The sequence below is a fragment of the Styela clava genome, chromosome 6, assembly GCF_964204865.1.
Source record: "Styela clava chromosome 6, kaStyClav1.hap1.2, whole genome shotgun sequence".
Lineage (NCBI taxonomy): Eukaryota > Metazoa > Chordata > Ascidiacea > Stolidobranchia > Styelidae > Styela > Styela clava.
Window position 1 is genome coordinate 16,408,300 of NC_135255.1, and position 991,157 is coordinate 17,399,456.

General features: G+C 35.6%; 25 protein-coding genes, 5 long non-coding RNA genes and 1 pseudogene across 57 annotated transcripts; 16 read left to right on the forward strand and 15 right to left on the reverse strand.

Annotated features, from left to right (window-relative positions):
* Positions 1-6,170: 6,170 nt before the first annotated feature.
* Positions 6,171-33,653, forward strand: LOC120336375 (uncharacterized). The gene is made up of 7 exons (XM_078113361.1): positions 6,171-6,208; positions 7,079-7,221; positions 26,239-26,274; positions 26,553-26,717; positions 27,521-27,611; positions 28,006-28,058; positions 33,586-33,653. The coding sequence occupies exons 1-7, from the start codon at positions 6,171-6,173 to the stop codon at positions 33,651-33,653; spliced, it is 594 nt and encodes a 197-aa protein (XP_077969487.1).
* An 827-nt stretch (positions 33,654-34,480) lies between these two features.
* On the reverse strand, positions 34,481-36,651 carry LOC144424583 (uncharacterized; annotated as a pseudogene).
* Positions 36,652-48,154: 11,503 nt separating this feature from the next.
* LOC120332028 (G-protein coupled receptor GRL101-like) lies at positions 48,155-57,480 on the forward strand. Its single transcript, XM_078113362.1, has 11 exons — positions 48,155-48,165; positions 53,393-53,456; positions 53,923-54,018; positions 54,309-54,438; positions 54,930-55,072; positions 55,360-55,541; positions 55,701-55,829; positions 56,131-56,238; positions 56,512-56,733; positions 57,128-57,273; positions 57,377-57,480. The coding sequence occupies exons 1-11, from the start codon at positions 48,155-48,157 to the stop codon at positions 57,478-57,480; spliced, it is 1,335 nt and encodes a 444-aa protein (XP_077969488.1).
* An 18-nt stretch (positions 57,481-57,498) lies between these two features.
* Positions 57,499-59,378, forward strand: LOC144424275 (uncharacterized). Its single transcript, XR_013476595.1, has 3 exons — positions 57,499-57,612; positions 58,269-58,361; positions 58,559-59,378. It is a non-coding gene; the product is annotated as an uncharacterized LOC144424275 (long non-coding RNA).
* Positions 59,379-74,076: 14,698 nt separating this feature from the next.
* LOC144424399 (uncharacterized) lies at positions 74,077-76,495 on the forward strand. The gene is made up of 3 exons (XR_013476697.1): positions 74,077-74,597; positions 75,132-75,218; positions 75,980-76,495. It is a non-coding gene; the product is annotated as an uncharacterized LOC144424399 (long non-coding RNA).
* Positions 76,496-77,413: 918 nt separating this feature from the next.
* LOC120333357 (deoxyribose-phosphate aldolase-like) lies at positions 77,414-205,524 on the reverse strand. 2 transcript variants are annotated; one of them, XM_078113719.1, is made up of 4 exons: positions 205,340-205,524; positions 204,977-205,124; positions 78,884-79,018; positions 77,414-78,391 (listed from the first exon to the last, which is right to left on the reverse strand). In XM_078113719.1, the coding sequence occupies exons 2-4, from the start codon at positions 204,987-204,989 to the stop codon at positions 78,327-78,329; spliced, it is 213 nt and encodes a 70-aa protein (XP_077969845.1). In that variant the 5' UTR covers positions 204,990-205,124; positions 205,340-205,524; the 3' UTR covers positions 77,414-78,326. The 2 variants fall into 2 exon arrangements, with proteins under 2 accessions (XP_077969845.1, XP_077969844.1); XM_078113718.1 differs by lacking the exon at positions 77,414-78,391 and having other exon boundaries at positions 78,511-79,018; positions 204,977-205,054; positions 205,085-205,124.
* Positions 86,812-98,499, reverse strand: LOC144424593 (uncharacterized). The gene is made up of 7 exons (XM_078114026.1): positions 98,228-98,499; positions 96,970-97,109; positions 96,184-96,314; positions 95,488-95,604; positions 94,941-95,093; positions 91,873-91,993; positions 86,812-90,296 (listed from the first exon to the last, which is right to left on the reverse strand). Exons 3-7 carry the CDS (start codon positions 96,280-96,282, stop codon positions 89,977-89,979), a joined length of 810 nt encoding a protein of 269 aa, XP_077970152.1. The 5' UTR covers positions 96,283-96,314; positions 96,970-97,109; positions 98,228-98,499; the 3' UTR covers positions 86,812-89,976.
* LOC120331153 (uncharacterized) lies at positions 114,272-122,808 on the reverse strand. Of its 6 annotated transcripts, XR_013476820.1 has the most exons (7): positions 122,585-122,808; positions 121,254-121,393; positions 120,476-120,606; positions 119,780-119,896; positions 119,265-119,419; positions 118,414-118,510; positions 117,139-117,261 (listed from the first exon to the last, which is right to left on the reverse strand). XR_013476820.1 is itself a non-coding variant. In XM_078114027.1 (5 exons), the coding sequence occupies exons 1-5, from the start codon at positions 122,764-122,766 to the stop codon at positions 119,375-119,377; spliced, it is 615 nt and encodes a 204-aa protein (XP_077970153.1). In that variant the 5' UTR covers positions 122,767-122,808; the 3' UTR covers positions 119,259-119,374. The 6 variants fall into 6 exon arrangements, 2 of the variants coding, with proteins under 2 accessions (XP_077970154.1, XP_077970153.1); XR_013476819.1 differs by lacking the exon at positions 118,414-118,510 and having other exon boundaries at positions 117,141-117,261; XR_013476822.1 differs by lacking the exons at positions 118,414-118,510; positions 122,585-122,808 and adding an exon at positions 121,773-122,258 and having other exon boundaries at positions 117,141-117,261.
* Positions 146,663-154,210, reverse strand: LOC120331843 (uncharacterized). 2 transcript variants are annotated; one of them, XM_078113702.1, is made up of 7 exons: positions 153,921-154,202; positions 152,665-152,804; positions 151,886-152,016; positions 151,189-151,305; positions 150,641-150,793; positions 148,894-149,014; positions 146,663-147,175 (listed from the first exon to the last, which is right to left on the reverse strand). In XM_078113702.1, exons 1-7 carry the CDS (start codon positions 154,100-154,102, stop codon positions 146,856-146,858), a joined length of 1,164 nt encoding a protein of 387 aa, XP_077969828.1. In that variant the 5' UTR covers positions 154,103-154,202; the 3' UTR covers positions 146,663-146,855. The 2 variants fall into 2 exon arrangements, with proteins under 2 accessions (XP_077969828.1, XP_077969829.1); XM_078113703.1 differs by lacking the exon at positions 146,663-147,175 and adding an exon at positions 150,167-150,263 and having other exon boundaries at positions 153,921-154,210.
* LOC120330887 (uncharacterized) lies at positions 157,292-552,058 on the forward strand. Of its 3 annotated transcripts, none has more exons than XM_078113701.1 (5): positions 157,292-157,941; positions 158,023-158,511; positions 550,872-551,093; positions 551,173-551,352; positions 551,449-552,058. In XM_078113701.1, exons 1-5 carry the CDS (start codon positions 157,604-157,606, stop codon positions 551,663-551,665), a joined length of 1,446 nt encoding a protein of 481 aa, XP_077969827.1. In that variant the 5' UTR covers positions 157,292-157,603; the 3' UTR covers positions 551,666-552,058. The 3 variants fall into 3 exon arrangements, with proteins under 3 accessions (XP_077969827.1, XP_077969826.1, XP_077969825.1); XM_078113700.1 differs by having other exon boundaries at positions 158,023-158,202; positions 158,299-158,511; positions 551,173-552,058; XM_078113699.1 differs by having other exon boundaries at positions 551,173-552,058.
* On the reverse strand, positions 197,315-489,716 carry LOC120330257 (uncharacterized). 4 transcript variants are annotated; one of them, XM_078113708.1, is made up of 10 exons: positions 489,402-489,703; positions 488,083-488,222; positions 487,286-487,416; positions 486,594-486,710; positions 486,046-486,198; positions 482,326-482,446; positions 476,724-480,749; positions 201,394-201,528; positions 200,688-200,811; positions 197,315-198,024 (listed from the first exon to the last, which is right to left on the reverse strand). In XM_078113708.1, exons 1-7 carry the CDS (start codon positions 489,581-489,583, stop codon positions 480,430-480,432), a joined length of 1,164 nt encoding a protein of 387 aa, XP_077969834.1. In that variant the 5' UTR covers positions 489,584-489,703; the 3' UTR covers positions 197,315-198,024; positions 200,688-200,811; positions 201,394-201,528; positions 476,724-480,429. The 4 variants fall into 4 exon arrangements, with proteins under 4 accessions (XP_077969834.1, XP_077969836.1, XP_077969835.1 ...); XM_078113710.1 differs by lacking the exon at positions 489,402-489,703 and adding an exon at positions 488,895-489,083; XM_078113709.1 differs by lacking the exon at positions 200,688-200,811.
* Positions 413,972-415,503, reverse strand: LOC120344113 (uncharacterized). The gene is made up of 5 exons (XM_039413204.2): positions 415,345-415,503; positions 414,974-415,214; positions 414,816-414,890; positions 414,673-414,732; positions 413,972-414,575 (listed from the first exon to the last, which is right to left on the reverse strand). The coding sequence occupies exons 1-5, from the start codon at positions 415,501-415,503 to the stop codon at positions 414,331-414,333; spliced, it is 780 nt and encodes a 259-aa protein (XP_039269138.2). The 3' UTR covers positions 413,972-414,330.
* On the forward strand, positions 432,822-463,686 carry LOC120332025 (uncharacterized). The gene is made up of 18 exons (XM_078113740.1): positions 432,822-432,935; positions 437,271-437,376; positions 437,642-437,806; positions 438,608-438,698; positions 439,093-439,145; positions 444,837-444,899; positions 452,059-452,170; positions 458,680-458,743; positions 459,210-459,305; positions 459,596-459,725; positions 460,217-460,359; positions 460,646-460,827; positions 460,987-461,115; positions 461,417-461,524; positions 462,236-462,457; positions 462,869-463,014; positions 463,187-463,354; positions 463,586-463,686. The coding sequence occupies exons 1-18, from the start codon at positions 432,822-432,824 to the stop codon at positions 463,684-463,686; spliced, it is 2,193 nt and encodes a 730-aa protein (XP_077969866.1).
* LOC120332007 (deoxyribose-phosphate aldolase-like) lies at positions 475,306-553,136 on the reverse strand. 7 transcript variants are annotated; one of them, XR_013476693.1, is made up of 7 exons: positions 552,930-553,058; positions 548,727-548,834; positions 548,492-548,531; positions 548,384-548,461; positions 546,060-546,194; positions 545,363-545,512; positions 544,810-545,222 (listed from the first exon to the last, which is right to left on the reverse strand). XR_013476693.1 is itself a non-coding variant. In XM_078113717.1 (5 exons), the coding sequence occupies exons 3-5, from the start codon at positions 548,394-548,396 to the stop codon at positions 475,477-475,479; spliced, it is 213 nt and encodes a 70-aa protein (XP_077969843.1). In that variant the 5' UTR covers positions 548,397-548,531; positions 548,727-548,834; positions 552,930-553,084; the 3' UTR covers positions 475,306-475,476. The 7 variants fall into 7 exon arrangements, 3 of the variants coding, with proteins under 3 accessions (XP_077969843.1, XP_077969842.1, XP_077969841.1); XR_013476692.1 differs by having other exon boundaries at positions 548,384-548,531; positions 552,930-553,051; XM_078113717.1 differs by lacking the exons at positions 544,810-545,222; positions 545,363-545,512; positions 546,060-546,194 and adding exons at positions 475,306-475,541; positions 476,034-476,168 and having other exon boundaries at positions 548,384-548,531; positions 552,930-553,084.
* On the reverse strand, positions 505,425-515,791 carry LOC120334595 (uncharacterized). Of its 3 annotated transcripts, none has more exons than XM_078113712.1 (7): positions 515,477-515,784; positions 514,163-514,302; positions 513,366-513,496; positions 512,674-512,790; positions 512,126-512,278; positions 508,172-508,292; positions 505,425-506,591 (listed from the first exon to the last, which is right to left on the reverse strand). In XM_078113712.1, the coding sequence occupies exons 1-7, from the start codon at positions 515,656-515,658 to the stop codon at positions 506,272-506,274; spliced, it is 1,164 nt and encodes a 387-aa protein (XP_077969838.1). In that variant the 5' UTR covers positions 515,659-515,784; the 3' UTR covers positions 505,425-506,271. The 3 variants fall into 3 exon arrangements, with proteins under 3 accessions (XP_077969838.1, XP_077969839.1, XP_077969840.1); XM_078113713.1 differs by lacking the exon at positions 505,425-506,591 and adding an exon at positions 506,980-507,155 and having other exon boundaries at positions 515,477-515,786; XM_078113714.1 differs by lacking the exons at positions 505,425-506,591; positions 508,172-508,292 and adding an exon at positions 509,383-511,372 and having other exon boundaries at positions 515,477-515,791.
* Positions 553,137-553,689: 553 nt separating the features above from the next.
* Positions 553,690-556,000, forward strand: LOC144424505 (E3 SUMO-protein ligase ZBED1-like). Its single transcript, XM_078113874.1, has 2 exons — positions 553,690-555,112; positions 555,560-556,000. Exons 1-2 carry the CDS (start codon positions 553,751-553,753, stop codon positions 555,980-555,982), a joined length of 1,785 nt encoding a protein of 594 aa, XP_077970000.1. The 5' UTR covers positions 553,690-553,750; the 3' UTR covers positions 555,983-556,000.
* A 4,798-nt stretch (positions 556,001-560,798) lies between these two features.
* LOC144424616 (uncharacterized) lies at positions 560,799-562,996 on the reverse strand. The gene is made up of 2 exons (XR_013476838.1): positions 562,445-562,996; positions 560,799-561,205 (listed from the first exon to the last, which is right to left on the reverse strand). It is a non-coding gene; the product is annotated as an uncharacterized LOC144424616 (long non-coding RNA).
* Positions 562,997-564,038: 1,042 nt separating this feature from the next.
* LOC120334566 (zinc finger BED domain-containing protein 5-like) lies at positions 564,039-565,827 on the reverse strand. The gene has a single exon (XM_039402074.2). It carries the CDS (start codon positions 565,716-565,718, stop codon positions 564,039-564,041), a length of 1,680 nt encoding a protein of 559 aa, XP_039258008.2. The 5' UTR covers positions 565,719-565,827.
* Positions 565,828-581,954: 16,127 nt separating this feature from the next.
* LOC120336463 (uncharacterized) lies at positions 581,955-583,774 on the forward strand. The gene is made up of 2 exons (XR_013476855.1): positions 581,955-582,250; positions 582,515-583,774. It is a non-coding gene; the product is annotated as an uncharacterized LOC120336463 (long non-coding RNA).
* A 121,836-nt stretch (positions 583,775-705,610) lies between these two features.
* LOC144424244 (uncharacterized) lies at positions 705,611-707,332 on the forward strand. Its single transcript, XM_078113363.1, has one exon. It carries the CDS (start codon positions 705,611-705,613, stop codon positions 707,330-707,332), a length of 1,722 nt encoding a protein of 573 aa, XP_077969489.1.
* A 24,149-nt stretch (positions 707,333-731,481) lies between these two features.
* LOC144424245 (relaxin receptor 1-like) lies at positions 731,482-734,384 on the forward strand. Its single transcript, XM_078113364.1, has 5 exons — positions 731,482-731,753; positions 732,150-732,295; positions 732,468-732,635; positions 733,292-733,384; positions 733,582-734,384. The coding sequence occupies exons 1-5, from the start codon at positions 731,482-731,484 to the stop codon at positions 733,617-733,619; spliced, it is 717 nt and encodes a 238-aa protein (XP_077969490.1). The 3' UTR covers positions 733,620-734,384.
* A 16,290-nt stretch (positions 734,385-750,674) lies between these two features.
* On the reverse strand, positions 750,675-760,847 carry LOC120330240 (uncharacterized). Of its 4 annotated transcripts, none has more exons than XM_078113704.1 (7): positions 760,570-760,845; positions 757,360-757,499; positions 756,608-756,738; positions 755,925-756,041; positions 755,377-755,529; positions 753,341-753,461; positions 750,675-751,456 (listed from the first exon to the last, which is right to left on the reverse strand). In XM_078113704.1, exons 1-7 carry the CDS (start codon positions 760,749-760,751, stop codon positions 751,137-751,139), a joined length of 1,164 nt encoding a protein of 387 aa, XP_077969830.1. In that variant the 5' UTR covers positions 760,752-760,845; the 3' UTR covers positions 750,675-751,136. The 4 variants fall into 4 exon arrangements, with proteins under 4 accessions (XP_077969830.1, XP_077969831.1, XP_077969833.1 ...); XM_078113705.1 differs by lacking the exon at positions 760,570-760,845 and adding an exon at positions 760,008-760,054; XM_078113706.1 differs by lacking the exon at positions 750,675-751,456 and adding an exon at positions 754,903-754,999 and having other exon boundaries at positions 760,570-760,847.
* Positions 760,848-785,848: 25,001 nt separating this feature from the next.
* LOC120331839 (uncharacterized) lies at positions 785,849-794,954 on the forward strand. The gene is made up of 4 exons (XM_039399004.2): positions 785,849-786,121; positions 787,346-787,933; positions 792,070-792,235; positions 793,229-794,954. Exons 1-4 carry the CDS (start codon positions 785,936-785,938, stop codon positions 793,339-793,341), a joined length of 1,053 nt encoding a protein of 350 aa, XP_039254938.2. The 5' UTR covers positions 785,849-785,935; the 3' UTR covers positions 793,342-794,954.
* A 29,693-nt stretch (positions 794,955-824,647) lies between these two features.
* On the forward strand, positions 824,648-842,231 carry LOC120331848 (sodium- and chloride-dependent GABA transporter 2-like). Its single transcript, XM_078113464.1, has 14 exons — positions 824,648-824,791; positions 825,577-825,683; positions 826,936-827,066; positions 828,327-828,453; positions 832,395-832,554; positions 833,050-833,185; positions 835,112-835,246; positions 835,975-836,078; positions 836,630-836,754; positions 837,176-837,288; positions 837,867-838,004; positions 838,598-838,801; positions 839,640-839,810; positions 840,695-842,231. The coding sequence occupies exons 1-14, from the start codon at positions 824,778-824,780 to the stop codon at positions 840,941-840,943; spliced, it is 1,914 nt and encodes a 637-aa protein (XP_077969590.1). The 5' UTR covers positions 824,648-824,777; the 3' UTR covers positions 840,944-842,231.
* Positions 842,232-845,169: 2,938 nt separating this feature from the next.
* Positions 845,170-849,367, forward strand: LOC144424500 (sodium- and chloride-dependent GABA transporter 3-like). Its single transcript, XM_078113867.1, has 4 exons — positions 845,170-845,328; positions 845,932-846,135; positions 846,726-846,896; positions 847,806-849,367. Exons 1-4 carry the CDS (start codon positions 845,200-845,202, stop codon positions 848,052-848,054), a joined length of 753 nt encoding a protein of 250 aa, XP_077969993.1. The 5' UTR covers positions 845,170-845,199; the 3' UTR covers positions 848,055-849,367.
* A 6,516-nt stretch (positions 849,368-855,883) lies between these two features.
* Positions 855,884-857,053, forward strand: LOC144424354 (uncharacterized). The gene is made up of 2 exons (XR_013476644.1): positions 855,884-856,012; positions 856,628-857,053. It is a non-coding gene; the product is annotated as an uncharacterized LOC144424354 (long non-coding RNA).
* Positions 857,054-862,672: 5,619 nt separating this feature from the next.
* Positions 862,673-868,807, reverse strand: LOC144424574 (uncharacterized). The gene is made up of 4 exons (XM_078113999.1): positions 868,697-868,807; positions 867,364-867,492; positions 866,534-866,754; positions 862,673-865,504 (listed from the first exon to the last, which is right to left on the reverse strand). Exons 1-4 carry the CDS (start codon positions 868,776-868,778, stop codon positions 865,310-865,312), a joined length of 627 nt encoding a protein of 208 aa, XP_077970125.1. The 5' UTR covers positions 868,779-868,807; the 3' UTR covers positions 862,673-865,309.
* Positions 868,808-874,622: 5,815 nt separating this feature from the next.
* Positions 874,623-893,820, reverse strand: LOC120331837 (sodium- and chloride-dependent GABA transporter 2-like). Of its 2 annotated transcripts, XM_078113931.1 has the most exons (15): positions 893,646-893,820; positions 891,967-892,073; positions 890,855-890,985; positions 888,539-888,665; positions 887,001-887,184; positions 886,100-886,235; positions 885,293-885,427; positions 885,096-885,199; positions 883,966-884,090; positions 883,185-883,297; positions 882,676-882,813; positions 880,271-880,474; positions 879,064-879,231; positions 877,101-877,214; positions 874,623-876,973 (listed from the first exon to the last, which is right to left on the reverse strand). In XM_078113931.1, the coding sequence occupies exons 1-14, from the start codon at positions 893,768-893,770 to the stop codon at positions 877,119-877,121; spliced, it is 1,893 nt and encodes a 630-aa protein (XP_077970057.1). In that variant the 5' UTR covers positions 893,771-893,820; the 3' UTR covers positions 874,623-876,973; positions 877,101-877,118. The 2 variants fall into 2 exon arrangements, with proteins under 2 accessions (XP_077970057.1, XP_039254935.2); XM_039399001.2 differs by having other exon boundaries at positions 874,623-877,214.
* Positions 893,821-897,115: 3,295 nt separating this feature from the next.
* Positions 897,116-901,473, reverse strand: LOC120331846 (uncharacterized). The gene is made up of 5 exons (XM_078114089.1): positions 901,326-901,473; positions 899,735-899,885; positions 898,591-898,648; positions 898,004-898,121; positions 897,116-897,314 (listed from the first exon to the last, which is right to left on the reverse strand). Exons 2-5 carry the CDS (start codon positions 899,872-899,874, stop codon positions 897,241-897,243), a joined length of 390 nt encoding a protein of 129 aa, XP_077970215.1. The 5' UTR covers positions 899,875-899,885; positions 901,326-901,473; the 3' UTR covers positions 897,116-897,240.
* Positions 901,474-911,741: 10,268 nt separating this feature from the next.
* Positions 911,742-957,010, forward strand: LOC120331830 (proteasome activator complex subunit 4-like). 3 transcript variants are annotated; one of them, XM_039398989.2, is made up of 40 exons: positions 911,742-912,037; positions 912,847-912,987; positions 913,355-913,516; positions 916,944-917,160; positions 918,010-918,084; positions 918,949-919,065; positions 920,388-920,483; positions 921,146-921,238; positions 921,759-921,931; positions 922,532-922,718; positions 924,134-924,288; positions 924,804-924,969; positions 925,283-925,451; positions 925,907-926,009; positions 926,080-926,260; positions 926,697-926,843; positions 927,370-927,476; positions 927,975-928,155; positions 929,503-929,622; positions 930,156-930,314; positions 931,149-931,305; positions 933,522-933,605; positions 934,062-934,237; positions 934,639-934,817; positions 939,823-940,034; positions 941,075-941,304; positions 942,144-942,269; positions 942,765-942,917; positions 944,133-944,237; positions 944,755-944,865; positions 945,325-945,437; positions 946,267-946,445; positions 946,745-946,918; positions 948,187-948,312; positions 948,650-948,843; positions 949,821-949,949; positions 950,593-950,748; positions 952,986-953,151; positions 954,699-954,832; positions 955,236-957,010. In XM_039398989.2, exons 1-40 carry the CDS (start codon positions 911,799-911,801, stop codon positions 955,368-955,370), a joined length of 6,027 nt encoding a protein of 2,008 aa, XP_039254923.2. In that variant the 5' UTR covers positions 911,742-911,798; the 3' UTR covers positions 955,371-957,010. The 3 variants fall into 3 exon arrangements, with proteins under 3 accessions (XP_039254923.2, XP_039254924.2, XP_039254925.2); XM_039398990.2 differs by having other exon boundaries at positions 933,522-933,590; positions 955,236-957,009; XM_039398991.2 differs by lacking the exon at positions 933,522-933,605 and having other exon boundaries at positions 955,236-957,009.
* Positions 957,011-970,896: 13,886 nt separating this feature from the next.
* Positions 970,897-977,904, forward strand: LOC120331842 (stabilin-2-like). 2 transcript variants are annotated; one of them, XM_039399009.2, is made up of 6 exons: positions 970,897-971,061; positions 971,505-971,596; positions 972,830-973,004; positions 973,610-973,768; positions 975,080-975,175; positions 976,101-977,904. In XM_039399009.2, the coding sequence occupies exons 1-6, from the start codon at positions 970,959-970,961 to the stop codon at positions 976,145-976,147; spliced, it is 672 nt and encodes a 223-aa protein (XP_039254943.1). In that variant the 5' UTR covers positions 970,897-970,958; the 3' UTR covers positions 976,148-977,904. The 2 variants fall into 2 exon arrangements, with proteins under 2 accessions (XP_039254943.1, XP_039254944.1); XM_039399010.2 differs by lacking the exon at positions 975,080-975,175.
* The last annotated feature ends 13,253 nt before the right edge of the window (positions 977,905-991,157 follow it).

Genomic DNA, 991,157 nt, shown 5'->3' on the forward strand with positions numbered 1-991,157 from the left:
AAGGCCCCTTATCTGCCGGACTATTTTGATGTCTGTCGTGTTTCACAAGCTGCTGATGCATCAATTTTCAAATTATATTCATTGGTGACTCCCGGAATGATTTAGTTTAACTCTAGGTTGGCAACCTTAATGTGAGTCGATAATGAAATATGCAAAAATGGTTAGGCCATGACCAAATAAAGTACTTGTGCTATGATATCCATATCCCTATCCATCCATCCATGTATACCGTTACTGTGTCTCTATATTCAAATCAGTTATATTGCACGATTATGACGTTACAGTGTCGTAATTTTTGAATGAAGTAGTTACATGAGTGTCGATAATAAAATATGCAAAAATAGTTAGGATGTCATCACAAAAGTGCTTGTGGTAGTATACTATACCAATTGCTAGACGTGTCTGGTCTTCACATATGAGTCAACAATTTAAACTATTGGTTTCTGCAGCCCTATCCTTTGGTCTGGTAGGCTTGAAAAATGACATAAAGAAAATGCTGTACCACACTGCTTGTAGTACCATTCATTTGAATTAATAACTCGGTTTGTTTTTGTCCAGACTTTGGTCTGGGCGGAAAAGCATAACATTTTATGATAAATGTGGGGTACTACGCTACAACTATTACAATGTTGGTAGGAAACGCGCTTTTCCCGCAGTTCATGCTTTTACGTGTCGTGGTATGTAACTAATAGTTATCTTTTATAATGGCTTGTTGATTCGCTATTAACATATTCCATATTCCATTTTTTTCGAGCCAATGTATCAAAATATGATTTTGCTTCTGAAACGGAATGTGACGAAAGGGTTTATTTTACCTGTGGCGGAAGAAAACCATGTCGGTGCTATTCTCTCAATGTTTTTTTTATTTTTCCAAGTTACTTATGTGGTCATTCGCTATCACTATCATCAATATTCATTAATGTCGAATGTCGGAAAAATATGAAATATCAAAAAGCAACAGCACATCTTACTTAAGTGGTCATGAGCTATTCTTATAATCACTAGTCAATAATACATTAAATGACATTTGTCATTGTTGAATGTGAAAAATATCCTGTGTTTGACTTGAAGAGGAAAAATGCTCTCTCATTTAAAAACCGAATAATTTAGGTGTCCGGTATAGTATAGCACCGCAAGTACTTTCTCATTGACGTGACTCAACAATTTTTTAATAGTTCATTCCTTACCCCAATTTCATTCCTTCCTTACCTACGTCATTTTTCTATTATTAGCCTCACTACGACGTCACATTGACATATTTGAGCTCGCCAAAACATACGGACCTTCATCGAGGACGCGCAGACGATTGTCTAAAATTCAACTAGCTACGCCATATATTGAGATAAAGTTTCAAATTTTCTCTTTAATGTAGCGGAGGGTGATATTAAATTATTACACATGGCGTTATACGTTATTGGTCAGGCCGACGTCGGGCAAGTATAAACGAGATTGGAAGTGCGTTTCTTACTAACTCAGTGAACGACAAAGTATAGCACCAGATACATTTTTCATAGAACCTCAATGGTTCTTTCTCAAATTGAGGTCTGGGAAAGATATAAACAGCGGAGAAAGTGTCATTCCTACCAACATAGTCAAGGGTTGATGTACACTGTATATTGTATTTATGACATTTGAAGTTCTTTTTCTGCGTACCTGTAAGTGAATCAGCTTTATTTTGTGTTTGTAACTTTTAGGTGGCGTAATTTTTGAACGATGTAGTCAAATGGAAATCAAGAAAAAAATATGCAAAAGTTGTTTAGCCACGACAACTGGGACAACCACTAGTACACAACGTTTGTTTTCAAAAAATTAGGTGACTCTGTCATAGTGGTTATACAGATACTCTGTATGTGGTGCGAACATGGGCCATGGATACACTGCTGCCAAAGATTTAGCTCGAAATTTTTTTACAGTGATAGGAGTGTTTGTGCCACTATACTATACCCATTGCTATAACCATAGACACTTTTCATCGATTAAATATTTTTAATAAACTAAATACCGTTTCTGATGGTTTGATGTTTAAGGAGTTCACCAACTTAGAGGTTGCCCCTTTTCATCAATATATTAAAACTCGAACTTGAAAATTTGTGGCACAGTCTCAAGTGGCGAAAGTCAGATTTACCCAGCTCACTTAGAATTTGAATAGTTTTACCAACCACTTTCTTGTGTTTCGGAAGTTAAAACAGCTCTATAAGATGATATTGACGTTGCAGTTCCCTATTTTTTTTGATGAAATAGTCGCACGTGGGTTAATATAAAAAAAGGTGGAATGGTTAAGATATCACTCCAAAAGTACTAAAAGTACCTGTGTTACTATACTATACCCATCGCTAGACGTGTCTGATCGCCACATATGAGTTAACAATTTAACAAATTCGGTTCTGCGACCCCATACTCTGATTAGATGGGATTGACTAATGACATAATCAAAATGCTGTACGACGCTCACTAGAACTGCTTGTAATACCATACATTTGAACAATTAGGCCCGTTTGTGCTTGGGCCTTGGTCTGGGCGGACTTTTCATGAGAAAAGTGTGGTGTTATGCCCCACCCATTACCATGTTGGCAGGAAACGCGATTTATTCCGCAGTTCACGTTTTTCCGTGTCGTGGTACATGGCTTTAATAGAAATGTGTTGTGTCATATTGTAACCCACAGCTATGTTAAAAGGGAAACTCGGTCTCCCAGTCGTGGTGTATTCATTTTCAACTATTGCCGTTACGTCATGTTCAGTTTGAGCTCAAGGAAATAATCCAACAACAAGGAAACAAGAGAACATAATTTTGTATCGAGAGACATATCTCGCTTCATTTCGTTCGATTGTCTGCACGATTAAGTTACTCTTTAGCAGTATTCCCTTTAAGAAAGTTGGACACCGAGCAAATGTTTGTTTTTGTGAGCACGAACATTTTAAGGCTGAGCAGAGTCCTGAATGATTTACAAACTTCGTGAAATAGTATCAGAACAAAATACACATAACTCAAATGGCAAACTTGTTTCGTGCTTTTTCAACGTTTATGCGTTTTGTACATGTTTATTGCGGAATATTGATATGGCTGATTCGTTGACTCATCATATGTTCCTGATGTTGTAGTTTGGACAGAATTGTAAATCATGAGCTGGTCCAGATGATACGACTACAGTCTAGACCTGTTATTAGTTTTGATTCTGTTCATGACGCCAAACCCTTGTTCGCAGTCGGCCCTCCTCCAAATATCAACAAGTCCGGCCTACCCATACGCCAACGGGCAACAAAGAAAATCATGGGTATTTTGTACAAAGCTTCCGCCACTAATGCAAAAATGTGACAATTGAGAAGAGCACCCTTGCCACGTTAAAAAAAATAGTAGCCTGATTGTCCTGTTAGGGTTAGGAATGATTTCAAATTTCAATTCCCAACCCTAACGGAATAATCACTAATTTTTGAAGGGACAATGTTTTTTGACGGAGGCTCTGTACAAAAGATCCCAAATTTCATGTAAGAAACGGTGGACACCAGCTTTGCAACCCCATTACATTTGTGTTGACCACGCTACGGACAACAAACAAATTTTGCCGAAACGACAACACTATATCCAGAGCGTGTAATAGGAATTTAGAAATGCGACACCGGCCCTGGCTGGCTTAAAATAGCTTGTTCCAGATGATTTCTGATTTGATTTAGAGAAATCAAGGTACTAAACTAGAACGTAACAAACCTGTGTGCGACATGACAATGAACAGTGGCAACCAAAATACTGTACACGTGAAGCATGGAAAGCGTTAGAAAATACGGCTAGCCACGCTCTGAAAACGTAATGTTGTAATGCACGAGAATGATATTTTACCTCCAAAAGGTCTGGTGGTAATGCGCAATGGCGAAATTGCGCATCTTCGAGGGAACCTCGCTCTTTAGTGCTTATAATATTTTGTTCATTCGTTACAGAGATCGAGTGTTCCGAAAATGAATTCAGTTGTCTAGATAAATCAAGGTGTATTCCAGCGTTTTTGTTTTGCGACGAATCCAAACATTGCAGGTAAGAATTTATATATGAAATATGCAGATTTCTCAGTGATTTATTCATGACAATAATGATGTAGAAAACTTGGTATACTGAGGTCTATTACAACTGGGAAAAATACTAAAAAAATATCTAGCATACAAGAAGAGGGTTCGCAAAATATGATATATTTTTTCGAAATATTAATATTTATGTTGGTGAGGGTTGTGACATATAACCGTTCTCCTCGCATAATATTTATTCAACATTAAGTTCATTTTTTCAACAGCCTAGACATTCAATATTAACTCAGTTTTTTATAAAGTGTTTTGAACATTTCTATAAATCGTCGTTGATAAAAGAATGGCCAAAACGTGAGAAATTATAGAAGCGACAGAGCGATGGTCCATTGGCTACATCAATAGACATACCTGTCTCGGTATCGCAGATTACATATTGAGTTCACATTCTATGCTCTAACTTCACTCAGGGTGTAATAAATTAAATAAAAAAATATTCCGGTTCTAGATTCCACCTATTAAACCCTATTTACCCGGATGTTTTTTACAAGATACTGTGGATGATGCAAAGACTCATCTTTGACCATTTTAAAATGATACAACAATTATAATTTAATTGGTCATATGAACTATGTAATCTTCGATTGTTACTATTTTTCATAGGTAAACAAAATGAGCGCAGTGTTTTATTCCAGATTTCCTTGAAATCCCACAATTGGTCATATGCAATAAATTATTCTGTGTTTGCTTGTGATGGATGGAGCATTGGTTTAAATCGAACATATTTTAAACATATCACTGTGAGAGATAAACCAGACAACTTATTGACAAACTCGTTTTACCGGTGAATAGTATATTCGTTTCACATAGATGAATAACACGACAATTGTGGAATCAAAGAAGAGTAAGATTCCGTTCAGATACATTTATTAGGTTCAGGCGAAATAAATTAAATCACATTTTGTTCTCACATACCTGTGTCCTTCTAGAGAGTAATGGGTAAGAGTAATAAGTAAACTATACTGCATTTTAGTCTAGAAATATCGATTTGAAATATTTATTCAGGGACTTGGAAGTATCCGAAGTTATTTGATGTTGCAAAAATGAGAGACATATTTGTGTCTCTCAATCAGCATTTTAATGTATTGAATGTAATCAGCAATATTTCACCTATATAAACCCAATATTAAGTTGAAAAAATCAAATATTCTTATGGCGATTTTTGTTTACATTATCAAATGTTGAAAATATGAAATTTTTAGTTAGGTCCATTAGTTGCGGAGATGGACGATTTTGAAGAATAGAAATAATTTGAAAATTTGAAGGTTCTAGATTTTAATTTTGAGATTTTTTCCAATTTTCTGAAACTCACTCGTCACTGCTGGGAAGTATAATTATTAAAGTAAATCAAGGGTGGCCAACCTACTTCCACCCGCGATTGACTAAAATCGTCAAAATAGATCGAGTTCGACTGATCGGTATAAAGTCATACACAAAAACATATGAGTTAGAATATGCAGATAACTTCACGCGCATAAAAGAAATTCCGTCGATACCAATAAACTTGGTTCTTTGTGCGTATTCTTTATGAAATCTCCATAAAATTTCGTATTTTTTTACTTCCCAGTTAGTTTGTTAAGTTGATTTTGTAATTGTATGCGGAGTGAGTGCTTAATCATTTATTTAACATTTATTCAGTTCATACAAGTCAGAATTCAGACTTGCCTAATTTGTAGTCGTAAGTGTTGAAAATTCCTCAAAAAATCTTGCCAAGTATCCACGTATTATCTAGAAAGCAAAAAAATATTTCTAAACCATAAATGTTACATTTCTGTCTAAACTTCCTAATTTACAATTTCCTCCAAGTCCCTTTCTCTGCTTGTTTAAAATTTGAAAGAATTAGGGATTCTGATGCCACTGCGATTGAGACAAATACTTTAGCAGAATACTTACTGCAAAGTTATTTTACGATCGTTTTTCATTCAAGGCACACGATATTCGATACGTTCATTTCTTAAAATTGGCAGCGGCGAAACTTGCCTTTGTTACGGAATAATATGTTCTATCAGCCTTGCCCATGGATAAATACTACATGTGTATACTGTATCCAGTGTATCGTATTTTGCACGTACAGAGTACGGTATTATTCCTGGAAAGCACACAACATGTGCTGCATGAAACTTGTTCAAGGCATTATTTTGAGGTATGTCTACGAATTCTCAGTAGTGGCGACGCGATTAATTAATTAAGACTACTTAAGACATGGCGATCGACCGGTTACCTATACCAGAAATACCAGGTAGATCCAAAAATAATATTTTTATTGCACATTTCATGGCCATGTCCTAATTTTTTATAAGAATTTTCGTTTACTGAGGAAATGTAGATAAAAGGCATGGATTCAAACGTTTCTAAATCATAGCATGTATATAATTATGCGAGACAGTGAAACAAAGAGACTGCGCCTGAATTTTTTTTTTTTTTTCAAATAGATCTTGTAGAATTTGGAACATTCTGGAAAAGTAATTATGCACAATACCAAAAAAACATTTTGTCCATCTTCCTCGTTAATTAATGACAATGGTAATGTAAGGTGGTTGGTATGTTCAAGTCTATGACAAATCAAAGAAGACTCAAATGTCTTGAGCACATGTTTCTTTTTGTCGAATAATTACTTGTTTTTGTTGGTGCATCTTGTGATTTAATTGGTTGTTCTCCCCCCTATCAGTGTGGCAAAATTGAAAAGTATATTATTTTTTATGTGCGTGTAATCCAAGCATGTTGGCAAGACTTTTGTCAAGGGACAAACCGTTATGAAATCCATTTTTAAAATATGCTTAAAATGTTTTTCCTTCCATAAACAAGGGGTAGAGGAAGAAATGATTGGAAAATGAAAACTATATTAAGGCTGAAATTTTACTTTGTTTTGGAGTGGTGCTGTAGCGATTGGGTTCACTCGACATTTCTGAACATTGATAAATAGCCAGACATGGCGCCATAAAATAACTCTATCTATAATGTTTCAATCAAAATTCTTATCATTTGAATATACCTTTTATTTTTTTTATCACAGAGATGGCAGTGATGAATTTGTTTACAAAGATCAAAACGAAAACGGAGGCATCGAATGTGACTCGAATGATATTTATGGTTCTAATAAGAAGTGTTTACTGCCATCTAAATATATTTGTGACGGAAGATCTCATTGTATTGATGGTATGTATTTTTATACGCGTTGATTATATATTGGCATGAAATTATTTCGAACCTTTCCATATTGTATTACTCAACCACTCCTCACAGCTTGCGCGCCAATGTTGCAAACTTCGTTCTCGAGAGCCTTCCCGTGGCGGAATCGACGCGCGATCTTTGATTGCCTATATTTGAGCATTGCTCTCTTGTTCCATTCAAAAATGATATTAACCTTCGGACAGCTCAAATCCCTGACCATTTTAGGGGTCTTTTTAAACCTATTTTTTTTGTCAACCATTAAGCCCTAAATCTTAACTCATGGCTTTTTGAAAGCGTCTGCTAGAGTTCTATTCAGCAATATATCTTTAAAACACACTCATCGAAAAAAAATTTTTGCAAAAAAATTTCAAAAATTTTAAAAAAAAAATTGAACTTTGAAATATTTTGTGTACAGTAGAGGGTTAATAATTAATTCCTAATTAATTAATTTTTTCTTCAACGTTTTCGTCAAGTTTTTCCTAACATAACAATACCAAAACGACTATTATAGCATAAATGGTTATTACTCTGAAATTCACAATTGTATTTACAGTATTGTCAAGTTCAAGGTCAAATTACCGATATTGATGACGTCACAGCTCTTATTATTACTGCACAGACCACCCCCAATGCAAAAAAATTAAATTTTTTCGACGGAAATGCGCGTAGAACGACGTAAACAATCCCATACGCACATTTACGCGGTAAAATTACCATTAATTTTACGTTTTTTTTACATACAAAAAATCTCCATACCTCTGCCAACTAAGGAGCAGTCGAAATCATATTTATCAAAACAACACAGCGCCAGGGATGGTCAGGGATGGTTAGTATGACTGAAAATACATGCTAAAACAATAATAAGTCGTTATAAAGGAGTATTTCCTGTCTGAGCTGAGTCGACATTTTCAGACGTCTGACAGGCAATTTTGAAATCCACGCTATATATACGATTCGCACTTTGCGTCACGGCTGGAAGGTTTTATCGCTTCTCTCATACCAGGGCATTACGTCAATAAACAGCTAAGAGCGATAGTAACAGTAGGTTACCATGAGCTAGCCTTAATAGCGCTGAAAAGCCCATATGGGCTTACCGGCTGTGGGAGGGTTAAAGGTGACTGATTTGGTAATAAACAACGCTAAAGTGGTTTTATTCATTTTGACTTTCACTTCATGACATAACAGCATTTTTTTGCAAACTCTTTGCATTCGCCGTTCCCAGACGACTCTACTCACTCACCATCAACTCCCACGGTGTCGCATCGATTCGGCGCATTGAAAAGTCGTAATATTTGTTATTTCGAATCCTTGTAACTTCTGAACCATTATTTATCAGGTGGTCGGTAATGTCTCGCGTTATTTTGTATAAAAAATTTCAAAGAGATGTGTGAATTTATTTTTAGTCCCGTCTACTATTTTTTATTCGATTCAGGTTATGCAGCTTCATTTGTTATATTTGGTATAATTTGGAAAATTATACAGAATATCTTTCGGGGTATAGGCGTATGTGTTTCTAACTTTGGTATAACTTCTTTATTGCAAAATATATGTTTTCAATTACAACGGTTTGTGGACAAAGGGATGAACGTATATTTATGTCATTTGTCGTGCATTTATTTTTATTTGTTCAGAAAGGAAAATAAGTATATACACAAAAAACGATTAAGAGTGGAAATCATTAAATATCATCTACTCTACAGTAGAGTGGGGATTCATACATAATAATAATATATAGGAATGTTGCCGGTTTGCGTAGGCCAGGGGTAGAACTCGCGTTAACCGTTTCGGAAATGCCCTCGTGCTTATATGCTGGCTGTAAGTATTTCAGACGAAATTGAGCCAGGATGCAAGTCTTTTAACAATATTATACGAGTGTGAGAGAGAGACGTTTTTTTGGTAATGAGTTTTTCAATCCAGGTTTAGTACTTGCAATTAGCGTTTCAGTGGTGTATATTTGGGTTTATAGCAGATGAGGCTAGACCTACGTCTCTTGTACCGAGTCAGGGTAATTACTTGCGGTTAGTGTATATTTGCGTTTAGATTGGATAAGACTAGATGTACGTGTTCTGTACCGAGTTAATAAGTTCACATGCAGGTGGTTTTGGCAGAATTCAATTTAGATGCAGCTTTGTGTTTTTTAGTTCAGTTTTTTTTTTAGCTAAGGGTTAGAGCAGGGGTCGGCAACCTACGGCCTGCGTCACTGAATTATAGTAACAAAACAGCTCTTTTGGCAACTATATTCTTTACGTAACAGAATTTATTGTTAGACACGTGTAGACTAAATTAAATTAAAACCTAATAAGTATATAATTCACATTTATTCTTTTAATGAGCCTATAAATTATTTATAATTAGACAAATGGCAACAAAACGCAGAAAAGTTGATGCCATATGGCGCCGAAAATATTCAAAATGGAATTTTTTGAGATGCAGTGCAATGAGGAAATAAATATATATTCTATTCGAGAAATGTATCACTGCTTGATTTGTACTATAAAAAGTGTCATCCGTTCGGTTTTAAACTTTCTAAAAATATGTGCAACCCGCCAATGGCTTGCAACCATTAAATTTTGGCCCGCGAGCGACAACAGGTTGCCAACCCCTGGGTTAGAGTGAGGTTGTTGGACAGGTTTAATTTTTAGCACCCAAGTGGCGTTATTTATACTTACAGTCTGTGGGTAATGAAAAGGAAGGCTGCACGTCCCTTTAGCAGGGGTTAATCCGGATGGAGGCCTTTTAGGCGTAGTTGACTTATATACAAATTCTTACAATGGGCTTTTAGAATTAAAGCAAGTTATTCAAGTGACAGTCCTCTGGGCATTGCCAAGTTCACTATGATTCTCGTACTGGGAAAATAATACCTGATGCATGTGATTTGTTAATTGGGAAGGTACTAGCTGAGGGGCTTACATGAGATTATCTATTAATTTTTCATGACACTTCAGCATACTTCCGATTAATCCGGGAGTGACATGTGACATATTGGGTTATATACTATCGGAATGATTCTATTCTACTATTTGTGGTGACTTTCAAAAATAAGTGTAATTTTGTTCGTCAGGTTTTCAATAGATGGGGGCTGTATATGGGTTACTTAGCTTTATTGGGAATTCTAATTGTTTTTGTATTTTCAGCTCTTCCTAAGTTGCAGTGCTAAGTATATGAGCTGAGGACTAGGTCAATCAAGGTTGTCATACATATGTATGTATGGCATAAATAAATATAGATGTAAGCAGGAACACATAAATATTAAAGGTAAACAAAATTATGATTGCAGTTGATAAATCAGTCCAAATTCAATTATGAAAGTTACCCAGATCACCTGGCTCAACATAAATGGATTTTTAGCTCTAAGGTTAAGTTTTTAAAGAACACGATAAATTTGAAGAACGATAACACTGGGTATGGTTTTAATATTTGATAGCGTTGTTCAGTTCGATCTAGTAATATTGCGTTTACAAATGTACTACTGAAAGGATAAGATAGAACGTTCCGCTGTTTTTTGGTAAGATTCAATCCGACGGATATACTAATAAAGGATTACTACAAAATTAGACTAATCGAAAATAGTTTACTATATTAACAAGTTCAGTGAATTTTAACTCGAATTATCGGGTATTATTAGATCGGCATTCCAGATTTATCGTAAGAGAGTTATCGGAGATACCATATCTATTCTATATCGATTGTCTGTTATATTTCTTTATGAACGTTCAGCTTCAATTGGGGTTTGGGTCATAACGGATTACCGCTTGAAAAATCGTGTTGTTTGTTCTTCTTTGTTTAAGTAATGCCGACACCTCTCAACATTCTATCATCCATCTGTTCGATTGTTTTTATTTCCTTTTGTACGTTGATGTCCGGATCCGGATTGTCGAATGCCGCCCGATTTCTTTAATTTCAAATACATTGCTTCATTTTCGACAAATGGAGAATTATGATAATTTTCAAATTTGTACTCGATTATTATTTCAGTTGTACCTGGAGGTGTAGATACCTTGTTTGATTGGGCCCAAATCAAATTTGCGATTTCTATTTATTTTGCACCTGCTGAATAAATGTACTTCAGTTTCCGTCCGGATGTCACACCACGGGCATAGATTTGTCCTGGACATATACCTTATTCGGTACTTGGATCGAGTAGGAAGAATATTGTGGGCGCATTTCCGATTGAGGAACTTCTCTTGTTGGCTTGATATGTCAGCTGTCAAGTGCTCCCTTACAGCCGTTTCTAATATTCCAGCGTATTTGGACTTATTATCTTTGATAATACTGTCGTAGATTGTTCGTAGTGGCGTTGTCCGAATTTCATCTATGTCGATTTTATGCTTCTTAATATGTCTAGGGTTTTCTTCTAGTGTAGTAGCGGAGTTATGATGTGTGGTTTTGCGTTGTTGAAATTCTCTCCGATGTAGTCTTTCATTAATATGCCGAGTTGCTTGTCAATTATTGAGAAGATAGTGTTGTTTTGGTCGATTACGCCGTAGATTGATTGTAAATACTGTAAAATAATTTTTCCAAGTTGATATTTTTAAAATTACTGGTATGTTTGGTGAGTCGATACCTCCTTCTTTGATGGGCAGGGTTAAGATAGTTAAATTTTTTTAGTCATTTGTCGAATTTGATTCTTATGCTTTGATTCGAGTGGCGTGGTTTGAGCTAGGTATAGCATTTTGGGTAATATAGTTGTTTTTTTAGTTATTTTTCGTTCTTCAAATGTATACGGTCTGTGCCCAATGTTATGTAGAATGGTTTGGCACTTATTGATTTTGTTGTGCCATACTGTGCCTCTTGATGTGTTTATATACTTGATTCCCACTAGTTTACCCAGTTTATCTGGAGGTTGTACTGGTCAGTCGCAAAACATAGACCTTTAGTTTTAGATGAGTTTAATGGATACTCCTGGAGTATGCGCACCTCGCATAACTTGATCCCTGACCTGGTACACAACCTGAGTTCAGGTTGTGCGCCATCTTGGTGCGCATACTTCAGGAGGTCCGTTTAATGACATACCGGAAGCTTTGCCATGGAGTGTTACCATTACAAATGCGCGTTTTGCGGACAGCTCGTCTGTGGTGGTAATGGCTGTGTCGTCGCGAATGCTGGGGTTCTTGATCACTTCTTTGATTAATTGGAGTGTGATACCTGGAATGTTTTGATTCTTGACGATAGCCTGCAATAACGAATCTGTAGTTAATATGAAAAGAATACTCGTTAATGGGTCTCTCTGTCTCCTCTTAAAAGCGTCATAGTTTTGGAGAGATGTCCATTTACCAATATTTTTAGTGTTATTTAGTAGTGTTATGGGCCTGTATTTAATATGTCAGTATTGTCTACTTTTTTATAATTCAAATGAATAATTCCGTTAGTAATTTCAGTTTCTTTGGGCTCTGCATACATTTCGGTAATGATGTTTACTAATTGTTTTGGATAATATGGCAACAAGTTTTATAAAATTTGATACTTAGTCGGTCGGGTCTTGGGGATTTGTTAGATTTTATTTCTTATATCACTCTTTCATTTCTGTTGCGGCGTTCTCTTCCATCAATTGTTCTTTTGCTGTTCTTTCAGTACTTTTTGGATGTGTGAGATGAAGTACTTTTTTGTGTTGGGCATGTGTTCCTGCTTTTGTATAGGGAAGAGTAAAAACTTTCAGTTATATCCGATTTTTGTCTAATATTTGTTTGTACGGTGCATTTATTGTCTTTTAAAGAATGGATTTTAGAGAGTTTGGGTCTATTTTTGATTTTGAGAAAAATAGTTGCAAATTTTTAGTGGAGGGTGTCAAATTGTCTATTTTGGACTTTATCTTGAGTTTGTCCTTTATACTAACTTTATCAAATAATCAAATCGGATGCCTCTTGTGCAAAAGGGTGTGCTGCTGGGATTTGAAATTTGGCTCAATCAGCTTTTTTTCGGTGTACGTAATTTTTCCGAATAAGGCCTTTTTTTGCTACTAGAATACCATAGATTCTAAAATAAAATAAAAGCTCGAGTTCTATTTGTGTGAAAAACTTCAGGTAAACCTCTACAGGGGCGGCCAACCTTTCACATACCATGCGCCACGTTTAAAACATAATGTTTCAGATGCGCCGTAAATCTCTTGTATTCCCACGCCTAATGTCCGCTCCTTGTTGAAATTATATAAATCTATGATACACACACATATATACACACGTATATGTAGTTTTTACAATTTACAACTTCACATGAATAGAAATTAAGCAAGGAAGTATAATGAATAAAACTGATCAATTTTAAGTACCGCCTTTATGAGACTTTTGCTGCTGTTTTACTTTCGCCAGTTTTTTTATTCTTGGAGTTAAGTTTGTTACTGAGAGGAGCAGTGCATTCTTCAAATTTAAGTCTGTAAGTCTTGACCTCGCTTTGCTTTTAATTAGTTTCATGGCAGAAAATGTTTGTTCACATCTATATGTCATTCCGAAACGACATATAAAACCCTGAACAAATTTTCTCAGTTCTGGAAAATTTTCACGGGGTAACGATTGCCAGAACTTGATCATGTCAGATGCACTTGGGACTGAAGAAAGCTCATCAAATTGAATTTTCAATGATGGATGAGTTTTCAAGTCAATTAGTTCCAATTGTATATTGCTTGGCATCTTCATTATGGTTAGTTCACTAAGTGAAAATGGGTTTATCAAAGCAAGTATAGAGTCTTCTTCTTTTGAAATATCATGAAAACGACTTTCAAATAACTCTTGCAATAACTTGATTTTTTCTGTGTATATTGCCAAATTGCCATTACCAGCAGCACATTCACGGTGTTCTTTTATGTGAGGTACGATTAAGAAGTTAGGCGTAATATTGTGACAACAGGCCCTTAGTATCAATCTCTACTCCACTCTACCCTCGATTCTAATTGGCCTTTGCTAATCAGCTGTTTGGCCTAGCGTCGCGTGATTTTACTCCAGGGGCTTCTTCGAGATTAGTGCTTGCGTCACAGCAAGCGATTTTACGCTTCGCTTTTGTTGACAACGGTCATTTGAAATTTGGATGGAAAAAGTGGTATTTAGGGGTCATTTTCAGCATGTTGTGGGTTGATTTATAAGAAATTTGTTGGTTGGTTGAATAAAGGTTGTTCAATGGTTATTGGGAGATATTTGGGAAGTCTGGGCAATGGAAAATCCATGTTTCAAGCTGATAAATGACGATTTTCTATTTTTTCAGAAGTTCTGAACTTTTTACTTCAGTAGGGAAAAAATAGTAAATTTTACTAATTTTTGCTAAAAGTCTAGAATGAATGTCATAAAGTCCATCCAGAAGCTAACGTCGATAATCGCCTGTTGTTTCTAATTCTAACAAGCCGTAAGTGGGCGACGTGGAGTAAGAAGAATAGGTTTTAGGTACAATCAAAAGTCACCATGTAAATCGCAAAAAAACGGCTTGGCGTGGAGAAGCCAAGTGCAATTAACAATTTTGGCATGAAAAGGGTTAAAGATGCAATGCTCCACCTCTAATCATGCAATGCGCCACGTTTGGCGCATGAGCCATAGGTTGGCCACCCCTGCTCTATTATATTAAATAATCAAATCATATGCTTTTTGTTCGGTAAGATGTGCTGCTGGGATTTGAAAATTGGCTGAATTAGATTTTTTTCGCTCTACGTAATTTTTCCAAATAGGGCCATTTTTGCTATGAGTATACCTTATTAGATCATAAAATTAAAAAGGCTTAGGTTTTATTTGTGTAAAAAACTCCAGGTGAAGCTATTCAATATTAAATAATCAAATAGGATGTCTCTTGAGCGGAGGGAGTGCTGCTGGGATTTGAAAATTGACTAAATTAGCCTCCTTCACTATGCGTAAGTTTTCCGAATAAGGCCCTTTTTTTGCTACGAGAATACCCTGAATTCTAAAATAAGAAAAGCTTAGCTTCTAGTCGTGTGAGAAACTTCACGTAAACCTATTTTATAATAAATAATCAAATCGGATGCCTGTTGTGCAGTAGGGTGTGCTGCTGGGCATTGAAATTAGGCTAAATTAGCTTTTTTCGTTTTACGTTAATTTTCCAAATAGGGCCATTTTTGCTATGAGAATAGCCTAGGCCCTAGATTCTAAAATAAAAAAGACTTAGGTTCTAGTTGTGTGACAAACTCCAGTTAACCATCTTTAGTATTAAATAATCAAATCGGGTGCGTCTTGTGCGGAAGGGAGTGCAGCTATGCTTTGCAAATTGACCAAATCAGCCTTTTTCGCAATACGTAATATTTCTAAATAAGGCTCCTTTTTAGCTACGAGAATACCGCAGATTCTAAAATAAAAAAGGCTTAGTTTCCAGTTGTGTGAAAAACTCCAGGTAACACTCTTTAATATTGAATAAACAAATCGGGTGCGTCATGTGCGGAAGGGAGTGGTGCTGGGCTTTGCAATTTGACTAAATTAGCTTTTTTCGCTTACGTAATTTTTCCAAATAAGGTCATTTTCGCTATGAGAATGCCCTAGATTCTAAAATAAAGAAAGGTTAGGTTCTAATTGTGTGAAGAACTCCAAGTAAACCTCTTTATTATTAAATAACCAAATCGGATGCCTCTTGTGCTGAAGGGAGGGATTTGAACGTTGCCTAAATTAGCATTTTTGACCTTTGTAAATTGCATAATTTTGTTGGTACCATTTTTATAATATTAGCGTGTATTAATGACACGATTGCACATAATTCTGGGAATTTGTCATATCTTAACTAAAAAACTAATATTTCGCTCTACTAAAATAGCACAGACGTTATGTTGATCTTTAACATATCCTAATTACTATATTACGATAGTGTTCGACATATAATAAACTGACTTCTGAATTCAACGCCAGCTGAATATTGAAACAAAACAATTTTTTACGATTCGATTGCTGCATGTATTAAAGAATTTGCGATATACTACAAAATGCATATGAAACTTCCTAAATTAACAAGATATATTATCATGAAGATCAGCGTTTGTTACGTAATACAATACACAATTTGAAACGAAGTAAAACAATTATACGGTTACGAAATGCTTTAATAAATAGCCTGTCTTCGAAATATTTTCAAAGTCAAACAACAATGCATGGGGCCCATAGTCGGATTAACAGTTTAGCAAAATAAGCACGCGCATAAAGATTCACGAGTAGGGACCAACGAAATTTTCATCGGTGATAGTGTGACAAATGAAACTTCAGTCAATCAAACCGCCGGGATGCTCTCCACTCAGGGTCCGAGAAAGCCGTATCACAGGTTGATGACATTTGTTGTCACAAGTTGACATTTGAATTTACTGCTTATCGTGAATGTGATGTATTTTTCCGTAGCCTATCTATAAACTTGGTTAATGTGCCTTGTATGAAATTTAAGACTCGCCCATGTTTGACACCACCACCCTTCAATGGACCTTTCCCCGAGCATCGACTTCCTTGTTTAATTCGTGACATTGGCCAATCAGCAAGATGCAAAAAGTGACGTAGTTTCGCATCCGCTCAGACATATTTTCAGGCAGGGTCGTGAACATTACCTCGTTTTGGCGTTTTTGAATTCTATTCGTTAGTTTTCAGTTGTGTTTCGGATATTCAAATATATATCAAATAATTCAATGATCACTTTGTTTTCTTAGGAGTGTCGGTTTAATCTCAGTATTCAAAAACTAGTGTAGAAATAGCTGTGATAGACCAGGGGTCCGCAAATACTTTTCAGCGCGACCCAAATTTTTTTTTTTTTAATTCTTCTTTTGCAACTGAAATCCAAAATTCAGTCAAACTTCTTTTGCCTTCAAATGCGATCTTCAACCCGCGATCACTTGACAAGTTATCCTATGCTTCAATCAAATCTGATGATAGATGTTGTATATCTGATACTGTGAAACATGAAATTATCCAGTGTTGTGGCGTTGGGTTGTTTTTTCGGGAAAATATTTATTAACCACTGCGAAAGATGTTGCGAACACAATTGTCTACGTCTACACAATGCAAACAACTACTCAATAAATTTTTCCCCGACTTTCGATCCCAGCAAAACTTTTCCGCTTTATACTCTACCATTGCAAAATTATCGATACTCATTTCAAAAATGGTTTTGCAAGTTGGCGCCTATAAAACGGTTTATATGTTTCAAACTATCATTTTAATTCAATACATTCAACAACCTTTCATTTAAATGCGCCGTAGATAAGTTTGGCTTAGTCTATCACACCTATTTCTAGATTAATTTTCGATTACTGCATTTAAAAACAATTCCGACAAACCAAAATGAATGTTGAGTTATTTGATTAGGACCTATATTTACCAAAACACCACTAAAAACTGACAAATAGTCCGCGAAAACCGTCATATCGAGGTAATATTCACAACCACGAAAGACTGTCTGAATGGCAAAAGTATCTGAGCGCTCCTGAAAAGTTTATAGTTACGTCAAATTTTGCACTTATGCTGATTGGCCAATGTTACGGCAGTAAATAAAGAAGTGTATACTCGGATAAACATCCATAATTATAATCAGAGATTTATAAAGTTGTTATATATAAATACGCTACACTGACGCGATTATCATATTTATGGCACATATAAATTTTTTGCGACCCAGAGCGGAGAGCTTCGCGAACTAAATTTGGGTCGCGACCCCGTAGTTGCGGACCCCTGTGATAGACCAGGCTAAAATTCCTTACCGGTACTTTTGAAAATAGATTGCTGAATGCTAGGAATCAGTATGATGGTTTGAAAGAAGTACTCAATTTTACAGGCGCCAACTCGCGAAACCACTCCTAAAATAAGCACCGAAAATTTTGCAATGGTAAAGTATAGGATTTTGCGAGTGTCAAAGGTCGGGGAAAGGTCCATATGTACAAAGCTGTAATATCACTCCTCAATAAGCACAAAACCGAGATTTAACGCACCCTCCGCAGAATTAGAAGAAGGTTTGCTACTAGCTTCACAGCAGAGATGAGCGGAGCCGAATTTTTTAGACTACGAATCCGTCCTAATCCAAAATTGAAATTTGAATTCGGAGTCCGACTCCGACCAAGGAAAACCACGACTCCTGATTATCAAATCAAATTTTGACATATTTTAGTGTTCACTACAGCAGCAACATCAAAAACGTGCTGCGCTGATGTATTTTATGTTCATTACACACACACACACCTGAACTGAACCCTTGAAAATATTCATTATTATGTTTCCCAAACTCGCTATATGCTAAAACAATTTTTACAGGAGCTTGGGAATAATAATTTGCTTGAGGCTTGGTCACCCCAGATTATTCCCTATTTGATTAAGGCAATCCTTCACTGGGTTAGGCCTTCGATAGCGAAGAAGAAACGAAGACAAAAAAAAGATGAATTACGCAGCCGCTGCATCGTCGACTCCTGCCACGGAAGAAGTTCCCGCTGCAACATCTGCCTCCACATCAACGCCTCAACAAGAAAGTTCTGCGATCAGATCAAAGGGCTGTTTGATGGTCGCAGAGGGACCTGGATCCTTACCTTTGCCGCAACTGACAGCACAAATTCCAGTTGCAGAGAGAGTTTTTTTTCTTCCACAGGTGGGCAAATAAAAACGGCTAAGAGCACTATTGACGTATCACTACCAAGCGAATCTCCTATCCGGATCCCCATACGGGGAATCCCGGAAGAAACATGGTAAAACCGGGCGGTCTCAAAGATCAACCAGCCAGGATGTGGAACGGTCTAAAAAGCTGTGAAAGATTGGTGTCGAGGGACCCATGTTTACACGTCACACGTCATTGCTAATAGACCGACCGAAAAAGATCGTCTGCCAGATTACGTGGTAGTGAATGGCGTCAGCTGTAAAACTTTTCTGCCACTAAAGTTATACATCCCAACATGTTGGAAGAGCCTATCACCGGCCATGTATACAGCGAATGCCAGACAGACACCGTTTGTAAGTATTGCAAAGCACCGGGCCACATGCTAAAATAACGGCAAAAACAAAAGCGTGACTATCCAGTGCTTACCAATCTTGTAACCGGACGGAATATGCCTCCACAGAGAAGAAAAACCCTGCAAAAAGATTCGCAACAACAGAGCCATAATGACGTACAACCTGTTAAAAAACAACAGAGTAGAGCCAGAATGACGTGCAACCTGCTAAAACAACAAAGCAGAGATAGAATGATGCACAATCTGCTGAAGCAATTGACGAGGTACGTGAATTTTCTTCTTCCGACTCCGAATTAAATTTCCTAAAAGAGATAAACGACTGGTTGGAATGTAAAGATGTCGACAACGTCGTAAGTACGCTCAAAACACCATCTCCACAACTGCTATCAGGACCATCAAGGCAAATCTACAGATTGAAGGAGTTATCGGACTATTAGCAACACGCCATTCTATCCCCTTGCAAATGGCAATTCTTACAAAGTATGTATTATTCAAAGATCAAAGTAAGAATTATCAACTTTGAGTCCTGCGACACCACGTCTTTGTCGGCCTTTGAAACAACACCGGAAGCTACAAATCAGCGCCAGCAAACCTGGAGTCAAACAACCCGCCAATCGTGGACCTGGCAGAGGACTGCAACAAAAGAAGCAGAGACAAACAAAATTAACAGATTCCTCGACATCTCAGACAATCACCAAAAGAACACACGGTAAAAAGAAAAATTAACTACCAAGTTTTGGCCTCATCCAACCAAAATTCTGCTCATATCTCATTTCGATCCTTTGGACAATTTATATCACAATTCGGCTTGTAATATTCCTCCTGTATAACGCCTAATTGACGGCGTAAAACTCCAAAAAATCAGAAAATACCACCCCACATACAGCGATACTGAAGTTTGAGTAGTCATGTAACATTCATGATTTGAGAATATTTCTCTTTCGCTGTTTGGATATTACATGAAAGGTTTCTTGAAATATTTTCAACACTGACGACTAAAAATTAGGCACGTTTTTCATCTGAATTATATGATTTAAATAAATCTTAAATAAATAATTAAACATTTACTCCGTTACAATTAAATAATCAAATCAACAACTTTAATAGAACATATAAGAAATACAAATTTTGTGTCTATTTTACTATTGATGTGCCCACAAAACCTTCTTATTGACAGCGGTGGAATTTTTGTAAGCGTGTGTGCAGTTATCTGCACATTCAGTGCCCATTCGTTTTTGTGTAGGATCTTGTTATCGATCAGTCAGTCTATCGTGATATATTTTGAAGATTTTAGTCGATCGCGGTCGAAATCAGGTTGGCCACCCCTGGTATACACAATGCTGATCTCTATGGACCTTTCCCCGAGCATCGATTTCCTTGTTTACTTCGTGACATTGGCCAATCAGCAAGATGCAAAAAGTGACGTAACAATGCCTCCTTTTTGCATCCGCTCAGACACTTTTCTCACTCAGACAGATTTTCAAGCGTGATTGTAAACATTACCTCGTTTTCGCATTTTTGAACTCTATTTGTTAGTTTTTAGTTGTGTTTTGGGAACTTGAATAAAAATCAGATAATTCAATGATCACTCTGTCTTTCTAGGAGTTTTAATTTAATTGCAGTAATAAAAGTTAGTGTAGAAATAGCTGTGATAGACTAGCCTGAAATTCTTTACCGGTACTTTTAAAAAACAGATTGTTGTATGCGATGAATCATAATGATGGTTTGAAACACATACCCCATTTTACAGGCGCCAACTCACAAAAGCACTCCTAAAATAGCCCTGACAATTTTGCAGTGGTAAAGTATAGGGAGAATTTTCCGAGGGTCAACAAAGGTCGGGGAAAGGTCCATTGAAGAGCAAATGATCCATGAAACTTTCGTCGGCATAGTCTAGGTATGAAAGCATTAGGGCTGGATTCTAGACTAGTCGTCTTGATCCATAAAAAAAAAACTTGGTCACCCCATGACTTCGGTGTTCACAACAATCACATTTAAACATTGCAAGGTCTGCATAGAACAAATTCTTTGTAGCCACAATTATATTTCAAGTATTTAACAATATTTTTCGCCAAAAGCATGTTCCATCTGTTCATTAAACAGTTATAGTGTTCATCATAACAGTGAACTGGTGAACAGTGTACCGTGCATTTCTTTGGTAATGCACAACAAATTCATGGCACATGCGGGCATGTGAGTTATTCGCTGCAACTCGACAACCGCATCCAAACACCCCGTTCAGACTTGTACATCAGTGGTCAACATGGATTTATCAATGGTCTCATCCTGACAATGAACGATTACCGTATGTTTCAAAAATCATGTACAGATAATTTAAGTCCGTTTGAGTTGAGCCTGTACGTACGGTGCATCTATCGGTTACCGTATATTATAGATTTAGTTGGGACTATTGAGAATTTAGAAGCCAATCGTTATATTTTGAATATATATATATATATATATATATATATATATTTGCCAAGTCCAATATCCCAGGGTCAATATGGAAAATAGTAATTTGATATTTTTTTGTCCATATATAAGTGTATTAGATAGTTTTGGATGACAATTTCAATTTAGGTTAAAATGTCTGAGTTCGAAATACAATTGCTTTATTTGAATTCCGTTTGGTTGGGACTCTTGATTGACTCCGGTTAAGCGAGAATATTCCCACCCCTGATCCGATCCTGTTTGTTGAAAACCATGCCGGAGTCCTGTTTTTCGGACTCCTAAATCCTGTTTGTGCTCAACACTACTTCACAGTGGTCAATATGTCCCACGTCTCCTATTGTGCGTCCGTCACCATCAATATTTTGACTGTCACGGATGGGCGCGCTCCGAGTCCCCCCAACCGGTGTTTCTTGTGCCCTTATTTGGTCAGGTTCAGATTGGTCTTATTTCGGTCCATTTATTTTCTTTGGCGTCGCCCGTTCTAGTTGAGATGTTTTAGTATGAATATTTCACCCTTCTTGGTCTTTATTTTTATCAGTTTTGCCAACTTTTTTGTTATGATTATTTTACTCTATATTTCTTCCTGTTCCAAGCTTTGTGTTCCGATTACATTTATACTACCCCTGTGCCAATTGTTGCTTCTCAACTGCTTTCCTCTTTTCCATCATTTCGGCCAGCTGGTCTTTTCAGTATTTTCTCTTTTTCCATCAAGGATGTGTGAAACCTTTGATTGACTCCCATATGTGTTTTGTCTTCAGTCTGAATTGTTTTATCTACATCCTTTAATATTTTTTTGTTGAATCTATCCAGTTGGCTGGACATTGGAAGCGCATGTGCCCAGCTTCGTTACAATAGCTACAGCTCTCTATCTACCCGGGATATTTAACGAAAAGCTTACAGCCCCGAAGAAAAATATAGCTCTTGATAGGGTTATTTACAACGTATTCTCTATTTGTTACAATTCTTCTTTTGCCGTTTCTGATCCCTTTTTTTGTCATTTAGAATTTAGATGTAGTATTAAGTCCGGTTTTCCGTGGTCATACCATATGTAATCCAAAATAGCGTTGTCAATCATTCGAATCGGTATCCAATTAATATATATGGGGATTTTATTTGGAATTAGGAGTCTGTGGGCGGAGAGATGCTTCCCTTCCTGTTTCATTTGTCAAATTTTTCTATCCATCTGCAATGCTTTTTATCTACTTACGAAGCTAATTTCGAGGGCCTCATTGGGATATTGGACCACACCTTCTATATCATCGATCTTAACGTCGATTTCGTCTAAGAATTTTTATAACTCCTCTCTCTCTTTACCTGTTTTTGAAATTTAAATCTGATGTCGCAAGATCTATCAACCCAGAGTGCTTTGTTGGGTACGTTTTGTGGCATAACTGCGTGTTTCAGACATGTCGCGCGAAAATAAAGCTTAATCAAGACGCAAACTTTGCCTCCTTTACCACGTCCTGAAATGTTTGTACTTTTCGAAAATGATAAAATGATATATTTACGTCATTTGTCGCTTACCAGTGCATGCCACAGGCGTAACATCTTTAAATAATATGAAAAGTGGATCGATGGGAGAGTTGTTTGATGAGTTTGATGAGAGTTGAGAGATGTTTTTTTCTCTTTTCTCTCTCTTGTTACGGAGGTAGGGGAAAGCATGACGTAGTCAATGAACCACCGTATTCCACTGCATTAAAATTAGCTTCTTTCACTTACTAAACCATTGCGGTAACTCATCTCATGATCAGCGTATATATTACCGTAAATAATCAGGAAAATGTGTTGATAACGATTGGCGCAATCACACCTGATTCCAACTTTTACTGATCAAATGACTAAAAAGTATGAGAGATAAACATATCAAACATGGCCAACTTGGAAATGCATCGAAAATCGTGAATAATTTGTACCTACGAATGCTATTTGCTGTGTCAAGCTCGGTTTCAACATAGGCTAATTTTTTTTTCAGCTCTGATAAAAAAGATAATTTAGATAAATAATTTGCATATTGGCGGCATATTGTAGATATCGCATTAGCCGATGAATCAAACAAGCGAAAAACATCTGTAGTTGGCGAGATGGAGACGCAAAATAACACTCCCGAAATAATATTTTACATGAGCAATTCATGAAAATTTTATCTTAAACTTAAGTACTACTGTGTATAGCAGAAGGTTAAGTGCTAATTTTAACTATTTAACTTGACGATTTTTTGCGTTATGTTTCACAAAACAAATCTACAATGATCATGATAGTTGTAGTACTCAAGTGAAATTCACAATTGTTTTTACGGAATTTGCAAATTCAATACTTCAGATGACGATTTTGAATACTTCAGTCACGCTTTCGAATACTTCAGTCACGCTATAATTATTCATTGCTCCACAAAAACTTCAAAATGCAAACGAAATTGATTTCGTTAATAATAGGCTTTTTAACACCTTCGATATCGGGATTCCACAGCTGAGGATAAAAACGCCCATATGAGCGCACTGTCTGGAAATTGGTAACGGTTTTCTCTTTTTTTGTAATATATATTTGTTGCAAGTGGCAATAATTGACCGTTCGCTATTGCGTTGTAATTGGGTTGTTTTCCTTACTACTGTATTATTGCAAGGAAGGAAATTTATGTATGGTAAATTGATTGTAGTTGTTTGCCCGGATTTGAAATCATCTAATATGTATCAGAATGGCATATAAAGTCGGGTTAAAATAAAATTTTGTCATACCTCTCACTAGAAGGTCGCGATCTACCAAGCGGTATCGCAACAAATAGGTGCTACTTTTGTCTGTTAGGCAGTTATATTTAACTTCGAGTTGGTTTGTATTGAATGAATCACCTACGCTTGATGTGTCCAAGTGACCGAAAACTGACGACATTACGAGGTTTGCCCCTTCTAACATCAATAAGAAAAATGGAATGAGAGAGAGAACAAATATGAGAGAAACTCTATGGTTTTCACTGTGACATCCAATGAAAAACAAAGAAACTGACTGTGGCACGAAAAGTGGTTTAATACGCAATTGAACATTTTGTCGTTCATTGCTTGAGCTCCGACTGTACCATCGGTGCATTAGTATCATGGCGTCGGTCGCGGATAAAAGTTAAGTATTCGAACGAATCTTGATTGAATTTTGGCAAAAATGTATGCTTTGATATATCACCTGCTAAATGATTCACATTTTTGACGCAGAAGACTCAAAGTAAACTTGCGAGAGGTTGTAAAAGGCTATAACATCTTTATGGGGAGACAATGCCAAAAACTACCAAATGACGCAATTTCAAAAATGCTTACATAGAGTTATGAAGTCAAAATACACTTATTATTATCACAAGTGACCGCGATGACTTTATATCGTCAAAGTGCGAATTACAACCCTTTCAAGAATTTTATAAAGTCGCAAAATGTGCAAAAATAGACCATTTACATTCCAGAACTTTGGGAGCAAATATTGGAGCAAACAAATCTTTTTCTAGAAAATCGAGTATATCACCAGCTTTACAAATAAACAATGAAAACGAATTGATTTAAACGTTCGGCATGGTGTGTACGCGCATCAAAACGCCAGTACAGTAGAAGTTGTTTTATTTGTCGGAAGCTGCATATAATGACAAATTAAGGCTAAATGTAATGCGTATTTACGCTTGTATATTACTTGCAAGTCGTTGACCGCTTCAAGATTACTTGGATTAATAGCTTCTCAATACTTGAAGACTTTGATTTTGCATGGTCGGATCTTCTTCTTAAAACACTTGAACACATAATCATCGGCAGCATGCAACAAGCATTTACTCAAGCCTTATCAGATAGCGAAGTGACTAGCTTGTATACCTATATTATAAAGTGATGTTTCACCTGAAACTGAAGTTTTCATTTGCCTTCAGAGTACGTCAAACGCTTGCGAGCGAAAGCGATGTTTTTTTTTCGTAAGAAATATAAATCTACGTGACGACGTTAGTAACGTGCATAATGTGCGTAAAGTCACTGCGCAACAACGTAATTTCATTATGTGGTTGTTTACATCAAGTTGACGCATCGAAAATATGACGACAAAGAAAATGTTGAATAGGATTGCTTATGAAAATTGACTCCAATCTAATAGTACCATTGAAAAACTATTGCTAAACCATCCAAATGCTGTGAATAATGTACTAGGTTCAGTCGAGAACAAATAGAAGTTCCACGATTTTATTTATGAGCTTTGCCAAAATTTTCCATAATTTTCGATTTTGCCTGTTTCCGTAAGACAGTGGCAACAATTCTCTTTTTTTAATTTCATTTAGTCATAGAGATAATCCTTGTCACGATGAAAAAGTTGTCGAAATATCAAATTACGTTGACAAGATAAATTTTAAAGATGCATACGTCATGGGGAATGCGGAAATCCAGTAACCTTATTTCAAAATCGATAGACGTTCGTGTCTTTTAGAGACGCGAGTATTGTGATCAATTGTGATTTGCAATAAGGCATACTCTCATTATTTAACTTAGTGTTTACAGCTAAAAGTATAATATTAACAAAAATTTACAATTTTGTGACTAACAAACTGTTTCATCAAATTTAAAATAGCTGAAAGTTTTCTTGGCAATATAATGAGATTCCACTACAAAAATTATCTTCCAATACATTCATCACTGTTAAAATTTACATTTTTTATGCAGGGCGTGACGAGTGCTTGTGCAATAGTAACGAAGAAAGTAAGTGAATTGTTATAAATAAGATGGTTAAATTATCTTATCGAACGAGGATTCTGGCTAACGAGTGACTACAACAACTTGAATGTATAAAAATATGTACAAATTTTTCTTTTAATCTGAGTCAATTTTTAGCTTGGACGACACAACACACTGGTTTAGCGAAATATATATACAAACAAGTATTTTATTAAATTTGCATCATTTAAAAAATAATTTTATAAAAATTGCTACAGATATAATACTTTATTTGGATTTATATGTATAATGCTTGCTTCCAGGAAAAGAACTGTTGAATGAAAAATGTTTTCATTGTCTCAATCATCCGACCATCATAAAGTTTGGTAACCTGTGCGATGGCATTTTTCATTGTCCCGATTTATCTGATGAATGCATATGTAGAAAACGAGGCCCCCCACCTGAAATATGCAATCACGTAGACAGGGGTAAGTAAGACTTTCCTTCGTGATAAAAGGTTTTTTTCCACAGGATTTTGCATGAAGACATCAACGTAATATGTATTACATCAGAGTCAATGGCAATTTAACTTTGTTAGAGAATATATGAAAAGCATATGTTACATAATTAGTCCCTGTTATGTGGTTTGATAGAAAAAACCACCGGTCTGCAATAAAGTCTTGCAGAATGCCATCGTCGCATAAGTTGTAAAGATGTAGAATTTTTAAATTTTGCAAAATCACAAATAGGAATTTAGTCTTTCTCACGTATTTATTAATTTTCCGTATTAGACGCAGTGCAGTCAATGCTAAAAATCTCTGCATGTTACGCAAATACAAAAAAATTATTTTGTTCCATTTATTCTAATATTTTGCTGCCGGTCTGCTAATATTAGTATATATGATGAATAATTTGGTAACGTTCAAACGGAATATACATGTTGAAAACCACTTCGTTAAAGGGTGCCGTTGAATAGTCGTTTGTTTTGTTATCCGGAACAAACAATTCAGCGGCTCCACCAGTTGTAAGCACATAAGCCGTTTGATTTATTTTATGTTAAATACTTTCTGTCATATCCTATCAAATGCTGTTGACATATTCAAGGTAATTAACATGTTCTTTCTTTCTCGATATTGTTTACGTTATCACGGTCAACATATCAGCGACTCGAAATTAAGACAACAAGCATATTGTTTGTCGGTTCATATAGATTTTTGAGTCAAGTTCTGATATTCCGGGAAGCTCGCTCTTACAAAATTTTTATACCCGATAATCAGATATTTCTATTCAGATAAAAATCAACCTCTATCGCCGCAATGGAAATGCAGCACAGGCAACAATTCGCATAAATACATCACAACATCACAGATTTGCGATGAGAGGTAATAATTACTGATTGCAATAATTCAGACAATTTTAGCCGCCAAATTACAGATATTTCTGCATTCTGGACTTCCACTGAAATAACTTTAAATATTTTCACAGTGCATCTCACTAACGTTACTTTACACACTATACCAAAGTCAATTTCACTATAACAAGCGTATCAAAATTGAAAATTTCGGATTAAGACCCATGGCCCGCTTGAAGAATAGACGGTCTATTATTTCGAAGATAATTTGGTTACTCTAAACATAGTTTCCCTAATATGATGTGAAAATTAATAACTTTTGTGTCGATTCGACTTTTTGTATTTGATTTGCGTAGAAGGCGAAGATGTGAATGCAATAAATAAAATAAATACCCAACCATATTTTTTATTCAAATACTTTTTAGAGTCGATTGCGAGGATGCGTCAGATGAAACAAATTGTGAAAACAATTGTGCAGGTAAAACATAATTCAAAAATTTGTCAAAAGGGATTGCATGACCAGAAAATACTATGCTGATTTATCGCAGTTAATACAAATAATTTGACATCATTCCACGTCCAGTTTTTGGTAGATATATTTTTTCAGGTGAACTGGTATACCACTAAAAATCATTTGCTGATGACACCAATAATTATCATTATATTTATTAAATAGTAAAGCTGAAAAACTTTAAAATGCTACAATAATAACGAGTCTTTGCATCAGGTATAATAACGCTTTGTTCTTTTAAAAATACCGGCCGAGACCGTGCACCGAGATTACATTTTGTGATGTCTACCGTACCGTGTGTACTCAATGGACGCAAGCAAAACCAAAGCAATGTCATCGTGAAAAACAAATGATCGTTTCTGATCAATAAATTAGGTATACGAAATACAAAAATTGCCGAATGGTGCCGAATAGTTTGAACAAATCTTTTTATCGGATCACCCTGATTTCGAATAATTTGGGAATCGAATCCTTTGGATTCAGTGTTCTGATACCCATTTATTCTTCACACAAAACAAAATGTTCTTTCGTGCTTTTTTGCAATTGCTGTCAATTCACCTCTTCAAGAAATATTTGACTTTTTCCGTATACAATTTCGGGTGATCCACAGAAACCATACTCTCACAAATGCAAGCATTTTTATTTTCGTCATTTATATTGGTCTATCTATGTCTATCTCATTGGGAGTTGAGTTTTATCTGTTCTCAAATAAATTCTCAATAAATGAACATTTGTGAGGCGAAAGAAGTCATAAGATATATTGATATAAGTGAATCTTTGTATTTAATATATTAAGACAAATTTACCGTTAATAGTGAAACAAGGAAACGCTGAATTCTCTTGTTCTGATTGCAAACACACCCCTTTAAAGTTGAAAACGAAATCAGTTATGACCGATAAGAACAAACCATACAAATTGCCCCCTCCTCCCACAAAAAAAAAGGTTTTAGAAATCTGGGAAGTTTTGCGTAAACATTTTATTCTCTTTAGAATATGTTCTAAATCTAGATGACTTTCCCGGCGACCAAGAATTCCAGTCTTTAATTTGTCAGTTGTTTGGGAGTGTTTTTATACACAGCTCGAGTATGATTTGGTGACAAACATCATTGCTTTCACTATATTGCAGGGGTGGCCAACTTGCTTTCGGCCGCAATCGACTAAAGTTTTCAAATTAGATAGCGATCGACTGGTATGTAATATAAGGCCATTCACAAAAACGAACAAATATGCAAACAACTGTACACACATATTCACCGCTGCCAACAAGCTCGACTCTGTGGGCGCACTTTTATTCTATTTAATTTGATTATGTAATTGTACCCGAAGTAAATTTTCATCATTTATTTGAGATTTATTCGAATCATACAATTCATATCTACATCCTGCCCCATTTTTGTAGTCGAGTGTTGAAAGTTCTTCAAAAAATCTGGCCAAATATCCATATTATCTGAAAAGCCAAAAATAACTATTCTCAAACTATAAATGTTTCATGACTACTTGCACTTGAGTATCTAATTTACAATTTCCTCCAAGTTCGATTGCTTACAATCGAAAAAATATTGGGCGTTCCGATCCCACTGTTACAGTTACGAATACAGTTTATCACACTTACTCTCGGTGTGAGACAACAACATTCGCATACTGAAGAAGCTATTGTAGGATCGTTTCTCAGTCAAGATTTACTATATTCGGCAAGTTTATTATTCATAAACCATAACAGCGGCGAAAGTTTTATTTGTTAGGTGATAATGTGCTCTAACGGGTTTCTGCAGACTCAAATACTGCGCAGGATGTATATATAGTATTTTACCCATGTACAGTACTGTATTCGTCCTATTTTAAAGCACAACACGCGCTTCATGAAACTGGTTCAATGCCAAATTTTGGGGTATGTTATTGAATTCACTCAATATCAGACGCGATCGACAACTCGAGACGTGGCAGTCGACCGCTCGATCGCGACCGACGTGTTGGACACCCCTGCTTTATTGCACAGTCGTTTTTAAAGACTGAAGTTGACATATAAGATTTTCATCCCTCAAAAACGACCTAAAATATGACCGTAGTCGGTGCTTGAGATGTGAAATAATCGCCCCACTCCACCGCACTTTTTATGGAGAGCAATTCACTAAATTAAATAAAGTTTTTATTAAGTTACATTGCAGTGGCTTTACGGCGACATTAAATTACAAAACCCTAGGGGTTGGCAAATAAAATATTTTTTATCAAATATCGAATATTTTTAATATCTAACAGGAGTCCAGAACGCTAGCCATCCTAATGTTTGTAATTTACATTTCCGCCCATATATTTCTTTACAATTATCAATTCTCACACAACGGCAGATATCGAAGTTTGGTTTTTATATACCTGGCAGAACTAAGCGTTCGCATCGGAGACGTATGTTCGTATATTAACGACAACTATTAAGGAGTGAATTAAGGACTAAAGTTATTTTATTCTGATTTTTATCTTTTACATCGTCATTGCATTCATCACCACCGTTTGTGAATTAACCCTCCCAATTTCAAACGAACAATATTATCTTGACTTACACCGGTATGTGGATATTTATAAAGACAATAGTTGTCTAACGCATTGGTTCCCAAACTGTTGGTCGCGACCCCGGACGGGGTCGCGTGAAGATTTTCCGGGGTCGCCTAATTTCTGTCAAACATGCGCATACAAGTGACTAGGATTTGAAAGTTGGAAAGTGAAATTCGTTTTAGTCGGCAGGTTCGGTAAAAGTGCATAACTTTCGTATTTTTCAGAAATAACTCGACCATTTATTGTCGAAAGAGCGCTAAAATTACTGGGTAAAGCTGGTCGGCAGGTACTGGTATTAGTAAATGTAATTGAGTGACAAGGTTGCGATCGCCAATAATGTATTTTTCCTTTCATAGTTTTTTTGATCATGTTACATCCGAATGAGTAGTTGACCCGCTTTTACCCAAAACAGATTTTCCAGGCTGCGAGAAATTATGTTGGTTTGTTCATTTGTGCTAGTGTTGTCGCTTGGTTAACAAATATACAAAGCAAAGTTGCTTTATTTGACGGTTGGACCTTTACTAGGTGTTCGTTCGACAAGTATGGTTTTAATTGCCAGGCGGTTCCTGGGCCGGGTAATTACACTTTAGGTTTCGATCAGTTGCGGAAGCGCTTTTTTAATTCGCGCACGTGTCTAAATTCTACAGTAGGCTAGGTCTTTTGTCAACATCGCCTCCACATAGAAGCGAACATCTTCGTATTGCAATATTTGTAGTTAGAAGTCTTATACATAATTTGAAAGCGCTTCGAGCAGTCATACACGAAACCACAACACGTTTAAGCACAATAAAAGGCCCTTAGAAGCTGTGATTTCGTACATGTTTTTCCTTTTTTACGTTCATGCTCTGTTTCACTTTCGAAGTAATAATGGAGCAATCTGTAATATGTTAACATTGAACTAAAAATAATAAAGACACGGTACTAAATAAGATTTCAAATTTATGTATATTCAGAAGCAATCTTACTATTTCCAAAGTATCGTACGCATGCTCACAATCTACCACATTTTATCAAGTTCGTCTATGTCTCGCCAAAAAACTCTTATAATTCTGATCTAAGAAACTTTTACACCGTGGTTTACATACGATGTGTCTTGACCATGTGTCTACAAATCTTCCGAGTTTTCCCAGTTTTTCAGCAATGCGCCGGACTTGTTCGTATTTATTTTTGGGCCAATGTTCACCGTCAACGTCTACTTGTAGTCGATATACAGGTACAATTGTTCCCATTGAGGCAATTGAAACTGATATACTGATTTTTCGCGAGTATCTGTAGGCTTTGATTTAATGAAAATCGGGGTCGCGAAAAAAAAAGTTTGGGGACCATCTAGCTCGTGCAAAGCGAACAACGCATGTCATAAGATAAATAACCGAATTTTTGTGCCTGCAACTACTAGAAAGCCTAAGTTGAAAAAAGATGCGGCCCGCGGTTCACCTAATTATTTGTATTTGGCCCGCCTATATTAAACGTTGCACACACCTATTTTGAGGAAAGCCCAGAACTTCCCCAGTGCCACCACGAAACATTCCTGATTCACCGATTGAGCTAATTTATCTTCTTTTTCAACCCAACATGGACCGATGGACCGCATGTTTGGAAATGGCTACTCATGCCGTGAGTGATACTGTGCACTTCAGCATAAAATCAAGTGAGGGCTTGACAATTTCAGCAACGGATGCTAGAATGTCTCTTATACGTTTTCACTCAAAGCAAGGCTTGAATATGCCACATTTGACTCCAATGGTAAACGTACATTTGAACCCACGTACATTTGAACCCATGCGTATATCCGCGGGTTCAATCTATATGCGGGTGCTAGAACCCATGGGTTAGGGTGAGTATGAGTTCAAATATCCGTAAAACAAAAACAATTCCATAGGTGCAATTGTCATGGATTCAAATGTACATGAGTTCAAATGTAATGGAACCGATTCCCATATTTAATGTTAGATCGACGGTACAATATTTTCACAAGGGAGGGCGCTAGCGTTGGTGAGTTTGCTATCATTGGCGCATGAGCCATTACGAGTGATCGGCGCTATACTCCGGCAAGATCTCCTAATATCTGAAGTCAGGTGACCAGAAATGACATATGCAAATATTGTTACGCGAAGCTCACTAAAGTGCTCGTGGTACTAAAATATATCAGCATCAGACTGGTCATCATGGCTTGTTGGTATTCAACAAACGTCAAGACACTGTACGTATGACATAAACATAAGAATGGTATCGGTATGTAATAAGAAATGACGGAAACACAATGTTTTATTGCACGAAAAGCAACGCCCGAAACATATCTTTGAATTCTTATGTTTGTTGTTTTTGTCGTCGTTTTAGCTTTGATTTATTTGCGAAGTAAAACATCAGTCCACCACTTTGCCTTTATTGTTGTTATTCGCATTTTGGCGCAGGCATTGTCATATAAATCACATGCAACCTATTTTCGAATGCTAGGCTAAAATTAGCTGCCAGTACTTTAACTGACATCTGCTAATAGAGCAAAATGGCGATTTTGAAATAGAAAGACGCAAGGTATTGATGATCGTCTACCTTCCATGTATCTTTCCGAATCGGAAATCTCATATATAAGGGCTTTTGAGAATTAAAATATTTCATTGTTAATCTTGTGCTAATGACATTAACTATATGTTGATGTTTGGTTACGATCAATTTTAAAATAAATGTTAATTTGGACTTAGTCAGTCGATAATAAGCAATTAAATCTAATTGTTGTTGTTCTTTTATGAGTCGGGATGTTATTCAATCTATGTCGATGATGCTTTTCTATTTACCATTGCTATAACTATAGTTCTTTCTCTAACAACGAATAATCGTAAAACTCATTTTTATGAACAGTACCTATATTATAATTGTTTAGTCTTCAAAAGGTATTTTAGTGACCTTAAGTATGGGGTTTCTCTTTAATTATACCATCTTCTATTTTTAGGTTCAATATTGGCTGATGGGGAAGTAAAGACATGCAAGAAGGATTATCCGTGTCCGCATTCAGGTTGATATATTTTATTGATTTAAATTAGCGCAAAATGGGAACGACTAAGTTTAAATTATTATTTACAACTCGGGCTGGGCATTTTCGAAACACTGGCGTTTCGAAATCAAAACGAAATTTTGGCTTCGAAACGAAACACACGTTTGACACAAACAGTATAACATGGCACCACCGTAACCCATTAAATTTAATGTAAAACAACACATATTTTCCAGGATTAGGCAAGGTAGGCAAAAGCCTTAAGACCTCAACATCAACTTTTAAAATATTAGTCATTTTTGGTTGTTTTCAGACTTTAAATGCTTGTTTCAAAAATTTCGAGTTGCTTAAAATAGTGCTTCTAAGGTAAATTTACTCTCAGATCCACCTAGATAATTGGAGTTCTATGCTATAGTATTTTACGCATTCATTCGAAAAAATATATGATTGTACAGCGTAATATGGTACCATAATTTGTAGTATATTCTGCATATTCATTTACTTTTCCAAAATCCAGGAACATAGGAATTCGCCTTCAATAATATTATTAAACATTACACTTACAGTATTCTTGAGTTGTGGTACATTTTGGCAAGCTCGGAAAAAAAACAACTAGGCACCCAGTGAACTGTTTCAAATTCTACACTAAAATCAAAGTCCCCATTAAAGACATACGCACTTTTCAACACAGCTAATTTTTGCTAACAATTTTGGCTGTTTATCGTCAACGTGACTGAATTCCGCGACAATTACCTTTATACACAGATATTGGCTGTTGTGCTACTACTACTGTGGGCAATAATTTTTATTTTGCTTACGGATCTATACTATACGTCAGTTCAGAAAACGCAATTGGTATAACTCGATCATCGTCATAATCAAATGAGTGGACCCGATTCACACATTTCCATCCGCTAATGACGGAGATTCAAGCGGTATAATGTTCAAGCCTAGGGTTACCATATTCGAAAGCGAATTTTTAGCTTTTATGGCGTCATAACCGCATATTTGACCCATGCGAGGTGCAGTCTGCCGAATTATAAAGTATGTAGGACTACTTGGAAATATAAAATTCGCATTTTAAACGGATTTTCTTTTCGGTGGACCTATTCTTGAGCAGATATATTGCAGCAAGTTGCATAATGGTTGCACAATTTAAAAAAAAATTGAAAGTCGGGAAGGGGGAGCAGGTTGTGCACTGTTGCCCTAAATATAGCTACGGACCGTCATTGAAAAAAATCTCAACTTTATTCTCGAATAATAATGACGATTAGGTTGTGCCGAACAGGGAAAACGAAAATTACATGCTTAGACAAAATTGAAGACACGATTGTAAGTCAAGTTACTACAAATTTACTCTTCTGACCATGCATATTTTTCTAAAGAACTAATTCTCCTCAATAGGGCCTTGTCTGATTTTAAAAATGAAAAAAATTCACTACAGCGCATATTTTTGAAATTATATTGAACAGTCAATATGCCTTTCATGGTTGCAACGCTCAGCTTGTTTCTCTATTTAGTCCACTGACTTTGCATCAGGGAAAAGACTCTCTACATTGGCATTGTGGCATGTAACAGCAAAGAAAAACTGTACAATTCTTAAAATTTCTGAGTGGCATGTGATGTTCGTAGACTGATCGAAATATTTGCACCTTCTTATGCGTTGGCAGTTTAATAAATTCTTTTTCCTGTACGTAACTTTACACAAACTGCCTCAAGTTACAGATTTGGTCAAAGCACTTTGCATCGTCCACATCAACCCCTTTGCCAATCAGATATTCCAGGCAAGGCTCTACATCCTTCCAACTTGGTATCTCGTTCAAGGTCATCCATTTGAAACAAGTAAACTCTTCCATTGGTTTCATCCATTTACACAGGTACCCGAGGCATCTCTCATAGAGGTTTGCAAGTTCGGAAAAAAAATTATTACATTCATCTTCATATCCCTCTTCTCTTTTTTTATTTAAAAGCCTTTTAACCGTCAAGGACATAAAGCTTTCATTCTTCCTTTCCACAAGCACCTTATGAACCAGCTCCAAATTTTCTAGCACTTCTGCGACGGAATTGTTTTCTCTCTCAACCACTTGAATACGTCCATGAAACACGGACATCAGTGAGTGCATATGCCAAAGGTATAACTCGCTTATTTCATTCTCAAAGAACCGTTTAATAATTATTGGTGGATGTTCTTGTGACAAAAAGTAGGACTTCAGGGGTGAAAACATTTCTAACAATTTTGAAATTCCAAGAAACAAGGAGAGCCAGCGATGAGAGAGAAGTCTCTTGTATTCACAATTTGCAAATTCACAGTATTCTTTCAGTTGTTCAGTTTTAACTGTGTAAATAGAAAAATATTGATATATCTTATTGATATTATTTTCAAAATCGATGTTCATTTTTTCAGCCCCATGATAAATACAATTAATCAAAACGTGTTCTAGGCAGCCAACCCCAATCAATGACGGGTTTAACATTTTCTTTAACTTTGCAAACACATTGTTTCCTTGGTCATTACGCCAAAGTCCTCCAAACATAGTAGTGCAGTTGTCTCCTGTAAATGACACACATTTTTTCAAACGCATAATTTTTTCTAATGTGTCTTTTATATAAGTGGCGATTGTGTCGGCAGTCTCGTTTGCCTTGTTTGTAAACTCAATCAATTTTGATTGCAAACCACCATTCCTCCAGTCAAAATATTGAATGATTGTAGGAAATAATTTCAGTTCATTGTGATTGCTGCCATCTGTTGCAACGCCAAATTACGCGATATCGTTTTCTTCAAAACTTTTCAGAACATCATCAATAAAATATTGCGCAAGAACGCTAGTAACAACTTTTGATGTCTTTGTGCGGCCGCTAATGAACTTCTTCGCTACATTAGAATCAGGGAAAATCTTTTTAAATAAAGCAGATGTACAGTCCATGGACAAAAACTGCCTCATAATCATTCCTGCCTTTTCTAAAACATGGATGTTTTTCTTGCATCTCGTTAGTTAATGGGCACTTTCTTTTAAAATTAGCCATTTGAAATAATATCTTCTTACAATAAATACAACCCAACTAAAAATACATAATCTAAAAAAAAAAGTAATTTACCATCAGACTAACTGAACCAAAAGGCTATAGGGACTATCACTTTCGATCCCGAATTCCACAAGTAAAGCTTTGTGGTATAAAACTTTTGTATTCAGCTAACTTAATAAGGGACTAGCACTAGTTGCTATCAAATACACTTGCAGCTGCTCAACGAAACGGCTAAAAAGTCAGATAATAATAATCAGAAATAAACGATAGATAACTGTGTCAAGTAACGACCAAATAAGATATCAGTCCGTCAATCCAGGCTAAGCCAATCAATCAACAATACTTAGCAAAGCTACTCAGTATAATCCAGGCAATAAACGCAGCCAGTCAGCAGTAAAAATTCAGTATCAAAAATTTACTAGGCTTCCTCCTCTATGGCATTTTACGTTAATTTCTGAATATATGTGCGAAATCGCCTGCTTTTATAGATGGAATGTTCTAGTAACTTTCGCAGCATGTGATCTATATCTAACCAATTCATATTCAGCACAACGGTCAATAGGTTCAAGAAAGTTCCAAGTCAGGGGTTCTCAACCTTTTTCCTGTCAAGTTTTTTCTGTCAACGCGAACCCCCGGTAATCAGACACCGAACAAAGTTATGATATATTGACTAACAATTTGTTGCAACAACAATTCATTGACCTTATGTAACTAAATTAAATCTTTGTGTTGATATTATTGCCCTTGTCGCCTGCCAATCTAATGAATTCTTAAAAACTCCCCCTAGTTCCAATAACCATAATCACTTTCTCCAATGCTCGCAGTACGCTGTCTTTAGAGATTGCACAGTTTGCCTACAAAGCCGTGAATTTCACATTGTTGCGTCACAATCAAAACAACGCAAGATCAGAAAAAATAAACGTTTCAATTGGCATCTATTTTCAATGGGCACGCATTTTCCTCTTGTAGTAATGAAGGATATTAATAAACAATGTTCTGCATTAGCAGTGTTCACAGTACGATTGCAGATGCAGTAAAATTACGGACATTTGAGCATTTTAAAATTTAACCCTAAATTCCGGACATGTCCGGAATTTTCCGGATAGTATGGCAACCCTATTCATGCCAGCTCTGCTTGAAATATTTCATGTCGACTGTTTTGATTTTATTTTCTTTATAAATTAATACCACCAATTTGAACGGAACAATAATATAATCAATGACGCCTGTCAAACAATAAAATCCGCGATAGATCTAAAAAAATAATTAAGAGCTATTTCATACGCTGTAAATTGCAAGAAAGGCAAAAAATTTCGTTATGCTTGGTCACTATCGAAAATAAGGATGAAAACGAATAATTACGACACAATTTGATTTTAGATTTATTGCCCCGGTAACCCAGACTAATTCTTGACTATGTTGAAATATGCGATAATAATTGTAAAGAATTTTCAATCAAAAACATCCTTGACGTGTTATAAGTACTTCAAGTCGGCGCTGACCTAAATCCTTTCGGGGTCGTCAGTTATTTATTGCAGCGTCGCTAAGAGCGTCTTCGTTACGATAAAACATAAAATGAAATATTTGAAAAATGTTTTCAATCGAAACGCGAACGGCGGCGCTAGGGCGTATCCACGAAGTTCAATATTCTTATAAACATTAAAAACGATGTTCGAAGCTCGCAATATTTGAAAAAATTCGGATATTAAATTCGAATTGGACTTCCCTGAATGATACCTTGACTAATTTCATATTGATTTTGTTATGACGTCATAATGACCGTTTCGAAAGTCGAAACACCGGCGTTTCGACATATCAGTGTCTCGAAACAGTGTTTCGCCCAGCCCTATTTACAACATATTGATAATCGCGATTCAAATTAAATCCTAGCTCTGCAGATAGGTTACATTACCAAGTATTTCATTGAAAACTATTTTATATATTAAAAGTATTTCGGTTGAATAAATTATCGAAATACTTTTATTGTTTGCTGAACCTAATCATTCATTGTGAAAATAGGATGATCAATTTCATCCCTGTCATGATAATTGTGGATATAATGAAGTCAAAATAAAACATTCTTAGTCTGTTGATCATAAATCATAATTTTTTTAATTCCGCTATAATTTTGAAATATAGTTTTATTATTGTTTCCCCAAATAATTATTCGAGTTTAATCAAATCTTTCTGTTAAAACTATTAAATACTGGTCCTACTTGGCTGCAAGTTCAAAAAAATAAATATAATTTAAACCTCACAGATTAATCACTTCATGAACTGTTATTTATGCACCTAGGAACACGAGGAGTAAAGTGTGATGGAGTCATTGATTGCAAATACGACGCAAATGAAGAAGAATGCGGGGATTGTGCAAACAAACCAGCATTCTGCTCTCGACTCACATGGTAAGTGAAGTTCAATATTCTAGAATTTCTAGATCCACCAACTATGTAGTGTAAAATTACAAAATCTTCAATGCTCCTAAAGAAGGGCTGAAATCTGGCCAAAATAGATTCAGATATAGTGATAGACTATGCCTATAGTGAAGCAGTGACGCAATTTAGATAGTGATCATATGCACTTGAACAAGAAGTTTTAAATTGATATTACGTGCGTCCGCCGAGTATTGTTTCGATTTCATTTGTTATATTTTCGAGTTTATTCATCAGCCATTATATAGTATACTAGCTTCACAGTGAGTGTGGCCTAACGCCTAATTGCAAACTTGATTCATTAATTTATGAAACAGTTTGTTATCTGCATCACAAAAAAGGGAATATTTGGTGTAAACCAGGGGTCGGCAACTTACGACTCGCAGGCGAGTTCCGGCCCGCAGAGTAACATTATCCCGCCTGCAACGCTCTACTGAATTGAAGCGACAAAACGGCGGTTTTGGCGATGAATAAATTATATAACTTGCGCTCAAGGTGTAGATTTCATTCTTTACGTAACAGGATTTATTGTGGATCTCGTGTAGACTAATATATATTATAATCTAACAATTAAATGAACAACTACTCGTTTAACAATTTAATTATGATTCGACAAATCGCAACACGCAAAAAAGTTGATGCTGAAAGCAGGAGTTTAATGGCGTAGAAAATATTCAAATCGAGCTTTTTGAGATGCAATGCAGTGAGAAAATAAAATTCATATTTTATTTGAGAGTTGTTTCACTGCTTGATATTTATAAAAAGTATCTTCTTGAAGAAAATAGCTATCCGAATTTGACAAACAATGCAAAAAAAATCACATCGATGTTTGGAAGTGCATACGCGTGCCAGCAATTATTTTCGAAAATGAATATTACAAAGAACAAGCTGAGAACTCGGATTTTTGATGCCCATTTAGAAAATTTCTAGTCTTGGTTTCATCCAGTGCGCCACCTGATGTAGAAAAGCTATCAAGCATAATGCAACAACACGTGTCACATTAAATGTCATCTGTAATTTTTTTTTAATTTGACCGAGTTGAGTTAACGAATTGTCACAGACTTCGCAGACATAAATTAGTGATAAACTGCCCCGGTTTGATTCGTAATTTTACGGTCTTGCGAATTTGTCAAATTAGAGCTGATCTTGAAACACTGACTCCAATTCAGCACAGTGCAGCAATAAATCACAGGGTATACCATTCATTATTGTATGCTGTAGTACAATAAATTCTTGATCTTTTACATCATTAAAATCCGGGAATAGTCGAGTGACGGTAATTTAAGAATGTTTAAGAAGATACATAGCGCTCTGAATTAACTGTGTTCCAACTGCAGGGATTTGTGTATAGTTCCCAGTGGAAATCCAATACTGTGTCCTGTAGGCACGCGAACTTTTGGGTATTTCCACAGTCTAAAATAGCGTTTTAGTCGCGGTTCCCAGAATAAAATGTAAGGTGTTCTTTGTTGTGAATTGACTCCTTTTATTATCTTTTGCGTTTTGTGGCCAACGATCGCATATTAAATCGTTTTTCATACTGGACGCACTATTTCGAGCGTTAAATAAAGACTGGTCGTTTGCGTCGTCGAGGCACATGGCGTACAGGTGCAATGGAATACTTGTCATAAAAGAAGAACTTGCAAAATCCTATTTTAAGGACGTCATATATAAAAAAAATAAGCTCATTACACTCATTAATACAAGCGGCTGTTTTAGCAAAAAAATCATCCGTCTTCCAAAAAATGAAATCGAAAATCACCCTGGCTTCGCCGCTTATTTGAGGTGGATAATCCTCATTTGATTGGCTGCGTTTGCCAACAAGTTTTCTTTATTATTGTATGTAAATAATGGCAACTTTTATTAGATTCTATTAATTTAAATGATTTTAATCAATTAATTTCCAACGAGGTCTTGTGGGTCTCTCGGCATCTAGCTTAGAGTCATCTATATCAATTCAATGCGTATTTCGTCACGGCGACTCATATTTGTAAATGACGCGATGTTATAACCAGCGATATATACATTATCTATAATAACAGCATGTCGATTTAAGACAAACGATAAATAACGATGTTGTTTTATGATACCTTACAAAATTTGAATTATCGCCGCGGCAGTTGATGATAGGAGAGCTATTTACCAGGCTTGTCCATGAGAATGGGATTCCCATGGGAAACGTCCCATGGGATGGGATGGGATGGGACAACACAAATTTGTAATTTCCATGGGACACGTGGGAAATTTTTAAGTCACCCATTTCTACATAAGATTACGTTTTGTGCACGTATAAAATTATCATTAGGTCTTATTGTCTTCAACGGTGCAGTTTAACTTTTAACATGGTAGTGAAGTAACGTGGGATCACGACAGTACGCTTGATTGGGCTGGGATATAAAAGCCAAACTTACGCGGGAACCATTGTTACGTCATAGTTTCGCTTCTAGCATTTAAACAAGGAAGACGAATTATAGTCTACCGGTACGGAGGAGAGTTAAATCTGAATTGTTGAGCTGGGTTTGATAAAAAGTGCTGTGGAGCAGTTATAGCCAACACCCTAAAATGAGCAATCAAAAATATGAGTTTCAAAATCTATCTAATAGTGTGGTTTCCAAGATGTTAAGTGATAAAAAATGCCACTTGATTGATGTTCCAAAAGAACATGTAACGTCTTCAACTGTCAATGTTAAAGCGGTGGAAATATCTGATGGTATTTTGGCACCATTTCTTTGCTGCGCAAAGTGCAAAACTCTATACAGTTGGTATAAGTTGATCAATGGAAAATGGGTTAATCAAAGTGGTTACGGAGTTGCAATAGAGCATAGCATAAAATGTGGTTCTTCTGGCGCGTCTAAGGATATCAAAAGATATTTTGATGCCAAGCAGCAGGAAGTACAATAACCACCAGCAGCAATGGCGAATACGTGGCAAAAAACAGTTGTTGAACTACTTACATCACATTCAACAGTATCTATTTCGGCTGGGTGTGACATTCTATGTGATGCTGCTAGCTTTATCGCAAGATCTACTCATGCTGCAAACAAGGTATATAATTACACAATATCACGACAAACAGTGTCTCGTTCTATTCTGAAACAAAGAAAATTAGCAAATCTCAATTTCAGAAATTGTTTCAAAATATGGCACAAGATCCAGAGTGTGCAATTTCAGGAATAGTTGATTTTTGGTCTGCTAGAAAACATATCTGTTGCCATGCGGTGGAATTATTGCCTGTGGACTAGATCAGAATTGGAAATGGTTTACTTTTCCTCTAACTAATATTAATATTGATAATAGTGAATCTCATACTGCGAAATTTACACACAGCTTTTTTTTACGTGAATTTCTTGCGGAATCTACCACTTTCTCCAGTCCATTATTTGTGTGTACGGATAATGCAGCAACCATGAAGGCCGCGTTTGATGGACGGTTTGATACCGATATATAAATTCATCGATCTGGTTGTACTGAGCACAGGTTATCAACATGCGTTACCGATAGCTTCAGAGTGGGCGTGATTTTTGAACTGGACCAATTCATGTGCCAACTTTCATATATCGAAACATATTACAGTACACGTCAGTCAAAGGCATCACATCTCCCGTTTTCTATCCCCCCAAAATCTGCAACAAGGGAATGGCGATAATATTACCGACGTTTCAATGCCCATTTGAAAAATTACTCACATTACTGTAATGAAGATGATGAGGAATTTCTGAATCACATTCCGAGTTTTGCTCAGATTAAAGGAATGCTTTTTATACATGAGAAATTTAAAACCTTTTTTGACAAATTAGAAATTGATGGTGCTACATCTCATTTAATTTTGCTGTTATACTTCATCCTAGACTATCAGTTGTACAAAGTTATTGTTGATATTGACAAAGAAACTTCCAGCAACATGGTAACGAAATATTGTGAGAACTTTCACAGTATTATTGGGGAGAAACTTTGGCCAAATTGCGGCAGTTCTCTGGCAGTTACTGCTGCATTCCTCACTGGAGTTGATATTTCAGCAAGAATAGAAGACATGGTCAAGTCAGTTACTCAGAAGAAAAGTGATGTAAACATCTCTAAATGGGCCAATGGCTGGGTTGCTTTTTCTAAGTCTCTTATTCCAACTGTTATTTCATTCCTGAGTGATTTGAATCTTTCTTCTGGATCGTCTGGTGAATGTGACGTAGCAGGAATTGTGGAACAAAAACCAAAAAGTGATTTCGACTTAATTTTTGACCCTGTACCTAAGAAAGCACTTAAATATGATGGCCCGATAAATAACAATAATCTTGAGATTGAAGTCAACCTGTTTCAAAAATTACGGCAACCAAATTCCCACCCTATGGATTACTGGAAAAACGAACACAAATTCTCATTATTGAAAACTGGAGCAAAAATTGTTTTGGCCGTACCGGTATCATCTGCTTCTGTAGAGCGTTTGTTCAGTGCGGCCGGGCTGTTTCTGACTAAACTTCGACAACGAATGTTACCTTCTTGGGTTATCAACTCCGTCTGCATCAAAAATGAAAATAAACGAAAAAGTTCAGGTCTCCAAATTAGCAGAATTGTTAGTCGATGAACAGGAAATTAATGATTTGTTGAATGATGAGGAAAGTGACTTAGAAATAGCATAAAAGTGCCATTGTGGGACACGTAGTGGACCTATGGATCGTTTTATTATGTAGTTGCTTTCTTTTTGTTGCTTTAGTTCTCATCGTTGTAATTTTCCTGCCTATCGTTATGAACAAAAAAACGTTTATATTTTTAATTAATTACTGGACCAATTTCGAAATTTTCAATCTTTGATTGCATTTTTGCGACAAGGCTTGTAGCTTTCGTTTGTTTGTCTTAAATTTTCACTGAATCCTATAAGACCTGATATTTCATTCAAAATTTCAATTTTTCTTCAGAAAACCGTATGATTTTCTTGGAACTGATGGTAAAACATTTGGTTATGTACTTCGTGTCCATATATATGAGCATAGCTCTCTTGTTGGTTATATAAAAGTTGTGAATGTTTCAAGTTGAAAAAGGCAACAATCTTTGTCGTTTTGCATGTTTCTTTGTACATGCGGCCCTATTTCGTGGACGTTTTATTGATCGTTTTATTATGTTGTTGTTGTTTTTACTGTTGATATAGTTCTCATTGTTAGAATTTTTCTGTCTATAGTTACAAACGTTTATTTTTTCAATTAATTACGGGTAAATTTCGAAATTTTCAATAATAAATTTTGCCGTTTAATATGTCTCTTTGTACATGTATCCCTATATTTAGTACACGTTGAGCCTAAATTTAACGATTTTCTTTGAATTGTATTTTCAATGGGAATCGCATGGGATGGGATGGGACAAGCCTAAATTGCTGTGGAATGGGATGGGACAGAAAAATGTGTACCATGGACAAGCCTGCTATTTACCGTTCAAGACGCATATCAGGATAATGTCAAACCTACTTTTTTATAAAAAAATTTAAAACAAGAAATCACTTCACAAAGACTTCAAATATACATATATTTTCATTTATAAAGCTTGCCACTCACTGAGCGCGCTAGTGCAATGTATTCGTCACTCTTAATCTTTATTTTCACCCCTGCTCTTGTACTATGATCATAATAATAAAGTAACAGTGGAAACAAAACTGTTGAAGATCTCTTTCTACAAGTTCGTGAGTGCCTTCTGGCTTAAAAATGTCTCAGCAAAGATATTTAGACTCACGCAATTCTGTTCAGAATAAACAAAAGAAATTCCTATTTACATTGTCTTTTGGAAGTGTCCCGAAGTATTGGTCACAATCTGAACAACCCTAACGTGGTACACATACTATGTTCAAGTTGTGCGCCATATTGGTACGAATACTTCGGGAGCACCCTTAAGATGCACCCAGGAAACATCTCACATAAAAAAAAAACGTGTTCTTGCTAAAAAGGTTCAAACTAAAGTAACTCTTGTGAGAAATTGCTGCTAATTCGTTTCCAGTACAGGATTGCAAATAAGGCATCAAAATAAGATTTTGCAACACTTAGCTCTGCAGTCAATTTCTTTGCTTCGTTTCAATTAAAGCTAGTGCTTAAAAAGTTTTTTTGTACAAGTAACTGTTTTAATATTCGGACAACAGTTTGATTGCTCGATTACTTAGTGATGGGTATTCGTTATCAAGAAAGCTCAATAATTGTGACAGTGATTCTTTCATAAAAATCTGGACTGCAGACTAGATCAGGTTCATCATATTTTGTTGCGCGTCCCGTGACCACCTGCAGACTCCCAAAAAGTTTATATCTTGCTGAATGCCAAGGCAAAGCTGTGGAATATTTGACTGTTTTCTGGAATAAACACAGAAATATTCAAAACCTTTATTTGGGTGATAATATTAATGACAAAAAGCATACAAAACGGAAAAAGCACGCACGCTGTATTTCTTGTTTCGGAATCTTGGAAAATTTGACGAATCGTTTTCGCGAAGAATCGGAACCGAAAAATGTGCCTACTCGGCGCTATGACGTCGCCGGCCGATCACCGCACTTATCAAACAGTAATATGACGGCGGAACAAAAATTGCGTTTCAATCAGACGTAACTTCGACTTTTTGGCTTTGATAAAGCGATTGAGACTTCAAAAAATCAACACCACTCGCGGACTGGCGGTTGAGAACCACTGTGTTGAACAAATGCAACGCAGCTTATCGATGTTCTCAAGCACGAGATGCTATTATATATTATTTTTCTACATCGCAGTGCAATATGTTCAGAATAGTTTTTGAGCAGCTTAATTAGCTTATTTGGTAACCTATAGAATGTACGGCCTATATGACGTATAAATTATTGGAACTGACATATGCGATGTACGTTTAGTTGAACTCTTTCTCTGTAGGTTATTTTTCTTGATGTTGTACAATTTCGGATTCACTTTTTTCAGCGAAATGCTCTAATAAATATTCTAGGAAATTACGAAATGTAAATAATCTTTCTTCTTACAATTTCAAGTTATTATTCATAACAGTAGCGTAGCGATCATCAGAATTATTGATATTTGACGATAAGGATGACGATCGCTTGAAATGTTTGAGATCGCATTTAAAGGGATACACAATTTTCTCGATTATTCGAGACCGTTCTTACACTGATTATTCATGTAAAACACGGTCATTCAACATATCACATGGGAAATTATTCGCTATTTTGCACGTTATGTTGAAATATCATATTTAGAATGTTCTTGAATATTCTCCAATATTTATGACTTAGGAATTATTTTTAGTCTTGATGTCATTATTTCCAAAATTATTGGGTAATTTGTTACACATTCCGGAGACCACATGCGAAATATTTAAACAAGACATACTAAAAATAACCGATAATTGTATAAGTCTCAAAATCCCTTGAAATATAATGATGAATTCGAAATTATTATGAAATTAATGCTCAAATGTCCAAATTTAACCTCTCAAAATAACATTGTAATTTGTTTGAAAACTATCGGATGTAAACAACAAGTTAAAAACTGTTTGATGTAAATAAGACTCAAAAGTGGCAAGATAACGGGCACAATTTCTTTAACTTATGTCACTTAAACCGCAATTGAAAGAATTATATACAATTAAAAAGACAACAAAACTTGATTGTCATTTTAAATAGCAATTGATAGGTTTATATACAAGAAATAAAACCATAAACGTTACTTGCGGCTGATTGTAATAACTTGAATACAAAATCAAGATGGGGGTTGAAAATTGATAAAGACACGACGAGGGGTAGCAATTTAGCTACATATAGTGTTGTATTTGTTTTTGGAGTGTAAAAATGTGTGGAACAAGTGAGAGTAATGTATTACGTATTACCTTCCTCTCACTCACACGACTTTAAATTTGTTTGTGAATTTTAAGATTATATTCATTTAGGCATTACCGAAATTTATAAAAAATTAATTAACAATCTTCAATCTTAATTTTTTTTTTGTGATAGCAATTAGAGGGATTGTGAGAAAAATTTGTTTATACTAACCGGACTGTATTTTGAACAACAAATAGGCAAAAAATGGAGAAATTACGGTGGCGGGGAAGTGGGCACTGCAATAAAATGGGCAAGAATGAAACATTAAAAATTAGGCGAATATATATATAAGACACTGAAAATTACGAGAAAACTACGGCAAAAGTATATAAGACACTGAAAGTCGGTCGAACAAAAAAGGCGAGAATGAGACATAAAAATGGTGGGAAATTAGTACTGCAATATTTTCTTGATTACGTATGACACAGTAAACCAACGAAAAAATAAATCGAAAAACTGGCGAAAAATAGACGTTGAATTGACGAAAAATTGCCACTCCATTTGGTGGAAATTGGGCACTTCAATATTTTCTTGGTGTTTAGATCAAATCATAAGCCTAGTTGGCTGCTCGACTGAGCTTCTTTCTCTGTTACGTGTCAATGTTTGCGCGTTACCAGCTTGACTTTTTCATCTGAAAAACATCCTTTAGACCCCATTTGGTCATCCTCATGGGTGCCTCTGGGCGCATTGTTACAATTTTTGACCTAGTTGGTCTGTATTTACCCATGTCGGGTTGAAATAGCGCATTGTTGCAATTTTGCGACCTAGTTGGTCTATATTTGCCCCATGTCGAGCTGAAATAGCGCATTGATGCAATTTTGCAACCTAGTTGGTCTATATTTGCCCGATGTCGGGTTGAGGTAGCGCATTTTTTTTTGTTTTGTTATGCCAGCTTCGGGCTTTTTCGGAGAATATAACGTTTTTCGTCTAATTTTTGTTAAGTCGAGCGTGGAGCTCATTCAATCACTGAATTTACTTTCAAGGGCATTTTAGTAATAACGAAATCTATCCAATCAAAAAGGGGTTTTTAATTCCCGCCAAGCTTTCAGTTATTATAAATCTCTCGAAAGTCATTTAAAGTTTAAACATTCAAATTCTTCTACCATTAATTCATCAAAATTGAAAGCCAAATTGTAACATCATATATATACAAATGGAAAAATACTATATCTTAGAAATAGAGTGAATATGAAAAAGAGTGAATATAAAAAAACTTAAAATTAAACAACATGATGAAGTACGTTTCTAAACATGTCTATTAGGTAGGGATTCGCACTGGTATCCTTATTACTCGGAATAGAGCTGGTTTTATTTCTATTGGAGAAAAACTTTGCCAATGCACTTTATTAATTATTTCGTATTTAACTGAATTAGATTCAGAAATATCCAAATCTTGAAGTCCGAATTGTGGGTCGTTTTCGTCAACAAATCGACCTTTTGACATTTCTGGGGTAATACGTGGTAATATATAATGATTCACCCCTAATTTAAATTACGTAATATCTATCCAATATAGCCCAAACCCCACTAAGCAATACCAGTTACAAAATTACCATAACAAAATTAAACCACCAAAACAATAACAGGTACATAATTAAAATAAGTATGACAGTAAGACAAAATTAAAAAAACGTACCACCAAACAATACTAAGTAACAGTGGCGGCGCGTCAATAGGGCCAACCGGGCCAATGCCCCCGTTGTTTTTTCGGTATAATAGAAAAAATATACGAAAAATACCTCAATATCGGTTGCACAGACTGTCTACATTAGTAATATTCTCCCGACATGGTTCATTTTTCGCTCGCAAAGCCTTCGCCGAACGTCGACTGGGCGACGCCGATTTTGCCCCGGTTGCTCATTGTATATCGTATTCTCTCTTTTATCTTCCACTCGCTGCGTTTGTCTCGTTTGTTTTCTGTTTCTTTTACTAAATCATCGGGGCCCGATCGGGACTAGCCCCGAAATTATGACGACACAATGCCGACGTTTCTTACAACAACGTGTTGACATATTCACGCATTCCTTCTCGTTCGTTGGTTGCTTGAAGAGTTGATAGTTTCCTCGCCTTCGTTTTTGTCGCTTGTTTCGCTATTTGAATCAGTTAGAGACCTTTAGTCCATTTGCTTTCGATTTTCCACATTCCTTTTGAGCTCCTCACTTCTTTCCGGCTTCGCATTTCTTAGCCTTAGACCTCATAATGAATAAGGTCGATGCACTACTCCGCACTCCGTTTTCGCAGCTGCCGCTGGAAAAAAAATTAGAGGTACAACGTCTTGGGCCTTATCAACCAAAAAATTGTTCACTGGAACAATCCCATGACGAAGGAAAACGTCGGCGTACATTCTGCGCAGAAACTTGGTATAAAAAACACGAATGGTTGAGTTACAGCGAGGACAAAAATGCACTTTTTTGTTTTTATTGCCTACTTTTTGCTACCGCCCGTGACTCACGTTGGTGTAAATTTGGTTTTAGAGATCTTAAACATCTTTCCGAGTGTGTCGGGGATCATCAATCTTCTATGGAGCATCTGGACAATGCAGTAAAATACCGAACATTCGGAAATGTTAATATTGCAGCACAGTTGGATGAAGGACGCGCGGTTTCTATTCGTCGCCACAACCAAAACGTCGAGAAAAACCGCCATGTTCTCGGTCGATTGATAGATGTTTTGAAGTTCATTGGTTGTCACGAGCTGTCCCTCCGTGGGCACGATGAACGGGCTGGCTCTTCTAATAGAGGGGTATTTTTGGATATGGTGGAATACACCGCATCCCTAGATACAGTATTGAGAGATCATCTTGATGCCGCAACTGTTTCGAAAGGGACATCTAAGGATATCCAAAATGATTTGCTCGACTCAATGTATAAAATTTATTTACAACATTTGGCTCTGGAAATTGAGAATTGCCAGTTCCTTTCGATTCAGTCTGACGAGACAACTGACATCACGTGCGTTTCCCAACTGGCTGTGATTTTTCGGTTTGTGAAAGATGGTAAACCTACCGAGAGATTTCACAACTCTGTACCAATCGTTGATCGCACGGCTTGCGGGATATCGGCTGTACTGAAAGAAGTGTTACAGCCTTACAACGCGAAGTCAAAACTGATAGCTCAAACTTATGACGGCGCGGCAGTCATGAGTGGGTCGAAACATGGTGTTCAAGTTTATATAAAAGAAGATTTTTCTCATGCGCATTTTTTACATTGTTATGCACACCAATTTAACCTCGTTATTAAAAATATGTGTCTTGATACCCCTCTCGTCCGTATATTTTTTGCAAATGTTTCGGGGTTTTCTTCATTTTTTTCCGTTTCGCCGAAGCGCTCTGACTTCCTTCGCCAGATATGTAGCCGCCGTCTCCCAGCGTGTGCACCAACACGTTGGAACTTCCAATCACGCGTGGTGCAGGGCGTGTCCGAAATTTGGTCTGAGCTCATTGAGTGTTTCAATGGCATTCAGAGCTCTCCCGTTTGGGACGAACGCTCTTTGAGGGAGGCGGCAGGTCTAAAGCGTCTGCAAGAAGATGGTGAGTTTTCATTTTTTCTCGCTTTTTTCTCCACAATATTCTATCACGTGGATGTATTATACGGCGCATTGCAGTCAAGGCTAATGGATGGAGCGTCTGTGCAGTCGTGTATTTCAGACTTCTGCGATGCTGTGTCTCGTATCCGGGAAACAATAAAATACGACGACACATGGAGTGCTTCTTTACGCCGCGGGCAAACAACGCAGCGTTTGATTTTGTCTGCAAAGGAATGATGTGACATTCTGGTGAATCAAATAGGCGATCGTCTGCGCACTGAACACCTTGCCGCGTTCTCTTTGATGAACCCCAAAAAATTTTCAAAATTTGCACGTCAATTTCCCATCCATTTGTTGGCTACTGTCTCCAAATTTTACCCCATGATAAACGTGGGTAAAGTGGAAAATGAATTGCGATGTATATACACCAATCAAACTTTTTTGAACATCACATCAACTTGCGCGCTCTATGAGTTCCTCATAGATAACACTCTAGTAACTACCTTTGCGGCGTCTGCAAAATTTCTGGACATCATTTTGACGACGCCTATTTCTTCCGCCGACGCAGAGCGAACATTCAGCACGCTGAAGCGTATTAAAACGTATCTCAGAAACACAATGATGAAAGATAGATTAAATTCCTTGGCTGTTTTATCCATTCACAGAGACGTTATTTCTGGGATGCATGCGGCGTGTTGCATATATGTTCAAGCAGTAGAAGTCTAGCAGCATATATATCTATGAGTGAGCGACGCATGTCCTTATCTTGGCATTAACTTTCCTTTCTTCATAGTAACGTTTTAAACCTTATTTTAGGTTTTGTCTGCTTTCCCGAAGTTTCTGTTAATATGTCATTGTATTTATCTGGGTAAATATTGCCTTTCCTTTTGAAAGAGGTTTCAAAATAAACTATGTCTATACTTATTAATCCCTTGACTTGGACCTGTTTTAAAGACACTTTCTTATCGTTAAAAATTGTCGCTTTTGCCGATTGGTTGATACCGATGGAATGGTTTTTATACTCATAAAAGGATGGGAGAACTTACAGCGCTCATCTCTTCCCCGTAGATGGGGGTGACTTTTCCCGCCGTAGCTTGCACCGGTTGTCAAAATGACCACGCGCCGCCACTGCTAAGTAATAAGATATAAAGACTTACTTACGGTTGTTATAATAATCTCGATATTCGGCGTAATCAGTGAGACGACTTATGGTGATGAATCTGACTCCAAACAGAATATAATCGGTTGTTACTGGTTAAGTCGAGACGTCTGTTAATTTGATATAACAGCAAGGATCTAGACAATTGCCTGTATAGATTTTATTTCTTTAGATAAATATATTACAATAAATTAAATCAAATGAACCAACTTACAATTTTAAGTTATTATTCATAACAGTAGCGTAGCGATCATCAGAATTATTGATATTTGACGATAAGGATGACGATTGCTTGAAAAGTTTGAGATCGCATTTGAAGGGATACACAATTTTCTCGATTATTCGAGACCGTTCTTACACTGATTATTCATGTAAAACACGGTCATTTAACATATCACATGGGAAATTATTCGCTATTCTGCACGTTATGTTGAGTATCATATTTAGAATGTTCTCCAATATTTATGACTTAGGAATTATTTTTAGTCTTGATGTCATTATTTCCAAAATTATTGGTTAATTTGTTACAAATCATTGCCTCTCTGGAAGAAATCGAATGTTTTTGCAGCTGCTGTACATGTAATTTCAATTCTCCTGCGTTGATAATTGAAAGAGACTGAAACACGTGGAACACATGCCATATATTTTTATGGTGCCAGTTTTCAAGTATTCGTCACCTTGATTCGTTTGATTTCGGAAGTGAATGTTGAAGTTCAAGAACTTTGGTTGTTCTGGCCAACATTTCATACCATCTGACTATTTGACGTGTAGAGCAAGCTATCATGGATTTCTTGCTGATATTCAAACAACTATTAACAAGCAACAAAACAAGCCAAAATGAATTGCGGCCGAAAAACTCAAAAAAAAATGATTATATTCGGATTTGTTCATTAGGCATATATATAAAAGCATCATTTATTGCATAAATCTGCGACTTTTTTCGAGCAGTTTATCGAAAAAAGACGCAGATGAGGCTTTACAATGTTAGTTATTCCTTTCTATGAAGACGGGCGATAAATTCAATTTACTTTATGTTCTCTTCACTTACAGAATTTAATTCTCTCGTATTTGTATTTCCAATTCATGTCTCAAGATAACGTCCAAATTTTTTTATTAATATATTCTAAATCTAAAAGGTTATTTTATCAGGTTTGAATGCGTATTGCTTGTAGAATCTATTGTGTTAGTGATTGTAATGTGAATATGAAAATAATCGGGCTTAGGGCTGGGATATGACCTTGAGTTAAATAGTTTTTCACTTTCTTGATTAAAGCACTTAATGAGCTCAAAAATATATTCATTTAGCAGATATGTTTATTTCCACAATACTACATAGCTAGACAAACCATATGATCATTGTAAATGTAAACCGTAAATGCCTTGACATCGAGTACAAATTATTGTAGAATTTTTGTTGGCAGGTTTCATCATCATTATAGGTGTGATGACGGACAAAGGATCCTTTCATTTCAAATTTGCAATGGAATAGAAAATTGCGTTGGTGGAGAAGACGAAAAAAGTTGTCCAAATAGGTATTTTTCTGGTTATGTTGTGTTTTCAGTCAGAAGAAATATTTTAGTAATGAGAGTTCGAACATTTTACAATCAGCCATATTTGTATTTCTTTGTTAGTGCCAATTAAATACTCAAAACAAACTGCTCAAATACAACAGCTTAAAGAAATACTGAACTTTACTACAAGTTGAGTCACCAATGAGTTTGATATCGTGAACCCAGATATTAAACAGATTTTTTGTATTCATATTTTTAATTGCATATATTATTTAATATTAATTTTATTTGCAGGTTTTATTGCAATTCAGGATCTACATTGCATGTATTAAATAGGAGGGTGTGCAACAATCAAAAGGTAAAAATTTATTCAGAATTAAAATATTCGAATATCACAGAAAATTCAATAGCCAATATGATTAATTTAAACCCCAGAATATTTTTGCTTAGAACTATGCGTTGCAAAGATTTGATCTATGTGAAATATAAATATGTTATATACTCATGGCGAATAGTATCTTATTGATCCCTGAATATTACAACGTTTATATATCTATGTTTGTGATTTTCTAGTTCATTGAAAATGAAATTTCTGTGTGGGGTGTTTTGCATATTTTGGTCTACAGAATCCTTCACGACTAGAAATAAAACAGAGATTGTGTACTTTGATAATGAAGTTATCTAAACGAATTTAGACCAATTTCTTGATCATTTGGTGAATTGATAGGCCATGAGCTTGCCCCCAAATCACATTACTTTATTGAATAAGCTGAGATACTAAAAATGAATAGCTAATGATAACAATTCTCCATACATAATAACAGGATTGCGAAGATTCAAGCGATGAAATGGATTGTAGTAATAAAACCCATTTCTACTGCAATGATACAGGAGAACCAAAATTCATAGCAAAAAAACAGGTTCGTCATATAATCCGAGTTTATAAGTAGTTTACTGAAAGCTCTATCTATGACATTTGACGCTATAAACGCTATTCTTGTTAATGCAAGTCACTATCGCTTATATTAATAACAGTTTTGTTATTTGTTTATTTCTGCAAGGTGACACCTTCAAAATTAAGATTCTAATTAAATTATTTCTTAAATTTACAAACCATTTGTTCAATATCTACGCTGATGTGTCCTGTATGTCTAGATTTAACGGTTGGATTTTATGTAAATAAATCCAAATTTCTTGTTTGACTGAGTAGATTTGCGATGGAAGCGAAGACTGCAAAAGCGGTGTTGATGAATGTCTTGACAGATGTATTTCTAGTGCTTTCTCCAATATTGATTTAATGATAAGCAACGAATACTTTGTTGCATTTATATGGATTATCAGTGAGTTATCTATATTTTAAAGTTCGTCCTTTAAAAGTAATTTTTTAGGTTTTCATGATATTTGAATATTGTGATTTTGATTTCCTGAATTTCTCATGGGAAATTTTAATTTGGATTTTTTGGTCATTGGTCTCATCATGCAGTGAGCTAACTGATTTAATCCTATACATTATGAAATAAAATAAACATACGTAGCTTCGATTATCTCTGATCGTATTGACTATGAATGATGATGAATACTATTTCCGAATTTCAACTCAGCATCTCATACTATTATTGTTACTTTGAAAACAATTATTTCAATTTCTAGAGAATAAAAAATATATTATACTATTTTATTTTATTAATTTTATTTTTTGTGTCTATAATCATTTCTTTTCCAAAATTATTAAACTTTAGCTTTAATGTTTGTGCAAAGCTCTATTCTTGACAGATTGTCTTGTATTGCTTGGTTCTTGGCTATATCTCATGTATGTTAACTTTTCATGAAGGTTTGCTTGCTGTTATTGGAAATTTATTCGTGGCCAGCAGATCAATTCGAAACATCTTCTTTCCTAAACAACAACTTTCAAAGATTGAATTAATCAACAAATCTTTGATATTTAACTTATCACTCTCGGACTTACTTGTAGGGGTAAGTGAACAATATTTAGTATAATTATCCCTGTACTCTTATTTATTCGAACTTTGCTGATTTAAAACTATATATAAATGTATTCAATTTTTCTGCTAAATATGACTATAGCATTTTTTTGTTAATTTCAACAACTTAGCATTTCGTTATTTTTATGAAATCTTAGCGAACTGATTTATCATGATGTACTCATCTAATATTGTTCAAAGAATACATCGAGATTTCTTGTAAATACGTGATCTGAATTTGAGTTCATAACAAATAATAAATGTCATACTATTTTACAGATATATACATTGGCCATTTGCATCAAGAATGCAACAATAACAAAGGATTATTGTAAAACGGACAGACAATGGCGAAGTGGTTCCACGTGTTCTGCTCTTGGAACTCTGCTTTTGATTGGATCAGAAAATTCTGTATTTACTCTAACCATTATTACAGGATTTCGAATGAAAACTGTACTGAGGTAAATTTGTTTATATGCTTTTACACAAGCCATGCTATTTTTGAAACATTTTCATCCTCGATTGTCTACAATATACAGTAAATAAATACAAAACAAACATAAAATAAAGTGAATTTTATTTAGTTGAGCAATAAAAATTCTTGAGTTTTGTTTTGGCAGGCCTTTTGCAAAAGAAACATCAATGAAGATGATCGCATGTTTGATGGCACTTTCATGGGTAATTTGCATCTTGTTGGGATTGATTCCGGTCTTCAATTTTACTCAGGACTTTTTTATCGACAGCATTTGGTGAGAAAGTAGAATTTGTTGCTTTTTAGACACAAACGTTTGCTTGGTAGTGAAAAACAACACTTGTATAAGTAAGAAGATCCGATCTTTTATTCGTAATAGAAATAGTAGTCTTTATTGTTAATAGCGACATTCTTGATCAGAACTAGTAAAGTGGCATATACCATAAAACTTATCATAACCTATTGAGAACTGACTTGATATTTTAAGTCAACTCTTAATCTTTTTGAACAAACATTCCATATTTAGAATAAGCTTTCATAGTGCAAACCAGACATGTTGACTGGTTGAAATATTTTAGGTACGACAGACATCCTTTGTATTCAACTATAAATAAAAACGATGTTGAAAATTTGTCTCGTGCACTTCTAACAAAACAGAGATTTGAAGATGATCCAGCTATAGAAAAGTGAGTACGAACTGCTAATCTATATTATTTTTCAGAAAAAAATGATTTTCAATTTAATGTTTATTATGATCAGGTTTCTTAAGCACTTTTTCTCTTTTAACGAAACTTTCTCTAAAGACCCATATAAAAATCAGGAGATTCGATTCAAAAAAACGAACGTTCAAGCTGCCCAATTTCTCACTCGATAAAGTGATGGGTTTATACCAGGCACCAGCGGTTGAACATGTGTTGTAACAATATCGTTTGTATAACAAATCCTTTTTATTTACTTAGAAAACTTGGAACATGGTCGTTGCTAGAATCTCTAATCAGCGATTTAAATTCGACATACAAGGTTGAACGTAGGTTTGGATATTACTCCACTCACGGGGTTTGCCTTCCCACTTTGTTCCCAAACCCTGATACTGACACTGCTTGGTTGTATTCACTGTTCATCCTGATCGTGAACTTTTTGGCATTCTTCGTCATCTTTATCGGATACGTCAAAATATACAGGTGTGTTGTTTGTAATATTTATCGATTGGAAAATATATCAGAGATAAAAGAAGCTGATCTTTTTGAGATATGGCTAATGCAGGATAAAATATATATTTTACAAATAAATTCATCATTAGGATAAAAAATTTAGGAGGGAAGGAGGGAAGGAGAAGACAGACATCATTGTCACATTTATTAGTAACACTACCATAAACTTAGTGTACGTTTGCAGGTGCTTTTTCCATACTCCAGGCAATCACTTTTTGTCTGTTGGTAATACTTCTCGTTTCTGGCATGAAAAACCTTACCCGCAGTTTTTTTGCTGTTATATTAAATAGCAGTAAACATGTTAACAGGGACAGTCCGAGAGATAAATGGATTGACTTGGTTTATTGATTTTTAAATGTTTCAGGAAAACACAGGAAAAGAATGCTGCCGTCAGCGACAAGTTGAAGGCAGAAAGAGCAATAAAAATGCAACAAAAAATTAGTCGGATTATTCTCACTGATTTTCTCTGCTGGATGCCTGTCTGCATAATGGGCTTTTTACAAGTTTCTGGTGAGACGACTTTATGTAAAATCACCGTCTTCAAGAATTTTATTTTAAATCAATTTTTGAATGAATTTAAATTTTTTAATGCGTGATTAATCTGTTACACTAGAATATCTTTTTTTTTATAAAAGCATCAAAATATCATATTATGCATACGTTATCTTTCTCTCTATCCAGGCATCAACATACCATATGATGCATACGTTCCTGTAGGTTTGGTTATTATTCCGATCAACAGCGGTCTCAATCCTTTCCTATATTCGGATGGCCCTGATTACGTGTGGGAGAAACTAAGACCCGTCAGATCTTGGATTTACGAAAATACCATGGGACGATGTGTTCGTGGTGAGTTTCGTAACCTCAATTCAATGATTTGGTTGATGTATGTGACTGTACTGATATACTTATTACATGACTAATGTGGGTGATAAATAAGGATAAATAGGATTTTGTCATTAGATAGATACAGGCGGTGTGGCGCATCGTTCTGGACGGCAGGAATACCTTTGCTTCAGCACCTCTGTTTACCGTTTGCGCGTTCAAATCAGTTGGAAGATAATAATGTGGAGAAGAATGCTGACATATTCGCGACCGTAGGGTGGTTTACGTATTGCTGTTCAGTTTCGTATTTTTCCACCATCAAGTTCATGCGCCTGGAAATAAATAACTGGCTAAATAATTCTATTTCCGATACGGACTGGTAACCGAACGAGATTATGATTAAGCCATTTTATCGGTCTTTTTTTACATAGGGATAAAAAAATCATTTCCATTCAAGAGGTGAACATGCATGTAATCTATCTTTAGTTCACGAATCCTGCTAACATTGTTGCGGCTTTCAGTGCTAAAGATTTCATTGCCATTTTTGTATTTTTTATTATCTTGTACAGTAATATTGCTGAATGAAGTGCGATAGATATGTTATCTTTACTGTTGCTTCAAAGTGTCAAATGAACGAATATGAAGGAACTCGGAAAATGACTAAATTTTTCATTTTAAAGATGCGAAGAAACCAAGTACGAATAGAAGAGATGTTCAGAGTGGTTCACGACAACAGGTGGAAAATTTAACAACGCCATTACAAAGAGTCGTAGGTACCTAACCGCATATTCATCTTTTTCTATTACCTTTTAAAAGATTTCAACACGTTTTTCTGATTCACGATCCGATGATTGGATTAGGTCCGCTCGAAAATCTGATTTATAGCTTTACGCTCATTGTTCTCAACATGTTGCCCATCGCTTATCCACACCGAAGCCACGCAATGAATTAATTTATTTTTTATTTTCAGAAATTCAAACCCCAATTCAATGCGAAACCAGTGTTTAAAAGGAACGGCAACAAAATTTATGTTCTTTCCGTCAGATTACGAAAACATAGAAACTCACTAAAACGTTTAAACATTTTTTGATGAACATCTATATTTCATGTCACAGATTATCGATTTTAATGTTTTCTGGCAGCAATTGTTCTGTTATTGAATAGTGCATTTTACATCCCCCAAACTTTTTCCCTGATTCTAACTTCAAATTAGAGCATATATGCAAAATTATAAAGTTTTATGAATTGAATCAAATGTAATAGATAGATAGATAGATAGAATTGAAAGATTTTGTCTTCGGATCACTGCTCGTTGCTTGAAAAATGAATTGATGATTTTGACAGGTTAATTGAAATAACATATGAAAATTGCTGAATGTTGTTGTGCAAATCATAGTAATATCACTGTATAAACATGACTCTGTGAAACCTCTTTGCTATGTTCACATTGTAGTTGACTGGTTCACTTCACTTAGCTTATCGTATCATCATTATAACAGAATTAGGGGAAAAGTTTTTGTAGATGTGTGTAAACTTATGTGTCATTATAAAAATAATAAAAACCAATAAAAATTTTGTAGATGTGTGTATCTGTAACCTATGTGTCATTATAACAAAAAAATAAAAAAAAATAAAAATTTTGTAGATATGTGTATCTGTAGACCTACCTATGTGTCATTATAACAAAAAAATAAAACCAATAAAAATTCTGTAGATGTGTTATGTATCTATATTTGCGTATCGCTTTTATTGTTTATTGTTATTACTACTTAAATTTAACACATTTGAAAGGCAACAAAATAACTGAACTTTTTTTTCTGTTTTATGAATTTTATTTCAGATTGATGAGTTTGCCACATAAATTTTACAGTCATAATATAAATTCTTTAACTATATATTTTCGACTTGTATAATTCTATATTTGAAAATGCAATTTTTGATTACAAAAGAACTTGGATGTACAAATACTCTCCTTCAACAAACGCTGCATTCTCTGTCAAAATTTTAAGATCGTAAATTGTCCATGTGACGGAACTCTGAAAGCACATTTTTGACAATTCTACTAATTTACGACTTAGATAATATTAATGTTAATAAGTTCGAACGACACCAGTAGTATGTACAACCATATTGAAATAGGTAAAACTACTCCCCAAGTCACCCAAAATGAGAAATAAGTCAGAATGTGCTATAGTCTGATAGAATTTGAAGAAAAAACATTTCCATATACAGCGGTTTTGAATGCTAGATTCTTTTATTAAGAAATCATACTTACGATTTTGGCACATCATGCCATCAAAATAGATTCTTCCAAGCTAAGTCAACTGCATTTCGATTAAACAATCACATCATTTCCACACGCCTTACCTGTTAGTTTATTGCCGATATTTTGTGTGCAAGAAATAAGAAGATTATTTTGTTTGAATTTAATTGTTTATTCATCACTTATTGGTTTTACTCTCAAGTTATAAATTTGTATTTTGAAAAATTTATAAAAGCTAAAAAGTACAAAAATAATTTTTTCGATGTATACATTATTATTCAATGTTAGTATTTCAAGCAGTTCTCTTTGTGATTCATACATCCCCCAATCTGACTTTTAAAATTTTGCGTTATAGATAATTTGGTATATACTTAAAAAACAATTATAAACAATAATATAAAAAACAATAATATTTGATGTAATTTTAATTCTCTATGGATCCTGATATATTTTACTTCGACATTTATTGTGTAATTTATCACTAATGTGTATATTTTTTGTGTTCGTAAGAATTTTTTGATTTTGCTTCCATCTCGAACTGACGCAGCCCAAAAGAAATTTGTACGAAGTTGGTGTAGCAAAGAATAGTAGGTCCATCCCAAATCGTTATAGGGTGACAGCGATTCATTTTCAATAATTGGTGTATTTTTTTTTTCGCGAAAAAAAATTGATAATATTTTTGTTTGTGAATGTCATAATTTGAAACATTTATCGACGACATAACTTGAGATTCTCATTTGACTCTTTGCCTTTGGAAATTTTAATAAACAGAACCAAAGACAAAACCAAGTATATTTACAACCTGTTCACAATTTATATTTTCAATATAAATTATAATTATATCATTACATGTTATCAATTATAGTATATAATTTCAAATAGTGATATCTATACTTTTTCTTTATTTTTCATAACTCCTTAAGGTTAAAATGCATACGGGATATTTTTAACCAAAATAACTCTAAAAATTAAAGTTTTTGACTTCAATCTTCAGAGATTGGATTTATTTTTTTCTCTAGAGCAATTATGTTTTATCACATTGGGACCAATTTGTTGGTTTTTGAGTCTTCTTAAAAGTTGTTTGAATTCCAAGCATGTACAGAATTAGTACTTTTATTCAACACTCTAACTTATGTTGGTGTATGATTGCACCCACTGGGTCATTCACTATAATTTTTGAACCCATTTGCCGTGCCGATGAGTTGATATTAGATGTTGGCCTTTACACTAAAAGTACAGAGATATTCATAAAAATCGGACATTTTATCATAAATTATCAAATGTGTTTTGGATGTATCATCAATAGAGCTGTAGCCATACTCGAAAAGGAAATTCACACACATTGCTACTTAGAAACCTATTTCTCCCATTTTCAACAATCAAAATTCGGAAATTCTCATCAGAGTTTCAAAAATTATAAATACCGATGTTGCAATTTTTTATGAATCTTGGCGTACTGAGAACAATTTATTTATATTTTGTCAAGTTGACCGTTTCGGTTACGACTTCTAAACTTAGATTTGTAAATCAGAGTAGAAATCATACTGTACCAATGCTGGCATGGATTCCAAATTGACAAAAAACTATGTGACTCGGATATCTGAAATTGATATACAATACCAAATTTATTAAAATCAGTATTAATTCTCCATTTATCAAAAAAAAAACGAATTAAATGAGTGATTAGTATAAATACTCCGTAAACTTTGTCTGTACGCTGAAAAATCCCATTTTATATATCCGCTCATTATCTATAAGTTGGTGAGAAACTATCAAAGCTTGCTTACTTTTATTAACCAAACATAACTGCAATTGTGGCAGATTTTGTTTTAGAATTAATCCATAGATCAAAAGTTATTGTGATGCATTGAATTGCCTTTACACAAGAAAATCACACAATTTCATTGGGGCCTGTAGGCTGACATTTTCGTTTGTTTATTGTCAATATTTTATGTGCATGTAGAGAATATTTTGTTTGGATTGCCATTTAGCTGTTTAATTATTACTCATTGTTATAATTGTCTTATTATAAAATCGCAAATATTCTTATTTTGTGTGTATATTATCATCATTATTAATTAATGTTAATGTTTTAAGAAATTTCCGATGTGATTCATGGATCTCAGATTTTGGTTATTTACGACATTTTAGCTCATTCTAATATTCTACAAAAGATTTATTTGCTATAAATTTGTGCTTTTTTTTTTGAAACACTACTTTATCTCATGACATGGTCGCAATATATAATATTGTGTTGGTCGATAATATTGGATGTAAATTTAACCCCGTACAGATTTTATCTTGACTTATCATCTTTTGACTCATTTTTCGCGTATTTTCCCACTGATGTGTATATTGTTCTTTATTCTCGATTTTGGTTGAATCTTCTGGCCGTCACAATCTAAAAAAAAAATTTGTAGAAGTTGACGTTGCAAAGAATTGGTTCAAATTACACTCATAGAAAATTGTTATTGTATGTTACAATACTGTCATTCATTGGGTGAAAGATCACATTTTCCAGAAATTGATATTCTTTCAAAACAATTTTTTTTTGCGAGAGAAATCTCGATATTTTGCTTGTAACTTCTGTAAACTGTATAAGTTTGATTAGTAAATTTGATAATACACATGCATATCAACCACGTATTTGGGGATTCTTATGAAACTGCCCGCGCGGACAAGCCGTAATATTGAACCAAATTTGTCTGGAGAAACTTGTAGTATTTTCACAACCTGTTCACAATTTATACTTATAAGAAATCATTTCGAACAATAATTGGTACATTTAAAAGAAACTTTCCTGTCTCATGCCTACTCCAACTCTAAAAGGAATTATTGGTCTTTTACAATTAATGTTCTATAGTAGAGTCATATATTTCACGAAAAGGGGACTCCAGCTTTGTTGAAAATGCCAGTTCTATAAATAGCATCGATTTTAAAATCGCCAGTCAGACATGTGACTCAGACGGGAAATGAACTACAATAAACCCCCTTATAATGACTTAGTATTGGTTTATCATGTCCTTCAGTCAAACATTCCATCCCTGGCCCTGTGATGTTTTGAAAAATACGATTTCGATTGCACCATACTTGGTGTAGGTACAGAAAATTTTTAAACTTGAAAAAAACGTAAAATCAATGGTCATTTTAACCCGAAACGGCGCGCATTAGAATGTTTACGTCGGAACAGGGTAACATTTTTTGCATCGAGGGGGGCCTGTGCAGTAATAATTGGAGGTGTGACGTAAATACAATCGTGAATTTTAGAGTAACCGTTCATGCTATAATAGTGGTTTTGGTATTGTTCTGTTGGAAAATAACACAAGAAAACGTTGAAATAATTAATTAGGAATAATTATTAACCTTCTACTAGACACAAAATCTTGCAAGTTCGAGGTTGTTCAAAAGTAATTTTGAAAATTTTGTCGTATAAAAAAATATTATTAGAGGAGTGTGTTCTAAACATATATTGCTGAATAGAACTCTAGCACACGCTATCTAAAGCCATGAGTAAAGCTTTAGGGATTAATAGTTGAGAAAAAAATATTTTAAGAATAACCAATGTAAAATGGCCCCAGAGCGACCGGTGGAGTAGGGTTTTAAAGCCGTACAGATCTTATCTTTGTTGATAATTCTTTGATGTTTTACTTTGTCATTTTTGTGTATTTTCTTATCAATGTGTATATTTTTTGTTTTCATAAGAAGTTCTTAACTTTGTTTGAATCTCCAGGCTCACAAACCCCAAAAGTAATTTGCAAGAATTTAATGTAGCAAAGAATGGTTTCAACGTAGGCACCAAATTTTTACTGTGCATTACAATACTCCATCATTCAGTGAGATTTATTTTGCGATAAAAAATTCAATTTTTTGACTCTGATTCCTGGCGACTGTTTTTGTTAGTTCAACTTTTAGATTAGCTTAACGCGCTTTTATCTCCTTAGTGGAAGCTGATTTAGGAGTTCCACTTCTTTTTACATGTAATTGCTGTTTGTAAACAACATTACAAAGCCCACTTTGCTCTATGCCGAGCTTCATAGACCAGATTACATTTTTTCTCCAAAATTTTTACAATTTAATAGCTGGAGAACATTTTAAAGTTTGGTACCGACTTCAGTCAAACTGAGATATAATGTAGATTTTCCAACTACAATTTTCTAGTTATATATGTATATTATGATATGCTAACCGTCAATATTGTAGTGTAAACTGATATTTGAAACAGAAAGCCTGAAGCTTGTTATGTGTGAGATTGCAATAAAAATGTAAATATACCCAATGCAAAGATCACAATATGTACTATTGTTTGTTTTTTTCGAATATTACAGACGTAATGTTTAGCTGTTGATAAATATGGGTTTTTACTGCATATGTAAGAATCCCGCTTTCCAAGAACTACGGAGCAGAAGTTTTATTAAATTCCATGTCGATAAAAGGAGGAATGAGAAGCAGATTTCGCAAGGATCAGAATTTGTACAAAGCTTTAGACACTATAAAACAAGTCACACAGGACCCGGCTGAGTATTTATTCGCGACGAATGCTTCAGCTCCTGTCGATAGTTGATTTTCATATGAGCCGCGATATATTGAATTCCCAACATACGCGTTGCGGTATTCAATGCCCTGTCGAATCCATCCTGGTTGAAAACTATATTTGAACAAAGACGTGAACGTCAAACGAAAGATAATCTTGAGGTCCACAACTATAGTATACATCATTCTCATTTCACATCATTCTCAAGTCATGTACCAGATTTTAGTTTATCATGAGGAATTAATTCTACTTTAACCTGAAATCTAGTCCAAAATCCATTAAAACTGTTTCCATAAGAAGAATGTTTCAACTTACCCATACTGCATGTTATGCTTGGCGCATCGAAAGTTATATATTTGATTCATGTAAAGCGTGTCAGGTTAATGTGATTTATATAGCGACTTGCAGCCATTTTTTGAAATGAGTAAGCCTGTTGTTAGTGAGTTCGATACAAGAGAAAATCTATTCTTTACATTTTTGGTTCCATCACTATAGCAGTGTGTCATGTTTTGTCGAATTTTGGGCGTTAGGTATCAAGTGAAACACGCATCTCCAGAAAAACTATTCTTGAAACCATGTACTGGCATGATACTTTGATCGTTTGGTGTAAACTTTTGATATTTTGTTTAGATTTTTTAGTCATTTTGTGTATTTTCATTGAATCTGATGTTATAAGTTTTGAATATTCCCATGGACCGATTGAAATATTAGACAAGTCAATCCGGCGAACTAATATGAAACTCAGACATGATTGGAGCAATTACCTACTCATTGATATATTAGAGAAAACAAAGCCAGGAAATATTCAAAACGATTATGGCAACACATGTCTAATAAATCATCTAACGCAGTGGTTCTCAATTTTTTTAATATGGTTACTTCTAAATCAAATCACCAAACGCTCAATTTCCAAAATATATGGCAATAATACTAACACCTATTACATCTTCCGATCCAACTTCAAGGTGATATAGCTCGGCATTTTAGACTACAATCTATACGCCAAAGTATTGTTATTATATCCCTACAACCGTGTGACTATAACTAGGCTCATTCACTAGATGCAAGCTTTGAGTGTCTAGCTTTTCCGATGGCCAAGGTACGGGGATTACAAAGAAAAGTTTTCCCAGTTTGGGAAGCACTCATCTAATGTTTTATGTGTCAGATAATCAGAATACACAAACAGAAAATACAGAATATATCTGACTTACTTTTTATCTATTCCAAATGTCGGTATACTAGCATAAAAGGAAACAGAAAAATTGTTTAAATGAAACCAGTTGACTTGCGAACACGACGACGGTATGATTGTTTGTAGCCATTGCAAATTGAACGGTCGTTGGTCATTTTTATTCAGACATACAACGCTTTCGCTGCCACGGGCCACTATAGTGGCCCAAGCAGCTGACTCCCTTTCTTGCACAATATCTCGACTTGTGAAAATGAGCAAAATAGACCGAGTTTTTCAAAAAACTCGATATTGGCTATGCTTGGTTCATACGCAATTGCATCCTAATGTATGCAAGATGGAGCAAAGTAATCGCTAGACAAAATTGTGCACTGTTTAAATATCTTTCTACCGATTCTAAAATAAATATTACATCTTTATTTGTCGCTGAGTTATAGCCAATTAAGTTTGCCATTTTTGGATGTCATTGGTATCTTTATGGTTCCACCAATGACATTAAACAACATGATGCGCAACTCCGGCATTTTTGTCCGAAGATCGTATTCGATAGCACGCTCCAATGCACATACTTGACGAGACGAAAACGAGCGGATGTGTGCTGCTTTCAAGGCGTAGCACGAATGGTGTTCGTGCCTGCTTTGACAGTTGTTGTCGATTTCAATGATATTTTGGAAAGTTAAGGTAAAAAGAAATCGGAAAAAGGTAAGGTAATCACTATTGTTGTATATCACGCCCGGGCATCGCACTGTTAAGTATATGTGGGAAAGCCAGCCTTTGTCAAATACTACGAGGTTATTAATTCAGTACGGTACGTAGTTGCCCATTTGCCGAAATTACATATTTACTTACCCCTTATGGTTTCAAATAGTTTATGCACCTCCAGTTCGATTTTTTTAATCAGTGAGGATATATACTCATTGTTGATTGCTGCTCATTGTAACATACTATTGCGCATTCACTTTTATTTCCGTATTGAATCAAAGTGTTAACAAGTTCACCGAACATTTCACTCATACCGGTCTATATTGTATAGTCTGATCTCTCAAGTATTTGGAGCCACGAATGCTTGTAATTTTCTGACTAAACCCTTTTATTAGTTGGTTTATATACCAAATTCAGTAAAATATTTTTTACATAAAACATGAGATATTGGATTTATTAGCTTTTCCAATCTAAATCAAATAGACTGCTTTATTTATTCTTACGAAAATTAATAAATCTCCTCTCTTTCTTCAGATGTGAAGGTTGTGGACAAACCTGTCTAAGCATTGTGATACTCTTGCAGCACAAGAGGCAATAGCAGAAATAGTAAGTATATCAATCAAGAAATTAAGCCGACATAAAGCAAAACTTTCAACTATTCGTCTAATCTCAATTTCCTATTATTTATTCACAGGACAACTATAGCAGAGGGTGAGATATCAGAAGTCTGGCGACATATCAGTGACAGTGTGATTCCAAGAAATATAATTAGAGTACTCCATAAATGTTTGCAATAGAAAAACAACCTATGGAGGCATGCAAAGACATTTGACCCTCCGGTAGAGTTGTGTATGGCCCCCACATCCTGCAGGGCTAGAGGAAAATAACTAAAAATTCCAAAGCGTAAGATTGCATAAGCGGTCTTATTTGTAAAAAGGCACAAAACACGCCAGACAAACTTAAAACAGCTTTGGAAAATGAGGATTACGGGTAACTCACTGCACCTGTGTTATATTTGGTTCATCAACTTTTGGTAGTATTATAGAAGAAATTCCGGAAGGGGTATAATCATCATTCATGATAAAATACTATCATATATTTTTGGACAACTTCAATCTAGACCAGGGATCTCAAACTCGCGGCCCCAGAGAACTTCCAGTGCGGCCCTCGAACGCTTAACAATAATTGTAATAGTATTTTGGAAGTTTTTTTTTATCTAAATGTAATAGATTTTTCAAATCTTTTAAAGTGAAATTGATTATTCACACAGAAAACAATTTACTGAAAGTAGTTTTGGAATATTAATTTTTTTTGTTCACATTTTGACCCAATTAAGAAACACATCAAGCTAGCAAAAGAATACTTGAATAAAACACTTGAGTGATTAGATTAAACGCAAATTACATGAAGAATGTGGCATTTTCGAAGAAAATGAGAGTTGCAGCATTTCTGCTTTTTACAAAATTCTGAAGCACATTGTTTAATTTGTCATATTTCCATCAATACAATAAAAAAACACAATAAGCTCAGCAGTCAATATGACAAATTCGAAGACCAACTTCGAACAGAAAATTTCCATGTGTTTGTATATTAATATAATTATACAACGACTTAGTAACTGAAAATCAGTATCAATAATAATTCAAGCAATCCTATGCCACGCAATGTGGTGCAAAATGTCTTGTCGAAAAAATCTGTCATTTGTTGTTTTACTGATTTTTACATTAAATTATAAAAGTAACTTTTTTGCATTAATGGAATTAATTAAACATTCGCAAAGATCCAGATTAACCCATGATCATGCGGCCTCATTAGTTAGAGTTGGTACTATAAAATCATTTCAGCCTGGCCTTAGTATGCTGGTGACACAAAAAAGATGCCAAACGTCAGGACAAATAGAATTATTAAAAAATTTAGTTTATACTGTAGTATTTTTGTTAATTTTAGGTTCATATATTTACAATAAGTTATTTTTAGTGTATGTATTATTCTTTCCTTATTCAAAGCTTGTTCAAAAATGATTTTGACGGTTGTACATAGAATTTTATGATTTTTTATAATAAAATTATTTTTATAAATAAATTTTTTATAATAAAAATACAGTAACTTGCAAATGTTGCAATAATAGTGGAATGCAAGTATTAATATGTAATTGCATTTGAAATTGAAGAAAATAATAAAACTTAATCCAACTGTTTAGTTGCATCACAGTATATGTCACAAGCTAAAACTATCTTAAAAATATCTTCTAAGTATACATTATCAAAAACTGTTTGCGGCTCTTTTTACAATTTCCAAAATGCAATGCCGCTCTCGAAAACCCATGAGTTTGACACCACTGATTTATTCTAGACGATTCCAGCATTGCTTTGGGAAATAATATCACTTCAATTAAATTAAATAATCTCGCTATATTAAATACAAAATCGTTGCTATCATAAAGGTAAACCAATTCAGCCACTCGAAATATATTGGCCTTCACAAAGCAATGGAGGCAAAATTGAGAGTTCATGAGCTATGAACATTTGTTCTTTTCTTTGTCTATGTGATGGCCATACATAACTTTAACTTGTATTTTCTGTCATGATGTATTATCTCAATGTGCCAAACTATTAATTAGTGTGCATATTTTGCTTCCAGATGACATAAATGTATTGTCTTGTTTATTACCTCAGTAATAAGTAGTATTGACAAGAAAAAGGTGCCAGTAAATTAGGTAAAAAAAAATTTTCTCTTTGTTAGTTAACTCTTTGTTATAATCAAAATTCACAATCAATAGGAATTATAAACATCCAACAATCAATGAGAATTATATGCGAAATCCCTCAGAATAAATTTGTCTAAAATCGGAGGAAGGCAAAAAATATAGGTAGTTTCCATCCACACAAGCATTTCAAGAAGACTTGCTCGAGCCAAACTAAATGAGCATCGTCAGGTGATCGGTAAGGCTGCAAGTTGAAATCAGCCCTGCAACCTCCTGCATAAAAGATAATAATAATTGGTGGGCTATGAGCTAAATTTAAACAAACCTATCTACGATGCATTATGTACCAGCAATGTTACCTACGATTAACTGAATATGTAATATGTCTAATAAATTCACCTGCAAAAGCAAGTTCGATAGGTGCAAACTTTGTGTTATGGAATTGTATCACAGCACAGTTTTGTATGACACCCTCTTTAAATGAAATTTCAATGATTAAGCGCAAACATTAAAATTACTAACTTTGAACTATGTCATTATCTGCAAAATGTTCCATATAAATCTTTCCGCTATCGCGTTTGTAATCTTCTCTGATAAAAAAACGTCTATGATGTCCAGAATTGCTCTTTACAGCTTGCCTGCCATTCCAACTTTCCAAGTGAGCAAAACTTCTTAGATATAGAGATTATTTTGTTTCGTTACAGGCGCAAAAAGGCAGGTACTACACGTAAAAAAGACGCCGAGTAGCAAAAGCGAGCGGAAAACGGACGCGAAAGGCGGCGAGAAATATGTGCATTGGAGCGTATCAGGAAATACAATCTTTTGGCTGTAGTCTTATGGAGTGACGTCAGAGTTGCCTATCATGTTGTTTCATGTCATTGGGTTCCACACGATTAACTCTTTGAACTCTGAATTCCCAGAACGACGCTACTCTCTCACCCTGACCTCCCACGCCGTCGCATCGATTTGACGCGTTAAAAAATTGTAATATCTCCAATTTTGGATCAACATAACTTCTAAACCATTAGATATCAGATGGTCTGTAATATGTCATATAAAAGCTTGTCTAGTCTTTTATTTTTAACTGGCAATATTTTTACGAGATGTTTTGATGAGATGTGTAAGTCTATTTTTAGTCCCATCTACTAATTTTTTGTATTTTGGTGAGATTTAATACCTTTTTTTTAGAAATGTATCATCAATATAAGTTAAATTTTGAAAAGTATACAAAATTGCCTTTCCGGGAATATACGGATGACTTTCTTGACATACGCATAACTCATTTTATTGCAGAATTTGTACTATCGATTACAATGGTTTGCGAACAAAATTGATCAACTATTTTGACGCCAAGTTTGCGTAACGACGCAAAGGGCGACGACGACATTGTCGTGAAAACGTTTATGCGACGTTTCGTGCGTAACGATTTGCGTGAGGTAGATTGCGCAACTGCACATCTGGTCGTTAACAGCTTTAGTTCAGATTGTGTCATAATTGCATCAGTATCATATCCTCGGCCGCAGATAAAACCCTTATATTCAGACGAATCTTGATCGAACATAGTAAAATTGCTGGAATATAAAAGCCATTTTATATACGTTTATTATTTGAATAGGGGACGAAAATGAATGGCCAAAGTGAAATATTTGATCCTCATGCATTTATGAGGTTCCACTGGAAACATCAAGGCTAATTATTCACCGTTGGATATCATGGAAATTGAATAAAAAAAAACTGATAACGGGTACACGGAAGACATGGTGGCACCAGTAGCTCACCGGGTCAGTGTTTTACATTTTGCGGCCTCATTAGATTTTCGAAATTACTGCATATACGCTACATTCCTGATATCGCTATATTTACAATGGATTTTAAACGAAAGCTTTGTCCAGATGAAATATTGGATAGTATTCATCTATCGGAAGAAAAAAATATGGCACAATAAAATTCAGCAATGGCGCTAAGCAATGCATCCATCGATATGTTCCATCATTCCGTTTTTAGAAATCCTTATTTTTGCTATTCGTATTTTTCATATCTTTATGCAATTGAAACGGCAATAACACTGCATATTGTGTGTTTTAGTCGAAGAGATTTTGAGGCTGGATGTAATGCGTAAATTTCCCCGTGTATCGTTTACATGTCGTTAGTCGCTTCACGAATACGAACTTAAGTAAATGACATTACGAGCATGCGAGGAAAAGTGTTTTTCGTATGGAACGTAAACATGCTACGTGCCAACGTAATTGCTTAACGTCGCTGCGTAACGGCGTAAATGTGTTAGGTCGTTATTTACGTCACCTTGACATCGCCTCAATCTTGCCACAAACAAAATCACGAATAAAACTGCTTCTAAAATTTGAATGGTGCAACATGATTTCAATCTGATGGTATCGCTGGAAAGCTATCTTCAAATTCTACAAATGTTGTCGATAATGTACTAGGTTTAATCGAAAACAAATTGAAGTTTTGTCAATTAGATTTGAGCAATTTTCAAAAGTTTTTAATGCTTTTTAATTTTGCCAATTTTCATAAGATGATCACAATATTTTATCTCAATTTTAAAATTATACTTAGTCCTGTAGATTATCTTTCACACGATGTAAAACTTATCTAAATATAATATATGGTTCGCGAGATATGAGGTTTCAAAGTTGCATACCTCTTACGGGATGCAAAAGCCGCTAAAGCGGCTTTCAGCGTCAGAAGACTTTCTCGGGAAAGCCGCTATAGCGGCTTTCGGGGTTCAAAGAGTTAAATTGTGTAACCTACGTACTTGTCAAGGTCACGGGTTGCGTCGACGCACGACCTACGATTACGATGACGTCGTTGACGACGTAACTGACGTTATTACGCAGCGTGCGATTATGGCGACAGCAGAGAGAACAAAGCGATGGTCAAAAAGTTGAGACACCCAAATAATAATGTTAAGCGGCAAATGGCGATTATTTTTTGGTATTGATGCGGTGATCAATTGTATATTGCACAAACACTAGAAAATATAAAAAGTACAAATATAAAAGAAACTTGGGTGAATGAAAATAAACAGAAAATTGAGGGGAAGGAACAGTAGACAACGTTAAGGGACCATTAACAATTGTGTATTTTCATGTGATACAACTCTGCACATAGTGCGGGGCAAAGAGCAATACCACAACCCCTGCAAAAATATTTGGTAATTGTTCGAGATTCTAGATCCGAACATTGCACGCAATCATGATATTTTTTTCGTAGAGTTGGCCTTTAGTGCATTTACTGACGGTTGGCATGGGCTTGGTAAACTTATTTCAGAGCGAGGTTTCAACAAGTCAAGGCAAATGTACATATTCTGTAGTGTGGGGTCCTGAAAGATGGAAAACTATTTTCCATCTTTTCGGACTCCACTCTACAGAATATGTGCATTTACCATGTAAGTAAAGGCTTATCAAGGCATCGAAGATGCGGAAATACCACTCTGGTCCTTTGTGAGGGAAAAAATTAGTTTTCATTCCATGTGATCGACTCCACCCATGTACCGTGTGTAATTTTCAATACACAAGGGCTTTTTCACGCTTCTAGTACCGTTTCGTGTATTCTGTGAACGAACTTCTGTTATAACGTGGGAGTTGGTGTGAATTGTCGATAACCACTCTCTACGTATCATGCCAGGTACAGGATAAAATTTTGTTCGATCGCAGGAAGACGGCATCATCGCTCTTTGTAAGTTGGCCTTTTGTCATGTTTATGAACGAATCGGGCATACCCTTTCTATGATAAGTACTGGCGTCACATCACAATGTTGACCGCGACGCACAGCTGGAGGCCGCGATATCGACAACACGAACGACGACACGTTGTAGTTACGCAACAACGTACGATCATCATGACGTAATATAGGTGCGTCGTTCGGCGGCAACACAGGCAAAAAAGTAAACAAATTTGCCTTCTTTACCGCTTTGTTGCTCGAAAAAATCAAATGCAAACAACATGCGATTTTTTGTGCATGAAAAGATAAATATCTTGGTTACCCAATTGTCATAACTAGTTTAATGTTTTTTGTTTCGGAAAACGGCACTATTCATCGCTTTATTTTTTGTGAAAACTTTTAATTTTATGTTTTCATTTATTTTATTAATCAAGCTTCATAAAAAAAATAATCAGATCATTAGATAGCCCTGAAAAAACTAAACAACTTTCATATTTTTTTTTTATGTGGGATACCAGATTCAATTTATACTGTCTGCAACCCGTTTATAATGTCTGCAACGTATACTGTCTACGCGAGCGAGACGAGATCATCCCACTTCAGAATATACCGAATATACAAGACTGAAATATTTGATGTAGCCTAATTGAGAAAGAAATAAAGCTTCATGCATTCTGTTTCGAAGCAATTGTTTGAAAACAATATTCGTTAAAAGGCACTCGATGATAACTTCAAAGTGTTTATGATAACATAAACAATAAAACCGACAAGCAAAAAAGAGAAATCCACAGTAATAAATTGGCAAGCAAATTAGCAATTTGTAAGTTGATTGTGCAAATACTTTATGAGACCTTTTCCTAATGGCTCCATCCGTGTATGAGCTTAGTTTGCGCAGATAAATTTGAATTGTGCAAAACCACGTTTCCGCAAAATAACACTACCTCAGTACCTATACTCCCAAAATTACTGTATATCCTCACTAAAGACTGTTGCTGTGAAATTTCGTGAGTTCTTAAATATTCAATATCTTACCCATCCAAATATAAAAGGCTTCAACAAAATCTGAAGTTACTCAAAGCCTTGAGATTGAACTATATAGGAAAAACTTTTTCCTTCATCCATTTACATTGATTTTTGCACGTTGTTTCAAATTTTTGCAATTTTCCCTACGTGGTGGGAATCAAAATTAAAAAAGAAAACAGGTTATCTATTGTTCGGAACCCGTTAGTCACATTTTACATAAATCTGATATATACCTTTTGAAAGTAATCAGTAATCAGTAATTTATTTCTTCACCAAGCTGAAAGTACGAATTTTACATACACAAATAAAGAAAATATAAAAGACCGCATTCCAGGGTGAAAGGAGACGCCGAAAACCAATTCTGGTTATCGAGCGGCGGCACCCACGGGGAAGTCTAACAAAAACGTGATAAATATAATTAAATCGAACAAAATATATTACTTAATAAATAAATAAAGAAACGCAATCGATGCGTCAAGGCGACCCGGTAAAAACCAAGCAATCGCCGTTTAAAAATAAGAAAATCGACTCCATGCACCACAGTCTAGGTAACCATGGAAATTATTAAGTGAACCAAACAGACTTGCAGTGTGGTCATGGCAGGTAAATAGTTCGGCTACGGTAAAGTGCAACACAAGTCGATTATGTGCATATAAGTGTCCAGATTGAAATAAAACTGGATGTTAAGAGTACACAAATTGTAAAAGTATAGAATACCGTACCAATCAAGTATGCAAATAACAAAATATTGACACTTTGAGGCAGAAACAAGCTTTTAGTGTGAAAGCTAAAATGTTGACCTGGACTAACAAGTGTTTTGATGCTGGAGTCAAAGATTCACATACGGGAATTGTATAGACATGAGGAAAATATACATCGAAATATTCAGCAGTATTAATACAACACAATGAAGTGAGTATCATACCATAGAAGTAGACTAGGAAAATTTAAAAAAAAAAATTAAGTTAATCAAAAGGATAAAAACAATTGACCTGGATCACTGTTACCGAGGCATTATAAATAGTAAAAACAAATACAACATTAGGCTTGACTGCCCATAATGAAAGTAATCAGAAGGATGCCAATTAAGTTTGGATCCCAGTTGAGGCATGTAAAATGGCATGGTAACAATAAGTGTATTTATGGGCATTGGACTGTAGGCATGAATTTGTCATTGGCAGTTAACAGAATAGATATCAAGAAATTACACACTAAATAGGAGACCAAGATCATTGAGGAGCGGGCTCAATAGTAGGGCAAAAAGCCTGCAATATTTTTTTGTTATATAATTTTAGTAATATAATTTTTGGCTTTACCTCAACCCACAATGTGTTGGTGACAGAAACACTTGTCAAGTGGCTTGTGCCCATCAGTATGGAATACACAATTAAAATTATAAGCTAAAATACAATACGAATATTTACACGAGACATTGTTTTGTTACAGGTGATTTGGATCGAGACAAAAGATGAGCTGGCAATGACGAAAAGATTTGCTGGGACCACATCAACTGGATGTAGAGGCAGTGGAAAGGTAAAGGGAGCGCATGAATTTTTTGTATTTGAATTTGAAAGTGTCATAACTACAGTTACGTAAGTTTAAGGGAATATTATTCCAAGTTACCACACCTGTATATTTCAAGGAGTTTTGGGATTTGCTTAGAGAAAATCTGGGTACAAATAAATTAGACCTTGTCGAAGAGCGTGTGTTATGATCATGCACTTTACTGAGCGAAACAAAATAATCGTCGAAAGCAGCGGGCAAATGGTTGCTATGAAACTGATGCATGACCTTGGAAATCTCTAGTTGATAGATATCGGCTAATTTTAACACCCTGGTCTTATAGTATAGGGTGTTTAAGTTAGATCGAATGGGTGCTCTAGAGAGAATTCTAACTGCTCTATTTTGTAAAACTTCCAAACTGTGCAACGCTGATTGGGTGGCGGAGCCCCATGCAGTTATAGCATACTGTATATGAGACTGGAAAAGTGCGAAGTATATGGTTCGGAGAGTTGAGTCCTGGACGTAATGTCTGAGCTTACCCAGGATTCCAACTGCTCTTGACAGTCTCTTATGCAGTTCAGTAGTATGAGTGTTCCAATTTAGTTTGTCGTCGATAAGAAGCCCAAGATATTTGAAAGAGTGGACAATTTCGAGTGTGACACCCCTGATTTTAATTGAAAAGTTTTCATATCTGGTTCGAGTTTTAGGACCAAACAACATAACTTTAGATTTTTTAACATTCACAGTAAGTTTATTGCATACCATCCAATTATACACTTTGTTAATTTCAGTGTTCACCTCGGCTTGCAGTGAGGTTAGATTCTTTGCACTGTCGAGCAGACAGGCATCATCGGCGAAGAGTTTGCTCAAGAAATTTGAACAATTTGAAAGATCGTTTATGAAGATTAAAAAATTCAAAGGTCCTAATACGCTACCTTGTGGAATTCCGTAATGGATGGGTAATAACGAAGACCTGTGAGAATCTAACTCCACATATTGATAACGTCCGGACAGGTAATCATTTAATAACTTGCCTGCGACACCTCGAAAGCCAAAATATCTAAGTTTTTGAGAGAGAATAGCATGGTCGACAGTATCAAAAGCTTTTTTCAGATCTAAGAAAGTACAACAGACGATTTCCCCTTTGTCAAGTTTATCATAAATAAATGAAGTTAAGTCCAAGATAGCGTGGCTGGTCGAGTGATTGCTTTGGAATCCAAATTGACATTTATTGATCAAGTTAAATTTTTTACAAAAATTCAGCATTCGACTATGAACTAATTTTTCTAGAATGATGCCTAGGGAGGGTAAAATGGAAATTGGTCGGTAATTTGACGGGTCATTTCTTTTGTCATTTTTAAATATTGGTTTCACTCTGGCAATCTTTAACGATGAAGGAAAAATACCTAATTTAAAAGATGAGTTGAAAAAATGACACAGAGTTGGCGATATGATATCAGCGACTTGTTTTAGAAAGTAAGTTGGAATACCATCTGGGCCAACTGCTTTTCCATTTTTCAGGTTCAATATGGTTTGAAGGATCTCTGTATGTGTCGTTGGCTCCAGGAAAAAGGTGTTTTGCAGCGGAACACCCAAAAAATCGGTAGAAGGGTTAGAGCTACCAGGGATGTTATTCGCAAGTTTCTTTCCTACCGTTGAGAAGAATTCATTAAATTCACTGGCCATCATGATGGGGTCTGTCACTGTGGTACCATTTTCGAGTTTCAATTCTGAGATGGATGTATCATCTCTGGACTTAGTCTTAATGATCTCGTTAATAGTTTTCCAAGTTTGTTTGATATCTCCCCGGTTATTCTCGAGGGCATAGCGATAATGCAGTTGTTTCGATTTTCTCTGCAAGTGCATTAAGATATTTTTATATTTTTTGAAGTGGAGACGCTGAAGTGTATTACCTTTCAAAAAATTTTTTTTGAACATATTATTTTTGTGAATGATGGAATTGCGAATTCCCTTAGTGATCCACGGTTTGGAGTATAATTTATTTTCTCTTCGTGATAGGGGTCTTAATGGAGCGTGTTTGTTTATTAACCATTTCATTTGACCCAGGAAATCATCAAAAGAGCTATTGAAATTTTCTCTAGTAAGAGTAACACTCATGTAATTATTACACATTAATTCAATTTCAGATCTAAAAGAGTCGAAAGGCCAAATATGACGCTATACCCGTGAGCTGTGGTGTATTTTAGCCATTTGCTGCGACTGTTTGTAGATATTTAAAGCTCAATGAATTGAATGTATCTTGGAAAAGCACAACCCTTTGCTTAGTTGTTAAATTGAAATAATACGAGACCTGAATATAACATTTTAAACGTCAAAAAAGCGGGTTCGCTGATACCTCGATATTTCAAGTACACGTATATTTATTTTTAATTTATATTCTCTCTCCGATGGAATCCGATGAAAAAACTCGATTTATTTACATTATGTTGGGAAATTACTCAACTTCTTGATACGTAACTACGACTTTCAATAACTTCCTTCAAATAATATGTTGGGCGAGGTAGACCGTACCTCACCAGAAACAATAAAATCAACATTTTAAGTTGGGCTTGTACTTTCTGGACAAACTTCGATGAATTACTTTGAAGCCAGGTACAATTGTTTCTCGGGACACGATTTAAAATTCAGTCTAGTTGCCCAATGCCCAATATTGTTGAATTTAGTCAAATCAATCGAGGTTTGAGAATGAAGCAGGAAATACAGGAGTGTAGTTTTCTGTATTCGTTGACACTTATTGAGTAGCTGAATATTTGACTATATTTTTATTTGCTTCGCAATTGAATTTGAAACATCGTGCTTGGCGGTAAACAATGTTGTATTCAGTCTGGTCATTCGGGGTGGTGGCATCCATAAGAAAAGAATTGTTCCTCGAATCCAAGTTATTTTACTGCAAAATATGCTGAGAGTTAGAGACACACTTGTCATTGCACCTTGCCTAGCCATCGCCGTGCTGTCACTCGCGAAATGTGGAGCAAACCTTTACTTCGGGTCCGGTAAGCAGCCATTCCGCGAAGCGGCGCAAGCAGCGCAGTCGAACATTGATTTTATTGAATTATTTGTTTGTTGTTTACTTGAAAGCATTGTTGCTGATATATATTCCACGAAACAAACCAAAAATTACTTAAATATAAATGAGTAGAAGATAAGCACGTTGGCGTACCACCCTCGCTTGCTCAGTAGTCCTATAAATGCAAGAAAAATGATGATAATATAAAAGTAAATGAATGTTCTGCAACCCTTGTTCCCAGAAACTTTTTCGTATATATAGTAAAATACGATAAATGAGGAAACCAATAAAAATCATGTGGCAGACCACAGACTGATGAAGTGATGTTACTTAGCAAAGTAACATTCCCATTGTTTCAAATGGATGGACATAAAAAGACTAGCAAATAGATCAAAATAACAAAAAAGATAAACTATACACATGACGAGAGTGTGATTGAGTTTTGAACAAAAACAAACTATGAGTTATCAAAAATAATTCACTTAAATAAATTTTTAAATAGGATGCTATTCGGTAACGCCATCCTCAAGATGTCCTGCGCATCATTAACACCTTCACAAGCTGCAACTTATAGGTAAAGATCGAATAGACTGCTAATCCCATACAAAGCGACACAGGTATACCATTAATTCATTGCAAATAAATTTGACATAGATTTTCATCCAACCTTTCCAATCTCCATGTAAAGCTTTGGTTCTGTAAATCACAATATCAATTTCAGAAGCTCCTGACTCAACTGCCCTTTGAATTTCAATCAAATTTGTTTCTAAAGGAGTCTGTCCTGCAGGAAAGCCAGTTGCAACTAGAAAATAACAAAATAACATTTATTTCGGTAATAATCATTATGTACAGACTGTATACCAAAAGTTATCCAAAGGTAATTCAGGCTGGCTATTCAGTGAAATAAAAGCAAGCATTTGTAATGACTATAGCAATATTCCTACTATAGAGCATGATTGATTTACTTTCCATGTTTGCATATCAAAAGGGTATCCAGGGAAAAAAGACAAATGTTGCAATCTGAAATCCCAATTTTATTGCAATATTATTTTAAATTTTATTTAATAAGAAGTTAGCAAAAATAGCTGCTTTTCTAATTAGAGTTTGAAGCCATATTCACCAAATTCATAGATTGTTAAAATTCATATGATTTTCTCATCTGGACCCAGGTATGGAATTTATAGCGCAATGGGATTAGAGTTCTCTATACATTGAAAAAAAAATGGTTTCGCAATCTGCACATCATTCAAAATTTGCACTTCTCCTCGGGCTGCAAAATTTTTTCTTGAGGGCCGCAGGTTGAACACCCCTGTTTGCGTAAATAATAGTAATAGGTCGAACTAAACCGTGATCCAACCTGATGCAACAGGTATATTATTAATTCCAGTCGCTTTCAAACATTGAACTGCTTCTTGCACTCTGGTTGGGTAGACACACACAGCTCCTACTGCTATACCTGCAGATTGCAATTCATTACATTACTAAACAAAATAAATAGTAGGAATGATAAGAACTATGAAATAATTTGGATTTAGTCATCCCAAGAAATATAGGTACTCCCGTAGTATGTGTACCAGGTTAGGGTTAGGCAACTTGATGTAAAGTAGGCGAACAAAATTAGTTACCTCCATATTGGTACACCCACTTCAACAGCGCCCAAAAAACAACGGTGTACGAGGGTTTAGAGTAGAAACCATACCACGCGAAGAAATAATTAGTAGCGGAGAGATATACAGAAAATGCTTAGGCAAAGTTATTCGCAAAATTCTGGACACAAGCTATAGTCAAAAATCAACGTGAATTTTACGTTTTTTGTCAATACCGCACGCATAGTATTTTTTGACAAAAGTAAGACTTCTGTAACGACTTCATCAAGACTTGTGGATGTCTTTTTATGCATGCCGTGTATCGGGGAAATAAACGCGTTGAAAATCATTTATGTAGCGAGTGTTCGGAAGTCTTCTTAACTAGGCCTAAAGCGACTAACAAAGGTAGAGTAGTGGTATTTTCGTTAACCGTCGGCCTAGCTTTTTGACTGTTAAGTCTTAGCCCGATCATTAAAAAACTCACACATACGTTTTTCTCTTATGATTTTTATTCAACCAACCATTTTCTTTGCGTAAAAAGACGTTACGCTTTGTCGTCCGTCCCTCGAATTGGGGTTTGACCACAAAGTTGATTTTCCGATGGGGTTTCGACTTTGGACCGACGTGTTGTCACACGCTTTAGCAACGCTTTTAATTTCTCCCAATTGTTTGAATTCGACAAATACGTATTTGTACAAAAAATGTTGTCTAAACAAGTTCGATCGCTCGATCCCGGTGCACGTTTGGCAGCTAAAGTCGAATTATGATTTAAATGCAATCCAACACTCACAGTAGCTTTAAAACTGCGAATCTTTTATCAGTATGTTATCGCTTGATTACGAGCCAGCTAAATCAAAGTTCTGGTTGAATGTTTTGCAGTTCGTGGGTAGTTGAATATAAAATGTTGAGATGCACTGTTATGTTGATAACAAATAACACAAAAATGCTACATGAAATGTATTGCTTTTGACATATATAGAAATAAGAATAAGTTATATGTTTATTAAACTAGCGGACAAATACTGAAAGATGCCTAGCTAATCAGGGAAACGCAGAGATATTCGTCAAAGCTGATGATCCTGGGGTGACTTCGTATGCTTCGGTAAAGCGGTCCTTTGTACTAAGCCTCAGAGACACGTTCGTCATCGCACTTTGCTTCTGCTCTCACCGAAGAACTGTGGAGTAAACCCTGTGGGGCGTTTTAGACTTCTTTCCAACACCTGGTTCGCGTTTTCAATCAACGATCACCAACACGTAACTTGAAGATGACTTCGCCATTAAATTTAATCTTCAGTTGAAATTTATATTGTTGATATATTTTTCCACCGAAACAAACAAGAGAAGTCTTATGTTTAATTTAAAGGAAATGAGTTCTCAGGTATTTACATCCGACTTTGCTAGCTTTGTAATTCGTTGGCACATTTTCATATAACATCGGTACAGTTCTCTGACATTTGACTTTAATTTATATAAAAAGCGCCAAGTCGTGTATAAATTACCTCCATTTTGCCAAAAAAATATTCCCATCAAAGAAAATAACTAAAGCCAATAATATAACGATTCGGGATTCTATTGGAAACATATTAACACCATTACCACCTCTTTTGCTGCATTCCTTCTTTTGCCTATTTCGAACTTTTCATTACCCATCGGTAGTATAAAATTGTTGATTATTGTTCGTCTTCAATGGATCATTAATTAGTTAGTTTCACAGTCATCTTGCACTCTGACTTTTGCAAATTTGAACAGTTTAAAGTGTGCTTAAATGTGTATTTTAATAATACTGAATAAGTAAACAATATTAGCAACACTTTATGAGAGTACCTCAAAAATAAATAAATTCATTCCTGAAAGGAATTCAACTCATTAGAAATTCCAGCTTCGATCGTTAGCCAGACACAATTGACTCTGACTTCTATGGACTTTTTATTGTGCGCTTAAATGTGTATTATGATAATAGTAGACAATCTTCGGAGTGAGCGTGAAGCTAATTAAAAATAAAAGCCGTTGTTAGATTTGTCCTTGCCCGCCTTATTTTGGATATTTACATTTCGTTATTGTTTAGAGATCGCGATTCCATCCACGTATTTTCAACGTGTTTTTGAATAAAACATGCTTTCTCCTTACTACCTGTTATTTGAAGCTTATAATTAGCTAGTTATTTTTGTGGCGAGACGCGAGACAAATTCTAAAAGGAGGCGAGTATGGTGGCCCATCGTTGTCACGTGTAAAATTTAAAAAAAAAATGAAAAAATAAAATGAAAAAGCGAAAATAAAAAAATAGTTGTGAAAAAACATGAAAATAATTGAAAAAAATAAAATAAAAAAAAATTTAAATTAAAAAAAAAAATTGAAAAATAAAACAAACAAAAAAATTTAAAAAAAAATTAAAATTAAAAAAAAAAAATTAAAAAAAAAAAAAAAATTTGAAAAAAAAATTGGATAAAAAGAAAATAAAAAGGTTGACAACGATGGTCCGCCTCGTGGCCCATCGTTGTCACGCGTTTTTATTTTTAGAAAATTTGATGCTGCTTGGTACCAACGTTGTCAGACTTAATCCTACACGCACAAATGTGTTTCCTGGGTTTCTAACTCACTACTGATTTTCATGACCAATATCCAATAAATTCAACATGAAAATGTTCTACAAATTCTCCATGCTACAAGTTCAACCACAAGCAATATATTTATAATAAGGATAAGAGAATATAGAATTGGATACGAAAATTTGTTTTTACGTGTAGAAGGTAATTTAATTGGAAAATGCTGCTTAACTGCTCAGACACTCGTGCGATGCCGGTACGGTATCGTCTGACCGTACCGGTACCCATGCAATCACTCGTGAAAGAATGGGAGATGATGAGTGATTGTATGTCTACCGGTACGGTCAGACGCAAAGCGACTATAACCGACTACCGGTATTTGGTAAGACGGTACGGTACCGGCATCGCGAGTGTCCAGACAACTGAGTAGTTAAGCAGCATTATCCAATTAAATTACCTTATACACGTAAAAACCAATTTTACGAATTTTCGTATTCAATTCTATATTCTCTCATCATTATTATAAATATATTACTTCTTGTTGAACTTGTAGCATGGAGAATTTATAGAACATTTTCATATTGAATATTGCTCAAGAAAATCAGTAGTGAGTTTGAAACCCAGGGAACACATTTGTGCGCGTAGGATTATGCCTGACAACGTTGGTCCCAAGCAGAAGCAAATTTTCTAAAAATAAAGACGCGTGACAACGATGGGCCACGAGGCGGACCATCGTTGTCAACCTTTTTATTTTCTTTTTATTCAATTTTTTTTTTTTAATTTTTTTTTTTTTTTATTTTTTTTTATTTTTTTTTTTTTTCGTTTTTATTTATTTATTTTTTTTTTAATTTTAATTTTTTTTTTTCATTTTTTTTTTAATTATTTTTATGTTTTTTTACAAAAAAATTTTTATTATGGGTTTTTTATTTTATTTTTTATTTTTATTTTCAATTTTACGCGTGACATTGATGGGCCACCATAGGCGAGGCTTAAAGTTTGAGAACCATTGCTTAGCCAGATTGTCTAGTTAACTGCTATTGATGTCAATTGTCAATGCAGGATAGTATCGGTACGGCACATGAACCCTGTCATAACATCAATTGTCCGGTTCTTCTGCTCTTAATTCATCTTATAGCAGGAGTCTCAAACTCGCGGCCTGGGGGCCATTTGCGCACCGCGGGACGATAGTTTGTGGCCCCCGCCTCAGTATGAAAGTTTAATGTTAGTGTGTCACTTAGCTCAGTTCGCATGATTGGGGATGAATACATTTGAAATAAGTTCATTTACGTCACAATCACTAATTACAGTATTATTATTTTCAGTTATTTTTCAATTTAGTCTCTCTCGTCTCAATTTGGTCATTTATGTTTTCAACTTGTTTTGTGTTAAAAGAAATTTGAAAAGATTTAAATTTTTTTTAAACTACGATAAGCTTTCATTGTGGAAAACCTGATGCGGCCCGGATCCACCCAGACTCTGCCTCCAGTGGCCCCGGGTAAATTTATTTTGAGAGCCCCGTCTTATAGATATAACATCAGATTCAAAATGATTTTGCCTAAAATAAATTCGTCTTAGATTCTCCATCTTCAATATCAAAGGGTTTTCTTTCGAAAATTGCAGCCAGGCTTTTGAAATATAGATAATTTACTGATATAGAAGAGAGTATGTATCGGATGCTGCTGATACCTTGAAATAGACCAGAGGTTGGTAAGGTATTTGAACCACAGCCAAAAATTTTGCCCACCCAGACTGGCGGCCATGCAAGTGTGACGTAAAAAGTTACATTTTATAAATAATATTTACAGTGTTATAGAAGGAAAAGTCGAAAACAATAAGTCACTTGTTAAAACTAAATTTAATCGCAATCTCAACCAATTCCTTGATCAATTTTTTAGCTGAAACATCCAAATCCGGTTTTACCTTTGTTGTGGTAGCATCGGGCGGGCCAGATTTAAGTACACAACGTGCCGGTTTTGGCCCGTGGGCCGTAGTTTGCCCATGCCAGATTTTAGACTCTACAAGACAACTTATACAAATCCCGTGAATTCCAAACATGAGCCACAAGTTATATTTGAATATCCAAATCATCCAAATCTTGTGACTAAAGTAAGACATCGATAATTAGGCTTATTTCATGGATTGGCTGTGCTGTGGGAACGCGTTATTACTGCTATCATGGGTGGAAAATACTTAAAGGATAAACCCGCAAACGAAAATTCCAACTGCCAATGGTTAAGTTCGTCAATTTAACCCTTTCTCGTGTATTATGCCGACTTATCTCTGCTCGTAAATCAACCTTCCTAACGCAAAGTGAAAAATCATGTTTTTAACGACACGGGATTTGGATTTTCTTGATGGCTACAGAACAAATATTGAAACTCGCGCTGCGCATTACGTTCATTTAGAACGATATAACGAACACTAAACATATGCAATAACAACATCATAAACTTAGTTAAGTATTCCCGCGGCAGAAAAAAATGCGATATAAACGCTATTTTAGATACCGTAAATCGCGATCATTTCGATTTTCGTTTGCACAGCTCACATTATGCTCAGTTACCGACGAAAACAATACCGTACGCACTGAAGATGAAAAATACTGTTGATTTCGCGCTTATACGAGACATGTTAAAATTACGGGCAGGATTTTATTACGCATCATGATCCAACTATTCTAATATAACTTCACATATACCTAAATAAAGTTGTATTTCTTCGGATTGTTGGGGTAAAAGCGGTATGAAATTAAAGTATAGTCGCGTGCTTACAATTCTGATGACATACCATTTTATTACCGGTCGTGGATTGTAAATTTTCCGCCACAGAAAAATCAATATCAGCTGGAAGCCAGCTCTTTTATTAACAAGTGTTGTGATTCTGGTGTCGGTTTTAGAGTCCAAAGCAAAAAATTTTTAGAGCCATGGTATGGGGATTTCGACGAAATATGGAAGAAACTACGACAGATTACTCACTAATGAAGTGTTATTCACCCGGGTACACAAAATACGAATGATATACGAGGGTTTACAGCTATAGTCTGTGTTGAATATACAAACTCTACACCAGTGGTTCCCAAACTTTTTTCTTAGCGTCCCCAATTTTAATAAAATAAAAGACTACCGATACTCGCGACCCCAAAACCAGAAATGTTCAGCCACTTCAAAAATCAGTATATTCAATCTAATTATTTCAATGGGAACAATGTGCCTGTATATCGGCTTCAAATGGACGTGGGCGGTGAACATTAGCCCAAAAATATATGAGCGAGTCCGGCAATGCGCGGGAAAAACGTGGAATCCTCAGAAGATTTGATAATACACCAAAACGCACAAAATCCACGCTGTTGAAATCTCTGAGATTAGAATTACGAAGATTCTTTGGTGAAACATAGACAAACTTGATGAAACGTGGAAGATTGTATGGAAGCGTGCGATACTTCGGAAATAGTAAGATTGCTTCTAAATATATATAAGTTTAAAATCTTATTTGTTATATTCCAACAGTGTCTTTTTTTATTTTCACATGTTACAGATTGCTCCATTAATAATTCAGAAGTAAAACAGAGCATGCAGGTAAAATAGCAAAAACCGAGTGCGAGCCACATCTTATTAGGTGCCTTTTATTATGCTAGAATTTATTGTTGTTTGCGTTTGACTGTTTGGAAGGCTTCGGAATGTATGAAACGTCCAAATACGATAATATTGCAAAAGAAAATGCGGAGGCGATGTGGACAAAAAACACGTAACCCACTCGTAGATTTTAGACATGTGTGCGAATTAACAGAGCGCTTTCGCAACTAATCGAAACCCAAAGTGATTGATTACTCGGCCAAGACATCACCTGGCAAACTATACCATACTTGTCGAACACCCAAGTAAGTGCCAATTCCCAAATAAAGCAACTTTGCTTAGTATAACCAAGCGCCTACACTGGTACAAAATAACAAACCGACATGATTTCTCGACGCTTGAAAAAAGCTGTTTCTCGGACCCGCGTGTGGGACCTCTGGTTACTCATGAATTAAAAGATAGAACTAAGGTCAACTACTCATTCGGATGTAAAATGATCAAAAAAGCTTTAAAATGAAAAAAAACTAATGACGAACACGCGAAAAAATAATAAGTAGCGGAGACATATACCGAAAATTCTATGGCAAAGTTATTCGCAAATTTCTGAACACAACTATAGACATAGAATCAACGGGAATTTATTAATTCATTGATTGGCTGTATTGTGAGAACGCGTTATTACGGCTATCGCGGGTGGACAAGACATCGAATACAATTAAAGAATAAATCCGCAAACCTAAATTCCGACTGCCAATGGTTAAGTTCGTCAATTTGACCCTTTCTCGTGTATTATGCCGACTTATCTTCGCTCTTAAATCAACCTTCCTAACATGTTTTTAACGACTTCCGATGTTGGGATTTCGATGTTGCTACAAAATAAATATTGAAACTCGCGCTGTGCATTACGTTTATTCAGGTTTCGGAACGATATAATGAACACTAAACATAATAAATAATAACATCATAAATTTAGTTTTAGTATTCTCACGGCAGATAAAAATGAAATTTAAAAGCTATTTCAGATACGGTAAATCGCAAACATTTCGCATGTCCACAGCCCGCTTCATGCTCAGTTACCGACGAAAACGGTACGCACGCACTGGAGATGAAAAATACTGTTGATTTCACGCTTATACGAGCGCTGTTAAAATGAATTTAATAGGCATCATGATGAAATAAAATCCAACCATCCTAATATAACTTCAATTCTACCTGAATAAAATTGTATTCTTTGGGGTTGTTGGGGTAAAAGCGGTATAAATTGAAGTATAGTCGAGTGCTTACAATACTGATGAAATGACATTTTATTACCGGTCGTAGATTGTAAATTTTTTTTAACAAGTGCTATGATTGTGGTATCGGTTTTAGAGTCCAATGTAAACGAATTTCAGAGCTGTGGTATGTGAATTTCGACAAGGAATTGAAAGAAACTAGAACAGATTGCTCACTAATGTAGTGTTATTCACCTTAGTACACAGAAAACGATTGGTATACGAAGGTTTACAGCTATGGTATGGGTCGAATATACTCTACACCAGATCTATTTAAGTATTTTCGCCAAAGGTGAAAATTATCGGAGTCCGGTCATTTAAAAAAATATATTTCAACTATGTAAACAAAATTTCAAATGCATCGTTTGATTTCGAAAATATAACTAAAAACTGACAAATATCATGCAAAGCGTGAAGAATTTATTTTCAAAAATATTCATAACGAATAAATTTATCCTTTAAACATAAAAACGCCTAGAAATAGCTGTCGCTCAAACACGCGAATATAACCGTAGCCTACAATTTCAAGAAATAAATGTTTGCCACTGAAAACTAAATCTAAAACAAAAATCTAAAAGTTTTGAAGCTTGCCTTCTTGGGGTCAGTGCAAGTCTTTTAATGCAACTTGGCGATCACAGAATAATAATTTTTACGTATTAAACGTTGTACATTCGTGTTTTTAGTTTTTTGCGTCGCTGGAAAATTCGCCGTAGGAAATCTCGCCACATGAAATTTCGATGCAAAAACAAGTATTTGAGTAGACCAGTATTTGTGATAAAAAAAAAGTTAGATTTATAGGGTTAGGGCGATTTTCCGAATGCGGCGAATTTTCCCAAACCCGTTTTTTGTGTAATATGGGTAAACTGGCACATGTATTTCCACGTTTCTTAAATCTTTTTAGAAGTTTTGCGGTTTTTCCAATCGTTTTCATTGTTTTGTGGATGTTGTGTATCGGATAATCAAAATAAACCTAAACCTTATAAACGTGTTTACAATCCTTTATATGATGGGGCTTCGGAAGACTTCAGAACTGAGCATATATACCGTCAAGTTGGTCGTACAACAGACGGACAGACAATGTGCTCTGGTTATGGATACTAGGCAATCGCTATTGATAAATACTGACGTGGTGCGTAAAATTGCTCGACCGACATTTCTTTATGAAGCCAAACAAAGTGAATGTTATCCATTTCTGTGAAATCGGCGTACCATTTTCGATTTTACGAATTGACCATCATTTAAATTTCTTGGTCTAACCAAATAAGATACTTTGAATGATTTTCCGTGCAGAATTAATAAAAAAATCAGATTGCCGAAAAAGCCGCCCAAAAAGTTTAAAGTCAAATGCGATCTGAAGGAACATTAAATTCGACACTTTGTTGTCATTGCGCCATCCACTTCTAGGTTTCAAAACCGAGGATTATCTGTCAAAGAATGAAACTCACAGCGTGATCAGTTTACATTACAACTACCGGTAGATTCATATGCATGTAATGACGAACTTGGGAATTATTTCGAGAATTATTGTTTCAAGTACACGCTCCAACAATGTATGACTAAACTAGATTTAACGCACATCTCAATGCAGGATAGTATCGGTACGGCACATGAACCCTGTTATAACATTTATTGTCCGGTTCTTCTGCTCTTAATTCATCTTATAGCAGGAGTCTCAAACTCGCGGCCTGGGGGCCATTTGCGCACCGCGGGACGATAGATTGTGGTCCCCGCCTCAGTATGAAAGTTAAATGTTAGTGCGTCACTTAGCTCAGTTCGCATGATTGGCGATGAATACATTTGAAATAAGTTCATTTACGTCACAATCACTAATTACAGTATTATTATCTTTTCAATTTAGTCTATTATAGTATTGTTATGTTCAGTTATTTTTCAATTTAGTCTCTCTCGTCTCAATTTGGCCATTTATGTTTTCAACTTGTTTTGTGTTTGTAGAAATTTGAAAAGATTTGAATTTTTTTAAACTACGGTAAGCTTTCATTGTGGAAAACCTGATGCGGCCCGGATCCACCCAGACTCTGCCTGCAGTGGCCCTGGGTAAATTTGATTTTGAGAGTCCTGTCTTATCGATATAACATCAGATTCAAAATGATTTTGCCTAAAATAAATCCGTCTTAGATTCTCCATCTTCAATATCAAAGGGTTTTCTTTCGGAAATTGCAGCCGGGCTTTTGAAATATAGATAATTCACTGATATAGAAGAGAGTATGTATCGGATGCTGCTGATACCTTGATTTAGACCAGAGGTTGGAAAGGTATTTGAACCACAGCCAAAAATTTTGCCCATCCAGACTGGCGGCCATGCAAGTGTGACGTAAAAAGTTACATTTTATAAACAATATTTGCAGTGCTATAGAAGGAAAAGTCGAAAACAAGAAGCCACTTGCTGAAACTAAATTTAATCGCAATATCAATCGATTCCTTGGTCAATTTTTTAGCTGAAACATCCAAATTCGGTTTTACCTTGGTTGTGGCAGCATCGGGCGGGCCAGATTCAAGTAGACAACGGGCTGGTTTTGGCCTGTGGGTCGTAGTTCGCCCATGCCAGATTTTAGACTACAAGACAACCTATACAAATCCTGTGAATTCCAAACATGAGCCACAAGTTATATATGAATTTCCAAATCACGTTTGCCTCTTAATATAACAGCAAACATCGGCCTCAGCGCTGCTATGTCGATCACTTTGGTTTAAATTACATTCTACAAGTCTATAAATTATTATTTCATCATAAAATATCAACTAATCTCACACACTAAGAATCGAGATGTTACGATCTTCCCCTAAAACTGCCTCTCTTAGGTTCAGTCACAAAGTTTTGGGGGTTCCTAATTGGCACGTTATAAAACAAGGGTGCTGCAGTAGCAGGTCTACAAATCAACACTCCTTTGCCCTTTTCTGGGCCAGTTTTTACGAGCCCTTTTCTTTTTTGGTTCGCAGTTTTTGGTCTTTGTCGAATTGTTGCATGTTTTTCTGCTATCATCATTTTGTGCTGGCGACGTACTGATTCCTTGGTGTCTTTGTCTGCTAGTGGGCCAATCCACGGTGCTGGATTACGATAAGAAGGTGTGGGATACTCACTCACTGTACCTGTAATAAATATACATATATTTACGAGGTTGTGTTCTCTACTAATATTATTAGAGGAGAGCCATGGGCCATAACATAGATTTTTCAATCTTTTTGGTGTAGCAGAATACCAGAGGCTTAGGAACCCTATGAAATTGATTACAGCTCAGGTAAAGCCTTTGCAACGCAAAGAATTAAAATTACTTGCATGTACCAGATTTTAAACTAAATTAAAAATCCGTTTCGAGAGCCTCACACCATGAAAGACCAGCCGCGGGCCACAAGATTTTTCCTTTCAGGTCACATTTGGCCCGCATGTTGCACACCCCTGATGTAAAATATGTCAATCTAAAAAATGTGAAATGGCAATCTCACACCTGTAGGTCTTTAATGGAACACAAGCAAAACACAAATTTTATATGGATATATTGTACCAGCGTATGTGTTCATATTTAAATAACATATGACTCTCAAACAAGACGGTAGGATTGTCGAACTAATACAGACTATCGAATTGGAATGGAAACTTGTGGAACCCATCGTCTGTACTGGTAAAATCCCAGCATATCCGTGGAAATCGCTGACCTAAACGGTTAAAAAATAGGTTGAACATACATTCAGTTCGGTTTTGCATCACATCCCAATGTGCTTCTAATTCAATCTGCCGTTATCAGGGGTGTAGCTTAGAGGGAATGTTTCGAGGGTCAGATCCCCCTCCCTTTTTTTGAAATGTAAAAAAAAGAAACATTTTTCTGTATCACACAGCATTGTTTCAGAGCTTGAAACACTTTTTAGATCCTCAACACACTTAAAAAACCACAATTTCCTGCCTCTGTTCGCACCCGCTAGCTTTTATGGTCCAACTTGGCAAATTCCAGAAACCCTTTTTGAAATTTCCTGGCTTCGATTTTGACTCAGAAAGTTGGAAATAACGAAATACAAACAGCCCAGTACTGGAGTGTACTGCTACTATTTTACTTGCAAATCCCAGAATCAGTGGGACACTACCCGAATCATACTCTCAAATTATTAGATAACTGACTTCACAACAAATGTATCCCCATACTACAGAGTAAAATATTTTGTCAATTAGAGAAATATTCTTTCGACTTTGTGAGCCTGTTACTGACTTTTCCATTTTGAAAATTCCCGTCTACGTCCCTGGTTGTTATCATATTACCCCAGCATGTCACGACTGGTCGAAGTTTTATAAAAAAGCACTGCTATAAAGTGACTTGAACCTTTGATTCTGACTCGGAAAAGTTTGAAATAAGAAATACAACGAGCTAACTTCACAGACCTTGCAGCCTTGACTGCAGAATTGAAATTTACTGCTAAAAGTCAGACTTTCAAATCCACAGAATCAGTCGGACTTTTCCAGAGTCTTAGCTAAAAATTTGTTGGTTTGTTAGGTCAAAGTTTTCACTTTGAAGTAATGGAACGATACATTTGTCGTGGAGTCATTTTTCAAATAAATTGGGAGCATGAGAAATATTCTGTGGACTTTGTTAGTCTGTTACGACTTTTTCATTTCAAGCAATCTTACTACCAACCACCATCAATAATCAAAGTAAAAAAAAGTTCAAACATTTAAAACCTTGTCTTGGAGAAGCACATTGTTTTTCATTGACTTTTTTCAGCCATTTCTGAAAGCATTCTTCATTTTTCCTTCTTCTTTCATCCTCTTTCTGTTTCCTTTCAAGTTTTTTTCTCCTTTCCTTTAAAATAAATAACATCCACAAATCCTGTTACCCGCAAAGCAAAGAGGTTGATTTTCAAAGAAAAAGCAAGTTGGTCACATTATTATTTCTTTGTAACAAATTTTAATAAACATTTTTGAAATTTTAACACTTGCTTTTTTATCTTAAAAATCTGAAAAAACATTGATTACAAGTTTAAGTAATGGCAAATCATTTTTGCAGTATATGGGACAGTAAAACAATATTATTGATGATTTTTTAAGAAGCACCTGGAGTCAGGATATATATTGTCAAACTTCAGTATCTCCTCGAAAGCCATCCTGAAATCATTTTTTTAAAATCCATTTATTCATACGTCTTGGCAGATTGCAATTTTAAGACAGGAGCAGGCTATAAGCTACCACAGTTAAAACCAAAGTAGCAATGTCACATTTTTCAGAAATGAATTGTTTTTGATATTGTGTCATTCTGGACCAGGGAGCATTATTTGATCTTGGTTTCAAAGCTTAATCAGTTTTAGTTTTGATTCTAGGTAGAGCCTAATGTCCATTTTTGGCTGTACAGATACCAATACACAAAAATTTGATTTTAAGAGCAGGTTCTATTTTGTATTGAACTCGCTACTATGATTTCCCCCATTTCACAAAGTGTATATATAGGGTGTCCATAAAGTCTTAAAAAATTTTGAAAATTGCCAAGGAAATTTATCGATATCATATATTGTTTTGGCCCTCACAGATGCATTAAATGAAGTAAAAAAACTTGAACAATTACTGATTGAAAAACAACAAACCTGGTTAAGAATTAAGATATATTGAGAACTGACCATAACAAAATTGAAATTGTAAAGGAACTTTATCGTATGTCAATGTGTAAGCTGCATGGCATATGGCACACATAAATCTAATACATAACATTTGAAACACCAAATATGCGGTGACGCACATAACCCAATTGCTGTGGTCGTGAGAACAGGTCTGTTTTATGGGGCAACAGAATAAAAAATTCAAAATAACAGGGAACCAAGGTCATCAGAAAAATATTGCTACCATTGTATATGTGAAGTCGACAGTTTAACCTGTTTCAGACGCCCAATCGAGCCCAATTTTGAATACATTTTTATTAATGTCATACGACCCCCAAAATTTACCCAATATACAATAATTATATACCATTGGAAAGGTATTTTAGAGTACTATACGCTAGATGTCACTGGAGGACCGTAAACTAAAACACCTCTTTCAAGAGGTCTCTCGTAACGTCAAAAAATAACAAAAATATTTACACTCTCTCATTCTATCAGCTGTTGGACGTCTACAGCTATTGTAAAGCTGAAATGTGACTATACAGTTGACTGCACATTGGTTTTCTCTTTCATATGGTACTAATCGCTTTTTCATAGCGCGCGTTGTTTAAGCGTTTTGGAAATTTTCCGTTTGAGAAGTCACCACATCGAATCAGGCCAGGCTAAGCTTGATAGATCGATCGGTTGTTTGTTTGTGCTTTATCGCGTTGAAAGCTTTTGTGAGTCATAATAAAACATTTATTATGAATCATAAAAGCTTATAATCGTCAGACAAGGAGAATTTGCGAGATAAAACGCCTAACTTTTTTTCGGTGAGGCAGCTGCGATCAAACGACTCGATATTTTTATAACTTCCTGACGTTGTGAGATGTCCACTCTCCTATGTTATGTAGCATATAAAATGACCTTCAAAATAAGACCTTATCATACTAGCTTTTGTTATTGGTTAGCGCGCAACGCCAAGGTTTATGGAATCATTTTCTTGTTGTGCGACGTTTTTATATCGCAGCGGGAAGTACACGCGTGATATGTAAGCGAAATTTTATCACTTCTAAATGTCATATAAGGTTCATTCTCATATCGTTGTGTGGGGAATAAGATTTCCTTTCAAGCAAGACCATAACAAACATTCCAGACCTCATGGTATACACACAGCATTGCAAAACGTCTGAAATTTCGCGCATGCGTCAAACCGGGAGGATTAGGTTAAGTTGAAATTCGAATATAATCCGCAATGCGCTGAAAACTTATAACAACCATTTTTAATATTATATGTAGCAATAGTTATCATATTAAATTGTCTTGGGGAAACATACCGAGACTTTATGAATTGAGAGGCTTCAAATATCGATCAAAAACAGGTTTTCTGATTATCATGATATTCCAAGAACAGCTTCGGTTTGAATCCAACCACTATGTAAGAGTAATTAAAATACTTAAGTTGAAGACAGCATTGTGTACACCAGAGATCTGGCCCACTCGTGCCAGTAGAAATTATGAATATAGTTTTTATTGATATAAATTTGCGTTGAAATTTTGATAAAAATAACGAATCATTGGCTAAAATTAAACCATAATTGCCAATGTATTATCTGCGTCTAAAGCTAATGTGCTATTGTTGTGCATTAGTTGTTATGCTAGGTATTTGTAAATAAACTTGTTTTTTATTCATATTGAGATTCGCGTTTATTATGTGTAACTGGCCCACTCAGGAAAGTGTAGACCAGGGGCGAGCAAGGTTTTTGGACTAAAGTTTTCCCATCTAGACTGGCAAGCCATGTAAATGTGACATAAGAGTTACAATTCATGTATTTGTACATAAGCAAAAATGGAAACCGATAAGCCTTGTGCCAAAACTGAATTTAATCGCAATTTCAACGAATTCCTCGAGCTATTTTTTCAGCTTGAACATCAAACTTTGGTGTTTAGTTTGGCTAAGACAAGTTTATTTTTTCCAACCAGTAAAAAACATTCATAAATATAAAGAAAAATGATATTTACATTACTGGGAAGGGAAGGCGCAGGGAACCAATACCGGTTATCGAGCTGCGACACCCGTATGGCAGCATCAGGTGGGTCAGACTGAATTACCATACCGGCCAGACGTGGCCTGTGGGCCGTAGTTTGCGCAGCTGTCGACACTGTTAGTCTAAGACTTACCTTCCCTTTTTGCTCTTTTTCAATTTCATTTCTCTTTTCCACCCATCTCTCGTACGCTTGTTTCGATTTTCTCTCAATTTCTCGTTTTTCTTGAACTTTCATTTCTTCCTTCAACATTTGTTCACGCTTGTCAATTTTCGTCTGTAACTTCATCTGAAAATAGTTAAGTTTGTTTCTTAAATATTTCTTCGTTTAATTTACTTTCTTTACTACATAGGTGAAAAAAGGGCGCTCTAGAAGTGTATGTACCGATATGAAGGTAACTAATTTTGTTCGATTACTTTATATCAAGTTGTGTAAAGGGACTGAAACCTATGGTCAGGAGGTATATTCACTTGGCTAACACAGACAGTCGTAATAGAACTAAAATAAGGAAAATCGGAATAAAACTATGACCGAACCCTAATCTGGTACACACACTACGGAGGTACTCTCATTTTTAGCGTCCAATGCATAAAACAGCATATTTGCAGAATTCAGAAAAACATAGCATGTTTGAATCCAACACTAAGTCACTAACTCCGAAGTTTCAACGTTTATAATTCACCTTCAATAACTTTTCTTCACACCACTGCTGATGTTTTAATTCAGCTCTTTTCTTTAAATCTTCCTTTTCCATTCTATTTCTTTCCTCTCTTTCTTTTTCTTCTTTTTCAACTTGTCTCTATAAACACAAATAACTGCATCGTTAAAGCCAAACCAGCGTTGGATACAAGGATCTACACCTTAAATTATATGTCAAGTCGGTCCAAGCACTCAAGTTATTCTTGGATGCTGCGATTGCTTAGTGCAGTGTTTCCCAACCTTTTAAAGTGCTCCTGGCCCTCTTCCGAAGGCCACCCACAACAATTTATCGTACTTTCAATAAGTAACAGTATTTTGGATTCTAGGTGGACACAAGATTTACACTGGTATCGACGTGGCCTATTTCAGTTGAATTGTTATGTAAATTAGTGGATGATCAGTTTTGTGGAAACAATATGTAGCGTCGCAAAAAACTAAATCATATTTCACCAGCAAATTTTGAAATGAGATATTTATCCAGACTCAAAATAAGTCTATCAGTAGGTGTTCTAGATCATTTTGTCAAAACAACGAACTTTCGTAGTTTTACAAAGATGACTGACGTCTGGTCAATTACACTGTCACAACAAGCATTCATTTGAATATCAAAAGTATAACAAACTCCCTCAAACAAGAAACAACGTTAACTGAAAAACCATGGCTTGAATTGCATACATACCTGTATTTTTATGTCTTCTCTCTCCTGTTGTAACTTTTTGATCAACCAATCTTCCCAAACACTCAAATCTTTTTTGTCACCATCTTGTGGCATTTTCATTAATTCAATAGTGTTGTCATGAGAATTACGATCTAAATGATAATCAATTGAGAAATTGAATAGTATGAAATGGATTTCTATATTAGCCTGTGGCATGAAAAAGAAGTGCATTAGCAAACAAGGACCCAATTTTCATAACTCCCAGCCTGTGGTACGATAGAGCTTTTCATGTGGTACGCAAGCGACTTTGATTTATTGAAACAATTAAGATTTGAGTTGGCTAACGCTTCATACTGTATGTATTCCCTTAGCAACGCCCATAGTGCTACTGCTACCAATCCTTATCTTTGGAGATCGCCCATGTCCACTACTGCCAACTTAATACAAAACGAGACGGGTATATTTACCCGTTTATACTCCCATAGCGCATTAATTGTGCCATTGTTCTCTGCCATTTGTGGCAATTTATGGAATATTCGAATTAATTTTTTATATGATTGAATGGCAAATCCCAATTTAGACCATGGAACAGGTCATCAATTAGAAATAAGAATAAAGAAATTCAATGTAACCGTATATTATAAGTAATAACTAATAAGCATGCTTTAACAAACCCTTAATATCAATTAGTTAGCTGAGCAATAACAAATGATAACTAAATTATAGTATTAGTATGTGGAATTGTATAAATAGCAGAACGCATATATCGTTGGCAAGTTTCTCAGGCAAATAACAAAACCATCCTACCCTTCAATGGCGAAGTTCGTCGAATTCTTCGTTCCCTTTTCAGTGGAGAAGATGAGGGACCTGGCGCTGACGTCGGGACAAGATTTTTGGGTTTGTATGGTTGATATCTCGTAGTTGATGCATACTTAGGTGGTGGAATCCTACAGAACAAAGTTGTTGTCATAAGAAACAAATTAAATATAATAACCGTAATACTGGCGCACCATGCATAAAGGTATAAGTTTCAGAATTCCATTTGAAGTAAATTTGATAATGAGCAATGAGGTAAAATGCATGTCATGTCCAACAGTAAGGCAAGAATATCCTGTCATTTGGTTCAATAAAACCAACACTCCATGTGTCTCACAAACAGAGGGTATATGCCACGACGGCAAAGACGACGTTTTTAGATTGCGCTTCTTTGTAGTTTTTTGCCCAACCTCATTTTACTGTAATTTTACCGATATTGAGGGACATCTATGTCCAGATGTCCCCGAAAGGAGAGGTGTTTGTTTGTTCATTGACAAAATAGGATTCTCTGAAACGAGACAATGTCTCTTGATCTGTGAAGTGTGCCGTACTGTCCTAAGACTGTAAGAGATAACCGCAAATATCTTTTACATCATCTCTAGATATCTCATGGTAATGTGTTTTGAGTAGCAAGTGACTATCACTACAGCACTATATATAAATATAGTCACACCCCTTTTTTAGGAAATCTATAGTAAGATGCATTATCCATGACATTACAGCATTACGCATTAGGTTGACAGACATTGCAGCATTGGATTGAATTGTAAAGATGTTACTAAACATCACTGCAGCACTGGCAGACTGAATACCTAGCTGGTTCAATGTGTATTAAATAACTGTGTACCGGTAACACAACTTGAATTAAATCATGACAATAAAGAGGTAAAGTGATTGCTGACAATTGAAATCCAACTCATACCTGCATACGGTACCGGTACCAGACCCGTAACGCCAGAAGACCAAAAATTCTGTAAACTGGCTTATTTTATACAATTCAACAATTTATAAAATACCGGTACTGCTACCATAAATGGAAAAACATACAGCAATGATACCGTATACTACCGTATTTGCCTGCTATAATTGAATCATTCTAATAACAGGAATATGGTACGGTACTGGTATGGCAGTATGGGTGAATACCGGTACCGGTATGGATGGGGATTTGCAGATTTGTCGGTATGTACCCATTACTGCATTATAAAAAATGGGAATCTACAGAACAGAATCGAGAAATATAACTCACTTCGAAGATGCTGTGAATGATGATGACTTGAATGAGTTGGAAGGTGATTTAAAACTTACTGACGATCGAAATTGTGGACTAGATTCGTTGTCAGAACTTTCAAATGAGTCGGAGTACGCACCTTCTCCCCTACGTAGCCTACTGGAGACAGAAGATCATATGTATCATCTAAATCCTCACGATTCATACTTCAACTAAAAATTCCAACTTTTCAGCCGTAGACTGCATTCAAAAAATATTCTGAAGCCGCGACCAGGAAGCGAATCGATTCTTTAAAACGAAAAGTAAATATTATGATGCGCTTCATGAATTGGCTGTAGCGACAATAAATTTCCATGGCGGTTGTTCGACTCGGGAAGATAAACTCGGTGGTCGCCACGGAAAAATCATAAATCATAGAAAAATCAACTGAAAAATTTATAGCAACTAAAAATGGTGAAATGGACTTATCCAGCCAATAGGGCCGGGTGGTTTTTTAAACCTACCAGAACCATTATATTGAGCTTATCGGGTTTCCTCTCCCCCGAGATAAATATGAAAATTACATATACGGGGTGAATACGGAAATTCTCCTCGTCATACAGCCACATCAACTGATATTGTTTTAACAACACTTGTGAATTGTTGACCAATTTATTCAAATTACGTCGCAGTATAGTACACTAGACATTTAACATTTTACACTCCCAGCGTCCTAATGTCATTGGTGCGTCAAAATCGGATGCGATTACCGAAGCCACTTTGGAAGGGGCATTGTGATTGTAGTGGTAGAGTTTTTAAATTAAAGGCAATTCAGTCTGATTTCAGTTCAGTTATTTTTGTGCAACATTCAACTAGCTCACTGCCGGGCAATGAACAATTGTCAAACACCCAATTTAACGACGAATGAGAATCGTTTAATGAATATACGCAAGCACTGTCGCAGGTAAAAGATATCGGGTCTGAAAACCTCATGCTCGCCACACACGTAGAATGAAAATTTGATTGGTAAAATGGAAAGATTTCGTCTTTTCACAAATAACTAACGAACATAAATATTGAATTTTTTTCCTATTTTCACGTGTTTTGTTTATGTACGTATAGTAAGTACTTCGTATAAATAAACTATGGTTATCTCGACTGACTATACTTTTTTGTTTCGTGACAATGGACTCGGCCTTTGAAACTTTATTCAGCCGACGATATAGCCTACATAGTAGGCCCACATACATTTTCGCCATAGAGGTGTTCCAAAATCGATATTATTAATTTATGAAAATGCTCGGATTATCATGGAATCTCTTTTGAGGAGCGTTCAATTGTATCTCAAACAGATCAATATAGATAGCGAATATTGATCAAATTAGGGATTCTTTATAGATTTGATTTTTACATTAAGCCAATTCCATTATAGATGGCTGTCGTACTGATTTCACGTTATTTTTGTGATAGAAGTCGCGAGTAGCTCTGAGATGTCTTTAAGCAGAGACACCTACAATGCTGGTACGGTGTAAAGCAGGATTGGGCAAGGTTTATGAATCGGGAGCCAAAAGTTTTGCTCACCTAGACTGGCGGGCCATGTAAGTGTGACGTAAAAGTTACAATTTATGAACAATATTCACAGTTCTATTTAATGCAAGAGTCTTGCTGCACACTTACAGAAATATATTTCTTCAACGTTTCGACGACTAACGTCTGACCAAGGTCAGACTTCCTCAGACAAGCATAGTTGTAAAATGATTGCCTGATGAAGTCTGACTTTGGTGATTGTTTGGTTATTGACTTTGTGAATAAAACGGTTATGTTTAAAGGCTTATGGTATGCTTTTAAATAACGAATCTTTTTTAAATAAGACGATTTTTCATACATTTCCATTTTTTTCCATGCGCGAAATTTCCTAGAACCGGAATTTACTAATTTATTTGCGATATCCGAGACATAAAAATTCTTCATGGTCATCCTGGCAAGATGGTATCAAACTGTCGAAACAGATTCAAAATTCGGCTAGTCCCGAAGTATGTGAACCAAGATGGCAGACACCGGAACATAGTATGTGTACCAATTTAGGGTTATGCCATAATTTTAGATACAAATACTACGAAAGTCACTTGTCTAGTCCCCGAACTCGTAATAGAACTAAAATAGGGAAAATTGGAATAAAATTATGGCCTGACCCCAATCTGGTACACATACTGCGTTCCGGTGTCCTTCATCTTGGTTCACATACATCGGGAGTACCAAAATTGGATATTGATAAAACATAACGATCGACCAGCCAACAGTTCTGTAGAATCTCATCCGATTTGTTGAAGGTTTTTACACCCCTTGAAACACCACTTGAACGTGAGAACTTACGTTCGAGAGAACATGGGTAGAATTCTTGTGTGGATTATCGGGAAAATTATGAAGCCCGCACTTCACCAATTTCTGAGAGGGATATAAATTCAGTGATTCTGTCAGTAATGTTTAATTTAAAGTATAGTCCATTTAAACGGGCGTCGTTGAAATCACGAGTGAGATATATATTGTAAGTACAGTAAGTGTAGCTGTTTTCTAGTATTAATACATTGTCGGGACGACCACAGTGGTCATACATGCATATATATATATAGCTTACGTAGAAAGTCCCCGCCACGAAATTAATAATTATCCCCTTTAGAGTAATGAATGCAGATTGCGCTTAGAGTTCTAATTTTCAAATCATATCTAACCCTAACTAGACAATAACTTTTTTTAAAACGTGGAGGGTTTTTTTTTTTCAAATATCACATTTTTGCATCAGTGGCGAGGGCATTGTACAAAAGATCCCTTGTTTTTCAATTCAATTTTTCAGAGATTAAAAATATATGAATTGAATGATATTACGTTAATTTTTGCCAGTAATGTTTGAAGTGTAGTTCATGTCAACGGGTGTCGTGGTAATAACGAGTTAGATATATATTATTAGTACAGCGAAAATAGGGTAACTTTGTTTTCTAGCACTGATACATTTTCGGAAGACCGCAGTGGTCATATTTTGGAGATTTTGTAGAAATATCCCGCTAAAACACACACCCCCGCCAGAGCTCGGACTAAAAAATAGTAATCATTCAGATATAGTTAGGAATACTGATCGCGCATGAAGTTCTAATTTTTGAATCTTTTCTAACACTAACAAGACAATTACAAATTTTTTATTTCAAAATATCGCGGTGTTTTTCGCAAATCTCTCATATATGCTGTAGTAGCGGGGCCTTCTACAAAACATCCCATATTTTTTCAATTCAATTATCAGTGATTAAAAAAGATATAAATTGAGTGATATTATTTGAAGTTCCTTAAGTAATGTTCGAAGTACAGTTTGAGTCAAAAGCCTTCGTGGAAATAACAAGTTAAATATTATTAGCATAGCGTAAATAAGATACATTTGTATTTAAACACTGCTTTACTTCAGTCACACTGATGAGTGCGATTTGGTATTTTATTGTATTTGTATGTCAAGTCTTCATTTCACTTTTAATACGATTGTGTGGTCCACACCAGACTGGAAAATATTTCTTGAATTTATGTAATATGTGTTACCAAGCTACATTTTATGGTAAACATTCGTATTTATGTATTACGCTGGGAATGCCTTTGCCTCTAGGTGTTATATTATATATACAGTGTATACATAAAAGTAACATATCCAAATTCTGCACACACTGAAGTCTAAACTGCAACTAAAAAATATTAGCACGCCTTTAAGTGATGGAATTCTATTTTGAATGCTACTCAGTTTTTCTATTTTCCATCTTATCGTTTGCCCATTGATAATAATGCCGTGATCGAGAATAAATTCAGCGCAACCGGTGTTAGCAAAACGTAATTTGCCAACGTTTCAAATTTCTCCACAGAAAAAACTTCATCACGTTATGATATAGACATGACACTCGCATATATCCATTTTATATAAAAGGCAGAGAAAAGAAAATAATAACCAAGGCGTAAAATCGAATCCAAAAACATGATACCATATCTCAGTAAATATCAAAGTTCAAACAAACATAAGGACCTAAGTGATTCAAGAGTCTTGCTGCACACTTACACAAATATATTTTTGTAACTTTGGAACTATGTATGTCTGAAGAAGTCTGACCTTGGTCACACGAAACGTTACAGAAATACATTTGTGTTAGTGTGCAGCAAGACTCTTGAATCGCTTAGGATAGTTATCTTTACTCTTGCTACAGCATCCTTGCAATATATGCATACGGATCCGCCGGCACAAAAGCATAGAAGAAGGATAAGAAGTTAGTCTCGCATAAACCAAACCATTAGCGCAAGGAAACATAAGGACTATCTAAAATTCTAAACACTCATGCGGGAACAGAGTCGTTTCTTTATCATTCATCGAACTCTTCTTCTCTTTGTTTATGTGTTTATTTGCCCGCCGTGATTTTCATCTCGTTCCACCTTGCGTAATTAGTACAAGAACATGGTTTTGCCGTGTGGAAAATTAATGAAAAATTAAAATTAGACGAAATCATAATTTCTAGGCCGCGAAAACGTTTATTGTCTCCTGAAAGTAAAATGATTGAAAAGTAAATATGTATCTATTTCGCTTTTTAATATTTGCGTTCACGAAATCCTGTGATCGATCATGAAGGTTCTGCTCATGTTTAGTATACCAGCATAAGTAAAATTTGTTCAACCCCAATGGCACGTACGGCGTTTCACAAAAGTAATGAATAAATGCCGATTAAAATTCATAGGAACACACACGGATCTTTAACTATACTTGTAAATTGTAAAGAAATTAGTATAGTAGTCGGTGTGAAAAGTGATTTTTATTTCAAAATGAGCAACTGCAAAGCAACTAAGCGATAACGACAATGCACTAAAACTATCCAAATGTATACTCGGTCTACAATAACTTGATTTTAGTGTTAATTCATTTTTTGGGGAGGGAATTTTCTCGCGAGCAAGCCAGCGCACTCGCTCAGAAATAAATATGTGATCTTTGTGTAACGTTACGGGCGACTAAGGTACCATGACCTACATGAACTCTAAATAATTAAAGTGTAGGATTGCGAGTTGGTTATTACAGAATTCAAATATTCAGACTTCATTTCTAGAAAATACCTCCACGGCATTCAACCAAAAAAATAAAAATGGCTGCCTGGTTCTTACCATTGTAATTTTTTTACAAAACATCAACACGTCGCTCAAGAGGGATTTAAAGTAATCCAATTTTATCTCAGTAGCTAGTGACTTGTTTACCATACCAAGCAATTTATTGTCAGAAACCAACCAATTGTAGATTGTCATGCTGTGTGACATAAAGGTATCCCAAAATATATTAAACGTTTGGCGTCTGAAATTCGCTTTTCCGTGGACTGAAGCGAATTATGTTTTAATGACACTTTGTTGCTTTGAGCCTTTCAAAAATGCATGTTTCACTATATTTTATCGGCTATCGGTTATTTCATTTAAAATGTACTCCTATAGTGTGTGTACCAGGTTAGGGTTAGGCCATAATTTTATTCCGATTTTTCCCATTTTAGGTATATTACTAGTTTGGGGACTGTCTGTGTTAAGCAAGTGAATGTAGCCCCTTTCCATAGACTTCAATTTCTTTCAATACACAATTTGATGTAAAATGGATACATATCATATATGATACTCATTAGTAATATTTTAACCGTAAAGAAAAGATTAAAAACGGTAAACGAGTAGATTTTTTAATGCGTGATAAGGGCGCAAGATTAAAAAAGTGATATATAATATATATGCAAAACATTATTTAGTAGACTACCGCTACTTGTATGGTTTTGTTAGATGATTAGGTCTTTTCTTCGGCGAACCTTACTCTGGACAAGCACAACTGTTATTTATAAGCGATGTCGCTGTTGTGCCATCTAATACGCCATAGTCATTGTGGCATCTCGGCATTTATGTTGTTCTTACTTTGTATGATTGTCTCAAGTACACGTTTTAATACTCAATATTTATTATCGCATCCCGTAGTTTATTTTTAAACTTTTTTTTTGTATGATCGAGTCTAATCAAGCTAAGGTATTATTCCATGTTCATTGTGGCATACGTAGTTTATTTCGTATTCTTTTTGTTATTCTTGTTTTTAATGATTGTGTTTAAATGAGTGAATGTTTTAATATTGTGTTATTCCTTTGCTATATTTGCTGCTCCAATTCAGCTGCAAGGTACCGTGACTATATGACTCTTTTAGTATTTCGCAACCTCGTCAACTGCAAAAAGCCGATATTTGTTTTTGTAATTTGTTACATGCCTTTTATTTATTACATATCGTGTATTGGTTTTGCACGACGAAATATCTGAATCTATTCAAGACAAATTTATCACCACGACAACAGCCTAAAGCCACCAAACAACGCGTTCTTAAGTATGAATACTCTTAATGTAAACTCACTTCGACACCTGATTTATGGCGAGAATTATTTGTATCGATGACCCTGTTGACTTGGAGTATCCATCGATGTTGTTTCAGTTTGTTATTTTTATGAGAACTACTTCCCTTTATGTGGTCAATGCAAAGATAGTCAACTCTTATTGAGAGTACTCTTGACGCGATATGTTATTTTGAGAGTGTCGGTAAGGTATATGCACGGTGCTGCACCTCTTGTATTTCCTATTAATCTATTACTAAATATGCATATAGATTTCGTCAAGTTTCAGACGGTCTTTGTTACTGAAATGAAACTTTTAAAATCGCCTATGTTCCGAAATACTGATTGGCAAGGCAGAATAGCTATTGAGTTTGACATGCTCACTCCTAGCAGGACTAGATTAGCCCGTCAAATTAGCTCGTGTTCAGAGCAACAATGAAAAGGGGATAGCGCAGAAATTTTTCTGGTTGGTGTTGGTCAGACATCGGCCCGGTTAAAATGAAGTCTTCATGCCGACGGATAATATATTTTGTAGTTCATCGTTTTCTATATTTTAAATGACACGTATACGGCACCAAAGCTTGTGCTTAGAGTGCTTACAGCCTTTGAATGACAGGATCCGGTAGCGTGTATGACCCAATATCTAAACGACCATTCATTGAATCACGGTGCACTTATACATTGGCCTAAGCAGAATAAAGCGTGTCTTTTGTCTCTGTAAAGCGCAATGTTGAGTAGTGTTATAAGTGTATATATCTCTGCTAGTAGCTATAGGAAACATGTATTTTATCAACTCATCTGCGGAATATTTTTGACGTTTTGTACCGGGTAATCATTGTGGATTACGTTGAGGCTTTAGGTTTGCTGAAGAGTTCAGAAACAAGATGGATTTGATTTTGAGTTTGGTCAAAAGATACCAGTGTTCAATGGATTGCATTATATTCCGATAAACGTACTACTTTGCAATGTTGCTAATCTATGAAAATTCAGTTGCAAAAACCTCTTAGTTTTTGCTATATAAACAATCGAAATAAAAGGAAAGGGTGAATTTTTATGCAGATAATCAGTTTGGCGCTAAATCATTGTAAACAAAAAGCCCTGGAATAAACGAATATTCACATCATACAGAGTCCGATAAAGTTACTACTTTGCAAAAGCTCAATTCTATGTAAACTCAGTTGTAAAGTATCATAAATGTACAATACCTGCAGAATTAAAAGTCGAGTTGAGCCTGGGCACGCTCGTTGCTTTGAATGAGACCAAAGCTAGTATCAGTTTTTATTTGTTAAATGAACTCTACCATGCACTATGTAGTCAACATGCAGGATTATTAGTAAATTGCTACCAAAATAAGAACGACTGAAAAATGGGTTGCTCAACAAACCTATAATTATCATTACCAAAGATTTATTGAAGTGTACTAGGGCAGGGCTACTCAACTATTTTCACCAAAGGTCCGTTTAAAAAACTTCAAAATTACTGGGGTCCGGACATTACACAGAAAATTTATTTCCTTGAATAGACGAAACTTCGAATGCAATATTAAATTAAATACAAGAGCAATGAATGGCTCACAAATATGAACACAAATGTTGCATATCGGTAGCTGTGTATTTAAATCGTATCAAAGTCATCTAAAACTTTAAAACGATGCTTATATTGCAAAAATATACAAGCAGACGCGGTCCAAATTGAATGGTCGAAAGGTCCGGATTCGGACCGCGGTCCGCCAGTTGAGTAGCCCTGTACTAGGGTATTGTGTACTGAACTGCGCATCTTTTCTCCTTGTTTATTTTCTACTTATCCAAGTTTGTAAGTTACCTTTAAGCGTAATTAGGACAATTTTGGCTAAATAAATATATGGCTATAAAAGGAAAAGTTGCTCTTCTTAGATAATCAGGCTGGCGCTAAATCACAATAAACGAAAAGCCCAGAAATGAACGAATGTTCACAACACACAAAGTTGGAATGTCCAGTAATATATCCCTATCTAATTCAAGTTCTGTGATACGCGCTCTTATTTTTTTCTTGAATTTGAATTTGTGTTTTACAGAATGAGCCCCAAATAACAGAACCTATTAATTCCTTATTTACTTCTACCACCAAAATGCAAAAAATAATTTTGGTTTCGCTTGAACTTCTTTCTGTATGTGTATGGGTATACCCATAAGTTTCAGTAATCTTAGACGCCTCAGTAATCTATGTATTCTATTAGGAACGAATAAGAAATTTGTGGGTTGCATTTATGGGGAGCCCGCTGTATTTTATCGTTTTGACGAAAAGGATATTGCCTCCAGTATGATATTTTAGAATTGATGTTTCCCACAAGTTCTGGTAAGTATACTTACCAGATAAATATAAAATAAAAGTACTTTGTTGGCACTACCGAATTATGTGTACGTGGTTAGGGTTCGGCCATAATTTTATTCCGACTTTCCTTATTTTAGTTCTATTACGAGTTCGGAGATTGTTTGTGTTAGCCAAGTGAATATACCCCCTGTCCATAGACTGCCCATTAGGTTACCTCCATATTGTTCACATACTTCTGGAGCGCCCTTTTGTTTATTTATCTCGGTATTTCGGCTCCCCATAGTACATGTAATATGTTATCGTTTTATTTGTGCGATGAAAGTTGTAAGAATAAGCCCAAATCGTAAAATCAAGGACGGAAGCATGTTAGTGGAATAACACAAAAAGAGATTTTCACAGACAATGAACATTTCCTATGTACGAGTCGTTACTAAAGACTCCAGCATAGACGGAATACCGCGTAAAATCATTTTCATTGTTTGTGCGTAGACTAATTATTCGTTGACAATTTGAATTCATTTAGGTTAAATGAGGCGCGGATGTAAACAGTGAAAAGCGAGATACAATTTCCTTGTTTGAAACTAATTAAATCTTAAGACATACTATTGAAAATTCTGTTGTGAATCAATGGAATTTTAACATCATTGATATAGTATAATTTCAAGGCTCTTCCTAAACACAATCGCGTTATAACGATGTTTAGCTTATTGAGCCAGGAATATGTACATATAAATATACACAGATACAGACAGGGATACAGGATGCTTAAATGAGAGTTAGCGTAACTGATATTCATTTATAATGTTGAAAAATACATCAGAACTAAATTGACTAATTTGCCATCAATATGCATTATCGCATATAATATGTATTATCTTGGTGTGGGGGGCAAACTCGTGCTAAATAACATTCTGTGTGCGATAATAAACTGTTCCAATTTTGGATTCGTACCGATGGAGGTCGAAAGTATAAATAACACAAAATTACGATATACGAGTAAACGATCGCCACACACCAATTGTTATTTTCAAGCCAATGATCAAACAGTCGAACACCGATTTTGATTAAAGAAGTGAAATATATATTTATGACGTTTTTTAATAAACGTTCCCATATCGTTCTGAAAAACTTTTATTCATATCCATAAATTTTGAAGCAACGGAGTCGAAACTGTTGTCAATTTTTGTTCATTTGATAAAAAATTTCATTTGTCGGAGTTGAGAGTTTAATTTTCTCAATGAATGGATCTTTGTTATTATAATCGAGAGTATGGGATTAGAAAAAACATTCCCTAAATTTATTAATAAGAATGAATTTTTTGAAAAGAGTAATATTGCGATAGCGCTGCTGGTTAGATGAGTCGGCGACAGATTTTAAAATGTGAAAATAACAAACAGAATTCCGATTTTTTATTTTTAATTCCCAAAACTGATGCAGTTCAATGCAAATTCAACGCTCCAAAATCGCAGTTGTAATGATCGCCAAGGAAGCCATATTAAGGTAATTTCGTCAATAACAACATTTATTAGGATTGAAGTTAGCGAGCATTTTTTTTCAAGGACAACGGTTACTACTTAACGACTCGGAATTTTTATTTTCTTGACGGCTACGAAACAAATATTGAAACTCGCGCTGCGCATTATGTTCATTCAGATTTTAGAATAAATAAAGGCATCATAAATTAGCTTTAGTAGCCCCGCGACAGGTGAAATAACGTCATCTAAACGCTTTTTCAGATGCCGTAAATCGCAAACATTTCGCATGTCCATAGCTCACATTATGCACAGTTACCGACGTAAACGATCCGGTACGCACTGAAGATGAAAATTACTGTTGATTTTGCGATTACACGAGTCCTTTTAAAATTACCGGCAGGATTTTATTACGCATCAAGATGAAATAAAATCCAACTATTCTAATAAAACTTCAATTCTACCTGAATAAAGTTGTATTTCTTGGGATTGTTGGGGTAAAAGTGGTATGAATTAAAGTATAGTCGCGTGCTCTTAATTCTAATGGCATGGCATTTTATTACCGGCCGTGGATACGAATTTTTCCCCCACAGAATATTAATGTCAGTTGGAAGCCAGCTCTTTTTAACAAGTGTTGTGATTGTGGTGTCGGTTCTAGAGTCCGATGCGAAAGAATTTCAAAGCTGTGGTGTGGGAATTTCGACGAAAAATTTGAAGAAACTAGCACAGCATGCTCACTAATGCAGTGGTATTCAACACGGTACACAGAAAACAAATGATATACAAGGGTTTACGAGCTATGGTCTGGATCGAATATACTCTACACTACAGTCAGTTTTGTGTTTTGAAACAGATGCAGTTCACGTTCGACATTGGAATCCATAAGTACAGTGTTTGTTTTTTCAAGAATTATGCGAGTTAAATAATATGGGCGAGTAGAAACCCATACCACGCGAAAAAATAATTAGTAGCGGAGAGATATACAGGAAAAGCTAAGGCAAAGTTATTAGCAAATTTCTGAACTCAAGCTATTGTTAAAAATCAACGTGAATTTTACGTTTTATGTTAATTCCGTACGCATAATATCTTGTGACTAAAGTAAGACATCGATTTATTTCATGGATTGGCTGTGCTGTGGGAACGCGTTATTACTGCTATCCTGGGTGGAAATACTTAAAGGATAAACCCGCAAACCAAAATTCCAACTGCCAATGGTTAAGTTCGTCAATTTAACCCTTTCTCGTGTATTATGCCGACTTATCTCTGCTCGTAAATCAACCTTCCTAACGCAAAGTGAAAAATCATGTTTTTAACGACACGGGATTTGGATTTTCTTGATGGCTACAGATTACAGAACAAATATTGAAACTCGCGCTGCGCAATACGTTCATTTAGAACGATATAATGAACACTAAACATATGCAATAACAACATCATGAACTTAGTTAAGTATTCCCGCGGCAGCAAAAAATGCGATATAAACGCCATTTTAGAAACCGTAAATCGCGAACATTTCGATTGCCCACAGCTCACATTATGCTCAATTACCGACGAAAACGATACCGTACGCACTGAAGATGAAAAATACTGTTGATTTCGCGCTTATACGAGACCTGTTAAAATTACCGGCAGGATTTTATTACGCATCATGATCCAACTATTCTATATATAACTTCCCATATACCTAACTAAAGTTGTATTTCTTCGGATTGTTGGGGTAAAAGCGGTATGAAATTAAAGTATAGTCGCGTGCTTACAATTCTGATGACATTGCATTTTATTACTGGTCGTGGATTGTAAATTTTCAGCCACAGAAAAATCAATATCAGCTGGAAGCCAGCTCTTTCATTAACAAGCGTTGTGATTCTGGTGTCGGTTTTAGAGTCCAAAGCAAAAATTTTTTAGAGCTACGGTATTTCGACGAAACATTGGAAGAAACTAGCACAGCTTGCTCACTAATGAAGTGTTATTCACCCGGGTACACAAAATACGAATGATATACGAGGGTTTACAGCTATAGTCTGTGTCGAATATGCAAACTCTACACCAGTGGTTCCCAAACTTTTTTCTTAGCGTCCCCAATTTTAATAAAATAAAAGACTACCGATACTCGCGACCCCAAAACCAGAAATGTTCAGCAACTTCAAAAATCAGTATATTCAATGGGAACAATGTGCCTGTATATCGGCTTCATATGGACGTGGGCGGTGAACATTAGCCCAAAAATATATGAGCGAGTCCGGCAATGCTTGGGAAAAACGTGGAATCCTCAGAAGATTTGATAATACACCAAAACGCACAAAATCCACGCTGTTGAAATCTCTGAGATTAGAATTACGAAGATTCTTTGGTGAAACATAGACAAACTTGATGAAACGTGGAAGATTGTATGGAAGCGTGCGATACTTCGGAAATAGTAAGATTGCTTCTAAATATATATAAGTTTAAAATCTTATTTGTTATATTCCAACAGTGTCTTTTTTTATTTTCACATGTTACAGATTGCTCCATTAATAATTCAGAAGTAAAACAGAGCATGCAGGTAAAATAGCAAAAACCGAGTGCGAGCCACATCTTATTAGGGCCTTTTATTATGCTAGAATTTATTGTTGTTTGCGTTTGACTGTTTGGAAGGCTTCGGAATGTATGAAACGTCCAAATACGATAATATTGCAAAAGAAAATGCGGAGGCGATGTGGACAAAAAACACGTAACCCACTCGTAGATTTTAGACACGTGTGCGAATTAACAGAGCGCTTTCGCAACTAATCGAAACCCAAAGTGATTGATTACTCGGCCAAGACATCACCTGGCAAACTATACCATACTTGTCGAACACCCAAGTAAGTGCCAATTCCCAAATAAAGCAACTTTGCTTAGTATAACCAAGCGCCTACACTGGTACAAAATAACAAACCGACATGATTTCTCGACGCTTGAAAAAAACTGTTTTTCGGACCCGCGTGCGGGACCTCTGGTTACTCATGAATTGAAAGATAGAACTAAGGTCAACTACTCATTCGGATGTAAAATGATCAAAAAAGCTTTAAAATGAAAAAAAAAAACTAATGACGAACACGCGAAAAAATAATAAGTAGCGGAGACATATACAGAAAATCTATGGCAACGAATACAATTACAGACATCGAATACAATTAAAGAATAAATCCGCAAACCAAAATTCCGACTGCCAATGGTTAAGTTCGTCAATTTGACCCTTTCTCGTGTATTATGCCGACTTATCTCCGCTCTTAAATCAACCTTCCTAACATGTTTTTAACGACACGGGATTTCGATGTTGCTACGAAATAAATATTGAAACTCGTGCTGTGCATTACGTTTATTTAGGATTCGGAACGATATAATGAACACCAAACATAATGAATAATAACATCATAAATTTAGTTTTAGTAGTCTCACGGCAGATAAAAATGCAATCTAAAAGCTATTTCAGATACGGTAAATCGCAAACATTTCGCATGTCCACAGCCCGCTTCATGCTCAGTTACCGACGAAAACGGTACGCACTCACTGGAGATAAAAAATACTGTTGATTTTGCGCCTATACGAGCGCTGTTAAAATGAATTTAATAGGCATTATGATGAAATAAAATCCAACCATCCTAATATAACTTCAATTATACCTGAATAAAATTGTATTCTTTGGGGTTGTTGGGGTAAAAGCGGTATAAATTGAAGTATAGTCGAGTGCTTACAATTCTGATGGCATGACATTTTATTACCGGTCGTAGATTGTAAATTTTCCGCAACAGAAAAATCAATGTCAGATGAAAGCCACCTCTTCAATTAACAAGTTTTATGGTGTCGGTTTTGGAGTCCAATGCAAAAGAATTTCAGAGCTGTTGTATGTGAATTTCGACAAAGAATTGAAAGAAACTAGAACAGATTGCTCACTAATGTAGTGTTATTCACCTTGGTACACAGAAAACGATTGGTATACAAAGGTTTACAGCTATGGTATGGGTCGAATATACTCTACACCAGATCTATTTAAGTATTTTCGCCAAAGGTCAAAATTATCGGAGTCCGGTCATTTAAAAAATAAATTTCAACTATATATGTAAACAAAATTTCAAATGCATCGTTTGATTTCGAAAATATAACTAAAAACTGACAAATATCATGCAAAGCGTGAGGAATTTCTTTTTAAAAATATTCATAACGAATAAATTCATCCTTTGACTTATTTTTATACGTAAGTGCACTGTAGCGGTACCAAACAAAAAAAACGCCTAGATCTAGCTGTCGCTCAAACACGCGAATATAACCGTAGCCTACAATTTCAAGAAATAAATGTTTTCCACTGAAAACTAAATCTAAAACAAAGATCTAGAAGTTTTGAAGCTTGCCTTTTTGGGGTCAGTACAAGTCTTTTAATGCAACTTAGCGATCACAGAATAATAATTTTCACGTATTAAACGTTGTCCATTGTGTTTTTAGTTTTTTTGCGTCTCTGGAAAATTCGCCGTAGGAAATCTCGCCACATGAAATTTCGATGAAATTTCGATGGAGTAGACCAGTATTTGTGATAAAAAAAGTTAGATTTATAGGGTTAGGGCGATTTTCCAAATGCGGCGAATTTTCCCAAACCCGTTCTTTGTTTAATATGGGTAAACTGGCACATGTATTTCCACGTTTCTTAAATCTTTTTAGAAGTTTTGCGGTTTTTCCAATCGTTTTCATTGTTTTGTGGATGTTGTGTATCGGATAATCAAAATAAACCTAAACCTTATAAACGTGTTTACAATCCTTTATATGATGGGGGTTCGGAAGACTTCAGAACTGAGCATATATTGTAGCGAATGTGCATTGTGTAACTATGACAATCAACATCGTGTGCTTATTATCATCTGAGGGAATCCAGATTGGAGTCACATGCCATAACACGTGAAATTAATAACGTGGGAATCGAACTTTGAATATTAGGGTGAACAGTCTTTATCCCTAAGACCGCATCTTGTCTCCCTATAATATACCGTCAAGTTGGTCGTACAACAGACAATCTGCTCTGGTTATGGATACTAGGCAATCGCTATTGATAAATACTGACGTGGTGCGAATTTGCTCGACCGACATTTCTTTATGAAGCCAAACAAAGCTGTTACATACCATTAAATGATTTCTATCCATTTCTGTGAAATCGGCGAACCATTTTCGGTTTTACGAATTGACAATCATTTAAATTTCTTGGTCTAACCAAATAAGATACTTTGAATGATTTTCCGTGCAGAAATGAAGGAACATTAAATTCGACACTTTGTTGTCATTGCGCCATCCACTTCTAGGTTTCAAAACCGAGGATTATCTGTCAAAGAATGAAACTCACAGCGTGATCAATTTACATTAAAACTACCGGTAGATTCAATTAATTCGTTCAACATACTTGTTCGTGTGTATGGAATAACCATCTTACAACAGTACCAGATTCGTCATATCAAACCTGAAGTTCTTCATCTTTCGGTCAGTCAAAACAGGTTTTATTTGGTAACTAAAAAAGGCCGCCTGGATTTTAAAATATAAATTCGTTCAAAGTTGCAGAGATATTTGCATGTAATGACGAACTTCGGAATTATTTCGAGAATTATTGTTTCAAGTACACGCTCCAACAATGTATGACTAAACTAAACTAGATTTAACGCACATCTCAATGCAGGATAGTATCGGTACGGCACATGAACCCTGTTATAACATTTATTGTCCGGTTCTTCTGCTCTTAATTCATCTTATAGCAGGAGTCTCAAACTCGCGGCCTGGGGGCCATTTGCGTCCCGCGGGACGATAGTTTGTGGCCCCCGCCTCAGTATGAAAGCTTAATGTTAGTGTGTCACTTAGCTCAGTTCGCATGATTGGCGATGAATACATTTGAAATAAGTTCATTTACGTCACAATCACTAATTACAGTATTATTATCTTTTCAATTTAGTCTATTATAGTATTGTTATCTTCAGTTATTTTTCAATTTAGTCTCTCTCGTCTCAATTTGGTCATTTATGTTTTCAACTTGTTTTGTGTTTGTAGAAATTTGAAAAGATTTGAATTTTTTTAAACTACGGTAAGCTTTCATTGTGGAAAACCTGATGCGGCCCGGATCCACCCAGACTCCAGTGGCCCTGGGTAAATTTGATTTTGAGAGTCCTGTCTTATCGATATAACATCAGATTCAAAATGATTTTGCCTAAAATAAATTCGTCTTAGATTCTCCATCTTCAATATCAAAGGGTTTTCTTTCGGAAATTGCAGCCGGGCTTTTGAAATATAGATAATTCACTGATATAGAAGAGAGTATGTATCGGATGCTGCTGATACCTTGATTTAGACCAGAGGTTGGAAAGGTATTTGAACCACAGCCAAAAATTTTGCCCATCCAGACTGGCGGCCATGCAAGTGTGATGTAAAAAGTTACATTTCATAAACAAATATACAGTGCTATAGAAGGAAAAGTCGAAAACAAAAAGCCACTTGCTGAAACTAAATTCAATCGCAATATCAACCGATTCCTTGATCAATTTTTTAGCTGAAACATCCAAATCCGGTTTTACCTTGGTTGTGGCAGCATCGGGCGGGCCAGATTCAAGTAGACAACGGGCTGGTTTTGGCCTGTGGGTCGTAGTTCGCCCATGCCAGATTTTAGACTACAAGACAACTTATATAAATCCTGTGAATTCCAAACATGAGCCACAAGTTATATTTGAATTTCCAAATCACATTTGCCTCTTAATATAACAGCAAACATCGGCCTCAGCGCTGCTATGTCGATCACTTTGGTTTAAATTACATTCTACAAGTCTATAAATTATTATTTCATCATAAAATATCAACTAATCTCACACACTAAGAATCGAGATGTTACGATCTTCCCCTAAAACTGCCTCTCTTAGGTTCAGGCACAAAGTTTTGGGTGTTCCTAATTGGCACGTTATAAAACAAGGGTGCTGCAGTAGCAGGTCTACAAATCAACACTCCTTTGCCCTTTTCTGGGCCAGTTTTTACGAGCCCTTTTCTTTTTTGGTTCGCAGTTTTTGGTCTTTGTCGAATTGTTGCATGTTTTTCTGCTATCATCATTTTGTGCTGGCGACGTACTGATTCCTTGGTGTCTTTGTCTGCTAGTGGGCCAATCCACGGTGCTGGATTATGATAAGAAGGTGCGGGATACTCACTCACTGTACCTGTAATAAATATATTTCGGACTTCAGGTTGTGTTCATTACTAATATTAGCGGCTTAAAGCCATAACCCATAACATAGATTTTCAAACCTTTTTGGTGTAGCAGAATACCAGAGGCTTAGGAACCCTATGAAATTGATTACAGCTCAGGTAAAGCCTTTGAAACGCAAAGAATTGGAATTACTCGCATGTACCAGCTTTTAAACTAAATTAAAAATCTGTTCCGAGAGCCTCACACCATGAAAGACCAGCCCGGGCCACAAAATTTTTCCTTGCAGGTCACATTTGGCCCGCATGTTGCACACCTCTGATGTCAAATATGTCAATCTAAAAAATGTGAAATGGCAATCTCACACCTGTAGGTCTTTAATGGAACACAAGCAAAACACAAATTTTATATGGATATATTGTACCAGCGTATGCGTTCATATTTAAATAACATATGACTCTCAAACAAGACGGTAGGATTGTCGAACTAATACAGACTATCGAATTGGAATGGAAACTTGTGGAACACATCGTCTGTACTGGTAAAATCCTAGCATATCCGTGGAAATCGCTGACCTTAATAGTTAATACGTTGAACATACTTTCAGTTCGGTTTTGCATCACATCCCAATGTGCTTCTAATTCAATCTGCCGTTATCAGGGGTGTAGCTTAGAGGGAATGTTTCGAGGGTCAGATCCCCCTCCCCTTTTTTGAAATGTAAAAAAAGAAACATTTTTCTGTATCACACAGCATTGTTTCAGAGCTTGAAACACCTCAATATCCTTAAAAAAACCACAATTTCCTGCCTCTGTTCGCACCCGCTAGCTCTTATGGTCCAACTTGCCAAATTCCAGAAACCCTTTTTGAAATTTCCTGGCCTCGATTTTGACTCAAAAAGTTTGAAATAACGAAATACAAACAGGCCAGTACTGGAGTGTACTGCTACTAATTTATTTGCAAATCCCAGAATCAGTTGGACACTACCCGAATCATACTCTCAAATAATAAGATAACTGACTTCACAACAAATGTATCGGTCCATACTACAGAGTGAAATTTTTTGTCAATTAGAGAAATATTCTTTCGATTTTGTGAGCCTGTTACGAACTTTTTCATTTCAAGCGATCTTACTATCAATCTCCATTGCCACCAATAATCAAGTTCAAAATCTCAGATGTCACAACTGGTCAAAGATTTATAAAAAAAGCACTGCTATAAAGAGACTTGAACCTTTGATTCTGACTCGGAAAAGTTTGAAATAAAGAAATACAACGAGCTAACTTCACAGACCTTGCAGCCATGACTGCAGAATTGAAATTTACTGCTAAAAGTCAGACTTTCAAATCCACAGAATCAGTCAGACTTTTCCAGAGTCTTAGCTAAAAATTTGTTGGTTTGTTAGGTCAAAGTTTTCACTTTGAAGTAATGGACCGATACATTTGTCGTGTAGTCATTTTTCAAATAAATTGGGAGCATGAGAAATATTCTGTGGACTTTGTTAGTCTGTTATGACTTTTTCATTTCAATCAAGCAATCTTACTACCAACCACCATCAAAAATTGAAGTAAAAAAAAAGTTCAAACATTTAAAACCTTGTCTTGGAGAAGCACATTGTTTTTCATTGACTTTTTTCAGCCATTTCTGAAAGCATTCTTCATTTTTCCTTCTTCTTTCATCCTCTTTCTGTTTCTCTTCGAGTTTTTTTCTCCATTCCTTTAAAATAAATAACATCTACAAATCCTTTCAATGTTACCCGCAAAGCAAAGAGGTTGATTTTCAAAGAAAAAGCAAGTTGGTCACATTATTATTTCTTTGTAACAAATTTTAATAAACATTTTTGAAATTTTAACACTTGCTTTTTTATCTTAAAAATCTGAAAAAACATTGATTACAAGTTTAAGTAATTGCAAATCATTTTTGCAGTATATGGGACAGTAAAACAATATGATTGATGATTTTTTAAGAAACACCTGGAGTCAGAATATATATTGTCAAACTTCAGTATCTCCTCGAAAGCCATCCTGAAATCATTTTTTTAAAATCCATTTATTCATACGTCTTGGCAGATTGCAATTTTAAGACAGGAGCAGGCTATAAGCTACCACAGTTAAAACCAAAGTAGCAATGTCACATTTTTCAGAAATGGACTGTTTTTGATATTGTGTCATTATGGATCAGGGAGCATTATTTGATCTTGGTTTCAAAGCTTAATCAGTTTTAGTTTTGATTCTAGGTAGAGCCTAATGTCCATTTTTGGCTGTACAGATACAAATACACAAAAATTTGATTTTAAGAGCAGGTTCTATTTTGTATTGAACTCGCTACTATAATTTCCCCCATTTCACAAAGTGTATATATAGGGTGTCCATGAAGTCTTAAAAAAATTTAAAATTACCAAGGAAATTTATCGATACCATATATTGTTTTAGCCCTCACAAATGCATTAAATGAGGTAAAAATACTTGAACAATTACTGATTGAAAAACAACAAACCTGGTTAAGATATATTGAGAACTGACTATAACAAAATTGAAATTGTAAAGGAACTTTATGGTATGTCAATGTGTAAGCTGCATGGCATATGGCACACATAAATCTAATACATAACACTCGAAACACCAAATATGCTGCGGCGCACATAACCCATTTGCTGTGGTCGTGAGAACAGGTCTGTTTTATGGGGCAACAGCATGAAAAATTCAAAATAACAGGGAACCAAGGTCATCAGAAAAATATTGCTACCATTGTATATGTGAAGTCGACATAATCGAATATAATCCGCAATGCGTTGAAAACTTATAACAACCATTTTTAATATTATATGTAGCAATAGTTATCATATTGAATTGTCTTGGGGAAACATACCGAGACTTTATGAATTGAGAGGCTTCAAATATCGATCAAAAACAGGTTTTCTGATTATCATGATATTCCAAGAACAGCTTCGGTTTGAATCCAACCACTATGTAAGAGTAATTAAAATACTTAAGTTGAAGACAGCATTGTGTACACCAGAGATCTGGCCCACTCGTGCCAGTAGAAATTATGAATATAGTTTTTATTGATATAAATTTGCGTTGAAATTTTGATAAAAATAACGAATCATTGGCTAAAATTAAACCATAATTGCCAATGTATTATCTGCGCCTAAAGCTAATGTGCTATTGTTGTGCATTAGTTGTTATGCTAGGTATTTGTAAATAAACTTGTTTTTTATTCATATTGAGATTCGTGTTTATTATGTGTAACTGGCCCACTCAGGAAAGTGTAGACCAGGGGCGAGCAAGGTTTTTGGACTAAAGTTTTCCCATCTAGACTGGCAAGCCATGTAAATGTGACATAAGAGTTACAATTCATGTATTTGTACATAAGCAAAAATGGAAAACGATAAGCCTTGTGCCAAAACTGAATTTAATCGCAATTTCAACAAATTCCTCGCGCTATTTTTTCAGCTTAAACATCAAACTTTGGTGTTTAGTTTGGCTAAGACAAGTTTATTTTTTCCAACCAGTAAAAAACAAAAAATATTCATAAATATAAAGAAAAATGATATTTACATTACTGGGAAGGGGGGGCGCAGGGAACCAATACCGGTTATCGAGCTGCAACACCCGTATGGCAGCATCAGGTGGGTCAGACTGAATTACCATACCAGCCAGACGAGGCCTGTGGGCCGTAGTTTGCGCAGCTGTAGACACTGTTAGTCGAAGACTTACCTTCTCTTTTTGCTCTTTTTCAATTTCATTTCTCTTTTCCACCCATCTCTCGTACGCTTGTTTCGATTTTTTCTCAATTTCTCGTTTTTCTTGAACTTTCATTTCTTCCTTCAACATTTGTTCACGCTCTTGTCAATTTTCGTCTGTAACTTCATCTGAAAATAGTTAAGTTTGTTACTTAAATATTTCTTCGTTTAATTTACTTCCTTACTACATAGGTGAAAAAAGGGCGCTCTAGAAGTGTATGTACCGATATGGAGGTAACTAATTTTGTTCGATTACTTTATATCAAGGTATATTCACTTGGCTAACACAGACAGTCGTAATAGAACTAAAATAAGGAAAATCGGAATAAAATTATGGCCGAACCCTAATCTGGTACACACACTACAGAGGTACTCTCATTTTTAACGTCCAATGCATAAAACAGCATATTTGCAGAATTCAGAAAAACATAGCATGTTTGAATCCAACACTAAGTCACTAACTCCGAAGTTTCAACGTTTATAATTCACCTTCAATAACTTTTCTTCACACCACTGCTGATGTTTTAATTCAGCTCTTTTCTTTAAATCTTCCTTTTCCATTCCTTTTCTTTCCTCTCTTTCTTTTTCTTCTTTTTCAACTTGTCTCTATAAACACAAATAACTGCATCGTTAAAGCCAAACCAGCGTTGGATACAAGGATCTACACCTTAAATTATATGTCAAGCCGGTCCAAGCTCTCAAGTTATTCTTGGATGCTGCGATTGCTTAGTGCAGTGTTTTCCAACCTTTTAAAGTGCTCCTGGCCCTCTTCCGAAGGCCACCTACAACAATTTATCGTACTTTCAATAAGTAACAGTATTTTGGATTCTAGGTGGACACAAGATTTACACTGGTATCGACGTGGCCTATTTCAGTTGAATTGTTATGCAAATTAGTGCATGATCAGTTTTGTGGAAACAATATGTAGCGTCGCAAAAAACTAAATCATATTTCACCAGAAAATTTTGAAATGAGATATTTATCCAGACTCAAAATAAGTCTATCAGTAGGTGTTCTAGATCATTTTGTCAAAACAACAAACTTTCGTAGTTTTACAAAGGTGACTAACGTCTGGTCAATTACACTGTCACAACCAGCATTCATTTGAATATCAAAAGTATAACAAACTCCCTCAAACAAGAAACAACGTTAACTGAAAAACCATGGCTTGAATTGCATACATACCTGTATTTTTATGTCTTCTCTCTCCTGTTGTAACTTTTTGATCAACCAATCTTCCCAAACACTCAAATCTTTTTTGTCACCATCTTGTGGCATTTTCATTAATTCAATAGTGTTGTCATGAGAATTACGATCTAAATGATAATCAATTGAGAAATTGAATAGTATGAAATGGATTTCTATATTAGCCTGTGGCATGAAAAAGAAGTGCATTAGCAAACAAGGACCCAATTTTCATAACTCCCAGCCTGTGGTACGATAGAGCTTTTCATGTGGTACGCAAGCGACTTTGATTTATTGAAACAATTAAGATTTGAGTTGGCTAACGCTTCATACTGTATGTATTCCCTTAGCAACGCCCATAGTGCTACTGCTACCAATCCTTATCTTTGGAGATCGCCCATGTCCACTACTGCCAACGTAATACAAAACGAGACGGGTATATTTACCCGTTTATACTCCCATAGCGCATTAATTGTGCCATTGTTCTCTGCCATTTGTGGCAATTTATGGAATATTCGAATTAATTTTTTATATGATTGAATGGCAAATCCCAATTTTGACCAAGGACCAGGTCATCAATTAGAAATAAGAATAAAGAAATTCAATGTAACCGTATATTATAAGTAATAAGCATGCTTTAACAAACCCTTATTATCAATTAGTTAGCTGAGCAATAACAAATGATAACTAAATTATAGTATTAGTATGTGGAATTGTATAAATAGAGAACGCATATATCGTTGGCAAGTTTCTCAGGCAAATAACAAAACCATCCTACCCTTCAATGGCGAAGTTCGTCGAATTATTCGTTCCCTTTTCGGTGGAGAAGATGAGGGGCCTGGCGCTGATAACGGGTTAAGATTTTTGGGTTTGTCTTGTTGATATCTCGTAGTTGATGCATACTTAGGTGGTGGGATCCTACAGAACAAAGTTGTTGTCATAAGAAACAAATTAAATATAATACCCGTAATACTGGTGCACCATGCATAAAGGTAGAGGTTTCAGAATTCCATTTGAAGTAAATTTGATACTGAGCAATGAGGTAAAATGCATTTCATGTCCAACAGTAAGGCACACTTTTCAATTTCCAAAAATGTCCTGTCATTTGGTTCAATAAAACCAACACTCCATGTGTCTCACAAACAGGGGGTATATGGCACGACGACACGCGCCAAGCTTGTCTTGATAATAATCTAAATTAATCGTGACCGTCGTGTGAGGAGGAATTCAATGATGACGTTTTTAGATTGCACTTCTTTGTAGTTTTTTGCCCAACCTCATTTTACTGTAATTTTACCGATATTGAGGGACAACTAGTCTATGTCCAGATGTCCCCGAAAGGAGAGGTGTTTGTTTGTTCATTGACAATTAGGATTCTCTGAAACGAGACAATGTCTCTTGATCTGTAAAGTGTGCCGTACTGTCCTAAGAGATAACCGCAAATATCTTTTACATCATCTCTAGATATCTCATGGTAATGTGTTTTGAGTAGCAAGTGACTATTACTACAGCACTATATATATAGATATAGTCACACAATTTTTAGGAAATCTATAGTAAGATGCATTATCCATGACATTACAGCATTAAGTTGACAGACATTGCAGCATTCGGTTGAATTGTAAAGATGTTACTAAACATCACTGGCAGACTGAATACCTAGCTGGTTCAATGTGTATTAAATAACTGTGTACCGGTAACACAACTTGAATTAAATCATGACAGTAAAGACGTAAAGTGATTGCTGACAATTGAAATACAAATCATACCTACCGGTACCTGCATACCGGTACGGTACCGGTACCGTACCATACCGGTAACGCCAGAAGACCAAAAATTCTGTAAACTGGCTTATTTCAATATTTTATACAATTCAACAATTTATAAAATACTGGTACCATAAATGGAAAAACATACAGCAATGATATACTACGGTACGGTACTACCGTATTTGCCTGCTAGAATTGAATCATTCTAATACAGTAATAACAGGAATATGGTACCGGAATACCGGTACAGGAATATGGGATTTGCAGATTTGTCGGTACCGGTATGTACCCATTATAAAAAATGTGAATCTACAGAACAGAATCGAGAAATATAACTCACTTCGAAGATGCTGTGAATGATGATGACTTGAATGAGTTGGAAGGTGATTTAAAACTTACTGACGATCGAAATTGTGGACTAGATTCGTTGTCAGAACTTTCAAATGAGTCGGAGTACGCACCTTCTCCCCTACGTACTGGAGACAGAAGATCATATGTATCATCTAAATCCTCACGATTCATACTTCAACTATAAATTCTAACTTTTCTTTTTTTTTTTTTTTTTTTTTTTATGTTTCCACAATGTGGTTTATGCAATATATAAAAATCATAAAATAATATATGAACAACAATAACCAAGTATACAAAAATAACGAAGCATTTCATTACAGTCCATTGATTGTATTGTCCATAGTATCCCATTGCCATTGATATGTCCATCGTGTAATTTCCATAATCCATAATGTTTGATCATTATTTATATTTTTTAGTATTAATTATTAAAAAAAAAATTTTAATATCTATTAGTTTTGATACTATATATCACATCGTTAAAAATTCACAAGTTATTATAAATGATATCTAGTTCTCTTGTAAAATTAGGATATTGTCTCAACTTTTCTATATTTCTTCTTGCTATAAGTGACTTCTTAATTTTCATGATTACATTGCTAACATTTGGATTAACTTTTTGAAAAATTACTGTATTCCTTTCAAGCCAAATTTTGTGTCTGGCAGTGCAAAATAATAATATTATAGCATTCCGTTCTATTTTGGACAAATGTGAATAACATAGGTGAGTTAAATCTAGTAAAATACAAGTCTTGTAATTATTATTCAGTACACAATGATTGATTTTTAATGCAACAGAAAAAATATAATCAAAAACATTTTGCGTAAAAGGACATTTCCAAAATAAATGAGAAACAAACTCAGGTTCTTGTGTGCAAAACACACATAAATCATTCCCAGAAATATGTTTAATTCTGGGCTTTACTTTAACAGAAAGAATATCCCACATTAATTTAAAATTGAAAGTTTTTATGTTATTGGACAATATCTTACAATGTATTTCAGAGCAGGCTCCTTCAATTGTACCATTACGAAGAAATACAATTCTGTTTCCTAAACCTAATAACTATAAATTCTAACTTTTCAGCCGTAGACTGCATTTAAAAAATATTCTGAAGCCGCGACCAGGAAGCGAATCGATTCTTTAAAACGAAAAGTAAATATTATGATGCGCTTCATGAATTGGCTGTAGCGACAAAAAATTTCCATGGCGGTTGGTCGACTCGGGAAGATAAACTCGGTGGTCGCCACGGAAAAATCATAAATCATAGAAAAATCAACTGAAAAATTTATAGCAACTAATAAAGGTGAAATGGACTTATCCAGCCAATGATGTATCACTTGATACTCGTACCGGTAATTGTTTATTTTAGGGCCGGGTGGTTTTTTGAACCTACCAGAACCATTATATTGAGCTTATCGGGTTTCCTCTCCCCGAGATAAATATGAAAATTACATATACGGGGTGAATACGGAAATTCTCCTCGTCATACAGCCACATCAACTGATATTGTTTTAACAACACTTGTGAATTGTTGACCAATTTATTCAAATTACGTCGCAGTATAGTACACTGACATTTAACATTTTACACTCCCAGCGTCCTGATGTCATTGGTGCGTCAAAATCGGATGCGATTACCGAAGCCAGTTTGGAAGGGGCATTGTGATTGTAGCGGTAGAGAAATGTTTGTCGTGACACATCAATTCTCTGATTTGCCGCAGAAGTTTTTTAATTAAAGGCAATTCAGTCTGATTTCAGTCCAGTTATTTTTGTGCAACATTCAACTAGCTCACTGCCGGGCAATGAACAATTGTCAAACACCCAATTTAACGACGAATGAGAATCGCTTAATGAATATACGTAAGCACTGTCGCAGGTAAAAGATATCGGGTCTGAAAAACCTCATGCTCGCCACACACGTAGAATGAAAAATTGATTGGTAAAATGGAAAGATATCGTCTTTTCACAAGTAACTAACGAACATAAATATTGAATTTTTTTCCTATTTTCACGTGTTTTGTTTATGTACGTATAGCAAGTACTTCGTATAAATAAACTATGGTTATCTCGACTGACTATACTTTTTTGTTTCGTGACAATGGACTCGGCCTTTGAAACTTTATTCAGTCGACGATATAGCCTACATAGTAGGCCCACATACATTTTCGCCATAGAGGTGTTCCAAAATCGATATTATTAATTTATGAAAATGCTCGGATTATCATGGAATCTCTTTTGAGGAGCGTCCAATTGTATCTCAAACAGATCAATATAGATAGCGAATATTGATCAAATTAGGGATTCTTTATAGATTTGATTTTTACATTAAGCCAATTCCATTATAGATGGCTGTCGTACTGCTTTAACGTTATTTTTGTGATAGAAGTCGCGAGTAGCTCTGAGATGTCTTTAAGCAGAGACACCTACAATGCTGGTACAGTGTAAAGCAGGATTGGGCAAGGTTTATGTATCAGGAGCCATAAATTTTGCTCACCTAGACTGGCGGGCCATGTAAGTGTGACGTAAAAGTTACATTTTATGAACAATATTCACAGTTCTATTTAATGCAAGAGTCTTGCTGCACACTTACAGAAATATATTTCTTCAACGTTTCGTCTGACCAACGACTAACGTCTGACTAAGGTCAGACTTCCTCAGACAAGCATAGTTGTAAAATGATTGCCTGATGAAGTCTGACTTTGGTCAGACGAAACGATACAGAAATATATTTGTGTAAGTGTGCAGCAAGACTTTTGATTTAAATGGAATAGTCATTTTCACTCTTGCTATAGCATTCTTAGTAGTTAGTTTCACCCCAGTTTTGATTGTTGCTTAAACGTTAGACGGCCACAGCAAATGACACAGTAGCTGTTGATTAGCGTTATATTTGGCGTTGCAAAAGTTATGTGTTATATTTATGTAAAGAGCATCATGTTTATGTAGCTTACGTAGTGACATACATATGCATGTTTTGGAATACGGGAACTTATTGTTAGTGAGTTGGATACAAAAAAAACTTCAACCACTGTATATAGCAGGGGTGGCCAACCTTTCACATACCATGCGCCACGTTTTAAACATAATGTTTCAGATGCGCCGTAAATCTCTTGTATTCCCACGCCTAATGTCCGCTTCTTGTTGAAATTATATAAATTTATAATACACACACATATATACACACATATTTTACGCTTCGCTTTTGTTGACAACGGTCATTTGAAGTTTGGATGAAAAAGGTGGTATTTAGGGGTCATTTTCAGCATGTTGTGGGTTGATTTATAATAAATTTTTAGGCTTGGGCAATTCAACTGGTTGTTCAATGGTTATTGGGAGATATTTGGGAAGTCTGGGCAATGGAAAATCCATGTTTCAAGCTGATAAATGACGATTTTCTATTTTTCCAGAAGTTCTGAACTTTTTACTTCAGTAGGGAAAAATAGTAAATTTTACTAATTTTTGCTAAAAGTCTAGAATGAATGTCATAAAGTTCGTCCAAAAGCTAACGTCCACGGGCGGGCGACGTGGAGTAAGAAGAATAGATTTTAGGTACAATCAAAAGTCACCATGTAAATCGCAAAAAAACGGCTTGGCGTTGAGAAGCCAAGTACAATTAACAATTTTAGCATGAAAAGGGTTAAAGATGCAATGCGCCACTTCTAATCATGCAATGCGCCACGTTTGGCGCATGCGCCATAGGTTGGCCACCCCTGGTATATAGAGAAACGTAGCACATAAAGTAATCTAAGCTGAGTGACTCCATTATGTCTGAAGAAAACCAGAAGCAGCATATTTGGCGATGCGAAAGTTATATATTACGTTTATGTAAAGCGTATAATGTTAATATCATTTACGTTGTACCATACTTATATTTTGAATGAGGAAACTTCTTGTTCGATACAAATAAAACATATTTTTAAAGTTTTCAATTCGGTCACTGGTTACAACTATTGACTATAAGTACGTATTACTTGTTTATATTTAATCGAACTAGTAATCATATTCAGCAAGAACATAATTATAAATCTGTTTTGTGTTTGAACTGGTTCATGGGCTTTGTTGATTGCAGTATTGGTTCTGCTTAGTTACTGAAAAGTTTACTCCAGTTGAAACGCGCTGAACATAAATAAGGTGGATTTAATTTCAGAGGAAGTAAATTTGACGCAACTGCTTAGAGTAATGGCTGTGTGGGAATTCAAATTTAGCCAGTTTATATATATATATTCCCCGTTTAAATAATAACAAGGCGAGGTTACTGAGAGGATATCGCGCCAGTTTAAGCGTGTGATATCGAATACATGTTTTCAAAGTTTTGCCGTATGTGCAGTATTTACCGTCTGGAAATAAGGTGCCTTAATTAGGTATCGTATGTACACTATACGCATATAGAGCAGTTTTCAAGGCAACCTTGGTGACCGTAGTTTCTTGACTTTGTGACTTTGATGACTTTGTGTAGTTCAGAATCATAGTTCCGCGTATAATGGGGATTTTCCGTGTATGAGAAATTCGCCGTAGGAGATCTCATCGCGGAAAATATCGCCGCATAGGAAATATTGCAAGAGCATTTTGCTGTAAAACAAGTACTTGTGAATAAAACGGTTATGTTTAAAGGCTTATGGTATGCTTTTAAATAACGAATCTTTTTTAAATAAGACGATTTTTCATACATTTTCATTTTTTTCCATGCGCGAAATTTCCTAGAACCGGAATTTACTAATTTATTTGCGATATCCGAGACATAAAAATTCTTCATGGTCATCCTGGCAAGATGGTATCAAACTGTCGAAACAGATTCAAAATTCGGCTAGTCCCGAAGTATTTGAACCAAGATGGCAGACACCGGAACATAGTATGTGTACCAATTTAGGGTTATGCCATAATTTTAGATACAAATACTACGAAAGTCACTTGTCTAGTCTCCGAACTCGTAATAGAACTAAAATAAGGAAAATTGGAATAAAATTATGGCCTGACCCCAATCTGGTACACATACTGCGTTCCGGTGTCCTTCATCTTGGTTCACATACATCGGGAGTACCAAAATTGGATATTGATAAAACATAACGATCGACCAGCCAACAGTTCTGTAGAATCTCATCCGATTTGTTGAGGGTTTTTACACCCCTTGAAACACCACTTGAACGTGAGAACTTACGTTCGAGAGAACATGGGTAGAATTCTTGTGTGGATTATCGGGAAAATTATGAAGCCCGCACTTCAGCAATTTCTGAGAGGGATATAAATTCAGTGATCCTGTCAGTAATGTTTAATTTAAAGTATAGTCCATTTAAACGGGCGTCGTTGAAATCACGAGTGAGATATATATTGTAAGTACAGTAAGTGTAGCTGTTTTCCAGCATTAATACATTGTCGGGACGACCACAGTGGTCATACATGCATATATATATATATATATATAGCTTACGTAGAAAGTCCCCGCTACGAAATTAATAATTATCCCCTTTAGAGTTATGAATGCAGATTGCGCTTAGACTTCTAATTGTCAAATCATATCTAACCCTAGCTAGACAATAACTATTTTAAAACGTGGAGGTTTTTTTTTTTTTCAAATATCACATTTTTGCATCAGTGGCGGGGGCATTGTACAAAAGATCCTTTGTTTTTCAATTCAGTTTTTCAGTGATTGAAATATATATAAATTGAATGATATTACGTTAATTTTTGCCAGTAATGTTTGAAGTGTAGTTCATGTCAACGGGTCTTACGGGTGTCGTGGTAATAACGAGTTAGATATATATTATTAGTACAGCTAAAATAGGGTAACTTTGTTTTCTATCACTGATACATTTTCGGAAGACCACAGTGGTCATATGTTGGAGATTTTGTAGAAATATCCCGCTGAAAACTCACCCCCGCCAGAGCTCAAACTAAAAAATAGTAATCATTCAGTTATAGATAGGTTTACTGATCGCGCATGAAGTTCTAATTTTCAAATCTTTTCTAACACTAACAAGACAATTACAAATTTTTTATTTCAAAATGTGGCGGTGTTTTTCGCAAATCTCTCATATATGCTGTAGTAGCGGGGCCTTCTACAAAACATCCCATATTTTTTCAATTCAATTATCAGTGATTAAAAAAGATATAAATTGAGTGATATTATTTGAAGTTCCTTAAGTAATGTTCGAAGTATAGTTGGAGTCAAAAGCCTTCGTGGAAATAACAAGTTAAATATTATTAGCACAGCGTAAATAAGATACATTTGTATTTAAACACTGCTACACTTTAGTCACACTGATGAGTGCGATTTGGTATTTTATTGTATTTGTATGTCAAGTCTTCATTTCACTTTTAATACGATTGTGAGGTCTACACCAGACTGGAAAATATTTCTTGAATCTATGTAATATGTGTTACCAAGCTACATTTTATGGTAAACATTCGTATTTATGTATTACGCTGGGAATGCCTTTGCCTCTAGGTGTTATATTATATATACAGTGTATACATAAAAGTAACATATCCAAATTCTGCACATACTGAAGTCTAAACTGCAACTGAAAAATATTAGCACGCCATTAAGTGTGGAATTCTATTTTGAATGCTACTCAGGTTTTCTATTGTCCATCTTATCGTTTGCCCATTGATAATAATGCCGTGATCGAGAATAAATTCAGCGCAACCGGTGTTAGCAAAACGTAATTTGCCAACGTTTCAAATTTCTCCACAGAAAAAACTTCATCACGTTATGATATAGAAATGACACTCGCATATATCCATTTTTTATAGGTAAAGTTAAATTTTTCTGGCCCACACTATATAAAAGGCAGAGAAAAGAAAATAATCACCAAGCCGTAAAATCGAATCCAAAAACATGATACCATATCTCAGTAAATATCAAAGTTCAAACAAACATAAGGACCTAAGTGATTCAAGAGTCTTGCTGCACACTTACACAAATATATTTTTGTAACTTTGGAACTATGTATGTCTGAAGAAGTCTGACCTTGGTCACACGAAACGTTACAGAAATACATTTGTGTTAGTGTGCAGCAAGACTCTTGAATCGCTTAGGATAGTTATCTTTACTCTTGGTACAGCATCCTTGCAATATATGCATACGGATCCGCCGGCACAAAAGCATAGAAGAAGGATAAGAAGTTAGTCTCGCATAAACCAAACCATTAGCGCAAGGAAACATAAGGACTATCTAAAATTCTAAACACTCATGCGGGAACAGAGTCGTTTCTTTATCATTCATCGAACTCTTCTTCTCTTTGTTTATGTGTTTATTTGCCCGCCGTGATTTTCATCTCGTTTCACCTTGCGTAATTAGTACAAGAACATGGTTTTGCCGTGTGGGAAATTAATGAAAAATTAAAATTAGACGAAATCATAATTTCTAGGCCGCGAAAACGTTTATTGTCTCCTGAAAGTAAAATGATTGAAAAGTAAATATGTATCTATTTCGCTTTTTAATATTTGCGTTCACGAAATCCTGTGATCGATCATGAAGGTTCTGCTCATGTTTAGTATACCAGCATAAGTAAAATTTGTTCAACCCCAATGGCACGTACGGCGTTTCACAAAAGTAATGAATAAATGCCGATTAAAATTCATAGAAACACACACGGATCTTTAACTATACTTGTAAATTGTAAAGAAATTAGTATAGTAGTCGGTGTGTAAAGTGATTTTTATTTCAAAATGAGCAACTGCCAAGCAACTAAGCGATAACGACAATGCACTAAAACTATCCAAATGTATACTCGGTATCCAATAACTTGATTTTAGTGTTAATTCATTTTTTGGGGAGGGAATTTTCTCGCAAGCAAGCAAGCGCACTCGCTCAGAAATAAATATGTGATCTTTGTGTAACGTTACGGGCGACTAAGGTACCATGACCTACATGAACTCTAAATAATTAAAGTGTAGGATTGCGAGTTGGTTATTACAGAATTCAAATATTCAGACTTCATTTCTAGAAAATACCTCCACGGCATTCAACCAAATAAATAAAAATGGCTGCCTGGTTCTTACCATTGTAATTTTTTTACAAAACATCAACACGTCGCTCAAGAGGGATTTAAAGTAATCCAATTTTATCTCAGTAGCTAGTGACTTGTTTACCATACCAAGCAATTTATTGTCCGAAACCAACCAATTGTAGATTGTCATGCTGTGTGACACAAAGGTATTCCAAAATATATTAAACGTTTGGCGTCTGAAATTCGCTTTTCCGTGGACTGAAGCGAATTATGTTTTAATGACACTTTGTTGCTTTGAGCCTTTCAAAATAGCATGTTTCACTATATTTTATCGGCTATCGGTTATTTCATTTAAAATGTACTCCTATAGTGTGTGTACCAGGTTAGGGTTAGGCCATAATTTTATTCCGATTTTTCCCATTTTAGTTCTATTACTAGTTTGGAGACTGTCTGTGTTAAGCAAGTGAATATAGCCCCTTCCCATAGACTTCAATTTCTTTCAATACACCATTTGATGTAAAATGGATACATATCATATATGATACTCATTAGTAATATTCTAACCGTAAAGAAAAGATTAAAAACGGTAAACGAGTAGATTTTTTAATGCGTGATAAGGGCGCAAGATTAAAAAAGTGATATATAATATATATGTAAAACATTATTTAGTAGACTACCGCTACTTGTATGGTTTTGTTAGATGATTAGGTCTTTTCGGCGAACCTTACTCTGGACAAGCACAACTGTTATTTATTAGCGATGTCGTTCTGTTGTGCCATCTAATACGCCATAGTCATTGTGGCATCTCGTCATTTATGTTGTTCTTACTTTGTATGATTGTCTCAAGTACACGTTTTATTACTCAAAATTTATTATCGCATCTCGTTGTTTATTTTTAAACTTTTTTTTTGTATGATTGAGTCTAATTAAGCTACGGTAATATTCCATGTTCATTGTGGCATACGTAGTTTATTTCGTATTCTTTTTGTTATTCTTGTTTTTAATGATTGTGTTTAAATGAGTGAATGTTTTAATATTGTGTTATTCCTTTGCTATATTTGCTGCTCCAATTCAGCTGCAAGGTACCGTGACTAAATGACTCTTTTAGTATTTCGCAACCTCGTCAACTGCAAAAAGCCGATATTTATTTTTGTAAGTTGTTACATGCCTTTTATTTATTACATATCGTGTATTGGTTTTGCACGACAAAATATCTGAATCTATTCAAGACAAATTTATCACCACGGCAACAGCCTAAAGCCACCAAACAACGCGTTCTTAAGTATGAATACTCTTAATGTAAACTCACTTCGACACCTGATTTATGGCGAGAATTATTTGTATCGATGACCCTGTTGACTTGGAGTATCCATCGATGTTGTTTCAGTTTGTTATTTTTATGAGAACTACTTCCCTTTATGTGGTCAATGCAAAGATAGTCAACTCTTATTCAGAGTACTCTTGACGCGATATGTTATTTTGAGAGTGTCGGTAAGGTATATGCACGGTGCTGCACCTCTTGTATTTCCTATTAATCTATTACTAAATATGCATATAGATTTCGTCAAGTTTCAGACGGTCTTTGTTACTGAAATGAAACGTTTAAAATCGCCTATGTTACGAAATACTGATTGGCAAGGCAGAATAGCTATTGAGTTTGACATGCTCACTCCTAGCAGGACTAGATTAGCCCGTCAAATTAGCTCGTGTTCAGAGCAACAATGAAAAGGGGATAGCGCAGAAATTTTTCTGGTTGGTGTTGGTCAGACATCGGCCCGGTTAAAATGAAGTCTTCATGCCGACGGATAATATATTTTGTAGTTCATCGTTTTCTATATTTTAAATGACACATATACGGCACCAAAGCTTGTGCTTAGAGTGCTTACAGCCTTTGAATGACAGGATCCGGTAGCGTGTATGACCCAATATCTAAACGACCATTCATTGAATCACGGTGCACTTATACATTGGCCTAAGCAGAATAAAGCGTGTCTTTTGTCTCTGTAAAGCGCAATGTTGAGTAGGGTTATAAGTGTATATATCTCTGCTAGTAGCTATAGGAAACATGCAATTTATCAATTCATCTGCGGAATATTTTTGACGTTTTGTACCGGGTAAACATTGTGAATTACCTTGAGGCTTTAGGTTTGCTGAAGAGTTCAGAAACAAGATGGATTTGATTGGTCAAATGGAGTTTGGTCAAAAGATACCAGTGTTCAATGGATTGCATTATATTCCGATAAACGTACTACTTTGCAAAAGCTCAATTCTATGTAAACTCAGTTGTAAAGTATCATAAATGTACAATACCTGCAGAATTAAAAGTCGAGTTGAGCCTGGGCACGCTCGTTGCTTTGAATGAGACCAAAGCTAGTATCAGTTTTTATTTGTTAAATGAACTCTACCATGCACTATGTAGTCAACATGCAGGATTATTAGTAAATTGCTACCAAAATAAGAACGACTGAAAAATGGGTTGCTCAACAAACCTATAATTATCATTACCAAAGATTTATTGAAGTGTACTAGGGCAGGGCTACTCAACTATTTTCACCAAAGGTCCGTTTAAAAACCTTCAAAATTACTGGGGTCCGGACATTACACAGAAAATTTATTTCATTGAATAGACGAAACTTCGAATGCAATATTAAATTAAATACAAGAGCAATGAATGGCTCACAAATATGAACACAAAATGTTGCATATCGGTAGCTGTGTATTTAAATCGTATCAAAGTCATCTAAAACTTTAAAACGATGCTTATATTGCAAAAATATACAAGCAGACGCGGTCCAAATTGAATGGTCGAAAGGTCCGGATTCGGACCGCGGTCCGCCAGTTGAGTAGCCCTGTACTAGGGTATTGTGTACTGAACTGCGCATCTTTTCTCCTTGTTTATTTTCTACTTATCCAAGTTTGTAAGTTACCTTTAAGCGTAATTAGGACAATTTTGGCTAAATAAATATATGGCTATAAAAGGAAAAGTTGCTCTTCTGAGATAATCAGGCTGGCGCTAAATCGCAATAAACGAAAAGCCCAGAAATGAACGAATGTTCACAACACACAAAGTTGGAATGTCCAGTAATATATCCCTATCTAATTCAAGTTCTGTGATACGCGCTCTTATTTTTTTCTTGAATTTGAATTTGTGTTTTACAGAATGAACCCCAAATAACAGAACCTATTAATTCCTTATTTACTTCTACCACCAAAATGCAAAAAATAATTTTGTTTTCGCTCGAACTTCTTTCTGTATGTGTATGGGTATACCCATAAGTTTCAGTAATCTGAGACGCCTCAGTAATCTATGTATTCTATTAGGAACGAATAAGAAATTTGTGGGTTGCATTTATGGGGAGCCCGCTGTATTTTATCGTTTTGAAATCATAATCATTCCTCCAGCATAATATCTTAGAATTGATGTTGTCCCACAAGTGCTGGTAAGCATTCTTTGGCGCAACGATAAATATAAAATAAAAGTACTTTTTTGGCACTACCGAATTATGTGTACGTGGTTAGGGTTGGGCCATAATTTTATTCCGACTTTCCTTTCGGGGATTGTTTGTGTTAGCCAAGTGAATATACCCCCTGTCCATAGACTGCCCATTAGTTACCACCCCCTGTCCATAGACTGCCCATTAGTTACCTCCATATTGTTCACATACTTCTGGAGCGCCCTTTTTGTTTATTTATCTCGGTATTTCGGCTCCCCGTAGTACATGTAATATGTTATCGTTTTATTTGTGCGATGAAAGTTGTAAGAATAAGCCCAAATCGTAAAATCAAGGACGGAAGCATGTTAGTGGAATAACACAAAAAGAGATTTTCACAGACAATGAACATTTCCTATGTACGAGTCGTTACTAAAGACTCCAGCATAGACGGAATACCGCGTAAAATCATTTTCATTGTTTGTGCGTAGACTAATTATTCGTTGACAATTTGAATTCATTTAGGTTAAATGAGGCGCGGATGTAAACAGTGAAGGGCGAGATACAATTTCCTTGTATGAAACTAATTAAATCTTAAGACATACTATTGAAAATTCTGTTGTGAATCAATGGAATTTTAACATCATTGATATAGTATAATTTCAAGGTACTTTTCCTGAACACAATCGCGTTATAACGATGTTTAGCTTATTGAACCAGGAATATGTACATATAAATATACACAGATACAGACAGGGATACAGGATGCTTAAATGAGAGTTAGCGTAAGTGATATTCATTTATAATGTTGAAAAATACATCAGAACTAAATTAACTAATTTGCCATCAATATGCATTATCGCATATAATATGTATTATCTTGGTGTGGGGAGCAAACCCGTGCTAAATAACATTCTGTGTGCGATAATAAACTGTTCTAATTTTGGATTCGTACCGATGGAAGTCGAGAGTATATATAACACAAAATTACGATATACGAGTAAACGATCGCCACACACCAATTGTTATTTTCAAGCCAATGATCAAACGGCCAAACACCGATTTTGATTAAAGAAGTGAAATATATATTTATGACGTTTTTTAATAAACGTTCCCATATCGTTCTGAAAAACGATTATTCATATCCATAAATTTTGAAGCAACGGAGTCGAAACTGTTGTCAATTTTTGTTCATTTGATAAAAAATTTCATTTGTCGGAGTTGAGAGTTTAATTTTCTCAATGAATGGATCTTTGTTATTATAATCGAGAGTATGGGATTAGAAAAAACATTCCCTAAATTTATTAATAAGAATGAATTTTTTGGAAAGAGTAATATTGCGATAGCGCTGCTGGTTAGATGAGTCGGCGACAGATTTTAAAATGTGAAAATAACAAACAGAATTCCGATTTTTTATTTTTAATTCCCAAAACTGATGCAGTTCAATGCAAATTCAACGCTCCAAAATCGCAGTTGTAATGATCGCCAAGGAAGCCATATTAAGGTAATTTCGTCAATAACAACATTTATTAGGATTGAAGTTAGCGAGCATTTTTTTTCAAGGACAACGGTTACTACTTAACGACTCGGAATTTTGATTTTCTTGACGGCTACGAAACAAATATTGAAACTCGCGCTGCGCATTATGTTCATTCAGATTTTAGAATAAATAAAGGCATCATAAATTAGCTTTAGTAGCCCCGCGACAGGTGAAATAACGTCATCTAAACGCTTTTTCAGATGCCGTAAATCGCAAACATTTCGCATGTCCATAGCTAACATTATGCACAGTTACCGACGTAAACGATCCGGTACGCACTGAAGATGAAAATTACTGTTGATTTTGCGATTACACGAGTCCTTTTAAAATTACCGGCAGGATTTTATTACGCATCAAGATGAAATAAAATCCAACTATTCTAATAAAACTCCAATTCTACCTGAATAAAGTTGTATTTCTTGGGATTGTTGGGGTAAAAGTGGTATGAATTAAAGTATAGTCGCGTGCTCTTAATTCTAATGGCATGGCATTTTATTACCGGCCGTGGATACGAATTTTTCCCCCACAGAATATTAATGTCAGTTGGAAGCCAGCTCTTTTTAACAAGTGTTGTGATTGTGGTGTCGGTTCTAGAGTCCGATGCGAAAGAATTTCAAAGCTGTGGTGTGGGAATTTCGACGAAAAATTTGAAGAAACTAGCACAGCATGCTCACTAATGCAGTGGTATTCAACACGGTACACAGAAAACAAATGATATACAAGGGTTTACGAGCTATGGTCTGGGTCCAATATACTACAGAGTCTACGCTACAGTCAGTTTTGTGTTTTGAAACAGATGCAGTTCACGTTCGACATTGGAATTCATAAGTACAGTGTTTGTTTTTTCAAGAATTATGCGAGTTAAATAATATGGGCGAGTAGAAACCCATACCACGCGAAAAAATAATTAGTAGCGGAGAGATAAACAGAAAATGCCAAGGCAAAGTTGTTAGCAAATTTCTGAACTCAAGCTATTGTTAAAAATCAACGTGAATTTTACGTTTTATGTTAATTCAGCGCGCATAATATCTTGTGACTAAAGTAAGACATCGATAATTAGGCTTATTTCATGGATTGGCTGTGCTGTGGGAACGCGTTATTACTGCTATCATGGGTGGAAAATACTTAAAGGATAAACCCGCAAACGAAAATTCCAACTGCCAATGGTTAAGTTCGTCAATTTAACCCTTTCTCGTGTATTATGCCGACTTATCTCTGCTCGTAAATCAACCTTCCTAACGCAAAGTGAAAAATCATGTTTTTAACGACACGGGATTTGGATTTTCTTGATGGCTACAGAACAAATATTGAAACTCGCGCTGCGCATTACGTTCATTTAGAACGATATAACGAACACTAAACATATGCAATAACAACATCATAAACTTAGTTAAGTATTCCCGCGGCAGAAAAAAATGCGATATAAACGCTATTTTAGATACCGTAAATCGCGATCATTTCGATTTTCGTTTGCACAGCTCACATTATGCTCAGTTACCGACGAAAACAATACCGCACGCACTGAAGATGAAAAATACTGTTGATTTCGCGCTTATACGAGACATGTTAAAATTACGGGCAGGATTTTATTACGCATCATGATTCAACTATTCTAATATAACTTCACATATACCTAAATAAAGTTGTATTTCTTCGGATTGTTGGGGTAAAAGCGGTATGAAATTAAAGTATAGTCGCGTGCTTACAATTCTGATGACATACCATTTTATTACCGGTCGTGGATTGTAAATTTTCCGCCACAGAAAAATCAATATCAGCTGGAAGCCAGCTCTTTTATTAACAAGTGTTGTGATTCTGGTGTCGGTTTTAGAGTCCAAAGCAAAAAATTTTTAGAGCCATGGTATGGGGATTTCGACGAAATATGGAAGAAACTACGACAGATTGCTCACTAATGAAGTGTTATTCACCCGGGTACACAAAATACGAATGATATACGAGGGTTTACAGCTATAGTCTGTGTCGAATATGCAAACTCTACACCAGTGGTTCCCAAACTTTTTTCCTAGCGTCCCCAATTTTAATAAAAGACTACCGATACTCGCGACCCCAAAACCAGAGATGTTCAGCAACTTCAAAAATCAGTATATTCAATTTATTTATTTCAATGGGAACAATGTGCCTGTATATCGGCTTCAAATGGACGTGGGCGGTGAACATTAGCCCAAAAATATATGAGCGAGTCCGGCAATGCGCAGGAATAACGTGGAATCCTCAGAAGATTTGATAATACATGAAATCGCACAAAAACCACGCTGTTGAAATCTCTGAGATTAGAATTACGACGATTCTTTGGCGAAACATAGACGTACTTGATAAAACGTGGAAGATTGTATGGAAGCGCGCGATACTTCGAAAATAGTAAGATTGCTTCTGAATATACATAAGTTTAAAATCGTATTTGTTATATTCCAACAGTGTCTTTTTTATTTTCAGGTCAATGTTAACATGTGACAGATTGTTCCATAAATAATTCGAAAGTAAAACAGAGCATGCAGGTAAAATAGGAAAAACCGAGTGCGAGCCACATCTTATTTAGGTGCCTTTTATTATGCTAGAATTTATTGTTGTTCGCGTTTGACTGTTTGGAAGGCTTCGGAATGTATGAAACGTCCAAATACGATAATATTGCAAAAGAAAATGTTCACTTTTATGCGGAGGCGATGTGGACAAAAACACGTAGCCACTCGTAGATTTTAGACACGTGTGCGAATGAACAGAGCGCTTTCGCAACTAATCAAAACACAAAGTGATTGATTACTCGGCCAAGACATCACCTGGCAAACTATACCATACTTGTCGAACACCCAAGTAAGTCCAATTCCCAAATAAAGCAACCTAGCTTAGTATAACCAAGCGCCTACACTGGTACGAAATAACAAACCGACATAATTTCCCGACGCCTGAAAAAAACTGTTTCTCGGACCCGCGCAACCTCTGGTTACTCATGAATTAAAAGATAGAACTAAGGTCAACTACTCATTCGGATGTAAAATGATCAAAAAAGCTTTAAAATGGAAAAAAACTAATGACGAACACGCGAAAAATAATAAGTAGCGGAGAGATATACAGAAAATTCGATTGCAAAGTTATTCGCAAATTTCTGAACACAACTATAGACATAGAATCAACGGAAATTTATTAATTAAGCCTATTTCATTGATTGGCTGTATTGTGAGAACGCGTTATTACGGCTATCGCGGGTGGACAAGACATCGAATACAATTAAAGAATAAATCCGCAAACCTAAATTCCGACTGCCAATGGTTAAGTTCGTCAATTTGACTCTTTCTCGTGTATTATGCCGACTTATCTTCGCTCTTAAATCAACCTTCCTAACGTGTTTTTAACGACACGGGATTTCGATGTTGCTACAAAATAAATATTGAAACTCGCGCTGTGCATTACGTTTATTTAGGTTTCGGAACGATATAATGAACACTAAACATAATAAATAATAACATCATAAATTTAGTTTTAGTATTCTCACGGCAGATAAAAATGAAATTTAAAAACTATTTCAGATACGGTAAATCGCAAACATTTCGCATGTCCACAGCCCGCTTCATGCTCAGTTACCGACGAAAACGGTACGCACGCACTGGAGATGAAAAATACTGTTGATTCACGCTTATACGAGCGCTGTTAAAATGAATTTAATCGGCATCATGATGAAATAAAATCCAACCATCCTAATATAGCTTCAATTCTACCTGAATAAAATTGTATTCTTTGGGGTTGTTGGGGTAAAAGCGGTATAAATTGAAGTATAGTCGAGTGCTTACAATACTGATGAAATGACATTTTATTACCGGTCGTAGATTGTAAATTTTTTTTAACAAGTACTATGATTGTTTTGTCGGTTTTAGAGTCCAATGCAAAAGAATTTCAGAGCTGTGGTATGTGAATTTCGACGAAGAATTGAAAGAAACTAGAACTGATTGCTCACTAATGTAGTGTCACCTTGGTACACAGAAAACGATTGGTATACGAAAGTTTACAGCTATGGTATGGGTCGAATATACTCTACACCAGATCTATTTAAGTATTTTCGCCAAAGGTGAAAATTATCGGAGTCCGGTCATTCCAAAAAATATATTTCAACTATGTAAACAAAATTTCAAATGCATCGTTTGATTTCGAAAATATAACTAAAAACTGACAGATATCATGCAAAGCGTGAAGAATTTATTTTTAAAAATATTCATAACGAATAAATTCATCCTTTGACTTATTATTTTTATACGTAAGTGCACTCAATGACATTAAACAACATGATAGGCAACTCTGACGTCACTCCATAAGACTACAGGCAAAACATTGTATTTCATGATACGCTCCAATGCACATATTTCTCGTCGCCTTTCGCGTCCGTTTTCCGCTCGCTTTTGCTACTCGGCGTCTTTTTTACGTGTAGTACCTGCCTTTTTGCGCCTGTAACGAAACAAAATAATCTCTATATCTAAGAAGTTTTGCTTACTTGGAAAGCTGGAATAACAGGCAAGCTGTAAAGAGCAATTCTGGACATCATAGACGTTTTTTTTTTATCAGAGAAGATTACAAACGCGATAGCGGAAAGATTTGTGTGGAACATTTTGCAGATAATGACAAAGTTCAAAGTTAGTAATTTTAATGTTTGCGCTTAATCATTGAAATTTCATTTAAAGAGGGTGTCATACAAAACTGTGCTGCGATACAATTCCATAACACAAAGTTTGCACCTATCGAACTTGCTTTTGTAGGTGAATTTATTAGACATATTACATATTCAGTTAATCGTAGGTAACATTGCTGGTACATAATGCATCGTAGATAGGTTTGTTTAAATTTAGGAATTTAGCTCATAGCCCACTAATTAATATTATCTTCTATGCAGGAGGTTGCAGGGCTGAATTCAACTTGCAGCCTTACCGATCACCTGACGATGCTCATTTAGTTTGGCTCGAGCAAGTCTTCTTGAAATGCTTGTGTGAATGGAAACTACCTATATTTTTTGCCTTCCTCCGATTTTAGACAAATTTATTCTGAGGGATTTCGCATATAATTCTCACTGATTGTTGGCTGTTTATAATTCCTATTGATTGTGAATTCTGATTATAACAATGAGTTGAAAATTTTTTTACCTAATTTACTGGCACCTTTTTCTTGTCAATACTCCAAGCTGAGGTAATAAACATGACAATACATTTATGTCATCTGGAAGCAAAATATGCACACAAATTAATAGTTTGGCACATTGAGATAATACATCATGACAGAAAATACAAGTTAAAGATATGTATGACCATCACATGGTAATTAAAATTAAAAAAAATTAATAGGGGCTGTGGAGTATGGAAAGTTCAAGACAAAGAAAAGAACAAATGTTCATAGAACATAGCTCATATATTGTGATGCAACTAAACAGTTGGATTAAGTTTTATTATTTTCTTCAATTTCAAATGCAATTACATATTAATATTTGCATTCCACTATTATTGCAACATTTGCAAGTTACAGTATTTATTATAAAAAATCGTAAAATTCTATGTACAACCATCAAAATCATTTTTGAACAAGCTTTGAATAAGGAAAGAATAATACATACACTAAAAATAACTTAATCTAAATATATGAACCTAAAATTAACAAAAATACTACAGTATAAACTCAATGTTTTAATAATTACATTCGTCCTGGCGTTTGGCATCTTTTTTGTGTCACCAGCATACTAAGGCCAGTCTGAAATGATTTTATAGTACCAACTCTAACTAACGAGGCCACATGATCATGGGTTTATCTGGATCTTTACGAATGTTTAATTAATTCCAGTAATGCAAAAAAGTTACTTTTATCATTTCATGTATAGATCAGTAAAAAAACAAATGACAGATTTTTTCGACAAGACATTTCGCACTACCTTGCGTGGCATAGGATTGCTTGAATTATTATTGATATTGATTTTTAGTAACCAAGTCGTTGTATAATTATATTAATATACAAACACATGGAAATTTTCTGTTCGAAGTTGGTCTTCGAATTTGTCATATTGACTGCTGAGCTTATTGTGTTTTTTGATTGTATTGATGGAAATATGACAAATTAAACAATGTGCTTCAGAATTTTGTGAAGAGCAGAAATGTTACAACTCCCATTTTCTTCGAAAATGCCACCTTCTTCGTGTACTTTGCGTTTAATTTAATTACTCAAGTGTTTTATTCAAGTATTCTTTTGCTAGCTTGATGTGTATTCTTAATTGGGTCAAAATGTGGACAAAAAAAATTAATATTCCAAAACTACTTTCAGTAAATTGTTTTCTGTGTGAATAATCAATTTCACTTTAGAAGGTTTGAAAAATCTATTACATTTAGATAAAAAAAAAACTTCCAAAATACTATTACAATTATTGTTAAGCGTTCGAGGGCCGCACTGGAAGTTCTCTGGGGCCGCGAGTTTGAGATCAATGGTCTAGATTGAAGTTGTTCAAAAAATATATGATAGTATTTTATCATGAATGATGATTATACCCCTTCCGGAATTTCTTCTATAGTACTACCAAAAGTTGATGAACCAAATATAACACAGGTGCAGTGAGGTACCCGTAAACCTCATTTCCAAAGCTGTTTTAAGTATGTCTGGCGTGTTTTGTGCCTTTTTATAAATAAGACCGCTTATGCAATCTTACGCTTTGGAATTTTTAGTTATTTTCCTCAAGCCCTGCAGGATGTGGGGGCCATACACAACTCTACCGGAGGGTCAAATGTCTTTGCATGCCTCCATAGGTTGTTTTTCTATTGCAATTTTCTATTTTCAATTGCATTATATTTCTTGGAATCACACTGTCACTGATATGTCGCCAGACCCCTGATATCTCCCCGTCTGCTATAGTTGTCCTGTGAATAAATAATAGGAAATTGAGATTAGACGAATAGTTGAAAGTTTTGCTTTATGTCGGCTTAATTTCTTGATTGATATACTTACTATTTCTGCTAATGCCTCTTGTGCTGCAAGAGTCTCACAATGCTTAGACAGGTTTGTCCACAACTTTCACATCTGAAGAAAGAGAGGAGATTTATTAATTTTCGTTAAGAATAAATAAAGCAGTCTATATGATTCAGAATGGAAAAGCTAATAAATCCAATATCTCATGTTTTATTTAAAAAATATTTTACTGAATTTTGGAAAATAAACCAACTAATAAAAGGGTTTAGTCAGAAAATTACAAGCCTTCGTGGCTCCAAATACTTGAGAAATCAGACTATACAATATAGACCGGTATGAGTGAAATGTTAGGTGAACTTGTTAACACTTTGATTCAATACGCAAATAAAAGTGAATGCGTAATAGTATGTTACAATGAGCAGCAATCAACAATGAGTATATATCCTCACTGATTAAAAAAATCTAACTGGAGGTGCATGAACTATTTGAAACCATAAGGAGTAAGTAAATATGTAATTTCGGCAAATGGGCAACTACGTACCGTACTGAATTAATAACTTCGTAGTATTTGACAAAGGCTGGCTTTCCCACATGTACTTAACAGTGCGATGCCCGGGTGTGATATACAACAATAGTATTCACCTTACCTTTTACCGATTTCTTTTTACCCCAACTTTCAAAAATATCATTAAAATCGACAACAACTGTCAAAGCAGGCACGAACACCATTCGTGCTACGCCTTGAAAGCAGCACACATCCGCTCGTTTTCGTCTCGTCAAGTATGTGCATTGGAGCGTGCTATCGAATACGATCTTCGGACAAAAATGCCGGAGTTGCCTATCATGTTGTTTAATGTCATTGGTGCACTGTAGCGGTACCACACAAAAAAACGCCTAGATCTAGCTGTCGCTCAAACACGCGAATATAACCGTAGCCTACAATTTCGAGAAATAAATGTTTGCCACTGAAAACTTCACACCGACTTTTTGCGGTAAGTTTGCGCCAAAAATCTGAAAGTTTTGAAGCTCGACTTCTTAGGGTCAGCACAAGTTTTTTAATGCAACTTGGCGACCACAGAATAATAATTTTTACGTATTAAACGTTGTACATTCGTGTTTTTAGTTTTTTTGCGTCTCTGGGAAATTCGCCGTAGGAAATCTCGCCACATGTAATTTCGATGCAAAAACAAGTATTTGAGTAGACCAGTATTTGTGATAAAAAAAAGTTAGATTTATAGGGTTAGGGCGATTTTCCAAATGCGGCAAATTTTCTCAAACCCGTTTTTTGTGTAATACGGGTAAACTGGCACATGTATTTCCACGTTTCTTAAATCACTACCAGTAATTAGGTATAAGTAGAGTCTGACACTCTATTAGGCACAAAGGCCTAGAAATGCCTTTATTGACAATTTATTTAATCGCTATTTTAAATCAACTTTCAGGATTCACGCATTCGTAAATTTGCTAGGTTCATCTATCTAATACTAAAATAACACGAACACCATAGAAAAGCATGAGAAACTCAATTATCATTATAATAAATATCTGCATCTCGGTTACCGTTCACTTTAAACAGACACTGTTAATTTACAAGCGGTGATAAGGAAGATCGAATCCAAGGCAGAGGATAAAACTCAGAATAGAATTAATTTTGTTTTGAAATCATTCCTTAAATGTATTCAACAGCTGTCGCTGATGAGAACGCAAGGGTATACTAGAAATATGGAATTTCGATATTTGGCGACCGCTTATTTTTGCAAAAACGAGAAAGGTCGGAAATATAGAATACCAACTTTAGGATATCGCCGCCAAAACGATTGCGGTGACAATGACAATCAGCCATTATGATAAAATTAATCATTGAAAAACGCTTTATTGCCGACTTTTCAATGTTTCTATTAATTTCCAAATGGACTATCGGCCTCCGACGTTCTGGATCCCTGTTATGTATAAAAAAAATATTCAAATTATTCAATTCGAAAAAAATTTCGATTTTTTGATTTGATTTAATTGGGCTTCAATTTCTAATAAGTTTGTCAAAACGGGTCGTAATCGTGGAGGATGCAAGGTGCAGTAGCTGCTTGAGATGATCGCCAGATTTTTCGGGACTATTTTCGATTGCTGGAACAAAATTACAATGCATACAAATTACTAGAAATTAAAATAATCATTGAGTTATTTGATTTATACATGAGATCTGGAAATGCGACACAAACTGAAAATCCACAAAAGCAAGCCAATGATTACAGCCATGTCTGAAATCTTTCCAGTGAAAAGTGTCCGCGAAAACGCTCACTGTTGCGTCACTATTGTATCTTGTAGGTTAGTCAACGCTACGCAAATAAACACGGGGGAATCCATTCGACTAACTAATAGACTTCAGTATTTTAATTTCGAGTCAAGGATTAGTTTTCAATGAAAAATTTTCTTTGAAAATATTTAATTTTTAAAACATTAACGGGAGCCGCAGGGAAGGTTGTTGAGAGCCGCATGCGGCTTTTAAACCCTAGTTTGAGAATCACTGATATAGACTGTAAAATTGGTCGTACAACAGACGGACAGACAATCTGCTATGGTAATGGATACTAGGCAATCGCTATTGATAAATACTGACGTGGTGCCTAAATTTGCTCGACCAACATTTCTTTATGAAGCCAAACAAAGCGAATGTTATCCATTTCTGTGAAATCGGCGTACCATTTTCGGTGTTACGAATTGACCATCATTTAAATTTCTTGGTCTAACCAAATAAGATACTTTGAATGATTTTCCGTGCAGGATTAATAAAAAAATCAGATTGCCGAAAAAGCCGCCCAAAAAGTGTAATGTCAAATACGATCTGAAGTAACATTAAATTCGACACTTTGTTGTCATTGCGCCATCCACTTCTAGGCTTCAAAACCGAGGATTATCTGTCAAAGAATAAAACTCACAGCGTGATCAGTTTACATTACAACTACCGGTTGATTCAATTAATTCGTTCAACATACTTGTTCGTGTGTTTGGAATAACCATCTTACAACAGTACCAGATTCGTCATATCAAACCTGAAGTTCTTCATCTTTCGGTCAGTCAAAACAGGTTTTATTTGGTAACTAAAAAAGGCCGCCTGGATTTTAAAATATAAATTTGTTTAAAGTTGCAGAGATATTTGCATGTAATGACGAACTTTGGAACTATTTCGACAATTATTGTTTCAAGTACCACTCCAACAATGTATGACTAAACTAGATTTAACGCACATCTCAATGCAGGATAGTATCGGCACGGCACATAACATTTATTGTCCGGTTCTTCTGCTCTTAATTCATCTTATAGCAGGGGTCTCAAACTCGCGGCCCGGGGCCATCTGCGCCCCGCGGGACGATAGTTTGTGGCCCCCGCCTTAGTATGAAAGCTTAATGTTAGTGCGTCACTTAGCTCATTTCGCATGATTGGCGATGAATATATTTAATATAAGTTTTGTTAACGTTACAATCACTAATAACAGTATTATTATCATCGGTTATTTTTCAATTTAGTCTCTCTCGTCTCAATTTGGTCATTTATGTTTTCAACTTGTTTTGTGTTTCCTTAACTACGGTAAGCTTCCATTGTGGACAACCTGATGCGGCCCGGATCCACCCAGACTCTGCCTCCAGTGACCTGGGTAAATTTATTTTGAGAGCCCGGTCTTATAGATATAACATCAGATTCAAAATGATTTTGCCTAAAATAAATTCGTCTTAGATTCTCCATCTTCAATATCAAAGGGTTTTCTTTCGAAAATTGCAGCCGGGCTTTTGAAATATAGATAATTCACTGATATAGAAGAGAGTATGTATCGGATGCTGCTGATACCTTGATTTAGACCAGAGGTTGGAAAGGTATTTGTGAACCACAGCCAAAAATTTTGCCCATCCAGACTGGTGGCCATGCAAGTGTGACGTAAAAAGTTACATTTTATAAATAATATTTACAGTGTTATAAAAGTCGAAATCAGTAGGTCTCTTGTTGAAAACAAGAAGCCACGTGCTAAAACTAAATTTCAATCGCAATCTCGACCAATTCCTTAATCAATTTTTCAGCTGAAACATCCAAATCCGGTTTTACCTTGGTTGTGACAGCATCGGGCGGGCCAGATTTAAGTATCCAACGTGCCGGTTTTGGCCCGTGGGCCGTAGTTCGCCCATGCCAGATTTTAGACTCTACAAGACAACCTATACAAATCCCGTGAATTCCAAACATGAGCCACAGGTTATATTTGAATATCCAAATCACGTTTGCCTCTTAATATAACAGCAAACATCGGCCTAAGCGCTGCTATGTCGATCACTTTGGTTTAAATTACATTCTACAAGTCTATAAATTATTATTTCATCATAATATATCAACTAATCTCACACACTAAGAATCGAGATGTTACGATCTTCCCCTAAAACTGCCTCTCTTAGGTTCAGGCACAAAGTTTTGGGGGTTCCTAATTGGCACGTTATAAAACAAGGGTGCTGCAGTAGCAGGTTTACAAATCAACACTCCTTTGCCCTTTTCTGGGCCAGTTTTTACGAGCCCTTTTCTTTTTTGGTTCGCAGTTTTTGGTCTTTGTCGAATTGTTGCATGTTTTTCTGCTATCATCATTTTGTGCTGGCGACGTACTGATTCCTTGGTGTCTTTGTCTGCTAGTGGGCCAATCCACGGTGCTGGATTACGATAAGAAGGTGTGGGATACTCACTCACTGTACCTGTAATAAATATATTTCGAACTTCAGGTTGTGTTTCTTACTAATATTAGCGGCTTAAAGCCATAACCCATAACATAGATTTTCAAACCTTTTTGGTGTAGCGAAATACCAGAGGCTTAGGAACCCTATGAAATTGATTACAATAATTATGTGAAAACAGGGTTGACAACCTTTAATACAGACTGACCAGATACAAATAGCTGGGTGTAAACGCGGGCCGCACCTTTATTCGACCTAAGCTTTCTGGTAGTTGCAGGAACAAAAAAGCATAGATAATAAATTGGGCTCAGGTATAGGCTTTGCAACGCAAAGGATTGGAATTACTCGCATGTACCAGATTTTAAACTAAATTAAAAATCTGTTTCGAGAGCCTCACACCATGAAAGACCAGCCCGGGCCACAAAAATTTTTATTGCAGGTCACATTTGGCCCGCATGTTGCACACCCCTGATGTCAAATATGTCAATCTAAAAAATGTGAAATGGCAATCTCACACCTGTAGGTCTTTAATACAACACAAGCGAAACAGAAACTTATATGCATAAATTGTACCAGCGTATGTGTTCATATTTGAATAACATATGACTCTCAAACAAGACGGTAGGATTGTCGAACTAATACAGACTATCGAATTGGAATGGAAACTTGTGGAACACATCGTCTGTACTGGTAAAATCCTAGCATATCCGTGAAAATCGCTGACCTTAATAGTTAATACGTTGAAATACTTTCAGTTCGGTTTTGCATCACATCCCAATGCGCTTCATATTTAATCTACTGTTATCAGGGGTGTAGCTTAGAGGGAATGTTTCGAGGGTAAGATCCCCCTCCCCTTTTTTGAAATGTAAAAAAAGAAACATTTTTCTGTATCACACAGCATTGTTTCAGAGCTTGAAACACTTTTTAGATCCTCAACACACTTAAAAAACCACAATTTCCTGCCTCTGTTCGCACCCGCTAGCTTTTATGGTCCAACTTGGCAAATTCCGGAAACCTTGAAATTTCCTGGCTTCGATTTTGACTCAGAAAGTTTGAAATAACGAAATACAAACAGGCCAGTACTGGAGTGTACTGCTACTATTTTATTTGCAAATCCCAGAATCAGTTAGACACTACCCGAATCATACTCTCAAATTATAAGATAACTGACTTCACAACAAATGTATCGGTCCATACTACAAATTTTTTGTCAATTAGAGAAATATTACTTCGACTTTGTGAGCCTGTTATTGTTACTGACTTTTTCATTTCAAGCGATCTTACTATCAATCTCCATCGCCACCAATAATCAAGTTCAAAATCTCAGATGTCACAACTGGTCAAAGTTTTATAAAAAAAGCACTGCTATAAAGAGACTTGAACCTTTAATTCTGACTCGGAAAAGTTTGAAATAAGAAATACAACGAGCTAACTTCACAGACCTTGCAGCCATGACTGCAGAATTGAAATTTACTGCTAAAAGTCAGACTTTCAAATCCACAGAATCAGTCGGACTTTTCCAGAGTCTTAGCTAAAAATTTGTTGGTTTGTTAGGTCAAAGTTTTCACTTTGAAGTAATGGACCGATGCATTTGTCGTGTAGTCATTTTTCAAATAAATTGGGAGCATGAGAAATATTCTGTGGACTTTGTTAGTCTGTTACGACTTTTTCATTTCAAGCAATCTTACTACCAACCACCATCAATAATCAAAGTAAAAAAAAGTTCAAACATTTAAAACCTTGTCTTGGAGAAGCACATTGTTTTTCATTGACTTTTTTCAGCCATTTCTGAAAGCATTCTTCATTTTTCCTTCTTCTTTCATCCTCTTTCTGTTTCTCTTCAAGTTTTTTTCTCCTTTCCTTTAAAATAAATAACATCTACAAATCCTTTCAATGTTACCCGCAAAGCAAAGAGGTTGATTTTCAAAGAAAAAGCAAGTTGGTCACATTATTATTTCTTTGTAACAAATTTTAATAAACATTTTTGAAATTTTAACACTTGCTTTTTTATCTTAAAAATCTGAAAAAACATTGATTACAAGTTTAAGTAATTGCAAATCATTTTTGCAGTATATGGGACAGTAAAACAATATGATTGATGATTTTTTAAGAAACACCTGGAGTCAGAATATATATTGTCAAACTTCAGTATCTCCTCGAAAGCCATCCTGAAATCATTTTTTTAAAATCCATTTATTCATACGTCTTGGCAGATTGCAATTTTAAGACAGGAGCAGGCTATAAGCTACCACAGTTAAAACCAAAGTAGCAATGTCACATTTTTCAGAAATGGACTGTTTTTGATATTGTGTCATTATGGACCAGGGAGCATTTTTTGATCTTGGTTTCAAAGCTTAATCAGTTTTAGTTTTGATTCTAGGTAGAGCCTAATGTCCATTTTTGGCTGTACAGATACAAATACACAAAAATTTGATTTTAAGAGCAGGTTCTATTTTGTATTGAACTCGCTACTATAATTTCCCCCATTTCACAAAGTGTATATATAGGGTGTCCATGAAGTCTTAAAAAAATTCAAAATTACCAAGGAAATTTATCGATACCATATATTGTTTTAGCCCTCACAAATGCATTAAATGAGGTAAAAATACTTGAACAATTACTGATTGAAAAACAACAAATCTGGTTAATATATATTGAGAACTGACTATAACAAAATTGAAATTGTAAAGGAACTTTATGGTATGTCAATGTGTAAGCTGCATGGCATATGGCACACATAAATCTAATACATAACACTCGAAACACCAAATATGCTGCGGCGCACATAACCCATTTGCTGTGGTCGTGAGAACAGGTCTGTTTTATGGGGCAACAGCATGAAAAATTCAAAATAACAGGGAACCAAGGTCATCAGAAAAATATTGCTACCATTGTATATGTGAAGTCGACATAATCGAATATAATCCGCAATGCGTTGAAAACTTATAACAACCATTTTTAATATTATATGTAGCAATAGTTATCATATTGAATTGTCTTGGGGAAACATACCGAGACTTTATGAATTGAGAGCCTTCAAATATCGATCAAAAACAGGTTTTCTGATTATCATGATATTCCAAGAACAGCTTCGGTTTGAATCCAACCACTATGTAAGAGTAATTAAAATACTTAAGTTGAAGACAGCATTGTGTACACCAGAGATCTGGCCCACTCATGCCAGTAGAAATTATGAATATAGTTTTTATTGATATAAATTTGCGTTGAAATTTTGATAAAAATAACGAATCATTGGCTAAAATTAAACCATAATTTCCCATGTATTATCTGTGCCTAAAGCTAATGTGCTATTGTTGTGCATTAGTTGTTATGCTAGGTATTTGTAAATAAACTTGTTTTTTATTCATATTGAGATTCGTGTTTATTATGTGTAACTGGGATCAGGTGGGTCAGACTGAATTACCATACCGGCCAGACGTGGCCTGTAGTTTGCGCAGTTGTAGACACTGTTAGTCGAAGACTTACCTTCCCTTTTTGCTCTTTTTCAATTTCATTTCTCTTTTCCACCCATCTCTCGTACGCTTGTTTCGATTTTCTCTCAATTTCTCGTTTTTCTTGAACTTTCATTTCTTCCTTCAACATTTGTTCACGCTTGTCAATTTTCGTCTGTAACTTCATCTGAAAATAGTTAAGTTTGTTACTTAAATATTTCTTCGTTTAATTTACTTTCTTTACTACATAGGTGAAAAAAGGGCGCTCTAGAAGTGTATGTACCGATATGGACGTAACTAATTTTGTTCGATTACTTAATATCAAGTTGTGTAAAGGGATTGAAACCTATGGGCAGGAGGTATATTCACTTGGCTAACACAGACAGTCGTAATAGAACTAAAATAAGGAAAATCGGAATAAAATTATGGCCGAACCCTAATCTGGTACACACACTACGGAGGTACTCTCATTTTTAGAGTCCAATGCATAAAACAGCATATTTGCAGAATTCAGAAAACACATAGCATGTTTGAATCCAACACTAAGTCACACACACACAAGTTTTAACGTTTATAATTCACCTTCAATAACTTTTCTTCACACCACTGCTGATGTTTTAATTCAGCTCTTTTCTTCAAATCTTCCTTTTCCATTCTTTTTCTTTCCTCTCTTTCTTTTTCTTCTTTTTCAACTTGTCTCTATAAACACAAATAACTGCATCGTTAAAGCCAAACCAGCGTTGGATACAAGGATCTACACCTTAAATTATATGTCAAGCCGGTCCAAGCTCTCAAGTTATTCTTGGATGCTGCGATTGCTTAGTGCAGTGTTTCCCAACCTTTTTAAAGTGCTCCTGGCCCTCTTCCGAAGGCCACCTACAACAATTTATCGTACTTTCAATAAGTAACAGTATTTTGGATTCTAGGTGGACACAGGATTTACACTGGTATCGACGTGGCCTATTTCAGTTGAATTGTTATGTAAATTAGTGGATGATCAGTTTTGTGGAAACAATATGTAGCGTCGCAAAAAACTAAATCATATTTCACCAGAAAATTTTGAAATGAGATATTTATCCAGACTCAAAATAAGTCTATCAGTAGGTGTTCTAGATCATTTTGTCAAAACAACAAACTTTCCTAGTTTTACAAAGGTGACTAACGTCTGGTCAATTACACTGTCACAACCAGCATTCATTTGAATATCAAAAGTATAACAAACTCCCTCAAACAAGAAACAACGTTAACTGAAAAACCATGGCTTGAATTGCATACATACCTGTATTTTTATGTCTTCTCTCTCCTGTTGTAACTTTTTGATCAACCAATCTTCCCAAACACTCAAATCTTTTTTGTCACCATCTTGTGGCATTTTCATTAATTCAATAGTGTTGTCATGAGAATTACGATCTAAATGATAATCAATTGAGAAATTGAATAGTATGAAATGGATTTCTATATTATCCTGTGGCATGAAAAAGAAGTGCATTAGCAAACAAGGACCCAATTTTCATAACTCCCAGCCTGTGGTACGATAGAGCTTTTCATGTGGTACGCAAGCGACTTTGATTTATTGAAACAATTAAGATTTGAGTTGGCTAACGCTTCATACTGTATGTATTCCCTTAGCAACGCCCATAGTGCTACTGCTACCAATCCTTATCTTTGGAGATCGCCCATGTCCACTACTGCCAACGTAATACAAAACGAGACGGGTATATTTACCCGTTTATACTCCCATAGCGCATTAATTGTGCCATTGTTCTCTGCCATTTGTGGCAATTTATGGAATATTTGAATTAATTTTTTATATGATTGAATGGCAAATCCCAATTTAGACCAAGGAACAGGTCATCAATTAGAAATAAGAATAAAGAAATTCAATGTAACCGTATATTATAAGTAATAAGCATGCTTTAACAAACCCTTATTATCAATTAGTTAGCTGAGCAATAACAAATGATAACTAAATTATAGTATTAGTATGTGGAATTGTATAAATAGCAGAACGCAAATATCGTTGGCAAGTTTCTCAGGCAAATAACAAAACCATCCTACCCTTCAATGGCGAAGTTCGTCGAATTATTCGTTCCCTTTTCGATGGAGAAGATGAGGGGCCTGGCGCTGACGACGGGACAAGATTTTTGGGTTTGTCTTGTTGATATCTCGTAGTTGATGCATACTTAGGTGGTGGAATCCTACAGAACAAAGTTGTTGTCATAAGAAACAAATTAAATATAATAACCGTAATACTGGCGCACCATGCATAAAGGTAGAAGTTTCAGAATTCCATGTGAAGTAAATTTGATAATGAGCAATGAGGTAAAATGCATTTCATGTCCAACAGTAAGGCACACTTTTCAATTTCCAAGAATGTCCTGTCATTCGGTTCAATAAAACCAACACTCCATGTGTCTCACAAACAGAGGGTATATGCCACGACGGCAAAGATGACGTTTTTAGATTGCGCTTCTTTGTAGTTTTTTGCCCAACCTCATTTTACTGTAATTTTACCGATATTGAGGGACATCTATGTCCAGATGTCCCCGAAAGGAGAGGTGTTTGTTTGTTCATTGACAAAATAGGATTCTCTGAAACGAGACAATGTCTCTTGATCTGTGAAGTGTGCCGTACTGTCCTAAGAGATAACCGCAAATATCTTTTACATCATCTCTAGATATCTCATGGTAATGTGTTTTGAGTAGCAAGTGACTATCACTACAGCACTATATATAAATATAGTCACACCCCTTTTTTAGGAAATCTATAGTAAGATGCATTATCCATGACATTACAGCATTACGCATTAGGTTGACAGACATTGCAGCATTGGGTTGAATTGTAAAGATGTTACTAAACATCACTGGCAGACTGAATACCTAGCTGGTTCAATGTGTATTAAATAACTGTGTACCGGTAACACAACTTGAATTAAATCATGACAATAAAGAGGTAAAGTGATTGCTGACAATTGAAATCCAACTCATACCTGCATACCGTACGGTACCGGTACCAGTACCGTAACGCCAGAAGACCAAAAATTCTGTAAACTGGCTTATTTTATACAATTCAACAATTTATAAAATACCGGTACTGCTACCATAAATGGAAAAACATACAGCAATGATATACTATCGTATTTGCCTGCTAGAATTGAATCATTCTAATAACAGGAATATGGTACGGTACCGGTACTGGTACGGGTGAATACCGGTACCGGTATGGATGGGGATTTGCAGATTTGTCGGTATGTACTCATTACTGCATTATAAAAAATGGGAATCTACAGAACAGAATCGAGAAATATAACTCACTTCGAAGATGCTGTGAATGATGATGACTTGAATGAGTTGGAAGGTGATTTAAAACTTACTGACGATCGAAATTGTGGACTAGATTCGTTATCAGAACTTTCAAATGAGTCGGAGTACGCACCTTCTCCCCTACGTACTGGAGACAGAAGATCATATGTATCATCTAAATCCTCACGATTCATACTTCAACTACAAATTCCAACTTTTCAGCCGTAGACTGCATTCAAAAAATATTCTGAAGCCGCGACCAGGAAGCGAATCGATTCTTTAAAACGAAAAGTAAATATTATGATGCGCTTCATGAATTGGCTGTAGCGACAATAAATTTCCATGGCGGTTGGTCGACTCGGGAAGATAAACTCGGTGGTCGCCACGGAAAAATCATAAATCATAGAAAAATCAACTGAAAAATTTATAGCAACTAATAATGGTGAAATGGACTTATCCAGCCAATAGGGCCGGGTGGTTTTTTGAACCTACCAGAACCATTATATTGAGCTTATCGGGTTTCCTCTCCCCCGAGATAAATATGAAAATTACATATACGGGGTGAATACGGAAATTCTCCTCGTCATACAGCCACATCAACTGATATTGTTTTAACAACACTTGTGAATTGTTGACCAATTTATTCAAATTACGTCGCAGTATAGTACACTGACATTTAACATTTTACACTCCCAGCGTCCTAATGTCATTGGTGCGTCAAAATCGGATGCGATTACCGAAGCCAGTTTGGAAGGGGCATTGTGATTGTAGTGGTAGAGTTTTTAAATTAAAGGCAATTCAGTCTGATTTCAGTTCAGTTATTTTTGTGCAACATTCAACTAGCTCACTGCCGGGCAATGAACAATTGTCAAACACCCAATTTAACGACGAATGAGAATCGCTTAATGAATATACTCCCGAATATTTCTATGTAAATGACATAACTTGTTGTTCCTCCTTCTTTACCAAATTGTTTGCTGATGATACCAATCTTCTCGACAGCGACAAATCTTGTGCAGTTCTTCAGTTGAGAGTAAATTCTGAAATTGCGAAAGTATCAAATTGGATGCGGTCTAATAAACTAACACTGAACATTGGCAAATCAAAAACTATGTTAATATCTCCACACCAGTGCAAATCTAAAAATGAAACAGTAATACAAATTGATGACAAAGAACTTGAAAATGTCCATTCTTATAAATATCTTGGCATATATTTAGATAGTAAAATGAATTGGGATGTTCACTTATCCAAATTATCCGTTAAATTATCTAAATCGGTTGGAATACTTTACAAGCTTAGACGATTTACATCACCAACAACACTAAGGATGGTGTACTACTCCTTATTCCAGAGCCATATCCAATACGGCATAATTGCTTGGGGTTCAGCTGTTAAAACATTATTACATCGCATTGAAATTATGCAGAACCGAGCAATCCGTGCAATATCTGCCGCTAGTTATTTTTCACGACTCAGTCCTATTTATTATAACCTTCAAATTATTAAATTGGCAGACATTTACAAAATAGAAGTTTTGAAATTGATGCACCAACACCACTGCAAAAAACTCCCTCCTGCGTTCACAAACTATTTTTCAAAACAAATCAATGTTCACTCATATGGAACACGGACCTCTATTAGCAGTTCTTATTATGTAAATCGTTTTAGCACCAAACTCACCCAAAACTCAATCAAGTTTGTTGGTGTTAAATTGTGGAATAATCTCCCCAATAGCATTAGGACCAGTACCTATAACTTGTATAAACATGCACTGAAGAGCCTATACCTAGATGCTTATAAGCCCAGTTGCAATTAGTCTAGAAATATTATATTTGTATACCGGTATGTACCGTACCGTACCTATCCCGGGAGGCGGACAACTCGACTACACGGACAACTCACCAGAGACAACTCGACTACCTGGAGACCTGGTGAGTTGTCCGTCTTTTCGCATTTTCTACGATGGTGTTTTAGGTCTTTAGAAATGCGTTTTTGATATTTTTAGTGCTCAAATGTCGAGAAAAATACAAAAATATTCTCTAGAAAGCATTTTTATTTGTATAAGTGGCTTATTTTAATCATGTTGTATGAATACAAATACAGTCTACAGTCGAAATTGGAGTAACGTTAGCGAAGTTAGACTGTTGACTTATAGGACTGTGTTCGTTTAATTTTATGAGCTTTATTGGTATTAAATGTTTTGAATGAGCACATTTGAATATATTAAAACCTTTATACTTCACAGTAACACTTAAATATTTATGAATGTGAGCTTAGTAGTCTGTGGTTGCAGTAGTCTAAACTCGCCTACGGCAGTCGCCCGTCAACTCACCAGTCGAGCAAACGCTCTGCGACGTGACGTCATCGATGCTCGAGGTAAAGACAACTCGACTACCGAGCAACGAGAGGCAGACAACTCACTACTCACTAGTCGAGCAATCGCTCTGCGATATAGATGCTCGAGGTAAAGACAACTCGACTACCGAGCAACCTCACTAGTCGAGCAATCGCTCTGCGATATCGATGCTCGAGGTGAAGACATTGCTTTGCAAAACGCAGACTCAATAGTTGCATAGCATTCACTTAGTGCCGACTGATATTAGTTGTAAGCCAACTCACCACAGCAAGGTTTCAGTCATAGAGTTGGAATTTCTTTTTGCAGAAGAAAACCAGGAACAGATAGGCACTGTCGCTGCGCCTGGCAAAGAAACTGGGCCGAAGAATGGATAAAAGATGTTTAAAATATGATATTTGAATACTAAACGTTATGGGGAAATTTAATGGATGGAAGGTTTTTATTTTAGTCAGGCGCGGCGGTGTGGCTCAACGGGCTAAGCGTTAGGAATACGCTCGCCACCGCACCTCTAATTACTCTGCGTGGGTTCGCAGGTTCGAATCCCATGTAGGGATGGTTATGTGCGAGAGGATTGCTGGACTCCTCGCCGTCGTTGGGTGGTTCACGTAACCGCTGGTCGGTTACGGCTTCCTCCACCACCAAGTCCATGCTTCCGAAAACAAACAATACAGTAAAAACTAATCCCATACCCGACTTGGAATGGTAACCGGACGAGAGGCCGTGGTTCGCCATATGGATAAGCCGTCTTATCGGCTTTCCTCTCCCCCGGGATAAATATGTGAATCCTATCCTAAGGTTTTGTTTTCTTTTTCGTTACGAATATTGAATTTTATTTGAATACTAAACGTTATGGGAAATTTGCTGCTTTACATACTTACTCTTTGCAATACTGCGGCCCGTAGATCCTTGAACACCTCCGAAGAAGAGAGTCCACAGATAACTCTCCTTCCTTAAACTGTTCCCAAACATGTTGCACCCTCTCGTTGGCTTCCGCATACCTGCCGTTGACACGCCCCACAAAAAGGCACTAAAAAATCCTTTGGTATGTGTTGTTGATAATGAGGCTGTAAACTCGGCGATAACCGAGCAGTAATCTCGGCGTGCGGCATCATTATCACCGATCTTGCACCTTATCTAATCTCATATCACCAATCTGGCACTGATATCCATGCACGGAGACCGTCAGACCCAGATACAATCGAGGAGCCACTGAAACAACAACACATACCAAAGGATTTTTTAGTTGACGACGCTATAGTAAACGGTGCACGTCACATAATCTTCTCAACAAGAAAACAACTTTCACTCCTGTCGAAGTCAAAAAGCTGGTATATGGATGGGACGTTCGACGTGGTTAAAGACCCATTTTATCAACTTTTTTCTATCCATGCGTTCATCAGGAGCGGCGAGTGCTCGAATTCCGTTGGTTTTTGTCCTTATGTCCCGGCGCAGGAAAATTGACTACGTCCACATCTTCAATGTAATTAACAACCTACTCACCCTTTCGTTTTCCGGTGCACGTGTGAAGAGATTCGTACTGGACTTCGAAGCCGCAACGTGGCAAGCACTTTCTTCAGTATGGCTGGACGTCGAAAAGCAGGGATGCTCTTTTCACTTCACTCATGCCATCATGAAGAATGTGCGCCACAATAATTTGGCTCGCCTATACAACAAGTGAGTGGTTAACCATATTTATATATATGTCTTTGTACTTCTTCCACTTCTTTTGTTTTAACATGTTTTATTTTGTTTTAGGGACGCTGGGACAAGAGACCTGATAAAGCATGTCATGGCGCTGTGCTATATAGCTGCTATGTTTATCACGTCCAGGTTCAAATCACTCAAAGAAAAGATGCATACTCAAGATCTCAAGAACTTCGCCGAATATTTTCAAAACACATGGTTATACAACAGTGTCTGGACTCCCAAGGATTGGTCAGTATTCGACGTAGGAATAAGAACCAACAATCATCTGGAAGGTTGGCACCGCCATTTCAACAGTATAACTCGGAAAAATATGCCTTTTTACAGTTTAATCTCAACAATGTACGAGGTAAGTATAGGGATAGAGGCGGACGTTGTGGATATTTTGGAAGAGAATGTTGTGGGGCGTGTCAACGGCAGGTATGCGGAAGCCAACGAGAGGGTGCAACATGTTTGGGAACAGTTTAAGGAAGGAGAGTTATCTGTGGACTCTCTTTTTCGGAGGTGTTCAAGGATCTACGGGCCGCAGTATTGCAAAGAGTAAGTATGTAAAGCAGCAAATTTCCCATAACGTTTAGTATTCAAATAAAATTCAATATTCGTAACGAAAAAGAAAACAAAACCTTCCATCCATTAAATTTCCCCATAACGTTTAGTATTCAAATATCATATTTTAAACATCTTTTATCCATTCTTCGGCCCAGTTTCTTTGCCAAGCGCAGCGACAGTGCCTATCTGTTCCTGGTTTTCTTCTGCAAAAAGAAATTCTAACTCTATGACTGAAACCTTGCTGTGGTGAGTTGGCTTACAACTAATATCAGTCGGCACTAAGTAAATGCTATGCAACTATTGAGTCTGCGTTTTGCAAAGCAATGTCTTCACCTCGAGCATCGATATCGCAGAGCGATTGCTCGACTAGTGAGGTTGCTCGGTAGTCGAGTTGTCTTTACCTCGAGCATCTATATCGCAGAGCGATTGCTCGACTAGTGAGTTGTCTGCCTCTCGTTGCTCGGTAGTCGAGTTGTCTTTACCTCGAGCATCGATGACGTCACGTCGCAGAGCGTTTGCTCGACTGGTGAGTTGACGGGCGACTGCCGTAGGCGAGTTTAGACTACTGCAACCACAGACTACTAAGCTCACATTCATAAATATTTAAGTGTTACTGTGAAGTATAAAGGTTTTAATATATTCAAATGTGCTCATTCAAAACATTTAATACCAATAAAGTTCATAAAATTAAACGAACACAGTCCTATAAGTCAACAGTCTAACTTCGCTAACGTTACTCCAATTTCGTCTGTAGACTGTATTTGTATTCATACAACATGATTAAAATAAGCCACTTATACAAATAAAAATGCTTTCTAGAGAATATTTTTGTATTTTTCTCGACATTTGAGCACTAAAAATATCAAAAACGCATTTCTATAGACCTAAAACACCATCGTAGAAAATGCGAAAAGACGGACAACTCACCAGGTCTCCAGGTAGTCGAGTTGTCTCTGGTGAGTTGTCCGTGTAGTCGAGTTGTCCGTCAGCCCCTATCCCTGTGGTGCTGCTTTTCCCATCCATGTTCGTCAAGTTGTGTGCTCGCTGTGTACTGTTCTTGTTTTAATATATTCCGCCCAACCTATATGCCACGAATACTGCAGAACCCATAATTATTCTGCACTACTCTAATAGCCACTAACAATCGCTTTCAACATAAAAATCCGTTAAATACGGTATTGATTCTCGCAGCCAGAAGCCCGTTGCTGGGCACGCCATATTGGTTTACTGTGTATGCTTAGTCAGCATTATTTCGCAATTCTTTGTTGTCATTGAGGCATATCCTTCTTACAGATGTCGCTGTTAAGTCATATAATACGATGTGATCATTGTAGTATCTCGGTGTTTATTTCGATTTTATTTTGTTTTTACTCTGTATGATCGAGTTTAATTAGGTACATATCTAATACTCCATAGTTATTATGACATCCTGTATTTTATTTTTCACACTTTGTTGTTCCTTTTTGTGATTGAGGCTAATTAAGTGAATGTTTAGGTAACTTTTCGTGGTCATTGTGGCATTCTTTTTGTTGTCCCTTTTATATATATGATTGTGTCGAATTTAGTGACTATTTGATATTGAGTTGTTCGGTTGCTATATTTGCTGCTTCAATGCAGCTACAAGGTGTCGCTGACTGGATGACTCTTTGAGTCTTTCGCGATCCCTCGTCTATTGCAACAAGCCGATATCTGTCTTCGTAATTTGTTATATGTCTTTTTTTATTTTTTCATATCGTATATTGGTTTTGCATGACGAAAATAAAATCTGAATCTGAATCTATACGCAAGCACTGTCGCAGGTAAAAGATATCGGGTCTGAAAACCTCATGCTCGCCACACACGTAGAATGAAAAATTGATTGGTAAAATGGAAAGATTTCGTCTTTTCACAAATAACTAACGAACATAAATATTGAATTTTTTTCCTATTTTCACGTGTTTTGTTTATGTACGTATAGCAAGTACTTCGTATAAATAAACTATGGTTATCTCGACTGACTATACTTTTTTGTTTCGTGACAATGGACTCGGCCTTTGAAACTTTATTCATCCGACGATATAGCCTACATAGTAGGCCCACATACATTTTCGCCATAGAGGTGTTCCAAAATCGATGTTATTAATTTATGAAAATGCTCGGATTATCATGGAATCTCTTTTGAGGAGCGTTCAATTGTATCTCAAACAGATCAATATAGATATGGATATAGATATAGATGGCTGTCGTACTGCTTTAACGTTATTTGTGTGATAGAAGTCGCGAGTAGCTCTGAGATGTCTTTGAGCAGAGACACCTACAATGCTGGTACAGTGTAAAGCAGGATTGGGCAAGGTTTATGAATCGGGAGCCAAAAGTTTTGCTCACCTAGACTGGCGGGCCATGTAAGTGTGACGTAAAAGTTACATTTTATGAACAATATCTATTTAATGCAAGAGTCTTGCTGCACACTTACAGAAATATATTTCTTCAACGTTTCGTCTGACCAACGACTAACGTCTGACCAAGGTCAGACTTCCTCAGACAAGCATAGTTGTAAAATGATTGCCTGATGAAGTCTGACTTTGGTCAGACGAAACGATACAGAAATATCTTTGTGTAAGTGTGCAGCAAGACTTTTGATTTAAATGGAATAGTCATTTTCACTCTTGCTATAGCATTCTTAGTAGTTAGTTTCACGTAACCCCAGTTTTGATTGTTGCTTAAACGTTAGACGGCCACAGCAAATGACACAGTAGCTGTTGATTAGCGTTATATTTGGCGTTGCAAAAGTTATGTGTTATATTTATGTAAAGAGCATCATGTTTATGTAGCTTACGTAGTGACATACATATGCATGTTTTGGAATACGGGAACTTATTGTTAGTGAGTTGGATACAAAAAAAAACTTTAACCACTGTATATAGAGAAACGTAGCACATAAAGTAATCTAAGCTGAGTGACTCCATTATGTCTGAAGAAAACCAGAAGCAGCATATTTGGCGATTCGAAAGTTATATATTACGTTTATGTAAAGCGTATAATGTTAATATTATTTACGTTGTAACATACGTATATTTTGAATGAGGAAACTTCTTGTTCGATACAAATAAAATATATTTTTAAAGTTTTCAATTCGGTCACTGGTTACAAATATTGACTATAAGTACGTAGTAATTGTTTATATTTAATCGAACTAGTAATCATATCCAGCAAGAACATAATTATAAATCTGTTTTGTGTTTGAACTGGTTCATGGGCTTTGTTGATTGCAGTATCGGTTCTGCTTAGTTACTGAAAAGTTTACTCCAGTTGAAACGCGCTGAACATAAATAAGGTGGATTTTATTTCAGAGGAAGTAAATTTGACGCAACTGCTTAGAGTAATGGCTGTGTAGGAATTCAAATTTAGCCAGTTTATATATATATATTCCCCGTTTAAATAATAACAAGGCGAGGTTACTGAGAGGATATCGCGCCAGTTTAAGCGTGTGATATCGAATACATGTTTTCAAAGTTTTGCCGTATGTGCAGTATTTACCGTCTGGAAATAAGGTGCCTTAATTAGGTATCGTATGTACACTATACGCATATAGAGCAGTTTTCAAGGCAACCTTGGTGACCGTAGTTTCTTGACTTTGATGACTTTGTGTAGTTCAGAATCATAGTTCCGCTTATAATGGGGATTTTCCGTGTATGAAAAATTCGCCGTAGGAGATCTCATCGCGGAAAATATCGCCGCATAGGAAATATTGCAAGAGCATTTTGCTGTAAAACAAGTACTTGTGAATAAAACGGTTATGTTTAAAGGCTTATGGTATGCTTTTGAATAACGAATCTTTTTTAAATAAGACGATTTTTCATACATTTTCATTTTTTTCCATGCGCGAAATTTCCTAGAACCGGAATTTACTAATTTATTTGCGATATCCGAGACATAAAAATTCTTCATGGTCATCCTGGCAAGATGGTATCAAACTGTCGAAACAGATTCAAAATTAGGCTAGTCCCGAAGTATGTGAACCAAGATGGCAGACACCGGAACATAGTATGTGTACCAATTTAGGGTTATGCCATAATTTTAGATACAAATACTACGAAAGTCACTTGTCTAGTCTCCGAACTCGTAATAGAACTAAAATAAGGAAAATTGGAATAAAATTATGGCCTGACCCCAATCTGGTACACATACTGCGTTCCGGTGTCCTTCATCTTGGTTCACATACATCGGGAGTACCAAAATTGGATATTGATAAAACATAACGATCGACCAGCCAACAGTTCTGTAGAATCTCATCCGATTTGTTGAGGGTTTTTACACCCCTTGAAACACCACTTGAACGTGAGAACTTACGTTCGAGAGAACATGGGTAGAATTCTTGTGTGGATTATCGGGAAAATTATGAAGCCCGCACTTCAGCAATTTCTGAGAGGGATATAAATTCAGTGATCCTGTCAGTAATGTTTAATTTAAAGTCCATTTAAACGGGCGTCGTTGAAATCACGAGTGAGATATATATTGTAAGTACAGTAAGTGTAGCTGTTTTCCAGCATTAATACATTGTCGGGACGACCACAGTGGTCATACATGCATATATATATATATAGCTTACGTAGAAAGTCCCCGCTACGAAATTAATAATTATCCCCTTTAGAGTTATGAATGCAGATTGTGCTTAGAGTTCTAATTTTCAAATCATATCTAACCCTAACTAGACAATAACTTTTTTAAAACGTGGAGGTTTTTTTTTTCTTTCAAATATCACATTTTTGCATCAGTGGCGGGGGCATTGTACAAAAGATCCCTTGTTTTTCAATTCAATTTTTCAGAGATTAAAAATATATGAATTGAATGATATTACGTTAATTTTTGCCAGTAATGTTCTAGTATAGTTCATGTCAACGGGTGTCGTGGTAATAACGAGTTAGATATATATTATTAGTACAGCGAAAATAGGGTAACTTTGTTTTCTAGCACTGATACATTTTCGGAAGACCGCAGTGGTCATATTTTGGAGATTTTGTAGAAATATCCCGCTAAAACACACATCCCCGCCAGAGCTCGGACTAAAAAATAGTAATCATTCAGATATAGTTAGGAATACTGATCGCGCATGAAGTTCTAATTTTTGAATCTTTTCTAACACTAACAAGACAATTACAAATTTTTTATTACAAAATATGGCGGTGTTTTTCGCAAATCTCTCATATATGCTGTAGTAGCGGGGCCTTCTACAAAACATCCCATATTTTTTCAATTCAATTATCAGTGATTAAAAAAGATATAAATTGAGTGATATTATTTGAAGTTCCTTAAGTAATGTTCGAAGTACAGTTTGAGTCAAAAGCCTTCGTGGAAATAACAAGTAAAATATTATTAGCACAGCGTAAATAAGATACATTTGTATTTAAACACTGCTACACTTTAGTCACACTGATGAGTGCGATTTGGTATTTTATTGTATTTGTATGTCAAGTCTTCATTTCACTTTTAATACGATTGTGAGGTCCACACCAGACTGGAAAATATTTCCGAATCTATGTAATATGTGTTACCAAGCTACATTTTATGGTAAACATTCGTATTTATGTATTACGCTGGGAATGCCTTTGCCTCTAGGTGTTATATTATATATACAGTGTATACATAAAAGTAACATATCCAAATTCTGCACACACTGAAGTCTAAACTGCAACTGAAAAATATTAGCACGCCTTTAAGTGATGGAATTCTATTTTGAATGCTACTCAGTTTTTCTATTTTCCATCTTATCGTTTGCCCATTGATTATAATGCCGTGATCGAGAATAAATTCAGCGCAACCGGTGTTAGCAAAACGTAATTTGCCAACGTTTCAAATATAGAAATGACACTCGCATATATCCATTTTATATAAAAGGCAGAGAAAACAAAATAATAACCAAGGCGTAAAATCGAATCCAAAAACATGATACCATATCTCAGTAAATATCAAAGTTCAAACAAACATAAGGACCTAAGTGATTCAAGAGTCTTGCTGCACACTTACACAAATATATTTCTGTAACGTTGGAACTATGTATGTCTGAAGAAGTCTGACCTTGGTCACACGAAACGTTACAGAAATACATTTGTGTTAGTGTGCAGCAAGACTCTTGAATCGCTTAGGATAGTCATCTTTACTCTTGCTACAGCATCCTTGCAATATATGCATACGGATCCGCCGGCACAAAAGCAAAGAAGAAGGATAAGAAGTTAGTCTCGCATAAACCAAACCATTAGCGCAAGAAAACATAAGCACTATCTAAAATTCTAAACACTCATGCGGGAACAGAGTCGTTTCTTTATCATTCATCGAACTCTTCTTCTCTTTGTTTATGTGTTTATTTGCCCGCCGTGATTTTCATCTCGTTTCACCTTGCGTAATTAGTACAAGAACTTGGTTTTGCCGTGTGGGAAATTAATGAAAAATTAAAATTAGACGAAATCATAATTTCTAGGCCGCAAAAACGTTTATTGTCTCCTGAAAGTAAAATGATTGAAAAGTAAATATGTATCTATTTCGCTTTTTAATATTTGCGTTAACGAAATCCTGTGATCGATCATGAAGGTTCTGCTCATGTTTAGAATACCAGCATAAGTAAAATTTGTTCAACCCCAATGGCACGTAGGGCGTTTCACAAAAGTAATGAATAAATGCCGATTAAAATTCATAGGAACACACACGGATCTTTAACTATACTTGTAAATTGTAAAGAAATTAGTATAGTAGTCGATGTGAAAAGTGATTTTTATTTCAAAATGAGCAACTGCAAAGCAACTAAGCGATAACGACAATGCACTAAAACTATCCAAATGTATACTCGGTCTCCAATAACTTGATTTTAGTGTTAATTCATTTTTTGGGGCGGGAATTTTCTCGCAAGCAAGCAAGCGCACTCGCTCAGAAATAAATATGTGATCTTTGTGTAACGTTACGGGCGACTAAGGTACCATGACCTACATGAACTCTAAATAAAAAAAGTGTAGGATTGCGAGTTGGTTATTACAGAATTCAAATATTCAGACTTCATTTCTAGAAAATACCTCCACGGCATTCAACCAAAAAAATAAAAATGGCTGCCTGGTTCTTACCATTGTAATTTTTTTACAAAACATCAACACGTCGCTCAAGAGGGATTTAAAGTAATCCAATTTTATCTCAGTAGCTAGTGACTTGTTTACCATACCAAGCAATTTATTGTCAGAAACCAACCAATTGTAGATTGTCATGCTGTGTGACACAAAGGTATTCCAAAATATATTAAACGTTTGGCGTCTGAAATTCGCTTTTCCGTGGACTGAAGCGAATTATGTTTTAATGACACTTTGTTGCTTTGAGCCTTTCAAAATAGCATGTTTCAATATATTTTATCGGCTATCGGTTATTTCATTTAAAATGTACTCCTATAGTGTGTGTACCAGGTTAGGATTAGGCCATAATTTTATTCCGATTTTTCCCATTTTAGTTATATTACTAGTTTGGAGACTGTCTGTGTTAAGCAAGTGAATATAGCCCCTTTCCATAGACTTCAATTTCTTTCAATGCACCATTTGATGTAAAATGGATACATATCATATATGATACTCATTAGTAATATTCTAACCGTAAAGAAAAGATTAAAAACGGTAAACGAGTAGATTTTTTAATGCGTGATAAGGGCGCAAGATTAAAAAAGTGATATATAATATATATGTAAAACATTATTTAGTAGACTACCGCTACTTGTATGGTTTTGTTAGATTAGGTCTTTTCGGCGAACTTTACTCTGAACAAGCACAACTGTTATTTATGAGCGATGTCGCTGTTGTGCCATCTAATACGCCATAGTCATTGTGGCATCTCGTCATTTATGTTGTTCTTACTTTGTATGATTGTCTCAAGTACACGTTTTAATACTCAATATTTATTATCGCATCCCGTAGTTTATTTTTAAACTTTTTTTTTTGTATGATTGAGTCTAATTAATCTAAGGTATTATTCCATGTTCATTATGGCATACGTAGTTTTTTTCGTATTCTTATTTTTCTTCCTTTTTTGTATAATCTAGTCTAATTAGGTGAATATTTAATATATAGTTGTTCCGTTGCTGTGTTTGCCGCTTCAATTCAGCTACGAGGTATGTCGTTGACTCTTTGAGTCTTTCGCAACCTCGTCAACTGCAACAAGCCGATATCTATTTTTGTATTTTGTTACATGCCTTTTATTTATTACATATCGTGTATTGGTTTTGCACGACGAAATATCTGAATCTATTCAAGACAAATTTATCACCACGACAACAGCCTAAAGCCACCAAACAACGCGTTCTTAAGTATGAATACTCTTAAACTCAAGCCACTCTATAAACTCACTTCGACACCTGATTTATGGCGAGAATTATTTGTATCGATGACCCTGTTGACTTGGAGTATCCATGGATGTTGTTTCAGTTTGTTAGTTTTATGAGAACTACTTCCCTTTATGTCAGTGGTTCTTAAACTTTTTCGAGCGCGACCCAAATCTGAGTTTTATGAATACTCGCGACCCAATCCTAAATAACGCAAACTGTGTTTTTAATGTTAGTACAGTTTGACTCAGATACAGACAACTATTTATTAGAAACAGTCCATTGACTCAGTGAGATTGATGGAACTGAAATTTCCTTTTCATTATATCTTCAATACACAGCTCTATTTTACTTAACGCAATACGCAAGTTGTCACGGGTATCGAGGCGATTGCGAGCTTAGTTTTGATAACCGTCAGTGCCAAATATCCTCGCTCGCACAAGTGCCTTGTCGCGAATTGTAGCAGGAAAGGCGTCCGCTGTCCGTCGCAAACACGACATCCTGGCTGGCCTTCGGTATCTCTCGTAATATACAACTTTTTACTCATCAAATGTGCACACACTGCTTCGTTCGCGGTAAATGGTGCCTCGAGATGAAGTCACATTTTCTCTAGATATTGAATAATCTAATGTCGAGAAGCGAGCTTTTGCATTGCGTCGTCTATTACAATTTACATTACCAAAAAGACACCCATTTATGGTTATTTTAATCCACTAAGACGACATTCCACGCGGTCAACACAACGACAAGCGACGTGCATGGTTATTGGTTACCGATACCATAAAAATAATACAAGTGACTGGCATATAAGAATTGTGATGTAACATTGAGCTCAAGACAGTTCTTTCCGTGAATGAAATTTTATATTTCATTATTTGTAAATACCATAGTTTAGAAGCTAAATTGAAACATTGGGAAAGCTGAAAATTCTTCCTTCTCCTCTTAGATTGCCTTTGCATTGACGACCTTGTCGCGACCCATTTTTAAACCTTCCGCGACCCATGTTTGGGTCGCGACCCATACTTTAAGAACCACTGCTTTATGTGGTCAATGCAAAGATAGTCAACTCTTATTCAGAGTACTCTTGACGTGTTATGTTATTATGAGAGTGTTGGTGAGGTATACGCACGTTGTTGTAAATCTAACTCTATCAATTTATTGCTCCATATTCATATATATAGATTTAGTCAAGTTTCAGAAGGTCTTTGTTACTGAAATAAAACGTTTAAAATCGAGTATCATTCAGTTATACAAATTAAAGTAGAACTTAGCGTTGAAGTTATCTAACTCTTGTACCATGTAAAAGGTATTTTCTCGGAAACAAGGGGTCGTGAGTATATTTAATATGAATCTTTGTTTGCCCAATTCGAATTACAGTTCGGGCTATTACTGGAGTAGAGTGGAGTACAAGTCAAGTTATTACTAGATAGATAAACCTGTACTTAACAACATCCTGCCCTTTTACTGCCAGGCCTGGGAATTTTCGAATACATGATGATTTCAGAATTAAATCGAATATTTTTTTCGAATCAAATATCGAATACTTGGAGGATAATGAAATTTTAAGTAATGAGCTCTTCAGATACACGAATTACTTGGGAACATAGAATCCATTACTCAGTCAATTGGTTGATTTTTCCCACACACTAAGAAACGTGTTTCATCAGTAACTCACTACGAAAAAAAGAGTCATATGTCAGAATTGCATTGGAAAAATATAGCTGCAATAAGAAAAATTGAGGTATTCACCTAGAGTAGACCGTTGGCAGATAAAAAAAAAAAATATGGCGGTGATCCGAAATTTTCATCTGAAACGTTTCGTATAATTTACACTATTCGATTCGAAATGCCCAGCCATACGCTCTACTCATTTGTCAAATTAAAATAAACATATGTTTGATATCTCATGTACCGCAATAACATTTGTATTGGCAATTCTATTGTCCTAAGTACCAATAAAAGGTGTCAATTTAGTAATTTGTCGGTCAGAAATGTTAAGTGTTTGCCTGAGGGTGAAAGCATAGACTTGACTGTGTTCTGTGTTCGATATGTTCTCAGCATAGGTTCCGGATTTATTGAATTGAGATGGCGTTTGAACAAATGGAAAGATTTCGTATTACTCCCGTAGTGTTTGTACCAGGTTAGGCCAAAATTTTATTCCGATTTTCCTTATTTTGGTTCTCTTACGAATTCGGGAACTGTCTATGTTAGCCAAGTGAATATAGTCCCTGCTTATATATATCAGTTCCTTTACACAACTTGGTGTCAAGTAGGCAAATAAAATTAGTTACCTCCGTAACCTCCATATTGGTACACACACTTCTAAAGCGCCGATTTCGTTTTTTTCCAAAAATATAGTAGGTGCTCGTGTATATAGCAGGCTGCTAGCACGGCGTCTTGGTAGAGGCGTATAAAACGTTCAAAATAAAAATTATTGCGTAATTCAGTCGCCACCTAGTACCGGACTTTATAGGGTTTTGTTTTTTATCAATTTAAAAAAAACAGCATGTTTTAAAACAAAGGCTTTTTCTCTGTATTTTTTATCGAAATACCCCTTGCATCGCCACGAAACTACGCCAAAACGTTTCATTCTGGCAGCTGCACATGCAGCCGGAATTATAATTTCGAAAATGTAAGTAAAAATTCCTATTTTGACTTTTACTCCTATTGCGTACATTTATCGCCACGTTTGTATCTCCACAAAGGCATACGATTTCAACCGGAATGTTTATCCGAGATATCAGAGAAACGTTTTGAGTAAGAAAAATCATGAAACTTTGCCCACGAGCCTATTACAAAAGCAATCAGATCAAGGGCAGCCTGTGGCAAAACGAATGGGTTGCGATAATGAAGAATATGCTTACATCGGCGGTGATCTACTGATATAAACGATGAGACACCTTAGCCTAGACTATGCTAATTGTAAGATGCCTCTGGTGCAAAGACGCCACAACTAATCTGTTATGACGCTATAATTTGGATTTCGAGTGCATGTATTGACATTTTTCTCATAAAATGAAGGCATTATCACGGTTAATACTGTCCGGTTAATTCTATTTTCGCTGTACTAATAATATATATCTAACTCGTTATTACCACAACACACGTTGACATGAACTATACTCCAAACATTACTGGCAAAAATCAACGTAATATTAATCAATTCACTGAAAAATTGAATTGAAAAACAAGGGATCTTTTTTACAATGCCCCCGCCACTGACGTAAAAATGTGATATTTGAAAAAAACAACCCGCTCCACGTTTTAAAATAGTAATTGTCTAGTTAGGGTTAGAAATGATTTGAAAATTAGAACTCTGAGCGCAATCTGCATTCCTAACTCTAAAGGGGATAATTATTAATTTCGTAGCGGGGATTTTCTACGAAAGCTATATATATATATATATATATATATATGGTATATGCCCACTGTGGTCGTCCCGACAATGTATTAATGCTGGAAAACAGCTACACTTACTGTACTTACAATATATATCTCACTCGTGATTTCAACGACGCCCGTTTAAATGGACTATACTTTAAATTAAACATTACTGACAGGATCACTGAATTAATATCCCTCTCAGTCACTGAAAATTGCTGAAGTGCGGGCTTCATAATTTTCCCGATAATCCACACAAGAATTCTACTCATGTTCTCTCGAACGTACGTTCTCACGTTCAAGTGGTGTTTCAAGTGGTGTAAAAACCCTCAACAGATAGTTTCTGAAATAAATGAATCGAATGAGACTCTACAGAACTGTTGGCTGGTCGATCGTTATGTTTTATCAATTTCCAATTTTGGTACTCCCGATGTATGTGAACCAAGATGGAGGACACCGGAACGCAGTATGTGTACCAGATTGGGGTTAGGCCATAATTTTATTCCAATTTTCCTTATTTTAGTTCTATTACGAGTTCGGGGACTAGCCAAGTGACTTTCGTATTATTTGTATCTAAAATTATGGCATAACCCTAAATTGGTACAAAAACTATGTTCCGGTGTCTGCCATCTTGGTTCACATACTTCGGGACTAGCCTAATTTTGGATCTGTTTCGATAGTTTGATATAGGCCGCGAGCCGAGGCCATTTATCTTTCAGTTTCGTAGCGCACATAAGGTAACTACCTGAAAATGATTTTAAAATGTTCCTTAGAAATTTAGTAACAAATATTGCCTTGTTCCCACGTACAAAAGTTGCACGTTTTACGAAAAAGACGCTTTTACTACAATAAATATGTGTTACCATCTGTCCTATTTTCTCTGCTTTTCCGGTATCATGGGCCAATGAACGCAGACTTCTGCATGATGTGACAATCAAATAAGTCAGCTGTAGGTGAATCCCCAGTGGTCGGATGAATATCAGGTGTACTACGACTGCTCGCTTTTGCGTTGAATAGCCTTTCCATAGTTTTTTTTTCAGTTATTATTAGTTCAGTTATTCTAAGGAGGTATTGAAAAGTATAAGTAAGATATTAAACACTTGTATATCCTTACCATAAATAGCAATTTTAGTTGAGCACTTGCTCATAAGACTTTGTTAAATAGGTACGGTGCGGTAACTCCAAGAAAGGCTAGACCTAGAATAATATGTCACAAACAACGATATTTTCTGGCTCGCATGAAATGTTTATGATTAATTTAATGACTCTTCTTGACTATTCAGCAGACTTATACTACTATATAGGCCACAGCATATTTGGAAATAGAAATTAATGGCTGTTTCTGTAACAGTGTAATGCACGGTTGTGTGAAAGAGGAGAAAATAATCAATTTTACTACAGTACTAATGTCGGTTGGTCTAAATCTAAATTCATAGAGTCGACAAGAACCTGGGAAGCAATGATACGGTAAGTTATGCCGGAGTGGAAAGAAAGTAGCATTGGAAACGATTGAGAGGTGAGAAATCAAGTTGTAGACAGACAGTTGATGTTTTAAAATATAGTCTAGGCCTATAGTCCATACTCATACTGTCATAGGGCACTTCAGACTGTGATATATCAAAATTTAGTGTAGATATAGGCTAGTCTATACTGGTATGCAAACACTGCTGGACTGTAGTACATGCAATGAGCATATATACGCTCATTGAGTACATCAGATAAAATGCATTATGTATTCAAGGTATTAGTTAGTATTTAGTGGTATTTTTACACTCATGCTGTTCCAAATATGATTTTCTTCTTCATTTTAGATGCTGTACTACAAAAGGAGACGGCAATGTTCCACCAATCCGACCTAACGCAGGCTCTAATCCCTGCTGCTATCAGTGCTATAAAATGGATTAAATAAGAAGTCTTGAAGCGTAAAGGTATATGAGAATCATAATAGTTGCAAACAGCTTAGATGGGCTATTCATATAGAAATACTTTAGCACTTTTCTGCAATTGGAACTGCCCATCAAACTCATGTTGGAGACTTCATTGAGGTTTTCAATTATTTTTTCTCAACTATGAAGATCTTTTGAGGTTAACGAGGCATTAATAAATAAAGCTGTGGAATTTGTTTGTTCACTATATGAAGAGGATATGAAGAATGTAAAAGATATCAGGGCACGTCTATTTAAAACTGGCAAACATAAGGATTATACTCTCCACCCAACAATGATTCACTGAAGAAGCACGTGGCCCTCAAATCAGTTCTTGAGTTGGCAAACTGCAAGTGTAAGAAAAATAGTCAAAATAATTTATGCAAGTGGGCCAAAATCAACTTAAATTGCACAGATTTTTGTTTTTGTATTGACTGCAAAATCACAGTACACTTATAGAGGAAAAGTCGATTTTCGAGATAGTGGATTTCGAAAACAATTGGGAAGAAAGTGAATTAGATATTGCAGTTGATTTAATAAGTATCATTTATTTTAATTTTTTTTCGAACATTTGTTAGTGTCGTAGTCCTGTTTCTAGAAATAATATTGCCTTTGTTCAAATACATAACCACACAAACTAAAAAAAGACTAATTGTAATATTTCTGTTCACTATGTTATGTACATATTGTTCATTCATTTAATTTTCTTGACCTTTCCGGTAAATTTCTAGGTGAGAAATAACTGATTTATTTGTGTTTTCGTGCTCACGATGTTAATTTGTGACTTCATTTCTTAAAAATAAATACGTTTGATAGCTTCTATAAAATGGATATAGCTTTTTATGCTGTTCTTGTTGTAAATTGCTTGTAGTTATTACATAAAATTTATTCGCTAATGTGAATCAGCGTTGTTGGTGTCGCTGCTTTCGAGGTCACTCGCCACTCCTGCCACACAATTAAAATATTTTTTGTTGTTGGTTACATGTATGCCATATTTTTCGTAATCTACCTAATAAATTATGATTGACTGAGGAAGTCCGATTTTGGTCAGGCAGAACATTACAGGAATACTTTTGTGTTAGTGTGCTGTAGGGCTCTCGAATTGCATAGTTCTTATGTATGTGTTGTGAACTTATGGTTATTGAATTTCCGGGAACCTCTTATATTCAATTTCGCATCGGGATTGTGGAACAAGCTGTAATGCGTTCAGTATGTTCATTTTCACACAAAACTGAAGAATTTATTTAGTTATCAGATGTGCGCTACGAAACTCATTTTCTGGGCGTTTTCAAGGCTTCGTCTCACGGCCCATATCCGTGGTAAGGATCTACAAGTGTTTAATAACTTACTTAATACATTTTTCAACAACGTCTTAGCATAACTTAACTAATAATAACTAAACAGGGCTATGGAAAGGCTGCCCAACTCAACGCAAGGTCGAGCAGTAATGAATAATATTCATCCGCTCGCTAACAGCTGATTCGATTCAATTGTTACGTCATGCAGAAGTCATTGTTCATTGCCGAAAATGTAGAGAATATAGGACAGGTCGTAGCACATATTTCTTGTAGTAAAAGCGTCTTTTCCGTAAAACGTGCAACTTTTGGAAGTGGGAACAAGGCAATATTTGTTACTGAATTTTTAAGGAACATTTTAAAATCATTTTCAGGTAGTTACCTGATGTGCGCTACGAAACTCACTTTCTAGGCGTTTTTCAGGGCATCGGCTCGCGGCCTAATACCATCTTGCCAGGATGACCATGAAGAATTTTTATGTCTCGGATATCGCAAATAAATTAGTAAATTCCGGTTCTAGGGAATTTCGCGCATGGAAAAAAATGAAAATGTATGAAAAATCGTCTTATTTAAAAAAGATTCGTTATTTAAGAGCATACCATAACCCTTTAAACATAACCGTTTCATTCACAAGTACTTGTTTTACAGCAAAATGCTCTTGCAATATTTCCTATGCGGCGATATTTTCCGCGATGAGATCTCCTACAGCGAATATTTCATACACGGAAAATCCCCATTATACGCGGAACTATGATTCTGAACTACACAAAGTCATCAAAGTCACAAAGTCAAGAAACTACGGTCACCAAGGTTGCCTTGAAAACTGCTCTATATGCGTATAGTGTACATACGATACCTAATTAAGGCACCTTATTTCCAGACGGTAAATACTGCACTGCACATACGGCAAAACTTTGAAAACATGTATTCGATATCACACGCTTATAGGCTTGCACGTAATTGACAAAAATCAATTCCGTAATTACGGCAATATCAATTACGTAATGACCCCGTAATTGCGATATTTTTCCACGCATTTAAACCTACCATAACAACCAATTGAATCCACTTCTTTTCCGAATGGGACATTGAAGTTGGGTTTTCATATTCTTGGCAGTACTACACGCCGTCGGCAGATGTTAAAGACAAATATCAAGGAGTGAATTCAAATTAATTTTATTCTGTTTTTATCTTTTGTGTTAGCTTTGGTTTTCCTTTATCACCTTCGCAAATTAACCGTCCCATTTTTATGCGATCAATTTTATTTTATCATTACCGACACTGGTATACGGATATTTATGGAAACGATAGTTTTTTAAAATCACCTTAGTACTGAATAAAAATTACGGGTTTCTAATTTATTAACCAACGACGAGCGTATTCTCTCGTTTGATTATACTTGCGATTTCCTCGCGACGAAGACTTGTTTATGCATCGTCTCCGACATTACTGCCTTGTTAGCATTTTATAATAATAATTATTGATGTCGACTTATTGACGATATTCCGATTACCATGCTTCATTTTACATTTAATCATTTCGCGGACTGAATGCTTATAACATTATTTGCGATAAATTTAGATCAAATATTATTCATTTGCGTATAATTTAAATATCGAACTTATATGATATGCCTTCTCCGAAAATACAAAGTTATATCGCAAAACAATGCATTTTGTGACATTTATTTTACACTCACGACATTTATTTGCTAACTCAAGTCGGCGATCCTATCGGCCAAGATTGACACAAGTTTGGTCGAGTGCCGGTGGTATTCAAGTCGACGATAAATCAAAATAAGTTACTGCATTTGGTAAGACAGTTAATCATATATGGCCAAAATATTGAGAGGAATTGTGAAAAACATTATGAGCAAGGCCAAGTCTGGACTGATATATAACGATAAAACCGTAAACAGAACATCAAGATTTTGTAATAGAAAATGGATCTCGCACAGAATAAACACACTGGCTCATATTTGATTATATATGATAGCAGTTAAATTTTTAGCGGTCCGCGAGGAATCCGTCGTTTTGCTGTTTCTCTTTCGTCTCAATCGCTTTACCGATGCCGAGAAGACGAAGTTGCTTTGGTTCATTACGCAATCTCTCTTTTTTCGCCATATTGCTATTTGATAAGCGCGACATTAATTATCACGGCGAGGTATTGGCGCGAGTGATCAATCGCTCTTTTCGCTTATTTGGTTCCAATTCGTCGCGAAAGCTCTTCGTTAAATTTCACAAGATCGTCGTGTAGAAAGGTTATGGATATTTTCCTGTTTATACCCCAAGTCTGAAATAAAACAGCCAAAAACAGTATGATATTCCATGTTCATATATCAAGTGTTGATATTAACAATAAAGAATGGTTAAGCATTGCTAATCCACACTTGGTGGGGGATTCCCACTATTTAAACGCGTGACTATAAAATAGAATAAAATAGAAACGGAACATATATACCATAAGTAACGGAAAACTGGAACAAGTAAATAATAAATAGAAGTAAAATGGATACAAATGTTTGATAGTCCGTGTTTGATAGATTGATCTCCTGCGTTCATTAGTCATTTCACCCGAAGAAGTTGAAACCGGGCGTGTTAGCGTCCATCGGTCTTAACACAATTCTTCCCCCTATCTACGGTTATTATGTACATTGGCCATGGCCATGCTAGATAAGATGCGAGAGAAGTTGAAACCAGGTGTGTTGGCGTCAACCGGTCTCAACGCAATTCTATCCCTCATCTACGGTTAAGTTGCGGGAGAAGTTAAAACCAGGTGTGTTGGCGTCAAACGGCCCTACTCAGTTCTTCCCCCTTAACTGATAATAGATAATAGGATAATTGATAATAGGTTACTAAATGGCAACGCGTCATGCCTTCCTTCACCTACGTAACAAGAGAGAGAAAAACGGCTGCGAATACCGGAACTCTAACTTCTTCTACTTGTTGAGCTTTCATTTTTCGCAATAGACGAAATTGACTGCTTTGAAGAAAGCTCGTTTCAATGCAATAATTACGACTTTACGTAATTCGTAACTTCCCTTCCGTAACTCCAAATAATTACGTAATTCCGTAAATCCGTAAATTACGTGCAAGCCTACCGGCTTAAACTGGCGCGATATCCTCTCAGTAACCTCGCCTTGTTATTATTTAAACGGGGAATATATATATAAAAACTGGCCAAATTTGAATTCCTACACAGCCATTACTCTAAGAAGTTGCGTCAAATTTACTTCCTCTGAAATTGAATCCACCTCATTTATGTTCAGCGCTGGAGCTGAAGTAAAACTTTTCAGTAACTAAGCAGAACCGATACTGCAATCAACAAAGCCCATGAACCAGTTCAAACACAAAACAGATTTATAATTATGTTCTTGCTGGATATGATTACTAGTTCGATTAAATATAAACAAGTAATACGTACTTATAGTCAATAGTTGTAACCAGTTAGACTTGCTTATGGGTGCCGCTGCTCGATAACCAAATTTGGTTTCTCGCGGCTCCCCTCACCCTGAAATGCCTTTTATTTATTTATTGCAATTTGTATATCAAGTGTGCATTTAGTATGGTGAGAAAATAAACTACTGATTACTGATTACAGTGACGGAATTGAAAACTTTAAAAATATATTTTCTTTGTATCGAACAAGAAGTTTCCTCATTCAAAATATACGTATGTTACAACGTAAATAATATTAATATTTTACGCTTTACATAAACGTAATATATAACTTTCGCATCGCCAAATATGCTGCTTCTGGTTTTCTTCAGACATAATGGAGTCACTCATCTTAGATTACTTTATGTGCTACGTTTCTCTATATACAGTGGTTGAAGTTTTTTTGTATCCAACTCACTAAAAATAAGTTCCCTTATTCCAAAGCTAAAATGCTTCAGAATCGTAACGTAACAAGTCGTACTTTCACAATTTGCTACTTTACTCTCATCGATGTTATTTCATGCAGCGACTTTGACATCAATATCAGTTAACTAGAAAATCTGGCTAAGCAGTGGTTCTCAAACTTTAAGCCTCGCCTCCTTTTAGAATTTGTCTCGCATCTCGCCACAAAAATAATTAGCTAATTATAAGCTACAAATTACAGGTAGTAAGGAGAAAGCATATTTTATTCAAAAACACGTTGAAAATAAGTGGATGGCATCGCAATCTCTAAACAATAACGAAATGTAAATATTCAAAATAAGGACAAATCTAACAACTATTTTTATTTTTAATTAGCTTCACGCTCCCTCCAAAGATTGTCTACTATTATCATAATCCACATTTAAGCGCACAATAAAAGTCAATAGAAGTCAGAGTTAATTGTGTCTGGCTAACGATCAAAGCTGGAATTTCTAATGAGTTGAATTCCTTTCAGGAATGAATTTATTTTTGAGGTATTATCATAAAGTGTTGCTAATATTGTTTACTTATTCAGTATTATTAAAATACACATTCAAGCACACTTTAAACTGTTCAAATTTGCAAAAGTCAGAGTGCAAGTTGACCGTAAAACTAACTAATTAATGATCCATTAGAGATTGAACAATAATTGGAGTTTTTATACTACCGATGGGTGATGAAAAGTTCGAAATAGGTAAAAGAAGGAATGCAGCAAAATAGGGGATAATGGTGTTGATATGTTTCCACTAGAATCCCGCGTCGTTATATTATTGGCTTTAGTTATTTTCTTTGATGGGAATATTTTTTGTGCAAAATGGAGGTAATTTATACACGACTTGGCGCTTTTTATGTAAATTAAAGTCAAATGTCAGAGAACTGTAACGATGTTATATGAAAATGTGCCAACGAATTACAAAGCTAGCAAAGTCAGATGTAAATACCTAAGAACTCATTTCCTTTAAATTAAACATAAGACCTCTCTTGTTTGTTTCGGTGGAAAAATATATCAACGATATAAATTTCAACTAAAGATTAAATTTAATGGCGAAGTCATCTTCAAGTTACGTGTTGGTGATCGTTGATTGAAAACGCGAACCAGGTGTTGGAAAGAAGTCTAAAACGACCCACAGGGTTTACTCCACAGTTCTTCGGTGAGAGCACAAGCAAAGTGCGATGACGAACGTATCTCTGAGGCTTAGTACAAAGGACCGCCCACCAAACAAATAAAATTATAATTCGACTCTAGCTTCCCAACGCAAATCTGGATTGGGCTCTCAAACTTATATATATTATGACAACATTTTCTCGAATATGACACGAATATGTATGTTGGCCAGTTTATTGGCGAGTGTACCAATTTAAAATAAAAGTAACAATTCCGCAGCGCGTGTTCTACTTGACTTGTAGTTCGACAACATGGCCTGAAATGCCGAAAGATTTTGAGGGAGTGAGAGTAGTGTAAAATAGAGTACAAATTCCTCTGTGGGCCGTTGATCCACAATTACAAGTATAAGTAAGGCATCGATAAAATCGGCCAAGTAAATTGCTAAGTGTTTAAAATCGACTATCATTCTACTATGCCTGATTTAAAGTAGTTTCAAACCGCGTACATAATAATAAGCCCGCGTGATGAATGCGCCGTAATTATCTGAATAGGAGTTTGTGTGTGTGTCGTATATGATCAACTAAGTGGCCCCTAAGCTTTCTACACCTGTGAAGCCGGCAACAAAATATTGAATTAGAATGAAACAAAAAGTAAGAATTTGTATTTTTGCCTAATAAAATAGTGATTACGAGCCGGCTCAGCGTCTAATCCAAAACTTACAAAAAAAACGCAAAAAAGTCAGGCAAGAATGACTTTATACAAAAGTGTTTATACTTGGTTTCGGGTCATATGATTTTATTAGCGCGTCGTAACTTCAGGGACAAAAATTAGTTTGCGATGCAGAAATCAACAATAATGATCAATGAGTGTGCATGATAGAAATATGCGGCAGGGCTGCCAAAACTTTAGAAGTTTCGATAAAGCATTGGACCGGGTGCATAACATTATTCTCTGAGATCCAGAAAAACAGCGCAGCGTTTTGTCGACAGATTGTGAAGATTGTGAATTTTGAGGAATTGGGAGGACGCTTGGGAAATTATTAGAATTATTTTGCATATCAAAAAATTCAAATAACATCGAATATCATTAAGTTTATCACAGCAGTGAGTTATTCAATTTCAGTAGGATGCTATATATACCACAGGTTTCTTTACAATATCTGGGTAAGCTCATTGAATGGCAATGTAATACCAAACCAAGAAATAATTGTCATTATGGGGGTAGAACGCGGATATTGTATTGCTTTGAGTAAAAATCTTAAAAATTGCGCACCTACACCTGCCTAATTTCTGCGCTTCATTGAAGCATACGAAGTCACCCCAGGATCATCAGCTTTGACGAATATCTCGGCGTTTCCTTGATTAGCTAGGCATCTTTCAGTATTTGTCCGCTAGTTTAATAAACATTTAACTTATTCCTGTTTCTATATATGTCAAAAGCAATACACTTCATGTAGCAATTTTGTGTTATTTCTTTTCAACATAACAGTGCCTCTCAACATTTTATATTTAACTACCCACGAACTGCAAAACATTCAACCAGAACTTCGATTTAGCTGGCTCGTAATCAAGCGATAACATACTGATAAAAGATTGGCAGTTTTAAAGCTACTGTGAGTGTTGGATTGCATTTAAATCATAATTCGACTTTAGCTGCCAAACGTGCACCGGGATCGAGCGATCGAACTTGTTAAGACAACATTTTGTCGAATTCAAACAATTGAAAGAAATTAAAAACGTTGCTAAAGCGTGTGACAACACGTCGGTGCAAAGTCGAATATCAACTTTGTGGTCAAACCCCAATTTGAGGGACGGACGACAAAACGTAACGACTTTTTACGCAAAGAAAATGGTTGGTTGAATAAAAATCATAAGAGAAAAACGTATGCGTGAGTTTTTTAATTAACGGGTTAAGACTTAAGAGTACACAAAAAAGTGATTGAGGTATTTCCCATATTCATTACCCATATATGATTACTACCCGCGATGACTGTTAACAATCAAAATTCATTCAAACAGTTAATTTCAAATGGTGTACCGTTTAACTTAGTGGTCTCAACAATATTTTAACATAGATTTTATTTTCAAAAACGAATTTTTCTCGTAGTAAAAAGTTCTAAGCCCTTCGTTCACAAAGTATTTCCCATATTTATTCCTTACGCTTTCAAACCAAATCAGTTATTTCTCGACAAAAATCAGCATAAATTTTTATGAAATTTGAAAATTTATTTTTGAAGACAAATCCAGGAAAATGCTACGCATAAAATAGCAACCCTGTTTGCAATAAAACTTGGAATTGATTTTGCGTTCTAAGCACAGACCAGTAAATCCAAAGGTATAATTTAATTTTGAATGTCCGGTTTCATGGTGTCATTATTTCGCTAGTGTTGTACCTTGTCAGCCCGACAGCCAAACCTACCTTCGCACGATAAAAGAGAAAGGGCAAGGCAATTAGTGATGTTCATATGTTTAAGATCTGAAAATCAATCACAACAACCAGTTTTACCCGTTATTTCACCTTTGGCCAGATGTGCGGGCAAGATTTGTCCTGCACACCAGGCAGTAGATTATTTTGTTTTTTCAACTAAACCGGAAATTTTGGATTTTGCAGGCCCTAGAGTTTAATTTGCTTGATTTAAAATAATTTGAACACTTCACGCTCGCTAACAAATTCTACTGTTGTGTCATATAGGTCTACAAACTTTTCCAGCAGTAACTTTTGTATAATCGACTTACGCAAGTGTATTCATGTGGCATTTATTTATTTTTGCACACTATATGAACAATCTCACATTTCAAAGTCGTGATTCAGCTGGCAACACTAGTAAATTTATCAACAATATTTTCAGTTAACAAATGATTTCCACAGCTGCTAAATTCTTTATATGAATAATGAACTGTGTGGCCATGATGCTCGATAGCGCTCTCCCTACCTCTGTTAGCTGATGAACACACATAATATTAATTTTTCTTAATTATTTCAGAATAATTGCCTAATCCGCTAGTTAAGTCTAGTGGAGTCCGTGAAGTGGTTGATTATTATTTACGGAGCCCCACAATAAATATATCAAAATTACATGTTGGTAATTGGATAATGTCATATTCAATAAATTACTGCCTTGTTGTCACATTTTACCGCTACGGTTGTCAAATTTTATTGATGACTCAATTACTTATCGATCTCGATTGGTAAGTATGTAGATAGGTATTTGTCTGTTTGACGCATTCATCATATCTTGGACCAGAAGCCTATTGATTTTGGATGAATTATAAATGGGGTTCCCATGGGAAACGTCCCAGACAACAGACATTTGTATTTCACGTGGGACACGAAAACCGTATGATTTTTAAGAAAATTATGGTAAAACAATTTGTTATGGACATCGTGGGTATATATTATCGGCAATTTTTTAAATGACAAGTCTTGGATCCTTCGACCTAAATACTAAAATCTCCCATACTACGAATATTTCAAACTATAGAAGAAGCAATGATGAGATTTAGGAAGCAATGATGCCTGAAAAAGATTATTTTTTGAAATTATGTTCAATGAAACCATGGTTAAGTATAGTTTGGGGTTTCTCACAATCTGCAAAAACGACATATTATGTCCACGTTGTTATTGCACCGACTATTTCGCGTCACATTCATCTCGAATGCTTGTATATGTATAAGTTTCTTGAGTCGTGAAATAGTCCTGATAAAATAAGTTCTTTGTTTATTTCTAAATATATTTTGGTCAGAATCATATATTGTGTGTTTGTACGTTGACATATAATCAGTAAATGCAAGGTAGCTAGCAATGAGGAGATAGACTTTGCATTTGACCCAGGGTTATTTTGATAATCTCGGTCGGACAACGGAAAAGTACTCTCGTTAATTGGGCAATTTCATCATATCTCATCGTTAACAGGATTATACATGGCGGCGTAAACAAAATCTTGTCGCCCAATAAGTTCATACGCTTATACGTACAAGTTAAAAATGAAGTTGATGTATATTCTCAATACGCAATGTTCGACATCCATGATTATCATAAAAAATACATCGTATTCAGATTTCAGAACCGGAGAACATGCATGAGTAGTCCCAAAATGCGTTTAATCCGGAGGGTGAACCGAAACCCGGGGAGCAAAAAACGAAAAAGATGTTGACTAAAAATTGTCCTAGCATTGCATTATTGGGCGATATCATAAATCGAAACCTAAAAATAATTGATTCCGTACCGAAATACCAGACTAGACGAAATTCTTCTGAGAGGCGAAACGGTTTTTCGTGAATGATGAATAATGAGCTTGTTCCGCCATTAAACTCCTTGAATCTTGAAGGTAGAAATGGATATTGTTGAGATAAAAACAAATTTAAATACGGAGCCGAAAGTCAGTCCAGAACAAAACAAAGTCAAACAAATATGATGGCTTACATAACCTCGCACAAATGAAGGCCGGAGAATTATTTTTTAAATGCTATAAATAAGAAAATATAAAAAATATATATTGATAGTCATACAAACATGCACTATTCCCTAAAACTTCTACTATTCTGATTCTAAATTTCTTGAAATTAGATTTATGCCAACTATATCGTAATTTAATACTTGAACTAGAATTTGTCAATTTGCAGTTTTATTTTTTAGAAAGGTCGTGAGGGTTAATAAACCTCCACGTCGAATTAAAATAATGTGCAGCAAGTCCTGAAACGGTATCCTCGTATCTATCCGTATACCGAGATAAGCCGGCATAATAGACGAGAAAGGGTCAAATTGACGAACTTAACCATCGGCAGTTGGAATTTTGGTTTGCGGATTTATCCTTTAATTATATCCGATGTTCTGTCCGATTGATAGCCGTATTAACGCGTTTTTCACTCAGTACAACCAATTCGACGCACTATATGGTCATAGTGTGATGTTCGCAGCTAGATTTTTGTCCTCTAGCACTCCCGCTATCTGCAATGCAAGCTTCCATTTTCGCTTCTTTAAAAAAATTGTCACTTTGTAGAGAAAAAAAAAGGAAAAGAGTTCGGAAAGTAAAAAAGGTGTCACAACTAGACTAGAGAACATGGTTTCTCAGATAGGCTTCATACCAAAGTGACTTTGCTTCACATGAAGCCCCGGGCTCCGTGAGAGAAACCTATCGGGTGAGCGAGTTACCCGTTTACTTGTTCACCGACTTGCTAATTTGTAACTGTCCAAAGAATTAATTAAGAAATCAATAAAATTTGACAACCGTAGCGTTGAAATGTGGCAACAAGGCGGTAATTTAGATATGACCTTGTCCGACTTCCAACATGTAATTTTTATATATTTATTGAGGGGCTCCGTACATAATAGTCAACCTATGCACGGGCTCCATAACACCAAGAGTATCAGACTAAACTAGAATTGGACCCCTTTGCTGCTGTTATCAATAGATTACAATTATTTCAAAATATTCAAGAAAAATTAATATAATATGCGTTCATCAACTAACAGAAGTCGGAAGAGCGCTATCGAGCACCATGGTCATACACTGCATTGTTCATATAAAGAATTTAGCATCTGCGGAAATCGTTTGTTAACTGCAAATATTGTTAATAAATGTATCAGCGTTGCCAACTGAATCCCGACTTTGAAATCGGAGATTGTTCATATAGTGTGCAGAAATAGATTAATGCCGCATGAAGATACTTTCACATACTTTCGCACGGTGGTTATACAAAAGTTACTGATGGAAAAGGTTTGTAGACCTATATGACACAATAGTGGAATTTGTTAGCGAGCGTGAAGTGTTCAATTTTTTCAAATCAAGAAAATTAAAATATATGGCCTGCAAAAGAAACATTTTCGATTTTGTTGAAAAACTAAAATAATTTACTGCCTGATGTACAAGACGAATCCGTCTGGTCCCGCGCATATCCGCAAAAGCAAACTAACGGGTAATAACTATATTCTAGATCTAGATCTAGGTATTTCAGATCCTAAACTTATGAAATCCTTCCATCGTGGTTTGGCGATCGGGCAGGCAGAAAAGGTACAACACTAGGAAAATGATGATACCGCTGAAGAATTATACCTTTGGAACTGCAGGTCTGGGCCTAGAACGCAAAATCAATTCCAAGTTTTATTGCAAACAGGTCTGTCATGTTATGTGTCGTAACTGTCGTTTTGCTTTGTCTTCCAAAAGAAATCTTCAAATTCTAGTAGTGTAGAAATTTAGGCTGATTTTTGTCGAGAATAAAATCGCGATTGTTTTTGTCAGCGTGGCGTGTTAGACTGTAAACACTTTTAAGTAGTGTTTATTCTCCCTGATTCAAAAAAGTTATTTAAAGACAACGATAATAATTACTTTCTTTTCCTACTCGTCCAGAACGGCGGCGAGTTACTTAGTCAAATAAAGGAGTGAAACGGCGACGCAAATTTTTTCATCGAACAGCGGCAATATAAAATATCAAAAATGAAAACCTTAACAGTTTGTTGTAGTTGGCCCGCGACAGATCAAAAACGCTTCTTTAGCCTTTGTAAATTGCAAAATTTCTTATGCCTATGGCACACATACAGTAAGTTTGAGCGGCGTTGAGAATCATAACGTCACTAGAATCGAAACGCAGTTAATTAATTGTGCGCGGATTTTGCTATTTTACTTGCCGTGGGAAATTTTCGTGTTAATATCATACGATTCATATTATAAGGTTAGAAACGCTACTTTTATATTATAAGGTTAGAAACGCTACTTTTATATTATAAGGTTAGAAACGCTATTTTTACTTACTAAAATAAATTTTATTTTATTGCAGACTTAGAAAGTTTTCTAACGGTTTCATCTTAAAAATAATCTTAGTGGCAGCATTGCGATAGAGCGGAGTCATCATTGTTGTAAGTACATCTCAGATTTGTCGAATTCGCAAAAAGGCAAAAATACGGATCTATATTGTCGACGCAAACGCGGGTTAAATTGAAGACAATTAAATTATAATAATGCAAGACATTTCAAATATGGCCGTATCCGGTCATGGATTGATTACTTCGCACAACAAAAAAATACTTATTATCCGTCGAAAAAGTCGTTCCGCGGGGATTTCGAGGCGATAAATATGTATTTTTGATGTATTTAATTGTACGAGATTTTTCTAACGGCGATAACGAACTCGTAAGATCACATAAAAGTATCCACGCTAAATACAATCACGCATGTCTGTCTATCTCATATTTTTTTACGCCAACAGATTGAGCGGTATTTTAGACAAGTGATGTTTATATTTTGATACAAGAAGACGGAACCGCGATTTACGTTGGACACAATTATATCAATATAGAAGAAAATTTTATAGATTCTCGTAGCTGTCATGAATTGAATATTTTACGGTATACCCTGAGAAAGTCGGCTCTTTTTATGAGCGCGTAATCGCGGCGACTGTTTCAGAATGAAATGAAAATTTCCGATTTTGAACCCCCCTTTTGAAAATCCTGGCTGCGCGCTTGGCTGGATGGGTACCACACGGAAGCCAAAATCATTTCAGCGTGAGCTACATATAGCCCTAACAAAGATGATGGAATAAATTTAATCTTATTTAGTATTGTCGCATTCACATTGTTTCTGGCTACAAAACTAATCGTGAGTGACCTTCATACCTATGTCTTTGTTTTTCATCCGTTTACTATTCAAATCAGGTAGTTGACTATGCAAACCAAAACATAAAAATGTTTGGCACGTGAAGGTGCTCATTATTCATAAAGTGGCACGCTGGGTTCAAAAGGTTGCCGACCCCTGGTTTAGAGTTTAGAATGAGAATAGTTAATCGGTAAAGCATTTTGAAGTTAACTGTTTGAATGAATTTTGATCGTTAACAGTCATCGCGGGTATAGTCCTCACTTTTTCGTGTATCCTTAACCCGATAATTAAAAAACTCACGCATACGGTTTTCACTTGTGATTTTTATTTCGTAATATATATCACGAATTGACTTACACGACAAAACAAATATCAAAATGAATGCTAGTAATAGAAAAGTGCAAACAATATTCGAATTCAGTTAGCGATCAGAATACAGGGCCTGTGATACAGTCGAAGTGTACGAAAGTCATTTCAAGAACGGCTATTGAATGTTATAAAACAAAAACGAAATTCTTCCGAATGTATATTTCGCGCCCATCCATATCTTTGAAAATTGGTGCAACCCTTTCGGCTTTATAATGTTGCATTGAATACAAATTAATAGGTTGTCGCAACACTGACATTTAATGTTGCAATCGGTTGAATATCTCGAGTACTAAAATATTTTCTTTATGAAAACAAGGTCTGTGACATCACAGACGATTTCTATTTTGTTGTTATGTCCGTGCTTCCGAAAACAAATAACTGGCTAACTATTCCCACACTCAACTTGGACTAGTAACCGGGCGAGAAGCCGTGGTTCGCCATATGATTGAGCAGTATAGAGTAGTATAAAGAGGCTTTCCTCTCCGCAAAGATGAATATGTAAATCCTATCTTATCCTAAATTCCGATGGGAACGATACCAAAATTAGTCGAAGTTTTGAAACACGGACGGACTTATCGATGAAAACACAATTATTGCACCAAGATCCACCACGTTTGTCTGGATTTCGTCTCAAGGAACAATCTCCGACAATCATTATCAGTATAGGAATTCAAAATTTTAGAAACAGGTTCTTTTTGTATCGAACACATTAATAACGTGTTCGATTATTTTGGAAAATGTCTGTATGTCACTACGTAAGCTACATTAATATGGCATGCTAAAACATAAATCTGATACATATTCTTTAAAATAGACCACTCAATGTCAGCTGTAGTGCTTCTTACCCGTTTGCCGCGGTCTTCAAACGTTCAAAACAAAAGTCAAGATGTCACATTCGTCAATTATGAGAACGAGTTCAACGCAACTTTATCGAATCCTTTCACTGCTATTCGCATATAAAGTGTTGAAAAGAGAAACGCTAAAATATGTTACCAATCAGCATTATGAATGAGTCACAGAAACGGACGGACGCTCGTCTGAAGACAAAATTATTTGGAATGACACTTTATTTGGAGCTCGCTGTATTGTTCAGGAACATTTTGCTTGTCGCAATAGCCTCAATTGCTTCTGAATAGCTACCAATAGATCGGTAATCGAAAAAAAAAACACCGTTCGTTTGGTTAAAACGGGTTGGGTTAGAACCAAATTGCGCAACCGAACAGCATTACGTATGGCTTCAACCGTAACACATTGTTCGCCATACGTCATTCAGTCGAGAGATAAAGGTTGGGTGGGAGCCACTTAGTTGATCATACGCCACACAAACAAAACATGCACACCAATGAATACGGCGTATTGACCACGCGGGTTTATTATTTTGTTGGGTTTGAAGCAACTTAACATATATATTGAGATGCAAGTCCAACTAGACATATTTTACCGGATCACGAGGAGTAAGACTCTTGTGAAACTCGATTTTAGACACTAAACCAATATAGTTTTGCTGACGTTCTGAATCTATCGTATAACTAAATATTTGATTAGTTCTATATATAATTGTTATTTTATTTACTTGGCTGATTTTATCGGTTTCTTATCAACATTTGTAATTGTGGATGAACGACCCACAGAAGAATTTGTACTCTCTTTTGCATTACTTCCATTCCCCCAAAATGTTTTGTCATTTTCAGGTGATGTCGACAAACTTGAAGTAAAATAAATTTTTCAAATTATTGACTTAAATTGTAAATACGACCAGTAAGTCGGTTGTGACAGATATAAAACGCACTACGGAATTGTGACTTTATGCATTTTTTCAAATGTGGCACACAATCATATTCGTATCGCGAAAATGTAGTCATAAATATATATATAAATTTGAGCGCCCTATCCAGAGGAGCATTTCATGGATAAAGTCGAATTATAATTTTATTCGTTTGGTGGATGGTATATTTAATAAAAGCCTCGAGACACGTTTTCCATCGCACCTTGCCTAACGTGTCCTCTCACTGAAGAAATATGGAGTAAACCCTGTAGGTCTTGTTAGATTTCTTTCCAACACCTAGTTCGCGTTTTCAATCAACGATCACCAACGCGTAACTTAAAGATGACTCTGCTATTAAATTTAATAGTTTCGTTGTTCAATCGAAACTTTTATTGTTGATATATTTTTCCACCGAAACAAACAAGAGAGGTCTTATGTGTTTAATTTAAAGGAAATGAGTTTTCGGGTATTTACATTTGACTTTGCTAGCTTTTGTAATTCGTGGGCACATTTTCATATAACAGCGGTACAGTTTTTTAACATTTGACTTTAATTTAAGTAAAGGCGCTCCAACAATGTGTGTACCAATATGGAGGTAACTAATTTTGTGCGCATACTGGAAACCCAGCTATCTCCTTTAGCAGAGTGGTTCTCAAACGGTGAGGCGCGCCCCACAACTTCGTAGACGATTTTTGAGGAGGCGTGAAGCTAATTAAAAATGAAAATATTTGTTAGATTTGTCCTTGCCCGCCTTATTTTGGATATTTACATTTCTTTATTGTTTAAAGATTGCGATTACATCCACGTATCTTCAACGTATTTTTGAATAAAACATACATTCGCCTTACTATCTCTTATTTGTATCTTATAGTTAGCTAGTTAGCTATTTTTGAGGTGAGGCGCGAGAGTTGATAAATTCTGAAAGGGGGCGCGGCTCAAAACCTTTGAGAAATACTGCTTCAGCAAGGCAAAATTGTTTAGTTAACTGCTATTGGTGTTTTTAAGGCGCAACATGAAACAACATTACCACGAACAACGTAGCAAATCAGGGAAATACGACTTGTTACGATTCTGAAGCATTTTAGCATACACTCGCTCTGACATGCGAGAAATTGTCCTCGCAATCTCAGCGCCATAAACCTATTTTGTACGTGACGTGATGTCGTGAGCTCAACGTGCTTAATGTGAGCTCAATTACCGAAGTGGCATCTGGAAGTCGCTTCCTAGCCCCGTTGTCTTTGGATTAGGTTAATACTGAAATCACTGAGATCAGATACCGAAGTGGCACCAAATAACTTGTCGATTTGCCAGTTTATTTTTCCACAAAAGGGACGCAAACTTCTTTGGAAACCCATGCATATGAAAACGAATAACTGGCTAACTAATCCCATGCCCGGCATGAACTGGTAACCGGACGAAAGGCCGTGGTATGCCATTTTCTCTGCGCCGCGATGAATATTAACATACGCAACAACTGGCGCTCAATACCAAGAACGCGCTGAAATAAAGCGCTTAAATACCGAAGCGGAAATGAGGACTATACGCATGGCTGATTACCAAATAGTCCACGCCACGCCTAAAAAAGATCGGCGCTCCAGAAGTTTGTGTACCAATATGAGATGACTAATTTTGTTTCCCTATTTTACATCAAGTTGTGTCAAGGGACTGAAACCTATGGGCAGAGGGTAAATCCACTTGGATAACACAGACAGTCCGAACTCGTAATAGAGCAAAAATAAGAAAAATCTGAATAAAATTATGGCCTAACCCTAAACTAGTACACATACTACGGGAGTACCAAAAGTTCAAACAATAAGCTGTCGATACTTTTGATATACTTTTACATTCGAATGAGTGCGGTGAATTTCCCTCAAATAACTTGGTAATATTTAAACTCGCACGATAACAATGCCTTACGAGAATGTTCAAATAAAAGAAAATTATACTTTGTTTGCTTGTTTTACATCTCCGTCAGAAACTGGTAAGAGACACAGAACTCAAAGCTAATGTTCAATAACCGAGTATGATACACACGCATCAAGGCTCCCAATCAGAAAGTCCGACAATTCGAGGTGTCGCGCAACAATTTTTCGCTCGCTTGGTAAGGTCTAAGTTATAAAACAACAAAACAACGAAATATCTCGCGGACCGGCAAAAAAGCTGATTTAGAATATAATTAAGTAAATTTTGGTCTAATTTTTAAATAGTACAAGTTGTAAACGAAAAAAGGCATGTACGTAAAATCCTACGCCTATTTAATACTAATGCAATGACAAACATAAAATGGCAATTGGAGATAACTTAGGCCAGTGGTTCTTAATCTTTGTGAGCCTGCCGAACCCCTGCGCTATTCTGCAAGCTCCCGCCGAACCCCATTGTACTGAACGGTTGAAATTAGAAGCCAAACCGTAACGTCATAAAGCGGAAGCTAATTCTTGCAAGGTTATAGAATATGAACATTGTGATGAAACCTTAGATATCAATAACCATGTGGGAATAACCATTGTTTTGTCACAATGACGTTGGCGGCAGAATGAGCAGATGGTTTTTGTTGTATAAGTTATGCGGGTGAACAGGCGAAAACTGATAAAAAATAACTTTGAAAATCCAAAAGATGATAATATACCCCATAAACGTTGGTAGTTCAAGCAATTTGTTTTCAAACTTTAAACTGCGCTGAAATGCGAATAAAATCGTTTGCCAATTGTTTTATTTTACAGAAATAGAGATAGGATTAATTCGGCGCCATATCGAGGTTGTCCTGAATGGATCATAATAATTTCGGGTAAAGCTCTGCGATAAACTATTCCTTGTCGCAAATTTATCACCTAGTGAAATTCAAACACGCTATGATTTTGCATTCATTCATGTACAATTACTGCCTATCTTCGATTTATCCGTAAAATTGAGTTAAGTTTCATTAGTACGGGAGAATATGAATAAGGGTAACACCAATTAATTGTTCCATTCAATTGTTCAAGTCATTAGTAATTAGTCATCATGAACTATAGTTATTTTTGCATAATTAGTATGCAGGGTGATAAAAAAGTCTCATAATATGCAACTGTTTCAGAGCACCTTCGTCGAACCCCTTGAACAGCTCCACCGAACCCCAGGGGTTCGATCGAACCCAGTTTAAGAACCACTGACTTAGGCTATATTGATTTTTCTAAAGTTAAAATACCAAAGCTTGCAGATTGCAACATCTGCCCAATTTTGCGCTTCATATAAGTTTGTGATCCCACCTCTATCCTATTAGTAAGCTTTGACAAAGTTTTTGGCTTATACTCGAATATTTGGTTATAACCCCGTTGTACTATTCGTTATACTAGGTGACTCAACGTTCTGACTTTTGAAAATAACTCTTTCATCCTGCGCAAGGATGACACGCAAAATCGTGAAGCGTCCCTCTTTTTTAAAAGAAATCCTAGTTGCATGTCAGAATAAATACGTATTATGTATGCAAATGCAATTCTCTATTATTGGTTGGTAATGAGAAATAGCATTGCCTGTTAGTATTTGAATAAAAATTCGACTTTACTCGCCACCGTCGGGTGGTTAATTAAACTTATCCACGTGATATGCAACGATATATTTTTATGCAACGAAATATTGTCTTTATTGTAAAGAAAAACTATGTTACTGGTATAAAGGTTTGAAGGGTAAGCTGATTTAGGTGGTATAAACCAGCATGAACATACTGTTACAAAACCGATCTCACGTCTGGTATTCCGTGTATAAATTTCACACACTAATATATTTGATTTTCGCATTCATCCAAATATAGCTAAGACGAATATTCTGACCTGAAAAGAACAAAAATTGGCAAAATTGTTCTCGGTTTGGCAAAAATGTTTGGGTTGCGAATCACTGCTTTATACCATCCTTATGTCCCAAGCCATAAATTGCGACGGTTTCCGTAGGCCACTATTTTTTGTGCCCTACAAATGCACTTTTCTGTACTGTGAAGGGAGAGCTCATCGATGCTCATCAATTTTAGATACCAATGACCATACAGACCTCTTATTCAAATAATCACAGCGCCCCGGTTGCGTAGACTTTTTGTGTTCGGCTCGAAGTAACTAATCACGGGCATATTAAAATACTGGCCTCTAAGGACCCTTTGATTGAAAATTATCTAAAGAGTCAAATTCCCATAAACCCTCGTGTGCACTTAAACTTAAAACAGTCCTGCACGCATTCTCTTCGTGTCCTGGATTTTATGGTATACGAGTTCGCAAACCTGTGTCTCTTAATTTACGTTCATAAAATATAAAATCAGGGGCAAACATAAGTTCTCGTAAATAAGCTTTCGTTCATAATGAAATGAAAAGTAGTAATTATCTGGTTTGGGCTAAGAATGCAGATTGTACTGGATATTCAGATTTTCTATTCATTCTTTACCCGAACTGGATCATTTCTAATTTTTTTTATTTCAAAAAGTGGCGGGTGTTTTTTCTCCAATCTCACATTTTAGCATTAGTGGCGGGGGCTTAGCACGAAAGGTTCAATAAGTGTCGCGAAAGTATTTATTCGATAAGCTACATTTTTACCACAGTACGTTTTTGGAAAAGTCACATCATATGATTTAACAGAAGAACAGTGCTTTAACAGAAACTTACAATGAAACCGACATTTTCTGTTGGACTTGTACCTGCTGGACAAACTTTGATGAATGGCTTCGAACTTTGGTGCAATTGTTACTCGGGAAACGATTTAAAATGTAGCGTTGTTGTCCTATATTACTGAGTTTATTCAAATCCATCGAGGTTTAGGAATAAACAAAAAAGAATGGCTCAGAAGTTTCTATGTTTTTATTCCAACTAATACAGAAGTATTGGTTATACTTATGCCGGGGTTGACAAAGTGTGCTGGGGGTTAGATAAACGCTTGTCATCGCATCTTCTCTAGACATCGCGGTGCTGTCACACGAGAAATGAGAAGCAAACCTTCACTTCAGGTCGGATAAGCAGCCATTACGCGAAGCTACGCAAGCAGCGAAGTTGAACAATGTTTTTTTCAATAACTTGCTGATATATATTCCACGAAACAAACAAGAAATTACTTAAATATGAATGAGAAGAAAATAAGCACGTTGACATATATCGTCGGTTTGCTTGTCAAGTATGTCTACAAATGAATAAAAAATTGCAGGCTTTGTCGGGAAATTTCAGTTTTAAACTCTCTTCTGATAGATTCAGATTTTTTTATTTTCGCCGTGCATTAAATATTGTACAAACAAAATTGATCAAAATAGATGACAAAACATCAATTAAAATATACTGGAATACAATATTTACGCAATTGACGAGGGACCGCGAGAGACTACTAAAGTCATCGTGTCAGCGACACAGTGATAATATAGAAGTAGATGTACGTTCCCCAACCCTTGATCACAGACAATGCCTTGTACACTTTAGGTATTTCCCGCTTAAAACTGGCTTTTAAACCACCCGCCGTTAAAATTTGACGCTAGCTATTAACTACAGAATTTTTTTTTTGAGTCAATTTATCATGACTACTGCGACAATTGGAGTGAAACTTGAAGAAAACAATTTTAATGACTATTCAGTTATTCAAATTTAGTGACAACAACCATACCGGTATAATAAACGAATTGGAAATTGAATTGAAAAAACACTGACAGTTGGCACTCGAAATCACAGTATGAGCGAATTTTTAGAATCAGACATGGAGTTTTGTCTGAGTGAATAGAGAGAGCCGTGACTCTCAAACATTTACGGCAATGGATAAAATTTTTGTACACTTATGATAAGACAGAGTTTTTGAAATATTTATTTGGGAAACTTCAGTGCGATGTGTGTGCCTGTTTTAAAATGAGGTTCCGCTGTTGCTGAACACACGAACGTGGTTGTTTCTACGAGCATCGTCTTTCTTGTTTATTTACGTAACAAAGACCATTAAGCAATAAGGTAATGGTGATGTAACAATTGATTGCGTGAGTTTGTGAAGTTTTTTGCTGTGTTACCAAATTTATAAATCAAAGGATTCTTAGTAGAAAGCCCCCGCCAAAAACATCCCCGTCGCCGCTCAAAATAAAAAGAGTAATTATCCAGTTAGGGTTCTGAATGCGCTGAAATCCCAAATTTGAAATTATTCTAAACCCGAACTGGACAATTACTAATTTTAATACGTGGCAGGGTGGCAAGATTCAAATCGAATTATTTAACAATATTTGTGACTCCCGAGGTGTTTCAGTTCAACTGTAGCAATTAAGATTTAGTCCAGAAAAACCTGTGATAGACTAGGTTAAAAGTTGCTTCCATTGCTTTCAAACTACACATAGTTGAATGTTTTGAATCGAAATATTGTTTTTAAACTTGTAAACCAGTTTGTAAGCGCAAACTTGCAAAGGAACTCTGAAAATAAGCATGAAAATTTATTATGGTAAAGTATATGGCGCCGGGAAAATTAATTCTTAGTTTTTAATAATTTCTGTCAAACCACGATACAAATGACAATTTTATGTTGATTCCATAATATTTTGTAAGCCAAGGCAAGGCTGCTTTGAAAATACAAGAAAACATTCCTGTGTGCATAAACTAGCATTTTCCTAATGCTTTTCAGAATTATCTGACATAGTCTTGAATAAAATAAGGGTTTATTGTACTTTTAGATGAAACTGAGTATCAAGTAGAGTTTGTCGATAGTTAAATATTCAGAAATGAAAAAATAAATGTCCAAGCTTTATGAATAATCGTTGTTACATTAGGTCGGACTAAACAGAATTGCTTTACTGTCAATAATAAAATCTCATCGGTCCACCGCAAGTATCTCGCAGCACTTATTATAGGGTGACCCGAAAAACGGAACCCAGTAGTTTTGGAACATATTGTATGGGTTCTGCTCAATAACCTTTCGAACGGATGTTTGCCAACCCCTATTTTTTCCTATACTTTACCATTGCAAAGTTTTTGATGCTCATTTTGAGATTAATTTTCCGAGTTAGTGGATATAAAAGGGTTTACTTGTTTCGTAACCATCATTTTTCTTCTAAATGTTCAATGAATGCTATTTAAATGTGCGGATATCCTACTTTAATTTAGTCTATCGGCTTTTTGGTAGTGATTTACAATAAACTAAAACTTTAAACTGATATATTTAGGTAGAAAAACACGGAAACTAGGTAATATAACAACCGTGTATGAAATATGTCTGAGAGAGAGAGAGATTTTATTATTTCGTCAACCAAAAAACGTAAAAAATAGTCATCAGTAAAATAGCAGAACTAGCAAAAAAAAATTTTTTTTTGGTATGGACAGGAGGAAGCGATACGACCATACGGTCATAGAAGTCAGCTCCCACCATATATATATATATGAAAATTGTTTGATCGTTTACTACAATTTTGATGGATACGGTACTTTTGACATATTGATGATTACCCTTCAAGGATATCTAGAGAAGTGTTTCACAACCTTTTTTGTTTGCGGACCTCCTTAGTTCGCCAATGTAGTCACGGACCTCTACATCAAAGCGCAGGGCTTTACTAGCGTTTTTTCTATATCATGCGCAATTTTTTTTTTGGCGATTTGTGACGTCACTTCGTAGAAAGCTTGTGTTTCAATGTGGAGAATATCCAATTGCCTTCCATCTTTTCGTTTCAGAGATAGTTCTCGTATTTTGAAGAAATATATGTAGGTCATTTTTCTCATGTTGTGAATGTTTCTGCTACAAGTGGCGTTTAAGCTTTGATGGCTTCATTACTTCGTTGCGATAAGTAGCCAGGTAAATAAGCCTTTTGAGAGATCGATGTCTGTCCACATGGGTTTGTTACTTTAGGAATTGGTATGTCACAATAACACATTTAAAAGTATGAATATTTTATTTATACCATGTTTACCGCCGAAGTATCGGCAACCGCATCGCATGAGCTTGCAATGTAACCTTCAAATAACAAAAAATTATAATTTCCTCGGACCCTTGAAATTGCCTTGTGGGCTCCTTGGGGAACCCCGTTGAGAAACACTGATCTAGACTCTAGAGCTGACATGGGCAAACTACGGCCCGCGGGCCGAATCCGACCCGTTGGGTAGGTTAATCTGGCCCGCCTCAAGATGCCACAACCCCACTGAACCAAATTTTAATGTTTTAGCTGAAAAATTGCTCAAGGAATGTGTCGAGATTGGCATTAAATTTAGTTTTGGCACGGGGCTTACTGTTTTCCGTATTTGCATATCTAGGACTGTAAATATTGCTCATGAAATGTAATTTTCTACGTCACACTCACATGGCCCGCAAGTCTAGGTGTGCAAAAATTTTGGCCTTTTGTTCATAAACCTTGCCCACCCCTGCACTAGTCTGTCTGTGAAGTTGTGTATATTATCATTGTTACGTTAAGGTTGCACTGTTGCTGTTAAGCTTGAACTTGATTGGTCAAGTAACCCCACATATATTGTTTCAACTTCCGCGCTATTGCCTGATTTGAGTCACTCATCATTTATAGCTTGAACTTGAGGCAATTTATATTTCTCAGTCACACAAACTTTGACCAAGCTTCCTGAATTTGAATAAATGCATCTCGATTCTCGAATCGTATAAAGCTGGCTGCAATTCATACATTCCCGGAGAAGAAACAAAAAGGTACTCCATCCTCAAAATGTTGGTTATTGGATAATGAACTGTCGCCATTTCACGTCGGATTATTCCGGCCTGGGTTGCAGATTTGAATTACATGGGGTATAATTATTTGTGAGAGTATTGTAGCAAGGTGATTCACATAACCACTGGTCGGTTACGGCTTCATCCACAAGCAAGGCCATGCATCCGAAACAAACAACTGGCTAACTAATTCCATACCCGACATGGACTGGTAACGGGACCAGACGCGGTGGTACGGCTTATCCAATAAAAATAATATCTCATCCTAATAAATCCAGCGTGGGGTGCGAATAATTTGAAGAGAATTGGATTGAATGCCAATGGTACCACTGTTGGACTAAGCCCTCTCCGCTACTCATGCTCGTATGTCTGCAATTGGTCATCTATATCCGTGCAAAGTAACGAGACAAAAGGCTGTGGTCCATTGTATGATTAGGACATTCTACCAACATACTCATACTTTCTACTAATGTTTGAAAAAAATCCCCAACAAAACAGGACTATGAGTAACAAAGAAAATGATAAAGTGTGTATATTATTTATTGCATCTTTAAAATCTATATTGAGTAAAATTTGCACGCAATCGAAGATCCCCCAATAAAACACATGATTAAATTGAAATTTCTCCAACAGTCAATTTCAGGTACAAATATTACGGGAGTCACTTGGCTAGTCCCTGAACTCGGAATATAACTAAAATAAGGAAAATTGGAAAGATATTATGACCTAACCATAACCTGGTACACATACTATGTTCCGGTGTCCACCATCTTGGTTCACATACTACGGGAGCGCCCTTACTTAATGCTCAAAACCAAAGTACTTCCTAAAATAGTCCGTACATTGGAAATTTTTTGGAAGTGATTATACCTTGACATTCGGAACTCATGCTATTGGTAGCCAATGAGCAGATGCATATCTCCCGGTGATATAGTGATATATCTGAAATAAGAATATGTGGCCTAGTATAAAACAAGGTCTGTTATGTGGTAATCATAGAATCATATAGATTAGGGTTTCCCAAACTTTCCATTATGCCATTATGCTGAACCACCTGGCAACATTTCCTCAATTTGTTTTACCTGTCTTTCAATATCAGTGAGCAAGGAGGAAGCTCCAATCCGAAACAAGTCATTTCTCATCCATTCATCACCCAACTCTTCTTTCATCAAGGCAAGCCAAGTACGAGCGTCCTTCGCACTACGGATTCCTCTTGCTGGTTTGAATCCAACCTGAGAAAACAATGTCAACACGAATAAACACTATAAATCAGTGGTTCTCAAACGGTAGGGCGCACCCCAGAAGGGGTCGTAGACAATTTGATCAATTTGTTTTACTTTTCCAGTCAAAAGCAACTGTACTAATAAAATTAATAAAAAATTTTGCTTGTTTTTGAAACTTCGTTTCCTCATTTCATTATTTACGTTCCATCCGCATATTTTCAACATGTGATTTAAAAAACATACTTCCACCTTACTATATGCTATTTGTAGCTTATTTATAGCTAGTTATTTTTGAGGTGTGGCCCAAGACTTGACAAATTCTAAAAATGAGATGATGCGTGGCCCAAAAAGTTTGAGAACCACTGCTATAGACATTTCACCGTGGTTTTGAAATAAAAGAAAATGAAAATTTTTTTTTAAATTATGAGAGTTGAATATAACACATGACAAAAGTTGACTCTTCAATTTTCCAAACATACCTTATAACCTGTTTTCTGATAATACTCTCTGATAGCTCTAACCATCACTAATCCAACAGGTACGAAATAGCACTTTTTTCCGATTTTAAAAGCAAAAATTCCAAGTTGACAATTATTTTTGTGCCAGTATGAAGTTGACAAATAAGTTGCCTACTAGTACTTTTGTAACCCAATTTTGCATTACATAAGATATTTGCTGGAATTCTAACCTATGTGGTGCATACATTTGAGATAAAGCTTTCGCATTAAACGGCAAAATTCTTGTTTATAATATGATTATTATACAAGCACACCGATTCCGCTTCTCCCGTAAAAACAGTTGGCGGCGTCTTTGAAACCAGATGTCCTAATACAAAGCAGTGCGTTCCTTCAAACGAGAGTGGTCATGTGACTGTCAATGACATCGATGAATTGTGAGCCAAATTACACGATTTTCTAGTGCAAGTTTAACGAGATTTGTTCCTTAGTGAATTTATTGGAGTCATTCAGAAAGTTGATTAATTGAATACAGGGGAAGCATTTATTTATCATCTCACTGGCCAACATCTGGCAGAATTGTACGATCATGTTGTCTTCCTTAAATAATAACTTTATTAATGAATGTTTATATTTTACATCTGAGTATTAATTATGATATGTTCGTTGGGTTTTCATTTATTTCAAATTAGAAATTGTCCGGGATGCCCAAATAGGTGTATAATAATAATATTATAGTGTAATCGAGTAACCAACATACCAAAGAAAAGTCTAAGGAACTTGAAGCGCTCAGCCAGGATTAGGGTAGAGTTAAATACCGGTAAGTGCTTTAATCGTACAATTTACAACTCCGTAAGACGTCTGTTAAAAACATTCCAGAGTTTCGTGTAGCTCGCCTCCCTCTGTAGTCGTTTGGTTAATATTAGGTATGCCTATTTCAAGAATATACTTGCTAATCTTCGACCATTATTTAATTCGCAATCAGTTGTAACCACGTAGCATTTTTTTTTCTTCTAAAATGAGGTATTTCCGGAGAGAAACAAATGTTAGAAATGGAACGATAAAAATAGTGAAAATCAATTTCAAGAGAAAAGTAAAACTCGCGAGTATCAATGGTTTTACAATCGTTTATATGCGCAAAAACATTGATTAAATGTGCATGAAATGTGTGAAACTATTACTCATGGTAATTTAATGTTAATCTTTTTATTGCCATTCTATGAGTATTTACCTACACGTGATTAGAGACTGGCAAAATCAGATTTTTTCTAATAGAATAATTTGAATATTTATTTAAGTTAATAGACACTTACTAAACTCGGTAACAAGGCCGAGTGTTTACTTCCTAATTTTGTCACAATCGCGGATTATTTTTTGTCACTGTGACCGTTTCAGAGGCCAACATCCTAATTATTGTTGCACTATTTTTTAAATTTATAACAAAAATTAAAATAACTAACAGATAGGTTACAATTACATCAGACCTTTTCGTGCCGTTTTGCACGAGTGAATTCATATGCGTAACCCATCTGACAGTTATTTTAATTTTTGTTGTATATTGTGACTCTACTAAGTTTTATCAGGGGATACGTGAGCCCAACTAATTTACCTTGCTCGGCGCTCTTGAAGTATGTATACCAATTTGGAGATAACTAATTTTGTTCACTTATTTTACATCAATTTGTGTAACGGGACTGAAACCTATGGACGGGGTATATTCACTTGGCTAACACTCACAGTCCCCGAGCTCGTAATGGAATTGATTAAAAAGGAAAATCAGGATAAAAGTATGGCCTAACCCTAACTTGGTACACATACTTCGGGAGTACTCCTTGCTCTATGCTATTGCAGCAGTGGAACCGTAAGTGTATATATAATGCAAAGATGCTATAGCAAGAATAAAGGTAACTATTCATATTTGATTCAAAAGTTTTGCTGCATACTAACACAAATGTATTTCTGCAACGTTGACGGGGATCAGACTTTTCCAGACCAACAACTATGACTAGAAAAAGTATGCAACAAGACTCTTGACTGGAATCAAAAAAAAATTTAAAAGCTCACAAAATTATGGGTTAATTTATTTGGAAGTTGGAATTTAGGTGCGGCGGTGTGGCTCATATACTAAGCGCCAGGAATATGCCATATGGTTAAGCCATCTTATCGTCAATTCTATCCCCCGGGATAAATATGTAAACCCTATCCTACAATACTTACCAGCCATCATTGCTACCAGACTTGATTTATAAACATTTGTCATAGTTCCTAAATCTCCTGTTTCGAGTATTGTTTTCATATGAATACATTCACCACATGCTTTCTTACATGCCTTCGAAAATGCCTTGAAAAATATTCAGAATCGTAAACAAGTCGTAATTTATATTTACACTTTGAAACTTAGTTTTTAGGGATACTGTTTTTATAGACAAACCAGAATTCAGACAATGAGTGGGTACAAGTTCCGTTTCGAATATAAAAAGGAATTTGCTGATGTCAAACAAAGTCGAAGGGTAAGAGCCATATTATGCTCACTGCTGCTATTGTGACAGCGATATCAACCCAGAGGCCATGGGAAAAACAGCAATTAGCAATATTAGCGATAAAGTGCGCTTAAATCAGTTGCACGTTTGTTTGAAAGCAGTACTGTTTTTCACGGACCATTTGGCGCTCTACATATTTTTCCTCTCTCAAAAATTATTCGTGCCTTATAAGTATAGTATGGTGCGCCTAATATATAGATCAGGTAGTGCTTTATGTTTATTCCCCACATCCATCCTCAGGATGTCTTGCGTATTAACATCCTTACAAGCCGCCACTTTTATGTAAAGAACGACTGGAGTACGAATCCCACACAAAGGGACTGCGAAGCCCAAAACAAATTCGAAACTAAACAAATTTGAAAAAATAATTTCATCTTTCTAACCTTTCCAATCTCCATGTAAAGCTTCGGTCCTCGAAATCACAATATCAATTTCAGAAGCTCCCGACTCGACTGCCCTTTGAATTTCGATCAATTTGATTTCCAAAGGAGTCTGTCCTGCAGAAAAGCCAGTTGCAACTAGAAAATAACAAAATAACATTTAATTCGGTCATAATCATTTCATACAGACTGTAAAAAAAGTAATGCAAATCCAGGCTGGGTATTCAGTAAACTGAAAGCACGCATTAGTAATGACTATAGCGATATGCCAACTAAATATTAAATAACATGTTGTGTGTTAGCATATGGAAAGGGTATTAATGAAATAGCAAATATTAAAATTTGGATGACAGTTTTAATGGTAAATTACAAAGAAAAAGCTGCTTTTTGAACTGTTTTTTTAATCAGAGTTTGAAGCCATATTCACCAAATAGATAAAATTAAAAAATATATCTGTTTTTCTTTCTTTTTTTTAAAACAGTTTTTTTCTTCAAATTTCACCTTCCCTGCATAATAAAGCTTGGGGAGATGTATAAGTATAAAACTATTAACAGCTTGAAAAGATTGAATAAAGCACAATAAGAATTCTCATGATAACCCCGAAGAAAACTGATAAAATAGATTCCAACTTCGAACCATATTTCCTGAAATAACCAGAAATCCTCTTGATTATAATTTCCCACCAACTGCAAACCCAGGCTGGGTAATCAATTATTCAAGGGCAAGCAATTTCAAATGGCTAGAACAGTGGTTCCCAAACTTTTTCAAAAAAATTGTCTGACGGACCCCTTGCAATTTTGTTTTTGTTTCGCGGCCCTGTGCACTAATTGACTAAAATAGAACATTATCAAAGAAAGACAGAAAGATATCACATAAAACAAGATCACAACAAAAATAAATGCTTCACACGGTGTAGTGCAAAACATATCTTCACCTGCGTTTATCACGATAAAATGACATACGATTATCTCAATTTTAATTTTAGAAGACATTTTGAAATTGATAATACAGAGTTGAAAACGTAAAAATATATGCCTACCGTTACCTTGTGTCATTGACACCTAAAAACTAAAACGTAGTGCCTTTCTGACTGCGCTATATTTAACGCTATCCACCTTTCAAAACAAAAGCGTAAATCAGCATTTAGAAACGGAGTGGCATACTTTATCAACTACCTACTGTAATTCTCTCCTATAACAACAAGCATGCAAAAAGGCAGCGCCATCTACACCTCCAAGTGCAGTTTTAGGTATTTAGCGGGATTTCCAAACAATGGCCGCTATGGCTAAACGGCGCTCCAGAAGCATATGTACCAAGATGTCGCACGACCTGAACCCTAACCGGTACACAATACCATGTTCAGGTTGTGCGCCATCCTGGTGCACATAGATTACTTCTGGAGCTCCGGTTAAACCACGGCGACTGACTTTTTAGATGCCCCAAACCGGTACCACGGCAGCAAATTAAAAAATCATGTCGGGTAAAATTTTGATGCCGTAACCAAGGCATGTCGGATGTATTGGCAGGGCTGCCCCTGTTGGTGACAAACAATGAGTAGGTTGGTACTTTTTTTGGTATATTAAACAAAAGTACGGCGCATGACTTTGTTGCCGATAATACTGATTACTAAATTATAGCGCCATTAAACCATGGCATGAGACGCCGCGGTTTGTTCGTGGCAGGAGCTGTCATAGCTTTGTGACGTCACAATTGGGAAAGCCTAATCGAAACAAAAAGTGAAGAATCAGTGTCCTCAGCAGAGATTGTAAAGCATCATAAAGCGATAAATGTGTCTTTCCAAATTTAAGCAGTTTATTTTTGCATTATCAAACTGTGAGCCATCCAACAGATTTCTTTCGCGGACCCTCGGAAAGTACTTCACGGACCCCAAAAGGTCCGCGGACCCTAGTTTGGGAACCACTGGGCTAGAACAATATGCCAACTATAGAGATTGATTAATTCATGATGTATGAGAGCATATCGTTTAAGTCAGGGGTGTGCAACCTTTAATACAGAAGGGCCAGATAGAAATAACTGGTTGAAACCACGGGCCGCACCTTAACATGCGCTATCTAGTAGTAGGAACGAAAATTTTGGTTATTGATTTTGTGACATGCGTTGTTTGCACAAACTAGATGTTAATAAGACATTTTGAAGTCATAGGCATGGATAATAAATTGGACCCATGTATGGACACAACGTAATGGGATTAGAGTTCTCCATACAAAAAATAAACTTGTTTTGCAATCTGCACATCATTCAAAATTTGCACTTCCCACTCGTGCTGCAAAATTTTTTCTTGAGAGCTGCAGGTTGAACAGCCCTGTTTGCGTAAATAATAGTAATAGGTCGAACTAAAACGCGATCCAGCCTGATGCAACAGGAGTATTATTGATTCCAGCAGCTTTGAAACATTGAACTGCTTCTTGCACTCTGGCTGGGTAGACACACACAGCTCCTACTGCTATACCTACAGATTGCAATTCACTGCATTACTGAACAAAATAAATGGGAGGAATGATGAGATTCATGAGAACTATGAAATAATTTGTATTAATTCATCCCAAGAAATATAGGTACTGCCGTAGTATATGTACCAAGTTAGGATTAGGCCATAATTTCATTCCAATTTTCTTTTTTTAGTTCTATTACGAGTTAGGGGACCGTCTGTGTTAGCCAAGTGAATACACCGTCTGCCCATCGGCTTCTGTCCCTTTACACAACTTGATGTAAAGTAGGCGAACAAAATTAGTTACCTCCATAGTGGTACACATACTTCTGGAGCGCCAAAATATAATATTTAAATACATTTGAAAATAAACAACAAAACTTGCAGCGCAATAAATTTGATATTTTTTACAATACGAGTTTTCATGAAAAATGCTTCACATTGAAGTTATTTTTCAGTAAATTTATAGCCTACTCCTTAACAGCAAATTGAAATTGTACCGATTGTTCTACACCAGGGGTGGGCAACTTCTCTAGTCGGCGGGCCAGATGTGGGAAAATGAAGTTCTCGGCGGGCCGAATAATAACATGAATAGTATTCAATATCTTAATCACATATTTATTCGCTAATGCAAGAAAGAAAATTATAAATCCAGTTCAAAGTAAAGTTTAAACTACAAAAAATAGGGACCAAAAAACCCATAATGAATTTATCATATTGTACTAAAAGTGTAATAATGTAATATCATATTGTACTGATGTACAGTCAGCGGGCCGGTCAAAATCTCGCCGTATGTTGCCCACCCCTGTTCTATACCAATTGTTATGAAACGATGGGGGATGCTCTACAAGGGGGAGAGGTAGACAATTTTTAAGGGGGTGTGAAGCTGAATAAACGAAAAAATATTGAATATTGACATTTCAAATATTATGTACACATATTTTCAACAAGTTTTTTGAAAAAAAATTATACCTCAGCCATGCTGTCATTTGTAGCCTATTGTTAGCTATTTTTTGGAGATGGGCGAGGGACTTGACAAATTCTAAAGAGGGGGCGGGGCGTTCCATGAAAAGTTTGAGAATCACTGTTTTAGATTAAATATTTAGAAACAGAAACAATTGCAAAGCAATATCTCACCAGCATCCTTCATGTCGAAAGCTTCAATTAAATCATCTCTGATTGGATGTTGAGCTTTATAGCAAAGTCTTTGTTCGTTTGAAAAAGTGTCATCTCATGATAAAGGCATTGAATCAATACATGTTGTTGCTCTCAATAACCAAGCCGCCTGTTAGAAAATAATATTTTGTGACTGATAGGCCTATATGATTGTGTTTGAACAAATGTCCAAACTCTTAGACTTTGTTTCGTGAGATCGTTATTGTAAAATATCAAATTTTGTAAACGCTACCGCCTACCGGTATTGATTTTAAAAGTTAATTACCGGTACCGGCTGACCGGTACCGGTATGGCTTGAAAAGTTCAAATTACAATTAAACCCACCTGCCATGCTTTTTTCAGTTCTTTTCTTTAGCACAAAGTTTCTGCTCTTCTATTTACAGCGGGAAGATTTACTAGGCTATAGTATAATTCGTTGAACCCAATCTGAATCTGTAATAAGACAAAGTCACAACGATTTGCCACATACCGTAATACTGCAATATCATAAGAAGAGCACAATATTTGCATGAATACCGGCAATGGTAGAGTGATTGCAGCATTATTTAATTTACGGTACCGGTACCGGTACTTAGTAAACTCAGGTAGTATACTGGGGTCTCATGTAGTTTCTTACCTAACATACTTCTAGTGGGCGTAACATGACAATTTTTTTACATATCAATCCTAACCCCCACCTGACCACACCATCCAAAAATTACGTCACTACGACGTCACAGTGACGTAATAGAGCCCTTCAAACTATGCGAACTGTCATCCAAGACGCGCAGACGAGAACCCGAAATCGAACAGCCATTTCTCTCGTTTTCTCGTCGCAACGATCCCGATAGGAGAGAGGTCGCTGACGTCAGTCAGTTCTTTATCATCGGCGCCGATGCTATTTCGGGCGATCGTACGAGTATTTGACAAGCTCTATGACGTGATTGTGACGTCGTAGTGACGTAATTTTTGGATGGCGTAGTCAGGTGAGGGTTAGAATTGGCATGTCAAAAAATTGTTATGCTACGCCTACTAGAAATACGTTAGGTACGAAACTACACGAGACCCGTCTACTGTATCTTATTGGTATCTAGTCGACAGGTAGAGCTGTAGGCCAGACCAAAGCGTATATATAATAGAGATGTACCGATACCACTTTTTTCGCCGATACCGATACCGATCCGATACCAACTAAAAACGCCGATACCGATACGCCGATACTACAAAAAGGCCGATACTACCGATATTCCGATACCGATACTATGTAATTATTACTTAATTAGGTGTGCTGTGTAGGGCAGACGGGTTAAAACAATGGTCTTTGAGCGTTGTTCATAGCACACATTATTTCAGATCGAAAAAGAGATATATCACATAATATGAAGTTGATGTTTGGCATCCAGATGCTTTAACTGATTAAGATACACGCTAGTAATCTCGGTGTTCAATTAGAAAAATCCTGATCCGGGATGTCCAATTCAGATTTATTGTTAATATCGCGACCTTCGAATATCGTTATTCATGTTTAAAAGAATATCGCCCACACATTCTAGCGCCGCCGTCCTACGTTCAAATTAAAAGCATTTTACAAATATTTTATTTTGTGGCTAATCGTAATCGTCGCCGCAATAAAACAAAGCCAACATGAAAGAATATCAATCAGCACCGACAAGAAGAAGGCCTACCTATAACCGTCGAGGAGGTTTTTTCACTTTACTATTTTATATTATTTTACAATTGCTATCATATATTTTGAGACAATCTAGTCTAACTCTAGGCGGTCATGTCAAAATATCTATAAAGAAATTGTGTAGTTAAACAAAATTAAAATTAATACCTGCGTAGACTGATAATTGTGTCGGAATTTAGTTTATCGATGTTGACGGACTAAATGACAGTCGTTCTTGACGACAAACAGTCAGAATTTATACCCGTGCTAAAAGTCCATGTGACGTTAATAAGGACCCCAATTCTACTGTATGATTTAAAACTGGGCGCCTACTTGCTTTTTGTTATGTGTAACGTAATACGTATGTCTTACGTTGGTTACTAATGCGTATACATTAGTTCTCTCGTTCTGTTGTATGACGCTCTGACGTTGTGCGTTTGTACAGTATCGTCTCGTATTTTCATTTCGTTACTTTATTCAGTATATTCATTCCGTATATATTGCTTCACTTGCACTGCACATGTATCTTATCTTACATTCTTATGAACACTTGTAATACACTAGTGCACCGTTGTAGCGGTGTTGATATTTCTGACTGATTTATATGTATATTGGGACAACAGAATAGCCGAGTATTTCGCCTGTATTCCAAAGACAGTTCAATAGTCGTTAGCGAGGAAGACGGTCTTTTTCTACACTGTCAATCGCCGTCGCCTTTAACCCTCGCTACGTTACAAATTGGTGGCAGCTGTTAAAGTACGTGGATGACGACAATTGAAGAATATTTTGGAGTCTGCATATTACATGACGGCAAGTGTTTTGTAGAAATTTTGAACGATTCTACTCAACCCTCCATTCTACTGACAAAATATCAGAAGATTCTTGTCAACTCAACTTTGACAAAGAATTCCGATTGCAATCAAGATATGTTTTTTTCGATGCCTTCTTGGGTTCTCGGACTTGGCGGAACAATTGTTTTCTTGGTTGTTACTTTCGTTATTTTCCTGATCATTCGTGCTATTCTTCGAAGAGACTAGCTTGATGGAAGAAGAGAAGTGTACTATTTTGGTTGATACACTGATTATCCTTGCTGCGGTGAACATTTTGGTGACTATTCTTGCAATTTCAGTGTGGATCGTCGGACTGCTAACTTTGTGTAAGTGTTGCTCTCAACCTAGCAATACTGACAAAACAACAAAGCGAACCGATCAAACGATTCGCCCGCAATTGATATCACCACCACATCGACCTGTGCCAGAATTTCCGGATTGCAACCGTTCAAGACGCCCTTATCCAGGATACGATCGAACCTTACCAAGGAGAGGAAGAAGTCAAATCGCATCTCCTGCATTAGACGCGACATCTTCAGAAGAGTTGGACAGCTCGCTTTATCAAATCCCGTTGCAGAACATTAGTCCTATTAGTTTAGGCGAATTGGGATTGAGAATCGACGAACTGGACAGTGAAAGAACAATACATTTGTAAAATTTGTTGTGGTGTATGGAATTACGCAACAGAAAACTTAAGAACGTTTTTGAAACAAGTACAAGTACCTATATTTCGAGTACTTCAATAACTGTTACTCCGCAACGACATAGTTCAAAAACTCCGCGAAAAATCATGAGTCGATCGAAAGACTTTCAATCAACTTCTGGCTCGACTTCAGAGGATGAAACCATTGTATCAAGTATGTCTACTACTTTTGTTACTGCTTCTGTTTTTTCTACTAGTGTAACTTCACCAAGTGATATGGGTAACGATACCACACTCGTTACTACCTTTTCTAGACCCTTTATTACAAGCTCTATACCTGGTGTTGCTTATCCTAGTAGTCAATATGCAAATATGTATGGAAATATTCCGTATCAAATGTATGGTCATTATGATCCTTTTTCTCATAATAACCCTCATATGGTAGCTCCGCAAAATCCAATTGCCCAGGGGTCCCATCAGCCCGCCCCCCAACAACAACCTTATGTACAAATTGTACCGGGGGCCGAGGGACGCCGTCCTGATGTTACACGGGAAGATTATCAAATTGCTCATGCGGCAACAAAAACCCTTAACCGTAGTATCAAAGCTTTTCGTGATGGGGATGACCCAAATAAATTTGCTATTTGGTTTAATGCTAGTTTATACCATACCGAAGCTAGGGATGACCCTGCAAAAGCAATTTGCTTGTATGGTTTCATTGATGCAGATGTTCTTGCCCGCTTGAGAACTGTTATTCCTGCCCAAGACAGTTTTAATTCTGATGCTATTTTACAATATTTGGTAAAGTTTTCTGGTTCAGCTGGTGAAACTAGCCCCCACCAGAAATTTAGAGATCGCATACAGCAGGTAGGCGAAAGCTACACCGCGTATGCACAGGATCTCGAACATTTGGGTTATTTGGCATTTGGAAAAACACCGACTACAGAAAAAATACTGTGTCAACAATTTAAGCATGGCATTAGAAATAAAAGAGCTAAAGAGTTTTTAGATATGGTTGGACCTATGAATACATCTTTTCGTATTTTTGCTAAATGTTTAATGGAGAGAGCAGCAAACTCGAGACAATTTGCATATGATTATGTGGATCCAAATGATTCACAGCATTCGCAGGTCAATGCGATGAGCTCAAAGCCAAGATATGACGGTAGTCGAAATGGCGATTCCAGACGCCAAAACTATCGTGGGAAACAAAATGGCCGCCGAGGCCGTGGATCACGTAACAGAGGTCGGGGTGGCCGTGGAGGTTTCTCCGGCACACAAGAACCTCGAAATCCCGATGGTTGTACTTACTGTAGAAAGACCAATCATACAGAGGAGAATTGTTTTGCTCTACAGAAAGTTTTACGTAGATACCAGAATATAAAGATTAAGGATGATAAACAGTCCAAACCCGATGTTAACACAGTGTTAAACACGGAAGGGTTGGGGAACGAGGCCAGTCACCAACCCGAGAAATAGATTCCAATATAGATCCCGAATCAAATGAACGGCCTGTAAATGAAACTGAAAAACCCTTGACAACTAAAGCATATGAAGAATATGCTAAGAAAGTCTCGAACACCCTTTCCAATGTTACTAACCAGCACAGGGAACTGTGTACTCCCGCTTATACCGACATTTTGATCGGAGATAATTTGCATGCAAATACTATCATAGATAGTGGTGCTGGTGCCTCTTTCATTTCATCTTCTCTGTGGAAAAAAGCTAGCAAAAGTCAGGACATAGAATCCGTCACACAGAGATTTGAATGTTATAGGGGAGAACCTATTAATATTAAAGGTAGAACTAAAATACGTATTCGTATTGGAAGTATAGACGACTATCACATGTTTTTTGTAGCAGAAGACATTAGGGGTAATGTCGATAAAATATTGTTAGGAAACGATTTCCTTAATAAATATTCCTGCATTATTGATTACAATGACTGTAGTCTTAAGATTGGGCAAAGCTGCATTTATTTTACATGTGAACCAACCCCATATCCAAGACGCACTTACAAAGTGTCGTCAATAGATGAAGTCGTAATCCGACCATCTGAAACTGTCGTCCTAATGGGAAGTCTGATGGGTGATAATAATGACACAGACATTAACACTAATAATATTACCGAGACTGATTTTCAACCTATTTTTCCCGATAAGTCAAGTGGAATAGAACCGACCCGTACTTTTGGTTATTTTGAATATAGACTTCCTTTGCAGCAAAAGGAGTCGGCTCTTGTATCTAACTTTGTTTCATATTCTGTTGATGCCCAAATACCGGTTCGTATCACGAACCCAGGACCGTTTTCATTGAAAGTTAATAGAAATCAACTGCTTGGTGAGTTCACTCCTATAGCAGGTTCAGGTGAGGTTTTCAATGCTTCACCCAATGACTGGATTCTTGTTGATAACACGTCAGATCACTCTTGTTGTAATATTAACGTGACCGAAAACACGAAAAAGAATCCACCTAAGATTAATTTGAAAGAGAAATTTGCAGATTTTCGTTCGAAAGTATCTTTTGATGATGTGAAATTAACTCCTTCAGAGAAGGAAGAATGGTATACTTTTCTTGAACAGAATTTCGATATTATGTCTTCTAGCCCATGGGATCTGGGTAGAACAAATTTATGTGAACATGAAATTCCAACGGTCGGGGGACCGATTCGTTTACGTCCAAGGCGTGAACCACATGCTTTTAGAGGTGAAATTAAAAGACAAATACAAGAATTGCTAGATAATGGTATAATTCAAGAGTGTGAAAGTCCATTTTCTTGTCCTATTGTACCCGTAAGAAAGAAAAATGGTTCTCTTAGAATTTGTTGTGATTATAGATTTTTGAATGACATTACAGTAAAACAGAATACACCCTTACCTAGAATTGATGATGTTTTAGATGCCCTAGGTGGTGCTAAGTATTTTTGTTGTCTAGATTTTACTTCTGGTTATTACCAAATTCCTATTGCAGAGAAGGACAAATATAAAACAAGTTTTGTTACATCTACTTCACAGTACCTATTTAATGTACTTCCATTTGGTTTAACTTCTGCCCCTGCTGTTTTTGTTAAGCTAATGAGACGTATGTTGAAAGGATTAGAGTATCAAATTTGTGTGTGCTACTTAGATGACCTTGTTGTTTATGCTTCAAATTTAACCGAATTGAAGTCCAGAATTTGCCGTGTTTTTGAGCGGATTCGTTCCGCGAAATTGAAACTCAATGTCGGCAAATCGAAATTTTTGTGTAGTAAGGTGAAATTTCTTGGTCATGTTGTAAGTAGTGAAGGTGTTTCTTCAGACCCTGAGAAAGTTAGTGCTGTAAAGAATTGGCCTGTACCAAAGACTGTTACAGAGCTAAAATCATTTTTAGGATTTTTGACGTACTATAAACGTTTTGTAAAATCATTTTCACACATTGCTGATGTATTGTATAAACTAACTTCCAAGAACTTACAGACTTTTGTATGGTCTTCAGAAGCTGATGAAGCATTTTGTTTGTTAAAAGAGAAATTTACTTCTTTACCTATTTTAGCTTTTCCTTCACACAAAATGGAGGACACATATGTTTTAGATTGTGATGCTTCGATTATAGCTATTGGATCTGTTTTGAGTCAAAAACAAAATGGCGACTTACGCATTATCGCGTATGGTAGTCTGGCTCTTAACAAAGCCCAGAGAAATTATTCCACAACCAAGCAAGAACTGTATGCTATTGTGTACTTTGTCCAACATTTTCGAACTTACTTGCTTGGAAAGAAATTTACTATACGTACAGATCATGCCTCATTACAATGGTTAAAATCTTTTAAAGGTTCCTGTAGATTGTTTTGTAGGTGGCGAGATATTCTTGCCGAATATAACTTTGATGTAATTGTTAGACCTGGTAGATTGCATGGCAATGCTGATGCCTTGTCTAGAATTCCCCAAACTGAAATTCATGAAGTTTCAGTTGCAGATAATTGTGTTCTTGATAATCATTATTTAATGAGACACCAACAGGCAGATCCAGACATTTCTGTTGTATTATGTTGGATGGAGAATAAATTAAGACCTGAAATTGATGAGATTGAGAAATTTTCCCCAGAATTGAAAACCTTATGGTCAAAATTTGATGATTTGAAAATCATTGATGACGTATTATATAGACGTTTTGGAGATTCAGCCCTTGGAAAAGATTCTTATAGAATCGTGGTTCCCAAAGTTTTGATACCCTTAGTACTTCATCATGTTCATGACAAAAGTACTTCAGGACATTTTGGTATGAGAAAGACTCGTTTACGAGCAATGCAATTTCATTATTGGCATTCGTTGTATGAAGACGTAAATGATTTCGTTAAGTCTTGTTTGAACTGTCAGTCTAGAAAAAATCCAGTTCCTGCTCGTAAAGCACATCTGGTTCCCACAGTTTTGAGTGACATTAACGAAAGAGTTAGTTGTGATATTCTCACGATTTCAAAGTCAAATACCGGTAATAAATACATTTTTTCCATGATTGACAACTTTAGTAAATATTTACGTTGTATAGCAATTCCTGATCAAAAAGCTATTACAATAACACCTATCTTTGTTTCTGAGTGGATTTGTAATCATACCCCACCGAAGTCTTTGCATTCCGACTTAGGTTCGAATTTTGAAAGTTTTATTTTTAAAGATATGTGTAAAGAATATGGTATTAAGAAAACCCAAACGACTTCTTTTCATCCGATGGGTAATGGATGTACAGAAAGATGTCAAAGGACTTTGTTACAAATTTTATCCCATTTAACTGTTTCTAAAAAATTATCCTGGGATCTTGTTTTACCATTGGCGTGTTATGCTTATAATACTGCCATACATGATTCGACCGATATTCCACCTATCACATTGGCTTATGGAATTGTACCAAATGATACTCCCTTTGACTTGAGAAATTCAACAAAAACGATAAGCGACATTTCCCACGGAAGTAATTCTCGTGAAATTGATAACACATTAGATGTTATGTCTAGGAAAGATTCCGTTGCTTTATTGGCGCGAAAGCGTCTTGAGAAATCTCGTAAATTAATGGAAAAACAGTATAATAAGACTGCTATTTCTAATACTTTTCAAGTTAATGATTTAGTAATGCTTTATACACCTTCTGTACCTATTGGTGAAACTACTAAAATTGCTTATTTATGGAATGGTCCTTACAAAATTATTACAGTTTTGGAAAATCAGAATTTTCTGATTGAACCAGTTGATGAAAACATTAGGAAATCCCATCCTAGTATACGAGTCCATTTCAATAGACTCAAACCCTTTATTACAAGACGTGAATCCTTGGTTTGTCGTGGTGCTCCCGATATCCCTACTTCACCATTAAAACATTCAAAACCCCTTGTTTCGAAAACTCGTGTTTCGAAATTACCTACTCATTTTGATGATTTTGAATTGTATTGATTTTGTTTTATTATTAATTCAGTATTTTCATATTATTGTGTGTGAATTTAATTTTAATTGTATTCTCATGCTTTAAAATTTCATTATTGCAGTGCTTATTATATATTTCAATGTAATTATTTTTAGTGTGTGATATTTCCTATTATCGCATTATATTGCTTAATTGTATTTCAATATTTTTAATTATTGCATTTTCCCAAGCCTAAGTAAAACGCCTTCATCCTGATCAGATGATGAATATTTTTTTTTCGTATTTTTTCATTGAAATTACTTGTATCCATATTTGGTGTGAAAGAAATTCCCTACGTAAATTTCTTTCTTCATAAAGAAGGGAGGTGTAACGTAATACGTATGTCTTACGTTGGTTACTAATGCGTATACATTAGTTCTCTCGTTCTGTTGTATGACGCTCTGACGTTGTGCGTTTGTACAGTATCGTCTCGTATTTTCATTTCGTTACTTTATTCATTATATTCATTCCGTATATATTGCTTCACTTGCACTGCACATGTATCTTATCTTACATTCTTATGAACACTTGTAATACACTAGTGCACCGTTGTAGCGGTGTTGATATTTCTGACTGATTTATATGTATATTGGGACAACAGAATAGCCGAGTATTTCGCCTGTATTCCAAAGACAGTTCAATAGTCGTTAGCGAGGAAGACGGTCTTTTTCTACACTGTCAATCGCCGTCGCCTTTAACCCTCGCTACGTTACATATGTGCTATGTTGACATATTTCTTCATAATTACTATATAATATTAAAAATGGTAATATAAAAATTTGACAGCGAAAATAGCCAAATTAGTTGAGCTAGTTTGGCTGATAAATAGCTGAAAACATGTGAATCCTATTCTCTCGCGAGGGTGGGGACATGTATGGCTCATAGCTCACGATCTCTACAGACAAAAAATAAATTGAAAGTAGTATTCCAACTTATCTTTTAAAACATTCTGGACCAAATCAAAAAGGTAAATATATCGGAAATATCGGCCTTAATCTAACCGATACCAATACATGGCCGATACCGAAAAAATGACCGATATTGCCGATACCGATACCCGATACATCGGTACATCTCTAATATATAATATAAGCGAGGCAACACTCGGACAATTGACGCCATCTTGTGCCTATTGTTCTCGGCAATTTAACACGGCGCCTTACTAAAAGTTCCAACACAATTATTGGAACATACCTATTATTTTCACTAATATTTTAGATTTATAGTACATTAAATTGTCTTTAAAGACAAGTATACCGGTTCCGAGTTGCTTCCGAAGTAAACTGGTCATTCTAATCGTCATAATTAACCATTTGACAATGGCGTTCCTTATGACGTCACAGATGAAAAGTTGTATTTATTCTTCGAAATTACCGGCCGACCCAACTTTGCTTCAATAGCCGTTTCTATTTTCTGGTTAACATTTTTCGTCTGCCAAGCTCCATAATGCTCTACTGCTCAGCTTCAAGCTGCTCTAGAAGAACAAATGACATTGTAGGATTGTTGCGGAGACATTTTACAGCCTCAAATTGGCGTATCACTATAAAATCTCTATAAAATCAAAATTAGCGAAAAACTTTAGAAATAATGTTTGGGGGTCAAACGTCCATTTTTGCTAGGATTCAACGCATTTTTTATTCAATACCGGTAATTTTACATGGATGCATTGAGAGGTATCTAATGTCGAAGTCAGTTGCACGCGGGCGCAGTTGTTTTGCACGCCGTGAGCTATATTTCAGTAATTGGACGCCAGGAATTCTTATTTGCACGCGAGAATTTCTGATTGCACGCCCGATTTCTCGTTCAAAAAGGTCATGAAATCCAGACTGGACTGTAGCAGTACCGGTAACTGGTTGTTTGGTTGGAATAACCAGTTATCTGCACATACAGACATACCGGTACCAACCATACATTAAGAAGGCTTCAATTTTGAAATTGATGGGAGCGCATAGTTTTGCAATTACGAATTAACATTGGTACCGGTACCAATCTGCCAATGTCAGAACGCTGGAATGCACAAACGATCTGAACGATAGGAAAACTTCACATTCTGAAATTTATCTAAAATTTTCCGAGTTCAATTCCTGGATTTCGTGATGACATTATGTTCTCCGTTCAGCAGCTACCGGACTTAACACAACTAAATAAACATGTTATTACGGTGAGAACACGCACTGTCAGACTGTACAGCCGACGTTACAACAGCACATTTGGCAAAACAAAAATGCATGAACCTTTCCCCGATCTTTGACCTTTATTGTTTTGATTTTGGTCGCTCAGACAATCATTGCAAATATTCAGACTTGTGTAGGGCGATAGACTGGTACCGTACGTTGCTCGTTTTAAAGGCCTTCGAATGGCATTTCACTGGCGATGGCGGTATTTTCGTGCTTCTAAAGTTATATCATATTGTCAAGTGATCTATTATCAACGTTATTCCGCCTTCACATTGCCGTTACCGCACCTAACTTAGTTTGAAAAGCTTATTTAACAGACAAAAATGGAATCACTCAGAGATGCTTTTTCTATGACTTGGTTCTCCAAGAACTTTTCTTTCCACCAGTTGTAGAAGAATGAATAACTTTTCATATATATGGTTGAAAATGTCAGAGGTTTGGGAGACCTGCGTGACTACCGGTACCGTATCCCATGGTTCATAGACTAATAGATAGCGACCAAGTTAGGACTGAATTGGTGGGTTCAGTATAGAAACAAATGGAATGCAGGGGCAGTTTAAAAAGTCTTTTGAATACATTCTTGGAAACATTGCACAAACTACAGCAATCTGTAATTATGAACAGATGAAAATTTTTTTCAGATACATTCATGATGGTTCAGTCGTCAATCTTGGTTCAACGCTAGATTTCAAAGCCAAGTGCTATAGATAAGTTCAGGAATCTCTGCCACCACATCATCTTCAAATAGTGGTGTCGCTGGAAAGTCACCAAGTCTCTGATGCAATTTGTACATGCTAGGCACGGTGGGGACACTTAAGTTTATGTTGTGTCATAGAAACACAGATTTATTAGCTGAGTAAGATGGGTGCAATTGTGCAAATATACTATTGAAAGATTAGATTCAACAGGTTTATTGAGGTATTATGATCGATTACATACCACATAAAATTACAAGACCAATGATGTTATAGTGATAAACATGGTTTAAAAATTGTTACATATTCATCAGAACTACTGGTGCTTGTTTCCATATCGTTGGACTAACCAAAACTATCCAACATTGAGGGGAATAAAAGATTTTCCGCTGAGCCAAGCATGTACAAGCCTTCCCCAGCATTGGTAACAAGTTATATGGAGGGAAGAAAATAGATCCAACAGTTTTGTCGTCTGTAGATGGTGCTAAGCCCACAAAGTTAGATCGAGCCAGAGTTCTAATCATACCGGTTCAACCGAGAACAGTTGGGTATCTAATAGGTTTTACAATATAGTTTATTGATTCAGTGTAGAAATAGAATATAACAGATTATAAAAAATATATGATGTAGGAACAAGCAAGTAAATCCAAGAAAATTACTACAAATTATACAGTTTTCCAGATATTGTGTTGTATAGCAGTGCTCCGCAACCTTTTTTTTTTAACTTGCGGCACACTTATAAAACTTGCCAAATTTGACGGCACACCCAACGACTAACATACCGGGCATACCACAACAAACGAAAATTACACGGTGTAACTTTGTTTTATGTTCATATAACAATGAGAGATTTGTGGTTGTTTCAATGAGCACAATCGCTCTATATTAAGATCATTGCGGTGACGCGCAATCAATTTTGCAACACGATAACTAGTTTCTAATGCTTTTTCGGAGACTGTAAAAGACGACTTCACAGAGCACTCTTGCTTCTTATTTTGACATAACAACCGCTAGAAATAATTTATATTCTCGCGTGCATGAACGGCATGTTTCATATTTAAGTGGCGCATAAGTTTACTCGGATACATTGCTTCATTTGAAAGTTGCTCCCCCCAAAGAACCTAGACTGGTTTTGAAGCATCTCCATTACCACAGCAAGAAAATCCATATTTGACTTAATCTTTCCTGTATTTCCTTTTGACAATTTTTTTTTTCAACGTTGCTTGTGCTAGGTACAATATGTTGCTCAGTATCAGCTGTTCTTTTTAAAAATTTATCCATTTTGCTAAACTTTTTAATTAAAGACCACTGGGCACTGATTCTGCAAACTCACATTTTATTTATATTCGATTACTACACGTGCTATGTTTTAGCCTCGACAATAGGCTTTACAATATACATGCTTGCCATATAGGCCTACTCCTTGTTACGTCACAAATGCACAGGGGGGTGTCAGGAATTTGAATTGGTGTCGCTCAAGCTAACGTAAAAGCAGGTTAACTTTATGTTAGTAGAGTAGAGTGGTAGACTAACGCAAAATTAACAAAAGATAAAAAAATAATTTGTAAAAAGAAGAGAAAAGTTGCAATTCCTGTGCGGCACACCTGGCATCGTCTCGCGGCACACCGGTTGCGGAGCACTGTTGTATAGGATAAAAATACACACCAGATATATGCTTTTAGGCACAACAAACAAGAACCATGAAAGCAATGAAACGTCGAAATAATAGAATATTCATTCATTTCATAATTCCATTCACAGACATAATGTATCACAATGATTTTACTGCTGAGTTATTTTATTGGGGCTGGTTTGACCTCCTGATAATATGGAAGAATTGCGCTAACTGAGCACTACCTCATTGTTATATAGTCAGATGGGCAAATTATGAACAAGTTGTAATTTATATGACAGTGATAAATGCAAAACAAACTAACAATTTAAGGATATTTATCACACACCACAGTTACTACCAAGTGCAGGGCCAACTTCTGGTATTGGTTGTTGGTGTGACTTTGCAGTCCGCACAAAAAATGATATTGCAATCGTCAGGGTCACACCGGACATGGCATGCATGCGAAGCATCCTCCATAAAGTAACATCATTTTATCACCAATGGATTGTAAAATATTCTGCATGAAGTCCCAAGTCATCAATATTAATTTTCCTTCTTTATTCATCATTTTTACAGTTAGCAACTATGACACCAATGCTGGAAGAAGTATGTGTTTTCTCAATTTGAATTACGTAAAAAGTGTTGCCCGATTCTAAATCTTGTTAATTTTCTCGTGCCCTTCTATTATTAATATTTCTTTTTCTAGTAGGTAGCCGCGTACTTTTTGAAATCTATTTTTAGTTATGCTCGACTTCCAGTTTTCTCTGCATTTTGTTTGTATGTTGACTTTTTGTGTTGTTTTATGCCAGAGAACCATAATAAAATGATGATAATGCTTGCTTACATTTTTCTGCTGTCTGACAAAGCGCTGTCATTTTCATCAGAAGCACTTGAGGTAGTTTCAACTAAAGAGTCTAGGGGCAGATCTGGTTGGATCCCTGATAATCCTTTCTCACTTCGCATGTCTCTGTATCAAATGAAGTATCTGGTGACAGATCCTGTTAAATTAGGATTCAAAGTTAAATTATGGCATAAGTAATCCTTACCACACAATTTGATGGTGCTTTTTTGTTGGGCGACAAGAATGTGATATAGAGTCAGGATATTCATCAGCATCGCCTTCATGAAAATGCATGATGGAACGCATTGCTTGTATGAGAATTTATTTAATATGAGAATTAACAAAATGAATATATCGTAGGTATCGAAAACAATATTTATGTTGGCCTGCCTCGGTACACACATAGGTATTTCCGGTCATTTTTCCTAGATTGAATTGACTGTGAGGCCTGTTGCATTCCTTTATCCACCTTATTGCTTTTTGGCGGTCAATATGTGGCTTCGGAAAAGTCACAAATCCTACTCCATTTAAACGGTTGGGGTACCGTACAGGTTGTCAGACCGGCAAATACCATACCGGTAGGCGGTATGCGCAGCGTTTACACATATTTAGTCTACCAAAAAGATACCGGTACCCTTGATTGCATCAGCATGTCTACTATTTTTGGTTCGGAATAGCAGTTGGTTGGCGCGGCGGTGTGGCTGAACGGGCTAAGCGTTAGGAATACGCTCGCCACCGCACCTCTAATTACTCTGCGTGGGTTCGAATCCCATGCAGGAATGGTTATGTGCGAGAGGATTGCTAGACTCCTCGCCGTCGTTGGGTGGTTCGCGTAACCGCTGGTCGGTTACGGCTTCCTCTCCCACGAAGTCCATGCTTCCGAAAACACACAATATAACTAATCTAGGGTTGCCATACCGTCTGGAAAATTCCGGACATGTCCGGAATTTAGGGTTAAATTTTGCGTCCGGGAGGAATTTTAAAAAATGCTCAAATGTCCGGAATTTTACTGCATCTGCAATCGTAATGTGCACACTGCTAATACAGAACATTTCGTATTATTTCGTACCGTGCGCATATTTTTACTACGAGGTTGTATGAAATTGTAATATAACAGAGCGTTTTTCTTATCAATGGTGCTAAAGTTGCAAACTTTGCAAATGCTTTTAGTACTTGTGCAAATGGATGGAACCAATGGAAGAGTTTACTCATTTCAAATGGATAACCTTGAACGAGATACCAAGTTGGAAGGATGTAAAGCAGGGGTTGGCAACCTACGGCCCGCAGGCCGGATCCGGTCCGCGGAGCAATATTATCCGGCCCGCGACGCTTCACTGGATTATAGTAACAAAACAGCTGTTTTAACGATTATATTCTTTACGTAAAAGAATTAATTTTGCGACACGCGTAGGCTAAATTATGTTATGACCTAACAAGTATATAATTCACAATTGCGCGTTTAATGACCCTATAATTCAATTATAATTACACAAATGGCAACAAAACGCAGAAAAGTTGATGCTTAGCGCAAATGGTTTAATGGTGCAGAAAATATTCAAATGGTCAGTCTTCGTGCACTGCTCTAAATTTAACTTCTAATCTGTGTGAAAAAGTGTGATTCATCGGCTATCCGTTCGGTTTTCAACATTCTAAAAATATGAGGCCCGCCAATGACTTGCAACCTTTGGTTTTGGCCCGCGAGCGACAAAAGGTTGCCGACCCCTGATGTAAAGCCTTGCCTGGAAAATCTGATTAGTAAACGGGTTGATGTGGACGATGATAAATGATTTGACCAATTCTGTAACTTGAAGCAGTTTGTGGAAAGTTACCTACAAGACGAAGAATTTATTAAACTGCCAACGCATAAGAAATGGTGCAAATATTTCGATCAGTCTACGAACATCACATGCCACTCCGAAATTTTAAGGATTGAACAGTTTTTCTTTGCTATTACATCCTACAATGCCAATATTGTAGAGAGAGTCTTTTCACTGATGCAAAGTCAGTGGACTAAAGAGAGAAACAATTTGCGACTATAAAAGGCATGTTGACTCTCCAATATAATTTCAAAGATATGCACTGTAGTGAATTGTTTTCATTTTTGAAATCAGACAAGGAGAGAATGAGGTCTTCAGAAAAATATGCATGATCAGAAGAGTAAATTTGTAGTGATTGTCTTTAATTCGTTTTAAGCATGTAATTGCTGTTCTTCCGTTTTGGCACAATCTAATTCTCATTCTTATTTTTCACTCTGAAGTTGAGATTTTTCCAGTCGACGGCCCGTAGCTATATTTAGAGTGTGCTTACCTGCCTGGTGTGAGATTCTGCTTGTAACTGAAGACAATACTTTTCATTTCGGTAGCTGGCGCTTTAGCATGAGTATCGTACAACGTTAGCATGAGTATCGTACGGCCTTAGCATTTCGGTAGCGCATATATATGGTCTCATGAAAATAGGGACCTCCTGAAAGAAGTATGTGCACCAAGATGGCGCACAACCTGAACATAGTTTTTGTGTACCGGTTAGGACTAAGGTTGTGCGACATAGTCATGCACTGTCCGGAATTTTGCTTTTTCAAATATGGTAACCCTAAACTAATCCCATACCCGACTTGGAATGGTAACCGGACAAGAGGCCGTGATTCGCCATATGATAAGCCGTCTTATCGACTTTCCTCTCCCCCGGGATAAATATGTAAATTCTATCCTAAATCCTACCTGTACAGTACCTGTAAGGTGCCTGCAACGGGTACAGCCTTTTAGTATAGATATATAGATTTCGTGAACGTGATTTACAACAAGTAACATACAGTATAACAGCTTTCTAATTCTCGCAGCCCTGTGAAGAAAACAAAAAGCGAAAAAAGGGGACAAAGATCTGCCTAAAACGCCAGCAACCTGTGCGGAACGCGTCTAAAGTTGTCTGAGCGACTTTTCAGCGAAGAATGTTTGTTTACATCTGCTGCAACGTGCACAATGTTCATCATTTTTACATCCGTCAGTGGGCGCAAGATATTGAGGATATGCATTCATGCGTAACAAATCAAAACACATCCGCTAATTGGCGCAACATGGAAATTCGTTACCTGGCAACCGAGAAGAGCGCATTGGATTATAGGTAGGGCTGAGCATTTTCGAATACCTGATGATTTCAGAATCGAATGGAATATTTTTTTCGAATCGAATCTCGAGTACTTGGGAGATATATATTTGTATGTAACTTTCTTATTGTATTGGGTTCCCCAGACACATAAATTACTGGAAACGTATAATACATCACTCAGAAAGATTGCTGAGCATTCACACACGATAAAAAGCACGTTTTCATCAATATCTCACTACGGAAAAGAGTCATATGTCAGAATTTTGTTGAAAAAAAATACCTCGACCATTGGCAGAAAAGAAAAAACAAGATGGCGGCGATTCAAAATTTCGCTCTGAACCGATTCGAATAATATACTATTCGATTCAAATATTCGATTCGAAATGCCCATCCCTAATTGTAGGTGTTAGCAGGCAGTAGGAGTCCACAACAACTTGCTGCTTTTGAGCAGGAACAGTTTGCTAGCAAGCGATGCGCGTGGACCAATATTTTTACCACTAATCCGACTATCAAAGACCATTATGGTTAGGCTTGGCATACGTCCCGCTTTAAAAGGGACAGTCCCGCTTTTCAACGTCTTGTCCCGGCGGGAAAAGTCAGCCAACAGTACCGCTTTTGCGTTCGGCCAGCGTAATACACGAACATTACCAATGAGCATGTTCTCTTCAATGTCTCGTTTTCGTATTTTTAAATTCTATTCGTTAGATTTCAGTTGTGTTTTAGACATTTAAATATAAATCAAGTAATTCACAGATCACTCTGTCTTCCTAGAAGTTTCAGTTTAATTGCAGTAATCATAAATTAGGGTAGAAATAGCTGTGATAGACTAGGCTAAAACTCTACCTGTACTTTTAAAAAATAGATTGTTGTATGCAATGAATCAGAATGATGGTTTGAAACAAATGCCCCATTTTACAGGCGCCAAATTGCAAAACTCTTCTTAAAGTAAGCATTGAAAATTTTACAATGGTCAAGCATAGGAAAAATTTCTTGGGGGTCAAAGGTCGGGAAGAGGGCCATACTTTTCCCCCTACAAAATTTTCGGGGTTTATTTTAAGAGTGGTTTTGCGAGTTGGCGCCTGAAAAATGGGATATGTGTTTCAAACCATCATTATGATTCATTGCATACACCAATCTATTTTTCAAAAGTACCGGTAAAGAATTTTAGCCCAGTCTATCACAGCTATTTCTACACTAATTTTTTATTACTGCAATTAAATTAATACTCCTAAGAAGACAGATTGATCATTGCTTTATCTGATTCATATTTAAATTTCCGAAACACAACTGAAAACTAACGAATATAGTTCAAAAAAGGGAAAACGTGTTTTTTTATATTGTTAACGTCAATTTCTTTCCATTTATCGAGTTGAAACGGATCTTTAGACAGAAAATATCCACATGAACTCTCGAAAAAAAAGGTCAATGAAGACAGTCAGGATTGCTTCAAATGTGGGCCTATGTAGTAAAATCGAGAAACGTAAGGTGAACAAATCTCAGCTAAGGGTTCCTGGTCTTTTGGGGCGTCGCGCTTTGAAGTCGAAAAAATATGTAAATTGTAAGAGCCGCATGCATTTCTATTTTATCATTTCATTGATCTCTCCACATCGATCATTTGTCTTGATTACGACCATGGTAGAAAAACTACATACATGCTTCACATAAATACGAATTCGCTGTTGGCTGTAATAAAATTTTCCAATGTTTCAAAAATATCAATTCCCCGAAATGCCAATTCAATTCACTTTAGGGTTGCTAACTTCTTAATGTCTAGAATTTAAAAATTGACGCAAAAGCTTGTGAAATACGAAAGACATCGAAAGCAACAGTGAGCGCTACGCGTCGAAGAGTGATGATCGCGTAGCGTTATTTTCTCAAATTTAAGCCTCTTAATAATTTCAACATAATCAAAAAAACTTGTAAAATGTTGAATCTTTGAGCCATAAATACAAACTAATCCAGCGGTTCGTAAACTTTTTAAGCCGCGCCCCGTTCTAGAATTTATCAGGTATCGCTCCCACCTAAACAATAGCTAGCTAACAATAAGCTACAATTAACAGATAGTTAAGCGAAGGGTAATTTCATTAAAAAAAACACGTTGAAAATTCGCAGAAGGAACCTAAATAGTTGTTTTTGACTGACAAAATAAGAAATGTAAATATCTAAAATGAGGCGGGCAAGATCAAATCTGACGAATATTTTTATTTTTGATGAGCTTCACGTCCCTGCTGCTGTATATAATGTTGTCATCCATTTTGCAATTGTTTCAACTTATTTTAATTGTTATGTCAACAGGAATTCACGGCTGGCGAAACATGTCTTATCCACAAGTTTCAACTCACTTCTATTTGAATGACCCATACAGATATTCGCGTGAATTACATCCGTTTCCAGTTTTAACGAAGCAAGCACGCTTACATGGCCTTCTATATTAGAACGCTGTGGTTGTCAGTAAAATCCGGGACAACAGTAACCCAGCCCGGGACACGGGACGCCAGACGTCAATTTCGGGACTGTCCCGGCCATTCCGGAACGGTCGGTAGCCCTAATTGACTTGCAAAACAGCAGCTCTTTTCATCAAAGTTGGCAAAAAAATATATATCATATCAAATGGTCATCACGGCTGCCATCAGTAACTTCGTCTAGTTGTTGCCCAAATTCCTTGCCTTGGAGTTGCCCGGTTAATTAATCACGTATATCGTCTGTTATGTCACCAATTCGTCGAAATATGGTTATTAAAAGTCGCTGTTATGTATCAAGACGTGTGGAAATTGCCCAACGAAATATTCAATCCCGAGGCTTTGAGGAAGTTTAGATTTTGTTTCTGCCTCTTTTATTTGAATCGGTAAGATATTAAACATTTAAGAACCCAAGAGATTTTACGGCAACGGTGTTCTGTGATGATATAGTTTTGGAGTATAGGTACTGAGGGACTGTTATTTAGCGAGAACGTAATTTTACACAATTCCAATTCACCTGCGCAATCTAAGCTCAGACACTGAGCCATTAGCAAAGGTCTCATAAAGTATTTGCTTAATGTCGTCTGTCCCGGTTTTTGATATTATATAAACTTGAAATTAAGAGCCAGATTGACGACCTAGTATAACATAAAATCAAGAGTGGGATGAAAATAAGTACATTAGCCCAAATAGAGTTTTATAGGAATTTGACTCTATTGGATAATTTTCAATCAAAAGGTCCTAAGAACAGTATATTAATATGTTTGTGATTAGTTCCTTCAAACCAAACACTCAAAGCCTACGCGATCAGGGCGCTGTGATAATTTGAATAAGAGGTCTGTATGGTCTTCCGTATCTGAAAGGCCTCAATGATTTCTTCCTTCGCCGTACTAAAACCGCATTTGTAGGACTAATATGGAAAACGGACGAAAGATCGTTTTTGTAACGTTATAGTCTACTGCTGTTAATATAAATTATGCTAGCCTACCTGAATCAGCTTACCATTAAAGCCTTTTATCAGTTACGTTAATACATGGTTATACTTCCTTTTTAATATGAAGGCATTAAGACATTATTTGTTGCATGATAAGCCTTCTCTCACCCACCGTGAAATTGGGGTTTTGACAAGTATATATGTAGTCTCTGAGCGTTTTTGGCCAACGAGCGATTAGATTTTATAGTTCAATTCATCGCCACGGCATTTTCTCAACTTTCGTAAGCGGCCAATATTTATTTACACATTTGTGTTTCAGTCCTTCCCAAAGACGCGCATAGGTGAAATTAATAACGATATACACTTTGGTAATACTGTACTGTAGCCATAGAATTAACTATCTATAAAACGAACTTGCACTTCTGATTCGGTTACTGCGGCACTAACTACTTATCCTTGAGTAACTCACACAGTTTGACACTAATTGTAAAAATATGCATTCAACTGTTTTTAGTGTCTGAGAAAGTCTGACCGTGGTCAAACGAAATGTTACAGAAATACATTTGTCAGTGTGCAGCAAAAATAATTTGATTCAAAACGTTTAATTGTGTATCGTTAAGCAATGGTAGCAAACTGTAACCTAGTCTATTGCAGGTTTTTTAGGATAAATTCTTTATTATTACAACTGAACTAAAACACCTCTGAAGTCACAAATATTTTTAACTTATTCGATTTGAATCTTGCCAACCCTGCCAAGTTTTAAAATTAGTAATTGTCCAGTTAGGGTTCAAAATGATTTGAACTTCCAGCGCAATCAACTTTTCGAACTTAACTGGATAATTAATATTTGTTCATGTTGAGCGGTGACGGGGGCTTTTTACGAAAAATCCTTTGATTTATATATACATAACTTTTGGTAACTCAACAAAAAACTCCACAAACCTCACGCAACCAATTGTTACGGTTCCATTACATTTGAACCCACGTACATTTGAACCCATGACAATTGCACCTGTATGCTATTGCACTTATGGTATTTTTTTTGTTTCACGGATAGTTAAACCCATACTAACCCTAACCCATGGGTTTTAGCACCCGCATATAGATTGAACCCGTGGATATACGCATGGGTTCAAATGTACGGTCACCAATTGTTACATCACCATTCAATTATTGCTGAATGGTCTTTGTTACGAAAATAAACAAGAAAGACGATGCGAGATACAACCACGTTTGTGTGTTTAGCAACAGCAGAACCTCATTTCAAAACGGACACACGTCGCACCGAAGTTTGCCAAATAACTATTTCAAATAACCACGTTTGTGTGTTTAGCAACAACAGAACCTCATTTCAAAACAGGCACACATCGCACCGAAGTTTGCCAAATAACTATTCCAAATACTGTCTTATCATAAGTGTTCGAAAATTTTATCAATTGCCGAAAATGAGCCTGAGAGTCACGGTTCTATTCATTCAGACAAATCTCCATGCCTGATTCTAAACATTCGCTCATTCTGTGATTTCAAGTAAAAACTGTCAGTTTTTATTCAATTCAATTTGCAATTCGTTTATTATACCGCTCTGGTTGTTTTCACAAAAGTTAAATAACTGAATAGTCAGTAACATTGTTTCTTCAAGTTTCAGTTTAATTATCGCAGTAGGCATAACTTGACTCGGAAAAAAACTGCTATAGACCAGGCTAAAGTTAGCCGTCATCAATTTTAAATGGCGGGTGGTTTAAAATTCAAGTTTTGATCGGGAAATCGCTTTCTGTTATTTTGCGAGAACGTGTTTTTGCCCAATTCCAATTCATCTGCGCAAACTAAGCTCATACACGGAGGAGCCATTAGCAAAGGTTCATAAAGTATTTGCACAATCAACTTACAAGTCTTTTGCCCCGGTTTTTAATATTATATAAACAGGGCCCACAGCGCAAAGGGGCCCAAGCGGTTAGAATTTAGAAATTTAAGCCGCAAAACCAAAAGCTGCATTGCAAAACCAATAATGCACATCTTAATACGTTGATGTTAGTTCTGCTCAAATCGTTGATGTTAGTTCTGCTCAAATCGTTTTGTTACGTAACAATGCCAGGTTAGTCGTCGATTTTCGGCGTCTTGTGGTTTGATCCAAAGCGCAGTGGCGGCGCGTGGTCATTTTGACAACCGGGGCAAGCTACTGCGGGACCAAATCACCCCCATCTACGGGGACAGGATGAGCGCTGTAAGTTCTCCCATCATTTTATGAGTATAAAAACCAGTCCATCGGTAACAACCAATCGGCAAAAGCAACAATTTTTAACGATAAGAAAGTGTCTTCAAAACCGGTCCAAGTCAAGGGATTAATAAATATAGACATAGTTTATTTTGAAACCTCTTTCAAAAGGAAAGGCAATATTTTCCCAGATAAATACAATGACATATTAACAGAAACTTCGGGAAAGCAGACAAAACCTAAAATAAGGTTTAAAACGTTACTATGAAGAAAGGAAAGTTAATGCAAAGATAAGGACATGCGTCGCTCACTCATAGATATATATGCTGCTAGACTTCTACTGCTTGAACATATATGCAACACGCCGCGGTTTCTTGGAATCAAAATGCTCAATAACGCGCTGATTAAAGTCATGCATCCCAGAAATAACGTCTCTGTGAATGGATAAAACAGCCAAGGAATTCAATCTATCTTGCTTCATTGTGTTTCTGAGATACGTTTTAATACGCTTCAGCGTGCTGAATGTTCGCTCTGCGTCGACGGAAGAAATAGGCGTCGTCAAAATGATGTCCAGAAATTTTGCAGACGCCGCGAAGGTAGTTACTAGAGTGTTATCTATGAGGAACCCATAGAGCGCGCAAGTTGAAGTGATGTTCAAAAAAGTTTGATTGGTGTATATGGTGACCGTACATTTGAACCCATGCGTATATCCACGGGTTCAATCTATATGCGGGTGCTAAAACCCATGGGTTAGGGTTAGTATGAGTTTAACTATCCGTGAAACAAAAAAATTCCATAGGTGCAATAGCATACAGGTGCAATTGTCATGGGTTCAAATGTACGTGGGTTCAAATGTAATGGAACCGGTGTATATACATCGCATTTCATTTTCCAGTTTACCCACGTTTATCATGGGGTAAAATTTGGAGACAGTAGCCAACAAATGGATGGGAAATTGACGTGCAAATTTTGAAAAATTTTTGGGGTTCATCAAAGAGAACGCGGCAAGGTGTTCAGTGCGCAGACGATCGCCTATTTGATTCACCAGAATGTCACAGCATTCCTTTGCAGACAAAATCAAACGCTGCGTTGTTTGCCCGCGGCGTAAAGAAGCACTCCATGTGTCGTCGTATTTTATTGTTTCCCGGATACGAGATACAGCATCGCAGAAGTCTGAAATACACGACTGCGCAGACGCTCCATCCATTAGCCTTGACTGCAATGCGCCGTATAATACATCCACGTGATAGAATATTGTGGAGAAAAAAGCGAGAAAAAATGAAAACTCACCATCTTCTAGCAGACGCTTTAGACCTGCCGCCTCCCTCACAGAGCGTTCGTCCCAAACCGGAGAGCTCTGAATGCCATTGAAACACTCAATGAGCTCAGACCTAATTTCGGACACGCCCTGCACCACGCGTGATTGGAAGTTCCAACGTGTTGGTGCACAAGCTGGGAGACGGCGGCTACATATCTGGCGAAGGAGGTCAGAGCGCTTCGGCGAAACGGAAAAAAAATGAAGAAAACCCCGAAACATTTGCAAAAAATATACGGACGAGAGGGGTATCAAGAAACATATTTTTAATAACGAGGTTAAATTGGTGTGCATAACAATGTAAAAAATGCGCATGAGGAAAATCTTCTTTTATATAAACTTGAACACCATGTTTCGTCCCACTCATGACTGCCGCGCCGTCATAAGTTTGAGCTATCAATTTTGACTTCGCGTTGTAAGGCTGTAACACTTCTTTCAGTACAGCCGATATCCCGCAAGCCGTGCGATCAACGATTGGTACAAAGCTGTGAAATCTCTCGGTAGGTTTACCATCTTTCACAAACCGAAAAATCACAGCCAGTTGGGAAACGCACGTGATGTCAGTTGTCTCGTCAGACTGAATCGAAAGGAACTGGCAATTCTCAATTTCCAGAGCCAAATGTTGTAAATAAATTTTATACATTGAGTCGAGCAAATCATTTTGGATATCCTTAGATGTCCCTTTCGAAACAGTTGCGGCATCAAGATGGTCTCTCAATACTGTATCTAGGGATGCGGTGTATTCCACCATATCCAAAAATACCCCTCTATTAGAAGAGCCAGCCCGTTCATCGTGCCCACGGAGGGACAGCTCGTGACAACCAATGAACTTCAAAACATCTATCAATCGACCGAGAACATGGCGGTTTTTCTCGACGTTTTGGTTGTGCCGACGAATAGAAACCGCGCGTCCTTCATCCAACTGTGCTGCAATATTAACATTTCCGAATGTTCGGTATTTTACTGCATTGTCCAGATGCTCCATAGAAGATTGATGATCCCTGGCACGCTCGGAAAGATGTTTAAGATCTCTAAAACCAAATTTACTAACAACGTGAGTCACGGGCGGAAGCAAAAAGTAGACAATAAAAACAAAGAAGTGCATTTTTGTCCTCGCTGTAACACAACCATTCGTGTTTTTTATACCAAGTTTCTGCGCAGAATGTACGCCGACGCTTTCCTCCGTCATGGGATTGTTCCAGTGAACAATTTTTTGGTTGATAAGGCCCAAGACGTTGTACCTCTAATTTTTGTTCCAGCGGCAGCTGCGAAAACGGAGTGCGAAGTAGTGCATCAACCTTATTCATTATGAGGTCTAAGGCTAAGAAATGCGAAGCCGGAAAGAAGTGAGGTGCTCAAAAGGAATGTGGAAAATCGAAAGCAAATGGACTAAAGGTCTCTAACTGATTCAAATAGCGAAACAAGCGACAAAAACGAAGGCGAGGAAACTATCAACTCTTCAAGCAACCAACGAACGAGAAGGAATGCGTGAATATGTCAACACGTTGTTGTAAGAAACGTCGGCATTGTGTCGTCATAATTTCGGGGCTAGCCCCGATCGGCCCCGATGATTTAGTAAAAGAAACAGAAAACAAACGAGACAAACGCGGCGAGTGGAAGATAAAAGAGAGAATACGATATACAATGAGCAACCGGGGCAAAATCGGCGTCGCCCCGTCGACGTTCGACGAAGGCTTTGCGAGCGAAAAATGAACCATTTTGGGAGAATATGGCTAGTGTAGACAGTCTGTGCAACCGATATTGAGGTATTTTTCGAATATTTTTTATTATACCGAAAAAACAACCGGGGCATTGCCCCGGTTGGCCCTATTGACGCGCCGCCACTGCCAAAGCGTATATGTTTGATCGCACCGGCAAAATTACGAAGGCTGTCAGAATGATGTCAAAAGCAAAACCTCTCAGTGGCGCACAGAAACGCAGAAAAATGGCAGAAGAGGAAGCACGTATGAAAAAAATTAGAGTAACCAAGATAAACGGCAAATTTTAGGTTACCATTGCCTTTTGATAGCGACATGTTATGCTTTTTGACGAAAAAAAAAGAAGTTTTTATTTAGGCTCATTTCCACGAAATATTTTTGCAGGGGGGCCCACGAGAGTCTTGCTACGCCACTGGGACTAATAATGGACTTTATACAGAAATCGTCGACAGCTATGGCTTGGGACATGAGTGTGGTATAAGCAGGGGCGGATTATGCCCCTTTGGTGCCCTAAGCACTGAGAACTTTAGTGCCCCCTTATGTGTAATTAATATTATAAAACAATAAACCACATAAGTGTATTATACATTAAAAATAATTTTTACCGGTACCTAGTAGTCTACCTCAGGGTGGTTCAAGGTTGCTAGGTTGAAGGACCGCAAAAACGTTTGAGGAGGTCTCGCGGGCCGCAAGTCGGAGAAAACCTAAAAGTGATCAGTTATTTCAAAGTTAATTCCCGAGAAGTACCGTTGCATTTTCCGCATCTCGCGTTTAATGTCATTTCAAATTATATTCTTTCGTGACAGATATTATTTGAAAGCAAACCAGACACTGTGTGGTGGGCAAGGAAATACGTTTCTGCCCAGTGTCTCCAAAATGTCGAGTCCTACTTGATAAGTGGGACACGACATTTTGGAGACACGTGTTCCGGAGAAGTGGGACACGTGGTACAAGAGTGCTAAAAAAATACTGGACTGCGCGGCGTTAAGTCGGCTCTGCGTTTCGTCACTACTGTACCATGGCCCAAGCTTGAAAACAGAGAAGTGTTTTTAGTAAAATAAAGGTACAGAACCTTAGAAAAAAATGGGTTTAAATCTCGGGATCCCAACCCCAGTTGGAATAGCTAAAAAATTCAAAAACGTTCTGCTATCAGATACAAATATACACTAAAATTGTTCTGTGGGCCGCATGGTATGTATCAGCATGACGGCGTTGGATCATCCTTCTCCACCTTATCAAAAAACTACCGACTTCGCTGACCACTAAATCGTTGAAATGCGTCCGCGGAACCGCCACATAGTGCAAATAGTTCATTGGTCCAATTATTGAAAAGAAAAGAAATTTTATGTAAAACAAAAATGCAAGGAGATTACTAGGAAGAAAATACAACAACAATTTAGGAAATCGACTCATAGGTCCATTTCGTGTCCAATAAATAAGTTTCAGTGTTTATTTTCAATAAAGAAGGTTAATATTAGACTTGAAGACGAAAAAAATCGAACATTTCGAACTTTGAGTCGACTCGTGAACTCGTAATATTTTAATAAACACCGATAAACTATATAAAATTTCTGTGGTGCCCCTCTTTGCTTGGTGCCCTAAGCACGTGCTTATATTGTTTAATGGTTAATCCAGCGCTGGGTATAAGCATAATAAGACTTCTCCCATCCACCGCGAAATTTGGTTTTTAGCAAGTGTATATTTATAGTTACGTCGCGTTTCTTGACCAACTAGCGGACAATCAAACTTTATAGTTTAATTCATCGCCACGGAGTTTTCTTAATACTTCGAAGTATCGAATATTCAAACATATGTTTTGCAGTCCGTCCCAATGATGATGCGCAGAGGTGAAATTAATAACGATACTTGAGTAACATTGTACTAAGACCACAAAATTTATAACAAAAAATCGAAAGGATGCACGGTACATTCAGGTATTATATATATTTAAAAAGTATATATTTTAATTATTTTGTTATGTATATATATATATAATTATCACTGCATATACTGATTGATATCGGCATCTGAATTTATATTGATAATGCTATTTCTTAATAATTCCAAATCATGGAGAAATGCTACACAATACGCATTGCTTCTGATCTACAACGATCAAAGGTTTTTCTTAAAAGTCAGAATGTCGATTTCGGTAGTGTTGAAATAACGAAATACGTCGAAAACGCCAAGAACTTTGGCAAATCTTGGAAAAGAATGGAAATGACGCAAATTCCTGTGAAGCGCAAAAATTGGGCAAGTGTCGCAATGTGCAAGTTTTAGATTCTTTCCTTCAGAAAAGCAACATAGCCTTCGTTATCTTCCATAGCAAAACTATTTATTTTTGTTTGTCATTGCAATAGTATTAAATGAGCGTATGATTTTACGTCCATGCTTTTTCAGGTGTTGCAATGTTGAAGTTTTAGAATGTTTACTTCAGAAAAGGCAATATAGCCTAAGCAGGTTTGGTAGACCTGCTGCGTGTGTACCATATTCGGTTATTGAACTTTAGCTTGGAGTTCTGTATCCCTTACCAATTTCTGGCGAAGATGTTACAGCAAGCCAACAATAATACGATTTGCTTTATATTTACTGTTCTCGTAAAGCGTTATCATCGTGCGCGTTCAAATATTATCAGTTGTTTCAGGGAAATCTACCAAACACGTTTGAATGTGAAAAATAGCAAGTCTAATTGACAGCTTATTGTTTGAAATTTTCATTTATTTTTTGTTCCAGACACGTGATCAGTGCAAAAACATTGCTCTATGTTAAGAAAACAGTATTTTGTTTTATCCGATTAAATATTTTATCGCCGGTCCGAGGCCCTTTATACCTAACTTCGAAAATAATTCCGGGCATAAACAAATGATAGATTTTGTTATACAAGAATGAATAAATTGAAGGTCAAGTAGCCTGAGATGAAATGTTTGTATTAATATTATTATTAAAATCTTCGAACTAAGCAACAAACTCACATGTATATACTGTAATCGAATTGATTTCTCTGCAACGCGCTTCCCAGAGCGGCAGCCCCAATATGCCCCGCACTCGGATACAACCTGTATAGTATCGAAAATAAAATGACATGTGATCCTCGGTAATGATTTTATGAGTTTATAATCCAGTAATGTTTTTTACAGGATTATTCTTATGTAAACATATGAGTTTGAAGAAATGCTCCGAACTAGTAGTTTCTGTGACTCCAAAATTATATGAATTAAGTTTGTTTCGAACTGATAGTGCTGTTATTCCGCTTAAGGGAGGGCTTTAACTTTCATAAATAAAATTTTAATTATATTTAGCAACAGGTTGCGATACAAATCATCCGCTAATCGGCGTGGAATAATTCTTCCGCGGCGTACTTGATCTCACAAATGGTTCTACCAGAACATTCTACAAGATGTTCCAGTCTCAGTTTAATTATTGTGTTCTTTTGGCTGATGTCAGATGACCGAAATAAATTTCCTAATGGGTGATTGACATGCAGCTGTAATGAACAACTGATTTATTACTCCCGTACTCGACCCAGTTATCAAAAAGTAGTTTTTCATGTCGCCAACCGGTGTTAGTAACCAGACCGCCCGTCCTAGTAAGAATACAGTAGTTTCGTCAACCCGCCTTATCAACTTTCTTTTCATCTGAGATGAAAGTGTTGAATTTATGAGATCTATATATATGAATGTGTAGACGCCTAAGCTCTAAAATTTTGGACTCCGATTAGCGTGCGATCGAAAAAAAAATATGCAAACTAGCGGAAGACGTAAGTGAATGTTTACTGGTAAACCGTCTGAATTAAAATGACGGCATTTTTGAATTTTACTTTTTGGTATTTGTTCATAAAAATACAGTTTGTGATTTAGCGCGAAAACTTTTATATTGTGTATGGAAGTTCTAAATTTGGGACTTTGTACCACAATGTACACAAAGAAAAATTGCAGCACAGAAATTTGTTGGCGTAGGGGGATTTACTGGTATGAGGTTGGGATCAACTGCTGCGAGTTCTGTGCGCCTCTGATGTATCAAAGCAGAGCCAGATACAAATACTGGGTGGAACCGCGGCCGCACCTTTATTTAACATTGGCTTTTTCGTAGTTGCAGGCACAAATTTGATCATTGATCCTATGACATGCGTTATTTGCTTCGCACAAGCTCGCAGGTATGTTTGCAATTTTAGGTGATTGCAATTACTCGCACTTACTAGATTAAACTGAATCAAAAAATTGTTTCGCGGCTGAACACCATTAAAATTGGCACTTCTCCGCGGGTCGCACAATTTTCCACATTGGCCCGCGGGCCTTAGGTTGCAGACCCTTGTATTAAAGCGTGGCCTATTTGGTAATCACCCATGCGTGTAGTAGTCATTGCCGTTGTGGTATTCAAGCGCTGTATCCGCGTGTGCTTGGTATTCAATTCTCCGTTCTCAGTGGTTATTTAGTGCCACTTTGGTATGTGATTTCAGTATTAATCCTGACCCTAATTCAAAGATGACAGGGTTAGGTCTAAATTATATTGAGTTGAGATCACGTGAAGAAAGTATGATCACGTACCAATGTAGTTTCATGACGCTGAGATCGCGTGGACAATTTCAACGTCAGATCAATTGTACGCTGAAATGCTTCAGAATCGTGACGAAACAAATCGACTGTCATAATATGCTACGCTATTGGTATGATGTTGTTTCATGTTGCGACTTCAACACCAATTTTGTCTGGCTAAAGCAGTGGTTCTCAAACTTGTTAAGCCTCGCCCCCTTTTTAGAATTTGTCAAGTTTCGCGCCCCACTTCAAAAATAGATAACTCGGAACTCATTAAAATTAACATAAGACCTCTCTTGTTTGTTTCGGTGTTCGGATATATCAACGAAATAAATTTTAACTGAACAAAACAAATTAAATTTAATAGCAAAGTCATCGCCAAGTCACGTGTTGGTGATCGTTGACCAATAGGGTTTACGTCACAGTTCTTGAGTGAGAAGACACGTTAGGCAAGGTGCGATGGAAAACGTGTCTCCGAGGCTTTTAATAAAAGTACCATCCAACAAACGAATAAAATCCTAAATCGGCTGCGCATCTGGATCGGGCGCTTAAACTCGAGAGCCGTGGGTATGGGCAAGTCGCACTCTGACTTTTGTACAGTTTGAATCAGAGGTAAGCAATTCGAATAATCTACTTGACTATATGTTAGTCCACATGACCTGGAAATGACGAAAGATATGGGGAAATGAGAGTAGTGCGAAAAAGAGGGTACAAATTCCCCCCTGTGGGTCATTCATCCACAATTACAAATGTGGGTAAGAAACTGATAAAATCGGCCAAGTAAATAAAATACCAAAGTAAAACTAATAAATTATTTATAAATATCAGAACGTCAGCTAAATTGTACTGCATTTGAATACGAGTTCTGTATGTGTAGTGTTGTAACAACCTCGAGAACCGGCAACGAAACATTGGAATTAATAAAACAAAAATAATAACCTGTATTCGCCTAATAAAAACAGTGTTTTCGTACCGGCTTTGTGTCCAACACAACAATCACAAAATAGCAAAGCAAAAACATTCAAACAACGAAATACTCAATTAATTATTTATACTAAAGCAGCGCGATATTTAATTTTAGCAGAATGCTGTATTATTAACAATTCTAAAGGAAAACAAAACATAAAGAGAGATCATGGGCCAATTAAATAACACAATTTAAAAACAAATAATAAAAAATTGGCGTATCTTAGACGAACGCGGATATTGTATTGATTTTTCAGAGCTGACCCCCCAAATTTGTGCATTGTATTACGCAAATATATGTTATTCTTTTCTGTTCCGGTCATTTCAATTTTTTGCCGGTCCGCGAGTAAATTTAATTTGATTTTACCGGTCCGCGAGGATAGAAAGGTTGGGAACCGCTGGTCTATATGGTGCTTAGTCAGGTGCTAATTTAGGTGAATAGTTTTGTTTATAAAATAATTTGGGTCTTCAACACTGGTGCATACTATTAGAACCAGGAATGATTCCCGCAATTAATTTTAATCCTTTTACGATCTTGTTAAAGCATTAATCCTCGGGAGTAATTTCTGCATTCATTTATATCCAGACTTGGTTTATGTTATGTTTATCACAACCATAACTAACCAGTTTTGCTGTCGAAATCAGAAAAGCGTTCATATCGTTCCAATCTCCAATCTTCCATGCTATGGCCTTTCGTCCTGATGTACATCAACAAATATGCATTAAAATACTGTTTCGTCGTACTTTGTTACCTAGCCGCAAGTACAGTGAGCGTAAAATTTGTTTTAAGTCAGGCGGCATGACCAAGTAAAGTATGAATTTCTAGAAAAAAACACAGATTGAGGTGCCATTTCCGACGACATTAATCTACCAAGTTCTACTAATCTATTTCTCATTTTTCAACTTTTTTACCTTCCAAATGGGGTGGAGAATGATTTACAAAAAATGTAGATATCTGGAAACGAAAATTAAATTTTAGCAAGTCATCTATCTAAATGCCCGGGGATATATATGTTCTGGTAAGGCATGATTCGCGGTTTCTGTTGTCCTTGTTGGCTCCTTGCTAAGTATCAAATTTAATTTTTTTGACGAATAGACTACAATGAAATTGGCTGGCATATATTTTTTCAGAACATTTTTTATACTTTGCATATTCAAATAGTGTAGCCGTGCACATAATTTATTTTAGCTTTACCTAGGTTTTCAAATTGCCGTAACGTTGTAGTTTGCTATCTAGAATGCTTTGCTTTAAGCAGATGCTGAATCCACTTTTAAGATTTCGAAGTCTGGTCGCTCTAGCGACAATTTTAGGAACATGGAAAATATAATGTAAATAACCAGCGCTAGAAATTTACAAGTTCAATGCTGACCTATGTACGGAGCAATAAATATCACTTTAAAACCAGTCGGTATAATATAAATAGTGGTAATCCCATACTAATAAGTTAAATTGCAGCATATCGTAATACTGCACTTCATTGTTTCCTGCTAAAACGTATAGAGAAGAATGCAAACAATACAGCGGATGTTTTTTATTCAATCGCTTGCAATAATATGACGTTATTTAATTTATAATAATATATGCAAGTCATCATGGCTTGCGGGCTCAATTTAGTGCCATGATATAATTTACATTTTACTTTATTATAGCTTCAAGTTTGGGCCGCTGATAAAGATCAATTTCACGATGAGTTCATGAACGCTGACAGGTTTGACAAAACTTTGGATTATGAAAATAATCGATGTAAATGAGTTTAATTTTAAATAACGATGAAGCGTGCACTTATAACTATGGTTCATTGAACCCTTCCGGCTTACAATTAAAATTTTCTTTCTTATCGTTAATAGTAATTAATTCCAAGTTGTTTTTCATTTTTATAGTGGACATAAAATAATCAAAATTCGAGTATCATTAAACAATATATTCGATAACTATATATATTTGAATTTACAGACAAAACTTACAAAGTTACAACACAAGGTTTCTTCTGCGTTGCTTGTGGCCCAGTAAGTTTGTGGCCCAGCTGAAAATATTTCCAATATGGTCAGTGCCTGGCATTTAGCACTTCATGAAAATTACGAGATTATCGTGTTGTGACTACACGTTGTAAATTTTATCTTTACCAAACAAAATAGCACAGACGAACATTTATCCTGATACTTTATCTTGTGTTATCGTATTACGTCCATAATTTTCATGAGTGGAGATAGAAAACGTATACATTTTTTTAACAAAGCATTGTTGTCATCGTTGTTTTGGTGTTGCTAATTGTTGTTAGAGCTTGAAAAAAGAGTGCACCTCAAGTATGTGCACCAAGATAATGCACACCCTGGACAAAGTTTGTGTATCACGTTAGTTCAGGTTGTTCGCCATCTTGATGCACATATTTCGGTAGCTCAAAAAAAAAAAAATTTCCAATACGAAAAATGTACACATTAGTACAAATTGTCTCCAAGTCTCATGGGGCAACAATTTGCTGCTATATTCGATCAAATATATGAGAACAAATTCATACGGCGTATAGAAGCACTTTTATATGGCATATGGGAGCACTTTCTGCGGTTTCACTTGGGAATCACTATCTTGTTTTATTTGTATTCTTAACAAAATCTAGGACAGTCAGTTGTTATATTCACTTGAGGTATCATTAATGCAATTTTTTGATAAGTGAGGCTATATAAAAGTTCTGTTTGCTTTATCCATCCAGTCATCAACAGCTCGTAATAATTTTAATTAATATTTCATAAAAATTCAAATAAATAATCCTTCCGTAACAGTAACATCACGAAAATAAACAATTGAACAGCAAAACATATTTAAGATCCAAAATTAAAAAATCGATTATAAGAAACTTGTATCAGGTAAATAACCAGAGTATTTGCGTAAAATACGAGGCATTTTTTCATAGGTACGATGACTTGCATATTTCATAGTCCAAGGCTGTAACGAGTCTTAAACTGAAAGATCGCAAATTTACCGTATTAAAATATTCAAGAACGCACATGACGTTTAAGTACAACACATGCGTTTTATAATAAGTACTACTAATTGTTAGTCACGCTTATTACCACGATATCACCTCCTGCTATCTCCCATGTTGCGTATTCTTGTGGGGATTATTTGCTGCTTTTACTGGACACATAGTGGACCTATGGATAGTTTTTTTTATGCTGCTGTTGTTTTGTTGTTAGAATTTTTCTGTCTTACCCTTTTAAAAAAAATCGCCTTCCTTTTTAATTGCTGCACCAATTGCTCTGAAATGTTCAGTGGTTAAAGATTGTATTTTCCTCTAGAAGACTTTTATTTATTTTAAAATTTTCTGTGGCTCCGAGAGATTCGTTTCTGTCATTACAGTAAGGAATAGCGCTACTTGTGGCGAATCCGCGTTTGCGTGTGCGATCTTGTGGTCCAGCGAAGTCGTGAACTTTGCGGGTACCGGTATGATAGACAGACTACTCCGTGCCCATATATTTGAGCATCGCCCTCTTATTTTGCAAATACGTTGGCATCTTCAATGATAATTATACCCCAAATTAACCCGGTAAAAATCACGTGCTTTATCTCTCAAAATATCTACCTGTTACAGACACCTAACGACAAATTTTTTTTTTATTTTATAGCTCATATTTGAATATTTTTGACTTCGGATTTTAAGAAACCCATTTTTTGCGACGAATGCTTTTTGTTGAGCTCTGATTAGGGGATTGCTACAACCGGTCAAAAAAGTTATAATATTTTATTATTGATCCTAGAATACCTGTTTTTTTTTAAATAATCAAATAATTAGAATGTGAATGGAGTTATATTAAATAACTATCTAATACACTGCCGAGGGAATACACTGCCAATTATAATTTAACGCAAAGCGTCGGCTCATGTTTCAATCATTCCGCTTTAACTTCTGAGTAGCTGTTGCTATTTGATTAATTCGTAACTGCTGATATTCCGAAAGAAAGATATGAATAAAAAAATCGTTTGTTTCAACAGAAAAACTGCCTATCAGAAGAATTAATTGTACTTTATTAGGAATTAAATTACAAATTAAAGTATTTTCCTTCTATCATTACATCCAATGTCTTAAAATAATCAACATTATCTTCATCAGGACAATATATTTCACCTAACCCAAGCATTCAGATCCAATTGTCCAGGCTGATGCAACATCTTGCAGCATCTGATTTATGTAAATTTCTAATTTGATATGTTAAAGAATTTGATATTGTTAAAGAATGCAACCTCCTGGGATGATTTGTATATTTTGACGAATCACTCCCCTGTCCTCCTCTTTCTCTCTTCATCTCAGTTCTGTCACAAATACGTTTTACTGTTAAACTTACGTTAGTTCATTAGATTGGTTGTCGTTGATATGTTGTTTAGTCCTCACTTGTCTTTCTACTCCCTACGACATGTAGGAAAGCTTGACATTTTGAATATTGTTTCAAGCTTGGATATCATATGTTGATGGAACATGTTTACTTTTTCTTAGAGATCAAAACTTTGCAACAAAAATTATTTTCCCAAGAGTTACAACCTCATTTGAAAGGCATGATTTTGGCGGAATAATACAAGCGGCGACCTGATGTGGCTGCCCAATATGGGAAAAACACCTTCACCTAATACTGGTCCAGGTTGGGCGATTGATGGACGTAAGTTGAAAGGAAACTATTTCAAACTTATAGGAGTTAAAATCTTGTTTGTTATAATTATTTATTATCAAAATCTTATCTCAGAACATCCGATTCGAATTATATTTCGTTTCCTCGTTTTCTCCGTGAAAGTGCTGCTTTTTTGAGTTGCTCTTATCTCTCCTAACATATATGGTATCTAACATAGTTTTAATTAAATTAACGGTGTCGTAAATTTACCTAAGTTTGGCATCCAAGTTATCCTATAAACTCAGCTTATTTTTATATCGTTAACAAAAGATTACCTCTACATGGAAGGGAGCAAACCAGCAAAGACATAAAGCGATTAGGAGAGCCCAAAGGCTTGCGTGGTTCCTTTTATATTCATTTCGCTTGTCACACGATGGTCAATACAAAAACAACCATTGCGCTGCTTGTAAACGAGGAAACTGTAAATTCCAACGAATTTTCTGTAAATTCCAACGACTTTTCTCCTAAGGAATGGCAGGAAAGGATTGAAACGGTAGGCATGCCAGGGAAATCTATGGGAAGGGCTGTATCTGGACATATATTCCTAAAATACACATTTTTTGAAAACTATTGGAAGCCGGAACTGAATGATATTGTGTTGATTACAAATAAAACTAGAAGAGTGTTTATAAATTAATATATTGATCCCAATCCCAATTTTATCTGTTGAATATCAACAATTTCAGATTGAAATCGTTGCAACAGAGGGAACAACATTTCGAGGGCATGAAATCAGAGCAACACCCGAAATGTGAATTGAGGATAAGTAAAGACAACACTTACTTACATTGAATCAACAATGTACGTCGTTTAATCTGTGATCACGCCACCTGTTTATATATTTTACGAACCATAATCCGACACAACTATGTTACGTAACGCAGTTCCTAGTTTTTCAACTATATTCTGTTTGATATCGGCAATAATTTAAACAAATCTTGGATGCTTTGACCTAAATACTAAAATCTTCCATACTACGAATATTTCAAACTATATCTAATTTAATTCTTCATTTGCATGAACTTAGGCGTTAGAATGCAAACTTGTTTTCATTTGAGCGCTGAGTTCATATTAGATTTAGGAAGCAATGATGAGATTTAGGAAGCAATGATGCCTGAAAAAGATTATTTTTTTGGTATTTATGTTCAATGAAACCATGGTTAAGTATAGTTTTGGGTTTTTCACAATCTGCAAAAACGACATATTATGTCCACGTTGTTATTGCACCGACTATTTCGCGTCACATTTATCTCGAATGCTTGTGTATGTATAAGTTTCTTGAGTCGTGAAATAGTCCTGATAAAATAAGTTCTTTGTTTATTTCTAAATACATTTTGGTCAAAATCATAGATTGTGTGTTTGTACGTTACCATATGGTCAGTGAATGCAAGATAGCTAGCAATGAGGAGATAGACTTTGCATTTGACCCAGGTTTATTTTGACGATCTCTGTCGGACAATGTAAAACCACTCTCGTTAATTGGGAAATTTCATCATCTCTTCGTTGACAGGAATATACATAACGGCGTAAACAAAATCTATTATCAGTTTTGTGTTTTTTCTCATCCTTGTTTGTTTATTATTTCGTGCCATTACCAGTCGGCTGATTAAAATTTATTTTGATTTAAGTGTTTCTCGTTTTACCAGTGTTAACTTAATTAGATAGAAACCAATAGCGGATAAAATGGCATGTAGCGTACGAAATGAGTGTCGTTTCTGTTGGTAAATGAGCTTAAAGCGAAATTTTTGCATTCACATTATCCAAATCATTTTTTTATTTTTCGCAGTGCTCTCAGAACAAAATAATAGTGCCTTTTTCATTCGTATTCAGTGTACATAATGTCATTTCATTTTGTAAATGAGAACATTGTGTAGAGAGAATTTCAACATATCTTTCGTCGTCGCCAGGAAAATCCAAAACCCCGCAGTCGTTCGTTTGTTCACTTTGCATTAGAAGCGTAGATTTATGAGCTGAGATGAGTCGGTCAGTCGGCACCAGAGATTAGAAGGGATCAAACTGATGAATTTCAAACTTCGTTTTTCAATGTCATTGTTCCTCAATTGGTATTCGTTTAATCTTCAACGTCACACCGCCGGACGACCAATTCCGCAAGAAAGAAAAATAATTATTGATGTCTTCGTAGCACAGATCCGAGTAAGTGGACAGGTGCTTCAGAACTAGCAGAACCAATATAAAAGAGTTCGAAGTCCAATTAAATACCTGCCATCCTGACAAAACCAATCGGCGACTATAACAAAACTAGCTCCAAGAAAACAAGGCATTTTTTAAGTATTTTGAAACACCAACTGGCTGCGTGACTGATCTAGCTCACAGTCCTAAATCCTAGTCTTGTCGGCCCCATCAAAACGGTAACATTAACATACTTCTTGATATCCAAAGCATGCTAATTTTTTTGTAGAAGTGTAAACAAGCAGAGAGCAATGTTGACTCGTGGTGCACTAATATAACAACAACGGTTCACCGGTGAATTTCATCTGGTTAACTATGGATTAAAAAATACTTTTCAAAATTGTTAGGCGGACATCTAAATCAAAGTACCAAAAGCTCAATTGCATCTTTCATAAAAATTCCAGCGAGTAATTTATCAAATTTATTAGCGACAATAACTTAAAAATCCAAAACCATAATGATCATCATCCTAATTCTATCTAAGTAGAAAAGTGGCGGGCACCCTTTCTGCGATATCGAGCAATCAAACCTAGGCAAAGTGGACGAAGGAAAGCGTCGTCTATAATCACAAGCTTGTTTTGATATTTTATTTTACCACTTCACAGTAATTAGTTGAATGCATTAAATCAAAAATGATAATGCCATTTTGAAAAGGATGGGATAATCATGTTGGAGACCGATATATATTTGTCTTTGAAAAGTCGTTTTATAAAATTAAACTGAAAAATTTCTTTTTCCCAGTCATATCATTATCTTTTTTATATCAAAATGCCGATTTTACTAACATCTATTCTATCTTCCGATCCAACTTTAGAATACTAAACTTGCGCTTTCTCAGCATTTTAGCTTATAATATGTACATCAAAGTACTGTTATTATGTACCTACTAAACTCGCAACTAAATGACTCGTTGACTAGATGCAAACATTGTAAGACCATCTCTTCCGCAGACAAGTGAAAAAAAACGGAGATTACAAAAGAAATTGTTGAATCAGTGATTGTCTGAATTTGCCCCAAAATTACACCTTTTTGGGTAATTACCCCCAGTTTGGGAATCACTGGATTAGAGTGGTGTTGGCAAATTTTCCAGCAGTTTTTAAGACTGATATTGATGTTATATAGCAGGGATGGTGGGTAACCTTTTTCAATGAATGGGTCGAAAATTATACTTTTATCGCGAAACAGAAGAAAGTGGGTCACAGATACTTAATCCATGTTTGTATCTATAAGAAACCTGCTGCTGCATCTTATCTTGCAAACTCTTTAAGCTTCAGTTGATGTTGTGTAGTTTTGGGCTTTATTTGTGAAGCACTTCTAGCAAGGACTGCTAGACCCATTATGGCACTCGATTTTATGGAATTCGTGCACAAGTACACGTATATGAATCACCCAAAACGTTATGATGATTCAGCAAATTGTTTTACGCCGACAAAAGGTTTGGAGGGAATTCCACTCTTATAGAGTTATATTTTTCAACCACATTAAGGCACTTTTACCCTGCCCCATTGTTATTTCAGATATCTAGATTTTCATTTTAAATCTAAAAGATTTTGTTTTCTCAAGGCATTGTAGGCGAGAAACTAATATCATGCAAAGTAATGCATCTAGTTCTCGTATACCCCCCACCCCCTCCAAAAAGAAATAAACGAATAAAAACAGTCTGCAGTGTCTTTTGGTTCATGCAGTGTATAAAGACGTCAGGAGAAATGAACAGATCAATATATTACTATGTCATAAACGATATCACGGCAATAGGTGCATAACGGTATACTGGGGTGAACACGTGCATCCAAGATTGACAGTTACCACACCGAACCAGAAATTGAAAATTTGAATTTGAGCGTTTGCAGCCCTGACAGTACATTATAATAGTTTAGTTATTGTTAAATTTAATTAGAGCCAATTTTATAAATATTAATCACTTATATGTTAGTAAGTTTTTATTTAATTCGCGCCTTGGCGGTTCACCGAAAAAGCGAGGTGGGTCACTTTGTGACCAGCGGGTCAGTGGTTCGCCATCCCTGTTATATAGTAATCTAAAAATAACTACAAATTTCTACAAAAACAAAATTGTAAAATTGTATACAGATTGGCCACTAGATGTCGTCCAATAAGTTCCTTCCCCCAATAGGTACAATTTAGAAATGAAGTCGATGTATATTCTCAATACGCAATGTTCGACTTCGATGATTAGCATGAAAAATGCATTGTATTCAGAACATGAAAACATGCATAATTAGTCCTGAAATGAGTTTAATCTCTGATAGTGACCGAAACCTGGAAAACAGTAGTGATTCAGTACCAACATAACAGACTAGACGAAATTCTTTTAGATGGAGAAAAGGATTTTAGAGAATGTTGAATAATGAGCTTGTTTCGCCAACAAACCCCTTGAATCTTGAAGGTGAAAATTGATAATGGATGTCGTTGAGGTAAGAACAAAATTAAATAGGATACGGAGCCGGAAGTCAGTCCAGAACAAGACAAAGCCAACAAATATGAGGGCTTAAATAAACCTCGCCCTAAGGAAAGCCGAGAAAGCATTTTTAAATGCTATAAATAGGAAAATATTGAAAAATATATATTGATGATCACACGAACGTTAATTACAAACTTGCACTATCCTTCGAAACTTACACTGTTCTGATTCAAAATTTCACGGAATTAAATCTACGCCAACTAGATCGTCATTTGATATAGAAAATTATTATTGCTTAGCGTTTAAGACTGGTGGCGCGTGAGAAATATGAGAAATCACTCTTCAGCTAACACTGTCACTGATACGAATTAGGCATTTGATGGACGTTAGTTAAAAGCGAATGCTTTATACACAGCCATATTGAAAAAGGATTTATGATTTTTATTCATCACAATGAATGAACCCGAATGTAATATGATTCTATTTATATTCGTTTTGAATATAAATTTTATTGAACATCCGTTGTTCTGCATTCCAAAAAATTTTCACGAAGGGTACTATTGAAATTGTTTTAAATTGTAGACACGCCAGGGCAACATGGACGCATATTCACTATATATCTTATAAATAATATGAGCGATAACAGAAGAAATGGTGTGTTGATTACAATCGGATATTTAAGAGAAATTTTATGGTATGACAAAACCAACAATTCCAATCTAATACTCGCAATAATTTCATTGTGAAATCTTTACAGTGAAAACGTTCCTGAAAAAGCAACTGATGACATTAGTGAAACGCCAAGAATGTATACCGAGCTCATGTACACTCATATCGCTGAATCACTCCTGTTCAATGCGTTCGATCCTGTTCTCAAGCCATGATTACTGCTCATGATCGACTCAAACCCCATACTGTCCGCTCCATGTCACATAAAAGAAACTCTTGTTACGATACTAAATCTTGTATACTGTATCGCATTGATAGTTAAAATTGTAGTATTTTAAAAAGTCAAGTTTTGGAAAAAGTCAACCGTCTAGGTTGCGGTTCATTACCCCTCCCATCACTTTCCCCCTCAAATTCACGCTCGGCATGAAACATCATAGATGACATATTTATATCAACTTAATACCGTTCGCCTTATACATTATCCATTGCAGTTATTTCATCACTTTCACAGGGATTATTAGCTTGATTAGTTTTTTTGGCAATCTAAATTATTAACAAAATTATTCACTATTTCACTCAGGGTCGATATAAAAGACAATTTGTAAACAAATTCAGTGTTTTCCGTCTTATTTTGAACCCAACTGCGTAGACCAGCCTTTCGCGACAATTTCTTTGAATTTATTTTTTTTAGCAAGTTGAAGCATTTTAATAACACAGAGAAAATCTCTATTTAAAGAAACAATTGGTGAAATATTAACAGCACAACATCGACTTGCATGGATATTATTTGAGTGGAATTGCTCCATCAATTTAACATTGTATCACGTCAATTTATTTCTGCAAATACTTTGCAAAACAATTAGTCAATTGGTATTTTGGCACTTCTGCGTTTAAATCATCGCCTAGCATCTGTGGAATCAGCTCATATTTGAAAAGATGATACTATATTCGACCACACTAAACGTGCTCAAACTCAATGAAATTAGGTAAATCCAGTCAATCTGAAAACATAATTTATCAGTTGATTTTTCAGATTTTGCCGCTTCCGTGTTGTCTCAGCGCCTGTCTTTAGTGCTGTCAGCTTATTTTTGAATAGGTAATAATATACGTGTCCAGATCGAAATATTTAAATAGACCCAATTTCAAATATGTTTTGAAAAGTCGATAAATTTATTTTGTGAGCAGCTCCTAAACTTATATATAGTAACGACCTTGGAAGAAACCTGCACGTTATCCAATCTCAAGTGAAAATACTTTATTTCAGAGGAACAGGAATCTGACAGTATATAATCCGATGTATAATTGGATTCTGAAAAGTGAAACAGTTGCGATATGACTAATGATATATGTATGTTATGATATATGTATTACAATAGACTGCATTTCAACCAACCAGGAATATATCGGAACTGATTACACATAATGGATGGTTTTTCTAGTTATTCTTAATTGTGCATAAGCCCTCCAAACATATTCCAGGTTTTAGCTTTCAAATACTAACCGCATGCTTATTTAGACGAAGTTTATTCGGAGATAAATTTAACGCCTCGAAATTGTAGATTAAATCCTGATGCAAATTTTGAAAAATGCATTGATTGGTAAATGGGGAAAATTATATTCATCTAATGTTGCAATTGCTTATAAAATAAAATTCATTATGATCCTGTTCGAAACATTAGTGAAATTGAGGTGGATTATTACTTGGATGTGCAATGGCTCAGCTCGGATTACGACTTGAACTTTGTGCTACCAGGATGGTCCGTTCGTGGTCTTGATTCTATTATCTCTGCGTCTACCTATATTAAATCCGTATAAGTTCACTCGTGAAGTGAACTCATGATATTTCAACTTATGTATTTTTTCATCTCTTCATTTATTCATGATTGGCCTAGAGTTAGTTTTGGACCACAGTGATTGTTTACACCGATTTGTGAAGTAAACAAGGCTGTGGATTGGCCGTCACTTAGTGGCAAATGATACTAAAGACACATTTAATTCAGACTTATTCAAGAATCACATTGCCTCAAAAGATATGTGATTCGAAACATCAGCGAATTGGGATGCAACGAGGGTTATATTTGTCTGATACGATGAATTTTAAGTCGAAACTACCGTTTTCAAAACAAGTTTTATTGGGTGGGTGGTTGCTGCATTTATCTTCGGTTAGGGCGATTTTATAGATGTAAGATGATATGGTTTTAATATTCTGAGTAGAGTGATGCTGATTTAAGTAGGTTAAAATCATTCAATTAGGAAAATCTAAAAAAAAAAAAAATTTAAATTCAATTTGAAACTGAACGTTGTATTAGAATACTTTGTTATAACAGGAATCATCGCTCACAAAATTTAAATAATTTACTTTCTATTGAATTCAGCGTTACACCGAATTTATAAACCAATGATATAATCAACCATATTGTGAATCCATGTATAATCGGAATATTTGATTGAAACAGTAATCACCAGTCACAGAATTCTGTGGAAGCAATACACTAAATAATATTATTGTCTGTGGCTTTGCGGTTTTGAGAGAATTTGAATATATAATTTTCTATTGAATCCAGGGGCACGTACGTATAACTAAAATAGTGAATGCGGTTCGCGGTATTAGATTCGCGCATCTATGTAGTGTCATGTAACTACTAGCGGGTTGTTAGTCCATACCTCGAAAAGTATACGGTACAGGTTTCATTACCAGATTGGCAGTGTTTGCGTAAATACAACATTGAATTATGAATTAATAAAATTCATAGTAGTTTACTTGTTACAGTATAGTTAATGATAACAGCAGTGAATTTTTTCTAATAATATACTCTAACACATAATTTTTACTAAATATATTTTTGTACTGCGCTTTACAGGCGTACATAGCAAAAACGTCAATTAGTAAAAATTAAATCCGAGGCGTATAAAAGAAACGTCCTTTCCGGAACCGAAGCCAAACAAACATGGACCGATCTGGATGGCATGGCAGATACTCGGGAGCGCAAAGACTCGATTTACGGCCAGAAATTAAAAATCAACTTGGACTTGACCTGACTCGAGACGAGGTAACTCGTGATTCAGCTGAATTCGCGACTCAGATATTCAGGTCTTGTTCCTAGCTAACGCTCTTATAAATTTTCCCATGTTATAAACATGAGCGTAAGATTAAATATTAACACGATCCAATAATTCTAGAAAAGTGTGAAAATTCGTCAGGGTTTTGCTATATTAGTGTAAAGTTGAATTTAATGTAAAATTTCTTTTCTTCGTTTTAATGTTTCCAGTCCTGTAACAGACAAAAAGCAAGCAAGCATTCGTGTGGTATAAAATTAGTAGTATACGGTTAAGCAAGCACTTGTTTAACCAATCACTGACGTCCGGCTTTGTTTTCAAATATTAAACTCAGTAGATTGATATCTTAGAATATGTAAAATTTAAATTACTCTAGTGCTATTTATTGCCTATTTATTAACTGTCCAACGTGTTTATTGCGGGTGCTGATTTGAAGGTTTGGATGGCGTTTCTGGCGTGTGTGTACCGATAAAGAGGTAATTCATTTTGTTCGCATATTATCCATTAAGTTGTGCAAAGAAACCCATAGACATGGGTATATTTGATCAAATACAGACAGGTGCAGAACTGGTAAAAATGTTAAGTAAGGAAAATCAAAATAAAAGTAAGGCCTCGCCCTAACCTGGTACACATACTGCGGTAGTACTGTTTGAATTTTGTGCATTTCTCACTGTGTATAATTAACTGAATGTAGTGTTTTTTTTATTTCAATACGGCATTTCCGATCAAAGTATCGAACATTTAAATAGTTTGTAGCAGTCTGATCCCACTAGATTACCTGTAATTTCCATATTTATACCAATTTCATTTAATATAAATAAGATACACAGACTGTTAGCGTAATGCGGAAAGTAATTCAAGTTGAATTATCGTGCAGTTCGTGTATTAAATAATAAACGCTTTCAAAAAACATTTATGGGATGTAAGTTGGTATTAAATTTTTACATTATACGTTGAATGGTATATTTCAAGTCTGATTTTACTGTTTCTTATATCGTTTCAGACAAACAGTAAAAGTTATTGGCGTGGTTGAATCTTTCAAATTTAAATACTTTGCCGCCGAGCACTTTTATACTTATTAGAAGTGTAGAAAGGGATTTGTGAATAACGCAAACCACACGTTTATATAATTGTTTTTTTGTGGTTTTATTGCAAAAATACACATTCTAGCAAAACTGAATTTGACTCTTTTTCAATCAAGTCAAGCAACGTGAACCCTGAAATTCTCAAATTCAAAACTACTTTATATATGTCTTTGAAAAATATACATTTGCATTCTCTCTTTTTGCATTACAGATTTGTATTTATAACTAGAATCGAAAAGTTATAATTTCTTTATGCATACAAATAGATATCAACTACAAAGCATAAATACTGACATTATCTTGGGGTACAAAACGGACATAAATTAATTACAAGAACTTTTATTCATGGAGAGAGGCCTTCTTTCTGTGCTGGTCGTCTGTGTTTTGCTTGCAGCCAAAATAGGAGAAGGTAATGGAATTTGCATATAATAATTGTATAACCTTGGACCTAGGTGAATGAAATAGATATTGTATACAAAATATTGTATCGATGTTAGCATAATGGTACGCTGAGTTAATGGAATCTACGTGAAAAATTTGGGCTGTTCCGTGACTTTACATAAGTCTCTAAAATATTTTCACAATTTAACTGATTTCTTTTAATTTGATACAAAGGGTTTCACGTTTTAGTGGTACCTGTCAGGAATAGTGGTAAGAATAAATAATAGAATAATTCGACATTCAAGAACAAAATGGGTTACAAAGAGAATAATATAATATGTCAAAATAAAGTAGTAATTGCCATCAGAATCTCTTTCATGGCCTTTAACTTTTGAAATGTCTCTTTTAATATAAAAACTTACCGGTTTAATACAATATATTATATTGAATTCGTATAGATAACCCTCACTAATGATTCATTTGTAAGAAGAGGTGTAGCAGTGTAAATTTATTTGCAAATTACAAACTAGAGTTGAATAACTTACTGACTAATTGTAATTTTAACAACAACAAAAAATTGAAAGCAAAAGATTGAAAATTATAGTGAATAATGCAAATTTGAAAAATGATTTTTGCGATTACTAATAGTTAGATATACCCAAATATTGTACAAACTTGTATGGAATTATGCGCAATGAAAGAACCATACTATTCGTTTTCCCCATTGACGTAAACCGATTAATTTCACCTAAACGTTTTCCAGCAGTGTTTCAAAGTATATTCCCCGTTTACACCTATCCATGTATGGTCATACATGTACAGGTGCGTAGAAGCCAATGATAAATACAAGATAAATCACAAAAATCTGTTTAAGTTAACATTTCACCAACACATAAAATAATTATCATCATCATCATCCTTTTTGTTCAATAAAATATATATTTTTTTAATTCGACTAATTACCGTTGTTGATAGAACTGATTACACTCGCCAATAAATTTTTTGGTGCCTTGGTGGTTAAAGTAGTAGTATTTTAAACGTAGGACGTTTGAGCTCAAACTCGAAAACCTTTTATACTATAATATGCAATGCTAGACTCTGATTAATCTCAACATTGGTTGTATATTCGCATTAAACCCTCCGACCTATAACTTATTCGGTCCGTTTGCTTGCTTGTACTCGTTTGGATGTGGACGTGGAGAAGTTTTACCTGCATGGTGTAGGCGTAGGGTGTGGCGAAGCTGCATTTCATGAGTCTCCGAGTGGTCCTTGGCTGGATCATCTCCTAATTTCCGACACCGCTTTATTTGTAGTTTGCAAATTTGCTTCCACTCGCCTAGTGTGTATGTGGGCTAGTTCCTGGATTTTATAAGTACCATAGTCGTAGTAAGCCCTTTGCTCACATGATCCAAAAATAATTTGGTTGCGTTTCATTTTCACCTTCCATCACTTGCCTTTTCAAATTCACGCTCGGCAATAGTCATGAACAATCCTAGATGACATATTTATACTAACTTAATACAGTTCGCTTTGAATCTTGAAGGTGAAAATTGATAATGGATGTCGTTGAGGTAAGAACAAAATTAAATGGGATACGGAGCCGGAAGTCAGTCCAGAACAAGACAAAGCCAACAAATATGAGGACCTAAATAAACCTCGCCCTAAGGAAAGCCTAGAAAGTATTTTTAAATGCTATAAATGAGAAAATATTGAAAAATTTATATTGATGATCACACGAACGTTAATTACAAACATGCACTATTCTTCGAAACTTACACTGTTCTGATTCTAAATTTCACGGAATTATATATACGCCAACTAGATCGTAGGAAATAGAATACAAAATACATATTTGCAAACTAAATAGTATTTTTCCGGGTTCCCCTAGCTCATTTGATATAGAAAATTATTATTGCTTAGCGTTTAAGACTGGTGGCGCGTGAGAAATATGAGAAATCACTCTTCAGCTAACACTGTCACTGATCCGAATTAGGCATTTGATGGACGTTAGTTAAAAACGAATGCTTTATACACAGCCATATTGAAAAAGGATTTATGATTTTTATTCATCACAATGAATGAACCCGAATCTAATATGGTTCCATTTATATTCGTTTTGAATATAAATGTTATTGAACATCCGTTGTTCTGCATTCCAAAAAATTTTTACAAAGGGTACGATTGGAATTGTTTTAAATTGAAGACACGCCATGGCAACATGGATGCAAATTCACTATATATCTTATAAATAATATGAGCAATAACAGAAGAAATGGTGTGTTGATTACAATCGAATATTTAAGAGAAATTTTATGGTATGACAAAACCAACAATTCCAATCTAATACTTACAATAATTTCATTGTGAAATCTTTACAGTGAAAACGTTCCTGAAAAAGCAACTGATGACATTAGTGAAACGCCAAGAATGTATATCGAGCTCATGTACACTCATATCGCTGAATCACTCCTGTTCAATGCGTTCGATCCTGTTCTCAAGCCATGATTACTGCTCATGATCGACTCAAACCCCATACTGTCCGCTCCATGTCACATAAAAGAAACTCTTGTTACGATACTAAATCTTGTATACTGTATCGCATTGATAGTTAAAATTGTAGTATTTTAAAAAGTCAAGTTTTGGAAAAAGTCAACCGTCTAGGTTGCGGTTCATTACCCCTCCCATCACTTTCCCCCTCAAATTCACGCTCGGCATGAAACATCATAGATGACATATTTATATCAACTTAATACCGTTCGCCTTATACATTATCCATTGCAGTTATTTCATCACTTTCACAGGGATTATTAGCTTGATTAGTTTTTTTCGCAATCTAAATTATTAACAAAATTATTCACTATTTCACTCAGGGTCGATATAAAAGACAATTGGTAATCAAATTCAGTGTTTTCCGTCTTATTTTGAACCCAACTGCGTAGACCAGCCTTTCGCGACAATTTCTTTGAATTTATTTTTTTTAGCAAGTTGAAGCATTTTAATAACACAGAGAAAATCTCTATTTAAAGAAACAATTGGTGAAATATTAACAGCACAACATCGACTTGCATGGATATTATTTGAGTGGAATTGCTCCATCAATTTAACATTGTATCACGTCAATTTATTTCTGCAAATACTTTGCAAAACAATTAGTCAATTGGTATTTTGGCACTTCTGCGTTTAAATCCTCGCCTAGCATCTGTGGAATCAGCTCATATTTGAAAAGATGATACTATATTCGACCACACTAAACGTGCTCAAACTCAATGAAATTAGGTAAATCCAGTCAATCTGAAAACATAATTTATCAGTTGATTTTTCAGATTTTGCCGCTTCCGTGTTGTCTCAGCGCCTGTCTTTAGTGCTGTCAGCTTATTTTTGAATAGGTAATAATATACGTGTCCAGATCGAAATATTTAAATAGACCCAATTTCAAATATGTTTTGAAAAGTCGATAAATTTATTTTGTGAGCAGCTCCTAAACTTATATATAGTAACGACCTTGGAAGCAACCTGCACGTTATCCAACCTCAAGTGAAAATACGTTATTTCAGAGGAACAGGAATCTGACAGTATATAATCCGATGTATAATTGGATTCTGAAAAGTGAAACAGTTGCGATATGACTAATGATATATGATATGTTATGATATATGTATTACAATAGACTGCATTTCAACCAACCAGGAATATATCGGAACTGATTACACATAATGGATGGTTTTTCTAGTTATTCTTAATTGTGCATAAGCCCTCCAAACATATTCCAGGTTTTAGCTTTCAAATACTAACCGTATGCTTATTTAGACGAAGTTTATTCGGAGATAAATTTAACGCCTCGAAATTGTAGATTAAACCCTGATGCAAATTTTGAAAAATGCATTGATTGGTAAATGGGGAAAATTATATTCATCTAATGTTGCAATTGTTTATAAAATAAAATTCATTATGATCCTGTTCGAAACATTAGTGAAATTGAGGTGGATTATTACTTGGATGTGCAATGGCTCAGCTCGGATTACGACTTGAACTTTGTGCTACCAGAATGGTCCGTTCGTGGTCTTGATTCTATTATCTCTGCGTCTACCTATATTAAATCCGTATAAGTTCACTCGTGAAGTGAACTCATGATATTTCAACTTATGTATTTTTTCATCTCTTCATTTATTCATGATTGGCCTAGAGTTAGTTTTGGACCACAGTGATTGTTTACACCGATTTGTGAAGTAAACAAGGCTGTGGATTGGCCGTCACTTAGTGGCAAATGATACTAAAGACACATTTAATTCAGACTTATTCAAGAATCACATTGCCTCAAAAGATATGTGATTCGAAACATCAGCGAATTGGGATGCAACGAGGGTTATATTTGTCTGATACGATGAATTTTAAGTCGAAACTACCGTTTTCAAAACAAGTTTTATTGGGTGGGTGGTTGCTGCATTTATCTTCGGTTAGGGCGATTTTATAGATGTAAGATGATATGGTATCAATATTCTGAGTAGAGTGATGCTGATTTAAGTAGGTTAAAATCATTCAATTAGGAAAATCTGAAAAAAAAAAAATTCAAATTCAATTTGAAACTGAACGTTGTATTAGAATACTTTGTTATAACAGGAATCATCGCTCACAAAATTTAAATAATTTACTTTCTATTGAATTCAGCGTTACACCGAATTTATAAACCAATGATATAATCAACCATATTGTGAATCCATGTATAATCGGAATATTTGATTGAAACAGTAATCACCAGTCACAGAATTCTGTGGAAGCAATACACTAAATAATATTATTGTCTGTGGCTTTGCGGTTTTGAGAGAATTTGAATATATATTTTTCTATTGAATCCAGGGGCACGTACGTATAACAAAAATAGTGAATGCGGTTCGCGGTATTAGATTCGCGCATCTATGTAGTGTCATGTAACTACTAGCGGGTTGTTAGTCCATACCTCGAAAAGTATACGGTACAGGTTTCATTACCAGATTGGCAGTAATTGCGTAAATACAACATTGAATTATAAATTAATGAAATTCATAGTAGCTTACTTGTTACAGTAGTTAATGATAACAGCAGTGAATTTTTTCTAATAATATACTCTAACACATAATTTTTACCAAATATATTTTTGTACTGCGCTTTACAGGCGTACATAGCAAAAACGTCGATTAGTAAAAATTAAATCCGAGGCGTATAAAAGAAACGTCCTTTCCCGAACCGAAGCCAAACAAACATGGACCGATCTGGATGGCATGGCAGATACTCGGGAGCGCAAAGACTCGATTTACGGCCAGAAATTAAAAATCAACTTGGACTTGACCCGACTCGAGACGAGGTAACTCGTGAATCAGCTGAATTCGCGACTCAGATATTCAGGTCTTGTTCCTAGCTAACGCTCTTATAAATTGTCCCATGTTATAAACATGAGCGTAAGATTAAATATTAACACGATCCAATAATTCTAGAAAAGTGTGAAAATTCGTCAGGGTTTTGCTATATTTGTGTAAAGTTGAAATTATTGTAAAATTTCTTTTCTTCGTTTTAATGTTTCCAGTCCTGTAACAGACAAAAAGCAAGCAAGCATTCGTGCGGAATAAAATTAGTAGTATACGGTTAAGCAAGCACTTGTTTAACCAATCACTGAAGTCCGGCTTTGTTTTCAAATATTAAACTCCGTAGATTGATATCTTAGAATATGTAAAATTTAAATTACTCTAGTGCTATTTATTGCCTATTTATTACCTGTTGCTTTCCAACGTGTTTATTGCGGGTGCTGATTTGAAGGTTTGGATAGCGCTTCTGGAGTGTGTGTACCGATAAAGAGGTAATTCATTTTGTTCGCATATTATCCATCAAGTTGTGCAAAGAAACTCATAGACATGGGGTATATTTGATTAAATACAGACAGCTGCAGAACTGGTAAAAATGTTAAATAAGGAAAATCAGAATAAAAGTAAGGCCTCGCCCTAACCTGGTACACATACTGCGGTAGTACTGTTTGAATTTTGTGCATTTCTCACTGTGTATGATTAACTGAATGTAGTGTTTTTTTTATTTCAATACGTCATTTCCGATCAAAGTATCGAACATTTAAATAGTTTGTAGCAGTCTGATCCCACTAGATTACCTGTAATTTCCATATTTATACCAATTTCATTTAATATAAATAAGATACACAGACTGTTAGCGTAATGCGGAAAGTACCTCAAGTTGAATTATCGTGCAGTTCGTGTATTAAATAGTAAACGCTTTCAAAAAACATTTATGGAATGTAAGTTGGTATTAAATTTTTACATTGTACGTTGAATGGTATATTTCAAGTCTGATTTTACTGTTTCTTATATCGTTTCAGACAAACAGTAAAAGTTATTGGCGTGGTTGAATCTTTCAAATTTAAATACTTTGCCACCGAGCACTCTTATACTTATTAGAAGTGTAGAAAGGAATTTGTGAATAACGCAAACCACACGTTTATATAATTGTTGTTTTGTGGTTTTATTGCAAAAATACACATTCTGGCAAAACTGAATTTGACTCTTTTTCAATCAAGTCAAGCAACGTGAACCCTGAAATTCTCAAATTCAAAACTACTTTATATATGTCTTTGAAAAATATACATTTGCATTTTCTCTTTTTGCATTACTGATTTGTATTTATAACTAGAATCGAAAAGTTATAATTTCTTTATGCATACATAGATATCAACTACAAAGCATAAATACTGACATTATCTTGGGGTACAAAACGGACATAAATTAATTACAAGAACTTTTATTCATGGAGAGAGGCCTTGTTTCTGTGCTGGTCGTCTGCGTTTTGCTTGCAGCCAAAAAAGGAGAAGGTAATGGAATTTGCATATAATAATTGTATAACCTAGGACCTAGGTAAATGAAATAGATATTGTATACAAAATATTGTATCGATGTTAGCATAATGGTACGCTGAGTTAATGGAATCTACGTGAAAAATTTGGGCTGTTCCGTGACTTTACATTAGTTTCTAAAATATTTTCACAATTTAACTGATTTCTTTAAATTTGATACAAAGGGTTTCACGTTTTAGTGGTACCTGTCAGGAATAGTGGTAAGAATAAATAATAGAATAATTCGACATTCAAGAACAAAATGGGTTACAAAGAGAATAATATAATATGTCAAAATGAAGTAGTAATCGCCATCAGAATCTCTTTCATGGCCTTTAACTTTTGAAATGTCTCTTTTAATATAAAAACTTACCGGTTTAATACAATATAATATATTGAATTCGTATAGATAACCCTCACTAATGATTCATTTGGAAGAAGAGGTGTAGCAGTGTAAATTTATTTGCAAATTACAAACTAGAGTTGAATAACTTACTGACTAATTGTAATTTTGACAACAACAAAAAATCGAAAGCAAAAGATTGAAAAGTATAGTGAATAATGCAAATTTGAAAAATGATTTTTGCGATTACTATTAGTTAGATATACCCAAGTATTGTACAAACTTGTATAGAATTATGCGCAATGAAAGAACCATACATACCGCTTTATTTGTAGTTTTCAAATTTGCTTCCATTCTCCTAGTGTGTATGTGAACTAGTTCGTGGATTTTATAAGTACCATAGTCGTAGTAAGCCCTTTGCTCACATGATCTGAATATAGTTTGGTTGCGTTTCATTTTCACCTTCCATCACTTGCCTTTTCAAAGGCAAGTGATGGAATAACTGTAATATATAATGTATAAAGCGAACTGTATTAAAAAAACTAATCAAGCTAATAATCTCTGTGAAAGAGATGGAATAACTGTAATAGATAATGTATAAAGCGAACTGTATTAAGTTAATATCTACAAGATGCAACAGTAAGCGTTTTCGCGGCCACTCGGACACTTTTTTCACTTGGAAAGATTTTAGACATGGCTGTAATCATTGGCATGCTTTAGTGGAATTTCAGTTTTTGTCGCATTTCCGGGTATTATGTATAAATCAAAGAACTCAATAATTATTTTAATTTCTAGAGCATTTTAATTTTGTTTCAGTAATCGAAAATAGGCCCGAAATACCTGGCGATCATCTCAAGCAGCTACTGCACCTTGCATCCTCCACGATTGCGACCCGCGGTGACAAACGTATTAGAAATCAAAAGCCAAATTAAATGGCTGTTAGTCTAGGGTGGGCAAAAAAATCGAATCTTTTTTCGAATCGAATATTTTTTCTATACATCACAGTGATCCAGTACGTCGGAGGTCGATACTTTATTTGGAAATTGGTAGAAACATTGAAAAGTCGGCTATAAAGCGTTTTTTTACTGGTTAACTTTATCATAATCGCTGATTGTCTTTGTCACCGCGATCGTTCTGGCGGCAATATCCTAAAGTTGGTATTCTATATTCCCGCCCTTTCTCGTTTTTGCAAGAATAAGCGGTCGCCGAATATCGAAGTTTCATATTTCTAGTATACCCTTGCGTTCACATAAGCGACAGCTGTTGAATAGATTAAGGGCTGATTTAAAATCCAAATTAATTTTATTCTGATTTTCATCTTCTGCCTTGGATTTGATCCTCCTTATCACCGCTTATAAATTAACCGTGCATGTTTAAAGTGAACGGTAACCGAGATGCAGATATTTATTAAGATGATAATTGAGTTCCTCATGTTTTTCGATGGTGTTCGTGTTATTTTAGTATTAGATAGATAAACCTAGCAAACTTACGATTGCGGGAATCATGAATGTTGATTTAAGATAGCGAATAAATAAATTGGCAATAAAGGCATTTCTACCTAATTCCTTCAAGTTTTATCTTTTTTTTTTCAACAAAACAACACCCCGATGGGTATTATGGCTAAAATACTTACTGAGCAGTGTTCCCTCTAAGAAAATTTCACACTGCGCAAATATTGTTTTTACTGAGCAAGACTATTTTAAGGCTGAGCAAAATCCTAAATTATTTGCAAACTTTGTGAAATGTAGTAATAGTAGCTTATTATGTATTGTCGGAATGCGAACAAAGCACACTTTAACTCAAATAGCTTCTTTTTGTTTCGTGCCTTTCCAAGGTTTATACATTTTGTCCATGTTTGTTGTGTTTATTGCTGAATCAAGCGACAATCATCCAAAGTACAATACTTGATGTACAATCTCGACATTTTTGTTGTTGAAACATCATTGCTTTCATCAAAATCAGAGTATGAAATTTTGCTTGTCTTATGCTTCGCATGATTTCTTCCCTGGCGACGAAGTCTATGCTTATCAAAAATTCGAAGCCGTAATTTTTGCTTCACCATGAATGTGGCAATTTAGTTTATGTTGACATGCGACTATTTATTAATTTGCGGGACAACAGCTTAACACGTGGTGGAACACTACATGTGTGAGGCTTCATTTCACTTGACGGGGTTTTCAAAACTTCACTTTCTTCAGCGGTCGGTACTGCGGTGAAAAAGTTCGAACAACCTCTTATTGCTTCCACGTTTCACTTCTGAGTTAATGCATCTAGTGCGTCAATGTGTTTTTATGATTTAAATGGCGTTTCAAATAGTCAACTTCTTAGTCCCTCCGAGGATTTCCCTTTTCCAAATCACTATAAGGTGCCATTTCCCGCCAATTTTGTGGATTATCACATTCCTTGACGTGGAAAAGCAATAAATTTTGCAAAGTTTAGCAGTTGTTTTAGCTTATGCATACCGGTATCAAGATTGCAAATTAGTGTCGAACACTTCACTGTTGTATTTAGCCATTCCACTTTAAAATTAATTTTCTTATTTTTAACTTTACTTCCTTGAATAGACATTTCACTCACACGTCAGATAAAGAAAACTAGTATATTATTGGTTTTGGTTAATATGCTGAATATGGAAACGCTTAAAACTTTTTTTTTATTAATTTCTGGTGAATCATGCTTACAACATCGCTATATAACATGGGTATCATTCAGTTTAAGCTCATGGCCACGTGTGTACCAATCTAGAGATTTAAGAGCCGACAGTGCTAGCACTCGCTTAAACTCAGCCTTTCTTCAAATTCCAACTAGTTTAGCTTAACCATACGGCTACGAGCAACCAACAAATTTCCTGTAACAAACAATAGGCACCAGTTTTGCAACATTTCATACCTATTCAAATTCTAAACCATCCCATATCTTCATCTGTTTGTTTACACTACGGACAATGACAAGATTTTGCCGGGTCGACAACACGAAGTTCAGAGCGCGCGATGAAAATTTTGAAAACCGACCAACGCTGGCATACAGATATCAAGGTATTCGTGACAGACACGTGTGTGACATCACAATGACTAGTTTTAACCAGAATACGCGTGAAACATAAAACGAGCATTCTAGTTGAGCGTTGATATAAATGACATATGAAATATGAGCCACGATTTAAAAACGAAATGTTGCTGCGTGAGCATGAGATTTTACTGCGCAAATGTTCTGGTGGTACTGCGCAATTGCGCTGTTGCGCAGCTTAGAGGGAACCTTGTTACTGAGTAATGTCCAATTTTCTTTATGGAATTTGCAAATTCAGCACTTCACTTAAATAATCCCTTTTTTCACAATGAAACGCTGGAAAGTCATTTTAACATTTAATTTTAATCAACTATATGTCGGTAATGCAAGAAATTGGCTAATGGCATGTCACCAATTTATTATTCGAATATTTTGCCCAACCCTAGTTGTTACGTGTGTTGTTGTTACGATGACTTGGTATTTTAAATACGCGCTTAAGGGTTGTTGCTATTTTACCTTGCGTTGTTTGTGTGCGGCTCTTCATAACTTTGATGTTTGAATTGGGGCTCTGATGCTAAAAAAGTTTGAGAACCAGTGGTTCGTAGACTATCTTTTCGCGACAATTTATTTTGAATTTATTTTTTAGCAAGTTCAAGCATTTAAATAACACAAAGAAAATCTCTATTTAAAGAAAAATAGTTACAATCAAGTATTCGTAGTTACTTCACATTTAAAAGCACAACATTGACATGCATGAATAGTATTCGAGTGGAATTGCTCCATCAATTTAACATTGTATTACGTCAACTTATTTCTGCAAATATTTTGCAAAACAATTAGTTATTTGGTATTTTGGCACTTCCGCGTTTAAATCATCGCCTAGCATCTGTGGAATCAGCTCATATTTGAAAAGATGATACTATATTCGACCACACTAAACGTGCTCAAACTCAATGAATTTAGGTAAATCCAGTCAATCTGAAAACATAATTTATCAGTTGATTTTTCAGATTTTGCCGCTTCCGTGTTGTCTCAGCGCCTGTCTTTAGTGCAGTCAGCTTATTTTTGAATAGGTAATAATATACGTGTCCAGATCGAAATATTTAAATAGACCCAATTTCAAATATGTTTTGAAAAGTCGATAAATTTATTTTGTGAGCGGCTCCTAAACTTATATATAGCAACGACCTTGGAAGCAACCTGCACGTTATCCAACCTCAAGTGAAAATACTTTATTTCAGAGAAACAGGAATCTGACAGTATATAATCCGATGTATAATTGGATTCTGAAAAGTGAAACAGTTGCGATATGACTAATGATATATGATATGTTATGATATATGTATTACAATAGACTGCATTTCAACCAACCAGGAATATATCGGAACTAATTACACATAATGGATGGTTTTTCTAGTTATTCTTAATCGTGCATAAGCCCTCCAAACATATTCCAGGTTTTAGCTTTCAAATACTAACCGCATGCTTATTTAGCCGAAGTTTATTCGGAGATAAATTTAACGCCTCGAAATTGTAGATTAAATCCTGATGCAAATTTTAAAAAATGCATTGATTGGTAAATGGGAAAAATTATATTCATCTAATGTTGCAATTGCTTATAAAATAAAATTCATTATGATCCTGTTCGAAACATTAGTGAAATTGAGGTGGATTATTACTTGGATGTGCAATGGCTCAGCTCGGATTACGACTTGAACTTTGTGCTACCAGGATGGTCCGTTCGTGGTCTTGATTCTATTATCTCTGCGTCTACCTATATTAAATCCGTATAAGTTCATTCGTGAAGTGAACTCATGATATTTCAACTTGTTTATTTTTTCATCTCTCCATTTATTAATGATTGGCCTAGAGTTAGTTTTGGACCACAGTGATTGTTTACACCGATTTGTGAAGTAAACAAGGCTGTGGATTGGCCGTCACTTAGTGGCAAATGATACTAAAGACACATTTAATTCAGTCTTATTCAAGAATCACATTGCCTCAAAAGATATGTGATTCGAAACATCAGCGAATTGGGATGCAACGAGGGTTATATTTGTCTGATACGATGAATTTTAAGTCGAAACTACCGTTTCCAAAACAAGTTTTATTGGGTGGGTGGTTGCTGCATTTATCTTCGGTTAGGGCGATTTTATAGATGTAAGATGATATGGTATTAATATTCTGAGTAGAGTGATGCTGATTTAAGTAGGTTAAAATCATTCAATTGGGAAAATCTAAAAAAAAAAAATTCAAATTCAATTTGAAATTGAACGTTGTATTAGAATACTTTGTTATAACAGGAATCATTGTTAACAAAATTTAATTAATTTACTTTCTATTGAATTCAGCGTTACACCGACTTTATAAACCAATGAGATAATAAACCATATTGTGAATCCATGTATAATCGGAATATTTGATTGAAACAGTAATCACCAGTCGCAGAATTCTGTGGAAGCAATACACTAAATAATATTATTGTCTGTGGCTTTGCGGTTTTGAGAGTGGTCTTGTTCCAGGTCTTGTTCCTAGCTAACGCTCTTATAAATTGTCCCATGTTATAAACATGAGCGTAAGATTAAATATTAACACGATCCAATAATTCTAGAAAAGTGTGAAAATTCGTCAGGGTTTTGCTATATTCGTCTAAAGTTGAATTTAATGTAAAATTTCTTTTCTTCGTTTTAATGTTTCCAGTCCTGTAACAGACAAAAAGCAAGCAAGCATTCGTGTGGTATAAATTAGTAGTATACGGTTAAGCAAGCACTTGTTTAACCAATCTCTGAAGTCCGGCTTTGTTTTCAAATAATAAACTCATTAGATTGATATCTTAGAATATGTAAAATTTAAATTACTCTAGTGCTATTTATTGCCTATTTATTAACTGTTGCTTTCCAACGTGTTTATTGCGGGTGCTGATTTGAAGGTTTGGATGGCGTTTCTGGAGTGTGTGTACCGATAAAGAGGTAATTCATTTTGTTCGCATATTATCCATAAAGTTGTGCAAAGAAACCCATAGACATGGGGTATATTTGATTAAATACAGACAGCTGCAGAACTGGTAAAAATGTTAAATAAGGAAAATCAGAATAAAAGTAAGGCCTCGCCCTAACCTGGTACACATACTGCGGTAGTACTGTTTGAATTTTGTGCATTTCTCACTGTGTATAATTAACTGAATGTAGTGTTTTTTTTTTATTTCAATACGGCATTTCCGATCAAAGTATCGAACATTTAAATAGTTTGTAGCAGTCTGAGCCCACTAGATTACCTGTAATTTCTATATTTATACCAATTTCATTTAATATAAATAAGATAGACAGACTGTTAGCGTAATGCGGAAAGTACCTCAAGTTGAATTATCGTGCAGTTCGTGTATTAAATAATAAACGCTTTCAAAAAACCTTTATGGGATGTAAGTTGGTATTAAATTTTTACATTATACGTTGAATGGTATATTTCAAGTCTGATTTTACTGTTTCTTATATCGTTTCAGACAAACAGTAAAAGTTATTGGCGTGCTTGAATCTTTCAAATTTAAATACTTTTCCACCGAGCACTTTTATACTTATTAGAAGTGTAGAAAGGGATTTGTGAATAACGCAAACCACACGTTTATATTATTGTATTTTTGTGGTTTCATTGCAAAAATACACATTCTGGCAAAACTGAATTTGACTCTTTTTCGATCAAGTCAAGCAACGTGAACCCTGAAATTCTCAAATTCAAAACTACTTTATATATGTCTTTGAAAAATATACATTTGCATTTTCTCTTTTTGCATTACAGATTTGTATTTATAACTAGAATCGAAAAGTTATAATTTCTTTATGCATACAAATAGATATCAACTACAAAGCATAAGTACTGACATTATCTTGGGGTACAAAACGGACATAAATTAATTACAAGAACTTTTATTCATGGAGGGAGGCCTTGTTTCTGTGCTGGTCGTCTGCGTTTTGCTTGCAGCCAAAATAGAAGAAGGTAATGGAATTTGCATATAATAATTGTATAACCTAGGACCTAGGTGAATGAAATAGATATTGTATACAAAATATTATATCGATGTTAGCATAATGGTACGCTGAGTTAATGGAATCTACGTGAAAAAATTGGGCGGTTCCGTGACTTTACATAAGTTTCTAAAATATTTTCACAATTTAACTGATTTCTTTTAATTTGATACAAAGGGTTTCACGTTTTAGTGGTACCTGTCAGGAATAGTGGTAAGAATAAATAATAGAATAATTCGACATTCAAGAACAAAATGGGTTACAAAGAGAATAATATAATATGTCAAAATGAAGTAGTAATCGCCATCAGAATCTCTTTCATGGCCTTTAACTTTTGAAATGTCTCTTTTGATATAAAAACTTACCGGTTTAATACAATATATTATATTGAATTCGTATAGATAACCCTCACTAATGATTCATTTGTAAGAAGAGGTGTAGCAGTGTAAATTTATTTGCAAATTACAAACTAGAGTTGAATAACTTACTGACTAATTGTAATTTTGACAACAACAAAAAATCGAAAGCAAAAGATTGAAAAGTATAGTGAATAATGCAAATTTGAAAAATGATTTTTGCGATTACTATTAGTTAGATATACCCAAGTATTGTACAAACTTGTATAGAATTATGCGCAATGAAAGAACCATACATACCGCTTTATTTGTAGTTTTCAAATTTGCTTCCATTCTCCTAGTGTGTATGTGAACTAGTTCGTGGATTTTATAAGTACCATAGTCGTAGTAAGCCCTTTGCTCACATGATCTGAATATAGTTTGGTTGCGTTTCATTTTCACCTTCCATCACTTGCCTTTTCAAAGGCAAGTGATGGAATAACTGTAATAGATAATGTATAAAGCGAACTGTATTAAAAAAACTAATCAAGCTAATAATCTCTGTGAAAGAGATGGAATAACTGTAATAGATAATGTATAAAGCGAACTGTATTAAGTTAATATCTACAAGATGCAACAGTAAGCGTTTTCGCGGCCACTCGGACACTTTTTTCACTTGGAAAGATTTTAGACATGGCTGTAATCATTGGCATGCTTTAGTGGAATTTCAGTTTTTGTCGCATTTCCGGGTATTATGTATAAATCAAAGAACTCAATAATTATTTTAATTTCTAGAGCATTTTAATTTTGTTTCAGTAATCGAAAATAGGCCCGAAATACCTGGCGATCATCTCAAGCAGCTACTGCACCTTGCATCCTCCACGATTGCGACCCGCGGTGACAAACGTATTAGAAATCAAAAGCCAAATTAAATGGCTGTTAGTCTAGGGTGGGCAAAAAAATCGAATCTTTTTTCGAATCGAATATTTTTTCTATACATAACAGTGATCCAGAACGTCGGAGGTCGATACTTTATTTGGAAATTGGTAGAAACATTGAAAAGTCGGCTATAAAGCGTTTTTTTACTGGTTAATTTTATCATAATCGCTGATTGTCTTTGTCACCGCGATCGTTCTGGCGGCAATATCCTAAAGTTGGTATTCTATATTCCCGCCCTTTCTCGTTTTTGCAAGAATAAGCGGTCGCCGAATATCGAAGTTTCATATTTCTAGTATACCCTTGCGTTCACATAAGCGACAGCTGTTGAATAGATTAAGGGCTGATTTAAAATCCAAATTAATTTTATTCTGATTTTCATCTTCTGCCTTGGATTTGATCCTTCTTATCACCGCTTATAAATTAACCGTGCATGTTTAAAGTGAACGGTAACCGAGATGCAGATATTTATTAAGATGATAATTGAGTTCCTCATGTTTTTCGATGGTGTTCGTGTTATTTTAGTATTAGATAGATAAACCTAGCAAACTTACGATTGCGGGAATCATGAATGTTGATTTAAGATAGCGAATAAATAAATTGGCAATAAAGGCATTTCTACCTAATTCCTTCAAGTTTTATCTTTTTTTTTTCAACAAAACAACACCCCGATGGGTATTATGGCTAAAATACTTACTGAGCAGTGTTCCCTCTAAGAAAATTTCACACTGCGCAAATATTGTTTTTACTGAGCAAGACTATTTTAAGGCTGAGCAAAATCCTAAATTATTTGCAAACTTTGTGAAATGTTGTAATAGTAGCTTATTATGTATTGTCGGAATGCGAACAAAGCACACGTTTAACTCAAATAGCTTCTTTTTGTTTCGTGCCTTTCCAAGGTTTATACATTTTGTCCATGTTTGTTGTGTTTATTGCTGAATCAAGCGACAATCATCCAAAGTACAATACTTGATGTACAATCTCGACATTTTTGTTGTTGAAACATCATTGCTTTCATCAAAATCAGAGTATGAAATTTTGTTTGTCTTATGCTCCGCATGATTTCTTCCCTGGCGACGAAGTCTATGCTTATCAAAAATTCGATGCCGTAATTTTTGCTTCACCATGAATGTGGTAATTTAGTGTATGTTGACATGCGACTATTTATTAATTTGCGGGACAACAGCTTAACACGTGGTGGAACACTATCTGTGTGAGGCTTCATTTCACTTGACGGGGTTTTCAAAACTTCACTTTCTTCAGCGGTCGGTATTGCGGTGAAAAAGTTCGAACAACCTCTTATTGCTTCCACGTTTCACTTCTGAGTTAATGCATCTAGTGCGTCAATGTGTTTTTTATGATTTAAATGGCGTTTTAAAAAGTCAACTTCTTAGTCCCCCCCAGGATTTCCCTTTTCCAAATCACTATCAGGTGCCACTTCCCGACAAACTTTGTGGATTATCACATTCCTTGACGTGGAAAAGCAATAAATTTTGCAAAGTTTAGCAGTTGTTTTAGCTTATGCATACCGGTATCAAGATTGCAAATTAGTGTCGAACACTTCACTGTTGTATTTAGCCATTCCACTTTAAAATTAATTTTCTTATTTTTAACTTTACTTCCTTGAATAGACTTTTCACTCACACGTCAGATAAAGAAAACTAGTATATTATTGGTTTTGGTTAATATGCTGAATATGGAAACGCTTAAAACTTTTTTTTTATTAATTTCTGGTGAATCATGCTTACAACATCGCTATATAACATGGGTATCATTCAGTTTAAGCTCATGGCCACGTGTGTACCAATCTAGAGATTTAAGAGCCGACAGTGCTAGCACTCGCTTAAACTCAGCCTTTCTTCAAATTCCAACTAGTTTAGCTTAACCATACGGCTACGAGCAACCAACAAATTTCCTGTAACAAACAATAGGCACCAGTTTTGCAACATTTCATACCTATTCAAATTCTAAACCATCCCATATCTTCATCTGTTTGATTACACTACGGACAATGACAAGATTTTGCCGGGTCGACAACACGAAGTTCAGAGCGCGCGATGAAAATTTTGAAAACCGACCAACGCTGGCATACAGATATCAAGGTATTCGTGGCAGACACGTGTGTGACATCACAATGACTAGTTTTAACCAGAATACGCGTGAAACATAAAACGAGCATTCTAGTTGAGCGTTAATATAAATGACATATGAAATATGAGCCACGATTTAAAAACGAAATGTTGCTGCGTGAGCATGAGATTTTACTGCGCAAATGTTCTGGTGGTACTGCGCAATTGCGCGGTTGCGCAGCTTAGAGGGAACCTTGTTACTGAGTAATGTCCAATTTTCTTTATGGAATTTGCAAATTCAGCACTTCACTTAAATAATCCCTTTTTTCACAATGAAACGCTGGAAAGTCATTTTAACATTTAATTCTAATCAACTATATGTCGGTAATGCAAGAAATTGGTTAATGGCATGTCACCAATTTATTATTCGAATATTTTGCCCAACCCTAGTTGTTACGTGTGTTGTTGTTACGATGACTTGGTATTTTAAATACGCGCTTAAGGGTTGTTGCTATTTTACCTTGCGTTGTTTGTGTGCGGCTCTTCATAACTTTGATGTTTGAATTGGGGCTCTGAGGCTAAAAAAGTTTGAGAACCAGTGGTTCGTAGACTATCTTTTCGCGACAATTTATTTTTTAGCAAGTTCAAGCATTTAAATAACACAAAGAAAATCTCTATTTAAAGTGAATATAGTTGCAATCAAGTATTCGTAGTTACTTCACATTTAAAAGCACAACATTGACATGCATGGATAGTATTCGAGTGGAATTGCTCCATCAATTTAACATTGTATTACGTCAACTTATTTCTGCAAATATTTTGCAAAACAATTAGTTAATTGGTATTTTGGCACTTCCGCGTTTCGATCATCGCCTAGCATCTGTGGAATCTGCTCATATTTGAATGGATGATACTATATTCGACCAGACTAAACGTGCTCAAACTCAATGGAATTAGGTAAATCCAGTCAATCTGAAAACATAATTTATTAGTCAACATTTTTCAGATTTTGTCGCTTCCGTGTTGTTTCAGCGCCTTTCTTTAGTGCAGTCAGCTCATTTTTGAATAGTTTATAACATATCGTGTACAGATTGAAATATTTGAATGGACCCAATCCCAAATATTTTTTGAAAAGTCGATAACTTTATTTTGTGAGCGGCTCCTAAACTTATATATAATGATGATCTTAAAAGCAACCTGTACGTTATCCAACCTCATAGGGATGCTTCTTGCGCAACTAAATTTCATTACATTTATTAGATTTCAAATTAGAGTAAAATTTTCGTTTAGTTTTATTTTGAATGCATCTGAAAATTTAAAAATGTTGCGTAGCAATTCTAAATTTGAGAAAGTTGACTGAAAGAAAAGTTATATAATTTAGAATGGTACCTTTGTTCAGTGCGGTATTTTAAAATGATATCTATGTTGGCCAGTTCTAAAAGGTTTTCTCCTATGTGATAACGGAGGACGATTTGGTTGAGAACTTGAAGTCTCGATGGTTACGACTTTTTACCGTCAACTGACATCTCCAGTACAAAACACCTGTTTATTGTACAAACTCTTTAGTTCATCGCCAATTTGTCTCCCGAGACGTTCAGTTAAAAATATAACCAACTGTATTGGTAAGCACACTACAAATGTAAAAAATATTTGACAATAATTAGTTCAGAATTGGTTTCTGGTCAGAATATATTGTTCACGATTTTATTGCAAGAGCGTTTATTCATTGTCATTCACTAAGTGCACAATATAGTCACAGGGATATAATATATTAGCATATCTACAATTTTTAGGAAGTAGGGGCGAACACTTTAAATTGATAATATTTCCGGCCGCGTTATTAAATACACTCTCTGGTGGTATTACACTCGGTACCGTGTTGATTGAGCTAGTATCAGCTCATCGCAGTTGATGCTGTTTTCCTTTATGGTATCTAAGAGTGGAAGTTACACATCGAACAATGGAATTTTTGTCACATAAATGACATTAAATAACGGAATCGGGTTTTACTGAAATACTTCATATGTCGGAAGTACGCTTCATATCTCTTGCAGTAGAGCGACCATGAAACTATTTCGATTTGTGAATCATTTTCAACAACACCTGGGAAAGATCACACGAAATAGCTTTAAACTATAGTGACGTAACAATTTGACAATATAATGTACGTATAACACCATGCTGCGGTTATCATGTAGACCAGTCAAAGCGTTATATTCGCTCATCTTATTCCCCTGAAATTGATTCAATGAGCACTTACAGAGCGCTAATATCCCAAGTGAAAATACCTTATTTCAGAGGAACAGGAATCTGAGAGTATATAATCCGATGAATAATTCTTGTGACAATAGCGCTTTAGGTATAGAAACAGTTGCGATATGGCCATGTGTAATAGCTCACATTTTGTGGACAGTGATTAAATTAAAATTTTAAAAATTAGCATTGTGAAGCCAACAGATTTTGATAGATAATTTATGAATTGAAAACCCGTTTTCTTTAAACTGCTATTTTATTCGTGTATATGTATAAAGAAACTGCAAAAAATTATGTATTTTTTGGAAACAGAACAATTTTAAATTCCAGGTCGCATAAATGAGATGTGGCTTTTCAACCGGTACATGAATACATGGTACATTAAGTCATTATTATTAAGTATATTCTACCCGACGCAGGCTATTTTTATTTTATTGCAAATTTTAAACTTTTCTGTTCCATCGAGCTACCATTAACGTGGCCAAATTTCATTATTCGGAGATAGATTTTAATTTGCAGATGACTAGGCTTTATTATGTTCCTATTTGTTTAATTGAGCCAGAGCAAATAAAACAACCGTAGTTCAGTCCTCGTAAATTGTTTGCGTACTCTCCTACAAGTTTGATATTTCTGGTTATAGGAAGCATTAGAGTGTTGTATTACAATAGACCTCATTTCCACTCTTCGGGATTATATTGAAACTAATTTCACACAATGAATGGATATATATAAGTTATTCTTAGTTGTGCATAAGCCCTACATACATAGTCCAGGTTTTAACTTACAAATAGTAACTCCATGCTTTCTAGTCGAAGTTTATTCCCAGGTAAATTTATTGCCCTGAAATCGTCGATTAAAACCTGATGCGAATTTTAAAATATCATTGATTGGCAAGTGGGAAAACTCTGAATCATATTCATCTAATGTTGCAATTGTTTATAAAACATAGTATGACTCTGTTTGAGACATTGGTGAATTGAGGTGGATTGTGACTTGGCAGTGCAATGGCTCAGATCGCTTATGACCTGAACTTGATTTCTTTATCTCTACGTCTACGTATTTTAAATCCGTATAAGTTTACTCGTAAACTAAACTCAAGATATATCAACTTGCGTACTTTTTCATTCTCGAACATTCGTATCCATACGCATGCACCCGTTGATTTTGAACACACATACTAAATGTTACACTCATGAACATCAACCATGGTTACATTTATATCCGCAAATATTTGCGCCATGAATATATGTGTTTTAGACAAAGTTTCGTCTCTTTATTCATTCATGAATAACCTTGGGTAAGTTTTGGAATACTGTGATTGTTGGCACTGGTTTGTAAAGTAAATAGTATTAAAAGGTCATGTAATTGAGACTTATTCAAGATCCACAGTGCCGCAAAACAAAACCAACAGGTGTACCATATTTAAGAAATTGAAACAAAATGTTGTGAGAAACAGGTTAAATCATAAGTAAACGTACATAAGTGTACGTAGATACGAATGTTCTGTCTACAAATCTACGTAGATGCAAATTGTACGTTGGGACGAATGGAATATGTACACCGGTACAATATGTTTAATGGCGCAAATGTAAATGGGTGAGGGTAAAAATTTCGTGACTGCAAATGAACGTAGGTGCAAATGTCCATGGTTGCCAATGAACGTAGGGGCAGTTGTAATTGAGTACAAATATTGGTGGGTGAACTAATTTGGGTTCAAGTCTATTTGAGTGCAAATAGTGAAAGGTACAATTTATATGCGAGTGCAAAAATTTGAGCAAATGCCAATGCTCGGAGCACATTTCCGCGGATGCGAAAGTATGCCAGTGGAATTGTGCTGAATGCAATATACATATTTGCGTGTACGTGTATATGGGTGCAAATGTGCCTTTGACTTTTTTGTCCAATTTCCTTATCATACAATTAGCCAAATTTTGTTATTCGAAGATATATTTCAATGTACAAATCATTAAGTTTTACTAAGCTTTCATATATGATAGTGTAACATAAAAATGAGCTGAATGAAAACAGACTTTGTATACCCTCAGTGCTACGTTTGCATACACTTCTATAGGTTTGAAATTACTTGTTGAATTAAGCAAAAGAGTGCTTCATTACGGTACACTGCAAAATTTACCAGTATTAAATAGAAACTAATTTATTATATACTGACTGGTTATATTTAGATTGATGCCTAATATTCGTAAGCACTTTATACACAGCCCAGCATTCGGGTTACATATATTAACATAGTGAAATAGTTCCATCTATACGCTTTATTAAAACTTGGACAATAAATAAACAAGCCTGTAGGCGCCCAGAATCTTCGTTGATAGTTGAGGCACGCACTCAAGCAACCGGTCACCAACGTCAGCGTTATTAAGTGAGCGGGTTACCGAAACTGTCAGTTCATTTTTTTCGCTGCTGCCATGAAACGAAATACCATTTCGGATTTTAGGTGAAACGCACATTACTAGGGGGGCAGCATAACTCACGTAAAAAGTTCAATCAATTTGGCCTAGCCGTTTAGACGTTACAGTTAAGCGGGACCGCAACAGTTACACAGACAGACACACCGACTGAGAATAAGGGTCTCTCAAAGCTGAGATTCAATAAAGTCGTTTTTACCCAGAACAGGGTCGTGTCATTAGAGTTTTTAATAAAACGTAGAGATACAATCTTCATAGCCGTTTGTTCACTGCAATATCTTAGGGATTTAAAAATAAGGTCGCATTTTAAACTAAGGCAATTATTCCCTTTTTAGATTTTAGGTAGTAAAGTAGAAAGTTTTTAAAGAAATTTTATATTGAACCTCTCCAGAAATTTCGGATATATTTACTTCAATCGTGTTTTTCTATTTTAACGCCTTTGACTTTGGGTTGATATGTGATTCGAAACATCAGCGTATTGGGATGCAACGATTCCGATATTTGTTGAATACGATAAATCTTAAGTTGAAACTATCGTGTCCAAAACAAGTTTTACGGGGTGAATGATTGTTTTATTTACTCCGGTTAAGTCGATTTTATAGATGTAGGATGATATGTTACAATTCTGAGTAGATTGATGCTGACTTAAGTATGGTTCATTTAAAATCATTCAATCAGGGAAAGAAAACGTTCTTAATTTCGATTTGAAACTGAACGTTGAATTAAAATACTCTGTTATAACAAGACTCATCGCTCACAAAATTTGAATATGTTTTTTCTATTGAATTCAGCGGTACACGGAATTTAAAAACCAATGATATGATAAACCATATTGTGAATCCATGTATAATCGGAATATTTTATTGAAATAGTAATCACCAGTCACTAAATTCTGTGGACTATGAATTAATGAAATTTATAGTAGCTTACTTATTACAGTAGTTAATGATAACAGCAGTGAATTTTTTCTAATAATATACTCTAACACAGAGCTTCCCAAACTTTTGAGCTCGCGGCCCCTTTTAATATATTAAAATTTTTCGCGGCCATTGTCCACGTTAAATAATGCAAAACTGTTCGAATTATGCATTTTTGATGTTTTATTGGTACAGCTAATTCTCAACTTTAACATGTCTACTCAATAACAAAAACAAGCACATATTTATTCAGATTAACGTTTCTCAAATATTCAGTGTAATGGGTACGAATGCTTTTTTTCTGCATAGCAAGGCTCAATGTATGTTTATACAGGCCTAAATGATGAAGTACGATGTCTGGCTACCGACGGCATGGTCCTAATCTCGAATTGTTCACTCTTATTTATCAAACTTAGCATAAGGCAGCATTTTGTGCGACGCCAAATTATCAGGGAAAAAACTCATGGCGCACCTACACAAAAAATATACTGCCTTGAAACAAAACACAATTTTGTCATCGTTAATATGTACTAAATGTCCTTTGAGGTTTTTAATCATGTAGGCCCGAGGAATAAAGGCGAAAAGTTAACGTTTCTTCTTTTTTTTTATCGCTGTCTGGTTTTTCTTTAAAATGCTAAAGAAATCACTCAACTTTGATGAACTCGGTTCAGCAAATGAATAAATTGCAGCCTATACGAAATTGCAGCATGTAGAGTTTATCACTTATATTACGTAACAATAGACCCTACGTACAGAAAGTAAACACATAGAACGGCAAAATGACTTCGATTCATAAACACGTCATTTGAAACAATTAAACATTTAGAATAAATCTGATATGTAATATGTTTCGAGGCGCGCTCAGCAAATCGTCTTCAGAAACCGCTAGCTTAACGATTAAAGCCGTCATTGTTATGTAAGCACCCGAAAATCGGGTTTCACGATCAGAATATGCATTGTTATGCAAGCGCCATCATTCTACCGTGTTTCCCCGAAGATAAGACCAAGCCTGAATTTTAAACAGGATTTCAATATAAGCGCTCGCTTTTAAAAAAGACTTAGTCGATAGCCCACCTTTTTTGACGCAATCTCGTGGAAGTTTGCTAGGACGTCGCAAAATTTCGTGATTCGTGAACCTTTCGAACAACCCATATCTTCTACTTTCACTGGAAAAAAAGGAAGATTAAATCGATCTTACCTGTGATGTTGCTATAATAGGAAAGTTTAATTCTGGAAATTCGGTTTTCTGTAAATAAAGATTATTTGTCCTTGGTTCAAAAAGGGGGTTCCGCACTCCCATCTTCTCTGCGATTTCTTATTTATATAAAGCAGGCTTTTCTACCAAGGCTCATTATTGCGATTTCACTGACTGTCGTGAAGTTTTGTTGTTCGTTTATATGAAACTCATTACCAAAAAGATCTTTTATTAAAAGATACCAATACGTATTTTCACGGGTCGCAACTTGAGCATATTTTTGAAGGGCGTCACTATACAATGAAGTTCGAGAACCACTGCGTCCCAGTGGATAGCAAGAAATATTTTCTACCTTTTTAAATGGTTAATAGTCTATATGTAGCAGTTATTTTAAATAAAAACGTGCTATTTATAAGTAAACGGAAATCGCTATTCATATTTTGTATAATAAAAAATCTCATTATTCTTTATCCCAAAAATAAGCTCTAGTGTTATTTTCGAAAGAAAATTGAAGACAGTGTTTTATTTTCGGAAAAACACAGTATTATGATGATGTATTCACTCGGAATCGTGAAATCTTTGTTTTACACTATTTGTATAATAATTGTATTTTGAATCAAGAGTCTGAAAAAAGTACAATATATATGGTACTCTGTGTGAAATTGGTGTTCTCCTTGCGGCCCCTAAAATGCGTTTCGCGGACCCTAGTTTTGGAAGCCCTGCTCTAACACATAATTTTTACCAAATATATTTTTGTACTGCGCTTCACAGGCGTACATAGCAAAAACGTCGAGTAGTAAAAATAATATTGAATGACGACACGGTTAGGTTACATAAAATTAATACTAAATCCGAGTCGTATAAAAGAGTTCTTCCTATCCGGAACCGAAGCCAAACAAACATGGACCGATCTGGATGGCATGGCAGATACTCGGGAGCGCAAAGACTCGATTAACGGTCAGAAATTAAAAATCAACTTGGACTTGACCTGACTCGAGACGATGTAACCCGTGATACAGCTGAATTCGCGACTCAGATATTCCGGTCTTGTTCCAGCTAACGCTCTTATAAATTGTCCCATGTTATAAACATGAACGTAAGATTAAATATCAACTCGATCCAATAATTCTAGAAAAGTGTGAAAATCCGTCAGGGTTTTGCTATATTAGTGTAAATTTGAATTTAATGTAAAATTTCTTTTCTTCGTTTTAATGTTTCCAGTCCTGTAACAGACAAAAAGCAAGCATTGGTGTGGTATAAAATTAGTAGTATACGGTTAAGCAAGCACTTGTTCAACCAATCACTGAAGTCCGGCTTTGTAGTTTGTAGCAGTCTGATCCCACTAGATTACCTGTAATTTCCATATTTATACCAATTTCATTTAATATAAATAAGATACACAGACTGTTAGCGTAAAGCGGAAAGTACCTTAAGTTGAATTATCGTGCAGTTCGTGTATTAAATAATAAACGCTTTCAAAAAACATTTATGGGATGTAAGTTGGTATTAAATTTTTACATTATACGTTGAATGGTATATTTCAAGTCTGATTTTACTGTTTCTTATATCGTTTCAGACAAACAGTAAAAGTTATTGGCGTGGTTGAATCTTTCAAATTTAAATACTTTGCCGCCGAGCACTCTTATACTTATTAGAAGTGTAGAAAGGGATTTGTGAATAACGCAAACCACACGTTTATATAATTGTTTTTTTGTGGTTTTATTGCACAAATACACATTCTGGCAAAACTGAATTTGACTCTTTTTCAATCAAGTCAAGCAACGTGAACCCTAAAATTCTCAAATTCAAAACTACTTTATATATGTCTTGGAAAAATATACATTTGCATTTTCTCTTTTTGCATTACAGATTTGTATTTATAACTAGAATCGAAAAGTTATAATTTCTTTATGCATACAAATAGATATCAACTACAAAGCATAAATACTGACATTATCTTGGGGTACAAAACGTACATAAATTAATTACAAGAACTTTTATTCATGGAGAGAGGCCTTGTTTTTGTGCTGGTCGTCTGCGTTTTGCTTGCAGCCAAAATAGGAGAAGGTAATGGAATTTGCATATAATAATTGTATAACCTAGGACCTAGGTGAATGAAATAGATATTGTATACAAAATATTGTATCGATGTTAGCATAATGGTGCTCTGAGTTAATGGAATCTACGTGAAAAATTTGGGCTGTTCTTTGACTTTACATAAGTTTCTAAAATATTTTCACAATTAAATTGATTTCTTTTAATTTGATTCAAAGGGTTTCACGTTTCAGTGGTATCTGTCAGGAATAGTGGTAGGAATAAATAATAGAATAATTGGTTACAAAGAGAATACTATAAGATGTCAAAATGAAGTAGTAATCGCCTTCACAATCTCTTTCATGGCCTTTAACTTTTGAAATGTCTCTTTTAATATAAAAACTTACCGGTTTAATACAATATATTATATTGAATTCGTATAGATAACCCTCACTAATGATTCATTTGTAAGAAGAGGTGTAGCAGTGTAAATTTATTTGCAAATTACAAACTAGAGTTGAATAACTTACTGACTAATTGTAATTTTGACAACAACAAAAAATCGAAAGCAAAAGATTGAAAAGTATAGTGAATAATGCAAATTTGAAAAATGATTTTTGCGATTACTATTAGTTAGATATACCCAAGTATTGTACAAACTTGTATAGAATTATGCGCAATGAAAGAACCATACTATTCGTTTTCCCCATTGACGTAAACCGATTAATTTCACCTAAACGTTTTCCAACAGTGTTTCAAAGTATATTCCCCGTTTACACCTATCCATGTATGGTCATACATGTACAGGTGCGTAGAAGCCAATGATAAATACAAGATAAATCACAAAAATGTGTTTAAGTTAACATTTCACCAACACATAAAATAATTATCATCATCATCCTTTTTGCTCAATAAAATATATATTTTTTGAATTCGACTAGAAACCGTTGTTGATAGAACTGATTACTCTCGCCAATAAATTTTTTGGTGCCTTGGTGGTTAAAATAGTAGTATTTTAAACGTAGGACGTTTGAGCTCAAACTCGAAAACCTTTTATACTATAATATGCAATGTTAGACTCTGATTAATCTCAACATTGGTTGTATATTCGCATTAAACCCTCCGACCTATAACTTATTAGGTCCGTTTGCTTGCTTGTACTCGTTTGGATGTGGACGTGGAGAAGTTTTACCTGCATGGTGTAGGCGTAGGGTGTGGCGAAGCTGCATTTCATGAGTCTCCGAGTGGTCCTTGGCTGGGTCATCTCCTAATTTCCGACACCGCTTCATTTGTAGTTTTCAAATTTGCTTCCACTCTCCTAGTGTGTATGTGAGCTAGTTCGTGAATTTTATAAGTACCATAGTCGTAGTAAGCCCTTTGCTTACATGATCTGAATATAGTTTGGTTGCGTTTCATTTTCACCTTCCATCACTTGCCTTTTCAAATTCACGCTCGGCAATAGTCATAAACAATCCTAGATGACATATTTATATTAACTTAATACAGTTCGCTTTATACATTATCTATTACGGGTATTTCATTCCTTTCAAAGAGATTATAAGCTTGATTAGTTTCTTTCTCAATCTTAATTATTAACAAAATTTCATTTTTCAGTTTTTCAGAATTTCACCCAAGGTCGATATTAAAGGCCATTGGTAATCAAATTCAGTTTTTTTTTTCTTTTCATTTTGAACCCAACTGCGTAGACAAGTGATTCTCAAACTAGGGTCGCATGCGGCTCTCAACAACCTTTCCTGCGGCTCTCGTTAATGCTTAAAAAAATTGATTATTTTCAAAAAAAAATTTTTTGATTGAAAACCAATCATTGACTCGAAATTAAAATGCTGAAGTCTATTAGTTAGTCGAATGGATTCCCCGTGTTTATTTGCGTAGCGTTGACTAACCTACAAGATGCAACAGTAAGCATTTTCGAGGCCACTCGGACACTTTTCACTTTTTTAACTTGGGAAGATTTTAGACATGGCTGTAATCATTGGCATGCTTTAGTGGAATTTCAGTTTTTGTCGCATTTCCGGGTATTATGTATAAATCAAATAACTCAATGATTATTTTAATTCCTAGAGCATTTTAATTTTGTTTCAGTAATCGAAAATAGACCCGAAATACCTGGCGATCATCTCAAGCAGCTACTGCACCTTGCATCCTCCACGATTGCGACCCGCGTTGACAAACGTATCAGAAATCAAAGCCAAATTAAATGGCTTTTAGTCTAGAGTGGGCAAAATCGAATCTTTTTTCGAATTGAATAATTTGAATATTTTTTCTATACATAACAGGGATCCAGAACGTCGGAGGTCGACACTTTATTTGGAAATTCGTAGAAACATTGAAAAGTCGGCAATAAAGCGTTTTTTTACTGGTTAATTTTATCATAATCGCTGATTGTCTTTGTCACCGCGATCGTTCTGGCCGCAATATTCTAAAGTTGGTATTCTATATTCCCGCCCTCTCTCGTTTTTGCAAGAATAAGCGGTCGCCGAATATCGAAGTTTCATATTTCTAGTATACCCTTGCGTTCACATAAGCGACAGCTGTTGAATAGATTAAGGGCTGATTTCGAATCCAAATTAATATTATTCTGAGTTTTATCCTCTGCCTTGGATTTGATCCTCCTTATCACCGCTTATAAATTAACCGTGCATGTTTAAAGTGAACGGTAACCGAGATGCAGATATTTATTAAGATGATAATTGAGTTCCTCATGCTTTTCGATGGTGTTCGTGTTATTTTAGTATTAGATAGATAAACCTAGAAAACTTACGATTGCGTGAATTCTGAATGTTGATTTAAAATAGCGAATAAATAAATTGGCTATAAAGGCATTTCTACCTAATTCCTTCAAGTTTTATCGTTTTTTTTTTTCAACAAAACAACACCCCGATGGTTATTATGGCTAAAATACTTACTGAGCAGTGTTCCCTCTAAGAAAATTTCACACTGCGCAAATATTGTTTTTACTGAGCAAGACTATTTTAAGAATGAGCAAAATCCTAAATTATTTGCAAACTTTGTGAAATGTAGTAATAGTAGCTTATTATGTATTGTCGGAATGCGAACAAAGCACACGTTTAACTCAAATAGCTTCTCTTTGTTTCGTGCTTTTCCAAGGTTTATACATTTTGTCCATGTTTGTTGTGTTTATTGCTGAGTCAAGCGACAATCATCCAAAATACAATACTTGATGTACAATCTCGACATTTTTGTTGTTGAAACATCATTGCTTTCATCAAAATCAGAGTATGAAATTTTGCTTGTCTTATGCTCCGCATGATTTCTTCCCTGGCGACGAAGTCTATGCTTATCAAGAATTCGAAGCCGTAATTTTTGCTTCACCATGAATGTGGCAATTTAGTGTATGTTAACATGCGACTGTTTATTAATTTGCGGGACAACAGCTTAACACGTGGTGGAACACTATCTGTGTGAGGCTTCATTTCACTTGACGGGATTTTCAAAACTTCACTTTCTTCAGCGGTCGGTATTGCGGTGAAAAAGTTCGAACAACCTCTTATTGCTTCCACGTTTCACTTCTGAGTTAATGCATCTAGTGCGTCAATATGTTTTTTATGATTTAAATGGCGTTTCAAATAGTCAACTTCTTAGTCCCTCCCAGGATTTCCCTTTTCCAAATCACTATCAGGTGCCACTTCCCGACAAACTTTGTGGATTATCACATTCCTTGACGTGGAAAAGCAATAAATTTTGCAAAGTTTAGCAGTTGTTTTAGCTTATGCATACCGGTATCAAGATTGCAGATTAGTGTCGAACACTTCACTGTTGTATTTAGCCATTCCTCTTTAAAATTAATTTTCTTATTTTTAGCTTTACTTCCTTGTATAGACATTTCACTCACACGTCAGATAAAGAAAACTAGTATATTATTGGTTTTGGTTAATATGCTGAATATGAAAACGCCCAAAACTTTTTTTTTATTAATTTCTGGTGAAACATGCTTACAACATCGCTATATAACATGGGTATCATTCAGTTTAAGCTCATGGCCACGTGTGTACCAATCTAGAGATTTAAGAGCCGACAGTGCTAGCACTCGCTTAAACTCAGCCCTTCTTCAAATTCCAACTAGTTTAGCTTAACCATACGGCCACGAGCAACCAACAAATTTCCTGTAACAAACAATAGGCACCAGCTTTGCAACATTTCATACCTATTCAAATTCTAAACCATCCCATATCTTCATCTGTTTGTTTACACTACGGACAATGACAAGATTTTGCCGGGTCGACAACACGAAGTTCAGAGCGCGCGATGAAAATTTTGAAAACCGACCAACGCTGGCTTACAGATATCAAGGTATTCGTGACAGACACGTGTGTGACATCACAATGACTAGTGTTAACCAGAATACGCGTGAAACATAAAACGAGCATTCTAGTTGAGCGTTAATATAAATGACATATAAAATATGAGCCACGATTTAAAAACGAAATGTTGCTGCGCGAGCATGAGATTTTACTGCGCAAATGTTCTGGTGGTTTGCGCAATTGCGCGGTTGCGCAGCTTAGAGGGAACCTTGTTACTGAGTAATGCCCAATTTCCTTTATGGAATTTGCAAATTCAGCACTTCACTTAAATAATCCCTTTTTTCACAATGAAACGCTGGAAAGTCATTTTAACATTTAATTTTAATCAACTCTATGTCGGTAATGCAAGAAATTGGCTAATGGCATGACACCAATTTATTATTCGAATATTTTGCCCAACCCTAGTTGTTACGTGTGTTGTTGTTACGATGACTTGGTATTTTAAATACGCGCTTAAGGATTGTTGCTATTTTACCTTGCGTTGTTTGTGTGCGGCTCTTCATAGTATGATGTTTGAAATGCGGCTCTGAGGCTAGAAAAGTTTGAGAACGAGTGGTTCGTAGACTATCTTTTCGCGACAATTTATTTTTTAGCAAGTTCAAGCATTTAAATAACACAAAGAAAATCTCTATTTAAAGAAAAAATAGTTGCAATCAAGTATTCGTAGTTACTTCACATTTAAAAGCACAACATTGACATGCATGGATAGTATTCGAGTGGAATTGCTCCATCAATTTAACATTGTATTACGTCAACTTATTTCTGCAAATATTTTGCAAAACAATTAATTAATTGGTATTTTGGCACTTCCGCGTTTCGATCATCGCCTAGCATCTGTGGAATCAGCTCATATTTGAATGGATGATACTATATTCGACCAGACTAATCGTGCTCAAACTCAATGGAATTAGGTAAATCCAGTCAATCTGAAAACATAATTTATTAGTCAACATTTTTCAGATTTTGTCGCTTCCGTGTTGTTTCAGCGCCTGTCTTTAGTGCAGTCAGCTCATTTTTGAATAGTTTATAATATATCGTGTCCAGATTGAAATATTTGAATGGACCCAATCCCAAATATTTTTTGAAAAGTCGATAACTTTATTTTGTGAGCGGCTTCTAAACTTATATATAGTGATGATCTTAAAAGCAACCTGTACGTTATCCAACCTCATAGGGATGCTTCTTGCGCAACTAAATTTCATTAAATTTATTAGATTTCAAATTAGAGTAAAATTTTGTGTAAAATTTTTGTTTAGTTTAATTTTGAATGCAGCTGAAAATTTAAAATTGTTGCGTAGCAAGTCTAAATTTAAGAAAGTTGACTGAAAGAAAAGTTATATAATTTAGAATGGTATCTTTGTTCAGTGCAGTATTTTAAAATGATATCTATTTTGGCCAGTTCAAAAAGATTTCCTCCTATTTGATAACGGAGGACGATTTGGTTGAGAACTTGAAGTCTCGATGGTTAACGGTTACGATTTTTCACCGTCAACTGACATCTCCAGTACAAAACACCTGTTTATTGTACAAACTCTTTAGTTCATCGCCAATTTGTCTCCCGAGACGTTCAATTGAAAATATAACCAACTGTATTGGTAAGCACACTACAAATGTAAAAAATAGTTGACAATAATTAGTTCAGAATTGGTTTCTGGTCAGAATATATTGTTCACGATTTTATTGCAAGAGCGTTTATTCATTGTCATTCACTAAGTGCGCATATAGTCACAGGGATATAATATATTAGCATATCTACAATTTTTAGGAAGTAGGGACGAACACTTTAAATTGATAATATTTCCGGCCGCGTTATTAAATACAGTCTCTGGTGGTATTACACTCGGTACCGTGTTGATTGAGCTAGTATCAGCTCATCGCAGTTGATGCTGTTTTTCATTTATGGTATCTAAGAGTGGAAGTTACACATCGAACAATGGAATTTTTTTCACATAAATGACATTAAATAACGGAATCGGGTTTTACTGAAATACTTCCATATGTCGGAAGTACGCTTCATATCTCTTGCAGTAGAGCGACCATGAAACTATTTCGATTTGTGAATCATTTTCAACAACACCAGGGAAAGATCACGCGAAATAGCTTTAAACTATAGTCGCGTAACAATTTGACAATATAATGTACGTATAACACCATGCTGCGGTTGTCATGTAGACCAGTCAAAGCGTTATATTCGCTCATCTTATTCCCCTGAAATTGATTCAATGAGCACTTACAGAGCGCTAATATCCCAAGTGAAAATACCTTATTTCAGAGGAACAGGAATCTGAGAGTATATAATCCGATGAATAATTCTTGTGACAATAGCGCTTTAGGTATAGAAACAGTTGCGATATGGCCATGTGTAATAGCTCACATTTTGTGGACAGTGATTAAATTAAAATTTTAAAAATTAGCATTGTGAAGCCAACAGATTTTGATAGATGATTTTATGAATTGAAAACCCGTTTTCTTTAAACTGCTATTTTATTCGTGTATATGTATAAAGAAACTGCAAAAAATTATGTATTTTTTGGAAACAGAACAATTTTAAATTCCAGGTCGCATAAATGAGATGTGGCTTTTCAACCGGTACATGAATACATGGTACATTAAGTCATTATTATTAAGTATATTCTACCCGACGCAGGCTATTTTTATTTTATTGCAAATTTTAAACTTTTCTGTTCCATCGAGCTACCATTAACGTGGCCAAATTTCATTATTCGGAGATAGATTTTAATTTGCAGATTACTAGGCTTTATTATGTTCCTATTTGTTTTATTGAGCCAAAGCAAATGAAACAACCGTAGTTTAGTCCTCGTAAATTGTTTGCATACTCTCCTACAAGTTTGATATTTCTGGTTATAGGAAGCATTAGAGTGTTATATTACAATAGACCTCATTTCCACTCTCCGGGATTATATAGAAACTAATTTCACACAATGAATGGTTATATTTGAGTTATTCTTAGTTGTGCATAAGCCCTACATACATAGTCCAGGTTTTAACTTACAAGTAGTAACTCCATGCTTTCTAGCCGAAGTTTATTCCCAGGTAAATTTATTGCCTTGAAATCGTCGATTAAAACCTGATGCGAATTTTAAAATATCATTGATTGGCAAGTGGGAAAACTCTGAATCATATTTATCTAATATTGCAATTGTTTATAAAACATAGTATGACTCTGTTTGAGACATTGGTGAATTGAGGTGGATTGTGACTTGGAAGTGCAATGGCTCAGATCGCTTATGACCTGAACTTGATTTCTTTATCTCTACGTCTACGTATTATCCGTATAAGTTTACTCGTAAACTAAACTCAAGATTATCAACTTGCGTACTTTTTCATTCTCGAACATTCGTATCCATACGCATGCACCCGTTGATTTTGAACACACATACTAAATGTTACACTCATGAACATCAACCATGGTTACATTTATATCCGCAAATATTTGTGCCATGAATATATGTGTTTTAGACAAAGTTCCGTCTCCTTATTTATTCATGAATAACTTTGGGTAAGTTTTGGAATACTGTGATTGTTGGTACTGGTTTGTAAAGTAAATAGTATTAAAGGATCATGTAATTAAGACTTATTCACGATCCACAGTGCCACAAAACAAAACCAACAGGTGAACCATATTTAAAAAAATTGAAACAAAATGTTGTGAGAAACAGGTAAAATCATAAGTAAAATATGACTGGATGAAAATATCCGATAATGCAAATGCACATGGGTGCAAAGTACATGGGTGCAGATGCGCGTTGGTGCAAATTGACATGGATGTAAATATCCGTGGGTACAGGTGTACGTAGATACGAATGTTCTGTCTACAAATCTACCTAGATGCAAATTGTACGTTGGGACAAATGGAAGGGGGTGCAATATGTACACCGGTACAATATGTTTAATGGCGCAAATGTAAATGGGTGAAAGTAAAAATTTCGTGACTGCAAATGAACGTAGGTGCAAATGTCCATGGTTGCCAATGAACGTAGGGGCAGTTGTAATTGAGTACAAATATTGGTGGGTGAACTAATTTGGGTTCAAGTCTATTTGAGTGCAAATATTGGAAGGTGCAATTTATATGCGAGTGCAAAAATTTGAGCAAATGCCAATGCTCGGAGCACATTTCCGCGGATGCGAAAGTATGCCAGTGGAATTGTGCTGAATGCAATATACATATTTGCGTGTTCGTGTATATGGGTGCAAATGTGCCTTTGACTTTTTTGTCCAATTTCCTTATCATACAATTAGCCAAATTTTGTTATTCGAAGATATATTTCAATGTACAAATCATTAAGTTTTACTACGCTTTCATATATGATATTGTAACATAAAAAATGAGCTGAATGAAAACAGACTTTGTATACCCTCAGCGCTACGTTTGCATACACTTCTATAGGTTTGAAATTACTTGTTGAATTAAGCAAAAGAGTGCTCCATTAAGGTACACTGCAAAATTTACCAGTATTAAATAGAAACTAATTTATTATATACTGACTGGTTATATTTAGAGTGATGCCTAATATTCGTAAGCACTTCATACACAGACCAGCATGGGGGTTACATATAGTAACATAGTGAAATAGTTCCATCTATACGGTTTATTAAAACTTGGACAATAAATAAACAAGCCTGTAGGCGCCCAGAATCTTCGTTGATAGTTGAGGCACGCACTCAAGCAACCGGTCACCAACGTCAGCGTTATTAAGTGAGCGGGTTACCGAAACTGTCAGTTCATTTCATTTCGTTGCTGCCATGAAACGAAATACCATTTCGAATTTTAGGTGAAACGCACATTACCAGGGGGACAGCATAACCCACGTAAAAAGTTCAATCAATTTGGCCCAGCCGTATAGACGTTACAGTTAAGCGGGACCGCAACAGATACACAGAAAGACACACCGACTGAGAATAAGGTTCTCCCAAAGCTGAGATTCAATAAAGTCGTTTTTACCCAGAACAGGGTCGTTTTTAATAAAACGTAGAGATACAATCTTCTTAGCCGTTTGTTCACTGCAATATCTTAGAGATTTTAAAAAATAAGTCGCATTTTAAACTAAGGCAATTATTCTCTCTTCAGATTTTAGGTAGTAAAGTAGAAAGTTTTTAAAGAAATTTTATATTGAACCTCTCCAGAAATTTCGGATATATTTACTTCAATCGTATTTTTCTATTTTAACGCCTTTGACTTTGTCTTGATATGTGATTCGAAACATCAGCGTATTGGGATGCAACGATTCCGATATTTGTTGAATACGATAAATCTTAAGTTGAAACTATCGTGTCCAAAACAAGTTTTACGGGGTGAATGATTGTTTTATTTACTCCGGTTAAGTCGATTTTATAGATGTAGGATGATATGTTACAATTCTGAGTAGATTGATGCTGACTTAAGTATGGTTTATTTAAAATCATTCAATCAGGGAAAGAAAACGTTCTTAATTTCGATTTGAAACTGAACGTTGAATTAAAATACTCTGTTATAACAAGACTCATCGCTCACAAAATTTGAATATGTTTTTTCTATTGAATTCAGCGGTACACGGAATTTAAAAACCAATGATATGATAAACCATATTGTGAATCCATGTATAATCGGAATATTTGATTGAAATAGTAATCACCAGTCACTAAATTCTGTGGACTATGAATTAATGAAATTTATAGTAGCTTACTTATTACAGTAGTTAATGATAACAGAAGTGAAATAATATTTAATGACGACACGGTTAAGTTACATAAGATTGATACTTAATCCGAGTCGTATAAAAGAGTTCGTCCTTTCCGGAACCGAAGCCTCGATTTACGGCCAGAAATTAAAAATTAACTTGGACTTGACCTGACTCGAGACGAGGTAACCCGTGAAACAGCTGAATTCGCGACTCAGATATTCAGGTCGTATTTCTAGCTAACGCTCTTATAAGTTGTCCCATGTTACAAACATGAACGTAAGATTGAATATCAACACGATCCAATAATACTAGAAAAGTGTGAAAATTCGCCATGGTTTCGCTATATCAGTGTAAAGTTGAATTTAATGTAAAATTTCTTTTCTTCGTTTTAATGTTTCCAGTCCTGTATCAGACAAAAAAGCAAGCAAGCATTGGTGTGGATAAAATTAGTAGTATACGGTTAAGCAAGCACTTGTTTAACCAATCACTGTATTCCGGCTTTGTTTTCAAATATTAAATTCAGTAGATTGATATCTTAGAATATGAAAAAGTTAAATTACTCTAGTGCTATTTATTGCCTAGTGCTATTTTTTGCCTATATATATTAAAATTTTTCGCGGCCAATGTCCACGTTAAATAATGCAAAACTGTTCGAATTATGCATTTTTGAAAACAAGCACATATTTATTCAGATTAACGTTTCTCAAATATTCAGTGTGATGGGTACGAATGCTTTTTTTCTGCATAGCAAGGCTCAATGTATGTTTATACAGGCCTAAATGATGAAGTACGATGTCTGGCTACCGACGGCTGGGTCCTAATCTCGAATTGTTCACTCTTATTTATCAAACTTAGCATAAGGCAGCATTTTGTGCGACGCCAAATTATCAGGGAAAAAACTCATGGCGCACCTACACGAAAAATATGGTGCCTTGAAACAAAACACAATTTTTTCATCGTTAATGTGTACTAAATGTCCTTTGAGGTTTTTAATCATGTAGGCCCGAGGAATAAAGGCGAAAAGTTAACGTTTCTTTTTTTTTTATCTCTGCCTGGTTTTTCTTTAAAATGCTAAAGAAATCACTCAAGTTTGATGAACTCGGTTCAGCAAATGAATAAATTGCAGCCTATACGAAATTGCAGCATGTAGAGTTTATCACTTATATTACGTAACAATAGACCCTACGTACAGAAAGTAAACACATAGAACGGCAAAATGACTTCGATTCATAAACACGTCATTTGAAACAATTAAACATTTAGAATAAATATGATATGTAATAATATTACAGTAATATGTTTCGAGGCGCGCTCAGCAAATAGTCTTCAGAAACCGCTAGCTTAACGATTAAAGCCGTCATTGTTATGTAAGCACCCGAAAATCGGGTTTCACGATCAGAATATGCATTGTTATGCAAGCGCCATCATTCTACCGTGTTTCCCCGAAGATAAGACCAAGCCTGAATTTTAAACAGGATTTCAATATAAGCGCTCGCTTTTAAAAAAGACTTAGTCGATAGCCCACCTTTTTTTGACGCAATCTCGTGGAAGTTTGCTAGGACGTCGCAAAATTTCGTGATTCGTGAACCTTTCGAACAACCCATATCTTCTACTTTCACTGGAAAAAAATGAAGATTAAATCGATCTTACCTGTGATGTTGCTATAATAGGAAAGTTTAATTCTGGAAATTCGGTTTTCTGTAAATAAAGATTATTTGTCCTTGGTTCAAAAAGGGGGTTCCGCACTCCCATCTTCTTTGCGATTTCGTATTTATATAAAGCAGGCTTTTCTACCAAGGCTCATTATTGTGATTTCACTGACTGTCGTTAAGTTTTGTTGTTCGTTTATATGAAACTCATTGCCAAAAAGATCTTTTATTAAAATACACCAATACGTATTTTCACGGGTCGCAACTTGAGCATATTTTTGAAGGGCGTCACTATACAATGAAGTTTGAGAACCACTGCGTCCCAGTGGATAGCAAGAAATATTTTCTACCTTTTTAAATGGTTAATAGTCTATATGTAGCAGTTATTTTAAATAAAAACGTGCTATTTATAGGTAAACGGAAATCGGTATTCATATTTTGTATAATAAAAAATCTCATTATTCTCTATCCCAAAAAAGAGCTCTAGTGTTATTTTCGAAAGAAAATTGAAGACAGTGTCTTATTTTCGGAAAAACACGGTATTATGATGATGTATTCACTCGGAATCGTGAAATCTTTGTTTTACACTATTTGTATAATATTTGTATTTTGAATCAAGAGTCTGAAAAAAGTACATTATATATGGTACTTTGTGTGAAATTGGTGTTCTCCTTGCGGCCCCTAAAATGCGTTTCGCGGCCTCTTCCAGGGCCGCGGCCCTTAGTTTGGGAAGCCCTGCTCTAACACATAATTTTTACCAAATATATTTTTGTACTGCGCTTCACAGGCGTACATAGCAAAAACGTCAAGTAGTAAAAATAATATTGAATGACGTCACGGTTAGGTTACATAAAATTAATACTAAATCCGAGTCGTATAAAAGAGTTCTTCCTATCCGGAACCGAAGCCAAACAAACATGGACCGATCTGGATGGCATGGCAGATACTCGGGAGCGCAAAGACTCGATTAACGGTCAGAAATTAAAAATCAACTTGGACTTGACCTGACTCGAGACGAGGTAACCCGTGATACAGCTGAATTCGCGACTCAGATATTCAGCTAACGCTCTTATAAATTGTCCCATGTTATAAACATGAACGTAAGATTAAATATCAACTCGATCCAATAATACTAGAAAAGTGTGAAAATTCGTCATGGTTTCGCTATATCAGTGTAAAGTTGAATTTAATGTAAAATTTCTTTTCTTCGTTTTAATGTTTCCAGTCTTGTATCAGACAAAAAGCAAGCAAGCATTGGTGTGGTATAAAATTAGTAGTATACGGTTAAGCAAGCACTTGTTCAACCAATCACTGAAGTCCGGCTTTGTTTTCAAATATTAAATTCCGTAGATTGATATCTTAGAATATGAAAAAATTAAATTACTCTAGTGCTATTTATTGCCTATTTATTACCTGTTGCTTTCCAACGTGTTTTTAATGCGGGTGCTGATTTGAAGTTTTGGATGGAGCTTCTGGAGTGTGTGTACCGATAAAGAGGTAATTCATTTTGTTCGCATATTATCCATCAAGTTGTGCAAAGAAACACATAGACATGGGGTATATTTGATTGAACACAGACAGTTGCAGAACTGGTAAAAATCTTAAATAAGGAAAACCAGAATAAAAGTAAGGTATCGCCATAACCTGGTACACATACTGCGGTAGTACTGTTTAGATTTTGTGCATTTCTCACTGTGTATAATTAACTGAATGTAGTGTTTTTTTTTTTATTTCAATACGGCATTCCCGATCAAAGTATCGAACATTTAAATAGTTTGTAGCAGTCTGATCCCACTAGATTACCTGTGATTTCCATATTTATACCAATTTCATTTAATATAAATTAGGTACACAAACTGTTAGCGTAATGCGGAAAGTACCTCGAGTTGAATTATCGTGCAGTTCGTGTATTAAACAATAAACGCTATTAAAAACATTAATGGGATGTAAGTTGGTATTAACTTTTTAAATTATACGTTGAATGATATATTTCAAGTCTGATTTTACTGTTTCTTATACCGTTTCAGACAAACAGTAAAAGTTATTGGCGTGGTTGAATCTTTCAAATTTAAATACTTTGCCGCCGAGCACTCTTATACTTATTGGAAGTGTAGAAAGGACTTTGTGAATAACGCAAACCACACGTTTATATAATTGTTTTTTTTGTGGTTTCATTGCAAAAATACACATTTTGGCAAAACTGAGTTTGACTCTTTTTCAATCAAGTCAAGCAACGTGAACCCTGAAATTCTCAAATTCAAAACTACTTTATATATGTCTTTGAAAAATATACATTTGCATTTTCTCTTTTTACATTACAGATTTATATTTATAACTAGAATCAAAAAGTTATAACTTTTTTATGCATACAAATATATATCAACTACAAAGCATAAATACTGACATTATCTTGGGGTACAAAACGGACATAAATTAATTACAAGAACTTTCATTCATGGAGAGAGGGCTTATTTCTGTGCTGGTCGTCTGCGTTTTGCTTGCAGCCAGAATAGGAGAAGGTAATGGAATTTGCATATAATAATTGTATAACCTAGGTCAGGGGTGGGCAACCCCTGGCACGCGAGCCCATTTATTCGGCACGCACGCGAGGCCTCGAAAACGAGATCATTCTCCTTCAGATAAAAGGTTTCAAGACTCTGAACTATCTGATGAAACTCGGTGTTCGTTTATTCATTATCGTTTAACAACCCGTTATTTATTTAAACTCTAATTGTCCTTTCATGACATATGGCATATGACATATTACATTATGACGTAACAAATGAGTAAGCTCTCAAGAAGAGCGCAGCATTCATTTGGCTACATTCATACATAGGCTAATATAGTTCGTCTGTGTCACCCTTTTTTCTTCATTTTTGCTTGATTTATAAAGTTGCGAAGCTAATGTTGGTTAAAGTTACTCTCTAACTTACAGTTATAAATTGGTTTCAAAAGAAATATAAGCGATAGGGAAGGAAATACAAGAGAGAAGTGCAGAAAACGAAATATTGCATGATTGGGATGCCATTCCCGATAATTTTACATCTCTTAAAAACTTCGCAACTGCATTACTCTCCATGTTTACATCTACATAAACTTGTGAATCTCTGTTCTCAGTTATGAACGTTATGAAGTCTCGTAATAGGAATAGCCTGAAAGTTACCAAATATACACCCAATGTAAAATCTCTATCAGCGGTAATGCAGCAGCAAAAGTCTCACTGATATAGAATAAGTAATCAAATCGGATTGTCGGACTGATATTTTCCGACTAGTGAATCTGTCTGCACCTATTCAAAGGATTTATTATTGTGTATCTTTGCTCTGAAAGTGGCAAAAAATGTTTTTAATTTTGGTCGGAACGCGGAAGAATTTTGTCGATAAATTTAGCCGATTTTGGCACGCGAGCCGAAAAAGGTAGCTAGGTGAATGAAATAGATATTGTATACAAAATATTGTATCGATGTTAGCATATTGGTACGCTGAGCTGTTGGAATCTACGTGAAAATTTTGGGCTGTTTCGTGACTTTACATAAGTTTCTAAAATATTTTCACAATTTAATTGATTTCTTTTAATTTGATTCAAAGGGTTTCACGTTGGTATCTGTCAGGAATAGTGATAAGAATAAATAATAGAATAATTCGACATTCAAGAACAAAATGGGATAAAGAGAATACTATAGGATGTCAAAATGAAGTAGTAATCGCCATCAGAATCTCTTTCATGGCCTTTAACTTTTGAAGCCTTTTTTTTAATATAAAAACTTACCGGTTTAATACAATATATTATATTGAATTCGTATAGATAACCCTCACTAATGATTCATTTGTAAGAAGAGGTGTAGCAGTGTAAATTTATTTGCAAATTACAAACTTACTGGTAACTTACTGACTAATTGTAATTTTGACAACAACAAAAAATCGAAAGCAAAAGATTGAAAAGTATAGTGAATAATGCAAATTTGAAAAATGATTTTGGCGATTACTATTAGTTAGATATACCAAAATATTGTACAAACTTGTATAGAATTATGCGCAATGAAAGAACCATACTTTTTCGTTTTCCCCATTGACGTAAACCGATTAATTTCACCTACACGTTTTCCAACAGTGTTTCAAAGTATATTCCCCGTTTACACCTATCCATGTATGGTCGTACATGTACAGGTGCGTAGAAGTCAATGATAAATACAAGATAAATCACAAAAATGTGTTTAAGTTAACATTTCACCAACACATAAAATAATTATCATCATCATCCTTTTTGCTCAATAAAATATATATTTTTTGAATTCGACTAATTACCGTTGTTGATAGAACTGATTACTCTCGCCAATAAATTTTTTTGTGCCTTGGTGGTTAAAATAGTAGTATTTTAAACGTAGGACGTTTGAGCTCAAACTCGAAAAATTTTATACTATAATATGCAATGCTAGACTCTGATTAATCTCAACATCACAATTGGTTGTATATTCGCATTAAACCCTCCGACCTATAACTTATTAGGTCCGTTTGCTTGCTTGTACTCGTTTGGATGTGGACGTGGAGAAGTTTTACCTGCATGGTGTAGGCGTAGGGTGTGGCGAAGCTGCATTCCATGAGTCTCCGAGTGGTCCTTGGCTGGGTCATCTCCTAATTTCCGACACCGCTTTATTTGTAGTTTTTAAATTTGCTTCCACTCTCCTAGTGTGTATGTGAGCTAGTTCGTGGATTTTATAAGTACCATAGTCGTAGTAAGCCCTTTGCTCACATGATCTGAATATAGTTTGGTTGCGTTTCATTTTCACCTTCCATCACTTGCCTTTTCAAATTCACGCTCGGCAATAGTCATGAACAATCCTAGATGACATATTTATATTAACTTAATACAGTTCGCTTTATACATTATCTATTACAGTTATTCCATCCCTTTCACAGAGATTATTAGCTTGATTAGTTTTTTTCTCAATCTTAATTATTAACAAAATTTCATTTTTCAGTTTTTCAGAATTTCACCAAGGGTCGATATAAATGACCATTGGTAATCAAATTCAGTTTTTCTTTTTCTTTTTAACCCAACTGCGTAGACCATCTTTCGCGACAATTTATTTTGAATTTATTTTTTAGCAAGTTTAAGCATTTAGATAACACAAGGAAAATCTCTATTTAAAGAAAAATAGTTGCAATCAAGTATTCGTAGTTACTTCACATTTAAAAACACAACATTGATATGCATGGATAGTATTCGAGGGGAATTGCTCCATCAATTTAACATTGTATTACGTCAACTTATTTCTGCAAATATTTTGCAAAACAATTAGTCGATTGGTATTTTGGCACTTCCGCGTTTCAATTATCGCCTAGCATCTGTGGAATCAGCTCATATTTGAATGGATGATACTATATTCGACCAGACTAAACGTGCTCAAACTCATTGAAATTAGGTAAATCCAGTCAATCTGAAAACATAATTTATCAGTTGCAATTTTTCAGATTTTGCCGCTCCCGTGTTGGGTGAGCGCCTGTCTTTAGTGCAGTCAGCTTATTTTTGAAAAGGTAATAATATACGTGTCCAGATCGGAATATTTGAATGGACCCAATCCCAAATATATTTCAAAATTCAATAAATTTATTTTGTGAGCGGTTTCTAAACTTATATATAGTGATAAACTTGGAAACAACATGCACGTTATCCAATCCCATGCTGGATGCTTCTTGCGCAACAAAATTTCATTAAATTTACTTAGGTTTCAGACTGGAGTAAAATTTGGTGTGAAACATTAGTTTAGTTTTGAATGCAACTGAAAATGTGAAAACATTGCGAAGTAAGTCTTAATTTGAGGAAGGCGACTGCAATGAAAGTTACAAGATTTAGAATGGTATTTTTGTGCGGAACGGTATCTCATAATGATATATATGTTAGCCAGTTCTTTGAGGTGACTGATGTGACGGGGGTTGAGATCTTGGGGCTAGGATTGGTTTTATCGGTTAGCCGAGTTTTGATGAGTATGGGTTACAATTTTTTTACCATTAACTGACATCTCCTGTAAAAATCACCTCTAGTGTACAATTTTTTTCAAATGATTAGTTCATCGCAAATTTGTCTCCCGAGGCGTTTAATTAAAAAAATATCACCAAATGTATTGGTAAGCACACTACAAATTTCAAAAATAATTGAAAATAATATATTCAGAATCGGTTTCTGGTCACAATATATTGTTCACGATTTTATTGCAGGAACGTATATTCATTGTCATCCAACAAGTGCGCATTTTGAACAGGAATATATTAGCATATCGACTATATTCGGGAAGTAGGGACAAACACTTTAAATTGATAATATTTCCGGCCGCTTTGAATACAGTCTCTGGTGGTATTACACTCGGTACGGTGCTGATCGACCTAGTATCAGCTGATCGCAGTTGATGCTGTTTTCCTTTATGGTATCTAAGAGTGGAAATTACACATCGAACAATAGAATTTTTGTCACATAAATTGCATTAAATAACGGAATCGGGTTTTACTGAAATACTTCCATATGTCGGAAGTACGCTTTATATCTCTTGCAATAGATAGACCATGAAACCATCTGGATTTGAGAATAATTCCAAACTACGCCAGGGTAAGATCACGCGAAACTATTTGAAATTATAATTTACGTCAAACGCCATGGTGCGGTCATCGTGTAGCCCAGTTGAAGTGTTGTATTCGCTCATCTTAGTCACCTAAAATGGATTCAATGAGCTAGCTCTTCCAGTGCCATATCTCAAGTGAAAATACCTTATTTCAGAGAAACAGGAATCCGGCAGAATATATTGCAAATAATTCTTGCGACGATAGCACTTCAGGTATAGTTAGGTCGAATTCTGGATTAGGAAACAGTGGCGAAATGACCTTAAGTAATAGATCAAATTTTGTGGACGGTGATTGAAGTAAAGTTTAAAAATTAGCATTAGCATTTCCAAAAAAATGCCCAAAATGATGTATTTTTTTGAAACAGAAAAACATCAAATTACGGTTCGCATAAATGAGATTTGGCATAAACCGGTACATGACTACATGGTATCTCAAGTTAATATTATTAAGTATATTCTACACGCAGGTTATTTTTATTTTATAGGTATATATTTTAAAACTTTTCTGGTCCATCGAGCAACCATAAACGTGTTGTATTACAACAGACTGAATTTCCACTAACCGAGAATATATCGGACCTAATTACACATAATGACTGGTTGTATTTAAGTCATTATTGGTTGTGCCTAAGCCCTCCAAACATAGTCCAGGTTTTAACTTACAAATATTACCTCCATGTTTTCTAGTCGAAGTTTACTCAGAGATAAACTTATTGCCTTGAAATCCTCCATAAAAACCTAATGCTAATTTTAGAATGGACATGATTGGTAAGTGGAAAAATACTGAATCCTATTCATCTAATGTTACACTTGTTTATAAAATTTATTATGACTCTGTTCGAAACATCAATCGGGGTGGATTTTGACTAGAAATGCAATGGCTCAACTCGGCTTATGACTTGAACTTTTAACCTTTGTGTTACTAGAATGGCCCGTTGTCTGTTTTGATTCTATTATCACTGCGTCTACTATACTAAATCCGTATTAGTTCACTCGTACTTTTTCATCTTCGGACATTCGCATCCACAAATTGATATTGAACCCACATACCAGTTGCAAAAACGGACAGATATTAGCACTCATGAACATCATTCATGGTTACATTTACATCAAAAAGAACTTGCGCATTCATTCATTTGTGCCATGAATATATGTGTTTCAGACAAAGTTTTGTCTCTTTATTTATTCATGGTTTGCATAGAGTTAGTTTTGGACAACTGTGATTGTTTGCACCGGTTTGTAAAGTGGACAAAGCTATGGCTTGGCCGTCGCTCGATGGCGAATGATAATGAAGCCTCATTTAATTCAGACTTATTCAAGAACACATTGCCCCAAAACAAAACCAGGGGAAACGTATTTAAAAAAAAAATGAAACAAAATTTTGTGAAAAACACATAAAATTATGAGTAAAAATTGACTAGGATAGAATGAGCGTTGGTGCAAATTTGAACAAATGTAAATATCCGTGGGCGCAGGTGTACGTACGTAGATACAAATGTCCTGTCTACAAATCTACCTAGATGCAAATTGTACATTGGGACGAATGAAAGGGGGTGCAATATGTACACTGGTACAATATGTTTAATGGCGTGAATGTAAATGAGTGAGGGTTACAAATTTCGTGACTGCAAATGAACGTGGGTGTAAATGTCCAAACAAACGTAAGTGAATTTGATATTGGTGGATGAACAAATTCAGGTTCAAGTGCAAAAATTTGCGCAAATGCTTTGAATCACATTTCCGTGGATGCGAAAGTATGCAGGTGCAATTGTTCTGGGTGCAATTTACAGGTACATATTTGCATGTATATGGGCAAATATGCTTTCGAACTTTTCTGTCCAATTTTCTTATCATAAAATTAACCAAATTTCGTTATTTGAAAATAGATTACAGATCATTAAGTTTTGCTCCGATTTCATATATTCCAAAGATCGAGAAGTTCAGTATTGTCGAAAGTGTAGCTTTTCTACTGTATAGAAAATTAATTGACTAATATATTTAGGGATAGATAAATATTTGGGATTATATTAGAAAGCTATCAGACCACAAAATTGTTTGGGTATTCCCCACTTCAACTTCATTGCTTGAAATAATAGTTTGGGGAAGTTTTGATGGTGACATAGGTTGTTAAGTTTAGCCACATGATTGTAATGGTGGAGCGTTGGACATTAAGAATTAATGGAATACAGAATAAAGAACATCAGGTACAATAAATCAATGAGAATTAACGCACGTAAGGTTTATAATAATGAATAGTGATATTTGATCACTGTATATATGGTATAGGTACGGTAATAATATGCTGTACCTGACACGTATGTCGTATGGTACCGTACACTGTGCTGATAAAGATAGGATAGGATAAACATATATACCCGGTTACCAATAAGGTAGATTGCAAACCAACATACCAATATTAAATCGAAACTATTTTTATATACCGACTGGTTATAGTTATATTGATGCCTAATATTCGTAAGCACCTCATACACGGCCTAACATTGAGGTTACACATATTAAAAATTTCACACTGTGGAATAGTGGTATATATGAACTGTTTAATTAAACTTGGACATTGAATACACAAGCCGGTAGGCGCCTAGGATCTTCTTTGATAGTTGAGTCCCGCTTTCAGGCGGTTACCATCCACAGACACCTGCGGATCTATAACGGCAGCGTTATTTAAGTGAGCGTGTTGCCGAAACTGTCGGTTAAATTTTAAAATTACGCGTTTCTTTTTTTCTGCTGCCATGGAAACAAAATATCATTTGGGATTTTAGGTGAAACGCACATTACTAGGTTGACAGCATAACCCACGTAAAAAATTTCAATCCATTTGGCCCAGCCGTTTAGACTCTACAGCTAAACGGATAGACAGACAGACCCAACGACTGAGAATAAGGGCCTCCTAGAGCGGAAATTCAATAAAGTCGTTTTTACCCGAAACGGTGTCGTGTCATCAGCGTTTGCAAATACAACGTTGAGGTACTATCTTCATTGCCGTTTGTCCACTGCAATATCTTGGGTTATTTAAGTACTGAGTCGCATTTTAAACTAACGCAACTATTCCCATTTTCAAATTCAGGTAAAGTAGAGTGTTTTTAAAGGAATTGTATTTCGAACCTTTTCAGAAAATTCGGATATAATTAATTCAACCATATTTTCTTTTTTAAACCGTTAACTTCGTCATGATATGTGATTCGAAACAATAGCTAATTGGGATCCAACGAGTCCGATATTTGTCGGATACGATTAATCGTATAAGTGAAAACTACCGTTCCTAAAATGAGTTTTATTCGTGAATGGTTGTTATATTTATTCAGGTTAGGTTGATTTTATAGATGAAAGATCAAATTTTATGACGCCGAGTAGAGTGATGTTGACTTAGGTATGGTTCATTTAAAATCATTCAATTAGGAAAATGAAGCGATTTCAATTTTGATATGAAACTGAACGTGGAACTAAAATACTTTGTTATAACAGGAATCATCGCTCACTAAATTTGAGTAATTTTTTTTCTATTAAATTCAGCGGTACATGGAATTTAAAAACCAATGTTAAGAAAAATCATATTGTGAATCCATGTATAATCGGAATATATGATTAAATAACCAGTCACGAAATTCTGTGGAAGCATTACACTAAATACTGTTGTCTGCGGTTTGCGGGAATTTGCATATATAATTTTCTATTGAATCCAGGGGTACGTACGTATAACAAAAATAGTGAATGCTGTTCGTGGTATCAGATTTGCGCATCTATGTAGTGTCATGCAGCTACTAGCGAGTTGATAGTTAATACGTCGAAAAGTATGCGTAAAGGTTTTATTACCACATTGGCAGAGTTTGCCTAAACGCAACAAACAGTGAATGTATTTTAATAAGATACTGTAACACATACTTTTTACCAAATATATTTTTGTTTTTCGCTTTACAGGCGCACATAGCAAAAACGTCCATTAGTAAAAATAACATTGAATAAAGACTCGCCGAGTCCTATAAATAATTGCATCCGGTCCGAGTCCATACCAAACAAATATGGGCCAATCTGCATGGCATAGCAAATACTTGGCAGCGCTAAGACTCGACTCACAATTCGGATATTCGAGTCTTGTACCTAGCTAACGCTATTATAAATTTTCCCCTGTTATAAACATGAACGTAAGATCAATTTTTAAGACGATCCAATGATGCTTAACGAGTTAGTTCCGAGCTTTTTACGCCGTGCAATCGTCGTTTTGTACCACATAATATATTCGTCACGGTTTCGCTACATTAATGTAAAGTTGAGTTTGATGTAAAGTTTCTTTTCTTTATTTTAGTGTTTTCAGTCCTGTATCAGATAAAAAGCAAGAATTCATTAGTGTGGTCCAAAATTAGTAGTATACGGCTATGCAAGTACTTGTTTTACCAATCTCTGAAGTCCGGCTTTGTTTTCGAACAGTAGTTTCCGTAAATTGAAAGTTTCGATTATGCAAAACTTAAAACTCTCTAGTGCTATTTATTGCCTATTACATGTTGCCTTCCAACGTGTTTATTGCTGGTGCTGATTTAAAGATCGAAAAAAGAGTTTGGATTGCGCTCCAGAAGTATGTGTACCAATATGAAGTAATTAAAGTAATTAATTTTGTTCGCCTATTTTACATCAAGATGTGTAAAGGAACTGAAATCTATAGGTAGGGGGTATATTCACTTGGCTAACACAGACAGTCCGCGAACTCGTAATAGAACCAAAATAAGAAAAATCGGAATCAAATTATGCCCTAACCCTTACCTGGTACACATACTACGGAAGTACCGTTTGGATTCTGTGCATTTTTCACTATGTATGGTTAATTGAATGTTTGGAGTAGTATGATCCCACTAGATTACCTACCTATAAATAAAAAACGCTATCAAAAAACATAAATGATATGTAATTTGTTATTGAAGTTTTTAGATACGTTGCATGATATATTTCAAGTCATAATTATACTATTACCTGACGAAGAGTAAAATTATATTGGCGTGGTTAAATGTTTCAAATTTAAATAATTTTCCACCGAGCACTCATACACTTATTAGAAGTGTAGGAAGGGATTGGTTAATGATACAAACCACACGTTTATATTATTGGTCTTTTATTGTTTTATTGCAAAAATACACAATTTGGCAAAATTGAATTTGATTCTCTTTCAATCAAGTCAAGCAACGTGGACCCTGAAATTCTCAAATTCAAAACTATTTTATTTACGTTTCTAAAAGCAATAATTGCATTTTCTCTTTTTGCAATACTGATTTATATTTATAACTAGAATAAAAAATTATAGTTTGTCTACGTATATAAATATACATCAACTACAAAGATAAAATACTGTCATTATATTGGAGTACGAAACGGACAGAAGTTAATTACAAGAACATTTAGTCATGGAGAGTGGCTTTGTTTATGTGTTGCTTGTCTGCGTTTTGCTTGCTGCCAAAATAGAAAAAGGTAATGAAATTTACATATATTAATTATATAATAATGGTCAATGAAATCGATATTGTACACAAAATATTGTAGCGATGTTAGCATGATGATACTCAGAGTAATTGGAACCTACGAAACAATTTGGGCTGTTCTGTGACTTTACATATGTTTCTAAAGAATTATAATAATTCAACTCATTTCTTAAAGATAAGAAAAACATTTGACATTTAAAAACAAAATTAAAAATTATTGAGCATGCCCCACAGTTTGACGAATTTAGTATCTTGATGTTGTAAAATGATGGTTACAGAATGAATACCTTTTTCAATATCATGAACTTTTCAAATCTCTTTATTTATATGGACGTTGACCGGTTTAACTTCGAATCAACATAATATCTTAAATTCTTAAATATATATATATTCTTATAGAATGTATGTCATCGATATTACATGAATAAAAGCATAGTAGTTGGAACCTACAAACTTTGGTTTCTATAATATTTAAAAAGTAAATATGATTTGTTTAAAGCAGAGCAGACTATAATTTGTGATTTTGGTGTAGAATGATTCGGATAAAACAAACACTAAAAAAAATTTATGACAATATAGTTAACTTCATTTCATGTTCATAAGTTAAAAATGAATCGAGCCCAGATATGTTTGCTCAATAATTAGCTAATTCACATGCTATGACTGAATAAACACAAGCTGCAATGTATTTTTTAATTGGATTTACACTCACGCACAAACCAACAAACAATTTTAATTGGGCACCTGATAAACAAAAAAGTAAATTTCATTACTTCTAAATATAAGATAACGAAACTATGAGATACTTACTGTTAGTTAGAATTACACATCATGCATCAGAGGATTAGAGTACACATCTAACAAAATTAGGCATCTATACATCTAATAAAATTAAGCAACACCTGGAAACAGTATGAATGTTTTTTATTGCACTCACCGTTGCATTCTTTATATTCAGGTTTTGCTGGCGGAGTAGACATTTACCACACTAAATTTTAGATAACTAGTAGAAAATGAAAAGCATTTGTAAACAAATATATGAAATTACGTGCTGCTGGGCTTTTATCAATGACAATCTATGCGAAGTTTCAATGAATTTTCAATAAATTTAATTTTCCAATTTCTTTTGGTTTGAGTTGGGGTGCGCAGCGCAAGCTTCCATTATTTGCAAAAAGTAGAGGAATTCAATCTTTTATTATATGTACACAAAGGCAATATCCAAAATTTAATATTCTAGTAAGCTTAAGGTTTGAGTTGTAAAATAAAATATTTATAGTTATGTTGTCATTACTAATAGCAAAACATGAATTCTTGCGCCTTTCGTGCAAAATCGCATAATGTTGAGGTTTGAAAATTTGTTCAATTTCTTGTTTTTTATTCATTGGAAATTTTCGGAAAGATGGAGATTTAATGTAATATATTTAGATATCCTGAATTTTATAAGAAAAGAGATTTATATTTATATATTAACAAAAAATAAATTGAGCCAAACATATATTTCTTATTATTTCATTATTTAACACACCTTGAGCATCTATCACCTGCTGCAATGTATTTTTTAATTTGATTTAAACGTCTAACCCAGGGGTCGGCAACCTTTTGTCGCTCTCGGGCAAAAATTAAGGTTGCAAGTCATTGACGGGCCGCACATATTTTTAGAAAGTTGAAAAACCGAACGGATGATACTTTTTATAAGAAACAAATTAAGCAGTGATACATCTCTCGAACATAATATTGATTTATTTTCTCTTTGCATCTCATAAAATTCCATTAGAATATTTTCAGCGCCATTGAACCCTTTGCACTTAGCATCAACTTTTCGGCGTTTTGTTGCCATTTGCTTAATTATAATTAAATTATATGCTCATTAAACGAGTAATTGTGAATTATATAATTGTTAGGTTATAATATAATTTAGTCTAAAGAATATATTCGTCAAAACGGATGTTTTGTTACTATAATTTAGTGAAGCGTCGCGGGCCGGATTAAAGTGCTCCGCGGGCCTGATCCGGCACGCGGGCCGTAGGTTGCCGACGCCTGGTCTAACCCGTTTTCGTACTACCCAGCTGTATATATCAAAATGGAAATGAAAAAAATAATGATTACTGGTGTTATCCTGCTGACTTCTCCAGTAGACCCATTTTCCACTGATTCATTTATATCTGTGCAGTTACAACTTTCAACCAAAAAATAAACATTTTCAAAAACAAAAATATTCATGATATCATTTTTTCGTACAGGATATGGCTGTTCCAAAGATGAGTACTCTTGCTTGGACCGAACGCAATGCATTCCATGGTTTCTGTTTTGCGACGGAAATCGTAATTGCAGGTAAGAATAGAATTAGAACAATAAAGGAATGCTCAAATAAATGGTTACAATGGTTATTTCAAAAACGGACCTTTCGATAACATCTACCCCATTTTGACGTTGTTTTCTGTAACAGACTCGTTTTAATGGTGGATAGTATATTTGTTCCATATAGTTAAATATAGAAACAATTACAGTGAGGCGTTACTTAGTACTCACCATTTTGTGCATGCTAAACAACTGCAATCGGCAAAATATATTTTACTGCATTTTAGTCAAGAATATCGATTTGAAATATTCATTCGAGGCTTGGAAGTATCCGAAGTTATTTGACGCTAGACAATAAGAGGCGGGATAAGAGCGACCACCGACTTTTTTTTTTGTATACAGTTGTGTTTCGCAATATGCTTTGTTATGAATTGTATATAATCAGTTTTTTTCAGTATATTAAGAAGTTGAAAAAAGCAATATTCTTCTGGCGATATTTTCCACCTTCATGTACTGAAAATTTGATGTTGTTTGGTCCATAAATTGTCAAAATTTGCAAATTTTATCAAACAACAAGGCAAACAATGTAAACAACAACGAAATACAAAAATGATAAAGAAGTGCACTTGTTTCTTGAATCTTGGCTTGAAAACATTACACAAAAAAATTAGTTCAAATGACGTATTTGATTGCAAAAATCCAAAGAGTGTTTTCTTGACCATTATTGTTGGCTGAACTTTTTGCTTTATGCGTAATTCGTTGTGAATTACATTTCCCTCATTTGTCTGTTCTGAGACATTTGTGAATACTTCATTGTGACAATGATAAGAGAATAAATATTTCTTTAGTATATACTATTAGTAGACCAATCTGCTTCCACCTAATGTATGTCAAAGTGTATACGGGATGATATATAGTGTTTTATAAGTGCGTCCATCATATTATGTCGATCTAATTTTTATCAAAAATCTACCCATGTTAGCATGATATTCGAGAAGATTTTGTTTAAAATGATAGGAGAAAAAAATATTCATCCTTATTGATAACATATATTCATAATTGTCGGTATTCAGATGAAAATTTGGAAGCAATGACAGAATTATATTTATTTGAAGGTTTCAGAATTTTTTATTTTTGAGATTTCATCCAATTTTCTAAAACTCACTTTTCCCACATTTAAATTTACTCTTGCTACAGCATCCTTGCATTATATGCATACGGATACAGATGGAAATTTGGAAGCAATAACTGAATTATATTTAATTGTAGGATTCAGAATTTTTTATTTTTGAGATTTCATCCAATTTTCTAAAACTCACTTTTCACACATTTATCTTTACTCTTGCTACAGCATCTTTGCATTATATGCATACGGATCCACCGGATAAAAAGCATAGAAAAAGGATAATTAGTTAGTCTCGCAGAAACCAAATCATTAGCGCGATTCACTATTCACATTTGGGGAATATAGTGATTGAAATATATAAAATAAACAGACGTCTTTTGTTATTTACTAATGATAAATATCTTTGTATAATAATTTAATGATAAAACATCACTTACCTCTACCGCATACACTCAGTTCAAAAATGATATTTACATTAAACGATTGAGATTTCGTGAGGTAGCTATTACTTTTCCGTTTTTTATGAAATTTTACTTTCCTCACAAAATTAGGGATTGCTGAATCATAGCATGGAGAGAATTAAGTCAGACAATCTAAACAAGATACCACTGCGCCTACATCATTTTCTTTCTTTTAATTTATATCTCGTAGAATTTAAATAACTGCAGAAATTATACATAATATATAAAACATCAAACAAACTGTTTCATTACAGAGATGGAAGCGATGAATTTGCCCCGAATACAACTTTAAACGGGAGGGCTTGTCGAAGAAATATTTACATCTGTGATCTCCCTCGTCATGAAAAAATTAATGAAGTAACTATCTGCAAAAAAGGTGAAAACATTTAATACCAACACCTTGAAAATATAAATGAAATTACCATATATATCTGTCAATATTAATCTGTATATGAAAATATGTTAGGCATCGGAACTATTCGCAAAACAATGAAAAATTTGTGATTCAAAATGTGACGGACATCCAACAGGTTAAGTAAACATTTGAATTTATTCAGGATCACTTTAAAAAAAATTAAATTTGAGACCTATATAAAACAGTCAGGTCAAATTAACTGAAAATATTGAGACACATTTTTATCACGTCTATTCCGCCGTCAATGTAAAAGAGACATTTCTTTTCATTGTTTTCGTTTTGAGCAATAAAAATTTTATCTATTGACCGTCATGAAGTATTTATCTGCCTGTCGAATATTAAACGTAATAATAAACAACGCCAAGCTCTTTAATACCAAGTACCGGTTGTGGCATAACCTGATGCAATCAACGGTTTAAATATACTCAATCTCATTCTGTGCCACAATGTAAAAGCGAGAATTACTTCATTGTTTTCGTTTGGATTAAAAAAAAATCTATTGACCGTTATCAAGTATTTAACTGCCTGTTGATTATTAATTGTAATAATGAACAATGAATGCCTAGCTCCTTTTTAATACAAAGTACCGTTTGTGGCATAACCTGATGCGAACAACGGTTTGAAAATATTCAACATTTTGCTTTACGTTTGATAATGATGAATATACAACATCGTAACCGAATGCTAATTACAATAAGTATTCTTACAAAACTTCTCAGTTGACTTGTATATGGAAATGAGACTATGTTATCGAGTTGCAAATTACGTCATTGGTTAATTTCCTATAAATTCTAGTAATAATTATATAATCTTATTTCCGACGCAAAACTAAAGTACGATGGAAAGTTGAAAACGAAAATCATCGATTTATATTTTGTTAAAAACACTTTATCAGAGAGAAAAATCCAAGTTATCCAAGAAAAAATTTATCATTAAAATATATATGGATAAATAAAACTAAAAATTAAGAAATTTTAAAAAACAAAAATTACATCTTCCTGATTAGGAATAACTGAATCTTAATATTTGACGTTAAATTTACTAATTACGACAAAAAATACAAGATTTTGTAAGTAGTAAAGGTCAAGTAATCAACAGGACTTTTTTTGAAAAGAAGGGACAAAGTTATATTTTTCATTCAAGACATATTATCTCTTAATATATAAACCGTCATGAATGAATTGAAACAAAACAATAGTTTAAATTGCATTTCAACCCTGAATAGGGGCAGCCGAATGAAAATTAGTATACTCGAAAATATAAAATTTGCAATTTTGGAAATATTCCACCTTTTCTTTTGTTGCAGGTACTTTATATTATTATTATAACTTGTGGCCCATGCCTAATTTTGTAAATTATTTTAAATGATTAGGATCTGGAGACACAAATGTCTTACTGCCAGTGGTATTTTTATATATTGTAATTTGTACTAACTTTGTTATAATCCATCACTCGCTTCACAATAAAATCCATTTTAAGTTGATATATACATGGGTAAGTTGACGCTGAATTGTATTTATAAAGTCGAACAAAAAGGCAAACAAAATATTGTTCATATTAATCAAGCATTGTTAGTTTGCCACCCTGCTGTCTTACCTCCACTTATATATAAAGTTCTCAAAATAATAAATTCGTTGCGTTTGAAAAGGCGAAAACCGAACTCTTTTATCACTCTCTTCTGAATTTAACTAGTTTGGGATTTGAACCGTATTGCCTTTTTTACTTAATCACAGTAATATATGACAAAAAAATTTTCCACTGCTTTCGAGAAAGTAATGCTGTGACCATAAAATGACTTGTCGTAGATATAATTTATAATAAAGCAAATTGAAGTGTTACCAGCCAAGTAAATTAGCGCTGGCATGCCCGTATCCGCTTTAACGCCACGTAATGAGATTTCTTGTGGTTGAGAATAAGCTGGTTAAAACAAATTCTTATTTTTAAAATTTTGAAAAGTACCACAATTTTGTATAAATTGTGAAATAACGACCTAACGACTGTGGTAAATTACAATTACTGCTCAGGTTTGATACCAAAGGTCGCGTAGTATAAAACTTTACATTATTTATTATAATAGTATAATGATTGGTTTATTTTACTTGTGACTGTGGTGAACCATGTCGGTGCGATTCTCTCAATATTTTATTTATTCCCGGAGATACTTAAGTGGTAATGCAATCACTATCCATTAATATATTGGAAGGCATCTTTTATTGTTAAAGTAACAAATATCTCCTTTTTGCTCTGAGGAAAAAATGTTGATCAATTAAAAAATAGGGCAATTTAGGAGTCTGGTATAATTTAGCACCACAAGTACTTCTCATGAGCATAGCTCAACTATAATTTTTAGGTAGGTAATTCCGTATCCCAATCTGACTACGTCTTTCTTTTTATTTCCGTCACTACGACGTCACATTGAAATAACTAGGCTCGCCAAGATACACGGACCGTCGTTCAATTCGAGCAGATGAGCGCCTAAAATCCGACAAACTACGCCATATATTAAGTCACACGTTTTCAACAATATAGAGAAGGGACATCGTAAATATCATATAAAGCGTATGCGTAAAATGTTAACCGTATCCGCTTAGGGCCTAGGCCAGGGTTGGGCAACCCCTAGCACGCGAGTCCATTTATTCAAGCCTCGGAAACGAGATTATTCTACTTCAGATGAAAAGTTTCAAGACTGACTTATCTGATGAAACTCGGTGTCCGTTTATTCATTATTGTTTGCTAACAACACGTTATATATTAAAACTCTTTTTGTCCTTTCATGACATATGACTACAAAACAGTATATTATGAAGTAACAAATGAGTTAGCTCTCGAGAAGAGCGCAGCATTCATTTGGCTCTAATATTACATAATATAGTTAGTCTGTATTACATAATATAGCCACCCTTCTTTTATATTTCTGCTGATATTGAACAAGAGAGCTATGCTCAAATATATGGACACGTTTGAAGTAAATGAAAGTAATAGCCGTCTAAAAAAATGTTATCTTTAAGCACTAAAAATTTCAGAACAATTGGTCCAGTAATAAAAGAGAAAAGCGACTTTTTAGGTTTAAGTAGAAAGTGTGCGTGGCTTTCCACACGTTTTCTCACCTCTCTGGGCGGAGACACTGCCCCTACGCTAATCGATGGCTTGATTGACAGGTAGGTAGCCTATTCCGGACCACTAAAAGGCTGTTTTGGCCCACATCCCTTTGTCCAATCGTTAAGAAATTTTTTCCGTGTCAGTTTGGTAACACTTCCACGGTTCACACCAAATTTCGTCCGGATCGACCCGCCATTTCTATGGGAGGTGGTCAATGCCTTACCACTCAGCCAGTACCTGTTGCCGTAGGTCTGTTATTCGATCGTGTAACGGTTCTTTTCTGACATATAAAAACTCAATTCAATTTGCTCTTATCAAAATTAACAAATACGGTAGGCTAGATTTGTTATAAAACCTACATTATGCAATAATAATATCTCGTAAGGAATAAGTCAATTTCACTGAGGTACGGTCACTTAGCAGCACCGAACCCGCAGGCTTGACCACGCAATCGCTTGGAATAAGTTTTAAAACAGTGTTCCCATGAGTAAATTTTAGAACAGCGAAATTTTGAATGAAATATCAGATCTCATAGAATTCATAGAAAATTTAAGAATAAATAAAAATGCCTTCTGAAGCGAAAATCAAACTTTAACCACTGAAAATTTCAAAGCAATTGGTCCAGTATTCGAAGAGTAAAGCGATTTTATAATGATAATGACGAAGAAGAATAACAATAAGAAGAGTGACAGCATAAAATGCAAAACGATCGTTATGTCCACTACGTGTCCAATAAGAAAAGTAATCAAATCTATTTGTAGGACTGATATTTTCTCGAATAGTGAATCTGCCTGTACATGTTCAAAAGGTTTATTATTGTGTATCTTTGCTTTGAAAGTAGCAATGCACTGTTTGTTATTTTGGTTGGCACGCAGAAGAATTTTGTCGTTAAATTTAGCCGTTTTTGGCACGCGAGCCGTAAAAGGTTGCCCACCACTGGCCTAGGCCAACGTCGGGAAAGCATAAGTGGCGTCGGGAGTGAGTTTCCTGCCAATTCAGTCAGTGATGTCCAGTACCGCAGACATTTTTTATAAAACCTTATTTGTTCTTACCAAATCGGGGTCTGGGCGAGACAAAAACAGCGGAGTAAGTGCATTTCCTACCAGCATTTTCAGGGGTGATGTATAGTATACACATCACCGCACGTGTCTGATCGGAACATATGACCTAATGAGTAACGTTTCTGCACCTATATTTGAATCAAATCTATTTCGTGTTTTTACGCTCCGTCATAGATAAATCAGCATTATAGCATGATTGTTGTAGTGAGCTGTAGTTTATTTATCTGTTCAACCGAGTTTAGTGAAAATGAGAGTTTTTTTTAGCATTTCAAAACAATCAGGCAGAGATAAAAAGGAAGATTTGACCTTTTGCTCTTATTCCTTAGGCCTATAGGTTTACAAACAAAGGGAAAAAGTACACATTAACGATCACAAAATTGAGTTTCATTCAAAAGCAGCATTTTTTCTCGTGTAAGTGCGCGGTGATTTGTTTCCCTGATAATTTGGCGTCGCACGAACAAAAAATTTGGGGACCGATGCCGTAATTCATCACGCATTATTCGCATCTGAATATAATGAGCAAACGAACCTATATATATATCTCAAAATTAACCATCTGAAGTACGAAGATTAACAAAATAAAAACAGATCTCTGACGTATGCAAACTTACGAACGTTATGAAAAAATTAGCACAAGCAGCTTCTGGCCTGATTTAAATAAGCTATTGGATGCGTTCAGTAGGCTACATCAGTCATTAAATATTGTGCCACTTGGTACACTAGCTCAGGACTACTCAACTATTTTTGCTAAAGGTCCGTATACAAAACTTGAAAATTCCTGGGGTCCGATCTCTGCCCTAACTATATTTTAGTGACTCAATCTTTTCAGTTTAAAAGTTGAGAAAATTGTGGAAAACTACATTCTTTTACCTATCCAAAGTTAAATAGAGACAATCCTCAAAAAAAAAAATCACACGCGGTCCGAATCGAATACTTCAAAGGTCCGGATTCGGACCGCGGTCCGCCAGTGGAGTAGCCCTGCACTAGTAGTTTGTTGTACATTAACTGTTACGCTGATTTTTTGTGAATAAACTGCTTTTATTCGTAGTTATATATTGAACCTCCGGCCCAGTAAGCAAGTGTATTGTCTCAAACTGGCCCACTCAGAAAAGTAATTGCCCACCCCTAATATAGGAAAAACATTCTGGTAGCAAGTGAAATTGTGTCTCGAATATACATACGCTGATATTTCGAAAATCAATACACAAAAATACAAGATTTTGTAAATATATAAGGTCGACAGAGCGTTTTATGACATGTGGGCGAATATACATTTTTAATTAAAGACATATTAGCTCTGAATATTTAAACCGTAATGAATGAATGAAAACGAAAGAATAGAATTTATATTATCAGCCCTGAATAGGGCGGGGCAAAATTTAATATCTTCGAAAATATAAATTTTGCAATTTTTGAATAGCACACATGTCCTTTTGTTGCACGTAGCATGGAATTATTATTATATTTTATGGCTCATAACTAATGTCTTGAAGCTAACAGTATACTTTATATGATGAAATTTGTATTGACTTTGATATAATATATCATTCACTTCACTAATAATAAACGTGTCGGCAATGTCACTATGCAACTAATTTCAATTTGTAATTTGGGTAAGTTGTCGATAAATTTTATTTATGAAGTCGTTAGGCAAACAAAATATTGTATATATTCATTTATCTGTGTTAAAACAGTTCTTCAACTTCTTGCCTAACCTACACTTGTATATAAAATTCTCGACATAGTAAATTTGTTGCCGTTTGAAAAGACAAAAACCGAAACCTTTTATCAGTCTCTTCTAAATGAATCTCAGTGTCTTTTAAATAGTTTGGGATTTGGACGTTGTTTTTTTGTTTGTCGTAGTTATAATTTAGAATAAATCAAACTGAGGTGTTACGAGCCAAGTAAATCAGCGCTGGTTGCATACCTGTATTCTTTTTAACCCAACGTAATGAAAATTCTGGTGCTTGAGAACAAGCTGATTAAAATAAATTTTTTTTTTTTAATTGTAAAAATTAAAACATTCTTGTTTATTTGACGAAATTGAAGAATAACAACATAATCAATAGGAAATTACATTTAATGCTCAGGTTCAATACCGAAGGTCGAGAAGTATGGAACTTTACATTGTTCAGTATAATAGTATGTTGTTGTTATATATGTTTTATGGCGCTTATAACTTCAGTGGTCTTTTGTGCGTCTGATCATTTTGAATTTAAAAATCCTATACTAACATATAATACAATATTTACGAATTTATATTTATACAATTGAATCAATTACACTAAGTAATTATTTCTAAATATTTCTGCCTGTAGACAAAACAAATTCGCTAACAGTTTCAATAATGTCCATGTTACTAAGCACTTCTTTCAAAGTCATTTCCAATTTGAGTTTTGTGGCTTTGCTAATGACTGGGCGTCTTTGATGATTATAGCGTTGACAATGCAATAGGTTAGAGCTACTCAACTATTTTTATCGAAGGTCCGCAAACAAAACTTCAAAATTATTTGGGTCCGGTCTTTTCAGAAATGATATTTCGGCATCCTTAAACGAGCATTTCCTCGACCGACTAATGATTAGTAGCAAATTAAAATTGTTTCTTATGGTGTTATAGTTCTTTTCGTATATATTCAAAACTATGAAAGTCATTTTATAATAGGAAATTCAAAAAGTGGGGCTAATGATCCAAAATAAATAATTAGGTGCGGTCCAAATCCAATACTCGAAAGGTCCGGATTCGAACCGCGGTCCGCCAGTTGAGTAGCCCTGCAATAGGTAGTGTGTCACGGTCTCGGGTACGAAAAACTGTTCGCAAAATCCGTCAGAATGACAGCCAATTTTATGTAAATGTGCATTCAGAGCGCAATGATCAGTTTGCAGACGAAATAAAATAACTTGATATTTACGTGATAAAGTTTCGTTTTATAGTCGTGACATCATGCTAGCATGAAATCTTTATAACGGCTTGTTGATTCGCTATTAACATATTCCATATTTCTCGAGCCACTTTTAAATGCTACTTCATTTAAAAACCGAATAATTTAGGTGTCCGGTATAGTATAGCACCACAAGTACTTCTCATGGACGTGACTCAACAATTTTTTAATAGTTCATTCCTTACCCCAATTTAACTACGTCATGTTTCTATTATTAGACTCACTATGAAGTCACATTGACATATTTGAGCTCGCCAAAACAAACGGACCTTTATCGAGGACGCGCAGACGATTGCCCAAAATTTAACTAGCTATACGCCATATATTGAAATTAAATTTCAAATTTTCTCTTTAATGTAGCGGAGGGTGATATTTTATTATTACACAAGGCGTTATACGTCTTTGGCCAGGCCAACGTCGGGCAAGTATATACGAGATTAGAAGTGCGTTTCTTACTAACTCAGTGAACCGCGAAGTATAGTACCAGAGACATTTTTCATAGAACCCCAATGGTTCTTTCTCAAATTGATAATGATACTTAAGTAAACATGGGCATTTCTTCAGGACTGCATTTAAAAAACTCAAGTTTGGGACCGATATAAAACAGTCAGGTCAAATTAAATTAAAATATTGAGATATATTTTTATCACGTCTATGGTCACCGTCGATTTCGAAATTTGTTCTCATTCTGAGCCACAATGTGAAAGAGAGAATTACTTTCGTGTTGAGCAAAATATAATATCAATTGACCGTAACAAAGTATTTAACTGCCTATTGATTATTAATCGCAATGATGAATAATGCCAAATTCTTTTTTAATACGAAATACCATTCTGGCATAACCTGATGCGAACAACGGTTTAGAAATATTCAACATTTTGCTTTATGTTTGATAATGCTGAATATACAATCTATAACCGAATGCTAATTAAAATAAGTATTTTTACAAAACATCTCAGTGGACTTGTATCTGAATATGAGTCAAAGTTTTCAAATTGCAAATTATTCTAAATTTTAATGGCGTAATGGGTTTATTTCTTAATCCTGGGGTTCCCAAAGTTAATTGGCCGCGGGGAAAAATTCGAAGCAGAAGGATATTCGTGGGCCAAATTAGGGAGGGAAAAAAAGAAGACGAAGGCACGGCGGAGAAAATTTTGAAAATTAATCAGCAAGTTGGATTTTAGATACACCTAGCATCGCGGTTTTTTAGGTGATAGAATTAATAATTACAATAGTGGGGCGATATAAAACCCGAGGAATAACAAGCACGACATTTACCAAAAAATTTGCAACTGATAGTGACTAATGTAAATACTTTATTTGCTCATCTGACATACAGCCTTCTATAAATGGCTACTTATGGCTTGTTTTGTTACACAAAAAACATCCCATTGTGTTCAAATATGAAAAAATACGAAATGCCAATATAATTTAGTTGTGCATTTTTGTACATAGGTGTAATTAGGGTTGGCTCAAAATCAGATGTTCAAAACGTGGCTCTAAATCGGTACATTGTATTCGCAATAACGCATTCAAGTGATTATCTGTCTCTTTGGACCGAAGTTTTGATTTGTAAATAATTAAGGGACATAATTGTGTTGTCAGAAAGACCGATGCTGGAAAATTTACTTTTTATATCAGGAGAAATGGCTTCCAAAACTTGCAGCATACATTCGAGAGAAAATTCCACTTTCATTTGACATGTTTTGAACATGTTTGTTGAACTTTTGTATGAATTTAGCAATGAATGAAATTTTGAAATACTCGCGTGTCAACTGATCATATTTTGAAGTATCCTTCGTCTCATAATGGCGCCTAAAGTTGTATTACTTCAGAACGGAAATATTTTGTTAGTAAAGAAGATAAATCCCAGAAGTTTGATTCTTTTCAATAATAAAATAAGAACGCAGCCATTTCTCTAAGAAACGTCTGTTTTCATTGTCACAAAAATGTAATACATAAAAAGGTAATTAAACGTATTAGTATTTATTTACAGTTAAAGTTAAACTCTTTCACTTAAGTTCCGCGGGCTATTTTAAATCATCATGCGGGCCGTAATTGGCCCGTGGGCCGCGGTTTGGAAATCCCGTCCTAAATCCTATTATTATTTATATAATGATATTTCGTCGACGGGAAGTTCAAAAACGAAAAACACTGATGGATATTTAATTAAAACACTTCAACAGAGAGAAAAATCCTATCCAAGACATCTTTACGATTTGACTGTTCCTTAATTATAATATGAAAAAAATGTCATACAAAAAATATATGGTCAAAAAAAAACCAAAAATTTGAAATAATAAAAATCAACATCACATCTTTTCGATCAGAAATGACCGAATCTCATTATTCCACGTTAAATTTAATAATTACGTGATTTAAATAAAGAATAAAAAATATCTTTGGAACCAGATGAAATCATGTTTTGAATATACGCTAATTTTTCTAAAATCAATACACAAAATATACAAGTCGGTCGCTTGAGAAGAAAAAAAAACTTTTTGGTAATATGATTATGTATTCCATTTTGAGTTGATATTTGGGTAAGTTGGCGCTGAATTGTACTATAAAGTAAATAGGCAAACGAAATATTGTTTATATTGATTAAGCATTGTTACTTCGTCAACCTGTTGTCTCACTTCCACTTGTATATAAAATTCTCGAAATAAGATATTTGTTGTTGTTTTCGAGTTTGTCGTAGTCATAATTCATAATAAATCAAACTGAGGTGTTACCAGCCAAGTAATTAGCGCTGCCATGCCTGTATCCGCTTTGACGCCATGAAATGAGATTTTTTGTGGTTGAGAATAAGCTGGTTAAACAAATTCTTATTTTTAAAATTTTAAAAAGTACCACAATTTTGTTTATTGGGCATAAAATTGTAAAATAACGATTTAACGATTGTGGGATATTATATTCAATGCTCAGGTTAGTTACAGAAGGTCGCGTAGTATTAAACTTTACATTATTCATTATAATAGTATAATAATTAGTTTATTTTACTTGTGACTGTAGGAAACCATGTCGGTGCGATTCTCTCAATATTTTATTTATTCCCGGAGATACTTAAGTGTTAATGCAATCACTATTCATTAATATATTGAAAGGAATCTTTTATTGTTAAAGTGAAAAATATCTTCTTTTTGCTCTACGAAAAAAATGTTGATCAATTAAAAAACAGGGCAATTTAGGAGTTCGGTATAATATAGCACCACAAGTACTTCTCATGAGCATAGCTCAACAATAATTTTTAGGTAGGTAATTCCGTTTTTTTTCTTTTTATTTCCGTCACTACGACGGCACATTGAAATAACTAGGCTCGCCAAGATACACGGACTTAACGTTTCTCAATTCGAGCAGATGAGCGGCTAAAATCCGACAAACTACGCCATATATTAAGTCACACGTTTTCAACAATATAGAGAAGGGACATCGTAAATATCATATAAAGCGTATGCGTAAAACGTTAAACGTGTTTTCTATTTTAACGCCTTTGACTTTGGGTTGATATGTGATTCGAAACATCAGCGTATTGGGATGCAACGATTCCGATATTTGTTGAATACGATAAATCTTAAGTAGAAACTATCGTGTCCAAAACAAGTTTTACGGGGTGAATGATTGTTTTATTTACTCCGGTTAAGTCGATTTTATAGATGTAGGATGATATGTTACAATTCTGAGTAGATTGATGCTGACTTAAGTATGGTTTATTTAAAATCATTCAATCAGGGAAAGAAAACGTTCTTAATTTCGATTTGAAACTGAACGTTGAATTAAAATACTCTGTTATAACAAGACTCATCGCTCAGAAAATTTGAATATGTTTTTTCTATTGAATTCAGCGGTACACGGAATTTAAACCAATGATATGATCAACTATATTGTGAATCCATGTATAATCGGAATATTTGATTGCAATAGTAATCACCAGTCACTAAATTCTGTGGAACATGAATTAATGAAATTTATAGCAGCTTACTTATTACAGTAGTTAATGATAACAGAAGTGAAATAATATTTAATGACGACACGGTTAAGTTACATAAGATTGATACTAAATCTGAGTCGTATAAAAGAGTTCGACCTTTCCGGAACCGAAGCCTCGATTTACGGCCAGAAATTAAAAATTGACTTGGACTTGACCTGACTCGAGACGAGATAACCCGTGAAACAGCTGAATTCGCGACTCAGATATTCAGGTCGTATTTCTAGCTAACGCTCTTATAAGTTGTCCCATGTTACAAACATGAACGTAAGATTGAATATCAACACGATCCAATAATACTAGAAAAGTGTGAAAATTCGCCATGGTTTCGCTATATTAGTCTAAAGTGGAATTTAATGTGAAATTTTTTTCTTCGTTTTAATGTTTCCAGTCCTGTAATTCATAGTAGCTTACTTATTACAGTAGTTAATGATAACAGCAGTGAATTTTTTCTAATAATATACTCTAACACAGGGCTTCCCAAACTTTTGAGCTCGCGACCCATTTTAATATATTAAAATTTTTCGCGGCCATTGTCCACGTTAAATAATGCAAAACTGTTCGAATTATGCATTTTTGATGTTTTATTGGCACAGCTAATTCTCAACTTCAACATGTTTACTCAATAACAAAAACAAGCACATATTTATTCAGATTAACGTTTCTCAAATATTCAGTGTAATGGGTACGAATGCTTTTTTTTGCATAGCAAGGCTCAATGTATGTTTATACAGGCCTAAATGATGAAGTACGATGTCTGGCTACCGACGACATGGTCCTAATCTCGAATTGTTCACTCTAATTTATCAAACTTAGCATAAGGCAGCATTTTGTGCGACGCCAAATTATCAGGGAAAAAACTCATGGCGCACCTACACGAAAAATATACTGCCTTGAAACAAAACACAATTTTGTCATCGTTAATATGTACTAAATGTCCTTTGAGGTTTTTAATCATGTAGGCCCGAGGAATAAAGGCGAAAAGTTAACGTTTCTTCTTTTTTTTTTATCTCTGCCTGGTTTTTCTTTAAAATGCTAAAGAAATCACTCAAGTTTGATGAACTCGGTTCAGCAAATGAAAAATTGCAGCCTATACGAAATTGCAGCATGTAGAGTTTATCACTTATATTACGTAACAATAGACCCTACGTACAGAAAGTAAACACATAGAACGGCAAAATGACTTTGATTCATAAACACGTCATTTGAAACAATTAAACATTTAGAATAAATATGATATGTAATAATATTACAGAAATATGTTTCGAGGCGCGCTCAGCAAATCGTCTTCAGAAACCGCTAGCTTAACGATTAAAGCCGTCATTGTTATGTAAGCACCCGAAAATCGGGTTTCACGATCAGAATATGCATTGTTATGCAAGCGCCATCATTCTACCGTGTTTCCCCGAAGATAAGACCAAGCCTGAATTTTAAACAGGATTTCAATATAAGCGCTCGCTTTTAAAAAAGACTTAGTCGATAGCCCACCTTTTTTTGACGCAATCTCGTGGAAGTTTGCTAGGACTTCGCAAAATTTCGTGATTCGTGAACTTTTCGAACAACCCATATCTTCTACTTTCACTGGAAAAAAGGAAGATTAAATCGATCTTACCTGTGATGTTGCTATAATAGGAAAGTTTAATTCTGGAAATTCGGTTTTCTGTAAATAAAGATTATTTGTCCTTGGTTCAAAAAGGGGGTTCCGCACCGTACGAATAATTGGAATGGTCTTTAATGCCCATGGTGCCGTTGGTGGGTTAAGCCCCCTCCACTATTCAAGTTCAAATGCCTAAAATTATTCATCTATCTATTCAGTGGATTCCAAACTTTTTCTTCGCGCCCCACTTTCCATAAAATCAGAGACTACAGATACTCACGACCCCACAATCAGAAACGTTCAGCAACTTCAAATATCAGTATATTCAATCTAATGTTTTCAATGGGAACAATGTGGGTTAAGATCGACTGCATGTGGACGTGGACGGTGATTGGTACAAAATATATGAGCGAGTCCGGTAAAGGGGAATCATGCGTAGGCATCGTATAAAAACGACGGTGTGAAAATATCTGAGATTATATTTATTATAACTGTTCTTTGGTGAAACATAGACGGACTTGATAGAACGGAGTAGGTTGTAAGGAAGCGTACGATACTTCGGAAATAGTAAGATTGAAATACATAAATTTAAGATCTCAATTGGTATATTCCATCAACGTCTTTTTTTTATTCTTAGTTCAATGTTAACATAATACAGATTGTTCCATTATTAATTCGAAAGTAAAACAGAGCATGAAAGTAAAATAGGAAATACGTGTTGAGATCACATCTTATTAGGTGCTTTTTATTATGCTAGAATTTGTTGTGGTTTTGTATTTGACACCTTAGAGGGAACACTGCCGCACTACCATCTTCTTTGCGATTTCGCATTTAAATAAAGCAGGCTTTTCTACCAAGGCTCATTATTGCGATTTCACTGACTGTCGTTAAGTTTTGTTGTTCGTTTATATGAAACTCATTGCCAAAAAGATCTTTTATTAAAAGATACCAATACGTATTTTCACGGGTCGCAACTTGAGCCTATCTTTGAAGGGCGTCACTATACAATGAAGTTCGAGAACCACTGCGTCCCAGTGGATAGCAAGAAATATTTTCTACCTTTTTAAATGGTTAATAGTATATATGTAGCAGTTATTTTAAATATATTCATATTTTGTATAATGAAAAATCTCATTATTCTCTATCCCAAAAATAAGCTCTAGTGTTATTTTCGAAAGAAAATTGAAGACAGTGTCTTATTTTCGGAAAAACACGGTATTATGATGATGTATTCACTCGGAAACGTGAAATCTTTGTTTTACACTATTTGTATAATAATTGTATTTTGAATCAAGAGTCTGAAAAAAGTACAATATATATGGTACTTTGTGTGAAATTGGTGTTCTCCTTGCGGCCTATAAAATGCGTTTCGCGGCCCCTTCCAGGGCCGCGGCCCCTAGTTTGGGAAGCCCTGCTCTAACACATAATTTTTACCAAATATATTTTTGTACTGCGCTTCACAGGCGTACATAGCAAAAACGTCAAGTAGTAAAAATAATATTGAATGACGACACGGTTAGGTTACATAAAATTAATACTAAATCCGAGTCGTATAAAAGAGTTCTTCTTATCCGGAACCGAAGCCAAACAAACATGAACCGATCTGGATGGCATGGCAGATACTCGGGAGCGCAAAGACTCGATTAACGGTCAGAAATTAAAAATCAACTTGGACTTGACCTGACTCGAGACGAGGTAACCCGTGATACAGCTGAATTCGCGACTCAGATATTCAGGTCTTGTTCCAGCTAACGCTCTTATAAATTGTCCCATGTTATAAACATGAACGTAAGATTAAATATTAACACGATCCAATAATACTAGAAAAGTGTGAAAATTTGTCAGGGTTTTGCTATATTAGTGTAAAGTTGAATTTAATGTAAACTTTCTTTTCTTCGTTTTAATGTTTCCAGTCCTGTAACAGACAAAAGGCAAGCAAGCATTCGTGTGGTATAAAATTAGAAGTATACGGTTAAGCAAGCACTTGTTTAACCAATCACTGAAGTCCGGCTTTGTTTTCAAATATTAAACTCAGTAGATTGATATCTTAGAATATGTAAAATTTAAATTACTCTAGTGCTATTTATTGCCTATTTATTACCTGTTGCTTTCCAACGTGTTTATTGCGGGTGCTGATTTGAAGGTTTGGATGGCGCTTCTGGAGTGTGTGTACCGATAAAGAGGTAATTCATTTTGTTCGCATATTATCCATCAAGTTGTGCAAAGAAACCCATAGACATGGGGTATATTTGATTGAACACAGACAGCTGCAGAACTGGTAAAAATGTTAAATAAGGAAAATCAGAATAAAAGTAAGACCTCGCCCTAACCTGGTAAACATACTGCGGTAGTACTGTTTGAATTTTGTGCATTTCTCACTGTGTATAATTAACTGAATGTAGTTTTTTATTTTATATTTCAATACGGCATTCCCGATCAAAGTATCGAACATTTAAATAGTTTGTAGCAGTCTGATCCCACTAGATTACCTGTAATTTCCATATTTATACCAATTTTATTTAATATAAATGAGATACACAGACACAGAGCGCAGCATTCATTTGGCTACATTCATACATAGGCTAATATAGTTCGTCTATGCCACCCTTTTTACTTCATTTTTGCTTGATTTATAAAGTTGCGAAGCTCATGTTGGTTAAAGTTACTCTCTAACTTACTGTTATAAATTGGTTTCAAAAGAAAAATAAGCGATAGGGAAGGAAATACAAGAGAGAAGTGCAGAAAACGAAATAGTGCATGATTGGGATGCCATTCCCGATAATTTTCCATCTCTTAAAAACTTCGCAACTGCATTACTCTCCATGTTTACATCTACATAAACTTGTGAATCTCTGTTCTCAGTTATGAACGTTATGAAGTCTCGTAATAGGAATAGCCTGAAAGTTACAAAATATACACCCAATGTAAAATCTCTATCAGCGGTAATGCAGCAGCAAAAGTCTCACTGATATAGAATAAGTAATCAAATCGGATTGTCGGACTGATATTTCCCCGATTAGTGAATCTGTCTGCACCTATTCAAAGGGTTTATTATTGTGTATCTTTGGTTTGAAAGTGGCAAAAAATGTTTTTAATTTTGGTCGGAACGCGGAAGAATTTTGTCGATAAATTTAGCCGATTTTGGCACGCGAGTCGAAAAAGGTTGCTAGGTGAATGAAATAGATATTGTATACAAAATATAGTATCGATGTTAGCATAATGGTGTGCTGAGTTGTTGGAATCTACGTGAAAAATGGGGCTGTTCCGTGACTTTACATAAGTTTCTAAAATATTTTCACAATTTAATTGATTTCTTTTAATTTGATTCAAAGGGTTTCACGTTTCAGTGGTATCTGTCAGGAATAGTGATAAGAATAAATATTAGAATAATTCGACATTCAACAACAAAATGGGTTACAAAGAGAATACTATAAGATGTCAAAATGAAGTAGTAATCGCCATCAGAATCTCTTTTATGGCCTTTAACTTTTGAAATCTCTCTTTTAATATAAAAACTTACCGGTTTAATACAATATATTATATTGAATTCGTATAGATAACCCTCACTAATGATTCATTTGTAAGAAGAGGTGTAGCAGTGTAAATTTATTTGCAAATTACAAACTAGAGTTGAATAACTTACTGACTAATTGTAATTTTGACAACAACAAAAAATCGAAAGCAAAAGATTGAAAAGTATAGTGAATAATGCAAATTTGAAAAATAATTTTCGCGATTACTATTAGTTAGATATACCCAAATATTGTACAAACTTGTATAGAATTATGCGCAATGAAAGAACCATACTATTCGTTTTCCCCATTGACGTAAACCGATTAATTTCACCTAAACGTTTTCCAACAGTGTTTCAAAGTATATTCCCCGTTTACACCTATCCATGTATGGTCATACATGTACAGGTGCGTAGAAGCCAATGATAAATACAAGATAAATCACAAAAATGTGTTTAAGTTAACATTTCACCAACACATAAAATAATTATCATCATCATCCTTTTTGCTCAATAAAATATATATTTTTTGAATTCGACTAATTACCGTTGTTGATAGAACTGATTACTCTCACCAATAAATTTTTTGGTGCCTTGGTGGTTAATAGTAGTATTTTAAACGTAGGACGTTTGAGCTCAAACTCGAAAACCTTTTATACTATAATATGCAATGCTAGACTCTGATTAATCTCAATATCACAATTGGTTGTATATTCGCATTAAACCCTCCGACCTATAACTTATTAGGTCCGTTTGCTTGCTTGTACTCGTTTGGATGTGGACGTGGAGAAGTTTTACCTGCATGGTGTAGGCGTAGGGTGTGGCGCAGCTGCATTTCATGAGTCTCCGAGTGGTCCTTGGCTGGATCATCTCCTAATTTCCGACACCGCTTTATTTGTAGTTTGCAAATTTGCTTCCACTCTCCTAGTGTGTATGTGGGCTAGTTCGTGGATTTTATAAGTACCATAGTCGTAGTAAGCCCTTTGCTCACATGATCTAAATATAGTTTGGTTGCGTTTCATTTTCACCTTCCATCACTTGCCTTTTCAAATTCACGCTCGGCAATAGTCATGAACAATCCTAGATGACATATTAATATTAACTTAATACAGTTCACTTTATACATTATCTATTACAGTTATTCCATCCCTTTTACAGGTATTATTAGCTTGATTAGTTTTTTTCTCAATCTTAATTTTTGACAAAATTTCATTTATCAGTTTTTCAGAATTTCACCAAGAGTCGATATAAATGGCCATTGGTAATCAAATTCAGTTTTTTCTTTCTTTTCATTTTGAACCCAACTGCGTAGACAAGTGATTCTCAAACTACGGTTTGAGAGCCGCATACGGCTCTCAACAACCTTTCCTGCGGCTCTCGTTAATGCTTTGAAAATAAATTATTTTCAAAAAAAAATTTTGGATTGAAAACTAATCATTGACTCGAAATTAAAATGCTGAAGTCTATTAGTTAGTCGAATGGATTCCTTGTGTTTATTTGCGTAGCGTTGACTAACCTACAAGATGCAACAGTAAGCGTTTTCGCGGCCACTCGGACACTTTTTTCACTTGGGAAGATTTTAGACATGGCTGTAATCATTGGCATGCTTTAGTGGAATTTCAGTTTTTGTCGCATTTCCGGGTATTATGTATAAATCAAAGAACTCAATGATTATTTTAATTTCCAGAGCATTTCAATTTCTAGAGCATTTTAATTTTGTTTCAGTAATCGAAAATAGGCCCGAAATATCTGGCGATCATCTCAAGCAGCTACTGCACCTTGCATCCTCCACGATTGCGACCCGCGTTGACAAACGTATTAGAAATCAAAGCCAAATTAAATGGCTGTTAGTCTAGGGTGGGCAAAATCGAATCTTTTTTCGAATCGAATATTTTTTCTATACATAACAGTGATCCAGAACGTCGGCGATCACCGCGATCGTTCTGGCGGCAATATCCTAAAGTTGGTATTCTATATTCCCGTCCTTTCTCGTTTTTGCAAGAATAAGCGGTCGCCGAATATCGAAGTTTCATATTTCTAGTATACCCTTGCGTTCACATAAGCGACAGCTGTTGAATAGATTAAGGGCTGATTTCAAATCCAAATTAATTTTATTCTGAATTTCATCTTCTGCGTTGGATTTGATCCTCCTTATCACCGCTTATAAATTAACCGTGCATGTTTAAAGTGAACGGTAACCGAGATGCAGATATTTATTAAGATGATAATTGAGTTCCTCATGCTTTCCTATGGTGTTCGTGTTATTTTAGTATTAGATAGATAAACCTAGCAAACTTACGATTGCGGGAATCCTGAATGTTGATTTAAAATAGCGAATAAATAAATTGGCAATAGAGGTATTTCTACCTAATTCCTTCAAGTTTTATCTTTTTTTTTCAACAAAACAACACCCCGATGGTTATTACGGCTAAAATACTTACTGAGCAGTGTTCCCTCTAAGAAAATTTCACACTGCGCAAATATTGTTTTTACTGAGCAAGACTATTTTAAGGCTGAGCAAAATCCTAAATTATTTGCAAACTTTGTGAAATGTAGTAATAGTAGCTTATTATGTATTGTCGGAATGCGAACAAAGCACACTTTAACTCAATAGCTTCTTTCTGTTTCGTGCCTTTCCAGGGTTTATACATTTTGTCCATGTTTGTTGTGTTTATTGCTGAATCAAGCGACAATCATCCAAAGTACAATACTTGATGTACAATCTCGACATTTTTGTTGTTGAAACATCATTGCTTTCATCAAAATCAGAGTATGAAATTTTGCTTGTCTTATGCTCCGCATGATTTCTTCCCTGGCGACGAAGTCTATGCTTATCAAAAATTCGAAGCCGTAATTTTTGCTTCACTATGAATGTGGCAATTTAGTGTATGTTGACATGCGACTATTTATTAATTTGCGGGACAACAGCTTAACACGTGGTGGAACACTATCTGTGTGAGGCTTCATTTCACTTGACGGGGTTTTCAAAACTTCACTTTCTTCAGCGGTCGGTATTGCGGTGAAAAAGTGCGAACAACCTCTTATTGCTTCCACGTTTCACTTCTGAGTTAATGCATCTAGTGCGTCAATGTGTTTTTTATGATTTAAATGGCGTTTTAAAAAGTCAACTTCTTAGTCCCTCCCAGGATTTCCCTTTTCCAAATCACTATCAGGTGCCACTTCCCGACAAACTATGTGGATTATCACATTCCTTGACGTGGAAAAGCAATAAATTTTGCAAAGTTTAGCAGTTGTTTTAGCTTATGCATACCGGTATCAAGATTGCAGATTAGTGTCGAACACTTCACTGTTGTATTTAGCCATTCCCCTTTAAAATTAATTTTCCTATTTTTAGCTTTACTTCCTTGAATAGACATTTCTCTCACACGTCAGATAAAGAAAACTAGTATATTATTGGTTTTGGTTAATATGCTGAATATGAAAACGCTTAAAACTTTTTTTTAATAATTTCTGGTGAATCATGCTTACAACATCGCCATATAACATGGGTATCATTCAGTTTGAGCTCATGGCCACGTGTGTACCAATCTAGAGATTTAAGAGCCGACAGTGCTAGCACTCGCTTAAACTCAGCCCTTCTTCAAATTCCAACTAGTTTAGCTTAACCATACGGCTACGAGCAACCAAGAAATTTCCTGTAACAAACAATAGGCACCAGCTTTGCAACATTTCATACCTATTCAATTTCTAAACCATCCCATATCTTCATCTGTTTGATTACACTACGGACAATGACAAGATTTTGCCGGGTCGACAACACGAAGTTCAGAGCGCGCGATGAAAATTTTGAAAACCGACCAACGCTGGCATACAGATATCAAGGTATTCGTGACAGACACGTGTGTGACATCACAATGACTAGTGTTAACCACAATACGCGCGAAACATAAAACGAGCATTCTAGTTGAGCGTTAATATAAATGACATATGAATTATGAGCCACGATTTAAAAACGAAATGTTGCTGCGCGAGCATGAGATTTTACTGCACAAATGTTCTGGTGGTACTGCGCAATTGCGCGGTTGCGCAGCTTAGAGGGAATCTTGTTACTGAGTAATGCCCAATTTTCTTTATGGAATTCGCAAATTCAGCACTTCACTTGAATAATCCCTTTTTTCACAATGAAAAGCTGGAAAGTCATTTTAACATTTATTTTAATCAACTCTATGTCGGTAATGCAAGAAATTGGCTAATGGCATGTCACCAATTTATTATTCGAATATTTTGCCCAACCCTAGTTGTTACGTGTGTTGTTGTTACGATGACTTGGTATTTTAAATACGCGCTTAAGGTTTATGGTATTTTACCTTGCGTTGTTTGTGTGCGGCTCTTCATAATATGATGTTTGAAATGCGGCTCTGAGGCTAAAAAAGTTTGAGAACCAGTGGTTCGTAGACTATCTTTTCGCGACAATTTATTTTTTAGCAAGTTCAAGCATTTAAATAACACAAAGAAAATCTCTATTTAAAGTGAATATAGTTGCAATCAAGTATTCGTAGTTACTTCACATTTAAAAGCACAACATTGACATGCATGGATAGTATTCGAGTGGAATTGCTCCATCAATTTAACATTGTATTACGTCAACTTATTTCTGCAAATATTTTGCAAAACAATTAGTTAATTGGTATTTTGGCACTTCCGCGTTTCGATCATCGCCTAGCATCTGTGGAATCTGCTCATATTTGAATGGATGATACTATATTCGACCAGACTAAACGTGCTCAAACTCAATGGAATTAGGTAAATCCAGTCAATCTGAAAACATAATTTATTAGTCAACATTTTTCAGATTTTGTCGCTTCCGTGTTGTTTCAGCGCCTTTCTTTAGTGCAGTCAGCTCATTTTTGAATAGTTTATAACATATCGTGTCCAGATTGAAATATTTGAATGGACCCAATACCAAATATTTTTTGAAAAGTCGATAACTTTATTTTGTGAGCGGCTCCTAAACTTATATATAATGATGATCTTAAAAGCAACCTGTACGTTATGCAACCTCATAGGGATGCTTCTTGCGCAACTAAATTTCATTACATTTATTAGATTTCAAATTAGAGTAAAATTTTCGTTTAGTTTTATTTTGAATGCATCTGAAAATTTAAAAATGTTGCGTAGCAATTCTAAATTTGAGAAAGTTGACTGAAAGAAAAGTTATATAATTTAGAATGGTACCTTTGTTCAGTGCGGTATTTTAAAATGATATCTATGTTGGCCAGTTCTAAAAGGTTTTCTCCTATGTGATAACGGAGGACGATTTGGTTGAGAATTTGAAGTCTCGATGGTTACGATTTTTTACCGTCAACTGACATCTCCAGTACAAAACACCTGTTTATTGTACAAACTCTTTAGTTCATCGCCAATTTGTCTCCCGAGACGTTCAGTTAAAAATATAACCAACTGTATTGGTAAGCACACTACAAATGTAAAAAATATTTGACAATAATTAGTTCAGAATTGGTTTCTGGTCAGAATATATTGTTCACAATTTTATTGCAAGAGCGTTTATTCATTGTCATTCACTAAGTGCACAATATAGTCACAGGGATATAATATATTAGCATATCTACAATTTTTAGGAAGTAGGGACGAACACTTTAAATTGAGAATATTTCCGGCCACGTTATTAAATACAGTCTCTGGTGGTTTTACACTCCGTACCGTGTTGATTGAGCTAGTATCAGCTCATCGCAGTTGATGCTGTTTTTCATTTATGGTTTCTAAGAGTGGAAGTTACACATCGAACAATGGAAGTTTTGTCACATAAATGACATTAAATAACGGAATCGGGTTTTACTGAAATACTTCATATGTCGGAAGTACGCTTCATATCTCTTGCAGTAGAGCGACCATGAAACTATTTCGATTTGTGAATCATTTTCAACAACACCTGGGAAAGATCACGCGAAATAGCTTTAAACTATAGTGACGTAACAATTTGACAATATAATGTACGTGTAACACCATGCTGCGGTTATCATGTAGACCAGTCAAAGCGTTATATTCGCTCATCTTATTCCCCTGAAATTGATTCAATGAGCACTTACAGAGCGCTAATATCCCAAGTGAAAATACCTTATTTCAGAGAAACAGGAATCTGAGAGTATATAATCCGATGAATAATTCTTGTGACAATAGCGCTTTAGGTATAGAAACAGTTGCGATATGGCCATGTGTAATAGCTCACATTTTGTGGACAGTGATTAAATTAAAATTTTAAAAATTAGCATTGTGAAGCCAACAGATTTTGATAGATGATTTTATGAATTGAAAACCCGTTTTCTTTAAACTGCTATTTTATTCGTGTATATGTATAAAGAAACTGCAAAAAATTATGTATTTTTTGGAAACAGAACAATTTTAAATTCCAGGTCGCATAAATGAGATGTGGCTTTTCAACCGGTACATGAATACATGGTACATTAAGTCATTATTATTAAGTATATTCTACCCGACGCAGGCTATTTTTATTTTATTGCAAATTTTAAACTTTTCTGTTCCATCGAGCTACCATTAACGTGGCCAAATTTCATTATTCGGAGATAGAATTTAATTTGCAGATGACTAGGCTTTATTATGTTCCTATTTGTTTTATTGAGCCAAAGCAAATGAAACAACCGTAGTTTAGTCCTCGTAAATTGTTTGCATACTCTCCTACAAGTTTGATATTTCTGGTTATAGGAAGCATTAGTGTGTTGTATCACAATAGACTTCAGTTCCAATCTCCGGGATTATATAGAAACTAATTTCACACAATGAATGGTTATATTTAAGTTATTCTTAGTTGCTCTACATACATAGTCCAGGTTTTAACTTACAAATAGTAACTCCATGCTTTCTAGCCGAAGTTTATTCCCAGGTAAATTTATTGCCTTGAAATCGTCGATTAAAACCTGATGCGAATTTTAAAATATCATTGATTGGCAAGTGAGAAAACTCTGTATCATATTTATCTAATATTGCAATTGTTTATAAAACATAGTATGACTCTGTTTCAGACATTGGTGAATTGAGGTGGATTGTGACTTGGAAGGGCAATGGCTCAGATCGCTTATGACCTGAACTTGATTCCTTTATCTATACGTCTACGTATTATCCGTATAAGTTTACTCGTAAACTAAACTCAAGATATATCAACTTCCGTACTTTTTCATTCTCGAACATTCGTATCCATACGCATGCACCCGTTGATTTTGAACACACATACTAAATGTTACACTCATGAACATCAACCATGGTTACATTTATATCCGCAAATATTTGTGCCATGAATATATGTGTTTTAGACAAAGTTTCGTCTCTTTATTTATTCATGAATAACCCTGGGTAAGTTTTGGAATACTGTGATTGTTGGCACTGGCTTGTAAAGTAAATAGCATTAAAGGATCATGTAATTGAGACTTATTCAAGATCCACAGTGCCGCAAAACAAAACCAACAGGTGGACCATATTTAAGAAATTGAAACAAAATGTTGTGAGAAACAGGTAAAATCATAAGTAAAAAATGACTGGATGGAAATGCCCATGGGTGAAAATATCCGATAATGCAAATGCACATGGGTGCAAAGTACATGGGTGCAGATGCGCGTTGGTGCAAATTTACATGGATGTAAATATCCGTGAGTACAGGTGTACGTAGATACGAATGTTCTGTCTACAAATCTCCGTAGATGCAAATTGTACGTTGGGACGAATGTAATATGTACACCGGTACAATATGTTTAATGGCGCAAATGTAAATGGGTGAGGGTGAAAATTTCGTGACTGCAAATGAACGTAGGTGCAAATGTCCATGGTTGCAAATGAACGTAGGGGCAGTTGTAATTGAGTACAAATATTGGTGGGTGAACTAATTTGCGGATGCGAAAGTATGCCAGTGGAATTGTGCTGGATGCAATATACATATTTGCGTGTACGTGTATATGGGTGCAAATGTGCCTTTGACTTTTTTGTCCAATTTCCTTATCATACAATTAGCCAAACTTTGTTATTCGAAGATATATTTCAATGTACAAATCATTAAGTTTTACTAAGCTTTCATTTATGATATTGTAACATAAAAAATGAGCTGAATGAAAACAGACTTTGTATACCCTCAGCGCTGCGTTTGCATACACTTCTATAGGTTTGAAATTACTTGTTGAATTAAGCAAAAGAGTGCTCCATCACGGTACACTGCAAAATTTACCAGCATTAAATAGAAACTAATTTATTATATACTGACTGGTTATATTTAGAGTGATGCCTAATATTCGTAAGCACTTCATACACAGCCCAGCATGGGGGTTACATATATTAACATAGTGAAATAGTTCCATCTATACGGTTTATTAAAACTTGGACAATAAATAAACAAGCCTGTAGGCGCCCAGAATCTTCGTTGATAGTTGAGGCACGCACTCAAGCAACCGGTCACCAACGTCAGCGTTATTAAGTGAGCGGGTTACCGAAACTGTCAGTTCATTTTTTTCGCTGCTGCCATGAAACGAAATACCATTTCGGATTTTAGGTGAAACGCACATTACTAGGGGGGCAGCATAACTCACGTAAAAAGTTCAATCAATTTGGCCTAGCCGTTTAGACGTTACAGTTAAGCGGGACCGCAACAGTTACACAGACAGACACACCGACTGAGAATAAGAGTCTCTCAAAGCTGAGATTCAATAAAGTCGTTTTTACCCAGAACAGGGTCGTGTCATTAGAGTTTTTAATAAAACGTAGAGATACCATCTTCATAGCCGTTTGTTCACTGCAATATCTTAGGGATTAAAAAAAAAAATCGCATTTTAAACTAAGGCAATTATTCCCTTTTTAGATTTTAGGTAGTAAAGTAGAAAGTTTTTAAAGAAATTTTATATTGAACCTCTCCAGAAATTTCGGATATATTTACTTCAATCGTGTTTTTCTATTTTAACGCCTTTGACTTTGGGTTGATATGTGATTCGAAACATCAGCGTATTGGGATGCAACGATTCCGATATTTGTTGAATACGATAAATCTTAAGTTGAAACTATCGTGTCCAAAACAAGTTTTACGGGGTGAATGATTGTTTTATTTACTCCGGTTAAGTCGATTTTATAGATGTAGGATGATATGTTACAATTCTGAGTAGATTGATGCTGACTTAAGTATGGTTTATTTAAAATCATTCAATCAGGGAAAGAAAACGTTCTTAATTTCGATTTGAAACTGAACGTTGAAATAAAATACTCTGTTATAACAAGACTCATCGCTCACAAAATTTGAATATGTTTTTTCTGTTGAATTCAGCGGTACACGGAATTTAAAAACCAATGATATGATAAACCATATTGTGAATCCATGTATAATCGGAATATTTTATTGAAATAGTAATCACCAGTCACTAAATTCTGTGGACTATGAATTAATGAAATTTATAGTAGCTTACTTATTACAGTAGTTAATGATAACAGCAGTGAATTTTTTCTAATAATATACTCTAACACAGAGCTTCTCAAACTTTTGAGCTCGCGGCCCCTTTTAATATATTAAAATTTTTCGCGGCCATTGTCCACGTTAAATAATGCAAAACTGTTCGAATTATGCATTTTTGATGTTTTTTTGGCACAGCTAATTCTCAACTTTAACATGTCTACTCAATAACAAAAACAAGCACATATTTATTCAGATTACCGTTTCTCAAATATTCAGTGTAATGGGTACGAATGCTTTTTTTCTGCATAGCAAGGCTCAATGTATGTTTATACAGGCCTAAATGATGAAGTACAATGTCTGGCTACCGACGGCATGGTCCTAATCTCGAATTGTTCACTCTTATTTATCAAACTTAGCATAAGGCAGCATTTTGTGCGACGCCAAATTATCAGGGAAAAAACTCATGACGCACCTACACGAAAAATATACTGCCTTGAAACAAAACACAATTTTGTCATCGTTAATATGTACTAAATGTCCTTTGAGGTTTTTAATCATGTAGGCCCGAGGAATAAAGGCGAAAAGTTAACGTTTCTTTTTCTTTTATCTCTGCCTTGTTTTTCTTTAAAATGCTAAAGAAATCACTCAAGTTTGATGAACTCGGTTCAGCAAATGAATAAATTGCAGCCTATACGAAATTGCAGCATGTAGAGTTTATCACTTATATTACGTAACAATGGACCCTACGTACAGAAAGTAAACACATAGAACGGCAAAATGACTTCGATTCATAAACACGTCATTTGAAACAATTAAACATTTAGAATAAATATGATATGTAATATGTTTCGAGGCGCGCTCAGCAAATAGTCTTCAGAAACCGCTAGCTTAACGATTAAAGCCGTCATTGTTATGTAAGCACCCGAAAATCGGGTTTCACGATCAGAATATGCATTGTTATGCAAGCGCCATCATTCTACCGTGTTTCCCCGAAGATAAGACCAAGCCTGAATTTTAAACAGGATTTCAATATAAGCGCTCGCTTTTAAAAAAGACTTAGTCGATAGCCCACCTTTTTTTGACGCAATCTCGTGGAGGTTTGCTAGGACGTCGCAAAATTTCGTGATTCGTGAACCTTTCGAACAACCCATATCTTCTACTTTCACTGGAAAAAAATGAAGATTAAATCGATCTTACCTGTGATGTTGCTATAATAGGAAAGTTTAATTCTGGAAATTCGGTTTTCTGTAAATAAAAATTATTTGTCCTTGGTTCAAAAAGGGGGTTCCGCACTCCCATCTTCTCTGCGATTTCTTATTTATATAAAGCAGGCTTTTCTACCAAGGCTCATTATTGCGATTTCACTGACTGTCGTGAAGTTTTGTTGTTCGTTTATATGAAACTCATTACCAAAAAGATCTTTTATTAAAAGATACCAATACGTATTTTCAACTTGAGCATATTTTTGAAGGGATTCACTATACAATGAAGTTCGAGAACCACTGCGTGGATAGCAAGAAATATTTTCTACCTTTTTAAATGGTTAATAGTCTATATGTAGCAGTTATTTTAAATAAAAACGTGCTATTTATAAGTAAACGGAAATCGGTATTCATATTTTGTATAATAAAAAATCTCATTATTCTCTATCCCAAAAATAAGCTCTAGTGTTATTTTCGAAAGAAAATTGAAGACAGTGTTTTATTTTCGGAAAAACACGGTATTATGATTATGTATTCACTCGGAATCGTGAAATCTTTGTTTTACACTATTTGTATAATAATTGTATTTTGAATCAAGAGTCTGAAAAAAGTACAATATATATGGTACTTTGTGTGAAATTGTTCTGAAAAAGGTGTGAAAAAGGTGTTCTCCTTGCGGCCCCTAAAATGCGTTTCGCGGCCCCTAGTTTGGGAAGCCCTGCTCTAACACATAATTTTTACCAAATTTATTTTTGTACTGCGCTTCACAGGCGTACATAGCAAAAACGTCAAGTAGTAAAAATAATATTGAATGACGACACGGTTAGGTTACATAAAATTAATACTAAATCCGAGTCGTATAAAAGAGTTCTTCCTATCCGGAACCGAAGCCAATCAAACATGGACCAATCTGGATGGCATGGCAGATACTCGGGAGCGCAAAGACTCGATTAACGGTCGGAAATTAAAAATCAACTTGGACTTGACCTGACTCGAGACGAGGTAACCCGTGATACTGCTGAATTCGCGACTCAGATATTCAAGTCTTGTTCCAGCTAACGCTCTTATAAATTGTCCCGTGTTATAAACATGAACGTAAGATTAAATATCAACTCGATCCAATAATTCTAGAAAAGTGTGAAAATTCGTCAGGGTTTTGCTATATTAGTGTAAAGTTGAATTTAATGTAAAATTTCTTTTCTTCGTTTTAATGTTTCCAGTCCTGTAACAGACAAAAAGCAAGCAAGCATTGGTGTGGTATAAAATTAGTAGTATACGGTTAAGCAAGCACTTGTTTAACCAATCACTGAAGTCCGGCTTTGTAGTTTGTAGCAGTCTGATCCCACTAGATTACCTGTAATTTCCATATTTATACCAATTTCATTTAATATAAATAAGATACACAGACTGTTAGCGTAATGCGGAAAGTACCTCAAGTTGAATTATCGTGCAGTTCGTGTATTAAATAATAAACGCTTTCAAAAAACATTTATGGGATGTAAGTTGGTATTAAATATTTACATTATACGTTGAATGGTATATTTCAAGTCTGATTTTACTGTTTCTTATATCGTTTCAGACAAACAGTAAAAGTTATTGGCGTGGTTGAATTTTTCAAATTTAAATACTTTGCCGCCGAGCACTCTTATACTTATTAGAAGTGTAGAAAGGGATTTGTGAATAACGCGAACCACACGTTTATATAATTTTTTTTTGTGGTTTTATTGCAAAAATACACATTCTGGCAAAACTGAATTTGACTCTTTTTCAATCAAGTCAAGCAACGTGAACCCTGAAATTCTCAAATTCAAAAAGTCTTTGAAAAATATACATTTGCATTTTCTCTTTTTGCATTACAGATTTGTATTTATAACTAGAATCGAAAAGTTATAATTTCTTTATGCATACAAATAGATATCAACTACAAAGCATAAATACTGACATTATCTTGGGGTACAAAACGGACATAAATTAATTACAAGAACTTTTATTCATGGAGGGAGGCCTTGTTTCTGTGCTGGTCGTCTGCGTTTTGCTTGCAGCCAAAATAGAAGAAGGTAATGGAATTTGCATATAATAATTGTATAACCTAGGACCTAGGTGAATGAAATAGATATTGTATACAAAATATTGTATCGATGTTAGCATAATGGTACGCTGAGTTAATGGAATCTACGTGAAAAAATTGGGCTGTTCCGTGACTTTACGTAAGTTTCTAAAATATTTTCACAAGTCAACTGATTTCTTTTAATTTGATACAAAGGGTTTCACGTTTTAGTGGTACCTGTCAGGAATAGTGGTAAGAATAAATAATAGAATAATTCGACATTCAAGAACAAAATGGGTTACAAAGAGAATAATATAATATGTCAAAATGAAGTAGTAATCGCCATCAGAATCTCTTTCATGGCCTTTAACTTTTGAAATGTCTCTTTTGATATAAAAACTTACCGGTTTAATACAATATATTATATTGAATTCGTATAGATAACCCTCACTAATGATTCATTTGTAAGAAGAGGTGTAGCAGTGTAAATTTATTTGCAAATTACAAACTAGAGTTGAATAACTTACTGACTAATTGTAATTTTGACAACAACAAAAAATCGAAAGCAAAAGATTGAAAAGTATAGTGAATAATGCAAATTTGAAAAATGATTTTTGCGATTACTATTAGTTAGATATACCCAAGTATTGTACAAACTTGTATAGAATTATGCGCAATGAAAGAACCATACATACCGCTTTATTTGTAGTTTTCAAATTTGCTTCCATTCTCCTAGTGTGTATGTGAACTAGTTCGTGGATTTTATAAGTACCATAGTCGTAGTAAGCCCTTTGCTCACATGATCTGAATATAGTTTGGTTGCGTTTCATTTTCACCTTCCATCACTTGCCTTTTCAAAGGCAAGTGATGGAATAACTGTAATAGATAATGTATAAAGCGAACTGTATTAAAAAAACTAATCAAGCTAATAATCTCTGTGAAAGGGATGGAATAACTGTAATAGATAATGTATAAAGCGAACTGTATTAAGTTAATATCTACAAGATGCAACAGTAAGCGTTTTCGCGGCCACTCGGACACTTTTTTCACTTGGAAAGATTTTAGACATGGCTGTAAAGATTGGAATGCTTTAGTGGAATTTCAGTTTTTGTCGCATTTCCGGGTTTTATGTATAAATCAAAGAACTCAATGATTATTTTAATTTCTAGAGCATTTTAATTTTGTTTCAGTAATCGAAAATAGGCCCGAAATACCTGGCGATCATCTCAAGCAGCTACTGCACCTTGCATCCTCCACGATTGCGACCCGCGGTGACAAACGTATTAGAAATCAAAAGCCAAATTAAATGGCTGTTAGTCTAGGGTGGGCAAAATCGAATCTTTTTTCGAATCGAATATTTTTTCTATACATAACAGTGATCCAGAACGTCGGAGGTCGACACTTTATTTGGAAATTGGTAGAAACATTGAAAAGTCGGCTATAAAGCGTTTTTTTACTGGTTAATTTTATCATAATCGCTGATTGTCTTTGTCACCGCGATCGTTCTGGCGGCAATATCCTAAAGTTGGTATTCTATATTCCCGCCCTTTCTCGTTTTTGCAAGAATAAGCGGTCGCCGAATATCGAAGTTTCATATTTCTAGTATACCGTTCACATAAGCGACAGCTGTTGAATAGATTAAGGGCTGATTTCAAATCCAAATTAATTTTATTCTGATTTTCATCTTCTGCCTTGGATTTGATCCTCCTTATCACCGCTTATAAATTAACCGTGCATGTTTAAAGTGAACGGTAACCGAGATGCAGATATTTATTAGGATGATGATTGAGTTCCTCATGCTTTTCGATGGTGTTCGTGTTATTTTAGTATTAGATAGATAAACCTAGCAAACTTACGATTGCGGGAATCCTGAATGTTGATTTAAAATAGCGAATAAATAAATTGGCAATAAAGGCATTTCTACCTAATTCCTTCAAGTTTTATCTTTTTTTTCAACAAAACAACACCCCGATGGTTATTATGGCTAAAATACTTACTGAGCAGTGTTCCCTCTAAGAAAATTTCACACTGCGCAAATATTGTTTTTACTGAGCAAGACTATTTTAAGGCTGAGCAAAATCATAAATTATTTGCAAACTTTGTGAAATGTTGTAATAGTAGCTTATTATGTATTGTCGGAATGCGAACAAAGCACACGTTTAACTCAAATAGCCTCTTTTTGTTTCGTGCCTTTCCAAGGTTTATACATTTTGTCCATGTTTGTTGTGTTTATTGCTGAATCAAGCGACAATCATCCAAAGTACAATACTCGATGTACAATCTCGACATTTTTGTTGTTGAAACATCATTGCTTTCATCAAAATCAGAGTATGAAATTTTGCTTGTCTTATGCTTCGGATGATTTCTTCCCTGGCGACGAAGTCTATGCTTATCAAAAATTCGAAGCCGTAATTTTTGCTTCACCATGAATGTGGCAATTTAGTGTATGTTGACATGCGACTATTTATTAATTTGCGGGACAACAGCTTAACACGTGGTGGAACACTATCTGTGTGAGGCTTCATTTCACTTGACGGGGTTTTCAAAACTTCACTTTCTTCAGCGGTCGGTATTGCGGTGAAAAAGTTCGAACATCTTATTGCTTCCACGTTTCACTTCTGTGTTAATGCATCTAGTGCGTCATTAGGCTTGCACGTAATTTACGGATTTACGGAATTACGGAATTATTTCGAGTTACGGAAGCGAAGTTACGAATTACGTAAAGTCGTAATTATTGGTCGAGCGCTTTCGCGATTGAAACGAGCTTACTTCACAGCAGTCAATTCCGTCGATTGTAAAAAATTAAAAGTCTAAGTAGAAGAAGTTAGAGTTCCGGTATTCGCAGCCGTTTTTCTCTCTCTTTTTACGCAGATTGGGAAGGCATAACGCGTCATTTACTAACCTATTATCAACTTATCTAGCATGGCCAATGTACATATTAACCGTAGATAAGGGATAGAATTGTGTTGAGACCGATGGACGCCAACACACCTGGTTTCAACTTCTTCGGGTGAAATGACTAAAGAATGTAAGAGATCAACTTATAAAACATGGTCTATTTGTAAATGCCGTGATAATTAATGTCGCGCTTATCAAACATCAATGTAAAGACGGAAGAGAAATTGCGTATTGATCCAACGCAACTTAGTCTTTTCGGCATCGGTAAAGCGATTGAGACGGCAGAGAAACAACAATACGACGCGATTTCCCGTGTTTATTCTGCGCCAGATCCATTTTCTATTACAAAATCTTGATGTTCTGTTACCGATTTCATCGTTATATATCTGTCCGGACTTGGCATTGCTCAATATGTTTTTCACAATGCCTCGCAATATGTCGGCCAAATATGATTACCTGTCTTTACCAAATGCGGCAACTTATTTTGATTTATCGTCGACTCGAATACCACCGGCACTCGACCAAACTTGTGTCAATCTTGGCAAATAGGCTTGTCGACTTGAGTTAGAAAAATAAATTAATATTTTCATGAGTGCAAAATAAATGTCACAAAATGCATTGTTTTGCTATACACTTTGTATTTTCGGAGAAGGCATGTCATATAAGTACGGTATTTTAAATTAGGCGCAAATAATTAATATTTGATCTAAATTTATCGCAAATAATGTTATAACATTTAGGCCGCGAAATGATTTATTGCAAAATGAAGCATGGAAATCGGAATATCGTCAATAAGTCGGCATCAATAATTATTATAAAATGCTAACTACGTAGTAAAGTCGGATATTGTAAAAACGGTGAAATAACAAGTCTTCGTCGCGAGGCAAGCGAAAGTATAATCAAACGAGAGAATACGCTTGTAGTTGATTAATAAATTAGCAACCCGGAATTTTTATTTAATACGAAAGTCGTATTAATACGTTTATACGATTTAAAAAAAGTCAACTATCGTTTCATAAATATATTACCAGTGTTGGTAATGATAAAATTGATCGCATAAAATTTGGTGATAAAGTTGATAAAAGAAAATCAAAGCTAATATAAAAGATAAAAATCAGAATAAAATTATTTTGAATTCACTCCTTGATATTTGTCTTTAACAGCTGTCGCCGGCGTGTAGTACTGCCGGGAATATGGAAACCAAACTTCGATGTCCCATTCGGAATAGAAGTGGATTAAATTGGTTGTTATGATAGGTTTGAATGTGTGGAAAAAATATCGAAATTACGGGGTCATTACGTAATCGATTTACGTAAGGATTTCCCTTTTACAAATCACTATCAGGTGCCACTTCCCGACAAACTTTGTGGATTATCACATTCCTTGACGTGGAAAAGCAATAAATTTTGCAAAGTTTAGCAGTTGTTTTAGCTTATGCATACCGGTATCAAGATTGCAGATTAGTGTCGAACACTTCACTGTTGTATTTAGCCATTCCCCTTTAAAATTAATTTTCTTATTTTTAACTTTACTTCCTTGAATAGACTTTTCACTCACACGTCAGATAAAGAAAACTAGTATATTATTGGTTTTGGTTAATATGCTGAATATGAAAACGCTTGAAACTTTTTTTTTATTAATTTCTGGTGAATCATGCTTACAACATCGATCGCTATATAACATGGGTATCATTCAGTTTAAGCCCATGGCCACGTGTGTACCAATCTAGAGATTTAAGAGCCGACAGTGCTTGCACTCGCTTAAACTCAGCCCTTCTTCAAATTCCAACTAGTTTAGCTCAACCATACGGCTACGAGCAACCAAGAAATTTCCTGTAACAAACAATAGGCACCAGCTTTGCATCATTTCATACCTATTCAAATTCTAAACCTTCCCATATCTTCATCTGTTTGATTACACTACGGACAATGACAAGATTTTGCCGGGTCGACAACACGAAGTTCAGAGCGCGCGATGAAAATTTTGAAAACCGACCAACGCTGGCATACAGATATCAAGGTATTCGTGACAGACACGTGTGTGACTTCACAATGACTAGGGTTAACCAGAATACGCGTGAAACATAAAACGAGCATTCTAGTTGAGCGTTAATATAAATGACATATGAAATATGAGCCACGATTTAAAAACGAAACGTTGCTGCGCGAGCATGAGATTTTACTGCGCAAATGTTCTGGTGGTACTGCGCAATTGCGCGGTTGCGCAGCTTAGAGGGAATCTTGTTACTGAGTAATGCCCAATTTTCTTTATGGAATTTGCAAATTCAGCACTTCACTTAAATAATCCCCTTTTTCACAATGAAAAGCTGGAAAGTCATTTTAACATTTATTTTAATCAACTCTATGTCGGTAATGCAAGAAATTGGCTAATGGCATGTCACCAATTTATTATTCGAATATTTTGCCCAACCCTAGTTGTTACGTGTGTTGTTGTTACGATGACTTGGTATTGTAAATACGCGCTTAAGGTTTGTTGCTATTTTACCTTGCGTTGTTTGTGTGCGGCTCTTCATAACTTTGATGTTTGAAATGCGGCTCTGAGGCTAAAAAAGTTTAAGAACCAGTGGTTCGTAGACTATCTTTTCGCGACAATTTATTTTTTAGCAAGTTCAAGCATTTAAATAACACAAAGAAAATCTCTATTTAAAGAAAAAATAGTTGCAATCAAGTATTCGTAGTTACTTCACATTTAAAAGCACAACATTGACATGCCTGGATAGTATTCGAGTGGAATGGCTCCATCAATTTAACATTGTATTACGTCAACTTATTTCTGCAAATATTTTGCAAAACAATTAGTTAATTGGTATTTTGGCACTTCCGCGTTTCGATCATCGCCTAGCATCTGTGGAATCAGCTCATATTTGAATGGATGATACTATATTCGACCAGACTAATCGTGCTCAAACTCAATGGAATTAGGTAAATCCAGTCAATCTGAAAACATAATTTATTAGTCAACATTTCAGATTTTGACGCTTCCGTGTTGTTTCAGCGCCTGTCTTGAGTGCAGTCAGCTCATTTTTGAATAGTTTATAATATATCGTATCCAGATTGAAATATTTGAATGGACCCAATCCCAAATATTTTTTGAAAAGTCGATAACTTTATTTTGTGAGCGGCTTCTAAACTTATATATAGTGATGATCTTAAAAGCAACCTGTACGTTATCCAACCTCGTAGGGATGCTTCTTGCGCAACTAAATTTCATTAAATTTATTAGATTTCAAATTAGAGTAAAATTTTGTGTAAAATTTTTGTTTAGTTTAATTTTGAATGCAGCTGAAAATTTAAAAATGTTGCGTAGCAAGTCTAAATTTAAGAAAGTTGACTGAAGTTATGTAAAAGTTATATAATTTAGAATGGTATCTTTGTTCAGTGCGGTATTTTAAAATGATATCTATTTTGGCCATTTCAAAAAGGTTTACCCCTATTTGATAACGAAGGACGATTTGGTTGAGAACTTGAAGTCTCGATGGTTAACGGTTACGATTTTTCACCGTCAACTGACATCTCCAGTACAAACACCTGTTTATTGTACAAACTCTTTAGTTCATCGCCAATTTGTCTCCCGAGACGTTCAATTAAAAATATAACCAACTGTATTGGTAAGCACACTACAAATGTAAAAAATAATTGACAATAATTAGTTCAGAATTGGTTTCTGGTCAGAATATATTGTTCACGATTTTATTGCAAGAGTGTTTATTCATTGTCATTCACTAAGTGCACATATAGTCACAGGGATATAATATATTAGCATATCTACAACTTTTGGGAAGTAGGGACGAACACTTTAAATTGATAATATATCCGGCCGCGTTATTAAATACAGTCTCGCTTCATATCTCTTGATATCGCAGTAGAGCGACCCTGAAACTATTTCGATTTGTGAATCATTTTCAACAACACCAGGGGAAGATCACGCGAAATAGCTTTAAACTATAGTGACGTAACAATTTGACAATATAATGTACGTATAACAACATGCTGCGGTTATCATGTAGACCAGTCAAAGCATTATATTCGCTCATCCTATTCCCCTGAAATTGATTCAATGAGCTCTTACAGAGCGCTAATATCCCAAGTGAAAGTACCTTATTTCAGAGAAACAGGAATCTGACAGTATATAATCCGATGAATAATTCTTGTGACAATAGCGCTTTAGGTATAGAAACAGTTGCGATATGGCCATGTGTAATAGCTCACATTTTGTGGACAGTGATTGAATTAAAATTTTAAAAATTAGCATTGTGAAGCCAACAGATTGTGATAGATGATTTTATGAATTGAGAACACGTTTTCCTAAAACTGCTATTTTTATTCATGTATATGTATAAAGAAACTGCGAAAAAATGACCAAAATTATGTATTTTTTGGAAACAGAACAATTTTAAATTCCAGGTCGCATAAATGAGATGTGGCTTTCAAACCGGAACATGAATATATGGTACATTAAGTCATTATTATTAAGTATATTCTACCCGACGCAGGCTATTTTTATTTTATTGCAAATTTTAAACTTTTCTGTTCCATCGAGCTACCATTAACGTGGCCAAATTTCATTATTCGGAGATAGATTTTAATTTGCAGATGACTAGGCTTTATTATGTTCCTATTTGTTTTATTGAGCCAAAGCAAATGAAACAACCGTAGTTTAGTCCTCGTAAATGGTTTGCATACTCTCCTACAAGTTTGATATTTCTGGTTATAGGAAGCATTAGAGTGTTGTATTACAATAGACTTCAGTTCCAATCTCCGGGATTATATAGAAACTGTTTATTGTACAAACTCTTTAGTTCATCGCCAATTTGTCTCCTGAGACGTTCAATTAAAAATATAACCAACTGTATTGGTAAGCACACTACAAATGCAAAAAATAATTGACAATAATTAGTTCAGAATTGGTTTCTGGTCAGAATATATTGTTCACGATTTGATTGCAAGAGCGTTTATTCATTGTCATTCACTAAGTGCACATATAGTCACAGGGATATAATATATTAGCATATCTACAATTTTTAGGAAGTAGGGACGAACACTTTAAAATGATAATATTTCCGGCCGCGTTATTAAATACAGTCTCTGGTGGTATTACACTCGGTACCGTGTTGATTGAGCTAGTATCAGCTCATCGTAGTTGATGCTGTTTTTCCTTTATGGTTTCTAAGAGTGGAAGTTACACATCGAACAATGGAATTTTTGTCACATAAATGACATTAAATAACGGAATCGGGTTTTACTGAAATACTTCATATGTCGGAAGTACGCTTCATATCTCTTGCAGTAGAGCGACCATGAAACTATTTCGATTTGTGAATCATTTTCAACAACACCTGGGAAAGATCACGCGAAATAGCTTTAAACTATAGTGACGTAACAATTTGACAATATAATGTACGTATAACACCATGCTGCGGTTATCACGTAGACCAGTCAAAGCGTTATATTCGCTCATATTATTCCCCTGAAATTGATTCAATGAGCTCTTACAGAGCGCTAATATCCCCAGTGAAAATACCTTATTTCAGAGAAACAGGAATCTGACAGTATATAATGCGATGAATAATTCTTGTGACAATAGCGCTTTAGGTATAGAAACAGTTGCGATATGGCCATGTGTAATAGCTCACATTTTGTGGACAGTGATTGAATTAACATTTTAAAAATTAGCATTGTGAAGCCAACAGATTGTGATAGATGATTTTATGAATTGAGAACACGTTTTCCTAAAACTGCTATTTTTATTCATGTATATGTATAAAGAAACTGCGAAAAAATGACCAAAATTATGTATTTTTTGGAAACAGAACAATTTTAAATTCCAGGTCGCATAAATGAGATGTGGCTTTCAAACCGGAACATGAATATATGGTACATTAAGTCATTATTATTAAGTATATTCTACCCGACGCAGGCTATTTTTATTTTATTGCAAATTTTAAACTTTTCTGTTCCATCGAGCTACCATTAACGTGGCCAAATTTCATTATTCGGAGATAGATTTTAATTTGCAGATGACTAGGCTTTATTATGTTCCTATTTGTTTTATTGAGCCAAAGCAAATGAAACAACCGTAGTTTAGTCCTCGTAAATGGTTTGCATACTCTCCTACAAGTTTGATATTTCTGGTTATAGGAAGCATTAGAGTGTTGTATTACAATAGACTTCAGTTCCAATCTCCGGGATTATATAGAAACTGTTTATTGTACAAACTCTTTAGTTCATCGCCAATTTGTCTCCTGAGACGTTCAATTAAAAATATAACCAACTGTATTGGTAAGCACACTACAAATGCAAAAAATAATTGACAATAATTAGTTCAGAATTGGTTTCTGGTCAGAATATATTGTTCACGATTTGATTGCAAGAGCGTTTATTCATTGTCATTCACTAAGTGCACATATAGTCACAGGGATATAATATATTAGCATATCTACAATTTTTAGGAAGTAGGGACGAACACTTTAAAATGATAATATTTCCGGCCGCGTTATTAAATACAGTCTCTGGTGGTATTACACTCGGTACCGTGTTGATTGAGCTAGTATCAGCTCATCGTAGTTGATGCTGTTTTTCCTTTATGGTTTCTAAGAGTGGAAGTTACACATCGAACAATGGAATTTTTGTCACATAAATGACATTAAATAACGGAATCGGGTTTTACTGAAATACTTCATATGTCGGAAGTACGCTTCATATCTCTTGCAGTAGAGCGACCATGAAACTATTTCGATTTGTGAATCATTTTCAACAACACCTGGGAAAGATCACGCGAAATAGCTTTAAACTATAGTGACGTAACAATTTGACAATATAATGTACGTATAACACCATGCTGCGGTTATCACGTAGACCAGTCAAAGCGTTATATTCGCTCATATTATTCCCCTGAAATTGATTCAATGAGCTCTTACAGAGCGCTAATATCCCCAGTGAAAATACCTTATTTCAGAGAAACAGGAATCTGACAGTATATAATGCGATGAATAATTCTTGTGACAATAGCGCTTTAGGTATAGAAACAGTTGCGATATGGCCATGTGTAATAGCTCACATTTTGTGGACAGTGATTGAATTAACATTTTAAAAATTAGCATTGTGAAGCCAACAGATTTTGATAGATAATTTTATGAATTGAGAACCCGTTTTCTTAAAACTGCTATTTTATTCGTGTATATGTATAAAGAAACTGCAAAAAAATGACCAAAATTATGTATTTTTTGGAAACAGAACAATCTTAAATTCCAGGTCGCATAAATGAGATGTGGCTTTTCAACCGGAACATGAATATATGGTACATTAAGTCATTATTATTAAGTATATTCTACCCGACGCAGGCTATTTTTATTTTATTGCAAATTTTAAACTTTTCTGTTCCATCGAGCTACCATTAACGTGGCCAAATTTCATTATTCGGAGATAGATTTTAATTTGCAGATGACTAGGCTTTATTATGTTCCTATTTGTTTTATTGAGCCAAAGCAAATGAAACAACCGTAGTTTAGTCCTCGTAAATTGTTTGCATACTCTCCTACAAGTTTGATATTTCTGGTTATAGGAAGCATTAGAGTGTTGTATTACAATAGACTTCATTTCCAATCTCCGGGATTATATAGAAACTAATTTCACACAATGAATGGTTATATTTAAGTTATCCTTAGTTGCTCTACATACATAGTCCAGGTTTTAACTTACAAATAGTAACTCCATGCTTTCTAGCCGAAGTTTATTCCCAGGTAAATTTATTACCTTGAAATCGTCGATTAAAACCTGATGCGAATTTTAAAATATCATTGATTGGCAAGTGGGAAAACTCTGTATCATATTCATCTAATATTGCAATTGTTTATAAAACATAGTATGACTCTGTTTGAGACATTGGTGAATTGAGGTGGATTGTGACTTGGAAGTGCAATGGCTCAGATCGCTTATGACCTGAACTTGATTCCTTTATCTCTACGTCTACGTATTATCCGTATAAGTTTACTCGTAAACTAAACTCAAGATATATCAACTTCCGTACTTTTTCATTCTCGAACATTCGTATCCATACGCATGCACCCGTTGATTTTGAACACACATATTAAATGTTACACTCATGAACATCAACCATGGTTACATTTATATCCGCAAATATTTGCGCACTCATTCATTTGTGCCATGAATATATGTGTTTTAGACAAAGTTTGGTCCCTTTATTTATTCATGAATAACCTTGGGTAAGTTTTGGAATACTGTGATTGTTGGCACTGGTTTGTAAAGTAAATAGTATTGAAGGATCATGTAATTGAGACTTATTCACGAACCACAGTGCCGCAAAACAAAACCAACAGGTGAACCATATTTAAAAAAATTGAAACAAAATGTTGTGAGAAACAGGTAAAATCATAAGTAAAAAATGACTGGATGAAAATGCCCATGGGTGAAAATATCCGATAATGCAAATGCACATGGGTGCAAAGTACATGGGTGCAGATGCGCGTTGGTGCAAATTGACATGGATGTAAATATCCGTGGGTACAGGTGTACGTAGATACGAATGTTCTGTCTATAAATCTACGTAGATGCAAACTGTACGTTGGGACGAATGGAAGGGGATGCAATATGTACACCGGTACAATATGTTTAATGGCGCAAATGTAAATGGGTGAAAGTAAAAATTTCGTGACTGCAAATGAACGTAGGTGCAAATGTCCATGGTTGCCAATGAACGTAGGGGCAGTTGTAATTGAGTACAAATATTGGTGGGTGAACTAATTTGGGTTCAAGTCTATTTGAGTGCAAATATTGGAAGGTGCAATTTATATGCGAGTGCAAAAATTTGAGCAAATGCCAATGCTCGGAGCCCATTTCCGCGGATGCGAAAGTATGCCAGTGGAATTGTGCTTGATGCAATATACATATTTGCGTGTACGTGTATATGGGTGCAAATGTGCCTTTGACTTTTTTGTCCAATTTTCTTATCATACAATTAGCCAAATTTTGTTATTCGAAGATATATTTCAATGTACAAATCATTAAGTTTTACTACGCTTTCATATATGATATTGTAACATAAAAAATGAGCTGAATGAAAACAGACTTTGTATACCCTCAGCGCTATGTTTGCATACATTTCTATAGGTTTGAAATTACTTGTTGAATTAAGCAAAAGAGTGCTCCATTACGGTACACTGCAAAATTTACCAGTATTAAATAGAAACTAATTTATTATATACTGACTGGTTATATTTAGAGTGATGCCTAATATTCGTAAGCACTTCATACACAGCCCAGCATGGGGGTTACATATATTAACATAGTGAAATAGTTCCATCTATACGGTTTATTAAAACTTGGACAATAAATAAACAAGCCTGTAGGCGCCCAGAATCTTCGTTGATAGTTGAGGCACGCACTCAAGCAACCGGTCACCAACGTCAGCGTTATTAAGTGAGCGGGTTACCGAAACTGTTAGTTCATTTTTTTTTCGCTGCTGCCATGAAACGAAAAACCATTTCGGATTTTAGGTGAAACGCACATTACTAGGGGGACAGCATAACCCACGTAAAAAGTTCAATCAATTTGGCCCAGCCGTTTAGACGTTACAGTTAAGCGGGACCGCAACAGATAAACAGACAGACACACCGACTGAGAATAAGGTTCTTCCCAAGCTGAGATTCAATAAAGTCGTTTTTACCCAGAACAGGGTCGTGTCATTAGAGTTTTTAATACAACGTAGAGATACAATCCTCATAGCCGTTTGTTCACTGCAATATCTTAGGGATTTTAAAAAATAAGTCGCATTTTAAACTAAGGCAATTATTCCCTTTTTAGATTTTAGGTAGTAAAGTAGAAAGTTTTTAAAGAAATTTTATATTGAACCTCTCCAGAAATTTCGGATATATTTACTTCAGTCGTATTTCCCTATTTTAACGCCTTTGACTTTGGGTTGATATGTGATTCGAAACATCAGCGTATTGGGATGCAACGATTCACATAATTTTTACCAAATATATTTTTGTACTGCGCTTTACAGGCGTACATAGCAAAAACGTCAATTAGTAAAAATAATATTGAATGACGACACGGTTAGGTTACATAAGATTGATACTAAATCCGAGTCGTATAAAAGAGTTCGTCCTATCCGGAACCGAAGCCAAACAAACATGGATCGATCTGAATGGCATGGCAGATACTCGGGAGCGCAAAGACTCGATTTACGGCCAGAAATTAAAAATCAACTTGGAATTGACCTGACTCGAGACGAGGTAACCCGTGATACAGCTGAATTCGCGACTCAGATATTCAGGTCTTGTTCCAGCTAACGCTCTTATAAATTGTCCCATGTTATAAACATGAACGTAGGAATAAATATCAACACGATCCAATAATACTAGAAAAGTGGGAAAATGCGTCATGGTTTCACTATATTAGTGTAAAGTTGAATTTAATGCAAAATTTCTTTTCTTCGTTTTAATCTTTCCAGTTTTGTATCAGACAAAAAGCAAGCAAGCATTCGTGTGGTATAAAATTAGTAGTATACGGTTAAGCAAGCACTTGTTTAACCAATCACTGAAGTCCGGCTTTGTTTTCAAATATTAAATTCAGTAGATTGATATCTTAAAATTTGTAAAAATTTAATTACTCTAGTGCTATTTATTGCCTAATTATTACCTGTTGCTTTCCAAAGTGTTTATTGCGGGTGCTGATTTGAAGTTTTGGATGGAGCTTCAGGAGTGTGTGTACCGATAAAGAGGTAATTCATTTTGTTTGCATATTATCCATCAAGTGTGCAAAGAAACACATAGACATGGGGTATATATGACTGAACACAGACAGTTGCAGAACTGATGAAAATCTGAAATATGGAAAATCAGAATAAAAGTAAGGCCTCGCCATAACCTGGTACACATACTGCGGTAGTACTGTTTGGATTTTGTGCATTTCTCACTTTGTATAATTAACTGAATAAAGTATTTTTTTTTTTATTTCAATACGGCATTCCCGATCAAAGTATTGAACATTTAAATAGTTTGTAGCAGTCTGATCCCACTAGATTACCTGTGATTTCCATATTTATACCAATTTCATTTAATATAAATTAGATACACAAACTGTTAGCGTAATGCGGAAAGTACCTCGAGTGAATTATCGTGCAGTTCGTGTATTAAATAATGAACGCTATCAAAAAACATTAATGGGATGTAAGTTGGTATTAAATTTTTAGATTATACGTTGAATGGTATATTTCAAGTCTGATTTTACTGTTTCTTATATCGTTTCAGACGAACAGTAAAAGTTATTGGCGAGGTTGAATCTTTCAAATTTGAATACTTTGACGCCGAGCACTCTTATACTTATTAGAAGTGTAGAAAGGGATTTGTGAATAACGCAAACCACACGTTTATATAATTGTCTTTTTGTGGTTTCATTGCAAAAATACACATTTTGGCAATACTGAATTTGACTCTTTTTCAATCAAGTCAAGCAACGTGAACCCTGAAATTCTCAAATTCAAAACTACTTTATATATGTCTTTAAAAAATATACATTTGCATTTTCTCTTTTTGCATTACAGATTTGTATTTATAACTAGAATCAAAAAGGTATAATTTCTTTATGCATACAAAAGATATCAATTACAAAGCATAAATACTGACATTATCTTGGGGTACAAAACGGACATAAATTAACTACAAGAACTTTTATTCATGGAGAGAGGCCTTATTTCTGTGCTGGTCGTCTGCGTTTTGCTTGCAGCCAAAATAGGAGAAGGTAATGGAATTTGCATATAATAATTGTATAACCTAGGTCAGGGGTCGGCGTCTGTGTCACCCTTTTTTCTTCATTTTTGCTTGATTTATAAAGTTGCGAAGCTCATGTTGGTTAAAGTTACTCTCTAACATACTGTTATAAATTGCTTTTAAACGAAATATAAGCGATAGGGAAGGAAATACAAGAGAGAAGTGCAGAAAACGAAAAATTGCATGATTGGGATGCCATTCCCGATAATTTTCCATCTATTAAAAACTTCGCAACTACATTACTCTTCATGTTTACATCTACATAAACTTGTGAATCTCTGTTCTCAGTTATGAACGTTATGGAGTCTCGTAATAGGAATAGCCTGAAAGTTACCAAATATACACCCAATGTAAAATCTCTATCAGCGGTAATGCAGCAGCAAAAGTCTCACTGATATAGAACAAGTAATCAAATCGGATTGTCGGACTGATATTTTCCCGACTAGTGAATCTGTCTGCACCTATTCAAAGGATTTATTATTGTGTATCTTTGCTCTGAAAGTGGCAAAAAATGTTTTTAATTTTGGTCGGAACGCGGAAGAATTTTGTCGCTAAATTTAGCCGATTTTGGCACGCGAGCCGAAAAAGGTTGCTAGGTGAATGAAATAGATATTGTATACAAAATATTGTATCCATGTTAGCATAATGGTACGCTGAGTTGTTGGAATCTACGTGAAAAATAGGGCTGTTCCGTGACTTTACATAAGTTTCCAAAATATTTTCACAATTTAATTGATTTCTTTTAATTTGATTCAAAGGGTTTCACGTTTCAGTGGTATCTGTCAGGAATAGTGGTAAGAATAAATAATAGAATAATTCGACATTCAAGAACAAAATGGGTTACAAAGAGAATACTATAAGATGTCAAAATGAAGTAGTAATCGCCATCAGAATCTCTTTTATGGCCTTTAACTTTTGAAATCTCTCTTTTAATATAAAACCTTACCGGTTTAATACAATATATTATATTGAATTCGTATAGATAACCCTCACTAATGATTCATTTGTAAGAAGAGGTGTAGCAGTGTAAATTTATTTGTAAATTACAAACTAGAGTTGAATAACTTACTGACTAATTGTAATTTTGACAACAACAAAAAATCGAAAGCAAAAGATTGAAAAGTATAGTGAATAATGCAAATTTGAAAAATAATTTTCGCGATTACTATTAGTTAGATATACCCAAATATTGTACAAACTTGTATAGAATTATGCGTAATGAAAGAACCATACTATTCGTTTTCGCCATTGACGTGGACCGATTAATTTCACCTAAACGTTTTCCAACAGTGTTTCAAAGTATATTCCCCGTTTACACCTATCCATGTATGGTCATATATGTACAGGTGCGTAGAAGCCAATGATAAATACAAGATAAATCACAAAAATGTGTTTACGTTAACATTTCACAAACACATAAAATAATTATCATCATCATCCTTTTTGCTCAATAAAATATATATTTTTTGAATTCGACTAATTACCGTTGTTGATAGAACTGATTACACTCGCCAATAAATTTTTTGGTGCCTTGGTGGTTAAAATAGTAGTATTTTAAACGTAGGACGTTTGAGCTCAAACTCGAAAACCTTTTATACTATACTATGCAATGTTATACTCTGATTAATCTCAATATCACAATTGGTTGTATATTCGCATTAAACCCTGTAGTAATGTAGTAATAGTAGCTTATTATGTTTTGTCGGAATGCGAACAAAGCACACGTTTAACTCAAATAGTTTCTCTTTGTTTCGTGCCTTTCCAAGGTTTATACATTTTGTCCATGTTTGTTGTGTTTATTGCTGAGTCAAGCGACAATCATCCAAAGTACAATACTTGATGTACAATCTCGACATTTTTGTTGTCGAAACATCATTGCTTTCATCAAAATCAGAGTATGAAATTTTGCTTGTCTTATGCTCCGCATGATTTCTTTCCTGGCGACGAAGTCTATGCTTATCAAAAATTCGAAGCCGTAATTTTTGCTTCACCATGAATGTGGCAATTTAGTGTATGTTGACATGCGACTGTTTATTAATTTGCGGGACAACAGCTTAACACGTGGTGGAACACTATCTGTGTGAGGCTTCATTTCACTTGACGGGGTTTTCAAAACTTCACTTTCTTCAGCGGTCGGTATTGCGATGAAAAAGTTCGAACAACCTCTTATTGCTTCCACGTTTCACTTCTGAGTTAATGCATCTAGTGCGTCAATATGTTTTTTATGATTTAAATGGCGTTTTAAAAAGTCAACTTCTTAGTCCCTCCCAGGATTTCCCTTTTCCAAATCACTATCAGGTGCCACTTCCCGACAAACTTTGTGGATTATCACATTCCTTGACGTGGAAAAGCAATAAACTTTGCAAAGTTTAGCAGTTGTTTTAGCTTATGCATACCGGTATCAAGATTGCAGATTAGTGTCGAACACTTCACTGTTGTATTTAGCCATTCCCCTTTAAAATTAATTTTCCTTATTTTTTTTCTTAAAACTTTTTTTTTATTAATTTCTGGTGAATCATGCTTACAACATCGCCATATAACATGGGTATCATTCAGTTTGAGCTCATGGCCACGTGTGTACCAATCGAGAGATTTAAGAGCCGACAGTGCTAGCACTCGCTTAAACTCAGCCCTTCTTCAAATTCCAACTAGTTTAGCTTAACCATACGGCTACGAGCAACCAAGAAATTTCCTGTAACAAACAATAGGCACCAGCTTTGCAACATTTCATACCTATTCAAATTCTAAACCATCCCATATCTTCATCTGTTTGATTACACTACGGACAATGACAAGATTTTGCCGGGTCGACAACACGAAGTTCAGAGCGCGCGATGAAAATTTTGAAAACCGACCAACGCTGGCATACAGATATCAAGGTATTCGTGACAGACACGTGTGTGACATCACAATGACTAGTGTTAACCACAATACGCGCGAAACATAAAACGAGCATTCTAGTTGAGCGTTAATATAAATGACATATGAATTATGAGCCACGATTTAAAAACGAAATGTTGCTGCGCGAGCATGAGATTTTACTGCACAAATGTTCTGGTGGTACTGCGCAATTGCGCGGTTGCGCAGCTTAGAGGGAATCTTGTTACTGAGTAATGCCCAATTTTCTTTATGGAATTTGCAAATTCAGCACTTCACTTAAATAATCCCTTTTTTCACAATGAAACGCTGGAAATTCATTTTAACATTTAATTTTAATCAACTCTATGTCGGTAATGCAAGAAATTGGCTAATGGCATGTCACCAATTTATTATTCGAATATTTTGCCCAACCCTAGTTGTTACGTGTGTTGTTGTTACGATGACTTGGTATTTTAAATACGCGCTTAAGGTTTATGGTATTTTACCTTGCGTTGTTTGTGTGCGGCTCTTCATAATATGATGTTTGAAATGCGGCTCTGAGGCTAAAAAAGTTTGAGAACCAGTGGTTCGTAGACTATCTTTTCGCGACAATTTATTTTTTAGCAAGTTCAAGCATTTAAATAACACAAAGAAAATCTCTATTTAAAGTGAATATAGTTGCAATCAAGTATTCGTAGTTACTTCACATTTAAAAGCACAACATTGACATGCATGGATAGTATTCGAGTGGAATTGCTCCATCAATTTAACATTGTATTACGTCAACTTATTTCTGCAAATATTTTGCAAAACAATTAGTTAATTGGTATTTTGGCACTTCCGCGTTTCGATCATCGCCTAGCATCTGTGGAATCTGCTCATATTTGAATGGATGATACTATATTCGACCAGACTAAACGTGCTCAAACTCAATGGAATTAGGTAAATCCAGTCAATCTGAAAACATAATTTATTAGTCAACATTTTTCAGATTTTGTCGCTTCCGTGTTGTTTCAGCGCCTTTCTTTAGTGCAGTCAGCTCATTTTTGAATAGTTCATAACATATCGTGTCCAGATTGAAATATTTGAATGGACCCAATCCCAAATATTTTTTGAAAAGTCGATAACTTTATTTTGTGAGCGGCTCCTAAACTCATATATAATGATGATCTTAAAAGCAACCTGTACGTTATCCAACCTCATAGGGATGCTTCTTGCGCAACTAAATTTCATTACATTTATTAGATTTCAAATTAGAGTAAAATTTTCGTTTAGTTTTATTTTGAATGCATCTGAAAATTTAAAAATGTTGCGTAGCAATTCTAAATTTGAGAAACTTGACTGAAAGAAAAGTTATATAATTTAGAATGGTACCTTTGTTCAGTGCGGTATTTTAAAATGATATCTATGTTGGCCAGTTCTAAAAGGTTTTCTCCTATGTGATAACGGAGGACGATTTGGTTGAGAATTTGAAGTCTCGATGGTTACGATTTTTTACCGTCAACTGACATCTCCAGTACAAAACACCTGTTTATTGTACAAACTCTTTAGTTCATCGCCAATTTGTCTCCCGAGACGTTCAGTTAAAAATATAACCAACTGTATTGGTAAGCACACTACAAATGTAAAAAATATTTGACAATAATTAGTTCGGAATTGGTTTCTGGTCAGAATATATTGTTCACGATTTTATTGCAAGAGCGTTTATTCATTGTCATTCACTAAGTGCACAATATAGTCACAGGGATATAATATATTAGCATATCTACAATTTTTAGGAAGTAGGGACGAACACTTTAAATTGAGAATATTTCCGGCCACGTTATTAAATACAGTCTCTGGTGGTATTACACTCCGTACCGTGTTGATTGAGCTAGTATCAGCTCATCGTAGTTGATGCTGTTTTTCCTTTATGGTTTCTAAGAGTGGAAGTTACACATCGAACAATGGAATTTTTGTCACATAAATGACATTAAATAACGGAATCGGGTTTTACTGAAATACTTCATATGTCGGAAGTACGCTTCATATCTCTTGCAGTAGAGCGACCATGAAACTATTTCGATTTGTGAATCATTTTCAACAACACCTGGGAAAGATCACGCGAAATAGCTTTAAACTATAGTGACGTAACAATTTGACAATATAATGTACGTATAACACCATGCTGCGGTTATCATGTAGACCAGTCAAAGCGTTATATTCGCTCATCTTATTCCGCTGAAATTGATTCAATGAGCACTTACAGAGCGCTAATATCCCAAGTGAAAATACCTTATTTCAGAGGAACAGGAATCTGAGAGTATATAATCCGATGAATAATTCTTGTGACAATAGCGCTTTAGGTATAGAAACAGTTGCGATATGGCCATGTGTAATAGCTCACATTTTGTGGACAGTGATTAAATTAAAATTTTAAAAATTAGCATTGTGAAGCCAACAGATTTTGATAGATGATTTTATGAATTGAAAACCCGTTTTCTTTAAACTGCTATTTTATTCGTGTATATGTATAAAGAAACTGCAAAAAATTATGTATTTTTTGGAAACAGAACAATTTTAAATTCCAGGTCGCATAAATGAGATGTGGCTTTTCAACCGGTACATGAATACATCGTACATTAAGTCATTATTATTAAGTATATTCTACCCGACGCAGGCTATTTTTATTTTATTGCACATTTTAAACTTTTCTGTTCCATCGAGCTACCATCAACGTGGACAAATTTCATTATTCGGAGATAGAATTTAATTTGCAGATGACTAGGCTTTATTATGTTCCTATTTGTTTAATTAAGCCAAAGCAAATAAAACAACCGTAGTTCAGTCCTCGTAAATTGTTTGCGTACTCTCCTACAAGTTTGATATTTCTGGTTATAGGAAGCATTAGAGTGTTGTATTACAATAAACCTCATTTCCACTCTTCGGGATTATATTGAAACTAATTTCACACAATGAATGGATATATATAAGTTATTCTTAGTTGTGCATAAGCCCTACATACATAGTCCAGGTTTTAACTTACAAATAGTAACTCCATGCTTTCTAGCCGAAGTTTATTCCCAGGTAAATTTATTGCCCTGAAATCGTCGATTAAAACCTGATGCGAATTTTAAAATATCATTGATTGGCAAGTGGGAAAACTCTGAATCATATTCATCTAATGTTGCAATTGTTTATAAAACATAGTATGACTCTGTTTGAGACATTGGTGAATTGAGGTGGATTGTGACTTGGCAGTGCAATGGCTCAGATCGATTTAAATCCGTATAAGTTTACTCGTAAACTAAACTCAAGATATATCAACTTGCGTACTTTTTCATTCTCGAACATTCGTATCCATACGCATGCACCCGTTGATTTTGAACACACATACTAAATGTTACACTCATGAACATCAACCATGGTTACATTTATATCCGCAAATATTTGCGCCATGAATATATGTGTTTTAGACAAAGTTTCGTCTCTTTATTCATTCATGAATAACCTTGGGTAAGTTTTGGAATACTGTGATTGTTGGCACTGGTTTGTAAAGTAAATAGTATTAAAAGGTCATGTAATTGAGACTTATTCAAGATCCACAGTGCCGCAAAACAAAACCAACAGGTGTACCATATTTAAGAAATTGAAACAAAATGTTGTGAGAAACAGGTTAAATCATAAGTAAACGTACATAAGTGTACGTAGATACGAATGTTCTGTCCACAAATCTACGTAGATGCAAATTGTACGTTGGGACGAATGGAATATGTACACCGGTACAATATGTTTAATGGCGCAAATGTAAATGGGTGAGGGTAAAAATTTCGTGACTGCAAATGAACGTAGGTGCACATTTCCATGGTTGCCAATGAACGTAGGGGCAGTTGTAATTGAGTACAAATATTGGTGGGTGAACTAATTTGGGTTCAAGTCTATTTGAGTGCAAATAGTGAAAGGTACAATCTATATGCGAGTGCAAAAATTTGAGCAAATGCCAATGCTCGGAGCACATTTCCGCGGATGCGAAAGTATGCCAGTGGAATTGTGCTGAATGCAATATACATATTTGCGTGTACGTGTATATGGGTGCAAATGTGCCTTTGACTTTTTTGTCCAATTTCCTTATCATACAATTAGCCAATTTTTGTTATTCGAAGATATATTTCAATGTACAAATCATTAAGTTTTACTAAGCTTTCATATATGATAGTGTAACATAAAAATGAGCTGAATGAAAACAGACTTTGTATACCCTCAGTGCTACGTTTGCATACACTTCTATAGGTTTGAAATTACTTGTTGAATTAAGCAAAAGAGTGCTTCATTACGGTACACTGCAAAATTTACCAGTATTAAATAGAAACTAATTTATTATATACTGACTGGTTATATTTAGATTGATGCCTAATATTCGTAAGCACTTTATACACAGCCCAGCATTGGGGTTACATATATTAACATATTGAAATAGTTCCATCTATACGCTTTATTAAAACTTGGACAATAAATAAACAAGCCTGTAGGCGCCCAGAATCTTCGTTGATAGTTGAGGCACGCACTCAAGCAACCGGTCACCAACGTCAGCGTTATTAAGTGAGCGGGTTACCGAAATTGTCAGTTCATTTTTTTCGCTGCTGCCATGAAACGAAATACCATTTCGGATTTTAGGTGAAACGCACATTACTAGGGGGGCAGCATAACCCACGTAAAAAGTTCAATCAATTTGGCCCAGCCGTTTAGACGTTACAGTTAAGCGGGACCGCAACAGTTACACAGACAGACACACCGACTGAGAATAAGGGTCTCTCAAAGCTGAGATTCAATAAAGTCGTTTTTACCCAGAACAGGGTCGTGTCATTAGAGTTTTTAATAAAACGTAGAGATACCATCTTCATAGCCGTTTGTTCACTGCAATATCTTAGGGATTTTGAAAAACAAGTCGCATTTTAAACTAAGGCAATTATTCCCTTTTTAGATTTTAGGTAGTAAAGTAGAAAGTTTTTAAAGAAATATTATATTGAACCTCTCCAGAAATTTCGGATATATTTACTTTAATCGTGTTTTTCTATTTTAACGCCTTTGACTTTGGGTTGATATGTGATTCGAAACATCAGCGTATTGGGATGCAACGATTCCGATATTTGTTGAATACGATAAATCTTAAGTTGAAACTATCGTGTCCAAAACAAGTTTTACGGGGTGAATGATTGTTTTATTTACTCCGGTTAAGTCGATTTTATAGATGTAGGATGATATGTTACAATTCTGAGTAGATTGATGCTGACTTAAGTATGGTTTATTTAAAATCATTCAATCAGGGAAAGAAAACGTTCTTAATCTCGATTTGAAACTGAACGTTGAAATAAAATACTCTGTTATAACAAGACTCATCGCTCACAAAATTTGAATATGTTTTTTCTATTGAATTCAGCGGTACACGGAATTTAAAAACCAATGATATGATAAACCATATTGTGAATCCATGTATAATCGGAATATTTTATTGAAATAGTAATCACCAGTCACTAAATTCTGTGGACTATGAATTAATGAAATTTATAGTAGCTTACTTATTACAGTAGTTAATGATAACAGCAGTGAATTTTTTCTAATAATATACTCTAACACAGAGCTTCTCAAACTTTTGAGCTCGCGGCCCCTTTTAATATTTTAAAATTTTTCGCGGCCATTGTCCACGTTAAATAATGCAAAACTGTTCGAATTATGCATTTTTGATGTTTTATTGGCACAGCTAATTCTCAACTTTAACATGTCTACTCAATAACAAAAACAAGCACATATTTATTCAGATTAACGTTTCTCAAATATTCAGTGTGATGGGTACGAATGCTTTTTTTCTGCATAGCAAGGCTCAATGTATGTTTATACAGGCCTAAATGATAAAGTACAATGTCTGGCTACCGACGGCATGGTCCTAATCTCGAATTGTTCACTCTTATTTATCAAACTTAGCATAAGGCAGCATTTTGTGCGACGCCAAATTATCAGGGAAAAAACTCATGGCGCATCTACACGAAAAATATACTGCCTTGAAACAAAACACAATTTTGTCATCGTTAATATGTACTAAATGTCCTTTGAGGTTTTTAATCATGTAGGCCCGAGGAATAAAGGCGAAAAGTTAACGTTTCTTTTTTTTTTTTTATCTCTGCCTTGTTTTTCTTTAAAATGCTAAAGAAATCACTCAAGTTTGATGAACTCGGTTCAGCAAATGAATAAATTGCAGCCTATACGAAATTGCAGCATGTAGAGTTTATCACTTATATTACGTAACAATAGACCCTACGTACAGAAAGTAAACACATAGAACGGCAAAATGACTTCGATTCATAAACACGTCATTTGAAACAATTAAACATTTAGAATAAATATGATATGTAATATGTTTCGAGGCGCGCTCAGCAAATCGTCTTCAGAAACCGCTAGCTTAACGATTAAAGCCGTCATTGTTATGTAAGCACCCGAAAATCGGGTTTCACGATCAGAATATGCATTGTTATGCAAGCGCCATCATTCTACCGTGTTTCCCCGAAGATAAGACCAAGCCTGAATTTTAAACAGGATTTCAATATAAGCGCTCGCTTTTAAAAAAGACTTAGTCGATAGCCCACCTTTTTTTGACGCAATCTCGTGGAAGTTTGCTAGGACGTGGCAAAATTTCGTGATTCGTGAACCTTTCGAACAACCCATATCTTCTACTTTCACTGGAAAAAAATGAAGATTAAATCGATCTTACCTGTGATGTTGCTATAATAGGAAAGTTTAATTCTGGAAATTCGGCTTTCTGTAAATAAAGATTATTTGTCCTTGGTTCAAAAAGGGGGTTCCGCACTCCCATCTTCTTTGCGATTTCGTATTTATATAAAGCAGGCTTTTCTACCAAGGCTCATTATTGCGATTTCACTGACTGTCGTTAAGTTTTGTTGTTCGTTTATATGAAACTCATTGCCAAAAAGATCTTTTATTAAAATATACCAATATGTATTTTCACGGGTCGCAACTTGAGCATATCTTTGAAGGGCGTCACTATACAATGAAGTTTGAGAACCACTGCGTCCCAGTGGATAGCAAGAAATATTTTCTACCTTTTTAAATGGTTAATAGTCTATATGTAGCAGTTATTTTAAATAAAAACGTGCTATTTATAAGTAAACGGAAATCGGTATTCATATTTTGTATAATAAAAAATCTCATTATTCTCTATCCCAAAAATAAGCTCTAGTGTTATTTTCGAAAGAAAATTGAAGACAGTGTCTTATTTTCGGAAAAACACGGTATTATGATGATGTATTCACTCGGAATCGTGAAATCTTTGTTTTACACTATTTGTATAATAATTGTATTTTGAATCAAGAGTCTGAAAAAAGTACAATATATATGGTACTTTGTGTGAAATTGGTGTTCTCCTTGCGGCCCCTAAAATGCGTTTCGCGGCCTCTTCCAGGGCCGCGGCCCTTAGTTTGGGAAGCCCTGCTCTAACACATAATTTTTACCAAATATATTTTTGTACTGCGCTTCACAGGCGTACATAGCAAAAACGTCAAGTAGTAAAAATAATATTGAATGACGACACGGTTAGGTTACATAAAATTAATACTAAATCCGAGTCGTATAATAGAGTTCGTCCTATCCGGAACCGAAGCCAAACAAACATGGACCGATCTGAATGGCATGGCAGATACTCGGGAGCGCAAAGACTCGATTAACGGTCAGAAATTAAAAATCAACTTGGACTTGACCTGACTCTCGAGACGAGGTAACCCGTGATACAGCTGAATTCGCGACTCAGATATTCAGCTAACGCTCTCATAAATTGTCCCATGTTATAAACATGAACGTAAGATTAAATATCAACTCGATCCAATAATACTAGAAGAGTGTGAAAATTCGTCATGGTTTCGCTATATCAGTGTAAAGTTGAATTGAATGTGAAATTTCTTTTCTTCGTTTTAATGTTTCCAGTCTTGTATCAGACAAAAAGCAAGCAAGCATTGGTGTGGTATAAAATTAGTAGTATACGGTTAAGCAAGCACTTGTTCAACCAATCACTGAAGTCCGGCTTTGTTTTCAAATATTAAATTCAGTAGATTGATATCTTAGAATATGAAAAAATTAAATTACTCTAGTGCTATTTATTGCCTATTTATTACCTGTTGCTTTCCAACGTGTTTTTAATGCGGGTGCTGATTTGAAGTTTTGGATGGAGCTTCTGGAGTGTGTGTACCGATAAAGAGGTAATTCATTTTGTTCGCATATTATCCATCAAGTTGTGCAAAGAAACACATAGACATGGGGTATATTTGATTGAACACAGACAGTTGCAGAACTGGTAAAAATCTGAAATAAGGAAAACCAGAATAAAAGTAAGGTATCGCCATAACCTGGTACACATACTGCGGTAGTACTGTTTAGATTTTGTGCATTTCTCACTGTGTATAATTAACTGAATGTAGTGTTTTTTTTTTATTTCAATACGGCATTCCCGATCAAAGTATCGAACATTTAAATAGTTTGTAGCAGTCTGATCCCACTAGATTCCTGTGATTTCCATATTTATACCAATTTCATTTAATATAAATTAGGTACACAAACTGTTAGCGTAATGCGGAAAGTACCTCGAGTTGAATTATCGTGCAGTTCGTGTATTAAACAATAAACGCTATTAAAAACATTAATGGGATGTAAGTTGGTATCAACTTTTTAGATTATACGTTGAATGATATATTTCAAGTCTGATTTTACTGTTTCTTATACCGTTTCAGACAAACAGTAAAAGTTATTGGCGTGGTTGAATCTTTCAAATTTAAATACTTTGCCGCCGAGCACTCTTATGCTTATCGGAAGTGTAGAAAGGAATTTGTGAATAACGCAAACCACACGTTTTTATAATTGTTTTTTTTGTGGTTTCATTGCAAAAATACACATTTTGGCAAAACTGAGTTTGACTCTTTTTCAATCAAGTCAAGCAACGTGAACCCTGAAATTCTCAAATTCAAAACTACTTTATATATGTCTTTGAAAAATATACATTTGCATTTTCTCTTTTTGCATTACAGATTTGTATTTATAACTAGAATCAAAAAGTTATAACTCTTTTATGCATACAAATATATATCAACTACAAAGCATAAATACTGACATTATCTTGGGGTACAAAACGGACATAAATTAATTACAAGAACTTTCATTCATGGAGAGAGGGCTTATTTCTGTGCTGGTCGTCTGCGTTTTGCTTGCAGCCAAAATAGGAGAAGGTAATGGAATTTGCATATAATAATTGTATAACCTAGGTCAGGGGTGGGCAACCCCTGGCACGCGAGCCCATTTATTCGGCACGCACGCGAGGCCTCGAAAACGAGATCATTCTCCTTCAGATAAAAGGTTTCAAGACTCTGAACTATCTGATGAAACTCGGTGTTCGTTTATTCATTATCGTTTAACAACCCGTTATTTATTTAAACTCTAATTGTCCTTTCATGACATATGGCATATGACATATTACATTATGACGTAACAAATGAGTAAGCTCTCAAGAAGAGCGCAGCATTCATTTGGCTACATTCATACATAGGCTAATATAGTTCGTCTGTGTCACCCTTTTTTCTTCATTTTTGCTTGATTTATAAAGTTGCGAAGCTAATGTTGGTTAAAGTTACTCTCTAACTTACAGTTATAAATTGGTTTCAAAAGAAATATAAGCGATAGGGAAGGAAATACAAGAGAGAAGTGCAGAAAACGAAATATTGCATGATTGGGATGCCATTCCCGATAATTTTCCATCTCTTAAAAACTTCGCAACTTCATTACTCTCCATGTTTACATCTACATAAACTTGTGAATCTCTGTTCTCAGTTATGAACGTTATGAAGTCTCGTAATAGGAATAGCCTGAAAGTTACCAAATATACACCCAATGTGAAATCTCTATCAGCGGTAATGCAGCAGCAAAAGTCTCACTGATATAGAATAAGTAATCAAATCGGATTGTCGGACTGATATTTTCCGACTAGTGAATCTGTCTGCACCTATTCAAAGGATTTATTATTGTGTATCTTTGCTCTGAAAGTGGCAAAAAATGTTTTTAATTTTGGTCGGAACGCGGAAGAATTTTGTCGATAAATTTAGCCGATTTTGGCACGCGAGACGAAAAAGGTAGCTAGGTGAATGAAATAGATATTGTATACAAAATATTGTATCGATGTTAGCATATTGGTACGCTGAGTTGTTGGAATCTACGTGAAAATTTTGGGCTGTTCCGTGACTTTACATAAGTTTCTAAAATATTTTCACAATTTAATTGATTTCTTTTAATTTGATTCAAAGGGTTTCACGTTTCAGTGGTATCTGTCAGGAATAGTGGTAAGAATAAATAATAGAATAATTCGACATTCAAGAACAAAATGGGTTACAAAGAGAATAATATAATATGTCAAAATGAAGTAGTAATCGCCATCAGAATCTCTTTTATGGCCTTTAACTTTTGAATCTCTCTTTTAATATAAAAACTTACCGGTTTAATACAATATATTATATTGAATTCGTATAGATAACCCTCACTAATGATTCATTTGTAAGAAGAGGTGTAGCAGTGTAAATTTATTTGCAAATTACAAACTGGAGTTGAATAACTTACTGACTAATTGTAATTTTGACAACAACAAAAAATCGAAAGCAAAAAATTGAAAAGTATAGTGAATAATGCAAATTTGAAAAATGATTTTTGCGATTACTGTTAATTAGATATACCCAAATATTGTACAAACTTGTATAGAATTATGCGCAATGAAAGAACCATACTTTCTCGTTTTCCCCATTGACGTAAACCGATTAATTTCACCTAAACGTTTTCCAACAGTGTTTCAAAGTATATTTCCCGTTTACACCTATCCATGTATGGTCATACATGTACAGGTGCGTAGAAGCCAATGATAAATACAAGATAAATCACAAAAATGTGTTTAAGTTAACATTTCACCAACACATAAAATAATTATCATCATCATCCTTTTTGTTCAATAAAATATATATTTTTCGAATTCGACCAATAACCGTTGTTGATAGAACTGATTACTCTCGCCAATAAATTTTTTGGTGCCTTGGTGGTTAAAATAGTAGTATTTTAAACGTAGGACGTTTGAGCTCAAACTCGAAAACCTTTTATACTATAATATGCAATGCTAGACTCTGATTAATCTCAACATCACAATCGGTTGTATATTCGCATTAAACCCTCCGACCTATAACTTATTAGGTCCGTTTGCTTGCTTGTACTCGTTTGGATGTGGACGTGGAGAAGTTTTACCTGCATGGTGTAGGCGTAGGGTGTGGCGAAGCTGCATTTCATGAGTCTCCGAGTGGTCCTTGGCTGGGTCATCTCCTAATTTCCGACACCGCTTTATTTGTAGTTTTTAAATTTGCTTCCACTCTCCTAGTGTGTATGTGAGCTAGTTCGTGGATTTTATAAGTAACATAGTCGTAGTAAGCCCTTTGCTCACATGATCTGAATATAGTTTGATTGCGTTTCATTTTCACCTTCCACACTTGCCTTTTCAAATTCACGCTCGGCAATAGTCATGAACAATCCTAGATGACATATTTATATTAACTTGATACAGTTCGCGTTATACATTATCTATTACAGTTATTCCATCCCTTTCACAGAGATTATTAGCTTGATTAGTTTTTTTCTCAATCTTAATTATTAACAAAATTTCATTTTTCAGTTTTTCAGAATTTCACCAAGGGTCAATATAAATGGCCATTGGTAATCAAATTCAGTTTTTCTTTTTCTTTTTAACCCAACTGCGTAGACCATCTTTCGCGACAATTTATTTTTTAGCAAGTTCAAGCATTTAGATAACACAAGGAAAATCTCTACTTAAAGAAAAATAGTTGCAATCAAGTATTCGTAGTTACTTCACATTTAAAAACACAACATTGATATGCATGGATAGTATTCGAGTGGAATTGCTCCATCAATTTAACATTGTATTACGTCAACTTATTTCTGCAAATATTTTGCAAAACAATTAGTCGATTGGTATTTTGGCACTTCCGCGTTTCAATTATCGCCTAGCATCTGTGGAATCAGCTCATATTTGAATGGATGATACTATATTCGACCAGACTAAACGTGCTCAAACTCATTGAAATTAGGTAAATCCAGTCAATCTGAAAACATAATTTATCAGTTGCAATTTTTCAGATTTTGCCGCTTCCGTGTTGGGTCAGCGCCTGTCTTTAGTGCAGTCAGCTTATTTTTGAATAGGTAATATTTTCGAAATATTTGAATGGACCCAATCCCAAATATATTTCAAAATTCAATAAATTTATTTTGTGAGCGATTTCTAAACTTATATATAGTGATAATCTTGGAAACAACATGCACGTTATCCAATCCCATGCTGGATGCTTCTTGCGCAACAAAATTTCATTAAATTTACTTAGGTTTCAGACTGGAGTAAAATTTGGTGTGAAACTTTAGTTTAGTTTTGAATGCAACTGAAAATGTGAAAACATTGCGAAGTAAGTCTTAATTTGAGGAAGGCGAATGCAATGAAAGTTACAAGATTTAGAATGGTATTTTGGTGCAGAACGGTATCTCATATTGATATATATGTTAGCCAGTTCTTTGAGGTGACTGATGTGACGGGGGGTTGAGATCTTAGGGCTAGGATTGGTTTTATCGGTTAGCCGAGTTTTGGTGAGTATGGGTTACAATGTTTTTACCATTAACTGACATCTCCTGTACAAATCACCTCTAGTGTACAATTTTTTTCAAATGATTAGGTCATCGCAAACTTGTCTCCCGAGGCGTTTAATTAAAAAAATATCACCCAATGTATTGGTAAGCACACTACAAATTTCAAAAATAATTGAAAATAATATATTCAGAATCGGTTTCTGGTCACAATACATTGTTCACGATTTTATTGCAGGAACGTATATTCATTGTCATCCAACAAGTGCGCATTTTGAACAGGAATATATTAGCATATCGACTATATTCGGGAAGTAGGGACGAACACTTTAAATTGATAATATTTCCGGCCGCTTTGAATACAGTCTCTGGTGGTATTACACTCGGTACTGTGCTGATCGAGCTAGTATCAGCTGATCGCAGTTGATGCTGTTTTCCTTTATGGTATCTAAGAGTGGAAATTACACATCGAACAATGGAATTTTTGTCACATAAATGACATTAAATAACGGAATCGGGTTTTACTGAAATACTTCCATATGTCGGAAGTACGCTTTATATCTCTTGCAATAGATCGACCATGAAACCATCTCGATTTGAGAATAATTTCAAACTACGCCAGGGTAAGATCACGCGAAACTATTTGAAATTATAATTCACGTCAAACGCCATGGTGCGGTCATTGTGTAGCCCAGTTAAAGTGTTGTATTCGCTCATCTTAGTCACCTAAAATGGATTCAATGAGCTAGCTCTTTCAGTGCCATATCCAAAGTGAAAATACCTCAGTTCAGAGAAACAGGAATCCGGCAGAATATATTGCAAATAATTCTTGCGACGATAGCACTTCAGGTATAGTTAGATCGAATTCTGGATTAGGAAACAGTGGCGAAATGACCTTGAGTAATAGATCAAATTTTGTGGACGGTGATTGAAGTAAAGTTTAAAAATTAGCATTGTGAAGCAAACAGATTCGGATAAATGATTTTATTAATTGAGTCCCGTTATCTTTCCGCTATTTTCATTCATTTCCAAAAAAATGCCCAAAATGATGTATTTTTTTGAAACAGAAAAACATCAAATTACGGTTCGCATAAATGAGATTTGGCATAAACCGGTACATGACTACATGGTATCTCAAGTTATTATTATTAAGTATATTCTACACGCAGGTTATTTTTATTTTATAGGTATATATTTTAAAACTTTTCTGGACCATCAAGCAACCATAAACGTGTTGTATTACAACAGACTGAATTTCCACTTACCGAGAATATATCGGACCTAATTACACATAATGACTGGTTGTATTTGAGTCATTCTTGGTTGTGCCTAAGCCCTCCAAACATAGTCCAGGTTTTAACTTACAAATATTACCTCCATGCTTTCTAGTCGAAGTTTACTCAGAGATAAACTTATTGCCTTGAAATCTTCCATAAAAACCTAATGCTAATTGGACACGTAGTGGACATAACGATCGTTTCAATATTATGTTGTTGTTGTTCTTGTTCTTGTTCTTGTTCTTGTTCTTGTTGTTCTTTGACACGTTTTTAAAAAGTCGCTTTTCTCTTCGAATACTGGACCAATTGCTTTGAAATTTTTAGTGGTTAAAGATAAAAATTTTCTCCAGAAGGCTATTACTTTTTTTTTCGCTATGACGTCATCAAAATTATGTGACTCTACGTGTCCATATATTTGAGCATAGCTCTCTTGTTTTAGAATGGCATTGATTGGTAAGTGGAAAAATACTGAATCCTATTCATCTAATGTTACAATTGTTTACAAAATTTATTATGACTCTGTTCGAAACATCAATCGGGGTGGATTTTGACTAGAAATGCAATGGCTCAACTAGGCTTATGACTTGAACTTTTAACCTTTGTGTTACTAGAATGGCCCGTTGTCTGTCTTGATTCTATTATCACTGCGTCTACTATGTTAAATCCGTATTAGTTCACTCGTACTTTTTCATCTTCTGACATTCGCATCCACATATTGATATTGAACCCACATACCAGTTGCAAAAACGGACAGATATTAGCACTCATGAACATCATTCATGGTTACATTTACATCAAAAAAAATTTGCGCATTCATTCATTTGTGCCATGAATATATGTGTTTCAGACAAAGTTTTGTCTCTTTATTTATTCATGATTTACATAGAGTTAGTTTTGGACAACTGTGATTGTTTGCACCGGTTTGTAAAGTGGACAAAGCTATGGCTTGGCCGTCGCTCGATGGCGAATGATAATGAAGCCTCATTTAATTCAGACTTATTCAAGAACACATTGCACCAAAACAAACCAGGGGAAACTTATTTAAAAAAAAAAGTGATACAAAATGTTGTGAGAAACACGTAAAATCACGAGTAAAAATTGACTGTGGATAGAATGAGCGTTGGTGCAAATTTGAATAAATGTAAATATCCGTGGGCGCAGTTCTACGTACGTAGATACAAATGTCGTGTCTACAAATCTACCTAGATGCAAATTGTACATTGGGACGAATGGAAGGGGGTGCAATATGTACACTGGTACAATATGTTTGATGGCGTAAATGTAAATGAGTGAGGGTACAAATTCCGTGACTGCAAATGAACGTGGGTGCAAATGTCCATGAGTGCAAACAAACGTAAGTGAATTGGATATTGGTGGATGAACAAATTCGGGTTCAAGTTCAACACTCTAATGTGCATTTTATATGCAAGTGCAAAAATTCGCGCAAATGCTCGGGATCACATTTCCGTGGATGCGAAAGTATGCAGGTGCAATTGTTCTGGGTGCAATTTACAGGTACATATTTGCATGTATATGGGCAAATATGCTTTCGAACTTTTCTGTTCAAATTTCTTATCATAAAATTAACCAAATTTCGTTATTTGAAGATAGATTACAGATCATTAAGTTTTGCTCCGATTTCATATATTCCAAAGATCGAGAAGTTCAGTATTGTCGAAAGTGTAGCTTTTCTACTGTATAGAAAATTAATTGACTAATATATTTAGGGATAGATAAATATTTGGGATTATATTAGAAAGCTATCAGACCACAAAATTGTTTGGGTATTCCCCACTTCAACTTCATTGATTGAAATAATAGTTTGGGGAAGTTTTGATGGTGACATGGGTTGTTAGGTTTAGCCACATGATTGCAATGGTGGAGCGTTGGACATTAAGAAATAATGGAATACAGAATAAAGAACATCAGATACAATAAATCAATGAGAATTAACACACATAAGGTTTATAATAATGAATAGTGATATTTGATCACTGTATATACGGTATAGGTACGGTAATGATATGCCGTACCTGACACGTATGTCGTATGGTAGCCTACCGTACCCTGGGATGATAAAGATAGAATAGGATACCCGGTTACCAATACGGCAGATTGCAAACCAACATACCAATATTAAATTGAAACTATTTCTATATACCGACTGATTATATAGTTATATTGATGCCTAATATTCGTAAGCACTTCATACACAGCCTATCACTGAGGTTACACATATTAAAAATTTCACACTGTGGAATAGTGGTATATATAAACTGTTTTATAAAACTTGGACATTGAATACACAAGCCGGTAGGCGCCTGGGATCTTCTTTGATAGTTGAGTCCCGCTTTCAGGCGGTTACCATCCACAGACACCTGCGGGTCTATAACGGCAGCGTTATTTAAGTGAGCGTGTTACCGAAACTGTCAGTTCAATTTGAAAATTCAGGTTCTTTTTTCGCTGCTGCCATGGGAAGAAAATATCATTTGGGATATTTGGTGAAACGCACATTACTAGGTTGACAGCATAATAACCCACGTAAAAAATTTCAATCCATTTGGCCCAGCCGTTTAGACTCTACAGCTAAAGAGTCTATATTTATTCAGGTTAGGTTGATTTTATAGATGAAGGATCAAATTTTGTGACGCTGAGTGAAGTGATGCTGACGTAGGTTTGATTCATTTAAAATCATTCAATCAGGAAAATGAAGCGATTTCAATTTTGATATGAAACTGAACGTGGAACTAGAATACTTTGTTATAACAGGGATCATCGCTCACAAAATTTGAGTAATTTTTTTTCTATTGAATTCAGCGGTACACGGAATTTAAAAACCAATGTTATGATAAATCATATTGTGAATCCATGTAAAATCGGAATATTTGATAAAATAACCAGTCACAAAATTCTGTGGAAGCATTACACTAAATATTGTTGTTTGCGGTTTTGCGGGAATTTGCATATATAATTTTCTATTGAATCCAGGGGCACGTATGTATAACAAAAATAGTGAATGCGGCACGCGGTATCAGATTTGCGCATCTATGTAGTGTCATGCGGCTACTAGCGAGTTGTTAGTTAATACGTCAAAAAGCATACGGTACAGGTTTCATTACCACATTGGCAGAGTTTAACTAAACGCAACATTGAATTAACGAAATCTAGTAGCTTACTTATGACGATCGTGAACGGAAGAAGCAGTGAATTTTTTTAATAAGATACTGTAACACATAATTTTTACCAAATATATTTTTGTTCTGCGCTTCACAGGCGTACATAGCAAAAACGTCCATTAGTAAAAATAACATTGAATGAAGACTCGCCGAGTCCTATAAATAATTGCGTCCTGTCCGAATCCATACCAAACAAATACTGACCGATCTGGATGGCATAGCAAATACTTGGCAGCGCTAACATTCGACTCACGATTCGGATACCAAGCTAACGCTTGTACCTAGCTAACGCTTGTACCTAGCTAACGCTATTATAAATTTTCCCCTGTTATAAACATGGACGTAAGACCAATTTTTAAGACGATCCAATAATGCTTGACGAGTTAGTTCCGAGCTTTTTACGCCGTGCAATCGTCGTTTTGTACCACAGAATATATTCGTCACGGTTTTGCTACATTAATGTAAAGTTTAGTTCAATGTAAATTTTCTTTTCTTTATTTTAGTGTTTCCAGTCCTGTATAAGACAAAAAGCAAGAATTCATTAGTGTGGTCCAAAATTAGTAGTATACGGCTATGCAAGTACTTGTTTTACCAATCTCTGAAGTTTGGCTTTGTTTTCGAACAGTAGTTTCCGTAGATTGAAAAATTCGATTATGCAAAACTTAAAACTCTCTAGTGCTATTTATTGCCTATTACATGTTGCCTTCCAACGTGTTTATTGCTGGTGCTGATTTGAAGATCGCAAAAAGAGTTTGGATTGCACTCCAGAAGTATGTGTACCAATATGAAGTAATTAATGTAATTAATTTTGTTCGCCTATTTTACATCAAGTTGTGTAAAGGAACTGAAATCTATAGGTAGGGGGTATATTCACTTGGCTAACACAGACAGTCCGCGAACTCGTAATAGAACTAAAATAAGAAAAATCGAAATAAAATTATGCCCTAACTCTTACCTGGTACACATACTACGGAAGTACCGTTTGGATTCTGTGCATTTTTCACTGTGTATGGGTAATTGAATGTTTGTAGTAGTATTATCCCACTAGATGACCTACCTATGAATAATAAACGCTATCAAAAAACATAAATAAGATCTAATTTGTTATTGAAGTTTTAAGATACGTTGCATGATATATTTCAAGTCATAATTATACTATTACCTGACGAAGAGTAGAATTATATTGGCGTGGTTAAATGTTTCAAATTTAAATACTTTACCACCGAGCACTCATACGCTTATTAGAAGTGTAGGAAGGGATTTGTGAATGATACAAATCACACGTTTATATTATTGGTCTTTTATTGTTTTATTGCAAAAATACACAATTTGGCAAAATTGAATTTGATTCTCTTTCAATCAAGTCAAGCAGCGTGAACCCTGAAATTCTCAAATTCACTTTATTTACTTTCTTTGAAACTACTTTATTACGTTTCTAAAAGCATTAATTGCATTTTCTCTTTTTGCAATACTGAATTATATTTATAACTAGAATAAAAAATTATAATTTGTCTACGTATATAAATATATATCAACTACAAAGAATAAATACTGTCATTATCTTGGAGTACAAAACGGACAGAAATTAATTACAAGAACATTTAGTCATGGAGAGTGGCTTTGTTTATGTGTTGCTTGTCTGCGTTTTGCTTGCTGCCAAAATAGAAAAAGGTAATGAATTTTACATATATCAATTGTATAACCATGGTCAATGAAATAGATTTTGTACACAAAATATTGTAGCGATGTTAGCATGATAATACTCAGAGTAATTGGAACCTACGAAACAATTTGGGCTGTTCTGTGGCTTTACATATGTTTCTAAAGAATTATAATAATTCAACTGATTTCTTAAAGATAAGAAAAACATTTGACAGTTAAAAACAAAATTAAAAATTATTGAGCATGCCCCACAGTTTGAAGAATTTAGTATCTTGATTTAAAATGATTTATATTGACATTGACCGGTTTAACTTCGAATCAACATAATATCTTAAGTTCTAAATATATTCCTATAGAATGTATGTCATCGATATTACCTGAATAAAAGCAGAGTAGTTGGAGTATTCAAACTTTAGTTTCTAAAATATTTTACAAATAAATCTGATTTTTTCAAAGTAGACTATAAGTTGTTATATTGGTTTGGTAGAATGATTCGGATAAAACAAGCAATGAAAACAATTTAATGACAATGTGGTTAATTAACTTTATGTTGATAAGTTATTAAAAAATAAATAGAGCCCAGAAATATTTTCTCAATAATTACCTAATTCACATGCTCTGAACGAATAAACACAAGCTGCAATGTATTTTTTAATTGGATTCACACTCACGCACACACCAACAAACAATTCTAATTAAGCTCCTGATAGACAGAAAAAGTAAGTTTCATTACTTCTAAAATTAAGCCACGAAACAATTCAATTGTCTACGTAATGGGATAATAACAATAACAATGCGAAAAACTGCATAACAAATGTTTTCCCGACTTTCGATACCGGCAAATTTCTTTTTTTTTTACACTCTACCATTGCAAATATATTGGTAGGCCTACCTAGTTTATTTTAGGAATGGTTTTGCGAGTTGGCGCCTATAACCGGTTTTTATGTTTCAAACCATCATTTTGAATTCAATACATCCAACAATCCTTTGTTTAATGCGCCGGTAGAGAAGTTTGGCCTGGTTTACCTCATTACTACATTTAAAATGAAACTCCGACAGAGCGAAATGGGTATTGAGTTAATTGATTGGGACTTATATTTACCAAAACACATTTAAAAACTAACAAATAACAAGCGAACACCTTAAAAACGAGGTAATATTAACAACCATGGAAATCTGTCTGAATAATCAAAGTATCTGAGCGCTTCCAAAACGTTAATTGTTACGTCAAATTTTGCACTTATGCTGATTGAGCAATGTTACGGTAGTAAATGAGGAAGTCTATACTTGGGGAAATATCCATAATTATAATGGGAAGTTCATAAAGTTGTTATATATATCTAAATGCGGTACACAGACGCGATGCTTATATTTATGGTAAATTCAAATTGTTTTTCGACCCAGACTGAAGAGCTTCGCGACCCCAAACTGAGTCGCGACCCCGTATTTGCAGACCCTGCCCTCAACAACATTAAGCAACATCTGGCATCAGTTGGAATTTTCTATTTTTTGCAATGAATCTTCTCTGTTAGACTCTTTCTATTTAAGTTTTGCTGACATAGTAGACAGAGTACCCCATTAAATTTTAGACAACCGGGCAAAAATGAAAGCCTTCTTAAACAAACATAACTGATGAAACCTAATAATTTCGTAGTAAAAACAGTTTAAAATCTTCGTAGTGCTTTGAATGAAGATAGAACTATACCCTATCATGTGGCACCATATGCTGCTGAGTTTTAGAAATGACAATCTATGCGACGTTTCAATGAATTTTCAATAAATTTAAATTTCCAATTTCTTTAGGTTGAGCTCCTACGATTTCCAAAAAATAGATGGATTTGATCGTTTTCTATATGTACACAAGGGCAATATCCTAAATTTAATATTTTATTAAGCTTTACGAGGTGTAAAAAACTAATATTATTATGGTCTTTTTAATAGCAATACATGAATTTCTGCGCCTTTCGTGCAAAATCGCATAATGTTGAAGTTTGAAAATTTGTTCAATTTCTCGTTTTTCAATTTTTGGAGGTTTTCGGAAAGATGTAGATTTATTGTAAAAAAAATTCTGAAATCAAGTCCACTTCAGTAAACACTTTATTCAAACGCATCGTTTATTGCTGCAAAATTACGAATTTTCCATTATTTCACATTTTCTTGAGTATGTGCAATGGAATCGAAGATTGATTAAGTCATATTATTATGAAATTTAGATATCTTAATGTTTTATATATTGAAGAAAAAAAAAGTGGCCCAAAATATTTTGCTCATTACAGTATTATTTTACACTCCTACACAATGTATGTTTGATTGAATTTAATGGTTTGCCCACTGCCTCAGCAATATTGAACGAAATCACAAATAACCTGTTAATTGCTATTATACTGCACTAATTTATTTATATCTGCGCAATTCTGACATTCACCAAAAAAAAAGATATCTTAATTAGCATCTTAAAAGAGTTTTTAATTGTTTTTTATATTAAAATCACCGCAGATATATTAATGAAACAGAAGAATGTTTTGTGCAAATTAGAAATTTATTCATGATATAATTTTCCTATACAGGAGTTGGCTGTTCCGAATATGAGTACTCTTGCCTAGATGGAAGTAGATGCATTGATTCGTCATGGTTCTGCGACGGAATATTTGATTGCAGGTAAGAATACAAATAGAACAAAAGAGGAACTATCAAATATGTAGATACGAAATACAAATGGCTACTTCGGGAAGCGTAATTTTCGGTTGACATTCACCTAATTTCAACTTTGTCCTCTTTAACAAACTCATTTTATTGGTTAATAGTATATTTGTTTCACATAGCTAAATATTGTGACAATCTTGAAATTATATAGGAGTAAGATTCTGCACGGAAACATTTATCTGGTACGGGCGGCAAATATTAAATCAATTTTGTACACACATTTTTGTAATTGCAAGAGAATTACAATAAGTAAAATATACAGTGCTGAATTTTAGTAAAGAAATATCGATTTGAAATATTCATTCGAGACTTGGAAGTATCCGAAGTTATTTGATGCTGCGACAATAAGAGACATATTTGTGTTTCTCAAAAAGCATTTTGATGTATTGGATATAATCAGCATTATTTTAGCTTATATAAACCTAATCATAAGTTGAAAAACTCAATATATTTCCGGTTTATGATTACATTATCAAATGCTAAAAATACAAAATTTCTTAGTCCATTAGTTGCAAGATAGACAAGTTTTTCCTACAACAAAACCAAACAATACAAACAACAACAAAATAGCAGGGAAAAATTACATCAAATGACGTGTTTGCTGGCAAAAGTGTCTTCTTGACTTTTATTATCAGACTATTTGATTTATACCTAATGCGTTGTGAATTTTACTTTTTGTCATTCGTCCATTTCAAAACATTGGTAAATGTTTTTTTGGCAAAGGTATTTGAATGACAATTTTGAGCAATAACAATATGAAATATAAATATTTGAAGGTTTCAGATTTTAATTTTGAGATTTTTTTTTACTTTCTAAATAATACTCACCAGTCACTATTGGGGGTACAAATATTTCACTATATTTAATAGACAGGCAAAATGTTTGCTAATAATAAACATTTTTTTTTTATATTTCAATGTGTAAAATAAGGTTTTATATTGCGCGTGAGAGATGCAAGCTTACGCGAGCGCAATTTGTTACGTAGCCATTTCTTTTTTACCAAATTTCACTACGCTATGGAAATTTAAATAATTTCTGAATCATAGCATGGAATGAGCGGCGAGATGCTAATCGGAGTCACTGCGCACACATCATTTTCCTAGCTCCCAGATGTCGCAGAATTTAAATAATGTTAGAAATTATACATGATATAGAAAACAGCAAAAAATTATTTTATTACAGAGATGGAAGCGATGAATTTGCCCTGAATACAACTGTTGATGGGGTGGCTTGTCGAAGAGACGAATATATCTGCAAACTTCCTTATCATGAACTACGTAAGAACGAAACTCTCTGCAAAAAAGGTGAAAACATTTAATAACAACATCTTGAAAATATATATAAAGCTTCCATATATATCTGTCCATATTAATATGTACATAAAAATTTGTTAGGAATCGAAACAATTTACAAAACGTTGACAAGTTTGTGATTTTAAATGTGATGAACTTCCAACAGATTAAATAAACAGAGCCATTTCTTTAGGACCGCAATTGAAAAGCTCAAATTTGTGACCGATATAAAACAGTCAGGTCAAATTAACTGAAATGTTGACACATATTTTTTTCTCGTCTATGGCCACCGTCGATTCCTAAATTTGTTCTCATTCTGAGCCACAATGTGAAAAATAAGAATTTTTTCGTTGTTTTCGTTTTGAGCAATAAACGAAATTATCTTTTTACCGTAACCAAGTATTTAACTGCCTATTGATTATTGATTATGAAGTACCAAATGAGTTAGCTCTCGAGAAGTGCGCAGCATTCATTTGGCTCCATTATTACATAATATAGTTCGTCTGTGCCACCCTTCTTTTATATTTCTGCTGATATTGAACAAGAGAGCTATGCTCAAATATATGGACACGTTTGAAGTAAATGAAAGTAATAGCCGTCTAAAAAAATGTTATCTTTAAGCACCAAAAATTCCAGAGCAATTGGTCCAGTAATAAAAGAGAAAAGCGACTTTTTAGGTTTAGGTAGAAAGTGTGCGTGGCTTTCCACACGTTTTCTAATCCGGGCCACCAAAAGGCTGTTTTGGCCCACATCCCTTTGCCCAATCGTTAAGAACTTTTTTCCGTGTCAGTTTGGTAACACTTCCACGGTTCACACCAAATTTCGTCCGGATCGACCCGTCATTTCTATGGGAGGTGGTCAAAGCCTTACCAGTCAGCCAGTACCTGTTGCCGTAGGTCTGTTATTCGATCGTGTAACGGTTCTTTTCTGACATATAAAAACTCAATTCAATTTGCTCTTATCAAAATTAACAAATACGGTAGGCTAGATTTGTTATAAAATTTACATTATGCAATAGTAAGATCTCGTAAGGAATAAGTCAATTTCACTGTGGTACGGTCACTTAGCAGCACCGAACCCGCAGGCTTGACCACGCAATCGCTTGGAATAAGTTTTAAAACAGTGTTCCCATGAGTAAATTTTAGAACAGCGAAATTTTGAATGAAATATCAGATCCCATAGAATTCATAGAAAATTTAGGAATAAATAAAAATGCCTTCTGAAGCGAAAATCAAACTTTAACCACTGAAAATTTCAAAGCAATTGGTCCAGTATTCGAAGAGTAAAGCGATTTTATAATGATAATGACGAAGAAGAATAACAATAAGAAGAGTGACAGCATAAAATGCAAAACGATCGTTATGTCCACTACGTGTCCAATAAGAAAAGTAATCAAATCTATTTGTAGGACTGATATTTTCTCGAATAGTGAATCTGCCTGTACATGTTCAAAAGGTTTATTATTGTGTATCTTTGCTTTGAAAGTAGCAATGCACTGTTTGTTATTTTGGTTGGCACGCAGAAGAATTTTGTCGTTAAATTTAGCCGTTTTTGGCACGCGAGCCGTAAAAGGTTGCCCACCACTGGCCTAGGCCAACGTCGGGAAAGCATAAGTGGCGTCGGGAGTGAGTTTCCTGCCAATTCAGTCAGTGATGTCCAGTACCGCAGACATTTTTTCTAAAACCTTATTTGTTCTTACCAAATCGGGGTCTGGGCGAGACAAAAACAGCGGAGTAAGTGCATTTCCTACCAGCATTTTCAAGAGTGATGTATACATCACCGCACGTGTATGATCGGCACATATGACCTAATGAGTAACGTTTCTGCAACTATATTTGAATCAAATCTATTTCGTGTTTTTACGCTCCGTCATAGATAAATCAGCATTATAGCATGATTGTTGTAGTGAGCTGTAGTTTATTTATCTGTTCAACCGAGTTTAGTGGAAATGAGAGATTTTTTTAGCATTTCAAAACGATCAGGCAGAGATGAAAAGGAAGATTTGACCTTTTGCTCTTATTCCTTAGGCCTATAGGTTTACAAACAAAGGGAAAAAGTACACATTAACGATCACACAATTGAGTTTCATTCAAAAGCAGCATTTTTTCTCGTGTAAGTGCGCGGTGATTTCTTTCCCTGATAATTTGGCGTCGCACGAACAAAAAATTTGGTGACCGATGCCGTAATTCATCACGCATTATTCGCATCTGAATATAATGAGCAAACGAACCTATATATACGAGGTGTGGCTAAAAAGAAACGGGACTGACGTCACAGATTGCGCAACACGATTAACCATCGGTTATCAACACCTTTGCAGTGTGGCGTAATATGTGTTCTTTGTTTAACAGCTGTTTTGACACAATATCGCAAGTATTTTTGCTTTTCAGGATCCATAAGTGGATGTGATAAATTTCTTGTTGAAAAAAAATGCTGTGCGAGGTCTGATTGAGTTATTTGGCGATAGGGGGTTCAATTAAAGAATGACGATTGAGCAAAGAATTAACATTAAATTGTATGTCAAACTTGGAAAAATGCATGTCAACTCGGCATGCATTCAATCGTTGAGCTTTCTGCTCCTCAGTCAACTCAAGAGCCTTTGGCATCATTCTGGCACACACCTTTCGCATTCCCAAAGTGTCAACCAAAATGGTGCGGACCGTTTCTTTGTCCATCCCAATTTCGTTGGCAATGACGCGAATTGTTAAGCGACGGTCACTGCGAACTAACTGCTAAACCTTTTCGATGTTGGTATCAGTAGTGGAAGTGCAAGGCCTCCCTGACCTCGGATCATCCTCCACATCCTCCCTGCCTTCCACAAATCGCTTGTGCCATTCAAAAACTCTTGTTCTGGACATGGAAGAATCTCCATAAACATCACGCAACATCTGCAAAGTCTCAGTCGCCGTTTTTCCAAGTTTGACACAAAATTTAATGTTAATTCTTTGCTCAGTCGTCATTCTTTAATTAAACCCCCTATCGCCAAAAAACTCCATCAGACCTCGCACAGCATTTTTTTTCAACGAGAAATTTATCACATTCACTTATGGATCCTGAAAAGCAAAAATAATTGCGATATTGTGTCAAAACAGCTGTTAAACAAAGAACACATATTACGCCACACTGCAAAAGTGTTGATTACCGATGGTTAATCGTGTTGCGCAATCTGTGACATCAGTCCCGTTTCTTTTTAGCCTTACCTCGTATACCTCAAAATTAACCATCTGAAGTACGAAGATTAACAAAATAAAAACAGATCTCTGACGTATGCAAACTTACAAACGTTATGAAAAAATTAGCACAAGCAGCTTCTGGCCTGATTTAAATAAGCTATTGGGTGCGTTCAGTAGGCTACATCAGTCATTAAATATTGTGCCACTTGGTACACTAGCTCAGGACTACTCAACTATTTTTGCTAAAGGTCCGTATACAAAACTTGAAAATTCCTGGGGTCCGATCTCTGCCCTAACTATATTTTAGTGACTCAATCTTTTCAGTTTAAAAGTTGAGAAAATTGTGGAAAACTGAGTAACCGCAAATTATTCCACATTCTTTTACCTATTCAAGGTTAAATGGAGACATTCCTCAAAAAAAAAATAAATCACACGCGGTCCGAATCGAATACTTGAAAGGTCCGGATTCGGACCGCGGTCCGCCAGTTGAGTAGCCCTGCACTAGCAGTTTGTTGTACATTAACTGTTACACAGATTTTTGTGAATAAACTGTTTTTATTCGTAGTTTCATATTGAGCCTCCGGCCCAGTAAGCAAGTGTATTGTCTCAAACTGGCCCAGTCAGAAAAGTAATTGCCCAACCCTGGGTTAGTATGAGTTCAGCTATCCGTAAAACAAAAAAATCCGTACGTGCTATAGCATGCAGGTGCAATTGTCATGGGTTCAAATGTACGTGGGTTCAAATGTAATGGGACCGAAAGTAAACGACGTTACAGAAATACTTTTGTGTTAATGTGCAGCAAGACCCTGTAATTCAGTGGTTCCCAACCTTTCTATCTTAACTTCCCACTTCCAATTTGGGCTGAGTTCTCATTCCCCACAACATATCGACTCCTTATTAAGAATAATGTTCCTGTCAGTAATATTTGATAACACTTTCTTTAATAAAGGCTTGCAATTGATGAAGAAGTTGAAACCCCGCGGGAACATTCATTTTGCCCTTCAGCATCCCAACATAGTGACAATCCGTATACAGTAAATCAATGTTATTCATCGACTATAACGCTTCGACTATTAGTCAACGCTTAAGAACAAGAACTCATCAGAGTTTACATTACATCGTCAATATCAATTTACTGTTGCTTTTTTGATATGGTAGACCAGATATCGGGATATATTTTTGCAAATGCGCATCATTATTATAGGACAAGGAGGCTATGAGCAATGCAACTGAAAAAGATGCTATTTCTTTTAAACTTATCTGGAATTGTCCCATGCTGTCGAATCTCCTGTTTTTCACATGATTTGCTTTCATTTCGAAGAAGCTGTGATTTCGTTAGCAAACTGAAAATGAATCTTAGAAATATGTTGCTTGAGTTGATGGGGTTTCGTTGTATCATTGGAGAGGGTCTTAAGGCAAACAACGCATTGCGGCAGTTGCTCAGTATTTTTATTTACAAACGTGAAACTGTAGCGGAGATAACTATGACCCTACTTTCTTTTTACATTAGCAATTAGCTTCTATTAACAGTATAACAGAATGACGACACGGGTCAGGTATTTGTTCATCAGAGCGTATGCCAATCCCATATCTCGGGACATCAGAAAATAGACTATCGCCCTTTGCGACTCTGCAACGAAACACTTTTTGCTTTTAGAGCCATGATACTCGATGGAGACATGTTTGTGAAGTCATTATCGGGTTCAAAACAAAGATCAAAATGCATTACATGAGCAAAACGCGATCAAAATACCATGGTCTACGTGCTATTTACCGAAAGTCGATAGGCTCAATGGGAATCTTTTTCCGCATCATGACATATATTGTGATTTCCATTGTGTAATATTATTCAATTCGGTTATTAAATGTGCGCACATTTTTAGAGGAGTTATCTTTACGATCTGAATGTTTGGTAAATATAATTTGAAAAACATATCATTCCAAAAGTCGATGGTCAAATAAAACCCATCATTTTGAAATATGATAATTCAAAAGCACATCTTTTCAATTGGGGATGTCCGAATTCAATTATTCCACGTTTAATGCAATAATTGCGTGATTTAAATACAATATAAGAAAAAAAATTGGAAGCAAGTGAAATTGTGTCTCGAACATACATACGCTGATATTTAGAAAATCAATACACAAAAATACAAGGTTATGTAAATATAAAGGTTCAAACGGGCTTTTTATGACAAGGAAGACAAATTTATATTTTTGATTAAAGAAATATTAGCCGTAATGAATGTATGAAAACGAAACGATAAAATTCACCGTATCTACCCTGAATAGGGAAGGGAAAATTTCATATCTTCAAAAATATAAATTTTACAATTTTTAAATAGCACGCATTTCTTTTTGTCGCAGGTAGCATGCTTTATTATAATATCTTATGGCCCATAGCTAATTTTGCAACTCCTTACCATGATTTAAGTCTAGATATAAATTATGAAATGTCTTACAGCCAACAGTATACTTTATATGATGAAATTTGTATTACATTTTTGATATAATATATCACTCACTTCACAAATACGAAACGTGTCAGCAAAGTCAATATGCAACTCATTTTAAGTTGTAATTTGAATTCGGGTAATAATTTGTAAGTTGCCGCGGAATTTTATTTATGAAGTCGTTAGGCAAAATTGTTTATATTGATTTATCTGTGTTAAAACATTTCGTCAACTTGTTGTCTCACCTACACTTATATATGAAATTTTTAAAAATAGAAAATTTGTTGCCGTTTGAAAAGACGAAAACCGAAACCTTTCATGAGTCTTTTCTAAATAAATATCAGTCTCTTTTAAATAGTTTGAGATTTGATCCGTATTGCCTTTAAGTATACGATGTCATGGATGTCAACGATTTTTCCACTGCTTCCGAGAAAGTAAAGTTGTGACCATAAAACTGGAACTGCTTGTAATATCATATATTTGAATTAATAGTCGTGTTTGTACTTGGACCTTGGTCTGGGCGGAAATGCTTAACTTTTAATGAGATATGTTTAGAACTATGCTACACCCATCACCATGTTGGTAGGAAACGCGATTTTTCGACAGTTCGTGGTATAAGCTAAGACATATAAGATAAGACTAATTATAATTATGAGATGGAGATAAAATGTTGCGATTATCATATAAAAATCTGCAAAATTGAAAATAGTGGAATTTTTTTGAAAAAGCTTTTGAATTAAATAACAAAAACTTCGATTGGTTCTTGTTTTAACCTAATATGACATCGACTCATTTGCAGAGGTTAAAGATAGCATGCAACTCAAGAATCCTGCTGCACACTAACACAAATATATTTCTGTAACGTTTCGTCTGACCAAAATCAGACTTCCTCAGTAAAGCAGATTCCAACAATGACAAGAAAAGAGCAATCATGCAGTTTAAATATGGCGATAAATAAATTTGTTTAAAATTAATTGTGAGCAAACAATGAAAAAAACAATTATTGATATTCAGAAACAGATTGCGAAATAAAAAAATGCAATCGGTTCTCAGCATGGAATATTTGTTCCGCGGCGTGCTTGATTTCACAATAAGTTTCACTATAACATTTATCAATGTGTTCTAGGCTCAGATCTTGATAGCCAGGGTCATTATAATGTGATTCTTTTAAAGACGTTGAATTCTTTTTAGTATTGCTTCTAAATTCTTTTCTTGTGGTAGTTGTCGAGTCCGGAGTTTGGCAGGATCAATTCGGATACAGAAGTCACGCGAAAACTTTTTCATTGTTTGCTCACAATTAATTTCAAACAAATTTATTTATCGCCATATTTAAACTGCATGATTGCTCTTTTCTTGTCATTGTTGGAAACTGCTTGTCTGAGGAAGTCTGATTTTGGTCAGACGAAACGTTACAGAAATATATTTGTGTTAGTGTGCAGCAGGACTCTTGAATTGCATATTATGGTATTTTATTCCTGCTATAGCATCCTTGCATTACATGCATACGGATCCACTAGCGCAAAGGCATAGAGAAAGGATTGGGAGTTAGTCTCGCGCAACCTCTACTGATCGTTAAAGATAGCTTTCAACATTAGATAGAATTTATCGTGCACCAGTAAAATTGTATAAGCTATTTCATTCAATGTTCTCCAATTCTTGACATGTCCACTGCGCAAACTTGAGTAAAACAACAACGTTACCTAATTACTTCGTTACGCCATTACGTCGCAACGTAGCAAAGTTCTGTATGAAAAAAACATATCGCTTACCTTCACAAGAGTAAAACGTCATTAACCTAATGCATACGTTTAAATCAGGTACTATTTGAACTGGTATTATGATATGCCGAAAGTTTAAAGCCTGCGTTTTACATTGATCATTTCAGAAGCTGATGAAATGATTTTTCTCGGAAAAATGTTTCTTAATTTAACGAGCTGTTGCAACAGTTGCTCCAAAAATTATAGAATGTAAACGATCTCATGGCTAGCACATTGTGTGGCCCAATGAATTTCATCGAAGCATGTACATTATAAGGTACAAAATTTAAAAACAAGCCGCCGCGACTGGTGTTGCATCCCTTATCAACTTATTATTGGCAGGATATTTCGATTCTTTTGCGTCGAAAAATGTAAAATATTTACTAGGTGATCTAGCGACGCCATCATGTCTTCTACGTTCTCGTTGATAAAACTTAATTGTAATTTTATCGATATCCAACAGTGAAAAATTAGCCTTGATGTTTTCGGGGGAACCCTATAAGGACACGGGGTTTAAATTGTTTGTTTGTTTCTATGAAAAGTGTCAATCCCGATGAATGCCCACAATCGTTACTAACTCTTTTCAGATCTTACACACCTGATAAATATTTGAAAATTGAAAGTTTTACCCAATATTTATGCCACCCATTCAAAAAAGCAATCGTATTTTAGCGCGAAGTATAAACTATATTTCGCGCAAATATTAATTCCTTTCTTAATATATGTTCGCCTGTTACTCTTCTGACAGATAAAGTTGCTTGAAAATTAATTTCCCATCGTGGCCACAATATCGCTTTTAAAATTTTGAAACGTTTTCTCAATTTAAGGTTAAATATTCACGCAAAAAAGGAGACAAATAAAATTATTGAAAACGGTATGCTAGTAGACCTGCGGCAAGAGCTCAAGTCAAATAGATAATATATTATTTTATACACTCCAGATTATTATATGTTTTTGTAAACTTGATATACACCATTATCCTTCATTACATGCATGTAGTATATTTTTTGGATATATTTTGGCAATGTAAACCTTGTTGAAAATTTGCGATACGCATATTTTAATATCATGACATGTACCGCAAAAATAGTGCAAGTTTCTGTAGTATAAGTTGTATTGTAGTTCTGTCAGTTTGTTAAAATAGGTTCTGTGCAAGTAGCGATAATTACACCAGGAATTTTATAATAATTTAATAATAAAATGTGTATCTTTTTGTTACATATTTTGGTCTTATCGGGTTGTTGATTTATCGAGTGAAGTTGGATGACTTTAACCTAACTTCGTATATGCTGACCATACCGCCGAGCCGAATTATCTTAGAAACATCTGCGGATAATTAAATTTTCAGAAGAATGTTCATTCGTTTTGCCGCTGTGAAAGTTTGGTCCGAATTATTGAGCATCGTTTTTTTTTAATCAGCTGTTTAACGATCGCAGGTTTAAATCACTTAGTTAGGATCATACAGCGATAGAACCTGGACACAAAATGGCTGGTGTGACGTCACACGAGCGCTTATAACGTTACCAATGGTTGTCCGCACTTGGGTTTATAGCCACTTTGTTATGGGCATAGGCAATAATTGCCAACACACTGTAATCAGGCCTGGTCAACACACAGAAAAAATGCTCAATAATCCGCTGAATCGAAATTTTGTAAAGCCGACGGCTTGGGGCTGCTTTGACACCTAAAGGATATGAAATTAACAATTTAGAACAGTGGTTCTCAAACTTTTTTAGTCCCAGAGCCGCATTTCAAATCTCAAAGGTATGAAGAGCCGCACTCAAACAACGCAAGGTAAAATAGCAACAAACCTTAAGCGCGTAATTAAAATACTAAGTCATCGTAACAACAACACACGTAACAACTAGGGCTGGGCAAAATTTTCCAATAATAAAATATTCGAATGACATTTTACGATTCGAATATCCGGTACCACGTGACCTGCGCCGCTCTGCTTGGACATCGAACTCGAGCGTCTCCAACTCAATCGTGAATTGTGCGAGATTTCCCAACGGCGCTCGCTATCAGAAAAAAAAGGAAAATTTGAAAAGTCGTCTTTGCGTTAGGGTGTTATATGCTCATTTTTGCACTTAACGTATCCTTTCAATTCCTCATTTTGCAAAAAAAAGCGTACCGACCGTTTCGTAAATTTAGAAACGTCAAACCAGATTAGGTATTTAAAATAAATTTCCCAGCCATTTCTTGCATTACCGAACATAAAGTTGCTTAAAATTAAATGTTAAAATGACTTTTCGGCGTTTCATTGTGAAAAAATCGATTTTAGGTCGTTAAAACACTCTAGTTATGTAAATAGCATGGATTTAAAAATGGCCAAAAGTTTTTCCAAAAGCTGGTATGAGTTACTTGTATGGAAAACACTCATTAAGTTGTAACCAGTTAAGAAATGTCATGTCCTACTCCCTCTAAAACACTTTGTATTAGCTCTTTAGTGATCCCTTCCATCCTTTGCCAAGTAATGTTTCGAATATGTAAACATTTTACTCGACCCTGCATGGCCGTTGAGCCAAGAGTAGAACGTAAAATCAATCGTGAATTTCGTTGTAACAATGCACACTGACTCGTTCACGAATTGTTGCCTCTATTATCATCGAAAATGATTACAATTGTTAAATTTTGAAGCATTTGGGCAGTTAATTAAGCCTCAAGGCATGACATAATCAAAATCATTAAGTGAAGTGCTGAATTTGCAAATTCCGTAAAGAAAATTGAGCATTACTCAGTACGTATCAGTACACCCATCGGTGTGATGTTTTGTTGAAAAAAAAAAAACGGTAAAACTTGAAGGAATTAGGTATAATTAGAGTCTGACCCTCTATTAGGCACAAAGGCCTAGAAATGCCTTTATTGCCAATTTATTTAATCGCATTTTAAATCAACATTCAAGATTCACGCAATCGTAAATTTGCTAGGTTTATCTATCTAATACTAAAATAACACGGACACCATAGAAAAGCATGAGAAACTTAAATATCATTATAATAAATATCTGCATCTCGGTTACCGTTCACTTTAAACATGCACGGTTCATTTACAAGCGGTAATACGGAAGATCGAATCCAAGGCAGAGGATAACCTTAGAATAGAATTAATTTGGTTTTGAAATCAGTCCTTAAATGTATTCAACAGCTGTCGCTGATGTGAACGCAAGGGTATACTAGAAATATGAAATTTCGATATTCGGCGACCGCTTATTCTTGCAAAAACGAGAAAGGGCGGAAATATAGAATACCAACTTTAGGATATCGCCGCCAAAACGATCGCGGTGACAAAGACAATCAGAAATTATGATAAAATTAACCATTAAAAAACACTTTATTGCCGACTTTTTAATGTTTCTATTAATTTCCAAATGGAGTATCGACCTCCGACGTTCTGGATCCCTGTTATGTATAAAAAAACATTCAAATTATCCGATTCGAAAAAAGATTCAATTTTGCCCACCCTACCCAAACAGCTTTTTAATTAGGCTTTGATTTCTAACAAATTTGTCAAAGCGGGTCGTAATCGTTGAGGATGCAAGCTGCAGTAGCTGCTTGAGATGATCGCCAGATTTTTCGGGACTATTTTCGATTACTGGAACAAAATTAAAATGCTATAGAAATTAAAATAATCATCGAGTTATTTTATTTATGCATAAGATCTGGAAATGCGACAAAAACTGAAAATCCACGAAAGCAAGCCAATGATTACAGCCATGTCTGAAATCTTTCCAAGTGAAAAGTGTCCGATTGGCCGCGAAAACGCTCACTGTCGCGTCACTATTGCATCTAATAGGTTAGTCAACGCTACGCAAATAAACACGGGGGAATCCATTCGACTAACTAATGGCATTTTAATTTCGAGTCAATGATTAGTTTTCAATGAAAAAATTTGCATGCGGCTCTCAAACCCTAGTTTGAGAATCACTGATTTAGAAGCATGCAATTAGCACTTTAGGATCCGTTATGACTATGGGGTAAGGGGGGTCCGCTATATTCCACCTTTAGGAGGGGAAAATGTGACGTACACATAAAAACTGCAAACCGATTAACCATTCCTAATACACTTATATTTTGCGTTTTTTTCAAGCACTCCACCATAATCGTAATCTATGCATTCTGACATTCTGTTATAAAAAGTCAGTAAAAACCTTGTTGAATGCAATTTAACAGTTATTATATTTCCAAATACTGTTATAAAAATTCAATAGTTAACTGTTTGAATGTCAGTTGACCGTTATTGTATTTTGTAAATACTGTTAAAAAGTGGCAGTAAGTTGACACAAGCATTTACCCGTAATTGTATTTTGTAAATACGTTTAAAAGGGTCAGCAAGGTAACACAAGCATTTACCCGATATTATATTTTGTATATACTGTTAAAAAGGGTAGGTAAGTTGACACAAGCATTTATTTACCCGTTGGTACCAAGATACGCTCTACATTGAAATAATTTTAAAACGCTAATTTAAACGCAGGTTGACAGCTGCGGGAACGTTAAGGCTTCCTCTACCATCAAGTCCATGAATCTGAAACAAATAACTGGCTACCGTACAGGTAACCAACCCACTTATCTGACATGGACCCATATGCCTACCGGTGACGTGGTACGCTATACGATTAGACAGTGTTACTGCCTTTCCTACCCCGCAAGATAAATATATTAAATTGTTCTTTGGTTCGTTAATCTAACGCTTGAAACAAAGGTGCAATGCTCAAATACATGGACGCACCATTTTTTAATTTTAAACCCATGCGGGGTTAATTATATGTAAGAGGATTGCTGGGCTCCTCGCCGTAAGTTGGTTCATCTCCCCTGGGTAAATATCTAAATCCTATTCTAACAACAATAGTCATCAACCATTGAAAATTACAACTGGTTGCAATTGATCCAGTAGTATTTTTTTTTTCACAGCGACAGAAGGAAAAGAAAAACATCTGAACCCCACCACGATCCCACTCTCTCTTTACAACTACTTTTAAATTAAACTTAACAAAAAATAAACCATTAAAATATAAGGTTTTCATTTGATCAAAAGGATTTACAGTAATTCTGTGATTTCGTATAAAAACAGTGAATATATTAGTGCATGAAGTAAAAATATAGACCTAAAATAATAAACGAAATAACGAAAAATAAATCAATTTTTTACCAATACAAGAGAGAAATTCTTAAGTATATGTACAAAAACTATATAAAAACTAAATTCTATATTAAAAATTAGTTATTAATATTTGTTAAGTTGGCACTGAATTGTATTCCCACGTTTTCAACAATAAAGAAGCGTGATAGTAGAATACCATATAAATGTATGCGTAAAATGTTGTCCGTATTCGCTTAGGGCTTGGGCCAACGTGAGACAAGAATGAACGACGTCGGAAGTGCGTTTCCTACCAACTCAGTAAGTGATGTATAGTACTGTAGACATTTTTTATAAAACCTTGTTTGTTTTTACCAAATCGGGGTCTGGGCGAGACAAAAACAGCGGAGCAAGTGCATTTCCTACCAGCATTTTCAAGGGTGATGTTCAGATACACATCACCGCACGTGTCTGATCGGCACATATGACCTAATGAGTAACGTTTCTGCACCTATATTTGAATCAGCTCTATTTCGTGTTTTTACGCTCCGTTATAGATAAATCAGCATTATAGCATGATCGTTACGTAACAGTGTCGAATTTTTTGGATGGAATAGTCGCATGTGGGTTTAGGGCTACTAACCGTCCCGGAATGACCGAGATAGTCTTGGAATTGACATCTGGCGTCCCGTGTCCCGGGATGGGTTACGGTTCTAAAATAGAAAGTGATGTAAGCGTGTCGGCTTTGTTCAAAACTGGAAACGGATGTCTGGATATGATTTCATAATTTACGCGAATATATTTCTTTCAAATAAAACGATTACATCTGTATTGTTTTAATATTTTAATGGTGCTTATAACTGGCTTAGTTTTGTGCACCAGGACTACGATATTACGCGTTGGGTGTTCAAATACTTCGACCCGTTATGAGGACGTATTCTAAAACAAAAGATAGAATTCTGGGATTTGTTAGTAAATTATTAAGATTTACGGGGCATATATTCAATTCTTTTCAATGATTAATTAAAAATGATCTTGGGAAGTCATAGCAGGAACAATGTAATATTAAATATTCGACGGTTTCGTTTTCCAAGCAAGTGTCACGAAGTCCATTGTCGTGGAGACCGGTTTCATGAAAATGATATTTCAAACGACAGTGGCTTGTCTGTAGTCTAAACAAGAATATTTTATATCTTCTAGGTAATCTGCAGAAAATATGATATTTAACTGATGGGAAGAATAAATTGAAGTGTAGAGATTTCCTTAGTGTAGTATAATAATTGTTCCAATCCATGTCGCACTTTGCATTAATAATGACTTCGTTTTTCGAGAGTTTTATGATTAATTTTGAGCTATTTTCTTGCATTGTTGCTTATTTTGCTAGTTTATCTGCCTTTTCGTTGCCAGCAATTCCAACATGTCCTGGGATTCACGCAAAATCTACAAAAATATTTTGCCTCCTGAGAGAAGATAGAATAGTTTTAATTTTAAAAAACAACATATGATTTACAGAGTAAATTTTACTTAATTCTTGTAAAAGGCCCAGACAATCGGGTAAAATCAGAACAAGTGTAAAAGTTTTGGAAACGTCATACTTTAAAATACAATATGAAGAGCCACATCCCGTATCCGCCTTTGATCCATCCGTATAAATCAATAAGTACTGACCGTAATTCTCGGAAATATATTCATCACATGCTTGTTTAATGATAGATAAGGGATCTGTTTATGAGATCATATTAGCAAGCGACACATCAATATTTGGAAGGCGGTGACTGCAGATCTGGTAAACAATTAACCGAAATTTGGTTGAAAACATCCGATGTGGTTAGCATATTGAATGTTTGAAACAAGGGTGACTTTGAGTAAAGCTCGTGCCATGTTTGTTCTATTATGTTGGTATTCGGATATTGCGTAATCGATAAAATTTTGCACTCATATCTCATACAAGCCTGTCGGTAACGATATTTAAGTGGAATCTCTCTACAGGAAACATTTTGACAGCAGATCGGTGTGCTGGGCAAAGCACCGCAGCAAATACGAAGAGATTTGATTTGTATCAGCGATATTTTCTAATTACATACTTTGGTGCAAACTAATAAGCATCTATTCCGTATTCAATTATTTAACGCATTAGGACCCTGTATAATTTAAGCAAAGTTTCTTTGGAAGCACCCATGTTGTGCCTGTCAAAAGTCTCAACAGATTTAATCTTTTATCACATTTATGTGTTACATGTTCCACATGAGCTTTGTACGTGAACTTGTTGTCGAATATAACGCAAAGGTATTTATGCTCCGATTCAACCGGCAACTCCTGTCGTAATCTTGAAAATAATACAGCACACGATTTGTCATTGTGATGTTAAATCCCCACGCTTGACACCACGAACTGATTTGATTTAATGTCATTTGCATATCCGATATAAGTTCGTTGATTTTTAAACCAATCTCCCACATGGCGCAATCATCAGCAAATGTTCTGGATGTCGAGAAAACGTTGTTTGGAAGATCATTTATCATGATTGTAAAAAGCAATGGACTTATCACACTACCTTGAACAATCCCCTTTTTCTATTTAAAACTATTAGAATAAGTAGATCCGACCCGTACTTGAAAAGATCGGTTTGAAAAAAATGACTTTATCAACGATAAGATTCGTCCCTTTATACCAGGGGTCACCAAACTTTTTTGACCGCGGGCCGGGTATGACTCAAACTGTGTTGAAACGGGCCGGACATATATTTTTGTCCATGCAATACAATGAATTCACAAAAATTGGGAAATTTTTTCAACAATATATATTCTACATTTCTGAAGACTTGAATATTAAATTCTATATATATCGCAGGATACAGATCGAGAACATCCTAGGAAAACAAATATACAAGATTTCTATATATAGACGACAATCCTGAGTTTAGCTGTTATCAAAACGTTGCAGTCGTGAATTAGGAATGTTACAAAATCCGCTTTTTCGCGCCAAAAAATGTACGCATCACGTCTGCTGAGTACCGTTGCGCCGTGTCGGAATACGGCTTATGCTAACGACTACTGACTGCCTACTGTAGCATGGAATTCAATGAAATTTTGGCATAATTGAGATAAAATAAACAACTATTATCTGGTATTTGATTTTTATTCATTAGCGCATAAATTTCCCAACATTCGGAGCTTTTAAAATTATCCCCCAAATTATACGTGGTGCAAATTAATGATATGGTCTATGGACACCAATAAAATTTATGTAGACGGGTGTATTTCTTTCCTAACTCGATACTTACCAATTTTTATGAAGTTTGTACTATCAGAACATCGTTAAACCCCCAATGAACCACTGTTAAACTAACATGCACAGCAGCGTTTATTTGCGACGATCTTTCGGCGGTGTCAAGACCGTTGACGGCCAGAATAAAATCCTGGAATAGTCTCAATATTCCATAGATGAGACGCAGATCGAAAGATTAGTGATTGATATGTGTTTTTTTTTCTCATATTTATTACAGTTTTTTTCAAAAAAGTTATACAATCCTTATGGAAAAAATTGGCCTGTCGGGCGGTACTAAAATTCCGATATCTCCGTTATTTCTTGACCGTTTTTTATAAACTGGGTATTGTTTTCCTATTTTCACTCAGATCTATCCACTGGCGCAGTTTTATTCAAATCGAATAAACTTAAATTTTTTTGTAACTCACCTATATGAATATCCGCATTTAAGCAGTACAAAAATTAGTGTGACTTCGGAGCAGTACGCGAGGGATTACAGTACTGTTAGCGCAGAATTCACATTCGACGTTCATTTCAGCACAAAGACGTAAACAGTTTTATCGAATGAACGCGCCACGAGTGCATCTTTCGCAGAAAACGTTGCCTCCCGGTAGAGAACTTTAGCCTATTTTGTCACAGCTATTTCTAGACTAATTTTTCATTACTACTAATAAAACTACAACTCCTAAAGAGCCAAATGATGATTGACTTATTTGATTCATACTCAAATTTCCCAAACACAACCAGAAACTAACGAATAGCATTCAAAATCGCAAAAACGAAGTACAGGGAGTCCTCGGGTTACGACGGTCGCGACTTACGCTGTTTCGAGGTTACGAACGCGCACTCCATAACGCTGTTTCGACGTTACGAACGCACTCCATAAAGAATATAAAAGATAATACTGTACTGTACAGTATTTGCTTTTATTGATGTGATATGGAATTGTTTTCTGATTTTTTAATAAAGTACTTTTTTGCATTATTTGTACATTTCATTACAGTACCATACTTTACAATACAGTACGGTATGTATAGAGTAATTTATGCACTGCACAGTATATTGTTCCGACTCACACTGAAATTCGGGTTACACCGCGTCTCGAGAACGGAACAACGTCGTAAGTCGAGGACTCCCTGTATTGTTTACAACCACGACTGAAAATCTGTCAGGGTGACGGAAGTGTCTGAGCGGATGCGAAAAGGCCCATTATTACGTCACTTTTTTGCATCTTGCTGACTGGCCAATGTTACGAAATAAACAAGGAAGACGATGCTCGAGAAAATTTTCTATTTGGCCATTTTTGCGTCTTGCTGCGGGCCGGATAAAATAACGACGCGGGCCGTAGTTTGGTGACCCCTGCTTTATACCAATGTTATGAAGTTTATAAATTAGTCTTTAACGCCAAACCATATGGTAAGCTTTTTCAATATTAATATATACTGCAATAACGCGTCGCTTGCTTGAAAGAGCCTTGTATATATATATATCATCGTGCAGACTGATAATATTGTTCAATGTTGATCTATTAGACCTGAAACCAGATTGTGTTCGTGAATAATATTAAACCCGTCAAGAAATCTTTTCAATCTGTTGGCCACCATTCGTTCCATGACAGTACAAAGATTACTTGTAGGAGATATCGGGCGATAAGATGACGGCGAGTTGTCCTTCTTCTCTGTTTGCCACGCTTTCGGCACGCGACATTCGACCCACGATCGGTTAAAAAGCTGTAGCAAGGTGGAAAGTATTTCTTGTGGTAAATTATTTATCATAGGTTAACCTATTTGATCCTGGCCAGGCGCTGTACTTTTACGCGAATGAAGCACATTTTTTAATTCGTACATAGTAAACGGAACATTCAGCGAGATCTTATAGTCAAGGTTTAAATTTATTACTGGATATATACCTATCTCAAAGTTTCGTTTTCTATCCAAAAACTGATTAATATAATTTCCAGCACTGCTTATTGTTTGAAATGTGAACCCCTCTAGATTTGCCTAATCATAATCACTTGTGACACAAGCACTATTTTGACCCGTAAGCGTAGGAATCTTATAATTTCTTATGGAACCTGTAAATGCGTGTACCATTTTTCAAACTCTCGAAAACTGGGTTGGCGAGGTAATCGAGTCGCAGAATTCTTGCCAACAACCTCGTTTTGCTGCTAGTGTTATTTCCCGAGCACTAGATCTCATCTGTTTGAAGTAGATAATATCTATTTCGTGAAATGTCTTCTTCATTTTCATATACGATAGTAAGATCCGATTAACTGACAGTATTGAAAAATGCTTTCATCGCGTATGAACACCGTCGATTATGAAACTGTTGTTATTCTTTGCCATAATGTGAAAGAGAGAGATTCTTCCATTATTTTCTTGTTGAGCGATAAAAACAATATCTATTGACCGTCACCAATCATTTAACTGCATATTGAATATCAATCGCAATAATGAACAATGCCAAGCTTTTTTATTACAAAGTACAGATATAACCTAATGTGGACAACGGTTCAAAAATATTCATCATTTTGCTTTACGTTTTATAATGATGAATAAAGATGTTCATGGTGACCGTACATTTGAACCTACTTACATTTGAACCCATGTGTATATCCGCGGGTTCAATCTATATGCGGGTGCTAAAACCCATGGGTTAGGGTTAGTACAAGGGTGGGCAAGTTACCGAAGTGTTTCATCCGGCTCACTTGTGCTTGCTCAAATTACGACAATAGGTTTTATATATACATATAAATTTATGTTGAAAATATCAATTAAAATAAGGGATCGTCGACTGAAATAAATACTGTAATTCAGCGGTTCCCAAAGGGTGTGCCGCGAAATAGAAGAAAGATGCTTAGTGCCGAGAAAATTAACAGAATTGTGTTAAATGTAACTAAAATCTGATTGAATATTTTACATATTGTATTTATTGATATAACAGTTTTATAGTTTCCCATTTTAAATGCTCTGTAGATGAATCGATAAATTCATTTTACCTTTCTATGCCGTTTACTTTATGTTATGTAGTGTCCGACTCTATTGTTACGTAACAATAAATATAGACACCTCTTGCTGCAATCGCCAATAAATCTGAAATTTTGTGAGCTGTAGTTTATTTATCTGTTCAACCGAGTTTAGTGAAAATGAGAGATTTTTTTTAGCATTTCAAAACGATCAGGCAGAGATGAAAGAAAGATTTGACCTTTTGCTCTTATTCCTTAGGCCTATAGGTTTACAAACAAAGGGAAAAAGTACACATTAACGATCACAAAATTGAGTTTCATTCAAAAGCAGCATTTTTTCTTGTGTAAGTGCGCGGTGATTTGTTTCCCTGATAATTTGGCGTCGCACGAACAAAAAAATTGGGGACCGTCGCCGTAATTCATCACGCATTATTCGCACCTGAATATAATGAGCAAACGAACCTATATATATACCTCAAATTCAACCATCTGAAGAACGAAGATTAACAAAACAAAAACAGATCTCTGACGTATGCAAACCTACGAACGGTCTAAAAAGTCAGTGCGAGCAGCTTCTGGCCTGATTTAAATAAGCTATTGGATGCGTTCAGTAGGCTACATCAGTCATTAAATATTGTGCCACTTGGTACACTAGCTCAGGACTACTATTTTTGCTAAAGATCCGTATACAAAACTTGAAAATTCCTGGGGTCCGATCTCTGTCTTAACTATATTTTAGTGACTCAATCTTTCCAGTTTAAAAGTTGAGAAAATTGTGGAAAACTGAGTAACCGCAAAATATTCCACATTCTTTTACCTATCCAAAGTTAAATGGAGACAATCCTCAAAAAAATAAATCACACGCGGTCCGAATCGAACACTTGAAAGGTCCGGATTCGGACCGCGTTCCGCCAGTTGAGTAGCCCTGCACTAGCTGCTTGTTGTACATTAACTGTTACGCAGATTTTTTGTGAATAAACTGTTTTTATTCGTAGTTTCATATTGAGTCTCCGGCCCAGTAAGCAAGTGTATTGTCTCAAACTGGCCCAGTCAGAAAAGTAATTGCCCAACCCTGGGTTAGTATGAGTTCAGCTATCCGTAAAACAAAAAAAATCCGTACGTGCAATAGCATGCAGGTGCAATTGTCATGGGTTCAAATGTACGTGGGTTCAAATGTAATGGGACCGAAAGTAAACGACGTTACAGAAATACTTTTGTGTTAATGTGCAGCAAGACCCTGTAATTCAGTGGTTCCCAACCTTTCTATCTTAATTTCCCACTTCCGATTTGGGCTGAGTTCTCATTCCCCACAACATATCGACTCCTTATTAAGAATAATGTTCCTGTCAGTGATATTTGATAACACTTTCTTTAATAAAGGCTTGCAATTGATGAAGAAGTTGAAACCCCGCGAGAACATTCATTTTGCCCTTCAGCATCCCAACATAGTGACAATCCGTATACAGTAAATCAATGTTATTCATCGACTATAACGCTTCGACTATAAGTCAACGCTTAAGAACAAGAACTCATCAGAGTTTACATTACATCGTCAATATCAATTTTACTGTTGTTTTTTTGATATGATAGACCAGATATCGGGATATGTTTTTAAAAATGCGCATCATTATTATAGGACAAGGAGGCTATGAGCAATGCAACTGCAAACGATGCTATTTTTTTAAACTTATCTGGAATTGTCCCATGCTTTCGAATATCCTGTTTTTTACATGATTTGCTTTCATTTCGAAGAAGCTGTGATTTCGTTAGCAAACTGGAAATGGATCTTAGAAAAATGTTGCTTGAGTTGATGGGGCTTCGTTGAATCATTGGAGAGGGTCTTAAGGCAAACAACGCATTGCGGCAGTTGCTCAGTATTTTTATTTACAAACGTGAAACTGTAGCGGAGATAACTATGACCCTACTTTCTTTTTACATTAGCAAGTAGCTTCTTTTAACAGTATAACAGAATGACGACACGGGTTAGGTATTTGTTCATCAGAGCGTATGCCAATCCCATATCTCGGGACATCAGAAAATAGACTATCGCCCTTTGCGACTCTGCAACGAAACACTTTTTGCTTTTAGAGCCATGATACTCGATGGAGACATGTTTGTGAAGTCATTATCGGGTTCAAAACAAAGATCAAAATGCATTACATGAGCAAAACGCGATCAAAATACCATGGTCTACGTGATATTTACCAAAAGTCGATAGGCTCAATGGGAATCTTTTTCCGCATCATGACATATATTGTGATTTCCATTGTGTAATATTATTCAATTCGGTTATTAAATGTGCGCACATTTTCAGAGGAGTTATCTTTACGATCTGAATGTTTCGTAAATATAATTTGAAAAACATATCATTCCAAAAGTCGATGGTCAAATAAAACCCATCATTTTGAAATATGATAATTCAAAAGCACATCTTTTCAATTGGGGATGTCCGAATTCAATTATTCCACGTTTAATGCAATAATTGCGTGATTTAAATACAATATAAGAAAAAAAATTGGAAGCAAGTGAAATTGTGTCTCGAACATACATACGCTGATATTTAGAAAATCAATACACAAAAATACAAGGTTATGTAAATATAAAGGTTCAAACGGGCTTTTTATGACAAGGAAGGCAAATTTATATTTTTGATTAAAGAAATATTAGCCGTAATGAATGTATGAAAACGAAACGATAAAATTCACCGTATCTACCCTGAATAGGGAAGGGAAAATTTCATATCTTCAAAAATATAAATTTTACAATTTTTAAATAGCACGCATTTCTTTTTGTCGCCGGTAGCATGCTTTATTATAATATCTTATGGCCCATAGCTAATTTTGCAACTCCTTACCATGATTTAAGTCTAGATATAAATTATGAAATGTCTTACAGCCAACAGTATACTTTATATGATGAAATTTGTATTACATTTTTGATATAATATATCACTCACTTCACAAATACGAAACGTGTCAGCAAAGTCAATAAGCAACTCATTTTAAGTTGTAATTTGAATTCGGGTAATAATTTGTAAGTTGCCGCGGAATTTTATTTATGAAGTCGTTAGGCAAAATTGTTTATATTGATTTATCTGTGTTAAAACATTTCGTCAACTTGTTGTCTCACCTACACTTATATATGAAATTTTTAAAAATAGAAAATTTGTTGCCGTTTGAAAAGACGAAAACCGAAACCTTTTATGAGTCTTTTCTAAATAAATATCAGTCTCTTTTAAATAGTTTGAGATTTGATCCGTATTGCCTTTAAGTATACGATGTCATGGATGTCAACGATTTTTCCACTGCTTCCGAGAAAGTAAAGTTGTGACCATAAAACTGGAACTGCTTGTAATATCATATATTTGAATTAATAATCGTGTTTGTACTTGGACCTTGGTCTGGGCGGAAATGCTTAACTTTTAATGAGATATGTTTAGAACTATGCTACACCCATCACCATGTTGGTAGGAAACGCGATTTTTCGACAGTTCGTGGTATAAGCTAAGACTTATAAGATAAGACTAATTATAATTATGAGATGGAGATAAAATGTTGCGATTATCATATAAAAATCTGCAAAATTGAAAATCGTGGAATTTTTTTGAAAAAGCTTTTGAATTAAATAACAAAAACTTCGATTGGTTCTTGTTTTAACCTAATATGACATCGACTCATTTGCAGAGGTTGAAGATAGCATGAAATTCAAGAATCCTGCTGCACACTAACACAAATATATTTCTGTAACGTTTCGTCTGACCAAAATCAGACTTCCTCAGTAAAGCAGTTCCCAACAATGACAAGAAAAGAGCAATAATGCAGTTTAAATATGGCGATAAATAAATTTGTTTGAAATTAATTGTGAGCAAACAATGAAAAAAACAATTATTGATATTCAGAAACAGATTGCGAAATAAAAAAATGCAATCGGTTCTCAGCATGGAATATTTGTTCCGCGGCGTGCTTGATTTCACAATAAGTTTCACTAGAACATTTATCAATGTGTTCTAGGCTCAGATCTTGATTGCCAGGGTCCTTATAATGTGATTCTTTTAAAGGCGTTGAATTCTTTTTAGTATTGCTTCTAAATTCTTTTCTTGTGGTAGTTGTCGAGTCCGGAGTTTGGCAGGATCCATTCGGATACAGAAGTCACGCGAAAACTTTTTCATTGTTTGCTCACAATTAATTTCAAACAAATTTATTTATCGCCATATTTAAACTGCATGATTGCTCTTTTCTTGTCATTGTTGGAAACTGCTTGTCTGAGGAAGTCTGATTTTGGTCAGACGAAACGTTACAGAAATATATTTGTGTTAGTGTGCAGCAGGACTCTTGAATTGCATATTATGGTATTTTATTCCTGCTACAGCATCCTTGCATTACATGCATACGGATCCACTAGCGCAAAGGCATAGAGAAAGGATTGGGAGTTAGTCTCGCGCAACCTCTACTGATCGTTAAAGATAGCTTTCGACATTAGATAGAATTTATCGTGCACCAGTAAAATTGTATAAGCTATTTCATTCAATGTTCTCCAATTCTTGACATGTCCACTGCGCAAACTTGAGTAAAACAACATCGTTACCTAATTACTTCGTTACGCCATTACGTCGCAACGTAGCAAAGTTCTGTATGAAAAAAACATATCGCTTACCTTCACAAGTGTAAAACGTCATTAACCTAATGCATACGTTTAAATCAGGTACTATTTGAACTGGTATTAGGATACCTGTTCGCACCATGCCGAAAGTTTAAAGCCTGCGTTTTACATTAATCATTTCAGAAGCTGATGAAATGATTTTTCTCGGAAAAATGTTTCTTAATTTAACGAGCTGTTGCAACAGTTGCTCCAAAAATTATAGAATGTAAACGATCTCATGGCTAGCACATTGTGTGGCCCAATGAATTTCATCGAAGCATGTACATTATAAGGTACAAAATTTAAAAACAAGCCGCCGCGACTGGTGTTGCATCCCTTATCAACTTATTATTGGCAGGATATTTCGATTCTTTTGCGTCGAAAAATGTAAAATATTTATTAGGTGATCTAGCGACGCCATCATGTCTTCTACGTTCCCGTTGATAAAACTTAATTGTAATTTTATCGATATCCAACAGTGAAAAATTAGCCTTGATGTTTTCGGGGGAACCCTATAAGGACACGGGGTTTAAATTGTTTGTTTGTTTCTATGAAAAGTGTCAATCCCGATGAATGCCCACAATCGTTACTAACTCTTTTCAGGTCTTACACACCTGATAAATATTTGAAAATTGAAAGTTTTACCCAATATTTATGCCACCCATTCAAAAAAGCAATCGTATTTTTGCGCGAAGTATAAACTATATTTCGCGCAAATATTAATTCCTTTCTTAATATATGTTCGCCTGTTACTCTTCTGACAGATAAAATTGCTTGAAAATTAATTTCCCATCGTGGCCACAATATCGCTTTTAAAATTTTGAAACGTTTTCTCAATATAAGGTTAAATATTCACGCAAAAAAGGAGACAAATAAAATTATTGAAAACGGTATGCTAGTAGACCTGCGGCAAGAGCTCAAGTCAAATAGATAATATATTATTTTATACACTCCAGATTATTATATGTTCTTGTAAACTTGATATACACCATTATCCTTCATTACATGCATGTAGTATATTTTTTGGATATATTTTGGCAATGTAAACCTTGTTGAAAATTTGCGATACGCATATTTTAATATCATGACATGTACCGCAAAAATAGTGCAAATTTCTGTAGTATAAGTTGTATTGTAGTTCTGTCAGTTTGTTAAAATAGGTTCTGTGCAAGTAGCGATAATTACACCAGGAATTTTATAATAATTTAATAATAAAATGTGTATCTTTTTGTTACATATTTTGGTCTTATCGGGTTGTTGATTTATCGAGTGAAGTTGGATGACTTTAACCTAACTTCGTATATGCTGACCATACCGCCGAGCCGAATTATCTTAGAAACATCTGCGGATAATTAAATTTTCAGAAGAATGTTCATTCGTTTTGCCGCTGTGAAAGTTTGGTCCGAATTATTGAGCATCGTTTTTTTTTAATCAGCTGTTTAACGATCGCAGGTTTAAATCACTTAGTTAGGAACATACAGCGATAGAACCTGGACACAAAATGGCTGGTGTGACGTCACACGAGCGCTTATAACGTTACCAATGGTTGTCCGCACTTGGGTTTATAGCCACTTTGTTATGGGCATAGGCAATAATTGCCAACACACTGTAATCAGGCCTGGTCAACACACAGAAAAAATGCTCAATAATCCGCTGAATCGAAATTTTGTAAAGCCGACGGCTTGGGGCTGCTTTGACACCTAAAGGATATGAAATTAACAATTTAGAACAGTGGTTCTCAAACTTTTTTAGTCCCAGAGCCGCATTTCAAATCTCAAAGGTATGAAGAGCCGCACTCAAACAACGCAAGGTAAAATAGCAACAAACCTTAAGCGCGTAATTAAAATACTAAGTCATCGTAACAACAACACACGTAACAACTAGGGCTGGGCAAAATTTTCCAATAATAAAATATTCGAATGACATTTTACGATTCGAATATCCGGTACCACGTGACCTGCGCCGCTCTGCTTGGACATCGAACTCGAGCGTCTCCAACTCAATCGTGAATTGTGCGAGATTTCCCAACGGCGCTCGCTATCAGAAAAAAAGGAAAATTTGAAAAGTCGTCTTTGCGTTAGGGTGTTATATGCTCATTTTTGCACTTAACGTATCCTTTCAATTCCTCATTTTGCAAAAAAAAGCGTACCGACCGTTTCGTAAATTTAGAAACGTCAAACCAGATTAGGTATTTAAAATAAATTTCCCAGCCATTTCTTGCATTACCGAACATAAAGTTGCTTAAAATTAAATGTTAAAATGACTTTTCGGCGTTTCATTGTGAAAAAGGCGATAGCATGGTAAATAGCATGGATTCAAAAATGGCCAAAAGTTTTTCCAAAAGCTGGTATGAGTTACTTGTATGGAAAACACTCATTAAGTTGTAACCAGTTAAGAAATGTCATGTCCTACTCCCTCTAAAACACTTTGTATTAGCTCTTTAGTGATCCCTTCCATCCTTTGCCAAGTAATGTTTCGAATATGTAAACATTTTACTCGACCCTGAATGGCCGTTGAGCCAAGAGTAGAACGTAAAATCAATCGTGAATTTCGTTGTAACAATGCACACTGACTCGTTCACGAATTGTTGCCTCTATTATCATCGAAAATGATTACAATTGTTAAATTTTGAAGCATTTGGGCAGTTAATTAAGCCTCAAGGCATGACATAATCAAAATCATTAAGTGAAGTGCTGAATTTGCAAATTCCGTAAAGAAAATTGAGCATTACTCAGTACGTATCAGTACACCCATCGGTGTGATGTTTTGATGAAAAAAAAACGTTAAAACTTGAAGGAATTAGGTATAATTAGAGTCTGACCCTCTATTAGGCACAAAGGCCTAGAAATGCCTTTATTGCCAATTTATTTAATCGCATTTTAAATCAACATTCAGGATTCACGCAATCGTAAATTTGCTAGGTTTATCTATCTAATACTAAAATAACACGGACACCATAGAAAAGCATGAGAAACTTAAATATCATTATAATAAATATCTGCATCTCGGTTACCGTTCACTTTAAACATGTACGGTTCATTTACAAGCGGTGATACGGAAGATCGAATCCAAGGCAGAGGATAACCTTAGAATAGAATTAATTTGGTTTTGAAATCAGTCCTTAAATGTATTCAACAGCTGTCGCTGATCTGAACGCAAGGGTATACTAGAAATATGAAATTTCGATATTCGGCGACCGCTTATTCTTGCAAAAACGAGAAAGGGCGGAAATATAGAATACCAACTTTAGGATATCGCCGCCAAAACGATCGCGGTGACAAAGACAATCAGAAATTATGATAAAATTAACCATTAAAAAACACTTTATTGCCGACTTTTTAATGTTTCTATTAATTTCCAAATGGAGTATCGACCTCCGACGTTCTGGATCCCTGTTATGTATAAAAAAAACATTCAAATTATCCGATTCGAAAAAAGATTCAATTTTGCCCACCCTACCCTAACAGCTTTTTAATTAGGCTTTGATTTCTAACAAGTTTGTCAAAGCGGGTCGTAATCGTTGAGGATGCAAGCTGCAGTAGCTGCTTGAGATGATCGCCAGATTTTTCGGGACTATTTTCGATTACTGGAACAAAATTAAAATGCTATAGAAATTAAAATAATCATCGAGTTATTTGATTTATACATAAGATCTGGAAATGCGACAAAAACTGAAAATCCACGAAAGCAAGCCAATGATTACAGCCATGTCTGAAATCTTTCCAAGTGAAAAGTGTCCGATTGGCCGCGAAAACGCTCACTGTCGCGTCACTATTGCATCTAATAGGTTAGTCAACGCTACGCAAATAAACACGGGGGAATCCATTCGACTAACTAATAGCATTTTAATTTCGAGTCAATGATTAGTTTTCAATAAAAAAATTTCTTTGAAAATAATTAATTTTTAAAACATTAACGGGAGCCGCAGGAAAGGTTGTTGAGAGCCGCATGCGGCTCTCAAACCCTAGTTTGAGAATCACTGATTTAGAAGCATGCAATTAGCACTTTAGGATCCGTTATGACTATGGGGTAAGGGGGGTCCGCTATATTCCACCTTTAGGAGGGGAAAATGTGACGTACACATAACAACTGCAAACCGATTAACCATTCCTAATACACTTATGTTTTGCGTTTTTTTTCAAGCACTCCACCATAATCGTAATCTGTGCATTCTGTTATAAAAAGTCAGTAAAAACCTTGTTGAATGCAATTTAACAGTTATTATATTTCCAAATACTGTTATAAAAATTCAATAGTTAACTGTTTGAATGTCAGTTGACCGTTATTGTATTTTGTAAATACTGTTAAAAACTGGCAGTAAGTTGACACAAGCATTTACCCGTAATTGTATTTTGTAAATACGTTTAAAAGGGTCAGCAAGGTAACACAAGCATTTACCCGATATTATATTTTGTATATACTGTTAAAAAGGGTAGGTAAGTTGACACAAGCATTTATTTACCCGTTGGTACCAAGATACGCTCTACATTGAAATAATTTTAAAACGCTAATTTAAACGCAGGTTGACAGCTGCGGGAACGTTAAGGCTTCCTCCACCATCAAGTCCATGAATCTGAAACAAATAACTGGCTACCGTACAGGTAACCAACCCACTTGTCCGACATGGACCCATATGCCTACCGGTGACGTGGTACGCTATACGATTAGACAGTGTTACTGCCTTTCCTACCCCGCAAGATAAATATATTAAATTGTTCTTTGGTTCGTTCATCTAACGCTTGAAACAAAGGTGCAATGCTCAAATACATGGACGCAAAGGCCAAAACAAAGTTGTCAAATCTTCCACAGTACAGGATCACGGAATGGGGGCATGGTGCGCAATTTTTAATTTTAAACCCATTGGGGGTTAATTATATGTGAGAGGATTGCTGGGCTCCTTGCCGTAAGTTGGTCCATCTCCCCTGGGTAAATATCTAAATCCTATTCTAAAACAATATTCATCAACCATTGAAAATTACAACTGGTTGCAATTGATCCAGTAGTATTTTTTTTTTCACAGCGACAGAAGGAAAAGAAAAAAAAACTGAACCCCACCACAATCCCACTCTCTCTTTACAACTACTTTTAAATTAAACTTAACAAAAAATAAACCATTAAAATATAAGGTTTTCATTTGATCAAAAGGATTTATAGTAATTCTGTGATTTCGGATAAAAACAGTGAATATATTAGTGCATGAAGTAAAAATATAGGCCTAAAATAATAAACGAAATAACGAAAAATAAATCAATTTTTACCAATACAAGAGAGAAATTCTTAAGTATATGGACACAAACTATATAAAAACTAAATTCTATATTAAAAATTAGTTATTATTATTTGTTAAGTTGGCACTGAATTGTATTCCCACGTTTTCAACAATAAAGAAGCGTGATAGTAGAATACCATATAAATGTATGCGTAAAATGTTAACCGTATTCGCTTAGGGCTTGGGCCAACGTGAGACAAGAATGAACGACGTGCGTTTCCTACCAACTCAGTAAGTGATGTATAGTACTGTAGACATTTTTTATAAAACCGTAGTCGTTCTTGCTCAAACGAGGTCTGGGCGAGACAAAAACAGCGGAGTAAGTGCATTTCCTACCAGCCTTTCAAGGGTGATGTACAACATACACATCACCGCACGTGTCTAATCGGCACATATGACCTAATGAGTAACGTTTCTGCACCTATATTTGAATCAGCTCAATTTTGTGTTTTCACGCTCCGTTATAGGTAAATCAGCTTTATAGCATGATTGTTACGTTACAGTGTCGTCTTTTTTGAATGAAATAGTCACATGTGGGTTAGGGCTACAAACCGTCCCGGAATGACCGGGATAGTCTTGGAATTGACATCTGGCGTCCCGTATCCCGGGATGGGTTACGGTTCTAAAATAGAAAGTCATATAAGCGTGTCGGCTTTGTTCAAAACTGGAAACGGATGTCTGGATATGATTTCATAACTTATGCGAATATTTTTTCAAATAAAACGATTACATTTTTTTTTTTATTATTTTAATGGTGCTTATGTTATAACTGGCTTGGTTTTGTGCACCAGGACTACGATATTACGCGTCGGGTGTTCAAATACTTCGACCCATTATGAGGACGTATTCTAAAACAAAAGATGGAATTCTGGGATTTGTTTGTAAATTAATAAGATTAACGGGGCATACAGTCAGTTCTTTGCAATGATTAATTGAAAATGACCTTGGGAATTCACAGCTGGGACAATGTAATATTAAATGTTCGACGGTTTCGTTTTCCAAGCAAGTGTCACAAAGTCCATTGTCGTGGAGTCCGGTTTTATGAAGATGATAGTTCAAACGACAGTGGCCTGTTTGTAGTCTAAACAAGATTATTTCATATCTTCTAGATAATTTGCAGGAAATATGATCTTTAACAGATGGAAAGAATAATTTGAAGTCTAGAGCTTTCCCTAGTGTAACATAATAATTGTTCCAATCCATGTCGCACTTTGAATTAATAATTGACTTAGCTTCGTTTTTCGAGAGTATTATTATTACTGTTGCAATATTTTCTTGCATTGTTGCTTATTTTGCTAGTTTATCTGCCTTTTCGTTGCCAGCAATTCCAACATGTCCTGGGATCCACGCGAAATCTACAAAAAATATTTTGCCTCTTGAGAGAAGATAGAACAGTTTTAATTTTAAAAAACAACATATGATTTACAGAGTAAATTTTACCCAATTCCCGTTAAATGCCCAGACAATCGGTAAACAAGTGTGACAGTTTTGGAAACGTCATACTTTAAAATACAATATGAAGAGCCACATCCCGTATCCGCCTTTGATCCATCCGTATAAATCAATAAGTACTGACCGTAATTCTCGGAAATATATTCATCACATGCTTGTTTAATTTTAGATAATAAATATGTTTTTGAGATAATATTAGCAAGCAACAAATCAATATTTGAAAGGCGGTGACTGTAGATCTGGTATACAAATAACCGAAATTTGCTTGAAAACATCCGTAGCGGTTAGCATATTGAAGGTTTGAAACAAGGGTAAAGCTCGTGCCATGTGTGTTCCATTATGTTGGTATTCGAAAATTGCGTAATCGATAAAATTTTGCACTCATATATCATGCAAGCCTGTCGGTAACGATATTTAAGTGGAATCTCTCTACAGGAAACATTTAGACAGCAGATCGGTGTGCTGGGAAAAGCGCCGCAGCAAATACGAAGAGATTGATTTGTATCAGCGATAATTTTTGAATTACATACTTTGGTGCAAACTAATAAGCTTCTATTCCGTATTCAATTATTGAACGTATTAGAACCTTGTATAATTTAAGCAAAGTTTGTTTGGAAGCACCCATGTTATGCCTGTTAAAAGTCTCAACAGATTTTATCTTTTATCACATTTGTGTGTTACATGTTCCACATGAGCTTTGTACGTCAACTTGTTGTCGAATATAACGCTAAGGTATTTATGCTCCGATTTAACCGACAACTCCTCTCCGTCAATGTAGAGATGTAGTGGTGAAAGTTTACGTGAACTTGAAACTAGTACGCTTGACACCACGAACTGATTTGATTTAATGTCATTTGCATATCCGATATAAGTTCGTTGATCTCCCACGTGGCGCAATCATCAGCAAATGTTCTGGATGTCAAATAAATGTTGTTTGGAAGATCATTTATTATGATTTTAAAAAGCAATGGTGAAAATGACTCTATTCATGATAAGATTCGCTCCTTTATATACCAATGTTATGAAGTTTATAAATTAGTCCCTCACGCCAAACCATATCGTAAGCTTTTTCAATATCAATAAATACTGAAATCTGTCATGTCAAATCATGATAAGATCCGTTCCTTTATATACCAATGTTATGAAGTTTATAAATTAGTCCCTCACGACAAACCATATCGTAAGCTTTTTCAATATCAATAAATACTGCAATGACGTGTCGCTTGCTTGGAAGATCCTTGTATAATATCATCGTGCAGACTGATAATGTTGTTCAATGTTGATCTATTCGACCTGAAACCAGATTGTGTTTCGTGAATAATATTAAACCTGTCAAGAAACCATTTCAATATGTTGGCCACCATTTGTTCCATGACTTTACAAAGATTACTTGTAAGAGATATAGGGCGATAAGATGACGGCGAGTTGTCCTTCTTTCCTGTTTTTAGTATAGGTACCACAATCGAGTGCTGCCACGCTTTCGGTACGCGCCCTTCGACCCACGATCGGTTGAAAAGCTGTAGCAAGGTGGAAATTATTTCTTGTGGTTAATTTTTTATCATAAGATAAACTATTTGATCATAGCCAGGCTCTGTATTTTTACGCGAATGGAGCACATTTTTTAATTCGTGCATAGTAAACGGAACATTCAGCGAGTTCTTATAGTCGAGGTTCAAATTTATTACTGGATATATACCAATCTCAAAGTTTCTTTTTCTATCCAAAAAATGATTATTATAATTTCCAGCACTGCTTACTTTTTAAAATGCAATGAAAGAGAAGGAATGACGACCCCAGTAGATTTGCCTTATCATAATCACTTGTGACAGAAGCATCATTTTGACCCGTAAGCCGTATAATATCTTGGAGAATTTGTAATGCGTGTGCCTTTTTCCAAACTCTCGAAAACTGGGTTGGCGAGTTAATCGAGGCGCAGAATTCTTGCCAACAACCTCGTTTTGCTGCTAGTATTATTTCCCGAGCACTATCTCTCATCTTTTTGAAGTAGATAATATCTATTTCGTAAAATGTCTTCTTCATTTACATATACGTTACTTTTCGGAGTCGAATGGCCCTTGCGCAGTCGTTTGTCCACCATGGTACTGACCTTTTTCATAATTCCAACTTTAGATTTAAGAATTGATTTGTTAGCCGCGTGAATGAGTTCAGTTGTAAAACTATTGTTGAAGCTATCGATGTCTAGTGTATTGATGATACGAGGCAACAGTGACATAAATTGTTCTGCTTTAATATTTCTTACGTTCACCGATGTTGTAACAATACAATGATCGCTTCCCAGAAAAAAATTTGTTACATTTGTATGACATTGTGGTGCGATGTCTGAAGAAGCCACAGATAGATCTAGTAATGGCCATCGATGATTTGGATGCTGTATTGAGTCGTGTGGGATGCTGTGTGTTGAGTATCACAAGATCATGTCTATCTATTATATTTGCAAGGTGGTTACCTCGGGTATTGTTAATTCTACTTCCCCATTAATGATGGTGGCTATTCAAATTTGCTAAAATTTAAGTTTTGTGTTTTGGAGAAAGGGATGGCGCGCGCCATTTCAGATTCCTATATGACTTTGCTCGGTGTATTATATTTATTAACTATGTTATATCCATAAACATCAATGCATTGCATTTCAATCGCTAATGGATTTAATTGCTTTTCCGCGTATGGAAGGTTGTTGCCTCCGACATATAAATATCGGTCTTTCCTTGTCAAATTGTATCCATTTATCCGAGGGGAATATTTCGCAATTAGATGCGTCTCCTGGAGCAAAATTAAATCGGGTATTTGTTTCATGGACGTAATATATTGCAAAAAATCCACCCAGCCCAAAAATCCTCCATCACAAACAGACAGATTTCAGATATCCATAGAAATGTGGAAAGCCTAATTTGATATTACAGAAAAAATCAAACTCCAACATATATTCTAACAGTAGATCAACAGAAAGCATTCGACTCGGTCAATCATAGTTTTATACATAAGTTGCTAGAAAATATCGGGTTCGGAACAAGAATAAGTAATCTAATAAAAGCCTTCTACTCGGACATCAGAAGTACTATAGAAATAAATGGAGCCTTTACACCTGAAGTCTACATTGTAAGAGGAATTCGACAGGGCTGCCCGCTAAGTATGTTACTTTACGCACTGAATGTCAATCGCCAAGGGCGGTAACGAAAAATAATCACATCAAGGGCATCAAACTTGGAAAATATGAAGAAAAAATAGAACAATTTGCCGATGACACTAACCTGATAGCAACTACGCCCTACTCTTTGGCCCTTGTCTTCAAAGAGTTAAGTTTCTTCCAGCAAGCTACCAGTCAAGCTCTAAACATGGAAAAATCCCGAATTCTATGTATAAACGAAGAGGCGAAACGGCGTTCAGAGGGCACTTGGTTAGAGATATATCAGCGAGACACCGTTAAAATCTTGGGGGTACACTACGGGGCAGAGGTTAAATATAAAGTCCAAGATGAAAAGGCTCGCAAAATCACACAAGTCCTAAACAACACCAACTCACGCCACGTTACATGGCATGGCAAAATAACTTTAATTCAGTCTCTCGCCACACCCCCAATACACCCGGAAGCGAGAACTCGGGCAACATCAGCATACCATCTGAACAAATTACAATCCATTTTATTTAAATATCTGTGGCACCCAGAGTACATTGAGCCATTACACCGCAAAACAATACTCCTATCAATAAGGAAGGGCGGAATCGGCATGATAGACGTAAAATTGAAATCACACGCATATCTATTCCAAAAACTTTTAACGATCTACGACATAGAAGAGCCAAGCCAATTCTGGCACCTCGAAGGCCTCTACACCCTAGGTCCGAGGTTGAAAACGATGAAAGAATCCCTTTATAGCAATTCGTTTCCCCATGCGGTGCAAATTGACGCTCACTTGCGGCATATTTTAAATATCAGCCAGATATTGGAATTGAACCCAAATGAATGGGGGGATGCGAATGTAAAATTCATTCACCGGAGGTTGCAAGACAAATTTTACGGGTACAGCCAAATAAAAACCACGGATTGGTCTGAAATCAATCTTCTAAGCCCATACTTGAGCACTCATTTCACAAACAATGAGCGAGAAATATCGTATGATAAAAAGAGATGCGTATCTATTCGGACACAGGAATTGGAGATATGGCCTGCTACCAAACGTTGGACACTTTCAACCCCAAGCACCAGGCTGTCAATTTTGTAAAAGACCCACTGATACAACGCCACACATATTTCTTACCTGTTCAACATACGTTAAAATTCATAACTCAATCGTCCAAAGTACGCAAATCATAACCGGAAAAACCCTGAGTATAGGTCGTCAAGCTATCTTCGATAATACGTATGAGGGACAAAATAAGGTGGTGGTGCTAAAGATATTCGCAATATTAAAACTTGAAATAATAAACATGAAAATTCGATTCGAAAGGAACAATGGGTATTTTATTACAAGTGACATACACGAGATTCAACATAAGTTTATTAGTAAATTTATCAACCACATGGACCAAATCGAGATCAACCACGGGACCAACGAAGCATACGAACTTCCAAGAAACTGGAGAAATGCCATAAAATCACATCAAACGTGTTAAATGCCATATGTAAGTCGGACACATCCCTCTTTACACACCTTCCATAAGCGGGAGCATAATCCTAGCAATACAATCTAATCCCTCGGACGGAAATGATGAACCAAAGCTTCAAAACGGAAGTAAATGTTACGTTATACGTAGCATATACGGAAGTCCAGGGTGAAAGTTGTGTTATGTATAGGCATGGCGTATGCGGAAGCCAGGGTGGAAGTTGTGCTTCGCCATGGGTAACATACACGGAAGCCCTGGGTGGATGTAATGTGGTGTCTCGCGTCTCATATACGAAAGCCCTATATTTATGAATGTCTACCCAGAAACATGTTTAAGGAGCTTAGTATCGATACGACTCGGATATAACGTGCTAATGTAGCATTGATCCGAGACAGATCGTACTCTGATTCTTCAAAAAAAATATATATATATATATTGCTTTAGTTCGTTTATTTTGCAATAAATACCTTGACAGTTCCACTGCATGATAAACAACTTCCTAATATTATACATTTGATTCATGGAATACTAAATCCTTTAGGTTTTTTATTTTGATTGGAAATTTCAATTTATGTTCTGCAGACAATGATATTATCTGAAAAATATCTGCTTGCTCTCCCTTGGTTTGAGCGGCAATAGTATTAAAGCCATAAAGAGCATAGGTTCAAAATTGATTTGTGAGTTCCTTTGTTGCAGTTCTATAGGCATCGATTTATATGCTGTATGGGAACTACATGCATCATACATGCATCAAGGCTGCCGACGAGGAATTGACTTGTTTACATTATTTTTCGCAAGATTAGAACTCGGTAATTTTGATTTAGCATTGTTAGAATGACTGTTTCTATTTTGCCATGGCAATGTTGGAAATTCTTCTGAACTAATGGCTGGTGGTGATGTAACAATATTCCTTGCTTCGGAATATCTAATTTTTGTTGTGCCAAAATCGACTGAATTTTCGTTTCCATTTTATATTTAGCGCACCCCCCATACCCGGCATTGTGACTTCCGTTGCAATTCGGGCATTTTATGCTACTGTTGCATGCTTCATATTTATGATGTCCTCCACATCGTGCACAGCGCAGGGCACTTCTGCTGAAATTCTGCTGAAAGCGAGTTGGTGGAGGATTATAAATTCTTGTTCGAAAGTTTAGTTATCTTAATTTACCTGATGAAGGCAAAATGTGGGTATCAAACTGCAAAAGTACGGATCTACTTTTGGGCAGTTTATTAATTGTTCTCATCTGTAAGCGCTTGGCATAAACAACGTGTTGTCCAGACGTTGATTCAAGAATTTCTTGATCACTCAAATCATCACAGACCTCACTTATTACCCCACAAACAAGGTTGTTTTTCTGAAATAGCTTTGTTTTGATGGAATTTTTGTTTTGTTGTCTCCTAAGTCTTCACATTCTTAAAGAATTTTCACATGTTTTTCATTTGCGCATTCAATTTTTAGATTTCCGGTATGCAATACTTTAATTTCTACAAAGGAACTGATTTTTCCTAATATATTCCTATGAATTACATTTGGATTGAAGGAACGAAGAGGTTTTTCAATATCTTTTAGCAGCACGAATTTATTGAATTCAACGGAGGCTTTTCCTGATGTCGTGTCATTTAGCTTTTTACATGGATTCTCAGAGTAAATCGAGTCTTTCGCCTTTTTCTTTAAAGAAATGTCAATCTCTTGCATTGCTTCCGAGCTATTGGCTCCGCCCGCCGCAATCAATGTTAGGCGGCTGAGATAATGGCATTTTATGTCCATTAGCAATAACGATTTACCTTGATTCTTCAAGTAAACTTTGAGTCCTGTTCAAATACATCCGAAAAAAAAATATAAAGGAAACACTTGCTTGCTGTACGTCCCAACCCGAATAAATCCCACTCGAATAAGCACACCCGCACGCCACGTTGTCTCGAGAGAACTGATTTCATCTGTCTGGTTCATTCAAATGGAAGTGACAAGACATGTTTTGTCAACCATGACCTCCTGATGACATAACAATCCTTCAACATTTTACAAATTTCTTTAACTATGATAAAATTATTTATAGTCTTGAAGTCTGTGAAAATAACACTGCACTATCATCACTCTTTAACGCGCAGCGCGCACTGTTGCTTTTAGTCCGGCAAAATCGGGCTTTAATTAACATTGTTTTGGGACATAAAGTTTTTTTTTATTGTTTAGATATTATGTCGATGACATAAATAATGATAACCAGGGGCCCCATTCACAAAGCTTCGTTACCGTCTAACGTGTTAGTTAAGCGCCGACTCTCTCGTAAAAAGCAAAAATGGTATTCACAGAGCTTCGTAAATATTCGAGAGAAGTTATTCGAGAGAATTTTTTTGGCGCCAAATGAGACGTCTCGTAAAGTGCCTTCTTCTCTCATTTTACCGAGAAATGGTATTCAGCAAACTTCTTTAACGCGCTGAAGAGCTCGCTAGCAAACGAGAACAATCTTCGCCTCGTTAACAGTTCGTATTGCTCTCGGCAGTGATTCAAGTTAAAATAGTGTCGTTTAGACGTTAGCATACTTTGTAAAAATTGGCATAGTATCAAAAGGCCTTACTCGGGTAAGCGTGTATGTAGTCTAGTGTCGGTAACTTAGCTGTGGGATATCTGCCGCATTTACAGAGTAAACTAGGGTTGAGATTCAGAGATTGTTAAGTTCATTTTTTTTTGTTTTTGTTTATTCTAGCGTTATTATAAACAAAGATTCAAAAATGGCTGCTTATATTGAAGCTTGCAGAAGAAAAGCCCCAACAATCTCTCCATATCGTATAAGAAAGAAAAATCCGCTAGATGCAAGTGAAAGGACCTTAATAGAGGACTATAGACTCAATAAAAAATTAATAACAGAGTTGTGCCAACTATTACATCCGAAACTGGCACCCTTTACGAGGCGTTCACGTGCACTGTCGGTGGAGGAGCAGGTCCTAATAAGCCTGAAGTTACTAGGCTCCGGAAGCTTCCAGTCTAGTGCAAAGGATATTATTAACGTCTCCCAGCCAACTGCTAGTAGAGTTTTTTCTAGATTTCTTAATGCCCTAGGTGAGCTTGCAAATGATTTTATACATATGCCAGAGGATCCATTTGAAACCAAAATGAACTTCTATAATATAAGCAAGTTTCCAAATGTTATTGGTGCTATCGACGGGACCCATGTGCCCATTATTGCTCCTGCTGCCAACGAACATCTTTACATTTGTCGAAAGAATTTTCATTCCTTGAATGTACAGGTGAGCATGCTTATATTTCAATAATGTTTCATTGTTTTCTGTGGGCGAGATCTTTAGAATCACTAATGTTATTCAACTCTTCCTTTATAAAACTGCTTTTACATTTTATTTATTTCATCTTGTCTCAATTGCAGGCAATCTGCGATGAAAATATGATCTTCACAGACATTGTGGTCAAATGGCCTGGCTCGAGTCATGATTCGTTCATATTACAACAATCCAACATATATGACAAATTCGAAAGTGGCCAATTTGGTAACAGCTTGCTGCTTGGGGACAGTGGATACCCATTAAAAAAATGGTTGATGACACCAATATCAAATCCCAATGGGACAGCCGCTGAAAGATATAATATTGCACACAAAAAGACAAGAGTGATTATCGAAAAGTAAGTTTATTCATAAATTAATATTATGCCTTTTATAGCAGATAGCAAATAAACAAATCTTAATGACCATACTTACTCCCAAGTATTTCCAACCAAACAGCTAGACAGAAAATTTACACAATGTACACAATAAAATATTATGTTGCATTTCAAAATTGTATGTTAAATGCCGCATCAGAGATAAATAACTGCATTTTGTTTCAGAGCATTTGGAGTGTTGAAGCAAAGGTGGCGTATTCTTGATCATACCGGGGGCAAATTGTGCTATACACCATTGAAAGTTGCGAAAATTATAGTATGCTGTGTTATTCTACACAATATGTGCAGGAGAAATAATGTTCCTCTGCCTTCCAATGGGAGAATTTACCCTGTACCAGACACAGATGACACTGCAGCACAAGATGATTTCGAACCCACTGCAGAGTCCGTGCGTTCGGCCATAGTTTCAAGTTTTAGTTAGTGTATCGTCAAAATTTTTGTGTGCTTGCAGTAAGGGTGTTGTCAAAAACTTAATACACATGAAATTGGTGACAAGCGTGACGTCACCACAGATTACCTCATACCCTTGCGACAAGTCTATCAAACATTTCATTCGCCAATTTCCAGGTTGTATCAAGTTTTTGACAACTCCCTGGCAGCGAGTCATAATCCCCCTATACATGTTGAAAAAGTAACGTGAAATTAAGTCTTCAAATTTCTTTAAGAAAATAAATGAGTCTCAATTTTGCGTTCCTTTTTCAATTTTTAAGTACCGGTATTAAATTTTGCGTTGGAGAGTATACAAAATATGAAAACTCAAAATCGTTTACTTATAAATAACACACTTTAATTTTAAAAGCTGCTGAACATAAATTTTTTAAAAAGTAACACTTGGGCTTGACCATGTCATTCATCATCTTCCGGAATTTCTTGCAAGTCACTAGATTCAGATATTTCAATGGAGTTTTTTATTCAACTTAATTTTTACACCCACAGTTTGATGTTGAGAAATAAAGATCTTTGGCCTGTCCTGTTTCATGGGAAGGGCTCATTTTAAAATTCCGGCTAGGTCTTATTTTTGGGAAAACACATAAATAAGAAACCCAAAAATAAGACCTAGCCGGAATTTTAAAATAAGCCCTTCCCATGAAACAGGACAGGCCAAAGATCTTTATTTCTCAACATCAAACTGTGGGTGTAAAAATTAAGTTGAATAAAAAACTCCATTGAAATATCTGAATCTAGTGACTTGCAAGAAATTCCGGAAGATGATGACATGGTCAAGCCCTAGTGTTACTTTTTGAAAAATTTATGTTCCGCAGCTGTGTCAAAATTAATTATGTCAACATCTACGCCAGAGCTGTATTTTATCATTTTGTTGCTATGTTTTATTGCAATAAAGAAACCACTTTGAATAATAGTCTAGTCTCACATATCTCGAAAGTGATACTGTCAGTTTCGTATTGCTTGCTATAGGAGGGTCTCTCCCACTGTTGTGCTCCATCAAAATATTCGAATGCGATTTAATGTTTGGCAGACTGACTGATGCACGATTATGGTAGGAGCAATAAGCCAGCACATTTCTTATCGCCTACTCATTTCGTGGGAATTTCCAATTAACAATATGTATTTAATTCAACAGAGAGAACCAAATGTAGTTTGACAGTATTAATCAAGTTTTTTGGCAGCCTGCCCACTTATGGATCACCCCATATACAAGGTACAGGTACTACAATTTTGAGTCACTATATTTTTGAGTCACAATATTTTTCAGCAATTTTTGCCAGACTTTTTTCCATTTTCTTGTGAGAGTCTACCAAACTATGCAGTAGTTCTTTTATTTCTCTTTGGATTGTGACAATGTCACTCGCCTCGTCATCGCAGCGTCTTCTTTTTCTTTTGCTTCTTTTGCTGCTGACTGTAGACGATGCAGAATGGTCATAACAGGAAGTTTCACTTTCAATATATGAAGTGTATGGAAGCGCACCCCCTAGGAACAAATATTGGTTTTTTGCTATTATCAGAGAAAAAAAAAGGCAGGTTAAATTTCATTGTGTAATTAGGGCACAATATAAAATTATACATACCAGTGCCTTGGTCTTCATGTTCTGCAAACGCAAATGGTTGCGAAGATGCAATTATTGGACCTGTAAAATCAAAATAGGTATTGATAAGGGTTATATGTCGTTAGCAGCAATAGTGATTAACTGATTAAAGGTACATGACTTACTTGATGATCCTTCGTACGTGTCACCTGAATTGACTTGAGAAATTTGCATCGAAAGTGAGGATGTTTCAGCATGACCTAAGAAAATAAATCATATGCTCAATAATCATTGATATGCTACAATATTTTTTGTATAACGTATTTTTGAAATTTCAACATACAAAGCCAGTTTTCGATTGCTGCAGCACCTGGTATGCCCTCAACTGACTCATTTCCCATAAGGGCTATTATCCTGTAGTCCATCTCTGTAGGTGGTTTTGCAGTAATTGTACCTCCTCCAGTTTTTTTTAAATCTTTCCTGTACAAAGAGACCCTCTTTTTGGCATTCGACTTCATGTCGTACCACTTGTGTTCTATCTGGCTATCGGTTCTAATACTCCCTGTAATATTGACTGAATTCACCTATGAAGAAAATAGTAAATATATGATAAATGATAATAAATTTGATTAAAAGCTCTGCTATCCTGCAATTGCACTTTCAACGTATCAATAACTGTGATCTACATTAGCAACTTTTGGCATTTGTACACACCTTGTTCGAAATATCTCTCCATGCTGCTCTTTTGGTTTGTGTAGTAACACTCTGAGAGTAAGCCCAAAAAACTTGTTCACGGTGTTGTGAAACCCCAGAAACTAGTGCCTCAATCTCATCAGGTGAAAAGCACTTTGCCCTTTTCGTTTTCACTGACATAGTAATTACGGTATGGTACCTTATATACTAGTTACACTCGATAATCTGCAAGATGAAAATAACATTAAAGTTGAAGCGACCGCTCTTACTGCAATATATACCTACTCTGATGGAATCATATACTGTTTCACTGCAATACTTGAATACAGCTACACGGACTAACTCAAAGCTGCAATTAGGTATGGTACGGTACTAACATCAAAACGGTACTTTGGAAACTCACTCATTTGATTGTATTCATTCCATGTGTCCGTCAGTCTAGATTACGGCGCTGCTATATGAACAAAACGCAGGCTGCAAAAAAGAAAGTAGCGATACACGCTCGACCCGATGGCGGCGATAACTGATACGGCTGAGTGAGCAGTCAGTGAATTTTGTTCAACTGCGAACGAGCGTAAGATTTCGAGAGAATACATTAACCGTGCGTCAAGTGCTAACGAGGTCTTTGGTGAATCGCATTTAACGAGATTTCGCTATCACGATTCTGAGAGACACAGTTACGAGATCGTAAACCCGACTTTTTACGAAGTTTAGTGAATGGCGCCCCAGGTGGGTGTGGAGTATATAATGTTGAGCAATTTTTTTTTAAAAGGATTCCAAGTATTCGTACCAAGATGACGCCCAACCTGAATCCTGACCTGGTACACATGCAATGTTCAGGTTGTGCGCCATCTTGGTACGAATACTTCAGAAGCACGATTTCGTTAAACACAATTGTTTCATAACTACATGGGTTAGTTTGAATACATAGTAACATTGCATCTCCTTACAATGTCAGAAATTCTATTTTAGTAGAATAAATGGTAGTTTATTTCACTGATATAAGCCAAGATCCATCGACAGCATCTAGCCATTTTCTTTTGCGCTCGTCAAACTACATTTGTGTTGCTACGGGCATTTCGTTTTTCTGCTTATAGCTTAGGGACTTCGGAAATGTTTTATTAGTTGAAATGGATTGGAATATTCGACCTCGTCTCTCACTCCGAACAAGGCCATATAAAACCATCCACTGGTATCTAACGATGCGTAACGTGTTTTCTTTTGGAAGAACGGGAACCTTTCAGGTGGAGCATTGACTTTGGCCAAATTATTATATCCTTGTGGAGATAGAAGGTGTGCGTATGCAAAACCAATATGTGCGCCTGTTATGCCAACATAGTTGGATCAAACATTTTGATCACTAGTACATCACACACATTTTCCTGCGTGCTTTGGTTGTACGTAGTAACGCGCACATTTTTGCGAACAATTTGTATGCTGTTTTAAAGAATACTAGTTTCAGCTTTCTTATTCATTCAAACCGCGTGTTGGAAGTAAGTTGGTGTTGGTTTTCAAATGGTTCAATTATATCCATCACTTGACATCCTTAAATCGGTGATGCCAGTGAATCTTTAATACAAAAAAATCAGTAGCATCTGCAATAAAAACAGCAGTACCTACTCAAATGACAGCTGGGGGATGGATACTCATATTATCTGCTCCACCGCGTGTCTCTTACCAGTTTACATGAGTGCCAATTGGTATCTAAGCACAAGCATAGACAAAAAGTTTCGGACTGCGGTTGGCGTGAGGAAATGTTTTTAAATATATATTCCACAATAAGATTATTTGATGCATATTACTGAAAGTTACGCCTTATATGTCTTCTCCCATTGCACTATTCCTTTACTGATATTCAATAATTCTGACATAGTTTTTCAAGTGTGTAGATAGGTATAATCTTTTTCACGCTGTTCAGATGGGAATGCGCGAAATATCTGAGAATCGCTAATATTGGTTTGCAATGCGATGAAATCCCATCTTGGCATTTCTGCCTCCCGCAATTGCTGCGTATATTTATCGGAGAAGTTCTGTGGCGTGGTTATCAAATGAAGAACACATGGGAGTATTTTTTCCACTTCTCTACTACTCTCAAACCTTGACATTTGTCAAACCTTTTTTCCATTCAACCTTTTTTTTGAAACATCCCCAACAACCACAAATAATTCTGTCATTAAACTTCCGAAACAAACAGATAAAATCATTAACAGATGCATCTGTTGGTGCTTCCGTAGTTTGTGCACCAAGATGGCGCACAACCTGAACATAATATTGTAACAGATTAGGTTTCAGGTTGTGCGCCATTATGGTGCCAGATTTGATGAAAAACACTAATACAAATATCAAGCCGTAAAAAAAATTGCTCAAGGCTGCAAACTCCACACCCATGTAGAAATGATGGGCAATAACCCCAAGATGAATAATCACAAATAAAAAAAACTTTATGTATGAAAACAAGGTTGGGCCCAAAAAGGCCCCTTATCTGCCGGACTATTTTGATGTCTGTCGTGTTTCACAAGCTGCTGATGCATCAATTTTCAAATTATATTCATTGATGACTTCCGGAATGATTTAGTTTAACTCTAGGTTGGCAACCTTAATGTGAGTCGATAATGAAATATGCAAAAATGGTTAGGCCATGACCAAATAAAATACTTGTGCTATGATATCCATATCCCTATCCATCGCCGAACAATGTATACCGTTACTGTGTCTCTATATTCAAATCAGTTGTATTGCACGATTATGACGTTACAGTGTCGTAATTTTTGAATGAAGTAGTTACATGAGTGTCGATAATAAAATATGCAAAAATAGTTAGGATGTCATCACAAAAGTGCTTGTGGTAGTATACTATACCAATCGCTAGACGTGTCTGGTCGTCACATATGAGTCAACAATTTAAACTATTGGTTTCTGCAGCCCTATCCTTTGGTCTGGTAGGCTTGAGAAATGACATAAAGAAAATGCTGTATCACACTGCTTGTAGTACCATTCATTTGAATTATTAACTCGGTTTGTTTTTGTCCAGACCTTGGTCTGGGCGGAAAAGCATAACTTTTTATGATAAATGTGGGGTACTACTACTAGGCTACAACTATTACAATGTTGGTAGGAAACGCGCTTTTCCCGCAGTTCATGCTTTTCCGTGTCGTGGTATGTAACTAATAATTATCTTTTATAATAGCTTGTTGATTCGCTATTAACATAATCCATATTCCATTTTTTTCGAGCCAATGTATCAAAATATGATTTTGCTTCTGAAACGGAATGTGACGAAAGGGTTTATTTTACCTGTGGCGGTAGAAAACCATGTCGGTGCTATTCTCTCAATGTTTTTTTTATTTTTCCAAGTTACTTATCTGGTAATTCGCTATCACTATCATCAAATATTCATTAATGTCGAATGTCGAAAAAATATGAAATATCAAAAAGCAACAGCACATCTTACTTAAGTGGTCATGAGCTATTCTTATAATCAATAATACATTAAATGACATTTGTCATTGTTGAATGTGAAAAATATCCTGTGTTTGACTTGAAAAGGAAAAATGCTATCCGGTATAGTATAGCACCGCAAGTACTTCTCATTGACGTGACTCAACAATGTTTTAATAGTTCATTCCTTACCCCAATTTCATTCCTTCCTTACCTACGTCATTTTTTATTATTAGCCTCACTACGACGTCACATTGACATATTTGAGCTCGCCAAAACATACGGACCTTCATCGAGGACGCGCAAACGATTGTCCAAAATTCAACTAGCTACGCCATATATTGAGATAAAGTTTCAAATTTTCTCTTTAATGTAGCGGAGGGTGATATTAAATTATTACACATGGCGTTATACGTTATTGGCCAGGCCGACGTCGGGCAAGTATAAACGAGATTGGAAGTGCGTTTCTTACTAACTCAGTGAACGACGAAGTATAGCACCAGATACATTTTTCATAGAACCTCAATGGTTCTTTCTCAAATTGAGGTCTGGGAAAGATATAAACAGCGGAGAAGTGTCATTCCTACCAACATAGTCAAGGGTTGATGTACACTGTATATTGTATTTATGACATTTGAAGTTCTTTTTCTGCGTACCTGTAAGTGAATCAGCTTTATTTTGTGTTTGTAACTTTTAGGTGGCGTAATTTTTGAACGATGTAGTCAAATGGAAATCAAGAATAAAATATGCAAAAGTTGTTTAGCCACGACAACTGGGACAACCACTAGTACACAACGTTTGTTTTCAAAAAAAATTTTATAGTGGTTATGCAGATACCCTGTATGTGGTGCGAACATGGGCCATGAATACACTGTTGCCAAAGATTTAGCTCGAAATTTTTTTACAGTGATAGGAGTGTTTGTGCCACTATACTATACCCATTGCTATAACCATAGACACTTTTCATCGATTAAATATTTTTAATAAACTAAATACCGTTTTTGATGGTTTGGTGTTTAAGGAGTTCACCAACTTAGAGGTTGCCCCTTTTCATCAATATATTAAAACTCGAACTTGAAAATTTGTGGCACAGTCTCAAGTGGCGAAAGTCAGATTTACCCAGCTCACTTAGAATTTGAATAGTTTTACCCACCACTTTCGTGTGTTTCGGAAGTTAAAACAGCTCTATAAGATGATATTGACGTTGCAGTTCCTTATTTTTTTCGATGAAATAGTCGCACGTGGGTTAATAATAAAAAAGGTGGAATGGTTAAGATATCACTCCAAAAGTACTAAAAGTCTTTGTGTTACTATACTATACCCATCGCTAGACGTGTCTGATCGCCACATATGAGTTAACAATTTAACAAATTCGGTTCTGCGACCCCATACTCTGATCAGATGGGCTTGACTAATGACATAATAAAAATGCTGTACGACGCTCACTAGAACTGCTTGTAATACCATACATTTGAACTATTAGGCCCGTTTGTGCTTGGGCCTTGGTCTGGGCGGACTTTGCATGAGAAAAATGTGGTGTTATGCCCCACCCATTACCATGTTGGCAGGAAACGCGATTTATTCCGCAGTTCATGTTTTTCCGTGTCGTGGTATATGGCTTTAATAGAAATGTGTTGTGTCATATTCTAACCCACAGCTATGTTGATGGGAAACTCGGTCGCCCAGTCGTGGTATATTCATTTTCAACTATTGCCGTTACGTCATGTTCAGTCTGAGCTCAAGGAAATAATCCAACAACAAGGAAACAAGAGAACATAATTTTGTATGAACAGACATATCTCGCTTCATTTTGTTCGATTGTCTGCACGATTAAGTTACTCTTTAGCAGTATTCCCTTTAAGAAAATTGGACACCGAGCAAATGTTCGTTTTTGTGAGCACGAACATTTTAAGGCTGAGCAGAGTCCTGAATGATTTACGACTTCGTGAAATATTATCAGAACAAAATACACATAACTCAAATGGCAAACTTGTTTCGTGCTTTTCCAACGTTTATACGTTTTGTACATGTTTATTGCGGAATATTGATATGGCTGATTCGTTGACTCACCATATGTTCCTGATGTTGTAGTTTGGACAGATTTGTAAATCATGAGCTGGTCCAGATGATACGACTACAGCCTAGACCTGTTATTAGTTTTGATTCTGTTCATGACGCCAAACCCTTGTTCGCAGTCGGCCCTCCTTCAAATATCAACAAGTCCGGCCTACCCATACGCCAACGGGCAACAAAGAAAATCCTGGGTATTTTGTACAAAGATTCCGCCACTAATGCAAAAATGTGACAATTGAGAAGAGCATCCTTGTCACGTTGAAAAAAATAGTAGTCTGATTGTCCTGTTAGGGTTAGGAATGATTTCAAATTTTAATTCCCAACCCTAACGGAATAATTACTAATTTTCGAAGGGACGATGTTTTTTGACAGAGGCTCTGTACAAAAGATCCCAAATTTCATGTAAGAAACGGTGGACGCCAGCTTGGCAACCACATAATTACATTTGTGTTGACCACGCTACGGACAACAAACAAATTTTGCCGAAACGACAACACTATATCCAGAGCGTGTAATAAGAATTTAGAAATGCGACACCGGCCCTGGCTGGTTTAAAATAGCTTGTTCCAGATGATTTCTGATTTGATTTAGAGAAATCAAGATACTAAACTAGAACGTAACAAACATGTGTGCGACATGACAATGAACAGTGGCAACCAAAATACTGTACACGTGAAGCATGGAAAGCGTTAGAAAATACGGCTAGCCACGCTCTGAAAACGTAATGTTGTAATGCGCGAGTATGATATTTTACCTCCAAATGGTCTGGTGGTAATGCGCAATGGCGCATTTGCGCATTTTCGAGAGAACCTCGCTCTCTAGTGCTTATAATATTTTGTTCATTCGTTACAGAGATCGAGTGTTCCGAAAATGAATTCGATTGCTTAGATAAATCAGCTTGTTTTCCAGCGTCATTGTTTTGCGACGGATATGAAGATTGCAGGTAAGAATTTATATATGAAATATGCAGATTTCTCAGTGATTTATTCATGACAATAATGATGTAGAAAACTTGGTATACTGAGGTCTATTACGACTGGAAAAAATACTAAAAAAATATCTAGCATACAAGAAGAGGGTTCGCAAAATATGATATATTTTCTCGAAATATTATTATTTATGTTGCTGAGTCTTGTGACATATAATCGTTTTCCTCGCATAATATTTATTTCAACATTAAGTTCATTTTTTCAACACCCTAGACCTTCAACATTAACAAGTGTTTTGAACATTTCTATAAATCGTCGTTGATAAAAGAATGGCCAAAACGTGAGAAATTATAGAAGCGACAGAGCGATGGTCCATTGGCTACATCAATAGACATACCTGTCTCGGTATCGCAGATTACATATTGAGTTCACATTCTATGCTCTAACTTCACTCAGGGTGTAATAAATTAAATGAAAAAATATTCCGGTTCTAGATTCCACCTATTAAACCCTATTTACCCGGATGTTTTTTACAAGATACTGTGGATGATGCAAAGACTCATCTTTGACCATTTTAAAATGATACAACAATTATAATTTAATTGGTCATATGAACTATGTAATCTTCGATTGTTACTATTTTTCATAGGTAAACAAAATGAGCGCAGTGTTTTATTCCAGATTTCCTTGAAATCCCACAATTGGTCATATGCAATAAATTATTCTGTGTTTGCTTGTGATGGATGGAGCATTGGTTTAAATCGAACATATTTTAAACATATCACTGTGAGAGATAAACCAGACAACTTATTGACAAACTCGTTTTACCGGTGAATAGTATATTCGTTTCACATAGATGAATAACACGACAATTGTGGAATCAAAGAAGAGTAAGATTCCGTTCAGATACATTTATTAGGTTCAGGCGAAATAAATTAAATCACATTTTGTTCTCACATACCTGTGTCCTTCTAGAGAGTAATGGGTAAGAGTAATAAGTAAACTATACTGCATTTTAGTCTAGAAATATCGATTTGAAATATTTATTCAGGGACTTGGAAGTATCCGAAGTTTTTTGATGTTGCAAAAATGAGAGACATATTTGTGTCTCTCAATCAGCATTTTAATGTATTGAATGTAATCAGCATTATTTCACCTATATAAACCCAATATTAAGTTGAAAAAATCAAATATTCTTATGGCGATTTTCGTTTACATTATCAAATGTTGAAAATATGAAATTTTTAGTTAGGTCCATTAGTTGCGCAGATGGACGATTTTGAAGAATAGAAATAATTTGAAAATTTGAAGGTTCTAGATTTTAATTTTGAGATTTTTTCCAATTTTCTGAAACTCACTCGTCACTGCTGGGAAGTATAATTATTAAAGTAAATCAAGGGTGGCCAACCTACTTCCACCCGCGATTGACTAAAATCGTCAAAATAGATCGAGTTCGACTGATCGGTATAAAGTCATACACAAAAACATATGAGTTAGAATATGCAGATAACTTCACGCGCATAAAAGAAATTCCGTCGATACCAATAAACTTGGTTCTTTGTGCGTATTCTTTATGAAAGCTCCATAAAATTTCGTATTTTTTTACTTCCCAGTTAGTTTGTTAAGTTGATTTTGTAATTGTATGCGGAGTGAGTGCTTAATCATTTATTTAACATTTATTCAATTCATACAAGTCAGAATTCAGACTTGCCTAATTTGTAGTCGTAAGTGTTGAAAATTCCTCAAAAAATCTTGCCAAGGATCCACGTATTATCTAAAAAGCAAAAAAATATTTCTAAACCATAAATGTTACATTTCTGTCCAAACTTCCTAATTTACAATTTCCTCCAAGTCCCTTTCTCTGCTTGTTTAAAATTTGAAAGAATTAGGGATTCTGATGCCACTGCGATTGATACAAATACTTTAGCAGAATACTTACTGCAAAGTTATTTTACGATCGTTTTTCATTCAAGGCACACGATATTGTATACGTTCATTTCTTAAAATTGGCTGCGGCGAAACTTGCCTTTGTTACGGAATAATATGTTCTATCAGCCTTGCCCATGGATAAATACTATATGTGTATACTGTATCCAGTGTATCGTATTTTGCACGTACAGAGTACGGTATTATTTCTGGAAAGCACACAACATGTGCTGCATGAAACTTGTTCAAGGCATTATTTTGAGGTATGTCTCCGAATTCTCAGTAGTGGCGACGCGATTAATTAATTAAGACCACTTAAGACGTGGCGATCGACCGGTTACCTATACCAGAAATACTAGGTAGATCCAAAAATAATATTTTAATTGCACATGTCATGGCCATGTCCTAATTTTTTATAAGAATTTTTGTTTACTGAGGAAATGTAGATAAAAAGCATGGATTCAACTTTACGTTTCTAAATCATAGCATGTATATAACTATGCGAGACAGTGAAACAAAGAGACTGCGCCTGAATTTTTTTTTTTCAAATAGATCTTGTAGAATTTGAAACATTCTGGAAAAGTAATTATGCACAATACCAAAAAAACATTTTGTCCATCTTCCTCGTTAATTAATGACAATGGTAATGTATCGTGGTTGGTATGTTCAAGTCTATGACAAATCAAAGAAGACTCAAATGTCTTGAGCACATGTTTCTTTTTGTCGAATAATTACTTGTTTTTGTTTTTGTTGGTGCATCTTGTGATTTAATTGGTTGTTCTCCCCCTATCAGTGTGGCAATATTGAAAAGTATGTGCGTGTAATCCAAGCATGTTGGCAAGACTTTTGTCAAGGGACAAACCGTTATGAAATCCATTTTTATAATATGCTTAAAATATTTTTCCTTCCATAAACAAGGGATAGAGGAAGAAATGATTGGAAAATGAAAACTATATTAAGGCTGAAATTTTACTTTGTGTTGGAGTGGTGCTGTAGCGATTGGGTTCACTCGACATTTCTGAACATTGATAAATAGCCAGACATGGCGCCATAAAATAACTCTATCTATAATGTTTCAATCAAAATTCTTATCATTTGAATATACCTTTTATTTTTTTTTATCACAGAGATGGCAGTGATGAATTTGTTTACAAAGATCAAAACGAAAACGGAGGCATCGAATGTGACGCGATTGATCAAGTAAATACTAATAAAAAATGTTTACTGCCATCTAAATATATTTGTGACGGAAGATCTCATTGTATTGATGGTATGTATTTTTATATACGTCGATTATATATTTGCATGAAATTATTTCGAACCTTTTCATATTGTATTACTCAACCACTCCTCACAGCATGCGCGCCAATGTTGCAAACTTCGTTCTCGAGAGCCTTCCCGTGGCGGAATCGACGATTGCCTATATTTGAGCATTGCTTTCTTGTTCCATTCAAAAATGATATTAAAGGTGACTAATTTGGGAATAAACAACACTAACGTGAATTTATTTATTTTGACTTTCACTTCATGACATAACAGCATTTTTTTGCTAACTCTTTGCATTCGCCGTTCCCAGACGACGCTACTCGCTCTCCATCAACTCCCACGGTGTCGCATCGATTCGGCGTGTTGAAAAGTCGTAATATTTGTTATTTCGAATCCTTGTAACTTCTGAACCATTATTCATCAGGTGGTCGGTAATGTCTCGCGTTATTTTGTATAAAAAATTTCAAAGAGATGTGTGAATTTATTTTTAGTCTCGTCTACTATTTTTTATTCGATTCAGGTTATGCAGCTTCATTTGTTATATTTGGTATAATTTGGAAAATTATACAGAATCATCTTTTGGGGTATAGGCGTATGTGTTTCTAACTTTGGTATAACTTCTTTATTGCGAAATATATGTTTTCAATTACAACGGTTTATGGACAAAAGGGATGAACGTATATTTATGTCATTTGTCGTGCATTTATTTTTATTTGTTCAGAAAGGAAAATAAGTATATACACAAAAAATGATGAAGAGTGGAAATCATTAAATATCATCTACTCTACAGTAGAGTGGTGATTCATAAATAATAATAATAATAATAATAATATATAGGAATGTTGCCGGTTTGCGTAGGCCAGGGGTAGAACTCGCGTTAACCGTTTCGAAAATGCCCTCGTGCTTATATGCTGGCTGTAAGTATTTCAGACGAAATTGAGCCAAGATGCAAGTCTTTTAACAATATTATACGAGTGTGAGAGAGAGACGGTTTTTTGGTAAGAAGTTTTCCAATCCAGGTTTAGTACTTGCAATTAGCGTTTCAGTGGTGTATATTTGGGTTTATAGCAGATGAGGCTAGACCTACGTCTCTTGTACCGAGTCAGGGTTATTACTTGCGGATAGTGTATATTTGCGTTTAGATTGGATAAGACTAGATGTACGTGTTCTGTACCGAGTTAATAAGTTCACATGCAGGTGGTTTTGGCAGAATTCTATTTAGATGCAGCTTTGTGTTTTTTAGTTCAGTTTTTTTATTTTTTAGCTGAGGGTTAGAGCAGGGGTCGGCAACCTACGGCCTGCGTCACTGAATTATAGTAACAAAACAGCTCTTTTGGCAACTATATTCTTTACGTAACAGAATTTATTGTTAGACACGTGTAGACTAAAATAAATTAAAACCTAATAATTATATAATTCACATTTATTCTTTTAATGAGCCTATAAATTATTTATAATTAGACAAATGGCAACAAAACGCAGAAAAGTTGATGCCATATGGCGCCGAAAATATTCAAAATGGAATTTTTTGAGATGCAGTGCAATGAGGAAATAAATATATATTCTATTCGAGAAATGTATCACTGCTTGTTTGGTACTATGAAAAGTGTCATCCGTTCGGTTTTAAACTTTCTAAAAATATGTGCAACCCGCCAATGGCTTGCAACCATTAAATTTTGGCCCGCGAGCGACAAAAGGTTGCCAACCCCTGGGTTAGAGTGAGGTTCTTGGACAGGTTTAATTTTTAGCACCCAAGTGGCGTAATTTATACTTACAGTCTGTGGGTAATGAAAGGAACGCTGCACGTCCCTTTAGCAGGGGTTAATCCGGATGGAGGCCTTTAAGGCGTAGTTGACTTATATACAAATCCTTACAATGGACTTTTAGAATTAAAGCAAATTATTCAAGTGACAGTTCTCTGGGCATTGCCAAGTTCACTATGATTCTCGTACTGGGAAAATAATACCCGATGCATGTGATTTGTTAATTGGGAAAGTACTAGCTGATTTCATGACACTTCAGCATACTTCCGATTAATCTGGCAGTGACGTGTGACATATTGGGTTATATACTATCGGAATGATTCTATTCTACTATTTGTGGTGACTTTCAAAAATAAATGTAATTTTGTTCGTCAGGTTTTCAATAGATGGGGGCTGTATATGGGTTACTTAGCTTTATTGGGAATTCTAATTGTTTTTGTAACTTCAGCTCTTCCTAAGTTGTGGTGCTAAGTATATGAGCTGGGGACTAGGTCAATCAAGGTTGTCATACATATGTATGTATGGCATAAATAAATATAGATGTAAGCAGGAACACATAAGTATTAAAGGTAAACAAAATTATGATTGCAGTTGATAAATCAGTTCAAATTCAATTATGAAAGTTATCCAGATCACCTGGCTCAACATAAATGGATTTTTAGCTCTAAGGTTAAGTTTGTAAAGAACACGATAAATTTGAAGGACGATAACACTGGGTAGGGTTTTAATATTTGATATAGCGTTGTTCAGTTCGATCTAGTAATATTGCGTTTACAAATGTACTACGGAAAGGATAAGATAGAAACGTTCCGCTGTTTTTTGGTAAGATTCAATCCGACGGTTATACTAATAAAGGATTACTACAAAATTAGACTAGTCGAAAATAGTTTACTATATTAACAAGTTCAGTGAATTTTAACTCGAATTATCGGGTATTATTAGATCAGCATTTCAGATTTATCGTAAGAGAGTTATCGGAGATACCATATCTATTCGATGTGGATTGTCTGTAATATTTCTTTATGAACGTTCAGCTTCAATTGGGGTTTGGGTCATAACGGATTCTTGGTTGAAAAATCGTGTTGTTTGTTCTTCTTTGTTTAAGTAATGCCGACACCTCTCAACATTCTATCATCCATCTGTTCGATGGTTTTTATTTCCTTTTGTACGTTGATGTCCGGACCATTCTTTTTAGATTTTTCTTATCTGTTGCGCCATATTATTTCTTTTTTGAACGTGTTGAAAACCCTTCTTGCATTCGGCGTAGTTTTGTCGAATGCCGCCCGATTTCTTTAATTCCAAATACATTGCTTCATTTTCGACAAATGGAGTTTTATGACAATTTTCAAATTTGTACTCGATTATTATTTCAGTTGTAGCTGGAGGTGTAGATACCTTGTTTGATTGGGCCCAAATCAAATTTGCGATTTCTATTAATTTTGCACCTGCTGAATAAATGTACTTCAGTTTCCGCCCGGATGTCACACCACGGGCATAGATTTGTCCTGGACATATACCTTATTCGTTACTTGGATCGAGTAGGAAGAATATTGTGGGCGCATTTTCAATTGCAGAACTTCTCTTGTTGGCTTGATATGTCAGCTGTCAAGTGCTCCCTTACAGTCGTTTCTAATATTCCAGCGTATTTGGACTTATTATCTTTGATAATACTGTCGTAGATTGTTCGTAGTGGCGTTGTCCGAATTTCATCTATGTCGATTTTATGCTTCTTTAATATGTCTAGGGTTTTCTTCCAGTGTAGTAGCGGAGTTATGATGTGTGGTTTTGCGTTGTTGAAATTCTCTCCGATGTAGTCTTTCCTTAATAGGTCGAGTTGTTGGTCAGTTCTTGAGAAGATAGTGTTGTTTTGGTCGATTTCGCCGTAGATTTATTGTAAATACTGTGAAATAATTTTTCCATTCTGATATTTTTAAAATTACTGGTAGGTTTGGTAAGTCGATACCTCCTTCTTTTATTGGCAGGGTTAAGATAGTTAATTTTTTTTAGTCATTTGTCGAATTTGATTCTTATGCTTTGATTCGAGTGGCGTGGTTTGAGCTAGGTAAAGCATTTTGGGTAATATAGTTGTTTTTTTAATTATTTTTCGTTCTCCAAATGTATACGGTCTGTGCCCAATGTTATGTAGAATGGTTTGGCACTTATTGATTTTGTTGTGCCATACTGTGCCTCTTGATGTGTTTATATACTTGATTCCCACTAGTTTACCCAGTTTATCTGGAGGTTGTACTGGTCAGTCGCAAAACATAGACCTTTAGTTTTAGATGAGTTTAATGGATACTCCTGAAGTATGCGCACCAAGATGTCGCATGACCTGAACCCTGACCTGGTACACAACCTGGGTTCAGGTTGTGCGCCATCTCGGTGCGCATACTTCAAGAGGTCCGTTTAATGACATACCGGAAGCTCCTCTGTCTCCTCTTAGAAGCGTCATAGTTTTGGAGAAATGTCCATTTACCAATATTTTTGATTTTTATTCCTTCCCAATAGATAGTTTGAATATAAGAGATGATCTTGCTTGGCATGCCGTATTTTTGTAGGGTAAAAAACCTAAAATCATGATCAATAGAGTCAAAAGCTTTTCGAAAGTCTAAGGAGATTATTGATCCTTTTCTTTGGTGTTTGGCTCTTGCAACACTTTCTCTCAAAATAAGATTTAGGTCGGTGATATTGTTTGGTGGTCTCGCGAATTGGTGATGAAGTGTAATTTCTGGTAGAATGGATTTTGTCCTGTTAGATACAATTTTGTTAAGAATCTTCAAACTTAAATCATAATTAAGTAGTGTTATGAGCCTGTATTTACTATGTCAGTATTGTCTACTTTTTTATAATTCAAATGAAAAATTCCGTTAGTAATTTCAGTTCCTTTGGGCTCTGCATACATTTCGGTAATGATGTTTACTAATTGTTTTTGGATAATAGGGCAACAAGTTTTATAAAATTCAATACTTACTCCTGGGGATTTGTTAGATTTTATTTCTTATATCACTCTTTTATTTCTGTTGCGTAGATCGCTTCCACCAATTGTTCTTTTTGCTGTTCTTTCAGTACTTTTTGGATGTATGAGATGAAGTACTTTTTTGTGTTGGGCATGTGTTCCTGCTTTTGTATAGGGAAGAGTAAAAACTTTCAATTATATCCAATTTTTGTCTAATATTTGTTTTTACGGTGCATTTATCGTCTTTGAATTTAGAGAGTTTGGGTCTATTTTTGATTTTGGAGAAAAATAGTTGCAAATTTTTAATGGAGGGTGTCAAATTGTCTATTTTGGACTTTATCTTGACTTTGTCCTTTATAATGACTTTATCAAATAATCAAATCGGATTCCTCTCGTGCAAAAGGGTGTGCTGCTGGGATTTGAAATTTGGCTCAATCAGCTTTTTTTCGGTGTACGTAACTTTTCCGAATAAGGCCTTTTTTGCTACTAGAATACCATAGATTCTAAAATAATAAAAAGCTTGAGTTCTATTTGTGTGAAAAACTTCAGGTAAACCTCTTTAATATTAAATAATCAAATCATATGCCTTTTGTTCGGAAAGATGTGCTGCTGGGATTTGAAAATTGGCTGAATTAGACTTTTTCGCTTTACGTAATGTTTCCAAATAAGGCCATTTTTGCTATGAGTATACCTTATTAGATCATAAAATTAAAAAGGCTTAGGTTTTATTTGTGTGAAAAACTTCAGGTAAAGTTCTTCAATATTAAATATTCAAATAGGACGTCTCTTGAGCAAAGGGAGTTCTGCTGGGATTTGAAAATTGACTAAATTAGCCTTCTTCGCTATACGTAATTTTTCCGAATAAGACTCTTTTTTGCTACGAGAATACCCTAAATTCTAAAATAAAAAAAAACTTAGCTTCTAGTCATGTGAGAAACTTCACGTAAACCTATTTTATAATAAATAATCAAATCGGATGCCTCTTGTGCTGAAGGGAGGGATTCGAACGTTGCCTAAATTAACATTTTTGACCTTTGTAAATTGCATAATTTTGTTGGTACCATTTTCATAATATTAGCGTGTATTAATGACACGATTGCACATAATTCTGGGAATTTGTCATATCTTAACTAAAAGACTAATATTACGCTCTATTAATATAGCACAGACTTTATGTTGATCTTTAACATATCCAAATTACTATATTACGATAGTGTTCGACATATAATAAACTGACTTCTGAATTCAACGCCAGCGAGACATATTGAGACAAAACAATTTTTTACGATTTGATTGCTACATGTATTAAAGAATTTGCCATATACTACAAAATGCATGTAAAACTTCCTAAATTAACAAGATATAATATCATGAAGTTCAGCGTTTGTTACGTAATACAATACACATTTTGAAACGAAGTAAAACACTTATACGGCTACGAATTGCTTTAATAACTAGACTGGTTAATGTGCCTTGTGTGAAATTTAAGACTCGCCCATGTTTTACAGTTTACACCACCACTCTTCAATGGACCTTTCCCCGAGCATCGACTTCCTTGTTTACTTGGTGACATTGGCCAATCAGCAAGATGCAAAAAGTGATGTAGTTTCGCATCCGCTAAGACAGATTTTCAGGCAGGGTCGTAAACATTACCTCGTTTTGGCGTTTTTGAATTCTATTCGTTAGTTTTCAGTTGTGTTTCGGATATTCAAATATATATCAAATAATTCAATGATCACTTTGTTTTTTTATGAGTGTCGGTTTAATCGCAGTATTCAAAAATTAGTGTAGAAATAGCTGTGATAGACTAGGCTAAAATTCTTTACCGGTAATTTTGAAAAACAAATTGCTGAATGCTATGAATCATTCAGCTGGTTTGAAACAAGTACTCAATTTTACAGGCGCCAACTCGCAAAACCCCTCCTAAAATAAGCATCGAAAATTTTGCAATGGTAAAGTATAAGAAGGATTTTGCGAGTGTCAAAGGTCGGGGAAAGGTCCATAAGTACAAAGCTGTAATACCACCCCTCAATGAGCACTAAACCAAGATTTAACGCACCCTACGCAAAATTAGAAGAAGGTTTGCTACTAACTTAACAGCAGAGATGAGCGGAGTCGGGTTTCAGACTACGAATCCGTCCTAATCCAAAATTAAAATTTGAATTCGGAGTCCGACTCCGAACAAGGAAAACTATGACTCCTGATTAGCAAATCAAATTTTGACATATTTTAGTGTTCACTACAGCAGCAACATCAAAAACGTGCTGCGCTGATGTATTTTATGTTCATTACACACACATCTGAACCCTTGAAAATATTCATTATTATGTTTCCCAAACTCACCATATGCTAAAACAATTTTTACAGAAGTTTGGGAATATTAGTTTGCTTGAAGCTTGGTTACCCCAGATTATTCCCTATTTGATTAAAGCAACCCTTGACTGGGTTAGGCCTTCGATAGCGAAAAGGAAACTAAGTTTAAAAAAAAGATGAACTACACCGCCGCATCGTCGAATCCTGCCACAGAAGAAGTTTCCGCTGCAACATCTCGACCTCGGACGCTCTTTCTAAAGACCGACGAAGAAATTAGGATTTCCTTACGATGAGGGCCGTTCTCCAAAACAACGCGTCAACAAGAGAGTTCTGCTATCAGATCAAAGGGCTGTTTGGAGGTCGCAGAGGGACCTGGATTCTCACTTTTGCGGCAACTGACAGCCCAAATTCCAGTTGCAGAGAAAGTTATCTTTCTTCTACAAGTGGGCAGATACAAACGGCTAGAGCACTATTGACGTATAACTGGTCTTGAAGATCAGCCAGCTAGGATGTGGAACGGTCAGAAATGCTGTGAAGAATTGGTATCGATGGACCCATGTTTACAACGGGCACATGTCATTCCTAATAGACGGTTCCAAAAAAGATCGTCTGCCAGAATACGTGGTAGTGAATGGCGTCATCTGTATATGTTCTCTGCCACGAGAATTATACATCCCAACATGTGGGAAGAGTCTAACCACCGGCCATGTATACAGCAAATGCCAGACAGAGGCCGTTTGTAAGTATTACAAAGCACCGGGCCACATGCTAAAATAATGTCAAAAACAAAAGCGTGACTATCCAGTGCTTACCAATCTTGTAACCGGACGGAACATGCCTCCACAGAGAAGAAAAACCCTGCAAAAAGATTCGCAACAACAGAGCCATAATGACGTACAACCTGCTGAAACAACAGAGCAGAGACAGAATGATGCACAACCTGCTGAGGCAATTAATATTAATGTGCCCACAAAGCCTTCTTATTCACAGCGGTGAAATTTTTGTAAGCGTGTGTGCAGTTATCTGCACATTCAGTGTCCATTCGTTTTTATGTAGGACTTTGTTATCGATCAGTTATCGATCGTGATCTATTTTGAAGATTTTAGTCGATCGCGGTCGAAAGCAGGTTGGCCACCCCTGGTATACACAATGGAGATCTCTATTGAAGAGCAAATGATCCATGAAACTTCCGTCGGCATAGTCTAGGTATGAAGGCATTAGGGCTGGATTCCAGACTTTGTCGTCCTGATCCATGACTTGGTCACCCCATGACTTCGGTGTTCACAACATTCACATTTAAACATTGCAAAGTCTGCATGGAACTAATTCTTTGTAGCCACAATTACATTCAAGTATTTAACAATATTTTTCGCCAAAAGCATGTTCCATCTGTTCATTGAACAGTTATAGTGTTCATCATAACAGTGAACAGGTGTACAGTGTACGGTGCATTTCTTTGGTAATACACAACAAATTCATGGCACATAAAGGCATATGAGTTATTCGCTGCAACCCGACAACCGCATCCAAACACCGGTTCAGGCTTGTACATCGGTGGTAAACATGGATTCATTAATGGTCTCATCCTGACAATGCACGATTACCGTATGTTTTAATAATTATGTACAGACAAATTAAGTCCGTTTGAGTTAAGCCTGTACGTACGGTGCATCTATCGGCTACTGTATATTATAGATTTAGTTGGGGCCCGGGATTATTGAGAATTTATAAGCCAGTCGTTATATTTTGAATATATATATATATATATTTGCCAAGTCGAATATCCCAGGGCCAATATGGAATATAGTAATTTGATATTTTTTTGTCCATATATAAGTGTATTAGATAGTTTTGGATGAAAATTTCAATTTAGGTTAAAATGTCTGAGTTCGAAATACAATTGCTTTATTTGAATTCCGTTTGGTTGGGACTCTTGATTGACTCCGGTTAAGCGAGAATATTCCCACCCCTGATCCGATCCTGTTTGTTGAAAACCATGCCGGAGTCCTGTTTTTCGGACTCCTAAATCCTGTTTTTGCTCAACACTACTTCACAGTGGTCAATATGTCCCACGTCTCCTATTGTGCGTCCGTCACCATCATTGTTTTGACTGTCACAAATGGGCGCGCTCCGATTCCCCCCCCCCCCTCCAACTCCCGGTGTTTCTTGTGCCCTTATTTGGTCAGGTTCAGTTTGGTCTTATTTCGGTCCATTTATTTTCTTTGGCGTAGCCCGTTCTAGTTGAGATGTTTAAGTATGAATATTTTACCCTTCTTGGTCATTATTTTTATCAGTTTTGCCAACTTTTTTGTTATGATTATTTTACTCTATTTTTCTTCCTGTTCCAAGCTTTGTGTTCCGATTACATTTATACTATCCCTGTCCCAATTGTTGCTTCTCAACTGCTTTCCTCTTTTCCCATCATTTCGGCCAGCTGGTCTTTTCAGTATTTTCTCTTTTTCCATCAAGGATGTGTGAAACCTTCGATTGACTCCCCTATGTGTTTTGTCTTCAGTCTGAATTGTTTTATCTACATCCTTTAATATTCTTTTGTTGAATCTACCCAGTTTGCTGGACATTGGAGGCGCATGTGCCCAGCTTCGTTACAATAGCTACAGCTCTCTATCTACCCGGGATACTTAACGAAAAGCTTACAGCCCCGAAGAAAAATATAGCTCTTAATAGGGTTATTTACAACGTATTCTCTATTTGTTACAATTCTTCTTTTGCTGTTTCTGATCCCTTTTTTTGTCATTTAGAATTTAGATGTGATATTAAGTCCGGTTTTCCGTGGTCATACCATATGTAATTCAAAATAGCGTTGTCAATCATTCGAGTCGGTATCCAATTAATATATATGGGGATTTTATTTGGAATTAGGAGTCTGTGGGCGGAGAGATGCTTCCCTTCCTGTTTCATTTGTCAAATTTTTCTATCCATCTGCAATGCTTTTTATCTACTTACGAAGCTAATTTCGAGGGCCCCATTGGGATATTGGACCACACCTTCTATTTCATCGATCTCAACGTCGATTTCGTCCAAGAATTTTTATAACTCCTCTCTCTCTTTACCTGTTTTTGAAATTTAAATCTGATGTCGCAAGATCTATCAACCCAGAGTGCTTTGTTGGGTACGTTTTGTGGCATAACTGCGTGTTTCAGACATGTCGCGCGAAAACAAAGCTTAATCAAGACGCAAACTTTGCCTCCTTTACCACGTCCTGAAATGTTTGTACTTTTCGAAAATGATAAAATGATATATTTACGTCATTTGTCGCTTACCAGTGCATGCCACAGGCGTAACATCTTTAAATAATATGAAAAGTGGATCGATGGGAGAGTTGTTTGATGAGAGTTGAGAGATGTTTTTTTCTCTTTTCTCTCTCTTGTTACGAAGGTAGGGGAAAGCATGACGTAGTCAATGAACCACCGTATTCCACTGCAATGAAATTAGCTTCTTTCACTTACCAAACCATTGCGGTAACTCATCTCATGATCAGCGTATATATTACCGTAAATAATCAGGAAAATGTGTTGATAACGATTGGCGCAATCACACCTGATTCCAACTTTTACTGATCAAATGACTAAAAAGTATGAGAGATAAACATATCAAACATGGCCAACTTGGAAATGCATCGTAAATCGTGAATAATTTGTACCTACGAATGCTATGTGCTGTGTCAAGCTCGGTTTCAACATAGGCTAATTTTTTTTTCAGCTCTGATAAAAAAGATAATTTAGATAAATAATTTGCATATTGGCGGCATATTGTAGATATCGCATTAGCCGATGAATCAAACAAGCGAAAAACATCTGTAGTTGGCGAGATGGAGACGCAAAATAGCACTCCCGAAATAATATTTTACATGAGCAATTCTTGAAAATTTTATCTTAAACTTAAGTACTACTGTGTATAGCAGAAGGTTAAGTGCTAATTTTAACTATTTAACTTGACGTTTTTTTGCGTTATGTTTCACAAAACAAATCTACAATGATCATGATAGTTGTAGTACTCAAGTGAAATTCACAATTGTTTTTACGGAATTTGCAAATTCAATACTTCAGATGACGATTTTGAATACTTCAGTCACGCTTTCGAATACTTCAGTCACGCTATATTCATTGCTCCACAAAAACTTCAAAATGCAAACGAAATTAATTTCGTTAATAATAGGCTTTTTAACACCTTCGATATCGGGATTCCACAGCTGAGGATAAAAACGCCCATATGAGCGCACTGTCAGGAAATTGGTAACAGTTTTCTCTTTTTTAGTAATATATATTTGTTGCAAGTGGCAATAATTGACCGTTCGCTATTGCGTTGTAATTGGGTTGCTTTCCTTACTACTGTATTATTGCAAGGAAGGAAATTTATGTATGGTAAATTGATTGTAGTTGTTTGCCCGGATTTGAAATCATCTAATATGTATCAGAATGGCATATCAAGTCGGGTTAAAATAAAATTTTGTCATACCTCTCACTAGAAGGTCGCGATCTACCAAGCGGTATTGCAACAAATAGGTGCTACTTTTGTCTGTTAGGCAGTTATATTTAACTTCGAGTTGGTTTGTATTGAATGAATCACCTACGCTTGATGTGTCCAAGTGACCGAAAACTGACGACATTACGAGGTTTGCCCCTTCTAACATCAATAAGAAAAATGGAATGAGAGAGAGAACAAATATGAGAGAAACTCTATGGTTTTCACTGTGACATCCAATGAAAAACTAAAAAACTGACTGTGGCACGAAAAGTGGTTTAATACGCAATTGAACATTTTGTCGTTCATTGCTTGAGTTCCGATGGTACCATCGGTGCATTAGTATCATGGCGTCGGTCGCGGATAAAAGTTAAGTATTCGAACGAATCTTGATTGAATTTTGGCAAAAATGTATGCTTCGATATATCACCTGCTAAATGATTCACATTTTTGACGCAGAAGACTCAAAGTATCCTTGCTAGAGGTTGTAAAAGGAGATAATCCTTGTCACAATGAAAAATTTGTCGAAATATCAAACTACGTTGACAAGATAAATTTTAAAGATGCATACGTCGTGGGGAATGCGGAAACCCGGCAACCGTATTTCAAAATCGATAGACATTCGTGTCTTTTAGAGGCGCGAGTATCGTGATCACTTGTGATTTGTAATAAGGCAATATACTCTCATTATTTAACTTAGTGTTTGCAACTGAAAATATAATATTACCAAAAATTTACAATTTCCTTACTAACAAACTGTTTCATCAAATTTAAAATAGCTGAAAGTTTTTTTGGTAATAGAATGAGATCTCAATAGCAAAATTATCTTCCAATACATTCATCACTGTTAAATTTTACATTTTTTATGCAGGGCGTGACGAGTGCTGGTGCAATAGTAACGAAGAAAGTAAGTTAATTGTTATAAATAAGATGCTTTAATTATCTTATCGAACGAGGATTCTGGCTATCGAGTGACTACAACAACTTGAATGTATAAAAATATGTACAAATTTTTCTTTTAATCTGAGCCAATTTTTAGCTTCGACGACACAACACACTGGTTTAGCGAAATATATATACAAACAAAGTATTTCATTAAATTTGCATCATTTAAAAAATTGCTACAGATTTAATACTTTATTTGGATTTATATGTATATTGCTTGCTTCCAGGAAAAGAACTGTTGAATGAAAAATGTTTTCACTGTCTGAATGATCCGACCATCATAAAGTTTGGTAACCTGTGCGATGGTATTTTTCATTGTCCCGATTTATCTGACGAATGCATATGTAGAAAACGAGGCCCCCCACCTGAAATATGCAATCACGTAGACAGGGGTAAGTAAGACTTTGCTTCGTGATATAAGTTTTTTTCACAAGATTTTGCATGAAGACATAAACGTAATATGTAATACATCAGAGTCAATAGCAATTTAACATTGTTAGAGAATATATGAAAAGCATATGTTACATAATTAGTCCCTGTTATGTGGTTTGATAGAAAAAACCACCGGTCTGCAATAAAGTCTTGCAGAATGCCATCGTCGCATAGGTTGTAAAGATGTAAAATTTTTAAATTTTGCAAAATCACAAATAGGAATTTAGTCTTTCTCACGTATTTATTAATTTTCCGTATTAGACGCAGGGCAGTCAATGCTAAAAATCTCTGCATGTTACGCAAATACAAAAAATTTATTTTGTTCCATTCATTCTAATATTTTGCTGCCGGTTTGCTAATATTAGTATATATGATGAATAAATTGGTAACGTTCAAACGGAATATACATGTTGAGAACCACTTCGTTAAAGTGTGCCGTTGAATAGTCGTTTGTTTTGTAATCCGGAACAAACAATTCAGCGGCTCCACCAGTTGTAAGCACATAAGCCGTTCAATTTATTTTATGTTAAATACTTTCTGTCATATCCTATCAAATGCTGTTGACATATTCAAGGTATTTTACATGTTCTTTCTTTTTCGATATTGTTTACGTTATCACGGTCAACATATCAGCGACTCGAAATTAAGACAACAAGCATATTGTTTGTCGGTTCATATAGATTTTTGAGTCGAGTTCTGATATTCCGGGAAGCTCGCTCTTACAAAATTTTTATACCCGATAATCAGATATTTCTATTCAGATAAAAATCAACCTCTATCGCCGCAATGGAAATGTAGCACAGGCAACAATTCGCATAAATACATCACAACATCACAGATTTGCGATGAGAGGTAATAATTACTGATTGCAATAATTCAGACAATTTTAGCCGCCAAATTACAGATATTTCTGCATTCTGGACTTCCACTGAAATAACTTTAAATATTTTCACAGTGCATCTCACTAACGTTACTTTACACACTATACCAAAGTCAATTTCACTATAACAAGCGTATCAAAATTGAAAATTTCGGATTAAGACCCATGACCCGCTTGAAGAATAGACGGTCTATTATTTCGAAGATAATTTGGTTACTCTAAACATAGTTTCCCTAATATGATGTGAAAATTAATAACTTTTGTGTCGATTCGACTTTTTGTATTTGATTCGCGTAGAAGGCGAAGATGTGAATGCAATAAATAAAATAAATTACCAACCATAATTTTTATTCAAATACTTTTTAGAGTCGAGTGCGAGGATGCGTCGGATGAAACAAATTGTGAAAACAATTGTGCAGGTAAAACATAATTCAAAAATTTGTCAAAAGGGCTTGCATGACCAGAAAATACTATGCTGATTTATCGCAGTTTGTACAAATAATTTGACATCATTCCACGTCCAGTTTTTGGTAGATATATTTTTTCAGGTGAACTGGTATACCACTAAAAATCATTTGCTGATGACACCAATAATTATCATTATATTTATTAAATAGTAAAGCTGAAAAACTTTAAAATGGTACAATAATAACGAGTCTTTGCATCAGGTATAATAACGCTTTGTTCTTTTAAAAATACCGGCCGAGACCGTGTACTGAGATTACATTTTGTGATGTCTACCGTACCGTGTGTACTCAATGGACGCAAGCAAAACCAAAGCAATGTCATCGTGAAAAACAAATGAGCGTTTCTGATCAATAAATTAGGTATACGAAATACAAAAATTGCCGAATGGTGCCAAATAGTTGGAACAAATCCTTTTATCGGATCACCCTGATTTCGAATAATTTGGGAATCGAATCCTTTGGATTCAGTGTTCTGATACCCATTTATTCTTCACACAAAACAAAATGTTCGTTCGTGCTTTTTTGCAATTGCTGTCAATTCACCTCTTCAAGAAATATTTGACTTTTTCCGTATACAATTTCGGGTGATCTACAGAAACCATACCCTCACAAATACAAGCATTTTTATTTTTGTCATTTATATTGGTCTATCTATGTCTATCATATTGGGAGTTGAGTTTTATCTGTTCTCAAATAAATTCTCAATAAATGAACATTTGTGCGACGAAAGAAGTCATAAGATATATTGATATAAGTGAATCATTGTATTTAATATATTAAGACAAATTTACCGTTAATAGTGAAACAAGGAAACGCTGAATTCTCTTGTTCTGATTGTAAACACACCCCTTTAAAGTTGAAAACGAAATCAGTTATGACCGATAAGAACAAACCATACAAATTGCGCCATCCTCCCACAAAAAAAAAAGGTTTTAGAAATCTGGGACGTTTTGCGTAAACATTTTATTCTCTTTAGAATATGTTCTAAATCTAGATGACCTTCCCGGCGACCAAGAATTCCAATCTTTAATTTGTCAGTTGTTTGGGAGTGTTTTTATACACATTTTATACACACACCCGGGGTGCGAGGGATGGGACGCCTTCCCTCAATATTTTTTTCTGAACCTGAACACATCTAGTGTTTCACCTACAAAATTATCATTGTGTTTTCAAGGAGCGATAGTCGCAACTCGCAGCGAGAACAAACGATTGTTATAGGTTTCTCTGTGATAACTATTTTCTTACAATAATGTACTCGTGGACGTCTGATGCATCCTCGCAGTCGACCCTAAAAAGTATTTGAATACTCAATTTTTGCCGCTTGGCCTATCTTTTTACGTTACGAATTTCATGGACAGCTCGAGTATGATTTGGTGACAAACATCATTGCTTTTACTATATTGCAGGGGTGGCCAACTTGCTTTCGGCCGCAATCGACTAAAGTTTTCAAATTAGATAGCGATCGACTGGTATGTAATATAAGGCCATTCACAAAAACGAACGAATATGCAAACAACTGTACACACATATTCACCGCTGCCAATAAGCTCGACTCTGTGGGCGCACTTTTGTTCTATTTAATTTGATTATGTAATTGTACACGAAGTAAATTTTCATCATTTATTTGAGATTTATTCGAATCATACAATTCAGATCTACATCCTGCCCCATTTTTGTAGTCGAGTGTTGAAAGTTCTTCAAAAAATCTGGCCAAATATCCATATTATCTGAAAAGCAAAAAATAACTATTCTCAAACTATAAATGTTTCATGACTACTTGCACTTGAGTATCTAATTTACAATTTCCTCCAAGTTCGATTGCTTAGAATCGGAAAAATATTAGGCGTTCCGATCCCACTGTTACAATTTACGAATACAGTTTATCACACTTACTCTCGGTGTGAGACAACAACATTCGCATACTGAAGAAGCTATTGTAGAATCGTTTCTCAGTCAAGATTTACTATATTCGGCAAGTTTATTATTCATAAACCATAACAGCGGCGAAAGTTTTATTTGTTAGGTGAAAATGTGCTCTAACGGGTTTCTGCAGACTCAAATACTGCGCAGGATGTATATATAGTATTTTACCCATGTACAGTACTGTATTCGTCCTGTTTTACAGCACAACAGGCGCTTCATGAAACTGGTTCAATGCCAAATTTTGGGGTATGTTATTGAATTCACTCAATATCAGACGCGATCGACTACTCGAGACGGGGCAGTCGACCGGTAGATCGCGACCGACGTGTTGAACATCGCTGCTTTATTGCAACGTCGTTTTTAAACACTGAAATTGACATATAAGATTTTCATGCCTCAAAAACGACCTAAAATATGACCGTATTCAGTGCTTGAGATGTGAAATAATCGCCCCACTCCACCGCACTTTTTATGGAGAGCAATTCACTAAATTAAATGAAGTTTTTATTAAGTTACATTGCAGTGGCTTTACGGCGACATTAAATTACAAAACGCTAGGTGTTGGCAAAGAAAATATTTTTATTAAATATCGAATATTTTTAATATCTAACAGGAGTCCAGAACGCTAGCCATCCTAATGTTTGTAATTTACATTTTCGCCCATATATTCCTTTACAATTATCAATTCTCACACAACGGCAGATATCGAAATTTGGTTTTTATATACCTGGCAGAACTAAGCGTTCGCATCGAAGACGTATGTTCGTATGTTAACGACAACTATTAAGGAGTAAATTCAGGACAAACTTATTTTATTCTGATTTTTATCTTTTACATCGTCATTGCATTCATCATCACCGTTTGTGAATTAACCCTCCCAATTTCAAACGAACAATATTATCTTGACTTACACCGGTATGTGGATATTTATAAAGACAATAGTTGTCTAACGCATTGGTTCCCAAACTGTTGGTCGCGAACCCGGACGGGGTCACGTGAAGATTTTCCGGGGTCGCCTAATTTCTGTTAAACATGCGCATACAAGTGACTAGGATTTGAAAGTTGGAAAGTGAAATTTGTTTCAGTCGGCAGGTTTGGTACAAGTGCATAACTTCGTATTTTTCAGAAATAACTCGACCATTTATTGTCGAAACGGCGCTAAAATTACTGGGTAAAGATGGTCGGCAGGTACCGGTATCAGTAAATGTAATTGAGTGACAAGGTTGCGATCTTCAATAATGTATTTTTCCTTTCATAGTTTTTTTGATCATGTTACATCCGAATGAGTAGTTGACCCGCTTTTACGCAAAACAGATTTTTCCAGGCTGCGAGAAATTATGTTGGTTTGTTCATTTGTACTAGTGTTGCCGCTTGGTTAACAAATATACAAAGCAAAGTTGCTTTATTTGACGGTTGGCCCTTAACTAGGTGTTCGTTCGACAAGTATGGTATTAATTGCCAGGCGGTTCCTGGGCCGGGTAATTACACTTTAGGTTTCGATCAGTTGCGAAAGCCCTTTTTTAATTCGCGCACGTGTCTAAATTCTACAGTAGACTAGGTCTTTTGTCAACATCGCCTCCACATAGAAGCAAACATCTTCGTATTGCAATATTTGTAGTTAGACGTCTTATACATAATTTGAAAGCGCTTCGAGCAGTCATACACGAAACCACAACAAGTTTAAGCACAATAAAAGGTACTTAGAAGCTGTGATTCCGTACATGTTTTTCCTGTTTTACGTTCATGCTCTGTTTCACTTTCGAATTAATAATGGAGCAATCTGTAATATGTTAACATTGACCTGAAAATAATAAAGACACGGTACTAAATAAGATTTCAAATTTTACTATTTCCAAAGTATCGTACGCATGCTCACAATCTACCACATTTTATCAAGTCCGTCTATGTCTCGCCAAAAAACTCTTATAATTATGATCTAAGAGATTTTTACGCCGTGGTTTACATACGATGTGTCTTGTCCATGTGTCTACAAATCTTCCGAGTTTTCCTAGTTTTTCCGGCGCATTGCCGGACTTGTTCGTATATATTTTTGGGCCAATGTTCACCGTCAACGTCTACTTGTAGTCGATATACAGGTACAATTGTTCCCATTGAGGCAATTGAAACTGACATACTGATTTTTCGCGAGTATCTGTAGGCTTTGATTTAATGAAAATTTGGGTCGCGATTTTCGCGGGGGCCGGGTTCACCTAATTATTTGTATTTGGCCCGCCTATATTAAACGTTGCACACACCTATTTTGAGGAAAGCCCAGAACTTCCCCAGTGCCACCACGAAACATTCCTTATTCACCGATTGAGCTAATTTATCTTCTTTTTCAACCCAACATGGACCGATTACGGCATGTTTGGAAATGGCTACTCATGCCGTGAGTGATACTGTGCACTTCAGCATAAAATCAATGAGGGCTTGACAATTTCAGCAACGGATGCTAGAATGTCTCTTATACGTTTTCACTCAAAGCAATGCTTGAATATGCCACATTTGACTCCAATGGTAAACGTACATTTGAACCCACGTACATTTGAACCCATGCGTATATCCGCGGGTTCAATCTATATGCGGGTGCTAGAACCCATGGGTTAGGGTGAGTATGAGTTCAAATATCCGTAAAACAAAAACAATTCCATAGGTGCAATTGTCATGGATTCAAATGTACGTGGGTTCAAATGTAATGGAACCGATTCCCATATTTAATGTTAGTTTGACGGTACGATAATTTCACAAGGGAGGGCGCTAGCGTTGGTGAGTTTGCTATCGTTGGCGCATGAGCCATTACGAGTGATCGGCGCTTTACTTCGGCAAGATCTCCTAATATCTGAAGTCAGGTGACCAGAAATGACATATGCAAATATTGTTACGCGAAGCTCACTAAAGTGCTCGTGGTACTAAAATATATCAGCATCAGACTGGTCATCATGGCTTGTTGGTATTCAACAAACGTCAAGACACTGTACGTATGACATAAACATAAGAATGGTATCGGTATGCAATAAGAAATGACGGAAACACAATGTTTTATTGCACGAAAAGCAACGCCCGAAACATATCTTTGAATTCTTATGTTTGTTGTTTTTGTCGTCGTTTTAGCTTTGATTTATTTGCGAAGTAAAACATTAGTCAACCACTTTGCCTTTATTGTTGTTATTCGCATTTTGGCGCAGGCATTGTCATATGAATCACATGCAACCTATTTTTGAATGCTAGGCTAAAATTAGCTGCCAGTACTTTAACTGACATCTGCTAATAGAGCAAAATGGCGATTTTGAAATAGAAAGACGCAAGGTATTGATGATCGTCTACCTTCCATGTATCTTTCCGAATCATAAATCTCATATATAAGGGCTTTTCAGAATTGAAAGATTTTATTGTTAATCTTGTGCTGCTGACATTAACTATATGTTGATGTTTGGTTGCGATCAATTTTAAAATAAATGTTAATTTGGACTTAGTCAGTCGATAATAAGCAATTAATCTAATTGTTGTTGTTCTTTTATGTGTCGGGATGTTATTCAATCTATGTCGATGATGCTTTTCTATTTACCATTGCTATAACTATAGTTCTTTTTCTAACAACGAATAATCGTAAAACTCATTTTTATGAACAATACCTATATTATAATTGTTTAGTCTTCAAAAGGTATTTTAGTGACCTTAAGTATGGGGTTTCTCTTTAATTATACCATCTTCTATTTTTAGGTTCAATATTGGCTGATGGGGAAGTAAAGACATGCAAGAAGGATTATCGGTGTCCGCTTTCAGGTTGATATATTTTATTGATTTAAATTAGCGCAAAATGGGAACGACTAAGTTCAAATTATTATTTACAACTTGGGCTGGACATTTTCGAAACACTGGCGTTTCGAAATCAAAACGAAATTTTGGCTTCGAAACGAAACACACGTTTGACACAAACAGTATAACATGGCACCACTGTAACCCATTAAATTTAATGTAAAACAACACATATTTTCCAGGATTAGGCAAGGTAGGCAAAAGCCTAAAGACCTCAACATCAACTTTTAAAATATTAGTCATTTTTGGTTGTTTTCAGACTTTAAATGCTTGTTCCGAAAATTTTGAGTTGCTTAATATAGTGCTGCTAAGGTAAACCTACTCTCCGATCCACCTGGATAATTGGAGTTCTATGCTATAGTATTTTACGCATTCATTCGGAAAAATGTATGATTGTACATCGTAATATGGTACCATAATTTTTACTATATTCTGCATATTTTATTTACTTTTCTAAAATCCAGGAACATAGGAATTCGTCTTCAATAATGTTATTAAACATTGCAGTTACAGTATTCTTGAGTTGTGGTACATTTTGGCAAGTTCGGAAAGAGAGCAACTAGGCACCCACACTCTAAATGAAAAAAGTGGTAATTCCAACCGAAATATTTGGTTCACAAGGTTTTCTACTTCTTCCTCCCTTTGGATAGGTGTTTGAAATTTCCACCCTAACAACCCCACCCAAATCGATAGGAAGATCAACCTTTTTGCAAGGCTGGAAACGTACTATACCACACAAAGGAAGCATGAAACCACGACAGGTTTTTAGGATTTAAACAATTTATTAAAACAGTAAATATTCGGCGAAATTGACTACTAAAGGTCGCAAATAAATACAGTCGTAATGAGAAAGTCAAGTTACGCCTTTTTTGTTTTTTGAATGGGAATTCTTCATTTGGCAGGAGCAGTAGGCATGCTACCTGATGAATGTCAAGCTTTTCTGCTACCTAATGGTATTTGTAGATTGAAAATCCTGTAACAAAGAATCCATCACTGCCATTGCTTTTGTGTAATTAAAGCTTCCATTCGAACTGTGATCTAGTGATGATCCAGAGTTCATCATTGGAATGGACTTACAATCTACAAATACAAAAAAAGAGATTAGATGAATATGTCTTTTGCAGTAGAAAAACGGTCGCATGTTAACTTCGAACATATTCAATAAAAATGTTTCCAACTGAATTGGAGTCCTTGTACTGGACAAGTAATTTATGATAGTAATTTATAAAAGTGCTGAACAACACAGACTAGCTATTTTTTCAGTTTGTCTTCTTACCAAGGTCATATTGAAATAGACGAATTTTACTAAACTAAGTTATATCCCAATCCACTAGGTCTAGACATAAGTAATACGTATTGATTCTAACTCTTCATGATTTTAAAGCATAGAGTGATATTATCATACATCTACATATAGGCTATATAGAGTCAAAAATTTCAACAATATGTTTGTAATGGTGACATTATTTCATTCAATCTCAACACTGTATTTTACACCCAAATACAACGCACTAGATTTAAAAACATGTACCATTATTAGACTTGCATATCACCGGATGAGAACACAAGGGGCCTAAGTCACATTTTTGGAAAATTCATCTTTTTTCAATATTTTGGGGTTTTGAGCCATGCTCTACAAGGTGGATGGTCTTGAAATCCTGAATTTCTGAATAATAAAAATTTCAGCTGGACCTAGGACTATAATATTTTGTAGAAGTTAAGAACAGAATGGGCCTAAGTCCAGCTTAAATTTTTATTATTGAGAAATTCTGGATTTCAAGACCACCACCTTGTAGAATGTAGAGCATGGCTCAAAACCCCAATGTTCAGAACCCCAAAATATTGAAAAAAAAGAGTCCTAAGTTCCAGTATGATGAGCATGAACATCAGAAATGAAATGTCCGAAACTTACATCCCTAAAAAATTATTCAGTGCAACTTAGGCCTAAGTCACCTTGTTTTACTTTGCATCCCATACAAAAAATTCAGAAGTTGTTGAGAACAGAATGGGCCAAAATCCTTCATGGGGGTAAAAAAGCTGGAAGGAATTGAAGCTGAAGTGCCAAAAAATATCGATTACAAAGATATTCTCATCCACACTAAAATAACCAGAGCTCAGGTATTCACTAAGTGTGAATATTTAGGAATTCGAAAATAAAAAAATTACAAATTGTTTTTTTGCATTTTTCTCAAAACTCGAAATTGTGACTTAGGCCTGTTCTGTTCTCATCCGGCGATATATTTATTGCATAAAATAACAAGACTCACCTATAAGTTGTTCACTGCAGCACTGCTCATCTGCTATATTTCTATTATTTAGTTCCTCTGCTATTATCTACTTGTAAGTCCCAATACTGTGATCATCTTCATTTTCAAGAAAATCAACATCCTGAATAGAAAGTTATGTGCTCAGTAGGCTACTGACAAAATGTATGATAGCTGTTAAAATTGTGTAATTTCAAGTTAAGCACAAAAGAAAAATAAGTTGTTCCCGCTCGACTCACCAAACATGTTATAAACAGATAAATAAGCCCAATACAGAAATAGCCTGTATAGAATCCTTTTGGCAAGTTTGGCAAATCAAAATTAGTTGAGATAGCTCCCGTTACTGGTACGAAGTTCAGAAGTTAGACTCGCAATATAAGTTACTGATAACGTTATATTTCTGTATTTATATAGTCTTATCGGGTCTGCTGAAGTATGCGCTGCAAGTAGTTCTAGTTGGCCTGGCTCAACAATATTTACATATGTAATTTCTAACCCCCACATGCAGACATGACTACGTCATCCAAAAGTTACAACACTGCGAAGTCGCAATGACGTAATACGGCCTTCAAAAGTATACGGATGGTTGCACAGACAGTTTTAAAATTCTGTATTTACCGTTATAGGCTATAGCAGGGATGGCGAACCACTGACCCGCGGGTCACAAAGTGACCCACCGCGTTTTATTTGTGACCCGCCAAGCGAAGGCACGAATAAAATAAAATGCTAATATATCAGTGATAAAGATTGATAAAACCGGCCTTAAATTAATTTAACAATAACTAAACTATTATAATGTACCGTCAATTGGACAGTCAGGGAGGGCTGCGATCGCTCATATTCAAAATGTTGATTTCGGGCCGGTACGGTAATTTTTAAAACCCCTAATCTTGTACGCATGTATGCACCGCTGTGTACCGTTATTCAGCTATTGGGCCTGACATCGTTTATGACATAACAATGCAATTGATCTGTTTATTTCTCGCAACGCCTGTCTTTTTTGAAAGTGCATCTGCAGACTGTTTTAGGGGTTATACGAGAACTAGGTGCTACTTTGCATTTTATTAGCTTCTCGCCTACAATGCCGTTGTGAAAACAAAATCTTTCAGACTTGAAAGGAAAATCTAGAAATATGAAATTACAATGGGGCAGTGTGAAAGTGGCTTAATGTGGTTGGGAGCTGATCGAAAATTATAACACCATCAAAGCGGAATTACCTCCCGACACTAGAACTGTAAAATAATTTAACGCATCATCCTAAACGTTTTTGGTAATTCATATGCGTTTTTTTCGTACTCTAATATCACAAAACCGAGTGCCATAAAAAGTCCCTGATAGAAGTGCTGCATAAGTAAAGCCCAAAACTACACCAACACCAGCTTATACAGTTATAAGATTTGTTTCAGAAGTTTCTTATAGATACAAACGTGAATTGAATATCTGTGACCCACTCCAGCACTCTCTTTTGTTCCGCGATAAAATTATAATTTTTGACCCATTCATTGAAAAAGGTTCGCCATCCCTGGGCTATAGCCTAGTCTTACCTAGTACCGGTACTGGTCACTTGACATTAGCAAACAAAGCTTTGGTTTGCTCAGTATGTTCCCCAGCTTTTCATTTTAGGGGGGGTGTTTCGAAATTCAGGGGGTGGTAAATAATTTGCTATTAGCGATAAAACTATTTGTATTCTTAAAAAATTGGTATGTATTTAAGAAATGATGTACACGAGGGGTCCCCCAAGTTGATTGACGGCGAGCCAAAACACACAACATAATAAAATTGTAGGGCCAGAAAAAGGGAGCGATGAAAAGTGCGCGACGACACGGCTGGGGTTCAGGGCGCGCTGCAAGCGCCCTGTGAAAATTTTGAGAAATGGGCACCAAAATAGGCTCTAAGCTTGATTTTAGATACACCTAGCATGGCAGTTTGTTATGTGATGAAAATAATAATTATAATATTTAGCTGATAGAATTCTCGAGAAATAAATAACAAGCACGGCTTTCAGCAAGTAATTAGCAATTGATAGTGACTAATGAAGTTACTTGCTCATCTAGCATAATGACTACTTATGGCTTGTTTTGTTACACATTCCACATTATTTTGAACATGTTTGTTTGACTTTTGTATGAATTAAATTTTGAAATACGCGCGTCAACTGATCATAATGGCGCATAATGTTGTATTCCTTCAAAACTGAAATATTGGCATGGAAGACAAATTGCTGAAGTTTGATTCTTTCAATAAAGAAATAAAAAAGCTGCCATTCATATAAAAAACGTCTGTTTTCAGTGCCTAGTTTTCGTTCTGTGACATCTTTAAGCTTTCTTAATATACGGCTGATATCTAAAATACTGCAGTGTGTGATCCTAAAACAAATACGTATACATAAGATACCGGTATAATTCAATTGTTACGAAATAAACGTGCTCAAACTGTGATAATGATGTAACGATAGACGGTATCTAAAACTGAAAAGGTACCACATGAAGTGTTAAACTATTTTGGCGGGCCATTTTAAGTCGTTACGCGGGCCGTAAGTGGCCCGCAGACTGCGGTTTGGAACCCCTCACCTACACTGATAAATATGCCATAGTCGTTATATTTGAATACAATTATACTAGAGTTAGGAATTACAGTGTGGAATCGCACCTCAAAATTAGGGGGGGTGTTTGAAATTTTAGGGAGGGTGTTCACCCCCTATAGGGGGGGTGTGGGGAAATCACTGGGTTTGCTTGACTGGCAACGTTAGCTGAACGCAATCTGAATCCACATGAACACTGTAGGCTAATAGTAGTAGTGGATTGACTGATCGATTGTTTAATTATGGCTAGATAAAGGTACCAGTACCGTACCGGTACTATAATTTCGCGTTTGTTTATCAGCAACTTAATAATTCGAAATCTTACCTGTACCAGCAAGCTTAAACCTCCAGACCTCTCAACACAATGTAAGTTTTCCACATATTGTAGCTTGAGACAAGTTCAACACAAACTGTGCCCTCCCACTTATTCTATCTATTGAAAATTGGAGTTGTTTACCGCAGACAGTCTGTTATGCACAGAGTTTCATCGAAGCCACGGCAGAGTGATAAGTCAAGTCACCGCGCATAAAAATATTCGAAACGATTTCAGCCAATAGCGTTCAGCCTTCTCACATCGTCACAGTCACCTCGATATCACGTGACATGACGCGTTCATGCATTTCCACCAAGTTTAGTGGAGAAAATGTTTGGTAACACACCCTGTGAATGCATTAGCACGGTGTATATAAAATTATGCAACGAAATAAGGCGGAAAATTTATCAGTACACCCCAATGGAGAGGGTGGAAATGGCAAATATCCTCTTTTTCTGTTAAGAGTGCAGTGAACTGTTTCAAATTCTACACTAAAATCAAAGTCCCCATTAAAGACATACGCACTTTCAACACAGCTAAATTTTGCTAACAATTTTGGCTGTTTATCGTCAACGTGAATGAATTCCGCGACAATTACCTTCACACTCAGATACTGGCTGTTGTGCTACGACTACTGTGGGCAATAATTTTTATTTTGCTTACGGATCTATACTATACGTCAGTTCAGAAAACGCAAATGTTATAACTCGATCATCGTCATAATCAAATGGGTGGACCCGATTCACACATTTCCATTCGCCAATGACGGAGATTCGAGTGTTATAATGTTCAAGCCAGCTTTGCTTGAAATATTCCATTTCGACTGTTTTGATTTTATTTTCTTTATAAGTTAATACCACCAACTTGAACGGAACAACATTATAATCAATGACGCCAGTCAAACAATAAAATTCGCGATAGATCTTAAAAAATAGTTAAGAGCTATTTCATACGCTGTAAATTGCGAGAAAGGCAAAAAATTTCGTTATGCTTGGTCACTATCGAAAATAAGGATGAAAACGAATAATTACGACACAATTTGATTTTAGATTTATTGCCGCGGTAACCCAGACTAATTCTTGGCTATGTTGAAATATGCGATAATAATTGTAAAGAATTTTCAATCAAAAACATCCTTGACGTGTTATAAGTACTTCAAGTCGGCGCTGACTTAAATCCTTTCGGGGTCGTCAGTTATTTATTGCAGCGTCGCTAAGAGCGTCTTCGTTACGATAAAACATAAAATGAAATATTTGAAAAATGTTTTCAATCAAAACGCGAACGGCGGCGCTAGGGCGTATCCACGAAGTTCAATATTCTTATAAACATTAAAAACGATGTTCGAAGCTCGCAATATTCGAAAAAATTCGGATAATAAATTCGAATTGGACTTCCCTGAAAGATACCTTGACTAATTTCATATTGATTTTGTTATGACGTCATAATGACCGTTTCGAAAGTCGAAACACCGGCGTTTCGACATATCAGTGTCTCGAAACAGTGTTTCGCCCAGCCCTATTTACAACATATTGATAATCGCGATTCAAATTAAATCCTAGCTCTGCAGATAGGTTACATTACCAAGTATTTCATTGAAAACTATTTTATATATTAAAAGTATTTCGGTTGAATAAATTATCAAAATACTTTTATTGTTTGCTGAACCTAATCATTCATTGTGAAAATAGGATGATCAATTTCATCCCCGTCATGATAATTGTGGATATAATGAAGTCAAAATAAAACATTCTTAGTCTGTTGATCATAAATCATAATTTTTTTAATTCCGCTATAATTTTGAAATATAGTTTTATTATTGTTTCCCCAAATAATTATTCGAGTTTAATCAAATCTTTCTGTTAAAACTATTAAATACTGGTCCTACTTGGCTGCAAGTTCAAAAAAATGAATATAATTTAAACCTCACAGATTAATCACTTCATTAACTGTTATTTATGCACCTAGGAGGAACACTAGGAGTAAAGTGTGATGGAGTCATTGATTGTGCGTACCCAAAGAAAGAAGAATGCAGTGATTGTGCAAACAAACCAGCATTCTGCTCTCGACTTTCAGGCAATGGGTAGGTGAAGTTCAATATTCTAGAATTTCTAGATCAACCAACTGTGTAGTGTAAAATTACAAAATCTTCAATGCTCCTAAAGAAGGACTGAAATCTGGCCAAAATAAATTCATATATAGTTATAGACTATGTCTATAGTAAAGCAGTGACGCAATTTAGATAGTAATCATATTAACTTGAACAAGAAGTTTTAAATTGATATTACGTGTGTCCGCCGAGTATTGTTTCGATTTCATTTGTTATATTTTCGAGTTTATTCATCAGCCATTATATAGTATACTATCTTCACAGTGAGTGTGGCCTAACGCCTAATTGCAAACTTGATTCATTAATTTATGCATCACAAAAAAGGGAATATTTAGTGTGAACCAGGGGTCGGCAACTTACGACTCGCAGGCCAGTTCCGGCCCGCAGAGTAACATTATCCCGCCCGCAACGCTCTAATGAATTGAAGCGACAAAACGGCGGTTTCGGCGATGAATAAATTATATAATCTGCGCTCAAGGAGTAGATTTCATTCTTTACGTAACAGAATTTATTGTGGAACTCGTGTAGACTAATATATATTATAATCTAACAATTAAATGAACAGCTACTCGTTTAACAATTTAATTATGATTCGACAAATCGCAACACGCAAAAAAGTTGATGCTGAAAGCAGGGGCTTAATGGCGTAGAAAATATTCAAATCGAGCTTTTTGAGATGCAATGCAATGAGAAAATAAAATTCATATTTTATTTGAGAGTTGTTTCACTGCTTGATATTTATAAAAAGTATCTTCTTGAAGAAAATAGCTATCCGAATTTGACAAACAATGCAAAAAAATTCACATCGATATTTGGAAGTACATACGCGTGCCAGCAATTATTTTCGAAAATGAATATTACAAAGAACAAGCTGAGAACTCGGATTTTTGATGCCCATTTAGAAAATTTCTAATCTTGGTTTCATCCAGTGCGCCACCTGATGTAGAAAAGCTATCAAGCATAATGCAACAACACGTGTCACATTAAATGTCATCTGTAATTTTTTTTTTAATTTGACCGAGTTGAGTTAACGAATTGTCACAGACTTCGCGCGCTGATTGTTGGTTTTTAACTTTTAAAAAATTTGTGCCCCCCACCAAGACTTGCAACCTTCAATTTTGGCCTGCGAGCGACGAAGGGTTGCCGACCCCTGGTGTAAACGAAATGCCCGGCCGTGAATAAACTATTTAATAGAAACATTTGGCGTAGAATATTATTCGTCTCGTTTCATTTTCGCTCTGGCCTTAACGAGTGTCGCTGGTAAAATGGACTATTGGATGCAGGTGCGCCAGGACTTTCAAAAGGAAACGTGGGGGTTCGAAAATTAAATTGTCGTTTAAATTCCACACAGATGCTCATATAAAACTATTCGCGATTACCCACTCGTTAAAATAGTTCATTTTCTTAGTGGATTATGATTTTTTGTTGCGAAACTATTCAATTCAAGATCGTGACGGACATTTAAAATTTATTACCATATTAATTTAAATATGGTAAAAGTAACTAGCACTTGCGTCGACCTTCAACATAATCAAAGCATTACTACTCCAAAATAAACGGCAATTATCAAACATAAATTAGTGATAAACTGCCCCGGTTTGGATTCGTAATTTTACGGTCTTGCAAATTTGTCAAATTTCAGCTAATCTTGAAATACTGACTCCAATTCAGCACAGTGCAGCAATAAATCCCAGAGTATAGCCATTATTGTATGCTGTAGTACAATAAATTCTTGATCTTTTACATCAGTAGAATCCGGGAAAAGTCGATTGACGGTAATTTAAGAATGTTTAGGAAGATACATAGCGCTCTGAATTAACTGTGTTCCAACTTCAGGGATTTGTGTATAGTTCCCAGTGGAAATCCAATACTGTGTCCTGTAGGTACGCGAACTTTAAGCTATTTCCAGATTTTAAAATACCGTTTTTGTCGCGGTTCCCAGAACAAAATGTAAGGTGTTCGTTGTTGTGGATTGACTCCTTTTATTATCTTTTGCGTTTCGTGGCAGATGATCGCATAATAACGCGTTTTTCATACTGGACGCACTATTTCAAACGTTAAATAAAGACTGGTCGTTTGAGACTTTGAGGCACATGGCGTACAGGTGCAATGGAATACTTGGCATACAGGAAGAACTTGCAAAATCCTATTTTAATGACGCCATATATAACAAATAAGCTCATTACACTCATTATTACAAGCGGCTGTTTTAGCAAAAAAATCATCCGTCTTCCAAAAAGTGAAATCGAAAATCACCCTGGCTTGGCCGCTTATTTGAGGTGGATAATCCTCATTTGATTGGCTGCGTTCGCCAACGAGTTTTCTTTATTATTGGATGTAAATTATGGCAATTTTTATTAGTTTCAATTCATTAAAATGATTTTAATCCATAATATCAATTTCCAACGAGTTCTTGTAGGTCTCTTGGCATCTAGCCTAGAGACATCTATATCAATTCAATGCATATTTTGTCACGGCGACTGATATTTGTAAATGACCCGATATTATCATCAGCGATATATACATTAGCTATAAAATCAGCATGCCGATGATAAATAACGATGTTGTTGTATGATACCTTACAAAATTTGATTTGTCGCCGCGGCAGTTGATGATACGAGAGCTATCTACCGTTCAAGACGCATATCAGGATGATGTCAAACCTACTTTGTTTATATAACTTTTTTAAACAAGAAATCACTTCACAAAGACTTCAAATATACATATATTTTTATTTAGAAAGCTTGCCTCTCACTGAGCGCGCTAGTGCAATGTATTCGTCGCTCACAATCTTTATTTTCACCTCTTCTCTTGTACTATGATCATAATAATAAATTAACAGTGGAAACAAAATTGTTGAAGATCTCTTTATACAAGTTCGTGAGTGCCTTCTAGCTTAAAAATGTCCCATCAAAGATCTTTAGACTCACGCAATTTTGTTCAGAATAAACAACAGAAATTCCTATTTGCATTTTTTATCTGATTGAAAACGTATAGCCGGTTTTCCGTTATGCCCGAAAATGTCCTCTGACTCTTCACAACTGTTTTCGGCTTGCGACTTTCGTCAAATGCAACCAACTTTATTTTCCTATATTTCAATAAATAAATGAATGGGGACAAGTATTCATTGTCAAATATTTTCGTTTCATTATAAAAAAAAAACAATGTGCAATAGACAATATCTTTGGAGATCTTGAATATTTGCCTCGTGACATAGTCACAAATATTTCATGTCACACTAATCAAGTTGTAAACGCGAATGTGTTTAAGTCTTGACTGGGTCTTTATGTCGAAGTATTACTAAAAACCCGGTAAATTGCCTTGTCACACATGACTTCACGTGTGTTAAACCAGTGGTTCCCAACCTTTCTACCCTGACGGAAAGGTAAAATTGAATAAAATGTACTCGAGGACCGGCAAAAATTCTAATGAATAGAACGGAAAATAATAACATATATTTGCGTAGATATAGTTCAATATCGGGCACTTTCTATGTTTCTAGAAAACAAAAAATGGCCATTTAAAATTATTTCACATGAAGAAAAACTATCAAATAATGGAATAATCACTATCATAATAATGTAACGTAAAATAATATCGAAAATAAAATAATAGTGCTGGGCACCCATTATGCGTGTAAAAAGGGGCGCTCCGGAAGTATTGGTCACAATCTGAACAACCGTGGTAAAGTGGTACACATACTATGTTCAAGCTGTGCGCCATATTGGTACGAATACTTCGGGAGCACCTAAAGAGGCACCCAGGAAACATCTCACATAAAAAACGTGTACATGCTAAATAGGTTCAAACTAAAGTAACTCTTGTGAGAATTTGCTGTTAATTCGTTTCCAGTACTGGATTGCAAACTAGGCATCAAAGAAAGATTTTGCAACACTTAGCTCTGCAGCGACTCGCAGTCAATTTCTTTGCTTCGTTTTAATTAATGCTAGTGATTAAAAAGTTTTTTCGTACAAGTAACTGTTTTAATATTCGGACAACAGTTTGATTGCTCGATAACTTAGCGATGGGTATTCGTTATCAATAAAGCGCAAGAATTGTGATAGTGATTCTTTCATGAAAATCTGGACTTCAGATTAGAGGTTTATTGGTTCATCATATTTTGTTGCGCGTCCCGTGACCACCTGCAGGGTCACAAAAAGTTTATATCTTGCTGAATGCCAAGGCAAAGCCGTGGAATATTTGACTGTTGTCAGGAATAAACAAAATAATATTCAAAACCTTTCATTTGGATGATAATATTAATGACGAAAAGCATGCAAAACGGAAAAAGCACGCACGCTGATTTTCTGGTTCCTGAATCTTGGAAAATTTGACGAATCGCTTTCGCGAAGAATCGGAACCGAAAAAGCGAAAAATGTGACTACTCGGCGCTAAAGACGTCGCCGACCGATCACCGCACTTATCAAACAGTAATATGACGGCGGAACAAAAATTGCGTAATAAACAGACGTAACTTCGTCTTTTCGGCTTCGATAAAGCGATTGGGACTTCAAAAAATCAACACCACTCGCGGACCGGCACTAAACCTCAGCGGACCTGCACCGGTTCGCGGACTGGCGGTTGAGAACCACTGTGTTAAACAAATGCAACGCAGCTTACCGGTATTCTCAAGCACGAGATTCTATTATAGAAAAACTCTATGTTCAGCATTCTAAGTCCGCACTCGCGGAAACTCAAATTTACATCTAGAACCTACGCGTCAGATTGTTATTTTATCCAGTTAAAAATGGAACAATAAAGAACAGGAAACAATATTAGCAAAGATTTTACATCCAGTAGATTGGTCACAATCACAGTACCTATCTTTCAACATCGCAGTACGATATGTTCAGGCTAGTTTTTGAGCAGCTCAATTAGCTTATTTGGTAACCTATATAATGTACGGCATATATGACGTATCACTTATTAGAACTGACATATGCGATGTACGTTTAGTTGAACTCTTTCTCTGTCGGTTATTTTTCTTGATGTTGTTCAATTTCGGATGCACTTTTTCCAGAGAAATGCTCTAATAAATATTATAGAAAATTACGAAATGTAAATAATTTCTCTTCTCAATAATGAACATAGGAGTTGTAGGCCGTCAAATAAATCCATAGCCCCCAAAGCCCCCCTCGGTGTAACATAATCTGCATTTCTGCAGGTGGTCCCTTTAATCATTGCCTCTCTGAAAGGAATCGAATGCTTTTGCAGCTGCTGTACATGTAATTTCAATTCTCCTGCGTTAATAATTGAATGAGACTTAAATACGCGGAACACATGCCATATATCTTTATGGTACCAGTATTCAAGTATTCGTCACTTCGATCCGTTTGATTCCGGAAGTGAAAGATAAAGTTCAAGAACTTTGGTTGTTCTGGCTAAAATTTCATACCATCTGACTATTTGACGTGTAGAGGGAGCTATCATTGATTTCTTGCTGATATTCAAACAACTATTAACAAGCAACAAAACAAGCCAAAATGAATTGCGGCCGGAAAACTCAAAAAAATGGATTCAATTTAGATTTGTTCATTAAGGCAAATATACAAGCATTATGCATACAATATATTGCATAAATCTGCGACTTTTTTCGAGCAGTTTATCAAAAAAAAGACGCAGATGAGGCTTTACAATGTTAGTTACTCCTTCCCATGAAGACGGGCGATCAATTCGATTTACTTTATGTTCTCTTCACTTACAGAATTTATTTCTCTCGTATTTATATTTCCAATTCATGTCTCAAGATAACGTCCATGTTATTTTATTAATATATTCTAAATCTCGAAGGTTATTTTATCAGGCTTGTATAATCTATTGTGTTAGTGATTGTAATGTGAATATGAAAATAATCGGGCTTAGGGTTGGGATATGACCTTGAGTTAAATAGTTATTTATCTTCTTGATCAAAGCACTTTATGAGCTCAAAAATGTATTCATTCAGCAGATATTTCTATTCCTACAAAACTACATAGCTGGACAAACCATATGATTAATATAAATGTAAACCGCAAATGCGCGATCATGAAAAATGATTCTACCTCGTTGAGATTCTGCTTCCCCCTTGACATCGAGTACAAATTATTGTAGAATTTTTGTTGGCAGGTTGTACTATGTGTGTGATAACAAAGAATGGATCTTTTCCTCTCGAATTTGCAATGGAATAAAAGATTGCGTTGGTGGAGAAGATGAAAAAAATTGCTCAAATAGGTATTTTCTGGTTATGTTGTGTTTTCAGTCAGAAGAAATATTTTAGTAATGAGAGTTCGAACATTTTACAATCAGCCATATTTGTATTTCTTTGTTAGTGCCAATTAAATACTCAAAACGAACTGCTCAAATACAACAGCTTAAAGAAATACTGAACTTTACTACAAGTTGAGTCACCAATGAGTTTGATATCGTGAACCCAGAAATTAAACAGATTTTTTGTATTTATATTTTTAATTGCATATATTATTTAATAGTAATTTTATTTGCAGGTTTTATTGCAATTCAGGATCTACATTGCATGTATTAAATAGAAGGGTGTGCAACAATCAAAAGGTAAAAATTTATTCAGAATTAAAATATTCGAATATCACACAAAATTCAATAGCCAATATGATTAATTTAAACCCCAGAATATCTTTGCTTAGAACTATGGGTTGCAAAGATTTGATCTATGTGAAATATAAATATGTTATATACTCATGGCGAATAGTATCTTATTGATCCCTGAATATTACAACGTTTATAAATCTATGTTTGTGATTTTCTAGTTCATTGAAAATGAAATTTCTGTGTGGGGTGTTTTGCATATTTTGGTCTACAGAATCCTTCACGACTAGAAATAAAACAGAGATTGTGTACTTTGATAATGAAGTTATCTAAACGAATTCAGACCAATTTCTTGATCATTTGGTGAATTGATAGGCCATGAGCTTGCCCCCAAACCACATTACTTTATTGAATAAGCTGAGATACTAAAAATGAAATGCTAATGATAACAATTCTCCATACATAATAACAGGATTGCGAAGATTTAAGCGATGAAATGGATTGTAGTAATAAAACCCATTTCTACTGCAATGATACAGGAGAACCAAAATTCATAGCAAAAAAAAAGGTTCGTCATATAATCCGAGTTTATAAGTAGTTTACTGAAAGCTCTATCTATGACATTTGACGCTATAAACGCTATTCTTGTTAATGCAAGTTACTATCGCTTATATTAATAACAGTTTTGTTATTTGTTTATTTCTGCAAGGTGACACCTTCAAAATTAAGATTCTAATTAAATTATTTCTTGAATTTACAAACCATTTGTTCAATATCTACGCTGATGTGTCCTGTATGTCTAGATTTAACGGTTGGATTTTATGTAAATAAATCCAAATTTCTTGTTTGACTGAGTAGATTTGCGATGGAAGCGAAGACTGCAAAAGCGGTGTTGATGAATGTCTTGACAGATGTATTTCTAGTGCTTTCTCCAATATTGATTTAATGATAAGCAACGAATACTTTGTTGCATTTATATGGATTATCAGTGAGTTATCTATATTTTAAAGTTCGTCCTTTGAAAGTAATTTCTTAGGTTTTCATGATATTTGAATATTGTGATTTTGATTTCCTGAATTTCTCATGGGAAATTTTAATTTGGATTTTTTGGTCATTGGTCTCATCATGCAGTGAGCTAACTGATTTAATCCTATACATTATGAAATAGAATAAACATACGTAGCTTCGAATATCTCTGATCGTATTGACTATGAATGATGATGAATACTATTTCCGAATTTCAACTCAGCATCTCATACTATTATTGTTACTTTGAAAACAATTATTTCAATTTCTAGAGAATAAAAAATATATTATACTATTTTATTTTATTAATTTTATTTTTTGTGTCTATAATCATTTCTTTTCCAAAATTATTAAACTTTAGCTTTAATGTTTGTGCAAAGCTCTATTCTTGACAGATTGTCTTGTATTGCTTGGTTCTTGGCTATATCTCATGTATGTTAACTTTTCATGAAGGTTTGCTTGCTGTTATTGGAAATTTATTCGTGGCCAGCAGATCAATTCGAAACATCTTCTTTCCTAAACAACAACTTTCAAAGATTGAATTAATCAACAAATCTTTGATATTTAACTTATCACTCTCGGACTTACTTGTAGGGGTAAGTGAACAATATTTAGTATAATTATCCATGAACTCTATTTATTCGAACTTTGCTGATTTAAAACTATATATAAATGTATTCAATTTTTCTGCTAAATATGACTATAGCATTTTTTTGTTAATTTCAACAACTTAGCATTTCGTTATTTTTAAGAAATCTTAGCGAACTGATTTATCATGATGTACTCATCTAATATTGTTCCAAGAATACATTGAGATTTCTTGTAAATACTTGATCTGAATTAAAGTTCATAACAAATAATAAATGTCATACTATTTTACAGATATATACATTGGCCATTTGCATCAAGAATGCAACAATAACAAAGGATTATTGTAAAACGGACAGACAATGGCGAAGTGGTTCCACGTGTTCTGCTCTTGGAACTCTGCTTTTGATTGGATCAGAAAACTCTGTATTTACTCTAACCATTATTACAGGATTTCGAATGAAAACTGTACTGAGGTAAATTTGTTTATATGCTTTTACACAAGCCATGCTATTTTTGAAACATTTTCATCCTCGATTGTCTACAATATACAGTAAATAAATAAAAAACAAACATAAAATAAAGTGAATTTTATTTAGTTGAGCAATAAAAATTCTTGAGTTTTGTTTTGGCAGGCCTTTTGCAAAAGAAACATCAATGAAGATGATCGCATGTTTGATGGCACTTTCATGGGTAATTTGCATCTTGTTGGGATTGATTCCGGTCTTCAATTTTACTCAGGACTTTTTTATCGACAGCATTTGGTGAGAAAGTAGAATTTGTTGCTTTTTAGACACAAACGTTTGCTTGGTAGTTAAAAACAACACTTGTATAAGTAAGAAGATCTGATCTTTTATTCGTAATAGAAATAGTAGTCTTTATTGTTAATAGCGACATTCTTGATCAGAACTAGTAAAGTGGCATATACCATAAAACTTATCATAACCTATTGAGAACTGACTTGATATTTTAAGTCAACTCTTAATCTTTTTGAACAAACATTCCATATTTAGAATAAGCTTTCATAGTGCAAATCAGACATGTTGACTGGTTGAAATATTTTAGGTACGACAGACATCCTTTGTATTCAACTATAAATAAAAACGATGTTGAAAATTTGTCTCGTGCACTTCTAACAAAACAGAGATTTGAAGATGATCCAGCTATAGAAAAGTGAGTACGAACTGCTAATCTATATTATTTTTCAGAAAAAAATGATTTTCAATTTAATGTTTAATATGATCAGGTTTCTTAAGCACTTTTTCTCTTTTAACGAAACTTTCTCTAATGACCCATATAAAAATCAGGAGATTCGATTCAAAAAAACGAACGTGTACAAATTAGTCCCCAGCCTTTATGAACCATGCATCAGCACAGTGCCGATACCGTCCAACTCAGCTTGCAATATGGTGCTCCAGTCACTTAGACGTTACCGTATTTGTGCCGTAGTTGTCATGGTTATCTGCCAGTCGGCGTTCGGAGTCGTTTGCTTAGTGAGTCCGGAAATATCCGGTCTTTTTAAACATATTTCTGCCAATGTTAGTATTTTGGCGTCCGACTCCTCACTTTAGTACTGTATTTAGTTCGATTTTTGTTCTTGAATAACCCAATGTTAGACTATTCATAGGTGTCGTTGCTCGATAACCAATGCTGGTTTATCGCGTCCCCTTTCACCCTGAAATGCATTATTTTCCTCTCTTTTCTTATCTCGTTCTGTATGTACAGTGTGTATTTCTTGGGGATAAAATAAATTACTGATTACTGATTACGTTCAAGCTGCCCAATTTCTCACTCGATAAAGTGATGGGTTTATTCCAGCCACCAGCGGTTGAACATGTGTTGTAACAATATCGTTTGTATAACAAATCCTTTTTATTTATTTAGAAAACTTGGAACATGGTCGTTGCTAGAATCTCTAATCAGCGATTTAAATTCGACATACAAGGTTGAACGTAGGTTTGGATATTACTCCACTCACGGAGTTTGCCTTCCCACTTTGTTCCCAAACCCTGATACTGACACTGCTTGGTTGTATTCACTGTTCATCCTGATCGTGAACTTTTTGGCATTTTTCGTCATCTTTATCGGATACGTCAAAATATACAGGTGTGTTTGTAATATTTATCGATTAGAAAATATATCAAAGATAAAAGAATCTGATCTTTTTTGAGATATGGCTAATGCAAGATAAAATATGTATTTTACAAATAAATTCATCATTAGGATAAAAAAATTTGAGTTAATGTTTTACTCTCGACACCTCAGGGGGAAGGAGAAGACAGACATCATTGTCACATTTATTAGTAACACTAACATGAACTTAGTGTACGTTTGCAGGTGCTTTTTCCATACTCCAGGCAATCACTTTTTGTCTGTTGGTAATACTTCTCGTTTCTGGCATGAAAAACCTTACCCGCAGTTTTTTTGCTGTTATATTAAATAGCAGTAAACATGTTAACAGGGACAGTCCGAGAGATAAATGGATTGACTTGGTTTATTGATTTTTAAATGTTTCAGGAAAACACAGGAAAAGAATGCTGCCGTCAGCGACAAATTAAAGGCAGAAAGAGCAATAAAAATGCAACAAAAAATTAGTCGGATTATTCTTACTGATTTTCTCTGCTGGATGCCTGTCTGCATAATGGGCTTCTTACAAGTTTCTGGTGAGAAGACTTTATGTGGAATCACCGTCTTCAAGAATTTTATTTTAAATCAATTTTTGAATGAATTTAAATTTTTTTAATGCGTGATTAATCTGTTATACTAGAATATCCTTTTTTTTATAAAAGCATCAAAATATCATATTATGCATACGTTATCTTTCTCTCTATCCAGGCATCAACATACCATATGATGCATACGTTCCTGTAGGTTTGATTATTATTCCGATCAACAGCGGCCTCAATCCTTTCCTATATTCTGATGGCCCTGATTACGTGTGGGAGAAACTAAGCCCCGTCAGATCTTGGATTTACGAAAATATCATGGGACGATGTGTTCGTGGTGAGTTTCGTAACCTTAATTCAATGATTTGGTTGATGAATGTGACTGTACTGATATATTTATTACATGACTAATGTGGGTGATAAATAAGGATAAATAGGATTTTGTCATCAGATACAGGCGGTGTAATCCTATACGGTAATATTGTTGAATAAATTGTGATAAACTCTCTGTTGCTTTAAAGTGTCAAATGAATAAATTTGGAAAATGACTCAATTTTTTATTAAACAGATGAGAAGAAACCAACTGGTAATAAAAGAGATTTTCAGAGGAGTACACGTCAACAGATGGATAATTTAACAACGCCATCACAAAGAGTCCTGGGTACTTAACCGCATATTCATCTTTTTCTATTCACCCCAAAAAAAATTTCAAAAAATTTCTCTGATTCGCGATCCAATGATTGGATTAGGCCACATCGACATGGAATCAAAACCACTTGGAAAGCTGATTTTTAGTTTTACGCTCATTGTTTGCAACATGTTGCCCCATCGTTTATCCACACCGAAGCCACGCAATGAATTAATTTATTTTTTATTTTCAGAAATTCAAACCCCAATTCAATGCGAAACCAGTGTTTAAAAGGAACGGCAACAAAATTTATGTTCTTCTCGTCAGATTACGAAAACATAGAAACTCACTAAAACGTTTAAACATTTTTTGATGAACATTTTTATTTCATGTCACAGATTATCGATTTTGATGTTTTCTGGCAGAAATTGTTGTGTTATTGAATAGAGCATTTTACATCCCTCAAACTTTTCCCCTGATTCTAACTTCAAATTAGAGCATATATGCAAAATTATAAAGTTTTATGGATTGAATCAAATGTAATAGATAGATAAATTGGAAGATGTTGTCCTCGGATCACTGCTCGTTGCTTGAAAAAAGAATTGATGATTTTGTCAGGTTAATTGAAATAACATATGAAAATTGTTGGATGTTGTTGTGCAAATCATGAAGATATCACTGTATAAACATGACTTTGTGAAACCTACTTGCTATGTTCACATTATAGTTGACTGGTTCACTTCACTTAGCTTATCGTATCATCATTATAACAGAATTAGGGAAAAAGTTTTTGTAGATGTGTGTATCTGTATCACTATGTTTCATTATAACAAAAAATAGAAAGCAATAAAATTTTTGTAGATGTGTGTAAACCTATGTGTCATTATAACAAAAATAAATGAAAACCAATAAAAATTTTGTAGATGTGTGTATCTGTATCCCTATGTGTCATTATAACAAAAAATAAAAAATAATAAAAATTTTGTAGATGTGTGTATCTGTATCCATATGTGTAATTATAACAAAAAATAAAAACCAATAAAAATTTCGTAGATGTGTGTATCTGTATCCGTATGTGTCATTATAACAAAAAAATAAAAAAAAAATAAAAATTTTGTAGATGTGTGTATCTGTAATCATATGTGTCATTATAACAAAAAAATAAAAATCAATAAAATTTTTGTAGATGTGTGTAAACCTATGTGTCATTATAACAAAAAATAAAAACCAATAAAAATTTCGTAGATGTGTGTATCTGTATCCGTATGTGTCATTATAACAAAAAAATAAAAACCACTAAAAATTTTGTAGATGTGGGTATCTGTATTCCTATGTGTCATTATAACGAAAAAATAAAAACCAATAAAAATTTTGTAGATGTCTTATGTATCTATATTTGCTTTTATTATTTATTGTTATTACTACCTAAATTTAACACATTTGAGAGGCAACAAAATAACTGAACTTTTCTATTTCTGTTTTATGAATTTTATTTCAAGTTGATGTGTTTGCCACATAAATTTTACAGTCATAATATAAACTCTTTAACTATATATTTTCGACTTGTATAATTCCATATTTGAAAATGCAACTTTTGATTGAAAAGAACTTGAATGTACAAATACTCTTCTTCAACAGACGCTGCATTCTCTGTCAAAATTTAAAGGTCCTAAATTGTCCATGTGTCTGAACTCTGAAAGCACATTTTTGACAATTCTACTAATTTACGACTTAGATAATATATATTCATGTTATAAATTACGAACGACACCAGTAGTATGGACTACCATATGGAAATAGGTAAAACTACTCCCCAAGTCACCCAAAATGAGAAATAAGTCAGAATGTGGTATAGTCTGTTAGAATTAAAAATAAAAAAATTCCATATACAGCGGTTTTGAATGCTAGATTCTTTTATTAATAAATCATACTTACGATTTTGGCACATCATGCCATCAAAATAGATTCTTCCAAGCTAATTCAACTGCATTTTGACTACACCATCACATGATTTCCACACGCCTTACCTGTTAGTTTATTGCCGATATTTTGTGTGCAAGAAATAAGAAGATTGTTTTGTTTGAATTCCCATTTAATTGTTTATTCATCACTTATTGGTATTACTCTCAAGTTATAAACTTGTATTTTGAAAAGTTTATGAAAGCTGAAAAGTACAAAAATAATTTTTTCGATGTATACATTATTATTCAATGTTAGTAATTCAAGAAGTTCCTTTTGTGATTCATACATCCCCCAATCTGATTTTTAAAATATTGCGTATAGATAATTTGGTATATACTTAAAAAAAACAATAATAAACAATAATATAAAAAACAATAATATTTGATGTAATCTTAATTCTCTATGGATCCTGATATTTTTTACTTCAACATTTATTGTGTAATTTTTCACTAATGTGTATATTTTTTTGTGTTCGTAAGAATTTTTTGATTTTCCTTCCATCTCGAACTGACGCAGCCCAAAAGAAATTTGTACGAAGTTGGTATAGCAAAGAATAGTTTCAAAGTAGGTCCATACCAAAATACCAAGTTTCGGGCATTCACTATAATTTTTGTGCACATTTGCCGTGCCGATGAGTTGATATTAGATGTTGGCCTTTACACTAACTAAAAGTACAGAGATATTGATAAAAATCGGATATTTTATCATAAATTATCGAATGTGTTTTGGATGTACCATCAATAGAGCTGTAACCATACTCGAAAAGGAAATTCACACACATTGCTATATAGAAACCCATTTCTCCCATTTTCAACAATCAAAATTCGGAAATTCTCATCAGAGTTTCAAAAATCATAATACCGATGTTGCAATTTTTTATGAATCTTGGCGTACTGAGAACAATTTATTTATATTTTGTCAAGTTGAACGTTTCGGTTACGACTTCTAAACTTAGATTTGTAAATCAGAGTGGAAATCATCCTGTACCAATGCTGGCATGGATTCCAAATTGACAAAAAACTATGTGACTCGGATATCTAAAATTAATATACAATACGAAATTTATTAAAATCAGTATTAATTCTCCATTTACCAAAAAAACGAATTAAATGAGTGATTAGTATAAATACTCCATAAACTTGGTCTGTACGCTGAAAAATCCCATTTTATATATCCGCTCATAATGTATAAGTTAGTGAGAAACTATCAAAACTTGCTTACTTTTATCAACCAAACTAAACTGCGATTGTGGCAGATTTTGCTTTAGAATTAATCCATAGATCCAAGATTATTGTGGTGCATTGAATTGCCTTTACACAAGGAAATCACACAATTTCATTGGGGCCTGTAGGCTGACATTTTCGTTAGTTTATTGTCAATACTTTATGTGCATGTAGAGAATATTTTGTTTGGATTGCCATTTATTTGTTTAATTATTACTCATTGTTATAATTGTCTTATTATAAAATTGCAAATATTTCATTTTGTGTGTATATTATCATCATTATTAATTAATGTTAATGTTTTAAGAAATTTCCGATGTGATTCATGGATCTCAGATTTTGGTTATTTACGACATTTTAGCTCATTCTAATATTCTACAAAAGATTTATTTGCTATAAATTTGTGCTTTTTTCTTTTGAAACACTACTTTATCTCATGACATGGTCGCAATATATCATATTGTGTTGGTCGATAATATTGGATGTAAATTTAACCCCGTACAGATTTTATCTTGACTTGTCATTCTTTTGACTCATTTTTCGCGTATTTTCCCACTGATGTGTATATTGTTCTTTATTCTCGATTTTGGTTGAATCTTCTGGCCGTCACAATCTAAAAAAAAATTTGTAGAAGTTGACGTTGCAAAGAATTGGTTCAAATTTCACTCATAGAAAATTGTTATTGTATGTTACAATACTGTCATTCATTGGGTGAAAGATCACATTTTCCAGAAATTGATATTCTTTCAAAACAATTTTTTTTGCGAGAGAAATCTCGATATTTTGCTTGTAACTTCTGTAAACTGTATTAGTTAGTGAATTTGACAATACACATACATATTAACCACGTATTTTGGGATTCTTATGAAACTGCACGCGCGGACAAGCCGTAATATTGAACCAAATTTGTCTGGAGAGACTTGTAGTATCTTCACAACCTATTCACAATTTATACTTATAAGAAATCATCTCGAACAATAATTGGTACATTTAAAAAAAAATATTCCATAGTTTAAAGGAGGTATGAAGAATTTCGGTTCATTTTTATAAAATTCGATGTATATACCCTACTATGCCGGATGACATATATCGTACCAGTCGTACCACTTATGTCTCATGCCTAGTCCAACTCTAAAAGGTATTATTGGTCTTTTACAATTAATGTTTTATAGTGGAGTCCTATATTTTACGAAATAGGGACTCCAGCTTTGTTGAAAATGCCAGTTCTATAAATAGCATCGATTTTAAAATCGCCAGTCAGACATGTGACTCAGACGGGGAATGAACTACAATAAACTCCCTTATAATGGCTTAGTATTGGTTTATCATGTACCTTCAGTCATACATTCCATCTCTGGCTCTGTGATGTTTTGAAAAATATGATTTCGACTGCACCATACTTGGTGTAGGTACAGAAAATTTTTAAACTTGAAAAAAACGTAAAATCAATGGTCATTTTAACCCGAAACGGCGCGCATTAGAATGTTTACGTCGGAACAGGGTAACATTTTTTGCATCGAGGGGGGCCTGTGCAGTAATAATTGGAGGTGTGACGTAAATACAATCGTGAATTTTAGAGTAACCGTTCATGCTATAATAGTGGTTTTGGTATTGTTCTGTTGGAAAATAACACAAGAAAACGTTGAAATAATTAATTAGGAATAATTATTAACCCTCTACTAGGCACAAAATCTTGCAAGTTCGAGGTTGTTCAAAAGTAATTTTGAAAATTTTGTCGTATAAAAAAATATTATTAGAGGAGTGTGTTCTAAACATATATTGCTGAATAGAACTCTAGCACACGCTATCTAAAGCCATGAGTAAAGCTTTAGGGATTAATAGTTGAGAAAAAAATATTTTAAGAATAACCAATGTAAAATGGCCCCAGAGCGACCGGTGGAGTAGGGTTTTAAAGCCGTACAGATCTTATCTTTGTTGATAATTCTTTGATGTTTTACTTTGTCATTTTTGTGTATTTTTTTATCAATGTGTATATTTTTTGTTTTCAAAAGAAGTTCTTAACTTTGTTTGAATCTCCAGGCTCACAAACCCCAAAAGTAATTTGCAAGAATTTAATGTAGCAAAGAATGGTTTCAACGTAGGCACCAAATTTTTACTGTGCATTACAATACTCCATCATTCAGTGAGATTTATTTTGCGATAAAAAATTCAATTTTTTGACTCTGATTCCTGGCGACTGTTTTTGTTAGTTCAACTTTTAGATTAGCTTAACGCGCTTTTATCTCCTTAGTGGAAGCTGATTTAGGAGTTCCACTTCTTTTTACATGTAATTGCTGTTTGTAAACAACATTACAAAGCCCACTTTCCTCTATGCCGAGCTTCATAGACCAGATTACATTTTTTCTCCAAAATTTTTACAATTTAATAGCTGGAGAACATTTTAAAGTTTGGTACCGACTTCAGTCAAACTTAGATATAATGTAGATTTTCCAATTACAATTTTCTAGTTATATATGTATATTATGATATGCTAACCGTCAATATTGTAGTGTAAACTGATATTTGAAACAGAAAGCCTGAAGCTTGTTATGTGTGAGATTGCAATAAAAATGTAAATATACCCAATGCAAAGATCACAATATGTACTATTGTTTGTTTTTTTCGAATATTACAGACCTAATGTTTAGCTGTTGATAAATATGATGTGTTAAATTGGATGGGTTTTTACTGCATATGTAAGAATCCCGCTTTCCAAGAACTACGGAGCAGACGTTTTATTAAATTCCATGTCGATAAAAGGAGGTATGAGAAGCAGATTTCGCAAGGATCAGAATTTGTACAAAGCTTTAGACACTATAAAACAAGTCACACAGGACCCGGCTGAGTATTTATTCGCGACGAATGCTTCAGCTCCTGTCGATAGTTGATTTTCATATGAGCCGCGATATATTGAATTCCCAACATACGCGTTGCGGTATTCAATGCTCTGTCGAATTCATCCTGGTTGAAAACGATATTTGAACAAAGACGTGAACGTCAAACGAAAGATAATCTTGAGGTCCACAACTATAGTATACATCATTCTCATTTCACATCATTCTCAAGTCATGTACCAGATTTTAGTTTATCATGAGGAATTAATTCTACTTTAACCTGAAATCTAGTCCAAAATCCATTAAAACTGTTTCCATAAGAAGAATGTTTCAACTTACCCATACTGCATGTTATGCTTGGCGCATCGAAAGTTATATATTTGATTCATGTAAAGCGTGTCATGTTAATGTGATTTATATAGCGACTTGCAGCCATTTTTTGAAATGAGTAAGCCTGTTGTTAGTGAGTTCGATACAAGAGAAAATCTATTCTTTACATTTTTGGTTCCATCACTATAGCAGTGTGTCATGTTTTGTCGAATTTTGGGCGTTAGGTATCAAGTGAAACACGCATTTCCAGAAAAACTATTCTTGAAACCATGTACTGGCATGATACTTTGATCGTTTGGTGTAAACTTTTGATATTTTGTTTAGATTTTTTAGTCATTTTGTGTATTTTCATTGAATCTGATGTTATAAGTTTTGAATATTCCCATGGACCGATTGAAATATTAGACAAGTCAATCCGGCGAACTAATATGAAACTCAGACATGATTGGAGCAATTACCTACTCATTGATATATTAGAGAAAACAAAGCCAGGAAATATTCAAAACGATTATGGCAACACATGTCTAATAAATCATCTAACGCAGTGGTTCTCAATTTTTTTAATATGGTTACTTCTAAATCAAATCACCAAACGCTCAATTTCCAAAATATATGGCAATAATACTAACACCTATTACATCTTCCGATCCAACTTCAAGGTTATATAGCTCGGCATTTTAGACTACAATCTATACGCCAAAGTATTGTTATTATATCCCTACAACCGTGTGACTATAACTAGGCTCATTCACTAGATGCAAGCTTTGAGTGTCTAGCTTTTCCGATGGCCAAGGTACGGGGATTACAAAGAAAAGTTTTCCCAGTTTGGGAACCACTCATCTAATGTTTTATGTGTCAGATAATCAGAATACACAAACAGAAAATACAGAATATATCTGACTTACTTTTTATCTATTCCAAATGTCGGTATACTAGCATAAAAGGAAACAGAAAAATTGTTTAAATGAAACCAGTTGACTTGCGAACACGACGACGGTATGATTGTTTGTAGCCATTGCAAATTGAACGGTCGTTGTTCATTTTTATTCAGTCATACAACGCTTTCGCTGCCACAGGCCACTATAGTGGCCCAAGCAGCTGACTCCCTTTCTTGCACAATATCTCGACTTCGGATGGATCAATTTTAACAATACTCACATCGACAGAAACTGCAATCAATTGCCTTGCTAACTGAGTAACTGGCAAATAAAAATACATAATTGCTATTTGAAAATTTTGTGAAAATGAGCAAAATAGACCGAGTTTTTCAAAAAACTCGATATTGGCTATGCTTGGTTCATACGCAATTGCATCCTAATGTATGCAAGATGGAGCAAAGTACTCGCTAGACAAAATTGTGCACTGTTTAAATATCTTTCTATCGATTCTAAAATAAATATTACATCTTTATTTGTCGCTGAGTTATAGCCAATTAGGTTTGCCATTTTTGGATGTCATTGGTATCTTTATGGTTTCACACGATTAAATTGTGTAACCTACGTACTTGTCAAGGTCACGGGTTGCGTCGACGCACGATCTACGATTACGATGACGTCGTTGACGACGTAACTGACGTTATTACGCAGCGTGCGATTATGGCGACAGCAGAAAGAACAAAGCGATGGTCAAAAAGTTGAGACACCCAAATAATAATGTTAAGCGGCAAATAGCGATTATTTTTTGGTATTGATGCGGTGATCAATTGTATATTGCACAAACACTAGAAAATATAAAAAGTACAAATATAAAAGAAACTTGGGTGAATGAAAATAAACAGAAAATTGAGGGGAAGGAACAGTAGACAACGTTAAGGGACCATTAACAATTGTGTATTTTCATGTGATACAACTCTGCACATAGTGCGGGGCAAAGAGCAATACCACAACCCCTGCAAAAATATTTGGTAATTGTTCGTCGAGATTCTAGATCCGAACATTGCACGCAATCATGATATTTTTTTCGTAGAGTTGGCCTTTAGTGCATTTACTGACAGTTGGCATGGGCTTGGTAAACTTATTTCAGAGCGAGGTTTCAACAAGTCAAGGCAAATGTACATATCGTCACGCTAATAACCGAATTGCGTATGTCATTTTTGGCGATTTTGAGTTTTTAATAAAATAGATATTTATGTAATGCTGCGCACCTGTCTGTTAAATCAGATTTTATTTTAGGAATTCCGAAACCCATAAAAATGGAGATTTAGTATGACATGCACATTTGTGCAATTGTTTCGTCATAATGAATTATCCTTGTTGCCGCAGTACCATTGTGACGTCACAAAGGCAAAATAACCTCGGCGAAGTATTTTCGAGTTTTTGCATCTCGGATTCTAGCTTAGCGCGTATTAATTTGAATTTTTACTACAGTATAGGAAGACGTGCACTTGTGATATTCACTGTCCGAGTCCAATTTACCTTGGTTGGCTTTTATATTGGGTGCATTGCTGTTTTATTCTTCATATTTAATCTTAGTCCAATTCTGGTGGGTGTGCAGAACGTGCTATATTGATGAAATATATATTTTTAAACATAAAAAATGATGTAATTGAGACTGATTAGCTATTTTGGAGATTAGACATTGTAGATACTGAGAATTACATTCGTTTTTGGAGTGTTTAGTTTTCAGGACTGGTGCATATAGTGAAGTTACAAAATTGCGTATGTCACCAAGTCATAGACACATTTCTGCCTAAGTCACAGTGCGCCATTATGACGTCACTTAACTGCGTCATACAAATTAACTTAAATCCGGCTACGATCAAAAAATTGAACCATGGCAAATTATTGACTCTCAATTGCATAACAAAATCATTAGGAAGTTTTTTAGGTTTTTCTCAAAACTGCTAAAAATGACTTACGCAATTCGGTTATTAGCGTGACGATATTCTGTAGTGTGGGGTCCTGAAAGATGGAAAACTATTTTCCATCTTTTCGGACTCCACTCTACAGAATATGTGCATTTACCATGTAAGTAAAGGCTTATCAAGGCATCGAAGATGCGGAAATACCACTCTGGTCCTTTGTGAGGGAAAAAATTAGTTTTCATTCCATGTGATCGACTCCACCCATGTACCGTGTGTAATTTTCAATACACAAGGGCTTTTGCACGCTTCTAGTACCGTTTCGTGTATTCTGTGAACGAACTTCTGTTATAACGTGGGAGTTGGTGTGAATTGTCGATAACCACTACTCTCTACGTATCATGCCAGGTACAGGATAAAATTTTGTTCGATCGCAGGAAGACGGCATCATCGCTCTTTGTAAGTTGGCCTTTTGTCATGTTTATGAACGAATCGGGCATACCCTTTCTATGATAAGTACTGGCGTCACATCACAATGTTGACCGCGACGCACAGCTGGAGGCCGCGATATCGACAACACGAACGACGACACGTTGTAGTTACGCAACAACGTACGATCATCATGACGTAATATAGGTGCGTCGTTCGGCGGCAACACAGGCAAAAAAGTAAAAAAAATTGCCTTCTTTACCGCTTTGTTGCTCGAAAAAATCAAATGCAAACAACATGCGATTTTTTGTGCATGAAAAGATAAATATCTTGGTTACCCAATTGTCATAACTAGTTTAATGTTTTTTGTTTCGGAAAACGGCACTATTCATCGCTTTATTTTTTGTGAAAACTTTTAATTTTATGTTTTCATTTATTTTATTAATCAAGCTTCATAAAAAAAATAATCAGATCATTAGATAGCCCTGAAAAAACTAAACAACTTTCATATTTTTTTTTTTATGTGGGATACCAGATTCAATTTATACTGTCTGCAACCCGTTTATAATGTCTGCAACGTATACTGTCTACGCGAGCGAGACGAGATCATCCCACTTCAGAATATACCAAATATACAAGACTGAAATATTTGATGTAGCCTAATTGAGTAAGAAATAAAGCTTCATGCATTCTGTTTCGAAGCAATTGTCTGAGAACAATATTCGTTAAAAGGCACTCGATGATAACTTCAAAGTGTTTATGATAACATAAACAATAAAACCGACAAGCAAAAAAGAGAAATCCACAGTAATAAATTGGCAAGCAAATTAACAATTTGTAAGTTGATTGTGCAAATACTTTATGAGACCTTTTCCTAATGGCTCCATCCGTGTATGAGCTTAGTTTGCGCAGATAAATTTGAATTGTGCAAAACCACGTTTCCGCAAAATAACACTACCTCAGTACCTATACTCCCAAAATTACTGTATATCCTCACTAAAGACTGTTGCTGTGAAATTTCGTGAGTTCTTAAATATTCAATATCTTACCCATCCAAATATAAAAGGCTTCAACAAAATCTGAAGTTACTCAAAGCCTTGAGATTGAACTATATAGGAAAAACTTTTTCCTTCATCCATTTACATTGATTTTTGCACGTTGTTTCAAATTTTTGCAATTTTCCCTACGTGGTGGGAATCAAAATTAAAAAAGAAAACAGGTTATCTATTGTTCGGAACCCGTTAGTCACATTTTACATAAATCTGATATATACCTTTTGAAAGGCCAAATATGACGCTATACCCGTGAGCTGTAGTGTATTTTAGCCATTTGCTGCGACTGTTTGTAGATATTTAAAGCTCAATGAATTGAATGTATCTTGGAAAAGCACAACCCTTTGCTTAGTTGTTAAATTGAAATAATACGAGACCTGAATATAACATTTTAAACGTCAAAAAAGCGGGTTCGCTGATACCTCGATATTTCAAGTACACGTATATTTATTTTTAATTTATATTCTCTCTCCGATGGAATCCGATGAAAAAACTCGATTTATTTACATTATGTTGGGAAATTACTCAACTTCTTGATACGTAACTACGACTTTCAATAACTTCCTTCAAAAAATATGTTGGGCGAGGTAGACCGTACCTCACCAGAAACAATAAAATCAACATTTTAAGTTGGGCTTGTACTTTCTGGACAAACTTCGATGAATTATTTTGAACCCAGGTACAATTGTTTCTCGGGACACGATTTAAAATTCAGTCTAGTTGCCCAATGCCCAATATTGTTGAATTTAGTCAAATCAATCGAGGTTTGAGAATGAAGCAGGAAATACAGGAGTGTAGTTTTCTGTATTCGTTGACACTTATTGAGTAGCTGAATATTTGACTATATTTTTATTTGCTTCGCAATTGAATTTGAAACATCGTGCTTGGCGGTAAACAATGTTGTATTCAGTCTGGTCATTCGGGGTGGTGGCATTCATAAGAAAAGAATTGTTCCTCGAATCCAAGTTATTTTACTGCAAAATATGCTGAGAGTTAGGGACACACTTGTCATTGCACCTTGCCTAGCCATCGCCGTGCTGTCACTCGCGAAATGTGCAAACCTTTACTTCGGGTCCGGTAAGCAGCCATTCCGCGAAGCGGCGCAAGCAGCGCAGTCGAACATTGATTTTATTGAATTATTTGTTTGTTGTTTACTTGAAAGCATTGTTGCTGATATATATTCCACGAAACAAACCAAAAATTACTTAAATATAAATGAGTAGAAGATAAGCACGTTGGCGTACCACCCTCGCTTGCTCAGTAGTCCTATAAATGCAAGAAAAATGATGATAATATAAAAGTAAATGAATGTTCTGCAACCCTTGTTCCCAGAAACTTTTTCGTATATATAGTAAAATACGATAAATGAGGAAGCCAATAAAAATCATGTGGCAGACCACAGACTGATGAAGTGATGTTACTTAGCAAAGTAACATTCCCATTGTTTCAAATGGATGGACATAAAAAGACTAGCAAATAGATCAAAATAACAAAAAAGATAAACTATACACATGACGAGAGTGTGATTGAGTTTTGAACAAAAACAAACTATGAGTTATCAAAAATAATTCACTTAAATAAATTTTTAAATAGGATGCTATTCGGTAACGCCATCCTCAAGATGTCCTGCGCATCATTAACACCTTCACAAGCTGCAACTTATAGGTAAAGATCGAATAGACTGCTAATCCCATACAAAGCGACACAGGTATACCATTAATTCATTGCAAATAAATTTGACATAGATTTTCATCCAACCTTTCCAATCTCCATGTAAAGCTTTGGTTCTGTAAATCACAATATCAATTTCAGAAGCTCCTGACTCAACTGCCCTTTGAATTTCAATCAAATTTGTTTCTAAAGGAGTCTGTCCTGCAGGAAAGCCAGTTGCAACTAGAAAATAACAAAATAACATTTATTTCGGTAATAATCATTATGTACAGACTGTATACCAAAAGTTATCCAAAGGTAATTCAGGCTGGCTATTCAGTGAAATAAAAGCAAGCATTTGTAATGACTATAGCAATATTCCTACTATAGAGCATGATTGATTTACTTTCCATGTTAGCATATCAAAAGGGTATCCAGGGAAAAAAGACAAATGTTGCAATCTGAAATCCCAATTTTATTGCAATATTATTTTAAATTTTATTTAATAAGAAGTTAGCAAAAATAGCTGCTTTTCTAATTAGAGTTTGAAGCCATATTCACCAAATTCATAGATTGTTAAAATTCATATGATTTTCTCATCTGGACCCAGGTATGGAATTTATAGCGCAATGGGATTAGAGTTCTCTATACATTGAAAAAAAAATGGTTTCGCAATCTGCACATCATTCAAAATTTGCACTTCTCCTCGGGCTGCAAAATTTTTCCTTGAGGGCCGCAGGTTGAACACCCCTGTTTGCGTAAATAATAGTAATAGGTCGAACTAAACCGTGATCCAACCTGATGCAACAGGTATATTATTAATTCCAGTCGCTTTCAAACATTGAACTGCTTCTTGCACTCTGGTTGGGTAGACACACACAGCTCCTACTGCTATACCTGCAGATTGCAATTCATTACATTACTAAACAAAATAAATAGTAGGAATGATAAGAACTATGAAATAATTTGGATTTAGTCATCCCAAGAAATATAGGTACTCCCGTAGTATGTGTACCAGGTTAGGGTTAGGCAACTTGATGTAAAGTAGGCGAACAAAATTAGTTACCTCCATATTGGTACACCCACTTCTCCAGCGCCCAAAAAACAACGGTGTACGAGGGTTTAGAGTAGAAACCATACCACGCGAAGAAATAATTAGTAGCGGAGAGATATACAGAAAATGCTTAGGCAAAGTTATTCGCAAAATTCTGGACACAAGCTATAGTCAAAAATCAACGTGAATTTTACGTTTTTTGTCAATACAGCACGCATAGTATCTTTTGACAAAAGTAAGACTTCTGTAACGACTTCATCAAGACTTGTGGATGTCTTTTTATGCATGCCGTGTATCGGGGAAATAAACGCGTTGAAAATCATTTATGTAGCGAGTGTTCGGAAGTCTTCTTAACTAGGCCTAAAGCGACTAACAAAAGTAGAGTATTGGTATTTTCGTTAACCGTCGGCCTAGCTTTTTGACTGTTAAGTCTTAGCCCGATCATTAAAAAACTCACACATACGTTTTTCTCTTGTGATTTTTATTCAACCAACCATTTTCTTTGCGTAAAAACACGTTACGTTTTGTCGTCCGTCCCTCGAATTGGGGTTTGACCACAAAGTTGATTTTCCGATGGGGTTTCGACTTTGGACCGACGTGTTGTCACACGCTTTAGCAACGCTTTTAATTTCTCCCAATTGTTTGAATTCGACAAATACGTATTTGTACAAAAAATGTTGTCTAAACAAGTTCGATCGCTCGATCCCGGTGCACGTTTGGCAGCTAAAGTCGAATTATGATTTAAATGCAATCCAACACTCACAGTAGCTTTAAAACTGCGAATCTTTTATCAGTATGTTATCGCTTGATTACGAGCCAGCTAAATCAAAGTTCTGGTTGAATGTTTTGCAGTTCGTTGGTAGTTGAATATAAAATGTTGAGATGCACTGTTATGTTGATAACAAATAACACAAAAATGCTACATGAAATGTATTGCTTTTGACATATATAGAAATAAGAATAAGTTAAATGTTTATTAAACTAGCGGACAAATACTGAAAGATGCCTAGCTAATCAGGGAAACGCCCAGATATTCGTCAAAGCTGATGATACTGGGGTGACTTCGTATGCTTCGGTAAAGCGGTCCTTTGTACTAAGCCTCAGAGACACGTTCGTCATCGCACTTTGCTTCAGCTCTCACCGAAGAACTGTGGAGTAAACCCTGTGGGGCGTTTTAGACTTCTTTCCAACACCTGGTTCGCGTTTTCAATCAACGATCACCACCACGTAACTTGAAGATGACTTCGCCATTAAATTTAATCTTTAGTTGAAATTCATATCGTTGATATATTTTTCCACCGAAACAAACAAGAGAGGTCTTATGTTTAATTTAAAGGAAATGAGTTCTCAGGTATTTACATCTGACTTTGCTAGCTTTGTAATTCGTTGGCACATTTTCATATAACATCGGTACAGTTCTCTGACATTCGACTTTAATTTATATAAAAAGCGCCAAGTCGTGTATAAATTACCTCCATTTTGCCAAAAAAATATTCCCATCAAAGAAAATAACTAAAGCCAATAATATAACGATTCGGGATTCTATTGGAAACATATTAACACCATTACCACCTCTTTTGCTGCATTCCTTCTTTTGCCTATTTCGAACTTTTCATTACCCATCGGTAGTATAAAAACTCCGATTATTGTTCGTCTTCAATGGATCATTATATGGTTAGTTTCACGGTCAACTTGCACTCTGACTTTTGCAAATTTGAACAGTTTAAAGTGTGCTTAAATGTGTATTTTAATAATACTGAATAAGTAAACAATATTAGCAACACTTTATGAGAGTACCTCAAAAATAAATAAATTCATTCCTGAAAGGAATTCAACTCATTAGAAATTCCAGCTTTGATCGTTAGCCAGACACAATTGACTCTGACTTCTATGGACTTTTTATTGTGCGCTTAAATGTGTATTATGATAATAGTAGACAATCTTTGGAGGGAGCGTGAAGCTAATTAAAAATAAAAGCCGTTGTTAGATTTGTCCTTGCCCGCCTTATTTTGGATATTTACATTTCGTTATTGTTTAGAGATTGCGATTCCATCCACGTATTTTCAACGTGTTTTTGAATAAAACATGCTTTCTCCTTACTACCTGTTATTTGTAGCTTATAATTAGCTAGTTATTTTTGTGGCGAGACGCGAGACAAATTCTAAAGGGAGGCGAGGCTTAAAGTTTGAGAACCATTGCTTAGCCAGATTGTCTAGTTAACTGCTATTGATGTCAATTGTCAATGCAGGATAGTATCGGTACGGCACATGAACCCTGTCATAACATCAATTGTCCGGTTCTTCTGCTCTTAATTCATCTTATAGCAGGAGTCTCAAACTCGCGGCCTGGGGGCCATTTGCGCACCGCGGGACGATAGTTTGTGGCCCCCGCCTCAGTATGAAAGTTTAATGTTAGTGTGTCACTTAGCTCAGTTCGCATGATTGGCGATGAATACATTTGAAATAAGTTCATTTACGTCACAATCACTAATTACAGTATTATTATCTTTTCAATTTAGTCTATTATAGTATTGTTATCTTCAGTTATTTTTCAATTTAGTCTCTCTCGTCTCAATTTGGTCATTTATGTTTTCAACTTGTTTTGTGTTTGTAGAAATTTGAAAAGATTTGAATTTTTTTAAACTACGGTAAGCTTTCATTGTGGAAAACCTGATGCGGCCCGGATCCACCCAGACTCTGCCTCCAGTGGCCCTGGGTAAATTTGATTTTGAGAGTCCTGTCCTGTCGATATAACATTAGATTCAAAATGATTTTGCCTAAAATAAATCCGTCTTAGATTCTCCATCTTCAATATCAAAGGGTTTTCTTTCGGAAATTGCAGCCGGGCTTTTGAAATATAGATAATTCACTGATATAGAAGAGAGTATGTATCGGATGCTGCTGATACCTTGATTTAGACCAGAGGTTGGAAAGGTATTTGAACCACAGCCAAAAATTTTGCCCATCCAGACTGGCGGCCATGCAAGTGTGACGTAAAAAGTTACATTTTATAAACAATATTTACAGTGCTATAGAAGGAAAAGTCGAAAACAAGAAGCCACTTGCTGAAACTAAATTTAATCGCAATATCAACCGATTCCTTGATCAATTTTTTAGCTGAAACATCCAAATTCGGTTTTACCTTGGTTGTGGCAGCATCGGGCGGGCCAGATTCAAGTAGACAACGGGCTGGTTTTGGCCTGTGGGTCGTAGTTCGCCCATGCCAGATTTTAGACTCTACAAGACAACTTATACAAATCCTGTGAATTGCAAACATGAGCCACAAGTTATAATTGAATTTCCAAATCACATTTGCCTCTTAATATAACAGCAAACATCGGCCTAAGCGCTGCTATGTCGATCACTTTGGTTTAAATTACATTCTAAAAGTCTATAAATTATTATTTCATCATAAAATATCAACTAATCTCACACACTAAGAATCGAGATGTTACGATCTTCCCCTAAAACTGCCTCTCTTAGGTTCAGGCACAAAGTTTTGGGGGTTCATAATTGGCACGTTATAAAACAAGGGTGCTGCAGTAGCAGGTCTACAAATCAACACTCCTTTGCCCTTTTCTGGGCCAGTTTTTACGAGCCCTTTTCTTTTTTGGTTCGCAGTTTTTGGTCTTTGTCGAATTGTTGCATGTTTTTCTGCTATCATCATTTTGTGCTGGCGACGTACTGATTCCTTGGTGTCTTTGTCTGCTAGTGGGCCAATCCACGGTGCTGGATTACGATAAGATGGTGCGGGATACTCACTCACTGTACCTGTAATAAATATACATATATTTACGAGGTTGTGTTCTCTACTAATATTATTAGAGGAGAGCCATGGGCCATAACATAGATTTTCCAATCTTTTTGGTGTAGCAGAATACCAGAGGCTTAGGAACCCCATGAAATTGATTACAGCTCAGGTAAAGCCTTTGCAACGCAAAGAATTAAAATTACTTGCATGCACCAGATTTTAAACTAAATTAAAAATCTGTTTCGAGAGCCTCACACCATGAAAGACCAGCCGCGGGCCACAAGATTTTTCCTTTCAGGTCACATTTGGCCCGCATGTTGCACACCCCTGATGTAAAATATGTCAATCTAAAAAATGTGAAATGGCAATCTCACACCTGTAGGTCTTTAATGGAACACAAGCAAAACACAAATTTTATATGGATATATTGTACCAGCGTATGTGTTCATATTTAAATAACATATGACTCTCAAACAAGACGGTAGGATTGTCGAACTAATACAGACTATCGAATTGGAATGGAAACTTGTGGAACCCATCGTCTGTACTGGTAAAATCCCAGCATATCCGTGGAAATCGCTGACCTAAACGGTTAAAAAATAGGTTGAACATACATTCAGTTCGGTTTTGCATCACATCCCAATGTGCTTCTAATTCAATCTGCCGTTATCAGGGGTGTAGCTTAGAGGGAATGTTTCGAGGGTCAGATCCCCCTCCCTTTTTTTGAAATGTAAAAAAAGAAACATTTTTCTGTATCACACAGCATTGTTTCAGAGCTTGAAACACTTTTTAGATCCTCAACACACTTAAAAAACCACAATTTCCTGCCTCTGTTCGCACCCGCTAGCTTTTATGGTCCAACTTGGCAAATTCCAGAAACCCTTTTTGAAATTTCCTGGCTTCGATTTTGACTCAGAAAGTTGGAAATAACGAAATACAAACAGCCCAGTACTGGAGTGTACTGCTACTATTTTACTTGCAAATCCCAGAATCAGTGGGACACTACCCGAATCATACTCTCAAATTATTAGATAACTGACTTCACAACAGATGTATCCCCATACTACAGAGTAAAATATTTTGTCAATTAGAGAAATATTCTTTCGACTTTGTGAGCCTGTTACTGACTTTTCCATTTTGAAAATTCCCGTCTACGTCCCTGGTTGTTATCATATTACCCCAGCATGTCACGACTGGTCAAAGGTTTTATAAAAAAGCACTGCTATAAAGTGACTTGAACCTTTGATTCTGACTCGGAAAAGTTTGAAATAAGAAATACAACGAGCTAACTTCACAGACCTTGCAGCCATGACTGCAGAATTGAAATTTACTGCTAAAAGTCAGACTTTCAAATCCACAGAATCAGTCGGACTTTTCCAGAGTCTTAGCTAAAAATTTGTTGGTTTGTTAGGTCAAAGTTTTCACTTTGAAGTAATGGAACGATACATTTGTCGTGGAGTCATTTTTCAAATAAATTGGGAGCATGAGAAATATTCTGTGGACTTTGTTAGTCTGTTACGACTTTTTCATTTCAAGCAATCTTACTACCAACCACCATCAATAATCAAAGTAAAAAAAAGTTCAAACATTTAAAACCTTGTCTTGGAGAAGCACGTTGTTTTTCATTGACTTTTTTCAGCCATTTCTGAAAGCATTCTTCATTTTTCCTTCTTCTTTCATCCTCTTTCTGTTTCTCTTCAAGTTTTTTTCTCCTTTCCTTTAAAAAAAATAACATCTACAAATCCTTTCAATGTTACCCGCAAAGCAAAGAGGTTGATTTTCAAAGAAAAAGCAAGTTGGTCACATTATTATTTCTTTGTAACAAATTTTAATAAACATTTTTGAAATTTTAACACTTGCTTTTTTATCTTAAAAATCTGAAAAAACATTGATTACAAGTTTAAGTAATTGCAAATCATTTTTGCAGTATATGGGACAGTAAAACAATATGATTGATGATTTTTTAAGAAACACCTGGAGTCAGAATATATATTGTCAAACTTCAGTATCTCCTCGAAAGCCATCCTGAAATCATTTTTTTAAAATCCATTTATTCATACGTCTTGGCAGATTGCAATTTTAAGACAGGAGCAGGCTATAAGCTACCACAGTTAAAACCAAAGTAGCAATGTCACATTTTTCAGAAATGGACTGTTTTTGATATCGTGTCATTATGGACCAGGGAGCATTATTTGATCTTGGTTTCAAAGCTTAATCAGTTTTAGTTTTGATTCTAGGTAGAGCCTAATGTCCATTTTTGGCTGTACAGATACCAATACACAAAAATTTGATTTTAAGAGCAGGTTCTATTTTGTATTGAACTCGCTACTATAATTTCCCCCATTTCACAAAGTGTATATATAGGGTGTCCATAAAGTCTTAAAAAAATTTAAAATTACCAAGGAAATTTATCGATACCATATATTGTTTTAGCCCTCACAAATGCATTAAATGAGGTAAAAATACTTGAACAATTACTGATTGAAAAACAACAAACCTGGTTAAGATATATTGAGAACTGACTATAACAAAATTGAAATTGTAAAGAAACTTGATGGTATGTCAATGTGTAAGCTGCATGGCATATGGCACACATAAATCTAATACATAACACTCGAAACACCAAATATGCTGCGGCGCACATAACCCATTTGCTGTGGTCGTGAGAACAGGTCTGTTTTATGGGGCAACAGCATGAAAAATTCAAAATAACAGGGAACCAAGGTCATCAGAAAAATATTGCTACCATTGTATATGTGAAGTCGACATAATCGAATATAATCCGCAATGCGTTGAAAACTTATAACAACCATTTTTAATATTATATGTAGCAATAGTTATCATATTGAATTGTCTTGGGGAAACATAGCGAGACTTTATGAATTGAGAGGCTTCAAGTATCGATCAAAAACAGGTTTTCTGATTATCATGATATTCCAAGAACAGCTTCGGTTTGAATCCAACCACTATGTAAGAGTAATTAAAATACTTAAGTTGAAGACAGCATTGTGTACACCAGAGATCTGGCCCACTCATGCCAGTAGAAATTATGAATATAGTTTTTATTGATATAAATTTGCGTTGAACATTTGATAAAAATAACGAATCATTGGCTAAAATTAAACCATAATTGCCCATGTATTATCTGCGCCTAAAGCTAATGTGCTATTGTTGTGCATTAGTTGTTATGCTAGGTATTTGTAAATAAACTTGTTTTTTATTCATATTGAGATTCGTGTTTATTATGTGTAACTGGCCCACTCAAGAAAGGGTAGACCAGGGGGGGGGGCAAGGTTTTTGGACTAAAGTTTTCCCATCTAGGCCAACCGATATATCGGGCCGATATTGCGTGTTTACCGATATATCATATCGGCCCAACCGGCCGATATATCTGGCCGATATATATCAGCGTTAGTCGCTTTTCCACGTTCTAAAAAATGAGTCTTTTTCCCCGGGAAATATCTGCGGCCGAGCGTTTTCTTTTTTTCGCTTCTCTCATTTTGCCTCTCAATGAACAGAGAGTTCTCTTCTATATTTCTCTCTTTTATCTCTTCGTGCGGCGCAAAATCCTCGCCTTCGAATATCTTGCGTCCCCACTAGACTTGCACGTAATCGACAAGGATCAATTTTGTAATTACGGCAAAATCGATTACGTAATGACCCCGTAATTGCGATATTTTTTCACGCATTTAAACCTATCATAAAAACCATTTGAAACCACTTCTTTTCCGAATGGGACATCGAAGTTTGGTTTAATATCCCGACAGTACTACACGCCGGCGACAGATGTTAAAGACAAATACCAAGGAGTGAATTCAAATTGTATTTATTCTGATTTTTATCTTTTGTGTTGATTTGATTTTCCTTTATCACCTTCGGAAATTAACCGTCCCAATTTTATGCGATCAATTTTATCATTACCAACACTGGTATACGGATATTTATGAAACAATAGTTGCCTTTTTTTTAAATCGACTTTCGTATTGAATAAAAATGTCGGGTTTCCAAGTTATTAATCAACGACGAGCGTATTCTTTCGTTTGATTTTACCTGCGCTTGCCTCGCGACGAAGACTTGTTATTGCTCTGTTTTTTACATTATCCGACTTTGCTACCTAGTTAGCATTTTGCAATAATTATTGATGCTGAATTATTGACGATATTCCGATTACCAAGCTTCGTTTTATATCAAATCATTTCGCGGCCTAAATGTTATAACATTATTTGCGATAAATTTAGATCACATATTAATTATTTAGCCGGCGGTAAATTCTTACCCGTAACTCGTTGTAAATTAATGCTAATAAATTCTATTTTGTTTTTTAATGTGCTGTAATTTGTATTAATAAAAGTGTTTGAGTCGGGAAAATAAAGTAGCCTTCTCTCCCTTTGCTCCATAGCGGCGGTAAAATTCGTTTCATGTCTGTTTCACGGAGAGAAAGAAAAATACGCCTTCCGGAATTACAATCAACTATCACACATTCTTATTTATCGTTATCAGCGCCGAATAAAAAAGATACCGAATCGTGAAGACAAAAAAGTCTGTCGGTGTTAATTGCGTTACGGTGATAACGCTCATAATAATATCATTTTGATCGTGAAACCAAACGCTCAAACGGGATGGCGACTTTACGTAATTTGTAACTTCCTTTCCGTAACTCGAAATAATTACGTAATTCCTTAAATTACGTGCAAGCCTAGTCCCCACCTACTACTGTATGGATCAAAGTGGACTTCTATAAGCTTTTTACTGATTGCCCTTTTTCTTTCGTGCTTGGTTTTTTCAAACTTTGCCTTCAGTTTTGTGCATTAATGTGTGTTCTTATTAATTGCTGTGAAACTTTTATCAATGATGCAAGCACTGTGTAGGACTGCTTTATTTTTCAACATAAACTTTTGATTGACTGAAACTGAATTTTTCTTTCTGTTTGTATTTATCGCGGGTTCAGGTTGTAGATATCGGTATGTCGATATCGGTTATCGGTCACTAGTTGGCCGATATATCGTTATCGGTATCGGTGCCAAAAAGTGATATCGGTCGAGCTCTAGCTTAAACATCAAACTTTGGTGTTTAGTTTGGCTAAGACAAGTTTATTTTTTCCAACCAGTAAAAAACAAAAAACATTCATAAATATAAAGAAAAATGATATTTACATTACTGGGAAGGGAAGGCGCAGGGAACCAATACCAGTTATCGAGCTGCGACACCCGTATGGCAGCATCAGGTGGGTCAGACTGAATTACATACCGGCCAGACGTGGCCTGTGGGCCGTAGTTTGCGCATGTCAGTTGTAGACACTGTTAGTCGAAGACTTACCTTCTCTTTTTGCTCTTTTTCAATTTCATTTCTCTTTTCCACCCATCTCTCGTACGCTTGTTTCGATTTTCTCTCAATTTCTCGTTTTTCTTGTATTTTCATTTCTTCCTTCAACATTTGTTCACGCTTCTCAATTTTCGTCTGCAACTTCATCTGAAAATAGTTAAGTTTGTTAATTTAAATATTTCTTCGTTTAATTTAGTTGCTTTACTACATAGGTGAAAAAAGGGTGCTCTAGAAGTGTATGTACCGATATGGAGGTAACTAATTTTGTTCGATTACTTTATATCAAGTTGTGTAAAGGGACTGAAACCTATGGGCAGGAGGTATATTTACTTGGCTAACACAGACAGTCGTAATAGAACTAAAATAAGGAAAATCGGAATAAAATTATGGCCGAACCCTTATCTGGTACACACACTACGGAAGTACTCTCATTTTTAGAGTCCAATGCATAAAACAGCATATTTGCAGAATTCAGAAAAACATAGCATGTTTGAATCCAACACTAAGTCACTAACTCCGAAGTTTCAACGTTTATAATTCACCTTCAATAACTTTTCTTCACACCACTGCTGATGTTTTAATTCAGCTCTTTTCTTTAAATCTTCCTTTTCCATTCTTTTTCTTTCCTCTCTTTCTTTTTCTTCTTTTTCAACTTGTCTCTATAAACACAAATAATTGCATCGTTAAAGCGAAACCAGCGTTGGATACAAGGATCTACACCTTAAATTATATGTCAAGCCGGTCCAAGCACTCAAGTTATTCTTGGATGCTGCGATTGCCTAGTGCAGTGTTTCCCAACCTTTTAAAGTGCTCCTGGCCCTCTTCCGAAGGCCACCTACGACAATTTATCGTACTTTCTTGCAATAAAGTAACAGTATTTTGGATTCTAGGTGGACACAAGATTTACACTGGTATCGACATGGCCTATTTCAGTTGAATTGTTATGCAAATTAGTGCATGATCAGTTTTGTGGAAACAATACGTAGTGTCGCAAAAAACTAAATCATATTTCACCAGAAAATTTTGAAATGAGATATTTATCCAGACTCAAAATAAGTCTATCAGTAGGTGTTCTAGATCATTTTGTCAAAACAACAAACTTTCCTAGTTTTACAAAGATGACTGACGTCTGGTCAATTACACTGTCACAACCAGCATTCATTTGAATATAACAAACTCCCTCAAACAAGAAACAACGTTAACTGAAAAACCATGGCTTGAATTGCATACATACCTGTATTTTTATGTCTTCTCTCTCCTGTTGTAACTTTTTGATCAACCAATCTTCCCAAACACTCAAATCTTTTTTGTCACCATCTTGTGGCATTTTCATTAATTCAATAGTGTTGTCATGAGAATTACAATCTAAATGATAATCAATTGAGAAATTGAATAGTATGAAATGGATTTCTATATTATATTAGCCTGTGGCATGAAAAAGAAGTGCATTAGCAAACAAGGACCCAATTTTCATGACTCTACTGCAGTAGTTCCCAGCCTGTGGTACGCTGGAGCTTTTCATGTGGTACGCAAGCGACTTTGATTTATTGAAACAATTAAGATTTGAGTTGGCTAACGCTTCATACTGTATGTATTCCCTTAGCAACGCCCATAGTGCTACTGCTACCAATCCTTATCTTTGGAGATCGCCCATGTCCACTACTGCCAACGTAATACAAAACGAGACGGGTATATTTACCCGTTTATACTCCCATAGCGCATTAATTGTGCCATTGTTCTCTGCCATTTGTGGCAATTTATGGAATATTCGAATTAATTTTTTATATGATTGAATGGCAAATCCCAATTTTGACCAAGGAACAGGTCATCAATTAGAAATAAGAATAAAGAAATTCAATGTAACCGTATATTATAAGTAATAAGCATGCTTTAACAAACCCTTATTATCAAATAGTTAGCTGAGCAATAACAAATGATAACTAAATTATAGTATTAGTATGTGGAATTGTATAAATAGAGAACGCATATATCGTTGGCAAGTTTCTCAGGCAAATAACAAAACCATCCTACCCTTCAATGGCGAAGTTCGTCGAATTATTCGTTCCCTTTTCGGTGGAGAAGATGAGGGGCCTGGCGCTGACGACGGGACAAGATTTTTAGGTTTGTCTTGTTGATATCTCGTAGTTGATGCATACTTAGGTGGTGGGATCCTACAGAACAAAGTTGTTGTCATAAGAAACAAATTAAATATAATAACCGTAATACTGGCGCACCATGCATAAAGGTAGAAGTTTCAGAATTCCATTTGAAGTAAATTTGATAATGAGCAATGAGGTAAAATGCATTTCATGTCCAACAGTAAGGCACACTTTTCAATTTCCAAGAATGTCCTGTCATTTGGTTCAATAAAACCAACACTCCATGTGTCTCACAAACTGGGGGTATATGGCACGATGACACGCGCCAAGCTTGTCTTGATAATAATCTAAATTAATCGTGACCGTCGTGTGAGGAGGAATTCAATGATGACGTTTTTAGATTGCACTTCTTTGTAGTTTTTTGCCCAACCTCATTTTACTGTAATTTTACCGATATTGAGGGACAACTAGTCTATGTCCAGATGTCCCCGAAAGGAGAGGTGTTTGTTTGTTCATTGACAATTAGGATTCTCTGAAACGAGACAATGTCTCTTGATCTGTAAAGTGTGCCGTACTGTCCTAAGAGATAACCGCAAATATCTTTTACATCATCTCTAGATATCTCATGGTAATGTGTTTTGAGTAGCAAGTGACTATTACTACAGCACTATATATATAGATATAGTCACACAATTTTTAGGAAATCTATAGTAAGATGCATTATCCAGTTATCCATGACATTACAGCATTAGGTTGACAGACATTGCAGCATTCGGTTGAATTGTAAAGATGTTACTAAACATCACTGGCAGACTGAATACCTAGCTGGTTCAATGTGTATTAAATAACTGTGTAACACAACTTGAATTAAATCATGACAGTAAAGACGTAAAGTGATTGCTGACAATTGAAATCCAAATCATACCGGTACCTGCATACCGGTACGGTACGCCGGGTACGGTACCGGTACCGTACCATACCGGTACCGGTAACGCCAGAAGACCAAAAATTCTGTAAACTGGCTCATTTTATACAATTCAACAATTTATAAAATACTGGTACCATAAATGGAAAAACATACAGCAATGATATACTACTGTACTACCGTACGGTATTTGCCTGCTAGAATTGAATCATTCTAATAACAGGAATATGGTATCGGAATATGGGATTTGCAGATTTGTCGGTACCGGTATGTACCCATTATAAAAAATGTGAATCTACAGAACAGAATCGAGAAATATAACTCACTTCGAAGATGCTGTGAATGATGATGACTTGAATGAGTTGGAAGGTGATTTAAAACTTACTGACGATCGAAATTGTGGACTAGATTCGTTGTCAGAACTTTCAAATGAGTCGGAGTACGCACCTTCTCCCCTACGTACTGGAGACAGAAGATCATATGTATCATCTAAATCCTCACGATTCATACTTCAACTATAAATTCCAACTTTTCAGCCGTAGACTGCATTAAAAAAATATTCTGAAGCCGCGACCAGGAAGCGAATCGATTCTTTAAAACGAAAAGTAAATATTATGATGCGCTTCATGAATTGGCTGTAGCGACAATAAATATCCATGGCGGTTGGTCGACTCGGGAAGATAAACTCGGTGGTCGCCACGGAAAAATCATAAATCATAGAAAAATCAACTGAAAAATTTATAGCAACTAATAATGGTGAAATGGACTTATCCAGCCAATGATGTAACTTGATACTCGTACCGGTAATTGTTTATTTTAGGGCCGGGTGGTTTTTTGAACCTACCAGAACCATTTTATTGAGCTTATCGGGTTTCCTCTCCCCCGAGATAAATATGAAAATTACATATACGGGGTGAATACGGAAATTCTCCTCGTCATACAGCCACATCAACTGATATTGTTTTAACAACACTTGTGAATTGTTGACCAATTTATTCAAATTACGTCGCAGTATAGTACACTGACATTTAACATTTTACACTCCCAGCGTCCTAATGTCATTGGTGCGTCAAAATCGGATGCGATTACCGAAGCCAGTTTGGAAGGGGCATTGTGATTGTAGTGGTAGAGAAATGTTTGTCGTGACACATCAATTCTCTGATTTGCGGCAGAAGTTTTTAAATTAAAGGCAATTCAGTCTGATTTCAGTTCAGTTATTTTTGTGCAACATTCAACTAGCTCACTGCCGGGCAATGAACAATTGTCAAACACCCAATTTAACGACGAATGAGAATCGCTTAATGAATATACGTAAACACTGTCGCAGGTAAAAGATATCGGGTCTGAAAAACCTCATGCTCGCCACACACGTAGAATGAAAAATTGATTGGTAAAATGGAAAGACTTCGTCTTTTCACAAATAACTAACGAACATAAATATTGAATTTTTTTCCTATTTTCACGTGTTTTGTTTATGTACGTATAGCAAGTACTTCGTATAAATAAACTATGGTTATCTCGACTGACTATACCTTTTGTTTCGTGACAATGGACTCGGCCTTTGAAACTTTATTCAGCCGACGATATAGCCTACATAGTAGGCCCACAAACATTTTCGCCATAGAGGTGTTCCAAAATCGATATTATTAATTTATGAAAATGCTCGGATTATCATGGAATCTCTTTTGAGGAGCGTTCAATTGTATCTCAAACAGATCAATATAGATAGCGAATATTGATCAAATTAGGCATTCTTTATAGATTTGATTTTTACATTAAGCCAATTCCATTATAGATGGCTGTCGTACTGCTTTAACGTTATTTTTGTGATAGAAGTCGCGAGTAGCTCTGAGATGTCTTTAAGCAGAGACACCTACAATGCTGGTACAGTGTAAAGCAGGATTGGGCAAGGTTTATGAATCGGGAGCCAAAAGTTTTGCTCACCTAGACTGGCGGGCCATGTAAGTGTGACGTAAAAGTTACATTTTATGAACAATATTCACAGTTCTATTTAATGCAAGAGTCTTGCTGCACACTTACAGAAATATATTTCTTCAACGTTTCGTCTGACCAACGACTAACGTCTGACTAAGGTCAGACTTCCTCAGACAAGCATAGTTGTAAAATGATTGCCTGATGAAGTCTGACTTTGGTCAGACGAAACGATACAGAAATATATTTGTGTAAGTGTGCAGCAAGACTTTTGATTTAAATGGAATAGTCATTTTCACTCTTGCTATAGCATTCTTAGTAGTTAGTTTCACCCCAGTTTTGATTGTTGCTTAAACGTTAGACGGCCACAGCAAATGACACAGTAGCTGTTGATTAGCGTTATATTTGGCGTTGCAAAAGTTATGTGTTATATTTATGTAAAGAGCATCATGTTTATGTAGCTTACGTAGTGACATACATATGCATGTTTTGGAATACGGGAACTTATTGTTAGTGAGTTGGATACAAAAAAAACTTCAACCACTGTATATAGAGAAACGTAGCACATAAAGTAATCTAAGCTGAGTGACTCCATTATGTCTGAAGAAAACCAGAAGCAGCATATTTGGCGATGCGAAAGTTATATATTACGTTTATGTAAAGCGTATAATGTTAATATTATTTACGTTGTAACATACGTATATTTTGAATGAGGAAACTTCTTGTTCGATACAAATAAAACATATTTTTAAAGTTTTCAATTCGGTCACTGGTTACAACTATTGACTATAAGTATATACGTATTACTTGTTTATATTTAATCGAACTAGTAATCATATCCAGCAAGAACATAATTATAAATCTGTTTTGTGTTTGAACTGGTTCATGGGCTTTGTTGATTGCAGTATTGGTTCTGCTTAGTTACTGAAAAGTTTACTCCAGTTGAAACGCGCTGAACATAAATAAGGTGGATTTAATTTCAGAGGAAGTAAATTTGACGCAACTGCTTAGAGTAATGGCTGTGTAGGAATTCAAATTTAGCCAGTTTTTATATATATATTCCCCGTTTAAATAATAACAAGGCGAGGTTACTGAGAGGATATCGAGCCAGTTTAAGCGTGTGATATCGAATACATGTTTTCAAAGTTTTGCCGTATGTGCAGTATTTACCGTCTGGAAATAAGGTGCCTTAATTAGGTATCGTATGTACACTATACGCATATAGAGCAGTTTTCAAGGCAACCTTGGTGACCGTAGTTTCTTGACTTTGTGACTTTGATGACTTTGTGTAGTTCAGAATCATAGTTCCGCGTATAATGGGGATTTTCCGTGTATGAGAAATTCGCCGTAGGAGATCTCATCGCGGAAAATATCGCCGCATAGGAAATATTGCAAGAGCATTTTGCTGTAAAACAAGTACTTGTGAATAAAACGGTTATGTTTAAAGGCTTATGGTATGCTTTTAAATAACGAATCTTTTTTAAATAAGACGATTTTTCATACATTTTCATTTTTTTCCATGCGCGAAATTTCCTAGAACCGGAATTTACTAATTTATTTGCGATATCCGAGACATAAAAATTCTTCATGGTCATCCTGGCAAGATGGTATCAAACTGTCGAAACAGATTCAAAATTCGGCTAGTCCCGAAGTATTTGAACCAAGATGGCAGACACCGGAACATAGTATGTGTACCAATTTAGGGTTATGCCATAATTTTAGATACAAATACTACGAAAGTCACTTGGCTGGTCCCCGAACTCGTAATAGAACTGAAATAAGGAAAATTGGAATAAAATTATGGCCTGACCCCAATCTGGTACACATACTGCGTTCCGGTGTCCTTCATCTTGGTTCACATACATCGGGAGTACCAAAATTGGATATTGATAAAACATAACGATCGACCAGCCAACAGTTCTGTAGAATCTCATCCGATTTGTTGAGGGTTTTTACACCCCTTGAAACACCACTTGAACGTGAGAACTTACGTTCGAGAGAACATGGGTAGAATTCTTGTGTGGATTATCGGGAAAATTATGAAGCCCGCACTTCAGCAATTTCTGAGAGGGATATAAATTCAGTGATCCTGTCAGTAATGTTTAATTTAAAGTATAGTCCATTTAAACGGGCGTCGTTGAAATCACGAGTGAGATATATATTGTAAGTACAGTAAGTGTAGCTGTTTTCCAGCATTAATACATTGTCGGGACGACCACAGTGGTCATACATGCATATATATATATAGCTTACGTAGAAAGTCCCCGCTACGAAATTAATAATTATCCCCTTTAGAGTTATGAATGCAGATTGCGCTTAGAGTTCTAATTTTCAAATCATATCTAACCCTAACTAGACAATAACTTTTTTAAAACGTGGAGGGTTTTTTTTTTTCAAATGTCACATTTTTGCATCAGTGGCGGGGGCATTGTACAAAAGATTCCTTGTTTCTCAATTCAATTTTTCAGAGATTAAAAATATATGAATTGAATGATATTACGTTAATTTTTGCCAGTAATGTTTGAAGTGTAGTTCATGTCAACGGGTGTCGTGGTAATAACGAGTTAGATATATATTATTAGTACAGCGAAAATAGGGTAACTTTGTTTTCTAGCACTGATACATTTTCGGAAGACCGCAGTGGTCATATTTTGGAGATTTTGTAGAAATATCCCGCTAAAACACACACCCCCGCCAGAGCTCGGACTAAAAAATAGTAATCATTCAGATATAGTTAGGAATACTGATCGCGCATGAAGTTCTAATTTTTGAATCTTTTCTAACACTAACAAGACAATTACAAATTTTTTATTTCAAAATGTGGCGGTGTTTTTCGCAAATCTCTCATATATGCTGTAGTAGCGGGGCCTTCTACAAAACATCCCATATTTTTTCAATTCAATTATCAGTGATTAAAAAAGATATAAATTGAGTGATATTATTTGAAGTTCCTTAAATAATGTTCGAAGTACAGTTTGAGTCAAAAGCCTTCGTGGAAATAACAAGTTAAATATTATTAGCACAGCGTAAATAAGATACATTTGTATTTAAACACTGCTACACTTTAGTCACACTGATGAGTGCGATTTGGTATTTTATTGTATTTGTATGTCAAGTCTTCATTTCACTTTTAATACGATTGTGAGGTCCACACCAGCCTGGAAAATATTTCTTGAATCTATGTAATATGTGTTACCAAGCTACATTTTATGGTAAACATTCGTATTTATGTATTACGCTGGGAATGCCTTTGCCTCTAGGTGTTATATTATATATACAGTGTATACATAAAAGTAACATATCCAAATTCTGCACACACTGAAGTCTAAACTGCAACTGAAAAATATTAGCACGCCTTTAAGTGATGGAATTCTATTTTGAATGCTACTCAGTTTTTCTATTTTCCATCTTATCGTTTGCCCATTGATAATAATGCCGTGATCGAGAATAAATTCAGCGCAACCGGTGTTAGCAAAACGTAATTTGCCAACGTTTCAAATTTCTCCACAGAAAAAAATTTATCACGTTATGATATAGAAATGACACTCGCATATATCCATTTTATATAAAAGGCAGCGAAAAGAAAACAATAACCAAGGCGTAAAATCGAATCCAAAAACATGATACCATATCTCAGTAAATTTCAAAGTTCAAACAAACATAAGGACCTAAGTGATTCAAGAGTCTTGCTGCAAACTAACACAAATGTATTTCTGAAACGTTGGAACTATGTATGTCTGAAGAAGTCTGACCTTGGTCAGACGAAACGTTACAGAAATATATTTGTGTCAGTGTGCAGCAAGACTCTTGAATCGCTTAGGATTGTTATCTCTACTCTTGCTACAGCATCCTTGCAATATATGCATACGGGTCCGCCGGCACAAAAGCATAGAAGAAGGATAAGTAGTTAGTCTCGCAGAAACCAAATCATTAGCGCAAGGAATCATAAGGACTATCTAAAATTCTCATGCGGGAACAGAGTCGTTTCTTTATCATACATCGAACTCTTCTTTCCTTTGTTTATGTGTTTATTTGCCCGCCGTGGTTTTTATCTCGTTTTACCTTGCATATATAATTAGTGCAAGATCTTAGTTTTGCCGTGTGGGGAATTAATGAAAAATTAAAATTAGACGAAATAATAATTTCTAGGTCGCGGAAATATTTATTGTCTCCTGAAAGTAAAAAGATTGAAAAGTAAATATGTATCTATTTCGCTTTTTAATATTTGCGTTCACGAAATCCTGTGCTCGATCATGAAGGTTCTGTTCATGTTTAGTATACCAGCATAAGTAAAATTTGTTCAACCCCAATGGCACGTAGGGCGTTTCACAAAAGTAATGAATAAATGCCGATTAAAATTCATAGGAACACACACGGATCTTTACCTATACTTGTAAATTGTAAAGAAATTAGTATAGTAGTCGGTGTGAAAAGTGATTTTTATTTCAAAATGAGCAACTGCAAAGCAACTAAGCGATAACGACAATGCACTAAAACTATCCAAATGTATACTCGGTCTCCAATAACTTGATTTTAGTGTCAATTCATTTTTCAGGGGGGAAATGTTCTTGCAAGCAAGCACGCGCACTCGCTCAGAAATGAATATGGATGATCTTTGTGTTACGTTACGGGCGAGCACTAAAGTACCAATTATAGTGTAGGATTGCGAGTTGGTTATTACAGAATTCAAATATTCAGACTTCATTTCTAGAAAATACCTGCACGGCATTCAACCAAAAAAATAAAAATGGCTGCCTGGTTCTTACCATTGTAATTTTTTTACAAAACATCAACACGTCGCTCAAGAGGGATTTAAAGTAATCCAATTTTATATCAGTAGCTAGTGACTTGTTTACCATACCAAGCAATTTATTGTCAGAAACCAACCAATTGTAGATTGTCATGCTGTGTGACACAAAGGTATTCCAAAATATATTAAACGTTTGGCGTCTGAAATTCGCTTTTCCGTGGACTGAAGCGAATTATGTTTTAATGACACTTTGTTGCTTTGAGCCTTTCAAAAATGCATGTTTCACTATATTTTATCGGCTATCGGTTATTTCATTTAAAATGTACTCCTATAGTGTGTGTACCAGGTTAGGGTTAGGCCATAATTTTATTCCGATTTTTCCTATTTTAGTTATATTACTAGTTTGGGGACTGTCTGTGTTAATAAGCAAGTGAATATAGCCCCTTCCCATAGACTTCAATTTCTTTCAATACACCATTTGATGTAAAATGGATACATATCATATATGATACTCATTAGTAACATTCTAACCGTAAAGAAAAGATTAAAAACGGTAAACGAGTAGATTTTTTAATGCGTGATAAGGGCGCAAGATTAAAAAAGTGATATATAATATATATGTAAAACATTATTTAGTAGACTACCGCTACTTGTATGGTTTTGTTAGATGATTAGGTCTTTTCGGCGAACCTTACTCTGGACAAGCACAACTGTTATTTATAAGCGATGTCGCTGTTGTGCCATCTAATACGCCATAGTCATTGTGGCATCTCGTCATTTATGTTGTTCTTACTTTGTATGATTGTCTCAAGTACACGTTTTAATACTCAATATTTATTACCGCATCTCGTTGTTTATTTTTAAACTTTTTTTTTGTATGATCGAGTCTAATTAAGCTACGGTAATATTCCATGTTCATTGTGGCATACGTAGTTTATTTCGTATTCTTTTTGTTAGTCTTGTTTTTAATGATTGTGTTTAAATGAGTGAATGTTTTAATATTGTGTTATTCCTTTGCTATATTTGCTGCTCCAATTCAGCTGCAAGGTACCGTGACTATATGACTCTTTTAGTATTTCGCAACCTCGTCAACTGCAAAAAGCCGATATTTGTTTTTGTAATTTGTTACATGCCTTTTATTTATTACATATCGTGTATTGGTTTTGCACGACGAAATATCTGAATCTATTCAAGACAAATTTATCACCACGACAACAGCCTAAAGCCACCGAACAACGCGTTCTTAAGTATGAATACTCTTAATGTAAACTCACTTCGACACCTGATTTATGGCGAGAATTATTTGTATCGATGACCCTGTTGACTTGGAGTATCCATCGATGTTGTTTCAGTTTGTTATTTTTATGAGAACTACTTCCCTTTATGTGGTCAATGCAAAGATAGTCAACTCTTATTCAGAGTACTCTTGACGCGATATGTTATTTTGAGAGTGTCGGTAAGGTATATGCACGGTGCTGCACCTCTTGTATTTCCTATTAATCTATTACTAAATATGCATATAGATTTCGTCAAGTTTCAGACGGTCTTTGTTACTGAAATGAAACGTTTAAAATCGCCTATGTTACGAAATACTGATTGGCAAGGCAGAATAGCTATTGAGTTTGACATGCTCACTCCTAGCAGGACTAGATTAGCCCGTCAAATTAGCTCGTGTTCAGAGCAACAATGAAAAGGCGATAGCGCAGAAATTTTTCTGGTTGGTGTTGGTCAGACATCGGCCCGGTTAAAATGAAGTCTTCATGCCGACGGATAATATATTTTGTAGTTCATCGTTTTCTATATTTTAAATGACACGTATACGGCACCAAAGCTTGTGCTTAGAGTGCTTACAGCCTTTGAATGACAGGATCCGGTAGCGTGTATGACCCAATATCTAAACGACCATTCATTGAATCACGGTGCACTTATACATTGGCCTAAGCAGAATAAAGCGTGCCTTTTGTCTCTGTAAAGCGCAATGTTGAGTAGTGTTATAAGTGTATATATCTCTGTAAGTAGCTATAGGAAACATGTATTTTATCAACTCATCTGCGGAATATTTTTGACGTTTTGTACCGGGTAATCATTGTGGATTACGTTGAGGCTTTAGGTTTGCTGAAGAGTTCAGAAACAAGATGGATTTGATTTTGAGTTTGGTCAAAAGATACCAGTGTTCAATGGATTGCATTATATTCCGATAAACGTACTACTTTGCAATGTGGCTAATCTATGAAAATCCAGCTGCAAAAACCTCTTAGTTTTTGCTATATAAACAATCGAAATAAAAGGAAAGGGTGAATTTTTATGCAGATAATCAGTTTGGCGCTGAATCATTGTAAACAAAAAGCCCAGGAATAAACGAATATTCACATCATACAGAGTCCAATAAAGTTACTACTTTGCAATAGCGCAATTCTATGTAAACTCAGTTGTAAAGTATCATAAATGTACAATAAGTGCAGAATTAAAAGTCGAGTTGAGCCTGGGCACGCTCGTTGCATTGAATGAGACCAAAGCTAGTATCAGTTTTTATTTGTTAAATGAACTCTACCATGCACTATGTAGCCAACATGCAGGATTATTAGTAAATTGCTACCAAAATAAGAACGACTGAAAAATGGGTTGCTCAACAAACCTATATTTATCATTACCAAAGATTTATTGAAGTGTACTAGGGCAGGGCTACTCAACTATTTTCACCAAAGGTCCGTTTAAAAAACTTCAAAATTACTGGGGTCCGGACATTACACAGAAAATTTATTTCATTGAATAGACGAAACTTCGAATGCAATATTAAATTAAATACAAGAGCAATGAATGGCTCACAAATATGAACACAAATCGGCATATCGGTAGCTGTGTATTTAAATCGTATCAAAGTCATCTAAAACTTTGAAACGATGCTTATATTGCAAAATTATACAAGCAGACGCGGTCCAAATTGAATGATCGAAAGGTCCGGATTCGGACCGCGGTCCGCCAGTTGAGTAGCCCTGTACTAGGGTATTGTGTACTGAACTGCGCATCTTTTCTCCTTGTTTATTTTCTACTTATCCAAGTTTGTAAGTTACCTTTAAGCGTAATTAGGACAATTTTGGCTAAATAAATATATGGCTATAAAAGGAAAAGTTGCTCTTCTGAGATAATCAGTTTGGCGCTAAATCACAATAAACGAAAAGCCCAGAAATGAACGAATGTTCACAACACACAAAGTTGGAATGTCCAGTAATATATCCCTATCTAATTCAAGTTCTGTGATACGCGCTCTTATTTTTTTCTTGAATTTGAATTTGTGTTTTACAGAATGAGCCCCAAATAACAGAACCTATTAATTCCTTATTTACTTCTACCACCAAAATGCAAAAAATAATTTTGTTTCCGCTCGAACTTCTTTCTGTATGTGTATGGGTATACCCATAAGTTTCAGTAATCTATGTATTCTATTAGGAACGAATAAGAAATTTGTGGGTTGCATTTATGGGGAGCCCGCTGTATTTTATCGTTTCGACAAAAAGGATATTGCCTCCAGTATGATATTTTAGAATTGATCTTTCCCACAAGTGCTGGTAAGCATACTTTGGCGCAACGATAAATATAAAATAAAAGTACTTTTTTGGCACTACCGAATTATGTGTACGTGGTTAGGGTTCGGCCATAATTTTATTCCGACTTTCCTTATTTTAGTTCTATTACGAGTTCGGGGATTGTTTGTGTTAGCCAAGTGAATATACCCCCTGTCCATAGACTGCCCATTAGTTACCTCCATATTGTTCACATACTTCTGGAGCGCCCTTTTTGTTTATTTATCTCGGTATTTCGGCTCCCCATAGTACATGTAATATGTTATCGTTTTATTTGTGCGATGAAAGTTGTAAGAATAAGCCCAAATCGTAAAAGTAAGGACGGAAGCATGTTAGTGGAATAACACAAAAAGAGATTTTCACAGACAATGAACATTTCCTATGTACGAGTCGTTACTAAAGACTCCAGCATAGACGGAATACCGCGTAAAATCATTTTCATTGTTTGTGCGTAGACTAATTATTCGTTGACAATTTGAATTCATTTAGGTTAAATGAGGCGCGGATGTAAACAGTGAAAGGCGAGATACAATTTCCTTGTTTGAAACTAATTAAATCTTAAGACATACTATTGAAAATTCTGTTGTGAATCAATGGAATTTTAATAATTTCAAGGTACTTTTCCTGAACACAATCGCGTTATAACGATGTTTAGCTTATTGAACCAGGAATATGTACATATAAATATACACAGATACAGACAGGGATACAGGATGCTTAAATGAGAGTTAGCGTAAGTGATATTCATTTATAATGTTGAAAAATACATCAGAACTAAATTAACTAATTTGCCATCAATATGCATTATCGCATATAATATGTATTATCTTGGTGTGGGGAGCAAACCCGTGCTAAATAACATTCTGTGTGCGATAATAAACTATTCCAATTTTGAATTCGTACCGATGGAGGTCGAAAGTGTAAATAACACAAAATTACGATATACGAGTAAACGATCGCCACACACCAATTGTTATTTTCAAGCCAATGATCAAACGGCCAAACACCGATTTTGATTAAAGAAGTGAAATATATATTTATGACGTTTTTTAATAAACGTTCCCATATCGTTCTGAAAAACGATTATTCATATCCATAAATTTTGAAGCAACGGAGTCGAAACTGTTGTCAATTTTTGTTCATTTGATAAAAAATTTCATATGTCGGAGTTGAGAGTTTAATTTTTTCAATGAATGGATCTTTGTTATTATAATCGAGAGTATGGGATTAGAAAAAACATTCCCTAAATTTATTAATAAGAATGATTTTTTGAAAAGAGTAATATTACGATAGCGCTGCTGGTTAGATGAGTCGGCGACAGATTTTAAAATGTGAAAATAACAAACAGAATTCCGATTTTTTATTTTTAATTCCCAAAACTGATGCAGTTCAATGCAAATTCAACGCTCCAAAATCGCAGTTGTAATGATCGCCAAGGAAGCCATATTAAGGTAATTTCGTCAATAACAACATTTATTAGGATTGAAGTTAGCGAGCATTTTTTTTCAAGGACAACGGTTACTACTTAACGACTCGGAATTTTGATTTTCTTGACGGCTACGAAACAAATATTGAAACTCGCGCTGCGCATTATGTTCATTCAGATTTTAGAATAAATAAAGGCATCATAAATTAGCTTTAGTAGCCCCGCGACAGGTGAAATAACGTCATCTAAACGCTTTTTCAGATGCCGTAAATCGCAAACATTTCGCATGTCCATAGCTCACATTATGCACAGTTACCGACGTAAACGATCCGGTACGCACTGAAGATGAAAATTACTGTTGATTTTGCGATTACACGAGTCCTTTTAAAATTACCGGCAGGATTTTATTACGCATCAAGATGAAATAAAATCCAACTATTCTAATAAAACTCCAATTCTACCTGAATAAAGTTGTATTTCTTGGGATTGTTGGGGTAAAAGCGGTATGAATTAAAGTATAGTCGCGTGCTCTTAATTCTAATGGCATGGCATTTTATTACCGGCCGTGGATACGAATTTTTCCCCCACAGAATATTAATGTCAGTTGGAAGCCAGCTCTTTTTAACAAGTGTTGTGATTGTGGTGTCGGTTCTAGAGTCCGATGCGAAAGAATTTCAAAGCTGTGGTGTGGGAATTTCGACGAAAAATTTGAAGAAACTAGCACAGCATGCTCACTAATGCAGTGTTATTCAACACGGTACACAGAAAACAAATGATATACAAGGGTTTACGAGCTATGGTCTGGGTCTAATATACTCTACACTACAGTCAGTTTTGTGTTTTGAAACAGATGCAGTTCACGTTCGACATTGGAATTCCTAAGTACAGTGTTTGTTTTTTCAAGAATTATGCGAGTTAAATAATATGGGCGAGTAGAAACCCATACCACGCGAAAAAATAATTAGTAGCGGAGAGATATACAGGAAAAGCTAAGGCAAAGTTATTAGCAAATTTCTGAACTCAAGCTATTGTTAAAAATCAACGTGAATTTTACGATTTATGTTAATTCATCACGCATAATATCTTGTGACTAAAGTAAAACATCGATAATTAGGCTTATTTCATGGATTGGCTGTGCTGTGGGAACGCGTTATTACTGCTATCCTGGGTGGAAAATACTTAAAGGATAAATCCGTAAACCAAAATTCCAACTGCCAATGGTTACGTTCGTCAATTTAACCCTTTCTCGTGTATTATGCCGACTTATCTCTGCTCGTAAATCAACCTTCCTAACGCAAAGTGAAAAATCATGTTTTTAACGACACGGGATTTGGATTTTCTTGATGGCTACAGATTACAGAACAAATATTGAAACTCGCGCTGCGCATTACGTTCATTTAGAACGATATAATGAACACTAAACATATGCAATAACAACATCATAAACTTAGTTAGGTATTCCCGCGGCAGCAAAAAATGCGATATAAACGCTATTTTAGATACAGTAAATCGCGAACATTTCGATTGCCCACAGCTCACATTATGCTCAGTTACCGACGAAAACGATACCGTACGCACTGAAGATGAAAAATACTGTTGATTTCGCGCTTATACGAGACCTGTTAAAATTACGGGCAGGATTTTATTACGCATCATGATTCAACTATTCTAATATAACTTCACATCTACCTGAATAAAGTTGTATTTCTTCGGATTGTTGGGGTAAAAGCGGTATGAAACTAAAGTATAGTCGCGTGATTACAATTCTGATGACATAGCATTTTATTACTGGTCGTGGATTGTAAATTTTCCGCCACAGAAAAATCAATATCAGCTGGAAGCCAGCTCTTTTATTAACAAGTGTTGTGATTCTGGTGTCGGTTTTAGAGTCCAAAGCAAATAATTTTTAGAGCTATGGTATGGGGATTTCGACGAAATATGGAAGAAACTACGACAGATTGCTCACTAATGAAGTGTTATTCACCCGGGTACACAAAATACGAATGATATACGAGGGTTTACACCTATAGTCTGTGTTGAATATACATACTCTACACCAGTGGTTCCCAAACTTTTTTCCTAGCGTCCCCAATTTTAATAAAAGACTACCGATACTCGCGACCCCGAAACCAGAAATGTTCAGCAACTTCAAAAATCAGTATATTCAATCTAATTATTTCAATGGGAACAATGTGCCTGTATATCGGCTTCAAATGGACGTGGGCGGTGAACATTAGCCCAAAAATATATGAGCGAGTCCGGCAATGCGCAGGAATAACGTGGAATCCTCAGAAGATTTGATAATACACGAAATCGCACAAAATCCACGCTGTTGAAATCTCTGAGATTAGAATTACGAAGATTCTTTGGCGAAACATAGACAAACTTGATGAAACGTGGAAGATTGTATGGAAGCGTGCGATACTTCGGAAATAGTAAGATTGCTTCTAAATATATATAAGTTTAAAATCTTATTTGTTATATTCCAACAGTGTCTTTTTTATTTTCAGTTCAATGTTAACATGTGACAGATTGCTCCATTAATAATTCAGAAGTAAAACAGAGCATGCAGGTAAAATAAGAAAAACCGAGTGCGAGCCACATCTTATTAGGTGCCTTTTATTATGCTAGAATTATTGTTGTTTGCGTTTGACTGTTTGGAAGGCTTCGGAATGTATAAAACGTCCAAATACGATAATATTGCAAAAAAAATGTTCACTTTTATGCGAGGCGATGTGGACAAAAACACGTAGCCCACTCGTAGATTTTAGACACGTGTGCAAATTAACAGAGCGCTTTTGCAACTGATCGAAACCCAAAGTGATTTGTTACTCGGCCAAGACACCACCTGGCAAACTATACCATACTTGTCAAACACCCAAGTGAGTGCCAATTCCCATGTAAAGCAACTTTTCTTAGTATAACCAAGCGCCTACACTGGTACAAAATAACAAACCGACATTATTTCTCGACGCCTGGAAAAAACTGTTTCTCGGACCCGCGCGCGGGATCTCTGGTTACTCATGAATTAAAAGATAGAACTAAGGTCAACTACTCATTCGGATGTAAAATGATCAAAAAAGCTTTAAAATGAAAAAAAAACTAATGACGAACACGCGAAAAAATAATAAGTAGCGGAGACATATACAGGAAATCTATGGCAACGAATACAATTAAAGACATCGAATACAATTAAAGAATAAATTCGCAAACCAAAATTCCGACTGCCAATGGTTAAGTTCGTCAATTTGACCCTTTCTCGTATATTATGCCGACTTATCTCCGCTCTTAAATCAACCTTCTTAACATGTTTTTAACGACACGGGATTTCGATGTTACTACGAAATAAATATTGAAACTCGCGCTGTGCATTACGTTTATTTAGGTTTCGGAACGATATAATGAACACTAAACATAATAAATAATAACATCATCAATTTAGTTTTAGTAGTCTCACGGCAGATAAAGATGAGATCTAAAAGCTATTTCAGATATGGTAAATCGCAAACATTTCGCATGTCCACAGCCCGCTTCATGCTCAGTCACCGACGAAAACGGTACGCACGCACTATAGATGAGAAATACTGTTGATTTCGCGCTTATACGAGCGCTGTTGAAATGAATTTAATAGGCATCATGATGAAATAAAATCCAACCATCCTAATATAACTTCGATTCTACCTGAATAAAATTGTATTCTTTGGGATTGTTGGGGTATAAGCGGTATAAATTGAAGTATAGTCGAGTGCTTACAATTCTGATGAAATGGCATTTTATTACCGGTCGTAGATTGTAAATTTTTTTTAACAAGTGCTATGATTGTGGTGTCGGTTTTAGAGTCCAATGCAAAAGAATTTCAGAGCTGTGGCATGTGAATTTCGACGAAAAATTGAAAGAAACTAGAACAGATTGCTCACTAATGTAGTGTTATTCACCTTGGTACACAGAAAACGATTGGTATACGAAAGTTTACAGCTATGGTATGGGTCGAATATACTCTTCACCAGATCTATTTAAAGTATTCAAAACCGAGGATTATCTGTCAAAGAATGAAACTCACAGCGTGATCAGTTTACATTACAACTACCGGTTGATTCACTTAATTCGTTCAACATACTTGTTCGTGTGTTTGGAATAACCATCTTACAACAGTACCAGACTCGTCATATTATACCTGAAATTCTTCATCTTTCGGTCAGTCAAAACAGGTTTCATTTGGTAACTAAAAAAGGCCGCCTGGATTTTAAAATATAAATTTGTTCAAAGTTGCAGAGATATTTGCATGTAATGACGAACTTTGGAACTATTTCGAGAATTATTGTTTCAAGTACCACTCCAACAATGTATGACTAAACGAGATTTAACGCACGTCTCAATGCAGGATAGTATCGGTACGGCACATAACATTTATTGTCCGGTTCTTCTGCTCTTAATTCATCTTATAGCAGGGGTCTCAAACTCGCGGCCTGGGGGCCATCTGCGCCCCGCGGGACGATAGTTTGTGGCCCCCGCCTTAGTATGAAAGCTTAATGTTAGTGCGTTACTTAGCTCATTTCGCATGATTGGCGATGAATATATTTAATATAAGTTTTGTTAACGTTACAATCACTAATAACAGTATTATTATCATCGGTTATTTTTCAATTTAGTCTCTCTCGTCTCAATTTGGTCGTTTATGTTTTCAACTTGTTTTGTGTTTCCTTAAACTACGGTAAGCTTCCATTGTGGACAACCTGATGCGGCCCGGATCCACCCAGACTCTGCCTCCAGTGGCCCTGGGTAAATTTATTTTGAGAGCCATGTCTTATAAATATAACATCAGATTCAAAATGATTTTGCCTAAAATAAATTCGTCTTAGATTCTCCATCTTCAATATCAAAGGGTTTTCTTTCGAAAATTGCAGCCGGGCTTTTGAAATATAGATAATTAACTGATATAGAAGAGAGTATGTATCGGATGCTGCTGATACCTTGATTTAGACCAGAGGTTGGAAAGGTATTTGAACCACAGCCAAAAATTTTGCCCATCCAGACTGGTGGCCATGCAAGTGTGACGTAAAAAGTTACATTTTATAAATAATATTTACAGTGTTATAGAAGGAAAAGTCGAAAACAATAAGTCACGTGTTAAAACTAAATTTAATCTCAATCAATTCCTTGATCAATTTTTTAGCTGAAACATCCAAATCCGGTTTTACCTTGGTTGTGGTAGCATCGGGCGGGCCAGATTTAAGTACACAACGTGCCGGTTTTGGCCCGTGGGCCGTAGTTTGCCCATGCCAGATTTTAGACTCTACAAGACAACTTATACAAATCCCGTGAATTCCAAACATGAGCCACAAGTTATATTTGAATATCCAAATCACATTTGCCTCTTAATATAACAGCAAACATCGGCCTCAGCGCTGCTATGTCGATCACTTTGGTTTAAATTGCATTCTAAAAGTCTATAAATTATTATTTCATCATAAAATATCAACTAATCTCACACACTAAGAATCGAGATGTTACGATCTTCCCCTAAAACTGCCTCTCTTAGGTTCAGGCACAAAGTTTTTGGGGTTCCTAATTGGCACGTTATAAAACAAGGGTGCTGCTGTAGCAGGTCTACAAATCAACACTCCTTTGCCCTTTTCTGGGCCAGTTTTTACGAGCCCTTTTCTTTTTTGGTCTGCAGTTTTTGGTCTTTGTCGAATTGTTGCATGTTTTTCTGCTATCATCATTTTGTGCTGGCGACGTACTGATTCTTTGGTGTCTTTGTCTGCTAGTGGGCCAATCCACGGAGCTGGATTACGATAAGAAGGTGTGGGATACTCACTCACTGTACCTGTAATAAATATACATATATTTACGAGGTTGTGTTCTCTACTAATATTATTAGAGGAGAGCCATGGGCCATAACATAGATTTTTCAATCTTTTTGGTGTAGCAGAATACCAGAGGCTTAGGAACCCCATGAAATTGATTACAGCTCAGGTAAAGCCTTTGCAACGCAAAGAATTAAAATTACTTGCATGTACCAGATTTTAAACTAAATTAAAAATCTGTTTCGAGAGCCTCACACCATGAAAGACCAGCCGCGGGCCACAAGATTTTTCCTTTCAGGTCACATTTGGCCCGCATGTTGCACACTCCGGATGTAAAATATGTCAATCTAAAAAATGTGAAATGGCAATCTCACACCTGTAGGTCTTTAATGGAACACAAGCAAAACACAAATTTTATATGGATATATTGTACCAGCGTATGTGTTCATATTTAAATAACATATGACTCTCAAACAAGACGGTAGGATTGTCGAACTAATACAGACTATCGAATTGGAATGGAAACTTGTGGAACCCATCGTCTGTACTGGTAAAATCCCAGCATATCCGTGGAAATCGCTGACCTAAACGGTTAAAAAATAGGTTGAACATACATTCAGTTCGGTTTTGCATCACATCCCAATGTGCTTCTAATTCAATCTGCCGTTATCAGGGGTGTAGCTTAGAGGGAATGTTTCGAGGGTCAGATCCCCCTCCCTTTTTTTGAAATGTTAAAAAAAGAAACATTTTTCTGTATCACACAGCATTGTTTCAGAGCTTGAAACACTTTTTAGATCCTCAACACACTTAAAAAAACACAATTTCCTGCCTCTGTTCGCACCCGCTAGCTTTTATGGTCCAACTTGGCAAATTCCAGAAACCCTTTTTGAAATTTCCTGGGTTCGATTTTGACTCAGAAAGTTGGAAATAACGAAATACAAACAGCCCAGTACTGGAGTGTACTGCTACTATTTTACTTGCAAATCCCAGAATCAGTGGGACACACCCGAATCATACTCTCAAATTATTAGATAACTGACTTCACAACAAATGTATCCCCATACTACAGAGTAAAATATTTTGTCAATTAGAGAAATATTCTTTCGACTTTGTGAGCCTGTTACTGACTTTTCCATTTTGAAAATTCCCGTCTACGTCCCTGGTTGTTATCATATTACCCCAGCATGTCACGACTGGTCAAAGGTTTTATAAAAAAGCACTGCTATAAAGTGACTTGAACCTTTGATTCTGACTCGGAAAAGTTTGAAATAAGAAATACAACGAGCTAACTTCACAGACCTTGCAGCCATGACTGCAGAATTGAAATTTACTGCTAAAAGTCAGACTTTCAAATCCACATAATCAGTCGGACTTTTCCAGAGTCTTAGCTAAAAATTTGTTGGTTTGTTAGGTCAAAGTTTTCACTTTGAAGTAATGGAAAGATACATTTGCCGTGGAGTCATTTTTCAAATAAATTGGGAGCATGAGAAATATTCTGTGGACTTTGTTAGTCTGTTACGACTTTTTCATTTCAATCAAGCAATCTTACTACCAACCACCATCAATAATTGAAGTAAAAAAAAGTTCAAACATTTAAAACCTTGTCTTGGAGAAGCACATTGTTTTTCATTGACTTTTTTCAGCCATTTCTGAAAGCATTCTTCATTTTTCCTTCTTCTTTCATCCTCTTTCTGTTTCTCTTCAAGTTTTTTTCTCCTTTCCTTTAAAACAAATAACATCTACAAATTCTTTCAATGTTACCCGCAAAGCAAAGAGGTTGATTTTCAAAGAAAAAGCAAGTTGGTCACATTTAGAGCTCGACCGATATATCGGCCAACCGATATATCGGGCCGATATTGCGTGTTTGCCGATATATCATATCGGCCCAACCGGCCGATATATATCAGCGTTAGTCGCTTTTCCACGTTCTAAAAAATGAGTATTTTTCCCCGGAAAATATCTGCGGCCGAGCGTTTTCCTTTTTTACGCTTCTCTCATTTTGCCTTTCAATGAACAGAGAGTTCTCTTCTATATTTCTCCCTTCGTGCGGCGCAAAATCCTCGCCTTCGAATATCTTGCGTCCCCACTAGGCTTGCACGTAATCGACAAAAATCAATTCCGTAATAACGGAAAAATTGATTACGTAATGACCCCGTAATTGCGATATTTTTTCACACGTTTAAACCTATCATAAAAATCATTCGAATCCACTTCTTTTCCGAATGGGACATCGAAGTTTGGTTTTCATATTACCGACAGTACTACACGCCGGCGACAGATGTTAAAGACAAATACCAAGGAGTGAATTCAAATTAAATTTATTCTGATTTTTATCTTGTTTAATTGTGTTTGCTTTGATTTTCCACTATCACGTTCGCAAATGAACCGTCCCAATTTTATGCGATCAATTTTATCATTACCGATAATGGTATACGGATATTTATGAAACGATAGTTGCCTTTTTTAAAACCGACTTTCGTATTGAATAAAAATTTCGGGTTTCTAAGTTATTAATCAACGACAAGCGTATTTTCTCATTTGATTATACCTGCGCTTGCCTCGCGACGAAGACTTGTTATTGCTCCGTTTTTTTACATTATCCGACTTTGCTACCTAGTTAGCATTTTATAATAATTATTGATGCTGAATTATTGACGATATTCCGATTACCAAGCTCCATTTTATATCAAATCATTTCGCGGCCTAAATGTTATAACATTATTTGCGATAAATTTAAATCAAATAATAATTATTTAGCCAGCGATAAATTCGTACCCGTAACTTGTTGTAAATTAATGATAATAAATTCTATTTTGTTTTTTAATGCGCTGTGATTTGTATTAATAAAAGTGATTGAGTCGGGAAAAGAAAGTAGCCTAGCCTCCTCTCCTTTTGAGCGCTTATAGCGGCGGTAAAATTCGTTTCATGTCTGTTTCACGGAGAGAAAGAAAAATACGCCTTCCGGAATTACAATCAACTATCACACATCTTATTTATCATTATCAGCGCCGAAGAAAAAAGATACCAAATCGTGAAGACAAAAAAGTCTGTCGGTGATAACGCTTATAATAATATCGTTTTGACCGTGAAACCAAATGCTCAAACGGGGTGGCAACGCGTCATGCCGGCTCAAAACGGCTGCGAATGCCGGAACTCTAACTTCTTCTACTTGTTCAACTTAGATTTTTTACAATCGACGGAATTGACTGCTCGGAAGGAGCACGTTTCAAACGCGAAAGCGCTCGACCAATAATTACGACTTTACGTAATTTGTAACTTCCCTTCCGTAACTCCAAACAATTCCGTAAATCCGTAAATTACGTGCAAGCCTACTCCCACCGACTACTGTATGGATCAAAATGGACTTCTATAAGCTTTATGTATGTTCTTATTATTTGCTGCGAAACTTTTATTAATGATGCAAGCACTGTGTAGGACTGCTTTATTTTTCAACATAAACTTTTGATTGACTGAAACTGAATGTTTCTTTCTATTTGTATTTACTGCGGGTTCGAGTTGTAGATATCGGTATGTCAATATCGGTTATCGGTCACTAGTTGGCCGATATATCGTTATCGGTATCGGTGCCAAAAAGTGATATCGGTCGAGCTCTAGTTCACATTATTATTTCTTTGTAACAAATTTTAATAAACATTTTTGAAATTTTAACACTTGCTTTTTTATCTTAAAAATCTGAAAAAACATTGATTACAAGTTTAAGTAATTGCAAATCATTTTTGCAGTATATGGGACAGTAAAACAATATGATTGATGATTTTTTAAGAAACACCTGGAGTCAGAATATATATTGTCAAACTTCAGTATCTCCTCGAAAGCCATCCTGAAATCATTTTTTTAAAATCCATTTATTCATACGTCTTGGCAGATTGCAATTTTAAGACAGGAGCAGGCTATAAGCTACCACAGTTAAAACCAAAGTAGCAATGTCACATTTTTCAGAAATGGACTGTTTTTGATATTGTGTCATTATGGACCAGGGAGCATTATTTGATCTTGGTTTCAAAGCTTAATCAGTTTTAGTTTTGATTCTAGGTAGAGCCTAATGTCCATTTTTTGGCTGTACAGATACAAATACACAAAAATTTGATTTTAAGAGCAGGTTCTATTTTGTATTGAACTCGCTACTATAATTTCCCACATTTCACAAAGTGTATATATAGGGTGTCCATAAAGTCTTAAAAAATTTTAAAATTACCAAGGAAATTTATCGATATCATATATTGTTTTGGCCCTCACAGATGCATTAAATGAAGTAAAAAAACTTGAACAATTACTGATTGAAAAACAACAAACCTGGTTAAGAATTAAGATATATTGAGAACTGACTATAACAAAATTGAAATTGTAAAGGAACTTTATCGTATGTCAATGTGTAAGCTGCATGACATATGGCACACATAAATCTAATACATAACATTTGAAACACCAAATATGCTGCGACGCACATAACCCATTTGCTGTGGTCGTGAGAACAGGTCTGTTTTATGGGGCAACAGAATAAAAAATTCAAAATAACAGGGAACCAAGGTCATCAGAAAAATATTGCTACCATTGTATATGTGAAGTCGACAGTTTAAGTTGAAATTCGAATATAATCCGCAATGCGCTGAAAACTTATAACAACAATTTTTAATATTATATGTAGCAATAGTTATCATATTAAATTGTCTTGGGGAAACATAGCGAGACTTTATGAATTGAGAGGCTTCAAATATCGATCAAAAACAGGTTTTCTGATTATCATGATATTCCAAGAACAGCTTCGGTTTGAATCCAACCACTATGTAAGAGTAATTAAAATACTTAAGTTGAAGACAGCATTGTGTACACCAGAGATCTGGCCCACTCCTGCCAGTAGAAATTATGAATATAGTTTTTATTGATATAAATTTGCGTTGAAATTTTGATAAAAATAACGAATCATTGGCTAAAATTAAACCATAATTGCCAATGTATTATCTGCGCCTAAAGCTAATGTGCTATTGTTGTGCATTAGTTGTTATGCTAGGTATTTGTAAATAAACTTGTTTTTTATTCATATTGAGATTCGTGTTTATTATGTGTAACTGGCCCACTCAGGAAAGTGTAGACCAGGGGCGAGCAAGGTTTTTGGACTAAAGTTTTCCCATCTAGACTGGCAAGCCATGTAAATGTGACATAAGAGTTACAATTCATGTATTTGTACATAAGCAAAAATGGAAAACGATAAGCCTTGTGCCAAAACTGAATTTAATCGCAATTTCAACGAATTCCTCGAGCTATTTTTTCAGCTTAAACATCAAACTTTGGTGTTTAGTTTGGCTAAGACAAGTTTATTTTTTCCAACCAGTAAAAAACAAAAAACATTCAAAAATATAAAGAAAAATGATATTTACATTACTGGGAAGGGAAGGCGTAGGGAACCAATACCGGTTATCGAGCTGCGACACCCGTATGGCAGCATCAGGTGGGTCAGACTGAATTACATACCGGCCAGACGTGGCCTGTGGGCCGTAGTTTGCGCAGCTGTAGACACTGTTAGTCGAAGACTTACCTTCTCTTTTTGCTCTTTTTCAATTTCATTTCTCTTTTCCACCCATCTCTCGTACGCTTGTTTCGATTTTCTCTCAATTTCTCGTTTTTCTTGTATTTTCATTTCTTCCTTCAACATTTGTTCACGCTTCTCAATTTTCGTCTGCAACTTCATCTGAAAATAGTTAAGTTTGTTAATTTAAATATTTCTTCGTTTAATTTAGTTGCTTTACTACATAGGTGAAAAAAGGGTGCTCTAGAAGTGTATGTACCGATATGGAGGTAACTAATTTTGTTCGATTACTTTATATCAAGTTGTGTAAAGGGACTGAAACCTATGGGCAGGAGGTATATTTACTTGGCTAACACAGACAGTCGTAATAGAACTAAAATAAGGAAAATCGGAATAAAATTATGGCCGAACCCTTATCTGGTACACACACTACGGAAGTACTCTCATTTTTAGAGTCCAATGCATAAAACAGCATATTTGCAGAATTCAGAAAAACATAGCATGTTTGAATCCAACACTAAGTCACTAACTCCGAAGTTTCAACGTTTATAATTCACCTTCAATAACTTTTCTTCACACCACTGCTGATGTTTTAATTCAGCTCTTTTCTTTAAATCTTCCTTTTCCATTCTTTTTCTTTCCTCTCTTTCTTTTTCTTCTTTTTCAACTTGTCTCTATAAACACAAATAATTGCATCGTTAAAGCGAAACCAGCGTTGGATACAAGGATCTACACCTTAAATTATATGTCAAGCCGGTCCAAGCACTCAAGTTATTCTTGGATGCTGCGATTGCCTAGTGCAGTGTTTCCCAACCTTTTAAAGTGCTCCTGGCCCTCTTCCGAAGGCCACCTACGACAATTTATCGTACTTTCTTGCAATAAAGTAACAGTATTTTGGATTCTAGGTGGACACAAGATTTACACTGGTATCGACATGGCCTATTTCAGTTGAATTGTTATGCAAATTAGTGCATGATCAGTTTTGTGGAAACAATACGTAGTGTCGCAAAAAACTAAATCATATTTCACCAGAAAATTTTGAAATGAGATATTTATCCAGACTCAAAATAAGTCTATCAGTAGGTGTTCTAGATCATTTTGTCAAAACAACAAACTTTCCTAGTTTTACAAAGATGACTGACGTCTGGTCAATTACACTGTCACAACCAGCATTCATTTGAATATAACAAACTCCCTCAAACAAGAAACAACGTTAACTGAAAAACCATGGCTTGAATTGCATACATACCTGTATTTTTATGTCTTCTCTCTCCTGTTGTAACTTTTTGATCAACCAATCTTCCCAAACACTCAAATCTTTTTTGTCACCATCTTGTGGCATTTTCATTAATTCAATAGTGTTGTCATGAGAATTACAATCTAAATGATAATCAATTGAGAAATTGAATAGTATGAAATGGATTTCTATATTATATTAGCCTGTGGCATGAAAAAGAAGTGCATTAGCAAACAAGGACCCAATTTTCATGACTCTACTGCAGTAGTTCCCAGCCTGTGGTACGCTGGAGCTTTTCATGTGGTACGCAAGCGACTTTGATTTATTGAAACAATTAAGATTTGAGTTGGCTAACGCTTCATACTGTATGTATTCCCTTAGCAACGCCCATAGTGCTACTGCTACCAATCCTTATCTTTGGAGATCGCCCATGTCCACTACTGCCAACGTAATACAAAACGAGACGGGTATATTTACCCGTTTATACTCCCATAGCGCATTAATTGTGCCATTGTTCTCTGCCATTTGTGGCAATTTATGGAATATTCGAATTAATTTTTTATATGATTGAATGGCAAATCCCAATTTTGACCAAGGAACAGGTCATCAATTAGAAATAAGAATAAAGAAATTCAATGTAACCGTATATTATAAGTAATAAGCATGCTTTAACAAACCCTTATTATCAAATAGTTAGCTGAGCAATAACAAATGATAACTAAATTATAGTATTAGTATGTGGAATTGTATAAATAGAGAACGCATATATCGTTGGCAAGTTTCTCAGGCAAATAACAAAACCATCCTACCCTTCAATGGCGAAGTTCGTCGAATTATTCGTTCCCTTTTCGGTGGAGAAGATGAGGGGCCTGGCGCTGACGACGGGACAAGATTTTTAGGTTTGTCTTGTTGATATCTCGTAGTTGATGCATACTTAGGTGGTGGGATCCTACAGAACAAAGTTGTTGTCATAAGAAACAAATTAAATATAATAACCGTAATACTGGCGCACCATGCATAAAGGTAGAAGTTTCAGAATTCCATTTGAAGTAAATTTGATAATGAGCAATGAGGTAAAATGCATTTCATGTCCAACAGTAAGGCACACTTTTCAATTTCCAAGAATGTCCTGTCATTTGGTTCAATAAAACCAACACTCCATGTGTCTCACAAACTGGGGGTATATGGCACGATGACACGCGCCAAGCTTGTCTTGATAATAATCTAAATTAATCGTGACCGTCGTGTGAGGAGGAATTCAATGATGACGTTTTTAGATTGCACTTCTTTGTAGTTTTTTGCCCAACCTCATTTTACTGTAATTTTACCGATATTGAGGGACAACTAGTCTATGTCCAGATGTCCCCGAAAGGAGAGGTGTTTGTTTGTTCATTGACAATTAGGATTCTCTGAAACGAGACAATGTCTCTTGATCTGTAAAGTGTGCCGTACTGTCCTAAGAGATAACCGCAAATATCTTTTACATCATCTCTAGATATCTCATGGTAATGTGTTTTGAGTAGCAAGTGACTATTACTACAGCACTATATATATAGATATAGTCACACAATTTTTAGGAAATCTATAGTAAGATGCATTATCCAGTTATCCATGACATTACAGCATTAGGTTGACAGACATTGCAGCATTCGGTTGAATTGTAAAGATGTTACTAAACATCACTGGCAGACTGAATACCTAGCTGGTTCAATGTGTATTAAATAACTGTGTAACACAACTTGAATTAAATCATGACAGTAAAGACGTAAAGTGATTGCTGACAATTGAAATCCAAATCATACCGGTACCTGCATACCGGTACGGTACGCCGGGTACGGTACCGGTACCGTACCATACCGGTACCGGTAACGCCAGAAGACCAAAAATTCTGTAAACTGGCTCATTTTATACAATTCAACAATTTATAAAATACTGGTACCATAAATGGAAAAACATACAGCAATGATATACTACTGTACTACCGTATTTGCCTGCTAGAATTGAATCATTCTAATAACAGGAATATGGTATCGGAATATGGGATTTGCAGATTTGTCGGTACCGGTATGTACCCATTATAAAAAATGTGAATCTACAGAACAGAATCGAGAAATATAACTCACTTCGAAGATGCTGTGAATGATGATGACTTGAATGAGTTGGAAGGTGATTTAAAACTTACTGACGATCGAAATTGTGGACTAGATTCGTTGTCAGAACTTTCAAATGAGTCGGAGTACGCACCTTCTCCCCTACGTACTGGAGACAGAAGATCATATGTATCATCTAAATCCTCACGATTCATACTTCAACTATAAATTCCAACTTTTCAGCCGTAGACTGCATTAAAAAAATATTCTGAAGCCGCGACCAGGAAGCGAATCGATTCTTTAAAACGAAAAGTAAATATTATGATGCGCTTCATGAATTGGCTGTAGCGACAATAAATATCCATGGCGGTTGGTCGACTCGGGAAGATAAACTCGGTGGTCGCCACGGAAAAATCATAAATCATAGAAAAATCAACTGAAAAATTTATAGCAACTAATAATGGTGAAATGGACTTATCCAGCCAATGATGTAACTTGATACTCGTACCGGTAATTGTTTATTTTAGGGCTGGGTGGTTTTTTGAACCTACCAGAACCATTTTATTGAGCTTATCGGGTTTCCTCTCCCCCGAGATAAATATGAAAATTACATATACGGGGTGAATACGGAAATTCTCCTCGTCATACAGCCACATCAACTGATATTGTTTTAACAACACTTGTGAATTGTTGACCAATTTATTCAAATTACGTCGCAGTATAGTACACTGACATTTAACATTTTACACTCCCAGCGTCCTAATGTCATTGGTGCGTCAAAATCGGATGCGATTACCGAAGCCAGTTTGGAAGGGGCATTGTGATTGTAGTGGTAGAGAAATGTTTGTCGTGACACATCAATTCTCTGATTTGCGGCAGAAGTTTTTAAATTAAAGGCAATTCAGTCTGATTTCAGTTCAGTTATTTTTGTGCAACATTCAACTAGCTCACTGCCGGGCAATGAACAATTGTCAAACACCCAATTTAACGACGAATGAGAATCGCTTAATGAATATACGTAAACACTGTCGCAGGTAAAAGATATCGGGTCTGAAAAACCTCATGCTCGCCACACACGTAGAATGAAAAATTGATTGGTAAAATGGAAAGACTTCGTCTTTTCACAAATAACTAACGAACATAAATATTGAATTTTTTTCCTATTTTCACGTGTTTTGTTTATGTACGTATAGCAAGTACTTCGTATAAATAAACTATGGTTATCTCGACTGACTATACCTTTTGTTTCGTGACAATGGACTCGGCCTTTGAAACTTTATTCAGCCGACGATATAGCCTACATAGTAGGCCCACAAACATTTTCGCCATAGAGGTGTTCCAAAATCGATATTATTAATTTATGAAAATGCTCGGATTATCATGGAATCTCTTTTGAGGAGCGTTCAATTGTATCTCAAACAGATCAATATAGATAGCGAATATTGATCAAATTAGGGATTCTTTATAGATTTGATTTTTACATTAAGCCAATTCCATTATAGATGGCTGTCGTACTGCTTTAACGTTATTTTTGTGATAGAAGTCGCGAGTAGCTCTGAGATGTCTTTAAGCAGAGACACCTACAATGCTGGTACAGTGTAAAGCAGGATTGGGCAAGGTTTATGAATCGGGAGCCAAAAGTTTTGCTCACCTAGACTGGCGGGCCATGTAAGTGTGACGTAAAAGTTACATTTTATGAACAATATTCACAGTTCTATTTAATGCAAGAGTCTTGCTGCACACTTACAGAAATATATTTCTTCAACGTTTCGTCTGACCAACGACTAACGTCTGACTAAGGTCAGACTTCCTCAGACAAGCATAGTTGTAAAATGATTGCCTGATGAAGTCTGACTTTGGTCAGACGAAACGATACAGAAATATATTTGTGTAAGTGTGCAGCAAGACTTTTGATTTAAATGGAATAGTCATTTTCACTCTTGCTATAGCATTCTTAGTAGTTAGTTTCACCCCAGTTTTGATTGTTGCTTAAACGTTAGACGGCCACAGCAAATGACACAGTAGCTGTTGATTAGCGTTATATTTGGCGTTGCAAAAGTTATGTGTTATATTTATGTAAAGAGCATCATGTTTATGTAGCTTACGTAGTGACATACATATGCATGTTTTGGAATACGGGAACTTATTGTTAGTGAGTTGGATACAAAAAAAACTTCAACCACTGTATATAGAGAAACGTAGCACATAAAGTAATCTAAGCTGAGTGACTCCATTATGTCTGAAGAAAACCAGAAGCAGCATATTTGGCGATGCGAAAGTTATATATTACGTTTATGTAAAGCGTATAATGTTAATATTATTTGCGTTGTAACATACGTATATTTTGAATGAGGAAACTTCTTGTTCGATACAAATAAAACATATTTTTAAAGTTTTCAATTCGGTCACTGGTTACAACTATTGACTATAAGTATATACGTATTACTTGTTTATATTTAATCGAACTAGTAATCATATCCAGCAAGAACATAATTATAAATCTGTTTTGTGTTTGAACTGGTTCATGGGCTTTGTTGATTGCAGTATTGGTTCTGCTTAGTTACTGAAAAGTTTACTCCAGTTGAAACGCGCTGAACATAAATAAGGTGGATTTAATTTCAGAGGAAGTAAATTTGACGCAACTGCTTAGAGTAATGGCTGTGTAGGAATTCAAATTTAGCCAGTTTTTATATATATATTCCCCGTTTAAATAATAACAAGGCGAGGTTACTGAGAGGATATCGAGCCAGTTTAAGCGTGTGATATCGAATACATGTTTTCAAAGTTTTGCCGTATGTGCAGTATTTACCGTCTGGAAATAAGGTGCCTTAATTAGGTATCGTATGTACACTATACGCATATAGAGCAGTTTTCAAGGCAACCTTGGTGACCGTAGTTTCTTGACTTTGTGACTTTGATGACTTTGTGTAGTTCAGAATCATAGTTCCGCGTATAATGGGGATTTTCCGTGTATGAGAAATTCGCCGTAGGAGATCTCATCGCGGAAAATATCGCCGCATAGGAAATATTGCAAGAGCATTTTGCTGTAAAACAAGTACTTGTGAATAAAACGGTTATGTTTAAAGGCTTATGGTATGCTTTTAAATAACGAATCTTTTTTAAATAAGACGATTTTTCATACATTTTCATTTTTTTCCATGCGCGAAATTTCCTAGAACCGGAATTTACTAATTTATTTGCGATATCCGAGACATAAAAATTCTTCATGGTCATCCTGGCAAGATGGTATCAAACTGTCGAAACAGATTCAAAATTCGGCTAGTCCCGAAGTATTTGAACCAAGATGGCAGACACCGGAACATAGTATGTGTACCAATTTAGGGTTATGCCATAATTTTAGATACAAATACTACGAAAGTCACTTGGCTGGTCCCCGAACTCGTAATAGAACTGAAATAAGGAAAATTGGAATAAAATTATGGCCTGACCCCAATCTGGTACACATACTGCGTTCCGGTGTCCTTCATCTTGGTTCACATACATCGGGAGTACCAAAATTGGATATTGATAAAACATAACGATCGACCAGCCAACAGTTCTGTAGAATCTCATCCGATTTGTTGAGGGTTTTTACACCCCTTGAAACACCACTTGAACGTGAGAACTTACGTTCGAGAGAACATGGGTAGAATTCTTGTGTGGATTATCGGGAAAATTATGAAGCCCGCACTTCAGCAATTTCTGAGAGGGATATAAATTCAGTGATCCTGTCAGTAATGTTTAATTTAAAGTATAGTCCATTTAAACGGGCGTCGTTGAAATCACGAGTGAGATATATATTGTAAGTACAGTAAGTGTAGCTGTTTTCCAGCATTAATACATTGTCGGGACGACCACAGTGGTCATACATGCATATATATATATAGCTTACGTAGAAAGTCCCCGCTACGAAATTAATAATTATCCCCTTTAGAGTTATGAATGCAGATTGCGCTTAGAGTTCTAATTTTCAAATCATATCTAACCCTAACTAGACAATAACTTTTTTAAAACGTGGAGGGTTTTTTTTTTTCAAATATCACATTTTTGCATCAGTGGCGGGGGCATTGTACAAAAGATTCCTTGTTTCTCAATTCAATTTTTCAGAGATTAAAAATATATGAATTGAATGATATTACGTTAATTTTTGCCAGTAATGTTTGAAGTGTAGTTCATGTCAACGGGTGTCGTGGTAATAACGAGTTAGATATATATTATTAGTACAGCGAAAATAGGGTAACTTTGTTTTCTAGCACTGATACATTTTCGGAAGACCGCAGTGGTCATATTTTGGAGATTTTGTAGAAATATCCCGCTAAAACACACACCCCCGCCAGAGCTCGGACTAAAAAATAGTAATCATTCAGATATAGTTAGGAATACTGATCGCGCATGAAGTTCTAATTTTTGAATCTTTTCTAACACTAACAAGACAATTACAAATTTTTTATTTCAAAATGTGGCGGTGTTTTTCGCAAATCTCTCATATATGCTGTAGTAGCGGGGCCTTCTACAAAACATCCCATATTTTTTCAATTCAATTATCAGTGATTAAAAAAGATATAAATTGAGTGATATTATTTGAAGTTCCTTAAATAATGTTCGAAGTACAGTTTGAGTCAAAAGCCTTCGTGGAAATAACAAGTTAAATATTATTAGCACAGCGTAAATAAGATACATTTGTATTTAAACACTGCTACACTTTAGTCACACTGATGAGTGCGATTTGGTATTTTATTGTATTTGTATGTCAAGTCTTCATTTCACTTTTAATACGATTGTGAGGTCCACACCAGCCTGGAAAATATTTCTTGAATCTATGTAATATGTGTTACCAAGCTACATTTTATGGTAAACATTCGTATTTATGTATTACGCTGGGAATGCCTTTGCCTCTAGGTGTTATATTATATATACAGTGTATACATAAAAGTAACATATCCAAATTCTGCACACACTGAAGTCTAAACTGCAACTGAAAAATATTAGCACGCCTTTAAGTGATGGAATTCTATTTTGAATGCTACTCAGTTTTTCTATTTTCCATCTTATCGTTTGCCCATTGATAATAATGCCGTGATCGAGAATAAATTCAGCGCAACCGGTGTTAGCAAAACGTAATTTGCCAACGTTTCAAATTTCTCCACAGAAAAAAATTTATCACGTTATGATATAGAAATGACACTCGCATATATCCATTTTATATAAAAGGCAGAGAAAAGAAAATAATAACCAAGGCGTAAAATCGAATCAAAAAACATGATACCATATCTCAGTAAATATCAAAGTTCAAACAAACATAAGGACCTAAGTGATTCAAGAGTCTTGCTGCAAACTAACACAAATATATTTCTGTAACGTTGGAACTATGTATGTCTGAAGAAGTCTGACCTTGGTCAGACGAAACGTTACAGAAATATATTTGTGTTAGTGTGCAGCAAGACTCTTGAATCACTTAAGATAGTTATCTTTACTCTTGCTACAGCATCCTTGCAATATATGCATACGGGTCCGCCGGCACAAAAGCATAGAAGAAGGATAAGTAGTTAGTCTCGCAGAAACCAAATCATTAGCGCAAGGAAACATAAGGACTATCTAAAATTCTCATGCGGGAACAGAGTCGTTTCTTTATCATTCATCGAACTCTTTTTTTCCTTGTTTATGTGTTTATTTGCCCGCCGTGGTTTTTATCTCGTTTTACCTTGCATAATTAGTGCAAGAGCTTGGTTTTGCCGTGTGGGGAATTAATGAAATATTAAAATTAGACGAAATAATAATTTCTCGGTCGCGGAAATATTTATTGTCTCCTGGAAGTAAAAAGATTGAAAAGTAAATATGTATCTATTTCGCTTTTTAATATTTGCGTTCACGAAATCCTGTGCTCGTTCATGAAGGTTCTGTTCATGTTTAGTATACCAGCATAAGTAAAAATTGTTCAACCCCAATGGCACGTGGGGCGTTTCATAAAAGTAATGAATAAATACCGATTAAAATTCATAGGAACACACACGGATCTTTACCTATACTTGTAAATTGTAAAGAAATTAGTATAGTAGTCGATGTAAAAAGTGATTTTTATTTAAAAATGAGCAACTGCAAAGCAACTAAGCGATAACGACAATGCCCTAAAACGATCCAACTGTACTCGGTCTCCAATAACTTGATTTTAGTGTCAATTCATTTTTCAGGGGGGGAAATTTTCTTGCAAGCAAGCGCACTCGCTCAGAAATGAATATGGTTGATCTTTGTGTAACGTTACGGGCGAGCACTAAAGTACTAAATATAGTGTAGGATTGCGAGTTGGTTATTACAGAATTCAAATATTCAGACTTCATTTCTAGAAAATACCTCCACGGCATTCGACCAAAAAAATAAAAATGGCTGCCTGGTTGTTACCATTGTAATTTTCTCAAAACATCAACACGTCGCTCAAGAGAGATTTAAAGTAATCCAATTTTATCTCAGTAGCTAGTGACTTGTGTACAATACCAAACAATTTATTGTCAGAAACCAACCAATTGTAGATTGTCATGCTGTGTGACACAAAGGTATTCCAAAATATATTAAACGTTTGGCGTCTGAAATTCGCTTTTCCGTGGACTGGAGTGAATACTGTTTTAATGAAACTTTGTTGCTTTGAGCCTTTCAAAAATACATGTTTCACTATAGTTTGTAACTAAATGAAAATACTTCGAAGATCGCTATTTTTTCATTCAATGATCGCGGCTCGAAGAAGTACGAGTTATCGGTTATTTCATTCAAAATGTACTCCTATAGTGTGTGTACCAGGTTAAGGTTAGGCTATAATTTTATTCCGATTTTTCTTATTTTAGTTCTATTACAAGTTTGGTGAATATAACCCCTTTCCATAGACTTCAATTCCTTTCCATACACTTTTTGATGTGAAATAGACTATCATAAATATATGATACTCATTAGTAGTATTCTCATCGTGAAGGAAAGATTCAAATCGGCAAACGAGTAGATTTTTTAATGCGTGATAAGGGCGCAAGATTAAAAAAGTGATATATAATATATATGTAAAACATTATTTAGTAGACTACCGCTCCTTGTATGGTTTTGTTAGATGATTAGGTCATTTCGGCGAACTTTACTCTGAACAAGCACAACTGTTAATCAATCAATCAATCAATCATTTATTCGTCGTCACAAAAACATCAAATGCACAAAAAATTGGTACAATAAATAAATATAATAATAATGATATTTGTGCGACAGGAGTCGCGATGGACCATTTTAGGTCTTCAAGCAGCGACACCTAAAGCGATGTTACTGGTTCAGTGTAAAAAAATAACTACATTTGCTACAAACATTGACTATGCAATAGTCGTTATGATGAACATATTTTGAATCATTGAAAAAATTCGCAGCAAACGCAACTTTACCAAAATCATATAATAGAGAAAAAAAAAGAAAAACAACTCAACTATAAATTTATAAAAAAGGCATATTTGAATAAATGTATATAAGTTACATAAAAGACAAACGACAAGCGAGGGGAAAATGGTTAGACCAAAGACAAAATTGTAAGTGATTAATTGAATAGAAATTGGTAAGCTCTAATAAATCATAAAACGTATATATATACAATAGACGTTATTTATGAGCGATGTCGCTGTTGTGCCATCTAATACGCCATAGTCATTGTGGCATCTCGTCATTTATGTTGTTCTTACATTGTGTGATTGTCTCAAGTATACGTTTTAATACTCAATATTTAATATCGCATCCCGTAGTTTATTTTTAAACTTTTTTTGTTGTATGATTTAGTCTAATTAATCTAAGGTATTATTCCATGTTCATTGTGGCATACGTAGTTTTTTTCGTATTCTTATTGTTCTTCCTTTTTTGTATGATCTAGTCTAATTAGGTAAATATTTAATATATAGTTGTTCCGTTGCTATATTTGCCGCTTCAATTCAGCTACAAGGTATGTCGTTGACTCTTTGAGTCTTTCGCAACCTCGTCAACTGCAACAAGCCGATATCTATTTTTGTAATTTGTTACATGCCTTTTATTTATTACATATCGTGTATTGGTTTTGCACGACGAAATATCTGAATCTATTCAAGACAAATTTATCACCACGACAACAGCCTAAAGCCACCAAACAACGCGTTCTTAAGTATGAATACTCTTAAACTCAAGCCACTCTATAAACTCACTTCGACACCTGATTTATGGCGAGAATTATTTGTATCGATGACCCTGTTGACATGGAGTATCCATCGATGTTGTTTCAGTTTGTTATTTTTATGAGAACTACTTCCCTTTATGTGGCCAATGCAAAGATAGTCAACTCTTTTTCAGAGTACTCTTGACGTGTTATGTTATTATGAGAGTGTTGGTGAGGTATACGCACGTTGTTGTAAATCTAACTTTATCAATTTATTGCTCCATATTCATATATATAGATTTAGTCAAGTTTCAGAAGGTCAGTGTTACTGAAATAAAACGTTTAAAATCGAGTATCATTCAGTTATTCAAATTAAAGTAGAACTTAGCGGTGAAGTTATCTAAATCTTGTACCATGTAAAAGGTATTTTCTAGGGAACAAGGGGTCGTGAGTATATTTAATATGAATCTTTGTTTGCTTAATTCGAATTACAGTTCGGGTTATTACTGGAGTAGAGTGGAGTACAAGTCAAGTTATTACTAGATAGATAAACCTGTACTTAACAACATCCTGCCCTTTTACTGCCAGGCCCGGGAATTTTCGAATACATGATGATTTCAGAATTAAATCGAATATTTTTTTTTTGAATCAATGTACCGATGTACCCATGTACCGCGATAACATTTGTATTGGCAATTCTATTGTCCTAAGTACCAATAAAAGGTGTCAATTTAGTAATTTGTCGGTCAGAAATGTTAAGTGTTTGCCTGAGGGTGGAAGCATAGACTTGACTGTGTTCTGTGTTCGATATGTTCTCAGCATAGGTTTCGGATTTATTGAATTGAGATGGCGTTTGAACAAATGGAAAGATTTCGTATTACTCCCGTAGTGTTTGTACCAGGTTAGGCCAAAATTTCATTCCGATTTTCCTTATTTTGGTTCTCTTACGAATTCGGGAACTGTCTATGTTAGCCAAGTGAATATAGTCCCTGCCCATATATTTCAGTTCCTTTACACAACTTGGTGTCAAGTAGGCAAATAAAATTAGTTACCTCCGTAACCTCCATATTGGTACACACACTTCTAAAGCGCCGATTTCGTTTTTTTTTTCAAAAATATAGTAGGTACTTGTGTATATAGCAGGCTGCTAGCACGGCGTCTTGGTAGAGGCGTAGAAAACGTTTAAAATAGAAATTGTTGCGTAATTCAGTCGCCACCTAGTACCGGACTTTATAGGGTATTGTTTTTTATCAATTTAAAAAAAAAACAGCATGTTTTAAAACAAAGGCTTTTTCTCTGTATTTTTTATCGAAATACCCCTTGCATCGCCACGAAACTTCGCCAAAACGTTTCATTCTGGCAGCTGCACATGCAGCCGGAATTATAATTTCGAAAATGTAAGTAAAAATTCCTATTTTGACTTTTACTCCTATTGCGTACATTTATCGCCACGTTTGTATCTCCACAAAGGCATACGATTTCAACCGGAATGTTTATCCGAGATATCAGAGAAACGTTTTGAGTAAGAAAAATCATGAAACTTTGCCCACGAGCCTATTACAAAAGCAATTAGATCAAGGGCAGCCTGCGGCAAAACGAATGGGTTGCGATAATGAAGAATATGCTTACATCGGCGGTGATCTACTGCAGGGGTTCTCAAACTTTTTGTGTTGCGGAGCCCTTGAAAAAGTTGACTACTATTCACGGAGCCCCAAAATATATGTTAAAATTGTTACTTTCCGAATAATATTCCTGAGTAAGTTAAAAGTACTTTACTTAATTTAAATGCTAAACCTCTTTTAATAGGTTTAATACAAGTCATAAATAAATCTAAATGTAAAAGATAAATTGTATATACTAAAGCTGTAAATTTGACACTTGACAAACATATTAGTAAATTAGGGGTCGAATCTTTTTTCTTTAGATATTTTTGAAAGACTTGAACGGCCGCTAATAACGTACGCGATTGCATTTCGTTACAATCGCCGATTGTTTTCGTCAGCATGGCGGCGTTTATTCTCCCTTAATCAAAAATTTCCTTCGGCATAATTATACATGTATTGTTCCACAGTATTGCTTTTTTGTTCTCGTGGGGAATTATGAGTTCAATGTGAAAAACATGCTACCATATTATAGTCATCGGAGATGAAATGCTAAAAATAATAAATAATAAAGAGATAAATCCGCAACTCAAATTTCTTGATTAAAGAAGCGGCATTCTAAAATATTAAAACTAAAACTTAAAATGAAAGATAACACTTTAAGTTTTGTTTCAGCAGACTCACGTAAAATTAAAAAAGCTTTAATAGACACTGTAAATCACAAAATTTTGTGTTATGTTAGGTTTTCTTTGGTTTTTCATCGTAGTAACTGCAAAACCGAAACACAGTCGATTGTGCGCGCGATGTACCTTTTTTTTCATTTTGAAACTACCGACTGAGCATGATGAAATAAAAATAAATTTCAATCTTTCGTATTTTGCCCAGACCTCATAATTTTTTGAACGACAATATCTTGTTCTCGAGTGCGAAAGAACAAAATCAAGCTTGACAAATCCCAAGATCGCAAGAATACGACTACATTTTATTTATAGTTGGAAGTTTATCGCGCATTTTATGTTATTTTAGAATAGTATTCTTTCATTTTAGTAATCCTAATCGTAATCTCGAATCAAACGTGAGTAACGATGAGCACAATTAAATCATTACGACAAGACACTTCAAATGCTCGCATCGATCATGGATTGAATATTTCACGCAACAGAAATCTCGTTTTCTGTTTTTTTTAATCGCGAATATTGTTGCGTAGAATTTCCGATTCCAATTCTGAACCCCCTCTGTCTTAAGAATCCTGGCTACGCTCCTGCTTATAAATAATGCCATTTTTTAATTCCGTCTCTTTGCCATATTTCGAGGCTATTTCAAAATTTATCAAAGCTGTTACTTCTTCTTTTAACAGTTACAAAATTAACCAACTCAGTATTTTGAAAAGTAATTGAATAGCTCGCGGAGCCCCTGGGTTTCTCTCACGGAGCCCTGGGGCTCCGTACGGAGCACTTTGAGAACCTATGATCTACTGATATAAACGATGAGACACCCTAGCCTAGACTATGCTAATTGTAAGATGCCTCTGGTGCAAAGACGCCACAACTAATCTGTTATGACGCCATAATTTGGATTTCGAGTTCATGTATTGACATTTTTCTCATAAAATGAAGGCATTATCACGGTTAATACTGTCCGGTTAATTCTATTTTCGCTGTACTAATAATATATATCTAACTCGTTATTACCACAACACACGTTGACATGAACTATACTCCAAACATTACTGGCAAAAATCAACGTAATATTATTCAATTCACTGAAAAATTGAATTGAAAAACAAGGGATCTTTTTTACAATGCCCCCGCCACTGACGTAAAAATGTGATATTTGAAAAAAACAACCCGCTCCACGTTTTAAAATAGTAATTGTCTAGTTAGGGTTAGAAATGATTTGAAAATTAGAACTCTGAGCGCAATCTGCATTCCTAACTCTAAAGGGGATAATTTTTAATTTCGTAGCGGGGATTTTCTACGAAAGCTATATATATGGTATATGCCCACTGTGGTCGTCCCGACAATGTATTAATGCTGGAAAACAGCTACACTTACTGTACTTACAATATATATATATCTCACTCGTGATTTCAACGACGCCCGTTTAAATGGACTATACTTCAAATTAAACATTACTGACAGGATCACTGAATGTATATCCCTCTCAGTCACTGAAAATTGCTGAAGTGCGGGCTTCATAATTTTCCCGATAATCCACACAAGAATTCTACCCATGTTCTCTCGAACGTACGTTCTCACGTTCAAGTGGTGTTTCAAGTGGTGTAAAAACCCTCAACAGATAGTTTCTGAAATAAATGAATCGAATGAGACTCTACAGAACTGTTGGCTGGTCGATCGTTATGTTTTATCAATATCCAATTTTGGTACTCCCGATGTATGTGAACCAAGATGGAGGACACCGGAACGCAGTATGTGTACCAGATTGGGGTTAGGCCATAATTTTATTCCAATTTTCCTTATTTTAGTTCTATTACGAGTTCTGGGACTAGCCAAGTGACTTTCGTAGTATTTGTATCTAAAATTATGGCATAACCCCAAATTGGTACACAAACTATGTTCCGGTGTCTGTCATCTTGGTTCACATACTTCGGGACTAGCGAATTTTTCATACACGGAAAATCCCCATTATACGCGGAACTATGATTCTGAACTACGCAAAGTCATCAAAGTCACAAAGTCAAGAAACTATGGTCACCAAGGTTGCCTTGAAAACTGCTCTATATGCGTATAGTGTACATACGATACCTAATTAAGGCACCTTATTTCCAGACGGTAAATACTGCACTGCACATACGGCAAAACTTTGAAAACATGTATTCGATATCACACGCTTAAACTGGCGCGATATCCTCTCAGTAACCTCGCCTTGTTATTATTTAAACGGGGAATATATATATAAAAACTGGCCAAATTTGAATTCCTACACAGCCATTACTCTAAGAAGTTGCGTCAAATTTACTTCCTCTGAAATTGAATCCACCTTATTTATGTTCAGCGTTGGAGCTGAAGTAAAACTTTTCAGTAACTAAGCAGAACCGATACTGCAATCAACAAAGCTCATGAACCAGTTCAAACACAAAACAGATTTATAATTATGTTCTTGCTGGATGTAAGGAGAAAGCATGTTTTATTCAAAAACACGTTGAAAATAAGTGGATGGAATCGCAATCTCTAAACAATAACGAAATGTAAATATTCAAAATAAGGCGGGCAAGGACAAATCTAACAAGTATTTTTATTTTTAATTAGCTTCACGCTCCCTCCAAAGATTGTCTACTATTATCATAATCCACATTTAAGCGCACAATAAAAGTCAATAGAAGTCAGAGTTAATTGTGTCTGGCTAACGATCAAAGCTGGAATTTCTAATGAGTTGAATTACTTTCAGGAATGAATTTATTTATTTTTGAGGTATTATCATAAAGTGTTGCTAATATTGTTTATTTATTCAGTATTATTAAAATACACATTCAAGCACACCCTAAACTGTTCAAATTTGCAAAAGTCAGAGTGCAAGTTGACCGTAAAACTAACTAATTAATGATTCATTAGAGATTGAACAATAATTGGAGTTTTTATACTACCGATGGGTGATGAAAAGTTCGAAATAGGCAAAAGAAGGAATGCAGCAAAATAGGGGATAATGGTGTTGATATGTTTCCACTAGAATCCCGAGTCGTTATACTATTGGCTTTAGTAATTTTCTTTGATGGGAATATTTTTTGTGCAAAATGGAGATAATTTATACACGACTTGGCGCTTTTTATGTAAATTAAAGTCAAATGTCAGAGAACTGTACCGATGTTATATGAAAATGTGCCAACGAATTACAAAACTAGCAAAGTCAGATGTACATGAACTCATTTCCTTTGAATTAAACATAAGACCTCTCTTGTTTGTTTCGGTGGAAAATATATATCAACGATATAAATTTCAACTAAAGATTAAATTTAATGGCGAAGTCATCTTCAAGTTACGTGTTGGTGATCGTTGATTGAAAACTCGAACCAGGTGTTGGAAAGAAGTCTAAAACGACCCACAGTTTACTCCACAGTTCTTCGGTGAGAGCACAAGCAAAGTGCGATGACGAACGTATCTCTGAGGCTTAGTACAAAGGACCGCCCACCAAACAAATAAAATTATAATTCGACTCTAGCTTCCCAACGCAAATCTGGATTGGGCTCTCAAACTTATATATATTATGACAACATTTTCTCGAATATGACACGAATATGTATGTTGGCCAGTTTATTGGCGAGTGTACCAATTTAAAATAAAAGTCACAATTCCGCAGCGCGTGTTCTACTTGACTTGTAGTTCGACAACATGACCTGAAATGCCGAAAGATATTGAGGGAGTGAGAGTAGTGTAAATTAGAGTACAAATTCCTCTGTGGGCCGTTGATCCACAATTACAAGTATAAGTAAGGCATCGATAAAATAGGCCAAGTAAATTGCTTAAGTGTTTAAAATCGACTATCATTCTACTATGCCTGATTTAAAGTTGTTTCAAACCGCGTACATAATAATAAGCCCGCGTGGTGAATGCGCCGTAATTATCTGAATAAGAGTTTGTGTGTGTGTCGTATGTTCAACTAAGTGGCCCATAAGCTTTCTACACCTGTGAAGCCGGCAACAAAATATTAAATTAGAATGGAACAAAAAGTAAGAATTTGTATTTTTGCCTAATAAAATAGTGATTACGAGCCGGCTCAGCTTCCAATCCAAAACTTACAAAAAAAAACGCAAAAAAGTCAGGCAAGAATGACTTTATACAAAAGTGTTTATACTTGGTTTCGGGTCATATGATTTTATTAGCGCGTCGTAACTTCAGGGACAAAAGTTAGTTTGCGATGCAGAAATCAACAATAATGATCAATGAGTGTGCATGATAGAAATATGCGGCAGGGCTGCCAAAACTTTAGAAGTTTCGATAAAGCATTTGACCGGGTGCATAACATTATTCTCTGAGATCCAGAAAAACAGCGCAGCGTTTTGTCGACAGATTGTGAAGATTGTGAATTTTGAGGAATTGGGAGGACGCTTGGGAAATTATTAGAATTATTTTGCATATCAAAAAATTCAAATAACATCGAATATCATTAAGTTTATCACAGCAGTGAGTTATTCAGTTTCAGTAGAATGCTATATATACCACAGGTTTCTTTAACATATCTGGGTAAGCTCATTGAATGGCAATGTAATACCAAACCAAGAAATATTTGTCGTTATGGGGGTAGAACGCGGATATTGTATTGCTTTGAGTAAAAATCTTAAAAATTGCGCACCTACACCTGCCTAATTTCTGCGCTTTATTGAAGTATACGAAGTCACCCCAGGATCATCAGCTTTGACGAATATCTCGGCGTTTCCTTGATTAGCTAGGCATCTTTCAGTATTTGTCCGCTAGTTTAATAAAATTTAACTTATTCCTGTTTCTATATATGTCAAAAGCAATACACTTCATGTAGCAATTTTGTGTTATTTCTTTTCAACATAACAGTGCCTCTCAACATTTTATATTTAACTACCCACGAACTGCAAAACATTCAACCAGAACTTCGATTTAGCTGGCTCGTAATCAAGCGATAACATATTGATAAAAGATTGGCTGTTTTAAAGCTACTGTGAGTGTTGGATTGCATTTAAATCATAATTCGACTTTAGCTGCCAAACACCGGGATCGAGCGATCGAACTTGTTAAGACAACATTTTGTCGAATTCAAACAATTGAAAGAAATTAAAAACGTTGCTAAAGCGTGTGACAACACGTCGGTGCAAAGTCGAAAATCAACTTTGTGGTCAAACCCCAATTTGAGGGACGGACGACAAAACGTAACGACTTTTTACGCAAAGAAAATGGTTGGTTGAATAAATATCATAAGAGAAAAACGTATGCGTGAGTTTTTTAGAGACTTAAGAGTACACAAAAAAGTGATTGAGGTATTTCCCATATTCATTCCTTACGCTTTCAAACCAAATCAGTTATTTCTCGACAAAAATCAGCATAAATCTTTATGGAATTTGAAAATTTATTTTTGAAGACAAACCCAGAAAAATGCTACGCATAAAATAGCAGACCTGTTTGCAATAAAACTTGGAATTGATTTTGCGTTCTAAGCACAGACCAGTAAATCCAAAGGTATAATTTGATTTTGAATGTCCGGTTTCGTGGTGTCATTATCTCGCTAGTGTTGTACCTTGTCAGCCCGACAGCCAAACCTACCTTCGCACGATAAAAGAGAAAGGGCAAGGCAATTAGTGATGTTCATAAGTTTAAGATCTGAAAATCAATCACAACAACCAGTTTTACCCGTTATTTCACCTTTGGCCAGATGTGCGGGCAAGATTTGTCCTGCACACCAGGCAGTAGATTATATTAATTTTTCAACTAAACCGGAAATTTTGGATTTTGCAGGCTTTAGATTTTATTTTGCTTGATTTAAAAAAATTGAACACTTCACGCTCGCTAACAAATTCCGCTATTGTGTCATATAGGTCTACAAACCTTTTCCAACAGTAACTTTTGTATAATCGACGTACGCAAGTGTGTGGAAGTATATTTATGTGGCATTTATTTATTTATGCACACTATGTGAACAATCTCACATTTCAAAGTCGGGATTCAGTTGGCAACACTAGTAATTTATCAACCAGAATATTTCCAGTTAACAAATGATTTCCACAGCTGCTAAATTCTTTATATGAATAATGAACTGTGTTCAGAATAATTGCCTAATCCGCTAGCTAAGTCTAGTGGAGTCCGTGGAGAGATTGACTATTATTTACGGAGCCCCACAATAAATATATTAAAATTACATGTTGGTAATTGGATAATGTCATATTCAATAAATTACCGCCTTGTTGTCACATTTTAACGCTACGGTTGTCAAATTTTATAGATGACTCAATTACTTATCGATCTCGATTGGTAAGTATGTAGATAGATATTTGTCTGTTTGTTTGTCTGTTAGACACTTTCGTATGTTACGCAATATCTCACGAAAGAAAGGTTGAATCTGCTCCAAATTTTGCATGTGCATTCATCATATCTTGGACCAGAAGCCTATTGAATGGACCGTTCCCCGACCTTTGACCCCGGAAAATTTTTCCTATACTTTACCATTTAAAAATGTTCGGTGCGTATTTTAAGAGTGGTTTTGCGAGTTGTTGCCTGTAAAACGGGGTATTTGTTTCATACTATCATTCTAATTCATACCATTCAACAATCTGTTTTTTAAAAGATATTTCGACACCAAATTTTTGCCTACTGTAAATGAATTGAAACTTCTGGGGAGACAAAGTGATCATTGACTTGTTTTATTTATATTTCCGAAAAACAACTGAAAACTAACGAATATAATTCAAAAACGCCAAAATGAGGTTAATTTGTACGACCAAGCCTGAAAATCTGTCTGAGTGAGAAATGTGTCTGAGCGGATGCAAAAGGGGGCATTGTTACGTCTATTTTTGCAACTTGCTGAATGGCCAATGTCACGAAGTAAACAAGGAATCCTATGCCCGGGAAAACATCCAAACGGCGGTTTTGGCGATGAATTAATTTTATTTACAATCTACGCTCGAGGAGTAAATTACATTTTCTTATGTAACAGAATTTATCGTGAGGCACGTTCAGACAAAATTTTATTATATTCTTAAAATTATATGAAACAGCTTCTCGTTTAACGAGCCTACAATTCAATTATAATTAGACAAAAAGAAACACGCAGAAAAGTTGATGCTGAGTGCAAGGGTTCAATAGCGCAGTAAATATTAGAATTAATTGCAATGCAATAAGGAAATAAAATTCATATTCTATTCGAAGGATCATCACTACTTAATTTTTGTAAGAGTGTATCTTCTTATTAAAGAATATCTTCATCGAAATTTGACAAACCATGCGATAACATCATTTCGATGTTTGGAAGTATATATGTGTGCGAACAATTATTTTCGAAAATGAACATTACAAAGAACAAGCTAGAACTAGGATTAATGATGCCCATTTAGAAAATCTTCCAATCTTGGCGTCGTAATCGTCGCTATCAAGCGTGATGCAGCAACAAGACAGTGTCACATCAAATGTCATTGTAATGATTTTTTATTAAGACGCCTGAGTTCAGTTGCTGTTCCGTTTTAACTTTCAAAAATATAGGCGACCCGCAAAAGATTAGCAACCCTAAATGTAAAATGGGGTGAATTGAGGAAGTTAAATGCTATAAGGCAACAGTACACGGCGGTTTTTGAGGAGGTATAATCCTAGATTCTTTCATTTCAGACCGCTAATATGATGAGGGGTTTTCAGCTGTGCTACTATTGCTATCAAAACAACGAAATCGCCTTTCCATCAGTAAATCAGGGTAATTTTAGATATTATAAAAAACTCGATGAGGAACACCAAGCTTATCCATCTCATTAAAAAATACTATACCTATGATTTGTCTCGTTATTCGGTCTGTAATATATTCGTTTCAGACTTTACATTATTTTCGCAGTGCCGGGGGGCGATCAACTTGTTTATAAACTACTGTAAGGGGGCGATGGTACAAAAAGTTTGGGAACCACTGGTTTCGAGCAGGGGTCGGCAACCCCTGGCACGCGTGCCAATTGTGGCACGCGAGAGGATTTCTCGTGGCACGCTAAGTGATTTGAGGCAGATTCAGATATTTATTTTAGTAGTTCGATAAACATTCTACATTTGAACAAAAATTACCAATTCGACAAATTCATTGAAAACATGCAATATTTAACTGCAATCGACGAGAGGCCGAAATATGTACGGAAAACCAGAGTAATTAAGTATGTGCGGTGCAATGTTGCCACATTTCGCTTCTTTCGGAAAAACTATGGATCAGAGGTCGAAATCTGTACGGGAAATCAGTATAGTTAAGCATGTGCGGTGCAGCGGTGCCAGATTTGAAACTATTCGTTTAACGACTTGCAACTTATCATACTACTGTTGAGTTACTTTTTGTCCTTTAAAAATCGTGAAATATTGAATATTATTTTATTAATTCATACTTTTGGGTAACTTTTCTTACAGCTTTTTGCTAAAATCACGATTGTTTTTGTCAGCGTGGCGTGTTAGACTGTAAACACTTTTAAGTTGGTGTTTATTCTCCCTGATTCAAAAAAGTTATTTAACGACAACGATAATAATTACTTTCTTTTCCTACTCGACCAGAATTGTGAATTCACTGAGAGTTATTAAACACTAAACGGCGGCGAGTTGCTTAAGTCAATTAAAGGAGTGAAACGGCGACGCAAATTTTTTCATCGAACAGGGGCAATATAAAATATCAAAAATGAAAACCTAAACAATTTGTTGTAGTTGGCCCGCAACAGATCAAAAACGCTTCTTTAGGCATTGTAAATTGCAGAATTTCGTATGTCCATGGCACACATACAGTAAGTTTGAGCGGCGTTAAAAATCATAACGTCACTAGAATCGAAACGCAGTTAATTAATTGTGCGCGGATTTTGCTATTTTACTTGCCGTCGGAAATTTTCGTGTTAATATCATACGATTCATATTATAAGGTTAGAAACGCTATTTTTACTTACTAAAATAAATTTTATTTTATTGCAGACTTAGAAAGTTTTCTAACGGTTTCATCTTAAAAATAATGTGACAGCATTGCGATAGAGCGGAGTCATCATTGTTGTAAGTACATCTCAGATTTGTCGAATTCGCAAAAAGGGAAAAATACGGATCTATATTGTCGACGCAAACGCGGGTTAAATTGAAGACAATTAAATTATAATAAAGCAAGACATTTCAAATATGGCCGTATCCGGTCATAGCTTGATTACTTCGCACAACAAAAAAATACTTATTATCCGTCGAAAAAGTCGTTCCACGGGGATTTCGAGGCGATAAATATGTATTTTTGATGTATTTAATTGTACTCTACGAGATTTTTATTACAGATCTTGAGATTTTTATAAAGGCGATAACGAACTCGTAAGATCACAAAAAAGTATCCACTCTAAATACAATCCCGCATGTCTGTCTATCTCATATTTTTATACGCCAACAGATTGAGCGGTATTTCAGACAAGTGATGTTTATATTTTGATACAAGAAGACAAAACCGCGATTTACGTTGGACACAATTATATCAATATAGAAGAAAATTTTATAGATTCTCGTGGCTGTCATGAATTAAATATTTTACGGTATACCCTGAGAAAGTCGTCTCTTTTTATGAGCGCGTTATCGCGGCGACTGTTTCAGAATGAAATGAAAATTTCCGATTTTGAACCCCCTTTTGAAAATCCTGGCTGCGTGCTTGGCTGGCTGGGTACCTCACGGAAGCCAAAATTTTCATCATTTCAGCGTGAGCTACATATAGCCCTAACAAAGATGATGGAATAAATTTTATCTTATTTAGTATTGTCGCATTCACATTGTTTCTGGCTACAAAACTAATCGTGAGTGACCTTCATACCTATGTCTTAAGTCGTGCAAAGACAGGTTGAAGGTAACGTCTAACGTCCAAAACAAAAATCAAGATGGGATTTGTCAATTATGAGAACGAGTTCAACGCAACTTTATCGAATGCTTTCACTGCTATTCGCATATAAAGTGTTAAAAAAAGAAACGCTAAAATACGTTACCAATCAGCATTATGAATGAGTCACAGAAACAGACAGACGCTCGTCTGAAGACAACATTATTTGGAATGACACTTTATTTGGAGCATCGCTGTATTGTTCAAGAACATTTTGCTTGTCGCAATAGCCTCAATTACTTCTGAATAGCTACCAATGGATCGGTAATCGAAAAAAAACGTTCGTTGGGTTAAAACGGGTTGGGTTAGAACCAAATTGCGCAAGCGAACAGCATTTTGTATGTTACCAATCAGCATTATGAATGAGTCACAGAAACAGACAGACGCTCGTCTGAAGACAACATTATTTGGAATGACACTTTATTTGGAGCATCGCTGTATTGTTCAAGAACATTTTGCTTGTCGCAATAGCCTCAATTACTTCTGAATAGCTACCAATGGATCGGTAATCGAAAAAAAACGTTCGTTGGGTTAAAACGGGTTGGGTTAGAACCAAATTGCGCAAGCGAACAGCATTTTGTATGGCTTCAACCGTAACACATTGTTCGCCATACGTCATTCAGTCGAGAGGTAAAGGTTGGGTGGGAGCCACTTAGTTGATCATACACCACACAAACAAAACATGCACACCAATGAATACGGCGTATTGACCACGCGTGCTTATTATTTTGTTCACCGAAGTGGCATCTGGAAGTCGCTTCCTAGCCCCGTTGTCTTTGGATTAGGATTAGGTTAATACTAAAATCACTGAGATCAGATACCGAAGTGGCATTAAATAACTTGTCGATTTGCCAGTTTCCTTTTCCACAAAAGAGACGCAAACTCCTTTGGAAACCCATGCATATGAAAACGAATAACTGGCTAACTAATCCCATACCCGGCATGAACTGGTAACCGGACGAAAGGCCGTGATATGCCATTTTCTCTCCGCTGCGATGAATATTAACATACGCAACAACCGGCGCTCAATACCAAGAACGCGCTGAAATAAAGCGCTTAAATACCGAAGCGGAAATGAGGACTATACGCATGGCTGATTACCAAATAGTCCGCATATTCATGATTTTAAATTCGAAATGCCGCGAATTCCCGACGGTTTACCAGTAACATTCACTTCTGTCTTACGCTGCTACTTTGCATAATTTTTCTATCGCATGCTCTCTGAGTTCAAAATTTTAGATCGTCTTTGTTTATATAGAATACATGAATATATATAGATTTTATAAATTCGACAATTTAATCTCAGATGAAAATAAATCTGTTAAGACGGTTTGGAGAAATGACAAACTACTGTCTATTTTCTAGCACTACTACGCCATTCTGTTTGGTCACTGGGTCGGGTACGGCAGTAATAAATTAGTTGTCCATTACAGCTGCATGTCAGTCAACAACCATTTTATTTCAGTTATCCGACATCAATCAAAACAACACAAAAAGTAAACACATAAATACGCAGAATACGCACTAGAGTCTAGTCTAGACATAAAAATGACAATGAATTATAAAAATAAAATCACATTTCAGAGTGAAGAGAGACGCGGAAAACCAATTTAAAATCTCTATATTAATTCAAGTCAACCCAATGATTTCTACGAGTAAAACTAGAGAATAAGCCTGTATAAACATGACTAGTTTATAAACGCATCATCAAGGACCAAGTGCCCATTCTATTCTTGACACTTTCTACCGTCGGTTCCCAACCTTTCTCCACCGACGTGATGGAAAGATCCAATAAAATATCTTTGCGGACTGGCGTTAAAATATTTAATTGAATAAAACAAAATAATATTAACTGTATTTGCTTAACATAGAGCAATGATTTTGCTCCGATCACGTGGCTGGCATACAATAAACTATAAAAAAGATCGGCGCTCCAGAGGTTTGTGTACCAATATGAGATGACTAATTTTGTTTCCCTATTTTACATCAAGTTGTGTCAGGGGACTGAAACCTATGGGCAGAGGGTATATTCACTTGGATAACACAGACAGTCCGAACTCGTAATAGAGCAAAAATAGGGAAAATCTGAATAAAATTATGGCCTGACCCTAAACTGGCACACATACTACGGGAGTACCAAAAGTTCAAACAATAAGCTGTCGATACTTTTGATATACTTTTACATTCGAATGAGTGCGGTGAATTTCCCTCAAATAACTTGGTAATATTTAAACTCGCACGATAACAATGCCTTACGAGAATGTTCAAATAAAAGAAAATTATACTTTGTTTGCTTGCTTTACATCTCCGTCAGAAACTGGTAAGAGACACAGAACTCAAAGCTAATGTTCAATAACCGAGTATGATACACACGCATCAGGGCTCCCAATCAGAAAGTCCGACAATTCGAGGTGTCGCGCAACAATTTTTCGCTCGCTTGGTAAGGTCTAAGTTATAAAACAACAAAACAACGAAATATCTCGTGGACCGGCAAAAAAGCTTGCGGTTGGGAATCACTGATATAGAATATAATTAAGTAAATTTTGGTCTAACTTTAAAATAGTACAAGTTGTAAACGAAATAAGGCATGTACGTAAAATCCTACGCCTATTTAATACTAATGCAATGACAAACATAAAATGGCAATTGGAGATAACTTAGGCCAGTGGTTCTTAATCTTTGTGAGCCTGCCGAACCCCTGCGCTATTCTGCAAGCTCCCGCCGAACCCCATTGTACTGAACGGTTGAAATTAGAAGCCAAACCGTAACGTCATAAAGCGGAAGCTAATTCTTGCAAGGTTATAGAATATGAACATTGTGATGAAACCTTAGATATCAATAACCATGTGGGAATAACCATTGTTTTGTCACAATGACGTTGGCGGCAGAATGAGCAGATGGTTTTTGTTGTATAAGTTATGCGGGTGAACAGGCGAAAACTGATAAAAAATAACTTTGAAAATCCAAAAGATGATAATATACCCCATAAACGTTGGTAGTTCAAGCAATTTGTTCTCAAACTTTAAACTGTGCTGAAATGCGAATAAAATCGTTTGCCAATTGTTTTATTTTACAGAAATAGAGATAGGATTAATTCGGCGCCATATCGAGGTTGTCCTGAATGGATCATAATAATTTCGGGTAAAGCTCTGCGATAAACTATTCCTTGTCGCAAATTTATCACCTAGTGAAATTCAAACACGCTATGATTTTGCATTCATTCATGTACAATTACTGCCTATCTTCGATTTATCCGTAAAATTGAGTTAAATTTCATTAGTACGGGAGAATATGAATAAGGGTAACACCAATTAATTGTTCCATTCAATTGTTCAAGTCATTAGTAATTAGTCATCATGAACTATAGTTATTTTTGCATAATTAGTATGCAGGGTGATAAAAAAGTCTCATAATATGCAACTGTTTCAGAGCACCTTCGTCGAACCCCTTGAACAGCTCCACCGAACCCCAGGGGTTCGATCGAACCCAGTTTAAGAACCACTGACTTAGGCTATATTGATTTTTCTAAAGTTAAAATACCAAAGCTTGCAGATTGCAACATCTGCCCAATTTTGCGCTTCATATAAGTTTGTGATCCCACCTCTATCCTATTAGTAAGATTTGACAAAGTTTTTGGCTTATACTCGAATATTTGGTTATAACCCCGTTGTACTATTCGTTATACTAGGTGACCCAACGTTCTGACTTTTGAAAATAACTCTTTCATCCTGCGCAAGGATGACACGCAAAATCGTGAAGCGTCCCTCTTTTTTAAAAGAAATCCTAGTTGCATGTCAGAATAAATACGTATTATGTATGCAAATGCAATTCTCTATTATTGGTTGGTAATGAGAAATAGCATTGCCTGTTAGTATTTGAATAAAAATTCGACTTTACTCGCCACCGTCGGGTGGTTAATTAAACTTATCCACGTGATATGCAACGATATATTTTTATGCAACGAAATATTGTCTTTATTGTAAAGAAAAACTATGTTACTGGTATAAAGGTTTGAAGGGTAAGCTGATTTAGGTGGTATAAACCAGCATGAACATACTGTTACAAAACCGATCTCACGTCTGGTATTCCGTGTATAAATTTCACACACTAATATATTTGATTTTCGCATTCATCCAAATATAGCTAAGACGAATATTCTGACCTGAAAAGAACAAAAATTGGCAAAATTGTTCTCGGTTTGGCAAAAATGTTTGGGTTGCGAATCACTGCTTTATACCATCCTTATGTCCCAAGCCATAACTTGCGACGGTTTCCGTAGGCCACTATTTTTTGTGCCCTACAAATGCACTTTTCTGTACTGTGAAGGGAGAGCTCATCGATGCTCATCAATTTTAGATACCAATGACCATACAGACCTCTTATTCAAATGATCACAGCGCCCCGGTTGCGTAGACTTTTTGTGTTCGGCTCGAAGTAACTAATCACGGGCATATTAAAATACTGGCCTCTAAGGACCCTTTGATTGAAAATTATCTAAAGAGTCAAATTTCCATAAACCCTCGTGTGCACTTAAACTTAAAACAGTCCTGCACGCATTCTCTTCGTGTCCTGGATTTTATGGTATACGAGTTCGCAAACCTGTGTCTCTTAATTTACGTTCATAAAATATAAAATCAGGGGCAAACATAAGTTCTCGTAAATAAGCTTTCGTTCATAATGAAATGAAAAGTAGTAATTATCTGGTTTGGGCTAAGAATGCAGATTGTACTGGATATTCAGATTTTCTATTCATTCTTTACCCGAACTGGATCATTTCTAATTTTTTTTATTCCAAAAAGTGGCGGGTGTTTTTTCTCCAATCTCACATTTTAGCATTAGTGGCGGGGGCTTTGCACGAAAGGTTCAATAAGTGTCGCGAAAGTATTTATTCGATAAGCTACATTTTTACCACAGTACGTTTTTGGAAAAGTCACATCATATGATTTAACAGAAGTACAGTGCTTTAACAGAAACTTACAATGAAACCGACATTTTCTGTTGGACTTGTACCTGCTGGACAAACTTTGATGAATGGCTTCGAACTTTGGTGCAATTGTTACTCGGGAAACGATTTAAAATGTAGCGTTGTTGTCCTATATTACTGAGTTTATTCAAATCCATCGAGGTTTAGGAATAAACAAAAAAGAATGGCTCAGAAGTTTCTATGTTTTTATTCCAACTAATACAGAAGTATTGGTTATACTTATGCCGGGGTTGACAAAGTGTGCTGGGGGTTAGATAAACGCTTGTCATTGCATCTTCTTTAGACATCGCGGTGCTGTCACACGAGAAATGAGAAGCAAACCTTCACTTCAGGTCGGGTAAGCAGCCATTACGCGAAGCTACGCAAGCAGCGAAGTTGAACAATGTTTTTTTCAATAACTTGCTGATATATATTCCACGAAACAAACAAGAAATTACTTAAATATGAATGAGAAGAAAATAAGCACGTTGACATATATCGTCGGTTTGCTTGTCAAGTATGTCTACAAATGAATAAAAAATTGCAGGCTTTGTCGGGAAATTTCAGTTTTAAACTCTCTTCTGATAGATTCAGATTTTTTTATTTTCGTCGTGCATAAAATATTGTACAAACAAAATTGATCAAAATAGATGACAAAACATCAATTAAAATATACTGGAATACAATATTTACGCAATTGACGAGGGACCGCGAGAGACTACTAAAGTCATCGTGTCAGCGACACAGTGATAATATAGAAGTAGATGTACGTTCCCCAACCCTTGATCACAGACAATGCCTTGTACACTTTAGGTATTTCCCGCTTAAAACTGGCTTTTAAACCACCCGCCGTTAAAATTTGACGCTAGCTATTAACTACAGAATTTTTTTTTTGAGTCAAGTTATCATGACTACTGCGACAATTGGAGTGAAACTTGAAGAAAACAATTTTAATGACTATTCAGTTATTCAAATTTAGTGACAACAACCATACCGGTATAATAAACGAATTGGAAATTGAATTGAAAAAACACTGACAGTTGGCACTCGAAATCACAGTATGAGCGAATTTTTAGAATCAGACATGGAGTTTTGTCTGAGTGAATAGAGAGAGCCGTGACTCTCAAACATTTACGGCAATGGATAAAATTTTTGTACACTTATGATAAGACAGAGTTTTTGAAATATTTATTTGGGAAACTTTAGTGCGATGTGTGTGCCTGTTTTAAAATGAGGTTCCGCTGTTGCTGAACACACGAACGTGGTTGTTTCTACGAGCATCGTCTTTCTTGTTTATTTACGTAACAACGACCATTAAGCAATAAGGTAATGGTGATGTAACAATTGATTGCGTGAGTTTGTGAAGTTTTTTGCTGTGTTACCAAATTTATAAATCAAAGGATTCTTAGTAGAAAGCCCCCGCCAAAAACATCCCCGTCGCCGCTCAAAATAAAAATAGTAATTATCCAGTTAGGGTTCTGAATGCGCTGAAATCCCAAATTTGAAATTATTCTAAACCCGAACTGGACAATTACTAATTTTAATACGTGGCAGGGTGGCAAGATTCAAATCGAATTATTTAACAATATTTGTGACTCCCGAGGTGTTTCAGTTCAACTGTAGCAATTAAGATTTAGTCCAGAAAAACCTGTGATAGACTAGGTTAAAAGTTGCTTCCATTGCTTTCAATAATCGTTGTTACATTAGGTCGGACTAAACAGAATTGCTTTACTGTCAATAATAAAATCTCATCGGTCCACCGCAAGTATCTCGCAGCACTTATTATAGGGTGACCCGAATAACGGAACCCAGTAGTTTTGGAACATATTGTATGGGTTCTGTTGGGGCGCCCAGTAGCTCAATAACCTTTCGAACGGATGTTTGCCAACCCCTATTTTTTCCTATACTTTACCATTGCAAAGTTTTTGATGCTTATTTTGAGATTAATTTTCCGAGTTAGTGGATATAAAAGGGTTTACTTGTTTCGTAACCATCATTTTTTTTCTAAATGTTCAATGAATGCCATTTAAATGTGCGGATATCCTACTTTAATTTAGTCTATCGGCTTTTTGGTAGTGATTTACTGATTTATAATAAACTAAAACTTTAAACTGATATATTTAGGTAGAAAAACACGGAAACTAGGTAATATAACAACCGTGTATGAAATATGTCTGAGAGAGAGAGAGAGAGATTTTATTATTTCGTCAACCAAAAAACGTAAAAAATAGTCATCAGTAAAATAGCAGCACTAGCAAAAAAAAATTTTTTTTTGGTATGGACAGGAGGAAGCGATACGACCATACGGTCATAGAAGTCAGCTCCCACCATATATATATATATGAAAATTGTTTGATCGTTTACTACAATTTTGATGGATACGGTACTTTTGACATATTGATGATTACCCTTCAAGGATATCTAGAGAAGTGTTTCACAACCTTTTTTGTTTGCGGACCTCCTTAGTTCGCCAATGTAGTCACGGACCTCTACATCAAAGCGCAGGGCTTTACTAGCGTTTTTTCTATATCATGCGCAGTTTTTTTTTTGGCGATTTGTGACGTCACTTCGTAGAAAGCTTGTGTTTCAATGTGGAGAATATCCAATTGCCTTCCATCTTTTCGTTTCAGAGACAGTTCTCGTATTTTGAAGAAATATATGTAGGTCATTTTTCTCATGTTGTGAATGTTTCTGCTACAAGCAGCGTTTAAGCTTTGATGGCTTCATTACTTCGTTGCGATAAGTAGCCAGGTAAATAAGCCTTTTGAGAGATCGATGTCTGTCCACATGGGTTTGTTACTTTAGGAATTGGTATGTCACAATAACAGTATGAATATTGTATTTATACCATGTTTACCACCGAAGTATCGGCAACCGCATCGTATGAGCTTGCAATGTAACCTTCAAATAACAAAAATTTATAATTTCCTCGGACCCTTGAAATTGCTTTGTGGGCTCCTTGTAGAACCCCGTTGAGAAACACTGATCTAGACTCTAGAGCTGACATGGGCAAACTACGGCCCGCGGGCCAAATCCGAGCCGTTGGGTCGTTATATCTGGCCCCATGATGCCACAACCCCACTGAACCAAATTTTAATGTTTTAGCTGAAAAATTGCTCAAGGTATGTGTCGAGATTGGGATTAAATTTAGTTTTGGCACGGGGCTTATTGGTTTCCGTATTTGCATATCTAGGACTGTAAATATTGCTCATGAAATGTAATTTTCTACGTCACACTCACATGGCCCGCCAGTCTAGGTGTGCAAAAATTTTGGCCTTTTGTTCATAAACCTTGCCCACCCCTGCACTAGTCTGTCTGTGAAGTTGTGTATATTATCATTGTTACGTTAAGGTTGCACTGTTGCTGTTAAGCTTGAACTTGATTGGTCAAGTAACCCCACATATATTGTTTCAACTTCCGCGCTATTGCCTGATTTGAGTCACTCATCATTTATAGCTTGAACTTGAGGCAATTTATATTTCTCAGTCACACAAACTTTGACCAAGCTTCCTGAATTTGAATAAATGCATCTCGATTCTCGAATTGTATAAATCTGGCTGCAATTCATACATTCCCGGAGTAGAAACAAAAAGATAACTCCATCCTCAAAATGTTGGTTATTGGATAATAAACTGTCGCCATTTCACGTCGGATTATTCTGCCTGGGTTGCAGATTTGAATCACATGGGGTATAATTATTTGTGAGAGTATTGTAGCGTGGTGATTCACATAACCACTGGTCGGTTACGGCTTCATCCACAAGCAAGGCCATGCATCCGAAACAAACAACTGGCTAACTAATTCCATACCCGACATGGACTGGTAACGGGACCAGAGGCGGTGGTACGGCTTATCCAATAAGAATAATATCTCATCCTAATAAATCCAGCGTGGGTTGCGAATAATTTGAAGAGAATTGGATTGAATGCCAATGGTACCACTGTTGGACTAAGCCCTCTCCGCTACTCATGCTCATATGTCTGCAATTGGTCATCTATATCCATGCAAAGTAACGAGACAAAAGGCTGTGGTCCATTGTATGATTAGGACATTCTACCAACATACTCATACTTTCTACTAATGTTTGAAAAAAAATCCAACAAAACAAGACTATGAGTAACAAAGAAAATGATAAAGTGTGTATATTATTTATTGCATCTTTAAACTCTGTATTGAGTAAAATTTGCACGCAATCGAAGATCCCCCAATAAAACACATGATTAAATTGAAATTTCTCCAACAGTCAATTTCAGGTACAAATATTACGGGGGTCACTTGGCTAGTCCCTGAACTCGGAATATAACTAAAATGAGGAAAATTGGAAAGAAATTATGACCTAACCATAACCTGGTACACATACTATGTTCCGGTGTCCACCATCTTGGTTCACATACTACGGGAGCGCCCTTACTTAATGCTCAAAAACCAAAGTACTTCCTAAAATAGTCCGTACATTGGAAATTTTTTGGAAGTGATTATAACTTGACATTCAGAACTCATGCTATTGGTAGCCAATGAGCAGATGCATATCTCCCGGTGATATATCTGAAATAAGAATATGTGGCCAAGTATAAAACAAGGTCTGTTATGTGGTAATCATAGAATCATATAGATTAGGGTTTCCCAAACTTTCCATTATGCCATTATGCTGAACCACCTGGCAACATTTCCTCAATTTGTTTTACCTGTCTTTCAATATCAGTGAGCAAGGAGGAAGCTCCAATCCGAAACAAGTCATTTCTCATCCATTCATCACCCAACTCTTCTTTCATCAAGGCAAGCCAAGTACGAGCGTCCTTCGCACTACGGATTCCTCTTGCTGGTTTGAATCCAACCTGAGAAAACAATGTCAACACGAATAAACACTAACTATAAATCAGTGCAACAGTTCTCAAACGGTAGGGCGCACACCCCAGAAGGGGTCGTAGACAATTTGATCTCGTCCGCTTTATTTTGGATACTTGCATTTTTTACTTTTCCAGTCAAAAGCAACTGCACTAATAAAATTAACAAAAAATTTTGCTTGTTTTTGAATCTTCATTTCCTCATTTCATTATTTACGTTCCATCCACATGTTTTCAACATGTATTTAAAAAAACATACTGTTTTTCACCGACCATTTGGCGCTCTACATATTTTTCCTCTCTCAAAAATTATTCGTGCCTTATAAGTATAGTATGGTGCGCCTAATGTATAGATCAGGTAGTGGTTTATGTTTATTCCCCACATCCATCCTCAGGATGTCTTGCGTATTAACATCCTTACAAGCCGCCACTTATATGTAAAGAACGACTAGAGTACAAATCCCACACAAAGGGACTGCGAAGCCCAAAACAAATTCGAAACTAAACAAATTTGAAAAAATATCTTCATCTTTCTAACCTTTCCAATCTCCATGTAAAGCTTCGGTTCTCGAAATCACAATATCAATTTCAGAAGCTCCCGACTCGACTGCCCTTTGAATTTCGATCAATTTGATTTCCAAAGGAGTCTGTCCTGCAGAAAAGCCAGTTGCAACTAGAAAATAACAAAATAACATTTAATTCGGTCGTAATCATTTCATACAGACTGTAAAAAAAGTAATGCAAATCCAGGCTGGGTATTCAGTAAACTGAAAGCACGCATTAGTAATGACTATAGCGATATGCCAACTAAATAACATGTTGTGTGTTAGCATATGGAAAGGGTATTAACGAAATAGCAAATATTAAAATTTGGATGACAGTTTTAATGGTAAATTACAGAGGGGAAAAGCTGCTTTTTGAACTGTTTTTTTAATCAGAGTTTGAAGCCATATTCACCAGATAGTTGAAATTAGAAAATATATCTGTTAAAATATATATCTGTATAAAACTATTAACAGCTTGAAAAGATTGAATAAAGCACAATAAGAATTCTCATGATAACCCCGAAGAAAACTGATAAAATAGATTCCAACTTCGAACCATATTTCCTGAAATAACTAGGAATCCCCTTTATTATAATTTCCCACCAACTGCAAACCCAGGCTGGGTAATCAATTATTCAAGGGCAAGCAATTTCAAATGGCTAGAACAATATGCCAACTATAGAGATTGATTAATTCATGATGTATGAGAGCATATCGTTTAAGTCAGGGGTGTGCAACCTTTAATACAGGAGGGCCAGATAGAAATAACTGGGTGAAACCATGGGCCGCACCTTAACATAGGCTATCTAGTAGTAGGTATAAAATTTTGGGGATTGATTTTGTGACATGCGTTGTTTGCACAAACTAGATGTTAATAAGACATTTTAAAGTCATGGGCATGGATAATAAATTGGACCCATGTATGGACACAACGTAATGGGATTAGAGTTCTCCATACAAAAAAAACTTGTTTTGCAATCTGCACATCATTCAAAATTTGCACTTCCCACTCGTGCTGCAAAATTATTCCTTGAGAGCTGCAGGTTGAACAGCCCTGTTTGCGTAAATAATAGTAATAGGTCGAACTAAAACGCGATCCAGCCTGATGCAACAGGAATATTATTGATTCCAGCAGCTTTGAAACATTGAACTGCTTCTTGCACTCTGGCTGGGTAGACACACACAGCTCCTACTGCTATACCTACAGATTGCAATTCACTGCATTACTGAACAAAATAAATGGGAGGAATGATGAGATTCATGAGAACTATGAAATAATTTGTATTAATTCATCCCAAGAAATATAGGTACTGCCGTAGTATATGTACCAAGTTAGGATTAGGCCATAATTTCATTCCAATTTTCTTTTTTTAGTTCTATTACGAGTTCGGGGACCGTCTGTTTTAGCCAAGTGAATACACCGTCTGCCCATCGGCTTCTGTCCCTTTACACAACTTGATGTAAAGTAGGCGAACAAAATTAGTTACCTCCATAGTGGTACACATACTTCTGGAGCGCCAAAATATAATATTTAAATACATTTGAAAATAAACAACAAAACTTGCAGCGCAATAAATTTGATATTTTTTACAATACGAGTTTTCATGAAAAATGCTTCACATTGAAGTTATTTTTCAGTAAATTTATAGCCTACTCCTTAACAGCAAATTGAAATTGTACCGATTGTTCTACACCAGGGGTGGGCAACTTCTCTAGTCGGCGGGCCAGATGTGGGAAAATGAAGTTCTCGGCGGGCCGAATAATAACATGAATAGTATTCAATATCTTAATCACATATTTATTCGCTAATGCAAGAAAGAAAATTATAAATCCAGTTCAAAGTAAAGTTTAAACTACAAAAAATAGGGACCAAAAAACCCATAATGAATTTATCATATTGTACTAAAAGTGTAATAATGTAATATCATATTGTACTGATGTACAGTCAGCGGGCCGGTCAAAATCTCGCCGTATGTTGCCCACCCCTGTTCTATACCAATTGTTATGAAACGATGGGGGATGCTCTACAAGGGGGAGAGGTAGACAATTTTTAAGGGGGTGTGAAGCTGAATAAACGAAAAAATATTGAATATTGACATTTTAAATATTATGTACACATATTTTCAACAAGTTTTTTGAAAAAAAATTATACCTCAGCCATGCTGTCATTTGTAGCCTATTGTTAGCTATTTTTTGGAGATGGGCGAGGGACTTGACAAATTCTAAAGAGGGGGCGGGGCGTTCCATGAAAAGCTTGAGAATCACTGTTTTAGATTAAATATTTAGAAACAGAAACAATTGCAAAGCAATATCTCACCAGCATCCTTCATGTCGAAAGCTTCAATTAAATCATCTCTGATTGGATGTTGAGCTTTATAGCAAAGTCTTTGTTCGTTTGAAAAAGTGTCATCTCATGATAAAGGCGTTGAATCAATACATGTTGTTGCTCTCAATAACCAAGCCGCCTGTTAGAAAATAATATTTTGTGATTGATATATGATTGTGTTTGAACAAATGTCCAAACTCTTAGACTTTGTTTCGTGAGATCGTTATTGTAAAATATCAAATTTTGTAAACGCTACCGCCTACCGGTATTGATTTTAAAAGTTAATTACCAGTACCGGCATGGCTTGAAAAGTTCAAATTACAATTAAACCCACCTGCCATGCTTTTTTCAGTTCTTTTCTTTAGCACAAAGTTTCTGCTCTTCTATTTACAGCGGGAAGATTTACTAGGCTATAGTATAATTCGTTGAACCCAATCTGAATCTGTAATAAGACAAAGTTAGAACGATTTGCCACATACCATAATACTGCAATATCATAAGAAGAGCACAATATTTGCATGCATACCGGCAATGGTAGAGTGATTGCAGCACTATTTAATTTACGGTACTGATTTAGTAAACTCAGGGGCTGACGGACAACTCGACTACACGGAAAACTCACCAGAGACAACTCGACTACCTGGAGACCTGGTGAGTTGTCCGTCTTTTCGCATTTTCTACGGTGGTGTTTTAGGTCTATAGAAATGCGTTTTTGATATTTTTAGTGCTCAAATGTTGAGAAAAATACATTAATATTCTCTAGAAAGCATTTTTATTTGTATAAGTGGCTTATTTTAATCATGTTGTATGAATACAAATACAGTCTACAGACGAAATTGGAGTAACGTTAGCGAAGTTAGACTGTTGACTTATAGGACTGTGTTCGTTTAATTTTATGAACTTTATTGGTATTAAATGTTTTGAATGAGCACATTTGAATATATTAACACCTTTATACTTCACAGTAACACTTAAATATTTATGAATGTGAGCTCAGTAGTCTGTGGTTGCAGTAGTCTAAACTCGCCTACGGCAGTCGCCCGTCAACTCACCAGTCGAGCAAACGCTCTGCGACGTGACGTCATCGATGCTCGAGGTAAAGACAACTCGACTACCGAGCAACGAGAGTCAGACAACTCACTAGTCGAGCAATCGCTCTGCGATATAGATGCTCGAGGTAAAGACAACTCGACTACCGAGCAACCTCACTAGTCGAGCAATCGCTCTGCGATATCGATGCTCGAGGAGAAGACATTGCTTTGCAAAACGCAGACTCAATAGTTGCATAGCATTTACTTAGTGCCGACTGATATTAGTTGTAAGCCAACTTACCACGGCAAGGTTTCAGTCATAGAGTTGGAAATTCTTTTTGCAGAAGAAAACCAGGAACAGATAGGCACTGTCGCTGCGCCTGGCAAAGAAACTGGACCGAAGAATGGATAAAAGATGTTTACTTTTTGTTACGATTAATGAATTTATTATGATATTTAAATACTAAACGTTATGGGGAAATTTAATGGATGGAAGGTTTTGTTTTCTTTTTCGTTACGAATATTGAATTTTATTTGAATACTGAACGTTATGGGAAATTTGCTGCGTTACATACTTACTCTTTGCAATACTGCGGCCCGTAGATCCTTAAACACCTCCGAAGAAGAGAGTCCACAGATAACTCTCCTTCCTTAAACTGTTCCCAAACATGTTGCACCCTCTCGTTGGCTTCCGCATGCCTGCCGTTGACACGCCCCACAACATTCTCTTCTAAAATATCCACAACGTCCGCCTCTATCCCTATACTTACCTCGTACATTGTTGAGATTAAACTGTAAAATGGCATATTTTTCCGAGTTATACTGTTAAAATGGCGGTGCCAACCTTCCAGATGATTGTTGGTTCTTATTTCTACGTCGAATACTGACCAATCCTTGGGAGTCCAGACACTGTTGTATCTTACCTCGTACATTGTTGAGATTAAACTGTAAAATGGCATATTTTTCCGAGTTATACTGTTAAAATGGCGGTGCCAACCTTCCAGATGATTGTTGGTTCTTATTTCTACGTCGAATACTGACCAATCCTTGGGAGTCCAGACACTGTTGTATAACCATGTGTTTTGAAAATATTCGGCGAAGTTCTTGAGATCTTGAGTATGCATCTTTTTTTTCAGTGATTTGAACCTGGGCGTGATAAACATAGTAGGTATATAGCACAGCGCCATGACATGCTTTATCAGGTCTCTTGTTCCAGCGTCCCTAAAACAAAATAAAACATGTTGAAACAAAAAAAAAACTGTGATGGAAACGACCTCGGCTAATGAGTATTTACGTTTGTAAGGTGTCAGGCCGGCGATAATGAGGCTGTAAACTCGGCGATAACCGAGCAGTAATCTCGGCGCGCGGCATCATCATCACCGATCTGGCACCTTATCTAATCTCATATCACCATTCTGGCACTGATATCCATGCACATTCCGGCGCAGGAAAATTGACTACGTCCACATCTTCAATGTAATTAACAACCTACTCACCCTTTCGTTTTCCGGTGCACGTGCGAAGAGATTCGTACTGGACTTCGAAGCCGCAACATGGCAAGCACTTTCTTCAGTATGGCCGGACGTCGAAAAGCAGGGATGCTCTTTCCACTTCACTCAGGCCATCATGAAGAATGTGCGCCACAATAATTTGGCTCGCCAATACAACAAGTGAGTGGTTAACCATATTTATATATGTCTTTGTACTTCTTACACTTCTTTTGTTTTAACATGTTTTATTTTGTTTTAGGGACGCTGGAACAAGAGACCTGATAAAGCATGTCATGGCGCTGTGCTATATACCTACTATGTTTATCACGCCCAGGTTCAAATCACTGAAAGAAAAGATGCATACTCAAGATCTCAAGAACTTCGCCGAATATTTTCAAAACACATGGTTATACAACAGTGTCTGGACTCCCAAGGATTGGTCAGTATTCGACGTAGAAATAAGAACCAACAATCATCTGGAAGGTTGGCACCGCCATTTTAACAGTATAACTCGGAAAAATATGCCATTTTACAGTTTAATCTCAACAATGTACGAGGTAAGTATAGGGATAGAGGCGGACGTTGTGGATATTTTGGAAGAGAATGTTGTGGGGCGTGTCAACGGCAGGCATGTGGAAGCCAACGAGAGGGTGCAACATGTTTGGGAACAGTTTAAGGAAGGAGAGTTATCTGTGGACTCTCTTCTTCGGAGGTGTTCAAGGATCTACGGGCCGCAGTATTGCAAAGAGTAAGTATGTAACGCAGCAAATTTCCCATAACGTTCAGTATTCAAATAAAATTCAATATTCGTAACGAAAAAGAAAACAAAACCTTCCATCCATTAAATTTCCCCATAACGTTTAGTATTTAAATATCATAATAAATTCATTAATTGTAACAAAAAGTAAACATCTTTTATCCATTCTTCGGCCCAGTTTCTTTGCCAGGCGCAACGACAGTGCCTATCTGTTCCTGGTTTTCTTCTGCAAAAAGAATTTCCAACTCTATGACTGAAACCTTGCCGTGGTAAGTTGGCTTACAACTAATATCAGTCGGCACTAAGTAAATGCTATGCAACTATTGAGTCTGCGTTTTGCAAAGCAATGTCTTCTCCTCGAGCATCGATATCGCAGAGCGATTGCTCGACTAGTGAGGTTGCTCGGTAGTCGAGTTGTCTTTACCTCGAGCATCTATATCGCAGAGCGATTGCTCGACTAGTGAGTTGTCTGACTCTCGTTGCTCGGTAGTCGAGTTGTCTTTACCTCGAGCATCGATGACGTCACGTCGCAGAGCGTTTGCTCGACTGGTGAGTTGACGGGCGACTGCCGTAGGCGAGTTTAGACTACTGCAACCACAGACTACTGAGCTCACATTCATAAATATTTAAGTGTTACTGTGAAGTATAAAGGTGTTAATATATTCAAATGTGCTCATTCAAAACATTTAATACCAATAAAGTTCATAAAATTAAACGAACACAGTCCTATAAGTCAACAGTCTAACTTCGCTAACGTTACTTCAATTTCGTCTGTAGACTGTATTTGTATTCATACAACATGATTAAAATAAGCCACTTATACAAATAAAAATGCTTTCTAGAGAATATTTATGTATTTTTCTCAACATTTGAGCACTAAAAATATCAAAAACGCATTTCTATAGACCTAAAACACCACCGTAGAAAATGCGAAAAGACGACAACTCACCAGGTCTCCAGGTAGTCGAGTTGTCTCTGGTGAGTTGTCCGCCTCCCGTACGGGCTGAATATTTGTATTCATACAACATGATTAAAATAAGCCACTTATACAAATAAAAATGCTTTCTAGAGAATATTTATGTATTTTTCTCAACATTTGAGCACTAAAAATATCAAAAACGCATTTCTATAGACCTAAAACACCACCGTAGAAAATGCGAAAAGACGGACAACTCTCCAGGTAGTCGAGTTGTCTCTGGTGAGTTGTCCGTGTAGTCGAGTTGTCCGCCTCCCAACTCAGGTAGTCTACTGTATCTTACCGGTATCTAGTCGACAGGTAGGGCTGTAGGCCAGACCAAAGCGTATATATAATATAAGCGAGGCAACACTCGGACAATTGACGCCATCTTGTGCCTATTGTTCTCGGCAATTTAACACGGCGCCTTAGTAAAAGTTCCAACACAATTATTGGAACATACCTATTATTTTCACTGATATTTTAGATTTATAGTACATTAAATTGTCTTTGAAGACGAGTATACCGGTTCCGAGTTAGGGCTGGGCATTTCGAATCGAATATTCGAATCGAATCGAATAGTAAATTATTCGAATCGGTTCAGACGGGAATTTCGAATCGCCGCCATCTTGTTTTTTTTCCTGTCCACCAATGGTCGAGGCGATTTAACGATTTTTTTTTTGTGGAGCCATCTCTCGGCGGGACATTTCGATCGCTGTTTTTTTTTATTTTATTTCTCTCACATCTGTATTCTGTAGGCGGCGTTTGAACATGTCCAGACTTGCACCTCTCCAAAGCCCCCTCTCTGCTCTCAGCTGTGAGCAGGACAAACGGCCGAGCTTCTCTCTCATATTATCTCTCGCACGTGCTACGCCGGCGTGATTTTGTCACGCACGCTTTTATGGCGCGTAATTTGTTCAGAATGCGGGAAGATCGGTTGCGCCGTCAGTTAGGATAGGCAGTTGTAGGACAGGCAGTTTTACACTTGGGTATGTTTTTGTGATTGCCGACATTGCAAGTGAGAAGGTATAGAAGACTAATTTGCGTGCTTTTTTTGCAGAATTATTGTGTATTTTTAAAGGGGTTTCTAGAATATTGTATACCGGTACTCGGCAACAGTACGGTATGATGAATAGGAAATCTCCCGTTTGGCGCCACTTTACTCCCCCAGCCAAAGACGATGACGAACGCCAGTACGTCGTGTGCAAGAGATGCGGAGACAAACTTAGTTACCATGCTACCACTAGTAATCTATTAGCCCATATTAAAAGAAGGCATGTAACTATTTGTTTGAACCCTGATAATCGAAGTGATTTGGACGAGTCCTCCAGTAAACAGTCCAAATTGGAACTTATTCGTCCCATCCTCCCTGCTCAGCAAGAAAAGATTACTTCTCTAGTTGTGGATTTTATTGTAAAGGATATGCGCCCGCTCAGCACAATAGAAGGAACACATTTCAAGCGCTTAATGGGACATGTTGCACCAAATTATTCACTGCCATCCAGGAGGACCATAACACGACGTGTAGAGGAAGAATATTGTGAAAAAAAGATGGAGCTTAAGAGACTTCTTGAAAACATTAAGCATATGAGCTTGACTTTCGATGCTTGGACTAGTGTGAAAATGGAAGCATATTTGGGCATTACAGCCCATTATGTTGATGCCAAATTTAATCTGTGTTCATGTGTGTTAAGTGTGAAACCTTTGGATGATAGACATACTGCAAAAAATATTTGTGAGTGGGTAGAAGAAGTTCTCAATGACTTTGGTGTTAGTCCCCACGCTGTCTGTGCAGCAGTAAGCGATAATGGATCTAATATGAAGGCAGCCAAAGATATTTTTCATGAAAAATTTGGTTGGGCTAGTGTTGCTTGTGCAGCGCACACTCTCCAACTTTGTTTAAACAAAGGATTGGGAATAAACGGCATAGAAAAACCTCTTGCAGCAGCTCGACGACTAGTGCAACATTTTAAGAGAAGTGAATTGGCGACCAGTGCACTGGGGAAAAAGTGTGAGGAAATGAAGCTTACCTCCAAAAGACTCATAATGGATGTATCCACAAGGTGGAACAGTACTTACAACATGCTTGTAAGGTTGCAGGAATTGCAATGGCCAATTTTGGCTATACTTGGAAATAAAAATATCACAAATGCCACCAAAGCCTCCGCTCTTACAATCAAGCCTGGGGACTGGGAGATTTTCAAGCAGTTGATTCCAGTACTTGAACCTTTTGCAGAGGCTACTGATCTTTTAGGAGGCGAAAAATATGTCTCGATATCGATAAAGAATCCATACATCAAGGGATTGAAAAAACATCTGTCACGCGAGAAAGATGATGAACTTTTGGTAATCCGGCAGTTCAGACAAAAAGTAAAAGGCGAAATGGAGGAGCGATTTCCTATTGATCTTAATGATATCAGCTCGAAGGCAATGGCTCTGGATCCCAGATATAAACTGCGGGGACTTCGTACTGTGGAGTCACTTCAGGTAACTTGTTATTTCTTCCTGAATAAGATTTTTATCTTGCCAACAAAATTGCCCTACATGACAAACAACATAGCATGTTATTTTGGTTGGAATGAGGTCAAATTGAATTTTCGTGTATCTTCATGTTTCAAATGCATTGACAGAATTAGATAAAATTCATGACATATCTGCATCGACCATATCTAAAGATATAGAGTTGACTTTTTCCCCACTGCATAATAAACATTAGTGAACAATGACTTGTTTGATGTCAATTGTGGTTCCTAAATCGCAGATTTCCATAAGAAAACTAATCTAAAATATTCCTGTATTCAAAACTTGTCATTTATTGAATGCATAAAATTTCAAATTTATCCAAATGTTGCTTGTTTTGGCCATACTTAATAAGGATTCCTAGTTGATCTGGCTAAAGTTTGTTTTCTTTTTTGACATGCTTATTTTTTCCAGCTCAAAAGTGCAATCGAATTGGAACTCACAGTCTTATTTGAACAAACAGTTGTTGAAAAAGCTGAACCTTCATCTTCTTCAGTTCAGCAATCGACATCCATCATAAGCCTTGCCTTCGAATCATCAGAGTCCGATGACAGTGCAGATACTGAGGTCCCAGTGGTTGCCAATGAAGTGAACAAATTTTTTAGTTCCAAAGTACTTTCTGAATGTTCAAACCCCCTCACTTGGTGGAAAGAGCAAAACGCTAATTATCCAAACTTGAGCAAGCTTGTTGGCAAATATATGTGTGTAACAGCAACATCAACCCCAAGTGAGCGATTATTTTCTGCAGCTGGAAACACTGCCACTGAGCTCAGATCAAGCCTCACCGGATCACATGTGGAAGCTCTTGTATTTTTAAAATGCAATTCTGACATATGACTTTTTCCTTCCCATTGACTTATTGATCATATGTGACAACTTAGCAAATGACTGAGTGATAGATTTTGTGTTTTTGGGATTTCATGTATCTGAAGGACCCATTGCAATAAAAAAAAGTCACATGTAATTTTGTAGTTGCTAATTTGGTAAAATTTTTATAAGTATTCGAGATTCGATTCGATTCGAAAAAAATATTCGATTCGATTCTGAAATCATCAGGTATTCGAAAATGCCCAGCCCTATTCCGAGTTGCTTCCGAAGTAAATTGGTCATTCTAATCGTCATAATTAACCATTTGACAATGGCGTTCCTTATGACGTCACAGATGAAAAGTTGTATTTATTCTTCGAAATTACCGGCCGACCCAACTTTGCTTCAATAGCCGTTTCTATTTTCTGGTTAACATTTTTCGTCTGCCAAGCTCCATAATGCTCTACTGCTCAGCTTCAAGCTGCTCTAGAAGAACAAATGACATTGTAGGATTATTGCGGAGACATTTTACAGCCTCAAATTGGCGTATCACTATAAAATCTTTAAAAAAATGACCGAAAATGGTTATACGCTGTGTTTGTGGTCAAATTTAACGCTTTAGATAGTTTTTTATTCCTAATTGCGTTATATATTTAGATAGCATATATCTTAAAGTTCAAAATCCACCCTTCGGTTTCATTCTAGCCCTTATAACAGCGGACTTATTCGATTCGGTACAACAACACGACGAAAATTTTCCATAAGACTCCATTGTTTTGCGTTTCCCAAATATGGCACAAGATGGCGTCCATGGCAGGTGCACGCCTGAGGGCGCTAGCGCTCCGCAGAAATGCACGCGAACGAATTCAATTTTACACGCCCAAAATTTGCAATTGCTCACCAATGTAAATCGGTTTAAATGATTTTTGAATCAATAATCCAGTAATATAAAGATGACAAAAAATTGTCGCAACTCCACAATTGTCGACTAATACTAGCTTGCAAGATTTGGCTTGATCGAAAAATGTGAAGCAAAAAAGACCATATCGTCTTTATTGATAGGAATCCCGTGAGAATAGTTATGGGCGAAAAGATCGCCCCCTCACCGACGCTGCCCAGTTACGGCTCTGATTCAGCATATTTTTTATACAATAATTTTACACGGATGTACTGAACAGTACCGGTATCTGAAGTCGCAAAAAACACTCAAAATTAGTGACAAAGTATAAAAATAATGTTTTGGGTAAAAGATCAAACATTCATTTTTGCCCTGATTTGACGTATTTTTTATTCATCAATTCTACGTAAGAACACTCCCAAAAGTATGACAAAGTATGTCCATTTTGCTCTGATTCAACATATATTTTATCCAATAATTTACGCGGATGTACTGAACAGTGCCAGTATCCAAATTCGCACAAACACTCTCAAAATTAGCGAAAAACTTTAGAAATAATGTTGGGGGTCAAACGTCCATTTTTGCTAGGATTCAACGCATTTTTTATTCAATACCGGTAATTTTACACGGATGCATTGAGAGGTATCTAATGTCGAAGTCAGTTGCACGCGGGCGCTGTTGTTTTGCACGCCGTGAGCTATATTTCAGTAATTGCACGCCAGGAATTCTTATTTGCACGCGAGAATTTCTGATTGCACGCCCGATTTCTTGTTCAAAAAGGTCATGAAATCCAGACTGGACTGTAGCAGTACCGGTAACTGGTTGTTTGATTGGAATAACCAGTTATCTGCACATACAGACATACCGGTACCGGTACCAACCATACATTAAGAAGGCTTCAATTTTGAAATTGATGGGAGCGCATAGTTTTGCAATTACGAATTAACATTGGTACCAATCTGCCAATGTCAGAACGCTGGAATGCACAAACGATCTGAACGATAGGAAAACTTCACATTCTGAAATTTATCTAAAATTTTACCGAGTTCTATTCCTGGATTTCGTGATGACATTATGTTCTCCGTTCAGCAGCTACCGGACTTAACACAACTAAATAAACATGTTATTACGGTGAGAACATGCACTGTCAGACTGTACAGCCGACGTTACAACAGCACATTTGGCAAAACAAAAATGCATGAACCTTTCCCCAATCTTTGACCTTTATTGTTTTGATTTGGGTCGCTCAGACAATCATTGCAAATATTCAAACTTGTGTAGGGCGATAGACTGGTACCATACGTTGCTCGTTTTAAAGGCCTTCGAATGGCATTTCACTGGCGATGGCGGTATTTTCGTGCTTCTAAAGTTATACCATATTGTCAAGTGATCTATTATTAACGTTATTCCGCCTTCACATTGCCGTTACCGTACCTAACTTAGTTTGAAAAGCTTATTTAACAGACAAAAATGGAATCACTCAGAGATGCTTTTTCTATGACTTGGTTCTCCAAGAACTTTTCTTTCCACCAGCTGTAGAAGGATGAATAACTTTTCATATATATGGTTGAAAAATGTCAGAGGACTGGGAGACCTGCGTGACTACCGGTACCGTATCCCATGGTTCATAGACTAATAGATAGCGACCAAGTTAGGACTGAATTGGTGGGTTCAGTATAGAAACAAATGGAATGCAGGGGCAGTTTAAAAAGTCTTTTGAATATTGCACAAACTACAGCAATCTGTAATTATGAACAGATGAATATTTTTTTCAGATACATTCATGATGGTTCAGTCGTCAGTCTTGGTTCAACGCTAGATTTCAAAGCCAAGTGCTATAGATAAGTTCAGGAATCTCTGCCACCACATCATCTTCAAATAGTGGTGTCGCTGGATAGTCACCAAGTCTCTGATGCAATTTGTACATGCTAGGCACGGTGAGGACACTTAAGTTTATGTTGTGTCATAGAAACACAGATTTATTAGCTGAGTAAGATGGGTGCAAATATACTATTGAAAGATTAGATTCAACAGGTTTATTGAGGTATTATGATCGATTACATACCACATGAAATTACAAGACCAATGATGTTATAGTGATAAACATGGTTTAAAAATTGTTACATATTCATCAGAACTACTGGTGCTTGTTTCCATATCGTTGGACTAACCAAAACTATCCAACATTGAGGGGAATAAAAGATTTTCCGCTGAGCCAAGCATGTACAAGCCTTCCCCAGCATTGGTAACAAGTTATATGGAGGGAAGAAAATAGATCCAACAGTTTTGTCGTCTGTAGATGGTGCTAAGCCCACAAAGTTAGATCGAGCCAGAGTTCTAATCATACCGGTTCAACCAAAAACAGTCGGGTATCTAATAGGTTTTACAATATAGTTTATTGATTCAGTGTAGAAATAGAATATAACAGATTATAAAAAATATATGATGTAGGAACAAGCAAGTAAATCCGAGAAAATTACTACAAATTATACAGTTTTCCAGATATTGTGTTGTATAGCAGTGCTCCGCAATCTTTTTTTTAACTTGCGGCACACTTATAAAACTTGCCAAATTTGACGGCACACCCAACGACTAACATACCGGGCATACCACAACAAACGAAAAATACACGGTGTAACTTTGTTTTATGTTCATATAACAATAAGAGATTTGTGGTTGTTTCAATGAGCACAATCGCTCTATATTAGGATCGTTGCGGTGACGCGCAATCAGTTTTGCAACACAATAACTAGTTTCTAATGCTTTTTCGGAGACTGTAAAAGACGACTTCACAGAGCACTCTTGCTTCTTACTTTGACTTAACAACCGCTAGAAATAATTTATATTCTCGCGTGCATGAACGGCATGTTTCATATTTAAGTGGCGCATAAGTTTACTCGGAAACATTGCTTCATTTGAAAGTTGCTCCCCCCAAAGAACCTAGACTGGTTTTGGAGCAAATCCATTACCATAGCAAGAAAATCCATATTTGACTTAATTTTTCCTGTATTTCCTTTTGACAATTTTTTTTTTCAACGTTGCTTGTGCTAGGTACAATATGTTGCTCAGTATCAGCTGTTCTTTTTAAAATTTTATCCATTTTGCTAAACGTTTTATTTAAAGCCCACTGGGCACTGATTCTGCAAACTCACATTTTATTTATATTCGATTACTACACGTGCTATGTTTTAGCCTCGACAATAGGCTTTACAATATACATGCTTGCCATATAGGCCTACTCCTTGTTACGTCACAAATGCACAGGGGGGTGTCAGGAATTTGAATTGGTGTCGCTCAAGCTAACGTAAAAGCAGGTTAACTTTATGTTAGTAGAGTAGAGTGGTAGACTAACGCAAAATTACCAAAAGATAAAAAAATAATTTGTAAAAAGAAGAGAAAAGTTGCAATTCCTGTGCGGCACACCTGGCATCGTCTCGCGGCACACCGGTTGCGGAGCACTGTTGTATAGGATAAAAATACACACCATATATATGCTTTTAGGCACAACAAACAAGAACCATGAAAGCAATGAAACGTCGAAATAATAGAATTAAATTCATTTCACAATTCCATTCACAGACATAATGTATCACAATGATTTTACTGCTGAGTTATTTTATTGGGGCTGGTTTGATCTCCTGATAATATGGAAGAATTGCGCTAACTGAGCACTACCTCATTGTTATATAGTCAGATGGGCAAATTATGAACAAGTTGTAATTTATATGACAGTGATAAATGCAAAACAAACTAACAAAATAAGGATATTTATCACACACCACAGTTACTACCAAGTGCAGGGCCAACTTCTGGTATCGGTTGTTTGGTAAGTAACATCATTTTATCACCAATGGATTGTAAAATATTCTGCATGAAGTCCCAAGTCATCAATATTAATTTTCCTTCTTTATTCATCATTTTTACAGTCAGCAACTATGACACCAATGCTGGAAGAAGTATGTGTTTTCTCAATTTGAATTACCGGTACGTAAAAAGTGTTGCCCGATTCTAAATCTTGTTAATTTTCTCGTGCCCTTTTATTATTAATATTTCTTTTTCTAGTAGGTAGCCGCGTACTTTTTGAAATCTATTTTTAGTTATGCTCGACTTCCAGTTTTCTCTGCATTTTGTTTGTATGTTGACTTTTTGTGTTGTTTTATGCCAGAGAACCATAATAAAATGATGATAATGCTTGCTTACATTTTTCTGCTGTCTGACAAAGCGCTGTCATTTTCATCAGAAGCACTTGAGGTAGTTTCAACTAAAGAGTCTAGGAGCAGATCTGGTTGGATCCCTGATAATCCTTTTCTCACTTCGCATGTCTCTGTATCAAATGAAGTATCTGGTGACAGATCCTGTTAAATTAAGATTCAAAGTTAAATTATGGCATAAGTAATCCTTACCACACAGTTTGATGGTGCTTTTTTGTTGGGCGACAAGAATGTGATATAGGGTCAGGGTATTAATCAGCATCGCCTTCATGAAAATGCATGATGGAACGCATTGCTTGTATGAAAATTTATTTAATATGAGAATTAACAAAATGAATATATCGTAGGTATCGAAAACAATATTTATGTTGGCCTGCCTCGGTACACACATAAGTATTTCTGGTGATTTTTCCTAGATTGAGTTGACTGTGAGGCCTGTTGCATTCCTTTATCCACCTTATTGCTTTTTGGCGGTCAATATGTGGCTTCGGAAAAGTCACAAATCCTACTTCATTTAAACGGTTGGGGTACCGTACAGGTTGTCAGACCGGCAAATACCATACCGGTAGGCGGTATCCGCAGCGTTTACACATATTTAGTCTACCAAAAAGATACCGGTACCCTTGATTGCATCAGCATGTCTACTATTTTTGGTTCGGAATAGCAGTTGGTTGGCGCGGCGGTGTGGCTGAACGGGCTAAGCGTTAGGAATACGCTCGCCACCGCACCTCTAATTACTCTGCGTGGGTTCGAATCCTATGCAGAAATGGTTATGTGCGAGAGGATTGCTAGACTCCTCGCCGTCGTTGGGTGGTTCGCGTAACCGCCGTTGTAGTGATTGTCTTTAATTCGTTTTAAGCATGTAATTGCTGTTCTTCCGTTTTGGCACAATCTAATTCTCATTCTTATTTTCCACTCTGAAATTGAGATTTTTTCAGTCGACGGCCCGTAGCTATATTTAGAGTGTGCCTACCTGCCTGGTGTGAGATTCTGCTTGTAACTGAAGACAATACTTTTCATTTCGGTAGCTGGCGCTTTAGCATGAGTATCGTACAACGTTAGCATGAGTATCGTACGGCCTTAGCATTTCGGTAGCGCATATATATGGCCTCATGAAAATAGGGACCTCCTGAAAGAAGTATGTGCACCAAGATGGCGCACAACCTGAACATAGTTTTTGTGTACCGGTTAGGACTAAGGTTGTGCGACATAGTCATGCACTGTCCGGAATTTTGCTTTTTCAAATATGGTAACCCTAAACTAATCCCATACCCGACTTGGAATGGTAACCGGACAAGAGGCCGTGGTTCGCCATATGATAAGCCGTCTTATCGACTTTCCTCTCCCCCGGGATAAATATGTAAATCCTATCCTAAATCCTACCTGTACAGTACCTGTAAGGTGCCTGCAACGGGTACAGCCTTTTAGTATAGATATATAGATTTCGTGAACGTGATTTACAACAAGTAACATACAGTATAACAGCTTTCTAATTCTCGCAGCCCTGTGAAGAAAACAAAAAGCGAAAAAAGGGGACAAAGATCTGCCTAAAACGCCAGCAACCTGTGCGGAACGCGTCTAAAGTTGTCTGAGCGACTTTTCAGCGAAGAATGTTTGTTTACATCTGCTCGCTTGTGATTGGTTGAGAATACGGATGTTTTGATGTCAGGGAAAGGTCCATTCTGCTGCAACGTGCACAATGTTCATCATTTTTACATCCGTCAGTGGGCGCAAGATATTGAGGATATGCATTCATGCGTAACAAATCAAAACACATCCGCTAATTGGCGCAACATGGAAATTCGTTACCTGGCAACCGAGAAGAGCGCATTGGATTATAGGTAGGGCTGAGCATTTTCGAATACCTGATGATTTCAGAATCGAATGGAATATTTTTTTCGAATCGAATCTCGAGTACTTGGGAGATATATATTTGTATGTAACTTTCTTATTGTATTGGTTTCCCCAGACACATAAATTACTGGAAACGTATAATACATCACTCAGAAAGATTGCTGAGCATTCACACACGATAAAAAGCACGTTTTCATCAATATCTCACTACGGAAAAGAGTCATATGTCAGAATTTTGTTGAAAAAAAAATACCTCGACCATTGGCAGAAAAGAAAAAACAAGATGGCGGCGATTCAAAATTTCGCTCTGAACCGATTCGAATAATATACTATTCGATTCAAATATTCGATTCGAAATGCCCATCCCTAATTGTAGGTGTTAGCAGGCAGTAGGAGTCCACAACAAATTGCTGCTTTTGAGCAGGAACAGTTTGCTAGCAAGCGATGCGCGTGGACCAATATTTTTACCACTAATCCGACTATCATAGACCATTATGGTTAGGCTTGGCATACGTCCCGCTTTAAGAGGGACAGTTCCGCTTTTCAACGTCTTGTCCCGGCGGGACAAGTCATCCAACAGTACCGCTTTTGCGTTCGGCCAGCGTAATACACGAACATTACCAATGAGCATGTTCTCTTCTCTGTTGTTGCTATGTATGGCACACTAAAGACTGACGGTGTATGCGTGATTTTGTGGGTTTCGTTGTTGTTAGTGGATAATGGACCTTTCCCCGAACTTTGACCCCCGAAAAATTCTTCCTATGGATGCTTCCCCCAAGCATCGACTTCCTTGTTTACTTCGTGACATTGGCCAATCAGCAAGATGCAAAAAGTGACGGTACAACGCATCCGCTCAGACACTTTTCTCACTCAGACAGATTTTCAAGTCTGGTCGTAAACAATGTCTCGTTTTCGTATTTTTAAATTCTATTCGTTAGATTTCAGTTGTGTTTTAGACATTTAAATATAAATCAAGTAATTCACAGATCACTCTGTCTTCCTAGAACAGTGGTTCTTAAACTTTTTGAGCCGCGCCCCCCTTTGAAAAATCGTACAGATTTCGCGCCCCCCCCCCCCTCCCCCCTAAATTGAGGCACAAACATGCATTCAACGAAACAAGATTTTATTCACAAATAACGTCAATGAGAGGGGTGAATCTGTTTTTGCGAAACAAGTAATTAATTCGAGGAACTGTAGCAGATAACGCACATCTCATATCTGATTCACATTGAAGTTTATTCCGTTGTTTTGTCTTTATATTCACCAGAGTAGAAAACCCGCTTTCACAAAGGTAGGTAGATGAAAACGGAAGCAGAGTGCGTATTGCTACGCTACCTACTCTCTTATATATGCGTACATATTTTGCCCAGAAGTCGGTTAGCGGCATGGCTTCAAAGTCGTCTTTTGCAGATGAATCAAATTTCATATCCAAAAATTCTTCTTGCAAGTTGCTTGGAAGAATGTCTTCATCGACACGAAATGGATCTCTTGTGAGTTTCCATTCTGGAAGTTCTGTGTCATTCAAATCTGGAAAATAGCGTTCAAATTCTTCTTTTAAAAGACGTAGGTGGGACACAATATCGCTCTTGAAATCACCATCAAGCTTGATTTGTTTTTCGTCAAGAGCAGTATCGAGATTGGGGAATGAGGCCGCGTTTCCTTGTTGAGCTCGGCGATACCATAATTCAAGCTTCGCTATGTAAGCACGAATGAAACCGTAGTCAGTTATTCGATTAGTTTCTCTGCCTTGTAATAGTAGATTTAATTTATTCAGAGATTCAAAAATGTCCACAAGGTAGGCCATGACCAGCACAAATTCATCTGATTTGAAATAAAGGAGAAGATCGTATTTTTCCTGAGCTTCCAGAAATAGCGTAAGCTCATTCCTCATCTCATACACACGTGCTAACATGTTTCCTTTCGATAGCCACCGAACATTTGTATGGAAAAGCAGATTCTCGTAATTACAATCCATATCTTTACAGAATTTGGCAAACATTCGTGTATTGACGGCACTAGTTTTAATGTAGTTGACGGTTCGTATTATTATCGCAAGCTTATCTTTCATCGAAGTAGAGAGAGTCTTAGAAGCCAAAGCCTCTCGATGGATGACACAGTGCGATCCAATAACGTCGGAATTTTTTTGTTTTATTCTGGCAATAAATCCACTACGAGATCCTATCATAGCCGGCGCACCGTCAGTGCAGACCCCTACAAGTTTATCCCATTTCAATTCATTATTTTCAAAAAATTCAGCAACAAGTTTGAATACATCTTCAGCTTTAGAGGTCGTCTCGAGAGGTTTGCAAAGGAGCATGTCTTCTTCAATTGAACTTGATCCTACAAAACGGACATATACCAACAACTGACACAAGTTGGCAACATCAGTAGTTTCGTCACATTGTATGGCGAAAAATGGCGACAGCTTTATTTTTTCGATAACCTGAAGTTCAATGTCGTGTGCAATCTCATCAATTCTTGTTTTAATTGTAGAATCCGAAAGAGAAATCTTTGCAAGTTTCTTACTGCTCGCCTCTCCCAAAACAAGACTAGCAGCTTTTAAAATACTCGGTTTTATCAATGTCTCCCCTATACTGTGCGGTTTTTTCTGCTTCGCAATCATATGAGCAATTTCAAAAGAAGCTTCTACTACATCTGCAGAAGGCGACTGACAAAATGAATTTATGCTACAAGTCCTCATTTTTTTGAATGAATCCTTTTTGCTTTGAAAAAAAGCTAAAGGTTTTTCCTGATGTGCAGGGTGCTTTGTTTTAAGATGTCGCTGTAAGCGAGTTGGCCTCATAGCGTCATTGCTGAGATTTTCAAAGCACAAAATGCATTGCGGTACAACCTCGCCCTTCACTGTGGTATATATGAAGCCATACCTAAGATAATCTTCATCATACTTTCTCTTTTTCCCGCTCATTTTGCAATACAACTAAATTTCAACTAAATCTAAACCAAAAGCAATAAATGATTACGTAAAAACTCACTCAATTGTTAAACTACTTCATAACATCACTACTGAGCTATATTCAAAAGTCAATCTACTGTTTCTGACAATACACAACGATTGCAGACTTCATGGCTTGCTCAACTTCTCAAATATTCAAAGCCAATCTACCTGATGAGATTACAAACAATACAGTTTACAAAATGGAAAAGTGCAATTAAATATATGTACGTTTTCCGCCCAAAGAAAAGATATACATCAAATGGTCAAAACTGTCAATTTTATCCAAAACTAAATACCGTGTGCCGCTTACAGATACTTATGGCATAAGTTAGGTCATCACAGAGTTTGCGGTATCAAGTTTTATTACTTATTGCAACTAATCTACAGCTCATCGAAAAATATGATGAAAATTAAGGTATTCGATATACAGCTATTTTTGGAGGCACAACTGAAAGCTGTCAAATAGGCTAATACACAAAACCACGAAAACGACAAAACGTTAACAGCCATGCTCGAACATCTGTCTGACCGACTTCTATTGTACCGTCATTGTTGACTTAATGCTGATTGGTCATTGTTACGACACTAAGCAAGGAAATCAATGCTCGCAGAACCGTTAACACAGTAATCAATTTCAACGCATATTCACGCATGCTTATCCTATTTTGCCACGCGTAGTCTGGTAGTGAGTAGTGAAAGAAAAGGGTCATTTTGCATCATTTTACGACACAAAATTATAAAGCAACAAGACGACGAGTTAAATGAAATTTCAAAATATTAAATTGGCTAAGCAAAATAAAGTCTCAAGTGTGGTTTCTTGAAATCTTTCGCGCCCCCCCTAAAATCTTCTCGCGCCCCCCTAGGGGGGCGCGCCCCCCAGTTTAAGAACCACTGTCCTAGAAGTTTCAGTTTAATTGCAGTAATCATAAATTAGGGTAGAAATAGCTGTGATAGACTAGGCTAAAACTCTACCTGTACTTTTAAAAAATAGATTGTTGTATGCAATGAATCAGAATGATGGTTTGAAACAAATGCCCCATTTTACAGGCGCCAAATTGCAAAACTCTTCTTAAAGTAAGCATCGAAAATTTTACAATGGTCAAGCATAGGAAGAATTTCTTGGGGGTCAAAGGTCGGGAAGAGGGCCATACTTTTCCCCCTACAAAATTTTCGGGGTTTATTTTAAGAGTGGTTTTGCGAGTTGGCGCCTGAAAAATGGGATATGTGTTTCAAACCATCATTATGATTCATTGCATACACCAATCTATTTTTCAAAAGTACCGGTAAAGAATTTTAGCCCAGTCTATCACAGCTATTTCTACACTAATTTTTTATTACTGCAATTAAATTAATACTCCTAAGAAGACAGATTGATCATTGCTTTATCTGATTCATATTTAAATTTCCGAAACACAACTGAAAACTAACGAATATAGTTCAAAAAAGGGAAAACGTGTTTTTTTATATTGTTAACGTCAATTTCTTTCCATTTATCGAGCTGAAACGGATCTTTAGACAGAAAATATCCACATGAACTCTCGAAAAAAAAGGTCAATGAAGACAGGATTGCTTCAAATGTGGGCCTATGTAGTAAAATCGAGAAACGTAAGGTGAACAAATCTCAGCTAAGGGTTCCTGGTCTTTTGGGGCGTCGCGCTTTGAAGTCGAAAAAACATGTAAATTGTAAGAGCCGCATGCATTTCTATTTTATCATTTCATTGATCTCTCCACATCGATCATTTGTCTTGATTACGACCATGGTAGAAAAACTACATACATGCTTCACATAAATACGAATTCGCTGTTGGCTGTAATTAAATTTTCCAATGTTTCAAAAATATCAATTCCCCGAAATGCCAATTCAATTCACTTTAGGGTTGCTAACTTCTTAATGTCTAGAATTTAAAAATTGACGCAAAAGCTTGTGAAATACGAAAGACATCGAAAGCAACAGTGAGCGCTACGCGTCGAAGAGTGATGATCGCGTAGCGTTATTTTCTCAAATTTAAGCCTCTTAATAATTTCAACATAATCAAAAAAACTTGTAAAATGTTGAATCTTTGAGCCATAAATACAAACTAATCCAGCGGTTCGTAAACTTTTTAAGCCGCGCCCCATTCTAGAATTTATCAGGTATCGCTCCCACCTAAACAATAGCTAGCTAACAATAAGCTACAATTAACAGATAGTTAAGCGAAGGGTAATTTCATTAAAAAAAACACGTTGAAAATTCGCAGAAGGAACCTAAATAGTTGTTTTTGACTGACAAAATAAGAAATGTAAATATCTAAAATGAGGCGGGCAAGATCAAATCTAACGAATATTTTTATTTTTGATGAGCTTCACGTCCCTGCTGCTGTATATAATGTTGTCATCCATTTTGCAATTGTTTCAACTTATTTTAATTGTTATGTCAACAGGAATTCACGGCTGGCGAAACATGTCTTATCCACAAGTTTCAACTCACTTCTATTTGAATGACCCATACAGATATTCGCGTGAATTACATCCGTTTCCAGTTTTAACGAAGCAAGCACGCTTACATGGCCTTCTATATTAGAACGCTGTGGTTGTCAGTAAAATCCGGGACAACAGTAACCCAGCCCGGGACACGGGATGCCAGACGTCAATTTCGGGACTGTCCCGGCCATTCCGGAACGGTTGGTAGCCCTAATTGACTTGCAAAACACCAGCTCTTTTCATCAAAGTTGGCAAAAAATATATATCATATCAAATGGTCATCACGGCTGCCATCAGTAACTTCGTCTAGTTGTTGCCCAAATTACTTGCCTTGGAGTTGCCCGGTTAATTAATCACGTATATCGTCTGTTATGTCACCAATTCGTCGAAATATGGTTATTAAAAGTCGCTGTTATGTATCAAGACGTGTGGAAATTGCCCAACGAAATATTCAGGCCGAGGCTTTGAGGAAGTTTAGATTTTGTTTCTGCCTCTTTTATTTGAATCGGTAAGATATTAAACATTTAAGAACCCAAGAGATTTTACGGCAACGGTGTTCTGTGATGATATAGTTTTGGAGTATAGGTACTGAGGGACTGTTGTTTAGCGAGAACGTAATTTTACACAATTCCAATTCACCTGCGCAATCTAAGCTCAGAGACTGAGCCATTAGCAAAGGTCTCATAAAGTATTTGCTTAATGTCGTCTGTCCCGGTTTTTGATATTATATAAACTTGAAATTAAGAGCCAGATTGACGACCTAGTATAACATAAAATCAAGAGTGGGATGAAAATAAGTACATTAGCCCAAATAGAGTTTTATAGGAATTTGACTCTATTGGATAATTTTCAATCAAAAGGTCCTAAGAACAGTATATTAATATGCTTGTGATTAGTTCCTTCAAACCAAACACTCAAAGCCTACGCGATCAGGGCGCTGTGATAATTTGAATAAGAGGTCTGTATGGTCTTCCGTATCTGAAAGGCCTCAAGGATTTCTTCCTTCGCCGTACTAAAACCGCATTTGTAGGACTAATATGGAAAACGGACGAAAGATCGTTTTTGTAACGTTATAGTCTACTGCTGTTAATATAAATTACGCTAGCCTACCTGAATCAGCTTACCATTAAAGCCTTTTATCAGTTACGTTAATACATGGTTATACTTCCTTTTTAATATGAAGACATTAAGACAATATTTGTTGCATGATAAGCCTTCTCTCACCCACCGTGAAATTGGGGTTTTGACAAGTATATATGTAGTCTTTGAGCGTTTTTGGCCAACGAGCGATTAGATTTTATAGTTCAATTCATCGCCACGGCATTTTCTCAACTTTCGTAAGCGGCCAATATTTATTTACACATTTGTGTTTCAGTCCTTCCCAAAGACGCGCATAGGTGAAATTAATACAATATACACTTTGGTAATACTGTACTGTAGCCATAGAATTAACTATCTATAAAACGAACTTGCACTTCTGATTCGGTTACTGCGGCACTAACTACTTATCCTTGAGTAACTCACACAGTTTGACACTAATTGTAAAAATATGCATTCAACTGTTTTTAGTGTCTGAGAAAGTCTGACCGTGGTCAAACGAAATGTTACAGAAATACATTTGTCAGTGTGCAGCAAAAATAATTTGATTCAAAACGTTTAATTGTGTATCGTTAAGCAATGGTAGCAAACTGTAACCTAGTCTATTGCAGGTTTTTAAGGATAAACTCTTTATTATTACAACTGAACTAAAACACCTCTAAAGTCACAAATATTTTTAACTTATTCGATTTGAATCTTGCCAACCCTGCCAAGTTTTAAAATTAGTAATTGTCCAGTTAGGGTTCAAAATGATTTGAACTTCCAGCGCAATCAACTTTCCGAACTTAACTGGATAATTAATATTTGATCATGTTGAGCGGTGACGGGGCTTTTTACGAAAAATCCTTTGATTTATATATATATACATAACTTTTGGTAACTCAACAAAAAACTTCACAAACCTCACGCAACCAATTGTTACATCACCATTCAATTATTGCTGAATGGTCATTGTTACGAAAATAAACAAGAAAGACGATGCGAGAAACAACCACGTTTGTGTGTTTAGCAACAGCAGAACCCCATTTCAAAACAGGCACACATCGCACCGGAGTTTGCCAAAGACCTATTTCAAATAACCACGTTTGTGTGTTTAGCAACAGCAGAACCTCATTTCAAAACAGGCACACATCGCACCGAAGTTTGCCAAATAACTATTTCAAATACTCTGTCTTATCATAAGTGTTCGAAAATTTTATCAATTGCCGAAAAAGAGCCTCGGTTCTATTCATTCAGAGTCACGGTTCTATTCATTCAGACAAATCTCCATGCCTGATTCTAAACATTCGCTCATTCTGTGATTTCAAGTAAAAACTGTCAGTTTTTATTCAATTCAATTTGCAATCCGTTTATTATACCGTTCTGGTTGTTTTCACAAAAGTTAAATAACTGAATAGTCAGTAACATTGTTTCTTCAAGTTTCAGTTAATTAACGCAGTAGGCATAACTTGACTCGGAAAAAACTGCTATAGACCAGGCTAAAGTTAACCGGCATCAATTTTAAATGGCGGGTGGTTTAAAATTCAAGTTTTAATCGGGAAATCGCTTTCTGTTATTTTGCGAGAACGTGTTTTTGCACAATTCCAATTCATCTGCGCAAACTAAGCTCATACACGGGCGGAGCCATTGGCAAAGGTCTCATAAAGTATTTGCACAATCAACTTACAAGTCTTTTGCCCCGGTTTTTGATATTATATAAACATGAATTAAGAGCCAGGCTGGCGACTTCGTATAACATAAAATAGAGAGTGGGATGAAAATAAGTACATCAGCTCAAATAGAGTTTTATAGAAATCCGACTCTATTGGATACTTTTCAATCAAAAGGTTTGAAGGCCTTTTTAATATGCCCGTGATTAGTTTCTTCGAACCAAACACTCAAGGCCCACGCGATCAGGGCGCTGTGATAAGAGGTCTGTCTGAAAAGTCATCGGTATCTAGAAGGCCTCAATGACTTCTTCCGTACTAAAACGCTTTTGTAGGACTAATAATGGACTTTATACATAAATCGTCGACAGCTATGACTTGGGACATGAGTGTGGTATAAGCAGGGGCGGATTATGCCCCTTTGGTGCCCTAAGCACTGAAGACTTTAGTGCCCCCTTATGTGTAATTAATATTATAAAACAATAAACCACATAAGTGTATTATCCATTAAAAATAATTTTTACCGGTACCTAGTAGTCTACCTCAGGATGGTTCAAGGTTGCTAGGTTGAAGGACCGCAAAAACGTTTGAGGAGGTCTCGCGGGCCGCAAGTCGGAGAAAACCTAAAAGTGATCGAAATATCACGAGATTACATACTTTAAATTTCATAAACAACGACAGTTTCTTTGGCGTTCTTTTGAAGAAAATATATAAAGCCTTCAGTTATTTCAAAGTTAATTCCCGAGAAGTACCGTTGTATTTTCCGCATCTCGCGTTTAATGTCGCTTCAAATTATATTCTTTCGTGACAGATATTACTTGAAAGCAAACCAGACACTGTGTGGTGGGCAAGGAAATACGTTTATGCCCAGTGTCTCCAAAATGTCGAGTCCTACTTGATAAGTGGGACACGACATTTTGGAGACACGTGTTCCGGAGAAGTGGGACACGTGGTACAAGAGGGCTAAAAAAATACTGGATTGCGCGGCGGTAAATCGGCTCTGCGTTTCGTCCTACTGTCACATGGCCCAAGCTTGAAAACAGAGGAGTGTTTTTACTAAAATTAAGGCACAGAACCTCAGAAAAAAAGGGTTTAAATCTCGGGATTCCAACCCCAGTTGGAATAGCTAAAAAATTCAAAAACGTTCTGCTATCAGATACAAATAAACACTAAAATTGTTCTGTGGGCCGCACGGAATGTATCAGCATGGCGGCGTTGGATCATCCTGGTCCACCTTATCAAAAAACTACCGACTTCGCTGACCACTAAATCGTTGAAATGCGATCGCGGAACCGCCACATAGTGCAAATAGTTCATTGGTCCAATTATTGAAGAGAAAAGAAAGTTTATGTAAAACAAAAATGCAAGGAGGATACTAGGAAGAAAAAGAACAACAATTTAGGAAATCGACTCATAGGCCCATTTCGTGTCCAATAAATAAGTTTCAGTATTTATTTTCAATAAAGAAGGTTAATATTAGACTTGAAGACGAAAACAATCGAACATTTCGAACTTTGAGTCGTCTCGTGAACTCGTAATATTTTAATAAACACCGATAAACTATATAAAATTTATGTGGTGCCCCTCTTTGCTTGGTGCCCTAAGCACGTGCTTATATTGTTTAATGGTTAACCCAGCGCTGGGTATAAGCATAATAAGACTTCTCTCATACACCGTAAAATTTGGTTTTAAGCAAGTATATATTTATAAGTACATAGCGTTTCTTGATCGACGAGCGGGCAATCAGACTTTATAGTTCAATTCATCGCCACGGAGTTTTGTTAATTCTTCGAAGTATCGAATATTCAAACATATGTGTTGCAGTCTGTCCCAATGGTGGTGCGCAGAGGTGAAATTGATATCGATACTTGAGTAACATTGTACTAAGACCACAAAATTTATAACAAAAAATCGAAAGGAAGCACGGTACATTCAGGTATTATATATATTTAAAAAATTTATATTTTAATTATATTATTATATATATAATTATCACTGCATACTGATTGATATCGGTATCTGAATTTATATTCATAATGCTATTTCTTAATAATACCAAATCATGGAGAAATGCTACACAATACGCATTGCTTCTGATGTACAACGATCAAGAGTTTTTCTTAAAAGTCAGAATGTTGATTCCGGTAGTGTTGAAATAACGAAATACGTCGAAAACGCCAAGAACTTTGGCAAATCTTGGAAAAGAATGGAAATGACGCAAATTCCTGTGAAGCGCAAAAATTGGGCAAGTGTCGCAATGTGCAAGTTTTAGATTCTTTCCTTCAGAAAAGCAACATAGCCTTCGTTATCTTCCATAGCAAAACTATTTATTTTTGTTTGTCACTGCAATATTATTAAATGGGCGTATGATTTTACGTCCATGCTTTTTCAGGTGTCGCAATGTTGAAGTTTTAGAATGTTTACTTCAGAAAAGGCAATATAGCCTAAGCAGGTTTGGAAGACCTGCTGCGTGTGTACCATATTCGGTTATTGAACTTTAGCTTGTTCTGTATCCCTTACCAATTTCTGGCGAAGATGTTACAGTAAGCCAACAAAAATACGATTTGCTTTATATTTACCGTTCTCGTAAAGCGTTATTATCGTGCGCGTTCAAATATTTTCAGTTATTTCAGGGAAATCTACCAAACACGTTTGAATGTGAAAATATAGCAAGTCTAATTGACAGCTTATTGTTTGAACCTTTCATTAATTTTTTGTTCCAGACACGTGATTAGTGCAAAAACATTGCTCTATGTTAAGAAAACAGTATTTTGTTTTATCCGATTAAATATTTTGTCGCCGGTCCGAGGCTCTTTATACCTAACTTCGAAAAAAATTCCGGCCATAAACAAATGATAGATTTTGTTACACAAGAATGAATAAATTGAAGGTCAAGTAGACTGAGAGTGAAATGTTTGTAATATTATTATTAATAAAATCATCGAACTAAGCAACAAACTCACATGTATATACTGTATATATGTATAGTCTGCAACGCGCTTCCCAGAGCGGCAGCCCCAATATGCCCCGCACTCGGAGACAACCGGTATAGTATCGAAAATAAAATGACATGTGATCTTCGGTAATGCTTTTATGAGTTTACAATCCAGTAATGTTTTTTACAGGATTATTCTTATGTAAACATATGTGTTTGAAGAAATGCTCCGAACTAGTAGTTTCTGTGACTCCAAAATTATATGAATTAAGTTTGTTTCGAACTGATAGTGCTGCTATTCCGCTTAAACTTTCATTAACAAAATTTTAATTATATTTAGCAACAGATTGCGATGTATAAATCATCCGCTAATCGAAATGGAATAATTCTTCCGCGGCGTACTTGATCTCACAAATGGTTATACCAGAACATTCTACAAGATGTTCCAGTCTCAGTTTACTTTTTGTGTTGTTTTGATTGATGTCAGATGACCGAAATAAATTGCCTAATGGGTGTTTGACTTGCAGTTGTAATGAACAACTGATTTATTACTCCCGTACTCGACCAAGTTATCAAAAAGTAGTTTGTCATGTCGCCAACCGGTGTTAGTAACCAGACCGCCCGTCCTAGTAAAATGACAGTAGTTTCGTCAACCCGCCTTATCAATTTTCTTTTCATCTGAGATGAAAGTGTTGAATTTATGAGATCTATATATATGAATGTGTAGACGCCTAAGCTCTAAAATTCAGGACTCAGATTAGCGTGCGATCGGAAAAAAATATGCAAACTAGCGGAAGACGTAAGTGAATGTTTACTGGTAAACCGTCTGAATTGAAATGACGGCATTTTTGAATTTTACTTTTTTGGTTGTGATTTAGCGCAAAAACTTTTATATTGTGTATGGAAATTCTATTTTTGGGACTTCACATTGCAGCACAGAAATTTGTTGGCGTAGGGGGATTTACTGGTATGAGGTTGGGATCAACTGCTGCGAGTTCTGTGCGCCTCTGATGTATCAAAGCAGGGGTGTGTAATCTTTATTACAGGAGAGCCAGATACAAATAACTGGGTGGAACCGCGGGCCGCACCTTTATTAAAAATTGGCTTTTTCGTAGTTGCAGGCACAAATTTGATCATTGATCCTATGACATGCGTTATTTGCTTCGCACAAGCTCAGGTATGTTTGCAATTTTAAGTGATTGCAATTACTCGCACTTACTAGATTAAACTGAATCAAAAAATTGTTTCGCGGCTGAACACCATTAAAATTGGCACTTTTCCGTGGGTCGCACAATTTTCCACATTGGCCCGCGGGCCGTAGGTTGCAGACCCTTGTATTAAAGCGTGGCCTATTTGGTAATCACCCATGCGTGTAGTAGTCATTTCCGTTGTGGTATTCAAGCGATGTATCCGCGTGTGCTTGGTATTCAATTCTCCGTTCTCAGTGGTTATTTAGTGCCACTTTGGTATGTGATTTCAGTATTAATCCTGACCCTAATTCAAAGATGACAGGGTTAGGTCTGAATTATATTGAGTTGAGATCAAGTGAAGAAAGTATGATCACGTACCAATGTAGTTTTATGACGCTGAGATTGCGTGGACAATTTCAACGTCAGATCAATTGTATGCTGAAATGCTTCAGAATCGTGACGTAACAAATCGTCTGTCATAATATGCTACGCTATTGGTATGATGTTGTTTCATGTTGCGACTTCAACACCAATTTTGTCTGGCTAAAGCAGTGGTTCTCAAACTTTTTAAGTCTCGCCCCCTTTTAGAATTTGTCAAGTTTCGCGCCCCACTTCAAAAATAGATAACCTGGAACTCATTAAAATTAACATAAGACCTCTCTTGTTTGTTTCGGTTAAAAAATATATCAACGAAATAAATTTTAACTGAACAACAAATTAAATTTAATCGCCAAGTCACGTGTTGGTGATCGTTGACCAATAGGGTTTACCTCACAGTTCTTGAGTGAGAAGACACGTTAGGCAAGGTGCGATGGAAAACGTGTCTCCGAGGCTTTTAATAAATGTACCATCCAACAAACGAATAAAATCCTAAATCGGCAGCGCATCTGGATCGGGCGCTCAAACTCGAGAGCCGTGGGTATAGGCAAGTCGCACTCTGACTTTTGTACAGTTTGAATCAGAGGTAAGCAACATTTTTTGTCGGTGGGTCATGTCTATTATGATAACATTTTTTGATACGTCTATGTTGTTCAGTTTATTGGCGAGTGTACCAAAATTTCAAATAAAAGTGCATAAAGTCACAATTCCCTATCGCGTTTAATATCTGTCACAACCTACTCACTGGTCGTATTTACCATTTAAGTCAATAATTCGAATAATCTACTTGACTATATGTTAGTCCTCATGACCTGGAAATGACGAAAGATATGGGGGAATGAGGGTAGTGCGAAAAAGATGGTACAAATTCTTCTGTGGGTCAATCATCCACAATTACAAATGTGGGTTAGAAACTGATAAAATCGGCCAAGTAAATAAAATACCAAAGTAAAACTAATAAATTATTTATAAATATCAGAACGTCAGCTAAATTGTACTGCATTTGAATACGAGTTCTGTATGTGTAGTGTTGTAACAACCTCGAGGACCGGCAACAAAACATTGGAATTAATAAAATAAAAATATTAACCTGTATTCGCCTAATGAAAACAGTGTTTTCTTACCGGCTTTGTGTCCAACACAACAATCACAAAATAGCAAAGCAAAAACATTCAAACAACGAAATTCTCAATTAATTATTTATATTAAAGCAGCGTGATATTTAATTTTAGCAGAATGCTGTATTATTAACAATTCTAAAAGAAAACAAAACACAAAGAGAGATCATTGGCCAATTAAATAACACAATTTAATAACAAATAATGAAAAATTGGCGTATCTTAGACGAACGCGGATATTGTATTGATTTTTCAGAGCTAACCCCCCAAATTTGTGCACATCGACCCCCCACCAGTTCACACTTTACCGAAGCTTATGAAGTGACCTCATCATTCCGTCCTTAAGCTTTGTCGAATATCTCGGCGCTTTCTTGATTACCTCCACGTCTCGTGTTATTTCTCCGCTGATTTAATTGAACAATCTCCTTTCTCAAATTCAATTTTTACTCATATGTCAAAACAATACACTTGATGTAGCATTTTTATGTCATTTGTCACCATTATAACCTTATACCATTTTTGCTACAAATATGTCGATTTTAAACACTAGCAAAAATTTGAAACGTTGCTGAAACGTGTGACAGCTTGTCGGCCTAAATCCTACCGGGAAATCAACATAGGTGTCCAACACCCAATTACGACAAAACACTGTCAATCAACCGCAGGGGGATTAATATGATGAACCCGATAAAAACGAGAATAGCTTGATTAAAATTGTGATTCTACTTTATAGTCCACATTTGAAAAAGTATCACTGTCGCAATTTTGGATATCTTTTGATAACGAATACCCATCGCTAAGTAATCGAGCAATTAAACTGTTGTCCGTATTTTCAACTAGTTACTGCGTTATGCAAAAACATTTTTCTCACTAGCCTTAATCAAAACGAAGCAAAGAAATCGGTGGACGCCGCTGCAGAGCTCCGGGTTGCAGAAACTTCTTTGAGGCCTCGTCTGCAATCCGATATTGGAAACGAAACAGCAGCGAAATCCTTACTAGAGTTAATTGCGTTTGTACTAATTTGGCATGTACATGTTTTTTATGTGAGATGTTTTGTGCGTGCCTTTCTTACGCATAATGGGTGCCCAGCACTGCATTTCATTACGTAAAGATATGGTAATATTTCATTTCAATTTTTGGCCGGCACATTATTATATTGTTTTTCTTCTTGTGAAATGTTTTTAATTGTGCCTTTTTATCTAGAAGCATATCGAGTGCCCGACATTGCATTGTATTACGCAAATATATGTTATTCTTTTCTGTTCCGGTCATTTCAATTTTTGCCGGTCCGCGAGTAAATTTAACTTGATTTTACCGGTCCGCTACGCAAATATATGTTATTCTTTTCTGTTCCGGTCATTTCAATTTTTTGCCGGTCCGCGAGTAAATTTAATTTGATTTTACCGGTCCGCGAGGATAGAAAGGTTGGGAACCGCTGGTCTATATGGTGATTAGTCAGGTGCTAATTTAGGTGACTAGTTTTGTTTATAAAACAATTTGGGTCTTCAACACTGGTGCATACTATTAGAACCAGGAATGATTCCCGCAATTAATTTTAATTCTTTTACGCTCTTGTTAAAGCATTAATCCTCGGGAATAATTTCTGCATTCATTTATATCCAGACTTGGTTTATGTTATGTTTATCACAACCATAACTAACCAGTTTTGCTGTCGAAATCAGAAAAGCGTTCCTATCGTTCCAATCTCCAATCTTCCATGCTATGGCCTTTCGTCCTGATGTACATCAACAAATATGCATTAAAATACTGTTTCGTCGTACTTTGTTACCTAGCCGCAAGTACAGTGACAGTAAAATTTGTTTTAAGTCAGGCGGCATGACCAAGTAAAGTATGAATTTCTAAAAAAAATGAATTGCAAATTGAAGTTTCATGTGTGTGTGTTTGATATAACGTTGACTTTGCTTACAATTTAAAAGTACATAACAAACAATAGCTACTCCTCTAAAATATCCAACACACAGATTAAAGTGCCATTTCCGACGACATTAATCTACCAAATTCTACTAATCTATTTCTCATTTTTCAACTTTTTTACCTTCCAAATGGGGTGGAGAATGATTTACAAAATATGTAGATATCTGGAAACGAAAATTAAATTTTAGCAACTCATCTATCTAAATGCCCGGGAATATATATGTTCTGGTAAGGCATGATTCGCGGTTTCTGTTGTCCTTGTTGGCTCCTTGCTAAGTATCAAATTTAATTTTTTTGACGAATAGACTACAATGAAATTGGCTGGCATATATTTTTTCAGAACATTTTTTATACTTTGCATATTCAAATAGTGTAGCCGTGCACATAAATTATTTTAGCTTTACCTAGGTTTTCAAATTGCCGTAACGTTGTAGTTTGCTATCTAGAATGCTTTGCTTTAAGCAGATGCTGAATCCACTTTTAAGATTTCGAAGTCTGGTCGCTCTAGCGACAATTTTAAGAACATGGAAAATATGATGTAAATAACCAGCGCTAGAAATTTATAGTTCAATGCTGACCTATGTATGGAGCAATAAATATCACTTTAAAACCAGTCGGTATAATATAAATAGTGGTAATTCCATACTAATAAGTTAAATTGCAGCATATCGTAATACTGCACTTCATTGTTTCCTGCTAAAACGTATAGAGAAGAATGCAAACAATACAGCGGATGTTTTTCATTCAATCACTTTCAATAATATGACGTTAATTAATTTATAATAATATATGCAAGTCATCATGGCTTGCGAGCTTAATTTATTGCCATGATGTAAATTTACATTTTACTTTATTATAACTCCAAGTTTGGGCCGCTGATAAAGTTTGACAAAACTTTGGATTATGAAAATAATCGATGTAAATGAGTTTAATTTTAAACAACGATGAAGAGTGCACTTATAACTATGGTTCAATGAACCCTTTCGGCTTACAATTAAAATATTCTTTCTTATCGTTAATAGTAATTTATTCCAAGTTGTTTTTCATCTTTATAGAAGACATAAAATAATCAAATTTCGAGTATCATTAAACAACATATTCGATAACTATATATATTTGAATTTACAGACAAAACTTACAAAGTTACAACACAAGGTTTCTTCTGCGTTGCTTGTGGCCCAGCTGAAAATATTTCCAATATGGCCAGTGCCTGGCATCTAGCACTTCATGAAAATTACGAGGTTATCGTGTTGTGACTACACGTTGAAAATTTTATCTTTACCAAACAAAATAGCACAGACGAACATTTATCATGGTACTTTATCTTGTGTTATCGTATTACGTCATTTTGCATTGTTGTCATCGTTGTGTTGGTGTTGCTAATTGTTGTTAGAGCTTGAAAAAAGAGTGCTCCCCAAGTATGTGCACCAAAATAACGCACACCCTGGACAAAGTTTGTGTATCACGTTAGTTCAGGTTGTGCGCCATCTTGATGCACATATTTCGGGAGCTCAAAAAAAAAAAATATTTCAATACGAAAAATGTACACATTAGTACAAATTGTCTCCAAGTCTCATGGGACAACAATTTGCTGCTATATTCGATCAAATATATGAGAACAATTTCATACGGCGTATAGAAGCACTTTTATATGGCATATGGGAGCACTTTCTGCGGTTTCACTTGGGAATCACTATCTTGTTTTATTTGTATTCTTAACAAAATCTAGGACAGTCAGTTGTTATATTCACTTGAGGTATCATTAATGCAATTTTTTGACAAGTGAGGCTATATAAAAGTTTTGTTTGCTTTATCCATCCAGTAATCAACAGCTCGTAATAATTTTAATTAATATTTCATAAAAGTTCAAATAAATAATCCTTCCGTAACAGTAACAGGAACATCACGAAAATAAACAATTGAACAGCAAAACATATTTAAGATCCAAAATTAAAAAATCGATTATAAGAAACTTGTATCAGGTAAATAACCAGAGTATTTGCGTAAAATACGAGGCATTTTTTCATAGGTACGGTGACTTGCATATTTCATAGTCCAAGGCTGTAACGAGTCTTAAACTGAAAGATCGCAAATTTACCGTATTAAAATATTCAAGAACGCACATGACGTTTAAGTACAACACATGCGTTTTATAATAAGTACTACTAATTGTTAGTCACGCTTATTACCACGATATCACCTCCTGCTATCTCCCATGTTGCGTATTCTTGTAGGGATTATTTGCTGCTTTTACTGGACACATAGTGGACCTATGGATAGTTTTTTTTATGCTGCTGTTGTTCTTGTTGTTAGAATTTTTCTGTCTTACCCTTTTAAAAAAAATCGCCTTCCTTTTTAATTGCTGCACCAATTGCTCTGAAATGTTCAGTGGTTAAAGATTGTATTTTCCTCTTTATTTATTTTAAACTTTTATTTATTTTAAAATTTTCTGTGGGTCCGAGAGATTCGTTTCTGTCATTACAGTTAAGAATAGCGCTACTTGTGGCAAATCCGCGTTTGCGTGTGCGATCTTGTGGTCCAGCGAAGTCGTGAACTTTGCGGGTACCGGTATGATAGACAGACTACTCCGTGCCCATATATTTGAGCATCGCCCTCTTATTTTGCAAATACGTTGGCATCTTCAATGATAATTATACCCCAAATTAACCCGGTAAAAATCACGTGCGTTATCTCTCAAAATATCCACCTGTTACACACATCTAACGACAAAGTTTTTTATTTTAAAGCTCATGTTTGAATATTTTTGACTTCGGATTTTAAGAAATCCATTTTTTTGCAACGAATGCTTTTTGTTGAGCTCTGATTAGGGGATTGCTAAAACCGGCCAAAAAAGTTCTCATGTTTCAGTCATTCCGCATTAACCTATGAGTAGCTGTTACTATTCGATTAATTCGTAACTGCTGATATTCCGAAAAAAAGATATGAATAAAAAAAATCGTTTGATTCAACAGAAAAATTACCTATCAGAAGAATTAATTGTACTTTATTAGAAATTAAATTACAAATTAAAGTATTTTCCTTCTATCTGTACATCCAATGTCTCAAAATAATCAACATTATCTTCATCAGAACAATATATTTCACCTAACCCAAGCATTCAGATCCAATTATCCAGGCTGATGCAACATCTTGTAGCATCTGATTTATGTAAATTTCCGATTTGATATTATTGTTAAAGAATGCAGCCGCCTGTGATGATTTTTAAATTTTGACGAACCACTCCCCTGCCCTCCTCTTTCTCTCTTCATCTCAGTTCTGTCACAAATTCGTTTAACCGTTCAACTTTCGTTAGTTCATTAGATGTCGTTAATATGTTGTTTAAACCTCACTTGTCTTTCAACTCCCTACGACATGTAGGAAAGCTTGACATTTTGAATATTGTTTCAAGCTAGGATATCATATGTTAATGGAACCTGTTTACTTTTTTTCAGAGATCAAAACTTTGCGACAATAATTATTTTTCCAAGAGTCACGACCTCATTTGAAAGGCATGATTTTGGTTATTGGCGGAATAATACAAGCGGCGACCTGATGTGGCTGCCCAATATGGAAAAAACAGCTTCACCTAATACTGGTCCAGGTTGGGCGCTTGATGGACGTAAGTTAAAAGGAAAGTATTTCAAACTTATAGGAGTTAAAATCTTGTTTGTTATAATTATTTATTATCAAAATCATATCTCAGAACATCCGATTCAAATTATATTTCGTTTTCTCCGTGAAAGTGCTGCTCTTCTGAGTTGCTCTTATCTCTCCCAATATATTAGGCATCTAACATAGTTATAAATTCACGGTGTCGTAAATTTACCTAAATTTGGCATCCAAGTTATCCTATAAACTCAACTTATTTTTATATCGTTAACAGAAGATTACCTCTGTATGGAAGGGAGCAGACCAGCAAAGACATAAAGCAATTCTGAGAGGGCCCAAATGCTTGCGTGGATGCTTTTGTATTCGTTTCGTTTGCCACATGATGGTCGATCCAAAAACAACCATTGGTCTTGCGAACGGTGAAACTGTGAATTTCAACGGATTTCTCATATGGGATGGCAGAAAATGATTGAAACGGTGGATATGCCAAGAGAATCTATGTTAAGGGCTGTATTTAGACATATATTCCTAAAATACTCCTTTTTTAAAAACTATTGTAAGCCGGAACTGTATAATATTGTGTTGATTACAAATAAAACTAGAAGAGTGTTATAAACCAATATTAATGATCCAAATACCAATTTTACCTGTTGAATATCAACAATTTCAGATTGAAATTGTTGCAACAGAGGGAACAACATTTCGAGGGCATAAAATCAGAGCAACACCCGGAATGTGAATTGAGGATATGTAAAGACAACACTTACTAACATTGAATCTACGTCGTTTAATTTGTGATCAAGCCACGCCACATGTTAATAAATTTTACGAACCATGAACCGACACAACTATGTTACGTAATGCAGTTACCAGTGTTTCAACTATATTTTATTTGATATCAGCAATATTTTAAATGACAAGTTCTGGATGCTTTGACCTAAATACTAGAATCTTCAATAATATGAGTATTTCAAACTATATCTAATTTGATTCTTCATTTGCATGAACTTAGACGTTAGAATGCAAACTTGTCTTCATTTGAGCGCTGAATCCATATTAGATTTAGGAAGCAATCATGAGATTTAGGAAGCAATGATGCCTGAAAAAGATTATTTTTTGAATTTAATTACAATGAAACCATGGTTAAGTATAGTTTTGGGTTTCTGACAATCTGCAAAAACGACATATTATGTCCACGTTGTTATTACACCGACTATTTGGCGTCACATTTACCTCGAATGCTTGTGTATGTATAAGTTTCTTAAGTCGTGAAATAGTCCTGATAAAATAAGTTCTTTGTTTATTTCTAAATATATTTTGGACAGAATCATAGATTGTGTGTTTGTACGTTACCATATCGTCAGTGAATGCAAGATAGCTAGCAATGGGGAGATAGACTTTGTAATTGACCCAGGTTTATTTTGACGATCTCGGTCGGACAATGTAAAACTACTCTCGTTAATTGGAAAATTTCATCATTTCTTCGTTGACAGGAATATACATAACGGCGTAAACAAAATCTTTTATCAGTTTTGTGTTTTTTTCTCATTCTTGTTTGTTTATTATTTCGTGCCATTACAAGTCGGCTGATTAAAATTTATTTTGATTCAAGTGTTTCTCGTTTTACCAGTGTTAACTTAATTAGATAGACACCAATAGCGGATAAAATGGCATGTAGCGTACGAAATGAGTGTCGTTTCTGTTGGTAAATGAGCTTAAAGCGAAATTTTTGCAATTCACATTATCCAAATCATCATTAAGATAACATTTTTTATCTTTTGCAGTGCTCTCAGAACAATATAATGGTGCCTTTTTCTTTCGTATTCAGTGTACATAATGTCATTTCATTTTGTAAATGAGAACATTGTGTAGAGAGAATTTCAACATATCTTTCGTCGTCGTCAGGAAAATCCAAAACCCCGCAGTCGCTCGTTTGTTCACTTTGCATTAGAAGCGTAGATTTATGAGTCGGTCAGTCGGCACCAGAGATTAGAAGGGATCAAACTGATGAATTTTAAACTTCGTTTTTCAATGTCATTGTTCCTCAATTGGTATTCGTTTAATCTTCAACGTCACGCCGCCGGACGACCAATTCCGCAAGAAAGAAAAATAATTATTGATGTCCTCGTAGCACGGATCCGAGTAAGTGGACAGGTGCTTCAGAACTAGCAGAATCAATATAAATAAGTTCGAAGTCTAATTGAATACCTGCCACCATGACAAAACCAATCAACGACTATAACAAAACTAGCTCCAAGAAAACAAGGCATTTTTTAAATATTTTGAAACACCAACTGGCTGCGTGACTGATCTAGCTCACAGTCCTAAATCCTAGTCTTGTCGGCCCCATCAAAACGATAACATTAACATACTTCTTGATATCCAAAGCATGCTAATTTTTTTGTAGGAGTGTGAACAAGCAGAGAGCAATGTTGACGCGTGGTGCACTGATATAACAACAACGGTTCACCGGTGAATTTCATCTGGTTAACGATTAATTAAAGAAAACTTTTCAAAATTGTTAGGCGGACATCTAAATCAAAGTACCAAAAACTCAATTACATCTTTCATAAAAATTCCAGCGAGTAATTTATCAAATTTATTAGCAACAATAACATAAAAATTTAAAACCATAAGGATCATTATCCTAATTCTATCTAAGTAGAAAAGTGGCGGGCACCCTTTCTGCGATATCGAGCAATCAAACCTAGGCAAAGTGGACGAACGACAGCGTCGTCTATAATCACAAGCTTGTTTTGATATTTTATTTTACTACTTCGCAGTAATTAGTTGAATGCATTAAATCAAAAATGATAATGTCATTTTGAAAAGAATTGGATAATCGTGTTGGAGACCGATATATATTTGTCTTTGAAAAGTCGATTTATAGAATTAAACTGAAAAAATTCTTTTTCCCAGTCATATCGTTATCTTTTTTATATCAAAATGCCGATATTACTAGCATCTATTGTATCTTCCGATCCAACTTTGGAATACTAATCTTGCGCTTTCTCATCATTTTAGCTTATAATAATTACATCAAAGTACTGTTATTATGTACCTACTAAACTCGCAACTAAATAATTCGTTGACTAGATGCGAACATTGTACGACCATCTCTTCCGCAGACTAGTGAAATAAACAACGGAGATTACAAAAGAAATTGTTGAATCAGTGAAATTAATTATAAATTAAATGATTGGCATAAAAAATACATTGTATTCAGAACATGAAAACATGCATGATTAGTCCTTAAATGAGTTTAATCCTTGAGGGTGACCGAAACCTGGAAAACCGGGAAGTTGCCGACTCAAAATTGTCTTAACAAATTAACTGGACAATATCATAAATCGGAACCCAAAAATAATTGAGTCAGTACCAACATAACAGACTAGACGAAATTCTTTTAGGTGGCGAAAGGGATTTTAGAAAATGGTGAATAATGAGCTTGTTTCGCAAACAAACCCCTTGAAACTTGAAGGTGAAAATTGATAATGGATGTCGTTGAGGTAAGAACAAAATTAAATAGCATACGGAGCCGGAAGTCAGTCCAGAACAAGACAAAGCTAACAAATATGAGAGCTTAAATAAACCTCGCCCTAAGTAAAGCCGAGAAAGTATTTTTAAATGCTATAAATAAGAAAATATTGAAAAATATATATTGATGATCACACGAACGTTAATTACAAACGTGCACTTTTCTTCGAAACTTACACTGTTCTGATTCAAAATTTCACGGAATTAAATCTACGCCAACTAGATTGTAGGAAATAGAATACAGAATACATATTTGCAAACTAAATAGTATTTTTCCGGGTTCCACTAGCTCATTTGATATAGAAAATTATTATTGCTTAGCGTTTAAGACTGGTGGCGCGTGAGAAATATGAGAAATCACTCTTCAGCTAACACTGTCCCTGATCCGAATTAGGCATTTGATGGACGATAGGTAAAAGCGAATGCTTTATACACAGCCATATTGAAAAAGGATTTATGATTTTCATTCATCACAATGAATGAACCCGAATCTAATATGGTTCTATTTATATTCGTTTTGAATATAAAAGTTATTGAACATCCGTTGTTCTGCATTCCAAAAAATTTTCATGAACGGTACGATTGAAATTGTTTTAAATTGTAGACACGCCAGGGCAACATGGACGCATATTCACTATATATCTTATAAATAATATGAGCGATAACAGAAGAAATGGTGTGTTGATTACAATCGGATATTTAAGAGAAATTTTATGGTATGACAAAACCAACAATTCCAATCTAATACTTACAATAATTTCATTCTGAAATCTTTACAGTGAAAACGTTCCTGAAAAAGCACCTGATGACATTAGTGAAACGCCGAGAATGTATATCGAGCTCATGTACACTCATATCGCTGAATCACTCCTGTTCAATGCGTTCGATCCTGTTCTCAAGCCATGATTACTGGTCATGATCGACTCAAACCCCATACTGTCCGTTCCATGTCACATGTCACAACTCTTGTTGCGATACTAAATCTTGTATACTGTATTCGCATTGGTAGTTAAAATTGTAGTATTTTAAAAAGTCAAGTTTTGGACGTCTAGGTTGCGGTTCATTAACCCTCCCATCACTTTCCCCCTCAAATTCACGCTGGCGATAGGCATGAGCCATCATAGATGACATATTTATATTAACTTAATACCGTTCGCCTTATACATTATCCATTGCAGTTATTTCATCACTTTCACAGGGATTATTAGCTTGATTAGTTTTTTTCGCAATATAACTTTTTAACAAAATTATTCACTATTTCACTCAGGGTCGATATAAAAGACAATTGGTAATCGAATTCAGTGTTTTCCCGTCTTATTTTGAATCCAACTGCGTAGACCAGCCTTTCGCGATAATTTTTTTGAATTTTTTTTTTTTTAGCAAGTTTAAGCATTTTAATAACACAAAGAAAATCTCTATTTAAAGAAAAAATTGGTTGAAATATTAACAGCACAACTTCGACATGCATGGATATTATTCGAGTGGAATTGCTCCATCATTTTAACATTGTATTACGTCAATTTATTTCTACAAATACTTTGCAAAACAATTAGTCGATTGGTATTTTGGCACTTACGCGTTTAAATCATCGCCTAGCATCTGTGGAATCAGCTCACATTTGAATGGATGCTACTATATCGTCACGCTAATATTCGAATTGCGTAAGTCATTTTTGGAGGGTTTTGAGTTTTTTTATAAAATAGGTATTTATGATTTGGTATGACATGCACACTTGTGCAATTGTTTCGTCATAATGAATTATCGTTGTTACCGCAGGACTAATGTGACGTCACAAAGGCAAAATAACCTCGCCGAAAGATTTTCTAGTTTTTGCATCTCAAATTCTAGCTCAGCACTTATAAATTTGAAATCATTCTATAGTATAAGGAGGTATGCACTTGTGATATTCACTGTCCGAGTCCAATTCACCTTGGTTGGCTTTTATATTGGATGCGTTGCTGTTTTATTCTTTATTTTTAATCTAAGTCAAATTTCGGTGGGTTTGCAGAGCGTGTTATATTGATGAAATATATATTTTTAAACATAAAAAATGGACCTGAATCAGATTAGCAATTTTGGGGATTAGACATCTTAGATACTGGGAATTACAATCGTTTTTGGATTGTTTGGTTTTCAGGACTGGTGCAAAATTGCGTATGTCCCCAAGCCATACCCACATTTCTGCCTAAGTCACAGTGCGCCATTATGACGTCACATAACGGCGTCATACAAATTAAATTAAATCCGGCTACCATCAAAAAATTGAACCATGGCAAATTATTGACTCTCAATGGTACAACAATATTATTAGGAAGTTTTTTACGTTTTTCTCAAAACTGCTAAAAATGACTAACGCAATTCGGTTATTAGCGTGACGATATTGGACCACACTAAACGTGCTCAAACTCAATGAAATTAGGTAAATCCAGTCAATCTGAAAACATAATTTATCAGTTGATTTTTCAGATTTTGCCGCTTCCGTGTTGTCTCAGCGCCCGTCCTTAATGCAGTCAGCTTATTTTTGAATAGTTAATAATATACGTGTTCAGATCGAAATATTTAAATAGACCCAATTTCAAACATCTTTTGAAAAGTCGATAAATTTATTTTGTGAGCGGCTCCTAAACTTATATATAGTAACGACCTCGGAAGCAACCTGCACGTTATCCAACCTCAAGTGAAAATACTTTATTTCAGAGAAGCAGGAATCTGACAGTATATAATCCGATGTATAATTGGATTCTGAAAAGTGGAACAGTTGCGATATGACTAATGATATATGTATGTTATGATATATGTATTACAATAGACTGCATTTCAACTAACCAGGAATATAACGGAACTAATTACACATAATGGATTGTTTTTTCTAGTTATTCTTAATTGTGCATACACCATAAGCCCTCCAAAAATATTCCAGGTTTTAGCTTTCGAATACTAACCGCATGCTTATTTAGCCGAAGTTTATTCGGAAATAAATTTAACGCCTCGAAATTGTAGATTAAATCCTGATGCAAATTTTAAAATAGCATTGATTGGTAAATGGGGAAAATTATATGCATCTAATGTTGCAATTGCTTATAAAATAAAATTCACTACGATCCTGTTCGAAACATTAGTGAAATTGAGGTGGATTAATACTTGGATGTGCAATGGCTCGGCCCGGATTACGACTTGAACTTTGTGCTACCAGGATGGTCCGTTCGTGGTCTTGATTCCATTATCTCTGCGTCTATCTATATTAAATCCGTATAAGTTCACTCGTGAAGTGAACTCATGATATTTCAACTTATGTATTTTTTCATCTCTCCATTTATTCATGATTGGCCTAGAGTTAGTTTTGGACCACAGTGATTGTTTACACTGATTTGTGAAGTAAACAAGGCTGTGGATTGGCCGTCACTTAGTGGCAAATGATACTAAAGACACATTTAATTCAGAATTATTCAAGAATCACATTGCCTCAAAAGATATGTGATTCGAAACATCAGCGAATTGGGATGCAACGAGGGTTATATTTGTCTGATACGATGAATTTTAAGTCGAAACTACCGTTTTCAAAACAAGTTTTATTGGGTGGGTGGTTGCTGCATTTATCTTCGGTTAGGGCGATTTTATAGATGTAAGATGATATGGTATTAATATTCTGAGTAGAGTGATGCTGATTTAAGTAGGTTAAAATTATTCAATTAGGAAAATCAAAAAAAAAAAAAAAATTCAAATTCAATTTGAAACTGAACGTTGTATTAGAATACTTTGTTATAACAGGAATCATCGCTCACAAAATTTAAATAATTTACTTTCTATTGAATTCAGCGTTACACCGAATTTATAAACCAATGATATAATAAACCATATTGTGAATCCATGTATAATCGGAATATTTGATTGAAACAGTAATCACCAGCCACAGAATTCTGTGCAAGCAATACACTAAATAATATCATTGTCTGTGGCTTTGCGGTTTTGAGAGAATTTGCATATATAATTTTCTATTGAATCCAGGGGCACGTACGTATAACAAAAATAGTGAATGCGGTTCGCGGTATTAGATTCGCGCATCTATGTAGTGTCATGTAACTACTAGCGGGTTGTTAGTCCATACCTCGAAAAGTATACGGTACAGGTTTCATTACCAGATTGGCAGTGTTTGCGTAAATACAACATTGAATTATGAATTAATGAAATTCATAGTAGTTTACTTGTTACAGTAGTTAATGATAACAGCAGTGAATTTTTTCTAATAATATACTCTAACACATAATTTTTACTAAATATATTTTTGTACTGCGCTTTACAGGCGTACATAGCAAAAACGTCAATTAGTAAAAATTAAATCCGAGGCGTATAAAAGAAACGTCCTTTCTGGAACCGAAGCCAAACAAACATGAACCGATCTGGATGGCATGGCAGATACTCGGGAGCGCAAAGACTCGATTTACGGCCAGAAATTAAAAATCAACTTGGACTTGACCTGACTCGAGACGAGGTAACTCGTGATTCAGCTGAATTCGCGACTCAGATATTCAGGTCTTGTTTCTAGCTAACGCTCTTATAAATTTTCCCATGTTATAAACATGAGCGTAAGATTAAATATTAACACGATCCAATAATTCTAGAAAAGTGTGAAAATTCGTCAGGGTTTTGCTATATTAGTGTAAATTTGAATTTAATGTAAAATTTCTTTTCTTCGTTTTAATGTTTCCAGTCCTGTAACAGACAAAAAGCAAGCAAGCATTCGTGTGGTATCAAATAATTAGTATACGGTTAAGCAAGCACTTGTTTAACCAATCACTGAAGTCCGGCTTTGTTTTCAAATATTAAACTCAGTAGATTGATATCTTAGAATATGTAAAATTTAAATTACTCTAGTGCTATTTATTGCCTATTTATTAACTGTTGCTTTCCAACGTGTTTATTGCGGGTGCTGATTTGAAGGTTTGGATGGCGTTTCTGGAGTGTGTGTACCGATAAAGAGGTAATTCGCATATTATCCATCAAGTTGTGCAAAGAAACCCATAGACATGGGTATATTTGATTAAATACAGACAGCTGCAGAACTGGTAAAAATGTTAAATAAGGAAAATCAAAATAAAAGTAAGGCCTCGCCCTAACCTGGTACACATACTGCGGTAGTACTGTTTGAATTTTGTGCATTTCTCACTGTGTATATTTAACTGAGTGTAGTGTTTTTTTTTATTTCAATACGGCATTTCCGATCAAAGTATCGAACATTTAAATAGTTTGTAGCAGTCTGATCCGACTAGATTACCTGTAATTTCCATATTTATACCAATTTCATTTAATATAAATAAGATACACAGACTGTTAGCGTAATGCGGAAAGTACCTCAAGTTGAATTATCGTGCAGTTCGTGTATTAAATAATAAACGCTTTCAAAAAACATTTATGGGATGTAAGTTGGTATTAAATTTTACATTATACGTTGAATGGTATATTTCAAGTCTGATTTTACTGTTTCTTATATCGTTTCAGACAAACAGTAAAAGTTATTGGCGTGGTTGAATCTTTCAAATTTAAATACTTTGCCGCCGAGCACTTTTATACTTATTAGAAGTGTAGAAAGGGATTTGTGAATAACGCAAACCACACGTTTATATAATTGTTTTTTTGTGGTTTTATTGCAAAAATACACATTCTGGCAAAACTGAATTTGACTCTTTTTCAATCAAGTCAAGCAACGTGAATCCTGAAATTCTCAAATTCAAAACTACTTTATATATGTCTTTGAAAAATATACATTTGCATTTTCTCTTTTTGCATTACAGATTTGTATTTATAACTAGAATAGAAAAGTTATAATTTCTTTATGCATACAAATAGATATCAACTACAAAGCATAAATACTGACATTATCTTGGGGTACAAAACGGACATAAATTAATTACAAGAACTTTTATTCATGGAGAGAGGCCTTGTTTCTGTGCTGGTCGTCTGTGTTTTGCTTGCAGCCAAAATAGGAGAAGGTAATGGAATTTGCATATAATAATTGTATAACCTAGGACCTAGGTGAATGAAATGGATATTGTATACAAACTATTGTATCGATGTTAGCATAATGGTACGCTGAGTTAATGGAATCTACGTGAAAAATTTGGGCTGTTCCGTGACTTTACATAAGTTTCTAAAATATTTTCACAATTTAACTGATTTCTTTTAATTTGATACAAAGGGTTTCACGTTTTAGTGGTACCTGTCAGGAATAGTGATAAGAATAAATAATAGAATAATTCGACATTCAAGAACAAAATGGGTTACAAAGAGAATAATATAATATGTCAAAATGAAGTAGTAATCGCCATCAGAATCTCTTTCATGGCCTTTAACTTTTGAAATGTCTCTTTTAATATAAAAACTTACCGGTTTAATACAATATATTATATTGAATTCGTATAGATAACCCTCACTAATGATTCATTTGTAAGAAGAGGTGTAGCAGTGTAAATTTATTTTCAAATTACAAACTAGAGTTGAATAACTTACTGACTAATTGTAATTTTGACAACAACAAAAAATCGAAAGCAAAAGATTGAAAAGTATAGTGAATAATGCAAATTTGAAAAATGATTTTTGCGATTACTATTAGTTAGATATCCCAAATATTGTACAAACTTGTATAGAATTATGCGCAATGAAAGAACCATACTATTCGTTTTCCCCATTGACGTAAACCGATTAATTTCACCTAAACGTTTTCCAACAGTGTTTCATAGCATATTCCCCGTTTACACCTATCCATGTATGGTCATACATGTACAGGCGCGTAGAAGCCAATGATGAATACAAGATAAATCACAAAAATGTGTTTAAGTTAACATTTCACCATTACATAAAATAATTATCATCATCATCATCATCCTTTTTGTTCAATAAAATATATATTTTTTGAATTCGACTAATCACCGTTGTTGATAGAACTGATTACTCTCGCCAATAAATTTTTTGGTGCCTTGGTGGTTAAAGTAGTAGTATTTTAAACGTAGGACGTTTGAGCTCAAACTCGAAAACCTTTTATACTATAATATGCAATGCTAGACTCTGATTAATCTCAACATTGGTTGTATATTCGCATTAAACCCTCCGACCTATAACTTATTAGGTCCGTTTGCTTGCTTGTACTCGTTTGGATGTGGACGTGGAGAAGTTTTACCTGCATGGTGTAGGCGTAGGGTGTGGCGAAGCTGCATTTCATGAGTCTCCGAGTGGTCCTTGGCTGGATCATCTCCTGATTTCCGACACCGCTTTATTTGTAGTTTGCAAATTTGCTTCCACTCTCCTAGTGTGTATGTGAGCTAGTTCCTGGATTTTATAAGTACCATAGTCGTAGTAAGCCCTTTACTCACATGATCCAAAAATAATTTGGTTGCGTTTCATTTTCACCTTCCATCACTTGCCTTTTCAAATTCACGCTCGGCAATAGTCATGAACAATCCTAGATGACATATTTATACTAACTTAATACAGTTCGCTTTGAATCTTGAAGGTGAAAATTGATAATGGATGTCGTTGAGGTAAGAACAAAATTAAATGGGATACGGAGCCGGAAGTCAGTCTAGAACAAGACAAAGCCAACAAATATGAGGACTTAAATAAGTCTCGCCCTAAGGAAAGCCTAGAAAGTATTTTTAAATGCTATAAATGAGAAAATATTGAAAAATATATATTGATGATCACACGAACGTTAATTACAAACATGCACTATTCTTCGAAACTTACACTGTTCTGATTTTAAATTTCACGGAATTATATATACGCCAACTAGATCGTAGGAAATAGAATACTGAATACATATTTGCAAACTAAATAGTATTTTTCCGGGTTTCCCTAGCTCATTTGATATAGAAAATTATTATTGCTTAGCGTTTAAGACTGGTGGCGCGTGAGAAATATGAGAAATCACTCTTCAGCTAACACTGTCACTGATCCGAATTAGGCATTTGATGGACGTTAGTTAAAAGCGAATACTTTATACACAGCCATATTGAAAAAGGATTTATGATTTTTATTCATCACAATGAATGAACCCGAATCTAATATGGTGCCATTTATATTCGTTTTGAATATAAATTTTATTGAACATCCGTTGTTCTGCATTCCAAAAAATTTTCATGAAGGGTACGATTGGAATTGTTTTAAATTGTAGACACGGCAGGGCAACATGGATGCAAATTCACTATATATCTTATAAATAATATGAGCAATAACAGAAGAAATGGTGTGTTGATTACAATCGAATATTTAAGAGAAATTTCATGGTATGACAAAACCAACAATTCCAATCTAATACTTACAATAATTTCATTGTGAAATCTTTACAGTGAAAACGTTCCTGAAAAAGCAACTGATGACATTAGTGAAACGCCAAGAATGTATATCGAGCTCATGTACACTCATATCGCTGAATCACTCCTGTTCAATGCGTTCGATCCTGTTCTCAAGCCATGATTACTGCTCATGATCGACTCAAACCCCATACTGTCCGCTCCATGTCACATAAAAGAAACTCTTGTTACGATACTAAATCTTGTATACTGTATCGCATTGATAGTTAAAATTGTAGTATTTTAAAAAGTCAAGTTTTGGAAAAAGTCAACCGTCTAGGTTGCGGTTCATTACCCCTCCCATCACTTTCCCCCTCAAATTCACGCTCGGCGATAGGCATGAAACATCATAGATGACATATTTATATCAACTTAATACCGTTCGCCTTATACATTATCCATTGCAGGTATTTCATCACTTTCACAGGGATTATTAGCTTGATTAGTTTTTTTCGCAATCTAAATTATTAACAAAATTATTCACTATTTCACTCAGGGTCGATATAAAAGACAATTGGTAATCGAATTCAGTGTTTTCCCGTCTTATTTTGAACCCAACTGCGTTGACCAGCCTTTCGCGATAATTTTTTTGAATTTATTTTTTTTTAGCAAGTTTAAGCATTTTAATAACACAAAGAAAATCTCTATTTAAAGAAAAAATTGGTTGAAATATTAACAGCACAACTTCGACATGCATGGATATTATTCGAGTGGAATTGTCCATCATTTTAACATTGTATTACGTCAATTTATTTCTACAAATACTTTGCAAAACAATTAGTCGATTGGTATTTTGGCACTTACGCGTTTAAATCATCGCCTAGCATCTGTGGAATCAGCTCACATTTGAATAGATGCTACTATATGGTCACGCTAATAACCGAATTGCGTAAGTCATTTTTGGAGGGTTTTGAGTTTTTTTTAAAATAGGTATTTATGTAATGCTGCGGCGCACCTGTCTGTTAACTCAGATTTTATTCTAGGATTTCCGAAACTCATAAAAATGGAGATTTGGTATGACATGCACACTTGTGCAATTGTTCGTCATAATGAATTATAGTTGTTACCACAGGACTACTGTGACGTCACAAAGGCAAAATAACCTCGCCGAAAGATTTTCTAGTTTTTGCATCTCAGATTCTAGCTCAGCGCTTATAAATTCGAATTCATTCTATAGTATAAGGAGGTATGCACTTGTGATATTCACTGTCCGAGTCCAATTCACCTTGGTTGGCTTTTATATTGGATGCGTTGCTGTTTTATTCTTTATTTTTAATCTAAGTCAAATTTCGGTGGGTTTGCAGAGCGTGTTATATTGATGAAATATATATTTTTAAACATAAAATATGGACCTGAAACAGATTAGCAATTTTGGGGATTAGACATCTTAGATACTGGGAATTACAATCGTTTTTGGATTGTTTGGTTTTCAGGACTGGTGCAAAATTGCGTATGTCCCCAAGCCATACCCACATTTCTGCCTAAATCACAGTGCGCCATTATGACGTCACATAACGGCGTCATACAAATTAAATTAAATCCGGCTACCATCAAAAAATTGAACCATGGCAAATTATTGACTCTCAATGGTACAACAATATTATTAGGAAGTTTTTTACGTTTTTCTCAAAACTGCTAAAAATGACTAACGCAATTCGGTTATTAGCGTGACGATATTGGACCACACTAAACGTGCTCAAACTCAATGAAATTAGGTAAATCCAGTCAATCTGAAACATAATTTTTCAGTTGATTTTTCAGATTTTGCCGCTTCTGTGTTATCTCAGCGCCTGTCCTTAATGCAGTCAGCTTATTTTTGAATAGTTAATAATATACGTGTTCAGATCGAAATATTTAAATAGACCCAATTTCAATCATCTTTTGAAAAGTCGATAAATTTATTTTGAGAGCGGCCCCTAAACTTATATATAGTAACGACCTTGGAAGCAACCTGCACGTTATCCAACCTCAAGTGAAAATACTTTATTTCAGAGAAACAGGAATCTGACAGTATATAATCCGATGTATAATTGGATTCTGAAAAGTGAAACAGTTGCGATATGACTAATGATATATGCATGTTATGATATATGTATTACAATAGACTGCATTTCAACTAACCAGGAATATATCGGAACTAATTACACATAATGGATGGTTTTTCTAGTTATTCTTAATTGTGCATAAGCCCTCCAAACATATTCCAGGTTTTAGCTTTCAAATACTAACCGCATGCTTATTTAGCCGAAGTTTATTCGGAGATAAATTTAACGCCTCGAAATTGTAGATTAAATCCTGATGCAAATTTTAAAATAGCATTGATTGGTAAATGGGAAAAATTATATTCATCTAATGTTGCAATTGCTTATAAAATAAAATTCATTACGATCCTGTTCGAAACATTAGTGAAATTGAGGTGGATTAATACTTGGATGTGCAATGGCTCAGCTCGGATTACGACTTGAATTTTGTGCTACCAGGATGGTCCGTTCGTGGTCTTGATTCTATTATCTCTGCGTCTACCTATATTAAATCCGTATAAGTTCACTCGTGAAGTGAACTCATGATATTTCAACTTATGTATTTTTTCATCTCTCCATTTATTCATGATTGGCCTAGAGTTAGTTTTGGACCACAGTGATTGTTCACACCGATTTGTGAAGTAAACAAGGCTGTGGATTGGCCGTCACTTAGTGGCAAATGATACTAAAGACACATTTAATTCAGACTTATTCAAGAATCACATTGCCTCAAAAGATATGTGATTCGAAACATCAGCGAATTGGGATGCAACGAAGGTTATATTTGTCTGATACGATGAATTTTAAGTCGAAACTACCGTTTTCAAAACAAGTTTTATTGGGTGGGTGGTTGCTGCATTTATCTTCGGTTAGGGCGATTTTATAGATGTAAGATGATATGGTATTAATATTCTGAGTAGAGTGATGCTGATTAAAGTAGGTTAAAATCATTCAATTAGGAAAATCTAAAAAAAAAAAAATTCAAATTCAATTTGAAACTGAACGTTGTATTAGAATACTTTGTTATAACAGGAATCATCGCTCACAAAATTTAAATAATTTACTTTCTATTGAATTCAGCGTTACACCGAATTTATAAACCAATGATATAATCAACCATATTGTGAATCCATGTATAATCGGAATATTTGATTGAAACAGTAATCACCAGTCACAGAATTCTGTGGAAGCAATACACTAAATAATATTATTGTCTGTGGCTTTGCGGTTTTGAGAGAATTTGCATATATAATTTTCTATTGAATCCAGGGGCACGTACGTATAACAAAAATAGTGAATGCGGTTCGCGGTATTAGATTCGCGCATCTATGTAGTGTCATGTAACTACTAGCGGGTTGTTAGTCCATACCTCGAAAAGTATACGGTACAGGTTTCATTACCAGATTGGCAGTGTTTGCGTAAATACAACATTGAATTATGAATTAATGAAATTCATAGTAGTTTACTTGTTACAGTAGTTAATGATAACAGCAGTGAATTTTTTCTAATAATATACTCTAACACATAATTTTTACTAAATATATTTTTGTACTGCGCTTTACAGGCGTACATAGCAAAAACGTCAATTAGTAAAAATTAAATCCGAGGCGTATAAAAGAAACGTCCTTTCCGGAACCGAAGCCAAACAAACATGGACCGATCTGGATGTCATGGCAGATACTCGGGAGCGCAAAGACTCGATTTACGGCCAGAAATTAAAAATCAACTTGGACTTGACCTGACTCGAGACGAGGTAACACGTGATTCAGCTGAATTCGCGACTCAGATATTCAGGTCTTGTTTCTAGCTAACGCTCTTATAAATTTTCCCATGTTATAAACATGAGCGTAAGATTAAATATTAACACGATCCAATAATTCTAGAAAAGTGTGAAAATTCGTCAGGGTTTTGCTATATTAGTGTAAAGTTGAATTTAATGTAAAATTTTTTTTCTTCGTTTTAATGTTTCCAGTCCTGTAACAGACAAAAAGCAAGCAAGCATTCGTGTGGTATAAAATTAGTAGTATACGGTTAAGCAAGCACTTGTTTAACCAATCACTGAAGTCCGGCTTTGTTTTCAAATATTAAACTCAGTAGATTGTTATCTTAGAATATGTAAAATTTAAATTACTCTAGCGCTATTTATTGCCTATTTATTAACTGTTGCTTTCCAACGTGTTTATTGCGGGTGCTGATTTGAAGGTTTGGATGGCGTTTCTGGAGTGTGTGTACCGATAAAGAAGTAATTCGCATATTATCCATCAAGTTGTGCAAAGAAACCCATAGACATGGGTATATTTGATTAAATACAGACAGCTGCAGAACTGGTAAAAATGTTAAATAAGGAAAATCAAAATAAAAGTAAGGCCTCGCCCTAACCTGGTACACATACTGCGGTAGTACTGTTTGAATTTTGTGCATTTCTCACTGTGTATAATTAACTGAATGTAGTGTTTTTTTTTATTTCAATACGGCATTTCCGATCAAAGTATCGAACATTTAAATAGTTTGTAGCAGTCTGATCCGACTAGATTACCTGTAATTTCCATATTTATACCAATTTCATTTAATATAAATAAGATACACAGACTGTTAGCGTAATGCGGAAAGTACCTCAAGTTGAATTATCGTGCAGTTCGTGTATTAAATAATAAACGCTTTCAAAAAACATTTATGGGATGTAAGTTGGTATTAAATTTTACATTATACGTTGAATGGTATATTCAAAGTCTGATTTTACTGTTTCTTATATCGTTTCAGACAAACAGTAAAAGTTATTGGCGTGGTTGAATCTTTCAAATTTAAATACTTTGCCGCCGAGCACTTTTATACTTATTAGAAGTGTAGAAAGGGATTTGTGAATAACGCAAACCACACGTTTATATAATTGTTTTTTTGTGGTTTTATTGCAAAAATACACATTCTGGCAAAACTGAATTTGACTCTTTTTCAATCAAGTCAAGCAACGTGAATCCTGAAATTCTCAAATTCAAAACTACTTTATATATGTCTTTGAAAAATATACATTTGCATTTTCTCTTTTTGCATTACAGATTTGTATTTATAACTAGAATAGAAAAGTTATAATTTCTTTATGCATACAAATAGATATCAACTACAAAGCATAAATACTGACATTATCTTGGGGTACAAAACGGACATAAATTAATTACAAGAACTTTTATTCATGGAGAGAGGCCTTGTTTCTGTGCTGGTCGTCTGTGTTTTGCTTGCAGCCAAAATAGGAGAAGGTAATGGAATTTGCATATAATAATTGTATAACCTAGGACCTAGGTGAATGAAATGGATATTGTATACAAACTATTGTATCGATGTTAGCATAATGGTACGCTGAGTTAATGGAATCTACGTGAAAAATTTGGGCTGTTCCGTGACTTTACATAAGTTTCTAAAATATTTTCACAATTTAACTGATTTCTTTTAATTTGATACAAAGGGTTTCACGTTTTAGTGGTACCTGTCAGGAATAGTGATAAGAATAAATAATAGAATAATTCGACATTCAAGAACAAAATGGGTTACAAAGAGAATAATATAATATGTCAAAATGAAGTAGTAATCGCCATCAGAATCTCTTTCATGGCCTTTAACTTTTGAAATGTCTCTTTTAATATAAAAACTTACCGGTTTAATACAATATATTATATTGAATTCGTATAGATAACCCTCACTAATGATTCATTTGTAAGAAGAGGTGTAGCAGTGTAAATTTATTTTCAAATTACAAACTAGAGTTGAATAACTTACTGACTAATTGTAATTTTGACAACAACAAAAAATCGAAAGCAAAAGATTGAAAAGTATAGTGAATAATGCAAATTTGAAAAATGATTTTTGCGATTACTATTAGTTAGATATCCCAAATATTGTACAAACTTGTATAGAATTATGCGCAATGAAAGAACCATACTATTCGTTTTCCCCATTGACGTAAACCGATTAATTTCACCTAAACGTTTTCCAACAGTGTTTCATAGTATATTCCCCGTTTACACCTATCCATGTATGGTCATACATGTACAAGCGCGTAGAAGCCAATGATGAATACAAGATAAATCACAAAAATGTGTTTAAGTTAACATTTCACCATTACATAAAATAATTATCATCATCATCATCCTTTTTGTTCAATAAAATATATATTTTTTGAATTCGACTAATCACCGTTGTTGATAGAACTGATTACTCTCGCCAATAAATTTTTTGGTGCCTTGGTGGTTAAAGTAGTAGTATTTTAAACGTAGGACGTTTGAGCTCAAACTCGAAAACCTTTTATACTATAATATGCAATGCTAGACTCTGATTAATCTCAACATTGGTTGTATATTCGCATTAAACCCTCCGACCTATAACTTATTAGGTCCGTTTGCTTGCTTGTACTCGTTTGGATGTGGACGTGGAGAAGTTTTACCTGCATGGTGTAGGCGTAGGGTGTGGCGAAGCTGCATTTCATGAGTCTCCGAGTGGTCCTTGGCTGGATCATCTCCTAATTTCCGACATCGCTTTATTTGTAGTTTGCAAATTTGCTTCCACTCTCCTAGTGTGTATGTGAGCTAGTTCCTGGATTTTATAAGTACCATAGTCGTAGTAAGCCCTTTGCTCACATGATCTAAAAATAATTTGGTTGCGTTTCATTTTCACCTTCCATCACTTGCCTTTTCAAATTCACGCTCGGCAATAGTCATGAACAATCCTAGATGACATATTTATACTAACTTAATACAGTTCGCTTTGAATCTTGAAGGTGAAAATTGATTCTGGATGTCGTTGAGGTAAGAACAAAATTAAATGGGATACGGAGCCGGAAGTCAGTCCAGAACAAGACAAAGCCAACAAATATGAGGACTTAAATAAGTCTCGCCCTAAGGAAAGCCTAGAAAGTATTTTTAAATGCTATAAATGAGAAAATATTGAAAAATATATATTGATGATCACACGAACGTTAATTACAAACGTGCACTATTCTTCGAAACTTACACTGTTCTGATCCTAAATTTCACGGAATTATATATACGCCAACTAGATCGTAGGAAATAGAATACAGAATACATATTTGCAAACTAAATAGTATTTTTCCGGGTTCCCCTAGCTCATTTGATATAGAAAATTATTATTGCTTAGCGTTTAAGACTGGTGGCGCGTGAGAAATATGAGAAATCACTCTTCAGCTAACACTGTCACTGATCCGAATTAGGCATTTGATGGACGTTAGTCAAAAACGAATGCTTTATACACAGCCATATTGAAAAAGGATTTATGATTTTTATTCATCCCAATGAATGAACCCGAATCTAATATGGTTCCATTTATATTCGTTTTGAATATAAATGTTATTGAACATCCGTTGTTCTGCATTCCAAAAAATTTTCACAAAGGGTACGATTGGAATTGTTTTAAATTGAAGACACGCCATGGCAACATGGATGCAAATTCACTATATATCTTATAAATAATATGAGCAATAACAGAAGAAATGGTGTGTTGATTACAATCGAATATTTAAGAGAAATTTTATGGTATGACAAAACCAACAATTCCAATCTAATACTTACAATAATTTCATTGTGAAATCTTTACAGTGAAAACGTTCCTGAAAAAGCAACTGATGACATTAGTGAAACGCCAAGAATGTATATCGAGCTCATGTACACTCATATCGCTGAATCACTCCTGTTCAATGCGTTCGATCCTGTTCTCAAGCCATGATTACTGCTAATGATCGACTCAAACCCCATACTGTCCGCTCCATGTCACATAAAAGAAACTCTTGTTACGATACTAAATCTTGTATATTGTATCGCATTGATAGTTAAAATTGTAGTATCTTAAAAAGTCAAGTTTTGGAAAAAGTCAACCGTCTAGGTTGCGGTTCATTACCCCTCCCATCACTTTCCCCCTCAAATTCACGCTCGGCGATAGGAATGAAACATCATAGATGACATATTTATATCAACTTAATACCGTTCGCCTTATACATTATCCATTGCAGGTATTTCATCACTTTCACAGGGATTATTAGCTTGATTAGTTTTTTTCGCAATCAAAATTATTAACAAAATTATTCACTATTTCACTCAGGGTCGATATAGAAGACAATTGGTAATCAAATTCAGTGTTTTCCGTCTTATTTTGAACCCAACTGCGTAGACCAGCCTTTCGCGACAATTTCTTTGAATTTATTTTTTTTAGCAAGTTGAAGCATTTTAATAACACAAAGAAAATCTCTATTTAAAGAAAAATTGGTGAAATATTACCAGCACAACATCGACATGCATGGATATTATTTGAGTGGAATTGCTCTATCAATTTAACATTGTATCACGTCAATTTATTTCTGCAAATACTTTGCAAAACAATTAGTCCATTGGTATTTTGGCACTTCCGCGTTTAAATCATCGCCTAGCATCTGTGGAATCAGCTCATATTTGAAAAGATGATACTATATTCGACCACACTAAACGTGCTCAAACTCAATGAAATTAGATAAATCCAGTCAATCTGAAAACATAATTTATCAGTTGATTTTTTACAGATTTTGCCGCTTCCGTGTTCTCTCAGCGCCTGTCTTTAGTGCAGTCAGCTTATTTTTGAATAGGTAATAATATACGTGTCCAGATCGAAATATTTAAATAAACCCAATTTCAAATATGTTTTGAAAAGTCGATAAATTTATTTTGTGAGCGGCTCCTAAACTTATATATAGTAACGACCTTGGAAGCAACCGCACGTTATCCAACCTCAAGTGAAAATACTTTATTTCAGAGAAACAGGAATGTGACAGCATATAATCCGATGTATAATTGGATTCTGAAAAGTGAAACAGTTGCGATATGACTAATGATATATGATATGTTATGATATATGTATTACAATAGACTGCATTTCAACCAACCAGGAATATATCGGAACTAATTACACATAATGAATGGTTTTTCTAGTTATTCTTAATTGTGCATAAGCCCTCCAAACATATTCCAGGTTTTAGCTTTCAAATACTAACCGCATGCTTATTTAGCCGAAGTTTATTCGGAGATAAATTTAACGCCTCGAAATTGTAGATTAAATCCTGATGCAAATTTTAAAAAATGCATTGATTGGTAAATGGGAAAAATTATATTCATCTAATGTTGCAATTGCTTATAAAATAAAATTCATTATGATCCTGTTCGAAACATTAGTGAAATTGAGGTGGATTATTACTTGGATGTGCAATGGCTCAGCTCGGATTACGACTTGAACTTTGTGCTACCAGGATGGTCCGTTCGTGGTCTTGATTCTATTATCTCTGCGTCTACCTATATTAAATCCGTATAAGTTCACTCGTGAAGTGAACTCATGATATTTCAACTTATGTATTTTTTCATCTCTCCATTTATTCATGATTGGCCTAGAGTTAGTTTTGGACCACAGTGATTGTTTACACCGATTTGTGAAGTAAACAAGGCTGTGGATTGGCCGTCACTTAGTGGCAAATGATACTAAAGACACATTTAATTCAGACTTATTCAAGAATCAAATTGCCTCAAAAGATATGTGATTCGAAACATCAGCGAATTGGGATGCAACGAGGGTTATATTTGTCTGATACGATGAATTTTAAGTCGAAACTACCGTTTTCAAAACAAGTTTTACTGGGTGGGTGGTTGCTGCATTTATCTTCGGTTAGGGCGATTTTATAGATGTAAGATGATATGGTATTAATATTCTGAGTAGAGTGATGCTGATTTAAGTAGGTTAAAATCATTCAATTAGGAAAATCTAAAAAAAAAAAAAATTCAAATTCAATTTGAAACTGAACGTTGTATTAGAATACTTTGTTATAACAGGAATCATTTTTCACAAAATTTAATTAATTTACTTTCTATTGAATTCAGCGTTACACCGACTTTATAAACCAATGAGATAATAAACCATATTGTGAATCCATGTATAATCGGAATATTTGATTGAAACAGTAATCACCAGTCACAGAATTCTGTGGAAGCAATACACTAAATAATATTATTGTCTGTGGCTTTGCGGTTTTGAGAGTGGTCTTGTTCCAGGTCTTGTTCCTAGCTAACGCTCTTATAAATTGTCCCATGTTATAAACATGAGCGTAAGATTAAATATTAACACGATCCAATAATTCTAGAAAAGTGTGAAAATTCGTCAGGGTTTTGCTATATTAGTCTAAAGTTGAATTTAATGTAAAATTTCTTTTCTTCGTTTTAATGTTTCCAGTCCTGTAACAGACAAAAAGCAAGCAAGCATTCGTGTGGTATAAATTAGTAGTATACGGTTAAGCAAGCACTTGTTTAACCAATCACTGAAGTCCGGCTTTGTTTTCAAATAATAAACTCATTAGATTGATATCTTAGAATATGTAAAATTTAAATTACTCTAGTGCTATTTATTGCCTATTTATTAACTGTTGCTTTCCAACGTGTTTATTGCGGGTGCTGATTTGAAGGTTTGGATGGCGTTTCTGGAGTGTGTGTACCGATAAAGAGGTAATTCATTTTGTTCGCATATTATCCATCAAGTTGTGCAAAGAAACCCATAGACATGGGGTATATTTGATTAAATACAGACAGCTGCAGAACTGGTAAAAATGTTAAATAAGGAAAATCAGAATAAAAGTAAGGCCTCGCCCTAACCTGGTACACATACTGCGGTAGTACTGTTTGAATTTTGTGCATTCTCACTGTGTATAATTAACTGAATGTAGTGTTTTTTTTTTTATTTCAATACGGCATTTCCGATCAAAGTATCGAACATTTAAATAGTTTGTAGCAGTCTGATCCCACTATATTACCTGTAATTTCTATATTTATACCAATTTCATTTAATATAAATAAGATAGACAGACTGTTAGCGTAATGCGGAAAGTACCTCAAGTTGAATTATCGTGCAGTTCGTCTATTAAATAATAAACGCTTTCAAAAAACCTTTATGGGATGTAAGTTGGTATTAAATTTTTACATTATACGTTGAATGGTATATTTAAAGTCTGATTTTACTGTTTCTTATATCGTTTCAGACAAACAGTAAAAGTTATTGGCGTGCTTGAATCTTTCAAATTTAAATACTTTTCCACCGAGCACTTTTATACTTATTAGAAGTGTAGAAAGGGATTTGTGAATAACGCAAACCACACGTTTATATAATTGTCTTTTTGTGGTTTCATTGCAAAAATACACATTCTGGCAAAACTGAATTTGACTCTTTTTCGATCAAGTCAAGCAACGTGAACCCTGAAATTCTCAAATTCAAAACTACTTTATATATGTCTTTGAAAAATATACATTTGCATTTTCTCTTTTTGCATTACAGATTTGTGTTTATAACTAGAATCGAAAAGTTATAATTTCTTTATGCATACAAATAGATATCAACTACAAAGCATAAATACTGACATTATCTTGGGGTACAAAACGGACATAAATTAATTACAAGAACTTTTATTCATGGAGGGAGGCCTTGTTTCGGTGCTGGTCGTCTGCGTTTTGCTTGCAGCCAAAATAGAAGAAGGTAATGGAATTTGCATATAATAATTGTATAACTTAGGACCTAGGTGAATGAAATAGATATTGTATACAAAATATTGTATCGATGTTAGCATAATGGTACGCTGAGTTATTGGAATCTACGTGAAAAATTTGGGCTGTTCCGTGACTTTACATAAGTTTCTAAAATATTTTCACAAGTTAACTGATTTCTTTCAATTTGATACAAAGGGTTTCACGTTTTAGTGGTACCTGTCAGGAATAGTGGTAAGAATAAATAATAGAATTATTCGACATTCAAGAACAAAATGGGTTACAAAGAGAATAATATAATATGTCAAAATGAAGTAGTAATCGCCATCAGAATCTCTTTCATGGCCTTTAACTTTTGAAATGTCTCTTTTAATATAAAAACTTACCGGTTTAATACAATATATTATATTGAATTCGTATAGATAACCCGCACTAATAATTCATTTGTAAGAAGAGGTGTAGCAGTGTAAATTTATTTTCAAATTACAAACTAGAGTTGAATAACTTACTGACTAATTGTAATTTTGACAACAACAAAAAATCGAAAGCAAAAGATTGAAAAGTATAGTGAATAATGCAAATTTGAAAAATGATTTTCGCGATTACTATTAGTTAGATATACCCAAGTATTGTACAAACTTGTATAGAATTATGCGCAATGAAAGAACCATACATACCGCTTTATTTGTAGTTTTCAAATTTACTTCCATTCTCCTAGTGTGTATGTGAACTAGTTCGTGGATTTTATAAGTACCATAGTCGTAGTAAGCCCTTTGCTCACATGATCTGAATATAGTTTGGTTGCGTTTCATTTTCACCTTCCATCACTTGCCTTTTCAAAGGAAAGTGATGGAATAACTGTAATAGATAATGTATAAAGCGAACTGTATTAAAAAAACTAATCAAGCTAATAATCTCTGTGAAAGGGATGGAATAACTGTAATAGATAATGTATAAAGCGAACTGTATTAAGTTAATATCTACAAGATGCAACAATAAGCGTTTTCGCGGCCACTCGGACACTTTTTTCACTTGGAAAGATTTTAGACATGGCTGTAATCATGGGAATGCTTTAGTGGAATTTCAGTTTTTGTCGCATTTCCGGGTATTATGTATAAATCAAAGAACTCAATAATTATTTTAATTTCTAGAGCATTTTAATTTTGTTTCAGTAATCGAAAATAGGCCCGAAATACCTGGCGATCATCTCAAGCAGCTACTGCACCTTGCATCCTCCACGATTGCGACCCGCGGTGACAAACGTATTAGAAATCAAAAGCCAAATTAAATGGCTGTTAGTCTAGGGTGGGCAAAAAAATCGAATCTTTTTTCGAATCGAATATTTTTTCTATACATAACAGTGATCCAGAACGTCGGAGGTCGATACTTTATTTGGAAATTGGTAGAAACATTGAAAAGTTGGCTATAAAGCGTTTTTTTACTGGTTAATTTTATCATAATCGCTGATTGTCTTTGTCACCGCGATCGTTCTGGCGGCAATATCCTAAAGTTGGTATTCTATATTCCCGCCCTTTCTCGTTTTTGCAAGAATAAGCGGTCGCCGAATATCGAAGTTTCATATTTCTAGTATACCCTTGCGTTCACATAAGCGACAGCTGTTGAATAGATTAAGGGCTGATTTACAATCCAAATTAATTTTATTCTGATTTTCATCTTCTGCCTTGGATTTGATCCCCCTTATCACCGCTTATAAATTAACCGTGCATGTTTAAAGTGAACGGTAACCGAGATGCAGATATTTATTAAGATGATAATTGAGTTCCTCATGCTTTTCTATGGTGTTCGTGTTATTTTAGTATTAGATAGATAAACCTAGCAAACTTACGATTGCGGGAATCCTGAATGTTGATTTAAGATAGCGAATAAATAAATTGGCAATAAAGGCATTTCTACCTAATTCCTTCAAGTTTTATCTTTTTTTTTTCAACAAAACAACACCCCGATGGTTATTATGGCTAAAATACTTACTGAGCAGTGTTCCCTCTAAGTAAATTTCACACTGCGCAAATATTGTTTTTACTGAGCAAGACTATTTTAAGGCTGAGCAAAATTCTAAATTATTTGCAAACTTTGTGAAATGTTGTAATAGTAGCTTATTATGTATTGTCGGAATGCGAACAAAGCACACGTTTAACTAAAATAGCTTCTTTTTGTTTCGTGCCTTTCCAAGGTTCATACATTTTGTCCATGTTTGTTGTGTTTATTGCTGAATCAAGCGACAATCATCCAAAGTACAATACTTGATGTACAATCTCGACATTTTTGTTGTTGAAACATCATTGCTTTCATCAAAATCAGAGTATGAAATTTTGCTTGTCTTATGCTCCGCACGATTTCTTCCCTGGCGACGAAGTCTATGCTTATCAAAAATTCGATGCCGTAATTTTTGCTTCACCATGAATGTGGTAATTTAGTGTATGTTGACATGCGACTATTTATTAATTTGCGGGACAACAGCTTAACACGTGGTGGAACACTATCTGTGTGAGGCTTCATTTCACTTGACGGGGTTTTCAAAACTTCACTTTCTTCAGCGGTCGGTATTGCGGTGAAAAAGTTCGAACAACCTCTTATTGCTTCCACGTTTCACTTCTGAGTTAATGCATCTAGTGCGTCAATGTGTTTTTTATGATTTAAATGGCGTTTCAAATAGTCAACTTCTTAGTCACTCCCAGGATTTCCCTTTTCCAAATCACAATCAGGTGCCACTTCCCGACAAACTTTGTGGATTATCACATTCCTTGACGTGGAAAAGCAATAAATTTTGCAAAGTTTAGCAGTTGTTTTAGCTTATGCATACCGGTATCAAGATTGCAAATTAGTGTCGAACACTCCACTGTTGTATTTAGCCATTCCACTTTAAAATTAATTTTCTTATTTTTAACTTTACTTCCTTGAATAGACATTTCACTCACACGTCAGATAAAGAAAACTAGTATATTATTGGTTTTGGTTAATATGCTGAATATGGAAACGCTTAAAACTTTTTTTTTATTAATTTCTGGTGAATTATGCTTACAACATCGCTATATAACATGGGTATCATTCAGTTTAAGCTCATGGCCACGTGTGTACCAATCTAGAGATTTAAGAGCCGACAGTGCTAGCACTCGCTTAAACTCAGCCTTTCTTCAAATTCCAACTAGTTTAGCTTAACCATACGGCTACGAGCAACCAACAAATTTCCTGTAACAAACAATAGGCACCAGTTTTGCAACATTTCATACCTATTCAAATTCTAAACCATCCCATATCTTCATCTGTTTGATTACACTACGAACAATGACAAGATTTTGCCGGGTCGACAACACGAAGTTCAGAGCGCGCGATGAAAATTTTGAAAACCGACCAACGCTGGCATACAGATATCAAGGTATTCGTGACAGACACGTGTGTGACATCACAATGACTAGTTTTAACCAGAATACGCGTGAAACATAAAACGAGCATTCTAGTTGAGCGTTAATATAAATGACATATGAAATATGAGCCACGATTTAAAAACGAAATGTTGCTGCGTGAGCATGAGATTTTACTGCGCAAATGTTCTGGTGGTACTGCGCAATTGCGCTGTTGCGCAGCTTAGAGGGAACCTTGTTACTGAGTAATGCCCAATTTTCTTTATGGAATTTGCAAATTCAGCACTTCACTTAAATAATCCCTTTTTTCACAATGAAACGCTGGAAAGTCATTTTAACATTTATTTTAATCAACTCTATGATGGTAATGCAAGAAATTGGCTAATGGCATGTCACCAATTTATTATTCGAATATTTTGCCCAACCCTAGTTGTTACGTGTGTTGTTGTTACGATGACTTGATATTTTAAATACGCGCTTAAGGGTTGTTGCTATTTTACCTTGCGTTGTTTGTGTGCGGCTCTTCATAACTTGTTGATGTTTGAAATGCGGCTCTGAGGCTAAAAAAGTTTGAGAACCAGTGGTTCGTAGACTATCTTTTCGCGACAATTTATTTTTTAGCACGTTCAGGCATTTAAATAACACAAAGTAAATCTCTATTTAAAGTGAATATAGTTACAATCAAGTATTCGTAGTTACTTCACATTTAAAAGCACAACATTGACATGCATGGATAGTATTCGAGTGGAATTGCTCCATCAATTTAACATTGTATTACGTCAACTTATTTCTGCAAATATTTTGCAAAACAATTAGTTAATTGGTATTTTGGCACTTCCGCGTTTTGATCATCGCCTAGCATCTGTGGAATCAGCTCATATTTGAATGGATGATACTATATTCGACCAGACTAAACGTGCTCAAACTCAATGGAATTAGGTAAATCCAGTCAATCTGAAAACATAATTTATCAGTTGCAATTTTTCAGATTTTGCCGCTTCCGTGTTGGGTCAGCGCCTGTCTTTAGTGCAGTCAGCTTATTTTTGAATAGGTAATATTTTCGAAATATTTGAATGGACCCAATCCCAAATATATTTCAAAATTCAATAAATTTATTTTGTGAGCGATTTCTAAACTCATATATAGTGATGACCTTGGAAACAACATGCACGTAATCCAATCCCATGCTGGATGCTTCTTGCGCAACAAAATTTCATTAAATTTTCTTAGGTTTCAGACTGGAGTAAAATTTGGTGTGAAACTTTAGTTTAGTTTTGAATGCAACTGAAAATGTGAAAACATTGCGAAGTAAGTCTTAATTTGAGGAAGGCGACTGCAATGAAAGTTACAAGATTTAGAATGGTATTTTTGTACGGAACGGTATCTCATATTGATATATATGTTAGCCAGTTCTTTGAGGTGACTGATGTGACGGGGGGTTGAGATCTTAGGGCTAGGATTGGTTCTATCGGTTAGCCGAGTTTTGATGAGTATGGGTTACAATTTTTTTACCATTAACTGACATCTCCTGTAAAAATCACCTCTAGTGTACAATTTTTTTCAAATGATTAGTTCATCGCAAATTTGTCTCCCGAGGCGTTTAATTAAAAAAATATCACCAAATGTATTGGTAAGCACACTACAAATTTCAAAAATAATTGAAAATAATATATTCAGAATCGGTTTCTGGTCACAATATATTGTTCACGATTTTATTGCAGGAACGTATATTCATTGTCATCCAACAAGTGCGCATTTTGAACAGGAATATATTAGCATATCGACTATATTCGGGAAGTAGGGACGATCACTTCAAATTGATAATATTTCCGGCCGCTTTGAATACAGTCTCTGGTGGTATTACACTCGGTACGGTGCTGATCGAGCTAGTATCAGCTGATCGCAGTTGATGCTGTTTTCTTTTATGGTATCTAAGAGTGGAAGTTACACATCGAACAATGGAATTTTAGTCACATAAATGACATTAAATAACGGAATCGGGTTTTACTGAAATACTTCCATATGTCGGAAGTACGCTTCATATCTCTTGCAATAGATCGACCATGAAACCATCTTGATCCGAGAATAATAAACTACGCCAGGGTAAGATCACGCGAAACTATCTGAAATTATAATTTACGTCAAACGCCATGGTGCGGTCATCGTGCAGCCCAGTTAAAGTGTTGTATTCGCTCATCTTAGTCACCTAAAATGGATTCAATGAGCTAGCTCTTCCAGTGCCATATCCCAATTGAAAATACCTTATTTCAGAGAAACAGGAATCCGGCAGAATATATTGCAAATAATTCTTGCGACGATAGCACTTCAGATATAGTTAGGTCGAATTCTGGATTAGGAAACAGTGGCGAATTTTAGATCAAATTTTGTGGACGGTGATTGAAGTAAAGTTTAAAAATTAGCATTGTGAAGCAAACAGATTCGGATAAATGATTTTATTAATTGAGACCCGTTATCTTTCCGCTATTTTTATTCATTTCCAAAAAAATGCTCAAAATGATGTATTTTTTTGAAACAGAAAAACATCAAATTACGGTTCGCATAAATGAGATTTGGCATAAACCGGTACATGACTACATGGTACCTCAAGTTATTATTATTAAGTATATTCTACACGCAGGTTATTTTTATTTTATAGGTATATATTTTAAAACTTTTCTGGTCCATCGAGCAACCATAAACGTGTTGTATTACAACAGACTGAATTTCCACTAACCGAGAATATATCGAACCTAATTACACATAATGACTGGTTGTATTTAAGTCATTCTTGGTTGTGCCTAAGCCCTCCAAACATAGTCCAGGTTTTAACTTACAAATATTACCTCCATGTTTTCTAGTCGAAGTTTACTCAGAGATAAACTTATTGCCTTGAAATCCTCCATAAAAACCTAATGCTAATTTTAGAATGGCATTGATTGGTAAGTGGAAAAATACTGAATCCTATTCATCTAATGTTACACTTGTTTATAAAATTTATTATGACTCTGTTCGAAAACATCAATCGGGGTGGATTTTGACTAGAAATGCAATGGCTCAACTCGGCTTATGACTTGAACTTTTAAGTAGAATGGCCCGTTGTCTGTCTTGATTGTATTATCACTGCGTCTAGTATACTAAATCCGTATTAGTTCACTCGTACTTTTTCATCTTCGGACATTCGCATCCACATATTGATATTGAACCCACATACCAGTTGCAAAAACGGACAGATATTAGCACTCATGAACATCATTCATGGTTACATTTACATCAAAAAAAATTTGCGCATTCATTCATTTGTGCCATGAATATATGTGTTTCAGACAAAGTTTTGTCTCTTTATTTATTCATGATTTACATAGAGTTAGTTTTGGACAACTGTGATTGTTTGCACCGGTTTGTTAAGGGGACAAAGCTATGGCTTGGCCGTCGCTCGATAACAAATGATAATGAAGCCTCATTTAATTCAGACTTATTCAAGAACACATTGCCCCAAAACAAACCAGGGGAAACTTATTTAAAAAAAAAGTGATACAAAATGTTGTGAGAAACACGTAAAATCATGAGTAAAAGATGACTGTGGATAGAATGAGCGTTGGTGCAAATTTGAATAAATGTAAATATTCGTGGGCGCAGGTGTACGTACGTACATAGATACAAATGTCGTGTCTACAAATCTACCTAGATGCAAATTGTACATTGGGACGAATGGAAGGGGGTGCAATATGTACACGGGTACAATATGTTTGATGGCGTAAATGTAAATGAGTGAGGGTACAAATTTCGTGACTGCAAATGAACATGGGTGCAAATGTCCATGAGTGCAAACAAACGTAAGTGAATTGGATATTGGTGGATGAACAAATTCGGGTTCAAGTTCAATACTCTAAGGTGCCTTTTATACGCAAGTGCAAAAATTTGCGCAAATGCTTGGGATCACATTTTCGTGGATGCGAAAGTATGCAGGTGCAATTGTTCTGGGTGCAATTTACAGGTACATATTTGCATGTATATGGGCAAATATGCTTTTGAACTTTTCTGTCAGATTTTCTTATCATAAAATTGACCAAATTTCGTTATTTGAAGATAGATTACAGATCATTAAGTTTTGCTCCGATTTCATATATTTCAATGATCGAGAAGTTCAGTATTGTCGAAAGTGTAGCTTTTCTACTGTATAGAAAATTAATTGACTAATATATTTAGGGATAGATAAATATTTGGGATTATATTAGAAAGCTATCAGACCACAAAATTGTTTGGGTATTCCCCACTTCAACTTCATTGCTTGAAATAATAGTTTGGGGAAGTTTTGATGGTGACATGGGTTGTTAGGTTTACCCACATGATTGTAATGGTGGAGCGTTGGACATTAAGAATTAATGGAATACAGAATAAAGAACATCAGATACAATAAATCAATGAGAATTAACGCACGTAAGGTTTATAATAATGAATAGTGCTATTTGATCACTGTATATACGATATAGGTACGGTAATAATATGCCGTACCTGACACGTATGTCGTATGGTACCGTACCCTGTGCTGATAAAGATAGGATAGAATACCCGGTTACCAATACGGTAGATTGCAAACCAACATACCAATATTAAATTGAAACTATTTCTATATACCGACTGATTATATAGTTATATTGATGCCTAATATTCGTAAGCACTTCATACACAACCTATCATTGAGGTTACACATATTAAAAATTTCACACTGTGGAATAGTGGTATATATAAACTGTTTAATAAAACTTGGACATTGAATACACAAGCCGGTAGGCGCCTAGGATCTTCTTTGATAGTTGAGTCCCGCTTTCAGGCGGTTACCATCCACAGACACCTGCGGGTCTATAACGGCAGCGTTATTTAAGTGAGCGTGTTACCGAAACTGTCAGTTCAATTTGAAAATTCAGGTTCTTTTTTCGCTGCTGCCATGGGAACAAAATATCATTTGGGATTTTAGGTGAAACGCACATTACTAGGTTGACAGCATAATAACCCACGTAAAAAATTTTAATCCATTTGGTCCAGCCGTTTAGACTCCACAGCTAAAGAGTATATTTATTCAGGTTAGGTTGATTTTATAGATGAAGGATCACATTTTGTGACGCTGAGTAAAGTGATGCTGACGTAGGTATGTTTCATTTAAAATCATTCAATCAGGAAAATGAAGCGATTTCAATTTTGATATGAAACTGCTGGTGGAACTTGAATACTTTGTTATAACAGGAATCATCGCTCACAAAATTTGAGTGATTTTTTTTCTATTAATTTCAGCGCTACATGGAATTTAAAAACCACTGGATTGATAAATCATATTGTGAATCCATGTATAATCGGAATATATGATTAAATAACCAGTCACAAAATTCTGTGGAAGCATTACACTAAATATTGTTGTCTGCGGTTTTGCGGGAATCTGCATATATAATTTTCTATTGAATCCAGGGGCACGTACGTATAACAAAAATAGTGAATGCGGCACGCGGTATCAGATTTGCGCATCTATGTAGTGTCATGCAGCTACTAGCGAGTTGTTAGTTAATACGTCAAAAAGCATACGGTACAGGTTTCATTACCACATTGGCAGAGTTTAACTAAACGCAACATTGAATTAACGAAATCAAGTAGCTTACTTATGACGATCGTGAACGAAAAAAGCAGTGAATTTTTTTAATAAGATACTGTAACACATAATTTTTACCAAATATATTTTTGTTCTGCGCTTTACAGGCGTACGTAGCAAAAACGTCTATTAGTAAAAATAACATTGAATGAAGACTCGCCGAGTCCTATAAATAATTGCGTCCGGTCCGAGTCCATACCAAACAAATACTGATCGATCTGGATGGCATAGCAAATACTTGGCAGCGCTAACATTCGACTCACGATTCGGATATTCAAGTCTTGTACCTAGCTAACGCTATTATAAATTTTCCCCTGTTATAAACATGGACGTAAGACCAATTTTTAACTCTTTTAAAGCTCCAAGCCCTGCCCATTTTATGGGTATTTTCAAACTTATTTTTTTATGTCAACCATTAAACCCTAAAGCTTTACTCATGGCTTTTTAAAAGCGTCTGCTAGAGTTCTATTCAGCAATATATCTTTAAAACACACTCCTCGAAAAAAATTTTTGCAAAAAAATTTCAAAAATTTCTAAAAAAAAAATTGGACTTTGAGATATTCTGTGTACAGTAGAGGGTTAATAATTAATTCCTAATTAATTAATTTTTTCTTCAACGTTTTCGTCAAGTTTTTCCTAACATAACAATACCAAAACGACTATTATAGCATAAATGGTTATTACTCTGAAATTCACAATTGTATTTACAGTATTGTCAAGTTCAAGGTCAAATTACCGATATTGATGACGTCACAGCTCTTATTATTACTGCACAGACCACCCCCAATGCTAAAAAATTAAATTTTTTCGACGGAAATGCGCGTAGAACGGCGTAAACAATCCCATACGCGCATTTAGGCGTTAAAATTACCATTAATTTTACGTTTTTTTTTACATACAAAAAATCTTCATACCTCTGCCAACTATGGAGGAGTCGAAATCATATTTATCAAAACAACACAGCGCCAGGGATGGTCAGGGATAGTTAGTATGACTGAAAATACATGCTAAAACAATAATAAGTGGTTATAAAGGAGTATTTCCTGTCTGAGCTGAGTCGACATTTTCAGACGTCTGACAGGTGATTTTGAAATCCAGGTTATTTATACGATTCGCACTTTGCGTCACGGCTGGAAGGTTTTATCGCTTCTCTCATATCAGGTCATTACGTCGGTAAACAGCTAAGAGCGATATTGACCCTATAAGTACCGAAATTCGAAAACTATAGTAAAGTAAACCCATATGGGCGTTCCGGCTGTAGAAGAATTTTAAGACGATCCAATAATGCTTGACGAGTTAGTTCCGAGCTTTTTACGCCGTGCAATCGTCGTTTTGTACCACAGAATATATTCGTCACGGTTTTGCTACATTAAGGTAAAGTTGAGTTTAATGTAAAGTTTCTTTTCTTTATTTTAGTGTTTCCAGTCCTGTATCAGATAAAAAGCAAGAATTCATTAGTATGGTCCAAAATTAGTAGTATACGGCTAAGCAAGCACTTGTTTAACCAATCACTGAAGTCCGCCTTTGTTTTCGAACAGTAGTTTCCATAGATTGAAAGCTTCCAATATGCAAAACTTCAATCTCTCTAGTGTAATTTATTGCCTATTATTACATGTTGCCTTCCAACGTGTTTATTGCTGGTGCTGATTTGAAGGTCGAAAAAGAAGTTTGGATGGCGCTCCAGAAGTATGTGTATTAATATGGAAGTAATTAATTTTGTTCGTCTATTTTACATCAAGTTGTGTAAAGGAACTGAAACCTATAGGTAGGGAGTATATTTACTTGGCTAACACAGACAGTCCACGAACTCGTAATAGAACTAAATTAAGGAAAATCGGAAAAAAATTATGCCCTAACCCTTACCTGGTACACATACTACAGAAGTACCGTTTGAATTTTGTGCATTTTTCACTGTGTATTTCTCTTTTAATCAAGTCAAGCAACGTGGACCCTGAAATTTTCGAATTCAAAACTACTTTATTTAGGTTTCTAAAAGCAATATTTGCATTTTCTCTTTTTGTAATACTGATTTATATTTATAACTAGAATAAAAAATTATAATTTGTCTTCGTATGTAAATATATATGAACTACAAAAAATAAATACTGTCATTATCTTGGAGTACAAAACGGACAGAAATTAATTACAAGAACATTTAGTCATGGAGAGTGGCTTTGTTTATGTGTTGCTTGTCTGCGTTTTGCTTGCTGCCAAAATAGAAAAAGGTAATGAATTTTACATATATTAATTATATATTAATGGTCAATGAAATAGATATTGTACATAAAATATTGTAGCAATGTTAGCATGATGATACTCAGAGTAATTGGAATCAACGAAACAATTTGGGCTGTTCTGTGACTTTACATATGTTTCTAAAGAATTTTAATAATTCAACTGATTTCTTAAAGGTAAGAAAAACATTTGACAGTTAAAAACAAAATTAAAAATTATTGAGCATGCCCCACAGTTTGACGAATTTAGTATCTTGATTTAAAATGATGGTTACAGAGTGAATACATTCTTTTTCAATACCATGAACTTTTCAAATCTCTTTATTTATATTGACATTGACCGGTTTAACTTCGAATCAACATAATATCTTAAGTTCTTCAATATATATATATTTTTATAGAATGTATGTCATCGATATTACATGAATAAAAGCACAGTAGTTGGAACCTACAAACTTTGGTTTCTAAATATTTATAAAGTAAATCTGATTTGTTTAAAGCATACTATAATTTGTGATTTTGGTGTAGAATGATTCGAATGAAAGAAACACTGAAAAAAATTTATGACAATATAGTTAACTTCATGTTTATAACTTAAAAATGAATCGAGCCCAGAATTGTTTGCTCAATAATTAGCTAATTCACATGCTATGACTGAATAAACACAAGCTGCAATGTATTTTTTAATTGGATTTACACTCACGCACACACAAACACTCAATTTTAATTGGGCACCTGATAAACAAAAAAGTAAATTTCTGTACTTCTAAATATAAGATAACGAAACTATGAGATACTTACTATTAGTTAGAATTACACATCATGCATCAGAGGATCAGAGTACACATCTAACAAAATTAGGCATCTATATATCTAATAAAATTAAGCAACACCTGGAAACAGTATGAATGTTTTTTATTGCATTCACCGTTGCATTCTTTCTATTCAGGTTTTGCTGGCGGAGTAGACATTTACCACACTAAATTTTAGACAACTAGGAGAAAATGAAAAGCATTTGTAAACAAATATATGAAATTACGTGCTGCTGGGCTCTTATCAATGACAATCTATACGAATTTTCAATGAATTTTCAATAAATTTAATTTTCCAATTTCTTTTGGTTTGAGTTGGGGTGCGCAGCGCAAGCTTCCATTATTTGCAAAAAGTAGAGGAATTCGATCTTTTATTATATGTACACAAAGGCAATATTCAAAATTCAATATTCTAGTAAGCTTAAGGTTTGAGTTGTAAAATAAAATAATTATAATTATGTTGTCATTACTAATAGCAATATATGAATTCTTGCGCCTTTCGTGCAAAATCGCATAAGGTTGAGGTTTGAAAATTTGTTCAATTTCTTGTTTTTTATTCATTGGAAATTTTCGGAAAGATGGAGATTTAATGTAATATATTTAGATATCCTGAATTTTATAAGAAAAGAGATTTATATTTATATATTAACAAAAAATAAATTGAGCCAAACATATATTTCCTATTATTTCATTATTTACCACACCTTGAGCATCTATCACCTGCTGCAATGTATTTTTTAATTTGATTTAAACGTCTAACCCAGGGGTCGGCAACCTTTTGTCGCTCTCGGGCAAAAATTAAGGTTGCAAGTCATTGACGGGCCGCGCATATTTTTAGAAAGTTGAAAAACCAAACGGATGATACTTTTTATAAAAAAAAAAATTAAGCAGTGATACATCTCTCGAACATAATATTGATTTATTTTCTCATTGCATCTCATAAAATTCCATTAGAATATTTTCAGCGCCATTGAACCCTTTGCACTTAGCATCAACTTTTCTGCGTTTTGTTGCCATTGGCTTAATTATAATTGAATTATATGCTCATTAAACGAGTAATAGTGAATTATATAATTGTTAGGTTATAATATAATTTAGTCCAAAGAATATATTCGTCAAAACGGATGTTTTGTTACTATAATTTAGTGAAGCGTCGCGGGCCGGATTAAAGTGCTCCGCGGGCCTGATCCGGCACGCGGGCCGTAGGTTGCCGACGCCTGGTCTAACCCGTTTTCGTACTACCCAGCTGTATATATCAAAATTGAAATGAAAAAAATAATGATTACCGGTGTTATCCTGCTGACTTCTCCAGTAGACCCATTCTCCATTCATTTATATCTGTGCAGTTACAACTTTCAACCCAAAAAATAAACATTTTCAAAAACAAAATTATTCATGATATCATTTTTTCGTACAGGATCTGGCTGTTCCAAAGATGAGTACTCTTGCTTGGACCGAACGCAATGCATTCCATTGTATAGGTTTTGCGATGGAAATCGTAATTGCAGGTATGAATAGAATTGGAACAATGTAGGAATGCTCAAATAAATGGATACAATGGTTATTTCAAAAACGGACCTTCCGATAACATCTACCCCATTTTGACATTGTTTTCTGTAACAGACGCGTTTTAATCGTAGATAGTATATTTGTTCCATATATTTAAATATAGAAACAATTACAGTGAGACGTATTTGGTACTCACCATTTTGTACATGCTAAACAACTGCAATCGGCAAAATAGATTTTAATGCATTTTAGTCAAGAACATCGATTTGAAATATTCATTCGAGGCTTGGAAGTTATTTGACGCTCGACAATAAGAAGCGAGATAAGAGCGACCACTGTTTTTTTGTAAACAGTTGTGTTTCTCAATATGCATTGTGATGCATAGGTTATAATCATTTTTTTTTTTCAGTATATATTAACTTAATAAGAAGTTGAAAAAAGCAATATCCTTCTGGCGATATTTTCCACCTTCATGTACTGAAAATTTGATGTTGTTTGGTCCATAAATTGGCAAAAAAATATATAGTGTTTTAAAAGTGCGTCTATTATATTATGTCGATCTAATTTTCATCAAAAATCTACCCACTTTAGCATGATATTCGAGAAGGTTTTGTTTAAAATGATAGGAGAAAAAAATATTCATCCTTATTGATAACATATATTCATAATTGTCGGTATTCAGATGAAAATTTGGAAGCAATGACAGAATTTTATTTATTTGAAGGTTTCAGAATTTTTTATTTTTGAGATTTCATCCAGTTTTCTAAAACTCACTTTTCCCACATTCAAATTTACTCTTGCTACAGCATCCTTGCATTATATGCATACGGATACAGATGAAAATTTGGAAGCAATAACTGAATTATATTTAATTGTAGGTTTCAGAATTTTTTATTTTTGAGATTTCATTCAATTTTCTAAAATTCACTTTTCACACATTTATCTTTACTCTTGCTACAGCATCCTTGCATTATATGCATACGGATCCACCGGATAAAAAGCATAGAAAAATGATAATTAGTTAGTCTCCTAGAAACCAAATCATTAGCGCGATTCACTATTCACTTTTGGGGAATATAGTGATTGAAATATATAAAATAAACAGACAACGTCTTTTGTTATTTCCTAATGATAAATATCTTTGTATAATAATTTAATGATAAAACATCAGTTACCTATACCGCATACACTCAGTTCAAAAATGATATTTACATTAAACGATTGAGATTCTGTGAGGTAGCTATTACTTTTTCGTTTTTTATGAAATTTTACTTTCCTCACAAAATTAGGGATTACTGAATCATAGCATGGAGAGAATTAAGTCAGACAATCTAAACAAGATACCACTGCGCCTGCATCATTTTCTTACTTTTAATTTATATTTTGTAGAATTTAAATAACTGTAGAAATTACACATAATATATAAAACATCAAACAAACTGTTTCATTACAGAGATGGAAGCGATGAATTTGCCCCGAATACAACTTTAAACGGGATGGCTTGTCGAAGATATTTTGACATATGTGATCTTCCTCGTCATGAAAATTTTAAGAACGAAACACTCTGCAAAAAAGGTGAAAACATTTAATACCAACACCTTGAAAATATAAATGAAATTTCCATATAAATCTGTCAATATTAATCTGTATATGAAAATATGTCAAGAATCGAAACTATTCACAAAACAATGAAAAATTTGTGATTCAAAATGTGACGGACATCCAACAGGTCAAGTAAACATTAGAATTTATTCAGGATCACATTTGAAAAACTTAAATTTGAGACCTATATAAAACAGTCAGGTCAAATTAACTGAAAATATTGAGACATATTTTTATCACGTCTATTCCGCCGTCAATGTAAGAGAGACATTGAGCTATAAAAACATTATCTATTGACCGTCATGAGGTATTTATCTGCCTGTCGATTATTAACCGTGATAATAAACAACGCCAAGCTTTTTAATACCAAGTACCGGTTGTGGCATAACCTGATGCAATCAACGGTTTAAAAATATACTCATTCTCTTTCTGTGCCACAATGTAAAAGCGAGAATTCCTTCATTGTTTTTGTTTGGAGTTTAAATTGCATTTCCACCCTGAATAGGGGCAGCCGAATGAAAATTAGTATACTCGAAAATATAAAATTTACAATTTTCGAAATATTCCACCTTTTCTTTTTTTGCAGGTACTTTATATTATTATTATAACTTGTGGTCCATGCCTAATTTTGTAAATTATTTTAAATAATTAGGATCTGGAGTCTCAAATGTCTTACTGACAGTGGTATTTTTATATAATGTAATTTGTATTAACTTTGTTATAATCCATCACTCGCTTCACAATAAAATCCATTTTAAGTTGATATATATATGGGTAAGTCGACGCTGAATTGTATTTATAAAGTCGAACGAAAAGGCAAACAAAATATTGTTCATATTAATCAAGCATTGTTAGTTTGCCAACCTGCTGTCTTACCTCCACTTATATATAAAGTTCTCAAAATAATAAATTCGTTGCGTTTGAAAAGGCGAAAACCGAACTCTTTTATCAGTCTCTTCTGAATTTAAATAGTTTGGGATTTGAACCGTATTGCCTTTTGCTGCTGCTGCTGATATTGAACAAGAGAGCTATGCTCAAATATATGGACACGTTTGAAGTAAATGAAAGTAATAGCCGTCTAAAAAAATGTTATCTTTAAGCACTAAAAATTTCAGAGCAATTGATCCAGTAATGAAAAAGAAAAGCGACTTTTTAGGTTTAGGTAGAAAGTGGACGTGGCTTTCCACACGTTTCTTACTTCTCTGGGCGGAGACACTGCCCCCACGCCAATGCCATTTAAAAAATTCCCAATACTCGGGCAAACGCTTTCCCGCGCCGAGAGGGAATTTAACGGCTTCTAAACGCCAAAATCACTGTAGCGTGACTTGATCGATGGCTTGATTGACAGGTAGGTAGCCTATTCCGGACCACTAAAAGGCTGTTTTGGCCCAAATCCCTTTGCCAGATCGTTATGAAATTTTTTCCGTGTCAGTTTGGTAACACTTCCACGGTTCACACCAAATTTCGTCCGGATCGACCCGTCATTTTCACGAGAGGTGGTCAAAGTCTTAACAGTCAGCCAGTACCTGTTGCCGTAGGCCTGTTATTCGATCGTGGAACGGTTCTTTTCTGACATATAAAAACTCAATTCAATTTGCTCTTATCAAACTTAACAAATGCGGTAGGCTAGATTTGCTATAAAACCTACATTATGCACTAGTAAGATCGCGTAAGGATGAAGTCAATTTCACTGTGGTACGGTCACTTAGCAGCACCGAACCCGCAGGCTTGACCACGCAACCGCTTGAAATAAGTTTCAAAACAGTGTTCTCATGAGTAAATTTTAGAACAGCGAAATTTTGAATGAAATATCAGATCTCAAAGAACTCATAGAAAATTAAGAAATAAATAAAAGTAATAGCCTTCTGAAACAAAAATCAAATTTTAACCACTGAAAATTTCAAAGCAATTGGTCCAGTATTCGAAGAGAAAAGCGATTTTATAATGATAACGACGAAGAAGAATAACAATAAGAAGAGTGTCAGCATAAAATGCAAAACGATCGTTATGTCCACTAAAAGTATTCAAATCTATTTGTAGGACTGATATTTTCCCGAATATTGAATCTGCCTGTACATGTTCAAAAGGTTTATTATTGTGTATCTTTGCTTTGAAAGTAGCAATGCATTGTTTGTTATTTTGGTTGGCACGCAAAATAATTTTGTCGTTAAATTTAGCCGTTTTTGGCACGCGAGCCGTAAAAGGTTGCCAACCACTGGCCTAGGCCAACGTCGGGAAAGCATAAGTGGCGTCGGGAGTGCGTTTCCTGCCAATTCAGTTAGTGATGTCCAGTACCGCAGACATTTTTTATAAAACCTTATTTGTTCTTACCAAATCGGGGTCTGGGCGAGACAAAAACAGCGAAGTAAGTGCATTTGCTACCAGCATTTTCAAGGGTGATGTTCAGATACACATCACCGCACGTGTCTGATCGGCACATATGACCTAATGAGTAACGTTTCTGCACCTATATTTGAATCAGCTCTATTTTGTGTTTTTACGCTCCGTTATAGATAAATCAGTTTTATAGCATGATTGTTACGTTATAGTGTCAAATTTTTTGAATGGAATAGTCGCATGTGGGTTAGGGCTACCAACCGTTTCGGAATGACTGGGATAGTCTTGGAATTGACATATGGCGTCCCGTATCCCGGGATGGGTTACGGTTCTAAAATAGAAAGTGATGTAAGCGTGTCGGCTTTGTTCAAAACTGGAAACAGATGTCTGGATATGATTTCATAACTTACGCGAATATATTTCTGAATAAAACGATTACATCTGTATTGTTTTATTATTTTAATGGTGCTTATAACTGGCTTAGTTTTGTGCACCAGGACTACGATATTACGCGTTGGGTGTTCAAATACTTCGACCCATTATGAGGACGTATTCTATAACAAAAGATAGAATTCTGGGATTTGTTAGTAAATTAATAAAATTTACGTGTCATATATTCAGTTCTTTTCAATGAAAAATCAAAAATGATCTTGGGAAGTCACAGCGGGGACAATGTAATATTCAATGTTTGACGGTTTCGTTTTCCAAGCAAGTGTCACAAAGTCCATTGTCGTGGAGTCCGGTTTTATGAAGATGATAGTTCAAACGACAGTGGCCTGTTTGTAGTCTAAACAAGATTATTTCATATCTTCTAGAAAATTTGCAGAAAATATGATCTTTAACAGATGGGAAGAATATTTTGAAGTGTAGAGCTTTCCCTAGTGTAACATAATAATTGTTCCAATCCATGTCGCACTTTGCAATGATAATTGACTTTGCTCCGTTTTCGAGAGTATAATGATTAATGTTGAACTATTTCCTTGCATTGTTGCTTCTTTTGCTAGTTTATCTGCCTTTTCGTTGCCAGCAATTCCAACATGTCCTGGGATCCACGCAAAATCTACGAAAATGTTTTGCCTCCTGAGAGAGGATAGAATAGTTTTAATTTTAAAAAACAACATATGATTTACAGAGTAAATTTTACTTAACCCCTTCCCAGACAATCGGTTAAAATCAAAACAAGTGTAAAAGTTTTGGAAACGTCATACTTCTAAAATACAATATGGAGAGCCACATCCCGTATTCGCCTTCGATCCATCCGTATAAATCAATAAATACTGACCGTAATTCTCGGAAATATATTCATCACATGCTTGTTCAATTATAGATAAGGGATCTGTTTTTGAGATAATATTAGCAAGCAACACATCAATATTTGGAAGGCGGTGACTGCAGATCTGGTATACAATTAACCGAAATTTGCTTGAAAACATCCGATGTGGTTAGCATATTGAAGGTTTTAAACAAGGGTGACTTTGAGTAAAGCTCGTGCCATGTTTGTTCTAATATGTTGGTATTCAGATATTGCGTAATGGATAAAATGTTGCACTTATATCTCATACAAGCCTGTCGGTAACGATATTAAAGTGAAATCTCTCTACAGGAAACATTTGGGCAGCAGATCGGACTCTGTATAATTTAAGCAAATTTTCTTTGGAAGCACCCATGTTGTGCCTGTCAAAAGTCAAAACAGATTTAATCTTTTATCACATTTGTGTGTTACATGTTCCACAAGAGCCTTTGTACGTCAACTTGTTGTCGAATATAATGCTAAGGTATTTACACTCCGATTAAACCGGCAACTCCTGTACGTAAATGTAGAGATCTAATGGTGGAGGTTTACGTAATCTTGAAAACAATACAGCACACGATTTTGTCATTGAGATGATAAATCCCCACGCTTAACATCACGAACTGATTTTATTTAATGTCATTTGCATATCCGATATAAGTTCGTTGATTTTTAAACCAATCTCCCACGTGGCGCAATCATCAGCAAATGTTCTGGATGTCGAGGAAATGTTGTTTGGAAGATCATTTATCATGATTGTAAAAAGTAAAAACTTATCACACTAACTTGAACAATCCCATTTTTCGATTTAAAACTATTAGAATAAGTGGATCCAACCCGTACTTGGAAAGATCGGTTTGATAAATATTACTTTATCCACGATAAGAATCGTCCCTTTATACCAATGTTATGAAGTTTATAAATTAGTGCCCTACGCCCAACCATATCGTAAGCTTTTTCAATATCAATAAATACTGCAATAACGTGTGGCTTGCTTGAAAGAATATCATCGTGCAGACTGATAATGTTGTCCATCATTTCAATCTGTTGGCCATAATTCGTTCCATGACTTTACTCGCAAAGATTACTCGTAAGAGATATCGGGCGATAAGATGACGGCGAGTTGTCCTTCTTCTCTGTTTTTAGTATAGGTACCACAATCGAGTGCTGCCAAGCTTTCGGCACGCGCCCTTCGACCCACGATCGGTTAAAAAGCTGTAGCAAGGTGGAAAGTATTTCTTGTGGTGAATTATTTATCATAGGATAACCTATTTGATCCTGGCCAGGCGCTGTACTTTTACGCGAATGAAAAACATTTTTTAATTCGTACATAGTAAACGGAACATACAATAGGTTCTTATAGTGGAGATTCAAATTTATTACTGGATATATACCAATCTCAAAGTTTCGTTTTCTACCCAAAAAATGATTATTATAATTTCCAGCACTGCTTACTGTTCAAAATGTAGATCCCAGTAGATTTGCCTTTTCATAATCACTTGTGACAGAAGCACAATTTTGACCCGTAAGCGTAGAAATATTATAATTTATTGGAGAATTTGTAAATGCGTGTACCATTTTCCAAACCCTCGAAAACTGGGTTGGCGAGTTAATCGAGTAGCAGAATTCTTGCCAACAACCTCGTTTTGCTGCTAGTAATATTTTTCGAGAACTAGGTCTCATCTTTTTGAAGTAGATAATATCTATTTCGTGAAATGTCATTTTTATATACGATAGTCAGATCCGATTAACTGAAAGTATTGAAACATGCATTCTTCGCGTATGGACACGTCGATTATGAAACTGTTGTTATTCTTTGCCATAATGTAAGAGAGAAAGATGCTTCCATGATTTTCTTATCAAGCGATGAAAACAATATCAAGTGATCATCACCAATCATTTAACTGCATATTGAATATTAATCGCAATTATCAACAATGCCAAGCTTTTTTTATTACATAGTACTGACATAACTTGATGCGGACAATGGTTCAAAAATATTCAACATTTTGCCTGACGTTTTATAATGATGAATAAAGAATTTCATGGTGACCGTACATTTGAACTCACGTACATTTGAACCCATGTGTATATCCGCGGGTTCAATCTATATGCGGGTGCTAAAACCCATGGGTTAGGGTTAGTACAGGGACGGGCAAATTACGGCCCGCGGGCCGGATTACCGAAGTGTTTCATCCGACCCACTTGTGCGTGCTCAAATTACTACAATAGTTTTTATACATATATATTTATGTTGAACATATCAATCAAAATAAGGAATCGTCGACTAAAATAAATACTGTAATTCAGCGGTTCCCAAATGGTGTGCCGCGAAATAGAAGAAAGATGCTTAGTGCCGAGAAAATTAATAGAATTGTGTTAAATGTAACTAAAATCTGATTGAATAATTTACATATTGTATTTATCATTATAACAGTTTTATTGTTTCCTATTTTAAATGCTCTGTAGATGAATCGATAAATTCATTTTACCTTTCTATATCGTTTACTTTATGTTATGTTGCGTCAGCTTCTATTGTTACGTAACAATAAATATAGACACCTCTTGCTGCAATCGTCAATGAATCTGAAATTTCGTGAGCGGTAGTTTATTTATATGTTCAACCGAGTTTAGTGAACATGAGTGATTTTTTTAGCATTTCAAAACGATCAAGCAGAGATGAAAAGGAAGATTTGACCTTTTGCTCTTATTCCTCAGGGCCTACATGTTTACAAACAAAGGCAAAAAGTACACATTAACGATCACAAAATTGAGTTTCATTCAAAAGCAGCATTTTTTCTCGTGTAAATGCGCGGTGATTTGTTCCCCTGATAATTTGGCGACGCACGAACAAAAAATTTGGGGACCGCTGCCGTAATTCATCACGCATTATTCGCACCTGAATATAATGAGCAAACGAACCTATATATATACCTCAAAATCAACCATCTGAAGTACGAAGATTATTAAAATAAAACAGATCTCTGACGTATGCAAACCTACGAACGGTCTAAAAAATCAGTGCGAGCAGCTTCTGGCCTGATTTAAATAAGCTATTGGATGCGTTGAGTAGGCTACATCAGTCCCAATAAATATTGTGCCATTTGGTACAATAGCTCAGGGCTACTCAACTATTTTGCCTAAAGGTCCGTATACAAAATTTGAAAATTCCTGGGGTAGAATCTGGCAAGAAAATGTATTTCATACTGCCCTGACTATATTTTAGTGACTCAATCTTTCCAGTTTAAAAGTTGAGAAAATTGTGGAAAACTGAGTAACCGTAAAATATCCTACATTCTTTCACCTATCCAAAGTTAAATGGAGACAATCCTAAAAAACAAAGCATACTTGAAAGGTCCGGATTTGGACCGCGGTCCGCCAGTTGAGTAGCCCTGCACTAGCTGCTTGTTGTACATTAACTGTCAGCTGATTTTTTGTGAATAAACTGCTTTTATTCGTAGTTTCATATTGAACCTCCGGCCCAGTAAGCAAGTGTATTGTCTGAAACTGGCCCACTCAGAAAAGTAATTGCCCACCCCTAATATAGGAAAACATTCTGGTAGCAAGTGAAATTGTGTCTCGAATATACATACGCTGATATTTCGAAAATCAATACACAAAAATACAAGATTTTGTAAATATATAAGGTCGACAAGGCGTTTTATGACATGTGGGCGAATATACATTTTTTAATTTAAAACATATTAGCTCTAAATATTTAAACCGTAATGAATGAATGAAAACGAAAGAATAGAATCTATATTATCAGCCCTGAATAGGGCGGGGCAAAATTTAATATCTTCAAAAATATAAATTTTGCAATTTTTGAATAGCACACATGTCCTTTTGTTGCACGTAGCATGGAATTATTATTATATCTTATGGCTCATACCTAATGTCTTACAGCCAACAGTATACTTTATATGATGAAATTTGTATTGACTTTGATATAATATATAACTCACAATAATAAACGTGTCGGCAATGTCACTATGCAACTCATTTCAATTTGTAATTTGGGTAAGTTGTCGATAAATTTTGGTGTTATAGTTCTTTTCGTATATATTCAAAACTATGAAAGTCAAAAAGTGGGGCTAATGATCCAAAATAAATAATTAGGTGCGGTCCAAATCCAATACTCGAAAGGTCCGGATTCGAACCGCGGTCCGCCAGTTGAGTAGCCCTGCAATAGGTATTGTGTTACGGTCTCGGGTACGTAACACTGTTCGCAAACTTCGTCAGAATGACAGCCAATTTTATGTAAATGTGCATTCAGAGCGCAATGATCAGTTTGCAGACGGAATAGAATAACTTGATATTTACGTGATAAAGTTTCGTTTTATAGTCGTGACATCATGCTAGCATGAAATCTTTTATAACGGCTTGTTGATTCGCTATTAACATATTCCATATTTCTCGAGCCACTTTTAAATGCTACTTCATTTAAAAACCGAATAATTTAGGTGTCCGGTATAGTATAGCACCACAAGTACTTCTCATGGACGTGACTCAACAATTTTTTAATAGTTCATTCCTTACCCCAATTTAACTAGGTCATGTTTCTATCATTAGCCTCACTACGACGTCACATTGACATATTTGAGCTCGCCAAAACAAACGGACCTTTATCGAGGACGCGCAGACGATTGCCCAAAATTTAACTAGCTATACGCCATATATTGAAATTAAATTTCAAATTTTCTCTTTAATGTAGCGGAGGGTGATATTTTATTATTACACAAGGCGTTATACGTCTTTGGCCAGGCCAACGTCGGGCAAGTATATACGAGATTAGAAGTGCGTTTATTACTAACTCAGTGTACCGCGAAGTATAGTACCAGAGACATTTTTCATAGAACCTCAATGGTTCTTTCTCCAATTGATAATGATACTTAAGTAAACATGGGCATTTCTTCAGGACTGCATTTAAAAAACTCAAGTTTGGGACCGATATAAAACAGTCAGGTCAAATTAAATGAAAATATTGAGATATATTTTTATGACGTCTATGGTCACCGTCGATTTCGAAATTTGTTCTCATTCTGAGCCACAATGTGAAAGAGAGAATTACTTTCGTTTTGAGCAAAATATAATATCCATTGACCGTAACAAGGTATTTAACTGCCTATTGATTATTAATCGCAATGATGAATAATGCCAAATTCTTCTTTAATACGAAATACCATTCTGGCATAACCTGATGAGAACAACGGTTTAGAAATATTCAACATTTTGCTTTATGTTTGATAATGATGAATATACAATCTATAACCGAATGCTAATTAAAATAAGTATTTTTACAAAACATCTCAGTGGACTTGTATCTGAATATGAGTCAAAGTTTTCAAATTGCAAATTAATCTAAATTTTAATAGCGTAATGGGTTTATTTCTTAAATCTGGGGTTCCCAAAGTTAATTGGCCGCGGGGAAAAATTCGAAGCAGAAGGATATTCGCGGGCCAGAATAGGGAGGAACAAAAAGAAGACGAAGGCACGGCGGAGAAAATTTAGAAAATTAATCTGCAAGTTGGATTTTAGATACACCTAGCATCGCGGTTTTTTAGGTGATAGAATTAATAATTATAATAGTGGGGCGATATAAAACCCGAAGATAACAAGCACGACATTTACCAAAAAATTTGCAACTGATAGTGACTAATGTAAAGACTTTATTTGCTCATCTGACATACAGCCTTCTATAAATGGCTACTTATGGCTTGTTTTGTTACAAACAAAACATCCCATTGTGTTAAAATATAAAAAAACGAAATGCCAATATAATTTAGTTGTGCATTTTTGTACATACGTGTAATTAGGGTTGGCTCAAAATCAGAAGTTCAAAACGTGGCTCTAAATCGGTACATTGTATTCGCAATAACGCATTCAAGTGATTATTCGTCACTTTGGATCGAAGTTTTGATTTGTTAAGGGACATAATTGTGTTGTCAGAAAGACCGATGCTGGAAAATTTACTTTTTATATCAGGAGAAATGGCTTCCAAAACTTGCAGCATACATTCGAGGGAAAATTCTACTTTCATTTGACATGTTTTGAACTTGTTTGTTTGACTTTTGTATGAATTTAGCAAGGAATGAAGTTTTGAAATACTCGCGTAACAACTGATCATATTTTGAAGTATCCTTCGTCTCATAATGGCGCCTAATGTTGTATTACTTCAGAACGGAAATATTTTGTTAGTGAAGAAGATAAATCACAGAAGTTTGATTCTTTTCAATAATAAAATAAGAACGCAGCCATTTCTCTACGAAACGTCTGTTTTCATTGTCACAAAAATGTAATACATAAAAAGGTAATTAAACGTATTAGTATTTATTTACAGTTAAAGTTAAACTCTTTCACTTAAGTTCGGCGGGCTATTTTAAATCATCATGCGGGCCGCAATTGGCTCGCGGGCCGCGGTTTGGAAATCCTGTCTTAAATCCTATTATTATTTATATAATGATATTTCGTCGACGGGAAGTTCAAAAACGAAAAACACTGATGAATATTTAATGAAAACACTTTAACAGAGAGAAAAATCTTATCCAAGACATCTTTACGATTTGACTGTTCCTTAATTAATTATAATATGAAAAAAATGTCATACAAAAAATATATGGTCAAAGAAAACCCAAAAATTTGAAATAATAAAAATCAACATCACATCTTTTCGATCAGAAATGACCGAATCTCATTATTCCACGTTAAATTTAATGATTACGTGATTTAAATAAAAAATATCTTTGGAACCAGATGAAATCATGTTTTGAATATACGCTAATTTTTCAAAAATCAATACACAAAATATACAAGATTTTGTAAATATAAAAGGTCAACAGGGCATTTTGTGATTAAAAGGGACAAAGTTATATTTTTCATTCAAGACATATTAGCTCTAAATATATTAACGGGTATAATGAAATGACGAATAAAATTCAATATCTTCAAAAACATAAAATTTGCAATTTTCAAAACACCCCACCTTTTTGTTGCGGGTACTTTGTATTATTGTTACATCGGGTGGCCCATGCCCAATGTTGTAAATTATCAAAATGATTTGGGTCTAGAGACGCATTCTCAAATGCCTTACAGTCCCCGGTATTTTTATATAATGAAATTTGTATTAACTTCGATTTAATCTATCAGTCGCTTGAGAAGAAAAAAAAACTTTTTGGTAATATGATTATGTATTCCATTTTAAGTTGATATTTGGGTAAGTTGGCGCTGAATTGTACTATAAAGTAAATAGGCAAACGAAATATTGTTTATATTGATTAAGCATTGTTACTTCGTCAACCTGTTGTCTCGCTTCCACTTGTATATAAAATTCTCGAAATAAGATATTTGTTGTTGTTTTCGAGTTTGTCGTAGTCATAATTCCTAATAAATCAAACTGAGGTGTTACCAGCCAAGTAAATTAGCGCTGCCATGCCTGTATCCGCTTTAACGCCATGAAATGAGATTTTTTGTGGTTGAGAATAAGCTGGTTAAACAAATTCTTATTTTTAAAATTTTAAAAAGTACCACAATTTTGTTTATTGGGCATAAAATTGTAAAATAACGACTTAACGACTGTGGGATATTATATTTAATGCTCAGGTTTGATACAGAAGGTCGCGTAGTATTAAACTTTACATTATTCATTATAATAGTATAATAATTGGTTTATTTTACTTGTGACGGTAGGAAACCATGTCGGTGCGATTCTCTCAATATTTTATTTATTCCCGGAGATACTTAAGTGGTAATGCAATCACTATCCATTAATATATTGAAAGGAATCTTTTATTGTTAAAGTAAAAAATATCTTATTTTTGCTCTGCGAAAAAAATGTTGATCAAATAAAAAACAGGGCAATTTAGGAGTCTGGTATAATATAGCACCACAAGTACTTCTCATGAGCATAGCTCAACAATAATTTTTAGGTAGGTAATATCGTACCCCAATCTGACAACGTCTTTTTTTTATTTCCGTCACTACGACGTCAAGATATACGGACCGTCGTTTTTAATACGAGCAGATGAGCGCCTAAAATCCGACAAACTACGTCATATATTAAGTCACACGTTTTCAACAATATAGAGAAGGGACATCGTAAATATCATATAAAGAGTATGCGTAAAACGTTAACCGTATCCGCTTAGGGCCTGGGACAGGGGTGGGCAACCCCTGGCACGCGAGCCCATTTATTCAGGCCTCGGAAACGAGATTATTCTACTTCAGATGAAAAGTTTCAAGACTGATTTATCCGATGAAACTCGGTGTCCGTAATTCATTATCGTTTGTTAACAACACGTTATTTATTAAAACTCTTTTTGTCCTTTCATGACATATGACTACAAAACAGTATATTATGAAGTAACAAATGAGTTAGCTCTCGAGAAGAGCGCAGCATTCATTTTGCTCTAATATTACATAATATAGTTAGTCTGTGCCACCCTTCTTTTATATTTCTGCTGACATTGAACAAGAGAGCTATGCTCAAATATATGGACACGTTTGAAGTAAATGAAAGTAATAGCCGTCTAAAAAAATGTTATCTTTAAGCACTAAAAATTTCAGAACAATTGGTCCAGTAATAAAAGAGAAAAGCGACTTTTTAGGTTTAAGTAGAAAGTGTGCGTGGCTTTCCACACGTTTTCTCACCTCTGTGGGCGGAGACACTGCCCCTACGCTAATCGATGGCTTGATTGATAGGTAGGTAGCCTATTCCGGACCACTAAAAGGCTGTTTTGGCCCACATCCCTTTGTCCAATCGTTAAGAAATTTTTTCCGTGTCAGTTTGGTAACACTTCCAAGGTTCACACCAAATTTCGTCCGGATCGACCCGCCATTTCTATGGGAGGTGGTCAAAGCCTTACCAGTCAGCCAGTACCTGTTGCCGTAGGTCTGTTATTCGATCGTTTAACGGTTCTTCTTTGACATATAAAAACTCAATTCAATTTGCTCTTATCAAAATTAACAAATACGGTAGGCTAGATTTGCTATAAAACCTACATTATGCAACAGTAAGATCGCGTAAGGAATAAGTCAATTTCACTGTGGTACGGTAACTTGGCAGCACCGAACCCGCAGGCTTGACCACTTAATCGCTTGGAATAAGTTTCAAAACAGTGTTCCCATGAGTCAATTTTAGAACAGCGAAATTTTGAATGAAATATCAGATCTCATAGAATTCATAGAAAATTTAGGAATAAATAAAAATAGCCTTCTGAAGCAAAAATCAAACTTTAACCACTGAAAATTTCAAAGCAATTGGTCCAGTATTCGAAGAGAAAAGCGATTTTATAATGATAATGACGAAGAAGAATAACAATAAGAAGAGTGTCAGCATAAAATGCAAAACGATCGTTATGTCCACTACGTGTCCAATAAGAAAAGTAATCAAATCTATTTGTGTGACTGATCTTTTCCCGAATAGTGAATCTGCCTGTACATGTTCAAAAGGTTTATTATTGTGTATCTTTGCTTTGAAAGTAGCAATGCGCTGTTTGTTATTTTGGTTGGCACGCAGAATATTTTGTCGTTAAATTTAGCCGTTTTTGGCACGCGAGCCGTAAAAGGTTGCCCACCACTCGCCTAGGCCAACGTCGGGAAAGCATAAGTGGCGTCGGGAGTGAGTTTCCTGCCAATTCAGTCAGTGATGTCCAGTACCGCAGACATTTTTTCTAAAACTTTATTTGTTCTTACCAAATCTGGGTCTGGGTGAGAAAAAACAGCGGAGTAAGTGCATTTCCTACCAGCATTTTCAAGGGTGATGTAAAATATACACATCACCGCACGTGTCTGATCGGCACATATGACCTAATGAGTAACGTTTCTGCACCTATATTTGAATCAAATCTATTTCGTGTTTTTACGCTCCGTCATAGATAAATCAGCATTATAGCATGATTGTTGTAGTGAGCTGTAGTTTATTTATCTGTTCAACCGAGTTTAGTGGAAATGAGAGATTTTTTTTAGCATTTCAAAACGATCAGGCAGAGATGAAAAGGAAGATTTGATCTTTTGCTCTTATTCCTTAGGCCTATAGGTTTACAAACAAAGGCAAAAAGTACACATTAACGATCACAAAATTGAGTTACATTCAAAAACAGCATTTTTTGTCGTGTAAGTGCGCGGTGATTTGTTTCCCTGATAATTCGGCGTCGCACGAACAAAAAATTTGGGGACCGCTGCCGTAATTCATCACGCATTATTCGCATCTGAATACAATGAGCAAACGAACCTATATATATATCTCAAAATTAACCATCTGAAGTACGAAGATAATCAAAATAAAAACAGATCTCTGACGTATGCAAACTTACGAACGGTATAAAAAAATCGGCACAAGCAGCTTCTGGCCTGATTTAAATAAGCTATTGGATGCGTTCAGTAGGCTACATCAGTCATTAAATATTGTGCCACTTGGTACACTAGCTCAGGACTACTCAACTATTTTTGCTAAAGGTCCGTATACAAAACTTGAAAATTCCTGAGGTCCGATCTCTGCCCTAACTAAATTTTAGTGACTCAATATTTTCAGTTTAAAAGTTGAGAAAATTGTGGAAAACTGAGTAACCGCAAAATATTCTACATTCTTTTACCTATCCAAAGTTAAATGGAGACAATCCTCAAAAAAAAAAAATCACACGCGGTCCGAATCGAATACTTCAAAGGTCCGGATTCGGACCGCGGTCCGCCAGTGGAGTAGCCCTGCACTAGTAGTTTGTTGTACATTAACTGTTACGCAGATTTTTTGTGAATAAACTGTTTTTATTCGTAGTTATATATTGAGCCTCCGGCCCAGTAAGCAAGTGTATTGTCTGAAACTGGCCCACTCAGAAAAGTAATTGCCCAACCCTAATATAGGAAAACATTCTGGTAGCAAGTGAAATTGTGTCTCGAATATACATACGCTGATATTTCGAAAATCAATACACAAAAATACAAGATTTTGTAAATATATAAGGTCGACAAGGCGTTTTATGACATGTTGGCGGATATACATTTTTTAATTTAAAACATATTAGCTCTAAATATATAAACCGTAATGAATGAATGAAAACGAAAGAATAGAATCTATATTATCAGCCCTGAATAGAGCGGGGCAAAATTTAATATCTTCAAAAATATAAATTTTGCAATTTTTGAATAGCACACATGTCCTTTTGTTGCACGTAGTATGGAATTATTATTATATCTTATGGCTCATACCTAATGTCTTGAAGCTAACAGTATACTTTATATGATGAAATTTGTATTGACTTTGATATAATATATAACTCACAATAGTAAACGTGTCGGCAATGTCACTATGCAACTCATTTTAATTTGTAATTTGGGTAAGTTGTCGCTAAATTTTATTTATGAAGTCGTTAGGTAAACAAAATATTGTATATATTTATTTATCTGTGTTAAAACAGTTCCTCAACTTCTTGCCTAACTTACACTTGTATATGAAATTCTCGACATAGTAAATTTGTTGCAGTTTGAAAAGACAAAAACCGAAACATTTTATCAGTCTATTCTAAATCTCAGTCTCTTTTAAATAGTTTGGGATTTGAACCGTATTGCCTTTTATCATCCACAGTCATGGATGTTACCAAATTTTCTACCGCTTTCGAGAAAGTAAGGTTGTGACCATGGAACAACGTTTTTTTTTGTTTTTTGTTTGTCGTAGTTATAATTTAGAATAAATCAAACTGACGTAAACCCAACGTAATGAGATTTATTGTGCTTGAGAACAAGTTGATTGAAACAAATTTTTTTTTAAATTGTGAAAATTAAAACAATCGTGTTTATTTGAATTGTAGAATAACAACATAATCAATGGGAAATTACATTTAATGCTCAGGTTCAATACCGAAGGTCGAGAAGTATGGAACTTTACATTGTTCAGTATCATAGTATGTTGTTGTTATATATGTTTTATGGCGCTTATAACTTCAGTGGTCTTTTGTGCCTCTGATCATTTTGAATTTAAAAATCCTATACTAACATATAATACAATATTTACTAATATATAATTATACAATTGAATCAATTACAATAGGTAATTATTTCTAAATATTTCTGCCCGTAGACAAAACAAATTCGATAACAGTTTCACTAATGTCCATGTTACTAAGCACTTCTTTCAAAGTCATTTCCAATTTGAGTTTTGTGGCTTTGCTAATGACTGGGCGTCTTTGATGATTATAGCGTTGACAATGCAATAGGTCAGAGCTACTCAACTATTTTCATCGAAGTCCGCAAACAAAAATTCAAAATTATTTGGGTCCGGTCTTTCCAGAAATGATATTTCGGCATCCTTAAACGAGAACTTCCTCGACCGACTATTCATTAGTAGCAAATTAAAATTGTTTATTATGGTGTTATAGTTCTTTTCGTATATATTCAAAACTATGAAAGTCATTTTATAATAGGAAATTCAAAAAGTGGGGCTAATGATCCAAAATAAATAATTAGGTGCGGTCCAAATCCAATACTCGAAAGGTCCGGATTCGGACCGCGGCCCGCCAGTTGAGTAGCCCTGCAATAGGTAGTGTGCTACGGTCTCGAGTACGAAACACTGTTCGCAAAATCCGTCAGAATGACAGCCAATTTTATGTAAATGTGCATTCAGAGCGCAATGATCAGTTTGCAGACGGAATAAAATAACTTAATATTTACGTGATAAAGTTTCGTTTTATAGTCGTGACATCAGGCTAGGATGAAATCTTTTATAATGGCTTGTTGATTCGCTATTAACATATTCCATTTTTCTCGAGCCACTTTTAAATGCTACTTCATTTAAAAACCGAATAATTTAGGTGTCCGGTATAGTATAGCACCACAAGTACTTCTCATGGACGTGACTCAACAATTTTTTAATAGTTCATTCCTTACCCCAATTTAACTACGTCCATTCTATTATTAACCTCACTACGACGTCACATTGACATAATTGAGCTCGCCAAAACATACGGACCTTTATCGGGGACGCGCAGACGATTGCCGAAAAACTAACTAGCTATACGCCATATATTGAGATAAAGTTTCAAATTTTCTCTTTAATGTAGCGGAGGGTGATATTATATTATTACACAAGGCGTTATACGTCTTGGGCCAGGCCAACGTCGGGCAAGTATAAAGGAGATTAGAAGTGCGTTTCTTACTAACTCAGTGAATCGCGAAGTATAGTACCAGAGACATTTTTCATAGAACCTCAATGGTTCTTTCTCCAATTGAGGTATGGGAAAGATATAAACAGCGGAGAAATTGTCATTCCTACCAACATAGTCAAGGGTTGATGTACACTATATATTGTATATATGACATTTAAAGTTCCGTTTCTGCGTACCTGGAAGTGAATCAGCTCCATTTCCTGTTTGTAACTTTTAGGTGGCGTAATTTTCGAACGACGTAGTCAAGAATAAAATATGCAAAAGTTGTTTAGCCACGACAACTAGGAGTGTTTGTGCCACTATACTATACCCATTGCTATAACCATAGACGCCCTTCATCGATTAAATCTTTTTAATAAACTAAATATCGTTTCTTATGGTTTGGTGTTGAAGGAGTTCACCAACTTAGAGGTTGCCCCTTTTCATCAATATATTAAAACTCAAACTTGAATATTTGTGGCACAGTCTCAAGTGGCGAAAGTCAAATTCTGTAACAGCTCATTTAGAATTCGAATGGTTTTACCCACCACGTTCTTGTGTTTCAGAAGGTAAAACAGCTCTATAGGATGATATTGACGTTGCAGTGCCTTATTTTTTCGATAAAGTGGTCACATGTTGGTCGATAATAAAATAAGCCGAAATGATTAGGATATCACCACAAAATTACTTGTGTTACTATACTATGCCCAGCGTTAGACGTGTCTCAGTTAACAATTTAGCATATTCGGTTTTGCGACCCAATACTCTGGCCAGATGGGCTTGACCAATAGCATAATATAAACGTTGTACCACGCTCACTGGAACTGCTTGTAATGCCATAAATTTGAATTATTAGTCGTCTTTGTGCTTGGATCTTGGTCTGGGCGGAAAGTCATAACTTTTAATGAGAAATGTTTAGTACTATGCTACACCATGTTGGAAGAAAACGCGCTTTTCCGGCAGTTCATGCTTGTCTGTGTCGCGGTATAAGCTAATACCTAAAAGGCTTTAATATAAATATGTAGTGGTATACTGTGCAGCTATGTAGACGGAAAACGCTGTCGCCCAATCGTGGTATATTCATTTTCAACTATGGGCGTTTTGTCATGTTTGGTTTGAGCTCAAGAAAATAATCCAACGACAAGAAAACAAGAGGGCATAACTTTGTATCGACAGACATAGCTTGCTTCATTTCGGGCGATAGTCTGTACGAGTTAAGTTATTCTCTAGTGCTTATAATATTTTGTTTATTTGTTACAGAGATCGAGTGTTCCAGAAATGAATTCAGTTGTCTAGATAAATCAGCTTGTCTTCCAGTGTCATCGTTTTGCAACGGATATAAGGAATGCAGGTAAGAATTTCTCTATGGAATGTCGAGATTTTACAATATTTATTCATGCTAATAATGATGCATGAAGATCGGTATACTGAAGAAGTCTATCACAACTCGAAAAATATTCAAATTCAATTATCATACTAGAATAGGGTTTGCAAACTATGATACATTTTCTCGAAATTTTATCATTTATGTAAGTGAGCCATGTGGCATATAACCGTTTAGCAAGCATAATATTTATTTCAACATTAAGCGTAATTTATATGAATTGAAAAGTTAATTATTGGATTGTGCGCAAGAGAGACAAGCATGCAGCCATGTTTTTGTCGCCTGGCCAGTCGTGATAAAACTCCATTTTTGTGTTTTGAACATTTCTATAAATTGTCGTTGATAAAGGAATGGTCGAAACGTAAAAAATTATATAAAAGACACAGCGATGGTCAGTTGGCTACATCGATAGACATAAATCTCTCGGTATCGCAGATTACATATTGGGTTCACATTCTATGCTTAACTCACCCAGGGTGTGATAAATTGAATGGAAAAATATTCCAGTTTTAGATTCCACCTATTAAACCCGATTGATGTATTGTTAAAAGATACTGTGGATAATTAAAAACGCTCATCTTGGAATATTTTTTAAATGATACAAAGATTTGTAAACGGTAATATGAACTAAGTAACCTTTAACTGTTCACATTTTTAGCTTTTGTTTAATAGGTAAACAGACAAAGGAAGTGCTGTGTTTTATTCCAGATTTCTTTGAAAGCCAACTCTCACAATGAATTGTAGCTGAAAATAGGGTTTGTGCGCTCGCCATGTATTCGTAATAGCCTATAAATTTTTCTGTTTCTACCTGTAATGTAAGTGGGATTGATTTAAATCGAACATCACTTTGAGGGTTAAACCAGACTTATTAAAATAGGCAAATGCGGCCGTATCAATATCCAATTTTTAGTCCTGTATCGTAACCATTGAATAGTGGTGTAAATATGATAAATTAAATGCCGATGAAACGAATTGTAAATGAAAAAATTTAATTTCAGAGATGGAAGCGATGAGTTAGACCTGAATACAACTGTTGAAGGGATGGCTTGTCGAAGACAATTTTTTATCTGTGTGCTTCCTCGCCAGGAACAATCGAAAACTGAAACTTTCTGCAAAAAAGGTGAAAAAAAAACATTTAATTACAAAACCTTGAAAAGATAAATAAAACATTCCTATATATTTGTGAATATAAATTTGCACATGAAAATCTGTTAAAAAATAAAACACCAGGCATCAACAAAAATGGAAAATTCGACTTAAAAATGTGATAGACCTCCAACGGGTTAAGTAAACATGGGCATTTCTTCAGGACTGCATTTATAAAACTTGAGTTTGGGATCGATATAAAACAGTCAGGTCGAATTAACTGAAAATATTAAGATATATTTTCATCGCGTCTATGGCCACGGTCGATTCCTAAATTTGTTCTCATTCTGAGCCACAATCTGAAACACATAATTCGTTCGTTGTTTCAATAGAAAAATTATCTATTAACCTAAACCAAGTATTTAAATGTCTATTGATTATTAATCGTAATAAAGAACAATGCCAAGCTCTTTTTTAATACGAAGTACCATTTGTGACATAACATGATGCGAACAACGGTTTAAAAATATTCAACCTTTTGCTTTATGTTTGATAATGATGAATATACAATCTTTAACCGAATGCTAATTAAAATAAGTATTTTTACAAAACATCTCAGTGGACTTGTATATGAATATGAGTTAAAGTTTCCAAATTGCAAATTAATCTAAAATTTAATGGCGTAATGGGTTTATTTCTTAAATCTTGGGTTCCCAAAATTAATTGGCCGCGGGGCAAAATTCGAAGCAGAAGGATATTCGCGGGCCAGAATAGGGAGGGCCAAAAAGAGGACGAAGGCACGGCTAAGAAAATTTTGAAAATTAATCTGCAAGTTTGATTTTAGATACACCTAACATCGCGTTTTTTTAGGTGATAGAATTAATAATTATAATAGTTGGGCGATATAATACCCGAGGAATAACAAGCACGACATTTAACAAAAAATTTGCAAGTGATAGTGACTAATGTAAAATCTTCGTAAGCTCATCTGACCTACGGCCTCCTATAAATGGCTACATATGGCTTGTTTTGTTACACAAAAAAATCCCAATGTATATAAATATAAAAAAACGAAATGCCAACATAATATAGTTGTGCATTTTTGAATATACGTGTAATTAGGGTTGACTCAAAATCAGATGTTCAAAACGTGGCTCTAATTCGGTACATTGTATTCGCAATAACGCATTTAAGTGATTATCTGTCACTCTGAACCGAAATTTTGATTTGTTAAGGGACATAATTATGTTGTCAGAAAGACCGATGATGGAAAATTTACTTTTTATATCAGGAGAAATCTTTTAATGTGCATTGCGTGGTTATTTTAACACCATGGTTCGTTTAGAATATCATGAAATCCCTTCTTTTTACGTAAACACTATTTCCTTGTGTAAATATACACAGTGACACATCTGCAGGTTGCGGGATATAACTTAGATACATTTGCCCTGCACATAGCAAAGATTTTATCATACTAACCTCATTGTATGAATTCAAAGCGTGTATATAAACTTCATAATCACTGCTTTCTTTTCTTTCATCACGTGGTCTGTCGTTCGAATGCAAAGCTTACCAACTATTACTAGATCGAACCTGTTATGGGCATAGGCAATAATTGCCAACACACTGTAATCAGGCCTGGTCAACACACAGAAAAAAATCTCAATAATCAGCGCTGAATCGACGGCTTGGGGCTGCTTTGACACTTAAAGGAAATGAAATTAACAATTTAGAAGCATGCAATTAGCACTTTAGGATCCGTTATGACTATGGGGTAAGGGGGGTCCGCTATATTCCACCTTTAGGAGGGGAAAAGGTGACGTACACATAAAAACTGCAAACCGATTAACCATTCCTAATACACTTATATTTTGCGTTTTTTTCAAGCACTTCACCATAATCGTAATCTGTGCATTCTGTTATAAAAAGTCAGTAAAAACCTTGTTGAATGGTATTTAACAGTTATTATATTTATAAATACTGTTATAAAAATTCAATAGTTAACTGTTTGAATGGCAGTTGACCGTTATTGTATTTTGTAAATACTGTTAGAAAGAGGCAGTAAGTTGACACAAGCATTTATCCGTAATTGTATTTTGTAAATACGTTTAAAAAGGGTCAGCAAGATAACATAAGCATTTACCCGATATTATATTTAGTATATACTGTTAAAAAGGGTAGGTAAGTTGACACAAGCATTTATTTACCCGTTTTTACCAAGATACGCTCTACATTGAAATAATTTTGAAACGCTAATTAAAACGCAGGTTGACAGCTGCGGGAACGTTAAGGCTTCCTCTACCATCAAGTCCATGAATCTGAAACAAATAACTGGCTACCGTACAGGTAACCAACCCACTTATCCGACATGGACCAATATCCCTACCGGTGACGTGGTACGCTATACGATTAGACAGTGTTACTGCCTTTTCTACCCCGCAAGATAAATATATTAAATTGTTCTTTGGTGCGTTCATCTAACGCTTGAAACAAAGGTGCAATGCTCAAATACATGGACGCAAAGGCCAAAACGAAGTTGTAAAATCTTCCACAGTACAGGATCACGGAATGGGGGCATGGTGCGCAATTTTTAATTTTAAACCCATGCGGGGTTAATTATATGTGAGAGGATTGCTGGGCTCCTCGCCGTAAGTTGGTCCATCTCCCCTGGGTAAATATCTAAATCCTATTCTAGCAACAATAGTCATCAACCATTGAAAATTACAACTGGTTGCAATTGATCCAGTAGTATTTTTTTTCACAACGACAGAAGGAAAAGAAAAACATCTGAACCCCACCACAATCCCACTCTCTCTTTACAACTACTTTTAAATTAAACTTAACAAAAAATAAACCATTAAAAAATAAGGTTTTCATTTGATCAAATGAATTTACAGTAATTCTGTGATTTCGTATAAAAACAGTGAATATATTAGTGCATGAAGTAAAAATATAGGCCTAAAATAATAAACGGAATAACGAAAAATAAATCAATTTTTTACCAATACAAGAGAGAAATTCCTAAGTATATGAACACAAACTATATAATAACTAAATTCTATATTAAAAATTAGTTATTAATATTTGTTAAGTTGGCACTGAATTGTATTCACACGTTTTCAACAATAGAGAAGGGTGATAGTAGAATACCATATAAATGTATGCGTATGTTAACCGTATTCGCTTAGGGCTTGGGCCAACGTGAGACAAGAATGAACGACGTCGGAAGTGCGTTTCCTACCAACTCAGTAAGTGATATATAGTACTGTAGACATTTTTTATAAAACCTTATTTGTTTTTACCAAATCGGGGTCTGGGCGAGACAGAAACAGCGGAGCAAGTGCATTTCCTACCAGCATTTTCAAGGGTGATGTTCAGATACACATCACCGCACGTGTCTGATCGTCACATATGACCTAATGAGTAACGTTTCTGCATCTATATTTGAATCAGCTCAATTTCGTGTTTTCACGCTCCGTTATAGGTAAATCAGCTTTATAGCATGATTGTTACAGTGTCATCTTTTTTGGATGAAATAGTCGCATGTGGGTTAGGGCTACTAACCGTCCCGGAATGACCGGGATAGTCTTGGAATTGACATCTGGCGTCCCGTATCCCGGGATGGGTTACGGTTCTAAAATAGAAAGTCATATAAGCGTGTCGGCTTTGTTCAAAACTGGAAACGGATGTCTGGATATGATTTCATAACTTACGGAAATATTTTTTTCAAATAAAACGATTACATTTGTATTGTTTTATTATTTTAATGGTGCTTATAACTGGCTTAGTTTTGTGCACCAGGACTACGATATTACGCGTTGGGTGTTCAAATACTTCGACCCGTTATGAGGACGTATTTTTAAACAAAAGATGGAATTCTGGAATTTGTTAGTAAATTAATAAGATTCACGGGGCATATGTTCAGTTCTTTTCAATGATTAATTAAAAATGATCTTGGTAAGTCATAGCGGGGACAATGTAATATTAAATGTTCGACGGTTTCGTTTTCCAAGCAAGTGTCACAAAGTCATTGTCGTGGAGTCCGGTTTCATGAAGATGATATTTCAAACGACAGTGGTCTGCCTGTCGTTTAAACAAGATTATTTTATATCTTCTAGATAATCTGCAGAAAATATGATCTTTAACAGATGGGAAAAATTAATTTGAAGTGTAGAGCTTTCCTTTGTGTAGTATAATAATTGTTCCAATCCATGTCGCACTTTGCATTGATAATTGATTTTGCTTCGTTTTATGATTAATGTTGAACTATTTTTCTTGCATTGTTGCTTCTTTTGCTAGTTTATCTGCCTTTTCGTTGCAAGCAATTCCAACAGCAATCTCCTGGGATCAACGCGAAATCTACCAAAATCTCTTGCCTCCTAAGAGAAGATAAAATAGTTTTAATTGTAAAAAACAACATATGATTCACAGAGTAAATTTTACTTAATCCCTTCAAAAGGCCCAGACAATCGGTTAAAATCAAAACATGTGACGGCCTATTCAAAACTACCCAAAGCAATGCTCTGTACACAGCATAAAGTTCAGTTGTGAACGAACTTAACATTTTGTCAAGTGTAAAAGTTTTGGAAACGTCATACTTTAAAATGCAATATGAAGAGCCACATCCCTTATTCGCCTTTGATCCATCCGTGTAAAACAATAAGTACTGACCGTATTTCTCGGAAATATATTCATCACATGCTTGTTTAATTATAGGTAAGGGATCTGTTTATGAGATAATATTAGCAAGCGACACATCAATATTTGGAAGGCGGTGACTGCAGATCTGGTATACAATTAACCGAAATTTGCTTGAAAACATCCGATGTGGTTAGCATATTGAAGGTTTCAAACAAGGGTGACTTTGAGTAAAGCTCGTGCCATGTTTGTTCTATTATGTTGATATTCAGATATTGCGTAATCGATAAAATTTTGCACTTATATCTCATACAAGCCTGTCTGTGACGATATTTAAGTGAAATCTCTCTACAGGAAACATATAGGCAGCGGATCGGTGTGCTGGGCAAAGCGCCGCAGCAAATACGAAGAGATTTGTTTTGTATCAGCGATATTTTTCTAATTACATACTTTGGTGCAAAATAATAAGCTCCTATTCCGTATTCAATTATTGAACGTATTAGGCCCTGTATAATTTAAGCAAAGTTTCTTTGGAAGCATCCATGTTGTGTTTGTCAAAAGTCTCAACAGATTTATTCTTTTATCACATTTGTGTGTTACATGTTCCACATGACCTTTTTACGTCAACTTGTTGTCGAATATACCGCCAAGGTATTTACTCCGATTTAACCGGCAATTCCTGTCCGTCAATGTACAGATGAAGTGGTGGAGGTTTACGTGTTCTTGAAAATAATACAGCACACGATTTTGTCATTGAGATGTTAAATCCCCAAGCTTGACACCACGAACTGATTTGATTTAATGTCATTTGCATAAACGATATAAGTTCGTTGATTTTTAAACCAATCTCATACATGGCGCAATCATCAGCAAATGTTCTGGATGTCGAGGAAATGTTGTTTGGAAGATCATTTATCATGATTGTAAAAAGTAATAAACTTATCACACCAACTTGAACAATCCCATTTTCCGATTTAAAACTATTAGAATAAGTGGATCCAACCCGTACTTGGAAAGATCGGTTTGATAAATATTACTTTATCCACGATAAGAATCGTCCCTTTATACCAATGTTATGAAGTTTATAAATTAGTTCCTTACGCCAAACCATATCGTAAGCTTCTTCAATATCAATAAATACTGCAATGACGTGTGGCTTGCTTGAAAGAGCCTTGTATATATCATCGTGCAGACTGATAATGTTGTCCATCATTTCAATCTGTTGGCCATAATTCGTTCCTTGACTTTACTCGCAAAGATTACTCGTAAGAGATATCGGGCGATAAGATGACGGCGAGATGTCCTTCTTCTCTGTTTTTAGTATAGGTACCACAATCGAGTGCTGCCAAGCTTTCGGCACGCGCCCTTCGACCCACGATCGGTTAAAAAGCTGTAGCAAGGTGGAAAGTAATTCTTGTGGTGAATTATTTATCATAGGATAACCTATTTGATCCTGGCCAGGCGCTGTACTTTTACGCGAATGAAAAACATTTTTCAATTCGTACATAGTAAACGGAACATTCAATGAGTTCTTATAGTGGAGATTCAAATTTATTACTGGATATATACCAATCTCAAAGTTTCGTTTTCTATCCAAAAAATGATTGTTATAATTTCCTGCACTGCTTACTGTTCGAAATGTAGATCCCAGTAGATTTGCCTTATCATAATCACTTGTGACAGAAGCACCATTTTGATCCGTAAGCGTAGGAATATCATAATTTATTGGAGAATTTGTAAATGCGTGTACCATTTTCCAAACCATCGAAAACTGGGTTGGCGAGTTAATCGAGTAGCAGAATTCTTGCCAACAACCTCGTTTTGCTGCTAGTAATATTTTTCGAGAACTAGGTCTCATCTTTTTGAAGTAGATAATATCTATTTCGTGAAATGTCTTTTTTATATACGATAGTCAGATCCGATTAACTGAAAGTATTGAAACATGCATTCTTCGCGTATGGACACCGTCGATTATGAAACTGTTGTTATTCTTTGCCATAATGTAAGAGAAAAAGATGCTTCCATTATTTTCTTATTAAGCGATGAAAACAATATCAAGTGATCATCACCAATCATTTAACTGCATATTGAATATGAATCGCAATTATGAACAATGCCAAGCTTTTTTTATGACAAAGTACTGACCTAACTTGATGCGGATAATGGTTCAAAAATATTCAACATTTTGTCTTACGTTTTATAATGATGAATAAAGAATTTCATGGTGACCGTACATTTGAACCCACGTACATTTGAACCCATGTGTATATCCGCGGGTTCAATCTATATGCGGATGCTAAAACCCATCGGTTAGGGTTAGTACAGGGGTGGGCAAGTTACCGAAGTGTTTCATCCGGCCCACTTGTGCGTGCTCAAGTGACGACAATAGGTTTTATACATATAAATTTATGTTGAAAATATCAATTGAAATAAGGGATCGTCGACTAAAATAAATACTGTAATTCAGCGGTTCCCAAAGGGTGTGCCGCGAAATAGAAGAAAGATGCTTAGTGCCGAGAAAATTAACAGAACTGTGTTAAAAGTAACTAAAATCTGATTGAATATTTTACATATTGTATTTACCGATATAACAGTTTTATAGTTTCCCATTTTGAATGCTCTGTAGATGAATCGATAAATTCATTTTACCTTTATATGTCGTTTACTTTATGTTATGTAGTGTCCGCCTCTATTGTTACGTAACAATAAATATAGACACCTCTTGCTGCAATCGTCAATAGATCTGAAATTTTGTGAGCTGTAGTTAATTTATATGTTCAACCGAGTTCAGTGAACATGAGTGATTTTTTTAGCGTTTCAAAACGATCAGGCAGAGATGAAAAGGAAGATTTGACCTTTTGCTCTTATTCCTTAGGCCTATAGGTTTACAAACAAAGGCAAAAAGTACACATTAACGATCACAAAATTGAGTTTCATTCAAAAGCAGCATTTTTTCTCGTGTAAGTGCGCGGTGATTTGTTTCCCTGATAATTTGGCGTCAAACGAACAAAAAAATTGGGGACCGTCGCCGTAATTCATCACGCATTATTCGCACCTGAATATAATGAGCAAACGAACCTATATATATACCTCAAATTCAACCATCTGAAGAACGAAGATTAACAAAACAAAAACAGATCTCTGACGTATGCAAACCTACGAACGGTCTAAAAAGTCAGTGCGAGCAGCTTCTGGCCTGATTTAAATAGGCTATTGGATGCGTTCAGTAGGATACATCAGTCATTAAATATCGTGCCACTTGGTACACTAGCTCAGGACTACTATTTTTGCTAAAGGTCCGTACACAAAATTTGAAAATTCCTGGGGTCCGATCTCTGTCCTAACTATATTTTAGTGACTCAATCTTTTCAGTTTAAAAGTTGAGAAAATTGTGGAAAACTGAGTAACCGCAAAATATTCCACATTCTTTTACCTATCCAAAGTTAAATGGGACAATCCTCAAAAAAATAAATCACACGCGGTCCGAATCGAATACTTGAAAGGTCCGGATTCGGACCGCGGTCCGCCAGTTGAATAGCCCTGCGGTATAGTATAGCACCACAAGTACTTCTCATGGACGTGACTCAACAATTTTTTAATAGTTCATTCCTTACCCCAATTTAACTACGTCATCTTTTTATTATTAGCCTCACTACGACGTCACATTGACATAATTGAGCTCGCCAAAACATACGGACCTTTATCGAGGACGCGCAGACGATTGCCCAAAATTTAACTAGATATACGCCATATATTGAAATTTAATTTCAAATTTTCTCTTTAATGTAGCGAAGGGTGATATTATATTATTACACAAGGCGTTATACGTCTTTGGCCAGGCCAACGTCGGGCAAGTATAAACGAGATTAGAAGTGCGTTTCTTACTAACTCAGTGAACCGCGAAGTATAGTACCAGAGACATTTTTCATAGAACCTCAATGGTTCTTTCTCCAATTGAGGTATGGGAAAGATATAAACAGCGGAGAAAGTGTCATTCCTACCAACATAGTCAAGGGTTGATGTACACTATATATTGTATATATGACATTTAAAGTTCCGTATCTGCGTACCTGGAAGTGAATCAGCTCCATTTCCTGTTTGTAACTTTTAGGTGGCGTAATTTTCGAACGATGTAGTCAAGAATAAAATAAGCAAACGTTGTTTAGCCACGACAACTAGGAGTGTTTGTGCCACTATACTATATCCATTGCTATAGCCATAGACGCCCTTCATCGATTAAATCTTTTTAATAAACTAAATACCGTTTCTTATGGCTTGGTGTTGAAGGAGTTCACCAACTTAGAGGTTGCCCCTTTTCATCAATATATTAAAACTCAAACTTGAAAATTTGTGGCACAGTCTCAAGTGGCGAAAGTCAAATTCTGTAACAGCTCATTTAGAAATCGAATGGTTTTACCCACCACGTTCTTGTGTTTCGGAAGGTAAAACAGCTCTAAAAGATTATATTGACGTTGCAGTGCCGTATTTTTTCGATAAAGTGGTCACATGTTGGTCGATAATAAAATAAGCCGAAATGATTAAGATATCACCACAAAATTACTTGTGTTACTATACTATGCCCAGCGTTAGACGTGTCTGAGTTAACAATTTAGCATATTCGGTTTGCCACCCAATACTCTGGCCAGATGGGCTTGACCAATGGCATAATATAAACGTTGTACCACGCTCACTGGAACTGCTTGTAATGCCATAAATTTGAATTATTAGTCGTCTTTGTGCTTGGATCTTGGTCTGGGCGGAAAGTCATAACTTTTAATGAGAATTGTTTAGTACTATGCTACATCATGTTGGAAGAAAACGCGCTTTTCCGGCAGTTCATGCTTGTCTGTGTCGCGATATAAGCTAATACCTAAAAGGCTTTTTTAATATAAATGTGTAGTGGTATACTGTAACCCACAAGCAGCTATGTAGACGGAAAACGCTGTCGCCCAATCGTGGTAAATTCATTTTCAACTATGGGCGTTTTGTCATGTTTGGTTTGAGCTCAAGAAAATAATCCAACGACAAGAAAACAAGAGAGCATAACTTTGTATCGACAGACATAGCTTGCTTCATTTCGGGCGATAGTCTGTACGAGTTAAGGTATTCTCTAGTGCTTATAATATTTTGTTCATTTGTTACAGAGATCGAGTGTTCCAAAAATGAATTCAGTTGTCTAGATAAATCAGCTTGTCTTCCAGTGCCATGGTTTTGCGACGGATATAAGTATTGCAGGTAAGAATTTCTCTATGGAATGTCGAGATTTTACAATATTTATTCATGCTAATAATGATGCATGAAGATCGGTATACTGAAGAAGTCTATCACAACTCGAAAAATATTTAAATTCAATTATCATACTAGAATAGGGTTTGCAAACTATGATACATTTCTCGAAATTTTATCATTTATGTAAGTGAGCCATGTGGCATATAACCGTTTAGCAAGCATAATATTTATTTCAACATTAAGCGTAATTTATATGGATTGAAAAGTTAATTACTGGATTGTGCGCAAGTGAGACAAGCATGCAGCCATGTTTTTGTCGCCTGACCAGTCGTGATAAAACTCCATTTTTGTGTTTTGAACATTTCTATAAATTGTCGTTGATAAAGGAATGGTCGAAACGTGAAAAATTATATAAAAGACACAGCGATGGTCAGTTGGCTACATCAAAGACATAAATCTCTCGGTATCGCAGATTACATATTGGGTTCACATTCTATGCTTAACTCACCCAGGGTGTAATAAATTGAATAGAAAAATATTCCAGTTTTAGATTCCACCTATTAAACCCGATTGATGTATTGTTAAAAGATACTGTGGACGATAAAAACGCTCATCTTGGAATATTTTTTAAATGATACAAAGATTTGTACTTTAAACGGTAATATGAACTAAGTAACCTTTAACTGTTCAAATTTTTAGCTTTTGTTCAATAGGTAAACAAACAAAGGGAGTGCTGTGTTTTATTCCAGATTTCTTTGAAAGCCAACTCTCACAATGAATTGTAGTTGAAAATAGGGTTTGTGCGCTCGCCATGTATTCGTAATAGCCTATAAATTTTTCTGTTTCTACCTGTTATGTAAGTGGGATTGGTTTAAATTGAACATCACTTTGAGAGTTAAACCAGACAACTTAATAAAATAGGCAAATGCGGCCGTATCTATTTCCGATTTTTAGTCCTGTATCGTAACCATTGAATAGTGGTGTAAATGTGATGAATTAAATGCCCATGAAACGAATTGAGAATAAAAAAATTTGAATTTCAGAGATGGAAGCGATGAGTTAGACCTAAATACAACTGTTGAAGGGATTGCTTGCCGAAGTGACAAATATATATGCAAGCTTCCTCGCCGGGAAAAATCGAAAAATGAAACTTTCTGCAAAAAAGGTGAAAAAAAAACATTTTATTACAATACCTTGATAAGATAAACAAAATATTCATATATATGGTAAATATAAATTTGCACATGAAAATTTGTTAAGAATTGAAACACAAGACATCAACAAAAGAGAAAAATTTGTATTTAAAATGTGATAGACATGCAACGGGTTGAGTAAACATGGGCATTTCTTCGGGACTGCATTTAAAAAACTCAAGTTTGGGACCGATATAAAACAGTCAGGTCAAATTGTATGAAAATATTGAGATTTATTTTTATCACGTCTATGGTCACCGTCGATTTTGAAATTTGTTCTCATTCTGAGCCACAATGTGAAAGAGAGAATTACTTTCGTTTTGAGCAAAATATAATATCAATTGACCGTAACAAAGTATTTAACTGCCTATTGATTATTAATCGAAATGATGAATAATGCTAAATTTTTTTTTAATACGAAATACCATTCTGGCATAACCTGATGAGAACAGCGGTTTAGAAATATTCAACATTTTGCTTTATGTTTGATAATGATGAATATACAATCTATAACCGAATGCTAATTAAATTAAGTATTTTTACAAAACATCTCAGTGGACTTGTATCTGAATATGAGTCAAAGTTTTCAAATTGCAAATTATTCTAAATTTTAATGGCGTAATGGGTTTATTTCTTAAATCTGGGGTTCCCAAAGTTAATTGGCCGCGGGGAAAAATTCGAAGCAGAAGGATATTCGCGGGCCAGAATAGGGAGAGACAAAAGAAGACGAAGGCACGGCGGAGAAAATTTTGAAAATTGATCTGCAAGTTGGATTTTAGATACACCTAGCATCGCGGTTTTTTAGGTGATAGAATTAATAATTATAATAGTGGGGCGATATAAAACCCGAAGATAACAAGCACGACATTTACCAAAAAATTTGCAACTGATAGTGACTAATGTAAAGACTTTATTTGCTCATCTGACATACAGCCTTCTTTAAATGGCTACTTATGGCTTGTTTTTTTACACAAAAAACATCCCATTGTGTTTAAATATAAAAAAACGAAATGCCAATATAATTTAGTTGTGCATTTTTGTACATACGTGTAATTAGGGTTGGCTCAAAATCAGATGTTCAAAACGTGGCTCTAAATCGGTACATTGTATTTGCAATAACGCATTCAAGTGATTATCTGTCACTTTGGACCGAAGTTTTGATTTGTTAAGGGACATAATTGTGTTGTCAGAAAGACCGATGCTGGAAAATTTACTTTTTATATCAGAAGAAATGGCTTCCAAAACTTGCAGCATACATTCGAGAGAAAATTCCACTTTCATTTGACATGTTTTGAACATGTTTGTTTGACTTTTGTATGAATTTAGCAAGGAATGAAGTTTTGAAATACTCGCGTGTCAACTGATCATATTTTGAAGAATCCTTCGTCTCATAATGGCGCCTAATGTTGTATTACTTCAGAACGGAAATATTTTGTTAATGAAGAAGATAAATCACAGAAGTTTGATTCTTTTCAATAATAAATTAAGAACGCAGCCATTTCTCTAAGAAACGTCTGTTTTCATTGTCACAAAAATGTAATACATAAAAAGGTAATTAAACGTATTAGTATTTATTTACAGTTAAAGTTAAACTCTTTCACTTAAGTTCGGCGGGCTATTTTAAATCATCATGCGGGCTGTAATTGGCCCGCAGGCCGCGGTTTGGAAATCCTGTCCTAAATCTTATTATTATTTATATAATGATATTTCGTCGACGGGAATTTCAAAAACGAAAAACACTGATGGATATTTAATTAAAACACTTTAACAGAGAGAAAAATCTTATCCAAGACATCTTTACGATTTGACTGTTCCTTAATTATAATATTAAAAAAATGTCATACAAAAAATATATGGTCAAAGAAAACCCAAAAATTTTAAATAATAAAAATCAACATCACATCTTTTCGATCAGAAATGACCGAATCTCATTATTCCACGTTAAATTTAATAATTACGTGATTTAAATAAAGAATAAAAAATATCTTTGGAACCAGATGAAATCATGTTTTGAATATACACTAATTTTTCAAAAATCAATACACAAAATATACAAGATTTTGTAAATATAAAAGGTCAACAGGGCATTTTGTGATTAAAAGGGACAAAGGTATATTTTTCATTCAAGACATATTAGCTCTAAATATATTAACGGGTATAATGAATATAAACAAAACAACCTAATAAATTGCAGTTGCTACCCGGAATAAGGGCAGACGAATGAAATTCAATATCTTCAAAAACATAAAATTTGCAATTTTCAAAACACCCCACCTTTTTGTTGCGGGTACTTTGTATTATTGTTATATCGAGTGGCCCATGCCCAATGTTCTAAATTATCGAAATGATTTGGGTCTAGAGACGCATTCTCAAATGCCTTACAGTCCCCGGTATTTTTATATAATGAAATTTGTATTAACTTCGATTTAATCAATCAGTTGCTTGAGAAGAAAAAAAACTTTTTGGTAATATGATTATGTATTCCATTTTAAGTTGATATTTGGGTAAGTTGGCGCTGAATTGTACTAAGAAGTAAATAAGCAAACGAAATATTGTTTATATTGAATAAGCATTGTTACTTCGTCAACCTGTTGTCTCACTTCCACTTGTATATGAAATTTTCGAAATAAGATATTTGTTGTTGTTTTCGAGTTTGTCGTAGTCATAATTCCTAATAAATCAAACTGAGGTGTTACCAGCCAAGTAAATTAGCGCTGCCATGCCTGTATCCGCTTTAACGCCATGAAATGAGATTTTTTTGTGGTTGAGAATAAGCTGGTTAAACAAATTCTTATTTTTAAAATTTTGAAAAGTACCACAATTTTGTTTATTGGCCATAAAATTGTAAAATAACGACTTAACGACTGTGGGATATTATATTTAATGCTCAGGTTTGATATAGAAGGTCGCGTAGTATTAAACTTTACATTATTCATTATAATAGTATAATAATTGGTTTATTTTACTTGTGACTGTAGGAAACCATGTCGGTGCGATTCTCTCAATATTTTATTTATTCCCGGAGATACTTAAGTGGTAATGCAATCACTATCCATTAATATATTGAAAGGAATCTTTTATTGTTAAAGTAAAAAATATCTTCATTTTGCTCTGCGAAAAAAATGTTGATCAATTAAAAAACAGGGCAATTTAGGAGTCTGGTATAATATAACACCACAAGTACTTCTCATGAGCATAGCTCAACAATAATTTTTAGGTAGGTAATTTCGTACCCCAATCTGGCAACGTCTTTATTTTTATTTCCGTCACTACGACGTCACATTGACATAACTAGGCTCGCCAAGATATACGGACCGTCGTTTTCAATACGAGCAGATGAGCGGCTAAAATCCGACAAACTACGTCATATATTAAGTCACACGTTTTCAACAATATAGAGAAGGGACATCGGAAATATCATATAAAGCGTATGCGTAAAATGTTAACCGTATCCGCTTAGGGCCTAGGCCAGGTTTGGGCAACCCCTGGCACGCGAGCCCATTTATTCAGGCCTCGGAAACGAGATTATTCTACTTCAGATGAAAATTTCAAGACTGATTTATCTGATGAAACTCGGTGTCCGTTTATTCATTATTGTTTGCTAACAACCCGTTATTTATTAAAACTCTTTTTGTCCTTTCATGACATATAACTACAAAACCGTATATTATGAAGTAACAAATGAGTTAGCTCTCGTGGCTCGATTGACAGGTAGGTAGCCTATTCCGGACCACTAAAAGGCTGTTTTGGCCCACATCCCTTTGCCCAATCGTTAAGAAATTTTTTCCGTGTCAGTTTGGTAACACTTCCACGGTTCACACCAAATTTCGTCCGGATCGACCCGCTATTTCTAAGGGAGGTGGTCAAAGCCTTACCAGTCAGCCAGTACCTGTTTCCGTAGGTCTGTTATTCGATCGTGTAACGGTTCTTTTCTGACATATAAAAACTCAATTCAATTTGCTCTTATCAAAATTAACAAATACGGTAGGATAGATTTGTTATAAAACCTACATCATGCAATAGTAAGATTGCGTACGGAATAAGTCAATTTCACTGTGGTACGGTCACTTAGCAGCACCGAACCCGCAGGCTTGACCACGCAACCGCTTGGAATAAGTTTCAAAACAGTGTTCCCATGAGTAAATTTTAGACCAGCGAAATTTTGAATGAAATATCAGATCTCATAGAATTCATAGAAAATTTAGGAATAAATAAAAATAGCCTTCTGAAACAAAAATCAACTTTAACCACTGAAAATTTCAAAGCAATTGGTCCAGTATTCGAAGAGAAAAGCGATTTTATAATGATAATGACGAAGAAGAATAACAATAAAAGAGTGTCAGCATAAAATGCAAAACGATCGTTATGTCCACTACGTGTCCAATAAGAAAAGTAATCAAATCTATTTGTAGGACTGATTATTTCCCGAATAGTGAATCTGCCTGTACATGTTCAAACGGTTTATTATTGTGTATCTTTGCTTTGAAAGTAGCAATGCATTGTTTGTAATTTTGGTTGGCACGCAGATGAATTTTGTCGTTAAATTTAGCCGTTTTTGGCACGCGAGCCGTAAAAGGTTGCCCACCACTGGCCTAAGCCAACGTCGGGAAAGCATAAGTGGCGTCGGGAGTGCGTTTCCTGCCAATTCAGTCAGTGATGTCCAGTACCGCAGACATTTTTTATAAAACCTTATTTGTTCTTACCAAATCGGGGTCTGGGCGAGACAAAAACAGCGGAGTAAGTGCATTTTCTATCAGCATTTTCAAGAGTGATGTATAGTATACACATCTCCACACGTGTCTGATTGGCACATATGACCTAATGAGTAACGTTTCTGCACCTATATTTGAATCAGCTCTATTTCGTGTTTTTACGCTCCGTTATAGATAAATTAGCATTATAGCATGATTGTTACGTAACAGTGTCGAATTTTTTGAATGGAATAGTCGCATGTGGGTTAGGCCTACTAACCGTCCCGGACTGACCAGGATAGTCTTGGAATTGACATCTGGCGTCCCGTATCCCGGGATGGCTTACAGTTCTAAAATAGAAAGTCATTTAAGCGTGTCGGCTTTGTTCAAAACTGGAAACGGATGTCTGGAGATGATTTCATAACTTACGCGAATATTTTTCTTTTAAATAAAACGATTACATCTGTATTGGTTTATTATTTTAATGGTGCTTATAACTGGCTTAGTTTTGTGCACCAGGACTACGATATTACGCGTTGGGTGTTCAAATACTTCGAGCCGTTATGAGGACGTATTCTATAACAAAAGATAGTATTCTGGGATTTGTTAGTAAATTATTAAGATTTACGGGGCATACATTCAGTTCTTTTCAATGATAAATTAAAAATGATCTTGGGAAGTCATAGCGGGGACAATGTAATATTAAATGTTCGACGGTTTTGTTTTCCAAGCAAGTGCCACAAAGTCCATTGTCGTGGAGACCGGTTTTATGAAGATGATATTTCAAACGACAGTGGCCTGTCTGTAGTCTAAACAAGATTATTTGATATGTTCTAGATAATCTGCAGAAAATATGATCTTTAACAGATGGGAAGAATAATTTGAAGTGTAGAGCTTTCCCTAGTGTAGTATACTAATTGTTCCAATCCATGTCGCACTTTGCATTGATAACTGACTTTGCTTCGTTTTTCGAGAGTTTTATGATTAATGTTGAACTATAGAGATAGAGATAGAATCGTTTTAAAAAAAACAACATATGATTCACAGAGTAAATTTTACTTAATCCTTTTAAAAGGGCCAGACAACCAATTAAAATAAAATAAAAAGTGACGGCCTATTCAAAACTACCCAAAGCAATGCTCTGTACACAGCATAAAGTTTAGTTGTGAACGAACTTAACATATTGGCAAGTGTACAAGTTTTGGAAACGTCATAGTTTAAATTACAATATGAAGAGCCACATCCCGTATTCGCCTTTGATCCATCCGTGTAAAACAATAAGTACTGACCGTAATTCTCGGAAATATATTCATCACATGCTTGTTCAAGTATAGGTAAGGGATCTGTTTATGAGATAATATTAGCAAGCGACACATCAATATTTGAAAGTTCCATTTCCCAAGGCAGTGACTGAAGAGCTGGTATACAATTAAACGAAATTTGCTTGAAAACATCCGATGTGGTTAGCATATTGAAGGTTTGAACCAAGGGTGACTTTGAGTAAAGCTCGTGCCATGTTTGTTCTATTATGTTGTTATTCGGATATTGCGTAATCGATAAAATTTTGCACTCATATCTCATGCAAGCCTGACAGTGACGATATTTAAGTGGAATCTCTCTACAGGAAACATTTAGGCAGCAGATCGGTGCTGGGCAAAGCGCCCTTGTTGTTGCCTGTCAAAAGTCTCAACAGATTTAATCTTTTATCCCATTTGTGTGTTACATGTTCCCCATGAGCTTTGTACGTCAACTTGTCGTCCAATATACCGCCAAGGTATTTACACTCCGATTTAACCGGCAATTCCTGTCCGCCAATGTAGAGATGTAGTAGCGGGGGATTACGTGATCTTGAAAATAATACAGCACATGATTTTGTCATTGAGATGTTGAATCCCCACGCTTGACACCACGAACTGATTTGTTTTATTGTTATTTGCATATCCGATATAAGTTCGTTGATTTTTAAACCAATCTCCCACATGGCGCGATCATCAGCAAATGTTCTGGATGTCGAGGAAATGTTGTTTGGAAGATCATTTATCATGATTGTAAAAAACAATGAACTTATTACACTACCTTGAACAATCCCATTTTCCGATTTAAAACTATTAGAATAAGTGGATCCAACCAGTACTTTGAAAAGATCGGTTTGATTAAAAATTACTTTATCCACGATAAGAATCTTCCCTTTATACCAATGTTATGAAGTTTATAAATTAGTTTCTCACGCCAAACCATATCGTAAGCTTTTTCAATATCAATAAATACAGCAATAACGTGTCGCTTGCTTGAAAGAGCTTTGTATATATCATTGTGCAGACTGATAATGTTGTTCAATGTTGATCTATTTAACCTGAAACCAGATTGTGTTTCGTTCAAAAATATTAAACCCGTCAAGAAACCTCTTCAATCTGTTGGCCACCATTCGTTCCATGACAGTACAAAGATTACTTGTATATCGGGCGATAAGATTACGGCGAGTTGTCCCTCTTCTCTGTTTTTAGTATAGGTACCACAATCGAGTGCTGCCAAGCTTTCGGCACGCGCCCTTCGACCCACGATCGGTTGAAAAGCTGTAGCAAGGTGGAAAGTATTTCTTGTGGTTAAATATTTATCATAGGATAACCTATTTGATCCTGGCCAGGCGCTGTACTTTTACGCGAATGAAGGACATTTTTTAATTCGTACATAGTAAACGGAACATTCAATGAGTTTTTATAGTCGAGGTTCAAATTTATTACTGGATATATACCAATCTCAAAGTTTCGTTTTCTATCTATGAAACTGATTATTATAATTTCCAGCAATGCTTACTGTTCGAAATGTAGACCTCAGTAGATTTGCCGTAATCACTTGTGACAGAAGCACCATTTTGACCCGTAAGCGTAGAAATATTATAATTTATTGGAGAATTTGTAAATGCGTGTACCATTTTCCAAACTCTCGAAAACGGGGTTGGCGAGTTAATCGAGTCGCAGAATTCTTGGCAACAACCCTGTTTTGCTGCTAGTAATATTTTTCGAGAACTAGGTCTCATCTTTTTGAAGTAGATAATATATATTTCGTGAAATGTCATTTTTATATACGATAGTCAGATCCGATTAACTGAAAGTATTGAAACATGCATTCTTCGCATATGGACACTGTCGATTATGAAACTGTTGTTATTCTTTGCCATAATATAAGAGAGAGAGATGCTTCCATCATTTTCTTGTTAAGCGATAAAAACAATTATTACATAGTACTGACATAACTTGATGCGGACAATGGTTCAAAAATATTCAACATTTTGCTTTACGTTTTATAATGATGAATAAAGAATTTTATGGTGACCGTACATTCGAACCCACGTACATTTGAACCCATGTGTATATCCGCGGGTTCAATCTATATGCGGGTGCTAAAACCCATGGGTTAGGGTTAGTACAGGGGCGGGCAAATTACGGCCCGCGGGCCGGATCCGGCCCACCGAAGTGTTTCATCCGGCCCACTTGTGCGTGCTCAAATTACGACAATAGTTTTTATACATATAAATTTATGTTGAACATATCAATTAAAATAAGGAATCGTCGACTAAAATAAATACTGTAATTCAGCGGTTCCCAAAGGGTGTGGCGCGGAATAGAAGAAAGATGCTTAGTGCCGAGAAAATTAACAGAACTGTGTTAAATGTAACTAAAATCTGATTGAATATTTTACATATTGTATTTATCATTATAACAGTTTTATTGTTTCCTATTTTAAATGCTCTGTAGATGAATCGATAAATTCATTTCACCTTTCTATATCGTTTACTTTATGTTATGTTGCGTCAGCCTCTATTGTTACGTAACAATAAATATAGACACCTCTGGCTGCAATCGTCAATAAATCTGAAATTTCGTGAGCTGTAGTTTATTTATATGTTCAACCGAGTTTAGTGAACATGAGTGATTTTTTTAGAATTTAAAAAAGATCAGGCAGTGATGAAAAAGAAGATTTGACCTTTTGCTCTTATTCCTTAGGCTCACATGTTTACAAACAAAGGCAAAAAGTACACATTAACGATCACAAAATTGAGTTTCATTCAAAAGCAGCATTTTTTCTCGTGTAAGTGCGCGGTGATTTGTTTCCCTGATAATTTGGCGACGCACGAACAAAAAATTTGGGGACCGCTGCCGTATTTCATCACGTATTTTTCGAACCTGAATATAAACGAATATATACCTGAATATAAACGAACCTATATATATACCTCAAATTCAACCATCTGAAGAACGAAGATTAACAAAATAAAAACAGATCTCTGACGTATTCAAACCTACGAACGGTCTAAAAAATCAGTGCGAGCAGCTTCTGGCCTGATTTAAATAAGCTATTGGATGCGTTCAGTAGGCTACATCAGTCCCATTAAATAATGTGCCACTTGGTACACTAGCTCAAGGCTACTCAACTATTTTTGCTAAAGGTCCGTATACAAAACTTGAAAATTCCTGGGGTCCGATCTGGCAAGAAAATGTCTTTCATACTGCACCAGCTATATTTTAGTGACTCAACCTTTTCAGTTTAAAAGTTGAGAAAATTGTGGAAAACTGAGTAACCGCAAAATATTCTACATTCTTTCCCCTATCCAAAATTAAATGGAGACAATCCTAAAAAAAAAAAAATAAATCACACGAGGTCCAAATCGAATACTTGAAAGGTCCGGATTCGGCCAGCGGTTCGCCAGTTGAGTAGCCCTGTACTAGCTGCTTGTTGTACATTAACTGTCAGCTGATTTTTTGTGAATAAACTGCTTTTATTCGTAGTTTCATATTGAGCCTCCGGCCCAGTAAGCAAGTGTATTGTCTGAAACTGGCACACTCGGAAAAGTATTTGCCCACCCCTAATATAGGAAAACATTCTGGTAGCAGGTGAAATTGTGTCTCGAATATACATACGCTGATATTTCGAAAATCAATACACAAAAATACAAGATTTTGTAAATATATAAGGTCGACAAGGCGTTTTATGACATGTGGGCGAATATACATTTTTTAATTTAAAACATATTAGCTCTAAATATTTAAACCGTAATGAATGAATGAAAACGAAAGAATAGAATCTATATTATCAGCCCTGAATAGAGCGGGGCAAAATTTAATATCTTCAAAAATATAAATTTTGCAATTTTTGAAAAGCACACATGTCCTTTTGTTGCACGTAGTATGGAATTATTATTATATCTTATGGCTCATACCTAATGTCTTGAAGCTAACAGTATACTTTATATGATGAAATTTGTATTGACTTTGATATAATATATAACTCACAATAGTAAACGTGTCGGCAATGTCACTATGCAACTCATTTTAATTTGTAATTTGGATAAGTTGCTAAGTTGTTGTCGCTAAATTTTATTTATGAAGTCGTTAGGTAAACAAAATATTGTATATATTTATTTATCTGTGTTAAAACAGTTCCTCAACTTCTTGCCTAACTTACACTTGTATATGAAATTCTCGACATAGTAAATTTGTTGCAGTTTGAAAAGACAAAAACCGAAACATTTTATCAGTCTATTCTAAATCTCAGTCTCTTTTAAATAGTTTGGGATTTGAACCGTATTGCCTTTTATCATCCACAGTCATGGATGTTACCAAATTTTCTACCGCTTTCGAGAAAGTAAGGTTGTGACCATGGAACAACGTTTTTTTTTGTTTTTTGTTTGTCGCAGTTATAATTTAGAATAAATCAAACTGAGGTGTTACGAGCCAAGTAAATCAGCGCTGGTTGCATACCTGTATTCTTTTTAACCCAACGTAATGAGATTTATTGTGCTTGAGAACAAGTTGATTGAAACAATTTTTTTTTTTAAATTGTAAAAATTAAAACAATCGTGTTTATTTGAAGAAATTGTAGAATAACAACATAATCAATGGGAAATTACATTTAATGCTCAGGTTCAATACCGAAGGTCGAGAAGTATGGAACTTTACATTGTTCAGTATAATAGTATGTTGTTGTGATATATGTTTTATGGCGCTCATAACTTCAGTGGTCTTTTGTGCCTCTGATCATTCTGAATTTAAATATCCTATACTAACATATAATACAATATTTACGAATATATAATTATAAAATTGAATCAATTACAATAGGTAATTATTTCTAAATATTTTTGCCCGTAGACAAAACAAATTCGATAACAGTTTCAATAATGTCCATGTTACTAAGCACTTCTTTCAAAGTCATTTCCAATTTGAGTTTTGTGGCTTTGCTAACGACTGGGCGTCTTTGATGATTATAGCGTTGACAATGCAATAGGTCAGAGCTACTCAACTATTTTCATCGAAGGTCCGCAAACAAAAATTCAAAATTATTTGGGTCCGGTCTTTCCAGAAATGATATTTCGGCATCCTTAAACGAGAACTTCCTCGACCGACTAATCATTAGTAGCAAATTAAAATTGTTTATTATGGTGTTATAGTTCTTTTCGTATATATTCAAAACTATGAAAGTCATTTTATAATAGGAAATTCAAAAAGTGGGGCTAATGATCCAAAATAAATAATTAGGTGCGGTCCAAATCCAATACTCGAAAGGTCCGGATTCGGACCGCGGTCCGCCAGTTGAGTAGCCCTGCAATAGGTAGTGTGCTACGGTCTCGAGTACGAAACACTGTTCGCAAAATCCGTCAGAATGACAGCCAATTTTATGTAAATGTGCATTCAGGGCGCAATGACCAGTTTGCAGTCGGAATAAAATAACTTGATATTTACGTGATAAAGTTTCGTTTTATAGTCGTGACATCATGCTAGGATGAAATCTTTTATAATGACTTGTTGATTCGCTATTAACATATTCCATTTTCTCGAGCCACTTTCAAATGCTACTTCATTTAAAAACCGAATAATTTTGGTGTCCGGTATAGTATAGCACCACAAGTACTTCTCATGGACGTGACTCAACAATTTTTTAATAGTTCATTCCTTACCCCAATTTAACTACGCCCATTCTATTATTAACCTCACTACGACGTCACATTGACATAATTGAGCTCGCCAAAACATACGGACCTTTATCGGGGACGCGCAGACGATTGCCGAAAAACTAACTAGCTATACGCCATATATTGAGATAAAGTTTCAAATTTTCTCTTTATTGTAGCGGAGGGTGATATTATATTATTACACAAGGCGTTATACGTCTTGGGCCAGGCCAACGTCGGGCAAGTATAAACGAGATTAGAAGTGCGTTTCTTACTAACTCAGTGAATCGCGAAGTATAGTACCAGAGACATTTTTCATAGAACCTCAATGGTTCTTTCTCCAATTGAGGTATGGGAAAGATATAAACAGCGGAGAAAGTGTCATTCCTACCAACATAGTCAAGGGTTGATGTACACTATATATTGTATATATGACATTTAAAGTTCCGTTTCTGCGTACCTGGAAGTGAATCAGCTCCATTTCCTGTTTGTAACTTTTAGGTGGCGTAATTTTCGAACGACGTAGTCAAGAATAAAATATGCAAAAGTTGTTTAGCCACGACAACTAGGAGTGTTTGTGCCACTATACTATACCCATTGCTATAACCATAGACGCCCTTCATCGATTAAATCTTTTTAATAAACTAAATACCATTTCTTATGGTTTGGTGTTGAAGGAGTTCACCAACTTGGAGGTTGCCCCTCTTCATCAATATATTAAAACTCAAACCTGAATATTTGTGGCACAGTCTCAAGTGGCGAAAGTCAAATTCTGTAACAGCTCATTTAGAATTCGAATGGTTTCACCCACCACGTTCTTGTGTTTCAGAAGGTAAAACAGCTCTATAGGATGATATTGACGTTGCAGTGCCTTATTTTTTCGATAAAGTGGTCACATGTTGGTCGATAATAAAATAAGTGTATAGTGTAAAATAGTGTATATACTATGCCCAGCGTTAGACGTGTCTGAGTTAACAATTTAGCATATTCGGTTTTGCGACCCAATACTCTGGCCAGATGGGCTTGACCAATGGCATAATATAAACGTTGTACCACGCTCACTGGAACTGCTTGTAACACCATATATTTGAATTATTAGTCGTTTTTGTGCTTGGATCTTGGTCTGGGCGGAAAGTCATAACTTTTAATGAGAAATGTGTAGTACTATGCTACACCATGTTGGTAGAAAACGCGCTTTTCCGGCAGTTCATGCTTGTCTGTGTCGCGGTATAAACTAATAACTAAAAGGCTTTAATATAACTGTGTGGTTCTATACTGTAACCCACAAGCAGATATGTAGACGGAAAACGCTGTCGCCCAATCGTGGTATATTCATTTTCAACTATGGGCGTTTTGTCATGTTTGGTTTGAGCTCAAGAAAATAATCCAACGACAAGCAAACAAGAGAGCATAACTTTGTATCGACAGAAATAGCTTGCTTTATTTCGGGCGATAGTCTGCACGAGTTAAGTTATTCTCTAGTGCTCATAATATTTTGTTCATTCGTTACAGAGATCGAGTGTTCCAAAAATGAATTCAGTTGCCTAGATAAATCAGCTTGTCTTCCAGCGTCAGGGTTTTGCAACGGATATGAGAGTTGCAGGTAAGAATTTCTCTATGGAATGTCAAGATTTTACAATATTTATTTATGCTAATAATGATGCATGAAGATCGGTATACTGAAGAAGTCTATCACAACTCGAAAAATATTCAAATTCACTTATCATACTAGAATAGGGTTTGCAAACTATGACACATTTTCTCGAAATTTTATCATTTATGTAAGTGAGCCATGTGGCATATAACCGTTTAGCAAGCATAATATTTATTTCAACATTAAGCGTAATTTATATGGATTGCAAAGTTAATTATTGGATTGTGCGCAAGTGAGTCAAGCATGCAGCCATGTTTTTGTCGCCTGACCAGTCGTGATAAAACTCCATTTTTGTGTTTTGAACATTTCTATAAATTGTCGTTGATAAAGGAATGGTCGAAACGTGAAAAATTATATAAAAGACACAGCGATGGTCAGTTGGCTACATCGAAGACATAAATCTCTCGGTATCGCAGATTACATATTGGGTTCACATTCTATGCTTAACTCACCCAGGGTGTAATAAATTGGATAGAAAAATATTCCAGTTTTAGATTCCACCTATTAAACCCGATTGATGTATTGTTAAAAGATACTGTGGATAAAAACGCAACGCTCATCTTGGAATATTTTTTAAATAATACAAAGATTTGTACTTTAAAGGGTAATATGAACTAAGTAACCTTTAACTGTTCACATTTTTAGCTTTTGTTTAATAGGTAAACAAACAAAGGGAGTGCTGTGTTTTATTTCAGATTTCTTTGAAAGCCAACTCTCACAATGAATTGTAGTTGAAAATAGGGTTTGTGCGCTCGCCATGTATTCGTAATAGCCTATAAATTTTTCTGTTTCTACCTGTTATGTAAGTGGGATTGGTTTAAATCGAACATCACTTTGAGAGTTAAACCAGACAACTTATTAAAATAGGCAAATGCGGCCGTATCCATTTCCGATTTTTAGTCCTGTATCGTAACCATTGAATAGTGGTGTAAATATGATAAATTAAATGCCGATGAAACGAATTGTGAATGAAAAAAATTTAATTTCAGAGATGGAAGCGATGAGTTAGACCTGAATACAACTGTTGAAGGGATGGCTTGTCGAAGACAATATCATATTTGCGTGCTTCCTCGCCAGGAACACTCGAAAACTGAAACTTTCTGCAAAAAAGGTGAAAAAAAACATTTAATTACAATTGATAAGATAAATAAAATATTCATATATATTGTGAATATAAATTTGCACATGAAAATCTGTTAAAAAATAAAACACCAGGCATCAACAAAAATGGAAAATTCGACTTAAAAATGTGATAGACCTCCAACGGGTTAAGTAAACATGGGCATTTCTTCAGGACTGCATTTATAAAACTTAAGTTTGGGATCGATATAAAACAGTCAGGTCGAATTAACTGAAAATATTGAGATATATTTTCATCACGTCTATGGCCACGGTCGATTCCTAAATTTGTTCTCATTCTGAGCCACAATGTGAAACAGAGAATTCGTTCGTTGTTTCAATAGAAAAATTATCTATTAACCTAAACCAAGTATTTAAATGTCTATTGATTATTAATCGTAATAAAGAACAATGCCAAGCTCTTTTTTAATACGAAATATCATTTGTGACATAACATGATGCGAACAACGGTTTAGAAATATTAAACATTTTGCTTTATGTTTGATAATGATGAATATACAACCTTTAACCGAATACTAATTAAAATAAGTATTTTTACAAAACATCTCGGTTTTAATATCTCAGTATATAAATATGAGTCAAAGTTTCCAAATTGCAAATTAATCTAAAATTTAATGGCGTCATGGGTTTATTTCTTAAATCTGGGGTTCCCAAAGTTAATTGGCCGCGGGGCAAAATTCGAAGCAGAAGGATATTCGCGGGCCAGAATAGGGAGGGGCAAAAAGAGGATGAAGGCACGGCTGAGAAAATTTTAAAAATTAATCTGCAAGTTTGATTTTAGATACACCTAGCATCGCAGTTTTTTAGGTGATAGAATTAATAATTATAATAGTTGGGCGATATAATACCCGAGGAATAACAAGCACGACATTTAACAAAAAATTTGCAAGTGATAGTGACTAATGTAAAAACTTCGTAAGCTCATCTGACCTACGGCCTCCTATAAATGGCTACATATGGCTTGTTTTGCTACACAAAAAAATCCCAATGTATATAAATATAAAAAAACGAAATGCCAACATAATATAGTTGTGCATTTTTGAATATACGTGTAATTAGGGTTGGCTCAAAATCAGATGTTCAAAACTTGGCTCTAATTTGGTACATTGTATTCGCAAAACGCATTCAAATGATTATCTGTCACTCTGAACCGAAATTTTGATTTGTTAAGGGACATAATTGTGTTGTCAGAAAGACCGATGATGGAAAATTTACTTTTTATATCAGGAGAAATCTTTTAATGTGCATTGCGTGGTTATTTTAACACCATGGTTCGTTTAGAATACCATGAAATCCCTTTTTTTTACGTAAACACTATTTCCTTGTGTAAATATATACAGTGACACATCTGCAGGTTGCGGGATATAACTTAGATACATTTGCCCTGCACATAGCAAAGATTTTATCATACTAACCTCATTGTTTGAATTCAAAGCGTGTATATAAACTTCAGAATCACTGCCTTCTTTTCTTTCATCACGTGGTCTCTCGTTCGAATGCAAAGCTTACCAACTATTACTAGATCGAACCTGTTATGGGCATAGGCAATAATTGCCAACACACTGTAATCAGGCCTGGTCAACACACAGAAAAAATTCTCAATAATCCGCGCTGAATCGAAATTTTGTAAAGCCGACGGCTTGGGGCTGCTTTGACACCTAAAGGATATGAAATTAACAATTTAGAAGCATGCAATTAGCACTTTAGGATCCGTTATCACTATGGGGTAAGGGGGGTCCGCTATATTCCACCTTTAGGAGGGGAAAAGGTGACGTACACATAACAACTGCAAACCGATTAACCATTCCTAATACACTTATATTTTGCGTTTTTTCAAGCACTTCACCATAATCGTAATCTGTGCATACTGTTATAAAAAGTCAGTAAAAACCTTGTTGAATGGAATTGAACAGTTATTATATTTAAAAATAGTGGTATAAAAATTCAATAGTTAACTGTTTGAATGGCAGTTGACCGTTATTGTATTTTGTAAATACTGCTAAAAAAAGGCAACAAGTTGACACAAGCATTTACCCGTAATTGTATTTTGTAAATACGTTTAAAAAGGGTCAGCAAGATAACATAAGCATTTACTCGATATTATATTTAGTATATACTGTTAAAAAGAGTAGGTAAGTTGACACAAGCATTTATTTACCCGTTGGTACCAAGATACGCTCTACATTGAAATAATTTTAAAACGCTAATTAAAACGCAGGTTGACAGCTTAGGCTTAAGGCTTCCTCTACCATCAAGTCCAAGTGGGTTACGGTTCTAAAATAGAAAGTGATGTAAGCGTGTCGGCTTTGTTCAAAACTGGAAACGGATGTCTGGATATGATTTCATAACTTACGCGAATATTTTTCTTTTAAATAAAACGATTACATCTGTATTGTTTTATTATTTTAATGGTGCTTATAACTGGCTTAGTTTTGTGCACCAGGACTACGATATTACGCGTTGGGTATTCAAATACTTCGACCCGTTATAAGACGTATTCTATAACAAAAACGGAATTCTGGGATTTGTTAGTAAATTATTAAGATTTACGGGGGGCATATATTCAGTTCTTTTCAATGATTAATTAAAAATGATCTTGGGAAGTCATAGCGGGGAAAATGTAATATTAAATGTTCGACGGTTTCGTTTTCCAGGCAAGTGTCACAAAGTCCATTGTCGTGGAGTCCGGTTTTATAAAGATGATATTTCAAACGACAGTGGCCTGTTTGTAGTCTAAACAAGATTATTTGATATGTTCTAGAATCTAGATAATCTGCAGAAAATATGATCTTTAACAGATGGGGAGAATAATTTGAAGTGTAGAGCTTTCCCTAGTGTAGTATAATAATTGTTCCAATCCATGTCGCACTTTGCATTGATAATTGACTTTGCTTCGTTTTATGATTAATGTTGAACTATTTTCTTGCATTGTTGCTTCTTTTGCTAGTTTATCTGCCTTTTCATTGCCAGCAATTCCAACATGTCCTGGGATCAACGCGAAATCTACCAAAATCTTTTGCCTCCTGAGAGAAGATAGAATAGTTTTAATTGTAAAAAAAAAACATATGATTCACAGATTAAATTTAAATTAAAAAACTACCCAAAGCAATGCTCTGTACACAGCATAAAGTTTAGTTGTGAACATACGATTTTGTCATTGAGATGTTAAATCCCCACGCTTGACACCACGAACTGATTTGTTTTAATGTTATTTGCATATCCGATATAAGTTCGTTGATTTTTGAACCAATCTCCCACATGGCGCAATCATCAGCAAATGTTCTGGATGTCGAGGAAATGTTGTTTGGAAGATCAATAATCATGATTGTAAAAAGTAATAAACCTATCACACTACCTTGAACAATCCCATTTAAAACTATCAGAATAAGTGGATCCAACCATTACTTGGAAAAGATCGGTTTGATAAAATTACTTTATCCACGATAAGAATCTTCCCTTTATACCAATGTTATGAAGTTTATAAATTAGTTTCCCACGCCAAACCATATCGTAAGCTTCTTCAATATCAATAAATACAGCAATAACGTGTCGCTTGCTTGAAAGAGCTTTGTATATATCATCGTGCAGACTGATAATGTTGTTCAATGTTGATCTATTCGACCTGAAACCAGATTGTGTTTCGTGAATAATATTAAACCCGTCAAGAAACCTTTTCAATCTGTTGGCCACCTTTTGTTCCACGACAGTACAAAGATTACTTGTAGGAGATATCGGGCGATAAGATGACGGCGAGTTGTCCTTCTTCTCTGTTTTTAGTATAGGTACCACAATCGAGTGCTGCCACGCTTTCGGCACGCGACATTGGACCCACGATCGGGTAAAAAGCTGTAGCAGGGCGGAAAGTATTTATTGTGGTAAATTATTTATCATAGAATAACCTATTTGATTCTGGCCAGGCGCTGAACTTTTACGCGAATGAAGGACATTTTTTAATTCGTACATAGTAAACGGAACATTCAATGAGTTCTCATAGTCGAGGTTCAAATTTATTACTGGATATATAGCAAACTCAAAGTTTCGTTTTTTCTTTCTAAAAACTGATTATTATAATTTCCAGCACTGCTTACTGTTTGAAATGTAGATTTCAGTAGATTTGCCTAATCATAATCACTTGTGACAGAAGCACCATTTTGACCCGTAAGCGTAGAAATATTATAATTTCTTGGAGCATTTGTAAATGCACGTACCATTTCCCAAACTCTCGAAAACTGGGTTGGCGAGGTGATCGAGTCGCAGAATTCTTGCCAACAGCCTCGTTTTCTGCTAGTATTATTTCCCGAGCACTAGCTCTCATCTTTTAGAAGTAGATAATATCTATTTCGTGAAATTTCTTCTTCATTTTCATATACGATAGTCAGATCCGATTAACTGAAAGTATTGAAACATGCTTTCATCGCGTATGAACACCGTCGATTATGAAACTGTTGTTATTCTTTGCCATAATGTGAAAGTGAGAGATGCTTTCATTATATCCTTGTTGAGCGATAAAAACAATATCTATTGACCGTCACCAATCATTTAACTGCATATTGAATATTAATCGCAATAATGAACAATGCCAAGCTTTTTTATTACATAGTACTGACATAACCTGATGCGGACAATGGTTCAAAAAAATTCAACATTTTGCTTTACGTTTTATAATGATGAATAAAGAATTCCATGGTGACCGTACATTCGAACCCACGTACATTTGAACCCATGTGTATATCCGCGGGTTCAATCTATATGCGGGTGCTAAAACCCATGGGTTAGGGTTAGTACAGGGGCGGGCAAATTACGGCCCGTAGGCCGGATCCGGCCCACCGAAGTGTTTCATCCGGCCCACTTGTGCGTGCTCAAACTACGACAATAGTTTTTATACATATAAACCTATGTTGAACATATCAATTAAAATAAGTAATCGTCGACTAAAATAAATACTGTAATTCAGCGGTTCCCAAAGGGTGTGCCGCGAAATAGAAGAAAGATGCTTAGTGCCGAGAAAATTAACAGAATTGTGTTAAATGTAACAAAAATCTGATTGAATATTTCACATATTGTATTTATCATTATAACAGATTTATTGTTTCCTATTTTAAATGCTCTGTAGATGAATCGATAAATTCATTTTACCTTTCTATGTCGTTTACTTTATGTTATGTAGTGTCCGCCTCTATTGTTACGTAACAATAAATATAGACACCTCTTGCTGCAATCGCCAATAAATCTGAAATTTTGTGAGCTGTAGTTTATTTATCTGTTCAACCGAGTTTAGTGAAAATGAGAGATTTTTTTTAGCATTTCAAAACGATCAGGCAGAGATGAAAGAAAGATTTGACCTTTTGCTCTCATTCCTTAGGCCTATAGGTTTACAAACAAAGGCAAAAAGTACACATTAACGATCACAAAATTGAGTTTCATTCAGAAGCAGCATTTTTTCTCGTGTAAGTGCGCGGTGATTTGTTTCCCTGATAATTTGGCGTCGCACGAACAAAAAAATTGGGGACTGCTGCCGTAATTCATCACGCATTATTCGCACCTGAATATAATGAGCAAACGAACCTATATATATACCTCAAATTCAACCATCTGAAGTACGAAGATTAACAAAATAAAAACAGATCTCTGACGTATGCAAACCTACGAACGGTCTAAAAAGTCAGTGCGAGCAGCTTCTGGCCTGATTTAAATAAGCTATTGGATGCGTTCAGTAGGCTACATCAGTCCAATTAAATATTGTGCCACTTGGTACACTAGCTCAGGACTACTATTTTTGCTAAAGGTCCGTATACAAAACTTGAAAATTCCTGGGGTCCGATCTCTGCCCTAACTATATCTTGGTGACTCAATCTTTTCAGTTTGAAAGTTGAGAAAATTGTGGAAAACTGAGTAACCGCAAAATATTCCACATTCTTTTTCCTATCCAAGGTTAAATGGAGACATTCCTCAAAAAAAAATAAATCACACGCGGTCCGAATCGAATACTTGAAAGGTCCGGATTCGGACCGCGGTCCGCCAGTTGAGTAGCCCTGCACTAGCAGTTTGTTGTACATTAACTGTTACGCAGATTTTTTGTGAATGAACTGTTTAGTAGTTTCATATTGAGCCTCCGGCCCAGTAAGCAAGTGTATTGTCTCAAACTGGCCCAGTCAGAAAAGTAAATGCCCAACCCTGGGTTAGTATGAGTTCAGCTATCCGTAAAACAAAAAAAATCCGTACGTGCTATAGCATGCAGGTGCAATTGTCATGGGTTCAAATGTACGTGGGTTCAAATGTAATGGGACCGAAAGTAAACGACGTTACAGAAATACTTTTGTGTCAATGTGCAGCAAGACCCTGTAATTCAGTGGTTCCCAACCTTTATCTTAACTTCCCACTTCCAATTTGGGCTGAGTTCTCATTCCCCACAACATATCGACTCCTTATTAAGAATAATGTTCCTGTCAGTAATATTTGATAACACTTTCTTTAATAAAGGCTTGCAATTGATGAAGAAGTTGAAACCCCGCGGGAACATTCATTTTGCCCTTCAGCATCCCAACATAGTGACAATCCGTATACAGTAAATCAATGTTATTCATCGACTATAACGCTTCGACTATAAGTCAACGCTTAATAACGCTTCGACTATAAGTCAACGCTTAAGAACAAGAACTCATCAGAGTTTACATTACACCGTCAATATCAATTTTACTGTTGTTTTTTTGATATGATAGACCAGATATCGGGATATATTTTTGCAAATGCGCATCATTATTATAGGACAAGGAGGCTATGAGCAATGCAACTGCAAAAGATGCTATTTCTTTTAAACTTATCTGGAATTGTCCCATGCTGTCGAATCTCCTGTTTTTCACATGATTTGCTTTAATTTCGAAGAAACTGTGATTTCGTTAGCAAACTGAAAATGAATCTTAGAAATATGTTGCTTGAGTTGATGGGGTTTCGTTGAATCATTGAAGAGGGTCTTAAGGCAAACAACGCATTGCGGCAGTTGCTCAGTATTTTTATTTACAAACGTGAAACTGTAGCGGAGATAACTATGACCCTACTTTCTTTTTACATTAGCAATTAGCTTATATTAACAGTATAACAGAATGACGACACGGGTCAGGTATTTGTTCATCAGAGCGTATGCCAATCCCATATCTCGGGACATCAGAAAATAGACTATCGCCCTTTGCGACTCTGCAACGAAACACTTTTTGCTTTTAGAGCCATGATACTCGATGGAGACATGTTTGTGAAGTCATTATCGGGTTCAAAACAAAGATCAAAATGCATTACATGAGCAAAACGCGATCAAAATACCATGGTCTACGTGATATTTACCAAAAGTCGATAGGCTCAATGGGAATCTTTTTCCGCATCATGGCATATATTGTGATTTCCATTTTGTAATATTATTCAATTCGGTTATTTAATGTGCGCACATTTTCAGAGGAGTTATCATTACGATCTGAATGTTTCGTAAATATAATTTGAAAAACATGTCATTCCAAAAGTCGATGGTCAAATAAAACCCATCATTTTGAAATATGATAATTCAAAAGCACATCTTTCCAAATAGGGATGGCCAAATTTAATTATTCTACGTTAAATGCAATAATTGCGTGATTTAAATACAATATGAGAAAAAAAGTTGGAAGCAAGTGAAATTGTGTCTCGAACATACATACGCTGATATTTCGAAAATCAATACACAAAAATACAAGGTTACGTAAATATAAAGGTTCAAACGGGCTTTTTATGACAAGGAAGGCGAATTTATATTTTTGATTCAAGACATATTAGACCTAAATATATAAACCGTAATGAATAAATGAAAACGAAACAATAAAATTCACCGTTTCTACCCTGAATAGGGAAGGGAAAATTTCATATCTTCAAAAATATAAATTTTACAATTTTTAAATGGCATGCATTTCTTTTTGTCGCAGGTAGCATGCTTTATTATTATATCTTATGGCCCATAGCTAATTTTGCAACTCCTTACCATGATTTAAGTCTAGATATGAATTATGAAATGTCTGTATCCACTTTAACGCAACGTAACGAGATTTCTTGTGGTTGAGAATGAGCTGGTTAAAACCAATTCTTATTTTTAAAATGTATCACAATTTTGTTTATTGGGCATAAAATTGTAAAATAACGACCTAACGACTGTGGGAAATTATATTTAATGCTCAGGTTTGATACCAAAGGTCGCGTAATATAAAACATTACATTATTTATTCTAATAGTATATTACTTGGTTTATTTTACTTCTGACGGTAGAAAACCAAGTCGGTGCGATTCTCTTAATATTTTTTTCATTCCCGGAGATACTTAAGTGGTAATGCAATCAATATCCATCAATATATTGAAAGACATCTTTTATTGTTAAAGTAAAAAATGTCTGCTTTTTGCCCTGCGGAAAAAATGTTAATCAATTAAAAAACAGGGCAATTTAGGAATCTGATATAGTATAGCACCACAAGTACTTTTCATGGGCATAGCTCAACAATCATTTTTTAAGTAGGTAATTCCGTACCCCAATCTGACTACGTCATCTACTTTATTTCCGTCACTACGACGTCACATTGACATAACTAGGCTAGCCAAAATGTACGGACCGTCGTTCAATACGAGCAGACGAGCGCCTAAAATCCGACAAGCGACGTCCTATATTAAGCCCAACGTTTTCAGCAATATAGAGAAGAGTGATAGTAGAATACCATTTGAAGCATATGCGTAAAACGGTAACCGTATCCGCTTAGGGCCTAGGCCAAGGTCGGGCAAGCATGAACGACGTCGGGAGTGAGTTTCTTGCCAACTCAGTCAGTGATGTCCAGAACCGCAAACATTTTTTATAAAACCTTATTCATTCTTGCTCAAATCGAGGTCTGGGCGAGACAAAAACAGCGAAGTAAGTGCATTTCCTACCAACATTTTCAAGGGTGATGTACGGCATACACATCACCGCACGTGTCTGATCGGCACATATGACCTAATGAGTAACGTTTCTGTACCTATATTTGAATCAGCTCTATTTCGTGTTTTTTAGCTCCGTTGTAATTAATTCAGCTTTATAGCATGATCGTTACGTAACAGTGTCGCATTTTTTGGATGGAATAGTCGCATGTGGGTTAAGGCTACCAACCGTCCCGGAATGACCGAGATAGTCTTGGAATTGACATCTGGCGTCCCGTATCCCGGGATGGGTTACGGTTCTAAAATAGAAAGTGATGTAAGCGTGTCGGCTTTGTTCAAAACTGGAAACGGATGTCTGGATATGATTTCATAACTTACGCGAATATTTTTTTTTTAATAAAACGATTACATCTGTATTGTTTTAATATTTTAATGGTGCTTATAACTGGCTTAGTTTTGTGCACCAGGATTACGATATTACGCGTTGGGTGTTCAAATACTTCGACCCATTATGAGGACGTATTCTATAACAAAATATAGAATTCTGGGATTTGTTTGTAAATTAATAAGATTTACGATTACGATTCATATTCAGTTCTTTGCAATGATTAATTAAAAATGATCTTGGGAAGTCACAGCGGGGACAATGTAATATTAAATGTTCGACGGTTTCGTTTTCCAAGCAAGTGTCACAAAGTCCATTGTCGTGGAGTCCGGTTTTATAAAGATGATAGTTTAAAGTTTAAACGACAGTGGCCTGTTTGTAGTCTAAACAAGATTATTTCATATCTTCTAGATACTTTGCTGCAGGAAAGATGGGAAGAATAAATTGAAGTGTAGAGCTTTCCCTAGTGTAACATAATAATTGTTCCAATCCATGTCGCACTTCGCATTGATAATTGACTTTGCTTCGTTTTTCGAGAGTATTATGATTAATGTTGCAATATTTTCTTGCATTGTTGCTCATTTTGCTAGTTTATCTGCCTTTTCGTTGCCAGCAATTCCAACATGTCCTGGGATCCACGCGAAATCTACGAAAATATGTTGCCTCCTGAGAGAAAATAGAACAGTTTTAATTTTAAAAAACAACATATGATTTACAGTGTAAATTTTACCTAATCCCTGTAAAAGGCCCAGACAATCGGTTAAAATCAAAACAAGTGTAACAGTTTTGGAAACGTCATACTTTAAAATAAAATATGAAGAGCCACATCCCGTATCCGCCTTTGATCCATTCGTATAAATCAATAAAGTACTGACCGTAATTCTCGGAAATATATTCATCACATGCTTGTTTAATTATGGATAAGGGATCTGTTTATGAGATAATATTAGCAAGCGACACATCAATATTTGGAAGGCGGTGACTGCAGATCTGGTATACAATTAACCGAAATTTGCTTGAAAACAACCGATGCGGTTAGCATATTGGAGGTTTTAAAACAAGGGTGACTTTGTAAAGCTTGTGCCATGTTTGTTCTATTATGTTGGTATTCGGATATTGCGTAATAGATAAAATTTTGCACTCATATCTCATGCAAGCCTGTAGGTAACGATATTTAAGTGGAATCTCTCTACAGAAAACATTTAGACAGCAGATCGGTGCGCTGGGCAAAGCGCCGCAGCAAATACGAAGAGATTGATTTACAAGTTCATTGATTTTTAAACCAATCTCCCACGTGGCGCAATCATCAGCAAATGTTCTGGATGTCGAGGAAATGTTGTTTGGAAGATCATTTTGTATGATTGTAAAAAGCAATGGACTTATCACACTACCTTGAACAATCATTCCCTTTTCCGATTTAAAACTATTAGAATAAGTGGATCCAACCCGTATTTGGAAAGATCGGTTTGATAAAAATGACTTTATCAACGATAAGATTCGTCCCTTTATTCCAATGTTATGAAATTTATAAATTAGTCATCACGCCAAACCATATGGTAAGCTTTTTCAATATTAATAAATACTGCAATTACGTGTCGCTTGCTTGAAGGAGCCTTGTATATATCATCGTGCAGATTGATAATATTGTTCAATGTTGATCTATTCGACCTGAAACCAGATTGTGTTTCGTGAATAATATTGAACCTGTCCAGAAACCATTCTAATCTGTTGGCCACCATTTATTCCATGACTTTACAAAGATTACTTGTAAGAGATATCGGGCGATAACATGACGGCGAGTTGTCCTTCTTCCCTGTTTTTAGTATAGGTGTGAATGGAATGCTGCCACGCTTCCAGCACGCGCCTTTCGAACCACGATAAAAAGCTGTAGCAAGGTGGAAAGTGTTTCTTTTGGTAAATTATTTATCATAGGATAACCTGTTTGATCCTGGCCAGGCGCTGTACTTTTACGCGAATGAAGCACATTTTTTAATTTGTACATTGTAAACGGAACATTCAGCGAGTTCTTATAGTCGAGGTTTAAATTTATTACTGGATATATACCAATTTCAAAGTTTCGTTTTCTATCCAAAAACTGATTATTATAATTTCCAGCACTGCTTACTGTTTGAAATGTAGCCCCCTCTAGGTTTGCCTTATCCTAATTACTTGTGACAGAAGCACCATTTTGACCCGTAAGCGTAGGAATATTATAATTTCTTGGGGGATCTGTAAATGCGTGTACCATTTTCCAAACTCTCGAAAACTGGGTTGGCGGGTTAATCGAGTAGCAGAATTCTTGCCAACAACCTCGTTTTGCTGCTAGTATTATTTCCCGAGCACTATCTCTCATCTTTTTGAAGTAGATAATATCTATTTCGTAAAATGTCTTCTTCATTTTCATATACGCTGCTTTTCGGAGTCGAATGGCCCTTGCGCAGTCGTTTGTCCACCATGGTACTGGCACCGAGATCCAAGAATTGATTTGTTAGCCTCGTGAATGAGTTCAGTTGTAAAACTATTGTTGAAGCTATCGATGTTCAATGTACTGATGATACGAGGCAATCGTGATAAAACTAGATTGGAAAACTTTAACCAGTCAGCTTTTTGAAATCTCCAAGATGATATAAATTGTCTGCTTTAATATTTCTTACGTTCACTGATGTTGTAACAATACAACGATCGCTTCCCAGAAAATCATTTGTTACATTTGTATGACATTGTGGTGCGATGTCTGAAGAAGCCACAGATAGATCTAGTAATGACCATCGATGATCTGGATCCTGTATAGAATTAACAATACCTCAGGTATTGTTAATTCTACTTCCCCATAAATGATGGTGGCTATTTAAATCTGCCAAAATTAAAGGAGAAAGGGATGACGCGCGTCATTTCAGATTCCGATATAGCTTAGCTCGGTGAAATATATATATATATATATATATATTACCTAGGTTATATCCACAAACATCAATGCACTGCATTTCAATCACTAATGAATTTAATTGATTTTCCGCGTATGGAAGCCTGTTGATAATTAATATACAAACTCCTCCGCCATATAAAGATCGGTCTTTCCTTATCAAATTGTATCCATTTATCCGAGGGGAATATTTCGCAATGAGATGCTCCTTCTGGAGCAAAATTAAATCGGGCATTTGTTTTATGGACGTAATACATTGCTTTAGTTCGTTTGCTTTGCGATAAATACCTGAACATTTCCACTGCATGATAAGCAACTTCCCAATATTATACATTTGATTCATTGAATACTAAATCCTTTGGGTTTTCTATTATGATTGGAAACTTCAATGTATGTTCTGTAGACAATGATATTATCTGAAAAACATCTGCTTGCTCTCTCCCTCGGATTGAGCGGAAATAGTATTGAACTCATAAGGAGCATAGGTTCAAAGTTGATTTGTGAGATCGTTTGTTGCATTGCTATAGGCATCAATTTATATGCTGTATGGGAACTACATGCAGAATTTTCTTGTGTCTGAGATAAAGGCTGCTGACGAGGAATTGACTTGTTTACATCATTTTCCGCAAGATTAGAACTCGGTAATTTTGAATTAGCATTGTTAGAATGACTGTTTCTATTTTGCCATGGCAATGGTGGAAATTCTTCTGAACTAAGGGCTGGTGGTGATGTAACAATATTTCTTGCTTCAGAATATCTAATTTTTGTTGTGTCATAATCGACTGAATTTTCGTTTCCATTTTATATTTAGCGCACCCACCATACCCGGCATTGTGACTTCCGTTGCAATTCGGGCATTTGATGCTACTGTGGCATGCTTCATATTTATGATGTCCTCCACATCGTACACAGCGCAGGGCACTTCTGCTAAAATCTTGCTAAATGACCGTATCGGTGGCAATTAAAACGAGTTGGAGGATTATAAATTCTTGTTCGAAAATTTAGATATCCTAATTTACCTGATGAAGGCAAAATGTGGGTATCAAACTGCAATAGTACGGATCTACTTTTAAGCAGTCAATTATTTGTTTTCATCTGTAAGCGCTTGGCATAAACAACGTGTTGTCCAGACAGTGATTCAAGAATTTCTTGATCACTCAAATCATCACAGACCTCACTTATTACCCCACAAACAAGGTTGTTTTTCTGAAATAGCTTTGTTTTGATGGAGTTTTTGTTTTGCTGTCTCCTAAGTCTTCACATTCAAAAAGAATTTTCACATGTTTTTCATTTGCGCATTCAATTTTTAGATTTCCGGTATACAATACATTTAGCTCAGTGCGTAAAGTAACATACATAGCGGGCAGCCCTGTCGAATTCCTCTTACAATGTAGACTTCAGGTGTAATAACTTCTACAAAGGAACTGATTTTTCCCAATATATTCCTATGAATCACATTTGGATTGAAGGAACGAAGAGGTTTTTCAATATCTTTTAGCAGCACGAATTTATTGATTTCAACGGAGGCTTTTCCTGATGTCATGTCATTTAGCTTTTTACATGGATTCTCAGAGTAAATCGAGTCTTTCGCCTTTTTCTTTAAAGAAATGTCAATCCCTTACATTGCTTCCGAACTATTGGCTCCGCCCGCCGCAATCAATGTTAGGCGGCTGAGATAATGGCATTTTATGTCTATTAGCAATAACGATTTACCTTGATTCTTCAAGTAAATTTTGAGTCCTGTTCAAATACATCCGAAAAAAAATATAAAGGAAACACTTGCTTGCTGTACGTCCCAACCCGAATAAATCCCACTCGAATAACACCCGCACGCCACGTTGTCTCGAGAGAACTGATTACATCTGTGTGATTCATTCAAATGGAAGTGACAAGACACGTTTCGTCAACCATGACCTCCTGATGACATAACAATCCTTCAACATTTTACAAATTTCTTTAACTATGATAAAATTATTTATAGTCTTGAAGTCTGTGCAAATAACACTGCACTATCATCACTCTTTAACGCGCAGCGCGCACTGTTGCTTTTAGTCCGGCAAAATCGGGCTTTAATTAACATTGTTTTGGGACATAAAAGTTTTGTTTTATTGTTTAGATATTATGTCGATGACATAAATAATGATAACCAGGTGGGTGTGGAGTATATAATGTTGAGCAATTTTTTTTAAAAGGATTCCAAGTATTCGTACCAAGATGACGCCCAACCTGAATCCTGACCTGGTACACATGCAATGTTCAGGTTGTGCGCCATCTTGGTACGAATACTTCGGAAGCACAATTTCGTTAAACACAATTGTTTCATAACTACATGGGTTAGTTTGAATACATAGTAACATTGCATCTCCTTACAATGTCAGAAATTCTATTTTAGTGGAATAAATGGTAGTTTATTTCACTGATATAAGCCAAGATCCATCGACAGCATCTAGCCACTTTCTTTTGCGCTCGTCAAACTACATTTGTGTTGCTACGGGCATTTCGTTTTTCTGCTTAAAGCTTAGGGACTTCGGAAATGTTTTATTAGTTGAAATGGATTGGAATATTCGACCTCGTCTCTCACTCTGAACAAGGCCATATAAAACCATCCACTGGTATCTAACGATGTGTAACGTGTTTTCTTTTGGAAGAACGGGAACCTTTCAGGTGGAGCATTGACTTTGGCCAAATTATTATATCCTTGTGGAGATAGAAGGTGTGCGTATGCAAAACCAATATGTGCGCCTGTTATGCCAACATAGTTGGGTCAAACATTTTGATCACTAGTACATCACACACATTTTCCTGCGTGCTTTGGTTGTACGTAGTAACGCGCACATTTTTGCGAACAAGCATCAAATCATGAGCTATTCTTATAATCACTAGTCAATAATACATTAAATGATATTTGTCATTGTTGAATGTAAAAAATATCCTGTGTTTGACTTGAAGAGGAAAAATGCTATCTTATTTAAAAACCGAATAATTTAGGTGTCCGGTATAGTATAGCACCGCAAGTACTTCTCATTGACGTGACTCAACAATGTTTTAATAGTTCATTCCTTACCCCAATTTCATTCCTTCCTTACCTACGTCATTTTTTATTATTAGCCTCACTACGACGTCACATTGACATATTTGAGCTCGCCAAAACTTACGGACCTTCATCGAGGACGCGCAGACGATTGTCCAAAATTCAACTAGCTACGCCATATATTGAGATAAAGTTTCAAATTTTCTCTTTAATGTAGCGGAGGGTGATATTAAATTATTACACATGGCGTTATACGTTATTGGCCAGGCCGACGTCGGGCAAGTATAAACGAGATTGGAAGTGCGTTTCTTACTAACTCAGTGAACGACGAAGTATAGCACCAGATACATTTTTCCTAGAACCTCAATGGTTCTTTCTCAAATTGAGGTCTGGGAAAGATATAAACAGCGGAGAAAGTGTCATTCCTACCAACATAGTCAAGGGTTGATGTACACTGTATATTGTATTTATGACATTTGAAGTTCTTTTTCTGCGTACCTGTAAGTGAATCAGCTTTATTTTGTGTTTGTAACTTTTAGGTGGCGTAATTTTTGAACGATGTAGTCAAATGGAAATCAAGAATAAAATATGCAAAAGTTGTTCAGCCACGACAACTGGGACAACCACTAGTACACAACGTTTGTTTTCAAAATTTTTTTTATAGTGGTTATACAGATACCCTGTATGTGGTGCGAACATGGGCCATGGATACACTGTTGCCAAAGATTTAGCTCGAAATTTTTTTGCAGTGATAGGAGTGTTTGTGCCACTATACTATACCCATTGCTATAACCATAGACACTTTTCATCGATTAAATATTTTTAATAAACTAAATACCGTTTTTGATGGTTTGGTGTTTAAGGAGTTCACCAACTTAGAGGTTGCCCCTTTTCATCAATATATTAAAACTCGAACTTGAAAATTTGTGGCACAGTCTCAAGTGGCGAAAGTCAGATTTACCCAGCTCACTTAGAATTTGAATAGTTTTACCCACCACTTTCTTGTGTTTCGGAAGTTAAAACAGCTCTATAAGATGATATTGACGTTGCAGTTCCTTATTTTTTTCGATGAAATAGTCGCACGTGGGTTAATAATAAAAAAGGTGGAATGGTTAAGATATCACTCCAAAAGTACTAAAAGTCTTTGTGTTACTATACTATACCCATCGCTAGACGTGTCTGATCGCCACATATGAGTTAACAATTTAACAAATTCGGTTCTGCGACCCCATACTCTGATCAGATGGGCTTGACTAATGACATAATAAAAATGCTGTACGACGCTCACTAGAACTGCTTGTAATACCATACATTTGAACTATTAGGCCCGTTTGTGCTTGGGCCTTGGTCTGGGCGGACTTCTCATGAGAAAAGTGTGGTGTTATGCCCCACCCATTACCATGTTGGCAGGAAACGCGATTTATTCCGCAGTTCATGTTTTTCCGTGCCGTGGTATATGGCCTTAATAGAAATGTGTTGTGTCATATTGTAACCCACAGCTATGTTGATGGGAAACTTGGTCGCCCAGTCGTGGTATATTCATTTTCAACTATTGCCGTTACGTCATGTCCAGTTTGAGCTCAAGGAAATAATCCAAGAACAAGGAAACAAGAGAACATAATTTGGTATCGACAGACATATCTCGCTTTATATCGTTCGATTGTCTGCACGATTAAGTTACTCTTTAGCAGTATTCCCTTTAAGAAAATCGGACACCGAGCAAATGTTTGTTTTTGCGAGCACGAACATTTTAAGGCTGAGCAGAGTCCTGAATGATTTACAAACTTCGTGAAATATTATCAGAACAAAATACACATAACTCAAATGGCAAACTTGTTTCGTGCTTTTTCAACGTTTATACGTTTTGTACATGTTTATTGCGGAATATTGATATGGCTGATTCGTTGACTCATCATATGTTCCTGATGTTGTAGTTTGGACAGAATTGTAAATCATGAGCTGGTCCAGATGATACGACTACAGCCTAGACCTGTTATTAGTTTTGATTCTGTTCATGACGCCAAACCCTTGTTCGCAGTCGGCCCTTCTCCAAATATCAACAAGTCCGGCCTACCCATACGCCAACAGGCAACAAAGAAAATCCTGGGAATTTTGTACAAAGCTTCCGCCACTAATGCAAAAATGTGACAATTGAGAAAAGCACCCTTGCCACGTTAAAAAAAATAGTAGCCTGATTGTACTGTTAGGGTTAGGAATGATTTCAAATTTCAATTCCCAACCCTAACGGAATAATTACTAATTTTTGAAGGGACGATGTTTTTTGACGGAGGCTCTGTACAAAAGATCCCAAATTTCATGTAAGAAACGGTGGACACCAGCTTTGCAACCCCATAATTACATTTGTGTTGACCACGCTACGGACAACAAACAAATTTTGCCGAAACGACAACACTATATCCAGAGCGTGTAATAGGAATTTAGAAATGCGACACCGGCCCTGGCTGACTTAAAATAGCTTGTTCCAGATGATTTCTGATTTGATTTAGAGAAATCAAGGTACTAAACTAGAACGTAACAAACATGTGTGCGACATGACAATGAACAGTGGCAACCAAAATACTGTACACGTGAAGCATGGAAAGCGTTAGAAAATACGGCTAGCCACGCTCTGAAAACGTAATGTTGTAATGCACGAGAATGATATTTTACCTCCAAATGGTCTGGTGGTAATGCGCAATGGCGAAATTGCGCATCTTCGAGGGAACTTCGCTCTTTAGTGCTTATAATATTTTGTTCATTCGTTACAGAGATCGAGTGTTCCGAAAATGAATTCAGTTGTCTAGATAAATCAAGGTGTATTCCAGCGACATGGTTTTGCGACGGATTAAAACATTGCAGGTAAGAATTTATATATGAAATATGCAGATTTCTCAGTGATTTATTCATGACAATAATGATTTAGAAAACTTGGTATACTGAGGTCTATTACAACTGGAAAATATACTAAAAAAATATCTAGCATACAAGAAGAGGGTTCGCAAAATATGATACATTTTCTCGAAATATTAATATTTATGTTGGTGAGTCTTGTGACATATAATCGTTTTCCTCGCATAATATTTATTTCAACATTAAGTGTGATTTATATGAATTTTTATGCTAATTATTGGAATGTGCGCAAGTGAGTCAACCATGCAGTCATGTTTTTGTCACCTGAACAGACGTGATGAAACTCAGTTTTTTATAAAGTGTTTTGAACATTTCTATAAATCGTCGTTGATAAAAGAATGGCCAAAACGTGAAAAATTATAGAAGCGACAGAGCGATGGTCTATTGGCTACATCGATAGACATAACTGTCTCGGTATCGCAGATTACATATTGGATTTACATTCTATGCTCTAACTTCACTCAGGGTGTAATAAATTAAATAGAAAAATATTCTGGTTCTAGATTCCACCTATTAAACCCTATTTACCCGGATGTTTTTTTACAAGATACTGTGGATGATGCTAAAACTCATCTTTGACCATTTCAAAATGATACAACAATTAGAATTTAATTGGTCATATGAAATATGTAACCTTCGATTGTTACTATTTTTCATAGGTAAACAAAATGAGCGCAGTGTTTCATTCCAGATTTCCTTGAAATCCCACAATTGATCATATGCAATAAATTATTCTGTGTCTGCTTGTGACGGGTGGGGCGTTGGTTTAAATCGAACATATTTGAAACAAATCACTGTGAGAGATAAACCAGACAACTTATTGACAAACTCGTTTTACCGGTGAATAGTATATTCGTTTCACATAGATGAATAACGCGACAATTGTGGAATCAAATAAGAGCAAGATTCCGCTCTGATACATTTATTAGGTTCAGGCGAGATAAATTAAATCACATTTTGTACTCACATATTTGTGTCGTTCTAGAGAGTAATAAGTAAACTATACTGCATCTTGGTCTGTAAATATCGATTTGAATTATTCATATCCGAAGTTATTTGATGCTGCAAAAATGTGTGACATATTTGTGTCTCTCAATCAGCATTTTAATGTATTGAATGTAATCAGCATTATTTCACCTATATAAACCCAATATTAAGTTGAAAAAATCAATATTCTTATGGCGATTTTTTTTTACATTATCAAATGCTGAAAATATGAAATTGTTAGTTAGGTCCATTAGTTGCGGAGATGGACGATTTTTTCCCAACAACAAGACAAATAACAACGAAATAGCAGAACTATTAATATGGGACCTTCTTGTTTGACGCTAGACTTGACTACATAATATATTAAATCTAATTCAAACGGTGTGTTTGCTTGAAAAAGTGTCTTTCTAACTTCTATTGTTGACTAATCTATTTGTTTATATATACCTAGTGCGTCGTGAATTTAACATTTTGTGATTTGTCCATTTTAAAACACTGGTAAATAATTATTTTTGGCAATGAGGAAAAAAGATATATTCAACTTGCGCGCACCCAATGTTTGTCAAAGTATATCAGAGATAATTTATGATGTTTCTATAAATGAGTTCATTATGAGACCATTATGAGTCTAACTATACCCTACAATGTAACTTATTTGGGTGAATATTCGAAAATTCTCTGTCAAAAATGAGGATAAGAGAAATCCTAGAATATTCATCTATATTGATAACGTATATTTATAATAGTCGGTATTCGAATGAAAATTTTGAAAAATAGAAATAATTTAAAAATTTGAAGATTTTAGATTTTAATTTTGAATTTTTTTCCAATTTTCTGAAACTCACTAGTCACTGCTGAGAAGTATAATTATTAAAGTAATTCAAGGGTGGCCAACCTACTTGCCCCCGCGGTTGACTAAAATCGTCAAAATAGATCGAGTTCGACTGATCGGTATAAAGTCATACACAAAAACATATGAGTTCGAATATGCAGATAACTTCACGCGCATAAAAGAAATTCCGTCGATGCCAATAAACTTGGTTCTTTGTGCGTATTCTTTATGAAATCTCCATAAAATTTCGTATTTTTTTACCTCCCAGTTAGTTTGTTAAGTTGATTTTGTAATTGTATGCGGAGTGAGTGCTTAATCATTTATTTAACATTTATTCAATTCATACAAGTCAGAATTCAGACTTGCCTAATTTGTAGTCGTAAGTGTTGAAAATTCCTCAAAAAATCTTGCCAAGTATCCACGTATTATCTAAAAAGCAAAAAAATATTTCTAAACCATAAATGTTACATTTCTGTCCAAACTTCCTAATTTACAATTTCCTCCAAGTCCCTTTCTCTGCTTGTTTAAAATTTGAAAGAATTAGGGATTCTGATGCCACTGCGATTGAGACAAATACTTTAGCAGAATACTCACTGCAAAGTTATTTTACGATCGTTTTTCATTCAAGGCACACGATATTCGATACGTTCATTTCTTAAAATTGGCAGTGGCGAAACTTGCCTTTGTTACGGAATAATATGTTCTATCAGCCTTGCCCATGGATAAATACTATATGTGTATACTGTATCCAGTGTATCGTATTTTGCACGTACAGAGTACGGTATTATTTCTGGAAAGCACACAACATGTGATGCATGAAACTTGTTCAAGGCATTATTTTGAGGTATGTCTCCGAATTCTCAGTAGTGGGGACGCGATTAATTAATTAAGACCACTTAAGACGTTGCGATCGACCGGTTACCTATACCAGAAATACTAGGTAGATCCAAAAATATTATTTTAATTGCACATGTCATGGCCATGTCCTAATTTTTTATAAGAATTTTTGTTTACTGAGGAAATGTAGATAAAAGGCATGGATTCAACTTTACGTTTCTAAATCATAGCATGTATATAATTATGCGAGACAGTGAAACAAAGAGACTGCGCCTGATTTTTTTTTTTTTAAATAGATCTTGTAGAATTTGAAACATTCTGGAAAAGTAATTATGCACAATACCAAAAAAACATTTTGTCCATCTTCCTCGTTAATTAATGACAATGGTAATGTATGGTGGTTGGTATGTTCAAGTCTATGACAAATCAGAGAAGACTAAAATGTCTTGAGCACATGTTTCTTTTTGTCGAATAATTACTTGTTTTTGTTGGTGCATCTTGTGATTTAATTGGTTGTTCTCCCCCTATCAGTGTGGCAAAATTGAAAAGTATATTATTTTTTATGTGCGTGTAATCCAAGCATGTTGGCAAGACTTTTGTCAAGGGACAAACCGTTATGAAATCCATTTTTATAATATGCTTAAAATATTTTTCCTTCCATAAACAAGGGATAGAGGAAGAAATGATTGGAAAATGGAAACTATATTAAGGCTGAAATTTTACTTTGTGTTGGAGTGGTGCTGTAGCGATTGGGTTCACTCGACATTTCTGAACATTGATAAATAGCCAGACATGGCGCCATAAAATAACTCTATCTATAATGTTTCAATCAAAATTCTTATCATTTGAATATACTTTTTATTTTTTTTTATTTTTTTCTTATCACAGAGATGGCAGTGATGAATTTGTTTACAAAGATCAAAACGAAAACGGAGGCATCGAATGTGACGCGAATGATCAATTTAATACTAATAAGAAGTGTTTACTGCCATCTAAATTTATTTGTGACGGAAGATTTCATTGTATTGATGGTATGTATTTTTATACGCGTTGATTATATATTGGCATGAAATTATTTCGAACCTTTTCATATTGTATTACTCAACCACTCCTCACAGCTTGCGCGCCAATGTTGCAAACTTCGTTCTCGAGAGCCTTCCCGTGGCGGAATCGACGCGCGATCTTTGATTGCCTATATTTGAGCATTGCTCTCTTGTTCCATTAATAAAAAATGATATTAAAGGTGACTAATTTGGTAATAAACAACACTAACGTGAATTTATTTATTTTGACTTTCACTTCATGACATAACAGCATTTTTTTGCTAACTCTTTGCATTCGCCGTTCCCAGACGACGCTACTCGCTCTCCATCAACTCCCACGGTGTCGCATCGATTCGGCGCTTTGAAAAGTCGTAATATTTGTTATTTCGAATCCTTGTAACTTCTGAACCATTATTTATCAGGTGGTCGGTAATGTCTCGCGTTATTTTGTATAAAAAATTTCAAAGAGATGTGTGAATTTATTTTTAGTCCCGTCTACTATTTTTTATTCGATTCAGGTTATGCAGCTTCATTTGTTATATTTGGTATAATTTGGAAAATTATACAGAATATCTTTCGGGGTATAGGCGTATGTGTTTCTAACTTTGGTATAACTTCTTTATTGCAAAATATATGTTTTCAATTACAACGGTTTGTGGACAAAGGGATGAACGTATATTTATGTCATTTGTCGTGCATTTATTTTTATTTGTTCAGAAAGGAAAATAAGTATATACACAAAAAACGATTAAGAGTGGAAATCATTAAATATCATCTACTCTACAGTAGAGTGGGGATTCATACATAATAATAATATATAGGAATGTTGCCGGTTTGCGTAGGCCAGGGGTATAACTCGCGTTAACCGTTTCGGAAATGCCCTCGTGCTTATATGCTGGCTGTAAGTATTTCAGACGAAATTGAGCCAGGATGCAAGTCTTTTAACAATATTATACGAGTGTGAGAGAGAGACGTTTTTTTGGTAATGAGTTTTTCAATCCAGGTTTAGTACTTGCAATTAGCGTTTCAGTGGTGTATATTTGGGTTTATAGCAGATGAGGCTAGACCTACGTCTCTTGTACCGAGTCAGGGTAATTACTTGCGGTTAGTGTATATTTGCGTTTAGATTGGATAAGACTAGATGTACGTGTTCTGTACCGAGTTAATAAGTTCACATGCAGGTGGTTTTGGCAGAATTCAATTTAGATGCAGCTTTGTGTTTTTTAGTTCAGTTTTTTTTTTAGCTAAGGGTTAGAGCAGGGGTCGGCAACCTACGGCCTGCGTCACTGAATTATAGTAACAAAACAGCTCTTTTGGCAACTATATTCTTTACGTAACAGAATTTATTGTTAGACACGTGTAGACTAAATTAAATTAAAACCTAATAAGTATATAATTCACATTTATTCTTTTAATGAGCCTATAAATTATTTATAATTAGACAAATGGCAACAAAACGCAGAAAAGTTGATGCCATATGGCGCCGAAAATATTCAAAATGGAATTTTTTGAGATGCAGTGCAATGAGGAAATAAATATATATTCTATTCGAGAAATGTATCACTGCTTGATTTGTACTATAAAAAGTGTCATCCGTTCGGTTTTAAACTTTCTAAAAATATGTGCAACCCGCCAATGGCTTGCAACCATTAAATTTTGGCCCGCGAGCGACAACAGGTTGCCAACCCCTGGGTTAGAGTGAGGTTCTTGGACAGGTTTAATTTTTAGCACCCAAGTGGCGTTATTTATACTTACAGTCTGTGGGTAATGAAAAGGAAGGCTGCACGTCCCTTTAGCAGGGGTTAATCCGGATGGAGGCCTTTTAGGCGTAGTTGACTTATATACAAATTCTTACAATGGGCTTTTAGAATTAAAGCAAGTTATTCAAGTGACAGTCCCCTGGGCATTGCCAAGTTCACTATGATTCTCGTACTGGGAAAATAATACCTGATGCATGTGATTTGTTAATTGGGAAGGTACTAGCTGAGGGGCTTACATGAGATTATCTATTAATTTTTCATGACACTTCAGCATACTTCCGATTAATCCGGGAGTGACGTGTGACATATTGGGTTATATACTATCGGAATGATTCTATTCTACTATTTGTGGTGACTTTCAAAAATAAGTGTAATTTTGTTCGTCAGGTTTTCAATAGATGGGGGCTGTATATGGGTTACTTAGCTTTATTGGGAATTCTAATTGTTTTTGTATTTTCAGCTCTTCCTAAGTTGCAGTGCTAAGTATATGAGCTGAGGACTAGGTCAATCAAGGTTGTCATACATATGTATGTATGGCATAAATAAATATAGATGTAAGCAGGAACACATAAATATTAAAGGTAAACAAAATTATGATTGCAGTTGATAAATCAGTCCAAATTCAATTATGAAAGTTACCCAGATCACCTGGCTCAACATAAATGGATTTTTAGCTCTAAGGTTAAGTTTTTAAAGAACACGATAAATTTGAAGAACGATAACACTGGGTATGGTTTTAATATTTGATAGCGTTGTTCAGTTCGATCTAGTAATATTGCGTTTACAAATGTACTACTGAAAGGATAAGATAGAACGTTCCGCTGTTTTTTGGTAAGATTCAATCCGACGGATATACTAATAAAGGATCACTACAAAATTAGACTAATCGAAAATAGTTTACTATATTAACAAGTTCAGTGAATTTTAACTCGAATTATCGGGTATTATTAGATCGGCATTCCAGATTTATCGTAAGAGAGTTATCGGAGATACCATATCTATTCTATATCGATTGTCTGTTATATTTCTTTATGAACGTTCAGCTTCAATTGGGGTTTGGGTCATAACGGATTACCGCTTGAAAAATCGTGTTGTTTGTTCTTCTTTGTTTAAGTAATGCCGACACCTCTCAACATTCTATCATCCATCTGTTCGATTGTTTTTATTTCCTTTTGTACGTTGATGTCCGGATCCGGATTGTCGAATGCCGCCCGATTTCTTTAATTTCAAATACATTGCTTCATTTTCGACAAATGGAGAATTATGATAATTTTCAAATTTGTACTCGATTATTATTTCAGTTGTACCTGGAGGTGTAGATACCTTGTTTGATTGGGCCCAAATCAAATTTGCGATTTCTATTTATTTTGCACCTGCTGAATAAATGTACTTCAGTTTCCGTCCGGATGTCACACCACGGGCATAGATTTGTCCTGGACATATACCTTATTCGGTACTTGGATCGAGTAGGAAGAATATTGTGGGCGCATTTCCGATTGAGGAACTTCTCTTGTTGGCTTGATATGTCAGCTGTCAAGTGCTCCCTTACAGCCGTTTCTAATATTCCAGCGTATTTGGACTTATTATCTTTGATAATACTGTCGTAGATTGTTCGTAGTGGCGTTGTCCGAATTTCATCTATGTCGATTTTATGCTTCTTAATATGTCTAGGGTTTTCTTCTAGTGTAGTAGCGGAGTTATGATGTGTGGTTTTGCGTTGTTGAAATTCTCTCCGATGTAGTCTTTCATTAATATGCCGAGTTGCTTGTCAATTATTGAGAAGATAGTGTTGTTTTGGTCGATTACGCCGTAGATTGATTGTAAATACTGTAAAATAATTTTTCCAAGTTGATATTTTTAAAATTACTGGTATGTTTGGTAAGTCGATACCTCCTTCTTTGATGGGCAGGGTTAAGATAGTTAAATTTTTTTAGTCATTTGTCGAATTTGATTATTCTTATGCTTTGATTCGAGTGGCGTGGTTTGAGCTAGGTATAGCATTTTGGGTAATATAGTTGTTTTTTTAGTTATTTTTCGTTCTTCAAATGTATACGGTCTGTGCCCAATGTTATGTAGAATGGTTTGGCACTTATTGATTTTGTTGTGCCATACTGTGCCTCTTGATGTGTTTATATACTTGATTCCCACTAGTTTACCCAGTTTATCTGGAGGTTGTACTGGTCAGTCGCAAAACATAGACCTTTAGTTTTAGATGAGTTTAATGGATACTCCTGGAGTATGCGCACCTCGCATAACTTGATCCCTGACCTGGTACACAACCTGAGTTCAGGTTGTGCGCCATCTTGGTGCGCATACTTCAGGAGGTCCGTTTAATGACATACCGGAAGCTTTGCCATGGAGTGTTACCATTACAAATGCGCGTTTTGCGGACAGCTCGTCTGTGGTGGTAATGGCTGTGTCGTCGCGAATGCTGGGGTTCTTGATCACTTCTTTGATTAATTGGAGTGTGATACCTGGAATGTTTTGATTCTTGACGATAGCCTGCAATAACGAATCTGTAGTTAATATGAAAAGAATACTCGTTAATGGGTCTCTCTGTCTCCTCTTAAAAGCGTCATAGTTTTGGAGAGATGTCCATTTACCAATATTTTTGATTTTTATTCCTTCCCAATAAATAGTTTTAATATAGAGGATGATTTTGCTTGGCATGCCGTTTTTTTGTAGGGTAAAAAACATAAAATCATGGTCAATAGAGTCAAAAGCTTTTCGAAAGTCTAAAGAGATTATTGATCCTTTTCTTTGGTGTTTGGCCTCTGCAACACTTTCTCTCAAAATAAGATTTAGGTCGGTGATATTGTTTGGTGGTCTCGCGAATTGGTGGTGAAGTGTAATTTCTGGAAGAATGGATTTTGTCCTATTAGCTACAATTTTGTTAAGAATCTTCAAAATTAAATCATAATAAAGTAGTGTTATGGGCCTGTATTTAATATGTCAGTATTGTCTACTTTTTTATAATTCAAATGAATAATTCCGTTAGTAATTTCAGTTTCTTTGGGCTCTGCATACATTTCGGTAATGATGTTTACTAATTGTTTTGGATAATATGGCAACAAGTTTTATAAAATTCGATACTTAGTCGGTCGGGTCTTGGGGATTTGTTAGATTTTATTTCTTATATCACTCTTTCATTTCTGTTGCGGCGTTCTCTTCCATCAATTGTTCTTTTTGCTGTTCTTTCAGTACTTTTTGGATGTGTGAGATGAAGTACTTTATTGTGTTGGGCATGTGTTCCTGCTTTTGTATAGGGAAGAGTAAAAACTTTCAGTTATATCCGATTTTTGTTTAATATTTGTTTGTACGGTGCATTTATTGTCTTTTAAAGAATGGATTTTAGAGAGTTTGGGTCTATTTTTGATTTTGAGAAAAATAGTTGCAAATTTTTAGTGGAGGGTGTCAAATTGTCTATTTTGGACTTTATCTTGAGTTTGTCCTTTATACTAACTTTATCAAATAATCAAATCGGATGCCTCTTGTGCAAAAGGGTGTGCTGCTGGGATTTGAAATTTGGCTCAATCAGCTTTTTTTCGGTGTACGTAATTTTTCCGAATAAGGCCTTTTTTTGCTACTAGAATACCATAGATTCTAAAATAAAAAAAAAGCACGAGTTCTATTTGTGTGAAAAACTTCAGGTAAACCTCTTATAATATTAAATAATCAAATCATATGCTTCTTGTTTGGTAAGATGTGCTGCTGGGATTTGAAAATTGGCTGAATTAGATTTTTTTCGCTCTACGTAATTTTTCCAAATAGGGCCATTTTTGCTATGAGTATACCTTATTAGATCATAAAATTAAAAAGGCTTAGGTTTTATTTGTGTGAAAAACTCCAGGTGAAGCTCTTCAATATTAAATAATCAAATAGGATGTCTCTTGAGCGGAGGGAGTGCTGCTGGGATTTGAAAATTGACTAAATTAGCCTCCTTCGCTATGCGTAAGTTTTCCGAATAAGGCCCTTTTTTTGCTACGAGAATACCCTGAATTCTAAAATAAAAAAAGCTTAGCTTCTAGTCGTGTGAGAAACTTCACGTAAACCTATTTTATAATAAATAATCAAATCGGATGCCTGTTGTGCAGTAGGGTGTGCTGCTGGGCATTGAAATTAGGCTAAATTAGCTTTTTTCGTTTTACGTTAATTTTCCAAATAGGGCCATTTTTGCTATGAGAATAGCCTAGGCCCTAGATTCTAAAATAAAAAAGACTTAGGTTCTAGTTGTGTGACAAACTTCAGTTAACCATCTTTAGTATTAAATAATCAAATCGGGTGCGTCTTGTGCGGAAGGGAGTGCAGCTATGCTTTTTCGCAATACGTTACGTTACGTTATATACGTTATATTTCTAAATAAGGCTCCTTTTTAGCTACGAGAATACCGCAGATTCTAAAATAAAAAAGGCTTAGTTTCTAGTTGTGTGAAAAACTCCAGGTAACACTCTTTAATATTGAATAAACAAATCGGGTGCGTCATGTGCGGAAGGGAGTGCTGCTGGGCTTTGCAATTTGACTAAATTAGCTTTTTTCGCTTACGCAATTTTTCCAAATAAGGTCATTTTCGCTATGAGAATGCCCTAGATTCTAAAATAAAAAAAGGTTAGGTTCTAATTGTGTGAAGAACTCCAAGTAAACCTCTTTATTATTAAATAACCAAATCGGATGCCTCTTGTGCTGAAGGGAGGGATTTGAACGTTGCCTAAATTAGCTTTTTTGACCTTTGTAAATTGCATAATTTTGTTGGTACCATTTTTACAATATTAGCGTGTATTAATGACACGATTGCACATAATTCTGGGAATTTGTCATATCTTGACTAAAAAACTAATATTTCGCTCTACTAAAATAGCACAGACGTTATGTTGATCTTTAACATATCCTAATTACTATATTACGATAGCATTCGACATATAATAAACTGACTTCTGAATTCAACGCCAGCGAGAAATATTGAGACAAAACAATTTTTTACGATTAGATTGCTGCATGTATTAAAGAATTTGCTATATACTACAAAATGCATGTGAAACATCCTAAATTAACAAGATATGTTATCATGAAGTTCAGCGTTTGTTACGTAATACAATACACAATTTGAAACGAAGTAAAACACTTATACGGCTACGGAGTGCTTTAATAACTAGCCTGTCTTTGAAATATTTTCAAAGTCAAACAACAATGCATGCGGCCCATAGTCGGATAAACACTTTAGCAAAATAAGCACGCGCATAAAGATTCACGAGTAGGGACCAACGAAATTTTCATCGGTGACAGTGTGACAAATGAAACTTCAGTCCATCAAACCGCCGGGATGCTCTCCACTCAGTGTCCGAGAAAGCCGTATCACAAGTTGATGTAAAATACATTTGAATTTACTGCTTATCGTGAATGTGATGTATTTCTTCCGTAGCCTATTTATAAACTTGGTTAATGTGCCTTGTGTGAAATTTAAGACTCGCCCATGTTTTACACCACCACCCTTCAATGGACCTTTCCCCGAGCATCGACTTCCTTGTTTACTTCGTGACATTGGCCAATCAGCAAGATGCAAAAAGTGATGTAGTTCGCATCCGCTCAGACAGATTTTCAGGCAGGGTCGTAAATATTACCTCGTTTTGGCGTTTTTGAATTCTATTCGTTAGTTTTCAGTTGTGTTTCGGATATTCAAATATATATCAAATAATTCAATGATCACTTTGTTTTTTTATGAGTGTCGGTTTAATCGCAGTATTCAAAAATTAGTGTAGAAATAGCTGTGATAGACTAGGCTAAAATTCTTTACCGGTACTTTTGAAAAACAGATTGCTGAATGCTATAAATCATTCAGCTGGTTTGAAACAAGTACTCAATTTTACAGGCGCCAACTCGCGAAACCACTCCTTAAATAAGCATCGAAAATTTTGCAATGGTAAAGTATAAGAAGGATTTTGCGAGTGTCAAAGGTCGGGTCCATAAGTACAAAGCTGTAATACCACCCCTCAATGAGCACTAAACCAAGATTTAACGCACCCTACGCAAAATTAGAAGAAGGTTTGCTACTAGCTTCACAGCAGAGATGAGCGGAGTCGGAAGTTTCAGACTACGAATCCGTCATAATCCAAAATTAAAATTTGAATTCGAAGTCCGACTCCGAACAAGGAAAACTATGACTCCTGATTAGCAAATCAAATTTTGACATATTTTAGTGTTCACTACAGCAGCAACATCAAAAACGTGCTGCGCTGATGTATTTTATGTTAATTACACACACATCTGAACCCTCGAAAAGATTCATTATTATGTTTCCCAAACTCACCTTATGCTAAAACAATTTTTACAGAAGCTTGCTTGAAGCTTGGTTACCCCAGATTATTCCCTATTTGATTAAAGCCGCGTTTCCCAACCTTTTTTGGTCGCGGACTATTTTCTCGCCGGCAAAAACCTTTGCGGACTCAAGGTGCGGTTACTGCAACCGCACTCTGTGTGAAGCAAAGCAATAAAACCAAACACAACAGAACTTCAACAAATTTCACAATCGGGAATTCGTCGCAATTACGCGTTCGATAAAAGAGCCGACTTTTTAAGTTTATGGTGGCCTTTTGTGTCGCACAATATTCAATCCATGACAACGACGAGAATTTAAAATGTCTTTCTATTTTAATTTGTGCTCACGGTAACTCGCGGCTGCGTCGACTTACGAAAAGATGAAAGCATTGCTTCTTTAAAATGCCACGGCAATCTGCAAACATAATAAGTAAGAATATATTGCACGATTATATTTTTTGCGATCTTGCGAATTTGTTATCGCCGTTAGAAAAATCATACTATCTGCTATAAATTTCCAGAAAGTACAACTAGATTTAGTACTTATTAAAAATATATTTAAAAGTATATTAGTAAATCAAAAACTGTTGACAAAATAAAAGCAATACTACTCAGAAAAAATCATGACAATCCGTGGACACAAAAATGCTTAGTAAAGTTCCCGGTTAAATTTTGTTTTGATTCGTATTTTGTGAATTTGACAAATCTGAGCTGCTCGTAGAACACTTACGGCGCACCTTCCATTACTGTACGTACCAATGTGGAAGCAGTAAAGCAAAGAATCCTAAGGGGAAATGCCCTAGTATGTATACCACGGTAGCACTCAAAATTTTGCAATTTGCAATGTCTAAAAAGCGTTTTTAATCGGTCGCGGAGCATCATAAAATAAAACTTATGGTGTTCTCCGTTTTATTTTTAGTATATATTTTGTATTGCCTCTTTCCAATTTAGAAAATTTGGGTTGCCACCATTGGCACCTACCAGAAAAAAAAATTTAATTCTCCGTGCTCGAACACTACTTAGGTATCTGTCGACGTGTGTGCCGACTCGTGTTTTCTTCGAAAATCCGCAAGTGAGTTACTGTGAAATCCAATCGTTTGACTAAACGACGCGCAAGTGACCCATCGCGTCAGGTGTTACCAAATGTTCGAATTGTAAATTGCTATTCTAACAGTTGAATATTCGAATATATATATGACCAGCCCTACTCAGTAACCAGTAATTATTGACTCGATTAATGTTATGTGAATAAACTTGCTTCTTATGTTTCATGTAAATTCTAACGTAAATCGTAACTTGGCTGGTAGTTAATTAGGGTACGCAAAAACGTTTGCGGCCCGCAGTGAATTTCTGGCTCGTTGCGGTCTCATTCAATTGCTCCGCGGACTCATTTGAGACCGCGGACTCGCGTTGGGAAACACTGGATTAAAGCAACCCTTCACTGGGTTAGGCCTTCGATAGCGAAAAGGAAACTAAGTTAAAAAAAAAAAAAGATGAACTACACCGCTGCATCGTCGACTCCTACCACAGAAGAAGTTCCCGCTGCAACATCTCGACCTCGGACGCTCTTTCTAAAGACCGACGAAGAAATTAGGATTTCAACAAGAGAGTTCTGCTATCAGATCAAAGGTCGCAAAGCTACCTGGATTCTCACTTTTGCGGCAACTGACAGCCCAAATTCCAGTTGCAGAGAGAGTTTTCTGTCTTCTACAAGTGGGCAGATACAAACGGCTAGAGCACTATTGACGTATCACTGGTCTCGAAGATCAGCCAGCTAGGATGTGGAACGGTCAGAAATGCTGTGAAGAATTGGTATCGATGGACCCATGTTTACAACGGGCACATGTCATTCCTAATAGACGGTTCCAAAAAAGATCGTCTGCCAGAATACGTGGTAGTGATTGGCGTCATCTGTAAATGTTCTCTGCCACGAGAATTATACATCCCAACATGTGGGAAGAGTCTAACCACCGGCCATGTATACAGCAAATGTCAGACAGAGGCCGTTTGTAAGTATTACAAAGCACCGGGCCACATGCTAAAATAATGTCAAAAACAAAAGCGTGACTATCCAGTGCTTACCAATGTTGTAACCGCAAGGAACATGCCTCCACAGAGAAGAAAAACCCTGCAAAAAGATTCGCAACAACAGAGCCATAATGACGTACAATCTGCTGAAACAACAGAGCAGAGACAGAATGATGCACAACCTGCTGAGGCAATTAATAATAATGTGCCCACAAAGCCTTCTTATTGACAGCGGTGGAATTTTTGTAAGCGTGTGTACAGTTATCTGCACATTCAGTGCCCATTCGTTTTTATGTAGGACTTTGTTATCGATCAGTTATCGATCGTGATCTATTTTGAAGATTTTAGTCGATCGCGGTCGAAAGCAGGTTCAAGTATTCAACAATATTTTTCGCCAAAAGCATGTTCAATCTGTTCATTGAACAGTTATAGTGTTCATCATAACAGTGAACTGGTGAACAGTGTACGGTGCATTTCTTTGGTAATACACAACAAATTCATGGCACATAAAGGCATATGAGTTATTCGCTGCAACCCGACAACCGCATCCAAACACCGGTTCAGGCTTGTACATCAGTGGTAAACATGGATTCATAAATGGTCTCATCCTGACAATGCACGATTACCGTATGTTTTAATAATTATGTACAGACAAATTAAGTCCGTTTGAGTTAAGCCTGTACGTACGGTGCATCTATCGGTTACTGTATATTATAGATTTAGGTGGGACTGGAGACTATTGAGAATTTAGAAGCCAATCGTTATATTTTGAATATATATATATATATATTTGCCAAGTCGAATATCCCAGGGCCAATATGGAATATAGTAATTTGATATTTTTTTGTCCATATACAAGTGTATTAGATAGTTTTGGATAACAATTTCAATTTAGGTTAAAATGATTGAGTCCGAAATACAATTGCATTATTTGAATTCCGTTTAGTTGGGACTCCTGATTGACTCCGGTTAAGCGAGAGTATTCCCACCTCTGATCCGATCCTGTTTGTTGAAAACCATGCCGGAGTCCTGTTTTTCGGACTCCTAAATCCTGTTTGTGCTCAACACTACTTCACAGTGGTCATTATGTCCCACGTCTCCTGTTGTGCGTCCGCCACCATCATTGTTTTGACTGTCACGGATGGGCGCGCTCCGAGTTTCCTCCGGTGTTTCTTGTGCCCCTATTTGGCCAAGTTTAGATTGGTCTTATTTCGGTCCATTTATTTTATTTGGCGTCGCCCGTTCTAGTTGAGATGTTTTAGTATGAATATTTTACCCTTCTTGGTCTTTATTTTTACCAGTTTTGCCAACTTTTTTGTTATGGTTATTTTACTCTCTTTTTCTTCCTGTTCCATGCTTTGAGTTTCAATTACATTTATACTATACCATGTGCCAATTGTTGCTTCTCAACTGCTTTCCTTTTTTCCCTATTATTTCTGTCAGCTGGTCTTTTTAGGATTTTCTCTTTTTCCATCAAGGATGTATAAAACCTTTGATTGACTCCCCTATGTGTTTTGTCTTCAATTTGAATTGTTTTATCCACATCCTTTAATATTCTTTTGTTCAATCTATCCAGTTTGCTGGACATTGGAAGCGCATGTGCCCAGCTTCGTTACAAAAGCTACAGCTCTCTATCTACCCGGGATACTTAACGAAAAGCTTACAGCCCCGAAAAAAAATGTAGTTCTAATATGGTTATTGACAACGTATTATCTATTTGTTATAATTCTTCTTTTGCCGTTTCTGATCCCTTTTTTGTCATTTAGAATTTAGATGTGATATTAAGTCCGGTTTTCCGTGGTTATACCATATGTAATTCAAAATAGCGTTGTCAATCATTCGAATCGGTATCCAATTAATATATATGGGGATTTTATTTGGAATTAGGAGTCTGTGGGCGGAGAGATGCTTCCCTTCCTGTTTCATTTGTCAAATCCATCTGCAATGCTTTTTTATCTACTCACGAAGCTAATTTCGATGGCCCTATTGGGATATTGGACCACACCTTCTATTTCATCGATCTTGACGTCGATTTTGTCTGAGAATTTTCATAACTCTCCTCTCTCTTTACCTGTTTTTGAAATTTAAATCTGATGTCGCAAGATCTATCAACCCAGGGTGCTTTGTTGGGTACGTTTTGTGCCGCTGCATTGGCATAATTGCGTGTTTCAGACATGTCGCGCGAAAACAAAACTTAATCAAGACTCAAACTTTGCCCCCTTTACCACGTCCTGACATGTTTGTGCTTCTCGAAAATGATAAAATGATATATTTACATCATTTGTCGCTTACCAGTGCATGGATCGATGGGAGAGTTCCCAGATGTTTTTTTCTCTTTTCTCACTCTTGTTACGAAGGTAGGGGAAATCATGACGTAGCCAATGAACCACCGAGAGATAAACATGGCCAACTTGAAAATGCGCCGTAAATCGTGAATAATTTGTACCTACGAATGCTATGTGCTGTGTCACGCTCGGTTTCAACATAGGCTAATTCTTTTCGCCCTGATAAAAAAAATTTGCATATTGGCGGCATGCTGTGATTGTAGATATTGCATTAGCCGATGAATCGAACAAGCGAAAAACATCTGTAGTTGGCGAGATGGAGACGCAAAATAGCACTCCCGAAATAATATTTTACATGAGCAACCTAATGCTTGAAAATTTTATCTTAACCTCGAGTACTTCTGTGTAGAGCGGAAGGTTAAGTGCTAATTTTAACTATTTAACTTGACGGTTTTTTGCGTTATTTTTCACAAAACAAATCTACATTGATCATGATAGTTGAAGTACTCAAGTGAAATTCACAATGTATTTACGGAATTTGCAAATTCATTACTTCAGATGACGATTTTGATGAGTCACGCTTCATTTATTGCTCCACGAAAACTTCAAAATGCAAACGAAATTAATTTCGTTAATAATAGGCTCTTTTAACATCTTCGGTATCGGGATTCCACAGCTGAGGATAAAAACGCCCATATGAGCGCACTGTCAGGAAATTGGTAACGGTTTCCATTTTTTGTATATATATTTGTTGCAAGTGGCAATAATCGTACGTTCGCTCTTGCATTATAATTGGGTTGCTCACCTTAATACTGTATTATTGCAAGGAAGTGATATTTTTGAATGATAAATTGATTTTAGTTGTTTTGTCCGGGAAATGAAATCATCTAATATGTATCAGAATGGCATATCAAGTCGGGTTAAAATAAAATGTTGTCATACCTCCCACTAGAAGGTCGCGATCTACCAAGCGGTATCGCAACAAATAGGTGCTAATTTTGTCTGTTAGGCAGTTATATTTAACTTCGAGTTGGTTTGTATTAAATGAATAACTTACGCTTGATGTGTCCAAGTGACCGAAAACTGACGACATTACGAGGTTTGCCCCTTCTAACATCAAATAGAAAAATGAAATGCGAGAGAGAACAAATATGAGAGAAACTCTATGGCTTTCACTGTGACATCCAATGAAAAACTAAAAACTGACTGTGGCACGGAAAGTGGTTTAATACGCAATTGAACATTTTTTCGTTCATTGCTTGAGCTCCGATTGTACCATCGGTGCATTAGTATCATGGCGTCGGTCGCGGATAAAAGTTAAATATTCGAACGAATCTTGATTGAATATTGGCAATAATGTATACTTCGATATATTACTGCTAAATGATTCACATTTGACGCAGAAGACGCAAAGTATCTATGCTAGAGGTTGTAAAAGGAGATAATCCTTGTCACAATGAAAAATTTGTCGAAATATCAAATTACGTTGACAAGATAAATTTTAAAGACGCATACGTCATGGGGAATGTGGAACCCCGGCAACCGTATTTCAAAATCGATAGACATTCGTGTCTTTTAGAGGCGCGAGTATTGTGATCACTTGTGATTTGTAATGGGGATATATACTCTCATTATTTAACTTAGTGTTTGCAACTAAAAGTATAATATTACCAAAAATTTACAATTTCCTTACTAACAAACTGTTTCATCAAATTTAAAATAGCTGAAATTTTTTTTGGTAATAGAATGAGATCTCAATAGCAAAATTATCTTCCAATACATTCATCACTGTTAATGTTTACATTTTTTATGCAGGGCGTGACGAGTGCTGGTGCAATAGTAACGAAGAAAGTAAGTTAATTGTTATAAATAAGATGGTTTAATTATCTTATCGAACTAGGATTCTGGCTAACGAGTGACTACAACAACTTGAATGTATAAAAATGTGTACAAATTTTTCTTTTAATCTGAGTCAATTTTTAGCTTCGACGACACAACACACTGGTTTAGCGAAATATATATACAAACAAGTATTTTATTAAATTTGCATCATTTAAAAAATAATTTTATAAAAATTGCTACAGATTTAATACTTTATTTGGATTTATATGTATATTGCTTGCTTCCAGGAAAAGAACTGTTGAATGAAAAATGTTTTCACTGTCTCAATGATCCGACCATCATAAAGTTTGGTAACCTGTGCGATGGTATTTTTCATTGTCCCGATTTATCTGATGAATGCATATGTAGAAAACGAGGCCCCCCACCTGAAATATGCAATCACGTATACAGGGGTAAGTAAGACTTTCCTTCGTGATATAAGTTTTTTTCACAAGATTTTGCATGAAGACATAAACGTAATATGTAATACATTAGAGTCAATAGCAATTTAACATTGTTAAAGAATATATGAAAAGCCATATGTTACAGAATTAGTCCCTGTTATGTGGTTTGATAAAAAAAAAACACCGGTCTGCAATACAGTCTTGCAGAATGCCATCGTCGCATAAGTTGTAAAGATGTAAAATTTTCAAATTTTGCAAAATCACAAATAGGAATTTAGTCTTTCTCACGTATTTATTAATTTTCCGTATTAGACGCACTACAGTCAATGCTAAAAATCTCTGCATGTTACGCAAATACAAAAAATTTATTTTGTTCCATTAATTCTAATATTTTGCTGCCGGTCCTTTAGCATATATGATGAATAAATTGGTAACGTTCAAACGGAATATACCGGTACATGTTGGGAACCACTTCGTTAAAGGGTGCCGTTGAATAGTCGTTTGTTTTCAATTCAGCGACTCCACCAGTTGTAACCACATAAGCCGTTCGATTTATTTTATGTTAAAAACTTTCTGTTGTATCCTATCAAATGCTGTTGACATATTCAAGGTATTTTACATGTTCTTTCTTTCTCGATATTGTTTACGTTATCACGGTCAACATATCAGCGACTTGAAATTAAGAAAACGAGCATATTGTTTGTCGGTTCATATAGATTTTTGAGTCGAGTTCTGATATTCCGGGAAGCTCGCTCTTACAAAGTTTTTATTCCCGATAATCAGATATTTCTATTCAGGTAAAAATCAATCTCTATCGCCGCAATGGAAATGCAGCACAGGCAACAATTCGCATAAATACATCACAACTTCACAGATTTGCGATGAGAGGTAATAATTACTGATTGCAATAATTCAGACAATTTTAGCCGCAAAATTACAGATATTTCTGCATTCTGGACTTCCACTGTAAATTTAAATATTTTCACAGTGCATCTCACTAACGTTACTTTACGCACTATACCAAATTCAATTTCACTGTAACAAGCGTAGCAAAATTGAAAATTTCGGATTAAGACCCATGACCCGCATGAAGAATAGACGGTCTATTTTTTCGAAGATAATTTGGTTACTCTAAACATAGTTTCCATAATATATTGTTATCTTAATGGCATGATGTGTCAATTCGACTTTATGTATTTGAGTCGCGTAAAAAGCGAAGATGTGAATGGCAATAAATAAAATAAATTACCAACCATAATTTTTATTCAAATACTTTTTAGAGTCGAATGCGAGGATGCATCAGATGAAACAAATTGTGAAAACAATTGTGCAGGTAAAACATAAATCAAAAATTTGTCAAAAAGGCTTCTATGACCAGAAAATACTATGCTGATTTATCGCAGTTAATACAAATAATTTGACATCAATCCACGTCCAGTTTTTGGTAGATATATTTTTCAGGTGAACTGATATACCACTAAAAATCATTTGCTGATGACACCAATAATTATCATTATATTTATTAAATAGTAAAGCTGAAAAACTTAAAAATGGTACAATAATAACGAGGTTTTGCATCATTTATATTAACGCTTTGTTCTTTTAAAAATACCGGCCGAGACCGTGTACCGAGATTACATTTTGTGATGTCTACCTTGTGTACTCAATCGACGCAAGCTAAACCAAAGCAATGTCATCGTGAAAAAAAATGATCGTTTCTGATCAATAAATTAGGTATACAAAATACAAAAATTGCCGAATGGTGCCGAATAGTTGGAACAAATCCTTTTATCGGATCACCCTGATTTCGAATAATTTGGGAATCGAATCCTTCGGATTCAGTGTTCTGATACCCATTTATTCTTCACACCAAACAGAATGTTCTTTCGTGCTTTTTTGCAATTGCTGTCAATTCACCTCTTCAAAAAATATTTGACTTTTCCCGTATACAATTTCGGGTGATCTACATAAACCATACTCACAAATGTAGGCATTTTTATTTTTGTCATTTATATTGGTCTATCTATGTCTATCTCATTGGGAGTTGAGTTTTATCTGTTCTCAAATAAATTCTCAATAAATGAACATTTGTGCGACGAAAGAAGTCATAAGATATATTGATATAAGTGAATCATTGTATTTAATATATTAAGACAAATTTACCGTTAATAGTGAAACAAGGAAACACTGAAAACAAAACGAGAAAATCAGACAATTGTGAAGTTACAAATTACATTATTCGCTATTTGATTAAGGTTTGATTAAGGTTACTATTGAAATAATTTATATACTATTTTGTTGTAATTGACTTCATGATGAATGTGGCTAAAAGTGAAGACAACATTTGTTTTGCTCAGCGATCTGAATCAACAACATCAGTTTTTGAAAAAACTTTCGGGGACAGTTGGTGTAGTACTCCACAATTTTCCTCATTAGTTAAAGGCCTGAAGAAGGACATTATGCAGATGCTGAAAAATGAAATCAAAGCATTGGTAGAAATCAACTGTAGAAAATTGATGGATGTTGAACAAGTCACAAAGTCTCAGGATTCACAGACCAAAGTCATCCTAACAGATATCATTTCCTCACAAGAATATGTAATGAATGAATTCAAAGAACAGGAATGTAAGATAAATAAACTGCAAAAGCTAATGGATGACTGCCAGTCTGATATAAATCTTCTGAAGCAAAATATATCTGAATTTCAAAAGAATGAACAACAATACAGACAAACAATAGATGAGATGGATCAGTCAAACAGGAGAAATCTCCTTGAAATACATGGCTATCCTGTTATGCAGAATGAAAACACTATGGTGATTGTGAAGGATGTTGCTAAAATGGCTGGTGTAGAAATAAAGCCATCATCCATTGAAAATTCTTATAGATTGAAAATTTCTGACAAGTCCATTTATCCCCCAATTATCATGGTCAAGTTTTTTGATGTGAATCTTCGTGACAAAATTTTCAGCGGCCGAAAAAATATACAGAAGCAATTTAAGAATAATGCAGGAGATGCTTGGTACTTATCTATTCGAGAAAATCTAACAAAACAAAGGAGAGCTCTATTCAAAGAAGCAAAAAGCCTGGTAAAATCCAATGGCTACAAGTTTATATGGACAAATAATGGTGATATATTGGTACGCAAAACTCCTAAGGCAAGAGTTCTTAAAGTGATGAATCAGAAAAGTCTTCTAAAGATTTGTTAAAATTGCATATGCATTGTATATGTTTCAACAGAAAAGCAAAAGTTATCAAGTTCAGATTTTCTTTTTGGGAAGTATACACCATTACCTTGCTGCTTTTATATTCTTGTTCACTTTGGTGGATAAATGGACATGTCTTGAAAGGCTTTCAACTGTGTTCTAACTAAGGATTCACTATCACCATATTTATCTGATGAACCAAATAATGTGTATCCGAATAGAAATGTATCTGAATATATGACAGTTGAAGATGTTAACAGTATCTTAACATCAAAGCGGTTTTTCTTAATACATATGAATGTCAGATCTTTGCAGAAGAATGTTGACTCACTTCAGAGTTTGTTATGTCAATTCAGTCATCTTCCAACTGCAATTGCTATAACTGAGACAAAGCTCACCGACCATTCTACTTTGAACATTCAGCTTCCACACTACAATTTTGTGAATATTAATTCCAGGACCAATGCTGGTGGTGTGGGATTCTATATCCTTGAAAATAAGAAATATAATATTTTGAACTTCCCAGGTCAAGAAAGCTTGGATTATGAAAGTATTTGGCTGGAATTGGAACAAAAACAATCAAACAAATCTGTAATACTAGGGTCAGTGTACAGGCATCCTAGACAAGATAACGTGAAGTTCTTGGAATTCATGGATGAAATGTTGTGTTCGCTAAATCGAAAAAACTGTCATTATTATATTTTGGGAGATATGAATATCAATTTGCTGCAGTCAAATAGCAAGAATATTCTTGATTATGTGAACATGCTTCAATCAAATTTCTCGTTTCAATTAATTTGCCAACCAACTAGAGTGACAGACACTTCATCGACCCTAATTGATCATATTTACACAAATTGTCTTAATGCCAATCTTGTACCAGGAATATTATTGAGCGATATTTCCGACCATTTCCCTGTATTTTGTCTGAGCAAAATGAACACTCTTGATAAAAATTCAAAAAGACCTAGAAAACATTGTATGAAAAATTTTAATTTGGATAACTTCAGAAGTGAAGTCTTCGACAACTTTTCCATACTGCCAGATGAAAATTCAACTCCATCACAGCTTGAACAACTTAGTGCAGAATTTATAGATACGTTCAAACGCTTAATTGACAAACATGCACCAATTCGCAAGTTGAGTCGTAAGCAGATGACACTGCTGTCAAAACCATGGCTCAGTCATAATCTACTCAAATCAATCAATCACAGGAATTCTTTGTACAAGTCTCACTTCATCTCTGGTTCATTGGACCAAAAAGCTCACTATAAGAAATATGCCAAAACTGTTCAGCGTTCTATTGAAGAAGCAAAGCGAGTATATTATACAAACAAATTTAAAGAAAGCAAATCTAATTCAAAGGAAACTTGGAAGACAATAAAGTCCTTAATCTCGCCCAAAAGGAATTTATCTTTCCCTGAAGAAATTCTAAATGGAAATGGTTCCATTGTTAAAAATCCATTGGAAATAACCAATTGTTTCAACAACTATTTTGTGTCTATTGGAAATTCTCTTTCGTCCAAGCTTCCGAATTCTGATGTTTTCAAACACTATGTGCAAAGGCAGGTCAAAAGTACCGTTTATCTGGAACCAGTGAGTGAAAATGAACTATTAGCTGAACTAACCAAAATTAATATAAACAAGGCTATTGGGCCTGATAATATTCCACTAAAATTCATTAAGTTTACAGCTGATATTATATCTCCCTACTTAGCAAGTCTGTTTTCTTTGTGTATAAAAAATGGGATTTTTCCATCAATTTTTAAAATTGCCAGAGTAACACCACTCCACAAAGCTGGAGATCGTAAAGTTTTGTCAAATTATCGTCCCATTTCTGTACTCTCCTCCATTTCCAAAATTTTTGAACGTTTGATTTACACACGCTTAAAACTATTTTTTGACAAGCACAATGTTATAAGTGACTATCAATTTGGTTTCCGTGAGGGCTGTAGTACCACCCATGCCGTGCTTGATATCATGACATCTGCTATGGATGACTTAGAGAACAATTAAATTAATTGTAATGTTTTTCTTGACTTATCGAAAGCTTTCGATACTGTAAATCATTCTATTTTGCTAACCAAACTGTCCATGTATGGTATTCGTGGTGTTGCTGGTAAATTACTGACTAGCTACCTGTGGCAGCGAAGTCAATATGTCAAATTAGATTCCACAACTTCACAATATCTCCCAATATCTTGCGGAGTTCCACAGGGCTCAATTTTGGGGCCTTTACTTTTTATAATCTATGTTAATGATTTAAATAATGCTACAAATAGTGACACCAGAATGTTTGCTGATGACACATGTATTGCTAAAAGCCACCACTGCCCTCATACTCTTCAAATTCTCATAAATAATGAAATAAGCAAAGTGGATGTCTGGATGAGAGCAAATAAATTGACTGTAAATTATTCTAAATCGACCTATATGCTTTCTCACCAAAAAAATATAAGTAAAGCTTTCCATGTATCTTTTGGTGATAAAATGTTAATTGAAGTGTCATGCATGAAATATCTTGGGATAATTATTGACAACAAATTTAAATGGCATGCTCATACTGAATATCTATATAGCAAGTTATCAAGAGTGACTGGGATTATGTTCAAACTTAGACACTATTTGACATTGCATGCTTTAAAAATCATTTACTATTCATTATTTCATTCTTGTATTCTGTATGGTATCGTAACTTGGGGTTGTTGTGACAAAACCAGTCTTAACAAATTACAGCTAATCCAAAATAAAGCAATTCGAGCCATCTGCGGGGTGCCACGCTGGGCAAATTTGAGTAGTTATTACAAAATCCTTGGTATTCTTAAAATAAAAGATCTATATTTTTATGAAATGGGAAGGCTCATGTATCAAGCGGTAAATAGCACTGCCCCTCGCGTAATACAACAATATTTTGTTACAACAAAAAATGCACATACATATGGTACTCGTTCATCTCGAAAGGGAGGATTATTTGTACCACGATTTTCATCCTCGCGGGCCCAAAATTCCATAAAGTACCAGGGTGTGAGAATTTGGAACGATATTAACGAAAACCTAAAGGAAATTCCCAGTTTTAATGTTTTTTCCAAGAAGTTTTTCCAGTCTTTTCTGAATAAGTACTGATTCATAACTTTTCTACTTGTACGTTTTTATTTTGTGTGATATAAAACTAAACGCTTTTTCTTGCCGCTTCTATTTTAAATTCGTCTCAATATGTGTCACATTACTCTTGTTGCTCAATTGTTAGTTACAACAAGTTAAAATGTTTTATAATTGGTATAATATAAAATGTAATCTGTCAACCTTTTTTATGCCAGGAGAGTTGTTTCGATTTAGTGACCGTATGGTCCTTCCAACCTCCTATCAATTCCGTTGTTAGTCGATTTATTCTTCTTTTACCTATCGTATGTTGTTGTTTGTGTTTGATTTATTGGCTAATGACTGGATGATGAATTAACTTCTATCTATCTATCTATCTTACAGGCACATTGTTCAAACCAATTTCCTAGGATTTTTTTCTCTTGTTCTGATTGAAAACACACTCCTTTAAGTTGAAAACGAAATCAGTTATGACCGATAAGAACAAACCATACAAATTGCCCCCTCCTCCCATAAAAAAAGTTTTAGAAATCTGGGACGTTTTGCGTAAACATTTTATTCTCTTTAGAATATGTTCTAAATCTAGATGACCTTCCCGGCGACCAGGAATTCCAGTCTTTAATTTGTCAATTGTTTGAGGAGTGTTTTTATACACATTTTATACACACACCCGGGGTGCGAGGGATGGGACGCCTCCCCTCAATATTTTTTTCTGAACCTGAACACATCTTGTGTTTCACCTACAAAATTATCATTGTGTTTTCAACGAGCGATAGTCGCAACTCGCAGCGGGAACAAACGATTGTTATAGGTTACTCTGTGATAACTATTTTCTTACAATAATGTACTCGTGGACGTCTGATGCATCCTCGCAGTCGATTCTAAAAAGTATTTGAATACTCAATATTTGCCGCTTGGCCTATCTTTTTACGTTACGAATTTCATGGACAGCTCGAGTATGATTTGATGACAAACATCATTGCTTTTACTATATTGCAGGGGTGGCCAACTTGCTTTCGGCCGCAATCGACTAAAGTTTTCAAATTAGATAGCGATCGACTGGTATGTAATATAAGGCCATTCACAAAAACGAACGAATATGCAAACAACTGTACACACATATTCACCGCTGCCAATAAGCTCGACTCTGTGGGCGCACTTTTGTTCTATTTAATTTGATTATGTAATTGTACCCGAAGTAAATTTTCATCATTCATTTGAGATTTATTCGAATCATACAATTCAGATCTACATCCTGCCCCATTTTTGTAGTCGAGTGTTGAAAGTTCTTCAAAAAATCTGGCCAAATATCCATATTATCTGAAAAGCAAAAAATAACTATTCTCAAACTATAAATGTTTCATGACTACTTGCACTTGAGTATCTAATTTACAAATTCCTCCAAGTTCGATTGCTTAGAATCGGAAAAATATTGGGCGTTCCGATCCCACTGTTACAGTTACGAATACAGTTTATCACACTTACTCTCGGTGTGAGACAACAACATTCGCATACTGAAGAAGCTATTGTAGGATCGTTTCTCAGTCGAGATTTACTATATTCGGCAAGTTTATTATTCATAAACCATAACAGCGGCGAAAGTTTTATTTGTTAGATGAAAATGTGCTCTAACGGGTTTCTGCAGACTCAAATACTGCGCAGGATGTATATATAGTATTTTACCCATGTACAGTACTGTATTCGTCCTGTTTTACAGCACAACAGGCGCTTCATGAAACTGGTTCAATGCCAAATTTTGGGGTATGTTATTGAATTCACTCAATATCAGACGCGATCGACTACTCGAGACGGGGCAGTCGACCGGTCGATCGCGACCGACGTGTTGAACATCCCTGCTTTATTGCAACGTCGTTTTTGCACACTGAAATTGACATATAAGATTTTCATGCCTCAAAAACGACCTAAAATATGACCGTATTCAGTGCTTGAGATGTGAAATAATCGCCCCACTCCACCGCACTTTTTATGGAGATCAATTCACTAAATTAAATGAAGTTTTTATTAAGTTACATTGCAGTGGCTTTACGGCGACATTAAATTACAAAACGCTAGGTGTTGGCAAAGAAAATATTTTTATTAAATATCGAATATTTTTAATATCTAACAGGAGTCCAGAACGCTAGCCATCCCAATGTTTGTAATTTACATTTTCGCCCATATATTCCTTTACAATTATCAATTCTCACACAACGGCAGATATCGAAATTTGGTTTTTATATACCTGGCAGAACTAAGCGTTCGCATCGAAGTCGTATGTTCGTATGTTAACGACAACTATTAAGGAGTGAATTCAGGACAAACTTATTTTATTCTGATTTTTATCTTTTACATCGTCATTGCATTCATCATCACCTTTTGTGAATTAACCCTCCCAATTTCAAACGAACAATATTATCTTGACTTACACCGGTATGTGGATATTTATAAAGACTATAGTTGTCTAACGCATTGGTTCCCAAACTGTTGGTCGCGACCCCGGATGGGGCCGCGTGAAGATTTTCCGGGGTCGCCTAATTTCTGTTAAACATGCGCATACAAGTGACTAGGATTTGAAAGTTAGAAAGTGAAATTTGTTTCAGTCGGCAGGTTCGGTACAAGTGCATAACTTCGTATTTTTCAGAAATAACTCGACCATTTATTGTCGAAACGGCGCTAAAAGTACTGGGTAAAGCTGGTCGGCAGGTACCGGTATTAGTAAATGTAATTGAGTGACAAGGTTGCGATCGCCAATAATGTATTTTTCCTTTTATGTTTTTTTTGATCATGTTACATCCGAATGAGTAGTTGACCCGCTGGTACGCAAAGCAGATTTTTCCAGGCTGCGAGAAATTATGTTAGTTTGTTCATTTGTACTATAGTGTAGCCGCTTGGTTAACAAATATACAAAGCAAAGTAACTTTATTTGGCTGTTGGCCCTTAACTAGGTGTTCGACAAGTAGGGTATTGATTGCCAGGCTGTTCCTGGGCCGAGTAATTACACTTTAGGTTTCGATCAGTTGCGAAAGCGCTTTTTTAATTCGCGCACGTGGCTAAATTCTACGAGTAGGCTAGGTCTTTTTTCAACATCGCCTCCACATAAAAGTGAACATCTTCGTATTGCAATATTTGTAGTTAGACGTTTTATACATAATTTGAAAGGGCTTCGAGCAGTCATGCACGAAACCACAACAAGTTCTAGCACAATGAAAGGCACTTAAAAGCTGTGATTCCGTACATGTTTTCCCTATTTTACGTTCATGCCCTGTTTTACTTTCGAATTAATAATGGAGCAATCTGTAATATGTTAACATTGAACTAAAAATAATAAAGACACGGTACTAAATAAGATTTCAAATTTATGTATATTCAGAAGCAAATCTTACTATTTCTAAAGTATCGTACGCATGCTCACAATCTACCATATTTTATCAAGTTCGTCTATGTCTCGCCAAAAAACTCTTATAATTCTGATCTAAGAGATTTTTACACCGTGGTTTACATACGATGTGTCTTGTTCATGTGTCTACAAATCTTCCAAGTTTTCCCAGTTTTTCCGGCGCATTGCCGGACTTGTTCGTATTTATTTTTGGGCCAATGTTCACCGTCAACGTCTACTTGTAGTCGATATACAGGTACAATTGTTCCCATTGAGGCAATTGAAACTGATATACTGATTTTTCGCGAGTATCTGTAGGCTTGGATTTAATGAAAATCGGGGTCGCGAAAAAAAAAGTTTGGGGACCATCTAGCTCGTGCAAAGCGAACAACGCATGTCATAAGATCAATAACCGAATTTTTGTGCCTGCAACTACTAGAAAGCCTAAGTTGAAAAAAGATGCGGCCCGCGGTTCACCTAATTATTTGTATTTGGCCCGCCTATATTAAACGTTGCACACACCTATTTTGAGGAAAGCCCAGAACTTCCCCAGTGCCACCACAAAACATTCATTATTCACCGATTAAGCTAATTTATCTTCTTTTTCAACCCAACATGGACCGATTACGGCATGTTTGGAAATGGCTACTCATGCCGTGAGTGATACTGTGCACTTCAGCATAAAATCAAGTGAGGGCTTGACAATTTCAGCAACGGATGCTAGAATGTCTCTTATACGTTTTCACTCAAAGCGAGGCTTGAATATGCCACATTTGAATACAATGGTAAACGTACATTTGAACCCACGTACATTTGAACCCATGCGTATATCCGCGGGTTCAATCTATATGCGGGTGCTAAAACCCATGGGTTAGGGTGAGTATGAGTTCAAATATCCGTAAAACAAAAACACTTCCATAGGTGCAATTGTCATGGGTTCAAATGTAATGGAACCGATTCCCATATTTAATGTTAGTTTGACGGTACAATATTTTCACAAGGGAGGGCGCTAGCGTTGGTGAGTTTGCTATCGTTGGCGCATGAGCCATTACGAGTGATCCGCGCTATACTTCGGCAAGATCTCCTAATATCTGAAGTCAGGTGATGACATATGCAAATATTGTTACGCGAAGCTCACTAAAGTGCTCGTGGTACTTAAATATATCAGCATCAGACTGGTCATCATGGCTTGTTGGTATTCAACAAACGTCAAGACACTGTACGTATGACATAAACATAAGAATGGTATCGATATGCAATAAGAAATGACGGAAACACAATGTTTTATTGCACAAAAAGCAACGCCCGAAACATATCTTCGAATTCTTATGTTTGTTGTTTTTGTCGTCGTTTTAGCTTTGATTTATTTGCGAAGTAAAACATCGGTCAACCACTTTGCCTTTATTGTTGTTATTCGCATTTTGGCGCAGGCATTGTCATATGAATCACATGCAACCTATTTTTGAATGCTAGGCTAAAATTAGCTGCCAGTACTTTAACTGACATCTGCTTATAGAGCAAAATGGCGATTTTGAAATAGAAAGACGCAAGGTATTGATGATTGTCTACCTTCCATGTATCTTTCCGAATCGGAAATCTCATATATAAGGGCTTTTCAGAATTAAAATATTTCATTGTTAATCTTGTGCTGCTGACATTAACTATATGTTGATGTTTGGTTGCGATCAATTTTAAAATAAATGTTAATTTGGACTATGTCAGTCGATAATAAGCAATTAAATCTAATTATTGTTGTTCTTTTATGTGTCGGGATGTTATTCAATCTATGTCGATGATGCTTTTCTATTTACCATTGCTATAACTATAGTTCTTTCTCTAACAACGAATAATCGTAAAACTCATTTTAACAATACCTATATTATAATTGTTTAGTCTCCAAAAGGTATTTTAGTGACTTTAAGTATGGGGTTTCTCTTTAAATATACCATCTTCTATTTTTAGGTTCAATATTGGCTGATGGGGAAGTAAAGACATGCAAGAAGGATTATCGGTGTCGGTTTTCAGGTTGATATATTTTATTGATTTAAATTAGCGCAAAATGGGAATGACTAAGTTTAAATTATTATTTACAACTCGGGCTGGGCATTTTCGAAACACTGGCGTTTCGAAATCAAAACGAAATTTTGGCTTCAAAACGAAGCACACGTTTGACACAAAATATAAAACATGGCACCACCGTAACCCATCAAATTTAATGTAAAATAGCACATATTTTCCAGGATTAGGCAAGGTAGGCAAAAGCCTAGAGACCTCAACATCAACTTTTGAAATATTACTCATTTTTGGTTGTTTTCAGACTTTAAATGCGGTGACCGTACATTTGAACCCACGTACATTTGAACCCATGCGTATATCCGCGGGGTTCAATCTATATGCGGTTGCTAAAACCCTGGGTTAGGGTGAGTATGGGTTCAAATATCCGTAAAAGAAAAAAATTCTATAGGTGCAATTGTATGCAGATGCAATTGTCACGGGTTCAAATGTCCGTGGGTTCAAATGTAATGGAACCTTTAAATGCTTGTTCGAAAAATTTTGAGTTGCTTAAAATAGTGCTGCTAAGGTAAACTTACTCTCCGATCCATCTAGATAATTGGAGTTCTACGCTATGTATGATTGTACAGCGTAATATGGTACCATAATTTCTATTATATCCTGCATATTTTATTTACTTTTCTAAAATCCAGGAACATAGGAATTCGTCTTCAATAATGTTATTAAACATTACACTTACAGTATTCTTGAGTTGTGGTACATTTTGGCAAGCTCGGAAGAAGAACAACTAGACATCCAGTGAACTGTTTCAAATTCTACACTAAAATCAAAGTCCTCATTAAAGACATACGCACTTTTCGACACAGCTAATTCTGGCTGTTTATCGTCAACGTGACTGTCATATCGTTGACATCGTTGAGCTGAATTCCGCCACAATTACCTTTTCACGCAGATACTGGCTGTTGTGCTACTACTACTATGGCCATTGTTTTTAATTTTGCCTACGAAGCTATACTATACGTCAGTTCAGAAAACGCAAATGTTATAACGCGATTATCGTCATAATCAAATGGGTGGGCCCGATTCACACATTTCCATCCGCCAATGACAAATATTCAAGTGTTATATTGTTCAAGCCAGCTTTGCTTGAAATATTCCATTTCGACTGTTTTGATTTTCTTTTCTTTATAAATTAATACCACCAACTTGAACGGAACAATATTATAATCCATGACGCCAGTCAAACAATAAAATCCGCGATAGATCTTAAAAAATAGTTAAGAGCTATGTCATAGGCTGTAAATTGCGAGAAAGGCAAAAAAATTCGTTATGCTTGGTCACTATCGAAAATAAGGATGAAAACGAATAATTACGACACAATTTGATTTTAGATTTATTTCCGCGGTAACCGAGACTAATTCTCAACTATGTTGAAATATGCGATAATAATTGTAAAGAATTTTCAATCAAAAACATCCTTGACGTATTATAAGTACTTCAAGTCGGCGCTGACTTAAATTCTTTCATGTCGTCAATTATTCATTGCAGCGTCGCTTCGTTACGATAAACCATAAAATGAAATATTTGAAAAATGTTTTCAATCAAAACGTGAACTGCGGCGCTAGGGCGTATCCACGCGGTTCAATATTCTTATAAACACTGAAAACGATGTTCGAAGCTCGCAATATTTGAAAAAATTCGGATATTAAATTCGAATTGGACTTCCCTGAATGATACCTTGACTAATTAGGCTTCCCGCTGCTTGTCAGCAGGGAACCTATTGTATTCCTGTGTTTTATTATTATTATTATTATTTATTTATTATTATTTATTTATTTTTATTATTTTTTTTTTCAAATTGGTCCTACAAACTTAAAATTCACCTCAAATGTGCAGAAGTTCTCAGCTAGCAATAAAATGCAAATTTTATGCATGACTGACCAAGCTTTCACGCTCCAGTGAGCAAAACGCGTCTTCAGTTTTTTTGCGATTTCTCAAAATTAATACATGCTATTGGGTTGAAATTCATAACAATGATTAATGGACATGTTCCGGATACGATATGTCAAGGATACGCATGAGTGACCTCGGCGATACGCTCCAGTGAGCAATATAGGATTTTACATTTTCATCTTCTTCTCGAGAACGACACTACTTAGAGACTTGAAATTTACATCACATGCAGATAATAAGTCCCCGATTATAAATTGCAAATTTTATGCATGACTGACCACGCTTTCACGCTCCAGTAAGCAAAACGTGTCTTCAGTTTTTTTTGCGATTCCTCAAAATTGATACATGGTATTGGGTTGAAATTCATAACAATGATTAATGGACATGTTCCGGATACGACATGTCAAGGATACGCATGAGTGACCTCGGCGATACGCTCCAGTGAGCAATATAGAATTTTACATTTTCATCTTCTTCTCGAGAACGACACTACTTAGAGACTTGAAATTTACATCACATGCAGATAATAAGTCCCCCATCATAAATTGCAAATTTTATGCATGACTGACCATGCTTTCACGCTCCAGTGAGCAAAACGCGTCTTCAGTTTTTTTACGCGGGAAGCCTGTTAAAGCTGCAAGCAGCTCTAGTTTCATATTGCATTTGTTATGACGTCATAATGACCGTTTCGAAAGTCGAAACACCGGCGTTTCGACATATCAGTGTCTCGAAACAGTGTTTTGAAACGCCCAGCCCTATTTACAACATATTGATAATCGCGATTCAAATTAAATCCTAGCTCTGCAGATAGGTTACATTACCAAGTATTTCATTGAAAACTATTTTATATATTAAAAGTATTTTTGTTGAATAAATTATCAAAACACTTTTATTGTTTGCTGAACCTAATCATTCATTGTGAAAATAGGAAGATCAATGTCATCCCTGTCATGATAATTGTGAATATAATGAAGTCAAAATATAACATTCTTAGTCTGTTGATTATAAATCATAATTTTTTTAAATCCGCTATAATTTTGAAATATAGTTTTATTATCGTTATCCCATATAATTATTCGAGTTTAATCAAATATTTCTGTTAAAACTATTAAATACTGGTCTCACTTGGCCGCAAGTTCAAAAAAATAAATCATAATTTAAACCTCACAGATTAATCACTTCATTAACTGTTATTTATGCACCTAGGAACACTAGGAGTAAAGTGTGATGGAGTCATTGATTGTGAATTCCCAGGGGAAGAAGAATGCAGTGATTGTGCAAACAAACCAGCATTCTGCTCTCGACTTTCAAAATATACGTAAGTGAAGTTTAATATTCTAGAATTTCTAGATCAACCAACTGTGTAGTGTAAAATTACAAAATCTTCAATGCTCCTAAAGAAGGACTAAAATCTGGCCAAAATAAATTTAGATATAGTTATAGACTATGACTACAGTAAAGCAGTGACGCAATTTAGATAGTAATCATATGCACTTGAACAAGAAGTTTTAAATTGATGATTACGTGTGTCCGCCGAGTATTGTTTCGATTCATTTGTTATATTTTCGAGTTTATTCATCAGCCATTATATATTATACTAGCTTTACAGTGAGTGTGGCCTAACGCTTAATTGCAAACTTGATTCATTAATTTATGAAACAGTTTGTTATCTGCATCACAAAAAAAGGAATATTTGGTGTACACCAGGGGTCGGCAACTTACGACTAGCAGGCCAGTTCCGGCCCGCAGAGTAACATTATCCCGCCCAAAACACTCTACTGAATTGAAGCGACAAAACGGCGGTTTTGACGATGAATAACTTATATAAAATACGCTCAAGGAGTAGATTTCATTCTTTACGTAACAGAATTTATTGTGAGACACGTGTAGACTAAATTATATTATAATCTAACAATTAAGTGAACAGCTACTCGTTTAACGAGACTACAATTTAATTATGATTCGACAAATCGCAACACGCAAAAAAGTTGATGCTGAAGTCAGGGGTTCAATGGCGTAGAAAATATTCAAATCGAGCTTTTTGAGATGCAATGCAATGCGAAAATAAAATTCATATTTTATTTGAGAGTTGTATCACTGCTTGATATTTATAAAAAGTGTCTTCTTGAAGAAAATAGCTATCCAAATTTGACAAACAATGCAAAAAAATTCACATCGATGTTTGGAAGTGCCTATGCGTGCGAACAATTATTTTCGAAAATGAATATTACAAAGAAAAAGCTGAGAACTCGGATTAGTGATGCCCATTTAGAAAATTTTCTAATATTGGCTTCATCCAGTGCGCCACCTGATGTCGAAAAGCTATCACGTATAATGCAACAACACGTGTCACATTAAATGTCATTTGTAATATTTTTTTTAATATAACTGAGTTGAGTTAACGAATTGTCACAGTCTTCGCGCGCAGATGGTTTTTGACTTTGAAAAAATTTGTGCGACTCACCAAGACTTGCAACCTTCAATTTTGGCCCGCGAACGACGAAGTGGTTGCCGACCCCTGGTGTAAACGAAATGCCCGGTCGTGAATAAACTATGTAATAAAAACATTTGGCGTAGAATATTATTTGTCTCGTTTCATTTTTCGCTCTGGTCTTAACGAGTGTCGTTGGGAAAATGGACTATTGGATGCAGGTGCGCCAGGACTTCCAAAAAGAAACGTGAGAGTTCGAAAATTGAATTGTCGTTTAAACTCCACACAGATGCTCATATAAAACTATTCGCGATTGCCCACTCGTTAAAATATTTCATCTCCTTAGTGGATTATGATTTTTTGCTGCGAAAATATTCAATCCATGATCTTGACGGACATTTAAAATTCTTTACCATATTAATTTGATTATGGCAAAAGTAACTAGCACTTGCGTCGACCTTCAACAAAATCAAAGCATTACTACTCCAAAATAAACGGCAATTATCAAACATAAATTAGTGATAAACTGCCCCGGTTCGATTCGTAATTTTACGGTCTTGCAAATTTGTCAAATTAGAGCTAATCTTGAAACACTGACTCCAATTCAGCACAGTGCAGCAATAAATCCCAGGGTATACCATTATTGTATGCTGTTGTACAATAAATTCTTGATATATTACATCATTATAATCCGGGAAAAGTCTATTGACGGCAATTAGAGAATGTTTTAGGAAGATACATAGCTCGCTGAATTAACTGTGTTCCAACTTCAGGGATTTGTGTATAGTACCCAGTGGAAATCCAATACTGTGTCCTGTAGGCACGCGAACTTTTAGCGATTTTCAGAGTCTAAAATGGCGTTTTTGTCGCGGTTCCCAGAACAAAATGTAAGATGTTCTTTGTTGTGGATTGACTCCTTTTATTATCTTCTGCGTTTTGTGACCGACGATCGCATAATAACGCGTTTTTCATACTGAACGCACTATTTCGAGCGTTAAATAAAGACTGGTCGTTTGCGTCTTCGGGGTATTTGATTGGCTGCGTTCGCCAACGAGTTTTCTTTATTAAGTCCTGACTGGGTCTTTATGTCGGAGTGTTACTAAAAACCCGGTGCATTGCCTTGTCACATATGACTTCACGTGTGTTTGAACCAGTGGTTCCCAACCTTTCTACCCTGGCGGAAAGGTAAAATTAAATAAAACTCGAGGACCGGCAGGAATTCAAATGAATGGAACGGAAAATAATAACATATATATTCGCGTAAATATAGTTCAATATCGGCCTCTTTCTATGTTTCTAGAAAACAAAAATGGCCACTTAAAATTATTTCACATGAAGAAAAACTATCAAATAATGGAATAATCACTCTCATAATAATGTAACATAAAATAATATCGAAAATTAAATATTAGTGCTGGGCACCCATTATGCGTGTAGAAAGGGGCGCTCCGGAAGTATTGGTCACAATGTGAACAACCCTCACGTGGTACACATACTATGTTCAGGTTGTGCGCCATATTGGTATGAATATTTCGGGAGCACCTAAAGAGGCACCCAGGAAACATCTCAAATAAAAAAAAACGTGTACATGCTAAATAGGTTCAAACTTAATTAACTCTAGTGATAATTTGCTGCTAATTCGTTTCCAGTACAGGATTGCAAACAAGGCATCAAAAAAAGATTTTGCAACACTTAGCTCTGCAGCGGCTCACATTCAATGTCGTTGCTTCGTTTTAATTAAAGCTAGTGATTAAAAAGAATTTTCGAAAAACCGAATTTCTTTCAAATTTGCAAAGTTTTTTTGTATAAGTAACTGTATAATATATTCGGACGACAGTTTGATTGCTCGATTACTCAGCGATGGGTATTTGTTATCAAGAGAGCTCAAGAATTGTGCCAGTGATTTATTTATGAAAATATGGACTGCAGCGTAAAGGTTTATTGGTTCATCATATTTTGTTCCGCGTCCCGTGACCACCTGCAGACTCCCAAGAAGTTTATATCTTGCTTTAACAAGAAAGCTCAATAATTGTGACAGTGATTCTTTCATAAAAATCTGGACTGCATACTAGAGGTTTATTGGTTCATCATATTTTGTTCCGCGTCCCGTGACCACCTGCAGACTCCCAAAAAGTTTATATCTTGCTGAATGCCAAGGCAAAGCTGTGGAATATTTGACTGTTGTCTGGAATAAACAAAGAAATATTCAAAACCTTTATTTGGGTGATAATATTAATGACGAAAAGCATACAAAACGGAAAAAGCACGCACGCTGTATTTCTTGTTTCGGAATCTTGGAAAATTTGACGAATCGCTTCCGCGAAGAATCGGAACCGAAAAAGCGAAAAATGTGCCTACTCGGCGCTATGACGTCGCCGGCCGATCACCGCACTTATCAAACAGTAATATGACGACGGAACAAAAATTGCGTTTCAATCAGACGTAACTTCGACTTTTCGGCTTTGATAAAGCGATTGAGACTTCAAAAAATCAACACCACTCGCGGACCGTCACTAAACCTCAGCGGACCTGCACCAGTTCGCGGACTGCCGGTTGAGAACCACTGTGTTAAACAAATCCATCGCAGCTTATCGATGTTCTCAAGCACAAGATGCTATTATATATTATTTTTCAACATCGCAGTGCAATATGTTCAGGCTAGTTTTTGAGCAGCTTAATTAGCTTATTTGGTAACCTATAGAATGTACGGCCTATATGACGTATAACTTATTGGAACTGACATATGCCATGTACGTTTAGTTGAACTCTTTCTCTGTAGGTTATTTTTCTTGATGTTGTACAATTTCGGATTCACTTTTTTCAGCGAAATGCTCTAATAAATATTCTAGGAAATTACGAAATGTAAATAATCTTTCTTCTTACAATTTCAAGTTATTATTCATAACAGTAGCGTAGCGATCATCAGAATTATTGATATTTGACGATAAGGATGACGATCGCTTGAAATGTTTGAGATCGCATTTAAAGGGATACACAATTTTCTCGATTATTCGAGACCGTTCTTACACTGATTATTCATGTAAAACACGGTCATTCAACATATCACATGGGAAATTATTCGCTATTTTGCACGTTATGTTGAAATATCATATTTAGAATGTTCTTGAATATTCTCCAATATTTATGACTTAGGAATTATTTTTAGTCTTGATGTCATTATTTCCAAAATTATTGGGTAATTTGTTACACATTCCGGAGACCACATGCGAAATATTTAAACAGGACATACTAAAATTAACCGATAATTGTATAAGTCTCAAAATCCCTTGAAATATAATGATGAATTCGAAATTATTATGAAATTAATGCTCAAATGTCCAAATTTAACCTCTCAAAATAACATTGTAATTTGTTTGAAAACTATCGGATGTAAACAACAAGTTAAAAACTGTTTGATGTAAATAAGACTCAAAAGTGACAAGATAACGGGCACAATTTCTTTAACTTATGTCACTTAAACCGCAATTGAAAGAATTATATACAATTAAAAAGACAACAAAACTTGATTGTCATTTTAAATAGCAATTGATAGGTTTATATACAAGAAATAAAACCATAAACGTTACTTGCGGCTGATTGTAATAACTTGAATACAAAATCAAGATGGGGGTTGAAAATTGATAAAGACACGACGAGGGGTAGCAATTTAGCTACATATAGTGTTGTATTTGTTTTTGGAGTGTAAAAATGTGTGGAACAAGTGAGAGTAATGTATTACGTATTACCTTCCTCTCACTCACACGACTTTAAATTTGTTTGTGAATTTTAAGATTATATTCATTTAGGCATTACCGAAATTTATAAAAAATTAATTAACAATCTTCAATCTTAATTTTTTTTTTTGTGATAGCAATTAGAGGGATTGTGAGAAAAATTTGTTTATACTAACCGGACTGTATTTTGAACAACAAATAGGCAAAAAATGGAGAAATTACGGTGGCGGGGAAGTGGGCACTGCAATAAAATGGGCAAGAATGAAACATTAAAAATTAGGCGAATATATATATAAGACACTGAAAATTACGAGAAAACTACGGCAAAAGTATATAAGACACTGAAAGTCGGTCGAACAAAAAAGGCGAGAATGAGACATAAAAATGGTGGGAAATTAGTACTGCAATATTTTCTTGATTACGTACGACACAGTAAACCAACGAAAAAATAAATCGAAAAACTGGCGAAAAATAGACGTTGAATTGACGAAAAATTGCCACTCCATTTGGTGGAAATTGGGCACACAATATTTTCTTGGTGTTTAGATTAAAATCATAAGCCTAGTTGGCTGCTCGACTGAGCTTCTTTCTCTGTTACGTGTCAATGTTTGCGCGTTACCAGCTTGACTTTTTCATCTGAAAAAGATGCTTTAGACCCCATTTGGTCATCCTCATGGGTGCCTCTGGGCGCATTGTTACAATTTTTGACCTAGTTGGTCTGTATTTACCCATGTCGGGTTGAAATAGCGCATTGTTGCAATTTTGCGACCTAGTTGGTCTATATTTGCCCCATGTCGAGCTGAAATAGCGCATTGATGCAATTTTGCAACCTAGTTGGTCTATATTTGCCCGATGTCGGGTTGAAGTAGCGCATTTTTTTTTGTTTTGTTATGCCAGCTTCGGGCTTTTTCGGAGAATATAACGTTTTTCGTCTAATTTTTGTTAAGTCGAGCGTGGAGCTCATTCAATCACTGAATTTACTTTCAAGGGCATTTTAGTAATAACGAAATCTATCCAATCAAAAAGGGGTTGTTAATTCCCGCCAAGCTTTCAGTTATTATAAATCTCTCGAAAGTCATTTAAAGTTTAAACATTCAAATTCTTCTACCATTAATTCATCAAAATTGAAAGCCAAATTGTAACATCATATATATACAAATGGAAAAATACTATTTCTTAGAAATAGAGTGAATATAAAAAAGAGTGAATATAAAAAAACTTAAAATTAAACAACATGATGAAGTACGTTTCTAAACATGTCTATCAGGTAGGGATTCGCACTGGTATCCTTATTACTCGGAATAGAGCTGGTTTTATTTCTATTGGAGAAAAACTTTGCCAATGCACTTTATTAATTATTTCGTATTTAACTGAATTAGATTCAGAAATATCCAAATCTTGAAGTCCGAATTGTGGGTCGTTTTCGTCAACAAATCGACCTTTTGACATTTCTGGGGGAATATGTGGTAATTTATAATGATTCACCCCTAATTTAAATTACGTAATATCTATCCAATATAGCCCAAACCCCACTAAGCAATACCAGTTACAAAATTACCATAACAAAATTAAACCACCAAAACAATAACAGGTACATAATTAAAATAAGTATGACAGTAAGACAAAATTAAAAAAACGTACCACCAAACAATACTAAGTAACAGTGGCGGCGCGTCAATAGGGCCAACCGGGCCAATGCCCCCGTTGTTTTTTCGGTATAATAAAAAATATACGAAAAATACCTCAATATCGGTTGCACAGACTGTCTACATTAGTCATATTCTCCCGACATGGTTCATTTTTCGCTCGCAAAGCCTTCGCCGAACGTCGACGGGGCGACGCCGATTTTGCCCCGGTTGCTCATTGTATATCGTATTCTCTCTTTTATCTTCCACTCGCTGCGTTTGTCTCGTATGTTTTCTGTTTCTTTTACTAAATCATCGGGGCCCGATCGGGACTAGCCCCGAAATTATGACGACACAATGCCGACGTTTCTTACAACAACGTGTTGACATATTCACGCATTCCTTCTCGTTCGTTGGTTGCTTGAAGAGTTGATAGTTTCCTCGCCTTCGTTTTTGTCGCTTGTTTCGCTATTTGAATCAGTTAGAGACCTTTAGTCCATTTGCTTTCGATTTTCCACATTCCTTTTGAGCTCCTCACTTCTTTCCGGCTTCGCATTTCTTAGCCTTAGACCTCATAATGAATAAGGTCGATGCACTACTTCGCACTCCGTTTTCGCAGCTGCCGCTGGAAAAAAAATTAGAGGTACAACGTCTTGGGCCTTATCAACCAAAAAATTGTTCACTGGAACAATCCCATGACGAAGGAAAACGTCGGCGTACATTCTGCGCAGAAACTTGGTATAAAAAACACGAATGGTTGAGTTACAGCGAGGACAAAAATGCACTTTTTTGTTTTTATTGCCTACTTTTTGCTACCGCCCGTGACTCACGTTGGTGTAAATTTGGTTTTAGAGATTTTAAACATCTTTCCGAGTGTGCCGGGGGATCATCAATCTTCTATGGAGCATCTGGACAATGCAGTAAAATACCGAACATTCGGAAATGTTAATATTGCAGCACAGTTGGATGAAGGACGCGCGGTTTCTATTCGTCGCCACAACCAAAACGTCGAGAAAAACCGCCATGTTCTCGGTCGATTGATAGATGTTTTGAAGTTCATTGGTTGTCACGAGCTGTCCCTCCGTGGGCACGATGAACGGGCTGGCTCTTCTAATAGAGGGGTATTTTTGGATATGGTGGAATACACCGCATCCCTAGATACAGTATTGAGAGATCATCTTGATGCCGCAACTGTTTCGAAAGGGACATCTAAGGATATCCAAAATGATTTGCTCGACTCAATGTATAAAATTTATTTACAACATTTGGCTCTGGAAATTGAGAATTGCCAGTTCCTTTCGATTCAGTCTGACGAGACAACTGACATCACGTGCGTTTCCCAACTGGCTGTGATTTTTCGGTTTGTGAAAGATGGTAAACCTACCGAGAGATTTCACAACTTTGTACCAATCGTTGATCGCACGGCTTGCGGGATATCGGCTGTACTGAAAGAAGTGTTACAGCCTTACAACGCGAAGTCAAAACTGATAGCTCAAACGGCGCGGCAGTCATGAGTGGGTCGAAACATGGTGTTCAAGTTTATATAAAAGAAGATTTTTCTCATGCGCATTTTTTACATTGTTATGCACACCAATTTAACCTCGTTATTAAAAATATGTGTCTTGATACCCCTCTCGTCCGTATATTTTTTGCAAATGTTTCGGGGTTTTCTTCATTTTTTGCCGTTTCGCCGAAGCGCTCTGACTTCCTTCGCCAGATATGTAGCCGCCGTCTCCCAGCGTGTGCACCAACACGTTGGAACTTCCAATCACGCTTGGTGCAGGGCGTGTCCGAAATTAGGTCTGAGCTCATTGAGTGTTTCAATGGCATTCAGAGCTTTCCCGTTTGGGACGAACGCTCTTTGAGGGAGGCGGCAGGTCTAAAGCGTCTGCAAGAAGATGGTGAGTTTTCATTTTTTCTCGCTTTTTTCTCCACAATATTCTATCACGTGGATGTATTATACGGCGCATTGCGGTCAAGGCTAATGGATGGAGCGTCTGTGCAGTCGTGTATTTCAGACTTCTGCGATGCTGTGTCTCGTATCCGGGAAACAATAAAATACGACGACACATGGAGTGCTTCTTTACGCCGCGGGCAAACAACGCAGCGTTTGATTTTGTCTGCAAAGGAATGATGTGACATTCTGGTGAATCAAATAGGCGATCGTCTGCGCACTGAACACCTTGCCGCGTTCTCTTTGATGAACCCCAAAAATTTTTCAAAATTTGCACGTCAATTTCCCATCCATTTGTTGGCTACTGTCTCCAAATTTTACCCCATGATAAACGTGGGTAAAGTGGAAAATGAATTGTGATGTATATACACCAATCAAACTTTTTTGAACATCACATCAACTTGCGCGCTCTATGAGTTCCTCATAGATAACACTCTAGTAACTACCTTTGCGGCGTCTGCAAAATTTCTGGACATCATTTTGACGACGCCTTTTTCTTCCGCCGACGCAGAGCGAACATTCAGCACGCTGAAGCGTATTAAAACGTATCTCAGAAACACAATGATGAAAGATAGATTAAATTCCTTGGCTGTTTTATCCATTCACAGAGACGTTATTTCTGGGATGCACGCGGCGTGTTGCATATATGTTCAAGCAGTAGAAGTCTAGCAGCATATATATCTATGAGTGAGCGACGCATGTCCTTATCTTGGCATTAACTTTCCTTTCTTCATAGTAACGTTTTAAACCTTATTTTAGGTTTTGTCTGCTTTCCCGAAGTTTCTGTTAATATGTCATTGTATTTATCTGGGTAAATATTGCCTTTCCTTTTGAAAGAGGTTTCAAAATAAACTATGTCTATACTTATTAATCCCTTGACTTGGACCTGTTTTAAAGACACTTTCTTATCGTTAAAAATTGTCGCTTTTGCCGATTGGTTGATACCGATGGAATGGTTTTTGTACTCATAAAATGATGGGAGAACTTACAGCGCTCATCCTTTCCCCGTAGATGGGGGTGACTTTTCCCGCCGTAGCTTGCACCGGTTGTCAAAATGACAACGCGCCGCCACTGCTAAGTAATAAGATATAAAGACTTACTTACGGTTGTTATAATAATCTCGATATTCGGCGTAATCAGTGAGACGACTTATGGTGATGAATCTGACTCCAAACAGAATATAATCGGTTGTTACTGGTTAAGTCGAGACGTCTGTGTTAATTTGATATAACAGCAAGGATCTAGACAATTGCCTGTATAGATTTTATTTCTTTAGATAAATATATTACAATAAATTAAATCAAATGAACCAACTTACAATTTTAAGTTATTATTCATAACAGTAGCGTAGCGATCAACAGAATTATTGATATTTGACGATAAGGATGACGATTGCTTGAAATGTTTGAGATCGCATTTGAAGGGATACACAATTTTCTCGATTATTCGAGACCGTTCTTACACTGATTATTCATGTAAAACACGGTCATTTAACATATCACATGGGAAATTATTCGCTATTCTGCACGTTATGTTGAGTATCATATTTAGAATGTTCTCCAATATTTATGACTTAGGAATTATTTTTAGTCTTGATGTCATTATTTCCAAAATTATTGGTTAATTTGTTACAAATCATTGCCTCTCTGGAAGAAATCGAATGTTTTTGCAGCTGCTGTACATGTAATTTCAATTCTCCTGCGTTGATAATTGAAAGAGACTGAAACACGTGGAACACATGCCATATATTTTTATGGTGCCAGTTTTCAAGTATTCGTCACCTTGATTCGTTTGATTTCGGAAGTGAATAATGAAGTTCAAGAACTTTGGTTGTTCTGGCCAACATTTCATACCATCTGACTATTTGACGTGTAGAGCAAGCTATCATGGATTTCTTGCTGATATTCAAACAACTATTAACAAGCAACTAAACAAGCCAAAATGAATTGCGGCCGAAAAACTCAAAAAAAATGATTATATTCGGATTTGTTCATTAGGGCAAATATAAAAGCATCATTTATTGCATAAATCTGCGACTTTTTTCGAGCAGTTTATCGAAAAAAGACGCAGATGAGGCTTTACAATGTTAGTTATTCCTTTCTATGAAGACGGGCGATAAATTCAATTTACTTTATGTTCTCTTCACTTACAGAATTTAATTCTCTCGTATTTGTATTTCCAATTCATGTCTCAAGATAACGTCCAAATTTTTTTATTAATATATTCTAAATCTAAAAGGTTATTTTATCAGGTTTGAATGCGTATTGCTTGTAGAATCTATTGTGTTAGTGATTGTAATGTGAATATGAAAATAATCGGGCTTAGGGCTGGGATATGACCTTGAGTTAAATAGTTATTCACTTTCTTGATTAAAGCACTTAATGAGCTCAAAAATATATTCATTTAGCAGATATGTTTATTTCCACAATACTACATAGCTAGACAAACCATATGATCATTGTAAATGTAAACCGTAAATGCCTTGACATCGCGTACAAATTATTGTAGAATTTTTGTTGGCAGGCTTTATTATAAGTGTGATGACGGACAAATGTTCTATCCATTTCAAATTTGCAATGGAATAGAAAATTGCGTTGGTGGAGAAGACGAAAAAAGTTGTCCAAATAGGTATTTTTCTGGTTATGTTGTGTTTTCAGTCAGAAGAAATATTTTAGTAATGAGAGTTCGAACATTTTACAATCAGCCATATTTGTATTTCTTTGTTAGTGCCAATTAAATACTCAAAACAAACTGCTCAAATACAACAGCTTAAAGAAATACTGAAGAAATACTGAAGAAATACTACAAGTTGAGTCACCAATGAGTTTGATATCGTGAACCCAGATATTAAACAGATTTTTTGTATTTATATTTTTAATTGCATATATTATTTAATATTAATTTTATTTGCAGGTTTTATTGCAATTCAGGATCTACATTGCATGTATTAAATAGTAGGGTGTGCAACAATCAAAAGGTAAAAATTTATTCAGAATTAAAATATTCGAATATCACAGAAAATTCAATAGCCAATATGATTAATTTAAACCCCAGAATATTTTTGCTTAGAACTATGCGTTGCAAAGATTTGATCTATGTGAAATATAAATATGTTATATACTCATGGCGAATAGTATCTTATTGATCCCTGAATATTACAACGTTTATAAATCTATGTTTGTGATTTTCTAGTTCATAGAAAATGAAATTTCTGTGTGGGGTGTTTTGCATATTTTGGTCTACAGAATCCTTCACGACTAGAAATAAAACAGAGATTGTGTACTTTGATAATGAAGTTATCTACGAATTTAGACCAATTTCTTGATCATTTGGTGAATTGATAGGCCATGAGCTTGCCCCCAAACCACATTACTTTATTGAATAAGCTGAGATACTAAAAATGAATAGCTAATGATAACAATTCTCCATACATAATAACAGGATTGCGAAGATTTAAGCGATGAAATGGATTGTAGTAATAAAACCCATTACTACTGCAATGATACAGGAGAACCAAAATTCATAGCAAAAAAACAGGTTCGTCATATAATCCGAGTTTATAAGTAGTTTACTGAAAGCTCTATCTATGACATTTGACGCTATAAACGCTATTCTTGTTAATGCAAGTTACTATCGCTTATATTAATAACAGTTTTGTTATTTGTTTATTTCTGCAAGGTGACACCTTCAAAATTAAGATTCTAATTAAATTATTTCTTAAATTCACAAACCATTTGTTCAATATCTACGCTGATGTGTCCTGTATGTCTAGATTTAACGGTTGGATTTTATGTAAATAAATCCAAATTTCTTGTTTGACTGAGTAGATTTGCGATGGGAGCGAGGACTGCACAAACGGTGTTGATGAATGTCTTGACAGATGTATTTCTAGTGCTTTCTCCAATATTGATTTAATGATAAGCAACGAATACTTTGTTGCATTTATATGGATTATCAGTGAGTTATCTATATTTTAAAGTTCGTCCATTGAAAGTAATTTCTTAGGTTTTTATGATATTTGAATATTGTGATTTTGATTTCCTGAATTTCTCATGGGAAATTTTAATTTGGATTTTTTGGTCATTGGTCTCATCATGCAGTGAGCTAACTGATTTAATCCTATACATTATGAAATAGAATAAACATACGTAGCTTCGAATATCTCTGATCGTATTGACTATGAATGATGATGAATACTATTTCCGAATTTCAACTCAGCATCTCATACTATTATTGTTACTTTGAAAACAATTATTTCAATTTCTAGAGAATAAAAAATATATTATGCTATTTTATTTTATTAATTTTATTTTTTGTGTCTATAATCATTTCTTTTCCAAAATTATTAAACTTTAGCTTTAATGTTTGTGCCAAGCTCTATTCTTGACAGATTGTCTTGTATTGCTTGGTTCTTGGTTATATCTCATATATGTTAACTTTTCATGAAGGTTTGTTTGCTGTTATTGGAAATTTATTCGTGGCAAGCAGATCAATTCGAAACATCTTCTTTCCTAAACAACAACTTTCAAAGATTGAATTAATCAACAAATCTTTGATATTTAACTTATCACTCTCAGACTTACTTGTAGGGGTAAGTGAACAATATTTAGTATAATTATCCCTGTACTCTTATTTATTCGAACTTTGCTGATTTAGAACTATATATAAATGTATTCAATTTTTCTGCTAAATATGACTATAGCATTTTTTTGTTAATTTCAACAACTTAGCATTTTGTTATTTTTAAGAAATCTTAGCGAACTGATTTATCATGATGTACTCATCTAATATTGTTCAAAGAATACATCGAGATTTCTTGTAAATACGTGATCTGAATTTAAGTTCATAACAAATAATAAATGTCATACTATTTTACAGATATATACATTGGCCATTTGCATCAAGAATGCAACAATAACAAAGGATTATTGTAAAACGGACAGACAATGGCGAAGTGGTTCCACGTGTTCTGCTCTTGGAACTCTGCTTTTGATTGGATCAGAAAATTCTGTATTTACTCTAACCATTATTACAGGATTTCGAATGAAAACTGTACTGAGGTAAATTTGTTTATATGCTTTTACACAAGCCATGCTATTTTTGAAACATTTTCATCCTCGATTGTCTACAATATACAGTAAATAAATAAAAAACAAACATAAAATAAAGTGAATTTTATTTAGTTGAGCAATAAAAATTCTTGAGTTTTGTTTTGGCAGGCCTTTTGCAAAAGAAACATCAATGAAGATGATCGCATGTTTGATGGCACTTTCATGGGTAATTTGCATCTTGTTGGGATTGATTCCGGTCTTCAATTTTACTCAGGACTTTTTTATCGACAGCATTTGGTGAGAAAGTAGAATTTGTTGCTTTTTAGACACAAACGTTTGCTTGGTAGTGAAAAACAACACTTGTATAAGTAAGAAGATCCGATCTTTTATTCGTAATAGAAATAGTAGTCTTTATTGTTAATAGCGACATTCTTGATCAGAACTAGTAAAGTGGCATATACCATAAAACTTATCATAACCTATTGAGAACTGACTTGATATTTTAAGTCAACTCTTAATCTTTTTGAACAAACATTCCATATTTAGAATAAGCTTTCATAGTGCAAACCAGACATGTTGACTGGTTGAAATATTTTAGGTACGACAGACATCCTTTGTATTCAACTATAAATAAAAACGATGTTGAAAATTTGTCTCGTGCACTTCTAACAAAACAGAGATTTGAAGATGACCCAGCTATAGAAAAGTGAGTACGAACTGCTAGTCTATATTATTTTTCAGAAAAAAATGATTTTCAATTTAATGTTTATTATGATCAGGTTTCTTAAGCACTTTTTCTCTTTTAACGAAACTTTCTCTAATGACCCATATAATAATTAGGAGATTCGATTCAAAAAAACGAACGTTCAAGCTGCCCAATTTCTCACTCGATAAAGTGATGGGTTTATACCAGGCACCAGCGGTTGAACATGTGTTGTAACAATATCGTTTGTATAACAAATCCTTTTTATTTACTTAGAAAACTTGGAACATGGTCGTTGCTAGAATCTCTAATCAGCGATTTAAATTCGACATACAAGGTTGAACGTAGGTTTGGATATTACTCCACTCACGGGGTTTGCCTTCCCACTTTGTTCCCAAACCCTGATACTGACACTGCTTGGTTGTATTCACTGTTCATCCTGATCGTGAACTTTTTGGCATTCTTCGTCATCTTTATCGGATACGTCAAAATATACAGGTGTGTTGTTTGTAATATTTATCGATTGGAAAATATATCAAAGATCAAAGAGAAGCTGATCTTTTTGAGATATGGCTAATGCAGGATAAAATATATATTTTACAAATAAATTCATCATTAGGATAAAAAATTTAGGAGGGAAGGAGGGAAGGAGAAGACAGACATCATTGTCACATTTATTAGTAACACTACCATGAACTTAGTGTACGTTTGCAGGTGCTTTTTCCATACTCCAGGCAATCACTTTTTTTTTGTTGGTAATACTTCTCGTTTCTGGCATGAAAAACCTTACCCGCAGTTTTTTTGCAGTTATATTAAATAGCAGTAAACATGTTAACAGGGACAGTCCGAGAGATAAATGGATTGACTTGGTTTATTGATTTTTAAATGTTTCAGGAAAACACAGGAAAAGAATGCTGCCGTCAGCGACAAATTGAAGGCAGAAAGAGCAATAAAAATGCAACAAAAAATTAGTCGGATTATTCTCACTGATTTTCTCTGCTGGATGCCTGTCTGCATAATGGGCTTTTTACAAGTTTCTGGTGAGACGACTTTATGTAAAATCACCGTCTTCAAGAATTTTATTTTAAATCAATTTTTGAATGAATTTAAATTTTTTAATGCGTGATTAATCTGTTACACTAGAATATCTTTTTTTTTTATAAAAGCATCAAAATATCATATTATGCATACGTTATCTTTCTCTCTATCCAGGCATCAACATACCATATGATGCATACGTTCCTGTAGGTTTGGTTATTATTCCGATCAACAGCGGTCTCAATCCTTTCCTATATTCTGATGGCCCTGATTACGTGTGGGAGAAACTAAGACCCGTCAGATCTTGGATTTACGAAAATACCATGGGACGATGTGTTCGTGGTGAGTTTCGTAACCTCAATTCAATGATTTGGTTGATGTATGTGACTGTACTGATATATTTATTACATGACTAATGTGGGTGATAAATAAGGATAAATAGGATTTTGTCATCAGATAGATACAGGCGGTGTGGCGCATCGTTCTGGACGGCAGGAATACCTTTGCTTCAGCACCTCTGTTTACCGTTTGCGCGTTCAAATCAGTTGGAAGATAATAATGTGGAGAAGAATGCTGACATATTCGCGACCGTAGGGTGGGTTACGTATTGCTGTTCAGTTTCGTATTTTTCCACCATCAAGTTCATGCGCCTGGAAATAAATAACTGGCTAAATAATTCTATTTCCGATACGGACTGGTAACCGAACGAGATTATGATTAAGCCATTTTATCGGTCTTTTTTTACATAGGGATAAAAAAATCATTTCCATTCAAGAGGTGAACATGCATGTAATCTATCTTTAGTTCACGAATCCTGCTAATCATTGTTGCGGCTTTCAGTGCTAAAGATTTCATTGCCATTTTTGTATTTTTTATTATCTTGTACAGTAATATTGCTGATGGAGTGCGATAGATATGTTATCTTTACTGTTGCTTCAAAGTGTCAAATGAACGAATATGAAGGAACTCGGAAAATGACTAAATTTTTCATTTTAAAGATGCGAAGAAACCAAGTACGAATAGAAGAGATGTTCAGAGTGGTTCACGACAACAGATGGAAAATTTAACAAGGCCATTACAAAGAGTCGTAGGTACCTAACCGCATATTCATCTTTTTCTATTAACTTTTAAAAGATTTCAACACGTTTTTCTGATTCACGATCCAATGATTGGATTAGGTCCGCTTGAAAATCTGATTTATAGCTTTACGCTCATTGTTCTCAACATGTTGCCCATCGCTTATCCACACCGAAGCCACGCAATGAATTAATTTATTTTTTATTTTCAGAAATTCAAACCCCAATTCAATGCGAAACCAGTGTTTAAAAGGAACGGCAACAAAATTTATGTTCTTTCCGTCAGATTACGAAAACATAGAAACTCACTAAAACGTTTAAACATTTTTTGATGAACATCTTTATTTCATGTCACAGATTATCGATTTTAATGTTTTCTGGCAGAAATTGTTCTGTTATTGAATAGTGCATTTTACATCCCCCAAACTTTTTCCCTGATTCTAACTTCAAATTAGAGCATATATGCAAAATTATAAAGTTTTATGAATTGAATCAAATGTAATAGATAGATAGATAGAATTGGAAGATTTTGTCTTCGGATCACTGCTCGTTGCTTGAAAAATGAATTGATGATTTTGACAGGTTAATTGAAATAACATATGAAAATTGCTGAATGTTGTTGTGCAAATCATAGTAATATCACTGTATAAACATGACTCTGTAAAACCTCTTTGCTATGTTCACATTGTAGTTGACTGGTTCACTTAGCTTCACTTCACTTCACTTAGCTTATCGTATCATCATTATAACAGAATTAGGGGAAAAGTTTTTGTAGATGTGTGTAAACTTATGTGTCATTATAAAAATAATAAAAACCAATAAAAATTTTGTAGATGTGTGTATCTGTAACCTATGTGTCATTATAACAAAAAAATAAAAAAAAATAAAAATTTTGTAGATGTGTGTATCTCTAATCATATGTGTCATTATAACAAAAAAATAAAAATCAAAAAAAATTTTGTAGATATGTGTATCTGTAGACCTACCTATGTGTCATTATAACAAAAAAATAAAACCAATAAAAATTCTGTAGATGTGTTATGTATCTATATTTGCGTATCGCTTTTATTGTTTATTGTTATTACTACTTAAATTTAACACATTTGAAAGGCAACAAAATAACTGAACTTTTTTTTTCTGTTTTATGAATTTTATTTCAGATTGATGAGTTTGCCACATAAATTTTACAGTCATAATATAAATTCTTTAACTATATATTTTCGACTTGTATAATTCTATATTTGAAAATGCAATTTTTGATTAAAAAGAACTTGGATGTACAAATACTCTCCTTCAACAAACGCTGCATTCTCTGTCAAAATTTAAAGATCCTAAATTGTCCATGTGACTGAACTCTGAAAGCACATTTTTGACAATTCTACTAATTTACGACTTAGATAATATTCATGTTATAAATTACGAACGACACCAGTAGTATGGACTACCTTATGAAAATAGGTAAAACTACTCCCCAAGTCACCCAAAATGAGAAATGAGTCGGAATGTGCTATAGTCTGTTAAAATTTGAAAAAAAAAACGTTTCCATATACAGCGGTTTTGAATGCTAGATTCTTTTATTAAGAAATCATACTTACGATTTTGGCACATCATGCCATCAAAATAGATTCTTCCAAGCTAAGTCAACTGCATTTCGATTAAACAATCACATGATTTCCACACGCCTTACCTGTTAGTTTATTGCAGATATTTTGTGTGCAAGAAATAAGAAGATTATTTTGTTTGAATTTAATTGTTTATTCATCACTCATTGGTTTTACTCTCAAGTTATAAATTTGTATTTTGAAAAATTTATAAAAGCTAAAAAGTACAAAAATAATTTTTTCGATGTATACATTATTATTCAATGTTAGTATTTCAAAACGTTCTTTTTGTGAAACATACATCCCCCAATCTGACTTTTAAAATATTGCGTTATAGATAATTTGGTATATACTTAAAAAACAATTATAAACAATAATATAAAAAACAATAATATTTGATGTAATTTTAATTCTCTATGGATCCTGATGTTTTTTACTTCGACATTTATCGTGTAATTTTTCACTAATGTGTATATTTTTTGTGTTCGTAAGAATTTTTTGATTTTGCTTCCATCTCGAACTGACGCAGCCCAAAAGAAATTTGTACGAAGTCGGTGTAGCAAAGAATAATCGGTCCATACCAAATCGTTATAGGGTGACAGCGATTCATTTTCAATAATTGGTGTTTTTTTTTTTCGCGAAAAAAATTTGATAATATTTTTGTTTGTGAATGTCATAATTTGAAACATTTATCGACGACATAACTTGAGATTCTCATTTGACTCTTGCCTTTGAAGATTTTAATAAACAGAACCAAAGACAAAACCAAAGTATATTTACAACCTGTTCACAATTTATATTTTCAATATCAATTATAATTATATCATTATATATTATCAATTATAGTATATAATTTCAAATAGTGATATCTATACTTTTTCTTTATTTTTCATAACTCCTTAAAGGTTAAAATACATACGGGATATTTTTAACCGAAATAACTCTAAAAAAATTTTTTGAAGTTTTTGACTTCAATCTTTAGAGATTGGATTTATTTTTTTCTCTAAAACAATTATGTTTTATCACACTGGGACTAATTTGTTGGCTTTTGAGTCTTCTTAAAAGTTGTTTGAATTCCAAGCATGTACAGAATTAGTACTTTTATTCTACACTCTAACTTATGTTGGTGTATGATTGCACCCATTGGGTCATTCACTATAATTTTTGAACCCATTTGCCGTGCCGATGAGTTGATATTAGATGTTGGCCTTTACACTAAAAGTACAGAGATATTCATAAAATTCGGATATTTTATCGTAAATTATCAAATGTGTTTCGGATGTACCATCAATAGAGCTGTAACCATATTCGAAAAGGAAATTCACACACATTGCTACTTAGAAACCTATTTCTCCCATTTTCAACAATCAAAATTCGGAAATTCTCATCGGAGTTTCAAAAATTATAAATACCGATGTTGCAATATTTCATGAATCTTGGCGTACTGAGAACAATTTATTTATATTTTGTCAAGTTGACCGTTTCGGTTACGACTTCTAAACTTAGATTTGTAAATCAGAGTAGAAATCATACTGTACCAATGCTGGCATGGATTCCAAATTGACGAAAAACTATGTGACTCGGATATCTGAAATTGATATACAATACCAAATTTATTAAAATCAGTATTAATTCTCCATTTATCAAAAAAAAAACGAATTAAATGAGTGATTAGTATAAATACTCCGTAAACTTTGTCTGTACGCTGAAAAATCCCATTTTATATATCCGCTCATTATCTATAAGTTGGTGAGAAACTATCAAAGCTTGCTTACTTTTATTAACCAAACATAACTGCGATTGTGGCAGATTTTGTTTTAGAATTAATCCATGGATCAAAAGTTATTGTGATGCATTGAATTGCCTTTACACAAGAAAATCACACAATTTCATTGGGGCCTGTAGGCTGACATTTTCGTTTGTTTATTGTCAATATTTTATGTGCATGTAGAGAATATTTTGTTTGGATTGCCATTTAGCTGTTTAATTATTACTCATTGTTATAATTGTCTTATTATAAAATCGCAAATATTCTTATTTTGTGTGTATATTATCATCATTATTAATTAATGTTAATGTTTTAAGAAGTTTCCGATGTGATTCATGGATCTCAGATTTTGGTTATTTACGACATTTTAGCTCATTCTAATATTCTACAAAAGATTTATTTGCTATAAATTTGTGCTTTTTTTTTTTGAAACACTACTTTATCTCATGACATGGTCGCAATATATAATATTGTGTTGGTCGATAATATTGGATGTAAATTTAACCCCGTACAGATTTTATCTTGACTTATCATTCTTTTGACTCATTTTTCGCGTATTTTCCCACTGATGTGTATATTGTTCTTTATTCTCGATTTTGGTTGAATCTTCTGGCCGTCACAATCTAAAAAAAAAATTTGTAGAAGTTGACGTTGCAAAGAATTGGTTCAAATTACACTCATAGAAAATTGTTATTGTATGTTACAATACTGTCATTCATTGGGTGAAAGATCACATTTTCCAGAAATTGATATTCTTTCAAAACAATTTTTTTTTGCGAGAGAAATCTCGATATTTTGCTTGTAACTTCTGTAAACTGTATAAGTTTGATTAGTGAATTTGATAATACACATGCATATCAACCACGTATTTGGGGATTCTTATGAAACTGCCCGCGCGGACAAGCCGTAATATTGAACCAAATTTGTCTGGAGAAACTTGTAGTATTTTCACAACCTGTTCACAATTTATACTTATAAGAAATCATTTCGAACAATAATTGGTACATTTAAAAGAAACTTTCCTGTCTCATGCCTACTCCAACTCTAAAAGGAAGTATTGGTCTTTTACAATTAATGTTCTATAGTAGAGTCATATATTTCACGAAAAAGGGACTCCAGCTTTGTTGAAAATGCCAGTTCTATAAATAGCATCGATTTTAAAATCGCCAGTCAGACATGTGACTCAGACGGGAAATGAACTACAATAAACCCCCTTATAATGGCTTAGTATTGGTTTATCATGTCCTTCAGTCAAACATTCCATCCCTGGCCCTGTGATGTTTTGAAAAATACGATTTCGACTGCACCATACTTGGTGTAGGTACAGAAAATTTTTAAACTTGAAAAAAACGTAAAATCAATGGTCATTTTAACCCGAAACGGCGCGCGCAACGTAGGCACCAAATTTTTACTGTGCATTACAATACTCCATCATTCAGTGAGATTTATTTTGCGATAAAAAATTCAATTTTTTGACTCTGATTCCTGGCGACTGTTTTTGTTAGTTCAACTTTTAGATTAGCTTAACGCGCTTTTATCTCCTTAGTGGAAGCTGATTTAGGAGTTCCACTTCTTTTTACATGTAATTGCTGTTTGTAAACAACATTACAAAGCCCACTTTCCTCTATGCCGAGCTTCATAGACCAGATTACATTTTTTCTCCAAAATTTTTACAATTTAATAGCTGGAGAACATTTTAAAGTTTGGTACCGACTTCAGTCAAACTGAGATATAATGTAGATTTTCCAACTACAATTTTCTAGTTATATATGTATATTATGATATGCTAACCGTCAATATTGTAGTGTAAACTGATATTTGAAACAGAAAGCCTGAAGCTTGTTATGTGTGAGATTGCAATAAAAATGTAAATATACCCAATGCAAAGATCACAATATGTACTATTGTTTGTTTTTTTCGAATATTACAGACGTAATGTTTAGCTGTTGATAAATATGATGTGTTAAATTGGATGGGTTTTTACTGCATATGTAAGAATCCCGCTTTCCAAGAACTACGGAACAGACGTTTTATTAAATTCCATGTCGATAAAAGGAGGTATGAGAAGCAGATTTCGCAAGGATCAGAATTTGTACAAAGCTTTAGACACTATAAAACAAGTCACACAGGACCCGGCTGAGTATTTATTCGCGACGAATGCTTCAGCTCCTGTCGATAGTTGATTTTCATATGAGCCGCGATATATTGAATTCCCAACATACGCGTTGCGGTATTCAATGCCCTGTCGAATCCATCCTGGTTGAAAACGATATTTGAACAAAGACGTGAACGTCAAACGAAAGATAATCTTGAGGTCCACAACTATAGTATACATCATTCTCATTTCACATCATTCTCAAGTCATGTACCAGATTTTAGTTTATCATGAGGAATTAATTCTACTTTAACCTGAAATCTAGTCCAAAATCCATTAAAACTGTTTCCATAAGAAGAGTGTTTCAACTTACCCATACTGCATGTTATGCTTGGCGCATCGAAAGTTATATATTTGATTCATGTAAAGCGTGTCATGTTAATGTGATTTATATAGCGACTTGCAGCCATTTTTTAAAATGAGTAAGCCTGTTGTTAGTGAGTTCGATACACGAGAAAATCTATTCTTTACATTTTTGGTTCCATCACTATAGCAGTGTGTCATGTTTTGTCGAATTTTGGGCGTTAGGTATCAAGTGAAACACGCATCTCCAGAAAAACTATTCTTGAAACCATGTACTGGCATGATACTTTGATCGTTTGGTGTAAACTTTTGATATTTTGTTTAGATTTTTTAGTCATTTTGTGTATTTTCATTGAATCTGATGTTATAAGTTTTGAATATTCCCATGGACCGATTGAAATATTAGACAAGTCAATCCGGCGAACTAATATGAAACTCAGACATGATTGGAGCAATTACCTACTCATTGATATATTAGAGAAAACAAAGCCAGGAAATATTCAAAACGATTATGGCAACACATGTCTAATAAATCATCTAACGCAGTGGTTCTCAATTTTTTTAATATGGTCACTTCTAAATCAAATCACCAAACGCTCAATTTCCCCCTTTATAAAAATACATTAGTCGTATCGTTATCAATCTTTCTTTGGTCAAATATGGCAATAATACTAACACCTATTACATCTTCCGATCCAACTTCAAGGTGATATAGCTCGGCATTTTAGACTACAATCTATACGCCAAAGTATTGTTATTATATCCCTACAACCGTGTGACTATAACTAGGCTCATTCACTAGATGCAAGCTTTGAGTGTCTAGCTTTTCCGATGGCCAAGGTACGGGGATTACAAAGAAAAGTTTTCCCAGTTTGGGAAGCACTCATCTAATGTTTTATGTGTCAGATAATCAGAATACACAAACAGAAAATACAGAATATATCTGACTTACTTTTTATCTATTCCAAATGTCGGTATACTAGCATAAAAGGAAACAGAAAAATTGTTTAAATGAAACCAGTTGACTTGCGAACACGACGACGGTATGATTGTTTGTAGCCATTGCAAATTGAACGGTCGTTGTTCATTTTTATTCAGACATACAACGCTTTCGCTGCCACGGGCCACTATAGTGGCCCAAGCAGCTGACTCCCTTTCTTGCACAATATCTCGACTTCGGATGGATCAATTTTAACAATACTCACATCGACAGAAACTGCAATCAATTGCTTTGCTAACTGAGTAACTGGCAAATAAAAATACATAATTGCTATTTGAAAATTTTGTGAAAATGAGCAAAATAGACCGAGTTTTTCAAAAAACTCGATATTGGCTATGCTTGGTTCATACGCAATTGCATCCTAATGTATGCAAGATGGAGCAAAGTACTCGCTAGACAAAATTGTGCACTGTTTAAATATCTTTCTATCGATTCTAAAATAAATATTACATCTTTATTTGTCGCTGAGTTATAGCCAATTAAGTTTGCCATTTTTGGATGTCATCGGTATCTTTATGGTTTCACACGATTAAATTGTGTAACCTACGTACTTGTCAAGGTCACGGGTTGCGTCGACGCACGATCTACGATTACGATGACGTCGTTGACGACGTAACTGACGTTATTACGCAGCGTGCGATTATGGCGACAGCAGAAAGAACAAAGCGATGGTCAAAAAGTTGAGACACCCAAATAATAATGTTAAGCGGCAAATGGCGATTATTTTTTGGTATTGATGCGGTGATCAATTGTATATTGCACAAACACTAGAAAATATAAAAAGTACAAATATAAAAGAAACTTGGGTGAATGAAAATAAACAGAAAATTGAGGGGAAGGAACAGTAGACAACGTTGAGGGACCATTAACAATTGTGTATTTTCATGTGATACAACTCTGCACATAGTGCGGGGCAAAGAGCAATACCACAACCCCTGCAAAAATATTTGGTAATTGTTCGTCGAGATTCTAGATCCGAACATTGCACGCAATCATGATATTTTTTTCGTAGAGTTGGCCTTTAGTGCATTTACTGACAGTTGGCATGGGCTTGGTAAACTTATTTCAGAGCGAGGTTTCAACAAGTCAAGGCAAATGTACATATCGTCACGCTAATAACCGAATTGCGTATGTCATTTTTGGTGATTTTGAGTTTTTAATAAAATAGATATTTATGTAATGCTGCGCACCTGTCTGTTAAATCAGATTTTATTTTAGGAATTCCGAAACCCATAAAAATGGAGATTTAGTATGACATGCACATTTGTGCAATTGTTTCGTCATAATGAATTATCCTTGTTGCCGCAGTACTATTGTGACGTCACAAAGGCAAAATAACCTCGGCGAAGTATTTTCGAGTTTTTGCATCTCGGATTCTAGCTTAGCGCGTATTAATTTGAATTTTTACTACAGTATAGGAAGACGTGCACTTGTGATATTCACTGTCCGAGTCCAATTTACCTTGGTTGGCTTTTATATTGGGTGCATTGCTGTTTTATTCTTCATATTTAATCTTAGTCCAATTCTGGTGGGTGTGCAGAACGTGCTATATTGATGAAATATATATTTTTAAACATAAAAAATGATGTAATTGAGACTGATTAGCTAATTTGGAGATTAGACATTGTAGATACTGAGAATTACATTCGTTTTTGGAATGTTTAGTTTTCAGGACTGGTGCATATAGTGGAGTTACAAAATTGCGTATGTCACCAAGTCCTAGACACATTTCTGCCTAAGTCACAGTGCGCCATTATGACGTCACTTAACTGCGTCATACAAATTAACTTAAATCCGGCTACGATCAAAAAATTGAACCATGGCAAATTATTGACTCTCAATTGCATAACAAAATCATTAGGAAGTTTTTTAGGTTTTTCTCAAAACTGTTAAAAATGACTTACGCAATTCGGTTATTAGCGTGACGATATTCTGTAGTGTGGGGTCCTGAAAGATGGAAAACTATTTTCCATCTTTTCGGACTCCACTCTACAGAATAGGTGCATTTACCATGTAAGTAAAGGCTTATCAAGGCATCGAAGATGCGGAAATACCACTCTGGTCCTTTGTGAGGGAAAAAATTAGTTTTCATTCCATGTGATCGACTCCACCCATGTACCGTGTGTAATTTTCAATACACAAGGGCTTTTTCACGATTCTAGTACCGTTTCGTGTATCCTGTGAACGAACTTCTGTTATAACGTAGAAGTTGGCGTGAATTGTCGATAACCACTCTTCACGTATCATGCCAAGTACAGGATAAAATTTTGTTCGATTGCAGGAAGACGGCATCATCGCCCTTTTTAAGTTGGCCCTTCGTCATGTTTATGAACGAATCGGGCATACCCTTTCTATGATAAGTACTGGCGTCACATCACAACGTTGACCGCGACGTACAGCTGGAGGCCGCGATATCGACAACACGCACGGCGACACGTTGTAGTTACGCAGCAACGTACGATCATCATGACGTAATATAGGTGCGTCGTTCGGCGGCAACACAGGCAAAAAAGTAGAAAATTTTGCCTACTTTACCGCTTTGTTGCTCGAAAAAATCAAATGCAAACATCATGCGATTTTTTGTGCATGAAAAGATAAATATCTTGGTTACCCAATTGTCATAACTAATTAAATGTTTTTTTTTTCGGAAAACGGCACTATTCATCGCTTTTTTTTTGTGAAAATTTTTAATTTTATGTTTTCATTTATCTTATTAATCAAGCTTCATAAATAACAAATAATCCGATTATTAGATAGCCCTGAAAAAATAAACAACTTTCATATTTTGTTTTTTTATGTGGGATACCGGATTTAATTTATACTGTCTGCAACCCGTTTATAATGTCTACAACGTATACTGTCTACGCGAGCGAGACCTCGGAAACGAGATCATCCCACTTCAGAATATACCAAATATACAAGACTGAATTATTTGATGTAGACTAATTGAGAAAGAAATAAAGCTTCATGCATTTTGTTTCGGAGCAATTTTCTGGGAACAATATTCGTAAAAAGGCATTTGATGATAACTTCAAAGTGTTTATGATAACATAAACAATAAAACCGACGAGCAAATGGAAATCCCCAGTAATAAATTAGCAAAACAAAAACACAAGCTGATAATTTCATGAACTTCGCAAAGAATTACTCTTTCGCATTTCATCTACATATGATTGTGAATCTCTCTTTTAAACTTTATTAAGTCTCGTATTTGAGTAACCTGACTGACTTGACCAGTAGTTCATACATTTCTCCGAAGAAGGTTACAAAATATAAAATATATGTCTGTGGTAATGCAGCAGCAGAAGTCACAATGACATAGCATAAGAAAAGTAACCGAATATTTTTTATCGGACCAAATTTTTCTTCAAAAATAAAGTAAAACCTGGTCTGATGAGATGGGGGAGCTTGGTAAAATGCGATCAGCTCAAAAATATCCGACTTTTTCTATACTTTATTAATTGTCCTAATTCTCATTTTACTATAATAGCTAAAAACATATAAATGGTAATTAAATATTAAATAATTACTTCACAATGTACATCGACTGGCCCGTCACTTTACTATTCGAAAAGTCACCTAACAAACAAAAAGAACTAATTGTATATATTAGACACTTCTGAAAATTAACCAAACGCCGTAGTGATGAAATGAACTATAAAGTCTGATTGCTCGCTCGTTGTCAAAAAACGCTCATGGACTATATACGTCATCGTACATTTGAACCCACGTACATTTGAACCATGTACATTTGAACCCATGTGTATATCCGCGGGTTCAATCTAAATGCGGGGACTAAAACCCATGGGTTAGGGTTAGTATGGGTTCAAATATACGTAAAACAAAAAAATTCCCATAGGTGCAATAGTATGCAGGTGTAATTGTCGCGGATTCAAATGTACGTGGGTTCAAATGTAATGGAACCACTATATATATATACTTGCCAGAAACCCTATTTCACTATGGATGAAAAGCTTATTATGCTAATACCATCCAAGCCATAGCTGTCGACGGTTTTCGTATAGTCCACTATTAGTGTTTAGTGTGGATACGTTTCAGTACGGGAGAATAAATTTAGGGCTTTTAGATACCGAAGACCATACATTATCCCAATATTCACAGCGCCCCGGTCGCGTAGACTTTTCGTGTTCGGTTCGAAGTAACTAATCATAAGTATATTAAAATACTGGTCTTTTAAAGAACTTTTGATTGAAAATTATCCAACGGAGTCAGGTTGCGATAAAACCCTATTTGAGCGGAGTGACTTATTTTCATCCCACTCTTGATTTTATTTATACGAGATCGCCAGCCTGGGGCCGTTAATTTCAAGTATATATAATATCAACAACCGGGGCAAAAGACTTGTAAGTTTATTGTGCAAATACCGTACTTTATGAGACCTTTGCTAATGGCTCCGTCCGTGTATGAGCTTAGTTTGCGCAGATAAATTTGAATTGTGCAAAACCACGTTTCCGCAAAATAACACTCCCTCAGTACCTATACTCCCAAAATTACTGTATATCCTCACTAAAGACTGTTGCTGTAAAATTTCGTGATTTCTTAAATATTCAATATCTTACCCAACCAAATATAAAAGGCTTCAACAAAATCTGAAGTTACTCAAAGCCTTGAGATTGAACTATATTGGAAAACCTTTTTCCTTCATCCATTTACATTGATTTTTGCACATTGTTTCAAATTTTTGCAATTTTCCCTACGTGGTGGGAATCAAAATTAAAAAAGAAAACAGGTTATCTATTGTTCGGAACCCGTTAGTCACATTTTACATAAATCTGATATATAGCACTTGTTAAAAAAAATTACAATCTACGACCGGTAATAAAATGTCATTTCATCAGAATTGTAAGCACTCGACTATACTTCAATTTATACCGCTTTTACCCCAACAACCCCAAAGAATACAATTTTATTCAGGTAGAATTGAAGTTATATTAGGATGGTTGGATTTTATTTCATCATAATGCCTATTAAATTCATTTTAACAGCGCTCGTATAGGCGCAAAATCAACAGTATTTTTCATCTCCAGTGAGTGCGTACCGTTTTCGTCGGTAACTGAGCATGAAGCGGGCTCTGGACATGCGAAATGTTTGCGATTTACCGTATCTGAAATAGCTTTTAGATCTATCTCATTTTTATCTGCCGTGAGACTACTAAAACTAAATTTATATTGTCGTTATTTATTATATTTAGTGTTCATTATATATATCGTTCCGAAACCTAAATAAACGTAATGCACAGCGCGAGTTCTAATATTTATTTCGTAGCACAAAGAAAGTCGAAATCCCGTGTCGTTAAAAACATGTCAGGAAGGTTGATTTACGAGCAGAGATGAGTCGGCATAATACATAAAATAAAGACTTATTTTCATACGTAAGTGCACTGTAGCGGTACCACACAAAAAAAACGCCTAGATCTAGCTGTCGCTCAAACACGCGAATGTAACCGTAGCCTACAATTTCAAGAAATAAATGTTTGTCACTGAAAACTAAATCTAAAACAAAAATCTATAAGTTTTGAAGCTTGCCTTCTTGGGGTCAGTACAAGTCTTTTAATCTAACTTGGCGATCACAGAATAATAATTTTTACGCTTTAAACGTTGTACATTCGTGTGTTTAGTTTTTTTGCGTCTCTGGAAAATTCGGAAAACGGAAATAATTTTTACGTTTTAAACGTTGTACATTCGTGTGTTTAGTTTTTTTGCGTCTCTGGAAAATTCGCCGTAGGAAATCTCGCCACATGAAATTTCGATGCAAAAACAAGGATTGGAGTAGACCAGGGGGATTAGGGGGATTTTCCAAATGCGACGAGTTTTCCCATACCCGTTTTTTTGTGTAATATGGGTAAACTGGCACATGCATTTCCACGTTTTTTAAATCTTTTTAGAAGTTTTGCGGTTTTTCCAATCGTTTTCATTGTTTTGTGGATGTTGTCAAAATAAACCTAAAGCTTATAAACGGGTTTACAATCCTTTATATAATGAGGGTTCGGAAAACTTCAGAACTGAGCATATATACCGTGAAATTGGTCGTAGGGCCTACAACAGACGGACAGACAATCTGCTTTGGTAATGGATACTAGGCAATCGCTATTGATAAATACTGACGTGACTGCGTAAATTTGCTCGACCGACATTTCTTTATGAAGCCAAACAAAGCGAATGTTATCCATTTCTGTGAAATCGGCGTACCATTTTCGATTTTACGAATTGACCAGTGGCGGCGCGTCAATAGGGCCAACCGGGGCAATGCCCCGGTTGTTTTTTCGGTATAATAAAAAATATTCGAAAAATACCTCAATATCGGTTGCACAGACTGTCTACACTAGCCATATTCTCCCGACATGGTTCATTTTTCGCTCGCAAAGCCTTCGCCGAACGTCGACGGGGCGACGCAGATTTTGCCCCGGTTGCTCATTGTATATCGAATTCTCTCTTTTATCTTCCACTCGCCGCGTTTGTCTCGTTTGTTTTCTGTTTTTATCACTAAATCATCGGGGCCGATCGTGGCTAGCCCCGAAATTATGACGACACAATGCCGACGTTTCTTACAACAACGTAATGACATATTCACGCATTCCTTCTCGTTCGTTGGTTGCTTGAAGAGTTGATAGTTTCCTCGCCTTCGTTTTTGTCGCTTGTTTCGCTATTTGAATCAGTTAGAGACCTTTAGTCCATTTGCTTTCGATTTTCCACATTCCTTTTGAGCTCCTCACTTCTTTCCGGCTTCGCATTTCTTAGCCTTAGACCTCATAATGAATAAGGTTGATGCACTACTTCGCACTCCGTTTTCGCAGCTCCCGCTGGAACAAAAATTACAAGTACAACGTCTTGGGCCTTATCAACCAAAAAATTGTTCATTGAAACAATCCCATGACGGAGGAAAGCGTTGTGTTCCAGCGTTGTGTTACAGCGAGGACAAAAATGCACTTTTTTGTTTTTATTGCCTACTTTTTGCTACCGCCCGTGACTCACGTTGGTGTAAATTTGGTTTTAGAGATCTTAAACATCTTTCCGAGCGTGCCAGGGATCATCAATCTTCTATGGAGCATCTGGACAATGCAGTAAAATACCGAACATTCGGAAATGTTAATATTGCAGCACAGTTGGATGAAGGACGCGCGGTTTCTATTCGTCGGCACAACCAAAACGTCGAGAAAAACCGCCATGTTCTCGGTCGATTGATAGATGTTTTGAAGTTCATTGGTTGTCACGAGCTGTCCCTCCGGGGGCACGATGAACGGGCTGGCTCTTCTAATAGAGGGGTAATTTTGGATATGGTGGAATACACCGCATCCCTAGATAGAGTATTGAGATCATCTTGATGCCGCAACTGTTTCGAAAGGGACATCTAAGGATATCCAAAATGATTTGCTCGACTCAATGTATAAAATTTATTCACAACATTTGGCTCTGGAAATTGAGAATTGCCAGTTCCTTTCGATTCAGTCTGACGAGACAACTGACATCACGTGCGTTTCCCAACTGGCTGTGATTTTTCGGTTTGTGAAAGATGGTAAACCTACCGAGAGATTTCACAGCTTTGTACCAATCGTTGATCGCACGGCTTGCGGGATATCGGCTGTACTGAAAGAAGTGTTACAGCCTTACAACGCGAAGTCAAAATTGATAGCTCAAACTTATGACGGCGCGGCAGTCCTGAGTGGGTCGAAACATTGTGTTCAAGTTTATATAAAAGAAGATTTTCCTCATGCGCATTTTTTACATTGTTATGCACACCAATTTAACCTCTTTATTAAAAATATGTGTCTTGATACCCCTCTCGTCCGTATATTTTTTGCAAATGTTTCGGGGTTTTCTTCATTTTTTTCCGTTTCGCCGAAGCGCTCTGACCTCCTTCGCCAGATATGTAGCCGCCGTCTCCCAGCTTGTGCACCAACACGTTGGAACTTCCAATCACGCGTGGTGCAGGGCGTGTCCGAAATTAGGTCTGAGCTCATTGAGTGTTTCAATGGCATTCAGAGCTCTCCGGTTCGGGACGAACGCTCTGTGAGAGAGGCGGCAGGTCTAAAGGGTCTGCTAGAAGATGGTGAGTTTTCATTTTTTCTCCACAATATTCTATCACGTGGATGTATTATACGGCGCATTGCAGTCAAGGCTAATGGATGGAGCGTCTGTGCAGTCGTGTATTTCAGACTTCTGCGATGCTGTATCTCGTATCCGGGAAACAATAAAATACGACGACACATGGAGTGCTTCTTTACGCCGCGGGCAAACAACGCAGCGTTTGATTTTGTTTGCAAAGGAATGCTGTGACATTCTGGTGAATCAAATAAGCGATCGTCTGCGCACTGAACACCTTTTCGCGTTCTCTTTGATGAACCCCAAAAATTTTTCAAAATTTGCACGTCAATTTCCCATCCATTTGTTGGCTACTGTCTCCAAATTTTACCCCATGATAAACGTGGGTAAAATGGAAAATGAATTGCGATGTATATACACCAATCAAACTTTTTTGAACATCACATCAACTTGCGCGCTCTATGGGTTGGTTCCTCATAGATAACACTCTAGTAACTACCTTTGCGGCGTCTGCAAAATTTCTGGACATCATTTTGACGACGCCTATTTCTTCCGCCGACGCAGAGCGAACATTCAGCACGCTGAAGCGTATTAAAACGTATCTCAGAAACACAATGAAGCAAGATAGATTAAATTCCTTGGCTGTTTTATCCATTCACAGAGACGTTATTTCTGGGATGCATGACTTTAATCAGCGCGTTATTGAGCATTTTGCTTCCAAGAAACCGCGGCGTGTTGCATATATGTTCAAGCAGTAGAAGTCTAGCAGCATATATATCTACGAGTGAGCGACGCATGTCCTTATCTTTGCATTAACTTTCCTTTCTTTATAGTAACGTTTTAAACTTTATTTTAGGTTTTGTCTGCTTTCCCGAAGTTTCTGTTAATATGTCATTGTATTTATCTGGGTAAATATTGCCTTTCCTTTTGAAAGAGGTTTCAAAATAAACTATGTCTATATTTATTAATCCCTTGACTTGGACCGGTTTCAAGACACTTTCTTATCGTTAAAAATTGTTGCTTTTGCCGATTGGTTGTTACCGATGGATTGGTTTTTATACTCATAAAATGATGGGAGAACATACAGCGCTCATCCTGTCCCCGTAGATGGGGGTGACTTGGTCCCGCAGTAGCTTGCCCCGGTTGTCAAAATGACCACGCGCCGCCACTGGAATTGACCATCATTTAAATTTCTTGGTCTAACCAAGTAAGATACTTTGAATGATTTTCCGTGCAGAATTATTAAAAAAATCAGATTGCCGAAAAAGCCGCCCAAAAAGTTTAATGTCAAACACGATCTGAAGTAACATTAAATTCGACACTTTGTTGTCATTGCGCCATCCACTTCTAGGTTTCAAAACCGAGGATTATCTGTCAAAGAATAAAACTCACAGCGTGATCAGTTTACATTACAACTACCGGTAGATTCAATTAATTCGTTCAACATACTTGTTCGTGTGTATGGAATAACCATCTTACAACAGTACCAGATTCGTCATATTAAACCTGAAATTCTTCATCTTTCGGTCAGTCAAAACAGGTTTCATTTGGTAACTAAAAAAGGCCGCCTGGATTTTAAAATATAAATTCGTTCAAAGTTGCAGAGATATGCATGTAATGACGAACTTGGGAATTATTTCGAGAATTATTGTTTCAAGTACACGCTCCAACAATGTATGACTAAACTAGATTTAAGGCATATCTCAATGCAGGATAGTATCGGTACGGCACATGAACCCTGTCATAACATCAATTGTCCGGTTCTTCTGCTCTTAATTCATCTTATAACAGGGGTCTCAAACTCGCGGCCCGGGGGCCATTTGCGTCCCGCGGGACGATAGTTTGTGGTCCCCGCCTCAGTATGAAAGCTTAATGTTAGTGTGTCATTTAGATCAAGTCGCATGATTGGCGATGAATACATTTATTATAAGTTTTGTTAACGTTGAAATCACTAATTACAGTATTATTATTTTCAGTTATTTTTCAATTTAGTCTCTCTCGTCACAATTTGGTCATTTATGTTTTCAACTTGTTTTGTGTTAAAGAAATTTGAAAAGATTTTAATTTTTTAAACTACGGTAAGCTTTCATTGTGGACAACCTGAAGCGGCCCGGATCCAACCAGACTCTGCCTCCAGTGGCCCTGGGTAAATTTATTTTGAGAGCCCTGTCTTATAGATATAACATCAGATTCAAAATGATTTTGCCTAAAATAAATTCGTCTTAGATTCTCCATCTTCAATATCAAAGGGTTTTCTTTCGAAAATTGCAGCCAGGCGTTTGAAATATAGATAATTTACTGATATAGAAGAGAGTATGTATCGGATGCTGCTGATACATTGATTTAGACCGGAGGTTGGTAAGGTATTTGAACCACAGCCAAAAATTTTGCCCACCCAGACTGGCGGCCATGCAAGTGTGACGTAAAAAGTTACATTTTATAAACAATATTTACAGTGTTATAGAAGGAAAAGTCGAAAACAATAAGCCACATGCTAAAACTAAATTTAATCGCAATCTCAACCAATTCCTTGATCAATTTTTTAGCTGAAACATCCAAATCCGGTTTTACCTTGGTTGTGGTAGCATCGGGCGGGCCAGATTTAAGTACAAAACGTGCCGGTTTTGGCCCGTGGGCCGTAGTTTGCCCATGCCAGATATTAGACTCTACAAGACAACTTATACAAATCCTGTGAATTCCAAACATGAGCCACAAGTTATATTTGAATATCCAAATCACATTTGCCTCTTAATATAACAGCAAACATCGGCCTCAGCGCTGCTATGTCGATCACTTTGGTTTAAATTACATTCTACAAGTCTATAAATTATTATTTCATCATAAAATATCAACTAATCTCACACACTAAGAATCGAGATGTTACGATCTTCCCCTAAAACTGCCTCTCTTAGGTTCAGGCACAAAGTTTTGGGGGTTCCTAATTGGCACGTTATAAAACAAGGGTGCTGCAGTAGCAGGTCTACAAATCAACACTCCTTTGCCCTTTTCTGGGCCAGTTTTTACGAGCCCTTTTCTTTTTTGGTTCGCAGTTTTTGGTCTTTGTCGAATTGTTGCATGTTTTTCTGCTATCATCATTTTGTGCTGGCGACGTACTGATTCTTTGGTGTCTTTGTCTGCTAGTGGGCCAATCCACGGTGCTGGATTACGATAAGATGGTGCGGCATACTCACTCACTGTACCTGTAATAAATATACATATATTTACGAGGTTGTGTTCCTTACCATGGGCCATAACATAGATTTTTCAATCTTTTTGGTGTAGCAGAATACCAGAGGCTTAGGAACCCTATGAAATTGATTACAGCTCAGGTAAAGCCTTTGCAACGCAAAGAATTGGAATTACTCGTAGTATAATAAATAAATATATTTCGGACTTCAGGTTGTGTTCATTACTAATATTAGCGGCTTGAAGCCATAACCCATAACATAGATTTTCAAACCTTTTTGGTGTAGCAGAATACCAGAGGCTTAGGAACCCTATGAAATTGATTACAATATTTGTGTGAAAACAGGGGTGACAACCTTTAATACAGACTGACCAGATACAAATAGCTGGGTGTAAACGCGGGCCGCACCTTTATTCGACCTAAGCTTTCTGGTAGTTGCAGGAACAAAAAAGCATAGATAATAAATTGGGCTCAGGTATAGCCTTTGCAACGCAAAGGATTGGAATTACTCGCATGTACCAGCTTTTAAACTAAATTAAAAATCTGTTTCGAGAGCCTCACATCATGAAAGACCAGCCCGGGCCACAAAATTTTTCCTTGCAGGTCACATTTGGCCCGCATGTTGCACACTCCTGATGTCAATCTAAAAAATGTGAAATGGCAATCTCACACCTGTAGGTCTTTAATGGAACACAAGCGAAACAGAAATTTATATGAATATATTGTACCAGCATATGTGTTCATATTTAAATAACATATGACTCTCAAACAAGACGGTAGGATTGTCGAACTAATACAGACTATCGAATTGGAATGGAAACTTGTGGAACACATCGTCTGTACTGGTAAAATCCTAGCATATCCGTGGAAATCGCTGACCTAAACAGTTAATACGTTGAACATACTTTCAGTTCGGTTTTGCATCACATCCCAATGCGCTTCTAATTCAATCTACTGTTATCAGGGGTGTAGCTTAGAGGGAATGTTTCGAGGGTCAGATCCCCCTCCCCTTTTTTGAAATGTAAAAAAAGAAACATTTTTCTGTATCACACAGCATTGTTTCAGAGCTTGAAACACTTTTTAGATCCTCAACATCCTTAAAAAACCACAATTTCCTGCCTCTGTTCGCACCCGCTAGCTTTTATGGTCCAACTTGGAGAATTCCATAAACCCTTTTTGAAATTTCCTGGCTTCGATTTTGACTCAGAAAGTTGGAAATAACGAAATACAAACAGGCCAGTACTGGAGTGTACTGCTACTATTTTATTTGCAAATCCCAGAATCAGTTAGACACTACCCGAATCATACTCTCAAATTATAAGATAACTGACTTCACAACAAATGTATCGGTCCATACTACAAATTTTTTGTCAATTAGAGAAATATTACTTCGACTTTGTGAGCCTGTTACTGACTTTTTCATTTCAAGCGATCTTACTATCAATCTCCATCGCCACCAATAATCAAGTTCAAAATCTCAGATGTCACAACTGGTCAAAGGTTTTATAAAAAAGCACTGCTATAAAGTGACTTGAACCTTTGATTGTGACTCGGAAAAGTTTGAAATAAGAAATACAACGAGCTAACTTCACAGACCTTGCAGCCATGACTGCAGAATTGAAATTTACTGCTAAAAGTCAGACTTTCAAATCCACAGAATCAGTCAGACTTTTCCAGAGTCTTAGCTAAAAATTTGTTGGTTTGTTAGGTCAAAATTTTCACTTTGAAGTAATGTAAAGATACATTTGTCGTGGAGTCATTTTTCAAATAAATTGGGAGCATGAGAAATATTCTGTGGACTTTGTTAGTCTGTTACGACTTTTTCATTTCAATCAAGCAATCTTACTACCAACCACCATCAATAATTGAAGTAAAAAAAAGTTCAAACATTTAAAACCTTGTCTTGGAGAAGCACATTGTTTTTCATTGACTTTTTTCAGCCATTTCTGAAAGCATTCTTCATTTTTCCTTCTTCTTTCATCCTCTTTCTGTTTCTCTTCAAGTTTTTTTCTCCTTTCCTTTAAAAAAAATAACATCTACAAATCCTTTCAATGTTACCCGCAAAGCAAAGAGGTTGATTTTCAAAGAAAAAGCAAGTTGGTCACATTATTACTTATCGATCTTAAGATCGGTAAGTATATTGATAGGTATTTGTCTGTATGTATGTCTGTCTGTGTGTCTGTCTGTTAGAAGCACGTGATATCTCACGAAAGCGAGATTGAATCTGCTCCAGATTTTGCATGTGCATTCATCCTATCTCGGACCAGAAGCCTATTGATTTTGGGCGAATTATGTCGTATAATTAGCGAGTTATCAATCAATTATTGATATAGTGATCTAGATTTTTGTAAAGCGAGAGAATTTTGAAACCCGCCGAGTGTGTGTGTGCGATGTGCAGTGCGCAAGTTACAAGAGCGGATGAATCGAAACTGCAGTTTCTGTTTTGGGGGATCCCCTAACTATCGATCGATAAGTCTTCGGTTTCCAACCGATATTCTCGTTATTTCTTTGTAACAAATTTTAATAAACATTTTTGAAATTTTAACACTTGCTTTTTTATCTTATTAAAAATCTGAAAACTTCAGTATCTCCTCGGAAGCCATCCTGGAATCATTTTTTTAAAATACATTTATTCATACGTCTTGGCAGATTGCAATTTTAAGACAGGAGCAGGCTATAAGCTACCACAGTTAAAACCAAAGTAGCAATGTCACATTTTTCAGAAATGGACTGTTTTTGATATTGTGTCATTATGGACCAGGGAGCATTATTTGATCTTGGTTTCAAAGCTTAATCAGTTTTAGTTTTGATTCTAGGTAGAGCCTAATGTCTATTTTTGGCTGTACAGATACAAATACACAAAAATTTGATTTTAAGAGCAGGTTCTATTTTGTATTGAACTCGCTACTATAATTTCCCCCATTTCACAAAGTGTATATATAGGGTGTCCATAAAGTCTTAAAAAATTTTAAAATTACCAAGGAAATTTATCGATATCATATATTGTTTTGGCCCTCACAGATGCATTAAATGAAGTAAAAAAACTTGAACAATTACTGATTGAAAAACAACAAACCTGGTTGAGATATAGTGAGAACTGACTATAACAAAATTGAAATTGTAAAGGAACTTTATGGTATGTCAATGTGTAAGCTGCATGGCATATGGCACACATAAATCTAATACATAACATCTGAAACACCAAATATGCTGCGACGCACATAACCCATTTGCTGTGGTCGTGAGAACAGGTCTGTTTTATGGGGCAACAGCATAAAAAATTCAAAATAACAGGGAACCAAGGTCATCAGGAAAATATTGCTACCATTGTATATGTGAAGTCGACAGTTTAAGTTGAAATTCGAATATAATCCGCAATGCGCTGAAAACTTATAACAACAATTTTTAATATTATATGTAGCAATAGTTATCATATTAAATTGTCTTGGGGAAACATACCGAGACTTTATGAATTGAGAGGCTTCAAATATCGATCAAAAACAGGTTTTCTGATTATCATGATATTCCAAGAACAGCTTCGGTTTGAATCCAACCACTATGTAAGAGTAATTAAAATACTTAAGTTGAAGACAGCATTGTGTACACCAGAGATCTGGCCCACTCGTGCCAGTAGAAATTATGAATATAGTTTTTATTGATATAAATTTGCGTTGAAATTTTGATAAAAATAACGAATCATTGGCTAAAATTAAACCCTAATTGCCAATGTATTATCTGCGCCTAAAGCTAATGTGCTATTGTTGTGCATTAGTTGTTATGCTAGGTATTTGTAAATAAACTTGTTTTTTATTCATATTGAGATTCGTGTTTATTATGTGTAACTGGGATCAGGTGGGTCAGACTGAATTACCATACCGGCCAGACGTGGCCTGTAGTTTGCGCAGTTGTAGACACTGTTAGTCGAAGACTTACCTTCTCTTTTTGCTCTTTTTCAATTTCATTTCTCTTTTCCACCCATCTCTCGTACGCTTGTTTCGATTTTCTCTCAATTTCTCGTTTTTCTTGAACTTTCATTTCTTCCTTCAACATTTGTTCACGCTTGTCAATTTTCGTCTGTAACTTCATCTGAAAATAGTTAAGTTTGTTACTTAAATATTTCTTCGTTTAATTTACTTTCTTTACTACATAGGTGAAAAAAGGGCGCTCTAGAAGTGTATGTACCGATATGGAGGTAACTAATTTTGTTCGATTACTTAATATCAAGTTGTGTAAAGGGACTGAAACCTATGGGCAGGAGGTATATTCACTTGGCTAACACAGACAGTCGTGATAGAACTAAAATAAGGAAAATCGGAATAAAATTATGGCCGAACCCTAATCTGGTACACACACTACGGAGGTACTCTCATTTTTAGAGTCCAATGCATAAAACAGCATATTTGCAGAATTCAGAAAACACATAGCATGTTTGAATCCAACACTAAGTCACTAACTCCCAAGTTTTAACGTTTATAATTCACCTTCAATAACTTTTCTTCACACCACTGCTGATGTTTTAATTCAGCTCTTTTCTTCAAATCTTCCTTTTCCATTCTTTTTCTTTCCTCTCTTTCTTTTTCTTCTTTTTCAACTTGTCTCTATAAACACAAATAACTGCATCGTTAAAGCCAAACCAGCGTTGGATACAAGGATCTACACCTTAAATTATATGTCAAGCCGGTCCAAGCTCTCAAGTTATTCTTGGATGCTGCGATTGCTTAGTGCAGTGTTTCCCAACCTTTTAAAGTGCTCCTGGCCCTCTTCCGAAGGCCACCTACAACAATTTATCGTACTTTCAATAAGTAACAGTATTTTGGATTCTAGGTGGACACAGGATTTACACTGGTATCGACGTGGCCTATTTCAGTTGAATTGTTATGCAAATTAGTGCATGATCAGTTTTGTGGAAACAATATGTAGCGTCGCAAAAAACTAAATCATATTTCACCAGAAAATTTTGAAATGAGATATTTGTCCAGACTCAAAATAAGTCTATCAGTAGGTGTTCTAGATCATTTTGTCAAAACAACAAACTTTCGTAGTTTTACAAAGGTGACTAACGTCTGGTCAATTACACTGTCATTTGAATATCAAAAGTATAACAAACTCCCTAAAACAAGAAACAACGTTAACTGAAAAACCATGGCTTGAATTGCATACATACCTGTATTTTTATGTCTTCTCTCTCCTGTTGTAACTTTTTGATCAACCAATCTTCCCAAACACTCAAATCTTTTTTGTCACCATCTTGTGGCATTTTCATTAATTCAATAGTGTTGTCATGAGAATTACAATCTAAATGATAATCAATTGAGAAATTGAATAGTATGAAATGAATTTCTATATTAGCCTGTGGCATGAAAAAAAAGTGCATTAGCAAACAAGGACCCAATTTTCAAAACTCTACTGCAGTAGTTCCCAGCCTGTGGTGCGCTGGAGCTTTTCATGTGGTACGCAAGCGACTTTGATTTATTGAAACAATTAAGATTTGAGTTGCCTAACGCTTCATACTGTATGTATTCCCTTAGCAACGCCCATAGTGCTACTGCTACCAATCCTTATCTTTGGAGATCGCCCATGTCTAATACTGCCAACTTAATACAAAACGAGACGGGTATATTTAGCCGTTTATACTCCCATAGCGCATTAATTGTGCCATTAATTTTTTATATGATTGAATGGCAAATCCCAATTTTGACCAAGGACCAGGTCATCAATTAGAAATAAGAATAAAGAAATTCAATGTAACCGTATATTATAAGTAATAAGCATGCTTTAACAAACCCTTATTATCAATTAGTTAGCTGAGCAATAACAAATGATAACTAAATTATAGTATTAGTATGTGGAATTGTATAAATAGAGAACGCATATATCGTTGGCAAGTTTCTCAGGCAAATAACAAAACCATCCTACCCTTCAATGGCGAAGTTCGTCGAATTATTCGTTCCCTTTTCGATGGAGAAGATGAGGGGCCTGGCGCTGACGAAGGGACAAGATTTTTGGGTTTGTCTTGTTGATATCTCGTAGTTGATGCATACTTAGGTGGTGGAATCCTACAGAACAAAGTTGTTGTCATAAGAAACAAATTAAATATAATAACCGTAATACTGGCGCACCATGCATAAAGGTATAAGTTTCAGAATTCCATTTGAAGTAAATTTGATAATGAGCAATGAGGTAAAATGCATGTCATGTCCAACAGTAAGGCACACTTTTCAATTTCCAAGAATGTCCTGTCATTCGGTTCAATAAAACCAACACTCCATGTGTCTCACAAACAGAGGGTATATGCCACGACGGCAAAGATGACGTTTTTAGATTGCGCTTCTTTGTAGTTTTTTGCCCAACCTCATTTTACTGTAATTTTACCGATATTGAGGGTAGGGATGCCACTTTTGGATTTACGAATCGGATCGATTCGAATCGCATCTTTTCCGGATCGATTCGAATCATATTTACGCGATTCGGAAAAAGAGAGCGATTTAGCGAAAAAAAAAACATTGAACGTTTGTTAAATCGTCGTTTTCGGCGGCTTTAAATCTGCCAGAGTGTGTTTATGCGGCACTCCAAATAACGCCAAATTACGGGACCGAAAAAAAAAACATTGAACGTGTGTTAATCGTTGTTTTCGGCGGTGTTAAAACTACCGAATGCGTTTATGCAGCACTCCAAATAACACCAAATTACGGGACCGAAAGAAAAACATTGAACATTTGTTAATCGTTGTTTTCGGTGGCGTTAAAACTGCCGAATGCGTCTATGCGGCACTCCAAATAGCAACAAATTACGGGACGTAAATAAATGAAAATGAATTTTTCGTGATTGACTTTTTTACTTGTCTGCCCTCATTTGTTTCAAGTTCGACACAACACACTCTTTTACGCATCACTCGAGATGATGTGTGGCGTAATTACCAGCAAACTGCGAGTTCAGTTTTCCACTAAATAGCCGAAGTTTCCATTACGCGCGAATTTAAATGGATCGTACACCTGAAAATTCGTGACAATTTTGATGAAAATTTTCAACAGCACACCTGCGCTGCGACTAAGTTATTGTACGCCCTGGCATGATTGGATAAAGAATCGGCCACCGACGTCTAGATAATGTTTAATTTTGATTGAAATTTAATTTAAACTTTGTTCTGAGAGCAATATTTTGCGTACATTTGAAGAGAACTATTACTGAATGAGTTCATCGGCCGGCAATGTTAATTGACAATCATGTTTCTCATCCTAAAATATATATTTATTTTGTTTGCGTTTGTCAGGCTTCCACTCGAGTGGCGGTAAACGAAATCAGGGGGACATAATGTAATAGTACATACACGTCTTTTTTCAGCTGTTACAAAAAAAAGTAGTATTTACTTTTAATTTTGTTAGCGCGATACAAGCGAATAAAACATTTCGGATTATTTCGAGCAAATGTCATAACGGACAGGTGGGAGTAAATAATACTTGAGGAATGGCAACTTGTGCACTGTTTTACATCAACACGTGGCAGATTTCATACCAGACCGAGCATACTGTGCGAATGTCGTCTTACTTTAGCCCCAGCGACCATGTCCGATCGAGATAAAGCGTCAACCAATTATCGCTCGTCAGCGCGGCGTCCATTATGCACATTTGGACTTTCTGAACTACGAAATTAAACGTAGTCCACATTAATAATGAAGCCCGAGTTAGCCAATAACGCTGTTAGCCACAAATAATACTTTCTCTGATATTTATGGAACATTTTGTTCGCAATCGTAGTCGGATGAACGATTGTTTTTATCGAATTTAATTTAATCGTGGTTAATTTTATCGTCTTCAATCATATTCTTGTAAGCATTTCCCATTTATAGTAATTCAGATGCAATTAGAATGTTTTTGTCGTATTACTCTATGCTGCTAGCATAAATATAAAATATTGTACTAAGATTTTGAAGATAAAGAATCGGTAATAAGGCCGGCCTCAATTCAATATAACAAGAAGGGAAATACCACGGTCACATATACTGGTGTGGGACAAGGAAAAGCAGTGCTGTTACTGTGTTTACGACATAACAGTACAACTGTTCCCTGCTTATTTTCTCATATGAATTCCATCAAATTGCCTCAGCCCTGATACAATTATAACACAATAACTCAGTATTGTAAGACTCACAGATAAGTTGCAACAGCAAGTTTTTCATCAATGCATTTATTAGTGATATCTATGACCTACATCTTTTTTATCATGATGAAAATAAGTGTGGCTTATTCACTGAAAAACCCTTATCATCCTTGCTATATAGCCTATTCCATTTTCAAATTTTTTTCTTCTAGATTTGAGCTTTTTTGTGACTTTGGGCAAACATACGCATGTAATAAAAAAAAAGCTTAATGGAATCAGATTCGGAAAGATTCGATTCGAAAAGTTTTGATTCGAGATTCGATTCGAAAAAAAATGTATCCAGAAGTGGCAACCCTAATTGAGGGACATCTATGTCCAGATGTCCCCGAAAGGAGAGGTGTTTGTTTGTTCATTGACAAAATAGGATTCTCTGAAACGAGACAATGTAGTAGACAATATAGTCACACCCCTTTTTTAGGAAATCTATAGTAAGATGCATTATCCATGACATTACAGCATTAGGTTGACAGACATTGCAGCATTGGGTTGAATTGTAAAGATGTTACTAAACATCACTGGCAGACTGAATACCGGTACCTAGCTGGTTCAATGTGTATTAAATAACTGTGTACCGGTAACACAACTTGAATTAAATCATGACAATAAAGAGGTAAAGTGATTGCTGACAATTGAAATCCAACTCATACCTGCATACGGTACCGGTACCAGTACCGTAACGCCAGAAGACCAAAAATTCTGTAAACTGGCTTATTTTATACAATTCAACAATTTATAAAATACCGGTACTGCTACCATGAATGGAAAAACATACAGCAATGATATACTACCGGTACCGTATTTGCCTGCTAGAATTGAATCATTCTAATAACAGTAATATGGTACGCCACGGTACCGGTACTGGTACGGGTGAATACCGGTACCGGTATGGTATGGATTTGCAGATTTGTCGGTATGTACCCATTATAAAAAATAGGAATCTACAGAACAGAATCGAGAAATATAACTCACTTCGAAGATGCTGTGAATGATGATGACTTGAATGAGTTGGAAGGTGATTTAAAACTTACTGACGATCGAAATTGTGGACTAGATTCGTTGTCAGAACTTTCAAATGAGTCGGAGTACGCACCTTCTCCCCTACGTACTGGAGACAGAAGATCATATGTATCATCTAAATCCTCACGATTCATACTTCAACTATAAATTCCAACTTTTCTGCATTCAACTTTTCTGTAGACTGCATTCAAAAAATATTCTGAAGCCGCGACCAGGAAGCGAATCGATTCTTTAAAACGAAAAGTAAATATTATGATGCGCTTCATGAATTGGCTGTAGCGATATTAAATTTCCATGGCGGTTGGTCGACTCGGGAAGATAAACTCGGTGGTCGCCACGGAAAAATCATAAATCATAGAAAAATCAACTGAAAAATTTATAGCAACTAATAATGGTGAAATGGACTTATCCAGCCAATAGGGCCGGGTGGTTTTTTGAACCTACCAGAACCATTATATTGAGCTTATCGGGTTTACTCTCCCCCGAGATAAATATGAAAATTACATATACGGGGTGAATACGGAAATTCTACTCGTCATACAGCCACATCAACTGATATTGTTTTAACAACACTTGTGAATTGTTGACCAATTTATTCAAATTACGTCGCAGTATAGTACACTGACATTTAACATTTCACACTCCCAGCGTCCTAATGTCATTGGTGCGTCAAAATCGGATGCGATTACCGAAGCCAGTTTGGAAGGGGCATTGTGATTGTAGTGGTAGAGAAATGTTTGTCGTGACACATCAATTCTCTGATTTGCCGCAGAAGTTTTTAAATTAAAGGCAATTCAGTCTGATTTCAGTTCAGTTATTTTTGTGCAACATTCAACTAGCTCACTGCCGGGCAATGAACAATTGTCAAACACCCAATTTAACGACGAATGAGAATCGCTTAATGAATATACGCAAGCACTGTCGCAGGTAAAAGATATCGGGTCTGAAAACCTCATGCTCGCCACACACGTAGAATGAAAAATTGATTGGTAAAATGGAAAGATTTCGTCTTTTCACAAATAACTAACGAACATAAATATTGAATTTTTTTCCTATTTTCACGTGTTTTGTTTATGTACGTATAGCAAGTACTTCGTATAAATAAACTATGGTTATCTCGACTGACTATACTTTTTTGTTTCGTGACAATGGACTCGGCCTTTGAAACTTTATTCAGCCGACGATATAGCCTACATAGTAGGCCCACATACATTTTCGCCATAGAGGTGTTCCAAAATCGATATTATTAATTTATGAAAATGCTCGGATTATCATGGAATCTCTTTTGAGGAGCGTTCAATTGTATCTCAAACAGATCAATATAGATAGCGAATATTGATCAAATTAGGGATTCTTTATAGAGTTGATTCTTACATTAAGCCAATTCCATTATAGATGGCTGTCGTACTGCTTTAACGTTATTTTTGTGATAGAAGTCGCGAGTAGCTCTGAGATGTCTTTAAGCAGAGACACCTACAATGCTGGTACAGTGTAAAGCAGGATTGGGCAAGGTTTATGAATCGGGAGCCAAAAGTTTTGCTCACCTAGACTGGCGGGCCATGTAAGTGTGACGTAAAAGTTACATTTTATGAACAATATTCACAGTTCTATTTAATGCAAGAGTCTTGCTGCACACTTACAGAAATATATTTCTTCAACGTTTCGTCTGACCAACGACTAACGTCTGACTAAGGTCAGACTTCCTCAGACAAGCATAGTTGTAAAATGATTGCCTGATGAAGTCTGACTTTGGTCAGACGAAACGATACAGAAATATATTTGTGTAAGTGTGCAGCAAGACTTTTGATTTAAATGGAATAGTCATTTTCACTCTTGCTATAGCATTCTTAGTAGTTAGTTTCACCCCAGTTTTGATTGTTGCTTAAACGTTAGACGGCCACAGCAAATGACACAGTAGCTGTTGATTAGCGTTATATTTGGCGTTGCAAAAGTTATGTGTTATATTTATGTAAAGAGCATCATGTTTATGTAGCTTGCGTAGTGACATACATATGCATGTTTTGGAATACAGGAACTTATTGTTAGTGAGTTGGATACAAAAAAAACTTCAACCACTGTATATAGAGAAACGTAGCACATAAAGTAATCTAAGTTGAGTGACTCCATTATGTCTGAAGAAAACCAGAAGCAGCATATTTGGCGATGCGAAAGTTATATATTACGTTTATGTAAAGCGTATAATGTTAATTAATATTATTTACGTGGTAATATATATATATATATTTTTTCTAGAATGAGAAAACTTCTTGTTCGATACAAATAGAATATGTTTTTAAAATTTTCAATTCCGTCACTGGTTACAACTATTGACTATAAGTACGTAGTAATTGTTTATATTTAATCGAACTAGTAATCATATCCAGCAAGAACATAATTATAAATCTGTTTTGTGTTTGAACTGGTTCATGGGCTTTGTTGATTGTTCGTATCTGTTCTGCTTTGTTACTGAAAAGTTTTACTCCAGTTGAAACGCGCTGAACATAAGGTGGCTTTAATTTCAGAGGAAGTAAATTTGACGCAACTTCTTAGAGTAATGGCTGTGTAGGAATTCAAATTTAGCCAGTTTTTATATATATATTCCTCGTTTAAATAATAACAAGGCGAGGTTACTGAGAGGATATCGCGCCAGTTTAAGCTTGTGATATCGAATACATGTTTTCAAAGTTTTGCCGTATGTGCAGTATTTACCGTCTGGATATAAGGTGCCTTAATTAGGTATCGTATGTACACTATACGCATATAGAGCAGTTTTCAAGGCAACCTTGGTGACCGTAGTTTCTTGACTTTGTGACTTTGATGACTTTGTGTAGTTCAGAATCATAGTTCCGCGTATAATGGGGATTTTCCGTGTATGAAAAATTCGCCGTAGGAGATCTCATCGCGGAAAATATCGCCGCATAGGAAATATTGCAAGAGCATTTTGCTGTAAAACAAGTACTTGTGAATAAAACGGTTATGTTTAAAGGCTTATGGTATGCTTTTAAATAACGAATCTTTTTTAAATAAGACGATTTTTCATACATTTTCATTTTTTTCCATGCGCGAAATTTCCTAGAACCGGAATTTACTAATTTATTTGCGATATCCGAGACATAAAAATTCTTCATGGTCATCCTGGCAAGATGGTATCAAACTGTCGAAACAGATTCAAAATTCGGCTAGTCCCGAAGTATGTGAACCAAGATGGCAGACACCGGAACATAGTATGTGTACCAATTTAGGGTTATGCCATAATTTTAGATACAAATACTACGAAAGTCACTTGTCTAGTCTCCGAACTCGTAATAGAACTAAAATAAGGAAAATTGGAATAAAATTATGGCCTGACCCCAATCTGGTACACATACTGCGTTCCGGTGTCCTTCATCTTGGTTCACATACATCGGGAGTAACAAAATTGGATATTGATAAAACATAACGATCGACCAGCCAACAGTTCTGTAGAATCTCATCCGATTTGTTGAGGGTTTTTACACCCCTTGAAACACCACTTGAACGTGAGAACTTACGTTCGAGAGAACATGGGTAGAATTCTTGTGTGGATTATCGGGAAAATTATGAAGCCCGCACTTCAGCAATTTCTGAGAGGGATATAAATTCAGTGATCCTGTCAGTAATGTTTAATTTAAAGTATAGTCCATTTAAACGGGCGTCGTTGAAATCACGAGTGAGATATATATTGTAAGTACAGTAAGTGTAGCTGTTATCCAGCATTAATACATTGTCGGGACGACCACAGTGGTCATACATGCATATATATATATAGCTTACGTAGAAAGTCCCCGCTACGAAATTAATAATTATGCCCTTTAGAGTTAGGAATGCAGATTGCGCTTAGAGTTCTAATTTTCAAATCATATCTAACCCTAACTAGACAATAACTTTTTTAAAACGTGGAGGGGTTGTTTTTTTTCAAATATCACATTTTTGCATCAGTGGCGGGGGCATTGTACAAAACATCCCTTGTTTTTCAATTCAATTTTTCAGAGATTAAAAATATATGAATTGAATGATATTACGTTAATTTTTGCCAGTAATGTTTGAAGTGTAGTTCATGTCAACGGGTGTCGTGGTAATAACGAGTTAGATATATATTATTAGTACAGCGAAAATAGGGTAACTTTGTTTTCTAGCACTGATACATTTTCGGAAGACCGCAGGGGTCATATTTTGGAGATTTTGTAGAAATATCCCGCTAAAACACACACCCCCGCCAGAGCTCGGACTAAAAAATAGTAATCATTCAGATATAGTTAGGAATACTGATCGCGCATGAAGTTCTAATTTTTGAATCTTTTCTAACACTAACAAGACAATTACAAATTTTTCATTTCAAAATGTGGCGGTGTTTTTCGCAAATCTCTCATATATGCTGTAGTAGCGGGGCCTTCTACAAAACATCCCATATTTTTTCAATTCAATTATCAGTGATTAAAAAAGATATAAATTGAGTGATATTATTTGAAGTTCCTTAAATAATGTTCGAAGTACAGTTTGAGTCAAAAGCCTTCGTGGAAATAACAAGTTAAATATTATTAGCACAGCGTAAATAAGATACATTTGTATTTAAACACTGCTACACTTTAGTCACACTGATGAGTGCGATTTGGTATTTTATTGTATTTGTATGTCAAGTCTTCATTTCACTTTTAATACGATTGTGAGGTCCACACCAGACTGGAAAATATTTCTTGAATCTATGTAATATGTGTTACCAAGCTACATTTTATGGTAAACATTCGTATTTATGTATTACGCTGGGAATGCCTTTGCCTCTAGGTGTTATATTATATATACAGTGTATACATAAAAGTAACATATCCAAATTCTGCACACACTGAAGTCTAAACTGCAACTGAAAAATATTAGCACGCCTTTAAGTGATGGAATTCTATTTTGAATGCTACTCAGTTTTTCTATTTTCCATCTTATCGTTTGCCCATTGATAATAATGCCGTGATCGAGAATAAATTCAGCGCAACCGGTGTTAGCAAAACGTAATTTGCCAACGTTTCAAATTTCTCCACAGAAAAAACTTCATCACGTTATGATATAGAAATGACACTCGCATATATCCATTTTATATAAAAGGCAGAGAAAAGAAAACAATAACCAAGGCGTAAAATCGAATCCAAAAACATGATACCATATCTCAGTAAATTTCAAAGTTCAAACAAACATAAGGACCTAAGTGATTCAAGAGTCTTGCTGCAAACTAACACAAATATATTTCTGTAACGTTGGAACTATGTATGTCTGAAGAAGTCTGACCTTGGTCAGACGAAACGTTACAGAAATACATTTGTGTTAGTGTGCAGCAAGACTCTTGAATCGCTTAGGATAGTTATCTTTACTCTTGCTACAGCATCCTTGCAATATATGCATACGGATACGCCGGCACAAAAGCATAGAAGAAGGATAAGAAGTTAGTCTCGCATAAACCAAACCATTAGCGCAAGGAAACATAAGGACTATCTAAAATTCTAAACACTCATGCGGGAACAGAGTCGTTTCTTTATCATTCATCGAACTCTTCTTCTCTTTGTTTATGTGTTTATTTGCCCGCCGTGATTTTCATCTCGTTTCACCTTGCGTAATTAGTACAAGAACTTGGTTTCGCCGTGTGGGAAATTAATGAAAAATTAAAATTAGACGAAATCATAATTTCTAGGCCGCGAAAACGTTTATTGTCTCCTGAAAGTAAAATGATTGAAAAGTAAATATGTATCTATTTCGCTTTTTAATATTTGCGTTCACGAAATCCTGTGATCGATCATGAAGGTTCTGTTCATGTTTAGTATACCAGCATAAGTAAAATTTGTTCAACCCCAATGGCACGTACGGCGTTTCACAAAAGTAATGAATAAATGCCGATTAAAATTCATAGGAACACACACGGATCTTTAACTATACTTGTAAATTGTAAAGAAATTAGTATAGTAGTCGGTGTGAAAAGTGATTTTTATTTCAAAATGAGCAACTGCAAAGCAACTAAGCGATAACGACAATGCACTAAAACTATCCAAATGTATACTCGGTCTACAATAACTTGATTTTAGTGTTAATTCATTTTTTGGGGAGGGAATTTTCTCGCGAGCAAGCAAGCGCACTCGCTCAGAAATAAATATGTGATCTTTGTGTAACGTTACGGGCGACTAAGGTACCATGACCTACATGAACTCTAAATAATTAAAGTGTAGGATTGCGAGTTGGTTATTACAGAATTCAAATATTCAGACTTCATTTCTAGAAAATACCTCCACGGCATTCAACCAAAAAAATAAAAATGGCTGCCTGGTTCTTACCATTGTAATTTTTTTACAAAACATCAACACGTCGCTCAAGAGGGATTTAAAGTAATCCAATTTTATCTCAGTAGCTAGTGACTTGTTTACCATACCAAGCAATTTATTGTCAGAAACCAACCAATTGTAGATTGTCATGCTGTGTGACATAAAGGTATCCCAAAATATATTAAACGTTTGGCGTCTGAAATTCGCTTTTCCGTGGACTAAAGCGAATTATGTTTTAATGACACTTTGTTGCTTTGAGCCTTTCAAAAATGCATGTTTCACTATATTTTATCGGCTATCGGTTATTTCATTTAAAATGTACTCCTATAGTGTGTGTACCAGGTTAGGGTTAGGCCATAATTTTATTCCGATTTTTCCCATTTTAGTTATATTACTAGTTTGGAGACTGTCTGTGTTAAGCAAGTGAATGTAGCCCCTTTCCCTAGACTTCAATTTCTTTCAATACACCATTTGATGTAAAATGGATACATATCATATATGATACTCATTAGTAATATTCTAACCGTAAAGAAAAGATTAAAAACGGTAAACGAGTAGATTTTTTAATGCGTGATAAGGGCGCAAGATTAAAAAAGTGATATATAATATATATGTAAAACATTATTTAGTAGACTACCGCTACTTGTATGGTTTTGTTAGATGATTAGGTCTTTTCGGCGAACCTTACTCTGGACAAGCACAACTGTTATTTATTAGCGATGTCGCTGTTGTGCCATCTAATACGCCATAGTCATTGTGGCATCTCGTCATTTATGTTGTTCTTACTTTGTATGATTGTCTCAAGTACACGTTTTATTACTCAAAATTTATTATCGCATCTCGTTGTTTATTTTTAAACTTTTTTTTTGTATGATTGAGTCTAATTAAGCTACGGTAATATTCCATGTTCATTGTGGCATACGTAGTTTATTTCGTATTCTTTTTGTTATTCTTGTTTTTAATGATTGTGTTTAAATGAGTGAATGTTTTAATATTGTGTTATTCCTTTGCTATATTTGCTGCTCCAATTCAGCTGCAAGGTACCGTGACTAAATGACTCTTTTAGTATTTCGCAACCTCGTCAACTGCAAAAAGCCGATATTTATTTTTGTAATTTGTTACATGCCTTTTATTTATTACATATCGTGTATTGGTTTTGCACGACAAAATATCTGAATCTATTCAAGACAAATTTATCACCACGACAACAGCCTAAAGCCACCAAACAACGCGTTCTTAAGTATGAATACTCTTAATGTAAACTCACTTCGACACCTGATTTATGGCGAGAATTATTTGTATCGATGACCCTGTTGACTTGGAGTATCCATCGATGTTGTTTCAGTTTGTTATTTTTATGAGAACTACTTCCCTTTATGTGGTCAATGCAAAGATAGTCAACTCCTGTTCAGAGTACTCTTGACACGTTATGTTATTTTGAGAGTGTCGGTAAGGTATATGCACGGTGCTGCACCTCTTGTATTTCCATTCAATTTATTACTAAATATGCATATAGATTTCGCCAAGTTTCAGACGGTCTTTGTTAGTGAGATGGAACGTTTAAAATCGAATATCATTTAGTTATGCGGGTTAATTACAAAGTGTGTTTGGTAATTAGACAGCTCTTGAAATAACTTGAAAATTAGGTAGACCTACTCCCGTATTGTGTGTACCAGGTTAGGGTTAGGCTATAATTTATTCCGATTTTCCGCAATTTAGTTCTATACTCCAAATAATTATAATACAGAGAATCTACTCAGACAATTTGCTGATTTGTCACACACACTAAGGAACATGTTTCATCAATAACTCACTAAAAATAAAATAAAAAGTCATATGTCATAATTGCATTATAAATATATGGCTCCGATAAGCAAAATTGAGGCATTCACCTCGACCTTTGGCGGATAATTATACAAGATGCTTCTGAACCGATTCGAATAATTTACTATTCGATTCGAAATGCCCAGCCATCACGACTTCTCATTTGTTAAATTAAAGTAAACATACCGGTACTTGGAAATTCAATGTACCGCAAAAATATTTGAATCTGCAATCATATTGTTCATAAGTACCAATTAAAGCTGTCAAATTAGCATTTGCGATTATTTTTTTGATGGTAACAAATGTGAAGTGTTTGCCTGATGGTAAATGCGTCAAATTTAACTACTTTCTCACCTAAGGTTCCAGATTTATTGAATGGAGTAGGCATTGTAAGAAATGTTTGCATGCATTTTATGGAACCTTGAGTCGTTCACTATAAGCACTTTAAGTTAGTCACGCTTTGTGAGTTTACATTGCCCATCTTCACTGTGACGTAATAGTCACTTATTCCCCCGCGCTTTACGGCCTTCTAGAACTTTCCTTGTCACGAGGTAGACGCTTGTTGCGCTTTGCTTATTAGGGAGGATTCTGCGCGCCTGCAGAAATTATAGCTTATAGGTTTTACTATTTTCTGGTTATATTACAAAATGATTATCAGGTAGGAATTCTAGAATTGAAATGATTATGTTTATCCATATATTGTCCGATAGGTTGTGGGGATTGCTGTATTTTTTGTTGTATCGAATACGTCTGTCACTTATTGTTTTTATTTGTATTATAGCATACTTATGGCTGTTCTTTGAGTCCTTGTCAAAAACAGTCAATTTATCACTAACACTAACGCCGACACTAACCCTAACACTGTTATCACTGACGTCAACATTAGATGTGTTTAAACAAGATAATAAAATTTCTTTCAACACAAGTCTACGGAATTGTTGGTGTAAAGGTTGCAGTGTGTGTTGGTCAGTTGGTGCATAGATTGAAGACATTATTTGGGGACCCAAGGGACAGGACGCGTCTCCAGTTACCCTGTATGATTGAGTCGCAGTGGGACACATTAGGTACCGTACCCTACGCGTACTTATCCCACAGGCATTAAACAAAAGACCGGAAAGATTTTGAGGTACTCCCGTAGTACGCGAACCAGGTTAGTATTAGGCCATGTCTTTATTACGATTTTCCCTATTTTGGTTCTATTACTAGTTCGGGGACTGTCTGTGTCAGCCAAGTGAAAATAGCCCCTGCCCATAGATTTCAGTCTTTTACACAACTTGGTGTCAAGTAGGCAAATAAAATAAGTTACCTCCAAATTGGTACACACACTTCTGAAGCACCGATTTCGGTTTTTCCAAAATAAAGTAGGTGTTTGTGTTATAGCAGGCTGCTGGCACGGCGTCTTTGTAGAGGCGTATAAAACGTTTAAAATGAAAATTATTGCGTAATTCAGTCGCTTCCTAGTTCCGGACTATTAGCTTTTATCCACTTCATTTGTATAATGCGGTGCTTTTATTGTATTCTAATTCAGTTAAAAAAGGCTTTGCGGAATGCATAGTTATGCCCAACCGATTTAGTCATAAATATATATAGTAGATAATAAAACATCCGTAGATACTTATTTAGACCCTCTTTTTTGAGAAAATTTTTGAAAGTTGCCATACCGTCCGGAAAATTCCGGACATGTCCGGAATTCAGGGTTAAATTTTGGGTCCGGGCAGAATTTAAAAAATGCTCAAATGTTCGAAATCCTGTTTTTTACTACATCTGCAATCGTACTGCACACTGCTAATACAGAACATTGTTATTTCGTACCGTGCGCATATTTTTTTACTACGAGGCCATGAAAATAGTCATGCACTGTCCGGAATTTTGCATTTTCAAATATGGTGACCCTAGACTAGATTAGCCCGTCAAATTAGCTCGTGTTCAGAGCAACAATGAAAAGGAGGGAGCGCAAAAAATTTTCTGGTTGTTGTTGGTCAGACATCAACATCGGCCCGGTTTAAATGAAGTCTTCATGCCGACTAATAATATATTTTGTGGTTCATCGTTTTCTATATTTTAAATGACACGTATATGGCACCAAAGCTTGTGCTTATAGTGCTTACAGCCTTTGAATGACAGGATCCGGTAGCGTGTATGACCCAATATCTAAACGACCATTCATTGAATCACGGTGCACTTATACATTGGCCTAAGCAGAATAAAGCGTGTCTTTTGTCTCTGTAAAGCGCAATGTTGAGTAGTGTTATAAGTGTATGTATCTCTGCTAGTAGCTATAGGAAACATACATTTTATCAATTCATCTGCGGAATATTTTTGACGTTTTGTACCTGGTGAACATTGTGAATTACGTTGAGGCTCTAGGTTTGCTGAAGAGTTCAGAAACAAAATAGATTTGATTTTGAGTTTGGTCAAAAGATACCAGTGTTCAATGGATTGCATTATATTCCGATAAACGTACTACTTTGCAATAGCGTTAATCTATGTAAACTCAGTTGTAAAGTCTCAGAATGTACAATACGTGCAGAATTAAAAGTCGAGTTGAGCCTGGGCACGCTCGTTGCTTTGAATGAAACCAAAGCTAGTATCAGTTTTTATTTGTTAAATGAACTCTACCATGCACTATGTAGCCAACATGCAGGATTATTAGTAAATTGCTACCAAAATAAGAATGACTGAAAAATGGGTTGCTCAACAAACCTATAATTATCATTACCAAAGATTTATTGAAGTGTACTAGGGCAGGGCTACTCAACTATTTTCACCAAAGGTCCGTTTAAAAAACTTCAAAATTACTGGGGTCCGGACATTACACAGAAAATTTATTATTATTATTATTATCGGCATAATATCCCTACCGGGATATATTTAAAATCTGTTAAATAACTATCAATTCCATAACGCTGCGATATCGGTTCGGTATCCTGTCATCGCACTGTACTGCATTCCTGCTGCCGTTCCCATAGTTACTCGCACATATGTGCTTGGAGTCGTTTTTGGTTTTGCTTTTCTGTGTCTCGAGCGTCTCTTGGATTCAGGTCGTCTCGATTTTTCACTTCTTTATATTCTTTTATTTATTGTTTGACTTTTTTCATTGTTTTATGATTCATTTATTAGACTTTAGCTCAGGTGTCGCCGCTCGATAACCAATTTTGGTTTTCGCGACTCCTTTCACCTCGAATTATCCGTTTTTGCTTCCTTTTACATTCCGTATGCATTTAGTGTATTTCATGTGTGGTGAAAAAATAAACTACTGATTACATTGAATAGACGAAACTTCGAATGCAATATTAAATTAAATACAAGAGCAATGAATGGCTCACAAATATGAACACAAAATGTTGCATATCGGTAGCTGTGTATTTAAATCGTATCAAAGTCATCTAAAACTTTGAAACGATGCTTATATGGCAAAAATATACAAGCAGACGCGGTCCAAATTGAATGGTCGAAAGGTCCGGATTCGGACCCCGGTCCGCCAGTTGAGTAGCCCTGTACTAGGGTATTGTGTACTGAACTGCGCATCTTTTCTCCTTGTTTATTTTCTACTTATCCAAGTTTGTAAGTTACCTTTAAGCGTAATTAGGACAATTTTGGCTAAATAAATATATGGCTATAAAAGGAAAAGTTGCTCTTCTGAGATAATCAGTTTGGCGCTAAATCACAATAAACGAAAAGCCCAGAAATGAACGAATGTTCACAACACACAAAGTTGGAATGTCCAGTAATATATCCCTATCTGATTCAAGTTCTGTGATACGCGCTCTTATTTTTTTCTTGAATTTGAATTTGTGTTTCACAGAATGAGCCCCAAATAACAGAACCTATTAATTCCTTATTTACTTCTACCACCAAAATGCAAAAAATAATTTTGTTTTCGCTTGAACTTCTTTCTGTATGTGTATGGGTATACCCATAAGTTTCAGTAATCTTAGACGCCTCAGTAATCTATTTATTCTATTAGGAACGAATAAGAAATTTGTGGGTTGCATTTATGGGGAGCCCACTGTATTTTATCGTTTTGAAATCATAATCATTCCTCCAGCATAATATCTTAGAATTGATGTTTTCGCACAAGTGCTGGTAAGCATACTTTGGCGCAACGATAAATATAAAATAAAAGTACTTTGTTGGCACTACCGAATTATATGTACGTGGTTAGGGTTGGGCCATAATTTTATTCCGACTTTCCTTATTTTAGTTCCATTATGAGTTCGGGGATTGTTTGTGTTAGCCAAGTGAATATACCCCCTGTCCATAGACTGCCCATTAGTTACCTCCATATTGTTCACATACTTCTGGAGCGCCTTTTTGTTTATTTATCTCGGTATTTCGGCTCCCCATAGTACATGTAATATGTTATCGTTTTATTTGTGCGATGAAAGTTGTAAGAATAAGCCCAAATCGTAAAATCAAGGACGGAAGCATGTTAGTGGAATAACACAAAAAGAGATTTTCACAGACAATGAACATTTCCTATGTACGAGTCGTTACTAAAGACTCCAGCATAGACGGAATCAACCGCGTAAAATCATTTTCATTGTTTGTGCGTAGACTAATTATTCGTTGACAATTTGAATTCATTTAGGTTAAATGAGGCGCGGATGTAAACAGTGAAAGGCGAGATACAATTTCCTTGTTTGAAACTAATTAAATCTTAAGACATACTATTGAAAATTCTGTTGTGAATCAATGGAATTTTAACATCATTGATATAGTATAATTTCAAGGTACTTTTCCTGAACACAATCGCGTTATAACGATGTTTACCTTATTGAGCCAGGAATATGTACATATAAATATACACAGATACAGACAGGGATACAGGATGCTTAAATGAGAGTTAGCGTAAGTGATATCCATTTATAATGTTGAAAAATACATCAGAACTAAATTAACTAATTTGCCATCAATATGCATTATCGCATATAATATGTATTATCTTGGTGTGGGGAGCAAACCCGTGCTAAATAACATTCTGTGTGCGATAATAAACTGTTCTAATTTTGGATTCGTACCGATGGAGGTCGAAAGTATAAATAACACAAAATTACGATATACGAGTAAACGATCGCCACACACCAATTGTTATTTTCAAGCCAATGATCAAACGGCCAAACACCGATTTTGATTAAAGAAGTGAAATATATATTTATGACGTTTTTTAATAAACGTTCCCATATCGTTCTGAAAAACGATTATTCATATCCATAAATTTTGAAGCAGCGGAGTCGAAACTGTTGTCATTTTTTGTTCATTTGATAAAAAATTTCATATGTCGGAGTTGAGAGTTTAATTTTCTCAATGAATGGATCTTTGTTATTATAATCGAGAGTATGGGATTAGAAAAAACATTCCCTAAATTTATTAATAAGAATGAATTTTTTGGAAAGAGTAAAATTGCGATAGCGCTGCTGGTTAGATGAGTCGGCGACAGATTTTAAAATGTGAAAATAACAAACAGAATTCCGATTTTTTATTTTTAATTCCCAAAACTGATGCAGTTCAATGCAAATTCAACGCTCCAAAATCGCAGTTGTAATGATCGCCAAGGAAGCCATATTAAGGTAATTTCGTCACTAACAACATTTATTAGGATTGAAGTTAGCGACCATTTTTTTCCAAGGACAACGGTTACTACTTAATACTACACGTGCTGAAGTAAATACACTTTAACACGATGTTTACTAAACTTCCTACTTCGAATCTGTATGTGTAAATTGCCACAAAGATGCTTGAATGAAATAGTATTGTAAAGATAAATAAGAATAACATAATCTCTTTCCACGAAATATGAAGTATATTTGTGTGCTTTCGTTAGATCATCCTACTTCTTTATAGACAAAACAAGGTGACCTAATCAGACAGCAATTAATTGCCATAATCCAACTTACGAATATACTTGCTTTTTCGTGGAAAAGGGTCATGTTATTCTTATGTATAAGAATACTTTCTATTGATAATATTCTTTGTATTTTACCTCCCAATAAAGCAAAGTATTCGGTTATCAAATGTAGCTGTTGGTCAAGGCAATAACCTTATTGCCTATGTTTCTGTCAGGCGTTTAATAATGATTTTATGTTCTACTAATTAATATTAATTTGATCGCTTGACCTTTCTAGTTTATGCTCTTCATACGTGTGATGTTTTATTAACTTCTATGCCGAAGGGGAAACGTCGTACGATAATTTGAAAATCTGTTTTTTACGACCTTACAATTTACTCTCGTTTAAAAAACAAATTAGTGAAAACAAATTTAGGCTTTATTAGAAATGTAACAATTTCGATCGGACAGTGCGGAAATTGTCAAAGATTGGAACGCGTACATAGACAAACAGCCAATCAAATTCTCTGGATAAGAGGCGCAGAAATTTGTAGACGAAAATACATATGGTTCCCGCCGGTCGATAACCAGCTATGGTTCCCCGCAATTTCCCTTTCCCAGTAAAACAGTTATTTTCGTTTTTTTTCGTATTTTCTGTGATTTATTGTTTTCTTTATTTACTGGTTGTGAAAAATAAACTTGACTTGACTTGCGCAGTCAACTCAAATACAGTAAAGCAGGGGTCGGCAACCTACGGCCCGCGGGCCGGATCCGGATGATATTATAACCTAACAACAGACAAAATTACTCGTTTAATGAGCCTAAAATCTAATTATAATTAGACAAATGACAATAAAAAGCAGAAGTGCAAGGGTTCAATGGCGCAGAAAATATTTAATTGGAATCTTTTATAGATGCAATGCAATGAGGACATAAATCTATATTCTATTCGAGATATGTATCACTGCTTGATTTTTATTGTAAGATGCGTTTGGTTTTCAACTTTCTAAGAATATGTGCGCCCGTCAATGACTTGCAACCCTCGATTTTGTCCCGCCAATGACAAAAGGTTGCCGACCCCTACAGTGAAGGCAATGATTACTTTGCTAACATGAGCATTGATATTCCTATACTGATAGTGTAAACAAGAGGACAATGCTCAAATATATGGACACGAAAGCCAAATAGAAGTAGTACGGGTATGCCATTTGTCACAGTAGACTATACCGGTACCACAGTCTTCACAACTCCGGTAGGCCAAGATACCAACGGAAAGGTGCTTCTGAAGTATATGCGCAAAGATGGCGCACAACTTGAACATACTATATGTGCCAGGTTAGGTTCATGCGTTCGTCATCTTGATACGAATACTTCCAGAGCGCCAACGGAAGCCACAAGGGACGATATTTTTAATTTTAACGATGTCATCGCACACAAAGTACGAAAAAACATAATTACAAAACGATCCATATGTCCAATAATGAGCTTATCAGGTCAAATAAAGCAATGTTATTTTAATTTTTTGTGAATGGCCTTTATGCCCCCTGGGAACGGCTCAATTCCATATTATGTAAAAATAAATCTTGACCAATAATGTCCATAAATTGACGTGCCTTCAATATGTCTATGTGAACACGAGTCTCGACTTCGGTGGTGCGCATTTATTTAATTAATTCATTGATTGATCATTTTTGTAATGCTCGTTCCGCGGGGCGCACAACTTTATCTTTTGGGCCGCATTTGGCCCGCGGGTCGCAGGTTGCACACTCCTAGCATAGAGACATTCTCATAGAATTCAGTTAATAGGTAGTCACACACGTGCAGAACAAGACAGAATAGAAATAGTTGATAAAAAGTCAACGGTTTTGATGTGGAACGTATGAACGATAGCGAGCCGAGACATATCACAAATAAATAAGTTGAAGATAAGTAAGTGCTACTTTGTTAAGCGATCTCACTTGCTTAACGTGATGTCAATCGCATAAAACATTCTCATATAATTCAATTTCTAACCCCAACTAAAATTACTGATATCGCACAAGCGTTGAGATCGGACACCACCGAAGCAGCGCTAATTCAACGCTTGAAGCTACGGCCAAATATCAAGTCTTATTGACTAGTTCAATGCACAACACGACAAACTCACTATTAAACGACCAAGTAAGATACACAGTCTGCCATTTTCGCTTCATACTTGGCCATTTAAACCTTAATACGATATTTATTGCCCCATCAATCAAATCTTGTCTCGTAACTCTCGCTTATCACGTGATTATTATATGTTAAATAGGTGTCTTTGATTCTGTCAGATTTATTTGCAAATGGCGGAGCCTTGCACGAGCGACGTCGCTTGTGTATGAACTTTTATGGAAGGTAAACTATGAAGTACGCATCAGTAGCTTTGAGTGGAGGATTTAGATATGGAGTAATTTCAGCGAATTTCTGTAAACATGAATTAAATAGTAAAATAGGTACTCCTGAAGTATGCCTACCAAGATGGTGGACACCGGAATGTAGTTGTGTACCAGTTTAGGCCATAAGATCAGATACAAATACTACGGGATTCACTTGGCTAGTCCCCGAACTCGTAATAGAACTAAAATAGAGTAATTGGAATAAAATTATGGCCTAACCCTAACCTGATACACATACTACGTTCCGGTGTCCGCCACCTTGATACGCACGCATACGTCAGGAGTACCGTAAAATACTTGTAAGTTGGGTTTGTTAATCTATGAACTATCGGTCCAACGCGATTTTTTCCAGTCAAGGCTTGTGAACATTTGTGATGTACTATTTGCAAAAACAGCTTAGAACAGTGGTATTCAACAAGGTCTCCGCGACACCTTAGCTAGGGTGGTGATTGAAGCGCTCTAATATGCAAGGCTCATAATTTATCGATAGATTTTTGTCGCAAAGCAAGTTTAACTTCTCAGCTGACATACCATTTTAATCTGTCTAAACTTCGCCCGATCAGCTTTTACGTAGAGTTCTAGCAGTATAATGGAATTTGCTTTGAAAGCATAATATAATATGTCGTGATGGCATGAAACACACAAGAGATATTGACAATCAGATTTGAACTATAACTTTTCGATAATCGTTAACGAATATCAAATGTCATAAAGATGAGCTTTTCAATAAAATAAAATTCATTGCTGGACAAATACGCCATGTTTATTCTCTGGGCGAAGGTTGAATTGTGAAACAATTACTTTTCTTGTGTATTTCGGAATGAGTTATGTTCGAACAACATGTTTTGAGCTGCTCAGTTCAAAGTATTAGGGGTGTTCTCCATAACTGAAAGGAAAGTTTTATTTATTTATTTATAGATTTATCGATAATTGTGGCATGTGATTAATCGCTTACCTGACAAGGATTGCAACGCGCGAGAGGCTTTGGTTTTCATATTAATATACCGTTCTATCGGCTATCTTCTCCATGGGATGAATTAGCATGTAACTTCAAATGTTTTGTCATTTACCTGTAGTTATAAATAACTGGTGCAAAATTTAGGGCGCTCCCGTAGTATGTGTACGAAGATGACGCACAACCTGATAACCCTAACCTGGTACACATACTATGTTCAGGTTGTGCGCCATCTTTGTTCACATGCTACGGGATCACCAAATTTAGTGCATGTTATGGCGCTCCAGAAGTGTGTGTACCAATATGGAGGTAACAAATTTTGTTCGCCTATTTTACATCAAGTTGTGTAAAGGGGTTTAAACCTATGGACATAGGTTGGAGGACCCTAGGACCCCCTGTCCATAGGTTTAAACCCCTTTACACAACTTGATGTAAAATAGGCGAACAAAATTTGTTACCTCCATATTGGTACACACACTTCTGGAGCGCCATAACATGCACTAAATTTGGTGATCCCGTAGCATGTGAACAAAGATGGCGCACAACCTGAACATAGTATGTGTACCAGGTTAGGGTTATCAGGTTGTGCGTCATCTTCGTACACATACTACGGGAGCGCCCTAAATTTTGCACCAGTTATTTATAACTACAGGTAAATGACAAAACATTTGAAGTTACATGCTAATTCATCCCATGGAGAAGATAGCCGATAGAACGGTATATTAATATGAAAACCAAAGCCTCTCGCGCGTTGCAATCCTTGTCAGGTAAGCGATTAATCACATGCCACAATTATCGATATATCTATAAATAAATAAATAAAACTTTCCTTTCAGTTATGGAGAACACCCCTAATATACTTGCACTGACTTTTTATCATTATCTGCCCGTCATTAAACATATAATTTCTTTTTAATTTCGCCACGTATGGCCACATTATAAATCTACTCCGATAACTCAATCAGCACTCATGTCGTTACAGTGTTTCATCTGACTTAAGACCTACAGGAGTTGTTTTCTAACATTTGAAATCCGTCAACAGTGCTGTACGTCGATCTACATGTTTTATTTGGCAACTATTAAACTAACATTAGATTTATTATGTGAAAACATTCGTTTGTATAACTAAGGTTTCGTTGGTTTCGAATATACAATGTGGTCCGCTAGAAAAACAGAAAATTTGTTGAACAGCCATTTATTTTGACAAAGAATAATTTTTAAAGTATTTGAAGGTATATGTTATATTTCACTCATAGATGCTCAAAATATCGCCCGTGCACTTCAGAGCAGTGTCTTAACCTGAAAGCCAAAGCTTGTGTAGCGTTTTTGAAAGTTAACTTATGGGATATCGTACCAATCTATATATATCTATTTTTTATTATGATATAAAAAAAATCAGTCGCTTCCAGAGGAGTTGATTGGAGGATGATTTTCACGAATATTGGTTTTGTTTATTTTAAAATGGAACCAAAGTTGCTAAGTTAGACCTGGACTACTCAACGAAATTTACGAAAGATCCATATGCAAAACTTCAAAACTTCGCTATTAACTGTGCTATTATTAAGGTTTCACGGTTCTTTTCGTATAAGTCAAGTGAGAATATGAGAAAATGATGAAATAAATCTTTCAAAACTATAAGTAGAATATATTTATATGGTAAATAGAAACCTTGACATATACAAAGTACATGAGACCAATGTTACAAAATAAAGAATCAGATGCGATCCAAATTGAATACTCGAAAGGTCCGGCTTCGGATCGCGGTCTGGCAGTTGATGAGCATTGATTTAGGCAGTTAAAAAAGTACTTCTGAAGTATGCGTACCAAGATGGCGGACACCGGAACGAAGTATGTGTACCAGGTTGGAGTTAGGTCATAATTTTATTCCAGTTTTCCTTATTTTAGTTCTATTACGAGTTCGGGGACTAGCCAAGTGATTCCTGTAGAATTTTTTGTACCTGAAATTATGGCCTGACCCTAAACTGGTACACATACTGCGTTCTGCGTTTCCGCCATCTTGGTACGCATACTTAGAAGTAACGTTAAAAATATAGAATGATATCAGAGTGTTCTTTATTATCGCTTTATGGTATATAATACGTGCAACCGTGACAATTCACACGGTACTAAAGATGTACCGATATCACTTTTGTCGCCGATACCAACAAAAAACGTCGATACCGATACACGGTTATTTCAAAGAGTCGATATTCCGATACTAAATATATCAGAAATACCGGTATACATTTAACCGATACCGAAAAAATGACCGATATTGCCGATACTGTTCCATCTCTATACTGTACGCAGAGGGCAACGTTTTATATGCGATTAGGTTTCTTTTTTACTCGGTTACATTCTTCAGACAGGTGCGTTAGTAATTGTCGGATGACACGAAGAATTAAACCACAAAGGTTGCAATGCTAATAAAAGGCGCATGAGTGAACCACCGTATGCAACAACCTTTGGACCATTTGCACAACGCCCCCGACACTGATATATATAAAAGAGTGAAAAAATTGAGAAAAACATCCCCGCGCCATGTTTTAGTAGAATATAAAATTTGTAATTATCTAGATTCTAGAGTTAGGAATGATTGGAAAATTTAAATCCACGGCGCAATTTGCATTCCGAACCCTACGTCGTTAAATTGATAATGTCCCCGTTTTGAATGGTGGCGGGAATGAGTTTTTTTATTGGGGGGGAGGTCTTTGTACAAAAAAAACAAATACTGGATAATTCCGTTAATTTTACATGTTAATCATTGTAAATATAATCGAATCTGATTCTTATCATGTTCAGTGTTGATTTTATGATCATCAAGATAGTTTCGCTCTTCTGTTCAAACACTCGTTATAATGTTTTCATAAAGTAGATTTTATTTGATGAGTAATGTACTGCTATTTTAAAGATGCATTTACCTTTCGGATACTTTGTCACAAAGCCCCGCATCAAATAAAAATAAAATAATTACCCAGTTAGGATAAGGAATACGGGTTGCGCTGGGAATTTAATTTTCAAACCATTCCCATACAGAACCCCAACTGGATGATTACTACTCTCATTTTGCATTGACGGTAGGGCATTCTTGGTCTTTAATCCACTCCATCTGAATGAGCGCTATTAGGGGTAACTGGATAAATCTGGTAATTTTACATGTTTTTATCAAGTGGAATTTATTTGACGAGTTTCATGATGTATTTATACCTTTGTCCTAGACAAGGTTCTGAGTGAGCATCCCTTATTAGACACAAAGTGGACATTTGTCATTCTGTATTTTTCCTATTATTGTTAAAAAATCGCTTTTCCCATTAACTATATAACTTAGCGAAAGTCGGTGGGTTTAGATAGACTACGGTACCCGAACTGTTAACTGATCTGATTGATAATACGGTTGTAACTCGGAACATTTGGTTTTTAATTTACGCTGAGACTAAAAGTATGAATTAGTATCCTCACGGGATCTGGTAAAGCTAGAACAATCCCGGTTTGGTACCCCGATACCGGTACTGGTGAATCACCATACCTGTTGATGATTCACCATAACTTGGTTTCAAAACTCTAGAATTCTAACTTTTTGAATTAGATATTTGAACCCCGGGTACTGCTGCTCGATAACCAGCTTCGGTTCCCCGCGACTGTAATTATCATTTTCTTGTAATTTGTGCTTGTGATACTTTTGTACTGGTTGGAAAAAATAAACTTGACTTGTGCCACGCTTCCAGCTTCGTTCAAGCTATGATTTTGGGAGGATTGTGTTTGAAAAAATTTGTTTCGGCTTTGGTGCCCATATATTTGAGCATTGCTCTCTTGTTTATGACTTGAATTCGACTAAGAATATAGCCTTTGCGCATGTCAAAATGCAGTATGTTAATTTTTTGCGTACCTGCTAAAACAATCACTAAAGCACAAGAATATAGTGTGTACTTCGCCAGGAATTGATTAGTCAACTAATTGAGTAAAATCGCCTACGTTTCCGAGCTGGTTTCATTTCATTGTTACTCTTTATGTAAATATTTATCTTTGCATAGCACATGGTCTCCGCTTTATATTGTTGTAAATTCTGAGTCAAAAGTCAAAATCTACTGCAATATTCATATTAATCTTGGGAGATTGAAAAACCGTGAGACGGCTTAATCATATTGCGAACCACGGGTTCTCGTCCATTCCATGTCGGGTATGGGATTAATTAGTCAGTTATCTGATAAAGATTCATAGACTTGGTGGTGAAGAAAACGGTGAACAACCAGCGTTTACGCGAACCACTCTACGGCGACGAGGAGTACAGCAATCCTCTCTTACATATCAATTCTTACTACTTGTAATAGTAATCAGACATCTAGCTGGTTTTCAATAGCTCATTGCAAGAAAAATCTCAAAGGTAAATTCTACGTGTTAGAAATAAGTGGGTATTCGAATAATTGGTTTTCAATGACGCAAAAATTTCACTTATTTTGTGTTCGTTTCTAACTGCTTAAATTTGAAGAATCATTTGTCATCCCGGAAATCTGTCATCTCTCATTAGTGAAATCTTTCACACTAATAAAATAAACTAGAAAATGCTTTTAAATATTCGTAAAATTTATTTGAATTTTCGCCTTTTGAATGGATAATTTTGATAGTTTCTTTTATTTTAGTAAAAACAAGTGACAATTACGAACTCTGGAGTTTTATTAATTCAGTTGCTTATCAAGGGTGGGTCAGCGTTGGCTTGAACGGTTTGGGCAGCGGCGAAAAGTGCGGAAAGTTTCAATTGTAAAATGTATAATACAATTTCAAATTGGAAATAATTGGAACTCATATTTTTTCATAAATAATAATGTACAACTTACAAGTATCTCAAAACAAAAGTCGTTAAAAATTGTCAGTCAGCCATAGGCGCTATTTCACGAAGCTAGGCCACTGTTTGTAATGCTGTAGATATAAGTTAAATTTGCAACTTTTTGTGCAGTATCCTATAATGACTAACGTAGATATGTAGGTGATAATTTCAACTCTGTGACGTCAGTCCGAAAAGAGCCGCAGAAACGTAAAGACGTGCTGCGTGCATATTAGAATTAAATAGGTAATTATAGAAGAGTGGTTTCTGTTACTTACCCCTTTTGGTGGAACCCTAATAAAGCAACCCAGAAGCTATAGAGCAGAAAGAGGGAAAGTTTTCTGACTAGTTACCAAACATTTCGCCCACCTAGACTGGCAGGCCATGTAAGTTTGACGTAAAACGTTACATTTTATTATTATGAAGTGTTGCAAAAGCAAAATTGGAAAACAATAAGCCTCGTGCCCAAACTAAATTTAATCGCAATATCAACAAATTCCTTTAACTATATATTTAGCTAAAACGTCATGGTTTTAGTTTGGTTGTGTCAGCATCAGGAGGGACAGAATAAATTACCTAACGGGCCGGATTTGACCCGCAGGCAGTAGTTTTTCTATGCCATGGTTGAGCAATACTTGTAAGGCTGTAAAATGTATAAACTATAAACATATAAAAGCAAACCTAATACTGGCAGAATACTCTTAGATTTAAATATTAACATGCGGAACCTTTGGACTCTCTCTTACCGCGGAACAGTGGCTGAAAACCACCGGTATAGAGATTGGTTTCAAGCTGTTTTATACGTGTTACTGTTGAATACTTTATAAGCCAGATTTTCACGTCAAATTAGTTTAAAAACTTACAAAATTTCTAATTGTCGGATTCAACTCATTCTGACTGTTTTGACAGCGCATGTAGCGTCAAGTATTCCAAGTTGTTACTTGGTGTTGTTACTATAACTCAAATTTCGGCATGGCCCTTTAAAGAGTCCATCCTATCCTGAAATAGGAAAATGAACAATTATTCAGGAAATTGAGAGCTATATGACCCGAATATCTCAATAAGAACCGTTCGGCTGCCTCAAAGACAGCGATATAAATATATAGTTAACATGGGTTACACATGTGGTATTTGTATACATCCCATGTAATAGGTCATCTACAGTGATCGCTATTTTTATCCGAGTATCACTGAAGGATGATTCTGACTAATAACGAACTAAAGATTCGTTTAAGAAAAAGATATCAACCCGGTAAAGTTCTTGTAGCAAACATCGGTAAATGCAAATCCCTTCGCCTTTCGAGAAAAAAGCTACACCAGCTAATCCATAACAATAGCTTTATTTCCCAGATTTTTTGGTTTCAACTTTATAAAACTATAAAAGAATTTCATCATATCTATTTTGGGCAGCACAAATACTTACTTGTTTTTGTGTGATTAGTATTATGGATTTCTTATATATATTTCCCCTTGTTTATTTCCTAAGCATGGTTGTGAACATTAGCTCATTTTCAAGACATTATTAACTAGTTGTTAGTTGTATGTCTTTTATCGAAATTTGGGTAGAAATCAAATGACTTATTAGTGATTTTGTCTCCCGAACATTTTTAGGTGCTGCGTCAAGAATTACTTGTTTTGCGGGGAAACATAAACATTCTTTCATCCGATAAATAAATATTCCGCGATAACCCGATGACTAAATACCGTTGGACGTCACAAATTACGCGAACGCATTATTTTGTAAACTCAGAATTTCGACATGAAATTTATTGACGACTTTATTGAACTGAAACGAAGCTACGACATTCAAGTTGTATTTACCAATATTTATTTTCCTTTGAATAAAAATTTAAATTAACCAATCTTTCTCATATAAAAATTAGATAAAAACAACACCCGACTGTTTTATGACACTATGATAATATTTGAAAAGTTTGTATATGTCGTCATAATCGATGTCTTCGTGACGTATTGTTTCCCATACTGGAATATCATGATCAATAAATTCCAATTACATAGATAAGATGGATATCAGTTTTACGCGTTGTCACTTCATCGCCAGGAGGTGATCGATTCGACTTTATTGTGCATATCCACTAATTTCAGGATATAAGTTAGCTGTTAGAATAAATATTATACATTAGCACAAAATTGGCGATATTTCAGGTATGTGAACAGCAGTATAATAGTTATAATAATCAACAAACTAATTCAAAAGCGTATCTCTTAGAGAAATTAATTTATTTTAGAAAATTTCTTCGCTCGCTTCAAGTTGGGTCTATTCAATTTGTTTTTGTCGGGCTCTCTCGACGTTGAATATTCGTCAATAATTATATAGTCGTCTTATTGACGGAGTACTATTTCTCAATCTAAAATAATACGATACGATACAGGTAGCTTTGAAATGTTTTATTTTCAGATCAACAGGATTGTCAGTTTTCTGTGCATGGCGAGAATATTAACAGTGTTTTATGGTGTATGTATATAGTGTATTATAGTCCAGTAGTTATTGTTTTAGATTGAGAAAAATTAGGACGTTTTTGAGGCATTAGTTGTGTGTTATCCAGTTAATCTGCGTACATCGCGGTTTAAGAATCAAGCCGACTTTTTTGAGTGAACAGATTAGAGGGTTAGTAACAAAAAATGCATATTTCGACTATGTGCTTTTTTGAGTTTCTCGGCAAATCTAATCAATACCAGTATTGGGTTGATATGCCAGGAGATATCCAAGTTTTTGACAAGAAATGAGCCATGAATAAAAGGCTTAACAAATGTAAAAGTTAGATTGATAGCGACTTTAATATTAAATTTGATTCAATATCCAAAATACCGCAGTGCTATCACCCCACCTCAAGGAGTAATACAAAGCGACAAAAAAAATATTTTCATAATTACTTATATAAAAATGAATAAAATTTATTCAATTTTGTTTACAATTGGACTGCGTATATTTGTACTCAAAAAATTCAGTAGTCTAGGACACTTTGCACTAAATGTCGTTTTATTTCCCATAGTGAGTTATTATGATCAATAAATTCCAATTACAGACACGATGGATATCAATTACACGCGTTTTCACTTTTTTAATTTCGACAGCTACTCGATTTGATGAACATTGCATTGAACTTTTAGAGTATATATACATAACAAACTTATATCATAACTATGGCTTCCGCAGTCAAGGTACGAAAGAAACCTATTATACAAAGGCAGAGACCCGTTACAACCAACGACGCTATAGGATTTAATCCTGAAGATATAGAAGAGCCAACTGATTTGCATTTACTAAAGGAAGTATCGCAGAAACTTAATTTGGCAACTCGGAGACCATCGACAGTCCAGTGGAAACAGGTGTGTAAATCTCCCACTTCCTACACTAGTATTTACATATCTGTAAGTCCATAATGGTGGACATCAGTGTTTCTCCAACGATGACGCACGCCCCACAAGTCAAGCGACACTATTTCAACGTGTTTTTTGAATAAAACACGCTTACTGTTAGCTAGTTATTTTTGAAATGAAGCTAATTGAAAATTAAAATAGTTGTTTGACTTGCCCTTGTTCGACTTATTTTGGATATTCACATTTCTTTATTGTTTAGAGATTGCGATTTTATTCACGTATTTTCAACGTGTATTTTGAATAAAACATAGCCTTACTATCTCTTATTTGTATCTCATAGTTAGCTAGTTATTTTTGAAATGAGCCGCGAGACTTGACAAATTGGGTGCGCGGCTTAAATGTCATTTAAAGAACGTGAAGACATCAAATGATCTCTATTTAATGCTTATCTGACTTGGTCATTAAGACACTTTGGACTCAAATAACCTGATAGTGGTTTTATTGGAAAAAAACTATGCAATAACGAAGAGTCTAGAAATCTTTTTTCAAGTCGTATATTACAGTTTCCTTATTTAAGCGAAAGAGCAAAATCTGCGTAATTTCAAATCTTTTTACATGGTTGATAACACTCCAGTTTCCAGTAATTGGGTTTGTAGTAAGCTCAACATTCGGTTTCGGCATCTAGTGTGCAGTCCCTAAGAGTACGGAGAAGAATGTGTTACACATTGTTTTGTTCCCGGCGATAACGCAGATTAGATTTAAATAGGTTTACTATATGCTATCAGCTAGTCTGACTGAAATTGAATTGCAATATTAAACTCTGGTGTCACCAGCAAACAATTTGACACCAAAATGCAATATTTCAACTTAACGGTTTGAACAGCGGGTTAACGATAGATTAGTTTTTCGAAGGTGTTGATGTTCTTGTTGTTTATGTCATGAAAAAATCTCCTTCCTAAAACTAATAAATTAATAGAAAGCGATTATTTTGATATTTATTTCAAATTTCTTCTGATGTTATAGGTACCAATATTTCGACCAAAATTTTAATATTCAGTAACCCTTTACATCTCTTTATGCTATGTGGCTACCTGTACATGGCCTTGTTTGAGGTTGAAAAAATCCGAAAGCGTCGTATAAAAAATGTGAACACTTTTTATGACATACGGTAACACTTTTGTATTACATTTGTCCTTCGTGTAGACATATTAAAACATTGCTTTTTCGTTTCAGGTTATCGAATTCCGTAAATCTCAAGGATTTTATTCTTCGGACGTAGAGCCGGAATTTTTGGACAAAATCGTTGGCGCTAAATTAAAAAAGAGCGTAACAGAGGACCTCACCAATGACATCATAAATCAAGATGACGTAGAAAACAACAACATTAAGCTTAAAACGTCAAAAAGTCAAAAATCGAAATCTTCCGAAAAAATACCCTCCGAAAGCAAGAAAAACGGGTTTATATTTCCAGGATTTCATCTTAAAAAAGATAGAACTTCTTCTAAAAAAACTAAGTCCTCGACACGAGGTGAAAAAGAACTCGAAATAACGGCTACAACCTCACCAATAAAGACTCCAACTCAAGTCGTGCCTGAGTGCGAAAACTCAAATGATGATTTAAATAAAAATTATAAACCGCACTGTGACATCACAAAACCCGTATCCAAGAACGGGAATGAAGATCAAACGCAAGAACAAATATGTCGTTTTCCTCTTTATGACACTGATGACGAAAATGATGACGTCACTACAGGAATGAGTGCGACGGCGATTAGATATAGAAATATAACAAGAGCACTTGGAAAAATTAGAAGAGATTTAGTGAGTATCTCTTTTACTATTTTTTTGGTAATCATACGAACTTATTCGAGCGTGACTAAACAGAACTTACGGATATCTAGATAATCATCGCATATTGATGCGGCACAAAAATAAAACAATTTAAATTTCCCAACTGCGCGTGTAGATGCTAACACTGCTCCAAAAATAGGCTTTCGGTGTAATCATATTCGAACCAACCGAAAACAAATGTTATAAAAGGCAGCGTATTCACAATCGGTACAACTAGAAGACTAATATCATGAATATCATGTACTATGAAGTATATGATGAGGCAAAAAACCTTCCGCATTTTCAAATTAAAGTTGAATGCAGTGAAATGCAGGCTCGTTTTTGTTTCCCACTATGCTATGGGGGTAGAAAAATTGATAGTTGTTCGAAATATTAATCTATTTATGCTTCAAATACGTTATCAGCGTGGCCTTAACAATGAAACGCTGATTTTAATTTGTTTCATTTTGCATATCTGCTAATATTGAGCTTCGTAAAAGTTTACCAAAGTTTTTTAAAAGTATTTTGGAAAACCTAATAGATATCGTGGGTCCCGTATAGTTTACTTCTAGTAAGCGTGGGTAATAATTTCTGCATATGTCATACCTGTCCCCCACCTGACTACGTCATCCATAAAATACGTCACTTAGACGTCACAATCACGAAATAGAGATAACCAAAGTATAGCAACGAAAAGTAATTGTGGCACTAAACTGTGTCCTGGTGCACTTTACGTAATGGTATCAGTTAAGTCAAGTCCCAGAAGCCCGACTTCATAAGTTAAATTGCAAAACAATATTAAACAGTTCCCAGAAAATATTGAATTTCAAAATCGTTTTCTGATAATAAGTTATTCGCGGACAATTCCTAGATCGAAGCCAGACAAATCTAAATTCATGATTCTGACGTCATCAGGATAATTGCCTTATTTGTTCAAGCCATAAATATAACGTTAGAGATCAATCATCACGAATTATGAGAACAATATTTGTTTTAGGTATTTTGAAATTTAAAACATCTCGCTTTTCCTGTGAATGGCTTATTATTGCCATTATTTTTAAACTTATATTAAAGCATATCAACTCCGATAGCTAATGAAACCCTGATGGCGGATGAATATGAGAACAACATCTGTTTTAAGAATTTTCATATTGAAAACATCGCGCTATTTCTTTGATGGGCACTATACCATTTTTTAAGAATATTTCATAATGTTGTTCGCGCTTATCAATGCTATACACAAGCAACCATTAGAGAGTGAATTCTTCAAAGAAGGAATTGCCAACATACTTCATTACACCTTGAGCAGTATTTCTCCAGCTTTTTATTTTTAGGGGGGGTGTTTCGAAATTTAAAGGGTGGTGAATATTTTGTTATAAACGATAAAACTATTTGTAACGTAATTTATAATAATGGGCTTGACTTTTGTTCGCCTATTTTACATCAAGTTGTGTAAAGGGACTGATTACTAGGGACTAAAATAAGGAAAAACGGAATGAAATTATGGCCTAACCCTAACCTAGTACACACACTACGGGAGTACACCTGATTTTCCCATGCTTGATAAAGAGCTGTGGAATGTAGTCAACTCGGACCTCCTGTAGTATGCGCACCAAGATGGCGCACAACCTGAGGTCAGGTTGTGTACCAGGTTAGAGTTCAGGTTATGCGACATCTTGGTGCGCATACTTCAGGAGGTCCGTTAATTCGATAGGTGTCACTCGCCCGATACGATGATGATAAATATGACCTTTGAATTTTGCACGGAGAATAACCAGTTGCCCACACTTGAACATTTTTCATGTTTAGTACATTCATAAAATGGACGTCGTTCTTCAGATTATTTGAAGACAAAAAACCTCCGGTATTTGATTTGTAAGCCGTTTGCACAATAATAACTCTATTCTTTGTCCGGTAATGTTCATTCTCACTAGGAATTTTCTTTGTTGGCTTATTTCGCAACTCAGACAAAGCAAATCCTGAACGCTGGGGGGCAATTAAAACCGCAGGTAACGAATTCAAAATTGTGTTATGTTTAACAAATCGCTGTACATTAAACAATTTGCTCTGTGCATCTGTAATCTGGTATTTATCGTGAATCAGTTGTGGCCTGGTATGTCTTGATAGCACAAACAGCAGAATAAATTACATTCAGTCGATGAATGATCGGTCCTGTCTTCGGGTGTGCTCTTCTGACATATGATATTGGAAATTTAACGTGGCTTTTATCAGAAGACATTTGCTAGGCTTTATATTCGAATCACCCACCACTAATGCAAAAGGTGAAATTTGAAAAAAACATCCCCGCTGCATTTTAAAATAGAAAATTAGTAATTATCCAGTTGGTTAGGAATGATTTGAAAATCTGGATTTCCATCGCAATCTGCATTCGAACCCTGGATTACTAATTTTCTCATTTTGACCGGTGGCCTCGGTCATTATTGGACACGTAGTGGACATAACGATCGTTTCAATATTATGTTGTTTTTGTTCTTGTTGTTCTTGTTGTTCGACACAGATTAGTCCATTTGCTTTCGATTTTCCACATTCATCGTTGACATAACACCGTGACATAACACACCTAGTGGGAATATTAAAAAACCGCTTTTCTCTTCGAATACTGGACCAATTGCTTTGAAATTTCCAGTGGTTGAAGATAAAGTTTTTCCCCAGAAGGCTATTACTTTTATTCATTTTAAATATTTCTGTTAGCTTTGTGAGATTTGTTTTTGTTTGCTATGACGTCATTAAACGTTCTGCGAACATCGGACGCCATTTTGTGTCCTACTGTACTGCTTCGCTTGGTGTGAATATATTTGTAGACTGTGATCTGACGGTACGGTAAACCGTACTGTACTGCAAACAGACGTGTCCATATATTTGGGCGTAGCTCTCTTGTGTTCATGTGCAATACCTCAGCCTGCCTTAATTTTTTAACAGTGTGCCAAATACATGTCTCACGGTCATGGCAAAAAAAAATCTCAAGATGGTCGTTGGCTAGCAATTCTAATGCGAGATCTTGGCAAGTATTGCTATTACGAAACATTGTGCGATAGAAAAGATAAAAATATCACGTCGAACACAGCGATAATTAGTATGACTTGCCAAATAAAACAAATGTTTGTGTCAAATGAGCGATCACGCCCGTCTGGTAAACACTTTTGATTTGCAATTTCCCTTGTGACAATTTATTTGTTCAAGCTGCTCAAATAGTGAAGGCAATGCCTCCATTTGCTCAGTAATAAAACGTAACGTAAATTTAAAATGTATGTAATCTAGAGTTGGACCACAAATACCGTATTAAACTTATATTATCCTGAATTATAAGCCAGTAGTGGGAATTATTAAATCACATTCAATGTTTGTTATTATTGTGCATTATAATATCAAAATAGTGAAACAAGCATTGTTTGTCAATCAAAAAGAATCAAATTGTGGTGATTGGAATTAATAAACTAAAGACCATATTTACCGAAAAACTAAAGAATCGTATTTTATTCACCCACTTGGGGTGAATTTTTTCATACACTGTTTAAATTAATTTTCATGTTTTAATTTTTATATTTAGTGCTTTTAATTAATTATACAATCACAAATTTTATGGATTTTTCAACTCTCATTGTTACGATATTGTTATGTTGTCGTGACGCCCATTGTATACTATAAATGCAATTTCTGGTGATCCACGTATATTTGAACCCATGTATATATCCGCGGGTTCAATCTATATGCGGGTGCTAAAACCCATGGGTTAGGGTTAGCATGGGTTCAAATATCTGCAAAACAAAAAAAATTCAATGGGTGTAGTATATGCAGGTGCAAATGTCGTGGGTCCAACTGTATGGGAACCGCAATTTCTATTCTTGTTTTGGTTGAGGTGGGAATAAGAGATAGAATATTTCAGATGATTCAAGAGTCCTGCTACACACTAACACATATATATATTTCCGCAATGTTTCGACCGACAGATAGTTGAACTATGAATGTCTGAGGAAGTTTGACTATAGTCAGACGAGACGTTACAGAAATATATTTGTGTTAGTGTGAGGCGAGACTACTGAATCACAGGATAACTATTATTGGGTGGGTTTCACAAATTAATTTTTATTTTATTTTTTCACACCCAGATCACAATGAGGATTGAAGACAACAAACTCGCTCGTAAACTACTTGATGCAAGAACTGAGATTAATTTAATACGAGTACGTCAGAGTTGTGACGCACATGCTGAGATGCTTGATGACGTCACATATGAATTAGAAGAAGATGATCTACTACCTGGTTTAATTAAAGGTAAAATATACTTGTTTTTCGTCGATCACGAAGTATGTGAACCAAGATGGCGGACATCGGAACGTATAGTATGTGTACCAGGTTAGGGTAAGACCATAATTTTATTCCAATTTTCCTTATTTTAGTTCTATTGCGAGTTCGGGGACTAGCCAAGTGACTCCCGTTGTATTTGTACCTGAAATTATGGCCTAACCCTAACCTGCTACACATACTATGTTCTGGTGTCCGCCATCTTGGTTTACATACTTCAGGAGTACCTGCTTTTTGAATTACTTTTGTTAGTATCATTCAAAACTCAAAGATGATCAACCAAATGCGACGATTAATTAGACGATTATTTGTATATTTTTATTATTTTTTCATCGGCGTTTGTTTTTGTAAAAACTTGACCGAACATAATGGGAATGGTGGTTTATAATGGTAGTGTTTGCTATTAAATATTAAATACACATAGAATTCCGTACAGTTGATAAATTTGCTGCTAGCTCCGCGTTACGGAATTCACACTGCTGGCATTTACATAGTGATATCCGAACATGCGAAGCAATTTTGGAAAAAATTACAGATAATAGGGAAATGACATGGCCTGTATATAATAAATTTATCAATCTTTAGGGCAGAGGTGGGTAAACTAGTGCCCGTTAAAATGTATTTCGTGCAACCTTCCTTCGCAAAAAAATAACTTCGGCCACCGATGAGTTATACTATATACAGAATTCTTACATATACCTAAACCCTATTCAATTAGAGAGTCATGCTTCACACTAACACATATGTAGTTCTGTAACGTTTCGTCTGACTAAAATCAGACTTCCTCAGACAACCAGTTTACTACAATAACAAGAAATGGACAATCCATTAATTACTTAAACTCTGGTGCATATATAAATATATTTTACTTTAATTGCTATTAGATTTGTTTAATTCCAACAATATTAAATATTATTGATCGTTGTCGAATTGTTCTTATAAATCTGTTCTTGTTATTTCCAGCTTGTGATTTACCAAATCGGCAACCTGGATCCTTAATGTCAGCGTTTTCACCTCTTCGTACCATGGGACTAAGCAGAATGAATTTAAATAGAAGACGATTTTCAATAAGATAATTAATGAAAGGAAAGACACTCATTTCGAATGCAGTGGAAGAAAATTTGAATTATGATAGGAGTTGCACATTTAACCCGGAAAAGGGAAGCCGAATATACGGCTTAATCATATGACGAACCACGGCCTATGGCCTGGTTACAAGTCCATGTCGCGTATAGTATTAGTTTGCAAGCTATTTATTTTCAGATGTATGGACTTGATGGAGAAAGACGAAACGCAACACAACGGTTACGTCATACACCCTACGACGACATGAGTTTAGCAAGCCACTCGTACATAATTATCCCCAAGGGATTTGAATTGAATCAAGCTGTATTAAAATTGCAACCAACGCCTTGCAAATGAGATTCTACAAATCAAGAATTTAAACATCCCGTATTCCTTGAGCCATCGAACAATTTTGAAACGACCAGTGCCAATGAACATAGCATAGTCAAAGATTCCTATCTCCGCATTCTATTAATATGAAAGTTATGAAGCTAGAAATTCACGATCTCAAGCCTATATCTCTAACTCTTAGCATTAGCTCTCAGGTCAGTCTCAGGAGACGCTTATTTCCGTACCACTTCGTCTAATTGCAATAAATAAAGCAATGTTCCCTTTCTATCAAATTATCTCGGTTATTCGTTAAACATCGCCAAGTCCATGCTCCCAAAAACCAATAACAGGCTAACGACCCCCGTACCCGACATGGACTGGTAAACGGATAAGACGTCAGATATTTAAGCCTTCTTATCAGCTTTCCTGTCCCTTCGGATAAATCTGTAAACTCTATCCTACCCTACAACATATATGTTCCATTTGGGAGGCGTTATTTTTTTTCCAAACAAGGTTTCGAACAGGAAGCCGCCGATGCGTGGAAAGCTACTATTTTGCGAAAACCGGAATAGTTTTTTTTTTTGTTCTGAATCGCTCTCCCTCATCTTAGGCGATGTCCGTAGGGTTTGAACCGGCGATCTTATACATGTTAGGACGACGAGGCTCTAATCTCGTTCTTCAACACGTTTATCGATCGTTTCTTTGTCAACCCAGGACAAAGCAATTTATTGTCCATACTAATTCATTCCACAGCAAATTCTTTCCTGGAACAAATTCTCACTTCATATTTTTCCCGCGTAGGATGTAATTGCTGTTTTAGAATGATATCCCCACTTTCAAGTCTGTACTTTTGTCTTATTATAATTTATCTATATTTTCATGTTTATTAACAAAATTACAAAATCCTTCAATAATTTAAATACCAGCAAATTAGTATAAAAAAGGAACCTTATTTGTTACAACGCCATTAGTCATTTGCACGATTTTGCCGCCTACTTGCGCAGTTCCGATACAAAGCTACAGTATTTATCTTTTAGTGACGTAAATGAACGAGGGACCACGAAGACTCATAGCGCCACCTAGCGATTCATCGTGAACATTTGGCTACTTGAATATTTTAAATACCCATGCTTCCTTCCAGAACACTCCGTCCCTTGACTACAATTTTAGAACATTTATACACTCTTGATTTTTTTTCAATCGAAATTATTTTCTTTCAAATTGTGGAAAATTTATTTACAATTTTATTCTTTATTTTATTGATCTTGAAATATTAATAAATCAGTAGAACAAGTCTTCGGCATTTAAGAATGATAGCCAGATAAAGGGCGCTCCAGATGTGAGTGTACCAATATGAAGGTAACTAATTTTGTTCGCCTACTTTACATCAAGTTGTCTAAGGGGACTGAAGTCTATGGGCAGGGGGGTATATTCACTTGGCTAACACAAACAGTTCCCGAACTCATAATAGAACTAAAATAAGGAAAAACGGAATAAAATTATGGGTCAACCCTAACCTCGGGAGTACCAGATAAAGGATACATTTGAATACCTGATGGTTTTAGGATTGAATGGCATACTTGGAAGGTATGTATTTGGGTACTCCTGCAGTATGTGAACCAAGCTGGCGGACACCAGATCGTAGTATAAGTACCAGATTGGGGTTAGGTTATAATTTTATTCCAATTTTCCGTATTTTAGTTCTATTACGACTTCGTTCTGGTCTCCACCATCTTGCTTCACATACTACAGGAGCGCCAGTAATTGTATGCGACTTTTTATTGTAATGGGTCATTCATACGCACAAATTACTGGAAACATAAGAATTCATCACACAGTCAGTTCATACATAAGAAATGTTTTATAAACATCTCACTAGGAAAAATGAATCGGATTGTAAAAATATGCCTTCAATAATTACTGGCACAAATTACTGGAAACATAAACATCCACTACTCAGACAGTTCGCTGAGAATTCACACATAAGAAACGTGTTTCATCTATATTTATTTAGGTAAAAAGAGTCACATGTCAGAATCGGATTGTAAAAACATGGCTTCAATAATTACTGGCACGAATTACTGGAAACATAAGAATCTATCAATCTGAGAGTACACACATAAGAAACATGTTTTGTGAATAGCTCGCAAGTAAAAAGAGTCGGTACTCCTGAAGTATGCGTACCAAGCGTACCGAGTTCAGGTTGTGCGCCATCTTGGTGCGCATACTTCAGGAGGTCAACTTTCGATACATCGTTAATTTATACCATAATATACCATGAGTATTTTGGTTGCAAAGTTTGGTCAACGTGGCTTATTAAAATTTTGTCAGGGATTTTGTCTTTCCAGATATGGCAACCCTAGGCTAACTCTAACGAAAGATATGATACGAACTCACATGACCGGCATTGTTTTCACTCACTGTGAGTTCATGTAACTTAGTTGAATCGCCGCCAGGAACTGACTCTAACTCCCTTATTCCAGTCTGTACCGAAACATTTTTGAATCGCTTGGCCGTTTTGTCTCCTGATTGACTGAATCGCCAAAAGTCAACTGTAGAAGATAGTGCACACCTCCCTAATAAAAATTAACTGCTATTATATTCAGCGACGAGTTTAAACACTCCAAAAACGGCATCTAGTAAAACGTTTTACAAGGCAACAGTTGCAATTTTGCACTTTGCTACCATCGGTTGTTAAATTGAAGGAATTATGATCTCTGTGTCACCCCAATAAAGGTTCAAACTAGATAGCGTTCGGAGACCGCTGACTGATCGATCTTGCGATTTCGAATCCTTTACTCTGACGCTATAGCGACATTGTGTGTCCCATCACTAATTAATTAACAACTCGCTAAGTATGATAAGACATAATTATGAATAGACATAATTCATCAAAAATCAATAGGCTCTTGGTCCGAGATATGATGAATGCACATGCAAAAAACCTCTTTCGTGAGATATCGCGTAACATACGAAAGCGAAACAAACAAACAAACAAACAGACAAATACCTATCAACATACTTACCGATCAAGATCAATAAATAATAATTAGTAGGCAGTGGCGTTTCTACGTAAAATGGCGCCCATGGCAAAGCCTAAAACTGCGCACTTTGATCGTAAATTTTAAACGACTGCTGTTGAATTGAGATACCTGCGCATTATTATTCAAATGAAAATACGAGTTTAAATTATTTCCAATTCGAAATTATTTTATTGAAAAATTTCACGATTTAAATTTTTTGCCCTTCTGCGTCACAATTCGAACGGCGCACATGGCACGAGCCATGACTGCCACACACTAGATATGCCACTGTTAGTACGTAAGACAAAAGCACTGGTAGTGGTTCAGATATCTATATACTTGGCATATGAATTGAAAAGGTATCAAAGAGGGACGACAAAAAGTTATGGAATGAAACGGTTAGTATGACATTCACAGGATGGCTTAAGATAAGGATGAGCGAACTACGGTCGGTGGGCCGCATGTGGATTGCCAAAGCATTTCGTGTGGCCCGTGCTTTTGGAAAAAGTTGTGAAAACTCATTTCCTGAGCATTAACTGGTAATAAGTTACTTTGCTTTACGGACCAAATTTCTGCCAGTTGAAATTTCCACTTTGTCATATAAAATATCGTTTTAAAAATCTTTAATTTGAACTTTTCAAATATATTGAACTCTAACAAAGATGACCTATATGATTTGGTGTTTGGAATTTTTTTTTTCACATTTCTCAAAAGATATATTATGCTCGATATTTCACACTCGGAACCGAATGACGTTTTGCAGCGAAAACAGCACAGAGAGTATGTCCACGATTTGGGCCAGAAATTGCTTACAAAGATATTATTAGTTGGATTGTTTAATACGAAGGCTATATAGTAAATGTATTGCTAATATATAGGCAGCAATAGTATTCCGGGAATTCTTATGGGTTTGGCCAAAACCGTTCTTATTTTTTTTGTGTGTTTTTGAAAACCGCAGCAAATGGATAATAAAGTTCACCGCAGCTGAAAACTAGCTTCATATTTTACGTGCTAAGTGTTATGTGTTGGATTTATGTAAAGCATGACATGTTAATTGTAGCTTACACAGTGACATACACATATTTCTGGAAATACGGAAACCCGTTGTTAATTAGTTCGATACAAAAGCGAATCCATTCCTAAAACTTTGAAACTCACCACTGTATTCAGATATATAAAAATGTAGAACTAATTTCATGTCGCCGTGAATACCCTGCACATGAGAAAATTGAACGCTTGCGAAGTAATTGTATTGCTACAACAACGGTACCGTACGCTAAGGGTATACGCTCGTATTTTGTTATTAATTGGCCAAATTATACGTTGTGCTCTTAAAAACGAAAGTTTGTGAAGCGCATGGTTTGACGTGTTCCGAAATAGGAAAAATTCCCAACATAAGTAATCTGAGCAAGATGATTCCCATTATGTCTTATAACCAGACACTCAATAGGGGTTAATCTTTTTTGACAGTAATTATTGAACAAGAAAAGTCTGTTTAATTCCAAAGAGCGAAAACCGTGTCACAAAAAAATATAAAATTTTGATTCCTAGAACACAAGACCATGCATTTATCTATGGGTAACAAAATACAAAGCATTGTCGGCTATATATTCGTTCAAGTATTGCAGTATTGCACTTTTAAGTATTGCAGATTGCGATCGCCACGTTAGGGTCGTGTGGCGCACGAAATCTCGTGAGTTAAACCTTTTTAATTAAATATTAGCTGACATCGCTAAATTCAGTGGTAAATTTCACCAAAACATCCTAACTGGAACGGGGGTGTTTTAGGCGGCGGCTTTTCACAAAAGATCTAAATATTTTATATTTGTCTGAAGGGGAGTTTTCTGGGCTAGTGCCGCGTATTAAAATGTGCGTTAAAGAAACCGGTAGAAACCGCCGGCAGCAGCTCTAACGCCGGACAAAGGCACTATATCAGTACCTGCAAGTTTGTACCATGCTCAGATAAAACGATTACTTGCTAAGCAAAGGAGATTCGGGTTTAATTCTGAGAGTTTGTATACAAGAGGGATGTTGAAATTATAAATGCAATATTCGATTTTAATTTAGAACTGCGTTTCCCAATCGGAAGGTCGCTAAGCTTTATCAATAATTTGCAATGTGGGTTGTTTCTAAATAGACGGCACAGAGTTCCGAATTAGACCATTCCTCGAACAAATATCTTTACTACTAAATATTGGGGAAATTTTCTCATTTCGGGACACGCCAAAACGGTGCTCTACACGCGCTTTTTCGGTTTCAAGGGCACAACGTACAAGTGGGCTTATTAACAGCGAAATCGATTTACTACTTACTTATGGTCACTCCGTTGTATTCGCAAGCTAAATCGCAAAGACACAAAGTTAATTAACACGGCACAACAGGCTGATGCAAATACAGATGCCAGTTTTCGGCGATAACTAACCTGAATTTTTTATTTAGGAGCGCAAAGTCCCGGGTACCACGCAAAAGCTACCCTGACAGTAACGTACGATCATTTCAATTCGAAATTTTTCTATCAAAAGCGAAACGTATGTGTGTAAGATGTAACTGTACAAGAACAGAAAAACTGAGCGCTGCAAATTATTTTTTTCTCTTGACTTCCAGGTCATATCATAATTTGTACATGAGCATGAGATTTCAAGAAATCGGAAAAGTCGAAATCGATGAAGCTCTTTTTTCACAAAGCTGGATTGAAACTCAATCAGACTTTACTTCGAATTTTCTTGTAAATTTTTTTCTTTTCTTGTAAATTGACTTAGCTTCAATATATCATTGCATGCCGACAAAAAAAAATTGGCATTACGTTTAAATAACTCGTTGGCGAATCCCGGTTTAGACCAAACAGCGAAAATAAGTTTATTCAACTGTAAACAGTTCGTAATCGATTGCTTTGCTTCAAGTAATTATATATTCGGCTTGCAAACAAAGTATTATAAACAACGCTTGAAACTGACAATTACCATTCCAATAACAGAGATTGGTAAAATCAGCCTAACCATACCTGGTGTAACGTAAAATTACGCTCATTTGGCACCGCTACTCCCCCGAGACGTTGGTACATTTCATTCTGGGAGTGCTATTGAAACCTAAAAGTATATTTCAATATAAACAGTATAGATACATAAAAAACAGTATTCTACGTTCTGTATACATCATAAACTCGTGAAACCAATTTTGACACCACAAATCAGAGATGTCTCAAGAACTCGACGAAAACGGCAACTTGAAGATCAGAGAAGAAATACAAACCGAAGAACTGGGCAAAAGGTAACAATCTCATCAAGTAGATTTCTGTAACGTTTCGTCTGACCAAAATCAGAATTTTTCAGACAAGCAGTTTACAACAATGACAGAAAAATAAATAATAACAATAATGCGCTTTCAATACGACGATAAATAAATTTGTTTGAAATTAAATTCTCTTTTCGATTTATTTATATATTGAAACTATTTTTGATGTGGAGCCAATCTGAAGCAATATGAAATCCGATTTCTGCATAGTGGACACGTAGTGGCGCTGTAAGATCATAATTTAGACACTAATTTATAGTAGTATTACACCACGGAACTAGTCCACGGAATTTCAGATATTTTCGCCAAAATTGGGTAAAAAATGCAACATTTTTTTAACATAAACGTAGAAAGAACATAAATATTTTAAGCAGAATGTGCCTGAAAGGAATCAATCTGTTCCTGGCACAACATTAACATTCGATTTCAAGCATAAATTTCAAATTTTTCGTTGTCATTTTATCAAAAGTTTTGCGAGTTGTTCGTTTCTTGATGTTTGCTAGGTACTAGTTAGTCCTCATATCTTTATGAGCAGAATCACATAGTAACTGTAGCTTTTGAATAGGATTGATAGAATATCAGATTCGAGCGCAGATACTTGAACGGGTACTCCGGTAGTATTTGTATCAGGTTAGGGTTAGGCCATAATTTTATTCCGATTTTCCTTGTTTTAGTTCTATTACGAGTTCGGGACTGTCTGTGTTAGCCAAGTAAATATACCCCCTGCCCACCGGTTTCAGTCTTTTTACACAACTTGATGTAAAATAGGCGAACAAAATTAGTTACCTCCATACTGGTACACATACTTCTGGGGGGCCCTTGAAGTAGGGTAGTTCTTGGTCTTTGGTTTTCAGTCGGGGTTTCGGCAGCACCCTAGGGTTCCGCTAGTATAGTTCAGGAGTTTCCCAAGTTTCCATATAAATCGAAGAGTCTACAATAATATAATATGCTGTTTATATATATATTCGAGTAGCTATAAGGCTTGTCACTATTAATAAACTTGCTGCGCTTTAAAGATCATTTTGTATTGACAGTATTTGGTTTGCTTTTATATGTATTTATAGTATACGATTCATTCAATTAAACTATTGCACAAGGGTACCTCAATGTTTCATTCATTGAGGTAACTTACTATAAAACGGGTACTCTCGAAATATGTGAACCAAGATGGCAGACACCGGAAGTGGGTGTACCAGGTTAGGGTTAGGCCATAATTTTAGTCCAATTTCCCTATTTTATTTTTATTACGGGGTCGGGGACTAGCTAAGTGCCGTAATATTTGTACCTGTAATTATGGCCTAACCCTAAACTGGTACACATATAAGGTTTGGCGTCCGCCATCTTGTTTCACATACTCTGTGAGTACCCAATAATATCTATAAAGAAACAATAATGTTTTAGTTCTATTACGAGTTCGGGGACTAGCTAAGTGACTCCCGTAGTATTTGTACCTGAAATTATGACCTAACCCTAAACTGTTACACATACCACGTTCCGGCGTCCGCCATCTTGGTTCACATACTTCGGGAGTACCCAATAAAAGGTTGGAAACCACTGATCTACTGGATGGTCATCAGTTAGACGGGCAAAAATGGTTATATTTGTCCGAATATTTTTTGTCCTGTGATCTAAGAGTGCGACTGAATTCAGGATATGATAACCATAAGGCAGTGCCATGCAGATCATGTATCTGCATATTAGTGCATTGAAATTTTTATGAATAAGAATATGTAACTACTTATGTGAGCGAGAAGCTAAAATAGAAGAATTTAGTATAGCTAGACTCGAAATTCTAGGTTAGTATTTGTTTTGTGCTGATAGTGAACGAGACATTTTCTGACTTAAAAACTTGGAAGAAATTTTAAACTTTTTCTGGTGGAGCAGAGCCCCAATGAAGGTACTGTGAAACGCTATTCAAACATTTACCGACTGACGTTTCAAACAGTACCTTATTGCATAATAAAAAAACGTCAGTCGTTAAATGTTAAATGTGTAACACTTCAGAAATTGGTAATTTTACTCTTCGAGAAAACATTTTAATATTTCTGTAGAATGAGTACTAATGGAGGATGCAACTTTCATTTTGATCGACGTACGGTTACGTTATAGCCTAATTTTAGGTCCCCTATTGGTATGTTGAATTTTAATTCAAATTTATTATAAGGTACATTTTTTGTATAGCAGTTGGTAATTTTACTCCTGGACAGAGAATTTTCATATCAGAGGCAAAGCGTCGACAAAAAATTCTACGTTTTCTACGGGTTAAAAACATCTCCCGTGCAGAAAAGCTTTGGCTACAAAGTTTTATTGATATTAACAAGCTTTTTTGACTTTGGTTATTTTTAAATTATAATCTGGAAATTGAGATTCTGGTGAATTTACTTTCAACTTCAGTGAAAAAAAAGACAAAGCAATGTAACGCCGTACGTCAACTTACGGTACTCCTGTAGTGTGTAGTGTGACCAGTTTAGGGTCAGGCCATAATTTTATTCCGATTTTTCTTAATTTAGTTCTTTTACATTTCTATATTAGCCAAGTGAAAATCCCCTCTGTACATAGGTTACAGTCCCTTTACACAACTTGATTTAAAGTGGGCGAAGCAAATTAGTTACCGACATATTGGTACACATACACATACTTACAGCCGTGGTTCGTCAAATGAAAAAAATATTTCGTGGAGTGGCAGTTGCTTTTGTAAGGTTATTCGGACAACTTGGCCCTGTTAAAACATGGACATGCGAAACCTTTGATTCCTATCAATAACATTGCTCTCGGACTTTGTTCAATTTTTACCGACATGAAGAGACTTGGCGGGCCAATAAAAAAATATGTAACGACGTCCGATTTGGTTACGGCTGTTCGAAGACGTAATTAATCCAAACAGGATAAAGAATTTAAAACAGAAACCACGTAAAATAGAATGTTGCTCCAACTATGGATGATCTTTGTCTCTTCTATCGTAGATCTTAAATTAAGTGTAGCTAATTAGACGGTCTCCCCTCCCCCAATTTGCAGGGTATGTTTTTCAAGCGATTTTGTTGCATTCTCAACATAGATTTAGCCATTGAGAGGGACATGGGCATGGCACCTTCAGCTCTCATTTGTTGAGTATGTTTTCAAGCGATTTCGCGGCATTTGCAGCGAGACACACACTTGCAAGTCGTTTTCAACACTATTTTGCTCTATTCGTTAACGATGCACTGATAAGCGAGCGGTTTTTGGCTTACTAACAATTCTTCTTTCAAATGAACTGATGAGATATAGGAAAATTCTTGCTTGTATAGCTGGGATAACTCCGACAGCGAAGTATGCGTGTGGAGATTTGCAGTTTCTGCTTGTATCTGGCCTTGTTCGGAGCGAAAACCGCGAGTAAACGTCGTAAAACTTTGGGATTGTCGCGTTTTTGGCTCTCAACTCACCGCGCAAAAGGCGATAAATCGACACGTCAACGAAGTTGAATGAAATTCCCGACAGTTGATTGTGACGATTCAATGACGGGAAACGGAAGTAATCGCCCATGTGGTAATATAGGAGAGAATATTTAAGCGAGACAAAAACGAGAGAATGAGATTCTGTAAAAATACCGAGAGACTCTGTAAATTTCCACGTGTTTACTCCTAAAAGATGAAACCGCATAAGCGTGGTTTGTGGGAAACGCGTCATTCATATACCACGTGTTTTTATGAGCAAAGCGGTAGATTCCTTTTGTCGTTGGTTTCGAGTTGTTGCTCTCTTCCGACTCTGCAAAGATTTCTACTCTTCAGCTTTAAAAAACCATGCGCATAACTTATTTTGATATTATATTAAATTTACATCTTATGTAACAATAATTAATATTTAAATGAAATACTTTGAGAAAAATATTTTAATAACTCTGTCGTAGGAGTACTGATAGAGAATGTAAGTTTCATTTTGATCGGCGTATAGCATAATTCTAAGCTCCCTTTTAACGTGTTGAATTCTAATTTAAATTCATTATTGTGAAGTACATTTTTTTGTGATTTTCCACTTTTGCCTCATTCCATTTTCAGCTGAATTATTGTAAATAAAACCATGTGATTGGCGCTCTTTGCATTCATCTCATCTATGTCTGTAAACTTTCATCTTGTAACGGTGCTTTTCTACTCACCGGGTACACACAAACGGTCTACTATGTTTGAACAACTGAAAAGTAAACACAGAATCTTGGGACGAGCCAGTACTCGCCCCAGTTCCGCCCTCAAAACCGCCGAATGAACGTTATGTTTATTCAAACCCTCATTAATCTTAGTTGATGATCAAAGCGACTGGACTCTTACCTGTTCCGTACTCGATTAACCCAACATACCAACGTGGCAGCAAACCCGAGCGCGGGGCAAAGGCACACAACGCCATGCGCAAAGTACGTGAAGGACTCATTCACAAATTTTTTTTCAATTTAATCACTTTTTCCACAATCTAGATTTGGCTTTAACCAGTATAAATTTTCTGACCTTGGTGAGGCCACATTAGAAACTTATAAAAGTAAGAAACTTCTGGCAGACAGTTCTATTGCGATTCTATCTATAATTACTGAAATTTTAAAAGCTTCAAGTTGTTTGATCAGAAGAAAAATCAATTTTTTTTTGTCCCAGCTTTACTAAAATTTAAAATTTCAGAACAAACCCATAGGTCCACTTTAAAACCTTTTACCTGTCACATGCTGTTAACCTTGACTGCCGGCAGGTCATTCATAGTACAAACGTAGATTTCAGTACGAAAATACGGTGCTATTATGTTATCAACCCACTGATAATTTTTTATCTGTTTCATAATTTCATTAATCTCTTTATCTCAAGCTACAACGTGTAGAAGTAACGGACCTTTCTTAGTTATCCCAATAAATGGTGAATGTATTGATAAAGATGAATGAGCCCCATAAACAAAATAAGTTTATTGGTGAGTGTGAGTATTCATATCTCTAACGCTGTAGATGGATACTTTTGTTAGTGAGTGTGAGTATCCGGATATTGGTCGGGGGATATAACTGGAAGAGATCCGAAATAACTTAGCCTAACTTGTCAATCTAATTTAAACAAAAAAAAGGGTGGCGGGTATAGTTGGGAAGAAACACATAACATTACCCGAAAAATTTCGTTTCTCTAAAATGAACTGCGTTTAATTAATAACAAATCGTAAATTGGCGATTATCAGAAGAATGAAAGGTCTTATCTTTCCTCTGTGGCTGCAAAAACAGCGTTCACAATGGCTCACGTTAGGGTGATAATAACTTATGACATATGTAGATGGCCATCGATGGAACAAACAAGACCGTGACCAAGACCATCGCTCAATTTGATTCACTCGGGAATTTCCGTACGAATTTAATATCGTCGTTCATAATATACTAGTCACTGATGACTCTATGAATAAATGACGTCATATTTCAAGTCATGGAAATATAGTTGTAAATATTTTCGATGTTTCGTTTCCCATTCCTGAATCACGGTATTTGCATGAATCATTATTAAAGATTGCTGTTTAGGTTAGTGACTAGGAATCGGTGCTTGTCATGTGATAGAAAACAAACACATTATTTTATTTAAAGCTAAATTGTTGACTAAGCAACAATATTATTATCATGCAGCACTGATATGTCGATATCCAAAGCATTCGTCGTCCATTTTTTTTTAAATTTCATTTCTTGCTGGTCGGACAGATTTGCGGCAACAATTTTCACGTTTTGGCAAGATTTTTGATTTACCGATTCCACTGTATATAATGAATTGAGAATTTCTCCGAACTTTAAATACTAAATACGCAGGTAAGGTCATGTGATTTTAACTACTACATGATAAATTCGTTTTGTTTCTGGCGCTCTAGTGTCTATTTAATTTTTGGACACTAGCTAGTATGTGTACCAGGTTGTGCGCCATCTTGGTGTACATACTTCCGGAGCGCCCAATTTTGACCACATATTCCAGTGTTGCCGGGGGAATTGCGACTTTCTGATGAAATTGCAGATTATAAGACATAAAGAGAAGATCATAAAACTAAATTAAATATTTAGGTTCCCGTACATTTGAACCCACGACAATTGCACCTGCATACTATTGCATCTATGGAATTTTTTTGTTTTACAGATATTTGAACGCATACTAACCCTAACCCATGGGTTTTAGCACCCGCATATAGATTGAACCCGCGGATATACACATGGGTTCAAATGTACGTGGGTTCAAACGTACGGTCACCAAATATTTATTATGATTGAATCCTAGATTAGGGGTCAAGCATAATGTTCAAGCTATTTGCATAGTGTTTAACCTAGAGGGTCTTGTGACGTCAATTATTCGCTCCACTCGTAATTAACATAAACCAATCTTGCGAAGTCCATCTTCCTGATAAGTCGATGTCGCGATGATGTTATCATTTCTTCACTCTACTGGTAATTTTCCGTGAGCGTAATATCTTATGGTATGTTTGTTTACATTCGGTAAATAAATTAAATGGCGGTAATATGAAGGCGCCAAAACCATTGCTAATTCAAACACCCTACAGTTCTCGTGTGCTCAGGTACAAGTCCAATCAAAGTTCGAATTTCAAGTATAATAGCATCTTAATTTCTGCTGCATCATCTCGGCATTATATGCGTGTGGATCCAAGGCCGAGAGAAAGGATATGTGATTTGTCTTGCGTAATCCAGACTGATGGTGGACCGTACATTTGAACCCATGTGTATATCCACGGGTTCAATCTATATGCGGGTGCTAAAACCCATGGGTTAGGGTTAGTATGCGTTCAAATATCCGTGGAACACAAAAAAAAATTCATAGGTGCAATAGTATGCAGGTGCAATTGTCGTGGGTTCAAATGTACGTGGGTTCAAATGTAATGGAACCCAGACTGATAGTTAAGTGCGGTACTTTGGTACTTCAAGAGGAGAGTTCTAACAGTTCAAGCTAATGGACTCATGATTAGGATTGATTGTCTCGGCACAGATGTCAAATGCTGACTCTGGATTCAATACATTGAATCAACTGACATTACGGGCAAATTACGACCCGCGGGCCAAATCCGGCAGGTTGAGTACTTCAATCCGGCCCGTCTGATGTTGCGACATTTAAACTGAAACCGAATTTCCATGTTTAAGCTAAAAATAATTCAAGAGATTTGTCGAGATTGCAATTAAATTTAGTTTTGTCACGAGGCTTATTGTTTTCCACTTTTGCTTTTGTAACACTGTAAATATTGTTCATAAAATATACCTTTCACGTTTACATGGCCCACCAGTCAAGATGGGCAAAATGTTTGGCCCCTGATATGAAAACCTTGCACACCACTGTTAAATCAACGTGATTCTTCTTCAGTGAAAAATTTTACTTAGTGTTTCATGTTATATATTACTAATATTTTTTACTTATTTTGTATTATTGTAATGCATATATATGCCTACATTATAAAATATTCGAAATGTGCAAAAGTTAGAGTTAAAGTATCGAAAGAAATGTTTTGTTCTACATTGAATAACAAATGCAAATAGGAGTGTTTAAAAATAGGCCAAGGAAGGGAATGGGTCAAAAAAAGGAGCTCCCGAAGTATGTGCACCAAGATGGCGCACAGCCTGAACATAGTATGTGTACCAGGTTAGAGTTCAGGTTATGCGCCATCTTGGTGCACATACTTCGGGGAGCGCCCAAAAAAATTGTGCCTATTGATTCCGCCCGTAATTACGACAATTTATTTTATAAAAAAATTGCAAGTTTGTTCTTTTCCATCTACAATCTCGGTATTTCAATCAAAAAATATTGGTTGGCATTCAATAAAACGGCCGATAAACTCAGCAAAGGTGCACACCGGTATTGTTAAACTCGCTTGCCAACAGGTTGCTCCTCATTGTTACGACAAACTGTACTCGTCTATAATAGTGATAGTAAATATTATTACACGCTCAACAAATAGGAATTTATCCGCTTCGTGCCTGGTCCATACGTGGCCTAAAATGGGTTTTTGCATGTTTAATGCTGCGAGAATATCTTGTTTCGTTGGCGACAAAATAAAAGTTATTACGACAAAGAGACTCCTGTAATAAAAATACAGTTTTATGTTTATTATATAAGTAAAATCGTAAATTTAACCAACATTTAATAGTGATTGTATCATTGTATATTTATCCTAATTTTTGCGAATATATAGCGAATCAAGCATTTTTGACAGAAAAATTTAATCAGCCGCGAGATTATAAAATTGCTTTTCAAAGTTCTGGAAGTTCATAATGAGCAAGGGCAAAAATATTCCATTTTATTGTTGCTGCTGGCATTTTTTGGGGGCATTTAATTCTCTTTTAATTATTTTAGCGCAATTTAAAAACGATAGAATACAGCCCAAAAAGTGTTTTAATAACACGAACAAATGACGAGAACAACTCTAAACTAGGAAATTCAATAATTTTATAATTTTAAAACGTTTCTGTTATCAAAACATAAGTTTTCACAAAGAACACGTCAGAAGTACACGTCCAGTCTAATGCAGGGATGGGTAAAGTGTGACCCGCGGGCCTGCGATCCGCTGAAACAATTCGTGGAAAGATCTAGGTCAGTGGATTCCCAAACTGTTGGTAATTACCCCCAAAGGGCAAATTTGGCAATTTTTAGGGGGTAATTCAGACGTTCACGTTTTAACAATTTCTTTTGTAATCCTCGTACCTTTGACTTATCTACGGAAAAGCTGGACATGCAATGCTTACATGTAGTCAAGGAGCCTAGTCATCATAGTCAGATCATAAGGGCATAATAACAATACTTTGCCGTATAGATTGTAGACTAAAATATTGAGCTAGCGCAAGTTTAATCATCTTAAAGTAGGATCGGAAGATGCAATAGTAATATCGCCACTTTTGGTGAAAAAAATGATAACGATACGATTACTGTATTTTTATGCAATTGAGCTCTTGCTAATTATATTTAAGAGTAACGATATTGAAAAAGTTTGGGAACGCCTTAGGTGGATCCGTAAATTTTTTCTTATTGAAGCCGTTTTTTCAAAATGACATTAATTATTTGAGATTCTATCCGGTAAAAATATTCGATTCGATTCTAAAATTAACAGGTATGTAAATGCCTAGTGGTTAATTCAAATTAAACTTCGAGAGTCAAATATGCTACGTAATTGGTGATTCGCGCAAGAAGTATTCTCACAATACTAAGCAACACTAAGTTTGTGTTGTAGCCAGTAATGCATTCCAATACAGCTGCACCCACGCAAAATTGTATAACGCTTTACTGGTTGCCAAAGCTGGCTTTAAATCACATACCCAACCCTACAGTGCCCACCAGATTCCATTTGAAGTATCAATAGGAGACCTCATGCCACTTCAGTTGAAAAGGGGTTAAAATGCGGTGGAAGATCTTTTTATCAAAGTTAAGATTATCGGCATTCCTTCATATGAATCATCCTACGTTGTGTTTACTTTTCTCTTCTCTTACTCCCGTGTGGAATTTTCCATTCGAATTGAAGAAAAAAATGAAATTTTAATTTGAAAGCATTGAAGCGAATTTCAAAATTGCGCACCGTGTGGCGGTACCGCGATCACTCGAGAAGACGGTACCCCTGAAGTATGTGTACCAAGATGGCGGACACCGGAACCCATTATGTGTACCAGGTTAGGGTTAGGTCATATGTTCAGGTACAAATATTACGATAATCACTTGGCTAGTCCCCGAATTTGTAATAGAACTAAAATGAGGAAAATTGGAATAAAATTATTGCCTAACCCTAGCCTGGTACACATACTACGTTCTAGTGTCCGCCATCTTGGTTCGTATATTCAGGATTACCAATCGAAGTCGAGAAGACTACCGGTGCTGTGAAAGGTACTACTTTGTTTTGGTTTTCGTGTCCATATATTTGCTTTCGTGTTTTCACCTGTAATTATACTAAAAATCGAATTGAAATTTTGTTGCCAAAGCAAAGATGAAAATTGATATTGATTTTATGAAAATTATCTCAGTAAAAATAAAATCCAGGCACCCAAAATTAAAAAAGACGGTTAACTATTCCCATACCCGGTTTGAACCGATAACCGGACGAGAAGCCGAGGTTCGGCCTATCGGCTTTACCGTCTGTTGGGATAAATGTGAAATACCTCTCTCATTTTAAAAAGCCACAAGGAATCACTTTAATGGAAATATACAAAAACTCGCTTACTAACAAACCTGTCCGCGAGAACCAATAAGAAGCCAGACGAAGTCATCAAATATTTATCAATGACGTGTCGCATTAGACGCCAATAAACATCTGTTGTTGTTCATAATGAGACAAAGTGCTTGTTTCACTTATCAAAAATACCCATTTGTTTATTTTTTGAAGTAATATTTGCCCAAATGTTTGAACAAAGTAACGTTTTCGGTGGTTCTCAAACTTTTTAACCCGTGCCCCCTTTTTAGAATTAGTTAAGTCTCGCGCCCCAGCTCAAAAATAACTAGCTAACAAAAGCTACAAATACCATATAGTAGGGCGAAAGTCAACCAGTATGCGACACTTTAATGCTGATATACAGCAACAAATATAGAATATATAGCTTAGGCCTTAGAACATAGAGTTAAAATTAGCTACGCTCCCCGGTGACCGTACATTTGAACCCAAGTACATTTGAACCCATGTGTATATCCGCGGGTTCAATCTATATGCGGGTGCTAAAACCCATCCGTATCCGTAAAACAAATTTTTTTTCTGTAGGTGCAATAGTATGCAGATGCAATCGTCGTGGGTTCAAATGTACGTGGGTTCAAATGTAATGGTACCACGCTCCCCTCATAGGGCGCGCCCCATCGTTTGAAAACCACTGGCTTAGAACATATAGGTTATCGAAAGGCGTGAGATAAACTTAGGTGCGCCGTTAGCTCTTCGTTTAATTATTAAAATACTGATTTACTGATATACTGGCTAATTTTGTTTCTGTCCAAAAAAGCATTGAGGGCATTAATAAAATTTAGAACGGCAGCGTCGAATGTGGCAACAAGGCGTTCAAATATGACATTATCTAAGTTCTAATAGCCAACAAAATTCCAACAATGTGTTTTTTTTTTCTTAATATATTGTGGGGCTCCCTAAATAATAGCCAAACCCTCTATGGGCTCCATAACTCCAAAAGAACCCCTGACTTAGAAGACAGTTCAAATGTATTTGATAGGTTTTCTGTTTTGTAATTTCATTCACAAAAAAAACATGACGGAATTTTTAATTTGCATAACAGATTGCGATCTATCGATTCGGATAAATCAATTTTCGCATTTTTTACATTTTAGTGTAGTTGCATTTTTCAACAAATAGTTGCAAACTTGAAAGAAGAAAAGTTTGGATTGTCTCAATTGAGGCCATCTTGAATGAGGGAGCTCCAGAAGTATGTGCACCAAGATGGCGCAGAACCTAAACATAGTATGTGTACCCGGTTAAGGTTAAGGTTGTGCGTCATCTTGGTACACATACTTCGGGAGTGCCCGAATGAGCTGTCATAAGCGATCAAAAGCCTTAAAGTATCAAGTGCAGTTATGAAAATGTTACCTCTGCACAGTCGATTATCGACCATGAATATAACTCACCATTCTATCGTAAAGATTTTGCCGATTCGTAATATATATTAAGCTTAACTGTAAAAATTAAATTTCCTTGGTTCATAGATTTGGAAATGATGCCTGAGACATAAATGAAATAATTTTTTGTTATTTTGTGACGCGCAAAAGGATTGGAAACCAGAAACAGCATGCGAGGCCGCAGACATTGCGATTTTATTTGTTGCATAATATGTATGTGATTTGCGATAAAAACCCTTTGTAGCGATCGAGTATTTGTACCATAAAAATCACTTGGTGCAACGTTTCCCGGTAGGGATGGAAGTCCATCCCGCGGAGGAATTTGATCAAAGGTCGGGGAAACATAAGTATGTTGCAATGCCGCCAATTTCGCAAATGTTACACCTACGAATACAATTTAAGTTCGAGAATTTCTCTTACGATCACATATGCATCAATGTAGTAATTATCGCATCTAATACCACAAAGTTAATCGAAATCTGTGACGGATTATCACACAAGGATGCGATGCCTTGAAAATCAGTAAAAATAAAGAAATGCCCATTGCGGAATTCTTCTTTGGCCGCCATTCCCCCGAAGAATACAAATAGTCATTTCGAAACAACCAACCTCGAATTTTTCTGCGACTGGAAGACTTATTGATCTGTGTGTACAATCATATGAAGTGCCATGGGTGCCGTTTATATAAGGGCGCAAAAAGCTTCAATAAAATAATTTCAACTTGGAAATAATTGAAACTCAAATTTTTTAACTAAATAGTAACGTACAAGTATCTCAGTTTAACAACAGTCGTTAAAAATTGTCATTCAATGATCAAGGGGCTACATTTTTAAATTTCCATGGCCGCTATTTTGCGAAGATACTAATCAGACTCAGATATTCATACAAATATTCAAAATGTTGTTCTTATGAGCAACAAATCATATCAACGAATATAGTTCTAATATAGATGAGTTGCTATTAACAATTTGCGAGCACATAGCGTAACTTTTGAACTAGAAACGTTTCAATTTTCACACCAGTTACTTGCGAGCATTTATGGTAAGATTTGCATCAAATGAGCATTGAATTTTTGCTCAAAATGACGTTGGGTAAATGTTTTGCGTTTCGTCTCTGCATTTATTATTGCTCAATCTTTTTCAATGTTCTTATTTCGGTTTCTAGCTCAGTGTGCGTTGGACATTATTTAGTATAGTTGTAAGTATCAAACGCTTCAAGTACACACGGGTAATAATATAAATATGAAAATTCAGAATCCAAAATAACGCCATTATTTTCGAAACGGCTCAACAGCTTCCAAAATGGTTCCATTTTGAATCAGCGATACTGCCGAACGAAGCCTTCGCCGTGGAAAAATACTGGAAAAACACATATTACGTCATACGTCTCGTATCCTAGAGCCGGTGTTATGCGAGCAATTTCACAAAATTGACAAAGAGTGAGTCACAAACGAGAGAGAGGGAGATTAAATTTAAAAGCTGTCGTAGGGGTGTTTCATTTAGCATTTGGAAAGAATTTACGCGGGGCGAGCTTCCGCCGGAAACAAGAAAATGAGCGAATTAGAGGCCAATATAGCTGGATTTTTGGCTAATGTTAATAAACATTTTTTATTGTGCCGTGGCCAGTGGCGTATCTAGGGTATAGCATCCGTGGCTCATGCCATGGCGGCTGTTTGCATAGGAGTGCAAAAAAGAGCGAAAAGTTTTCATCGTAAAATGTTTCAGTAAAATAATTTCAATTAGGAATTAATTGAAAATCGTATGTTTACTTAAATAATAACGTAAAAGCATCTAAATTCAACAACGGTCGTTAAAAATTGTCAGTCAACGATTAAGGGGTGCATTTTAAAACGTTGCAACTGGGCGGCATTTTATGTAGAAAAACCACTGGTTGTGGACGTTTTTGGATCATTCGGCGAATACCACCACCATCTGATAAGATTTTTATGTGTTTACATTTTGAAATAAAATATTAGATTGACGAAATATCAGATTCGCATGAAGAGGTTTCATACAAAGGCGAAATTGGAACCAAATGTAACTGATTTCTGGCGATCGAAAGTGCATTTTTTTGCATGGCGGAAAATTTTTTTTAGATCATTTGATGAATCGAAAATTTGGACTGTTTACATTTTAAAATGAATATTGGTACGAGAAACTGACAGAGACATTTGGAGATATGTAGCTGTGCCATCGCTAATGCACTTTTATATGCTGTAATATTGCATTTTGAACCAGAAATTTTATTCGTTTTAATTTTTTAATATTTTCCGCAAATCGTATTCCTTTCTTAACAGGGCGAACAGGTTATTCAGTGAATTTGAAACAGCGAGTTATTGCATTCCGTCGCACTTAATAATCCTTTTATTATTCATTTATTGTTAACTAGAGCATTTAGGCGGCAAAATTCAGTTCCCGCCAACGGAAATAATAAATTTATGAAGTTGAGGCCCGCGCTATTTCATGTATCTGTGTATTGATGGGCCTAATGTGCATTCAACAGGATCGATTCAGACGGGTTCTACACGGACGCTGATGGAATTTTCAATCAATATTAGTAATCGTATATACTAATCAGGAATAATGACTATAATAAATTTTCTCGCATACTAATAAAAGCGATTTTCTAGCATAAACGCGGCATTTATTTACTTCAAAATTGAAATAGGCCATATAGTCATTATCACAGTGTGATAAGTTGTGAGCGGTCATTGTTCAATGCACTCTAACCTCTGAAATATAAAATCACTTCACGATTAGATTAGTTATGTATGACCCAAATGTGGCCATACGTAACGAAATTTACTTATTCTGTCACTTACGTAATAATTGACAGTCGGGTTTGTACTCGTTGACATCACAATGGTGTTTATGTTCGAACGCACATTTTATATCACCTTCGTAAAAATATTTTAAATTAACTAGAATCTATCGCCCGGAATTATTGATGGCCCATGCATGAACAGCATGTAATTTATTTGAAAATACTCAAATTCATAAATACCACACCTGGCCTATGATATTTTGACTCGATATGGCCGTCCACTGAATTACATCATAATGAAGGTGATTTAGCTATTATTGTTAAACTAAACTCATTAGCGAGAGTGTGTTGCCTTATTTTGTTTTACGACCTTGCGCAGAATAGGTAATAGATGGTGGATGAACAGACATTATAGTAGCAATCAACTAGACGTTTTTTCTTATTGCTGTATTGACGATTACTATTAAGCCACCGTACATATTCGGTAAAAGACTGAGATGTTTGCATCCCATAGTGAAATAACTATTGTAAGACGATTTGTCGATTTGGCACTCGTTATACTGTTATATGAAAAGTCTGAATGTTTGAGGTGCTACGATAGCGTGAGATCTACCGCCCTACCAAGGTGCAGTCTGAGGTCTAAGGATATGTAAAAATTAAATGTTTTTTTGCCAAATAAATTGTATAGAAGTGATATACATCAGGACTTGGAAATTCATTGATAGACGTCACGATACATCAATAGCAGCAAGTTTATAGTGCGTCAAGCATGATGTTGAAATTTTAGGTTGTTTAAAAAAAGTCTTACAAGCACACTTTTGGTGTCGTAGAATAAGTATTTTATGTCAAAAATTCCGCACTGTCCCTTATTACAGTATCAAAAATGCCTGCTTTTCAGAGACTTCAGTTGTTCTATTTAATCCATTTTCTAGTTCAGTTGTTCAAGTCGATTTGACGAATGAGCTATACGACATCCAAAATTAATTTCCGGGGTGAACTGTGTTTGCTTCCTAATTATCCTCAATGTTCATTCTAGCAAATTATCCGGTCGGAATGCAAATCTTTCAATTTGATTTATTTGTAATTAAAGATAGAGATTAGTATAAATAAAGAAGCGAAAACACGACCCGATCAATAGTTGTTACAAAGTGCGGGGAAGGAGGTAGCCATTATGTGTTGTATGTTCAAATAAGTGTACTCCTCAAATATGTGAACCAAGATGGCGGACACCGGAACGTAGTATGTGTACCAGGTTAGGTATAGGCCATAATGTCAGGTGCAAATACTACGGGAGGCACTTGCTAGTCCCCAAACTCGTAATAGAACTAAAATTGGAATAAAATTAGGACCTAACCCTAACTTGGTACACATACTACGTCCAGTGTCCGCCATCTTGGTTCACATAATTCGGGAGTACCCAAATAAGTGCTATCTCATTGTATTATATGCAATTCATAAATCGTCAGATAACTTAAAATAATCGCCGAAAACTTCATATAAATATTGCAATGAGGAATATACAAGAACTTTCGTTGATCATAGTATAGCTACTTCAGATAATATATACTTATGGTAAAGCGAATAATAAATAATAATAAGTCCGCAAACGTGTTTTGAAAGTGTTTAGTTGGGTTTTTGTGTTGGTTCGTTAAGTCACTGACACTGCAACTGTGTTAAAGGTCGCATTTTCGATGTTAAAGTAAACATTTCCCAATAAGCAGATTGGAAAGTAGGTCAATTATTATATAGACGACATTTTGTTTGCTTATACTCGTCGTGGCGTACTTAGTAGCTTGGTACGCCTTCTACCCACGACCACGACACAATTCAAATTGCGATTTGTACCCTATATAATTTATTTTGACCTGTGCATTTGCGAAATACATGCGTATAATGCACGGATGCTGTAGCAAGAATGGAGGTGGCTATTCTATTTAATTAATAAGTCTTGCGGCAGGATTGTTGAATTAAATAATATAGCCCACTGACTGCATTGGCTTCCGAAAAACTCAAATATAATAAAATTATTGTGAAATATATTTATCCACGCATTTCGTCATGTATTGCATAATATAATATTCTGCTGGTTTGGCTTCTCATGTTGCGAAATAGAATGCGTAATCGGCTATAAAAATTTGTCAGCCATTTCATGTTTACAGTCTCAATTATTTGCAAATAGCGCGATACAAATATTCATCATATGATATATCTGTATTTTGCATTGTATGCAAAAATTATTATCAAATATTTCAATTTCTAATTTTGCCTTTAGCGTAAATACTTAATATGATCGGTATCTTATACTTTATAGCGACTTTAAAATGGAGTAAGACGCCCTAGTCTGAGTGGAAAATTTCAGAAAAAATTCCGTTACAATATCGATTCACCTTTAAATATACTCGGCGATGTCGTCCCTTCTTGTCGCTAAATCCCAACAGGCTTTATTACGTCATTTCAATAGCTAAGCGCGCACAATGGGTATGACACGGGGTAAGTACGTGTCTATGCGTCATACGCATTCCTTGGGTGCGTCGCTTTTACACCCAAAGGGGCAACTTCCCACGCACGTACGTACCCCAGTTAAGCTATAGATAGTTCATATTTGTTTATTTCCGTATATTTAAATTTCTCCTCGATGACTTCATCGGTCATGCAAACTGACCCCAACGAAACGATACACTTCGAACTATAATATCCAGTATTGTGTATATATACTGGTTAGTGTTAATGATGTTTTGTAAAAATAAAAATTCTCTCTCTCTCTTTGTTTAGTATTTGCATTCGGAATTTTCTTGCAGGTTCTTCATCGTTGCGGATACTTTAATTTTGCATATTAATTGTGCATAAATCAAAAAAACTTTATTAGAAGTGTTACTTCATCGATCACGAATACAAATTGATAGTTGAAGTAATGAATTTTTGTAAAACTTGGCTAACTGGGTTCTTTCACCTACTTTGTCAGTATAATATTGGAAGTCTGTAATCGACATTAGATTGTGATGCTGCTGTAACGCTGGAATTTCGGCGCTCCAGAAGTGTGTGTACCAATATGGAGGTAACTAATTTTGTTCTCCTACTTTATATCAAGTTGTGTAAAGGGACTGAAACCTACGGGCAGGGGGTATATTCACTTGGCTAACACAGACAGTTCTCGAACTTGTAATAGAACTAAAATAAGGAAAGTCGGAATAAAATTATGGCAACACATACTACGAATTTTTGCTACTGTATTGGGCCCGAATTCGCGATAAGGAACATTTTTCCCAATTATTGTTATTCTGACGTATAATTTGCCTATGCATTTGTCGTATTTTTAACAAAAAAATTAAAATGAAATTCTGAGATATTGCGTTTATTTTTATTTTAATATTTTGTAGGTAAGTTGATTAGTTTCTAAAGTATATATATATATATATATATATATATATGCACAATGGTGTGAATTCTCTCCCCCTCACACTTGCGAGACGTGGCATTTCTGACGCGTTCTCATATGCAGATCTTCTGTATAGCTGGTTTCCTGTGGAAGAATACTGGTACAGCACACAGCGTATAAAATTTCGATATCCACTCTAACATGGCTCATTGAAAATACCCGCAAAACAAAAATAATCATATACATTACTGTAAATTTTGTGAACTGTAATTGAGCATACGATTTGAGAGCGCCAAATGGTTATTTAAGGCTCCTGTTTACCAAAGATATATTTTGACTTTATTACGTAGCGACTCAATCTCATTAAGTTGATAAAAACCTTGCAGGTAAATGCCTTAAATTGCGCGTAAAATTTGAATATTTTTTTCATATTTTTAGCAGTATTCTTGATACCAGTTGCGGCGTTAAATTACAAAGAAATGTCCATCTACGGCAGGATGCGTTGCCATCCGCCTATTCAATTATTACATGTACGCATTTCTACTAGGAAATTTCGAATTGAAATAACAAATAACGTTGTAGTTTTAGCAGAATATTTCTTATATTGCTTTTCAAATTTTATTCTGTTGGCTATTTCTGTAATAAGCATCGCTTTGTGCATCGCTGTTTTTATTACGGTGAAACGTAATATATAAATTCCCAATATTTTTAAAAACGCTAAAAATTGTTGTTCCTATGTTCGTGTTGTGAGTCGGATGAAGCAGCTCTTTACGTTCCGAATAAAAAAACGGTTGTCATATGATGAATTTGTAATGCGGCTTACAGTGCAGATAAGAACGATCCTTTTAAACCGTTCCTGTTATTCTTGCTATTATACTCGCGATGCAGTAAGATAAGGTAGTTGTTCACGTTCCGACTAAAGATTGTCGAACGACGGATGTCAGTGAGGCTTACGGTGTCGACAGGGCTGAAGATTAACCATTAAGCAAAGTACTTAGGTCACCAAGAGAAAGGGTTGCACCACAGAAATTTTGATAGACGAATTGGTACACCTGGAGTATGTGTACCAAGTTAGGGTTAGGCCATAATTTCAGGTGCAAATACTACGGGAGTCAATTGGTTAGTCCCCGAACTCGTAATAGAACTAAAACAAGGAAAATTGGAATAAAATTATGACAAAACCTGGTACACATACTACGTTCCAGTGCCATCTTGGTACGCATACTTCAGGAGTACTGACGAATTTCCAATCAGTGTTTAATCAATTACTTCGAGTAGGTCAAACGATCCGACCTCTATATTGGTCCGACTGATGAATAAAATTATTCATAACTTGGCTTTCGATACTAAAAACTTATTCACCGTATTCAGATAACACTTGTTTCAGTAATATTATTATTAATATATGGGGCAACAAAATCTTGAGTGCTTCAGGCCTCGCATAATCCGGCCCTGGGTGTCGGTAAGCAAAATTCTCTCAAACCTTGAGTCGTATATGGACACATTAGGTTAGATTTACAGGATGAGGCAAAAAAAGGCTTTGAGAGTTTAAATGAAAATGAAATGTTGGAGGTTTCTTGCAGCACCTTGTATGAAATCGTTAGATGCAAAATCACAATAATTTATTTGAGCGTATGAATAACGCTGCTGAAACGGGGCAGCGCATTTGAGTGGAATATTTTTGGTGAACAGTCATTTTGAACGGTCAAAGATGAATAGAAATGTACCTGTAGCATTCATCTTCTTCAGTAAAGTCTCATTTGTTGTGTAGCCTAATCAAGATTCTTGTTGCTATTTTATCCAAAATTGCGTTTTTACTTTCTACCCTTTTGGTGAGTGAAATGCCAATAAATCATTTCCCATGTGTTTAATTTAGTTATAATTACAAATCGTCCTATCGCGCTTTGCAAAGAAAAAATAGACTAATTGAGAAGCAAAACTGGGATTACCAGTATAATCGTATTTGAACGATAAGTCCAAGCATATTGTTTTGTCACATTCTGTTGGCAACATAATCGGCAATTGGTTATAAGGTAACTATTGTGATGAAATAGAAATGAATTGTGTTGATGAAAACAGCTGTTGAATATTAGTAATCGGTTTAGTTCGACTAATCCTGGCACGAAAAAGCATAAACGGAATGCTACGGACAACATTCTCTTGATTTACGAATTCTATATTATACGCGAAACGGTAGAGCAAGATTTATAAATAAAGGGCCAAAGTCTAAACCCTCGTAGTAAATAAACTACTCGCTAGAGAGCAATGCTTGGAATCTAAAGTGGTCAGTATGGCGAGGTCAGTTCAACTCGTTTGCGCGCTGTTATTTATCAATTACGGCGGGCGAAAACGAAAGGATATTTCTTGTTTCTTATGCGAAAATAGCACGATACTCGAAATGGGTTTCTAAGCCCTCGGTGGATTGTTTACTACGAATATAGTAATTAGTACGTGAGAGGTACGGCGTTCTGTGTTATGTGGAGTCTTCACAGGGCATGCGCACTGGGACAATGCTTCTTGTTTCTGTCAGTAATAGCGTAGTGTAGTCGACTTTTTGGGGCGTTTTCAGCAAATATTGTCGCGGGACCTGAGTTCACTGGCTATGCTTCGAATTATGGTGTTTCTTTTTAAATGCAGCAAACAGTATAAATGGCGGTTTAAACAGCTTACTGGCGACGTTTCAATCTCCAGGCGTATGCCTGTGCGATAAAAAAATATATATTTACATTGTTTGTTTTGAGCTAATATTTGATGGACGTGGTCGAATAAACTATGTCCAGTACGTTATTTAATGACCTCTCAAATAGTTGAGTTCCATTGTCTACTCTTTAAAATTTAATATACCGCATCTCTTTTATTCTCCGTATTGACAAGAATGCCATTGTAGTGGTTTTGAAAATAGGCAAGTAGAATTGGCATTTAATAAATTTAAAAGAATATTTGGATCTTTTGTACAAAGCCATTAACGCAAAAATGTGAGATTTGAAACAAACACACCCCGAAAATACCCGAATATGTTTTACTTATTTAACTAAATGAAGATTAAATCCTATTTTTGATATTGAATGGGTTGGATTGCTACCTAATAATTCCCTTTGCTCCAACGAACACAAAATGCGAGTTGATTTTACAATTTTTCCAAACTAATGGCATGTTGTTTGGACAAGGTTGTTTCTATCTATACAAACACGCTTCGTGGAGTTGGAGTGAGCCATTAGAAATTCCTTACATTCTTTTCGCGTTTCAGTTACAGCAAAAAAAACTTCCATTTTTTTACTTTTAGCTTCGCTATCTTAAAATGTAATTCTGTGTATATAAGTCAAATCTCCGGTTGACTTGGTAATCTTTACAAAAATTACCACCAAATGTCAGTCAATTATACTGGAACTTTTGAAAAGTTTTTAATAACATAGATTTTTTTACACGATTCATAATTTTGAGAGGAATATCTGCGGTTTGACGTGTCCATCCTTTTAAAAATTATGAATATTTATCGAAAAATTTCACTCAATTTTACTGAACTTTGTTGCAGAACTTTTATGGAATTGATTTCTACTTTTATGGCCCATAATTGAAAGAGAAATAAATTTACTGGGTCGAGATTTTATGAAAATTAAAATTGTTTCATCAAAGACTATCAGGAACTTGTTAATCGCGATTTTCAATTCCCTCACGTCAATAAGATTTACGTTCGGCTTATTCGAGGCGAATCAAGGTTCGGATTCGACTCGTTAAAAGTATAATAAATATAAAATCAAATATTGAATTCTCTAAATAATTTCTTTAAATTTGTTTCGAACTTTCAACTATTGTAATCCGGAAGTTCAAAGATTCTCGGAAGTATCAATTAACACTAAGTTTGGATTGATAGGTTATCTCTCTCTCTCTCCAGCTGTGCGGTAACTACTTTCACGCATCAAACTTGCGTAAACCATGTTTGTTTATTGCTTTTCTGTAACCTATAATAAAATTACCTGACATTAGGTTAGCAGAAAGTGAGAATGAAAATCCAGGTTAAACGGAAGTTTATAATTTCCTGTGTTTTCATAAGCAAAGGGGTTGAGTGTCACGTGATTGCTATCGGGTATATTCATGTCGAAGATAAATAAAGCTAAACGGGTGTCAGCGAAATGATGTAAAGGGCATGTTATAATATTTATAATATGCTAGTGTCCTTTTTACATCATGCCTTGATGAAGATTTCTATTTAGAAAGACGAAACATCAAAATAACATCGTTTTGCCAACAACGGTTGTGCTTCATTCATTCCCTACAAAGAGTCGAATGTTTATTTAGATTTCAAATTAACTGATGTTTATATACCGATAAAGTATTCCACGGAGAACCAAACCGATTATCAAGCAACGACACCCAAGGTTCTAATATTTTGATTAAATTTTATACAAACGGACTTTCGCTGGCGTCCGCTTTCCCTAATCTCGAACTAATTGTGTCCTGAATTCTGTTATTATTATCTACCGGTCACTTCCGGTAGAAATTTCTGGGGCAACAGAAGTCGAAATTTGGTCAAGTGTTTTATTTTACTAAGGAACAACAGGCTGGGAAAATAGATCGAAATTTTGACATAAATATATCTTGTGTAACTGTCAGTTAGGTGTTAGTGGATACATGTAATGAAATAATGCTGCAGCCGTTGAATTGAATGTCCTATGTGACACATATATTGCGTCCGTAATTTGGCCCGATTGTTTTAATATCAGCGTATTTCCACATTCCAGTCAAACGAACACACAAGAATAAAAGAGTATAGAGCACTTGAAATTGCAATCTTTATCAAATGATGTAAAACCTGGGTGTGCGACCTTTAATACAGGATGACCAGATACAAATAACTGGGTTCAACCGCGGGCCGCACTCCTATAAAACATATGTTTTCTAGTAATTGCAAGCACAAAAAGGTATAATAGGCTTTTCGAGAATTACTCGCACGTGCCAGATTAAACAAAACTAAAAACTTGTTTCACGGGCCGCAGACGATTCAAAATTGTCTTTTACTCGCGGGTCTTACAATTTTTCCTTGTTCTACACTCCTGATGTTTTTTCTTGTTGTACACACCCGATGTAAAGTATTTATATCCGACCTTGAAAACATGTATATACGTCTGTCATTATATGTCGAAATTAACCTTTCTTGCTCAGTTCAATTGGAACATCGCGTCACCTTAAGACGCCATTTGTGACCTCGAAGTCTGGGTTGAAATGTAACACCATTGTGCTAATCCAATTTCTCGCGTCCATCCGCTACTTCCAATGTATTTGTTTTATTTCATTCTGTTTTCTTAAAGAAATTAAGATATTGTTTTAGAGATGTTGTTTGACCTAGTCGTGTGCGGCGAGTGCTGCTTGTGTATTCAGAATTCCATTGTGAGTTCGGCACAGCTCAACTTTTAGTCATGAGCTCATGTGAGAGTTGCAAACTGTGTTCATTGAACGTTATTAATTTGAATAAGGAGAAGTGTTATTATGCATTGCTCTAAGTTCTTGTTTGATGTATGAAACCTGCACTTCAAATTTGATAAGTATAAGTTTATTTCGACTCCCTAATCTGCATAAAATAATTGATAAAAAACAAATATAGGAAAACCGATAACAGAATCAGGCGAGCAAACAAAACCTTGAACGAAGCGCTAATGAGGTCGCCCTCATTCAGTCTAGGAAATGTATATGTTGACATGGATGTTACTAGCGCAGAAAGAAAGTTCACAGAGTTTATTCTCTAGAGTATATTCGTTCCTTCATAGCTGAAAACTTGTTGTTCAGTTTCAGTCTTGCTGAGGTTTACAGCATACCCATCCATCTAAATTCGAACAAAATAGTTAATAGTAATCAACGCTTGAAGTGTTGGTTACAAGTTGTTGTTATTATTCGAGAGCTCACCCACTGAAATGGGACGAGCAATCAAGTGGATCTTATTCTATTTATTGGTTGGTTATGGTTTGTTGTTTGTATTCGAGAACTCGGCGACTAAAATGGGACGAGCGATCAAGTGGTTTAGATACTATTTATTTGAACTGATTTCATTACAACAACACAACAAGACCTTATTTATAAAAGCACTATTTTATTCATAGCCTATGAAGTAGTCGTTTCCAAACTCGCCAGATCAGTCAGTATCGGCAACAGATTTCGCCATATGTTCTACTGTCTGTCATTAGTAACTGGTATTTGACGATAGCAGAATATCTCTCTTCACGCGTAACTATTTTCGGTGCGAGAATCGCAGTTATCTACGCTTAGCAGAAAATTTCCGGTTTTGATATTGAAGTTATTTATCGACTAATAAAAAGTATAAGTCACTCGATAAGTTTACTCTTGAACAGTGAGAATTTAAAATATTCTACAAACTTTTTACTCAATGTATATAGGCAAAGGAACACCAAATCGAATGAATCTCACATTGTAATTGCCGCTTTCGCGCCGGATTCATCCACATGTTTGCATCTTTATATGGCATTTTATATTTTCATTTCAAATTGAGCATATCACAGCGGATGAATTGTTTCCTTGGGCGGTAACTTTTGGCAACGGGAGAAAGGCGGCTGAACTACAAAATTCCTTTGTTATTCTGATTTGGAATGCTCTATTGAATGTGCTATACTATATAATAATAAGCTATGCTTGTAATAGGCGAAGAATTATTATTTTTGTAGCGAATTGGTAAATTATCGTCCTTTAGTGTTCACGATTTTACTGCAATAGAATAGTGTGAAGTGTTTTTTCATCACATTTGAATGACTTTATTTTTCAAAGTTCAGCACGAAATGCTATTTTGCAATATGCTTTGTATTTCTTCTAATGATAATAAAAAATAAAAATTCTGCGTTCTAGTACACGTATCTGTAGGTAGGCGCCATTAATACATGTCTATGTTATATTCAGTCTCCAATAAATGCAGTCTAGAAAAAATTACTAGTAGAATGTAACGGTAAAGCCGCACCCACCTCCAACCATTTCCAAGATTTATACCATTAAAATATATTTCTGTTTCCAGGTTTTAATCATACACCATACCTAGCCTATTCAAAATATTACTCTTACCAACCTTTTAAAATAAGTTGTTATTATTTTTTTAAATATCTAATTCATCAAGAAGAATGGCAAAAGAAAGGTAATTCAATTTTTTTTTAATTTTTTTTTTGCGAGCGAAAATGCTTAACCGGCCTCATTGTGCGTGTCTTACATTAAATACAACCAGCACATACTCCGAGGTTTTAACAAGATCTGTGGAATCGGACAAAAAAGGAACACAGCGCTCTGAAATTAAACTCCCGGTCATTTAAAAACCCACTTCGACTCCGGTTCGAGAACAATTTTGACTCCAACTCTACCTCCGAAAAATTCAAATTTTGGTAACGAAACGTTTTACGCTTGCGCCGTTGCGCGACTCCCGCTTCCAAGAGACTCAACATTCGGCACCAAATGCTGACTCCTTCTAATATTAATTGAAACATAAGTTCAAATACAATCGAATATAACAACAGACAAATAATAATTTAGTCCAGGTTGCATGTAATATATTCTGACTAAAACCCCATCTCCGAAAAACCCAAATTTTAAAAACAATAACTTAGGTGTATGCGAACCTTTGATATAATGTTGTAAACCTCTAGTAAACTAAATTCCTTTTGAGTCATTCAAGATCTGTAATTTGGACCCCAACTCCGGACGTTTTTGAAGCATAACACACTCCAAATTTGACCCCACAGCTCTGATATGAGTCGCATATGAGTCTCTTTTGATAAGCTGTTGTAAAACAAATTATTTTATTTATTTTTTTCAATTTTCTACATTTCAGATAAATGAAGCCTTGTTATAAACAATATAGCACTTTCGGAAGAGATGTTACAAAACATGTCAGAATATTTTTTATCAATTTTTTTTTCTGAATTTCAGGGAAACATGGGCAAACAAGATCGAGTCATTCCTCGTTGTGCTCGGCTACATTATCGGACTTGGAAACATTTGGAGATTCCCTTATATGGCGTATAAGAATGGCGGGGGTGAGTTTTATGGTTAAAAAGCCGCAAAGTTCATTTTTTAATTCAAAACTGAGGTCCTAAAACTTGCTTTTTTGGAACCCCAAAATATGCCTAACTAAATTTAGAGCTAATGGGTGTTCTAAATTTGTCCAAACAAATACTTGATATAAAATCCGTTAGTTATGCGTGTATGGCAATCACTTCATCAGAAAATTTTTCAAAGCCTTCGGAAGCGTTTAGTGTTTTTATTGGACCTTTTCTAAAGACCTCAAAAATGTATTTGCGTTCCTCTCCAGTGCAAAACAACCTCTATTTAATCAAGAAAAGTTTCCTGGCTTCTCTAGGCCCGCGATTGATACTAACATATAACGATCGGTTATGTATGGACCACTGTACCACGAAAATGGTGGAAAAGAAAACAACTTCACTATTATGAAAAGCTTTTCGTCGAGCGCTTAAAAAATCAACAATTTCCTGTCCCAGATTGTCAATGCTTATTCAAATATAACTCATATATATGATGCTTTCGTATATATGGCCAACCATAGTCTAGCATGCTATTAGAGTTTACATTTATAGCTTGAATTTCCGCGGGTGGGCGGGAGAATACTATCACGTGATCGTAATATGATCCAGCGTGAAGCACTGAGATACTTTCATCCATCATAATATGTTGTGAACAGCACCGGGCGTCCTAATCACGTGACCTAAAAACCGCGGTAAACAGGGACATTCCTTTGGAATGCCAGTTTGTGCGTTGAATTGCTGTTTTGGCGAGCGTTGGAACCGCGAAAACATGCATACATGAATAGTTTAGAGATCATAGTGTTATTATCAATATTCATATTTATAAATAGATCGACACTAATGCTACAGAGAAGAATTTTAGGGATTTATCTAGTTCAACTGGTTGAATCAATATTTTGTATAACAGCTTCGTTCTTATATATATATATATATATAGGTATAACTTGCTGCTGAATAACCTCTTAAAAAAGTCCGCCCTTCATCGGGTTTCTCCATCTGCGCATGCGTTGATGGTTAACGACCATTGGTTATTATCGGTGGTGAAATTCAAAATTTTAATCCCCCTTTATAACGAATCCACTAACAACAACTGGTTCCCCCATTTCATAAAATGTGTATGTATGTCATAAATCACGTGACCTAAAACCGCGGTGAAGGGAATTGAGGTTTTGACCAGCGTTGTGACGACAAAACATGCATACATTACCTCCAAATATTCTTGCCTAACTAAATCACTTTTGTTCAGGTGCATTTCTCATCCCGTACACCGTCTGCGCTGTGGCGATTGGGTTTCCTCTGTTCTTTATGGAAACTGCTCTAGGACAATTCATGAAACGAGGTGGCATTGGATCTTGGAACATTGTCCCTATTATGAAGGTAAATTCAGTTTTTTAATAATTCAGGTTTGAGTAGTCGTGAGTCGTTTGTGTGTGAAGACTAAGGCACCGGTAGTCTATTAGGCAGATTGCGTACTTGTACTACTTCGTTTTGGTCTTTGTGTCCATATATTGCTCTTTTTACCTTATTCATATTTTGAGTGAATTAATTTTGCATTATTTTGGTCAATAATTAATTGGAAACAACTGATACGCTGTCTTTTGTATACGCTTGTCAAAAAAAGATCCCGTGGCCTTAGCCAGAAATGGAAAGAGCACCGATATAAGTGTCGAGGACGACCATTGACATCCTAACATAGGTTTTAGAGTTCATCCCTGCGACGCCAGTCAATTTGTAAAATATAAAAATCAACTTAGATATTCTCAAAAAGCAAGAAAATAGGATAAAATACAGCATTAATTGATATATCCATTAGTGGCGTGGTAATTATTTTAATTTCGCAGCTTTTTCACGACGCAATCACGTTTTCACCCCAAACAAACGGTTTAAGCATTCATTATGTTGAAGGGAGCTATGTAACGAAGCATTGCGTTGCTATCGCGTGAGAGATCTGCATATTTGTGTTAATTCACACAAATAAGCGACTGGATTACATTTATCACCTTGGGAAATAAAATTGAAAATGTTTACCACGGTTACCGATGAATTCAAAATGAACTGATTTTAGAAAAGGTAGATTGTTACTCGCCTAGTGAACTGGTTGTCAATCACGCACCAATAGCGCCACCTATGGCCATACTACGGCTTTGCGCGACATAGCCACATCCAATGTTGCGCCATCGCGTTTGGTTTTCTGTTCGTATCGTATTAGATCAATTACGATTATATTCAATTACTTTAGAGTGTCGATGCTCGTCTCCATCGACAGTGAAATACTAGTTTTTAGTTTGTTTGTGCACTTCATATGTGCAGTGCGTATTTTGAAAAATAAATGACTGATTACTGATATTGCAAGAGTCGAATGACGCTGTATTGTATGAGATTTTTAGAATTCTCAAGCAATTGAGTTTAATTTTCTCCTTTTGATGTAACAAAAAATATTTTTTTTGAAGATTTCTGCACCACGATTTGATATTTATTCTGAGCTCAATCCTTTGATTCACACTATGTTTGAGTTGGGTTCAATATGTCCCGGAAATCTTTCTATAACCTTTGAACTATTGTACTTTTTCTAGGGATATTCGTTCAATATGACCCGGGAATCTTTCTATAACCTTCCAACTATTATTCTTTTTCCAGGGAGTCGGTATTGGTACCTTTGTGATTGCTGTATATTGCAATATATATTACATAGTGGTTATGGCTTGGGCCATACTTTATTTCTGCATAACTATAAGCCACGGAACTTTACCATGGACGACATGTGGTAAGATTTACATTTTTTATGATTTTATTATAATAAATTGCAGTTTTAACGCAATTTTAGTCGGCTTATCTTCGATTATGAATGATTTTTTATTGCAACAAGTTTGCATTAGAAATTCATTCCTACCCGAACATAATCTGAATATAATTGCGAAATTTTTATCTTTTTTCCGCGTGGGAAGAAATCAAGAAAACAGCTTGCGGGCAGATAAGATTTCTTGGTAGTGAGTTTAAATTTGAAATGGAAATTTCCACTCTAATGATAAACAGAATTTTTATTCAAGAAATTTCGATAAGAAGCTTAATTTTTTCACAAATAACAAAATATATCCCTAAGAGGTCACGATCATTTTTGAAGTTTTATGATATTCAAAAAAACTATTCGAAATATTTATTCAATAAACACAGACCCCGCAGATTCGGTTATGTAAAAGGTTTTTTCTCTTTTGAATGTATTTTTTGGAGATTCAGTCAAGCGATGCTGTATTTGTTGATTTTATATTTTTGTGTGTGTTTTTGCACATCAGTGGCACGCGATCGACCTTATATCGCAAGATAGAAAATGCTAATATGTAATCAGATTATTTGAATTGTCAAAAAATCACTTTTCTTTTTTTGGGGATTCAATATTTTATCGATGAACCTAAAATAAATTGGGAATTTTATTGAATGAGCAATCGTTACTTTGAACATAATGAAGAGGCAATGCTTTGCACCTCCCGTGACTACATTTAGAAACAAAAATCTGAAAGTAAGCGCGTCATATTTATCAATTTTGGTCAAAAATAAATTCGCGCCATCAGGGCAAATTTAAATTTGGCTCACACTTAAAGGTACATAACTATTTGGAAATATAAGAATTATTTATATAAATTACTAAGCCTTCTTTGGAACAATCCTTCAATCTCGAATAAGATTGTGTTTTTGACTCGATTTGTTCTATCGTTCCGTGCCACTGATGCATTTTCAATTTGATTCAGTGTAATTTATCAATGATGACGACATTTTGATGACGTAATGGAGAACTGGAGTTGATTACATCACAATTTGATGTTGGCACAAGCATATCATCCGCGATTTAGGCTATGATTTGAATGATAATCCTCAATACGGCGATAATGTCACAAGCAAAACAATGGGAACATTGTTTGAATAAAATTAAAAATCAGCTCCACTAAGTTGCGTGAATTTCAAACAACACGTCTTACCATTTATCAAAATATTTATCGTCTTTGTGGCCGCATTATAGAATGTTCATGTCAGCAGAAGTTGACATCTAAGGTCACTCTGTCAAATTATTTTCCGCTATCAGAGTTTATAGTATTAGTCATATTCTATAGTTCATTTAAGGTTAACGATTAGTGCAGAAAAAGCAGGCTTTCATTATTTTGGAATATTTACCTATAATAAACTGCAAAAAATTATGGAGGATGGAACTTTATTCACCTCCGCATATTCAGGAAAAAAGAGAGCTATTGACTCGAAATAAACTAGTATAAATTTTCCCCCACGTATTATACGAAAAAGATGACAGCGCCATCTATCGAATTCAACAAAATTACTCTGAAACAATGTTGCGTTTACTCCCACATATTGTATCAAAAAAGATAACAGCGCCGTCTATCGACTGGAACAAATTTAGTAGAGATCGATATTTTATTTACCGCCACGTATTGTACAAAAAAAAACCACAGCGCCATCTATCGACTCCAGTTCTCTCATTTATATTCGAATAATTGTTCATTCACATTCTTCTTTAGATGAAGCAAATTGTTGTTCGTACCGGCAATTCTTCGCATTTGCATGTGTTTAACCCCTCACAACAGGTTTATTGTACAGTAAAAACATGTTTTACCATGCAATATAATGTTAAATTTACCATGTATTTTTGTTTGGGGGCACAGACAGCAATTTTCAACTTATATTGAGAATCAAAATTTCTGTTTTTATATTTGAAAATTTTGCGCCATTTTTAGAATTTTATAGTGACTCCAAAAAAATCATAATAATTCATCGTTTGATTCACTGTTTGATTACGTATAATTTAGCGCAAACAATAACAAAATTTGAAATTTTCAATCTTGATTTGATTTTCGATTTAATTGTAATTGTATTTTTCATGGTGTTTATTATATTTGATGACCTCCTAATTCGGAGCGCATACATAAATTTTTCATAAATTTCGATTATATACGCTGTACAGAATAATTTAAAGTAGTTTATAAGATTCTCATACTGTTAACAGCGAAATCTCTATATTCACAGATACATTCCGATTGAAGATTAGGAATTTTTTTTTAAAAAGGATTCAATTGTTGTCTGTGTTTCCATCTTATTTATAGAAAGTGGGCGAACAAGATCTTCTTTTTTACATATATTTCGGCAATATTTTACATATATTTTTTGTCTTCTGAAAAAATTTACAGGCAGTTTTACACCCTTGTGTTGAGTTCAGCTGATCCTTCTCCCGCAAATTTGAATTAGGGAGTATTGCGTATTGAACTGCAAGTATTTTTTTACTGTTTACTCCTTATTTTGCACCCACATGTGACTCACAAGGTAGCATTAGAACGATGATTGGGAAATAACATAATTTCTTCTCACAAAGTATTTCGTTACGAGATTATGTTATTTTGAATTAGGATTATTCCAGAGTTCAACTCTTTTGGGCATTATTATCGCAGAATTTGGCAGTGATTAGAATTTCAGTAACGAAATCCAACTTTGAAATAGTAATTTGAGTCCTATAATAGAAATTCCCTTCACTTTGAAATATATTTTGCCAAGCATGGCCTTATAGTATGCGTATTAAATAGACTATATTTAAAACTTAAGAACAAAATTACTGAAAAGCTGAATGCTACAATGACATTTTGTCGAAACACAAAAGACTTTGTATTTAAAATTAATCCTAAATGATTCGATCCCAACAGAATTAAATTCGACGCAATTTTCTTATATAAATATGACATCATTATGCTAATTATTCAGGAATTACGAATTCTATCATGTGGTATTATCCCGATAGCCTGCCTTGTTCGTCTGTTTGGTCTTTCACATGATCTTGTTCGCCCACTCTCTCATATTCACAGGTGGCTTTTACGCACGAAATATATATTTTTGATATAAAATTTACTAATCTTTGCGAAAAAATTGCCGGTAGTTAAGAATTTGGTATTTATTTTGATTGGTTAATGAAAATCAGTTGGCAAAAATTAAAATTTTGAAACATAAATGAAAAATTGGTTTGTTAAAAATCAAAATTTCGTGCGGAAAACATAAATCATGCATTTCATTATTATATTTTTGTGTGTTTGTGTGTTATTGCTACTTACAACCTATGACATCATACTTGCCAAACTATTGTCCTTTTGTGATGCCATAATTATCTTTATGACGAATATCTGTCTTTATATATAAAAGGTGCACCAGCCATTTAAGGAAATTATTTTCAAAGTAGTCTAAATTTTTTTTAACGCTATACTGAAATCGACATTTGCCATTCATGAGCCGAAGGTGTATTGTACATCACAGGGCGGTTTCCTATTGGCTCATATCCCGGATGTCTATAAATAACAATCATTTTTTTCCGGTTGAGCTTTCAACTCTTATCAAACTCTGTCTGTGAATATCAACTGTACAATCAGTTCAAGCACTCTTGAAACTTGTAAATACATGTAGTTACCCTCAGCTCATCAAGAGGCTTGTAGTAAAATGAGCGACATGCTACTCCAAACATACTTCAGTGATTGCTATTCGTCAACTCTGTCGATTTAAATCGCAATGTCTAATCATATTGTCACGTAATGAAATAAACTCAGCTTTAAAATTATATTTTAATTTAATCGTAGATTAAAATTTTGGCAAGTGTGACGTAACAAATCTTTTCTTATTGCAGAATTTCCCGCCTTTTTTAAATTTGTAACCTTTTTATCCAATCAGATAACTGGTGGAATTCCGAAAATTGTCTTTCATACAATGGTGAACGAAATGAAAGTGCTTTGAACCAAGTTTCGGTTTCAAACATGATGAATGGAACGTTGGGGAATACTACGTCGGTAAATGGGTCTGCGCCTGTTCTCTCTGTGCTGGAGTTCTGGAAGTAAGTAACAAACTTTATTCCAGAAGTATGTGTACCACTATGGAGGTAACTAATTTTGTTCGTCTACTTTACATCAAGTTGTGTAAAGGGACTGAAACCTATGGACGGGGGTATATTTACTTCGCTAACACAGACAGTACCCAAACCCGTAATAGAACTAAAAGAAGTAAAATCGAAATAAAATTATGGCCTAACCCTAACCTGGCACCTCGCTACGGGAGTACCAATAAGTGATTACCTGTAACTACAGCGACAACATGGAATACATTTTTTGTATTCTGGAATAATAACTACAACGAATTAAACTCGTTCGAGTGCTTTATCATTATTCACTTCATTTTAGCTACCCCTATATAGTAGAATAGTAGAATACTATAATAGTATATTGGACATGTGATAACGCTTTGGAGCCTAAAGTGCAACTTCTAAACGGGACCTAGAAGATACGCGTTGCAAAATAACCAATAAAAAAAATATATTCTTCTTCTTTAACAGTGATTTCGTTCTCCGAAAGTCTGATGGTTTCCACGACATGGGTACTTTAGAGAACTGGCCTCTGATTCTCAGCTATATTGGCGGTTGGATTGTCTGCTATTTCTGCACTTTTAAAGGCACAAAGTCGACTGGAAAGGTGAAATATGTTTTGATTTTGTAACAAATATCAACAAATGTATGCACCAGGATGAGTTGGCTCAATTTTCCTTGTGCAAAAACCTTGCGAAAACGTGCAAAAACCACCAAAAACTTCGCTAAAACCCTGAAAAGCCACATAAAATCTTGCAAATGCGTGCAAAACTCTGAAAAGTCACAAAAATTTTGCAAAACCGCGAAAACCCACCAAGAACCTTGCAAAAATGAATACTGAATTTTCAAGTGTTTTAGGCCTACATTTGACCAAACGATTTAGAAATTATTTAAAGGTGGCCGAAAGATAAAAATACATTATTTCGCTTATGTCAACGATTGGAACGGTATAACTATTTCTTCGATTTCTCTGTAGTTTTCCTATAATAAAATATTATGAGACATCATGACGTAACTCCGGATGAGGAGTTGTGTAATTCCTTTGTCGTCGGAACTTGTTCTATTTTGAATTATTTGAAGTGCAATCTGAACAAACTTAATGCGGTTTGTTTGTTAGATCTTGCTGACGGTTGTTGAGCGGTTTTTTTATATTGATGAGCTTATGGCGTAATTTGGACTCAAAGTCTAAACTCTAAAGGTTTTCTAATCCGGTCTGTGTCGCAATTTGTTTTGAAATCATGAACGTTTTCGCAACTGTGTGTCAGCAATTAGATTGCCGGGTGATAGTTTGCATATAGTTTATTACTAAATTACTCAGATTTATGATTAATCTCTACAGTGTTACAAAAGCAAAAGCGAAAACAACAAGAAATTGAATAGCAATTTCAACAAATTCCTTGTGCTATTTTTAGCTAAAAAAATTGAAGATTGGGATTTTAGTTTGGTTACGGCAGCATCAGGCTAGCCAAATTGAAATACCCAACGGGCTGGATTTGTAAACCGAATACCAAACTGTGTCTGGAATTGCAGACTCATTCTAAAATTATTTCTACACTCGTCTTAAACATGGATATGAAATTCGAATAAGATTTAATTTATCATCTCATTATATCCGTCGCCTCGGAGCGTTCTGTTAAGTTACTGATACTGTCACCTTATACCAATCATCGTCTTGAACCGCAGATTCTGTTTTAATCGTCCATATACACTATTCTGACAAGGGTTAGGAAATTAAAATATGATTTGAATCTTTCTTATCTCATTTCATGCAACGCCTCAGAACGTTCTGATAAGTTCACTCGAGTCAAAGCATCCATCACCACTTTGTATAATTACGCGATCATCTCTCGATAATTAGTTTTATGGAAGCAATAAATAACGTACTTGATGACAGAGGTCATGCATTAACATTCAGATATTACAGATTGAATTGCGAAGTCTTTTAACAATACTCTTAACATCATTAAACATGTATAAGTGAAGTAAAAAGCTTTTAACTTCACTGTTGTCCTTGCAGTGCGCAGTTAACTCGTTTGGTACGTGTTTCGAACCAATATTACACATACAACGACATTTATTTTTGATTCTTTCTTCTATGGCTTGTTGGATAAGCCGCAGACAGTATTTTTATGATAATTTTTCCAAACCAAAGACACGCGCTCATTCAGTCATGAAGGAAACCCAAACCGCAAAGCCAGGTCATGAGAAATCCATGAACTATTGAAATGTACGGTCTAGAGTTATAATTGAGAGATGTGGCGCCTGTAAATAACGATATTATCGAGACACATTACTCAAAGTAATTAATCAATACAATCATAGTCTAACTTCTTCTGACAAAACAAGATAAATCCTTTTTAATTCCTATTTGATTGTATATTCTCCATTGCAATATTTATATAAAGATTTTGGCGATTTTCCAAAGTATCTGACGATTTACATAAATGACTATGTTATTTTTATATATTGCCCATTTGATTAATTTTATTCTTCTGTTAATTTGCAAATTATAAATGTGTTTCTTTATTTTCAGGTTGTCTACTTCACAGCCACCTTCCCGTATTTCGTTCTTCTTATTCTTCTGGTCAAAGGTGCAACATTACCCGGTGCCATCGATGGTGTGAGATACTATCTGAAACCGAATATTACAAGACTGGCTGATCCTCAGGTATAATATTAACCAAACACATTTACATGAAGTAGGTTGTTTTAGAGCAGTGGTTCTCAGTGCGTGATAAGTGATTCTAAAATTGCTTATTCAAACATGTCAGCAAAAATGTTAGTTTTCCGTTTCCGAGAAACAAAGCCTGATTCTAGGATGCTAGAATAATACTCAAAGTATATGTGGAATATTAAATTGGAAAAATTGTCCCTTTTAGGTTTAGGACATTAGCCAGACGACAGAATGAAATTTGTTAAAGTGTGGCGAAAGATATTCAATTATTGCGAAATAGGTGATTCTAACATTACTTGCATGTTCATAAAAAATTCTTTGACCCATTTGTGTGGAAAAAATAGGTGTTAAAACAGACATGGGCGAAGTACGTCCCGCGGGCCAAATCCGGCCCGCTAGGTAATGCAATCTGGCCCGCATTATGCTGCCACAACCAAACTGAAACCAAATTTTGATGTTTTAGTTAAAAATAGCTCAAGGAATGTGTTGGGTTTGCAGTTAAATTTAATTCTGGCACGAAGTTTATTGTTTTCCACTGTTGCTTTTGTAACAATGTAAACATTGTTCATTAAATGTAACTGTAACGTCATACTTACATGGCCCGCCAGTCTAGGTGGGCATCATTTTTGACCCCTGGTCCAGAAACCGTGCTCACCTCTGTGCCAGAATGATAGTCAAACAGAATATTTGAAGTATTGAATTGGATAAACTTTTGTTCATAGGTTTGGGTTGATGCTGCCAGTCAAATCGTGTATTCTTACGGTATCTGCTTCTCGACTTTAATCACTTTTGCGAGTTTCAATGAATTCAACAGCGATTGTTTCAAGTGAGTTCAAGATTTAATTAAAATTGGATCCCAATTGTTATTTAAGATAGGATTTAAATATTTATCCGGGGGGAGGTAAGCCGATAAGACGACTGTAACACTGTTGATATTGTTCATAATCAGACTTACATCTAGTCTAGATGGGTAAAATGTTTGGCCCTTGTCCAAAACCCTGCCCACACCTGTTCTAGATGCTCGAGGAACCATCTGTAATAGTTTAATTAATATATACGAGCAAAACGAAACCATCTTTTAAGTGTAGCAAGTTAAATAACAGTGGCAAACCTATAGGTATTTGAATATATTTAAACAATACACAAAAATCAATATAGACTCTCGGTTTCGCATGTAAACTTGCGTATCCCTGCGACTGTATTCTCTCGAAATGCCAGTGTGCCACGGAACTTCGGCTAAAAACCAGTTCTGTTAGCAAAGCAGTGCACTTTCTCGTTCTTTTTTATTCAAGTGATGAAGGGAATGTTTCAAAATAACATCTCGAGCTAATTTTGTTGTTCTTTGCTGACTTTGTTTTATTAAATTTTCTCTTACAGGCATGCAGTGAAGCTGGTTGTTTCCTGTAGTTTGACATCGTTCATCAATGGCTTTGCCATTTTCACGGTCATTGGAAATCTAGCCTATGTACAAGACTTGAACATCGAGGATTTAACTCTTTCAGGTGAATTATATATTTGCTTTGGATTCCGAATTATACATAATTCCTTATTTTGTAATGGATTCTTCAATTTTCATTTCATTCTGTGGCCACAGAAATACAATTGTGTTAGTGTGCAAGACTCTTGAATCAAATATTATAGTCATCTTTATTCTTGTCACGACATCATTAGCACTATATGCGTACGTCTCCACTTGTGCAAAGGCATAGAGCTAGGAGAAGAAGATCGTCTCGCGTAACCCATCTGATAGACTCGAACAGTCTTGGGATTTTGCGATCAGTAATTTTTTCTTCCTAGACTAGATTTCTTTTAAATTTCTTCCTAGACTAATTTGAGTGGATATGCTTAGGTCAATCAATTGACAACGTTAAAATGCTGATTATAAACACTACGTTAAATATCGAATAAATTATTTGTCTACAGGACCGGGACTTGTGTTCATTGCTTTCCCGACAGCACTTTCATTGATGCCGCTTCCTAACTTATGGAATGCTCTGTTCTTCTTCATGATTATTCTTCTTGGAATCGACAGCCAGGTAAAAAAGATGATTTTTTAAAATTTAAATACCCATGTTTATGGTTACGTTTTGTTTAAATTAAAAATCAATCTACATAAACTGGTATTTATCCTAGAAACCGTGCTATTTAGAAAAATGAGAAATGAGAACGAACAAGTAGATTTTAAGTTTTTTTGTCAAAAATCTGAAAATTGTTATATACTGTGAGATATATTAGGATGGTGACCGTACATTTGAACCCAAGTACATTTGAACCCATGTGTATATCCGCGGGTTCAATCTATATGCAGGTGCTAAAACCCATGGGTTAGATTAGTATGGGTTCAAATATCCGTAAAACAAAAAATTATTCTGTAGGTGCAATAGTATGCAGATGCAATCGGCGTGGGCTCAAATGTAATGGAACCATTAGGATATATATTGTTTATTGAGAGTTTCGTTGTTGAAGGTCAAATGTATGACAATACCTTTCAAAATCTTACTTGTTATATCAATTTCATCTTTTGTGTATAATATTCGGTATAAAGGTCTGCTAATTATTTAATATAATCTATATTTTTATTACAGTAGTCTAAACCCCTTTCTTATTTTGTTAGTTCTCATGCATGGAAGCTGTCAGTACTGTTATTATCGACGCCTACCCGCGGCATTTCATGAAGAAATACAGTAGAGAACTTCTTGTCGGACTGATGACGGTTGCCTACATTATAATCGGAATTCCGTTCATGTTGGAGGTAAAATCAATCTCTTTTCGTACATTGTATGAGTATTTAAATTATTTTTTTTATTTTTTGGCCTAACATGTACATGATTCGCAGTTCACAAACTCACCTCGATAGAAGTCATTCATGTATTGATGTCAACTATTATTCGCAGTTTTTGGCGATGTGGACAACAATATATATGATCTCTTCACTTTATATGAATCCCCTTTTGAACGCTTTCAAACTATATCCTGCGCTCAAAAAAATATTTCTATGGTCATCTATAATCTATATTATCACTAGAATAAAAATTTGTCTTTTTTACTTCATTTTATTGAGTCTTTTCCCCACCTTTATGTACATCTGTTACATCTTGAATAATGCCAGTTTGACATTAGTGCCTACTTTTTATCATTGGTGAAGAACTCATTATTCACATGTTCACCCATAAAACTAGATCTAATCTAATGATTTTGCCACAAAGCCATTCATGTTCATGAAAAAATTCAAAAAAAAACTTCCAATTCAAGGATAATATTTTTGGTTTGTGTGAATGGACTTCTCAACGAATTGAAATTCTTTCTCGAGCGGAATCTATAACGAATTGAAATGCTTTTTTTCAGGGTGGGATCTATCTTTTCGAACTTTTCAACAATTATGCGGTCGGAGGAATATCAATGTTATGGCTTACTGTTGTGGAGGCAGTTGCGATTGGCCATGTATATGGAGCAGATAAATTTGTTGACGATATTCAACTTATGATCGGGTACAAAGTTCCTCGATATTTTAAGATCTGTGTCATGTGGATTTCTCCTCTTTTAACATCGGTAAGTTAAGGCAAATACATACGGGGTGTCCATAAAGTTCCTTTGCAATTTCAGTTTTGGTATGAAGTCAGTTCTTAATATATCTTAACCAGACTTGTTGTTTTTTTAATCAATAATTGTTTAATTTCGTTTATATATCTGTTATTTATACCTCATTTAATATATCTGTGGAGGTCAAAACAATGTCGGTATCGATAAATTCCCTTTGCAATTTTTGAGTTTTTAAGACTTTATGGACAGTCGCTCTCAGTCGCTAGAATTGGTTAGGAATGCGTAACAATGTCACTGGAATTATTTCTAAATATTTCAATTTTAAAATATAAAAACAAGTCGAACTTTAGAATAAAACCTTCTTTAATTACTGAATTGAAAGCATGGTTTAATACTTAGATTAAGTCCATGAATCTAAAAACAAAATAACTGGCTAACTAATTGCATACCCGACATCGACATGGACTGGTAACCGGACGAGAGGTCGGGGTTCGCCCTATGATTGAAACGTCTTATCGACTTTCATCTCTCTCAGGATAAATATGTAAATCCTAATATAATGTGTATTCTTGGTACTCCCGAAGTATGTTAACAAAGACGGCGGACACTGGAACGTAGTAAAGGCCATAATTTCAGGTACAAATATGGGAGTCACTTGTCTAATCCCCGAACTCGTAGTAGAATTAAAATAAGGAAAATCGAAATAAAATTAGGGCCTAACCCTAAGCTGGAACACACACTACGTTCCGATGTCCGCAATCTTGGTTCACATACTACGGGAGAACCGTATTCTTAATTTTCTCTTGATAATTTGATACCAATATTAATCAACATTCCTTCATTTCAGAGCATCTGCTTGTATTACTTCGTTCGTTACGAGCCACCTAAAGTTGACGAATACCGATTCCCTCCATGGGCTCAAGCTGTTGGTTGGATGTTAGTCATGTCATCTTTTCTTTGTGTTCCGTTTTTCGCAATTTACAAACTCTGGTCAGCAAAAGCAAAAACTTTAAGAGAGGTTCGTTAGTTTTATTATGAATCATTGCGTAGTGAAACCCTTGGAGAAAACTCAATTACAATGTTTTCTGTTCTTTTGCGAACTTAAGTCAATTTATGAACTTAACTACTAGGTCTAAATGACACACTCTATCCAGTGGTGGGAATTGAGGGGGTTCGTACGGGTTCATTGACAAGTCGTGATATTAGCGAACCCGTTCATGTTTTCAGGGGATGCTTTTCTAGAAGGAGAAAACTTGTTGCCAGTATGTTCTATACAAAAGTGAACCTTTTTTTTTAATTTTGAATCCCACTACAGATTTTTATCCAAATGATGATCTCCTATGTAGTTATTGACATACTCAGATTGCGTTGCGATAGTGTCACGTAGGTCAAATTGGTGGTGCTATTACATTTCAGTCTTTTTGAATTTTGCTCTAAACGAGTCTCTGCTCAAACATCGGCTTGGCTTTTTGTAGATACTAAGTTTATAAAGTAAGTTTCTTTAACTTAAATTACAAAACCATAATAAAAGTATTCTAGGATCCAAGAGATTTTCAGCCGTCAACTTGCAATGGATGCTTGCCATTTAATAAATAAACGTTTGTTGGCATAACATCTTTTAACAGAGATATAATAATTATACGAATTTTCAAAACGTTGGTTTTATGAGTGATTCATTATCTAGGTCCAGTGTAATCACAAACATAAGCGTGACATCATGAGTTCTCAAGTACCTTGACAGGAACCCTCACTTCATAACCATGGCCCATCACAACTCCATTTCGCCACATCCGTCACAACTAGTCAATCCGCCGCCACATTTCACTGGTCAAACATAGAGATAATTCTAGTATTTTTTTCGATTTTTAGCCATTTCTAACTTCGCTGCCATTTTTATTGCAGAAATTTGCTGAAACCAGAAGGCCCATCTACAGTTCACACATTCTAGAATTGAGAAATAACGAAAAATCATTGAATGAAACTGAAAAAATCAGATTGGAAACCGATTCAGAACTCCAATCTTTCATTCCTGATGCTCACTACGATCACGGAGTCATCACAGAAAACGGTATCAAAGAGAACGGTGATTTTTCCCATGAGAAAATGTACCCCGTTGTTGAATGCATAACTGATAATGGCAATCCTGTTTAAAAACTAACAAAAAAACGGGAAGTACCTCAACCAATAAAAAAAAACTGCTGTACTGCGACGATATTTTATATATCGGCAACGAAGGAGATCGAAATCGGATCTCCACGTCTGAATATTCCGAAGCAAGGGAGTGCATCAAATAATAATATAATCCGATCAAAAATAGTTTTTCAACTATATTTGGGGTTTCAAGACGAATGCCGAAATGCTCAAAATGATAAAAAAAAAAATGCTTTCTGATTGAATATTTTCCTCATTTTCCCAAATCATTTTTTTTAGTTTTGTTTTTTGGGGTTGGAGCCCTCGATATAAAGCCGATTTCGGTTAACTTCCGACAAACTTATAATCGTATAAATTGTCAATTATATTTTTAAATCGATTTCACATACATCCCGGAAATCTTCTATTGGGTCAAAGCTCGGGGTCAGAGGTCAATCCAATACTCTAAATTCTCGGTTGAACCGGAAAATATAAACTCGTTTCTGGTTTGATCTTACTTGAATTTCTGATACATGACTGAAATCTGAAATCCACTTGATAAAATAAAGTAGCGTCTACGATTTATTCGACTGAATATACATTTAGAAGTAGTTTCCGACGAACAAGACCCCCCCCTGATAAAAAAAAACATATGAAGTGCAATTTAAAATAATGAATCGATCACAGTGGGAATTACTCGATAAAGATAAATAACAAATCACTGTTTGGCACAAACTGAAGTTTAAATACATATTTTTATTTTTTTATATATATTTGTCTATAATCGTTTTTTCTGCACAATGCGCCAATGCACGATATTTTAGTATAAGACACCCATCTATGGCCAATTAAAAGTCGTCAAATAGCAATGCAAAATCTATTTGATAAGACTCTGTTGTAGGCTAACCTAAATGACCGTTACATGCAAATGTATTTTGATTTACTGAATTTTTAATCGTGGTTAAACATTTTGATTCTAATTATATTCTTGATTCAAAATAGATGATAAAATTGTGTAATTTTAAAAATATAATCAATAGCTTTTATATGGATCATGCAAAAACTGTAAAATACTTTCTTCTGTTTTTATTACAACTAACAAAATTTCAAAATAAATTCCTAATAATTCGAACAAAGTACTAAATGCTGATTTATATTGCAATTTATGTCTGCTTCAATTTCGCTCAGTTTTCTTTCTTGTGGCAGCTTCCTTCATTGAACTTTATTATCCGTGTTTTATTATGCTATTTCTGTCATTTTGTGTTATCCAAGTCTTTCCAAAATTGTGAAATAAATTTTATTCATGGTATTCGTATTTTTACTGTGGTTGTGGTGACAAATGCAACAATATCATTCGGCGCTCCAGAAGTGCGAGTACCAATATGGAGATAATTAATTTTGTTCGCCCATTTTACATCAAGTTGTGTAAAGGGACTGAAACCAATGGGTAGGGGGTATATTCACTTGGCTAACACAGACAGTCCCCGGGAAAATCGGAATAAATTATGGCCTAACTTTAACCTGGTACACAAACTACGGGAGTACCTCGTTTTCTATCTAGCCGTACGGGTTCTCGACATCACTAACTAATATTATCACTAAACATTAAAAAAACGCAAATTAAAAGAACAGTTACAAGACGGATACCACGTCTTACAAGGAGATAAAACACGGGTAGCGAGCGCCATAGAGCAGGGTTACCCAACCTGGGTGATAACTGCACTGGGGTTCACAACGATAATAATAGGGTTTGGAAGATACATTTCAACGTATATCCACTGTTACGTATAGACGTTTTGTAAACGACATAAATTCATTAGTTCACGCAATCGTAGATGTTACGGAACCTTAACAATGGGAGTGAAAAAGTTGTTTCATACTGATCCTTGCTTTCAGCGTCTTTGTGGTTTATCTCAGTGCAATAAAGTCATATATTGATTGTGCGCGTTATTAAATTATCACCAGTCGAGAAATTGTAAAAACTGAATAGAATCGTTGTTGCAAACGGGGTTTACAATATAGTCAACAATAGCACAGGTTCACCACATTGCAAACTAGGAAACAAACCCAAAAGCGTAAGTTTACCACATTGCAAACCAGGAAACAAACCCAGAAGCGTAAGTTCACCACATTGCAAACTAAGAAACAAACCCAAAAGCGTAAGTTCACCACATTGCAAACTAGGAAACAAACCCAAAAGCAAGAGTCGGTTCACCAACTCATATGTTAACTTTGTTAATATTAAATTTGGCGACTACTACGGAAATACCCAATATTTAGCAATCAATTGGTTGAGCTTTTGGTGTAAAAAATAAGAAAAGTAGCAGAAGTTGAAAATCTTCAAAATGAAAATTCGATTTCGGATTTATTTTATCAAACTTCTTCTGATGTGTGAGGCATTTTCACTTCTCAAAGGTGAGTTCAATCTGGAATTGTATTTAAAGACGAATATTTTCCTTCGTATAATTAGCAGTATATAATTCAATCATCTGGTGTGTGACCCTGAACTGTGGCAAAAGGGTGTTACCTTTTAACCACAACACCATATGACACACATGGGTAAACTAAATCCCGCGGGCTAAATCCGGCCCGTTGGGTAATTCAGTCTGGTCCACCTGATGCTGTCACAACCAAACTGGAAACAAAATTTTGCTGTTAAAATTAGCTCGAGGAATTTGTTGATACTGCAAACAAATTGAGTTTTGACAAGTTATTGTTTTCTACTTTTGCTTTAGTAACACTGTGAATATTATCCATAAAATGTAACTTTCCACCTCATAGTTACACGGCCCAGTCTAGATGGGCAAAAATTTTGGCCCTGGATCCGAAAACTTTTCTCACCTCTGCTATATAATTAGCATGCGTGACTCCAACATTTCGAGAAGAACCTGATCTGGCAATAACCACTTAAAAATGATGTAATGCAAAAGTATGCCAAAACAATTATTGCCGTTATCGCTTCTGTGAACAGTTATAAATTATCCAAGGCAGTATTTTATTAAGTAAACGAATAGCTTGCGGATATCATAGGTTACTCTTATGGAGCCCCCGGGAATCCGTATGAACCAGTTTTAGAACGTATGGTCTAATAAACACTTAATAAACGAATAAAACAAAAAATAACATCGGGTTCGCTGACATCTCGAAATTTTAATAACGGGTTCGCATGAATCTTCTGAATCCCACTGGTACATAGATGTGATACAGATGTGAACTCTGTTACAATTAGCTGTTTGCTGCATTTAGCACAAACTTTTCAAGCCGCGCCCCACTTTTAGAATTTGTAAATTCACGCGCCCACCTCAAAAATAACTAAACAATAAGCTACAATTAACAGATAGTAAAGCGAAAGTATGTTTTATTCAAAAAAAAAAACGTTGAAAACGCGTGGATGGAAGGTAAATATCGAAAAAATAAACGTAAATACCAAAATAAAAGGGGCAAGATAAAATCTAACATATATTTTTATTTTTTAATTAGTTTCATGCCACCTTAAAAATTGTCTACGCTCTCCTTGTATAGGGCGCGTTCCACCTTTTGTGAGTCACTGATTTAGATTGGTAATTGTTCGATTATCTTTCATTTCAAAAGGACAAGAATGTATGGTCCCAATGCTATGTGACAATAAGATGGTATGGCAAAAAATGAGAATCTGCGAATCGGTGAGATTTATGATAATTTATAATACAACTAACAAATCCTGAATGTCTTAAAAAACTCCAACAAATACGTTATAATTGTGAATAACCGGGTTATTGTGTATCTTACTTTCTACTTCAGTTCCTGTCAAAAGGATGGCAGTCTGATTATTTGCCGTTTGTTTAAGCTATTTCTTGTTTTGTCTGATGAAGTGAAAGTACAATCTAATAAAATTTTACTAATATACTCGCTAATTTAAATACCCATGTTTATGGTTACGTTTTTGATTGCTTCATTTTGTTTAAATTAAAAATCAATCTACATAAACTGGAATTTATCCTTGAAACCGTGCTATTTACAAAAATGAGAAATGAGAACAAACAAATAGATTTTAAGTTTTTTTTTCAAAAAGCTGAAATTTGTTGTGTACTGTGAGATATATATCAGGATATATTGTATATTGAGAGTTTCGTTGTTGAAGGTCAAATGTGTGACAATACCTTTCAAAATCTTACTTGTTATATCAATTTTATCTTTAGTGTATAATATTCGGTATAAAGGTCTGCTAATTATTTAATATATTCTATATTTTTATTACAGTAGTCTAAACCCCTTTCTTATTTTGTTAGTTCTCATGCATGGAAGCTGTCAGTACTGTTATTATCGACGCCTACCCGCGGCATTTCATGAAGAAATACAGTAGAGAACTTCTTGTCGGACTGATGACGGTTGCCTACATTATAATCGGAATTCCGTTCATGTTGGAGGTAAAATCAATCTCTTTTCGTACATTGTATGAGTATTTAAATAATTGGTGTTTTTTTTTCGTCCTAACATGTACATGATTCGCAGTTCGCAAACTCACCTCGATAGAAGTCATTCATGTATTGATTGTCAACTATTATTCGCAGTTTTTGGCGATGTGGACAACAATATATATGATCTCTTCACTTTATATGAATCCCTTTCTGAACGCTGTCAAACTATATCCTGCGCTCAAAGAAATATTTCTATGGTCATCTATATTATCACTAAAATAAAAATTTGTCTTTTTTACTTCATTTTATTGAGTCTTTTCCCACCTTTATGTACATCTGTTACATCTTGAATAATTCCAGTTTGACATTAGTGCCTACTTTTTATCATTGGTGAAGAACTCATTATTATTCACATGTTCACCCATAAAACTAGGTCTAACGATTTTGCCACAAAGCCATTCATGTTCATGAAAAAATTCAAAAAAAAACTCCCAATTCAAGAATAATATTTCAATGAAGTTAACAATTTTTGGTTTGTGTGAATGGACTTCTCAACGAATTGAAATTCTCTCTCGAGCGTAATCTATAACGAATTGAAATGCTTTTTTTCAGGGCGGGATCTATCTTTTCGAACTTTTCAACAATTATGCGGTCGGAGGAATATCAATGTTATGGCTTACTGTTGTGGAAGCAGTTGCGATTGGCCATGTATATGGAGCAGATAAATTTGTTGACAATATTCAACTTATGATCGGGTACAAAGTTCCTCGATATTTCAAGATTTGTGTCATGTGGATTTCTCCTCTTTTAACATCGGTAAGTTAAGGCAAATACATACGGGGTGTCCATAAAATTTCTTTACAATTTCAGTTTCAATTATTTCTAAATATTTCAATTATAAAATTATGAAAACAAGTCGAGCGTTAGAAAAAAATCTTCTTTATTTACTAAATTGGAATAATACCAATAGCGTATATGGACTGGTAACATGGACTGGTAACCGGACGAGAGGTCGTGGTTCGCCCTATGATTGAAACGTCTTATCGACTTTCATCTCTCTCGGGGTAAATATGTAAATCCTAATATAATGTGTATTCTTGGTACTCCCGAAGTATGTTAAGACGGCGGACACCGGAGCGTAGAACGTAGTATGTGTACCAGGTTGGAGTTGGGCCATAATTTCAGGTACAAACACTATGGGATCTTGTATAATCTTGTATAATCCCCGAACTCATAGTAGAATTAAAATAAGGAAAATCGGAATAAAATTAGGGCCTGACCCTAAGCTGGAACACACACTACGTTCCGGTGTCCGCAATCTTGGTTCACATAGTACGGGAGAACCGTATTCCTAATTTCCTCTTGATAATTTGATACCACTATTAATCAACATTCCTTCATTTCAGAGCATCTGCTTGTATTACTTCGTTCGTTACGAGCCACCTAAAGTTGACGAATACCGATTCCCTCCCTGGGCTCAAGCTGTTGGTTGGATGTTAGTCATGTCATCTTTCCTTTGTGTTCCGTTTTTCGCAATCTACAAACTGTGGTCAGCAAAAGCAAAAACTTTAAGAGAGGTTCGTTAGTTTTAATTATTAAATATTGTGTGGTGAAACCCATTGAGGAAAACTCAATTACAATGTTTTTTATACTTTCATGAACTTAAGTGTTACTACTAGGTCTCAAATGAAAAATTTACGAGTTGTCATTGCGCTGATACACTCTATCCAGTGATGGGATTTAAGGGGTTCGTACGGGTTCATTGACAAGTCGTGATATTAGCGAACCCGTTCATGTTTTCAGGGGATGCTTTTCTGGAAGGAGAAAACTTGTTGCCAGTATGTTCTATACAAAAGAGAACCTTTTTTTTTAAATTTTGAATCCCACCACAGATTTTTATCCAAATGATGATCTCCTATGTAGTTATTGACATACTCAGGTTGCGTTGCGATAGTGTCACGTTGCGATTGGTGGTGCTATTACATTTCACTCTTTTTGAATTTTGCTCTAAACGAGTCTCTGCTCAAACATCGACTTGGCTTTTCATAGATACTAAGTTTATAAAGTAAATTTCTTTAACATAGATTACAAAACCATAATAAAAGTATTCTAGGATCCAAGAGATTTTCAGCCGTCAACTTGCAATGGATGCTTGCCATTTAATAAATAAACGTTTGTTCATCTTGTTGGCATAACATCTTTTAACAGAGATATAATAATTATACGAATTTTCAAAACGTTGGTTTTATGAGTGATTCATTATCTAGGTCCAGTGTAATCACAAACATAAGCGTGACGTCATGGGTTCTCAAGTACCTTGACAGGAACCCCCACTTCATGACCATGGTCCTCTCACAGCACCATTTCGCCCCATCCGTCACAACTAGTCGATCCGCCGCCACATTTCACTGGTCAAACATAGAGATAATTCTAGTATTTTTTTCGATTTTTAGCCATTTCTAACTTCGCTGCCATTTTTATTGCAGAAATTTGCTGAAACCAGAAGGCCCATCTACAGTTCACACATTCTAGAATTGAGAAATAACGAAAAATCTTTGAATGAAACTGAAAAAATCAGATTAGAAACCGATTCAGAACTCCAATCTTTCATTCCTGATGCTCACTACGATCACGGAGTCATCACAGAAAACGGTATCAAAGAGAACGGTGATTTTTCCCATGAAAAAATGTACCCCGTTGTTGAATGCATAACTGATAATGGCAATCCTGTTTAAAAACTAACAAAAAAGCGGGAAGTACCTCAACCAATAAAAAAAAAACTGCTGTACTGCGACGATATTTTATATATCGGCAACGAAGGAGATCGAAATCAGATCTCCACGTCTGAATATTCCGAAGCAGGGGAGTGCATCGAATAATAATATAATCCGATCAAAAATAGTTTTTCAGCTATATTTGGGGTTTCAAGACGAATGCCGAAATGCTCAAAATGATAAAAAAAAATGCTTTTTGATTGAATATTTTCCTCATTTTCCCAAATCATTTTTTTTAGTTTTGTTTTTTGGGGTTGGAGCTCTCGATATAAAGCCGATTTCGGTTAACTTCCGACAAACTTATAATCGTATAAATTGTCAATTATATTTTTAAATCGATTTCACATACATCCCGGAAATCTTCCATTGGGTCAAAGCTCGGGGTCAGAGGTCAATCCAATACTCTAAATTCTCGGTTGAACCGGAAAATATAAACTCGTTTCTGTTTTGATCTTACTTGAATTTCTGATAGATGATGAAAATCTGAAATCTACTTAATAAAATAATACTTTCTCAATATCCTTCGTAATGTCTGCGATCTATTTGACTGAATCTGCATTTAGAAGTAGTTTCCGACGAACAAGACCCCCCCCCCCTGATAAAAAAAAAACATATGAAGTGCAATTCAAAATAATGAATCGATCACATGGGGAATTACTCGATAAAGATAAATAACAAATCACTGTTTGGCACAAACTGAAGTCTAAATACATATTTTTATTTTTTTATATATATTTGTCTATAATCGTTTTTTTTCTGCACAATGCGCCAATGCACGATATTTTAGCATAAGACACCCATCTATGGCCAATTAAAAGTCGTCAAATAGCAATGCAAAATCTATTTGATAAGTACTCTGTTGTAGGCTAACCTAAATGACCGTTACATGCAAATGTATTTTGATTTACTGAATTTTTAATCGTGGTTAATCATTTTGATTCTAATTATATTCTTGATTCAAAATAGATGATAAAATTGTGTAATTTTAAAAATATAATCAATAGTTTTTATATGGATCATGCAAAAAACTGTAAAATACTTTCTTCTGTTTTTATTACAACTAACAAAATTTCAAAATAAATTCCTAATAATTCGAACAAAGTACTAAATGCTGATTTATATTGCAATTTATGTCTGCTTCAATTTCGCTCAGTTTTCTTTCTTGTGGCAGCTTCCTTCATTGAACTTTATTATCCGTGTTTTATTATGCTATTTCTGTCATTTTGTGTTATCCAAGTCTTTCCAAAATTGTGAAATAAATTTTATTCATGGTATTCGTATTTTTACTGTGGTTGTGGTGACAAATGCAACAATATCATTCGGCGCTCCAGAAGTGCGAGTACCAATATGGAGGTAATTAATTTTGTTCGCCCATTTTACATCAAGTTGTGTAAAAGGACTGAAACCAATGGGTAGGGGGTATATTCACTTGGCTAACACAGACAGTCCCCGAACTCGTAATAGAACTTAAAAAATAGGGAAAATCGGAATAAATCATGGCCTAACTCTAACCTGGTACACAAACTACGGGAGTACTTCGTTTTCTATCTAGCCGTACGTGTTCTCGACATCACTAACTAATATTATCACTAAACATTAAAAAAACGCAAACTAGAACACTTACAAGACGGATACCACGTCTTACAAGGACATAAAACACGGGTAGCGAGCGCCATAGAGCAGGGTTACCCAACCTGGGTGATAACTGCACTGGGGTTCACAACGATAATAATAGGGTTTGGAAGATACATTTCAACGTATATCCACTGTTACGTATAAACATTCCGTAAACAAGATAAATTCATTAGTTCACGCAATCGTAGATGTTACGGAACCTTAACAATGGGAGTGAAAAAGTTGTTTCAGACTGATCCTTGCTTTCAGCGTCTTTGTGGTTTATCTCAGTGCAATAAAGTCATATATTGATTGTGCGCGTTATTAAATTATCACCAGTTGAGAAATTGTAAAAACTGAATAGAATCGTTGTTGCAAACGGAGTTTACAATATAGTCAACAATAGCACAGGTTCACCACATTGCAAACTAGGAAACAAACCCAAAAGCGTAAGTTTACCACATTGCAAACCAGGAAACAAACCCAGAATCGTAAGTTCACCACATTGCAAACTAAGAAACAAACCCAAAAGCGTAAGTTCACCACATTGCAAACTAGGAAACAAACCCAAAAGCAAGAGTCGGTTCACCAACTCATATGTTAACTTTGTCAATATTAAATTTGGCGACTACTACGGGAATACCCAATATTTAGCAATCAATTGGTTGAGCTTTTGGTGTGAAAATTAAGAAAAGTAGCAGAAGTTGAAAATCTTCAAAATGAAAATTCAATTTCGGATTTATTTTATCAAACTCCTTCTGATGTGTGAGGCCTTTTCACTTCTCAAAGGTGAGTTCAATATGGAATTGTATTTAAAGATGAATATTTTTCTTCGGATAATTAGCAGTATATAATTCAATCATCTGGTGTGTGACCCTGAACTGTGGCAAAAGGGGGTTACCTTTTAACCACGACACCATATGACACACATGGGCAAACTAAATCCCGCGGGCTAAACCGGCCCGTTGGGTAATTCACTCTGGTCCGCCTGATGCTGTCACAATCAAACTGGAAACAAAATTTTGCTGTTAAAATTAGCTCGAGGAATTTGTTGATACTGCAAACAAATTGAGTTTTGACAAGTTATTGTTTTCTACTTTTGCTTTAGTAACACTGTGAATATTATCCATAAAATGTAACTTTCCACCTCATAGTTACACGGCCCAGTCTAGATGGGCAAAAATTTTGGCCCTGGATCCGAAAACTTTTCTCACCTCTGCTTTATAATTAGCATGCGTGACTCCAACATTTCGAGAAGAACCTGATCTGGCAATAACCACTTAAAAATGATGTAATGCAAAAGTATGCCAAAACAATTAATGCCGTTATCGCTTCTGTGAACAGTTATAAATTAGCCAAGGCAGTATTTTATTAAGTAAAAGAATAGCTTGCGGATCCCATAGGTCACTCTTATGAAGCCTCGGTAATCTGTATGAAGCACTTTTAGAACGTATGGTCTAATAAACACTTTAAAGAATAAAACAAAAAATAACATCGGGTTCGCTGACATCTCGAAATTTTAATAACGGGTTCGCATGAATCTTCTGAATCCCACTGGTACATAGATGTAATAATATGCCTGTTGAACTCTGTTACAATTAGCTGTTTGCTGCATTTAGCACAAACTTTTCAAGCCGCGCCCCACTTTTAGAATTTGTCAATTCACGCGCCCACCTCAAAAATAACTAAACAAAAAGCTACAATTAACAGATAGTAAAGCGAAAGTATGTTTTATTCAAAAAAAAACGTTGAAAACGCGTGGATGGAAGGTAAATATCCAAAAAATAAACGTAAATTACAAAAATAAGAGGGGCAAGATAAAATCTGACAAATATTTTTATTTTTAATTAGTTTCATGCCACCTTAAAAATTGTCTACGCTCTACTTGTATAGGGCGCGTTCCACCTTTTGTGAGTCACTGATTTAGATTGGTAATTGTTCGATTATCTTTCATTTCAAAAGGACAAGAATGTATGGTTTCAATGCTATGTGACAATAAGATGGTATGGCAAAAAATGAGAATCTGCGAATCGGTGAGATTTATGATAATTTATAATACAACTAACAAATCCTGAATGTCTTAAAAAACTCCAACAAATACGTTATAATTGTGAATAACCGGGTTATTGTGTATCTTACTTTCTACTTCAGTTCCTATCAAAAGGATGGCAGTCTGATTATTTGCCGTTTGTTTAAGTTATTTCTTGTTTTGTCTGATGAAGTGAAAGTACGATCTAATAAAATTTTACTAATATACTCGCTAATGGTCGTTAATTTTATAATAATAAAAGTTTATTTTGAACCAAACAATATAAAAAACTGTACAATGTGACTTTCCGGCACTCAATAACCCAGAATAATTGATGGAATAATTTTAGCAAATGATTATAAATTTGTTTACTTCAGAATGAAGCCCGGAAAACCCAATACCAAGCTTTGCAAGGTTAGTATTATAATAAAAAAAAAATTGAGGCGCGATAGCCTTGCGGTTAAACGCAGAGGTGGGCAAGGTTTTTGCACCGCGGGCCAAACATTTTGCTCAGCTAGACTGGCGGGCCATGTAAGTGTGACGTACAAAGTGTTTATGAACAATATTTATAGGGTTACAAAATCAAAAGACAAAAACAATAAGCCACGTGCTAAAATTAAATTTAATCGCAATCTCAACAAATTCCTTGTGCTATTTTCAACTGAAACATCATCAAAATTTGGTTTCAGTTTGGCTGTGGCAGTATCGGGCGGGCCAGATTAAATTAGCCAACGGGCCGGATTAGACTTGACTTTGTTGGTATCACAAATTACACATCTCAGGGTCAAGCTTTATGTCCCTGTAGTCACTACGGCGTAGTGAATTGGCGGCAAATTCGAAGCGGCCAATATTGCGAACAGTAGCTATAACGGCTCATCACTATACAATGGTGATGTGTGCGTTGGGGCCATTGAAATTGATTGCACAGGCATTTGATGACGCGATTCTGTCTGATATAGTTCGAAATGATTGTCAAAAAAGGGTTTATTGTTGAAAAAAAATTCGTGAAATAGATGTCAAATAATGATGAAATAGTTGTCAAACAGAAATCCGATAAAAATACAGTGCTGTTACACATGAGGGACAAATTATAAATATATAAGAAAAGGAAAACATAATCATATGATGTAAATTTAATCTACGCCTAATTAATAATACTAAAACCACCCGATTGAATAAGATACAAATTTATACGTCCTATCTCAAAGCGGCTCATTAAGGCTGGCTCACTTGAACTGCAAGTCCTTTTTCCTTGTTTACTTTCTGCTTCGGATGCGTGTGTGGCCGTTGCCGCAAGGATGCTTGAAGGAGATAGTATTATAACAGTTGAACAGATTGTATTATAACAGAGTTGTGCAACCAGGGCAAATGGGCCCACGAGGAAGAAATGTGCCAAATGCGCCACATGGAAAAAATAAGTGAAAATTTTGAGTGGTGTGTGTCCCGCGAAACTGGTTTTTATTTTGTTTAACCTGGTATGTGCGAGTAATCCCTTCGCGTTGCAAAGCCCATAACAGAGTCAAATTTATTATCTATGAATTCACAATGCCCTAACAACTATCTTGTGAGAAACGCACTGCGCATGTCATAATAAGATCGATAACAAAAAAATTCGCTGCAACTACTAGGAAGTCTGTGTTAAATAAAGGTGCGCCCGCGGTTTTACTCGGTTATTTGTATCTGGCGATCCTGTATTAAAGGTTGCACAGCTTTGTGTATTGGAGATAAATAATAACAACAGAATCTCTCACCACGAAATAACAAGTAAATTAGTTGTTATATCATAAGTCTGTAGGGAAAGCGCACCAATATAATATCAGTTTCGCTGCGAGAGATTATGCTATTCTCAAGATTCCATGATCACTAAATATACTATACTAACTATGAGAAAAAAAAACTCGGGGCTCCCGAAGTATGCGAACCAAGATGGCGGACATCGGAATGTAATATGTGTACTAGGTTAGGGTTAGGCCATAATGTTAGGTATAAATACTACGGGAGGTTCTTGGCTAGTTTTCGAACTGATAATAGGACTAAAATAAGGAAAATTGGAAAAAAATTATCGCCTAACCCTAACCTGTTACCCATGTTACGTTCCGATGTCCGCCATCTTGGTTCGCATACTTCGGGAGCACCCATAAGTCGGTAGGGAAAGCGTACCAATATAATATCTGTTTCGCCGCAAGAGATAATGCTATTCTTAAAATTCCAACTATCACTAAATATACTACGAACTCTGGATAAAAAAAACTCTTTCGATGCGTTTCAGAGCGACTGAAGAATTTGTCCAGTCTGGTAGCTCAGCTTCGAAAAAAGTTAGAATCATCAACCGCTGCACCCGAAGTGACTGAAAAGTTGACGAACCCTAACAAATTTTCAGTCCAGCCTTTCATGGAAAGTACGACATCCGCAATAACTGGTTACACCACTGCATCGTTGATTACTACAAAACCTAACGTAACTCTAAATTCAGGTAATATATGTTAGTTTCTAATGCTGATTATACTTTTTCTATAACGAGTGCTCCGACCAAAAACATTTCTGTGGAAGCTTCTGAAAACACGCTAATTTCTACCGGGCATTTAAAAATCGCATTTTTCCGATTGCTTTTTTTGCAAATTGTGTACTCCCGTAGTAAGTGTACCAGGTTAGGGTTAGGCCATAATTTTATTCCGATTTTCTTCATTTTAGTTCTATTACGAGTTCGGAGACTGTACGTGTTAGCCAAGTGAATATACCCCCTGCCCATAGGTTTCAGTCCCCTTACACAACTTGTTGCAAAATAGGCGAACAAAATTAGTTACCTCCATATTAGCCTACAAATTGGGTATGAATTGATCATTTTTACGCAAGTGCGATCGATGTAGCAATTTTCAACTCGCTGTACCCCCACTGGGGCTGTACATTTGTAAATATCTGACAATTTCAGAATCAAATCTAATATTTCTTCAAGCCAGGTGTCGGGTACTTATAAGATACTCAAATAAAGTATTTGTGTGTGGTTTTTCAGTGCATTGGGCCCGCCAGAAACATAGATTGAGATTACTCAAAACATAGAATTCTCACTCAGTCAGTACGCTGAGTTGTCACGTACACGAAAAAAAAACATGTTTCATCAATAACTCACTAGGAAGAGAACAGTCATATGTCCAAATTTTGAGAATACGGCTCTATGATGAAAATTGAGTGATTCCTCGTCAGACAAGATGGCGGCGATTCGAAATTTATGTCTGAACGGATTCGAATAATTTACTATCCGATTCAAAATGCCCAGTTCTAACCATCATAATTAATAGTCGCAGTATATGTGAGGTGTATTTATTACGTCATAAATCGCATGACTAATCCCTGACAGTCGATGGTTTGAGTTTGTCAATAAAGGAAGTCGCTACTACGTGTATAATTCGGCGCACCAGAAGTGTGTGTACAAATATGGAGATAACTAATTTTGTTCGCCTACCCTACATCAAGTTGTATAAAGGGAATAAAGTCTATGTACAGGGGGTATATTCACTTGGCTAACACAGACAGTCCCCGAACTCGTAATAGAACTAAAAAAAGGAAAATAGGAATAAAGTTATACCTTAATCTGATACACATCCTAACGTGAGTACCTATATTTCTTGCGAACATAAAGGTGCTGCAGAACATAACAATATGAATATGACGTGGTATGCCCTTTAATTAATCGTTCAACTTGGTGAACTGATTTTTCGCTTTTTCGATTAAATATTTCAAGAACAACCTGTTAACATTTTTTTTAATATTTGTAATAATACACAGAACTCTGCAAAATAGCATTAAATCTACATTATCATGGCTCTAAAGACTTTTCTTGAGTTTTCGCTTAACTTTAAAACGCATTATAAAATGAAAAATCTCGCGGAAACGGATAATTAATATGTAAAATTGAAAATTTATTAACTAATTGACAAGCAGACTTGAATTTATTCAAAGTCAATAATAATAAATTTCAAAAATAATTAAATTCGGATCTGTTGGAATATTTAATTTGTTTTGAACGTTCTGTATATTTCAATTTTTGATCATTTCATTTTCAGACAACTGTGACATTGTATATAATTCCAAATGCTTCGAAATAAAAGTACGAGTTGACGCTACAGAAAGCTTTTATGATGCTGAATCTCTTTGCGGAGATCGCAAACTTGCTAACATATATGACGCCACACACTACAACTTGGTGAACAATGTTTTACGCTCCAAGATAATTGATTCGTGGGACTGGATTGCTGTATGGACTGGTATGACCTATGAGGTAAGACTCGTTACTTTTATCACAGTAACACAAAATTCCTTAACGATCGGTGATTAGACACAGAAGGAAGCCGTAACCAACCAGTCGTTATGTAACGGTGAGAAGTCCAGCAATCTTTATGCGCATTAATATAGCCGACAGGATTCCAACATGAAAACCAGTAATGCGATGACAAACGTTCACCTAATTTAGAGGTGTGCAATATTCAATACACAAGACAGGAGGGCCAGATCGAAATAACTTAGTGAAACCGCGGACCTACCCATATATTTGTCATAGACTTTTTTAGTAGTGGCGGGCACAAATTGTCTTGTTATAGATCTTATGACATGCGTTGCTTGCTTCGCATGAGCTAGATGTTAGGTCATTGCAATAAATTAGACTCAGGTATAGATGCAACGCAAATGAATACCAGATTGAACTAAATGAAAATCTAGTTTTGTGGGCCGCATACCACTCAAAATTGGCACATATTCCACGGGCAATACTTTTTTTTTTATTGTGGGCACATTTGCCCCGCGGGCCACAGGTTGCACATTCCTGACCTAGAGCTTAGGAGCGTAATGAAAAAATTGAATATGTTTTGATTTCACATCCTAGTATATTATGTTTCAGAATGGTCAACTTCTGCAGGCATCTGGCCAACCCATAGAACTACCATCAACAGTGTGGAAGCCTGACAATCCACATATAGACGCATTGTGGACAAGGGTAGCTGTTTATGTCGTGAAAGACCAAGAACACAGCAACCAGGGGCTAATTAATAAGCATCCAGACAGTCGATATGTCGGCGGGATCTGTGAAGAATGAAAACTGAAATAAAACTCTACTTTGACACTTGTTTTACTGTCGTCGTTACAACTTCGAGCTCAAAAACTTGACTGGATGAGTGGATAACTTGAACGGTACTCCCCGTCAAAAAGAATCAATTTCAAATTTTAAATTTTTTTTGTTTTTAAATTAGATATTTGAACCTCGGGTGTCGCTGCTCGATAATCAACTTTGATTCCGCGCAACTTCCACTCCGCAGTTAAACTGTGTATTTATTATTTTCTCGTAATTTGTGTTTGTATGATTTTGAATTGTGACGCCACACTGTAATACCCAAATTAAATATGATTGTATTTGAATATTCAAGTAGTGCAGATTGTCAGCCCCAATATATGTCCCATTTTAATAAGTTACAAATAGTTTTCTCGACGCTCCGGTAGTATGTGCACCAAGATAACGCACAACCTGAACCTGGTACACATACCATGTTCAAGTTGTGCGCCATCTTGGTGCACATACTACGGGAGCACTGTTTTCTAGATGAATCAAAATATCCACCGCCCCCTAAATTTGGAACCCCTCATAATAAAAATTTGCGGGACATACTGCAACCAGCACTGACCTATTCCTGTAAGCCAGGGGTTTTCAAACAGTGAAATAATTTGGATTGCGTCGTGGAATTCAATCCTTTAACCAGAAACTTATACTTTTTAGCTTGACATAAAATGATGAAAATGTAAGAATTAAAATTGAGAGGGACATACTACTTGCAGTATTGGGCGTTCAGTCGCATTATCATAGTTTATTCGGTACTCCGGTAGTATGCGAACCAAGAAGGCGGACACTGAAACGTAGTATGTGTACTAGGTTAGGAATATCTCATAATTTTAAGTACAAATACTACGAGAGTGACTTGGCTAGTCCCCAAATTCGTAATAGAACCTAAATGAAGAAAATTGGACTAAAATTATGGCCTAACCTGGTACACATACTATGTTCCGGCGTCCGCCATTTTGGTTCGCACACTACAGGAGTTCCGTTTATTTACACAAAACAAGCCTTTTTTCGTATTATGAGTTTAAATTCACTAAATTTTTTGTCGAGTACTTCGTGATTTGTATTAGAGCAAACGAATGCGTCGCGAGTTTTAAAAAAAAAGTTGAGAACTTCTGCTATATGCCAGTGATTTCCAACGTGTAAGTCGCAATGCATCATAAAATTATCATAAAAACTATTGATTATATTTTTTAGTGAACTTTGTTGTTCATTATCAGCTTCAAAAATTCACCGGTGGTAAACAAAAGCGGCTTTCTCATTGATGCAACTTCGAAGTAAATTATGACGACATCAATGTTATGTATAATTATTGTTTTGTGATAGCTATTTCATTTTGCAGCTATAAAATACTGGTTATATTCCTCGGTAGCGAGATTTCACAAAACTTATTTATCGAAAAAGTTGAGTCACTCGAAGGAAAGGTTGAAACCATTGCTATGCGATACGCCGGTGACCGTACATTTGAACCCATGTACATTTGAACCCATGCGTATATCCACGGGTTCAATCTATATGCGGGTGCTAAAACCCATGGGTTAGGGTTAGTATGGTTTTAACTATCCGTGAAACAAAAAAAATTCCATAGGTGCAATAGCATACAGGTGCAATTGTCATGGGGTTCAAATGTACGTGGGTTCAAATGTAATGGAACCGATACGCCACCTAGTCTACCAACAGAACGTGTGGTTTAGCCCAGCGATTCCCAACATTTTTAGATAAATTCAGCGCTTAGCTTATTTTAAAACTCTTTATATCTCCTTCACTATGCACTTAGTTTCCGTTATTTGTTTACTTTTCCATGTATTCTTATTTAGTGCTATAAAAAACTCGCACTTTTGCAAAGTTTATAAGGTAGTATGTGTACCAAGATGAACCAGGTTGGGGTTATCACGGTTGTACGCTATCTTGGTACACATACTACATACCTTATATTACATGTACAATACTCATAAACACGTATTTCAATATTAATAAATAACTGGGCAATATTTTTGAAACTACAACAAATACAAAGTGATATATATCCGTCCCAAGAACATCAAAATTCTCGCCCGGCAAGCCAAATCCCCGTGTTCGGGAAACGTTGGTTTGTTACATCATAAAAGAGTACAAAAAGGATTTACAATTTGTTCTGGAGCTCCGGAAGTATGTGCACGAAGATGGCGTCAACCTGACCATAGTATGTGTACCAGGTTAGGGTTCAGGTTGTGCACCATCTTAGTGCACATACTTTGTGAGCACCTTTTTTTTATAAAATATTTGAAGTATTTATTTTATAACAATATCCATTTAATTACTAGTGAAGAAAAATTAAATTATATGAAAATCAAAAAAAAGTTAAATCTCCCAATTAATGTCGAATTTTGTTCAATGAAGTCACTTTAAAGGCGTGTGTACCAAGATGACGCACAACCTTAACCTGGTACACTTACTATTTTCAGGTTGTGCGCCATCTTGGTACACATACTTTAGGAGCACCCTTCAAAAGGTACTAGGGTATATTGTGAACTGCAAGTCCTTTTTCCTTGCTTACTTTCAACTTCATTATCTTCTGTTTCATTGAGTTATATCTTGTTTTGTCTGATAAAGTTAGTTTATAATCTAAAAACAGAATACTATTTCATGGAAAGAGATTATGTTTTTCTAAAGTAACGTTATTGGACTCGGTAGTGGACCAATGCTTCGTTATCATGTTATTTATTTTCTTGTTATTTATGTCAGAATTTTTCTTCCTATCGTTATGGAAAAATAGTCTTCCTCTTAAATTACTGGACCAATTGCTTTGAAATTGCCAAGTGGTCAAGGATTATATTTTAGACTACGATCAAACGAAAGTATACTAATGTACTTGCTATTTCATGAACGGAGATTATGGCCAGTGACTGAATGAAGCCGCGGGTCGCACCTTTAGGAAGTGGTGGGATTCTAATTTTTTGTCAGCCGGTTCTATCACGAAAGAATTGCTTTGAATCAATTGCTTTGAAATTGACTGTGATTGAAGATCTCCGTCCACGAAATAGCAAGTACACTAGTATGCTTTCGTTAGAACATAGATCTGATATTTCCCGCTGATAAAGTTAGACTATGATCTAACGAAAGCATACTAATGTACTTGCTATTTCATGAACGGAGATTATGGCCAGTGACTGGATGAAGCCGCGGGTCGCACCTTTAGGCAGTGATGGGATTCAAATTTTTTGTCAGCCGGTTTCATCACAAAAGTCATATTTTTCAGCAGGTTTTGTTACAAACAGACAGTAACCATTGACAGGAATCAGCAATTCTAATAAAATTCCGTAAGACAGTTCTATAATCTATAGAACCGGTGCGAACCGGCTGAATCCCACCACTGGTTGCAGGCACAAAAATTGCTTCATTTTGTAACTGATCTTACGGCATTATTACGGGTCCTTGCAGAATAGTGAGTTAAAACGCATAAATTTTTGAAGGAAAACTGATATTCAAATTTATTGTCACACCTACTTTAAACTAATTCAGTGAGAAACACGTTTTTGTAACATTGTGTATTTTGCAATAGAATTTTGCTAGCTAGTTTTACTAATATGACAGTGGCACTCAGGTACTGATATAGGCTTTGCAACGGAAAGAGATCGGAATTGCTCGCACATACCAGATTAAATAAACTAAAGACTCTTTTCGCGGGCATACCATTTAAAATTGTCACTTTTAAATTTGGCCGCAATTTTCATGTCATTTTCATTTCAATTTTTTTCATGTGGGCCGCAGTTTGCACACCCTGGTCATAGGGTACGAGAAGAGCTGTTGGTCATAGGGCTATCGTGTCCATTTATTTGAGCAGTGCTTTTGTTAGTACTAGTGTCACAGATAAGTTTATTGTGTTGAGATGAATCAGAAGAATCAACGGTTCCGGATTGGTTGTTTTATTGTACGACAACTTCAAAATTAAAAGCATATAGCCGTTAAACAAAACATAAAATACATAAAATAACTGAAAAACATGACCGACCGCCAGCGCAGCGGCCGGAAAAAGAAAGCGAAAAACATAGTTTTTCTCTCAAAAGTAGTGAGTGGTCGGAGTCCAGATCCGACAAAACCGCATTGAATAAAGGTCAGTATAACAATTTATAAACATAAAAATATACACCGTATTTGCTCGTTTTGTAGCCCGGGCCTATATTTTTTTCAACCAACCCACTAACCGGGCCATATTCAAGCACGGGCTCTTGTTATTTTCGATCGTTACAATAACTAATATATTGTTATTTCCAGTTCTCAAGTATGATTTAAACGAGAATAACGAAAAGTTTGATTTTTTCCACGCACCGCAGGTACAAATCCGCAAAAGAAGAAAAGTTTTGCGACGCCCAGTTTGAGAACCACGGTGTTACGTAATCAGGCGCGCAGCCAGGACTTTCAAAAGCGAGGGGTTTCAAAATCGGAAATCCCAATTACTGTGTGTAACAGTCACGGCGATTACGTGCTCGTTAAAAGAGCCGCCTTTTCAGCGTATAATGATTTTTCTGTTGTTTAAATTATTCACTCCATGACAACTACGAAATTCGAAAATGTCCCTATATATTAATTTAATTGTGTCCAACGTAACTATCGGTTGCGACTTCTTACGTCGAATTAAAAACATTATTTCTCTAAAATACCACGGCGATCTGCTGACATAAAAATATGAGATACGCTGCCTGATGTATTTAATTTTGATACGAATTTTTGCAATCTTGCGAACTCGTTATAGCCGATAAAAAAATCTTAATATCTGTTATAAAATCCGTATAGTGTTTACGGTTTTATTTTCAGTATTTTATATTGCCGCTTTTCAATCAAACAATTTAGTTCGTGGATTTATTCATTAATTTGTCTATAGAATCTCGCCCCCGAAGAACGGATTCGAAGTAGTTGGAGACGAAAGTGCCACCCAAAATGGTCTTTGGCGTCACAGGGTTTGTTGTTCTACGTCAAATTTGTTGCTTTAATTTGTAGGATATATATTATATTCAAATAAAATCTCTACTTCACTGCCCCTCGGCTGCAATAGCGTACTACTTACATAAAAGTTCGACGCCACCGTAAACCAACTCATAGCGATGTGCTATATTAGTGGTAATTACGCTAGGGGACAATTTAAGTTTTGGCCTAATTAGAACGAACATGTGCTTATTTACAGAGACCTGTTGAATAAGTGATTTTTTTACTCGAATTAAAAGAAGTTTTTGACCAGTTGGGATTTATCTGTATCGTCATTTTTCTCTTCGCTGTTGAAAAGTTTGTTCAAATTACTGATATTGCCTACAAATTAATGCGACACCAGGCAGGATTTCGTTGGAATATTTGATGGTTAGCGTACGGTTCTGGTAACTATATAGTAAACTAGTTCAAGTCCATACTACGTTGCTCCTGAATGGCCCATTGACTCAGCTGTGACGTAACTCATGGAGCAGAGATACCAAGAACTGGATTTTGCTGTCCAGGTCGGTAATTCCCAACCTTCAAGCTACCCAAATTTTTTGAAAGTTTGTAAAAACTCGCGACCAAATACTAAACGGCATGTAGTGATTTTACAGAGTCGTGGCAGAAGTCGTGGATCGTAGAAGATCGTGGCAGAAGTACTGAACAAAGTTAGGAGTACTTGTTGAAGAATTGACCGACGCCTTTAATCTCTTTAATTAAAATTATAATGACAAGTTCAAAGTTCTCTAAAGCCGTTCCCGACCGTTGGTCCGCGCATCAGACATAATTGAAATATACTTGTAATGTTTGTTTGGTTACTTAACTCATAATATTATATTTATAATCGAATTCAAATAGGATATATATTAATGAAAAAATAATAAATACATAAAAATAATACAAGTAAAGTTATTTTAGATTAACATAATCTCCTTCCATGAAATAAGAATACTAATACAGATACTAAGTAGAACAGTGGTTTCCAAGAGGAGGGGCGCCACGAATTGAAGACAATTTTTGAGCGGGATGAAGCAGATTAAAAAGAAAAATATTCGTTAAATTCGTATGTACAAAAATATGTGATGTTGATCTGCGAAATATAATACCTTTCCATCAAAGTGAACCAGCTTAACTGTGAACAGTATTAGCAATGTGCATTACCCTCCATAGATCTCAAATTAAACAACATTTCAGCCAAAAACAACTGCACTAATCGAAATACCAACATTTTTTTTTTAATTTCATAATTTTAAAATTTTTCATTCATTAAATTCAATATATTACGTTTCACCCACGTATTTTCAACGTGTTTTTTAAGTAAAACATACGTTCGCCTCACAATCTGTTATTCGTAACTTATTGTTAGCTAGTTAATTTTGAGTTGGGAACCGAGACTTCACAAATTCTAAAAAAGGGGCGTGGCTTAAAAAGTTTAAGAACCACTGAAGTATACGAGGAAAAAGAAAAAGAGAATTTACTTTCGAACAAATAACAACTGCGACCTTGGTTCACAGCTTTAAATAAACAACCACTGATAAGTAAAAAGCTGTTGGCGTGCGATATTCACATCTAATTTGGACATTTAGAAAATAAGCTACTATCTGTGTTGGGTTCATAATCTAACACCAGATAAAGCACAATATAATTTGAAACAGCGGATATTGAAGTAAACATGGAGAAAGAACTTGCAATTCAGTACACAATTACTATATTGAAAAACCTTTGACATTGATTGGGCGATTTTGGATTCTCGTATAATTTAATTCTCTCTCTTGTGAATATGGTTTCAGTGGCTCCACACAACTTGATGTAAAGAATATAACCCCTGCCCATAGGTCACAGTCCTTTTACAGTTTACACAACTTGATGTAAAAGTAGGCGAACGAAATTAGATACCTCCATATTGATAAACATATTTGTGGAGCGCCCATCAAGATGTCAACAGAACGTGCTACTTGTATTGTACTGTTAATCAGAAAACCTATTTGTAACGTCATAAATAAAAATAAATGATGACTTAGTTATTACTTTGTGCTGTGATACTTTCCACACACGCAATACTTATTAAGAAACAGTCCAATAATGAAAACAACAAAATTCACAAGAAAATGAAATTAATACCTCTTATGATGAGACAAGCGACCCTACTGATGATCGCTGGAACTGGAACACTGGCATATAGCAGAGGTTCTCAATACAAATCACGAAGGACTGGACAAAAAATGGAGTAAATTAAATGTTAAATTACAGAAGAAGGCTCGTTTTTTGTGAATAAACGGTACTCCAGAAGTATGCGAACCAAGATGGCACACACCGGAACGTTGTTTGTGTACCAGGTTAAGGTTATAGGCTATGATTGATTCCAATTTTCCTTACTTTAGTTCTATTGCGAGTTCGGGGACTAGCCAAGTGACTCTTGTAGTATTTGTACCTGAAATTATGGCCTATTCTTAACCTGGTACACATACGTTCCGGTGTCCGCCATCTTGGTTCGCATACTACAGGAGTACCAAATAACTTATGATGATGCGACTGAACGTCCAAAACTGTCAGTTGTATTTTCCTCTCAATTTTAATTTTAACACTTTTTATCATTTATGACAAGCTAAGTAAGAATAAATTTTTTTAGTCAAAAGGATTGATTTTCGTGACGCCATCAAAATTATTTCGTGACGTAGTAGTGCATCGCGACCCCTGTTCGGAAACCCCCTGGTTTTCAGGAACAGTTCAGTACTCTAGAATTCTAGATGTATGGTTAAGGGCAGTATGCTCCCTATCTTTTTATTATGCTGGGGTTTCTAATTTATGTGGGTTATATTTTGATTCATCGCAAAAACTATTTGTAACTTATAAAAATGTGACATATATTAGGAGTGACAATCTGCACTATACTTCAATATTTGAATACATATTTAATTTAGGTATTAATAAGTGTGGCGTCACAATTCAAAATCATACAAACACAAATTACGAGAAAATGATAAATACACAGTTTTACTGCGGAGTGGAAGTCGCGGGAAACCAAAGTTGATTATCGAGCAGCGACAGCCAATGTTCAAATATCTAATTTTAAATAAATTCGGAACTTATTGTTTTCGACGGGGAATACCGTTCGAATTATTCACTCAGCCACTCAAGTTTTTAGGCTCGAAGTTACTTTTAGTTCCATTACGAGTTCGGGGACTAGCCAAATGACCATAGTATCTGTACCTAAAATTATGGCCTTACTCTGACCTGGTACATATACTACGTTCCGGTGTCCGCCATCTTGGTTCGCATACAAAAGGAGTACCTAAAGTCGCATTAATCATCAAGCCGCCTTCGTTTGCCATAAGCGAGTTTTTGAAATTGAGAATGATAAGCGACACTTGAGGTTCAAATATCTAATTTTGAAAAAATTTGAATTTGGAATTCATTGTTTTTGACGGGGAGTGTCGTACGTTATCCAATTCATTTAGTCTAGTTTCCAAGCTCAAAGTTGTAACGACGATAGTAAAACAAGTAACAAAGTCGAGTTTTATTTTTGTTTTATTCTTCACAGATCCCGCCGGCATATAGAGTGGCTGGAGACCGATTAATAAGTCCTTGTTCTCTTTTTTCTTCGTATTTCAAAACATGAACAGCTACCCCTGTCCATGATGGTTGAGCACGTGGATTGTTAGGCTGCCACACTATTAATGGTAGTTCTATGGGTTGGCCAGATGCCTGGAGAAGTTGACCATTCTGAAACATAATATACTAAGATGTGAAATCGAAACTTATTCAAACAACCTTATTCAGAAGTTGACCATCCTTAAATATAATATTTAAAATCAAAACTTATTCATTGTTTTTATTACGCTCCTAAATTTTAGGTTAAGGGTGTTCAACCTGGGGCCCGTGGGAAAAATGTGGCCCACAAGAAAAATATATGGCCCGAAGAGAAGTGCTGATTTTTAATAGTGTGCGGCACGCAAAACAAGTTTTTAATTTAGTTTAATCTGGTATATGCAAGTAATGCTAATCCCTTTGCGTTGCAAAATCTATACCGGAGTCCAATTCATTACAACGCTCTAACATCTATTCTAGATTGTGAAAAGCAAACAACGCATGTCATAATATCAATACCCAACATTTTTGGGTACTTCCGAAGTATGCGAACCAAAATGGCGGATACCGGAAAGTAGTATGTGTACCATGTTAAGATTAGGCCATGATTTCATTCCAATTTTTCTCATTTTAGTTCTATTACGAGTTCGGGGACTGGCCAAGTTACTCCCGTAGAATTTGTACATGAAATTATGGCTTAACCCCAACCAGGTACACATACCACGTTCCGGTGTCAGCCATCTTGGTTCACATACTTTGGCAGTACCAAATTTTGTGCCCTACTAAAACGACTAAAAAAGTCTATGTTAAATAAGGTGCGGCCCATGGTCTCACCAAGTCTGATATGACCCTCCTGTCTTGAAGATTGCCTCAAGTAAACGCTTGTCATCGCATTGCTGATTTTCAGGTTGGAAGCCTGTCGGCTAAATTATTGCGCATAAAGATTGCTGGACTCCTCACCGTTACATAACCACTGGTAGGTTACGGCTTCCTCTACAATCAAGTCCAAGCATTTGAAATTAATAACTGGCCATCTATTTTCATTCTCAGTACGCAACATGGACTGATTGCCACTGGTTTATGTTCGTCTCTAGACGAAAACGGTGTCTAATCACCGATTTTTAGGAAATTTTGTGTTACCGTGATAAAAGTAACGAGTCTTACCTTATAGTTATAGGTCATACCAGTCCATACGGCAATCCAGTCCCACGGATCAATAATCTTGGAGCGTAAAACATTGTTCACCAAATTGTAGTGTGTGACGTCATATATGTTAGCAAGTTTGCGATCTCCGCAAAGAGATTCAGCATCATAAAAGCTTACTGTAGGGATAACCCCGATTTTTATTTCGAAGCATTTTGAATTATATATGATGTCACAGTTGTCTAAAAATGAAATTCTATGATCAAAAATTGAAATATACGGCACGTCAACAACTAAATTAAATATTCGGATAAATTCGAAATTAATTATAAGTTTAATCTTTCAAATTCTTGATATTGAATAATTTCATTATAAAATTATAATTTTGAACAAATGAAATCACACTATCAAAGAGTCATTTAGAATGTTTCTAGGCTGTTATTAGCTTAAACATTCCTACTGTCATGAAATAAAAAGAACGTTACACGGGCCGTCATTGGTCCGAGGGTCACGGATTGGAAGCATTGTTTTAGAACGTATGCGGTATAATACATTATTCGCTTTTTGCCATATGGTATGAAATTCTAAATTGGCCATCAGTTATTTAGTATTTGCTATTCAGTATTCGCCATTTCCCTGACCTCGTGCACTGGACTAGAGTGACCCCAAGTCTTTTTGTAAAGTATCTGTTTTCGCCTACATTTATGAGTGGGATTTTTCACTTTAAAATGCGTTTTAAGAGAAAACTCACAAAAAGTCTTTAAAGCCATAATAACAACATACAATGTGGGATTACTAGAACAATCCAATTTACACAAACCCAAAATACGAAATCCAAAAATTTAGATTACTTGCTGCAGGATAGGTGGTTTCTGCCAAAGTGGTCAGTTCTACAGTTCCAATTCCGTATGAGACATTTGTGCTTGAAGCGCCATAAGTGGTAGCATTTTGCTTATAGGTGGTCGAGCCATTTTCTGTACCTGTAGAAATTAAATTGGTAAACTTTCAAACTGGTTGATGTCATTGTCATGACGACAAAATATGGCTGTAGCGAATTGAAAAAATAACGAGATTTAGTGTGTGCAATTTTACTACAATAGAATAATGCGAAGTCTTTTTTTTCGTCACATCTGAGTTGCATTTCTTCGAGTTCAGCACGAAATGGTATTTTGCAGAGTGCTTTGTATTTCTTCCAATATTAATAAAAATGTTAACAGGCTATTCTTGAAATATTAACCGTAAATTCAGACAATGAGGAGACTAAGGCGAACGATTAAATCAAATGGCATAAGCACGTCATATTGTTATGTTCTGAAGCACTTCCTTAGTATGTGTACCAGGTTAGGGTTAGGCCATAATTTTATTCCGATTTTGGTTCTAATACGAGTTTGGGGCTGTGTGTGTTAGCCAAGTGAATATAACCCCGATCATAAGCTTCAGTCCTTTTACACAACTATATGTAAAGCAGGCGTACGAAATTAGTTACTTCCATATTGGTACACACACTTCTGGAGCGCCGAAATACACACGCATCAGTGACTTCCTTTATTGACAATTTTGACAATTGACAATATCAAAACATCAACTGGCAGGGAACTCCGACCAAGAACAAAACGTGTTTAGCTGATCACATGATTAGTCATGCGATTTATGACGTAATAAAAACACCTCGCATATACTGCGACTATTAATTATGGTGGTTAGAGCTAGGCATTTTGAATCGAATAGTAAATTATTCGAATCGATTCAGACATAAATTTTGAATCGTCGCCATCTTGTTTGGAGATAAATCATTCAATTTTCATCATGAAATTGCTACATCGATCGCACTTGCGTAAAAATGATCAACTTATACCCAATTTGTAGGCGCTCTAGAAGTGTATGTACCGATATGGAAGTAACTAATTTTGTTCTTCTATGTTATATCAAGTTGTGTAAAGGGACTGAAACCTATGGGCCCTAACCTATATACCCCCTATATTCACTTGGCTAACATAGACAGTCCCCAAACTCGTAACAGAACTAAATTAAGATAATAGAAATGTAATTATATCCTAACCCTAACCTGGTACACGCACTACGGGAGTAACAATTAGCGTATTTTGAGAAGCTTGCACAGAAAGGTCTTCGGTTACAGCATTCGTCATAGAAAAAAGTATAATCAGTATCAAAAACTAATATTACCTGAAGTTAGGGTCACGTTAGGCTTTGTAGTCATCAACGATGCAGTGGTGTAACCAGTTATGCCGGAAGTCGTACTTTCCATGAAAGGCTTGACTAAAAATTTGTTAGGGTTCGTCAATTTTTCAGGCACTCCGGGAGCAGTGGTTGATGATTCTAACCTTTTTCGAAGCTGAGCTACCAGATTGGACAGATGCTCTACTCGCTCTGAAACGCATCGAAAGAGTTTTTTTTATTCATAGTCAGTATAGTATATTTAGTGATAATTGGAATCTTAAGAATAGCATAATCTCCTGCAGCGAAACAGATATTATATTGGTACGCTTTCCTTACAGACTCATGATATAACAACTAATTTACTTGCTATTTCGTGGAAGAGATTTTTTGTTTTTATTATTTATCTTCATTATACAAGGTGTGCAACCTTTAATACAGGAGGGCAAGATACAAAGAACTGGATCAAAACGCGGGCCGCACCTTTATTTAACACAGGCTTTCTAGTAGTAGCAGAAACAAAGACTTAGGTTATTGATATTGTTCGCTTCGCACAAGCTAGTTGTCAGGTCATTGTAACGTCATAGATAATAAATGTGACTCTGGTATAGACTTTGCAACGCGACAGGATTACTCGCACGTACCAAGTTAAACAAAATAAAAACCAGTTTCGGGGGCCGCACACCATTCAAAATTGTCAATTTTCCGCGGGCCGCCCATTTTTTTCTAGGGGCCTCTCATTTGGCCCTCGGGCTGCAGGTTGCACAACTCTGATAATACAATCTCGTTCATGCATCTTTGTGGCAACTGCCACATACGAATCCGAAGTAGAAAGTAAAGATAAAGCACTTGCAGTTCAATAACAATACCATAGCTAGTACCCTTTGCATTGGAATATTGTTAGTTATATAATATATATCCAACATTTTGTTAGCAGATCAATTTTAAATATTTTTATACCGCGCCTACTTTGCCATTCACTTTGTACAAATAGCCACTGATATCTCGTAATATGAATGAACCTACTGTTCGCAATATTCCCGGGTACCAAGATGGCGCACAACCTGAACATAGTATGTTCACCAGGTTAGGGTTCAGGTTGTGCGTCATCTTTATGTACATACTTCGGGAGCACCCTTCCCGGTTCGGTCTTGCCTACTCAATTCAATACACCCTGGGTGAGGCGGGGACATGAGGCTTGACCCTGAGATGTGTAATTTGTAAACTACGGCCTGCGGGCCAAATCCGGTCCGTTGGGTAATTCAAACTGGCCCGCCCGATACTGACACAACCAAAGCCAGAACCAAATTTTGATGTTTCAGTTGAAAAATAGCTCGAGGAATTAGTTGAGATTGCGATTGAATTCAGTTTTGGCACGAGGGTTATTGTTTTTAACTTTCGCTTTTATAACAATGTGAATATTGTTCATAAAAAATTTTGTACGTCACACTTACATGGCCCGCCAGTCTAGTTGAGCAAAATGTTTGGCCCGCGGTGCAAAAACCTCTGCGTTTAACCGCAAGGCCATCGCGCCTTTTTTACTATAACACTAACCTTGCAAAGCTTGGTATTGGGTTTTCCGGGTTTCCTTCTGAATTAAATAAATATATGAAATTATTTGCTTAAATTATTCCATCAAGTTATTCTGGGCTATTGAGCGCCGAAAAGCCACATAGCTCATTTTTTTATCGTTCGATTTTGGTTCAAAATAAACTTTAATTATTATAAAATTAACTACCATTAGGTAGTATATTAGCAAAATTTTATTAGATCATAGTTTAACTTCTTCAGACAAAACAAGAAATAACTTGAACAAACGTAGCATTGGGACCATACATTCTTGTCCTGTTGAAATGAAAGATAATAATCGAACACTTAACAATCTAAATCAGTGACTCTCAAACGGTGGAACGCGCCCTACACAAGGAGGGCGTAGACAATTTTTAAGAAAGCATGAAACTAATAAAAAATAAGAATATTTGTTAGATTTTATCTTGCTCGTCTTATTTTTGGTATTTACGTTTATTTTTTGAATATTTACCTTCCATCCACACGTTTTCAACGTGTATTTTGCATAAAACATACTTTCGTTTTACTATCTGTTAATTGTAGCTTATTGTTAAGCTAATTATTTTTGAGGTGAGGCGCGAGACGACAAATTCTAAAAGTTTGAGAAACATTGATCTAAATGCAACAGATACCCTCAATTCAGACAATATATCTATGTCGCTGTGTAAGCCGCATTAAACATGACGTGCTTTATATAAATTTAATACATAACTTTTGAAACGAAAAATAGAAAGCCAGTCAGCTGCGGGGAATGTAAACTATTTGCTGCGGTGTTCTAAGGTACAAAACAGAAAAAAACATGAACGGGTTTGCTGATAACACAACATTCCAAGAACGGACTTAGGGTTACAACCCAGTTGATTGAATTATGTTTACAATCGAGAGCAAAATAAGTGATTCAGGAGGTTTGAAACGTTACAGAAATATATTTGTGTTAGAGCGCAGCAAGACTCTTGAATCACTTAGGATAGTTATCTTTACTTTTGCCACAGCATCCTTGCACAATATGCATACGGAAAAAAGATAAATAGTTAGTCCAGAATGAACATACCTTTGAGAAGTGAGAATGCCTCACTTATCAGAAGAAGTTTGATAAAATAAATCCGAAAGCGAATTTTCATTTCGAAGATTTTCAATTTCTGCTATTTTTATGATTTTCTACACCGAAAACTCAATGAATCGATTGTCAAATAGTGTTAGCTGGAATGGGAGTTCCTACGAGTCGCATCGCATAATATCTGATCTAAGCCCACTCTCTAGCTACTCTCTTTTTTTAAGGTCAGACTTCTTCAGACATACATGGTTTAACAACTATGTATGTATGGAACTATGTATGTCTGAAGAAGTCTGACCTTGGTCAAACGAAACGTTACAGAAATATATTTGTGTTAGTGTGCAGCAAGACTCTTGAATCACTTAGGAATTTATCGATACTATATATTGTTTTGAACCTCACATGAAGTAAAAATACTCAAACAATTACTGATTAAAAGTTAAGATATATTGAAAACTGAAATCATAACAAAATTGAATTTTTAAAGAGACTTTATGGCAGTGGTTCTTAAACTTTTTCGAGCGCGACCCAAATCTGAGTTTTATGAATACTCGCGACCCAATCCCAAATAACGCAAAATGTGTTTTAATGTTAGTACAGTTTGACTCAAATACAGACAACTATTTATTAGAAACAGTCCATTGATTCAGTGAGATTGATGAAACTGAAATTTCCTTTTTCATTATATCTTCAATACACAGCTCTATTTTACTTAACGCAATACGCAAGTTGTCACGGGTATCGAAGCGATTGCGAGCTTAGTTTTGATAACCGTCAGTGCCAAATATCCTCGCTCGCACAAGTGCCTTGTCGCGAATTGTAGCAGAAAAGGCGTCCGCTGTCCGTCGCAAACACGACATCCTAGCTGGCCTTCGGTATCTCTCGCAATATACAACTTTTTACTCATCAAATGTGCACGCACTGCTTCGTTCGCGGTAAATGGTGCTTCGAGATGAAGTCACATTTTCTCTAGATATTGAATAATCCAATGTCGAGAAGCGAGCTTTTTCATTGCGTCGTCTATTACAATTTTCATTACCAAAAAGACACCCATTTTTGGTTATTTTAATCCACTAAGACGACATTCCATGCGGTCACCACAACGACAAGCGACGTGCATGGTTACCGATACCATAAAAATAATACACGTGACTGGCATATCAGAATTGTGATGTAACAATGAGCTCAAGACAGTTCTTTCCGTAAATGAAATTTTATATTTCATTATTTTTAAATACCAGAGTTTAGAAGCTAAATTGAAACATTGGGAAAGCTGAAAATTCGTCCTTCTCCTCTAGATTGCCCTTGCATTGACGACCTTGTCGCGACCCATTTTTAAACCTTCCGCGACCCATGTTTGGGTCGCGACCCATACTTTAAGAACCACTGCTTTATGGACACCCTGTATATTATAATAACGACAGCGACAGCACTGTGAACTATTAAACTTCCCGTGTTCTGACTAAACTCACATCAATTGCCTTTTCCACATGTAAGCTTTTTATCAGTAGCAATGTATAAAGTATAAAACCATTGGTGAACGGAAAATAGCGTTTTAATAAAATCATAATAATCAATTTGTTAACACACTGTACTGTTTTTATAGAGATATCAGCATTTGAATAGTCCAAATGTTCTTATTCTTTTATTGCAGGGCGCTCAACCTTTTTTTTTCGTTGCCCACTTCTGTTGCACGTAAAAATGCTGTGACCTATAAGCTTACTTGACTTGAAGTCAAAATATTGGCGTGGAAGATATCCGAGGTTCTACAGGGCATATACCTAATTGAAACCTTCGCAATAACTCGTATATAGAGCACCTTACTAAGGCCTAAAAAATCTGAGTATCTGGCTCAATGTGCCAAATAGTGCCTCAGGTCTATATCGGAAGATATAACCCATTTTTTTGGCAAATTTCAACAAATATGGTAGTGTCAAAAATGGCGGACCACATATTTCCCATATGATATTTATAGTATGTAGCACTGATTTTTCAGTTTGTTTTGTTTTTCTGGAATTGCTTGTCAGGCTAATGGTTGTTTTATCCGGTCAGGGATAGATGGGGAATGTAAGTAAAAATCAGATGAAAGATTTGTATGCAGACATTTTTCATATAATAATTGTTCTGTTGTGCAAATTGCCTCAAATCGCAACGATGGCGAAGTTGAATTGGTTCAAGTGTGCAGAAAATTTTGTTATGAACTCATCTGACTTATTAGATTTTTGAAAAAAATAAGGTTTGAACAGTTTTACTGGCGGCGAGACTTACTTGTTTGCAAATGCTTATTATGTGCTCGGATAATATGGGAACATAGTTAGGAATATGAATATAATAGGCTTAATAATTATTGTATATATACTTTATGTAAAAGAGGCGTTAATGAGTATTAAAATATTCACGGGAGCTGAGCGTTTCAGTAATAACATTCGCAATAAACCGCACCCCCTACGCACCTCTGAAAACTTTTCTATTTAGCTTCGCAATTTTTAATGATTTGATGAAAGAAGTTGTAACGTCACATATTACGTAAAATTTCATTAAAGGTGAAATCGCTCAACAAGTTTGCGTCCGCCCCCAGCACACCCCCTATAAACATGGCCCGATTTCCATGTTTGATAATGTTCATTACGTGTATCTATGGATTATAATGATTAGGAATAAGGATAAAAATAGTTTTTATAATTAATAATCATATGCTAATATTTGAAACAGTAGTCAATGAGTAATAATATATCACTTTCCATCAGCTTTGCAACTATTAACGATTGGACGAAAACGTTGCAATGCAATTATTGCAGAGAATTACAACAATTGTGAATGCAATTTACAGACTCGCCCTCATTAATTACATTTGCAATACACCGCTCCCCCCACACACCTCCTAAAAGAATTCAGCTAGCTTTGCACCTTTTAATTATTTGATGAAAAAACTTTTAACGTCAACTATTGTGGGAAATTCCATTAAAACGTGAAATCGTTTAAAAAGTTTTCGTCCGTCCCCCATCACACCCCCTATATAGATGGTTCGATTTCCGTGTTGGATAATTTTCATTACGTGTATGGATTATAATAATTCGGAATATGGATAAAAATAGTTTTATAATAATAAATATATACTAATATTCAAAACAGTCATCAACGAGTAATAATATATTACGGAAGCTGAGCGCTTTATCTAATACATTTTCAATATACCACCCCCTTACACTTCTCGCAATTTTTGATCATTCAAATTTGTATCATGAAATAGTTTTACAGGCTTGCCTTCCCCCAGCACACCCCTTTGTAAATTGCAATGTCATTCTGTGCTCATGTTTTTTGTTCGTCGTTTAGCAATTTCTGTTAACGAGATTATTTCCACGCTATATGGCCAAACAAGGCTTTGTACAATCGGCCACTATATTTCAAGAATCGGGATTTTTTTGTGCCGATCGAGATAGAAATATTTATTAAAAAGTTTCCGGATATATTAATCTTTGATAAGTTACAAATCACTGAACACCATCTCATCCATCGCTTGGTGCAGTAGTTATGGCTTCTAATAGGCGTTTTTATTACGAGCAGGACTCCGGGAATTCACATTTTACTTCAAAATCGAAAAAATTCGACCCAGCTTTCCCGGTGAGACATTTTTGTCTTCGGTTCTCAATTCTAATTTCTACTGCTGCTCCAACATCGAACCCCGATAAAATCAAATTCATAAAAACAAAAGAAGCTTGGCGTATGTGAGCTTTCCTATATACTTTGAAAGTCACTCGGCCAACTGAATTTCTTTCTTCGAGTTCATGTAGAAAGTTTGGCAGGCTTGTCCATGAGACATATTTTTCTGCCCCATAGCAGTTATGCCTGTCCCACCCCATCCCATCGGATTCCCAATGGAATAAAATTCAATAAAAATTGTTAAATTTAGGTTCAGCGTCTACTAAATAGGACTACATGTACGAAGAGACATGCAAAACAAAAAAATTTACGGACTTTGTTAACTTCAGGGGAAGGTGGGGCACGGGGCACAGTGGAAAATCAGCTCTCACACTAATACTATATTCGGAATCCGGTTCGCGGTTTGATGTTTCAATCCGCCCTTCGGTGAGTTACAACGTCCCCGCAAACGGACATCGGACGGGTAAGCGACGCAATCTATGAGGTGAAATTGGTTTTGGGGGGTTGAAAATGAAATTTCACCGTTCCAGTTTTTTCTTTTTTCTAACTTAGCCTTTTCAACGTGACAAACCACCGTCTGATATCTTTCAGCTATAGTCCACTGTGAAATATTTATAACGTTGGCGAGTGGATGTGTCTTCCGAATTTCGCCGTGAGATGATCTGAAGATATTTGTTGATTATGGGGAACAATGGACGGGGTTCAGTGGGACATGCCCTACATGGCACAATTCGACAGTGTTTGATACAAGTGCTTAGAGACCTATAGATGCGTTATATTTTCATGTAACATTATGGTATCTTTCGACTCATGGTCCAATATGAAATATATTCGAGAATCACGAAATCCATAACGAAATGTTTTACCATCATTTCCCCGGGAATTAAACGGTTTTTGTGTCCCACATGTCCCATGGAAAATACAAATGTGTGCTGTCCCATCCCATTCCCATGGACAAGCCTGAAGTTTGGACTTCGATCATCACCAGAGAAAAAAATCCTGAATATGGAGGCAAAGACAAAGTTTGAAACTATGCCATATTCAGACTCCGCAGCGCGTCTTGTCTCGAGGGATTTTATCCATAGGTGTGAAACATGGGATGTCCAAATACAGCGCTTTCATCTCTGGGCGATCGCACCCAAAATATATGCAGTTCATTAACCGAGCGAAAAATAAGAGAAAACTTCTTTCAAAAGACGAATAGAAGAAAAGCTGAACATATAAAATTGGCTGAAGAACTGGTCTCGCTGAGCACTGGCCCATATCGTCATTTTTTAAATTTCTCAATTTCATAATTATAAAGAAAGTATATTACTATTATGTAAAAAAATTAGGTACTGGAAATTTCTCTGTGTAGATATCAAAAGAAAGAGTAGCGACCACGAATAAGATATGAAAGGGAAGAAGACTCGTCATATGATGCAATGACGTGTGTGGAACACTAAAGTTAAATTCAATTTACCTGCAAATATTTTCTTATACATAATCAATTATATTTGGTGAAATTACGAGTTACTGATTGGACTGGGCATTTTCGAATAGTTGACGATTCCAGAATCGACTCGAATGTTGTTGTTTTTCGAATCGTATCTCCAATACTTCGAAGGTTTGTAATTGTATATGATTTTTTATTGTTATGGGTCTCCCAACCACATAAATTACCGAAAACATAGAATCCATCACTCAGTCAGTTCTCTTAGTTGTCACATACAATAATAAACACATTTTAGGAAGGTAAGGGCCGTATGCGTCAGAAATGAATTTTAAAAATATGGCTCCAATGAAAAAAATGCGGGATTAATCTCGTCCTTTGGCGGACGAAACAATTTTAAATTTTTCTGTGAACCGATTCGAATAATTCACTGTTCGATTCGAAATGCCCAGCCCTAGTTACTGAGTGCTCAATTGTGTATTGAAAAATGAGAATGCGTTCTCCATACTCTATCCGCACGCGATTCAGAAATTTTTTGACTCTTTGCAATTACCACCGTCTGCAATAAAATTTTGGCGCTTGAGTAGTATGTGCACCAAGATGGCGCACAACCTGAACATAGTATGTGTACCAGGTTAGGGTTATCAGGTTGTGCGCCATCTTGGTGAACATACTACTCAAGCGCCAAAATTTCTTCGTTTGTGTATCTGTGTCGCTCATGAATACATCAATCCTTCCTCGGAATCATTATCCATTTTCTTCTCAACGTCTATATGGCTCCCTAAGCGAGGTTGGCTTGCTTCAACCCAGCGCTGAAAAACAAAATACATAAAATGTATTACGAATAAATCCTAGGGTTCTGCCAGCACCTAAGGGTACAGTACAGCACAGTCCGAAAGTTTTACCTACGAATCCAAGGATCTATTATTAAACTTGCTACACTTTAAAGATCATTTGGCATTTTAGCATTAAGTTTGGGTATTTTAATTTCATTTTAGTAATTAAATGACAATAAAACCACTGGGTTCCGCTACACCAAAACGGTTGGAAACCACTGGCCTATATTATCTTGGTCCAAAGGTTGTCGGCTCCGCGGGCCTCAAAATTATTTTTGCATTGTTTGCGGGCCACAATAGTGCCAAGAATAGGTAAACAGTGCAATACAAAACAAACACCTTTATTGTGCAAACACATAGTTATCAGGCATAGCCATTCCAGGCCAATAGAATCCGCATTCGATTTTTAGTTTTCTATGATGCCCATATTGTTAGCATATATTCCCGAGCAAAAAGTTGGAAAGCCAGATAACAATTTAGACTGCCAAGCATATCATTCAACTTCGCTAGTTTCCCCAGATGACCATTATTTAATTCAGTGACATTAGTGATGACAATATGTCAAAAGATTTTTCTGATTAATTTCATGACGAAACAACACGGAATGCGAGTTTTTGATTACTCTCCGAATGTGACGCGGGTCACAGATAATGAAGCGGCGGGCCACATATGGCCCGCGGGCCTGGGTTTGGATCACCTTGATCTATATAATTAAATTATATTGATTAAATATAATCAAATACCTATCACAGGGTGGTCCAAGGTTGTCAGCTCCGCGGGCCACAAAATTATTTTTGCATTGCTCGCGGGCCACAATAGTGCCAAGAATAGGTAAACAGTGCAATTCAAAACAAACACGTTTAGTGTGCAAACACATAGTTATCAGACATAGCCATCCAAGGCTAATAGAATCCGCATTAGATTTTCAGTTTTCTATTGTTAGCATATATTCTGGACCAAAAAGGTAGAAAGCCAACTTCGCTAGTTGCCTCAACTAGCCATAACACTAATCAATTCAGTGACATTAATGATGTAACAATATGTTAAAAGATTTTTCTGATTAATTTTATTACGAAACAACACGAAAGGCGATTTTTTGATTACTCTCCGAATGTGACGCGGGCCACAGATAATGAAGCGTCGGGCCACATGTGGCCCGCGGGCCTTGGTTTGGACCACCTCGATTAGGTTCGTCATTATTATAAATTTGTTAGACCTCAAATATCATTTTATTTTTCCAGTCAGTATCGAGTTGTTTTTATATATATTTATGGCAACGATTCAGGAGGAATATAAGGTTTGTCGAGAGTCTGAAATCAGTGGTAAGATCGGTCCCAAAAATTTTAGTCCGGCCCGACCCAGGCCCGTGGGTATAAAACCCGAGCCGAGCCTGACTAATTAACTGGATTTGCAGGCCCGAGTCCGAAGCAAATCCGAAATTTCATTTTTTTTTTTTTAGGAGTTCATTGAATTGTCATTGCAAGAGTTTAGTACAGTATGTGTCGTGTTGATGAGACAACTTTTTTTTTTTGCAGACCACGGTCTCTCGTGGCCAAAACGCCTAATTAAAAACCAAGATGTCGCACAACCTGAATCCTAACCGGTACACACATACTATGTTCAGGTTGTGCGCCTTTTTGGTGCGCATACTTCTGGAGGTCCAAAATGAGAAATTAGAAGCCCGACCCGACCCGAACGTTATGATTGACATTTCAGGCCTGACCCGGCTCGAATTTCAGGTCGAGTCGGGCTCCAGATCTTAGCTCTAAATGGAATGTATCATTGGAGTTTCGATCTACCAAATATGCTAAGAAAGTGGAACCACCTCTTTCAGAGATCCTTTCTTTTGGCAAAGTGTGTATATGAATACTGCTGGGACGCATAGGAACGATGACATGCACATGATCCATCCTATTGCATCAGCCCAAGGAGGATATTTGTAACCTTTTATTGTTAGAGGTTCATATTGGAAAATGTAGAATACCATGATGCCCTGAATATAAAAATAGGTGTAAAGTCTTTTTAATTTATTGAGCACGAAGCGCCATTTTAATAAATCTTTGTTAGGATTGTCGTTGCAAATAATTTCGCCGATTTCAAATTTTGAGTAATTAAATATGAATGGAATGAATAAATTTCGTCCCACACGTATAGTAACTCTTATAACGGAATTGTGCCAAACTTTTCTGCTATTATGATATTCTGATAATAATGACCCATATACTCTAAAACTTTAAAAATAATTTGGGGGACAAACAAATTATATATGTTGCTATAAATGAGAATAAAAAAAATTGAAGGTCAACTCAGTGCCAGCTAAGCAACCAACCACATGAAAAGAAAAACGCGACACTTTGGTCTGCAGCCCGATACAACGTGCTGACCGGGCAAACTGCCTCTGTGGCCCACTTATAGGTCCCCTCTGCCTTGTACCTACCCCTGGGGGAAGAGGAAAGGGGACAGATTTCTGGGATAAGTTGGGACTAAAGCAGACGTTCCAAAATTTATGAGTAAACGTATGAAAGTGGGATCCATGCTATGTTTTGGGTTGGAAAAGCCAACAGCAGAGGTGGGCAATCTTCATTACACAAGAGGGCAAGATACAAGTAGCTACGTGAAGCCGCGGGCCGCACATTTCTAGTAGTTGCAGGCACAAAAATTGTTCTCCTTTGCATAAATGTTGATTTAAACGCGTAAATTCGTGGATAAGAAAACTGATATAAAAATTTATAGTCACTCCGACTTCAAACAAATTCAGTTCGAAATACGTTTTTAAAGCATCATGCGTTTTGCAACAGAATTTTGGTAGCTAGTTTTGCTAATATGACAGTGGCACTCTTGTATAAGCTTTGCGACGCAGAGAAATTGGAATAGCTTGGACGTACCAGATTAACTGAATTAAACTAAAAACTCTTTCCGCTGGCCCACCATTCAAAATTAACACTCTCCCGCGGGCCGCACAATTTTTCCTTGCGGGCCGCACACCCCTGGCCTACAGGGTTCCCCTGCCCGGATTCGAATATTGTACCTACCCCTGTAAGAAGCGGAGTGATGACCATCCAGCATATCTTGATAAAAGGAGATGGTTTGAAGCCGATCATCTGCTCGATGTTTTTATAAAAATTATCAATTCCATAGAAATAAGCAATTGCAATGGATTCCATCATTGCTATCCATAATACTGCGATTCCGCTTACTGCATAGTTGTTAAATAATTCAAAGACGTAGATACCACCCTAGGTAAAAATAAGAATGATTTAATAATAATGTATTCATCGAATGCACAATGAAAAGCGTTTACTTCCATTAAAGAAAAAAAACACCATTTTTTTACTGCATGAAACACTTGCTTCGATGGCCTGGTGTTTAGATTAGACATTACAGTTGACATGGGCAAACTACACCCATGGGAACAATGAAAGGCCAATAATAATGTTTTCGACATTTGGATCATGATTGTACATAGCTTGCTCTAAATCGAAGAAGAGATGATGAACTGTTATATTATTATTATAAAAAAAAAATGGTGCTCCCGAAGTATGCGAACCAAGATGGCGGACATCGGAACGTAACATAGGTAACAGGTTAGGGTTAGGCGATAATTTTTTTCCAATTTTCCTTATTTTAGTCCTATTATCAGTTCGAAGACTAGCCAAGAGCCTCCCGTAGTATTTATACCTAAAACTATGGCCTAACCCTAACCTAGTACACATATTACATTCGGATGTCCGCCATCTTGGTTCGCATACTTCGGGAGCCCCAAAAAAATGAACTTTTCGAAGCAAGGTTAGGAATCCTCAAATTAAATTTGTATGAAAGCATCGATAGTACAGGTGTTGTAAATTGCCTAATGCCTAGCGCAGTGTTTTTCAACCTTTTTTTTATCGTGGTATACCTTTTACAATTTTTCAAGAACTTTATACCTTACGAATACCAATGTTTATTTAAGGCTTAAATAAACATTACATTTTAAGCACATATTGAACTGCAATATCATCATGCAATCTAGTAGGCTATAGTGTCCGCAAGTTATAAATTTGACTGACGGCCTTAGCGACAGCGTCAACGGGAATAATGTTCAACGTAAATTAGACGAAATGAATGGCAGCCGAAATCACCAACCCAGACACGTGACCGCATTATCTATATAATTTGTGATGTAACAATGTGCTCACGTCGGTTCTTTGCGTAACTGACATGTTATATTTCATGTGCGCCGCGTTTGCATTGTTGTCCTCGCTTGAATGTTTTATAATTTATTATATTAGAGTTTAGAATTCCTGACTTAGGCTGTACACCCTTTGTATACCCTTTATCAGTTGTATACCCAACTTACGGTTCGCTATACACTTGGGTATGCCGTATACCCGGTTGAAGAGCACTGGTCTAGTGTCCATTATGCAAACATGCATAATTAATGAGACCAACAAACGGGCAAATTATGTGAACGATTATTTTTTATATGCTTCACGATTTTATATTTCTGATTCAGAGTAAGCGAAAAGATTATATGCTACATACTAAGAGAACAAATACCTGAAGTTTTTTTCAAGGCAAGGTTACAACGCTCAAACTAAAATCGTATAAAAACACTTATAGCGACCGTAAAAGCGATCCAAGAAACGACTGACGTGATAAGTTTATCTCAAAGCGATTCAGAGGTGGACACGAGACTTGGAAAATATGCGTTAATATTTTGTTTTGGCACGAGGTTTAATATTTTCTCTTTTGCTTTCGTAAATATTGTTGTAAACTGCGTGTCTGAGGAAACCTGGCTTTGGTCGGACGAAAATTTTCAGAAATACATTTGTGTTGGTGCGCAGCTGGACTCTTTTTTCAGATAGAACTGTAAATATTGTTTATAAAGTAATTTTTACGTCACACTTACAAGGCCCGCCAGTTAAGATAAGCAAAATTTCAGCTGGAGGCCCAAAAACCTTGCACACCCCTTATCTATATGATTACCGCATCGTCGGCTTTTCTTTCCACCGGGCTAGTTCACTAAACGCCGTCAGATACTTCTAGTTGGCGTGGCATGACCATTTTCTCATATGTCATTACTAACCCCCAAGTGACTACGTCATCCAAAAATTACGTCACTAGAACGTCACAGTGGCAAAATAAGGCCCGTCAATGTATATGGACTGTCGTCCAAAACGTGCTGACGATCACCCGAAATACAGGCAAGTTATTTCTCTCGTTTTCTCCTCGTAACGATCCCGATTTTCTTTGGCAAGCTCTATGATGTGATTGTGATTAATTTTTAGATGACGCGATCAGGCGGGGGTTAGGAATAACATATGCAAAATGTTTGTGCCACGCCAACGGCAGCAGCGTTTAGTGAACATGCGCCCTTTTCAACTTGATAAATACGAAAATCCTTTCCAATCGTGGTATAAACATAACTAATTCAAGTAACAATGCCTTCCACACTCACCGCTGGTAAAAAGATAAGACCAATAATCATCATAGTTCCACAAATAAAAGTTCGCAATAATTCTTTCGCATTTTTACGAGTGAAAAAAGCAGGCCAATGATCGGTGATAAGGACAATGATGCATTCAACACAGGCGAACTGTAAAACAAAAGCAAAAAATATATCAACAGTGGGCATTTCGAATCGAATAGTAAATTATTCGAATCGATTCAGGCGAAAATTTGGAATCAAGTACTTGAACAATTACTGATTAAAAACAACAAACCTGGTTAAGATATATTGAGAACTGACTTCATAACAAAATTGAAATTGTAAAGGGACTTTATGGACTCCCTGTATATAACTTATATTTAAATATCCAGAAAGTAGCATTTATAGCTGTGCAGATAAGATGAATAGGTCAAATGCAAAACACAGATTTAGAAGTCCAATAATTTTTCTATAGATCCAATTTTCTTTTCAATTTCCAACACTTTTGGCGATTCAAGACCAGAATAAATGACATTTACCTGCGAGTCGAGTCCTATAATGATCAACATAAAGAAAAACAAAGCATTCCATAAGTGAGGTAGAGGCAGCAAAGATAACGCGGTAGGAAATGTTTGAAAAACAAGTCCCGGACCTAAAAAAATATTATGAAACAATGAAAGATTAATAAAGTAACCACAAAGATAATTCTCTATTTCGTCAATAACTGCATAAAAGCCGATAAATGTGCGGTAATAATAACAGTGAGTATTACGTTATTTGAATTATAATTTTGATACTACAAAAGTTTTTTTTCAAGTCATTCTAAGCAATTATTGAGATTTTTCTATTGAAGTTTCAGTAACTGCTAAATAATAATCAATTTTTTTCGAAAGAAGAACAGGGCAACTTTTTTTTTGCATACTACAAAAATTGTGGCCGCGGTTGTCATATTATGTGCAATATTTTTGATGGAGAAACATAATGTTACATAAAAATTTGTGGTATTGTTATAGAGAAAGAAGTATGTCGTCGATATTATCTTAAAAATTTGCTTCATAACCTTGTTTTATCTCTCATTATCAGATTACGCATCCTTGCTGCGTGAGTCATACGGTGCATATTAATGCTAATTTCAGAAACATCAATTAATGTTATATTATGAATTACCGATGTCAAAAAGACATTTTAGAAACACCAATTAATCATAGTTGCCATAACAGGCTTATCATAAGCCATTGGTTTTTATTGAGCCGCAGGCAGGCATCAAAAGCTGATTTATTTAAATAAAAACTCTAACATCTAAGTGTGAATACTACCAACCCGATTCGACGACGTCGGAAACGTTTTTATTGGTAACAAAAGCAAGATTCCCCAAAATACTGAAGACGGCGAATCCTGTAATAAACGACGTTCCAGCACAACTTCCAACAAGTAATATACAATGCCTGAATGAAATAGAAAAAGTTATTTCTGAATCCAAAAACAGACCACTTTAGCTTTGTACAACGTCTTGTTTTAAGTTTGTGGTTTCCAAAGTTGCTTGACCGGGATCAAAATAAGAAGCGGGAGGACAGAGGGGGTTAACAGGGGGGGAAAATACCGATATATTTAAATCGTTACGAATATACACACGATAAAAATGCGATAATGACGTAACAATTGGCGGTATCTAGAACACAAAAAGATAAAACCATGGAGTGTAAAAACTATTTCCTTTAAGTTTGGCGGGCCATATTGAATCGTTACGCGGGCCGCAGTTTGGTGAGCATTGTTAGAAGTAAAATAAGTAAACTTGTGAAAAAGATCTCAATAAATTATACTTGTATATACGTAGTACTTACTAAAAGATGCGAGTATGATAGATTGTGATGATCTCAAATTGAAATTATCAAAGACGACAAACAGTCGCATTCGATATATAATATACAGGTTGTCCCAAAAATTTTACTAGATTTTATAGTAATACCACTTAAAAAAAATTTCCTCTGTTCATCAATTCTTATTGTGCTTGTAGTATTCATTTATCATACAATAAAATTCATTTAAACCTACAAATATTATTACTATTAAATCCGACGGATTTTTTTGAATACCCTGTGTATATAACGTTATATAAATGTATGTAGGGTAACAACGAGAACAGTGCACGGGTTCCATTACATTTGAACCCACGTACATTGGAACCCATGACAATTGCACCTGCATACTATTGCACCTATGGAATTTTTTTTGTTTCACGGATAGTTAACCCATACCCATACTAACCCTAACCCATGGGTTTTAGCACCCGCATATAGATTGAACCCGTGGATATACACATGGGTTCAAATGTACGTGGGTTCAAATGTACGGTCACCCAGTGTACGCCAGGACTTTACACTTTGATGAAAAATATTCCACGGTGTGGTCTCTTTATAAAAAAAACTTAAAACGGAAAATCTTTTTTTAACCTGTAGCAGTCCTTGTGGAATTCATTGAAACTTCCCATCGTAATAAGAGCAGCAAACCCAATTGCATAAGAATAACAGACCTGACTTCCAGCTTGGACCCAGACCTGTAGAATGAAGGGAAAATAAAATATCAAATATTACTCGGTATTTATAAAAATATAACGCTCCAAATCACCGTATGGTAAGTAGTAACCTACCAGTGGTTCTGCAAGCTTCGTCATATTCGGCTTCAAATAATAATAAATCCCGTCGATAGCTCCAGGTAAAGTGCAACCTCGTATCATGATAACGAGCAGAAGAACGTACGGAAACGTAGCCGTAAACATCGCAACCTGACATAAAAAATACGAGAATATCGGTGAGAGACCGAAGACTTATCGATCGAAAGTTAGGGGATCCCCCAGAACAGCGCTCTTACTCCATAAGGACACCCTGTGTCCCATCCCTAATTAATTATTACCTCGCTAATTATACGACATAATTCGCCCCGAAAAATAGGCTTCTGGTCCGACATATGATGAATGCACATACAAAATCTGGAGCAGATTCGATTTCGCTTTCGTGAGATATCGCGTGTATCTAACAGACAGTCATACAGACAGACAGACAGACAAATACCTATCAACATACTTACCGATTAAAATCGATAAGTAATAAGGATGAATTGTCTTGGAATTTAAAATGTGGAAAGATTCGAAGTAAATAGTAGGCTCTTGGTACAAATCAGATATTAGTGGCTGCTAGTATCGGTCCTTTTTCGGAGAGAAATACGCGAAGGAGTATCCCACACCCCAACTCACAAAAAAGATTTTTTCTGGAGGCAAGGGCCATTCGAAAAACATAGTTTTTAATACATATCGGTTACTGCATGTCCAGTGCCTAGATATAATGTATTTGAAATATGTGATATTGTGATCCATTCTAACCTCAAACTTAATTTTTTAATCTATTGCCAAGACTCTGACAAATACACAAATACAAAATTATCATGAAAAAACACTCACTCTTCCTGCCGATTTGATTCCCTTTATAATGCACAAATAACACGTAATCCAGGCTACAGCCAGGCAGATAACCATCATCCAGTTGTCGAGGGTACCGTAGTCTTCTAGCGAGTCTGACTTACGAAGAACATAACGACTGAAAATTGAGAGAAATAATCAATTAGTTGAGGCCGTTCGAATGCTGCATTTGTGTCTGATTGAACTCTTAGCTGCGAATAAAAAAAAATCTCATTTTGAGGTTAAATTATTGGTCGGGAGTTACCCTCAAGAAATAACGCAAAAAATACAAAATTGAAACTGATACTAAAAATGAAATGTAAAAGTCGTTAAACCCGAATACTACTCGTTTTGAGATTAGACCAATGGTCGGGAGTTTCATTCAGAGAGAAAGTTAAGAAAATTGAAAAAAGATTAACCTAATTAAAAATGCGGTAAAGTAGTTAACCCGAATACTACCGCCACAATTGGACAGACGTAATTCCATAGAATATTTCGGTTATTTTACTATTTTTATAACAGGCTTTGTCTCGACTTTCGCCTCGAACACGGCTCTGTACAATTACCACTAATATTGGGTAATAATACTAGGAATACAGGGTTGCTAGAAAAACAGGAAATTTGTCGAACAGCTATATATTTTTACAAAGAATAATTTTACGAAGTTTCTTCAAAGGCATATGTTATATAAGACTGATATATGCTTAAAATGTCTTCCGTGCACTTCAGAGCAGTGTCTTAACCTAGGAGTCCAAGTTCGTGTAGCGTTTTGAAGGTTAACTTGTGGGATATGGTTCGTATTTTCGTACGTATTTTATTCGTGATCTCATCTGACAAATTTACTGCTTTTTTAGCGACTACCCTGTATAATGCGCAATTCCATCATAGAAAAGCTACAACTTACTCCCAGAACTCCGAAATAGGTAAGGTCCTGTTTTCTTCCGACACTGCTTCATAATAACCAAAATCTGTGTTATTCAAGGATGTGTCGCTTGTAAACGTACGATTAGAAATAATTGCATAGTCTGTATTGTTTGTATCAAATTTGAAGGAATATGGCCTGCATTTATCTGTATTCCACCAATTATCTGAAATCAAAAAGAAAAACTCTTAAACATGGAACGATAAAAAACGACTCGTGCGTGGATTATAGGGATTATAGGGACTTTGTTGAAAGATCATCTTGAATTTTGACCAATTCGAAAGATCGCAAAAATACGAATCAAACCTAAAACTATGGTAAATATAATATAATTCACGCATTATTATGTCCGGAAATTGCCGTGGTATTTTAGTAGAAATATTTTATTTTGACGCAGGTAAGCGCAACTGCGAGTTACGTTGAAAACAAATTAATATGGCCAGTCATTTTAATTGCTCTTAGGGGTATTTTAAAATTTACATAACGGAGATTCAAAACTACGTAAACATAATATATTCCACGCATTATTATGGCCGAATATTGCCGTGTTATGTCCCCGAACTCGTAATAGAACTAACCCGACTACGGGAGTACCCGGAATCCTAACTCCGGATTAAAATAAAATTTTGACGCCGACTACAGGTATGAAAAAATTCGAATAGAAACGGTAGTTGAGGTTTTAAAATAAATGACAAAGTCACAAAATGCTCGGAAATATAATTTTAACTCCTCCATATCGCACATATAACTTTTAATGGCAAAGCTTTTACCTTCAAAACGCTAGTAATCTTTGTTCAATCGCGTCTTTCGCTCGTAATAGCAGCGCTTCTGATATCTAACTATAATACTAATATTTGGAAGGATTGGTTTCCGGTTCCGAATTGCCTTCACAATTTATTACAGCCTGAGTGAGGTGGGGGAAATGCGATTTGACCCAGAGATGATCTGCAATAATTGAACAGTTAAGCAGTTTTAACCGCTACATTCTACAGTATCAGCCAAGTTAAGCCGGTTTAAACGCTAGGCCATGGGGGCTAGGCTAGGCGCATCGACACACTATTGCTAGATTTTCTGAATGCACCCCAAAATATAAACATGACTAATATATGATTGAATATCTTACATATTGTATTTATTATAAATGTTTTATTGTTTATTATTTTAAATGCTGTGTATATAAATCAATAAATTCCTTTCCCTTTTCTATGTCGTTTACTTTCTGCTACGTAGTGTCTGCCTCAAAGAAAAATCAAGCAGAAATGAAGAAGAAGAGTTCACATTGCCTTCACTCTTTAGGACTACATGTTTACGAACTTTAAAAAGCAAAAAGTACTCATTAACGATTACAAAAATGAGTTTTATTTGCAGGCAGTATTTTTTTAGAGTTAGAGCGCTGTGAGGTTTTTCCCTGATAAATTTACAGTCGGAAGAAACAAAAAGTTTGCGAAACGCGGGGCTAGGCCAGACCATCGTGCAACCCTGATTCCTGATTGCAAATTTGTAATTAATACTCTACTCACCGCAAGTCGTAAAAGGAAGATCTCCAATCGTGAACGAATGAAACAAATAAAAGAATCCCCACGCAATGATAATAATGAAATAGATGCAGGAATATGTCACCAACACGGCACTACCGATGCCTACACCCTGAAAAACAAATTCAATGGAATTATTTTTGCCGAGAATTTGCACAGAGCACGGTCACAAGCTCTCACTTTAAACAGTGGTCCTCAAACTTTTTAAGCCGCGCCCCTTCTTCAAAACTCGACAAGTCTCGCGCCCACCTTAAAAATAGCTAGCTATGGTAACAAAAAGCTACAAATAACAGATAGTAAGGCAAAAATTTGTTTTATTCAAAAAACACGTTGAAAATACGTGGGTGGAATCGGCACCTCTAAACAAGAAATGTAAATATCTGAAATAGGGCGGGCAGGATCAAATCTAACATTTTTATTTTTAATTAGCTTCAATCCTCCTCAAAAAATTGTCTAAGTCCCCCTTGTGGGGTGCACCATTTGAGGACCACTGCTCGAAAATAAAAACGTAAAATAAATCGAGATTTAAATTAATATAGGAGCAACGGTTCGGGACAGATATACGATATATTCCATCGACGCAGTATAACCTCAATAATCCTAGTCTAGCAAACCAATGTCCAGGAGTAGTTGCTTTCCGACAGGAACAACTAATATACGAGACTAGGGCAGGCAAGTTTCGGCGCGTTTTCACTGTAGTCGTAAACGTATATTTGCAGTCTTGGAATTCGTGAGACGCAATTTTTTCGAGACGCAATTTTTTATTCTCTGTTGTCGGGACTCGGAATTTCAGACTTTACGTGATAATATTAAGAGTTTAAATTTTCGACATGAACTCAAAAACATTAATCTGACCGAGGGATGACCAACATGATAAAAGGAGGCTGAAAACAAATACATTTGATTAAAATCGCCGGAAATATGATACCACAGCAAGAAATAGACATCGCGGATGACATGGCGTATTTTATTTAAAAGGGGGGGGGGCGGTTCCAATATTTCAGTCTTGATTTTACAAATGTTTCATATTTAATATGGTCCAAAATGAGAGAATACATAATCTACCGATTATTTATTTAATGCGGTGTTTTGAGTTCAAAGAAATGGCAACAAATAAGACGTCATATATAATAAATAAATATAAGATACGTGATTCTTATTTGTATATGAAATTATTACTGATATTATGGAGATGAAGTATTAGGCTAGCAATCATCCACAGTTCTACCATCGAATTTATAATTCGACTGGCTATATAAAAAAAAACTAATTGTTTAATCAAATTTGCACAAGAGGGAAAAATGTTTCGAATAGCCGCAGTACTACCCTAATTCAATTTATGTGATAACACATTAACTGTAGGATACGACATGCTTTTTAAAAATAACTTTTCGATTTCATCAAATTTTGCGGCCAAAATCTTCCGAATGAAACAAATAATATCCAATGTTGATTATCATACTCCTCCACTTCTAAAATCTTCGGAAACCCGAACAACTCAATAGCGCATGCGTTTTTCACAAGCCGATTTTATTAAATTCGTCGACTGTTTTTTGCAGCGTGACCTGGTTATTTGCGCTGTCAATAACATCCGTTTTATATCGGTAAACTATATTTTCACAATGTCCACATATAGACAATTAGTTTATATGCGCAAAAATGTGTGACTAAATGAAAAGGAATCTTTAATATGCGATCATTAACGACGAAACACTAAAGATATTTAAGACACTGAATCGCCAAAATTTCGTATGCCGCAGTCATACACGCCCTTGTGAATTACGCAAAAGTCAATGAAGCCGTGCGCCCGATGCAGCTTCTTAAAATACCGTTGGGCCGGATTATGATGTCACAAAAGCTAATCAATGTATAGTATGTTCGATCAATTTTTTATTATACTGGAATAAATCGTAATTTTTGGGGTTATTTTGGAATTCCTGTAACGGCGAGATCTTACAAATAATATCGTGTCAAAGTCAGTTTTTCAAGATTTCCTTGAACTCGCAAGATCGCAAAAATACGTATCAAAACCAAGTTAATATAATCCACGCATTAACATGTCCGGAGATTGCTGTTAAATTGCTCTCAGGGACATTTGAAATTTACTTAACGGAGAATCAGAACTACTGTAAACATAATATAATCCACGCAATATTATGTCCGAAGATTGTCGTGTTAATTTAGAGTAAGAATTTATTTTGACGCAACTACGAGTTACGTTGAAAAAATGAAAAAAATACTGCAAGTCAAATTTACAGTTTACACATATAGCAAAAAGGTCAGATAACTTGCATAACTCACCCGCATAAGTGGAGCAATGTTCCACGCTCCGATAGCTCCCTGTTTAGTAAATTGTCCTAAGGCGGTTTCGAGAAAAAATAATGGAAATCCAATGAAGGCGACACAGAATATGTATGGAAGTAGGAAGGCACCTAGAAAAGAACGAAAATAATTGATTTACTACCGAGGGGAAGGTCGCGGAGAAAAAAAGCTCAAATTCTGATTATTTAAATTAAACAAGCGCACTTCTTAGAATATCTTAAGTTCAAATCTCGCCTAATGTTAGTTCTATTATTGGCTATACGTTTCACGGTCGTTGGAACGCAACCTTTCACTACAGGAAAATCCTTCATGTACTTTACCTTTACGAAATAAGCTATGATCATTTTTGAGTTTTTTCGCGAGTTGGCGCTTTCAAACTGGTTTACGTGTTGTTTTTTTTCATTTTAAAAACGAAACTATTTGCAAATAAAAAGTACCGACAGCTAATTTCAACTCAGTATGTTCCAGCTCTTACCAGACCGTTTTTTTTTAAACTATAACCAATCAGATTTTAAATGCCTGCACCAGGTTTCAATTTGCACCAGGGGTGTGCAACCTGCGGCCCGCTATAAAGAATTGTGCCGCCGCGGAGAATTTTCAATTTTAAATGGCGCGAAACGAGCCCGTGAAACAAGTTTTTAATTTAGTTTAATCTGGTAGATGCGAGTAACTCTAATCCCTCTACCATGCAAGGCTTATACCAGAGTCCAATTTATATTATCTGTGCTAGCTTGTGAGAAGCGAACAGCGCATGTCATACAATTAATATCCAAATATTTTGTGCCTGAAACCACTAGGAAGCCTATGTTAAATAAAGGTGCGACTCGCGGTTTCGCCCAGGTCTTTGTATCTGGCACTCCTGTATTAAAGGTTGCACACCCCCGATTTACGCCAATAGAAACGTGATTGATAACTCACGAATAGCTGTAACAACTTCTATTCTTGGAAATCTGTGCGATTAAAAAAAATTCTAGGGCCGCTAAAATTCTAGCTTTTTTTGGTCAACGTTAAGTTATTTCTAAATAACTAATCTCATGATATGTAACGATGAAATAGATAGTCGAAGAAGCATCCATTGTAAGCGAACTTACCACCGCCATACTTGTAGCAAATATAAGGGAACCTCCATAAATTTCCCATTCCAATTATTGCACCGAGTACCGTACAAAAAGACTGAGCTTTGTTACTCCAGGTTTCTCTATAACAAACAAACAAAAAACGACAAATTATAAATTGCAGAAGGCCGAAGGAAAAAATTCTTTAAGCAACAACTGATAACTTAAAAGCGGTGCAACATGCGTCCCGCGGGCTAATGTACGGCCAGCGAAGCCTATTTACGTGGCAGGTAATAGATTCAGTATCCAACTACTTTTCGTATTTGTAATAGAGATGTACCGATACCACTTTTGTCGCCACCGCTACCGATACTAATAAAGGGACGACAGATTAAAAAGCTAAATATACCGGAAATATCGGTATACATTTAGCCGATACCGATACCGAAAAAATGACCGATATTGCCGATACATCTCTAATTTGTAACCGTAGCATCGACGTATGTGGCGTTCGTTTGATTTGAAGGATTCAGTAGCGGGATAATACTTTATTGGAGTCATGTTGTAATAAAAAAAGTTGATTGATTGTTTGAATATGGAGTGCAAATGTTCAACAGACACACAAAAAGGCGCAATTTTATGAAGTAGAGAATGTCGATCGGTCGTGGATGGATTGCAAACTGACTATTAATTAAGATCGATTGAGACACAATTCTGATAACCCGAAAAAATTTGTCTGACAAAAATTTTGAATTGCGAAGCGAAAAACTATAAAGAGGATATTTCAGGAATGAGAAGAATATTTAAAGCAATAATTGAAAACGCATAAATTCTGGTGGATTTGATATATCAATCCTCCGAAATGTGTCAGAGCAATAGGCAGGGTTATCTAGCGGAAAACAGCGCAAACAGCTGCAATTTTCTGTAGCAGAAAATGGCGATCGGACCATGTTTTGATTGCAAACTAACTATCGAGATCGAATAGTTCGCACCCAACGAAAAATCTGTCTGACAGAAAATTTGACTCGCGAAGCCGGGGTGATAAACATTGAGCCACAATAACAAGTAAACCATTTTCTGCTCCAGTTCAAAAGTTAGTTTCCGACGATAGACCTCTGTAATCGAAATTTAAACTCTGACACAAATAGTTAGCCCTGCGACCGTCAGCAGGTCTAGAACAATTTTGAGGAAAGCATCTGGATGGAAGAGATTAAAATAAGAGACGCATGTTTACGTTACGGAGAGATACTACGGAGATATACTAATAACTACGCAAGTCCGTACCTCCAACGTGAATGTTTACGATTTGTATTGTGTCCAAAATTGCACTTCTTCGAATATTCTTTAGCAATCAAACACCAGACAAAAACGCTAATCCTCACCTACCTGTTTCCCCGAAAATTAAACTGGGTCTCCTCATTTTTGGGATGTCTTTTGTTTTCATTTACCAAAAACAAAATTACAAAGTAGACAATGACGAGATTTTCAAATATACAAAATATGAAAACCGATATCCATTTACTCATAAATACCACGTTTTCCTCTCTCACACGTTTCAGATTAATCATACAACACGTGTAAGAGAGATTCCCTCTATCGACTAGGTCCAAATAAAAAATTCGGCTATTATCTATGCTTTATTTTCAGGGTAGGTCTTATTTTCGGGGAAGACTGGCACCATAAACATAAAAGGGAATGAATACTGAATACCATACCTGGTTTGCACACTCATCGTTGCATTTGTGCAAGATTTATTATTTGAAGTGTCCAGATTTATTTTTTTCTCCGATAAAAACGAAGATTCCGGAGAGACATTGTCCATTTCTATGTCGACAGTCATGACTGCAAACTAAATTAACTGCCTAATACCAAAGAATATTAAAATAAAACAAGTCTGTGAAATATGCAAGAATGGGTTACCGTATCTGAAAAGACAAAATCCCTGACAATATTTCAATGAGCCACGTTGACCAATTTTGCAAACAAAACACTAAGATTATGGTATAAATTCGCGATGTATCCAAAAGCGCAAGCTGCCGTCGCTTTCTCGTGAGAATAGAATAAATACAGAACAAAACAACAGGAGCAAAATTGTTGCATTTCACAAATTAAATGCCGGTAGTGCAACCAAAATATCGATTACCAAATGCTGACAATTCAGATCATACGTGATGACATCACAATTATCTGAATGCGACGCAATCCGTATTGCACAACAAAGCGTTCAGGTGACATAATCTGAAAAAATCGATTTCGTGCGCAATATCTGAAAACTCGAGGATTTGCAGCATGTATCCACTGTAATCCCTGACATTTGAGCATGTTTTAACATTTCTCCCTGACGCAAATTTGACGAGTAAAATCCCGGACATGTCTGGGAAAAACCTGACGTTTGGCAACCCTAATCTAGATAGAAGTGCTAAGCGTTAGCAATACTAATGTAACTATTGACATCGCAACTCTCAACACCCTGAGATATTGCAGGGCTATTTACAAGGGTGAGGATTTATGGAATGCCGTGGGGCGGTTCACTCGGTGACACATTACGGCTCCCTTCGACAAATCTACTCGTGAAACAAATAAATATCTAACTAATCACAAATAAATATTTAACTAATCCCATATCCGACATGGTAACCGCACCCACGCCATTATATTGAGCCGTCTTATCGCTTTCCTTCTCCCCTGGGATAAATTGGAAAATCATAAGTGACACAAAATCGCAAAGCATGTCGAAACGTGCTAGTTTAATCCGGCATTTCGAACTCTGTACAAACCATTGATGCGTGACTAATTGGAAAATTAACGCACGAATGTACAAGAGTCTATGCTGGTATTTATACCATTCCATTCTTGTTTATCGGAATTTAAACCCAACCAAGGAAAAATAGATCAGTTTATTAGGTAATGAGAGAGTATTTTCCATTCTATCAATTTGAACAGTTTTTTTTACCTTGGGCAATGGATTGCATTCGCATTTTACTTTTTAATCTATCATTGTTAAAAATCAGTGAAGGTATATAACGTGTTGTCTCGCTAGAAACTACGAGTAATAACAGGGTCCTCCTATCAAGTAAATGAACTCCACAAAGAAAATACCGTCACTAATTGAACTGTGTTCGCTCGGGATTTCTCAACTTCATTTAATGATAAAGTTTCTCTTCCTAACTGTCACATCATAGCAAGCGAGCTGTACTTTGATCCCGTAAGCTTTCAAGCGACACTTGTAGGCATTCCGCAGAGTGAAACTCAATCTTATGTTTATACTACCTTTCAATCGATAACAATTGAATCAAACGGTCCTTATCTTATCTGAATGCAATTAATCAAATTATCGCGAGTGTTTTGTAATCCAAAATGACGGTTTTGGTAAGATGGATAGATTGCGAGGGTAAATGAAGCGAAAAAATGCCAAGTCGCAGCACGACCCTACACGAGCTTAAATAACAGTAGGGTAGCGTAGTCTCCTAGTTCCGTGCGTATATGTATGTATGGTATTTTGACGCTAGCTGTTTGAACGACAAGAAGAACAAACGGCGCTCCCCATGCAGACATGTATGTGTACCAGTATGAAGGTAACTAATTTTGTTCGCCTATTTTACATCAAGTTCTGTAAAGGGACTGAAACTTATGGGCAGGGGTATATTCACTTGGCACATACAGTCGCCGAACTCGTAATAGAACTAAAATTAAGGAAAATCGGAATAAAAATTATGGCCTAACCCTAACCAGGCACAGAGGTACACATACTACGGCAGTAACGAACAAACTACGAAAGCATGTCTTGAAATTCGGTTTCTACAAGCTAACGGCGTAAGGACATAAGCTAACGGAGTAGGTAATGACAGAATGACATAAGCTAATTCGATATCGGAGTAACCAGTCCACCAAGCTGCTAAACTGCTGTACATCCTAACAAAAATGAACGATGTGACTTGTATTTAATTTGCTGTTAACACCTCACGAAAACTTAATGATTTAGGCAGACTACAAATTACATCAATTCATACCAATACTCAACAACTGCAGGCCTAATTTCTAATTTATACGACAAAACGCATGCCCTATCGTACCGGTATGTCCTTCAAAACTCTGTTGTATGACTGATAAGCATACGCGGCACACACACACACGTGTTTGCTTTATTACGCAGCCTCCGTACACGGACTTTGTACCGTACTCATCAAAAAAAATTATGAATGGAGGGACTCCGTTTGTGGCGTAATTTTCTACATATTATTTACTAATTTCCTTATTTTAAGCGTTGGAAGGGTCCTTTTGGCGGAGGCTTTATATGAAAGATCCCATCAGAGTATATTGGCTTCTCATGAGGTTCGATTATTATGTTTACACTAATTTCAAGCAACGAGTGTATTGCATTAAATAAGATTGGAATTTGGAACTTGGAATGGCTGTCCAGGAATACTTATTAATCTATTTTCTGAAGAGTTGTAACCAGTGGTGGTATTAAACTCCTATCCAACCAACCTACGTCACCCCTCCAAAAAATAAGCTTTAGTGTTATTTCGAAAGAAAATTGAAATAAGACATTGTTTTATTTTCTGGGAAACACGGTATATACATTATGAAATTTTTTTTTGGTCAAACCAAACTCGTTGTTAAAAATGCCCTGATATACAGCGTAAGCGTTCTAGCATTTTCTTTTAGACGTTAGACGACCACAGCAAATAAGGTTACGTGAACTCAATTAACAACTGCCGTGTTTCCCTAAAATGAAAATGCAGAGCCTTTTTTCAATTTTTTTTTCAAAATATAACACTAGGGCTTATTGTGTGTGGGGGTGTCTTTTATTATCATTTATCAAAAATAAAATTACGAAGTAGGAGAGATTTCTTGCTATCAAAATTCGCCCTGTCTGTCCTATTTTAGGGCAGGACTTATATTAAAAACATTTCTAAAATTCAGGCTAGGTCTTATTTTCAGGAAAACACGGTATAGCGTTATATTTTGCGTTTCTAAACTCGTGTGCTAGAATTGTGTAAGCTCATCATGTCAATGTAGCTTACGCGGCAACATATATATATATTCTGAAATAATGGAACCTATTTTTAGTTCGTTCGATACAAAAAAAAAACGTTCTTAAAATTCTGAATCCCAGCACTGATATAAATGAAAGTATTTCTGGCGTCGAAGCAAACCCAACCCCAAATCAACAGCACTCTGATTTTACTCTGTGTGGCGCCACTTTTATTTCATTTTTCTGCTATTTTTCTGAATAAATTTAAGACATTAAAAAACATTGATTTCGGTCGTCTTGGTCGGTCCGATGTTTAGTACATTCGTACGTCTTCAGATGTGAAATGATTCGTCAGAAGTTTCAACTCCAGCGCGTTGGTAATCGGCCATGAAACTCTTGAAGTCCACTGTGTATTAAAATGGAAATATCATGAGTGGAGGACTCAGAGAAAGTGAATGAAATCTAGATTTGTTATTAATTTTGACAAGTTGCGGTTTTTGCAAGATTGACATAGAAATGTTTAAATTAGTCACGTTAGTTACTCTATCCGAGGCCCGCGAATCAAAACATGACTTGTAGGATGTGTTAGGATTTACATTATTACCCCTGTGCTCCCCAAGTAATTGTACCAAGATGGCGCACAACCTGAATATAGAATTGGACCGGGTTAGAGTTGTTCAGGTTGTGCATCATTTTGGTACAAATACTTTCGGAGCGCCATTATCCCGGCGAAAAGAAAAGAGCATAAGACGACCTAATTATATGGCGAACAACGGACTCTCGTCCAGGTACCAGTCCATGTCCGGTATGGGATTAGTTGGGCAAATATTTAGTTCCAGGTGTATGGACTTGATGGTGGAGGAAGACGTAACAGTTCAGTGGATACGTGAACCACCCTTCGGTGGAGAGGAGTCCAGCAATCCTCTTGCACATAATTATGCCCCTCAAGATAATCAGAGTTATGATAACAAGCGCTTGGCACGATGCGCCACAACGCCGAGTAACGTTTATACGAATTTTAGAGGCTATGGTTGTGGAACACTATAAAAGTAACAAAAATAGTCTTCTCAAAACTAAACTAAAAGGAAAATTTACCGTGAGTCATTGCAGTTATTTGGTCAAGGATTTCGGTGATCTGTTGAGCGTCCTCGAAGCCATTCTCAGATAATTCGTCTGCAATGTTGGAAATGATTTCCCTGTATTTTGTTTCGTCCTGGAACAGAATATAATCAGTTTTAATGGTCGCCGTAAAGTTATCGGGCCAAGATTAAAATCAAGTTTTAATTTAGCACAAAATCGATGAATAATAAAGTCGAAATATTTATATTAACACCATAAGAGTGAAATAACCTTAAAATAGCTTCGTTGGAAGTAGTAGATAAATCGAAGATTTCTATGTAATACTTTTGAAATTCAGTAAATATTATTGGGAATAAATATTCACATATTTTCATCGCCACCTTTGTCAAGCAAATTATGGCATGAATTATCTGTGTTTCATGAAACCAAAACGAGCGCATTTAAAAGTTTCAATCCTACCAATACTATTCTTGAAATAAATGAAATTAGTCTTGTTAAATCCGATGCCCCCCTGGGTCAGGGACTTACCCACGGACTTGCGGGTCGCCCGCACCCATTTTCAAATGTAAAGATCATTTGTATCGTACATGGTTATATATTACCTTCATTCTCATTTCCCTCAGGAACTCCAAAGATGTGTCTCCTCTCAAGTAATCCCTACTGTAATAACATAAGGAATATGTTAATTGAAGGGCACGAAGCCAACTGATATATCGTTTTTCTATTATATATGTTGTTGCTGTCAGAATTTTTTTTTTATGTTATGAGAAAAAAAAAGCGCTTTTACTCTTAATTTATGGTTAGAGCGGTTCAGAGCAAAATTTCGAATCGCCGCCATTTTTTTTCTTTTTGCCAATGGTCGAGGTAAATTTCTCAATTTTTTTTAGTGAAGACATATTTTTTGAACGCAATTCTGACATATAATATGACTCTTTTCTGTAGTGAGATATTGACAAAAACGCGTTTTTTATTTTGTATGAACGCTCAGCAATCTGCATTGGTGATGTATTCTATGTTTCCAGTAATTCATGTGTCTGGGGGACCTTATACAATAAGAAAGTTACAAACAATTTTATATTTCCCCAGTATTCAAAATTCAATTTAAAAAATAGTCAAGTCGAAGTTGTGAAAACTTAGTTAGCTACTGCACCGGTACGGCGAAAGGTTTGATACTCGTACTACTCCGTTTTGTCCTTTGTGTCCATATATTTGAGCATTGTTCACTTGTTTATAGTCGTTGTTATTTTAATGATTCATATACAATAGCAGGGCTATGACCAATGTAGAACAAAAACTCAAATATATGAAAACAGAAGGACGCAGAAAATTAAAAATAAATATATAAAAGTGGAACCTTCCAAGCAAAAATTCGGCGCTCCGACGTATGTTTACCAACGTGGAATTAACGAATTTTGTTCGCCTACTTTACATTGAGTTGTGAAAAGGGACTGATATTCAAGGGACTGATATATTCACTTCGCTAACAAAGACAGTCCACAAACTCGTAATAGAACTAAAATAAAATAAATCGGAAAAAAATTATGGTACAACGGGAGTACCAAAAATACAACTAGAAATTTGAAAACAATAGTTATTGCAATAGTGGTGCAATAGTTAACAAGAAAATATAACAAGGAAAAGAACGTGATAAACTATAACATAATAACAAAACGATCCAGATGTAAACTTCGTGCCTAACGAACCAACCTGTTAGATATGTTTGTAAAATTTCTGATTGTAACTTACCATACAGATGTTGCTACAAACTTTGCCGTTCTTCTTAATTGGTACAACAAATAATCTTTCAAACTTCGGAACGCCTCGGAGCGATCAACAGATGATAGAAACATAAAGACGACAAGTATGAGAGCGATTTTACTGTTCATGTTGTTGGCGGCTGAAAAATAAACAAAAAATATATTCATCTTGCTTTGTCATTAATTTGAGATATTTCTTGTCAAAATTTCGCCGTTAGATAGTGACGGAGCCGTTGAGAACAAGGCATTGACTAAGAGCAGGGCTGTGAAACCTTTGATAGAGGTGGACCACATTCAAATAACTGGGAGAAACCGCGAGCATCCAAAAGTTTTGGTTATGGATCTTACAACATGCGTGGTTCGCTTCGCACAGGCTATTTGTGAGGTCAGTGTAACGTATTGGGATTACTCGCAAGACCCAGATTAAACTAAATTAAAAACTCGTTCCGCGGTATCGGGGCTTTTACACGCAGTGGCAGTGGAATAAAAAGTTCCAAAATAAGCGTAGGAGGAATCTATCGAAAATGGTTGGGGAACACTATGATCACTAATTTAAAAATGATTGGGGAACACTGTGGTAAAGGTTCTCCTGAGAAATTGTGGCAATGGAATTTTTCAGTGGTATTGAATGAAATTCGTTGTATAATTTCGGATCCTGGAATTGGAGCGATCGTTTTATTGAAGTTGAAGTTTGTAAAACCTTCAGTTTGCTATGCTACTTTGTCGTATGTTTCCATGGTCTTATTTATTCAAATTTTCTCATGTAAAAATGATTTTAAAACAGTAATAAACGACGCTTGTAACAAACCAAAAACAAAGAATTCTTAAAATCTTTAAGAACAACTGCTTTTGTTTTGAAAAAGGAAACAGTTTATCCGACGGATCGCGATAAAAAATCGAGTAATTTATTTGGTCGTTGAAAATTTGAGTGAACTGAATTTTATGTTTAAGAAATGTGCATATAGATTAAACAAATGTTAAATTTTGAGGCATTTAAGGCATGTTTACATTTTTATCAACCAGATATGAAGAAACAAAAATATTTAAGGATTATCGTACAAGTTATATTTAACAAAGCAAATTTAATTTTATTTTCGGTGCCACCTTGGTATCCTCCTTGCTTAACGCAATTGTGGGGGCAGTTTGGTACGCGTTTGATTTGATAAAGACATTTTCATAAAATTCAGTTCCTAACCCTGCCATCGTTGGATTAGGGTTAGATTAATAATAGAATCACTGAGATCACCCAACCGCTCAGATCGGGTGCGTGCAATCTGCAGCCCGTGGGCCAAATGCAGCTCACAGGGAAAAATTGTATACGGCCCGTGGAGAAGTTACAATTTTTGGATGATGTGCGGCCCGTGAAAAATCTCATTTTAATCTGGCAATGATACAATGATTTTTTATATCTGCAACTACTAGAAAGCTTATCTTTAAAAAAATTGTGGCCCGCGGTTTCTTTCAGTTATTTGTATCTGGCCCTCATTAAAGGTTGCACACTCTTGGCTTAGATCACACACCAAAGAAGCACCCGATTTTCTCACCCATCGTAGAAAGCAAAAAGCAATGAAGTCACTCACCTTTGAGTCTTTTATTCGATTTCTTGAATTTGTTTTTTGATGTGGTAGCAATGATACAAAACCCGGCATTTTATGGATTTTCTGCCGGAAAATCATGAAAGCATTCTTTAATTGTGATGTAACGCTTTTCAATGGTAGACTCAGGCGCCAAATCCATTGCTATATTGAATTAATTCTTACGTAACTATTCTAATATTGTTACATAACAGTTACATATGTTTAATCGTTCTATACAGTCTCAAACGAGGTGCAATATGGAATTAAAATTGTTGAAGATATTGTTGAATACAGTAAAAGTGTTGTTCAATATATCTACTATTCAATGCAATATGTGACAATGATTTACAAAAACTCCGTTACCATTGAAATAAATTTTACCGGAAAACGTGAAGATATTCATTATAACACATAAGAATAGGGTGAAATTCAATCAAATATTTTATTAGGCACCATGTCTTATTGTACCTGAGAACGTCGACAAATAGATGAATAGCATTAAATTAACATATGTAGCATTTCAATTAGCATTGAAATCATTTTTTTTTGGTTGTCTATTCGCCTACACAATTACATAGGCCTATGAAATAATTTCAATTGTAAGTGAGACTATAGTATTCAAATGAAATTTGTTACATATGGAAAATATACAATAAGAAATATTCCTATCGTCGGAAATTTTGAATTTGGCACACAATAATGAGATTTTGAAAATAACAGTTTGGAAAAATAACAGGGGGCGATGTGTCTTTAGGTCTTGTGGGTTGAAGTGGGTCCATTCGGTTAACATAAAGCGTGTGACACGAAAAAGAGTTGACTTGTCTAAGCTGTTCATCTTTTCATCAATGTTTTTTGAAACATTGCGCCAAGTCGTTGTCATCGATATAATGACATATTCAGAATGAAAGTTTCTCAAATCCTTGTTTATATTTTCTCCCCCATATTTGGAAACATCAAAAGGCAATGCAGGTGATGTATTCCACTTCGATAGTTTTAATAATTATATTTTGTACACAATATTTAGCTCCCGCGCAATGGCGAGTAATTGACGGCTGTCGAGTCAAAAAGAATGATGGATTAGATTTCAAAGATATAAGAGAAAGATTTTGATCAGAAATACATACGCCGTTGCATCATTGCTAAACAAATATCCTAAAAATATTAACATTCTTGTATTATATTGAAAACGTTTTACATTGATTTCATAAATAAATTGTTGTTGATTGACATCTGTTGCTTTTATATGATTTTTTCCGAGACGTAAATCTGTGTGTTGGGATATATTATTGGGGGCTAATTCAACTTTTCCGACGATAGAAATATTTCTTATTTGTGTATTTTCCATATGTAACAAATTTCATTTGTATACTGTAGTGTCACTTTTAATTCAAATAATCTCATAGGTATATAGAATGTGTTGCCGCATAGATAGACAAAGAAAATGCTTTCAATATGCTTTGGCATCTAATTGAAATCCTACATATGTTAATTTAATGCTATTCATCTATTTGTCGACGTTCTCAGGTACAATAAAACATGGTGCCTGATAAAATTTCCATTTGAACATGATTTCAACAATATCTTATTACATTTGTATCGCATATTGCACCTCGTTTCAAACTGAATAGAACGATTATACATATGTATCTGTTATGTAACAATAGTAGAATAGTTACGTAAGAATTAATTTAATATAACAATGGATTTGGCGCCTTATTCTGCCATTGAAACGCATCAATGAGAATTTACTGTCACTTACTAATTGTTTTTTGCACAAACTTTGATTAAATAGTGATGACACACAGTCCTATTTTTCACAATAAAAATAGAATTTGGTGCCATTCAAGGTTTGACATCTCTTTACTATAGCCAGCCATATTCCGAAGCAGAGCTCCTAACTCTGATTTTCGTGGCCTTGGAATTGGATTTTTGTTTTCACGGGAGGAAGATTTTGTTTCATTATTCGTCAACCAGAAAAAAAGCATTGTAACAATAATGAAAATATATAACAACATACGCAAAGTTATTCGGTATAGACTGGGGAGAGCGATACTTTCATCATAGTCATAATTCATCGCGCATTCAAAAGGTTCACCATTCCTTTACTATAACATCCAGCCATATTCCGAAGCAGAGCTTCTAATTTTGATTTTCGTGACCTCGGAATTGAATTTGTGTTTTAACAGGTTGGTCCCCTCTTGGATCACGCTAATCATCACATTCTTATTTTAGCATATTTACCCTCATTTTATAACTCTTTCCCGCTTAATCGAGGCAATTAGCTTTCGTAGCCGCCACAAGCTCGCGTTAGCGCCACGATGTCATTGAAATGAACAATAATTCCGAAATCCTTAGCAATATTGTTCGTCACTTCACCCTGTTTTAAATCCACTTATTGTGTTATTAAAATTGCTTAGAATAAGACAAGGTGCTAAAAAGTTTTTTCGCTTTATGTTAACTGAATGGACGCAAATCATACAACAAGTCGCTATGACCCACGTTCTCTTTAGCGTATCAGTCTGTTAGAACAGTGATTGTCAACCGGTGTTCCGCGAAAATTTGCTTTTTTGAAGGAATATTACGTCATAACTGAAATTCAAGCAGCCGATGAACTTATACAAATTACACAAGGCTGCGGGTTGATGTACTTCTAGAAACTTTCTGGATTGGGGGGTCCAGGAAATTTCCAATTCTTGCTAAAAAGCGCTTTCAATCTTGCTACTATTCTTCACTACCTATCCTTGCGAAATGAGTTTTTTGAACATGATCGACCTAGGGCTGGACAAAATAATCGAATAGCGAATGGAAAATTAAAATATTCGTATGATATTTTACTATTCGTATATCCGATACCACGCGACCTGTACCGCTCTGCTTGGCACGAAACTCGCGCGCCGGTAAATTGATCGCTTGGATTTTGCAAAAAGTGCGCCGACAACATTTCGTAAATGTAGAAACGTCAATTCAAATAAGCTATTTAGATTTTAGAATAACGTTCTTGGACTTAGGATGTTAATAATCATTCCACGCATGACCGGGATATAAAAATTATTATCGGAAATTAAGAGTTACGAAGACGTTTTCAATACGTTTCTTGACGTTTTCGTTCAAGGTGTGCTCTTTATCGTCAACTTGCCTAACGGTCACTTAGAAATGCCCTTATTCCAGATTTTAAATCACCATTTAAGATTCACGCAATCACAGCTTTGCACTTTGGGTCTGGGACGTTAGATTTGCGAACGATGAAAAGTTAGATTAAAGCCGATGCGAATGATAAAAATCAGAATAAAATTAATTTGGGCTTTGAAATCACCCTTTAACTTTCATTAACATCTGTCGCCGATGTGATAGCATAGTTATACAATTAATATGAAACTTTGATCTCCGCCGACCTACAAGAATTAATAATTGCGCACAGGAACAAAAACGGAAAAATAAAAACGTACGGGGGACTAAAAATGTTCGATTATGACGAAATTAACCAGTAAAAATCGCTTTGTTGCCGATTTTCAATTTTTCTATTGATTTCTAAACCGACCTCCGACGTTCTGGAATCATGTTGTGTGTAAAAAAAAAATATTGTTATTGGACTATTCGGTATTAGTTAGAAATATTCGAATTATTTAAGTCGAAAAAATATTTGATTTTGCCCAGCACTTTATTAGCCACTATGAAAGTTGAAAAAGGGGAAAAATAAAGAGCCGTTGAAAAAAAGCTGCGTGTTTGTGTCACTTCAATTCCAGTCAGAATCAAATATTTAAAACTCATCGTAACAGCCACAAATATCACACTAAAATACCATTCCTGTTTCTAGCCTATTATAGTATGCATAAAACAAAAACTCGCAAAAACATTTATGTGTACCATACTTTAGCTCTTGTAGCTCTGGATCGAAACGTGTCACGTCTTTTCCAGCTAAAGAGAGCTTATATTATCAATTTCGTTATTTTATTTTCATGTCGAAATGATCGATGTCAGTTAATTACATAATATAGTTTAATAACAAAAATCTCATTTGGTGTTCCACCATAATTTTAGACTATAAAAGGGTTCCGCGGTACAAAAAAGGTTGAAAATCACTGTGTTAGAAAATCAAAGAGTAAAAGGCTGCAAATGCACACCTTGATTGAATATGTATGTCCCACGCCCCCACATTTTTTTTTTCACAATAAAACTATAATTTATCGCCCATTCATTAAAAAGGTTCGACATCCCTTTACTATAACACCAAGTCATATTCCGAAGCAGAGCTCCTAACTCTGATTTTCGTGGCCTCAAATTGAATTTTTGTTTTAACAGAACGGTTTCCTCTTGGCTCACACTGATCATCGAGACAGTCAGCTTTCGTAGCCGCCACAAGCTCGCGTTAGCGCCGCGATGCTTTAGAAATGGACAATAATTCCGAAATATTTAGCAATTTCCGTTCGTCACCTCAGCCTGTCACGAAAATCAGAGTTAGAAGCTCTGCTTTTTATCTCGCCTCGCTTTTGCTTACTAATTGATTTTTGCACAGACTAGTACAATAAAGATAACGTGGGTCATAGCCAGGAGCGTACCAAACTTTCTTCTGTCCGGTAAGGTAAGGTCCTCATTGATGCAAACTTCGACGTATGTATGACCCCCAGTCTGGTTTTTCACAATGAAAACAGAAGTTTTGACTAATTATTTAAAAGGTTCGTCATCTTTGTGCTATAACATCCAGCCTTCTCTGATTTTATATAAAACTTCATGAGAAGAGTCGATACTCCTGAAGTATGCGCACCGAGATGTCGCATAACCTGAACCCTAATCTGGTACACAACCTGAGTTTAGGTTGTGCGCCATCTTGGTGCGCATACTTCAGGTGGTCCGAAGAGTCTTTATTCTCAAGAAGACAATCTTGTCCGGTTTCGATGCGCGAGATAGTAAAATTAAAGCGTTGGTCAAAATATATTTACGCGATTGTCAATCATTTTAATACGGCATCAATTTTGGGTCGTTCGCGATAGGCGGGATCGCGAGAAGTGTCGATACTCCCGAAGTATGTGATCCAAGATGGCCCGTACCGGGACGTAGTAGACAAATACGACGAGAGTCACTTGGCTAGTCCCGAGAATTGCCGTTACATTTTCCGCATCTCGCGTTTAATGTCGCTTCAAATTATTCAAAATTCTTCAAAATTCTTTCGTGACAGATATTACTTGAAATCAAACCAGACACTGTGTGATTGGCAAGGAAATACGTTTCCGCCGTGTTTTCCTCATGTCACCATTCTTGTGACACTCATTTTATTACGAATTGGTATATTTGAATTGCAGCGTGAGCAAGCTTAGTGCCATCGTCAAATAACAACCAAGTGCGTCTAAGTTGGTATTTCGAGACCTAGCTAAAAAAAAAACTGGACTGCGCGGCGTTAAGTCGGCTCTGCGTTTCATCACTACTGTACCATGGCCCACGCTTGAAAACAGAGGAGTGTTTTTACTAAAATAAAGGCACAAAGCGTTAGAAAAAAAAGAGTTTGAATCTTGGGATCCCAACCCCAGTTAGAATAGCTAAAAAAAACTAAAAAACGTTCTATTATTAGATACAAATATACGCTAAAATTGTTCTGTAGGTCGCACGGAATGTATCAGCATGGCAGGGTTTGGACCACCTTGGGCCTGGTCTACCTTTAAATAATTCCCGACTTCGCTGACCACTAGATCGTTGAAATGCGATCGTGAAACCGCCATATATAAATTGGTCCAATTGTTGAAGGGAAAAGAAATTTTTTTAAAACAAAAATGCAGCAACAAGGAGAATACTAGGAAGAAAAAACAACAACAATTTAAGAAAACGACTCATAGGGCCATTTCGTGTCAAATAAATAAGTATAAGTGTTTATTTGAACAAAGAAGGTTAATATGATACTTGAAGACGAAAAATAAGCAAACATTTTGAAGTTGGAGTCGTCTGGTGAACTCGTAATATTTTAAAATTAAAAGATGATGGACACCAGAACGTAATATATGTACCAGGTTAGGGTTAGACCGTAATTTCAGGTACAAATACTACTGGAGTCACTTGATTAGTCCCCGAACTCGTAATAGAACTAAAATAAGGAGTATTGGAATAAAATTATGGCCTGACCCTAACCTGGTACACACACTACGTTCCGGTGTCCGCCATCTTGATTCACATACTTCGGCAGTACCAAAATTCCTATTTCCGCGCGCATTCGACGATTTGGGCTTTTCGTGGTTTTATTCCGTGATTTTGTTAAGATTGATTGAGAATGTATCTCCACGAAGAAAAGAGAGCAACATAAAATAAATTCCACTATAATAAATCTCACCGCATCGTTACAATATAAGTATAAGTATATTTTGTTTTCCCGCAAAAAAAAAATCATACACAAAACACAAACAATGAACACACAGAAGATTGGGAAAATCGGGAAAACTGGCAAAACCTTCATAAAGATTTAATACATGTAAATACCTGATCAAGAACGCAAGAAAAATCGCAGAAAAGATTGCTGAAAATTAATTTTTATTTGTTGTAATCTAGATCTGTGAGTACGTTACCCTATCTACGAAAACATTCTAAGCCGATAACATAGGCCTACAGGAGAACTAGAGGTTATCGATTTTCTCATTTATTTTGTTTTTCTATTACTGATAATATATCCTAATTGCCCGTTCAGGCAATTTAGGGTCTGTTCTGAAGAGAGAGAGAGTTTATTTTATTTGTCAAACCATGAAACACACAATAAACAGATGCTTTGTTATATGACTGAGAGACAACGATACGACCTTCTGGGAGCGTCAAAGTCTGTTGCCACCCATGCAATTATATATATTATTAGTAATAAAACAATTCAACAGGTACGATGTAAGATGATCCAATACCCCTCGTTTATTCAATATATAAACTATTTACAAGATTTTCATATTTTATTTTGTTGGAAGTATTGAAAAGTACTGTTTTGTAGTAAAATATGCTATTCATCATTTTTTTAGCTATAAGATTGTTATATATTGCTGATTATTATATATTGTCTAACTCAGTGGTTCCCGAACTTTTTAGAGTTATGGCAACCCATTTAACTTTAATAAATTAATAAAACATTGGTGGAGGAAACAAATTTATTTTCTCAAATTGAATTCTCAGTGAAGCTAGTGAGAAGGATGAGCATGGATGGGCATGGATTTTCAATGCGCAAACATGGAATACATTCCATTACAATGTACACAAAAATGAATGAAAAATTAAAGATTAGTAGCACAAATGGGACTAATTGAATAAAATGAAAATTAATTTCCACAATACAATTCACCAGTCCAGACCATTCACACAGATTTTGCAGTACAACAATGTATTAGAGATACAACATATTGGTTAAAGGGTTGATGAAAAAAAAACTATTTGGTGAAATAAAAGTTTGGTGTAACAATATTTAACACGGTTTTACGTTTATTTGGGACACTCTAATCACAAATAACTTTTTCCATACACCATAATTTCAATACATAAGAATATAATTTTATAAATTTATCAAAGTAAATTATGTCTGGCAAGTTATTTCATGGATAGCACACGGTAAATACAGGAACTTACTTTTTATCTTGGTTCATATACTACGGGAGCGCCAATTTAGGGTCCGTTCCGGTTATTAAAGAAACCCCAGCGTAAGGGATGAAAAAACTCTGGGTATGACTATAGCGGAGACCCAGCAAGTCGGTCGCAGGGGGCAGTGATTTCCCTACACCCCCCCTATAGGGGGTGAACACCCCCCCTAAAATTTCAAACACCCCCCCTAATTTTGAGGTGCGATTCCACACTGAGGGGTTCTAAACCGCAGTCTGCGGGGCAATTACGGCCCGCGTGACGATTTAAAATGGCCCGCCGAACTTGAGTGAAATAGTTTAACCCTTCATGTGGTACCTTTTGAGTTTTAGATACCGTCTATTGTTACATCATTATCACAGTTTAAGCACGTTTATTTCGTAACAATTGAATTATTCCGGTATCTTATGTATACGTATGGGTATTAGGATTACACACTGCAGTATTTTAGATATCAGCCGTATATTAAGAAAGCTTGAAGATGTCACAAAACGAAAACTAGGCACTGAAAACAGACGTTTTTTAGATGAATGACAGCGTTGTTTATTTCTTTATTAAAAAGAATTAAACTTCAGCGATTTGTCTTATTACCAACAAAATATTTCAGTTCTGAAGGAATACAACATTATGCGACTGTATGATCAGTTGACGAGCTTATTCCAAAATTTAATTCATACAAAAGTCAAACAAGCATGTTTAAAAAAATTAGAAATGTTTAACAAAACAAGACATAAGTAGCCATACATACAATGCCAGATGCCAGAACCCCAGCCGTGTCGTCCCGCACTTTTCCTCGCTCCCCTTTTCTGACCCTACAATTACATTCTGCTGTGGATTTTTGCTCGCGTCAATCAACTTGGGGGGCCCCATGTAGCTTACATCGTTTCTTGAATACATACCATTTTTTTAAGAATACAAATAGCCTAGTTTTATATCTAACAGCAAATATTTAGCACCCCCTAAATTTTGAAACACCCCCCCCTAAAAAGAAAAGCTGGGGAGCATACTGGCAGGGGGTATGCCACAGGAGGTCGAGAGTGGAGACCACCTCGATCAGCATTTCATATTTCAAATCCCTTTTGAAGTTTTATGTATTTCTCCAGGTCGTCTGCTTTGTGTGCTGTAATTTTTATTACTTTGTACTATGGCGTAGTCCAAGATAAATTATCTTTTATATCTACGCACAACTTTCGGAATTTACACTACTATATAACTGGGTTTATTTCCTTACGTATTCAAGTTATAATATTATTGTATTGCTACTATGTCCATGCTATATAAGCTTTTGTTCAATCGATAACAATTTCCCTCTATTCTGTCACTAGTGCCCAATCAAAAAAAACATCCCTTTTACTTTCGAAATATGAAAAGAATTGCCTCCCCCCATTTAAATAATTGTCTAACGTATTTGTTTTTAGTGTATATTTTATTTGTTGTTCATCTAATACTAAAGGGGGTACTTCGGGTGTCGCAGTCGATAACCAGCTTGGTTCCCCGCGATTTCCCTACCCCAGTAAAACTGTGTAGCCTACATTATCATTTTTTCGTAATTTGTGCTTGTGATATTTATTTTTATTTTTTTATTGATTGAAAAAAATAACTTGACTTGACTATAACGTTATATTGAGGTAGGAGAGGAAAGTTTTCGGACTCATCTTGGGAAAAAGGAAAGCCGATAAGGCGGAAAAATTATATGGCGAACCACGGTCTTTCGTCCGGTTACTACCGCATGTCAGGTATCGGATTAGTCGGTCAGTTATTTCTTTCAGGTGCACCTTACTATATTTTACACTCAATGATATTCCCAATTATTATAACATATGACGTGTATATTTTCTAGATTAATCTTTTCATGACCACAGTGCCCCGTGACTGTTCGGTTACCATGAATCAGCAAAAATATTGCCTCGTCATACATTACATATCTATGTTAGCAGATCTAATTTCGGCATTTCACCTCTCAGTCTCAGCCTTTGTCAACAGCGCTGCAGATATTCGTAATTTAACTTAACTTTCTGCTGTTGATTAATGAAATAAGGATTAGATGGGATAGGATTTGAAATAAGAATCAGGATAAAATCCAAATAGGCTACCTGTATGTTATGATCTCCGTTCATCCGTTTAACTGCGGTCTGACAGACGACGGTTACTACCGGTACCGTACCTATCGTACCGTACCGGTATACAGGTATATAACATATGCTTCACTGCAGCATTGCTTTGCAGCTTTAACATCAAAAACTTCCCACAATCGTATGTGCTAGCCGATAAATTAATACAGTAATGTGCATGCCAGTTATGAAAATCTTCCTACATTCCGATGAGAGCCTTGTTTAGATTGGGAAAGCAAATCCAACTTCAGTCAGGTGTGGCTCAACGGGCTAAGCGTTAGGAATACGCTCGCCACCGCACCTCTAATTACTCTGCGTGGGTTCGCAGGTTCGAATCCCATGCAGGGATGGTTATGTGCGAGAGGATTGCTGGACTCCTCGCCGTCGTTGGGTGGTTCACGTAACCGCTGGTCGGTTACGGCTTCCTCCACCACCAAGTCCATGCTTCCGCAAACAAACAATATAACTAATTCCATACCCGACTTGGAATGGTAACCGGACGAGAGGCCGTGGTTCGCCATATGGATAAGCCGTCTTATCGGCTTTCCTCTCCCCCGGGATAAATATGTAAATCCTATCCTATCCTATCCAGTCACGAAAAACGCACATATCCGGAATACAAAATTTCATTTAATGTTTAACATAAATTTCAAATTTTATTCAAATGAACTATTATCAATTGTCTACTAAGCTATTGTAAATCCTAATTAAGGGTGTTGCATTTCAGAGTAAAACTAAACATTTTACGAGGATATCATGTAAATTAAATACATAGAAAATGTTAGATCATATACAAGATGAGGAAATAATGGAAGTAGATGATTCTGAAGAACGAGAAAATATTCTCGGTTTTCGACCACAAAAAGAAATTGTTTATAATAAACTCTTGCCATATTCAGCGGATATTGATGAAGAATCTAATGAGGCATTGGCCAAGATTAAATTGAATTTGTCAAAATCTGTCTTGGCGAAAGAATTGAGGCCGAGTGTATTGCATTGGACAAGGCAATTAATCAAGTTAGTTCATTAGAAATATTTTGTATTTCTCCTCTCTGAATTAGGTGGTTCATGTAACTGCAGGTCGGTTACGGTTCCCTCCACCAAGTCCATGGTAACCAGACTAGAGGATGTGGTAGCTGTCTTATCAACTTTCCTCCAAAGGGATAAAATTGATTTCTTATCCTAAGCTTACATCAGTACATAAAATGGCTATATTGCATATCTGTCTTTATCCTATTACAGGGTATTACAGAAGTCAATAAAGTAGAATTATTGTAGCACTGAATTGCCTAATTATGGTACGTTTTTGGCTAGTTTAATTTTTCAGGTGGTTTTTAAGTTGTGCTGTATCTTCAATTGTCTGACATTTGCCATGTTGGCTCGTGTCAATTACAAAAATAATTACCCGATCTGCTTTCGTTCCTCTGCAACTTTGTTTCTGTTATGGAGAAGCAATATCTGTTTGATTCTTAATTTTAGAGTAAATAGTTCATTTACGCGGCAGTGTGGCTCATTGTGCCAAGCGCTAGGAATACGATTATTCTGCGTGGGTTCGCAGGTTCGAATCCCCATGGATGGCTATGTGCGAGAGGATTGCTGGACTCCTCGCCGCCATAATGTGGTTCTTGTAACCGCTGATCACGTACGGTCCACCATAAGGGTCATGCTTCCGAAAACCGAATAACTAACTAATCCCACACCTGACATGGAATGGTAACCGGACGAGATGCTGTGGTTTGCCATGTTGAGCCATGTTATCGGCATTCCTCTCCCACAGGATAAATATGTAAATCCTATTCTATATATAAATACTAATTGTTTTTCAGGTACATACGTTTATATGGACTGAAGTTTTCCAAAGAAGATCATGTTATTTTTATTAATATCTACCTGGAATTAATTGCCATACCAGATATTGAAGTAACTCTTGTTGAATTATTTATATCTGCTCTGACGAAACTGCTCAAGTGAGTTATTTCTCAAGATAATTTACTAATTAATTCTCAAGATAATTTACCCCCTAAAAATGACCCTAAAACGGTGAATTTAAAAAAATTCAAAAATAAGCTGACCCTACAAATCGTAACACGTCGTATAAGCATAATGTCATTTGGTTTGAGTTTGATTAGATTTATGCCTGTATAAGCTGACCCATTTTTGAGTTTTAAACTCAGCCTATATGCGACTGTAAATATTGTTCATGAAATGTACCTTTTTGCATCACACTTACATGGTCCGCCAGTCTAGGTGAGCAAAATATTTGGCCCCTGGTTCAAAAACCTCGCTCACCCCTGTTCTTGAAGCTTCATGTTATCTTTTATCTCTCTTTCGCAGGAAACGAGAGCTTTTATCCCGATCGGAACTAGTTATTGAATGGCGTCCTTTGCACGATCTGTGCCAAAGAATCCTGTATTCCAAAAATGAAGCAATGGGATTGGAATGGTTTCCTTCTTCTATTGACGGGAATTTGAAAGCTATAATAAGACTTTGTGCAGTGTAAGTTATTTTCCTTTTTTCATTTTAAAAGAATATTTTTTGATGCAAATGGTACTCTTAGACTCATGGGGGGGATACAAATTAATGGAATCTTTTTTACACTTCGAGATATTGAAAAACCATCTTAGTGAAAAGTCGATGTGAGTTGGGGGTATCTGTACTAGGTTACAGAGAAACAAGAGTGGAAACAAGAAGAAGATTTCATTGATTTGACAAACCAGCATACACAAATCAGACATGCCTATTGTATATATATAGATAAATACAAAAAAAAATATTCGAAGCAAAGAAGACCACCGATCTATGTGCAAATTTATGGTCCACCACTCGAGGGGCAAAAGCTACTGTGACTGCATGTTGGGTATCTGTACTAGGTACTAGGATAGGCTAAATTATTAATGGAAAAAAGAGAGATTTCTTAAATTTTACAAATCAGAGTACATGAAACAGACATGTACATAAAATAATTATTTAAAGCAAAGAAGACTGATCTATGTGCAAAGTTATGGGCCACCACTCGAGGGGCAAAAGCTACTGTGACTGAAACTTTGGTGGTGAGTCACGTTTCAGTAAATACTGATTGGCAGGAGACTTGAAGCATTTCAGGTTAATACAATAAGAAAACATCCTGATATACCTAAACTTCTTTTATTTTCTGAATAAGAGCTCACAGCTAACTGAATATAGCAGCTGAAACGTTTTTTTTTTGGGGGGGGGGGGGGTCGAAAGTTGAAAAGATATTTGGTGCTCAAGAAGTGTGTGTACCAATATGGAGGTAACTTATTTTGTTCGCCTACTTTACATCAAGTTGTGTAAATGGCCTGAAACCTATGGGGCAGTATATTCACTTGGCTAACACAAACAGTCCCCTAACTCGTAATCAGGGTTGTCCAAAACGAATCGAATATTCGAATATATTCGAATATCATAGTATTCGAATACCTGTTCAGCTGATTTTCGAATAATTACGAATAGTAGCCACTTTTCGCCGTAAACGTGGTGTTTCGTTTACGGGAATCTTCAAACGACTCTTTACGCTGTCTCACGTATTGTAATGACGATGAATTAGAATTAGATTGTTTATATTCTGTGTGACCGTACGTCGCATAGTGTTGCGACACATTTGCACGTTTGCGTGGGTGGACATTGCCGACATTCGTCAACGAGGCTTTTAATTTACAAATTCATTTCCATTACGTCGAAAAATTGACAAATACCGCTTTTCTATGCCCAATATTTCGGCCTGATTTTTTTTGGGGGGGGGGGGGGGGGGGGGGGTGTCTAATTGAGAAAGTATGTTTATTTTATTTCTATGTGGCCTGCTTATTAGTCTTCTCAAGCATGATTTGTGTAACCTTATATTTGGGTCTTAGGGTCTTCCAATCATGATATTTAATCGCAGGCCGGTTATCGTTACTTTAAAGAGAAACATGGCCACCGAGTGAAAGTAATTAGTGACCTTTTCGTTTTGCCGATTCAGCAGAACACGACAGGGACAGGAAAACACAGCTGTGGAATAACCCGTGGACGTACAGTGTAGTACTTATCACATTCCAAAATTATTTCAACATTCGGGTTAATAGGTTGTCCAAAATGATTGCCGCTTTACAACTTAAATTTACCGCTCAATTGTTAAAAATAGTTAATTCTGTGAGTATGATTCTACCAAACTAACATGATCTGGTTCTAAACATATAAAATTATTAGCGCATATCACAGGGACACAATTTTTCTACCAGTCTTATTGGAGGCCTATATGGAAAAACCCCTTTTTTGAGTGCTAAAAATAGACATCGTCTTATTTGCCATGTGGACTTATTAGCTGGGAAATACGGTATTTATAGCCGTCATTGTTACGATATCCAATAAATTACAAGTCGATTTATTAGAAAATAATTTCTGGCAAATAATTTTGATAACGATAGTTAAAAGTATCGATCCTTTACCAGGATGATTTTTTGTTGCGCAAAATAATCCAATCCATGACTGGTACCAGCATTTAAAATGTCATGGCGTATTAATTTAATTCCGTTCAACGTAACTCATGGTTGTATGGACAATCTGTGGACATAAAATGTGTGGTAAACTGACCGATATTATTGAATATTGATTCCTATTTTCATATTGATAAAATAATGAAAATATTAATACCAAAATACCACGGGTATTTGTGGACATGAAATACGTGGTAAACTGCCCAATTATATTTAATTTCGGATTCGTATTTACAAAATAATAAAACTATTATAATTCTAAAATGCAACGGCGATCTGTGGCCTTAAAATGTGTGGTAAACTGCCCGATTTACCAACATTTATTTGAGTTATGATTATAGAATTAAATTAACATGGTAAGGCATGTTAAATAGTGGTATCAGTCATGGATTCGAATATTTTACGCAGCACAAAATCATCCTAGTAAAAAGTCCATACTTTTAAATGCACACCAATGGCAACCATTATCCAAATTAGTTCCCAAAAAGCGGGATAAAGTATAAATTCTTTTTCCGACTTGTGACAATTTTTCGTGAGTACGAAAATAAGAATCAAAAACTAATTATATTCGGCACAATATCACGGCAATCTGTGGACATAAATTGTGTGGCAAACTCGCGATTAATATTAATTTTTGATTCCTATTTTCGTATTTACAAAATACAACGGCGATCTGTGGACTTAGAATGTGTGGTAAACTACCCGATTATAAATAGATATTGATTCCTATTTTCATATTTATAAAATAATAAAAGTATTATTACTTAAACATACAACGGCGATCTGCGGACTTAAAATGTGTGGTGAAGTTTCCAAATATAATTAATTTTTGTACTCACGAAAATATTGTCACAAGTCGGAAAAATAACTAATACTTTATCCCGCTTTTTGGCAAATAATTTGGATAATGGTTGGTATTTAAAAGTATGGGCGTTTTACTAGGATGATTTTGTGTTGCGCAAATATTCAAATCCATCACCGATACTACTTTTGCCGTATTAATTTAATTCTGTTAACATCACTCAAGGTATATAAAATATATACTGCAATAATCTGCAAATATGAAATGCCTGGTAATATAACTAGGTTGTAACTTGTAGATAGCGGTTATTCCATTGCTTATTGTATGGAAGTTCCTACATACATTTAGATAAGCTTCAATTAGTGAATTTTAATTTCGAAGTATTCGAAATTTCATATTCGAAAAAAATAATTTCGAATGTATTCGAAATAGTGAACTATTTGGTATTGGCCAAACCTAGTCGTAATAGAACTAATATTGGGAAAATCGGAATAAATTTATGGCCTAACCCTAACCTCTCACACACACTGCGGGAGTTCCCAACATTTTATTAATGAAAATTATATATTGAGAATTGTAACAGTTTTGTGTCAGTGTCACAACTATTAATCACATTTCATCCTTTTTTCAGATATTTTCCATCAAGTGCCACTCAAGAAATGTTGGATGAATGGCGTCCATTACTATGTCCATTTGACATCACTGTGGCCCAAGGATTGAAATACATGGAACTCTTCTTGCCGACTTTGTCTACGACTGAAGAGGAACGCTCAAGTTCATGGAAATTATGGTTTGACGAAATATTTACAGTCTGGGAATCAATTCATAACGGCCCAGCTTTTGAAGCGGTTAGTTTGTTGACTCATTACTTATCGATCTTTAGATTGGTATTTGTCTGTCTGTCTGTTAGATGCACGCGATATCTCACGAATGGGTGGTTGAATCTGCTCCAAATTTTGCATGTGCATTCATCATATCTCGGACCAGAAGCCTATTGATTTTGAATGAATTATGTCGTATAATTAGCGAGTTATTAATTAATTAGTGATGGGACAATAAAGGGAGTAAAAGCGCTGTTTTGGGGATCCCCTAACTTTCGATCGATAAGTCTACGGTCTCTTACCGATATTCTCGTTTTATTCATTAGGAGAGCAATACATGGACACGATGGTCCAATAACTAACCGCAGTATTTGCATGGAATTATGGCCAGTTGGTCATGTACTGATCACCATCTGCCTTTGTTTCTGTCACAAAGATAAGCTTATGTACCTTACAGCCTATCTATCACGGTTGAGTGTTCGGGACTTGAAGCAAACATGTATATAAGAATACTTATAGATTTGTGATGGCTCTGAAAACATCAGATATAGCATCACATCACCCATATGAAAAATAATTTTTATTCCTCATCAGTTTTTTTTTTAACTGGGGATAAAACCCATTGGAGATAAAGTTCATCTGCATAGGTGTTAACTTTTTCAAGTGTGGCAACTGTGACTGTTGGCTGCACGAAACATCGCAAAGCTTTTGCTGCGAATAGACACTCGAGCATCCTTTTTTCATGTACTACTTACTGGATTAGACATTCAACACAAATATTGAAGTGAATTTTACTTCAGAAATTTGCCAAAGGGTAAACAAGAGATAATTCCAGTTTTGAATTGCTCTTTTATTCATGTAAATGCTTTATTTCAGCATCTGATTGGTCTCTTCGCACGTCTCGCACTTCATAACGTTGGATACATTGACTGGGGACCACATTGTGGAAAGGTGTGTATTGCAGATTTGATTTCCTCTTGAATTTCGGGAAGTTTTCACTGTAAAGTAGTTTTATGTAGTATTTCTAAGACTAGTATAAGATATAAAAAAAAATGCAGCGAATTTTGATGACTTAAATACATGCTCCTTAGAATTAATGCTCCTTCTCAAATGTGAGGACTTTTTACAATAGAAAGTTTTATATAATGTATCAGTGTAGGAATATTTATCAAATTTCAATATTAGTTGCTGCTGTGAAACTTTAGGGAATTTTCTATGCTTAGTATAAAATATAGAAGAGCAAAAGCAAATTTTTATGACTAAAATATTTACTCTTTAGAAAATAATCATCTTTTGTTACAAACTAGTGTTCAGGTGAGGGGTTAGATGTGTTCAAATATTGGTGTATAATGTTTCTAATTTTACATCTGATATACAATTCAGATATAGGCTTCATTTAGTTTCTGATAGCTGTTAAAAATAGAAAATTAATAATATAAACAAAATGATTATCATACTTTTTAGAATTATGGTGCATGTTTGTATGCTGAAATTTGTATGTTATTCTAACTTCTATATTCGAAGTTGGTTTTGAATATTAAAAGATCATACTTTGTTATATTTTTAGGATAGGATTTTTATATATATGCCGGAGGAAGGGAAATTTAACAAGACGGCTAATTCAGCCTCTTATCCCGTTACCAGTCCATGTCGGGTATGGGATTAGTTAACAAGTTATTTGTTTTCGGATGCATGGACTTGATGGTGGAGAAAGTATATCCATGCAGCGATTACGTGAACCACCTTATGGCAACGGGGAGTCCAGAAATCCTATTTTGCTTTCTCACCTTCAATTTATTATTGTTTCTATCACAGATTTTGACCAGACTTCTTCGTACATTTCGTCTTCCTGTCGGTAAGCTGAACCACATGGCAAAAGTATCTGTGCCGTTGCAGCATGATGCTATAGCAAGATGGACAGTTGCAATGATAGTAAGTTATTTTGTTTTTTAATTTGACTCCGTTATCCGAGAAACCAATCGAATACTCAAATTGATTCAGTAATAATTGCAAGTCTCCAGCTCCGACTTCTCAGCCCTGAAATAATGGTGTCGATCGAAGTGTCTCAGTATAACTGAAAAGGCTTTCACCTAATTTCTAAAAGCAATAAAAACGTAAAAGCAATCAAAACATTGTTTATCTGTTCTTTCCTTTGTTACAAAATTCAATTTCATCGAGAGTTATTTGTTGGACAGGACCCAATTTAGGAAAAAATCAAAATTATAATTTCAGAATTTATTTGAAATAGTATATTATTTGATTTTGGTCATTTCTTCCATGTAGTTTTAAGGGTTCCATTACATTTGAACCCACGTACATTTGAACCCATGACAATTGCACCTGTATGCTATTGCACCTATGGAATTTTTTTTGGTTCACGGATAGTTAAACCCATACTAACCCTAACCCATGGGTTTTAGCACCCGAATATAGATTGAACCTGTGGATATACGCATGGGTTCAAATGTACATGGGTTCAAATGTACGGTCACCAGTTTTAAGTACCGTATTTATTCAATTATAACGCGCACTCGTGTATAACGCGCACCTTTAAATTTTGAATGAAAATTGGTATAAAATTCTTTTTTTTATTTTTTCTCTACTAACTACTGGTAAGCACATAAGGTAACAACTCACAGCATGAACAAAAATTTATTAAAAGCACACAGTAATTCAAAACTCTTCAAAATCGGATTCAGTCTCTGATTCACCAAACAACTGTTCGATTTCTGTTTGGGTTTAATCAACAACCTCCAGTTTGAATGCAGCCCTATATGCAGAACGTTTTTGTCTTGCCATAATAGATAATGGGTATCTACAGTACAGTACGATAATGGCAAATAAATATTCTCAACGCAGCGGGAATGTCAAACGCATGCTGAGCTGTCGCGTGTGCTTGCACGAAATCGAACGCTTGCACGAATGTCAAACCCACGCTGAGCTGTCGCATGTGCGTGTGCTTGCACGAAATCGTCCTGCATTGGAATGTGCATGCGCGAGCGCACGCACCTTTCAGATGTTTAAAACCACATTTTCAATACCGCATTTCTCAGACCTCGTGTATAACGCGCAGCATTGATTTTTGCCTAAAATTCAGTTCAAAATTTTGCGCGTTATAATCGAATAAATACGGTATATGTTTTTTCAAATGAGTTGAATTCACAAATATATTTTTTCCTCATTTTTAAAACAATTTTTATTTTAAAGTTTTGTGGTTGAAACCCTCGATTTATATTTAATTTTCTTTGTTTCAGGGAGGGCCTTCATCTGATGTTGTGTTGCAACATATTGAAAATATGTTTAAATCCATTGAATCCTACTATTATCCTTCAAACTATGGAAAATGGACTGTAAGTATAAATATAATAATTGTTTTTTATGACTCAACCCAATGTTGTCTTTCATTTGACTCATTTTATTTCTGATTATGTTACTTCAGGATCAGGTTATTTAGAACATTGTGCAACGGGTCCTAAATTATTTAAACTGTTGGGTACATTCATACCTAAACCAAAGTTCAAGTGTTAAATAAAATTTGTTTATTTTTGTAACAATAATTAAAAAATTTATGTTTTTTTGTCATGCTGTGTCGTTTTATCTGAACGTACTAGATTAGTGTAACTTTTGAGTACAATGGCACACAAACTGAAGGTTTAATGGTTATACAAGTTTCTTCTTTCGGCCTACCTAAAAAACTACAGGAAAAACCACAAATAGACACTTCACTCCAATAATTAAAATGATAATTACCACTCAGTAACGAAAAACAGCATCATCATTCATTGCCACTACAATCAAAATTTTACTAAAGTGACACAAATGAAACTTAATTTATCAATCACTCTTGCAATTTTTAATAGAGTTGTGGCCCACCGATAGATGTTTCTGCGACCCAGCAGTGGATCATGGCCAACTGGTTGATAACCATTACTCTTCTACATTTCGCTAGGCATTTTTGGTAAACTCCCATTTTGTGGTCCAAGACTATTTATCCATAACCTTTTTATTTCAGCAAATTCTTCTCTCTTTTCTTCAAAGCATCACTTACAAGTTCACATATCGTATTCATAAGGAAAGATACAAGAAGGATTCATGGGAGGGAAAGGTGAGATTTTTATTCTCTGTTTCTTTTATATAATGCTTACTCGAACTTTTCGTTCCAAACAAGACCTATTACAAGCAGCCGCTGATATATATCAGGATATTTAAGGAGATACTGTTATTTTCTACCTAAGTTATCACACCCTGGATAAGGTTAAGGGCATGGAATTGAACCCTATATGTGGCCGACATAGGTATATCCAAGGCCCAGGCTTGAATGGCACTGAATGGATTCACCATTTCTTGTCATTGTAGTAAACTACTGGTTTGGAGAAATTCTGATTTTAATCAGGTAAATAGTTATAGAAATACATTTGTGTTAGTATGCAGCATGACTTTTGAATTGCATAGTATAGTCATGTTTATTCCTGCTAAAGAATTATTGCATTATACGCAAACGGAACCACTAACATAAAGGCGTAGTTAGAGAAGAGGGAGTTTGTGTTGTACAACTCGTAGACTATCTCTATCTTTGCCAATGATTCCTATCAGACATCCATTGTGAATCTGAATTTTTATTTTAGACTCCAAAATCTCATCAAATAACAGATGCTCAGATCAGCAGATTTGTGAAGATTGTGAAGCCGGTCACATTTCTTGCATTATACAGCAAGTTAGGAACAATGCAAGCTTCAAAAGTTCTACAAAACCTCGCAACTCTCAGACCTGAACTGGTGTTGCCAGAATTATTGGAAAAGTGAGTTAAGTTTGAGATCTTTGTAGTGTTTTCAAAATAACATTTTGAGAGACTAAATGCATGAAATTTTGTTGTAATAAAAATATTAATTGCATTGCATTTTTTGATTGCATTTTTTCACAATACTGATGGTGAATTTTTGGCAAAACTTGATGTAAAACAAACAGATTGGCCATTTCGGCAGTATGCCTATTTAACTACTGACATTTTTGAAGTAGCCTATATGGCACAGCAGTTGCAAGAAAGCGTTTTGTCATGACAGAAATAATCTGGATAACAGCATTTAAAAAAAAACACAGATCTGCTTTATGTCCAATAAAACAGTTTTTTTTCTGTGTCAAAGATTTATACTAGTTAGTGATATTCTAACCCAGTGGGTGTTTCCCAGAGCATCAATTTCTTGTTTATTTCCATTACAATGACCAATCAGCAAAAAGTAAACGTTGATGTGACAATAACAATTTTTGCAGCCGCTCATATACTTCTTTCGCACAGAAAGATATTCAAGAGAAATTTGGAAACGTCCATGGAGATTCAAGCCAAGTAAATTTTAGGCCTAACAAATAACTAATATTTTATTACCGGTATATTGATTTCCAGGTCATACGTTGCACTTGAAACTCTCACAGAACCTCATCAGTTGAAAGGTTGCATGTCGGCTTTAACTTCTACTCTCCGCACGACAATGCGTTATTCGAAATGGTATACAGAAGGTCGATCGCACGTGATTCCGTTACTATTTCGAGCTCTGCCTGCTATTGATTCTAATGACTTACCCAAATCATTGGTAAGTGAGTCAATATTTCATGTTTTATCATCTTTTAAGAAAAAATACTCAAAACAAGACTGCACCCTCACTCAGAGGTAATCTAATCTCCGAGTAAATTTACGTGTTATGACTGAAATGCCAACAATTTTATAAAAACCAATACTTACCAAACTCCATCATAATACTTACCAAAGCCTAATAACTAATTACTTATCGGTTCGAATCGGTAAGTATGTTGATAGGTATTTGTCTGTTTGTCTGTTAGTTGCACGCGATATCTCACGAAAGCGAGATTGAATCTGCTCCAGATTTTGCATGTGCATTCATCATATGTCAGACCAGAAGCCTATTGATTTTGTATATATTATGTCGTGTAATTACTAGTTATTAATTAATTAGTGATAGGACACAAGGTGTCACTATAGAGTAAGAGCGCTGTATTTGGGGATCCCCTAACTTTCGATCGATAAGTCTTCGGTCTCTGACCTATATTCTCGTTTAGTATTTGTTCCATACACATGAACTTTGTGGTGGATGGATAAAGCTATAAGCGTATTTCAACATAAGAGGGGAGGATCCTCTTACTTACTTTATTTTATAAAGGGTTAAAGGCAATCCCTTCTCACATTCTCACAAGATTCAAATCTATGATCCCACAAGTGTGAATCAATTCAAATGTATTCTCAAGTCAAGTTTTTCATTTTATTCAAAACTATACTACTCCTCTTTATTGTTTTGAGTCCTTGTGGTGTTTTTGTTGTATGATATGATTCATCCTGTGGTATATTGAAAACCTGAGTCATGGGTACTTCCGAAGTATGTGAACCAAGATGGCGAACACAAACGTAGTAGGTGTACCAGGTTTGGGTTAGGCTTTAATTTTATTCCAATTTTCTTTATTTTAGTTCCATTACGAGTTCGGAGACTAGCCAAGTGACTCCCGTAGTATTTGTACCTGAAATTATGGCCTAACCCTAACCTGGTACACATACTACGTTCCAGTGTCCGCCAGCTTGGTTCACATACTACAGGAATACTGCATCATGCCCCATCATAATTCTATTTGGTTCACTAGCTAGTGGTATTTTAGTAGTCACAAAAATTGGCTTGGGGGATGGTGCATTATGCTGAGCGTTATGAATACACTTCTCATCGCATCCCTGATTTCCCTGCAGAGATTCACTGTTTTCAAGGGTTCGGGTAGCCTCTAGTCGGACACAGCTTCCTCCACCATCAAGTCCATGCTTCCGAAAACAAATAACTGGCCAACTAATCCCATAACCAGCCTGGACTGGTAACGGGACAAGAGGCCGTGGTTCACCATATGGTTAAGCCTTCATCTTGGCTTTTCTTATTAGTTAAATATGAAAATCCTATTTGCTCAGATGTGACTTTTCTTTACCAATGATGCTGAATAAACTTTGTCTGTTCAGGTTGCGTTCCATTTTATCAGTACCTGTTTCACACTGATGCCAATAAAAGACTGCAGTGGTTCGATTCAACAACATCCCGACTTAACAGAAGAAGAAAAGAATTTGTGTCTCGCAACTGCAGAATTGCCTGATTTTGTGATTCAATTTCTTGACAGGTGAGTGAGGCTTAGATTCGGGAAGTTTTCTGCACTGGACGAGGCTATATGCAAACAACCAGTGATATCTAATAGTATGTGAGGGCCTTCTACTTTTTGAAAGGACCAGCATTTTTCTGGTTCGGCATAGCCTACAAAATTTTTTACACCCTGGATGAAGATATGGGCTTGGAATTTGAAACCGAGCTTTTTAGGTACTCATGTAGTATGTGTGGTATGTTAGGCCATAATTTCAGGTACTAGAACAAAGGGAGTAACTTGGCTAGTCCCCGAACTCGTAATAGAACTAAAATAAGGAAAATTGGTATAACATTATGGCCTAATCTGGTACACATACTACTTTACGGTATCCGCCATCTTGGTTCACATACTTCGAAAGTACCAAACTTGCTACACTTGGAATATCTTTGTTTTTCCAGTATTCAATTTGCTCATACATATATTTATAAGTTATACAATTCTTATATTGTTGTTTGGTGCCACGAATCTTATTTTTATTGAACAAAATTTTCCAGAATTTTCTCAGTTGTTGAGTCGCTCAACCAAGAACATTCAACCCAGTCAGTTGAATCAGGGAATGACAACGAAGGGAAATTTAACGCTCAGGAAACCATCATGATCAGCGCTATTCATTCATCTGTTGCTATCACTTTGATACAATGCTCTGATGAAATTTACCAGGTTATTTTTAAAACGTTTTTTTTTTGTATCGAACTCACTAACAATAGGTTACCTCAAAAAATAAATGGGCGCTCCCGTAGTATGTGCACCAAGATGGCGGACATCGGAACGTATTTTAGTTCTGTTACGAGTTCGGGGACTAGCCAAGTGACTCCCGTAGTATTTGTGCCTGAAATTATGGCCTAACCCTAAATTGGTACACTACGCCATAGGCCACCTGTTGTCTCTTCATCTCCAATTTTGATACTGAAAATGCTCAAAATAAGGTCTTCCATTTATATATCAGTATTTCTAACTTTATATTTTATTTCAGAGATGTCTTCAAAAAATATTTGATTTCACATCAAATCGTTTAATTGATGGAACAAGTGCTGTTACCTCGGTGATGAATCTCGTTGCCGCGGCTGCAAAAGCAAAACCTGTAATTGCATCAAAAAAATTTATTCCTTATTTTTGCAATGAAATTAAAGAATTATTCAGAGGTAAGTTGTCGTTTATGATACACATATATCTTCAAATCATACTTAACCCACATTTTTCTCATCTCAAGGAATTATCCCAGAGGGAAAAGAAACTTTCTCTTGCTACGACAATCTGTTCATGAAATTCATTTAAGGATCGCTACCATTTTCGTTTCATTCCTAATTATATGAACGAGAATATCGGTCGAACCGAAGACTTATCGATCGAAACTGAGGTTTCGATTCATGACTCTATAGTGACACCGCATGTTCCATCACTAATTAATTAATAACTCGCTAATCATACAAAATAATTCATCCATAATCAATAGGCTTCTGATATCGCGAGATATCGCGTGCATCTAACAGACAGACAAACAGACAAATACTTATCAACATACTTACCGATCAAGATTGATGAGTAACTATAAATTGTATCAATTCATATCAATCTCTTGTCACCTTTTTATTCTTAGAAAATCCTCATTTGCATTTGGAAGAGAAAACAGACAAACAACTGCAATGGAATCTTGCAGTGTTGTGTGGGGTTTGCAAATGTTCTGGGAGATTGTTGCTTGAGTGAGTTTCCATATTCTACTCATCTTTGACTTTAAAAACTTTTTTTCATTTATGATTATATTCTTTTCAGATACAAAGAAGAAATATTTGAAATTCTCGATCTTACATTGAAAGTGGAAGCTAAACTGGCATACCAGCAGGCATGCAAACTTGCAAAAGAATGTCTCACATCCTTAACAAGTTATTATGAGACAGAGCTTGGAAGTGTGAACCCTGGGAAAACAAAAGATAAAGCTTATCTACCTATTAGGGTGAGTAGTACAGTCTGTGTTAAAATAGTAACCGGCATTTGGCACATTGTGCTAAGCGTTACGAATAACCTTGCCATCGCATCTTTGGTTACTCTGTATGGGTTCGCAGGTTCAAATCTTATGGGTGTTAAATTATGTGTGAGAGGATTGCTGATTCGCTGGACTTCAGTCTGTCATAGGATGGTTCATGTAACCGCTAGACGGTCCCGACTTTCAAATAACTGGTTAATTAATCTAATACCCAACATGTACTGCCGACCGGATGAAAGGCTGCGGTTTACCATATGATTTTTTGTTCTATCGACTTCCCCCCCCCCCCCTGGGATAAATATAAAAATCTTATCCTATTAATGCATCGTACCAATCATTTGAAACACTGTTGATCACTTTGTGTGGGTTCGAATGCCAAATGCTTATCACCTTTACTTTTTTCAAGGATTGGGGAAAATGTGTGTCTCCATGGCAACTGGAAATGACTTGGCATGAACCCGATAAAGCGGAAATATTGATGGGATTTGAAATGATTGACAGATACCTGTTGCCAGAATTGGAAATATTGAGTAACTATGCATGCAGTCAAATAGTACGATTTTTATTTCTAACTATTTTTCTTTTATACAACCTTTATGTGAGCGTTTTGTGCTTGGGAACCAGTGGGCCATGACTCACTGCTGGGTCGTAAAAACATTTTCAAGTGCGCCACAAACTTACTGAAAATTGCAAGAGTTATTGATAAATCAAGTTTCATTTGTGTCACCATAGGTAACTTTTGATGCTGTTGTTTGCTACTGAGTTTAATTTCATTTTAATTATTAATATATTATTAATATATTACGGGATAAATCATCTTTTTTTGTGTTCTTATTCTGATATGGAACAGTTAATAGGCCATAGCATTTTTGTGCAACAATAAATAGACCATGGCATTTGCAATTTAATTTAGTTTTGGCAAGAGGCTTGTTGTTTTTGTCTTTTGTAACACAGTAAATATTGTTCATAAAAAAAATTTTACGTCTCTCTCGTACCCATCCCTGGTATATATTCTACTGTTTCATATGTAGCATCTTGTCTAGCAGATTTAAATTGAACAGCATTTCATTTTGTTTCAGGATTTGTCAAAGGATGAATTGCTTCGTAATTTAACAATCATCTACAGTTTCACAGTTGGATCGTGCCACCTTCTGCCAGACAATGAAGAAAATAAAGTTGAAATAAAGTGAGTGATGTAGACATCATATCCTAGTGCCATGTTTCCCAACTGGGGTGAAAATTTTCCCCAGAGATGAATTATGTCGTTTTTGGAAGGGTATGAGAATTTTGCTTGTATTGCCTATATTTCTTAGGTATTTATTACTACTATAATACTTATCTATGCACACATGTACTTGATCTATAAAAAGTGGGAGTATTACTCACGTCACGTGATAGATAATTATCTATTAAAGATTGAATAAATGAAGTATCTTTTTTTGCATAGTAGGGGAGAAATAAAGAATTCTAAAATAGGTGAAAGCAGAAATTTAACGAAAAAGGTTGGTAACCACTGCTCGGTGGTTGCAGTGATTCTCAAACTTTGATCTATCGGCTTCCTGTCCCGCATGATAAATATGAAAAATCTGATTCGTTATCTTGTTTTCTTCAAACATATACCCATGAGAGGTTCAAAGAAAGATGTTCTGGATAGCCATAACTAACTGTGCAATAAATTTTTCAGAGGTCGTAAGAATATAGTTGATCTAAAAAGTTGGAATGTGAAAACGTTATCCTTGACTGAGCAATATAAAAAAGTTGTCACAGAAAGAGGAAAGAAAGCTTTTGGTCTTAGACGTCATATCTTTGAAACTGTCAAAAATGGTCTTTGGCGTGTCATGGAGACAAAAGAAGATGATGTAAAGGTACAGAATCTTTTCTCTTCTTTTTCTCTTCAAAACTTCTGTCTAGCTATTTTATGATAGTGGATAACCTATTTGATTATATTTAGGCAATGTACATGAATTAATATAGTCTCCCAAATTTGAATGTAAATTTGCTGAAATTCTAGACCAGTGCGTCCCAACCTACAGTTCACAACCCACTTTTATTGCTATTTTTTTCTGTGCGACTCAGAATGAGATGTTACTATAAGAGAAAAGAAACAATGTATCCCCATGCAAGTTACTGTTAATGTGAAATTCGATCTCATATTTGATATTATCAGATCGAGTCTGAGCATAATTCGATTTGTTTCTAATTTTATTTAATTCTAAAAATGTCACAATCACAAATTTTCAATCCAATTGAAACGGTATGTAGCATTTGGAAATACTTTGCGATCCACCATGAATAGCTTGGAAACTCAACAGTGGTTGCACTGGTTGGGAAGTACCGCACTGGCGATACTCCAGTTGAAAACCACTTCTCCGTATGAATATATTTTTATCACAAACACCACGTTTTCGTGAAGGTGTTTTCCCCAGGAAGAAATCCTGTAATTGTTGAGAAAGAAGATTAGTTTGATTTTTTGTAGTATTGGCAATTTTTTTAGTTCTTAAATTATTAATATAATATACAGGGTGTCCATAAAGTTCCTTTCCAATCTCAACTTTGTTATGAATTCAGTCCTCAATATATCTTAACCAGGTTTATTTTTTGCAATCAGTAGTTGCTTAAGTATTTCACTTCATTTAAAACATCTGTGAAAGCCAAAATATTATATGTTATCGATAAATTTCTTTTGCAATTTAAAAATTTTTTAAAACTTCATGGACACCCTATATATACCATCACTAGAAACTACTTATAAACTGAACTAAGAGCCTGGTAGAGTTTAAATAACACTGGCCAAAGGTACATTGAAGATTTAATAAGTTAAGTCTTTTTTTATGCGTAGTGATGGAGAAATAAAGAGTTCACAAATAGGCAGAGGAATATGATTTTAATGACAGGTCAATTTTAACTTTTGCTAATGATTTGGTTTCTGCGAGACTAACTACTTATCCTTCTTCTATGCTTTTGTGCCGACGAATCTGTATGCATATAATGCAAGGATGCTGTAGCAAGAGTAGAGATAACTATCCTAAGTGATTCAAGAGTGTTGCTGCACACTAACACAAATATATCACTGTAACGTTTCGTCTGACCAAGGTCAGTCTAATCTTGGTCAGACGAAACATTACAGAAATATATTTGCGAAATGTGTGCAGCAAGTCTCTTGAATCACTTTATTTCAATTTTAACATATTTACTTTTTGTTTTAATTTCAGTCAATTTTGAAGATCGTTGCCATCTACAGTGAATGTTTGATGTTTCATGAACTTTATAAAAATGAGTTTGATAAACATTGGACAATATTTGCAAATGGGAAAAGAGCAATGCAAGATACTGTAAGATTCTTATCATATTTGGGAACTATTTAGTATTATGGTAATCGGTAGTCCATTAAGCTACTTGGCTCGACGGCTGGCGCTGTTTACTCTGTACAAGCAAATATTCAATAAATGTCCGCAACAATACCCAAAGTAACCCATAAGCAACACCAACAGGAATGAGCTCTCAAGTACAGTGATCATGGCTACTTCACCTTCACAACTGGTTGGCCATGATTAGTCATCTGTGACTGATGAGATCACAGGTCATGCTCAGCTATCTGGGAAAATGCTAGTTGCCAGAAATGCAATAAAGATTACCTAACAGACGCACCATGCAATACACTAGAAATATGCTTCTGGGAATAAATTAGTTAGCCAGTTATTTGTTCCAGATGCATGGACTTGATGATGAAGGAAACGGTATTTGAAAAACATTTCCAATCACAAATCATAGTTTAGGTTATTTGCAGTGTAATCCACCAAGGCCGTCTATTTTTAATTTATTGAAAATCAACATAAATACAATCTAACATGATCCTTATATTCAGCTTCGTGGGAACAAACGTCATCAACGTCTCTTGGTGATAGACAGAGTGATCCTGCAGCACCAACTCCGAACGCTCGCTTACAATCGAACACAGTACAATGAAATTACCCATAATGCAATGCTGGATCTTCTCAAGTTGTCTGTCTCACATTATAGCGCAGTAAGTTATCATTTTCCAAATGCATTACGCTTCATATCGAGAAATTCTGAGTATTTTCTTTTATATAACTATCAATTAGGGCCAAGCAAGACTAAATTTCAGTTTCAATCCTTTCTCAATGCCTTTGCCCTTGTGGATCCGTATGCGGATAATGCAAGGATGCTGAAGCAGGAATAAAAATACCTTACTATGCAATTCAAGCAATTCCTGCTGCACACTAACACAAATGTATTCATGAAGATGCAAATATCTTACTCTTGAATTGCATAGTACTATTTATTTTAGTTTCTGATGATAAATTCAAAAAAGCCATACCTTTGATGATTGTTAAAAACAGTGAACCAATGAGTTCAATCTCTATTAATTAACAAAACAATTATTGGTGTGTTCTGGTTTGCAAGATGCCAAAGTTGTGGGGAATCCAAAATTTTTAATTTTAACAAACATGCTGGTAATATTTCAACAGTTAAAATCTTGCTATCATGGAGTTTGCTGCTAAAAACAAAAATATTCTGAACAGAATAATTAGACTTGAAATTATTCGATTTGTTGAATTTTTTATCCTCTACTTAAGAAGCACTTTTTGAGCTTTTTTAATCAAAATTGTGCAATACAAAATTTTGAGAAGCATGGCGAATTTTTCAAACTATCTGTAAAAATGATTGCTGTGTTTTCCGGTTAATATGCTGAGGCAAATTTCTAGCATTTTTAATGAAATCCACTTTTTTCTGCTCCAAATCTAATAGTGAGATTGGGTACAAAATTGGGTCCAGAAAATCAGCCTATTATTCGGATTAAACCATATTTCAGATAGTATTTTACTTTAAAATTCAGGTGCGTATCGCTGCTCAGCGTGTTTTCTTTCGTGGTATGCAACTTAACCCATACAAAGCAGAACAACACTACCTCCCTCTAGTGTTAGAAAATCTTCGTAAAGATCCAGTGGAAAATCACAAGCAGTTAAAAGGAACGCTTCATTTGTTACACGGACGTAAGTCTTCACATGTGTGCTTTTATTCACTTTTCCAAATGTAATTATAGCACTTTATCACCGATTTCTGGGTACTCCCGTAGTATATGTACCAGGTTAGGGTTAGGCCGTAAATTTATTTCGATTCTCATTATTTTAGTTCTATTACGACTGTGTGTGTTAGCCAAGATAATATACATACCCCTGCCCATAGGTTTCTGTCTCTTTACACAACTTGATGTAAAGTATGCGAACAAAATTAGTTACCTCCATATTGGTACACATACTTCTGGAGCGCCGATTTCTGTGGTTCTATCTTGACCCATTGCAAGAATGTCTGCTTTGCTCAGTACTGTATAACAGAGTTAACGGACTTGAGTCTTTGATTGGAATTCAACTATTTACCAAAGTCTCAAGCTGACTTCAGTCATCCAAATTAAATGACTTTGACACATATTCGTCCGTATACTGCCAGTGAGACTTCAATGCAGTTGATTGACACACCTCAAGATTGAGATTGCAATTTTGTGGATGTCAAAAACTAACATGCCAGAAATGTAGCCCCTGTCATTTACCATAAAAAAAAAATGAGAGAACGGCGGAGTAAGGTTTGAGTGTTCGAAAGATGATTGGGCACTTCAGAAGTATGTGTACCAATATGGAGGTAACTAATTTTGTTCGCCTACTTTTCATCAAGTTGTGTAAAGGGACTGAAACTTATTAGCATGGGGTATATTCACTTGGTTAACACAGACAGTTAAGAACTCGTAATGGAACTATAATAGAGAAAATCTGAATAAAATTATGGCCTAACCCTAACCTGGTACACATACTACGTTAGTACCGATTGTTAGACAACCAATGACAATTGACTCGGCTTGCAAATAGGTTCTAGAGACGGGTTCATGAGCTTGTTCGAATTCACAGTCTCTCCAGCTCTATCTAATGTGGTAAGCTTGGCTTTAGAGCAGTGGAAACTTTTTTAGTCCCAGAGCCGCATTTCAAACCTCAAAGTTATGAAGAGCTGCACACAAACAACGCAAGTTAAAATAGCAACAAACCTTAAGCGCGTATTTAAAATACCAAGTCATCGTAACAACAACACACGCAACAACTGGGGATGGGCAAAATATTCGCGCGCCGCATGCGGCTCTCAAACCCTAGTTTGAGAATCACTGCTTTAGAGGCTCCAGTTTTGGTTCCAAGACATGCTTGAGACCTAACATATTCAAGCTTGCAATGCCCATCTTTGTAACCTGTTGATTGCCATTGTAATTTTATCAAATCCAGGACTTTTTTTAGTAATGTATAACGAAAATAGTTGCAATTATTGTATATGAAAAACAACCAGCTCAAAAAATTTAGTTTTTAGTGTTCTTAGCGTTCTCAGATTTTAAAAAAAATTCTAAAATAGCAATTCGAACAATTTTGGAGTATTGTAAGCCATTCAATACTCAAGACCCAAAAATCTTGCGTATCTGAGTTATCACTTCAAGACTCGGATGTCAATTATATTTTTGCAACAGAAATGAAATTATTAGTGTCAACTTTTCCGAAAACTTTTAGTTTAAACTTTGATGGGTGATATCTGTATTTCTATTAGTTTGTCACTTACTCAAACACAAGTGTTTTCTAGTTTTTATTTAATTGAAATGACAGACCTGACTTTGCTCTAATTTTTTTAAACTTTTTCCCTAGGTTAAAATCAAGTTTCTAATTTTTCAGTTATGAAAAATATATTCACTATTCAAATCCAACTACATTTTCTTCAAAATACATTTTAAATATTTCAAAATATGTGGTTTCATTATTCATAAAAAAATTTGTTTTTTTTCTTTAAAACTTCCTATATTTCTGATGTTTAGAATACCGTTTTGTCTTCTAGCCTTAAAACTACTTTTTTCAACAAATATTTTTTTTGAAAATGATTCTATGACTTCGTTTGAAATATTTAAAACATGTTCCTTTCGATATTCATGGGTAATTTTAATTTTTTTTTTGCTCAAATTTCTTATTGTCACAATGTTAAGAGTCATATTTTGTCTTTTAGTTTTGAAAGATCCATCCACTATATTAAACTAATAATTTTTCTTTAAAATATTTCTATGTCTTCACAAATTATTCACATTATTTCACATTATTTCTATGTCTTCACAAAATTATTTTTGATAATCATAATTTTAATTTTAAAACCTCATAATTTATGATGTTAAGAGTTTTGTTTTCTCTTGCAACAGAGATTGATCCCACATCGTCAGCCGTTATGTCGATGCATCTTGTTGGTTTATCCAAAGTGTCATTGCCAAGTGAGTCTTTGTCAGGTCTGTCATTTTCACAGCGGTTTCCATTATAACGAGTACTTTTGTGTTTTTCGATTGTTTTCCCTCACTATCTGCTATTTATCATAATAATGATTCAAATAAGCTGCTACAAGCAGACATAAAAGAGTTAGCTGTATTATTGGGACTTTAGAAGTAATGCACTAAGATGACGGATACCGGCACGTCTTAAACAGTTAGGTTAGGCCATAATTTTAGGTACAAATACTACGGAAGTCACTTGGATAGTCCCCGAACTCGTAATAGAACTAAAAGAAAATTTAACTAAAATTATGGCCTAACCCTGACCTGGTACACATACTACGTACCAGTGGTCGTCATCTTGGGGCACACACTTACCGTTACCGTTTTATTTTTGACAGAATTTCTTTTTTTCTTATGCAATATTGGAATGATTTTACACCTAACGTAATAATATTGTTTACTTTAATATTTCAGCCGGTGGTAAAAACTCAAGCTATCTGGCATATCTACATCAATGGGACGTTATCTCACAAGTATGGCCAGCTTTGATCAATGCTCCACACTCTGATCGACCATCCATTGTGAAATTGTACAACAAACTTGCATTCAAAATACAATCAACATATAATACTATTGCAATACAAGTACAGGTTGGTTTTATCAGAAATCTCAAGTGTTGGAACTTCTTCATTTTATAAAAAATAAGAAAATAAATAAAAGTTTCTCAATGATAAGGTAATAAAAAAATAAAAAAAATAAAAACAAATTTAATTTTTATCTATTTTTTCCTTATTTATGTTTTTATTTTTTATCAAGTATGATTATGGCATATCGATTTAATGTGTGTTCATATTTGCATTCCGAGCAAGACACTAGACAAGCATAAACTGAGAAAAAGTAAAAACTAAAAACGTTACATTCCTTTTGAAGATAGATTCTCTTTATGTATTAGTGGCTCCTGTGAAACAGCTTTATGTGAAGTGAAAGTTTGAAAAACATCTCATCTCACAGAATTTACTTAATAAATCATTATTCTTCTGCCAACTTTTAGGTCAGTCCAGGAGCAGTAAAGGCAGCAGAAAACATGTTGGAATCTTCGAGCCAACCACAAGTCGGTGAAATCACATTGACAGGAGTTGAAGAAAGATTGCGAGAACAAAATAAAGAAAACCTAATGTTGTATAACAAGCTGGTAGATGATTTGATGGACACTGTGGAAAATGGGAAATTGTGAGTATAGAGTTTCTTTTCTAGTCAGCTGTTCGAATTCGATGAACTTATGTATATTTGCTTCGAGTTTATTAGTCATTTAGTGCATAGGTTCTCAAAGTGCTCCGTACGGAGCCCCAGGGATCCGCGAGAGAAACCCAGGGGCTCCGCGAACTATTCGATTACTTTTCAGAATACTGACTTGGCTAATTTTGTAACTGTTCAAAGAATCAATGACAGCTTTGATAAAATTTGACAACAATATAGCCTCGAAATATGGCAAAGTGGCGGAATTAAAATGACATTATTTATAAGCAGGAGCGCAGCCAGGATTTTTAAGAGGGAGGAGATTCACAATTGGAATCGGAAATTTCCGCGCAACATTCTTTGCGATTAAAAAAAAAACTGATAACGAGATTTCTGTTGCGTAAAATATTCAATTCATGACCGATGCGACCATTTAAAGTGTCTTGTCGCAATAATTTTATTGTGCTCATCGTTACTCACGTTCGAGACTACTATTAGGATTACTGAAATGAAAAAATACTATTGTAAAATAATATAAACTGCGTGATAAACTGCCAACTATAAATAAATTGGAGTCGTATTTTTGCGATCTTGGGATTTGTTAGATTTGATTTGTTCTTTCGCACTCGAGATTATATTTAAGCAAGATATCGCCGTTCGAAAAATCACAAGGTCTTGGCAAAATTTATTTTGGTGCATGTGGCTCCGTCGGTAGTTTCAGAATGGAAAAATGGTACATCGTGCGCATAATTAATTGACTGTGTTCAGGGATGGCCAATACCGAATAGTTCACTATTTCGAATACATTCGAAATTATTATTTTCGAATATGAAATTTCGAATACTTCGAAAATAAAATCCAGTAATAGAATCCAAGTGTATGGAGGAATTTTCATACAATAAACAATGGAATAACTTATATCTACAACCTGGCTATATTACCAGGCATTTCATGTTTGCAGATTATTGCGATATATATTTTATATAACATGAGTTGTGTTAATTAACAGAATTAAAATAATACGACAAGGCATTTTAAATAGTGGTATCGGTGATGGATTTGAATGCTTGCGCAACACAAAATCATCCTAGTAAAACGCCCATACTTTTAAATACCAATCATTATCCAAATTATTTGTCAAAAAGCGGGATAAAGTATGAGTTCTTTTTCAGACTTGTGACATTTTTTTCGTGAGTACAAAAATACGAATCAAAAAGTAAATATATTCGGGAACTTTACCACACATTTTAAGTCCGCAGATCGCCGTTGTATGTTTGTGTAATAATACTTTTATTGTTTTATAAATACGAAAATAGGGTTCAAAAACTATTTATAATCGGGTAGTTTACCACACATTCAATGTCCACAGATCACCGTTGTATTTTGTAAATACGAAAATAGGAATCAAAAATTAATATCAATCGCGAGTTTGCCTCATAATTCATGTCCACAGAATGCCGTGATATTGTGCCCGAATATAATTAATTTTTGATTCTTATTTTCGTACTCGAAAAAATTGTCACAAGTCGGAAAAATAATTTATACTTTATTACACATTCAAGTCCACAAATCGCCGTTGTATTTTTGAGTTATAATAGTTTTAATATTTTGTAAATACGAATCCGAAATTAATTATAATTGGGCAGTTTACCACACATTTCATGCCCACAAATACCCGTGGTATTTGGTATTAATACTTTCATTATCGATACTTTTGACCATCATTATCAAAATTATTTGCCAGAAAGCGGGTGAAAGTATTTTTCTAATAAATCAACTTGTTTCCCAACTTGTGACAATTTATTGGATATCGTAACAATTACGGCTATAAATACCGTATTTCCCGGCTAATAAGTCTACATGGCAAATAGGACGATGTATATTTTTAGCACTCAAAAAAGGGGGGTTTTCCATATAGGCCTCCAAGAAGACGGGTAGAAAAATTGTTCCCTGTTGTTCAGTTATGCTAATATGCGCTAATAATAATGTTTAGAACCAGATCACGTTTGTTTGGTAGAACCATACTCACGGAATTAACTATTCTCAACAACGAAGCGGTAAATTTAAATTATAAAGCGGCAATCATTTTGGACAACCTCTCAACCCGAATGTGGAAATAATTTTGGAATGTGATAAGTACCACATGGTACGTCCACGGGTTATTTCACAGCTGTGTTTCATGTCCCTGTCGTTTTCTGCTGAATCGGCAAAACCAAAGGGTCATAAATCACTTACTTTATCCCGGTGGCGGTGGCCGTGTTTTCTCTTTTAAGTAACGATAACCGGCCTACGATTAAATATCATGATTGGCAGACCCATAAGAACCAAATATAAGGTTTAACACAAATTATGCTTGAGAAGACTAATGCGAAAAATAAGCAGGCCACATAGAAATAAAATAAACATGCTTTCTCAATAAGGCGCCCCTCCCCCCAAAAAATCAGCCAAAATTGGGTCTAGAAAAGCGACTTATTAGCCGGGAAATACGGTGATTGTCGATTTTTCGACTAATGGAAATGATTTTGTGAATTAAAAGACGAATGTCGGCAATGTCCACCAACGCAAACGTGCAAATGTGTCGCAACACTATGCGACGTACATTCGCGCTGAATATAAACAATCAAAATGCCGACTCTATTTCATCGTCATTACAATACGTGAGAAAGCGTAAAAAGTCGTTTGAAGATTCCGGTAAAACAAAACACCGTGTTTACGGCGAAAAGTGACTACTATTCGTAATTATTCGGAAATGAGCCGAAAAGGTATTCGAATACTTTGATATTCGAATAATTTCGAATATTCGATTCGTTTTGGACAACCCTGACTGTGTTTCAATTTCGCAGTCACTACGATGAATAACCGAAGAAAACCTAACACAGTGGTTCTTAAAGTATGGGTCGCGACCCAAACATGGGTCGCGGAAGGTTTAAAAATGGGTCGCGACAAGGTCGTCAATGCAAGGACAATCTAAGAGGAGAAGGACGAATTTTCAGCTTTCCCAATGTTTCAATTCAGCTTCTAAACTCTGGTATTTAAAAATAATGAAATAAAAAATTTCATTCACGGAGAGAACTGTCTTGAGCTCATTGTTACATCACAATTCTGATATGCCAGTCACGTGTATTATTTTTATGGTATCGGTAACCATGCACGTCGCTTGTCGTTGTGTTGACCGCATGGAATGTCGTCTTAGTGGATTAAAATAACCAAAAATGGGTGTCTTTTTGGTAATGAAAATTGTAATAGACGACGCAATGAAAAAGCTCGCTTCTCGACATTAGATCATTCAATATCTAGAGAAAATGTGACTTCATCTCGAGCACATGTGACGAGTAAAAAGTTGTAGGCCTATATTGCGAGAGATACCGAAGGCCAGCTAGGATGTCGTGTTTGCGACGGACAGCGGGCGCCTTTTCTGCTACAATTCGCGACAAGGCACTTGTGCGAGCGAGGATATTTGACACTGACGGTTATCAAAACTAAGCTCGCAATCCCTTCGATACCCGTGACAACTTGCGTATTGCGTTAAGTAAAATAGAGCTGTGTATTGAAGATATAATGAAAAAGGAAATTTCAGTTTCATCAATCTCACTGAGTCAATGGACTGTTTCTAATAAATAGTTGTCTGTATTTGAGTCAAACTGTACTAACATTAAAAACACATTTTGCGTTTTTTAGGATTGGGTCGCGAGTATTCATAAAACTCAGATTTGGGTCGCGCTCGAAAAAGTTTAAGAATCACTGACCTAACATAACACCAAATTTTGTAATTTTCAATGTCTATAAAAGCGTTTTTATTCTGATGTGAGTCAGCTGAAACAAAACTTATAGTGTTATCTTTCATTTTAAGTTTTAGTTCTAATATTTTAGAATGCCGCTTTTCAATCAAGAAATTTGAATTGCGGACCTCTTTACTAACTATTATTTTGTAGTATTTCGTCGCCGATGATTATATTATGGTAACATGTTTTTCACATTGAACTCATAATTCCCCACGAGAACGAAAAAGAATTTATCGTCGTCATTGTGGAACAATACATGTATAAGCCGAGGGAAATTTTTGATTTAGGGAGAATAAACACCGGCGTAAAGATGTTTGAGGTTTAAAAACACGCCATGCTGACGAAAACAATCGGCGATTGTAACAAAATGCAAACGCGCACGTTATTAGAGGCCTTTTAAGTCTTCCAAAAATGTCAAGAGGAGAAAAGATTCGACCCCTAATTTACAGCCTTAATATATACAATTTATCTTTGAAATTTAGATTTATTTATGACTTGTATTAACCCTATTGAAAGGGTATAGTATTTAAATTGAGTTAAAGTTTCGGAAAGTAACAATTTTAACGTTTATTTTGGGGCTCCGTGAATGATAGTCAACCTTTCCAAAGGCTCCTCAGCACCAAAAGTTTGAGAACCCCTGATTTAGTGTATATATGGATCGTTTTCGCACTAAATTTTTGTTAGAAAATACATTTCCCAAACAGCAGAGGCAGAAACAAAGGTACTCCCGAAGTATGTGAACCAAGATGGCGGACACCGGAACATAGTATGTGTGCCAGGTTAGGGTTAGGCCATAATTTCATGTATAAACACTACGGGAGTCACTTGGCTGGTCCCTGAACTCGTAATAGAACTAAAATAAGGAGAATTGGACTAAAATTATGGCATAACTTGGTACATATACTACGTTCCTGTGTCCGCCATCTTGGTACACATACTTCGGGAGTACCAAATAATGTTCCCTAGTTTTATTTTAATTACTATATTACTTATTCATGAACAAGCTGCTTAGCTTGTCAAACACATTTCACATTTTTATTATAGTGCTAATACTAAATCTAAATAAAATAAATCCTCAGCTGAACCCCAGAATATAGAACCGACATTTTAGCAGAGAACACTTTGATATATCCTGTTTCTATTATTTAATATGACCTGGAGCATGGTATTTCTCAAACTTTTTGTCCATCAACTCAATTAATTATATTGCTTTTTAGGTCGTGGCGTTACAAGCATCTTGCTTCTGGTTTTTTGTCTTTCATGCTTCGTTGGGATGCCTCTTTGAACCCTCGAGTGGCCAGATTTTTTACATCAGGATTGATTGACGATGCATTATCGTTCCGCAGAGTTTGTATTATAGCAATGGCGTCTATTTTGAAAATACAACAAAGGAAAAGAAAAAGGGTCATGCTGACTCCTGAGGAAATAGGTGAGTCAAAATGGCAGATTTAGTGAAACAATATTTCCTTATTTTGCGGAGATGGAAAGCTCAGGCATGAGACACGGTTGACGAACCATGGCCAGGTCAAAACGAGAATTCATATATTTATGGCACAGTTATTAAAATCTAGGAGTGGTTTTCAACCTTATTACTTTCATGGCCTATTTCGAAGCACATATTTTGGGTACTGCCGTAGTGTGTATACCAGGTTAGGGTTATGCCAAATTTTATTCTGATTTTCCTTATTTTAGTTCTATTACGAGTTCGGTGTGGCCTAACCCTAACCTGGTATACATACTACATTATGGTGTCCGCCATCTTAGATGCAGCTATGGTCATATGTCTCAATTATCAAGGCCTCCTCCGTAGCGTGCATATATTGATGCCACATGGTAGAGTTCTTTCGAATCACATTCTGAATTGGAATGTTCTTCTAAAACTGTGACCCATATGAAAGTTGTGTGTACCAGGTTGGGGTTAGGCCCTAACTCCATTCCGATTTTCTTTATTTTAGTTCTATTAAGAGTTCGGGGATTGTCTGTGTTAGCCAAGTGAATATACCCCCTGTCCATATGTTACAGTTCTTGTACACAAATTTATGTAAAGTATGCAAACAAAATTAGTTACCTTCATATTGGTACACATACTTATCGAGCGCCCAAAATTTTGTGCTCCATTGACAAAAATTTTAATGCACAAATGCCCACTTTCACTTTAATAATTATCACGAAAATAACCACTCTGCAACAAACAACATCAGCATCATTTATTGCTATTTCGATAAAAATTTCATCGCAGATGAAATGAATTTATCAATAACCCTTGCTATTTTTAATGGGTTTGTGGCCCAACTGAAAATTATTTGTGGCCCAGCAGTGGGCCATGGCTCACTGGTTTGAGGACGAGTGGAACGCCCCAACCGCTAAGCCATTATGCGGCCCAAAAATTCTACGGCTGACCGGAGAGGTTTGTCAGGAACAAACTAGGCAGTTTACTCTCAAGTCTCAACATTCATTATTTTTAAACAGGTGGAATACCGGTTTCAACTAGTTCTATCCATCCTGGGGATCGTCATGACAATAAATGGATGCAGTATGACTCAACAAAACTCCCAAAAACTGCTGAAGAATATGACTCAACAATATTCATTGAGAAAACTCATTGGGGGTATTATCAGTGGCCAAAGAAATTAAAAACTTATGCTTTGCTGAAAGACGATGATTATAAAATTGATAGAACTGTGGATGAAATGCCAGAGGTAGGTTTTTATGTCAGGGATTGCAAAAAAGGTGTAGGTGTAAAAGAAGTATGTGTACACAGGCTATGTTCAGGTTGTGCGCCATCTTGGTGCACATACTTCGGGAGCCCCGAAAAAATCCACCATCGACTTCGAACAAAATTTTGCTTCCAACTCTACCCTTGGGTTAGAAAAAAATGGCTCTGACTCTCGACTATAGTTCGTAAAAAACTTCAGACTTGCCTCCATCTCTGAATCACGAGAAAATCGAATTTTGATAACAAAACATGTTGGCCTTACTAGCCTTCTGATAAATTCGTAATAACGCTAAATCTAGTTAATGCATTTCGAGTTTCTGTGGAAACTTTTGACTTTTCTTTTTGCCATTAAAAGTCTTAAATCAGCAGGCAGACTTCACTTCAGATTTGAAAAAGAGCATAGTTGACTTGGCTTGAGATGAGCTTTAGATTATTTGTAGAGACAGAAGAAAAGCGCATCGTGGGTATCACACCATGCTAAACATTAAGAATACGCTTGCCAACAAGTTTAAATAAAACAGAAAAGCACCACGCTATAGCGTGAGTAAACCCATGTACGAGATGATTGCTGGGCTTCTCGTCATTATAGGTGGTTCAGGTAAACTCTGTTTGGTTAAGGCTCTCTCCACCATCGAGTCCATGCTTCCGAAAACAAATAACAGGCACACTAATACCATACCCGACATGGACTTGTAACCGGACGAGAGGATGTGGTATGACATATGACTATTGGCTGGAGAATCCTAGTGGTGCTATTTTAGGATTTTTTTTACATAACACTAAATTTAACGATAAATGATGGTATATTACATATTATTTCAGGATGAAAAAGTATTGTTTGAATATTTTTCTGATCCTGCGTTTGTTTCTCAACTAATGAAACTCCACGCTCTGGAAAATGTGAAAGGAAAAGATAAATACGATGCCAAAAGAGTCGAAATGTTTAAGGTAAACTTTCTTAAAATCAGCGGATATTCATTTTTTATTATTACAGAATTTTCAGTATTATAGAAACTGATTCCATCTGGGTATTTACATCTTAAATTTTGTACAAATCATAATTTTTTTTAAATGTTAAAACTATGTATCTAATATCGGGTCATAATCAACTGGGATATTCCATTCCCATACGTTATTTTGAAACTTTGATTCAGAATTTGATAATAATTGACAGCGTCCAAAGTTATGGGAAGTCTTTATTTTGTCTGACAATCATGTTTCAAATGAACAAAGTTACAAATTTTTGAATGAAATTTTCATAAAATCAGGTATTTTTGATTTCAATTATAATCAATGAATTTTTCGAGTTTCCCATCAAATTCACTGTTACAAATAATAACCAATATTCAAATCTGATTTCAACATTTTTGGTTTTGCCATGCTGACCTCTAAACCCCAGATGCAAGTTGAACTGATGATATAGTAATTGTTTTATTTTTCCAGGGATTATTCCGTAACTTTGCAGACTCTTTTCTTGAAAATTTTCGTAACGAACTGGAACAATTATCGAAGGATTCTCATGAAAGTAGCCAACGTGCTGTAGCAGAATTAACAGCTGGGCTTGTTATGGGAACAAAGCATTGGAACTTTGAAAAGGTGAGATCGAAATTTTCTAGAGATCTATCAGTTTTTATCTGTTGGGTTACGCTCTATACCAGGGGAGACCAAGGTTTTTTCCACCTGGACTGGCGGGCAGTGTAAGGGTCACATAATCAGTTACATTTATAAACAATATTTACAGTGATATGAAAGCAAAAGTAGGAAACATTAAGCCTCGTGCCAGAATTAAATTTGATCGCAATATCAGCGGCTGTAGTTTGCCCATGTCAGCGTTATACCTTCACACAATTTGATCCGTATGTGTATACTGCAAGGATGCTGTAGCAGAAATAAAAATATCATAATATGCAATTCACGTGTGTTACTGTACACTAACTCAAATATATTTCTGTAACAATATATTTCTGTAACGTTTCATTTGACCATTTGGGTTAGTGTGCGGCTAAGTTTTATTAGTTTGAAAGTAGGTTTCCAGCTTTGAATTTGGCCTCTCTAGAACAGAAACAAGACTTGGAAGTTAAACATTAATAGAATGAATGAAACAGATTTGAAGAATCCTAGAATATAGTATATCTTACAATAATATCCTTTTGGAATGTTTAGTATTTTTAAATAATATCAGAGTGTTTTCAATTATCTACTGCAGTGTTTTTCAATCAGGGTTCCGCAATTTAGCATTCAAGTTCAAGAGTCTATTTTAATGTGTGTTGTTTGAATATAATCAATTACCAATTAGGTTTGCCACTATTATCAAACTTGCTACAATTTGAAGGTCACTCCAGAAGTGTGTGTTCCAATATGGAGATAACTAATTTTGTTTCTACTTTACATCAAGTTATTTAAAGGGACTGAAACCTGGAAGCAGGGGTATAATTACTTGGCTAACACAGACAGTCCCCGAACTCGTAATAAAACTCAAATAAGAAACATCGGAATAAAATTATGGCCTTACCTGGTACATACACTACGGAAGCACCCTTTGAAGATCATCATTTTGTGTTGTTAGGTTTGCTTTTATATGTACTTATAGTATACGATTCATGCAATTTAAAGTATTGCACAAGGGTTTCTCAAGCCTCTGAAATGTCTCATTCTGGTTTCACTCCTCTGAAAATGCTGAAAACCAATGATCAACTGACATTTTTCCTTGATAGCTACTCAAATATTTTCAGGTTGTTTCGCTCTGCCAAAAAAATTAAAAATCTTCGCTCTACTGACATTTTACTTCAATATCTACCTACCTTTTTTCAGGTTAATTCTCTCTGGCAATGGTTGGTCCCTGTTCTTCAATCTACTGTTGATAACATGAGTGTTGAAACACTGAAAGACTGGGATCTGGCATATGGACATATGGTTGTAAGTATTGATGTCGTATTATTTTTTTTTTGTTTCTGGCAACAATGCCTGTACACTTTATTTTAAAAATATTGTTAAAAAAAATATATATTGTGTTTACTAAGAGGAATTAGTCAGATTAACAGTGGAAAGGAAGGCCTGATACTCAACAGTTTGACCAGCATGTACTGAATTGGGAGGGCGCTATGCGTACCAAGATGGCGCACAGCCTGATAAACCTAACCTGGTAAACATACTATGTTCAGGTTGTGCGCCATCTTGGTACACATACTTCGGGAGTAACCTGAATTGTTCTGAATTCGTGCTCTATACCAGACATTAATTGCTCAAAATATCAGATCAAATTGCCCTAAAATCAGGAATTGAATTTTTCATATTCTGAGTTGTTTTTTGAATATTTCAAGTGTTGCGATTGTGTGCAAATTTCCCCAGATTCCATAGCCCGTCAAAATAACTTTATTTTTGAAAAATTGTTTGTTAAAATCAAGAATGAGACTGTTATTTTATTCCTTTGCAGCAAAATCGTGATCCTCGTAAACTTCATTGGTTGTTTGAGTTCCTGATGAAAGATCCGTTGAGTGGGAAAGGTGGTTCATTCATGGATGCAACCAGACTGTATTTAATACAGGTTTGAAAATGAAATTTTTGTTACAAATTTGGACAGTACTTGGGAAAAAGGACTTTGATTTAATGACATATATTGATTTTATGGGAAAAGATTAAAGAAAATTGATTAGAAGTAAGGAATATGTTTTGTACAGAAAAGTCATTTCTCCCATGTATGATGATATACTTATCTTTGATTTTATCTGTCGGGGTTACACGCGACTGACTGCATTTTCTTGCTTTTTTGGGCAAGTGGATTTTATAATACAAGAATGCCACAGTAATAATTCTATTTAATTCAAGAGTCTTACTGCACATTAACACAAACGTATTGTGTAACATTCCTCTGACCAATGACTTCCTCAGACAAGCCTATATCATAAACCATAAATAATGGTTTTCAGTTGTTGAGTTTGTTATCGACAAAGAGAAATGAAATTGGAGCGGGATTTATGTTATTATAAACAAATCATTCATTCAGGGTGGAATGCATCAACAAGAATGGAGAGTTTCAGAAATACTTCACAGATTGTTGACAGTTATCGAAGAACGACTCGACCATCAATATAAAAACGTCAGAGACAGAATGGGAAGGTAATATGAATTATTAATATCCAGCGATGTTGAATGCCTTGTTTGTGTTTCACATTTGATAAGTGGTAAGTACAGGGTTAGCCCCCCTCAGAAAAATAAAAAACACAATTATTTGGACATATTCTAGGGAGAACATAACTTCTCTTCAAAGCTTTAACCACTTTTACTGAAACATTCGAGTACAAATATACACAGAAAACAGAACTTCAAGTGTTAAATGAAGTTTTTACTTATCGATCTTTAGATCGGTGAGTATGTTGATAGGCATTGTCTGTCTGTATGTCTGTGTGTTAGATGCACGCGATATCTCACGAAAGCGAGGTTGAATCTGCTCCAATCTTTGCATATGCATTCATCATAGCTCGGATCAGAAGCCTATTGATTTTGGATTGATTATATCTTATAATTAGCGAGTTATTAATTAATTAGTGATGGGACACACGGTGTCACTGTGGAGTAAGACTACTGTTGAGGGGGATCCCCTAACCTTCGATCGATAAGTCTTCGGTTTCTAACCGATATTCTAGTTTCAATTTTGTAAAGTAGTTAAGAAATTTCTGAATTCTGTTTTTTAATCTGTATTTCTTTATACTTAAAACTAGTTTAGTTCTTTTTTATTCCGAGATTACTTTTTACTTATTGTTAGTTACGTCTTGTCATATTTTTCAGTGTTCTCGCAAGTATATTTTATTACGATGTTTATCACAACGTCAGATTGTCTGTAATTGATGGGAGTTGAATTTGAAGAAAATCTAGATCTAGTATTGATTGCAATTGATTTCCTTTTCCTTATTGTTAGATTAAAATTATGTCTTGTCATATTTTTCAGTGTTCTGGCAAGTATATTTTACTATGATGTCACAATTCTTGGCGAGCATGGAAGATTTCCACCGAAACGAGAAGCTTTTATTGAAAGAATATTTCATCGTCTTTCACCGATATCCAAGAAAGGAACTCACATCGGATCTAAAGCTTCAGAAACTGATATAGCAGGAGCATGTTCTAGAGGTTGGCTTGTAATACATTTTTTTTTATCGGTTTTGGGGTGGATTGTTGATAAGAATGGTTATTGTTGATTCGTTTTGTCGATTTCTGGCAACACTGCCTGTTTGCTTCTTTCATTGTTATTGTTTAATGCTTCATTGATTTTGTATCTGCTTGTTCTTACTTATGATGATTGCATCATGGGTGCTGTGCAAGCTAATGTATATTTATGGTTTTCTATGGGGAGATTCATCCTCGGATGGGAAATGTGTAATTAACCTTTTTATCATAAAATCTAAATATAATTTTTCATTTTGATCCAGAATTTCCAATTTATGAAATGGCAGAGGATGTTGTCATGGCAACTGCTGCATCTGATATATCAGAAGTTGAACCACCGTTATTATTAGATTCGGACATACCTGAACAGGTGATCAACCAGTTACAACAAGGATTAAGAAAAATGTTTTCATCTGATGGTGATTTGTCCAATCAAGGTATTTATCACTTTTACGGTACACCGGAACGTAGTATGTGTACCAGGTTAGGGTCATGGCATAATTTTATTCCAATTTTCCTTATTTTAGTTCTATTAGGCGTTCGGGCACTAGCCAAGTGACTCCTGTAGTATTTGTACCTGACTTTGTATACGTACTACGTTCCGGTGTCTGCCATCTTGGTTCACATACTACAGGAGTACCCTTTTAAAAAATAACAGAAAAATTTGGGGTAAATTAACAGACTCGAAAAACAAATGGAGTATAGTAGCCTTCTGAAGTGGATTCCGCCAGTTACTAAAGATATAAGAAGGATTAGTCCAGTAGTTAAAGAGAAGAGTGTTTTTCTGTCCCATCGAAGAGTTTTTGTTTGAGATCAGTTTTCGGAATTGTTGGATTCTGTATCGTTGCATATTTGTGACCAGGAATGAGTGGTGACACTGTCCATATACATCGATTTTGATTCCTGATTTAAACTTTTTAGCAGACATGAGCTGACTACAATCCGTGGACTAAGTTTGTCTAAATGAGAGTATTTTATCTGGCCTGCCCATGTTGCCATTCCTTGGCGGTGTAGCATTGGGAATATGCTCGCAACCACACCTCAATTTTCCTGTGTGGGTAGTTATGTGCGCCTTGCAGTAGGGTGGTTCATGTAACCTCTGGTCGGTTAGAGCTCCCTCCACCACCAAGTCCATGCTTCTGAAAACAAAAAAACTGGCTAAGTAATCCCATACCCGACATGGACTGGTAACCTGACGATAGGCCGTGGTTGGTTCGCCTTATGATTAAGCCTTCTTACTGGGTTTCCTCTTACTGGGAATAAATATGTAAACCTAATTCTGCTTTTGCCCGATGCTTTCTCAATGATTACTGTAATTTGCAAAACCTTCCCAAGTAAATGATTCTGTTTTGAACTTACTCTTTTGACTCGATACTTACATGACCAAAGTATATAACTTGCTAAGTGGGCGCTCCAGAAGTGTGTGTATGGACCAATATGGAAGTAACTAATTTTGTTCGCCTACTTTACATCAAGTTGCGTAAAAGGACTGAAACCTATGGGCAGGGGGTATATTCACTTGGCTAACACAGACAGTCCCCGAACTCATAATAGAACTAAAATAAGGAAAATTGGAATGAAACTATGGCCTAACCCTAACCTGGTACACATACTACGGGAGTTCTGCTAAATGGATCCATTGGATATTAGCAAATTTGAGTAGCCTTATTCTAATGTGTATTTTATTATTCAATTATTTCTCCAGACAAAGAAATGATGTTGAAACAATTCATGGAGCACCAGCAGCAATTTATACCACCAGGTGTCAATCAAGAGCTGTTGAGAGATATTGCATTCGGTAGAAGATCACAAAGTCCCAAGTCAAACGCAGGTACTAGTTCCGTGTCCGGAAAATTCGCCGTGGGAAATTTTGCCAACGGAAATCTCGCAGCAGGAAATTTCGCTGCATAGGAAAAATCGCAAGAGCATTTTGCTGTAAAACAAGTATTTGCGCTTGAAACAGTTAGGTTTATAGCGTTAGGATGTGCTCCTAAATAACGAATCTTTTTTAAATAAGAAGATGTTTTATACAGCGATTTTTTTCCTATGCAACGAATTTTCCTAGAACCACTAGTTCTCAGCATTTTTTGTTTCGAAGTCAATTCTTGATTTGCGCTGGGACAGATATAAAAATTTCGATTTTTTGAACCAAAAAATTACATTTCCAGGTATCAGAGACGAATTGGAATCTGATGACACCACAGCAACTTCTAGTGGCAGAGGAACAGGGATAGTTGATGAAGAGAGAAGTTCGGCGATTCGTCTTTTAAAAACATTGATGAAATGGATAATAAGTGCTCAGCGCGTTTGTCTGCAACCAACAATAGCAGCTACCCTAAAATTGTTGCCGTTAATATGTAAAGTACGTGTATTTTTGCGATTACTACTCACTAATAAACATCATAGGTATAAGTCGGGAGCAGTGAATATCGGTCGCATTAAGGGTGATTCAAATTTGTCAAAACAAAGTTTTTCCTTTTCAGTTTTTTTATTTCGTCATAAACTGAATTATTGCATCATTCATAATTATTTGGCTTCTTCTTAGTAAAAACTAGAATATTGCTTCATAAGTGGTTTTCCCAGGGTTTTAATAGCCACACTTACATTTGAGTAATTGTTACGGCTTATCGATTTCGATAAGTATGTTGGGTATTTGTCTGTTTGTTTGTCTGTTAGACACTTTCATATGTTACATGATATCGTACAAAAGCGAGGTTGAATCTGCTCCAAATTTTGCATGTGCATTCATCATATCTCGGACCAGAAGCCTATTGATTTTGGATGAATAATGTCGTATGATTAGCGAGTTATTGATTAATTAGTGATGGGACACGCGGTGTCGCTATCAGTCAAAGCTATCAATCAATTTGTTTCGGTTTTCCGACATAGACAAGAAAAAAAGTGAACAGACAAACAAAATGCAGAGATACCTGGGAGGCAATCATAACTTAAAATAAAGTTGAAAAACGTACAAGAATGTGCCCATCCACCAAAAAATACACAAAAGGTTGATCGTGATTCAGAATTGGGCAATACTACAACTGTCTTTTTCCTTCTGTAGGCAAGAGTTGATCATTTACCAGTTAATTATTTCAGATGTTATATACACCGTATTTATTTGAGTTTACTATATATTTTTTAGGCTTTCACTTTTTAGGCTTTCACAGATGTATTAAATGAGGTAAAAAAAATACTTGAACAATTACTGTCTAAAAGCAACAAACCTGGTTAAGATATATTAATAACTGACTTTATAACTGAAATAACAAAGGGACTTCATGAACACCCTGTACATAAGATAATCAACACAAACCATAACAATTATCTTCTTACACTCAGATGTCACCTGTTGACACCCAAGGTTCAGACGAAGAATTGCATCACGATACTCGAGTATCTTTATCATGTTTGGCCCAAAGCTACATCCCACCGGATCAGTTGAAACTCGTTGTGGAAACTATAGGACAGGTGTTTATTTGTTAAATCTTTATAAGTCGTAAACCAGCTTTTCTTAGTCGGGGATATGCCTCTCCAGAGATGAATTTTGCCGTTTTTGGGGAGAAATTTTGCATGGCTATAGTATTCATTAGATTTTTTGATTGTTACTTTTATCCTTATTTGTGACACATTATAATTTAATTGAACTTTTCTAAAACGAGAGTGTGTCTTGGTTGTAAAAAGTAATCATTAAACAAATAAAGTGGTTTTATACATAGTATGGATAGAAAGTTGAATGATAGATGAAAATCAGATATTTAAAAATGATTGATTATAGTTACTGAGTAAAGCAATTTTTCTGATACTCCTGTAGTATGTGTACCAGATTAGAGTTAGGCCATAATTTTATTCCCATTTTACTTATTTTAGTTCTATTACGAGTTCGTGGACTGTTTGTGTTAGCCAAGTGAATATACTGCCCTTTGCCCATAGGTTTTGGTCACTTTACAAAACTTGATGTAAATCAGGCAAAAAAAATTAGTTACCTCCATAATTATTGGTACATACACTTCTGGAACGCTGATTATAGTCACAGAAAAAAGCGAGAACAGTGACATTTTTGCAAAGCGATCCATGGTTCACTAAATTATATAAAAGGTGATTTATTTTTCAGATTTCAGAAAGCAGTTCGTGGCATGCTCGGCACACAATATTGAAGTTTTCTCAGATTTTTATTTTCAATAACTTGTTCACATTACAAGAGAAAAAAGATTGTGTTGCTCTAATCAAGGAGATCATTCTGAAGTTGGTTGCTGATGATCAACTGGAGGTGAGGATTAGAGATAGAATAACTTATATCAGCGGTTCCCAAACTAAGGATTGCGACCTGCTGGTGGGTCGCAAAAGGAATCTTAGTGGGTCGTGAAAAGATGTAGAAAGCTTTGATTAATTATACTGGTTATTAGGATTGGTGGCGACTCGAGACGACTCGTAAATCTTCAAAAAAAGAAATTAAATTTAAATTCTAATCTGTGAAAGTTTCCTTTTTACGATCTTCTCAAAGAAACAAAAATTTGCTACACAAAGATGTGTATGATGATCATGTGGCTTTTTTTACGCATAGCAGTTTTGTCCACTGTATAGTGCTTCCTACCGTGTTTCCCTGAAATGTAGACAGGATTGAGATTTATTTTCTTCTGAAGAATAACACTATGTTTTTTTTGGAAGAGGTTTGTTTTGTTCATACATTAAAAATAAAATTACATTGTAGAAAAGCACGAGGTTTTTTAATAAATATTATTTAAAAAACGACATCCATTGTTTTTATTTGTATTTCCTATAAAAAAATCAAGTGACACATATCATAATTGTGATATCACACGATCTTGAATAGTGTTGTAATCTTCACCTAACCTCAGGTCATTGAATCTTTCCTCTTCCACACATTTTAAATTTATTTTAAGGGTAGGGTTTAATTAAAATCATTTTTAAAATTCGAAGTCTCAGTTTCAGGCCAGGTCTTATTTTCGAGGAAAAACACGGTAGTTTTACGAGGATTAGCCATTGCTGTGTTCTGTGTTATGTCATGAAAATTAAATGGGTCGCCATAGGCTGTGGTAATAATAGTGGGTCGCAACTCCAAAAAGTTTGGGAACCACTGACTTATATGATTCAAAGAGTCTGCTGCACACTAACGCAAATATATTTCTGTAATGTTTCGTCGGACAGATAATTGAATTATCATGTTTTCATTAAAAAAAGACCTAGTCAAAAGCGTGAAATATTTTTTGACCTAGTCGATGGCAAGAACAAGTTTTAAATTTCTTAATCTAATATGTGTGAGAGAGGAAAACAGGTTATTTAAGTAAATGCATATTGTTTTTCATATTTTGTATATCTGAAAATTTCATAATTCTCTACTTTGTAATTTTGTTTTTGATGAAATTAAATGAAAATATAAGACACCCCCCCGAAAATAAGCCTTAGTGTTATTTTTCGAAAGAAAATTTAAACAAGAACTCGTCTCATTTTCGGGGAAATACAGTATGTAAGAAATCTGACCTTGGTCAGACGAAACGCCACATAAATATATTTGTGTTGGTGTGCCAGCCAGACTCTTGAATCGCGTGAGATCGGTATCTCTACTCTTGCTACAGCATCCTTGCATTATACGCATACGGATCCACCGGCGCAAAAGCATAGAAGAAGGATAAGTAGTTAGTCTCGCTGAAACCAAATGAATAACTTGAAAGTGGTAAAAAAATGACGATTTATAGTAAAAAAATGAAGAATGAATTCAATAGTCATATCATAAAAATGTGCCTGGGAAATTCACCACGGGAAATTTTGCCGCAAGAGCATTTCGTTGTAAAACAATGCAAATATCCTAGAACTAGAACCTAGAAATGAAATAAAATATGATGCGATCGGGGTTCTTTTTAGACATATCTGTCATATGAATAAACTTGATATAGCTTGCGTGACTGAGGTTTTTTATCAATACGTTTGGTTGGAAGCTCGATACTTTGAGCAACTGAGCCACGAAGAAGATTAGCGGTTGACTGGAGGGAAGCTACTTCCCTTTTTGTATGCCAAACGAAAAAAAATTGGTTTTATAAGTTTAGGTCTATGTAAGATAAGCCGTTTGTACAAAGCATGAGAACTGTTCTGAAAAATATAAAAAATTCTGAATTTACAGATAATTGGGAACACAAAAATAGGCTTTGTCATATATTCGAAAACTGTGAAAAGCCACTTAAACAGAGTATTTGCATCAGCTAATTCGATCTCTATTTTTTTTATAATTATTTACATCATTAAATAATAGTAAATGTTCTGTTCTTGTCATCTGTATTGCACAGCACATTCATTTAAAATATGATTTTCTAATATTTCGTCTAACTGAACTAGAAATGCAGTTAGCAATATAAAACTTATAGAAACACACAATTTCAATTCCTACTATGAAAAAACACCTCAGTTCTATATTTTCAACTGATTTTCTTCCTCAAAAATAGGATTGAACAAAAACCTTAATGAACTGAAATCCATTTTTATTTCTACCAGGTACGAGAAATGGCGACGAAAACACTTAGTGGTCTCCTACAATGCGGTTTGCTATCTATTGACGATAGATTGAAAGAATTTATCAATAAAAATTGTAAAATTCGAGTCAAACGAAGCAAAAAAATGAAGCCGGAAAGTGAAAATATTGTCAAAAATTATCAAGAAAGTAAGTTGTTTAAATCAGCGGTTCTCACTCGTTGTTCTCCATTTTCAGCCCCAAAAAAAGGTCACGAATCTTCTAATACAAAATTTTGAGTGTCTCAATAATGTTTAATATCAGTAAACAGTAAAAGTGTCAATGTCCAAGTTAGGGTACTGCTGTAGTATGCGAACCAGACACCGAAACACAGTATGTGTACCAGGTTAGGGTTGGGACATAATTTCATACCAATTTTTCTTATTTTAGTTCTATTACGAGTTCGGGGACTAGCTAAGTGACCCCCGTAGTATTTGTATCTGAAATTATGGCCTAACCTGGTACACATACTTCATTCCGGTGCCTGCCATTTCGGTTCACATTCTACGGGAGTACCTAAGTTAGTGCTTGCTCCCAAACCTTGGTTCAATCTCATTCATACATTCCTCTTGGGATTCTTATGTGGCCCGCTTTCAGCACCAAAATAAATCTTAGCCCCATAACAAATTTGATGTATTACAAGAATTCATTTTTACTAATATAATCATTAAAAGTGTCAATGATCAAATTTGCCTTCTTATTAGCTAGTCAAGTTGAACCTTTAAGCTTGACCCCAATGAAAAATCATTTTTCCAAAAATCTGGTCCGAATAATTCTCTGATTTCCACTTGTAAAATCAGCACTGAATAAGGATTCAATCTCGATTTTACTCAACGAGTTTCCTTCTCATTTTGTTGGAAAAATAAAAATCTTTGTGGCTCGGGATAGTTGGTTTAGTAAGTTTTTCTTTTGACACTGTTATTTCTCTACCTCTGACCCAAAAATTGACGCGCAGCTATAGTTCAAAGAAAAATTTTGACTTCGACTCTGAAGTAATTTGACTGTAAAACGGGGCCCAGTCTTCTATGTAGATAAGCTAACCACTACTTCACCAATAGTTTCATTAACTGGGCTCTTAGCTCCCCTAGATCTTTTCCTGATCTTGCGTTGTTGTGATTATGACACAACAATGTGAAATTCAAGGCTTTGTGTACAAACTGTGAAATCTGTAAAGACAGCGTGCTGCGAGCATTAAAGAAATGATTATGCTTATTGTAACTTGGGAGAGATTTTAAGAACTCATTAGTTAGGCAGACGACAAGGGCAATAATATCAACAAGACTATTCAATTTAGCTAGATATGGTCAATCAATTGGTGTTGCAACAAATAGTTAGCTAATATATCAGTATATCACAACTTTGTTCGGTGTCTGATTACCGGGGGTTCGCGTTGATTGTATCGTGACTTGGGGGGTACTTGACAGAAAAAAGGTTGAGAACCCCTGCTCTAGAGGGTCTGAAGCGGTTTTCTGGGGTAAACTAGGAAAGACTTCACAAAGTACCTTTTCGTTACCCATTTGCTGTGGTCACCTAACGTCTAAAACAAAAAAAAATTAAAGGCGTTAGCTGAATATCCCGACATGGCATAATGCCAAGAACAGGTTTGCACGAATCTGTGAGAAACCTGTGATGTAAATCCCATCACTGAATTACTGACTTTAATAGGAACAAAATCTGAAATTTTCTTTTATGTTCAGAGTTACGAAATCGTCATGCTGGAGTATTAGCAGTGAGTGCATGCATCTTATCATCACCGTACTCAATACCAGAATATCTGCCAGATCTGCTCATGCAACTCAGTAACCATTTGCATGATCCACAACCGATTGAGGTAAGTTCATTTTAAACACATAGTTGAAGTTTATGATTGCTTGTTTTGCTTATGGGGCAGAAAAACACGCTTCTGTTTTACTAGGCTAACTCTTTCAACTTATCTGTAGCTGGGGTAGGCGTCATTTAGGAGGCCCCTTCACTTATTATTTTATCATTTTTCTCCTGTTGATTTGCCCCAAATTTTGCTGTTTTTTATTAATATGGGTTTTGTGGAGAGCCGGTACTGAAAGCACATTTGTAGAACAGTTGTCCATTGTGAAAACTCGTTTTGCAGGCCGTACACCATTCAAAATTGACACTTTGTCGCGGGCCTTACAATTTTTCCTTGTGGGTCGCATTGCGTCTCCGATTCCGCATCCCTGCTCCAACAGATGACCAATTATTTTATATTTTACTCACAGAGCACAGTGAAGAAGACATTTTCAGAGTTTCGTCGAACCCACCATGACACCTGGCATCAAGACAAACTGAAATTTACTTCTGATCAACTTTCTATTTTAACCGATTTACTCGTTTCACCTTGTTATTATGCATGATTTCATTCTTTTAGTTTTTTCTCTCCATTTATAGTCAAACAAGCCCTACATGGATTGGTAACCGGAGGAGAGGTCGTGATCCGTCATGTGATCAAAGCCGTCTTGTCGACTTTTCTCTTCTCCAGGATAAATGTATAAACTCTATCCCAAACTTTATAACCATCCAAGTAATTTACCGGTCGTTTTAAATTGGTGATTACTAGTTACTGTATCCAAAATGGTTCATTTGAATAATCATATATTATTGATAATTTAAATATTGTGCTATAATTGGGATTTCACTTTGTGAATGGATATGCACCAATCAGTAATATCACATCACTTATTCTTAGTCTAAACACTAAATTTGATGGAACATTTTGAATTTAAGTTGTAATTATACAGGGGTCCTTGAAGGCTATTTACAATTTTGTTATGAAGTCAGTTCTTTATATATCTCAACCAGGTTTGTTGTATTTTAATCAGTAATTATTTAAGTATTTTTACTTCATTTAATACATCTGTGAGGGACAAAACAATATATGGTATCGTTAATTCCCTTTGGAATTTAAAAAAAAAATTCAAGCCTTTATGAGCACCCTATATTATGTTCCCCTATAACAGTGCTAATGAATATTGAATAATATTATATTACAACACATGAGATTGGACTGGGCATTTTCGAATAGTTGACGATTCCAGAATCGACTCGAATGTTTTTTTTTTCGAATCGTATCTCCAATACTTCGAAGGTTTGTAATTGTATGTGATTTTTTATTGTTATGGTCTCCCAACCACATAAATTACCGAAAACATAGAACCCATCACTCAGTCAGTTCTCTTAGCTGTCAGTGATGTGACTTGACAATTCCTACTTTCAAAGATGAATATCATCAACTATTAGGAAAATGATCAGAACAAAATGTCTACTATGCTTACTGAGTAAGCTGTTATATTTTATAACTCGTTATTCCAGTGTTCAGTGACTGAAAGCACGTCTAATGATATTATTAGTCTGTACAAGTTATACTTGATCATACAATTGTTTTTCATAAGTAATCAGATAAAAGGTATAGCAAGGTCTTATTTATTACTTCTGTACTCCTGTAGTATGTTTACCATGTTAGGGTTAGGCCTTAATTTTATTCCGACTCCCCTTATTTTAGTTCTATTACGAGTTCGGGACTGTTTGTGTTAGCCAAATGAATATAGGAGGTACAGGCCCATAGGTTTCAGTCCTTTTACACAACTTGATGTAAAATAGGCAAACTAATTTAGATAACCTCATATTGGTACACGCTTCTAGAGCGCCATTGTCTCTACTCATGTCACATGTGTAAATTTATTGGCTCATTCAGAGACTGTGTTACTTCTAATTCTACTTGGTGATGAAAATATTTTGTATGATCATGAAACAATTTCTCTTTTTAACGTAATCAGATAAAATGCAAAATATCTTTGGTATAGTGCTTTCAGTTGTATTTTGGTCATAAGCTTATTTGTCTTTGCTCGTTTTCTCTCCGAATAAGAAGTAGAAGCAAACTTAATTGACAGTATTTGTGAAATATATCTTGCTGGTTTTAAGTATTGGTCGTTTTATATATAGAACGGGAGAAATGAATCCGAATGAATTTTATTGCTTTCAATAAAGTACAAAATCTCGATTAAAGTGACAATACAAAGGTGACCTTTGCTTCCATTTTTTTGATTATGGTTAGCTTTTTATAGTTTACGCGAAGTCTCTGATGAAGGAGCAAGTTTAATTGACATGATAGGAATTTGTGGGATTCGTCTTACGGCAGTTTAGGCGATCGCCAATCACTAACCATGCAACCGTGCACGCTCGGCGGTTGGCGCATCGTGCTTAGCGTTGGGAATAAGTTTTCCATTGCACCTCCGATTATGCCGCGTGAAGATCGATGAATAAGTGCGATTGATGGCGGGGCAGGTTGTTCTTCCGCCATCAAGTCCATGCTTCCGAAACAAATAATTGTGACCGATCCCGTATCCGCCTCGTCTTCTCCCCGGGTGGATAACCTGTCTGTAACTATCGACTTGTTTGTTATTCCCCATCTTTTAGAGGAGACCCTACTTTTCCGCATAATCGAGACGAATATCGACTTTCGTTTCTCTATCATGATATGAAATATTGCGGTTGTGTTTGTGATTTAATTAAAGAAATCTGGTTTAATTGATTGTTTGCGCTCTGGTATTTTTTTCATACGAAACGCGTAACTTTGTTGCATTCTTCTCGGGTCGTGAGCCAATTACGACCCGCGTAACGATTGAAAAGGACCCGCCGAACTTTAGTGAAATAAGTACAATTGTTCCGTCTCTATCACATTTTGAGCACGTGTATATTCGTAACACTTCTGGCCCGCGAAAGCCCCATTTTTAATTTTGGCCGCCGGTCAATCAACTTTGAGAAACACTGCTTGAACGAAACACTCCAGTTGAAAAAAATTCTCGATTTTATAGACATAAACAATTGTGAATTTAAATATGATCAATGAGAACTACTAATAAACAAATACAAAGAAATTGTTATTACTATAAAATCGGTCAAAATTTTTTGATCACCGCGACGAGATTTTGACCGGCCCGCTGACTGTATCCAACCACACTCTGTAATATGGTCCGACGCATCATTCCTGTATGGTGGCCCATCGTTGTCACGCGTAAAATTGAAAATAAAAATAAAATAAAAAACCAAAAATTAAAAAATTGTTGTGAAAAAACATAAAAATAATTGAAAAAAAAATTTAAAATTAAAAAAAAATAAATAAATAAAAACGAAAAAAAAATAAAAAAAAAAAATTAAAAAAAAAAAAAATTAAAAAAATAAAAATAAAAAGGTTGACAACGATGGTCCGCCTCGTGGCCCATCGTTGTCACGCGTTTTAATTTTTAGAAAATTTGCTTCTGCTTGGGACCAACGTTGTCAGGCATAATCCTACGCGCACAAATGTGTTCCCTGGGTTTCAAACTCACTACTGATTTTCTTGAGCAATATCCAATATGAAAATGTTCTATAAATTCTCCATGCTACAAGTTCAACAAGAAGTAATATATTTATAATAATGATAAGAGAATATAGAATTGAATACGAAAATTCGGAAAATTTGTTTTTACGTGTATAAGGTAATTTAATTGGAGAATGCTGCTTAACTACTCAGTTGGACAGACTGGACATTCGCGATGCCGGTACCGTACCGTCTTACCAAATACCGGTAGTCGCTTTGCGTCTAACCGTACCGGTAGCCATACAATCACTCATGAAAGAATGGGAGATACGGATAGTCTCGTAGAATATAGACTACTGAAACACTCTCTGCGCCTGCCCCATACCGTACAGTCGTAACGTACCGATCCAGACAAATGATAAGTCGCCCGTGCTCAACCATTTATTTCAATCCATACCTCGATCCTAGTAGAATATAGTGAGTCGAGGTATGGATTGAAATAAATGGTTGAGCACGGGCGATTTATCATTTGTCTGGATCGGTACGTTACGGCTGTACGATATGGGGCAGGCGCAGAGAGTGTTTCAATAGACTATATTCTACGAGACTATCCGTATCTCCCATTCTTTCACGAGTGATTGCATGGGTACCGGTACGTAGTACGGTCGCACGAGTGTCTGAGCAGTTAAGCAGCATTTTCCAATTAAATTACCGGTACCTTCTACACGTAAAAAAAAAATTCGTATCCAATTCTATATTCTCTTATCATTATTATAAATATATTGCTTGTGGTTGAACTTGTAGCATGGAGAATTTATAGAACATTTTCATGTTGAATTTATTGGATATTGCTCATGAAAATCAGTAGTGAGTTAGAAACCCAGGAAACACATTTGTGCGTGTAGGATTAAGCCTGACAACGTTGGTCCCAAGCAGCATCAAATTTTCCAAATATAAAAACGCGTGACAACGATGGGCCACGAGGCGGACCATCGTTGTCAACCTTTTTATTTTCTTTTTATCCAATTTTTTTTCAATTTTTTTTTTTAATTTTTTTTTTTAATTTTAATTTTTTTTTAATTTTTCCGTTTTGTTTTATTTTTCAATTTTTTTTTTAATTTCAATTTTTTTTTATTTCTTTTTTTTTTCAATTTTTTTTATGTTTTTTCACAACTATTTTTTTATTTTCGCTTTTTCATTTTTTTTTTTTCATTTTTTTTTAAATTTTACACGTGACAACGATGGGCCACCATATTCCTGAAAGTTGCCAATCTACTCTCACCGCACTGTCATTTCGAGCTGGTAAAATAAACAATTGCCTTAGTGAACAAATAATTGCGTTGGCACACTTGTTAATTAAACAAACGAAATAAGGTCGAAGCAGAAAGTGTTGTAAACATTCCATAAAAATAATCCATATCCACATAAACAGATTTATTATATTGACGGGAGGGAGTGGGAGGTCAACCCCCACCCTATTTTCTGAAGTGATTAAGTTTCACACTGAAGATGACTATTAGAAAAGTTGGTCTGCCAAATAATACTTTTAAAAATTCGATGTAATCTCAGAAAACTATTGGGGGAGGGCATGTTTGAGAAATCATTTACTCAATAAAAGCTCTATATGCTTTAGATCAGTGGTTCCCAACCGTCGGTCCGTGGACCGGTGCCGGTCCGCGGAAAATTTCATTTTGTTGTTTTTCTACTGTTTCAATCCCTTTACCGAAACCCAAAAGACGAAGTTACGTTGGTTTATTACGCAATTTCTCTTCCGCCGTCATATTGGTGTTTGATAAGTGCGGTATTAATGGCCCGGCGACGTCTTGGCGCCGAGTAATCACACTTTTTGCTTTTTCGGTTCCGATTCATCGCGAAAGCGCTTCGTCAAATCTCGCAAGATTCAGAAACCAAAAAATCAGCATGCGTGCCTTTTCCGCTCTGCATGCTTTTCTTGATTAATCCAAATCCACCCAAATAAAAGGTTTTGAATATTTCTTTGTTTAAACCAGAATGTATCAAGATAGACAGTATAATATTCCAGAGCATCAACATGAGCACTTAATAAAGATTGGATGCCGAAGTATTTTTTGTAATCATCCGGCCCGCCGACTACACCCCTGATCTAGACGGTACTCAATTTCAATGGCATTGGAAATTCTATTGCAATCAAATGTCCCTGTCTTTGCATATACTGTTAAATGCAAATTAATTCAACGAGTTATTGTTGCAGTGCACGTTTGGGATTTAGTGTGAAGCACGTGGTATCGCTAGTCAGTCGAAGCAGTAACTTACCGTGACCCGGTGACCCAGAGGAAGAGAATTAGGTAAACTAAACAAATGGAAACACGTCTAAACAATCCAAACGCTGTTTGTGGAACGACCAGTGTGATTCCAACTTTTAAGAATGAATTCTCTTTTGTTTTAAAATTACTAACAACAAGTTTCCTCATTTCAGAGAATACATTTATGTAAGCTACATTATCATAAAAATCGTTATATAATCAGATACATAACGTTCGGAACCTCAAATATAACGATCAGCCGAAGTGCACGTTGCTCATTAGCTGTGTCTTTTTAACGTCCTAAACAGAATACAAACAATAGTTTGCTAATTATCACGCATTCCAAGACCGTGCTCGCTCTTAACTTCAGCTCTGCCTGTAACACAGAGAAAGGAAATCCGGTAGAGGAAACCCGTCAAAATGGTTCAAACGTTGTTAGAAAAAGGACTACTATACCCAAAACAATTCATTTATTAAACAAGGCAGGTATGAGCGGCATATCGCATAAGGTAGCCATACCATATAAAGGTATGGCTACCTTTTTTTTCCCCCTCAATATGTATTGACCTATACTAGGGGTGGGCAACCTTTTTCGGCTCGCGTGCCAAAATCGGCTAAATTTAACGACAAAATTCTTCCGCGTGTCGACCAAAATTAAAAACAATTATCTGCTACTTTTCGGTCGAAAATACACAATAAACCTTTTAAACACGTACAGACATGTTCACCATTCGGAAAAATATCAATCCGACAAATGGAGTTGATTACTTTCTGTCAATCAATCAATCATTTATTTTGGTTCTCTGACATAAACAATACAAAAAGTAAACAGACAAAACAAAATGCAGAGATACCTGGGAGACGGGCATAACCCCCCAAAAAATTAAAAAGCGTACAGTGTACGTGCCCACCCACCAAAAAAAAATAAAACAAACGGGGCTCCCGAAGTATGCGAACCAAGATGGCGGACATCGGAATGTAATGTGTGAACTAGGTTAGGGTTAGGCCATAATTTTAGGTATAAATACTACGGGAGGCTCTTGGCTAGTCTTCGAACTGATAATAGGACTAAAATAAGGAAAATTGGAAAAAAATTATCGCCTAACCCTAACCTGTTACCCATGTTACGTTCCGATGTCTGCCATCTTGGTTCGCATACTGCGGGAGCACCAAACAAACACAGAGAAACGCGATTTACAACCAGGCAGTACTTTGAAAGCAATTTAACAAAAACAGCAAATCTAATTTTATATCAGTGCGACTCCTGCTGCTGCATTACCACTGATAGAGATTTTACATTGGGTTTATATTTTGTAACTTTCCGAGAAACACACGACTACTGATTTCATCTTTCGAGCTACTCCTCTTACGAGACTTGATAAGGTTCATAACTGAGAAAAAAGATTCAAAAGCATATGTAGATGAAAACATTGAAATTAATGCAGATACAAAGTTTTTAAGACACGAAGAACTTTCGGGAATGGCATACCCATCACGCAATAGGTCGTTTTCTGCACTTCTTTCTTGTATTTTCTTCCCTAATCGCTTATATTACTTTTGAAATCAATTTATAACAGTAAGTTAGCAAGTAACCAATTGAGCGGTACAACTCCATAAATCGAGCAGAAATGAAGAAAAATGGTGGTACAGACGGTGAGACGGACTATATCACGTAAGAATGTAGCCAAATGAATGCCGCGGCCCTCTCGACAAAATTTCTCGAGAGCTCACTCATTTATTACGTCATAATATATTTGTTTGTAGCCATATGCCATGAAAGGACAGAAAGAGTTGAAAGAATGGAGTGTTAACAAATCATAATGAATAAACAAATACTCAGTTTCATATCAGATAATTCAGAGTCTTTAAACTTTGAACAATTTCGTTTCCGAGGCCTCACTCGCGTGCCGAATAAATGAGCTCGTGTGCCAAGTTTGGCACGCGTGCCAGGGGTTGCCCACGGGGCCACCTCTGACCTATACTATTGAATAATCGTGAGCGTGTAATCGTAATATAGCGAACCAATAGCTTCGTGGTTTTCAATCTTATTGATGCGGTGGAATCCCGACGAAATATTCCGGAGACACGAGGAACCTCTGTGCAATACTATTTATTAGTTTAATTGTCTTTTTATGGAATTATACATAAACTAAAATATATATAAAAGAAAACCTAACACTGACAGAACAAAATGTTCATCAAAGTGTGACAAGTTTAATATATAGTAGTGGCAATAATATTAGGTATTTGATTATGTTGAAACTACATACATATATTAATATCAAGGCTTGGCATTTGAATCGTATAGTAAATTATTCGAATCGGTTCAGACAAAAATTCGAATCGCCGTCATCTTGTTCAGTTTTCATTTTCATTATTTTCTGTCGCCCACGAGTCGAGGTGAATTCCACAATTTTTTTTATTGAAGCCATATTTTTACAATGCAATTGCGAAAAATTTAATTTTTTAGTAATTTATGTGTCTGGAGGAGGACGCATTACAGTGAAAAAGTCACATATAATTGCAGATCTTCCAATTTTTCGAGATTGATACGAAAAAAATATTCGATTCGATGCTGAAATCACCAGGTATATATTCGAAAAAGCCCTAATAAATATAGACCTTGGAATTTGAATGAAAACTTCGCGGAACGGCACTGGTATAATCTTAGGGGGCCCGGTTGAGAATAGACCGAAACGGTTAAAGGTCTTCTTGCGATTTCATAACCAACTTCAGTTCCATGAAACCGCCATTCTCGTACCTGCTTGGAACTGATTCACGGGAAACAATTGAATTCGCCTTTCAGCATTATGACTTCACAAAACGGAAATCGTACCTTGTATTGGGCCGCCGCGGCTTCTGTAGTTTGTACAGCTTATACGAATCATTACATAGACGCCAGAAATGGGACATATATTCGATACGTGTTATATCTACGTGCCATACAAAGCGAGGTGAGAAATTTCTAGCGGGTCGAAAGCGGTAAGAAAAGGAGTGAATCAACATTAAGATTTTGAGAATTTATAAAGCAGTAATGTGTTGGTGAAAGAGTTTCGATGGAGTTGTTGACAATTGTTAAGACGGGCAGTAAGATATTGGGGTTCTGTTCGGGTTGTAAATGGCTAGTTTAATAATTTTTTTCAGGTGCCACTTGGTATGCGATCTTTCGGTTTTGTGATTCTGGTTAGGGTTAGAAACTTTGGTTTGCGTGTCATATAATTTCATATAATTCAGTTCCTAACCATAACTAAGATCACAGTGAGATATTGCGGTTATGTTCAGATCCTAAATGACTAGTTTAGCAAATTTTTCGTTTTCGTTTCAAAATCGACCCAATGGCATTAACTAAAAAAGGACTAGAATTAGAAAGAAACGAGATACCAACGAAAAGTCCTTTCGTCGAATATTAATGTTATGTTGAGAATAAGCAATGCTCGCAAAGCTTGATCTACTTTGAGATTGAGAAATTGTTCGCGAACTATGAGACACAGATTATACTGTTTATAATCGACACATATTATACGGTCATATGCGATGATATGAAAACACAGATAAGAAAGATAAGTTTTCCCCCTTTCGCCTTGAAATACCATTTTTAGGTTTGTTTATTATATAACTAGTACAAATTATATTTTCAATATGGTGGAAAAATAAACTACTAATTACTGAAATTATATCTGACCTCGTTTGTATGAATCAGACTATAAAAACTATAGAATTGATTTTACTTTAACCAGATGTTGTTTCGTTGTATTTTAGTCATATTATTTAATTTCGTGTCTAACTAGGGTTACCATATTTTTGTGATTTCAAAGAAGGAGACGAAGACCCCTTTGTTGGGATTTTTTATCTTTCCATTTTCCGATTTGACCACATAGGGATAGTCCTATATTCAAAGCCATCTCGGCTGTCATCGAGAGTTCATGCACATGTTCTCTGTCTAAATATCGGTTTCAGTTCGATAAATAGAAAGGAATTGACGTTAACGATAAAAAAAAATCGAATTTACAATGTAGAGCAAAAAGAACAGAGAATAATAAAATAGCCTGCCGCTTTCAAGCATTGAGAATTTAGTTATTGGCCCATTCATACTTTTCTGTATATAACATAAAGGGTGCTCCCGAAGTATGCGAACCAAGATGGCGGACATCGGAACGTAACATGGGTAACAGGTTAGGGTTAGGCGATAATTTCTTTCCCAATTTTCCTTATTTTAGTCATATTATCAGTTCGAAGACTAGCCAAGAGCCTCCCGTAGCATTTATACCTAAAATTATGGCCTAACCCTAACCTAGTTCACATATTATATTCCGATGTCCGCCATCTTGGTTCGCATTCTTCGGGAGCCCCACATAAAGACGTTGTTTAATGTTATATTCTCGTAAACGTTAGAGCAGGACCAATCAGTATTGACTTTACATGTGATAGCGGCTTCCACGTTCCGCTTACCAGCACCCTCTTGGCGTAAAAGGCTTACACATAACAAAATGTAGCAATTATCCGCTAACAATATTAGCGGGAAACAACGAAACGAACCAAATCACGCATTCACTTTTAATAAGTAAGCTTATCGGTACGCTACAGTCTGCACAGCAACAACAGTAATGAGAACGTGCTGATTGTTAATGTTCGTGTATTGTGCTGGATGACAGAACGCCAAAGTGGGACTGTCTCGCCTAAAACGGGACGTATGTAAGTAAGCCTATGTCCAACGAAACCATGTGATATTTTCAATATATTCATTTTGTACGAGGAAAATTCACGCGCCGAACAATACAGTCAGAGCTTATGTGAAACGATATGTATTCGCTCACAATGCCTATTTCTGATATCCCACTTATTACATTTTGAATGAAGCTTGATTTCATTGTTGTAACATGCCCTATATTAAAAATTTGATGCGAGCATGATTGTAGCATATCTGACATTATAAAAAGGTAGTTATTTTTCTCATGCGAGTTTGCTCTTAGGTTTAATGGTAGATATAATTCTAGAATAGAGAATATTAAGATATAATCACCTCGGCACAAAAACACAAATGTAATTATTTTGAGAGCATGTTTGCTTCTTTAGAATTTCTCCGCCGTTTCCTCAGTTGTCCCACTGTTTAATTAATGTATTTCCCGTTTTACGAATTTTAGAGTTACCTATTTTAAACCAACGTCGCAAGAGAAAAGCGAAAAAATGTTACAAATTGTCATTTAAAAATCGGTTCAATCTTTACTCGGTTTAAAATGATTGATTAATCAGCTGACAATAAAAATTGTGCAAAACCAGTGGAAAGTTAAAAGTTCGTTTCAGTTTGCTCATAATTGATCCAGGACTTTTAAAAAAGTCGCAAAAACACTGACTTTTGTATGTAATCGTGGTATAAATCTCAGCCCCGTATTGTTTTTGCACCAATGGCTGCCAAATGTTGTGATATCTTGTGTTCGATCCATGGTAACCTATCTTTAATGATAATAAAATTGAAGTCACATCTTTCGTTTTTTTAACAGCGAACGGACGTTTTAATTGCTCACGCATGGAAGAGTCACGTTTTATTGTATTCAATACTTTTGAAGGTTTATTTTTTGCGCGAGAAAGTTTGAAAGAAAGATGAATGAGTTGGAATAGCTTTATTTTTTTAGTTTAACAGTTTTAATTAACCGACAGAACCGGGTAGAATTAAATCATTAAAAAAAATTAAGCACGTGCTTAGAGCACCAAGGGGAGGAGGCAGCAGAAATTTGCATAGTGTTATTTTCAATAGTGCCTCAGTGTTTAATCAAATAGTTCGTGTTAGTCAGACGACTCAGACCTAGAATTTTTATTTTGATAGATAATATATTGTATCTTTCACTGAATGTCAATCCCACTTTGAATGGCAATATATATAGGGCGCCGAGTGCCTTTATAAAGCCGGTAGAGGTCAGTTTCCGATACTGAATCCACGACCATCACCAATGTTCATAATTATCATAGAAAAACTTTGATGATTATTGTTGATGGTTCAAAAATTTAAGGACTTGCCGCTAAGAGTTTCAACAGAAAGATGAGTGAATTGAAGGAGCTATATCTTTGTAAGTTTTACCGTAACATCATAATTTGTGATGAAAGGACAACCAGCTTTCGAATGAGGTTGCATAAAGATGAGAGGGAAGTGTAATATGTGCAATTGGAAAATATCTATTAGCTTTCGAGAAGCAATCACCGATCACCTGAAAACAAATTCAAGGATTTTTCGGCTTGTCCGCTTCACGTGTTTAGAATGACTTCATCTAACGCAGGGTCAGTCAACCTTTTTGGCCGAAGGGCCACATGTGGTTCACTAATATTTGCGCGGGCCACTTAACATGGTAGTTATGTTCTGGTTTTGCTACACTGACTACAGGTTAATGAAAAAACAACAATGCCCTCACACCAAACTTTCACGAATATTAGAACAATAAAACTGTTGTTTCCCAACCATTGATGGGGCGCCATCAGACAAGTTTCGCCAAAGACAAGCCAAGACGCTTAATCATTTTTATCACAGTCTTTAACAAACCAATGTTTCTAGTCGTACACTTGACAGGGACAATGGCCGCGAGCTCCAAGGTAATTTCATATCATCGTTTGAAAGGGACGGCAGAGCGCATCTCATGAAAATAAACAAATCGTTCGTATCACATCTTTGAATACTACATCACTCGAAAAATGGTTTTACTCAATTTTTTTTATTCAATTCTGAAATTCATCGCGAGCCACTCGAAATTCTTCTGCGGGTTGGACGATCTAACGCTTCAGTTGGTGGAAAAAAATGCATCACGTATTATTTATGACATCATATATCGTCACCATAGATTGAGCTTTCAATAAAAAAACGGTTACATTAAATTAATTGGCATGAACTAAAATGTCTTTGGGTCCTTATTTACTATATTGATTAGGACATTTTCGAAGTTTTTTTTGACTCGAAAAAGGTTCCGGCTGGATTGAGGAAAAATTATTTCATAACAGTTTGAAGAACCGCATTATGTGTTTGGTATGACGTCATATATCGTTCGCATGAGTTGAGCTTTCAACAAGAATATTGTTACATGTACTTCGTTAGCGTGGATTGATAGATTAAAATGACTATGGGTCGGTATTTACTATCTGGGCTATTATTGATTAAGTCGTGTTTTAAAGTTTTTCTTCTCCTGAAAAGGGCTTTGAGGAAGCATAGTATTCGCTACTTTTTAAGACTACTACTATAACCAAGTTTTTGGGGAGAGAGAAAGATTTATTGTTCGTCAATCAGAAAAACAAGCATTGCAACCTAATAAAAATTTTCAATAACGTATCCAAAGTTATTCGGTATAGACTGTGGAGAGCGATACGACCATACACAGCCATCAGATTCAGCTCCCTCCAAAAGACTGGAAATTTTTGTTTTGTTACATACCTTGTAAAAGTTTATACATTTTAATTTTAAATTGCGATTAGACGCATATGGGTTGGTGTATACTCAGTTCAGCCAACTCTAAAAATTTTTACTTCACTATTATATACGCCATCCTTACTTGTATGGCGGCTAGTATTCGTAGTATTGATTCAGATTTCCTGGAATTTATGCAAATATTCGATCATTTTGCGGCATTGGATCAATTAAGTCTGAACATAAGCGTTGCTACCGCGATTTGCAAATTGAGAAATCTAAAAATTGTTAAAATCCATCTGCAAGGATATGTCCTTGTATGCAAGGACCTGTCTGAGACATCCGCCTGGAGCTGACATAAGCAAACTACGGCCCGCGAGCCAAACCTGCCCGTTGGATAATTCAATCTGGCCCGCCTGATGCTGCCACAACAGAAGTAAAACCAAGTTTTGACGTTTCAACTAAAAAACAGCTCAATGAATTTGTTTAGAATGCGACTAAATATAGTTTTGGCACGAGGCTTATTCGCTTTCCACTTTTGCTTTTGTAACACTCTAAATAGTGTTCATAAAATGTAACTTTTTATGTCACACCTACATGCCCCGCCAGTCTAGGTGAGCAAAATTGTTGACCCCTGGTCGATAAAAAAACTGCCCACCCCTGTATCTGCGTGGATATGAGATCACCTGCGCATTCCTACTATAATTGCTTTTGGATTTGCACGAGACATCCACCTAAATAAAACAATACTAGTAACAGAAGTATCATGTACTCATTGTGCAAAAATGTTTCATTGTTACCTTTAGGAAGGACATTATCATTTTTCCTTCATTACTTGATTTTGTCCACCGGGAGATCACTATGGTTGATTTTAAATTGTCTGGCGAATAATTCTTGAGTTGTTAAAAGCGTCATGTGCTCTCATACGACAAGCATATTGTAATTAATTAATGATGATTCGATTTGACCGGGTTAGGGTTAGAAATGCAAATTGCGCTGAAAATTCATATTTTCAAATCATTTCCGAAGCCCAACTGAATATTTACTAATTTGTGATTTTGAAACGTGTCGGGTGTGTTTTCTCAAATCTCACATTTTTCGCATTATGGGTGGAGGCTTTGTACAAAATATCCCAAAAATCTTTTAACAACTGCTCATAAACAGATAAACAAACAACCGCTCGCGTTCAAGTAAACAACTGTAGATGTCAAACATACAGGTTTTTTAAAAAAAGTCACTATCAAATATTCATTTTTTTTACTCATAAGTATAAGTTTATTTCGACTCCTCAGATTAGTATAACAGGCAATAAAATGATTGATAAAAGCAAATAAATAAAAGCTGATTATGAAATCAGGAGAGCAAACAAAACCAACAAGGTTTGAAACGTACAGAATATACGATGGAAGGTTTTTCAGGAAGAAGTGTTCACTGCCCTAACATTCCACATTTAGTAAACTTCATTGAGAGTAAGTTAGTAAAATATCGCTGTAGCGTCGAAACGCAAGATAATTATGTCCTGAACAAATAAAGTACGAGCGTACAGCCAAGGATCAGAAAGGTTTACTTGTACAATTTTATTTCTTTCGACAATATATTACAATAATTTAAATCAGTATAAACAAATTACACTTCTATCTCTTAAGGTTAGTCGTTAGCTGTTAGCTAGCTGTCTCTTTTGTTTGATGAGATCATATTAATAAGGTTTCATATTTCAAACAGTCTTTGCTCGATACCTCTAGCAAAATCCATGTAAAATAGGGGTGATTCATCATATCACATGAGAATTATTCACTTGCGTGCAATATTTGGGTCGAATTCTTTTGCTAGAACTCTCTAGAATTTATAATATTTTATGACGTCAGAAATTATATTTAGCATTGATATAATCCATTCAAAATTATTGGTTAATTTGTTACAAGTATTGTACGCTAATCTTACATTTGCCCATGTTTCGGAGTTAATTTACTGATATAAGTCGAATAATACTTGGAGGTCTTCGAGTTATATATACAATATTGGGTCAAAATATGGACGTTGCAATACCACTCATTTTAATATTACTTTTGTACGTATGTTCAAATAAGCAGTGTCCAGAAAATTTCGCCCGATTTTACAGTAATAACAAGTGTAAAATTAAATATATTATATTGTATGATGAATGAGAACTACAAGCGCAAAAAGAACACAATAAAAATAATTTTATTAAGGAACAAAGACAAATAAATTATTAATTGTTATTACTATTATACCGAGTGAAATTTCCTGGACATCTATATATCCTAGTTTTATTGGAAACGATAAAATTTAGCAGTTATTTGAAAAATTATTTATATTGAGTATGTTATTTCGAGAGTTTTAGTGTTTTTCTGAGCTTGGTAGCATATGTACAATTTTATCGGTTTTTCACAAAGTAAATTTATTTCTTATGGTAGATGAATTTTATGTCTGAAGAGGTCTGACTTTGGTCAGACAAACGTTACAGAAATATATTTGTGTTACTGTGCAGCAATACTCATGACAGGGGTGTGCGACCTTTAATACAGGAAAGCCAGATACAAATAACTGGGTTTAACCACGGGTCGCACTTTATTTAACATAGGCATTCTAGTAGTTGCAAGCACAAAAATTTTGGTTATTGATCTCATGACATGTGTTTTCGCTTCGCACAAGCTTGCTGTTATGGCCTTGTGACATCATAGCCATATATAATGAATTGGACTCAAAGATAAGGTTTGCAACCCAAAGGAATTGGAATTTGGATTGGATTAAAATAAATTAATAGCTCGTTTCGGGGGTCGCACATCCTTCAAAATTGCCTCTTTTCCGCGGGCCCGCACAATTTTTTCTTGTGGGCCTAATTTGGCGAGCCGCAGGTTGCCTGACAATTACCAAACTATTTTATTACTGATTACAGAATAGTATATCTGTAGTAATTACCGATAACTTCTCGTCTCCAATGATTGGATAATTACACCCAAGAATGTTTCTCGCATTCAGAAATAAGATGAATAAATCTATGAAAAGTTTTGGAATTTCTGTAACGCTGGAATTAACGTTTATTATATTTTTATTTATTTTATCATGTAAGTATCAATTTATATTTCAACTGTTTGAATCGAATCCATACATCTGAAACAAATAACTGGATAACTAATTCCATACCCGATAACCGGTCGAGGGGCCATATGATTAAGCCGTCCAATCGACTTTCCTCTCTCTCTCGGCATTAATATAAAAATTCTATTGTATGACGTATTTTAATTGCTAGATTAGTAGTGGATTGGGTGTATTCAATTATATTTAATGATAAAAACTATAAGACGTGTAACTCATATAGCAAATCACCACGACCAGCGCTTACGTGAACCCCCTTACAGCAAAGAGTCCAAAAGTTCTCTCGCACATAATTATTCTTCCCGCGGGATTCGAACCTGCAAACAAAAAGTACTAATCCTATCGCTTAGCACGATGCCCCAAACGCCGAACCAAATGTTTTTTATAACTTTTATTTCTCTTTGTGCTCCAGACACTGAATCGACAATTTCTGAAAATCGCTGTGATACGACAACAACTCAAATATTTAAAACAAGTTGTGTCAATTGTTGGCAGAATAGGAAGGTAAGAATATAATGGGATAACTTCTGGCTGAGCAAAGTGAAGTGTTTATACACAAGAAACTGTATATACAGTTTTTGTTAATGTTTTGTTGGTTCTAGCCCTCTCCCCCCATATTACTAGCGACTGCCTATACGTCATCACAAAAATGTTGTGCCCCACACTTTCCTGATTTGTGCCCTAACTTAAAACAGTGGGGTACAAATGGTACAACTGTGGCAAAGTGGTACGACTGCAGAACAAGCGGAGAGCAAGTGTGTGAAGTAACTCACCATATTTTGGGACTCTATACCATGCTGGATTTCCAATCCATCGTTGTGAAGCTCTGGTATCTGAGTATATGACCTGTTTGAGGACTAATCTCCTTTCCGTTAGCTTTAACAAGTCCTATATAAACATGCAGTCTTCTTAGCTTTTAACCATTTTTTAACAAATACAGGTTGTAAGGCTTATTTATCATTTTATACTGTAGTTGGATGTAGCTATGCCATGATTATATATTCTCAATTACCGATTGAAGGCCTTCTCTGTAGCAGGCACATATTGCTGCCACTTAAGCAGGCTTCTTTCTTCCAACTAGGTATTCAATTTTTTAGGACAGTATTTTTTAACCAAATTCTGAATTGGAGTGTCCTGATTGTTTTTTTTTAAACTGTGACCCGTATGAAATATGACTGATATGGTTTGGGAAAAGCTTTAAATGCAAAAAAAATAGTTAGAGAGAAACTTTTGAACAATGTGAGACAATGCCATTGTGTTGTGTCTTGTGTCTGAATTGATGTTGATTTGAAATTCTAAAACTCTCACCTTTACCTCCGATCATAATAGATCAATATTTTTACTCCAATTTCACTTATGCGATAAAAATATTATCGAATGCATGCACCCAAAAACAGTGGTCAAATTGACTACTCTATATCGGACATGTGTAAACTACAGCCCGCGACCAAATTCGGCCTGTTGGGTATTTCAATATGTCCCGTCTGATGATGCCACAACCCAACTAAAACCAAATTTTGATGTTTTACTTGAGAAATTGATCAATGAATTTGTTCAGATTGCAATTAAATTTAGTTTTGGCACGAGGCTTATTGTTTTCCGCATTTACTTTTGTAACACTGTAAATATTGTTCATAAAATGTAACTTTTTACGTCACACTCACATGCCCCGCCAGGTGGCAAATTTCCTTGCCCACATTTGTTCTATATAATACTCAATCATATACTAAACTGTAGGTCGGTTGTCCAGGAAGTTCAAAAAAGTTATCAAGAGGGACAGGGGCAAGAGGATGTAAATATGAAGTACAAGTCGGAGAAAAAACAATGCCAGCAAGGGGATGCACTCATACATGCCAACAAACTGTGACAGTGGGCAAATGCTGTGCTGGTTATTGGGGTCAAGATTGCCAAGGTATGGAAAATATAATTGTATGAATATTTGGATTAGGATTTATAAATTCATCTTTAGGGAGACTGAAACTGATGAAACGGCCTAATGATATTCACTTTCATTTTCTATTTTTATTCATTCATTTCTTTCATTGTGTGCTAGTACCGGATGGGCCAATTACTTTTCTGAGTGGGCCAGTTACAGATAATAGACTTGATTGCTGAGACGAAGGCTCAAAACTCATTATGAAAAAATATGAATAAAAAAGTTCATTCACAAAGGCTGGTCTAACAGCTAGGCAGGCTAACGTTTATATAGTATTAAAAAGCACAATTTTACAATTGGGTCATTATGATGTTATTTTCATCGAAAATTTATATCCATAAAAACTATAATCGTAATTTTAGCAGACACAAGTGAAACACTTCGCTTGGCCGAATCCGGCCCGCGGGTCGTAATTTGCCCATATGCTTGAACCTGTCTGGGGTTTCGCTGCTCAATGACAAGTATTATTTTTTTCATGTCCCTTCACACTGAAGTGCTTTTTCTTATTTTATTCCACACTGTATATGTACATTTTCCTCTCACATAAGAGAAATTTTAAAAACATCAAACTCTATTTTCAGGTTGCCCCAAAGATAACAACGGAGTAATTTGTAGTGGGAAAGGTGTCTGCTCTGATGGAATCAGTGGAAATGGGACTTGTTCATGTCAAGGAAATTTAATTGGGTCAGTCTGTGAGAAATGCAGCCAACCGCAGTTCTACGGATCAACCTGTCAAAGCAGTGAGTATTATTCGTTTTTGACTCCTGTAGTATGTGTACCAGGTTGGGGTTAGGCCCTAATTTCATACTGATTTTCCTTATTTTAGTTCTATTACGAGTTCGGGGACTGTCTGTGTTAGCCAAGTGAATATACCCCTGCCCATCTGCACATAGGCTTCAGTCTCTTTACACAACTTGATGTAAAGTAGGCGAACAAAATTAGTTACCTCCATATCGGAACACATACTTCTGGAGCACCCATCTTTGACTAATTTGCATAATCAGACATTGATGTGTGAAGTGCTACTTTGTTTTAGAACAATCTTTCTGTTCTGGGATTGCCTACCCACATCATCCAGAAACTATGTAATGTGGTTTAATCGCAAGGTCTTTAACCTTCAAGCATAAAACTTCTGTGCTCGATTCCATCTATACTGCTTTCCTATAATTCTTTAAATTCTGGCTCCTTAGAGGAAATTTTTAGGGCTGGGCTGGGTATTTCAAATCGAATATTTGAATCGAATAGTAAATTATTCGAATCGCCACCATCTTGTTTTTTTCTTCCGCCAATGGTAGAGGTGAATTCCTTAAATTTTGTCTTATTGAAACCATATTTTTCAACGAAATTCTTACATATGACTATTTTATTCAATGAGTTATTGATAAAACGTGTTTCGTATTGCGTGTTAAACGCTCAGCAATCTGTCTGAGTGATGTATTCTATGTTTTCAGTAACTCATTTGTTGACAATATCAATAACAATAACATGTCGCATACAATTATATATTCAAGTATTCAAGATTCGATTCGAAAAAAGTATTCAATTCGATTCTGAAATCATCAGGTATTCGAAAATGCCCAGCCCTAGACACTTATGTGTGTATCTAGTTGCTTTTGCTTTGGAAATCCCTCTGGTTTGGCTCAGGTGGGAAAGGGGTAAAATTTTTGCACATTGTAATTGCACAGAGATTTTAAAATTTATATAATTTGCATGTCCCAAATTACTGTTGTGTTTGCGGATTTTTCAAATTTGTATCATGCTTTTTATATCCTAAAATTATACACTATCATAGTGTTAAAAATTAAAACTTTTTACACCCTTCACCTTTTTAATGGTTTTGATGCTAAGTAAGCTTGATTAAGTTTGAATTTTATTAATGTGAATGTGGGTCAAAAAATCCCTCACGTTTCAATTTAATTACTTAAAATGAGGGAAGTTTTTTGCTTCCCCTGTATATATAATTTCCTCAAATCATGAAAATCAAACTGATTATGATAAAAAATTTTGTTTCATTTCTGATTGAAATTGATTTGCATGTTTAATTTCTACAGCATGTTCATGTGTTCATGGTACCTGTGACAATGGAGTTGCAGGATCAGGTGCATGCTTTTGTGCTGATGGATATGGCGGAAAACTATGTGATAAAGGTAAATTGAGTTCAAATGGAACAATTGATTTATAATGTCAAAAACTAAGGGAGATGATTCTCAAAGCATCCAAGCTATTCAGTGTTTTCGTTAGGATTTAGTTTCCTATTGGTCGGTGTTTGAAACTCTGGGACACACACTTGACATCTGGTTATTCGCGTGAGTTTGCATGTTCGAATCTCATGGGGTCTATGTGCGAGAGGATTGTCGTAACAGGGTGATTCACGTAACGGCTGGTCAGATACATATTCCTCCACTGCCAAATCTATGTATTTGAAAAAAATGACTGATTAACTATTCTAATACCCAACACGGATTGACAACCGATTGATGGAACAGGCTTCACTGTGTGATTGAGCCATCTCATCACCTTCCCTCTCTTCTTGGGATAAATTGAAAACACTACCCCGAAAAACCTATTCTTCTTTTATTACTTTAGCTGTCACTAAGTATCATCATTGGCATTGTTCATTACCTTGAGTGAGTTTGCACTTCTTAATACTTTTTCACTCTCAAACGGTGGGCGCGCCCCACAAGGGGGACATGGACAATTTAATTTTTCGAGGAGGCGTGAAGCTAATTAAAAATAAAATTCTTTGTTAGATTTGATAGTGCCCGCCTTATTTTGGATATTTACGTTTTAAAACTTTTTATTTATTTTCGTATTTACTTCCATTCACTCATTCTCTACATCAGGGGTTCTCAACCTGGGGTTCGCGAACCCCCAGGGGTTCACGAGAAGATTTCCAGGGGTACTTGGATAACAGTCGAGTTTTCGTGTGTTGCTTTTTTCAATATCCTTTAACAAAGAAAATAACTACAAGAGGAAAATATTTGCCAATTTGAAACTCGGCGTACATTTTCCCTGATCTTGCGTTGTTGTGCTGCTCCAACAGATGACCAATATTTTATATTTTACTCACAGAGCACAGTGAAGAAGACATTTTCAGAGTTTCGTCGAACCCACCATGACACCTGGCATCAGGACAAACTGAAATTTACTTCTGACCAACTTTCTATTTTAACCGATTTACTCGTTTCACCTTGTTATTATGCATGATTTCATTCTTTTAGCTTTTTCTCTTCATTTATATTCAAACAAGCCCTACATGGATTGGTAACCGGACGAGAGGTCGTGATCCGTCATGTGATCAAAGCCGTCTTATCGACTTTTCTCTTCTCCAGGATAAATATACAAACTCTATCCCAAACTTTATAACCATCCAAGTAATTTACCGGTCGTTTTAAATTGGTGATTACGAGTTATTGTATCCAAAATGGTTCATTTGAATAATCATATATTATTGATAATTTAAATATTGTGCTATAATTGGGATTTCACTTTGTGAATGTGGATATGCACCAATCAGTAATATCACATCACTTATTCTTAGTCTAAACACTAAATTTGATGGAACATTTTGAATTTAAGTTGTAACTATACAGGGTGTCCTTGAAGTCTATTTACAATTTTGTTATGAAGTCAGTTCTTTATATATCTTAACCAGGTTTGTTGTATTTTAATCAGTAATTATTTAAGTATTTTTACTTCATTTAATACATCTGTGAGAGACAAAACAATATATGGTATCGATAATTCCCTTTGGAATTTAAAAAAAATTCAAGGCTTTATGAGCACCCTATATTATGTTCCCCTATAACAGTGCTAATGAATATTGAATAATATTATATTACAACACATGAGATTGGACTGGGCATTTTCGAATAGTTGACGATTCCAGAATCGACTCGAATGTTTTTTTTTCGAATCGTATCTCCAATACTTCGAAGGTTTGTAATTGTATATGATTTTTTATTGTTATGGGTCTCCCAACCACATAAATTACCGAAAACATAGAATTCATCACTCAGTCAGTTCTCTTTGCTGTCAGTGATGTGACTTCACAATTCCTACTTTCAAAGATGAATATCATCAACTATTAGGAAAATGATCAGAACAAAATGTCCACTATGCTTACTGAGTAAGCTGTTATATTTTATAACTCGTTATTCCAGCGTTCAGTGACTGAAAGCACTAATGATAATAATAGTTTGTACAAGTTATACTTGATCATACAATTGTTTTTCATAAGTAATCAGATAAGGATATAGCAAAATCTTATTTATTACTTCTGTACTCCTGTAGTATGTTTACCATGTTAGGGTTAGGCCTTAATTTTATTCCGACTCTCCTTATTTTAGTTCTATTACGAGTTCGGGACTGTTTGTGTTAGCTAAATGAATATAGGAGGTACAGGCCCATAGGTTTCAGTCCCTTTACACAACATGATGTAAAGTAGGCAAACTAATTTGGATAACCTCATATTGGTACTCACTTCTAGAGCGCCATTGTTTCTACTCATATCTTGTCACATGTGTATTTATATTGGCTCTTTCAGAGACTGTGTTACTTCTAATTCTACTTGGTGATGAAAATATTTTGTCGGATCATGAAACAATTTCTCTTTTTAACGTAATCAGATAAAATGCATAGAAATATCTTTGGTATAGTGCTTTCAGTTATATTTTGGTCATAAGCTTATTTGTCTTTGCTCGTTTTCTCTCCGAATAAGAAGTAGAAGCAAACTTAATTGACAGTATTTGTGAAATATATCTTGCTGGTTTTAAGTATTGGTCGTTTTATATATAGAACGGGGGAAATGAATCCGAATGAATTTTATTGCTTTCAATAAAGTACAAAATCTCGATTAAAGTGACAATACAAAGGTGACCTTTGCTTCCCTTTTTTTGATGATGGTTAGATTTTTATAGTTTACGCGAAGTCTCTGATGAAGGAGCAAGTTTAATTGACATGATAGGAATTTGTGGGATTCGTCTTACGGCAGTTTAGGCGATCGCCAATCACTAACGATGCAACCGTGCATGCTCGGCGGTTGACGCATCGTGCTTAGCGTTGGGAATAAGTTTTCCATTGCACCTCCGATTATGCCGCGTGAAGATCGATGAGTAAGTGCGATTGTCCATGCCCATGCTTCCGAAACAAATGCTTCCGGAACAAATAGTCCATGCTTCCGAAACAAATAATTGTGACCGATCCCGTATCCGCCTCGTCTTCTCCCCGGGTGGATATCCTGTCTGTAACTATCGACTTGTTTGTTATTCCCCATCTTTTAGAGGAGACCCTAGTTTTTCACATAATTGAGACGAATATCGACTTTTGATTCTCTATCATGATATGAAATATTGCGGTTGTGTTTGTGATTTAATTAAAGAAATCTGGTTTAATTGATTGTTTGTGCTCTGGTATTTTTTTTCATACGAAACGCGTAACTTTGTTGCATTCTTCTCGGGTCGTGAGCCAATTACGACCCGCGTAACGATTAAAAAGGATCCGCCGAACTTTAGTGAAATAAGTACAATTGTTCCGTCTTTATCACATTTTGAGCACGTGTATATTCGTAACACTTCTGGCCCGCGAAAGCCCCACTTCTAATTTTGGCCGCCGGTCAATCAACTTTGAAAAACACTGCTTAAACGAAACACTCCGGTTGAAAAAAATTCTCGATTTTATAGACATAAACAATTGCCTTGGTGAACAAATAATTGCGTTAGCACACTTGTTAATTAAACAAACAATATAAGGTCAAAGCAGAAAGCGTTGTAAACATTCCATAGATAACCTCGGCGGTGTGGCTTAACGGGCTAAGCGTTAGGAATACGCTCGCCACCGCACCTCTAATTACTCTGCGTGGGTTCGCAGGTTCGAATCCCATGCAGGGATGGTTATGTGCTAGAGGATTGCTGGACTCCTCGCCGTCGTTGGGTGGTTCACGTAACCGCTGGTCGGTTACGGCTTCCTCCACCACCAAGTCCATGCTTCCGAAAACAAACAATACAGTAAAACTAATCTCATACCCGACTTGGAATGGTAACCGGACGAGAGGCCGTGGTTCGCCATATGGATAAGCCGTCTTATGGGCTTTCCTCTCCCCCGGGATAAATATGTAAATCCTATCCTATCCATATCCACATAAACAGATTTATTATTTTGTCAACCAAAAAAAAAAACAGTTATCAATACACAAAAAAAATTGCTTTGGTATTGACGGGAGGGAGTGGGAGGTCAACCCCCACCCTATTTTCGGAAGTGATTAAGTTTCACACTGAAGATGACTATTAGAAAAGTTGGTCTGTCTAATAATACTTTAAAAAAATCGATGTAATCTCAGAAAACTATTGAGGGAAGGCATGTTTTATTGAGAACTCATTTACACAATAAAAGCTCTATATGCTTTAGATCAGTGGTTCCCAACCGTCGGTCAAAATTTCATTTTGTTTTTTTTTCTACCGTCTCAATCCCTTTACCGAAGCCCAAAAGACGAAGTTACGTTGGTTTATTACGCAATTTCTCTTCCGCCGTCATATTGGTGTTTGATAAGTGCGGTATTAATGGCCCGGCGACGTCTTGGCGCCGAGTAATCACACTTTTTGCTTTTTCGGTTCCGATTCATCGAGAAAGCGCTTCGTCAAATCTCGCAAGATTCAGAAACCAAAAAATCAGCATGCGTGCCTTTTCCGCTCTGCATGCTTTTCTTGATTAATCCAAATCCATCCAGTTGAAAGGTTTTGAATATTTCTTTGTTTAAACCAGAATGTATCAAGATAGACATTATAATATTCCAGAGCATCAACATGAGCATTTAATAAAGATTGGATGCCGAAGTATTTTTTGTAATCATCCGGCCCGCCGAGTACTTCATTTTCGCACATCTGGCCCGCCGACTACACCCCTGATCTAGACGGTACTCAATTTCAAAGGCATTGGAAATTCTATTGCAATCAAATTTCCCTGTCTTTTCATATACTGTTAAATGCAAATTAATTCAACGAGTTATTGTTGCAGTGCACGTTTGGGATTTAGTGTGAAGCACGTGGTATCGCTAGTCAGTCGAAGCAGTAACTTACCGTGACCCGGTGACCCAGAGGAAGAGAATTAGATAAAATAAACAAATGGAAAACACGTTTAAACAATCCAAACGCTGTTTGTGGAACGACGAACGACCAGTGTGATTCGAACTTTTAAGAATGAATTCTCTTCTGTATTGAAATTACTAACAACAACAAGTTTCCTCATTTCAAAGAATATATTTATGTAAGCTCCATTATCATAAAAATCGTTACATAAATCAGATACATAACGTTCGGAACCTCAAATATAACGATAGCTATCAGTAGAAGTGCACGTTGCTCATTAGCTGTGGGTTTTTAACGTCCTAAACAGAATACAAACAATAGTTTGCTAATTATCACGCATTCCAAGACCGTGCTCGCTCTTAACTTCAGCTCTGCCTGTAACACAGAGAAAGGGAATCCGGTAGAGGAAACCCGTCAAAATGGTCCAAACGTTGTTAGAAAAAGGACTACTATACCCAAAACAATTCATTTATTAAACAAGGCAGGTATGAGCGGCATATCGACGTTCGGCCCGCGACGAGATTTTGACCGGCCCGCTGACTGTATCCAACCACACTCTGTAATATGGTCCGACGCATCATTCCTGATAGTTGCCGATCTACTATCACCGCACTGTCAGTGCGAGCTGGTGAAATAAACAATTGCTTTAGTGAACAAATAATTGCGTTAGCAAACTTGTTAATTAAACAAACAATATAAGGTCAAAGCAGAAAGCGTTGTAAACATTCCATAAACATAATCCATATCCACATAAACAGATTTATTATTTTGTCAACCAAAAAAAAAAACAGTTATCAATACGAAAAAAATACATAACATAAATAAAATTGCTTTGGTTTTGACGGGAGGGAGTGGGAGGTCAACCCCCACCCTATTTTCTGAAGTGATTAAGTTTCGCACTGAAGTTGACTATTAGAAAAGTTGGTCTGTCTAATAATATATACTTTTGAAAAATCGATGTAATCTCAGAAAACTATTGAGGGAAGGCGTGTTTTATTGAGAACTCATTTACTCAATAAAAGCTCTATATGCTTTAGATCAGTGGTTCCCAACCGTCGGTCAAAATTTCATTTTGTTTTTTTTTCTACCGTCTCAATCCCTTTACCGAAGCCCAAAAGACGAAGTTACGTTGGTTTATTACGCAATTTCTCTTCCGCCGTCATATTGGTGTTTGATAAGTGCGGTATTAATGGCCCGGCGACGTCTTGGCGCCGAGTAATCACACTTTTTGCTTTTTCGGTTCCGATTCATCGAGAAAGCGCTTCGTCAAATCTCGCAAGATTCAGAAACCAAAAAATCAGCATGCGTGCCTTTTCCGCTCTGCATGCTTTTCTTGATTAATCCAAATCCATCCAGTTGAAAGGTTTTGAATATTTCTTTGTTTAAACCAGAATGTATCAAGATAGACATTATAATATTCCAGAGCATCAACATGAGCATTTAATAAAGATTGGATGCCGAAGTATTTTTTGTAATCATCCGGCCCGCCGAGTACTTCATTTTCGCACATCTGGCCCGCCGACTACACCCCTGATCTAGACGGTACTCAATTTCAAAGGCATTGGAAATTCTATTGCAATCAAATTTCCCTGTCTTTTCATATACTGTTAAATGCAAATTAATTCAACGAGTTATTGTTGCAGTGCACGTTTGGGATTTAGTGTGAAGCACGTGGTATCGCTAGTCAGTCGAAGCAGTAACTTACCGTGACCCGGTGACCCAGAGGAAGAGAATTAGATAAAATAAACAAATGGAAAACACGTTTAAACAATCCAAACGCTGTTTGTGGAACGACGAACGACCAGTGTGATTCGAACTTTTAAGAATGAATTCTCTTCTGTATTGAAATTACTAACAACAACAAGTTTCCTCATTTCAAAGAATATATATTTATGTAAGCTCCATTATCATAAAAATCGTTACATAAATCAGATACATAACGTTCGGAACCTCAAATATAACGATAGCTATCAGTAGAAGTGCACGTTGCTCATTAGCTGTGGGTTTTTAACGTCCTAAACAGAATACAAACAATAGTTTGCTAATTATCACGCATTCCAAGACCGTGCTCGCTCTTAACTTCAGCTCTGCCTGTAACACAGAGAAAGGGAATCCGGTAGAGGAAACCCGTCAAAATGGTCCAAACGTTGTTAGAAAAAGGACTACTATACCCAAAACAATTCATTTATTAAACAAGGCAGGTATGAGCGGCATATCGATAAAAATCGACATATTTCACCAGTTGAAAGTAAGCATGTCATTCGTAGTTACTCTGAAATGAGCTTTGCGTTTACAATTATTTTGACTTTAACTTCATTGTATGCATGCATGTTTATTTCCCTCAATATGTATTGACCTACACCAGGGGTGGGCAACCTTTTTCGGCTCGCGTGCCAAAATCGGCTAAATTTGACGACAAAATTCTTCCGCGTGCCGACCAAAATTAAAAACAATTATCTGCTACTTTTCGGTCGAAAATACACAATAAACCTCTTAAACACGTACAGACATGTTCACCATTCGGAAAAATATCAATCCGACAAATGGAATTGATTACTTTCTATCAATCAATCATTTATTTTGGTTCTCTGACATAAACAATACAAAAAGTAAACAGACAAAACAAAATGCAGAGATACCTGGGAGACGGGGATAACCCCCCCAAAAAATAAAAAGCGTACAGTGTACGTGCCTACCCACCAAAATAGAGTAAAACAAACACAGGGAAACACGATTTACAACCAGGCAGTACTTTGAGAGGGAATTTAACAAAAACAGCAAATCTAATTTTATATCAGTGCGACTCCTGCTGCTGCATTCCCACTGATAGAGATTTTACATTGGGTTTATATTTTGTAACTTTCCGAGAAACACGCGACTACTGATTTCATCTTTCGAGCTACTCCTCTTACGAGACTTGATAAGGTTCATAACTGAGAAAAAAGATTCAGAAGCATATGTAGATGAAAACATTGAAATTAATGCAGTTACAAAGTTTTTAAGACGCGAAGAACTTTCGGGAATGGCATACCAATCACGCAATAGGTCGTTTTCTGCACTTTCCTCTTGTATTCCCTTCCCCAATCGCTTATATTACTTTTGAAATCAATTTATAACAGTAAGTTAGCAAGTAACCAATGGAGCCGTACAACTCCATAAACCAAGCAGAAATGAAGAAAAATGGTGGTACAGACGGACTATATCACGTAAGAATGTAGCCAAATGAATGCCGCGGCCCTCTCGACAAAATTTCTCGAGAGCTCACTCATTTATTACGTCATAATATATTTGTTTGTAGCCATATGCCATGAAAGGACAGAAAGAGTTGAAAGAATGGAGTGTTAACAAATCATAATGAATAAACAAATACTCAGTTTCATATCAGATAATTGAGAGTCTTTAAACTCTTTTTCTGAAGGAGAACAATTTCGTTTCCGAGGCCTCACTCGCGTGCCGAATAAATGAGCTCGCGTGCCAAGTTTGGCACGCGTGCCAGGGGTTGCCCACCTCTGACCCATACTATTGAATAATCGTGAGCGTGTAATCGTAATATAGCGAACCAATAGCTTCGTGGTTTTCAATCTTATTGATGCGACGGAATCCCGATTAAACATTCCAGACATGAGAAACCTCTTGTGCAATAGTATTTATTAGTTTAATTTTCTTTTTACGGAATTATACATAAACTAAAATATATATAAGAAAACCTAACACTGACAGAACAAAATGTTCATCAAAGTGTGACAAGTTTAATATATAGTAGTGGCAATAATATTAGGTATTTGATTATGTTGAAACAACATACATATATTAATATCAAGGCTTGGCATTTGAATCGTATAGTAAATTATGCGAATCGGTTCAGACAAAAATTCGAATCGCCGTCATCTTGTTCAGTTCCTATTTCATTATTTTCTGTCGCCCATAAGTCGAGGTGAATTCCACAATTTTTTTTATTGAAGCCATATTTTTACAATGCAATTGTGACAAATTTTATTTTTTAGTAATTTCTGTGTCTGGAGAACGCATTACAATGAAAAAGCCACATATAATTGCAGATCTTCCAATTTTTCGAGATTGATACGAAAAAAATATTCGATTCGATGCTGAAATCACCAGGTATATATTCGAAAAAGCCCTAATAAATATAGACTCTGGAATTTGAATGAAAACTTCGCGGAACGGTACTGGTATAACCTTAGGGGGCCCTGTTGAGAATAGACCGAAACGGTTAAAGGTCTTCTTGCGATTTCATAACCAACTTCAGTTCCATGAAACCGCCATTCTCGTACCTGCTTGGAACTTATTCACGGGAAACAATTGAATTCGCCTTTCAGCATTATGACTTCACAAAACGGAAATCGTACCTTGTATTGGGCCGCCGCGGCTTCTGTAGTTTGTACAGCTTATACGAATCATTACATAGACGCCAGAAATGGGACATATATTCGATACGTGTTATATCTACGTGCCATACAAAGCGAGGTGAGAAATTTCTAGCGGGTCGAAAGCGGTAAGAAAAGGAGTGAATCAACATTAAGATTTTGAGAATTTATAAAGCAGTAATGTGTTGGTGAAAGAGTTTCGATGGAGTTGTTGACAATTATTAAGACGGGCAGTAAGATATTGGGGTTCTGTTCGGGTTGTAAATGGCTAGTTTAACAATTTTTTTCAGGTGCTACTCCGGTATGCGATCTTTCGGTTTTGTGATTCTGGTTCAGGTTAGAAACTTTGGTTTGCGCGTAATATCATAAAGACATTTTCATATATTTCAGTTCCTAACCATAACTAAGATCACAGTGAGATCTTGCGGTTATGTTTAGATCCTAAATGACTAGTTTAGCAAATTTTTCGTTTCAAAATCGACCCGATGGCATTAACTAAGAAAGAACTAGAATTAGAAAGAAACGAGATACCAACGAAAAGTCCTTTCGTCGAATATTAATGTTATGTTGAGAATAAGCAATGCTCGCAAAGCTTGATCTACTTTGAGATTGAGAAATTGTTCGCGAACTATGAGACACAGATTATACTGTTTATAATCGACACATATTATACGGTCATATGCGATGATATGAAAACACAGATAAGAAAATTGTTTCCTCCCTTCGCCTTGAAATACCATTTTTAGGTTTGTTTATTATATAACTAGTACAAATTATATTTTCAATATAGGGGGAAAATAAACTACTAATTACTGAAATTATATCTGACCTCGTTTGTATGAATCAGACTATACAAACTATAGAATTTATTTTACTTTAACCAGATGTTGTTTCCTTGTATTTTAGTCATATTATTTAATTTCGTGACTAACTAGGGTTACCATATTTTTTGTGACTTCAAAGAAGGACGCCTCCTGAGACCAACCCCCTTTTGTTGGGATTTTTTATCTTTCCATTTTCCGATTTTACCACATAAGGATAGTCCTATATTCAAAGCCATCTCGGCTGTCATCGAGAGTTACATGTTCTCTGTCTAAATATCAGTTTCAGTTCGAAAAATAGAAAAGAATTGACGTCAACGATAAAAAAAATCGAATTTACAATGTAGAGCAAAAAGAACAGAGAATAATAAAATAGCCTGCCGCTTTCAAGCATTGAGAATTTAGTTATTGGCCCATTCATACTTTTCTGTATATAACATAAAGGGTGCTCCCGAAGTATGCGAACCAAGATGGCGGACATCGGAACGTAACATGGGTAACAGGTTAGGGTTAGGCGATAATTTTTTTCCAATTTTCCTTATTTTAGTCCTATTATCAGTTCGAAGACTAGCCAAGAGCCTCCCGTAGTATTTATACCTAAAATTATGGCCTAACCCTAACCTAGTACACATATTACATTCCGATGTCCGCCATCTTGGTTCGCATACTTCGGGAGCCCCACATAAAGACGTTGTTTAATGTTATATTCTCGTAAACGTTAGAGCAGGACCAATCAGTATTGACTTTACATGTGATAGCGGCTTTCACGTTCTGCTTACCAGCACCCTCTTGGCGTAAAAGGCTTACACATAACAAAATGTAGCAATTATCCGCTAACAATATTAGCGGGAAACAACGAAACGAACCAAATCACGCATTCACTTTTAGTAAGTAAGCTTATCGGTACGCTACAGTCTGCACAGCAACAACAGTAATGAGAACGTGCTGATTGTTAATGTTCGTGTATTCTGCTGGCTGACAGAAGGCCAAAGTGGGACTGTCTCGCCAAAAACGGGACTTATGGTAAGCCTATGTCTAACGAAACCATGTGATATTTTTAATATATTCATTTTGTACGATGATTATTTACGCACCGAACAATACAGTCAGCGCTTATGTCAAACGATATGTATTCGCTCACAATGTCTATTTCTGATATCCCACTTATTACATTTTGAATAAAGCTTGATTTCATTGTAACATGCCCTATATTAGAAATTAAATGCGAGCATGATTGTAGCATATCTGACATTATAAAAAGGGGTTATTCTTCTCATGCGAGTTTGCTCTTAGGTTTAATGATAGATATAATTCTAGAATAGTGAATATTAAAATATAATCACCTCGGCACAAAAACACAAATGTAATTATTTTGAGAGCATGTTTGCTTCTTTAGAATTTCCCCGCCGTTTCCTCAGTTGTCCCACTGTTTAATTAATGAATTTTCCGTTTTACGAATTTTAGAGTTACCTATTTTAAACCAACGTCGCAAGAGAAAAGCGAAAAAATGTTACAAATTGTAATTTAAAAATCGGTTCAATCTCTCTTTACTCGGTTTAAAATGATTGATTAATCAGCTGACAATAAAAATTGTGCAAAACCAGTGGAAAGTTAAAAGTTCGTTTCAGTTTTCTCATAATTGATCCAGGACTTTTAAAAAAGTCGCAAAAACACTGACTTTTGTATGTAATCGTGGTATAAATCTCAGCCCCGTATTGTTTTTGCACCAATGGCTGCCAAATGTTGTGATATCTTGTGCTCGATCCATGGTAACCTATCTTTAATGATAATAAAATTGAAGTCACATCTTTCGTTTTTTTAACAGCGAACGGACGTTTTAATTGCTCACACATGGAAGAGTCACGTTTTATTGTATTCAATAGGTTTGAAGGTTTATTTTTTGCGCGAGAAAGTTTGAAAAAAGGATGAATGAGTTGGAATAGCTTTATTTTTTTAGTTTCACAGTTTTAATTAACCGATAAACAGGGTAAAATTAAATCATTAAAAAAAATTAAGCACGTGCTTAGAGCACCAAGGGGAGGAGGCAGCAGAAATTTTCATAGTCTTATTTTCAATAGTGCCTCAGTGTTTAATCAAATAGTTCGTGTTAGTCAGTCGACTCAGACCCCAAATTTTCATTTTGATAGATAATATATTGTATTTTTCACTGAATGACAATCCCACTTTGAATGGCAGTATATAGGGCACCAAGTGCTTTTATAAAGACCGTAGAGGTCAGTTTCCGATACTAAATTCACGACCTTCACCAATGTTCATAATTATCATAGAAAAACTTGTTATCTTTGAGAAAATTGCATGGAACGCTTCTTATGATTACCAGTCCAGGTTGATGATTCAAAAATTTAAGGACTTGCTAAGAGTTAAACAGAAAGATGAGTGAATTGAAGGAGCTATATCTTTGTAAGTTTTACCGTAACATCATAATTTGTGATGAAAGGACAACCAGCTTTCGAATGAGGTTGCATAAAGATGAGAGGGAGGTGTAATATGTGCAATTGGAAAATATCTATTAGCTTTCGAGAAGCAATCACCGATCACCTGAAAACAACTTCAAGAATTTTTTCGGGTTGTCCGCTTCACGTAGATAGAATGACTTCATCTAACGCAGGGTCAGCCAACCTTTTTGGCCGAAGGGCCACATGTGGTTCACTAATAATTGCGCGGGCCACTCAACATGGTAGTTATGGTCTGGTTTTGCTGCACTGACTACAGGTTAATGAAAAAACAACAATGCCCTCACACCAAACTTTCACGAATATTAGAACAATAAAACTGTTGTTTCCCAACCATTGATGGGGCGCCATCAGACAAGTTTCGCCAAAGACAAGCCAAGACGCTTAATCATTTTTATCACAGTCTTTAACAAACCAATGCCTCCAGTCGTACCCTTGACAGGGACAATGGCCGCGAGCTGCAAGGTAATTTCAGATCGTCGTTTGAAAGGGCTGGCAGAGCGCATCTCATGAAAATAAACAAATCGTTTGTATCACATCTTTGAATACTACATCACTCGAAAAATGGTTTTACTCAATTTTTTTTATTCAATTCTGAAATTCATCGCGAGCCACTCGAAATGCTTCCGCGGGTTGGACGATCTAACGCTTCAGTTGGTGGAAAAAACAGCATCACGTAATATTTATGACGTCATATATCGTCACCATGGATTGAGCTTTCAATAAAAAAACGGTTAATTAAATTAATTAGCATGAACTAAAATGTCTTTGGGTCCTTATTTACTATATTGATTAGGACATTTTCGAAGTTTTTCTTGACTCGAAAAAGGTTCCGCTGGATTGAGGGAAAATTGTTTCATGACAGTTTGAAGAACCGCATCACGTGTTTGGTATGACGTCATATATCGTTCGCATGAGTTGAGCTTTTAACAAGAATACTGTTACATGTACTTCGTTAGCGTGGATTGATAGATTAAAATGACTATGGGTCGGTATTTACTATCTGGGCTATTATTGATTAAGTCGGGTTTTAAAGTTTTTCTTCTCCTGAAAAGGGCTTTGAGGAAGCGTAGTACTCGCTACTATTTAAGACTACTACTGTAACCAAGTTTTTGGCGAGAGAGAAAGATTTATTGTTCGTCAATCAGAAAAACAAGCATTGCAACAGTAATAAAATTTTTCAATAACGTATTCAAAGTTATTTGGTATATATACAATGGAGAGCGATACGACCATACACAGCCATCAGATTCAGCTCCCTCCAAAAGACTGGGAATTTTTGTTTTGTTACATACCTTGTAAAAGTTTATTCATTTTAAATTGCGATTGGACGCATATAGGTTATTGTATACTCAGTTCAGCCAACTAAAGTTTTTTACTTCACTAATATATACGCCATCCTTACTTGTATGGCGGCTAGTATTTGTAGTATTGATTCAGATTTCCTGGAATTTATGCAAATGTTCAATCATTTTGCGGCATTGGATCAATTAAGTCTGAACATATGCGTTGCTACCGCGATTTGCAAATTGAGAAATCTAAAAATTGTTAAAATCCATCTGCAAGGATATGTCCTTGTATGCAAGGACCTGTCTGAGACATCCGCCTGGAGCTGACATAAGCAAACTACGGCCCGCGAGCCAAACCTGCCCGTTGGATAATTCAATCTGGCCCGCCTGATGCTGCCACAACAGAAGTAAAACCAAATTTCGACGTTTCAACTAAAAAACAGCTCAATGAATTTGTTTAGAATGCGACTAAATATAGTTTTGGCACGAGGCTTATTCGCTTTCCACTTTTGCTTTTGTAAGACTCTAAATAGTGTTCATAAAATGTAACTTTTTATGTCACACCTACATGGCCCGCCAGTCTAGGTGGACAAAATTGTTGGCCCCTGGTCTAAAAAAAAACTGCCCACCCCTGTATCTGCGTGGATATGAGATCACATTCGCATTCCTACTATAATTGCTTTTGGATTTGCACGAGACATCTACCTAAATAAAACAATACTAGTAACAGAAGTATCATGTACTCATTGTGCAAAAATCTGGCTCGCCTGATGTTGCCACAACCAAACTAAAACCAAATATAGATGTTTCAGTTAAAAATATCTCACGGAGTTAGCTTGTCCTGAGTTAGTTGGTATTGATATCTTGACACTCACAACATAGCATCTGTTTAATCCATATGTTACACCATAGGGTTGGAATAGGCGAACATTTGTGATATGCTCTGTGTATTTCTCAGTTTCAAATAACTGAGTAATTATCAATTTGTTATTTTAAAACGTGGCGGGGTTGTTTTCTCAAATCTCACATTTTTCGCATTATGGGTGGGAACTTTGTACAAAATATCCCAAAATTCTTTTAACAACTGCTCATAAACGGATAAACAAACAACCGCTCGCGTTCAAGTAAACAACTGTAGATGTCAAACATACAGTTTTTTAAAAAAAAGTCACGATCAAATATTCATTTTTTTTACTCATAAGACTTTTATTTCGACTCCTCAGATTAGTATAACAGGCAATAAAATGATTGATAAAAACAAATAAATAAAAACTGATTATGAAATCAGGAGAGCAAACAAAACCAACAAGGTTTGAAACGTACAGAATATAAGGTGGAAGGTTTTTCAGGAAGAAGTGTTCACTGCCCTAACATTCCACATTTAGTAAACTTCATTGAGAGTAAGTTAGTAGAATACCGCTGTAGCGTCGAAACGCAAGGTAATTATGTCCTGAACAAATAAAGTACGAGCGTACAGCCAAGGATCAGAAAAGTTTACCTGTACAATTTTATTTCTTTCGACAATATATTACAATAATTTAAATCAGTATAAACAAATTACACTTCTATCTCTTAAGGTTAGTCGTTAGTTGTTAGCTAGCTGTCTCTTTTGTTTGATGAGATCATATTTATAAGGTTTCATATTTCAAACAGTCTTTGCTCGATACCTCTAGCAAAATCCATGTAAAATAGGGGTGATTCATCATATCACATGAGAATTATTCACTTGCGTGCAATATTTGGGTCGAATTCTTTTGCTAGAACTCTCTAGAATTTATAATATTTTATGACGTCAGAAATTATATTTAGCATTGATATAATCCATTCAAAATTATTGGTTAATTTTTTACAAGTATTGTACGCTAATCATACATTTGCCCATTTGTCGGAGTTAATTTACTGATATAAGTCGAATAATACTTGGAGGTCTTCGAGTTATATATACAATATTAGGTCTAGATTTGGACGTTGCAATACCACTCATTTTAATATTACTTTTGTACGTATGTTTAAATAAGCAGTGTCCAGAAAATTTCGCCCGATTTTACAGTAATAACAAGTGTAAAATTAAATATATT

Coding starts and splice junctions, on each gene's coding strand:
- LOC120336375 (XM_078113361.1), top strand. CDS start 6,171: ATGTGCTGCATGAAACTTGTTCAAGGCATTATTTTGAG. Junction 26,275..26,552: donor GTGCAATAGTAACGAAGAAA/GTAAGTGAATTG, acceptor GCTTGCTTCCAG/GAAAAGAACTGTTGAATGAA. Junction 26,718..27,520: donor ATGCAATCACGTAGACAGGG/GTAAGTAAGACT, acceptor ATTTCTATTCAG/ATAAAAATCAACCTCTATCG.
- LOC120332028 (XM_078113362.1), top strand. Junction 55,542..55,700: donor CGAATGAAAACTGTACTGAG/GTAAATTTGTTT, acceptor TTGTTTTGGCAG/GCCTTTTGCAAAAGAAACAT. Junction 55,830..56,130: donor TTTTTTATCGACAGCATTTG/GTGAGAAAGTAG, acceptor GAAATATTTTAG/GTACGACAGACATCCTTTGT.
- LOC144424593 (XM_078114026.1), bottom strand. CDS start 96,282: ATGAAAATGCCACAAGATGGTGACAAAAAAGATTTGAGTGTTTGGGAA. Junction 95,094..95,487: donor GTGAAGAAAAGTTATTGAAG/GTGAATTATAAA, acceptor AACTATTTTCAG/ATGAAGTTACAGACGAAAAT. Junction 91,994..94,940: donor AAAAAGAGCAAAAAGGGAAG/GTAAGTCTTAGA, acceptor TTTATTTTAAAG/GAAAGGAGAAAAAAACTTGA.
- LOC120331153 (XM_078114027.1), bottom strand. CDS start 122,766: ATGAATCGTGAGGATTTAGATGATACATATGATCTTCTGTCTCCAGTA. Junction 121,394..122,584: donor TCATTCACAGCATCTTCGAA/GTGAGTTATATT, acceptor TTTGTTCTGTAG/GATCCCACCACCTAAGTATG. Junction 120,607..121,253: donor ACGAACTTCGCCATTGAAGG/GTAGGATGGTTT, acceptor ATTATCATTTAG/ATCGTAATTCTCATGACAAC.
- LOC120331843 (XM_078113702.1), bottom strand. CDS start 154,102: ATGAATCGTGAGGATTTAGATGATACATATGATCTTCTGTCTCCAGTA. Junction 151,306..151,885: donor GAGAAGACATAAAAATACAG/GTATGTATGCAA, acceptor TTGTGTTTATAG/AGACAAGTTGAAAAAGAAGA. Junction 147,176..148,893: donor ATGTGCTTCTCCAAGACAAG/GTTTTAAATGTT, acceptor TATTTATTACAG/GTACAGTGAGTGAGTATCCC.
- LOC120330887 (XM_078113699.1), top strand. CDS start 157,604: ATGGGACGTTCGACGTGGTTAAAGACCCATTTTATCAACTTTTTTCTA. Junction 158,512..550,871: donor GGGCCGCAGTATTGCAAAGA/GTAAGTATGTAA, acceptor ATTCCGGCGCAG/GAAAATTGACTACGTCCACA. Junction 551,094..551,172: donor TTGGCTCGCCAATACAACAA/GTGAGTGGTTAA, acceptor ATTTTGTTTTAG/GGACGCTGGAACAAGAGACC.
- LOC120344113 (XM_039413204.2), bottom strand. CDS start 415,503: ATGTCAGTGAAAACGAAAAGGGCAAAGTGCTTTTCACCTGATGAGATT. Junction 414,891..414,973: donor AGCAATCGAAAACTGGCTTT/GTATGTTGAAAT, acceptor TTATTTTCTTAG/GTCATGCTGAAACATCCTCA. Junction 414,733..414,815: donor CACGTACGAAGGATCATCAA/GTAAGTCATGTA, acceptor TTGATTTTACAG/GTCCAATAATTGCATCTTCG.
- LOC120332025 (XM_078113740.1), top strand. CDS start 432,822: ATGCCTCCACAGAGAAGAAAAACCCTGCAAAAAGATTCGCAACAACAG. Junction 437,807..438,607: donor ATGCAATCACGTAGACAGGG/GTAAGTAAGACT, acceptor ATTTCTATTCAG/ATAAAAATCAACCTCTATCG. Junction 463,355..463,585: donor CATGGGACGATGTGTTCGTG/GTGAGTTTCGTA, acceptor TTTATTAAACAG/ATGAGAAGAAACCAACTGGT.
- LOC120330257 (XM_078113709.1), bottom strand. CDS start 489,583: ATGAATCGTGAGGATTTAGATGATACATATGATCTTCTGTCTCCAGTA. Junction 488,223..489,401: donor TCATTCACAGCATCTTCGAA/GTGAGTTATATT, acceptor TTTGTTCTGTAG/GATCCCACCACCTAAGTATG. Junction 487,417..488,082: donor ACGAACTTCGCCATTGAAGG/GTAGGATGGTTT, acceptor ATTATCATTTAG/ATTGTAATTCTCATGACAAC.
- LOC120334595 (XM_078113712.1), bottom strand. CDS start 515,658: ATGAATCGTGAGGATTTAGATGATACATATGATCTTCTGTCTCCAGTA. Junction 512,791..513,365: donor GAGAAGACATAAAAATACAG/GTATGTATGCAA, acceptor TTGTGTTTATAG/AGACAAGTTGAAAAAGAAGA. Junction 506,592..508,171: donor ATGTGCTTCTCCAAGACAAG/GTTTTAAATGTT, acceptor TATTTATTACAG/GTACAGTGAGTGAGTATCCC.
- LOC144424505 (XM_078113874.1), top strand. CDS start 553,751: ATGATGAATAGGAAATCTCCCGTTTGGCGCCACTTTACTCCCCCAGCC. Junction 555,113..555,559: donor GTACTGTGGAGTCACTTCAG/GTAACTTGTTAT, acceptor TATTTTTTCCAG/CTCAAAAGTGCAATCGAATT.
- LOC120334566 (XM_039402074.2), bottom strand. CDS start 565,718: ATGAGGCCAACTCGCTTACAGCGACATCTTAAAACAAAGCACCCTGCA.
- LOC144424244 (XM_078113363.1), top strand. CDS start 705,611: ATGAATGTCAGATCTTTGCAGAAGAATGTTGACTCACTTCAGAGTTTG.
- LOC144424245 (XM_078113364.1), top strand. CDS start 731,482: ATGTGTTGTAACAATATCGTTTGTATAACAAATCCTTTTTATTTACTT. Junction 731,754..732,149: donor GGATACGTCAAAATATACAG/GTGTGTTGTTTG, acceptor TAAATGTTTCAG/GAAAACACAGGAAAAGAATG. Junction 732,636..733,291: donor CATGGGACGATGTGTTCGTG/GTGAGTTTCGTA, acceptor TTCATTTTAAAG/ATGCGAAGAAACCAAGTACG.
- LOC120330240 (XM_078113704.1), bottom strand. CDS start 760,751: ATGAATCGTGAGGATTTAGATGATACATATGATCTTCTGTCTCCAGTA. Junction 756,739..757,359: donor ACGAACTTCGCCATTGAAGG/GTAGGATGGTTT, acceptor ATTATCATTTAG/ATTGTAATTCTCATGACAAC. Junction 755,530..755,924: donor GTGAAGAAAAGTTATTGAAG/GTGAATTATAAA, acceptor AACTATTTTCAG/ATGAAGTTACAGACGAAAAT.
- LOC120331839 (XM_039399004.2), top strand. CDS start 785,936: ATGGCTTCCGCAGTCAAGGTACGAAAGAAACCTATTATACAAAGGCAG. Junction 786,122..787,345: donor CGACAGTCCAGTGGAAACAG/GTGTGTAAATCT, acceptor TTTTCGTTTCAG/GTTATCGAATTCCGTAAATC. Junction 787,934..792,069: donor GAAAAATTAGAAGAGATTTA/GTGAGTATCTCT, acceptor TTTCACACCCAG/ATCACAATGAGGATTGAAGA.
- LOC120331848 (XM_078113464.1), top strand. Junction 828,454..832,394: donor TTTACCATGGACGACATGTG/GTAAGATTTACA, acceptor TTATCCAATCAG/ATAACTGGTGGAATTCCGAA. Junction 839,811..840,694: donor AAGCAAAAACTTTAAGAGAG/GTTCGTTAGTTT, acceptor TTTTTATTGCAG/AAATTTGCTGAAACCAGAAG.
- LOC144424500 (XM_078113867.1), top strand. CDS start 845,200: ATGGAAGCTGTCAGTACTGTTATTATCGACGCCTACCCGCGGCATTTC. Junction 845,329..845,931: donor GAATTCCGTTCATGTTGGAG/GTAAAATCAATC, acceptor GCTTTTTTTCAG/GGCGGGATCTATCTTTTCGA. Junction 846,897..847,805: donor AAGCAAAAACTTTAAGAGAG/GTTCGTTAGTTT, acceptor TTTTTATTGCAG/AAATTTGCTGAAACCAGAAG.
- LOC144424574 (XM_078113999.1), bottom strand. CDS start 868,778: ATGGAAAGTACGACTTCCGGCATAACTGGTTACACCACTGCATCGTTG. Junction 867,493..868,696: donor TAACGTGACCCTAACTTCAG/GTAATATTAGTT, acceptor TAATTTCTACAG/GTACAGAAAATGGCTCGACC. Junction 866,755..867,363: donor AACCACCTATCCTGCAGCAA/GTAATCTAAATT, acceptor TTTCATTTTTAG/ACAACTGTGACATCATATAT.
- LOC120331837 (XM_078113931.1), bottom strand. CDS start 893,770: ATGACTGTCGACATAGAAATGGACAATGTCTCTCCGGAATCTTCGTTT. Junction 886,236..887,000: donor CCTATTTCGGAGTTCTGGGA/GTAAGTTGTAGC, acceptor CTCAATTTTCAG/TCGTTATGTTCTTCGTAAGT. Junction 877,215..879,063: donor AGAAAGGATCTCTGAAAGAG/GTGGTTCCACTT, acceptor TTTGTTTTTCAG/CGCTGGGTTGAAGCAAGCCA.
- LOC120331846 (XM_078114089.1), bottom strand. CDS start 899,874: ATGAACAGTAAAATCGCTCTCATACTTGTCGTCTTTATGTTTCTATCA. Junction 898,122..898,590: donor TGAGGGAAATGAGAATGAAG/GTAATATATAAC, acceptor ATTCTGTTCCAG/GACGAAACAAAATACAGGGA. Junction 897,315..898,003: donor AATAACTGCAATGACTCACG/GTAAATTTTCCT, acceptor TTTAATACACAG/TGGACTTCAAGAGTTTCATG.
- LOC120331830 (XM_039398989.2), top strand. CDS start 911,799: ATGTTAGATCATATACAAGATGAGGAAATAATGGAAGTAGATGATTCT. Junction 918,085..918,948: donor GGGGACCACATTGTGGAAAG/GTGTGTATTGCA, acceptor TTTCTATCACAG/ATTTTGACCAGACTTCTTCG. Junction 934,238..934,638: donor CTATTGCAATACAAGTACAG/GTTGGTTTTATC, acceptor GCCAACTTTTAG/GTCAGTCCAGGAGCAGTAAA.
- LOC120331842 (XM_039399009.2), top strand. CDS start 970,959: ATGTTTCTCGCATTCAGAAATAAGATGAATAAATCTATGAAAAGTTTT. Junction 971,062..971,504: donor ATTTTTATTTATTTTATCAT/GTAAGTATCAAT, acceptor TTTGTGCTCCAG/ACACTGAATCGACAATTTCT. Junction 971,597..972,829: donor ATTGTTGGCAGAATAGGAAG/GTAAGAATATAA, acceptor ACTAAACTGTAG/GTCGGTTGTCCAGGAAGTTC.